The 1,153,433-nt window shown below is 42.3% G+C and overlaps 1 protein-coding gene and 1 non-coding gene across 2 annotated transcripts; one reads left to right on the forward strand and one right to left on the reverse strand.

Annotated features, from left to right (window-relative positions):
* The first annotated feature begins 146,624 nt into the window (after positions 1-146,624).
* LOC126419317 (junctional adhesion molecule B-like) lies at positions 146,625-862,148 on the forward strand. The gene is made up of 6 exons (XM_050086497.1): positions 146,625-147,786; positions 410,116-410,181; positions 565,438-565,571; positions 747,722-747,932; positions 821,213-821,503; positions 859,535-862,148. Exons 1-6 carry the CDS (start codon positions 147,711-147,713, stop codon positions 859,672-859,674), a joined length of 918 nt encoding a protein of 305 aa, XP_049942454.1. The 5' UTR covers positions 146,625-147,710; the 3' UTR covers positions 859,675-862,148.
* A 229,440-nt stretch (positions 862,149-1,091,588) lies between these two features.
* Trnac-gca (transfer RNA cysteine (anticodon GCA)) lies at positions 1,091,589-1,091,663 on the reverse strand. Its single transcript has one exon. It is a non-coding gene; the product is annotated as a tRNA-Cys (tRNA).
* Between the last annotated feature and the right edge of the window lie 61,770 nt (positions 1,091,664-1,153,433).

The raw sequence follows: 1,153,433 nt of genomic DNA on the forward strand, positions 1-1,153,433 counted from the left end.
ATGAAAAAAAAAACAGTAGAAGAAAATTTCAAAAATGTATGTAAAATTCAATGTGTGCGGATATTGTATATAAGACCCTCGGATGACATTCTCATCCTCAATGAAATTGAGGAAGAACTACTAAATATGCTGAAATAATTGTATATTATGATGAGTACAGCACATGGTTTGAGAATAAATCGAAGAAGATAAAGAGTGACTGAAATGTGATTAGCAATAGGCATAAAAATATAAGACCACAGTTTCGACGAAGTAAAAGCATTCTATCTTGAACCCAGAACAGTTAACATATATCCGTGGTCTAGAGGCAGCATCTTCGTGTAGTAATCTCAACCTTCTAGATACCGGATTTGTATCCAGCTACTCCTTCATTTTGAATAAATTGTCAATGGCGGCTGTGGACTGCTGGGATAAGAAGTCATCGCCCCTCTGTCAACGTCATCAAAGAGACGAGAGGAGCGAACAGAGGTTCAGGGGTCTCCCTTGGCCTTGGGTTGAGAAACTGTGCTAAAAGACGGAACAATCAGCAATGATCATTAACATGTGGATGCAGAAGGCAGTGGAAAACACTGTATTAAAGATACATAATGTGTACCCACAATTCATGTGGCCTGTAATTAAAAAGGTGTTATGATTATTTCTCCATAGGCAAAAGATTTGGGACCGGTCCACCTTTCGGATATCTGGGAGGAGAATAAATAGAGGAATCGTTCATGAGAAAAATATTGAATAACGAACAATAGGACAACGTTCTTCGAGTTAGGGAGTGGAATGTCAGAAGTCTGAACGTGATAGGGAAGCTAGAAAATCTAAAAAGGAAAATGCCAAGGCTCAATCTAGATGTATAGTGGGTGTCAGTGAAGTGAGATGGAATAAAGACCATGATTACTAGTCAGATGAGTACAGGGTAACACTAGCATAAATGGTATAACGGTGATAGGATTCATTATGAACAGGAAAGTAGGACAGTGACTGTTTTCCTGGGAACAGTTCAGTGGTAGGGTCGTTCTCCTCTGATTAGACCGAGAACTAAATCTGACTGCGGCATTCCAGAGGTACATGCCGACGGCGCAATCAGATGAGGCAGGCAATGTATATAAGGCTATTGAAAAGGTAATGCAGCAGGTCAAAGGAGATGAAAATCTAATAATCATGAGTTAGCGGAACGTCGTTTTAGGGGCAAGAATAGAGGAAAAGGTTACGAGATAATAGGGTTTAGCAGTAAGAAAGAGAGAGGAGAAAGAATAACTGCGTTCAGAAGTAAATTTCAGATGGTAATTGCAAATATTTGTTAAAGAATTTCAAGATGAGCAACAGGTACACTTGGAAAAGACCCGGAGACACGGGAAGATTCTGCTCGATTACATCATAGACAGACGAAGATTCCTAAATCGGATATTGGACTGCAATTCGTACCCAAGAGCAGATATAGAATCAGATCACAATTCGGTAACGATGAAGACTAGAAATAAGTTCAAGTGATTCATATCGAAGAATCGTGTGGAAGGATGTATGATACCGAAGTACTGAGGACGGATAAGCCGCTTCTGCAATTCGCTTGGGATATGGATGCTGCGAGTAAGCAGTTGGGTTGGAGCACATATCTACACAAAGACCAATCACAGATGTTGTGCAGACAAATATGGGCACAAGAAGGTAAATGTGAATAGACCACGGATAACAGAAGAAATACATCTACTCACCGACTAACGAAGGGACCACAAAACTGCTCAGCGAAATACAAAGATACAGCAATACAAAACACTTAGGAATGGTATAGATAGGAAGGGCAGGGAGGTCAAGTGTAAACGACTAGATGAAAAATGTGAAGGAATCGGAAAAATAATAATCCTATAATGGACTCTCTCAGAATACAGAGAAGTCAAAACCATTTCCTTTAAATTAAGAGCAAGGTTAGCAACATTAAGACTTGAATGCGAATTCAAGTGTTAACTGCAGAGCAGAGAGCGGAACAGTGGGAAAAGTGAATCGAGGAGTTGTCTGACGATGCAGATGTTATAGGAAACATTCCACCGAAATCATTGGGGGATATGGCTACCAGAGAGCTACACAATTTGATGTGTAAAACAAATATGGTACCTACCATCTGAATTTCGTACAAATACTGTCCAAACATCTCCGTAGATGCCAAGGCCGATATGTGTAGGAACTATCGCAGAATGCATGTTGGTGACCTGAATAATATTCAGAAGAATGGGAAAGAAATCTAAGGTTGTGTTAGATGACGGTCAGTTTTGCTTTAGGAAAGGCGGATAATAGAAGCAAGACTGAAGAAAAATCAAGACACGTTCATAGGATTTAACGATACAGAAAAAGCGTTCAACACCGAAAATAGGGGAAAATTGATAAAATTTCCGAGAAAACAAATAAGAGTGAGCTATAGGGAAAGATGGGTAATATTTAGTCAGAGCAAGAACAAGAAAGACAAACAAGATTGGATTAAAAAGAACGAAGTGGCCGGATGAAGAAGTGTAAGACAGGGTGTAACCTCCCCCTCACTTATCGACCTTAATGACAGTGAAAAATGAAACCGCGTGTACCTAATGGAAATTTTGGAAACTCAATCGTCACCGAAGTTAATCTGTCGGTAAAGAGGGAGGAAAGGGTTACATCTAAATGAAAGGAAAAATGCAAATGAAACTGGTGGAAATTAATTTTGAAAAGGGGTAAAGTTAATGAAGAAAGTAAATGTGCGGCCGTTACGTTAACAATTAACTAGCGGTAATTAGATATTTGAGATTTGGGGGAAATTACGGTCGCCAGTCCTAAGGACAATTACTATAGTAAATGAAAAAGAAAGGTAATTACACATATAATTAGCACTAGAAGCGTGGCAACTGAAGGTTGACACGTGTAGTGTGAAAACTGAAAGTTTGTCAGAAGTAATAAATTTCGCTACACTCTGACTTAATTTAGCAAAAGAATTAATAAAACTGGAAAATCGAAAGTTAATTTAGTGACTGAAGTTAATAGTGAGCTTTCTTTCTGAAGCACATCGACATTCAGTAAAATAAGGTTAGTCTTGGACTACCTCAACAATCATTTCAAAAGCTACCTGAATCTACACAATTTAGAAATAAGAGAATTAACTTTGAACTTGAATTAAATGATTCTGAACAATTAACAATAGTAAAATTTAGTACGTACCAAGCTGAGCTGCAGTCACAGGTAATTAAAATACGGTAACGAAACTCGCACTCTTAATTTGTGCTTGTGCAATCTAAATATTGTAGCCAGCTGAACTTTGAAATTAAAGCAGTGAAATCGAATGATGCTGGCGTTTGAATTTCAACGACCCTCGGGCTCATTTCGGAAAAGGAAGGGACCCTGCTTGGCAATGCAATTGGGACAATGAGCAACAAAGGTTCATGCTAAGTTGCTGTAATTTTGCGAGGCAAATGGAACAATTTGAAAAGCTGAGGTCTGCCATACAGTTCTGAAACTTTACGTGCTTTTAGTCTTCCTTGTTGGTTGATTGAAGGTTTGAAGCCGTCGATCGAGGAGGTGGCGACAGTCACTCACTGTCGGCCGTCGCTGTTGCAGAAGCTGGATGTTGGCGCGCCTTCTTCTCGACACGGTCACCAGGCGAAACGGGCTCTTGATGTGCGCCAGCTAATGCTTCCCGTCCGCGACACCATGTCAGAAACTATCATCGCGAGTCGAGCGCAATTACATGCTGCCAAACCCCGAAAGCGCGGCAACTCGCGGGAGCGTCACACAACACACCTGCTCCACTCGCTACTCCAGCCAGACCCTTACTGTTCTGCCCGCGCTTCACGCGGCAGAGTTAACCCTACCAAAGATCCTACACACTTTGAGTCTTCACACGACCTATCGATGTAATCGTTCGATAGCAGTTTTCCCTAGGCAAGACCCAGCGTAAAAATACAAATAATATTTACGAAACAAACCAATTATACATCGACATAAATGCATAAATATATATATACAAACAGTAAAGCAATTACAATATATAAAGAGACAGAAATGTCATATCTTGAGGTAACAAAACAAGGAAAAAAAATAATAGTACAATAGATGGAAATAGGAGGATATGCATTTCCGGCGTTACAAGGGATGCCGTCTTCCACTCCTAATGTTCAATATGCACAAGGTGGAAGCAATGAAGAAAATGAATGGAAGTTACAAGTGTGGGATTAAAAACCAGGGTTGAAGGATAACAACAATAAGATTCGCTGATGATATTAATATCCTCAATGAAATTGATGAAGATTTGGAGGATCTGTTGAACGGATTATACAGTCTGAGGAGTAGAGAATATGGATCGAGAGCGAACCGGAAAAAGACAAAAGGAAGGAGAAGCAGCAGACACGGGTGTAGCGAAAAACGCAACATCAGCACTGGTGTTGTAGACTAAGTTAAGAAATTCTGCTTCCTTGGAAGCAAAATAACCCATCATGGATGAAGCAAAGGGGAAATAAAAAGTAGACTACCACAGACATGGAGGGCATCAAACAAAGATATTAAACTGAGGAAGAAATTTCTGATAATGTACGTTTGAAAAACTCTATTGTATGTATGTGATAATTGATGTGTTGAAAACCTGAAATGTTGGAAAGATGAGAATTGAAGAGCGTGAGATGATGTTAAAGACGTAACCAGAAAATTGGGTTGATTGATAAGCCAAGAAAAATGGTGGTTCCTCCAAAGACTGTGACAAACAGAATGTTTGGAAAGACGCAGCCAGAGAAAGGGACATATGGATGGGACGTATGGGAAAGCATCAGTGAATTAAATCCTTCGCATTAGCAGGCACTGTGTGTAGAAATAAAATGTAGGAGAAGAGAGAGACTGCAACATATCCAACAATTAATGGGAAATATTGGTCGTATGTTGTACTCTGAGAAGAAGTGTTGGCACTGGAAAGGAAGTTACGGCCGGCTGCATTAAATCAGCCAGAAATCTGTGGGTTTATGAAGCTGTTGTTGATTATTGATGAGAAATGAGAGAGTTAAACCAGATAGTGACTTTTAGCTGATTCCTCTCAAACTAGCGATCCGCTATGTTGACACCGCTGTTTTAAGGACACATCACCATCGACACTTTCCTTCACTGGCTCCGACGCTGCCTACATTAGAGCGGCTACTCAGATTATTTACGTCACTTTTAGTTTACTCGCTTTGAGCCGCAAGGGGGGATGTGTGATAATACATTAGAGAAGATAAATTTCTTCCCCAGCATCGTTAATAGCAACCTTTATTCTCGAGAACCGGTTTCGTTAGTCAATGTTATCATCTTCAGCTGTCGACAGACAAGTTAGTGCATATTTCTTAATATAGCAGTAGAAATTTTATTTATCATGAATTAGTATATATGTAACAGACTAGAAGACTGACGCATCGGCATGTCGAAATTAAAAAAAAAAAAAAATGTACAGTTATTAACCACATACATCTGTCTAATGTCACACACGGCAGAGCACAGCGAGAGTGGAGGTGTTGAGGTGAATAATTGTGTATAAGTTGCTTTAATTTTGACATGCCACTGAATCAGTCTGTTAGTCTGTCATGTGCCTGCCGATTCAATAGAAAGAGTACTTTTACTGCTGTTTGTAAAAATATGCAATAGCTTGTCGGTCCAGATATGAAGATGGTAACATTGATTACCGAAATCAGTTTTCCAGAATAACGGTTACTATCTTGGCTAAGGACTTTATCTTCTTTGATCTACTTTACGTCTCCTCCCATCTCTGGCCGTATATTAGCGGAAGAACATCCCTTCAAACACCAGTACTACAATAGGAGAAGTCGAACTGAGTTTCACGAAACGGCCCTAGAAGTCAGTATTTAGAGATGTAACTGACAGTATACACCTAATACCGTAACTGTTGGAGATATAAGTTGAGTGCGTGAAGTAATTAAGATATTGGGTTGTTATGTAACAGAAGTGAGATTTTAATTCCATTTCAACTGGGCTGATGCAAATATGTCGTGCTGCAGTGTCATACAGAGCTAGCGAGTGTAGTTGCTGTGCCTGAAAGTATGAGTGGTACGCTAATTTAACAATATTTAGGGGCATCAACGAGATTTTCTTTGGTCCGCTCTGAAGGGTCTACAGCGAATGTAACTAAAATTCATTGTTTAAGTAACCACCGATGGTCTTCTCGAAGACGTTTCCCAAACGAAATCGAAAGTAAATGTTTTTTATAATCCCTGTTTGCAACGTATAATGATAAGAAATGGATCAACAAAGACTTATGTGCTAATGTAGTAACTTGAAATAACTGTGTCGTTGACAGAAAACCGTAACTATCATTAAGGGTGACATGTGGGAAAGATATAGAGCAATATTCGACATTGCAGACTTAAAGAAATCCTGATTACTTGTGTAACCATTTACAAAATTACTCGGCCGATTAATGCCAACTCAAATAATTTTTTTTATTCTGTCATCACGATTGTGGTCCTTTTGAATGTGACCAGTGATGCTTGCTGGCCTGATATTCATTTATAGATAGCGTTTTTAACTAGAATACTTTTTTTGTGAGGCGTGGTCATACAGAGCTGGGTTGCATCAATCATATCCATGTCCAAATGGCAATTCATATACGATGTATCGGTCTTGTGACTATGTGTTTCACGTTTTTCCAGGCTTAGTAGATTTTCCGCTGTCGTCTCTAGTCATGTGAAGTGGCAAACATATGTAGATAACGGTTACCACTGTTGTGAGGTTGCTTGAATACTCTTCCCAGTATAACTTACAGTGCTTTCAGTAGGAAAGGGAAGGGTAAATTGGCCTGTATGATAGCAAAGTCTTTGAGAGGGGGGAACTGAAACTAAGGGGACTTCCTCTTTTCTAGGCTATGATCAGTGTCCAATGATTCAACAATGAATGAAGTTAAGCTTAATGAGAAGCTCAGACAGGCCAGCACTAATACATCATAAGATTCTCATAAAATCACAGTGAATAATAATGTTAGTATATTGCATCAGATTATGTGGGGTTTAAAAAAAAACAAAGCAAATGAGCTTCTTGTTTGTTTAGAAGATTTATAAACTGAGGGTAGAGTACATGTACTATGCCGGTCTGAACATAATGTAGTCAGACATATGGTAAAGGTCAATGTAGGTGGATATAAAATTTGAGCACATGTAAGTAGAAACACTGTATGTTAAAAATCTATCATTATGTTAAAACTTTAGAAACTAAAAAATTTTGTGTAGAGCAACACAGAGAAGTATATTTGATTGAACTTAAACTAGATAATGGTTCATTTATAACTGCATGTGTATAATTTAGAACCAAAAAGTTTTTTTTTTTTTTGTAGAGCAACATATGGAAGCATGTGTGTGTGAGCTTAAACTAAATAATGGTTCTTGTAGCAATGTATAGGTCACCATTGGAAGATTTTCAGCTATTTTTGAAAAAAACATGGAATCTTTGTTGTGCTACCTCTCAGACAGAGGGAAGCAAATTATTGTTTGTGGGGATTTCAATGTAGATTTTCTGAAACAATCTGATAGAAAGCTTGACCTTTAAGCATTACTTGGGTCTTTCAATCTTACATCAGTTATTGATTTTCCCACTCAAGTAGTACAGGAAAGCAGCACAATGATAGATAATGTTTTTACAGACGAAGAAAAATATAATCAAATAAAGACTTTTCATGTTAAGAATGATCTGCCTGATTGTGGTGCACGGCTAGTTACAGTATATGACTTAGCTCCGAACAGTAGCGCAAACAGTCCTCCACAATAGTGAATTCAACTAACGATTTAATAACTACAGATTTTAGGGAAAGTTCACAACAGTTTGATTGGGATGTGGCTTACAGGGAACCAGATACTAATTTAATATTTAGCCTATATCATGATACCCTTGTGAGCATATTTCTGAACAGTTTCCCTAAGAAAACAGTGAAACATGATTTTAACGAACCACTTCAGAAGCTGTGGGTTACTAGATACATAAAAAATTTTGTAAATAGGAAAGGGGAATGTTTCTTATAGCTAGAACGTGGAATAGTCCAGTAACAGTTAAAAATTATATGAACAAAAATTATTAAAAAGTTCACAAGTCTGAGTTAGCACCACTGGACAGTACAATGAAGAGAATTTGGAAAATTGTTTAAAGTGAAACAGGGCAACTGTATTTCTATCAAACTGAATAAAAAATTTGTTAACAAAAAGTCAAAAATAGAAAACATTTTTAATAATCATTTTCAGTTTTGTGCAGAAATTGGGATCCAGCTATTCATTAGAAAATGGGAGGCAGTATGTGGAAGAGTTAATATCTATTCAATTTGACTGAATTTAAATTCAACCCATCTTTCCAATAATAATTAGGTAAATAATAAATTCACTAAAAAGTAAAAGCTTGCATACAGTTGACAACATTTCTATCACAGTACTAAAAGCTTGTTCCCAACAGATAAGTAGGGATCTCAGTGGCATAAGTAATATCTCTCTGCAACAGTGCTTTTTCTAGGTAGACTGAAATATGCTACTGTTAAACCATTGCATAAAAGAGTGAATAGGTCTGATGCTAACAAATATCGCCCAATTTCACTTCTGGCTGCTTTATCCAAAATTCTTGAAAAAGTAATGCAGTCAACAGTAGCCTCACATATTTGTAAAAGTGAAGTACTAACAAAATATCAGTTTCCTTTCACTGACTAAATATGAAATGCTCTCAGTAACCGAACATCTCCCACTGGGATATTTTGTGATGTCCCGAAGGCTTTTGACTGTGTGAATCATGAAATTCTTCTACATAAGCTTAAGTATTGAGGCGTGAGTTGAACAGTGCACAAATGGTTTAATAAATATTTATCAGTAAGAAAGCAAAAGGAAGAAATTAACGGTACAGAAAGTCTTTAAAACTAACCAGAGTCCTCCAATGGAGGAGCTACCAAGAATGGTGTGTCACAGGGTTCTGTCTTGGCTCCTTTATTGTTCGTAATATATATATTAATGACTTACTACTCTATATTCATGAAGGTGCAAAGCTACTTCTTTTTGTGGATGATGCAAGTCTATTAATCACGACCTAAAAAACGAGAATTAACTGAGGAAATTTTAATAATGTATTTTCGTAAAATTATTAAGTGGTTCTCTGCAAGTGGATACTTACTAAACTCTGAAAAAACACAATATAGACAGTTCTGTTTAATAAATGCCTTGACACCAGTGGTAAATGTAGACTTTGAAGAGAAGTCTGTTGCTGAGGAAGAATATTCAAAATTGAAATGAAGGAACACATTGATGATATACTGAAATGGTCAGGTTCAGCCACTTACGCTGCTCGGGTTATTGAAAATTTTGGTGCTAAACATATCAGTAAATTAGTCTACTCTGCCTATTTTTGTTCACTGCTTTCATATGGTGTTATATTTTGGGGTAATTCACCATTAAGAGGAAAAAGTATTCATTACCTAAAAGCCTGTAATCAGAGTAGTAGCTGGAGCCCACCCAAGATCACCTTAATGGCATTTACTTTAGGAACTCAGGATATTGACAGTACCTTCGCAATACATATAACCACTTATGAAATTTGTTATTAATAACCCATCCAAATTCAAAAATAACAGCAAAGTGCATAGTTACAACTCCAGAAGAAAGTATGATCATCACTTTTCTGGGTTTGGTCTGACGTTGACACATAAAGCGGCGAATTATGCTGCACAAAAGTCTTTGGTATTTGTTAAATAGCATTAAAAGTCTGGCAGAAAGCCAACCATCAATTAAAAACAGGGTAAAAGTATCTCTGAATGACATCTCCTTCTACTCGATAAATGAACTTTTAGATAGGAAGTAGTGACTGTTAAAAAAATTAAGTGGGTGGTTTGAAAATTTCTTGGAACAGAATAGAAAAATGTAGTTACATGATGGAAACTTTTTTTATTTTTCAATGTAGTCTCCTTGTAGATTAATGCACATGGTCCAACGATGTTTCCAGTGCCTTGATCACATCTAGAAAATGAGTTTCCTCCAGGCCTGCAAAATAGTTGTCAACTCTGGCTGTCAGTTCTTCGTTTGAAGTGAATCTTCGTCCACCAAGAAAAATTTTCAGTTTTGGGATGAGTTTGACGGAGACATATCAGGTGAATAAGGCAGGTGTGGCAACAATTCATTCCCTAGTTTGTCATGCGCCGGCAAATGTGTGCGGGCGCCCATTGTCTTGATGGAAGATGACTTTCTTCTTTGTTATACCTGGCCTTGTTTCGCGTATCTTTTGTTGCAATGTGTCCAGGAAGTTAGCATAGTATTTTCAATTAACTGTTTGCCAAATGGGGAGATTATGAACAAACAGAATCCCTTAGCATCACAGAACACTGATTCCATGAACTTTCCCGCCGAAGGAATTGCCTTTGCTTTCTTTGGTGGCGAAGAATCAGCATGTTTCCTCTGCTTTGACGGTTGTTTTGCATCTGGGTTATAGTAGTGCACCCAAGTTTCATCTGTGGTCACAAACCGGCGCCAAAAATCTTGTTCGTTTCTCCTAAAACGCGCCAAACATTGTTCCGATATGTCCATTCTAATGCGTTTTTGATCCAGCGTCAAGAGTCGCGGCACCCATCTTGCACATAATTTTTTCATTTCTAATTCTTCAGTTAAAACATGATATACCCTTTCAGATGATATTTGGCAAGCGCGAGCAATTTCACGCACTTTCAATCAGTAATCCTCCGTGACCATTCTGTGCACTTTGGCAATGATTTCTGAAGTAGTGACACCTCTCGACCGACCACCGCGCGGATCATCATCTAAGCTCTCCTGACCAAATTTAAATTCATATGTCTACTTGACATCAGATGACTATGATGGAGTCCCTTAGTCTATTCTGGAAATCGGCATGAATATCCTTTGCTTTCACACTTTTCTTTACGGAGTACTTAATCACTGCTCGAATTTCGATTTTTTTCCATCTTCTCAAATCACTACGCGGGAACAACAATAGAGCCAGTTCACCGCTACAGCTCTCTTCCAAGAGCACTGACGTGGCAAGTGTTTACAGGCAACAGTCAAATGAATGTCACGTGAGCAACGCGTTGCGCTAGCGCTGACCTCTCGTGGTGAATCTGAGAACTTTCCCAGCCACCCTCGTAACATCGTGTAACGGAAACATTGACCGGAGAGGTATGTCTTACTAATTTGGCTACTGAAGGTGGAAGGATAAGCCATAATAGTCCTCATTTGTGCGTCAGGGGATGCTTACGTGAAAGGTGTGTTGCCCAAATGGAGCAGTAGTTGAAACTGTTATAGATAACGTGGGTGGGAGGGGGGGGGGAGGTGAGAGAGGGGCTGTAAGCAACTGGTGGAGTCAAACTGCATTAATGAGCAGCTGATTGAAATCGCAACGAAATAGTTCACGAGTGAACGGGCAGACGTCATTACCCAATGGATACAATACTGCACCACGTGACGACGTTACCATCATCAGGTGTGCTGACGAAATGATTGCCGATGCAGGGCTTACATCCCTCCCGCCCCTCCCCCCAACCCCTGGCAAGGCGTTCTGCACGCAGTTCACTTCCAGATGTGAGGATGCATCCAGCATCCCTTCCTCACCTCCTTCCGCCGCGGAGTCGCTCAGTCCGAGGTTCGTGACAAGGACACGTGCTTGCGGTGACTCGGCTGTTGCTGTGCCTGACCCCAAAATCAATTGGTTGCGAAATATCTGCTTCTTCTTCGTAATCAAACTCAATGTGATTTCCCAGGGTTTACCATGGATGTAGTCACCGTCATGACTGATCAGCGGTTCCCTTACAAGAACCTCTATCGCCTTTTCTTAATGTTGAACGTCTGTGTCAGAACTGTTTCGTGGATGTAATCCATTCCGATAGCCAATGTTCTGCGACTGCTGACATGCTAGGCTCACGCAGTCTGGTGCGCCGTTAGTGTTCTCGGCAACAATATTCGACAGTACGAACCATTTACGTATATAGGTCATGTCACGACAAACAGTGCATACTTCCGAAATTCGCTGCTGAGAATACCAACGGCGCAGCAAACTGCAGCAGCGTAACAAGTCAGCGTTCAAGGAAAATTGCCTATTGGAATTACACGGAATGGTTTACGATCATATTAAGTTTCTAACACAGACTTCTAACTGCAAGGACTATGTCATTAAACAATTTATCAATATTCGAGTATGGGAGAAACTGATAAATCGTGGTAGTGGATAAATCCTAAATAAGGTCTGGCAATTCGCATAGAGTTCACTTAGGAAGAGAAAGGAACGAACTGACTTTGGGTCAAGTAGTGCAACAGCAGATATGCCACCAGCATGCGTCCCTGGACGCAAGCTTCGGACGCAGGGATTTGGTTGTGCGGTGGGGAGAAGAAGGGGATGCTGCACATATACGCATACGCGAGCCTGGGCACAGACTTCATATGGTCTTCGGGGTCCCAGATCAGAGGAAGACAATGGAGGACATACAAGCCCTGCATAAGCAAACATGCATTCATTTCGTCAGTGCACCTGATGATGATAACGTCGTCGATTACCGAAATATTGTGTCTGTTAGACAATTACAGCTGGCTATTTTATCCATAAACTGTTTCGTCATGCATTGCGCTGGGAGAGGTTTATGAATCACTACTGGAATGAATTTTGAGCAAAGATAAAGATAGAAATTTTATTTGAGCAATTTTGTTTTATTATTGCATGCCTGAATAATAATTCTCGTAATCGGATCAGGATGTAGCTTTATAATAACATGCAGATAAATGTACAGGTTTTAACGGGTTTAAGTGCAGATATTTTTATATATGGCACCATAAAATGTACAAACATTATTGTGTTCTAGTTTTTCCTCTATGTCGTACAGTCTTCCCACAAACACGGCACAAAATGTATTACCAGATTTTTTCTACATGAGATTCCTGGGCCGTGAAGTGAACTGCGCCTGTGTGTAGAGACTAAACCTTTAGCGTCCGTGTGCCTAGATTTCAACACCTGGTCTGCGGCACATTGGGAACAGAGGGCTCAATTGCTTGCTTTCCCACATGTACTCTGAAGTACATTCAAAACTAAAAACATAAGACTTACCGGAGCTATAATTACTTGTCTGCGAATTACGTACATATTAATGCAATGTTGTTTAGCGCACCACCTTCAGTCGCCACTGTCTGCACTTATACCCATTACATCTTGTATAGCATAAGGCACAGTGCGCTAGCTTGTGAAACAAGGCGATGAGCAGAGTCTGGTTGAATCACTGTGGCAGATTACCGACCATTATTCTCGTATACGGATCACCCTGAGGGTCATTTTGTAAATACTTAGGGCTCCTTTCTGGATGTCACCTTTAAGCACTGGTGTACTATTCCAGTTACCTTATATTTTCTGGTATCCTAAGTGGGTATTTGGGGTACATTCTACGCTATCCTCTTCTCAGGAGGCTTTGTAGGCAGCTTAGCTGCTCTTAGAATGCCATCCGCACCAGTGACCATCATTTCTGGGTGACCATCTCGAAAGATCTACGGTTTGTAACACAGACTCTCCTGGGACGTTTACGGCACGTGAAGAAGTCTCAGCAGTTGTCCATTTCACTCACCTTACAAAGGAAGAGACTTTAATAATTAAAATCATGTTTCCAGTCAAGGATACCTACTGACTTAGCAGTTGGGTGTTATGTGATAGTAGTCATACGTCTATAAATCAGTTGATTACGAAGCAGGCGAAATTAATCAGTTAATTTATGCATTAAAAGCAAATTTCTTTGCCCATATGAAATCCTCCATGGGTCCCCTGAGTGAAAGTCCGTTGAATGGAAGAGTGGGCCGAAATGCTTTTGTGTTCATCGATCAGCTTTTTCAGGAAATTCGTAACATGGCGAAAAGTTCTTGTCTCTTAAATTCAGATTTAAGATTCACCCACACACACATGCATAGGGGTACGAGTCGCACTGGCGTCCGAAAAATTGGCGCCCCTCAGTGTATCGTCGGCATAGGGGTTGCTTCTTCAAATAGTGTCCTAAACGTCCTCGGTCACAGCTTCAAACTCCGCCGCCGCTTAAAAATTGAACAGAACGCATCAGAAACGGCGGTCGAGGACTTCCGGCATAAGAAGGCACCCTCATTCTGCCAACAGACATGTCAAAATGGGCGGAGGAGTAGTCAGAGGTTCAGAGGCCTCTCTCTCCGTTCGGTTTGGAAAACTGCAATAAAGCTGAAGGAATCAGCAATTATCAACGGCCAGAGGACGCAGAGGAAACGAAAACCGCAGCATTAAAGGCACGTAATGTGTACCAACAGGAAATGTGATCTGTAACTCAGAGAGTGTCATGATAATCTCTCCGTTGGCATAAGATTCCGGACTAGTCCTCCATTTGGATCTTCGGGAGGGGTCAGCCAAGAGGATCAAAGGTTAGTAGAGATTCGTGCGTCTGTCAAAAGATCTATGCACGAAGCGTACAACTACCGTTCGTCATATCTAAGCGAACTATCTAGCGGAGAACCCAAGAAAATTACGGCCCTATGTAAAATCGCTAAGGGACTCTAAGGCTTCCACCGAGTCACAGGTTGACAAGTCTGGTGTGGCAAGTGAAGGTAGCAATACGAAAGCTGAAGTACTTAATTTCGCTTTTAAGGAATCGTTCACGCAAGAGAATCGTACAAACATACCGTCGTTTGACTATCGAACAGACTTCCGTATGGACGACATACTCGTAGCAATAAGCAGCCCTGGCGTAGAGAAACATCTGAAAGAACTGAAAACTAATAAGTCACCAGTCCGGAAGGAATCCCAGTTTTGTTTTCCAGCGTTGGCTCCTTGCCTAGCTTGAGTTTAGCGCCAATCGCTTGTCCAGCGCTAAGTCCAAAGTGATTTAAAAAAAGCACAGGTGACTCCTGTATATAAGAAGCACAAAAGAGCAGACCCAAAAAACTGCAGAAAATTATCCCTAACATAGGTTTGCTGCAGATGTTTTGAACTTATTCTGAGTTCGAATATAGCAAATTTTCTTGTGACTGACAAACTTATATCCACGAGTCAGCATGGTTTTAGAAACCAGCGCTCGTGTGAAACTCAGCTTTTTCTTTCTTCTCCTGATATACTGCGAATTCCGGAGAGCGTTTGACACGGCGTCCCATTGAAGGAAGGGAGGTACAGGCACATGAAATAGATTCACACATATGTGTGTGGCTCGAGGACTTACAAGGTAATAGGACCCAGTTGTGCTCGACGGAGAGCGTTCAGACAAGTTTATCTTCAGGAGTGCCCCAGAGAAAAGTGGCAGAACCGCTGTTATTATCTACATACATAAATGATTTGGCAGATAGGGTGGGCAACAATCTATGGTTGTTTGCTGCCCTGTAGTGTACAGTAAGATGTCGAAGTTAAGCGACTGAATGAGGATAGAAGATGACCTAGACCAGATTTGTAGTTGGTGTTGTGAATGACAGCTAGCTGTAAATACAGCAAAATGTAAGGTAATTCGGATGAGAAGTAAAAAGAACGTAATATTCTGGTACGGTATTAGTAGTGTCCTACCAGAAACAGTAATGTCGTTTAAATATCTGAACGTAACATTGCGACGCGATATGAAGTGGAACGAGCTTGTGACTATTGTGGTACGGAAGGCGAATGGGATAGTGATAGGAAAATGTGTTTCGTCGGTAAAGGAAACCGCATGTAGGACGCTAATAGGACCCATACGTGAGTACTGCTAGAATTTTTGGGATCCGTACGAGGTCGGATTAACGGAAGACACTGAAGTTTTTCGGAGCCGGGCTGCTAGATTTATTACTGATAGGTTCGAACAACACCCAAGTGTGAAGGGCCTGCTTCAGGACCTCAAATGGGAATCACTGGAGGCAAGGCGACGTTCTTTTCGAGGAAGTATTGAGAAAATTTAGAGAACCGGCAACTGAAGCTGTCTGCAGAACGATTCTACTTCCGCTAACGCGCATTTCACATAAGTACCACGAAGATAAGACACGTCAGTTAGGCTTCATATTGACGCATATAGACAGTCATTTTCCCTTTGTTCTATTTGCGAGTGGAACAAGAAAGGAAATGACTACTGGTGGTACAGGTAACCTCCGCAGCGCGTCGTGTGGTGGATTACAGAGTATCCGTTTAGATGAATAGGTGGATGTAGAGGTGCCCATGAGAAAAAGATTGAATATGAAACGAAACGATAACGTTCCATGTATTGAGGAGTGGAATGTCACAGTTCTGAACGTGGTAGGGAATCATGAAACAGTTGTAAGGGAAATGAAGAGGTACAATCTACATACAGTGTGGGGACTGATGTGAAATGGCAAGAAGACAGGGCTATATGATCAAGTGAGTATAGGTTAATACCAACAACAGCCGAAAATGGTATAACGGGAGTAGGACATCGGAAGGTAGATAGGAGGATGAACAGTTTAACGATAGGGCTATTCCAATTGGAACTGAGAGTAAACCAACCAGGTATACATTACGACGTCGCAAACCGAAGGTGAAGAGAAGTACTTGAAGGTATTTAACGGATAATTCAGTACGTAATGGGAGACGAAAATCTAATAGGTCTGGGGGTCTGGAATGCAGTTGTACGTGACGGCGAAAGGGTTACTGGGGAATATGGTTTGGTACTAGAAGAAGGACTAACTGAGTTCTGCAAATATTTATGCTAGTGATAAAGGATACTCTGTTCAAGAATTGCCAGATGAGGTTGAATACTTGGCCGGGAAATACGGGAAGTTTTCAGTTGCTCGTTCAGGCAACGATTCCGAAATCAGGACCTGGATTGTAACGGGTACCCAGGAACCGATATAGACTCAGTTCACGATTTAGAGGTTAAGAAGAGTAGACTGAATTCAGAGAGACTACTCAGGAAGAACCTATGCGCAAGAAGTGGGATACGGTAGTAAATGAAAAGATGCGCTTGAACATCTCTGAGACTATGATACTTCAATTAGAAATAAATCAGTAGGCAGTTCAGTTGAACAGGAGTCGACACAAGAAATACTTCATTGGATCGACGAAGGGATCTGGAACAGAAATATTCAAGAAAATTAATGAAAACAGAAATACAAGTAACTTAGAAATGAAATGAATGGGAAGTGCAAGGAAACAACGGAAAAATGGTTGCATGAAAAATGTGAGGAAATCGGAAAAATGATTCTTTTAAGGACTGACTCAGCATGTAGAAAAATCAGAAGAACTTTCCATGAAATTAATATTAAGAATGCAATGGAAGGTAGACTGTTAAATGCGAAGGAAAGAGCGGATATGTGGAAAGAGTATATTCAAGGCCTCTGTGAGATGTAAGACTTGTCTGATGACGTGACAGAAGAAGAAACAGGAGTCCACAAAGAAGAGATACCAGATTCAGTATTAAAATCAGAAGAATTAAGAGATTATGGCAGAGGGAATAGATAATATTCCATCATAATTCTTAAAGTCGTGGCAACGAAACGACTATGCACCTTTATATGTAGAATGTGAGTCTGTCGCTGTAGTATCGGATTTCCTGGAAATCATCATTCATACAGCTTCGAAGACTGCAAGAGCTCAAAAGTGCGAGAATTATCGCAAAATCAGATTAACAGTTTATGCATACAAGTTACTGTCAAGAATAATATGCCGTAGAATCGAAAACTAAATTCAGCAGGTGTTAGATGACGACCAGTTTTTCTCCAGGAAAATTAAAGTTACCACAGTAGCAGTTGTGACGTTCTAGTTGATAATGGAAGCAAGACTAAAGAAAACTCAAAGCACTTTCGTAGGATTAATCGACCTGCGTAAAGCGTTCGACAATGTAAAATGATGCAAGATTTTCGAAATTCTGAGAAAATTAGGGGAAAGATTTACAGAAGGCAGGTAATAAATATTATGCACCAGAGTCAATAGGGTAAAAACAAGAGTGGACGACCAAGAACGATGGGCTGGGATTAATAAGACAGGGATGTAGTTACTCGCCCCTGCTCTTAAATCGTATACGTCTAACAAGTAATGACGGAAATAAAAGAAAGCTTCAACAATGGAATAGAAATTCAGGACGAAAGAATATGAATAATAAGATTCATTGATGACGTTGCTGTCTTCAATGAAAGTGAAGAATAATGACAGGATCTGCTAACTGGTATGAACAGTCAAATGAGTACAGTGTAAGGATTGACAGTAAACCAAGAAAGAAACAAGTAATGGGAAATAGCAGAAATGATGTCAAGAAACTTAAAATCGGATCTGATGAGCACGACGTATGCGGAGTTAAGGAGTTCTGCTATCTAGGCAGCAAAATTATATATGACGACATAAAAATCACGCTATCATTGGCAGAAAGAGCAGAAATATACAAGTAGAAAATTTCTTACAATATACTGAGCCGGGTTGGCTCCCTTTCCTTCTACAAAGTACCATCTCTATCGCATGAGTTCACAGCTGCTATATAGAGCGCGCAGTTCATGTAGGTGGCGTGGTAGTGATTTCGTGATTTGGGAAGCGAGGCGGTGCCCCGCGGAGGACTGAGCTGGGACCAGTGGTGCTTGAGCGTGGACGTCCTCCTCTCTCGGCGTCAAGGGGTCACATGGTTTGAAATTGCGGTAAGGCATACTGACATTCAGCATTGGGAAGTTTGTGGGTGTACAACGGCATTTTGAGGTTTGACACTTTGTGTAGAACTCACTCATGTCGGCCTGATTTGATTAATTTGACGTATGGCAATCTAGATGCGCATGGTAGGTGATTTGTGGCAGCAGAATTCAGCCCCCAGTTGCTGCTCGTTTGTCTGCAGTGAATTTTGGCTCCGAGAAACGCACAGGTTGGGTGAAGGCGTAGATCGAGCTTCTGCAAGAGAGCATGATTATTCCGGACATATACTACTGGCGATTAAAATTGCTACACCACGAAGACGACGTGTTACAGACGCGAAATTTAACCGACAGGAAGAAGATGCTGTGATATGCAAACGACGAGCTTTACAGAGCATTCACACAAGGTTGGTGCCGGTGGCGACACCTACAACGTGCTGACATGAGGTAATTTTGCAACCGATTTCTCAGACACAGACAGCAGTTGACCAGCGTTGCCTGGTGAAACGTTGTTGTAATGCCTCGTGCAAGGAGGAGAAATGCGTACCATCACGTTTTCGACTTTGATAAAGGTCGGATTGTAGCCTATCGCGATTGCGGTTTATCGTATCGCGACATTGCTGCTCGCGTTGGTCGAGATCCAATGACTGTTAGCAGAATATGGAATCGGTGGGTTCAGGGGGGTAATACGAACCACCGTCCTGGATCATAACGGACTCGTATCACTAGCAGTCGAGATGACAGGAAACTTATCCGCATGGCTGTAACGGATCGTGCAGCCACGTCTCGATCTCTGAGTCAATAGATGGAGACGTTTGCAAGACGACAACCATCTGCACGAACAGTTCGACAGCGTTTGCAGCAGCATAGACTATCAGCTCGGAGAACATGGCTGTGGTTACCCTTGACGTTGCATCACAGACAGGAGCCCCTGCGATGGTGTACTCAGTGACGAACCTGGGTGCACGAATGGCAGAACGTCATTTTTTCGGATGAATCCAGGTCCTGTTTACAGCATCATGATGATCGCATCCGTGTTTGGCGACATCGTGGTGAACGCACATTGGAAGCGTGTAATTGTCATCGCCATACTGGCGTATCACTCGATGTGATGGTATGGAGTGCCATTGGTTACACGTCTCGGTCACCTCTTGTTCGCATTGACGGCACTTTGAACAGTGGACGTTACATTTCTGATGTGTTACGACCCGTGTCTCTACTCTTTATTCGATCCCTGCGAAATCCTACATTTCAGCAGGATAATGCACGACCACATGTTGCAGGTCCTGTACGGGCCTTTCTGCATACAGAAAATGTTCGACTGATGCCCTGGCCAACACATTCTCCAGATCTCTCACCAATAGAAAACGTTTGGTCAATTGTAGCCGAGCTACTGCCTCATCACAATACGCCATCAACTGTGGAATCGTGTTGAAGCTGTATGATCAACTGTACCTGTACACTCCATCCAAGCTCTGTTTGACTCAATGCCCAGGCGTGTGAAGGACGCTAATACGGCCTGAGGTGGTTGTTCTGGGTACTGATTTCTCAGGATATATGCACCTATATTGCGTGAAAATGTAATCACATGTCAGTTCTACTATAATATATTTGTCCAATGAATACCCGTTTATCATCCGCATTGCATCTTCGCGTAGCGATTTTAATGGCGAGTAGTGTTTAAGAGTCTCACTGCCCTGCCTGTCTCGTTTTCGGTACCTTTGTAAATCGGTGACGAACAGAGATGAGTTGCAAATTTCTGGCTGTTGGTGAGTTCCGTAGTCGATGCTCGGCATTACTTCTGGAATTATTTTTCTATTCTAACATATTGTTTTGTGACACCGACAGAACGTGTGTACTATAACACGTTTACAAAGCTTTAGACGTCTTGTTGAGTGGTGTAACTGTGTCATTGTGTAGCGTACAGTGATGGCCCGAAATCATATTCGCCTATAGTCTGCTCCGGTGGTATGGACAGTGTCGTATTGGCCTTATATGGCTCTCGGACTTTGCAGCGGTGCTACACCATCTCCGCAGAGAAGGTCGCCATCCGCTTTGTAACTGCTGTTTTCGTCATTCTAAACGCCTAAGCGACCAGGGGAGGTTGCCCCTCGATAATTTTGTAACTGTAATCTAGTAACTGTTTCAGGTAACTGCTGTTTATTCTCATTATATGGGTCTGAGCGGCTAGTTACTGAATGACAATTTGTCCCACTTGTTTTAAGAGTGTAACGTGTTTTTAGACTTGGTCAGGTTTTTTTATGTGTGAAGCTGTTTTGTAATCTTTAGTAACAATACTGGTTTGATGCAGCTCTCCAGGCTCTTCAGTCCTGTGCAAGCTTCTTCATCTCCAAGTAACTAATGCAACCTACATCCTTCTGAAGCTGCATGGTGTTCTCTGCTCTGACACTTAAATCTATACACGATGTTAACAAATTTCTCTTCTTCAGAAACGCTTTTCTTGCCATTGCCAGTCTACATTTTATATCCTCTCTACTTCGACCATCGTGAGTTATCTTGCTCTCCAAATAGCAAAACTCATTTACTACTTTAAGCGTCTTATTTTCTAACTTAATTCTCCCAGCATCACCCGATTTAATTCGACTACATTCCATTATACTCGGTTTGCTTTTGTTGATGTTCATCTTATATCCTCCTTTCAAGACATCGTCCATTCCGTTCAACTGCTCTTCCAGGTCCTTTGCTGTCTCTGACAGAATTACATGTCATCGGCGAACCTCAAAGTTTTATTTCTTCTCCGTGGATTTTAATTCCTACCCCAAATTTTTCTTTTATTTCCTTTACTGCTTGCTCAAGACACAGATTAAATAACATTGGGGATAGGCTACAAACCTGTCTCACTCCCTTCCCGACCACTGCTTCCCTTTCATGCCCCTCGTCTCTTATAACTGCCATCTGGTTTCTGTACAAATTATAAATAGCCTTTCGCTCCTGTATTTTACCCCTGCAACCTTCAGAATATGAAAGAGAGTATTCCAATGAACATTGTCAAAAGCTTTCTCTAAGTCTACAAATGCTAGAAACGTAGGCTTGACTTTCCTTAATCTATTCTCTAAGATAAGTCGTAGGGTGAGTATTGCCTCACGCGTTCCAATATTTCTATGGAATCCAAACTGATCATCCCCGATGTCGGCTTCTACCAGTTTTTCCATTCATCTGTAAGGAATTCGTGTTAGTGTTTTGCATCTGTGGCTTATTAAACTGATAGTTCGGTAATTTTCACATCTGTCAACACCTGCCTTCTTTGGGATTGGAATTATTATGTTCTTCTAGAAGTCTGAGGGTATTTCGCCTGTCTCATACATCTTGCTCACCAGATGGTAGAGTTTTGTCAGGGTTGGCTCTCCCAAGGCTATCAGTAGTTCTAATGGGATGTTGTCTACTCCCGGGGCCTTTTTTCGACTTAGGTCTTTCAGTGCTCTGTCAAACTCTTCATGCAGTATCATATCTCCCATTTCTTCTTCATCTACATCCTCTTCCATTTCCATAATATTGTCCTCAAGAACATCGCCCTTGTATAGACCCTCTATATACTCCTTCCACCTTTCTGCTTTCCCTTCTTTGCTTAGAACTGGGTTTCCATCTGACCTCTTGATATTGATGCATGTGGTTCTTTTTTCTCCAAAGGTATGTTTAATTTTTCTGTAGGCAGTACCTATCTTACTCCTAATGATACATGTTTCTACATTATTACATTTGTCATCTAGCCTACCCTGCTTAGTCATTTTGCACTTCCTGTTGATACCATTTCTGAGACTTTTGTATTCCTTTTTGCCTGCTTCATTTACCGCATTTTTGTATTTTCTCCTTTCATCAATTAAATTCAATCTCTCATCTGTTACCCAGGATTTCTATTAGCCTCGTTTTTTTACCCACTTGATCCTCTGCTGCCTTCACTATTTCATCTCTCAAAGCTAACCATTCTTCTTCTACTGTATTCCTTTTCCCCCATTCTTGTCAATCGTTTTCTAACGCTCTCCATGAAACTCTCTACAACCTCTGGTTCCTTCAATTTATCCAGGTCCTATCTCCTTAAATTCCCACCTTTTTGCAGTTTCTTCAGTTTTAATCTACAGTTCATAACCAATAGATTGTGGTCAGAGTTCACATCTGCCCCTGGAAATATCTTACAATTTGAAACCTGGTTCCTATATCTCGGTCTTACCATTTTATAATCTATCTGACACCTTCCAGTATCTCCAGGCTTCTCCCATGCGTACAACCTCCTTTTATGATTCTTGAACCAAGAGTTAGCTATGATTAAGTTATGCTCTGTGCAAAATTTTAGCAGGCGGCTTCCTGTTTCATTCCTTAACCCCATTCCATATTCTCCTACTACGTTTCCTTCTCTTCCTTTTCAGACTATCGAATTCCAGTCACCCATGACTACTAAATGTTCGTCTCCCTTCACTATCTGAATAATTTCTTTTATCTCATCATACATTTACTCAATTTCTTCATCATCTGCAGAGCTAGTTGGCATATAAACTTGTACCACTGTGGTAGGCATGGGTTTCGTATCTATCTTGGCCACAATAATGTGTTCACTATGCTGTTTGTAGTAGCTTACCTGCATTGCTACTTTTTTATTCATTATTAAACCTACTCTTGCAGTACCCCTATTTGATTTTGTATTTATAACCGTGTATTCACCAGACCAAAAGTCTTGTTCCTCCTGCCACTGAACTTCACTAATTCCCACCATATCCAACTTTAACCTATCCATTTCCCTTTTTAAATTTTCTAACCTACCCGCCCGATTAAGGGATCTGACATTCCACGCTCCGACCCGTAGAACGCCAGTTTTCTTTTTCCTGATAACAATGTCCTCCTGAGTAGTCCCCACTAGGAGATCTGAATGGGGGACTATTTTGCCTCCGGAATATTTTACCCAAGAGGACACCATCATGATTTAACCATACAGTAAAGCTGCATGCCCTCGTGAAAAACTGTGGCTGTAGTTTCCCCTTACTTTTAGCCATTCCAAGTACCAGCACAGCAAGGTCCATTTGGTTAATGTTACAAGGCCAGATCAGTCAATCATCCAGACTGTAGCCCCTGCAACTACTGAAAAGTCTACCGCCCCTCTTCAGGAACCACATGTTTGTCTGGCGTCTCAACAGATACCCCTCCATTGTGGTTGCACCTACGGTACGGCTATCTGTATCGCTGAGGCACGCAATCCTCCCCCCTATCGGCAAGGTCCATGGTTGATGGGGGGGGGGGGAGGGGGCGGGGGGGTGATTTAACTGTTCACAAAATTTAGTTTTTTTTCATTTTCTTTACCTGCCGTTACTGAATTTGTTGCTAATCATAGAAACTGCTTCACTTAGCATACATTTCTTCAGCTCGTGGTCTAGTGGGTAGCGTTGCTGCCTCTGGATCGCAGGGTACCAGGTTCCATTCCCGGATGGGTTGGGGATTTCCCTGCCCGGACACTGGCAGTGTGTGTTGTCCTCATCATTTCGTTGTCATCATCATTCGTGACAGTGGTTACACTGGACTGTGTACATAACTTGGGTCGTGTAAAAATTGGGAGCGCCCCACAGACCAAACATCATCATCATCATTTTAGCACATGTGGCGCTTTTTGAAATGGTACTATACCTTGTCTAATGGTTAATGATGTGTACTTAAAACACTAGCCCAGTCCTTTCACGTGCTTCATTCTGGTTAATTCACACTCTGAAAGGTCGGGTTTCATATACGTTTGGAGATAGCATTGTGTCGTAGTGAAACATGGATTGTGGGAAAACCAGAGAAGAATATAATTGAAGCATTTCAGATGTGCTGACATAGAAGAATGCTGAAAATTAGGCTCGTAAGATAGGAAACGAGGAAGTTTTCCGGAGAATAGGCAAGGAAAGGAATAAGTGGACAAGAGGAAGGAAAAAATTGTGTTAAGCTTCTATGAGATCAAACTGCTGAGGTCATCTGTCCCTAGATTTGCACTCTAGTTAATCTAACTTACACTAACTAACGCTAAGAACAACGCACACACCCATGCCCGAGGGTGGACTCGTACGTCCGACGGGGGAAGGCGCGTGGTCCAAGATGAAGAGATAGAATGTTAGGATATCTGTTAAGACATGACGGAAAAACTTCATGATACTTGAGGGGGCTGCATAGGGTAAAAGCTGTAGAGGAATACATCCAGAAAAAAGCTGAGAGCGTTTGCACCTGAATACGTTGGCACAGGAGATGAATTCATGGCTGACTGAAAGAAATCATTCATAAAACTATTTCCTAACGGGCTCATAGACACCATAGGTACCAACCGACTGCCGTGCCATCCTCTGCCAATATGAGTCACTGGATGCAGATATGAAGGGGCATTTGGTAATCACACCTCTCTCCCAGGCCATTGTCAGTTGCAGTGACCAGAGTTGATAATTCTCAATCAAGTAGCTTCTCAATTGGTCTGACAAGGACTGAGTGCAAAATTACCTCAACCAGAAGCCCATGTTACCCTACTAACCAATCGGAAGTAGCGAGAACCGTTTTAACCATCACACTCTGAGTATAGTAATTGATGCCTATACAAGTTCTTCAACATGATTACCAAAAGATCGACAACCTAACGGCCGGAAGTAGTGGAAACCGCTTTAACCGCAACCTCCAGAGTATAGTAATTGGTGCCTCTACACATTGCTCAACCTTTGAACCCGATGACCAAGTTATCCCACTTCCAGAGTAAAGTAAATGACACTTCTACAGGCTCAACCTGTGCTCCTAAAAGAACCACCCTAGGCGGGACTCGTTTTAACCTGTAGTCACAGAATACAGTTGGCTACAAAAATCTTTTTGTGTCCAGGTCAAAAATTTCTGCTGGGTCTATAAAACCACAGAGAGACGTGAGATCTACATCTACGTGGATACTATGCAAATCACATTTAAGTGCCGGGCAGAGGGTTCATCTAACCTCCTTCATAAATTCTCTGTTATTCCAATCTCGTATAGTGCGCAGAAAGAACGAACACCTATATATTTCTGTACGACCTCTGATTTCCCTTATTTTTATCGTGGTAATCGTTCCTCCCTATGTAGGTCGGTGTCAACAAAATATTTTCGCAATCGGAGGAGAAAGTTGGTGACTGGAATTTCGTGAGAAGATTCCGTCGCAACGAAAAACGCCTTTCTTTTAATGATTTCAGCCGAAATCTTGTATCATTTCTGTGACACTCTCTCCCATATTTCACGATAGTACAAAACGTGCTGCCTGTCTTTAAACTTTTTCGATGTACGCCATCAGTCCTATATGGTATGGATCCCAAACCGCGCAGCAGTATTCTAAAAGAGGACGAACAAGCGTAGTGTAGGCAGTCTCCTTAGTAGGTCCATTATACACTCCTGGAAATAAAAAAAAGAACACATTGACACCTCTGTGTCAGACCCACCATACTTGCTCCGGACACTGCGAGAGGGCTGTACAAGCAATGATCACACGCACGGCACAGCGGACACACCAGGAACCGCGGTGTTGGCCGTCGAATGGCGCTAGCTGCGCAGCATTTGTGCACCGCCGCCGTCAGTGTCAGCCAGTTTGCCGTGGCATACGGAGCTCCATCGCAGTCTTTAACACTGGTAGCATGCCGCGACAGCGTGGACGTGAACCGTATGTGCAGTTGACGGACTTTGAGCGAGGGGGTATAGTGGGCATGCGGGAGGCCGGGTGGACGTACCGCCGAATTGCTCAACACGTGGGGCTTGAGGTCTCCACAGTACATCAATGTTGTCGCCAGTGGTCGGCGGAAGGTGCACGTGCCCGTCGACCTGGGACCAGACCGCAGCGACGCACGGATGCACGCCAAGACCGTAGGATCCTACGCAGTGCCGTAGGGGACCGCACCGCCACTTCCCAGCAAATTAGGGACACTGTTGCTCCTGGGGTATCGGCGAGGACCATTCGCAACCGTCTCCATGAAGCTGGGCTACGGTCCCGCACACCGTTAGGCCGTCTTCCGCTCACGCCCCAACATCGTGCAGCCCGCCTCCAGTGGTGTCGCGATAGGCGTGAATGGAGGGACGAATGGAGACGTGTCGTCTTCAGCGATGAGAGTCGCTTCTGCCTTGGTGCCAATGATGGTCGTATGCGTGTTTGGCGCCGTGCAGGTGAGCGCCACAATCGGGACTGCATACGACCGAGGCACACAGGGCCAACACCCGGCATCATGGTGTGGGGAGCGATCTCCTACACTGGCCGTACACCACTGGTGATCGTCGAGGGGACACTGAATAGTGCACGGTACATCCAAACCGTCATCGAACCCATCGTTCTACCATTCCTAGACCGGCAAGGGAACTTGCTGTTCCAACAGGACAATGCACGTCCGCATGTATCCCGTGCCACCCAACGTGCTCTAGAAGGTGTACGTCAACTACCCTGGCCAGCAAGATCTCCGGATCTGTCCCCCATTGAGCATGTTTGGGACTGGATGAAGCGTCGTCTCACGCGGTCTGCACGTCCAGCACGAACGCTGGTCCAACTGAGGCGCCAGGTGGAAATGGCATGGCAAGCCGTTCCACAGGACTACATCCAGCATCTCTACGATCGTCTCCATGGGAGAATAGCAGCCTGCATTGCTGCGAAAGGTGGATATACACTGTACTAGTGCCGACATTGTGCATGCTCTGTTGCCTGTGTCTATGTGCCTGTGGTTCTGTCAGTGTGATCATGTGATGTATCTGACCCCAGGAATGTGTCAATAAAGTTTACCCTTTCTGGGACAATGAATTCACGGTGTTCTTATTTCAATTTCCAGGAGTGTATTTTCTAAGTGTCCTTCCAATAAAACGCAGTCTTTGGCTAGCCTTCCCCACAACATTTTCAACGTGTTCCTTCTAATTTAAGTTGTTCGTGATTGTAATACCTAGGTATCTAGTTGAATTTACGGCTTTTAGATTAGACTGATTTATGGTGAAACCGAAGTTTAACGAGTTCGTTTTAGCACTCATGTGGATGACCTCACACTTTTCGTTATTTAGGGTCAACTGTCACTTTTCGCACCATTCCGATATTTCTTCTGAAGCGTTTAGCAGTTTGTTTTGATCTTATGATGACTTTATTAGTCGATAAACGACAGCGTCACCTGCAAACAACCGAAGACGACTGCTCAGATTGTCTCCCAAATCGTTTATATAGATAAGGAACAGCAAAGGGCCTATATCGCTACCTTGGGGAACGCCAGATATCACTCTTGTTTTACTCTATGACTTTCTGTCAATTACTAAAAACTGTGACCTCTCTGACAGGATATTACAAATCCAGTCACATTACTGAGACAATATTCCATAAACACGCAATTTCTTGAGGTCCCATATCACTGCAGTCTTAATCGGCTTCGTTCCGTTAGTAGTAGTGCGGAAGTTACCGCCATTTCATCGCACATGTGTTGGCTTCCATTACTTTCGAAGCAGCCATGTGTAGACTCGTTTATAGTTAAGAGGTTTCGCGAAAGAACGCTCATGTCAACTTCGGCCGCAGTTATTATACTAATATGTTATTTGCACTCTGAAATGCGGTAACGTGACTTCATGGAAGCTAGTGCGGTAATATTTGTCAAGATGCCCCTCCCCTAAAATATATCTTTCCTGATTATTACTTTGCAAAATTCATTTAGTCTTTCCAATTATCATTCTCTCTAGGGACTGGACGATTTATCACTGTCGATTTATCACTGTTTCTCATTTCATTTATAAGTGTTTTTCAAACAATTTTTTTGCCCTAGAGCTAAACAGCAGCTTTCCATGCAGCTGAGATCGTGGGTTGGTCAAGTTCCATTGTATGTGACACGAATATCTTCACATTCATCATACTTTTTCGCCAATATATTTGACTTATTTTGAGTTTTTGTCTGTTGTTGATCCGCAGTTTTTCCTCTGTCCAATTCATTTAAAATAATTAATCCAGGAGGTTGAGAAGAATGCCGATGTGCCATGTGCTAAATTCTCTGACAAATAAGCTATTGCAGGGTAGGTGGTAGCCGTAAATACGACCACAGAGTCTAGACACGTTACACTGGCCGAGGTTTACAGCGTTGAATGGCAGTGCGTGGAACGCTGGAATCTTTTGCCAAGCTACCGTCCCAGCATGAGCATCTCATTCACGGTTGTCTGCAGAGACGTGGTGGCACGCAGCAGGTGCAGGGCACTGCCGGCACAAAGCGGGCGCGGCGATGCCTGCGGCTGCAGGCCGCTCCTTTGACTGTGTGACCGGCAGAGGACTCGCCTCGCGTCTCCTGGCGTCGCTGCCGGCAGACGTGCGTCGCCGAGCGTGAAAGCGGCAGCCGGCGGCCGGAGGCGCTCGGCTCGGCTGCCCGCCGCACAATGGCCACTGTGTGATGCGCAGGGCTGCATCGCGGCCGTCGCCAGGCGCTGCGCCGCGCTGTCTGCCCTCCCGTGCGGGACGCTGCACTCCGACACACAGTGTGGCTTTACATTATAGCTGCAGGCAGCGTGCAGTTAGAACCCTAGACACGAGTTATATGTAGGTCGGAACACGATGCCTATATCATACCTTTAATAATCTAACGCAGTGGATAGCCACAAGGTGTGGTCGATGAATTTTCTGCGGTGGCTATCTCCGCTGTACACGGAAATAATAAGTTCGGGAACAGACACACCAGACGAGAACAGTGGCGACGGAATACACTAAAATGTTCCTACCCTACTTTCGAATCTGGACTTTTGGCAGCATTGACAATGTTGCAAGTGCAGATTACTATTCACTGTTACGTTTTAACATAAGCTATTGGATACTTTCACATTCAACATGAAACGAAGTGCTACATGTACTTAACCAACGTGAGCATCCGTCACACCTGTGTTCTGAAAGAAAAATCTTCATGTTATATGTTAGCAACAAAAATGTTTTTCCATATAATCTAAATAGTTCGTAAGTACTGTTTACAGAAGCGTGACCGAAATGTAACGTTTCTGTTTATTGCTATTACACATTACTTTACTCAAGTCAAAATGTTAGGAAATTAACAACAGAAAAAAATAAGCATTAAAAACTTTCGTTAACAGAGTTCCATTTAGGAGATTTACTTGGATAATTTTAAATACCGTAAAAACTACGTTTGGTAGGGAGGGGGCGCTTTTATTGGCCCGACACAGAACGGGCCTCATTTTCACAGCACTCTCTCATAGGTCACTCGTAAGACGTCTCGCAGTGTTAAGAGGTTAAAGGTAGAGCCATCACCTCTTTATAAGTTTCATACCATCACATACTTTCGCCTAAGGACATACATCAAGGGAATACTTCATGAGTATTCCATGAGTACATTAAGAGAATACTCTATGAGTATTCGTCTTTGTTACGTCTGACATTTTCCAGTGGTCTTACATGCGTTGAACAAACCGGGACTAGTTTGTTTGTTGAAACTGATAAAAACGAGACTGAAACTGATATATTCGGTTTCACTTCTGACAGCAAAACTCAGTGAGATTTACCAGTGTTAAATATATCATACAACAAAATAATCTTCAGAAATACAATGGAATTCATTTTAGCTTGGTTCCACTGAAATTTCGTCTTTCGTTCTTACGGATCTGCATTAATGAAGTGTGTAGTAAACCATGACAATCACAATCAATGAAACAGTGAAAGGAATACAAAGATTGTGAAAATTTCCAACGCTGTACACCTAAACTAATTTTTTGTTTTAAAGTATATACACAGATTCCATCGAGATTCAAAGAGATTTCGGGATTGCAGCCTGTCGTCGTAAACTTCACTCCACCATATTTCAACCGGACACCCACCAGTCATCTTCAGGTGAGCCATCGAAGACTGACGATGACCTTCTCCGTCCGCTAGGCGTTATATAGCGAGCTGATAGTACTGCCGCTCACACGTCAGTAACGGTGACCCTCGCTGGTGCTACTCCAAGGCTCAGCCGTCCTGGACAGTGCCATTCGCCACAGTCATCGGAGATGACGGGATTCCACGCATTATCCAGCTGGTAGCCGCTGTCATGGTTCATTAGATTTGCCGCGACGCGTATTTCAACGGATTATTTTACAATACAATCCCGAATAGATGTTGCTTTGGCAAGAGTGGAGTGAAGTTCACGACGACCGGGTGCAATCCCGAAATGTCTTCGAACATTTAATTCTCCAGGAAAGTTTTAAATTTCGAATCAGACCTCTTTACAAGGAGGAGATGGCCTCGCATGTAAGACGTTTCGACAAGCTACATTACAAGAAAAACACTGACCTCCAGAAACCATCAACCGCATAAGACCAAACGGCAGCGTACCATCGGAACTGTACGGTCTTCCTTAAGAGCACAAAGGTCTTCCTTCATGGCCTGTAATGAGTAATACTGACGCCACCACATATGAATTAGCCAAAGATCTTTCTTTACTACTAAGACCATTGAATGACAAATGTCCACATCATATGCGCAATTCTTCCGATTTTATCAACTGACTGGGGGCTCTCTAGCTAGGTAGGTCGGACCTTTTAGTGAATATTTGATGTCGTATCTCTTTTAATAACGGTACCTCTTGCTGATGCCTTGGCACCAATTGGTAAACAGTTTCAGTCAGACATCACTGCTCTGTTTCGGCACGCTCTTTCGTCAACGTATTTTCTGTTTAACCAAGAATCTTTTGAGCAGACTGACGGCGTCGCCATGTACAGACCCTTGTCTCCCCTGTGACTAACTTTTTTTATGGAGGGCTTTGAGGAAAGAGCACTTGAATCAGCGATTCTTAAACCAACTGTATTTTACAGAAACGTTGATAGTACTTTCGTAGTGTGGCCCCACGGAGAAGATGAATTATTGCAGATTTTACATCATCTTAACTACATTCGTGAGAACAGCCGACATACTATAGAATTACTGGATGCTTTGGTTAGACGTTAGAACGACGTCTCTCTGGCACACTCTGTTTGCCGTAACCCCACTCAGCGGACTTGTATTGGCAGTCTTCAAGTTGCAATCACTCATCTCAAATCATGAGTGTGCTTCAAACGCTTGTACACAGGGCCCATACAGTGTCGGATGCAGATAGTTTACCCGAAGAGCATGCATATTTAAGGACAGTGTCCAGAGGCAACGGTTTCTCCATCTGGCAAATTAACAGGGCATTCTCAGCTAAAAACCAGACCTGGAAGTGGGTAAAGAGGAGAATGCGCCAGAAAAGTCCCTAGATCTTCTTCCCTTCTTTGGCAATATTTCCTTCAAAATAGCAAGAATCCTTAGTAATTATCAGGTGAAAGTGATTTTATGCCCTCCATCTAACATTTTGGAACTGCTGCGATCAGTGAAGGATTATCTGATATTGCAGAAGGCAACTTCCACTGTGGCAAAGCCTACACAGGACAAAAAACACGCACAGTGGCAGAACATTGCACAGAAATGAACGTTCCACTCCCTTCTGCAACCCAGGAAGTCTGCAGTTGCGGAGCCGCGCGAAGTGGCCGCGCCGTTACAGGTGCCATGTCACTGACTGCGCGGCCCCTCCCGCTGCAGGTTCGAGTCCTCCCTCGGATATGGGTGTGCGTGTTGTTCTTCGCATAAGTTAGCTTAAGTTAGTTTAAGTAGTGTGTAAGTCTAGTGACCGATGACATAAGCAGTTTGGTGACTTAGAAATTCACACAAATTTTTCAGTTGCGGAACATTGTATCTCCAATGGACATTCAATGAAGTATGACAAAACATTCATTCTGGCCACAGCAACATCTTTTTGTCACTACATTATAGAAGAACCCCTTAATATAAGCATCACGGTAAGCCTGATGAACCGTGACAGCGACTACCAGCTAGATAATGCGTGGAACTCACCGATGACTTTGGCGAGTGGCAACGCCGAACATAGTTGATCCTTGCAGTTCCTCCAGTGATGTCACTGCCGTCGGGCAGTGTGGTCTTTCTGTCACGGTGACTGTAGCGCACACGCTGCAATACTATCAGCGAGCTATATCAGGCGGAGTGGATAACGTCTTCGATTGTCTTCGATGACTCGCCGGAAAATGACTGGCAGGTGTCCGGTTGAAATATCGTGGAGTGAAGTTTACAACGACCGGCCGCTATCCCGAAATCTCTTCGGAAATTTATTGTGCCGGGAAAATTTTAAATTGCCATCGAGGTTGTCAATCATTACAAAACATCTGTTGATTGTTGCTGCTGATCTGTTCCATGCTACATCTTATTATCAAACAATACGTGAAACACGAGTAAAAAACAATATTTAAGCAAATGTAAGTAATTCAGTACGCAAATAGAAAAGACAAGACCATAATATATGTCAAGGTAATAAATAAATTTTGGAATTCAGTAAAAAGTTAGAGACTTACTGGCACCTGCACAGCAGGAGCAACATGAATGTTTTAATACCAAAGAAGAAACTGAACATTTGTATACTATTGTTACAGTAGTTAACCTAGATTGAAGTAAGTGTAAATATGAACTTTTGTACTTTGATGGTCAGAACGTTTTTCATGGATACTTATGACAACTGGTTGAAATAATTATCGTGTATAAAATGTAGACTAACAATAGGAAAAATGGACATTGAATATTAGATGGGAAGGTCAAATAACTTATGAAAGGGTACTGAATCGATATGAGGAGAAAATACTGTGCCACAACTCGACTAAAAGAAATCATGAGTTCATTGGTGCATCCTTACGCATCAAGCAACCGACAGTTCGGCAATAGAGTGAAATGCTGGAGATAAAAATTGTGAACTAGAGAGATCAAGGTTTGACTGTAATAAGGGCATGTCAATTTTAATAGCTGTAAATAAACGAATATGATTGCACAGGAAACACTAGTGAGAAGAGTTGCAGTAAGCCACTCTTTGCACTCAAGGTAAAAATAGCATCAAAAGGTGTGTCGACCCTTACATGTGATAGCATCCCCCAACATGGAAACAAAGTTAATGGCATAAAAGTCGATCTGCACAACAAGAAAATGAAAATTATCCGGTGTCACTAAATTAGTGAACTAAAATCGAACACCTGTGTGCAAGAGAACATTAGGAATTAGGTAGGCATAAAAAAATCTGTCCAATTAAGATGCGAAACACGTATGGTGTAAATGAAATTTTTATTACTTTTGCAAAAGGCAGTATACAATCTATATTATTTGGTTAGATACGCCAGCAGATAAGAGGCCTAAGACAAAAAAAAAAAGCGGTATGAATTTTAGAGATAATGGTCCACGTTTCTTTCTCACAGTATTCTTAGGACAATATGGTTGTTAATACTTTTAAACTTCATCCAGCAACTTCAAAATAACCATGATCATGTAGGAATACTGGTTTGTTACAATATTACATTTCTATTTCTAAATTAATGTAAAAATTAATTTTCTAATGTTTATGAATGTTGTCTCAATATGACTGCAACAATGAAGTTTTGTCTGGTTATGAAGATAATAAAGTTTCACTCATTCCAAACCAGTTCTTCTAACTACCAGAAATCAGTAAGAACTTTTTTAACTACAGAGAGCGTGTCTATACGACTAAGAAGAACATTTGAGGAGGAAAAGAGAGAAAATCGAATATATTAACTGCTGTTCTCGCTTCGAACTGAGCCTCTTACTGAACACTTCTCGAAAACCCTGGTAAACTGATTAACTCAACGGTCCAATTGTACGTTCTACGAATTCTCAGATGAACCTTAAGCTCCCTGGTACAGACGCCATCAATCCAAAACTTATAATTATTGTCGATAACTGTGAACGGCGAAGCTTTGTATGTAGTTTCCTCTGTAGAAATGGAAATTTCGAAATAAAAATATTCTCACGTCTAAGTTTTACAACGTATGAAAGACTATTTCATGTACCGATTACCAATAACACATTTGGGAAACTAGCGTGCTGACTTACTCAAGAATAAATTTTTGTGACTGACTTTAAAAACGTGTGCCTATACAGGACATGAAATCGAATCAAAGACGAGGGATGCAGTGCTCTTACCAGTACCTCATGCCCTATCAACGCTCTCTAATGTTAGATAATTTTGCACCTACTCCTAAAAGGACCACATATTACCTTTTGTAGTTCAAAGAAACAATAAGGGACCAGTAATGTGGGGAATATGGGATTTTGATAGAGACAAAATATTCCAACACAAATATTTGTGGACCTCTTGAAGCAACGACAGGTCGTCTATAAAATCTTAACTACAGTCCACATGAATCAAAGCAGTAAAAAGCGTCTGAAGTATAAGCGCATGTAGAACATACGATCAGAGACGTACCATATTTTTTTCAGGTTTTTTGTAATGAAGAAGGAGCGCTAGTTTTATTTTCGTTGTTGTGAAAAATGAAACAAGATATAATATTAAATTTGACTGTTATTGTTCAGACGTCCCCTGTAATACGTCCATGCTAGAAACACAAGAATAGGAACCATCGATATGAGCAATATTCCATTTTCACGTCGATTACCTCCTCTTGCACTGGATGCTCGTTTGATACCGTTGCTTTACAAAAGAAACTAAAACAAGAAACAAGAAACTTGTTTAAAAAGTACTGAAATCAATTCACTTATGTCGCCAGGACGAAGCACCCAGGTCAGTCAAGAAATTCAGACTGGCAATAACTGTCGTACTCTGTAAGTAGGTTAAAGTTCTCGCAATACATCAGGCGACAACTTTCCCAGTCTTTTGGATGTCAACAGAGGAAACAAACGTAGTGTCACGTGCCTGCCAAAAATTTCGGTACGAGGCCCTTGTAACGTGACTCCGAGAGCCGCAATCGACCAGAAAGTTGGTCCGTTATTCTCAGTCGCGTGTAGCCGACTCATTACTCATCCAGCGAGCCAAGGAAGCGCATAATGCCCCTGGCGGCCGGTTAGCTCCCCATAATTTACTTATGGTACTTGCCCCATATTTCATACGCTTGGCGGAGGGTCTGCAAAGTCTCCAATCTGACGTTTCACTGGAAAGCCAATGACAGCAGTTCGAAATAAAATTTATTTTCTACTATTAACACATTCTTTTGGAAGAATTACACACTTGATCTGGCAGCAAATCTGATCAAGCACTTGGGGGTTATACTAAACCACACATTGAATGACGGTAAGTTATTTATTCATACAGAAATATAAAAATTGTTAATAGGCAGTATCCAATGATAATTAACAGTCCTGCGTCAGAAACACTTGATATTAATGTAGGAATTAGAATCTGTAAATATGGATTCATGTTAATCAAACATATAATAACCAACTAACCAAGTTCAGTAGAAGGCGCGAATGTGAAAGAGACCACTGTCGTATTTACGTTACAGTTCTCTGCCATTGCTTCATGGTAAATCGAACGATACTATTAGAGGTGGCTCATCTCAATACGTTTGTTGTTGTGATCTTTGGTTTTCGGTATGAAGACGTGTTTGGTTCAGTTTCCGTATTTCAGGTGTCAATGTGAAAAAAGTCACTTTCTTAATCCCAGAGAAAAATAAAAAGGAAAGAGAAAAACGCAATTGAGAGATTCACCTTCCCTTCTTGTCGAAATCTTTGAATACTATCTACAAGCTCCTGATGTGCAACGAAGGAAAAATCTTGTCAGTATTTAACAAACATCTACAATGTCAAGCAAAACATGTAACATAGATTTAATTCATTACTGCGACCTTGTTCCGTGTTTCTTTCATTGAGATAATTATCGACTCTACTAATTTTTTAATTACACCGAATGCTTCAAGGAAACATTTCCATTATTCCATTTTATTTCTATCAATGATCAAAAAACTTTGGTCCTTACACTGTCGGTTTCATAACCTAATTGTCACATCCTAATAACAAGTCATGTCCATTCGTCATATTCGAATAGGACGTAATTTCTTAAGGACATTTTCAGTTCTAATTTCACGTCCTAATGACTAATATCCGCCGCGCGGGATTAGCCGAGCGGTCTTAGGCGCTGCAGTCATGGACTGTGCGGCTGGTCCCGGCGGAGGTTCGAGTCCTCCCTCGCGCACGGGTGTGTGTGTTTGTTCTTAGGCTAATTTAGGTTAAGTAGTGTGTAAGCTTAGGGACTGATAACCTTAGCAGTTAAGTCCCATAAGATCTCACACACATTTGAACATTTTTTTGACTAATGTCCTTCATTATGTAAAACAGATGTGAAGATGGTCATTGTTGACCGAAACCGGAAGTCTAAGGACCACTGTGATGTGGTCTTTGACGGAAATAAAAGGATTTTATTCCACTCTTCCACGATCACTGTTTTAATACGATACTACGTCGCTGCTTGTGAATGTTCCATTTCCTCTTCGATGACGTTGACATTAACCAGAAGTAGTTTTACCACTCATACGCCAACTATCTGCAGAGAACCACAGTCCTTCTGCAATAGCAAAATACCACAATATTTTTAAGGGATCTGAAGAGAGGGCGGAATGAGAATTTCTGAACACTATACTAGTTACCTCTAGTCAGGTCAGGAAACTATTATTAGGATTTTTAGACGAGTGGAAAAATACCCCGGTGTTGATATATATACAGGGTGTCCCAGCTATCTTGTCCACCCAAAATATTTCTGGAACAATAACAGCTATTGGAAAACGACTTTCACCGGTATCAATGTAGGGCTGGGGCCCGTGAGTGTACATATTTGGAAACATTCTAAAACGAAAGCATATGTGTTTTTTAACACAAACTTATGTTTTTTTAAATGGACCTCCTATATTTTTTCTTCAGCTATCCATAGCACGACAAAGCACATACACAATGGCCTTGATTGCATCGCAATATTCCCATTACATCCCGAGATATTGAGACGCGAAGTTGACCCTTGAAACACCCGACGTGCGCTGCTAGCGCACGTCCTGAGGCTCAGACGTAAACTCCATGCTCCCGTAATCGCGATGTGATTGACATGCGTAATCACACCTCCTTACTTATCAGGAGGTCCGAAACGAATAATACGGTCTGCTGCCATCAACTCTCATATGCACATAATGGTTTCCCTCTTGCACGTTTTACGTATCTACGTACACAATATGATCCAGTAACGATCGGTGTACACCTGCCAGGTTGTCTTATTTATCCTGCACACCCAAAATAAGGCTTATCTAATGCGTTATACAACCCATTGTGCCTGTCGCGCAGGGCCTGGCTCTACCTAGTCAAGTGTCCAACGTAGTTCCCACTACTGCCACAGTTACCACTTCGCCTTGTTTATGATTAGCGACCCATGCAAACTCCTGTACTCCACCACCCTCCGAGCATCCCATTTTTTGTTGCTTTGGCGTGCAGTACACCGCTTGCCAGTGTAGTCGTGCATCTGAGTAATCTAGTGACGGCACGGAGGTAGTACACATTGTGAATAAACGTTGTGTTGTGGAAGTTTTACTGTACAGTATAATGTACACACATGAAGATATGGTAGAAATGCTGCTGATCTATGGAGAATGTACGTTGACGTGAAATAGGTGATGAGATTGCTTGTTTGTTGATAGTACTGTTAGCGAACATTATGATTATTAAGTTAATATGTCTGTTTTCTACCCTACTCTACATACCTGTACTGTACTCTGTTGTACATGGACGAAATGCTGTTCAGGCAGAAAGACTGTACAGAAGACGATTCCCTGACAAGCCATCGCCTTCGCGCCGGATGTGTGGTCGTCTCACATCTCGTCTACGTCAAACGGGAAGCTTAAATCCAAGACCTCGACATCGTCCTATAACACGCACAGATGAACGTGCTGAAGTTGCTGTGCTCGCTACTATAGCTGTGAATCCTCAAATCAGCACACCTCAAATTGAACGTGAAGTTGGTGTGTCGAAATCAAGTGCACAGCGTGTTCTTAAACGTCATAAATTTCATCCTTACCATGTTCATTTACACCAGGATCTTCATGGAAATGACTTCCGCAGTAGGGTAACATTTTGTCGGTGGGATCAGCAAATACTTCTGACTAATCCAAATTTTTTTGCACATGTTTTCTTTACCGACGAGGCATCATTCTCCAATAAAGGAATTGTCAATATGAGGAATATGCATTATTGGTCCGCAGACAATCCAAAATGGCTCCGTCAGGTAGAGCATCAACGTCTGTGGAAAGTTAATGTTTGGTGTGGGGTTATTGGAAATACCATTATCGGACCTTTCTTTATAAATGGATCCAAAATGGCAGACAATACTCCAGATATATACGACACAGTCTTCCTGTTCTCTTGGACACCGTACCTCTGAACCGGAGAATGGTCATGTAGTATCAGCATGTCGGATGCCCCGCACATAACGCCTTACGAGCACGACGACTTCAGAACCGTAAGTTCCCTGGTAGGTGGATTGGACGAGGTGGCCCAGTTAGGTGGCCTGCCCGATCTCCGGACCTTACACCGCCGGATTATTTTCTTTGGGAGCAGTGAAGGATGCTGTTTACCAACATGAACCAACAACACCAGATGACATGAAGCAACGCATTATTGATGCTTGTACAGCCATCAAAGAGGAAACAGTAGCACGAAGTAGGGCATCCTTCATCCGCAGAGTGACCCTATGTATGCAAGCTAATGGGCATCACTTTGAGCATGAGATGTGAACGCTATTTTTAGTATGTAGTGCTGGTATCACAGTGGAAGTTTCTACAAATGGCCATTTTACCCAGTGATGTTAAGAAACATTTGATTGCAACAATTTGTCATTTAACGCATTAGATAAACATAACATTGATAGTTATGTGGTAATAGAACTAATTGGCTAAACATGTTTACATTCATCTTCCATGTCCTACCTGAACTTCCCAAATCAAAACATTTTTACCTAAACAACGGTACAACTTTTAGTCCACTTGCTCGTTTCACTAAAACCATCAACGTGAATTTTACTATTACGAGTGAATGATTAACTGTCACTTGCGCTAGATCTACAGTAAAGTAAAGTTTTAACGTTGAACGGCATTACCTTTTTAGTAACGGATTAACGATAAGCGAAGTTAACTTTGTGACTAACGTTGCGGTACACAGATATGTTACAGAACCGCATCACCCCTAGCCTATGGGATAAATACCTGCTGGAATGTACGACGTTAATGCAGGATGGCAGCAGACCGTATTATTCGTTGCGGACCTCTTGATAAGTATGGAAGTGTGATTACGCATGTCAATCACATCGCGATTACGGGCAGCATGGGGTTCACGCCTGAGCCTCAGGACGTGCGCTAGCAGTGCATGTCCGGTGTTTCAAGCGTCAACTTCGCGTCTTAATATCTAGGGATGTAATGGGAATATTGCGATGCAATCAACGCCATTGTGTATATGCTTTGTCGTGCTATGGATTGCTGAAGAAATAATATAGGAGGTCCATTTAAAAAAACATTGTGTTAAAAAACACATATGCTTTCGGTTTAGAATGTTTCCAAATATGTACATTCATGGGCCCCAGCTCTACATTGATACCGGTGAAAGTCGTTTTCCAATAGCTGTTATTGTTCCAGAGATATTTTGGGTGGACAAGGTAGCTGGGACACCCTGTATAGCCACTGTGTTCTCTAGCCCAAACAGAGAGCCATATCCAGAAACACTCAATAATAAGTGAAAAACGCTGTGTTTGAATTTTCTGCAGGAGTGATGTTTCTAGATAGTTGGTTTTCGGCTTACAAGGCCATTATCAAATTTCAACTATCGCCATCAAGGAAATTACAATATTTGTAAACAACATTCAAAAAGATGTTAATAATCTAGACAAAAGCTCAAAGAAAAATTAACCGCCATCTTCGAAAATGCAGTGGTGATGCATTTAAGAAGTAAAAAGTTGAACAACGAATAAATATAAACAGAGAAACCTAGGAAAACTTTAACACTAAACTCGGAAAAGAGTGCCAATATAATTTAAATTAAATTAAAAAACCCATTCAGATAAAATTAGTACCTGCCAAGACTACTAAAGACTAGCTTATAAGATATTACGCATGGGAAGTGATAAGAAACTTAGTAAAAAATAGAACTGACAACTTCAACAACAACTGGAGTTCATAGGAGAGTAAGTATTGGCATGTGTCTGTGCATTTAGAATTAAATCAGGGCTGTGGCCCAGATTCGTGTTGATTTCCAAGGTTTCTAACAAGCTGCCATTTGGGCTTCGGTTTGCTAAATGACATTGAGGTGGAGGCTGCAGACTGCACTCAACACATGCTCAGCAAACCTGGAGTATTAATATTGCAACTTCCAGCAGCTTCCACGTTCAGTCAGCCTATTTGCCATGTATCTGCCAGACTGAACAGTATGAAACTTATTGCACTCAGGACTAACAATATTGTGTAACACACTGTTGCCTAGTAACTGAGCCTTAACTCTGCTATTGAAAAAAAAAAATTGGGCTGTGGTGTTTTACATATGGTTGGAATTTCTGTAGTTGCAGGATTCAATGTTTTTGCTGCGTTGTATACCTGTCTCAGCCATGGTAACTTACACCACTTCCTGCAAACAGCATACGGAGCAACAGAGAGAGAATACAAGAAAGGTGTAAATTCCAATTTCGTTCTCTATGCAATAAGGAATCAATTAGGACAGAAATGTAGCCATTAGTTGACATAATAAATTTAATTTTTTGTAGCTCTGCTGTGAATTGACACTGGTTTTGGGGTAACATCTCTGACTAATAATAATCAAAACTTCATCAGTGAAATGGAAACAAGGCAAGAATTTTTGGTCAGACGAGCACTGGGTACTTTTATATTGAGTCATCAGGCTTCCAAGTGGTTTAATGGGTCCTGAAACGGATCTCTCTCCTGTGCCAACCTCTTCATCTCAGGGTAGCACTTGCAGCGTACGTCCTGAGTTACATAGCCGATGTATTCCAATCTATGTCTTCCTCTACAGCTCCCTCTGGTTCCACAAAATTTATCGCCTGGTGTCTTAACAGATGCCTGACCAACGTGTTCCTTGTTCTTCTCAGTGTTTTCCAAATATATCCTTCATCGCCGATTCCCCGGAGAGCCTCCTCAATCCTTATCTTTTCAGTTCACCTAATTTTCAACAATCTTCGGCAGTACCACAACTCGAACACTTAGTTTCTCTTTGTTCCAATTTTTCCATAGTCAATTTTTCACTAGGATACAATTATGTGCTACGACCATACATTCTCAGAAATTTGATCCTCATATTACTTCCAAGATTTGATAGTAGTAGATTTCTGTTTACTAGGGATTGTCCTCTTTGTCCAAGCTAGTCTGTTTTTTATGCCCTCCTTGCTCCTTTCGTTAAGCATTATTTTGATGCCTAGGTTGCAGAATTCCTTCATCTACTTCACGATATCCTTGTCTGATGTTTAGTTTCTTGCTGTTCGCTTTTCTGCTGCCTCTCAGGGACCTTGTCTGTCTTCGCTATACTATCAGTCAACATTCTGTACTCATTCGACTCTTCAAAACATTCAGCAGATCTTGAATTTATTCTACTTCACTTTCACTGAGAATAACAATGTCATCAGCGACTCTTATCATTGATATAATTTTTACTTGTATATTAATTCCACTTATGAACCTTTCTTTTATATCCGCCATGACTCTTAGATGCATAGATTGAACAGCAGAGTTGAGAAGGTACATCGCTGCCTTATACCCTTTTCAATCCGAGCACATCATTCTTGGTCTTTCAGTCTCACTGTTCCACCTTGGATCTTGTACATATTGTGTACTACCCGTCATTCCTTATAGTTTAGCTCTATTTTATTATAATTTCGAACATCTTGCACAATTTATACATTATTCTTATGAGTAACTTGGACGCAAAAGCTGTTAAGCTGATAGTGCGAAAATTTTCGCACTTGACAGCTCTTGCAGTCTTCGGAACTGTGTAGATGGTGTTTTTCCAAAAGTCAGACTGTATATCGCCAAACGTATATATTCTACGCACCAACGTGAATAACTGTTTCGTTGCCACTTCCCCCAATGATTTTAGAAATTCTGATGGAATGTGATCTACCCTTACTGCCTTATTTGTTTTTAATTCTCCCAAAGTTGTTTTAAATTCTGATTCTGATACTGGACACCCTATATCTTCTGTATCGATTCCTGTTCTTTATTCTATCACGTCATCAGACAAGTCTTCCCCGTCACAGAGGCCTTCAATGTACCATCGCTACCATCAGCTCTCCTCTCTGTATTTAACAGTGGAATTCCGAGTGCACTCTTAGCGCTACCACCCTTGTCCATAATTTCACCGAAGGTTGTCTTTAGTTTTCTGTATGCTGCGTCAGTCACCCTGACAATCTTTTCTTTTTCGATTTATTCATCTTTCTCGTGGAACCGTTCAGCCTTATCTTCCCTGTAGTTCCTACGTATTTCAGTCACAAGTTACTAGTATTTTTGGATTCCTGAATTACACTTAACATTTGCATACTTTTTTCTTTCGTCAATCAGCTGAAGTATTTCATCTGTTACACAAGGTTTCTTCACATTTACCTTCTTTGTCTCTTTGTTTTCCTTTCCAACTTCACAGTTGTTCATTACTCTCCAACTGAACTCCCTATTGAGCTATTGCTAATCACAGTATCTGCAGCCCAGCTTTAAGCTTAAATCTTATTTCTTTACCAGTTCCTACAACTGCGCTCCAGTCACCCTGGAATATTAGATTTCCGTCTCCGTTTTCATACAGAATCACCCGTTCAGTCTCTTAACTTGTATCTGATACTCTGAAATGAAAAAGAATTGGAATAAGATTGGCACATGAGAAGAATTGTTGGCGGGGAAACTGCATGTTTGTGTGTTAACGGGTTTTTAGAGCAAGAAGGTGTTACCGTGTTTGCAGTTATAATATTTCCATAAATTTTGAAACAACGTGTTGGTGTAACAGGGCTTAATTTCGGTCGGAACAGAATTTTTTTTTTCTGACAACCAAAGCTGAAAAAACTTCATGTTGTGAGGAAAACACCGCAGAAGGTGTATCGTTACTTTATTTCAGTTTCGTAATGTTATTTGCACCATTAGGTGTAGCCTCAAATAGATAGAAACCGCTGAATATTACCAGGAAGTGACAGTCTTTGACAAAAAAGATCCTAGGATCATTGCCAAGAGTAACAGAAAATGTGTCAGTGACCAGTACTTATAATTACAACATAATAGTCTAACTGGGAACATCGGTGTGGGGACTACTGCCTTGTGTATTTGGCACAAATTTTCAATTTGCTCCATTTATAAAATGGAAGAAGTACAGATACCACAAATGCAATTAAGGCGACGACGACCAGTGGTTCCATCAGCGTACATACACACCAGGCTCCAAACCTTACGGGAATCGGGATGCCGCCAATAATGAGGCTAACGAGCAGGTGCACTAAACCAGTAGTGTATGGCGAAGTTGAGAATTTGGGTCTGACTGGAAGCGTGCAACGTTTGTCTGTGCTGTTGTGGTGAACACTGTCAGGATGGCGTAGTCGTCAGGGCAGGTGCCTAGTAACAGGAGGCTGGGGTTTGAATCCAGATTCGGCACAAATTTTGATGTAAATGAATGCCTACTAGCACTTCCTTTGTGCCATTAATGTCTTGTAGCAAGTGATCTGAAGATGGCATTTTAATTTGCTGAAACTAGTTATCTAAGTATAAATATTACAATCAAGGCTAATAAAGCTTTCCCACAAGAAGACTACACCACTGATAATTCTAATTTGCCACTGAGCTGGCTGCAGTGTACGTGGTCGACGTACTGTAGTAACGTTCTTGTTCAAATGGTTCAAATGGCTCTGAGCACTATGCGACTTAACAGCTGAGGTCATCAGTCGCCTAGAACTTAGAACTAATTAAACCTAACTAACCAAAGGACATCACACACATCCATGCCCGAGGCAGGATTCGAACCTGCGACCGTAACTATCGTGTGGTACCAGACTGAAGCGCCTAGAACCGCTCGGCCATACATCATGTTCCTTTTCTACCACACTCTTCAGAGAGTGGGAATTGTAAGTGACCCCAACGGGCTAGGAATACGAGGTGTGGCTAGAAAAACACCGGACTAGTACTGGTGAAACAATAAAACGAATGAAATAAGGCTGTAAGTCGCGTGGCCTGTCACGTGACTCTCGCTCCGCCTACTGCTAGAGTTTCATCTGCCTCCTGCACTCAGTCTGCCCGTGGCGTCTGTTTTAAGTAGTTGACGTTTTGTCTGTGCGTCGGAAAATGTTGAGTGTACGGAAAGAACAGCGTGTTAACATCAAATTTTGCTTCAAACTAGGAAAATCTGCAAGTGAAACGTTTATAATGTTACAACAAGGGTACGGCGATGATTGTTTATCGCGAACACAAGTGTTTGAGTGGTTTAAACGATTTAAAGATGGCCGCGAAGACACCAGTGATGACACTCGCACTGGCAGACCATTGTCAGCAAAATCTGATGCAAACATTGAAAATATCGGTTAACTTGTTCGACAAGATCGCCGTTTAACAATCAGAGCAGTGTCTGAGTGAACAGGAGTTGACAAGGAAGTGTTAGGCAGATTCTTCATGAAAGTTTCAACATGAACAAAGTGTGTTCAAAAATGGTTCCAAAGTGTCTCACAATTGAACAGAAGGAACGCCGAAGAATGGTTTGTTCTGACATCCTGGAAAACATTGAAAGTGATCCCACCTTCTTACAAAATGTTATTACTTGCGATGAATCGTGGTTTTTTACTTACGATCCCGAAACTAAACACCAATCGATGCATTGGAAAACTCCTGGTTCTCCACGATAAAAAAAAGCACGAATGTCAAAATCGAAATTCAAGGCAGTGATGATTGTTTTTTTTTGACATCAAAGGGATTGTGCACATTGATTGGGTACCAGAGGGACAAGCAGTGAATCAGCATTACTACATTAGCGTCCTGGCTACCCTACGTGAGCGAGCACGGAGAAAACGGAACGATTTGTGGAGAACAAAGTCATGGATCCTTCACCAAGACAATGCCCCAGCTCACAGTGCGTTGTCAGTGAAGACGTTTTTGGCAAAACACAACATTCACATCTTAGATCACCCACCCTACTCACCTGATTTGGCCCCCTGTGAGTTTTTTCTTTTCCCTACAGTCAAGTCAGCTTTGAAAGGAACTAGATTTGAGACTGTTGAAGCAGTAAAAGAAAAAGCGACGGAAGTAATGTATGGACTTACCGAAAATGATCTGCAGCATTGCTATGAACAGTGGAAAATTCGTATGGAGCGGTGTAGAGACCGAGGAGGAGAGTACATTGAAGGAGATAACATGAAATTGTAAATAATTGTAAATAAATGTTTTTTCCAGCATCAGTCCGGTTTTTTTCTAGCCGCACCTCGTATCTTCCGCGTCATTCAACGCTAAATGTTTTGTTAACTAATACTGGACTGTAGAAGTTCACAAGTATTTTCCAAGGGGTAGGGAGGGGAGACAGTACCCTAAAAATGTAATTTTTTATGTAAATTACTTCATCAGTTATGAGACGTGTCATGCCACAAGAACTAAATTTTGCTGGTGACACAAACAAATGTCCTGTATCCCACAAAACTAATGGTTATCTCCTCAATATTTCTATTTGTTATAGATATCTTACATTGACACTTAAGATGTAAGCATGATTACCTTTACTGTAAACCATTTTGTATTAATAAAATGATTATGGATGTGATATATTTTTGAAGATCACGATCTAAAATTAAGCTCTTTTACGATTATGTTGACTTGTATCCCACAAAATCATCCGTATAATCGAAAATAACCAGACATAAGGAACGTTTGACTGATTTGGTCCAAAAAGAATTAAGCAGCGAACAAATTTCATTGCATAGCGGAGTGCACACAGTACCGTACGTGGCAGTCTGTGAAATCAAACAGTGTTACAGGAAAAGCTATTGTTGATCACGTTAACGGGATTGTGACATGGGATTTGATTCCACAACAGTTCGTAACCAATTTGACAGAGATACTTTGATGAAGGCAATAACGACCGTCGGAACGGGACACAATGGCGGCTTTTTTCCACCCACATTTGACTCGCGGAACTGGTGTGTGCTCATTGTTACAGAAAGAAAAGCGACTTATGACCGATAAGATCCAGCGTTTCATAATAGAATGTGGGGTGTTACATTTTCTAAAGAGAAGATGGTAATTCCGTGGCATTATATAACTGTATAACTTCAATCAGCCATATGGTGTTACATTTAGTTAAATGAGTGGTTTTGCGGAATCATGGAAATCCTAGAAGTGTATGAGAAATCTGTACGCTTTGTTTAGAGGCTTTGTGTAGTCAACAATTCGTCCTCGGTTCCGGAAAATTGGAATTTTGTAGTAAGTTCCTATGGGACCAAACTTGTGAGGTCATCGGTACCTAAGCTTGCACACTACTTACTCTAACATAAACTCACTTACGTTAAGGACAACACACACACCCATCCCCGGGGCTTTGTCCCGGATTCGAAAGCCGCCGCTACTTAAATTTTAAATAAAAATCATCAGCAATGCCGACCGAAGACTTCCGTTGTAAGGACTCGCATTCATCCTGCCAACGGAATTGTCAGAGAGAGTGAAGGAACGAAAATAAGTGTAGGGCACCTTCTGCCCTCGGGGTAGGAATATCAACTAACTGTGACCAACGCCATGAGTACACATGAGGCACTGGAAATTTCTGCAACACACATTATGTGTATACGTTGTAGTGTGGCCTGTGATTAAAAAAAGTGTTATGATGATCTCTACATAGGCAAAGACTCCGGTCTGGTCCTCCTTTCGGATCTCCGGGAAGAGAATGCCAGTGGGGAATTGACAATGAGAAGAAGGTTGAATAACCAGCGAAAGCATAACGTTCTAGTAGTCGGGGAGTTGATGACAGAAGTTGTACGTGGTAGGGAAGCTAGAAAATCTGAAAATGAAAATGCAAGGGCTCAATCTAGACATAGTTGGGATCAGTGAAGTGAAATAGAAGAGAAGACAATGAGTACCTGTCCTATGAGTAATGTGCAACAGCAACAGAAAATGGTGTAACGGAAGTAGGATTTATTATGAATACGAAAATAGGGCGAAGATTGCGATCAAATGGCTCTGGGCACTATGGGACAAAACTTCTTAGGTCATCAGTCCCCTAGACTTAGAACTACTTAAACCTAAGTAACCTGAGCACAATGATTTTATCTTGGAACTCTTCCATTTGGTTCTTGTTTGCACAGTAAAACTATAATATCAGAAATTGAGACCGCCTTGATGCAAAACACCTTGATATTCATTTATTTCTTTATTATCCCAAACTAGTTTCGGCGACTAATATCACCATCACTACTGTTTTTTTTATTCTAAAACTTGTAGAAAATAGCATGATTTTACAAACACAATAAAACATTATTACCTTCTCACAATTCATCTTTTGAAATATAGTTTCCTATTGATACTTTCATACTACCATATTTATTGTATGTTACAGCATGTTTTAGCCGGCCGCGGTGATCTAGCGGTTCTAGCCGCGCAGTCCGGAACCGCGCGACTGCTACGGTCGCAGGTTCGAATCCTGCCTCGGGCATGGATGTGTGTGATGTCCATAGGTTAGTTAGGTTTAAGTAGTTCTAAGTTCTAGGGGACTGATGACCACAGATGTTGAGTCCCATAGTGCTCAGAGCCAATTTTTACAGCATGTTTTAAGCAATTATTGGCGCTGTTTGCGACATATTTTCTGTGCTCTTTTTTTCTGTTGCCGTGTTTTTACTTAGCGAACATCATGTCGTCTGCAACCATGTGAGCGGCTCTTAGTGAACAAATACTAAAACGTTAACTTCGTATGTCAGCAATATATACTTGGGGTTGTGGTAGCGTTGTGGAAACTAGTTACTTGGTGTGTACTGAGCTGTTACTTAGCTATTCGTGTTCTCACGTTCCATGGATGGTATATGGCTGCTTTCATACACAGAAAAACAAAACTTTTGCGCTTTGTTTCTGATCCAGAATGTTACGCCGCCTTGCTGTTCGCGTGTGTCGCGAGAGGCGTATCGCATGTGGCGAGAAAGGCTATGAAAAACTGTAGCGCGAATTACTACGACTTCTTTTCATTATTGATGTCTCTGTGTGTGATGGGGAAGTGGTCCTTTTACGTGTATGAGCTTTCTGTTCTGTTTCCCTGGTCAGTTCTCTCAGAGAGGGAAAGAGTGTGTTGTTGCAAAGTGTTGTGTTTTTATGTATTACATTTTTCTCTTCAACTATAGCCTATAGTAATTTTCTTCCATTTTTAGCAAGAGATCCCAATAACATTCAGAAAAAACAATACAGTTCAGAAAAGACTAAGACCACTCAGAAAAACCTCAAACAAATTGAGCAACGCTGGAATATATCAACTCACTTGCCACTCTTGTCAGGCCCACTACATAGGACAAACAAGCAGAAATTTCCGAACGAGGTGCACAGAACACATGAGAGCTCTAAAAAGTGACAGCACACGTTGAACTTTTGCAGAACATCTAATGAACAAAAAACCATAACCCCACTAATATCGAAAACGATACACGCATTCTGAGAAACAGCAACAGTCTATACCGACAACTAACAATAGAAGAAGATTACTACATACAAAAGGCTATAGTCGAAGGGAAAAATTTAATAAATGAAAACACAGCACTTTGCAACAACACACTCTTTACCGCTCTGAGAGAACTGACCAAGGATCAGAAAGCAAACACACGCGAAAGAACCACTTCCCCATCACACACAGAGACATAAATAATGGACAGAAGTCGTCGTAATTCGCGCTACAGTTTTTCATAGCCTTTCTCACCACATGCGATATGCCTCTCGCGACACACGCGAACAGCAAGATGGCGTAATATTCTGGATCAGAAACAAAGTGTAAAAGTTTTGTTTTTCTGTGTATAAAAGCAGCCACATACCATCCAACGAATGTGAGTACACGAATAGCTAAATAACAGCTCAGTACACATCGAATAACTGGTTTACACAACACTACCACAACCCCAAGTATATATTGCTGACATACGAAGTTCACCTTTTGGTATTTGTCTACTAACAGCAGCTCACGTGGTTGCAGACGACATGATGTTCGATAAGTAAAAAAACGGCAACAGAAAAGAAAGAGCATAGAAAATATGTCGCAAACAGCGCCAATAATTGCTTAAAACATTCTGTAACATACAATAAATAAGGTAGTATGAAAGTCTCAATAGAAAACTTTATTTCAAAAGACGAATTGTAAAAATGTAATAATGTTTTACTGTGTTTGTAAAACCATGCTATTTTCTGTATGTTTTAGATTTGAAACAACCACTGGTGATGGTGATATTAGTCGCCGAAACTAGTTTGGGATAATAAAGAAATAGACGAATAACAAGGTGTTTTGCATCAAGGCGGACTCAGTTTCTGATATTACTATTTAACCTAAGACATTACACACATCCATGCCCGAGGCAGGTTTCGAACCTGCGACCGTAGCAGCAGCGCGGTTCCGGACGGAAGCGCCTAGAACCGCTCAGCCACAGCGGCCGGCGAAGATTGTGTTGCTGAGAGCAGTTCAGTCATAGTTTTGTCCCCATCACAATCGACAGGAAACCAACATCGACAGATATAAAAGCCAATGTCGCATGCCGAAGATGAAGAGGTAGAGAAACTATAAGACGATACTGATGGAGTAATTCATTACGTAAAGGTAGATGAAAATCTATGTCATTGGGGTACTAGAACGCGGTTGTACGTGAAGGGGTAGAAGAAGGGGTTACGAGACAACATGGAATTGGTACCAGGAAAGAGAGAGCAGAAAGACTAATTTAGTTCTGCAATAAATTTCAGGTAGTGATAGCGGACACACTGTTCAAATTATTACAAGAGAAGGAGGTATACATTCAAGTGGTCGGTAGGTACGGAAAGAATTCAACAACATAACATCATGATCAGGCAGAAATTTCGAAACCAGATACTGAATTGTAAGGCGTAACCAGTAGCAGATATAGACTCAGATCACAACATAGTGGTAGTGAAGAGTAGGCTGAAGTTTATGAGTGTAGTCAGGAAGAACCAATATGGTATAAAGTGCAGTACGAAAATACTAAGGAATGGAGAGATACGCTTGAAATTCTGTGTGGCCTTAGATGCTCTGTTAATGAATAGCTCATTAGGAAGTTTAATAGAAGAGGAACGGACATCTCTAAAAAGGACTTTCACGGAAGCTGGAAAGAAAAACATAAAGCCGGTAGCTCCGAAGAAACCATGGATGACGGAAGCAAAACTTCGGGCGATCGATGAAACACCGGAGAACAGAAACGCTCAGTAAAACTCAGGAATACAAATCACTTAACGAATGAATTAAGCCGTCCGGTATTAGCCGAGCAGTCTAAGGCGCTGCAGTCATGGACTGTGCGGCTGGTCCCGGCGGAGGTTCGAGTCCTCCCTCGGGCATAGGTGTGTGTGTTTGTCCTTAGGATAATTTAGGTTAAGTAGTGTTTAAACTTAGGGACTGATGACCTTAGCAGTTAAATCCCATGAGATTTCACACACATTTGAACATTTGAATGAATTAAATAGGAAGTTCAGGGAGCCCAAGGTGTAGTGACTGCATGAAAAATGCGAAGAAATCGAAGAAGAAATGATCGTCAGAAGGAGTGACTCAGTATATAGAACCGTCGAAACAACCTACGGTGCGGGCGGTAACATTAAGAGTGCGATGGGTACACCACTGTTATCTGCAGAGGAAAGTGCTGACAACTAGAAAGAGTACACTGAGGGCTTGCTTATGTGATGACGTTGTAGGATAATAAATCGTAGTCGATACGGGAAGTATGGGATCCAGAATTAGAATCGGAATTTAACAGTGCTTTGGACGACATAAGATCAAATAACGCAGAAGCAAAGAATAACACGCCATGCGAATTGCGAAGATCATCGAGGGAACTTCCAACAAAACGAGTATGTATGAGACTTTCGGAAAAAGATCGTCAACACAATTCTGAAGATTGCAAGAGGCGCTTGTTTACCCATGTTGCTGAAAAATATTATATACAGAAGAATGGAAGAAAAGGACCTGTTAGAGGTCGATCAGTTTGGCTTTAGAAAAGGGAAAGGCACCAGAGCGGCTTTTCTCACGTCGTGGTTGATAATGGGAGCTGTTCCGGCGTAACGGCAAGCGCCGGCACGAAGATCAAGAACGATACAGCAGAGGGGGCTGTGAGACGACGTCAGCCGATAGCATGTTGGCTATGACGTCACAACGACAGAAGAGACCTCTACACGAAGAGAATAAAAGCGACGCGCTGCTTAGCCTCGGGCACTAGACAAAAGCACTGGATGAGCCGCACTATAAGAGCAACACTAGACGAGAGGACTACAAGAGTCGCACTAATAGAGCCACACTAGAAGCGCCGTTACTAGTGATACATATCAACTAGTTGCATGGACATTGTAAATAGCGAAAAACATTAATTATTTGTATGTCGAAAGTTGCTTGCGAACCACCTAGTACATTGCAAGTTAAGTATTGTCAATTCAATTACTGTAATAAATTCTATTAGTATGATCTTGTATGTTGTGTAGCTATCCGAGAAAACAGCTTCCTAAGCATCCTATAAGAGACGAGTGGACAGGATCCCACAGAAGCAAGAGTGGAGAAGAATCAAGTCATGTTCATAACAGTTAGCGAACTGGAAATATATGTTGAAAGCTATATAATGGAGCAAGATGTTCGAAAAATCTGAGAAAAACAGACGGCAAATTATTGAGGACGTATGTCGCAAATGCTACTCCGAGATGAAGAGATTGGCACAGGAGGAGAATTCGTGGCACGTCACATAAAACCAGTCAGACGACTGATAACTCGAAAAAAAGTCGCAGTTTATCCCGTCGGCCTTCTAGTGCTACACTCAAAGTTCATTCGCTGAAAACTATTTACAGAATGTGAGACAATTCTGTAATGATTAAGAAGCACGTTCCAGAAACACCGGGAGTGGGCAATCGCTCTTTCTTGCGCCTCCTTCCTCCCCCGAGGATGCCTATGTATTGTACACAAGTTAACAGAGCAGCTGCAATGATGTTCGACTATTGTGGCTGGCAGCCGTTGAAAACTTGATACCATAGTGACAGAGGGCACCGACATTTTCCGATGTGTATCGAGGAGAACCAGGGAGCGAAGTGACATTGCTGTCGGCACAGACAGTAGCATATCTTGTATATATTAAGTCATGTGTTCATTTGTTTTGATTATAAGAAATTATCTTTCGCAAACAGAACATCATTTTGTAAGGAAACTAATTTCAAATGGTTAAAATGGCTCTAAGCACTATAGGACATCACAGCGGAAGTCATCAGGCCCCTAGACTTAAACCTAACTAACCTGAGGACACAACACACACCCATGTCCGAGGCAGGATTGGAACCTGCGACTGCAGTAGTAGCGCGGTTCCACACTGAGGTGCATAGAACCGCTCGGCCACTGCGGCCGGCAGCCGATTTCCGATTCTAAGTTTTGTAATAAGTTTAAAAAAATGTACACTTGTGATTTTTCTGGCTGTAAGAGGGGGAAGGTGGGGAGGTGAAGGGTTTACGTTCGAAGAGGTGCATTCTGGCACTCCATCACGAATATGTGGATGCATGTGGAATGGGGCGGTCTATGTATGAATATCTGCTTTTGTGTGTGTGTTGCGCTCAAAAAGGATTGCTACGGCCACAGAGCTAAAGGGGGCTTTCGTTCCAGGAATGAGATGTTTCAAATTCCTATTTCTCGATGTCGGAGTTCGATTCGGCAGTGTTTACAACTAGTGACGCAGCGCCTACTTAAGATTAAAAAAAGGAACGTCATCATATTGGAGGACCTCACAGGAGTTGGTAAATAAATCCTCCTTACAGGTTACAATCAATACCGCGAAATGTGTTGCCAAACATTCAGAAGATGTATGGTACTAACACCTCAGCTGATTAATGGGAAGGCTCGTGGTACTGAACTTTAAGGTATACGTTCTTCGGACAACTTCCTCAATGGGGCGTCTAACATAGATTCTCATGTATCAAGAAGAGAATCTTTTGAAATTCATTAACCACCAGAATTGTGAACTTACGGGTAGTGAACTCAGAGTTAAATATTTTGTTGTTACCGGCCAGTAGCCAGTTTCATTAGCACAGACATTAGCGAACATGAAAAAAGAAGCGGTAAATGAACGGTGACAATGAAAGTGTCGCAATATGAAAATAGTCTCTTGGGTTAATAAAAGGATCTTTATAGGATGGATTAAATTTTCAGCTATTTGTTTATCAAATAAATATGCCATTATAAACACATACTTTAACATAGTAATGGCTCGAGATCATAAACCATAAATCTGTAGTGGAAGAAGATCATGCACACATAGTAGCAGGTCAAGTAAAAGTGCTTGTATACTCGCAATAAAATCACAAAAACCTGCAGCTAAATCTGGAAGGCCAATAGCGTAAAATCTCGTTAATAATCACCGCGAAATATAACTCTTACAATACATTTATATCAACTGAAATTCTTCAATTTCAATCTACAAATGAAATTACACAATTCAGCAAATAAGCATTTTTCACAGTTGCCACCAAATATACAAACAGCAATATAGGTTGTGTGATTATAAATCATTCTTTTACTGAAACCCAGCTTGATATTTTAAGCACAACAGAACTCAGTCCTGAAGTTATTCGAAGTTCTCACTCACAGACACCGAAATATAACAAGGGAATATTATCGAACTGACCTCATATTTTGAGGGGACCAAAAGAGCTCACATAGAACTTTGTACCCCCAGCATTCTATCCCGGGCGATGACTTGGGCCGCAGTTCTGATAATACGCAGTTACGACCTTGTGAATGTGAAGCTTTTAGATTTCACGTGCAACGGTTAGTTGTTACTCGCTGCGCCCCACTGTAGCCCCTTGTAGCCCAAGCGCGAAGTTGTGTAGAGCGCAGTAAGAGGTCTGTGAAATATTATTCTGAAATTGGCAACATGCTTTGTACACTATTTCAAGTGCGCTGTTCCTAACCTGTTGCTTTTGCCACATGTCTATGAACATTTTTATGTTACGATTCACAACAGAAGCGTAAATAAATGAAAGGAATGAGTGTGTGCTTAAAGAAGTAACGGAGTACAATATGATTCTTAACACCGCTGTAGTGGGCTATTTTCTTTGCATTTGAAAGCTGACAATGTTAAAGAGAAATTCATTTGCAGGGGAGCACTATTCTTCAACGTGATTGGCGCGATAAAACTGTAAATAGAAAATCATTAACATCATTTCATAATAACTGTTCAGTGGCTCACTTTGCTTTAGGGACGTATATATACCTGGAGAATATCAACACAAGAGTAATGTTAAATAATAGCGATGTATATATCAATGAAGTTGAAGTATTATGCAATCACATTCCTTACCTACTTTTACGTAGGATAAAGTGTCCTCCAATAAGATTTCACAATATGTAGGGCAGATGTGTCAATCTCTCCTCTACTCGTCCCTCATCTTCAACATCCTGCGAATATGAGGGCGCTCATCATCATCAGCTGTGCAGTAGTTGGAGCTCGTGCACTAAAGTGCGCGTCATATATCTTGGCGGCCGAGTTTAGGTTCTTTCTGCGCATCTGACGTCACAAAACACAGTCAGCCAATGAACAGAGAACGACATTGCCAGATCTCGACAGCAGTGCAGAGCACGGACGAGTGTCTTCAGTTTTAGAAACGTTCAGTCATAAATAAAGTAATAGAACAAAAGCAATGTCTTGATAGCAGACTTTCTTTTACAGAAAGTTTGGAAAAAGCATTCTTTATACCAATTGCTTCATATTCTATTAATTAATTAAACCAAACAAGCAATAAGACTCCTAATTCAGGCGATAGCAAGGAAAGGTGTTTGTTTAATCTCACGAACTGCTTTTTCGCAATAAAGAACAGCAGTAATTGTTTATTTCCAATTGTACTTCGACGAAGCGTGAGTAATTCATAGTCATACCAACAGTGTTTATAAGTAGTTGCGTCAGCTGTTACAGTCCTTATGGAGTTACAATGTTTGATGAGCTGAGGTAGCGGAACTTTTAAGGTGTTGGGCTGCCAAGTGAAAGGTTATGAGTTCAAACCTTGTGTGGTGCTTAATATTTTCTTTATTTAAAAACAAAATTGGAGTGCCTTACTTCACGAATTTTATTCGTTTGAATTAAATTTCTAGTGCTTTGCCTCTTCATTAACTTTTTCGCTGCTGCAGACACGTCCTCCCCGCATACCGCGCTGTGCGCGATTTTGTCATCACTGCACTTCTCGCCTGTGCAGACGCATGGTGTTCCCACTGCTTTGACACACTTATCATTCGATTTCACAAAAACTATTTGGCCAAAAAATTCGATTTTTACACTTCTTCTTGCCTGATACCTTCCCCCCATAAATGACTTAATTTTGTTTTGATGTGCAGCATTAAATGTAGTAAACCATTGCACGAAATTTTGAAGAGTTTGCAGAGGTAAAAGTCCATAGCGTATACTTTCCGTATGGTCGATTTTAGTTGCCACAATGTTGAGAATGAAATGTGGACAAGATACCTAAATTTCATATAATATTTACAGTATAACAATATCTCATTTAATTTAAGTACCACATAGGTGTCGTATGTAATATTGAGAAATATTCCGTCTTTCGTGACTGTAATAAAAGTATTATATACACACGGCGCGTTTGGCTTTATTTTAAAGCACTTCCATCGGTGAAAGGTATGGCACATACACAATGGTATTCATGTTCTATTTCTCGTTTATGTTCCACAGTCGCAGTTTTACCAATGATATTGAAATATATCCCTCTTCTGCAACTGTAATAAGCGACTTATTTAGACCAGACGCGTTTCTCTCTTTTGTGTCCTCCATTGCCAAGTCACCTTTAGTAGTTTTGTGCTGCGGTAGCACAATATTCAACGTTTGTGTTGGCTCATCAGTGTTTTAGCAAATAAATGCTGTTTTTGTGTGCCACACACAAAATTATATTTGACATAGCTCTGAGCACTTCACTGACAGACGGTATATTGAAGTCCTAATGTTTCTGTAAGTCCACAGTTTTGTTTAATGTATTTTGTCTACTTCCTTTTGATTGATTGAAGTGCTTTAAAATAAAGCCAAACGTGCCCAGTGTAAGTAAAACTTTTGTTACAGTCGCGAAAGGTGGAATATTTCTCAGTATTACATACGACACTTATGTGGTACTTAAAGTAAATGTAATATATAGGTATCTTGTCCACATTTCATTCTCAACATTGTGGCAACTAAAATCGACCATACGGAAAGTATACTCTATGGACTTTTACCTCTGCAAACTCTTCAAAATTTCGTGCAAAGGTTTACTATATTTAATGCTGCATAATAACTGCGTTGAACATCGAAACAAAATTAAGTCATTTATGGGGGGAAGGTATCAGTCAAGGAGAAGACATGTCTGATGGCGTGATAGGAGAAGAAACGGGGGTCGATAGGAAATAGATAGGGGATTCGTTATTAGAATCGGAATATAAACAAGCTTCGGAAGGCCTGCTGTCAAATAAGGCAGAAGGGAAGGATAAAATTCAATCAGAAAACCCGAATTTTTGAGCCATATAGTATTTGTGGAATCGAATGATAAAGAGTGTCAAAGCAGTCGGAACACAATGTGTCTGCACAGGCGAGCAGTGCAGTGACAAAATCGCCCACAGCGCGGAATGCAGGGAGCACGTCTTTGTAGCAGCGAAAGGGTTAATGCGGCCGTGGTGGCTTTACTTCATGAACTGCGCGCTCCCCCCTATACGTAAGCTTGCAAACTATGCTATACTATGGCGCTGCTTCTATTGGCGCGTGCGTCGTGTGCAACTGGCAACGCAGCAATCTCCAGCGTCTGGGCGGGTATGCGCGAGCCGCCAAGATAAAAGAATTGAACTATAGGCAGCTGCAGTGGGAAGGAGCGAGTGACAAAAAACCGATGCCCGCGAAGTTTAAAACCTGTACATTCAGAAGTTCACATTTGCATCCTATCAGAATTATCACCAAAATATCCACACGGGGCCGACTGCCGGGCCTGAGATCTAGAAACTGCATTTTTCTCCATCGAATCGACATACATATTCTGCAAGTCACTGTACGGTGCATGGCATAAGGTACCTCGCACCACTATCATCCATTTCCTTTCCCAATCCAGTCGCAAAGTGAGAGAGAGAAATACGACGGTCTGTAAGCCTCCACACAACCCCTAATTTCTCTCATCTTATCTTCGTCGTCCTTACGCGAAGTGTACGTTGGCGGCAACAGAATCGTTCCACAGTCAGCCTCAAATGTCTGTTCTCTAACTTCCTGAAGCATTTCCGTAATACTTGCATACTGATCATATCTTTGGTAACAAATCTAGCAGCACACCTGTGAACTGCTTCCATGTCTTACTTTAATCACACCTGGTGGGCATTCCAAACGCTGGAGCAGTAATCAAGAACTGGTCCCACTAGTGTTGTATACGACGGTCCTACAGCACTTCCCTGGGACACTCCTGACGACACCTACGTATTTGGTTCTAGTACTTTTTCTTGGAGCCACTCACATATCTGCGAACCTAATACTCATGCTCGGACCATTGTTAACCGTCGCAGTGGAACGCCTTAATACTGAATCTGCCTGTTGCCCATGATCCATGGTCCACAGGATGTCATGTGAGAAATGGTTAAACTTAGTTTCGCACGACCGATGCTTTCTAAATCTGCGTTGATTGGTGATGTTTCCATGTAAGTTCCATATGACACACTGAAGTTCAAACAACAATTCGGCTGCACATTACCTGAAGCTTTTACCAACCGGACTGTTTACCGACGAGACCCCAAACCCTGTTCTGGTTCCACATTCAAAATCTGTCACGTGATACCACAATGTTGCTCAATATATGGCCGCAGTTAGTTACAATGGTTGAATCAAATACAATATTTGTACATCTAATAACACGCATTGTATATTCTTGGTCAGTTCGTCATCAGTCTTCTGACTGGTTTGATGCGGTCCGCCACGAATCCCTCTTCTGTCCCAAATTCTTTATTTCAGAGTGCAACTTTCACCCTTCATCCTCAAATGTCCTCAATCATTTACTGGATGTATTCCAATTTCTGTCTTCCTCTACAGTCATTACTCTCTAAAGATTTCTCTAGTAGCATGGAATTTATTCCGTGATGTCCAGATAGCACAGTTCCTTACATTCATCTATTTCGTGATCGCCAATACTAGTGTTAGGTTTCTTGCTATTCTCATTTATGCTATGTCTCGTTACTTTCATCTTACTTCGATTTACTCCAGTCCGTATTCTGTGCTCATTACACTGTTCATTCGACTCAACAGATACTGTAATTCCTCTCCACTTTCACTTAGCATAACAATGTCATCAGCGATTCTTATCATTGATATCTTTCCACATTGAATTTTAATTCTCCTCTTAAATCTCACTTTTGTTTCCGTCCTTGCTTCTTCGATATACAGATTGAACAGTTAGGATGAAGGGCTATATCCCCATCTTACACTGTTCTTACTCTGAGCACGCCGTACTTGGTCTTCCAGTCTTACTGCTTTCTGTTGGTTCTGATGACCGCGTTGTCGACGGGACGATAAACTTGAATCGTCTCCTCCTCCTCCTCCTAACCAACGTGAACAGTCGTTGTCGCTTCCCCAAATGACTTCGGGTACTCTGATTAAATTTTATCCTTCCCTTCTGCCTTATTTGACAGCAGGCCTTCCGAAGCTTGTTTATATTCCGATTCTAATAACGAATCCCCTATCTATTTCCTATCGACCCCTGTTTCTTCTTCTATCACGCCATCAGACATGTCTTCCCCGTTATAGACATCTTCAATGTGCTCTTTCAACCTATTCGCTCTTTCCTCTGCATTTAACAGTGAAGTTCCCAATACGCTCTTGATGTTACTATCCTTGCTTTTCATTGTACTGGTTGTTTTGCATTTTCTACATTCTCAGCCAGTCCTCCCGACAATAATTTACTTTTTGATTTCTTACATTTTTTTATGTAGTCATTTCGCCTTTGCTTCGCTGCAGTTTCTACTTGTTTGATTCCTAAGAGACGTAAACTTCCATACTCATTAAATTCCCTGTACATATTTGTACTTCCTTCTTTCATCGATCAACTGAAGTATTTCTTCTGTTACCGATGCTTTCTTCGCAGTTGCCTTTTTTGTACCTACGCTTTTCTTTCCAACTGCTGTGATTGCCCTTGTTAGAGAAGTCCACTACAAAAAAAAAAAAAAAAAAAAAAAAAAAAAAAAAAAAAAAAATTGGCTCTGAGCACTATGGGACTTAACATCTGAGGTCATCAGTCCCCTTGATCTTTGAACTACTTAAGCCTAAAGACATCACACACATCCATGCCCGAGGCAGGATTCGAACCTGCGACCGTAGCGGTCGCGCGGTTCCAGACTGAAGCTCCCAGAAACGCTCCGCCACCCCGGCCTGCCACGTCTACTCCACGTCAGCTGAAATGTTTATCTATTGCCCTTAGAATATGTGTTAAGGTATACACAGGGTGATCCATTGATAGTGACCGGGCCAAATATCTCAGGAAATAAGCATCGAACGAAAAAACTACAAAGAACGAAACTCGTCTAGCTTGAAGGGGGAAACCTGACGGCGTTATGGTTGGCCCGCTAGATGGCGCTGCCATAGGCCAAACGGATATCAACTGCGTTTTTTTAAATAGGAACCCTCATTTTTTATTACATACTCGTGTAGTATGTAAAGAAATATTACTGTTTTTGCTGGACCACTTTCTTCGCTTTGTGATAGATGGCGCTGTAATAGTCTCAAAAGTATGAGTACGTGGGCCGGCCACAGTGGCCGAGCGGTTCTAGGCGCGTCAGCCTGGAACCGCGCGACCGCTACGGTCGCAGGTTCGAATCCTGCCTCGGGCACGGATGTGTGCGATGTCCTTAGGTTAGTTAGGTTTAAGTAGTTCCAAGTTCTAGGCGACTGATGACCTCAGAAGTTAAGTCGCATAGTGCTCAGAGCCAGCCAATGGCGTGTTTCGATTTGGATCGGAGGAGATTCTCTCTAGTTTGGGGCGGCTAGAGGAAATGGTCGACAAGTGATCTCAGATCGATTCCATAGTCTTAGATTTCCAGAAATCTTGTGATACCGTTCCTCACAAGCGACTATTAATCAAATTGCTTGCGTATGGAGTATCGTCTCAGTTGTGTGACTGGATTCGTGATTTCCTCTCAGAGAGGTCACAGTTCGTTGTGATAGACAGTAAATCATCGAGCAGAACAGAAGTGATATCTGGCGTTCCGCAAGATAGTGTCATAGGCTCTCTGCTGTCCCTGATTTATATAAATGATCTAGGTAATAATCTGAGCAGCCTGCTTCGATTGTTTGCAGATGACACTGTAATTTACCGTCTAGTAAAATCATCAGACGTTCAATTCCAATTACAAAATGATCTAGAGGGAATTTCTGTATGATGCGAAAAGTGGCGATTAGCACTAAACAAAGAAAAGTAAGAGGTCATCCACACGGGTACTAAAAGATATCCGATAAAGTTTGGGTATACGATAAATCGCACAAATCTAAGGGCTGTCACTTCGACTAAATACCTAGGAATTACAATTACGAGCAACTTAAATTGGAAAGACCGTATAGATAATATTGTGGGGAAGGCGAAACACAGACTGCGCTTTGTTGGAAGAATACTTAGAAGATGAGACAAACCCAAAAAAGAGACACCGTACATTACACTTGTCTGTCCTCTGCTGGAATATTGCTGCGCGGTATGGGATCCTTACCAGGTAGGACTGACGGAGGACATCGAAAAAGTGCAAAGAAGGGCAGCTCGTTTCGTGTTATCGCGCAGTAGTTGTGAGAGTGTCATTGATATGATACGTGAGTTGCGGTAGCAGTGACTGAAACAAAGGCGGTTTTCTTTGCGGTGAGATCTATTTACGAAATTTCAACCATCAACTTTCTCTTCCAAATGCGTAAATATTTTAACACCCACCTACGTAGGGAGAAATGATCATCATAATAAAATAAAAGAAATCAGAGCTCGAACGGAAAGATTAAGGTGTTCCTTTTTCCCACGCGCCTTTCGGGAGTGGAATGTTAGAGAAGTAATATCAAATTGGTTCGATGAACCCCCTGCCAGGCACTTAAGTGTGAATTGCGGATTAACCATGAAGATGTAGATGGTAAAGACGGCCAGTCTTGCTTCCGAGATTAAGGCAGAGCTAACCACGTGCTGCATCGTCGATAGAACCGACTGTGGTCCTTTGGTGCAGAGCCGAGTGGAGGGTCTGAATCAGAGGCTCAGGCGGCTCTGTGATCATGTGACTGCAGATTCCTTGACTTGCGCCATCGGGTGTTGGTTTCCGGGATCCGCTTAATAGGTCAGGAGTCCACTACACACAGGAGGCGGCTACACGGGTAGCGGAGGCTGTGTGGAAGGGACTGGGCGGTTTTTTAGGTTAGATGGTCTCAGGGAACCACAGAAAGGTCGTCCGTCTAAAAGGGTGCAGGTAAAACACAGTAAGGTAGTTGTAGAAACAATCGGTATTGTCGTGGTAAATTGTCCTAGCTGTGTTGGGAAAGAACCAGAGGTCGAAGCCCTAACTGAAAGCACTGAAGCTCATAGTTATAGGTATAGGAAGCCGGCTAAAGCCGGAAATAAGTTCAGCCGAATTTTTATCAAATGATCCGACAGTCTTCAGAAAGGATAGATTAAAAACAGTTGGTGGTGGAGTATTTAATGCCGTCAGAAGCAGTTTGCCTTGTAGGGAAATTAAAGTAGTTCCTGCGAAATAGTACGGGTAGAGGCTGCACCTGACGATCGGGCTAAACAATTAATTGAATCGTTTTATCGACCCCCGACTCAGAAGATATAGTTGCTGAACAGTTCCAAGAAAACGAGTCTCATTTCCAATAGGTACCCCACTCATACAATTATAGTCGGTGATGACCTCAATTTGCCCTCGATATGCTGGAATAATTACACGTTTGAGGCCAACAGCACGCATAAAATGTCATCCGAAATTGTATTGAATGCTTTCTCAGAAAACTATTTTGAACAATTAGTTCTTGAGCCCATTCGAAGCTTAAATAAAGGGCAGTTGTTGTACCGTAACGCCTCCAACTAAATGCAAAGTATATGTATTTAAAAAGGCTGATAAAAATGCTCTTAACACCTTTTAAATAGACATTCTTCACTCCTTCTAATCTGATCATGTAAATGAAGAAAAGTTGTGGAATGATTTCAAAAAGATTGTACCGACAGCAATTGAGAGCTGTATACCACATAAATTAATAAGTGATGGTACACAAAACGAATCAGATCACTGTTGCAGAAGCAGCGAAAAAAAAGGCCATGATAAATTTAAAAGAACTTAAAATCCCCAAGATTAGCAAAGTTCTGCAGAAGTTCGAAATGTAGGGCGTACTGCAATGTGAGGTGCTTTAAATAATTTCCACAATCTGTCAGAAAACTGAAAGAGATTCTGGTCACACGTGAAGCACACCACTGGCAAGATGCAACCAATACCTTCGCTGTGCGATAACCACGGTCAAGTCACTGATGATAGTGCCACTAAAGCAGTGTTATTAAACGCGGTTTTCCGAAACTCCTCCACCAAAGCAGACGGAGTAAATATTCCTGAATTCCAACCAAGAACAACTGCAAGATGAGAAACATAGAAGTACATATCCTCGGGGTAGCAAAGCTGCTTAAATCGCTTAATCAAGGCAAGGCCTCCGGTCCAGATTGTATACCAGTCAGGTTCCTTTCAGAGTAGGCTGACGCAATAGCTTAATATTTAGCAGCTATATACAACGGCTTGCTCACAGTATGATCCGTACCTAAGGAATAGAAAATTGCTCAAGGCACACCAATACCCAAAGAGGGAAGTAGGAGTAATCCGCAGAATTACGGGCCCATATCAGTAAGGTCGATTTGCAGTAGGAGTTTGGAAAATATACTGTATTCGAACATTACGAATTACCTCGAAGAAAACGATTTAGTGACACATAGTCAGCATGGATTCAGAAAATATCGTTCTTGTGAAATACAACTAGCTCTTTATACTCATGAAGTAATGAGTGCTATCGTCAGGGGATGTCAGATTGATTCAATTATTTTTAGATTTCCAGAAGGTTTTCGACACCGTTCCTCACAAGCGTCTTCTAATCAAACTGCGTGCCTATGGAATGTCGCCTCAGTTGTGCCACTGAATTCGTGATTTCCTGTCAGTAGGTCCAAAGTTCGTAGTAACAGACGAAAAGTCATCGAGTTAAACAGAAGTAATAACCGGTGTTCCAAAAGGATATGTTATAGTCCGTCTATTGTTGCTGATCTACATTAAAGACGTAGGAGACCATCTGCGTAGCCCTATTAGACTGTTTGCAGATGATGCTATCATTTACCGTCTTGTCAAGTTGGCTGGCTCTGAGCACTATGGGACTCAACTGCTGAGGTCATTAGTCCCCTAGAACTTAGAACTAGTTAAACCTAACTAACCTAAGGACATCACACACATCCATGCCCGAGGCAGGATTCGAACCTGCGACCGTAGCGGTCTCGCGGTTCCAGACTGCAGCGCCTAGAACCGCACGGCCACTTCGGCCGGCTCTTGTCAAGTCATCAGATGACAAAAAAGTATTGTAAAATGATTCAGATAAGAAGTCTCTATGGTGCGAAAAGTGGCAATTGACTTGGATAAAGAAAAGTGTGAAGTTATCCACATGAGTACCAAAAGAAATTCCCTAAATTTGAATTAAACCATAAGTCACACAAATCTGAAGGCTGTAAATTCAACTAGGGACTACAATTACAAATGACCTAAATTACAACGATCACATAGGTAATGTTGTGGGTAGAGGAAACCAAAGACTGCGATTCACTGGCAGAAGACTTAGAAGGTGCAACAGGTCTACTATAGAGTCTGCTTACACCACGCTTGTCCGCCCTGTTCTGGAGTACTGCTGTGCGGTGTGGGATCCAAATTAGTTGGGGCTGACGGATGACATCGAAAAAGTTCAAAGAAGGGTAGCTCGTTTTGTACTATCACGAAATAGGGGAGATAGTGCCACAGACATGATACGTGATTTGGAGTGGCAAACATTAAAACAAACGCGTTTTTCGTTGCGACGGGATCTTCTCATGAAATTTCAATCACCTGTTTTCTCCTCCGATTGCGAAAATATTCTGTTGGTACCCACCTACAAAGGGAGAAATGATCATCACGATATAATAAGAGAAATTAGGCCTCGCACAGAAACAGTTAATAGCTCGTTTTTCCCGCGCGCAGTTTGAGATTGAACGGTAGAGTGACAGCTTGAAGGTGGTTCATTGAACCGTCTGCCGGGCACTTTGTTGTGAATAGTAGAGTAATCACGTAGATGCCGATCTAGATGTTCCGGCCTCAAGAGACAATTTCAACAAAACAGCAGAAATTTTAGTTATTTGAATTAGTTTTTGTCTCCGTTTCTTCTAGTTGTTCCAGTTCCTTGGTGCCTCATCCCTTTTATGTGACTGAAATGATTTGAATAAACATGTACACTTCATTTCTCGACTGATTCCTTCCTGTCAGCGTTCTGTTTCACTTGCTATGGCTAAAACTTCACAGAAACAGAAAAAGACCTTTTGTATACTGCTTCTGAATCGAAGGAGGGAGCCTCACCCATAAGTCGTGTAAGTTCTCGTCGTACCACCCCCCGTTGTAGTTTGCAACGAACCACAGAGCAAAAAGCGTAAGATGTTTATCTCGGTGAGTCAGTGAGCTCTTCTGAGACCGGCAGGGGACAGCGTACATCTGTACAGAGCTTACTTCTGCCGTTGCAGGATTTCTTTCTGCCACCCGAATAGGACACCCTCCGCCTGACCTACTTATATGAGTGGACTCCGCCCTAAGCTTCAGACTTGCTCCCTCGCTTAGTAGCTTGCGATGATTATATTGGACTGTCTAGTTTCACCAATTCTTATTTTGTTTCGCTTGTTCGAAGAATGTCGAACACTGCTGTTGAAAAGATGCCCGCTTAACTTTTTCATTCATGCCTGAAATACGATACACGAAGCGTGATCACGCGAGAGCAGTGCGTTCCAGGATTCCGAGAAACTTCTCCCTCGTTGGGTTAATTTGCTGTTTGGCATTTTGTGTGTTACACAACTATTTTTGTTACCTTCAGTGTTTTGAACGACGTCATCACAAATATCGTCGAATTACATAGACTGATCAGGCATAGAAAAGCAAATAGCTTTGTTTGGAGTGGGCTACAGTATAACCTACGTACACTATAATCTTTGACTTATGCAATGCAATTCATAATCTAATGACACAATATAAAACCAATTTTTCTCAGAATTCTTCGATTTTGTAATATATTTTCATATAAACTGGAGCTTTAATTCGCTGCTGCAGTCGGGATTGCAAACCCAGGCTTGTGAACCAGTAAGTCAGTCTTCGTATCATCAAGTTATTATGTCATACGCAAAGTCGTATGACCAAAATGCACTGCACGGACGATCATGTGAAATGAGATATTTTGTTTAGTAAGCACGTTACTAAATGATAACTAGTAAGTGAAGAGAGGAAGATGTAATTCATATTTTGTTATTTGTCAGATGTTGAAATATTTTTGAATTGATTTATTTGCAATGAAACTGGTTTCAGATATATGAACTATCATGAAGACGGCGATTTATATCTATATCCACATGATAGTTCTGTACTACACGTGATAGTGCCTGACAGCGGGTTCTTCGAATCACATTCAGTGTAATTCTCTTCCGTTCCACTCTGAAACAGCACGCTGGATCTATGATTTCTCTTATTTTATTACGATGATCATTTCTCCCTGCGCAGTCAGGCGTCAAACAAATAATTTCGCTGTCGTAAGAGAAAGCTGGTAGCCGAAATATCATGGAAATGTCTCGGCGCAACAAAGGCTCCTCAGATCCGTGACACTATTTCACGACAGCAAAAACGAGCTTTCTTTTTAACTTCCTCAATACCGTCCGTCAATCCCATCTGGTAAGGATCTCACACCGCGCAGCATTACTCCAGATGATGACGGCCCAGCGTACTGCAGGCAGTTTCTCCACGAGACACTTTCCATCTTCTGTTTTTGGCAGTAAGACACAGTCTTCAGTTTTCCTTTCCTACAACATTTTATACGTGAATATTCCCATTTAGGTAGTTCGTAATTATAATCCCTAGGAATTTAAATGGCCTTACGACCCCTTACATTTGTGTGAATCATTTCGTAGCAAAAATTTTACTCCTTTTAGTACTCATGTGAACAGCGTCACACTTTTTATATTCTATAGATAATTGCCATTTTCTGTACAAATATCTCTTCTAAATAAATTTTCAGGTAAATTTGATCTTCTGGTAACGACACACATCAAAAAAAATATTGCATCACTTCGGTTCCGAGCGTTTTTTTTATTGCTCATGAAAACTACACATCGCATGCTGTACCACCATAGAGCCAGACCTGCAGAGGTAGTGGTCCCGGTACCCTCTAATACCCAGTATCACGTCCTCTTACGTTGAAGCATGCCTGTATTCGTCGTGGCATACCGTCCACAAGTTAATCCACTTCTGGTCCAGATTGTCCCACTCCTCAACGGCGATTCGGCGTAGATCCCTGAGAGTAGTTGGTGGGTCACGTCGTCGTAAACAGACCTTTTCAATCCATCCCACGAATGTTCGACAGATCCATGTCTGGAGAACATGCTGGCCACTCTAGTCGTTCGATGTCGTTATCCTGAAGGAAGTTGTGATCGGTTTTCAACTAAGCAAGGCATGGCAACCATTGCTTAACTCCATCAAGGAGTCACGCCACAAGTGGGCACAAGACCTTTCTACGACGGCCGCAGAGGACCTCCACGGGATTCTGCATCTTCGGCGCGACGCCGGGGTGGGTGGAGACCTGTTTCGGCGCCCGCAACGGGTTGTCGGAGGCTGCAATCGAAGCGTCGGCGCTCGTAAACGGAGTGTCGGCGGCCGCAACCGGAAGTTCGGCGGCCGCAATCGGACCGTCGGCGCAGGGAATCGAAGCCCGACTGACGGACATAAATAACACTGACAATGAGAAGGCAGAGCATTCCATCAGAACCACCTGATGATGGCGGTAAGGTTATTCGCCGAAATATCGTGTGACTTCAACGATCGCATCCGGCTCGGGAAACAACTGAAGGAAGTTATTCACAAGATGTGCACGATGAGGGCGCGAATCGTCGTCCACGAAGACGAATGCTTCGTCAATGTGCTGCCGATATGGTTACACTATCGGTCGGAGGATGGCATTCGCGTATTGTACAGCCGTTACGGCGCCTTGCATGACCACCAGCGGCGTTCGTCGGCCCCACATAGTGCAATCCAAAACAGAAGGGAACCTCCACCTTGCTGCGCTCGTTGAACAGTGTGTCTATCGTGTTCATCCGAGTTGCCTCCAAACATGTCTCCGACAATTGTCTGGTTGAAGGCATACGCGACACTCATCGGTGAAGAGAACGTGATGCCAAACCTGAGCGGTCCATTCGGCATGTTGTTGGGCCATCTGTACCGCGTTGCATGGTATCGTGGTGGCAAAGATGGAGTTCGCCATGGACATCGGGAGTGAATTTGGGCATCATGAAGCCTATTGCGCACAGTTTGAGTCGTAACACGACGTCCTGTCACAGCACGAAAAGCATTATTCAAAATGGTGGCTTTGATGTCAAGGTTCCTCCGAGCCATAATCCGTATGTAGCGGTCATCCACTGCAGTAGTAGCCCTTGGGCGGCATGAGCTATGCATGTCATCTTGTCTCTCTCTATCTCCTCCATGTCCGAACAACATTGCTTTGGTTCACTCCGAGACGCCTGGACACTTCCTTTGTTGAGAACCCTTCCTTGCACAAAGTAACAATGCAAGACGCAATCGAACCGCAGTATAGACCGTCTAGGCATGGTTGAACTTCAGACAACACGAGCCGTGTACCTTCTTTCTGGTGTAATGACTTGAACTGATCGGCTGTCGGACCCCTCCGTCTAATAGGCGCTGCTCGTGCATGGTTGTTTACGTCTTTGGGCGGGTTTAGTGACGTCTCTGAACAGTCAAAGGGACTGTATCTGTGATACAATATCCACAGTCTACGTCTATCTTCTGGGGTGCTGGGAACCGGGGTGATGCAAAACTTTTTTTTAATGTGTGTATGATAACAGCGAAACGACAGCATAGTCCGCAAGTAATCAGCTGCTCAGTTTGTCACCTAAATCGTTTATATTAATACATCCTTGGGGAGCCCCCAGATATTACTTCTATTTTACACGATGATTTTCTGTGAGTAACTTAATACTATGACCTTTATGACAAGAAATCGGGAATTTAGTCACCCAACTGAGACGATACGCAATTGATCGCAATTTGATTAGAAGGCACTTGTGAGGAACGGTGTTTACACCAAATTGGATGTGCTCCCAGTTCCCATTCACGATCTAATGAATAATTTACAGAAATGCAGTGTACGTTCCACCCATACCTAAAACAGAAACATAGTTTTATGAAATGCAACCTTCAATGATTGTCAGTCTTCAGTTCGAACAGCTGTATCACTAGTAACAGATCCATATCCTTAATGAACTTCTTTTAAAAAGGAATTATCAGTCTTGAACTACGTGAAAAACAAACTTAAAAAAATCGCATATCATGCACTCGCACGTGCTCACTAGTATCTCCAGCTATAAAATCCTGGTCAGTTTCACGCAGTACTAATTATTAACCATGAAAGGGAAGGGTGCCAAAATATACAATAACTACTCTCCAACAGCTCAATAAACAATTTACTGAAATCTCCAATCGGCTGACAAACAGCAAATAACACACCTTTGAATAAATTTTATACCCACTGGAAAGCAACGACTTAAATACAATTACATGAACACACTGACGGAAAAGAACACAACAACAAATATAATTAATGACGAGTAATGAAGTTTCTGGATTACATTTGTCCACGTAACACATTTAAGTGATTAACATTGAAAGATCACTGGTCAATGTAAGCACGAACTGCAAATGTGAAATGCGGGTACATTAATAACCAGTATACCGCCCGAACGTAGAATGCAGACATACAAACGTGGATGCTTTGTTTTATACAGGTGCAGGATGTCTCGCTGTGGGAGGGAGTTCGATGCCTGTTGCCCTTCATCGGCCAGTACATGAACGATTAACGCTATTTATGGACGTCGCTGGAGTTATCGTCCGATGACTGTAGATAGATCTGGAGATAGAGTGTACGGAGACAACACATCGACCTTCCATTGAGGATGTTGAGTTACAACAGTGGTATGTGGCCGAGAGTTATCTTGTTGGAAAGTATTCCTTGGAATGCTGTTCATGAATGGCAATATCAGACTGACGTTCAGATCTCCAGTGAGGGGGCGGTAGGCTCGTGCTGCCATACGAAATCGCACCCCAGACCAATACTCCATGTGTGGGTAAATTGTGTCTAGCAATCAGACGGGTTGGTTTGCAGGCCCTCAGTTGCCCTCCTAACCAAGACACGGCCTTCACTGGCATAATGGAAAACAGCTTTCATCGGAAAACACAACAATGCTCGACCCAGCCTCCCAGTAAGAGTCGCTTAACACCACCGATGTCGCAAATGGTGGTGGTTTAGGGTCGGTTGAATGCACGCTACGGGACCTCTGCCTCGGAGCTGTCCAAGTAACTGAATTGTAACATTCCGTTGCGTCACTTTGGTGCCATCTGCTGCTCAGTTGCTGCCCTATATGCAGTACGATGCGATAGGGCCACGCGCGGAACATGCTGGTCTCCACTCTGTAGTGCCATCTGCATCGACAGCAGACAGCCGGACCTGCAGCGCCCGCAGTCTTTGCTGCGGGTGAATGCGTTATTCGCTTAGCGATCTAAAACCACGCTTAAACCAGTTGAGATAATTTTAGATCCAGAGGGAGTCTTAATCGCTTCGTACCGTCAAAGAGTCGCGTATCATGTCATTTCTGGAAACCCAGAATCTACTCTGCAGGAATCAACATGGATTCCGGAAACAGCGATCGTGTGAGACCCAACTCGCTTTATTTGTTCATGAGACCCAAAAAATGTTAGATACAAGCTCCCAGGTAGATGCTATTTTCCTTGACTTCCGGAAGGCGTGAGATGCAGTTCCCCACTGTCGCCTCATAAACAAAGAAAGAGCCTACGGAATATCAGACCAGCTGTGTGGCTGGATTGAAGAGTTTTTAGCAAACAAAACACCGCATGTTGTTATCAATGGAGAGACGTCTACAGAAGTTAAAGTAACCTCTGGCGTGCCACAGGGGAGTGTTATGGGACCATTGCTTTTCACAATATATATAAATGACCTAGTAGATAGTGTCGGAAGATCCATGCGGTTTCGCGGATGATGCTGTAGTATACAGAGAAGTTGCAGCATTAGAAAATTGCAGCAAAATGCAGGAAGATCTGCAGCGGATAGGCACTTGGTGCAGGGAATGGCAACTGACCTTTAACATAGACAAATGTAATGTATTGCGAATACATAGAAAGAAGGATCCTTTATTGTATGATTATATGATAGCGGAACAAACACTGGTAGCAGTTACTTCTGTAAAATAATTGGGAATATGCGTGTGGAACGATTTAAAGTGGAATGATCATATAAAATTAATTGTTGGTAAGACGGGTGCCGGGTAGAGATTCATTGGGAGAGTCCTTAGAAAATGTAGTCCATCAACAAAGGAGGTGGCTTACAAAACACTCGTTCGACCTATACTTGAGTATTGCTCATCAGTGTGGGATCCGTACCAGGTCGGGTTGACAGAGGAGGTAGAGAAGATCCAAAGAAGAGCGGCGCGTTTCGTCACAGGGTTATTTGGTAATCGTGATAGCGTTACGGAGATGTTTAGCAAACTCAAGTGGCAGACTCTGCAAGAGAGGCGCTCTGCATCGCGGTGTAGCTTGCTGTCCAGGTTTCGAGAGGGTGCGTTTCTGGATGAGGTATATAATATATTGCTTCCCCTTACTTATACCTCTCGAGGAGATAACGAATGTAAAATTAGAGAGTTTCGATCGCGCACGGATGATTTCCGGCAGTGGTTCTTCCCGCGAACCATACGCGACTGGAACAGGAAACGGAGGTAATGACAGCGGCACGTAAAGTGCCCTCCGCCACACACCGCTGGGTAGCTTGCGGAGTATAAATGTAGATGTAGATGTAGGTGTGTGGGTGAGAACACATTAGGTGCCGAGATACCTCTCGCGAGAAGAATTTGTCGATTATGGCTAATCTGGTAATTATAGTGTCTGCGACCACAAAGGTGCGCTGTCGTTTCACAACCGATGTCACACGGCAGCCGTCATCGTAGACGACTCAGAAGCTGATAACACAAGTGAAGTTGCGGTCCATCAGCGGTCGGAACTGCAAAGGATGCCGTCCAATCCGGAGCGGCACCAGGCCCACGTCCCATCTGCCCTAGCGCCAGTAGGTCGCGAGACTCGACCGCATATAGAGGCGAGGTCTGCGGCGGCACGGCCAGTTACTATCCAGTTACTTGTCGCGGCACAACCAGTCTAGTCTAACGCGACACCAGCGGAGCCACTTAGGAGTCCAATGACGTACATCGCCGTTTAACGTTTACCTTGCCTCTGAGGCATCAATTCACGTCTTGGGCAATTACCTTCGTGAACCTTTAGCTTGAGTCAGGCGCAACAGAACTACTATGCAGGGACCTACAATTGCGCATATCAAAAAATGGTTCAAATAGCTCTGAGCACTATGGGACTTAACATCTGAGGTCATCAGTCCCCTAGAACTTAGAACTACTTAAACCTAACTAACCTAAGGACATCACTCACATCCATGCTCCAGGCAGGGTACGAACCTGCGACCGCAGCGATCGCGCGGTTCCAGACTGAAGCGCCTAGAACCGCTCGACCACACCGGCCGACATTGCGCATATGAAAGCCATCAGTAGGCAAAGGACTTTGTTCTCCACCACATGCATTTTCATTGAACAAAATGTGCGAATGTGTGTGAATTCCTAAGGGACCAAGCTTCTAAGGTCATCGATCGCGAGACATACTCACTACTGAAACTAAATTAAACTAACTTATGCTAAGAACAACACATACACACACATGCAGGAAGGTCGACTCGAAACTCTGGTGGGAGGGGCAGCGCATTCCGTGACATTACGCCTCAAACCGCGGGTCCACTCCGCATTCACAATAAATTATTTTACAGTGATGTTTGTTATTCATTCCATGTTTGATTTATGCTTCATCTCCCGTGCACCTTCCTGAACAGAAATGTATTTTGTACGCGTGTTAGTCACCAAGACACATATCGTTTGGCGCCGACGCCAAGCGCCATAACAAAGGGTTCTTATATGAGACGCCATGTTGATGAAGACTCTTATTGAGAGGACACGCACAAAGAGGAGCTGTAAGAGACTTTCACACAGAGACTTTCATACAGAGACGTACGAGATGTGTGAGAGAAACAATGAGACTGAGAGTACTGTGAGCGATCTGGCAACGCCGCGTTGTCCTATTTGTGCAGAGTGGTGTGCCCATCCCCTCCAAATGCCAAGTCCGTGTTTCTGCTTGTTGTGTGTTACGAAGATGAATCAGCGGCATGTAAAGCAAAGTTAGGGAATCGTGTTTTGTGTTAAACTTGTGGAATCCACAAGTGTAACCGTTGAAAAATTGAAAAAGGCCTGCGGGGAACGTCCATTATCAAGAGCACAAGTTTTTCGCTGGAACAAATCATTTTTGTAAGGCAAAGATTTTGACTGGATATTTCCATGTGCGAAAAGTTTGTGCCAAAATGGTACCGAAACACCTCACAATTGAACAGGACAGTGGAAGAAAGGTTTTGCATTGATCTTCATGGAAGGATTGTCAGTGACCATAAATGGCTTACCCTTGTGATCACAGGTGATGAACCTTGGATTTTTAAGTACGATCCTGAGACAAAGCGGTGAAGTGAAGAGTGGCACACTGAGACACCTGCTCTAACGACAAAAGTTCGAATGAGCAAGTCAAAGATCAAAGCATTGCTGACCGTATCGTACAAAAAAGAACTTGTTCCTGCAGAAGAAACTGTCAACCAAGGGTTTTACAAAGATGTCCTTGAAAGGCTCAGGACAAGGGTGAATCGAGTGAGACCGGACATTGCACAAAAGTGGGTGTTACATCATGACAGCGCCCCGTGTAACACGACCACTTGCGTCACGAAATTTTCAACGTCAAAAGTCATTCCTGTCATTCCACAGACCCCCTGTTCACCTGATCTGAGTTCCTGTTCTTTTTTTTCTGGAAACTGAAATATGTCTTGCATCATTTTGGGACTAACTCCACCAGGTAAACCCAAACACAACCAGAAATAATTAAACTTCAACCCCAAATAAGAAATAACCTTTATTACTCGAAAAATCCCATTCAAAAGAATATGAGTGATAAGCCAAGGGCTCCAACACTTGAGGACTTCCAGCGCTGCTACCAGGAACAGGAATTACAACACCACCGCCTTATAGCTGCAGAAGTGAACAGTTTTATTTCAAAAAAATTTTTAAAAAGCTCTGGTAGACAAAAGGACAGTCTCATTACTTCTTTCACACACCACGTACATCGCCTACGAGGCATAAATGACTCTCACATTTTATGTGCCCAGAAGATGAATGTCAGTGTTAAGAGAAATAACATTTAGCGGACAGCCGTGTAACGAAATGAAGACGTCAGAGCCAGAATATCTCATACACATCCCGCAATATCAGAGTATGAGGGGGGTGGGACGACGAAAAACGTGTGGACTCAGGAAAAAACGATTGCCATGCTCTTGCATGTCGTAGTGAGCATGCACCTACGACTACGTTGCTTGTGTTGAAGGTGTAGTCAGAGGAAAGCCTTATGCAGCTATAAATACCTACCGTACATCACAGCTAGGGATGATGAACATAATTTTGGCCCCACTGCTGACCCGACCACGGAGCAGAGCTGCCGGTGTCTCCACATCAACATTTTGTGGCTGGATGCTGCTGGCTTATCGCCATTTTCCTTCATGCCATTGCTTTAGCACGAGGTGTCCAAATGTCACGAATGCTTGAGAGAGCAATAAATGGGATGAAGACCTCTCGATCCATACTATTCTACAACATGGCAGTAGTTGGCAGACGCAGCCATATTGAATGGAATCTTAATTATTGAGCAGTGATTGACTATTCAAGATCGATGCTGCAGACGGGTAAGGAATATAATACGTGACAGTGACTCCTATTTCCTAAACGCAATATGAAGAACAGCCACTATGACGGTGAACCTGTGATACTGCCTCTCCTTCAATTAAGGCTACCAATTGTGTTCCTGCAGGGCTTCGTCTGATTAGGACCGAGCAAGCCCTTACTCAGCAATATTTCTGTAGCCCCATCTTCACCCTACATGTCGCCAACCGAACTTGTCTGCGATACGCTCCGTCGGTATCTTTTGGCAACACTCTTGCAACAACCATACTGATGTGGTGTAAAATGGCATCAAAACAGCTTGGTGGTAGATTCCCCAGTAACGTAAACAGTGTGTTTCACAATTTATGTTACAAAATTCTAGAGGTTGTAGAGGGGACTTCGTAGATCGAGTTTTACTTAGGAACCCATGTCCGGAAACGTCATCCAACGACGGTACAGGGCGTCAAATTCATGAGCGCCAGAGCCTGTAAATGTATATATACATACAGGGTGATTACGTTATGACATTACAAACTTTCAAGGATGATGGAGAAGGATAAATGTATAAATTTAAGATACGAAGCCCTCGTTCGGAAACGATCGAGTCGAAAGTTAAAACAGAATACCATTCTGATACAATTGATAGTGGAATACATATACTGGTACTAAGAATGTAGGGTATGCCACTTTCACAGTTGGTTGTGTGGACCAAGATAAGAGAAAATGTCTGGTAAACACGGGCTCTAAGATGCATACCACAGCTCTCGATCGTCTTCGCTAGTGCGAAACACATCTCCTCTGCTGAACAAGTGATAATAGCTCTTCAGGTACGTATTTTAGAGCCTCTTTTTACGAAATGTTTTTTCTTGTTTTGGTTCATACTACCACCTGTGAAAGTTGCCTACTCTACTGTCTTACAAGGGAAACTCCCCATCGCACCCCTCTCAGATTTAGTGGTGAAATGGGCCAGCGGACAGCCCGTCAAAAACTGAATACAGAACAAGCATGAAAACAGTAAGAATATGTACTAAACTGTTGAGAAAAAGCAAAACAGAAAAGTGAACGGTGTAACCTCACAATGTGCAACATCGAGCAACCTTCAAGAGCCGCGGCGTCATGGTTGTGTGGTCACGATGTTGGACTGCAACGTTGGACATCCGTGTTCAAATGGCCCTCGTGCCCGAACTTCTTTTTTTCCCACCAAATTATGAACGTTCCGCCCTGTAATTGACTTGTCTGTTCTTCTTCTGTAGTCTTGGAAATCGTCATACTCTAAATTGGTTATAAAGGGTGTTACAAAAAGGTACGGCCAAACTTTCAGGAAACATTCCTTACACACAAATAAAGAAAAGATGTTATGTGGACTTGTGTCCGGAAACGCTCAATTTCCATGTTAGAGCTCATTTTAGTTTCGTCAGTATGTACTGTACTTCCACGATTCACCGCCAGTTGGCCCAATTGAAGGAAGGTATTGTTGACGTCGGTGCTTGTGTTGACATGCGACTCATTGCTCTACAGTACTAGCATCAAGCACATCAGTACGTAGCATCAACAGGTTAGTGTTCATCACGAACGTGATTTTGCAGTCAGTTGGCAGATGCCCATTTGATGTATGGATTAGCACGGGGCAATAGCCGTGGCGCGGTACGTTCGTATCGAGACAGATTTCCAGAACGAAGGTGTCCCGACAGGAAGACGGTCGAAGCAATTGATCGGCGTCTTAGGGAGCACGGAACATTCCATCCTATGACTCGCGGCAGGGGAAGACCTAGAACGACGAGGACACCTGCAATGGACGAGGCAATTCTTCGTGCAGTTGACGATAACCCTAATGTCAGCGTAGAGAAGTTGCTGCTCTACAAGGTAACGTTGACGAAGTCACTGTATGGAGAGTGCTACCGGAGAACAAGTTGTTTCCGTACCATGTATAGCGTGTGCAGGCACTATCAGCAGCTGATTGGCCTCTACGGGTACACTTCGGCGAATGGTTCATCCAACATTGTGTCAATCCTCATTTCAGCGCAAATGTTCTCTTTACGGATGAGTCTTCATTCCAACGTGATAAAATTGTAAATTTTCATAATCAACATGTGTGGGCTGACGAGAATCCGCACGCAATTGTGCAATCACGTCATCAACACAGATTTTCTGTGAACGTTTGGGCAGGTATTGTTGGTGATGTCTTGATTGGGCCCCATGTTCTTCCTCCTACGCTCAATGGAGCACGTTATTATGATTTCATACAGGATACTCTACCTGTGCTGCTAGAACATGTGCCTTTACAAGTGCGACACAACATGTGGTTCATGCACGATGGAGCTCCTGCACATTTCAGTCTAAGTGTTCGTACGCTTCTCGACAACAGATTCGGTGACCGATGGATTGGTAGAGGCGGACCAATTCCATGGCCTCCACTCTCTCCTGACCTCATCCCTCTTGACTTTCATTTATGGGGGCATTTGAAAGCTGTTGTCTACGCAACCCCGGTACCAAATGTAGAGGATGTTCGTGCTCGTATTGTGGACGGCTGTGATACAATACGCCATTTTCCAGGGCTGCATCAGCGCATCAGGGATTCCATGCGACGGAGGGTGGATACACGTATCCGCGCCAACGGAGGACATTTTGAACATTTCCTGTAACAAAGTGTTTGAAGTCACGCTGGTACGTTCTGTTGCTGTGTGTTTCCATTCCATGATTAATGTGATTTGAAGAGAAGTAATAAAATGAGTTCTAGCATGGAAAGTAAGCGTTTCCGGACGCATGTCCACATAACATATTTTCTTTCTTTGTATGTGAGAAATGCTTCCTGAAAGTTTAGCCGTACCCTTTTGTAACACCCTGTAGAATATTAGTCATATTATAAGTATATATTACCGCCGCAAGTAAATGCAATGAATAGTGAGAGCAGGCGAGATGCCGCATAAACCTTTCACACAGATGAAAACAACAAACAAACTGTTGTGAACTATGTTGCAACGGAGACAATCAAGAGTAAAAACACTCAAAACGGAATTTAAGAGTTATAGTTTGTGGTAGTTGTGTAGAAATAATAGGATGTACGTATGTCTAGAGATACCTTCCTTTCACGTTGTAAACGAAAGTTACACGACGACACAGACACCGTATTGACACAGCAAATATACACATCAGTGACTGGACGGAGAGTTTATAATTTTTTGGAAAAGAATTACTGGGAAGGAAAGATGTATGTACTTGGATCTCCGCCATCGCAGTCCAATAGCGCTCTTCAAGTTTTCTCGATGCTGCACTTCTTGAACTTGGACCATTCACTATTTCAATTTTGCTTCTTTTTTCGCAGTCCAGTACACATTCTTGTTTTCACGCTTGATGTTTGTTCACTTTTTGACGAGCTATCCGCTGAGCCATCTTACTACTAAATCTAAAGAGGTGCGTTGAGGAGTTTCCTCTGTTAGGAACAACGGTACCTGTCCATATATTCCACCGCCAGAAGTATGAGAACGGTTTTCGCTTATAACTTTCGACTCGTTCATTTCTGGTACAGGGACTCTTACCTCAAATTGATGCATTTTGCTCCATCATCCTTGAAAGTTTGTGAAACCATCGCGGACTCACACTGTGTGAACAGACATCTACAGGCGCCGACGACAATAGGTTTGACTCTCTGTTGCGTCGCTGGATGACGTTTCCGCTCATAGGTTCCTACGTAAACCTTGATCTACTAAGCTACCTCCACAACCAATGGAAGTGTCTAACATCAATTGTGAAACATCCAGTATAAACTATATTTGGTTTCTAGCTCCGACATTTAAATACTATTCGTCGCTTCGTGACATGATCAGTTTTCAAAATCAACTTTCACTTATCAAGTAATCAGAATTTTCGCATTGTAGGGTAACAAAATATATGGTAGAATTGTCGTTTTCAGAACATATACCCTCCTCAGCGCAGCAGATCTCACTGAAGTACAAATGATGTGTATATTTTCTCTTTTCAGAAAAGAATAAGTTTTCTTAGGTGACAATATATTAACTAGATCATCAAACACAAGGCACGAGATGTATAGTTGTGTACTAGTGGACTATATGTTTCTATTGTTTCGTCATTTCGTGTGGAATTTTAACAATTCAATGTAAGAGTCGTCCTGAGGTCCCATTATATGCGGTGGCAGTTAATCGTTTGCAACGTGACCATATTTCACATTCGTACACAATTATTCGTTATGATGCTGAAATGAAAGTAATTATAGTGAAACCTCAAGGCGCTTACAACACGGAATAAGACTATCATCCAGTTTTTTTTCTATTGTGGTTTCATCGAAAATGGCTTCTAGCGTCTAAGTTTTGCTGTGTCCGGTGTGCGTTTCGCTTCTGTAACTGTAATGGGTATTGTGGTTGTGTTCATATGGGTCAGAATGGAATGAAAGACGGGATAAGCTAGGCACCGTCAGTCAGCCTTCACCATTAAGCCTGTATAACACGATGCTCCTAAGCCGTACACCTGTGCACCAGCGTTCCTAACGTGCATACCCGTAACTACAGACTGGTTCACTTCCAACCTATTACACCATCCACGCGGGATATACCTAAGGCGTATGCGCAGCAGCATACGATCGCACAAGCAGCAGACGATACGCGCAAAAAGAAAATAGAACCATCTGACGTCTTGTAAAGTCGTCCTTTCTACGGCGCGCAATTCAAGGGCGCCTGTATGATATGCTGGAGCGTAATACGTTCAAATTATTTCTGTGAGCTCAAGCTTCCTATTTAATAAGCAATTATTTTTTACCATTATTTATTAAGTAATTGTTTTTCTCTTATGTAGGTTAGTACTGTTCTGAAATACAGACTCAACAGTTTTATATTACGACGCTTGGTTACACAGGTATACGTATATCGAAATTTACATTTATACAGCATATTGCTCATGGAGAGTGCACTTGTTTTTGGTGCTGGCAGTGGCTGTAAATTTTCGGATTAGGGCAGAACGGCGACGGAATCGAAAAGTCAGACGTTGTTGGGTTCGAACTTGGCTGAAAAGAAGGGGTGAAGGCAGGGGAATACATTCACTGTTAATGAAAGAACTGAGACCCGAAGATCCCCAAGAATGTGGGAACTTAGGTAGGGTGGACATGGGCTGTTTCGAGAAGCTGGTTTACGATAGACGACGAATTTAGCAAGTGTGACACAGTCATGAAGGAGTTTATCTCACATTCTCGAAAGTAAGAATTAAATCATATGTGTATACGTTTTGTGATCGTACCAGCCTAGATCACTGATAAAATACCTGTTATGTCGCAAGCTCGTTGCTCCATTACGTTTCCTGGCGAATAGAGAATCTTTTAAGAGTCTTGCTTTTAGTCACAGAATAGGACAGCTCACCATTTCAAAACTTGTTGTGGATGTATGCACTGCAATTTGCAGCACTTGAAAGGACCAATACTTAAAGGTGTACTTGTGTTATTTGTCCAAGTTTTCAATATATGGTATGTAAGTGCCACTCAAGAGTTTATCAGTCCTCGTCTATCGGACTGGGCGAAACTGCACGGACTTCGTCACTCCCTGTTTCTATTTTCTGGCATGCTGAAGTAAACAAGAGATGCAATCAAAACAAACATGTACTTTCGTAAGCTAAGGCATTACGATACAAATCTAAACTCACCATGTGGTGCTTATGCATACTACTCATAAAGTAACTATTGCCGACGAATCATATTATGATACAGTGAGTCACACATACACCTTTCTTCGCTGTATGCCTGAGTTAAGACGCGTAATTTCTAGAATACGAAGTAATCAATAGAAATAATAGCTATCACAAACAGATAGTATAAAAGAAAGTCTACTAGCAAAAAAAAAAGTTTTTTCTCTGCATTTATGAAAACCTACTTACTGAAAAAAGGCGGAAAATCCGCTACACGAAAATCTGAAATCAGCTACTAGCCACCAAGCAGTAAGCAAATAAGAAGCAGAAAAACTGCGGTAGCCCCTTCTGCGCATTGTCGCTGCCTAGTGGGCATGCGCGGATTGACGGCAGTTTAGAACTGCTCTCTATTCTGGTGCGCGTATAATGTGTCTGCTAATTTTCGTAGTTTCACCCGTTCTACCACTAGATGGTTGTCGCAGTAGACCACTACCGTTCGCGGCGAATCGTCGTGTAATACCGGCTTTAGAACAGAACCTAAAGAGCTAGCGATCCTAACTTCACTGCCGCTGAAATATACTCGTAATTACCCAATTGCTGTCTCTTGTAATGGGGTCACTATATTTATTCCAGCTGTCTTTCCAAAATACGCTGGATGTGTCTGCTTAACCTGTGGTATAACATAAAAGGCGACTGTTTAAGCGAAGTACGCCACTACGTTTCTCGGCTGCACGGAGACTTCGTCACTGCTACAGATTTCAAGATAAGTGCAGTGTATAGAAGTGCAATGACATGGTGCACGAACGACGAACTATTTATTCCATTCCCTATATAACCAATTTTAAAAAATCTGTAATTTCACATTTTTAAAGATTTGTACGTGAAGAAATAGCAGTTCCTCCTAAAAAACTTTAATATATTACACAACACCGTAATGAGTAGAACTAGAATATTTACAAATCTGAAAACAGTAAAAAACCAAATGAGCCAAAACGAAAACAAACGAAAACAACAGGATGTTGTCATAGTTCTTACTGAAGCTGAATTAAAACCATGTCCGTTTTCACAATACTGGGTATACATTGTTTTGGAATTGAGAACAATTAATGTCAAACTATTCATTTGAATCAGGACATACAGTCCAACTTCCTGCACAGAAATATATGTTTCTGACGTAACACAGAACTTGAAGAACGTAAAAATCTTAGATTTTTCCTTGAGCTTGTAGAGCAACTGGTAGAATGGCTAATACTCTGAATTATTGATTATTGTGATACTCTTATTCAGCGACATTCATATAAGAGCTTACGCTGAATGCAATGGCAATGAATGCAGTTTCATCGGTTTTAAGCCATTCAAACATATTACTCCTGCCCTCTGACAATTATTATTGCTAAGCGTAGATCATTTTATTCTTCTAATATGTGCTCTGTCACTGGATTCCCTCCCGCTTAGGCTCTAACACTTCTATCTGAACAGCACAGCAGACATACTCCTTCTCTGCAAAGTAAACCAGCCTCTCCTACAATATATAATAAAGCCAAATTCTCAAAATCGAATAACTTTTACCTCTCCAAAATCTCAATGAGTGAATATTATTATCCAGCTCCACAAGACAGTTATGTTCACTTTCTATCGCAATACTTACCTCACCACTCCTGCAGCTGACTGCAATCAAACATCTCCGGTCGCCTGCCTGCTCTCGTCTACAGAGCACGCCATTGAAACAGTCTAGTTCCTCTCTCTTAACAGTTCCTATCATCCATTCAATTCCCTTCTCTGCCCTCAACTCTGATGTTTTAGCTGATACTAAATACAGCTTCGAAATACTCATAGAGGTTCAGAAATGTAGTAAAAAATACAGTCGAACAAGGTTTTTCCGTTGTTGCTGGCGGTCTTTATAAGGGTGATGTATTTTTTCACCAGCCATATGATGGCGTCCTGCAACAATATCCTAACCACGGGGGCATAAAAGTAGATGAAGTGGTCACTTATCCGAAAAACTCATGAATCTAGTCAGGCTGATGCATTAACTATAGGAAACGCAGGAAAAATGAGCAGAAATCGAAAAATAAACGGACTTCAGAAGAAGTGATTCAGCACATAGAAAGGCCAATACAACGTTCGGTGAAATTAAAAGTATGGAAATCGACATTAAGGTTGCAAGTCGGCCGTTGTGGCCGAGCGGTTCTAGACCCTTCAGTCCGGAACCGCGATGCTGCTACGGTCGCAGGTTCGAATCCTTCCTAGGGCGTGGTTGTGTATGATGCCATTAGGTCAGTTAGGTTTAAGTGGTTCTAAGTCTAGGGGACTGGTGACCTCAGATGTTAAATCCCATGGTTCTCAGAGCCATTTCTTTTAAGGTTGCAAGATTAATTCCACAGTTAAAACAAAAGGATAGATCGGCGAGTGGAAAGGGTAGCATGAGGCCTCTGAGAGGGGAGGAACAGTGTAACGGCATGAGCGGAGGTGCAAATACGATAGTCGATACCACAAAACTATTAAAATGGCATTATAGAAGTTATGAATCTGAAGACAAACCGCCCGACTTCCAAAAAAATGTCATCAAAACACAATCCCAAATATTTGCCAGGACAGATAGGTGTGACTACCTCATAGTGATCTTAACATCTCATGCACGCAAATTGCTGATAGTAGAATGGACAAGAAAACATGATTTGGTAGATGACTATCAGTTTGGCTTTAGGAAAGGTGAAAACTGCAGAGAGGCAGTTCTGATTTTGTGCTTTAAAATCGATGCAGGCTTAAAAAAAAATCGAGAAACGTCATTCTATCTATCAACCGAGGAAACCATTCCGCAATGATAAATGGAGCTAGATGTTCGAAATTCTGGGAAGAATAGGAGTAAGCTGGGTACCTTTACTGCTTGATCAGTGTACATACTGAATAACACTGAGCATAGGTTACAATCCTGTCACAATCCCTTGTGGACTACTGCGTTCTTTACCAAGTGAGGTGGGGCAGTGGTTAGCACACTAGACTGGCATTCGGTAGGACGCCGGTTCAAATTCGCGTCCGGCCATCCTGATTTAAGTGTTCCGTCATTTCCCTAAGTCGCTTCAGGCAAATTCCAGGATTGTTCACTTGAAAGGGCACGACAGGTTTCATTCTCAATTCTTTCCTCATGCGATGTGACCGATGACCTCGCTGTTTGGTCCCCTGCCCCAAATCAACCAACGAACTGCGTTCCTTTCACAGTTTTCGACTCCTACAACTGCATTCTATTTTCTGTTGTGTTGCAGATAACCTTTTGCTTCCTTCGTATTATCAAATGTTTTCCCCCAGATCTAGAAATGGCACGAAAAGCGTAGACTTTGTTCATAAACAATCAGCGAGGCATATGATCGGCATATCGTAAAAGATTCAAGAAACAAACATGAGTTCGGGATCAAGACCTTTTATATGCTCTCTCTCCCTCTGCTACTCTCACAGATTCATAGGAGAGCAGAAACAGAGCCGGGTCGAAGAGAGGAAGAAGTCGAGGCAAGCTGTAACTATGCTCCGATCCGCTTGGAGGTCTTTAATAGCGTATTTCTTGGCACACAGTTCTTGAGTTCTTCCAGATTCGAATGCAGAATAAAAAAAGTATTCAGTTGCCACATTTAATCAACGCAGCATATACTCCCTTAAATTTCAAACATTAATTACGAACCAGTCACTGCTGTGGTTTGGCTTACTCAGCCGAATAGAAATCCCATCAGACAATTTACTCTGCTGTCATTTGGCACAGAAAGTAGTGCGAACATATGAAGTCCTTATCTACGACAGCGTTGCTAAGTTCATCAAAGCTATCTTTAACTCACCAGACTCGTCACAAGTGCGTCACGTGGTGGTTGTCACAGGCGCTCACTCTAGGCACCTGTCTTGGAAGCTGTCGTTTAAAAATGCAACTTTTTGTAAATTAATTGATGACATTTGAGGACGCGCAGAAAAGCAATGTACTTGAATTTCCTTTTCTGTTCTCGGTATCGGTTGAGGTTCACATGTCATATCCGAAGTCTGAATTTGCCATAGAGGAGGAGCCAAGTGAAAGATTATATTTTCTTGATGTGCTCGATTTCAAGAAAGGAGATGTGCTGCTTTTCAAGAAAGAAGATGGTACCTTAGGCCACACGGTTTATCGAAATCTCACGTACACAGACCATTACCTACACCGACATCTGAACTGCCATCCCCCCCCCCCCCCCACTCCCCACCCCCACACCACACCGACAACAACAAAACCGAGGCATTATAAAAACGATGGTGGATAGAGCGGGGAACATTGCGAACCAGAGTTACTTGACGCAGAATGCAGACACCTTGCCAGGGAATTGCTCAATAACAGTTATTCGTCCACTGATGTAAACGAGCGTTAAGACCGCAATGCAGAGATCATAGCGATACACAAGTGTCCGTGAAATCCAAAATTTTCCCAGCTTTCATTAAGACCCTTACCGACCACATAGGAAGAATCTTGAATACACAGAACCCAGAAGATACACGATTACCTATAGTGGCCGACGATGCTCGCCACCTGCCGCAAGAAGTAGGTATTTATAGGATTCCATGAAGCTGTGTGGAGGCATACGTGATTACTATAAAAATAATGGTCAACAATCCGCAGAAGAGGGGACATTGACATACCAGCTTGTGCGAAACAAGCTTTGCTGCCTGGAGACCGCCACATTTATTTCGATGTGACCCACATATTGGCAGCCACAAGCAGATACCATGGAAGGCTGTACAGAGAGGCAATAGAGATTGTAAAACACCTCAGGATTTTCAGTAGGAAGTAGGACGGTGTGATTTCAAATGACGTCCGGATTCAGGAGCTAAAGAAGATGTGTAGCATAGGGTGACAGCAATAAAGGACGACTGTGGTCGACAGCGGTGAATTGATCCCGGATACTCAACACATGTGGCGTCGCGTATTTGTGACATTAACGTCCGTGAGAATTCACATTTCATAGCGACGGAATCAACAAACTGGTCTCTTTTTCGGAAAAAAGTGTTCGTTGCCATTGTGACTATGTGAACACGGAGAATTAAAAAGATGTACAGTGTTATTAACGTTTCTTTTATTACACGGCTTTATGAGTTTTCACGTACAAAGTTCTGAGGCATTACTTTTCAGCACTTCCTCGTGCATAGGTAAGTCTCAAGGTGTCTATGAGCTACGCTCGTCAAGCTCCATCAAATAGTATCCTCAAATCATTTGCACATATCATTAATTGGCTGTTAGGTGCATTGTACTGTCCAGTTAACAGAAAATCTTTTATGACTATTAGATTAAACTAGGAAAATTATAATAGCCCGTTATGCATCAAATAAATGTGTTCATTTTTACGATTTTGATTTCAGTGACACCAGCAACCAGAACGCAATTAATTGGTACTTGGTTTTTCTACGGGACTTAAGTTCCTGTGAGAACTATAGATTTACATCTACATCTACGTGATTACTCTGCTATTCACAATAAAGCGTCTGGCAGAGGGTTCAATGGATCACCTTCATGCTGTCTCTGTACCATTCCACTCTCGAACGGCACGCGGGAAAAAAGAGCACTTAAATTTTTCTGTGTGAACCCTGATTTCTCTTATTTTATCGTGATGGTCATTTATCCCTATGTAGGTCGGTTCCAACTGAATGTTTTCGCAATCGGAGGAGAAAACAGGTGATTGAAATTTCATGAGAAGATCCCGTCGCAACAAAAACGCCTTTCCTTTAATGATTGCCATTCCAATTCACCGTATCATCTCTGTGACACTATCTCCCTCATTTCGCGATAATGCAAAACGAGCTGCCCTTCTTTGTACTTTTTCGATGTCATCCGTCAGTCTCACCTGATGCGGATCCCACACCGTACAGCAGTAGTCCATAATATGGCGGACAAGCGTGGTGTAAGCAGTCTCTTTGGTAGACCTGTTGCACCTTCTAAGTGTTCTGCAAATGAATCGCAATCTTTGCTCTACCAACAACATTATCTATGTGCTAATTCCATTTCAGGTTATTTATAATTTTAATCCCTAAGTATTTAGTTGAATTTACAGCCCTCAGATTTGTGTGACTTGTCGCGTAATCGAAATTTTCTTTTAATGCTCATGTGAATAACTTCTCACTTTTCTTTATTCAGGGTGAATTGCCACTTTTCGCACCATACAGATATCGTATCTAAATCATTTTGCAAGTCGTTTTGATCATCTGATGACTTTGCAAGACGGTAAATGACAGCATCATCTGCAAACAATCTAAGACGTCTACTCATATTGTCTCCTACGTCGTTAATATGGATCAGGAACAATAGAGTGCCTCTGACACTTCCTTGGAGAATGCCGAATATTACTTCTGTTTTACTAGATAACTTTCCGTCTATTGCTACGAAATGTGACCTTTCTGACAGGAAATCACGAATCCAATCGCACAACTGAGGCGATACTCCGTAGGCACGTAGTTTGCTTAGAAGACGCTTGTGAGGTTCGGTGTTGAAAGCCTTCTGGAAATCGAAAAATATGGAATCAATTTGACATCCCTTGTCGATAGCACTTATTACTTAATGATTATAAAGAGCAATATGTGTTTCACAAGAACCATATTTTCTGAATCCGTGCTGACTATATGTCAATAAATCGTTTCCTTAGAGGTACTTCAAAATGGTTCAAATGGCTCTGAGTACTATGGGACTCAACATCTTAGGTCATAAGTCCCCTAGAACTTAGAACTACTTAAACCTAACTAACCTAAGAACGTCACACACACCCATGCCCGAGGCAGGATTCGAACCTGCGACCGTAGCAGTCCCGCGGTTCCGGACTGCAGCGCCAGAACCGCTAGACCACCGCGGCCGGCTAGAGGTACTTCATAATGTTCGAATACAGTATATTTTCCGAAACCCTACTGCAAATCGACGTTACTGATATAGGCCTGCAGTTCAGCGAATTACCCCTACTTCCCTTTTTGGGTATTGGTGTCACCTGAGCAATTTTCCAGTCTTTAGGTACGGATCTTTCTGTGAGCAAGTGGTTGTATATAATTGCTAAATATGGAGCTATTTTATCAGCATACTCTGAGAGGAACCTGACTGGTATACTATCTGGACCGGAGGCCTTACCTTCATTAAATGATTTAAGCTGCTTTGATACTCCGAGGATATCTACTTCTATGTTTCTCATCTTGGCAGTTGTTCTTGATTGGAATTCAGTTTAGTGCAGTTTTGGAGAAGAACTTCAAATTTAGTCAAGAGAATCTTTTTGTGAGTTTGATTCCATTGATCTCATAGTTACGGACGAGAAAATAACATACAATGATTTCGATATCCTGGGTTGTGGACATTTTTGTGTTAAAGTCCCGTAATTCTCCAACAGATTTTGTTACCCTCCCCACCTTGTATGGTTGGTCGTGGCTCTTGATCTTGGCGCAGCCTGTCCTGAGAGAAACTTTGGCATGATTTCTAAAATACGTGATACTCTTCCATGTAATTCGAGGAAGTTAAATGCGACTGAGATTTCACTGCTTTTAATACAGAATTAGGTGAAATATGTGAGTGATCGAACTCTGGTACAGTTAACGAAGTATACTGTCATTTAAGCAAAAAATGTCACGTCGTATAGGCTATAATGTCAGCTTACAAGCTAATTAATCTTTGGAATACAGTGCGGCGATGTGTGGACTATCCAGAGACTGAGGCGCAGTGGACTTCATGGGCCACGCTGCGTCCCACCACCAGCCACAAGCTTTGGTAGGGAGTATTACGAGACTATTGCCATACTGATCTTCACTTTATAAGTCAGTGTGAAAGAACACAATTTGTAACTAACGTGAAAGGGCTGCGTTTTTTTCGTTAGCGTCATGATTGCTAAACTATTTTACATGTGCATTGTGTCAACTTCCATATCGATACACCGTAAGCCACCTGGCGGCGTGTGGCAGAGGATGCTTTTGGTACCACTGATGACCTCGTCCCTGTTCCATTAGTGAGTAGAGCGTGGGAAGAACCATTGTCGGTAAAACTCTGTATGAGCTTCAGTTTCTCGAATTGTTTCGTTGTGGTCGTTCCGCGAGACGGAGAGAGTAAGAAGTAATACATTAGCCTAAGAAAATCACAACACCAATTACTCTCGAAATTACTGGAGGGGAATAGGAAATACCGTTAATTCCTAGACCCGATGAATGGAAACTCCTGATCTACATCTCCACGCGGTAGAGTGGGCAACATCACTTCATATGATGGCTAACGTAAAAAGGCATGGAGGGATGACCAGGATAAGTGATAACCCCAGCATTTTCTGCGCAGGACACCCTATTGCCCGGCAAATGAGAAATCATTTCCAAAGGCGGACGAACCAGCTGATCGTCAACGGCATAGGATCTGGAATGCAACAGGAAACTACCACATTAAAGATCTGTAGCTATCCCAAGCACCAGCAGTAAACCAGGCCAGTATCTTCTGTAAAATTTTCCGGAGTTAATTGGTCTCCAAATCGGATCTCCAGGTGGGGACTGCACAAATTACAGACAAGGTGAAAGAAAAGTGTCCCAATTTTAATATGGCATCTTGGAATGTGAGAACGCTGCTACAGTGTAGCAAATTACAATACCTAAAACTTGAAATGGAACGGTACCCCTCCCACCTCTCCGAGACTCTTCGGCAGACAAATTCTTGCCTCCTTCTCTCGCTGCCCTTGATTACAAAGTACCCCTTTCTCTATTGAGTAACCGTCTAATAAATGCCCGTTGTGCAACTTCAGTCGGGTCACGGCTAACTCGGGATCGCTTTCTTGCTCTTCTTTAAGGTTACGCAACAAGGCCGGGGTCTCGGTTAGTACCACCCCACCACTCGAGGTACCGGTACCTCCGCCAAATCCGCAGATGATGCCAGAGAAACTTCTTAGTGGATATCTTCTCCGCCTTGCCCAAACATGCGGCTAAGCGCATCAGCAACCGGATTTTGCGACCCTCGAATGTGCGCCACATCAAACTGGAGGGCCGAAATCCTAATAGCCCAGAGTGCTATTCTACCTGTCTTTCGCGAGCGTGCCAAGACCCAACTAAATGCTTGATAATCAGTCTCAAGCTGAAATCACCGGTGCTAAAGATAGAACTTGAATTTCTCAATAGAAAACAACACGGCTAATGCTTCTACCTCAGAGTAATTGCATTCAGGACCGGAAAGTGCCCTTGAAGCAACTGCTATTGGTCTGCGTCCCCCTTCCTACTGTTGTAACAAAACCGCAGCACTGTCGGCATTTAATGCATCGGTCTGGGCAATAAATGGCAAAGTAAAGTCGGGAATTCCTAATACTGGTGCATTGCTAATATATTTTTTAAGCGCTTCAAAGGCAGCCAGCTGGTTATCACCCCAGTGAAATTTATTCCCTTTCTATCTCAACTGATTAAGAGGAGCGGCCAACCCAGCAAAATTTTGCACAAATTTACGAAAGAAATTGGACATTCCAATACATCGGGCAACTTCCTTCTAACTGGGAGCATGTGGGTAGCACTAGTTCTTCATTGATCAATCCTCACGCCCTTTTCCGACGCAATGAGGAAACAGCAGATAGATTACATTCTAGTGAAAGCACGTTTCAGGACTGCAGGAGCTATCCCTCTGTAGACATAGACAGTGATAATAAGGTGGTCCTGATGAAAAGTGTAGCGCTAGTTCACACTAGCTAATGAAAGGACTAGGCCACAATTCTCAAGCATGATTGACTTTATTACAATGTAACTCTGAGCGAGTTTCATTCCTTGGTACTTATAATACAGACACTGCACTTCCAGACTTGATCTTAAGCAAGGGTAGAAAAACATCAGCTCATTTAGCATTAAACTTTTAGGCAAGCTATTATAATAATAAAAGACTGAAATATATTTTACCAAGCAGTAATATTTAAACAACCACTACCGAAGCAATCAGAATCCAATAAGCCTGGTATTTCAACCACAAAAATAACTAGGCCAGAGTATGAAGAAAAAAAAAACAGAGCATAAAATTTGAAGACGAAGTTTCTCATAAAAACACTACTCTAACTAAATACAAAAATCTCTAAAAACAAATTCAAGCTGCCAAGTAAATGACTTTACAGTTTGTAACGCCGGAAATGCATATCATTTCCATCTATTGTACTATACATTTTTTTTCCCTTGTTTTGTTACCTCAAGATATGATATTTCTGTGTCTTTATGTATTGTAATTGTTTTACTATTTGTATATATATATTTATGCATTTATGTCGATGTATAATTGGTTGTTGTGTACATATTATTTGTATTTTTACGCTGGGTCTTGCCTAGGGAAAACTATGCTTTCGAACGAATACATCGATAGGTCGTGTGGAGAACCAAAGTGTTTAGGATCTTTGGTAGTGTTAACTCTGCCGCCTGGAGCGCGGGCAGAGCAGAGGGAGTCTGGCTGGGGTAGTGCAGGGGAGCAGGTGTGTTGTGTGACGCTCCAGCGAGTTGCCGCGCTTTCGGGGTTGGGCAGCATGTAATTGCGCTTGACTTGATATGGTAGTTTCTGACACGGTGTGGCGGACGGGAAGCATTAGCTGGCGCACATCAAGAGCCCGTTTCGCGTGGTGACCGTGTCGAGAAGAAGGCTCGCCAACATCCAATTTCTGCAACAGCGACGGCCGACAATGAGTGACTGTCGCCATCTCCTCGATCGACCGCTTCAAACCTTCAATGAACCAACAAGGAAGACTGGAAGCACGTGAAGTTTTAGAACTGTATGGCAGTCCTCAGCTTTTCAAACTGTTCAAATCACAAAATTACAGCAACGTAGCAGGAGCCTTTGTTGCTCATTGTCCCAATTGCATTACCAAGCAGGGTCCCTTCCTTTTACGGAATGAACCCGAGTGTCGTTGAAATTCAAACGCCAGCATTGAAGCAATATTATTCTATTTCACTGCTTTAATTTCAAAGTTCAGTTAAAGTATTCATAGGTGGCTACAATATTTAGATTACACAAGCACAAATTATGAGTGCGAGTTTTGTTACCATATTTTAGCTTACCTGTGACTACAGCTCAGCTGGGTACGTACTAAATTTTACTATTGTTAATTGTTCAGAATCATTTAATTCAAGTTCAAAGTTAAATCTCTTATTTCTAAATTGCGTAGAGTCAAGTAGCTTTTGAAATGATTGTTGAGGTAGTCCAAGACTAACCCTATTTTACTGAATTTCGATGTGCTTCTGAAAGAAAGCTCACTATTAACTCAGTCACTAAATTAACTTTCGATTTTCCGGTTTTATTAATTTTTTTTGCTAAATTAAGTCACAGTGTAGCGAAATTTATCACTACTGACAAACTTTCAGTTTTCACACTACACGTGTCAACCTTCAGTTGCCACGCTTCTAGTGCTAATTATATGTGTAATAACCTTTCTTTTTCAGTTACTACAGTAGTTGTCCTTAGGACTGGCGACCGTAATTTCCCCCAAATCTTAAATATCTAATTACCGCTAGTTAATTGTTAACGTAACGGCCCCACATTTACTTTCTTTATTAACTTTACCCCTTTTCAAAATTAATTTCCACGAGTTTCATTGGCATTTTTCCTTTCATTTAGATGTAACCCTTTCCTCCCTCTTTACCGACAGATTAACTTCGGTGACGATTGCTTTTCCCAAATTTCCATTAGGTACACGCAGTTTAAATTTTCATTGTCATTAAGCTTGATAAGTGAGGGGGAGGTTACAAGTTAAATTCTGCAATAGTTCGACACACGATCATTAAACAACATTAAACAAACCCGTGGTTTTAAAATTAAGCTGCTACTCATTTAACTACAAATGTCTCAAGAGATAATGGTTATAACTGGAGGCGTATACTTAAAGCAGGATTACACAGCTTTCCTTTCATTACACATGAACCGCCGTTCTTGATACGAGCCCTTTTGCTCTCCAGTCTCCTCAGGCAGGTCGTTGTACACAACAGAGAACACAACGTAATAAGACAAGCTTCTAAAACACAGAAACAAATGGTGTTCATTCAACAAGCCTTAAAAGCACGTTCATACGTGCTTCAGGGAATACAGGTCAGACAAAAATGACAATTTAAACTACGGCCGGGAAAATTTCAAGCAACCAATTGGTCCTTTAAATAAAATAATAAAATTTAAAAAAATATTATCCACACTTAATAAACCATCAAAATACGGGGAATTCCACAACTAAGGAAATCGTTTAGGACTGGCAGTTGGCAATACCCATTGCACAGATTGAGGTAGCTGACGAGACTTTGGAATGAGGCAACTAGAGGCAGCCATACATCAAATCGCATTGTTACCATAGTTCATTGGATGAAAAAAAACTATCCATGGTTCCAACGCCGTCGTGAGCAGAAACAAGGTGGCCCACTCAGAGTCCCGTCAACCAATGAACGTGAGAATCACCAACGTCAGTACCAACAGCCTCAGTTCTACGCGTTGCCAGCTTATACTGCCGCCCAGGGTGCTCCAAACACAGTGCATGCGCGACTCACGCCTCCTAGCGGCTCCGTGTTCACTCTCTCTTCACGTGCCTCGCCTTAGGCAAACTTTACTCCAGACGGGATCGATAACCTCTAGGTTGATTTGCACACATCACAAAGTTCACTAAAATTCAAATGACTGACGAAGAAGAGAGTAAAACTTAAATGGGAACTAGAAAAACTGAAAAACGAGGGACTAGCAAAGCGTTATGCTCACGAAACAGACAATTTCGCTTAAAATTTTAAACATGGTGGAGTAAATGAAGACTGGGATCAAATTAAATCTGGTATATACAAAGCAGCAGAAAAAATGGTTGGAGAAACTAAACCCAAACAAAAGAGCTAATATATTACAGCAGATGTTATTGAGCTTGTAAAAAACAGGAGATTATACAAAAGTGCATCTGATGTACAAGGAATAGCTGAATACAGAAAAGTAAGGTATTTAGTCAACAGAGAATCTAGGAAAGCAAAAGAAAATTTTCTTGAGGAAATGTGCATCGGAAGTGGAAGAAAATATGCAAAACTGAAGAACTAATTTGGCGTACAGAACAGCAAATAAATTTTTAACAAACGTAAAACAACACTCTCAGGTACAATAGAAAATGAAGAAGGGAAAATTGCTGTTTCGTGAAGACATCGCGAAGATACAGAATGAATAAATTGAGGAGTTGCTTGCTGGAACACCTCTTTCGGAGGAATTATTGGGAAGAAAAGAGCAAGTAGACAAAGATTACAAGAGAGATGACATTCTGCAAGGAGAATTTGACAAATATCTACAAGAACTACAGGACAACAAAGCAACAGGTATTGATGACATCCCCGCAGAACTAATAAAGTATGCTGGTGACAGCACGAAAATGATGCTGCTTAAACTTTTTAGGTCCATCTATAACACAGGAGAGGTACCGACAAACTTCCAGAACTCCATCATTGTTCCTATACCAAAGAAGGCAGCAGCTAAAATATGTGAACAGTACCTAACTTTAAGCCCAATATCACATACATCAAATTATTCACATAAAAGTAATTCTGAATAGAATTGAAGAGAAAATATAGGATACGTTGAGTGAAGATCAGTTTTGTTTGAGAAGGGAATTGGGAACAAGAGAAGCGATTCTAGCGCTGAGACCCCTTATCGAATGGCAATTATAGAAAATAAACCACCTTTTATTGCCTTTGTAGACCTAGAAAAGGCATTTGATAATGTTAACTGGCTAGAAACTTTCAGAGTGCTGAAGAAAGGAGGAATGAAGTACAAAGACATCCACTTGATACGCAGTTTCTATAAGAAAGGGTGGCAGTGGTTAGGAACTGTCACAAGGAACAAGAAACAAATATTAGAAAAGTAAATTATTGAGGTGGGGATCAAAATTAATGGACAGAAGATAGACATTCTACGTTATGCACGTATATCTATAGTCACGGAGACAAAGGAATAACTAGAGGAAGTGCTCAGAACAATCTAAAGGATTCTATGCAATCAGTATGGAATGACAGTAAACAAGAAAAAGACTGAAGTGATAGTATGGAGTACTTAAGCGGAATATGAACCTCTGTGAATGAGAATTGGAAGAGAGGAGCTAGAAGTGATAGAGGAATTCACCTACCTGAGAAGCAAAATCACGAAGGATGGTAGAGAACGGAAATAAATTGTGAGCAGAATGTAACAGACCAAAACTGCATTTGACGTGAGGAGGAACTTACTCAGCAGCTAAAACATATCTGAAAGTAAGGAAACGTTTCATGAAAGTTTTCGCTTGTAGTCTGCCCCTATACGGATGTGAAACTTGGACAATGGGAAAAGAAGTGAGAAGACGGATAGAGGCTCTGGAAATGTGGTGCTAGAGAAGGATGATGAAGATCAGATGCAGAGACAAAGTACCAAATGAAGAGGTGCATAGAGGAGTATAGGAAACCAGATATCTGTGGAGGCACGTCCAAACAAGAAAAGTCAAACTTGTAGGGCACATCCTAAGACACAGCAGCATCATGAGAACAGTAGGAAGTGGAGCTATTGAGGGAAGGAATCGGCGGGGGTGACAAAAGATACCATACATGCAACAGATCATGAATGATGTTGGATGTAACACTTACTTGGAAATTAAGAGAAAGGCAGACCGAAGAGAGGAATGGCGCTCTGCTGCAAACTAACTTCAGGGTTGAACACTAAAAGAAGAACAAGTTAGGAGGTGTCCACCATGAACACATGTTGGTGGGCGTGTTTCTACACCTGAAAGATGATATCTATTCAAATTTCGCGCCAGTCGCATCAGATTGGAGCTAGTGAGGATGCAAATCAGGTTTCCTTTAAGTACACGCTGTAACGGTTGTGAGCTTTAATTACTTTTGAGACTGGATGTGATGAGCTGATGTTAGTCAAGAATGACTTAAAAGGCGAGTTTCAACGATGTCGTGCAAAGGCCCACGAGAAACTGGATGTTCTTTCTGAAATACTGCAAAAAGACTTAGCAGGAATGTAGCCCTGTACCTGACTGGTGGCAGCGATGGTAGTGAGAATGAACGGTCGCAAGAAGACTGCCCTCCAGGTGGCTACGTGGTTCTACCAAAGTGAAGAGCATCGTGATCCATGAATGGCTCTGTCGCGTCTTGCCGCATTTGCAGCAGAAATCTGAACAGCAGTTGGCACCGCAGCAACACAACACACTTTTACAAATTGGTTACTTCAGCTACAGCACCGAGCCAAAAGTTCTGCAGCGTGCATTCCACTGATCCCAAAGCACCACCGTTTGCGACTTCGGTAACGTCAAGCGAAACCTCATAAGAGGACAGGACGGAAGTCTGTTGTGATTTTTGATGAAAGCTGACTCTACCTCTGTACCGTCTGCCATCGGGTTCCCCTACAAGGCAGGCAGCACCGCGTAACAGCCACGCTATGAGGGAAACAGACCATCAGCCAAACAGGCGAAGACATCAGATAACCACGCCGAAGATTCCAGTCGATTAATAGGAACCTTTCCTTGCAGAGGTCGCCGCGTCATATCCGGCCACGGATTCCTACGCCGGGTTTCTATTGGCTCCAGCTCACTATATAGGCCCGGCCAATAGGGCAGACCAGTCTTCGTCCACTGCTAATGGCAACCGTTATAGCAGAGTCTCCGAGAAGATATCACTGAAGCCGCTGTACTGCACCGCCGATCGAAATACCAGGCGACCGAGAGGAACCACAACTCCGGCTAGATCGACGGACGTCTACATCTATTGTACAGCCAGCTATTGTATTGTAGAAGAAGTTACGTTCAATAAACTGTTGGAGATTACAACAGCCACGATACCAGTGACGGCCGTGTGTTGCTTGGAAGGAGGCCATTTGTGGGCCTGCAACCAAACTGTCTGCATCCTAGACACAGTGGACCTACACCTGGCGTTAAGATTCGGGGTTTTACTTCGTATGACAGCAGGAGCATTTTAGTGGCTATCCCACACATTTTAACTGAAAATCTATAGGTCAGTCTCGTGATTCGATCTCTTGCACTGCCATTCCTGTTTCCAACAAAATAGCGCTCGCCCACGTACCACTGTGGTAAATCGACAGGCTCAACAGAGTGTCGACACATTGCCTTGGCATGCTCGACCACCCATTGTGTCTCCAGCACATCCGCACATCATCGGACGACATTTGTAGCGAACATCTACAAAAGGTCCCTGTATTGACTGACCAAGTGCAACAGGCAGGGAACTCCATGCCACAGACTACCTGCACCCTACACAAACCGTGCACTTTTTCATGCTAGCATTCAACATTCTGGCAGTTACATAAGTTATTAAAGTACCAGCACTTCACGTTAGCGTCCGCAGCTCGTGGTCGTGCGGTAGCGTTCTCGCTTCCGGCACCCGGGTTCCCAGGTTCGATTCCAGGCGGTGTCAGGGATTTTCTCTGCCTCGTGATTACTGGGTGTTGTGTGACGTCCTTAGGTTAGTTAGGTTTAAGTAGTTCTAAGTTCTAGGGGACTGATGACCATAGATGTTAAGTCCCATAGTGCTCAGAGCCATTTGAACCATTTTTTTCACATTAGCCATGTTTTATCTTGCGCTTACATGGACCTGTGATCCTGCAATGTTAATCATACATTACGTTACCTAGGAAAATGTATGACCAAGGCCTCATTAGTCTACATTAATTATTTTATGGTCTGCTAACTTTTCTTCTGGCACGGTATGTTGCTCTTCCCCGGACGGTCCCTCGGAATTTCAGTAGTAAGCCACTCCATGACGCACAATACCTTTCTTGCAGCGTCTGCCACCGGAGTTCGCTGAGCTTCTCTGAAACACTTACTAAACGATCCCGTGAAGAGGCGCCCGCTCTTTCTAGGATCTTCTCCGTCTCTTCCATTAATCCCACCTGAAGGGTCCAATAGTGATGTACAGTATTCAGCAATAAAGTGTTTTGTAACCCACTTCTTTAGTGGATGCGTTATAGCTCTACTGAATTCGTCTTACGAGTCTCTTTCCCTCAGTCTGTTGCCTATTTTTTCTGCTATTCGTTTCGTGTGGCCGTTCGGTGTAAAGTTTCTATGGATGGTTGCTCATGTACAGATACCGTCATCGGTAGTGTAGTAGTGGATACCTTCTCTTAAGTACGTGCAGTATTTTGTACTTCATTACGTTCGGGGTCAGCTGCCAGGTCCTATGCCATTTATGAACCCTCTGCAGGTACTTTTGCAAATCGCAACTTCCATCTTGTAATGGTACTTGAATTACGTAACCATTATGGTACCTCACCAGAACCTCTCGATACCAGAAATATTCTACTGTGTTTCTGTTAACTACTTAACATATTTCTGAGACAACATTCAGATTTGATTTCACTTTTGATACATCGATATGTTTATATTGCAATGATATTATTCTTATGTGTATTCTTTCTTTTGTCACTATGATCTTTGACGTAAGTCTGATTTTTGGGTGCGTAAGCGAATGTTAGTTAGTTGTTAACTTGTTAGGGAGTCGGACCTTGAAAAAGCAAGTGTTGGACGTCATGTTGGAATGCCGTATAACGTAGTCCGCTTATAAAATGTGAACTTTAACAGTGCCTGTGAGGAAGATGTTTTCAAGTATGTTTTGTATTGTGAAGTGATGTTTTGTGTTTACGTGATATTGCAATAAAAGCAATCAAAAGGAAGTGTAACTTAAATTCGGAGTGCTGATTATGTTTTTACATCACCATTGTGCTAACTTTGAAAGGTCTAATCTTGAAGAATGTTTTGTGAAGCGCATATACAAAACTTTTGAATATAGCTGGGTAAAACCTAGGCCTCTTTGCATCTTTGCTTGGAATCATGACCACCTAGATTTTCAACGATTGAGCCATGATTTTACGACGAGACCAGCGTGGGAAACACAAAGAGATGAGTACCTAGTTTTTTCATTATTACGTGAAATGACTATTAACTGTGCTCTAATGACACCTGCAACATAATATCACTGTTATTGCCCGAAAATGCAGTATTTAGCAGCGTGAGCAACACCACAATCATTATTAAAATGCTGACCTTTGTTGTGGTAGGGTTGTTAGAACCTGCCGTTGTTACCCTTTTTTAGACAGGCGTATCATCTGCGAAATCTCTTAAACAGCATTCGCCGCTTTCTACTTTTGTATACATTGGAATGAGTAAGGGTCTTACTATACTCCCTTGGGATACTCATGAAGTTATCTTTACATCTGTCGATCTTATTCCGTTAAGAGGGAAGTCTTGATTCGTGTCGCTAATCTGGTCCGAAACTCAGTGAGCTAGTATTTTCTCAGTAATCGGCAACGCGGAATAGTGACAAGTTCCTTCCCGAAGTGTAGGAACACTAAATCACCCTGGCCTGAACACGTGTCTGCCGCACTCAGAAATGAACAAAGCGAGCTGCTTGCCGCAACCTACGTTGATTTTGATACAGCAGCTTTTTGTTCTCCAGAAACGTTATAATATGTGAACACAAATCCTGTTCCATAATTCTACATCAGATAGAAGTCTGCGATATTAGCCTATAAAACGTGTTGTAAACGCGACCGTTCCGGTCGCGGGGTTGCTGAGAACCAAAGCGCGGCGGGACCAAACGGGAGCGGCCCACGGACAAAGAAACGAACAGGAAAGGACGGACAAGAACAACGACGGACGACCGAGCAAGACCTTACGAACAACAACACGCAAGAAGCAATGGCTTCACAAGCGAAAACCTCACGAATCCACAAAGTCCACTAGCACACGTAAACAAAGTAAAGTAAACACGCTGTCTGTAGGCGAGATGTCGATAGACTCACGCGAATATCATATTGCCTCGTTGAACAAGAGGTGCGCACTTAAACACATGATAGTGTACGTCGCTATTGGCCGCTGGGACCACGTGCTCCAGCGTGGCCCCTCACACTATACTCTGGCCAGGAGCTCGCGCAGCCACAGCTTACAGCACGACGGTGGTAATCGAAGTACGAGGGCAGTTCGATAAGTAATGCAACACATTTTTTCCTGAAACAGGGGTTGTTTTATTCAGCATTGAAATACACCAGGTTATTCCCCAATCTTTTAGCTACACAACACTATTTTTCAACGTAATCTCCATTCAATGCTACGGCCTTACGCCACCTTGAAACGAGGGCCTGTATACCTGCACGGTACCATTCCACTGGTCGATGTCGGAGCCAACGTCGTACTGCATCAATAACTTCTTCATCATCCGCGTAGTGCCTCCCACGGATTGCGTCCTCCATTGGGCCAAACATATGGAAATCCGACGGCGCGAGATCGGGGCTGTAGGGTGCATGAGGAAGAACAGTCCACTGAAGTTTTGTGAGCTCCTCTCGGGTGCAAAGACTTGTGTGAGGTCTTGCGTTGTCATGAAGAAGGAGAAGTTCGTTCAGATTTTTGTGCCTACGAACACGCTGAAGTCGTTTCTTCAATTTCTGAAGAGTAGCACAATACACTTCAGAGTTGATCGTTTGACCATGGGGAAGGACATCGAACAGAATAACCCCTTCAGCGTCCCAGAAGACTGTAACCATGAATTTACCGGCAGAGGGTATGGCTTTAAACTTTTTCTTGGTAGGGGAGTGGATGTGGCGCCACACCATTGATTGCCGTTTTGTTTCAGGTTCGATGTGATGAACCCATGTTTCATCGCCTGTAACAATCTTTGACAAGAAATTGTCACCCTCAGCCACATGACGAGCAAGCAATTCCGCACAGATGGTTCTCCTTTGCTCTTTATGGTGTTCGGTTAGACAACGAGGGACCCAGCGGGAACAAACCTTTGAATATCCCAACTGGTGAACAATTGTGACAGCACTACCAACAGAGATGTCAAGTTGAGCACTGAGTTGTTTGATGGTGATCCGTCGATCATCTCGAACGAGTGTGTTCGCACGCTCCGCCATTGCAGGAGTCACAGCTGTGCACGGCCGGCCCGCACGCGGGTGATCAGACAGTCTTGCTTGACCTTGCGGCGATGATGGCACACGCTTTGCCCAACGACTCACCGTGCTTTTGTCCACTGCCAGATCACCGTAGACATTCTGCAAGCGCCTATGAATATCTGAGATGCCCTGGTTTTCCGCCAAAAGAAACTCGATCACTGCCCGTTGTTTGCAACGCACATCCGTTACAGACGCCATTTTAACAGCTCCGTACAGCGCTGCCACCTGTCGGAAGTCAATGAAACTATACGAGACGAAGCGGGAATGTTTGAAAATATTCCACAAGAAATTTCCGGTTTTTTCAAGCAAAATTGTCCGAGAAAAAAAAAGTGTTGCATTACTTATTGAACTGCCCTCGTATATGCCGTCTGTCGCGGATTCGAAACCCGCGGCGCTCGCTACCAGAAAATGTACATCCTACTCGAGAAAGACAATGGTCCGCGCTTTGTTTTAGTCGATAGTTAACGTTCACTGCTCCAGCGGCTTTCGATACACTGCTGCTAGATGGGGAGGAAGTTCTTTAGCAGGTTTTGTTTGTCAGTTACGTTTTGAGTCTGTTTATTAGTCTGTAATGACGCACTCTTTTTTTGTTTACGTAGCAGTATTCTAACACTGCTGTCAAACCACTGTGGGTGTTTTACATTCCATAAGATTTTGGGCAGAACATACTTGTTTATGGCTTATTGAACGCTGTTTTTGAATTTTTTCAATTTCTGCTCCACACCTTCGACCGCAGCACTCATTATTTGGTATTGACTACTCAGATACTCTGCAATTGCTATCCTATCACTGATGCTAAGCAAAAATATTTTCCTACTTTTTTTAAACACATTAGTCACAGATGCTACCACAGCAGTATGTTCACCGATACCCTCCTCGATTATCAATTATTCAAAAAGTTTGGGTGTGATGTTGCTATGAGGTCTAAGATGTTAACTGCACGAGTGGGTTCTCTATCTGTTCGAAGTAGTTTTCGGACAGGACGTTCACAATAAAACCATACGAGTACCTGTCTCTGGCATCAGATTCGATACAACGATTCTCCCATTCTGCGCTTGGCAAGTTGAAGTCACTCTCTAGTAGAGCAGCGTGGTCGGATAATATATTTAGGAAATTCTGCACGTGCTCTCTGAAGCGCTCTCCACTACAGCTCCTAACGCAGGTGGTCTATAAGAGAATCCGATTACCAGTTCTAACCCACCTTTGACGATTAGCTTCACCCAGAGTAATTCACATTTGGAATCTGTGATAACGTCAATAGATATTATCTAACTCAGTACTACACCCTGCTGAGATGTTAGTTGCCTTCATGAAATCAGTCATCCGCAGACTGAAACCGAGAATGACCTGAGAATCCATGTGGCAGCCGTCGTTCGTCTTGGCATGAGCCACTATTTGCAGCCAGTGGCACCCACTGGGCTCAGTAGGCTCCGGCAGTGTTTTCTCAACGTCTCGGACGAGACCCCCCCTGCCTGCTACTTCGCTATAGCTCTCCTAACGCTGGAGCTCGCAAGGAGTAGCATTCCCGCCCTCTATGCCTGTTCGGAATGGGCTGGAAAATCGGCCACTGGTCCAAAGAACTTTATGCTGACTCAGACCTCACCTAGTCAGCAGATATTTAGGTTGAGCGCAGCTAACATCACACATTACCACCCGTTTGTGTGCATACTTGCCTTAAAGAATTTCCTTTGCTGATCTGAAATATTATTTGGGCCTTCAGCCGAGAAGATATTTTAATTTCACTTCCTTTAGCCGTTTGTGTAAATTCTTCTGCCTTAAAAGGAATTATTTAAGGATATTTTAATTTTACTTAAGTAAGGCCTTCTGCGTTTCTCTAAATCCTTGTTTTAGAATGAATTATTTAAACCTTATTATTGAGAAGTTACTTGGGCCCTCGGCCGTGAATTGATCATGTTGTTTTAAAGAGAAAACCGTGTATTGTGTTTTCGAGTAATAAAGTTGTGTGTTCTTGGGTAACTAACGGTAACTGATCTTGGCCCCTTTCCACAACCTGATCCGCTCTGTCCTGCGTAACCAGATTTAAATAATAGTATTTGATTTAGATTTTCTCGTGGCTTAACTGAAAAAGATCTATGTTAGGAAATCAGGATAGCGATTCTCATACAGGTTTACTACAGCACGTATATTTAGAACAGGGTGTGTGCGTACCAGTAACCGAACCCTAACTGCATCCTTCACTGTTAGTGTAGTAGTTCTATTTCCGTAGATACCAGCACACAGAGTTCCATAGAAGCTGACCGCTTTCCTTCCACTATCGGTAATAGCTTTTCTACAAAGCGGCGCCTGAAGCGGTCTCCTCAGCAGTCAACAAACAGCAATTACCTTTTGCGAGAAGAGCAATTCACTGTTCGAAATAAGCGAAGACAATATACAACGTGTGCAGACAAGGATATGGTGTGTACTCCATTTCGCGTGGCATGGGCCAAAAGCGGTACATAAAATTGCGAGTGCACACGTGGCTTAACACACATCTCCGCTGCGAACGACTAGTCGCTCAGTGGCTCCATCTCAACTCTCACAAGGGAAACTACGTGTCGTACCCCCACAGATTTAGTGGTACAATGGCACAGAGGATAGCCCGTAGAAACGCAACATATATCAAACATGAAAACAGAATGAAGGTGTAAGGAACTGTGAAAAAAGAACCTGAACAGAAACAGTGAACAGTCGAAGCTAGAGATGTGAAACATCCAGCGAGTTGCAAGAAACACAGCTTGGTTGTTGTGTGGTCACGGTCTTGTACTGCAAATCTTCCTCTCACCATTTTTTCCCACAAAATTATGAATTTTCCATCCGGTGATTAACGTGTTATTATCATTCTGCACTCTTGGCAATTGTCATACCATACATTGGTTGTGAAATGTGAACCACGTGCTAAGAATATATTACCGTCGCAAGGAAATGTGATGAATAGTGAGAGCAAGCGAGATGCTGCGTAGATCTCTGACGGAACGTATGTGAACTACGTTACAAAAAAGGAATTCGAGAGTCAAAATGTCCGAAACGGAACGCATGAGCCGTAATATGTGGTACATGAGTCGAAGAAATAGAGGTAATTATGTTTGGAGGTCCCTTCCTTACATCACTCTGTTGCAAACGGACGTCACACTACGACACAGATACAGATCTGAATACAACGAACAGACACGTAAATGACCGAACGGACAGCTCCTAATTTGTGGAAAAAAATTATGGAGCACTAGGGGGATTTGAACACGGATTTTTCCCTTCGCAGTCCAACTCCGTGACAATACAATCACGACGCCATGGCTATCCACATTCGCTCGATGTTGTACATCTTGAGCTTGCACCGTTCAATGCCTTTTTATTTTGCTTTTTTTCTCAGTTCAGTACACTTTATTCCTGTTTTCATGCTTGATCAGTGTTCAGTTTTTGATGGGCTACCCACTTGGCCATTTTATCGCTAAACCTCACGGGGATGCGATGGGGAGTTTTCCTTGTCAGCGGCGAAGGGAGCGTTCACCCGCTGGTCGTGCCACGCACATTGACGCCTCTGCTTACCGTGTAACCCTCGAAGACGGTCGTCCCATTATCTACCCCAGCCTGTAGTGCCCTCCCTGCCTTTCCTCTAGCCACGCCAGAATTTCTTTGGTACTCAGAGCCCCAAATCCCGCGCAAGACATCGACTAAAGGTAACTTTAAGCACTGAAACAGACTCAACCGCGCTATGCCTGAAAAATATTTCCGATTCAGACGGGAATACAATTTCACGACCTTCGATTTTGATACCAGTGCTTGACCACTGTACGGCCGGTCCTAGCAGGGAAATGAGTAAACTTCACTTTTGTCACAACTAGCGGTTTAGACTTCAACGGAAAAATTAATTTTGTGCTTCTCTATTTCTGTGTAGATCACGTATCTATTTGAACTTACAAGGGAATGGTCGAATCTGACATACCGAAACATGACCTACATTATTTTATGCCATGAGAAAACACCGCGAGAAAGATCCTGTCAAAAGTTTAGCTGCAAAGACGCGATGCAAGTATATTTTAAAAATGGGAAAAATTGATAAATTCGTAGCTCGCTAAGTTACTGGATAATTAAGCTTCCCTACTGTAGCTGTACCCAAGAACGCCTGCGCAACATGACAGCCGCATATCCTTTGTTAGCGGCGCACCTGTAAACACATTACACTGTTCCGTGCGATCGTAGTTTCTAAGGAAAATTTCAGTTGTCGTTGGTTGTTTCTCTTGTTCACTCAAATTTCCAACTCATTCTGTGTGAATAATAATTACCAGTCTCTTTTGCAGTAACGTGAAAGTTAACAGTGGTGGTGGAACTGAATTAATATTTGTAGTACGTCCGGCCTTTGTATCTGCATGGTTGGTGTACTAATGCGTGCAAATCTAGTTTACCACTTAGCGCGCAAATTGACAAAAGATCTGAACTGTCTTCTCAAGCCTAGGCTGTCACACAGATATTCTAAAGGCAGCTAATATCAGGTGTGGCTCATAACCAAAATCATTAGAAATGCTGCTGTCACGTACCTAGAGTGCGTGAATTAATAGAAGTGAAAGTTTGGCGTCTATTCTAGAAGTACAAAACAGCTACTCCTTTTTTATGAGCTGTTGCTTTCAGGCGTCAAGTGACAAGCAACACTCAAGCTCAATTACTTTTGACACTCAATAACAAAATATTTTAATTCTTGGACGTATTGAAATGGCATTTATTAAAATCGTTATCCCTACACATGCAAATTTGTATCACAGGAAAGATTGACTATTAAAAATTCTCATTAACTCATTTAAATCTGCAGTGTCATATGTGGTCAATTCACCAAGTTGGTGGAGAATAAATTTACTTGTTGAACCAATAAAAAAACGCATGTACTCAATGTGGGGGCAGTTTAGTATCCTAGCTTCTGATATGCAATGGTCAAAGCAAGTTGGAGTGAGCAAAATCTACACTTCACATTTACTGTGGCCTAATGTGCGATGGTACTCTACCAAGTGGCATCTGCAATGGTGTGGTCTCCAAGCTGGATCTGAAACGCTAATTCCGTACTCTGTCCTTGACTGAATTCAATCAGTCGCTACTTTCCTGTGTTCCATAGAATGTTAATATTTCCACAGTCAAAAATGGTTCAAATGGCTCTGAGCACTATGGGACTTAACATGTGAGGTTATCGCCCGCATCTCGTGGTCGTGCGGTAGCGTTCTCGCTTCCCACGCCCGGGTTCCCGGGTTCGATTCCCGGCGGGGTAAGGGATTTTCTCTGCCTCGTGAAGGCTGGGTGTTGTGTGCTGTCCTTAGGTTAGTTAGGTTTAAGTAGTTCTAAGTTCTAGGGGACTTATGACCACAACAGTTGAGTCCCATAGTGCTCAGAGCCATTTGAACCATGTGAGGTTATCAGTCGCCTAGAACTTAGAACTAATGAAACCTAACTAACCTAAGGACAGCACACACATCCATGCACGAGACAGGATTCGAACCTGTGACCGGAGAGGTCACTCGGCTCCAGACTATAGCGGCTAGAACCGCACGGCCACTCTAGCCGTCTCCATAGTCAAAATAATGGCTATTGCACACTCGCTATGGGTTAGAGTGGTGTGCTCAACTTCTTTGTCTGCAAAAACTTCCACAGGAATTATTAACTACTGCTTTGCTATCTGTCGCCACGATATGTGAAGCATATCGTCCACACTTCACAGAAAGCCAAGCTGTCAATGCCCTCACTAATTTCCACACACTCATGCGTTGCACCACGAGATGAAAGAGAGAGAGAAAGAAATTTTAAGTTTAAAAATGCTTTTATATAATGGCGATCTCCGACCGTGTCACGTCGACATCCGCCAAGTATGCCTTCAGCCAATCGCCATCTCGCTAGAGTTGAATACATTTTTATTTTTCTTGCTGGGTCGCAGCCTAGCCCTGTTAATGACATTCAGCCCCTTACCCTTGATCCTGGCCTTACTTAAGTCAAAAGGTATATTCTATTAATCTGGCTTAATCCCTTTCTACACTGGCCATTCTCCTGCTAAGTGGGAGTTTTATGACATCATTAACCACCTCCTCGGTTCGTCTCCAAAATGCATTTCAGTTTAACTTATTTGTTCATGTCAGTCCATATATTGGTAGATATTGTTTTGTTGTTTTCAGTACATCACATTAATTGCAATTACCTTTTGTTGATATAATGTAACTATTATTTTCTGAGGATTTCATACTGTATCGTCCTGTTATTTATCAAGCTCATGTAAGGTCTGTAAAATCTGGATGCCTTACATATTGATTGTGTTTAAGGCTTAACGTTAAGCAGTGGGTCAACCCAGCTTTGCTTCGTAAGGTCAGACTGTGAACTGTATAAATGCTAGAAGGACTTACAAGTAGTGATAAATATGCACTAAGATGGAACTCACGAACCTGTGAAAGAAACTCTATCTAAAAAAATTATGTACAGTGCGAGCACAAGATCCTGATACCATCCATTAATACCCAACAAAAAACCATAAGGTTGAGTAAAAAACAGGAACAACAGTTTGTTACAGTTTTCTTGAGATACAAATGTGTAGAGCTGCTCCTGAAAGGCAGTGTACTGTTACTGATGGAGATCTTCACGTCTGGGACCTCCGAATCGCAGGATCAATCAGGTTTCTTGAAAGAAATGTGAGAAAACCGCATATTATCATTTCGAGGCGAAAACAGGCAGAGTGTGTTGTCTGTGAAGGGTGACAGCAGGTGTCTTTAAGACCTCAGTGCATAGGGCGCACTGTATAACCGATAATTTGCAAGACGAGCTCACATACCTCAAGAGCATTTTCTAAGCAAATGGATTTTCTCCGCAACAATTTCGTAGAGCATTCAGTGGAACCATAGATTTCAGGTATGTGATGGAGAAGAAGGTAGCAATCCTTTCAGATCAAGTGCTTTCTTGCCATATGCAGGTGCTCTTTCCTCGAAGGTTCGCCATATTCTTGAGAAACATTGTGTTAAGGTGATCTTCCGGCACCCCCATGAAGATTATAGCTTTACTTGGCTCTGTAAAGGACGATTTGCTGCTTTGTAAACCGGGTGTGTAGGTTAAACAACATGCACCGTTCATGAGAGACGTGTGGAGCATCGAAGATAGACACACTTATCACAGTCAGACAAGTCAGCTGTGGCCGAACATTGTATTGGTACAGGGCATTCCATGAGTTACAGCGAAGTGAAGATTTTAACAACCACCTCTCAGATTAGATTAGCTAACAATTTAATAAATACAGATAATGGTTTTAGTTTGGACAAAGTATGGAATCCGATTCTTGGCATAATTAAACTGCAGAGAAATCGTCATGCTATCACCAACGACGAACATAAATCGATAAGTGGCTCGAATGCCTGTATGCCTTTGCCACAGGCAGAGCATGTGTAAGTGTATTTCTATGCCGCCGACGAGCATCTGTGACCCAAATGTGTAGTACCACCACGGTGGAGCATATAAGTCCGCACTTGGAATCTTGTCATCCCACCTTGACCAGTTCACCATTTGGTGTAACCTGTGGTTCCTTCGTCTCAATCCCTCCAAATCCCAGAAAATTATTATAGGCTGCACCACCAGCTCCGTCAGTCTCCATGATTTCTACATCACCCTTTATGGTTGTCACACCCAGCTCACCCCCACCCTGAGATACCTTGGCCTCACCCTCGACCGTCACCTCTCCTGGACCACTCACTCCTGACTATCCAACAGAAAGCCCATTCCCACCTCTGCCCTTCTGAAACTCCTGTCTGGCCGGACATGGGGATTGCGTCCTCCACACCTACAAACCCCTCGTCTGTCCTATTTTCTGTTATGCCAGAATTGCCAGGATCTCCACACCCACCCGCTTTTACAAGGCCCTCCAAATCCTCAGACGCCATGCAGTCCACCCTGCCTTCCATATCTGCCTTCCTTCCCCCACATGGCTCCTGTATTACCTCTTCCCCGACCCCCATCACCTCCTTCTCCCCCAACATCTCCGCATCCTATACACAGTTTGTGGGCTTGATCAGCCCCACCCCCTGGTTTCCTCCTTTGTCTCCACCCCTGCCCATTTCCACACCTCTATCTCTTTATCCCTCCCTCTCTCCACCACCACACCCTCCATCAGGGCAATTTCCATCACCTCCCCCTCCTGGATGTTAAACTTCGTTGTGACATTACCCTTCCTTCCAACTGTAACCTGGCCTTGTTCCCCCCTCTCCAAGGCCCCCCTTTTCCTCTCCCCTCCTTCTCCCAGAGCAGATTTTCCACCTTCCCCCTTTCCTGAGTCCCAGCACTCCATCCTCGCCTCTTTCCCTCCCACGTCCATCCCTTCCCGGCCATCTCTGGCGCGCCCCCCACCCGTTTCCCCCTCTCTCTACCCCTCCCTCCCTTCTTCCCTTCTCCCTCATCTCCTTGCGACTGGCAGATCCTCCATTTTGCTCTTCCTCATCAGGGTTTGGTGCTGTTCTCCTGTGCGCCGAGAGCTGTGATTTTATTTGTTTGCTGGGCTTGTACATAGTATTACTGTCTGTTATGTGCTACGCCGTCTTTCGATACGTTTATGCTCAGGTCATACTTTGCCTTGTGTTCATTTAATTGTCCCAGTGTGGTTTTTTGTGAGCGCTACTCTTCTCGGTTTTTAGCTCCACTTTACAGTCGCCCCTTTTTGTCTATTGTCTCCCATAATGTTTCCCCTTTCTTATAAATATGTACATCATATTTTCTCCTTTATGTTATTTTTATATGTCTTCTATTGTTCGTTCTATTTCTTTCGGCTGAAGAGCAACGCATATGCTGCTGCCAGCCCGCCGCAATGGGGAATTGAAATACAGTAAAGAAAAAAAAATTTCTTTTCATCAGTCTTGTGACTCATTCTGAGGATGGCTGAACGATACGCTGCCGAAATATCAGTGGAAGAAATTCTATTTGCTCAGTTGCATGCCCGAAATTTAATGGACGAACGAAAAGACTGTTTAGTGGTAACAATCTTTGAACCGTAAATTTACTTTCGAAATATTTTCTTAAAGAATTTACTTTATTTACTAGCGATTCATCAAGAACATTAACACATTTAATCACACTAGGTGAGTGTGGAAGTAGTTGCCAGGAAGTAACTGATGGAAAATGAAATTACTCTTAACAAATGTGAATTTTATTTCTAAAAGTTTTTCCAAAACTGATTTAAAATTATAAGCAGAAAGGCACCCTCGAAATATCAAGTTACAATTTTACTTAAAGGCGGACAGAACAATATTAACAGTATGCTCCTTCAGGCTGAGAAGCTTGCCTGCTCCCTTTCAACACGGCCGCAGTCATGACCGCTCACAGCAACCTCTGAAACGTTTTTTTTTTTTTTTTTTTTTTTTTTTTTTTTTTTTTTTTTGTCATCAGTCTACTGACTGGTTCGATGCGGCCCACCACCAATTCCTTTCCTGTGCTAACCTCTTCATCTCAGTACCACTTGCAACCTACGTCCTCAATTATTTGTTGGACGTATTCCAATCTCTGTCTTCCTCTACAGATTTTGCCCTCTACAGCTCCCTCTAGTACCATGGAAGTCATTCCCTCATGTCTTAGCAGATGTCCTACCATCCTGTCCCTTCTCCTTATCAGTGTTTTCCACATATTCCTTTCCTCTCCGATTCTGCATAGAACCTCCTCATTCCTTACCTTATCAGTCCACCTAATTTTCAACATTCGTCTATAGCACCGCATCTCAAATGCTTCGATTCTCTTCTGTTCCGGTTTTCCCACAGTCCATGTTTCACTACCATACAATGCTGTACTCCAGACGTACATCCTCAGAAATTTCTTCCTCAAATTAAGTCCGATATTTGACGTTGGTAGACTTCTCTTGGCCAGAATTGCCTTTTTTGCCATAGCGAGTCTGCTTTTGATGTCCTCCTTGCTCCTTCCGTCATTGGTTATTTTACTGCCTAGATAGCAGAATTCCTTATCTTCATTGACTTCGTGACCATCAATCCTGTTGTTAAGTTTCTCGCTGTTCTCATTTCTACTACTTCTCATTACCTTCGTCTTTCTCCGATTTACTCTCAAACCATACTGTGTACTCATTAGACTGTTCATTCCGTTCAGCAGTTCATTTAATTCTTCTTCACTTTCACTCAGGAGTGCAATGTCTTCAGCGAATCGTATCATTAATATCCTTTCACCTTGTATTTTAATTCCACTCCTGAACCTTTCTTTTATTTCCATCATTGCTTCCTCGATGTAGGGGCGAAAGGCTACAGCCTTGTCTTACACCCTTCTTAATACGAGCACTTCGTTCTTGATCGTCCACTTTTATTATTCCCTCTTGGTTGTTGTACATATTTTGTATGACCCGTCTCTCCCTATAGCTTACCCCTACTTTTTTTCAGAATCTCGAACAGCTTGCACCATTTTATATTGTCGAACGCTTTCTCCAGGTCGACAAATCCTATTAAAGTGTCTTGATTTTTCTGTAGCCTTGCTTCCATTATTAGCCGCTACGTCAGAATTGCCTCTCTCGTCCCTTTACTTTTCCTAAAGCCAGACTGATCGTCACCTAGCGCATTCTCAATTTTCTCTTCCATTCTTCTGTATATTATTTTTGTTAGCAGCTTCGATGCATGAGCTGTTAAGCTGATTGTGCGATAATTCTCGCACTTGTCAGCTCTTGCCGTCTTCGGAATTGTGTGGATGATGCTTTTCCGAAAGTCAGATGGTATATCGCCAGGCTCATATATTCTACACACCAACGTGAATAGTCGTTTTGTTGCCACTTCCCCCAATGATTATAGAAATTCTGCTGGAATGTTATCTATCCCTTCTGCCTTATTTGACCGTAAGTCCTCCAAAGCTCTTTTAAATTCCGATTCTAATACGGGATCCCCTATCTCTTCTAATTCGACTCCTCTTTCTTCTTCTATCACATCAGACAAATCTTCATCCTCATAGAGGCTTTCAATGTATTCTTTCCACCTATCTGCTGTCTCCTCTGCAATTAACAGTGGAATTCCCGCTGCACTCTTAATGTTACCACCGTTGCTTTTAATGTCACCAAAGGTTATTTTGACTTTCTTGTATGCTGAGTCTGTCCTTCCGACAATCATATCTTTTTCGATGTCTTCACATTTTTCCTGCAGCCACTTCGTCTTAGCTTCCCGGCACTTCTTATTTATTTCATTCCTCAGCGACTTGTATTTCTGTATTCCTGATTTTCCCGGAACATGTTTGTACTTCCTCCTTTCATCAATCAACTGAAGTATTTCTTCTGTTACCCATGGTTTCTTCGCACCTACCTTCCTTGTACCTAAGTTTTCCTTCCCAACTTCTGTGATAGCCCTTTTTGGAGATGTCCATTCCTCTTCGACTGCACTCCCTACTGCGCTATTTCTTATTGCTGTATCTATAGCGTTAGCGAACTTCAAACGTATCTCGTCATTCCTTAGTACTTCCGTATCCCACTTCTTTGCGTATTGATTCTTCCTGACTAATTTCTTGAACTTGAGCCTACTCTTCATCACTACTATAGTGTGATCTGAGTCTATATCTGCTCCTGGGTACACCTTACAATCCAGTATCTGATTTCGGAATCTCTGTCTGACCATGATGTAATCTAATTGAAATCTTCCCGTATCTCCCGGCCTTTTCCAAGTATACTTCCTCCTCTTGTGATTCTTGAACAGGGTATTCGCTATTACTAGCTGAAACTTGTTACAGAACTCAATTAGTCGTTCTCCTCTTTCATTCCTTGTCCCAAGCCCATATTCACCTGTAACCTTTTCTTCTACTCCTTCCCCTACAACTGCATTCCAGTCGCCTATGACTGTTAGATTTTCGACCCCCTTTACATACTGCATTACCCTTTCAATTTCCTCATACACTTTCTCTATCTGTTCATCTTCAGTTTGCGACGTCGTCATGTATACCTGAACTATCGTTGTCGGTGTTGGTCGGCTGTCGATTTTGATTAGAACAATCCGGTCATTGAACTGTTCACAGTAACACACCCTCTGCCCTACCTTCCTATTCATAACGAATACTACACCTGTTATACCATATTCTGCTGCTGTTGATATTACCCGATACTCATCTGACCAGAAATCCTTGTCTTCCTTCCACTTCACTTCACTGACCCCGACTATATCTAGATTGAGCGTTTGCATTTCCCTTTTCAGATTTTCTAGTTTCCCTACCACGTTCAAGCTTCTGACATTCCACGCCCCGACTCGTAGAACGTTATCCTTTCGTTGATTATTCAATCTTTTTCTCATGGTAACCTCCCCCCATGGCAGTCCCCTCCCGGATATCCGAATGGGGGATCATTCCGGAATCTTTTGCCAATGGAGAGATCATCATGACACTTCTTCAACGACAGGCCACATGTCCTGTGGATACACGTTACGTGTCTTTAATGCAGTGGTTTCCATTGCCTTCTGCATCCTCATGTCGTTGATCATTGCTGATTCTTCCGCCTTTAAGGGCAATTTCCCACCTCTAGGACAAGAGAGTGGCCTGAACCTCTTTGACAAGGCCGTTGGCAGAATGAGGCTGACTTCTTATGCCGGAAGTCTTCGGCCGCCAATGCCGATTATTTATCAAAATTTGGGCAGTGGGGGGGGGGGGGGGGGGGGATCGAACCCGGGACCGAACACATTTTTGATTATGAATCAAAGACGCTACCCCTAGACCACGGGTACCTCCTGAAATAGTACACTCGTGCAAATCTGCAACATACCAGATTACTTTAAAACAACAAATTTTTAACGACTCACTCAAACACGTAAACTATGCACCCCGTAAGAGGGATGGAAATGGTACAACACTCAAATCATTTGCCACCGAAAGCGCATTTTTTTAAAGGACTCGTACGGTGAAAGGGTGGCAACCATATAACCTAACATGACTATTTAAATAAAACGCATAAAATGCAGACTTAAATAACATGTACAACATCCTTTACATTACACATATACCACCTCGCAAGATGATAGGCAAGATAAAAACGTATTTCTAGAATTCGGCCTTTAAGCAAAAATTCGTTAACAAACATAACAGAGGCAGCTATTAACGTATGGCAGATTGACAGGTGGGGGGGAGAGGTTACTAAACAACCCGAACCGCAGATTGCTCTAAACCTCCACAATTCCACAAGGGATAAACGGAGCACCCAATTCACAAATAACGACCTTCCCGAGGGTGAGCAAACGGAGAGGAATGGTGGGAAAACCCCAAAACAAAGCGGCTGGTGACCTCACCAAGAAAACAAGTAGAATTTAACAAGTAAACGAAACAACATATCTCCAATAACTTAACTTCTAATAAACTGCTATTTCTGGCGAAGACCTGGCGCAGCACCCCCAACGCTCTCCCGAACCGTCCGCTGCCAGCCGCTTCAACGGACGTAGGAAGTCTCACGGCGTCGCAGCTCTCCCCAGCCAGCCCGATGTCGTGGTTTCGCTCCTGTTGCTCTCGAGTGAACCGCGAAGCCACTACCCCTTTCTATACGGCACTGCCCACTGGACTCACGTGGGGACCTCACATGCGCGGAAGCTGAAGGCGGACAAGTCATCTCGTGTCCCAGTGCGCGACCGACCAACCGACCGATCCAACCGCCAATGACCGTTGCCCGAGCAACTCGAGCAGACTGGCGGCCTATGCGCAGACTCAGATGCATGAACTCAGCCAGACCGGGTGACCACTAGCTGAGTTCTGTTACTGGTGGAGTGGCAAGACTAATTTTCTGGCGTTAAAGTTTGATCCAAACGACAACCTAGCACTCTGTCGACAGACAGACACTAACTGCCGCACAAATGCAAACGAGAGACAGACCAGCAACTAGTGACGCGAGACTGACCTAGCCTCACTCCGACTTACCCCCTGCCGAGCTGATGGCGCCCCTTAAATGCACGTGAACAGGCAACCTTTCCGCTTTCACACCAGAGGGAGGCACCAAACTGCGATTGCCACAGCGGCGCCACCGCCAGAAACGGAAGGCTACTGCTTTACACTACGCACTGCGGCCCACTCTTCAAAACACCAGTTTTTACCACGGCTCAATCTTCTAACTGATCTCTCAAATTCATTAAAAATAGGAAAGAACAGCTTTCAACATTTCGTTCAAAACGTTTTCCCAACAGATGCAGAAATCAATTCAGTGCTTTTGTAGGACTCTTGGCCTTACCCCTGTTTTTGAGAAGGACAAAGGAAAGGCTGTCGATATAATTCAGATTCCATCAGGAACAAACAATGGGACATGTCCGAAAGAACAGACAGCTCGACTTTATATAATACAATATCCGACAGCTCTGTCTTATTCGACATTCTAATCATTCGAGTAATATCATCTTCCATCGACACATTTTACGAATTGCTGTAAGTATGCTCGGCATGCAGCTCAAGGAGGAGAGCAGTGCAGTTCTCTCAAAATAAAACCAGTAATTACTGAGACGTGCCTGAGGGCGCTAACATTTTTTTTTTTCGTCAGATGTAATTGGTGTTAGGAGCGTGTTTGTTTACGCCATTAAGTTGACACTTCGCTTTGTTTTGACGACTATGGAGGCAAAACGAGAAACTATATTATTTTTACTAATATATACTTCATTCAATAATTATCGTAAGAATATTTCTACAGGAACTGTTATAAAACGATGAATGTGTAAGAAATATTTCATTTCAATAAATTAAAGTCACAGTTGATAAAAGTCTTCTGTAATATAACATCAAACACCGCTTCGATTTCTTTTCCGCTGCTAGTTAGGGTTGTAAGAATTACATATGCAACAATTTTGCTATTGATACGAAATATCTCTTATTCAAAACAATAATGATACGTGACGCTTTTTGTGCGGTTTATGTGTTTCATGTTAGCTTATGTCGCTTGGAATATTATCACTACGTGGCAGTACGAAAAATGGTTCAAATCGCTCTGAGCACTATGGCGCTTAACATCTGAGGTGCTCAGTTCCCCAGAACTTAGAACTACTTAAATCTAACTAACTAAGGACATCACACACATCTATGCCAGAGGCAGGATTCGAACCTGCTGTCGTAGCGGTAGCGCGGTTCCGGACGGGAGCCCATAGAACGGCTCGGCCACACCGGCTGGCGTGGCAGTACGCTCTCCTATTACAGCCAATCGCGTGGTAGCCAGGAAGGTCTGTATGAATCGAAGTCATGAACAGTTTTTCGGGCGAATGAAACGAGTAACTTGAACAATTAAGAAAAAATACTTTTCAGTGAGCCTTGGCTAAAATTTTTACAGTGCATCTCCTTCGTTGTATTCACGCAGCACCAGAAATTTCAAAGTCGCTCTCGACACGTCGGATTGGACCATTCTGTTTGCAGGTCTTGAAATCACTTCCATAAACAACTGCGGCCATATTAACTTCACACTTCCTGAAATTTTTCACTCTACGTGGTGAACGCAGTCGCTGACCGGCAGTACACCACTATTTACCGCCGCCACAAGGTGTGGTTCCCAGGCAGAGGACGGTGCGGTGATAAGCGAGAGACTGCTCCGTTACTTGTCGCCGGCCGCGCCCTGCGCTGTGGGAGAGGAATACGGAATACGAAACGCGACGATGGCGCCGCGGACCGGCGGCTGCTGCGGTGCGGCACCAATTTAATTACGCTGCCGCCGAGCCGAGATTATTCCTTTCCGCCCCTCCCGCTCTCGTTGCCTCTCCCTATCCGTCGCTCCCCCCCCCCTTTTTTTTCACGAGAAAGAAAGTCGCACCGCTTTCAGTTGGCCGCTGCGCGCGGACGTTGGACGTTGAGTCCACGCTGACGTTTTTCGGTACCTCGTTACGGTCCTCGGGGCCAGACAATGACGGCAGCTGGAGGAGGCTGTGCTCTCTGCTCATTGTTGGAATTTTTGCGCTAATGAAAGTTCGAAGATAACCAGTAATTTATTTCCATAATACAAAGAAAAAGACGTTACTTCATTAGCAAACCGCTATGAACGTTGGGAAACGGAATTTAAGAAATACGTAACAGGAGTAGGATTGCTAAACTGGTACGTGTTGACTGTTACTGCACAAGCACGGATGAACCGAACCTGCCCCGTAGTATGTGACATTTCGTTTCCCGGATGTCGCTGACGACTAGTGGTACAGAAGGCCTGGTGATTCATTCTGACCAGAGCGGTCAGAGGTGCCAAATGAAGGCCGAAATTTTAAATTCCACGTTCAACTAATCTGTTACGCTGGGAAATCGTATAAACGAACCGTCGTTGACTGTAATAAGCATCCCTGGAGTAGAGAAACAACTAAGGTAGTTGAAAAGAAGTAAGTTGCCAGGTACGAATGGAATCCCAATTCGGGTTTACAAAGAGTGCGTCATCGGCTCGGTATTTTGTTTTCACTTACAGCCAATTTCTCGACCAGCGCAAAGTACCAAGCGACTGAAAAAGAAAGCGCGAGGGACTCCTGTATATATGAAGGGCAAGAGAACTGATACGAAAATTTACAGACCAATATCCTTAAATCGATTTGTTGTAGAATTCTAGTGCATATTCTGAGTGAATGTAATAAATTTCCTAGAGACCGAAAGGTCATTTTCACGGACCAGCACGGTTTTAGAAAGCATCTCTGGCGTAAAACCCAGGCTGTTTTCTCTCATTATATAAAACTATAGATGAAGGGCAACAGACAGATTCCATATTTCTAGATTTCCGAGAAGCATTCGACACGGTGCTTCTATGCAGACTGCTAACGAAGGTACGTGCATACGGAATGGATTCCCAGGTATGTGACTGGCTGGGATACTTCTTAAGTAATAGAAACTGTACGTTTTCCTCGACAGCCTGAGCTCTCAGTTGGTGCAAATCAACAGCGCAGAAAGATACGTATATAGCTTCTTTTCTGTGTTTACTTCGTAATTCTTACTGACATTGCGTGTGAGTTTCGTATAGGTGGTGTAATTTCGATTTTTAGTTATTGTTGTCGTATATTCAGGCAGATTGTAGCGCAGTCGTTAGGCATTTGTACAAGTTAGTTCATATATTCTTTGCGTGTTTCCCTTGCGTTATCTAGGCACGGACTCGTCTTTCAATAACTGTTGTTGAACATCGATTAGAATGGGCAGGGACTGTGATATCTGTGTTCGGATTAGGGCTGACTTGGCATCCCTTCGCTCACAGCTACAGGCGGCGCTGACTTCGGTCGCGCTGCTTGAGGCTGTTGCCAATGGGCACCACTGTGGGGAGCCGGACTTAGGTATCACGGGAATGTCAACTTCGTCCCGTCTGTCCCCAGATCGGTCTGCCGCTGTGGTTGCCGCGGTTGGTGCCCGCAGTGGGGCTGAGCCCTCGCCTGTGGTTGATTGGGAGGTCGTTCCAAGGCGTGGCAGGCAGCGAAACACGTCACCGGAGGCTGATTAGAAAGCCTCCCTGGTGCGTCTGACAAACAGGTTTCAGGTACTGTCTCTGGCTGAGCCAGATGCAGCTGCCTGCCCTGTTTCTGAGGATGATTCTCAGCCATCAAGGTCCGGGCAATCACAGAGGTTGGGCTTTTGGCAGTTGGGAGCTCCAATGTTAGGCGCGTAATGGGGCCCCTTAGGGATATGGCGGCTAAGGAGGGGAAGAAATTCAGTGTGCACTCCGTGTGCATTCCGGGTGGAGTCATTCCTGATGTGGAAAGGGTCCTTCCGGATGCCATGAAAAGCACAGGGTGCAGCCAGCTGCAGGTGGTGGCACATGTCGGCACTAATGACGTGTGTCGCTTTGGATCTGAGAAAATTTTCTCTGGATTCCAGCGGCTATCTGATTTGGTGAAGGCTGCCGGTCTTGCTTATGAGATGAAGGCAGAACTCACTATCTGCAGCATCGTTGACAGAACCGACTGCGGACCTTTGGTGTAGAGCCGGGTGGAGGGTCTGAATCAGAGGCTCAGACGGTTTTGCGACCGTGTTGGCTGCAGATTCCTTGACTTGCGCCATAGGGTGGTGGGGTTTCGGGTTTCGCTGAATAGGTCAGGAGTTCACTACACTCAGCTGGCGGCTACAGGGGTAGCGGAGGCTGTGTGGCGTGGACTGGGCGGTTTTTTAGGTTAGAAGGCCTCGGGGAAGTACGGGGTGGGCTGCAATCTCAAAGGGTGCATGGCAAATACAGGACGTGCTTGGATCAAGGAACAGTCGGAATTGTAGTTGTAAATTGTTGTAGTTGTGCTGGGAAAGTCCCTGAGCTTCAAGCGCTAATAGAAAGCACAGAAGCTGAAATCGCCATAGGTACAGAAAGCTGGCTAAAGCCTGAAATAAGTTCTGCAGAAATTTTTACGAAGTCTCAGCGGAGTTCAGGAAAGATAGATTAGGCAGAATTGGTGGTGGAGTGTATGAGTCGGTCAGTAGTGGTTTATCTTGTAGTGAAGTCGAAGTAGATACTCCAGGCGAATTGGTATGGGTGGAGGCTATACTTAACAGCCGAACTAAGTTAATAGTTGGCTCCGTCTACCGACCCCCAGACTCCGCTGATTAGTTGCTGAACAGTTCAGAGAAAATTTAAGTCTCGCAACAAATAAATACCCCACTCATACGGTTATAGTTGATGGGGACTTCAACCTTCCCTCGATATGTTGGCAAGAATACTTGTTCAAAACCGGCGGTAGGCAGAAAACATCTTCCGAGATTGTCCTAAATGCTTTCTACGAAAATTATTTCGAGCAGTTAGTCCACGAACCCACGCGAATTGTAAATGGTTGCGAAAACACACTTGACCTCTTAGCCACAAACAATACAGAGCTAATAGAGAGCATCATGACATACAGGGATTAGTGATCACAAGGTCGTTGTAGCTAGGCTCAATACCGTTTATTCCAAATCCACCAGAAACAAACGCAAAATAATTTTATTTAAGAAAGCAGATAAAGTGTCACTAGAAGCCTTCCTAAGAGACAATCTCCATTCCTTCCGAACTGACTATGCAAATGTAGACGAGATGTGGCTCAAATTCAAAGAAATAATAGCAACAGCTATTGAGAGATTCATACCTCATAAATTGGTAAGAGATGGAACTGATTCCCCATGGTAAACAAAACAGGTCCGACCGCTGTTGCAGAGGCAACGGAAAAAGCATGCGAAGTTCAGAAGAACGCGAAATCCCGAATATTGGCTAAAATTTACAGACGCGAGACATTTGGCACGGACTTCAATGCGGGATGCCTTTAATAGGTTCCACAATGAAACATTGTCTCGAAATTTGGTAGAGAATCCGAAGAAATTCTGGTCGTATGTAAAGTACACAAGCGGAAAGACTCAGTCAATACCTTCGCTGCGCAGTGCCGATGATACTGTTACCGACGACTGTGCCGCTAAAGAGGAGTTTTTTAACGCAGTTTTCCGAAATTCCTTCACCAGGGAAGACGAATGGAATATTCCAGAATTTGAAACACGAACAGCTGCTAGCATGAGTTTCTTAGAAGTAGATACCTTAGGGGCTGCGAAGCAACTCAAATCGCTTGATACGGGCAAGTCTTCAGGTCCAGATCGTATACCCATTAGGTTCCTTTCAGATTACGCTGATACAACAGCTCCCCACTTAGAAATCATATACAACCGCTCGCTCACCGATAGATCTGTACCTACAGATTGGAAAATTGCGCAGGTCGCACCAGTGTTTAAGAAGGGTAGTCGGAGTAATCCATCGAACTACAGACCTATATCATTGACGTAGGTTTGCAGTATGGTTTTGGAGCATATACTGTATTCAAACATTATTAATCACCTCGAAGGGAACGATCTATTGATATGAAATCAGCATGGTTTCAAAAAACGTCGTTCTTGTGCAACGCAGCTAGCTCTTTATTCGCACGAAGTAATGGCCGCTATCGACAGGGGATCTCAAGTTGATTCCGTATTTCTAGATTTCCGGAAAGCTTTTGACACCGTTCCTCACAAGCGACTTCTAATCAAGCTGCGGGCCTATGCGGTATCGTCTCAGTTGGATTCGTCATTTCCTGTCAGGAAAGTCGCAGTTCGTAGTAATAGACGGCAAATCATCGAGTAAAACTGAAGTGATATCAGGTGTTCCCCAGGGAAGCGTCCTGGGACCTCTGCTGTTCCGCCGCGCAGGATTAGCCGAGCGGTCTCAGGCGCTGCAGTCATGGACTGTGCGGCTGGTCCCGGCGGCGGTTCGAGTCCTCCCTCGGGCATGGGTGTGTGTGTTTGTCATTAGGATAATTTAGGGTAAGCAGTGTTTAAGCTTAGGGACTGATGACCTTAGCAGTTGACTCCCATAAGATTTCACACACATTTGAACATTTGAATCTGCTGATCCTGATCTATATAAATGACCTGGGTGATAATCTGAGCCGTTCTCTTAGGTTGTTCGCAGATGATGCTGTAATTTACCGTCTAGTAAGATCATCCGAGGACCAGTATCAGTTGCAAAGCGATTTAGAAAAGATTGCTGTATGGTGTGGCTGATGGCAGTTGACGCCAAATAACGAAAAGTGTGAGGTGATCCACATGAGTTCCAAAAGAAATCAGTTGGAATCCGATTACTCGATAAATAGTATAATTCTCAAGGCTGTCAATTCAACTAAGTACCCGGGTGTTAAAATTACGAACAACTTCAGTTGGAAAGACCACGTAGATAATATTGTGGGGAAGGCGAGCCAAAGGTTGCGTTTCATTGGCAGGACACTTAGAAGATGCAACTAGTCCACTAAAGAGACACACTACACTCGTTCGTCCTCTGTTAGAATACTGCTGCGCGGTGTGGGATCCTTACCAGGTGGGATTGACGGAGGACATCGAAAGGGTGCAAAAAAGGGCAGCTCGTTTTGTATTATCACGTAATAGGGGAGAGAGTGTGGCAGATATGATACGCGAGTTGGGATGGAAGTCATTAAAGCAAAGACGTTTTTCGTCGTGGCGAGATCTATTTACGAAATTTCAGTCACCAACTTTCTCTTCCGCATGCGAAAATATTTTGTTGAGCCCAACCTACATAGGTAGGAATGATCATCAAAACAAAATAAATCAGAGCTCGAACAGAAAGGTTTAGGTGTTAGTTTTTCCCGCGCGCTCTTCGGGAGTGGAATGGTAGAGAGATAGTATGATTGTCGTTCGATGATCCCTCTGCCAAGCACTGAAATGTGAATTGCAGAGTAATGCAACAAGTCCACTAAATAGACACACTACACTCGTTCGTCCTCTGTTAGAAGACTACTGCGCGGTGTGGGATCCTTACCAGGTGGGATTGACGGAGGACAGTATCGGAGGCAGGAGTAACATCAGGAGTGCCCCAGGAAAGAGGACCTTTGCTGTTTTCTACACTCGTATTTTATCTGGCAGACAGGGTCTGCAGCAATCTGCGATTGTTCGCTAATAATGCTGTGGTATACGAGAATGTGTAGAAGATAAGTGACTCTAGGTTGATACAAGATGACAGACAAAATTTCTACTTGAGGTGATGCATGGCAGATGGCTCTTAAAGTAGAATACCGTAATTTCATGCGAATGAGGAGGAAAAACATAACCGGCATGTTCGGAAACAGTATTAGTAGTATCCTGCTTGACACTGTTACGTCGTACAAATATGTGTTCGTAGCGTTGCGAAACGATATGAAATGGAACGAGTATATGACGATTGTGGTAGGGAAGGTGAATGGTCGACTCGGATCTATTGGGAGAGTTTTAGGAAAGTGTGGTTCATCTGTGAAGGAGACCGCATAAGGACGCTAGTGCGACCTATTCTTGAGTACTGCTCGAGTGTTTGGGATCCGCACCAGAGCGTATTGAAAGAAGATTTCGAAGCAATTCTGGAGCGAGCTGCTAGATTTTTTACTAGTAGGTTCGATCAGCATGCAAGTGTTACGGGTATGCTTCGGGAGCTCAAATAGGAATGCCTGGAGGGAAGAAGACATTAGACATTCATTTCGAAAGATACTACTGAGAAAGTTTAGGAATGTGGCATTTGAAACTGATTGCAGAATAATCCTACTGCCGCGAACATACATTTTGTGTAGGGACCACGAAGATAAGATACGAGACATTAGGGCTCATACGGAAACATAAAGATAGTCGTTTTTCCCTTGCACTATCTACGAGTGGAACAGGAAAGGAAACGACTAGTTGTGGTAGAGGGTACCCTCCACCACACACCGTACGGTGGCTTGTGGAGAATGTAGGTAGGCGTAGATGTGTATCTCACTGGGATGGCTGACGCCTTGTCTCTCTGTGCACAGGTATCACTCGTGGTGCTCCAGATATGCTGAGGTGAGTTGACTGCACAACGCCACGCCACACCCTCGCGACTATGGACTGTTCCTCAGATCTTATTACACGATTGTGTATTTTCTGTGTGATGCTATAGCTTACTTCGTGGGTGATATGAGCTTTCGAACTATTGGGCATGATCCAACGGTTGGCTGCTACATAATGATTCCCAAGAAGCATGCTCTTCAATCATGAATACGACAGAAACGATCATTCGAAAGAAAAAGTCCAGCGTACATGGGATCTAAACTGCAAATCTTGAGAGCTGTGAACACGTATTCACCTTCGATACTGTGCGGCAGACGTAGTCCACTGTAAGCACTCTGCTTTTCATATTCTGGGAAGAAGAAGTGTAAAACAAAGCAGAAATAAATTGTCAAGCTATCATGGGTCCCAAAACACATGTCTTAAAAGATAACATCATTTGTTCAGTGGGAAATATCTTGCACACTAGTGAAGATAGTACACAGCTATTAAGGACTTTACTAGGCTTTTGCTTCGAATGTTCATTCCTGTCCTATTACTACTTACCGTTAGTCCTGGGGTTCTGTGTGCGGTTAGCCTGTAAGGGACGGTAGCAGACATATTACATGTAAAAGTCCCCTGCAGGGAAATACTTTCTCAACCAATGTGAACAGCCGATATCGGCAGCCTGCCCGTGTCGATTAATGTACATTTGCATACAACCTTCCTCAGTGCTTCACACAACCATAAGCGGTGATCTTCAATTGTCTGCGACCCGTGAGAGCAAAAAGCAACAATGGGGCGGTAGGTTCTGTAGGGTTCTGTAGGTCAATATGGCGGTAAAGCTTAACATCGGTTGTTTTCAGCCATTACACATTTACATAGAGTATTGCTGCACAGTGAACCGTAATTTCAGAATAACACACGACAGTTGTTGACAGCGCGCGCTACAAACAATATATTGTGGTACCTTGTACTTTACTCTGCTACCTCTTACCCCGAATTCTAAGATTAGCGTTTAACGTCCATTCGACAGCGAGTTGTTATAGACGGTCCAGAATCGAGATACATGAATGATTGACTGACACATAGAAATTTGAATAGCCGATTGCTTGAATGACCTCAAAGTAATTAAGGCAGATCAATGACTATTTACCTGCATACGACAGGACACTGGAGCAAAATATAAGTTTTGGAAAATTAATCGTTCGTGGCTTTTCAAGCGAAACATAGCGGTATTTGCCTTGAGAGACTGAGCGAAATAACAGGTACCACAAATCTTGATGACCAAATGCAGATTCGGAGTGTCTGCAGCCAGAATATGAGTAAGTGTCTTCCCAACACTCACTCTCTAGTATGGATTGTTCCATGTGTCAGATACTGATGCGTTAGTGATCATTACCATAATATTGTCACCTTCCTTTTCTCTCACACCGACCACAGCTACAAAGTCAACCGACGTACTAGTCACAAGTTAGTTCATACTGTTCACAGCTCTGTGGCTACAAGAGTGCTCTCTCTCCAGGCCAGTTCGCACTCAGTTTCCCGTCAGTGCCACACAATTGCGTAACTTTCTGTATTCAGCGTAGTCTACGATTTTTGTAGGTAATTCCTAATTCGGATACCTTGATTAGGAAATACTGAAAAGTTTAGCACGTGGAAATTTCTAGTTCCCGAATCATCGGTTTTTATGGAGAAACATCTAAGCCAGTAACCTAAGGAATCAGAGGAAGAGTAAACACATTATTCAATAATTGCTATTGTAAGTTTTGCAACCTAAGGACGAATTCTAAAAATATGCAGTTCCTTACAATTCAATTCTGAACTTTATCTTTCCACAATGTATAGAATACTAAGAAGAAGGAAGTAATTAAAATTGTTTAAATTTAAACATATATATCGCATTTACTGGGTGTTCCGAAACTCTTCTTTGAAATTAATATCGGAGAAAGAGATCATCAAAGCAAACAGATTTCGATAAGGAACCTGTGGTCTATGACGTCAACCTGTAAAATGAGGGCACATTTTGTTAGTGGGGCTGAGGTAAGCTGTCGCGTCGGTGTCGATGACTAGGAATCTGTACTGACGTTCAAAACTGTTTCCTGTATGGATAGATAGCTCTGCTTGTTAACAGAATAATTCATTCGCGAGCGTCACTGCCGTGGAACAAGAACAGTGACATCCTTGTAAACATACCGCTTCAGCAGCAATCATGACCGCCTTATGAGCACAACAGTCAACATGCAACGGTTTACGAATGTTGAAGTGGCTGACATGCATTTGGTATACAGGTCTGTGAGTGAAAACGGACGAGATGCAGTGAAAGGGTATTGACAGCGCTTTCCCAGCTGACGGGTTCCACAACATCAAACATTCGGACATCTGCATCGCACGCTGCCTGGAACAGGCTGTTAATTGTAAAATATAATAGTAGGATATAAATCAACTATCATCCATGCAAGTATGCATGATACAAGTTGGAACTGAACAGTGAGAACTACTGAAATAGGAGACGAGATTCTACGGCATGTTGAAGACACTCCATCTACAAGCACACGAGGCATTGCCACATTCTTCGTGTCAGACATATCCCAGTGTGGAACGTGTTTACTTACCTGCATCACCCTTTACATCTGCAGCGCATGGCAGCACTAGCACTTTAAGATTTTCACAATGTATGCCCTTCGCACAGTAAACAACTGAGCGACCTGCGCTCCATATGGCCGAAGTCCTGTACACAGACAAGGCTTTATTTCCTCCCGAAGGCTGTTTCAATATCCATAGTTCACATATTTGGGCTCATTCGAATCCACGAAGTATTCGTTCTCGTGGTCATCAACAGCGATTCGGTGTCTATGTGTGGGCCGGCGTTCTCAGTAATAGGCTGATTGGACCATATGAGCATTTTTCCATTCCGTCTTAGTGGAACAAAATATCGCATCTTCGTGAAATATGCGATGGAGAAACTGCCAGAGGATTTACCTTAGAATGTTAGAAAAAGGATGTACTTCCAGCATGATGGACTGCCAGCCCTTTTCAGCCTTGCTGTGGGGAATCATCTGAGAACTACCTTCAGGAGTTGATGGATTTGTCGTGGAGGCCCTGTCACCCAGGTCATCTGTCCTCACGTGTCTAGATTTCTACCTCTGCGGTCAAATGAAGCAGATGGTGTATGAAACCGTTTTGGAACAGAAGAAGACCGTATCGAAAGAATTGCCATCACTGGTGGTACCACTGCGGGCATGCCAGAAATCTTTCTGGGGACAACAGCCTATAGTCCGACGATAAACTGCATGCACACAGGCCAATGGCCACGCGTTTGAGCAGTTCCTGTGAATGCCGCTGATGTACCATGTAAGTAGCCTGTTGTTATGTTTGTATGTTGGCAGTGAGGTAGGCTGTACTAATATAGCAGAGAGCGCTCTGCGCCCTCCGCAAAAGGCTCTGTGGTTGGACAGACTAGCTGTTAGCGAGTGGATAGAGAAGTGTGTGAACATCTATTTCATAGTGGACACTCTGCATTGGTAGGACATTCATCATAAAGTGAGATGCAAGGAAATGTAAAATGAGGATGGATGTTGTTGGTAATGTTTCGGATGTGGAATTATTGACAACTATATAATGTTTGGAACTGGTTGTCACATGAAAAAAGGTAAAATGTTCTAAATACGTGATTTACTCTTCAATAAAATCTTTCTTTTGCTAATCATATGACTCCTAGTAGTTAGAGTCTATAGTGGTTAGAAACTTTTCCGCTATCTGGCTCTAGTCACTGCTTGCTGTAATTGTTGTAGTTCGTCTTATGAAGATTTTCTGAGAGGTAAGTGACTTATTAAGAAAATATGGTCCGTGATTGAAATGAGTTAGGCAATTAACAGATATATAGGTAGTTTCATATTTCATTACTTTCATTTTTTGGACTTTTTTTATTGTAAGGATCTCTTGCAATAAATGTCCATTCGTTTTTGTGAACTGTTGGTAGTCATGTCACTGTATAGCAGTCAGAATGCGTTGGGCTAGTATGTTTGGGTGATAAATGAATAGGCTACGTTGGAGTCGTATTTGTCAGGGAAAATTCTGTAGGTCAGTGTTTAAATGATAAAAATAAGTAAGGACGTTGTCTCAACCATAACTAAATATGTATGTTTTCAATGTCTCCACCTCCTGTGTTAATCTGAAGAATAGTTTCGGAACACCAAGTATACATGCCTGTGACGAAATATTGTGATACAGAACTACACAGTTAAAAGTATCAATCAGAAAACAGCTCCAGCTTTTTTTCCTCCTCCATTAAGTCGTTAGTTTAGTAATCATGAGCTATCCACACTTTTGAAAACATTTTTCTACTGCCCACACCAGTATTAGCGCCCTGCATCAACAGATGGCAGCACTCTTTTAAGTTTAAAAAATGGCAGACTTCAACGAATGTATAAGACAGCACTTTTTGGTTGAATTACTAACTACAGAAGTTTAATGGCATTCATTAAACGCTGAAATAGTGAGATGTTAAGGCTATGGTAACGTTACCTCTGTTAGGCGATGGGTTTGTTGCTGTAGAGAAACTGAAGCGCACATGAACAGTTGGCTGACTCAACTTGGAGTGGCCAGCTAGTGGCTGCAAAAATGGTTCAAATGGCTGTGAGCACTATGGCACTTAACATCTGAGGTCATCAGTCCCCTAGAACTTAGAGCTACTTAAACCTAACTAACCTAAGGACATCACACACATTCATGCCCAAGGCAGGGTTCGAACCTGCGCGATCAGAATGTATGTAGGCCGGTAGAATAGTATACGGTCAGTAACGGAAAACAAACCGTATGTCAAAGTCTGAAATCAAAAATAGTTGTATTTTGGAAGTTAGTAAAATTCTATAAAAAGCGTAATTTTTCGACAGTCAAGAATTTAAATAAATACAGTGATGTAATAGTTCACCTTCAGTGACTATGTACGATGAGCTGATAACACTTTCAGTTTTCATATATAAATTTGGAAAGTTTTCAGTTTCAGAAAACCTCTGTGACTTTTCTATAATTATAATTTCAAGAATTCTAAGTAAATATGTGTATTGTGTGTTACGGTGCGTGTGAATGAGAATGCGTGTGTGAGAGTACGTGGGACGTTCGGCATTATTAAAAATCATTCATATAATTCTCTACAGGGACTGGCAAGTGTTCCAATTATGTAACGTGGGAACGAATCCACTAGTAGTTCCCCTACTAGTGAATGTCGGGTGTCCAAGTATGTATGCTTATGTATAAGACAGCCAGAACATTCGCGACTACATAATAAATTTCCAGATATATAGTAAAGCTTATAGCTCATTTTGTTTTGTTTATTTAATTAGAGAGTTTTGTGTTACTTAATTTGATGACGTCAATGAGCCTAGAGAAGTGGTTGGTGCTTGCTAGATTTTGGCGCGAGCCGCGCCCTAGAAGTGAGTTCTCATTGGTCGTAAGTGCTGACAGCCAATGAGAAGCGAGACGGTTGGCCGCCTAGCGAGGAGATATAGTTTTGAGTGTGGGAGAGTGAGAAGGGAGTCGCGAGCTAGCTTGGATTGGAGGCGGTTATGCTGGATGTGACTTTTCGCATTATGTGTGAGATGAAGTCTTGGGATGACTTCCGCGTTATGGTCCAGTGTTAATGGTATCTGGTAATGACCAAAAACTGTTTATGAAAACTTTAGAGTGTTGTGATAATTCGTTTCGACGAAAATCGCGAGTGAACTTTGAATTATATAGCGTGACGGTACTGAGGATATTCTTACTGAGTATTTTATGGCGAGCATAAACTTTTACTAAAGACAACCACTGAATATCGTGTGCAGAAGTAATTGGCCGATCATTGACTGTGTTACAAGTGATTGGTTTCGGAATTTGGGAAGGTAAAAGTTCTGGCTGTTTTAGATATGGTGATAACTGTGAGCAGAAACTTTAGTAATTTTTTAAATGTGGACCGATGATCTTGCTTAACGGCAATAAAGATCTGTTGAAGGTTTAAACTTGAAATTTATGTTTAAAGTACGAGTGACGTCCCCTTTCTGAATCATTTCTTTAAAGTACATAGAAAATTTTCAGCAAATTATACTTATAGCGGCCTCCGGCGTGTAGCTATGAGGTTACAGTTTCCTCAACACTGCTTTTCTGTGATCTCGTAAGTAACTGCAGTCAGGAGTTTACGTGCGAAGATCTACCGCTGTAAAGAGGCAGGTGAACAAAAATCATAAAAGAAATTGCATTGCAGGAGCAACGTATAATCCGTCGCAATTGGTACATCGCACGCACGCACGTAAAAAAAACAAAGAAAAAAAAACAACCGTCGCAGCCTCAACATGTGCTCATGTTGTAATTTCAAGGTGGAGAAAAACTGTGTACAGAGATTATCACATTGAAAAGAGTAATAACATTGAAAAGTGAGCTATTAACCGTCAGAGCTATAGCTGTCATCTTTTGAATGTTATAGTTACGTTCTCGTAAAATAAAAAAGGTATTAGGAGCCATTACATTCTGACTGGACATCGTATCTGCTATCAGAGTGATAAGATTTTTCATCAGTGTATGTATGAATAAGGCTGGCTGGCAAAAAAGTTGAGAATTCAGAAGACATGGCCAGACATCAGTGTAACTTCGTAGACATATGCACTATTAGCGAATATTTAAATCTTAAATGCGACTAACTAAGTGAGTAGAGCAGTTAGATCGAGCAGAGCATGACACATTTATTTCAGATTGCATTTCAGTTTTCTTTTTTTTTTTTTTTTTACTTCAAAGGCTCCCATGGTAAACAGAACAATAGTCACAACATAACCTCTCATCAAATCACAAGAGCGTCACCGTATAGGAGCGCATATAATTTTAACCAGTCGAATAGATACACCCCAGAAGCTTCTCAGCGAGTACAAGAAATGTCGATACACTAAATATAGAAAAGGAAGCCTAGTAAATATCCGTGAAAATCAATGTATAATCCCCCATTATCTTCGCACTGGAATGAATCCCGTGACATGATTCGGATTAAATCTTTATAAAACCAGTTTGTACTTGGACGAAACAACCAACAACATTTATCAGCACAGTTAAGCCGACCCGTGTGGCCGAGCGGTTCTAGGCGCTACAGTCTGGAACCGCGCGACCGCTACGGTCGCAGGTTCGAATCCTGCCCTGGACATGGATGAGTCTGCCACTGCACTCGTCGACGGACCATGTGTTTTTTGTGGATGTAGACTTAACTTTAGCATTGACATTAACGATTCTTTTACTCATGGTAATGGTTGGCTTACAGTAGCCATTGTACGAGGTGGTACAGGAGTTCCTAACGTTCCTGGCCTTGAAAGTTTTGTAGACAGAGACATTATAGCCTACCGTACCTATCATATTGGTGAACTGGCAAATAAAGACTTTGGAAAATCTGTGTTAGGTTTAAGTAGTTCTAAGTCTAGGGGACTGATGACCTCAAATATTAAGTCCCATAGTTCCCAGAGCCATTTGATCCATTTGATTTTGAGAATTAGCAATAGATTTCCTGCAAATTTCTAAGTCATTTCCAACCATCGGTCGGAGACAACAGCAGCCGGAATAGGGGGTTACCGTCCCATGTGTAGTCTCTCGTTAAGACCACAACATAAACGGTGGCATCTGGAGTCATGCCGTGCCATGTTTGCATGGACTGGTGATGAATGGAGCCACACTGTGTTCAGCGACGAGTCGCGGTTTTGAGCTACCTCAGATGACCGTCTTCGGCTAGAATGTCGCAACCTGGGGAGGGGTCTCACGCATCCAGTGTTTTGAAGAGGCACAGGGTGTCACTACTGGCTTCATGATGTGGGGAGCCATCGGGCGTCACTATGGTCACGGTGGATATTGACTGAGGAAACCCTGACAGCACAACTGCACGTCACTGACATCCTGAGTCCTCAAGTCTTACCTCTCCAACGACATAATCTTGACATTTTTTCAGTACAACAATCGTCGTCCACACATGGCACGTTTACCTATGAACTGTCTGCGTGACGCTGAGGATCTCCCGTGGCCAGGAAGAACCCCAGCTCTCTTCCCAGTAGAACCCAGTTGAACATGTTTGGGACCAGCTCTGACGTCAACGTCGTCCCAGTATCAGTATACAGTATATGGATGACCAGTAACTACAGCTGTGAGCCAGCTTGCCTTGGCAGAGGATACAACAGCTTCATAGTACCGTTCGCAACCGAATCATTGGATGATATCTGGTGGAAAGGGGTGCAAAGTCATACTGGTGTAATGCTAATTACTGGGCTCATACAACCAATTCCTTTTTAGATTTGACTCAGTTTTGTAATCACTGAAGTACTCTCTCAATCCGTGAAGTTTCATTTCTTTTCCTTCTACCCTCTTTTTCAGACACTGCGCTTAAATGTGGCAGGTATAAAAACTACAGTTTTGTAATCATAGGGATGTAAGATTGGTACTGATCAGAACGACCTAACCCGACATAGAAGTCCCTACGAGACTATAAAATATGGCCATGTAGTAGGAGCATGCAGTCCCACATGGCAACCACTTGTCAGGTTTCGTCAAATGCACCGTGTGAAATAATAAATCATAAGAAAGAGTTGGCGGGAAAGTTTTTAAAAGCAATATAGTTTATTGAGTAGTGACATGTTTCGGTTTATAGCGTCAGTTTCGGATCTAAGGAACTTTAGTTTAAACTAATCAGAATATAAACACTGTGTGGAGTACTAAGCAATCGGATTTCCAAGGTCACAAAAAAAGAACACCAATGGCAGAGTTATTTCATTTAGGTGCGACTTAGACGGGAATTAGTGTTTCCACTCTATTGGATGCTTTAATGTTTCTACCTCATTTTCATTTTGAATGGAAATTCGTGTCTAGACACAGTCATTTGTGGTACGTCAAGAAGAAATAAAATTACGTATTCTACAACCCACCACTGCTTAGTGTAGGTAAACGTTCCACTTGTAACAAGTACCCATTCTTACTTACCGCTATTGTAGCAGTTGAACAAGTACAACCAATTTGTTGTTTGCCTTATTGTGGCTAGTTTTGTTTCCATCGAGTCACCTTCAAATCTGGATATGCCGGCTACAATAGCAACCTACAATGGCATCAGAAAATATAGGTGCTACGTCGCATTGTTCTATAACGCACACTATACATCTGCAAAGGAAACCAGCGGAGTACTCTTATAGCCAATGTATTCAGATATTTAGACTGTTCTATGGAACTGAAAGTCGTCACAAGTTTAAAAAAACGCGCATTCTGGACAGTAATAAAAGATTTGGTACAATGAATAGCTGCAGATTTGCCCGAAGAGGACAATGGTTCAGGTTTTGTAAACAAGGAGTGAAATGTGAATCGAAATTCGAATGTGGTGTTATATACCCAGCACCCCCACTACTGAAGCATTGGTACGTATAAGCCAAGTCGTTACTCTTAAAACCGGTTGGTTGGTTCGTCGGTTTATTTGGGGTCGGGAACAAAGAGCGAGGTCATCGGTCCCATCGAATTACGGACGGATGGGGAAGCAAGTCAGCCGTGCCCTTTCAAAGCAACCCTCTCGACATATAACCGAAGCGATTCAGGGAAACAAGGGAAACCTGAATCCGGATGGCAGGACGCGGGTTTGAACCGTAGCTCTCCCGATTGCGAGCCAGTGTGCTAATCACTGCGCCACCTCGCTCTGTTTGAAACCAGTCCGATAGCGAATATGGAAAACAGACGAAGGATAATGAATTAGCGTGCGAGTGTCGAAACGAGACATTAACGGTACTTCGACGTCTAGGTGCTAAACAAGCGCTGAATTACTTTACTTTTCCTTTGTGTCGCTGTTGTTGTTGTTGTGATCTTCAGTCCAGAGACTAGTTTGATGCAGCTCTCCATGCAACTCTATCCTCCAGAAGCTTCCTCTTCTCCGAATAACTATTGCAACCTACGTCCATTTCAACCTGCGTAGTTTATTCATCTGTAGCTCTCCGTCTACGATTTTTACACTCCACGCTTCCCTCCAGTATTAAATTGGTGATCCCTTGATGCCTCAGAATGCCTCCTACCTACCGATCCATTTATCCAGTCAAGGTGTGCCACAAATTTCACTTCTCCCCAGTTCTTTTCAGTACCTCCTCATTAATTACGTGATCTACCCATCCAATCTTCAGCATTCTCCTTTAGCACCACATTTCGAAAGCTTCTATTCTCTTTTTGTCTAAACTATTTGTCGCCAATGATCACTGTACACTCCATACAAATACTTTCAGAAAGGACTTCCTGATATTTAAATCTACACTCGATGTTAACTCTTCTTCCGCCAGTCTACATTTTATAAGATCTCTACTGCGACCATCATCCGTTATTTTGCTCCTCAAGTAGCAAAACTCAACTACTACTTTAAGTGTCTCATTTCCGAAACTAATTCCCTCAGCATCACCTGATTTATTTCGACAACATTCCATTATTCTCGTTTCGCTTTTGTTCGTGTTCAACTTATATCCTCCTTTCAAGACACTGTCCATTCAGTTCAGCTGCTCTTTCAGGTTCTTTGCTGTCTCTGGCAGAATTACGATGTTATCGGATTTTAAATCCTACTCCGAATTTTTCTTTTGTTTCCTTTACTGCTCGCTCAATACATAGATAGAATAACAACTGGGATAGGCTACAACGCAATCTCTTTCCCTTCTCAACCACTGCTTCCTTTTCATAACCCTCGACTCTTACAACTGCCTTCTAGTTTCAGTACAAATTGTAAATAGCCTTTCGCTCACTGTATTTGACCTCTGCCACCTTCAGAATTTGAAAGAGAGTTTTCCAGTCAACATTTTCAAAAGCTTTCTCTAAGTCTAGAACTGATAGAAAGTAGGTTTGTCTTTCCTTAATCTATCTTCTAAGATAAGTCGTAGGGTCAGTACTGCCTCGCGTGATCCAACATTTTTACAAAATCCGAACTAATCTTCCCCGATGCTGGCTTCTACCAGTTTTCCATTCGTCGGTAAAGAATTTGTGTTAGTATTTTGCAGTCGTGACTTACTGAACTGATAGTTCGGTAGTTTTCACATCTGTCAGCACCTGCTTTCTTTTGGATTGGAATTACTATATTCTTCCCGAATTCTGAGGGTATTACGCCTGTTTCATACATCCTACTCACCATAGAGTTTTGCCATGGCTGGCTCTCCCAAGGTTATCAGTAGTTCTAATGGAATGTTGTCTACTCCCATCGCCTTGTTTTGCCTTAGGTCTTTCAGTGTACTGCCAAATTCTTCACGTAGAATCATACCTCACATTTCATCTTCATCTACGTCCTCTTCCATTTCCATGGTGTTGCCCTCAAGTACATCTCCCTTTTATAGACCCTCTATATAGACCTTCCACCTATCTGCTTTCCCTTCTTTGCTTAGGACTGGTTTTCCATCTGAGCTCTTGACTTTCATACAGGTAGTTCTCTTTTCTGCAACGCTCTCTTTACTTTTCCTGTAGGCAGTATCTATCTTATACCTAGTGATATATGCCTCTACATTGTTTCATTTTTCCCCTATCTACCCCTGTGTCGCCATTTTGCACTTCCTGTCGATCTCGTTTCTGAGAAGCCTGTACTTTTCTCCTGCTTTATTTACTGTATTTTTATGTTTACTCTTTTCATTAATTAAATTCAATATCTCTTCTGCTACCCAAAGATTTCAACCATCCCACGTCTTTTTACCTTGTTGATCATCTCCTCAAATTCTTATCTTTTTACAGTTTCTTCGGTTTTAATCTACAGTTGATAAACAATATTGTGTTCAGAGTCGAATTCTGCCCCTGGAAATATCTTACAATTTAAAACCTGGTTCCTAAATCTGTCTTACCATCATATAATCTATATGAAACATTTCAGCGTCTCCAGGCGTTTTCCACGTATATAGCGTTATTTCATGATTCTTAAACCATGTGTTAGCTACACAATAACGAGTAAACACCTATGGTGGAGGATCCGCGTTACTGCTTACGTTCTGCACCTATGTCCATCTCACAAATCGTTAACAAAGCACAGTACTTTGGTTGCTATGCCTCTGTGGCTACACGATTCATATTACTATGAATGGGTGTATCACTCCTTCAGTCTAACGTGATATTCTGACGCTGTGATTGCTGCTGATATTTAGGAGGATCTTTTTCCAGGGGCCGTTTTCAATTTTAACGAATGTTAATTCTTGACTGTCACTGTTTGGAGAAACATAAGAATGCGTACTAACATACTACCTTGTTTACCTCAGTTAAGATACGTGTAAATAACGTTTGTGCGACATGTTCGAGCATCGAGTAAGTTCAGAGATGATTTCTTACGATCTTAAAAAAGTGAGAGTCATCCAGAGAGAAACATAAAAGTCGTAAGAGTACAGTAAAATTTTGGAGGGAAGTCGGTGCTGCCCTCCTGAAAACAGTGTATAAATTTAGAGACATGACATCCGAAGTGACTATATAACGGTTCAATCGTTCCGTCAAATATCTGTCAATCTGTTCAGGGGATTAGAGAGCGTACCGAGGCGTTTTTCCTTGCTTCTTTCATGCAGCAAACGGACGTTGACCGGTTAACACACATCAGCCCCTCCCGTCCCACCCTACTCGCCCGCTATTCACTTCAGATGTGATCACCGATTGTATATATTTCGATGCAGATATTTTGCAACTAGATAGAGATGAGGCAATCAGTTTTCAGATATCCAAAAGAATCAATTTTCACCTGTTTGTAAATTCTGAGAAAATTCAAACATTGTATATTACAGTAAATATGACTTTTTATAGTGAATTACGTTACAGTTTGTACACTTGGGAATATCCACCCTGCCCCACCGGCCATTTATTTACTCTTATCTCTTATGAACCGACTGCTGTACGATTCATATCGTTGCTTAACGCGTAAGTACTTGGTACTATCCACTTAGGTCATTCAAGAATACAGCGTAAATGTAGGCATGGAATACGATGTCTGAACGCAAAAGAAAGAGGGAAGATTAGAATTTAAGGTACCCTTTACGTTGATAGTAGAAGCAAAAAGCTTCGTCGAACTGGACTAGGTAGAGTACAGACACCTATTCAAAGCTACATTTAATTCTCCTATTTCCATTCTATAACTCAAGGTGCTACAGATATCGGGAATGCGTGTCCTCTACATTTTCAGCTTCACTTCTGTAAAAGTCGCGTAACCGAAAACCCACATAGGGAATTTCCACGTGGTTATTTCACATAGCAGCATAGCAGCGATACAAAGCTATTAGAATAGTAACTTCTGACCATCCTCTAGCCTGAAAAAAATCTCTAATCTTTTATTCCTACGTCCAGGTGCAGGAGGACAACGTCTAAGTATGATAAAGCTATAACGATATTTTCAGTGCTAACAGCTACCATTTAAGTTGTGGTACCATTAGAGTGACTACTGACTTCCAGCAGTAGTAGCCCGTAAGGGTCGACTATCAAGCAGCTAGAGCTACGGGCGAACGATAGGAGATCTGTACACCAGGCTACGACTCATGTGCCTTGGAGTTGTACCGGTAGAAAGTGTTTAAGAAGCCGACGTAAAATGTTAAAATCGGTAAATTTAACTGTGTGGTCGGTCGATGCAAGTGTGCTTTATAAATATAGTGGCAGCCAGTATCTGGACTTTTGCTTCACTTTAGCTGTGTTATTAAGCATGAGCAACCGAATGATCTTAATCCTGATCTGCCAACACATGACGGTCTCTATGAACTACCGTGATCACTGTCAAACCCGATGTCCTTTTGTACCGAGACAGAAAGGTTAATAGAATTGCATTCTAGTAAATGATTTTACAAGGTTGAAACAAATTTTAATCTTCGTGTACGACTTGAAAGTTATTTTCAAAGGAACCATTTGGTTTAAAATTATGTATTGTTTACATGTTGGTGCATACAACAGTGGTATACTTTTTGTAATTACTTTGAGAACCACGTTTTCGTTTATTACGTATCACCCGGCATGTCAACCATAGCTGTAGTAATCCATCGGAACAGCTGCCAGAAACATAGTTACAGCTACGTCTGTGACCAGGAAGGCACACCTTCAGATGAAAAACTGGTGAAAAGTAATTTGTGATTAGATCCTAATGGAGATATTGGGGAAGTAATAGTTGTTCCTTACCTTCCTGCTTAAATCTGTAACAGAGTATTAAGTGGAAGGGCTGGGGGTGAGGAGGTAGGCGTAATACAGCAGATCTAATCCTAATTTTATTGTAGCTAACCATCCAGTAAAATCCACTGATACTCTTAAACCCAAATTTTCATTAAAAAAATTTGAAATAATTTATTTAAAACCATATGTAAAAAAGTTTACAGTGGAACGTTTAATTTAATTTAATGTGGTACCTTGGCACAGAAAAACTTTACAAACAGAAGTGAATATAACACATGTCCTCATCTTATCAAAATTAGTGCAGTTCCATTCGTCTATCTATGGTCAATGCAAACAGTTACAAAGTCCTTCTTCGTCCTGCTGCTCCTCGAACTCCGGCTCAAACATTCGGCTTAAACTGTCAGCCACGACTTTCTCCGAGCCTCTAATATGCTTAACCCTGAACTTTAACGCTGAGCCGGCCGGGGTGGCCGAGCGGTTCTAGGCGCTACAGTTTGGAACCGCTAGACTGCTACGGTCGCAGGTTCGAATCCTGCCTCGGGCATGGATGTTTGTGATGTCCTTAGGTTAGTTAGGTTTAAGTAGTTCTAAGTTCTCCGGAACTGATGACCTCAGAAGTTTAGTCCCATAGTGCTCAGAGCCATTTGAACCATTTTAACGCCGAAATTCAAAACGCCCACCTTGCTATTCTGCCTGTTCGCCTCGGTCTTGCAAGCACCCAGCTATGCGCTTGATTCTCCGTTTCCATCAGAAATGATGGTTGTTCCAGATATAATTCAAATTTGTCGAGCGCAAACAGGACTGCTAAGGCCTCAAGTTTGTATACGGAATACTTTGCTTTAAGGGATAAAGACAACGTGAAGCGCAAGCGACTGGGTGTTTTTCCGAATCTTCTTACAACGGAACTGCGGCAACTCCCGACATGGAGAACTACAAACTCCTTGTTGATATTGGCCATCGCTAACAGAGGCGGTGGCCAACGATTTCTGTAAAGCCTCGAATGATGCCTGCTGTGAAGGTCTGAATCAAATTTTCTACTCTTCTGCCGAAGCTCGTTTAAGGGGGCAGCTAACTGGACAAAATTAGGCATGAATTTTCGAATGAAATTAAGCATTCCTATAAAACTAGCCACAGCCTTCACATTTTTAGGAGTTGCGAACGAATAAATGGCCCCAGTACGACTTTGGTCAATTCGCACTCCGTTCTGGGACACAATATGCCCCACAAAGGATACTTCCGTTTGCGCCAATTTAACTTTCGACGGTTTGACAGTACTGAACCGTGTGCGGCTCGCATTGATGCCGTTCATAGCTTGGCATCATGTAATAGGGATAGTGGCGTCTCGTTTTCTTAGTGTGTTCACTGGCGCCACTATGTTTGCTCGCCTTGTCTGTCCGTATGTGGCAGCAGCAGCGCTTATCGATAGCGCGTACTGTGGTACCATCTTTAGAGATGCCTGAGATGAATGAGCAGATATTTAATGCTGTCTGCATACTGGGTTTGGTGGGGGTGGCGAACGGACATCAGATCGGTTGAGGCCGCAGCAGCGATACGGTCCGTGCAGCGAGCTGGCAAGCCGGGACCGCTGGCGGCGTGCTGCCACTGCCGGATCGAGGAGGGTTAGCTGCGAGAGCGACGACTTCGTTGCACACAGAACCCCTGAAGTTTGAGTGAAGAGTTAACTGTTAATGCAACCTCGACTATTCTGAGATCTCGCCTTAGGTCGGCGGGTTGTTGCTCCCAGGGCCACTGAGCCTGGCGGCAACGAGAGAAGTGTTTGAAGGCGGTGAATATTGCAGCCGTCTTTCTCTATTTGTTATTCATCATTGAATTTTATATTATTCCTATTAGTGAAGCACAACCAATAGTATTTTCTGCCTTGTGGCCGCTAACGCCCCAGTTACCTGCCGTGGAGGTTAGTATACTTTCCCGGCAGTGTACCTTTCCTCGTCGTGTTGATGCTGTCCGACACGGCGTGTAGTTCGACAGCCTCTTGTATTGTACTGCACATATTTTTGGGAGGTCTACCTTGGTTCTAGTGTTTCCTTCGGCCTTGGGTGATTTCTGAAGACGTAGTGCTGCCTATCTCTTCGCCCTTTCCTAAAAATATTCCATCGTTGTACCGGTGATTGGACGTTAGACGGATTGGTTAGTCGGTTGGTCAGTGTTTAAGCTGCCTCTAGTTTGAGTTGCCATCCTGTTACGTCAGTCTTGGCTGCCTGTCTCACCTTATCTTATGTTTTAGTTACGTTACCAGGCCAACCCTCTGAACACTTGCTGAGAACCGCTTGTCCTGATTCCTTAGATTATGATGTTTGTTTTAAGGATATTTGTAATTTTCTAATTATTGTTGGTGTGGCCTTATGAAGAGCAATAAATTCACTTCTTTCGTGATAAGGTCTTCAGCCATGTTCCAGTAAGTTTTTTAAGCAAACCTGTTTTAAAAGCAAGGTATTTATTTCAAAAGCGCAATTTGGATTTGTTTTCCTGACTTCTAATTCAGGCCTTGAGCCGTTTGTTGTTTGAGGTTATTGTTGGTGGCCTTCGGCCATAAAATTGTGGAATTTTTTTTCCTGGGATAAGGCCTTCAGCCGTCATAGAGTCAACTATGTTTTTTTTTTTAGAGAGTGTCTTAAAATTGTAATTTCATTAAATAAAGTTTACGTATTTGTTGTGCAACCGAGAGTAATTGATTAAGGCCCCGTCCACAATCGTAACCTTATCCTTCACCATCTTGAGAAAACAGCTCTCAAGTACATCCGGCTTTTCGCAACCTTTGGAGTACCTCGCAAACATGCACAACACGCTCTTTAAAACTCTCACTAATAGTCAACAAATCATCTAAATAATGATACACACACTCAAACTTAAGATCCGAAAAAACTGTCGATGATAACGGACAACACAGCTGCACCTGTCGATAACCCAAACGGAACTCTATTGTACTCACAAATTGACCAATCTGTCGCAAAGCCTGTCACCGGTTTAGATTCTTCTGCCAGAGGCACCTGATAATGCGCCTGGTTCTAGTGGAATTTAGTAAAAACCTTTTCCTTGTGTACACAGGAAACACAAGAATGCAAATCAGGGGAGGTATGGACTGTAGCACTATTTTGTTATCAAGCCCACCCTGCGGTTTGGATACCACAAATATAGGTGAAGAATACAGAGTTTTAGATGGTCTAATCACTCCGTCCTGCAACATCTCCCGAATAGTTTCCCTTAATGCTTTCATACAAGGCGGGGATAATCTATATGGTGGGCACCTTATGGGAACGTTGTCAGTTAATTCGATCTTATACTCGGCTTCTTTAATCTCACCTAAAGGATCGGTTAGCATAACGCTGAACTCGGGACACAACTCGACATCTGCTGTCGCTCTGGCAGCAAATGCTCCAGGTCATAAACGGAAAAGGTTTCGACTGCGTTCATTACGTGTCTGGAACCGTTAATCAGGCGATGTACATGATGTTTACAGAACTTTTAATGCTTTTTCCTGGAAAACTCGAAATAAAACTCCTTCCGACCCCACTGGGGCACCAGGCCTACCTTCCCGGCATCCAGTATAGCCACTTGGACAGGAAGTTTCCCCGTAAATTCAGGGATTCCGTTCTTTACCTTAATTGTCCCCAAAATTTGCCTTTGCTCTGAGTTGGCTAGTAGGTAATAGCCAATTTAGCCTGATAAGTCCGGCAACTTGCTGTGTCTGCGGTGTGTGGACACCCATCTTTCATCCACTAAAGATGCGGAGCTGCCGGTGTCCAGCAAAGGACACCCAGGTTCCTCTTTTAGTGCTGCCAAACAAAAGGAACGCTATCGCTGGGAACGGCTTCAGTTCTCCTACTGATCCCCCTACCACGCAATGCCCGCTTACAATACCGCCATTAACTCTTGTCCTTCCCATTTTCAGGGCAATTCTCAGCCATATGCCCCTTGTTTTGCACTTTTGAACACCTTGCTGTAGGACAGTTCTTAACAGCATATCCACTGCTCTTACACTCAAAGCACTTTATTCCCATGGAACTCACCTGTCGTATGAGTATACAATTATCCAGCTCTTGCTGCTGAGAACTTTTTCCCTTACCCCGTTGTTGGTCGACGTAGACGAGTGCTTGTACCCTACTGATCTATTCATCTAATTTCCTAAAGATCTGTGGGCGTTCACGAAACAAAGCCCTGCAACGATCGCTAGGATGCATCCGCTGGAGAATATTCTCGATTACCTCCGCTTCACTATAATTAAGACATAAGCTTCTAGCACTATCCTTTACCCTTTTAACGTACTTCTCAAACAGGTCGTTATCGTGCTGAAGATATCCACTACAAATGTTGCACACGGGGGGAAAAACGATTATGGCAGATTAATTCCCGAATTGCACTAAACGACAACCGGCGACACCTAGCGTTCATTAACAGTTGTTCGTGACGCCCACTCACTATTGGACTCAACAACTGCTTTTATTTTGCAGACGTCCATTTTTACCCATATTTACCTCAAGTACAGAACTGCACTGCAGGGCTTGACTCCATTTTGTGGCATGAAATAAGGCAATATATGTTTCAGTAAACTGCTAAATTCATCTGTCGTTAAGAATCAGACAGAGGTTGAACTTGGATAGGTTACGGGTAACAATCAGAACTATGTTTTCAATTTGGAATCGTGGGGTAATCTTCCGCTCACAGACCACAGTATTAGAAAAACTAAAATTTGGTGCATTTTACTACCACATACTCTACACATTAATACTGGCCCCTTCAAGAATATTTATTGTCTACAAATCACGTGGTGTGAAGCTGCATTTGAACGAAAGTTGCAATACAGCACTCGTGGCTTCCGCATCACGGTCGCGAAGTGGGACCGAGGCAGTTTCAGATAAGTTTTTAACAGTCTGATGATAATTTACGGATTTGTAGTTTTAGCATGACGATGTCGACTGGACAAACGGTAGTTACCGTTATTCTGAAGAAGGTTGGGTTATCCCGACTGAACCTATGTAAATTCTAGGTGAACGGTGCAACCGAGGCTGTTGATTATTAAAATTAAAATTAATATTTGTACAGTTGCTGACAAGGCCGTGAAATATTGAAGATATTTATAACGAAAGCTTGGAAGGCCGACATATACATCAAAATCTGTGAATTCAGTTGTTGTATAATGTAAGAAATTGTACAGTGAAAATATCATGCAGTATAACTTATGCAGTAGGAACCTTGCATTGCACTATTGACCTATAAGGTCTATTGATCTTACAGGACGTCATTCATTTCTGGAGATTAATGAATAACTGTGTCTCTTTCCCTGCCACTCCAACAACTTTAGGTTAAGTTCAAATGGTTCAAATGGCTCTGATCACTGTGGGACTCAACTTCTGAGGTCATTAGTCCACTAGAACTTAGAACTAGTTAAACCTAACTAACCTAAGGACATCACACACATCCATGCCCGAGGCAGGATTCGAACCTGCGACCGTAGCGGTCTCGTGGTTCCAGACTGCAGCGCCTAGAACCGCACTGTCACTTTGGCCGGCTTTTATGTTAAGAGCATCACTGCATATCAAATCCAGTGAATGCAATAACTCCTGATATGCTTGTAAAAGTATGCAATGATACTCAGTTTTGGACGTTTCTTGTGGATCCGTTGGAGTGCACTTTGAATATTTGTGAATAATAAAATGGGTAAATACTGAAATGGTATCTTGGACGCTTCACCTGCAGTTGTCACTCCACTCCACTCAATTTTACACTCGCCCTCTGTCATTTTATTTGGGACGGGTGCGTATTTATAGGTCAATTTCGTGCCGATGGTATCATCGCCACATGTCCGATGCCTTTGAACGCCGCGCGCAACCTTCCCGCGCCGCTACTACAGCGTGGCGCGACCAGTGCCCCTCAGGTGTCGCCCTCTGCCAGCTGCCACGAGGTGCCACGTGGACTACGGTACCAACCAGGGAGCGAGACGGAAGAGCTAAGCCTCGGACTGCGTCAACCCGCTACACGAAATGTTCCGTATAGAAGTTGCCTTTTGTCGGTATCGGTGACATTGTGGATGGTACCGGATCATTAAACTTTTTGAGTTATAAGACTGTACGGGAGGGGGAGTCCGAAAACTTGTCATGCTACTCGTATGTACTGCATTCAGATATTTTCGTGTCCCTTCCAGGAACTAATTCGGTTCTGATAGTTGTTTCCTTTTGTAACTATTCTCATTGAGCAAAGGTAATGAGAATGAGGAAATGCACTAATTTTGGTAGGATGAGCACATGTGTTATATTCACTTGTGGTTGTAAAGTTTTTGTTGCCTACGGTATCACATTACATTAAATTAAACGTTTCATTGTAAACTTTTTGTGACATATCGTTTTAAATCAATTATTTCGTGTTTTTAAAAGTTTGCTTTTAAGAGTGTCAGTGGATTTTACTGGATGGTTAGTTATAAAATTGTGCACATAACTGTTGTATTACGCGTACCTCCTCACCCCCAGCCCTTCCACTTTATGCTCTGTTACACTATGGTAGCAGAGCGTGGTTGTGGAGGAGGAGATTAGAGTTTAACGTCCCATCGACAACGAGGTCATTAGAGACGGAGCACAAGCTCGAGTTAGGGAAGGATGGGGAAGGAAATCGGCCGTGCCCTTTCAAAGGAACCATCCCGGCATTTGCCTGAAGTGATATAGGGAAATCACGGAAAACCTAAATCAAGATGGCCGGACGCGGGATTGAACCGTCGTCCTTCCGAATGCGAGTCCAGTGTGCTAACCACTGCGCCACCTCGCTCGGTAGCGTGGTTGTGGTTTCAGGACGTGGGTGTGGTACAAAGTATATTATTTCTTTTTAATAACAGTTCAATAAGGTTGAACCTTGTTATATTTTGTAAAGCCGATGGTACTTTGGTGTCGTATTGTTTCAGCATGGCAGCCAGAGAGGTGACTGGAGCGTCGGAGTTGCGGAAGGAGTAACTACTGTACGAAGTAAGTGTACGGGGTGCCGATACATCGGGTACGGGGTGCCGATACATCGGGCACTGTGGCCGAGTTAGTATGGCGGTTTCGGGAAGTTGTCGACCGTCCGGTTGTACCGTCGCAGCTGGAGGAAAGCGAGGTGACGACGTATCAACCATTAAGTGTGTGCAAGGCGAGTTATTCAATAGTTTCCTTCTTCGAATTTAGAGAGCCGTCACTGTCACAGATTGAGTCAGAGCTCGGATTGTACATTGTATTGGTAGGGCAAAGGATGTGTGTACAGTCAACCCGTCCAACACCCTGTTAAAGAACTGTCTGAACAGTTAAATGCATTATTAGGACGTACGCAGGAGATGTTAGTACGTGGAAGAGACGCCGTGGGCAGGGAATTGTCTCAGTCTATCTTAGGACAAATTGCGGTCGAGGCCCCTTTTATTTTGTGCTGATATTTTCGCTAAGATGCCCAACCCTTTAGGAAAATTACTAACAGAGGGTAGTACGCTATTATAATATTCAGTCGATAAGGCACATAGCGCTTTGCATTCCTTATCAATGTTACAGGTTAAATTGGTTCAAATGGCTCCGAGCACTACGGGACTTGACTGCTGAGGTCATCAGTCTCCTAGAACTTAGAGCTACTTAAACCTAACTAACCTAAAGACATCACACACATCCATGCCCGAGGCAGGATTTGAACCTGCGACCGTAGCTGTCGCGCGGTGCCGGACTGAAGCGCCTAGAACCGCTCGGCCACACCGGCCGGCGGATTTTCACAGATGTGATAAAAGTTCGAAAGTGAAAGAGTAATAGTGTTTTCAAAGAGTCAATATCCTGCCTCGGGCATGGATGTGTGTGATGTCCTTAGGTTAGTTAGGTTTAAGTAGTTCCAAGTTCTAGGGGGTTGATGACCTCAGATGTTGAGTCCCATAGTGCTCATAGCCATTTGAAGGTTGCGCGTGGCATTCAAAGGCATCGGACATGTGGCGATGATACCATCGGCACGAAATTGACCTATAAATAAGCTCCAGTCACAAATAAAATGACAGAGGGCGTGTGTAAAATTGAGTGGAGTGGAGTGAGCAACTGCAGGTGAAGCGTATAGGATGCCATCCCAGTACTTACCCATTTTATTATTCACAAATATTCAGTGTGCTCTCCAACGGACCCACAAGGAACGTCCAAAACAAAGACTCATTCCATACTTTTACAAGCAGTTCAGGAGTAATTACATTCACTGGATTTGCTATGTAGTGATGCACTTAACCTAAGGTTGTTGGAGTGGCAGGGAAAGAGACAAACTCATTCATTAATCTTCAGCAATGAATGACATCCCGTAAGATCAATTAACCTTGTAGTTCAATAGTGCAATGCAAGATTCCTAGTGCAGAAATTATATTATACTACATGATATTTTGACAGTACAATTTCTTACATTACACTATAACTAAATTCAGAGATTTTGATGCATATTTCGGCCTTCCAAGCTTTCGTTCTAATGCAGCTTCACACCACGTGACGCGTAAACGGTAAATCTTCCTGAATAGTCCAGTATTAAGGTGTAGAGTATGTGGTGGTAAAACGCACCAACTTTCAGCTTTTCTAGTTATGTGGATTTCATCACGATTCCAAATATAAAACATAGTTCCGGTTGTTACCTATAATCTAGCCAAATTCCAGCTCTGTCTGTCACTTAACGACGGAGGTATTTAGAATTTTGCTAAAACAAATATTGCGGCATTTTGTGCCATAAAATGGAGTCAAGCGCTGCAGTGCAGTTCTGTACACCACTTTAGATAAACATGGGTAAAAATGGACGCTGCAAAATAAAAACTCTTGAAACAGCATGTGTAACACTGTATGTCCATCCTAGTTGATGGTTTGGGGGAATTCAGCCGTTCACTTGTGTAATAAAATGGAAAGCCTGTAGCTGTCTTGTCGATGTTTTTCGTAGCTACCACATTCGGTGGTTCAGTGCAGCATCTGCTCAGGCTGATGGGCTGACTCTAATCGAATACACGAACCTAAGAGTGGAGAACTTGTATGAACTGGTTTATATAGACTATAACGATGATGCTGCTTCTCCAACTATCAATTAGTTGGTAGTTGACGTTTGGAGACTCAACATCGTTGTTACAGTCTATGGAAACTTGTTCAAAAACATGGGCCACTGATGGGATCTAGTATACGACTGGAATTAGCCTCTTCAGTGTTTAGTTTCTATAACAGGCTCTTTCTTTTCTTCTCATGTAATTCCTTCTCAGCAGCAAGCTTTTGTTTCCCATGTATTTTGTTTTACTCGTTCTATTGTATGTTGGGTGTCGGCGTTACACGCATAGATATCAATGTTTTGCCAGAAGCTTACCGCCCTAAATATTTATTTTAGACAGTGACACAATCTCACGCAGTGTGTGTTGAATGTCATATTTGATCGTCACATTTTTGCAGCTGTGGGGATTTTCCCCGAAACACCTGTGGGGATTTGCTCCAGTTCACCATTTTCTGAGAAATGTGTCATCGTTGACTTGTGGACCAACTGGAACAACTATTCCCACGTGAAAGGGGACCTTTAATGAGGTAGCGTGAACGAGTAGTTTGTTGATTCATCTTACCAAAGCTTACATTTTACAATGTTTAAGTAAAACATCAGAAAAGTAGTACATAAAAGAAAACTACATACATACCTCACTTTGTCTCCTCTGGAGCCACCTGCTTAAGCAAACTTTCGTGGAACAGTAAGTTACAGTGAGACAAATCTGCCACCTGGTGGTCAACTCCTGACTCAATATTAGTAAATTGAGAAACTCCGTGATGATTGTTGCCCCACACTGGACCTTACCCCCATTCAAACCGCTCCTATACAAATTTCATCAGACAGTTAAGAAGCACATATTTTCCGTTCAGGGAAAACTAAACGCAGGAAAGGCAGCTATTTCAGTAAACAAAAGCACCAACAGGGAGGTATACGGAAGTTGGCAAATGCAGTAGTAGAGAAGTGAACCCTCTACACTGGACCTGGCAACGTTTCTTTAGGGAATTACGTACGTCCAGTGTTTAGAGTGACCTTAGCTGGTCCAAAATCTGCCCTATGCTGTCTCCACGACCAGAACAGGGACATGGAAGCTCGTGCGGCGCGGATCGGGCCGGCGCGGCACTCTGCAGCGGCTCGCGCCGCCACCGCCAGGGCGCAGCAGCGTCGCCGGCGGCGCCTGGGAGCGGCACCGGGTCGCCAGTAGGTGCCGGCCGTCGAAGCCACGCTGACGCAGCCGCCAGAGCTCCGCGTCGCGACGCCCGTCTGGGAGGAGCTGCCGACCTCTGCTGGCCCAAGCAGCGCGCTCATAAGTCTGCGTCGCGGGTGGCCGCCGCGTCAGGGGCTACAGCCCGCCGGGTGTCGGCGGTCCGCCTCTAGTTCTACCAGTTACATCCAGAAATTGGATCTGTCACTGCGGCGGCGACACACACTCTAAGTGATCTGAGTGTGGCGAGACTGTGTAAAATGTTAGTCTGACGCCAAGTGACGACATACACGCACTTGTGTCCCACGTGTCACGCCTCTGGATTTATTCTACAAAGTGTTCTGGTCATTTTTTGACGCAAATGTGTGTGATGCGATTATGAAGTGTAAAGGACGTAACGTTGTTTCTCTCACCATTTTAAATATATGTATCTGTTGAGAGCATAGCTGTCAGCTTGATTGGAACAGTATTTCTAGTTACGTAGAGTGAAGCACGCACAGCTTCGGGTAAACACGAAGGGTAGAACGTTGCTATCGTTTCGTCAACGACCTCTCTTCAAATACTGATGGATTAATTTTCGCTTGACACAATCGTCAACGAATCAACGGAAGAAAACGTTAAACTGTCATCTCTGGCAGCTGTACACTAATGTGATGCTGATACAGTGTATTCTTCAATTAGATTATCTGCTGGTAAATTTCTTAAGCGATATCGTGTAGTTAAAGTGCTTGCCGGGACATCTGAGAACCTGGAAAATAGTGTACCAAATAAGGAACGTGCCTGGTAATTAAAGCGTAATCAGGCAGGCTTTTGAGACACACATTTGTCAAATATTTTTCTGAAAAAATCGATCTGAAAAGTCTCGATTTATTTTAACGACTAGCGACTGACTCGTCATCAGGACCGCCTCCGACAGTTGAGCACTCGTCGCTATCAGCGAGGATTTCTCTACGTGGTGGTAAACTGAGAGCCCATAACGGAAGATTGAAGGAGGTTACTGTGCCACCGATTTGTTGTGTGTGACGGACTGCGCTGTGAGGATGTAGTGGGATATCGACAGCGGCGACGATAGCCTTGCTGCCGGCTGCAGCCCGAGTCCGAGGAGATGCTGCTCAGAACGTTGGGAGCGCGCCTGCCGTGGTCCGTGTGCTGGGCCCTCGTCTGCCTACACATCTACAAAGGTCAGTTTCCATTCTCACTACTGCTTCACTACGGCAGGCCCCCAAAGAGCAATGGGTAAAGCTTACCTGGATTCCATCCGCGCCAACCGCCAGAGCGTCCACAAAATTCTTTGAAACACATTAATGTTCTGTCCCACCTGCTGAAGACGAAAGCACTACAAAGAGTGCCACGCCTTCCGTCTCGAGTTGCACCGAACGTGTCTCAAAAACATTTTCTTTCTTATGAATGCCAATTTAGTACTTCATTTGTCATTTTTTTTTACTGTCGACAGCTACAGTTTTCGTTACTATCTGTTTCACTTTTAAGACCGAAATATATATACAAACTATAATATCCTTCAGATTTCCACAAACACCTACGTAACTTAAAAAAACCTTGCCAATTAATAATTATGAAGTACTGAAGAAAAAATCATATCAAAATGATGGCAGAAATAAAATTATGAGCTGAGTAAGGTTACACATTTACCAATGCTGTTCTGCATCTCTGCATTATGTTCACATGAAAATTTCTGGAAATAACAACGCAAAAGAATGCATATTATTTAAAAAACGAGCTGAAATTGATGGACATCACTTTGCTGACCACTCTGGCTATTTTCGTAGAAGAGTGTCTTACCGAGTTCGTTTATTGATATTATTTTTAATTACGCTCAAAAAATTTATGTAAACTTTTATCAAATGCTCCAAGCTGAGAGTGAACATTCTCGTATATACAGGCCTGAGGTAGTCTCACCTTGCTTCTTTAGAGCACGCTGGATGCTGTTGATTCGAAGGAACTGTAAAGCGTTGTCTAAACCCGATATATACCGAGCGAGGTGGCGCAGTGGTAGCACACTGGACTCGTATTCGGGAGGACGACGGTTCAATCCCGCGTCCGGCCATCCCGATTTAGGTTTTCCGTGATTTCCCTAAATCGCTCCAGGCCAATGCTGGGATGGTTCCTTTCAAAGGGCACGGCCGACTTCCTTCCCCATCCTTCCCTAATCCGATGAGACCGATGACCTGTTTGGTCTCTTCCCCCAAAACAACCAACCAACCTAAACCTGATATAAAGCGTTGTCTAAATCTCATACAGAAATATTATAATCCGTGATATACATTATTGCTGGAAAGTAGTCACTGATGTTTCGATACTCAAAGGAAATATTACTAGTGTAGCATCCCAAAAAATATTCTGTTCAAAGTGCTTCAGTATGTGCACAGAGTGACTGTAAGAATGAATTCAAGAAAAGTGTACGTTAGGTTATCCTTTTCCAAGAATGGTGATCAGCGTAGAACGCAAGCACGGAAGTATAACACCAAGTGTAACATGTTGCGCATTTGTTCAAACTGTGACTTGTAGGCTAGAAATTAACTGTCAGAACTCTAATCTCAACAATGGTCACAGTTTTTTGAAATAATCAGCAAAAACCTGCACAAAAGAAATTTCTTTCTTTACAGGTTTCAGGCACCTAATGGCCCTCTTCAGAAGTTATAATTATCGCATTATTTGTGAGCGTCAGAAGTAATATATATGCATCTTATTACATATTGGTGTCTCTCGCAAAGGATGCCACAAGTATTACTTTTAAAAAAAGGGCACTAGGAGCCTGAAAACAGTAAAGACAGAAGATTTCTTTTTTTCAACTGATTGCTGATTATTTCAGCAAACAGAAATGCAGTTCCTGATGATGGATAAAACTATAAAGATCATTTTTGAATGCGTTATGGGAACAGCAGTGATCAATGTCTTGTAAATAATTACTATTAAAAACAGTCTTGATCACGATTTATTTTATAAAATAAATCGTGATCAAGACTGTTTTTAATAGTAATTATAAAGATCATTGTTTTATCAAACGCTGTCACTCATATTTAGCCGAAATGTTCTCTTCCACAGCATTAATTTTCGTTGTAAATCGTAATCCTGATGATGACGATACGCTATACTTTCTGAAACGATATATTTCCTTCACGACGCATCCATATATCAGAATGATTTTATAATGCTATTTTGCCAAAAACTGTCATTGTGAACCCGTTGCTGTGTACAAAACATAGGTTGACTCTTACATACAAGATTACAGCAACCAGGAACTTTTTACAATGCTACTTATTTAAACAGTGCCGGTACCGGTTTCGGACCGACAGGTTCATCTTCAGCCGGCTATTTCACGTTTTACATCAGATAGTCGTCTGAAGATGAACCTCTCGGTTCGAAACCGGTAACGGCGCTGTTTAAATAAATAAATAGCACTGTAAAAAGTGTCTGGTTGCTGTAATCTTCAATGTAAGAGTCAACCTATATTTCATTAATACTCGCACATATCCCTTCCGTGTATCCTTCTCACTAAGTTCCAGTTCTGTGCAACAACTTTGTGTCCCTTATCCATCACCTTAGGGGAATCCATTTTAATTGCATTATAATCAGAGAAATTATGCAACTATTTCAATGGGACATATCTCAGGATTGACCAGAAAAAATACCTCTGCTCTGAACAAACGACAGAGGATTAAAACTACACATTTATCTCATAATTACCACAGGTATCATAAGAACTGCAAGATTGCTTAAATGTTTACCACTGCAAAGTATTTTTCACTTTCTTTGGTTACCAGTTTCATTGTATATCTCACGGTAGCCATGAGGAGTTAAAACCTTACTTTGCCTGGAGTATCCTATTGAATTTTCTCCATTTTATTTCTTCACTCCCAATCGGGCTCACAGTCACAAAAACGTTGTGAAATCAAGGAACTAAAAATAACGCGCCCAAAGACGAGTAATGAGGTATTCTGTGGGAACGCTACATCATGTCAACCAATTTTTGCGACAGGCAAATGGTTCATACTTCACTGGCTTAAAATTATTGTTAAGATTACTTAGTTTTCCCACATAATAGCAGCATGAAATGAAAAATAATTTTTGTCGAGGTGTTGTTTCACTAATGCTGAATAGATTCATAAGGCTGTATGTCTTTGATTGTAATTAATATCTCTTTTTCCGTGTCTAGCTATGCTGCTTCACATTTGAGGTTTGTCAAGATTACTTGCACTGCCACAGTGTTGATCACACAAGGAAATGTTGGTACTTTCTTGAAAGTAGACCTCTGCACAAATGAACTTTATCTTTCATCTATGTCCTACCACAGTAGTTTTCAAGTATCAACGAGGACCTCTAAATCGAAATTCACGCCTTTGATTTGTGTCAAGAGAGAGTCCGTCTTATGCAACACAATACTCTTTTGTAAAGTTATGTCAGATCTTTGAATGGGACTTAACAGTTTCTATTTCTATATTCAGAACAAAATAAAACCGCGAAAGGTGCACACGCATCACGAAGGTAGTAGTTACTAGGAGATCACTGGGTGAGACGGGAACACCATAACCCTCCAGTTGGTACTAGGGGCATCTTATGATCACCACATAATAGAAATTTTATTAGTCCAGTACTTAATTGCTTATTTTCTACTTTTCCTCGTGTCAGGCTCTGGATTGCAGTTCATCGATTGAACTATCAGTGTAGTTTTCTTCAGCAATGCAAAAATTGGACATTTAAAATCGAGGTGTTCTCCATAAATGGCGAATTTTTGTCTCGAAGAAAAAGTTAGTAACACATTATTTTAAAGAAATTAAAAATATACACGGTTTTGAGTGTAAGGCAATTTGCAAGTTCCTCAATTATGTACTGACGTTTGTAATAAGGGTTGTCGTATCTTTCAAGTTTCCAGCAATGGTTTGCCATTGATTCGAGACGACGAATATGTCACTTTAGACAGCTTATATATACATAGTTTTCAGGAAAACAAAAGGCTTCTGCACCATCGAACAAAAAATTTATTGTTTCTGAAAGTTTCCGACAGATTTCGCATTTAATAACCTGTACGTTACGAAGGAAAATGTTTCTTGAATGGAGGTCTTCTATGGGATAGCGAAATTTTAAGTAAATTTTATACGTGGAATTTAATGTCGGGCATTTTCTTTTATTTCAAAGGCGCCTTAAGCTTTGGCTGATAACTACGTTTGAGGATCATGTTTCGGAATAAGTTTTCGTAGGTGTAAAATACGTTAATTCCGTAGACGTCAAGGTCTGAGTATTTATTTTGTGTTATTTCGCGTGTTTGAGGAGTGAGCCGATATAGCAGACGTTTGGTCTTATACATGCAACCCAAAACTGACACAAATAGATAATATCCCCAGCCGCACACATTTAGAGGATACATTTTGGTTCTGACACATGTCCTGCACCCGGGAAGAACGTCACAGTGAAATAACTGCGGGAGTACTGATGTGTGGATGTAAATAGTGGTAACTCTTTTGTTTTGATGTGAATCATCAGAGGATATTGTTTACATGTAGCGTAGCGCGAAAACCGTACGATACTTACATTATTGCAACAAACATCTGTGGGGTTACACATATAACATTTAACACAAAAAATTCAATTTTTATCCTACTATCTAGCAGATATCTCATTCGTACTGTTCAGTCAATTGATTGTAGATCTAGAAAATTATCGATCTTACAATAAAAGTATATTGATTAGATCTTGCGTCACAAGGAAATGATGAAAGATCAGTTTTACAGCTTCAGTATTCGTCAGCCTGCATTTTTATTTAGATTTCAAATAAAGGTTGAAACCAATACAAAAGATACAGTTAAGTATCGATCAAACAAATTTTATTTCCTTTATGGCTTAGATGATGTTCAATTTTGTTAAAATACTAAAAATACTTCAATAAACTGAAGTTATAAGCTTATGTAAAAATATATTTTTTTATTTAATTCTCAGAGAAACGGTCACGTAGTATGACAAATAACAAATTAACAACGTTAACAGAATTACAGAAAGACAAATGTAACAAATATTTCTGAGGTACAGATTTAAAGGGCAAACGGTAATCGGAACAACTAAACCAAATGCACTGATGTCGGAGTCGTCAAAAGAAGTTCAGGAAGTCTGCTGAATTGAAAAATGGCTGTTGGCGCAAGTGATAATCATAGTCATCACTTTTGTATCTTTTCGTGCACAGTTCTCATCGCAGAATTTTAAAAATTCTAACTTACGTACAGAAATGAAAGCCAGAGGAAAAACTCTTTCAAATTCATAGTGAACACAACAGAAGCAAAACTATGAACTGGAAAGTACGTTAACAAACACAGACATGAGAGCCACATCTAAACCCATCGAAACAGATATTGGTAAAATACCAAATCTAAATGTTGGAATGTGAGACAAAGATTTAATCATACAAAAGTGAGTGGTTTACTGAAAGAGTTGGACAAAAGAGAAAGTGTATCTCCTCAAATATGAGGCAATACAATAAAATGCTTACGATAAAGTGATTAATATACACGTTAATGTAATTAATGAATCCTAAAATGAATATATTATCAATTCAAACAATACAAACGACAACTTAGAAAATAATTGACTCGAATTACCTCAATGTCAAGCAGAACCTCTAGCGTTCGTAAGGAATGGGGTGGAATTGTGCAGCGCGTCTTCATAGGACGTGGGAGATTAACTAACAAAATTTTCAATCAAATGTACAGTGAAACTAGTCGTAAACGTCAAGCAAGTAATAGCTGAGTCACGGATGTTCATAAACTGGCATCACAGAGCTTCTTCATCAAATTAGTGTTAAAAGTATGTCTTACGATATTTTATTTGGGGAGTCGCGATCATATTTTAAGCATAAAATTTTTTCTAGATTCCCCAGCTGTCCTGAGAATCTGCTTGACTGTACCAATTAATTCTGTCTTCATTCAACTCGTCAGTGATTGTGACCAATTGAACTGAACATTGCTTTGTAAAACTTCAGCGTTACTCATGTCGCTACTAGCGCTGTGTAAGCAGAAAAACTGTTATTTATATTTTACTTTAATTTCAATAAACAACCGGCATGTTATTAAATTATGATGGAAGACAATTTTGAAAAAGAAAAAAAAGGAAAAAAGATCTGCGGTGGTTTAAATAGCTAACCTCTCCCACCGTCAGGAACATATGACACATTTTCGGTTAAAATACTCCCATTTAATAGGTTTTAATGTACAAGCGGAGAGACGAAGTGTTGCAGAAGTGACACAGCGCAGAACGAAGTTAAGATAAACAGAACGAGAAGAGCCAAGCTATTTTGAAACGGAAGGCTTACGGCCAGAATGCCCCAGTTATATCGCTTACGTTAATTGGGATTTCCTTCCTGGCTTAAAATTCTCAACAGCTCTAAGCGTGCCGACGCGACTCACTATTTCACTGAAATACATATCGACAGGTTGGCCTTTTTTTCGCCTCTCGTTTTTATTCGGCCTGGTCCTCTGCTGCACTTTCAGTAATTGAGACAGCCGCATATTCGTCCGCCCTTTTCAGAAAAGCAGTTTGGACGCATCCGTTCTCAGAGCAGCTTTTTTTGTCCCCATTTATTTTTCCCTTGTTCCCTGGCAACACAGCCCGGTCTAGAGCCGTAGGTCTCCTCCATGTTACCATTTTCTGTGTAAAATTTCTTGTGGATTTACGTCACAGCTCTTTTGTAGCGCGCTGACAGTTTCCTTTTATGCAGCGCACTGCAAACAGTCTGCTGCTACGTGGCTAACAGGCGACGAAGGACCAACTGCATTCCTTTGTTCCTGCCAAGTGAGCCAGCCGCGTGGCCACATGGCACAGAGCGCTCAGTGGTACTACCACTTGCAACTGTTTTCCGTCAGAATTTGTTTGCTTGTGCAAGTTATCAGCCGGCTGTTAAGCAAACGGGTCGTACGGTACCCTCGTGGCAGTTTAAAATAAGATCCTAATTATACGATATCCTATGAGGGTATTTTCATGTTCCGTCTATTTCGCAACAGTTTTGTATACGACGGTTTACCGAAAAACCTTTTGCATCGTACATACTGTTGACCAGCACTTTCTATCTAATATTATTCTATGAATGCGTGGTTTCCGTTGCTTCGAACATGTGTGGCAGAAGAGACACCAGACGTTCATATAGCTGACTCTCGTCGATGAATAATAGTTCCACAACCTTCAGTGCGGATGCTCATTTACGTTCGACCTTCAGCGGGAATCTAAAATTAGCGGTTATGAAGCACATGGACATCGACTGCGTATAGGAAGCGCTAAGTGGGATTGAGGCGGTCGGATGGCATGCCGAGATAGCCCGCGCATTTGTGATCAACACTAAATCTTCATGATCATCGATTAACACAACTGCCTAATAAGCAAGAGATCTCGGATTCGAGTCCCGGTCCGGCACATATTTTCACTCGTAGCCGCTGATTCCGATGAAACTGATATCATTAGTTCTTTCCTATTCGTTTCCGTTTTCGTCGCTCCACCTTCGATTTACATAATAAGGTAACTCCGTATGTTCTCGACAAACTACTGGAGGAATTTACTGGTTTGGTTTTGTCATCAGCTTCCTTTCTCGTAACAGCTCAGCTACGGAGATACGGACGCCGTGGAAGAAATGTATCACATAATCATCTAAACGAGGTTTGGCAAAAATTAACGATGACTGCTCGAATTACTATTTCTGTTAGCGTATAATGCGACGCTGTTTTTCGGCCTACAATCCCATCGATACACTATGGCAGGTTTCAAATTATTATTGCTCAGTTTCGCGGGAAGCCACATACAGAAATGTTTCAGTCCTGGAAGGAAGGAATGCAGCCGAGTGTGGTCTCACGTCAATTTCACTTTGTTGACGATCACAACTAACTGAGTCGCGATCCGTCCAAAAAGTTCCGTGGCTGATTTTTTTTTTCTTTTTTTCTGGTGTGCTACCGACGTCAGCGCAGTAGCTACGGTGGAAGCTTAAACTAACATCTGAAAACAACAGAAGTGCAGTCGACCAGTTAGCTGTGAGGAGAGCAGCGCGCTTCGTTACAGGATCATTTAGTAATCGCGAAGGCGTTACGGAGATGATAGATCAGTGGAAGACTCTGCAGGAGAGACGCTCAGTAGCTCGGTACGGGCTTTTGTCAAAGTTTCGAGAACATACCTTCACCGAAGAGTCAAGCAGAATATTGCTCCCTCCTACGTATATCTCGCGAAGAGACCATGAGGATAAAATCAGAGAGATTAGAGCCCACACAGAGGCATACCGACAATCCCTCTTTCCACGAACAATACGAGACTGGAATAGAAGGGAGAACCGATAGAGGTACTCAAGGTACCCTCCGCCACACACCTTCAGGTGGCTTGCGGAGTATGGATGTAGATGTAGATGTAGATGTAGGGCAGAAAGTGTTAAGTAGTGGAAGTAAGGCAGTAATGATTCAACGTTATTGTGTCACAATGGAGTAACATTTCAAAAATTTTCCGAAGGAGGGAAAAGTGTGCGCAAAATTTTATCCAACTGTCCTTGCCTCCCAACCGGATATGACTTGGCTTGGACGCCTGCTTCAATTTAATGGAAGTGTGAAAAGCTGAAAAATTGTTTCAATATAAGATCATCACTGGTGACGAGACACTCCAAAAATTAAAACTATCACCTTAGCTTATCTCTAGTTTTTATGAATCCAGTCTCTAAACGTTTTGGACTCACGTGGAATATTTAACAGGTACACAAATTTGCAGCCTCTATCTCGTTATGTTTTCTCACACGTCGCTTACAGCATTTTCCGATGAAGCATTAGTATCGCTCTGTAGTGACTAACTCGTCCACTGATATTTGACGCTACATGTTGATGTTTCTCACAGGCCCTGTGGACAGCAGGAAAACAGTCGAGCTCTTCTAAAACGATACAAAAAACCGTTCCACTCTAATGAATGCACCACCTTTTAGTGTCGCACCTCTTTTATCTCAACATAACATTCTACTGTCTGAAATGCCTAGATCTGATTATTAAGTTATATGCTCTATTCCCTCACATAATCAGCTCTAAGACTTTGCAAATAATATAAAGCTTGCATAGAATATATATTTATGAACCAACAAATTACTAACATCCTTTATAAATTAAATCTCAAATCTAAACACCTTCAGCCGTCTGAATTTCCCGTTAATTTTATTTTTGTATCTGGAAATTTAGACGACTGAAGGTGTTTTGATCTGACATTTTATACTGAAGAGGCGATGGCTACCATACCATCTCGTGTAAAGATGAACTTATAGAGACGTAATATCCTTTCTGTTTTGATCTAAATTTAAATATTTACGGTGGTTACATATAAAGAGCTCTCAATATCCGCATATCACACTCATGTTAGGGAACCACTATTTGACACCACTGCAAAATACTTCAATTTTTTCTGTTTAGTTTTCTAGATTCTTCGCCCGATAACTGCGTGCATTGTGCGACACTATAATTTTCGTAACCTCATGACACTGAAAAATGGTTTGGGGTCAGTACCCTTACCTACGAATGTTTCCAAATACGGTAAGTTAATCCTGGCTCAAAGTCTTTTTTTTTTACTTTTTCAACTCTTTCCAAACGACTTTAATCTTCTCTTCAAAGTGAACCAGTCGTTCCACTGTCACGATCTTGTAGGCCGAGTAATTTTTGGATATGTATATGAGATGCATTCAGATCTACATTTTACAACACTGAAGCCTTAGAACTGCTTGCATGGTTTGAATGACATAACAATAACTATTTCCTGCTGCCACATTAATTTATCGTTCCGCTAGTAGCGTTCAATTTTTTCGCTCTGATAGCCGAGTTCGCTAACGCCTACTCAAGCAGTTCTAGTCTCAGTGCTGAAAAAAAACGGCAGTAACATTTAGTTGGCGTAAGAAAAAAGACGATGGAATAACTTTTCTGATCACCATACTATGTGTTGTTCAACTGCTTTCTGACACTTATTTCTGTCTATTTTTCTCGTAATACAAAAAGTAATGTGTAGTTCAATGTCGACAGATGCTTTCTGGTATCGATCCCTATGCTATTTCAGCTAATATAAATAATTTCAATTTGAAATTTAATTTTGTTTCCTAACTAACAATACGAACAATATAACAGTTTTTCTTTAAGGAGTTTCCTCGTATCATTTCGAGTAGTTTTCGGGAACACGTTTTGAATGATCTCTTTCAAACATCCTTTCCTCCTAGCTTCGGCTGATTCGCTTTTGTAAGAATGCCCCACGATTTTATACGGATTTCATACGTACATTTTTTGCGGATATGACGCACAGGAGTCACTGTAGAAGCTGAGGTTCAAATAAACGGACAAAGTTCACAAGACGTTTCAAAGGCCAAGTACGAAATATTATAGGGATACACCAGAAAAGTTGCACCGTGATTTCGAATACTGAAATAAAGTTCGATTGAAAGAGGACCAAAATTTCCTTTGCTTCACTAATCATGTAATATGAATATCACTGTAATTGCTGAAACACGTTCACATCTGATATATTTATTTGTCCCCACCATTCTGACGTTGTGGTTCACCTTTAACAATCACAACATCGACCGGACTGCAGCGTCTGCCCTTTCTTTGTCCATTATTACGTGCATTTCACGCATAAATTTCCCAGGATATGGACTACGGAGGATCTGTTGGCTAACTAACGTTGAATTTGATGTAACGTAATGTCGGAAATTGTAAACCACACTAATCTTGTGGAAATTAATAAAAAAATAAACGTCTTAAACCTCTACTTTTATCGATAGTGTGTGGTATGTTACATCTCGCTCCGAAGGATAAGAGCAACCTTTATCCGTTGATCATGGGACCATGAACCAATTCATGATGCAATTAAGATTACACAGCGATTTGCTGATTTTATTTGAAACATAGGCTACAAACTGTTGAGGAAGACAGAGATTGGAAAACATCTAATAATTGAGGACGTAGTTTGCAAGTGCTACTCGAATGAGATGGAAAGGTTGTGGCGCGCCGCATCAAACCAGTCAAAAAAGGAAACGAAAAGAATTATCACAACATAACATGATTCCACCAACATTTATATTTAATGAGTAGTACCACGGTAGGATGTAAGTTCCATAATTTACAATCCGGTTTCCGGGTTCACATTCTTTCCGTGTATGTAGCTAAGGTTCACTGATAGTAGTTTTTCTATTATCAGTTTTCAGCCCTTCTACAAGATGAGTATGTCATTCGCTTAGAATCGCTTTCTACTTATCTAGTTTCACTAACTGATATCACGATTCCATGAGGACTCAACCAACGTTTACTCCGCGTTTGTATTTGATCGATTTAGATTGCCTTTTTTAATTTTTGTGAGGAATGACTCTGCAAGATCCACATACTTTTTTGCTAAGTAATATATTTTTCTGCATAATTTCAAGCCTAGATCCACCATCGGATGGCAGCGAGTGTTTCATATTTTATCGTATATTAGTTTTTCGTTAGTATTATTTTTTCATGAAGTACAAGCATATAACGTTGAAACACCATCCAGCCTTATAGTTATGTCTGTCAAAATACGTAGTTTTGGGGACGTCTGTAGTAGGATGACAATTTATATGAAAAGCCACACAGTCTGATATCAACACCACAGATTTCTTGTTGCACTAATTTCAACGATTGTAGGAATGTATCAGTAAGCCATTTGACATAAAATTAACGATTCTACATAAGTTTGAACTTTAAATTCGCATTAGTGACTATCGGTTAGTACTCACCGTATTTTTGACAGTTTTCCTCTGATACCCGATACGCTTAATGCAAACCGATCTTGCCTGTGAATATCTTTACAATTTATCCTGTAACGTTCAATTTTATGTTTGTTTGCTAACGTTAACATTTCCCATAGTCTCCTGCGTCATTTCGATGAACCATAATGATAGCGCTATAATATTCTTAACATACTTGACGACGGATTCGAATTTGCCGTCTTTATTGTCTTTTTATCTATTTAACTGATTTTATAAACAATCGGTTACAATTAGTTTCAAATATCTATTTCAGTGCCACCCGATGTTCCAAATTGCTAGTACAATTTCTACTGGGAAGAGTAGTATGTTTATGACACAGATGAGTAGTATACACAAAATGAATTTGGTTGTGTGAATTAGTGAAGATAGTGATGTCGAAGACATGAGTGCGTTCGTAGGCCATTCGGACACATAAGAGTCGACTCTTATCAGCGTTGCGCCAGCCATTCACATCTCTTTCCAAGAAAGAGCAGTGGTCATTTTATTCCACCTGTCAATATTCGAGGTAGAACTTGTATCAACTTATTGAATTACATCGAGAAGTTTCAAAATACTTTATTCATAGGGTGGTCCAGGAAGGCAGTGAAGGCATTAGGTTTGTAGATATTTTGTGTACGTGATAGTTTTTTCGTAATTGGTATGTGTCTACATATCTATATTTTATTGCAGCCCGGACGTAACGACCAGAGGATCTGCCCTATCTGCTAACACCAGGGCTAAATTAGAGGAAAACAGTAGGTTAGTTCTTGAAAGACTAAGCAACTGGTGCGTAGAAAACGAATTAACTATAGCAGTACTTGAAACAGTCTATATGTTACTAAAAGGAATATTATCAAGAATTAGAAATCCCACAATCACAATAAACAACCCATCTGTGAAAAGAAAAGAGGTATATAGGTACCTTGGAATTAACATCGACGAAAAGCAAAACTTTCATGCACATATAGAAATCGTCTGCCAGAGAGGCATTAAATTATTAAATAAAATGGCAACAATTGGCCAAAGAAGTTTTCAGCTGCTATTAAGTACAATACGAAAGTTGCACAACACTATCTCACTCGCTACTGTGGGCTAAGGGTGGAGTGTTTGGGCTCATAGAGCCAGAACGATAAGGACAGCACAGGTTCTAAGACGAGCACCTGACAGATGCACATAGAGCAACACCGACTGGGGCGCTGCTGGTGGTGTTACGCTTGCTACCACCAGGGCTATTAGTAATAAAGAGAGGTGCGCAATATTTGCTCAAAATGGGCGAATGTGGTAAGGTAAAGGAGATACTGGGCACAAGAGCCGTATCGAATAAGAAAATGAAAGCGCGCATTTATAGAGAATGAAAAGAAACAGACCTTACTAACATAAAAGGAAGAAGGGAGCTATACACTGCATGTTGGGACAAGGTCCGTATCACAGCTACTTACTAAAAATACGACAGCGCACCACAGGTGAATGTCGAGCAATGGGTATCCCAGATCACATCTGTTGTGTCTAGGAATTCTGTCTACTCGGTTCGCAGGACAAACAATAAAACAACTCGTATTAATGAGTTTTATTGTATCAAATACAATACTTTGGCAACTATACAGGTGTGTCGCTAGCAAAAGGCGACATACAAAGTAATCAGTCGTGGCAGTGACTATTGATCTCTAAATGAGAAATGTCTGACCTGAACTGCTATCCAATTCACTACGTTGACGCTGCTATCCAAGTGGTCCATACCAGTAGGGCGCGGCGCCGATGTCCTCGTCACCTAGGGGTCGCTGTTGTCGCGTTGTCGTCCTGCAAGGGAGGTCGGTCAACTTGCGATTGGCTGACTTTTGCTCATAGCATTCTATTCTTTGTCTTTCATGGCTGGCGTGCCGGCGCTTAACTCTATGCCATAACAACGTCGTGTGGGAGATTGTCCTTCGATAAGGTGGTATATATGAGGACAGGAAAGCATTTGGAAATACAACAGTGTATAATATAATGAGGAATGAGGAACTGTGACATAAGATGAACTCGCTTGCAGTTATCATTTTATGAAGTGAAAGCCTACAAGTGTGGCTCGGGCATGGATATGTGTGATGTCCTTAGGTTAGTTAGGTTTAAGTAGTTCTAAGTCTAGGGGACTGATGACTTCAGATGTTAAGTCCCATAGTGCTTGAACCATTTATGAACCTACGTGGCTGAGAGAAAACCAAGAGTACGCCTCACTTCATGATAACGAGACAAGCTACCGCAAAACCACCGCCTACGACAACCTTCGGAAGCATTTAGGAGACGAGCCTCGGTGACAACCAGGAAGTATTTATTGTGACACTGACAGCCTTCTCCCAGTCTCTACACCTTGGGTGGCACAGCAGTACAGCCCCTGGGAATTCTGAGTTGTACCTCAGCGGACCAGGAGCTAGCCATCCAGACAAATGAGAGTTCCAGCTTGATACCAATACCAAGTACAGTAGTGTAGTGTAGCGCTGTGAAGTGTAGCGTTGTAATAGCGTAGTACAGAATTGTAAATTACAAAATTTTAGATCTATCAATGCTGCATAGTGTGGTAGACCAATAGCCTGTGCCTCCTAGATTGCGAACGAACGGATATCTGTACATCATACGGCCCAATGGTAGTATGCAGACTTTTTTAGTTATTATTATTGTTTTTTAATGTAGTCATTCTGTGTAGATCCCCTCCCCCCTCCCCCCAGCATAATGCTTTGTTAATAGTAACACATTTGAAATTATGTTAAATTATTATGTGCTTCATTCATGCCAGCTTATGTGCAACATTCGATCTGTTCCTTTATACAGATAACAGACTAAAAGAAGATAGCAGTTAATAAGCACATAATAAAGTCAGGATGCGGATTTTCATCACACAGTGTATGACTTCCCTCTTCCCTTCCTACTCTATTTGAGAATGGCAGACAAGAACAAAGATATTTCCGACCTCCGTGTAAGACAGAAGTCTCTACATTACCTTCACATATGGGAAGAAATAATTGTAGCACATATTCTGTTGACAGTAAGTTGTCACATGTTGCACATCGTCTTCCCTCGAGAGCAGGCGTAAACTACGGAAAAATGACAAATTACACAACTCTTCGTTGAAATTTCAGCTTTACTTCCAATAATGCGATTTAAAAGTGTCTGTGTGTCAAGAATATCTGGACGCAGACTTTATTAACGAACTAATTAATAGATTAATTGAACTTCATAGCATTAGTTGTTTCACTCAGTTTTGGCTGTCTGATGCAGCAAGCGTTTTTGAATATTTTTCAACAAACAGTCTCGGTTGTAAAATTGTATTTATCAATAACAATTAAGCGTTTCTACTTTGTAAGGCCTCATCAGACTGGAAATGAAACAAGTTAGTTTAATCTACTACTTTCTAGTCTTTTCGCCATCCAGCCCATTACCGTGCTACTAGGGCGGCACATCGCGTCACACGCCTATAATTAGTTCTGTTCTTGTGCTGGGACGACCACCCTAGCCCATCGTAATTTGCTCTACATCCACATAATATATACGTGCTCTGGCCTATGTATACCACGGTGAGCCAGCGTTAATACACGCGAGGTTTCCATTCCACCACCTACCACTAGCCCTGTTTAGTTTTATTTGCCGTTTAGGTCGTTTACATATCTGATAGACATTCTCCGACAACATTTTATAGCCAGACTCTTCTTATTCTTATTTAATGCCCTTTAGCGGCAGATGGTGGATGAAACTGATTCTGATAAATTTTTGCTTGTGATTATAGGTTTATTACTGTCCCTCGTGCCCAAAGCGTACAGCTTAGAACCATGCCTTATTCTATTTACCGTTTTCTCATATTAATTATTCTGCTGTCACAAGATAAACGATGATGCCTTACAAGAGCGAGACGCGTAATTCTCATTAATAAAACAAAATTTTGCAACCGGGACTGCTATACTGAAAATATCGTTGAGAAGTACCGGCACCGGTCAGGAAAACTCACAACGGCATGGACAGCGGTGTGCTGACCACATGCCCTTCCTATCCGCATCTGGTGACACCTAAGGGCTGAGGATGAGGCGGCGGCCGATCGGCACCATTGGACCTTCATGGCCTGTTCGGACGGTGCTGCTGTTAGCATTCCTCTAACCAATCTTTGCCGGGCTTCTAGTTTTTCCACAACAGACCTATGTGCTCAGCCGTTGCGAATAGACAGATTAAATATTTCTTGGTTGCTGTGGTGTACAGCACTCATTGCTGTCTTTTACAATATATTGGAATATAATTATCAATGTTCAGGATCTTCTATTGGATTTCAAATCTGGAACACTTTTAGGATTATTTTATAAATCCAGTCTGCATTCCGTAAAAGGCATCAGAGGGCTACAGTGTTGTTCAATATTTAGTTATCATATTAAACTATGGTCACTGGTCTATCACGAGTAAGATAGGTACGCTCGACACTGTTACATGTAAAACATCCAGTTTAATTCTTGAACGGATTAGTGCTGTAACGGTAGAACTCGTTAGCAAACGGACGATGTCAGCTTTCTAGTGCCTTATCTCCGGCCATTTTCAGCAAGTAATAACAAAATAAATACCGCATTTATCATTGTAGTAGCTATTATATGCGGCAGCGTCATAATGTGCTGTCAGGTTGGTCCATTGCGTTTCTCACAAATAGTGACAATGAAATTACAAGACAATCAGAATCGCTGTTGAGGACTAATCCGAAAAGGTGGCATGCCAGACACGCAATACACACTTAAATCGGCAGTACTGGTCGTGGGAGGAGGATTTTCTTCTCGCACTGCGGTAGTCATTTCGGTCGTATTAATTGAATGTACCCTCTTTTTTCATGGTTTGGATATTGAAATTAAGAACTTCGCAAATACTTGTCTCCTCTATGTTGGGCCACAGCTGAAAATGATATAGTGAGAAAAGCGAGTTAGCGGAGGACAGACATCGTCTAATACAAAACGAACAAATAGTTTCTGCGTCCAGATACTCATTGACGAACTGTAGCTTAAGCAAAATATATTAATAATAATAACAACAACAACAATAATATTTCATTCCTTGATTTAGAAGTTGTGTCGTTGGCAAATTTTCGTGTTTCTAGCCGGATAACACTTGTGAAATAACTCGATGTGTCGATGAGCATCATATTCATAACCTTGGAACGAAGTGAGTATATGGCAAGCGCAAAATCAATGACGTAGTGATCTGCTATTCAGATACGGGATAGCTTTTTATAGACAGAACCCGCCTCCCAAGCTTATATTCACAAATACTGTTTTGCGATCTTTAAGGTTAGTTTATACAAATGTCTTTCAAGTGCACATAATCTACCTGCTTCCTTTGTAAATACGGAGAGTGTTAAAACACTGGAATCAGAATATTTTGGCAAGTGCTTCTCTCAAAACGAATTAACGAATATCAAGTATGAAACAATAAAATAGCACGTGATGAATTCATTAACTGGAGATGTAATACGCTCTAATCCTGAAACTAGGCATTAGTAGTACAACCCATTTACTTATCTTCAAACAGTTGTCATGTTCTTTGTCACGTTTTCAGGGTATGGCGAAATAAAATAAAACTTCACATCACATCCGCCATACACTTTGAGTGGGGATTTACATTAGAGTGCTGTAATAGGAAGTCAATAAGTGTACTGCTTGCAGAAACTCTAGTATTCGCGTTTTTGTTTAGTTCAATAACAGCCGTTTCGTTATAACTACACTGAAATACACGTATCTAATTTTAGGACCAGTACAAATTTCCGGAAACCAAACAAGTTAGTTGCTTTTCCTTTCCTAGTCTTCATTTTACTAACATTAAGAACTTAATGAGCATCCACAGTTTGTACTTCCTCTTTGAACGGATAGCCACAATTCATTTTCCTGTTGATCAAAAAACAAAATAATAAAGGAAACAATCGACGAACGGAGGATTGGCACTTGATGTAGATAACCAACTGAAATATCAACATTTTTAACAATCGTTTTGTGAATAGCGTCACGTATCATGAAATAAGTTCTCATATTAAGATGGAAATCATACAAATTCAAAACCACACGTCACACAAAATGCCACTCCTCAGTTACTGTATCAACAATCCTATTCCTGTTGCATGTATTCGGTTGTATGCTCTAAGTTGCAAGCTGGTGACAATCGTGTAAATGTTGTTTATCCAAGGTCTTCCATACAAGACCAGACAGTTTTAATTACTGAAAGTGATTGCATTCACCTAACAACAGGTGGCGCAACACACAATACGTGTTGTGCGGAGTATTTGTTGTGCGAGTTGTCTGTAATAAACGGTTTCATGTTATCACGCAGAGGAAAATAGCTGTGTGTGCACAGCTATGCACATGTAAACAAGGTATATTAGTTTATAAAACGTCCTTGAATCTATATGTTTTTCACAAGGAAATGCGAGTTCCAGATTCAGACAGTAATATTTGACTGATTCGTTGATTTATTGATTAAAGCAAGCGATTACCTTCGGTATCATTGATAAGTGCCACTGAATTTCAGTTGTTTGTCGTATTTTAGTCGCCTAGCAATAACAGAGAGCTCATCTGCGTAGCTCTTACAAACACATAACATGTAACTGCCTACTATTGCCTAATCACAATACTTGATAGCTAAATTCTTCATTTTTCCAGACAGTGAAATATTTTTTGACGTCCAAGACATATAAATCCGTTAACGTCGACTGAAAAATGAACTCCATCAAGTTACGAAGATTAGTAAGAAAAATTAGCAGATCTCTTGACAACGATCTGTTTGCTCTTAGAAAAGGAAAAGGTACAGAAGCAGCAGTTTTGGTTTATTGTTTAATAACACAAGAACAACTGAAGACAAAATGAGCGTAAGTATCAATCATTTCTTGATTTACTGAAAATCGTAGACTCTTTAGGAGGAATAAGACGATCATAACAATGAAACAAATGGGAATACATCAATCGAGGCGGTATAGTTGAGTCTGGGAAGATGGTACTTATAACCCCTGTCACGGTCATCCATATTTAGGTCTTCAGTGACTTGTTTCATCTGTGAAGGTGAATGGCAGAATATTTTCTTTCCCGGTCCTTCCACAGTCAGTGCTTGTGTTCCGTCATTGATGATATCAGCATCGATGGGACATTGACCACTAGACGTCCCTCTATTTACGAGCAGAGGCGTGTGCAGATAGAGAGAGATGAGCTATACTGTCTATAAACACACATTTAGGAAAATCAGAAATGCAAGCTCAGAATCGTACTTGTTTGTGCTGTGTGTATGTTGGGTTGTATTATATCACCATTTTCGATTAACTTTTATGTCGACGAAGTAATGAGGAAATGGATGAATACTTCAGGAAGGGAAGAGAAAAAAGTGCAAGAGAAGTAGCAGCCTTAAGGTCCAAAGAAAGGCTTAAAAATCTGGAAAACTTCTTTCCAGGATATGTATTTTAGGTATTAGCAAAAGATTAGAAGAAAGGAAACAGCGCAGCTGAATATCATAACTGGAGATGCCAGAGCAGCGGGAGAGCGGAAATAATTTTTCTATCTGGGCCGTAAGATTACACAGAGTGAATGAAGTAAGATTTCAGTAAGAAATTAGTATAGACGAAAAAAGTATTGTACAATAAAAGAGCTATACTGGTGCCAGATATCGGGATGCTAGTGCCTCGACTGTATATCCGGATCAAATGCATTATGACCACAAAACACGAGGAATAGTAAACCTAGCAGGTACCTGCAATGTGGTGATATCGACAGAAAAATGTTAAAATTATCTGGGAAGCGGTACTAAAAAGAACAAAAAAGTGGTACAAATGGCTCTAAGTACTATGCGACTTAACATCTGAGATCATCAGTCCCCTAGACTTTGAAGTACTTAAACCTAAGCAATCTAAGGACATCACACACATCCATGCCGTAAGCAGGATTCGAACCTGCGGTCGTAGCAGCAGCGCGGTTCCGGACTGATGCGCCTAGAACCTCTCGCCCAGAAGGCCGGCACTACTAAAAAGAACAGGCTATGGTAAATTTTGAGAAACCCTTACAAGAAGAAGGAATACGTTAGTTTGGCATCCGGCCCGGCATTTAGGAAATAATTAATTAGGTGCTCTGTGCAGCAGTCACGGGAGAACATTGTTGAGATTGTGATGGAACTGGTGAGTGGTTCATTTTCGATATGTATTGTCGATAAACTCAAATAAATGAATTACTCGATAAACTGATTTTTCTTCAAAAATAAAACAATTTTTTTTATTAGAATCAAATAAATCGTGAAGTATTATTTTACTTAGGATGAAAGATTAAAAAAAAAGTGTAAGGGATAATTATTCCGTAAAAGTTGTGATAAATAGACTTTTCCAAATTTTTTATTTATTTTTGAAATTATTATTACTGTTGTTGTTATTTTATCCGATAATCTGAAAAAGTTTGTATAGAAAGGTATGACTTCCTCAAAGTGTATTAACCGATATTTTGGATATCTTTATACTGTGAGAATCAGATCTTGGACCCTCTTTGTCTAATGTTTGGTGCGTGTTAATGGAGTTGTGTTGAAGAAGTAGTGTACTGAATAACAAGTCCTGTTTTGTTGTATCTATGAAGGTGGGAGTCTGAGACAACCTGCTTGCAGCAATGAATAATGAAGACGAAAGAAAAAGAGAGAAAAATACCTCTGCGTCCTATTATTTAACTTAAAACATAAAAATGGAAAAAAATCTGTATCTCTCCTTCTAGTGTAATAACTTACCCAAATGGACACTGTGGAGCCAAGACAAAGAAACTGCGAGAAGAGCACATAGACAGCTGACTGACTTTTTTTTCATATAGTATTGTGTTTTCCACATGATAATCTTTCATGAATTTATAATGAAACCTAGACCTATCGCTGCTTACAGGTGTTGATATTTATCAACGTCTGTAAGCCACGAAAGGGCTAGATTCCATTATAACTTCATTCCTCGAGAGCTGCAAGATCACGAGTTATATCTGTACAGATACCAGCTTCGTGTGATAATCGTTCGTCCCTCTGTGTTTTGTCATATGCAGTATGCATCAATGGACGTCACTGAATATCTGATGAACTTCAGTAGTGACCTTAATAACTAGCAAACAGAATGTATGAGGTGAGATAGTCCACAGAGCAGTAGAAGGTAGTTATAAATTGCAGTAATTAATATGGTGCTCACACGAGTGTGAGTTACGTCACTGTGACCTGACGAACGTTATTTACCAATTGAGTGTGTTGTGGGAGCAGGGAAATTCGGTCGGAGATTAGTGTTTCCAGATTTTTTTAACTTCGAAGATTAGTTTTAATCAATGCCAGAGTGCACACAGGCCACAAGGCAGGAATCACAACCTCCAATTCTGAAGCAAATCTAATAAACATTCTGGAGCGACCTGCTGTACTCCATAAGAAGTGTAAATTCAGTCTCGTAGAATTTTTTTATGACCTCCTATTCTCCATTGACTGTACTGTTTATCACAATGTCAACTATTACAATGTAGACTTTAATTCATTTACAAGTGATTGCAGGTGCTGAAACACAGCAGTGGTCAACAACATCAATAAAACGATTAAAAATGACGCGAAGCTCTATGGCAGGTGTATGTCTTTCTCACATAAGCCATCGGTATGTGCAGTATAGGATAAAAACTCATGTAAACTACATGAGTAAAAAACTGATGAAAGCAGTTTATTATATCCATTATATATCAACGGTGTATGTGAAAAAGGCAGACACGAGCTATGGAGGGTAACATTATTTTGATTCCTATGTTTCAGCACCTGTTATTACCTGAAAGTGACCTAACGTCCAAATCACAATAGCGGTTATTGTAATACGAGTATTAATACAGTGAATGGCGAGTATGAAATCATTTCCAAAATATCATACAAGTCACGGTAATTAGACCCTACGCTTCACGAGAAAGGGGAAAAACATGGGTCTACCATTCATCCAGGAGTTAGTAGAAATCCCTCCCGCAGATGAATCTCTTAATTGTAGCAAAGGTAATTTATGCGTCACGACGAATACTCGCACTAACAGAAAATCGGTTGTGAAGAATTTTTGATTATAGCACCACAGTAATAACGTTTTATGTATTTGATTATTTTTAATTGATCATATGCTGATCAAATACAGTTTCAAAGTGGCAGATACAGTAGTAGTTCATTATAAGGTAATATGAGTAACACCAAATTAAATTGTAAATATGGAAAAGGTAATTATTTTAGGAAATCGTATCTGTTAGTCGCAATCAACAATTGGTAAAACTGTGCTACAAAGCTCACCTAAATGCCATTACAATTTCTGTGCTATTAACTGCGCTTATGTACACAAGAATTCAGCAACCAATGTATTTACATCAGCGCATTTCACAAACAGTGGTAGCAGAGGTTCCATAGTTTAAATGAGCGCCAAGGTCTATGTTCAGTGTTCATATGCAGACGTAAATATTGCCTTCGAAGTCATTAAGCGTTATATTGGTTTGCCGCTATTGCTATGGTGCAATGTTGTACTGATAGCGACCACTGGTGCAGTTCGGTTACATATACATTCTGAATCACACAACAATACAACAAAAAAGCTGTGACCAACCTAGAATTTAATAAGTCGTTCTGAAACATTATTGATGGTTGGCTTGCACCACAATACATACAATGCTTATCGAGCAGCTGTTAAGTTGCTCACCCTCGTGCTACTGCAGGGAATTGTTATTGCGAAGTGTCTCTGTATGCCGAGGCATACTAGCAGTACTGTTCCGGTACTCCATCTACTAGAATATGTAATAGCGATAGTGCAGTGACAAGCGTTGGTACAGTCGTCATGTGATGTGTAGGTGGGCAAAGCTCGCACGATGACGTCATTCTGTGAAAGCGAGAGTGCCGGATGCCGCCTGTTGTGCGGCGCTAGCTTTGTGACGTAATGGACGATCTATCCTGCGGTATGAATTCGTCATGACTTCTAGTTCGCAATTTGTGCTTGATCCCACATGCGGCTTCGGCTGATACACAGCGACAGACTATTGTTGCACTCCCGTTTTGTTGGCAATACGAATAAGCTGTACTGCTAACAGGAATGCTGTCTCTATGTTAAGTGGTATCGAAGAGAACGGCGTAACAGCATTGCTATCTGGTATAGTGTTTCACAGCAAGAAGGGCAACTTGCAACTAACTGAAGACTTTCACTCGGTTTATGCTGGTTCAATGGATTCCTAACTTATCGTATATTTTATTTTATTTATTTATATTAATACAGCGAGCGCATATCTGTGCGCTGATATATGATCGGCTCGCAGCATTAAATGAGATGCATGTAAAAACAGGCGAAGATAAAAATCAAAAACTGGAAAATCGGCAAATGCGACAAGTATGTGACTTGTTATGTTCTCTAAAGTTCGATACCTTTTCTCGGTTACCATCGATTTGGGTTTCAATTATCCAAATATTTATATTTTTGCTTCTACATGGCTGTAGCGTGACGTCATATTTATCAGTATAAAGGTAATGAACGAAATCTTTGGGAATTTTTAATCATCGTTTAATCAGTAATTTGTTTGTCGTCGGACGTGCAAATTCATTCTTTAAAACTATTGTCGCAACTCTCCTGTCTGACCAAGTATTATTTCAATAATGAATTCCCGACTCTGAGACGATTAGTCTCTACTGAAATCAAAATTATAGAGGTTTTAGTAACAATTCTTTAAAGACTTGTCGTAATTGCAACCATATTCTTCAGTTTGACGTTTTTACAGAACTGAGTTTGTAGAACTGTCCTTGTGTCGTATAGTACAATGGTCAAAACGTTTGTCCACCATCAGCTGTAGCTGTAGCTATTCTTCAAGGTACATGGCAGCAACACCCGTTCTCATCAGAGCTCTAAAACATCGTCAGTAACAGCAACCCGACTCTTGAATAAACTCCCGCATTATATTAGAGAATTAAATAACATCTCCAGCTTCAGAAGACAGGTAATGACATATCTGCCGAAGCAACAATAGTGACAACCGTTTTCCCTGCACGCACTCAGTACCCACGTACATCGTTCTTTCCATCCAACCATATCTACCTTGTTAACTAGTGTTCTTAACCTGAACAGTCCCTTTAAATTTCCTTCCCCCGGAAATAACTATATCAGGGAATATCATAATTCATCCGTTTCGTACACTCACAAATTCTTTTGTCACCTTCTAGTGATATTATTGTATTATTGTCATTATTAGTAATATTATTCTATTACTATTATTGTTATTATTATTGGTATTAGTGGCAGCAGAAGCAACAATAGTAGGATTACTGCCCATATCCATTTTATTAGTTCACAGTCGGTACTGACTACTCACATTGTCTTTATAGATATTCAAATCACTTTAATAATATTTGTCACACAACAGTTAAGGTTTGTGGGGTTATTTCTTTTTTTTTTTTTTTTTTTTTTTTTTTTGAGTCATCTGACTGGTTGGATGCTGTCCACCACGAATTTCTCTGCTGTGCCAACCTATTCATATCGGAATTGCTCTTGCTACCTACTCCCTCAATTATTTGGTAGATGTATAGCAATCCCCGTCATCCTCTACAGTTTTTGCCCTCCACAGCTGCCTCTGGTAACATGGAAGTCATTCCTTGGTGTCTTGTAATACATCGTATGAACCTGTCGTTTCTCCTTGTCACTGATTTCCGCATATTCCTTTCCCCTCCGGTTCTGCGCACAGCCTTCCCATTCCTTGCATTAGCAGTCCACATAATATCAACATTCGTATGTCTCGATTCTTTTCGGTCCATGTTTCAAAGGTATGCTCCAGACGTACATTCTAAGAAATTTATTCCTCAAATTAAGGCTTATATTTGATACTAGTAGACTTCTAATGACCTGGAACGCCCTTCTTGTCACTGCTAGCCTGTTTTTGATGACCTCCATGCCCGTCCATCGTTGGCTAATTTGCTACCTAGGTAGCAGAATTCCGTAAAATTCATCCACTTCAATCCTTATTTTAAGATTCTCGGTGTTCTCGTTTCTGCTATTTCTCATTACTTTAGAATTTCTGATATTACTTGAATCGGTAGTCTACACTCATTAGATTGTTCATTCTATCCAGCAGATCATGTAATCGTTTCACTCAGGATAGCAATGTCATTTGCAAATCGTATCATTGATATCCTTTTAACTTGAATTTTAATTCCACCCCTGAGCCTTCTTCTATTTCCATTAATGCTATTTCGATGTACAGATTGAAGAGTAGGGGCGAAAGACTTACACCTTTTATAAACCGAGCGCCTCATTCTTGGTGGTCCGCTCTTATTATTCCATCTTGGCTCTTGTACGTATTGCAAATCACCTGTCTCTCCATATAGCTTATCCCTATTTTTCTCAGGATTTCAAACATCTTGCACCATTTTACGTAGTCGAACGCAGATGGAAAATTCCTATGAACGTGTATTGATTCTTCTTTACTCTTGCTTGCATTGTAAAGCGCAACTTCTGAATTGCCCCTCCGATGAACTTGCGTTTTCTAAAACGAAACTGCTTGTCATCTAGGACATCCCAAATTTCCTTTTCCCTTCTTTTGCATATTTTTCTTGTCAGCAGCTTGGATGCATGAGGTGTTACGTTGATTCTACGATGATTCTCGCTCTTGCCAGCTCTGGAAGTCTTCGGAACTGTGTGTATGATATTTACCTTATCAAATTTTCAACATTCGTCTGTTCGTATGTAGCACCATATCACAAATGCTTCTGTTCTCTTTTGTTCCGGTTTTCCCACAGTGCATATTTCACTACAACACAATGCTGTACTCCAGACGCACATTCTTAGAAATTTGTTCCTCAAATTAAGGCCGATAGGTGATATTAGCAGACTTCACTTGGTCACGAATGCCATTTTTGCCATAAATAGTCTGCTTTTGATGTCCCCCTTGCTCCGTCCTTCATTGGTTATTTTACTGCCTAGGTATGAGAACTCCTTAACGTCATCTACTTCCTGACCATCAATCCTCATGTTAAGTTTCTCGCTGTCCTCATTTCTACTACACATTACCTTCGTCTTTCTTCGATTTACTCTCAACCCATACTGTGTACTCATCAGACTGTTCATTCCATTCAGCAGATAATGTAATCCTTCTACACTTACACTTTCACCTTACACTTTCATCTCGAATTTTAATTCCAGTCCTTCACCTTTCTTTTATTTCCATCATTGTTTCCTCGATGTACAGATTGAACAGTAGGGGCGAAAGACTACATCCTTGTCTTACACCCTTTCTAATACGAGCACTTCGTTTTTGGTCGTCCACTCTTATTATTCCCTCTTGACTGTTGTTCATTTCGAACATCTTGCACCATTTTGCATTGTCGAACTCTTTTTCCAGGTCAACAAATCCTATGAACCTGTCTTGATTTTTCTTTAGTCTTGCTTCCATTATCAACCGCAACGTCACAATTGCCTCTCTTGTGCCTTTACCTATCCTAAAGCCAAATTAATCGTCATCTAGCGCATCCTCAATTTTCTTTTCTATTCTTCTGTACATTATTCTTGTCAGCAACTTGGATGCATGAGCTATTAAGCTGACTGTGCGATAATTCTCGCACTTGTCAGCTTGTGTCGTCTTCGGGTATGTGTGGATGATGCTTTTCGGAATGTCAGATGGTACGTCGCCAGACTCATACATTCTACACACCAACTTGAATCGTGGTCATCTTGCCACTTCCCCCAATTATTTTAGAAATTTTGATGAAATGTTATCTATCCCTTCTGCCTTACTTGATCTTAAGTCCTCCAAAGCTCTTTTAAATTTTGATTCTAATACTGATCCCCTATTTCTTCTAAATCGACTCCTGTTTCTTCTTCTATCACGTCAGACACATCGTCCTCGTCATAGATTCTTTCAATATATTCTTTCAAACTATCCACTTTGTCCTCTGCGTTTAACAGTGGAATTGCCGTTGCACTGTTGTCACCCTTGCTTTTAATGTCACCAAAGCTTGTTTTGACTACCCTGTATCGTGCGTCTGTTCTTCCGAGTGTCATTTCTTTTTCGATGTCTTCACAGTTTTCCTGCAGCCATTTCATCTTACCTTCCCTGTACTTCCTATTTATTTCATTCGTCAGCGTCTTGTATTTCTGTATTTCTGAGTTTCCCGAAACGTTTTTGTATATCCTCCATTTATCGATCAATTGAAGTATTTCTTCTGTTACCCATGGTTTCTTTGGAGTTTCTTTCTACCTATGTTTTCTTTCCCAACTTCTGTGATGGCCCTTTTCAGAGATGTCCTTTGCCCTTCAACTGTGCTCCCTACAGAGTTATGTCTTTTTGCTGTATCTATAGCCTTATCGAAATTCAACCATATCTCGTCATTCCTTGGTACTTCCGTATCCCACTTCTATGCGTATTGATTTAAACTTCAGACTACTCTTCATCACTACTATTTGGTGATCTGAGTCTAAATCTACTCCGGGTACGCCTTACAATCCAGTATATGATTCCGAAATCTCTGTCTGACCATGATGTAATGTAACTGAAATCGTCCCTATCGGCCGGCCTTTTCCATGTATGCCTCCTCCTCTTGTCATTCTTAAACAGAGTATTCGCTATTACTAGCTGAAACTTGTTACAGAACTCGATTAGTCTTTCTCCTCTCTCATTCCTTGTCCCAAGCCCATATTCTCCTCTAACCTTTTCTTGTACTCCTTCCCCTACAACTGCATTCCACTCCCGCAGGACTACTAGATTTTGATCCCCCTTTACATACCGTATTGCCCTTTCACTACACTCATACACTTTTTCTATCTCTTGATTTTCAGCTTGCGACGTCGGCGTGTATGCCTGAACTATCGTTGTCGGTGATGGTTTCCTGTCGATTCTGATAAGAACAAACCCGTCACTGAACTGTTCACAGTAACCTACTCTCTGCCCTACCATTCGATTCATAACGAATCCTACTTGCGTTATTCCAATTTCTGTTGCTGTTGGTATTACCCTATATTCATCTGACCAGAAATCTTTGTCTTCTTTCCACTTGACTTCACTGATCGCTACTATACCTAGATTGAGCTTCTGTATTTCCCTTTTCAGATTCTGTAGTTTTCCTACGACGTTCAAGCTTCTGACATTCCACGATCCGACTCGTAGAACGTTATCCTTGCGTTGATTATGCAAAATTTTTCTCATGGTAACCTCCCGTTTTGCAGTCCCCTCCAGTAGATCCGAATGGGGGGCTAATCCGAAATCTTCTGCCAATGGAGAGATCATCATGACACTTCTTCAATTAGAGGCCACATGTCCTGTGGAAAGACCTTACGTGTCTTTAATGCAGTGGTTCCTAATGCCTTCTGCATCCGTATGCCATTGATCATTGCTGACTCTTCCGCCTTGATGGGCAGTTTCCCACCCCCTAGGACAAGAGAGTGGCTTGAATCTCTGGCTGCTACTTCGCCATCTTTGACAAGGTCGTTTGCAGGCTGAGGGGTGACTTCTTATGCCGGAAGTCTTCGGCGGCAAATATTGATTATCAATGAAAATGTAAACGGTGTAGGCTTTCGCACCCAGGACCGAAGACGTTTTCATTACGTATCAAAGACGCTACCCCTAGACCACGGTTCAGGTAGCTATCCCCCAATAACTGCTGCAGCATACATCCTTCTGAATATGCTTACTATAGCCATCCCACCCTCCCCACTATCGTTCGGAACTTAATTGGTCATCCTTTGACGTCTCAGAATATATCCTATCATCCGAGTACTTCTTTTACTCAGGTTGTGCCACAAATTTCTTTTCTCCCCACTTCTCTTCATTACAAACTTATTGTATCCGCCCCCCGGTAGCTGAGTGGTCAGCGCGATAGAATGTCAATCCTAAGGGCCCGGGTTATATTCCCGGTTGGGTCGGAGACTTTCTCTGCTCAGGAACTGGGTGTTGTGGTGTCATAATCATCATCATTTCATCCCCATCGACGCGCAAGTCGCCGAAGTAGCGTCAAATCGAAAGACTTGCACCCGGCGAAATGTCTACCCAACGGGAGGCTCTAGTCACACGACATTTACATTTACATACTTATTATGTGGTCAACCCTTCTGATCTTCAGCATTCTTCTGTGGCACCACATTTCAGAAGCTTCTGTTCTCTTCTTGTCCAAACTGTTTATCATCTTTGTTTCACTTCCTTACACGGCCACATTGCATACAAATACTTTCAGAAAGGATTTCCTAACACTTAAATTTATTTTAAGCATTAATAAATTTCTCTTATTCAGAAACGCTTTTCTTGAAATTGCCAGTCTACGTTTTATACCCTTTCTACTTTGGTCATCATCAGTTACCGTACTGCCCAAATAGCAAAACTCATCTACTACTTTTAGTATCTTGTTTCCTAATCTAATTCCCTCAGCATCACCTAATGTATTTCAACTGCATTCCACTGTCCTTGTTTTGATTTTGTTATGAACTAATAAAGATAATATTGGCGCAGTTCTTGCACAACTGCTGCCACTAAATGTGAAAACAGTTATAATAATAATACTAATACTAATAATAATAATAATGACACTAATAATAGTATGCAATTGTACTTTTTCCGATGGCTGGGAACTATGAGCCAGTCCAGCAAATTATGAATTGCTTATAATTGATGAAAGGACTGTTCTCAACGATATCACACACGCTAAAACACGTATTTCATGTGGCGTAGTGTAGAAAACGAATTAATTCTCCGTTCCTCGGCTGTTATCACTAACTAAATCAGATATCTCAAAGACTCAGCTTAACACCGCAACTTTCTGTATATACTGGATGGGCGTGCAGTGTACAACAGACGGTTTCAAGGCTGGCTGCAGAGTTGCATAGAAATCAGCCTGGAGCAAACGCGATCGTAGTATGCGTAGAGACTTCAGAAAGTAAGCTGCACATGTCATTTCATTTATGACCATTGAGGAAAAAGAGTTGCACATACTCGGAAGAGTTTACATGTTCCGGATGTTCTGTTGACATAGTTATAGTGCGAGTGAAATGGCGCGGCAACTGGAAATGCAAAACAAAGTTGAAGTAGGCGAGACGTATGATTTTTCTTCTTCTTCTTCTGCGTCTTCCTCTGTCATGCAATAAGCGTTGCTCGGCCTGTTACAACTACATATAATCCTTTCATTTTTCTGCCCGTCTTAAAACTCATTTTTATGTTTCGCAATGTACTGTCAAAAATATATCGTGGTAATCCTAACTTCTCCATTCGCAGCAGACGGGACATCCATTTTATCTCTCCTTCAAACTTTTCACCTACACGAGTGTCAAATATCTTAAATTATTTCAAAATATCTATATATGTCATTTATAATCTAACAATTTGTATCCTGATGAAATTGATCCCTTTGGCCTGCAACATAATTTTATCTTTCCATTACCGAGGACCTATGTTTATACTGACATAACTTTATTTAATTGAAGCCACGTTTCTTTTCTTACTTTACCTGTAAAGAATTTCTGCTGCTACCGTTTAGATAACCGAACCTTTCAATTTAGTATTTTTCATATGGGTCTCATCTGTACATTAGATTCGTCAATAAAAGTTGCCCTATTGTTTTGTTTTCTACAACTGTTTTTGCCCTTACTGAATTCTTCACACAGAAAGCCATGGCTTTCTTTTTGCGAATATTGAAATGTTGTATATCTAACATATTTTGTGTAGTTCGCAGGCAGCTCTCTACCTTCATTGTTCGAGCTTAAAAGTTTATCACCTGCGATTTACATCGTCGTTATATAATCTTGTTGGTTATAATCACATATTGAATTCTGTAGCTGCATTCCTCATTGCCATTAAATATGAATAGAATGTGCATATTTTTATTGTAGTCTTAGTGTTTCTATATAATTTTACTGCAGTACAAATGTACTGTTTGCGCATCTTCCTCCAATTCTGAATCCATTTGGTTCCTCTGATAGATTTTTCTCCATTGTTGGCTTCAGTCTTTCGGCTACTATTCTAGCAGACTTCTTATACGTCGAGTTCAGTTTTCCGATATTATCCGCCACCCTTCTTGAGTATGACTTTCTCAAGCGACATCTTCCATTCTTTTGCAATTTCTAGGAAAGTGGTTTTAAATCGTACTGGAGAGCATTTTGCCAGCTGGCTATTTACACCGTCACTTCCCGCTGCCTTTTGATTCTTGTGGGTAAAACGTTCATATTGCACACGTATTCACCACGAAATTCAGGCCGTATGAGGACCAAATGTAGTATTTTGCCATCTGGCTGTTTACTCCGTCACTTTTTATTGCCTTTTGATCCTTGTCGGAAAACGTCCATATTGCATACGTGTTCACCATGAAATTCAGGCCCTATACGGACCAAGTGTAATTTTAAATTCAGTCGTAGTGAAATAGTGCGAACAACATGACCAAAGCAACACAGATGATGGCGCTGTTGAGCGGTAAGTCCATATCCTGCACCATGTGATTTTTATCTTTTCGGCAAACCGAAACAACATCATATTCACTCGGAGTGATATTATAGAATTTAAGAGAAAATGTGAGCACCATTTGTCAATTAAAATACTTAAAAGCAACAATTTTTTCTTTTTATTTGTGATTTATATTCAGTATACTTCAAACTCTGATAACTGAAAAGTAATTCTATTTTCCTGTCTCATCTGATAGACTCATCTTTTAACAGTTCCTATGCATCGTTCCCTGAAAACTGAAGCATCATGTGAATTGACCGCTTTGATGTAACCCTGTGGCTCTCCACAACAAATTATTCTCAGCATTGTGACAGTACAAGAGGCAACTCTGCTATTTATTGAACTAGTAGATGCAGAAACGGTGTATTTACTTTGCAGGACAGGAACAACTGTGCTACCTATGTCCATTCTACATCTATCGTCATGGACAACAACCAGCAAAGTCATGTTCCACTGATTGTACGCTTGACCCTTGTACACCGAGAATAGAGTTATATTATAGCTATCTGTACACGAAAAAAAGTTAGATATGCCCATTCTGCATCTAGTAATTCAATTGTATTATATACGAGACGTGTACGGCTTTTAAATTGGGTAGTTTGCGTTACCGTAGGACATAAAACGGTTACCTACTGACGATGCTCGCTAGAATTACAAAACTGGAGACAAACCTGTGACAATTAAAGTGGAAAAAACCTTCGGGTTTACAGCAAATAGAATGCCCTTAGCGTTTCTCTGATACATTTGGCTATTGTAGTCTTTCTTAGCTGTTCTGAATCACAAAAAAATCAGTTTCCGTAAGTTGCTTGTTGATATGTGGATAAAACGACGTATTCAACGGCTTCTTAATTATTTGTATATTTTTTATATTTTAGAAATATTATTCTTCATGGATGTACCAGTGAAGAAGAGTCAGGAATTCTTTATTCGTTGAACTTGTTTTCAGTGGGTCTCATTTATTTTTTTCTGATTCATTACTCGACAGAGCCTTACGTAACACTGTGTGTGTGTGTGTGTGTGTGTGTGTTTGTGTGTGTGTGTGTGTGTGTGTGTGTGTGTGTGTGTGTGTGTCTGCGCGTGTGTGTGTGTCGACCATACAACGAACCCCTGTTTTGTTTAATTTATATTTCAGCGTATTGATAATTTTGAGTGTTGTAAGTACTTTGCTTATAAACAATTCGTCAGGCGCCCTGTCTATATTAGCCTTTAGTACACAATCTGCAATCTTGGAATTGAAACGTATCAACGACGAAGGCATTCGTTTGCAACTATCATGGAATTTTTTAGTGGACATTTTTCAAACTGACGCCCATTTCTTATGCTACTACGTCAGCACGCAGTTCCTCCTCTTCGTCGAAGCCTTTATTGTCTTCTTTCTCCCTACCCGTTCTCTGCGTTTGATACTGGAGTGACTTTTGAACAATTAATGCTGATGGCATTTTATTTAATTTTACCGAAAGTGATTTTGACTTTTCTATATGCTGACTATGTCCTTACAACATGCAGGTCCCCTTCGATTTAGTAACCTTTTACATCAGCCATCTCGCTTTTAGTATCCACGCCCGTCCTATTGATTCATTCCTAAGTGAATTATTATACTCCATTTGCTAATTGAATAGTTTTGTATTTGAAACTTCCTCGGAGATTATTGTTGTTTGCCCGACTCAGACTCGAATTCGGGACTTTTGCCTTTCGCGAGCCAGTATTCTACCAACTGAGCTACCCAAACAGTTTTGCATTTTCTTCTTTCGTCGATCAGCTGAAATATTTCTTCTGTTGTCCGAGTTTCAACACAGTTACATTTTCGCACTCATATTTGTGTGGGCATTTTATCTGATTTAAGTAATTTGTGCATACTTCTGCAGCTGAATTGCCTGCATTATAATTCCATTGTCTCAGTATCTATAGCCTTAGAGAACTTGAGACGCACACCCTTCTCTGTACTTCAGTGCCCTACTTCTCCACACATTCCAACTTCCTGACGATTTTCGTAAATTTCAGCCCACACTTCGTTATTACTAAAACGTGATTTCACTCTATATGTGCTCCAGGTACGCCTCTCAATATATTATCTGATTTAGGAATCTTTCTCAGGCTATGATTCAAGACAGTTCGAATGTTGCCTCGTCTCCCACTTGTTGCAGGTGCACCGTGTCCTTCTGTTCCTTCGCCAACGGTTACTAGACATTAATCTCCATTCACACCTCGAGTTATGAGTCCAATGCACTTACACAGTCTCTCCCTTCACTTTCTGGTACTGTCGTTTTTGATGTTGGTTTATGGTCGATTCTGACAAGAGTCACACTGTCATGAACTGTTCACAGGCATTTACTCTTTGTCCTTCCTACTAGTTCATAATGAAACCTAAGCTTTATATCATTTTACGTTGCTTTAGATACTACCCTATATTCGTCCGAACAGAAATCCTTATATTCTCCCCTTTTCACTTCAGTGACTCATATTGTACCTCCCACCCACTTCTTAGATTTTCTGGCTTTCCTACAACATTCAGATATCTAGCATTAACGCACCTATCAGTAGAATACAGCCCTTCAGTACTTAGTCAACCGTTCTCTCATGGTCAATTCCTCTTAGCAGACCACTCCCGGATATCCGACTGGGGACTGATCCAAATTCTTCTGCCATTGAAGAGATCATCATAAAACTTTGTCAATTACAGGCCCCATTCAACGGTTTTACGTAGATATTTCTTCAGTTGTTTCCTGCATCCTGATGCGGTTAGTCGTTGCTAAATTTTCCGCATTCAGGGATATTCTATTCCCAAATCGGCAAGAGGGTTACACTGACATCCATCCTCTTCCAGCTCCTCTTTGACAAAGGTATTAACCAGCTGAAGTTCACTTTTAATTGGAAGCCATCATTGCTGATGATTTTTGCCCAACATTGACCTCACGACATTTTTGTTGAGAGCCACGGACGCTACAGAAACACCGCAGAGACCTTCCGAAAACTAATTTAATCCTTTTCTGTTGCCTGTCTAACAAAGCTGTTATCCGGTTGAAGATCACTATTAATCGGAGGACTTCAGTCAACACTGCTGATTATCTGATGAATTTTATTCAAACCAGATCCTACGATGTTTCTACTGGTACCCGTAGATGCTTCCCCAGCACCTTGGTGAACTAAAGGAAATGAATTTCATCCGCGAATAAGGCATCTTGCAGAACAGATGGTCCAATAATTCTTGAATACTGCTTGTCAACACTCGGCTTCCATCATTTTGAATTAATTGTGGAGATTACTTCAAATGCTTTCATGTTGAAGTCTGTCATACTAAAAAGTTTCTAATCGACTTTACTGCCACTGTTGTAAGTAACTGTTATCAGGACATGTAACAGAATGCTATAAATCAAAGGGGACCAAATAACACGGAAACCGATTCATGCGGTGGAACGCTAGTTCTGTCATACGACACATATTTCACCATCTTTTGTTTCACTAGGGGCAGGGCGTTGCAGCTGCAATTTTTACAGGTGTTTTGTATAGAGTCGAACATTGTTCACTTGCTTTTCATACGTACTGCTACCGCGGGTGCTTTTGAGAGAGAGAGCTTTAATTAACGTCCAAAAAATATAAATTCCATTTCATTTCACAGCATCGTGTGCCTACGGAAGATGTAATTACTATGAAACTCGCAGTTGTTATATGACCTCAGCGGCGTGTTTGCAGCGACAACTGAAATATTTTCTTTATTGTGTCAATCGGTAATGTTGCGACACGGGCCGTGCTCCGGGTCGGCCTTCCGTAATAGCCTGTCGATGCTGTTGTGGGCTGACTGATGGATGGTGCAGCCATTAGCGAGGTTCATAACAAGCAAGAGAGAGAGGGAGAACATAGGAAGAGAGAGAGAGAGAGAGAGAGAGAGAGATGGAGGGATGGAGGCAGAGAGAATAGAAAGAGAGGCAATGTGTGTGTGTGTGTGAAGAGAGAGGAGGCGGATAAGGAGTGGGTAGGGATGTAAAGAGAAGACAGAGGAAGGGAGGCGGCTGGAGCCTCCGAGAATGCAGTGGCTGCGAGAGGAGGCGGAACAAGTCCGTGACTCTCCCCCACACCTTCTACTGGCACGTCACATTCCTCTCCCGTCATCTAAACGCACTCAGATGTCCGTTCCTAATACCGGCATTCATCAACGTCATGCGGTTCGCCGACAAACGCTGGTATAAATCTTCTTGCGATATTGGTCCTGCGGCTCGTTACGAAGAAAAAGAGAATTTTGTAACAGAAAACGCACGAAATCTTCGGTGCTTACTCGACGCTTCTAAATATGTTCGCAAGTGCGAAAAACAATGGCAGCTGCTTTGGTTGCCGTCATCTGTCGTTAATAAATCTAAAGTAATATTGAAGAGCATGTGTGCGTCAAAACTTGTACGATTCCTCAAGCATTCATTAAAAACATGGAGGCCAGGAAATTAGTGTTCCCTTGTTTCTAACGATCCAATAATATCTGTATACATGGAAAGGAGACTGGGAAGAATCATTTTGGAACGGAGACTACCATTAAAGACGTCCAAGGTCCAGCTTTTCATTCTGCTAAATACTAGAAGGTTACGTAACGCATATATGAACTTTTGTATGTGGTATTGCGATCAAAAAATAGCGTTGTGCAAGAAATGTCAAGGGGAATCAACCTTGTTTGTAAGGATCGAACCACATCTGTATACATGGAAAGGAGACTGGGAAGAATGATTTTGGAACGGAGACTACCATCAAAGACGTCGAAGATCCAGCTCTTCATTCAACTAAATACCAGAACTGGACGTAAAGTATGTATGAATTTTTGTCTGTGGTATTGCGATCAACAAATAGCATTGTGCAAGAAATGTCAAGGGGAATTAAAGACGAATTTCCTTTTGGCATCGCCACTATCGAAGAATCAGGAAATGCAACAGTAACATTATTTTTTTTAAAGATACAAGCAAATGCAACCGAATGTCGAACTTAAGAGCTTACTAGATGTAGAATTACCGAATGAAACTTCAGGTACAATGTGACAATAATATCACTGTATGTTTCAGATATGATTACATAGTTTACTTGTATTTCTCAGTACCTTCAACCCTAAATCTAAAGCAACTACTTTTATCGTCTGTTTCTGAGAGATGTTATTACTATCTGCAGTCAGCTACTACGCTTTCTGTATATGTTGACATAATTTAGATATTATCTTTATTCGTACCATACATCTAATTCAGTACTGGCTACATGGCACATACACTAAATGTAAGTACATAAATAAGTAAATAAGATAGAAATAAATTCCTGAGTTATCTTCCAGTCACAGAATACGTATACGTACAAACAAAGCTAAATAATACAACGGTATCCCATTATCGTTGCAGGATCGCATGGCTCTGATACAAAGACGTTTCTGGAGGCATACTTTCCCATTATTAGTAAGAATGCAGAGACACCACTCAAGAAGAATGGTCGACACAAAGAATTAGCAATCGTGGGGAGTAATGTTTACATCCATTTTGGTTCAAAGCACTACAGCTTCATTCTATATTCCGCGCTGTCAAAAATAGATAAATAAATGTACTCGAATAATTCTTATTCATGATACGAAAATGTTGTGAAGTAGCATCTTTAAATGATTTATTAGAGATGCAATGATGTACAGTAAAATACTGCTTCAGAATGGTTTCATTAATGTTTACGACGCACACATTTTCAAGAGCTGGTGTAGTATAAACGTGAAAATCGTGTGTTTAATGTGTCCAAAGTATAATAAAAAAATCCTTAACAGAGTATAAATGTGGTAGGACCCAAATACAAAACACATAGTTCGAGTTACGTAGAATTAATGTGTATCTAACTATAACAAGCTGTATGAACTAGTAGGATCCCTTAGGATGCCAATTAAGGGGACTTGGTGGATGGAAGATTAGGCTTTAACGTAAAGTACTCTGAATGAAAGGTGTCAGAAAAATGCAGTAAAACCATGAATAAGTATACTAAAACAACTCAATGCATGAAGAATCTTGGAGAGGGTAATTATCCAACATAAGGATAAAATGGATGATGATTATGGCGACGACTTGGTGAGGATGTTGAAGTGTATTGAACTCTGTGAATAATTTTAAATCCAAGTCAGTGGTTCTTTTAACTATTGTGAAATTATTTATTCTGATAAAAATTACATTTTACATTGAGACGTAATACACCGATTATACTTCTACCTTCGAACATCGTTCTCCATTTGTAAGTCCAGTATTGTGTTCTATCAACAGACGATAAGCTCCGTGATGTTTGAGATGATGCACTGGAAAACGGTTGATAGAGCAGCAGTCTACAGTGACGATAGTATGGACGATGGTTTTCGGGGAACTACACTACATATTAGGACATCTACTTGCTGGATTTGTCGAAGTATGGAAACTGCGACAGCGGTTAGCTGCAGAAAGGTGCAGAAACCAATCCGCCACTGATGTGACTATCAAACTTTCAAAGCACCAGCGTGGCAGTTAGTGCCGAACGCTGAGCTACACGCGGTGACATGTGCTAAATCCACGCATCATTAAAGGTAATGGAACTGTCGTTACTGATAAAGCGAGGTATTCAAAGGTCCGTGCACCATGGATATTGACTTTACTAGAGAGGTAAATGAAACACTAGAGATTAACTTAACGAATGGATAACGAAACAGAGAAATTAGTAGCAAAATTTAATGGGAAGGGGTGACACGTTGTACAGGAATAGAAGAGATAGTCAAGCATTTCCATCGCACAATTTCTGCTAAGTAGTTAATGCTTATTCCTGTAACACAGCGGCCGGTTTGGCCGAGCGGTTCTAGGCGCTTCAGTCTGGAACCGTGCGACCACTACGGTCGCAGGTTCGAATCCTGCCTCGGGCATGGATGTGTGTGATGTCCTTAGGTTTATTAGGTTTAAGTAGTTCTAAGTTCTAGGGGACTGATGATCTCAGATGTTAAGTCCCATAGTGCTCAGAGCCCGTAACACAAGAGGATGAGTAAATGGACAGTGACATACATAGAAAACATTGGCAACCTCGAGAATATAAATCCATGTCTTCATCAAGTTCACCTTTTCGCACTTAGTACACCTTTGTGCGACAGTGCAAAAATAACCACGATTGCCCACCTGCTTAGTTAGAAGGAGACTCTAGCTCGAATCCCGGTCCGCCACAAATTTTCAACTTTCCCCATTGATTTCAATCAATGCCTACTTGCAGCCAATTTAGTATCGGAGGGCAGCGTGGAGGGTAAAAATCGTAGAGGCAGGCCAAGGGATGAGTACACTGAACAGGTTCAGAAGGATGTAGGTTGCAGTAGGTACTGGGAGATGAAGAAGATTGCACAGGATATAGTAGCATGGAGAGCTGCATCAAACCAGTCTGTGGACTGAAGCCCACAACAACAGCAACAATGAAAGGGGAAGTAAACAATTACGGTAACAGTAATAAATTGAAAACCTAATAACAATTCAGACATAGCATAAAAGTAGAAAGTAGCTAATTTGCTGCCAGTGTCTATATAATATTCCCTGGCCCGCTTCTAACGCCGGCCGGGGTGGCCGAGCGGTTCTAGGCGCTACAGTCTGGAACCGAGTGACCGCTCCGGTCGCAGGTTGGAATCCTGCCTCGGGCATGGATGTGTGTGATGTCCTTAGGTTACTTAGGTTTAATTTGTTCTACGTTCTAGGCGACTGATGACCTCAGAAGTTAAGTCGCATAGTTCTCAGAGCCATTTGAACCATTTTTGCTTCTAACCATTGAAATCGGATACATTAACACGAAAAGCATTCTTCAACCTCAGTTTCCACCCATTAGCATCGGCTATTCATAATGGCCAAATAGTGATATGTTCCTCAATTAAAACTTGACATTTGAGCTGAATTTCAAAAGATTAGAATCGATACGAGAATAGTGGTAAAGTTTCGTGGTACTGAACCACTTAGCAGTTTTCGAGATAAGCAGCGTACTTTGGATGGACTAAGTTCCCTTTTAATTGCCTATTTGATTTAATATTTTGAATCTACGTGTCATGAAACTAAGTAGTCAAAATTTTTCGTACAGTGTTCACTTTCTATGTTTATTACAGACATAATAAGAATAAAAATCCGGAAATCGGTCATTTCAGAAAACGGCTATTTTGAGCGATTTTTAATAATCTGGTGAGAATGGCGTGAATAAAAAAAATATATCTGAAAAACCTTTTGTTTCAGGGATAGCCAGTATTCTTACATCGTAGCCATCTTTCTCACAACTGCCTTTTTGGCGCGAGTACCCTAGCGGCACGTTACGCAACCACCTCCGTCCTAGTGGCCGTTTACGGTATAGCTTTCTCTTTTCTTCGGTATGTAAATCGTTCATGACGCATTTACAAGTCGTGAAACGCAAATGAATTAAAATGAATAACCGTGTACAAGGAATACGAGTTGTGTAATATTCTGTAAAGAAGACGTGTGAACCAAGAACTGTCAAGGAGCAAGACAGACCACTATGGGAAGCACTTTCAAATCGCGGAGGTACTGTATATTTTTGGGCAGTTATGAAGAAAGGAATATTAAGTTTAAACGTCCCATGGACGACGACATATTTAGAGGCAGAAACGCACATCCTGTGAAAGATGAAGAAAAAATCCGACCGTGTCCATTTTAAAAGGAGTCAAGCCAGCATTGAAAACATAAGGAATTTATTTACTTAATTGTTACTGCTTATGGTCTTGCCAACCGTCACCTGGAAACTAATGGATGTCATATTTCCATATAGTTCAGAAAGTTGTGTATAATTGCAACGACACATTCGCTTTAAGACTTGTAAAATAGTTGAAACATTTACAATAAATGACGAAATTAAATGTAAAATAGAAAAGAAAAGACACCAAATACTCTTTAATCATTCTATTACATTTGTTACACAACTACACTACCATCGCCGAAGATGGCTTACAGACAGTTCCTACTCTTAACAGTTTGGGCATCTGGGGCTTTAGATTGTTATATTCTTCAGGAAGCCCCTTTTGCGGAAGTCTGTAACAGCGACATATGGTAACATTACTTAAGTTATGTGAGAAGGTCCCCGACTGGTGAGGGCAACGTGCTAAATCTCCAGAATCGCATTTTCAGGAAATACAATCCCCAAACAATCCCGAACCTACTGCTAGTCAGCATGAGGGAGGTCCACAGGTGAGCTAGCTTCATCGTCCCCAAGTCTTTTTACGTCCATTCTTTTGACTGGACGTCTACTATCGTAAGGAAATGAAACGCCTACTGCGGTCCTTGTGATCTTATTTATTAGGTAGCTGTCAGTGTCGTGCTTCAGTGCGCCAGCTTCAGGCAGTTGATGCTGAAGGGGTTATCACGATCCATGTATACGATGCATCAGTGGCCAACATAACTCGTTTACTCAGACTGTCTGTAACTGTGGTGTCGACTGTCCAAGCATCAACTGGAGAAGCGACTTCACAGTTACAGATAGTCTGCATAAACTAATTATGTTGGGCACTGATGCATCGTGAAACAACCCCTTAGGATTTTTCTTCATATTAACGCTAACAAATATATCTAATGCACACACTTATCGATACAATGTTGGTCAAAAGCTAAAAATTTTTTACAGTCCATAAAGACAGTCCTAATCATTCATCGCAGCAGTAATTGTAGCTTCTTTTTTCTCAAAGTCTGAGCAGTAAAAGAAAATGCATACGGAAATAGTGGATTTCCTTGCAGTCTTGAAGAAGTAGTCCTTCCAACGGAAAGACTGTGCTAACTCTTTTTTTTATACTAAAAAATCATGAATCACCTACCTCATAAAAATCTTCGTTACTCGACCTACTGCAATACATTGAGGGCCAATACAGCCAGCCAAATGAAAGACTCTAATTACTGACGGCACTAACTTCTGATTGGAGTACTTAGCAAATGAAAGATTTTGCTAGAGATCAAACAATGTATTTACCTTAATAGTGTTCTGATATATATATATATATATCAGTTCATGACATCCAGTTTTACAAAATTACTCATTCTGATGGACACACGTCAGATCATCCGCTCTCAAAACTCCGTCATCTCTCTCCCCACATCCACCACTGCTGGCGGGTCACCTCCAACTGCACAACGCCACACGATTTTCACATCCGACTTGCCAACATTACAATAGCAAATATTCCAACGATGCAAACCAGCCACAGACTGCACACAGGACAGTCAGTGATTTTCATACAGAGTGCTACGTGGCGTTACCAACATAAAAACCTAAACAGCCTACTTACAATCGTTTATATGGATCGTGATAACACCTTCCGCATCAACTAAGGCGTAAAGACGGCGCATCAAAATAAATAAGATCATAAGGTCGGCCGTAGGCGTTTGATCATCGTCAGCAGTCCCAGTAGTGTCAGCCAGTGGGAGTTAACGGATCCACCACACCATTTCCCGCAACCTAGTCCTGCTGGAAGGCCAACGTAAGTCTTGTTCAAATTTCCATTAACTCTGCTGGTTCTGCCATAGCTGTCTACATCTACATCTACATTTATACTCCGCAAGCCACCCAACGTTGTGTGGTGGAGGGCACTTCACGAGCCACTGCATTACCTCCCTTTCCTGTTCCAGTGGCGGATGAACGACTGCCGGAAAGCCTCCGCGCGCGCTCGAATCTCTCTAATTTTACATTCGTGATCTCCTCGGGAGGTATAAGTAGGGGGAAGCAATATATTCGATACCTCATCCAGAAACGCACCCTTTCGAAACCTGGACAGTCAGCTACACCGCCTCTTTGCAGAGTCTGCCACTTGAGTTTGTTAAACATCTCCGTAACGCTATCACGCTTACCAAATAACCCTGAGACGAAACGCACCGCTCTTCTTTGGACCTTTTCTATCTCCTCTGTCAACCCGACCTGGCCTGTTGTGGCCACTTCTGGTCGTCCTCTGCGTAGGAATTAATTCTGGCGTAGGGGGAGCCTCGGTGATGTTCACTGCACTCACAGTATTCGCTTCAGCACTATCACGTACAACCGAGTTTTCGCTTCTTGAACCTTTACTTTCTGTTTGGAGCTTACCGGCGCTCACGGTGAGGTCACCAGTGTCTTTACTTTCTAAATCTTTTTGTGTTCCCTCCCGAGAAACTTATACTTCTTTTATCAGGTGCTATTGTTTTGGTCTCACAACGTTAGTGTTCCAGTGTCTAGTATTTGAGTCCATAGATCTTGAAAGGCAGGGCACTCTAGTGAACTATCATATCGTGTAGCAGCGTCACCACCAGCACATACGTTTGTCGGACGTTCCTTGTTGTTGTTGTGGTCTTCAGTCCTGAGACTGGTTTGATGCAGCTCTCCCTGCTAGTCTATCCTGTGCAAGCTGCTTCATCTCCCAGTACGTACTGCAGCCTACATCCTTCTGCATCTGCTTAGTGTATTCATCTCTAGGTCTCGCTCTACGACTTTTACTCCCGCGCTGCCCTCCAATACTAAATTGATGATCCCTTGATGCCTCAGAACATGTCCTGCAAACCGGTCCCTTCTTCTAGTCAAGATGTGCCACAAACTCCTCTTCTCCCTAATTCTATTCAATACCTCCTCATTAGTTATGTGATCTACCCATCTAATCTTCAGCATTCTTCTGTAGCACCACATTTCGAAAGCTTCTCCTCTCTTTTTGTCAAAACTATTTATCGTCTATGTTTCACTTCCATACATGGCTACACTCCATACAAATACTTTCAGAAACGACTTCCTGACACTTAAATCTATACTCGATGCTTAGAAATTTCTCTTCTTCAGCAACGCTTTCCTTGCCATTGCCAGTCAACATTTTATATCCTCTCTACGTCGACCGTCATCAGTTTCTTTGCTCCCCAACTAGCAAAACTCCGTTACTACTTTAAGTGTCTCATTTCCTAATCTCATTCCCTCAGCATCACCCGATATAATTCGACTGCATTCCATTACCCTCGTTTTGCTTTTGTTGATATTCATCTTATACCCTCCTTTCAAGACACTGTCCATTCCGTTCAACTGCTCTTCCAAGTCCTTTGCTGCCTCTGACAGAATTACAATGTCATCGGCGAACCTCAAAGTTTTTATTTCTTCTCCATGGATTTTAATACCTACTCCGAACTTTTCTTTTGTTTTCTTTACTGCTTGCTCAATATACAGATTGAATAGCATCGGGGAGAGGCTACAACCCTGTCTCACTCCCTTCCCAACCTCTTCTCCCTTATGTGCCCCTCGACTCTTATAACTGCCATCTGGTTTCTGTACATATTGTAAATAGCCTTTCGCTCCCTGTATTTGACCCCTGCCACATTCAGAATTTGAAATAGAGTATTCCAGTCAACATTGTGGAAAACTTTTTCTAAGTAGTTCGGTAATATTCACATCTGTCAACACCTGATTTCTTTGGGATTGGAATTATTAAATTCTTCTTGAAGTCTGAAGATATTTCGCCTGTCTTATACAGCTTGCTCACCAGATGGTAGAGTTTTTCAGGACTGGCTCTCCCAAGGCTGTCAGTAGTTCTAATGGAATGTTGTCTGCTCCCGGGGCTTTGTTATGACTTAGGTCTCTCAGTGCTTTGTCAAGCTCTTCACGTAGTATCATATCTCCAATTTCATCTTCATCTACATCCTCTTCCATTTCCATTATATTGCCCTGAGGTACATCGCCCTTGTATAGACATTCTGTATACTCCTTCCACGTTCCTTAATACCGTATAAATATTCAGGATGTGGTCAATGCAAACATAATTTTAGGACTTTCCTTAATAATGTATGGATATTCAGAATGTGGTCCATGGCCTCCCTGTCAACGCATCATGCATTTAGATGGATTTACGTGGCATATAAGCATCTTCTCCTTCATCTTTGGAACTACACTTAACATTCTTCGATCAATACTGATATTGCCCCACTCTCATAGCTTCTCATGCACTTTCCAAAGCTTCAGCTCTAATTTGGTTGTTATTTCTTGACCAGCAAGTTCACTCACCTTAGAAAGGTTCCCGTTACGAATTGAATGAAATAAATTATTCTGTTAAATTTGTAATGAAATGTTGTGTTAAAACCTCTCCTTTATGTTTGTTAAAAGCCACGACAAATTTTTCTCAGAGCGTTATCGCCAGAAATATCATACGTATTCCAGTATGAAGACATCCGTCTTAGTAACGATGGATGGAAAAAAAATCTTTCTCTAATGTTACGCAATAAGCAAATTCCTTTTTTGTGAGCCTTGATGCTCCTGTATAGCTGCCTATGTGCAATGGCAATGCATACATTTATAGAAAATGTAGTACAAAATATCATTGCCGTATTTTCATAAATTGTGGATTTTGTGCATCTTTTAAATACTGTGTGTATCTCGTAAGCCTCCCACATTAACGTTGGTAGGGGTACGAGATGATGCTTGTTGGGGCAGAAACCGGCAATGAAGAAGTAGATAAATGGTTCTAATGCAGTCTAGTGTAATTAGTTACGTGAAACATATATCGGCTGCTGACAATACTCTGGAGAAAACAATTGTAATGTCCTCAGGCAATGACGTTATTTGGTTGCGGTATCGGGGTGTCGTAGTATCAGTGCACCACTCTTCTGGCCGTTGCCGCTGTCGCAGACCTTGGTGCCGCTGCTTCTCATTCAAGCAGCTCCCCAATTGGCAACACGAGGCTGACAATGAGTGTATCCCGTTCCAGGTCCCCCCACACGAGTCCTCCGCTTGGCAGTCAGCCTCACGGCCAACTCATTTACGGAGGCCGATAGCTACATTACGTCAGGCAGTAAATGCCTGTTATTACGGAATGCCCGTACGCGGGTGCAGGTTAAAGTGAGGGACCTTTGAGTCGTGTCAGTTGTCTGTTTTGGCCTTTATTTTAGATCTAAGACATAGTCTTCCTCTTCGGTGTAGTAGTTACACAACTGGCCATCAAAATTTGCTACAGCACTAAGATGACGTGCTACAGACGCTAAATTTAACCAACGGGAAGAAGGTGCTGTAATATGCAAATAATTAGCTTTTCAGAGCTTTCTCACAAGGTGGGCACCGGTGGCGACACGTACAACGTGCTGGCATGAGGAAATTTTCGAACCAGTTACTCGTACACAAACAGCAGTTGACCGGCGTTGCCTCGTGAAACGTTGTTGTGATGTCTCGTATAAGGAGGAGAAATGCGCACCATCACGTTTCCGACTTTGATAAAGGTCGGATTGTAGCCTATCGCGATTGCGGTTTATCGTATCGCGACATTGCTGCTCGCGTTGGTCGAGATTCAATGACTGTTAGGAGCATATGGAATCGGTGGATTCAGGAGGGTAATACGAAACGCCATGCTGGATGCTAACGGCCTCTTGGGGTGCCTTTGGTTACACGTCTCGGTCACCTCTTGTTCGCATTGGCGGCACTTTGAACAGTGGACGCTACATTTCAGATGTGTTACGACCCGTGGCTTTATCCTTCATTCGATGCCTGTGAAACCCTACATTTCACCAGGATAATGCACGACCGCATGTTGCAGGCCCTGTATGGGCCTTTCTGGATAAAGAAAAATGTTTGACTGCTGCCCTGGCCATCACATTCTTCAGATCTCTCACCAATTGAAAACGTCTGGTCAATGGTGGCCGAACAACTGGCTCGTCACAATACGACAGTCGCTACTCTTGATGAACTGTGGTATCGAGTTGAAGTTGCATGGGCAGCTGTACCTGTACATTGACTCAATGCCCAGGAGTATGAAGGCCGTTAATACGGCCAGAGGTGGTTGTTCTGAGTGATTATTTCTCAGGATCTATGCACCCAAATTGCGTGACAATGTAATGACATGTCAGATCTAGTATAATATATTTGTCCAATGAATACCCGTTTATCATCTGCATTTCTTCTTGGTGTAGCAATGTTAATGGCCAGTAGCGTAAGTAGAAGCAACACATGTATGCCTAGTATCCAGCAGACGGTTAGGTTCTGAAACAATGTTATAATTATCGCCCTTTCATGCTTTCCGGCAGAGGTAACGATACTTTATTTTTTTCTGACTACAGATCTTTAGTTAGAGAGTTAGTTAGTTACTTGTTCCATTGATCAGTCTCACGTTAACCGTTATGATGTGAAAGTGTCGAGTGCTTAAGCAATGGACATATGAATCAAGGATATCTTATTTAAGCTTCGAATTTGTTTTAGCCTACACTTTCCCTTAAATGGCACAAAACGTATATACTATACCTACAGATTTATTTATTCCTATTCAAGAACTCGTCTATAGTATAGAAGGCATTGTCAAGGAGATATGATTTCAACTAATATTGGAAACTATTACTGTGGTGTGTGAGGCATTTTATTTCATATGGTAATTTATCGAAAAGTTTTCAGTAGCATATTTTACCCCTTTCTGTGTTACGCCGGGTTATGCCGAGGATTGTGTAAGTCTTTCTTTCTTTTCTATTGTAATCATGAATGTCACTGTTGTTTTTATAGTGGTCCATGTTGTTGAGAACAAATTTTATTGCAGAGTAAATGTACTATGAGACTGTTGTAAGATTTCCCAGCCTTTTGAACAGATGTGTCCAAGATTTGCGACTATGAGCCCCAAACATTAGTCTAACCACTTTCTTTTGAGCAGCGAATACTTTTTGCCCAAGTGTTGAGTTACCCCAAAATATTATTCTGTATGACATTAGAGAGTGAAAGTATGCAAAGTATGTTAGCATATTAAGTTTTGTAACCTCAAAATTCACAATTATTCAGATATCATAAGTTTCTGAGCCTAGTCGCTTTAGCAGATGGAAACTATAAATTTTCCAAGTAAGATTCTCATCTATATATTCACCCAAAACCTTTGTATTCTCTACCTTGGCTATTGACTTCTGTTGATGTTTTATATTTAATAAAGGAATAACACTCCTTCATCTGAAAATAGGATGTTCTACGTTTTTTCAAAGCTCAGAGCAAGCCATTCACAGAAAGCCAATCAATAACTATTCTGAAGATATTATTTGTATCATTTTAAATCGGAGTCTCTTTTGCTGGTTTAATAATGATGTGTGTATCATCAGCAAACAGTGTCAGTTTAGCATCTTGTTTCGATAAGAAGGGAGGTCATTCACACATATCAAGAACAGAACCCATGATTGAACCCTGTGGAACCCCTAATGCAATTTAACCCCAGTTAGATGAAGTGGGAAACTTCATTAAATCAAATAAATAAAGCTTTTGCTTCCTGTTTTATAGATATGACTTGAACCACTCGTATGCTTTACCATTTATACCATAGAATTGTAATTTCTGCAACATAATGGCATGGTTAACACAATAAAATGGTTTTAATAAGTCACAGAAAATTCCTATTGGTGACATTTTACTGTTTAAGGACTCCATTACATTGGCACAGAAATTGTATATTGCTGTCTCAGCGGAACAGCACTTTTGAAATCTAGACTGTGATGTACTAAGTATCCCATTAGTGTTGAGATGGCTAACCACTCTTGACTACATTACTTTTTTGACACTTTTTGAAGATACTTCAAGCAAGGATAATGGCTGGTAAATATTGACATCTGTGGTGTCCCTTTTTAGTAGAGAGGCTTCACAGTTGCATATTTTGGCCTGTCTGGGAAAATACATCGAGTTAGTGATGCATTACATATGTGACCCAGAATGTCAGCTGTAACTGCTCCACATCGCTTTAATATCTTGTTAGAGATGTCATCTCATTTCTCAAAACTGACTCTTCCTTGTACTGCTTGGCTTTTTCTTTTGAATTATTCTCACCTATTTTTTCACCTAAATTAAGAAATGGTTGTTAAATACATAAGCTACTTGTGTACTGTTGGCTAAGATGGCCTTATTCTCTGTAATACTAATACTACCTACCCCTGTGGTTATTTTTCCTGTCTCCATACTGATTTGGTTTTACTGACAGAGTGTTAATTTAATCTTTAATTGATTTTCTGACAACTTTTCACAGTATGTTACAATAATTTTTATGGTGTATATTTACTTCTGCATCTTTACTAACACTTGCTCCAACAGAACAATGCCGTGATACCTGCTGTGGCGCCAGCAGTAGCCTTGGCTGGCTAGTTTCTGAAGACAATTCAATACTTGTAGTAATCAAAGGTTTCTTTGAAAACTGTTAGGTGTTACATTTAGTAAATTTAGTTGGGAACAATGGTCAAAGAGGGAATAAAGTTTATCAAGAAATATATTCCATTTATCGTTAGCATTTGGCTCACTAATACACCTTCCCAATTAAAATTTCTTCAACTTTCTCTGAACTAGACATTTTTAATGTTTTCTGAACTGTACACGCTGTTGGGTCTTCTAAGTTAGTCAATTGTGCATCATGGTCCGGTAATCCATTTATCACAGAGAAAGCATGTGTTAGTTCTAGCGGATCATAAGTTTTCTTTCTGTTGTAGTCTTTCCAGAGCGATGATTCTTCCTATTTCAGGTAATCTTGTCATAGAGCTTGTGAGACTTCAAATACAGCCTTTATTAATCTTTGTCAGGTCGGAGTATAAATCACTTTGGAGCGATTAATTACAATTGACCAGAGCATAACACTGAAACAGCCTAAATGCAGAACCCAATGAAATATATCTTCGGTTTAATGATTGCCACCTGAAGCAGTGTGTTATACCCATGACATTCTTCCCCCGATTCCCTGATAATACAAAATTAGCTGCCCTCCTTTGAACTTTTAGGAAGATCTCCATCAATCGTATCTGGTAAGGAGTACATATAGCGCAACAATATTCCATAGGAGTGGAGAACAAGCTTAGAGCATTCAGCCTCTTTGCTAAATTTGTTTTCTCTTATAAGAGTTCTGCCATTAAAAAAGGCAGTGTTTTCTTCACATTCCCCAAATAATTTTCTATATCAAGCGTCCAGTTTAAATTCTTCATAATTCTGATTTATGTTCTTAGTTGAATCAACTATCTTTAAATTTGTTAAAGGTAATCACAAGAACCATTGACTACACATATATATTTGGCAACTGTAATTTGGTCCTCAAGGCCATCATCAAGAGGTAATTTTGCCTAAGAGCATAATGTAATCTTACCCTCTCACACATCACTATTAAACTTTTCTTAGTATCTTCATTATAATCAAAAGTTCCGGGAGGTGTAGGATACACAAAAGAAAAACTTTTTATTTCATTTTCTCTTGTTGTTGGCTCCAATTATTGCATCTAGGTGTACGTTTCTGAAGCTGAAGATTTGACTTACTGTGTTCCAGAAGACTAAATATCTGATGAAGTACTATATGTTGCTATGATTTTCGTTTATTTTATCCCATTCCTCTATATCACACTGAATTCTCAATTTCCATTCTCATAAAGCCACGAATTTCATTGTCGTAGACCAAATTAAACAAAAAAAAAACAAAAAAACTCGTGCATTTCCATCAGAGGCATGTCCACCGCTACTGCTAACATTCTGCGGTACTCTGAATATTCCAAAGAGTTTACAAAGCAAAAGAATTTACGTACTTTCTTGACAAAAGAAGAATTGCTATTCTTACTAAGCCACACCATTATTTTATAAATGAAGCCAGAAATAAATGTAATAATTGGCGTTAGATTGAACAATTAATAATATGAATTTTAAATGTGCGCGAAATTTCATAATTTCAAATGTTTCTAAAAGTTGAGTAATTTTAGATGCACGTACAGAGTACTAACAACTTAATTTCTCTTTACACATTTTACCCTGAAATATAATACATCGTAAACAAAATCATTTGAAACTATTTCAATGAAACAGCCAAGAATGTTCACCTATACCTGATTCGCAATTAGTCCTGGTATCGGCTACTTCTATAAAAAATGGTAGTGCTAGAAAAGGTTTCCCGTTACAATAGCAAACGTTAAAATCCATCGGCATGTGTACGTGTTATCGTGAAAACTGATGAAATGCTCTGTAAAAAATGGTACGATACATCTTGTAGCCGAAACTGGATTACTTTTTAGTACTCATGTAGAGGACTTGATACTTTTTACTGTTTAGATTCAATTGTCACTTTTCACACCATACGTAAGTCTTAATCATTTCGCAGTTCGTTTATATATTTTTGTGGCTTTACTGGATGGTAAAGGACAACATTATTTGAGAGGGCAATTCCTGTTGAGATATGGGCCGTTTTACTTGTCACAGGCAGTGTAAAGTACTCGGTGGTGAAGGCAGGATTCACGCAAGATGACACAGGCTGTTCCCACGTTGCATGTCTGCGGGCAAATGTATGTCCTCGAACAATCATGGAGGTGAGGCATCAGGAATGCTTCAATATCGAATTACGCGCAATGTTAACTGGCAGCCTATTCCCAAACTATACATAACATATTTCGTAATCCTATATGCACATCCTGATGACCAATGTAGTTAATCCTTCAATGGCGCATCATAATCGCAGGTAATATTCAGCGTGGAAGTATTACTTCTTCACTTCCCTTCCTTGTATGACGGCGACGGACCTGTTATTTTCTGCTGCATTCAAAGCTTTCTAACTGGCCCAGGCAATATAGAAGTTTACTTAATAAGAACTATAAACGTGGCTAGAGGTGAGAGTTGTCCATCATACCAGGTAAGCTGTAGAGAATTGGCTTCATTCCGTTACTGCACGCTGGAAGCCCAAGGATTGGCCTGTTTATCATAAAACTTGCACTGTACAGCGCTAAAATAAGTACTTTTTATGACATGTGTAGCCAGAAATGGAGATGTACAGGATGCGCCATTACTCTACAGTCTTGAAACAGCAGAATGTTGGTTTAAAATTATTGCGATGGGCTCTGTGATTGGCTCACAGTAATCATTTCTGTAAAACACGCACTTCCTCTCATGTGATTACCTGTACACCTTTCGATAGATCAGGGTTAGAAACCAGTCATGAAGAGATCTGCCTTCCTCATCTTGTCAGGCCATCATTATTAAACATGACAAAATCTGTTAGACTAGAAGTTTGTTAACCTTATTTACAAAATTATTGTTGGACAGAACTCACAGTATTTTTGCAATTGGCCGGCAAGATTACTACACTGACAGAAACAGCTGAGTTTCAGTTAAGGAAAATTACAGTTGTTGACAGACCATTAGAGAGAAAACTCTAGCTTCTGGGGACGGATGAGTAACCACTTGCTGCCAGACGACCAATCTGGATAGACTTGCTGTCTTATAGACGTATGTTGACACTTGAGTGCTGACTACAGAGAGCAACTGGACTCAGAATATCCCGCCATTACTACTGACATGCTTCATTTTCAAGACGTACAGCAGTGGTAGGAATGAACTGGTGATACAATCACAGATTCGAGGGGATGCAAGGCTAGTTAACTTTCGGAAGAGTTTAAATGCACAGTTTTAATGTTCTCAGGCACGTGGTTAACTCCATCACGCACTTTGGCGAGCCTGCTGTTGTTCGCACTTAATTTGATGCGATCTTTCTTTAACCAACTAACCATTCTAACAGTCGTTGGCCAAATCCATTATTTGGTTTTGTGATTATTTCGTTCACCTACCTCTACCATACTTAGATTTCGTATTTAGAATAACTTGTCCGTCTATTAAATGTCCACAATTTACACTTTTTTAAAATTTTGTTATTAAAAATGAAATTCCTCCAGCTGTACTTAATATTTTATATTTACTTCGCTACTAGTTTCGACGTTGCGTCCACGCCATCTTCAGGCCCGTACAATTTGATGAAATCGGTTGTGTGTGGCTCAGTCTAGAAGTCAGCGGTGAGACCAGCACGTGTTCCACGTGGATGGCGGGCAGTGCCGATTTCATCAAAGTGTACGGGCCTGAAGATGGCATTGACGCAACATCAAAACCAGTGACGAAGTAAATATAAAATCTTAAGTACAGCTGGAGGAATTTCAATTTTAATAAAAAAAATTATACCAGCTGTGTCCCACCTTTATCCAGTTTAAATATGGATGTACGAAGACAATTTACTCAGTAAGTAGTCCACATGGCACTCTTTAATTGTAATAAACCAAACCGGTACTGTAACTGCTTGTTCCTGTTCTAGATAGATGAGCCACTTCATTAATATATTTATGTGTGATGTGGTATCCGTATTATTTTAATGTTGATTGTACCACCGCTAGTAATTTTCCTTCAATAAGATGTTTCCATTGTATGACATTGTTTTGTTTCTTAAATTTCATGATCTTATAGAGAGCTTCCCTTCACTTTAGGTCACCCAGGATAAGACTCACAGCACCTAATATGTTTGCTGAACAGCTCAACAGGCACCTCACAGTAGAAACTGGTGTTGACAGACTCATAGGGCCATACTCTTTAGTAAATAGATTAACAGGTGCTGTGTTTGTTAGCGCTGCACTTGCTGGAAAACAAGTACTGTGGCTTATGCCCGATGGAGCACCACCCAGTTTTTCACGTATCTCACGACGATATCTCACTGAAATGTTTAATGGACGATGGATTGGCCAATGAGGTTAGATAGCAATGTCTCTCCGTTCACCATACATGAACCTGATGAATTTCTGGCTATGGGGATGTGTAAGGAATTTGGTGTATGCCCGACCTGTCGACAGTTTGCAGCAATTACAGGAGTGTGTGACAAATGCATGTTTACAATCCATCTGTTTTGACAAACCACGTGACTCACTGCAAAAAAGGGCTGGAGGATACGTCAGGAGAAGAGTTAACCGCATGCAGCAATGCCTGTAATGTCTGCTTCTTCGTAACAGAGAGATGGGAATGAATGGGCAGATTGGCCCATATTTCAGTGGGTATTGGCTTCCCGACAAATCATGTAATAACTTTTCTTCCAGCATTCTACATCAACATTTACATGACTGGTCTGTAATTCACAGTTATGCGGTTGTCAGAGCTTTCGTTGAATCACTGTCTGACTATTTCTCTACCATTCCATTCTGAGATAGCATGTGGGAAAAACGAACACTTGTATCTTTCCACGCTATCTCTCAATTCTCTTATTTTATTAGGGTGATCATTTGTCCTTGTGTATTTTGTTTCAAATTCGGAGAAGAAAGTTGGTTACTGAAATTCCTTGAAAAAATCTCACTACAACGAAAAATGTCAGTGCTTTAACGATTGCTACCCAAACTCTTGCACCATATCTGATACACAATCTCTCCTATTTCGCAATAATACAGAACGAGCTGCTCTTCTTTGAAATCTTTGACATCCTCTATCAATCTTATCGTCCCCCCCCCCCCCGGTAACTGAGTGGAGTAATAAAAAAGAAACTGAATGTAAGGATCCACAACGAACTTGAACGGATGTCACGTGACGGCCGCAAAGACCAAAGACAACGAACAAACAGCAAAAAAGAAAAAAAAACAAAGAATGTCAATCCTAAGGGCCTGGGTTCGATTCCCAGCTGGGTCGGAGATTTCCTCCGCTCAGGTACTAGGTGCAGTGTTGTCTTAATCATCATCATTTTATCCCCATCAACGCGCAAGTCGCCGAAGTGGCTTCAAATCTAAAGACTTGCTCCCGGCGAACGGTCTACCCGACGGGAGGCCCTAGTCACACGACATTTATTTTTATCAATCCTCTCCAGTAAAGTATCGAATACTGCGCAGCAGCACACCTGAGGACGACGGAGAAGCATAGTGTAGACAGTCTAGCGGATCTGTTGACTTGTAAGTGGTCTGCCAAAAAAACGCCATCTTTCGTTTGACTTCATCATAATAATTTCTATGTGGTCTTTAGAATTTAAGTCGTTCGTAGTTGCAATCCGAATGTATTAAGTTGACTTTACAGTCTTTAGTTTTGTGTGGTTTATTGTGTAACCGACATTTAAAAGATTCCTTTTAGTACTGTTGTGATTGACCTCACCTCAGTGTTCATTCCCACACCATACAGATATCTGGGATGTGTCAGTGCCTGTATTGTTCAGAAGTATGATGCAATACCGTTTCAGGCATGCGTGTATTCCGAAGGAAAACTGCATCATTCTTCTGACAAGCATAGACACTGCAATATCGTATTGGTCCACCAACATCAGGCATTTAAATTAAAAATGTCTCCCTTGTACGGGAGTATACATAATGGATAAACGAGTGCAGGTTGTAGTCACATTGTTGGTGACATGTAGAACTTGGGTCTAGCCGTTTATAATGCTGAAGGTTGTCCATATTCGCAACTGTGACCACATTTGTTGTTTACAGATATCTTGTCTAAATATTTTTGCATTTGGTTTTGATCTATTGAAGACTTCTGTGGACGGTAAATGAAACTATCGTTTGCGAAAAATATAAGAGGGCTGCTAAGGTTGCCTCTTAAATCGTTTATATAAGTTACGAATAGCAGAAGGCGTATAGAACTTGGGAAGCATCAGATTTCACTTCTGTTTTACTTGATGACTTGCTGTCAATTACTTGAACAGGAAATTTCCATACCGCCTGCTGTAGGAATATGTGATACTTTTTTAAAAACAACTTACGTAGATTATGAACAGCCGACGACCTACAGTACTTCCTTATGGAACTCAAGATATCAGTCCGCAGCTCGTGGTTTAGAGGCTAGCGCAGCTAGCACTGGATCACGGGGTACCGGGTTCGATTCCTGCCCACGTCGGGGCTTTTCTCTGCCCGGGGACTGGGTGTTCGTGTTGTCCTCATCATTACATCATCATTCATGAAAGTGGCTAGACTGGTGTACAGATTGGGAGGGGGTACGGGCGCTGGCGACCGCGCAGTTGAGCACCCCACAAAACAAACATCATCATCGAGATACCAATTACTCTTCACTGTATGGACTCCCGTCTATTAGTACTGTGAGCTTCCTCACGAGTAATCACGAATCTAGATGCACAGCTGAGAATATATTCCACAGACAGTATTTGATTAGAGGTCGCTTGTGAGTAACGGTATCATTAGCCATCTGAAAATCTAGAAATACGCAATCAATTTGAGATCCCTTCTCGGCAGGACTTCGTTAATAGTATCCATACAGTAGACGACACAGAAACGGTGAGGGAACGCGGTAGCTCACAACCACCAGGCAGGATTCAGTAGCGTGTCCGCTCTGGTTGGAGGAGAGAAATCAGAGCCACCTGGCCGCTGACCAGACAGCTAGATGCGTGCCGCGCGCTGTTGCTGTCAGGGCGACGATATGTTTATTGGTGTTGTTAAGGCAGCGGCGTGGCCCGCTGCCGCGGTAGTGTATTAGCGGCACACTAATTGAGTGCCCCCACCACCACTGACGTCGACGCGCCGCGACCCGCCGCCGTTAGGCCCTGCCGCCCCCGGCGCGCATAGCCACCGTAAATCATGCCTCGCGCCGGCTGCGCGGTTCGTGATCCGGCGTTCATGGCGACGGCCGCGCGCGCTCTCCTGTCTAGGCGTCCACAACAGTCGCTCTGACTGCCTACCTGCCACCCCTCTCCCCTTCCCTTCCCCTCGCCCTCACTCTCCTTCTGCAACCTCCATTTCCCTACAATACCCTCGCTGACCCACAATCGTACTGAAATGTCTGTGAATTTACGTGTGAATCTCTACTCATATGCGCCCATTCCCATAGACAAAACACATATATACTCTGTGATCAAAAGTATCCGGACACCCCAAAAACAAACATTTTTCATATTAGGTGTATTGTGCTGCCTACTCTCACGTACTCCATATCAGCGACCTCAGTAGTCATTAAACGTCGTGAGAGAGCAGAATAGGGCGCTCCGCGGAGCTCATAGACTTCGAACGTGGTCAGGTGCTTGGGTGTCACTTGTGTCATACGTCTGTACGCGAATTTTCCATACTTCTAAACACCCCTCGGTCCACTGTTTCCGATGTGATAGTGAAGTGGAAACGTGAAGGGACACGTACAGCACAAAAGCGTAAAGACCCACATCGTCTGTTGACTGATCCGCGCGGAGTGGCCGTGTGGTCTATGGCGCCATTTCACGGATTGCGCGGCCCTTCCCGCCGGAGGATCGAGTCCTGTCTAGGGCATGGGTGTGTGTGTAATTAGCATTTCAGTAGTGTGTAAGTCTAGGGACCGATGACCTCTGCAGTTTGGTCCCTTAGGAATTCACACACATTTTAACATTTTCTGTTGACTGGCTGAGACCGCCGACAGTTGAAGAGGGTCGTAATGTCAAACAGGCAGACCATTACGCAGGAACTCCTAACTGCATCAGGATCCACTGCAGGAACTATGACAGTTAGCCGGGAGGTGAGAAAATTAGGATTTCATGGTCGAGCGGCTGGTCATAAGCTACACATCACACCGGTAAATGCCAAACGACGCCTCGCTTGATGTAAGGAGCGTAAACATTGGACGATTGAACAGTGGACAAGCGCTGTGTGGAGTGACGAATCACAGTACACAGCGCGGCGATCCGATGGGAGGATGTGGGCATGGCAACGCCAGGTCAAAGTCACCTGCCAGTGTGTGTAGTACCAACACTAAAATTCGGAGGAGATGTGTTATAGTGCAGTCGTGATTATCATGGAGGGGGCTTGTACCCCTTTTTGTTTTGCGGTGCATTATCACAGTGGAAGCCTACATTGATGTGTTAAGCACCTACTTGCTTCCCACTGTTGAAGAGCAATTTGGAGATGGCGATTGCATCTTTCAATACGATCGAGCACCTGTTCATAGTGCACTGCCTGTGGCGGAATGGTTACACGACGATAACATCCAGTAAAAGATTGGCCTGCTCAGAGTTCTGACCTGAATCCTGTAGAACATCTTTGGGATTTTGTGGAACTTGATTTCGTGTCAGGCCCCACCGACCGACATCGACAGCTCTCCTCAGTACAGCACGCTGTGAAGAATTGGCTGCCATTCCCCAAGAAACCTTCCAGCACCTGCTGTGAAGAATTGGCTGCCATTCCCCAAGAAACCTTCCAGCACCTGGTTGAACGTACGCCTGCGAGAGTGGAAGCTGTCAGCAAAGTTAACGGTGGGCCAGCACCATACTGAATTCCAGCATTACCGATGGACAGCACCACGAACTCGTTAGTCATTTTCAGCTAGGTGTCCGGTTACTTTTGATCACATAGTGTATCTTCTACATAATTCAGTCACATTAATGTGACCATCGCCCGTATTCGACGTCAACGTGTGGTAACTATTTATAGACGGCTGGTGTCAGCTCTAGCAGTGGAGCGCACATGAATCGCGTCAGTGGGAAGCGGAAAACAGTGCAGTCGTTGTTGTAATGTGGAAACTGAGCGACTTATCCGACGCCTGGCCGAGACGCCTAAATTTGTTAACTGTTCGTGTTCCGCTGTGGTTAATACACGCCGTGCATTGCGAATTGGCGCTATTCATAATCGCTAGCGAGACAGCTGTGGTGCACGATGGGCTGTAGATGACAGGGGTGAACGACCGCTGCTGTCATATGTATGGGAGAATGCAAGTGCTACTGCTAAGCAACTGACTAGCCAGTTGAAACAAGGAGCAACCTGCTGCTGCTGTCTCGTGAAGGACGGTTCAGCTAACGTTGCAGCTTATCGGCCTCCTCAGCAGGTGACTTGTTCGTCCACTCGTACTGACTGCTGGTGGTTCGACTGAAGCTGTACGTCAGCACCGCAACTGGCGAAATGTGCTCTTTTCTGGTGAATCACGTTTTATCCTCCATCGCAGTGAAATGTCTGAGAGGAAACACCCTACAACGACAGTCGGACGTGTGACGGCGGTGGAGGGTGTCTTATGGTCTGGGACATATTTTCGTGGCATTCCAAGTGTCATCACGTCGTTGTGCAAGGCATAATAGATCAACATGAGTACGCAAGTATTCTTGGGGTCAAAGTCCACATCTATATGCAGTTTATTTTTCCTCGACACGATGACACTTACCAGAAGGACCTTGCAACATGTCACACAGCTCGCACTGTATGTGCGTGGTCCGAAGAGCAAAAGTCATGTCTAACTGTATGGGTGTACAAGACGCCGTGCTGAGTGTCATTTGCGGCCACCGCTGAAACCAACTATTAGCCATGTGCGGTCCTTGTAATAAATGACCCGAGTTACTGCTCCCCCGACAGCTTCTTCACTACTGCCCCATTAAGTCAGTCCAAACTCTGAAAGCCAACCACTGGAGAGAAAAATATACATCTCTAACAGTTCACATAGCTTCTCCCATGGGCTCCTAGCAACTTCCATAGATAATCTCTACAATGCCAAACACAGGAATACAGTTCATAGTGATTTATCAAGGACACAGAACAGTATTACACTCTAAGTTTCGATACAAATAACGGTTATACCAGTTATGCTATCTAGAAGGTTTGTTGTGTGTGTGTGTGTGTGTGTGTGCGCGTGTGTGTGTGTGTGTGTGCGTGTACGTGTGAATGTATGTGGTTTTCAGCTTACACATATTAAAAGAACGGAATGTGGAGAAAATCACTAAAATTGTTGCTACACAGTAAAGAGGTATAAGATTAAAGTGAGTCTGAATGTGGTGCTTTAATCGGCTCGCGATCTATGGGAAACAGCGCCTCCAAGGTAATGATGAAGTGGGGAATTTCCTGTACAACCATTTCACGAGTGTACCGTGAAAATCAGGAATCAAATCTCCGACATCGCTGCGGACGGGAAAAAATCCGGCGAAAACGTGACCAACGACGACTGAAGAGAATTGTTCAACGTGGCAGAAGTGCGACCCCCTCCGCAAATTGCTGCAGATTCAATGAAACATCAGCGATATGAGCTTTTAGAACCGAAGGACAACTCGTTGACCCTTGATGACTGCACGACAAAAGGCTTTATAGATCGCTTGCATCCGTCAGCAACGACATTGGACTGTTGATGACTAGAAACAGGCTGCCTGGTCGTAGGAGTCTTGTTTCAAACTGTATCGAGTGGATGGAAGTGTACGGCTATGCAGACAGCCTCACGAATTCATTGACCCTATAAGTTCAAGCTGGTGGTGGCTTTGAAATGGTGTAGGACGTGATCAGCTGGCGTGACATGAGACCCCTGATATGTCTAGATACGACTCTGAAAGGTGACACGGATGTAAGCATTCTGTCTGATCACCTGCATCCATTCAAGTCCGTTGTGCATTCCGACGACTTGGGCAATTCCAGCAGGACAATGCGACACCCCACACGTCCAGAACTGCTCACTCCCACCTCACTCTCATTCACTCACAAATTACTCATCTCACGAGCCTTAAGACAACGGACAATGAGTTGAATGTGCTATACATAGGATTAAAACAGAAGTAAAACCACAGTAGAGCCAAAATAAAGGCACAGGGAAATGTGACTAGTTAGCCGGTCGCCTTGTTAACTCATCAACATCTTCTCCCTAAAATCTGCGAAAACAAGTTGGACATATCACAGAACCATAAAACTCTAACCACATTCGTTTCATTGTCACTTGAAATAGAGGGCAAAGTGTACAAGAAAATCAGCCTCCGCCCTCCGGACCAAGAATCAAACATAATCTACTAAAATGTGGCGTGCAGTGATCTGTACGGCTCGATACAATAGCTCCACCTGGTGATTACATGCCTGGTCACACATCGCAACACTCGCCCAGAAAATCATAATTACGTTATGCTGAATACTACGACATCAGACAGTTATGCACTCTCCCTTTCAAAACTGGCAAAACAGCTTTATTGACGTGCATAGGTTACCATGAGCTTAAAAACAGTTACTATTTTAAAAAGTAAAACTTTAAACCAAGCTGAAATTAGTGGCTCAGACCTAAAATTTTAAATAGCAGAACAAACTGATAGCTGCACTATTCTGAAACGAATTACGAGTAGTTACGGTTGTGTATTAAATGAGGCAGAATATGCTTTAAGATTCCATGCACTGTCCAGCTGGTAGCCGTTGTCACGGCGTAACAGATTTTCCGCCAGTCGTATTTCTACGGATTCTTTAATAATGGAGTCCCAGAAAGACGTTGCTGTGGACAAAATCGTTGTTTTCTCATACTCCATTGAATGTCCAGAAGAAATACAATGTTCGGCAATAGCGGACTTGCTTGGCTGCAAAAGGCGGGTGTAACGTTGATGTTCAGTGCAGCGTTCTTCCACGGTGCGTGTGGTTTGACTTACGTAAGCAATACCACATTGGCACGGTATCTTGTAAATTCCGGGCTTTCGTAGGAACAGATTGTCCTTAACTGATCCCACAAGATGCGCAATCTTCGATGGTGAGCGGGAAACCACTTTTACCTGAAATTTTCGGAGGATTCTTGCTATTTTGAACGAAGTGTTGCCAACGAAAGGAAGAAAAGCTAAAGATTGTTCCGGCATGTTTTCCTCTTTATTCACTTCCTGCTTCTTAGTTTTAACTGTTAGTGCCCTGTCAATCTGCCGGATGAAATACCCATTTCCTCTGAATACTGTCTTTAGATGGGCGAGTTCTTGAGGTAAGCTATGTAAGCTATCTAGATCTGAGACAGTATGAGCTCTATGAACAAGTGTTTTAAGCAAACTCATGGTTTGCGATGCGTGGTGGCAACTCGATGCTTGCAGGTACAAATCAGTATGACTGGATTGCCGGTAAACTGAATGCCTTAGAGAACCATCATTCTTCCTTCGAACCAGGACATCTAAGAAAGGCAAGCAACCATCTATCTCTATTTCCATGGTGAACCGGACGTTGCTATGAATGGAGTTGAGGTGATGTAGAAACTCCATTAATGCATCTTCTCCATGTTTGAACAGACAATTCAGCCGGCCGAAGTGGCCGTGCGGTTACAGGCGCTGCAGTCTGGAACCGCAAGACCGCTACGGTCGCAGGTTCGAATCCTGTCTCGGGCATGGATGTTTGTGATGTCCTTAGGTTAGTTAGGTTTAACTAGCTCTAAGTTCTAGGGGACTAATGACCTCAGCAGTTGAGTCCCATAGTGCTCAGAGCCATTTCTGAACAGACAATTCGCCGGGAAAGTTTTAAAATTCGCAACAAAACTACACACAGTTTGGCACTGCTACGACACACGATTTCGAAACGAACAATGAAATTTTTTAAAAGCAGTAACGTTGCACTAGTAGCACAACAAGGTACCACACAATTACATGGAAGGAAGTTCTAACATCTCATTACAATTCAAGTGTAACACTAACGACGTTAGTGGAATGTAGCACTTTCAGTACTTTACCTCACGGCGAAGACAAGGAACCCCCTTGTAAACCGTTTTAAAAATGTAGCGCTGTAGCCTCTACAAACAGGTCCCACGAGACAGTTGTCAATCCACTGTGAGTGCTCGACAACCGTGAAGAGGCGATTTAATAGACGCCTCCATTTATCTGAAATGAAGCCATCAATCTTCTTTTACTTTGGACCGTGAAATGAAACACACACTGCGGCCACGCCGGCGGGCCCCATCTTAAGTTCAATGTAGCGATGGGTAGAGAGCACGCGGTACTCCAGTACACGCCCCGCGCCACAAAAGGCCTGTTACGACTTCGTCAACTCAAAACGAAGCATTCAAGACTGGTTAAAGCGTCAGCCAGGATACGAGGCAGAGGGCGCCGACGAACAGTCCCCGGGCTGGTATGCGTATCAACTTTATCGATGGCATGATTCGCCCACCTCCTAGCGGGCAGTGATACCACGCAATCACGAAGTGCAAGGAGATCTCCTAGAATGACTGCGAACCGGCTCAACAAAATTACTTCGATTTGTCTGCTCTTAAAACAGTGTTTCTTCGTGCACCACTTGTTAGCTGTCAGCTGTTAGAGGCAAACAACGTTGCTCGCGGGAAAGTACCCGCAGCGATTGCTCCCTAACTCTTCTTGCACCCCAGCAGTCATGCCTTGACCTTCACTTACATATTGATGGGTGATGCGTAATTAAGATATTACAGTAGTTAAAACAGTGTTTAGGTTCCAATTATGGTGTACGTATGGTGGTATTCTTATGAGGTTTTTTTCAATACTGTTATGAAATCATTATGTGATTCAAAAATTAAATTAAAAAATAGTTTGGCAGTTTCTTATATTAACGGAAAGGTAACTTTTCTGTTTATTTCCGCAGACTGATGACAGTTATTTGTTACCCTAAACTGGTTACCATATACTTGTAGTTATACTGTGGTCAAGACAATTAAAATTTATAATACACTCTAGCACAATAAAACTGCGCACGGCGAAGGAAATAATCAATTGGGTAAGAAATTGGTAGTTTTGAATTACGTGTGCTGATAAACAACCCGGTACTATTTCAGAAAAGTTGGATGATTTTTTCAAGAGGAATAGCATTATAGAATGTGCAAGTCCATACCGTCCGCAGCTCGTGGTCTCGCGGTAGCATTTCGCTTCCTAAACACGAGGTCCCGGGTTCGATTCCAGGCGCTGTCAGGGATTTTCACTTGCCCCGAGATGAATGGATGTTGGTGTGTCATCTTCATCACCAACATTCATCTCCATTACGGTTGGAGGAAGGCAAAGGCAAACTACCTCCATTAGCAGCGGTGAGTGTCTCTCGCATCGTTCTCCTGCGCTCTGTCAAGAAGCATGGGACTTTCAATACCAAGTTGATCAACCTCTCACTCTTATCCAAGCAGTCATTCGGCTTTGCATTGATTGGAACAGTTATTGGATTTCTCCTGAGAGATATCTTGCCAAATCCTGTTCAACTGACGCGTTAGATTGTCAAAATCCCGAGCTCGTTGATGAGCCCTTCAAACGTTCTCAATTGGGAGATTTGTGGCAACCTTGCTGGCCAACATAAGGGTTGGAGAACACGAAGAAAAGAAGTGGAGACTCTTACCATGTGTGCGCAGGTATTACCTTGCTGAAATGTAAGCTCAGGTTGGCTTAACATGACGGGCAAGAAAACGGGGCCTAGAATATCGTCAACCAACCGCCGAGCTGTTAGGTTACGGCGGATGACAACCGATGCGTTGCTGCACCCCAGACCAACACTCCCTGTTGGTATCCCATCGCTGTCTGGAGCATCTCCAGATACATTTCCGGTGACAATTGGTGCTTGATTCGGTGCGGGCTTCAATACTAAAAGGAGTTCTACTCCAGTCATTAATATTCCAGGCCGAAAACGGGTCTGGAGACGCCCCGGGCAGTGGTGAGATACTAATCTCACTGTCTACCTCCAAAGGGACCGACCACCAGGGATAACGGAGTGCCATGTCCTTTCATAGCAGAAATGTTGTCATCACTGGCACCCTCACAACACATCGGTACCCCGTTTTGTTCTTCATGGCAAACCACCCTGTGCTTACATTCCAGAAAAAAGATAATACCCCCCCCCCCCCCACACACACACACACACATCCGCACACGACGAGAGATTCGACTGCTTTTCTTTGTGCTTGCATAATCCTACCTTGGTCAGCGAGGTTCCCTTATCTCTCCTCAATTGAGAATGGAGTACCATGGGCAGGGCCTTCCAACCAGCCCCGGTTTTCATGACCTTACGAATCATTTGGATAGAATTTGGCGCTATATCCCTCAGGCAGACATTCAACAGCTCTGTAAATCAATTCCAAGACATATAGCAAAATTTTGGAAATTTATGGTAAGTTCCTATGAGACCAAACTGCTGAGGTCAGCTGGCCCTAGGCTTACACACCACCTAGTCTAACTGAAACTAGCTTACTCTAAGGACAACACACACACCCATGCCCGAGGGAGGACTCGAACCTCCGACACAGAAGCCGCGCGAACCCTGGCAGTGTGCCCCTAGACCGCGCGCCTAGCCCGCGCGGTGGCAAATAGCAACCTGCACTAGGGCCAGAGGTGGACCAACCAAAGCGTGGTGCAGCTCCTTAGTCTTTGAAGCTCCTTCTCTTGAATAATCATCCATCTTTTTTCTGAAACTATAATAAATTCTTTGCCTGTACATGTACATCACATCTATCAATATCCGTCCCATTCCAATATTTCCTGCGTGAGAGGCGCTTTTACTTTTTCTTAAAGTGTAAACAATACAGATCATCGTGTTTCCCTTACCTGACGAAGTCACGTCTAGTCACTTGTAGCAATTTCACTTTTACCTGAAATAGTATACGAAATATACGGACAAAATCGCTAAAAATAGTTTTTCCTTTTATTACCTAAAGCGTAAAAGATTAGTCGGTCATACAGCCTTTTTTTATCAAATTGGGATTCACCATCCTCAAAATCGCGTTAATAAGGCTCTTTCAGCGCAAAAGAAACAATTTTGAGGTCTCTATAGCGTGGGATAAACTGTGCACCTCACTGAGTAGAGTGGAGTTGTGATAAAGTATCGTATGATGCGAAAAACACGTTATAATATATGGGTAATGGGACGAACTGTCATTGTGAGTCTGGTTCAAATGGCTCTGAGCACTATGGGACTTAACTTCTGAGGTCATCAGTCCCCTAGAACTTAGAACTACTTAAACCTAACTAACCTAAGGACATCACGCACACCCATGCCCGAGGCAGGATTCGAACCTGTGACCGTAGCGGTCGCGCGGTTCCAGACTGTAGCGCCTAGAACCGCTCGGCCACGCCGGCCGGCCATTGTGAGTCTGGAAGCAACAACGAGATAATAGAGAGGACGTAACGATCCGGAAGGTGATATTTGGGGATTTTGCACATCTGGCTTTGTTGTCGCATCTGTTGTTATATTTTACAGCTTTGCGAGTAAGGCACAACAGATTAACCGATTCATCAGATACTGTAGAACACCTAGGCGTTAATGAAGTTTTTTGTGAGGTGAAGAGACTCGCCAGAGATAATGATGTTCTTACGAGGTACTTAGAAGATAATTAATCGGCAACAGTCGGCTTGGTTCGTTTAGCTATTTGCTTTGTTAAAATACAAAGAGTCGAAATACCGGAGGCTTTCCAGAGGACATTCGGAAGCGAGATCTTCATTTTAAGTATTTTGTCACAGCGACGCGGAAGCCCCGGCTTGGCTTGTTGCGACGTAGCGACGAAATAACCTCCACTTTGCGAGCAGAGAGCGGCAGATTGGACGCTAATGAGCAAGCTTACCATGCGCTGTTAAGCTGTAACGTCTGCACGGGTCACAGGCTGAGACCCGCAGAGCCGTTCGGTGTGCATCAAAACCCAGGCCACGCAAACCTGGCAATTTTTGGTCGTCGTGGAAGTAACCAGCTGTATGATATTCTGAAAAAAATCAGTCAAGTTACGTCAAAATCTAAATGACCTGATTCGAAAAGTATCAATTCAGTGTCCGTTAATACGAAGAGGGATTCTTTACCTTGTTCGTGCCAATTGTGACCAAATGAAACAAGACGTCGCGTCCAGAAACCAAATTTGTTCTTGACATCTCCTTCTACACCCACGAACATTGATTTATTTTACGCAGGTTCGATTTTTGCCATGCCTATTTGTTCAAAGACAACTGCCTGAGTAGTTTATTTAATGCACTCCATGTTGTTTCGACGTCGGTAATATGACGAGTAGTGACGTCTAAGATGATGTCTTTCTCCCTATCTTTAGCTGCCATCATTTTACCCGGTTTTCCTCCTTTCGAGTCGTTATTTTGTGGCGACTTCCGTCTGTAAGTGTATGGCGTTGAAGATCCTTTGGATGTATAAGTAGTTATTGATCACGTTTTCGCACAAGAAAGAAGTCGCTTAGGCTGACGTTGCTGCCTCTGTGGTCTGTTCAATGATGCCTCGCCTGCTTCTTGAGAATCGTCTTTCTGATACCTGGACCGTGAGCTTCCGCCATTTTGCCTCGGCATACATAGCCATCTACTTTTGTCCCAAGATTATCATTAACACCACCAGCGCTGATTATAGTGCCTTCCTGTGGTACTACAAGCTGCGTACATCGAGCACCTCCCAGAAATCGCCTTTTAACTTTACGGGCTACCACTCTGCGGGGCATGTTGTGAGAAAATGTTGATCTGTTCATCATCGACTACAGCTATCTCCAACAGTTTACCTCTAAATCGTCCTACTTCTGCAACAAAACTCCAGAACTACTAAAGAACAGTGGTTTCAACTGTGTTGAAGGTTTTTTTTCTGGCTGCCATTGTGTATAATCGCATAACCGTCATCAATGACATGTGATTTTGGGTCACTGCATTTTGTCTCTTGCTCCGTGAACATGTCAGTTACGCGTCGCATTAGGGCAGCAGATAGTTTACGTGCTCTTCCTGCCACTGAACCAAGAGCTAGCTTGATTACCACCAACGTTCCATTCATACCTGTAAGCCTTACGTACCTGTCCAGTCGATCGAACATAGTCGACTCACGTTGCCTACGGGGACGCCTAGCATGCTTCCGATTCCTTAATGTCGTCATTGAGCCATTATAACGCGATATGTGTTTTAATCAGACATTCTGTCTAAAGGGTCTGTCTCCGGTTCTGAGTTTCAAGCTGTAGGCCTAGTCCTTGAGGATCCAACATCCAACTACAGGGCGCCTGCTGGTACTCAGGAGGTGTTTCATTCCTATCCACGCATCCATATGTAGGAAGCACCCACTATTTTCCACTTTAGGAGGCGCCCTCCAGGGATTACAGGTTCTACCTGAAAAACTGTAGAACCTATCTAATAATGTAAACGCGATTGTAACTTTGCTAAACCACATACTAATTTTCACAAAATCCGATACGGAGATAGCTTGAACGCTAAGGAAGAACATGGGCTGTTTTAGAAAGTGTATAGTACAAGATATCCATTGATCTGAAGAATATGACGCGAAATATTGTACGATAATTACTCTTTGTAAAACCTATTTACTCTGTTACATTTGAACTTAATCATATATCTGAAAATACAGTTATTGTTTGATGTGTTCTACATGATACGATTCAAAACAATGAATACAATGCTTTACAATCCTTTACTTGAAACTTCCTGGCAGATTAAAACTGTGTGCCGGACCGAGACTCGAACTCGGAACCTTTGCCTTAGCCTTCTGTAACGTTTGGAAGGTAGGAGACGACATACTGGCAGAAGTGAAGCTATGAGGACAGGGCGTTAGTCGTGCTTGGGTAGCTCAGATGGTAGAGCACTTGCCTGCGAACGGCGAAGGTTCCGAGTTCGAGTCTCTGTCCGGCACACAGTTTTAATCCGCCAGGAGGTTTCATATCAGCGCACACTCTGCTGCAGAGTTAAAATCTCATTCTGGAATCCTTTACTTCTTCAGTCCGTACTTCCTTAGTAATACCAGTCACAAGAAAGTCACTTTTTTGCCTCTGAAGGTCATGCGCTTTGCGTAAGAACTTCGTTGCGTTCTGATTAGTACGCACATATCGTGGTCATCAATTTAGCGCTGCTTATAGTTCAACATGGGTTTCCGGGTTCACTTCGCTCTTAGTTTGTCTTTCTTTCTGCTCGCTTCTGGATGTATGCGTTATCATCACCGTTTTATCAGCATCGCCGTGCAAATCATCGAAGTGGCGTCAAATAAAAATATTGCACCACGCTCCCGAATATCCCAAACGGGGTTTCCCGACCAATGAAGCCGTACACATTTAATTTTACTGATACGCGACCGCATCCGTGGGAAACAGCTACAACAGAACGCTTATACAACCCTCAACGTGATTAATCGAGGACAATCCGTACTAGCATACTAGTATTATAAATGCGAAAGGAACTTTGCGTGTTAATTTTTACGACTAAATCGCCGAATCGACATCCATAAAATTGGGTATGAGATAGCTTTAACCCTGACGAAGAAGATGGATAACTTTACACACTGTGCAGTACAAGACATTTATTGATTTAAAGAATATTACTCAAATTAAGGAAAAATATTGACTCTTTGAAAAAACTACTTACTCTTTCACTTTCGAACTTTATCACATCCGTGAAAATGCGCCGGCCTGTGTGGCGAGCAGTTCTAAGCGCTTCAGTCCGGCACCGCGCGACAGCTACGGTCGCAGGTTCGTATCTTGCCTCGGGCATGGACGTGTGTGATGTCCTTAGGTTAGTTAGGTTTAAGTAGTTCTAAGTTCTAGGGGACTGATGACCTCAGATGTTAAGTCCCATAGTAATCAGAGCCATTTGAACCATTTGGTGAAAATGCTTTTATTGGATGATGTGTTCCACATGATTCTTCATAATCACTACACTGCTTATTCAGTTCTCAACGTGTTTAATCCTTATTTTCATAATAATACCAGTGTTAGTAATTGGGAAAGCAAATCACTCTGTTACGTTTCCACGACTCTACCGGTGAACCGATGGCATTTGTTACGGAGATAGCTTGAACAGTGAGGAAGTCCACAGCCTACATTATAAAGCCTTAACTTTTAGAGCATTACCGACGTTTGTAAATGTGGTATACGTGAGTGGTAAGCGGGTGACGCCGGCGCTGTGTCTATAAATTATTCAGTGACACCGCAGATCCAATATTATTGTGCCTGTGGCTAATGACATTGAAGTCCTAAATCACGGTCAGCTGCTCGTGGTCGTGCGGTAGTGTTCTCGCTTCCCACGCACGGGTTCCCGGGTTCGGTCTCGGCGGGGTTAGGGATATTTCTCTGCCTCGTGATGACTGGGTGTTGTGTGATGTCCTTAGGTTAGTTAGGTTTAAGTAGTTCTAAGTTCTAGGGACTGATGATCATAGATGTTAAGTCCCATAGTGCTCAGAGCCATTTGAACCATTTTTTTGAATCCTAAATCACGAAGTAGAGCTGGAAAATTATGCTGCTGATATAACAGTAAATTCGGACTGTAACACTGAGAACTACATTTAACATTATTACTGCAAATCTCATAAACGTAAGTCTGATTTAGCGAATAGTTCTGAGAGAGCTCAACCTCCGAAAGTTACTCGAATCCAGCAAACCTCAGTGCAATCTCATGTCCGCCGGAACTTGGATGCAAAACGCCTTGAGGCCTTAAGAGCTATGGAGACATTAGAACAGTCACAAGCCCGCTGCATTTTAGACGCTGAGCCTCACTCATCTCTTAAAGCTTCCAAGACGCTTCAAGGGTCACAACGGCGTCACATAAAGGCTTTACAAATTGACTACGATAATCATAAATTGGGTCATCGTAGGACGATGAATTCAAAATGTAGGCACCATAATGCACTAAAATGTAAGAAACAGTATATGTTGCTCTGCTGGCAAAATGTCACAACCGGTACTAGCTGACCCAGGAAACCCAAAAAAACTCTACTTAGGCGCGAATGTAGTGAATCGAGGTATTTTTAAATGCAATTTGCACATATAATGCATGCTTCCATATTCGACTTACAGCAAAATGGTAGAAACACATTCATTATGTACCTACATACCGGCTCGGTATACATTTTTATACACACGTCTCTACACCACTAAACACATAGGTACCTCGTGAAATTACTATCTCACTTACTGTCACCCATCACAATAAAACTGCTGCCAAGCGAGCAAAGAAATTGGTAACAGCCAGTTCATACATACTACCGTTTAAAAAGTTTTTATATATGTTTCAAAAAATGGTTCATATGGCTCTGAGCACTATGGGACTTAACTTCTGAGGTCATCAGTCCCCTAGAAGTTAGAACTACTTAAACCTAACCTAAGGACATCACACACATCCATGCCCGAGGCAGGATTCGAACCGGCGACCGTAGCGTTCGCGTGGCTCCAGACTGTAGCGCCTAGAACCTCTCGGCCACTCTGGCCAGCCTATATGTTTCACACCTCCTCCTAAATCACTGGGCCGATTACAACCAAACTTGGTACGCATATCATATGGTGTCTGCAAAGAACCTTTGTGGGCGTAAGAACCAACAAAGTCTTGAAGGTTTGTGGGTAGGGGTGAAAAAGGAGTGTAGCACACGACGCGAAAATACCCAGAGTTTGCTCATCCAATATTTGAGAATGATAGTTTGTGACTTGGAAAAAATCTTACACAAACAGTTCTGAAAGCCTTTTCGCTGACAACCCCTCAAAATTATGAAAAGAAAAATGTTTATCGCTTACTACATTTTCACTATACATGGAGAAAAACTGTCACATCAGGCTTGACATCTTAATCCACAACTTCTTTACTGGTAGCTGTATTCTTGAAGAGTCTGAAGGAGTAGTCACACATACCACATACGTACCTGCAAAATTATATCACTGTACAGTACATAGTTCAGGATACATGGCTTCATAAACACTGAGATGGGCGAAAAACTGCAGCACCACGTACGACGTATTATTTATAATTTCTCAATCTGTTTGGCAGACAGTATCAACATATTCCGCAAACTGTACCTACAAAATTATACCAACTGTACAACTCATACTTCAGGGGATACGGCGTCATAAGCTTCGAGTTGCGTGATAACGAAACTGCTGGCCGAGATTCGCTAGATATACGGGTGAAATACGTGTATAAATACACTACTGGTCATTAAAATTGCTACACCACAAGAAATGCAGATGATAAACGGGTATTCATTGGACGAATATATTATACTAGAACTGACATGTGATTACATTTTCACGCAATTCGGGTGCACAGATTCGGAGAAATCAGTAGCCAGAACAACCACTTCTGGCCGTAATAACGGCCTTCATACGCCTCGGCTTGGATGGCGTGTACAGGTACAGCTGACCATGCAGCTTCAACACGATAGCACAGCTCATAAAGAGTAGTGACTGGCGTATTGTTACGAGGCAGTTGTTCGGCCACCATTGACCAGACGTTTTCAGTTGGTGAGAGATCTGGAGAACCTGCTGGCCAGGGCAGCAGTCAAACATTTTCTGTATCCAGAAATGCCTGTACAAGATCTGCAACATGCGGTCGTGCATTATCCTGCTGAAATGCAGGGTTTCACAGGCATCGAATGGAGCGTAGAGCCACGGGTCGTAACACATCAGAAATGTAACGTCCACAGTTCAGATTGCCGTCAATGCGAACAGTATGACGAATACACGCTTCCAATGTGCGTTCACCGCGATGTCGCCTAATACGTATGCGACCATCATGATGCTGTAAACAGAACCTGGATTCATACGAAGAAATGACGTTTTGCCATTCGTGCACACCATCGCAGGCGCTCCTGTCTGTGATGCAGCGTCAAGGGTAACCGCAGCCATGGTCTCCGAGCTGATAGTCCATGTTGCTGCAAATAGTCGTTGCCTTGCAAACGTCCCCATCTGTTGACTCAGGGATCGAGATGTGGCTGCACGATCCGTTAGAGCCATGGGGATAAGATGCCTGTCATCTCGACTGCTAGTGATACGAGGCCGTTGGGATCCAGCACGGCGTTCCGTATTACCCTCCTGAATCCACCGATTCCATATTCTGCTAACAGTCATTGAATCTCGACCAACGCGAACAGCAATGTCGCGATACGATAAACCGCAATCGCGACAGGCTACAATCCGACCTTTATCAAAGTCGGAAACGTAATGGTATGCATTTCTTCTCCTTACACGAGGCATCACAACAACGTTTCACCAGGCAACGCCGGTCAACTGCTGTTTGTGTATGAGAAATCGGTTGGAAATTTCCTCATGTCAGCACGTTGTGTGTGTCGCCACCGGCGCCAACCTTGTGTGAATGCTCTGTAAAGTTAATCATTTGCATATCACAGCATCTTCATCCTGTCGGTTAAATTTTGGGTCTGTAGCACGTCATCTTCGTGGTGTAGCAATTTTAATGGCCAGTAGCGTATAAGTTAAAGATGTAAATATATGCGAAATATGCATGACATGTGTGTTTACCAGCAAAGCAGAGGACAAAAATCTGCTGCTAAACCCCTCGATCGTTTTCAGCCAATCTTCGTACACACATTTCTTACTGTACAGAAAGAAATAATCTAATATTAGAAAACAGGAACCTGCCATTGTGTGTGGCATGGAAGAGATGGACAGAGAGAGGACGTGGATGTAAGACATGGACACAGGTATGGCGGCAGGATGAGATGGTCAGAGAGAGAGTGGGGAAGGGGAAGATGTACAGAATAAGGTAAAAGGAGGCGATGGACCGAGGATGGTGAGGAGATATGCAGAGAGAGGGAGGAAGAGGAAATGAACTGGGACAAGGGGAGGAGATATACAGAGCCGGAAGAAATGAAAAGAGAAAGGAAGGAAGAGGTGGACAGAGAAGGGAGGAGGAGGTGGACTGAGAGTGGGGGTCGAGGAGCAGATGGACAGAGGGGGTGCGGAGGCGAGGGACAGAGAGAGTGAGGGAAGGGCGAATGGACTAATAGAACTGGAATAAATGCATACACGGGCAAGGTCGGGTACTCAGCTAATCTTGTCGTATATTACATATTCTATTATGGTTTTGGTAAAACTAAGCTAACAACTGAACATAAATAGGCTGGAAGTTACATTTAAAAAATCGTTTCCCTTGAACCTGGATCTTCATTACTTTTTACACTGTTCATAAAAACTACGTTTAACTGCCGAACTCTTAAAGTGGCAGCTACTTGTACTAAACCAATATGCCATTACAAATTCGGCACAACATGATAAAATGCATAGCAACAATTTTTAATTTTGCTGCAAGTTAAATAATCTTTCCGCTCAAGACAAAATTAAGATTCTGGTCATTTTGTGACTCCTTTTGCGCACCAGCATCTGATGTCCCTAGCTTGGTAGGTCTAAACTCAATTGAATCAAAACGTAGTTCATCAACCACATTTACATTTACAAAAAAAAAATTCGAAAGATGACACAATACTTCTATCCAAAATTATTCTTCCCATTATAAAAAATAATAATGTCGTGATTACTGCTTGGTTCTGAATAATTACGTCCGTAAGTTCGCCAACCGATACCTCACATAATTATGTACGAGCAGAACATATCGGGTTTTACCGTATAGGAAACAGCAGTGGGGCGAAGAAGATATCAAGTCACGTGAAATCTAGCTCCTCCTCTACATATAAAATTACTTTCGTTGTTGATTAGCAGTGTGTCTCTCAGCTTGTAAAGCAATCCCAAGTAGATACATCAGTATCTTTTTATTTCGTTGTTCTTTGACACAGATAAATGTATATGCAAACTGGAAACACGAAATTGTTAAACTATATGATACATCCGGGCACTTAGTGCGATTCATAATTGACTACCCAATGTCATGAGGGACGGACTCGTCAGTAAATAAGCGGCAGAGAGTACTGTGCTTTCATTTCAAATAGTTCAAATGACTCTGAGCACTATGAGACTTAACATCTAAGGTCATCAGTCCCCTGGACTTAGAATTACTTAAACCTAACTAACCTAAGGACAGCACACACATCCCTGCCCGAGGCAGGACTCGAACCTGCGACCGTAGCAGCAGCGCGGTTCCGGACTGATGCGCCTAGAACCTCTCGGCCACAGTGGCCGGCCGTAAGGTCAGTAGAGCAGTAGTAACAGCTGAGTCTGTCGGTTTTCTAACGTAGATTAGTCACTGGATGTCAACTAAATGACAAATATATCTGGCAAATTTCAGTCCTTCTAAAGCTGCCCAAATCGACTGTTTGTGATGTGATTCTGAAGTGCAAAGGCGAAGGAGCCACCACAGCTAAACGAAGACAGTAACAGACAGGAACCATCAAACTTTGCTTGGGGTAGTTGCAAAAATCTACATGAAATAAGCGGAAGGAATTACTCGTGAGCTCAGAAGAGCTACCAGCAGCACTGCACAGCTAACACAACGATTCTTGATAGACAGTTAAAAAGAATAGGGCAGAACGATTAAGCATTTTCACATAAGCCACACGTTTCTGGAGTCAGTTATCATCGACGCTTTAGTTGCCGCAAAGAGTGAATCCCTTGGACAGGGGAAATCTGATGGACTGCTTTCCGTACGGCAAATGCATGGTGAACATTGTGTAGTGCCAACAGTAAATTACGAAGGAGGTTGTGTCACGGTGTGAGGGCGCTTTTCCATAATAGGGGGTGATCCTGTTACTGTGCTTCAAACGCTAAATGTGAAGGATATTAACACATTTACAGCACTATGTACTGCGTTTGGCAGTGGAAATATTGGAAGACGATGATTGTATGACTACGACAATGCATCCCTTTACCAAGCAACCTCTGTGAAACGATGATTTGTGGACAGTAACACTCCGTAGATGGACAGACCATTCCAAACACTCCGTAGATGGACAGACCATTCCAGAACGCCTACCTGAACACTGTGGAAAACCTCTGCGATTTTTTGGAAGGTAGACTTCGCTCGAGACAAGAGCGACTAACATCATTACGACATCGCCCTATACCGCAACGTTCGACGGCACCAGCTTCTCTGGTTTTCGCCCTTAAGGAAGAACGCGCCGTCATTTCTCTACAGACATCCAGACACCTGATTTCAAGTGTCCCAGCAGAGTTCAAGTAATCATAAAGGTAAAGGTTGAACACTCTCCATACCAATGCCCAGGTGTCCTGACACTTCACATTGTGTTTACAGTAGAAAGATTCAACCAGGTGGTGTTAGAATTCGTTCGATCATCTGGAAAGTCAACACTACAGAAAGGCTTTTCTTTTTGTTTCGTAATGAATTTGGATCACAGAAAATATAAATTAGCATTTTTTGTTATTAGCTAAGGTACACATCGTAACGGCATCACGTCAAAATAGAAGTAAAATTTGAAATATATACGCCAGCACTCAATACAACAACGAAATGACGATTTAGTAAGTCATATTAAATAAATAAATAATAATATAATTTAAGGAAGTAAAACTTTAAAATTTTGCCATTTCTGTTAAAATTCTACTTACCCTCCTCATATCAGAGCGGTTACGAAATGGGACCCATAGGCTACGTACCACACATTCCAGACTGCAGTACGCGTAAACTGAAATAAGAATTTCTTTTAACTTCTAGTTTCACTAGGTTGCAGAATTAAGCATTCCCCTACTTCTTACTTGTGTCGTTTCCTAACTGTTGTAACTGAACTGAAAACAGTAAAGTCTCCTCTCTACAACAATCCAAAATTATAGACAAATAACTCTTACTGTTTCATGATACTAAAGGACATTAATAGTTAAAATTTTATTTATTTGCTTGAAACAACCGACATCCATTCGATAGTTTCACTTCATTATGATGCATCACTCACCTGACTGAAAGCTCATTTTCTCTGTAACCGGTGGGTTGCTAATACACACATCAAAATTATTTCTGCATTACCCGGTTCACAGAAGCTTGAGGATATACATTGACTGTGGATATTGCATTACAGACCAAGTCCCATTGACTGTTCAGAGACGTCACTAAACCCGCCCAAATATGTAAACAACCATGCATGAGCAGCGTCTATTAGACGGAGGGGGTCCGACAGCCTATCAGTTCCAGTCATTCCCCAGGAAGGAAGTACAGGGCTCGTGTTGTCTGTAGTTCAACCATGCCTAGACGGTCAATATCGCGGTTCGATCGCGGCCGGATTATTACTTTGTGTCAGGAAGGACTCTCAAAAAGGGAAGTGTCCAGGCGTCTCGGAATAAACCAAAGCGATGTTGTTGGGACATAGAAGAGATACAGAGAGACACGAACTGTCGATAACGTGCCTCGCTCAGGCCGTCGAAGGGCTTCTACTGCAGTGGATGACCGCTACCCTCGCGGTTCTAGGCGCGCAGTCCGGAACCGTGCGACTGCTACGGTCGCAGGTTCGAAACCTGCCTCGGGCATGGATGTGTGTGATGTCCTTAGGTTAGTTACGTTTAAGTGGTTCTAAGTTCTAGGGGACTGATGACCACAGCAGTTGAGTCCCATAGTGCTCAGAGCCTTTTTTTTTTTTTTGACCGCTACCTACGAATTATGGCTCGGACGAAACCTGACATCATCGCCACCATGTTGAATAATGCTTTTCGTGCAGCCACTGTGAGCAGTAGGCTTCATGATAACGACAACGATCGACAAGAGTGGCCAGAATGTTCTCCAGATATGAACCCTATCGAACATGCCTGGGATAGATCGAAAAGGGCTGTTTATGGACGACGTGACCCACCAACCACTCTGAGGGATCTACGCCGAATCACCGTTGAGAAGTGACACAATCTGAACCAACAGTGACTTGATGAACTAATGGATATGATGCCACGACGAATGCAAACATGCACCAATGCAAGAGGACGTCCTACTGGGTATTAGAGATACCTGTGTACAGCAATCTGGACAACCACCTCTCAAGGTCTGTCTGTATTGTGGTACAACATGCAATGTGTGGTTTTCATAGGTAATTAAAAGGGCATAAATGATGTTTATGTTGATCTTTATTCTAATTTTCTGTACAGGTTCCGGAACTCCTGGAACCGAGTTGATGCAAAACATTTTTTGATGTGTGTATTGTAAGCTTGAGGGCAGGTGCACTCCATCTCCGGAAAATTCTGGTAGGCGTTTAAGAAGCGTCCGGAAAGAGAAACTTCCCAAATGTGTTCCCATTAAGAATAATTACTGCCAAATAAAACCAAATACCAAATTATTTCGATAATTTATGTATAGATTGTCGCTTCTTATAGAAATGTGTGATACATGCCGGCGTATAGATCACAAAATTTAGAGGGCAGTAGATACATCAATTAAGTATCAAAAGCAATTTCAATAACTTCTACGAGTGGAACAGGCGACAGATTTCTCTGATTTAAGGCAATGAGGTGCATCTTTCTCTTATCTAGTTTTCACTCTTTCTATGGTCTGTAACTGCAAACTTTGTATTCCTTCAATCTATTCAGTAGTGTGAGAATGAGTATCCAGTGGTTACGTTACACACATCGGAATGTTATAGACCGTAAAATGTCGGGCAAGAAATCTATGCGTCCTCCAGTAAAGTCACTGAACTACCGACATCATTTCTGTTGCCCTTATATTCCCATACCGGCACAGAAATAATGGAGCAATTGCTTATGGCAGTGAATTGAAAACAAAGTCATTTCCTTACTTCAACCTCCCCAAGCATTTGTACGAACAGCTTCAGTATATGTTAAAAAGTTGAGGACATAATTAAAGTTTCATAAAAATGCTCTGAAATGCAAAGATAGGAAAACCTAGGTCTCATCGACGAACGGGAAAGAAAAAGATCTCCGATCATTGTTTTCACAGCATTCACTGTCTGAGTTGCAACATCGAACCAGAGCGTTTTTCCATTTCAGATGACACAAAAAGCAAACGACAAAACTGAAGCCCAAACAAAGAATGCTATTTTCCGCGCTCTGTGTCTATTCTCTACGACAATGCCACCTGGAGAGGAGTTCGCATTCTACAACAATAGCCATCGACAGTCAATACGGTGCGGCGTACGCTGCCTCCTTTGTCACCCTGCAGAATTTTTGGAATGATGCGCTACAGAGAGAAGCCTCCTGTCGCCTCTTATCTGTAAAGCACCAGAAATAATTACTCCAGCACAGGCTTCCTATTGCACCAATTTCACCACGATACATAACTGGCTCCCAAATACGCGCTGTATAGCTTAAATAAATCCAACGTTCCATATCTCATACGAAAATATTTCCTGTAAGGTGCATCCATGTATTTATGAACAGAAAACATTCTGGAAGGCTATATACACGGAAATGGCTCAGATATTCCATTCATAGTTCTTAGTATTTCATATGTGTCATGAGAGAAGGGAAAAATTTGGGCTTTGCGTGATCGGCGATGTGGAAACAATACTAGCTGGCATGGATGACAAAACTTTTTCCAGGTTGTTAGTTATGCTTAGTTTTTTGCACTGAGTCCTGACTGCTTCGAGACGGGCCGCCACGACAGAGCTCTTTACATTTTGCACGGAGCATAGGGAAATATGATGACTAAAATAGGTTCCGCGGATCATGCACTATTTTTAATTCCTCGTAACTTACGTTATTCTCCATTTTCTCTTATTTCATTATGTCCGGAAAACGAGGTAATCTGTGGCTGGACACCCTTTTTTCCGTATGGGGATAAATATTTAGCAAAAGTTTGTTGTCGAAAGCAATTATAAATTATGTGTCACCTGAAAGATTAACTAACTCCTTGTTTTATTCGAAAGCAGGCAAAGAGCTTCGTTGGTTAACTCATTTATTTTTTTAATTTATTACGCCCCATTAGCGAAGATGCACCCCGTTCGGGTTCTCAACTGCTGGTGATTTCCTACTATGAAATATTTTCTTTACGGCTGCATCGTTTAGAAGAATATCAGGTAGGAGTCATTCCACCGCGAAACCTATACTATTATGAATCGAACAGAACAATAAAGAATAGTGCTGTAACAAAGTGTATAGCACTAAGACAGCGCATCTCTTTGGGAGGAAATGATATGTTTTCCCAATGTTTTAACTGCCAAAGAGTGCAATAGATGGTACATGAGCTCACTTCAGTTAAGCTTGACTTTTTCTCATTCCCGTTCTGAAACTATGCCTTTGTCTTTCTTTTTCTGTCCAATTCTGCGCACCGACTTGTCTATCTTTAGAAACGATATTTCCTAAATGCTTTCGTTCAGGCGTTGAACAATGTAAACAATTAATTTAATAAATATTGCTTTTAATTATCGTTTAAATATTAAATTTGCGTCATTGTTTTATATCAAAGCAATCGATAAGAACTTCGCCTTATAATTTCACTGACTCAGACACCGACGTTTGCCGAACTTAGTGGTATTCGGTTTCATTTATTCATTTCATTCGAGAACATTAGTTCACATTTCCTACCCGACAGCAATCAAACTTTCAGAACTATAAATGTAATTCATTAGTTATTTACGAACGTCTGTGAAATTTCTACCATATTTGAAACAGTTATTTAGATTTTCAAGACATTCAGAAACAACTGAAAATATTTCTGAAATTTCTAGAGCGTTTCGGAACAAAATTACATCCAATTAATACATTACGCAACGAAGAATAAGTTACTATCATTTAAAGTCCGCAGAAATGACAGAGATAGCTGTTACATCAACCGCACCTCAACCCAAGTAGTCCACAACGCCTGCACAGTCTTCAGCCAAACTCTCTTACGAACAATGGAGCACGAACGTCAGCACTACGCGAGTTCCCATGTGTGGTGATGGATGGTTGCCGAGATCCGGTGCACATAGACATAAGGACTTATTTTTATTTTCTAATAGATTTTTGTTGTTCCATTAGCTGAGATACTCCTATATGTATTATGTGGACTGATTCCTCTGCTCTGAATTTTGTCTCTGTGTCTATAGATTATACTGTGGTATCTCCTGTTCATTAATTTTCTATTTCACTTTGTCAAGTTGGATAGCGTGATAGCCACTCAGAGATATTAAATATTTTCGACATTTCGCGGCCCTGTCAGCAACTGTGTAAATATTAATTTTAATTTTAAAAATCAACAGCCTCAGTTGCAAAGTTTACCTAGATTTACCTAGGTTTCAGTCGGTACAACCCAACCTTCTTCAGAATATAAGTAACGACCGTTTGTCCATAGTGGACATCGGGAAGCTAAAACTACAAATCCACAAATTATCGCCAGACTGTAAAAACTTATCTGAAACTACCTCGGCCCCACTTCGCAACCACGATGCGACAGCCGCGAGTGCCGTACTGGAATCCAGTGGCGAGAGTGGCGCTATGTACTGTCGAAGTATAAGCGACATATAATTTACAAAAATGATCGAGCGCAAGAATGGAGAATTGGTGGTAAAAATAGGCATGGCTTATCGGCAAAAGGCTTAATACGAACTATCATGAAAAGTACAATTCTTAACTTTTTCCGAGTGACACACAGTATCACCAAGTGCCAATGCAACTATATTAACCAACAGGCAGAAAAAATGATAATAATAATATTTATCGCAATAATTATGTAATTATTACACATGAACATTATGTACTCTGCAGCGCTGCCTGGTAATGCAAATAGGTATGGACTCGCATGTATGCAAAAGATACAAAAATGTCGAAGTATAAGTATAGAAAACTGGAGTCACATAGAAATAAAAAGTTTTTACATGTAAGTTTAGTCCCGACATATTGACACGTTACAATAAAATTTTGTATAAAAACAGTATGCAAAAATTTTTACTATTATGAGGTTCCTGTGTTCAGAAGGAGATGAGAGCACAAGATACATCAACAACTGTACTACTAATTAATTACAGAAACTGGAAGGGAGAATAATCGAATAACGTATTGGACAGAAATTCAAGACAGGATTCGCAAATAAAATACAAATGAGAACTGACAAAAGAAGACCACCTAAAGCTAAAATTAACTCTTCTAGTCAAGTAAATATAGCACGAAACAGACGAACTAAACAACACAGAGGTAGGCCTACACTATGCCGCACTGTAGAAACAACAAACAGGTCCAGAAAAATCAAACACTTCGCCAAACCACTATACATAGAAAAACATCAATCACTTACACACAATTTAAAAATAATGTAAGTGCGCATCCTCAGGGTCTAGTTTACATAAATCTTCAACAAATGGAACGTAATACAGCCAAACACACTCGAATCTTGCTGCGGCCCCATCGTTAGGAAACCACTGAACACTAAAACTGCTACTACCACTTCACGGTCAGTCACAACCAGAATGCAAGCAGTTGCACGAGCAATATTTTTGTCAAGCCCCACCGGCACGACACTCTTCTGGTCCACCGCCGCTCAAACGCACACACACACACACACGCACACACACCACGGGCAGTATCCACTTGAGGGTCGTCAGCACGCCTTCCCATGGGGCCAAGGTGGCAATTACCGTCTGCCCGCCCACAACAGGAACCGATACCCACGAAATGTTAAGTTCTTTTACATCTACATCACGTCTAGTAACCACCAGACGGTTTCGATGCTGCACACGCAAACTTGCGTCTTTTTATGTTGCTTCCCTGTTCTCTTTCCTCCGTAGCTCTCTACAGATTGAAGCGTCTGCTTCAGCTTACGATACCCATGAAAAAACGGGCCGTCCCGTTCTCCATACTCACGGGGTCCCTATTACACGTTGTCTCCTGCCAAGAGACAGTCGTCTTCCCGGGGATGTTCGCACGTAGCGTGGCCTCCTGTTGCCTATCCAGCTGATAGACCGTCAAACATCACAGACCGGCACATGCTCCGTGCATATGAGACCACTTCCTTATGTTGCAACTTGCTGCCACGAATCGTCTCTCCAAGCGTTTGCTACAAGATCGTCGGGCAGTTCCACCACCCAACCATTTCTCCTTCTTGTTGTTCTTCTTGCGGTTTATCTACCGCTGGCACCGCTTCTCTGTAACCCCTTCCCCGTCTCCAACCTAGTCGCCATTTCTTCTTCTTGACTTTCCTCAATGTTCATAGTCCTTGCTTCCACACCTCTTCCACATAATCTTGTCAGTTTCGTCCAGGGAACCATTTCCTTCCGGTGGGATTATGTCTGCCGTACACTGAAGACACAAAGAAACTGGTACACCAGCCTAATATCGTGTAGGGCCCCCGCGAGCACGCAGAAGTGCCGCAACACGACGTGTCATGGACTCGACTGATGTCTGAAATAGTGCTGGAGGGAACTGACGCCATGAATCCTGCAGGGTGAAGATATCTTCTTAACAGCACTTTGCAAGGTATCCCAGTTCTGGTCAACAATTTTCATGTCTAGGGAATTTGGTGGCCAGCGGAAACGTTTAAACTCAGAAGACTGTTCCTCGATCTACGCTGTAGCAATTTTGTACGTGTAAGGCGTCGCACTGTACTGCCGGAATTTTCCAAGCCCGTCGGAATGGACAATGGACATGAATGGCTGCGGTTGATCAGATAGGATGCTTAAGTACGTATCACCTGTCGGAATCGAATCGGGGGTCCCATATTATTTCAACTACCCAGGCCTCACACCATCACAGAGCTACCACCAACTTGAAGAGTCCCCTTCCAATGTGCAGGGACCATGCTGGACATTGCGTATTACACAGCCGTTGCCGGCGGCAGCGCCATATTCGGCCTGTTTACAAATCACTGTGTTTCAATACACACGCCTACACCAATTCCTTTGGCGCTTCAGTGTAAAATCCTGTCTGCTGCCCTGTCTACCAGATCGATACAATTTAAAACGAGACTCGTCCGGCCAGGCAACATGTTTCCAGTCATCAACAGTCCAATGTAGGTGTTGACGGGCCCAGGCTAGGCGTAAAGCTTTGTGTCGTGCAGTCATCAAGGGTACACGAGTGATTCTTTGGCTCCGAAAGCCCGTATCGACTTTATTTCGTTGAATGCTCCGCACGCTGACACTTGTTCATGGCCCGCCATTGGAAATATGCAGCAATTTACGGAAGGGTTGCATATCTGTCACGCTGAACGATTCTCTTAGGTCTTCGTTGGTCCCGTTCTTGCAGGATCTTTTCCCGGCCGCAGCGATGACGGAGATTTGATGTTTTACCGGATTCCTGATATTCACGGTACACTCGTAAAATGGTCGTACGGATAAACCCCCACTTCATAGCTACCTCGGAGATGCTGTGTCCCATCCCTCGAGCGCCGACTATAACACCACCTTCACACTCATTGAAATCTTGACAACCTGCCACTGTATCAGCAGTAATCGATGTTACAGCTGCGTGAAGCACTTGTCTTGTATAGGCGTTTCCGACCGCAGCATCGTATTCTTCCTGTATGCTGTCTGGTGCCTGTCCTACCACACCACGTCTCCTGTTTTTGTTGGACGTCGTTATTTTTATCATTTGTCGGATTATGTCACCGTCCCAGAAAAGATCCAGCTTCGTCTTAAGTGATCCATCTCAGTCGTAAGCAATTTATTCATATATCTTCCGCTAATGTCCAGGATTTTGCTCTGTGCGAAACTACAACGTGAACTACAATATTATCCATTCGCTTATTCGTTGTTTTTCTTACCTTTTGTTCCACAGAACAGAGTTCACCACTTGTGCCTTATTTATTAAATAATATCCCTAGGTATATTTCCTTTTCTCGACCAGCCGCCCCAGAATGTAAACAAGAACGGGAGGCGTGTTATCCATGAGCCTATACAGCTTTTAAAGTCTTGGGGCCATTGCTGCCCACGGTCTCCGATGCTAAAGTCATGTTAGATTTTATCTGACATCGCTACATTCGGAACGCTGCGGACAATAGTTTTTTGGTAGTCCGGTAGTTTGTTATCAATTTTTTAAATTCTGTACACCAACTTAAACACTCGTTTGGTAGCGAATTCTTCAAATGATATTAAATATTCGGAAGTAATGTTTTCTGTTCCTACCTCCTTGCTTGATCGCAAGTCTTCCAAAGCACTTCGCATTTCTGCTGCAACCATTTCGTTTTAGCTACCATACACTTCCTGTTGACGTCATTCCTAAGTATATTTTATGTCTGTAATCGTTTCTTTTCCTGGGCATTGTCGTTCTCTCAGTCTCGATCAATTGCAATATTTATTTGTTACCATACTTTCGCCCGAAGATGCTTTCCTCGTACATATATTTCTCTTGTCCAACTTCTGTGATTCTCCGTTTCACAGTTGTTCATACCTTCACGTGAACTGCCTGCTGTAGTAATACGTGTTCTTTCGTAACTCGGTCTTTTATGTTACGACGTTGATCTCCTGTTGGTTCTGATGAGAATAATCGTGTCACTGATATGTTGAATCCTATTTGTACCTTTCCATTCATGACGAATCCAAGTACTATTATATGTTTCTGTTGGTATTAATGCATTCATCAGACTAGAAATCCTTATTCTCTTTCAATTTACTGTAACTGCCTCACACTACGTGTGGTGTCACCGCCAGACACCACACTTGCTAGGTGGTAGCCTTTAAATCGGCCGCGGTCTATTAGTATACGTCGGACCCGCGTGTCGCCACTGTCAGTGATAGCAGACCGAGCGCCACCACACGGCAGGTCTAGAGAGACGTACCGACACTCGCCTCAGTTGTACAGCCGACGTTCATAGCAATGGTTCACTGACAACTACGCTCTCATTTGCCGAGACGATAGTTAGCATAGCCTTCAGCTACATTTGCTACGACCTAGCAAGGCGCCGTATTCAATTGATAATTAATATTATGAGAAGCATGTATCATCAAGAGCGATGTTCTACAATTATGGATTGAAGTTAAGTATTCCAGAAGCTACGTACTTTTCTTTATAGCATTCATTACGTATCCTGTTTCAGACCTCACGCCAGCCTGCGTGAGTTTAAGCGCGTGCCTTTCGGCTTCCTCTCATTGTGTCTAGGCTGTCTTGTCTAGACACAACACTACGTCTAGATTGTACCTTTTTCTCTCCCTTCTCATATTTTCTAGATTCCCAGCCACATTCAGCCGTAACATTTCACGCTCTGCTCCATAGAACGTAGGACATAAACGAAAGGCATACACCAGTCTTCCAAATTTCCGAAGGGACGGCACTATACAGATATCCTTTATTTCCATAAATAGCAGCGATTTCTTTACAAACATTTTTAAGCTTTCATCTAGCCCACATTATTCGTTTGGTAATCAAAAACCTCTTTTCTGTTGCTGCAGTGTATTTTATTTATTCCACAGGCGTGTCACCTTTTACTTTAAAACGTTTGTGAATCAAATAAGATACACTGCAGGAAGAAAAAGGAGGTTAATTTGTCCAAAACAGTATTTCTGTGCTTCCTGCTGTTGATGGCCACGCAAGCAAACTTGTTAGCACCTATTATGTTTATCTAAGCACACTATACCACTCATTTTCGCAGTATTAGGTGTGGCAGACGTCTCGAGAATGTTTTATTCCTATCGACATTACCAAAAGCATTTTCCAAATCTACAGGTGCAATGTACGTTTCCCTATTTTTCCTAACTTCGCGCTCTGTTATTAAAATTTTTTCCATAGTTCTCTTACTTCTCTAAAACCATATTCCTTACTCACTTTACATTTTTTTCTGTACAATACTGTCGTGAGTATTTTAGATAGTAGGTGCTAATAGACAGATTGACCTGTTTTCTATACAAATTATTTTCAAAATTTGATGGAAACTCCACAGTTGGACGACTGTCGTTCTGGAGCTTTTAAACATCCTCCTCGGCTTTTTCGAAATAATGTCCGTAAGAATTCTACCTGTGTTTAATCATTATCTAGACATCTGTATTTACTCTTTCTTTATTTCAGAGGTAAATGTTAAGTGTTCCTCACCAGCATCATGCACTACGTCGCTATCTTCAATTATTGGCCTAATTTCTTAGAGGTAACTATACAGCAGCCCCAAGTAATTTTTGCCCTCATCATAACTTACTTTATTCACCAGTAATAATCGTTCCATGGTTTCTGCTACCTAAACTTCACTAGACAATGTGCAGTACCTAAGATTATGCCAGTGATTTACCCTTTAAGTTGGTATTTTTCGATCGTGCAACACTGCCTCAGTGGGTAGCTTCCCCTAGCATTGGCCGGTTATAATCGCACCACATGTTTTCCTCACGCATTAAAACATTTACTTGCTGATTTTAATTTATGAACCACTACTAAACTGCATTAGGATCTAATAAAATATATTAGAGAAGAGAATGAAATTTTATTTTTCCATTATTAGAATTCGTTTTCTGCGAAAATATGTGGAAACATTCTACACTAATGAGTCTTGTCTTGTGCGTACTCCACAACTCTTTCTTAGCTGTTTCTTCGTTGCGCTTCACAAAATTCTGTACGTCGTTCCATATTCGCCTTCCTTCAGTTTTTCATTTTTCATGAAATCAGGCAACTCTTGCGCTACGTTCTACAGATACTGACGTCGTTATTATTCCTTGGTTTGGCAAAATAATCTGAACTACTGTACCAATTGTCGAGATAAATACAGTAATCCTATCCCTTTCCGAAGAATTCTGAGCAAACTCCGTAATAATTTGAGATGTTATTTTCTGTTCACGAGAATGAATGCCATGGTTTGTGTCCTTACCAGTAAAACAAAGCAAAAAATGATGGTAATACAGCCACCTAAGGCAATTCTAGTCAAGTTGCGTAACTATTTCAGGAATATCCATCTCAGACACCAAAGGCCGTCCAGCACATCACATTCAATAATAACTGCAAATTGAATAATACAGTTCCACTTTATATTCATTTAAAGCTCAGGAACCACTCATTGGCAGCACAAATATCGAAATTATTTGCAGAAAAGACTTCACCCCTACAATGATACTCTGAAAAAAGCACTTAAGTTCCTGACAGAGCTTTCATCGAAATATTTTCACAATAATTCTCTTTTATTCCACTCTCGAACAGCGCAGGGAAAAAACGAAAGCCTATATTTTTCGGTGCGAGTTCTGATTTCTTTCGTTTTATTATGATGATCGTTTCTCCGTATGTAGGTCGGAGTACAAAAATATTTTCGCTTTCGGAGGAGAGTGTTGGAGATTGAAATTTCGGGAAAAAATTCCGTCGAACGAAGTGCTTTCTTTTATTGGGGTCCATCACAAATACTGTACCATGTCTGTGATACTCTCTCTCCTATTTCAGCGTCATCTTGCTCAGATTGTCTCCTAAATCGTTTATATAGATAAGGAACAGCAAAGGGCCTCCAACACTACCTTGGGGAACCCCGAAATCACTCCTGTTTTACTCGATGACTTTTCATCAGTTACTACGAACTGTGACCTCTCTGACACTAAATCACGAATCAAGTCACATAACTGAGACGAAATTCAATAAGCACGCAATTTCACTGCAAGTCGCTCGTGCATTACAATGCCAAAAGCCCTTTGCAAAAGTACGGAATCGATTTCAAATCCCTTGTCAATAGCACTCAACACTTCGTATGAGTAAAGAGCTAGTTCTGTTTCACAAGAACGATGTTTTATAAATCAGTGTTGACCGTGTGTCAACAGATCGTTCTCATTGAGATAATTCATAACGTTGGAACACAACATATGTTCCACAGTCGTGCTGCATATCGATGTTAATGATATGGGTCTGTAATTTAGTGGATTACTCCTGCTGCCTCTCTTGAATATTGGTGTGACCAACTTTCTAGTCTCTGGGAGCGGATCTTTAGTCGAGGGAGTGTTTGTGTATGATTGTTAATTATTGGGCTAACGTATCAGCTTACTCTAAAAGGAACCTAACTGGTATACAGGATGAACCATAGGGCTTGCTTTTATTCAGTGATTTAGGTTGATTCACTACCCAGAGAATAACTACTTGTAAGTTACACATGTTGTCAGCTGTTTTTGCTTAGAATTCTGGAATATTTACTTCGTCTTCTTTGGTGACCGAATTTCGAAAGACTGTGTTAAGTAACTCAGCATTCGCATCGCTGTCATCGACAGTGTTTAAGTTGCTATCGGGCAGAGAAGGCCTGACTGTATTCTTGTCTTACGACGAGAATCTCTTTCGATTTCCTGCCAGGTTTCGAGATAATGTTTCGTTCTGAGAACTGTTATAACCATCTCGCATTGATGTCTACGCTAAATGTTGAGCTTCTGTAAACGAACGCCAGGCTTGGAGATTTTGCGTTCATTTAATTTTTGCCATCTTTTTTGTTGTATCTGCAACAGTGTTCTGACGCGTTATGTGTACCAGGGGTGATGAGATCCATCGTTTGTTAATTTATTTGGCATAAATCTTTCAGTTGCTGTCGATAATATTTCGTTGAATTCAAGCCACATCTGGTCTACACTTATTGTTAATTTGGAAGGAGTGCAGATTGTCTGTCAGGATGGCGTCAAGTGAATGTTTATATGCTTTTTTGAATAGGTATATTTTTCATTTATTTTTGGATGATTTAGGAGTTACAATATTCAATCTCGATAGGACAACCTTGTGTTCACTAATCCCTGGATCAGTATGGATCCTCGTTGTTAGTTCAGGATCATTTGTTGCAAAGAGGTCAATCTAGTTTTCACAACTTCTTACTATTCGCATCGGCTAATAAACTAACTGCTCGAAATAATTTTCAGAGAATGTGTTTACAGGTTGATGTTCTATGCGTACCTCCGGCTTTAAACATGTATTTTTGCCAACATATCGACTGTAAATGAAAGTCATCCTCAACTATAATCGTATGAGTCGCGTAAGCGATCGAAATTAAACTCAAGTTTTCTTTGAACCTTTCATCAATTGTAGCTTCTGAGTTGGGAAATCGATGAAAGAATCCAAATATTATATTATTCTAGTTGCCAAGAATGAATTTTGCCCATGCTTACTCAAAGTAACTATCTGCTTCAATTTCGCAACAAGATAAACTATTTGTAATAGCAACAAATACGCCGCTGCCAACTGAGATTAGCCTATATTTTCGGAAAACCGTTAGGTTCTTCTCAAAAATTTCGGCTGAATTTATCTCCGGCTTTAGCTTTCTATTATTGCCTGGAGCTGTGGTACTTTCCCATCACAGCTAAAAAAATTTACAACTGTTATACCGATGGTTCCTGTATCTACGCTCTTCCTATGTTCGACGTGCACCTTTGAGACTGAAGCTTTTTTTTTGTATTTTCCTGTGATCCCCAGGACGTGACGCCCAGTCCACGCCACACAGCCCTGCTACCCGTGCAGCCAGATCCTGCGTGTAATGGACTCCTCACCTACTCAGCAGAACCCAAAACCCCACAACCTTGCGGCACAAGTCGAGAAATCTGCAGCGTACACGGTTGCAGAACTGTCTGAGGCTCTGATTCAGACCCTCCCTCGGTTCTGTACCAAAGGTTCTCAACCTGCCCTGTCGACTATGCTGCAAGTGGGGAGCTCTACTTTCATTTCACAAAAAAGGCTGGAGCCCTTACCTCTTCTGACAGCTGCTCGAAACCAGAGAGAATCTCTTCCGATCCAAAGCGATACACATCATTGTTACTGACATGAGCCATCACCTGCAGTTGGTTGCACCCTGTGGTCTTCAAGAGATCCGGAATGACTCCACCCGGTATGCACATGGTGTGCACATTGGCTTTCGTGAAATACAAAATCAAATCATTTTATAATAACAAACTCTGGCTTCAAAAAATCTTCTAAGATGTACATCTGTACTTAGTTACGTCTATTAACAACCCAACGGTGATAATCAACTCAATACAGAAGAACATTTGAAAGTACACAGAACAAACACATACGAAAAATTAAAACAATCACAAACGAAAATATCCAGAAATAAAACGCAACAAAATACAACACACTCATCACCACAATTGCCACCCAAAACTAATGAATCTCACAAATACAGAATTAAGAGAGGAAGTAACACAGCTATTAGAAAGAAACGGCTGAAACATAACATCATTACAAAGATAGGCAACCTCTACATATAAAATCTGACTGTAGAAATAGAAAGCATACTGGCAGAGGAAGAGAAACAAGAAAAAAACACTGTAAAGTTTCCGCTAATGATACAACTAGTGAAGAAAGAAATAAAGAACGTAACTAAGATGTTGAAGAAAGAACAAAGCAGGAAACTTTAGGCAACAACACCACTAAGAAATGAAAAGAGAAAATGTACTCTAGTAAAATCATAGTCACAAGAGCAAGTAAAGGGAACTGTACGGTACTGATCAATAAGGAACAATATACACATAAAATAACCAAAGATTTCATCCGCTCTAACAATATCACAGCACTGAAATGTGATCTAACAGTATGTTTTCAGACATAAATAAAAATTACCCTCAAAATCATGAAACATATACACACAGGTAAGTAAGTACAAACAATCACACACAAGAACCCAAATCACCAACACTCGGAGGCCAACCAAAAGTCCGCAAACCACTTATTCCAGTAAGAGCTGTTATTAATTTCATATATGCATCACCATACAATACGGCAAAACAGAAATCATAATGCAACAGTATGAAATGGGTAATAGCAGAATAGTGATTAAAATAAATGAATTCATAACACAAAAGACACAGTTCAGTGTCAGCATCAATCATTTCTTTTGACATGGGGAATATTTACTCTCAGATACCTACCACAGATACAATGAGACTTGTTCTATAAATCCTACTGATGTGCAATAAATTACCTGCAGGTATCAGAGAAATAATCAAAATCCTTAAAGTAATCACATCCTACATTTTTTTTCAATTTGAAAAGAAATTTACTTACAGGAAGTGTATGAGATAACCGCTGTCTACATAAGTAATGAATCTGGAAAGACGGCGTGAGTCGCTTTACGGCTGTGCGTGCAACAGCATTGGATGAGAACAGAGGTACCACGCTACAAAAGGAGATTTAGGCATTCTCGCCTTCCAGTGGGATCCCCTATATCATGAACATTGGCAAACATATTCATCAACCACATGGAAAACATAATATTTGATACAGTAATTACAAATAAAGGATCCAAAACTGTTTACTAGTGCAGATTTGTGGGTGATATAATTTGTGTGGTAGATAAACCAACAGAGAAAATAGATAAACTTCATACAGTCTTGAACAGTTCGCATAACACCTTTCAGTTCATCACGGAAAAAGAAACACAAAAGCAAGCACATTTCTTGAATACAACAATAAATGGGCACAGTAGTGAGCATAAATCTGACTTCTTCAGAAAGCCAACAGCCTCATACACGATTATACACGGCATTTCCAACCAAATACAAGATTCGAAATTTAGCAGTCCTATGAAATACGTTAGACAGACTAAATAATATCGCATTCAGCAAAGATAGCTATGAAAATAATTACAAGTATTAAGATTCACTGCCACAAACGGTGGTTGCAGTACCAATACAGTAAAAAACCCAAACACAAAATCAAAACACAACTAAAGAAAAACGAAAATATTCAGAGAGAACAAACACCACAGACTGTAACAAAAACACTAAGTAGTATTACTCGTGACTTGACTAAAGATAAGAAATGATGTACTGAAACATACGAACACAAATCAACACGCAGAATAGCAAAAGTACTAAAAAAGTAGGATTAAACATTGCTTACAGAACAAGAAACACACTACAGTCACATTTAGAAACTGCAACAGACAATCAGATGAATACCAACTAGTAGGTATATACCAGGCATAATGTCAAGAATATGAACCAGTGTATCTGGAAATGAGAGGTAAGAATTTCAAAACTTGGTACAAAGCATCTATAAGGAGCCGGAAGTATTAAAGTAGCCATTCTACCTTTGCTGAACTCGTGATGAAACGTGCACGCATCCAGTATGTAACAGGATGTGAAAATTATTAGAGTGAACAATTATAACAAAAAATTCCTGACATTACAGGAAAACTTCCAGATATAAGGAGCCCTTCCATTGAAAATGAAAGAAATTAATGACCAGCTCAACATATGCAATAACTCACTGACCATGTTAGCCACTAATAAAACATTAACAAACAGAAATGTAAAACATAACCAGACTATTTAATTAATTATTCCCGTCACCTCCTTTTCTCTCTCTCTTTCATTCTTTCTCTCTCTCTCTGTCTCTCTCTTACACACACACACACACCACACACACACACACACACACACACACACAAACAAACAAAAACAAATGAACAATCAAATGATACACACACAACACAAACAAAACACGAGAGATAAACACACACATTGACAGTCGATAACACTATACACTGTAAACGCTCACACGTTCAACACCAGAGAAAGGTGTAAGTGAAGTGTTGTAGTAAATGTGGACGAGAAAACGCCGAAAACCGGTCATCTCTAATATGGAGACTTAGTAAATATACCTCCAGGATGAGACACGTTAACTGACAGCATAGTAAATCGTAAGTACCACCAAACTATAAATTAGCCTCACGAAAATTGTGCTGCAAAAGTTGTTTCGAACCAGAAAAACAAGAGTGGCATGAGAAAACGAAACATATGAATACACTTGTAACAATTACATAATGCATTGTATATAACAGAACACGGAAAAGCCTTAGAAAGTAAAAGAAGCAAAAAGCGTGTTTTCATTTAGTTGCAAGAGGGAACATAGCTTCATGTACAGTGACAAACATTATAGCTAGCTTATTAGGTGAGTCGCATTTAGTGTTCGAGATGAGCGTCCAGTTCATGGCCCTAGTGGTTAAGCTACAGGCAAATGTTCATCGAGATTTATCGTAAAGTCGAATCTATTTTTATACTGCCATGTTCTCTGTACAGAATGTATGCGCTGAAGCTTGTAACATCCAATAAACGCAGTAAATTTTCTGATGAAACTTTATTAGTATGCTTCTTGTCATTTGACAGCTTTGCAACTGAGAATCATTCATATTGCACCCTCCCATATTCTTATTGTAATCCTTGAGAACACTCGGCTTTTTCATTATGCTGTTCTTTGAGTTAACGTCTGGAAATGCAGTATCATAAAAATTGTTGACTACAACGGGATCTCTCTTATTCTCTGATTTCATCATCGTCTTCTTGTTTCTGTATGCCCTTACGTAATTACCATGTTTCAGTTTCTTTATTTTTCATTAACTCAGAGAGCTCCTGCGTTCTGGCGAAAACGCCGGAGTTGTTTCTCGTTGGTTTGTCACCCAAATCTGTACTGATTTATGAATTGCCGAGGTAAATAGAATAACCTTTTTCAAAGAAATTTGAGCACCCTTCAAAACAATTGGAGAAGATATTTTCTGTTCACGATAATGACAGCCTTAATTTGTGTCCTTATCAGTAAACTTACCAGTAAAACAATGAAAACATTATAACTGGCCGATAAGATGGCGACAGAGGGGAAATATCACTGACCCATCATTCACATTAGCTAAAAGCCACAAAAGGCTGAAGATGGATATATCCGACGAACTTACTAGTAAAATCGTCGTCGGGATTTACTAGTTGAAGATCTTTCCTAATGTGGAACGATGACAAAGTGCATATCGGACACCAAACGCTGTGTTAAAATAAAAATATTTAAGTTTACGTTACAATATGTGCACACTTCTGAAATTTAACTAGAAGGAAAACGATGCTATTTACAGAACTGGAAAATTGACGCAACTATGGTCAGTTATGTAATACCCTATAGCAATGTTATAACATAGCAACACGATGGTACCATAACAAGAAAACGTTCGCACATCCATTCATACTAACTAAATTATGAGTCGTGCACAAAAAACACTCTGATTAATAAACATTTATACTGTTTAGCCAGTAAAAGTCTGCTACATTACTGTAACGACCGTTAGAACTATTCTCAATAAGATTTCGTGAAGTGAAATAAAAAAATTTTAGTGCTAAACGCAATTACTTAAATGAAATTTGTCTTTCCGTTTCAGAATAATGGCTATTATTGTTTTATTGTGTCAGGTTGCACAGATAATCATTAACTGAAAAAGTAGTGTCGTGGAAATGGCTTTTCAATAAATTAAAGTAAAAAATTGGAAACGAGTCACTGAGATGCTGCTTTTTGCAACAAGTTACTCACATTAACTGACTAGATGCATTGCTGGAGTGAATGTTGCGGAAGGCAGGAACCGTTCTCAATGTCAGCATCCCCGCGGCAAGTATATGATAAATAGCCCGTATTGCTACATCTCTTCCTCCGACTCCTCAGTATACCGCCACCATACATACACTGATCCGGAAGTTATCGTTCTAGTATCACAATCGATCACACCCAGCTGTATTCTAAACACTTTGCCTCGCTCACTGTCACCCACTGAGTGCCGCTGCTAGACTATTTTTTCAATAAATAACCTCTTTGGCCTACACACATATATTCTCCTTGAGCAATTAAAAAAAGCGTATGCTCAGATACAGTGGTGCGCAGAACGTGAGGGCGGAAGTATCCTTCGCATCATGTGTCACTGCCAAAAAACATAGCTCAGAGAAACTTAGAACATACATAGGAAGAACTGGCGGAACATACAGAAAGTAACTGAAAGAAGTACGTAACGAGACGAATGGGAATGAGACTTCGTTAAGCTGGCCGCTGTGGCTGAGCTGTTCTAGGCGCTTCAGTACGGAACCACGCTTCTGCTACGGTCGCAGGTTCGAATCCTGCCCCGGGCATGGATGTGTGTGATGTCCTTAGGTTAGTTAGGTTTAAGTAGCTCTAAGCCTAGGGGACTTATGACCTCAGATGTTAAGTCCCATAGTGCTTAGAGCCAATTGAACCATTTTTGATAATTCGTTCACAGACAATATGATTTCACATTAAAGTTACAGGGTTCCATGATGGTGTCATCGACATTAGAAAAGCACGGGAGTCGTTCAGGATGGGGCATGTCCTCACTACGGACTGCCGTGCCCCTATGCCGCTCACAAGCTTTTCCAGGAGTCTTTTGGTAAGGAGTTCCATCCTCTACAAACGTTTGATGTTCGTTGCTTCATCTGTACGTGCTGCAGTACGTCTTCCCCAGGAATTCAACACGTGCTCAATGGGATATAAGTCGGGGCACAGGCTGGCCAGTTCATTCGCCGAATATCATCTAGTTTCAATAGCTCCTCTGTCCGCGGACTTCGATGGAGTCATTCCTTGTCATATCCGCCCCTATAGCTGAGTAGTATGGGTGACGGATTGCCTCCCTGCGGCCCCGGGTTCGATTTCCGGCTGGGTCGGGCATTTTCTCCGCTCAGGGACTGTGTGTTGTGCTGTCTTCATCATCATTTCATCCCCATCCGGCGCGCAGGTCACCCAATGTGGCGTCGAATGTAATAAGACCTGCACCAAGGCGACCGTACCTGCGCTGCAAGGGGCCTCCCGGCCAATGACGCCAAACGCTCATTTCATTTACTCCTGGTCATCCATTAAAATAAAGTCAGAACCTACAGCACGCCTGAAAAAAACGGACGTGTAGAAAGTGTACAGTGGCAAAATAATTTTGACCTGTGGCGGTATCATGTTCAGTGGTATGGAGATCTATACTACCATGCAGAATTATGCTTCCCCACGGCATGGTACCTGGACCGCCAAAACGATCATGTTCAGTAATGTTCCTGGCTATTATGTGTTCTCACCTCTTACTATATGAGAATACGTCCAGCGTTGTCGAACACGATCGTTTTGGTGATCGAGGTTATATCGTGCGGGGAGATTAAATTTTGACTGGGCTTTCCGATTTAAAATTCCTTGAAGACGATTCACTCACTGATCGACGTTAGTGACGATTCACTCACTGATCGACGTTAGTGTGACACTGTATTCCTTCTCCGTGTCTTTTCAGAGACGCGCTAGGTCCTATTTTCATTGTTTTGGATGATAATGCCTGACTGCATCGAACAGCGCAGAACGAAAGAATATTCGGTGAATGGACTATCATCGAGCACGTGTTGGATACACTGAACAGACGTATTTCAGCATGTTCACATGCGTCCGCAGCTCGTGGTCTAGTGGCTAGCGTTGCTGCCTCTGGATCATGGGGTCGTGGTTTCGATTCCCGACCGTGTTGGGGGTTTCCAGTGCACAGGATCTGGGTGTTGTCATCATCACTTCATCACCATCATTATCATTCGTGACAGTGGTTAGATTGGAGTGTGTAAAACAATTCGACTGTGTACAAACTTTGTACAGGTGCTGATGACCGCGCAGTTGAGCGCCCCACAAACCAAATATCATTGTCATTACGTCCACATGCACCAACTACTGTCAATCGCGCCGTTAGAGGAATGGAACTTCCTACCACGATAACTCCTTACCAAAAGTGTTACCAACATGAGAACTCGCTAAGAGCTTGCACTGCAATCCGTGGTGATCTCGCACCTTGTTTAGAACGATTACCCTCCTTTTGTTATGTCCAGGAGAATATCACGGATCGCGGTGGCTTAGGTATGATTATTGTCTTTGAATAAAAACGTTATTTCTGTTCCTCTTATTACGTACTTCTTTCAATTAATTTTTGTATTATACTGAACAAATGGTTCAAATGGCTCTAAGCACTATGGGACTTAACATCTGAGGTCATCACTCCCCTAGATTTAGAACTACTTAAGCCTAGCTAACCTAAGGACATCACACACATCCATGCCTGATTCGCACCTGCGATCGTAGCAGCAGCGCAAGTCCAGACTGAAGCGCATAGAACCACTCGGTCGCAGCGGACGGCTATACTGAACAACCAGAACATTATAACCACGAACCTGCTATCTATGTAAACCCGTCCAGGTGACAGCCACGTCACCTCGCGAGGAATGACTGCTAGTCAGAAACACGCGCATGCATGAAGTATCGGTGAACGTGTTGTCCGTGTGCAGAATGGGAAAGGGACGCGATCTGTCTGAATGTGGCTCAGGGCGAACTGTGATGACTCGGAGGCTCAGCACGAGCATTTAGGAAGCTGCTGGACTTGTCGGGTGTTCGAGGAGTGCTGTGGCGAGTGTCTTCGACACGTAGCGAAAACAATGTGAAAGCACCTCCTGATTTCGGGGGATTGGACGGCCACTCCTCATTACAGATGCCGGACGTCGTAGGCTGCGCAGACTGATAAAACGGGACTCTGCCGGATCTAATATTAGATTTTAATGCTGGACAGAATATATGTGTGTCTGAACATACGACGAGCCAGGCATATGCCAATGTTAACACCACGACATCGGCAATTACGACTGAAATTGCGGCGTGACCATCGGCACTGAACGTTAGGGCAGTATCAGAGCGTTGCATAGTCTAATGATTCTTGATACCGTCTTCATCATGCCGATGGGAGTGCGGAATCCGTCGTATTCGAGGGAACAACTCCTTGACACGTGTACTGCCAGACGAAGACAAGCTGGCGGCGGCTCCCTTCATTACGCTCTGGTAAACATTCACGTGCGTATCCACGGGTCCAGTGGAGCTCGTGCATGGCGCCACGGCGGCTAAGGAGTATCGTACTCTATAGACCACATACAACCCTCCATGACGATCATGTTCGCCAATGGCAGTGGCATTTTTCAACAAGATAATGCGCCATGTCACAAAGCCAGGAGTGTAATGGAGTGGTCCAAGGAAAACACTGGCGAATTACAATTGATGTATGGGTCTAACCAGATCTGAACGCGGTCGAACACATCTGGGATGTGATTGAATGTGGCGTCAGCGGGTACATCCCCTCCAAGGAATTTACTGGAATCAGGTGACGAATCAGGTGACTTGTGTGTGCAGATGTGATGCCAACTCCCTCCAGCGTTATACCAAGGCCTCTTTGATTCCATGCCACTCCTCATCGCCGCTGCTATTCGTGCCAAATGTGAACATACTGGCTGTTAGGTAGGTGGTCATATTGTTCTGGCTGATCAGTGCATACTGTAGTAGTTCTCTTTATGTACGGTCCGAGTTTCCTCGGAATTATGTTGTTCGGCAGTGACACACCTTGTGAAACTTACATTCGTTCTTAAGTTTATCACATAATTATATTACATTTCATACGTTGTATGTTGTCGGAGATTGAACAGATGTACCATAAATATAACAAAAAGAAAATTACAGGTTTGCACAGATACAATATAAATTACTTTGCCAACTTCTTCCCTGCAGCAGTAACTGATGGTATTACTTCTTGCGAGTACAGAAACTTTGGACTGAATCATTAAACAAAATTTAATAATTTTTAGCATATTGCAGCCCTGTCAGCAATTGTGATACACTAATATTTTGAAGAATCAGCTTCAGTTGCGCAAATTTTCTGGTCTTTACCAGGTTTCGGCTAAATTAATTTAGCCTTCTTCGGAAGCATAAAATTACTATAACATGCCAGAGAAAGGCACAGTCAACATTAAAGTTGAAGTAGTTTTAATTCGACGTGGTACCACGGTACAAAAGGTTTTAATTTTAATGTTAATTTTAATTTTAAAGTTGACTGTGGCTTACTCTGGCATGTTACAGTAAGTTTATGCTTCTGAAGAAGACTAGATTAATTTAGCCGAAAACTGGTAAAGACCAGAAAATTTGCGCAACTGAGGCTGAATCTTCAAAATATTTTACCAAATTTGAAAATTAAATTAAGAAAATGTGTTTCTAAATTGTATGTTAATGTCTTGAATTTACTGTTTCTTTACAGTCTGACAATAAGCAGCACAGGGACTGATTTTTTTATCGAGCCGACTTAGAAGGTCAAACAAGTTAAACTCTATATACGTAGAGTGGCACGTTAGTGCCTTTCTGGAATGATTTTTAATCTGCGTTTGCCGTAAGATACTTCTCAATGAAGAGTGGAAAAAAACCAAGAACATGCTGAAACAAAGAGCATTTAGTAGCCCTCTGGCAGGGTGAGCCCCTATTCCAGACAGAACGCGTTCAGCCAGTGGCCGCAACACCCTATTGGCCGCCAGAACAAGCGCCAGGTCCCAAGGTGTGGGGATAAAACTGGCTCTGCAAAAACCTCTGGCGGTGTTTGTGCGGCAGCCACGCGCCGTTCATTACGGTCCGGGGCAATCCGCGTGCGCGATCCCCAGGCGGTGTTCCCGTATTAGCCGACACCGGCCGCATCTGGACACGTGCTCTACACCGCTGGCACCACATGGCCCGCACAAACACTGCGGATTCGCGAGCATTTATTTCCGAGAGCCCGGCGCGACGTATCTGTCCAGCGTCGGGCCCCGCTTTTGTTCGGCGGACAGAGATTCCGCTAGGCCCCCATTCCACGCCCTATCCCATCCCATCCTCCTCCTCCTCCTCCAGTATATATGTACGGAAGGTATGTATGTTCGCGTGTGAGGGTCTGTGTATGTGTGTGTGTGTGTGTGTGTGTGTGTGTGTGTGAGTGTATCGATTTCAATTGGCGCAGGTTGCGAGCGGGCCGTCGCATCCGAATGTGCCCCAAATGGCCAGCAGCGGAAAGCGAATATATTCTTTCGGCGCTCGGGGTGTGTCCCCCGGGACAGGGAAGGGTTTGGAGGGGGCATGGGAGTTTGGGGGAGGGGGGGAGGAGGGAGGGAGAGGCGTTTGTGGCGCTGAGCGGATAGCGCGGGGAAAAGGCGAGGTGCGGGTGGGTACAGGGCGCGGAACACGTCTCCATTGCTTTTCTTTCTGCTTTTGCAGCGACCGGCTTGCAGACACACACAGACAGCACTGATAACTACACATTGGAAGCAGGACGCTGTTAGCACGAACCTAAGGCTACATCGTCCAGTTCTATCTCATGAGAATGCAGCTGACTAAAATCGTTAAAAGCAGACGGTGACTGTCCGTCGGTCCATTTCACTGCATTAACTGTACCCCGTAATAATAATAACAATATCAATAATGAAATGGTTTTTAAATATGATTAATGAGAGCAGAAATTCGTTCATACATTTCATTCATTTCGTATAGGCCATCTGTGGACCTTGTTATTCCAGCTGTCTTGCTTTACGTGTTGCGAATACTTTTCTGTATTTACTTCTGGCTTTTCTTGGAATTCCTGCCACGCCATAAGTTTCTCCTTGAGTGGGACTCGCTCCAAGATGTCTTCATGGGTGATCCCCACTTCTTTAAGATCTTTCTTCACGTCTGTGAACTAGACCCATTTTGTATTCTTCTCCTGCAAGTAGGGTATCATACGATTGGTGAGTCTTCCAGGGCTAATTCGGATCATATGTCCATAGAACATAATCCTTCTTTTCCGGATAGTATCGGTTATCTTCTGTACGTGGGAATACAGTTCACGATTATGACGTCTTGTATATTCCCAATTACCTTGGATTGGAAAGAAGGTATTTCTCAAAATCTTTCTTTCCTTGGCCTACAGTTATTCGATTAGGCCTTTTCTGTTCATTACTAGGCATTAAGAAGCATACAAGACCTCCGGATGGATAACACTACTGTAACGCCTTAACTTTAGATTGAACGATACTGATCTTTTGTTGTAGATGTTTTTGGTTAAATGGAATGCCATTTCCGTTTTGTTCATGCGTGGTATGTTCTTTCCCTGATAAGTCGGCTGTTATCTATTCTCCGAGATACTTAAACCTTTCAACCCGCTTAATTTTGTCTTGACCCACGACAAGCTCCCTTTGTGGTGAATTTATGTTCATTATCAACTCGGTTTTCTCTAATGAAATTTTGAGGCCAGTCTTCTGTGCTTGTACGTTAAGTTCATTAATCTCTCTCTCAGTTTTTCCATGGAATCGTAAAAAATTGCAAGAACATCTGAAAAAGCGACAAAATCGAAATAAAGATTTTATTTCTTGTAATCCATCATGTAACCATTTTTAATTCCTTGGTTTTCCAGTTCTTTACACCATTCACGAATCACCTTCTAGAGGGCACAGTTAAGGAGCAGAGGTGAGAGCCCATCTCCTTGCGTTATTCCAGTCTTTATTTCAAAAGTTTTTGATTTTTCTCCTCTGAATTGCACTTTTGAGATTGTGTTGGTTAGTGTTTTCTGGATTGTCGCTTTGGTCTTCTTGTCTAGGCCAAGTTCTTATTGAACTCTGATCACGGTTTTACGATCAATCGAGTCTAATGCCTTTTTGAAATCCACAAATGTCCCAAAAAAAATTTTCTTCCTGAGCTTCAGGTACGAAAGGATGGATTTGAGGTTCATTATCTGATGATCACCCCTTCCCGAAACCTCCTTGATACTCTCGCAGCTGTGGGTCTAGCAGTTCTTCTGTCTTATTTTACAGACCTTTCGACAGAATCTTATAGGTTGTTGATATGAGAGAGATACCACGATAGTTATTTACATCTGTTCTGTCGCCTTTTTTATGAAGAGGATGAATTAGGGCAGATTTCCAGTCATGAGGGAGTCTTTCACTTCCCAAATCAGGCTGATATTTTCTGATGGTTTAAATACTGCCATATCCCCTGCATACTTCCGAAGCTCAGCAATTATAGAATCATCCCCTGACGCTTTGTTGTTTTTACGCGATTGAATAATTAGCTTGATTTCCTCTTTCGTGGGTGGTGATGAATTTGGGTGTACTTCTACGTAGTCGGTAAAGGGAAATGTGGAGTTTGGAGGCTCACAGAAGAGCTCTAAAGTAATTCACTAATATCTGGCAGTTGTCCTTATCATTATGAGCTAGCTTCCCTTTTGGAGCTTTGAAGTGTATTCTTGGAGGATTGTACTTGGTATTGGCACTTCCTGGGACCAAATGAGAGCAGAAATATTATTGTTATGCATTGAACGGGTGACCTAGAAACGATGGGTAGGCTTCGTCTCCGCCGTAGCCCCCAGTGATACACAACCCCACAACAGGCTACAGCAGTCCATTCACCCTACCGCCGCCCGGCAACGAAACGAAACAGCGGTTCGTCCCGCACCCGCAGTTTGCTCCCCAAATAGCAAAACTCCTTTACTACTTTAAGTGCCTCATTTCCTAATCTAATTCCTTCAGAATCACCAGACTTAATTCGACTATATTCCATTATCCTCGTCTTGCTTTTGTTGATGTTCATCTTATATTCTTCTTTCAAGACACTGTCCATTCCGTTCAACTGCTCTTCCAAGTCCTTTGCTGTCTCTGATAGAATTACAATGTCATCGGCGAACCTCAAAGTTTTTATTTCTTCTCCATGGATTTTAATACCTACTCCGAATTTTTCTTTTGTTTCCTTTACTGCTTGCTCAATATACAGATTGGATAACATCGGGGAGGGGCTACAACCCTGTCTCACTCCCTTCCCAACCACTGCTTCCCTTTAATGCCCCACGACTCTTTTAACTGCCATCTGGTTTCTGTACAAATTGTAAACAGCCTTCCGTTCTCTGAGTTTTACCCGTGCCACCTTTAGAATTTGAAAGAGGGTATTCCAGTCAACATTGTCAAAAGCTTTCTCTATGTCTACAAATGCTAGAAACGTAGGTTTGCCTTTCCTTAATCATTCTTCTAACAAGGGAACCTCCCCATCGCACCCCCCTCAGATTTAGTTATAAGTTGGCACAGTGGATAGGCCTTGAAAAACTGAACACAGATCAATCGAGAAAACAGGAAGAAGTCATGTGGAACCGTGAAAAGAATTAATAAAATATACAAACTGAGTAGTCCATACGCAAGATAGGCAACATCAAGGAGACCGCGAGCTCAGCAGCGCCGTGGTCACGTGGTTAGCGTGAGTAACTGCAGAACCAGAGATCCTTAGTTCAAGTCTTCCCTCGACTGAAAATTTTACTTTCTTTATTTTCGCAAAGTTATGATCTGTCCGTTCGTTCATTGACGTTTCTGTTCACTGCAATAAGTTTAGTGTCTGTGTTTTGCAACCGCACCGCAAAACCGTGAGATTAGTAGACGAAAGGATGTGCCTCTCCAATCGGAACCGAAAACATTTCATCGCAAGGTCATAGGTCAACCGATTTCTCCACGGGAAAACACGTCTGATACATGCTACACGACACTGGCGACGGCATGTGCGTCACATGACAGGAATATGTTGTCGACCCACCTAACTTGTACACTTAGCGAATGGGTGAAAAGATTCTTCTACCTTGCCCGATTTAGGTTTTCTTGTAGATGTGATAATCACTCCCTAAATAGTGATGAAAACGTAAGAGTTTGTCACACAAACTGAAAATAAAAAAATAAAATTTTCACTTCAAGAAAGATTTGAACCCTGCACCTCTCCTTCCGTAGCTGCTCTCGCTAACCACGGGACCACGGAGCAGCTTCCCTCCCAGCCTCCCTGATGTTGCCTATCTTGTCATGGACTACTCAGTTTGTGTATTTTACTAATTTTTTTCATAGTTCCACACAACTTCTTCCTGTTTTCTCTATTGATCTGTGTTCAGTTTTTCAAGGTCTATCCACTGTGCCAACTTATAACTAAACCTGAGGGGGGTGCGATGGTGAGGTTCCCTTGTAAGATAAGTCGTAAGGTCAGTATTGCCTCACGTGTTCCTATATTTCTACGGAATCCAAACTGATCTTCCCCGGCTTCTACTAGTTTTTCCATTCGTCTGTAAAGAATTCGCGTTAGTATTTTGCAGCTGTGACTTATTAAACTAATAGTTCGGTAATTTTCACATCTTTCAACACCTGCATTCTTTGGGATTGGAATTATTATATTCTTCTGGAAGTCTGAGGGTATTTCGCCTTTCTCATACATCTTGTTCACCAGATGGTAGAGTTTTGTCAGGACTGGCTCTCCCAAGGCCATCAGTAGTTCTAATGGAATGTTGTCTACTCCCGGGGCCTTGTTTCGACTCAGGTCTTTCAGTGCTCTGTCGAACTTTTCACGCAGTATCGTATCTCCCATTTCATCTTCATCTACATCCTCTTCCATTTCCATAATATTGTCCTCAAGTACATCGCCCTTGTATAGACCCTCTATATACTCCTTCCACCTTTCTGCTTTCCCTTCTTTGCTTATAACTTGGTTTCCATCTGAGCTCTTGATATTCATACAAGTGGTTCTCTTTTCTCCAAAGGTCTATTTAATTTTCCTGTAGGCAGTATCTATCTTACGTCTAGTGAGATAAGCCTCTACATCCTGACATTAGTCCTCTAGCCATCCCTGCTTAGCCATTTTGCACTTCCTGTCGATCTCATTTTTGAGACGTCTGTATTCCTTTGTGCGTGCTTCATTTATTGCATTTTCATATTTTCTCCTTTCGTCAATTAAGTTCAATATTTCTTCTGTTACCCAAGGAGTTCTACTAGCCCTCGTCATTTTACCCACTTGATCCTCTGCTGCCTTCACCACTTCATCCCTCAGAGCTACCCATTCTTCTTCTACTGTACTTCTTTCCCCCATTCCTGTCAGTTTTTCCCTTCTGCTCTCCCTGAAACTCTGTACAACCTCTGGTTCTTTCAGTTTATCCCGGTCCCATCTCCTTAAATTCCCACCATTTTGCAGTTTCTTCATTTTTAATCTACAGGTCATAACCAATAGATTGTGGTCAGAGTCCACATCTGCCCCTGGAAATGTCTTACAATTTAAAACCTGGTTCCTAAATCTCTGTCTTACCATTATATAATCTATCTGATACCTTCTAGTATCTCCAGGATTCTTCCATGTATACAACCTTCTTTTATTATTCTTGAACCAAGTGTTAGCTATGATGAAGTTGTGCTCTGCGCAAAGGTCTATCAGGCGGCTTCCTCTTTCATTTCTCAGCCCCAATCCATATTCACCTACTATGTTTCCTTCTTTTCCTACTCTCGAATTCCAGTCACCCATAACTAATAAATTTTCGTCTCCCTTCACTACCTCAATAATTTCCTTTGTCTCATCATACATTTCTTCAATTTCTTCATCATCTGCAGAGCTAGTTGGCATATAAACTTGTACTACTGTAGTAAGCGTGGGCTTCGTGTCTATCTTGGCTACAATAATGCGTTCACTATGCTGTTTGTAGTAGCGTACCCGCACTCCTATTTGTTTATTCATTATTAAACCTACTCCTGCAATTCCCCTATTTGATTTTGTGTTTATAACCCTGTATTCACCTGGCCAGAAGTCTTGTTCCTCCTGCCTCCGTACGTCACTAATTCCCACTATATCTAACTTTAACCTATCCATTTCCCTTTTTACATTTTCTAACCTACCTGCCCGGTTAAGCGATCTGACATTCCACGCTCCGATCCGTAGAATGCCAGTTTTCTTTCTTCTGATAACGACGTCCTCTTGAGTAGTCCCCGCCCGGAGATCCGAATGGGGGACTATTTTACCTCCGTAATATTTTACCCAAGAGGACGCCATCATCATTTATCCATACAGTAAAGCTGCATGCCCTCGGGAAAAATTACGGCCGTAGTTTCCCCTTGCTTTCAGCCGTTCGCAGTACCAGCACAGCAAGGCCGTTTTGGTTAATGTTGCAAGGCCAGGTGAGTCAATCATCCAGACTGTTGCCCCTGCAACTACTGAAAAGGCTGCTGCCCCTCTTCAGGAACCAAACGTTTGTCTGGCCTCTCAACAGATACCCCTCCGTTGTGGTTGCACCTACGGTACTGCCATCTGTATCGCTGAGGCATGCAAGTCTCCCCACCAACGGCTAGGTCCATGGTTCATGGGGAAGAAGTTTTAATTACATGTTACAAAAAATACATATGAAAAACCATTTTAGCGGTTTTGAAAACTTTTAGGTGATTTAAAAAAAAAAGTTCATAATGGATATATAGCAGGATCCCACCTAACTGCAGAAATCAATGAACAGTTACTGAGATGATAATATAGAGGAAGAATAAAACGGAAAAACTGAGCAAGTTGAGCATTCTTTACTAGGGCTCAAGGAAGACGTATGTCCCAAGACGGATTACATCGTTTGGTTGTCAAAGTTAGTTGAAGATATGACGAGGGAGGAATGATAAGGTGTGGAGGGACATAGGAGATGGGATATGGATGTACTGGGGCAGTAGAGTCGGATAGAATATTGGGTGCTGTTAACCTACAAATAGAGTGGATCCACAGCTGCTCCGAGAAGATAAGGTAGTGTGGCCAATGGCTAAGTATGGGTATGAAGCGAGGCAGTGAAGATAGGCGGATGTGGAAGGGGACTGGAGTGCATGTCTTTCTAGAATTTCGAGGGATTTCTAAAATTTAGGAGAGGAATAGGTCCATACATCTTTTGCAAAGGCTAAGGTGGGGCAAATGAAGCATTTGGAAGTGAAATAAGAAGTAAAATGTGTCGTGTTAGCAGTTTTAAGAGGTTTAAAGAGTTGTGGAGGTTTGGATATGACGTCGATTTTTTATTTCACCGTGTATATGAGTGGAATATGTTAATTTTCTAACTGCTGGTGGTCTAAAATGTTGTTCAATGAAGGACGGGACTGTATAGGTGACGACCGTAGAAAAGACCATGCAGAAAGATGTGCGATACTTAATTGGCAGAAGATCAACTTCTAGACGGTGTTACTCAATGACTGATTGCCTCTACGTAGGCTATCACGTAGGATACAAGAACAACAAGATCTTAAACTTCAGTTCCAAGAACTGGGACCGTGTCATGAGGGAATCCGTCGAAATTAGAGGATAGACATTTGTACATGAACTAAGTACTTTATTGGAATACTGTTTGAACGCTTTCTGTAGTGAAGCAAAAGTGTTATAAAGGACGGGACTCTTTCGTCTACCATCGATACATATTGGTTTTGATTACATCTGGCATGGAGTGGCAGTAAGGTCATTAACGCTTAGTGTAGCTTTCTGCGTAACTTTCCATACAGGCCGCTTCGACGTGAGCTGAAATAGAGAATCAGAAGAAAGCTAGGTCTTCAGACGGGGAGGATGGTTACCTGTCGGAATAAATGAGATACTGAGCGACTAGTACGACTGTTCCAAGCACCTGGATCACTATGTAGAGGTCATCACAGACTTAGCTCCTGGGTGCAGTGGCAACGTATACAGATGACATACGTCTATTTGATCCATGAATTTGGCGCTCGCAATCAGAGTTTGTACCGGGAGGTAGAGATAGACCAAATGCCTGACCTCCTCACTCTACGGACCCAAATCCACTGGACTTTTACCTGTGGAGGCATTTGAAAACTCTTGTGTATGGAACTCCAGTACAAGAAGTTCAGAGTTTCCGGGCTCACATTAGAAAGACTGTGAAACCACACACAATACACAACCATACAATATACCAATATATCATCGCACCCTAGATACACTACGACGGTAGGTTGATACATGTATCAATGCCCACGGAAGGCACATTGGATATCTCTTGTGAGAAATAGTTGCATGTCGTATGCTTGTGCGTTCTGTTCGTGTTTGTTTCCCATGAGTTAGAGAAACGAGTTACAGAAAATGAGTTGTAACATGGAAACAAAGGGTATCCAGACCTATGTTCACATTACATAATTTCTTCGTCTATGTGTGAGAAATGTGTCCTACAATCTGTGCCGTGCATTTTCGTTACATCTTGTGTACGGTACAAAACCTCAAAGCTAAGTTTCTGTTATGTTTTCCAGCAATCGAAGGACAAAATATTTATATGTGAAGCATATTGAGACAGTTGGCAAACGGCGTGTAGGTGTGTGTGTGTGTGTGTGTGTGTGTGTGAGCGCCAGGAATTTCTTATCTTTATATCCGTTTTCATTCGCTATGCTATGCATGAAGGATCACCGAATGTTTCGTTTGTTGAATTACGCACAAAACGTCCATCTATGAAATGAAATTAGCTCCACAACTTTGCTTCCGCTGGTTTGCAATAGACGGCAGTAGTGGAAAGGTGGAAAGTAGTGGTGCAAGTCGTTCGTCGTGTCATAGGGTAAGCTTAGGCATTTGAGAACACAAACGCGATCAAAATATCAGTCGATTTTTGATTGCATCGTAAACTTATTCTCGACTGAATACGTCAACTTATGAGCCCAGTTCTGGGGAGGTTTTAATTTTCTGCTTTGATGTGAAGAAATCTGCTGCTGAGGCTCATAAAAATCTGGGTAAGATCTATGATGAGACGCCTGTTAGAGACACAACTTCGCAGAAAATGATTTCTATGCTTCAAGAAGTGTGATAATGACGTTGATGACCGACATGGTTGTGAAAGAGAGAAAGCTTGCGATGTTACTGCAACCGACGGGAACAATCACAGGAGATCGTTATCGAAAGCAACTGATGTGTTTCAGCCGAGCACCGAAAGAAAAACGGCCACAATGCAGCGATAGACATGAAAAAAAAAAAATGCTTTTACAGCATGACATTGCACGACTCCATGTCGAAAACACCGTCAAAGCATACTTGGAAACGTTGAAATGGGAAGTTCTACCCCACCCGCTGTTTCCTCCAGATATTCCTGCCTCTGACTGCCACCTTTTTCGAACTGTTCAAATGGCTCCAAGCACTATGGAACTTGATATCTGAGGTCCTCTGTCCCCTAGACTTAGAACTACTTAAACCTGACTAACCTAGAACTACTTAATTCTGACTAACCTAAGGACATCACACACATCCATGCCCGAGGCAGGATTCGAACCTCCGACCGTAGCAGCAGCGCCGTTCCGGACCGAAGCGCCGAGAACCGCTCGGCCACAGCGACCGGCTTTCTCGATACCTAATTCTGAGTGCACTCGGCACTGCCAAACCATAAAGCAGACTCTCATAGTTAAGGTAGGATCGAACAAGTGCTCTGTAGAGTTGCAGCAGTGTACACGACGTAGCTGACTAGCGTTTGCGGTCATATGAACAAGTGCAAAATTGGATCGATTTATGGATCCCCTCAAAAGCTGGCCAGATTATACACTGAGGGATTCGTATGATGCCCTAAAGCTAGGGGAAAGCAGTGGCAGCGATGGCCAATAATGTGAATCGTAAATATTTTGTAAGTTTATCGAACTTCGAGAAAAAATGGGGAAGCAAAGTTGTAGACCTAGTACAAACAATAGTTTGTCTGTATTCGAGATCGGAAATATCATAAGTACGTTCTCGTTTTAGATACGGTTTAGAAACGGTGTTTATCGAGATTGAAACCCAGCCTGAAAAGAAGACCCTTAGGAGGCGGGGAGGACTGTACAATGCAACTGTGCAACTGACTTTTCTTCTGAAAGCAGGTTGGTTTTATTCAGGATTACAATACACCATATTATTCACCACTCTTGAGGCTAAAAAACCATATTTTTCAACATAACCTCCGTTCAGGGCCACAGCTTTACTCCATCTTACTGTGAGGGCCTGTGTGCCCGCATGGTACCACTCTACTGGTCGACATGCCAGCCAATGTTTTGTTGCATTAGTAATGCATCAGTAACCTCAGCATAAACCACGTCCTACTCTCCGCGGAATGCATCCTTCAATTGGGCCAAACAGATGGAAGTCAAAAGGTACGAGACGTGGGCTGTAGGGTGGATGAGGATGAACAAACGAATGAAGTTCCGTGATCGCCTCTCGAGTATCCATACTTGTGCGAGACGTTGCTTTGTCATCGACAAGAAGAAGTTGGTTTGCATTTTTGTGACGACGAACAAGCGGAAGTCGTTTCTTCATCTTCTGAGGTTATCACAACACACTTCAGAGCTGATAGTTCCACCACGAGGAAGGACATCAACCAGAATATACCCTTCAGTCCCACAAGACCGTCTCCATATGAGCGGCTCAGGTGTAGCTTTGAAATTAGTATTCGGAGGAAGTGTGGTGTGGCGCCACTCAATGGATAGCCGTTTTGTTTCTGGTTCGATGTGATAAACCCATGGTTCAGTGTCTGTGACGGTACTCGACAAGATACTGTCACCATCAGCTTCGTAACGCGCAAGCAGTACCGCACAGATTGTCCTTCGTTGCTCTTTATGGTCTTCTGCTTAGCGGCAAACTGAACACAGAGACGTCCAGTTGAGCAGCGAGGTGTTTGTGATCCGTCGATCACCTTCGAGTGAGAGTTTCCACACTTCGGAACACTGCAGAACTCACAGCTTTGTGCGGCTGGCCGGCACGCGGGAGATCGGACAGGTTTGCGCCACCTTGTTGCGATGATAACAGACGCCTTGCCCAACGAGTCACAGTGCTTCATTCACGGGTCTCCGTAGAGATTCTGGAAGCGCCTATGAATATCTGCGATGCTCTCATTTTCCACCCAAAGAAACGCAATGTCAGCTTTCCGCTTGGAACACACTGCCGTTACAGTCGCCAATTTTAGGGCAACGTACAGTGCCGCTACACATCGGAACTTCTTGAAACTATAGTATCTGAAGTGGGAAAATTCCACAGTGTCCCACTGCAAATTCGATGTTTTTTAACCGAAATTTATAGAGGACAAAATGCATTGTATTACGTATTGAACGACCCTTGTAAATGAATATTCACCGGGTTGAGAGGGTGTGTGATTTTTTTCAGTGATTAGAAAACGAGGCAAATTTAAGAAGGACCTGGTAGTTCGAGCAGACTTAACAATAGGACGCTGCTTCCCCTCTACCCCAGTTGTGTGTCATATAGCAACTGTATCCTGGCAACCTGCCCCACAGCTCACCTTCACACGCACAGTTCATTGTGACACGTGACACGTTTTGACGCACATCGTCGTGTTGAAGAAAGATGCTGGTTATCCATGACGAACAGTTGTGTATTCAGATTTCCCTGAATCGCTACCGGTAGTAACCTGAAGCCATATCCGATGGCTCCCCACTCCATTCCCCTAGGGCTAACAAAGAACATTGGAAGAATGGGTCCTCTGTATAGGTCGCTGTCGTATAAGCTGGCAATGGTGGTTCTAGATACTGCAGAAGAGCTCCATGCTTCGCATCCATGACACTAGTCCAAACGCAACCGTTTGAGTTGTGGTGTTGACGGCGGCCTATTTATGTTACGGTCATTCCCTCATTCGGCGACGGCCGCTGTGGCCGAACGGTTTTAGGCGCTTCAGTCCGGGGGATCCTCTCTTGTGGTGGTCAGTTGTGGTCGACCGGAACCTTGAGGAATAGTGTACGTGATCTCACCATCCGATGCAGCCCAACATCAGGACCTTTCACGTCCGAACCCCCCACATATCTAGATATTGCATGATTCGACCATACGGCCAAATGGAGACCCACAACGACGCCACATACAAACATTATCGGGTTTTGATAACGCTGTTTCACAGAGAGTACGTTACGCCTTCGAGTTCTTCACAGTAATCACGCGACATCCGACGCAGTTCATGCCTCCTGAATACCCTATCAGTCTTCGTAACAACACTAAACACGAATATCACTAAGTCACACTGGCGCCCCTTATATCTGTAACAGAGAATTCAGTCTTTAATCATTTACAAAGGATCGATGGTATGTAAGTGTACGAAATAGCTGATCATGTCTTCTATGTGCTTCACGTTTTTTGTCAGGCATTAGAGTGGTTAGGAGCAGGAATGGAAAGAATGGCTAGGAAATCGTTGGGCCTTTTATCACATCAGAATTAGTTGTTAGCAGTTTCTAATCGCTGGGCAGCACACGAAATTACACTGAACCCTTTTAGAGGACCGGTAGTGCAACAACTCACCAACTGAACGGTACCTACTTGCTGATGAGGTTTGTGCCTGATGGAGAGGTTGATCTTAAAATACATTCTCCTCTGCACTTATGAGGGGTGTGAATTTGCAGACGAAATGACACTGGCGGTCTGAAAATGCATCAGGTGCTTTTGCATGGTGAGGAAATGGAAAAGTCAATTTCAGTTAGCGCAAAGCGTTATTTTTCACCATATCATAATTTCTTATACGTAGGCTGTCTGAGCAAAAGACTGCATTAGTTTCTCAGAGAACTGGGAAGTAACAAAAATATCTGTCACCCAGCACACCTCCCAATGCGTCTACGACAGTGTAAAGAAGCATCTTTAATAATAAAATAACTGATCTGAGTCCTCGTTCCAAATGTATACCCAAGTCATTTTTATCTTTTGGGTATGTCAAAAGATAAGATGTTACCAAGCAACTTATTTATTGTTATTTTATCACCTCATCCCAGAGAGAGGAGGCTGGTCTGGCTGTCGGTTAATAGTCTTTTTCTCGGCAAAAATATTTTAAAAGATACGAAGATGGAATAAAAAAACTTAAAGGGGTTAGCTCTAAACAGATGTTCGAAAATACGTTAAAAGACGCCTTTCCTAGGAGAACGTTCCATGACACTTCAATACATTAAGTTGCGAGAAAGTAAAGACAAACTACGCACTGTATTGCACTTCAATGCCACTTGTTGGAAGGGATCTGCATTTATGAAGAGTCCTTGGGAGAGGAAATGTGGATTGGTCCTTCTGAGTACAAAGTGTTTATGAAGCTATTTTGTTCAGATGGGTTGTATCCTGAAGATAAGTATCACGTATTAGGACGGTTGTTAGGGAAACATGGAATTAAGTATACAGATGGGATCCAGGCCAAGGTCAAGAGGAGAAGAGTGAGAGATGAGGAAGGAGGGGAGACCTGAAATTGAGCGGATCACATCTGACAGACAACGTTGTCGAACATTGACTCTCTGTGAAAACTGCACTGGTTCGAGATATGAAGAGTTTGTAAATGCAGAGTGGATGGAATGCGTGGATATATGCACGGTAGGAAACCATGGTTTGAATATTTTGGGAGGGAAAGGGAGAGACAGAAAGGTTGGACTCGAGTTTCCGGCAAATAAAGGAAATGTGAAGGCGTTCAACGGGGGCGACAATGTGGGGGAAAGAGACAATCTGGTAAAAGATTCTTGTACGCAGGGTCTCTCTAGGAAAAATGCGGAGGAGTCGGGAATCACTAAGATAAATAAAAGTCGGCTGTCTTTTAACAGAGCTGTGTATTCTGACAAAAGTTCGCTCGCACAAGGTTAGCTTTCGCGTGTTTGCTGAGAGGGATATTCAGCAGCCTAATAATTGTTTAAATTCGTGGTGAAACCTTCACCTGTCCTTTACTTTGCACAATTTGCTACTGGTTTCGGTCAAATAACCATTGTCAAGATAAACTGGCATAAGCGGCAAGAAAGTTATACCATAATTTTAACAAAAGTAATTGGCTCTTTTGAGCCCACCATAAAAGTATTTTTTTTACATTGATAGCTGTATACTATAGTTTTCGTCAAGAAGCAAAGCTTATGGTATAACGTCCTCGCTGCTTACGCCAGCTTAGCTTGATAGTGGTCATTTGACCGAAACTAGTTGCGGAATTGTGCAAAATAAAGACAAGCTGGAAGTTTCATCACTAATTCAATTAGTTGGTAAAATCATTAAATCTTTCTTTATCGTACTCAGGACCACTACTCTTTGTTTCTAATTACGTGAAGTTAATTGCTCGGCTTAAACGGGGAGAACAATCACAGGAATTTCTCACGCTGTTTTCTACAATACAGCGGGTGGCACACGAAACAGAATATCGAAAATGAACCATGTCCTCTCCGCTTAAATTATTAATCCAAAAAACGTCACTTTTACAGAGTTTCACAAGATACATTCGATATCCCATTCGACAGAAAAGACAGTCATGCCAATTGTCATTAAAGCCGTCCGTGTCCTACGCTGACACCAACACGGGTAGAATTACGGCAGATTCTGTAACGGAGCGTAATACTCTTACATTCCACGTGACTGACGACGATCGAACCTCTTCGAAAGTGCAGACGCATCGGTCATTGTACAGGGTGAGTCACTATTCCCACGAAGAATAAATGAAAAATAAAATGTTTATTCCACATAAACAGAACCAGTCAAAATTGTTCTGTCGTTCACTGAAATTGTCGAAATAATGGTGCCAGACATAAAGGAACTAAGGAACCATATAGTGATATACGCTACCGTATTTTAATTACAATCGCCCAAATTCCTCATTAGGGATGATTCTATGTGGTATTAAGCTACGTTGTGCAAGACGCGACAGTTGACTGCGACTGCGACACTGCCCCCTCCTCTTTTCCCACCCTGGCAGACGGCGACAAGGTCGCAACACGACAGGAGTCGTCGCTGTTTCCCAAGCTCTGGTCGTCGTCGGCGGATTCAAATACACAAGAAAAATAAGAATTCCGATTTTCTTGCTGTAAAAAATACTGTATGTTAATGGAACAAAGTTACATCGGCTCCCAGAGTTAGTTTTTCGATACAGATTCTCCTTTTACTTTAAAAAATTGAAAAGTATCTCTTCCTGTTTTGTGTGTTTTTTTCGCTGTATATCGCTTCTCTATCGATTGTGAGGAAAGTAAAAGGCACAAAAAATTGATGTTTGCATATCTTACAGTTTCACATCACAGCTTGATAATGAGGTGTCTATTTTTCTGATATTCGTCACAATTATTCCGATAATTAATTTACAAGTAACCTACTGCATAAAATTTGAATTGTGTACAGTGAAAAATGTGGTCGCTGGCTACTTTGCGTATGGTTCACGTTAGGTCATACATCACTGCCGATGAAAAGAAGCTAACATATCGAAATTATTTTTAAAGTTGAGATCAGAATGATATCGATCTCCGTGTCTGAGATTTGGGCTCATATATCTCTGGGAGTGTCGCGACTAGCCGCCGGTTCTGTCGACGCGCAACGTGAATCGTGTGGTCATCACACGATAGAGAAAGCATTTGTTTTCTTTCGCTGACACATTTGGACCTAATGAAACCATTTTATGTCATATATTTCTCCGGTATGAGTTACTAATATTTCTCCATATGCTCTTGACAATTTCCTTTAAAATGCCACGAAATGTAGGTTTCTTAAAAGTAAAGACATGCTGTCTTCAATATATTTTCTACTCATTCTTGGGAAGAGAATAAATTACTCACCTCTAGTATTTTCTTCTGAACCTGGAAGAGGATAACCAAGTAGACGTCCTAACAAAACCAACAAATGTCAAATATTAACGTTTTTCAAGAGAGCGAAAAAACGTTCAAATTAGTTTAATATCGCCTTGCCATCAATTATATTTTTTATATGATGTGGTAGGTAAATCATAGCGACACTGGGTTTGGATATTACTTCCCGTGAGTATTGCATTGTCGCTTCACAGTACATCATGCGATAAGTACTGGCTCGACATCTTTCTGGCAGCCGTACGTCTCTGTGTCGTCCGACTTCCGTCGCAACACTGCTCACTGGTGCAGTGCTGCGGCAGCTGCCGCAACAGTCGCGCGTCGCATCCCAAACTCGAACTGCGCATGCGCCAGCAGACTACTTCTGACGTCACATAGCGACCCGTCGCAGTCGCTAGTGTGCGTCGCGTCTTGGACAACGTACCTTTAGGCTGTTTCTCGTGTAAATGGCTGCTTTCGTACTCTGAGGTAACAAACTTTACCTCGTGTCGGACCTCATTTTGCTCAGTGTACTGCAGCAACTCGGCATGAGCTTAACAGGTCGTCCCGAGCAGAGATATTGAGCCATGCTGCCACAATAGCCGTTCATAGTTGCGAAAGCCACCCCTGGTGCAGGATATTGTGCACGAACTGACCTGTCGACTACCTCCCATAAACATTAGCTGGGATTCACGTCGGGTGATCTGGGTGGCCAAACCATTCACTCGAATTATCCAGAATGTTCTTCAAACCAATCACGTACAAATGTGACACAGTGATGTAGCGCACTTTCATACTCAACAGTTCCAAAGCCGAATGGATGTAAATAGTCTCCAAGTAGCCGAACGTAACGATTTCCAGTCAATGATAGGTCCTGTTGGATTAGAGTATCCAGTTCATTCCATATAAACACACTACACATCATCACTCAACCACCAACAACTTTCACAGTGCCTTTCGCAGGGCCTGCCAGGGGATATGGATTTGTGGGATCTGCGCCACAGTCGAACCCTACCGTGAGCTCTTGCGGACTGATATTGGGACTCATCTGAGCAGGCCACAGGTTCCCAGATCGTCTAGCGTCCAATCTATATGGTTTTTAGCCCAGGAGAGGCGGAGCAAACTATTTCGTGCTGTCAGCAAAGGCACTCGGGTCGGTTATCTGCTGCCATAACCCATTAATCCCAAATTTCGCTGCGCTATCCTAACGGATACAATCGTAGTACACCTCACATTCATTTCTGTGGTTATTTAGCGCAGTGTTTATCTGCTAGCACTGACGCAGACGCTGCTCCTATGGGTCCTGAAGTGAAGGCCGTCGTTACAATCTTGACCCTGTAACTCTCGGAATATTGGATACGCTAACGATTTCCGAACTGGACTGTCATACGCTTCTAGCTCCAACTACCACATAGCGCGCAAAGTCAGTTAATTCTCGTCATGCGGCTGTAATCACGTCGGAAATCTTTTCACATGAATCACCTGAGTACAAATAACAGTTCCGCCAATGCAGCACCTTCTTTTACTTTGTGTACCCGATAGTATCACCATCTGTACATGTGCATATCACTATCCCATGGCTTTTGTCGTCTTAGTGGATGCTGTAGAAGCCTGCTCATGCGCTTGGGAACTAACAGATGAGACTGAAGATGCCAATGAAAACACTTCTGATTGTGGAAATTAAGACGACAAACTAATACGGTATACCATTTATCTCGTAATACATTAGTACACCGTTCATTCATTTATATGTGGGAATTTTTTAAGACTGCCATTCAGTGCACTCAATTGGAAATAGTGGCTACGTCGGTTCGTTATTTACTTACAGTCATTTAGCAGCGAGTTTTCCTGTAGACAACAGGAGTGTAAGAGATTACTTTGAGTGAACTGTTTAGTGTGTTTGATTAATTATGTAAGCGGAGAACATTATAGGTCCTATTACCCTTCCTTGATGGACATGTATACTGTGGACGAGAGAATTTTCATTGTCAAACAATATAGTACAACCCTAAACTTCAGGAAACATTCGAAGTCGTAATACACGTGTTTACTAGCAAGTTCCACTCGTTTGATATGGGGCCAGTTGTATTTCTTATCAGTGACGTTCCCTAAAGCCGTCATGATTATCTAAGAGAAACATCCTGCATAGACTTTATAATGAACGATTCTGTAATACCTTTTAGAAAAGTACTAAACATGTAACTTACGGAACGTACGAGCTGTAATTCCTTACAGGGACACTGTCCTGACGAATTGCATACAGCGGGGAAAATAAGTTCTCTGTTTGATGTGAAGGTAGGATTTGAATGGTACACCACAATGGTTGAATAGGAACTTGCCGTTTCTCATAAAAAGATGACTCATGCGAAAGTGGTCCCATTTGTTATGTTTTGTCGAATAGTATGCTAGATTGGTAACTACGTATTACATAAATTACTAAAACCGATATTAGACAAGGAAATCACCATTTTAAATAACTCTGTACTGTCAATCAAATACTCGCTTCTTGAATTAATGTCTTTGGATGTCGCATGCACGTTGGATATTATTTTATCAACCTTTTAGCAGCTCAGTTGTGTCTGTCTGATACATATGCTACGAAGAGGAATATAGCTTTGGGTCAACGAACCTCATTCCTGTTTTAATGAGTTCGGTATTTGAGGGCCACCAACGAAGTATGAATCAGATGATGTTCACAAAAGCGCTCAGAGTAATTGCTCTCAGCACGAACGATGCCACTTCTCTCTTGGCTTATGGGGAGATATAAAACGCAAATACTGTTGATATGGAATGATGCTACACTGCAAGCAATTTGCTTGATAGTCGAAGTATGAAAGAGCACTCCACAGGATATTAAATACGGATTGCACCCTTCCGTTCTCAGACTGTTCACCAATGACTACCGAAATACATAGCTACGTACGGCACACACTTCCACTCCAACAAAATGATCCTCATATCCCTTACATACTCAGTTGGAGCTCATATCGTTTCCAGAGCTAATGTGATTTACGTGAGAGATATGAATCCATTATTATTTCGTTTATAATGTAGCATGCATGTGGCTGCACGAGAAATATTTCCACCATAACTCAATATGCACACCGACACAGACAGACACACACACACACACACACACACACACACACACACACACACACACACACACATATTTGCACACGCATACACTTGTGCGCAATTCTACAAATATTTATAGTCAGTTTACGTGTATGTGATGTATAAGAGAGTGCAATACTAGTACTGAACATATTACTGAAAATGGTTCACAATTGTTAAGAAATTTTCTAGGAGCTTAAAAGTTAACCATTATTGACGTATTCGCATTGTCTTTTAGCTCGGGATCATTGACCAGCAGCCAGCTGTCATTACGTCAAGAAGTGCTCACAATAATCACAGTAATTTTTCGAACTCCAGTGTGTTTCAAAAAGTATGGCACAAATGTAATGTGTTATACCATGCCAAAAAATTAAGGTATTCACACCTTTCTTGGCTTATGTGACACGCCTATTGTCCCATTCAATCAGTTTCAACATTTGCTCCTTTGGTGGCGCTATGTGGAAGGAAACACTTGTCGGAATGTCTAGTGTGGCGAGCAAGATAATAATTTTTCTCCGTCGTTCGACGATGATGAAGCCGATCAGGCCGACAGTGCCTAATACACATCGTGGACAAAACGAACAAAGAGATTTCATAATAATCTAATGTGAAATTAAATGTTAAAAAATTGTTACAACACTTGGCCAGATTTTGAGAAACCAGGTCATTATCGAATGTTTCCCTAAAAATTCCAGATTTTAACATATTTAGAAAGCGCATGAGCTGAGAATTTTATACAGTATAATCGGACTACAGATTTACTTAGAGAAAAATAGGGATCTTTGTAGGCCCTCTGACAAATATAAATTATTTTCGGAATGAGATTTTCACTCTGCAGCGGAGTGTGGGCTGATATGAAACTTCCTGCCAGATTAAAACTGTATGCCGGACCGAGTCTCGAGCTCGGGACCTTTGCCTTTCGCGGGCAAGTGCTCTACCAACTGAACTATCCAAGCACGACTCACGCCCCCTCCTCCTCAGCTTTACTTCTGCCAGTACCTCGTATCCTACCTTCCAAACCTTACAGAAGCTCTTCTGCGAAACTTGCAGAACTAGCACTCCTGAAATAAAGGATATTGCGGAGACACGGCTTAGCCACAGCCTAGGGGATGTTTCCAAAATGAGATTTTTACTCTGCAGCGTAGTGTGCGCCGGTATGAAACTTCCTGGGAAGTTAAAACTTTGTGCCTGACCGAGACTCGAACTCGGGACCTTTGCTTTCTCGGGCAAGTGCTCTACCAACTGAGCTACCCAATCACGACCCACTCCACCTCCTCACAGCTTTACCTATGCCAGTACCTCGTCTCCTACCTTCCAAACCTTACAGAAGCTCTTCTGCGAAAGAGAAGAGCTTCAGTAAGGGTTGGAAGGCAGGAGGCGAAGTACTGGCGGAAGTAAAGCTGTGAGGACGCGGCGTGAGTCGTGCTTGGCTAGCTCAGTTGGTAGAGCACTTGCCCGCGAAAGGCAAAGGTCCCGAGTTCGAGTCTCGGTCCGGCACACAGATTTAATCTGCGAGGAAGGTTCATAAATTATTTCGTAGTCAGAATCGTTGCTGGGTGAGCACTGCTGCCGACGCTAGAAGCAACTTCGTAGCTAGTGTTTCACCTTCTTCCTCACTGCGACTATACAGGATGAGTCACTAACTATTGCCACCTAGAATAACTACGAGAGTATGATAGGAGCTGAAACATTTGTGGGACAAAAGTTGCGTAGGACAACGGGAGTCAGAATATGACGTTAGTTTCTTGTTGCTAAATGGGGTCGCATCATAGATATGAAGGTCGACTTTGGTTTTTTATGAGGTGTGCTATAATTTGGTGCTTATTTTCTGATTGCGGCTATCGACACGTATCCATTTATGTGTAGCAGTAAGGTCTTTGAAGGTCAAGGAAGATCACAAAGGTGGCATGAACGTCCATTTACAGAAAATGTTCGACGTGATGGCCATTGGTATCAATGCAGTGCTGCAATCTTCTTATCATGGACTGAGTGGTATTCCTTACCACTTCGGCACCTATCGAAGCACATTCTCTGGAAATACTCTCTCCTATGTCGTGCAAATAGTAAATATTTGCCGAATGCGGCGTATCCATCTAACGTGCCATTGACATGTAAACACCATTCGACGATTTCGCATTCCAACACATAGGAACGGTAAGGCTCGTATCGTCGAATCAAGCGAATGTGAATGAACTATTCCTTCGAAGAAGAAATCGATGTGCTTGTAATTTACGATTTAATTTCTAATTTACATTGAAGACAGTTACCATTTGAGCCACCCTACTGACAGAATACGAAGAATTATGAAATAAACAAGTCTTCACTAAGATGGGATAATGAGGTCAGAAATGATGAGGAAGAAAAATAGTGCACAACAAGGAACTTAGAACAATATTGAAACAAGTAGTGACTGACTTCCGCCACATCAGCAAACCTAGCTTATAAATCTATACGTAGCGAAGTATCTTGAGTTACATGGTAGCTCAAAAGAATTGTTAGAGCTGGATCGAAGGTAGTTTCCGCCGGAAAAAAATGGTTCAAATGGCTCTAAGCACTATGGGACTCAACATATGACGTCATCAGTCGTCTAGACTTAGAACTACTTAAACCTAACTAACCTAAGGACATCACACACATCCATGTCCGAGGCAGCATTCGAACCTGCGAACGTAGCAGCAGCGCAGTTCCGGACTGAAGCGCCTAGAACCGCACGGTCACAGTGGCTAGCTCCGTCGGTAAAACATGGAAAAATGTGGACACTAAACAAATTACTAAAAATGCGTTATACAGGTTAGTCAGAAATAGTTTTAAAAGCGCGTGTGTTGTAAAGTAAGCTGCACTGAGAAATAATTGTTAAGGAAATGTGTTCGATACGTTACTCTGTTTCCGATTAAATTAGCATTAACGTTAACCAATCACATCGTTAGGCGTGCAAATTCGAGCAGCCTGCCAAAGGCATTGCCAAACGTGTTCACCGTATGGTTTCTTAAAACTGAAAAAAAGACCTGTACAGAGGCTAGACATGGGACGGTTGGAAGGAATGAACACGAGCCAAATGCTATGTAGTCTCGTCTGCTATCATCTACTCTATGAGAACAACTGACGTTTCGATTAATTACACCTTTCAGGCTACTGGCATTTGTGCGTGCAACGACGTGGTTTGCTAACTGCAACGGCGCGACGTATTGATTTTTTTCACGACGAGTATTCCTCAGGGCAACATATCCTGCTACACCCTTCAAACTTTTCAGACTATTTCTGACCACCCTTTATACGCATTACCAAGTAATCGAGAAAACAAATGAACAGAAGAAGTACTACGATCACAGCATATGTTTATACCATCTAATACTCACCCACAGCAGTAAATCCCTACATACGATCAATTTGGCGTTTTACAAGTGTTTGTATATCTATGTCTTCATCTATGTCTATACTCCCCAATCCACCACACGGTCTGTTGTGGAGGGTACTTCTCGTAGCAATATCACTTCCTCCTTTCCCTGTTCTATTCTCGAATTGTGCAGGAGACCATCGGGTGTCTACAAATCGCTCTATGCTTTCTAATTTCTCAGATTTCGTCGTCCTGGTGATTTACATAGACATGCAAAAGATGAAGAGAGAGAGAAAGTGTATGAGGATATTGAACGGATAATTCAGACCGTAAAGAAGATGAAAATCTTGAGGGGGAAGGGGGGATTAGAATGCAGTTTTATTGGAGGGATTAGAAGAAAGGTTTACAGGAGAATATGGACTTGCTTGTAGGAACGGGAGAGGAGAAAGATTAATTGAGAGCTGCAATAAGTATCAGTTAGTAACAGCGAAGATTCTGTTCGAGAATCAGAAGAGGAAGAAGTGTACTTGGAAAGGGCAGGGAGGTAAGGTAAGATTTCACTTAGATTACATCATGGTTAGGCAGAGAATCCGAAATCAGATATAAACTCTGATCGAAATTTACTAGTGATGAGGAGTAGGTTGGAGTTTAAGAGACTAGCTACGAAGAATCAGCGCCCAAAGATGTGGGAAGCGGAAGTACTAGAGACTGAAGAGATAGACTTGAAGTTTTCTGAGGCTATAGATACTGTGATGATGAATAGTTCAGTAGGCAATTGAGTTGAAGAGTAAACACTTCTGAAAAGGGCAATGACGAAAATTGGAAGTAAAACCGAAGGAAAAAAGAAGGCAACTGCGGAGAACCCATGGATAACAGATGAATTACTTCAGCTAATCAGGGAAGTTCAGGATAACGGAAATATAAGCCACAAAGGAACGAAATACGAGGGTTGCCCAGAAAGTAATGCACCGCATATTTTTTTCTCAGTCGAAAACAATGCTACGAAAGTGAAACGTTACAATGATGATGAAGATGTTGGTTTGTGGAGCGGTCAGCATTGTGGTTGTCAGCGCCCAGAACTTCCAAATCTATCCAATTCCTATCTCCGCACGTCCCCTAATGATGATGAGCTGATGAGGACAACACAAACAACCAGTCCCCCAAGGGTGGAAAAAAATCCCTGACGCGGCATGGAATATCAAAACGTGTGTATTATCTGAACTCTCCTGAGAGATCTCGCCAAGTTTCCGTCGCCTCCGACAGATGGCGTAGCGTCTATAGGTGACGGACGTTACAAGCACGGCTGTCACACCTGACAGCTCTGACCTAGCCCCCTCGGACTTCCACTTGTTTGGGCCTCTGAAGAATGCTATTCGAGGAAGACAGTTTGAGGAGAATAAGGAGGTGATTTACACAGTGAAGCATTGGCGCCGCACCAGGACAAGAATTGGTATCGGCAGGGCATACCCGCCCTTGTTTCGCGCTGGAGGAATGCTATAGAATGGGATGGAAATTATGTAGAAAGTAGGGCGTGTAGATAAAACAGTATTCTTCCGTGTGTGTAGTTCTCATTATGTTCAGTAACGTATTATTGAAGAAAAAAAATGCTGCATCATTTTCTGGGCAGCCCTCGTAAATTAGAAGTGCAGGGAGGATAAGGGGGGAAATGGCTGCACGAAAAATGTGAACAAATCGAAACTGAAACGATCGTTGGAAGGACAAGCTCAACATACAGACAGGGGAAAATATCCTCCGATGGAATTAAAAGCAAGGACCGGAACATAAATGGAGAAGAGTGCGCGGGTTGGTGGAAAGAGTTCATTGAAGGCCTCTACGAAGGAGAGTACTTCTCTGACGACGTGATAGAAGAAGAAGCTGGAGTCGACAGGAAACAGATGGGGGATCCAGTATTAGAAACAGAACTTAAAAGGGCTTTAGAGGACTTGCGATCGAATAACCAAGAAGCGATAGATAACACTCGCTCGATTGTCTAAAATCATGGGGAAAGTGACTGTAAAACGTCAATCATACATATACATATATTTGACTTGTTTTTGAGAAAATACGTTATGTAGTTGCCATTGTTGCGAAAACAGTTCTTCACAGCATCGTTGAATATATATATATACATATAATGTGCTTGAAGACCATTTCAACGATGCTATGAAGAACTGTTCTCACAACAATGGCAACTACATAACGTATTTTCTCAAAAACAAGTAAAAAAATAATTTCCTGGGTACTTTGTTATGAACCACATTTGATCACTGCTTCTATATGCTGAAAATTAGAAAATTCCATTGAATAACAAAAAATGGTTCAAATAGCTCTGAGCACTACGCGACTTAACTTCTGAGGACATCTGTCCCCTAGAACGTATAGCTACTTCAACCTAACTAACCTATGGACATCACACACATCGATGCCCGAGGCAGGATTCGAACCTGCGACCGTAGCGGTCGCGCGGTTTCAGACTGTAGGGCCTAGAACCGCTAGGACACTCCGGCCAGCACTGAATAACATTCAGGCTGTGTGGTGTACGAAATTACCTTGTACACATTTTAAAATAATATAATTTAAGAACTAGCTTGAAATGTTAAATAGCTTATTTCTGAAATTTCACATTTATTTCAGTTTCTGATATAGTTAGAAGCATGACTGGAAACCTCAATAAAATTGCTGGATACAATAAGTATATAACATCGCATCTATCAATGTATGTTTCGACTGAGCCGTGGCGCCATTGAGTCAGTAGACTGTTCCGTCTGGCGTCACTAACTCAGGTGTAGTATTGACTGTTCCTCTTGCGGCCCCATTGCCTATATCTACGAGGAAGAGTTGGTATCTGTGGGTTGTGCCCTCAGAAGATCTTTGCTTGGCGATATATATATATACGGGGTTCGCTCGCCCGAGAGATCCCTCCAAAACCCAGGCGATTATTGTAGGCAAAACCACCACTTCCTTCCGCTTCCTCGATTTCTATCTAACCATCCAAGGCCGTCCTATCTCCCTCACTCCCACCCTTAAGTACCATGGCGTCTTCCCGGGTTCGATTCCCGGCGGGGTCAGGGATTTTCTCTGCCTCGTGATGGCTGGGTGTTGTGTGTTGTCCTTAGGTTAGTTAGGTTTAAGTAGTTCTAAGTTCTAGGGGACTGATGACCATAGATGTTAAGTCCCATAGTGCTCAGAGCCATTTGAACCAACCATGGCGTCACCCTCGACCGTCGCCTTTCCTGGGCCCCCCCCATCTCCAGACAATCCAAGGCACGCTCCCGACTCCATCTCCTCAAGCTCCTTTCTGAACGTACGTGGGGTCTGGACCCCTCCACCATACTCCAAACCTATAAATCCCTCATCCGCCCTATCCTCTGTTACACCCATCCATCCTGGATCTCCGCTCCCCCTATCTTTTACGAATCCCTTCAGATCCTTGAACACCATGCACACCGCCTCGCATATCGCATCCGTCTCCCCTCCACCACGCGGATCCTGTACGACCTAATTGCATTCCCCCACCTCCTCCTTTTCCTCGAACGGATACGGATCCTCTACACCTCCTGTAAACTCGACCCTCCTCACCCACTTGTCTCACCCATCCTCTCCCACCACCACCCGCTGCCTCACCTATATTCAAAGGTCCCACCCGATCTCCATCTCTCCACCCTCCTTACCCTCTCCCAAGGTGGCTTCCGCCAGCTCCCCCTCCCTGATGATGTCCTCCTCCATCTACCCCTCCTATCAACTTTGATCCTCCCCTCCCCTGTCTCGTGTTTGGTGTTCTTTCGCCGTCACGCCACCACCGTTCACCTGTGCCGTCGCAGTCGTCCGTGTTTTGTGTACCGTGTCAACAGGTTTTAGTTCAAATGGTTCAAATGGCTCTGAACACTATGCGACTTAACTTCTGTGGTCATCAGTCGCCTAGAACTTAGAACTAATTAACCCTAACGGACCTAAGGACATCACACACATCCACGCCCGAGGCAGGATTCGAACCTGCGACCATAGCAGTCGCGCGGTTCCGGACTGCGCGCCTAGAACCGCTAGACCACCGCGGCCGGCCAAGTTTTAGTGTTGTTTTACTTGTCCAGCGTGAACGGCTTCGTGTATATTGTTTTTCGTGTCTACAGCTCTTGCCCGCCATTTTTATTGTATTATCTGTACCTCCTTTATGTCTTTTATTGTACCACTCGCGGCTGAAGAGCAGCGCACTATGCTGCTGACAGCCCACCTTTGTACAAGGTGTTTAAAATAACAATAAAGAAAACAAAAAGCCCGAGAGATAGGCAGGAATTTGGGGTTTGGCGGTAGCGTCGCGACAAGAGGTGGTCACGAGGTCAGAGCAGCCGAAGCCACGAGTAGCCCAAGGAGGGTCTGCGTAGAGCGAAGATAGCGGAGTACTTCACAGGGGTCAGCGTCGACTACAAGCAGCTGGGCGACATCCCGTCGGTTGGTTGGCAAGATTCGTGTCGGACGACCGCTCGTGGCCTGGCTGCCCTCTTCTACGTGGCTTTCACCGGCACCATTCAGTAACGTCTGCGACGCACCGTGGATCCATGGACCTGCTTGCTTATAATAGAACATGTTGATCTGTGTCATTGTCTATCTGCCCTCCTTATTATTTTCTGGTTTGTACCCAACCCTCAGAGCTATATTCGGTCGGCTCTTTGGTCGTAAATATAGGCCGTAGTATTGTTCTGAGACACTAGTTGTCGTTTAAAAATTTGTCCCGCTGTTATATTTCCTTTCCTTTCTGATTTTTACCCGGTCATTAATGTTCTAATGAATCAGTTCCTGGTCTTAAATACAACCGGAACAACTGTACTAAGGCACAGGTTTCCGTTCAACAAAGAGGCACCTTGTGGTTAGATTTAGATGTTAGCTGGTTCAATTCTTTGATTGTATTTGCATTTCTCAGTGATCAGTTATAATCCGAACAACCTGGAGTACTAATCTTTTCGTTTCTGTGTTTGAAAGACCGAGTCATTATTGTATTTTATTTAGCTGGATCTTGTGGTTCCGCCGAGTGAGTTCTCTTGTAATAAGTGTTCACTGGTAATGATGGTCGAAGTAGAGAGGATATTAAATGTAGACTGGCAATGCAAGGAAAGTGTTTCTGAAGAAGAGAAATTTGTTGACATCGAGTATAGTTCTAAGTGTCAGGAAGTCGTTTCTGAAAGTATTTGTATGGAGTGTAGCCATGTATGGAAGTGAAACATGGACGATAAATAGTTTGGACAAGAGGAGAATAGAAACTTTCGGAATGCGCTGCTACAGAAGAATGCTGAAGATTAGATGGGTAGATCACATAACTAATGAGGAGGTATTGAATATAATTGGGGAGAAGAGGAGATTTGTTGCACAACTTGACAAGAAGAAGAGATCGGTTGGTATGACACGTTCTGAGGCATCAAGGGATCATTAATTTAATATTGGAGGGCAGCGTGGAGCGTAAAAATCGTAGAGGGAGACCAAGAGAGGAATACACTAAACAGATTCAGAAGAATGTAGGTTGCAGTAGTTACTCAGAGATGAAGAAGCTTGCACAGGATAGAGTAGCATGGAGAGCTGTGTCAAACCAGTCTCAGGACTGAAGACCACGACAACAACAACTTAGTAATGTTTGAAGACATTCCTTTAGAGCGGTCTTAATAACTGACAAGCAGTTTAACTTTGAAAATATTAACAGCCAACTGCTGCCAGGGCTTTTGTCATAATAAAATTGTCAGAAATGACGGGTTGGGATACCATCGCGCCTTGGTTGCCGATTGAAATTAAGAAGCTGGTTGCTTTAAATTAAGCCTTATTATTGTCATATTGTTTTTCTAATCTGTTTAACCTTTAAGAACAGGTGCGCATCTTAACGCCGAACCTTTCGAAATAGCCGGCCGGGGTGACCGAGCGGTTCTAAGGGCTACATTCTGGAACAGCGTGACCGCTACGGTCGCAGGTTCGAATCCTGCCTTGGGCATGGGTGTGTGTGATGTCCTTAGGTTAGTTAGGTTTAAGTAGTTCTAAGTTCTAGGGGACTGATGACCTCAGAAGTTAAGTCCCATAGTGCTCAGAGCCATTTGAACCTTTCGACATAAAGCTTTCAAATTAAAAGTTGCGTCATCTAGTTTGACTAATTGAATCACTTTTGTCATCAATGGTGCAGATATATTTTTCATGTGTGGCAGAAGGGCAGTTAATAAGACAGACTATGTCCAGCGCGGTAGTAAACACTTCTGTTTCACCAGATAACGGCCGGGCTGCAGGTCCGGCCGTCTTTTAACCATTGTCACACTGTTTGCTCTTTCGATTTCTTTTGCAAAAGGTTATTCAACTTGAGGTTTAAGATCAAAAGAATTTTCCAAATTTGTTTATTTTATTGAACAAAATTTTATCATTATATATTGTTGAATAAACAGGTTGTGTGAGAAGAATGTTATGTCGGTGGGTCCTCCATTCCACGTTTTCCTGAATTCCAGTAAGTACAACGTTTCAGATGCCTCACCTGTTCCTGCAATAAAATGTTTTCTAACAACGTAAAAGCCGAGTGGAGAATATCAGAATGTATATTCTTTTGGTGTAACATTTTAATCATAAATATTGATAATTTTCTCCTGGATATCGTGTATTTCTGATGTAAATGATAGAACGCTGATATCATTAGTCTTAAATGCTGTTCATTATTCTATTCGCTGTAAACAATCAGTTTTATTTTCATTAGTATACTCGCAATAGTTTTTGTGACAAGGTTGAATGCTGTTCTTATTGTTCTACGTCGGTAGGCTTGAGGTATCAGCGAACAAGTGAGTAATGGTATCTGGTATGACTGTTTACAGATGCATTTTGAGTCAATCGATTTCAGAGCTCATTTGTGTTCGGCTATCAACTGGCATCTATGGATTCATTCTTCTCGTGTCTTCTGGTGTAAACGAGGGTAAGTTCAGTTCACAAAAACAGTTCGTTCATCGTAAAGTATTTAAGTTGGTGAACGTATTTACATTTGGTTTTTTGTATGTGAATATTTTGTTGTGAATTCATTTTCTCGTTAAATCCTATTTAAACGATTATACGCTGTGAAATGCTTCATGTAATGAAGAAGGAACTTTGTAAGTAGTATTGTTTCACAAACGATCTCAATGTTGTTAACCGCCGAGTATAAATTGTTTCCACCGACAGTGCTGGTGTGGGATGATTAATGAAAATATGCAACATGAACAAATCAGGTTTTGCACACACTTGGACAGAAAAGGCATAGTATTTACTCGTTTCTGGATGGTGTTCATAGTAAGAGGGATCATACTGACATTTGTGATTACTTCTTTCATATCTATAAGAATTATTTCACGGAGATTGCATAGTTCCATGGTAGATAAAGCTCTGGCTGATCGTTTAATCGACTACTGAGAAGAGGTAACAGAACAACAAGCAGAGGATTCAGAATTTTGGGGAGATAGTGATGCAGACGACGTAGCGGTTACTCCTATGGTTTCAAACACTCTTAGAGGAACGGATGGTTTCTCGGTAACACGGAGCCAAGTGGACCTATTGGTGAAATTAGTACAGATGCATCGCCGGCCTTAGTGGCCGAGCGGTTCTAGGAGCTTCAGTCCGGAACCTCGCTGCTGCTACGGACATAGGTTCGAACCCTGCCTCGGGCATGGATGTGTGTGATGTCCTTAAGTTAGTTAGGTTTACGTAGTTCTAAGTCTAGAGGACTGATGACCTCAGATGTTAAGTCCCATAGTGCTCTGATCCATTTGAACCATTTGAAGTGCAGATGCATCACGTAGGGAAGACTGTTGCTTGAGGAAAAACTTCATGAGAGACGTGAAAACGACTCTAATTCTGAAACTGCTGCAAGTATGAATGGTTAAATTGTTGGTTTCCCTTTGGGAAATGTCTTTCTTCTGGGGGTATATCTTCACCAAAAGAAATCGACTTCTCTAATTTCCTGATTCATTGGTGTGAATGCCTGCCAATCCATAACGCATGGTGGACATAGAAATACACAATAAATTCAGCAGTTTTATTGATCACTATTTACAAAGAGTACATGCTGGTATATATTTCAGTTATGCTGGCTAAAGCATTTTGTCACGTAAAAGGTTAATGGAAACATACACAAGGAGAATGTCTGCCAGCACTTGATGACTAAACATTTCCATATTGAACGTACAACTGACAGTGGTGAAAAAAAAAAATCTGAGGCAGAAGCGACGAGTATTGAATTCATGCTTGAGGACGAAAACAAAGTAGCATCGCAGCAAGTACATAAGTGAACGAATACGTTTCGAGACAGTTCATCCAGCACATACCGTCGCCAAATGTCGGCGAGCTATTTAACGAAATACAATTACTCTCTTACGGAGATTACGGGTCTCGTATACTAAAATACTCAGAAAGAAGTCCTGAAATTCCCGAAACTTTATACTTGTTTGGTACATTCAGTATACTGAAGTGTTGCTCTTCTTTTCAGATTTTTCAGTAATGCCACCCAATACACAAGGATCAATGGTGGGGCCATATAAAAGCATACCGTAGATCACTGAAATCTATTCATAGCAACAAAGTCGGAATTAAACTGTAATGACCCTCGGAGAGGCCGATTTCAGAAATCACTCTGTTTTCTGAACTATTCTTTATCCATCTACGGAATTATGTAGTGAAACGAAAGCTGGCAGGTGTTGGTATTGTGTAACTTCTTATGTGCCGGTCCTAGTTTTCGAAGTAAATCATCAAAATTCTGAAGAGGAAAGTAAATTTCGTCAGTACATTGTTTTTATCGATATTTAGTAAATAGGCTGAGCTACTTAGTCATGATAACGACAAAAATGATGATAATTTGTCCTGTCATGTTTCGCATTTTTATTTTGCTGAATGCGAACTGCAATTGATCCATGAGCTCTGGAATCCGTGCTATCTCGGGATTAAATCCGAAATTGTTGCGCAATGTCACGCTCCTGTGATTCATTATGTCACACGGGCTTAATATTATAATAATTATTTGTGACCACAACGTGGCTACTCGGTTATCGGAGTGTGTCCAGCCGTATTTTAAACCAGATTTCACTCAATCATTCACGGTGTTTCCTCCCTGCAGGTGTTGTTACAAACTGCCAATAATATCAAATGAAGGACTCCTAATTCCCGTATATGAAATATTTTTAGTATTATCTTCGTTAATGGAAATTATTTTTCTCTACTTTTAGTCGCACTACTGTCATTAACATGTGCTCAGAAAACCTGCGATTTGCTACCCACCACTGTCAAGTGCTGCATAAATTCCACCATTCTGTGTCTGCCCGTTTAGGAGATAACGGATTGCGCTTTTCACTCGGAGCGGCTCTTAATTAGACGGTGCAGAAGACGTCAATGTATTTTCTAAATGGGTCGTGCACAACTGGTTTGATAGCCGAAATTCAGCAGCGATCAATGGTATTATTTTCCACGCTTTAATGTGAACCATTCCTTTCTCAAGCTCGACAAGGTTTCCTTTCTGTTCTGCAATGCTGTAAAAGTTCACAAAAATGCTTTACGTGGAATTGTCGTAGAAAATACATTTACGAAAAAAGTTGCTAAATCAAATTTTTTTCATATACAGCATGAAATTTCAGGAATAAATTTGTCTAGGAAGTAAGTGATTAACATTGCAAGGGTCCTTTGCCTCTCCATTTTCTGCGATCCATTGCTTCCTTCTTAAGGCTGCTGTATGTTGTACCGTCCATCATGTCATCCAGTATCTGGAATCTCTTCCTTCCTCGCTTTCTTTTCCCTTCTACATAACCTTCTAAAACTGTTTTTATCAGTCCGACATTCTTTCTTAATATATGCCCAATCCAATTTCTTTTTCGTCTCTTTATTACATCTAGTAACTGCCTTTTCTCTCCCACTCTTCTCAGTACTTCTTCATTTTTTACTCTGTCCATCCAACTTATTCCTTCCATCTTCCGCCATGTCCAGATCTCTAAAGCCTCCAGCCTTTCTCTGTCTTCTTTCCTCATAGTCCACGTTTCAGCGCCATATAGAAAAACACTCCATACAAGACATTTTATGAGTCTCTTTCTGAGTTCTCTGTCCATACCGCTGCAGAAGATTCTCCTTTTCTTATAAAACGCCTCTTTTGCCATTGCTATCCTTGTTTTAATTTCTGTGGTGCACTTCCAGTCCGTGTCTATCCTGCTTCCAAGATACTTAAAATTTTGCACCTGTACTAGTTTTTCTCCATTCAGCACAATTTTTAGTTCCTTATTTCCTCCTATTGCCAATACTTTTGTTTTATTTGTGTTAATTTTCATTCCATATTTTTTTCCGTTAGTTGCAATGGTGTCCACCAAATCCTGTAATTCTTTTTCCCCTGTGGCTAGAAGGACCATGTCATCAGCAAATCTCAAGCACCCTACTCTTCTTCCTCCAATTTCTACTCCTTTGTCATCTAATGAGCATTGGTCAATCATATTTTCCAAGTACAGGTTGAAAAGAGTAGGTGATAAACAGCATCCTTGTCTTACTCCTTTCCCTAGTCTGATCCAGTTTGTACTTTCTCCTCTCACTTTAACTGAAACTTTTTGATTAAGGTACAATGAGTTTATAAGTCTTCTGGTTTTCCAGTCCACTCTCTTTTCCCTCATAATAGTCGCCAGCTTGTCCCAAACCACATTGTCAAATGCCTTTTCTAAATCGATGAAGCACATATATAGGTCTCTTCCTTTTTCAATAAACCTTTCTCCTAAGATTCGAAGGAGCCCTATTGCATCTCTGGTGCCCGTATTCCGTCTAAAGCCAAACTGCCCCTCGCCGAGATTCTCCTCCATTACTTTTTCAAGTCTTTTATTAATTATTCTTAACATCACTTTGGCTGCATGTGAAATGAGGCTGATTGTCCTGTGCTCGCTGCATTTCTTGGTTCCTTGTTTTTTCGGCAATGGAATCATTACTGTTGTCAAAAAGTCCTCAGGCCATTCACCACTGTCATATATTTTATTACATAACCTCAATATTTCTCTTATTCCATTGTGGTTCAAGCATTTTAGTATTTCTCCCGGTATTGTATCTGTACCTACTGCTTTGCCATTTTTCATTGCAGCAATAGCAGACTTTACTTCTTCCATTATGATGGTTGGTCCTTTCTCTTCATCACTTACACTGTTGTGTGATTCAAGTTCCAGAGCTTCTGGTTTGCTATTTGTGTCATATAGCTCTTTTATATATTCTTCCCATCTCTGGAGGACATCGTCACGATCTGCAAGATTACAGATTAATATAAGCACGACAAAAGAGCTGCAGATATGAAATGCTACTCCAGTAATAACAGGTGTAACCCCCAGAATGTTGAATGCAAGCATGCATTGTGTTGCACAGCTGCCGGATGTCAGTTTGCGGGATGGAGTTCCATGCATCTTGCACTTGGTCGGTCAGTGTAAGGACGGTTAATGCAGGTTGTGAATGACGCTATATTTGTCGTCCGTTGGTGTCGCAGTGCGCTCGATTGGAGACATATCTGGTGATAGAGCAGGCAAAGGCCACGTGCCAACATTCTGTAGTGCCACCATCAACTTTTGTAGTCCTGTCTTCCTCAGTTGCGTGTAATATTACAGTATATTGATATTTTTTACTTATGGACCGTCTCACCCCAACTGAATGAAACAAAATTTTAGTGCCATACGCTTTTCGCCTTTATTTTCTGCAAGACATCATCACTTGCGTGGAATATGTACATATGTTTGTTATTTAGTTTACATTATGGTCACTGTACCTATAGGTTAAAACAGTTCTGGTGGTTGGCATTTCCTATTAAGTAGTAATGTTTTGAACTGTACTTACAGGTTGCGTGGACGATTTCATACATATTAGGCTCCTGTTTCATTTTTGATGTTATTCTTCTTTTTATGAATGCCAATTTGCGGTTTTCTTCCCACATTTCAGTGCACTATGAACTGAACACTTGTTTCAATGCAATGTTTCGGATTATGTACCCGGCTGTCAGATGTTTTTACCAAAGATTGAATGTTATTGCCAAATTTTCGAGTGTAATTATTGAAGTATCTGTGATCTGTTCGTGTATGCATTTGTGTGTGTGTGTGTGTTTCTTTAATTTTCCTTTTTTTTTGTCTTATCATTTCTTTAATTAAGTGTAGTAGGGAGCCTGTGCTGATGTGTGTTTGTTCATTTATCACATTTATGTTTTCAGTGATGGCTTTCTGAATGTGGAAGTTTTCTTGTGTTTGTATAGGATGTTTGTCATTGTTGCTTATTATCATTATTTACAGTTCTTGTTCCATGTCTGTAGGATGGTGGCTATGGTGTTTTAAATGTTCTGCAAATGTGGAACGGTTTGTTTCGTACTTCCAACAAGTGATATGTTCTTTGTATCGAAAGGCGAAACGCGTATGACACTAAAATTGTGTTTTATTCAATTGCTGTCAGACATCCCATAAGTAAAATTTATCAATATACCGTAATGTTGGATTACAACAGCGGTATGTTGGTGAGCGTTATCCTGTTGGAAAACACCCCCTGAAACGCTGCCATGATTTGCAGCCCAACAGGTCCATTCACCAGATTGACGTATAAATTTTCAGTCACGTTGTGCAGTATAGCCACGAGAGTTGTTCTGCTGTCATACGAAATCACACTCCAGGTAATAACGACGGGTGGAGGTCCAGTGCGTCTAGCACGCAGGCAGGCTGCTTGCAGTCCCTCAACTAGGCTCCTTCTAACCAGCACACGGCCATCATTGGGGGACCTAGATATAACCGATTTTCGTCAGAAAACACAACAGACCTTCATCATGCCCTCCAGTTAACTCCCGCTTGACATCACACAAGTCGGAGATGGCGGTAGACTGGCATCTGGCTCAGAGCCGTCCTTGAACTAATCGATTTGTAATAGTTAGCTGTGTAGCTATAGTGCGTATTGCTGCTCAGATTGCTGCTGGAGATGCAGAACGACGGGGCAGAGCCATATACCGCACACGATGGTCTATGCTCTAGGTAATGTCACGTGGCCATCTGGGGCCTTGCGAGCTCACGTTCTCACAGTGGTGGTATGTTCCTATGGGACCAAGATGCTGAGGTCATCGGTCCCTAGGCTTACACACTGCTTAATCTAACCTAAACTAACTTACGCTAAGGACAACATTCACAACCACGTCGGAGGGAGGACTCGAACCTGCGACGGGAGGAGCCGTGCGAACCTTGGCAAGGCGCCTCAAACTGCAGGGCTACCCCGCGCGGCTACATTCTCGTGATCAAACCTGCTAGCAGTCACGTACAGTGGCTAAGTTCCTGCCAAGTCTTTCTGCAGTGTCTTAGATGGATCATCCAGCTTCTCGTAGCCCTATTACACGAACTCATTCGAACTCAGTGAAGTGCTGATGATGGCGTCTTTGTCGCCTTAAAGTCTTCCTTGACCAGCATCACCTCGTCGTGTCCAGTCTAAAAGGTATCTAAATCTCAAAACCGGTTCAGCGTGTATTTAAATCTAACCTGGTTTGTAACGTTATAGTGGCACTACTAGCGTCATTCCTAAACGACTGGCGAGAAATTTTAACACGCTTGATCTGTCAGATATAAAAACACTCCTACCAATTTTCGCTTATACGGTACAACTCCGTCTTGGTGTTGCGATTTCTTTTTTCCGTGATTAGACATGAAATCAATTTTCACACATTGAAATATTGGAACCAAGAAAATCTCTTTTAGCGCATTTAAGTTGCTAGACAAAATAATTTTCTCTGTCTTTTCTGTGTCTTTTGTTGAGACAACTAAGTTGATGTTTGTGCTAATGTAAAGCGTTTTAGATTTTTTCGGCTTAACTGAATTCCTTATTATTCATATACTTTTTGTAAACTGACAAGAAAGAACCTCATTTTAAATGATCTCATAAGATTGCAGCAGAAAACTTTACAGAGAAATTTTTGCTGGGAATGTCAGGTGAGGGCATTATGTGGATTTTCTTCACTCTAGATATGGGAATCGCAACCACTGACATTGGTTTCACAGTGGAAAGATGCCTCATACGATACAATAAAAAAGACAGAGCCCGGCGCTAGATAATCTACCGACAGGATTCTCCTCTCTATTCGAATTCGTTTCCTCATACCTGTGTTAGCAGCGTACTTACTGCCCCACCAGTACTAGCCGTGCAGTAGGCTTGGAAGCCTGCCTGTCAGGAAAGTCAACGGATGTTTCTAATTTGTTTCTATCATCAAAGGTAGTCTCCCTAACAGGAGACACTGTGATGTACAATGCCTGAAAAAAATAGTGAGCACCGAAACGATACGGTCGCTTGTCAATGAACGTGGGTTAATGTTGTTCGTGAATTGCTTTGTTACCTAGTAAGGTATACAAGGGACGTGAATTGTGTCCATTATTAGGTGATCACTGAGGTACAGGGAGATGCCTTCAGCTCGTGTGATACTTCGTTATCAGTACCTAAAAAGGTTTGAAATTGGCCTCATTGTGCGTCTCCATTTGTCTCTGTGGTCAAATAGTGCTATATTCAGATCAGTGGGGCATTCGAAAGCGACAGTGGCACTATGATTTTTTGCATGGGAACGAGAAGGCAGGCGTACTCGAAAGCAGCGTTCCGGTTAGCCACGTCTGACCATCGCAAAGGAGGATCAGAGAATTGTGCACCTAGCACAACTTAACCCCTCATATCCGTGCCTACCCGCTCAGTCCGGAACCGCGCGACTGCTACGGTCGCAGGTTCAAATCCTGCCTCAGGCATGGATGTGTGTGATGTCCTTAGAATAGTTAGGTTTAAATAGTTCTAAGTTCTAGGGGACTGATGACCACAGAAGTTAAGTCCCATAGTGCTTAGAGCCATCTGAACCATCTGTGCCTACCACCCGGAAACATCTTGTAGTCTCCCTGCAACACTCTGTGTCACCCGCACCACTGGTCGAAGAGGAGCAGCCGGACTAGGGTGACCCCCTGCACAGGCTGTCTCAACACCACAACATAGACGACTGGCTTTGGAATGGTGGCTTGACCAGAGAGCACGGACTGCCGATTAATGGTGTCACATGTGTTCAGAGATGAACCGCGTTTCTGCACTCAGATAGCCATCGTCGACGAGAGTGGCGGCGACATGGAGGGATGTTTTTGAGTAATTGACATGGAGGGAGGTCAAAGTTTCCGGTGTTTTGCAGAAGTAGAAGTGGGTCACTCCAGGCGTCATGGTGCGGGGAGGGAGGAGAAGATTAGTGTTTAACGTCATGTCGACAACGAAGTTATTAGTGACGGAGCACAAGCTCGGATTAGGGAAGGAAATCACAGTAAACTTATCAGGATGGACGGACGCGGATTTGAACCGTCGTCCTCCCGAATACGAGTCCAGCATGCTAATCACGGTGCCATCTCGCTCAGTACAGTGCGGGGAGCCATCGGATATTTCAGGTCACGGCTGATGACGACTGAGTGACAGCATATCAGTACGTCACGGAGATCCTATGTCCTGTCATAGCTTAGTCTTGTTTTCCATCAAGACAATGCTCGTCCACATATCTGCGTTATGTTGAAGTATTTCTGTGCGCAACAAGCTCCATAGATTTGTCCGCAATATAACATGTATGGGATCATCTAGGACGTAATTCCATCAAAGTGCTAGTACTCAGAATATCGAAGACAGTTACAGACCAGTCAGCCTCAGGAGAGGACACAACAGTTTTATGACACTCGTACCAGCCGATTCAGTGCATTTATCCCGTCGACCTCATATTGAGGAATAACCTCATAGTCCTAAGTTATTCGTAAATACGTATAGATTTTGCAATCATTGAGCCGGCCGTTGTGGCCGAGTGGTTCTAGGAGCTTCAGTCCGGAACCGCGCTGCTGCTACGGTCGCAGGTTCGAATCCTGCGTCGGGCATGGATGTGTGTAATGTCCTTATGTTAGTTAGGTTTAAGTAGTTCTAAGTCTCGGGGACTAATGACCTCAGATGTTAAGTCCCATAGTGCTGAGAGCTATTTGAACCATTTTAAATCGCTGAATAAACAGACGTACCGTCTCACCGCTTAAGTTTCATTTAGTTTCCTCAGCCCCTTTTGAGTGTTTCGCTTTTTTTTTTAATCACATAATGTAATTCTGGTGAATGGTCCGCTCCTTATTTCAATCTATGTGAGATTAGTAGCTATATCCCTATATTTAGCGGACTGCACGACACAGAATGCCTTTTGATAATCATTTCCTTAATTTTCATGTAACAGACGCTCTATCTGATGTAACCACACACTTAAGGCTTCAGCATTAATTTGTTTCATATTATCTGTTTGTTTTCATATCGATATTCACTTCATCAATTTTCGCCGTGTGATTCACGTTTTCGTATTTCGATTTTCTGTTTGGAAATTGTCCCCAACATTACTAACATTTACTGCAAGTGAACAAATCAATGAGGATTTGCAGATGATATATGCGTGGTGTAATGACTGGAAGTTTTCTCTCAATATTAGTAAGTGTAACCTACTGCGTATAACAACGCGAAAATGCTCATTAATGTACGAGTACAAAATAAATACCCAATCTTCTTGATATCCGTCAAGTATCTGTGTGTGACTATTCGAAATGACCTCAAATGAAATGATCAGATTACACAAGTAACGGGCAACGCGAACTCTAGATTGTGGTTTATTGGTAGAATCCAGAAGCGATGCAGTCCTTTGACAAGGGAAATGGCGTACAACACGTTAGTTCGTCGAGTCTTAGGGCACTGTTCGTCTGTATGGGACCCTTGCCAGTTGGGTCTGATTCAAGAGATTGAGAAGGTCCTAAGAAGAACGTCAAGATTCGTGACTAGTACATTTAGCCATCACGACAGCCTTACAAATCTTATGCAATGTTTGAAGTGGGACACAATTGCAGATAGACGACGAGCTAAACGGAAAGGGCTGCTCACTAAATTCCGAAATCCGATCTTCGGCGAGGATGTAGAGAATGTATGATTACAACCAACTTGGTGGCGCAATGATCACCATTCAAAGATAAGGGAAATCAGAGCTCGTACTGAGGCATTCAGACAAGTCGTTTTTCCCTCGCGCGATCCGCGAGTGGAACAGCGGTTGGGGCTAGCGGTGTATACAGGGTGTTACAAAAAGGTACAGCCAAACTTTCAGGAAACATTCCTCACACACAAAGAAAGAAATTATGTGATGTGGACATGCGTCCGGAAACGCTTACTTCCTATGTTAGAGCTCATTTTATTACTTCTCTCCAAATCACTTTAATCATGGAATGGAAAGAAACAGGAACATAACGTACCAGCGTGACTTCAAACACTTTGTTACAGGAAATGTTCAAAATGTCCTCCGTTAGTGAGGTTACATGCATCCACTCTCCGTCGCATGGAATCCCCGATGCGCTGATGTAGCCGTGGAGAATGGCATATTGTATCACAGCCGTCCACAACACGAGCACGAAGAGTCTTAACATTTGGTACCGGGGTTGCGTAGACAAGAGCTTTCAAATGCCCCCATAAATGAAAGTCAAGAGCGTTGAGGTCAGGAGAGCGTGGAGGCCATGCAATTGGTCCGCCTCTACCAATCCATCGGTCACCGAATCTGTTGTTGAGAAGCGTACGAACACTTCGACTGAAATATGCAGGAGCTCCATCGTGCATGAGCCACATGTTGTGTCGTACTTGTAAAGGCACATGTTCTAGCAGCACAGGTAGAGTATCCCGTATGAAATCATGATAACGTGCTCCATTGAGTGTAGGTGGAAGAACATACTGACGAAACTAAAATGAGCTCTAACATGGAAATTAAGCGTTTCCGGACACATCCACATAACATCTTTTCTTTATTTGTGTGTGGGGAATGTTTCCAGAAAGTTTGGCCGTACCTTTTTGTAGCATCCTGTATATGTAGATGTAGATGTGGAAGTGAGAATCACGTTTTATTTGCAGTGTTATAATAGGTTTTGTGTTGGACGTAAGAGCAGGCAGTGCACCTTCGTTATACGAAAACCTCTTTCACCAAGCTCGTAGATGTGTTGCGTACAGATTTATTACTACTAGCAACGTAGACCTGTTAGTATTCAGAATGCCTTTGGCGGAAAATATTAACTATTAAGCATTGCAGTGAACAAAAGAGTAGATGATCCCTCATTTAAATAAGGTTAACGTCAGAATCGTCAGGAGTGCCCCAGGGAAGTGTGATAGGACCGCTGTTGTTCTTTATACACATAAATAATTTGGCGGATGGGGTGGGCAGCAACCTGCGGTTGTTCGTTGATGATACTGTGGTGCACTGTAAGGTATTGAAGTTGAGTGACTTTAGGAAAATACAAGACGACTTAGACATAATTTCCAGCTTGTGTGAGGAATGGCAGCAACCTCTAAATATGGGAAAGTGTAAGTTCATGCGGATGAGTAGGAAAACAAACCTGTAATGCTCGGATACCGCGTTAGTAGTGTCCCGCTTGACACAGCCAAGTCGAAAGCATCTGGGCGTAACGTTACAATGTGATATGAAATGACATGTGAGGAGAGTGGTAGGGGAAAGCGAATGGTCGACTTCGATATATTGGGAGAATTTTAGAGAAGCATGGCCCATTTATAAGCGATACCGGATTTAGGACGCTGCTTCGACCTATTCTTTAATGCTGTTCAAGTGTTTGGATCTGTAAGAAGTCAGATTGAAGGAGGACATCGAAACAATTCAGACCGCAGGCCGCTAGATTTGTTACCAGTAGGTTCGAACGACACGTGAATGCTACGGGGATGCTTCGCGAACACAAATGGGAATCCCTAGGGAGAAGGCGACGTTCTTCCCGAGGAACATTACTGAGAAAATTTAAGAGAACCGGCATTTGAAGCTGACTGCTTAATGATTTTACTGCCACCAACATACATTGCACAACAGCACCAATGGTAAGAGAAATTATGGCTCGTACGGAAGCATGTAGACAGTCGTTTCTCTCTCGCTCTATTTGCGAGTGGAAGAGGAAAGAAAATGAGTAGTAGGGGTATAGGGTACCCAACTTCCACCACGCACCGTATGGTTGCTGTCGGAGTATCTGTGTGCTTGGAGATGCAGATGTAGACTTGGCTTCAAATGACGAAGCTGTAAACAGTTTCGACCTCTAGTAGTCGTCAATTGATTACAACTGCCTCTACTGCTTCAAGACCACTATCTTTAATCATGTGAGTTCGCAGCATCAATAGAGCAAAATTGTTCCGTCTGCATCCTCAGTGTCTTCAAAATATTATTACTTAAATTGTGGCATTGGTATTACCGTGAATTAACAAAGTAAGAACTGGTAGTATCATCATAATCGTTTTGTGAACACACTTGCTTATGTAACAACTACGTTAAGGCCTATCACTGAAATAGCTCCTATTGGCTCAAATGTAATTTTATTTTGAATCTGTATTGAAGGAGAACTATTGAAAGGTAAACTGAAAATTGACGTGAACCTGTGTAACATACTTAAGTAATGTTTGTCTGTAGAAGAGTTTCTTTGTGCTGATGCCCAGCAGCAATCAAAAATCAGTTGACGGTCGACAGTGTGATATCTGGGACGTGCGTTCGGCAACTTTGTACCCGAGACCACCGTTGCATGATGTCTGGTGCCGACCATACAGTACACCATCTCTGGAGTGAGTATAACCTACTGCGCATGCTCTCGACAACAAATCGGACTAATCACGTAATTTTGGCACGACACTGCTTGTCTACAGTTTGTGGTATCAGCGAAAGTTCAATATTTCAAGTATTTGCCTCGTCTTATATACGTTTCAGCTTGTTTGAGATTTGGTAACAACTATAGGGCACTATCGTCTTTCTATGGATTGAAAGAGAAGTGTGCGAAAGGCAACCAGTCAATTTCCAAAGGTACGTGCAACAAATGTGTAATTGTAAATTTCGCATATATTTGAGGAAATTTATACGTTGAAATATATCGACACACGGTGTTATAGACCTTTATATTGTAATTTATGTTATTTTATGGTCAAGTGCTTACGATACACTTGTCAGACAAATTTGCAAGTGTGTTTGAGTAAATTGCTAATCAGTGTTCGCATACTGATGCTACGTTCATATGTAGATAAAATTTATACATGCCAGTCTGTTAATTTCCTCCAGATTGTTAAACACTAACGTGTATCTAAGTATTTTTCGATGAGACAGTTTCTTATACAGTATCATAGTAACTTAGTTCATCAGAGCAGATTCGACAATACGAATCAGTGCAAAATAAAACGTAAAAGATTGCTGTAACTTCTTATTTCGTTACCGAAAAAACGTAAAGTGTGAGCTAAGCTATTATACCATGGTGAAAAAGCGCCAGATCATTGTTCTTTACATTTTTAAGCCAACTACAATTCCTGTTATCAAATTGATACGATTTCTGTTAAGCGATTATACGATTTTTCACGGTACATCTGAAGGTGATCTGTTTGTAGCAGCGGAGTAATATCACTCAAACTACATTACGTGCTATACTGGCTAAAATGGTCCGTTCCATAGTCACGTGACGTGAGCGGCAGTACATATTGTGAGCAGAATTCTTGTTCTACGCATCCTAGTGCTCACTCAACAGATAATTGCTGGTCTGTGAGAATGCACCATAACTGAAGTTTCGCTTATCCAAAAGTGGAATGTGGTACGGCCAATGAAGTACAGAGACTTCCAAAGGAAACAGGGATGGCTGCCCCAATACCAACCCTGTCCTTCAGTCCGCCCTTTTACTTTTCACAGCACCAAAATGAAACTGCTTAGGTGCCCAGCCCTCTCACAAATTCCAATACAAATTTGGGTAATTCGCAATAAGCGTTGTATACCGAAGTTGCTGCCTGCCTCCGACCCATATATAGGTATAGTGTAATTCCTGTTAAAAACTTCTAAAACTTCTAGAGAGGAGTGAGGAGAAGATATTTTAAATGGAAACCCATGCCTGTAAACGTGCCGTTTCCATGCAACAAGCTTTTGAAAAGGATTTTGGTAATGTGACCAGTTTAAGAAATTCCTTATGTAATCGTTGATGGTTTCTCTTCAACATGATTCAGTACTGCCTCTTCCACTTCGGGTGTGCGGCGTGTACATAAAACACACAGTAACGCCTGCAGACGGTAAACGTACCCTATCTCCAAGTCGCTGCGTAACTATGACGAGAACAGTATGCGATGGAGTTGGACGTTGTGCAGAACTGTCTTAATAAACGTGAAAGTAAAATGTGTAATTACAAATACTGGAAGATGTATGACACGTCTCGGTCTCCCCGTGGGCCCTCACTCTTAACTGAAGTTTTCAAAGATTTCCACGATCACTCGATATTCTGAGTATGCACTGACAGTTTCTCGGATGAGACAGAGTTGATGGAATGGTTGACAAATTCGTGATGTGTCTTCTTTTTCCAAAGTTGTCTAAGACCTTCAGCCGTCATTTACAACTTTGGGAAGTGGCAAATTCACTTGCTTTAGAAGGGGCACTTAAGTTTTCTTACTCCTAGAGTGTACTCAAAGCCCTTCCTACACACTCATTCAGTACCTCTGGAAACCCATGTACGTCCTGTTCCGTTGTTTAGAAGATGTCCTCTCCCGTACCTCTGAGTCGTGGTATGTGATTCATCAAATTCTACGACCTTGTTCTCGCAACCGACAAGGACGTTCACTCTTGACAATAACTGACACTTCAATTTCCGAAGCAGTGGCTTGTAAAGCATATTGCTTTACCCAGCATGAATTGTACTTATACCTGAGCCGTGCGTGGCTCATGTTCCCGCCATCATGTGTTTTACACCCAGTTTTAACGTACTTCCACATAACTACGTTAATTTAAATTACTACTGTCACTGAGTTGCTGCTCTGCCTGACCCTTATCGGCGCTAGTAGCGCGTATCGACATATCCCCTCTCGTAGTATCTTTGCTGGACTGCTATAACTTCCCGGCCTTGTCTGTTGTAAGGCAGTACCCGTCGCCAGTTTGCGTCACGAGTTACAGTCTGCCAGTCGGTTGGAACGCGTCTGGAGCGCAGTCCGGACCTTCCACACGGGGAGTTGCAATGGGCACTAGTGCAGTCGGGTTGGAGCAACAGTGAAGTTGGTGTCGACATGGCTCTCCCGACCATTGCCGCCACGCATCACTTGAGCCGAGCCACGGTCTTGGTGGATCGTCGGTCAGCCGTCCTACCGGACGACGCGTTTTGGCTCGCCGATCGTTTATGAGTCGGCTGTGTGTGTGTGTGTGTGTGTGTGTGTGTGTGTGTGTGTGTGTGTGTGTGTGTGTATGTGTGTGTCCGTGTCCGTGTCCGTCGACTCCCGATTTGTCTTCGTGCGTGCTTAGTTGCTGTTGTGTATCGTTCAGGTCTTCATGCAAGTGTTTATCAGGTTGGGTCTGTAGTTGGCGTTATGTCCACTGACGACTATTTTATATGTTCTCGGCATTCTCCATGGAGTCGATCGGTTGTTGCGGACGAGGGAAGTTATCTCCGTGCGGTGCAGTCGGCTGGGTCCGTTGGCAGCCCCTGCGCAGTGTCGGGGCGTGTGTGGAGCTGGCCGATCGCTACGAGATTCGTGGTTCTTCGACCCAGGACGTCAAAGCTGAGTAGTCGTTTCAAGTACCCAAGCCACGCCCTTTCATGTTGTGGTGGTTCGTTTCGGTAGTTTGCTGGTGGGGAAGTATTCCTGTGAGCAACACCGAGTATTTCTACTGTTGAAATTTAGCCGCCATGCGGTGCAAATAACTGTTTTGGTTGACTACAATTAGAGTGTACCAGTGGAATTTTTCTGCCTAGTGGCCGTTAGTGTTCCGGTTACCTGCCCTGGCCACTAACGTAATTGCAGGCAGCGTCCTTTCCTCACCTGTTGTCACTGTCCAACATGGTACGTAATTTTGACAGCTAATACATACTCCATTGTGGATTATAGTTTGTAATCTTTACTGTTTGAGTTCTCATGTACTGACTGATGGGAAGCAAGTCGTTGTATCGGTCGTCCGTGGCTGTCCCCTGGTTGGGTTCCGACGGATCAAGTGTAGTTAGGCTCACCACCTGTCTCGCCAAAGTGAATGAGGGCAGGCCGACTTCCCTGGAGGTTTCTGAATGCCACCGGTGTTTAAATATCTGTTGTCAGCTACTTTAAATTTAAGGCTTATGGTTATTTGCTTTTATGCTATTAAAAGTTTCGCAAAATTATTTTTTTAAATTTTATCTTTCAAGCTTAAACATTGTGGCCTTCTGCCTTTAAAAGATTGTGGTAATACATGTTAAAATTTGAAACTTAATGGTGGCTTCAACCATTGGTATTGCATCTTGCATATGTATGTTCTATCTGCTTAGCCTTAAGGCTTTCCAAGTAGCCGTGGTAAGTTTTTTATTTTATTTGATTTGCCTCTTTAATAGCATTTTAATCTTGTTGATTTTTAAGTTTTCTTGTTGTTAAATATTCTGGCCTTCCGCCTTTAGAAGTCTATGGAAATATATTGTAAGATTTTGAAATTTAATTGTGGCCCTCAGCCATTGGTAATTCATCTTGTATATGTTTGCTGGCTTTTTTAAATTAGTTTTTTGCTATCGTAATTGGATTTTTATCTTATTGATTGTTAAGATTTCTTGTTTGGAAGCCTTCCGCCGTGAAAGAGTTGCATTCGGTAAAGGTCCGGCTATGTGCCGATTTGGTTGTCGTGTTATTAAATTACAATAAATGACAATTAGAAGGAGAAACTGACCTCAACCTGTGGCCCTTTCCACAATCCTATTACCTGAGTTGCCCAGCGGGTATAGCAGGCGTATCGATACCCTTATCGATGGACAATTTGGAGCTATCAGGCCATGTGTATTTGCTGAAGGAGTTCATTTTCTTGCATTTTGTGCAGTACAACTTACAAAGCGGGTCTACGTAGGCGGTCCTCCTATGGCCACACACGTCTCACCATGACGATCGACGCAGTTCCTCAGGTCGTGCTTTCACAACGGTTCACACTTCCACGACAAATGAAAACAACTGTCTTCACTATACAATCGCTGAATTAATTTCCGTCACGTGAGACTATTCGAACTCGACACCACACGGGATAAACGTTACACGACATTCCATTCTTAATGCAGAAAACAACATCCATATTTGCCGCTTCGAGAGTCGCGCGTTCGATAAAATAGGTACCGGGAAGGCCGTGACATAGATATGCAACACTTCTTGAGAACTACCCAGCTTTGACCATTCACTGTCGCAAATGTCGACAGTCTGTTTCACTCGAAGCATTCAGCTTTACTCGCCATTACGCTACATTGCTCAGTATTGCTCCTCATCTGTCTTTCCCCCTTCGTAACGTTATTTACAGATATTAACATCCCTATGGGGTGGAAGCTCGTAAAATAACAAGAGAATTACATAAATACAAGGTACATAACTTTGGGAATTTACAATGGTATGTCGCAAGTAATTGGCGAGAGTCAAATAAGAAGGCTCTTCAGTGTATGCAACTCCTAATGAAAGTGAAACAATATAATTCATAGTTCTCGGCTGTAGAACGGCTCGTCTTCAAATGGGCCGCGGCCAGTGTGCATGCCGCTCCTGTATCGTATTGAGTGGGGATGCGATTTGTTGACTCTGGAACTGAAAAACCTGCATTAGCTGCGTTGCATCCATCGCTTACAGCTGAGGCGCCTGAGCAGGCGGTCGGTGGGCGTACTGTTGGTTGACGCCCTCTCACAGCCCCCTCTGCTCTAATGTTACCGCGTGACGTGCCGGCGCTCGCCGTTACTCCGGAACAGGAAGTAATATTGCACAATAAAAACAGTGTAAATTTGGCATCCACATATCACATTTCATTTGTATCCACTAAGTCAACACAAGATAAGCAAATATAACAGAAAAAATATACCTATAGAATTCATTAATGTTATTACACAAGCGTAACCGCTCAATCGCACTTATTTCTCATGCTAGCAAAGTTATGTTGAAAATCTTACAAAATAGACTTCGCCAATATGTAGTTCGAGAGCTGCCAGAAGAACAAGCTGGATTTAGGAAAGTAAGAGGAACTAGAGATCAAATTGCTAACATTCGGTGGATTATGGAAAAAGCGAGAGAATTCCAGAAAGATGTGTGTACCTCTGCTTTATTGACTACGCCAAAGCCTTTGACTGCGTCGATCACAACAAATTATGGAACGTACTGAAAAACATGGGTGTACCAGATCACCTCATTCATCTGATACGGAGTTTATACCTTGACCAAGAAGCCACGGTGAGAACTGTGTATGGAACAACGAAATGGATAAAGATTCAGAAAGGGGTCCGGCAAGGCTGCATACTGTCACCGTACTTATTCAATCTGTATGCAGAACATGTCATGAGGAATGCGAGGCTAGATGAAGGAGAAACAGGAATTAAAATAGCAGGAATAAATGTAAACAATCTCAGGTACGCAGATGATACGATCCTGTTGGCAGAAAGTGAAGAAGAATTGAGAACACTCTTACTGAAGGTGAAAGACGAAAGTGAAAAGGCTGCTCTTATGCTGAATGTGGAGAAAACGAAAATTATGGCAACTACACCTACCAATTCATGGGATATAGCAGGAGAAACCATGGAGGTAGTGACCACATTCAGTTATCTCGGTTCCCAGATCTCTGCTGACGGTGACTGCAGCCATGAAATCCGGAGACGCCTGTTGCTCGGTAGACAGGCGATGTCAAACCTTAACAAGGTTATAAGGTCCAGAGATATAACACTAACAACAAAGATCCGTATTGTGAGGGCTATGGTCTTTCCAGTTGTGATGTATGGATGTGAGACCTGGACCATTAGAAAGGCTGAACGGCGAAGAATTGACTCCTTCGAATTGTGGTGTAGGAGGAAACTTCTTAGAGTTCCATGGACGGCAAAGAGAACCAACAGATCAATATTGTAGCAAATTAAACCAGATTCCTCCCTGGAAGGTCTAATCTTAAAACAAAAGCTGACCTACTTTGGACACATAATGCGAAGGCACGCCTCGCTGGAAAAAACATTAATGCTGGGGAAGATTGAAGGAACTAGAAGAAGAGGACGTCAGAGGATGAGATGGATCAATGGCATCACAGAAGCAATGTGTTCCAACCTGGAAGGTCTAAGGGAGAAAGTGCAAGACAGGAAAAAGTGGCGTGATTTGGTTCATGGGGTCACGAAGAGTCGGAACCGACTAAACGAATAGAGAGAGAGAGAGAGAGAGAACCGCTCAAGGGTAGCAGACGTACATTCAATAAAAGAGGACAAATCAATCAGCTACAATATCGGGTTTGTCATTAAATATTTAGATTTGAAAGCACACTGAGGTGACAACTCATCGGATACCTACCAGTGCAGTGTCGTACCTCCGTTTGCACGACACAGCGCAGTAACTCGACGTGCCATGGACTCAACAAGTCTATGAAAGTGCATTGCAGAAATACTGAGCCATGTTGCCTCTTTTTCTTCTTCTTTTTTCTTTTCCTGTGTCATGCTCTTCATCTTGGCGTAGCACTTGCAACCTACATCGTCTATTATTTGCTGCGTGTATTTCAATCTCTTTCTTCCTCTACAGTTTTTACCTTCTACAGCTCCCTCTACTACCAAGGAAGTTATCTCCCGATGTCTTAACTCATTTTCTACTAACCTCTCCCTTCTTCTTGTCAGTGTTTTTCATACATTCCATTCGTCACCGATTCTGTGGAGAACCTCCTCATTCCTTACTTTAACAGTCCAGTTACCTTTCAACGTTCTTCTGTAGCACCACGTCACAAATGCTTCGAAACTCTTGTGTTACGGTTTTCCCACGGTCCGTGTTTCACTACCACACAGCGCTGCGCACCAGACGTATATTCTAAAAAATTTCTTCTTCAAATTAAGAGATGCGTTTGATACTAGTAGACTTCTACGTTAAACAACATTAACCTAACCTAAGTAGTAGGCTTCTCTCAGTCAGAAATGACTTTTTTGCTATTGCTAGTCAGTTTTCCATGTCCTCCTTACTCCGAACGTCATGGGCTCTTTTGCTGCATAGGCAGCAGAATTCTTTAACTTCGTCCACTTGTGATCAGCAGTCTTGATGTCTAGTTTCTCACTTTTCCCATTTCTGCTACTTTTCATTACATTCGCCTTTCTTCGATTTACTCTCAATCCATATTTGTACTCATTGCAATGTTCATTCCATTCAGCAGATACTGTAATTCTTCTTCACTTTTAACTGAGAATAGCAATGTCATCACCGAATCTTATCAAAGTTATCCTTTCACTCTCAGTTTTATTCCCGATGTTGAGCGTTTCTTTTGTTTCCATCATTGCTTCATCGATGTACAGATTGAACAGTAGAAGTGAATGACTACATTCCATTTCTCACACCCTTTTTAATCCTAGCACTTCGTTCTTGGTTTCCCACACTTATTTTCTCCATTGCTCCTTGTACATGTTGTGTATTACCCATCTCTCCATACAACTTGCCCCTATTTTTCTTAGAATTTAGATCATCTTGCACTATTTTACAATGTCGAACGCTTTTTCAGATCAACAAAACGCACATGTCATGATTTTTATTTCGTCTTGCTTCCATTATCAACCGCAACGACAGAGTTGCCTCTCTAGTGCCTTTACCTTTTCTAAAGCCAAACTGGTGTTCATCTAACACATCCTCAGCTCTCCTTTTCATTCTTCTATATATTATTCTTGTCAGCATCTTGGGTACATAAGCTGTTAAGCTGAAGGTGCAAAAATTCTCCCAGTTGTCACTATTGGCGTTCTCGGAATTATGTGGATGATATTTTTCCGAAAGTCGAATGGTAAATCGCCACACTCCATAAGTTCTACACGCCAACGTGAATAGTCGTTTTGTTGCCACTTCCCCCAACAATTTTAGAAATTCTGATGGAATGTTATCTATGCCTTCTGCTTTATTTGATTTTAAGTCTTCCAGAGCTCTTTTACATTCTGATTCTAATACTGCATCCCCTATCTTTTCTATATCGACTCCTGCTTCTTATACTATTACGCCACCAGACAAGTCCTCGCCCTCACAGAGGCCTTCAGTGTTTTCGTTTCAACACCAAAGCAGGTGTTGACACACGTGAAAATTACCGAACTATCAGTTTAATAAGTCACAGCTGCAAAATACTAACGCGAATTCTTTACAGACGAATGGAAAAACTGGTGGAAGCCGACTTCGGGGATGATCAGTTTGGATTCCGTAGAAATATTGGAACACGTGAGGCAATACTGACCTTACGACTTATCTTAGAAGAAAGATTAAGGAAAGGCAAACCTACGTTTCTAGCATTTGTAGACTTAGAGAAAGCTTTTGACAATGTTGACTGGAATACTCTCTTTCAAATTCTAAAGGTGGCAGGGGTCAAATACAGGAAGCGAAAGGCTATTTACAATTTGTACAGAAACCAGATGGCAGTTATAAGAGTCGAGGGGCATGAAAGGGAAGCAGTGGTTGGGAAGGGAGTGAGAGAGGGTTGTAGCCTCTACCCGATGTTATTCAATCAGTATATTGAGCAAGCAGTAAAGGAAACAAAGAAAAATTCGGAGTAGGTATTAAAATCCATGGAGATGAAATAAAAACTTTGAGGTTCGCCGAAGACACTGTAATTTTGACAGAGACAGCAAAGGACTTGGAAGAGCAGTTGAACGGAATGGACAGTGTCTTGAAAGGAGGATATAAGATGAACATTAATAAAAGCAAAACTAGATAATGGAATATAGTCGAGATAACTCGGGTGATGCTGAGGATATTAGATAAGGGAATGAGACACTTAAAGGAGTTTTGCTATTTGGGGAGCAAAATAACTGACGATGGTCTAAGTAGACAGGATATAAAATGTAGACTGGCAATGGCAAGGAAAGCGTTTCTGAAGAAGAGAAATTTGTTAACATCGAGTACAGATTTAAGTGTCAGGATATTTTTTCTGAGAGTATTTGTATTGGGTGTGGCCACGTATGGAAGTGAAACATGCACGATAAATAGTTTGGACAAGAAGAGAATAGAAGCTTTCGAAATGTGGTGCTACAGAAGAATGCTGAAGATTAGATGGGTAGATCACATAACTAATGATGAAGTATTGAATATAATTGGGGAGAAGAGGAGTATGTGGCACAACTTGACAAATAGAAGGGATCGGTTGGTATGACACGTTCTGAGGCATCAAGGGATCACAGATTTAGTATTGGAGGGCAGCGTGGACGGTAAAAATCGTAGAAGGAGGCCAAGAGATGAATACACTAAGCAGATTCAGAGGGATGTGGGTTGTAGTAAGTACTGGGAGATGAAGAAGCTTGCGCAGGATAGGGTAGCATGGAGAGCTGCATCAAACCAGTCTCAGGACTGAAGACCACAACAACAACAACAACAACATCTGCTCTCTTCTCTGCATGCAATAGTGAAATTCCTATTGCATTCTTAATGTAACCGTCATCGCTTTTGTTTTCACCGAAGGTTGTTTTGTCTTTCCTAAATGCTGAGTCAGTACTTCCGACAACCATTTGGTTTTTGATTTCTTGACATTTTTCATGCAGCCACTTCATCTTAGCTTCTCTGCACTCCCTATTTATTAATTCCTAAGTGGCTTCTATTTCTGTAGTCCCAAATTTTTACTTACTTCTTTCATCCATCAACAGAAGTATTTCTTCTGGTTTCTTCGCAGTTATCTTCTTTCTACCTTTGTTTTTCTTTCCAACTTTTGTGGCTGCTCGTGATAGTGATGTCCATTCTTTATCGCCTTCAAATATATCTCTTCATTCCTTAGCACTTCCGTAATCCACCTCTTTGCACGCTGATTCCTGCTGAATAGTCTCTTAAACGTCAGGTTACTCCTCATCACTACTAAATTGTGATTTGAGTTTATACTTGCTTCTGGGTACACCTTACATCGAGTATCTAATATCGCAATTTATGTCTGACCATTACGTTATCTAAGTGAAATCTTTCCGTATATCCCGGTCTTTTCCAAGTATATCTCCTCCTCTTGTGATTCTTTAACAGAATATTCGCTATTACTAGCTGAAATTTATTGCAGAACACAATTAAACTTTCTCCTTTCTCATTCCTAGTACCTAGCACATATTCTCCCCAAGACCAATAGATTTTCATCTACCTTTACGTACTGAATTACCCTTTCATTGTCCTCATATACTTACTTCATCTTCGGCCTGTGACGTCGGCAATCATACTTGCACAAACGATGTCGGTGTTGGTTTGCTGTCGATTCAGATGAGAACCACTCTGTCACCGAACTGTTCACAATCACTCAATTCATTACGAATCGTAAACCCGTTATACCATTTTCTGGCGCTGTTGATATTACCATGTACTCCTCCGACTAGATATCCTTGTCTTCTTTCCATTTCACTTCACTGACCCCCACTACATCTCGACTGAGCCCTGGCCTTTTCCTTTTCAGTTTATCGAGCTTCGCTACATCGGTGAAACTTCTGATATTCCCCACCACGACTCGTAGAACATTGCCGCTATAGACGAGTTGCTGGCGCAGGATTTTGTGCATGGACTGACCTCTCCGTTATGTCCTATAGATGTTCGATGGCATTCATGGCGGACGATGATATGCCAGCACCAGCATGCACAGTGACTTGTTGACAGATTATGCGCATGGCTTCATGGAGTATGTGCCACTCTCAAACCGTATCATCAGCACTCAGCAACTGAAATCGGGACTCATCTGACCAGGCCACTAACTTCAGTCATCTAGGGTCCAATATACACTGCTGGCCACCGTAAATGCAACACCCTGAAGGAAGCATCCGAATCAAGTGAAATTTACACCATGGGTTTGCAGCGATGAGATATGCAACTGATCAGAATTTCAGCGCAGACGCACATCACGCGCGCCTGTGGCGCCACCTCATTGCGCCATTTAAGGCTTGGCGATTTCGACGAGTGTACGTTCGACACGTGTGTTTACCTTGTGGTTGTTTCACAAGACGATCAATTATGCCTCGTAGACAACAGCGAACATCGTTTGATCAAGTATCCGAGTTCGACAGAGGAAGGATAGTGGCTTACCGAGATTGTGGATTATCATACAGAGAAATCGCTAGTCGTGTTGGACGAAACCAAACAACTGCAATGCGGATATGTGACCGTTGGATGCAGGAGGGTACGCCGGACCGACGTGGTCGATCGCATTCACCTCGGTATACCACTGCACGTGCTAATAGGCAAATTGTGCGCACGGCAGTGACGGATCGCTCAGTGACATCCCGAACCATAGAACGGCACATTGCGTCTGTAACGCATCATCCAGTGTCTGCGCGTACCATTCGACGCCGTTTACAGCAGAGTGGTCTGACCGCAAGACGTCCATTGCTTCGTCTACCATTGACGCAGAACCACAGACGTCTCCGTCGCCAATGGTGTGATGACAGACGGATGTGGACGGCAGAATGGAATGGCGTTGTCTTTACTGACGAGGCACGCTTCTGTCTGCAGCACCACGATGGTCGGATTCGAGTGTGGAGACACCGTGGAGAGAGGATGCTGGACAGCTGCATTATGCACCGCCACACTGGTCTTGCACCGGGTATTATGGTATGGGGTGGTATTGGATATTACTCTCGCACGCCTCTAGTACGCATTGCCGGTATTTTAAATAGCCGCCGCTACGTATCCGAGGTGCTGGAGCCAGTTGTCCTTCCTTACCTTCAGGGCTCGGCCACAGCCATATTTCAACAGGATAATGCGCGACCACACGTGGCACGCATTGTCCAAAGGTTCTTCGTCAACAACCAGATTGAAGTGCTTCCCTGGCCGGCTCGCTCTCCGGATCTTTCGTCGATAGAAAACATGTGGTCCATGGTTGCTCAACGAGTGACCCAGATTACATCCCCAGCTGCCACACCAGATGATCTTTGGCAACGTGTGGAAGCTGCTTGGGCTGCTGTACCCTAGGAACACATCCAACGTCTCTTTGACTCAATGCCGAGACGTGTGGCAGCGGTGATCTCCAACAATGGCGGCTACTCTGGCTACTGATTCTGGCAGGAACCACATGTCACAGACGTCTGTAAACGTAATCATTTGATACTTGGTCAACATGTTATCTACAAAATAAATTTTGCTGTGCTACCTCTTGTCTTTCTTGGTGTTGCATTTACGGTGGCCAGCAGTGTATCTACTCACGAGCCCAGGAGAGGCGCTGCAGGTGATGTCGTGCCGCTAGAGAAGGCATTCGCATCGATCGTCTGCTGCCACAGCCCATTAAACCCAAATTTGGCCGCTCTGTCTTAACGGATACTTTGGTTGTACGTCCCACATTGATTTCTGTGGTTATCTATGCTTGTCTGTTACCACTGATAATTCTGCGCAAACATTGCTGGTCTCGGTCGTTAAGTGACGGCCGTCGTTGACAGTGGTGAGAGATAATGTCTGACATTTGTTACTCTTGGCACGCTACTGACGTAGTGAATCTCATAAAATTGAAGTCCATAAAGATTTGCGAAATGGAATTTCCATGCGTCCAACTACTATTCCGTGTACAAAGTTTGCTAATTCTCGTCGTGCGGTCTTAATCAAGTCCGAAACCTTTTCGTATGAATCACCTTAGTACAACTGACAGCTCTGCCAAAGCACTGCCATTTTATACCTTTAGTACACGATAGTACTGCCATTTGCATATGTGCAAATCGTTATCGCGTGTTTTGTCACCTCAGTGTATATAGCAATGGTTGGAGTAGAGAGCGGTAAGGTACACGATTCCAGAAAATAAATTTGTTACTATATAAAAACCTTTTATTTACCACAGATATCCTTAAAGGAAATTTGTCACAACTTAAAACAAAAACTTCAATTATACTTTAATACCAGTGAAGTTGTGTAATCAAAAAGTAACGGTTTTTTTTCGTAGGATCTATACATCCCATTGTTAAATTTTTTCCTTTTGTTGCTACACACATTCCTAATGTATGTTTGCATGTATGCTGTATTAAATAATTAATTTACTGTAATACTCGAAAAGGTTAAATGTGTTTACGAGAAAGTTGGATCACAGCTCCAGCATTAAATTTTGCATGGAAAACAGAATAAAGTGCAGCACAACATTCGTAATGTTGACTGGGTATTTTGGCAAATATACGCACTAAGAAAGAGATAAGAGTTTACGAGTGGTATAAACGGTCCAAAGAGGGTCGGGAAAATACTAAAGATAGCAACCACCCTGGACGGCCTTGCACATCAGTTGTTGACAACAATCAGGAACAAGTAAAGAAAATGGTTCTCAAAAATCGCCGAGTCACCACCTAAGAGGTTTCTGATGATGCCGGCATATCCTTTAGTTCATGATAATAATTTTTTCGAATGTTTAGGGTATGAATCACGCAGGCACCGCGTAGGAATTGCTGAATTAAGTCGACAACGATCCAGAACATCTGAAGAAGATTGTAACATGTGACGAAAGATGGGTATACTAGTATTACATCGAAACCGAGAGCCAGTCGACATAATGAAAACTGCTCGAAGAACCAAGACCTGTAAAACCTCGACAAGTTCAGTCACACGTGGAAGGTTGATTACAGTGCGATAGAATCGTAAGTTCCAGCCTTATGGTCGTACGGTTCATTAAGGAATACTTCCTGGAAGCTATGCGGTGTTTAGCTGAAGCAATCCGAAGAAAACTACCAGAATCGTGGCCGAACCACTCGTGGAAATTGCATCACGATAGTGCTCTCGATCGTTGCTTGTTCGTTACTTTTTGGCCAAAGGCCAAATCTTTATGTTGTGTCAGCCAACATATCCGCCGGGCACGGCCCTGTGCCACCTATTTAGATTCGCAAAACTTAAGAGACCATCAAAGGCATCGTTTTTTCACCACTGATTTGATAATAAATGAATCGCTGGAGAAGCTGAACACCGAAACGGAAAATGAGTTTATGAAGTGGAACTTCCTGGCAGATTAAAACTGTGTGCCGGACCGCAGGAAGGTGAGAGACGAAGTACTGGCAGGAGTAAAGCTGTGAGGACGGGACGCGAGTCGTGCTTGGGTAGCTCAGATGGTAGACTACTTGCCCGTGAAAGGCAAAAGTCCCGAGTTTGAGTCGCGGCCCGGCACACAGTTTTAATCTGCCAGGAAGTGTCGTTTCAGCGCACACTTCGCTGCAGAGTGAAAATCTCATTCAGAGTTTATGAAGTGTTTCCAACATTGGAAAAAGGCTATGACACGAACGTATTGTACCTGATGATGATTAGTTTGAAGGGGACAAAGCTGATGCTGATGAAGAGACAGAGATTTTTGAAGCAAAACATAAATTCCCATTGAAACTTCCTGGCAGATTAAAACTGTGTGCCCGACCGAGACTCGAACTCGGGACCTTTGCCTTTCGCGGGCAAGTGCTCTACCATCTGAGCTACCGAAACACTACTCACGCCCGGTCCTCACAGCTTTACTTCGTCCAGTACCTCGTCTCGCATAAATTCCCATTACTTTTTGATCAGCTTATAAATTTTTATTTACTTTATATACACTACTGGCCATTAGAATTGCTACACCAAGAAGAAATGCAGATGATAAACGGGTGTTCAATGGACGAATATATTATACTAGAACTAACATGTGATTACATTTTACTGCAATCTGGATGCATAGATCCCGAGAAATCAGTACCCAGAACAACCACCTCTGGCCGTAATAACGGCCTTGTTGCCCCTGGGCATTGAGTCAAACAGAGCTTGGATGGCGTGTACAGGTACAGCTGCCCATGCAGCTTCAATACGATACGTCAGTTCATCAAGAATAGTGACTGGCGTATTCTGACGAGCCAGTTGTTCGGCCACCATTGACCAGACGTTTTCAATTTGTGAGAGATCTGGAGAATGTGCTGGCCAGGGCAGCAGTCGAACATTTTCTGTAACCAGAAAGGCCCGTACAGGACCTGCAACATGCGGTCGTGCATTATCCTGCTGAACTGTAGGGTTTTCGCAAATCCGAAATGTAGCGTCCACTGTTCAAAGTGTCGTCAATGCGAACAAGAGGTGACCGAGACGTGTAATCAATGGCATCTCGTACCATCACGCCGGGTGATACACCAGTATGCCGATGATGAATACACGCTTCCAATGTGCATTCACCTCGATGTCTCCAAACACGGATGCAATCATCATGATGCTGTAAACAGAACCTGGATTCATCCGAAAAAATGTCGTTTTGCCAATCGTGCACCCAAGTTCGTCGTTGAGTACACCATCGCAGGCGCTCCTGTCTGTGATGCAGCGTCAAGGGAATCGCAGCCATGGTCTCCGAGTCCATGCTGCTGCAAACGTCGTTGAACTGTTCGTGCAGATGGCTGTTGTCTTGCAAACGTCCCCATTTGTTGACTCAGGGATCGAGACGTGGCTGCGCGATCCCTTACAGCTATGCGGATAAGATGCCTGTCATCTAGACTGGTAGTGATACGAGGCCGTTGGGATCCAGCACGGCGTTCCGTATTACCCTCCTGAACCCACCGATTCCATATTCTGCTAACAGTCATTGGATCTCGACCAACGCGAGCAGAAATGTCGCGATACGATAAATCGCAATCGCGACCGGCTACAATCCGACCTTTATCAAAGTCGGAAACGTGATGGTACGCATTTCTCCTCCTTACACGAGGCATCACAACAACGTTTCACCAGGTAACGCCGGTCAACTGCTGTTTGCGTGTGAGAAATCGGTTGGAAAGTTTCCTCGTGTCAGCACGTTGCAGGTGTCGCCACCGGCGCCCAACTTGTGTGAATACTCTGAAAATCTAATCATTTGCATATCGCAGCATCTTCTTCCTGTCGGTTAAATTTCGCGTCTGCAGCATGTCATCTTCGTGGTGTAGCAATTTTAATGACCAGTAGTGTATAATAATCGGCGCTCCAGTAGGTACACAAAAACACACACGTATTTGAACGCAACGGTGTGTCAAAATTTCAAAGGAATCGGTGAAGAAAGTTCGGAAATTTTCGATTTTGAACAAACAAACATTTATGTTTTCATTTATGTAGTGTTTATGTTACTGGATGAACCGTGGAAAGGGAAAAGGACTCTGCCCGATTCAGATTCTTGTACTGCGCCATAGTGTCGCTTGTAGCGAAGCCCAGCGACGAAGTCTGCTGCGCCGCTGGCTTTTTCGTCCGCCGCAACGCCCACCACCCCCCGGGCTGTCAGATCGCCCTGTGATCGATGTTAATCTCTGTCCGCACAACAGCCACTCTCTGAGGCCCGGAGGGACAGCGCATGCTCGGCTGTCCTCCGCCGCTCAAGACGGCCTGCCCGGGTTATTGCACATTTATGGACCGTCGCTGACACTGCTGCCTCTGTACCGCCGTCCAAAAAATGAGTCTGGCGCTGCTCAATTTGGGCCAACACGGTGTTCTCGTGAGTGCGTGTGTGTGTGTGTGTGTGTGTGTGTGTGTGTGTGTGTGTGAGGTGAACCATAGTAGCTGTAGCTACCGGCTTCCGCCGCATTAAGGGAGGGAGGAGGAGGGAGGGGGTGGTTCGGGGGGGGGGGGGGATACGAGATGCGCAAGTGGTATGTATGAGGCAGGTCGTAGCCGGGTGATTACGCCTTCTAGCCGGCGTCTCGCCTTCCGGAGGAGAGTAATTTTCTCCGCAATTTAGTTAGGTATCGCCTCCGCTGTGGTCGCAAACGCTTTCTTGTAGCTTACTTCGGGAAACAGGTGTTCGTCCCGGCCAGCTTATTAAAACGGAGCAACAGCTCTGGAGGATTTAGTCACTGCATGTTGGCTTCCATCTGTTTTCATCATCATGAATGAGTTCTGCTGCGGTTGTCGGACATTAGTTTCCTACTGAGCAAATGAGATTATTGCCGTCATATGATGAGGTGGTGTATTTGTTCTCATAAAATTTAATAAGTCACCATCTATTGATTTTAGTTTCATCGTCGTGTACACAGACGTAGGGCACCTGTAATCCTCGTCTGCATTGTATCCCAAGTGATGATCAAAACTAACAAATGGTTCCAATGGCTCTGAGCACTATGGGACTTAATATCTGAGGTCATCAGTCCCCTAGAATTTAGAACTACTTAAACCTAACTAACCTAATGACATCGCACACATACATGCCCGAGTCAGGATTCGAACCTGCGACCGTAGCGGTCGCGCGGTTCCAGACTGAAGATGCCTAGAACCGCTCGACCATACCAGCCGGCTTCAAAACTGACATATTAATAATATCAAGACTGTCGGAAACCATACGCATCATTTGAGTAGATCACAGCATGAGGTCGGCCGTTATACTGATTAGGGGATGTGAGTGATGTTGCTCTACGCTATTGTTATAGTTTTTCGGGGCGACACTCTGAGCTAAGGTTCTGTAGTTGGTTTACGTAATTACGTAAGCTTAAGACCACCCAAAGACGTATTTACAACTTTCTTTTTGTGTGCAGCAGTGGCTATATTGATAATTTCCTATTTACGGAATCAGAGTAAAGTGCACATCACAAACGCCGGGTCAAATATGGAACTTCAACATCTGTGGTTGTTGAACACAGCTTGACAAGTAAGCATTTAGTTACATTCTATTAGAGAAGGAGAAAAAAGCAAGATTGTATTTCTTGTCACTACGGAAGGAGGACAAGCTGGGATTCCGGAAGGATGAGGACAGGAAATGCCTTTATCGATTTTCAGACGACCCATAACGGCCTTATACGATTTAGTCAGCCCATAAAAAAAATTGAAATATGAGGGATGAGGACACCATACAAAGCCTAATTATGAAGACGAAAGGGGAAGGAAAAGTGTCCCTATTAAGAGGCATCATTCTAGCATTCTCCTAGAACTATTTAGGGACATCAAGCGTTAATATAAATATGGTGACCTCGCAAAACTGAAATATGAGGAACAAAAGTAGCCGGTTTCCTTTCTGAGAGGAACTTCATACGCATTCACCTCGAGCTATTTAGCGAATCTGTGCAAAGATGGAACCGCGATCCCAGCTATATGGCTTATAAATGAGTACAAACTATCCTAAATCCTGCCCTGATCGTACCTAAAGTGTCGAATTCTTCACCGACTACAATAGTGAGTCGAACTTATCTTCAGAATCATAGTGGGTAGAATAGTGACGGGAGAAGATAGCACAACTCTTCACCTACATCTCCTCTCGACAAACCACAGGGAAGTGCGTGAACCACAAAACTTCCCACTGCATCGGTTATTAGGGTTCTTTCCCGTTATAATCATGTATGGAGCGCGGAAAAAAATGATCATTTAAATGCCTCCTTACGTGCTGAAATTAATCTAATCTTGTCCTCACTAAACCCACAGAAACCATATGTAGTGAGTTGTGGTTTATTCTTAGAGTCATCATTAAAGCCCGTTCTTGAAATTCTGTAAGTAGGCTTTCTCGCAATAGTTTATGTCTTACCTCTAAGGGTCTACCAGTTTAGCTTCTTCAGAATCTCTGTGACACGGATGAAACAAACAAATGGTTCAAATGGCTCTGAGCACTAAACTTCTGAGGTCATCAGTCCCCTAGAACTTAGAACTACTTACACCTGACTAATCTAAGAACATCACACATACATGCCCGAGGCACGATTCGAACGTGCGACCATAGCAGTCAGGCGGTTCCGGACTTAAGCGCCTACAACCGCTCGTCCACCACGGTCGGCGATGAAACAAACTTGTGACTTACAAACGACTGCTACATAAAGTCGCGCTGCAGGCAGGTGACATTCCTGAAAATTGTGGATTGGTCGCTAACCAAACGTCGTGCTTAAAACATAGAATGACTGTATTGCTCGCAATATGAAGCGCTTCTGACTTACGTATCTTTTAATATCCGTTAACAAAATCAGAAAGATACATGTGGAGATTACAAAATAGAGGCAGATCAGTGAAACAAAAGTATCTCTGAGTTGCACACACAAAGTACTTCAGGCAAAGAAATATCAAGGAGTGACATGCGGCAAGTAGACATAAAAGTTACGAGATGTGTAAGTATCACTCATAAACAGACTATCCTACTTATGACTGCTACGTAGCAATGATTTTTAAGCACACATCGTCTAATATTTATAACTGCTTTTAGGATCTTACTCCCAGGTAAGTTGATGCCTGACTCATGTTGAAGGTAGAACTGAGAGTTGCTCTCGTTTATCACCTTCTTAAGATCACTAAGTCCGAAACGCATCATATTATGAGCAATAAAGTCATTCTATTTTTGAAGTGTGGCTTTTTGATTTGCAACCAATCCAGCCTTTATGCAGCACTATTGTTCAAACTTGTGATCATTCGTGTTCTCCTTCTCTGTATATTTTCTATATTCCTGTTCGTCTGAGTTTATGAATAAGCCGACCACAGACATATACTAGTGACCGGATACCAGGAAATTATTACCGGAGCAGTACACAACATTCTAGTCACAAACGTAAGCAATCAGAGAACACAAAATGAATAAATAAGTTCTTAATTGAGAGGAAGAGAGAGGCACGTTATCTAATGATGGCACGTAGTAGGAGAAAGCTGCCGAGTGGTGGCGTTTTAGGTCTGTATGTGATCTTAGTTACGTATTGTCTTCGTAATTTCGGACGATCTGAGAGTCATAACCAGCGAGCAACGAGATGTTTAACTGTTTCTCTGACTAATCTGGAACCTCTTGTCGATCCTTTTCGGGCCTATACAGCGCAGTTAAGCCTACTCAACGAGGCCACGGATCAGCAGGACCATGTGGACCAGAGACTGCCTGTAGCACGTCTTGACGGCAAAATTACTTCAGTAACCTTGGGGCAGAGTTCTTGCTATCAAGGCGTATTTATTGTCACGGGTTTCAAAGAAAACGACCGGCTCTAATCTTCATAGCCAGTCTAACAGTCGTGTTCATCGTTTTCGCCAAGCTATTTGATTTAGGTCGCCAAACGCTGACTACCTCTAACGACCGGTACCGTATTTTGAGACACCACTCTGGCGTATTTATGCACGAAGGAATGGCAAATTAGCGCAAAGGGCTCTACTGCAAAAGACAACGCCATATCGGTAAAATCTGCTCTACTGTAGTTGCAATCACGATAGTAAAAAACTAAGGGTGATACCTGTATACCGCGGAATAAGTAGACTACTGTCTGCTTGGTACCTCTCGTTCTCCTCGTAACACACATAAAATACAAATAAAATTATAATTAGAATTAATTGAAGGGCTTATTTCAACAATGGTACAAGTCCATTTTTGTTCATTTTGAGATAAGAGTCCTGAAGTTAAATGTGCGCTGAAAAATCTGCAGTTGAGATACCAGAAATATTCAAACATACGGCTCCTTGCCAGAGATGAACTTTTCTTTCTGTTCGTTTGGATCATTAATTTCAGAAGCATTATAGGCAGAAAGGTGGAGGTAGTGGACTTATACCATTATTGAAATAAGCCCATCAATTAACCATCCATTATTTATAGCCTCAGACATATGAATGCATGGTGTCTGTTCTTTCCGACATGTCCGAAAGAACGGACACCACACATGTTATATGAACTGATGGTGGATGGGAGGGAAAGGGAAGGAGTAAGCTTGGTGTCTGCTCTTACAGATAAGTTCGAAATAACAGACACAACGCATTCAGATGATTCCCCACGATGGGTAATGGACCCACCACATTCAGTGCTGGTGCACGATTACGTCCGACCTCCTGTGGGACTCTTCAGATAGCGAGGATGGAGCATATGGACAGGACTAAGGATAGGCAGCGCTACGTGGGAATATGTGTCGACCGAAAGGCGTGCCGAGATAGTTCGCGCGGTTGCGATAAACACCGTGTCCATGTGGCGCTGTGGTTAGCGCAGCTCAGTAGTACGGACGAGATCTGTGGTTCAAATCCCTGCCCAGCAAACATCGTCACCCGTCGCCGCTGATGGTGCACACAGTCCTGATGCACCTTATATTAATAATCCCTTTCTTTTCCTATTCCCCTGCCCCACCTCCTTCAGTTTACAAAACCTCAAAGGCTTGTTAATCTCTAATTACGGTGACGAAATAAATTCGGGTGAACAGCCTGGTATGAGTGTGCATAGGACACAATATTTGGACAATCGACCACGTTGTCATCATCAGGTGCGCTGACGTACTGACCGGCGGTGATCCGGCGCCAAGTATATATAGGACAATCCCCCCCCCTCCCCCCCCCCCCCCCCCCCCCCCCCCCCCCCCCCCCCCGCTCCTCGCTCAGGCGCTTGCTATGAGTCGGTGCGGTCCGCGCGCCGCGCCCGGTCCAGGTACAGAGTCCGTTTTCCCTCCGTCTGGGCGCTGCGTCCTAGGTCTTGTCGTTCAGGAGGGTCTGCCGGCACCGCTCTCGTTATTCTTCCCTCCTCCCCCGAAGTCGGTATACTCTAGGAAGTATCCGTTTTCTTCTTAATCTGGGTGATCGCGGGTTCCCACGCCTTGCTGAGGTTGTAACCGCTGTCACGATTTAGTTGTGGCTCCCTTACTCTGATCTCTATGGCTTCTTTGATGACACAGTCCCAGTATTTGGAAGTCTATGTCAGGACTCTGGTTTGGTCATAATCCATGCTGTAGAGTTCCAACAGGCAATGCTCAGCGATTGCCGACTTACTGGGCTGTTGCAGTCTAGTGTGCCGTTGATGTTCTCGGTATCGGTCCCCAATTAGAAATTGAAGAATCACATCTAATTACGCTAATTGTGATGTGACGATAACACACTCTAAGACAAAAGGAATGGCGCACGACGAAACAGCTACAAAAATTGGTGACAAATTGATTATCTTATAGGCATCGACGGAAAATACAAAGTATTGAACTTTGACGGCTGATATGTGAATGTGTGATGCTGCAGCGCCATTTCACTGCGCCGCTGGTAAGTGTGGTAAACAGGGGATATGTCACTACCAGGGCATAAAGTCTTTTCGAATGTAATTCCTTGTACTCGACTGGACAGCAACTATGATACAGACGGATGCGTGAACAATTAACTCATGAGCCAAAGTATAATGACCACGCCCCCCCCCTTCCCCCCGAGAGATTGAACACCTCCTGGTGGCGTAGCGGGCACGGGCGGAAGAGAGACGAAAGGGCAGTCATCATAACGAAGACACGAGGCGTTATAATGAACTCACATTGATGTATTGGCCAGAAAATGTGCCTGATATGTATCCACCAGGAGACATATCGGGCGCCAGTTTCTTGCTCGCAAACCACCATCCCGTAATTTGCGGGAATTGCTTGGTCTGACCGTAGACATTTGGTGCCACGTACTTTTAAAATCCTGAACCGGACTTCTGGGATCCACGCCAAGCAGAATCTCTGCTGTACTGTGTTCAAAACGTGGAAAAACGCCCTATTAAACAGGTGCTCATAGTGTTTTGGCTCATCGGTGTATACACGTATGGCAGCATATGAGAGAGAACGTATAGCAAGTTGGGCTCAAACAAGCCGGATGTGGTAATTGGCATATAGCTCAACATTTCACTTGGAGGGATGCCCCTATTCGACGATGTTGGCAGTGAACCATGGCCGTACACAGAGTGAAGAAGAAAGCAGTCGATCCACATCTACAGAGGCTCGAGCAATCTTCAGAGAGCCACTCACATCCCAGGATTCACAGTTATCATCGATCCTACGTGCACCTAGTGCTTCAGTGACCACAAGGACCGTTAATAGGCGGCTTACGGGAAAAGGGTTGTAATCATAGTGGCCTCGGGTGGACTGCCACTGTCCTCTGTACACCAGGAAGCCCCTTTGCAGCGATGTTGGACACATTGGGTCTAGAATCTCTTCTGTCTTCTGTCTTCTGTGATGAGTCCAGCTTCGAACAGAGCCCCGACGACGAGCGAAGACGTGTCTGGAGACGTCTGGATAGCGGTTGAATACCAACTTGACTGTTTGCCACCAGACATCCAGGAGTGATAGTCTTGAGCGCCATTTTTTTCACGGCACGGACCCTTTGTTTGTCATCCGTGATACCATTACAGCACAGCGGAATGTAGACAATATTCATGCCTCTTTTTGTTGACCTTCATGGCAAGACATCGTCGGCATGCATTTCAGCCAGATAAGACGTAATAAAGCAAACTGAAGTGACGAATAAAATTTGTACCAAGGCCGGGATCTGAACCTAGTCACCTGCTGACTAGGGAGATGCGCTAATCATTATGTACGCTGGCATAGTGGGGTGAGTGGACTGCTGCAGCCTGTTGTGGGGTTGTCAACCACTGAGGGCTACGGTGGGGACGAAGCTTCTCCGTCGTTTCTAGCTCCCCAGTTCCATACAAAACTATATAGTACAAGAGCAAGACAATGGCAATGAAGACGAGTAGGACACCTACACCTTGTAACATCATACTGGAATGAGAGAAGTTTGAACGGGTGAAAAATTTCAGTTATCACCGTATCACTATGTCAAGTGATGGAAGTGTCAAACACAGAAGCATAAGGATCCAGCTTCTTCCACCGATTACGAAATCTAATCTGGGATAAAGGATTCAGTTTAAGAGCTAAACTGAACATGTAGTCATGATGTATAGTCTAGAAACCTGTGTCAGATATGAAAAAAGAGATATAGGCATGTGAAATGAAGTTCCTTAGCTCAGCTCAAGAAAAAACCAGGAGACACAGAGTTAGGAACGAATAAATAAGGAGTGACCTGCTAGTGACCGTGACCATGGAGGAAAGGATGATCGCTACAGGACTGAACTGGTTAGGTCATCTGAAGTGAATGCGTCAATCTCGAAGTGAACGCCAGTATTCGTAGACACAGCTACAGGAGAAAGACGATTGAGTGGCCTAGGAACAGATGGACAGACCAGGTTAATAAAAATGTCAAGAGGAGAGGAGTAACGTGGGATGCAGTGTAGAGGGGAAAGTTATACCAGGACAGAGATAAATGGAGGTACATCGTTCGCAAAGCTCCTACTCGGCTCTCTGGAAGGAAATCTTGATGATGATGATGATGAAGAGCCGTGGTTTCAGGAATCAAAAGATTAGTTAATAAATTAAAATTTGTTTAAGTTGCTTGAAAATTTTGGTTATGTTTTTAAATAATAATGGCGAAAAATGAATAGTAGCATATTGCTGGAAACGGTTGAAGACACACAGTGAATTTAGGTTGTTACAAACGGAAACAGTAAACTGAAACAACAAGCTGCTTGACACAAAATATGATGGTTCATGGACCAAATAATATCTAAGAATGACGAAAAGACCCCTTACAGAACACACACAATAAGATTATAGCGGCAAACTCATTTTAGGACCAGTTAAGCTATCACTGGTAACGTAAACGTTTTAAGGATCAATGCTGTTGAATTCTTGTGTACGAAATGCAACATTAATGAGTATAAGCTGTGGCAATCAAAAAATGAAGGAAAGAAGATTAAAAAAACAGAAATAGATTACTTTAATAAATTTTTTGCAGCTTCATCTTTTGGATCAGGTACAAATGTCTTTATAGCTATTAATTTTTTATACTGTGACGTATCCATCTTTCTGGTAACAACAGACTGCTATGAATTATTATTCTTTTATTTTGTTTTATTTTTATATGCAAAAACCCCATACTACAACAATTCTCAGTTCACTGTCACGGAAATTATCATCCATAATGTATTACACAATTCATGATACACTACAGTTTGTAAGAAATATACATAGCGAACTTTCGTAAGTCAATGAAACTGTCTTCGCAGTAGGAAAAAAACTGCGCGCCAATGTCTTCACTACTGCATTGGTTCCTTGCCAAAGCCTCTTTGTGCTTTTATATGAAATATGACTTTGCTGTCGGAGAGAACAGATCTTTGACTGTTGGAGCGCGTTAAGTTGTAACTTTCTAGAAAACCCGTAGCGTATGCACAACGGAAAAGCTCTTTTAAGAACCAAATGTCTCGCCGGAAGCACCCAGTGCTGGAAGAAGCTACCTGCCCCGCATATGCTTTCAGATATTATTTCACCTGGAGTGTCAGAGAGGATGGAGAACGCACTTTGCGTTCACAGACTGTAGGTGTTCCAAGAAAACATTCGCTTGAAAACATGATTGTGCTTTCAGAGCCTTAAAGAGCTTCTTACAGCCACTACTCTTTGAGGTTTTCGAGAGCATTAAAACCACTTTCCGTTCATAATCCGAGGGTCGAAAGGACTGCAAAAGCAGCAGTGTTTCCAGAGTAAGTGAGAGTAGACACAAGGTAGACGGATAAATGTCTGTATTACCGGAATGCGTAAATGAAATACATCTCAATACATTTTCAAAAATTATATTAATATTTCAGCGCATATCTCTTACAATCTGAGAAGAATAAACATCCTTTTATGCAGATTATAATCTGATTGTTCTAAGAAATTTTAACACTAAGTTGAAGTGTATAATCCTATACGTGAGTACAGGACCTTGATATAAAAACTAATTTTACAAGTTATCGGTTTTGTCGACTTAGTAGGTACAGTGTAATTTGGCAAGTACATATGAGTTGTATTAATTCGAAATGTATTGCGTTAATGCATAAATTCGTAGCGTTTTCCGGTAAGTTTAATAAACAACAGATACATATTACAGAAACTTCAATCATCAATAATACATTTTATTCCACTAATCACGACAGTCTGACAACGCATAGGTAACTTTTCGATTCAGCGACTGTAGAAATTTGTTGATTTGAAGCGAAGGACTCGTTGAATCACGTTCGGACCACATTTTCATCCGGAAAGGAAGTGCTGTGAAGGTTGTTTGACAGAGAACAGGAAAGGTGAAAATCTGAGGGTGCAAGATCAGTTGAACAAGGTTGGTGTGGAATGACCTCACAACCCATATCTTGTATAGTATCTTTTGTCAGTGTGGCACAATGAGGACGGGTATTTCCATGGAGTAGCATCACTTCACGCAGTCTTCCTGGTCGGGTGTCTTTGTCCTGTGTCTGCAAAACGTTTCAGTTGTTGACATTAATGTCAGCATGATGGTTACACTTCGAGGCAGCGTTTTGTAGTACACCACACAGTCTCTGTCTAACAGATCATGACATTACCTTTCCAGGATACGCACAAGTCACCACAGAATAAGAATAGTCGGTACCAATTGGTGACGAGCAAGCAGAGATATTCGTGTGGGCACCCGCTGATTTTTGTGGTTCTGGCTAAGAGCATTCGGAACTCACACGTCCGATTTTTGAACCTTTCCCATTGCTTGCAGTTGTTGCCCGATGGTGGAATGATCATGGTTCAACACATTTGCCACTTCTCGCGTACTATAACGTGACTAAATGTGAATTAATGTATCTAAACGATTTTCATCAAATTCTGAAGGTCTTCCTGAAAGAGGAAAGTCACTAATGTCGTAGCGCTTCTACTTGAAACGAGTAAATCATTTTCTTGCCGTCTCTACTCAGTGGCATTATCCCCAAACACGGCGCAAATATTCCTGGCTGTTCCCGCTGCCGTCACCACTCTATTAAACTCAAACGGAAGAATATGTCTCAAATGTTCCAATTTCTCCACTTGGCACTCTATTTTCTAGCGTCCACAGCTTCACTCTCTCTCCAAATGACAAAATTACAATACGTAAAATCAAATAGCAACAGTGAATTGCAAATAAAAATTAACAATAGATAAATAAACCCACTGCAACAGGAACACCAGCATTCAAATCAAAAAACGCTACGAACTTGTGCACCGTGGTGGTTGTTGTGGTCTTCAGTCCTGGGACTGGTTTGATGTAGCTCTCCATGCTACTCTATCCTGTACAAGCTGCTTCATCTCCCAGTACGTACTGCAACCTACATCCTTCTGAATCTGCTTAGTGTATTCATCTCTTGGTCTCCCTCTACGCTGGCCTCCAATGCTAAATTTGTGATCCCTTGGTGCCTCAGAATATGTCCCACCAACCGGTCCCTTCTTCTTGTCAAGTTGTTCCACAAACTCCTCTTCTCCCCAATTCTATTCAATACCTCCTCATTGGTTATGTGATCTGCACATCTAATCTTCAGCATTCTTCTGTAGCACCACATTTCGAAAGCTTCTATTCTCTTCTTGTCTAAGCTATTTGTCGTCCATGATTCACTTCCATACATGGCTACACCCCATACAATTACTTTCAGAAACGACTTCCTGACACTTAAATCTATACTCGATGTTAACAAATTTCTCTTCATCAGAAACGCTTTCCTTGCCATTGCCAGTCTACATTTTATATCCTCTCCACTTCGACCATCATCAGTTATGTTGCTCCCAAAATAGCAAAACTCTTTTACTACTATAAGTGTCTCATTTCCTGATCTAATTCCCTCAGCATCACCCGACTTAATTCGACTTCATTCCATTAACCTCGTTTTGTTTTTGTTGATGTTCATCATATATCCTCCACTCAAGACTCTGTCCATTCCGTTCAACTGCTGTTGCAAGTCCTTTGCTGTCTCTGACAGAATGACAATGTCACCGGTGAACCTTAAAGTTTTAATTTCTTCTCCGTGGATTTTAATACCTTCTCCGAATTTTTTTTTGTTTCCTTTACTGCTTGCCCAATATACATATTGAATAACATCGGGGAGAGGCTACAAACCTCTCTCACTCCCATACCAACCACTGCTTCCCTTTCATGTCCCTCGACTCTTATAACTGCCATCTGGTTTCTGTGCAAATTGTAAATAGCCTTTCGCTCCCTGTATTTTGCGTCTCCCACCTTCAGACTTCGAAAGACGGTTTTCCAGCCAACATTGTCGAAAGCTTTCTCTAAGTTTAAAAATGCTAGAAACGTAGGATTGCCTTTTCTTAATCTAGCTTCTAAGATAAGCCATAGGGTCAGTATTGCCTCACGTGTTCCAATATTTGTACGGAATCCAAACTGATCTTCCCCGAGGTCGGCTTCTACCAGTTGTTCCATTCGTCTGACGTATGCGCCAATCCAATAGAATTCCCTATCATAAAGGTTAACGAAAGGAAATCTCACCATTTCTAGCTTAATTGACGTGTTTTACCTGTCAATAAATTATTAAGTAGAAAATTTATTCCTTCCAAACATGCCTTACTATCTGAAATTAACTGGAGGTATGACTAAACCTTTCCCTGCCTTTTTTGTAGAAACTAATTTTGGTCTAGAGTTTGAAAATACCGTTTCAGTTGTAAATTTCTTTTATTATGACAACCAGTTTCGGGCTCTCGTCAGTCCACCCTCAGGTGTCGCAACTGAGCTGTGGCCTCCGACCGCCGCGGTGGAAGTGTACTAGAAGCGCTGTGCTACCTATAGGTACTAGGCGTACTGTGCTACCTATAGGTAGCGCGCCTAGTACACGTTCATGACGGCGGTCGGGGTCCACAGCACAGTTTTGACACTTGACTATGGGCTTATAAGACCCAGAACCGGTCGTGATATAATAGAAATTTATAACTGAAACGGTATTTTCAACATCTAGTACAATGCTCAGTTTCGGATGTCTTCCAACAGGATTGTTTGAACAAATTTTGGGTTTATTTCTTGATTCTAGCAATCCTTCTTCACAGTACGTACTCACACACTATATTTTAGCCATATCACACAAACATTTTAGTCAACAGTGGGTCAGGATAATAAGTGGAATTAGTGTATAGAGACTTTTACATATAAAGAAAATGGCACGCTACGAGTTATTGGTAAGAAGCTGGTAATCCGCAGTATTTTTGAAAATGTTATAGCATACAATATCCTTTTATCAATCACATGTTAATATGTCTCAAATGTATGAACCCATTCGCTGGCCGGACTAACAGAGGTCCGCAGCTCGTGGTCGTGTGGTAGCGTTCTCGCTTCCCACGCCCGGGTTCCCGGGTTCGATTCCCGGCGGGATCGGGGATTTTCTCTTCCTCGTGATGACTGGGTGTTGTGTGATGTCCTTAGGTTAGTTAGTAGTTCTACGTTCTAGGGGACTGATGACCATAGATGTTAAGTCCCATAGTATTCAGAGGCATTTGAATCATTTGAACGGACTAACAGGGGACTAGAAGCCGCACGTACCAGAAAGAACACAGCGAATGATCAAAAGATTTTTTTCATAGATTGTAGTGTATAATAAATACGTTTCCAAATCTTAACAGGTAGATTTCTCTATACACCGTATGATAAAGTGCTCAGTAAAGCTCCACTACAGGATAGAATCTACAAATTTTCTTCAAATCCCTGCGTATCTATTTGTATATATATGTCTAACAGATCAAATAATGCATATAATAGTTCGAAAATGGCATTACAAACTGTTCATCTTACCATGCTCTGTCAGTGACTGGAGCAGGATGAAACCTTGATCAAACATACAGTGTGAAGAGCGTTCTATCATAAGCATCACACAGCTTTGCAGAGCATAGATTTAAGAGTTGATAGCTCCCTATCAGCAATGGTGATGTTTAAGGCGTACAACTTTCATAAATCATTGAATTTCTTCACAATTATTTAATTTTCTATAGAGTATGATCCATTATATAGACGGAAAAAATTTCTAGAAATGTATGACGACATTCAGAAACATATGTGACACTGATATAAAAATGCTGTGTAGCAGTCCATTTTCACAAGGCTATCCTTTCCCATTTCCATATAGCTCTGTTTTGCAGGAGACATATAAAATATTTTGAATTTTCCGGCTGAATAATGAACTAATTTTTGTGTTTATTTCACTCGAGATACAGTTGCACTAAAGCTCTCCTCTTATATAGATATTGTTTTGTTAGTATCGGAACATATTGTTCGCTGAAATGTATATGAGACGAAATTTTGGAGTTTACAAACTTCAGGACACTGTTAAATGTATAGAGTGTCACATAAAACACCGCGAAGTTGGGAGAATTGGCGTCATTAACCAATTTCACATTCACGTTTATACACAAAAGCTCTAATTTTGGCCTATTTTACGGTTAGCTTAAGCCGCATGAGAACGATTCGCACAGAACTTAATAGCCGCCTATTACTGGATTTTTGCATCCGTTTCTTTACACACATTCACGCAGTTTGGCAACGACGTTCCAAAAGTATTTTGGCGAAGTCTTCTTCACAGAGGCAGTTCAGAATACGATTGTGAAGTAAGGCTGGAAGTGGAAGGTATTTAGGAACACTAATTTATTGTCGAGTGGCGTGTCCCATTAAGCTCAACGGTGTAATTTTACTGCTGCTCCGCTTACCGTCAAATTAAACCGTCGATGGCTTTGATTAAAGGCATTATTCAAACCGTGTCCCTCTGCAATTTGCACGGCCTTAATTGGCCGAGTTGCAGCGAAAGGTACACTCTCGGAAAATCAGGACAAAAAGTCTCCCATTCCGAATTGAAGGGCTTTCGTAGAAGAACCATCCGTGGTACTAAAATCGGTTTTCCTGCAGTAATGTTTTGTTTGTTTCATCAGCAGTGTATATGTCAATATAAAACAATGTTAATAACAACACAACTGCTTCTCCATGGCTCAAAGGGGAACTCCTAATGTTTTCAGTAAAAATACTTTTTCGTACATAACAGAGATTGATACTTTTCAGCTAACTGAATAGTCACACGATGCTCGTAACTGACTTCTTTTTTTAGATGAACTTATAGAACAGTAAATGAAGAGGATAACTCGTTATTTTCTGTGAAAGAGAGTAACGTTTTCTCTCAACAGAGATTTGTTACTTCGAAATTTCCCTAGATAACTACGACCTGATAAAAACACTGAATTCCTATCAGGAAGCATGGTTTTTATGAATGCTATATGAGGAGCTTAGTTACCAAAAAAGAAAAAAAAGTGCAGCTTGTAGCAACTACGTGAATTGGAGTGAATGTTAACTGTGAGAACGAAGAGAAAGCGGTTCTTAGATTAGTTAAAATAAAATCGGATGCTGCCACTCATTTGATCCAAATGTACACGTTGTATGTGAAACGTATATAGCTAATCATTTTTAGAAGCGAACTCATATTTTATCGCCAGACATACAAAAGATAATACTCGACATCCCTCCCAAAATAAACTGCTGTTACAAAAAATGGTTCAAATGGCTCTGAGCACTATGGGACTTAACTGCTGAGGTCATCAGTCCTCTAGAGCTTAGAACTACTTAAATCTAAGTAGCCTAAGGACAACACACACATCCATGCCCGAGGCAGGACTCGAACCTCTGACCGTAGCGGTCGCGCGGCTCCAGACTGTAGCGCCTAGAGCCACTCGGCCACTCAGGCCGGCTGCTGTTACAGATCCGTGAAACATGAAATAGGTACATATAATGAAAAATGTAAATTCTAACGTATCATCAAAGAGCATAAGCGATATACCGATTGCAAAGATGCACATTCGGAAGAATAGGTGTAAGAAAGAACTTACGTTAGTTCGGGCAGTGGTAGGTAAGTTGTTGCTCAGGGATACTGAAAGTAGTGCGCCAGAGGCTGGCAATGAATGTTGCGATGCTCTGGAGTGTGCAGTCGTTTAGTATTAAATATCCAGTGTAATAACGTCTGTGTTGTGTATTAATGATTTAAGGAAAAAAGATTAATTAAGGAAGTGCTGAAAATATTATTTGAAATTTTGATGAACAATTTTTCTACATATTCTCACACCGATCTACCGTAAGGTAAGCAAAATTCATGTATTTATGCGCTTTTTATTCATTTACTTATGCATTTATTTTACCTGGCAAGATTAGGGCCTTCACTCCCTCTCTTACACCTAACCAGGCATACCCAGATTCAACAAATTTCAGTTTCTACATTAAGGACATATAACATGTTATACAGTATTAATGTTAAAGAAAAAAAATACAGATTATGAAAGTAGCACAATGATAATTATAACAATCAAAAAATAATTGTAACAATCAAGAATAATAATAATAATAATAGTAATGACTATGTATATGAAAGTAAACATTTTTCTTTTATGAATGTCAGTCCTATTGCTAGTCGGGAATTTACTCGTTATATTCTTGCAGCTTGTGAGTTATTCTCATCAAGCAGAGACATAAGACGATAGAATGGGGTGAAAGAGATATAGAATAGGTACATAGATTAGAGGAAGAGAAATAGAATGGTAAAATTCGAAGTTATGATGGAGAGGAGAAAGAAAAAGATGAGAGGGGCACAACAATGGTGGCTATACCGTCCCTAATATGTAAGTCTTGAGTACCCTCTTGAATGTTGAGTGGTTCTGGATAAGACGCAGATCACAGGGGAGCGCGTTCCATAGTCGTATCGCTGAGATGGAGAATGACACGGAGAAAGATTTCGTGTTATGTAAAGGTGCAGTCAAGATGCTAGACGTATCCGATCTGGTATTGTGGTTGTGGAATGATGATAGGTGTTTAATGTGAGAAGATAAGTATTGGGGGCACCAGTGGCTAAGAAATCGATGAAGTAAGCACATCATGTGGAGATCGCGTGCCTTATGTGGGCGTATCCAACCTAGCTGGGAGTATGAAGGACTGATATGATCATACAACCGTATATTGCATATGTATCTAACGCAAGCATTCATCACTAGCTCGAGGCATCTCGAATTTTCACTATTTGTGCCATGTTGATCTACACAGTAGTAAAGATTAGGCAAGACTAGTGTTTGGACTAATTTTTGTTGAATTGCATGTAGGGAGGAGATCGATTTCCGGCAAGCTGTGACTGTTTGTTCTTCCCAGTTTAGGTGTTCATCCAAGTTTATTCCAAGGCATTTTACTGTTTTTTGGTATGTTAGTTGGGTACCATTGAGGAGTATTTGAGGGACTGTTTCGCGAAAGTACCGACTGATTAACTTTGGATGAGATATAAGTATGACCTAGGATTTTTGGGGTTTAGTTTCAGACCTAGGTTCTGTGGCCATCGAGAAACAGAGCAAAGATCTGCGTTCATACTCGCTACTGCGTCAGCAATGTTCTTGGGGCTTGCACTTACGTACAGTTGGATGTCGTCGGCATATAGATGGTAGTTGCAGGAGGGAATCACTGAAGAAATATCATTAATGTACAGTGAGACGAGTAACGGACCAAGGACTGAGCCTTGGGGAACTCCAGAGCGCACGTTTTTCCATGATGAATTTTCCGACCCACAAATGACTTTTCGGCTTCTGCTTTTGAGGTAGCTGTCGAACAAGAGTATTGCGCTGTTTGAGAAATTCAGTTGCTTCATTTTAATTAGTAATATATCAAAGTCAACTGTATCAAAAGCCTTGCTAAAGTCAAGCAGTGTTAGGATGTTAGCTTCACGTCTGTCCATAGCATGTTTAATGTCATCAGTTACTTTGATTAATGCAGTTGCTGTACTATGGTGCTTTCGAAAGCCTGACTGATGTTTGTCGTGGATGTTATGAGTTTTGAAGTAATCCGTCAGCTGTTCATGGACGATGTATTCTAGGGCTTTAGATATTGCAGGTAGTATGCTGAACGGCCTGTAGTCACCTGGCGACTTAGGGTTGTCAGTCTTGGGTATAGGTTGAATTAAACTTTGCTTCCACTCAGTAGGATATGTACTACTGACAAGAGACAGGTTGAAGATGTCTGTGATAACTAGAGTAATAGTGTCTACGACGTTCTTAATCATGCCAATGCTCACTCCATCATATCCTACTGCCTCAGAAGAGATTCTCATAATTGCCTTGTGTAGAACGAATTAGAATGAGGCCAGCTTTGTACGTAACCCCAAGTTTTTTATTGTATTTCTTTGTAAAGATCATTTGTTTGCGTGAATGTAAATTTGATGATACGGCTTCACAATTGCAAGTCAGATTCACAATATAGTAAGATTGTCAAGAGAGATATTACAGTCATTCACCTCAGTAATGTTCCGCCTCCCAATACCAAGACGTTTTCAGTTAAACTAATATCCTGTATTTTATTTGAACAAATTTCTTGCATTTTGGATTTTTCATCGGTAGTTAGTTTAGCAATGCTGATAGCAGAACAACGCGTTATCCAAGCGACACCAATACGAGGTATGAAAATTATTTTACACAGTTTATGGATTTTCGCACAGGGACGACTTTCGTACCTTTTCAGATTTACAGGGTCTTAGTAAGATCGAGTAGGTTGTTTGGTTTGTTTGGGGAAGGAGACCAGACAACGTGGTCATCGGTCTCATCGGATTAGGGAAGGACAGGGTAGGAAGTCGGCCGTGCCCTTTGAAAGGAACCATCCCGGCATTTGCCTGGAGTGATTTAGGGAAATCACGGAGAACCTAAATCAGGATGGCCGGACGCGGGATTGAACCGTCGTCCTCCCGAATGCGAGTCCAGTGAAGATCGAGTAGATCTGAATGTCCTTACCTCTAATTTGTCATTAACGAGCACAGGTTTAAATTCGTTTGGGTTTACTCTTTCTTACTTGTGAACATATTGTTTAAAACAGGGTCAGGTAAGTATACAGATACACGTAATCAGATACGCAGTCAGCACACCACTTGATATAGCAGTTCTTTGTTAAACATCACAGCATACTTTAGACATAAACGTTACAAACTGCGTAGCTTCATTTAAAATTACAATAAGGATAACGTAATATTTCTACATCTGAGGATAAAATGATAATTGGAACTTGGTAATTATTCACTGATACACTTGTGACTACCTCGTCCAGGTGGAGCAGACCTTCTGCTCCCTTGTCTCAAGATATCTGACGAAAAACGAAGATTACAGTTGAACACGCTGGCTACTGTATATAAATCACCCGAGGTTATGTACCTAGGACGAGGGCTTTTACAGGTGTTTATAGTTGTTAGAGACATGGTCTGCGAAGTTAATTCCTTCAGTAACATTCTTCCTAGGCAATGCGTATCTTTAAGCATTTCAGCATTTCAGACGAATGACATTCATTAAAAAAAAAAAGAGCAAAAATAGCATAAATGCTGAATTCTACAGATTCACAGTATATTTAATAACATATTTGTGTGCGTAATGGAAAAAAAAGTGTTTCAGGCACACAGACTGTTCAGTCGGACAACCCTTACAGCTTGTAATGACTTGCTTTCATTTCTTTACAACTTCAGATTGACCAGATTTTTGAGAGTATCTTTGGTAACATGGCGTGCGCCTGTTTCGTTTGCTGCTGGTTTCTCACAAGATATGATTCAGTGGACATTACAGTATATTTGTGGTGTTCCTGGCGATCCTGGTACATATTTCGGGTTCCCAACGTTTCGTTCATCAACGATAAAGCAACTTTCTCTCGAAATTCGGTTACGTGCAAGTTATTGTAAATGACTTTCTTGTAGATAGCATGAGCATTGACAATTGTGGTATTTGTGAGGGGCTGGAATGCAATCTAGCGTTACCACTTCATCCATTTTCGTAATTTACTCTGTTTCTGGAGGTGGTTGATACCATTTCCGGAACTTCTGTAGTGGTCAGAAACAAGACATCTGCCTTGTCGTTCCATTTTCCTACAATAAAATTTGTGTTCCTCTGCACATCTAACATTTCACTTTTCTTGACCTTTCCTTTCAATCCGGCAGTTGGATTGCACCTTTGGTTATTCCTCAGTGTACCAGCGAGGTGGGCTGAATGGCCGTTCAACATATGGGTTAAGGTGACGCTTGTAACTGTCGACGTACAGAGTGCGTTCAACATTCAACAGTGAACCCTTCAGTCCTACCACTATATAGGAAGGCACTTCATGATTTCCGTAAGCAATCTACTTTTCAGTATGTACTTTCACATGTCAGGTACAGCCTCCATGAACACACACAGCTTGCAAAGCTTGAGACCATATTTACGACGTTTCCCCGGAATATACTGGTGAAATCTCAGCCTTCCTCCAACGACACCGTACTTTAATCAATGCACACTATCTCCACATGCCAATCCATTTCGTGGAATTTATCATTTACTAGACCAATCAATGATCAAACTTTGTGCAGTTTTGTTTGTGCCAGAATGGTCCCAAAAATATTTCATACTCAAAAGACTCTCTTACCTGTTGCGGGACAGAGCCTCACTTGTTTCCCTTTTGTACAGTGCGTCCTTTGACCAACAGTTTCGGAGTGTAGCGGAACGGGCCAAACCAAAGAAAATGAATCTAAAGAAACGTAACATTTCTTTATGGTTTGAGCCCACTATAGTCTCCTGTGTCCTCTACATTTTTGTTGACAGTACTGCCAATAAATCTTTGCTCGGGTTATCGATTGGTCTGGCAGTCCTTTCCAAAACAGTGTCATCAAAACAACCATTGCTAAAAATCCAGTTCATCACTTTTTCCAATTTAGTCTTCACATCATCAGCAATTGCCTTACATCAGGTCGTGGTGAAATCGTCCATATGTCGAGTTACATTATGCCAGGTAATTTCGGAGACGCCTCTGGGACGTACATTTTCTAGTTCCCCAGCGGTTGGTCTTCTTCTTTTCTTCGGCCCGCCAGCATCGGAATCGTCTGAATCACGATCAAAACTCCCAGCAGTGCTCTCAAGATGATCACCGTCCGATAATTCAATAAACGAAGTGGACCCGCTCTCCAGACTTCGGTTTCCTCAACCAACCAACCCGCAAATGACTGTCTCGGACATTGTCAGAAACACTCAAGAAGACAATCTCAAAGCTTCACGGAAACATAACTGCAAAGACACATTGAAAGTTATATCTATACTTCTAAGTACTAGCAAACAATTTGAAAACTGAGGTTTAAATTCTGATTATTGATTCAGATCTAGAGCTGGCGTCGCTACCCTACTTTTGGAAATGAATGTATTTATGCAAATTACATTTTAGAAATGCGATTCTAATTTATCTGAAACGCATCTGACGGTCTGTAAATCAGAGTGTATAAAAGAATGAATGACAAGAATATTCAGAGTGACTGTTAAGTAATTTAAATCGGCCCTATTACAAAAGTAGCTTGTGTTGAATTCACAAGAAATTTCACTAATTAAAATCTGTCGCTAATATTCAGCCAAAAATGTTCATATAGGCCATATATGGTTCAAATGGCTCTAAGCACTACGGGACTTAACATCTGAGGTCATCAGTCCCCAGGAACGTAGAACTACTTAAACCTAACCAACCTAAGGACATAACACCCATCTATGCCCGAGGCAGGATTCGAACCTGCGACCGTAGCGGTCGCGCGGTTCCAGACTCAAGCGCCTAGAACCGCTCGGCCACTACGGCCGTCTTAGGTCCTATAAGAAACTATTACCTTCCAGCGGATAACTTGATCCTGCTGTGGCTGCACTGCAGTTGAAGATTTGAAATCAAAGTGTGCGTGACACTTTGGATTCTTATATTTTATGTTGTTGTCGATATTGATGTTTTAGCAAATTAGTTTTTTAGGTTCTCTTTTCATAATCACTATCGTTCACGCAAAAGCGCAAGGCGTGACAATGCAATTTTTACCGATTATGCTTCGTTGAACAGTGGGGTTATGTTTTATGACAAACCTACAGATGTCGAAAGGAGGTACATAGAAACTCTTTTACTGACGTAAAAGTCACCTTCAAGTAATACTAACAAACAGCATTGTCATGCTCGATAATGTCTGCGTCTACGAAATATTTCTGTTATAAAAATTTGTCTATTTGATTTCATACTACAATATAGTTTAACTTATCTAATTGGGGGAGGTGTAATTAAAATATTGAACACATGACTGATTTCCCCCTGACTGCCAACACATAGGAATTTTTGGAGAGAATGAAAATCTTTCACAGCACTAATTACTGAACTCGCTCTTGTATATGAAAGAGAGTCAAACTAAATTAGGAGTAGCCCGCCCGACTAGCCGCGCGGTCTAACGCGCTGCTTCACGAGCGGGAATCCGCCTGGTGGTTTAGTGTCGAGGTCCGGTGTGCCTGCCATATCGTGGATGGTTTTTAGGCGGTTTTCCATCTGCCTCGTCGAAGGCGGTCTGGTTGCCCTTATTCAGCCTCAGTTGCACATGTCGGCGATGGCTGCACAAACACTGTGTCCGCTTACGTGTACACCATAATTACTTTACCACGCAAACATTTGGGGTACAGTCGTCTGGTATGAGACGTTCCCGGGATCACTGGGTGCCAAACCGCACAATAGCCATGGGTTGGGTGTTGAGCGGCGGTGTGGTGGTTGGACTGCTGTGGCCTGTTCTGGATTTGCGTACCACTGAGGGCTACGGCGGGACGAAGCCTCTCCGTCGTTTCTAGGTCCCTGGATCAATACACAATATGTTGATCGCTCTCGAGAAGCGGAAAATCTGTGTAAGAGTTCTTATACAGTAAAGATTTTCGTTTTGAAATATTCTGCAGTTGATGCTGAAATATAATAGCGGTTTTCGAGTTCATTCTTGTTACAGAGTAGCGAGTCAGCTTTGTAATTGTAACTGATTGCCTCAATATTAAAATATTATTAGAAGTATACGAAACACTCTTGCCTCCGTATACACTGACCTAAGCACTTTCATTTTATTGCCGTCCGTGTTCACAATAAAACCACGTCATGTAGAAAACGTAGATATTCAAATATCTACGTAATGGAAGCTTGAGGAGTAAGAAATTTGTACTAATTAAGTAAATATAAAAATATAATGGTGCCATTATACAGCGCTATTAGAAATATTTTAAGCGATTTCATAAATTCACTGTAGCTCCATTCATTGACATATGGTCACGACACACTACAGATACGTAGAAAAACTCATAAAGTTTTGTTCCGCTGAAGCTGCACTTCAGGTTTCTGCCGCCAGAGCGCTCGAGAGCGCAGTAAGACAAAATGGCGACAGGAGCCGAGAAAGCGTATGTCGTGCTTGAAATGCACTCACATCAGTCAGTCATAACAGTGCAACGCCACTTCAGGTCGAAGTTCAACAAAGGTCCACCAACAGCTAACTCCATTCGGCGATGGTATGCGCAGTTTAAAGCTTCTGGATGCCTCTGTAAGGGGAAATCAACGGGTCGGCCTGCAGTGAGCGAAGAAGCGGTTGAACGCGTGCGGGCAAGTTTCACGCGTAGCCCGCGGAAGTCGACGAATGAATCAAGCAGGGAGCTAAACGTACCACAGCCGACGGTTTGGAAAATCTTACGGAAAAGGCTAAAGCAGAAGCCTTATTGTTTACAATTGCTACAAGCCCTGACACCCAATGACAAAGTCAAACGCTTTAAATTTTCGGCGCGGTTGCAACAGCTCATGGAAGAGGATGCGTTCAGTGCAAAACTTGTTTTCAGTGATGAAGCAACATTTTTTCTTAATGGTGAAGCGAACAGACACAATATGCGAATCTGGGCGGTAGAGAATCCTCACGCATTCGTGCAGCAAATTCGCAATTCACCAAAAGTTAACGTGTTTTGTGCAATCTCACGGTTTAAAGTTTACGGCCCAATTTTCTTCTGCGAAAGATGCGTTACAGGACACGTGTATCTGGACATGCTGGAAAATTGGCTCATTCCAAAACTGGAGACCGACAGCGCCGACTTCATCTTTCAACATGATGGTGCTCCACCGCACTTGCATCATGATATTCGGCATTTCTTAAACAGGAGATTGGAAAACCGATGGATCGGTCGTGGTGGAGATCATGATCAGCAATTCATGTCATGGCCTCTACGCTGTCCCGACTTAACCCCATGCGATTTCTTTCTGTGGGGTTATGTGAAAGATTCAGTGTTTAAACTTCCTCTACCAAGAAACGAGCCAGAACTGCGAGCTCGCATCAACGATGCTTTCGGACTCATTGATGGGGACATGCTGCGCCGAGTGTGGGAGGAACTTTATTATCGGCTTGATGTCTGCCGAATCACTAGAGGTGCACATATCGAACATTTGTGAATGCCTAAAGAAACTTTTGGAGTTTTTGTATGTGTGTTCAAAGCATTGTGAAAATATCTCAAATAATAAAGTTATTGTAGAGCTGTGAAATCGCTTCAATCATTTGTAATAACCCTGTAGATCAGAAACGAAGATAAGTTTTTTTTGTAGCCTTGTTTAAATAAAGTGATAAATGCACTTTTAAAGCAAAGTTTTAATAGGACGATACTATTGTATAGCCATAATGTCCTATTTAAAACACTGATTGTAAGAAGATTTATTTAAAAGACTTATTTGGAGTCCATTCTACATTTTAATATGAGCATGTCACAATGTCGTAATTTAAACATTGCTTTCAAGCTCATCTATTATTTCAGTATGAAGAGAACGACACAAATAACTAACTGTTGTTTATGATGCAAGTATCGTACAGATACACACAATTGTCTGAGGATTTCGATGCAAAAATTTTACAACAAATAAACGAAAACGAAAATCAACTCACTTCTCCGGAAACTTTCTGCTGAGTATGTCACTTCCTACATATCTCGATAACATTTTAAATAAGAGCCCGGAAATTGCAACCAGCAGGTGAAAAGATTTTAACCTAAGAAAAAGACCTTCTGTCTACAGATTATGTACTGAATACGTCACTTTCCACATATATCGATAACATATGAAATAAGAGCCAGGAAGCTGGACCAGCAGTTGAAACGCTAATTGATCCACAAAAGTGATGGTAACGGCGACTGACTCTAAGGATTGCCCGATTACATGGTAATACTGCTTGCCCGAAAAAAATCTCGGCGCTGTACTTATTTATAGATTGGGAAAACAGTGTAGGACAATGGAAAAACCGAAATTTTCCTGCTTCTCGTTAGAATATAAGAGCGGTGATAGTGACATAGTTCTGAAAGGTTTTCACTATAAAAATCAGCAAATACTGGAAATCCTTTCTGATAGATAACAGCTGCCTTTCCGACCAGTAGTCAGCTAACGAAAACATTAAGTGTTTCGCACACTCGTGTTTGTTTGAATGCTGACAAGCAAAACGGCGTTCCAAAACAAGCACCAAACTGAATGGTTTATCATCAAAAAATAGTTAATTTTACTAGCCCTGGAGAAATTTTACGTCAAAAATTATTAGTATAACAACAGACGTATGGAAAAGTGTAACGCTCTATCTCTGACAATATTATTGTTATACATACTTCTACTCAAAAAATTACTAAGCTGTCTAATGAAACTTTATTGCTGTTATCGTAATGTGATACGCTGCCGTGCAACTTGTATTATGAATACCCTTGTCCTGACATGGCAGTTTTCAAATATTTTCTGGAACTCCCCTGTAATCGGACTCTCAAAAACTGTTCTCTTGCTGCCATAATAATGTATCAGACTCAGAGTTTGTGTACGCACGCAACAGATGACTGAATAGAAAACTTTCCAAAGAAATATTTGAACATTAAACTCTCTGTTCTGCTGGAGTTTTAGCGACCTTTGGCCTTAGTGTTAAGGCTGTCTCTAAGACAACAACTGTCACGAACCTATTTAGAATTTTAATTCACTGTCTACGATTATTTCCGTCCACCGCAAACTTCAGCGCTTGAATACGGGCAATGATGGAACTTGCTGTCGATAGAAAAATTATTTTTAGAAATTTTCATTTTTAGAATTTTTTTAGAGCACCGTAAATCACACAATTATTCATTCGCACCGGCGTTAATATTAAATTGTTCTTTCTCTTTTCTCTCTGATAGTTTTACCGAGGAGCCTTTGAACGAGATATTCTCTCTACACCATTTCCCATGCTGTGGAGTCATGAAGTCGATATGTCCCCTTAGATATAGATGACCGAGTCTTAATCCCTTTCTTTACACGACAGAGTCTACATGAGTAATGTTTTCCGTAGTGCCACGCTTCAGCAAGGGCGTATTATTTTTATTATTTTCAGATAGTTTTCAAATTTTACTATCCACTCAGAGTCAGAAGAAGAAAATTATATTGAAGTCGCTCTGACAGATCGACATGAATTTCTGTAATTCCTTGAAAGGTCTCTAGCGTAATAGTCGCTGTCCGAAGATATGTTCGCTTCCAATTATAGCCTGAAATATATTTTAGGACACTAACCCCATCACTAGCCGAATGAAATAGAAAGATCCACACATTTTTCGTCTTGGACTAAAAAATTTCAAATTATATGCCCTTACGCGAATGTGACATATTTAAGAACAGAAGATACCCACGTTTATGAACCAAGAGAAAAATATCTAAGCGACAGTTTCCCTAGGTCGTCACGTTGCCTTCATTTCGGCACGTTACGAGATGGTGCACTGACAATACTACAGTAATCCGAGATTCCTGATGTTTCTCACGCTTCTATGGTCCTACCAACCACGGCACGAGTCTTTTGCAAATAAGAACGTTAAGAGAGCGTGGAAAGAACGTTAGTCTCTTTCGTGCACCCTATGAAAACCTCAGATCATATGTTAAGCTTATTTTCCACCTAAATCATCATTATTGCCAGGGCTCTGCGGCATTGGAATAGCACCCCAGCGTTGGTCATAATGGGGCAGTCCTGAACCAAACGTGATCGTGTAGATCTTGTAATTAGATTTTCCCTGAGACATTTAAGTCTCATCTTTATCTACGATAATGCTGGAAACTACAGAAATGAATTAAGATTTGTACCAGGCCGGGATTGAAACCCAAGTCTCCTTGCTTACTTGTCAGAAATGCTGACCATTGCACCACATTGCAGCACGAACTCCCATATCGAATGCTCTCCCCTACGCAAACTTCGGTTCATATTTTCACTTTCGTAGTTCGTGCAGCAATATTGACCACAGTGCTACGGTGGTGTAATGGCCTGTAATTAAAAAGACTGAGTTAATGGATCATCGATGAACTTGAACAGGTGTCATGGAACGTCCACTCAGAACAATTGCAGCTAACAATATCGAACAAAATTAGATTAAAATAGAAAATGGTCAGCATTTCTGCCTAGTACTGAAGGAGACTCGGGTTCGAGACCCGTCCGTGCCACAAATTTTAATTCATTTCTGCAGCATCCAGCATTGTCGTAGATGAAGATGAGACTTAAATGTCTCGGCGATAATTCAATTATAAGATCTCATAAGGACTCTTCCAGCGCAGTAGCCACCTGAAAATAGGAACAAGCAAACGATTTACAGTATACCTATTGTGAAGGAACTAATTATCAATACAGGTACACATGTTTCGGAGCATGAATGACACAATTTTGCCAGTAACTCAGTGATTGCCATAGTCCCTGCATCCACAAGTAGTTGACATTTGCCAGTTATTTTCAATTTTTCGGTTAATTTCCTACTGAAAGGCAACAAAGTGGAAACAATGTCGTTGACACCTTGAGACTGACTGCTCATAGCTTAAGTCCAGCACACTTAGAACTACAATGAGCGCACTTTCTCACAGCTCGGCGTTTCAGATATGAATGACCAATGCCTAAAAACTTTTCAACTAACAGTGGTTTTTTTTCCCTTCTCATTTCACATAGTCAACACCTTCGTTCTTTAACAGTAGTATCTCAGAGTGGTAATCGTTAAAGAATGGTATGTCAGAGTACTGAGGAGAATTTCATTAATTAAAAACCTGTCCGATTACACGAAATATTTGAGGATAGATGCCGAGTACGGAGAAAAAAAGCATGTGTTGAATTCAAATGAAATGTGAATAATTTTGCAGTGCTGAGGAACAGAAAGGTTACTATTCAAACTGCAGTCTACGAGTATAAGCCTCATTCCTACATTCTTTATAGAGGGCGTTCAGAAAGTTGTTGTACAGTTAAGAACATATGGGAGAAATTACGTCCACTGGCAACTACTCAAACCTCAGCACGCTTAATTTCTGCAGATCTGATTGTGATACAATTCATTCTTGGGCAGTTACTTCGCTTTTTAAGTCACAAGCTTTTCGTGCACGATTGCTACAGCAGTGGTTACCAACCTTTCTTAGACCATTACGCCTGAGTACAGCCGGCCGCTGTGGCCGAGCAGTTCTAGGCACTTCATGAATGTGTGTGATGTCCTTAGGTTAATGAGGTTTAAGTAGTTCTAAGTATAGTGGACTGATGACCTCAGAAGTTGAGTCCCATAGTGCTTAGAGCCATTTGAACCATTTGAACCCTGAGTGCAATCACACCCCTGCCATCTGTTGCCACGCTCCCCACGTTATCGTCAACTTTATTAAACTGTAGAATGAAAGACTTGTCTTGGAACACTTTTCTTTTTAAAATGATGGAAGATGCATGATATTTGGGGTATGTGGTAGAACGAATGACGAAGGAATTCGTGATGCATCGCAAGTGCAACCCACGGGTCCTTCTCAGAGAACAAAGCTAACTTTCCACATCGAGGATACACACTTGTTACAAGATACGCTTCCTCTTCGCCGGCCGTGTGGCCGAGCGGTTCTAGGCGCTTCAGTCTGGAACCGCTCGACCACTACGGTCGCAGGTCCGAATCCTGCCTCGGGCATGGATGTGTGTGATGTCCTTAGGTTAGTTAGGTGTAAGTAGTTCTAAGTTCTAGGGGACTGATGACCTCAGATGTTAAGTCCCATAGTGCTCAGAGCCGTTTGAACCATTTTTTTTATGCTTCCTCTTCAGTATTCCTCTTGACTGCGTCATTTGATTGACTTGCATTCTGCAACCCTATTTAATATCAAACGAGTTCAGATCTTTGCACTATACTTTCTATTCGTAAATCACTTTATTGCTGCACTCCTTACTTATGAACTGGTAGAAATTTGACGAATTTAGGCTGTTAATGCTTTGTGTCTAACCACTCAAATAATAATAATAATAATGATAATAATAATAATAAAACTGTATAGAGCACTATACTAGCGCTTATGTAGTTACTCCTGTGTCGTGCTGTCAATTAATTACTTACCTTCTTCGAAGCAAGTAAAGAAGCAAGTTCCGTGCGTCTGCAGGTAGTATCTACAGCTTGGAGAAGACATTTTCTTGAGATATTTTGCATCTGTCACACATATGTCTCAATTTTATCATCAGAGATGTACGGGACAAAGCACAGCATATGTGTGCAATGGGTGGACTATGTGAGGAACCTGTAGCCTCCACCCCACGAATACTACTAATTAAGAAAAAGTGATTATTGATAAGCTACGTGATCAATATTAGAGTCTTACAAAATTGTGATAATGCTAATGATCTTTTGAAAATAATTTAGTATCGTGAGTCATACTAAATCGAATCGTTTAATTTTTAGTCTCAAGAAAATTTCATTACTTTCAGTTTTGAACCGCTGCTCAGCATGTTTTGCTGCGCCCAAAAGGAAAATATAGTGGTGTAACTCTAGGCAATCGAGGAAGCCACAGGTTTTTTTAGGTGACACGTTCCCAAAAACCCCTTCCAGAAGATGCACAGCACTTCTAGACGTTTGCGCAGTAGATCCACTTGTTGATCCCTTGAGTAGCTGATATCGTCTTTCTCTACCTGGACAAAGAAACTGTGGATCATTCAGCAATAACGTACACTGTTGACGGATTCTTCAAAACATAAAGCTACACTAATGCATCGTCTGGATATTGCTACCGGCACTTCAATTTTCAGATCACGCAGTGGCGTTTCAAGCACAGCAGAAGAATACGCCGTTCAACGTAGTTGTATGTTTTGTATATTAACGTAACGAGAGAGGTGGAATCGAGCTTCATCAAAAATATCAGTGTATTCCTTTCAATGAAAGATGTGAAACATTTGCAGAAACAGATTCGCCTTTCATTATCCGCATTTTTCAATTCTTTGGCTGCTATCAGTCCATACGGGAACAAATGCAGTATTTGGCTAGCCTATTGATGCGCGGTTGCAAGCCTGATATACTTTTCTGGTGCCAACCTGTGTAACGATCTTGCTGCGCTCTACCACATAAAGCTAAGAAAATTCTACAATTTCCATTCGTTTACTTTAGGTGACCTTTAGTTCGTTTGTCCTCAAACACTGAACCCCTTTTTCGAAATTTCTCAATAAAGTCAATAACAGCATTGCGATGATGTATGCTGTCTCCGACAATTTTTCCAGCACTAAATCCGAGCATTTATTGCCTTGTAGAAACTCAAGTTCAACAAGAAAAATACGTTCCTAAGTTGAAACCAGCATAACTGATAAACAAATAGAACATCTAATCACCACACATCGCATTCAGTTGCTTTCGTCAACTGCACCAGACAGTTAAATGTTAAAAAATAGTGAAACGAATTAAAAAGCAATCATGTATCTATGACGATACAGTTCTGGCAACTTGTGTCCCGAAAACTTCGTTTCGAGCTTAAATCGTAATCTACATTCGTAATCTCTATTCCAATGCACGGCTGCATTCAGAACACAGACGAAAATGGCTCAAGAAAAAGCATAGTGCTATGCACATTTGAATCTGAATCGTATCTCATAAAATTATGAGCCACGAGAGGAAGGATGGAGGATTGAGGTTTAACGTCCCATCGACATAGAGACAGAATACAAGCTCGGATTGTTTCAAGTAAGGGGAAGGATATAGGCATGTCCATTAAAAGGAACCAAAGGAGCAATTAGCCGTTTGTGGTTTAGGGAAATCACAGAATATGAGCTATGCTCTAAGTTGTCACTGACGCCATTCAAAATACTCTACAGCATTAATGCCTTTCACCTGCTATTCCAGTATTTCTGTGCTTGTCGCATATGGTAATTAAAATATTTCCCTTGTGTCGTATTTCTGGGACCCCGTCCATAGCGGAGTGGTTCAAATGGTTCAAATGGCTCTGAGCACTATGGGACTTAACATCTGAGGTCATCAGTCCCCGAGACTTAGAACTGCCGAGGCAGGATTCGAACCGGCGATCGTAGCAGCGGCGCCGTTGCGGACTGAGGCGCCTAGAACCGCTCGGCCACAATGGCAGGCCATAGCGGAGTGATCAACATGACAGACTCTCATATGATACTGCTAGGGATTTTTCCTTAGTGGGAGTACTGGACCGACCTGCACTCAGGCTCTTGCGCCTATTGAGGAGCCACATGATTGAGAGACAGATGCTCAAAGATGTGATTGTCGACAACGGTTGGGAGAGTGGCGTGCTCACCCCATGCCGCTCCATACCGCCCGCAACAACGGATGACTGAGGATGACACGACGTTCGGTCGACTACCGCGTGGTATTCACGGCCTATTATCGAGGTTTCCTTTCTTCCTTATCTTATTTTTGGTACATAGAGAAACCATTCCGCGATCCGACGGGGAAGCATTGCCAGAAGCTGGGTTAAGATATAGTGCTGCATTGGGTTTTTACTCTTACCATGTACCACAGACAGCAGGAAACTGTCGTGGTGCAGAGCCACAGCCAACTGGCATACTGAGTGATATTGTGCGGTGTTCAGAGAGGAGGTTTGCTTAAGCTTGTAGAGGCCACATGGACACAAACGTGTCCGCCCAAGACATGATGGAAAGCATTTCTTTAGGTCCGTATATAGCCAACTTCTGGTGGAACCATTCTGTGGGGAGTTATTGCGTATGACAACAGAACTGGTTCCGTAATCGTTGAAGGGAAGCTGACTGCTCGCTAGGTTGGAAGACGAGCAAACCATGTAGTCAAATCCTCCACGACCAGGATGTCAAAATGCCCATTCTATACGTATAATCCAAGGCCCTATACCGCACTTGGCGCCCCAAGCATCTAAATGAATTTACGGATCCTTGACCAGCCTGATCAATCCCCTGATTTGCCGCCTATAAAGTTGTGTGGGGGGGGGCGATCGAAATACATATGCGTTCATACCAGCTCCCAGTGGACAGTCTTCCTGAAGTTTATGATTGCGACCTGTATTTCAGGCATGACAGTAAATCCTCAAGACGACAAGAGGGAGTTTGTTTCCATGCCGCAGCGAATACAAGAGTCTATTTGTTCTCGTGAAAGTCACCCTTCATACTGCTGCTTAAAATGTACTTATGTTCCGAATTAATGAAAGATTAATAATGCACTACCAGTTACAGCAGGTGGAAAAAACTATGGAAACACAAAAATACATAACACATTACCAAGCCTAATACGGTGTAGAAAAACCATTGTCATTCAAAACAGATTCATCTTGACTGAAAATGGATATATACACAACTTCTGCATGGTTTTCAAGGGAATCTTGTACCATTATGGCTCCAAAATAGCTCAATCTTAGGTAAGTATGTTGGAGGTGCATGCCGATTACGCACCTTTTGTCCAAAGTAGACCACAAAGATCAATCAATATTAAGTTCTGGTGACTTTGGTGGCCAGGCAAAAAGCGGGAATTCACACTCGAGCCCACAAAACAGTTCTGTGTCAATAGGAGCCCTGACACCTAGGGTATAAACATTGTTCGATTGGATTCATCTGTTCAACCAAAATGTTCACGTAATGTCCTCGGCAGTAAGGCGACCTTGCAAACTAACCATGGAATTCCACGATATGGCTGCCCAAACCATCACCGAATCTCCGCCATTTATCACTGTTGGGACGTAAACTCTGCCGGAAGTTGGAAACAGTGTGAAAAAAGACTCGTCCGACCAAATGGCCTTTTTCTCTTGCTTCACTGTTGTGGTTCTATGGCTTAGGCACCATGTTTTCCTGCCATGTGTATATACATATCACTGATGTGTGGTTTTGGAATTCCAGTTCACTCTGAGATTCTCAGCTCATGGAGACCACTTCGTATCGTTCTCTTGTTGACAGTGTGCATCAGAGGAACGTTCGGTTCCGCAATGTCTGTCGTCGCCTTATTTTTCGTCACAATCATCTTAAACGACCGTCTTTCGCGATCACTCAAAACACAATATCGTCCGCACTGCGGGTTAATGGATTATGTTTACCGCTTTACTCAGTATGCTGCATAAATTTTCGATACTTTCAGTCCTGAATCACCAAATACGTCGGCTACCTTGATTACGGGGACACCCACCATACGAACGCCAACGATCGACCCACGTTCGAAATCACTTAGTTCATACGTAATGCACTCACGACTACACAGAATAATGTTCAGACCATGACTGACACTTGCAACGTGACGAGGACATAGCACAGTCGGTCAAACACAACAGCGAGGTGCACGCTTGGCTAGCATCGGAATCTGTGTTCAATCATTAATTTCTCGCTGTGTTTACATATTTATGTGCTGTACCAGTACGTGATGAACATCGGCAAAATGTTTAATAAAGATGAGATAGATTCTTCAGTGTCTAACACTTCCCACTTCCGACAGTATAAATTGATCACAATTAATTCTGATGAAATCATTTTCAGTGACCAGGTTTCTGCACCTTTATAGCAAGGTTTAAACGATAGAAAAGATCGGTATTTTGTCTATTCGCAATCTAATTTGGGGTAAACAACCAAATGAATGTTGCAAGTCTCCATTAGTTCTTTGTTTGATATAGTGGGTTGCTCTAACCACCGTACCGTGCGAAATAATATAACCGAAATACATGGGCAATAACGGCCTTAACACGCAACCATGATCTGCTATCTGTGTCCACAGTAAGGCAGTCTGTCATTTTATGACTCAGGTGCCTGCAATACAACCTGACCTATAAACTCTATCTGCCACATATAGGCCATGGCCGCTTACTGCGATTAGCATTCAACGTGCCATTCACTATACTGGAATGCGTATACAGTGGATTGGATTCAGATGGGTGACAAAGACTCTTGGCAAACAGCGACAGGGCGCAGCCCCCCAGTTCTGAGCCGGGGGCAATCAAATCAGTCCGAATCCCCGGCTTTAAGCGATAATTTCCGCCCCAGCCATTCGTCCTGATTTGGGCCTCGTTAGCCATAAATTCGGTGATGCAGGCCTACGGCGGACGCTGCATAGGCCGTAGGACGTGACGCTGTAGGCTAGAGCGAGATGGTGTTGGTGAGACGAGGCGGGGAGATGGTGGTGGAGGAGGGGTGATAGTGAAGGACTGGAGGGGGAGATGGGCAATATCGAAAGAGGGGTGAGGACTGTGGAGGGGGTGTTGCAGGCGGACCACCCCGGGCGCGACCGACATGCGTACAGTCCGATTTGTTTGACCGGACGCGCACTGGCGTTCAAAAAGTACTCCAATTAATGGCTGCGGCTTCTGTCACGGCGTTTTAATTAAACTGTAATTGTTACTCTGCCGCACCCGACTAAGTACGTGCCCACTGCGAATACTTGTAGAACCACAAGGGTTATCTGCACATGACGCGCCTCCGACAGCTTCGCGCACCTTTTGCCTTCCTATCCGAGAGCAGGTGGCCTGTAAACTGGAGTATCGTTACATCACTGCGAAGTCGCTTCCTCCCGTTGGAACACCTCCAAATTTTGTCTCTGTGCGAAATTTTAGTCGAGTGGAAAAGTAAGAGAACTGATGGAATTGTAGAAGTTTCTACTTGTGAAACTATTCCTGATAACACAATCACCCAATTGAACGCTGTGGATCTAAGAAAGACAGTAATTAAACATTATGTAGCACTTACAGTAGTTCACTGACTTTGAGAGACGGACACAAGTGGTTGTAGTCATCTTTTTCATATTGAATTTGATCCTATATCATATGGAACCATTGTACGACAGTCTGTGCGTTTTGGGAAGTTCATGAGAGTTTAAAAAGTGAACGTGTGAACCTTTGTGTCATGCGATTAGGTTTTAATCCCGTATTGCCACTACGTGCCGAGTGGACTGAGCCCTTTCACTGCCTAATGGTTTGTTGATGATATTTAGCGCTTATAGTGACAATAATCCAGGTTACTTAAGCAGTTAGAAACGTGTAACTGTAGAACTTATTGATTTAAAGCAGATTAATGATCGCTTTATAGATTTATCTTTGTGATGTCTCTTCACTCCAAAAATTAAGTAATACTAATCAAGTCCAACACAGTACCTAATCCGCTCACGACTGAAACAGTGCCAGTATTCCTAGACCGCCACCTAATTAAATATTAAAGGCTATCACACTCCGAAGACATAATGACACGCGGTACTATGGCCGTTACTAAGCACCGTAACCTCCCACTTTCTTAATCTTTTTTTAAATCAGCAAAGCTTGTGACAGTGCTGCACGCACGCTTGTATAGAAGTTGTTACTCACCATTAGTCCATCCACCTGAAAGTTAATTGCGTTTAAAGTGTTGTGAAAGCCAGGTTTTGAAATTTGTTAATTCTAACAGAATCTGTATCGATTTACACATTTTGAATGTATAAGTTGGAAAGTTAATCCATTCTCAGAAAAAGTATATTACTCTGTGAAACAAAGTTCTAGTTTATGTAACTGTATTCTAACCGTATACACTTAACTTATCTGTCAAGTGGTATCTACGTAAAGCGTAGGTACAGATTTACGACACAGGTTGTTGTATGTCTGCCACAAGACTTCAATTAGTAAAGATATCTACTTATACCTACTTCAGTGATTTTTGTAAAGCTAACAATGTGTATTAAAAGATTTCATATGTTACAATAGCGAAAGTAAATGCCCTTTAGCATTGTTATCTAAAACGTATCTAGGAGGTAGCACACACAGAACATCTCTTTCCATATTAACTCTAAGAATGTAAGCATTGTATCTCTTTGATGAGTTTTGTAAGAACTCTGAACTCGCAGATTTACTGTAGTCATAAAAATGCGTACATCTGAATATATTATTTTTTAACTAGTTTGTCACAGAGATTATTTTAATGTACCGGGTATCTGAGTAGTAGCAACAGTACTGGAATACATACTTCCTCATTTCAGTGATTTAAAAGCACACTTAGTATCATGGTGTAAAATATGAGGTTTTGACATTTTTAGTCTGCTACAAACAAGTATTAAGTAGCAGGTTCTTTAGAAGTATAAAATGAACATAAACAATCACAACCACAAGTAACATTATTGGGCGGAGGGAATGCTTTCAGTCTTTCTTAGACCACTTTCAGACCTCATACTATGATGGCAGTGCCTCCGTCTACCAACTTGGTATGAGATCTGAAGATGGTCTAAAACAGACTGAAACCAGTAACCTAAGAAAAAAGAAAAACAAAGAATTTTCTTGAGGTTGTGACTATTTATGATCAAGTAATAAAACAAACCGCTGTTCTCCAAGATAAATGGTTCAAACGGCTCTGAGCACTATGGGACTTAACGTCTGAGGTCATCAGTCCCCTAGAACTTAGAACTCCTTAAACCTAACTAAGCTAAGGACATCACACACATCCATGCCCGAGGCAGGATTCGAACCTGCGACCGTAGCGGTCACGCGGTTCCAGACTGACGCGCCTAGAACCGCACGGCCACAACGGCCGGCCCAAGATAAATGTTCTCAATACTTACGTCTTTAAAAGTGTATACTAACTAGCCTGCTCTGAAGTGCCGCTCATGATCAGTTGTACAATTAGACGAATTGTCCAAAATAATTCATATACCGTCTATTTCCTACTATGAAGGAAATGACAGGGTAGTCATTAGATTTAAAGTACTTCTAGTTTAAACTTTGTAAATAGAACACATACCACAGGAGAATAATCTGCATACTGTGACAAAATAAATACAACGCTTAGATATTGCATTGTATGGGGAAAGACCATCAAGGTTGCGCTCATTTAATGGCTGCTATTTAACGTATTTCCAAATTGCAAAAATCACGTACTAACTGCACATTCTTCTTCTTCTGTACATGTAGCAACGAGCAATTCATTTATAACTGGTTTATGTCGTATAGCGTCGACATGAAACTGGTTATTATCTTTGAGAGAAATGCTTGGCGATCTTTCATATGTTACAATATTTTCTTCTCATATCTCTAAAGAGCAACATCCTCATACAGCACTAATGACATTGTTCAGTCTATCAGTCCGAACTACTTTTAGTAAAAAATTAAGAACAAAAGAATTCTTTATTATTTATACACAGGTGTATGACTTTCTGTTACATGCTGGCTTACTTATCGGCAGAAATAACTAATGAAAAGCATTGTTCGTACTAGTATTTGTTGCGCCCTAATCTGCTAACTGCGTACGACTTGCTCTATATCTACCTAGCGACTAATACACTGCCTTTCCGTGGGCATGGTAATTTTCCACTCGCTTCAACGTCACCGGTGTATCCTATCTAAATTTATATAACTTTTAATCGGTTGTGGGCGAGATTTTACAAAGTAGTTTATGCTATCGATCTCTGTTACACATTTTATAGAATCATTGTGTTACAGACGTAGATGAAATAACATACAAAACTAAAATGACCATAAATGTATATTAAATAGATTTAGTAAAAAACTCAAAAAAGTTCCACGAACATAGATATGACAGAACAAATGTTACAGTATGTTGTGTGGGTATGCATTTAGTCTGAATTACATTATAACAGAGAGACGACCATGAAATCTTTCCTGTCAGAGGCAATGCTCTTACCTGCTAAACTATAAAGGCGTAATGTTTACTATCGTCACAGATTGATATTTGTGAGTGCAATTTAAATCTAGCAAAGTTCCCAATATGAGCGCAGACCTTTTAAGTCCTACAAAGAAAGCTCAGTTGTTAGCAACCCTGATGGCAAAAGCAAGGTTTCTTGTTCGGTTACCTATCTGTCACTCAGTTTTAATCTCCCTGTAAGGATGTAGAAACGTTTCTTATAAATACTTTGGTAGTAGTATACACATACATACACACACACACACACACACACACACATATATATATATATATAATGTCTTTCTAGTGCAGCTTCTAGAATTTGAAGAGATCGATATGTACATGGAAACCCATTCTGGAGATGTACAAGTTCGTGCTAAACGTACATTTGCGTGTTATAATGTGCTCTAACCTTCTTCGTCTCTCAAGTGCTTATTAATTTACTGTGGCAAAATATATTCTTATGACCTTCTAACAACGTCCCAACAATGTAAAAGATTTACTGCTGTTGTAAATGTAAAACTGTACCACGCCCATCTATAAACGAGAAAATTTCGAGTTTGTATAGCGTTATGTTTGAATACGGTAGGTTTTGTGGGTACCAAGGCAGTAGATTCTATATGTGCTGCAATGTAGTCTCTTTGCTAAACAAGATTATTCTTGTACCACAAAAAACGTTCATCTTCAGATATGGACCCCCTTTCAAAATATTATCTCGAAATTGCTCTCTTCATACACAAGGAGTTCGGATGTGAAATCCTGTGATACCACGTATGTAGCTATAATATTTGGGCCTTCTTTCTATTTGCACATAACAATTACAGTTAAGTGTCAAAAAGTAGAAATTTCAAGAAGTACGTTCGCCATCACCTATGACTAGAACCTTCAGTAAGCGGGAGAAAGTTTCGACAGCATTAAAGTGTATAAAGAAGGATCTTAAACATAATGAAGTCCTTTATATTTTAGAAAGAGTAGTCCACATTTAACCTGGTAAACATAGTTTTTTTCACTAAACTGTCTTAGGTATACAACTCATATCTGAAGCATGTTGTAATTATAGATGTTGATTTGCATTAAGGAAACAACGAAATTCTTCTCCAAAACCCTTCAAGGTAAGAATAGGACTAGTACAATTAAGTATATAAAAGACAAATTACAAAACTTCCAAATACATAGTGTACGAAATACTCCATCTTATACATAAAGACGATAAATGGAAAACACGAATCTAATATTTCATGTTTCTTAGGAATTACATCAGTGGGATGTGCAAAGAAGAAAACGTACTCGGTGGAAAACTAGTGTAAGTGTATTGAGGAAGGAATTCTCGTAAGTGAATTACATATAATTTCGGATAAATAGAAGCGTACATATTCAACTGAAATGAAACAATAGCTTTAAACTGAACAAAATGTATCAAGCAGTTTAAACTGCAAAAATGTATTTTAAAATGAGTATGTTGTATATGATCTTATGCAACAATTTGTAACTACTCGTTTTTCTATATACATGGTTAACGCGAAAGAAAATTAAATAAATAAAAATGTTTCGCTGTCCATTGTTTACGATGTCGTATGGAGACAGTGCCATGAAAAGTGGAAACCATTATATAAGTGAAAGGATGTCCCACCAGCGACTAGTTCTAAAATTCAATTACTCATGAATGTCAAATGATGAACTATCTTTCATAGTTTGCTTTTGTTCACTTTTGTCACATGTTCTCCCTGCTTAAGTCGAAAGCTGACTTCTCTCTTCATTCAGCATGCTTATTTTGTTGTAGTTAATTTAATTTGGACCTATCCACCTCTCTCCTAAAAATTTTAAAATCTCTATTACATATCAACAGCCGACGAAAGGGTCTTAGAGTCTAGTCTTAATCAATCACAGTCAAAATAGCTTTTTTTCAGTCATCAACGAAAGATGAAAATAAGGAGTTAAAGCATGACAAGGAGTCCAGTTCAAAGAAACCGAATTTATTCAGCTTCAGCTTCTTAGACATTCCACATTTTAAACATAGCTGTTTCCTTTACTTCTGCATCCTAATTTTCTTGACCACTGGTGACCATCACGACATGATGGGTTATCCCATTGCCATGAGATGCCCACAATTCGACTCTCTTCTTTAAGAATGTTGATCTGAAAACTATCGTGCTCGGTTGTTTTCATTATTACGTCTTACTCTGTACAGTCTCTATTGGACTGACACATTTAAGTTTATCTCTAAATTGTCAACAGCACCCTTTCCACTCCTTCTACTGCCAACATTTATTCAGCCTTTCTCTGAACCTCCTACAGCCTACATGATAATCACAGTGAAAATATTATTCCCCAGTCACAGAGTTTGAAGAAATTTTTCGTCATTTAACTGTCCATAATTTACGGTAGTCTGTCTGTGAAGTCTCCTATACAAGATAAAACCTTTGACTTTTGTGCTGTAAATTTTGTATCTTTGTGTCTAGTTTCCAGTCGGAGTTTTCGTTGTGACTTTGAAACTTGTCTCTCTGTAAAATGAACAAATAAATAAATAAATAAAAATAAAAACGAAAATAAAGAAGTCTCGCTTCTCTTAAGACTTTATCTTTCATTCAATATTCGTCAAAGTCTTCCTCAGTTTCAGGCATCAGAAACAGGAACCGTCTTTGCGCCTCAATATGTTTATTTATCCATCTGTACATCATATCTTCAGCTTTCCAGACATATATACTCTTTACACATATCACCATCACATGCCCTCTAAGCTTTAAACTTTAGACTGGTTGTTATCTGAATGTATTAACAACTACATGAATGTGGTAATACTTCACCGTAATAACCTAACAAGGATCCTAGGACGCAAAAAGATTTGTCGTGAAACCTGTTTGTGTGGGAGTGATGTCATGGTTCACTGAGACATCTGAATAGGAATTAAATATTGAATTTCCGTTTGATTAATCTGGTCCTGATCTAAACCTGCAGTCTGTACCACAAACTCCACTACAGTTTTAAGTAATCTCTCCGCTCACGTCAACCTCATCTCGCTTCCGAAATAGCCGCACCTCTCGGAAATCGTCCAATTTCCATTGGTACCGCAGGCCTTTTCCCTTTGGTGTTCTCTTCTATACACACTTTGTGTGGAGCGTTGTAAATGTTCGATTATGAGCACGGTCCTACGAATACTAAAGTGCACTGTCTATCTTCTTTTCAAAGTATTGAACACAGCCGTGCTGGTCTTACTCGTACATTACATGGAATGAGAAACGTAATTGTCACAACCAAGTCTCTACTATTGGGTGAAATATCCGAGTAAAATGAGGAAATTCCTGGGAGTGATGGGGAAAGAGTATTTTTAAAGGAAAGCTCTTTAAGTGCAGTGAGTAGCAAGTTAATAGCAAAAATTCTGAGTGCGGTGAGTAACAAGTTGATAGCAAAACTTTTAAGCGCTATGAACATAAGTGTTTAACGCACATTTTGTGGAATACTGACCGAAGACATTCGAGTCCAGCAGTGTGCATACGAGAGACAGTGGATACGTAAACAAAATAGACATAAAGGATACACTGACCTAAAAATGTGATCATGAAATTTTATATATCTCCAAAGAAAATATATATAAACAGATAGTTATCTGTGTTACACATTTGTAGCCCACTGAAATTGCATCACACATTTTGGTGAAGCAAAATACAAGTTATCGACATTTAAATACAACTCAGATTACTCAAGATACCATAGATATGAGAATGGGAAACGTGAGTCGCAAGTGAACGAGAACGTACACCAATATAATGAAAATGACAACGTGTATTTCAGACACTGCAAGGGAAACGCGAACAGTCACGAATGATATTTTAAGCCACTTTATCGGAAACGATTGGCTCGTTCCCACGCAGTGTGTGAGAATTGTGTCTTAAGAGTTTTTGACTGTAATTGACTTTTACGCAGGGTGGTTCACAACGAAAAGAGAAGGGAATGGGTGTAACCATCTGCCGGTACATAACCTGTACCTCTAGTTTATCACCAAGGGAGCCCTCATTGTACGAACCGCCACTGCTTTCACTCCATGAGACACTGCGAAGAGGCTGAAAGTAGTATATGTTTCGCCCCACTTTCATAATTAATAATTTCTCGACATGCCTGTCACGATTTTGTTGCTCTCAGTGTCATACGTTGAACACATGCCTATGCATGGAGGAAGAATGCAATGGGACACTTTTGCTCTATTTCCCTTGAGGTCAGCAGCTTCTTCGTTTACCTTTATCAGGTCCTGATTGACTGCCTGTGTAATGTGGAAGCGGGGACGTGTATTTTAGAATTCTCCCGTATAGGTGAGACAAGCTTCTTTCCTTCAGAACGTAGCCCTACCAACCTCCCAATTCACGCTACAACATCACAGTTTGCGCTCCCTAGATGACCAATAAAACAGCATGCCGTGAAACCTGAGCTTCCACTCGAATGGCAAAGTGAGTTATTTCCCTCAATGGAAGCGCAGAGGCTGGTTTTAGGCGCACTCTTCCAGCAGGCTGCAACGTTTCAGTCCACTTGTTACCCTGGAACATGATTTTATTGTAAGTCGAGTAGCTTTCTTCGTGAGTTAGGGTATTATTTAGATGTCAATGTATCAGCACTTTCGTGCTCAGTTAATAACGAGTTAAGCCTTTTTCAACAGTATTCCAATTTGGATATCAGCAAATTCGGGTGTAATTTAAGATTTTGCCCTCGTACTTTGTTCTTCAACAGTATCCATCCATGTGATCGAATCACACTACCTATAGATTAGCTACAAGTTACTTGTGTTGGTTATCCAGTGATAAAGTTTTTGCGGAGTGTTAATTGAGGAAAATAGTGATCTATAACGAAATTCTACCATTGAAGAGAACTTGGCGTCTTTCACGAGTACAGTTCTTTCAATATTTGCTCCTTCCAACACCTTCTATGAGGTTTGCCATTGTCATTCAAATGCGGCCTATTAATGTTGTCCTCTAATCAATACCTTTGGTAGAATGATGTCCGTTCGTTGTGCTGTACTAGACATCGCTTTGCGCCAAGCCCTTTCATCAAACACATCTCGATTTTATGAACATAATGAATATCACAATGAACACTACAAAATTCGTGTAACTTATTTTACTGGAGTTAACACACTCTGATTCCGTAGTTTGGTCCTGTTTCCTTTATCCATTCGTAGCCTCCCATCTAACGGCACTGTACTAGTTATCGTGTGTGGAATGAATCCCTGTTTGTATGATACCGCAGATCAAAAATTTTAACTTTAAGTCTATCATTTGCATCAAAATATGAATTTCTGACTAAATTGATTGCGCCGATCACGAATTTGAATCCAGTTTCTCTACAACACATAAGGTTTTTGAACCACCACCACAATCATTATCGCCACATCATCAGCATCATCATCATCATCATCATCATCATCATCATCATCATCATCATCATCAGAATCTGTATACAGTGAAATAAGAAAGCTTTTACAGTAAGATGGAGGTAAAATGGAATAATAAAACGCTAAAAAGAGTAACGTGAGAGACAGAGGAATTAAAAGGAGGTAGAGGTTCTGGGCCTGCTTCCAATTATGATTGCACTTGAACAAACATTTGATGGTCTTCCTTTTGTGCGTCACTTATCCTTCACATGTCATACACCAGCAGCAGTCAGACACCGTTCTTATTCCCCAATGACCTTGATAATGACGTTCCACAGGTTTAAGTTCCTGATGTAATCGTTCACCATGTTCCTCTGGTGTGCAAACCATATTGTCCTGAAAACTGTGTAGGTGTGACACTAGAAAACGTAGTTCTTGGGAAACATTCCATCTTAACTGTACATATGACTCTGGCATATATCCCGCTATTTCCTTGTAATCAGGCTGCTTATTCTGGTCAGGGAAATGCTGGTCTACTCTCCCTTTCACACACGTATAGCAAAGCATTTAGGTGTACCCTGTTCGCTAGAAGAGAGGAATGCCAGTCGCTCAGTCACCACATACAAGTCACTGGTGTTATTCATACTTCACATTTGAGGGTACTTCATTGTACTGTAAGTTTCTTTTAACTGTGCTGAATACGTATTTGGAATTTATGGTAGTTCATTTTCAACGCGTAATGATTCTGCTTTAAAATATCACTTTGAAGAATTTATATATAACTGCCATTGCATACTGCCCAAACATTTCAAGTCAAAATTAAATTTTCACTCTGCAGTGGAGTGTGCGCTGATATGAAACCTCCTGGCAGATTAAAACTCTCTGGTAGAGCACTTACCCGCGAAAGACAAAGGTCTCGAGTTCGAGTTTCGGTCCGGCACACAGTTTTAATCAGCCAGGAAGTTTCATTTCAAGTCATACTTTCAGCACTCATTCGGCGATATCTTTGCAGAACACCATTAAACCGTCTGCTACAAAAAATTGCCTAAGGCCAAAAATCACGATTTCAGTATTCTGAATATGAAGTACCACGTGGAAGTAAGTTATTTTCACTGAGACATGGTCCCAGAAACTTTGCTGCGTCTTTTAAGAGTCCCAAGACTTACACCACATTGAAGTTCATGAAATTCACCGTCCTGTTTGAGTAAGATATTTTTGCTTACTATCGGTACCCCATACTTGGAGTAGTCGGATTCACTACTTTCATGACACCTCCAAATCAGAGAATTCATATGTACCTATTGATGGAGGTGAAGAGGGGACTGGCAGCCCTGGACCATGAGGGACCTGGCTAACCGTCAAAGGTAAGTTCAGATGCAAGCTTTTGTTCATGTTTCTTTTGCTGTATTCCGCCACATTCCCCATACACAAGTAACAGCCATAGGCACGATTCTTCTGCTTTAACATGTATGACACACAATGTGTGGAGCAAACGACGTCTTTTGATCTCCGAGTTTCGTGCCGAAATAAGCAAAAATTCTCTTATTTCTCAACGTCTTAAGCTTATCACATACGTTCCGCATTTGTAAGATAATGTATCCGGGTTATTCACACACTGCCTTCCAGATGTTGCGTTATACATGCACCTTCGACGAAATAGCACCAAAAATGCTCTAAAGCGCCAGCAATTCTCACATTCACTCAACTGCCCGTTTCTGCGGCTGTAGCGAAACGTTACCTGTGAAGTTCATTCTACGCCCTGTTTCACCATCCTATAAACTAGCAATGTTGCCATATTTTATATAAATTACAGTACATCACGTAGAGTTTGCCGCCAATAGTAAATAGCCCGCAATAGTTAGCGAGGAGGGGTAGCTGTGCATAGAAAACCCAAGTCAATCTGTGTAATATTTTCCTTGATTAGTTGTAATCGGAAAAATGTAATTCTTAGTGAACTTATTGCACTTCGAGTTTTCCTCCTCCCCCCTCCTCCCCCACCCCCTATTCCATCATCCCCTGTGTGATATCTTGTACGAAAATCCATTGCTTCTCCTTTCTTTCTAAGTTTAAAATGTCTTATTCCATCTTTATACTGAGAGGTGTTCTTGGTGACCTATTTAATCGATTTAATACATGCCTTTTTTGTGTGTGTGAGTGATCATAGTAAATTAAGATTTATCCTTGACGTTAAAATAGTTTCGTATGCTAAACTGGAATTATGTCTTGTGAATAATTGGTTTTATGGGAGCTTATATTCAGTTTGGTTCAATCCCTACAAGGCAACTTCATTGTTAAATCATCCGAAAAAGGCACAAAATTCCAATATATGTAATGAATCGTCACCCTATGGTTGTAAGGGATCAAAGGCTTCTCAGCTGCGTACCTTTATTATGAATATCAAGTAAACTAGTTCTTAATCTTTTATTGTACACCGGTTCACAATGCCCATTGCAAACACGATGAGTAGTGTCCCGTTCATTTCAGAATATTCAGAAATTAGGTATCTTATTACGGATGTAGATATTATCTCAGCAACCGAACCAAAAAAGCTGCTATGCAGCATTTAGTAGCAAGGGCTTACGAAAAAAACGAAGCTTACCTCCTTTAAGGTCTCGAATTTAATCCAGGACATTAGTATAAAGTTTGTCGATTAGGAACTTTATGCTACCACATCCACTCTCTCTGTAGGTCCGAGAATACCAGCGAAAATTTGTGCCATCACCAACATCAGAAGCGGCTGTTACTTGGACCAGTGTTGCGCCACTGCACAGGCGTGCGCTGGAGACGCGAAGGAGGCTAGAGTCCTCTGCAGCATGGCACGAAACGCTTCCACATATTGCCTACTCCGGCAGTTAGGATGGATTTCCAACGACGATTCCTGTTCCTGATTTTCAGCTGGTCCTAGTTAGGTATTTCACATTCGTCTCTTAGACTAATAATCTTGACGTTGCTGACTTGAGATCAATTTTGATTTTAGTTCAGCAACTGGGTCCAGTTTACGAACTGTCGAATAATATTAAATCTGATCAACTGACCAACTTGCAGGGTTGATCTCAGTTAGCGCGAAACATGCTTGGTAACACAGCAAAATGAGCCACGGGTTCGATTATCACAATTCAAACGCAGTTGTTATTTGAATATCGTAGATACAAAATGTTTATTGCTGAATTTTTCATGCTGGGAAGCTGGAGGAAAATAAGCACAAGAAACATCTCACACTTCTTCAAGAAAGTTCTTCACAAACGGAAACATTAAAGGAATCACATACACGTAAAGAGCACCAAAATAAACAACGTAAGTCTCGGAGACTAAAGCCGTCGGCACACGGACCGTGCATCAGAGAGTTGAGCGTGCCGAGTTTCTGGCGTCATAGCGTGGAATAGCACGTTTGGGAGTCTTTCCGAACGTGCAGAACAATATCTAGCATGTCAGATATTCTGAGCGTGCGGCTTCTCATTGACCAATGAGATGGCACAATGCCACCTACGTCACATGCACGACATCTCGCTTCAGCACAGAGTTGTGAGGTGCCATATTGGCATTCATTTCAAGCCTATACGTATAAATATGCCGTTTCTGAGCACCATAAAATTGAGAATGACTGGAAAACCCGTTGTTAACTGTGTGATTCGTTCTAATAAAATAATGAGACACGTCGTATTTGTGGCAAAAGATTAATTGTAACTTGCGTATTATGAGAGTATGCTATCTGAAGGCAGTGACACACTGAAAATTCACCCAAAACCCATTGTTCTTGGTACAATTTGGTATAATTAAATTTCAATCAGTAACAAATCTATGATTAAAGTTTTCCGCAAGTAGTAACATGCCATGATCTATGATCAGCAGTGTGTTTTGGTTTAGCGTTGTGAGTGGCGCCACTTATCGGTATAAAAGTAACCTATGGCGGTGGTTCCCATCGCGGAACTTTCAAGAATTTTTTCCCAACTTTGCGTTTTTATTAGTTTAATATAAGTATATACTATAATATTTGATGTTATGTAAATATAAGTTCAACTTTTTCGAGGAGTGTGTTTGTTCGATTGGCATAATCTACAGGACAGCTTGCGCTACTTGTATGAATATATTTTGCTCCTTTTCCTTTTACGCTTAGTAATTCACATGTTGCAAAGATTCTGCCACTGGATAGGAACAGTGATCAAGTAAGACTGACCTTGGGGATTTACTGAAATGTGGGAATGATAAAATAATGTTTATCTTATGTGGAGAAATATTGCAAATTTTTAATGCACTGTTTGTAATGGAACTTTTTTAAGCCTGTGTCCTTACTGATTGGACATGGCTCATACTTTCCTTTTCGTGGGCGAAGGAGGAAATGTGCGTTTTAATAGAGCTAACGTGGGAATTTTACGCGCTCCCGTTTAGTAAACAGTGTGATTTACGGAGTAGAAACATCCCGCATCTGCCTCGGAATGCGTTGTGATCACGTATACCACATTGGGGCCCACGTGCCGTATGCACAAGTCACATCATTCCTGAGCGTTCAGCAGCTCGTTGAACTTGGCACGCTCAACGTTCACGTTCGACAGCGCGGTCCGTGTGCCGACGGCTTAAGGCTGTTTAACACATTGATGCTCATCACAGATAGGAAAACAGAATGTTCCTTATATAAGAGGTACATGTTTCAAATCGCACTACTACCATAATTATTTTCGTAGAGAATATCGTCGAGGACATATCGTTCAACTGCTGGCAGCTGAAGGTAACATAGTTGGCGCCTGAATTTGACATTGAAGAAGAACTATGGACAATGGCATCGAGTCTGGTTTTCAGAAATGTGCCGAGCATGATGAGAACATAGGAATTTTAAAATCAGTATCCGTGGATTTTGGCGCCTCTTTATGTGAACGAAAGCTTCTATAGTTCACAAGGTTTAAAACCATTGTTACTAACGCAAAGAAAACTGTCGAAGTAGAGACTGGCAGCTGTATACATTTGACTTGTGTGCTTGGATCTTTTACGAAACCGAAGGTTGGTTTGAACTCTGCAGCGATTTACTGGACACATTCCTTTTAGAGATGGTGTACCCTCGCTCCATCAGACCTTTGAACGAACTTATGCGTCCAGACATGGAGTCAAGAATCACGATCCTACTCGGCATTTGGCAGTTTAAAAATCATTTCCAGAAGCTAAACAAGTAGTATATAAGAAACAAAAGCTGGGCCGAAATGGAATTGAAGTCTAACTTCCTCAGTGTAAACGCACCTATCCACTGTATCACCGAGATGCAACTTCTGTTACGAATTTACCAATATATATATATATATATATATATATATATATATATATATATATATATATATATATATATATGACCATGAAGAAGGGAACAGTACCGGGTGATAATGAGCTCAGCATTGACATCCTCAAACTGGCAGCAGAGGTAACAATAAATCACTTGGCAAAAGTATTACTTCCTGCCGGCACTATGCTTCAATCCCATTATCGTGGAACAAGTCTAAGATTATACTGATACACAAGAAAGGAAGTATTCACAATATTAAAAACCACCGTCTTATGAGCTTGCTCTCAATTTTGTACAAAATTTTCACAAAGATCTTGTTAAACCGAATTAGTTCCACCCTTGACTCAGCCCAACCTATAGAACAAGCAGAATTCCGAAGCAATTTTAGCACTATTGACCACATTCTGACCATTAGTGAAGTGATAAGCAGAGCGAATGAATACAAACTGCCTCTCTGCACTGCCTTTGTTGACTTTGAAAAGGAATTTGACTCCGTTAGCCATGTAGCTGTCCTCCAAGATTTGAGTGAGCAAGGAGTGGGAGCAGCATACATTGAAGTGCTCAGGAAAATCTACGAGAATTCTTCAGCTTATGTTAACATCGGCGAATCAACTAAAGAATTCCGCATCATGAGGGGTGTCAAGCAAGGCGATCCCATCTCCCCAAAAGTGTTTTCTGCTGTATTGGAAATGGCTATGTCAAAGCTGAGCTGGGAAGGTAAGGGAATTAGAGTTAATGGAAGAAGGCTTAACAACTTGAGGTTTGCCTTACTGGCCAAAGACTTCGCAGAGCTCCAAAACGTAGTTACAGATCTTGCATCGGAATGTCAGCCGGCTGGCTTGAACATGAACCTTTCCAAAACAAAAGTAATGTCCAACAAATGGGTCCCAGCTAGAGATGTGAAAGTCAAGGACAGTCTACCAGAAGAGGTCAGTGAATATGTCTACCTTGGCCAGATTATAAATAAGAAGGGAAACATAAGGCCAGAAATCTATCGACGCATCAAGCTTCGCTGGCAAGCGTTTGGGAAGAATTCAAAAGTATTCAGATCAAAAATGGCAGTAAATTTGAAGAAAGCAGTATTTGATCAATGCATTCTTCCTGTGATGTATGGCTGCGAGACATGGACACTGAACTCATTTACAAAAGGGAAACTTAGGATAGCACAGAGAGCCAAGAAAGGACAGGAAAAGGGCAGATAACATCTGGCCTGTGACAAAGGTTAATGACATCTTAGAGACAGTGGGTTCCTTGAAATGGCAGTGGGCTGACCACGTCGCAAGAAGAAAAGACAACAGATGGACGAAGCTAGTACTGGAGTGGAGTCCGAGAGAGCACCGGAGGCCTAGAGGAAGACCACCAGACAGATGGGACATAGACATCAAGAAGATCACTGGTAACACCTGGCAGAGAACTGCCCAAGACCGTCCCATTTGGAGAAGACTGTTGAAAGCCTACCTGAATCCACGACTCGAAGAGGCCACATCATTTAATGATTGAATTGGCTGATGATGATGACGATATATGACGTCGCTCATTGGTTTATATGTACTTCCAGTTTTGCTCATTAACGTGCGTGTGGTTGTCAGAGAAACTTGAAATCAAGTTCAGAAGTGAAATATGCAATACGAGCCGTGTAGTTATTGCTGTTCAATCCAGAAGACCATTTCTGCAAGATATGTTCAGTCAGTACTAACTGCTGTCGAACTGTTCACTCTAAATAACTGGACTCTGCCTTTCTGGCTTCGTCCCTAAGCGTTCTCATATTAATTACGAACTGTCCCTAAAAATTCTTACGAAAGCAATTGATACCTGCACTCATGACTTACATTGCCGATATCGTCCCCACGCAACATGATGGAAAAAAACTATTTCGAAATTCAGCAGGGTATATTAAATACAACTTCTTTATTTGTTACTTCTTTTCATCTTGTTCTAACTGAAAATGAAATTGTTACTTTGCAGTGCGTTTTGATAGTTGGACCGCGAAGGTGACGCTACATCACAGCAAAATAATCGCACATTAACCTGCATATACCTTAGATTTCCAAGTTCAGCTATATCTGGTTTATCGTAAGGCCATCGCCTTTATATAATCGACTCTTTAACTACTGGAGCCATGAACGAAAGCAAGTGGAGTCACTTGCTCTCTAGTGGAAACTAGTGTACAGAATTTTTATTCGGTGTACAAATCTCACAAGTATTCAGACATTGGTACCTGTTATTGTACTACTATACAGATTTATATTACTCTGGCCTCGAACCGTGGAGCGTAAACGGAAACAGAATGAGTGTAGTAATCAGTAAGTAACTTAAGTTTGTTTTGTCTGTGAAGTTGTTGAGCTGCTCACAGTAAATAATTTCGTCTACGATTTCGGTGCCGTTATGCCCTGCAGACGGGTGGATATCTTTCCAGAGCAGTGTCAAAGAAGAGTTCGAAAACTTGTCTCTGTCAATTCCTAGCACACGCTCTAGTCGACCAGACAGACTGGTCTGACATCCGCAGTTGTTACCAGTCCCACGGGTATCACTCTCAGCACGCTACAGTCATGGTTGTTGTATACAATGCCGACTTTTCAAGAAATTATCACAAAGAGAACGCCTACCTCGTTGTACGACCTAATCACTTAAGTAGCATAATTTCAGCGGTGAGAATTGAAGGCCGAGTATTTAAGGAACGAAACTGAGAAGAGTAATTCCACGGGAAAATTAAAATTAAAGTATGCTGGAGAGGATATACAGCAGATATATAACGCAACGATTCTTTAAGAATATGGCATGGGAGATCAAGGAACAGTGTTTCAAAAGTTTATACCGAGGAACAAAAATAAAAGCTGTGAGATATATGTTTGAAATACCAAGAAGTACTTTACAGTCACCCTGATAAGGTAATAAAAATGATAGATAATTAACTATTTAGGATGAAACCTTTGTCATTAGCCTGACAAAAGGCTATTGAGAACGAGCTGCAGATCATGTTAGATTTGAGAATGGAAGAAAAAGTGTAGAGTTCCAACAACAGTTCTGTTGCCATTGTACCTAAGAAAGGTGGACGTGTTAGGATAGTTCTAGAAGCCAAGAGACTTAATCAGAGTATTGAAATGGAAACTGACTGACCTAAAATTATGCCTGACATTTTGTGGTTGTTTGCAGGACTGAGTCCATAACTAACTCTTTACATGACTTATGAATATTGGAAAGACCCTATAGAATAAGAAAGCAGGAGATATATATCATTTTAATTCAGTGGAAACAGATGGTTCTGACCTGTTATAGTCGCTGAGACAAGGGAGGAACATTTTCAAATGGTGTGTAAATTATTTGAAAACTTAATAAAGGAAGAATAGCTTTGAAATTATCCAAAACTGATCCTGTTGCGAAGGAAGTAAAATTTATAGGAAAACAGTTTATGAAGGTAAAATAAAATCTGATTCGGAGAAAATAAGAGTAATTAAAGAGTCCCAGACTAAACAACCAGAAACAAGTTACGTCATTCATGGGATTGTGAGAGTTTTAGAGGAAATTTGTACCTGAAAGACTGTTAAATAAATTCTACATGCAGTGTTAAAGAAGAATACGCCACGTAAGTGGAGACGTTTATTAGAGTGAAAGAATGATTTTAAGAAAAAAGAATGTTATTTCATCAATATGTAAATGACACCTCCTGTCCTGCCACTGACAGTAGTTTTTATGAGAACACATCAGAGTTTTTCCATCTGATTACATTGAATAATTTCATTTTGCAGTTGAGTTCTGTCCACATGAAAGAAATTACGACATCTTAGAGAAGTGTTTGTTTGAGTATTGTGTGGAGCCTTTAAATAATCCAGTTTTTCCTGCTTGGTCACAAAAATGCTATATTTACAGACTTTAAGTCATTAACTTCCTTGATGAATTGCAAATTGTATCATGGATGATTAATAAGATAGCCTTTAACAAAACGTATATGCTGGTAAGCTATCAGTCACTTAAAGTTTTGGAATCTTGGAGCCGTACAGCTAAGGGACAAAGGCAGGCGGTCGGGCTTACATCATTAGCTACCTGAAATCAGTGGTTTTTCCCAGTCACGGAAGAGGTAAGGTGAGAGCTGGCTTGAGTATCAGCATATGGAGCAAGTTGCTAGCCCTAAAGATGGTGGCTATCACGTTATGGCAGACTGGGGCTAATGACAAATACTTTAAAATTAAACGATAATTCACAGTTTTGAAAACCAATTGCATTAGCCTAATTACGACATCTAGGTGCATGTATTGAGACATTAGTATTATGCGTATTACAAGAACTACTGAAGTCAAGTCATAACAGTAAATGAATAGTTTGACAAGAATCATTAAAAATTAATAACATTTGAACAGTTCGTCTGATCTGGACAAATTATTAAATGATGGGTGAGGACGCAACTATGATAATTAAGAGGCACATGTTCTTGTGTATTATATTTATGAAGTTATTATTTAACTACGTAAATGTGGCACCCCATGAAACATGGACTTTGTCGTTGGTGGGAAGGTCTTCGTGTCTCAGCGATAATAAAAGAAGAAAAAAACAGCTGGACACGTACCACATCATAACGGTTACCGTGAGGTTGATCGATGGAACATGTAGCTAACTAACTAAAAAAAACTTCATTCAGTTTACAGCCGAGACTCGGTGCCGTTTGCTGAGATCACATTCAATTTTACATGGCAGAGTCATTGGAGGAAAGCTTAAAGAGGATGACTGTATTAGAAGGGGGTCCTTCTGTGTTATTCTGTGAACAAAAAAAAAATTACTGATAACAAGCAGGAGTATCTGTTTTTCCGAAGTTCCCATTTTAAAAACTTTGCGTTTAGTGACAACCTAACAACACAGGCGTTTGAATAAGAACCTCTACCGTGGAGATTTTCTTTCTTTTCCTACTTTTGAACCAATTTGTTGGGTACTTCCTGGGTTTAATAATACGAATATATATTTTCAGCAGTTCTGTGTGTCAATGACATGTCTAACATTTATATACCATAGTAATCAATATTAGTTAGTTATTACTGACTGGTGTCTATAAATAGTGTGGTGAATCAACAGAGTGACTTTCGATCCAGCAATAGCCATCTCTCGTTCTGAAATATCACAGAAACGATTATGTAGCATCTCACGTATATTAACGCTTCGATTTCCACTTCGATCGCAGAACACAAGGGTCAAATGACATGTTAGCACCTATAAGAGCTCTACAGGTACGATGGATGGAAATATTAAATCGCCGGCCGGAGTGGCCAAGCGGTTCTAGGCACTACAGTCCGGAACCGCGCGACCTCTACGGTCGCAGGTTCGAATTCTGCCTCGGGCATGGATGTGTGTGATGTCCTTACGTTAGTTACGTTTAAGTTGTTCTAAGTTTTTGGGGACTGATGACCTCAGAAGTTAAGTCCCATAGTGCTCAGAGCCATTTTAACCATTTACTAAACAATCCTGACACAAACTCAATAGCAAATAGAACCGAAATTTAAAACTGTATTAACTCTGAACAATTTAGGGTATTATGGCGTCAAATACCAGTCGGTCATTATTACCCGAAATCGGATATGGGTATAACTTTTTAAGGAAAGGAGGAGGGTTAAAACGTTTTCTACCATCTTATTTGACGGAACGTTTTTCAACGTTTCTGAATTCTATTAAAGTGTCCATATTTTCTCGTGTCTTGCTGCCATTATCAAGATTAATGTGAGAAAAGTTCCCACGGTACCTTAATAGTTCCTACACATAAAATATTAACCAAGTAACATGACTTAGCTGTAGTAATGCAGATGCATTTAAGTGATACGTAAATATGGTGGTTCTCGTATTTTGTCAACTTTCTCCAAACTGTGTACCTGAGTACCGTAACAAGCCCTTCAGCAACTGTGTAATACCTTGCTTCAGCTTTCCAACTTGTTGGAGAAATTGCGTGGCGTATTCTCCAGGCTGCTGCTTCGTGTTTACCGTGTGGCAGCTGGAACGTGATCGCGTGCCCTTCTGCAGTTACGCGACTTCCACGTGTGTCCGAGGGCTGCCCTACTGAGGCACCTGTAGTTCCATTTGTCTCTCCCTAATGTTTTCGCTCCCTTCTGGCGTACGAAAGAACTTTCTGTATGTTGGCCTTCCCAGCGAGTTGCATGAACTATGCAGACCAGAGAATATAAACTGCCAGTCTGAGTGATGTCCAGACGTTCATTGCAAGCAGAGGAAAGTAACTTGTGGCTACTTATGAGTAGCTACAAAAAACTTCTCACAATATCTGTACTATTTTTTCTGTATTCTGAGGAGTATTATTGTTTTTTACGTTATTAGCAACAACGCTGTGCTCCTCCATAGCTAAATGGTCAGCATGTCTGACTGCTACGTAAAGGAACCAGCATCGGCTCCCAGTGCTGCCGGCCGTGCGGTAGCGTTCTCGCTTCCCACGCCCGGGTTCCCGGGTTCGATTCCCGGCGGGGCCAGGGATTTTCTCTGCCTCGTGATGGCTGGGTGTTGTGTGATGTCCTTAGGTTAGTTAGGTTTAAGTAGTTGTAAGTTCTAGGGGACTGATGACCATAGATGTTAAGTCCCATAGTGCTCAGAGCCATTTGAACCATTTTTGAACCCAGTGCTGCCAAGGTCTCGAATGGGTTGCACTTAGCCTCGCGATGCCCCCTAATGAGCCACTTGAGTGAGAAGTAGTGACTCTAAAATCTGATAGTCGACAACGGCCGACAGAATCGTGCGTTGTGTCCTTGACGCTTCAAAACACATCCTAATGACGCCATTGACATAGGGTGACCGGCAGCCAGCCGGTACTCAGTAACCCAATAAGACAAGTAGACGGATTTTTTATAGCATGAAAGTTACTATTTTTGCTACATTAATCAACTAGTGGCAATATCACAATTACATATTCTTCAAGTAAGAGGGTGATTCAATAAATAAGTCGCAAACGCCATATTGCTGCATATCGTTTTAAATTCAGCACCTATATGTTTCTAGAAGGTGCAGCACATGTAGTCAATACACAGGATTTCGCGGCCAATGATGAACGATCTGCAGTCAGACCAAGATAGCAGTTTTGCAATGAGTGTGTACCAGACTAGAGAAACTTTGATTTTTGTAAGCCGAGGAACTCTTGGAACTTCTTAATATATATTTTTACTTCAAGTGAAATAACTGAGAAGCTGAAACTTCAATAATATTGCTTAAACTCCTTAATGCAACTGGTCCTTCTAAATCTGCTGGGTGCAACTGAATGTACTGTCACTTTGCTTGTCTTTATCGTTTCAACACTGACCTACAGAACTTTCCGTGATAAATACAGCTCAAATTTATTCTCTTCATTTATGACCCACAATTCTCTTCATTTATGACCCAAAATGTGCAAGGATAGCGCAATCTTACTATTAATTAACACAAACGAATGGCACTGAATTAGAAGAAATCCTGACATTAACCCATACATTTCAAAAATCACTTACCTCACAGAAAATCTTCATGACACGAACTACATCAAATATAGCAGGTATACAGCCAGCCAAATAAAAGGTTCTAACTTCTGTAGGCTGTAACTACTAATAGGCATGTGGTTAGCAAAGGGAAGATTTTGCTGCAGAGCAAACAATGGATTTAGCAGATTTTACCTTAATCATGTGACAACCAGTTCAAAAAATTATATAATCATCAATAGTTCCATTACCCACATTTTACAATCCATATCCGACCAATAGTAAATGGTTCAAATGGCTCTGAGCACTATGGGACTCAACTGCTGTGGTCATCAGTCCCCTAGAACTTAGAACTACTTAAACCTAACTAACCTAAGGACATCACACACATCCATGCCCGAGGCAGGATTCGAACCTGCGGCCGTAGCAGTCGCACGGTTCCGGACTGCGCGCCTAGAACCGCGAGACCACCGCGGCCGGCTGACCAATAGTAAATCTAAATGACTGATACACGTCCAGACCGGCCGTTTGCACTAACACAGATTCTAACCTTCATCACTGCTAACTATTAACTTCTAACCTCCATCGCTGCTGACTATTAACTTGCAACTACGAGTCCGACCAGCCACAGAGTCTCTTACAGAGGGCGCACAGCGCTGTCAGTGATATTAATGCAGTCTTAGCGCTGTATAGGGCTGCCAAACATAAACATAAACATAAACAGGCTACTTACCTAGGCTACTTACGCTCTCCACAGAGCACGTCAATGGCGAAATTCGTCACATACGTGCTTGCAACTATATTTCATGGAAATCTGTCTTCAATTGGATACTGTAATACAGCAAAGGACAAGGAAAAAAAAGTGTTTCAGTTTACAAGGCGAGAATGTTCGAAAGGAAAACAGATATCAGGTTGATACACGTGGCTCTGATGTCTCTCTCAGTATTCTAATTATTTACTGAACCATCCTCTTACTCAAAATTTATTTGATTAATGAGTACTTCTGTGAGTTACCGAGTTAAATCCTATATTATTCACCATAAGCTGTTTTCTTATATCACTGAAGCTATTCAGGATGAAAGTGTAATTTGCTCTATTGTAGTTTAGTTTTCAGAACAGTACACTTTTGGTACTCAACGAAACGTATATCCTGTGGATTTTTTAGAAAAAGATGTCAGCCGAGTGCCCTGATTTAGATTGCTATGTAGCTTGAAGTGTTGATAATGGTTGGTTTGACCAACAGATTAAGCTTGCATTCTGATCTAATCCAATAGAACAAGATGGCACTCAGAGAGTGCAGATCTGTATGCACATCTATATACATACCCCGAAAGCCACCGTATGGTGCATGGTGGAGGGTACACTGTACCACTACCAGTCGTTTCCTTTCCTGTTCCTCTCGGAGATAGAACGAAGGAAAAACGACTCTCTCTACGCCTCCAAATCACCCCTGATTTCTCGTATCTTATCTGCGTACTCCTTACGCGAAATTTATGTTGCCGGTAATAGGATCGTTCTGCAGTCACCTTCAAATACCAATTCACTAAACTTAGAACTATTTAAACCTAACTAACCTAAGGACATCACACACATCCATGTCGAGGCAGGATTCGAACCTGCCACCGTACGGTCACACGGTTCCAAACAGAAGCGCCTAGAACCGCTCTGCCGCAGCGGCCGGCTGCTGTGAAGCAGATGACAGTGACTTTGGTTTCCTTTTCCAGAAGAATAGGAATACTGACTTCGTATTGCAGAAGCTTTTGACTGTCCTGTCTCTGAAAGAATGTACGTGAGCATAAATAACAGCTCACTTATCTCGTAAGCTTATATAACAGGCGATTGTGTAACGTATTGAATCAAAAGCTGCACACGTTTTATCAGAAAGGTCTCAAATTACTGCACTGGAGACAATGTAGCTCATAAAGGAGGCTGAACACGAATGAGATACGCAATTGACTCGGCCATTACGGTACGTCAGTAACTGAAACCGACTTGAGTAAACGTCATTCCTGAAGCCGGCTTCTCTGCAACCGGCTGTGTAACGAGAGCTGCTGCCAATTAAACTATTGAATCCCTGATATTCCAGTTAGCGTCGCGTCGTTGCGTACATATGCAGCGACCATAGCCTCAGTTCTGTATGAAAACACTAGTTTTTTCGGTGAATTCGCCAGTTACGAGTCTGCTATCCTTGTGAGCTGAAGAGAGAAGTTGGCCACAACAAGTAAATATTGACAGGGATACTGAAAACAGCAGATGCTAGTACTGGCACGCTGTAACTTGTGCTATGAAAGTGTGACAGAAACAGAAGACTATAGAGGCTCAAATGGTCCCTTTTCTATGACGCGGTGACGTTTAGGGATGAATTACATACACGGTGGACCGTTGCAGTTATGGATATTGTGATATCGTTGTCACAAAGGCGTCTCCAATGAGAATCACTCGGCACACTCTTTAGTGGAGGGTCAAAAAGCATAATTTCAGAGAGTTAACGAAACTCGAGAGATAAAGGGGGCAGTATTTTATCACAGAGACTGTCAAAATTGTTTGATTTAGAACTTCGCCAATCTTGAATACATTTACACATCTATCTACGAAATTTCTCCGTCGCCCTACGGTGGTTAAACTAATGAGCCCAAAGTTGGAAAAACACTATATATTCGATTAGTGAATGTCTGATGGCCTTCACCGAAGGTGAAATGCTCGTCTACCTCCAGAGCTTTGTTTCCCTGTAAAAAGTCGTGACGGCGAAACAGGATCCCTGTCAGCTGCAGAGGACTCGGAGCAGCAGCTTCGCGCCCCTGCCTCAGCCAATCACATAATGCGATTTCGTAGATGTGTCTACGGCAACGCCTCAGTGCTGTCGCAACTCTATACAGCCTCTTGTTTCGCAGCCAGCCGTTAGCACTTCGCAGGTAACACTGCTGCTAGCTGTAGGGTATTTCTTATTCCGTTCCTATTACAGCAAAAATTTTTACTTGGTCTTTATAGAAATCTATGGCGGATTTTTTCTTGTCAGCAGTCTTCTGACTGCTTTGATGTGGCCCGCCACGAATTCCTCTGATTCCTCTCCTGTGCTAACTTCATCTCAGCGTGGCACTTGCAATTTAGGTCTTCAATTGTTTGCCGGATGTATTCCAATCTCTGTCTTAACACATGGTTCAAAATGGCTCTGAGCACTATGGGACTTAACAGCTATGGTCATCAGTCCCCTAGAACTTAGAACTACTTAAACCTAACTAACCTAAAGACAGCACACAACACCCAGCCATCACGAGGCAGAGAAAATCCGTGACCCCGCCGGGAATCGAACCCGGGAACCCGGGCGTGGGAAGCGAGAACGCTACCGCACGACCACGAGATGCGGGCTTAACACATGCCCCATCATTCTATTGCTTCTTCCTGTCAGTGCTTTCTGTATAAATCTTTCCTCGCCGCTTCGGGGCAGAATATCCTGATTTCTTACCTTACCAGTCACTTAATTTTCAATATTCGTCTGTAGCTCCGTATGTCAAGTGCTTCCACTCTCATCCTTTCCGGTTTTCCCACAGTCCATGTTTCGCGACTGCACACCGCTGTGTTTCGAGCATACATTCTCACAAATTCCTTCCTCAATTTAAGGTCTATGTTTGATACTAGTAGCCTTCTCTAGGCCAGGAATTGTATTTTTGCCATTGATCATCTGCTTCTTATGTCCTCCTTGCCCCGTCCGGCATAGCTTATTTTGCTGCCTAAGTAGTAGTATTCCTTAGCTTCATCTACTGCGTGGCCATCAGTCTCACTGTTCTTATTTCTGATACTTCTCATTACTTTTATCGTTCTTCATTTCACTCTCAATCCATTTCCTGTACCCATTAGGCTGCTCATTGCATTCAGCAGATCATGTAATTCTTCTTTACTTTCACTGAAGATAGCAATGTCATCAGTGAATCATATCATTGTCAGCCTTTCACATTGAACTTTAGCCGGCCGTTGTGGCTGAGTGGTTCTAGGCGCTTCAGTCTGGAACCGCGCGACCGCTACGGTCGCAGGTTCGAATCCTGCCTCGGTCATGGATGTGTGTGATGTCCTTAGGTAGGTAGGTTTAAGTAGTTCTAAGTTCTAGGGGACTGATGACCTCAGATGTTAAGTCCCATAGTGCTCAGAACCATTTTTTGAACATTGAACTTTAATTCCACTCCTGAAAGTTTCTTTCATTTCCGTCATTACTTCCTTGATGTACAGACGGAATAGTAGAGGCGAGGGACGACATCCCTGCTTTACACCCTTTTTAATGCGACCAATTCTTTCTCGGTTTTCCACTCTTATGAATCCCTGAAAATGTTCAAATGAATGTGAATTCCTAAGCGACCAAACTGCTGAGGTCATCGGTCCCTAGACTTACACACTACTTGAACGAACTTATGCTAAGAACAACACACACGTCCGTGCCCGAGGGAGGGCTCGAAACTCCGGCGCTAGCGGCCGCGCAATCCGTGCATGGCGCCTCAAATTGCGAGGCTATTCCATCTTCGTTCTCGTACATATTGCATATTACCCGTGAGACATAGTGACTTCACAAAGCGGAAACAACTGCAGGTATCAGAATTATATTACCATCTTCCGACCAGAATAGGTAAAAAATTTACACGTCGAATCATAGTCTGTGGGCCTTAGTGTACGGAATGCCTGCGAGAACGGTGCATATAATCCTAAAAAACATCATGTGGTCCAAGCGTTGCTTGTTTGATGACTAATCAAAACGTTCACGGTCATGGATCGAACCCTTCCACTGCTTCAGTTTTGAACACAAATAATCAGCAATGGGAAGTCCTCCAGCATAAGAAGTCACCCTCATTCTGCCAACGACCTTTTTAAAGAGGACGGAGGAGTGGACAGAGGTTCAGGGTACTATCTTGCTCTTCGGGTGGGAAACTGACCCTAAGAGGCGGAAGAATCAGCAATGGTTAACGATGCGAGGATTCAGAAGTCAATGGATACCTTCGCATTAAAGACACATAACGTTATCCACAGCACACGTGGCCTGTAATTGATAGATTTCCTGGTGATCTCTACATTGCCGAAAGATTCCAAAATAGTTCCTCATTTAGATCTCCGGGTGTGGGCCCTGAAGAGCGAGGTGAATTGGTGGTAGGAATGAAAGAAGAGACAGCCTAACTTTCTGGAATGAATTTTAGATTGTAACAGCGAATACTCTGTTCAAGATTCGCAGGAGGAGGCGGTGTACTTGGAAAAGGCTGGGAGATACAGAAATATTTCAGTTAGGTTACATTAAGTTCACACAGAGATTCCGAAATCAGACATTAGATTTTAAGGCATACCCAGGGGTAGAAACAGACCCAGATAAGAATTTGGTAACTATGAACAGTAGGCTGAAATTTAAGAGTCTTGTTAGAAAGAACAAATGCGCAGTGAAGTCAGATACGAAGTACTAGGGATTGAAGACATAGGCTTCAAGTTCCCTGAGGCTATAGATATTACGATAATGCATAGCTCAGCAGGCAGTTCAGTTTAAGAGGTATGTACATCTCTAAAAAATTCGCAATCACAGAAGTTGGAGGGAAAACATTGGGTACAAGGAAGGTAATGGAGAAGACACCACAGGTAACAGAAGAAATACTTCGGCTGATCAGCGAAGGAAAGAAGTACAAAAATGTTCAAGAGAATCCAGGAATACGAAAATACAACTAACTTCGGAATCAAATAAACAGGAAGAGCAGGGAAGCTATGGTGAAATAGCTGCCTGGAGAACGTGAAGAAATCGAGAAAGAAATGTATGTCATAAGGACTGACTCATCACATAGAGAAGGCCAAACACCCTTCGGAAAAATTAAAAGCAAACGCGGTAGCATTAATGGTGCAACGGTAATTCCACTGTTCAAAGCAGAGGAGAGAGCGGATAGGTACAAAGAATACTTTGAGCATCTCTGTGAGAGAGAGGACTTATCTGATGACGTGACAGAAGAAGAAACAGGAATTGATAGGGAAGAGACAGAGGATCCAAGATTAGAATCAGAATTTAGAGGAGCTTTATAAGACGTAAAATCAAAAAAGGAACAAGGGATAGGTAACATTCGATCGGAATTTTTAAAATCATTGGCGGGAAAAGGCACCAAAAGTTATTCACGCTGGTGTGTAGAATGTATGGGACTGGGGATATATCACCAGACTTTAGAAGAAACACTGTCAACACAACTCCGAAGATTGCAACAGCAGAAATATGCGAGAATTATAGCACTAACGGCTTAACAGATGCATTCAAGGTTGCTGACGAGACTAGTATTAAGAAGAATGAGAAAGAAGTTTGAGGATCTGTTAGGTGACAATCTGTTTAACTTCAGGAAGGGTAAAGGCACCAGAGAGGCAATCCTGACGTTGCAGTCGATAATGTAAGCGAGACTGAAGAAAAAGCAGGACACTTTCATAGGATTTGTCGACCTGGAAAAACTGTTCGACAATGTCAAACGGTACAAGATGTTCGAAAAGTAGGGGTCAGCTACAAGGAAAGAGGGGTAATATTCAATATGTGCAAGAACCAAGAGAGAACAATAAGAGCGGAAGGCCAGAGGGTGTAAGACAGCGATGAAGGTTTTCGCCCCTGCCATTGAATCTATAGGTCGCAGAAACAATGACGGAAATAAAAGAAAGTTTCAAGAGTGGGATCAAAACTAAAGGGATGTAAATGTTATTAGTTGATGACACTGCTATCATCAATGAAAGTGAAAAAGAATTATTGGATCTGTTGAATGGAATGAACCGCCTATTGAGCACAGAATGTGGATCGAGAGTACATTAAAAAAAAGTAATGACAAGTTGAAGAAATCAGAACAGCAATAAACGTGACATCGTACTGGTGATCAAGAAGTAGCTGAAGTAGGCAGAAAAATAACCCACGATGGACTCGGTGTACAGAGGACATAAAGGGCAGCTAGCACTGACAGAAAGGGCATTAGTGGCCAAAAGAGTCTACCTTTATCAAACATAGGCCTTAATTCCAGGAAGAAATTTCTCAGAACGTACGTTTGGAGGAGATCATTGTATTCCAGTGAGACATAGACAGTGGGAAAACCGGAACAGATGAGCAGAAACATTTCAGATGTGTTGCTACAGAAGAATGTTGAAAATTGTGTGGACTGATAACGTCACGAATGAGGCGGTTCCGCTCCGAAGCGGCGAGGAAAGAACGATATGGAAAACACTGACAAGAAGAAGGAACATTTTGATAAGACAGATGGTAACACATTAGGAAATACGTTACCTAGTAATAGAGGGAGATGGCGAGGGTAAAAATTGTAGGGGAAGAGATTGGAATATCTTCCGCAAATAATTGGGGGCGGTGGTTGAACTGGTACTCTGGGGTAAAAACGATGTAAAAGGTGAGGAATTCGTGGCGTACAGCATCAAATCAGTCAGAAGACTGGTGACACTGTTCAGTAGCAATGATATTAACGCATTTCGTCGCTATTGTCGCAGCGAAAGTGTGTTTGAGCCTACATTTTATCATAACCTCGAGGTCATATTCATTATAGACACAATCAAAACTAAGAAACGTAGAGACAGGAAGTCCTCCCATAATATTATCTCAAACTAAAGGCTGTTATGTTTAGAACTGATAGGTTTAGGACATGAGCTATGAAGGACAGTATCACACAATCAAATGTTTGAATGAAGCAAAATTAAGATGCAGACAAAAAAGAAAATATTAATCACGACAGTACTGCTTTTCACATTCTACTGGTCAAATCATTGCTTCCATTTCGTTTCAGAAGCTGGTTTTATGTCTAATGTTAATTTGACTACGAAATCGTCACAGAGTTTCTATTAAAATAAAAGTATAGAGAGCGGCGACTAGTTACGTTTTCGCTGTGTTGGTTTTGATGCGGTCCAAGCTCTACAGTACTAGGACCCGCCGACAAACAGAACTCAGCATCACGCCCATATACGTGCTATGCCTTTAACAGGTTGAGCGCGTTCGAATAATTTTCGTGACACGGTTGTGCTCTGCGTTTACAGAGTTTAACATGAACATTAACATTGTTGCTTCTGAATGAACTAAATGTAGATGTGAAAGTTATGCTTAACGATTTCCATCCCTTTGAGTCTAATGTTTTCAAGGCCAGTTTGCTTACTAAGTTCATGACCTAGTTTTTCCACTGATTTATGATTGGCCCTCATATTGCAAGACTACACGTTATAAGGTCCTCACTGGTAAACTATTAAGGCTTCAATACAGTACTAATGTAAATGATACATTAGTTTTCAGAGCTCTACTTTCTCCGAAGGATTACATGTACAAAGATGACTGATGGATGACTAGACTCGTAAACCAACCAAGTTTGCTTTTTTCTCTCTGCAGACGTCTAGTAGTGCGCCTATGGTCACACGACACTCGTCCAAGCTGTAGTCAAGTTCGTGCAGCATCCTGTCAATAGTCACAATGGCAGCCTTAGCGTTTTCTCTGATCTGTTCCTGTGCTCTTGGCAGTGGTGACACGTAATCACGGTCCATAACTGACCGCCATACGAAAAAGTCACAGGGAATTAAATCTGGTGCCCGAGGTGCAAAGAAACGGACTCACACAATCTTCACCCCCACGCCCAATTCAGCGATGCCGAAATTCGTCTTTTACCTAGCGATGAACAGCGGTACTCCAATGAGAGGAAGCCACATCTTGCCGGAAGATGAAATACGGCATCAGCGGACCATTGTGGTTGATGCTGCCGCTGATGATGATGATGTTTGGTTTGTGGGGCGCTCAACTGCGCGGTTATCAGCGCCAGTAGAAATTCTCAACCTCTGCTCAGTCCAAACTCGCCACTTTGCAGAAATGATGATGAGGACAACACAAACATCCAGTCATCTCGAAGCAGGTGGAAATCCCTGACCCCGCCGGGAATCGAACACGGGAGATGCTCGGGAAGCGAGAACGCGACCGCAGACCGGTCCTTTGTGGAAACAACTATAAGTGCGACATAAAAAAAAATATGAGTTACCCGTCACAGTCGACTCATAGATGTCGCACAGATAACATTAATCTTCGGTAAATCTCTTTCATGTGCCTCAATTTTATGATGATTTTTTTGGTCCCCAAACTCCCACACTGTACCGGTTAACCTTTCCAGATAAATGGAAGGCTGCTTCACCACTGAAATTCGACTTGGAGGCAAAATGATCATCCTCGAGTGTTTCCAGCTCTGTGGTGCCAAATTGAAGGCGCTGGCCATAATCTTTCGGTTATAATTGTTGTACGAGCAGCAGACGGCACGTCTTGAAACGTATCCGCAGTTGCAAAATCTTTCACACAGCTTGCTGCTTATTACAGGAGCTCGGCTTGCTTGGAACGTTGATTTGTTTTGGGCTTCGTGCGAAACTGTCCCTCGCCCTCCCCACGACACACCGGCTCGATCGGTGCTTTTCTGTTTAGAGAGACGATCAGTGTCCCTATTTGCCGGTATTAACATACAACCTCATGTTAAATTATGGTTCTATTCCATAATTCTTTCCCATTGCGCGCTACACTGCTGTAACAGTTACACGTCTCGGATATTCCAACACTGGAAAACTCTTTGCTTGCTTTGTCGCCATTTGGTCAAGGCTCTGCACTCATAGCGCCAGCTCCTGGGCACAATGCAAAACTAATCGAGTTTACGGCTCTATTCATGGATGAGTCATATTTATACATGCAATATTTCGAATAAAATGGAAATTTGAAAGTGAATGAATCACTTATAATTTTACAGTATACTTTTTGTATTACACAGGGCAAATCATCCTTCGCTCAAGAGCTCTTCCTACAACAATCATCAATTGTCTGCTACAGAATGTGTTGTCTGCACTGCACATGATACACAACATACCGTAGCCAACCGGTTGTCAAGTGTCGCACTGTTTCTTACAATTCAGTGTACACCTCCACTCATTACTGCTTATATGTGAGATGCTGGATGCAGCAAGAACTATTGAGTAATTGAGATCACTGGCAATATTGTGTAGTATAGTGAGTCGAGGACAAAAGATGAAACATCGACCTCGCAACTAAAGACAACTGCGCCACAGTGCCCTTGCTGGAGCTGAACGAAGTCTCAGAGAAACAAGGCAATTTCGCACTTTGCATATAGGCAGTAGAAAGCTTGATGAATGTCTCTCAAATTTTGAGGAAGAATTAACAGAAGAATTTAGTAAAGCATCTTCAACAAGTAGGTGTGTCGCCGGAAATTCTATGATCATGTACCATTTGGAAATGCAGCAAGAGTACAACCCATCTAATCACCACCTTCAGAAAGTGTACGCACCACAATCATTTGATTTTGTCTTTTACCGTGGCATTTGCATCAAAGGAATAACGATGGCAGACTTGCGCACACACACACACACACACACACACACACACACACACACACACGCTAAACTCACACAAAAGATCACAAGTGTTATTCACAGATGGAGCCAGCTACACTCAATTTTTTAACAGGCGGTATTTTGAACTGTGGAATACTGACAGCCTACGCTATGACATCAATATGCGACTAGTTCTCATCGAGAACTGAAATCAGTTTAGCAGCAAAGGGCGGTAACCACAAGCTAGACTAATCTGTTAAAAAGCGTGTGGCAATTACGTAACGGCTGGATGCAGTACCTCACTCTGTTAGCAAGCAACCGCATTCAGATTTAGTTTGAAGGAGAGAAGAACACTTCACAGATTTTGGCGATCATTGAGTCGAGCATGACGTGCTCCGTAGCTAACAACTTCACACACGCCTTTTTTAGGGTTCCGCCCCTCAATCTGTAAAAATGGAACCCTTATAGGATCGCTATTACCTCGGTCTGCTTGTCTGTCCGACTGTAAGAACCCTTCTTGTGAGGAGCGTGTAGACGTATGAGGTTCAAATTTATGTCACATATTATGGTTCCTCGGCGATGTAATAATTTTAAGTTTCTAAGTCAACGCAATTAAAGGATACGGCTATTTGTGTCAAATATTTTGATACTAGAAAATTCGCTATCGGAATCTACAGCGTACTTCCGGTTGTTACTTCCCGTTGACCTAAAATGTTGTGGCCGTGCGGTTAAAGGCGCTGCAGTCTGGAACCGCAAGACCGCTACGGTCGCAGGTTCGAATCCTGCCTCGGGCATGGATGTTTGTGATGTCCTTAGGTTAGTTAGGTTTAACTAGTTCTAAGTTCTAGGGGACTAATGACCTCAGCAGTTGAGTCCCATAGTGCTCAGAGCCATTTGAACCAACCTAAAACGTTGAAATTTGGCAAGAAACATTGTTTCCCAGAACAAGTAAAGGGAGAACCCAAAATTGTTAATATGCAACCATATCGTACGAAAAAATATTTCTTTTTTCATTTGTTATGGCCTTTAACTTGAAATTTTAACATTCTTGAAAGTCACGAAATCCCTGGCACCCATATATTGTCAGTATAATGTCGATAACACGCAAAAATAGTCAACATGCCCGATTCGTCTACTTACATAATTACGTCTGTACAGAACCCTGCAAGTTATAGTCCTAGTCGCAGGTGGCCAATTTTTTGTTCGTACTGGAATTACTGAACTAATTCAATATAACTCCTGAGTTATATGGCCGTGAAATGATCTGCTCTCTCCAAAATTCGAATAAGACCCTAGAGGAAGATCACACGAGGTCCGATAAGCTGAATGCAGGAAAAAAGTGTTTAACATGGCGAAAGAAGTAAGAAGTTCTATTTAGTTACCTACTAACGAAGGAGCCAATATAGCTTAGAGTTTAATACAACGCTAACATCTTGTTCAGTTGTGACCATATGCCGGTTTAGTTGGAGAAAACGTTGTTGTAAATAACCATTCATTACCGAGCAAGAGGTATACCATGAGTGTAGAAATTATGGTACTCAGTTGTTCATGGACCGGTTACACGTTTCCGTTGATCTCATGATTTTTTCCCACATGCCATTTGGGCCGAGTCGGTGGATTTTACACGTACGAGCAGAAACATTATGACCACTGCCCATCGCGACGTTAGATGCCACCTTGTTGCGGGCACGTGACATGGTTACAAAATTATGTAGGCGGTGGAAACACGGACGAGGGATCACCCTAGCGATATTATAAGCTGCAAATGAGGAAATCCATTGAGATAAGCGACATTGACGAAGGGCAAATTATTATTACGCAGAGCCTGTGAACGAGTATCTCTAAAACGACGAAGCTGGCCCGATGTTCAAGTGCTACTGTTGTGAGCATCTACGGAAAGAGGTAGGAGGACAACGAAACCACCACTAGGCGCTAAATGGATTGACAGCCTCGACTCATCACAAAAAGTGGTGTTCAGAGACTTGTCTGCTATGTAAAGTAAGATGGATTGTGATCTGTGGCATCTCTGCCGAATGAGCACAATGCTGGTGCACGCACAAGTGTCACGGATCACACTGTTCATCGTACACTGTTGAACATGGAACTCCGCAACAGACCACCCCTACGTGTTCACATGCAGACCCAACGACATCGTCAATTGTGAACGCAATGGGCACGGGACCATCGCGTTTAGAGCGTCGATCAATGGATACGTGTCGACTCTTCAGGTGAACCATACTTGTTCTACACTAGGTTGATATTCGTCTCCGCAAACGCCGTCATCGAGGTGAGAGGCGACTCGAAACGTGCAGCGCGCCACCGACACAGGCTCCTGTGAGCAGTATTGTGTTATAGGAGGCATTCTACTGCGTGTTCATGGGATCTACGGTGGTAATCGAAGACACACTTACGGCTGAGAACCACCTGCATCCTTTCATACATGAAGACTTCCCCGACGGCTGTATCATCTTTCAGTAGGATAATTGTCCTTGTCTGGGAGCCAGAACCGTGTTAGTGTGGTTTGAGGAGCATTATAGTGAACTCGCGTTGATATCTCGACGAAATTCGCTCGATCTAAATCCTAAGGAATCCATGTGGCTCGTTATCGGGCGCCACGACAGCGTGCGCAGAAGAGCGGCCAGTTATTTAAGCGAATTACATGTTTTGTGCGTAAATGTCTAACGCCAAATACCTCAACAAACCTGCCAACGAAGTGTCGGATCCCTGATACGCAGAATCAGTGATGTATTTCCCTCCAAAGACCGACAAACACGTTATCAAATAGGTGGTCACAATGTTTTGACTCATCATGGAATATTTAGGTTCACCAGGTGGGGTACCCAGCCTCGCTGAGGGAGTTGAAATGAGAGTGTGTGGTAATAATTCATTGAAATTTAACAATTTACAGTACTTGTTAAAGTATAAGAGGTAGAGAAAATATTGAAAACATAACTATTTACAAAACTTGTTTATAAACAACATTTTTCATTTTCTAATGCGGCGTGTATACGCATACTATACTTTAGGGCAAGCTACATACTGTTGACCGCGAGAGAAGTAAGATTGAGCTTGATGCCACAGTATTTTAAAGTCTGCCCTTGAGCTTCGTTAATTGTAAATCAGTATTCTAATTTGATTCGAAATTGCAGTCTCTTAAATTGGAATGGCAGTCCATTAGAGACCAGCGGTAATCTGGGGATAAATATTGTGTTTCCTTTATACTTTCCAGACATAAGCTTGGCTTCGATGATGTTGTCCGACATTACATAGCTTTGGTGAGTTAAGATTTCTGGGTAGTATGACGGGAGATCCAATCTTAAGTCGAAGGCAGTGTAATAGCATTCCTGGTACATGCGTTAGAGTTTAGAGAATCTCTAGGGAAGTTCACACTTTCTTCAATTATCACCATTGTGTAGATTGGTTTGTACGAGTATACTGTCTCTTCAACGGGAATTTTGAATATTTCAGTTGATATCGTTGACAATATTATTTTTAGTTGCTAAAACTGCCCTTTCAAATAGACAGTACGCAGTCCTATAGTTGTGAACAATGTTTGGATAGATTTGGTTGATGAGTTCGTTTTCAGCAGTAGCTATGTTGAGTTTCATGAGGACATGTGTCTTCGCCTATTTGTGAAAGTTGTAAGCAAAAGGTGATGTTGTTTCGTCTTTCGATTGTTCAACTCTCATAATTTTTCATTAATCGCAGTATTCTATGTGTGGCCAAAGATGTGACTTTTTTAAGCATTAATTGATCTCGTCTGCTGGAGAAGACTTGGGGATAAGTGGAAGTGTTTATCGAAAATCTCCTGAGAGCATGACAAGAGCTCCTCGCATCACATCAGAGTTTTCTCGCAAGTCTTATAATGATCTTTCCACGGCTTCGAGTGATTTTTATGTGTCATTGTGCGTTCGTCGCAGAAAATAATAGGTTGCTTTAGTTCAGCCCGTCTACGTGCTCTTAATAATTTACATATCGGGTATTGTTCTCCGGCTCTATTGAACGATTGTTGATGGGCAGAATGGTCAGTTCGTCCTCCTTCAGTAAGTGTGACTGCAATGCCAGATGATGCCAGTGAAAGTGTGCTACATTGTTTAGCATGTATTTACGCCAGAAATACTTGCAGATTTATTAGAAACGTTTCCCTGGTGCCACCTGGTGCGTCTAAGCAAATAATTCGATCCGGTCCATGATAACGTTGTAAATTTTCTTTTGATTGTCATCGAGGAGTAGTTTGTTGTGATCTATGTACTGAAGTTTTTCGTTGATATTGCAGCTTTTTCCCTTTGTAATTTCGAAGTTTAGCACACTGATAGCATCTTTTCGTGGTGCCTGCACGCCAAACTGTACTAAGGTCGGGTTATTCGTTGGTAAACATTTATAGGCGAATTAGTGTTTCACTGAAGAAATAGTCGTTGAATTCCATGTTCAGTTCAGTATGAGGTTGTCGAATTTGGTACAGTATGTCATCACTCATACCCTCTTTGAAGGAGTCCTACAGCTCTTTTAGATTCGATGGGTTACATGTTGCTACAATTACGGCGAATAAATCTCTCATTCATTCATTTGTGGCTGTAAGTGCGGCTTCTTGTAGTGTTAATTCCCAGTAGTTGTTGTTGTGAAGTAGACCTAAGCATTGGCATACATCTCTGTACGTCTGGAATAGGTAACAGTCAACAGTTTTGAAATCTATGAAACTTGTTGATCCCCGTATTTCCTGAAGCAACATTAAAATTGTCAACACCAACGATGGCGACTTCGCCTACCTGAGGTGCATTAAATCGACGTCCGTGTTCTCCAGATTGTCTTTAGTCGGCTCGAATTATAGCTTTATAGTCGTCAGAAATCATTCGGTCTAGTGCTGGTATGAATATGTGAATCGGTAGATTGCATTTGAGTAAGATCCTCTGTACCTATCGGACTACTTCTCGTCTCAATTCACTGCTATTTGTGCATCGTTGATCAATTTCTGTATCTTAATTTTTGATGAAATATACTTATCGAAATAAAAGGTCTTCCTTGGGCAGTGGTAGTAATGATTCTATGTTGTGATAGATCTGTCCTTGGGTCGAAAAACCCATAATCGTTTTCATTTCAGTTAGTGTTGATCGAAGTGGTATCGAAAGAAGTCATCTCTCAGCAGGCGTTGTTCGCTTTTATATTTTGAAGAAATTCTTTTGATCCAGGAGCTTCCCAGGTCATCTAATGTAATAATTCCTACGGAGGTGCTTCGAGTAATGGTGATCGAATTATTCCATTCATGCAACAGGATCCTGGTGTTTCACTACTGAACATTTCTCGTTTCAAAACTAGCAGATGTTACCCATTTCTGCAGTTACGACGTGTCTGTGCTCGGTATATTGAGTTTTCGGCTCGTTGTGGATTGCTTCATTCGTTAGATTGTTCTGTTTACTTGTCCTCATCCGAGCTTCTCCTAGGGTGACATTTTTAGCTGATTTGAGTTAGCCGTCTTTTATTACAAGATTGTGTCGCAATTCTAGATTCTTCAATCCATTCATTTCGCTCTTCTTCGGTGCCTCTACTTCTGACGGTGCTCGTTATCGTTCGTTGGGAACTTAAACGTGCTTTAATCTTCGTCTGTTTCGTTTTTTTCTTTTTTTTTTCGCTGTTCTTTTTGTTTTCGCCGTTTTGCTTCAGAAGTGGCAAGACCTCCTCCTCTTTTCGTTTGGGCCTTGTCTAAAATATAAATCAAGTCAACTTTTTATACACGAAGTATACTTTAAACGCTTTTCACAGTTTATTTTCGGTTTACATTCAGTCAGTCACTTTGACTACTCACACTTCGCTGATTCTTTTTATGCACTCACTGCACTACTTTTTCGGTTCCTCCCTTCGCCACTGATAAGAAACTGAAGTTCGAACCCACGACAGGTCTTGCTTTATGTACCCCTATCAATGGGCAACCTCATTAGTGACGAATTCCAAAACATAGTAAAAAGGTTTCAATGGTCTACAAAGTTCTAGGACATTCCACGACATTCGAGAGAGTTCTTGAACGTTCCAGAATGGTATGGAATGTTCCTGGAGGTTCCCAAACATTCAGGTATCTTACTGAATGTTCCAGACTATTTCCGAACGATTCCAGAACATCCCGCATAATTGTGGAACATTCAGGAACAATCTGCAATGTTGTGTAATGCTCCGAATACTCTCGAATATTCTGGAATCTTCTCGAAACCTCTCGAATGTTCTGGAATGTTCTAGAAATTTCTAGAGGGGGAAACTTCCGTCCCTTATATCTTCGATTTATCTTTGAGATAAAAACGGACACCTTCATGGATGGGGGATAGAGGGCTACCGCATCATGTGACTCCCACGAGTGTACCGGGACAAGCTTATGAGTTTTAGCGGCACGCAAATTGTACAGTTACTTGTATAATATATATTGATATTGATTACAGGAATTAATTTGCTTATATACATGTATGAACACTGTATTGTACATAGAGACTTTTCGTGAGTATTACCTAGGTAGAATCGTAGTCACTGCCGGCCAAAGTGGCCGTGCGGTTAAAGGCGCTGCAGTCTGGAACCGCAAGACCGCTACGGTCGCAGGTTCGAATCCTGCCTCGGGCATGGATGTTTGTGATGTCCTTAGGTTAGTTAGGTTTAACTAGTTCTAAGTTCTAGGGGACTAATGACCTCAGCAGTTGAGTCCCATAGTGCTCAGAGCCATTTGAACCATTTGAACCAATCGTAGTCACTGTCGATTAATTCGATTTGCACGGTGTAGTATATGCGCTAGGGATAAGGTTCATGTACCAGTATTCAGGGATCATAATTGTACAAAGAGATAACAGTTTATTGCAGACTTTCAGAAAGTGTATTGTGTCTAGTTAACAGATTGTTGCTAAGAATTAGAGCGGTACTAGGCATGATGAGTGCTTTCATAATTTGGCCTATGTCGACGATGTGTATAAACAGGTCAACTCGGAATGGCGTTACTTTAGAGTGAAACACATTAGCTTGGATGCAGAGATTATTGAACAGTACGACACGGAACCATTATTTGAACTTTTGGTTTGGAAAACAAGCAGGGTTAAAATTTTGCATACATTGTTACTTGAACAAATAATTCCACTGGATAGTTAATATTCTGCGAGCAGGATCAAAGGGCCTTGGCCCTTAGAACAGTTAAGAATCTAAAAAGTCGGTAAACAACTGGTTTTTATAAAAGAACTCTACACACCTCTTCCAGGCTGCAATAAGAAAATTCTTTGAAGAATTAAGTGAAATCTCAATTACCCAAGTTGAACACCCAGTAGCATTCACTCACTCAAAATTTTGAAACCCGAAAACGCCACTCCATAAGGAAATGAGAACTGTAACCTACGGCTCGCTGCCACAATTTTCTCTGCAATATCTTACAAAGTTTCCCAAATTAAAAAAAAAACAAAAGAACAAAAAAATACATTAACCGAATGTCTTAGTAATCAACAACAACGGATAAAATACGAACACACTGAGAAATAGCAGGTTTTTACGCAGCTGTACAAACGCTGATTCTGTGGCAGCCGTAAATGTTTTGTCACACCTAGCTGAAGAATACGTTCTCCGTCAACCGCTTGCGCAGTCCGCCAATGTGACCACGTGCCGTGCCAAATTACCTTAACGCATACACTTGCAGCTGACTTCTACAACAGAAACACATTCAGCAAAGCAGGCCACTTATAGAAGAATTCATATTATTGCCCAGCACAGGTATGCAAATGGCTGAAATTGCCATATTGTCTGATATCCCATTAATAAAGAGAGTGAAGGAGTGTTTATTGTTGGAGCACAGTCACAGGTGTTTCTCACCACAGTGTTACGACGCATACTTGTGAAAAATATTTTTCGTAAAATGTTTTTAATATCGGAGTTGGCCGTGGGTCACAGCTGAAACAGTATTCAAAGCAACAGCTAAAATTCTTCATCCCGTGTGCTCTTACGAGCTTAAGAACTCGCATGCCAGATTACAGAGGGAACACTGGTGGAAGAATCTCACGCCAGCAAGCCCCGAAGTTGCGCAGCGGAAATGAGTAGCCCACGTCAAAAGAGTAGGCACTATGTTGGCGTACACGTCTTCGGCGATCTCGTGTTTTCCATACATTTAGTGTGCAATATACACTCCTGGAAATTGAAATAAGAACACCGTGAATTCATTGTCCCAGGAAGGGGAAACTTTATTGAAACATTCCTTGGGTCAGATACATCACATGATCACACTGACAGAACACATAGACACAGGCAACAGAGCATGCACAATGTCGGCACTAGTACAGTGTATATCCACCTTTCGCAGCAATGCAGGCTGCTATTCTCCCATGGAGACGATCGTAGAGATGCTGGATGTAGTCCTGTGGAACGGCTTGCCATGCCATTTCCACCTGGCGCCTCCGTTGGACCAGCGTTCGTGCTGGACGTGCAGACCGCGTGAGACGACGCTTCATCCAGTCCCAAACATGCTCAATGGGGGACAGATCCGGAGATCTTGCTGGCCAGGGTAGTTGACTTACACCTTCTAGAGCACGTTGGGTGGCACGGGATACATGCGGACGTGCATTGTCCTGTTGGAACAGCAAGTTCCCTTGCCGGTCTAGGAATGGTAGAACGATGGGTTCGATGACGGTTTGGATGTACCGTGCACTATTCAGTGTTCCCTCGACGATCACCAGCGGTGTGCGGCCAGTGTAGGAGATCGCTCCCCACACCATGATGCCGGGTGTTGGCCCTGTGTGCCTCGATCGTATGCAGTCCTGATTGTGGCGCTCACCTGCAAGGCGCCAAACACGCATACGACCATCATTGGCACCAAGGCAGAAGCGACTCTCATCGCTGAAGACGACACGTCTCCATTCGTCCCTCCATTCACACCTGTCGCGACACCACTGGAGGCGGGCTGCACGATGTTGGGGCGTGAGCGGAAGACGGCCTAACGGTGTGCGGGACCGTAGCCCAGCTTCATGGAGACGGTTGCGAATGGTCCTCGCCGATACCCCAGGAGCAACAGTGTCCCTAATTTGCTGGGAAGTGGCGGTGCGGTCCCCTACGGCACTGCGTAGGATCCTACGGTCTTGGCGTGCATCCATGCGTCGCTGCGGTCCGGTCCCAGGTCGACGGGCACGTGCACCTTCCGCCGACCACTGGCGACAACATCGATGTACTGTGGAGACCTCACGCCCCACGTGTTGAGCAATTCGGCGGTACGTCCACCCGGCCTCCCGCATGCCCACTATACGCCCTCGCTCAAAGTCCGTCAACTGCACATACGGTTCACGTCCACGCTGTCGCGGCATGCTACCAGTGTTAAAGACTGCGATGGAGCTCCGTATGCCACGGCAAACTGGCTGACACTGACGGCGGCGGTGCACAAATGCTGCGCAGCTAGCGCCATTCGACGGCCAACACCGCGGTTCCTAGTGTGTCCGCTGTGCCGTGCGTGTGATCATTGCTTGTACAGCCCTCTCGCAGTGTCCGGAGCAAGTATGGTGGGTCTGACACACCGGTGTCAATGTGTTCTTTTTTCCATTTCCAGGAGTGTATTTCAAAAACTGTTTTAGTGTTTCAGGATTCAGTCATAATTCATTGTCTGAGACAAACTAAAATTGTTTTCAGGCGCTTGCAAAATTCTGACAGCTGTCTGCACTATACGAGTAATACTAGGCTTGTCCAGAAAGTAAGTTCCGATCGGTCGCGCTATGGAAACCACTGGGAAAATCCAGTAAAGCTTTGCACAGATGTGCTGGGCAGTGTCTCTAGTATGCCCGTCACTCGTGTCACGTCACTCTTTTCAGTTTTGAGTGAAAAGTAGGCACTAAAAGATGTGTAGGGAATAGCGTCTCCCGCCAAGTATAAGGGCCTGGCTAGAGACTTCGCCTGTGTCATGCAGCCCACATAACACAACCGTCGAGCAGTTCCTTCTTCATGCCAATTCTCGGTCGCACACTGCAGGGGCAATGAAGTCGCTCGTGCAGCGTTTCCGATGTAAAGTGTTTCAGCACCCACATTTCAGTCCGTAATTGGCTTCCGCTGAGTCCCATCTCTGCTCACAAGAACCGCTGTCTATGAAGACAAAATTTTTTCCACAGACAACGAGCTTCAGACCGGTGCAGACAACTGGCCGAAAGCGCAGGCGGCAGCTTTCAATGCAAGGATATTGGAAAGATGATACAACACTACGACAAAACTCGAAGTTGGAGCGGCGACTATGTAGAGAGTTAGGTGGAAGATGTACCTGACTGTTGCAAACAAAACGTTTCTGGTTTGCACTGTGGTTTCCATTTCGCGACCGATCGGAACTTACTTCCTGAACAATCCACGCATCCAATAAGGCTCAGAGATGATATTGAGGTCTGATAAGGATCGAGACATTTTGAAGAAGGAAGATGGTTAAGACTATATTGGTTCAAATGGCTCTGAGCACTATGGGACTTGACAGGTGAGGTCATCAGTCCCCTAGAACTTAGACCTACATGAAACCTAACTAACCTGAGGACACGACACACATCCATTCCCGAGGCAGGGTTCGAATCTGCGACCGCAGCGGTCGCCCGGTTCCAGACTGAAGCACCTAGAACCGTTTGGCCACTGCGGCTGGCGATAAAATTGTGGCGGACTCGTTTCTATGTGTAGACTGTGGAATAGCGGACACGGACGAGCATCGTCTCACATGTGGCGCGGCAGAAGACGGGTGGCGCTTCGTGCGACAAATTTTGTCGTATTTTCTACGGCTGACTCCGGGACACATCACATCTCGGGTTATACTATTTTCGGATGAACGGTATTTCCCGCGCCCGAAACCAGAGCAGTCACTTGGGTCCGTGGGCATCTCACGAGGACCTAAACATGTACTGGACTTTCGGAACTACCTACAAGATCGTCTACATTAAGTGCATTAACAATGCTCTACCTAGTAATGGACACATTTAAAAGTATATCTAATTTCAATGAAAATGTTTGTAGCTAGTTTATTTCAACGAAACATGGTAGAGTCGACTCTGTGTACAATTATTGTACTGTTCATCGATATCTTATCCCTCAAGAGCAAGTGAAACTGAGATTATTTTATGAAAATTGATTCCAATTCTTGTGAAATAGTATCTATTTCATACGGGGCTTGTAACATCCCCTCCTAATTGTATTACGTAGCACAGTGAAGTGGACTTACTGCTATGGAGAACTGCGTCAGGCCATAAGTGGAGCCTCGTCAGCCACAGCATGAAATCCACAGGCTATCAAAGAATTTAATGAAAATGGTGTCAGAGAAAATTAAGGTCATGGAGCAGTTGCAGAGGAGACTGGTGTTATGAGTGAAACGACGCTGCAACCAAGAACACTCGAGAGCCAAGAGATAAGTGCTATTACGCAGCGTATGGAGACGCTGTCAAAGTCGGCCGCCGTCGCTGGTACATGATTACAGTTGACGGTTCCGGGGCTTGTTTTGCCGCCGTTTTATTTCGGGCCGCTCGTCCCCGAGGCCGGGGCCTCCCCGACAGCGAGCTTCATTTTCCGCTCGGCTGGCGGCGCGCCGGGCGGCCGGCCAGCCGCCGCTTGTTACTCTCTGGACGGGGGTTGCCCTGCCCTGCCCTGCCCCGTGGGACCGGGGCGCTGCCTCGCTGCCTCGCAGACTCGCCGCCGCTTAAATGGCTGCTTTTAGGGGCGCTTCCTTCCTCCGGCCGCCGTCGCACAACAGCTTTCCGCTGGAATGTCGCTCCCCTTCTGTCCGAATATTCGGGCACGCTGTTGCGCTGCACAGCGCAGTTTCCAGCGAGCGATATACACAACGCCCGACCGTGTAATTTGGTTAAACTCGCCGAAAACATACTACAAATCGAGGATAGTTTAGCCGCTCAGCAGATTTAATATGTCGTCCTTATAACGTTCCTATTCACGAAAGTTTCCAAATTCTATTTGCGTAAGTATCATTTGCTAAATTAGACGTTAATTTAGTCCACAACAGTTTTAGCTCAATGTCTGTATATTAAATTTCTTTTAAAAATACAGCAACTGACCACTTGTAATTCTGGACTAGCATTCGGGAGGACGACGGTCCAATCCCGCTTCCGGCCATCCTGATTTAGGTTTTCGTGATTTTCCTAAATCGCTTCAGGCAAATGTCTGGATGATTCCTTTGAAAGGGGCACGGCCGACTTCCTTCCCCGTCCTTCCCTAATCCGATGAGACTGATGACCTCGCTGTCTGGTCTCTTTCCCCAAAAACAACCCAACAACCACTTGTAATTATTTTATTTATGCCAATCTGCGTTCATCAGTATTGTGTTTGTGCTGAATGTTTATTGGTTCTTGCACCTGTACATACAGATTTGCATTTCTTTAGAAATCACGATTCATCTACTTTATTTTTACGGCTAATCTCTTTTTTTGTGCAGTCATTCGTTTTATGTATTTCGTATCTCTCTCCTGCGCTAATATAAACGTAAACCCCAGTGGTTTCGACTCCAAAGCACAATTTAACTCCCTTTGTTTCGACGTACCAGTGTCTTTACGATTATCACCTATGCTAACGGCTCTGGTACTTCAAAACAAAATTGAGGCAGTAGCGACTGGGGCTCAAACTATTAGAAGAAAATTTGGTTACTATGTTATTTCAAGGAAGTGCATGAGGCTTGTTTTTGTTTTTAGAGTTTTTTAAGTATCAGCTAGGCAGTTGAAATGTAGGTGGAAAAAATATGTATCATCTCTAACAGACTTATAATGCACCGATATCAGAGTGCCCATATATTCCACAGAGTTTTCACGTACGCTTAGGGACACCACACACGTGCAGCTGAAATACAAAAACACGCGTGATGGAGCCTGCTCGTCTCCAAGATAAATTATTCGTCCCGGTCATCTGCATTAGTAGAACTTCGGCTGTTATGGAATAGTCGTTCTGTACGGAATACCGTGGTTTCTCATCCGTTGAGTGGCGTTCCCAAGCGTAAGACACATGGTGTACTTTAAAATGTTTCGAAGATGCCATATAAAGACCCAGGGAGTCTAGTTCGTCTCCAGACAGATTGAACTAGTGAGCTACGGCAAAAAAAAAAAAAGGAAAGAAACCAGTTGCAGTAGTTTGACGAAACGTTTCGAGTAAGTTCTCAGAAACATGAAATAATTTTTGGAAATGAACTCTGACTATTAAAACTACGCAAATTATTAAGTAGCTGTACATGGTTAATAATTGGTCGATTCTCGGCAACGGATACAGTTGTTTTAAAAACGTGAAAAACCCAGGATGGAATAACAATAATACTATCAATAACATAGATTGCTATTGAAAGCATAGAAAAGCTGAGTGGCAAACAGGCACAACGAAAAGATTGCTATACATTTAAGTTTGCGTCCAAAAAGCCTTCTTCCGGTATAGAGAACACACAGCGGCCGGAGACCATGGTCACTTGTGTGTGAGTTGTGCTTGTGTGAATTTGCGTGTTTTCTTTATTCCGGAAGAAGTCTTTTCGTTGTGCCTGTCTGCGACTTAGCATCGTCTCTATATGTTAACTAGCAACCTACCTTTTTATTCCATGAAACCCACGTTGAATAAGTAGCTGTTGAGAACGAAGATTAGTGACTTGTATAAATAGTTGAAAGTAAAACGAATCACCTACACTACTTTGTTTATTTCTTTCTTTTGATTTTAATAAGCGTGACACATTTATTATCGAATGAAATAATTTTTCCGTAACTGATAAGTTATTCTTGCAAGACTTTAATTTAAGAGGAACTTACAATAGTATATTGCGCACATATAATACAATGTTTCCCAAATTTACATAACTGTGTGTATTTTTACAACTTTTTCCATACTTCTACGACTATTACATATAAAGATCCAAGTGTACATTAAAAAAAACGCTTTTTTAAGGTAAGATTCTTTTAATTTTATTAAGAGAACTACAAATACTTGTTACCAGTTAGTTGAAGTTTGTAATGAAGTGTGTTCGACATCTGAGAATGACCTCAATTTGGAGATGCTACTACAAAAATAAATGGTATTCCACAATACAATGACTTGATCTATCAGCTGCCTACCGTGAAACAATCCGTCGCCAGAATAAACAGTTATCGCCACATGGTGGATAGATTTTTGCATATCATTTGACCTGCTTTTGTCTGTTCAGATGCTGAAGGAAACGAAGAATAAATTAAAATGTAAACATCGATTCAAGAGTAGGTGAAATGTATAGTAAGTTGAATATAATCCACACATTCATGTAAAAAATAGTTAACTCAGACCGCACACCTAAAGCGTCCAGAAAATGTTATTAAGTGATATACAAATAGCAACTGGGCTACATATATCACTTTAGCACATGCAGAGAAAAACGGCTTGTCAAGTGACGCAATAAAGTGAAATTAAAATGAAAACATTGACTGGTTATCTTTTTCGAGAAGCATCGACAACTGTATAGGTACTTTTCCTTGGATGTATCATTTTGCTTAGCTGAGTAAATTGAAATTTGAAAGAAAATACCGGCATGGTTAAAGAAATACTGTAAATGAAAATATAAATTAGTCGCCAGCTGCACTAAAAATTTTAGTTTCTTTTTTCGCACTGAGTCCACTGCTTTCCCTCGCAGTCTTACGTTCAATTTAAGCTAAGTTAGACACCACTTGTATATTTAGGTCTGTCGTCAATTCCACTTTAAATAACACTCTTGCCTCTCTCGACCATTGCCTGATTAAACAAGGTCGTATTTCATTTCAGACTGTTCTGCTATTTTAAGGTACGCGAATTTACAGATGACATCCGTATGGATGCTATTTCTTTTTACCATATTCTTTGTTTCTCTGGCAGGGCCCTTTGACAGAATCTCTCACTCTATTACTTGTAGGTCAGTATCAGATACTAAGAACAGAAAATTAATGTTCCTGCGCGTGTCTCATGAACATCTTAACAGGGTAATTATACATTTAATTCAAATTAAAAGTAGCTTACACGTACAATGTACAGAAGTAGTTACAGATAAAAAATTATATTAATCCCATTCCAATTTGTGTCGTGGCCATACACAATAATAACGAAACTCTTCTGTCAATAGAGTAGGCACAGTCGGTCGCAGGAATTGATGGAAACTTTCACAAGACTGAGCTACCTAAGATAAGAAGGAAACACATTGCGGTTGCGTCAGGTTTTTCGGTCTCTCTACTGTGGACAGAAACCCTCTCCGTCTGCAGTTTCCGCAGATACCACGCAGCGCACAAGGCAAAGGGGTCACAATCCTGCCGGTGGTGGCTTCTGTGTCAATATTGGCCGTCCTCTTCAGAGCCCGTGTCATGTCCTATCGGGAACCCGTGCAGTGTATCGGAAAGAATCATTGGTGTTTACCTTTGAATATCACTCAATTCTCTTCTGACTAAAGTTACTGCATTGCTCTAATGTGTCCTCAGATCTCTTGCCCCCGCTCTGATTAAAAATGTTTCATCCTTTGCTAATTAATTTATGACCTAATGCTTCACTGTAGTGGAAAGGTGCACCAAAAAAATAATAACGTCGTCCTCTCAGACATTGTGGTAAGTGTGAAAACAGTTTGATAGTGCGCTGTTCTATTTGTCATTTCTTTTCCTCCGCACATAGCTGTTGCCTTTGAAATATCTCAAAAGAATCCCCTTTGCCTTATATCCAGTCACTAAACTTATTTTTGTATACTTTCCCGAACTCCCCGTAGCACTCATGTAGTGACAACGTGCACTCTCGCCAAGTCTGTGTTGGTCAGCCCAGATACAGCATGTGGGTGTAAATATCCTTCACTCTTCCTTTCAGTCTGTGCGATTATATTCCTGCATTAGGAATTACTGACCAAAACTAGAGAAATAGTTTATCTAACAAATGTCTCTAAAAAGGCCGGGTTTGGAGGGGGTGGGGATGCATCTTGGTGCTTGGTTCCTTTTGAGATACGAACATGGGCCAAAAAGTTTTCGGTTTAGCCCGGATCAGTGACCATTTGTATAGACTTCCAAACATCTGTCTTCCTATAACTATTTTTCATTATATTAAGCATTGGTTTGAAGGACGAGCGGGAACTGGCGCCCAGGCAAACTGTGCGAACAGATTAAATCCTTTTTCAAAAGATTTTAATTTGGCTGAAGTTAATACTCAGCTAATGGCACTACCTGTATGAACAAAGTTCGGATTTTACGTGTAAAAACAGTTATCCTTAAATTCTGTAACTCCGGACTGGAGCGAGATTATCCCAAGAGGCTTTTTAAGGGCACCACTTCTGTATTTGGAACTTTTATAAATCGACACAAAATGTGCAGGAAGTTAAATGGATAAAGTCAAAAGGAATTTTTTTTGTCCGTTACTCCTTACCGTGGTAGACATAAGGGCGTTCAAGATCGAGCTAAATATAGTACGTATGGTTCGCTCTTCCGTGAAATGAATTCGCGGAAACTGTTTAAAGGGAATTAAATAATAAACAAAGCGTTCTTGCTATAAAACTGAAAATGAGTTTTAAAAAATCTAACTTCATTCGGATTCTACTTGCAAAAACACTTTTTTGGGAGATTTTTTTACTCGCGCCTCTTCTATGTTTAGGATTTGTGCGAATCGGTTTAAATTTTGTAATAAGGTTGACAAATACAAGTAATTTATAGTCGTCCTGTTTTGTTTTTTTTTGGATGATTTATCCGTTGCCATGATATATGGAACATTTTTAGAAAGATAATAAAAAAGATCTGTACCTGACCAGTTGTTGTTCGTGTCAACAAATATCTGCATTGGTTGCCAAGTTATGGATGTGAAAGAGGGGAGCCAACTTTACAATATATGCGGCAGCTTCAAAACCCCACTGCCCCCCCCCCCCCCCCTTACTGAATCGTGAGGTTCGTAACAGCAAATAGACACAAATCTGTATGCTTCTAGACAGTGCATCTGCAATAGAAAATATCTAAGAGAGGGGGTGCATCTGTAATGAAAGTAATCCACAGTGGGGAAGCATACATCCTGAACTGACAAGTAGTGTCGTATTGTACGACGTGAGAAACGCACTACAGAATGGCATGATTGCATGTGTCATGTTATACGACATGTAATCATGTCCCATCTTACTATACTTGAATATAGGTCTCTAAAGCTGCCAGGTAAGTCGATAAGTTAGTTTACATCCCTAACTTTGCTCAGGACATATTTGCCTTTTCTTGTGCTATAACACGAGTAGTTTTCATCCCGGTTATCATATTTCTGGAATCCAATACCTGTTCATCAAGGTACTGTTCGTCCAGATTGTCGCTCTCCTCAACGGCGATTCGGCGTAGAACCCTCAGAGTGGTTGGTGGGTGACATCGTCCACAAACTTCCCTCTTCAATCAATCCCACGTATGTTCGATAGGTTTATGTCTGTAGAACATGCTGCCCACTCCACTCGAGCGGTGTCGTCATCCCGAAGAAAGTCATTCACAAGATAGGCGCGATGGGGGCGCGAATTGTCGTCCATGAAGACGAATGCCTCGCCAATACACTGCCGATAGGTTGCACTCTCGGTCGGAAGATGGCATTCACATATCGTACGAAGTGTCGAGGCGTCGCACATGGAAGAGATACAGAGAGATAGGAACCGTCGATGACATGCCTCGCTCAGGCGACCCAAGGGCTACTACTGCAGTGGTTGACCGCTATCTACGGTTTACGGCTCGGAGGAACCCTGAATGCAACGCCACCATGTTGAATAATGCTTTTCGTGCAGTCACAGGACGTTTTGTTACGAGTGAAACTGTGCGCAATGGGCTGCATGACGCGCAACGTCACACCCGACGTCCATGGCGAGGTCCATCTTTGAAACCACAACACCATGCAGCGCGGTACAGATGGGCCCAACAACATGCCGAATGGTCCCCTCTCTTCCTAATGAGTGTCGCATATGCCTTCTACCAGACAATCGTCGGAGACGAGTATGGAGGCAACCCGGTCAGGCTGAACGCCTTAGACACACTGTCCAGCGTAACGCCTTAGACGCACTGTCCAGCGAGTGCAGCAACGCGGAGTTTCCCTGAGGTATTAGGGTGGCATTATGACGGCCAACGTACGCCGCTGGTTGTCATGGAAGGCGCCGTAACGGCTGTGCGATACGTACATACCATCCTCCGACCTATAGTGCAACAAATCGCCAGAAATTTGTCAAGGCATTCGTCTTCATGGACGACAATTCGCGCCCCCATCGTACACATCTTGTGAATGATTTCCTTCAGGATAACGACATCGCTTGACTAGAGAGGCCAGCATGTTCGACAGACATTAACCCTGTCGAACTTGCTTGGGATAGATTAAAAAGGGCTGTTTACGGACGACGTCACCCACCAACCACTCTGTGGGATCGAAGCCGAATCGCCGTTGAGTAGAGGGACAATCTGGACCAATAGTGCCTTGAACTTGTGGATAGTATGCCACGACGAATACAGACATGCATCAATGCAACAGGACGTGCCACTGGGTATTAAAGGTACCGCTGTGTACAGCAATCTGGATCACCACCTCTGAAGGTCTCACTGTATGGTGGTACAGCATGCAATGTGTGGTTTTCATGAGCAATAAAATGGATGGAAACAATATTTATGTTGATCTCTATTCCAGTTTTCTATACAGGTAATGCAAAACTTTTTTTCATGTGTATATGTAAACTCTGACGTATATATCGTATTTCATATAATCCAGATCTGAGAAATTTGTGAGATGGAGGTTTCTCATTATGTATAAAGAGCAACTTTATCGCACTACAGGCTGTAAATTACACTGTGATCTCATATTTTTTAAGCAAATTAGCTATTTCATAGAAACTTTTACCTACAAATGCGATTCTAGTGTATTTCAAAACAGTAAGGTGACTTTTATTGAGTGTGCAGGAGTTTATATTCTTGTTGTTTTTATTATAAAGTTTTTGTAAGATGTTTGCTTGATATCCATTTTTGACTACTGTATACTTTTAAGTTATTGCGTTGTGTAGCAACTGCAGAAGGGGTTAGGAGCTCCTCAAAATAATACACTCGATCATAATGTGAAAGAATGCCAGTTTGTGCTTAAAGGGATGAAAAAAGTGGCATGAATAATGTTATATATGGTAGTGGGTTTCATGCAAATGTCAGAGATTATTTTAGCATCTACGAAACATAGTTTAGGGTCCAGAAAACTGAGTTCATTATGTTTACTTTGTATTTCATATCGAAATTTAGTTTGGGGATGGAAGCACATCAGTGACAAATTAAGCCACTTGACATCCTTCACAGCCCGTTTTAATACAGTGATGGCTCATGTCATCAACATATCCTCTGTACAAAGGAATGCGATTGGATACAGTGGGGTGAATATAGCTGACCGCTGTTGATACAGCTGACCACTGAACCCGAAATAGTTGGACTTCAGATTTTCCCAAATCTTGTAAGATTTTTAATTATGCTTCAATGAAGAAGATGTTGATATCCACTAAACAAATACTGAATATGTATCTATAATATACTTCTTATACTTCAAAGTCTAAATATTTATAATATCCCTAATTTTGTAGGATTCAAAAGATGACAAATTAACTTATCGAAACCAGTGAAGTGTAATAAAAACATTTTTTCAGATGGTGACTGAAATTTACTGTGGAAAGGGAACACAGTGTATATCTTGTAGGGGAAGTAAGGGTAAAAGGGCGATAGTAAGATTTAGAATATGTTTTACCCTTATGTTTTCGAAAAGACTTCGTACATTATTAATCTGAAGCAACTTTTATAGTTTTATTTTAAACCATCTATTTGTAATGTTTCTAATCTACCGTTCATGACGATTATACATCTTTTTTTAAAAAAAATGATATCAAATTCATCATCTTAACCAAGTATGAGGGCAAGACGACGCATGTAGGTGGGCAAGATGATGAGGGAAAACAAAGATGAATGAACATAAAAATCATTTTATTTTGAGCACAGAAGTCGCATACATATGCTTTACTCTTTGCTTCTGCAGCTGTGAGCACAATACAAGCAACGGAGGCCCATTTGCGACAGCGAGAACCAGCGTACCAAGTCTCTGATTTTTCACAGTCATTGCAGATATTACCAAGTTCTTCACCGACGGTATCCGTATCGTCGCGAGCTTCATGGTAGTGGACTGATATCGAGGAATCTGAGCAATCTTCCAAAAAGTCCTCTTTACCACATTTTTTTTCTCTTACGTTTTGAAATTCTGTTTTTCATCTCTTTTCTTTTGGTTTTCTTCTTTCTTCTTTTCTTGGACTTTCTTCTCAGCTTGTTTATTTCATAAAAGCTCTTTTGACAGGGTTGCTTGTGATGTGGAACGAGGGCAATTTTTTCCTCTGTTCTCTTTCAGCAGAATTATGTAAAGGAGGCACGGCAAAGTAGGATGATTCTGGATAAGAAGGTCCAGGCTTTGCAGTATCATCAGTGCTAATCTCAAGAGCACAATACGATCCAGCTAGGCCTATTGCGGAGTCATCTGCGTTCCCTGCAGTGGCATCAAATGGTCCAGCTATGGTACATCTTTTTCACCCACACTAAGCGTTGAAGCATTATGTGACCTCTCTGTTGTCATCAATGACTCGAAGTCAGAATCACTGAATATTTGGGAATTCAGTGGAACTAATAAAGTTGCTTTAAAACCGTTTACGGCGTTAGTTATTGTAGAAACCTTTCTGTATGCTGCATTAAACGTCGTTAAAAGTTACCACTTGTCCTGGATGTCACATTAGGTAAGCATTACTAGCCTAGCTGCAGTCAGTTTTAAATGGGCCATAGAAAGCCGCAAACGATATCTAGTATGTGGAGGAAAACCTAGTAAACTAAAATGATTTTTTCGACATAAATTGAGAGAATTCAAGGTAAAGTGATGAAGTGCTATGTGTGGTTATCTTCCAGTAACAGAATTGGGTTTTCCTTATTTGGTATTACGTTGTTTATGAAATGTTCTAACCACAGGATAAGGGTTTCAGCTTTTACCCAACCAGATTTATTACACACACCTATAGAACCGGGAGTTGAAATGTTCACAAAGTACTGTTGCATCCCCGCCCTGGAGAATATGAAGATAGGTGGAACATAATGACCAGTAACACTGAAGCTGCATGCTACTCTAACGTTCACATTCCTTTCAGAAGAACATAATTTGATAACCCTGCGATTTCCTTTTGGGCTTAAGACAATCAAATTTTAGTGGAAACAGCTGAGCAGTCATCTACGTTATAAATTTAATGAGACTCACAGTTTTCCTCAGCTACAATTTGCGAGTACAGATTAATAAAGGCTTCAGAGCTAGTTTTGTGAAAAGCTGACAGTCTGGCTGCAGATGTAGCTTTCGGTTTTCTGAGCGAAAATTTGAAGTTGTTCTTAAAGCTCTCGATGAAGTCTTTAACCACTTTCTTCTATTCTTTGTCGAAGCGGTGTGGAATCTGCAATATTTCAGCTTACTCAAAGGTGAGTTTTGCAAACTGTTCCCTTATTAAACCGACAGCTCTTCTATCCAAGTCCTGGACAAATTCCTTGATGTTTTGCATCTGATAGTCAGTGAATGTATATCGAAACCGTCTAGCGCTGGTCGGCATAGTCTGAAAAATTAACAGAATTTAATTATTCCGAACGTAATACATTAATTAAAGGCCATTATATTCAGTTCCTGTGGTGCCCCAACTTCAAACTGAGATGCTACATTTAAAAATACTTCATTGTTTCGTGTTTTCCTCGGCGTAACACTGTAGATTTTGGAAGATTGTACTTTTCCGCAGTTGCATACACTGCGGCACGGTTCTTGCCTCCTGCACAGCTAGGGTCATACATTCCTGCGGCAATTGCTGTCTGTTGGTCTTCCTTTTGTACTTATTACTTATGTTGGATCCTGCAAATGAAACGGAAAAGATTATTAAAATAGTTTATTAAATGTTCTGATAAGAAGACGAATTTTTTTTCTTTATTGTTATTTTGAACACCTTGTACAAAGGTGGGCTGTCAGCAGCATAATGCGCTGCTCTTCAGCCGCGAGTGATACAATATAAAACATAATGGAGGTACAGATGATACAATACAAATGGCGGTCTAAATTCTCTTTGAAGATTGCTATATATATTAAAGAAACGGCATAGTTTATTGTTTATGACAAAACTTAAACCAGGATGGAAAAAGTTACCACGTGTAGTTTAGATGTTACTTCGATGCACTGAAGTATTACGACGAACATGCGTGTAAACATTAACTATGATGTCTCACTGTTAAATGGTGTTGGTAGCAGACGTGGAGTGATACCATCTAGCAAGGCAAGGTTCTCAAGTGCTGCTCTCTTTCGGCGATCCCATTAAATTAACGATTCGTCATCTTACTCTCCTTCTCTTTAAAGCTGGAACAGAAAGTGAGCAAAAACATATTTCTGTCACCATAATGTATACTTCTGCATTATTCACAGCGTATTCATCAAACTAACGATTCCTGATAATGTGATTGGGGAAGTGAGCCATGTGATTCTTTATTCTGTAGAGCATCGACATATATCACTTGCTGCTTATCTGAAACGTATCTGAAATACATTATATCCTAAAATCATCCACATCCAATGTAATTATATGCGTCCTGATAGGTCTATCATGTGATCTGCTGCCTACTTAACGCATATCACCCGAGTTGCACCAATATCCAAATGGCAGCCTTTTTGCAGAGTCAGAATGCTTCACTGTTCACAGCAGACTCAGGAAAAGTCTTTCGATCACTCGGTGAACATTTGTGCTTAACGTAGATGTCTGTGGCATGTTGACATAAGGAGGTTCTGCCCGTTGTTAAATAGCAAAGAAACTGTCAGTAGGAGTAGTCTTAAATGCATTGGTGCCCAGACTAATTTTATTAAGGTGTGTAGTCCCGACGTCTGATTACAGTGCACACGGGTGAAAACGGAAGGGTCTACTAACAGATGTAGTACATCTAATAAGCTGTTTAATAACTTGTTTTGGCAAACCCAATAAATTACGCTGTCTTCGGCGTAACGGAATAGTAACGGTGCTCTGCAATACCTGGAGTTGCCTGTCACAGCAAGCTCCCAAAGGACTGCAATACCAGATCGGATACGTCTAGCATCTTGGCTGTACCTTTACATAACACAAAATCTTTCTCCGTGTCATTCTCCATCTCAGCCATACGACTATGGAACGCGCTCCCCTGTGATCTGCGTCTTATCCAAAACCATTCAACATTCAAGAGGGAACTTAAGACTTACATATTAGGGACGGTATAGCCACCATTGTTGTGCCCCCCCCCCCCCTCATCTTTTTCTTTCTCCTCTCCATCATAGCTTCGAATTTTACCATTCTATTTCTCTTCCTCTAACCTATCTACCTCTTCTATATCTCTTTCACCCCATTCCATCGTCTTATGTCTCTGCTTGATGAGAATAACTTACAAGCTGCAAGAATATAACGAGAAAATTCCCAACTAGCAATAGGACTGACACTCATTTAAGAAAAATATGTTTACTTTCATATACATAGTCATTATTATTATTATTATCATTATTATTATTATTTTTATTATTCTTGATTGTTATAATTATTTTTTGATTGTTATAATTATCATTGTACTACTTTTGTAATCTCTATTTTTTTTCTTTAACATTAATACTGTATAACATGTTATATGTCCTAATTTTCTGTAGACACTGAAATTTGTTGAATCTGAGTATGCCTGGTTAGGTGTAAGAGAGGGCCTGAAGGCCCTAATCTTGCCAGGTAAAATAAATGCATAAATAAATAAATAAATAAATATTCAACTGCTTTAAGTAAGATGCTTTCAGTGCTCCTCATTGTCCCATGCAACAGAGAAAACGAGAAGAACCATTAAGTACTGAAGTAATTGTAGCATGACAAATTGCTGCATTGGCTTGTTGGTCTTTCAGTATGCACAACATTTTGCGCAGAGGTAGCTGCGTGCAACTTCTACAAAGCTTTTCTGCCTTGTTGTGAGATTTTCTTGTGCATCTCTCATTACAGGTTGCCTTTATCATCACCCTGCGTGTGTGAGTGTTTGTATGTGTGTGCTTGTTTATTTGCTACATTTTACATTTTAGTAACTGTTAGCTGCATTTATTATCAAGGCTATAAGATCCAACATAAAATATTAGTGTGAAGTTAAACTCTCATGTAATCAAGCGTTAACAGAGCGCCTTTTTTAGTGGCATATGGAAACTAAGTTCAAGAAATATTACTGTACCCCATGTTGATTCAGGTCAATTGTCATCATCGCATATGTCATATTTACTTATACTCATAAACACGCCGCTCTAAGGTGCTAAAAACCTGTTATAATGTCTGAAAATGAATTATTAAACAATTATCATTTCGTCTTTGAGCTCTTCCTCTTCTTGTTTCCAGTAACGCTTCCCTTCTTGAACGAAGTCATTTAGGGTATTCGGTCATATTGGTACCACCCATGGAAGCCTACGAATTCAAAAAATTGGTTCAAATGGCTCTGAGCACTATGCGACTTAACATCTGTGGTCATCAGTCCCCTAGAACTTAGAACTACTTAAACCTAACTAACCTAAGGACATCGCACACATCCATGCCCAAGGCAGGATTCGAACCTGCGACCGTAGCGGTCACGCGGCTCCAGACTGACGCGCCTAGAAACGCACGGCCACACCGGCCGGCCTACGAATTCATTTCCCTTCCCTTCCTTTTGTTTCATACATTTTTATTGTTCGCTGTGTTTTCTTTACACACTACAATTATGAGACTGTAAGCCGATAATTTAAGCATGACTGTCCAAGTAGAAGAAAGTAATGGACTTAGCACGAAGCAAGCGTCGAAAGGACACAGTTAATAAACCTAAACATTTGATTACCATTTTCAAATAAAATTCACAAATACTTCATGTTTCCCCGAAACACTTCCACAGAGTTATTCAAAAGCCTGTGGCTTCTCTAAATCTACAGAAGAGAATCACCCAACGAACGTACTCCAAGTGTTGTATAATTTTGGCATCCAGCAATGAGTTCTTCGCCTGTTACGTATAATGACATTCCACCGTACTTTCACGTAGGTGAATGCTTTATCAAGAAAGCCATAGCTGAGGCAAGCTAATAATAAGCGCGACCTAAAACCCACCTCATTTCTCGAGCACCAATCTTGTTAACATCGCGCAGTGTCAGAATAATTCAGCATTACCGCGCCGAGGAAAAAGGGCTATGGGGCTTTTGCCGTACACGGCACAAAATTTTTTTCCGCCTAAAATGTACATCTAGCGGAACATGCATAAATCTGCATAACTTGAATATAGATAAGCGGAAACAGCGACCCCCGCGATCCGGAGCTATATTGATTACAGAAACGGGCGCGTTTTTTTTTCAATACGCGGACAGCGCAATATGCATTTATATGCATGGAAAGTAGACGGCTCTCACGCGAAGGAGTGGATAGAGAGAGCATACTATGCCTACTGCGGATCACTAACCTAACACTGATTTGCTGAATTTATAGCACAGATCTTGAAAGAGTGCACATTTTACAAACTGTGTGAAGGTAAAGAATATTGTGTGCTAGCATGAAATTAATGCGAAGATCATCCACATAATAAAGATGCTTATATTTCTCTGCGAAAGGATTTAGGGTGTCTCAGAGTACTTCAGTTCCTATGTATAGCCTCGCTCTAGGGAGAAAATACTAAATTTAAAGAAGTTCTGCAGCACTAGAAGATGAACATTGTGAAATGAAGCTGAGGTATGTTCAAAGTACGACCTTGGGTTTATCATCCTTGTGTTGTACGTACGATTATGGAAGCTTCTCTCTTTAAAGAGCAGAAAAAGTCATTGTTAATTGGTCCTAAATTTAAAAATCAATATCAAACATTGACGGTAATTCCAACTACCGTAAAACTGACTCGAGGTAAAACGTGAATTTCATATAGCTTCATAGTTAAGTAGTCAATACCACAGAATCTGACATCATACCAGGATTCGCAATCTAGACCACTCTAACACCTAACTGTAGTTCTGTGTTCCGCGGATAACTGGATGATACATTGACACCGGATTTTTCAGTTTATAGACAACGAAATAATTTGTACTTGAACCAGCCTAATAAAAAGAGAATTCTTACTTTTTTAGCAGAGGTATTTAAGTTGTTTTCAAATGTTGTAGTTCATAATTAAAAAATTCAAATGGCTCTGAGCACTATGGGACTTAACTTCTGAGGTCATCAGTCCCCTAGAACTTTTTCTTTTTATCATTAGTCTACTGACTGGTTTGATGCGGCCCGACACGAATTCCTTTCCTGTGCTAACCTCTTCATCTCAGAGTAGCAATTGCAACCTACGTCCTCAATTATTTGCTTGACGTATTCCAATCTTTGTCTTCCTCTACACTTTTTGCCCTCTACAGCTCCCTCTAGTACCGTGGAAGTCATTCCCTCACGTCTTAGCAGATGTACTATCATTCTGTCCCTTCTCCTTACCAGTGTTTTCCACATATTCCTTTCCTCTCCGATTCTGCATATAACCTCCTCATTCCTTACCGTATCAGTCCACCTAATTTTCAACATTTGTCTATAGCACCATATCTCAAATGCTTCGATTCTCTTGTGTTCCGGTTTTCCCACAGTCCATGTATCACTACCATACAATGCTGTACTCCAGACGTACATCCTCAGAAATTTCTTCCTCAAATTAAGGCCGGTATTTGATATTAGTAGACTTCTCTTGGCCAGAAATGCCTTCTTTGTCATAGCGAGTCTGCTTTTGATGTCCTCCATGCTCCGTCCGTCATTGGTTATTTTACTGCCTAGGTAGCAGAATTCCTTAACTTCATTGACTTCGTGACCATCAATCCTGATGTTAAGCTTCTCGCTGTTCTCATTTCTACTACTTCTCATTGCCTTCGTCTTTCTCCGATTTACTCTCAAACCATACTGTGTACTCATTAGACTGTTCATCCCGATCAGCAGATCATTTAATTCTTCTTCACTTTCACTCAGGATAGCAATGTCATCAGCGAATCGTATCATTGATATCCTTTCACCTTGTATTTTAACTCCGCTCCTGAACCTTTCTTTAATTCCATCATTGCTTCCTCGATGTACGGATTGAAGAGTAGGGGTGAAAGATTACAGCCTTGTCTTACACCCTTCTTAATACGAACACTTCGTTCTTGATCGTCCACACTTATTATTCCCTCTCGGTTGTTGTACATATTGTATATACCCCTCTCTCCCTATAGCTTACCACTACTTTTTTCAGAATCTCGAACAGCTTGCACCATTTAATATTGTCGAACGCTTTTAACAGGTCGACAAATCCCATGAAAGTGTCTTGATTTTTCTTTAGCCTTGCTTCCATTATTAGCCGTATCGTCAGAACTGCCTCTCTCGTCCCTTTACTTTTCCTAAAGCCAAACTGATCTTCACCTAGCGCATTCTCAATTTTCTTTTCCCTTCTTCTGTATATCATTCTTGTAAGCAGCTTCGATGCAAGAGCTGTTAAGCTGATTGTGCGATAATTTTCGCACTTGTCAGCTCTTGCCATCTTCGGAATTGTGTGGATGATGCTTTTCCGAAAGTCAGATGGTATGTCGCCAGACCCATATGTTCTACACACCAACGTGAATAGTCGTTTTGTTGCCACTTCCCCCAATGATTTTAGAAATTTTGATGGAATGTTATCTATCCCTTCTGCCTTATTTGACCGTAAGTCTCCAAAGCTTTTTTAAATTCCGATTCTAATACTGGATCCCCTATCTCTTCTAAATCGACTCCTGTACCTTCTACTATCGCATCAGACAAATCTTCACCCTCATAGAGGCTTTCAATGTATTCTTTCCACCTATCTGCTCTCTCCTCTGCATTTAACACTGAAATTCCCGTTGCACTCTTAATGTTACCACCGTTGCTATTAATGTCACCAAAGGTTGTTTTGACTTTCCTGTATGCTGAGTCTGTCCTTCCGACAATCATATCTTTTTCGATGTCTTCACATTTTTCCTGCAGCCATTTCGTCTTAGCTTCCAAGCACTTCCTATTTATTTCATTCCTCAGCGACTGGTATTTCTGTATTCCTGATTTTCCCGGAATATGTTTGTACTTCCTCTTTTCATCAATCAACTGAAGTATTTCATCTGTTACCCATGGTTTCTTCGCAGCTACCTTCTTTGTACCTATGCTTTCCTTCCCAACTTCTGTGATGGCCCTTTTTAGAGATATCCTTTCCTCTTCAACTGTACTGGCTACTGCGCTATTCCTTATTGCTGTATCTATAGCGATAGAGATCTTCAAACGTATCTCGTCATTCCTTAGTACCTCCGTATCCCACTTCTTTGCGTATTGATTCTTCCTGACTAATGTCTTGAACTTCAGCCTACTCTTCGTCACTACTATATTGTGATATGAGTCTATATCTGCTCCTGGGTACGCCTTAGAGTCCAGTATCTGATATCGGAATCTCTGTCTGACCATGATGTAATCTAATAGAAATCTTCCCGTATCTCCCGGCCTCTTCCAAGTATACCTCCTCCTCTTGTGATTCTTGAACAGGGTATTCGCTATTACTAGGTGAAACTTCCTTGTACCAAGCCCATATACTCCTGTAACCTTTTCTTCTACTCCTTCCCCTACAACTGCATTCCAGTCGCCCATGACTATTAGATTTTCATCCCCCTTTACATACTGCATTACCCTTTCAATATCCTTATACACTTTCTCTATCTGTTCATCTTCATCTTCATCTTCAGCTAGCGACGTCGGCATGCATACCTGAACTATCGTTGTCGGTGTTGGTCTGCTGTCGATTCTGATTAGAACAACCTGGTCACTGAACTGTTCACAGTAACACACCCTCTGCCCTACCTTCCTATTCATAACGAATCCTACACCTGTTATACCATTTTCTGCTGCTGTTGATATTACCCGATACTCATCTGACCAGAAATCCTTGTCTTCCTTCCACTTCACTTTAATTACCCCTACTATATCTAGATTGAGCCTTTGCATTTCCCTTTTCAGATTTTCAAATTTCCCTACCACGTTCAAGCTTCTGACATTCCTTGCCCCGACTCGTAGAACGTTATCCTTTCGTTGATTATTCAATCTTTTTCTCATGGTAACCTCCTCCTTGGCAGTCCCCTCCCGGAGATCCGAATGGGGGACTATTCCGGAATCTTTTGCCAATGGAGAGATCATCATGACACTTCTTCAGTTAAAGGCCACATGTCCTGTGGATACACGTTACGTGTCTTTAATGCAGTGGTTTCCATTGCCTTCTGCATCCTCATGTGGTTAATCACTGCTGATTCTTCCGCCTTTAGGGGCAATTTCCCGCCCCTAGGACAAGAGAGTGCCCTGAACCTCTATCCGCTCCTCCGCCCTCTTTGACAAGGCCGTTGGCAGAATGAGGCTGACTTCTTATGCAGGAAGTCTTCTGCCGCCAATGCTGATTATTTATCAAAATGATGCAGTGGCGGTGATCGAACCCGGGACCGAAGACGTTTTGATTATGAATCAAAGACGCTACCCCTAGACCACGGATGCATTTCCCTAGAACTTAGGACTACTTAAACCTAAGGACATCACACACATCCATGCCCGAGGCAGGATTCGAAACTGCGACCGTAGCGGTCGCGCGGTTCCAGACTGTAGCGCCTAGAACCGCTCGGCCCCCTCGGCCGGCAGTTGATAATTAAGTATTCTTAATACCAATAACGTTGTTATTTTTGCTCACTTTTCGAATTGCATTTTCTTTCTGTCAGACTTTTGTGTAACTAGATAAGAGTTGAAATATTACACTATCAGCATTAATCACACATTTCTGAGCTAAAGTCATTTCAAGTGAAGCGTATTAAAAGTAATCTGTTCTTCAAATATTACAGTTATGATATAACTATTACTTTCTAACTCCAGGGGAGGACGTAAGATAAATTTCACGAATGACTGTGTGAAGTAGGATGGTGTGATAAAAAGAAGTAACTTCATAGACACCTATCTGCAAAACGAAGATGGGTTGGTACACATACTACACTCTAAGACATTAAAACGACGTACCACGAAGGAATTATCCAAAAATGTGATCTACAGCTACAGACAAGCGAACGATTACAATTTGATAAAAAATAGGACGTTGTTCAAGAGGCACCGTTTTCACAAATTGAGCAAGTCAGTAACGCGTTAGTCGACCTATGTCTGTTATGCAAGCAGTTATTCGGCTTAGCACTAATTAATGCATTTATTGGACGTCCTCCTGAGGAATATCGTGCCGAATTCCGCTCAACTGGAGCGTAAGACCGTCTGAACCCCCAGGTGGTTGGAGGTCACTGCCTGTAATTCTCCAGACGTTCTTGATTGGGGAGAGTTTCAGCGATGTTTCTTGGCCAAGGTACGATTTGGTAAGCACGAAGACAAGCAGTAGAAACTCTCGCCTAGTGTGGCCATGCATTATCATAATGAAATTTACACCCAGGATGGTGACGTACAGCTGCGCTGTGGGGGTGCGGCGAATGGCAACCAAAAGAGTCGCTGCTGAGAACAGAAATGGAACACCAGGCCGTCACTCCTGGTTGTCGGGCACTGTGGCGGAAGACTGTCAGGTTGGAATCTGTACGCTGTACGGGGCGTCTCCAAACACACGTCTTCGGTTCATGGACTGGAGTGAACTGTCTTCAGTCAGCCGGCCGGAGTGACCGAGCGGTTCTAGGCGCTACAGTCTGGAACCGCGCGACCGCTACGGTCGCAGGTTCGAATCCTGCCTCGGGCATGGATGTGTGTGATGTCCTTAGGTTAGTTAGGTTTAAGTAGTTCAAGGGGACTGATGACCTCAGATGTTAAGTCCCATAGTGCTCAGAGCCATTTGAGCCATTTTGTCTTCAATAATGAGTCCAGCTTCGAACTGTGCCCCAATGAATAAGCAATTTTTTTTCTGAAATTGAAATTATTTTTTTGTCTGTACATGTACACCACATTCGGATAATTCCTTCGTGGTGCTTTTCTCTCAGAGGATGACACGTTTTCGTTTTCTTTCTTGCACATAAAATAGCGCAGGAATTTCATCGGAGAGTGCTACGTTGACACAAGCAAAGTAAGTTAACAATTTGATGTATTTCTCTACCATATACTTGTTGACCAAAAGTGAAAATATGGCCGAATTGAATTATTTAAGGAGCTGCAAAATAAGTTTCTTCTCATTTAATTCTTCATACGAAAACACTCAATTCTGAAGATGTACCAAACTTATTTGCTTTTTAACGTATTTTAAATTTAGAAATAGTATTCATGCGAATGCAACGACCAATAGGTTGTGAATTAAAATCATCAGCTACACGCCAAGCAATGGTGACATCACAACCTGTCAAAAAATATTGCCTGCATAGAAGATTAATTTGAAGCATATTTAGGAGACTTTGTGTGTATGTTCAATATTAGATGCTTCAAGACAGAAACAGAATTTGCACTTTATGAACGTCCCTAGGTTACTCTCAAAAGAGTTGGAAATTGACTTCAGTGATTCAGTTTGATTTGTTATCTGACATGCTCTTCAGTTCACAGCGCGCCGTCTTATAGGTTAAACCCTCCTGAACGTTAATTAAATTCTAAGTTTCACGTAACTATGAGCTATGCACTCTGTCAACTTTTCCAACATTTTGTAGCTATGGAACTAGCTTTATGTAGATATGTGGTCTATTAAAAAGGGATGAAAAATTTACCACGAACTCTTTATCAGCCAGCATTAGCAATCTCTTTTCGTATCAACGTATCAACACTTAATGAACCTGAAATCATATACTTGCTGCTCATTGTCACAAACGAGTAACACCAAGCTTCTGTCTTCGAATACGTTTTAATTTCACTGATGTGCTAGCTTTTATTTGTTTCAAATCTGTGTACGAAGACATTAAACTGTAGCCACATTGGCAGCCAACTTGAAAAGTATAGAGGAAGGAATATCGCTTTTTAGATTGTACTTTGGAGTAACGGCTTCAAACTCCCGATTATCAACTTTTGTTGGTGTGTTAGGTTACCAAAGTATGGTCACTGTCATGAAATGAGCCCCAAGACATTGTTCGTGGCAGTTTCTTCGCTGTAAAAGGATGTAATTTCCGTGTTTACCCTTAAGATTAATTGAAATATTGTCGCTTGACATTTAATGCTTTTCGGTAAATGGTCAATCACTAAGCACCTGTTAGGGAAAACATCGTTCATTCAGTTCTGAACAGAGCACGATATATCGTCATTAGTTACACAGAAGCAGAGGGAAATAAATTTTACAATCCTGAAAACTGAATGTGCGTACTGGTCATTATTTGAATCTGAATTGTTGTAGCGCAGATATTCTCAAACATACCGTCTACGGGTGATTCCCGAGTTCGGTGATAAAACGCCATAAAATTGCCTTACCTTACCTTCGAAGTATCAGTGGTAAATGGATCTATTTTCTGGAGTAAATCCGTCTTTGCTTCCACAGAAACGATTCCTCACTATTAGAAAACAATTGTAATATTCATAAATAGAGCACTTCTCACTCTGTCACAGAAACGGTCAAAGTATGCAGCCACTACAATATTTGGTTTTTCCCTTGCGAATGAAAGGTGCTGGTAGGAAAGAAAATCGGTTTCAAAACAAACTGAAATCATTTCCTTTGCGCTACAACCATACTCCGTACTACAGTCATTTAATGGACGTCAAAATCTCACAGATCAAAACTGTGGAACTACGAGGTTATCCTTACCTGGGCTTCTTTAGATAAAGATTCAGCGACTGAAAAGGAATATTTCACGTTACATGAGTTGTTTAAGGAGTAGTTCGAACCAAATGTTTGTAAACCACATATGTTTCAAAAATAAAAATTCTGTGTTACACTGAATTTGCCTTATGTTGATACTAAACAGTGTGTGATACGTAGGTTACACGGTGACATTCATCACTGTTAAATCTACTTGAGTTGTTGTCGACAATGGAACATTGTGGAAGACAGGTGAAAGTTCTCATAATTTACGATTTTTAAATTTTTAAAAGTTTGTGTTTAGAGATTCGTTTCTCTCCTACGGACGCTTGGCTAAATTTTTCTGCAAATTTGTCGTCATAGCAACATTTGGCACTTCAGAAGAATACTTCTGGTAGAGTAAATTACTATGACAACCTGTCCCACCTCCACTTTCTATGTACGCTTGGCTATATTTTTCTACAAATTTGACGTTATAGCAACATATGGCTCTTCAGAAAAATTGTTCTGGTGTGGTAAACTACTACAGCAACCTGTACCACCTCCATGTTGGCTGTCGCGAATGTTGGGGCTACTTGGCAGTGGTTATTTAGATGGGAAAATTATTTACTAAAAATGTACGACAGTGTGCCATCTTAGGCAATGTATAACATTAAAACACTTGAAAATGGCATTTTAAGCCGAAATCATGATCGTGTAAATGCAACACTGCAATTAAAAAACAGTCTAGTGACGGTACGGACTTTAAAGAAATATATTATGACTGTGGCCCCATATTATGAAAAAAAAATATTAAAATGTGTTCAGTACATAAAATCAAACAATGATATTGATAAAGCAATAATACAATTGGCGACCAGTTTAGACATTGAATTAGTAATTTAAGTAAGTACTAAATAAAGTTTTCTGTATCAGACGAATCACTTTCGAGCACACTTTAAAAATTTTCACTTACATAAATGTTATTTGGCTTTTGGTACATAATGTGTGCGCTCTGTCCTTACTTTCAGTGTACAGTTTCCTGTTTTCCTTAACTTTATCGTCAGCAACTATTCTATCTGTCGTCTCTGCTAAAGTGTAGAACGTTACGTACTTTTTACAAATTTCATAGAGTTTTAAATTATGTCTTCCGAAAACCGCAGTGAAATTATTGAAAAAGAATCCAGAGTTTTTTTTCTGTTGGAGCTCGTGTTAAGATGGTCGCCTCTGATTTCCATAATGAAGGCGAGGGAAATCTTTTTAAAAAATGCAGCGAACCCGTCACCTCTGGTACACCCATTACCTGCCAAGGTTTAGAATACTTAAACATAATTGCCATGCAGAGACCATAAGCCGAAATTTTGATTAATTTTGCCGCTAAACTGTAGTAAATATCGGCTGCTTAAGGAACATACTACTTTACTTCCTTCTCGTTATCACAAGCAACAGTGGTGGAAGAATGAACTATCTTTTCGTAGTCCGTTTTATCTCGGGCAGTTGTCTTACTGTATCTTGCAAATGTTCGACAACTGATCTGGTAATCAGCGGGTGTATTATGAAGTGATAATTCCTGCTATTTTACCATATTCAGTGCTGCAATCATACCGTCTGGACAAACTTCGTCACTGTGCAATTTTACGATTTTTCAAAAAAAATACTAAAAAGTTACTAACAAAACCTGCAGGGCTAGGTTGTCATATGTGGCAACCAACTCCGTAATTTTTATGACAAACAACGCTAAATAGAAACTCAGACGAACCCGAACTGGAAACACAAACTTTGAACGTAGTCTCAATATTTATACGTAATAACATTGTGCAACTGTTAAATGGTAACAGACAGTAGTAGCGATTGTATGCACAGCAAGTAATGACAGTTAATTACATCAATAACAAGCTGTAAACATACAAAAAATACCAAAAAGATCCGTAAAACTATGTAAAGGAACCATAAAATCCGTACGCCGTAACCAGAATAAGTGATCCTTCTTCTGTTTAAGTTTAGTCCAGTAGGAATATTTAGTGACTAAGAACTGCGGCGAGTGACAACAAAACCGTGCGACCACCTGCCCAGCTCTCGCCCACTCGTCACAGAAACTTACAGATACTTTTGTACTTCCTGTTTCAGGATGATGTATACAACGAATGTACGGAGAAAAGGTTCCCAACAAGCGTCAACCGAAGAAGAAGAAGCTTAGTGCCGTTGATAGAGCCATACGACAAACAACCTCGTTCAATCTACAGAGAGGCCAATGTCTTTCACAAAGAATTTTTGGGACATTCGAGTTGGAAAACAAGGCACAGTATTGTGTAGGAGTAGATTCATAAGTAGGCTTACTTGTGAAATATACACTTAGATAAATACAATGAGGAGAGTAAAGACGTCGGGATCTAGAAGTGAATTATTCAGCGCTGCACTACAATGCCTAACTCCTAATACTATCCGCCGTTCGCAACTTCGGCCTCTTTCAAACGTTATGGTGTTTTCAACTGCTGAGGCAGCAATGTCTAGATTGATGGAAATCTGTGAAACACCCATGTCTGAAATCGTCAGTAATCATTCTTTATCAGACAGCTGAATACCTGATCAGAAATTTTATTTGGTACTTTACAAATAATTCACCATCTTTGATAAAATTATACCCGGGTGATGAGCCGAGTTGTAGCGTCGTGTTCTCGCAAAGTTTCGACGAGTTTTCTACTCGTGATCTTCAGGCGAAGTAGTCTTGACCAGAAAAGGCCAAGTAGGAAACTCGCTAAATTATTGCGATAACATGGCGTCACGAGTCGGCTGACAACCAGAAAAGATTTTGTTAATGAAATCGTCTCGATCTCAGTTTCTTATGTAATTAACAATACAACCGGGTTCGGCTTTCCGTCGTCATCAGATCTGTTAAAAAAATGGAAAAACACTAGTGTAACGTTACTAGGTTTAACTGACTAAAGAGCTCAGAAATAAATCTAACAATACTTGATAAAGATAACTTGGCTAACAGCCATGATATAACAGCGTCGAATGTTTTGTACTCGCAGGTACATGATCAAGAGTTAGATATGATATTATTGCGCCCTATACTTAATCGTAGTGAGATACAGTCGAACCAAGCCGTTCTCGCCGTGGTAATATAGGACCAGAACTTGACACCTTCATTAGTATAGACACTGACGGCTGTTAATCGAGTGGGCTATTAATAATATTTAACAACAACCCTCGTACTTAAAACGACAGTAAACCGTGTAAAATTGGTATAGGCCCTAAGTAAATGTTGCCTGGAAAGTGATAAATGAAACCCTAACTACGGTGGTGAGCAAAGAGTAAGTATGAAAGTAATTTCCGTGTGATGCGTTACTTCCATGTAACATAGCTCGATGAAACATGAAACATACATGGAAAGAACTACAATACGGTACAGAAGGTAACTGATAGAAATACGCAGTGAGAAGAAATAAAATGACACCTTTATACTAAGACAATAATTTCTCTGATGTCACCGCATTTAATGATGATCCTCTGGACATTACAAAAGACGGAAAATTGTTTTTAATAGGGATTAAGACCAGCGCGGACGGCAATGCATACTCCACACCGTGCTCCCACGCTGGCCACAAGGTTGGTTAGGAGTTCTTGTAGTAGACCGCCTCATTCCACCACCAGTGCGACTGACAACAGCTGGGTGGCCAAGGGTGTGTGTGGACGTGCTGCAATGTCTCCCCAATGCATCTCACACGCTGACTGCCTGTTGAACAGTATTCCTGGGTACATTACGTGTTCTCGTCTCTCAGCTTGTAAGCGTACATAATGCACGCAGGAACATTGTCGAAAACGGTCGTTTTGGTGGTCTGGGTGTTATGGTGTGGTGAGGCGCATTGTTGCATGAGCCTTCTGAGCTCCAAATCTGAGAACACGGTACACTCGCTAGTCGTCTCTTCAGCCGCGCATTCGGACCTCAGTTCATTTTTATGGATGGCAGTGCGCGGCGACATCGAACTGCGCAATTGGAGGAGCCTTTGGAGCGACCACTCGACTGGCCTGCTCGTTCTCCCGACTTAACCCTTTCATTGCGCATTTAATCACGGCGACTCCCGCCCTGTGCGCGTTACTTTCACCCCGTGCGTATATATACGACTGGAGCCGCCTACTGTTATTATTGAGATAAAAATGAGATTCAAAATCCAGTATTGTCGGTGTAAATCGTTTCCTTCTTTTAAAATCTTTGTTCACAAAGTCTTATTTTGTTCAAAAAAGGTACTTTATTAGGAGAAAAAATACAAAACATATTACATTAGTAATACTTCAGAGTGTGATATCTCTCGAAACAAAAAATCAAACATAAAGGCACATTACATTTTACACAAAAGTATCTTGTGTCACTTCATTTATCATGTTTTGCACGTACAATACACCCTCTCTGGGAGGCCTTTCTCTTTGAAGTTCCTGGGATTAGCGAAATAAAGTGGCGCTAGGTCAGGCGTAAGGGATTGTCACCATCAGTCGATCACCTATCACGACGTCCCTCTGTTTGCGGTTGGTGGTGAATCTCTAGGATGATAAGTTTCTGTTGAAAATCAGATACTGAAATATTTCGTCCCGTTTGAGTTTTATATAATGCATGCGCACTGAGCAGAGACAGATCCACCAAACGAAAAAATACTTTTTTAAACCATTTTACAGTTTTTGGTACACATTCCACTGAACTTAGCATCACGTCGCTCATGTCGACGACCCCCATACTTTCAGTGTAGCTTACGACCCAAGCTGGTTTTGTTTTTGGTTCATTCGTGGTTCAAATGGATCTTAGCACTATGGGACTTGACTTCTGTGGTCATCAGTCCCCTAGAACTTAGAACTACTTAAACCTAACTAACCTATAGACAGCACACACATCCATGCCCGAGGCAGGATTCGAACCTGCGACCGTAGCGGTCGCGCGGTTCCAGACTGTAGAGCCTGGAACCGCTTGGCCACTCCGGCCGGTGGTTCATTCCTGGCTCTGTCAATTTTGTCAGTCGCTGTAATTTCGCTTGTATGGAGAGTTGAAAGCATCCTCACTTCCTGCTTGTCCTGCCACTTCAGAGCAAGAAGTTTATCTATTGACATAAACTCGATCTCGCCTTTTCTAAGTTTTTTTGACAAAGCAAGCATGCCTTTGTGGTTTGTTCTCACAGTTCCACAGGTATTAGTCACTCTGTCATGCAAATAAGAAAATAATGTTGGGCTAGTGTACCAATTGTCAAAATGTAATGTGTGACCTTTACCAAGGTAACGTTCACGTACAGTGAGAACAATGCCTCCAGGTATTCCTACATTTACTCCAAAATCAGTTTCTTTTTTTAAGTCTGTTGCTACACCCACATTAATAATAAAGTCAAGAATATAACCAGTTTCACAATCACATAAGACAAAGATTTTGCACTAAATCTGTGGCATTTGGAAGGAATGTACTGCTTGAAGAAGACACGACGTTTGAAGAGTACTAAACTTTCGTTAATGCACAAATTTTTTAAAAGCATAGAAAGCACCTGGAAATACTTTTCTTAAGTGATCCACAATTCTACATAATTTCCAGATCTTGTCATCTCCAGGGTCCTTACTGTTATCAGCAAACTGTAACATTCTAAGTAACAGAAGATATCTACCTCTCGGCATGATTTGCGCAAACATTGGAGAAGACAGTAACTGATCATTCGTCCAATAACTGTTTATTTCATTTTTTCTCACTTGAGCCACGAGAAAATTTACACCGAGGAAACAGTAAACTTCGTCACTGTTTGTATTTTTCGAACGTTGCAGTCTTGATTTTTCACTGGCATGATTACAAAGGTATTCATAATGTAAATTACATTGCTCAGCTATGTAGCTCACAATTTCTTGGCTAAAAAAAACTTGGAAGCAGTCGTATACAATAAATAAATCATATAAATCGAGGATTTTGCAATGGGAACCACTGTTGTCGAAATTATACACTTTAGGGTCGAAATCAGACTTTCCATCTAAAATCAACTGTTTTGTGTCTCTTAGGAGGTTATTCAGGCATACGCTCGGGCTCTTCTTCGGAATCGGAGAAGGAATCGACGATAACATCAAAATCTGGATCTGCATTTACTGGTTCAACGTTTGTTGGTTCACAAATATTTTTTTATATTTGTGGTGACAGATTTATCTGCCAGCTCGTCGTCGTCATTATCTGTCCATCCATAATAGTAGGATTGGGCCTGATGATGTCCCCGTCGTCAATTTAGTTTAGAATACTCTACAGTTCATCGTTTGCAAACGGACGGTAACGTCGCGTCATTTTATTCGGTAACGCGGAAACGGCCGCACACAAACTAGGTGATATAGCGATACGAATGAACTCAGCAGAAATAGAATTCAGCATTCAATAGTCGTTCAGGTATTTCCTAGTATTCCAACAATTAAACTGCATACTTGCGCAACAATTACCTCCGATTCGCTGGCCCGATTGTCGGCGTTATACGTAACTATACGACTGTAGCAGGGAACCGCGGTATGTAGAAAATAGTATATATACGTCTGGAGCACTGAAACGACTAGCGTATATTTACGTCTGGAGCTGTGAAAGGGTTAAATCACATCGAGAACATGTGGGTTGCGTTAGGGAGACGTATAGCGAGCGCCACGTCCACGTGCACCAAAGATCATGCTTCAGTTGCCACCCGCGCTGGTTGACGAACGGGCACCGTACCACAGGAACACCTTACCAACATTGTGGCTAGCATGGGAGCACCCTGTATTATCGTCCGTTGTGATCAAACACACAACTAAGAAACATGTCTCGCCTTTCGTAATGTCCAGGCGACCAATATCAATTAGGGTGACTTTATTGTGATTATAGTCTTTGAATGAACGTATCATTTATGATCCTTCTATGTATGGGCCAAGTTTTGAGCTACATTACTTGACGGCGACACATCCTGCCAAAGCTACTTTCGTCATTAAGTTTTTCACACCAGTGTATGTAATTAAAAGTCTCGATTGCCTACGTTCAGAATACAGTCCATCCAGCGCCACATAGCGATCTCTCTGTAAAGTGTTTTGTTTTTCTGTGATTGTGGTAGCGAGAGAAGGTCCAGTCTCTAAGATGCAGGAGGTTGGTGTTCTTTGGCACATGTCGAGTTGCAGCCATTCCGTCCCCTTATCCTCGATAGGGCATAACTTTCAGCACGTTGGTGCTGGACAATGGAACGATTCCTCCATAGGCTGTAATGTAAGGGAAGGTCTCTTCTCACAATTCCCAAATCTAAGCCCCGTGGTTCTCTTTACTATGGAGTTACGTGAAGCCATTACTGAAGAGTAACAGGGTGGTATGGTCTGTGGGCCTGCGTCACTGTACAAGACAAGACAGGGACATTCGAGAGAACGCAGCAAAATGTTGTGCGTTGGCCTAATCCATGCATCGAGTCTGACGGTCCACAAACTGAACAGCAGCTATGAACAGAAGTAGGTCTTACCAGGTGAAAGTTTATATTTCATGGGTACAATAAATATTTATAGCTGACCATTGCTTCCTTACCTAAGACTACCTCGTTTAAGACCTGCTACAGTTTGCGAAACTTTCACCAAAATGGTATGGGACAGTTAGTTCTGCTACACTACAACGAAGGACGCATACAATCGTTCCACCACCGACGATTCCCACCCACAAAAGTAGAGTCGTACGTCTAAAGAAAACGGAAGAAAAGTTATTTCTTCATATCAGTCATCTGAGTTTTTTCCATATAAGGTACATAACGGCAATCTCTGTCCCGAAACAAGTGCTTTATTCTAGGTTGCATATGTTTCTTAACAGCAGTATCAACTTCTGTTCCCTCCAAGTAAAAAATTAATATTGTGATTAGTTTCCAGGATATGAAGAAAAAAATGATAACTTACATTCTGCCCAACTTCATTTCTCTTAATGGACAAATTGTTGTGATCTGATAAAATGTGGCAAAACGGTTTACACTTTTTCAAGTGGAACAAAGTGCGAAGTAATAGTAGGTTAATGCCCTTAAAACTATGTTACAGAACAGAGCTGCTGGACTGACCTAGTCATCTACTTGCACTATGCTTGAATACCAACAGCAACTTTTAAAAATATTCTTTTGCATTTCACATTCCTACTAGGATTCTAAAATTAGCAATGAAAATTTTTCAGAAGTGATAGTTTAATTACAGACTTCTATGACTACACTTACCTTGTGTGGTACGGCTTTCATATGATCTCTAACAGAATGGAGCAGTAGTGGAGCGTGTCCGCAGATGTTCTTAATAAATGTAAATCTAGTTTCTTTCTAATTCGTATCTTCGTAACTGTTTTTCTTTTGTCACAGTTGGCAGTGAAGAAGATGTTTCGAGCACAAGACTAATACCTGAGAGCACAGTGGCTACTTCAACGGGTAAGTCTTCTTTTTCTTCCTTTCTCCTGGTGTTATCCAGTATCTTCACGGGCAGAGAATGTTAATCCGAATTTTAGTGACACGTGGTGACCAGTTAATACTCATTACTTTCTGTCGCCGTACCTTTCGCCCTGTGACGTATAACTTGTGTACACCACCTGCCTGCGTTTAATGTTATTCCACGTAAAAGATTGAGAATGTTTTCGAAATGTTTGCCAGCTGTGTAAATGGGGCATGACATGGGGATGAGGCAGGTATTCAGCTATTAGGATGTGGGAAACTGCATAAAAACTACGTAGAGTTGGACCAGCATACTGACTCCCGTCAGTCCACCAGTCGGACACGATCCCGGCCCACGTGCTTCCCCGAATACCGAAAGCGGCGTCCAACACACCGCTGTTTGGGAGGGTTCACCTTTGTGAGTAGGTACATGCGGTATTATCATACACAGTGGCAAGTATTTTAAAATTCAAGTGAACCTTCAGAACCATAAGATAACATAGAACTAACTGCTGAATGCAGCCCAAAACACAACTAAGCCATTATGTAATTTAGTAATAATATTACATTTAATAGGAAAAATGTCTCTTCCCATAGGTGTAAACGAAGTTGTGAATGTATATTTTGAATGTCAAAGTGTTATATATCTGAAAAACGAATTCTCTTCCTGCGACATGTGCAGTCTCCTCTCAAAAGTGGTTGAAATAGGATTAGGAGCCATAAACAAATATCTGGAAGGAAACAGAGAGTGAAGTAGAAAAACGTAACTAGCACCTCTACATTCATATGAGACTGCTGAGTGTCCTCTGACTTTTTAAGAACACAATGACGTGAATGTTCTAAATCTGAATATTAATCAAAATACGGCTACCGATGTATATCGTACTCAAAGACTCCTATCGAATGCGCTAAGGGAAGGAGTTTCCCGTTGATTTCGTTTTACGAAGTCAATAGAAAGAGAGCAAAATAAGGTGTCAAATTAAACTAGCAAAGTCGGGAAAGACTGACATCGAAACCTTAATAACGGAAGCTCATTTCTATTCAGTTCCTCGGCATTAAAACTTTGATTGTAGTACGCGTCACACCAGACGGCGTAAAACAGAGATTCAGTAAATGTGTGATATTAATTTTAGCAATGAGGATTCCAGAAAGGTAATGGTGAGATTAACATTAATGCAGTTCCCACAGATTCATACAATCTGCTGCAGCACAATGCTGCACTAATAAAAATGTCGGAGATGACCAATCCGTCAGTGATATGCACCCTCTACTATGAACTTTCTCATTACGCATGATTTATCTGACAGCTGAGAATTGAAACAGAAAACAAGAGGATAGGGCCACATGGGAATTTGGGTTTTATACCTGATAGAGAAATTACGAATAGGAGTGAATTATTGGGCAAGGATACGAGAGGAGAGTGAATGAGGCCTTTTGGACGAGCCACAAGAGCAATAACGAGGAGTGGTGTCCAAAAACCACGAAAACGTGAAATGTTGATAGACGATCGGAGATTTTATGTACACTCCTTCAAACGGAAGTGGTTCTTTCGCCTCATCACTTTGCCTCAAGGTAACCCAAGTTCTTTATAATAATTATAACTTGGTTATTAATAACACACTGATCATCTTCACATTTTTGTTCGAGTACCGAGAGCATCTAGTGAAAGAATGAAAATGATTGTGTTTACTTATTTTCTAGGTAACCCGGTAATGCTTCGCAATTGCTAAATATGTGTCGGAATTGTATATAAGGCCTAGTTTCCTTCTCTCTTTTCGTTCGGTCCATCGCCTGCCCCTCCCTACTTTTCCCATATCTTTGTGCATCTTCTCCTACTCTCCCCCGCTGTCAGGGTTTGTACAGAATATTTATTTATTTAATTAGTTATATTCACGGTTGATGTGACTCGAATTTTAAGATTTATCTTCTAACTTTTATTTTTTGAACGTATATTTTCACAGTCCGTCTCCTCTTCCCTCCAGTCCACATCGCCTCCTCACCTCCCTTTATGCCCATCCCCTCCATCTTCTCCTCCCCCCTTTCCTGTCCATTTTATTCACCTCCCATCTGTGTCCATCCCATCACCCCTTTCTTTGGCCTTGAGACTTGTTTACTTATACTGCAAATGAAACCACAACTAGGAAACAATATCACTTAGAATCAACGGGTAAGTCGGTTGAGATAATGAATGCAAGGGGTACAGGAGAGATATCTTCAGTTGCTGAATTTGTGAGACCATTAGCTTCAGATACTTCTCATGGTTGTATTCTGTATCTGTGATCGGTAGGTCTGCTGATTAATATTCCGGAGTACTGTTCTAATCATAAGTTGATAACCCATAAATATAACCTTTACCTTTCCTCTTAAAACGGACTACTAAAGAAAAACAAAAGAGCACCCTGTTTCCATATAGTTTTTGCTTAAAGCTGTATATAAGAGGGAAGAATATATACAGAAGAAACAATTTGTCCAGTGGTTTAAATGCCGTGATATCTAAGTTGAAACTGATTACCGGGAATGATACTGAATCAAACGTTTTTTTCAGCACATGTTCTTGCAAGCTGTCAGTTTTCACAGAAATCCAGTACTTAGTTGTTAAAAAAATGAAACTGGCGAGCACTCACAAACGCAGAAACACAACGTCTCGTGGACTCGATCAATGTCTCAAGTATTGCTGGAGGGAATTGACGCCATTAAACCTGCAAGGAATTCCATAAATCCGCAATCGTACGAGAGGGTGCGTATCTCTTGTGCACAGCACATTGCAATGCATCTCAGATACGTTCAATAATGCTCTTGTCTGGGGAGTTTAGTGGCCAGCGGAAATGTTCAAACTCAGAAGACTGTTCCTGGAGTCACTCTATAGATATTATTAACGTCTGGGATGCCACATTGTCCTGCTGGAATTGCCCAAGTCTGTCGGAATGCACGATGGACATGAATGGATGCAGGTGATCAGACAGGATGCTTGCGTACGTGTCTCCTGTCAGAGTCGTATCTAGACGTATCAGGGGTCCCATATCAGTCCAATTGCACACGCATCACACCATTACAGAGCCTTCTCCAGCTTGAATAGTCCCCTGCTGACATGCAGAGTGCATGGGTTCATAATGTTGTCTCCGTACCTGCACATGTCCATCCGCTCGATACGATTTGAAACGAGATTCGTCCGACCAACAGTCGTCAACAGTCCAGTGTAGGTGATGACAGGCCCAGGCTAGGTGTAAAGCTTTGTGTTATGCAGTCATCAAGGCTACCCGAGTGAGCCTTCGGCTCCAAAAGCCTATGTCGACGATGTTCGCAATCTGATACTTCTTGATCCCCCATGCGACGGGGCCGTAAATGAAGAAGTGTGATTGACGCGTTCTCACCAGCTGGTTAAAAATGTTATTGCAAATTTTGGCTCTCACGTAAGTCTCAGGGGATGATTTCCACACTTGGTGCATTATTAAACTGTTCCACAACCGCGCATTAGTTATAGTTTTTAAATTCATTATTTACTCAGACACGAGTACAGTTTACGCTAGGGAACAAAAATTAGGCGATTATTAAAGCAAAATAATTTTTTCACGAAACAATTCAATCACTATTAATTGGCGTCGTCCGTTCTTTCACACAATGGAATTAGCACTGGTGTGACGGTTTACAGTCTCACTTTAATAATAATTTGACTCTGAGCCCCCAATAGCAGTTACGTAGGCTGCTATAAAGGAAAATTACTCAATCAATTCGAACAGAACCACAAGATCCACTGTCCACTTTGTTCTAACAGTTTTGGCGCGAAATCACAGATTGCCACATGTTCACTTACGCCGATGTATACCTCGTAATTCGTACTCACACAATTAATCGTAGCACTTCCAGTTCACAAAATATATGCTTGCACACTTGCACTATTAAACAATACTCTTTGTCGAAATAACTCGGCGCTAAAAAAAAATTCTCGCTCGCCTCTCACCCTCCGAAACGACTGACCAACGACTGATCCCTGGCCAAGATGATCGCTACCTTATATAGGCTCGGATGTGCACCCACTTGGTTATTTAAGTACCAATCTCAACAGTTAAGGTTACAAATTTTGATACATACATCCCTCGACAGAAATAAGTACACTATCGGAACCGCCCTAAAAAGTACATACTATTTGCTATGTTACATTAATTTCTAGGATTATCCTATCGCCCGTAAATCAAGCTTTAGTTTTTGAAAAGTTTCACCGCTTAGCGCAAATTGGTTCGTTTACATCTGTGCAGCAAAGTTTTAACACAGAACTGCATATACCACCGTTTTTAGATGTAATCTATAGCGATCTACACATTGCGCTGCTCATAGTCTTCAGATCCACAATAATTAATTAATTATGGGGGATAAATGTTAATAATAATTTGCAAACAATGAAAACTATTGCAATTTAAGTGTGTAGTATAACTTGAGTAGTTTAAAATACGTGTGATGACACCCAAAGTATTATATAGTGCCGTTCTTTACATCATAATTTTCTATTGAATTTTATAAACAATTTTCCCTCAAACTTTGTTTATTGCTGTTTATAGGCTTAATTATTTATGAATCTTAACAAATGACTACGGCACTCGATCCGCTATGACGAGAAGTTTTTAATGAATGTTCGATCATCCCTGTAAGTTGTTATTTACTATTTTTATTAATCTTTCAGTATCCGTGATATTAACCGATTTTGAGGTTATTATAACGATTGCGTCTCGTGACTTTAAATAAAGATCGATCTTTCGAAAGGTGCATATTGCCGACCACAATCCACTGCCGCATCGCTCTTCACCGTAAGTTACATAGTTTTCGCGTAACGAGCAAAAACCAAACAATGCCCCAAGCTGCGGGCCACGTGACCGCCCTGCCGCGGAGACCATCCCACCGACTGTTGCAAATCTCGCGCGGGCGCGCCACGCGCTTCCGCGAATCGCGCACTATGTAGCGCGCTCGCTCTTCACAAAGCAATCCTTGCATACTAGAAATATTCATCTAGTAACGGGGGTTTGTACCGTCGCACCCGGCATTGAAATCTGCAGCATTTTCAGGAATGGTTGCACTTCTGTCACGTTGAACGATTCTCTTCAGTCGCCGTTATTCCCGTTCTTGCAGGAACTTCTTCCGGCCGCATCGGTTTCAAAGATTTGATGTTTTACGGGATGCCTGATATTTACAGTGCCATCGTCAAACGGTCGTACTTGAAAATCCCCATCATCGCTACCTGGTAGATGCTGTGTCCCATCACTCGTGTGCCGACTATAACACTAAGTTCAGACTTACTTAAATCTTGATACCTGCCACTGTAGCAACAGTAACCGATGTGACAACTTCGCCAGATACTTGTCGTCTTATACAGGCGCTGTCTACCGCATCGATGTATTCTGGTATATGAGTGTGTGTGTGTATGTGTGTGTGTGTGTGTGTGTGTGTGTGTTCCGAAAAGTCCTGAAATACGATCAGGCAGACATAACCTACATATTTTTTTAAATATATACAGCGAATAAATATCTGATACATAAAGGGGATATATATATATATATATATATATATATATATATATATATATATATATATATATATATACCCCTGTTATGTATCAGATATTTATTTATTCGACGTATATATTTCAAAAAATATGTCTGAACGTATATTAGAGTAGCGTGTAAAATTTTAAGCAAATTGGCCAAGTTCATTTCGAAACTTTCGTTAAGAATACTGATCTGTGACTTTTCTTTGTACAGTAAGCAGAATATATCTATCAGGACTTTCCGAGATTTTCATTAACACAGTTAAACAACGATTTGTCTTTATATAGTAGTATAGATTTATATACGGTATGTATTACAAAATATGTAGCGTATGTGTGTCCGAACACTGATTAGATAACCGTGTGAAATTTTGTAAGTAAATCTGTGGAGAACTTTATGAGATTTTATTGAGTTATCATATAAAAATCTGAAGTAAATCGATCAATAACTGTTCTAGGTTTTCGATAATTACTTTAAACAATAACTTATTTTAATATAGTAGTACAGATATAGGTTTTCATATACCACATATATTTAAGAACCGTGTAGTCTATGTCCGTCCGAACGTTTATTAGAGTATCACCTAAAAATTTAAAGTAAGTCGCTCAGGAACATTCCGAGTATGTAGCTAACTACTTTTGCCCTTCATGTAGCATTGTTTATCTGCCATACTGTTAAAAGTTCTGTATCATACATATATATGAATGTTTATTAGAGTTATGTGTAAAAATTTGAAGAATTTTCGTCAAGAGCTTTTCGAATTTACACATATTTTTAACAAGTGTTGCCTGTGTTCGGATGAACATTTATTAGCAACAATTTGAAATAAATCGGTCACAGACTTCTGGAAGTTTTTTCTAACAACGTTAAACTCCGGCTTGTCTTCGTATGGAAGTATATATATTAAACATTAAAAATTGTGGAGGTTATGTCGGTCCGAAGGTTTGTTAGATTATTATTTAAAAATCGGAAGTAAATTGGTCGAGAACTTTTCGAGACATTTGGTAACAGCTACAATTTTTCCTCCTACAGTAGGATAGATCTCATATTGCACACTCTTTTCCCACCCCCATAAGTTGTGTGACTCATGGAATGAGTGACTGTCTTGACTGTGGTTCTGTGAGTAGAGCAGTTGTGTAAAAGGATAAATACTTTACTTAACCGAGCGAGGTGGCGCAGTGGCTATCACACTGGACTCGCATTCGGGAGGACGACAGTTCAATCCCGCGTCCGGCCATCCTGATTTAGGTTTTCCGTGATTTCCCTAAATCACTCCAGGCAAATGCCGGGATGGTTCCTCTGAAAGGGCACTGCCGACTTCCTTCTCCGTCCTTCCCTAATCCGATGAGACCGATGACCTCGCTGTTGGGTCTCTTCCCCCAAACTAACCAACCAACCCACTTTACTTAAGGTTAGGTGTGAACCAAACATTTTGACTCAGTCGTCAAAGATGTATCTGCGATGGAATCTTCGGCGTTGGTAGGAACCTCCTCTCCTCCCCCTATGTGACTGTTAGCTGCCACTACCCCTTTTTTCGGCATTCTGTTTCCAGTTGGCCTAGAGTATGAACGAACTCTGTGCAGATCTCTGTCAGGCTGTTTGGTAAAAATCAGAATATTAGATGTATCCTAATTAAAATAACTAATCCATACTTTTTCAACACCATCTTAGTCAGGGTTATGTTGCGACCACTTTCGTAATAATTTTCCAAGTAGTTTCAGTGGTTAGGACTTAGATTTCAAACATGTATATGGAGTTCATTTCAGATCCAGTACTATGAGGTTAATCTTATAGTGGCTCCATCACATCTAATGTTTTTCGCATACTGTTGCTGGGCGTTTGCTGCTCTAACACGTTAACGCCATCCACACCAATGGCTATCTCCCCTATTCATCATAAAACGTGATTCATCCGATGAGGGCTCCTGTCACCACTCACTGCATATTCCGGCCTTCGTCGCTGATGGACGTCAGCATGGCTGCTTGTTGTGGAGACCCATATGCAGCAATTTCCGCTAAGGGTCGTTTTGAAGACACTTTTGGTAGCTAGTCCATTGGTTCATCCATCTTGAAGGTCAGTCTCTCAGCAGATGCACATGTATTTGCCTGCACACATCCCTAAGCTGTCGTTGACCCCTTTTATCTATGGTCAGTGGTGCATCACAGTTGCTTCGGCGCCGGCTTGGTTTAGCCCCATTTTGGCAATCGCAGTATACTTTAACATCGGCAGTCGAACGGTTTACATGCTTAGTAGTCTTGGAAACGTTTCCACCTATGGCCCGAAAGCTAATAATCGTGCCCTTTTGAACCATAGATACATCACTTCTTTTACGCATTAGACAACGGCTGCACATTTTCGCGTCCTAACGAGACACATTACATGCCGTCCACTGCTAGTGCTGCCACGTGCCATCTGTGAGTGGTTACTGTATCAAAACACATTTACTGTTATAAGTCAGTGAAATCTGTCACTACCCTAAGTATGATCGCCATCATTCTTATTCTCGCGATTTGTAATATGATAAATTTAATTATATAATTGTACATGAAGTGGTCCCTTCTAGCAAATGTAAATGTGTCTTTCTTAAGCTGAAGCGTCATTAAACACATTAATTTTATTAGTTCAGTACCTGATTGTGCAACATGTGACGAGTTACACTCGGTAGTGACGATAGTTTTATGGTACCTTCTCTGTCACTTTCTTTTCTGCTTATATTGTACTTGTACTTTTTATGAACAAAATTTTTTTCCGACAATTTTAGATCTGAAGATGATTTCTAGCACAGTCCACATCGCTCGTACAGGGATGTTATATTTAAAAGGATTATATTTAAAGTGCAGCTAGTCACAGACGTCCAATGAGACTGTAGTTATCCAATGGCAGCGAAACTTGGTAGATATTCTAATGAATTAATGTGGAACAGAATTAAGCTGGAAAAAGTTAGCTTCAATATTGATCACCAGGTGCAAATCTGGCACTGTACAGCTCCTTGTCGATGAATCTGGTGCTCATATTGCATAAATTGTATAAGCAGCTAGAAATTATGTGTGCTTTGGAAGTCAGATCTGGAACGTGGAGAGATATGGAGAGACTGAATAAGAGTCTCTAACCGTTCTTTCCACCAACCTGTTGTCTTCTAAAGTCATGTCGCCAGCGCAGAGGACTGCTCGTCGGTCGTGGAAGCTTCTTCGGCGGAGGCTGCTACGCTGTTGACGTGAACCTGTGATTGTGCTTTTTATGGGATGCCACTTGCCCAGATTAGTCTCTGTATATACGGAGGGCAAGAGCTGTGGTACTGACAATGATGGTAAGCGACACTTCTCATTAATGTTTCCTGTTTGGCTATTACTTAAATATTAACACATTTTACACTGCCTATTACTACACTCGACATAGACTTCTTAATTGTACGGTAACTTTTCTATTTACTTCCGTTATAGAGTACGACCTATTAGCTCAAAACAAAGATACATGTCCGGTTCTGAAGAACACCCGAAACAATGTGTCCGTCCCTCCAGAACGCCCGAGACATAGTGACTAGCGCAGCCGAAGTACTTGCTTCATCTACCTCATCTTCCAGGCGCGCCAAAGAGACCCGAAGGTGTCCGAAGCACTTCGGTTGCAAATCGTTACTCTTATGAATCTCAAAACTTGTGAAATTTAATAAACAAAAACGATAGACTCGTAGGGTATCCATGGGAGATTGTCATAATAAAGACTGGGTTAAATACAATGAAAAGAATACAACTAATTAATAAGGGAAGTTAGGCGTTTTGGCACATGGCATCCAAACGTGCAGACCAATCAGAAGCAAGTTCATTACCGTCTGTCGCTTGTACCTTACTCCACTTTTATACCATATACTACTTCACGTGAATTAAGCTGCATCAAGGCGAGCTTCTAGCAAAATAAAATACTGGCGACCACAGCCAGGAATATCACACGGCGGTGAACAATATCATCAACATTATGCCTTCCTAATCCTTTTTATAGAGAAATATTTCTATACGTCTTTCTTGCATTCACAGTGCCTAATTTGCACCTGGAGGAAAAAATTGGATCTCGTTTCTTTCCTTCAATCGTAAATCATTCCCGCGTTGATGCATCACAATATCTACCAAGTTTTGGTGTCGTATGATAATTGTAGCCCTCACTGGACCGCTGTGAGTAGCTACACTTTCATTATAACCACCTGGAATCATTGTACGAATTTGCGATCTAGACATACAAAAACATTTCTTTTTAAAAATTATGACCACTATTCCACATAGGCTACTTGATTGTGTCAATATTATAAAAATGAAGCGTGTTCTCCTACCACATCTCCAGAAAAAACCACGCTGATGAATAGTGAGAGAAAACTTCCTGGGCGGTAAGTGAAAAAGCTGCTGATTAAAGGTGTATGTCAACAGTAACAAGCAATGAAGTGAAATTCCGAGGGAGATAAAATATTTTAGCGACCACTTAACGAGAAATGGACGTGCAATGCTAGGACGCACTTTTTCCGTCCGGTCACGCACATTTAACGCATTAACACACGTTCACGTTTTCTGCGACCCCCTTCGTTCCTCTTCCTCTTTCATCACCGCAGAGCAAACAAGTGCTCGCATATCAGGCAGCCGGAGCGCACAGTACTTAATTAAGCGGCTCTGTGGCGGCAATCCGTGCGTTTGCTGAATTAGCCAGCAAAGCTGAAATTGTCATGTCGCGGCTCTGTCAATAAGTTCGGTAAATTAGCAACTGTGTGCATTACAAATGGGCGCGCCTCGGTGAATATGTATCCGTTGTGTGTGTGTGTGCGTTGTGTGTGTGTGTGTGACTGAGTGCAAGCGGGGGCTTCAAGCAGGATCACGCAGCGATCGCGCTCATGGTCAACAATTCCCGTGCGTGCACTGTGGCAGTGTCTGCATTGTCGGCTGAGGCGAGCGTGCAACCTTCCCGTACATTCGACGGACTGGATTCGATAGCCGAGACAGTGAACGTGGTATTTGGAGTCATCAGGCGTTGATTAGATGCAGTGCGCCACGATTTCCTCTTTTGTGCTAACTTCGTTTCAGAGTAGCTCTTGCTCCGCTCTCATTTGTCCATAGTATTCCAATTTCTATCACACCTACAGCTCTGTCTAGTACCAGGGAAGTTACTTCCTGTCGCCATAATGTGCATCCTATCATCTCTCTCCTTCTCCTTGCCAGAGTTGACCTTATGTTCGTCTCTTCTCCAGTTCTGCGGATAATCTCTTTATTTCTTATCAGTCAACCCAATTTTCAACATCCGTCTATAGCACCACATCTGATTCCCTTCGATTCTCTTCTTTTCCAGTTTTCCTAGAGCACCGAACGTACTTTCTGAGATAAAATTTTCTTCAGATTAAGGGCTTATGTTTGATACCAACAGGGTTCTTTTGACTGGGAATGTCTTCTTTGCCTGTTCCACTTTGTTTTCATTTTTTTCTTGTTTCGTCCATCATTGGTTGTTTTGTTTTTAAGATAGCATAATTCCCTTACTAGGTCTAATTTCTAGTCAATTATGCTCTTAAATTGGCTGTTAATCCCTCTTCTGCTGTTGCTGATTACTTTCTACGTTCTATTCTCAACACTTGGCGTGAGTTCATTCGACTGAACAGGTCTTTGAATTCATCTTCGCCGGTCGGTGTGGCCGAGTGGTTCTAGGCGCTTCAATCTAGAACAGCGGGACCGCTACGGTTGCAGGTTTGAATCCTGCCTAGGGCATGGATGTGTGTGATGTCGTTAGGTTACTTAGGTTTAAGTAGTTGTAAGTTCTAGGGGACTGATGACCTCAGATGTTAAGTTTCATAGAGCTCAGAGTCATTTGAACTATTTTTTTTAATTCATCTTCACTTCCACTGCGGATAGCAATGTCATCAGTGAATCTTATCATTGCCATCCTTTCACCCTGAATTTTAACCCACTCCTCAGTGTTTCTATTATTTCCGTCATTGCTGCTTTAATGTACAAATTTAACAGTTGAAGGAAAGACTACAACACTGTCTTACACTGTTGTTGTTCTAAGTATTTCGTTCTTGGTCTTCCATTCCTAAGGGGTAGTGGTGGTGGGAGGACATTCATGAAATAGACCGAAAATTCAATTTTCAGTTTCTTTTTTACTTATTGGTAGAACTAATGGCTAACAAGTTCCCAATGTTTCAATAACGAAATCGAATCCGAAGTGCCTGACAAATAATTAATTGCATGACGTGACCATCCTGTCACGTCAGAGATTTGAAGCAGCACTTCAATATCAACAGGCTTAGAGCAATAAGTAGCCCTACATTCACAAAAAGAGGCTTCCAAATAGTTTCCTCGATGCTGTCTAGGCTACTTTCAGGTTTCTCGCTGGTCCAGAACTTCTAAAAATGTGTGTTCATGGCAAATACAAAAGTCTCTAAATTCACTTATACGGATGCGCTAAAACCATATTTTCATCTGATGTGATTGGCAGAATATGCAGCTTATGATGCATGTTTTGTTTCTAATGACGCGAATGTCGGAAGAATGAAGGTATGAGAGGGAATGGGCTTTAAGATGGGAAATTTCACTCAAGAAATAGTGAGGAAAATTGATTTACAGAGCCTCTCTGCCGTTGAAAAGTCGGTTGAAGACCTGGTGAAAGAAATGAGGCAGAACACAAGATACCAGAAGAATATTCTTAAAGAGAAACAGGACCCTGAGTACAAATATGGGGCCTTCTGAAGAGGTGAAACTAGAAAAAAGGTTAGGTTGAAGGTTAAAATTAATTTCATAGAAGTTGTGTTTTTTAAAGTCTATTTACATTGATCTCAGTATCTGTGAAGAATACGATTGTGATATTTGGTACAATTTTTTGTTGTCTGAAAAGCAAATTTAGAAATTCTTAATGTAAGCTGAGATGGGAGGCTCAGTGCTTAGAATTTTATGTTATACTTACAGAATTATAATTAAATATTGTTAAAATTCTTATATTCGATATGTTCAAAACCCTCATAAAAGAAGACAGCTACATTCAAAGAGAGTAAACAGAGAAAATTTTTTTGAGTAGTTTCAGAGAAAAATGTATGTATATTATCGTTGGAAAATAAAATTTTTAAATTCCATAAGAAAGTTAAATATATATAATCCGAAAAACATAATTTAGTCTAAAACATGATATAAAATTTCATTGCCGTATCTTCAAACCTGTGGATTTGGTGCGTCTTTTAACGAGTGTGTGTTTCATGAATATCAACCCTTAATGTTCCTTTCTGATTCTTATACATTTTGTGTATTATCTATCTTCATAAACTCCTATTTTTCATAGAATTTCGAACAGTGCATATGGTCATTTAAAAGTAACGTGGCGCAAAACATTCCACCCAATCTTTGAAAACAAGAACTGATTTCAGCTGACGCAAGAATTAGTTTACGGCTGCTCTTCAGAAAGGTAACTAGCCGTTGGCGTAAATACTTTTCAAGTATCGCAGTTTACGAACGTCTTTTCTCTCCATTTACTCAAAATACTGTTACCTGCGATATAATTTAGGCAGCCTTCATGACTCTAGCAGTTTACGAACTCGTTTTCTCTGCATTTATTCAAATACGAGTTACTGGTGTTATAACTCAGGTTAACTGCCGACATGTATGCATTAATAATGAGTGTACGAGATTGACTCCATCGAGGTGTGATATGTTTGGCTCATAAAGCAGAGTTATTGCGCAGACGGTGACATACAATATTACACCTTCGATTCGTAAGGTTGTAATTTCAGTGTGAGCACTACACTGTTACCAAATTCTACTGCTAAATGTCCTAACGATTTTTTTCCTTGTATGTTTAGTTACATGTTTCAATCAGAACATTAATGGATAAAGGAACATGCGACGGTCATCTGTGTACGTGCATTCGCAGTGGGTACTATAAAGCATATTTATCGTCTAGTGCGAGGATGTTTTGTTGAATAAGACGTCAGTCATAGGTGACTGCGATGCCATCAACCGTTCAACTTGCTGGTTCACGGGAGCTAAGTTGCCAAGTAAACCCTACACGGCACTTTTGTCGTAAAACGGGCAGCTCGCGCAGACTAAACTCACGATCATCAAAAAGTTTATGAGGCCAGCCAGGATTTATACTACACAATTAGGGCCGGTTATTGCGAAGCAAGGAGCCATAGGAAAGAATAAGAGGGAGACGTGAAGTGAGAGAGAGAGAGAGAGAGAGAGAGAGAGAGAGAGAGAGAGACAGAACAGACACCAAAAGGGAAACGGAGAGAGTGCCGCTTGGAATTTAACACACTGGGAATAATTTGTCTAATGCGCCTACTATCGAGCTGGCAGTTAGGGGCAAAATGAACGGCCAGCTTGGGCTACTAACGAAATTTACTGCGCCGGCCGGCGATTTTGGGAGCTAAAGAGGTCCTTTGCGTGCGGGCTGTGCCGGCCAATATTTTAACCGTGGGATGTATTAAGGCCGCGGGGACGCGGGATAAGGAAGGATATTTCTCCGGAAAGCGATAAAAGTTGCCTGCAGGCTACGCCGGAACAGGAGCGCGATGAGGGACGGCTGGAGACAACTTTTTCCCCTCGCCTTCTCCCCGGTACAAGATCAACACCGCCGCGAGAATGGAGTTTTGCGACAGCACCGCTGGACCAGAGGGCGAGAGCTGGGGAGGCACTGCATTCGTTCCCAGGGTGTTGGAGACTTCACTACGCCACGGGTTCATCTCCTTGTTTGCACTCTGTGCCATAATGTACTGACAGTGTTCATCCAGCCATGTTATACAGAAACGGAAAACTGAGCGGAAAACATGGACGTATGCAGAAATTTGTCCAAGAGGGTGCAAGTTTCTGTAATTTTATGTGACTGATTCAGTGGGTCTGAAGGTAGTAGTGCTCCAAAAAAAAAGATTACAGGCATTACACAATCATTAATCATGGAACCACCTCTTTAATTATTTTTATTAAACACTGACCTACAGAATTTTCCCTGACAAGGATAACTCAAACTTAACCTATTCATTTATCACCCACAATATACAAGCCCATCGCAAACTGACTGCTATACATGGACAACATTAACACAAAATAACGGCCCTGAAATCCTAACAATAGTACAAAAATATGAAATTAAAGAAATATGAAACTACCTCCAACTCTGTTAATTGCCTAAACTCATTTCAATCACGAATCCCAACAGTGCAAACCTCAATTCTTTTTCATAAGTCACTTACAGAAAATCTTCATAACGCGTACTACAGCAATTACAGCAAGTAGCAACTACAGCCAGCTGCATAAAAAGATTCTCACTGCTATAGACTCTTACTACTAGGAGGCATGTGGTTAGCGAAAGAAAGATTTTGTTACAGAGAACACAATGTATTTAGAAAATTTTACCTTTTTCATGTGACTTCCAGTTCCAAAAATTATATAGTTGTAAGTAAGTTCACTGCCCAACCATTATCAATCAAACATCCATCATCGTACATTTCCTTGCGTATTTTCTTATAAACACATCATTTCCTCTCACTTTACGGTGCATGTCCTACCAACACAGAGTCTCCGCTAAGACACACTTATGTCCATACACTTCACTATACAATCGCAAACTACTAGTACGTTCAACCACAGAATCTCTTGACGAGGGCGCAGACCGCTGTCAGCGATATTAACACAGACTATAACGCTGAAAAAACACAAACAGGCTAGTTACAATCATTTTCACTAGTTCCTCTTGCATTTGCCGCGTTTCCAATTAAAATTATTGAACATAAGGTCCACCTATTATGCGAAACACTATGTTTTAATGTGACCTAAACATGTTTCAGCAAAATATGCCTTCATCAGAGGGGTTTCCTTTATTCAAATCTGTGAAATATGAACATATTTTAAGTGATAACTAATCAACGAAAACTAGGCCAAAAGAGCAGTTTTTGTTTGTTTTTGTTATTACCATAATTTACATTATACGCTTATGCAGGAAAATTTATAATTATCATATATGGGCAGTATTTGACTTATTTTCATAGATTAATTATTACTTAAAATATGTCCACATTTAACAGAGTAGAATAAAGAAAGTCCACTGATGATGGCATAGAAATGCTGATACAAGTTTGGGTCACATCAAAAAACAGTGATTTGCATAACAGGCCGATCCTATATTCAGTAATTGGATTCACACTGAATTCATTTAAACGCAAACGTTTGACACACAACTTAGCGGCACTTCTATTTTCGAAGTAGATTCCGTTGATACCGAAAAGTTAACTATGATTGAAATGAATTTTCACCCATAAAGGACGACATTAAGAAGGCTGCGACTGTTGATAAATACAGTTAAAACAGTTCTCCAAGTCAGTCATTTCTTTTGCTGCTGCGCATTTCGATTGTTCCCACCATCATCTTCAGTTGGAGCGTGGCTGGTGTTGGTAGAGATTATAAATGCCTTTTCACAGCAGCAGATTAAAGGCAATAAATGTTGTGTTCCGCCTTTTGTTGATGATTAAATTTGTTTATTAGAAAAGGCATTTTTTAGGGTTAAACGCCATGAATTTCTGACAGTGATTTGTATTTAAAAGTGCTGTAGGTTCGTAAAAAGTTTGTATACTGCTAACTGTTGTATGTCCTCTCCCCCGTAAATTACGTTTGCACTGTCACTTTAAAGATGTACAATTTACAGAAATTACCGAACTGTCAGTTTAATAAGTCACAGCTGCAAAATACTAACACGAATTCCTTACAGACGAATGGAAAAACAGGTAGAAGCCGACCTCGGGGATGATCAGTTTGGATTCCACAGAAATATTGGAACACATGAGGCAATACTGACCTTACGACTTATCTTAGAAGAAAGATTAAGGAAAGGCAAACCTATGTTTCTAGCATTTGTAGACTTAGAGAAAGCTTTTGACAATGTTGACTGGAATACTCTCTTTCAAATTCTGAAGGTGGCAAGGGTAAAATACAGGGAGCGAAAGGCTGTCTACAATTTGTACAGAAAACAGATGGCAGTTATAAGAGTAGAGGGGCATGAAAGGGAAGCAGTGGTGGGGAACGGAGTGAGACAGGGTTGCAGCCTGTCCCCAATGTTATTCAATCTGTTTATTGAGCAAGCAGTAAAGGAAACAAAAGAAAAATTCGGAGTAGGTATTAAAATCCATGGAGAAGAAATAAAAACTTTGAGGTTCGCCGATGACCCTGTAATTCTGTCAGAAACAGCAAAGGACTTGGAAGAGCAGTTGAACGGAATGGACAGTGTCTTGGAAAGAGGATATAAGATGAACATCAACAAAAGCAAAACGAGGATCATGGAATGTAGTCGATTTAAGTCGGGCGATGCTGAGGGAATTAGATTAGGGAATGAGAGGGTAGTAAAGGAGTTTTGCTATTTGGGTGGCAAAATAACTGATGATGGTCGAAGTAGTGGAGATGAAAATGTAGACTGGCATTGGCAAGAAAAGCGTTTCTGAAGAAGAGAAATTTGTTAACATCGAGTACAGATTTAAGTGTCAGGAAGACGTTTCTGAAAGTATTTGTTTGGAGTGTAGCCATATATGGAAGTGAAACATGGGCGATAAATAGTTTGGACAGGAAGAGAATAGAAGCTTTCTAAATGTGGTACTACAGAAGAATGCTGAAGATTCGATGGGTAGATCACATAACTAATGAGGAGGTATTGAATAGAATTGGGGAGAAGAGGAGTTTGTGGCACAACTTGACTAGATGAAGGGACCGGTTCTGAGGTATCAAGGGATCACAATTGTAGCATTGGAGGGCAGCGTGGAGGGTAAAAATCGGAGACCAAGTGATGAATACAGTAAGCAGATTCAGAAGGATGTAGGTTGCAGTAGGTACTGGGAGATGAAGAAACTTGCACAGGCTAGGGTAGCATGGAGAACTACATCAAACCAGTCTCAGGACTGAAGACCACAACAACAACAGTTTACAGGTATACTTGCTTACATTTGATACACAGATAAAAGATTAAATTGTTATTACCTAAATGTGTTTTAGTTTTATTTTAAAAATATGAATCGGCTACATCAGAATATTGACATCTGCGCAATTCATTTATAGGATTAGGAGGTTATATACACATAAATATGTTTTTCTTTCACCTTAAAAATATTAATAGGTTGCAGAAGAATATGTACATGTCCACTATTTAATTATTACATTACTTACTTATAAAATGCTTGCATTCTACCTCTATATTGTACGTTGAATTTAATAAGAAATAAGTGAGAGAGGCTTCATTGAGTGCTGTGCAATAAAATTGTAAATTATGAGGGTGCTTTAAGTACTTTGGCAAAGCTTTTGCCGGCCGGGGTGGCCGCGCGGTTCTAGGCGATACACTCTGGACCCGCGCGACTGCTACGGTCGCAGGTTCGAATCCTGCCTCGGGCATGGATGTGTGTGATGTTCTTAGGTTAGTTAGGTTAAAGTAGTTCTACGTTCTAGGGGACTGATGACCTCAGAAGTTAAGTCTTATAGTACTCAGAGCCATTTGAATCATTTGAACCATCAAAGCTTTTGATAAAGTTGTTTGAGTCTGTTTCACTGTGATCGTTAAGTAGATGTTCTAGTCTCCTTCTAGGATACAGATTTATACTTCTCAAATGGTTAAAATGGCTTTAAACACCATGGGACTTAACATCTGAGGTCATCAGCCCCCTAGAATTAGAACTACTTAAACCTAACTAACCGAAGGACATCACACACATCCATGCCTGAGGCAGGATTAGAACCTGCGACAGTAGCAGCAGCGGGGCTCCGGAATGAAGCGCCTAGAACCGCTCGACCACGGCGGTCAGCTTCTATTTCTCCATGCAGGACGTCCGATGTCAGTGCGCGTAGCATCTTATACTTGCAGAATGAAATTTTCACTCTGCAGTGGAGTGTGAGCTGATACGAAACTTCCTGGCCGATTGAAACCGTGTGCCGGGCCGAAAATCGAACTCGGGACGTTTATCTTTCGTGGGATAGTGCTCTACCAACTGAGGTACCCAAGGAAGGGTTCACGACCCGTCCTCAAAGCTTTACTTCCGTCAGTATCTCTTCTCCTACCTTCCAAACTTCACAGAAGAAGGCGAGTCGTGAGTCGTGCTTGGGTAGCTCAGTTGGATTCGGTCAGAGAGTTGCCCTCTGCAATAAAAAACTGATTTAATGGATCAAAGATGAACTTGAACAAGCGTCCTGGGACGTCCACCCCGAACAAACAGAACGAACAATAACGAACAAAATGGGATAAAAAAGTTGGGAGAGCACTTGCCCGCAAAAGTTTGGTTCAAATGGCTCTGAGCAGTATGGGACTCAACTGCTGAGGTCATTAGTCCCCTAGAGCTTAGAACTAGTTAAACCTAACTAACCTAAGGACATCACAAACATCCATGCCCGAGGCAGGATTCGAACCTGTGACCGTAGCGGTCTCGCGATTCCAGACCGCAGCGCCTTTAACCGCACGGCCACTTCGGCCGGCTGCCCGCGAAAGGCAAAGGTTCTGAGTTGGAGTCTCGGTTCCTCACACAGTTTTAATCCTCCAGGGAATTTCATCTTAAACTTGCTTTCTACATAGTCAAATGGATATCTTGTATCTTTTATATTGAAGGGAATTGTTGATTTTTGTGGTGTGTTATGTCGCTAGGCGTTGATGTGTTCTTTGAACATGGTGTACAAATTACGGCCCGTTTGACATATGTACTGAACTGAGCATTTAATACATATGGTTTTATATATGGTAGAGAATGAAAGTTTGACTGTTTTTTAGGTTATGAGATACACTATGCCAATTTTTATTGTTTGCTCGGAATGCGGTTCGTATTTTGTGTCGCTTGAAGATATTCGCAATGTTTTGGGAGTTATTACCGTAGACGTGGAAGCATGTTGTTAGTGTATTTCCCTATTTATTGAATGTTATTTTGTTCGTTTAATTTTTGACTGAATCGTCTGTTAGTATGGATTTTTACCCATTAGCAGTAGCTATATATTTTATGATTTTTATTTCATTCTAGAGGCTCTCATTACTCAGTTGGATTTTTAGTGCTGCATGAATCATTAATCAATACGCTGCTGGTTTGTGTATGTTCGGGGGGGGGGGGGGGGGGGATTCGTTTACCTCTATGTCTTTGGTGTTCCGTGCCCCGTTAATTTGTAAGATACATTTGTTATCTTGCTTGCAGAGGGTTAAACCAAGGGAGTTAATGGTATTATTTATTTCCTACTCCCAGATGAATAAAATATTCTTCTACATTTTGTTGAATGTTTGGAGGATGTCAGGTTTGTTTTCATCATGTATTATTACAAATATTCCACGCTCAATAGAAATGTTTCATAGTGGCGAGGATGAACAAGTGCTCATAGCTCTTAATATATGAGTGTTAGAGGCCTTGATTACTAGACATGTTTTTCTTGTTTCCGTCGATACTGCACCCTGTAGAAATTGCTTACCCTACAATCTTAGCAACAGCAGTACCAGTATCTCTACTACAACTTTCACTTATAAATGTCGACTCGGTCGCTTCGTTCCTGAAAGTCAATAGCATCACTACGGTGTCACACTGTGTTCGGATATCAAGCACAGATGACCGCGTCCATCGTATTTCACAGTAATCGTTCTGTCATGTATAACTGAATTTACGCTGACTAGGCCCTGACAGGTCTTCTTTGCCCACAGACAAATGGTAGCAAGTTGTACAGCAGAGGAAAGGGGTATCTTTGTGTTTGCAACCAAGTGCAATGTTTATCGGCAATTGTCGCCGGATCAACTAGCATGGGTGTCAGATGCTAATGCTAAAAGTTTCATCCAACAACAGAACTTCTGTTACTATAGTGCCACCTAAATATTTGACTTTAGCGTTCTCGACGGCAGAGCTGTTAGCTGATGAACTTTAGTTGGTCCTTAATTATGCGAACGGCTCATACTGCGAAGGATATCGCACACTTACAGCTTGCTGGATTGCTTAAGCGTTGACATATAAATGGTGTCTGTCTGAACTGCCCCAAGTAACTTTTGGTCCCGCAGCTACACAAATAAGTTACGAAGGAAATATTGGTTAGACACCGGAAGGACGTTAACCTGCGTAGTTACGAGGTTCATTCAACAAGTAATGCAACACAGTTTTTTCTCAAACTAATTGGTTCTATTCGGGATTCCAATGCATCATATTATTCTTCACGCTTTTGGCTATAAAAACCCGATTTTCACCATGGTCTCCACTGAATGAGATGGACTTACGCCATCTTCTACATCTACATCCATACTCCGCAAGCCACCTGACGGTGTGTGGCGGAGGGTACCCTGTGTACCTCTATTGGTTCTCCCTTCAATTCTAGTCTCGTATTGTTCGTGGAAAGGAGGATTGTCGGTATGCTTCTGTGTGGGCTCTAATCTCTCTAATTTTATCCGCATGGTCTCTTCGCGAAATATACGCAGGAGGGAGCAATGTACTGCTTGACTCTTCGGTGAAGGTGTGTTCTCGAAACTTTAACAAAAGCCCGTACCGAGCTACTGAGCGTCTCTCCTGCAGAGTCTTCCACTGGAGTTTATCTATCATCTCCGTAACGCATTCGCGATTGCTAAATGATCCTGTAACGAAGCGCGCTGCTCTCCGTTGGATCTTCTCTATCTCTTCTATCAACCCTATCTGGTACGGATCTCACACTGCTGAGCAGTATTCAAGCAGTGGGCGAACAAGCGTACTGTAACCTACTTCCTTTGTTTTCGGATTGCATTTTCTTAGTATTCTTCCAATGAATCTCAGTTTGGCATCTGCTTTACAGACGATCAACTTCATATGGTCACTCCATTTTAAATCACTCCTAATGCGTACTCCCAGATAATTTATGCAATTAACTGCTTCCAGTTGCTGACCTGCTATTTTGTAGCTAAATGATAAGGGATCTATCTTTCCATGTATTCGCAGCACATTACACTTGTCTACATTGTGATTCAATTGCCATTCCCTGCACCATGCGTCAGTTCCCTGCAGATCGTCCTGCATTTCAGTACAATTGTCCATTGTTATAACCTCTCGATACACCACAGCATCATCTGCAAAAAGCCTCAGTGAACTTCCGATGTCATCCACCACGTCATTTATGTATATTGTGAATAGCAACGGTCCTATGACACTCCCCTGCGGCACACATGAAATCACTCCTACTTCGGACGACTTCTCTCCATTGAGAATGACATTCTGCGTTCTGTTATCTAGGAACTCCTCAATCCAATCACACAATTGGTCTGATAGTGCATATGCTCTTACTTTGTTCATTAAACGACTGTGGGGAACTGTATCGAACGCCTTGCGGAAGTCAAGAAACACGGCATCTACCTGTGAACCCGTGTCTATGGCCCTCTGAGTCTCGTGGACGAATAGCGCGAGCTGGGTTTCACACGACCGTCATTTTCGAAACCCATGCTGATTCATACAGAGTAGATTTCTAGTCTCCAGAAAAGTAATTACACTGGAACATAATACGTGTTCCAAATTTCTACAACAGATCGACGTTAGAGATATAGGCCTGTGGTTCTGCACATCTGTTCGACGTCCCTTCTAGAAAACGGGGATGACCTGTGCCCTTATCCAATCCTTTGGAATGCTACGCTCTTCTAGAGACCTACGGTACACAGCTGCAAGAAGGGGGGCAAGTTCCTTCCCGTACTCAGTGTAAAATCGAACTGGTATCCCATCAGGTCCAGCGGTCTTTCCTCTTTTGAGCGATTTTAATTGTTTCTCTATCCCTCTTTCATCTATTTCGACATCTACCATTTTGTCATCTGTGCTACAATCTAGAGAAGGAACTACAGTGCAGTCTTCCTCTGTGAAATAGCTTTGGAAAAAGACATTTAGTATTTCGGCCTTTAGTCTGTCATCCTCTGTTTCAGTACCATTTCGGTCACAGAGTGTCTGGACAATTTGTTTTGATCCACCTACCGCTTTGACATAAGACCAAAATTTCTTAGAATTTTCTGCCAAGTCAGTACATAGAATTTTACTTTTGAATTCATTGAACGCCTCTCGCATAGCCCTCCTCACACTACATTTCGCTTCGCGTAATTGTTGTTTGTCTATGTTTATGTTTATGTTTATGTCTATGTTTATGTTTGCTGTGAAGTTACCTTTGCTTCCGCAGCAGTTTCTAACTCGGTTGTTGTACCACGGTGGCTCTTTTCCATCTCTTACGATCTTGCTTGGCACATACTCATCTAACGCATATTGTACGATGGTTTTGAACTTTGTCCACTGATCCTCAACATATCTGTACTTGAGACAAAACTTTTGTGTTGAGCCATCAGGTACTCTGTAATCTACTTTTTGTCACTTTTGCTAAACAGAAAAATCTTTCTACCTTTTTTAATATTTCTATTTACTGCTGAAATCATCGATGCCGTAACCGCTTTATGATCGCTGATTCCCTGTTCTGCGTTAACTGTTTCAAACAGTTCGGGTGTGTTTGTCACCAGAAGGTCTAATATGTTATCGCCACGAGTCAGTTCTCTGTTTAACTGCTCAAGGTAGTTTTCAGATAAAGCACTTAAAAAAATTTCACTGGATTCTTTGTCCCTGCCACCCGTTATGAACGTTTGAGTCTCCCATTCTATATTCGGCAAATTAAAACTCCGCCCAGAACTATAACATGGTGGGGAAATCTACTCGAAATATTTTCCAAATTATCCTTCACGTGCACAGCCACAACAGCTGTTGAGGCAGGGGGCCTATGGAGACATCCAGTTACCATGTCTGAGCCTGATTTAACCGTGACCTTCACCCAAATCATTTCACATTTCGGATCTCCGTCAATTTCCATCGATACTATTGCACTTCCTATCGCTGTAAACACGCCTCCCCCTTCACTGTCCAGCCTGTCTCTGCGGTATACATTCCAATCTGAGTTTAGGATTTCATTACTGTTTACGTCTGGTTTTAGCCAACTTTCTGTCCCTAGTACTATATGGGCGTTGTGACCGTTTATTAATGAGAGTAGTTCACGGACCTTTCTATAGACGCTCCTGCAGTATACTATTAGCACATTAATATTCTTATTCCCTGTTGCATTTTGCCTACTCCTACCTCGCCGCGTCTCAGGAGGCGTCTCGTCGGGCCTAGGGAGAGCATTCTCTAACCTAAAAAACCCCCATCTGCACTCCACACGTACTCCGCTACCCTTGTATCCGTTTCCGGCGTGTAGTGCACGCTTGACCTATTCAGGGGGACCCTACATTTCTCCACCCGATAGCGGAGGTCGAGAAATTTGCACCCCAGATCTCCGCAGAATCGTCTGAGCCTCTGGTTTAAGTCTTCCACTCGGCTCCAAACCAGAGGACCGCGATCTGGGAACGATATTACAAATAGTTACCTCTGATTCGACCCCGCGAGCGAGGCTTTCCGCCTTCACCAATTCCGCCAACCGCCTAAACGAACTGAGGATGACCTCTGAACCCAGACGGCAGGAGTCATTGGTTCTGACATGAGCAACAATTTGCAGTTGGGTGCACCCAGTGCTCCCTATCGCCGCAGGTAGGGCCTCCTCCACATGTCGGTGAGACCCCCCGGCAAGTAGACAGAGTGAACACTGGCCTTCTTCCCCGACCTTTCCGCTATTTCCCTAAGGGGCTCTATCACCCGCCTGACGTTGGAGCTCCCAATAACTAATAAACCCCTCCCCCCGTGTCCCTGCTCGGACCTCGCTGAAGGAGCAGCCACATCTCCACTCACAGGCAGAGCGGGCGATGCCACACCGCCAGCCTCCACATTTACCCTCCGCCTCGTGCGCCGCGAACGCCGCTGAACCCGCCACTCCCCTTGGGGAGAGGGTGGCCCAACCGCGCCCGGTACACGCGAAGATGTCTCGACATCAGTGACAGTGGGTGAAGCATGTAACACCTGGGGTGTACCTTGCGACGCACCAGACCCCCCACTGCCGCTACACTCCGAGGCAGCAGCATGAAGACGGCCGACCGCGGCCATCAACACGCTCAGCTGTTCGCGAACAGTGGCCAGCTCCTCCTGCGTCCGTACACAGCAGTCACACATCCTATCCATCCTAAGGAATCAATTTACTGAAGAGAGTTAATCAACTTTTAACTAGACTGCTAATTCACTAAAGGCGGCTGATTATTGACTAAACTGCGATTGCTAGCCACTTCTTGTAGAAAACAATGAAAGTAGCACTACCTGTCTCTGGACTGTATTGAAAACAAACACTAGCACTACTGGCACTACGGTTGACTAAATCTATGGAACACTATTAAAAGCACTCGACAATTAAAGCTTCCTAAAAGCAAAAACACGCGGAAGAAGAAGTGACAAGTAAGAAAAATACAGTTAATACTTAAATTAAGGTAGCTCGCTGCACAGCAGACGTGAAGCAGACGGCGGTTAGGACGACACTTACTGCGAGAACCTGTATGTCCGCATGGTGTCATTCTACTGCTAGAAGTCGGAGCCAACGTCTTGCTGCATCGCTAATCTCCAGATAATCCACGTAAAGCGTCCCATGGAGTGTGTCCTTCATCGGACCAAACAGATGTAAGCCCTACTGTACGATATTTTGGCCTGCAAAGTGGATGAGGAACAAATGGTTCAAATGGCTCTGAGCACTATGGGACTTAAGATCTGAGGTCATCAGTCCCTGCCGCGCAGGATTAGCCGAGCGGTCTAAGGCGCTGCAGTCATAGGCAGTGCGGTTGATCCCGGTGGAGGTTCGAGTCCTCCCTCGGGCATGGGTGTGTGTGTTTGTCCTTAGGACAGTTTAGGTTAAGTAGTGTGTAAGCTTAGGGACTGATGACCTTAGCAGTTAAGTCCCATAAGATTTCACACACATTTGAACATTTTTCTCATCAGTCCCCTGGAACTTTGAACTACTTAAACCTAACTAACCTAATTACATCACCCACAACCATGCCCGAGGCAAGATTCGAACCTGTGACCATAGCGGTCGCGCGGTTCCAGACTGAAGCGCCTAGAACCGCTCGGTCACATGGGCCGGCGGATGAGGAACAACAGGCCAACGAAGTTTTGTGAACTCCTATCGGGTGCTTAAGCTTGTGTGAGGCCTTGCGTGGTCATGGAGAAAGAGAGGTTCGTTTCCATTTTAGCCATTTTTCTGGCTACGAACACACTGCAGTTTCTTCCATTTCGTAGGGGTAGCACAATACAGTCCAGTGATTTTTGCACCGCGACGGAGGACATCAAGTAGAATAACCACTTCAGAGTCCCAGAAGACGATTGCATGACTCTACCGGCCGAGTGTGTGCCGCCACACCATGTATTGCCGTTTGTTTGCGGTTCAAGGTAATGAATCCAAGTTTCATCGTCTGTGTCTGTGTTCGACAGAAAATTCTCACGATCAGTCTCTAAACTCACAAGCGATTCTTCGCTGATGACCTTTCCTTATTCTTTGTGGCCTTCTGCTAGGTGGCGAGGAACGCAGCGGGCACAAACCTTTGAGGACCCTACCTGGTGGACGAGTCTGTCAGCACTATCAACAGAGACGTCAAGCTGAGCAGCGAGGTATTTGATGGCGACTCGTCCATCACCTCGAATGAGAGTGTCCTCACGTTTGAATATTGCGACAGTCACAACTGTGTGCGGCTTGCAGGCAAGCGGCAGATCGTTGCACGCCCTTGTTGCGGTGATGATAGACGACTCACCCAATGACTCAGCGTGCTACAGATCACAGCTAGGTCTGCGTAGAAATTCTGCAAGCGCCTATGGATATCTGAAATGCTCTGGTTTTCCACCAAATGAAAAATCAATGACAGCTCTTTGCTTGGAACGCATCTCCATTACAGACGCCTTTCAGAAGGCTACGTACAGCGCTGCCACCTAGAGGAACTTCATTAAACTAGAGGAGCTGAAGCGGGAACATTCCAAGATGACCCAAAAGGAAAGCCACATTTTTTACCGTAAATTGGCAGAGAAAAGAAAAGTGTTGCATTACTTATGGAATGCTCTTCGTATCATTCCTTCGAACCCTATTTGTTAAGAAGATATGGACAGTAGTATGTTTTTTTTAAACAGCATCCTATTTCTGTACGGTTATCCACTTCCCCTCCTCAAGTCGTGTTCAAAGACTATCACGGCATGCAATTCACGTAAACATAATTTTACTTCGAACGTGACATAACACTGACTTGGAATCTCCTGTACTAACATACAGTGCAGGTACATGGGGTAACGTAATTCGTCAATTTCTTTGTGTTGACGGTAACCAAAAGGAAGCATCAGAAACTTGCACACTGGCCATTCAGTCCTGTTTATCGTGATCACCCTAGCGTAACAACTCAACGTTCCCTTACTTATTTGTTCGATTTATCTATCACCAATATTTTGGTTTCCCGTTACGTTAATCGCCTATGACGTTCACTCCTTCACCACGATGAGGAGTAAGTCGGGCGTATCACTTTATTGGATATAGGACCCAATAGCGTTTTATGTTTCCTCCGTTCTCTGAAGGGGTTGAATGAGGTATCTGTCAACATTCATTTCTAATCATGAGGAATGTGGTAAACTCAGAAAAATATTTAACAAGGAAACTAATTAACTTCGATCTTTCAAGCAACAGAAACTGGTGACACACATGGTCCGGTGCAATGTTGTAAGACCCAAATCAGTAGTTACGTTAGAGGTCACTAGAAATTAAGGTTACGCATAGCCAAGAGACTTGGGGTCCGTCTTAGGGGAATTTGTTCTTCACTGAAATTTGTCGCATAGTTCCATATCAGTAAAACCATTCCTCTCCTTCAATATCCAGTCATAAAAAATTCATCTACGTTTTTAAATGTATACCATAAATTTTTATATCATTTTAGACATTAATGATCCTCAAAGATATATCTACATGTAAATATAAATATTGACTTTTTTATGAACGTCATAGATGATACACCTCATGTATCATCTTTAAATCAAGCACAAATATTCTTGTGTTACACATGTTAGGAAGACTTGTGCTAAACAAGTGAACAGATAACAAAAACGAAACGAGCATACTGAAGGACAAACAAACCATACAAGTACGTTAAAAATAATTTAACGGTGGGTTCATGATGACAGAAATTAAAAATACGTTTCATTCGCTAGATAGGATCTATCTATGTCTGCTTCATGAGCATCAAACTCCCTCTCTTCTCCTTGCACACAAAGTAGTTACTAATAGCCCAAGTGCACTGTGGGTTCGATCCTCGCCAGGATCCTGGATGGTATGTTTTTGAGTCGTATCCCGCCTTATTGTTTAAACAATTAAGCCCTTGCTAGAATAAATGTAATTTTACGTGAACATTATAGCTCATGAGTCCAGGCTTCTTCCTTTACACAATTCATAAAGCGTTGCTGGTACTCTGCCCTATGTAAACAGTTTAACGCAATTAACACTCTTTCGTGTGTTGCGTACAGACGCTGTTGATAGATTGGCGGCCGGCAGCATCTCCCACAGCCTGGTGCACAACGTCCCCTGTAGAGTGGAGAGATGGGGAGGGAAGCAGCCGCCTCTGCAACTTTCGGAACTGACATTACTTTATTTTCAGGTTCTCTAAACGGACTCATATCACGAATCCTCTCCTGTACCACCATCTTCATCTCAGAGTAGCACTCAATATGCTCAATTACTCGGTTCCTCCAATCTCTGTCTTTCCGACAGTTTTCATCCTCTGCCGTTCTCTCTATTACGAAAGAAGTCCTGCAATCCTTTTCCTTCTTGCTGTCAGTGTTTTCCATGCCCTTCTCACCTACGCATTTCTCCAGGGAATCTCTTCGTGACTTATAGCTCGACCTACTTTTCAACATCCTTCTTTGGTATCCCATCTCAAACTGTTCGATTCCCTTCTGTTCCGATTTTGTCATCTCATGATTCACTACCATACCACGCCGAGCTCCAGACGTACATTCTCAGAAATTTATTCCTCTGGCTGAGGCCTACGTTTGATACTAGTAGACCTCTTTCATGTATCAGTGCCCTCTTTGCCTGTGCTAGTCTGCTCTTTATGTTCTTGCTTCGTTACATCTTGTGTTATTTTCCTTGCAGGGTAACGGAATTTCTTAGCTTCCTCTATATTGTAGTTACCATTTTTTATTTTAAATTCATCGTTAATCCTATTTCTGGTCTTCCTCGTTATAATTGGCTTTCTTTGGTTTGCTGCCAATCGATTGCGAGTTCTGATTAGATTTTTCATTCCGTTCAACAGATCCTGCAATTCTTCCTCACTTTCACATGATGTCGCAATGTCACCAGCGAATCTTATAATCTGAATATTAGTTCGATACTTTAACCTTCCTTCCATGTCTGTCATTACTACTTCGAAGTATAAGCTGAACAGGAGGTCTGAAAGACTGCTTCCGTCTCTCACACACTCTTTAATTGGATCTTCCATTCTCATTTGTTTTTCTTGGTTCTTCTACTTATTGTACATTACCCTTCTCTTTCTATGGGTTACTCTCATTTTTTCTGGCACTTTATCCTATTTTGAACCAGTTTACACTGTCGAGCGTTGCTTCTAAGCAGACATAAACTGTCAATTGATTTTCTTAAGCTTTGCTTCCATTGCCAAAAGCAGCGTCGGGACTGCCTCTATGCTGGCTTTACCTAAACGTTCCTCAGTTTTCTTTTCGATTCTTCTATATATAGCTATTGCCAACTATTTGGATGCATGAGCTGTTACGCCGACGGTGTGATACTTCTCTCACGAAACTCTATCAAAGAGTATCGTAGATAAACCATCAGCTTCCTCACGGCAACTACAGAGAAACACTGAGATGTCTGAACGCTTGCAACTGTGGAAAGACAAAACACTCATGAGTTTACGTAGTTAAAGGAAGGTCAAAGGTATGCCCCTTTCCAGTGCAATTACGAAGTTCGTGCCTCGAATAAGCGGTGATGTCGCAAAGTAAGCACTGCCAAGTAACATGAAGCTGCAAAATGATACAATGTAACAGGTAGTGTTCGAAATACAATTCCGAAATGCAGCACCATATAAATTTGCACGTAACACAAATGTGTATATTTAGCTTCACTTTCAAAAATATATTACAGTAGAGTGCATGGTTTCGTGGCGATATGAATTAATGAAATTTTCTCGGGCTTCCAGCCGCGTTAGGTGGTTAATATCACACGAGCTTTCGACCGAGCACTCCCCGGTCATTGTCAAGTGATAAGACTGACTGCTGTGTCTTCGTGGCAGCGTCGTTACATGGCCGCACTGCTGACTGTGACGTCAGTGGTGGTTTCTTCCTAGACATATATGGTAATGTTTTCATACCGTTTCCGTCACGCCCGTTGCAACATCTCGATAGCCGTTTCCCAGGCTGTGCTGAGCTGCAAACCTCCGTCCTTGTTGATAGTGTTTTCAGAGGTTTTTACGAGGCCTGTTCAGAAAGTAAGCTCCGATTGATTGCCAAATTGAAACCACAGTGAACATCAGAAATGTTTTACTTGTAACAATTAGCTACACCTTTCAGCTACTTCGCTACGTAGTCGCCGTTCTGACTTAGACTTTTGTCATAGCGTTGTACCAACTTTTCAATAGCCTCATCATAGAAGGCAGCCGCCAGTGCTTTCCGCCAATTCTCCACGCTGGCCTACACCTCGTTGTCTGTGTCAAAATGTTGTCTTCAAAGACAGCGGTTCATGTGACCAGAGATGAAACTCAGGGGGAGACAATTGCGGACTGTATTGTGGGTAATCTAACATTTCCATTTGAAAACGATGCAGGAGCATCTTCATTGCCCCTGCAGAATGCGGCTGAGAATTGTCGTGAAGACGAAACAGCACGACAGTTATGTAATGTTAGCTGCATAGCTTCAGGCGAAATTTCTCACCAGGCCCTCGTACTTGGCGGCAGACACTATTTTCTAGACATCTTTACGCACTCACTGCGAGCTCAGAAATGAGAAGAGCGACGTGATGCTAACTGGGGTTATACTAGAGACACTACCCAACACATCTGTGCAAAGCTTTATCGGATTTTCGTAGTCGTTTCCATTTCGCGACCGATCGGAGCTTACTTTCTGAACGCCCCTCGTATTTCAATAGCTTCTTTTATGGCGCTATTTCAAAATCCCTTCGTCTTCTTAACGACAGATGTTTCGTCGAATAGAATTCGGTGTCCATTTTCTAAGGAGTGTCCTGCCACGGCTGATTTTTCTGGATAGCGTAGGCGTAAGCACCTCTCGTAGTCCGTCCGGCCTTGCTCCACAGTGCGTACTGTTTGGCCGACGTAGTAACAGCCACACTGACATGGTATCTTGTACACTACAGGCGTTCTAATCTCTAGATCGTCCTTCACAGGTCTCATGAGCTGACGAATTTTTGCTGGGGACCTGAACACCGATGAAATGTTATATCTCTTCAGGATCCGGCTGATCTTCCCCGACACTGTACCACAGAAAGGCAAAAACACAAGTTTTTTCCTTTCTTCTTCGGTGATGTTATCTCCTCTGTTGGTGTGTTTCCTGCGTGTCACACCAGATATATCCTGTGACACCTGTTCGTGGCTGTACCCGTTTTCCCGAAAGACTTTTCGGATGTGGCTCAGTTCTAGTGGCAGACTTTCTGCATCTGAGACGACTTTAGCGCTATGTACGAGGGTATTCCTTGGGAGCTGCCAATCGTGCAGGACATTCGGCTAGGTATACATTCTGGTGTAACGGGGTGATGAGAACTGACGGAATGTGATGGCATGCAACCAAAGTCAAAAATCTATTGTGGAGCTAATCGTGAAACTGGTTTCTCTTTAAGGCGTAGCTAAAGATAATACGATAATATGTTTTATAGACACAGGAGAGACAAATATCCGGATGTTAAATATGTCTAATGGTTCCAGATGGTATGAAAAGCAATGTCACAAACTTTTCGGAAGGGATGATTAGCTCTACAGCAGTATGATCATTCACAGAACAGGAACCAAGCAAAAGCAACTTATTCTGGGTGGCTATTCGCAAAAAGCAATGCTCATACCGTAGTTGTTGTTCTCTTTTGCCAATTTTCCCACTCTTGCTTGCTGTGACGCAAATATTCCCTACCGCTCTCTCAAGATCACGCACATGAGAAAGAATCGTAAGGGACTGACTTCTCGCAGCACAAGAAGTAACTTTCCAAATCACCCAAGCAGATTAAAACTGTGTGCCAGACCGAGACTCGAACTCGGGACCTTTGCCATTCGTAGGCAAATGCTGCACCGACTGAGCTAACCACGCAGAACTCATGACCCGTCCTCACAGCTTTAATTCCGCCAGTACGTCGTATCCTACCTATCAAACTTCACAGAATCTCTCCTGCGAACCTTGCAGAACTAGAACTACTGGTGGAAAAGATATTGCGGAGATATAGCTTAGCCACAGCCTGGGGGATGCCTCCAGAACGAAATTTTCACTCTGCAGCGGAGTGTGGGCTGATATGAAACTTCCTGGCAGAGCACTTGCCCGCGAAAGGCAAAGGTCCGAAGTTCGATTCTCGGTCCGGCATACAGTTTTAATTTGCTAGGAAGTTTCATACGAGCCCACACTCCGAGGTAGAGTGAAAATTTCATTCTGAAAACCTCCCTCAGGCTGTGGCTGAGCCATATCTCCGCATCGTTATTTCTTCCAGGAGTACTAGTTTTGAAAGGTTCGCAGGAGAGTTTCTGTGAAGTTTGGAAGGTAGGAGACGAGGTACAGGCAGAATTAAAACTATGAGGACAAGTCGTCCGTCAGTCGTGCTTGGGTATCTCAGTCGGTAGAGTACTTGCATGCGAAAGCCAATGGTCCCGAGTTCGAGTCTTGCTCCGGCACACAGTTTTAAGTTGCCAGGAAGTTTCATATCAGCGCACACTCCGCTGCAGAGTGAAAATTTCATTTTGAATTAATCACCCAGGTTAACAGAATGCTTTAAGGTACTGATGTTAGTTGAGCCTGTTACATCTCTTTTGGTTCCTCTAATTTCCAGAGTTCTTTTTATATGCATTTCCTCTTCAAATCCCTATTGGTCTGAGTTGAAAACAATTTCCTTACTGAACAATAGAATAATTTTATTTATCTCGTCTAAAAATTTTCCGTCCGATTCCGCAGTTTACTGTGCATCGTCATGTTGACGCTTTGTTTGAAATTTCGTTTATTTACGTCTTCCAATTCTGGAGCACTGTTTGAAGTTATACAGATATCCACTGCTTCCCTTGAAATCACTATAATCTACGTCGCGCGCGATCTAATGTGCATATCGTAACAGATCACTGTATTCACATCCTGTACATCGCATCGAGCATCCTTGAAACGCGGAAACACCAGTTTTTGTAACAAGTGCGTCTCGTCGTCCGTTGAACATCCGTAGTTTTTTCATGCACTTCACGGTCATATTGTTGCGGACTTATTAGAAAACTGCTCATAATTGTGTTTTTATTGTGCTACGGATTATCATTCATGTACGTAACTGTGATTAGGACCCGATCCTTAGACAACGATTTTGCTTTACTACGTATCACTATAGACGGTGCTCCGCTCCCTGTAGCCGTTACCAGTTAGCGTTGTGATTGCGTAACAAGTGGAGTGTCGAAGGACATAAACATCACTGGACTTTTCCTTGCCAGATACTGATGATAATGACATATTTTGAATTTCGTAGCAAAGCTGTAATGTAGTGTATTATAATAATCGTTATATACGAGCATAACTGATAATGTTATCAGCAGGAATTATAGATAATCCTAATGAAAACCATTCATAATATATCAACAAATGAACTACAAAATATTGTGTTTTATCAATGAACGATTGCCTGCGTCATTTGTTGATAACTTTCTGTTTCTTTCCGAATCATGTGTTTCTTCGCTATATTTTTAAAGCCTGGCTTCAGCATGTGCCGTATGCAAGTATGACAGACACTGCATTAGTTAACACTTCATCTTACACTTGTAGTTTTTTAGCACATTTTGTACCCATTTTTCACATGAACTTTGCATGACTTGCTACAGTTGCTTCATTGGAACATAGTGTACAGAACCAGTTCACCCAGCGCTCTACGCTTTGAGTTTATTTGGAAAACACCTTTACTACTTTGTCACTCGAGAAGACGACACACTACGCGACGCAGAACTGCTGCTAGAAGTTGGGGAATGGGAAGACTGCGGGGCCTGCAGTGAATACAACTACGCCACAATACTTGTTCAATACATTGTCCTGGCGGTGGCCTTGATATCCGTCTCCAGCAACTGTCTTCCCCCCCCCCCAACCACACACACAAACACACACAAACAGACACACGCCGCTACGAAGATGATGGCACGCACCAGTCTGTGCGAGCTGTTGTCAGCCGACAGCTGTCAACTATCTTGTACATATCACACTCAGTTGCGCTTACAATGCTGAATCGTTCAAATGGTTCAAATAGCTCTGAGCACTATGGGATTTAACATCTGAGGCCATCAGTCCCCTAGAACTTAGAACTACTTAAACCTAACTAACCTAAAGACATCACACACATCCATGCCCGAGGCAGGATTCCAGACTGTAGCGCCTAGAACCGCTCGGCCACAGCGGCCGGCCATGAATCGTTCAAAAAATGCGGAACACAACGATCTGTAAATTGTTTACTGTGACAATCCTCTGTACTCCTAGCACTAAGGTGTTCAAATAAAGTGGCGCTCACTCACCCAAGCGCTCATAGTAGAGCTCTGTAAATAGTTTAGCCTTGATTGCTCAGATAATAAGGGATGCTAGGCCATAACAGCCGTCCGACATTCCCAAAATATGCATAACAGGAATTTAACCTGCAGCACCTAGGACTATTAGCAACAAACTGTGAGAGAGGGTGGTGTTTGGGGGTTACTATATTCGTTGGTTTTCACTAAGCGAGGTCTCGCGTGCGTGGATACTGCCGTGTTTACGTACATCTTGTTATGGTTAATCATTGGTACGCGCTCATCTCGAGATAGATTGGGTCAAAAGTTGAACGAAGGGTAGCGGTTTGAAGGCCAGAGGAAAAAACGTGCCAAGGGAAGTGGAAAAGAAACCACTGGATGGTTGGGTGGGGTAGTAAGAGCAGCAGCGGTTTTCTTGCTGCATGCGACAGGTCATGCAAGGATAGGCTCTGTTAGTAGTGGGTAACATACAGGCAGATGCCTTTGAGGTTGTGCGGTTGTGTTACTCGGTGGTTGCTGCTGGGTGCCCGTGTTGGCTTCTCAGTCAGAGCTGTAACAGTTGTGTTCATCACCGTTTAATGTCCAATAGGTCATATATCGAATTCATAGTGTAGGATAGTGTTCGCAGTTTATTTGTGCGTTAATGTACGAGCTTCTCGGCTTCCCTGCCGTAACCTGTTGATCGGGTTTGATAGCAGTTGCCGTATCCCGTCAATGTTACTGATTTGCAGTGCCTTGCCGATATTATCCCTTGTGAGTGTATGTTAGCCCGCCATAGATGGTTATGCCCTAGATAACAGTGTCTTAGGTAGCTTATCCTTCCATTTGTGAACACAGTTTCCCAGAGTAAGGATGAAAGGACTGTTCGAACGTCTGGAATTCCTGTATAGTCGTGTGGCGAGTTTTTTGAACACTTCCTTGCGAGTTTCAAGGCTGTGTTCAATGTAAAAATTCACTATGTGGGTGTAGCGTGAAGCGTTGCTAATGATGCGTAGCACTTTGTTCTGTATGACCAACAGGCGGCGCAGACGTGTAGGAGCTGCGTATCCCCAGAAGCGAGCTGTGTACCTCATCAAGGGTCAAATCAGTGTCATGCATATGGACCTCGACGCCCTCCTATACAGTGTACTTCCCCTGTTGAGCATTGGGTAGAGTTGTTTGAACGTCACGTGCCCTCTGTTAGCAACGATTTCTATGTGTTCCCCCATGTAAGTTTCCGGTCCAGCAAACACCGAATTATCTGGCTTATTCTCGGATATTCTCGGAAATTCAACAGAAGCCTCGGAAACTGGATGGAAAGCATGTATCACGACCCCGGCAAAGGATACGGATAAAGGATCTAACAGTAGCATCATGGAATGTGAGGACAATGCTTCAGCCTGGAAAGATGAAAGAAATAGCTAATGAAATTTTAAAATTTAAATATGATATTGTAGGGCTACAGGAAATAAGATGGCAGGGGAATGGGCAGATAGATAAACCTGAGTACTCGTTGGTATATGGTGGACCAGAAGAAAGAACAGGCCAACTTGGAACAGGGTTTATAATAACTAGGGAAGTTAGGAAAAGCCTTCTAGAATTTGAACCCATAAATGAAAGGATGTGCAGACTCAGACTAAAAGGTAAATTTAGGAATATATCAATAGTTAATGCACATGCACCAACAGAGGAAAAAGAGGATATAATTAAAGAACATTTCTACGAAGACTTGGAAAAAGTATACGGTGCAGTACCTAAATATGACCTGATGCTAGTAATAGGAGATTTTAATGCAAAAAAAGGGAGGAATGAACATCTGTATGGAGTTTCTGGAAAATATTCACTACATGAAGAAAACAATGAGAATGGAGACTTATTATGCCAATTCGCAGCAAGGAATAATATGATTATTAAAAGTACCTGCTTTCCGCATAAGAGGATCCATCTGGGAACTTGGAAGTCTGCAGCCAATGGAGTAGTCAATCAGATTGATCATATTTTAGTGATTGCACGCCACTCCACGTCAGTTACGGATGTACGGAGCTGCAGAGGACCAAACTGTGATTCAGACCACTTTCTGATAAAATCAACCTTGAGAGAGAAACTGTCACTAACAAATGGCAACAGAATGGGAAAGATGATGAAATGGAATACAGACAAACTGAACATCCCCGATGAAGTAAAAAAATACCAAGCAACACTAAGCAGAAAGTTGAGCAATGAAGAGACCACAGAAGGAGTAGATGGAAGGTGGAACAGGTTTGAAAAAGCCATTAAGGATGCTGCAGAGGAAATAATAGGCATAAGAAGGAACAGAAGAACCCAGGAGTGGTTTGATGAAGATTGCAGGTCAGCAATAGAGGAAAAGAACAGGGCAAGAACAAAAATGCTACAGAGAGAAACCAGAAATAATGTGGAACAATATAGAGAATTAAGGAGAAGAGCTAACAGACTGTGCAAGAGAAAGAAAAGAGAGTGGAATAAGAAGAAATTTCAAGAACTAGAAGAACTAAAGGAACAGAGTGAAATAAGAAAGTTCTATCATGCCATAGGCAAAATGAAGAATAGATTCCAATCAAAAACAATGGCCTGTTCCAGTAAAGATGGGAAAATGATAAGGGAGGAAGAACAGATAGTGGGAAGATGGGCAGAATATTTCAAAGATACACTAAGCACCAGCCTAGAAGATGAAGAGACAGCTGCACAGGAGGGAAGAGTGGAGCTGGAAGTAGACAATGAAACCAATGAGGCAAGAAAACCAACACTACAAGAGGTCTCCCAGGCTGTGCACAAGTCAAAAAACAATCGAGCCCCTGGGGAAGACAGCATAATTGCTGAATTAATAAAAACTGGTGGTGAGGCTGTAATAAAGGAACTGCACACATTAATATCAGATATATGGGAAACAGAAACTATGCCAGATAATTGGAAAATTGGAATAATAGTCCCCATTTATAAGAAAGGGGACAGAACAGCATGTGAAAACTATAGAGGTGTAACACTCCTAAGTACAGCTTATAAGATCTTCACAAGTATATTAAACGAAAGGATACGGAAGTGTGCAGAAGGCATACTAGGGGAATATCAGTGTGGCTTTCGACCGGGCAGAGGAACAACTGATCAAATATTTGTGATAAGGCAAATGATGGAAAAGTTGTATGAATATGATATAGATCTGCATTTCTTATTCATCGATTTCAAACAAGCCTTTGACAGCATAATTCGGCAAGAACTATACAGAGTACTGAAAGAAGTTGGTATATGTGCTAAATTAATAAGACTAATCAGAATGACAATGACAGAGACAAGAGCAAAAGTAAAGGTCCTTAGCAGAACAAGTGAGAGCTTTGACTTTAATAAAGGTGTGAAGCAAGGGGATAGCCTCTCCACTGTCCTATTCAACATTGCCCTGCATAGTGCAGTAAATAAAATCAACAAAAGAGGCACCATATTTATGAAAACTAGCCAGATATGTGCATACGCTGATGACATTGCTATAGTAGGAAGAAATACCAATACACTCCTAGAAACATACCGGGCAATGGAAACAGAAGCCTTAAAAATTGGCCTCATAGTAAATGTAAACAAAACAAAATATATGGTAATGTCACAATCTGAGGCCAGAAGAACCCCTAAAATCCTAAACATCAATGGGAAATGCTTCAATGGAGTGTCCTCTTTTAACTATTTGGGAGCCCTAATAACAAATGATAACAGTATTGGAAAGGCTATAAGGGAAAGAATACAAGCAGGAAACAGAGCTTACTTTGCAAATATGCAGCTTTTCAAAAGTAGCCTTGTTACAAGAAAAACTAAATTGCTAATATATAATTCCCTAGTCCGCCCAGTTATCACATACGGCTCAGAGGTATGGACATTGACAGAACACGATAAAAATGCTCTAAGAAGCATTGAGCGGAAAATACTACGCAAAATCTATGGGCCAATAAGGGAGGAAGAAGGCTGGAGAATACGCTACAATGCTGAATTACAGGAGTTAATACAAGGCAGGGACATAGTAAAATTTGTTAAATCACAGCGAATACGATGGCTAGGACACTTGGAGAGAATGGCAGAGGATAGAATGCCAAAGAAAATGATGAAAGGTATGATCCATTCAGTTAGGCGAAAAGGGAGACCTAGAAGAAGATGGATCGATGAGGTAATAATGGATATCAGCAATATGGGAGTCCGGGGGTGGAAAAGAGCAGCAAATAACCGAGAAGTGTGGAGGAAGATTGTTGAAGAAGCCAAGGCTCACCAAGGGCTGTAGAGCTACTGAAGAAGAGAAGTTTATCAGGTTAATTGTTTGTGGATGATGTGCCACATGTGTCATCAACCAGCCCCGTCTTATTTTGAGTACTTCCTGATTTATTTCTCTTTTATTCTTTTTAAGGTTGCTTGGTTAGTTCTAAAACCTAAAATAGTACGAAATGTGTCCTGTAGTTTTCTTAAGGGGCTCCGGAACGGGCTATACTTGCAGTGTTAAAATAACGCTTATAAATTGCATCTTTCCTCACAAAGTATTTGAGGTAGGAAGTTGAACTTTTTACAGATTATTTATTGAAATATGGGCTACAACTTAACACAGGGATTTTACAAAATTTTAGTTCAGTTATTAAAGATGATTTTTTTACAATTGTAATGAAAATTCACAACTTTTTTGCAATTTTTATTTATATATTCAAAAATTACAGTTTTTTGGAAAAAGGCTGTGTTAAATTATGCAGAAGGTACTGTGTAGCATTTACTGAAAGTTTGAAACAAATATGTTTGGAAGATCCTTAGAAAACATGTAATTAGTATGAGAAAATAAAAGTTTTGGGAATCGAGCGACAAAGATTGGATTAACTTTTTAGTGAATTCCAGGTCCATGGGATAGATTATCTTCATCCTCTGCAAACTCCTCCTCCAGCTTCCTCTTGTTCCTCCTCCTGTTTACTCTTGCTTGTATTTCTAGACTCTTTACAGCCCTGTCTGCAGCCGGAAGGCGTTCCTTGTCTAAAGCAAGCATCGCTCGTTGTTGTGTTCGTAGATTTTGCTACCATTTTCTTCAGTTGCAGTTAGTGCAACACTGTTCCAAAAGGTGGTCATGTATGAACACTTATCACATTTCAGTTGTATTTCACTAGCAAGTCCTACGTGCTTTATTATGGAGAGTTCCAGACCAACTTCACTACAATGAATACATCTTACACAGTTTGAAAAAATTCCTTTGAGAACCGACATATCAAATATTTCATTCACATCCGATTCGCCCATAAAACATTCATAGTTTTCACTCATTGAACCAAGCTTCTTCTGTGAAGTATTTTCTTTCCCACTTTGACTGCTATGGGCAGGTGTACTTGAGAGGTTAGGTTCACTCATTTGGTTATCGTCTTTATTGTTTACAGTAATAACACATACCTTTGGCTTTCCAACATTTCTCCTTTTCTTAAAAGCCTTCAGAGGATTTCTAATAACTTTACTTTTACTCATTATTATACTTCAACAAAACAGAGACTCAAGAAACAGAATTAATTACGAATATTTTCGAGATAACGACAGAGTAAATAAACATGAAACAATCGACAATCACACCAGCGATATATATTGAACCATCACAGGTTAGCCACAACACATACTTTATCTCACATCACTAAAATGTACCTGATGAACACGGACGTTGATAATAACACCATTTGACAGCAGTTTAACAGCGCCACAGTGGGTCACGCCTATGTAGAACACATTTCAAAAAAAATTTAAAAATAGTTGTAGTCTTCGGAATTGAATAAATTATAATATATCTATTAAAAGGTAATAGTCTGCAGATTCAGAAAACGCAAAAAAGTAAAAATTGAACATTTCATGATTTTGAGCCTTTCCGGAGCCCCTTAATACTAACAAGTCTATTTTTATTTCTCCGTTGGTTTTTGCAGCTCTATTGAATTACTCCATTGTCACTGTAATTATCTCCATTACTGTGTGCTTTCTGAATGTGTTACTGCTTATTCTTAGGATGAGTCGTTACTGTAGATCTGTAAATCTAAAGATGACATCCTGATTTTCATTCCATTTCTAAGCGCAAATTCGCAAAAATCTGTGTTGTACCGTTACGTATTCTACAATCAGACTGCTCTGCGACCAGTAACTCTTCAGTAGCTCTTCCTCTGTGTGTTGTTCTAGCCAGCAGTTTACAGGCGCGAAACGCTTGAGAGCTTTCAAATCCATCCTAAGTGATTTCAAAAAACTGGGAAAATTCCAGCGGCAAGGAAGAATGCTCGGAGGTTGAAGTATGTCAAAATGCATAGTTCACTTCTGATGGAAAAATACTGCAGTGCCCTGTAATCCCTGCATCCAAGTGGTGACACCCCACACCATAATGTAGCCCATTCGGTACCCACGAATGCGCCCCATTCTGACGCCACCATCATAATCCAAACTCGCCCCTAATAGAGCCCTTGTGCACCGAAGCGTAATGTGTTAATTTTACATGCTATTACTGCCTCGCCGGGGGGAGCAGTTTGGAAGAAAATACGGAGTATTTGTCATCGGGATGGCTGTCGGCGGAGCGTCACTTAATGGCTCGTAAAGTCTGGATGGTCTGTCACCCATCCCTGCTGCACGCGGTCCAGGGAACAGTGAAGTTCGCTGACTCGCTCAGTAATCTATCCTCCATTCTTCGTCCATTTAGTTCTTCCTCCATTTAGTTCTTCTTGAGTCGGGAACTACTCGTGCGCTCAAAATATTGTTAAGTAATAACTTCCTTCGTACGAATAAAAATCTGCTACGCTTATCGCGGCCGTTTCCACAAGAGCCAATATATGCAAGTGATGTTTCTAGATTACAGCTTTTCCAGTTTACTGCCACAGATGAGACTGCTGCAAAAGAAACATGTAGCATAAGATAGCAATAAAACTTAGCAACGCCGATAGTGGAAATAGTAGTAGTACTAACACACCTGTAGTAACAACAAACTATGCTGCAGTATTTGTAATACAAACATAAATTTAGGACTCACTAATGTATTTTGGTAGTGGATTACATATGTATCATGTAGTTTTCTGAATAAGGAATTTCTTAAAAAATGCGACCCCAGAGATCAGAAGATATTTGCTTACTTATTTTCGTTTGTATCAACGGCTTTTCCCTTTATGTTCCATAGTGAGATAGTTTTCGGCATATATACAACGAACACTACAGCATGTCGTCTGGTACTTCTTTCAATGTGTTCCGAAGATCAGACTGTACTGGATGGTTAGAAACAGTCTGTAGGGTAGGTTGTGCTGATATGTAACTGTCAACAAAAACGTTGGATATGTTGCACCGTTCCCGAGTTAATCACCATTAAAGTTCGCGTATAATGCCGTTGCGGGCGAAAATTCAAGCGACCCACCAGATAAAATTTGGGCATTGACATGGGAAAGTCAGTAAGTAAAAACAAATCATTTTTAGGTTTTTTTATCAGAAAGATAGTAAGGCATGTCCATAGTGGCATGGAAGCAGCAGAATGTCAAGTTCGGAGCGGCTTCAGTCTTACAAACTACGCAAGATGGTTCTTGCAGTAACATCAAGCGAACTGACAGGAATATAGGATTAAGTCAACAAGCCATCGAGATACCAGTTTTTACTCCGTGATCAACCGTTCTTTACTCCGTTATTGATTCAGTATTAATGTTACTGGGAGTTTTTAGTATTACAAATGCTTCCAAAACCCTTTCCACAGAAACTGCTATGTCATAGTTCCGGCTGTTAATCAACATAGTGCAAAGAAGAAATAGAAAGCTACGTACTGTCGACGATCCTGCTTTGAGCAGAAGACAAATATCTGTCACTGACTCCGACTCTGATAGTGTGGTGTGACAGCTGCATGAGCAAAAATAGTCCAAAAATCAGGTGGTTTTAAAGGCTTTAATCTACGCAGTGGCACACAGCATGGTTGCAAAATCTGTTTGCAATTTCTGATGTCGGGGAATTCGTACATGCCCCTTGTGGCCGAGATTTCGACACAATAGACAAGAGAAAGGTTTCATAACCAGTGACTCCTGATGAAATACCTGGTATGATTAGAAAAGGAAAGAATATACAACCATTCAATGTAGTAAAGATGATAGCAGGAGATTGCTGTGATATCATCTCGGTATGTGGTACGTTGTTGCACACAGTAACAGTGACTATCAGTACTACTTCTTGGATTAGAATTGTGATGGATAAACTACCTGTCATAGAAATAAAAGGTTCATGCAATGAAAGAGAACCGTGGAGGGAGCACAACGTTTTGGAAAAGGGTAAATCTGACAAGAACATATCTACAGTTCGTTCTCTACCACCACTTGGACGAAAACCCATCACTACTGATGCTAATAAAATATTTGGCGGTATTGGACCATATTGACATAAAATATCATGCGTTTTGTCTCAATCTTTGTACACCTTAATTGCGTATCTTACATAAATGTGACAAGTTGTTGTAAATACACTCCTGGAAATGAAAAAAAAAACACATTGACACCTGTGTGTCAGACCCACCATACTTGCTCCGGACACTGCGAGAGGGCTGTACAAGCAATGATCACACGCACGGCACATCGGACACACCAGGAACCGCGGTGTTGGCCGTCGAATGGCGCTAGCTGCGCAGCATTTGTGCACCGCCACCGTCAGTGTCAGCCAGTTTGCCGTGGCATACGGAGCTCCATCGCAGTCTTTAACACTGGTAGCATGCCGCGACAGCGTGGACGTGAACCGTATGTGCAGTTGACGGACTTTGAGCGAGGGCGTATAGTGGGCATGCGGGAGGCCGGGTGGACGTACCGCCGAATTGCTCAACACGTGGGGCGTGAGGTGTCCACAGTACATCGATGTTGTCGCCAGTGGTCGGCGGAAGGTGCACGTGCCCGTCGACCTGGGACCGGACCGCAGCGACGCACGGATGCACGCCAAGACCGTAGGATCCTACGCAGTGCCGTAGGGGACCGCACCGCCACTTCCCAGCAAATTAGGGACACTGTTGCTCCTGGGGTATCGGCGAGGACCATTCGCAACCGTCTCCATGAAGCTGGGCTACGGTCCCGCACACCGTTAGGCCGTCTTCCGCTCACGCCCCAACATCGTGCAGCCCGCCTCCAGTGGTGTCGCGACAGGTATGAATGGAGGGACGAATGGAGACGTGTCGTCTTCAGCGATGAGAGTCGCTTCTGCCTTGGTGCCAATGATGGTCGTATGCGTGTTTGGCGCCGTGCAGGTGAGCGCCACAATCAGGACTGCATACGACCGAGGCACACAGGGCCAACACCGGGCATCATGGTGTGGGGAGCGATCTCCTACACTGGCCGTACACCACTGGTGATCGTCGAGGGGACACTGAATAGTGCACGGTACATCCAAACCGTCATCGAACCCATCGTTCTACCATCCCTAGACCGGCAAGGGAACTTGCTTTTCCTACAGGACAATGCACGTCCGCATGTATCCCGTGCCACCCAACGTGCTCTAGAAGGTGTAAGTCAACTACCCAGGCCAGCAAGATCTCCGGATCTGTCTCCCATTGAGCATGTTTGGGACTGGATGAAGCGTCGTCTCACGCGGTCTGCACGTCCAGCACGAACGCTGGTCCAACTGAGGCGCCAGGTGGAAATGGCACGGCAAGCTGTTCCACAGGACTACATCCAGCATCTCTACGACCGTCTCCATGGGAGAATAGCAGCCTGCATTGCTGCGAAAGGTGGATATACACTGTACTAGTCCCGACATTGTGCATGCTCTGTTGCCTGTGTCTATGTGCCTGTGGTTCTGTCAGTGTGATCATGTGATGTATCTGACCCCAGGAATGTGTCAATAAAGTTTCCCCTTCCTGGGACAATGAAATCACGGTGTTCTTATTTCAATTTCCAGGAGTGTATGTTTGTAAAGTTAATTTGGAGTTTGTGTAACAATTTTTAAATACAACTTTGTATTTCGTAGTGTCTACATGGTTTTCTGCTTCTCCTGTCAGATTTTCTTTTCATGACTTATTCTCAACCCGAAGCCAACGAATCAGTTAGTGTCAGTTGTCATCGTAGCGTAGATGATAGCGCACGAGGCTGCAGAGCCTCTGGCTTAGTTTCGAGTCTTTCTACAGTCCACTGTCCATTCTTTGTATATCTATCTTGTTAGTTTTAGGAAACAACACGAAGATTATATTTGGCGACACTGTCTATGGTGGTGAATTTGCTCCCGCAATGACGTGATTGCTTAACTTCAAACATAATTAACATGGAAATGATGCAACATATCCAATTTTTTCCTTAACAACCTTTTCTCAGCACAACTTACATGTATAATTCATCTTGTAGAGATAAGCAAAGATTCAATCTTCTGCAACTGCAAATTATGCTTGTGTACCAGAAATTTTTCGGCTATTCCTTTGGGCATGGTAAATCAATAAAGAATTTATAAAATGCAAAATCGGTGTGAGCATTAAGCTTTCATCCCACCGATACAACAGGTTAAAGAAAACAGTTTGATAAAACACCGTGTCTTGCTGTAACAAGAAGTTCGTAACAGTCTGGTGCACATTCTCGTTTAACTGGAAATGTCAACCCTCCAAAGCATTTTTAAGACACCAAAGGCGTGATAATCGCATGGGGATAGATCAGGACAATACGGTGGGTGGTTGAGTGTCTCCCACTTGTCTATAATTGAGGATGCTGACCATGTGTCGAACCGCGACCAGCATGAAACTTGACGAACCATTCTGTCTACTGGTGTTTGTTCTTCGGCAGCCAAGAAAGGAATAATATCACTTTGGTGTCGCTGGGACGCATTTGGTAATAACATCACCACAGCACAAGTTTCACGTTTACCACACACACATCAGAAAGACACAGATGCCACCGTAATCACTAGCTCAGATGTCGGTGCTTATATACCCGCAAAGGAGACGCCCTAACTTCCATTTTCATCGACAGCACGCTATGTGTAATTGCTAAAATCCGTTTATCACGGTTTTTTGGAAGAAATTATGGAAATCCTAGTTGAGAGTCCTGTAGCTTTTAGGACCTGTATGGTTTCTCTCAGCAATCGTTACTGCTACGACGACGACGCCTCTCTAATCGAAGCTGTGGGATATGTCTTATGGGGCATGTCATTTTTTAATATTCGAATTATGTACAACTGAGACAAAAAAGATACGCATCACAAAGGAGTTAGGAAACCTGATCACAAACTGGCATTCTTACAGATATCGATAGAAAATGCAAAATTGTAAAATTTGGTGACAATTGGTGAATGTGTGACGCTGCAGCACAATTTCACCGGGCAGTAGTAAACAAGGGACATGTAGGCGTAGTATTTCCTGTTGTTATCAGTGTTGGTTTGCTGTCGATTGTGATAAGAACTACCCTGTCACTGAACGGTTCACAGTAACACACTGTCTGCCGTGCCTTCCTATTCATAACGAATCTTACTCCCGTTCAGCTTCTGTTGATATTACCCTGCACTCATCCGACCAGAAATCCTTGACGTCTTTCCATTTCACTTCACTTTGCCCTACTACATCTAGATTGAGCCTTTGCATTTACTTTTCATATTTTATAGCTTCCCTAACACTTTCAAAACTCTGACATTCCATGTCCCGACACATAGAATTTTACCCTTTCGTCGGTTATTCAATCTTTTTGTCATTGTCACCTCTCCTTGTCAATCGCTTCCGGGAGATATCAACGGAGCACTATTCCGGAAACTTTTTCCAACGTAGAGATCGTCATCACACTTTCTCAGTTATAGGCCTCATGTCCTGTGGAAGCACCTTATGTGTGTTTATGTAGTGGTTTCTATTGCCTTCTGCATCCTCATTCCGTTGATCGTTGCTGATGAAAGTTCGCTGAACCTCTGTTCGCTCCTCTGCTCTCTTTGACAATGCCGTTGGAAGAATGAGGGTGACTTCTTATACCGGTAGTCTTCGGCCGCTAATGCTGATTATTAATCAAAATGAAAGGATCGGCAGGATTCGAACCTGGGACCGATAACGTTTTGATTACGTATAGAAGACACTATCCCTTAGGCCGAAGGGAGAGACAAAGTGAACATAAGGACCATTAGCAGACGATTCATAGAAAGGTGGGTGAGCACACGGAACCCCTTGCGCTGTTTACCATCAACCTCTGTCCACCAACTAGCCCGTTTGCTGTGGGATCTGACCCATTCGGCCTGTCTGGTTCAGAACTGTCTTCAGTGGTGAGTCCCCCTTCGCACTGATCCCCTATAACCAGCAAAGGCGTATCTGGAGACGCCCCAGACAGATGTGAGATACCAACTCGACTGTCGCCCACCATACGGTCTGAGAACGAGGAGTGGCGGTCTCGCGTGCCACTTCGTATCATATCAGAAAACCTTTGGTTGTCATCCGGGCAACTCTACCGCACAGGAGTAGGTCGGCCATACTCTACGCCCCATTTTGTTGCCCTTATTGGCAAGCCATCCTGGGCTTACATTTCAGCAAAATAGTGCCCACCCACACACGAGAATAATTTCTACTACTTGTCTTCGTGCTTCCCAGTCACTACTTAGACTAGCAAACCTCTCTGTAGCTGAGAACATTTGGAGCATTACGGGCAGGGTTCTGCAACCAGCTCGAGATGTTGATGACCTAAGCCCCAATTGGACAGAGATTGGCACGCTATCCATCAAGAAGACATCCAGCAACCCATCATGATGCACAGCTGTATAGCTGCTTGCGAGTCAGAGGTGGGCCAAAGCGTTGCTGACTAGCTCAGCTTGAACAAACAATCCAATTTTTTTCTGAAATTGTGATCATTTGTTTGCCTGTATGTATAAATCATACCTACTAGATTCCATCCCATTACGATAATTTCTCCGTGTTGCATCTTTTTCTTTTTTTGTATTAATAGGGTGTATATGTTCATGAATACGGATTTCGTCGACAGCGCGCTATATTCATAGTATCTACGAATGCCCTTGAGTCCAGCTCTCCAAGTTCTTCCTTCGCTAAACGTCCCAGTGGAACTACTTATTCGCGAGCAGCGTGCCCTTGACCTGGACGGTGCGGGATCACCGCTCGTCGCATCGCCTCGGGCTCTCTGCCCGCTGTCGCCAGCCGGCGGTCGTCATCAAAGGCAGCGGGCGCTCGGCGAGGCAGCCGTGGCACGCGAGGCGCGCAGTCCCACACACACGCACGCACATACACACCACACACACACACACACACACACGCACACACACACTCACACGTCTGCGGTGCGACCCGGCTCGCATATTGCGGTGGCAAACGAGGAGCACCGCACCACTTCACAGGCGCTCGCTCTGGCCATTCCTACAGCGCGATGGACACTAGGACGAGTGCAGCGGCGTCCGCCTTTGCGGCCAGCTGCCACAAGGGTGCTTTACGACGTGGCGCATCTACTACCGTGTACCTGCAAACCTTTTAAGGGGTAAGGTCTGCTTCCTTTGCTGTCAGCGTGGCTGACTTAGGTTACATTCGACGTGGCTGACTTAGGTTACCGATGCTGCCAGGGATTTTTCTTTGGTGAAAGGACGGAACGACGCCCACATATCGTCATCATGCCAGTTGAGGAGCTTCTTCAGTGAGCAGTAGCACAGCACCCGGTCTGCTAATACGACAGATGGCGGGAGACCTATGCGCTGACTCCACGTTTCCCCATACCACAATTCGATGATGCCAATTGCTTATGATGACACGGTGGTCACTTGGGACCTATTGGGCCATCTGTGGCCAGAACGGCAGTGATATCCACTTTTTATGCAATAAGGTCAACACGTATTCAGTCGATTCGGTCTGCATTTACACTGCGCAAGACAATTAAAGGATAACTTTTTCGAAACCTCGTAACTGTCTCCCATTGCGACACAGAGGTTATAAATTTGGCACAAAGGTACAAACATCCTGTGTAATGATTAGCGTAGCGCCCTGCGACGTCACCCTCGGGTTCTACTATGCTTGAGCATCAATGTTTCAACTCATGCGGAAAAAGGCCAGACCTCAGAACTTCATGTGATGTGAAAGGTGGAGTTATGACGTCACACTCTCACCAAAATTCTCCACAGTTCAGCACCCACTCCCCCCCAAAGCGCCTGTTACCCAAATATAACCCCTTCCTTTGAAATTTCTTCAATTGATGTCAGAACCACTATGCGCAGCTTTAAACTCGTGGTTTTCTCCTAGGCGAGCCAGGAAAACGCTTCGGACCTGCTCAGAAACCACACAAAAATGATTCAGAGCATTGCTTAAGTGGAGTCAATATAACCCCCCAACCCTTGGGGCGTTGATTCTCACACTTAGGGCTGGCGGATTCCACTGATGGTGTTGTCCAACTGGTGGTACTTATTGGGACACTGTGCTGTTCTCTTACCGCATATGTCAGTGTTGCACTCCGCAATGATCGTGCTACAACAGGGCGCGAAACAGCAGGGCTGAGATACTACGAGGGTGAGTCAAATGAAAACCTTAAATATTTTTTTAATATTTTTTATTGTGGAGAAATGGTGCAGAGCTGTATCACTTTTCAACATAATCTCCCCCACGCTCAATGCAAGTCCTCCAACGCGTACAAAATGCATAAATTCCTTTAGAAAAAATTCTTTTGGTAGTCTGCGCAACCACTCGTGCACCACGTGGCTACCTCGTCGTCAGAACGGAGCTTCTTTCCTCCCAGTGCTTCTTTGAGTCGTCCAAACATATGGAAATCACTTGGGGAAAGGTCTGGTGAGTATGGTGGATGAGGAAGACACTCAAAATGCAGGTCTGTGATCGTTGCAACTGCTGTACGGGCAGTGTGGGGCCTTGCATTGTCATGTGGCAAAAGGACACCTGCTGACAGCAATCCACGTCACTTTGATTTGATTGCAGGTCGCAAATGATTTTTTAGGAGATATGTGTATGATGCTCTGGTGACAGTGGTCCCTCTAGGCATGTAATGCTCCAAAATGACCCCATTTTTGTCCCAAAAGAGAGTCAGCAAAACGTATCCTGCTGATGGTTCTGTTCGAAACTTCTTTGCTTTTGGTGATAAGGAATGTCGCCGTTCCTTGCTCGCTCTCTTCGTTTCCGGTTGCTGGAAGTGAACTCAGGTTTCGTGTGTGTGTGAAATCTTACGGGACTTAGCTGCTAAGGTCATCAGTCCCTAAGCTTACACACTACTTAACCTAAATTATCCTAAGGACAAATACACACACCCATGCCAGAGTGTGTGGTTCCCTGGTGCAAGTTGCAAGTGGGGCGGCCATCTTTATACTGATACCGCGACGGTATGTGGGCATCTGCACTATGCTGCCACCTACAGGCCATTCTGCACGCTTTTTGTACCACTCTTACCAAGTTACAGGATAACAGCGCCAAATCTCGATTTGTTATTACAAATGTAAGATTCTCGTTTGACTCACCCTCGTATAAACTCATTTCCCTACTTCGCATTGAGTTCATATTTTATAGAATAGTTTTCAACGATCCTTAGTGGCTCCATCCTGCCCTCGAGAGGTGAGTTGGGGTCGCACTGCACCCCAAAGTGGTGTGGTGATCATGAATGAGAAAACAATGTCCTTAGAGAGTGAAACGTCGGGCAGTTTTAGCACTGTCTAAGATCCTCAAGAGCATCATGCTGTTGCTCATCGCCTTACGAACAGTTATTTCCGCCCTAGAAATATGTGAGAATCAACGGCCAAAAGGCGTTCTTTATGCCACCCTCACAAGGCTTTTCGTGTAGATTCTGAGTGGTTGTTGGTTTGAAACATTTCCTCAGCCTCTCATAAGAAAATCGTGTGATTTAAACACTGGACGTCACGGTTCTGACCTCCACTGCGGAGGCGTGGTATAATTTGGTACCAGTGTGACATCATTTACCCACCTTTCACGTCACATGCAGTTCTGAGCTCCGGCCTGCGTCGACACCACCGTGTTTGAAGTGCTGTATAGTCCGACGGTGACGCTGCAGAACGCAACGCGTTTGCACCACTACAAAGGAATGTAAAATCAAACACGTTTTCAAACTGAAACTTCCTGGCAGATTAAAACTGTGTGCCCGACCGAGACTCCGCTGCAGAGTGAAAATCACATTCTACGTTTTCAAACTGTTACTTTATTTGGGTTACCAGTTTCGGCGACAAAAAACTCCTGACCGACGTATAGGAAGATTCCAACCTCTTTTCTGATCAAAATAGGGGCCAGCATTCAAAGTCTGGTGTTTGTGTACTTCTGCTTGATACAGCGATCAATTCAAACACCATCGTTCGGCTCCTTTCTCGCAACCATCTCTGGAAAGATGGACATACAGAGTCTACAAGGGAAGGTTGTATGCACCTATGAGCCAAATTTAAAACCTGCGTTGCAGTGGAAGGCGTTTACAGGGTTTCGAAAAACTTATCCTTTAAGTGTGCTGTGCAGTTTGTATGTGTCTGAGTGGTCAGTGCGTATTTGCTAATATCATTAACGCACGCCTGGCGGGGTAACCGCGTGGTCTTGGAGTCTTGCCACGGTTCCTGCGGCTCCCCCTGTCGGAGGTTCGAGTCTTCTGTCGGGCATGGGTGTGTGTGTTGCCCTTAGTGTAAGTTAGTTTTAGTTACATTAAGTAGTGTGTAAGTCTAGGGATCGGTGACCTCAGCAGTTTGGTCCCTTAGGAACTTACCACAAGTTTCCCAATTTTTTCCCATTAACGCACTTTCCGTTAGGGCATAGAGTCTGTATTCTCTTCGAATACCGGTACATGGAGATATCTGTAGTGGTCCACCAGATTGTTACGCCTGTAATATATTGGCCATATGAACCACTCAGACCAGGTAATGTACAACAGTAACCTGGTGTCACGAAGGCACGCATGTGCACTGAATAGAGCGAGAGGTCGATGGACGCCACAGGGCTCTCCTCCAGCCTCTGTTGAATTTCTGGACAGGCACGGAAGGGAAAGCATAAATTTGAACGTGTAAAAGCCTCCGGGTGGTGTGGCCGAGCGGTTCTAGGCACTACAGTCTGCAACCGCGCGACCGCTCCGATCTCAGGTTCGAATCCTGCCTCGGGCATGGATGTGCTTGATGTTCTTGGTTAGTTAGGTTTAAGTAGTTCTAGGTTCTAGGGAACTTATGACCTCAGATGTTAAGTTCCATAGTGCTCAGAGCCATTTGAACCATTTTTGTAAAAGCCATTTCTGAAGGCAGATATGACATAAGGATATGGTCAAGGGCTATGTTACGTTATCGATAAATGGATAATAATCCAAATTACATGGTTGGCGTCCGCGTGTGATCTTTCTACCGTTAGCATTATAACCGGTACGGAGAACGTGACCTGGGCAACCGAAAGCACAGACGCGGCCAGACGGAGATCTCTACAATAGTCAGGGATAGAGCCTGTCCAAGTGTCGATTCAAGATACGAGATTACAGATCGTACATGAAGACCCGAGAAAAGGAACTTCAGTCTCCGTTAATGAATGTCACTGTTTTAAATGCGCGAACAGGTATCGGACCGGTTATGGTCCCATATTATAAGGCAACAGTGAAAGTAGACATCTGTAGATATAACGGCGCTTTTCAAGGCAGAGATGACAAATGGACGCGTCCGCGGAACGTGGGACATCGACGCTTAATGGTCGACACGCACTTTTTCTTCTATTGATAACATTCTTGCTGGTCATGTATAATCTTTGTACGCGCGGTACCCAACAGTTATGGAAGTCAGAAAGACTCAGCACAACCAGGAGCACCTCTGAAGAGGTCCAACGTAACTTTGGACGGAACGTCAGGGATAGAAGAGTTCCATGGACCACGGCCATACAACCCGGAAGAATTCTCGGCAACTGAAACATCCGGCCGTAACAGCCTTCATTGTATAGTTATGGAAGATAATTCAAAATGTTTCCATTGTCCAGAAGAAGATAATGAAGTGACCGGGCGGAACCGTGGGCACGCCTTGGCGAGGGAGACCTGACATAACGCAGGAAATACTGGTTAGCCAGGCTCGATAACAAAGTCAGAGGCTTCGATACAGGCCTTGGTGTGGGCTCTCTTCTAAGCCTCGCTGCCACGTACGCTGAACATACAGCTCTGGCAGTGACCGAAACACACACATCGTCTGTGGCATCCAAGTCGGCGCCTGCAGTCGCTGTCAGCAAGACACCAGCGCGCATTCAGCAGAGCCAGCAGCAGCCCGATGGACTTTCGGTAAATGTCTGGACTACAGCACTCCTGTGGAAGTCCGGCTGCCAGTTACATTTCTCTCTCAGTACCTACAGTTTAAAACTCTTCGCAACGACTCTGAGATCTGGTTTTTATAATGGAGCTGCTATTAATTTACAGGTGTTCGTCTCTGTTGCAGAGTTGTAGTTACACCCTGCCCGCTGAGTTGGCAGGCTGTTCCTACTTCCACCTGTCGAGCAGCATCGTGTGTGTGGTTCTCATTTTACTTGTCTTGTCTACGCATCGGCCGGTGTCGCATTGTTGTTGCCTAGCGGAGTTTGTTGTTAGTTTGTTCTCTGGTGGCGGCGTTCCCTTCACGCGCCATGATGTCTGACTAGTCTTCCCAGAATATTCTTCGTCTGGGTAATGTTCGTTTTAGTTTTTACAAGAGTGCACGTCATGTTCAACCGGACTCTTTAGATTTTCACATTTCTTTTGTTGATACCATTCGAGTTACATCTGATCATTGCTTATTATGATTCTGACTTGTACGAATCTTTTGTGAAGTTTTAAGATCCCTTGCGATCAGACCGACTTCTGTCTGCAGTTCGTTCTCTGGCGATGTTTACACGTCGCGATGGTTCCATTAGTGCAGTCTTCCTTGCAAATGAGGCGATCGAGTATATTCCGATAAGAGTTTACAATTTTCCACCTGAAGTGGATGATTCATTTCTTAAGGCGACATCGCTTCTTCGCTTCTCTTATAAAGTCGTTCGACATATTCGGCGGGAGAACTGGTATCTTCAACATTGTTTGCAATATTATAGTGGTATCTGATCCATAAAGAAGGAACCTGTTTCCTTTATAATGAACGTGGTCATCTAAGATCCAATTTTCCGCTTCGTGTTACTGTTTCAAAGTTGTACTGTGAGAAACATCGTCCGTTGAAATTAGCGTAATCAGTCAGTTAGTAATTTCCTTCTCCGACCTTATTGGATGTTGGGGAGACAGTGTCCGCCACTCCGTGCGACTTTCCGCTGCCACCGGCACGTTCAGTTGTGGCCCCCGTTGCCTAGGCGCCAGCAACGATAGCGTAATTCGGCCGCCAGCAGACTCGGGATGGTGAAGACGTTGAAGTCACCCCTCCACAATACCACCCCTCCGAGAAGATGGTGCAGCAGTATACTACTTCTAGTGATGATGCTTTGAACACTGACGTTAATTGCGCTTGTTGCTTCTCCAAGAATGACAAGGCTGCTTCTGTTGCTATTGAAATGAGTGATGCATCTTCGTACACCTGTAGGAGTGACTACCCCAGTTAGTTCCAGCGACTTAACACAGACCAAGTGTGCTGTTCTGTCTTTACAGTATTCTAGAGAAATGCTATACCTTCCTCAATCTGATACGATGGTGCAACAGGTTGCTGCCGATTGTCTTCCGGGTGGTCGAAATATTGCAGAGAGCTTCAGACGCCTCGCTTTATATTTCTTATTTGATCATGACGATATTCAAGGTTCCCGAAGTGTTTCTCACATTCCGTTGAGTGGAATGGGGGCACAATCACATCCTTCCCCACCCCCACCCCCCAACCGTAGCGGAACTTGATGTGCCTCCTAACACAGGAATCTGTGTTGACACGGAGTGATGTGGAACAACCTTTCAGCGTCCAGAGCTGCTTCCACTCCTCTCACCCCTCCCCCCCCCCAAAAAGAAAGAACGTATGGAGTCTGTTCTGCACATTCCGGTGGAGAGGATTCAAGTACCGTGCTTTCGTCCCTGTCGCCCTCAGGTGTTGTGGAGAGCAGGACGTGATGTATAAATTCTTTCTCGTTCTTGTTTCATGCCTTATATGTGTTAACCTGTGTTAACTAACAGAGGCGTAAACGTTTCTTAAACTAAATAGAATAAGCTCTCTATTATGACTTTCTGCGTTACGGCACTCTATTTACGATTCCCAAGCTGATATTGTGTCTTTGCAAGAAGTGTTAATTTCTTGTCTTTGTCTCCCTGGGTGTTCTATATTTTTTAATGTTGCGCCGGGAAGTAATGCTGGCATGGTCGAACTTTACAGGAAGGGTACTGACGTACGTTGAACGGTGGACGACGGTCGTCCTTTTTGTAACCTTGTCTTAGTTTTTCTTTATGCTCCATTTAGATCTGGTTGTATATAAGACCGGTCGTACTTTTACAAGGAATATGCTGTCTACTTACTTCATAAAACTCCACTTAGACTTTTGATGAGCAGACATTTTAGCTGCGTCTTACGTCCTGTGAATGGTACGCTCAGTTATAACTACTATCGTGAACTTAGTAATACGTGGTGGCGTCGTTGGGTCTACAGGATGCTTGGATCTGCAGGTATCCCACACTACTGCGTTTTACGTATTTTCCTGCTACTTATAGTAGTCGACTGGACCGTTTTCATTTGACTGTTTCCCTGTTTATCCAGCTTTTTCAATCCATGTTATTCTCGCCAGCTTCACTGACCAGTGTCCTGTTTCAATAACTCTTAACCGCACGCAGAAGCGGGTATGTCTTTCGCGTCCTATTTGGAAGCTAAATATTGTACATCTGGTGGCCCCCTCTCTGGAAGATATCGCTTCAGTGTGGGGGCGGGAAAGCCGTTCCCAAGTACGTTAGTCCTCAATTACGCAACGGTGGTCTGCCATTGTCAAACCGGGCTTCACACAGCACTCATGTGTTTCAGGCAGGTAAAGTGGCTGAAATTAGGAGGACACTGGAATTTTATTATGTTGTCCTTCGCGATCTTTATGAGAATACTTAAGACGTCGCCTTAAGAGATGTGGAAGGGAAAACTCCTGAAACAATTAGATGGCTTTCGTTTGCATTCCTAGCCACGTTCGATTCTCCTGGATGACCTGGCGTGTCTGTTTCATGTAATTCAGTTTCGAACGTGATCTCAAAGGACGTGCCTCACTGTCATTCGTTCTATAGATTGACGTGAGTCGTCATCAAAAGATGAATTAATGCGTGAACTTTGCATGGTACTTTTCCGTTTTTACAGTGGAATGGCATCAGATGACTTTTCCGTCTACTGATTTTACTTCTCTCTTTCATAAATTTGTTGCGCCAGCTCTCCATGTGTAGCTTTTGCCATTTTTTCACTGTGTTGAGGTATCTGACGCTGTAATTTGCCCTCCTCCCGCAAATATCTTGGACTGGATGTGCTCCCCAAGACTCGTGTATTTGGTCTTGACCTCGGATAGGAGTTACCTCTAGACACGTGGTCTAGGTGTAGCATTTTGATTAGAATCCTGCGACTGCTTGAATTCTGATTACTAATCAGCGTTGGCGACCGAAACCTTCCGGTATAATAAGCTACCCTCGTTCCGCCAGCGGCCTTGTAAAAAGGGAGGAGGAGAGGGTATATGTTCAGGTCACTCTCTTCTCCTAGAGGTGGGAAACTGCCCCTAAAGGCGGAAGAATCAGCAATGATCAACGACATGAGGATGCAGAAGGCAATGGAAACCACTGCATTAAAGACACGTAACGTGTATCCACAGGACATGTGGCCTGTGACTGAAGAAGGGTCATGATGATCTCTCCATTGGCAAAAGGTTCCGGAATAGTCCCCGATTCGGATCTCCAGGAGTTGACTGCCAAAGCCGAGGTGACCATGAGAAAAAGATTGAATAATGAAAGGAAAACGTTCTACGAATCGGGGTGTGAAGTGTCAGAACCTTGAACGTAGTGGGGAAACTAGAAAATTTGTAAAGGAAATGTAAAGGTTCAATCTAGATATAGTAGGGCGCAGTGAAGTGAAATGGAATGAAGACAAGGATTTCTGGTGAGATGACTACAGGGTAATATCAACAGACGCAGAACGGGAGTGAAATTCGTTATGAATAGGAAAGCAGGGCATACATTGTGTTACTGTGAACAGTTCAGTGATAGCGTTGTTCCTATCACAATCGACAGCAAACCAACACCGACAACGACATTTCAGGTATACATACCGACGTCACAAGCTGAAGATAAAGAGATAGAGAGAGTATATTGGGATATTGAAAGGGTAATACAGTACGTAAAGGGACATGAAAATCTATTAGTCGTGGGAGATTGAAATGCAGTTGTAGGAGAAGGAGTAGAAGGAAAGGTTACAGGAGAATGTTGGCTTGGGACAAGGAATGAGAGAGAAGAAACACTAATTCATTGCTGTAACAGGTTTCGGCTAGTAATAGCGAATATCCTTAAGGCGTACTCAGGAGCAGATACAGACTCGGATCACAATATAGTGATGATTAATAGTAGGCTGAAGTTTAAGACATTAGTCAGGAAGAATCAATACGCAAAGAAGTGGAATACAGAAATACTAAAGAATGACGAGATACGCTTGAAGTTCTCTAAGGCTATAGATACAGCAGTAAGAAATAGATCGGTTGCTAATACAGTTGAAGAGAAATGGACATGTCTAAAAAGGGCCATCACAGAAGTTGGAAAGAAAAACACAGGTACGAAGAAGGTAACTGCGAAGAAACCATGGGTAACAGAAAAAATACGTCATTTGATCAACGAAACGAGAAAGTACAAATATGTTCCGGGAAACTAAGGAACACCAAAATACAAGTCGCTGAGGAGTGAAATAAATAGGAAATGCAAAGAAGCTAAGATGAAATGGCTACATGAAAGATATGAAGATATCGAAAAATAAATGATTGTTCGGAAGCACAGACTCGGCATACAGGAACGTTAAAACGACTTCCGGTGACATTAAAAGCAAGTGTGGTAACATTAAGAGTGCTCCGGGAATTCCACTGCTAAATGCAGAGGAGGGAGTGAGTAGGTGGAATGAATACACTGAAAGCCTCTATTAAGGGGAAGATTTGTATGATCTGATAGAGGAGGAAACAGGAGTTTAATTAGAAGACATAGGGAACCCAGTATTAGAATCAGAATTCAAAAGAACTTTGGAGGACTTAACACCAAATAAGGCTGAAGGGATAGACAACACTGGGGGAAGTGGCAACAAGACGACTATTCACGTTAGTGTGTAGAGTGTATGAGTCTGGCGACATACCATCTGACTTTCGGAAAAATATCGTCCACACAGTTCCGAACTACTGAAATAGCTGACAAGTGCGAGAATTATCGCGCAGTGACTTTAACAGCTCATGCGTTCAAGTTGCTTGCAAGACTAATATACAGAAGAATGGAAGAGAAAATTGAGGATGCGGTAGATGATGATCAGTTTGGCTTTAGGAAGGTAAAGGCACGAGAGAGGCAGTTCTGACGATGCGGTTAATAGTGGAAGCAAGACTAAAGAAAAATCAAGACACATTCATCGGATTTGTCGACCTGGAGAAAGCCTTGGACAATGTAAAATGGTGAAAGATGTTCGACATTCAGAAAAAAGTAGGGGTAAGCTGTAGGAAGAGACGGGCTGCGTACAGCAGCGAAGAGGACATAATAAGAGTGGACGACCAAGAAGGAAATGCTCGTATTATAAAGGGTGTAAGGCAAGGATGTAGCCTTTCTCCCCTACTATTCAATCTGTATATCGAGGAAGCAATGATGGAAATAAAAGAAAAGTTCAGGAGTGGAATTCAAAATAGAGGTGAAGTGATATCAATGAGATGATTCTGTGATGCCATTGCTAACCTGAGCGAAAGTCAAGAAGAATTCCATGACTTGCTGAACGGAATGAACAATCTAATGAGTACAGAATAAGGACTGATAATAAATCGAAAAAAGACGAACGTAATGAGATGCAGCAGAAATGAGAACAGCGAGAAACTTAATATTAGGACTGATGGTCACGAAGTAGATGAAGTTAAGGAATTCTGCTACTTAGGCAGTAAAATAACCAGTGACGGACAGAGCAAGAAGGACATCAAAAGAAGACCATCAATGGCAAAAAGGACATTACTGGCCAAGAAAAGTCTACTGGTATCAAAACGTAGACCTTAATTAGAAGAAGAAATTTCTAAGAACGTATATCTGGAGTACAGAATTGTATTGTAGTGAAACAGGGACTGTGGGAAATCCTGAACAGAATAGAATCGAAGCATTTGAGATGTTGTGATACAGACGAATGATGATAATTCTGTGGACTGGTAAAGTAAGGAATGAGAATTTTATGTGCAGAATCTGAGAGAAAAGGAATATGTGGAAAACACTGATAAGGAGAAGGAACAGGATGACAGGACACCTGTTAAGACATGTGGGAATGACTTCCATGGTACTAGAGGGAGCTGTAGAGGGCAAAAACTGTAGAGGAAGACAGAGATTGGAATAAACCCTCCAAATAATTGAAGACGTGGGTTGCAAGTGCTACTCTGAGATGAAGAGGTTGACACAGGGGAGGAATTACAGGCGGGCCGCATCAAACCAGTCGGAAGACAGGTGACCAAAAAAAAGGAGATACGGTAACATCTGTGGTGAATGAAGTGGTACAAAGGCTCGTTCTCCTTCAAGTAGGAAAAATAGGTTTAATTTCCAAAAAGACGAAACGTCTGTCTGTAGATAAGGGTCGATCATTAACACTACTAAATTTCTATTGTAAAACCGTATTACGGGCGATAAATACCCGTTTATTGCCTTTAATTGATGACATTGTCGCGTACATCAACATTGTCTCCCGGGTAATACTATCTTGACTCCCGTTGCTGAATGTCGTCTTTTCATCTCAATTGCTTCGACTACTCCTGCGTCGGGAGATTTACTTTTATTGATTTTAATCACGTCATTAACCCAGTTGCGCATGATTTTCTGTTGCGAGTGTTGACCACTGCTGGTTTTAATGAAGCTGCATGGCATGTGTTCACTGTAATCAGCTGTCTACTGGCGTAAATGGTCATGGTCATGGTAATTGTATTAAGGTGTTCTGCACGGGAGTCCCCTACCTATGTCGCTACTCGTGGTACTTTTGGAACCATTACGCGGTCCATAGTTCCTCGATTGGGTGGCTGGTGGTTATTGGGAGAAAGGTTCTCTGTTCGCTACTATGCCGAAGACGTTATGGTACTTGATCGTACTTCTGACGACATACCGTTGCTCAAGAACATTTGGGTAGAATTTTGTCATCTTACTGGTGCAAAGATTAACGAACGGACGCGGTTGATATTCGAAGGTCTCTGCCGGTCGCTTGCCTTCTATTGCTGGGTGTTATTATTGATCGTTGTCCGATGAAGATGGATGCGTTAAATTGAAAGTCCGTTACGTACAGTATTCAAAGGTCGATCCATGAACACGAGCGTCGCTCTTTGTGATGGGTCTTGTTCTGTCTGTTTAAAGTTCTTGTGGTGGTGTGTACGTGTTATTGTAAAACGTATGTAAATGTAGCAGCAGGAATAAAAGTATTATTTGAAAGAAAGATATAATCTCTGATAATTCTTATTTATGTGCTGCTGAGCCCGACTACAATGAATAATTTTGTCATACCTTATCACTACAAATAAATATTTTAGCGCTGTTTCATCAATTCAGTAAGTGACATTAAAATGTATGCTCCAAATAATTAATATATCATGCCACAACCTCTTCCCATAACAACAGTGGTGACATAAATATTTTTTAAATTCACTGATAAATTACTCTGAGAAAAATTGATCTAATGCACCAGCCACAAAAATTATTTCATTTACATAAAGTCTAAAATGGTTGTACTAAATGTTATATTAACTGTTAGAATAGAAAAATAATAAATTCCTGTGAGAGTCCTCGGAGTTCAAATATTGTAATAAAGGTTGAAAGAATTAATGTCTGATTATTTCTCCAGTTTGAAATTGCCGCTCCATACGTTCACGTAATGGCGGCAGACAAATCACGGTTTGGACTGGATATTCTTACCAACGTAATTTTTCGTTGAAAATCAATAACATCGTCCTTTGCCATTATGCTGCATTAAATGTCTGAATTATACACCGTTCTGACGGTTCATAATATCGATATTATTCACCAGATACCAAGAATTCACAATCACCGTACCAGGGGCTAATGGCTAATTTCCTGTTTGCTGTGGACACAAAACTTGCAACATTCATAGCAGGTTATGTATTTACAAATAAAAGTCAGTACACCGAATTCCATTTAGTAAAGTGTACGTTATATTTGAGATTACTTGTACCTCACACACCACGATTATTTTTTACAATATTTAAAAGCACACACCTGAGCTTAATCTTTTATCTCAGACGCTTCATACATCATAGAGATCAACAGAAGAAAAAAAATCACAGGCAGTACAATGCCAATATAGACTTTTAGTGGTATTATCTTTCGTCATATGGTTATTTTTTGTAGAAATCTGTTTATAAAAATAATAGAACATATTGTTGTTGGAAATTATTTACATTTCACATTATAATAATAAGTCTTTTCTTTATCAGTTTTCACATGTAGACTTAAAATTCAGTTCTGGAAAAATACCCAACACTTCATAAATCTCGAGCACTTTCGCATACACTGATGACACAAAATATTGGTGTTAAAATTACATCCCTGTGGCTGCTTCATAGCGTTTGGACATTGGAAAATTATTTGTGCGTACAGCCTTTTCCATTGCACAAATTTTAGGACTTCCTGCGATGATGAACCGAAAGTTACAATGATTATCGGGCGAGTTTATCTTGTGAAACTTTATTTTCGCTTGCGCTGTGAGATTATGGTGAGATAGAGAGACCGCGGGGGATGGGACGTTTGAGCCTCCCTGGTGTTCGGACCAAGGCTTCTGCTTTATATCTTTTTTAACATGTTTTCACGTCTTCCAGTCACTTACAGATCGACTTTTTATCTGTTTCCGATCTGTGAGCTTAACTCCTCCAGTAGATGTTAGGATAAATAATAAAGTAAGGAATATTGGGAAACATTTTATTAATGTTATTTGGGGGTTGATATTATTTCCCAGGCGCAGCTCTATGTAAAAAAGCTCTTATGTTGCTGTACGTTTCCAAATCGTGCCTTTCGCCAGATACCGGTTGGAAAGTTATTTGAAACAAGTTCAGTCCACTTATTTTTCATAGGAAAGTGGCTTTCTCATGGTACCAAGATGTTCATGAACTTGTCGCCACCGACGTTCGACGTTTTCGAATTAGCCTTCGTGAGACATACCTACGCAGTCGTTGCCATGAATCGGATACATTACGACACCGGTTGATTTCTTGCGGACACAGACATAGGAGTTGGCTCCGCCGACAATTACCCTTTCTTGCCAGGACGAAGGAAAAGGCAATTTTCAGTGAGATTCTTCTGCGTCCCCATCCAGCCTTCCATCCCAGAATGAAGACAGTACAGTTACGTGGCTTGTCGTGCGTTATGTTCAATATTTGGTGGGGGATTTGGTATGACTCGGACCCTCGTGCCTTTTACCAGTGTGTGGTTACGATCCATTGAACATAGCCTTTTGCGAATAGTTGTATCTCATATTTAACGGTCAAGGAGTTGGATGAACTACAGAATCCCTTTTCTTTTCGATAGTTAATTCCTGTTACCTTCCTTTCGGTAAAGTTAACAAAAACGGAAAACAATCAAAATGGAGTTGAGCTAACCCGTCCTCTTAGTACTTTCGCCATGGTCATGTTTCAGATAATAAGTTAGACCTTTATTTCATTTTGTGGAGCTGTTTGTCTTACTTCTTGTTTAATTAATAGAAAATAAAAATTGTTGCAGGTCACAACTGGAAATTACTTTTACTCTTGTTTTAAGTGACGAAAACCATATTGGATTAAGTCAGATTTCGTTTACTTCTTTTTTAATACTTGCAATATTTCAACAAAAAATAAATAATTAAAGATAAAAATTAAAGGGGGCCAGTACCATGTGTCTGACCAGTATACTGACAAGCGTGGGGGTCGAGGGTGGGGTTGGGGGTGGGGGCAAAGGGGGTAGGCATCGTCACCAGGCCTCTGGACTCGACCACAACCCACTTTATATCCACCGAGGCTGAAGTAAAAAATAAAATAAAAAATAAAAGAAAATAATGAACGAATCAAAGCAATTTGCCAACAGGCAGTGGTACCGAGTAATTAAAAAATGTGGTAAAATGTGATCCTGGATATCTTGGTCAGACGCCGGAATTTTTCAGTCTGCCTTTATGCTAACCTTTACCTATCAGTGATGTGACGATTCAGAGCTGGTTTCTCACTATGGGGCAGGATAAGGCTACGATTGTGGAAGTGGTTGTAATCAGTTACTCTTGGTTGGACAACATATACGTAAACTATTATTATTATTATTATTATTATTATTAAGCATTACAATCCATGAAGGCTTTTTGCTGCAGAATGGACAATGTTGAACCACTTTGCTCTGTCTTTACAAGTAATTTGCCACTGTCTGTCATGTCCTAGTTTTCTGAGATCGTCTTGAATATTGTCCAAGTATCTCATGCGTGGGCGTCCAAGAGGTCGTCTTCCGGTGGGAATCTCTTCAGTCACTTTCTTGATGGTCCTGTTTGGTGGTGCTCTGATGACATGCCCTATCCATTTCAGTCTTTTGGCTTTAATTTTGGCCACTATATCGGAGTCTTTATATAATTTGTAAATTTCATTGTTATTTAGCAATCTCCATTCATCACTGATCCTATCTCTTATCTGTGTAATCTATATTTAAAGAAATTAAAAACTTAAAACAACTTCTTAAAGAAAACACAATTGACTGTATTACGGCTGAAGGGCTTATCACAGGAAAAAGGAATTCCACAATTTTGTGGCTGAAGGCCACCAACAAACGGCTGAAGGCCTGAATGAGAAGTCAGAAGAACAATTCCAAATACCTAATATTAAGATAAATACTTCGTTTTAAACAAACTGTAACACGGCTGAGGACCTTATTATAAACTAAGTGAAATTATTACTCGGCCGACGGCAATAAATAATTTCAAATAACAAACGGCTGAAGGCCTGATTTAGAACTCAGAAAAACAATTACAAATAGCACTTTTAAAATGAATACCTTGCTTTTAAAACAAATTCGCTTAAAAAAAACTTACTGTAACATGGTTGAAGGCCTTATCACGAAAGAAGTGAAATTATTGCTCGGTGGAAGGCCACACCAAGAATAATTAGGAAATTAGAAATATCTTTAGAACAAACATCATAATCCAAAGTATCAGGACAAGCAGTTCTCAGCAAGTGTTCCAAGGATCGGCCTGGGAAGGTACCTCAAACATAAGGTAAGGTGGGACAGGCAGCCAAGAGTTGTACTCACGTAACAGGATAGCAATTCAAACTAGGGCAGCTTAAGCGCCGACCGACCGAATAACCAATCCGCCTAACGTCGGATCACCGGTACAACGATGGAATATTTTTAGGGAAGGGCGAAGAGACAGACAGCTGTACGTCTTCAGAAAACACCCAAGGCCGAAGGAAACACTACAACTAGAACCAAAGAAGACCTCCCCCAAAAAATATGCACAGTACAATAAAAGAGGCTGTCGAACTACACGCTGTGTCGGACACCATCAACAAGACGAGGACAGGTACACAGCCAGAAAAGTACGGTAACCTCCAGGGCAGGTAAATGGGGCGGTAGCGGCCACAAGGCAGAAAATACCCCTGGTTACACTTCACTAATAAGAATAATACTAATTTCAATGATGAGTAACAAATTAGGGGAAGACGGCTGCTATATTTCACCACCTCCAAACACTTCACTCGTTGTCGTGAGGCTCACCGGCCCTGGGAGCAACAACCCGCCGACCAAAGGCGAGACCTCAGAATAGTCGAGCGGCCCCAGCTTGCCCTTGCGCTGCACGGACCGGCTCGCTGCTGCGACCCAACCGAACTGATCCGTTCGCCACTCTCCACAAATCCAGTACGCTAACAACATTAAAATAATTGCTCATTAAAAAACGCAAGATACACACGGATCCAACAACTCACAACACTAAAATGAGTCACTGTGAAACAAACACACACACAGGTGAAGGTTGCACTGCTCGAATATCACGGTCCATTCAACTAAACCTCGCTGAATCCGGTCCTGGACGTGGTCGTGCACTCTCGTGACCACATCCTTCCATCGGACAGTGCAGGTGTGTCGCCAGCGGTCGAGCGAGTACTGGCTGTCCGGCCCTCGCTGCTGCTCCGTCCGAACTCCACCCGCTCGACACACGACGATCCAGAAATACTAGAGGCCGCTCCAGAAATGGTACCACAGTCCGCGCTATCGATAAGCGCTGCTGCTGCCACTCACGGCCACACAAGGCGAGCAAACGTAGTTGCGCCAGTGAACACACTAAGAAAACGCTATTAAAAGATGTCAAGGATTGTACCGACCTCTGCTGTTCTGCCTAAGGCGGATACAGTGAGGGAACTACACACTCTTTCGGACACAGAAACCCAAATCCGCAAACAAAGGTCACCTAGGAAACATAAGTGACGTCGTACACCCTCAGACGATTGCCTCCAGCGGTCGTCTCTCCAGTTGACCACCAGACGACCAATCACACGAGAAAAATGGATGACACAGGATCGCCATTACCTGTCACTTTCTCTGATTTCGAAACACCGGTTTCCGCTCTCTCGGGCAAGCTGATCAACATTCACATTGCCCGCCACTGGTACACAACCAGAAACAACTGCGGATTCACCCTTGCTCACTCAGCTCACTAGTGTTCTACCGCAGCCACTGTAAACTTACGGACCTTGGCGGGCAACATAGAAGACGATTCTACGCCCACTGTTGCGGATGAGGAGAGAGGTCTCTCCTCCTGCACCTCGGTCCCTCGCGAGCAGCAACACATGACGGCGCGGACGCCGCCTGCAAAATCTCAATCCCCATTTTTTACGGCGACGTCGGCGGCAGCCCCCATTTCAGAAGACGATCTACACACCTATCGCTTAGCGACCATCAACATTAACACGATTCGGACACCTACAAAGTTGTCACTGCTCGAAGACATGCTCAATGCACCAGAGGTTGACACTGCCTTCCTCCAAGAAGTTTTCGTCGCCTATTTACCGGGCGTGTATGGTTATACTGCTCATGTGTCCCACGCCTCGCCAACTAACATTGGAGTCCTCAGGGAGGGCATCGAACCGGACAATGTTAGATATCTTCCCGACGCTAGAGGAATGGCCGTAAAGATGCTATGCGTCTAGTTTATAAATGTGTATGCCCTTTCCGGAACTACTTGCCGTCGCGACCGGTCTTCGAAGAAGGAGTAGAGCCGCTTTTTCAGGTTAGCACAGTGACTTGGTATTATGGGGAGATTTCAAAAGCACCCAAGCACTTAAAGATCAACTGACACTCCATTCACCGTGGCGCGAACTTAGGACACTCATCAGCGATCTCCCGCTGGTAGATACAGGGGAACATGTCCGCGGAAATCGATCGGGATACACTCATTTCACGAGTCACTCGTCTAGTCGCATCGACAGGATTTACGTCTCTCGTGCTCTCGCAGGGTGAGCGACGCGGAGGTGTGGCCAGTGGCCTTTTATGATCACGAGGCCTATATATGTGCCGTCACCCTCCGCCGCCAAAGGGTGTGGCGCAGCTGACATCCCTGGATATTAAACCTTGCTCATTTCGGTCCTCCGGATTTTCGACGCGACATCAAGGACACGTGGAGTTCGTGCAGCCACCGCCTCCCGACGTCTACTACATCGCTCATTTGGCGGTTAAACTATGCCAAGCCAGCCCATCCGGAGAACCTTTATTACGTACGGTTGTGAGACCACTGCTTGGATGCCGCAGACCCTCGATATTTATTTTACCATCCTTCGCGAATGCACCTCCTTGCCACCCACACCGGAACGACAGATGACAGTACAGTGTGCGAAGGCGCAGATCGTGGCCCATATTCGCCGACACCTTGAAGGGACGATCGTCCGAGCGCGAAGACATGAGAGACTCGCAACGGAAGCATTCACAATGTACCAAGCCATTCGAGAACGTAAACTGCGAAGACAGGTGTTAGTACAGGCCATCATCACTGCGGACGGCCATCACCACACCGCACAACACGATTTTGGTGCAGCATTCTTCGATCATTACGCTGGACTTTATTCTGCTCAATGTTCCGACCCGACGACGGTGACCGGAGACCCACGATCAGTTTTTGTCACTGTCCCACAGGATTTACAAACTGAATTATTGAACGACATTAGAGAAGACGAAGTTATCGACACCATCGGTAAAGGAGCTGCCACAACGTCTCCTGGTCCCGATGGGCTTTCTGTGAAGTTTTATACAACTTTCTAGTATTTACTGACTACCAAGTTGGCAGGTATCTGTCGGGAGCTTATGTCCCCCGCGGTGCCACTCCCCGCAGCCTTCGTAGAAGGAACAAGGATACCGGTTCACAAACCTAAAGGTGGTGCCCGAGTACATGATTACCGCTCGCCATCACTCGTCAACTACGACATGAAGATATTCACCAGACTATAAGCAAACAGTATACGACCAACCCTGCTTCAAGTCAACTCACCAGATCAGGCTTCCCTAGGAGGTATAAATAACATCCACACAGCACTATGTAGATACCGTGACGTACTAGCCCAAGCGAGGGTACGCCGCACCACGGGAGCGCTGGCATCACTAGGTTTTAGCCAAGCTTTTAATCGAGTGGGTCACACGTACCTGACGTCTGTTCTCCCTCACATGCAGTACCCACAGTAATTCACAGCATTCGTGATGCGCCTCCTCCGAGGGGCGACTTCCAAGGTGCTCGTTAAGGGGCGTCTCACGCACTGTCCACCGTTTTTCAGATCGGTGCGTCAAAGCTGCCCCTGTCGACGTTACTCGACACTCTGGCACTGGAACCGCTTCTCTGTAGCATCTGACAACGCCTCACCGGACTCACCTTACGTGTCGTCACATTTCACTGTACAGCATATGCAGACGACCTAGTTCTCGTACTCCGCAATCGTGACAATGTAACCAGCGCACAAGAATGGATTACCACATACAGTGTGACTTCCGGCAGCTGTCGCCCTGGCCATAGGAAGCGACCCCAGCGTGTGTCGACCCCCTACAGCTTAGTGGCACTATCAAATGGCACTTAATAGAGGTTCACGCTCACATACGGCGCACTGCGGCCGTTAACTGCCGCCGCTTATTATACACAAATTCGGTTCCAGATCTCCAACCTTCGTCTGAGGAACCACGACTTTTTTTCAAAGAGCGCCCTTCGTCAATGTTTACCTCGCATCGCGTCATCCACACATAGCGCGTGTCCTTCCAATACCGTTACTGATGGCTCGACATCTATTAGCGGCATTCGGAGCCTACGTCAGTACAGGCATGCTCTTCAAAGTCAGTTATGAGTCGCTGACCGTTCCCCCAAAAAGGGAAGTCTTGTCCTAGTCCATGTCCACGTCAGAGCGGTGGCCCTGTCTGTCAGCTCGCACATCAAGCTGTGGCACCACCACTTGGGAAGTTTGACAGGTTTGCTGCTGGAGTCCTTAGCTCCGTCCTCCCTTATGCCCCCACTGACGACGCAAGACATACTCCCACATACAAAGTGAGGTAAAGTATAATGACATAATACTAAAATATTTACATGAAATGGATATTTTGACAAAGATTTTGTCTACCACATAGTACAGTTAAATATGCCAAAAAGCGATTGTACAAATTAGTAAAAGGAACAAACATAGATGAGAAGCACACCATCGAAAAAATTTTAAAAAGTTTTCAATTATTTATCATATTTTTACCCAAAGCAAAAGTTCATCATAATGCCAGAGCGTAAAACGGTGTTGGCATCCCGGCATTCAGGAAGGTCGGAATTTTTTCCGGTAAATGGCGCCGCATTTCTGAATGTACATGAAATGTAAAGTAAATAAATAAATAAAATAACACGTTCAATTCCGTAAACAATTTTCCGTGAATAATAGTAAACAATTAATAGAGCAAGTTAGAGACATCCCTACTACAGCTTGCATGAATCTGTTATCTCCGGATATTGTGAATTTATACACTAATATCCAGATAGATCAGACTATTGATATTGTGAAAAATAATTTAATGATGAGTAAACTGAGAGACAATGAAATAAGGAATTTATAGACCTTTTGTCTCTTCTGCTCAAATACAACTTTTCCGGTTCAACGACGAAATTTATGTGCAAGAAGACGGTCTCAGTTTGGGAAACGTGATTTCGGAATTTTTTGCTGACGTGTTCATCAATCACCTTGAGACCAGATGGATTCATGAGAATGTTGAGATGGCAAAGAAAATTGTCTTTTACGTTAGGTACGTTGATGATACAGTATTGCTTCTGAATGGCGATGAAATTGACATTAGCGAAATTGTGTCCTTGTTTAACGCTTTACATGCTAAAATAAAGTTCACATATGAACTTGAAACGAATGGGGTTATTAGATTTTTAGATCTATACATAAGGAATAGTGACGGAAGGCTTCATTTTGGCATATTTCGAAAAAAGAGAAATACTGATTGTATCATATACCATCATTCAGCCCGCCCTAATCAGCATAAAATGGCGTTTTTCAGATTTGCATTTAATCTTGTTTTCTGTACCCCACAGTCTGAAGAGGAACCAAAACTGAGTTAGATATTATTTTTTCCATAGCTAAATCTAATGATTATCCGCTACCCTTTGTTCAAAAAATTTATAAAATATTTGCCAGTAAATATAAAGACATGGGTGCAAATGAAGTAATTGTAGGGAAAATGAAACAATGAAACATATTTCTTTACCATACTACGGGGCAGTTAGTCTTAAATTGGCAGCTGTTTTTAGGAAGCTCAAGGTTAAGATTGCTTCTTCAACTAAGAATAATGTGGGACAAATTTTAGATCATGGCGTAGCTAAAGTAAAGGTTTTACACCAGTCGGGGGTTTACAAAATACTTTGTCCAAGCCGTAAAGCATGTTACGTAGGTCAGACTGGACGAAAAATTTAAACTACACTCCTGGAAATTGAAATAAGAACACCGTGAATTCATTGTCCCAGGAAGGGGAAACTTTATTGACCTGGGGTCAGATACATCACATGATCACATGACATGGGAGCAAATGAAGTAATTTTAGGGAAAAATGAAACAATGAAACATATTTCTTTACCATATTATGGGGCAGTCAGGCTTAAATTGGCAGCTGTTTTGAGGAAGCTCAAGGTTAAGATTGCTTCTTCAACTAAGAATAATTTGGGAAAATTTTAGATCATGGCGTAGCGAAAGTAAAGGTTTTACACCAGTCGGGGGTTTACAAAATACTTTGTCCAAGCCGTAAAGCATGTTACGTAGGTCAGACTGGACGAAAAATTTAAACTACACTCCCGGAAATTGAAATAAGAACACCGTGAATTCATTGTCCCAGGAAGGGGAAACTTTATTGACCTGGGGTCAGATACATCACATGATCACACTGACAGACCCACAGGCACATAGACACAGGCAACAGAGCATGCACAATGTCGGCACTAGTACAGTGTGTATCCACCTTTCGCAGCAATGCAGGCTGCTATTCTCCCATGGAGACGATCGTAGAGATGCTGGATGTAGTCCTGTGGAACGGCTTGCCATGCCATTTCCACCTGGCGCCTCAGTTGGACCAGCGTTCGTGCTGGACGTGCAGACCGCGTGAGACGACGCTTCATCCAGTCCCAAACATGCTCAATGGGGGACAGATCCGGAGTTCTTGCTGGCCAGGGTAGTTGACTTACACCTTCTAGAGCACGTTGGGTGGTACGGGATACATGCGGACGTGCATTGTCCTGTAGGAACAGCAAGTTCCCTTGCCGGTCTACGAATGGTAGAACGATGGGTTCGATGACGGTTTGGATGTATCGTGCACTATTCAGTGTCCCCTCGACGATCACCAGTGGTGTACGGCCAGTGTAGGAGATCGCTCCCCACACCATGATGCCGGGTGTTGGCCCTGTGTGCCTCGGTCGTATGCAGTCCTGATTGTGGCGCTCACCTGCACGGCGCCAAACACGCATACGACCATCATTGGCACCAAGGCAGAAGCGACTCTCATCGCTGAAGACGACACGTCTCCATTCGTCCCTCCATTCACGCCTGTCGCGACACCACTGGAGGCGGGCTGCACGATGTTGGGGCGTGAGGGGAAGACGGCCTAACGGTGTGCGGGACCGTAGCCCAGCTTCATGGAGACGGTTGCGAATGGTCCTCGCCGATACCCCAGGAGCAACAGTGTCCCTAATTTGCTGGGAAGTGGCGGTGCGGTCCCCTACGGCACTGCGTAGGATCCTACCGTCTTGGCGTGCATCCGTGCGTCGCTGCGGTCCGGTCCCAGGTCGACGGGCACGTGCACCTTCCGCCGACCACTGGCGACAACATCGATGTACTGTGGAGACCTCACGCCCCACGTGTTGAGCAATTCGGCGGTACGTCCACCCGGCCTCCCGCATGCCCACTATACGCCCTCGCTCAAAGTCCGTCAACTGCACATACGGTACACGTCCACGCTGTCGCGGCATGCTACCAGTGTTAAAGACTGCGATGGAGCTCCGTATGCCACGGCAAACTGGCTGACACTGACGGCGGCGGTGCACAAATGCTGCGCAGCTAGCGCCATTGGACGGCCAACACCGCGGTTCCTGGTGTGTCCGCTGTGCCGTGCGTGTGATCATTGCTTGTACAGCCCTCTCGCAGTGTCCGGAGCAAGTATGGTGGGTCTGACACACCGGTGTCAATGTGTTCTTTTTTCCATTTCCAGGAGTGTAGATTTGCTGAACATGTCGCCGTTGACAGAAAGGACGCGGCTGATAGGTCGAATTTTGCAGCCCACATTATAAATAGTGGACATGAACTTCCTCGAATTGAGACGCATGTGAGGTTATTAAATAGAGCGGAAAAGGGAAATTAGAAATTATCTTGATTTGCTAGAGGATATTTAGATCTTTTGTCATCATAGATCAGCTGACGTGTGCCTTCTCAATGAGGAGGTGACGGTGAGGGGAGTTCATTTTTGGGAGCTCTTCGCCGAGCATTTGCTTGATTGGAATGGAAATGATAGGACAAGGAAAGACGAGAGGTGGGTGGAGGAGGGAAGAGTGAAAGTGGGGGGGGGGGGGGGAGATAAATAGATTGGTGATATGTTTGATGTTATTATGACTTAGTTTGCGTTGACGCCCTTTAATTGTGCCTTTGCTGTCTTGTCGACTGCACCAACGGAGGTATGGTGTAGATTTATGTCTCTACGAGTTCTCAATTCATCCTATCGAGCCAGTGATAATTTTCCCATATATCAAGTGTGCTAACACTTTATTTTGGCATTTGCCTCGTTTCGTTAATACGTTTGTTACGATCGTGTCTGTAATTTTCTTATCTGAACTTAGTTTACATTACATGTGCATTCAGCAATGTGGCGCCATCTGCAGGAAAAATGTCCGATCTTCCCGAATGTCATTAACTGTACGCTAGATAGATGCCAACACCGTTTTACGTACTGACTTTATGATTAAGTTTTGCTGTTATAATTTTTTAAAATTTTTTTGATGGTGTCCTTCTCATTTATGTTTGTTCCTTTTACTATTTTGCACAATCGCTTTTTGGCGTATATAACTGAACTATGTGGTTGACAAAATCTTTGTCAATATATCCATTTCAAGTAAATATTTTAGTATTGTATCATTATACTTTACCTCACTTTGTATGTCATACCTCTTTCTTCTTCTTCTTCTTCTTCACATTTTTATTTTAGCTGTATGTTTTCGCATAGAGGTCGGGTTTGCTTTGCAGCGCCCCCTTATCCGATGTCGTAGTCAATTCTCGATGTATCACTTTATGTTTGACCTCTGCTTAAGACAGTATTACTACTCAGGGCACATATTGGTTGAAAGGTAAATTTGCATGTTCATTTTAAATGGCTTAATGCGTCTATATACATTTAATTGGCTTACGTTGACTTATGTACATTTATTCATTTGGTCACTGTTATTAATTGTTTTTATTCTTGTATTTGTAGCACCGATTATGGCTGTTAATCAGTTGAAATCGATTGGCAAAAGTGAATAAATAAAACATGATTCTCCGACTGGTTGCTGCATAGTTGGTAATTTTATGGTTTACAGTTGCTGCACGACTTGGAACCACATGGAGCCCACCAATAATAAATAATTTCTTTATCGATTTCTTCACATTTTTATTGTAGCTATTTCTCCTTAGAAGCACTGCAAGTAGTATAAGAATTTATTTGTTTTCCCGAACTTCCCGGAGCATTTTTGTATTTCCTTCTTTCATGGATCAACTGAAGTGTTTCTGTCTTACCCATGATTTCTTCGCATTTACCTTTCTCGTACTCATGTTTCCTCTAGCTCCTGTGATTCTTCCTTTGAGAGACGTCCATTTGTCTTCAGCTGAACTGCCTACTGAGCTATTCCTTACCACAGTGTCTATACCAAAAGAAAACTTTAAGAATATCTTTTCCTTCCTTAGTATTTCCATATCCCAGTACTTTGCGTATTGATTCCGCCTTTCTACTCTCTTAAACTTCAGTCTGCTCTCCATGAATGATAAATTGAGAGCTGAGTATACATCTACTCCTGGGTATGCCTTAAAATCCGATATCTGTTTTTGGAAATTCTACCTGACCATGATGTAATCTAACTAAAATATTTCTATATCTGCCTGCCTTTTCCAAGTAAACTTCCACTTCCTGTTATTGTTGAGCTGTGTATTAGCTATCACCCTCTGAAATTTATTGCAGAACTCAAATAACCTTTCGCATCTCTCTCATATCTCCCACCACGACCGTATTCTTCTGTAATCTTTTCCTCTATTCATTCCCCTAAAATTGCATGCCAGTAACCCAAAACTACTAGATTTCATCTCCCTTGATGTACTGAATTACCCATTCAATTTCCTCGTATAGTTTCTCTAATTGCTCATCTTCTGCTTGCGACTTTGGCATTTACACCTGAACTATTTTTGTCGCTGTTGATTTGCTGTCGATTCGGGTGAGAGCAAAGCCATGGTTGTACTGTTCACAATATCACACTCCCTAAATATTCATAAAGAATCATCTTCCCATTATACCATTTTCTGCTGTTGCTGATATTACCCTGTGTTCATCTGACAAGAAATCATTATCTTGTTTCTATTTCACTTCATTGACTCCCACTATATCTAGACTGAGCATTAGCATATCCGTTTTCGGATTTTCTAGCTTCCCTAACGCGTTCAGACTTCTGTTATTGCACGCCCCGACTCGTAGAACTCTATCCTCCCGTTGGTTATTTAATCTTCTTCTCATGGTCACCTCTCCCTTGGCAATCCCGTCCCGGAAATCTAAATTAGGATTGAATCCACAATCTTTTGCCAATGGAGAGATCATCATGTCACTTTTCCAATTGCTGGCGACATGGCCTTTGGATACACGTTATGTTTCTTTAATGCAGTAGTTTCCTTTGACTTCTGCATCCTCATGCCGTTGATCATCAATGATTCTTCTGCCTGTCACGGACAGTTTCCCACCCCAAGGGCCAGAGAGTGCCCTGAACCTCTGTCCGTTCCTCCACCCTCTTCGACAAGGTCGTTGGCAGGATGAGGGTTACTTTTTATGCCATATGTCTTTGAGCCCCGTTGCCGACGACTTTTCTTCATAATATAGGGAGTGGCAGAGTTTGATAACAGGGACGAGGGCATTTTGTTTACTAATCAAGACGCAACCCTGGGACCTCTGGTCCAAGGGTGTTTTGTAGGATTTTGTGCACCGTGTTCGGAGGCATGTCCAGAGTTCGGGTAGTTCCTCGTGCACTGCTTGTTTCCCCACTTAAAACATCGATCATCTGGTTTCTTTCCTCTGCTACAATACACTTCAAATAAACTTATCTTTCGAATTTTGTAATAACGTCAGTTTTCGTACTCAGGTGTGTCCGGCAATTCTCAAGGCTACTGACGCACAGTCACCGATCTTGTGAAAGAGCCTTATCAGCAGTGAGCGGTCCTGCGTGGAGACAGTCTTGTTGGCAGTCTTGGACGCATACTGAGGGAGACCTGAGTGCCGCGCTTCTATTGGTGTGCATTTCTGACGCGTAAAGGGCATTAGCTATTGATCAAATTTACGTTAAATTCCTTTTTATTCAACACGTTTGCCCCTACGTCAGTAATATCCTGTTCAAATTTGAAGTCATTCTGACCAGTGATTCTCCTTCTACAGTGTTTTTAAAGCGTAACTTTAATTAAGGACAACGTGTGCACTCTAAGGCAAAAACAAGGACGCACCACGAAGAAATTTTTCTAATGAGACGGAATGTGATGTACATGTACAGACAAACAAATGAAATCACTTTCAGAAAAACTGGGTGATTTATTCAGGAGAAAAGGCTTCACAAATTGAGCGTCAGTAACGCATTGGTCCCCCGCTGACCTTTATACAGTTATTTGGCTACGCGTTGATGCATAGAGTTGTTGGATATCGTCCTCATGGATAGTGTGCAAATTTATGCCCAACTGATGCGACAGATGGTCAAAATCTTGAGATGGTAGGAGGACCCTACCCATAATACTCCAAACGTTCTCGGCTGTGGACGGATCCTTGGACATTTCTAGGCAAGGTAGAGTTAGGCAAGTATGAAAACCGACAGCACTGTTAAAATATATTTTTAGTTATCGAAAATTGGTGAAAGTTGTTAGTTTTAACTATCAAAAATTGTAATAATTATAATTAACCTGCTGAAAGACGTACGGAAATGTGTAAAGGTCAGTCTCAGACGATATTATCGTTGAAACTTCCTGGCAGATTAAAACTGTGTGCCGGACCGAGACTCGAACTCGGGACCTCCGCTGCAGATTGAAAATTTCATTCTGGAATATTATCATCATTTATACTGTTCTCTAAAAATGCAGGGCGATCTACACTGAAGCGCCACAGAAACTGGTATACGCATGCGTATTGAAATTCAGTAATATGTAAACCGCCAGAATACCGCGCTGCGGTCGGCAACGCCTATATATAAGGCAACAATGGTCTGGCGCAGTTGTCAGATCGGTTGCTGTTGCTACAATGGCAGGTTATGAAGATTTAAGTGGGTTTCAACTTGCTGTTACAGTCATCGCACGAGAAACGGGTCACATCATCTGCGAGGCAGTGATGAAGTGGGAATTTCCCGTACGACCATATCACGAGTGTAGTCTGAATATTAGGAATCCGATAACATATCAAATCTCAGACATCGCTGCGGCCGAAAAAAACATCCTGCAAGAACAGGGCTAACGATAACTGAAGAGAATCGTTCAACGTGACAGATGGTCAACCCTTTCGCAAATTTCTGCAGATTTCAATGCCTGGCCATCAACAAGTGTCAGCGTGTGAACCGTTCTACGAAACATCATCGATAAGGGCTTTCGCTGCCAAGGCCCACTAACGTATTCTTGATGACTACACCACACAAAGCTTTACATCTTGCCTTGCCCCGTCATCACTGACTTTGGACTGTTGATGACTGGAAAAAATGTTGCCTGGTCTGTCGAGGCTCGTTTCAAATTGTATCTAACGGGTGGACGTGTAGGGGTATAGAGACAACCTCATGAATCATGGACCCTACGTGTCAGCAGCGTTCTATTGAAGCTGGTGGAGGTTCTGAAATGGTGTGGGGCATGTGCAGCTGGAGCTATATAGAACCCCTGATATGTATAGATACGACTCTAACTGGTGACACATACGTAAGCATCCTGTCTGATCATTTACATTCATTCATTGAGCATTTCAACCGACTTGGAAAAAACTGTGTATCTGACCGAGACTCGAAGTCGGGACCTTTGCCTTTCGCGGACAAGTGCTCTACCATCTGAGCTAACCAAGAACGACTCACGCCCCGTCCTCGCAGGCAGAAGTAAAGCTGTGAGGACGGGGCGTGTGTCGTGCTTGGGAAGCTCAGATGGCGCCGGCACGGTAACTCAGCGTGTTCGGTCAGAGGGTTAGCTGCTCTCTGTAATAAGAAAAACTGAGTTAATCGATCAACAACGAACTTAAACGGATGTCTTACGATGTCCACCCTGAGCACATTCAACGAACAAAAGCGAACAATATGGGATTAAAAAAAAGATGGTACAGAACTTGCCCGCGAAAGGCAAAGGTCCCGAGTTCGAGTCTCTTTCCGGCACAGAGTTTTAATCAGCCAGGATGTTTCATATCTGGGATGCCTTGCTACGTGTTGTTCAGAAGAGATCTCCGCCCTCTCGCTCTCTTACGGATTTACGGTCAGCCTTTCAGGATTCACCGTGTCAATTGCTTCCAGTGCTACTTCAGACATTAGTCCAGTCGTAGCTACGTCGTGTTGCGGCACTTTTGCGTGTTCGTTGGGGCCCTACACGATACGAGGCAGATGTACAAGTTTCTTTGGCTCTTCAGTGTAGTTAAACTGTAAAATCGTTATAATAAAATCTGGTATGAGCCGTACAAATTTTATAATGTAAACTTACATGCCGACATGTCACTACTCAAGGATTTTCTCGAAGATCTTCGTATCGGACATGTCAGTATTCTGATAGAGAACAAAAACAGAAATTAATTACTCTTCCTACAAATAATGAGATATCAGTTCTCTACTACCTAACTGCGAATTTCAAAAGTATTCTGTTACGTCTTCTAACAATTGTACTGCAATGCTCCTATACGCAACAGACAACTTCTCTCGTCTCGCCGCTGCAACTGCGTGACCAGCAAGATGTTAAAATAATTCAGAAGAAATACTGCGATCCATGCGAAGTGCAATGCATGGTTACAACTACTAATACAACTACACCTATGTGTGTGTGTGTGTGTTTTTACAGACATTGAATTATTGGGAAGGGTTTCGTCAACAGCTCTTAAACGGTGTAAAAGAAAGTGAAAGGACGTAACCAAACTTCTCATTTACTGTATTCTCAAAATGAGTCTTCATACATTGATAAACTTAACTCAGATCATTCTTTCCTGTGAACAGTTTGAAAACTTCTACTATTGCACAACGCCTATGATGAATAATCAAGTATCTGGCCACGACAAAGATACGAATATTACTCTCAGTGTAAGCACATAGAAATCTGACAAAACCCTTCCGGTGCGCAAGAAAGCAACAACTACGTACATTAAAAAGGCAAATTACCAGAAATCCTCGATTAATGCCAAAACCACCTCCTGCTCTACTAGCACAGTCACGGAAGGCTGCGAGCTTTCATGACGCGCGGGTTCTCTTCACGCCACGCTGCGTCCGACTACTCTCCAGAACTTTTTGCTCGCTGCCACTCGCGATAATAATATCTCAGAGTTTGCGTATGCAAACCGCAGCAGAATCAGTGGCCAAGTTTCCAAAGAACTGTCAATGTCCAACTTTCAGTACGAAATCTCGCCATGTGCTAGCGGGGAGTATCTTGCTGATATGTAAACCTAGGTTGGTTTGCCACGAAGAGCAACAAAACGGGACATAGAATATATTCGACGTACCGCTGTGTTATAGTGATGAAAAGTAATGACACCTCAGTCCAGGATGTGGACCGTATGGGGGGCGACATCAGATTGGTAATCCGCCACTGTCAGGGTCGTCGTTAGACACAACTTGGGCCTGGAACCTCATCGACCGGCATAGATCTGCCCTCAGTGATGAGTGCCGCTTCAAACTGACCACTGATGACCAAAGGATACTCGTGTGCAGAAGCACCAGAGAGCGATTGGATACCAGCCTGACTGTACCCTGCCATATGGCCTTACAATCTGGAGTGATGCAGTGGGGTGAGGTACCTTTTGATAGCATGACCCCTTTGGTATACAACTTCCGCACCCTCACAGCACAAAGCACCTCTACAATATTCTACACCCTATTTTGATGCACTTCATACATCATGGCAAGCAATCCTGGAGTTACATTTCAGCAGGATAGTGCACAGGGCGAGATCTTTTACTGCTTGTCTTCGTGTTTGCCAAGCCCTTCCTTGGGTAGCAAGGTCACCGAATCTCTCCCCAACTGAGGACGATTGGACCATTATGATCAGGGCACATTAATCAGCTTGGGATTCTAACGATCGAAGTCACTAATATGACAGAATTTGGCACTATATCCCTCAGGAGGACATTGAACAACTCTGTTCATGAATGTCAAACCGAATAATTGCTTCAATTGCTTGCATAAAAGCCAGAGGTGGACCAATGCGTTATTAACATGCTGAATTTGTGAAGCTCTGTCTCTTGATTCAATCATCCATTTTCTCTGAAACTGTAATTATTTGTTTGTCTGTACGCGTACTTGATATCCACCGATTTCCGCCTCATTAGGAGTTTTGATTCGTGGTACGTTTTCTCTTTTTATTATATAGTTTATTTCTCTCTGTTTCAGGATAACATTTTGTGTCTTATATAAGCTACATCTCGTTTAGTTGGGGAAGGTGGGGTAAAGTAGCCACTCTAAATGAAATTAAATTTTCATGAAACCAAGGCTGTTAACAGAAGCTTGTGGCATATACATGTCAAACCAGTCAACGTACTTTAACGCATCGCTGTGGTAACAGTATCTTTTGTAGGTTTTATAAACGATTTTCGGGATGCTTACATAATGGCCATTTTTGTTGTCTAATGCGGTAAAGTGGTCAGTCCTTCGCCATCATACGCAAATAAACTGTTTACTTTAAGAAATGGATAAACTTACAGATTTACTTCACCATTGATTATAACTAGGAAAACAATAATAAAAATGAGAAAGGAAGGTGTTGCAATACGTTCTTGACACAAAAAGGTCAGCTAATGAGAAGTATCATTTATTCCCAATGGTGTAAACAGAGAAATCGACGACAATCTCTCCATTACTATGTCAGTATAATTCATTCACAGCTTATCATCTCAGGAACAACATCAAGTCATGTAATAAATTCATACATGCAGTTGTCGTCGTCTTCATCACATCCAGGGCACCGTTCTAGAACCCAGCGTTTACAGCTCCGACATCTTATCCATCCTTGATTCTCTTTATATCTAGAAAACGCTTCCTTACAGTAGACGAAGACTGTGATACTGTCCTCATCAGTGTAATTTTCCTCTTCCACTTCCTGAAGAAGCTTCTTTTTAGCGGAAACTCTCTTAACGTCTGGTCCCACTTTCAACTTCTTACCTGTAGTTTACCTTGCCTTACAGTGTAGAGTATTGTCTGTTTATTTTTCTACGAATATTCTTTTTTTCTCATTCATTAAAAGCTCTGCATCTTTCTTTCAGATTCAGTCGACGCATTTTTATTGGTACATGAAGTGATTATAGCAGCTTTCCTTTTTTACTCCTAGTTTGTCTTCGATTCACACTTTGTTTCTTAGGCAAAGGTTATACATCTTTTGGTTTGTAGATACTTAGACGTTCTTCAACGGTCGGACGCCGAAGGAACCATCTCTTGGAGAAGGATAATCGCCCATAATCTGGAGCCACCCTGCACTTGAAGATACCTCGTAAGTTGGTTAAGGAAATGAACCAGTAAAGCTATCTGAAGAAGACACAGCAGTTTGAAAACCAGAGGGACCAGCACTTGACGAAAATTCTGCAGATTCGCATTGAGAAGAACCATATTTGAACAAAGTATAATATTAGCGTACCTATACAAAGCAATATCAGTAACCCCAGCTGCAGTATTGTTTGCATCGGTAAAAACGTTAGTCAAGAGGAAAATTTCCACACTTTCTAAAGCCTTTGATTGCTGTCATTGCAACGGCTGTGCGAAGAAACGCTTCACCCAAGAATGGACTTATATGAAACTGTGTAATAGTTCTTCCAGGATTAATGGGAATAAATTTTTCACAAGCTTGTATGTAGCTTTTAAAGGAAGACATGAAAGCCACATCCAAAAGTTGGAGCTTGTAACTATAGTGTGGGAGTAAGCACAGCAAATTCACTAAAGACACTTTTATAATACGCCAGTCCGTCCTCAGCTAGAGTATTGTTATGCTATATGGAATTCTTATCAGGGTTAACGAAGGGCATCAAGAAAGTTCAGCCGGCCGCGGTGGTCTCGCGGTTCTAGGAGCGCAGTCCGGAACCGTACGACTGCTACGGTCGCAGGTTCGAATCCTGCCTCGGGCATGGATGTGTGTAGTGTCCTTAGGTTAGTTAGGTTTAAGTAGATCTAAGTTCTAGGGGACTGATGACCACAGCAGTTGAGTCCCATAGTGGTCAGAGCCATTTTTTGAGGAAAGTTCAGACAAGGGTAGCTCTTTTTGTGTAATCGAAAAATAGGGGAGAGTCTGTTACGGATCTGATAAGCGCGTTGTGATAGAAATCTTTTTAAAAAAGACGTTCTTCGTTGCGACGAGATCTGTTCGAGAAATTTGTATCTCCGAGATATGTTCTCCTATTGAGAAAATGTTTTTAACTCCCACGCACATAGCCGGAAATGGTACCCGTAATAACTTAAGAGAAATCAGAGCTTGCACGGAAAGACTGACGCGTTCGCACCTTCCGCGCACTGTTCGAGAGTCCGAAAGTGAATAAATAGTGTGAAAATTGTACGAAGAACCCTCTGCTAGGTCCTTAAGTGTGTTTTGTAGATCACGTAGATGTAAATGTAGATGCTTATCCCAATTTACATTTTCACTGATTATTATCGTGCTCTCCTCAATGAAAAAGTTTATTTCTTCATTGTGTTTCGTCTTTGTTTTCTTTTTTATTTTCAATTTTAAAGCAAGTGTTTTGCAGTGTGATAGCGCAAATTTAGTTCAGATATACTTTGCATACCATAATGCTATATTCTTCCAAAACCGGTTTTGTTTGCGTATTTTCATTGTCATTGTCCACGAACCGTAGAGTTCCGTCATTTGTGTCAGCAATTATATTGCTATAGTTAACAGTGTTTGAGATGTGATTTTTGTTTAAAGTGTAGACAAACTGGCCAAGAATGGATCAGTATTGGAGAAGAGAAGTGCAGAACACATGCTTCGGAGATAACTTTCTTTGGTGTCGTTTTAGTATTTTGTCTACATTAGCTTCTGTTTTGCACGAATGATGGGATGAAGTCACCTACCTTCCATCGTATGCCATGTAGACGTAGCATCTGTGCTAATGTTTAATGGTCCACGCCGTCAAAAACCTCTGTTAAATCGTTAAATACCCCTACAAATTAAATTTTCGAGTTTAAATTAATTAAATTGTCAAAGAAATTTTTGACTTAACCTGATCTTTCTGGAAGACAAACTGAACTTCATTGATAATGTCATTGTTCACGAGATATTCAAAGAGTGTCCTTTCTTATGAAAGTCCTAACACACTGAAGAGCCAAAGAAACTGGCACACCTGGCTAATATCGCGAGCAAGCAGAAATGCCGCAACACGACGTGGCATGGATTCGACTAATGTGTGAAGAAGTGCTGGAGGGAACTGACTCCATGAATCCTACACGGCTGTCGGAAAATCAGTAAGAGTACGACGGGAGTGGAAATCTCCTCTGAACAGCACGTTGCAAGGCGTCCCAGATATGCTGCGTAATGTTCATGTCAGTGTCACCTGTCAGATTCGTATCTAGTCGTGTCATGGGTCCTGTATCATTCCAACTACACATCTTCCACCAGCCTGATCAGTCCACTGCTGACATGCAGAGTCCACTGATTCGTGAGGCTGTCTCCATACCCGTACACGTCCATCCGCTCGATAAAATTGGAACCGAGATTCGTCCGACCAGGCAACGTGTTTCCAGTCATCAATAATCCAATGTTTGAGCTGACGGGCCAAGACGAGGTGTACACGAGTGGACCTTTATCTCCTAAAGCCCATATCAACGATGTTTCGGTTAATAATTCACACCATGACAGTCGATGATGGCCCAGCACTGAAATCTTCAGTAATTTGAAAAAGGATTTCATTTCTGGCACGTTGAGCGATTCTCTTCAGTCGTCGTTGGCCCTTTCTTACCGGATCTGTTTTCTACCACAGCGATGTCTCAGATTTGATATTTTATCGGATTCTTGATATTCACGGTACACTCGTGAAATGATCGTACGGGAAATTCCCACTTCATCGCTGCCTCGCAGATGCTGCGTCCCATTTCTCGTGCGCCGACTGTAACACAACGTTGAAACCACTTTAGTCTCGATAGCCTGCCACTGTTGCAGCAGTAACCGATCTGACAACTGCGTCAGACCCTTGTTAGCTTATATAGGCGTTGCCGATCGCAGCGCTGTATTCTGCCTGCTTACGTATCTCCATATTTGAATAGGCATATTTATACAGTTTCATTGGCGCTTCAGAGTATTTTCATTACGACTGATAGACGTCCGGTAGAAGAGCTGGCCAATCATACTAATTCATAAGACGACACTTTTCTCATGTGTCACCCAGGAAACCCAGGATCAATACATTCAGGTTGATGAGGTATTTCTTGATTTGCACATAGTACAGGGTGATTCAAAAAGAATACCACAACTTTAGGAATTTAAAACTCTGCAACGACAAAAGGCAGAGCTAAGCACTATCTGTCGGCGAATTAAGGGAGCTATAAAGTTTCATTTAGTTGTACATTTGTTCGCTTGAGGCACTGTTGACTAGGCGTCAGCGTCAGTTGATGCTAAGATGGCGACCGCTCAACAGAAAGCTTTTTGTGTTATTGAGTACGGCAGACGTGAATCGACGACAGTTGTTCAGCGTGCATTTCGAACGAAGTATGGTGTTAAACCTCCTGATAGGTGGTGTATTAAACGTTGGTGTAAACAGTTTACAGAGAATGGGTGTTTGTGCAAAGGGAAAAGTTCTGGACGGCCGAGAACGAGTGAAGAAAATGTAGCACGCATCCAGCAAGCATTTGTTCGCAGCCCAGGAAAATTGACTCGCAGAGAGCTGCAAATTCCACAATCAACTGTATGGAGAGTCCTACAAAAAAGGTTAGTTATGAAACCTTATCGTCTGAAATTGGTTCAAGGCAGGCAGCCCGTGACAGAGCACTTCATCACTGGCCTCCAAGAAGCCCTGATCTTACCCCCTGCGATTTTTTCTTATGGGGGTATGTTAAGGATATGGTGTTCCGGACACCTCTCCCAGCCACGACTGATGATTTGAAACGAGAAATAACAGCAGCTATCCAAACTGTTACGACTGATATGCTACAGAGAGTGTGGAACGAGTTGGAGTATCGGGTTGATATTGCTCGAGTGTCTGGAGGGGGCCATATTGAACATCTCTGAACTTGTTTTTGAGTGAAAAAAAACCTTTTTAAATACTCTTTGTAATTATGTATAACAGAAGGTTATATTATGTTTCTTTCATTAAATACACACTTTTAAAGTTGTGGTATTCTTTTTTAATCACCCTGTGTATGTCTCTGTACCACATCTACACTAATTATCGGAAGTACTGTAGTATGAGGTATAAAATAAAATTTGTGACTGGTCTGTACGGAGTACATAGGTGGTATAGAAATACCTTTAGGCATGTGTTGAGACCCTAGTCGTTCACGTTGTCTATTAACAACCTTGGAAGCGATATTAACTCTAACCTCAGAATTGTCGTAGGTGATGCAGTTGTCTGTAATGATGTACTGTCCGAAAAAAACGCACAAATATTCAGTTGGGTCTTCATAATACTTGAAGAAATGCAAAATTTGGTAACTTGCTTGCAATGCTCAAAAAATTAAAATTGTGCACTTCTCAAAATCTAGAGTTTTATGCCTAGAATATCAACAAGAATCGGTGAATTACACAAATACCTGGGTAGAACCATCTATAAGAATATAAAATGAAACCATCTCACAAACCCAGTCGTAGACAAAGCAGGTGACAGATTTCGATCTGTGGGAGGAATCCTAGGTAAAATCTATCCGTTTACAAAAGAGACTGTTGTCAAGAGATTCATGCGAATGATTCTAGAATATTGCTCAAGTTTGTGAGATCCATAGAAAATAGGCCTAAAACAGGAAACTGAATGTTTAAATAGAAAGTCATTGTTTGACTCCTATGAGAGTGTCAGCGCTCCTGAAGAAACCGAGTTGGCAGACCCTAGAAGACAGACACAAATTATCGCGAGAAAGTATACTTCTTATTTTGTTAACTACCTTTAAATGAAGAATCCAGGAATACACTACAATTATCTACATTGCTTTATACATGTCTTTATTTTTAACATCGTTCTGACTATTGCCATCATTGCATAAAAGCTTTGAATTTGAGAAGGTTCATGTCAGTATCAATAGGTGCATCAGCCACTATTCACTGTTGATGCCCTGAGTAGGCATACAGTTCATTTATGATGATCTGATGATAACAGTAGCTGATGTGTGTGAAATCTTATGGGACTTAACTGCTACGGTCATCAGTCCCTAAGCTTACGCACTACTTAACCTACATTATCCTAAGGACAAACACACATACCCATGCCCGGGATCAGCGGCACAGTCCATGACTGCAGCGCCTCAGACTGCTCGGCTAATTCCGCGCGGCCACAGTAGCTGAAATGGCGTTAAAAGTAAAGGCATATGTAAAGTGATATAGTGCGTTTTATTCACAATATATTCACTCCTATTGCCGGCTCATACAAAAAATATTTCATTTACCATTATACATGTATATATTGCAGAATATATGTGTGTAAGTGGTTGTGTCTGGTATCTAGTCGCAAACCCATGGCTCAGTTTCAGCCAAAGAGACAAAAGGCCTCAAGAACATTAGAAGTAGGGGTTAATAACTTCCTAGCTCCAATACGTGTGGAGATACGCATAAAAACATGTTTTCTTGTGTCCCTGGCGTGCAGGCTCCCATGTACAATAGGAATGTTGTGTTGGAGTAGTAACAGCCTCCAAAATCAACCTGCTTGCAGGGCAGCCTACATGTCATGCAAGAAATGATTTTTAGGACCATAACATGTAGGCTGCCCTGCATGACAATTGTGTTGTTTTGGAGCAGTAAAGGCCTGCTTTATTGACTTACTTTGCATGATAGCCTGTACATCAGGCGAAAATAGATGGTTTTCAAGCCCCTGATGTGCCTGCCCTGCTTGACAAATGAGTTGTGGAAATAGTATTGACCTGCTTCAATGACCTGTATCACAGGGGTTACAAGTTCCACTGTGTATGGCTGGGGACAGGTTCATATGAAAAGAGGCAGGATGGACAGAGAGAAGGGAGGAGGGGGAATGCATTAGGCAAGTGGAAATGTTTACGGGCTAGTAGGTAGGTGGAAAAGCAAGTGGAGAAGGCAGGGATGTAAAGTGAAAGGAGGAGGATGAAATGGTCAGATGTAGGAGGTGGAGGAAATCGACAGAGTGGGGGGGGGGGGGGGGGGGCAGGAGATGAAGATACATGGAGAATGGAGCGGAGGAGACAGTCAGACAGAGGTGGGAAGATAAGTTGCATGTGGTCAAAGTGAGTGGGGAAGGAGATGAAGAAACAGGGAGAAAGGGGAGGAGGAGATAAACACAGGTGGGTAGAAGAGGTGCATATGGGGAACATTACATGTCAGCACTCTATAAATTCCCGACGAAACTGACAGTTTTTCAGCGATGACAGTAGACTGTAGAACTACTCAAGATGGTCAGCATGCCACTGTAGGAGTGGAGGGGCTCCCCATCTCTCATATACGATTGATAGCATACTTCCATATGAGTGAATGAGCTATTTCAAAGTCATTAATAAATAATGTAGTTAGAATCTGCATACTTACCACTTCCGTAACGGTAACGAGAACATTATTAATTACACCGTGAACAGAGGCTTTTAAACAATGATTCTGCCTGAACTCGATATGTGAAGGGAACGGAGAGAAGTCCTATTAACTGGTACAATGGGAAATATCCTCTGTCCTGGGCTACACCCTGACTTTCAGAGTACGTATGCATATTTATATGAAAGTGAAGAAAATGCCCAAATGACCTTACTCTCCAATTTTCGTGTGCCACTTAGCAGACGCAAGCTGATCAATGCAGCCGCATTTTCTGCTTGGTTGAACCGCACCTCAGAGAGGCGCCTCGCACGACTTGATCCGTTTGAAACGGGAGATGGCTTTAGAGCACTTCCTTCCACCACAGATGCACGCCGCGAGCTCCAGTGCGGCACACGTGTCACTCGGAGCTCGGCGAGGCGGACGGCTCGTCAGAGAGGAGGGCGATGGCGGTGTGCGAGGTTCGCTCATATAGCACAGAAGGCGCTCGGTGTCGGTTGTAATTAAAGGCGCTGCCTGCCGACGGACCTCGCAGCCGCGCCGACGTGATTTACCGGCTTAGGCTGCTGCCTGTTGCTGGCTGCTGCTAGCTGCTGGCTGGTCGATACCACTGCGACCTGCTGGTTCACCACGAGTGAAAGACGCGTCTGATGTTCGGCCAGGAGGAACGAAACACACATAGCTTGCTGAAACGTTTCTCTGACGTGTGTCTGGGAGAGCAATATTCCTTCACCCAATATTCGACATAACTACACATACATCTTCACGTTCAGTTGGTGACTAAATTAAAGGCGTTTGGCACGATATGAAGACCTCGGCTGTAAACGATCGTAAGAGAAAGTCGATGAGAGACACATTGTACATGATCTGATTTACAGTGAGGTGACAAATATAATGGCATACCTCCTAATATCGTGTCGGCCCTCCTTTTGCCCGGTGTAGTGCAGAGTCCTGATGTGGCATGGACTCAACAAATATTTGGAAGCCTCTTGCACAAATACAGAGCCGTACTACTTCTACAACTTTTCGCAAACGATTGTGGCTTCATGAAATGGCGCATTGTTATCCATGAAGGTTCCATCATTGTTTGGTAACATGAAGTCCATGAATGGCAGAAAATGGTCTGTAAGTAGCCGAATACAACCTTTCCCAGGCAATGATCGGTTCAGTCTGACCAGAGAACACAGTCCATTCCATGTAAACACAGCCCACAGAGTAAGAAGGAACAGAATAGTACAGGTGAATCCGTCCCAATGTGGGACAACCGATCTCATTTCCTGCCTCAGCGCTCCAACCTGTCGCTATTCCTTTCCTGATCTCTATAGTTTTGAAATGAGATAATAGGAAAACAACAAGAAAATGCTCGAACGTTATGAATAAGTTGGAGCTGAAGGGTATTCGGCCTCTGGAGCATAATTCGAGTCTTACGCCGAATTTAAATACAGCTTTCCGTCCTTGTTTATGGAGCCAAATGCTAATCCGACCCCAATCTGTTCGATTCGTCGATTTTTATCAAACAGCAGTTGTATGACGTTTTTTCGAGAATCAGTGTGTTAGGAGATATTTTAATAACAGAATTCATTGACAGATGAAATATAGATGATAAAGTGAATTTACGTAATTATCTTTACAAGACCAGACAAATTTTAGGAAGTTCAGGACAAATTAACGCCCGTGTGTAAAAACGAAACGGGAAATGTGCTGTTTAGCTAATGTTTCGAATACGTATTACCAAGGTGAAGACTTCCGCAGTAGTAGATACGAACATATTGCAACATGATAGAAATAAACTGAGAGTCGACACCTTGAAACATGTACGTTTTTAGTAATGTAACTAACAGTAGCTTGCAACACGTCTGTTATAATGTGAGTGGCATGCGAACGTGTATTTTATCTCGTCGCTTATGCGCTTCGCCCTTTAATTACCTTTTCTGATTGCGAGAATGTAAACTGTCAATAACCTTAAACCAAAGCTAAACTGCGTGAATTTACGTAACACAAAAACTGAATCTGATGCAACACTATTGATTTGAAATTGGACCAAAATTTAATCAATTCTGAATAATAGTTCCTCTGCTTAATGAATGCTGTCGCTGAAATAATAAAATTTTCTTACCTTTATCCGCGCAATGCTAACGATCTAGGCACTGCTCTCTGTTAGTAGCGGTACTTTAAATTGGATAGTAAACACACAACTATTGTGCCGGCTCTTGGTTAGCATACATTTTAATGAAGTCGAATATGGCTGAGACAATAACTTCTTAAGCAAAGTAGTTAATCAAAAACGACATGGATCTGGGAACAGGTATTGACTGTAGAAAATAGAGAGAAATTACTATCGTTATATTGTATAGGCGGCTATATATTTTGCCGTAAATTGCTCTAAAACTATGTAAACATCAGAATTATACCTAATGTAACTACAGGATAAGTCAGGAGGAAAGAAACTGGCATTGAGGTGTGATAGTGCTCGTGATTTCGAACCAGAAATCTTGAAGATACGCCATTTTCTTAACAGTATCTAAAATCACGGCCGTCAGTCGCTTGTCCTTCTTCACCAACACTTAAATGCGATTTTAACAAAAGCGACATCAGGCTACGTAGTGTGTCTTTAATTACTATTGCAGTGCGCACTTGCGCACGGTGCGGAGTGGAGTTCTACAACTACACACTTTGGTTATCTCACGTCTCAGTATCACAGTGGTTGCACCAGCGTACTGCAGTGTCGTGACGTGTATGGCCAAAACTGTACCGGACAGTATAATGAAAATACCGCAGTTGTTGACGTACGCGGACTATGGTGGCATGATTTTTGCGCATGGGTTTTGCAATGGGAATTCCTTAGCCGCTGTTCACGAATACGAGCGACTATTTTCTAACCGCAGAGTTCCGGATAGCAGCGTATTTAGTAGGATGTTTGACACTTGACATGAGTGTAGTACGCTTCCAAGTGTGCATGCTGTATCTCAACGTCCCACCCAACAAGATCTTAGTGAAGCTGAGGACGTTCTTGAAATGGGAGAACGCAGCCGAACCACCAGCTCAGGAAGAATTGAACACAGGTGGCTGTTTGACGAACACGAGCGATGCGCACGGCACATGAACACGGTCTGTATCCGTATCTTCGGCAGAGTGTGCAAAATCTGCGTGTAGATGATGCCAAACGAAACTAAATCTGTGAACGCTAGTTCCCACCTATTCTATTCACTTATGTGTTAAGATTTGCCCGCAACCGCATCAATACCACTTAAAATTCGTGGTGAACCTTCAGTTGACTTATTTTGCACAATTCGCTTCGCTACTAGATTCGGTCAAATTACCACTATCAAGCATAAGCTGACACAAACGGCTGGAAAGTTGTACCATAGTAAGAGTATTGGTATAACTTTCCAGCCGTTTGTGCCAGCATATGCCTGACAATGGTCGTATTACCGAAACTAGTGGGGAAGCGAACTGTGCGATACAGGACAGCTGAAGGTTCACCATGAATTTTCACAATTATTTGGTGGATGAACATCCCCCACCCGCAAACATGCATCAATAACACGCGCTAATCTACGTGTGAGCAGATAAAATTCTGAACGCAACTGTGGAAACAAAATTTCAGTGTCGTTTCTCAGTGAACGTGTGGTGTGGTATTATTGATGAACATCCCATTTGCCTAGTTGTTTTGGATAATCGTCTTAGCGGAGTACGGTATAGTGATATCCTTCAAAATGTGTTACTACAATACTTGGAAGGTATTCTTTTGGTTACAAGGCGTCGAGTGTACTTCCAGCAAGACGTGGCTCCCGCAAATTCTGTACGGTCAGTGACATTGCACTGAGCGTTGGATCGGTCGCCATAGCACTACTTCTTGGCCACAGATACCACTCAGTCTTACTGCAGTACATTACCGTGTGTGGATTTGGCTTGAGTCTGAAGTCTCCAAGAGCAGAATGAACAAATAGGGGGACCTTTTTGCTCGTAGTTTACATGCTTGCCGGCCGGAGTGGCCGAGTGGTTCTAGGCGCTTCAGTCTGGAACCGCGCGACCGATACGGTCGCAGTTTCGAATCCTGCCTTGGGCATGGATGTGTGTGATGTCCTTAGGTTAGTTAGGTTTAAGTAGTACTAAGTTCTAGGGGACTGATGATCTCAGATGTTAAGTCCCATAGCGCTCGGAGCCATTTGAACCATTTTTTACATGCGTGTTATCAAGTAAAGGACCGTTCGAATTTGTTCAGACCAGTACTACAGCAGCTGTCTTCAAGTGCTGCAAAATCCATTGCAGTTGACAATATTCATAGATATGCACAATGGAAATTCACCTTTATTGTGTAGCATCTTATGTTGTCCTTCCATTCATCTATAATGCTGTACGTAGAAAACAACGCTGTAAAACTTGCTCGCCACCTTAGATATGTAGAGTCTTCCTACGCGTAACACGGCGATCACACGAAAAACCTACCAATACCGTAACGCCACCTCCTCTGTACTGAACTGTTGTCGCTAGACATGTTGACAAGTACCGTTCTCTAGGCATTCATCAGACACAAACTGTTCCATTGATGCCACAGGGTGTTGGGTGATTCATCACCCCACATCACTCATTTACAGTTACCCACCGTCTAGTGGTGTCGGTCTTTAGACCATGCCAACCGTTGCTTAGAAGCCGCTATAGAAATGTGTGGCTTACGAGAGGCTGCTCAGACACTGTACAGCGTCAACAAGAAATCCATAAGCAGATTCACTGCACTAGCTGCAATCCAAAATGCTCGACAGTCACATTCCTCAATTCATGAGATCTTCGTGCTCTTCTTTTACCTGTAGTTGTTCCCATTTCATGATAATATCACAAACAGACGACCTGGACAGTATTAGAAGGTTTGAAGTGTCCATGTTGAATATGTTAGTCAGGTAACATCCAGTGACTAGTCCACGTTCGATGACCCTGAACTCTCCCGACTGCCCATTCTGCTGTTCCTGCTTCTCTACTGCAATTTTCGCTTCCTTTTGCACTGGCGGCTCCGCCACTCGTGACATCTAGTGGCCCCTTTAGCGTTACATAGGGCTGTTAGAATAATTTGGTTCTGATAACTTGTTTCTAACTAATAGAAGTTAATAAAGAACCAAAATAAATTTACATTCGTGGTTCAAGATAGAACCTAACTAAAAAACATAATCCACAAACGGAAATTTACTGAGAAGCCTATCAGATAAAATTCTGGTTCAACAGAAAGATTAACTTATCTTTGTAATAAGATAATTTTATCAAAAAGGTGAATGGCCCGATGACTTTCTCTCGACAATAATAACATCGATTGAGAAAAACATTAATGTCAAAAAATATGACGAATTGGGAAATATAAGTTTGGCTTTTCATTCAGCAAATGTTCTACTAAGAGGGATGATTATGAGACTTCACAGAAGAAAGGAAGAATGTATTGCGGAGGAGCAGTACGGATTTAGAAGAGCGGAGATAGAGCAGGTGCAACTGGACTATTGAGAAGCACAGGTGAGCGATGCACTGAAAGAGGAAGGGAAGTTTAGACTGTTTTTATTCACTTGGAGGAAGCCTGTGATAGAGGACAGCGGAATAAATTAATAGTATACGAAATAGAGTCGACTGGTGGGATAGAAGGCTGATGAAGAATCTATACCTACTACGGAAAATACGACTACAGACTGGCAATGAGATGACAGAAGAAAGCACGATTGGAAGGGGAGTGAGACAACACTCCTGACTCTCCACAGTACTGTTGGACGTAGATTTGAAGCATATTATTCAGAAATGTTTGAAACGAAGCAAAGGAGTGCGGGTTGGTGGTATGAGGACAGAATGTTTTCGATTTGCGGATGATGTTATGTTGTTGGCAGAGAGCTTAAGAACAGTGATTGTAATTTTAAAAGAATTAAGTAAGACCTATGAGGAATGAGAAATAACAGGAAAAATACAAATGGTGATAACACTGAGAAAAGTAAGAATACCTATGAAGTTAGGATTGGAAGATATAGACCAAGATGGTACTTTCAAATACCTGGGAAGCACAATTACGAAAGGCTTAACATCCAAGACGGAGGTGAAAAAGGCATACAGCAATTGATAAGGAGGCACTGAATAAGAAGAGATGACTTGTTGGTGGATGCAAGGACAGGGACCTGAGGAAGAGACTGGCGATGTGCTTTATGTGGAGAGTGGCATTCTGAGGAGCTGAGGCACAGATATTGAACAAAGAGAAAGAGTGAAGAACTCAAGCATTTGAGATGTGGATTTGGAAGTGGATGTAAGGGATAAAGTGGGTAGACAAGGTGAGAAATGAACAGATGTTACCAAAAGTGGGGGAAGAGAGAGAAATTTTAAAGGGAATCAGGAAGAGGAAAGACAGTTAGCTTGGACATTGGATGACAAGAGATTGTTTACTGATGGATGCTATTGAAGGAATGGCGAATGGAAGACGGTGGAGAGGACCTAAAAGATACCTCATGGTGGATACTATAAGTTTAGGAAACAATTACGCGGTAACGAACAGGGTAGCGTATCACAAGATTGCACAGGGACCTATATGTAAAGACCTGCCCTCGGACAGAACACAGATGATGATGATGATGATGATGATGATGATAAAGAAGTACTAACACTTTGAGTGAACGAGGAGATGTTGGGAAGAAAATAAGGAAAACCAGCTAAGGGAGTTCAAACATGCTCCTTAGTGAGCCAAAATGAAAAACAAAGTAAGAGCATCATCGGTGCAGCTTCACCACCAGCTCCCGTCACAACACGGCTCTGCAATTGTGGTCTCATCTTGGCAGAGAATACCACGAAGCCTTTTCACGTTCCTCTGCTCCCTTGCAGCCGCCTCTGCGGCACTCTTGAAGAGAGTAGCAGCTATTTCACTCCGTCAGAGCTCGCAATTTATAACTGAGATAAGAGGGCAAACAAACTCCCGCCATTATCCGTCCAGCGGGGCGGCCCCGAATGCCCTTTATGAGACATATTATCTGAACGCACTGGGCGAGGAGTCACCGCGGATGCCGTGTATTTCATCTCGGCACACCGCACCCTTTTAACTAGCGAGCCGAAAGAAAATTAGGATGACACCATATATAAACAAAACATGACATTTTCTCTCGCGAGAACATTTAGTTATTTATGAAAATAAAGTAGGCGAGTCAGTAAAATATTATAATGTTGATCCACTAACATAAGTATAGTGTATAAACTGTAGTGACGACAGTTCCTTTATCATAAACATGCTTCAGTTATCACTGTTGATGGTAGAACAGCCTCTTCCAAGAGGGTTGTTAAACTAAATTACATTCTGTAGTCAACTGCCATAAATTACATTTAATAATCTCGGCCACCGCGCAAATGCTGAGCAGGTACTTGGTAGCAGTTCCCAATTTCTAACGTCCCAAACGAAACGTCGAAATCTATACTTGGAGTACATATTCCAGTACCTTGATCCACTTTATAAACTGATGACGGGAGTGTAGTGATCGCTGTATGACGACGAATTGGTAGTAGAACGTAGTTGGGTAATATCGGACATGAAATGTTTATCATAGTTACAATATTTTTTTACGGTTTTATTTGGAAATTCATCACATTAAACAATACCATGATACAACACGGTAGTTCTAAGACGCAATGTCTTAAAAATATACGTGCCTTGATTTTTTTTATATTTGTATTTACCATTTTCGTCGGTAAAATTTTTGGAAACATGAAACATGAAATTATAACGCGTGAAAACATCTTTTTTGTTAAAAATACTTTTATTTTGACCATAAATGATTAGTAACGCTATACTAAGCACTAAGTTTCCACATCGCGAAAAAATAGATTTAGATAAGCAAATATAATTCATAAAGTTGTTAAGTTAAAATTTTGAACAAATGATGCCGGAATAAAAAAAATTTGTTTAACATTTCTACATCTACATCTGCATCCATACTCCGCAAGCCACCTGACAGTGTGTGGCGGAGGGTACCCTGAGTACCTCTATCGGTTCTCCCCTCTATTCCAGTCTCGTATTGTTCGTGGAAAGAAGGATTGTCGGTATGCTTCTGTGTGAGCTCTAATCTCTCTGATTTTGCCCTCATGGTTTTCGTGAGATATACGTAGGAGGGAGCAATATGCTGCTTGACTCTTCGGTGAAGGTATGTTCTCGAAACTTTAACAAAAGCCCGTACCGAGCTGCTGAGCGTCTCTCCTGCAGAGTCTTCCACTGGAGTTTATCTATCATCTCCGTAACGCTTTCGCGATTACTACATGATCCTGTAACGAAGCGCGCTGCTCTCAGTTGGATCTTCTCTATCTCCTCTATCAACCCTATCTGGTACGGATCCCACACTGCTGAGCAGTATTCAAGCAGTGGGCGAACAAGCGTACTGTAATCTACTTCCTTTGTTTTCGGATTGCATTTCCTTAGGATTCTTCCAATGAATCTCAGTCTGGCATCTGCTTTACCGACGATCAACTTTATATGATCATTCCATTTTAAATCATTCCTAATGCGTACTCCCAGATAATTTATGGAATTAACTGCTTCCAGTTGCTGACCTGCTATTTTGTAGCTAAATGATAAGGGATCTATTTTTCTATGTATTCGCAGCACATTACACTTGTCTACATTGAGATTCAGTTGCCATTCCCTGCACCATGCGTCAATTCGCTGCAGATCCTCCTGCATTTCAGTACAATTTTCCATTGTTATAACCTCTCGATACACCACAGCATCATCTGCAAAAAGCCTCAGTGAACTTCCGATGTCATCCACCAGGTCATTTATGTATATTGTGAATAGCAACGGTCCTATGACACTCCCCTGCGGCACACCTGAAATCAATCTTACTTCGGAAGACTTCTCTCCATTGAGAATGACATGCTGCGTTCTGTTATCTAGGAACTCCTCAATCCAATCACACAATTGGTCTGATAGTCCATATGCTCTTACTTTGTTCATTAAACGACTGTGGGTAACTGTATCGAACGCCTTGCGGAAGTCAAGAAACACGGCATCTACCTGTGAACCCGCGTCTATGGCCCTCTGAGTCTCATGGACGAATAGCGCGAGCTGGGTTTCACACATTTCTATTAAAATATAAATGCCAGCCCACCCTCTTTCACAACTGCATACCATTATAAAATTTGGTATTATTAGTTGCCAGACATATTAATCATTAATTGCAACAGCACTTTTTATTGCCGGATGCTGGCTGATACGTGACAAACATGTAAATACGTGAGCTCTAAACAGAATATCTCTTCATTATTACTATGAATCAGTAGCAAAAAGATAACAACATAGTAAAGGAGGAACCTGGTGGGCGAAATGAGGCCGTGTGCACATTTTGAGGATACCACTGACGTTTGTATCCGATTAGATTGTAGAAAACAGTGAATAGGTCGGAAACTAATTTATTAAAGCTAATTACCGGTTTTGGCATTGCAGCCATCATCAGATCTAAAACTTTAGCGTCGCGACGTAGGTGCTATGCCAGTACATCATTCAGGTGTAATTCTAACTGTGAAAACGAGCTTTAGACTAAAAACAAAAGTCTGGTTGAACAAGAAATGTTATTTGCCGGATGGCTTCTGATATGGGTTTGCCGGTTCATTTAAGATACGTTTTTGAGAAAAATCATAATTATTAGGTCATGTAAGTGGTACCTTTTATATAGGGTACGGTTTAGATATGTAAGAGTATGGGCGCTATACAATACTATAGTGATCGCAATTTATAATGACTACTGAAAATTATGTTATATGCTGTTTGCAGAAGGGACCTAGCCAGCTTTGTATGAACATCCCCACATTATGTTACACGAGGACAGTGAGTTAGCGAATGCATATAAACATAACGGATGACAAAAAGAAAAAGACGAAGCGCTTAGACGAAATGATTGGATGTCACTGTAGCTTCGTGCACGTACCCACCACTGGCAGGTACGTAATGATAAGAGCTGCAGTTATCTGTGGCAGGTAGAACGGCCACCAGGGCCGGCGTACTATTGTTTGTTACCAGGCATGGTTGGGCGCGAATAGCGTCAGATGTTGAACAATCATTTTGAAGAACCGGAGTTGGTGCATACTCTATAAGGTTTCCACTCTTCTTGCGTATTTAATGAAAGCGATGTGAACACCATTTTTAGATAATGTTGTCGCTGTGTTGCTTGCTTGCGTGTAATCTATGATGTGTATAAAAACGGGAAAGCTTTAGTGCAGTTTTTCTTTATTGGTTCAGGTTAGTTACACCGCTAAACGCTCTTAAACAACGTCAGATGCTCATATGGCTTCCACTCAGATTTTTTCGTGCACCACTCCTTTACCCGTTCAGTAACTAGTCTCATGGCAGAGTAACGTGTTTATGTTGCACTCCGTGGAATACAGTGGCTACAATTGAGACGTGGTCTGTATAGCATGGTTGCATGTCCTTGTATTGCACTGTCCAAGGCTTTCTTTCCTCTTCAGCTGGTTTGCTTTTATATTCATCACTCTCGAGCAGCACCGAGCTTTCGTTGCCACATTTAAGCCCGAAAATTTATTAGGACCAATAATAGCAAATAATAAAGTCTTTCAGAGTTGAGCATTGCATTTCAAAATTATTATCAGCTTCAATGTAGGTAAAGTTTAATTCAGATTTCATTTCATATGCAGCGATACTTATTCTCACAATGCAGCGTTACATTTGCGTTAGTGTCATGTAATGGCCGGAACTTTATTTAGTCAGTTTGCCTACCTAAATTCACAAAGCGATCATTTTGGGCCGGCCATTGTGGCCGAGCGGTTCTAGGCGCTTCAGTCTGGAACCGCACGACCGCTACGGTCGCAGGTCCGAATCCAGCTTCGGGCATGGAAGTGTGTGATGTCCTTAGGTTAGTTAGGTTTAAGTAGTTCTAGGGGACTGATGACCTCAGATGTTAAGTCCCATAGTGCTCAGAGCCATTTGAACCATTTCATCATTTTAGTCATTTATTCTTCAAAATTTAGTTTATAATTTAGTTTAGAATTCTTATTCTGTTAGCCTTGAGTGTTAGATTTTTATACGACGTATTCTGACGTCACGCATTGTAGCACTGTTCACTGCAATGCGAAATTCACAATATCATAGGAGAGCGTATTTAGTTTACAGTTCATGTTTTCTAATTGTTTTCGTGAAAGTTGATTAAAATACAATTATACAGTTTCTTACTGATTTGGTGTCTCTTTTTATCACATAGTGTTTTCGTAGTTACACCATTTGCATCGTTCAAGATTATAATACAAACACACACGAAAAATAGGAATTCAGTTCAGTTAATAGTTACAAAAATCCTTTATTTTATACAATTCGTATGAGTCAGAGTTATCAGCACATGAAAGAGTTTGAAACGGACCTGACGGTGAGTCCCCATTTAGCTGGCTCGTATATTTAAATCCAGGTATGTGACATTTGCCTCGTGTTTTACTGCATACGAGCATGAGCACCTGAATGGAGACTCGCTGTATTGTGCACGAAGAACATCGTAATCTCTGCTCATCTGCGTCTGCCATCCGAGAACAAGTAATGGACTGTCTGCAACCCTCAGTGTCATCCCACGCCGACGGTCTAAGAGTATCAGCAACTGAACTAGGCAATTACCGTCCAGACCTAGGATGCCGTGAACAACAAAAAGGGATGCATTTGGAGTGGTGCTATGATCGAGAAACATCGAATGTGGTCACTTTATGTTAAAAAACTGAATCGCAGCTTTACACTACCCTAGATAAGCATTGTCGGGTACCATGACAGCAACCTAGGAGGAGGTTCCACACTTTCAACATGTCTGAGAGGCTCAGCTGTGTGCCTTTTGGATTCGCGTTTCGCGCAGCTATGCGGTATGGCTTCAGATCACGAACGTGATCGACATCCTGCGTCCTCATGTGTTAGTTTTCATACAACACTATTTTGGAGTCATTTTTCTACAGAACATACCTCGTCACACATGTCTCTATGGCCTGTGTGATATTGACGTATTCTCGTGACCGGTAAGCTATCGATATCTCTTTCCAACAAAACACGTGATTGACCAGCTCGAACACCAGACCCCGTCCTAATGCCAGTATCCAATATATCAAGAACCAGTTATAACAGACGGAGGAAAGCTTGCCTCAGGGGAAGACACAGAGTACAACGGCTTTACGACAAGCTTCCCAAACAAACTAGTGGACGTATCCAAGCCAAAGGGGGTGAAATGTCGTACTGATACGTGGACTCAAACTTCCAAATTTATGGTAAATTTGACTCGATTTTGTAATCAAAGAAATAGCATCACATACACTCTTAACTGGTGAAGCTTCATTTCGTTTCGTACTTCTATTCATCTGCATGCTTCATCCATTTGTCAGCTTGTGTAATTAATGCAAATGTCTTAGCTCCATTCAAATAGACAATGGCTGTAACAGAAATCTTTATTTCTGATGATATCAGTAAATTATAGTTTTAAAGCTTTTTAATATACGTAATACGGATATTATGGCTATGTTTTACAGATATTTATTGAGCTACATTTACGCGAACAAAATTCGTGTGATAGAGCGTTACACGGCATTACATGTCACTACCGTCTCTGTATCTAGTAGTAAAGTATTAAATGCTTTCGCCCATATCAGTGCTTATGTACATGAATGTGACTAGAGTTCCTAAACTTAATAACATTTTCCGGGTGTTAAGGCTGTTTAGTGTCCACTTATTTCGAGGAATAGGAGAGATTTCATATCAGTTTTTATAGACTGAGTTAACGAAATTTGCTATTTTATTAAGGTGCTGTTGGAAGAGTATTTTAGCCATTTAGTGACAATCTTTTCACACCATTTCAAGCAAACAATTCGTTGTAGTTGAACAGCTTGTTCTCATTGTAACGAGCTTTAGTCCGAAGACTAGCCGCTTGTGGCTTTCCATGCTAGTGTATGCTTGCAAGCCCCTTCATTATTTCAAAATTACTACGGACTACATCCATTAGATTCCACCGGCTGTAATCAAGCCTTGGTCTCCCTCTACAGTTTAAACCCTCCCCTCTCCACCCCCCACCCCACAAACTTCCTTCCATTATCAAACAGACTGTTTCCTAATACCTCAGGAAATGTTTTAGCAACCGATCCCTTCTTTTAAACTAGTTCTACCATAAATACCTTTTATCCGCCTTACGGTTCAATATCTCCGTATTTGTTGTCTGATCTTCCCACTACTCTTCAGAATTCACCTACAGCACCACATTTCAAAAGCTATTATCTTCTTCTCTGAAGTACTTTCACGGAACATTACTCTGCAGACATATACAGTCTAAAAAAGACTTCTTCAGAATTTAATTTGTGTTAGGCTAGTCACCTACCCCAGCATCGCACAAGTACTAGTAAGTACCTACTGCTGGACTACTTGGCTGGCATAGCGGTAATAAATTATACACACAAATCTTCCTCTTGAAACAGTGCATTAGTGAGAACCATATCAAAATATCAACATTCCTGTAGCAGACAATAAAACTCGGCGGCAGCTTTACTTTGTAATATGTTTGGGTTTTGCAAATTTCTCTTTTCCAGAAATTCCTTGGGTGTGGTTGCCAATCTGCTTTTTATATCTTCTGTACTTCGTCGATCATCAGTTATGTTATTGCCCAAATAGCTAAATTCATCTACTATTTTTAGTGTTTCATTTCCTAATGTAAGAGTAATTCCCTCGGCATCACCTGATGTAATACAACTACACTTCATTACCATTATTTTGCTTTTTTATGTTCACATTCGAGACATGATCCATTCCGTTGAACAATTGAACCAAGTGTTTTGCCGACAGAATTGCAATGGCATTGGTCAATTTTAAATTTCATTTCCATGGCGCGTACTTTTATTCCCTTTCCAAATTTCCACTTGGTTTCTTTCACAGCTCGTCCATTTAAAGACCGAGTAGCATCGGCGATAGGCTAAGGCCAGTCTCACTGCCTGCTCAACTACTGCTTCCTTTCATGTCCTCTGACTTTCTGACAGCATATTGTGTTTAATATATTAATTGAAACTGGTTAACTGTACAGCAAGATTTCTTAATTAGTCGTACTTGAAAATCTTGTATCACAATGTGCAGCTATCTATTTTGAAGATTGATAGCGTAAGTTTTGAGGAGGAGAAAAGAGTAATTCTGAGAGAGAGGAATCAGTCTTTAGTACCAGTATAGTGACATTAATATTACCACCGCTTATGTTTGGCGTCAACTCACAGGCGGCTGTTGGCAGCACTGGCAATGGAGGATATATAAAGCGTGTCGGAAGGGGAGGGGGAGTACAATCGCTGTCGTAATGCAGAATATTGAGCAAGCAGTAAAGGAAACAAAAGAAAAATTCGGAGTAGGTATTAAAATTCATGGAGAAGAAATAAAAACTTTGAGGTTCGCCGATGACATTGTAATTCTGTCAGAGACAGCAAAGGACTTGGAAGAGCAGTTGAATGGAATGGACAGTGTCTTGAAAGGAGGATATAAGATGAACATCAACAAAAGCAAAACAAGGATAATGGAATGTAGTCTAATTAAGTCGGGTGATGCTGAGGGAATTAGATTAGGAAATGAGGCACTTAAAGTAGTAAAGGAGTTTTGCTATTTGGGGAGCAAAATAACTGATGATGGTCGAAGTAGAGAGGATATAAAATGTAGGCTGGCAATGGCAAGGAAAGCGTTTCTGAAGAAGAGAAATTTGTTAACATCCAGTATTGATTTAAGTGTCAGGAAGTCATTTCTGAAAGTATTCGTATGGAGTGTAGCCATGTATGGAAGTGAAACATGGACGATAAATAGTTTGGACAAGAAGAGAATAGAAGCTTTCGAAATGTGGTGCTACAGAAGAATGCTGAGGATTAGATGGGTAGATCACATAACTAATGAGGAAGTATTGAATAGGATTGGGGAGAAGAGAAGTTTGTGGCACAACTTGACCAGAAGAAGGGATCGGTTGGTAGGACATGTTCTGAGGCATCAAGGGATCACCAATTTAGTATTGGAGGGCAGCGTGGAGGGTAAAAATCGTAGAGGGAGACCAAGAGATGAATACACTAAGCAGATTCAGAAGGATGTAGGTTGCAGTAGGTACTGGGAGATGAAAAAGCTTGCACAGGATAGAGTAGCATGGAGAGCTGCATCAAACCAGTCTCAGGACTGAAGACCACAACAACAAACAATGCAGAAACGGAGAGATTTAGCTGACGTCCAAAGAACCATTATTATTGGCTTTAGGGACAAAGGTGGAACCGTTTTAGAACCGGCTAAGCTTGTAAATTCTTCGAGTGCCACCGTAGTTAAAGCATACCGTACGTGAGTAAAAGGTGCAATCCAAAACCTACTCTGAGGCGGCCGTGGTGCACTAAGGGCCACAGATGACAGAGGCGAACGATGACCACTGAGATGCTTACGGGCGAATGGACGGGCAGTTTTTAACAGCTGACCTCTCCTCAACGACACTTCAGCAAACGTTGACGTCTATGGGCACCTGCAGCATGCGCCTGGTTCATGCACGTAAGCTGACTGTTGTCCATCGGGGACGAAGGCTGGAATTTCGTCGAAAATACCACAACTCGACTTTCACTGAGTAGCGACGAGTAGCCTTTTCAAATGATTCACCTTTTATGCTCCATCGGCGTGAACTGTCTGAAAGAAAACGCCCAGCAACAATCGGCGGAAGAGTCCAAGCCGGAAGAGGGAGCCTTGTAGCCTGGGGATGTTTTCGTGGCATTCCCTGTTTGTTTTCGTCATTCTGAAAGGCACAACGGATCAACACAAGTATGCATCTATCCTTAGGGGCCACGTCCACCCCTACATGCAGTTTGTTCTTTGGCACGATGGTACCTACCAGCAGGACAAGGCAACGTGTAACATGCAGTGTGCGTGCCATCAGACTCCCCGGATTTAAACCCAATCGAGAATCCGTGGGACCGTCACCATCAGGCTCTTCGCGCCGTGGGTCCTCAAGCGATAAATCAAAAGCAGCTTGCCGTGGCGCTAGAGTCAACATCACTCCAAATCGTTATCGTTACTTTCCAGAACCTCACTGACCCGCCTTCACCCCGTCTCGCAAAGTCTTATAATAAATCTACAAAGGCGTATCACCTAGATTCCTACATACAGGGTGTTAGAAGCATCTGATTTCAGGTGGCTAATGTGATTATAGTAATAATGGTAAATTCCTTGTGTGTTTCAAATGAACATTTTTACAGTATTTGTGGGAACTTGAGTTTTCATTTACCTATAAAAAATGTACAATGTTCTCTTCAACAGACGCTCGTTAAACATCCAGACGATAGTCAAGCTCGTCCGATATTTTTGGGAGCATCACTGGAGAGAATGCGTTCGCTCCTGTAATCAGATGAACAAAGGAGTCAGCCTCATATAAACCTGTATTTTACTGCAGAGCTAGCTAGATTCTAGCTAAAAAAGAGCCATCATCAGTGCTAAAAAGAATGAGAAAATTTATCAACCAGATATTTTGACTCGATACAACAGGAAGCATTTCACGAGTTGTACAGGGGATAACTCCACGTAGGAACTCTTCTAGGAGTACTGGAACATCCTACACATGGGTCTAGTTACATCATAATAATAATTCAGTCAAGTGTTTCTCCGGCCGAGGTGGCCGAGCGATTCTAGGCGCTGTAGTCTGGAACCGCGAGAACGCTACGGTCGCATGTTCGAATCCTGCCTCGGGCATGGATATGCGTGATGTCCTTAGGTTAGTTACGTTTAAGTAGTTCTCAATTCTAGGAGAGTGATGACCTCAGAAGTTAAGTCCCATAGAGCTCGGAGCCATTTGAACCATTTTCAAGTGTTTCGGTACACATGGCATCGATCCTAATGACAAACTGAATTCAGAGCTGGAGGACGGCGGTATTTATGGAGATGTGCGGCAGACTTTGTTCGTTATGACAGAGTGCAGCCTGCTTTTTATTAGTGCTCAGCAACGCACGTTCAGCTGTGTTTGCTTAACAATTTGTTACAGGCTATAAACTGCACTGTCAAGTCTGTGATATGTGATACTGCGTCTGGGATACAGCTTGTTGCTCCATATAACAAGAGCTAATGTAGTTATCCCTATTTCTCTCTCTCAGTCGGCATTCTGTTGAATGTGTAACTTGTGACTGGCGACCAGTGCCAATGTAACAACATGTTCTCATGTCCGTGACAGACTTACACTGTTGAGCCGGCTGGGGTGGCCGAGAGTTTCTAGGCGCTACAGTCTGCAACCGCGCAACCGTTACGGTCGCAGGTTTGAATCCTCGCTCGGGAATGGATGTGTGTTATGTCCTCAGGTTAGTTAGGTTTAAGTAGTTCTAAGTTCCAGGGGACTGATGAACTCAGAAGTTAAGTCCCATAGTGCTCAGAGTCATTTGAACCATTTCTACTTACACTGTTGATTATTTGTTTCTGCTGCGTAGCTAAGTCAGTAACCGTGCGTGGTGTTGCCTGCTTTTCCTGAGTAACACTTGCCCTGCGTTGTATTTAACTGAAGAAAAATTTCGTTTCTTCCCCCCTTTCTATTCTGAGGTGCAACAATGTTAAGCAATCCACTACCATTTGATTACACTATTGATGACAGATCACCCGAAACAGAAACTATTTAAAATACTTACGAGTACAATGAATGAGTGACCAGAAGCGTTGTAATCAAACAGTAAAGAAAAGCAAATGACAGTCTGTGTTTCGTTGAAAGAATTCTCCGGAAATATAATTTCTTTATTAAACAAGTGGCATACAAAACGCTTGCTTGACCGACTCTTCAATATTTCTCGTCAGGCTGAGACCCTTATTAGATTGGACTAATAAAATAGGTGGACAAATCCGATATAGAGCAATGCATTTCTTCACGGGATCTTTTAGTCGGCGCCAAAACTCCAGTAATAGTTGCGGCAAGAAAGGCATTGTGAGAAGTTTACCGCTGGCATTTCGAGGGAGTGCGGGAAGACTTGAGCAACACGTTACGTCCTCCAGTATACTTCTGAGAACGAGAATATAAGAGAAATTAGAGCTTACACGGACGTTTACCGACAATCATCCTTCGCACGCGCCATCGCGAGTGGAACAAGTAACAGCCGGGGAGGGGGTAGGGAGTGGGGTGGGCAAATACCAATGATGGTGATACCAGATATACCTAACGCCTTCTGATAGGCGATCATTGCGTGGGCGAAGGAATATCGCCATTAGAAGAACGTGAAGAACGTGAAGTCTCAGAATACGTAAGGACAAGTCGATCGTAGTTTTAAACTTTGGTGAAAAAGCAAGAGAGCACACATACCGCTTCCCAGCAAGTCATCTTTGTGGCAGATGGTGGAGGTATTCTGATGTGCATATTCTACAAGGAAAGATGTACTTCCCTAGGCACGTCTGCTATACTCTGTAAATGGCGAACGATAAAGAAAGCTACTGCTCAATTTTGCTAATTCTCTCGATGGCCTACGTCACCCCTTTAACTCAGAAATTTATTGAAACATCCCACCCTACCCAGCTGAGTCAGAATGGCCTTACGACCACTACACAGTAGCTGTTGTGTCTCTTATCTCGACTGACGTCAGCACTACTGCCCACATCTTGCACTAATACGTCATCGAGCGAGAAGTGCTCCTCTTGAACTAAGTTTCGAGCAATGTCCTTGAGCTACGATCTGGGTGAACTGCTATCTCCGTGAGTCGTTAGTCTCGGCGAATGAACATCACGGTGCGCCATTTTACTGCAGGGATCGTTATTTTCATAAGATGAATGTAATTACTGAAACACTTGAGACGCCTCAGTCACTTGTGCGGACTGAGTCTACTCTTTCCTACCCTGTTGTCATACCTATGCAGTAAATCTTAAAAATGTCTATAACTACATGACCAGCAGCAAGTAATTTGACGAAATTACTGTATCACGTCTAAGAGACCCTTCGTTCGCCAGTTCAATATAAATAAAATTCTATGAGTAACTTGACTAGGACCAATGGGTACACCTATAACCTTTCAACAATGTTACACCTGATGACAAATTAACCAGCTGTCAGCGGAATTGTTTTTAACACCATGCCCTTCAACCGCTGCAGATGCCCAGATTATAAAATACCTTATGACTCTTGTGCTAGCTGTGCGTTTTATGTGCTGAATAGTGGTCCTGAGCAAGCAACTCGAGATGAATTAATCAGTCTTGGTAGTGTCTCATATGGTACGTACAGACGAGAGCTATTGGCAGATTTCCACAAAACTTCTAATCATACTGCGTGCATATGAAGTATGCATCTAAAGTACCGTCTTAGTTGTATGAATGGATTCGTGATTTTCTGTCAGAAAGTTCAAACGAAGCAGTAATCGACGGAAACTCTTCGATTGAAACAGGGGAGATATTTGTCGTTCCACGAGGAAATGTTATAGGTCTTCCGCGGTTCCCAGTCTATACAAGGAAACAGTCGAAGCAGGCCTCTTAACTAGTTTGCAGATAATTCTGCCTTTTACCACCGACTAAAGCTATCACAAGATGGAAAACAATTGCAAAACAACTTAGACATGGTCGATAACAGCTTAGACACGGTCGGTATCTGTACGGTGCGAAAAATGACAACTGACTCTAAATAATGAAAAGTGCGAAGTCATCCAGACGAGTACTAAAAGGAATAAATCACACAAATGTAAAGGCTGTCAATTCAATTAAGTGCCTCGGAATTACAAGCACAAACAACTTAAACTGCGACGCCCACGTGGATAATGCTGTGGGGAACACCGAAGATGGCGATTTGTTGGTAGAACACACAGAAGACGCATCAGGTCTACAGAAGAGACTACCTACACAACGCTCGTTTGTCGGCTGCTATGCGGTATGGGATCTTTAGCATATTAGATTCACGAAGGACATCAAAGAAGTTCAAAAAAGGGCAGCTCGTTTTGTTTTCTTGCGCAATATGGTAGAGAGTGTCACGGATATGATATTCGAGTTGTAGTGGAAATCATTAAAACAAAGGCATTCTTCATTGCGGCGAAATCTGTTCGAGAAATTTCAACCTCCAGCTATCACCCCGACTGCGAAAATATTTTAGTGACGCCCTACCACGTAGGGAGAAAATATCTATCTACCTATATCCGGATCCCGCTCCAGCTACTGCTGGTCTGGGTGCTGACGAGTCCTCTCCATTTGGCTCGGTCCTCGCACCACTTTTCTTCCTCCACTTGCTGCCAGGTTGCACCTCTCCTTTCCACAGATATTCTCACTCCCATTTTCCACCGTGTTCTTGGGCGCCCTCTAGGTCTTTTCCCATCCATCTTTAGTTCTTCCACAGTTTTGAGTAGTCTCTGCCAATGCATCCCCTTAACATGCCAATACCATCTTAATCACTTGTTTTCAATTTCTTCTCTCATACTTTATTGTTTAAGGTCCTTTCTAATTTCTACATTCCTTACTCTGTCCATTCTTGTTTTTCCCTTAACTGCTCTGAGAAATTTCATTTCCCCTGCTTGCTGTCTGCTCCCGTCCCTTTCTGTAATTGGCCATGTTTCTCCACCATAGTTGACAACAGGGAAGTAATAATTCTGATACATAAGGAGTTTTTCTTTCTCTGAAATCTCCTTATTCCATATCAGTTCTTTTATTGTTTGGTAGAAATTGCCCCCCTTCTGTAACCTCCTATTAATTTCGTTAGTTATTCTTCCATCCCTAGATATTTAACTCCCTAAGTAGGTGAAACTATCTACCACTTTGAGGGGTTCTCCATTCAAGGTCATTTTTCCATTGATCCCTTCCTCTCTTCCAAATACCATTACTTCACTCTTATGCTTATTTATTTTTAATCCATACCTTTTCATTATTTCCTTCCACACATCAAGTTGTAACTGTACATCTACCTCTATATCACCCCATATTACAACATAATCTGCCAAAATCATCTTTTTGTCTATTTCTTTTAGTATATCTTTAACTGCCCTGTTCATTCCCGCCGGCCGAAGTGGCCGCGCGGTTCTGGCGCTGCAGTCTGGAACCGCGAGACCGCTACGGTCGCAGGTTCGAATCCTGCCTCGGGCATGGATGTGTGTGATGTCCTTAGGTTAGTTAGGTTTAAATAGTTCTAAGTTCTAGGGGACTAATGACTTCAGCAGTTGAGTCCCATAGTGCTCAGAGCCATTTGAAAAATTTGTTCATTCCCTCCATCACAACATTAAAAAGTGCAGGAGATTGAATACTTCCTTGTTTAAGTCCTTCTCTTATTTCGAAGTATTTAGAGTTCCCCAATTGTGTTCTAATTCTACAATTGTGTCCTCTGTAGATTGTCTTTATTACATTGATGTGTCCATCTTCTATATCTATCTTATTCATTTTATTCCCAGAGTCTTTCCCTGTTAACTGAGTCATATGCCTCTTCTATGTCTATAAAAACCAGTATCACCATTTTGTTATACTCTCAATTTTTTTCCATCAGTTGACGGATAGAAAACATCAGGTGGATCGTGCTTCTTCCTTTCCTAAACCCATGCGGTTCTTCACTGAGTTCATTTTGTATCTTTTCACTTATTCGATTTAGTAAAATTCTTTCAAATATCTTGGCTTTATGACTCATAACGGTTATTCCTTGGTAGTTTTTACAAAGTCTTTTATTGCCTTTTTTGAAGATGGGAACAATGTCTCCTCTTCTCCAATCGTCAGGTATTGTACTATTTCTCGACACACATGATAGTACTCTATACAGCCACTGCATTCCCACTCATCATGTCCACTGATACTTCATCAGATCCTGGGACTTTCCCCCCATTCATCTTCTTCCCAGCTATTTTCATTTCTTCCAGTGTAATTTGTCCTAATTCTGATTCCCAACTTCTCTCAATTTCTCCATTATTTGTTGTTTCCTCGTGTTCCGTATCATCGTAGTAAAATAAGAGAAACGAGAGATTCCACAGAAAGATTTAAATGTTGTTTCCCCTCCGCACGCTGTTCGAGAGTGGAACAGTAGATAGATAGTGTGAAAGTTGTTCGATGAAATGCACTGCCAATCACATTAGCGTGACTTGTGGAGTACTCATTTACATTTAGATAAATATGATTAACCCAATTTATATTTTCATCGATTAACAGCATACACTCGTCAGCCCAAGTGTTTTCATTTCCATTCCGTTGGTTTCTTAGTCTGAAATTGAAACAAAGTGCCTTAGCAGAGGGATTATGCAAATTTATATCAAACTACATTTGATTATCAAAGACGTATTTACTGCCAAACCTGGTTTTGTTTCCAATTTTGTTTGTCATTGCTCACTAATAGTAGAGTTCTGTCTTCTGTGTAGATTACTATGTTACTGTTAACAGTGTTTGGGTTGTGATCTATATATATAAAGTGAAGAGAAATGGGCCATGAATGGAACCGCCGTGGAGAAGAGAAGCGTAGAGTTCATGCTTCAGGGCTTATTCTCGTTGCTGCTGTTCTTGGAATTTCTTTGTGCAATAAGGTGGCCAAAGTCATGGGATTGTGATATGCTCATATACCGATGGCGGCAGTACCGCGTACACAAGATATGAATGAGCAGTGAGTTGGCGGAGCTGTCATTTGTACTCTGATTCGTGTGAAAAGATATCCCACGTGGGTATGGCCGATGTAGATGAATATAAAGAAAGATTGTATACACAGAAGAATATTGTATACATGGAAGAAGCCTGGAGCTACTGACAGGTTTCAGATAGATTATATAATGGTAAGACAGAGATCTAGGAACCAGGTTTTAAATTGTAAGACATTTCCAGGGGCAGATGTGGACTCTGACCACAATCTATTGGTTATGAACTGTAGATTAAAACTGAAGAAACTGCAAAAGGTGGGAATTTAAGGAGATGGAACCTGGATAAACTGAATGTACCTGAGGTTGTACAGAGTTTCAGGGAGAGCATAAGGGAACAATTGACAAGAATGGGGGAAAGAAATACAGTAGAAGAAGAATGGGCAGCTTTGATGGATGAAGTAGTGAAGGCAGCAGAGGATCAAGTAGGTAAATAGACGAGGGCTAGTAGAAATCCTTGGGTAACAGAAGAAATATTGAATTTAACTGATGAGAGGAGAAAATATAAAAATGCAATAAATGAAGCAGGCAAAAAGGAATACAAACGTCTCAAAAATGAGATCGACAGGGAGTGCAAAATGGCTAAGCAGGGATGGCTAGAGGACTAATGTAAGGATGTAGAGGCTTATCTCACTAGAGGTAAGATAGATACTGCCTACAGGAAAATTAAATAGACCTTAGGAGAAAAGAGAACCACTTGTATGAATATCAAGAGCTCAGATGGAAACCCAGTTCTAAGCAAAGAAGGGAAAGCAGAAAGGTGGAAGGAGTATATAGAGGGTCTATACAAGGGCGATGTACTTGCGGACAATATTATGGAAAAAGAAGAGGAGGTAGATGAAGATGAAATGGGAGATATGATACTGCGTGAAGAGTTTGACAGATCACTGAAAGACCTGAGTAGAAACAAAGCTCAGGGAGTAGACAACATTCCATTAGAACTACTGACAAAGCTCTACCATCTGGTGAGCAAGCTGTATGAGACAGGCGAAATACCCTCAGACTTCAAGAAGAATATAATAATTCCAATCCCAAAGAAAAAAGGTGTTGACAGATGTGAAAATTACAGAACTATCAGTTTAATAAGCCACGGCGAATTCTTTACAGCCGAATGGAAAAAATAGTAGAAGCCGACCTCGGGGAAGATCAGTTTGGATTCCATAGAAATATTGGAACACGTGAAGCAATACTGACCCTACGACATATCTTAGAAGCTAAAGAAAGGCAAACCTACGATTCTAGCTTTTGTAGACTTACAGAAAGCTTTTGACAATGTTGACTGGAATACTCTCTTTGAAATTCTGAGGGTAGCAGCTGCAAAATACAGGGAGCGAAAAGCTATTTATAATATGTGCAGAAACCAGATGGCATTTATAAGAGTCGAGGGACATGAAAGGGAAGCAGTGGTTGGGATGTGAGTGAGACAGTGTTGTAGCCTCTCCCTGATGTTATTCAATCTGTATATTGAGCAAGCTGTGAAGGAAACAAAAGAAAAATTCGGAGTAGGTATTGAAATCCATGGAGAAGAAATAAAAACTCTGAGGTTCGCCGATAACATTATAATTCTGTTAGAGACAGCAAAGGACTTGGAAGAGCATTTGAACGGAATGGATAGTGTCTTGAAAGGAGGATATAAGATGAAGATCAACAAAAGAGAAACAAGGATAATGGAATGTAGTCGAATTAAGTCAGGTGGTGCTGAGGGAATTAGATTAAAAAATGAGACACTTAAAGTAGTAAAGGAGTTTAGCTATTTGGGGAGCAAAATAACTGATGATGTTCGAAGTAGAGAGGATATAAAATGCAGACTGGGAATGGCAAGGAAAGCATTTCTGAAGAAGAGAAATTTGTTAACATCGAGTCAGGAAGTCGTTTCTGAAAGTATTTGTATGGAGTGTAGCCATGTACGGATGTGAAACATGGACGATAAATAGTTTGGACAAGAAGAGAATAGAAGCTTTCGAAATGTGGTGCTACAGAAGAACGCTGAAGATTAGATGGGTAGATCACATAACTAATGAGGAAGCATTGAACAGGATTGGGGAGAATGTGGCACAACTTAACTAGAAGAAGGGATCGGTTGGCAGAGCATGTTCTGAGGTATCAAGGGATCACAAATTTAGTACTGGAGGGCAGCGTGGAGGGTGAAAATCGTAGAGGGAGACCAAGAGATGAATACAGCAAGCAGATTCAGAAGGATGTAGGTTGCAGTAGGTACTGGGAGATGAAGAAGCTTGCACAGGATAGAGTAGCATGGAGAGCTGCTTCAAACCAGTCTCCGGACTGAAGACCACAACAACAACAACATGGCCGACGGACGGGAATTAACAGATCTTGAACGCGGAATGGTGTTGGAGCTAGACGCATAGGACATACCATTTCGGAAATCGTTAGGGAAATTAATATTACGAGATCAACAATGACACGAGTGTGCTAAGAAGTCCAAATTTCGGCTATTACCTCCCACCATGGACAACGCACTTGCCGATGGTCTTCACTTAACCGTCGAGAGCAGCGGCATTCGCATAGAGTTGTCAGTGGTAATAGACAAGCAACATTGCATGAAATAACCTCAGAAATCAAAATGTGCGACGTACGACGAACGTATCCGTTATGACCGTGCGGCGAAATTGGGCGTTGATGGGCGTTGATGGGCTATGGCAGCAGATTATCGACGCCAGGTCCTTTGCTAACAGAGTAACATCGCCTGCAACGCCTCTGCTGTGGTAGTGACCGTATGGGTTGGACCCTATAAGTCTGACAAACCGAGGCTTGGTGGAATGAGTCCCGATTTCACATGATAAGAGGTGACGATAGGGTTCGAGTGTGGGCACAAATTATCTACAAGGCACTGTGCAAGCTGGAGATGGCCCTATAATGGAGTTGGCAGTGTTTAAATGGAAAGGACTGTTCTCTGCTCCGGCTGAACGAATCATTGGTTGGAAATGGATACGTTAGGCTACTAGAAGACAATTGGCAGCCTTTAGTGAACTTCATGAGTTTTTAAAGGATGACAATAAGCCATTTATGTCAGCGCACCACGGTTTGAAGATCATTCTAGTCAACTCAACGAATGATATCGGTCACTCAGATTGCCCGACATGAAACCCATCGTATACCGTGGGACATAATCAAAAGATCAGTTCGTGCATAAAATCCTGCACTGGATACAATTTCACAGTTAAGGACGGCTATAGACAGATGGTTCAGTATTTCTGCTGGGGACTTCCAACGGCCTGCTGAGTGCATGCCACGTCTAGTTACTGCACTATGCCGGGCCACAGGAGGTCCGACACGATATTATGGGGTATACCTTGACTTTTGTCACCTCCGGGTGTTGACTCCCGTTTTTTCACATAGGATCCTGCCTCTTGCCTTCCCTCTTATACCATACACATTTAATATTTGTGCTAATGTTCTGTGGTCTTAACGTCCAAATGCTGTTTTAAGAACCATAAATACCCCTACATATTTATATTTAGAGAACAAGTTTACGACATTCTCAAAGAGATCTGTGGTTGCGTCTATGGTACACGGATCTTCCTGGAAGACAAATTGAATTTAATTGATAACGCCGTTTTTCTTCAAATATCCAACGAGACTCTGTGCCCAGGGAAGTTCAGATATATATTGACAGTAGAAAATTTGTAGAGGAGCTGCCTACTTGTATTAATTAATATCTTAGAACACACTCTTTTTGCATGTCAGCCAGAAAGCCAAAGATCGAGTCAGTTAGGTAGATGTGGTATGCCTTGATTTCGAAACGTATTTGACTCCTTACCACACCTGCTCCTATATTTAAAGTACGGTCGTATGGGGTATCAAACGAAATTTGTGACTGGAAGGAGGATTTATTGGTTCGGAGTATGTACCTGACGCAGAAATAACTTCAGGCTTGCCCCAAGGAGTTGTGTCGGAACCGTTGGTGTTCACAAGCTATATTAATGACTTTGGAGACAATATTAGTTTCGCAGGTAATGCTGTTATTTAAAATGAAATAATCTCTGAAAAGAGATTCCATCATTGTTAATTCATATCTTAAAAATATTTTAAAGTGATGCAAAATTTGGTAACTTGGGTTAATTGTTCAAACGCGTAAAACTGAGCACTTCACAAAACCAGACAAATTAGTATTTCATGGCTGGAGTATTGCATTACTTTGTATTTTAATATTAATTTCCTGTCAGGTAGGTCACAGTACGTAGTAATCGACGGGAAGTCGTAAGGTAAAGTGAAAGTTCATCTGTCGTTGCTCTAGGTGGTGCTATAGACCCTATGCCGTATCTAATCCTCGAGTATATAATCGAAGTAGAAGATAAAATGAGCAGCTCTGTTAGATTATGCATTCTTCGTTTCGGGAAAATCTTTCCACGAAATTTCAATCGACAATTTTCTCCTCTGAATACGAAAACGTTTTATTGTCACGAATCTATTTAGGGAGGAATGATCATCGTAATAAAATAATAGGAATCAATTTAGTAGGGAAAGACTTAACTGTTCGATTTTCGATAGTGGAACAGTGGAACGGCAGAGAAACAAAGTGTAGTCGGTTAGATGAGACATCTGTCAGGCACTTATGAGTCAATCGCAGAGTAATTCACTAGAAGTAGAAGTAGATTGTGCTCTCATCTTGTCGCATCTCCTGAAACCACTTGGTTCACAGTGGTATCATCTTAAACTGATGATTACTTGGGTACCAATGCAGCTGAGTTACTTCCGTATTTGGTGTGGAGTTCGATAGCTGCTCCTTAGCAGAGTACGGTGTCATCTAGATCGTCCAGTGCGATTCACAAGAAAAGATACAGGGAATAATTTATTGATAAGTTACTAGTGCTACTGTCGCTATGTTTTGTTAGTGAGGTTGCCCTCCACTCAGAGGCTGTTGCACGCAGCAACTGTTATTTTGTCTTGTAAATAATAGATTTCAGTTATCAGTCGTCCTGTGGACGCCAATAAAAATTCCAAAGGACGACTGATAGCTGAACTCTATTATTTACAAATGTTCTGTTAGTATTTACCAGTGCCGGGTGGAGTAACCGAGCGGTTCTAGGCGCTACATTCTGGAACCGCGCGACCGCTACGGTCGCAGGCTCGAATCCTGCCTCGGGCATGGATGTGTGTGATGTCCTTAGGTTAGTTAGGTTTAAGGAGTTCTAAGTTCTCAGAAGTTAAGTCCCATAGTGCTCAGAGCCATTTCAACCACTATTTTTTTTTTTATTTATTTATTTTTTTTTTTTTTACAAGCAGAGAGCTACCGTAGTTGTGCGTTACTTTTTGTCGGACCTTTGTGATAATAATGAATGATATCGATGTGTCACTCCACACATGAGGGCATCTAGTGAAAACGAAGTAATACAAATCTAAAAAACATTTAATTTATGAGGGCCCTAATCTCATTTAATGTAGTTTAATCTTCCCCACTTCGAATGTGCGCCAGCGTGCGTATGTGGTAGTGTACGCGCTCACTCGTTGCATTCTCGTGTGGCTGCTACACCAGCAACGCGCGAACAAAGGCCACGGAGAGCCGGTGGTCCAATATCTTCTCATTCGTCAGTAATTATCCTGGCCTTTGGAGCTCGGCGCTACGCGCTGCAGAATCCCAGCAGCACGACGCGGCCCACACACAGCGGCATGTTCCCTGCGTTAACAGATGGGACCGGAGTTTAATTAGGAACCGCACTTCTGAAAAGAGGCGTCGCTCTCAGAGGACCGAACCCGTTCGCACTCCGCAGACTGCTCCGCAGCGAGAAACGAAGCCCGAGCAGAAGCCGAAAATTTACAACTGGCCAGATAAGCGAATCTGCAAATAAGATCTTCTGGGACGCGGGCAGAGCAGAGCCGTTCTGGGGACTTCCTGAGGGCGTCACGGTCTTTCTTCCCCTCGCCGTTCTATACGCTGCGTCCACGTTCGTTCCTGCAAAATCCCAGCAGTTGCAGAATCCCGTCATCTCTCTCTCTCTCTCTCTCTCTCTCTCTTTCTGTGCGTGTGCGTGTATTGCGTGAGTTCCTCCGCGCGAACATGTTCGTTTGTGTGTGTTTGCAAAATAGAATAGAGCGGGGAGACTACCTTCATCGCAAAAATGTGAAACCAGCGACGAAAAAGGAATGAAGTAGAAAGCCGTGAAGCTGAAACACGAAAAAATAATAATAATGCGCCTCTCTGGGTTCTGCGTACGTTTACCAGGACAATGGGAGCAGATTCCAATCTTGCCGGCCTCCGGGAGGAGTTTTAATTCCTGTTACCTTGTTAGAAACGCAGGTAGCGCCTTCCACAGAAAGGTCCAGGGATTCTGTGGTCTTTATAACTCGGAATGTGTTAAAGGCACTCACGTTCATATCGAGAAGCATGAAAAAAATGCGGACTTATCTTTCCATTTCCTCAGCCTACGTTAGGTGCCTTGTTTTCACTTTGTAGGGTATAATATAAAAATGTGAATATAAAGTTTGTTTAACGTTAAGACTCCGTGAATGGTTAAAAAGTACTTTGAACACAACAATAAAAATTAAAAAACAGAAACTATATTATTAAACGTGACAGTTTTCCAGTTACCGAAATCGATACTAATGAACATTTAGTCAATGTACGTTACAATATCAAAGCTAAATTTCAGAAAGCATCATCTATTTTCATCGACATTCGTGTCGTAATTGTGTTTTTGCACAAGAATCACTCTACATTTTAGTGAAATACAACAGTCACTGACAATATGTTACAATACAACTATGTTAATACTCTACTAAGAAATTAATTATCATAGCGCCTGATTGACCATGCCTTTCGTAATTTTCTCTTCACTTCACCATTTCAGTTCTTTGAGTTTTCTTTTTCTCTCTCTCTTTCAACACGCAACTATGCTGTATTTCTTCATTGATAAGTACATTGATGGCTGTTTTACTTGGATGTAGTAGTAAGATACAATTTATAAAATTTCTGTGGTCCTCAGTCACCTGACTGGTTTAATTCGGCTTGCCATGACTTCATCTCCTCTGTCAAGCTGTCCATCTTTTGTTAAAGCAGCACATGCTTCCAATGTCCTGAATTACTTCTTGGATGTATTCCATTCTTCTTCTTCCCCTGAAGTTTTCCCCTCTACAGCTTGCTCTAGTACCTTGGAAGCTATTCCCTGATGCCTGGCCATGCGCCTTACAGTCTTGTCTCTTCTTGCTGTCTATGTTTTCCACATTTTTCTATCCTCACCTATTATTATCTTATTGGTCCACTAAATGCTTATAAAACTCTTGTAGCACCTCATCGCAAACGTTTCGATTCTATTCTTCTCCGGAAGACTCACTGTCTACGATTCACTTCCATACAATTCTGTGCTCCAGTCGTACTTTGTCACAAATTTCTTTCTCAAATCCAGGCCAATGTTTGATACTGATAAAATGCTTTTGGTCGGTAATTCCCTCATTCCCTTTTTGCGAGTGTTAGTCTGCTTTCTACAGGGTGGTTATAACTAAAGCGCAGCCACTCACGGAGGTCCTATATTAGCTGTAATTAACGTATGGCAGCAAAAGTTGGTAGATATGCTAATGCGTTAATGCGGAACAGATTGAAGCTGGAAAAAAATTATTTCCAGTTTTGGCCACCAGACGGAAAACCAGTGCTGTGAATGCAAGGACGTATAGAAATGTTTCCATATGTAATGGATTAGAAACGCGATGCGGGCAGAAAAAGTTAAACAAGCGAGAAAGGCACAATGTCGATTTGATTATAAACCACTGTTTACACAGTTTGTCCAATATGAACCAGTTACAGCACATTGAAAACTCTAGTGTAATTGGAGGAATTGACGACCTAGCTCCCGGGTTCGATTCCCGGATGGGTCAGGGATTTTCTCTGCCTCGTGACGACTGGGTGTTGTGTGATGTCCTTAGGTTGGTTAGGTTTAAGTAGTTCTAAGTTCCAGGGGACTGATGACCATAGATGTTAAGTCCCATAGTGCTCAGAGCCATTTTTTGACAACCTAACGACTGTTCAACTAGGTATTCAGAAACTATGAGTCTGTGACATACCACCAGTCGTTCGGCAAAATACGAATATCATCCGTAAAACCACGAAGACAGCAAGGTTTTTTCAATGGGAGAACCATCGTATAATTACCTTAATAGCTTATGCATCCGTGCTGCAGACTAAAACAATGTAGAGAAGAATGAAAACACTACTTAATTTGACGTCAGTAGGCACCAGAAACCTGACTATGACGTTGCATTTGATAATGGAAGGAAGACTGAAGAAAAATCATGTCACCGTCAAAGGATTTGTCGGCTTAGAAACAGCGTTAGACAATGTAAACGGGTGCAAGATATTCGAAATTCTGAGAGAAGAATAAGTAATCTGTAATGTAAAACGTGTAAGATACAATATGCAGAAGAATCAAGAAGGAAGAAGAAGATTTGAAGGCCTAGAACGAAGTGCTCGGATTGAAAATCGCGTAAGAATGTGATGCCATAATTCACTCCTGCTGTGTAACCTGTAAACGGTAGAAGCAATCAATCAAATGAAAGCCAAGTTCAAGTGTGGGATTAATATTCAGAGTGGAACGGTATCAATGATGACTTGAAACTGCTATCCTGAGTGAACGTGAAAAAGAATTACAGGATTTACTGAACTAAAGGAGCAGTCGAATGAGTATAATGTGTGGTTTGGGAATGAACAGGGAAAAGACAAAAATAATCAGAAGCGGCAGAAATTAAAACAGCGAGAAACGCTGCATCAAACTAGGTGATCGTGTAATAGACAAAGTTAGAAATTCTGCTGTCTTGGAAGCAAAGCATCCATGATGGACGGAGCAAGGAAATCATCGGAAGCAGGGCATTTCTGGTCAAGAGAAGTCTACTGTTATCAAACATGGCCATTCAATTTGAGGAAGAAATGTCTGAGAATTTTCGAACGAAGTATCGTATGGTAGTGAATTATCGCAGTGGGAAATGCGAAACGGAAGGGAATCGAGGTGTCTGAGGTATGATGCTACAGAAGACTGTTGGATATTATGTGGCCTGATGATAGAAAGAATAAGGAAGTTCTCCTCAAAAACGGTGAAGGAAGGAAAGTACGGGAAACACTCACGGACGAAGGGCTCTGAGCACTATGGGACTTAACTGATGAGGTCATCAGTCCACTAGAACTTAGAACTACTTAAACCTAACTAACCTAAGGACATCACACACATCCATTGTGTAGCTGTAGCTGTCGCGCAGTTCCAGACTGTAGCGCCTAGAACCGCTCGGCCACTCTGGCCGGCAGGAAGAAGGGATAGGGTGATACATGTGTTAAGAAATCAGGGAATAACCTTCATGGTACTAGAGGGAGTTGTTGGGGATAAAAACGGTAGAGGAGGCCAAAGATTGGAATACAAGAGTAATATAATTAAGGACATAGAGTGCAAGTGTCGCTGTCACCACACGTTAATGTGAACACCACTTGTGTTCGACGTCAACGAGCAACGATCACTCACACACGACTAGTTGCAACACTAGCAGTGGAGGGTATCTACAGCGTGTCGGGAGGACATGGATAAACAATGCAGTCATTGTCGTAATGTGAAAACGGAGCGATTTGTCTGACTTATGATCATTGGCTTTGAGGCCGTGGGTGAAAGCATTTTCGAAACGGCTAAGCTAGAAAATTATTCACGTGCCGCTGTGCTTAAAGTACGTCTTGCTTGCCAAAATGGCGCTATCCAAAACCGATGTGGACACAGCTGTGGATGACACGTGTGGTCTACGGATTGCGGAGATGTGTACCTCGTATAAACGTGCATCTGACCACTAGATGTATCAAGGGGCTAAGATCAGTGTCTCCTCAACGACCATTCAGCAAGCGTTGCTGGGTATGGACATGCGCGGCAGGCGCTTAGTTGATGTACACACGTTGACTGCTGTTTATTTGCCACACATGGACGTACACTGAGTAGCTACAGGTGGCATTTCAGATGAGTCACGTCTTATGCTCCATCGGACAGATGGCCATTGGCACATACAGTGTGAATTGTCTGACAGCAAACAAGGACGGAGTGTTATGGTCTGGCCAATGTTTTTGTGGCATTCCCTGGGTGATGTCGTCATTCTGGAAGGCACAATGGATCAACACGTCTGGATTTCTTCTAGAGGACCATTTCTACATCTACATCTACATTTATACTGCGCAAACCACTCAACGGTGTGTGGCGGAGGGCACTTTACGTGCCACTGTCATCACCTCCCTTTCCTGTTCCAGTCGCGTATGGTTCGCGGGAAGAACGACTGTCTCAAAGCCTCCGTGCGCGCTCTAATCTCCCTAATTTTACATTCGTGATCTCCTCGGGAGGTATAGGTAGGGGGAAGCAATATATTCGATACCTCATCCAGAAACGCACCCTCTCGAAACCTGGCTTGCAAGCTACACCGCGATGCAGAGCGCCTCTCTTGCAGAGTCTGCCACTTGAGTTCGTTAAACATCTCCGTAACGCCATCACGGATACCAAATAACCCAGTGACGAAACGCGCCGCTCTTCTTTGGATCTTCTCTATCTCCTCCGTCAACCCGATCTGGTACGGATCCCTCACTGATGAGCAATACTCAAGTATAGGTCGAACGAGTGTTTTGTAAGCCACCTCCTTTGTTGATGGACTACATTTTCTAAGGACTCTCCCAATGAATCTCAACCTGTTACCCGCCTTAACAACAATTAATTTTATATGATCATTCCACTTCAAATCGTTCCGCACGCATACTCCCAGATATTTAACAGAAGTAACTGCTACCAGTGTTTGTTCCGCTATCATATAATCATCCATTAAAGGATCCTTCTTTTTATGTATTCGCAATACATTACATTTGTCTATGTTAAGGGTCAGTTGCCACTCCCTGCACCAAATGCCTATCCGCTGCAGATCTTCCTGCATTTCCAACCCCACATGCACTTCATGCTTCCTCGTCACCGTGGCATCTACCAGCAGGACAATGCAACGTGCCACACAGCCCGCAGTGTACGTGCGTGATGCGAATGGCAGCAGGATGAGTTTACCATAATGCCCTGGCCACCAAAGAAAACGGATTAAATCCATAGACTACCTGGATTGGGCTGTTCCCGCCAGTGGATCCTCAACAGAAAAACATAGCGCAGTTGGCCACCACAGTTGAGTCGGCATCGCTCCGCATCCTTGTTGGTAACTTCCAAACCCTAAATTACTCTCCTCCTGCTCGACTTGCAGCAGTTCGCGTGGCAAAAGATGACCATTCATGGTTCTGACAGGTGGTCACATTAAGTGACCGGACTGTGTATTATGGAGGGCTTTTCGTATAAAATTACTGGGTGCTTCATTCATTTGCCGTAGATGTTCTTATAGTAAAAATTGTAATTCAACATTTGGAAAATGAAGCACACGAAATTAAGTGAATTGGTTGTGCTGATATTCTTTGTTTGTTTATGGACTGTTTAACACACATTTTTTTGGGGTGTTAGTCAGGAATGGTGTGTGACCATCCGCTGTATTGCTTATTTGTGGTTGCTTTCTTTGGAAATAATGTCTGACATGAGAAACACCGGTACAATGGACCTGCAGTTTATCTCTTTTTTTCCAGCTATGAAATAATTGATTTGGTAATATATTTTCCACACACAATCACTTTTATCTTATCTAAGGTGATCAACAACGAGTTCCACTGGTCGTGCTGGCGGGTGTGGCGCGGGTCTAGGCGCTTCAGTCTGCAGCCGCACGACCGCTACGGTCGCAGGTTCGAATCCTGCCTCGGGCGTGAATGTGTGTGATGTCCTTAGGTTAGTTGGTTTAAGTAGTTTTAAGTTCTAGGGACTGATGACCTCAGATGTTTAGTCCCATAGTGCTCAGAGCCATTTTTACAATGGTCGTACTTAGATTTCAGAAGTCTTGACCATCTCCCTGGAGCGAAAGCAATGATAACAAATGCACTTCCAAACACTACATAAAATAGGACGTGAAGTGTCGCAACTAATTATAAAGATTCCAGTAAATATAACGTACAAAATAGTATTAACAATCAATAAATGATTTGTACTCTGTACTAATATTACTTACGTAACGTCAGACTTGTAGAATAAAATCTGTGGAAAACTACTCCAAAAGATTTTTATATGTCTGTTCGGATAACATGAGGACAATAAAGATGTAGCGCTAAGTGTAGACAGAGAGTAACAGTAATTTTTTCACTCGTTTATTCATTAAATTAATCATTGCATCCCGTAGAGCCCAACAACAATGAGTATCCTCAGAAATGTTGAATTTTCTTTTGAATTCATAGAGATTTACACTATATCGCTTTATGATAATTGGAAAATTATCAAATGATTTGGCATAAGTGTACATATCTCCACGATGAACCGTCGACAAAGAGGTGATGTCTAAAAGCAATTAATTTCCGTTTCTTGTATTCTGTGCAAATCGCAGATCTGCTGAATCTGGATTTTACCGTCACTGAGAAAATCCATTACAGAGTTAACTTACAGGGAAGTGAGCATACGGATTCCGTGATCAGATATGCAGATATGTGATTTCCTAATTTACAGTTTATTCTCCATTCAATGGTTGGTAACGCGACGTTCGGAAGTTCACGAAATGAGTTCCCACTATTATGATCTTTAAAAGTTTGGAGAGTTCTGGAAGTATGTTGGTGAAGCACGACAATTTGAAAGCTTGTTGCTGCGTAAAACTGCTGTACGATGCTTTATCGAAGGAGACAATGACTCCGCCGAAGGCATATTTAAATTATAATTTGAGGCTACAGGGAACTACGTTAGTTACGGCAAACGAAATACGAAGCAAGCAAGTGTTATTAGTTACCGTATGTTGTATTTGGAACTGTTCTCTGTGTGATTATTTTACTATGTGTTGTGACATACGTGGAAATTGTGAGCTGAGTAGTATCAGAGTTGTTAACCGTTAAACTAAACTGAATATGGTCTTTGTTGAATCTTGCGTAATACGATTGTCGGACGAGCCAATTCTATTGGTTTTGGCTAAATCAAGAAACTGTAGGTGAATGACAGCTGAAACATGTGTGTGCTGCGAAATGTTTGACTGACATGTAAAGCTGTATTACGTTAACGGGACAAATTGCCTCAGTCCTGAAATTGACTCTAAAGTGAAGAGTTATGTTGGATCAAAATCTATTTTGTAACGTAAAGTGATTGTTTGAAATTAACTTGTTATGAGCCACAATCAGTAACGAGCGTTCATTTTATTAGCGTTCTTCTTAGTGAACTTAGATGACACCCTCAAAAATAGAGAAATTCTGTTTGTTTGGCAGCTTGTAATAGGCACGAGCCTTATGCATCAGATACATCAGACAGTTTGATGTACCTCAGTATAAGCGTGTGCAGAGCAGTACATGAAAACCAAATATTGCGCAAAATAACATTATACGAGTGTATGAAACACAATCAGGAACACTCCAACAAATTTAAATACTATATATTTTGTGCAATATGTAGTTTTCATGAACTGCTCTGCCCACGCTTGTACTGAGGTACAATATAATCAATTTGTCATAGTTCAAACCCGTCCTTCACTAATTTTTAATGAGCAGTTAACATAATTTAGAACTGTTTGGCTCTTCATAGTCGATCACAGTGTATGCTATACCCTAGCTGACTAATATTCCCATTTGGGAGTTTTACCCATCACAGGAAAAGATAGTCGTGCATGTTAGGCTACACGTTAATCGTCTTCAGTTAAACTGCGGATTGGTCATCGGCAGCGTTACACCCTCCATCGGATGCTGCACTGCCACAGGGAAAAGACCCTGCTTATGCGGTGGGTATATCGTTCCTATCCCTACGTCATTGACACCTTAACCCTAAATTGCGTAACAGCAATCACAGTCTTCGATATTTCTGTTGACTTAATGGTTTAACTTTTGTCAATCTTGCAGACAGGCACTTCCATCGTCTCGGAAGCACAATATATTAATATAACTGATTCAGCTCGATGGGCAATGAATCCACCACCTTCAGTGTGGATTCACTATTATGTTAGATTTATTCCCATGCAGATGACATCAACAAAACTTTCCCTTTCTTTCACATTCTCTCCCCTTCACCATCAGTTTACAAAAATTGTTAAATGTTCCGTAGTAAAATACAGGCGATTAAAGCCTTTAAAATGTTGCGGAAAACAAATAGTTAGCAACTTCTATAAATTATTTTACAAAAAAGTCTCAGTTGTAAAATTGTCCATGGGCCAGTAAGATTCGCGGACCGAGGATCCGTAATTCTTACTTATGCATAAAAAGAGTTCATCCATTCCGGGAAACAAGAATCTCGACCGTGTCTGCCCGTTATCGACATTGATACTGGCAGGATATCGGTCCCAGTGATCCCAATATTTTTGAAACTGTGTATGTGACATAAAGTCATACAGGAGACAAGCAACCATTTTTATAATAATGAGTAGTACTCGGTTCAGGCTGACCATGTCTTAGTGGTAAAAGTCAAAGCAAGGAATGAGATTATAAAAATTCCTGGCAGATTAAAACTGTGTGCCCGACCGAGACTCGAACTCGGGACCTTTGCCTGCAGAGTGAAAATCTCATTCTGGAATGAGATTATAGCTCATATAACGCGTTTTTGAATCTATCCAGCACATATCCATGAGCGGTTACTGCACTTAGATGAGGCTCATTAGGTTGTATGTGATACAAACGTTCTTAGACTAGTCTGATATGAGCAATAAAGTCATTCCTTTCCTGGTGTCAGAGTTAAAGCATTCCAGCCCATTCTACCGGAATGCGGAACTACTGATTGTCTTAAGTTTGACTTCAGATAACAAACGACCAAAACATTTTTCTGTGATATCATTACAAATTAACAATTTTAGGATTTTTCCTGTACTTGTACCAAGGAATTTTGCTTCATGACAAACTTTCTGATTCTAGTTACCGAGAAGTATCCAATATGTTTGATGAGTGAGTTTCCGAGTATCAAAATATGTGATATATACAACCGTTCATTAATTTAGTACATCATTAAATGACATCTAGTTCTCTGTAGGTAACGTCTAATAGGGCAGCAAAGGCACAGGGCAATAGTTGTACACATATTAGGATTTTTGTTTGTGGTCATCGATATGTAAACAATGTTGTGTACATAAACGTTATGTACCTATCTGATGAGTTTGTTTGCCTATTTGGCTACGGACGCCGGATCTGGTGCATCTGTGTTATTGCATGTAGTGGTGTGATGTCCGCAGAGAACGGCAAACATTGCTACGATAAATAACATGTGGTTCCTGCACGTCAGTTCTTTCGTAGCATTGAAGTGTGCACATCGCTAGTATAGCTCCACGAGTGGATATATCCATAGAAAAACGTGCGTGAATTGTAGAACTTAGCCAACCAGGTGCATCTGTTTGCCAAATTGCGAAACAGTGTAGTGGGTCTCTGCACCTTTTACTGCAAGAAGACAACAGGTACCAATAAGGACTTTCCGCGACCAGGACGTATACCACTAAAAGTGATGATAACTATGTCAGAATTACCAGTAAGAGAAATAGATTCAAAAGAGCGCCCCAAATTTGTGCAGAACTGATAGAAATGAATGCGACAACAATATCTGTTGCAACAGCAAAAAGGAGACTGACTGAAGCTGGCTTGAAAGGATGTCTCTCAACAAGAAAACCCGTTCTGATGCCCATAAATAAACAGAAGAGACTTGAATGGGCTAGAAAACATCGTAATTAGACATCGGAAAAATGGACGATGGTATTACTCACCGATGAATTGAAGTTCGAGATTTTTGGAACCAGAAGAAGAATATTTGTTCGCTAATTTGTAGGGAAGGAGGTAGTCCAGCAGTGTGTTATACCTACAGTGAAGCACGGTGGAGGTTTTATTTTGGCTTTGGGATGTTTAACCGGAGATAGAGTTGGCGACATTGTGAAAATTGAAGAATGTACGGATCAGAAGGAGCACCACCGCATACTTCACTATCATGCAGTACGAAGTGTATTGCGCTTAGTAGGGAAAGAGTTTACCTTACAACAGGATAATGACCCAAAACATTGGTCGGCATACTGTTGGAACTACATTGCATCAAAGGCAAAACAATGACTGTAATCCCATTGAAATGTTCTGGGACGAAGTGGACAGACGTATCGGGGAAGTTAATATATCCAGCAAGGAACATCTCTGAAATGTTGTCAAGGATGTTTGGATGATGCAGATTCACGATACCTATAAAAACTGATTGACTGCATGCCTCGAGCTTGTGAGGCAGTCATTAAATCCAAAGGAGGATACTTTGATGAAAGTAAAATATAATGAGTGTAATTATATTATACATGTGGAAGTTAATATAATTAAATTTTGTAAGAAATAACGCTTGATTTGTGTTGTAAATCTGAAATACCAGGGTGTACTGAAATTAATGACCGGTAGTGTAAATGGTTGTACCTTTTGATTGCATTGACTTACTAGTTTCAATGTTTTACACAGCCTAGGAACCATATACCTCAGTGTGTCACATATATTTCAACTTGATGCGTCTATCCTTTCCAAATAAGAAGAACTTAACAGTGGGACAGACAGACAGACGGAGAACAAGATAATCGTGTAAGGATTCATGTTTTTACTGACTGAGGTATTTAACCCTACGACATCTGGGATAGCAGGAATTTCTGTCTGGAATGTATTAGGTGCGTGAAAGGAACAGTAAGACACAAACTGTAGCCTCTTGGAAACATGAGAAGAACAGTGGTGTGTCCAAGGATAGCGTAATGATTTTGCATAAATTGTTGTGCCGACGAATTTGTATGCATAGCGCGGGGATGGCTTCATAGATAGAGATGCTGATCGGTTTCTCAGCAATGTAGCAGATGAAAACTCCCATGCGAACTGCGTTCCTCGAATTCTTTTATAGGAGGAGTTGAGAGATTAACTCACGTGTGATTGTAAAAGAACTGCTCCCCATGGCTTCAGTACCAACATGAAATATATAGCTGGCCGCTGTGGCCGAGTGGTTTTAGGCGCTTCAGTCCGGAACCACATCCTGCCTCGGGCATTGATGTGTGTGATGTCCTTAGGTTAGTTAGGTTTAAGTAGTTCTAAGTCTAGGGGACTGATGAACTCAGATGTTAAGTCCAATAGTGCTTAGAGCCATTTTGAAATATTTAGAATACTTCGTTATATCATAAAAATAAGACATTATATCTTAATTTTTGTTTTACATAATTCTTTTCTTGCTTCAGCGAAACGAATATGACACAAAAAGGAGTCTAAAAGACAGAATTTGTTTACTTTGTTTTGTCAAAAAATGTTCGAATGTGTGTAAATTGCTGAGGTCATCAGTCCCTATACTTACACACTACTTAAACTAACTTATGCTAAGAACAACACACACACCCCTGTCCGAGGGAGGACTCGAACCTCCGGTTGGGGGGCCGCGCAATCCATGACATGGCGCCTCAAAGCACGCGGCCACACTGCGTGGCTTTGTTTTTGTCAGGTGATAACCTACATTCAAATACATTGTCAATAAATCATAGCCTAATGTTTCTGGAGAATACTCAGTATTGTAGGACACTCAGTATAATGTCGTTTATTGAAACTGAACTACATTTCTCGAACAAACACTATATACACACAAAAACAATTGAATTGTAGGCGACCATTCATCAAGCGCGCCAGTGAGGTCCGTCGGAGCTGGTCCTAGTTTGGCGAGGAACTGGCTGTATTGCTACTGCGCTGGCCTTATAAAGCCGGCGGATGCCAGCGGAGTGCTCCAACTTTCCCTGAATCTGTGAGACGACCTCTGCAGAAAAAGGTTCACATTAGTTTCTGACAAGTTCTGTTTGTTTTGAAGAATTGTTTTCCTCTTGGTTGCGCCTGCAAGTGTATGTGTGTGTTATATGGTGCGCAGGGGTGTCTTGAGTGTAGTCTGCCTGGCAGGGGCCGTCTGTGGCAGACGCAACAGTTTCTGAATTCTTGTTTCATTGCGATAGACATCTGCACCCGACGCTGTTCTCGTGTTTACTTATTTCTTCAGGGACTCACAGCTGTGGTTCATAAGTTAGGGCCATTCTTCCGTTTCCTTGTGCTTATGTCTTTACCATACATTTCAATCATAGCAGAGTGATCTGCATATCGAGAGGGGAAATTCGCTGTATATCAAAAAAATCATTTAGTAAAGTGAACCTACTATGCCCAGTGGCATCTTGCAGTATGCACGTTTTACAACATATTTTATTCACATAAATGGTATCAGGGTAAAAGATCATTTGATCGATATCTGTCTCAGGTTTTTGTGTAAGTGATGTAACGCTAGAAGAAAACTTATCATTTGTGCGAAAGAAATTGCACCCGTTCTAGAAGCTGTCTACCGTGGATCACTAGAGGACGTAAGCACTTCAGGTGTTTGGAATAACGCAAATTTTCTTTCAGTTTTCAAGAAGGATCGCCGCTTAGATGTATGCAATGTTAAGACTACACTGAGATAACAGAAGCTGTGGGGTACTGATATGCACATAAACAAATGACGGTAGTATCGCCTTTACAAGGGATGAAACGGCTGGGCATTGATCCTGCCGTGATTCGCACCCAGGTGATATGTGAAATGGTTACCGACGTGACTATGGCCGCACGATGGAAATTAACAAACTACGAACTGCGAATGGCAGTGGAAGTTAAATGCAAGGAACATTCCGTTTCGGAAATAGTTAGTGATTTCAGTATTCCTAAATCCACAGTTTCTAGAGTGTGTCGAGAACACCAAATTTCAGGTGCTACCTCTCACCACGGACAACGTAGTGGCTGACAGCCTTCACTTAACGACCGAGAGCAGCGGCGTTTTCGTAGAGTTGTCAGTGCTAACAGACAGAGCCACTTGAAATACTGCAGAAATCAATGTGGGACGTACGACGAACGTATCCGTTATGACAGTACGACGAAATTTGGCGTTAATGGGTTATGGCAGCAAACGACCGACAAAATTGCCTACTAACAGCTCGTCATCACCTACAGCACCTCTCGTGGGCTGGTGACGATATCGGTTGGACTCTAGAAGACTGGAAATCTATGGCCTGGTCATATGGGTCTCGATTTCAGTTGGATGGAGCTGATTGTAGGGTACTGGTGTGGGGCAGACCCCAGAAAACTGCGGACACAAGTTGTTAACAAGGCACTGTGCAAGTTGGTGGTGGCTTCCTATTGGTGTGGGCTGTGTTAACATGGAATGGACTGGATCCTCTGGTTCAAATGAACCGATTACTGATTGGAAATCGTTATGTTTGGCTACTTGGAGATTATTTTCTGCAATACATGGACTTCATCTTCCCAAGCATATTACGGCTTCTGTTTGCAAGCTGTTCCTTACATTCAGTCAGCACCTGACGTCTTCCCATTAATTTGTACCCTACTGGTTCGATCGTCCGTGACCATCTTGACGCAACGTTCAGGAAGAGGAAACGATGTCAATGTTTATCACATGCATGGCCGGCAACAGCCCTAGACAGAAATTCTGCCTTTTCGTTCTGCTGTTCCCTTCATGCTGCTGACTGAGTGCAAAAATGTTTTATTCGAGAGTAGTAGCCATTTAAGGTCTAGTAACCTTAATCGATCTTGATAATGACAACTGTATAAAAATTGACCAGTAATGTAAATAAAACATATTTATAATACAACTGTCTCCATCAAACCACAGTTTTTTCCAATAGACTTTTTGCTGTGTGCTTCAGCGAGATGATTTATTTAGAACAGGAAGAAGTCCAAGTTACATGGGTTATACGTGCAGAAGAAATCATTCATGGTACGCCACATACTTTACACCGAGTACACAACATGAAGCTGCGAAGAGATAGTTCATTCTACTACCATGGTGGTCGTCATATATCGTTTGCACTCGCAACAAGATTTGAAAATACGAGTTAATTTTTTCACTGCCTGTCTTCTGTAAACAGGCACATTTTGGGCTATGTTCGTGAGCAAAACTGGTTCTAATTACATCTGTGAAAAAAAAAGAGTGCAACATGGCATAGTTTGTCAAGCCTCCGCGTCTGGTAAGGTTGTCGAGATTCTCTGAAGGCACCCAGCCCCGAAAATTCTCTGTTCCCACTTTGTCATAACTGGAGAAAATTATTCCAATCCAATTCGCAGCGGTGCTTCCACCGACCCGGACTGGTCGTTAACTCGAAAACAAGTTTACCAACCGCGCGCAGGTAGCGTCGTAACACGATTCCGAAGCTGCGGAGACGGTCTCTTCAGGCAGGCAGGCAGCGAGCCGGGGCGCGTGTATGTTAATAAAATACGACGAGCAATACGATATTAAAGGCAGGTCTGCCAACTTCGGCGCACACAACTTTATGCCCACCGCTGTAAAACTTAGACGAGCACTTTGATGAAGTTACGAATGCGAAAGTTCATTACTCATTATTAGTTCCTTCGAAGACGACATCCACCCCTCTGGTTCACACACACGCACACACACAAATATGTGTTCCATCGATGTGCACGAGATTTAATAACGTTGGGTGGAAGCAGCAATAATATGAGGAAGCCAGCAATCACTGGTAGTAACAGCTTCTGACGAGAACATCCAAACATAATTATGAGTCTCCTGAAACTTGAGACTTCTTGGGACGACGTGTTCCCGTTACTGTATTTGATTTCACTATGTTCCGATGTATGATCCGAAAGTGCTCAGCGTGACATGTGTAAATTTTTACGTTGTCGATACTACAGCAGTAAGTGCAGTGGAGAGCTTCGAACCTAGAGGATAGTGTACCTAGGAACACGTGATGTTTTTTGATCTGTATTTCAGTCTAGAGATTGATTTCAGATTCACATGAATAAATGAGGACTAAGAACCGTTGTAAGCAGTTTCCGCCACTTTCTGGAGTTTTTATTTCGCTAGACTTGAGATTTACATATAAATACTTCGAGTTGTACACATTTAAGAGTTTTATATTACAAATATTTGAAATACATTGTTAATTCTTGATTTACAAATTTTTAGTGGAGGTAAAACTTTACATATTTTTTGAACTAATTATAAACTTGTGGGCGGTGCACCATCATGTATTCTGATACAGAAGAATTTCTTTTACCACGGAGAATAGGATATTTGAAAATTCACAGAGTTTCGTTAACATCTAAACAATTTTACACGTAATGAAAAGGGGGTTTGTGTTGGTTTCCAGTAGCTGGAGTTTCAAAATATTTTTAACAATTAAGTCTTTTTCGATAATACTACTGCTTCATTTGATTTCACCTACTGATTATTGGTGTACAGTGGAGTAATACTCTATACTATCACATAAAGACACGTCATAGGCGGAAGTAGTTACAAAAAACATCAAAAAAGGTTTTAACAGATTTACTTCAAATTTTCACAAAAAAATGGTTCAAATGGCTCTGAGCACTATGGGACTTAACATCTGTGGTCATCAGTCCCCTAGAACTTAGAACTACTTAAACCTAACTAACCTAAGGACATCACACACATCCATGCCCGAGGCGGGATTCGAACCTGCGACTGTAGCAAATTTTCACACAACACTCTTATAAAATATGGACGTCCATAGAATGTCTATTTTTAAATATATACAATGTCTTAATATATGTAAGACATAATAGACAAACGTTGTTAGCGAAAATGTTGAATAGTTCTTGATCAACAGACTGCAACTTTTTGCAAAATACTCTGATAAACATTTAGATTGACATAGGGCATATATTTGTTAAACAATGTAGAGGTTTTTTTGCTAAATCGACTCGAAAAAAAATGCTGGAGGATGTTGTGTCATCACATTGTGTGATCTAGCTTTCTACGTCATAGTCAGCATTAACTATATCAGGGCATTTCAACCTTTACACAATATGTTTATCCTCATAAATTCTTGTATGTAACAATTTTATTAATTTAATTCCTTGCAAACGATTGTAACAGAAAACAGAAAGTTATTGGCTTATTTACTTGTGACTAGAAGACTACTATTGTCCGACACTTGCAACCCTACCCGTTCACAGATTAATACCATGCACAGTACTGTCGCTGAAGCTACTATCCTCACAGATGCAGCAGCTGTATAGGTGTCACTCATATCCCACACACAAATGATCCCTGCCGATTTAGCCATACGTTTAAGAGAGTCCAACTCCCAATTAAGTTTTCCTTTGCGATACGAATGAACAGGATTCAGAGTTGGAGAGGAGGGGGAGGGGGGGCTGAGGCTGGGGCGAAGAGGAGGTGGATAGAAAGGGGGAGGAAATTAACATAGAGAGGGAAAGGAAGGAATGAGAAAAGAGAGACGAGGAGGAGGAGATGACAGAGATAATGGGGAGGAGAAGGAGGAAAGATGGAGGAGATGGACAATAAGAAGAGGGAGACGGAGGTTAAGACGTATATCCAATTTCCAAACATATTTAGCAATTGAGAATCATTGCCAGGTTTGCTAGTGTATCCTATAGACGACTAAATACTTTTCTGACAAGATTTTGTCGATTGCAACGCTCTTAAATTTCAGTAGAAATACATTCCTACATTCCAAGATACACTACCATTTTCTTCCTCGGAACATGTTTTCACATTGGGTAAAAATCTTTCATATCCCAGACAAAGTTTTGTAATTTCAAAAAAAGACTATAGCTCATAAAAAGCGAATGCCATCGTCCGAAACTATAATAAGAAATTACATAACCTAGAGGCAAAATACCGAACTGTGTACCAAGGTGCAACACTCTCGCCTAATGGTTTTATCGAAGATCTGAGAATAAGTAGCAGTGTAAATATTCATTACTTGATATTATTACGAAAATGATAGACTGCTACTCACCATATAGAAGAGATGTTGAGTCGCAGACAGTAACAACAAACAGACTACTAAACATGTGAGCTTTCGGCCAAACCGGATTCTTCTAACGTAGAAAACACAGGCACATAAACGCAAGCACAATTCACACTCTCACACACCCACACACATGACCACATCTACGTTAGAAGAAGCCTTTGTGGCTGAAAAATCGCGTGTTTAGTACACTTCTTATTGGTCCTGTGTGCGACTTAACATCTTCTCTATATCGAAATTAGAAGTATATTAATACCTTGAGCTGCCGACGGGCGTTGATATGTATCAACGGTGACAGGTGAAAATGTGTGCCGCGACCGGTACTCGAACCCAGGATCTCCTGCTTACATGGCAGACGCTCTATTCATCTGAGCCTCGCGATTGCAACGACTATCTTGCGCACGCCTCCCGCGAGAGCCACATTCTCACCTTGTACGTCCACACACTACATTCGTAGTGTCCCACCCCAACACACTCATTACTCGTGGAAGACATTCCTGCCAAGTCCCGTAAGAGTTCGGGGAATATGCGTGCATTCGCACAGAAGAAGAAGGTCATGGCCGGTATTCCTCGAACTGCAAACTTATACAGATATGGTGTCTTATCTTTAGGACATGTCCGAAAGTACAGAGACCATTGATGACCTGCAGCCGTCTAGAACGAAATTAGAATTATATTAATACCTTTTATTTGCTGCAAAATATCTCCCTACATCATTTTAGCCATATTTTTTCCAGTGGTTTGTTTGATTCCGCTGGCGCCAAATAAGTGTCATGGTGATCGAGCCAGATCCTCAGTTCTGGTGCATCGTTTTGTGGTCACGGGTTATCCAATTATTGTTCCATGTCCCGTCAGTGCGTCTCCTGTTCGATCGAGGAATTTGAGAGAACCGATAATTACTAACAAATCGGCAGTTCTAGGTTTCTAATGAGTAGCTATCAAATGTCGTGCGGTTTGGCCGGACACTGGTGTGCTATTTTCACCTTGCTAGACATTCGCGAAGGACTGTAGGTGAAAAAGACTCTTCTCGTGTCTAACTTTTCTGTAACTTTTTTTCCTTTACAGGAAGATTCTTTCTCAGGTGTGCTGGGCGATATGTGGATAGATCTAACGCAATCGTAGCAGAGAAGACTGCCACTCTTTTCTTTGCAATGTAGCAACGGATGAGACACAGACCATTTCGATCTACAAGATCTTCCTTTCATTCACGAAAACGAAAATTTAGGGCAGGCCAGAATGTAGTTAGTAGCTTCAATGATGCGTCAGTTTTATTTAATCAACCAAACTTTTAATCACATATTTGCTGAAATACAGTATATATTTTGTCGCTACCTCTGTAGATCATATACATCCGTAAATAATTTAGTGGTGCTGGCGGGGGGCGGTGTACAGAAGGGGTGAAACGGCATCTGGTCCACCAGACTTCGAGGAGGAGGTGAGTGGGCCAATGCCCCTATCCCTGGCGTCGTAAGTGTGTGTCTCTCAAATAAAAGTACATTCGCCACACAATATATGCCTTCCTAGGGAGAGTCAGTAGGAAGTGGACACTTACCGGTACACAACTCTTGATTTAGTAATAACGGGCAATATTTATGCCTACGAAACTTTCCATGGTCCTTGAAGGATGCCTATATATGTTCAAATGGTTCAAATGGCTCTGAGCACTATGGGACTCAACTGCTGTGGCATCAGTCCCCTAGAACTTAGAACTACTTAAACCTAACTAACCTAAGGACATCACACACATCCATGCCCGAGGCAGGATTCGAACCTGCGACCGTAGCATTCGCACGGTTCCGGACTGCGCGCCTAGAACCGCGAGACCACCGCGGCCGGCTATATGTGTCCACATTATGGCACCAGTTTCAACAACAAGCGATGCTCCTAATTATATATGGCTCAATAAATTTTTTTATACGTTCATCTTACAGATGAAACGGGTTTGTTTAGTACTAACATAAGTCTAAGTAGCAATTTAAGTAAACACCTCTGCAGTTGTAGTTGATATTTTCCATAAACTAGTACAATGGCAAAGATTTTGTGAAAAGCGTTGTTTTAACTATTGGACGATTTACTATTTGTTGTCGATCAGAGACAGTTAATTTTTTAATGAAGGCCATGGCGTAAACGAATATATGTATAATTAGTCTGATGATCAATAGGCAGTTAGCTGTTTCCGTCGCAGAATCGAAAGTAAGTACTCTGGTGTGCAAAACACCAGGAGAAAAGTACCTTTCGCGCGATGTGTCACTGCCATGTAACATAACTTGATGAAATTTTGACTGTAGATAGCATGAACTGCTGCAGTGTAGCACAAAAGTGAAAGAAATAAGACCTGAGAAGAACAGAAATGACACTTTCTTGAAAGACGGCAATAACACTGAAGTCCCTGTGATTTATGGTGGTCCTCTGGGCGTTACAAAAGGTGGGACCTGGTTCTCAATGGGATGTGTGTTTACGGATTGAAATGCACGCTCTGCAGCGTACTCCCTTCCCGGTCACAAGACTGGCTAGGAATTATTGTGGTAATGTGTCCCACTCCTCGACCAACGCAGCTGATTATTGCTGCAGGTCTTTGGTGCATGAGGACGTCTTCCCAACGGATCCCACTCGTGTTCGATGAGGTTTAAGTCGGGGCAACGGGCAGCCCAGACCATTCGCCGAACACTTGTGCCCTTCGGTGCGGTCGCGCATTGTCGTTCCTTGTAGATGAATTTAGGGCCGAATATAAACGGTAGATGACGCATATTGGGCAGAAGTACAGCGTCAGAATTACGTTGACCGCTGAGTGTACAGTGTTCAAAGATCTGGAGGTCAGTACGCCCATGCAGCAACACTGTGCATCCACACCGTAATATCTGGACCACCAAACCGGTCAATGTTACACAATGCAATACGTTCCCTCCGATAGAGAGAAGTGTCCACACGTAATGCATTGAGGAAAATTTTCGAACACGGGGATTAACAACCATTTTAGGGGAGGCGGTGGTAATGCATCATGTTGAAGATCAGAAAAATGTAACCTTCTTCGTTGATTCATTATGGATCGTGGGACGACGGTTGGCATGAATTTCTTGATGCCATAATTTACCAACAGCCGTATGTATTGTAGAAATTTATTTTGTTTTATGAACTTCTATGTGCTACCAGTTTCAGCATTACATTGATGCCATCTTCAGGCCCCACTGGTCATAATCGTAAAATCGCTATACACGGAAGGAAGCACGTAACTGGATCCGTGAATCAATTGTCCTGCAACAGCTCTTGGTGGCCAGACGACACAGACTTTGACCACACATCGATGTTTGCAAACACTACATACGGCTGTTGGTAAATTATTGCATCAAGAAGAAAATGGTAACTGTCGTTGTTTTCTGCCCAATATCAGTTACTGTGCCGAACTTGTAACTTTTAGATTTCGAATCCCAAAAAGTGAAAATTTATACTACAAATAGTTCCAAGATGATACACCTGGCTTATTTTCATTTTCACTTGTACCTGTCGTCAGAATTATGTGTCTCAACTATCTTTATTAATATTGTAGTCGTCACAAGTAGCTGATACCTTTATTTCGTATTTGAACCTTTTCCAATTAAAATGATTTGAATTACAGAAATTGTGAGAGTAAGTCTCGAGTACTGTAAGCAGAGTACAAAAAGGTTTGTTTACTTACTATGTACCACCAATTTCCATTCGCTATACTCCAAGTAAATCGCGCTGGCTTGTGATGATAATGTTGTCTGCAACGTGCGAACGGCATTTGTTATTGCAAATAACGTTCAAGGGATGGTGGATAGAGACATCGAACTCTATATCTTGGCGTTTTGAGGATTATTTCTGTAATGATTTGCTTCATCAAACACCATTTTCGAAGAGAAGATGTTAGTGCATAGTATTCTACATTATAAAAATGTAACTGACGTCAGTGATTGCCTATGGCAGCCTTTGTTTAGTTTCGATTTTAGGACTAGTTAAAGTTATGTAATGTAATGTAACGTGAGTAGGAAATTTCAAAGAATTTACGTCTGGAGCATAGGATTGTATGGTAGTGAAACATGGAGTATCGGAAAACCGGAACAGAAGAGAATCTAAGCATTCGAGGTGTGATGCTACAGACGGATGTAGAAAATTAGGTGGACTCGTAATGAATGACGAGGTTGCGCGCAAAATCGGTGAGGAAAGGAAGTGGAAAACACTGATAGCAGATGGGACAAGACGATAGGACATCTGTTACGACATCAGGGAATGACTTCTATGGTACTAGAGGAAACTGCAGAGGGCCAAAACTGTAGACTAAGGCGGCAATGACGCTCTGAGATGAAGAGGTTGGCATGCGAGAGGAGTTCGTGGCTGGCCGTATCAAACCCGTTAGAAGACTGATGACCCAAAATAAATAAATAAATAGAGTTTCTTTTGGTTGGCAGGAGAGCCAACACCGTGTTACTAGAAGGAGGCCGAAAGGCACGCGTTTTAGCTTACGCCGGCTGGCGTGAAGTCTGGAACAGGACAAGGAAATTAGAATTTAGAAAAACGGACGTAGCTGGTGTAATACTTAACTTTAATCCGTTAATAAAGAACGACAGTCTTGACGGTACATGAATCAATATCAATAGTAACGGATAATGGCGCCTTGCTAGGTCGTAGCGAATGACGTAGCTGAAGGCTATGCTAAACTACCGTCTCGGCAAATGAGAGCGTATTTTGTCAGTGAACCATCGCTAGAAAAGTCGGTTGTACAACTGGGGCGAGTGCTAGGAAGTCTCTCTAGACCTGCCGTGTGGCGGCGCTCGGTCTGCAATCACTGATAGTGGCGACACGCGGGTCCGACGTATACTAAAGGACCGCGGCCGATTTAAAGGCTACCACCTAGCAAGTGTGGTGTCTGGCGGTGACACCACATAGTTATATTCCGCTGGGACCGGAAATGTTTGTTCTTGTCTACATGATAAACGTAACTAAAGCAGTAGCTGAAAAAGAATGGCTGCAGATGTTAACAACATTGTGGGTGCCTGTCAAGCATTATTATCGCAGACCTGCAGCACATATGTCAACATCTTCATTCCACTCCACATCAGGCATTTCTATCGCTAATCTACAATACACATCAAAACATCCTCATTCCACTGCTCACCTATTATAAACAATAATGGAGAAGAACTAACGTCTAATTCTCGTAGAAGATCCCAAAGAAGACTGAAAAAGACTCAGAAGAAAGACTATCAAGACAGCACAAAAGAGACGATGCCAATAGCTCCATGAAACTAGTTATACGATCCAAGAATGCTCCCATGTACAACACTATCAAGTTCACGCGATGGTACGTAGCTGAACATTACAAACAAGAGAACAACGGAAGTATATACAACTCCTTACCATTAATCAAAAAGCTACAAGATACACACATCCCACAAACTATAAAACTCATTTCCTTTGATGTCCAGGACCTGTATACTTCAGTCCAACTTAGTGGCACAATCAGTATTATAAAAGAACAACTTACAGGAACCCCAGAAGTCCACACAGATATAAAGGAAAAAACGTAACTGTATTAAACTTAACTATTAATTCTATTTACAAACCAGAGCCTCCAAACGGAAGTTGTCTCTCATGTATACTAGGAAATGTATTGGTGTACACACTGAAAAATTTCTGAAAATTTTATTTAGAAGTAATAGAAACAAAAACAGAAAATCTTATACTACCACATTTATGTATATGGTATCAATACCTCATATATAAACCAAAAGAACATACAAATAGCTTACAGGTGCTTGTACATAAAACATACTACACTACTATATCACTAGGGCAATCGAAACAGATGAAGTAATATATCACCTTCACTTTAAAACCCAACAAAACCCGCAGCTTCAACATTTTCAGAAAAGAAACAACTACAGAAATAATAACACACAGGAAATCAAACCACCCACAGTCTCAGGAAATAGCATCTACCAGACACATAGTATACAGATACGCAGGGTACCCCCAATTAAACATAACAACCATGAAGACATAGATCTTATCAGCAGTGTAGCACAAAAAATGGATACAGCAAGAAGATAGTACAAAATCTAAGCATTACCACTAAAATAAATACAAAGAGAAGACAGTACAAGTAAGAACAATTTATATATACAAATGCAGACCATAAAATTCAGCCTAACGTCAAACTTAAAATAGTGCAACATAAAGTACCACAACTAGCTTACACACAAAATTAGTAAAATCTTCAAAAAAATATAACAGACAAATACAACAACACAAAAGAAATCAAAAACTGTGAAGGAAGATAAAGATAATTACAGTTCACTAGTTCAGGAATAAAGGATTTAATTGTTAAATCTGCAACTCTAAATACAGTTAGACGACTGCAAGGGAATTTAATATATAATAAAACTGAAAACTGAATTTACCCATAACACGTACGCAGAGCATCTAATAAATGGAACACATTACCACCTTGAGTAAAAATGAATAAGGCGGTTTTATGTCTTAATAATGACAGAGTGGGAGCCCTTACTCTCCACGGAGGGTTCTTTAAATAGAGAGCCACAAACCGGAATGAAATTATGCCCAATGGTCGGAAAAAACCACGTGACACTTTTGGAGATTATGCAACCTGCGCACAAAATGTCCCAAATGATTCCTTGAACACACTTCTACAACACAGATATCTGTGAATTGAGAAATAAAACATGTGCGAGTTTCAGTACGACGATGAGTCTCGACTAGGGTGAGGCCTTTCCCATCTTAGCACTTATCCCGTGGTGTCACACGCTTCTCATCCACCTCCCTTCCCTACTTCGTCCACCCTGCCGTCCCCCACCCATCCACAAACACAGCCTTCCTTGCTGCAGCTAGTGTGACATTACGTGTACAGCGTGTTTTACTTGACTGTGACTTGAAATCACTTTGTGAGTGTTGCGTATTAAACCGGGGACCTAGTAACAACAGAGAGGCTTCGTCCCTCTATAGCCCTCAGTGGTTCACAACCCCACAACAGTCCATAGCAGTCTACACACCCCACGGCCGTCCCACACCGAATCTAGTGCTATTGTGCTCCTCGGCCCCCAGTTGACTCTCCTGGGAACGTCTCATACTACACGAGTGTAACCCCAGATGTTGGCGTCGTAGAATAGTAATGGTGTACGCGTAAGTGGAGACAGTGGTTGCTCAGCAATCGCCGACATAGTGTAACTGAGGCGGAATAACGGGAACCAGCCCGCATCCGCCGAGGTAGAGGGAAAACCGCCTTAAAAACCATCCACAGACTGGCCGGTACACCGGACCTCGACACGGGGACCTCGACACGTCGACCGGTACGCCTTCCCGCTCGGGAAGCAGCGCGTTAGACCGATCGGCTAGCCGTGCGGGCTTCCTTGCTTCTTACTTGTGCAACGTTACGTTTGATACAGTTTAGCTGTCGATATGAACTCCAAGTTTAGAAAAAAAATTATGATTTTAGATATTTTGGTATGGCTTAAATCTCCTAAATTCCTGTGTGTGAACTCTGGACTTCGCGCTATGTTTTCTTGTCACAGCTGCGTTTGCTTATTCACCCAGTCCACACTAAGCAGGGAGTGCTATACACGCGGTTCTTTCTGCGAAAAAAATGAGAACCTTAATATTTTAAAATAAGTACATGCAGTGTGTTGTTAAGAGATAAAATTTAGTCAGTGTATTTCTTTTAGTGTATTCTCCCAGTGTGAAATCTTCAGTGTAGGTTACGCCATGTCGCATTCGACAGTTCATTTGTTAGATCTCATTGGTTGAATATTTGACCAATATTACCCAGAAAAATTACAATAATTTCATACCCACCTGGCCGTTGTTCACGTAGTCCATACACTTTAGTAAGGACTGACATATAAAAAATTATTTCCGACTTTTCGAACCGCTTAGTACGGCTCCCGCCTCCCCCCCCCCCCCCCAATCCCACCCACTCCCCACTCCACCACTCCCTGGAATGTCTCATACCGTAAAATTGTAGCCCTAAATGTCTGCATGCTACAATAATAATGGTGTACTTGTACGTGGAGGCAGTGTTTGCGCAGAAATTGCTGACATAGTGTAAGTGAGGCGGAATAAGGGGAACCAGCCCGCAGTCGCCGAGGCAGATGGAAAACGGCCTTCAAAACCATCCACACGCTGGCTGGCACACCGGACCTTCACACTAAACCGTCGGGCGGATTCATGCTGGGGACCATCACGCCTTCCCGCTCGTTAACTCCCTTTACTCGCAAATAGTTAAAATACGAAATAAAACTACCAGTTTTTTGCAACGTTACCAGATTAAGAAACTTCATACTTCGTAAAATAACGTACAAAATAACATAAGTGAACAATAACACACTCTCGAAACCGCTCATTGTATAATGTGTAATATTTGTAGTTCCAAAACTTCAAACCAACCAGAGGCAAATAACAAGTCATACATTCCATTTTAGAATTTTATCTATTATCATTTCCATTAAAATGATTCGTTGAATGTTATTTGCAATAAGAGATGCTGCAACTCTACTTCTGTGGAGCAACTATCACCAAAACTCAGGTCGTTTTACTTGGAATATGGATGCTTAATAGCGTAAAACTATACTACGCTCGCAAATACTTTTAAATATACCAAAACAAAATGTATGCTATTGATTTAGGTATGCATATGATTGTACCTTAAATTTGTTTCCATGGATTATGCCAAAACACGAAATAAATCCAACTAGATCATTATGCTGGCATCAGTTTACGACGCCCACAACGAGAACACACATACGTTTGGGCAGACAAGCTCACAATACCTTCTTTAAACAGAGAATGTATAGCAAATTAAGACTATATTACCCACTCTAAGTCCTTTCAATAATACATTCCATCGTTTTAGTTGTTCAGGTACATAAAGGAACAGAATTTTGCAATGATTCCAATATGTCCGACACCATGAAGACATTATGCAATGACCAACGTCACTGGTCGAGCATGATGTTATTCCCCAGCTACCTTTTCTGTAGGAAATGCTCTGATGGACTTATTTCCAAAAAAAGTGGGCATGGTTAAGAAGATATTGCGCTGATATGCCAGGAATATACTCAGCTGTATTTGGGATAAATCTGTGTAAGCCAGTTAGCTTAGAGAGCGTCTCATTGGCCAGAGAAAGAGACGAGGGGAATGCGGAATTATAGGGGATGGGGGCAGTGGCTTGGCAAGGGTGTGGCTGAGGAAAGATGTAGTGCACGATGGCATCTTGCATTAGCCCCAGCATATAGGCAACCCAACAGTCAAACTCCAAATTTGATCCAAAGAGTATTTCTCTCATCACATGGTACAAATAGCAAATTACTCTCATACTACTAAGCAAAGGCAACACGTTTTCACGGTGCAGTATCAGAGACGCTCTCAATTTTGAGAACTTGAAATACTGACCACGCTGACTGTCTGGTCACTTACAGACGAAAGGACTAGTTTTGTCAGGACTTCCGTGTGAAAACCTTAATGGTAATCGCTTTTTTTATTAACCGTTAATCCGTTTTCTGGAAGACCCTTGCTTGTGTTCCTAACTACACCATTATCTTGATAATAAACATTACGTTTGCTGTCCCTTATAAAAACATGTACAAAAAGCTAAACATTTTGCTTATGTGACACATTTAACAGCACAACATTGACACATGTCAAGGAAAGCAATGGCCCCAGAACAGAACCCCATGGCATCTCTACTCTTTCCTGTCTGTTAGCACAGGAGGAAAACCTCCTGCCTTATAATTTCCAGATGTGAAGTGAACCATTTCTGAGCTCTTCCATGATGCCATTACGGTCCAGGGATGTCCAGCTGTATTTCAACTGTAATTGTGATAACGTTTCACAAGGGTTCAGAGAGACATTCTATTAACGTTTCCGAGTTTACGTCCTGTGCAGTTTTCGTTACTATGGAAGCAAACGTAGGAAACAACTGAACGATCAAATGTCAGCTCGAGTAAAGGACTACCGCGCTAAACTGCAGTTCTTGTCCGGTGGGACTGTGTATTTCTGACGGTGGCGATAGGGATCTAAATGCGGCCGAGCAGGGCGTGCGTTGCGTCGTGCTGTTGCTATCGCTCGGTGGGATCACCGACCATGCCGGCATTCGTATGTAATAAACAACGTTGCTGGCAGCATTATGGTCTCTGCAGGTGCAATTCAGCGGCCGGCCTCTGAGCGTTACATGATTGCGTCTCCGTTTCGAGCATAAAAATGAAATTACAGGAGAGCTTCCTCGCTTCCGGGGCCTCTAACTGTGCACGTCGTTAACGTCGTTGCCTCGCTCGTGTTTGCTGCTTGGAAAGGATGTGGTTTTTTGCAGAATTTCTAAGGTGCACAACGCCTACCGTCAGCGAAACGTTTTCCATGTCACCGCTTGTTTCTAGCGGTAGCTGTTATACGTGTTGTTATCTAGGATACATTACAAGCGGTATTATAACGTAAAAGTGCGATAATGATGCTGAAATTAGTTATGGCACAGTACTGTTCTGTCCAGAATAACAGATAAACAAACAACAATTCTTATTAAACGTCTCTCGGGAAGTTTGTTGTGCTCCACGACGCCCAAAATCACGCCGGAGTGCAGAAGTGATACCAGGATATTAGTGTTTCCTACCAAAAATGGTCATGGAAATTTTTGGTATACAGTTGCTGAACATTTACTGTTGAATGGTAAAGCTATAGAAAGGATTTTTAGCCAGAACGAACGAAGGTAGCACCTGTACCAATCTAAATAACGATACAGCTATGTCTAATAAACATCTCGATACAATACATGTCCTCTCGTTTACAAAACATATTTTCTTTATGTGTGTTTTTGGATCTATTTTGACGTTTGGAAAACCATATTAGAGCTTTAGTATTCCGTTTTATATTACTTCATCCATATTTTTTAAGTGCCTTCCTTGCCTGTTATCTGAAGAAATTAATTATACCAGGTATCAGAGGCTGAATTTAGTCTCAGAAAACACCAAGAATTAAACAAATCTCTTACAAAGAAGTACATCATGTTAATGGTGGAATGACGTGGGTAAGCTAGATTATAGCTTATCTCTATTGTACCTACGTGAAATGCATTCATAAAATTATGTCGTTGTACAAGAACTGTCAGCGGTCAAGATTTGTTTTGTCAGATGTATAAAATATATAAAAGTGGTACTTTAAAAAGTGTTTCATTCAAGAGCATTTCAAGTTTACCCATTAGAAATTTTTCGTAAATCGGCGGCACTACAGTATAGATCTAATTGTTTGATGAATGGATTACGCCAAAACATCGGGTCAAGGAAGAGTTAGATTTTTTTCTGAAACGTGAGAAACCCTGGAATCTGTCACCGAGCACACACCTCTTTCTGTTACAGGACAACGAGCAGTATCACATAGTTTGACGTCAAGAGGAATAACATGAGTATCACCCTCCAACTGTTGACACTATCAATAAACAACATTGGGCGTCGTAGATCCGCAACGTATATCCTGCAAAGTGTAAAAATCACATCTACAGGGTGTTACAAAAAGGTACGTCCAAACTTTCAGGAAACATTCCTCACACACAAATAAAGAAAAGATGTTATGTGGACATGCGTCCGGAAACGGTTAATTTCCATGTTAGAGCTCATTTTAGTTTCGCCAGTGTGTACTGTACTTCCTCGATTCACCGCCAGTTGTCCCAATTGAAGGAAGGTAACGTTGACTTCGGTGCTTGTGTTGACATGCGACTCATTGCTCTACAGTACTAGAATCAAGCACATCAGTACGTAGCATCAACAGGTTAGTGTTCATCACGAACGTGGTTTTGCAGTCAGTACAATGTTCACAAATGCAGAGTTGGCAGATGCCCATTTGATGTATGGATTAACACGGGGCAATAGCCGTGGCGCGGTACGTTTCTATCGAGACAGATTTCCAGAACGGAGGTGTCCCGACAGGAAGAGTTCGAAGCAATTGATCGGCGTCTTAGGGGGTACGGAATATTCCAGCCTATGGCTCGCGACTGGGGAAGACCTAGAACGACGAGGACACCTGCAATGGACGAGGCAATTCTTCGTGCAGTTGACGATAACGCTAATGTCAGCGTCACAGAAGTTGCTGCTGTACAAGGTAACGTTGACCACGTCACTGTATGGAGAGTGCTACGGGCGAACCAGTTCTTTCCGTACCATGCACGGCGTGTGCAGGCACTATCAGCAGCTGATTGGCCTCCACGGGTACACTTGTGCGAATGGTTCATCCAACAATGTGTCAATCCTCATTTCAGTGCAAATTTTCTCTTTACGGATGAGGCTTCATTCCAACGTGATCAAATTGTAAATTTTCACAATCAGCATGTGTGGGCTGACGAGAATCCGCACGAAATTGTGCAATCACGTCATCAACACAGATTTTCTGTGAACGTTTGGGTAGGCATTGTTGGTGATGTCTTAATTGGGCTCCATGTTCTTCCACCTACGTTATCATGATTTCATACGGGATACTCTACCTGTGCTGCTAGAACATGTGCCTTTACAAGTACGAAACAACTTGTGGTTCATACATGATGGAGCTCCTGCATATTTCAGTCGAAGTGTTCGTACGCTTCTCAACAACAGATTCGGTGACCGATGGATCGGTAGAGGCGGCCAATTCCATGGCCTCCACGCTCTCCTGACCTCAACCCTCTTGACTTTCATTTATGGGTGCATTTGAAAGCTCTTGTTACGCAACCCCGGTACCAAATGTAGAGACTCTTCGTGCTCGTATTGTGGAAGGCTGTGATACATACCCCATTCTCCAGGGCTGCATCAGCGCATCAGGGATTCCATGCGACGGAGGGTGGATGCATGTATCCTCGCTAACGGGGGACATTTTGAACATTTCCTATAACAAAGTGTTTGAAGTCACGCTGGTACGTTCTGTTGGTGTGTGTTTCCATTCCATGATTAATGTGATTTGAAGAGAAGTAGTAAAATGAGCTCTAACAAGGAAAGTAAGCGTTGGCCGTACCTTTTTGTAACACCCTGTATATTGATTTCTTTACGCAGAAGTGCAGTTAAATCCAATTGAGACCGTTGATCGCTTTTATCTTTAAGAGGACTGTGGGATCGGGTTGTTTAGAATGGACAGTGTAAATAGATAGCAATATCAGTATTTCTTGAACGAATCCACAGTCTTAAAAGGAGGAATTTCGAAATCTGTAAAAAATAAACCTTATACAAATACGATACCAGCGAAAAATTTTCGGTGGTGTGCAATGTATTTTCTTCAGGAACTGATAACACTTAATTTACGATGTATTTGTGTCCCAATAGATATTCTTCATCCGTCGTATGCTTTTCGACAAAGTGCCACATATTCATGTATGAATGCCAAATCTCCGTATTAACAACTTCGAAACGGCTCCTTAAATGACACATGATTTAAAGCTCGAGTTCAGTCCAGGAGTCTTCGTTTGAAGTAAGGGATATATGTCTTAGGCAATCGGCCAGTGCTTTCTCATCAGTTTACGAAACGCATTCTTTTCAAATGTTTAAACGTGTATGAGTTCGTAATGGACCAAACTGCTATGATCATCAGTCCCCAGGCTTACACACTACTTACACTAAGTTATGCTAAGAACAACACACATTCTCATGCCCGAGGAAGGACTCGAACCTCCGGCGGGAGGGGCCGTGCAATCCGTAACATGGCGCCTCTAACCTCGTGGCTACTCCGAGCGGCTGTATTCCGTTCAAGTGCGAGGGAGTGTTATGGTAACGCTACATGTGTCAGCTCCTGCAAGTTCTTGTGATACAAAAGAACTCCATGAGCTATGGGGCATTGTTGTAAAAGAAGGCAACTAGGGACATGCTCTTTTCTTCTGGCCGACGGTTGTACAATGTATCCGGTGTAAATACACAATATGTACCTTCAAAGTAGCATAATTTACCGATTTGGTATTGGGATGACATCATGACGTCTTAGTCACGATTAAAATGTCGTGAAGGAAAGTCTCTTCATCGATAACGATAAAAGATACCTTATCCGCCAATTTTTCTGATAACCGTCCAAAAAGGGATATGAAAAAGGATGTTCTGATACAAGTGTTGGAGATAAAAAAAAAACTAGTTTGTACAGCTCACATAATAGCGTGTGTGAAGCAGAAGACAAATTGGAGTGATATACAATAGTAACTAACTGAAGGAAGTCACGACACAAAAGAGGCGATGAAAAGGACAACTCATATATATGAACCATAAGAATGTAATGAAATCTATACACATTTTGGACCTCGAATAAATTTTACTTACAGAAAACATAACGGCAACGCACGAATACCAGCAAAAGCCGTAAAACTCCAGGCCTCGTCCGGTTTCGGGCGCCGATAAGGCATTACGAACGCTGTGAATTGTTAATGCTCTGCGGTTCCAGCGTTTGTTTATGGCGTCATATTTTTGCGGAAGCGGCATTTCATCGATAGCCGTAATAAAAATCAAGTGCTGTACGATCATCAGCTGAAATGGGAAACTGGGTTAAAGCCTGAGCTGCCCATTGTTCTGTTGGCCGCTGCAGTCTGCTTCCCCGCAATGTAAATATGCATTTGTCTTACAAGAGATATCCCCACGATAGAAAGGATCACGTACGACTGGATATTCTCGGTGTAACAAATTGCTTGGTTTCCTACCAGGTACTTCAAGCAGCTACGTGAATTAGTGGATTCAGTTTTCAGAATATTAATAAGTAATGAAGAAGTTTGGAATATTTAAGTAGAATTTTCTGTGACGGCGCAGGTCATGTAATGGATGTCTATTTGTGAATCTTTGGGGCATAATTTACTCTTAAACTTTCAGTGTCATGGTTGCAACAATAATCCACATGGTTTAGCGTGCTGGCTTTACATGTTTATTAATGTCACGTCCGGTCATTCTATTTAAATACTGGGAGGAGTGTAGTGGGGTACACTTGTATCTGGCATTCTAATATTGTAATGATAATAACGTAAATTAAAATGAAACTATTACATTATAAACGATTCATGTCTCTGATGGGCTCTATAAAGCGGATCGCTGACTGTGCACGACCGCAGAGTCAAAGATATTACTTCTGATCTGAGATTGTATTGTTGGAGCAAGAGAGTGCTTGGCGGACAGCAGTGGGTAGCTGTCTGTGAGCGAAAGAGGATGGAGCAGCCAGTTTTTGTGGTGGCATCTGTGATGTCACCAAGTGTTACATGATGAGGTAGGAATTACTAGTACATATATTATTGGAATTATAAATGTAGGAGCAGGAGTCATCTCGCAAGCAAGGTAAAGATGTTAAATACTTATGGATTTCGTTTTGCCAGCGCGTTAGTGTCGACGAGTTAGCTGATAATTGACAGATGTTAAGTAACCCCAGAATGTACGTAAACAGATTTGATGTAAAGGCTAATTAGATATATCCCTTCTGCAATATCTCTATGATTTGTCAACACGGGTATACGTAATTTAATGACTTTGTTTTTAAGTTTTATTGTGAGCTTAGATAATACTTGCTGTATAAATCTCATTGTATATCACTCAATTAATAAAAAGGATGTAATTTCACCTAATAATGTGATTTCAATTGTCAGATGTTTTGGAAAGCCAAACTTAGCTTTGAATACAATTTCACTATTGAAATGGTCAGTGTTAGCAATTCACCCAATGTAGTAGCGCCTCCCTGTCCACATCATATGTTTTTCAAAGACATCGAATTTTTCTTAAATGTTTTCATTTATCATCCAAAAGAATTCCATGTACATTTCAAAGTAACACGGCCAGCAATGCATACTGCTGAGCCTGTAGCTAGTGTATTTTGTTGTTCTTTGTGAGAAACCAGAATATATTACGATCCATCGTTGCTGCCTTAGAGGTAAGATAATGTTATTTATTTGTTATGTGCACAGTTACCAGTTGCGAAAAGGGCCTGAAGTTTCAGAGCCTAATGGGGTATAAGATGTATTTTGCAATGAGTATATTTTTTATCGGTATTGGGAATTGCATTGCCCAATCTGTTCGTATAAAGTTTTTGCTAACAATAACACAGAGTAATTATTCTGCTTCCAGTTACAACACGCTACACGGTAACTCCAGTTTTCTTTGCATTCCCAGTTGCGGAATTCATTCAATGTATCACAACGAAGATTTTTTAAAGAACGTTACATTACTTATGAAATAAAACTTGCTACGATATTAAATCAGCATCCGCAATATATCAATCTGATATACCCACTGATAAGTTCCTGTAATTAAAAAAGAAAATATATTAGCGGTGACAGGTGAGCTGTAAGTGTCCTCTAACAGATAAATTTTGAATCATGAAGTAAGAGAATCTTGTGTAAAAGGAATCCAAATGGCATTGCTGACTGGAACACCACAAACGGGTTGTTCAGTGTAGCACTTCTGCTTAACGAATTGTCACTGTTGTGTCTTAAATACATCTCTCCGGTATGTGTGACTGGGCTGAGCGTGTGTAGTGTTATGTGTCTTGTTTGTTTCGGGAGATGATGGGGGAAGAAACATTGTGCCAGCACACAGCCTACTCATCTAGAAAAACAGAGAAACGGAGTTTAACGTCACCCATCGGACAGGTGGGAATTTTAAAAATGAACTCAGAACTTCACGCAAAGTCTGGTCACGAGAAGAGCCCGCCACACCTTGACGACCAATCAGCCGAAATGAATGTTTCCTCCACCACCAGCATTCAAGTCAGATGCGTAAGAGTCCATCACCAGTAAGTGAGTATGTGTTAATGGAAGCGGGTTCCTGCGTACATGGTTGTCAATAGCAAATTCGCGTGTTAGTGTCTACTCTGAACTGCGTATTAATGTCAATAATAGAAAAAACACACGACAGTCAACTGGTCTTCGGTAAACAAAAAGATATTTTGATCCAGCCGGTGTTTATATACTATACCAAAACGATCATTGTTCCGAAGACATGGCATCAGTTATGAAATACCATAACTAGGTAGAACTCAATCGTTTGTCATTTAGTACACATTAAAAATCATAATGAAGAAACTATAATAAAGGAACTCACAAATCAATTTACTTACCTATCAGCAACATTCATTTTTAGCATTGGGGTCAAGACATAATTTTCGAACAAGATACACGTTTTTTCACTGTGTTCTCTATCCCTATTTCTCTTTTTTAAGCAGTTCAAAATACTCGTATAAGTGATGGCAAGTAGTGTATTGTCATTCTTTCACTCTAGAAGACAAACAAATGCCATTCACTTTCAACCTGATTCCATTAACAAGTGAGGAATAAATGTCTACAATGAACTACAGCGTTGAAAAATTAATGTCACAATAAATAACGGCGTTCTTGCAACAATGGAAACTCGACACAGCAATTAGAAGAGGTCCGTCTGCGAAACAACATTAATCCGTGAAAGAAAAGAGCAACACAATTTACTGGACCTGCGCCCAGGGCGTTTCCCGGAGCCGCGTGTGCGCTGATCTACGACGCAGATGAAAGAAACGTTGCTGAAAGCCTGTGAAAGTTCCATCCGAAGCGGGAGATGAAGTTCCAGTCAAGTTTAGCACAACTTTCTCCCAGGATTCAATGCTGAAACGGGCATTAAAGCCTTTCATAAATTTCTTTGATGTTTATAACTGAGTTAGAGAAGTGAACGAATTAAGTAAATACCACCTTATTTACGAGGCCTATGTACGTACACAGAAGACTGTAGGAGTTCCGTAAAAGTTCGAGAAAAAAGAAAAAAAAATCAACTGATTATAAAACGTATTAATTACATTAAAAAATCTCCAAGTTGTTTCCTTAAGGGATGTTATTTCGCTGCGAATCAAATTAGGAAAGCCCATTAATCTTTCCAGATTTTCAGAAATAAATTCTTTCCCAGTTACACTCCCCTACAAGAACTGATATCTTCTGTTTTCTACGCCAAATCTCGAAGTTGTGTATAATTAATAATAGCATACAAATTTCTAGAGGATGAACTGAAAAAGTAACATAGGAAGAAAGTACGACGTCTTAAAAACGAAGCAGCAAGCACTTAAAGTATTTTACAGTCATATGTTCTACGAACGTAATAAATAGAGTTTTCTTCAAGTTCTCTTTATGACAGCTGCGTGAAGAAGGGAACGGCACAAAAATCAAAATGGCTCTGAGCACTATGGGACTCAATATCTGAGGTCGTCAGTCTCCTGTAACTTAGAACTAATTAAACCTAACTAACCTAAGGGCGTCACATACATCCATGCCATAGGCAGGATTCGAGCATGCGACCGTAGCAATGGCGTAGTTACAGACTGAAGGGCATAGAAGCGCACGGCCACACCGGCCGGCAGGAACGGCACAAACCGATATTTTACAAAGGCTGTGCTTTACCTTCAATGAGAGCAGAACCGGTTCTGAATTACTGCAATATTTCGAGGGCAATCTCAGCAACATATTGAAAGCAGAAAACCAACGAATACAAATATCAGCGGATAGAGATAACATTCTCTTGATTTCTTGTGGGAAACATGAATTGGCAATTTTGTAGTATTAATACCAAGATTCTTGTGTTTTAGTCACGTATTTTTCTGTATCTCATGTCGATCAAATTCTACATTTATCTGTGGTACAACTATAGCGACACTTTTGTCGTAAATCGACAAATTACGACATTACGAATGACAAAACATTACATTTTAAACAAAAATCAGGTACTGCATTAATTTTTCAGTTGAGAAAATGAATGGCCATCAGTATTGTTTTTTTAAAAAATCTCCGCTTTCACAACCCCTTTGCAGGGTTTAGCGACGGCGAGGGGCTAAGTTGGTATTAGGCGATTCTACGTTGAAAGTTCGTACATGTGTAGCAGGCATTGATGTGACACCTGACTGCCGCTGCTGCAGACGTGATCTTAATGTCGTGAAACTGAAGTTCCAGAATCTGCACGTTATGCGATACATTGACTTTGACGTACTAACGGAGTACACTCCTCTATGCAACGTCCTACTGCATGGTACCCTCGAAGCATTATTAGTTCAGTGACTGTTACGACACAGTTCAAGGCTTGTTTACGTCAAAGCACAGTCCTCAAAATGTTGAAACTTGGTAACGTGGAAGCCCAGTGTTTCACCAGTGAGCCACCAGTTTGCATCCATTGCACACGCGAAAACTGTCCTAGTTCATCCACAAATAAAAGCGCACCGTATGGTTCACTCTAAGTTAATCACTGTTCTTCAGCAGCTCTCATCGATATTAATTTGGAAACCAACACACCAGCCACTCAGCCCTATCAGATTTCCTTATCTCTCACGCCGTACCACCCGATTTTTCAGTCTTATTAGGCGGAAACAGGCTCTCGTATGGCAGGGATACATACCGGTACGTTGCAACATTTAAGGTCCTGTAATATTCTAACCTACTGAAATTTATTGCCAAGCGTAGTGAGCAAAACATAACAATAAAATATTTATATAGGCTCCGGAAGCTACATATTTAAAAAGTAAGCAGAATGCACTGTTTTACGTGTTTGGTACTTTAGCAGTATACATTATCATTTGGCATTAATTCTGCCGACGCGAGAAGTCATTATATTTTATTAAGGGAACAGATGCGCACTCTGTATAATTAGAATACAGACTTGAGGAACAAATAAGAGCAGGTAAAGATAACAAACCTAAATAGGAAACTGATAGGAAACTGTGGTAAAACCTTTCTGGATCATTGGGCCGCGTCGTATTTCTGGAACCCAGAAGATTTTACCACCTCTGACAGTGGCCACGAAGGCTTCAAACTTGCACTAAAGGAATTGTTGGTACAAAACAACGCATCAAAAGCCTATACAAGTGGAACGTCTGTGAATATGTAAGAGAAAACCATAATTATAGGTTACAGTGGCTAAAATAGTCGCCGGCTGGAGTGGCCGTGCGGTTCTAGGCGCTCCAGTCTGGAACCGCATGACCGCTACGGTCGCAGGTTCGAATCCTGCCTCGGGCATGGATGTGTGTGATATCCTTAGGTTAGTTAGGTTTAAGTAGTTCTAAGTTCTAGGGGACTGATGACCACAGCAGTTAAGTCCCATAGTGCTCAGAGCCATTTGAACCATTTTTGACTAAAATAGTAATTCTTTGCGAGGTATCGTAACTAAAAACACAGTTGTTACCCTGGGATACCTCAATCTTGTAAAATGAGAACTCTCTTTGTAGCTGAACATATTATTCTACAGCATCGTTTCTAAATTATTTAATATGACGTACAGAAAATGACAAGCAGTATCATATCACATTCATAATGCAAATTGAAATCTGGGTGAAACAAAATACGGAGCGAAGCTTGTGGGTTAGATGGTAACCTTTATTATTAGTGTTAAAAACAAAAACACATTTACTTCCTGTCACAATACCGGAATAGTGTTCCAAGAAGGGGGCCACAAAAATTCGGAAAATGTAGGAGATAAAGTTCTTAGGAAAAATTTTCCAAGTAAACAAATTTTCGAATGTTTCCAAGCAATGTTTTTTCTCCACTCGAACACGCCATCCTTGGGAAAATAACGACACTGAAACAAGTTTCAATAAATAGCCTATATATGTTGTGGATTACCTGTCTACTACTAACCTCGATAACACAAAAGACATATATAGTTTCTGTGGAGGAAAAAGAACACAAGTTTGTATTTAGCACATAAAGAGAAACCGACAGATATCTCACACTGCAGAAAGTGTACGCTGCAGTGAAATTTTCTGACAGTACAATTTTCTGTGGAGAACTAGGAGTATAACATTTAACTTTGAACTTTTTTCGAGTTTTGTTCCAACTGAGAGACCCATTTTCACCTCAGGGTGTGCTGATATCCTGACCTCCAGACGATTTCTGTGGAATGACAGTATACAAAAGTTGAAACTCTATGCCACGTTAGTCGTAAGCGAAAGCTGGTCATTCCTTGCCTTTTTGTATTCAGTAGAGTTTCCATACTGCAGGAAAACGGAACTGAAGTCTCTGTCAGCATTTTATAGACAGACGTAAGCTGTGATTAGTTCGATGCTATCACCTCATTATTTGGCGATATTTACAGTGTCAGTGGTACCAGTTATAAATCGCCAGTTAGTACCATGTGGTCTCAGACGCGCGGAATAATGGTGACTACCTCTTTAGGTTGTTATACAGCCAAAGGAGATGCAACCGCGTTTTGCCAACAGATGCAAGTTAGTAGTGGTGGTTCATTTTAATGTGCAAGGTGCCATTTAGTTAAAATGTGCTATATTGAAAGACGTATGTATTCATTACCAGCGATGGCGAGGCATGACAGAATCTCTGACCAGAGAGTTATTTATCGTTGCTAGTCTGCGCTTGACCGCGCGAGACGACAGTTGTGTGTAGCGAGTCGGCAGGAACAGTTGCGTGTAGCGAGTCGGCAGGAATAGTAGTAGTCAGTCGGCAGTAGTAGTAGCGAGTGGACGGTTGTACTGAGCAGAAGTCGGCATGCGTCGGCGGCGTGCTCTTCTCGCGACTCTGGTCACGATTCGGGACGATATGTAATGTTGTGGAAGGCAATGAAGCAGCATTGCGCACATCTAGTAATGTATGTTAATTGTAATTAATTTGTTCAAAAAATGCCCCAATAATAATTTAATTTTTTAAAGTAACTCTTTTAAAGAAAAACATTCATTTCAATTTAAAGAATATTTCCTACGCATTTCCTCCGAGAATCAAAATTATATATACGCCAGCATTGCACGAAGCTGTGTCGATAGATAAGAGCAGATATAGATGCAGTTTTTATTGAGATAAGAATTTTTGCTTTTTTATTCAGAATACAGGGGCGAAGGTCAGCGCTGCTGTCATAAAATTTATCAGGTTTAATTATTTCACAGGGCCGAAGGTTAGCGCTGCTGTCCTTATAAAATTCACCAGATATAATTATTTCTATTCAGATATTACATTCAGTTCATAGTTCATTATCTAATTAATATTGTTGTGGGGTTTATAATCAATTATTTTTCTTAATTTTTGCAGGGAGGTTACACTTGGCTCCATCTCCATTTCCTTGTTTATCATTTAAAATATTTTAGCTGGGAGGTTACACTTGCCGACTTCTGCTCAGTACAACCGTCCACTCGCTACTACTACTGCCGACTGACTACTACTATTCCTGCCGACTCGCTTCACGCAACTGTTCCTGCCGACTCGCTACACACAACTGTCGTCTCGCGCGGTCAAGCGCAGACTAGCAACAATAAATAACTCTCTGGTCAGAGATTCTGTCATGCCTCGCCATCGCTGGTAATGAATACATACGTCTTTCAATATTAAAATATATATCAACCAGTGTAATTTAAAATTCTGTTAATATCTTACTTGAAAAAATTCCTTGCTCTACTCCTTGTTTTGTACAGCGTATTCTGTATCGTGATTTATCGTTTAAAATAATTGCAATCAGCAAATCCTTTCATAACATCGGTAGTTAACAGAAATTCTTACATATTGGATTCCCTTGGATCTTTTTCCTTGAGAAATTTGATAGAGGATGTGAGTGAATGTTGTTTGTTCTATGGTTGTACGTGAATTATTTCTCACTTGTTTCGTTGGCTTTAATCAATAAATAAGCACCTTCATTTCTTCGTAAGTGTAACGTTCAAAGAGATATAAAATTATTAATACACCGATCTTACTGAGGAACAGCCGTAAATGTTAGCTGCGCATTATTTTATTCCACAGTCGCACTACTATAATATCTAACCAGCATCACAGCGTTCTATTACAATAGTTCTTTAATTAATTTGGACATTTAATTTCGTACAGAAGTTACAATTTATGTTTTTAATCTATCTACTTATACTGTGTCATCCACTGCTCAGCCAAACATCAGTTGAGTTTAATTGAATATCGAAATTACTAAGAACGGAATCTGAGTGATACTCAGTTACCTAAACTGGTGGACCGATTAATGGTGAAAGGCCAATATCTGGAATGAAGGTGCAGTCGATCGCGAAAAATAATGTTTGGTCCACATAAAATCAAACTGTAAATTAGCTTCGAGTGTAATCACCGCAGTAGATGATCGTCGTCATAACATTTGAAACTGATGTTTTGTGACGTCCATCAGTAAAACGATTCGCACTGTGGAAGCGCTGCATGCTAGTAGAGCTTACATTTTGACCGTTGGTAATATGGTTAAATGACAAAGGTTGTAAGAACTTGCTTCTCAGTTATTACGACAGGTAGGTGTTTCGAGAAGTACGCTTTTATACCGATATTTTAAGCAGAGCACTTCTCAGTACGGTTACTTTGAATTAATATGTAGCAAATTAAACGGCCTTCCTCAGTGGGAAAGATTAAACTCTGCAGTTAGAGAGCTTTCGATGAACCGTAACATTGGATAAAATGTGTGTCATGTGAAACGTACGAACTATACGGGTTGGTTGGCTAAATACAGAGAATTATTTTTAGGGAACACATTCCATACTGTCGGACACTTGTGGGGTTTGCACACGACTGAGACACTCTTCTCATGGTACGTAGAAAAGTACAAAGAACTACATCAGTACATCAATACAATGTATTAATAAAAACTGAAAGTCTTGGAAGAAAATTAGCAATCACTTGTTATGAAGCAGATTTTATTGTCCTTCTACATTTACTTATTTTTGAAGTGTTCTGTTTCGTTTCCAAGTGAACAGTCCTCAGACCCGTTGATAAAAGTCCGCAGCCCGTGGTCGTGCGGTAGCGTTCTCGCTTCCCACGCCCGGGTTCCCCGGGTTCGATTCCCGGCGGGGTCAGGGATTTTCTCGGCCTCGTGATGACTGGGTGTTGTGTGCTGTCCTTAGGTTAGTTAGGTTTAAGTAGCTCTAAGTTCTAGGGGACTGATGACCTCAGATGTTAAGTACCATAGTGCTCAGAGCCAAACATTGATAAAAATGAAATTACTAATCAAAATATATTATTCGGTACACTACATTGCAATTACACCCCTCTGAAATCAAATGTACAATAGCGGTGCTGACCATAACGGCAACAAAAATAATCCACGCAATGTATCAGCAAAATTTACTTGCAACGTCACAGGATAATAAAGTGGTTTTGTATCATCCACGTTTTTCGTATAACCCGCAAGACAAATGCAACCTCGTGCCGTCTGGTACATATATCTCACACGAATGAAAAATACGTTTTAAACCAAATTAACTATTATCTGAGAATATTGTTGTTGTAAATACATGTAGCCTATAAAGCTTTGGTTTTGTGATGCGTAAAAAATATATAGATCAGAATTTAACTCTGATGTTCATATCGCTGTCTGTTGGCAGTTCTGGCGCCGGCGCACCAACACGGGCTGTACACGGGCCCGTTCTTCGACACGAGCATGCCTACCAACATAACGGCGCAACTAGGCACACATGCCTACCTGCCGTGCCGTATCAAGCAGCTCGGAAACAAATCGGTAAGTTAATGGCAACGATCTTTTCTCTTGTAGTTTGCGAAGCGTATGTCAGTACTTATCTCAGAGGGACTGCATTATCTTGAAGAAAAAATTCACAATTTCCTCCTGTTCCTGCGCGTTATAATCCTGGCGTACCAACGTAACTTCCGAAGCAGCTTACGACGCGAATATTGTCTACTTCGTTACAAATCAGACACGCATCGTCGAAAAGTGTGATAACATTCTAAAATCCCCAAGGCATTTCCTTCAGAATACACCTACTTTAACACGGTATTTCGCTAATTCACACATGTTTACGTGAAACATACCTGTTACTGTACAGTTTAATAAGTAAACAAAAATAACTGGATTAATACGATGGAAAATTTACATCATTCTCTCAATAGGTTCTTCTATACTTCTTGATTTCAGAGTGGTCCCTGATTAGTTATATACATAATTTCTAAATATTTTCTTGCGAGCCATTGGCTCTACAAGTACAGTAAGACACTTTATTTACACACCTTAGGGCACGGTTGCTGTTGGAGGCCATCGTTGTTAAAAACAAGTCAACTAGCCCCAGAAGAAGCAAGCATATTACGAGGGTATCCGGAAACGTAGGGTACAAGGCATGTAGCTTTAGCCTAGAATGTCCGTGGGGAAGTTGGGACCAATTCCGTGTAGCGGGAAGCCAGCGGAAGGAAACATCATTCCCAGCAATCGGTAGCTCGCCGATTCGTGTAGTGGTGATTATTAGAAATTAACGTTCTCGTTCTAGATCCCGTCAAGTGCGAAGGGCATGAACGTAATAGCGATTGATCGCGAAATTGTTCCAGTTTATGGAGAGGACGTAATGTCAAGGCCGCATCTGACGAAATGGGTACGGAAATTCACGATGGAGACAGAAGCGGAAGGTCGTCTCTTGTGACTGATGATGTCCTACAGAGAATTGAAGAACGTCTCTCCTCTGATCGATCGACAATTGACGACGTGCATGCAGTTTGTCCAAACATTTCACGAACTGTTGTTCATGAAATCGTAACTGATCAAGTAAATTTTCACAAGTTGTGCGCGCGATGGGTGCCCAAGATGCTTACCGAAGCGCAGAAAATGAAGAGTCAGTGTCTTTCGCGAATTTCTTGGCCGTTTTGAGAGTGCAGGTGAGGCTTCTCTTAACTCCATAGTGACAGGAGATGAAACTTGGACTTATCGCCATGCTCCAGAGAGCAAACAACAATCAATGTAGTGGTGCCATACTTATTCTCCTTCCACCGAAATTTCAAAACTCAGCAAACAGCCAGTAAAATCATGGTGTCAGTGTTTTGGGACAGAAATGGGGTTCTGCTCGTTGATATTTTGGAACGATGTGAAACAATAAGTGCTGTAAGATATTGTGAGACCATGAGGAAACTTCGCAGAGCTATACAAAACAAACGTTGCGGGATATTGACAACAGGAGTCTGTCTCCTTCATGACAACTCGCGTCCGCACGCCACTAATGTAACGCAAGAGTTGTTGACTTCGTTTGGTTGATGTGTTTGAAGCCACCCATATCACAGCCCATATTTCGCACTTAGTGACTATCATCTGTTCGCTAAATTTAACCGAGCGAGGTGGCGCAGTGGTTAGACACTGGACTCGCATTCGGGAGGACGACGGTTCAATCCCGCGTCCGGCCATCCTGATTTAGGTTTTCCGCGATTTCCCTAAAATCGCTCCAGGCAAATGCCGGGATGGTTCCTTTGAAAGGGCACGGCCGATTTCCTTCCCAATCCTTCCCTAACCTGAGCTTGCGCTCCGTCTATAATGACCTCGTTGTCGACGGGACGTTAAACACTAACCTAACCTAACCATACAAATGATGCGTAGCAAAGGGTACTTCGTGCTGATGTTTCGTGGTAGAGGCTGTTTTGTACTAATGTTTCGTGGAAGAGGGTGCATCCTGCCGATTTTGCGAGGGGTGTTGGGTTGTTTGGGGGGAGGGGACCAGACAGCGAGGTAATCGGTCTCATCGGATTAGGGAAGGACGGGGAAGGAAGACGGCCGTACCCTGCCAAAGGAACAGACCCGGCATTTGCCTGGAGCGATTTAGGTAAATAACGGTAAACCTAAATCAGGATGGCAGGACACGGGATTCAACCGTAGTCCTCCCGAATGCGAGGCCAGTGTGCTAGCCACTGCGCCACCTCACTCGGTTGCGATACTGCTAGGCAGATGGAGCTTAGTAGGGATGATACGTCGGAAGGGGCAGGGAAAGGTCACACAGGTCGTGTAGCTCGCGATGCGCCTGGCGCTGGAGTCGGGCGACCGGCAGTGAAAGCTGACAGGTTAAAAGGAAGGATGAAACCACTTAATCCGACCGGGATTAGCTGCCGTGACCTTCCGGGCTCCAGACACGTGCTCCATCGTTAGAGCACTAGGTTTCTGATCAACATTGATGCTCCTTGGAGTTGTAGCAGTCTTTTATTTTACTGCTTTTCTCGCCAGATACCGCCCCCTCTGTAGCTGACCAGCTCATAATTCCCATCATTGTCATTAGACGTCCCTCCAAACACCAATTACACTCAACAACAAATTCGAAGTGAAAGTGTGTAAATTGTATGATTTTGAGTTAGTTATGTTTATTTCAGTATAAAATGGAACAAAATCATCTCATAAACATATAGCTCTAATTTTTTTTTTTAAAGTAATCTACATTTTTGTATGAATAACTCACTAACTAAACATGCATTCATGTTCCAAGATATAGAATAACAAAATTTAAGTGAATAATAACTTGAATTATGTAATGTGTTATGCATCGATAAATTTCTGTGCCATTCTGGAAGTACAAAAGTAAAATATAAAGAAAAATTAAGATAATATGACACGAATGAAAATACTTTGTAAGTCTACTTTGTACCAGAAGTATGTAAAGCACAGAAGAAAATATATAAATTAACTGGTCACAAATGAATATAAAGGATTACAAATGTTAAATGTTTCGTTCAGAGATAAATCCAGAAGATGACCGTTTTCGCTTGGCTTGACGTTTATACACATATTCGGGAACGTCCCTTATGACAGTCCAGCAGTAATTTGCTAAAATAGTAGGACTCCACTTGTAACCTCCCCCTCACTTACCGACCTTAATGACAGTGAAAAATTAAACCGCGTGTACCTAATGGAAATTTGGGAAAAGCAATCGTCACCGAAGTTAATCTATCGGTAAAGAGGGAGGAAAGGGTTACATCTAAATGAAAGGAAAAATGCAAATGAAACTGGTGGAAATTAATTTTGAAAAGGGGTAAAGTTAATAAAGAAAGTAAATGTGCAGCCGTTACATTAACAATTAACTAGCGGTAATTAGGTATTTGAGATTTGGGGAAATCACGGTCGCCAGTCCTAAGGACAATTACTATAGTAACTGAAAAAGAAAGGTAATTACACATATAATTGGCACTAGAAGCGTGGCAACTGAAGGTTGACACGTGTAGTGTGAAAATTGAAAGTTTGTCAGAAGTAATAAATTTCGCTACACTCTGACTTAATTTAGCAAAAGGATTAATAAAACTGGAAAATCGAAAGTTAATTTAGTGACTGAAGTTAATAGTGAGCTTTCTTTCTGAAGCACACCGACATTCAGTAAAATAAGGTTAGTCTTGGACTACCTCAACAATCATTTCAAAAGCTACTTGAATCTACGCAATTTAGAAATAAGAGAATTAACTTTGAACTTGAATTAAATGATTCTGAACAATTAGCAATAGTAAAATTTAGTACGTACCAAGCTGAGCTGCAGTCACAGGTAAGCTAAAATACGGTAACAAAACTCGCACTCTTAATTTGTGCTTGTGTAATCTAACTATTGTAGCCAGCTAATGCTTGAATTGAACTTTGAAATTAAAGCAGTGAAATGGAATTATGCTGGCGTTTGAATTTCAACGACACTCGGGTTCATTTCGGAAAAGGAAGGGACCCTGCTTGGCAGTGCAATTGGGACAATGAGCAACAAAGGTTCATGCTAAGTTGCTGTAATTTTGCGAGGCAAATGGAACAAGATTAAAAGCTGAGGTCTGCCATACAGTTCTAAAACTTTACGTGCTTCCAGTCTTCCTTGTTGGTTGATTGAAGGTTCGAAGCCGTCGATCGAGGAGGTGGCGACAGTCACTCATTGTCGGCCGTCGCTGTTGCAGAAGCTGGATGTTGGCGGGCCTTCTTCTCGACACGGTCACCAGACGAAACGGGCTCTTGATGTGCGCTAGTTAATGTTTCCCGTCCGCGACACCATGTCAGAAACTATCATCGCAAGTCGAGCGCAATTACATGCTGCCAAACCCCGAAAGCGCGGCAACTTGCGGGAGCGTCACACCACGCACCTGCTCCACTCGCTACTCCAGCCAGACTCTCCTGTTCTGCCCGCGCTTCACGCGGCAGAGTTAACACTACCAAAGATCCTACACACTTTGAGTCTTCACACGACCTATCGATGTAATCGTTCGATAGCAGTTTTCCCTAGGCAAGACCCAGCGTAAAAATACAAATAATATTTACGAAACAAATCAATTATACATCGACATGAGTGCATAAATATATATATATACAAACAGTAAAACAATTACAATATATAAAGAGACAGAAATGTCATATCTTGAGGTAACAAAACAAGGAAAAAAAAATAATAGTACAATAGATGAAAATAGGAGGATATGCATTTCCGGCGTTACACGTGCCCCACATTGTCTGAGGATGTTCGTGTAACGTCAACAGACTCAGAAAATGTCCCAAAAAAGAAACAGCGGAAATGCATATGCTCAAAACATCAACAAAATTTAGCATTCGTCTAATTAAGCATAAATCAATTTTTAGACCATAATAATTGAGTGGAGACACTCCTAATCTTATTCCACTCTGTCATCTTGCACAAAATAAAACAGGTTGACAACATATTAAAATTCATAGAAAATATAGAAAATGGTTTAGCTATTCCAAAATCATTAAAATTCGTAACACTATGAGGAATGGAATACTATTTGCAAAATTAATTAGATTGCATGGTCATAAAACCAGGTAGATCAAAATACGCAAACTAATAATTATTTACATAGAATACACATTTTTATGTAACCTTTTCATAATTAATTTTCTCGTCATGTCCAATTAACGCTAAACAAGAAAATAATATACATCAGATCGAAAAAAACATAAATATTGACAGTAGAATTCTTTCAGCTGTCCAGGAAGAAAAACAATTCCGCCTTCCGTACTCGCAAGTACAAAGAATGCCGACAGCGGCCCAAGAGCCAACAGCGGCACAAGAGCCGACAGCGGCTCGCCTCGCCAGTATTGTTGCGCCCGCGTGTGCGGCACGCTTGATCTCACTAGCCCTTGTGACGGCGTTTCCAGAACGTCCGTTCCACTGAATTCTTTCGGAAAAACTCACTCCCGAGTAATCTCAAGGAGTCCATAAACACTATCACAGTGGATAACTCAACACTGTCCATCATCACACATGTACAAGCCTGAAACTTAAAACAGCGTCTAAGTACATCGGCAATGACTAGTAAAACACATATTCATGAAATCTTACAAAATCATATTTACATTGCTTAATCTACTGTGACTCAGCTGAAAACTTAAACTAGCAGCTTGGATTTTTCAGTTGATTAGATCATGATTAAATTGATTAAAATTAAATTGATTAATCAAAATTAATTACTTATTAATTACAACTTCTTTAATGACCTTGGTCAGTCAAAAGCATGGCAATCTAGCAAACCTTAAATCTTACACTCTATATTTACATATTGTACAAATTACCCATTGTGTGGTATCAATCGATCCTAGGTTGGTACAATTTCAAATCTACTATATTTCGAATACCTAATAGCTTTCCAGAGCTTGGATACTCTAAGCAATAAGCATTTGTGTGAGGTATACCAATGACTTTATATGGTCCATTATAAACAAACTTAAATTTAGAGATTTCATTGTCTATCTCGCTCGATTTCTCATGAGCTTTTACAAGTACTAAGTCTCCGATCGCAAACTTAGCAAAACGCGCTTTAGCGTCATGACGACGTATGCGAGCATCGGCTTTTAGCTTCATTACTTCTCGCAAACGATCTTTTTTCACACCAATACTAATGTCAATCCGTGGAGGGAATTTAATTATCTCTTCCACTAAACTTTTACTTCTGTCATCCAGCAGGATTTCCTCTGGAGAAAATCCCGTCGATTCATGTCTCAAGGTGTTCATAATTCTCTCAAATACTGCTACATATTTGCCCCATGCCCTATGGTTGTGATGGCAATAGGTACGGCACAGTCGGCCTAGCTCGCGCATATACCTCTCAGCGGGATTCCCAGCCGGACAATAAGCTGAAATATGGATCACATCGACCCCATTACTTTCCATGCCTTCATTCCACAACTTAGAAGTAAATTGTGCCCCATTGTCTGATAGAATCGCCTTGGGCTTACCAATATGAACAAAATAATCGTTCACCAGCTTGCTATAGACCGCTTTGGCTGTAGCTTTCCTAATCGGGTATAGCTTGATGAACTTGGAAAAAGCTTCTAGCACTACTAAAATGTAGGCAAAGTTTCCTGATGACTTGGACAAAGGTCCGTACAAGTCCACGCACAGTAACTCAAAGGTGTCGTTAGGCCTTATACTTTGCATAGGACCACGACTCGTACAGTTGGTAACCTTCACCTTCTGACATAAATCGCAAGTTTTCACTCTGTCAGTAACTCGTTTTAACATGTTGTTGAAATGCACTACTTCACTCAGCTTTTCCGTACATTTCTTTGGTCCACAGTGACCATACGCCAAATGGTAGTAGTCTATTATTTCCGTGGCGTATTTGCTGGGCCAGCATACCCGCCAAATATTACTATCTTCACCCTTACGTATGTACAAGATATGATCGTATATCTTGTAATACTTCCTTAATTTCTCTCCTTCTGGACTCTTTTCATCATATCGGGTTTTCACCATATTTAAACAACCATCCTCGTTCTGATGACGACGTAGATTCTTACAAATGTTCATTATTAATTTACGTCCCTCAACTTCTTTAAAATAGTACAATTTGACCACTCCATCTGCCTCATCTTTCAATAGACCTTGATTAGACTCGGGCAACCGCGACAGCGCATCCGCTACGCAATTGTCGGTCCCTTTTACGTAACAGATGTCATAGTTAAATTGCTGTAAATACAGCGACCACCTAGTCAGTCTTTCGTGAAGTAGTTTACAATCCTTCAGATAAGTGAGCGCCTTATGGTCCGTATGAATAATCACCTTACGGTCCCATAGGTAACCCTTGAACTTCTTGAATCCCCACACGATAGCGAGACACTCTTTCTCAGAAATCGTGTAGTTTCGCTCACTTTTTGATAAAGTTCGACTCGCGAACGCTATCGTCCGGTGTTCCTTATCCTCCCCTTTACGAACTTCTTGGAACAGTTCTACCCCCACCCCGTAATTCGACGAATCCGTTCCCAGATGGAAGGGTAGCGATAAATCAGGATGAAATAGTATGTTAGATCTTAACAACTCGTCTTTTAATCTCTCGAAAGCGGTCTGACACCCGTCAGTCCACACAAACGGAACATTTTTGCGTAAGAGGTTATTCAAATTTTCATCATTAAACACTTGTCCTTTTACAAATTTACGGTAAAATCCTGTGAGCCCTAGAAAACTTTTTAACTGTTTCCTAGACTTGGGTGGAGGACAATTCCTTATTGCCTCTAGTTTCTCTGGGTCTTTCGTAATACCAGCAGTGGTAATTACATGCCCTAAAAATTTCAGTTCCTGCTTCACAAATTCGCATTTCTTTAGCTTTAGAGTCATTCCGCCACGGCGCAATGCTCTAAAAACTTCATCTAACAGGTCACAATGGTCATGCCAAGTGGCATTGGCCAACAATAGGTCGTCAACATATACAGTTAATCTTGAACTCAAAGCCGGTCCTAGCACTTTATCTAGGGCCCTGATGAATACGGACACAGATATATTAAGTCCAAACGGCAGTACTCTATACTGATAACACCTGCCCGCAAACAAGAAGGCGGTGTATGGCCTAGATTCTTCTTCGAGTTCTATTTGCCAGTAACTAGCTGTCAGATCGAGGCTAGTCATGAACTTAACGTCATGAAAACGTTGCAAAATCTCCTCCATACTCTCTGGTCTGTCTGTTTCACGTTGAACGACCCTATTCAACGTGCGTGCGTCAATCACAATACGCACACTACCATCCCGTTTTGCTACAATGACCAAACCGTTATTGTATGGACTTGTACTTCTTTCAATCACTCCCCATTCGATCATCTTATCTATCTCCCGTTGCACTGCTTCCTTTTTGGACAGCGGTATAGCATACGGTCTCACGAAGAATGGTTCGTGCGGAATTACATGCAACTTGCATGTATATCCTTCCACAAGACCCGGTTTGTCTGAAAACACACTCTTATTCCGCATCATCACTTCATACAGGCCTCGTCTTTGTTCGTGTGTTACGTTTGACATACCGTCTACAATACTTTCCAATTCAGTTTCTACACTATTGTCAGTGCCGAGATTCCTCACATTACAGTAGTTCAAATTCATACCTACATCAATACCATTCGGCCAGTTAACAATGTGTATAGGCTGGTATTGCCTATGCACACCGTCTCCTGCCTCGTCAAAGCTAACTACTATCGTTTTATCTAGTGACATACATGTCAAAGTTTTGCTTTCGCAGTTAATCACTGCACGGTACCTTAATAGCCAATCTAACCCGATAATTACTTCCGTAGTTAAGTCTGGCACGACGACAAACTCTTGTTCAAATCGTGCCCCACATATCTCGAAGTGGACAAAAATCTGTTTTGTGACCGGTTTACTGGCCTTCCCAGTAGCACCGATAATTTTCACTCCTGTTACTGGCATAACTACGACGCCGGGTCTGTCTTTCAGTAACTCAAATATTTTCCCAGATACAGCACTCAATTCTGCACCGGTGTCAATCAACACGTTTAGTTGTAGGTCGCGCATATTAACAGACACTACTATCTGTCTACACTTGTCCTCGACTGTTTCATTATTTTCCCGCAGTAAATCCTCGTCTATATCCAGGTCATTCCAGAAAAAGCCATCCGGCTTTGATCCTAAATTCGGCTTATCTGGCGGCTTTTTCAGCCTCTGTTCACATACAGTTTTAATTTCAACACGTCTGTCCTGAGGCTTAGTCTGTAGCTTCGCCTCCAATACCGAAACCTTTTCCTGTAACTTGTCAACTAGTGAGTGTTGCATTGCTATCAATTCACTAATTGTCACCTTCGTTGATTCCTCTTTAGTCAGATTGATCTCATCTGCCAATATACCTGGAGAAATGTGCCCAGTAGCATCTGAAATTACTTCCTCTGGATCTGCGCAACCCACACTGCTATCGTCTGACCGTATAACGTCAGCTCTAACCTCATACACACTGTAATCTACGTGGTTTTCTACCAATCGTGTCCGGCTATCACTAAAATTTTCGTAATCTTTCTCCTTAATACTCTCGCAACGTTTAAACTGGAGGTTTGCGTCGGATGGGTCGGCTACTTCTATCACTATAACTTTCGGTAAAGTCTGCCGGTTAGGGCCAGAACTTTCCGTTACTACTTCAACATCTAACTCCTGCGGGACGAAACACGACGAATCTTGCTCGTGCTCCCCATTAACATCAACTATTTCTGGTAAAGTCTGCCGGTTAGGGCCAGAACTTTCCATCACTTCACAAATACTATCTTCCTGTGGGACGAGACGCGGCAAATTCTGCCCGCGCTCTCCATAAATGCTTCTCCCGTACAGGCCCCTATAATCTCTTAGTTCGTCGTATAAGCGACCGAACTGCCTTAACCAGACCTCATCCCTCTCTGCATCCCCTCGCTCAACGACGGACGTGTTATCCGACATCTGATCTTCTCTCAACAATTGCGAATCATTCTTAAACTCAATCTCCAGTTCCGCTGTGGGTATTACAGCTGCCCCTTTATAATCGATTTCCGGAACACTACTTAAATTGTTCTCACTGACAGTGAATGTATTTTCTACTGCCGTGTATACAGTTGATCTACTAGTTGTGGGCGCACTCCTTTCTCCTAACACTGGCACACTCTCCCGCCGTTGATTATTCCACACGGAATTTTCATAACGACGACACCTGGGTTTTCTCCTGTTATTGGGCCGCCAAAATTTCTCCACGCCTGGTCGGCCCCTCACCGGCGCGGCTAATGGTTTCCCTGTCTCGTCCCAGCAGATACGCTCCCCGGATGTTGCTGAGGCGGCTGATCACACCCTCTGGCGTTATTACTATTCTGTGAAGCCCGTATCACGTTAGTATGATACTGGTTTCCGTCATTCCTGTTATTATTTGCATTGTACCGATTGTTATTACGGTCCGAACCATTATTGTTATTGCTGCCATGGTTGCGGTATGCATTATTCCCGTGGTTATCGTTGTTGTGGTTGCTGTGGTACCCGTTGTTGTTACCACGGCCTCTGCCACTGTCGCGATTATTGCGCCAATTGTCCTCGTCCTCCACTCTTTCCAGGAAATCATTGATTGTCCTGTAATTGCTTCCTACGTATCGTTTTGTATCATCTGGAAGCTTCTTGTAGAGTTCCCAGACTATTTCGGATTCCGAGCGGCGGTCACGCAAATATTCCAACTTGCGGATCCAGCCCTCAGAAAACTCCTTCATCGAACCGCGCGAATTCGCATCGAAAGGCCTCGATACGACAAATTCGCGCCAGACACTTTGCTGTTTTTGCTCTGACCAGTATTCAGCCAGAAACAAATTTTTAAATTCGTCAAAAGTCAGGTTCCTAATGTTGAGGTTTAAGCCCCAACGCTTGGCATCACCAGCCAACACATCAATAATCGCATTAATTTTTCTCTCATTAGTCCATGATCTGGGTAAAACTCTTTCACAATTTTTAATGAAATCCGTCGCGTGTATACCGCCTTTTTTCAAGGGGTCGAACCGCTCCTCTTTCGTCAACAATTCCGAACTATGTGCACAGATTGGCACATAGCTCTGTTTTTCGTCAAGTTTCTTTTCTAATTCCGACACTCTCATAATTACTTGGCAAGTGGTTGTCGCAAGCGTTTCCACTTCCCTCTTTTTCTCTTCGCAGGTATTAGCCTGCTCCCTCACTTTAGTGTCTACTTCGGACACTAAAGCCTTTAAAGTTTCCACCTTCTGTTGATCCTCTTTTTTCACTAATTGAATTTGTTCCGTCACCTTATTCTCGATGATCGGAGCAACTGCTTCTCCTACACTTTTCTCGATTCTGCTAATTTCGGAATCAAAACGAGTATTTATGCTCGCAATTTCCGCCTGAACGCCTATCATTTCCTGTTTAAGGTTACCGATTTCGGTATTAATTACAACAATATCTTCTTTGATTTTATCAGCTTTTGTATTAACAACTCCAACATTGTTGTTAACAACATTAGTAGCTTTGTTCTGATTGTCTAGCTTTCGTTCAATTTTTTCAGACTGAGCTTCTTGCTTGGCAGACAGAGCTATAATTTCTGCCGATTGACTCTTGATTTCATTAATCAAAACATTCAATAAATCAGTTAAATTCCCGGAGACTGCCGGTTTTACTTCCGTAGCTGGTTCCTCTATACATGTTCCCCCGTATTCATCATCAAGGGGTACAGATTTCATTTTCGCTTCCGATTCCGAAACATTTTCTAAAGTTTGGAATTCCATTTCTGCTCTTTGTTGCGTTTCGGCGGTCGCGTCTTTCATGCTAGCCGCCTGCCCCTGAACAATGGGAACCGCCGTGCGCGTTTCCCACTGTTCGACCGATTGTTCCGTATCCAAGTCTACCAAATTTTGGTAATTGTTGCCTTCACTCATTTTAATAATTTTCAATATAAACGACAAATCTCAAATGTAATTAGGATTCTCCCACTACTTATTCTCGCTGACGTAACGGCCTGTACGTAACCAGTACTTTGTTACGAGATTTGCACAATGCCAAATTCGTGTCCAGAACAACCTCAGATCCGAAGATTGTCCTGTCACCAGGTCGCCACGTGTAACCTCCCCCTCACTTACCGACCTTAATGACAGTGAAAAATTAAACCGCGTGTACCTAATGGAAATTTGGGAAAAGCAATCGTCACCGAAGTTAATCTATCGGTAAAGAGGGAGGAAAGGGTTACATCTAAATGAAAGGAAAAATGCAAATGAAACTGGTGGAAATTAATTTTGAAAAGGGGTAAAGTTAATAAAGAAAGTAAATGTGCAGCCGTTACATTAACAATTAACTAGCGGTAATTAGGTATTTGAGATTTGGGGAAATCACGGTCGCCAGTCCTAAGGACAATTACTATAGTAACTGAAAAAGAAAGGTAATTACACATATAATTGGCACTAGAAGCGTGGCAACTGAAGGTTGACACGTGTAGTGTGAAAATTGAAAGTTTGTCAGAAGTAATAAATTTCGCTACACTCTGACTTAATTTAGCAAAAGGATTAATAAAACTGGAAAATCGAAAGTTAATTTAGTGACTGAAGTTAATAGTGAGCTTTCTTTCTGAAGCACACCGACATTCAGTAAAATAAGGTTAGTCTTGGACTACCTCAACAATCATTTCAAAAGCTACGTGAATCTACGCAATTTAGAAATAAGAGAATTAACTTTGAACTTGAATTAAATGATTCTGAACAATTAGCAATAGTAAAATTTAGTACGTACCAAGCTGAGCTGCAGTCACAGGTAAGCTAAAATACGGTAACAAAACTCGCACTCTTAATTTGTGCTTGTGTAATCTAACTATTGTAGCCAGCTAATGCTTGAATTGAACTTTGAAATTAAAGCAGTGAAATGGAATTATGCTGGCGTTTGAATTTCAACGACACTCGGGTTCATTTCGGAAAAGGAAGGGACCCTGCTTGGCAGTGCAATTGGGACAATGAGCAACAAAGGTTCATGCTAAGTTGCTGTAATTTTGCGAGGCAAATGGAACAAGATTAAAAGCTGAGGTCTGCCATACAGTTCTAAAACTTTACGTGCTTCCAGTCTTCCTTGTTGGTTGATTGAAGGTTCGAAGCCGTCGATCGAGGAGGTGGCGACAGTCACTCATTGTCGGCCGTCGCTGTTGCAGAAGCTGGATGTTGGCGGGCCTTCTTCTCGACACGGTCACCAGACGAAACGGGCTCTTGATGTGCGCTAGTTAATGTTTCCCGTCCGCGACACCATGTCAGAAACTATCATCGCAAGTCGAGCGCAATTACATGCTGCCAAACCCCGAAAGCGCGGCAACTTGCGGGAGCGTCACACCACGCACCTGCTCCACTCGCTACTCCAGCCAGACTCTCCTGTTCTGCCCGCGCTTCACGCGGCAGAGTTAACACTACCAAAGATCCTACACACTTTGAGTCTTCACACGACCTATCGATGTAATCGTTCGATAGCAGTTTTCCCTAGGCAAGACCCAGCGTAAAAATACAAATAATATTTACGAAACAAATCAATTATACATCGACATGAGTGCATAAATATATATATATATACAAACAGTAAAACAATTACAATATATAAAGAGACAGAAATGTCATATCTTGAGGTAACAAAACAAGGAAAAAAAAATAATAGTACAATAGATGAAAATAGGAGGATATGCATTTCCGGCGTTACACACTTTCCGTCATACCTCTTCTCAAATGTGCCAATATCTTGATGAAATCACTCCCCATGTTTATCACTTATTCCACCACAATCTCTATGGAAGAAGTCAAGATGATTATGTAAGAAAAGCATTTTCAATGACATGTTGCAACCAAGTTTTTCATAAGATGACAAACTGTTATCTACAATCTCCTTGTAATTTATTGCTCGTTTTTTTTATTAGAACTGTCAATGCATGCTCCTCATCACCTTGCATGATTCCATCAAACGTATGGTCTCCTAAACTCTCTCGGATCTGTGGGCCTAGAAAGATGCCCTCCTTTACTTTGGCATCACTTAAGTAAGGGAATTTTTGTCTTACGTACTTAAACGCGTCACCATCTTTGTTCATTCCCTTAACACAGTTTTTCATGAGACCCAACTTAATGTGCAAGGGCGGGAGCAGAATCTTTTCACGGTCTATTAGAGGTTCAATCTTTATGTTCTTCATACCTTGTTGAAGAGATTTTCTGGTGGGCTATTCGTATTTACTGTAATGAGATGCACGAGCTCGGCTATCCCATTCACAGAGAAAGCAGCAATATTTAGTATACCTTAACTTCATACCTAATAGCACTTTCAAGTCACCACAAATCTGCCATTGAGAGTCATTATACTTGACGGCTTCTTGCAAAATTTTCATGTTTTTATGACTCTATCATATCCACACTATGCCAAACTGGAATGGAAGGAAGCTCATTACCAATATATATAAGCACTGCTTTTAAGCTAAACTTTGACGAATCAGTACAGGGTCTCCATTCATCATGGCTGTAATTAATTCTGAGAGCCTTCATTAGACTACTTATGTCCACACATACCAAAAGACTATTTTGCATGTCAGAAAAAGGAGTGAATTGTTGCTCCCTTCTGGGGTAGAATGCAACATTTACATTGCTTTCCAGAAAATTACGCTGCTGCAATCTTGATGTTAAAATCTCAGCCTTAGCTTTAGAGAGCTCCAAAGCTCTAATGAGATCACTTAACTCATTTTGGAATAAATTTTGTGGATCATCAGTTGATGATGTACTTGGAAGAAACCCTGTGTCTTGTGATGTACATGGTTCAGGACATTCATAATCCCCATCAGAAGTAATTTCGTACTCTGCCGGTGGTTCAGGTACTGGCAATCCATCCCCATGTGGAACTGGACGTATGGCAGATGGAATGTTGGCTCAGATCACTGTCCGCTTCTTCTTCTTCAATATTCCCTTCCTGATAGGAACAAATATACAAAAGTAGCAGTCACTGTTATGGTTAGTTGGCTCGCACCTTATCATGGGCACTGCAAAGGGCATTGAACGTCCTTTCCCATGCATCCAATTCCTGAAGTTGCTCGCACAAGGGTTGCAGATCACATGTGGAGCTCAGGGTTTATCATGATCACTTATTTTTCACCCAAAATAACAACTGTACACTTTTCTAAACAGTGGAGTAATTTGCTGCTTTTGTGAAGCAAATGTCACTTCTGCACACACATAGCAAAATGTGTCTGCAGTGTTAACACGAACTCGTGGCATTTTTGTTCACTTCAGTAGCAGTCAACTTGAACAACTGGTAGTCAATCTGGAAACAAATGTGCAAAAATTATTACATGCATTAATAAAGTCACTGAACTTGAGGAGGTGAGAGACAAGAGATCACTAAAATTGGTTTCAAAGTAACTTCTGATTACATTATAGGAGTGACAGTGATCAATGTGTTACAAATATTTACTGTTAAAAACAGTCTTGATCACAATTTATTTATTACGGTGACCGGTTTCGACCACTACTGTGGTCATCTTCAGACCAATGAGTAGGAACCTGGAACTTCTCCAGCAGAAGGAGGTTCCTACTCATTGGTCTGAAGATGACCACAGTAGCGGTCGAAACCAGTCACCGTAATAAATAAATTGTGATCAAGACTGTTTTAAATATAATATATTGGTTTCAAAGCGTTTATATCCAAAACATTATACACAAGTAAGACCAGGGACAATAATATAATCCGTTGTTACTAGTTATTATGACTCTGACAAACAATTATAATATTTGATTTTAAACGTAACATAAAAATCCGTTTATAGTTAACTCACCGTAATAAAACGGTATGAAATGAAAACTAGAGCTAATTTTAAATTGTCTTCGTGATATTAGCGATCAGTATATTAGAACTGCAGCACAGTGTTGCATGCGCAACAGATAATGACACCTACATTACACATCTTTCATTACTTAGCGGTAATACAGAGTTTGGATGAACATACGTAACGCGACAGACACAATACATTAACACCGAGCCAGGTGACGCAGTGGTTAGCACACTGCACTCGCGTTCGGGAGGACGACGCTTCAAACTCAATTCCGGCCATCCTGTTTTAGGTTTTCCGTGATTTCCCAAAATCACTTCTGGTAAACGCCTTTCCTTTGAAAGGTCACGACCGATTTCCTTCCCCATCCTTCCATAATCCAATGGGACCGATGACTTCGCCGTTTGGTCCCCTCCCCCAAACTAACCATCGGCCGCCACCAATCAACAACAAATTGTCATGCCTAATATGGTGTAAGAAAAACGTTGGCATTAAATGTAGGTTCCACTCGCTCGGAGTGTGTAAACACAGGTCCCGTATGGATTTCAGGGGAGATGATGGAGGTGGATAGCGATCACGTTCATTTATCTCCGAAGTGAACCAGCTAGGCTCAGTATCACGCTGGTACTTGTGGTAGCCGGGTAGATACGACAGTTCATCCGGTGGTCACAAAACTAGTTTTGTACGATGCAAGCTGCGTGAGCAGGACTCCTGTCGACTTAGATCACAGCATCACCATTGTGAAGCAAACACTGTACCAATGAATCGACCTGATCAGACAAAATGGTAGCGTAAACCTTGCCAGTAATGCGATCGTGGGGAGTATTCGTGGTCCATGCAAGAGCCAGAAGTTGGAAAAAATTTGAAACAAGACTAATCCGCCCAAATGAATTTCTTCCATTGCTTTAGCAGCACATTTTCATATAACGAGCGTATGCATGACTTACGAGTGGTTCTGGAATTGCAGATTGCGCTGCAGCTCCGTGTGTATGCAGCTACCTATGTGTTCGTTTGGTGTTGACTGCGACCGCGAGTGTGACATTCATTGCTGGTGCGACTTTATCGGTTGTCATCCTCTTGTTTTTTTTCGTTACAGAGTCCTTTAACGACCGTCTGACACTATCGCTCAACACACTCTTTCACCCGCGTTTTGACCTATCTGATGATGTCTATCCGATTTCCCTGTACTCATTACAAATATTCGACACTGTGCCTCTTCGATCACCAAACAAGGGATACTTTCCTTAGGGGAGCAGCCACCATACGAGCACCAAAAAGTTACCGACATTCAACTTCACTTAATTCCGACATAATGCACTTGCAACCACGCAGACCACGACAGACACTTGCAGTGTATTGAGAATATGTCACAGGTGTCATTCATGGTCAAATACAGCAATTGAACCTGCAAAATTGGCTAGCCGCTGCACTTACGTTCAAACACACGTTTCCATATTTTTACCCAAATTATACAGACAAACCTTCCTCGTAAAATCGAATATGTATCAGTGAAATCCATCTCAGAATCGCTACAGAAATTTCTGAGATTACCCTCCACACACACACACACACACACACACACACACACTGTAAGTGGGCTGTTTAGATTTCTATGTTGGTAACACCACGTAGCGCTCTGTATGAAAATCACTGGCTGTGCTGTGCGCAGTCTGTGGCTGGTTGGCATTGTTGGAATATTTGCTATTGTAGTCGGGCAGTTGGATGTGAACAGCGCGTAGAGTTGTGCAGTTGGAGGTGAGCCGCGAGCAGTGGTGGATGTGGGGAGAGAGATGGCAGAATTTTGAGAGCGGACTTTTTGGACGTGTGTCCATCAGAAAGAGCAAATTTGTAATACTGGATATCATCAACTGATATATGTATATGATGACTTTTGAACATTATGAAGGTAAATACATTGTTTGTTCTCTATCAAAATCTTTCATTTGCTAACTATGCCGATCAGTAGTTAGTGCCTTCAGTAGTTAGAATCTTTTATTTAGCCGGCTGTATTGGCGCTCGCTGTATTGCAGTAGTTCAAGTAACGAAGATTTTTGTAAGGTAAGTGATTCATGAAAGGTACAGGTTATTGTTACTCGGGGCCATTCTTTTGTAGGGATTATTGAATGTCCGACTGCGTTGCGCTAAAAAAATATTTTGTGTCAGTTTACTGTTGATCAGAATAAGTAAAGAGAGAAATGTGTGAGTACGTTCAATTTGGTTCAGCTGTTTGAAAATCAAATTTACCAGCACAGTAATTCACGAATTTTTCTAAGGGGATGTTTCATCACACACACACACACACACACACACACACACACACACACTCACACACAGAGACAGAGAGAGAGAGAGAGAGAGACTTTGTTGTATATGATATGTATAGAAGCTCGATAACATAAAAGGTATTTGTTTAGGCTATTACTATTAGCTTTCTTTCGTTTTCTCCTGGTACAATTGACTGCAACATTAATACACTGCCCATGTAGGGTTAGTCATCCACTTTATAATGAATACACGTAAAAAAATAAACTTTCACATTCACTGCGCTTTCATGTTTGTTGTCGGGGATGTAGCGGGAATAAGTGCAGACAGTTTTATATGTGGTACTTTAATATGTACACACATAAATGTGTTCGTTATTTTTTCCCTACAGCTAACGATCTTAGTGCAAAGAAGTCACATATTTTACCACGTGATGAATCCTGCACTGTCGTAACTGCACCACTAACTGGATTACACCCGACAGTGTAACCCAGCCGTTTTCCACCATCATGTGCACATTTCCAACACCTGACCTGTTCCCAGCCGAAAATGAGCAATAGTGTCTTCTTCTTGCCACATTCATTTGGAGATACTAAACAGTCTACAAACATATGACTTGTGATTGCTGTAATCAGTGGTCTGCAAATGACATAAAATACTAACCTGAAGTTGTTCAGCACACCGTAATCTGTCACCATTGCGCAGCACTTATACCTGTTACAGCCTGCGCAGCACCAGGATTAAATTATAAATGGTTTCTTTTCTCGGGAGGCTTCCCTAGGTTCAAATGCAAATGTTGGAAATGCAAATCCTTTCCCAATCATTCCCAGTTGGAACTCCCTCTGTCCCACTACCAGTTCGCCTGCTTCTATCTTGGTTTACTACTTGCAAAGCCAGTTCTAGCTGGAGAATTAAAAATAAATCGTTTGACTCAGAAATGAAGACGGAAAAGGGATAACAAGAACAGCCTCTTGCCATCTTGTCGGAATACACAGTAGACGATGTGAAAGAACGATCCCAAATAGGTCATTGCAAGTTCTAAATCACCGCTGGACTGCTACAAGCGAAGGAAACTTTTATTAAAATTTCAGATTTACTGGAATCAAATTTTGACATCAAAATAAGGAGAAGTTTCTCAAACTTAAAACAGTCATGCAGTAGTGAAACGTGGAGCGTACTAGTAAAAAACGTATATTAGAGTGGAAATCGTATTATTAATTATGATGAGGCACAGAAATCATACATCAGTTGTAACTCACGGTACACATTTTGGGGTCTAGAATGACCGCTGTTATGAAGATTAAATATTCTGAATGAATCAACATCAATTGTGAAGTCAGCATGTCTGTTAGTTAGCGAGATACATAAGCAATCTAATTATACTTAAAGAACATCAGATTAGACAGGCGACTAGACAGGTGACTGGGTAACAAGCAGAACACATAATGTCTTAGTAGAGGGAAGCTAACGTTAGAAGCAGAGCTACGAACAGCATGGGTCTGGAAAGTGTAACATGACTGCTATCGTTCAAAAAATAAACAGCTGAACACTTTGGCTGTTCGCATTTTTGTGAAACATGATCGTACTGTTTGATGATAATGCTGAATGCTGAAACAATTGGAGAGAACTACAGTTTAGTGACCGATTCCAAGCAGAAATAAATGTACTGAAACGCCCTCGAAAAGACTGGCTAGTGACGAAACAACTGGATATCGTTTATTAGACCCAGTTACAACCAGAAAATATTCTGTAAATTCTCTCCGGAGTGGTTAAAGATGAAGACATCATTTACATCTATTCGTGAGATGGCATCACATTGAGATTTGTGAGAGTAACTCGTCCTCATAGCAGAGCGGTTTGAAATCACCTTTTGAATGAAGTTTCGCCGGTTTAAGTCCCTCACCAAGTAGCATATAAAGGAAGATCGAAAGGACACCTGTACGGTTCAAGCACATATTTAATGTTCTCACGCTGACGACACAACGTAATGCTCTAATGAGCCAGTAAGAGGGGCTACTAGAAACACGCTGTTCCTCGTAATAAAGCTTAAAAATTTCAAATATCAGCTTTCCAGTACAAATTAGAAAACAGTTTATTTCCTGCAGCACACACGTCACCACATTAAAATGAGGGACATTGAGACTTGCAAACAAGTAAACCGATAGTTTTTCCTACCATACCACCCTCCTCCGAACTATCAGTTTAATAAGTCACAGCTGCAAAATACTAACGCGAATTCTTTACAGACGAATGGAAAAACTGGTAGAAGCGGACCTCGGGGAAGATCAGTTTGGATTCCGTAGAAATGTTGGAACACGTGAGGCAATACTAACCTTACGACTTATCTTAGAAGAAAGATTAACAAATGGCAAACCTACGTTTCTAGCATTTGCAGACTTAGAGAAAGCTTTTGACAACGTTAACTGGAATACTCTCTTTCAAATTCTGAAGGTGGCAGGGGTAAAATACAGGGAGCGAAAGGCTATTTACAATTTGTACAGAAACCAGATGGCAGTTATAAGAGTCGAGGGGCACGAAAGGGAAGCAATGGTTGGGAAAGGAGTGAGACAGGGTTGTAGTCTCTCCCCGATGTTATTCAATCTGTATATTGAGCAAGCAGTAAAGGAAACAAAAGAAAAATTCGGAGTAGGTATTAAAATTCATGGAGAAGAAGTAAAAACTTTGAGGTTCGCCGATGACATTGTAATTCTGTCAGAGACAGCAAAGGACTTGGAAGAGCAGTTGAACAGAATGGACAGTGTCTTGAAAGGAGGATATAAGATGAACATCAACAAAAGCAAAACAAGGATAAAGGAATGTAGTCAAAGTAAATCGGGTGATGCTGAGGGGATTAGATTAGGAAATGAGACACTTAAAGTAGTAAAGGAGTTTTGCTATTTAGGGAGTAAAATATCTGATGATGGTCGAAGTAGAGATGATATAAAATGTAGACTGGCAATGGCAAGGAAATAGTTTCTTAAGAAGAGAAATTTGTTAACATCGAGTATAGATTTAAGTGTCAGGAAGTCGTTTCTGAAAGTATTTGTATGGAGTGTAGCCATGTATGGAAGTGAAACATGGACGATAACCAGTTTGGACAAGAAGAAAATAGAAGCTTTCGAAATGTGGTGCTACAGAAGAATGCTGAAGATAAGGTGGGTAGATCACGTAACTAATGAGGAGGTATTGAATTGGATTGGGGAGAAGAGAAGTTTGTGGCACAACTTGACTAGAAGAAGGGATCGGTTGGTAGGACATGTTTTGAGGCATCAAGGGATCACAAATTTAGCATTGGAGGGCAGCGTGGAGGGTAAATATCGTAGAGGGAGACCAAGAGATGAATACACTAAGCAGATTCAGAAGGATGTAGGTTGCAGTAGGTACTGGGAGATGAAGAAGCTTGCACAGGGTAGAGTAGCATGGAGGGCTGAATCAAACCAGTCTCAGGACTGAAGACCACAACAACAACAACCACCCTCCTCCCGCTGACCATGTCCTAAGACAACAGAAAGAGAGGGAAATGATTTTGGTACATTGTGTTAGCTTGCGTTGCGTAAACTTGTATCTTTACCCTTGTGGACGATCCAGTGTTAACTGTTTTAATGAGTTGATATTATCTTCAAGCACCGTAATTTCGGCGCGAAAGTACTACGACCAACTAAGTCAAAACTAACACAATCAACAACAATCAACGATACTAGTGATTCTAGTAGTCATTTATTATATTTTCTGTATTTGTGTAAAATTTTGGTCACGTGCTTGACTTCAAATATTTTCAGCAACTGAACACGCTCTCAACAACTGGCCAACAACTAGCCTATCAGCGTGCGTATGGGTGACAGGTTGAGTGAGCGAAAAATTGTAATGCTTCGACAACCTTGGGAACATTACGTTCGAAGTTACTTCACCTAGAATCCCTTTGCTTTCGTGGTTCGATTTCCTTGTTCTTCAGTTGTTATTTGAGTTCGGGTGAAAGAATTACTGAACCAGCAGAGGCAATGGCACATAGAAAAAGTGAAATTTGGAAGTATTTTATTAAACTACACAATAAACGAACTTAAGAAAGCAGCACACCACAACACCAAGATCAAATTATATGCTTAATAAGGTAGTAAGAGTGTATATAGTGCGTTACGTACTTCTTACTATAAATACACGAAGACATGGATAGAAGAAGGGTGTTAATCAAGAAATATGGTTTTGAAATAATCAGGTTCCAAAAATTACGATATTAATAACCTATCTTAGGATATCTGCAATACAATCTGCCATGACATATTTTATGCTACTTTCTAAACAACGGTCCATAGACGGAGAAATGATATTAAAGAATGTCCTTTGACATCTTACCTTAGCAATGTAGCCTGCCAAGGCACATTTTTCTATAGTAATTTCTACATAGCAGATTGTTGTTGTTGTTGTGGTCTTCAGTCCTGAGACTGGTTTGATGCAGCTCTCCATGCTACTCTATCCTGTGCAAGCTTTTTCATCTCCCAGTACCTACTGCAACCTACATCCTTCTGAATCTGCTTAGTGTATTCATCTCTTGGTCTCCCTCAACGATTTTTACCCTCCACGCTGCCCTCCAATACTAAATTGGTGATCCCTTGATGCCTCAGAACATGTCCTACCAACCGATCCCTTCTTCTGGTCAAGTTGTGCCACAAACTTCTCTTCTCCCCAATCCTATTCAATACTTCCTCATTAGTTATGTGATCTACCCATCTAATCTTCAGCATTCTTCTGTAGCACCACATTTCGAAAGCTTCTATTCTCTTCTTGTCCAAACTACTTATCGTCCACGTTTCACTTCCATACATGGCTACACTCCATACAAATACTTTCAGAAATGACTTCCTGACACTTAAATCAATACTGGATGTTAACAAATTTCTCTTCTTCAGAAACGCTTTCCTTGCCATTGCCAGCCTACATTTTATATCCTCTCTACTTCGACCATCATCAGTTATTTTGCTCCCCAAATAGCAAAACTCCTTTACTACTTTAAGTGCCTCATTTCCTAATCTAATTCCCTCAGCATCACCCGACTTAATTAGACTACATTCCATTATCCTTGTTTTGCTTTTGTTGATGTTCATCTTATATCCTCCTTTCAAGACACTGTCCATTCCATTCAACTGCTCTTCCAAGTCCTATGCTGTCTCTGACAGAATTACAATGTCATCGGCGAACCTCAAAGTTTTTATTGCTTCTCCATGAATTTTAATACCTACTCCGAATTTTTCTTTTGTTTCCTTTACTGCTTGCTCAATATACAGATTGAACAACATCGGGGAGAGGCTACAACCCTGTCTCACTCCTTTCCCAACCACTGCTTCCCTTTCATGCCCCTCGACTCTTATAACTGCCATCTGGTTTCTGTACAAATTGTAAATAGCCTTTCGCTCCCTGTATTTTACCCCTGCCACCTTTAGAATTTGAAAGAGAGTTTTCCAGTCAACATTGTCAAAAGCTTTCTCTAAGTCTACAAATGCTAGAAACGTAGGTTTGCCTTTCCTTAATCTTTCTTCTAAGAGTCGTAAGGTCAGTATTGCCTCACGTGTTCCAGTGTTTCTACGGAATCCAAACTGATCTTCCCCGAGGTTGGCTTCTACTAGTTTTTCCTTTCGTCTGTAAAGAATTCGTGTTAGTATTTTGCAGCTGTGACTTATTAAGCTGATAGTTCGGTAATTTTCACATCTGTCAACACCTGCTTTCTTTGGAATTGGAATTATTATATTCTTTTTGAAGTCTGAGGGTATTTCGCCTGTTTCATACATCTTGCTCACCAGATGGTAGAGTTTTGTCAGGACTGGCTCTCCCACGGCCGTCAGTAGTTCCAGTGGAATATTGTCTACTCCGGGGGCCTTGTTTCGACTCAGGTCTTTCAGTGCTCTGTCAAACTCTTCACGCAGTATCATATCTCCCATTTCATCTTCATCTACATCCTCTTCCATTTCCATAATATTGTCCTCAAGTACATCGCCCTTGTATAGACCCTCTATATACTCCTTCCACCTTTCTGCTTTCCCTTCTTTGCTTGGAACTGGGTTTCCATCTGAGCTCTTGATATTCATACAAGTCGTTCTCTTATCTCCAAAGGTCTCTTTAATTTTCCTGTAGGCGGTATCTATCTTACCACTAGTGAGATAGGCCTCTACATCCTTACATTTGTCCTCTAGCCATCCCTGCTTAGCCATTTTGCACTTCCTGTCGATCTCATTTTTGAGACGTTTGTATTCCTTTTTGCCTGTTTCACTTACTGCATTTTTATACTTTCTCCTTTCATCAATTAAATTCAATATTCCTTCTGTTACCCAAGGATTTCTACTAGCCCTCGTCTTTTTACCTACTTGATCCTCTGCTGCCTTCACTACTTCATCCCCCAAAGCTACCCATTCTTCTTCTACTGTATTTCTTTCCCCCATTCCTGTCAATTGCTCCCTTATGCTCTCCCTGAATCTCTGTACAACCTCTGGTTCTTTTAGTTTATCCAGGTCCCATCTCCTTAAATTCCCACCTTTTTGCAGTTTCTTCAGTTTTAATCTACAGGTCATAACCAATAGATTGTGGTCAGAGTCCACATCTGCCCCTGGAAATGTCTTACAATTTAAAACCTGGTTCCTAAATCTCTGTCTTACCATTATATAATCTATCTGATACCTTTTAGTATCTCCAGGGTTCTTCCATGTATACAACCTTCTTTGATGATTCTTAAACCAAGTGTTAGTTATGATTATGTTGTGCTCTGTGCAAAATTCGACCAGGCGGCTTCCTCTTTCATTTCTGTCCCCCAATCCATATTCACCTACTATGTTTCCTTCTCTCCCTTTTCGTACACTCGAATTCCAGTCACCCATGACTATTAAATTTTCGTCTCCCCTCACAATCTGAATAATTTCTTTTATTTCATCATACATTTCTTCAATTCATTCGTCGTCTGCAGAGCTAGTTGGCATATAAACTTGTACTACTGTAGTAGGTGTGGGCTTCGTATCTATCTTGGCCACAATAATGCGTTCACTATGCTGTTTGTAGTAGCTTACCCGCATTCCTATTTTCCTATTCATTATTAAACCTACTCCTGCATTACCCCTATTTGATTTTGTGTTTATAACCCTGTAGTCACCTGACCAGAAGTCTTGTTCCTCCTGCCACCGAACTTCACTAATTCCCACTATATCTAACTTCAACCTATCCATTTCCCTTTTTAAATTTTCTAACCTACCTGCCCGATTAAGGGATCGGACATTCCACGCTCCGATCCGTAGAACGCCAGTTTTCTTTCTCCTGATAACGACATCCTCTTGAGTAGTCCCCGCCCGGAGATCCGAATGGGGGACTATTTTACCTCCGGAATATTTTACCCAAGAGGACGCCATCATCATGTAATCATACAGTAAAGCTGGATGCCCTCGGGAAAAATTACGGCTGTAGTTTCCCCTTGCTTTCAGCCGTTCGCAGTACCAGCACAGCAAGGCCGTTTTGGTTATTGTTACAAGGCCAGATCAGTCAATCATCCAGACTGTTGCCCTTGCAACTACTGAAAAGGCTGCTGCCCCTCTTCAGGAACCACACGTTTGTCTGGCCTCTCAACAGATACTCCTCCGTTGTGGTTGCACCTACGGTACGGCTATCTGTATCGCTGAGGCACACAAGCCTCCCCACCAACGGCAAGGTCCATGGTTCATACATAGCAGATAACCAAGGGAAAAGGTGTGTGTATGTGTGTGTGTGTGTGTGTGTGTGTGTGTGTGTGTGTGTGTGTGTGTGTGTGTGTACAAATCCCCTAAAATCGGAATTTTTAAAAATTGTAACCTGTAATGAAAAAAAAATACTCACTCGGCTAAAGCTTGGATAGTTTTTATTAAACTTGTGACAATCCACTTCAAAAGTTCCTCTCGTCTGTGCGCCGAGCATCCGTCGTGTCCCGTGATGTCACACTCACGGCTGTAGCCAAAATCCACGCACTCTTGACGATCAGCAGCACTCGAGTCAAATTACGCGCATACTGTTCAGCGGATTTAATTGGAAACGATTATTGGCGGAGCGGACCCGGCTCAATTATCTGGGCTGTTACACTGTCATATCAGTCTAAATGAGGGTCGACCGGCTCACTTTGACCTGCGAGACAAGATTAAGCATCACACAAACTTCGACGGCAATAATTAAAATCACTGTAGCCTCGTAATTATTTACAGGAACTGTTCCACGATATGGCCACTGGATTGGAACATGAATCTCACTAACAGTGCATACACTGCCTCCAAATGCCTGCTAGCAACGCTCAATGATGGGAAAAAAATCACTTTCGAATTTGCACTGAAATAAATGTAATTTATTCGCATGAATTACCCGTAGAAAAGAACGTCTCTTTTATCCAATAGCACCTCCAGGTAGCTAGTAGCAACATTCTGCGCTGGGGTCTGTTTTTTTTACTGAACAAGTCCACGCTCCATACTGCTGGATACTAGGAGAGGAAAAAACAGACCTAAGCAAAACTGCACATGTGCGCCCTGGAACGCACTTCGGATTCTCTCTGTCGTCCGTACTTCTCTGAGTAACGTGACTGAACATAGTGACAGTAACAAGAGAATGAAAATAATCGACTCAGACGGTAATTGGAAAAGAACTGACTCATTCGTTATTAGCTGTACGTATCACTTGAATTATTCGTACACAGGCTGAGGGGCCAGCGTTGCCCAGGTATGTATTTCTTCCAAACTTCTTCAACTTCCCCTCTATCCATCTCATCCCCCACCTCCATCACTCTCTATCCATCTCCCCCTACCCTTCTCCCTGGCCATCTGCTCTTCCTCCTCTCTCTGTCCACCTGCTCCTCACCTTCTCTCTTTCCATTACCTCCTTCACGCCTCTAACTTCTCCTCATCCTCCCCTCTCAAAGTTCATCTCCTTTTCCTCCTCTCTCTCTATCCCTCCTAAGTGAAGCTTCTCCATCCCTCTCTTTCTATCCATCCCCGCCTCACCCTCTCCCTGCTAATCCACTCATTCCCAGCATTTCCGTCCTTCTCCTCCTCTCCTACTTTCTCGTCATCTCCTCCTCCACCCTCCATCCGTACGTCACATCGCCTGCCCCTTTCTTTGCCGATTTGTTCTTCTCACTCTCCCCGTCAACCTCCTCCACATCCTTCCCCCTCTCTGTCCACCTCTTCCTTCCCACCTTCTCTCACCACTTATCACTCCCTCCACAATTGCAGGCTGGTAGTTCTAACACCCACAATATTTCTTTCGGTATAGTAAGCAATATATGTATCAAGTTTGGTTGAAATTGGTACAGTGGTTTAGGAGGAGGCATGTGACGCATGATGATAGATGTATATATATGTACATGATATGTGTAACATACACATATATGTACATCCTTTTTTATAATATATATGTAGTCTTTTCAGTGGAACCCATCTATGGCACAAACAGAATGGAAACGATAAACTCAGTCGTTATGGATTATACTTATCAGTTGTGTCACTATTCATTCACTCCTTTTGTATGAAACCAGTCTGTGGGAGTAACCAGAAGACAACATACGATACGATCCGTTGTAGCTTTACATATTACGTGAATTAAACCAGTCTATGGGAGTAACCAGGTAAAGACATTCAATTCGGACCTTTGTAGTTTTGCATATTAAGTGAGTTATTAATTCTTTCTTCTCAAGTGAAACCTATTCATTCTTCTGGGTGTGATTTTATGCGGTTTCACCTCTAGGGGAATCTGGGGCTGGTTAACATCCAAAGAATATTAACAAATAATGATAAATATTATTCGTGAAAAAAATACAAAAATACTTCCGAAAAGTGGCAGCATATCCTTAAAAAGGAAGAGATTGTCATCGAACAATAAGAAAATTGTATCCTACATGTTTGTTGTTTATGCCACCTATGCATTTACCGAATGAGAGATATCCGTGCCGTGTGTAAAACAGCTGGAGGAGACAGAAATTCTTCCAATACATTTAAATTTAAAAATAAATTTCAATTTAATAATAACAGTTTTTATTTAGTTAATTATAACAACGTACCAGTTGTTATTATTTTGATACCAACGAAATATTGATACTGAGTGCTATAAGTACGATAAACTCTTATTTAAGTAAATAGATATAGCTTTTTAAAAGTACTTTATTCATCGACACATACACAATGTGTCTCAGTTCTCTTACGACTGTGGTTACGAAAAATATAAGTCATGAATTATTTTTGCAAAATCACGGTCGTTATTAAAAATAGTCTCATATGAATCAAAACACAGCTTAAATCGTTTATAAAATGTTTTGAAATCGTCACTGTACTCATTTTTTGGCGTTGCAGTTAGTACTGCATTACAACTTTCCTGAATGTTATAAACTGCGTCATAATGGTGTTCTGTCGTTACCAATTTAAATTTGTGGCACAACCAGAAGTTGATTGGGGCCATTGCGGGAATATAGTGGGTGAGCCAAGCCGGTTATCGATCACCCTGTTCGCTGAAGTCTTGTCATCAAGAGAAACGAGGAATCTGCGTCTCGGTATTCGGGTGGAATTCGACGAATTCTCTCCCACAATCGCTGGAGGACTCACAAAACTTGATGTTGCCATACTGCCGCATTGCCGTTTTCAGATAAGTGTCAGAAATGTACTGTTACATTCGCGGCCAGAATCCCTGCTGAAGCAAAGCTAGCTAGCGGTTTGGCATTTTACACTGCTTCTTTGAAACTTCAAGGAGCGGAATGTCGCAACTCGCCGCGAGATAGCATTGCAATTTGGAATTTCACACAAGCAGTCATAACTTGAGTGGGACACAGTGTGTACTTTTCGCTTGTCCCTCCGTGAAATAAGATACGTTATCTTATGGCTCTAGTATATTCAAATATATAAGTGAAAACACTCCTACATGCAGATTGTGTGAAAAAATTCACGTAACAGACGTAACCGTTAGACACTAGTTAATTGCTTGTCTCACATTAAGTTGAAAACTTATCTCAGACCAAGGTCCAAATCTGAACCATCAGTCTCCACCAAGTCTAGAGTTATTTAATAGTGGTTGAGGATAAAAACGTATCTTAGACCAAGGTCGAAATTCGTACTAACGATCTCGACCTAGTGCAGAGTTTTGTTTTGCCAATAGTTGAGCGTTAATGCAGCCCAATCAAAATCTTTTGCAAAAGGAATTAATCGATCTACTTAATTTGCATTGGCGCCAGCTCCGGTTCGTCGTTCAATCCATGCTTAACATACCGTAACACAGCTATAGCAAGCCAGAAGTTCGAATGCCTATACAAATGACCGCTGATCGGGGCTACATCAAAACCTTTTTGCCCTATGTTTCTATCTCAAATAGGAAGTGAGCAACAAGATACTCAAAACCACAATTCTGCGCGCGGCCTTTTAATACACACTTTTTACAGAGCTTCCACATTTTAAAGGTAGACGATTGGGCGTCCAAGATACGTACAACCAGATAAACGTAAGCTGCTCCGAGTGCTATGGCAGAAAGCAATTTATACGCCTACAAACTGCTGGATCAGCATGGTATGACAGTCATAAAGCCAATACCGAATTCTCTATTCTTTGCCCAGACTCTCACTGGAGTGGCGGCAGGAAGTTTGTAGCCAAACTGATGAATTTAAATGTGTCTCGCAGTATGAAAATAGACGGTATTCTGCAAACGAATTCCTGACATTCTGTATAGGGACGAAAAAGCGTTTTACAAGATTAGTACTTAGTTTTAACGTTATTTTCCTATTGGTTGACGAAGAATACAGAGGTATATAAAGGAGGGGGGGAAACACAGCCTTGACGGAACAGAAAATAGCTGTGAGAAGTTGCTAAAGACAAGACTCTTATCGACATCCAAGCTAAATTCATACTTGCTACATCTGAAGTGGGCACATGGGGGCTAAGGCACCTCTGCGGCCGAGTGTCAATTATTAAATCCCGGAAACCGCAACTTCAGTAAGTGCCGAGCAGGCCCGTAAAACCACTCAAGAGTTGCCACCCAACGTGTGTAAAGCCTGCTTATTGCAAATCCACAGTACACACAAGATATCCCACAATCCGTGACTTACCGTGAGAACTTTTCAGACACCCTTGAGAATCAGTGTTGACCACTTTGTATATGAAATAAAATGTAACTGAACAGATACAGACTTAAGAGGCGATCTGTACCTGTCATTTTACAAGCCAACACCTAAATGTACTTTTACAAGTGCGATACTTTTCTTACGGTACTACTCCTGAGTAAAGTACTCATACATTCTATCCGCTCACGAGCCACAAGTCCATAACACCACAGTCCACTACGGGGAAAATATGCCACACACACACACAAGGACAGTGTGCAATGGCAGCAGGGTGCAACATGTGCATAGTGAGGGTAATAGTGTTAGTGGTTTACTTGTCAGGATCATCTGAGCCCCTGTCTTGGCTCGACTGGGAGTAAATTTTCTGAGTTCAGATTTCAAGAGTGTTCGCAACATTCGTTCTACGGTACAACCACCGTGTTCTCCTGTTGAACAACTTCAACAATTTGAACAGGTTGAATTGTGGGTCTGCGGGACACAGGATGAATGTATCGAAGGACAGCGGCAGGTGATGGGCGCAATGTATCGGTGGTGTGTCGCTGCTTTCAGCGGTGGTCTGTGGAGTATTTACACATCTGCAGAACACGTTCTGAACGCCCGCATTACAGAGACATGTGTCAAGACTGGCGGTTTGTGCGAGCAGCGGTAGCTGCCTGAACGTCATTAGGAACAAAATCCTGGGACGTGTAGCACCTGCTGTGTCGTCAGGGACCACTGGGAACGGTTTTCTTGGAGAAGCGCTAGTACCGCTTGTGGACTAAGACCACTTGTGCCATTGGCCAGGTGGCTACTGACACCACGAGACCGACAAGCGTAGGTACTTTGGTGTCGTGGAAGAGTTGACTGGCGAGGGGAATGGCGCTCTGTTGTCATCACTGCTGAGAGAAATTTCTGTCTGTATGAGATTGATGGACTACACGAGTATGGAGTAGACATGGTGAACTACCTATTCTAGAGTCAAATCGCTGGCATGATGGTGTGGAGGCTAACAGTTAACACTCACAGTCACATTTGGGGTTTCTGCAGGGTACAGGAACTACTGGTGTCGTCATTCTACAGGTTGCTATCCCCACGCTATCGTCGTGTCTTTGTCAGGAAAGTGATGTGCTTTTTCAGCAGGACACTGCAACGCAACGTGCTCTTTGGGGTGCACCACTGCACCGCCTAGCGAGATAAGCAGACTTTTCGCTAATTGAACACTTATGGGACTTGATGAAACGGAAATTGACACGTTCTCCAGGAGATGCAACAGCCACTGCCGAATTGTAACAAAGGGTGTAGAATACAGTGAGGTAATAAAAGTCATAAGATACCGATATTCACATGTACAGAAGACTGTACTGTCGGGTAAACAAGATATAAAAGGGCAGTGCATTGACAAAGTTGTCATTTGTACTCGGGTGACTCACGTGAAAAGGTTCCCGACGTAGTTACTGCAGCACGACACGAATTAACAGACGTAGAATGTTAGTTTGAGCTAGATGCATGGGACATTCCATTTTAGAAGCGTCAGGGAATTTAGTATTCGGGGGTAGACTGTGTCAGGAGTGTGCCAAGAATACCAAATTTCAGATGGTACCTCTAACTACGGACAACGCAGTAGCCAACGGGCTTCACTTAACGACCGAGAGCAGCTGCGTCTGTGTAGTGTTTGCAGTGCTAACAGGCAAGCAACACTGCGTGTAATACCCGCAGAAATCAATGTGGGCCGTCTAAGGATAGCGCGGCGAAATGTGGCGTTAATGGGCTACGGCAGCAGAGGACAAAAGTGGGTGCCTATGGTAAAAGCACGACATCCCCTGCAACTCCTCTTCTCGGATTGTGACCATATCGGTACGGTCCTAAAGTACCGGAGAACCGTGGCCTGGTCTGAGCTGACTGAAGGATTCCACTCTGGCGCTGACCTCACAAAGCCATGTACCTGATGGGTCAACAAAGTACTGTGCAAGCTGGTGGTGGCCGAATAATGGTGTGGAATGTGTTTACATCAACTGCATTGGGTGCTCTGGTTCAACTGAACCTGTTGCAGATAGGAAATGATATTTTTCGGCTACTTGAAGACCATTTACTGCGATTCATGATCTTCCTAGCATGTCACGAAGCCACAGTTGCTCGCGATTATTATGAAGAACCTTCTGAACAGTTCGATCGAATGATTTGGTCACCCATATCGCCCGACGCTTATCCCATCAAACACTTGAAGAAGAGAATCGAGAGGTCAGTTCGTGCATGAAATCCTGCACCGGCAACAGTTTCGTAATTGTTGTTGTTGTGGTCTTCAGTCCCGAGACTGGTTTGATGCAGCTCTCCATGCTACTCTGTCCTGTGCAAACTGCTTCATCTCCCAGTACCTACTGCAGCCTCCATCCTTCTGAATCTGCTTACTGTATTCATCTCTTGGTCTCCCTCTACGATTTTTACCCTCCACGCTGCCCTCCAATACTAAACTGGTGATCTCTTGATGCCTCAACACATGTCCTACCAACCGATCCCTTCTTCTAGTCAAGTTGTGCCACAAGCTCCCATTCTCCCCAATTCTATTCAACATCACCTCATTAGTTATCCGATCTACCCATCTAATCTTCAGCTTCTTCTGTAGCACCACATTTCGAAAGCTTCTACTCTCTTCTTTTCCAAACTGTTTATCGTCCACGTTTCACTTCCATACATGGCTACACTCCATACAAATACTTTCAGAAACGACTTCCTGACACTTAAATCAATACTCGATGTTAACAAATTTCTCTTCTTAAGAAACGCTTTCCTCGCCATTGCCAGTCTACATTTTATATCCTTACTTTGACCATCATCAGTTATTTTGCTCCCCAAATAGCAAAACTCCTTTACTACTTTAAGTGCGTCATTTCCTAATCTGATTCCCTCAGCATCACCCCACAACATTCCATTATCCTCGTTTTGCTTTTGTTGATGTTCATCTTGTACCCTCCTTTCAAAACACTGTCCATTCCGTTCAACTGCTCTTCCAAGTCCTTTGCTGTCTCTGACAGAATTACAATGTCATCGGCGAACCTCAAAGTTTTTATTTCTTCTCCATGGATTTTAATATCTACTCCGAAATTTTCTTTTGTTTCCTTTATTGCTTGCTCAATATTCAGATTGAATAACACCGTGGATAGGCTACAACCCTGTCTCACTCCGTTCCCAACCACTGCTTCCCTTTCATACCCCTCGACTCTTATAACTGCCATGTGGTTTCTGTACAAAGTGTAAATAGCCCTTCGCTCCCTGCATTTTACTCTTGCCACCTTTAGAAATTGAAAGAGAGTATTCCAGTCTACATTGTCAAAAGCATTCTTCAAGTCTACAAATGCTAGAAACGTAGGTTTGCCTTTTCTTAATCTAGCTTCTAAGATAAATCGTAGGGTCAGTATTGCCTCACGTGTTTCAACATTTCTTCGGAATCCAAACTGATCTTCCCCGAGGTCGGCTTCTACACGTTTTTCCATTCGTCTGTAAAGAATTCGCGTTAGTATTTTGCAGCAGTGACTTATTAAGCAGATAGTTCGGTAATTTTCACATCTGTCAATACCTGCTTTCTTTGGGATTGGTTTTGTTATATTCTTCTCGAAGACGCAATTATGGACAGTTTATAGCCTCAGCATGGCTCAGTATTTCTAAAGGGGTCTTCCACCAACTTGTTGCGCCCATGCTACGCAGAGTTTCTGCACTAGGCTGGGCCAAAGGAAGTCCGACATCACATTACGAAATATGCCATGGGTTTTGTCACATCAGTGTACGGAACATGATGAAACTGGAACATACTCGTTCTCCAGGACCAGTATGAACCATTACATACGAGAATACGCTCCTGTTGGGCCACCAGTGGAGGGGAGGGGGGGGGGGATACAAAATGTATTTGTACGTCTGTGACAGGTGACACGTGTGTTTCGTTTGGCCTGAACATGTTACCGTATACTCCTAGAATGATAAACTATATGTAACCTCAGTTGTCAATGGAATGATCTTGCCCATGAGGGTGTTGCATTTTTTTCAGGCAATGTGACATCTACATCAGCAGTAGCTCTTCCCGCGAACCATACGCAACTGCAAGAGGAAAGGGAGGTAATGACAGTGGCACGTAAAGTGCCCTCCGCCACACAGCGTTGGGTGGCTTGCGGAGTATAAATGTAGATGTAGATGTAGACATCTGGCCAGCAGGGTACATACCTGTTCGTGCATCATACGGCTCGGTAGTTAGCTGACCACCATCAGAGTAGCAGCGCCCGGCTCGCCAAGTGAGAGCTAGCCACCCCGCTGCTGCAAGCACGCGTGATGTACGCGTATGTCGCGCAGATATCCCGCCGCGCCGTGCGTCCTGCAGAACACAGCAGCGTTGACGTGTGGATTCCCGTGAGGGGGTCCCGCGCTGCGCCGCTCGCCGGCTGATGGGGCGGGCAATCGCGTTAGGCGCGCGCTCGGAAAACTTGTTAGCGCCCCAGTTACCGGGGGGACCCGCCTCAATTACCGGACACGGCGCACGACACCGGTCACGTGACAATTAGCGCCGTGCCGCGCGCGGGCCCCGCGTACACACGAAGGGCAGTGGCCGCCGACCAGCAGCCGACAAGTGCTGTTAGCGCTGACTGCGCGTGCCAGCGCTGCTGGTTAACCTGATCTCGCAGCCTGCCGTGACTGACGGCCCACAATCAGTCGTCAAAATTTCCTAACAAGCTTCCCCATCAAAAGAAACACCTCATAAAACTACATCGCGCCAAAGCTTGAGTCGGTAAACAGGATAGAGTGTTCTGAATTTTAGGGTGGAGTAATTGCTGGAAACTTGAACCAGAAAGACCATATTACTGAGCTACTCAAACATTTAAGTCCCACTACTTTTACTCGTCGTATCATTACTAGTCTTGGAAACAAACGAATCAACTTCCTAATATACCGGGTGATCAAATAGTCAGTGTAAATTTGAAAGCTGAATAAATCACGGAATAATGTAGATAGAAAGGTACAAATTGACACAGATGCTTGGAGTGACATGGGGTCTTATTAGAACCGAAAAAATAAAAAAGTTCAAAAACTGTCCGACAGATGGCGCTTCATCTGATCAGAATAGCAATAATTAGCATAACAAAGTAAGATAAAGCAAAGATGATGTTCTTTACAGGAAATGCTCAATATGTCCACCATCATTCCTCAACAATAGCTGTAGTCCAGCGATAATGTTGTGAACAGCACTGTAAAGCGTGTCCGGAGTTATGGTGAGGCATTGGCGTCGGATGTTGTCTTTCAGCATCCCTAGAGATGTCGGTCGATCACGATACACTTGCGACTTCAGGTAACCCCAAAGCCAATAATCGCATGGACTGAGGTCTGGGGACCTGGGAGGCCAAGCATGACGAAAGTGGCGGCTGAGCACACGATCCTCACCAAACGACGCGTGCAAGATATCTTTCACTCGTCTACCAATGTGGGGTGGAGCGCCATTCTGCATAAACATCGTACGTTCCAGCAGGTGTTCATCAGCCAGGCTCGGGATGATGCGATTCTGTAAGATATCGGCGTACCTCTCACCCGTCACGTTAGCAGTTAGCGCCATCTGTCGGACGTTTTGTGAACTTTGTTTTTGTTTTTGGTTCTAATAAAACCCCATGTCATGCCAAGCATGTGTGTCAATTTTTACCTCTCTATCTACATTATTCGGTGGTTTAATAAGTTTTCAAATTTATACTGACTTTTTGATCACCCGGTATTTAGTATACTTTCGCTCAATAATGTCGTACGGATCACCTCACCCATAAAGCAATTAATGCTGGCACAAAATCAAGCAATAACTATAATACGTCGAGTTCATCCGCAGACATCTCCTCAAGGAGACAGCATTTTAACTGCATCTTCGTTATACATGGTGACTGTTATTAACATTCAAGAACCCCCGATGGGACGTAGGTGACACTGTGACAAGTAATTTAATAAAAGACACATGGGGCCGCAATTGTCGGGAAATACCGCACAATTGGACGACAAAATCTGAAAGTATGACGTCACCAGATGACGTACGTCACTGCACGTGCAGGGACTGGTCTTGTCGATCCTACCCTCGCCGGTAGAGAGCAATGCTACACACCGCTCCGTTAGGCTCTTCTCTTTTTGAACTTCTTTTGTAAATGTGTTCCGTTGCGAGCGTAGAAGTTATAAATTATTGTCCTTGCTGTAATCAAGCAAAAACTGTTCTTATTTTATGTTTCTTTTCTTTTTTCCCCTCTTTTTATGTTTGCAAACGTCACATTTTTTTAAAAAAACACGTATATCTTTTATTGGCAACGATGCAATTCGGAAGCTTGTCTCATCAACTTTTGTCCGCAGCTCGTGGTGGTGCGGTAGCGTTCTCGCTTCCCACGCCCGGGTTCCCGGGTTCGATTCCCGGCGGGGTCAGAGAGTTTCTCTGCCTCGTGATGACTGGGTGTTGTGTGCTGTCCTTAGGTTAGTTAGGTTTAAGTAGTTCTAAGTTCTACGGGACTGATGACCATAGATGTTAAGTCCCATAGTGCTCAGAGCCATTTGAACCGTCAGCTTGTGACGCAATATGGTACGTTTTTGTTGTACTGTACTTTCCAATTAAGCAGCGGAGAGCGCGGGACCGGTAAATAAAATATATAAATACATGTATTGTCCAAATCTAAACACGTAACTATGAAACGAGATGGATAAAAAGCACTGCCTGCCAGACGCAAGACTTGAACCATAAGCCCCACGCGCTAAATTCGAGCACGTAGTCCCGGAGACACGCAGACGTGAATACTTGCCTTCTACTGGGATGATCAGGTGCGAAGGGCCGATAGACCTCACTGCTGCAAGTGCGCCAACGTACGTCGTCTAGTGACGTCACGTTTTCAATATTTCTCAACCAATTTTAGTGTATTTCCCGTCATTTGCAGCCCAATGTGTTATACATTAAATCACTTGGCGTCACCCAAGTCACATCGCGAGATTTTAAACGTCACTAAGAGTCATATTTACAAAGTATTCAATCATCCAGTGAGTGAGAAAAGCGTTCAGTGGAATCAACGTAAGGTATTTTTCCTTCCTGGAAGATAAAAAACGAAATAAATACTTAAATCGTGCTACAATTATGCGGTGCATAATAGAAATTTTCCTCAGGGAAGACTGGTGACAACTATGATGGCACGATGTGGTTAATACTAGAATGCACATCAAAAAGTAATAGCATCTATTGTTGTACTAAATCACTTTCATTATGCCTTCAGACTATAGCGTGATATGATCTTTTGACGTGTCAGTCCGCAGCTCGTGGTCAGGGATTTTCTCTGCCTCGTGATGACTGGGTGTTCTGTGCTGTCCTTAGGTTAGTTAGGTTTAACTAGTTCTAAGTTCTAGGGGACTGATGACCATAGATGTTAAGTCCCATAGTGCTCAGAGCCATTTGAACCATTTGACGTGTCAGGTCCTGGCAGCAATTGTGAAAGCTTATTGACTGTGATAATACTGTATAGACTTCCACGTAAAACAAATTGTTAAGGCTTTCGCGGCCACTCGTTGACAAACTGCCTATTGGCTTCTGTCTCGGGTTCTTCGGCCGACGTTCATCTAATGATTTTACTGACGTTTCGCCACGAATGACTGGAATTGTCAAAGCTTCACCCTCCATTGCCAGTTCACCACCGGCAATGGATGGTGAAGCTTCCACGTAAAAACTTGTAATGAGTATTAAATCGAATTTCGTAGAAATAGATCTGCAGGCTCGACTTCATCTATCTGCTTTCAAGCAATGTGTGCATAATGCCTAACACGTACATCTGTAAATAAGAGCTCATAAGATCAAATAAATGTTTCTACAAAAAATGCAGACACTATTAACTGCTAGTATGACAATTATTAGTCATAAATTAGACATTTTACAGAGGATACAACACGTACCTCCTACACTTTTGAAGACAAGATTAGAAGTAAGTTACAAAGAAGTACTCGCTTCTGTATCTTTAGCCTTTCAAAAATCTGAGTGTGACTAGAGAGTTTCTTTGTCATTTCTTACATACATTTTTTGTGACTTGTAAATAATACTCATTCTCTGAGTTACTGTATTACATACGCATTTTGCGACATGGGATTTCTTACAAATTGATGACTTCTTCGTAAAAATAACAAAAAGAAAACGAAAGTAGTGCACCTTTTGAATGATATGCTTCAGCTGTTATCATAAAGCGTTTGACATGTAGCCAAGCATTTTCTGAATCTATTCAAAACTATTTCATCTGCACTACATCTCCTATTCTATAGAAGAATTTATTTAAAAACTGGTTACCTGTAAATGAACTGAGGTTGGAACTAATTATCTTTCGAACCTTATCACGTATATATATATCCCCTAAACTGACACTATTTACAACATTTCAATAAATATCGTTCAAATTATCTATGGAACAATTAAGTAACAAACTGTTTGTTTGCAACTAGTGCCTTGCACGGGACTTGGGCAGTTTGGTAGAAACATCCAGCTAATTTCAAAGAAAGTCACTTCTAGCGCGAAAAAGGCCTAAAATGAATGGTGATTGGTGCCTTGAAATAGGGAATGATTTTCGATGCAGTTCCCTGTCACCGTTCGCCCACAGTGTACTCCAACTCTAGGACATTAAGACGGAAACTTAAGATGGCAATTATTATTTTCCCAACAGACTTAAAAATGTCTAGAACAGTGACTATATTCGGTGATTGTGAAGGAAACACGATCAAGATATTGAGATATGAGAAACCGGCGTTATCATCTATTAAGACCCTGGAAATAATGTCTTTGCCTTAAGGACAACAGAGTCCGACCCCGGTAGCTGAGTGGTCAGCGTGACGGAATGTCAATTCTAAGGTCCCGGGTTCGATTTCCGGCTGGGTCGGAGATTTTCTCCGCTCAGGGACTGGGTGTTGTGTTGTCCTAATCATCATCATTTCATCCCCATCGACGCGCAGGTTGCCGAAGTGGAGTCAACTTGAAAGACCAGCACCAGGCGAACGGTCTACCCGACGGGAGGCCCTAGCCACACGGCATTTCATTTCATTTCAGGGAGAACAGAGACAGATAAAATTATTTCATAAGCTTCTGTTCTACTCCTTGTCCATCCACCATTTTTCTTTTCTTTTGCGCTTCTAAAATGATTTAGATCCGTGGAAAAGCTAAGTTTTGAGTCTACTCTAAACTTTAGACTCCCATATAAATGACTTGATAGTCTATCTCGTGCAACACCTGTTCGAAGTAGCCTTACGTCTGTGGAAATCTTTATAGTTAACGCGGCGTCTTTTTTATTTCAAAATGACGTAAGTGCTTGATAATACTGAGCCCTCTGTGCTAGAAGAATAATACGACTTTCCCCTAGCTCCTCTACCGTTTTATATCCACTCATACATAACAATTAAACTCTTCTGATCACATCAAATGATTTTCATAGTCGTTTTTGGAGTTTTTTTTCTACCTCCGTGCGAAACTTATCTCTCTTCTTCGTACTCATATTGTTTACAAATATTTCCACGGTGATAACTCTGAAAATGTTGTTTTCATTCAGTCATTGACCACAGAAGGCACTACAGTGGAATTTGACTATTAATTGGCAGCTGACATTATTAATGTGTTATCTTCATATTACCCTCATTTAAATACACGCTGTAGCCACAAACTCGTGGCGAAGTTTTTAATCCTCATATCCCAAGAATACTTTCACGAGAAAATCAGTACACTAAAAACAATAGCCACAAATAATGAACTGGAATCTATCATCACTGACAAAATTCTCAACAAAAATTTAAAGAGGGAAGACAGGTCCCTACTAAGAATAGTGAACAACGTAGAGAGACCGAAAGGGAAATGGTGCAGTTTATCTTTTATAGATAAAATTTCAAACAGGATAGACAAAATTTTAAAGGCAAAGGGTTTCTCTGTGTTTTTCTATATCCCACAAACAATAGGTAGTCGTTTACTCACTCCAAAGTATAAACAACCAACCATCATGGAAAGTATGGTTTGTAACATCATTTGCCTGAGTGTCAGTTCTGCTATAGCGTACTGGGAAGACTGTGCTAGAGAACAACATAGAAGCTGGAGATAAGCCAGATTCATCCTCTGCCGTACTTCGCTTGAACGAAAACCACAAATACGTAACAGATTTAGAATTCCTACAAACAGAGAGAAAGGGTGTAAAGCTCACTCATAAACATTATGAATTTAAAAATAGATGTGCGTATCTACACATCAGCTATTGAGTAAGCAAACATAATTTAATTATTCCCACATTTTAGACTATGTAACAACCTATATGTAAATGAAGAGGAAGACAGTGGCACAAATTGCCATTCATGCACACATGTCTCTACTTGAATATATGTTTATTTATAATTATTGTGAATGCTATGCTATCTTTTGTAAAATACTTAATTATCTAAACATGTCATAACTGTCGACAGGGATAACTTTTACGGTTTCAAGAGTCGATAGGTTGTAAGTTGACATGCTTAGCTTTTGTTGGTTTCCGTTTTCGGGATCAGTTGTGTAGTAGAAAATGGATTTATAAAGCGAAATCTTGGCCGTACTGTACTAATAAAGTCTTTGAAACAAGGCTATGGAAGTGTTTCGTTTATTTATATAATATACAACCTTACACCAGGAAACCACAGTTGAATCATTCAGACAATAGATTTTAATACTTGTTTTTGTCCGTGGCTTGTTAGCTCCGCTTCATAACATCACAAAAGTTCCCAGTCAGACGGGTTATACATTATCAGCCATAATATCATGACCACCAACCTACTTCCGATGTAAACCCAGGCGATAGCAGCGTCAGCTGGCGAGGAATGACTCCATTAGTGAACCTGCTGTCCGTGTTTAAAATGGAGAAGTCGCGTGATCTGTCTGAGTTTGACCGAGGGCAGGCTGTGTTGGCCCGGATGCTCAGCAAGACTATTACGAAACTGCACGATTCAATGAGAGATCGAGGAGTGCTGTGGTGAGAGCCTTTAACGTGTTGCGAAACCAAAGTGAAACCACGTCCAGACGCCTAGGGGTTGGGCAGCCACCCCTCATTGCAGACGTCAGACGTAGTGCACACAATGCACAGAACGCTCGTAACGATGGGCCTCCGCAGCCAACGACCCATGCACGTGCTAATGTTAACATCACGACACCGACACCGACAACAAGGGCCGTTTTTATTTAAACAAAAAGATACAAATACTTTTGTAAAAAAAATTTATTTTCTGATTCTACACACTTTTACCCATTTTTCTACATAGTTGCCTTGTTTATTTAAGTACTTGTCATACCGTACAACAAAGTTTTTAATTCCATCTTCAAAGAATTCGGCCGCCTGCTCCGACAGCCAAGAGTTCACGGCCGCTTTCACTTAATCGTCGTCATTGAAGCGCTGCCCAACAAGATGGTGAAATACCGGAAAAGGTGAAAATCGCTAGGAGCAAGGTCGGGGCTGTATGGCGCATGGTCCAAAACTTCCCAGCCAGAAGAATCAATCAGATCCCGAGTCTTTTGAGAGGTGTGAGGCCTAGCGTTATCGTGCAGGAGCAAAACTCCTTTTTTCAGCGTGCCGCGCGGAGCTTCTTTAGAGTTGCACGGTAGGCATCTGAGTTGATTGTCGCTCCTCGTGGCATAAACTCCACTAGCAAAACACCGCGCCGGTCCCAGAACACAGTTGCCATAATCTTGCGCTTTGAGAGCGTCTGTTTGGCTTTGGCCTTGACGGGTGAGGTTGTGTGTCGCCATTCCATCGATTGTCGCTTGCTTTCGGGAGTGATATGGGATACCCATATTTCATCTCCAGTAACAATTTGACTCAACATGTCATCCCGTTCTTCCTCGTAACGAATCAAAAAGTCCAATGAAGTGGCAAATCTCTTCCCTTTGTGGTCCTCTGTGAGGAGTCTGGGTACCCACTGAGAACACAGTTTCTTAAAGTTTAGGTTTTCAGACACAATTTTGTAGAAAACCGATCTTGAAACATGTGGAAATTCCAAAGAAAGAGTGGAAATTGTGAATCTTCTGTCCTCACGAATCTTTGTTTCGACTGCAGCCACCAAATCATCAGTGACCACAGAGGGCCGGCCTGAGCATTCTTCGTCATGGACGTTTTGACGGCCGTTTTTAAACTCTCTAACCCACTGACGCACTTTACCTTCACTCATTGCATTCAAGTAATAAACTTCTGTTAACTGACGATGAATTTCTGCAGCTGATAGGCTTCTCGCGGTCAAAAAACGTATCACTGACCGTATCTCACACGCGGCGGGCGATTCAATAATCGTAAACATTATAATGTAGCACAGCGATGCGTACACGTCAGCCACAGAGCTGCAACTTGCATCAGTGTGAACGGGAAGGATGCCGGCAAGTGGCGCGGTGGCTTGTTGCGGCGTCCGCGTGAACTACAGGACTATTCACGCGAACGGCCCTTACTTAAAAATCAACCCTCGTACAACTGAAATGGAACGTAACCATCGGCGCTGAACGTTGGCGCAGTGGCAGAGCGCTGCATATTCTGATGAATCTAGATACGCTCTTCATCCTGGCAATAGGAAAGCGCGAACCTGTTGTTTCCCATGCTAACAGCTTCTTGACACCTGTATTGCAGAACTGAGGCAAGCAGGCGGCGACTCCATCATGCATGGGCGTGCATGGGCCCAGTGGAGATCGTTCAAGGCACTGTGACGGCCAAGGAGTATCGTACACTGGTTGCAGACAACGTACCCCTTCAGGTCGATAACGTTTCCTAACGACAGAGGCATTTTTCAACAGGATAATGTATCATGTCAAAAGGCCAGGAGCGTGAAGGAGTGCTTCGAAGAACACAGTGGCAAATTCAAATTGATGTGCTGGCCCCTCAACTCACCAGATCTGCACCAGATCGAACACGAGTGGGATATGACTGAACGCCGAGTCAGAGCTCATCGTACCCCTTCCGCAAACTTACGGGAATTGAGTGACGTGGTGCCAACTCCCTCCAGGGACCTACTACGGCATTATTGCTTCCATGCACCGACGCGTAACGACTGTTATACATGGAAAAGGTGGACGTACCGGCTATTGGGTAGGTGGTCATATTGTTCTGGCTCGTCAGTGTATACCTCTAATGCAATCGGGTACGAAATTAGAAGCGACACCTCATAGCACAAAGATAACACTAAACTGTAAGTTATTCTCTCCATTTCGACACTATAGTGTTTGTAACATCATTTACTTAGCACTACTTCTTAAAGTAAAATAACAAAATTAGTAGGACCACTTTTCTAACAGGAGCCACTGCTTCTTCTTCTCCAGGTAGTGTCTTTGAATCCAAAGCCAATTCTCGCAAAAAGGAAAGATCTCAGAAAGGTCACGTGTCAAAATCTGCTTCCATATGATAGATATACTTAATGCGCAGCCGCTGAGGCAAAAATATATATATAAAAATACCAGCAGTCTGTTGCCCTCGTTGACATGGCACACTTACTTCAAAAAACGCCTAGCGAACCAAGCGGCTAATTTCTACACCAACTTTCATACTTTGCAAACCACTATGAATTGAAAATTGCATGCTCCACATGCTACGATTTCTCCCCCTCCATTCGAGTATGAAGTGCCACAATAATGACTACTGGAAAGGCCGTGTAAGCGGGAGTTATTGTATTCTGGCCTTCACTTCCACAGCTGGAGCAATGTGCAGCTTGCTTTAACACATTCCCAGAATTGCTACTTAATAATCGCGGGATGGTTGGCGTCCTTCTTCAAATGTCTAATCAGTCAAGGTTGATCAACATTTCCATGAAACTCTTGTGAATAAAATAAACGTTGACCACTCACACTTACCTTTTTTATATAATCTCAATATTGGGGTTTCGGTATGGGTCCCACATATTTGAGGAAATTGTAGGAATGTTCGTAGGAGTGTTTTGTAAGCAATCTTCTTTGTGACCTGTTGCATTTTTCGTGTACCTTGCCAATGATGAGGAATCTGTTACTTGCTTCACCTACGAAGGAATCTGTTTCTTCATTACATATCATTTGCCCACTAATTGTATTGTATAAATTGCGCAATTCAAATTGTAACTTGTTAATAATGTAACATTTCACTAAATACTAATAACTGAATTAAGAAGCTTGGTCTAAATGACCTCTGCATTTCTGATAATACTGCCATAATTAATTGTTGCTTTCTAGTATCAGCTTCTCTAGTTTTTGCTAACTTATACATCGCCTCTCTGTGACATGTGTAAATCACCATTTAAACACACTGAAGTTCAGATTCTAGAACCAGATGGCTTCAGATTCAATGTCATAATGCTCCACTGTCTCCGGAAATTGTTTGGCTTTTCATGACTTCATCGCGGGCTTCAGTAATCTGTTGCCATATCGCAGGATGTGGGAGCAGAGCATCTCATATTTCTGTTAAAAAATATAGCCTTAATTCAGTGTGTACTGAGTGACATTCTGTTGAATTTACCCAGCAGTTACGATCCATTATTCCTCGCGTAGTCGTGAGATTGCTTTGTAACCCTCTGTTAAATGATAGTTTATATGAAAATTAATTATTTAGAAGTAATGCACGTCCAATTTTGTTAAAGATGTTTTCGTATATTTTTAGGAAAATTCTTTTTTTCCGACAGCATTGAGAATATTCCCTTATAAAGTTTTTCAACGTAGTACATTGCAAAATGCCTCAGATTTTCAGAAGTGACCTTGTCTCATGTGAAAATTTTAGCCAATCTTGTGTTTGTAATTTTGTCATACAATTTTATACTAGCTTTTCTGGCATTCTTTAAACATTCTTGCGTTTTTGTCTTCTGTGTCACGTATCGTTTACAACTGTCAGTGACTGCTATGTAAATCCAAGTAAAAATCAGAAAATATTTTCATTTTACTCTATAATGAAGCTGGGGTAGTTTGAAATTTCTAGTTCTTTATGATGGTAATTAACTCTGCGGATTTTCGAGGAGGGTATGATTTTCCTTCAGACTCCGCATTTGTGAAAATACTGTACCTAGCTGTCTTTATTTGTTAACACGCCTTAAAGTAATTGGGCAGTCTCATGCCGGCCCTTGATTTAAAGAGCCACAACTTTTCCGTAATTCACGTTTAAAATCTAATTTATTTTCTCTTTTCCTATGGTTTGGAAGTAAAAGGTGGAACTCCTAATTCCATTTAAGCGTTTTTATTTTAGGGGCAGTGAGTGAGCTTTAATTGTGATTCGTCAAGTATTGGAATTAATGGTTACAGAAAAGTTCTAGGTTGGAGCTGTTCACTTAAATGAGTTGTAATACTTGATCCTTTGTTTTCTGTGCTCGTAGGGCTTCCAGTTTTACCACTGTTAGTATTCAACACTACATTAACTTGAGTAGAGGCACAAAAATTTCAGATATGCGTGCATACGTGCAGTAAACGGGAGTCATTACCAAAACAATTATATTTCTTTCATTATGTACGCTTCTAATGCATATAAGTCTTGGCAGATCTCATTCTAGGATGGATGAAATGTTTTGGTTTTGCTCCCACAGAGTTCAAAATATTTCCAGTCCGATTATTTTAGCTGTCCTATGATTCCTTGTAGTCATAACAAACATTTCTGTCTTTCCGCTGCGTACTACTAAAGATTTTCCAACACCAAGGACAGTTTATGAGAACTATACCTCATACCTTATATTACACATTCCAATATGCCCATCTATGCCCGCATGCGCGCCCACAAACATACATATAACACACACACAAACACACACAACGTTTTGTTGTATATATTTCTTCAATATCATCAAAGGTCGCCAAAGTAGTTGACGCTGACAACTCAGAAGAATCGTGGTTATAAAATTACCAAGATGATAAAAGAGTTCAACCACCGGAACTGCGAGTGAGCCGCGAATGAGTAGGAGGCAGTTCGTAAACAGGTTTTTAAACAGGTCATCACTTTTAAAACTATTCCTAGTTTACAACAACAACACTGAAAAATCATACTTAATCGATCGTACTTTTCAATGTGATTTTCATAAACGTTTTGTCCTTCTTCTTATTTTCTCTAACATGACATATAGCTATCGTTTGTCAGAACCATTTGAATTATATTACGGACATTTATTTAATTTCCTGTGGCACTATAGTTGGTGTAATTAGTTTTTCGTTTCATTGCAGTGTTTAATTCCTGGCTCTGTCAATGTGAAATAATTTAGGTACTTAAGCTAAGGCAGTAGTTACATTTATTAATATCCCTGTTTTGTGTTCCAAATACAATTGATGCGTGTCATATGAGCTATAGCCAGTATATGGCTATAGATTATCCTACATACTACACAGTCTAGTATAATGCAAACTCACATACAACTGATATGAACATTAAATGACGCGATATTCACAGATGCTAGCTACTTTCTGGAATCTACAGTGCAAATTCATATAGCGTAGGTAATAAGATTTAAATCAATAGTTGTTCCTTAGGTCTGAAGGACTAGGAAAAAAGCATGTAAGTGTTAGCGTCTTATTCGTACTCGCGTACCATTGACATTTTTCTGCAAAACAGTACAAACACTGTGCCACAAAAGTTAGCTTTTTCGTTAATATTGGTTTTAACTATTTGGATTCTTGTCATTAATTTGAGAATTTTTCTAATTCATGAGTTTCTAATTCTGTGTCATTAAGAAATTATTGTTGCCCTTTTCGTCATATATCTGGTATACTTCCCCCTATAAGCGAGAGCATTCGTTTGTTGTCTAAAAAATTTTGTTGAAGAAGCGAGAGAAATTTTTGTCGGATGTGATTACATGATGTCTACTGATAGACAACAAGAGCACATAATTATTCAATAGTGTAGAAAAGGGTAGCATTCTGAAACACATTTGGGTAAATCTTGAGACATCACCAAAATAATGGATGGCGATATTTCCATGCATCTAATGTAACGAGAAATTTTCTATTTTTCATTAGTTCTTCGTTTTTCGAGAATGGTCTGTGAATTAATCTACTTGAGTATCGGTTCTTCTGGGCTGTTGCATAAGGTGTGGTTGTTTTTCTGCAGTATAGCATTGTTTCCTCTAGCCTTCGACGGGTAGTGATAAAGATTTAACTATCACAATTTTTATTGAATAATGTCGACAGGTAAAACTGTCAATTTCAGATCGTCATAAACGTTCCTTGTCTTACTTCATGTTCCATTGTGCGTTCATTTCTCCTGCAATGTTAACATTTACTTGGAGAATATTTTGCACCTTCCACACAGATTTGTCGAAAGTAAAATTACAAACAGATTTGTCAGAATTAAAAATATACACAGCTGCATTTTAGCACGTGTGTTGCATCTAAATAGCTTTCATGGCGCGTTATCAGTATTCATTAAATTATATTTTACCTTCCACTAAAACCGCGTATGTCCTTATGCGAAACCTACGGACTTGTAACATTTTAGCAAGATTTTTCTAGTGTATTAATACGTTAATCTTTCCAGTCACATCACTGATTTAATTCCTTTCATCTATCGTTAACTTCGTTATTCGAAAGAGGAGTTCTGTATCTGTACTCTGGCATTCTCATTCAAAGTAGCAGAATGTGTGGCTGTCTGCTCCGCATAATTGCTAGAGCAAGTCGTACAGTAATCAAGAGGCTTTATCCTCGTAGGTAGTTGTGCAATGCTCACATGAAAACGTATATAACTGATTGACAATTTACTTAACACTTCATTTTTCCAGATATTTAATATAATATCGAATTCATATTATTTACTGAACTGTTGTCTATTTATTTGAGATTTTACATATTGCTATATAATATTTTTAAGTGGAGCCATAGAACATTCTCTACATCAGGTATCCTCGAATTTATGGGCACAATGAGTAATGGACGGAGGCCCCGGCCATCATTAAAAGATCTATGTTTCATATTATGTAAGGAAAAGACTTCCGGTGAAAATATGTTGCTAGCGTCAGACTGTCATTTCCGTGAATCAAATTTGGAAGCTCCTCCATCGTTAATTTGCTGTCATATTTCGCAATTACAGAGGAAAGTCGCAAATAATATATCATCCTGGAGGTCATATTACCTATCACCTACGAAACATATGACAACCACTAATTTTAATAAAAAAACGTTTTGTAGAATGGAATTAACCAATACAAAACATCAGTCTTAAGTGCAGCTAGACTTGGATCTGTTTTAAAGATCCAACCAAGCCTCGATCTGCTTTCTTGATAAATTCAAGCACAAACATCACACTAAATGTGATAATAAGATTTTGTACTTTTACTCTTGTCTATTTCGTTTATTGATGATCAGTTTGTATACAGTTGTTTCTAAATCTGCATTTAAGTGTTAACTATGGTTCTGTCGTCATTTTTACATAAGTATCGTTCAGTTATTAAAACATTCTAAATGAGCTAAAATCGATATACTGCAGATGGAAACAATTAAACTTTAACAAAGGAACTTGTGACCAAATTTGTAAAAAAATATGTTGTGAAATTCACATATTTTCTCAGTTACAATAACTGCACAAACAGGTGATGTTTTTTAGAAACTTGTTGCAATTGTCGTCTCGCTGAGATTGGCTGTTCTGTCTGTGGTCCGCGTGTTTCCATCACTGTATTTTGACGCCGTAACTTGTTTTCACAAGATGCGCCCTGGGACTGGATGCCTGGATCCCACATTTATGCCTCGGCGACGCCTTAAGCTGTAATTATTAGCTTTCACAATACATGTATACCGCTAATGTACAATAATTCCAAAAAAATGTGCTAGAAGCACACCCTCTAATTATTGCTGATGGTGTGACTAACATTTGTAACAATTAGACAGAAGTAAATACTGAGTGATCAAAAAGTCAGTATAAATTTGAAGACTGAATAAATCACGGAATAATGCAGATAGAGAGGTTCAAATTGACACACGCGCTTGGAATGACATGGGGTTTTACTAGACCCCAAAAAATACAAAAGTTCAAGAAATGTCCGGCAGATGGCGCTTCATCTGATCAGAATAGCAATAATTAGCATAACAAAGTAAGACAAAGCAAAGATGATGTTCTTTACAGGAAATGCTCAATATGGCCACCATCATTCCTCAACAATAGCTGTAGTCGAGGAATAATGTTGTGAACAGCACTGTAAAGCATGTCTGGAGCTATGGTGGGGGCATTGGCGTCGGTTGTTGTCCTTCAGCATCCCTAGAGATGTCGGTCGATCACGATACACTTGCGACTTCAGGTAACCCGAAAGCCAATAATCGCACGCCAAGCATGACGAAAGTGGCGGCTGAGCACACGATCAGCACCAAACGATGCCCGCAAGAGATCTTTCACGCGTCTAGAAATACTTTATTTTGTTCTAATAAAACCCCATGTCATTCCAAGCATGCGTGTCAATTTTTACCTCTCTATCTACATTATTCCTTGGTTTATTAAGTTTTCAAATTTATACTGCCTTTTTGATCACCCGGTAGATACGTAGGCCATATTTGTAGCAAGTGTGAGATGTGCTGATGAAGGAAAGAATAGGGAGGGGGAGGGGCAAAACGTAAAATAATTTAAGGCTGATTTTAAGTGACGATTTAGCTGCTTAAGACCTCAACTGTTTAGCGCACTAAAGCCACAATAAACAACAATTTGATACTACTTTCTTTCTTCTTGACGACCTACAATGCAAAATGAAGAACGGGTACGAATTCTGAAAATCAGGGAAAATACTGGACAAACAAATAGTTTGACATTATAAGTGGAGATGAACAGAAAAATCCCGGGCCCAGGATATTACAACACACGCTGAGTGTTGCAGGCACAGCGTCGTGACGAGAAGCAACTCTGGTAGAAGGACGCAGGGTCCTCTCGCTGAGGAGCCAGGCGGGCCGAGAAACGGAAAACACCCGACGCCGTCAGCCACAGAATGGAGAAAAGCGAGAGCCATCCCGCAGCAGGCTGAGGGAGGCGGGTGAGGCGGAGGTGGAGGTGGCGTGGCGCGCCGAGGGGTCGTCTGCAAAGCCGCAGGACGCGCGCCGGGGTCTAATTAAAGTCGAATGAGGCGGACCGCATTCTTCTCGCGGCGTCGTGGGGGCTTTACGGCGCCGGCAAACTGTAATTGCGTCGCCGGCGACGACGACGACGCCGAGGCGGGTGCGGCGCCATCAGTGGGGAGGCGGCGGCGCCCCTGAGCGCGCGCTCCCATTGGCCGACGGGCTAGCGGTCAGCACCTGTCGACAGGGCCGTCTGTCTCCCGGCGCCGTGCGGCAGGTTGTCTGTCTCTAGGCGCCGTCTCCAGATACCAAGGAGAGTGGGCACTTCTTCAGGCCCGCTATAGAGCCTAGAGAGACAGAGAGAGAGAGAGAGAGAGAGAGAGAGAGAGAGAGAGACAGGCCAATGCTTAGAGCCCAGAGAGAGAGGGAGAGAGAGAGAGAGAGAGACAGGCCAATGCTTCGGCTAACACTCGGATCGCAGCACTTCTTGCAATTGTGATATCATTTTAATGTCACATACAATATCGGAGGCCCACCACAATACCAACAATGGATTCGGGATGCGTCGTACTTATTCTAGCATATTTACCTGCTTTGAATTATATCTCGTAGTACACAATTTCTAGGCAATGGAGCATTGAAAATGTATCACAAACACGACGACTTTTCTTTAAAAATCAGTTAAGGACTCATCGACAATATAAGCCTTCGAGAGGCACGATAATAACCAAAACCGAAGACGAATGTCACATAAATATAGTGTAGCTTAGTGGATACGATTGCTGTTTCATGTGTTAGCATGTTACACCAATAATTTTCTAGTTATCTTAGTGTACTTCACACTTTTTGGGGTTTCGTTGTGGATGTAATACCAGTTATTGTTCAATATTCAATGATATTTAACATTTCTGTCTGATCAGAAAACGAAAGATGAAATAAGTGTTTGGCTCCTTTATTTCCGAAAATTTGACGATTTTACGAGTGTGTGGATAAGCAGGAACATTAGAAAGAACAGTTTTAAATGCTGCGAATGAAACAATGAGCAATAACGTTCGAATTCGCAAAGCAGTGACTCTTCCGATTGGTATATTTCTACCGCTAAGGACATGTGTGAGCTGTTAACCATACGGAAGAGACGCACGTCGAACCCCACGACTCCTAATTTCTTTATGTTAGAGCAGAAATCATGATGTTTTAAACATGGCTGCTTTGTCAGCGACCGTTTACAAACTAAAATTAAATCACTTACAGCCCTCGATCGCAAAAATTAAGTTTTTTGACCTGGTTTAGGCACTTCTACGAGTGCCTTAAACAGAGATAAAATATTAAAACTGGCCCGTAACATCAGTAAACAATTATAGGAATTTTTTTTTTACAAAAGGACTGACTTGTTTCCACGTGTTCTACTTTAAAACTTTTTGTGACTAAAGCTTTATCGCCTGATATTTATTTTGTACGTGACATGCAAGCACTGTTTCATTCTTGCACTGTTAGTCAGTACTCACACTTTTGTAAAAAAAATTCCCATAATTTTTTTATCTAAGTTATAAGCCAATTTGAATGTTTTATTTCTGATAGAGGCACTCATAGAAGCGTCCAAACCAGGTCAAAAGACTTAATTGTTACCACCGAGGTCTTTAATTGCTTTCATTTTAAAGCTGAAAATTAAACCTTCCCGAAAATGATGAGAACTGGGCTCGTAAGTTGACATACGTTTGGAGAATAAATGTATAATTCAATCATGAATGAAGTAATATATTCAAGGCGTTATGTTTACATATGCCAAATCTTACTGTATGATACTTAAGCCCTTTTACCCGCATCAACACTTGCCACTGCTACCATGTATTGCAAAACGGCGGAAGCAAATTTGTAGACCCAATACCAACGAAGGCATTTTTGGAACAAAAGAAAAAAAAAAAGCTTTTGTTATTAAGCTTCGCTGAAATTAATTGGAGAAGAGTACATTCGAAAATAATGTTAATGATATCTTGGCAGTGTTTGCTAAGGAAGATTTCTTCTGTCGATGTTGTCATAGCAATGATCCGTGTTTGGCTTCAAGGCTAAAATTCACATTTTCTTCTTGGTTTTCTGTTCCACAAGAAACTAAGTCCTGCACATTCAGCAGAGACATTAGGTTACGTGTCAATATTACGTTCCGACAAAATCCATTTACGTCTTCAACATCAAGGCTCAGAGCAGACTGCTTACAAAACTGGTGACAGTCCATCCTTCTTGTGGACTTGGGACTGCGGTTGACAATATACGGTATGGAAATGGCATATCACAGGTGAATTATTTATTATTCAGACGACCAGTTTCACCTCTGTTTGCATCATCTTCAGGTGCTACTATTAACCAAATAAGTGCTTCTAGTCACGTATCATAGCACCATGAAATAACTAGTTGCTGCAGACAACCATTCACTAGGAATGCAAATTCCAAGAGTGTATTATATGTAAATTCCTGATGTAAAATATGTATATTCCTGTAGTATATGTAAATACTTGATGAACAGCTGTCGGCGGTACCTAGTTGTTGTATGTGTCCTATACTACACTACTGGCCATTAGAATTGCTACACCAAGAAAAAATGCAGATGATAAACGGGTATTCATTGGACAAATATATTATACTAGAACTGACATGTGATTACATTTTCACGCCGATTTGGTGCATCGATCCTGAGAAATCAGTACCCAGAACAACCCCTCTGGCCGTAATAACGGCCTTCATACGCCTGGGCATTGAGTCAAACATAGCCTGGATGGCGTGTACAGGTACAGGTGCCCATGCAGCTTCAACGCGATACCACATCTCATCAAGTGTAGTGACTGGCGTATTGTGACAAGCCAGTTGCTCGGCCACCATTGACCAGACGTTTTCCATAGGTGAGAGATCTGGAGAATGTGTTGGCCAGGGCAGCAGTCGAACAGTTTCTGTATCCAGACAGGGACGTACAGGACCTGCAACATGCGGTCGTGCAATATCCTGCTGAAATGTAGGGATTCGCAGGAATCGAATGAAGGGTAGAGCCAAGGGGCGTAACACATCTGTAATGTCCACTGTTCAAAGTGCCGTCAATGCGAACAAGAGGTGACCGAGACGTGTAACCAATAGCACTCCATACCATCACGCAGGGTGATACGCCGGTATGGCGATGACGAATACATGCTTCCAATGTGCATTCATCGCGACGTCGCCAAACACGGATGCGACCATCATGATGCTGTAAACAGAACCTGGATTCATCCTAAAAGATTACTTTTGCCATTCGTGCACCCAGGTTCGTCGTTGAGTACACCATCGCAGGCGCTCCTGCTTGTGATGCAGCGTCAAGGGTAACCGCAGCCATGGTCTCCGAGCTCATAGTCCATGCTGCTGCAAATGTCATCGAACTGTTCGTGCAGATGGTTGTTGTCTTACAAACGTCCATAACTGTTGACTCAGGGATCGAGACGTGGCTGCACGATCCGTTACAGCCATGCGGATGAGATGACTGTCATGTCGACTGCTAGTGATACGAGGCCGTTAGGATCCAGCGCAGCGTTCCGCATTACCCTCCTGAACTCACCCATTCCATATTCTGCTAACAGTCATTGGATCTCGACCAATGCGAGCAGAAACGTCGCGATACAATAAACCGCAATCGCGATAGGCTACAATCCGACCGTTATCAAAGTCGGAAACGTGATGGTACGCATTTCTCCTTACACGAAGCATCACAACAACGTTTAACCAGCCAAAGCCGGTCAACTGCTATTTGTATATGAGAAATCGTTTGGAAACGTTCCTCATGTCAGCACGGCGCCAACTGTGTGTGTATTCTCTGAAAAGCTAATCATTTGCATATCACAGCATCTTCTTCCTATCGATTAAGTTTCTCGCCTGTAGCACGTCATCTTCGTGGTGTAGTAATTTTAATGGCCAGTAGTGTACATGATCTAAGACCGGAAGAACTTACTTGGTTAATAGTAGAAAAGGAAAATGCAAATGAAACGTTGAAACTAGTCGTCACAGCAATGAAAATGTTTAAAATACATCTATTTCCTTTGTTATCGTAGTATATGTACTCTAATAAACATATTTCAATACGTTGAATTCCTTTGAGCGAATCTCATCGAATGATTCATATTATTGTACTGTATCGATATCAGTTTTATGAAACGTAGTTTCGAATACAAAAAAAATATTTGATCACAATATTTATTTGTATTGAAATAGTAGAATGGCATGCTGTTAATCTTTTTCTTGTTCTTTGGCCTTTGTCCCGTATCTGATCAGGGTCGGCATTTTATTAACGGATTTGGCATGTTTATTTTCATATTTTCCTGGGTAATTTAAAGAATGGCAGAATTCCTTTCCGATGAGTATTGTGACCGGGTGGTAAATAATAAAGAAGACGTGCGGTTGCAGAGAGTTCACACGAAAGTGCATATACAAATGTTGGTTAAAAAATGTTATTGCAAATTTGGGCTCCCACGTAACTCTCAGGGGATTATTTCCACACTTTGTGCATTAGTGCATTTCCACACCTGCGCATTTGTTACAGTTTTTAAATTAATTATTCACTCAGACATAAGTACGGTTTACGCTAGGGAACAAAATTAGGCGATTATTATAGCAACATCAGTTTTTTCGCGACACAGTTCAATCACTATCTATTGGCGTTGTCATTTTCTTTCACACAATTAAATTAGCACTGGTGAGACGGTTTACAGTTTTCCTTTAATTATAATTAGACTCCAAGCCCCCAATAGCAGTAATTTTGGCTGCAATAATCTAAAGTGATTCAGTCAGTTCGAACAGATCCACAAGTCCCACTGTCCTCTTTGTTCTAACAGTTTTGGCGCGAAATCACAGACCGCCACATGTTCACTTACGCCGATGTATACCTCGTAAATCGTACACAAATAATCATAGCACTTCCAGTTCACCAAATATATGCTTGCACACTTCCACTGTTAAAAAATACTCTGTCGAAATAAATTGGCGCGAAAAACAATTCTCAAACGACCACATGGACCACCCTCAACTGGGGCTTGCTCGCCACCCACCCTCCAAAACGATCGCCCAACGACTGCCCATTGGCCAAAATGGCTGCTTGCTTACATAGCCTCGGACATCAAACCCTCGTTATGCAGGTACCAGACTCACCAGTTAAGGTTACAAATTGTGATACATACCTCGACAGAAATAACTACACCATCCGAACCACGCTACAAAGAACACCTTATTTACTATGCTACATTAATTTCTAGGGTTATTCTATCGCCCGTAAATCAAGTTTTAGTTTTTGCAAAATTTCGCCACTTAGCACAAATTTGTTTGTTGGCATCTGTGCTGCAAAGATTTAACATAGAACTGCATGTAGCAGCTTTTTTAGACGTAATATGTAGCGATTTACACATTGCGCTACTCAAAATCTATAATAATTAACTAATTACGGGCAATAAATGCTAATAATAATTTGCAAACAATGAAAAATATTGCAAGTTAAGTGTATACTATAATTTAACTAGTTTAAAATACGTGTGATGCTACCCAAAATATTACATAGTGCCATTCTTTACGTCATGAAATTTCTATTGAATTTTATAAACCGTTTTCCCTCAAACTTTGTTTATTGCTCTTTACGGGCTTAATTATTTATGAAGCTTAACATATGACTACGGCACTCGATCCGCTATGACGAAACGTTTTTAATGAGTCCCTGTAAGTTGTTATTTACTATTTTTATTAATCTTTCAGTATTCGTGATATTAACCGATTTTGAGGTTACTATAACTTTTGCGTCTCGTGACTTGAAATAAAGATCGACCTTTCAGAAGGTGCATATTGCTGGCCACAAACCACTTCCGCATAGCTCTTCACCGTAAGTTATATAGTTTACGCGTAATGAGCGAAAAACCAAACAATACCCCGAGCTGCAGGCCACGTGGCGACGGAGGCGTCCGACCGACCGTTACAAAATCTCGCGCGGGCGGGCCACGCGCTTCCGCGAGTCACGCACCATGTAGCGCGCTCGCTCTCCACAAAGCAATCCTTGCATACTAGAAACTTCCGTCTAGTAACGGGGGTTTGTACCGTCACAGTATCCCCTTGACGACCAGGAGGGAATACGTGTTCCCCAGAGTCTGCGTATAATGTTATTCATGAGAAATTACGCGAGAGTTTGAAATGTTTGCGAATCATATAGCCCAGGCGTGGATTGGATGCAAGGCCAGTATTCACCTAGTGTGATGTGGAAAACCACCTAAAACCACATCCAGGCTGACCAGTATGGCGACACGCCCTTAATCTGCCGAGTGTATCCTATTCGGGCCGACGTATCGTTCCGCCCCTGAAGCCGCAGTTTAGCGTGCGCACCTATTCAGCCTGGTATAACGGCATGCTGTTAATGTTAATGATTAATGAATTTCACTTAGAATGGTAGATAAAGACTGAGAGAATGACGGTGCTCTATCAAACGTAAGAAACAAAGTTTCGCTCAGTGATAAATCTCGTTGACTGTATCGTTAGCGTAGGATCCAACTGTTTAATTTGACAGAATTTATGTCATGTTGTACAGACGGCGTGGATGTCTTGACAGAGAAGTTTAGAACAAATTGAGCGACTACCTTCCAAATATTCCGTCGTTGGTCATAGCTTTCCTCCAACGCCGGTTTCAACAGGACTAGGGACCGCCGAAGAGTCGACAAGAAATTCAAAAGTTTGTCTCCGCCAATAATGGAAAGGTATCAGGTGTCTACAATCTCCATACGAAAAGAGAGAGAGCTTCATCTGCTGAATAAATGAATTTAGATACATTAAAATGTGGAGGATAAAAGAGGGCTTGGAGTGAATTCAGTATTGGAGGGCCTTGGTAACACAGATGGAGAAAATGATGTTTACATTGGTGCGCTGCCCCTCTCAAAGAGAAGCGCCTGAAGCTCACGTAAAACGAGGCTCTGTGGCATCAGTAGCGGATTCGGTTAGAACATTTATTTGTCTTCTCGAGTTCACTTTCAATATGCATTTCAGATTTCTTCAAAGCTCAACTTCATGGTGTATTTGAAGACAAACAAGATTAAAACGCTTTTTACCTTCCAATAAGCTATTTGCAAATTACGTTATCATCTTTATGCAGACAAATAAACATATTACATCAGTGAAGATTACCGATTCAAACCTTTTAACGCTACGAATGCCTACTGCATACTGAACAGTTTTGACGAAACACTGCAGAAGATAATAGTGACATAAATTTTGTGCAGGTGGCGATCCACCTCTCCTAAAATTCTTAGAAAGTGATATTTAAGACCACCGAGGACTGCTGATAAAATAAATCTTCATTCAGTACCAGTTCCTATAAATCTATCATACTCAGGTAATCTGTACATCAATGGAGACAAAAGTAAACATACATTTGACAATATAGGTATCAACTCAACGAACTTTGATGAATATTCTCACTAAATTTTCGTAATGCAATACAAAATATTCATACAAACTTACGTATATAAACCCGAATGGTGTCATTCTAATTTAGCAATAAACAATAAAATGAAGAAATATCGTGTGCAACCGAAACTAAGGTAAGACCTTAACTTTTCCTGGCGAATTGAATGTTCAGATAACTTTAGGGTTTGCTGCCGGGTAACGTCGTCGACCACCGCCGATATTTCGACAGGAGCAAACCCGTAAGTTATTTGGAAACTGAGGTACGTGATGCAGGATAAAGGAACATCACAGTTTTCATAAGTATATGCGAAATAGTTGAAAATTACACTTTTATACATTGTTATCTACCGTCAACAGTTGGCTATATTAATACGGTTACAAGATCTCAGTACACAGTCCAAATTACGCTTCCACGCCGCTGTGTTGAGTTTATGTGTACACTGAACGGCTGACTTCTGTTTACATGTCGATGCGAAGTTCATACATTGTTATATGCAGATAGCTTTCTATTATTGACACCTTCGGACAGATTTTCTCACTGATACATGCTGCATTACCACATGTGAGTTATAAACGGATGTGAGAGTGATATCCAGAGTGTTTACTAAAGAATGTAAATACTTCAGGAGGTGGTAGTATACAATAATTCGAATAAAATATTCCGCATAACACGCGTCCAGTTTTTACTGGTAACACAAATACAGCAGTCATACTTCAACCCACACAACCCACAGAAAGTGTTCACCACATGCAAAAGATTGAGTTCTAAGGTAATTTTTTTTAAAATGCCCCTCTGAGTTCAGTAAGCTTTCTGATTCTCTTGACAACACAACATGTAGCTTTTCTTAGATCGTCGTCGCATATTTCTGTGTGGTCAGCACTACTACTAACGAAGAACATATAACTGTTTCTTGTGAGGACTTCACCATTCATCCAGGTCACAGGCAAATATATGAAGGGGTAATGTTTGGCTGTCTTGGTGGCCAAGAAAAGTGAACATTTCTGTCTATCCATCTCCGAGGGAACGCTGCGTTTAGCAGATGTTTCACCGGACAAACTGATTATGCAGGGTCCCCGCCGTTCTCGAAGAACGTACCTGTTCTTATAGCAAAAGGGACTTCTTCCTATGATGCTAGATGTTCGTTTTCACTGAAGTTTTTGTAACGGGCCCCTGTAAGATAAAGTTTAAACCATACTGTAGAACGATCCAACAATTCACAATGTCAGTAACAAAGGGAAAGCGCAGTTATGTGAGTTCAAGCATACCTAAACAATTTGAATTTCTTTTTAAATGAGAATAGATAAATATGTATATGGAAACTAGAGTAGCAACACGTGAAATGAAAACTAACCTATGTAACCAGTTGGATCTCAGTAAGCAGAAAATATTTGATTTTTTAATCTAATTAGCCTATGCTATCGCCTACTAAAATATTTGTTATTACACCTAAACCACCCTACATAAAAACATGCGGCTCTTAAATCATATGCAACGTTATACAATGTATATCATGATATTCTAATAATACAATACACATAAGAATTGATATCAGTAAAATGCAAATAAGTACAGTTTTATACGTCTACATTTTGGTCTGTATAAAACAATTTATACCTTTCATATAAGGTTGGTGCATAAATTCGTATAGTTTTGGTTTTGAATGTTAGTATTCCGATTGGTATGGATTTGTCTATCAGGCTCCGAACATGGTTCGACGAGATCTTCGACTTAAAACAACTTGATTTCTACAGTCACGGAATCGATAAGTTACCCTAGCTTGACAAACTTCTGTAAATTCTGAGGGAGGATATATTATTGATAACTAAACTCTCTGTTATGTGTAACTGTAGTGTTCATTAAACTTACGGATAAATGCTGCGAAACCAGTACATGCGGGATTTATAACACAGCGTGACACTTAAAGGAATAATCAAATTTTTGTTTTAATATTAGTGAATCTTAGGTAATTATCTTTTATACATTTGTTTATCGTACGAAGACAGGAGATAATTCTAGACAACATTTACCGTAAATATATACATGTCAACGCAGACACACAAGTTCGTAAATAACATCATAGCTGTAAGTCCAGTCAGAAGCTTCTACAGACCAATTACGAAGAAGGGAACCATTGTTGCTCATGTCCCCAGGAATTACATCTTTGCTACTACTATGCTGGTAGTGCTATGCGATCAACAACTGTCAAAATGAGACCGAACTGTCTTAAACGACCTCTCACCCAGAAAATTCGGAGAAAAGATACCAGAAGATGTCCTTCCCAGGACCCTTACGCCAGAAAGATCACTTTATACGTCGTACATTAATAGTTTGATTGAGCTTCGAGTTACAGTCAGCTTCTCAGAGAAGTACCGATGAAGCGTTGTTCTTTGTTTTCACCCGAAAATTACTTATCCTCTAATGCAATCAACAATACGTAAGCTATTATTACATGGTACATGAAGATTTGTAGCAGACATTTATAATAATCAATTACCTTCTATTTCATATACGAAGTGTCTTCAAAAAGGAAGTTATACATTGTTAGGAAGCCAAGTAACTGTTATCCAGTGTCAAAGTGACAGTGTGTGTGTGTGTGTGTTTGAGGTTTACGGGCGCTAAACAGCGTGGTCATCAGCGCCCAGTGCAAAGATACATGACACTATTTCTCTATACGGTCACATTATAATTGGCGTCTAAAAGGCAGTCCCAAAGCACCATAGTAAAACATCAGACGAAATATGACGTGAAACGAGCCGTTTTCTCACGAAAACGGAGCTATCAGCACCAAACATGACCATGAACATGAGCGCAATGGCCTGCGCTTACTACACGAAGACAAAAGCAATGTGGTCCTTCCTGCTGACAGGGGAATTATTATGGAATACGTAGACTATGGTACAAAGATCTGCTTGCAACTGGACGAAAATATTTACTGGAAGCTCACAACCGACCAGATATCGAGGATGATAACAACGACTTCTGAACGTCGCAAGCGCTCTTCGGTAAAATACAGTGTGGTCGAGAGCTTCTGCCTCAGCCACGTAGACCACCTACTAGGAACGTTTTAGCAAAGATCCACAAGCACGGGACGTTATTCCACCTCGTTGTATCCACCACTGGTTCGCGAACATATGAGCCAGCTTGTCCAATCTCCTTGCAACACATGTAGGACACAGTGAACATCATATTAAAAACTCAGGGATTTCCATCAACTAAATTATCCGTGTTCGAGTTAGTGAGGGTGACACTGTGGTAAAGTTTCTTGTGGTGGCCCTGTTTACGAATGTTTCTAATACTCCTTGGACCAAATATCCCAGTTCTTCGTACGTGACGTGATCGTGATCTCTAGGTACTCTCTCGTTAAATACGTACTACGGCCAGTATTACGATTAGACAGAGGGCGTTGTGATGGGAGGTCCTTTAGCTCCAGTTGCTGTAAAACCCTTCATGGAGAATTTCGAGAATAATGCCTTAGACACGGCGCCACTTAAGCCTAGTTGTTCCTTTCGACACGTTGATGACACTTCCGTCAATTGGTCCATCGGACTTAAGAAGCTAAACGGGTTATTTGAATATCTCAGCAGCAATAACAATAGCGTCTAGTTCAACATGGAGGTAAAGAAAGACAATACATTGCCTTTCCTCGACGTTTCATTCGCCGCAAGCGAAAGGCATGCCTTATCCACAGCGGCTGCAGAAAACCTATTCACTCTTATTTACACTTGCGGGACATCAGCCATTATCAAAAATGGTTCAAATGGCTCTGAGCACTTAACATCTATGGTCATGAGTCCCCTAGAACTACTTAAATCTAACTAACCTAAAGACAGCACACAACACCCAGTCATCACGAGGCAGAGAAAATCCCTGACACCGCCGGGAATCGAACCGGGGAACCCGGGCGTGGGAAGCAAGAACGCTACCGCACGACCACGAGCTGCAGACCAGCCATTATCACCCGGCAAAGAAGCGCACTATTTACAAACATTGGTACATCGTGCAAGAATGGTATCAGACTCTAATGACCCGCCCCATTAGTTGAGCCATCTACGCAAGGTCTTCATAAACAACGGTTACAGCGTTCGTCAAATAAATGATGCGATTACAAACAAGAATCACAGTAAGGCCACCAACGAAAGCAGAAGAAATGACTTGCTTTCCAGCCGATCTGCGTTTGCTGAAAAGACACAAGATCCAATCGATCTTCATGCCGTCGGCAACAATCTGGCAGTTACTGAGATCAGTTAAGGATGAAGCGGGTCTCAAAACACCTCAGATCTACAAGATACTTTGCGATGGTGGCTACTCGTACCTTGGGCAAACACTACGCACTGTAGCACAGGTAGGGAGGTGGACGAGACACTTAATCGTCTGCGCTGTCATAAGAAATTTGCTTTAGCTGAGCGTGCTTTATAAAACGGTCAGCGGACCGAATCTGACGGGACCTCTGTTGCGGCTCGCACAAAGGGCTTGTGACACTGTACAACTACAGAAGCCATTGAAATAAAAATCACCGACAAGATCCGTAATGGAGACGGTGGCCTGCAGCTCAGCATAGTGTAGGATCCAGCGATCGCGCGTTTGAAGCGGATTCTTTGCACGCTGTATCAGCGTAAGCCCACATATGGCGATGCAGCGAACGTTAGTTACGTCACAGTTGGCAACTAAGATATAAATGGTGCACGGCAGCCGATTGGAAGCCATAACACTTGACCATACCAAAGGAGTACTTGGCCGAAATCTTGTGAAACTTCAGTCACTTGAAGCCGCTGTTAACCAGGGTCTTTTTACTCTATGACATCATGCAGTCTTTCGAGCAATTTAAATTCAAACGAAGTCGTTAGTGCGTCCATCGGTGCACATCTGCCGATCTGTCGTCATTGACTATAAAACATTGCACTTGGCTTTTTCCTGTACTTAATTTTACACACGAGAGATAAGACCGTTAGAAATCATCATTTACACTAACACCTACATACCTGAGTGTCCCTAGTCTCTAATTTGTTTTTGTAGGAGAGACATCTCATATCTGAATGTAATAATAAAACTTTTAGTTATTTAAACACAGCAATGTATAATGTCTACGATGTTGCATACACATTTCGAAGCGCTTGTTACAGTTGTCGGCCAGGTTTATTGCAGTAGGATGAGATGGACACCTAATCCTGTAGGGACTCTTACAAATATCGCAAAATATTTTAAATTCAAACTTTGATTGTGACGATTTTGCCACTTATTTCAGCAACAGTAAGTCATCTCCCCTAAGTAACAGTGCTGTTCTCCACTGACAATGTGGCTGCAGTCCCTTTTCAGGCTTCTGTTTTTTTTATGATGTCAGTTTTCTTATTTCATTTAACGACGTTGGGTTTCTAGGTGGAAATGGCCCCTCCCCGCCCCCTAACGCCTAACAGCCATGAAACATGATCCTTATAGAGGAGGGGTGGCTTGCATGTCATAGTAAGACAGCCGCAAATGCAACGAACAGACCAGAATAACGTGTGGTTCCTGGAGAGGGGTAGTAATCTTTCCAGAAATTGCAAGAAAGCGTCTGGTTGACCGACTGATCTGTCTTTGTAACACTTGTCAACATAGCTTTGCTGTGATCGTACTACGAACGGCTGAAAACAAGGAGAAACTACAACTGTTATGTTCCCTATTCCCCGAGCACATGCAAGTCTTCTGTACGGTTTATTGATGATGGCATCTTCTTGGGTATCGTACTCCGAATGTAAAGTAGTTCTCGGATCTCCGGGCAGAGACTACCCAAGTTCCGACGCCCTCAGGAGAAACAAAACCGGCAATCTACGAGTTGGCAAGTGTATTGTTAAGTCCCATACTGGGGTAGGTGGGTTAAATTACACTCCTGGAAATTGAAATAAGAACACCGTAAATTCATTGTCCCAGGAAGGGGAAACTTTATTGACTCATTCCTGGGGTCAGATACATCACATGATCACACTGACAGAACCACATGCACATAGACCCAAGTAACAGAGCATGCACAATGTCGGCACTAGTACAGTGTATATCCACCTTTCGCAGCAATGCAGGCTGCTATTCTCCCATGGAGACGATCGTAGAGATGCTGGATGTAGTCCTGTGGAACGGCCTGCCATGCCATTTCCACCTGGCGCCTCAGTTGGACCAGCGTTCGTGCTGGACGTGCAGACCGCGTGAGACGACGCTTCATCCAGTCCCAAACATGCTCAATGGGGGACAGATCTGGAGATCTTGCTGGCCAGGGTAGTTGACTTACACCTTCTAGAGCACGTTGGGTGGCACGGTATACATGCGGACGTGTATTGTCCTGTTGGAACAGCAAGTTCCCTTGCCGGTCTAGGAACGGTAGAATGATGGGTTCGATGACGGTTTGGATGTACCGTGCACTATTCCGTGTCCCCTCGACGATCACCAGTGGTGTACGGCCAGTGTAGTAGATCGCTCCCCACACCATGATGCCGGGTGTTGGCCCTGTGTGCCTCGGTCGTATGCAGTCCTGATTGTGGCGCTCACCTGCACGGCGCCAAACACGCATACGACCATCATTGGCACCAAGGCAGAAGCGACTCTCATCGCTGAAGACGACACGTCTCCATTCGTCCTTCCATTCACGCCAGTCGCGACACCACTGGAGGCGGGCTGCACGATGTTGGGGCGTGAGCGGAAGACGGCCTAACGGTGTGCGGGACCGTAGCCCAGCTTCATGGAGACGGTTGCGAATGGTCCTCGCCGATACCCCAGGAGCAACAGTGTCCCTAATTTGCTGGGAAGTGGCGGTGCGGTCCCCTACGGCACTGCGTAGGATCCTACGGTCTTGGCGTGCATCCGTGCGTCGCTGCGGTCCGGTCCCAGGTCGACGGGCACGTGCACCTTCCGCCGACCACTGGCGACAACATCGATGTACTGTGGAGACCTCACGCCCCACGTGTTGAGCAATTCGGCGGTACGTCCACCCGGCCTCCCGCATCCCCACTATACGCCCTCGCTCAAAGTCCGTCAACTGCACATACGGTTCACGTCCACGCTGTCGCGGCATGCTACCAGTGTTAAAGACTGCGATGGAGCTCCGTATGCCACGGCAAACTGACTGACACTGACGGCGGCGGTGCACAAATGCTGCGCAGCTAGCGCCATTCGACGGCCAACACCGCGGTTCCTGGTGTGTCCGCTGTGCCGTGCGTGTGATCATTGCTTGTACAGCCCTCTCGCAGTGTCCGGAGCAAGTATGGTGGGTCTGACACACCGGTGTCAATGTGTTCTTTTTTCCATTTCCAGGAGTGTATTTAAAAGGTGAATGGAATACGCTGAGGTTAGATAAAGTACGAGTTATATAAGTGCGGTTACAGCAAGAGCACGACTTGTGGTAAGTTCGGTATAGTGTTAGCAAAACCGAACCAAAAAGAAGTAATGCAACAGTGGGCCTAATAAATAACAGTAAACGTGAATGAGGGTAATCCAATATGAACAGCGTAGTGAATGTATTATAGTAGCTGTGGGATCCTTCGCTATCGACTCCACCACCGGCCAGCGCTCTCGCGCTGATTGATAGTCGAAGAAGCCATGTGAGCTACCGTCAATCAGCGCCATCCGGCGGGGACAGCCTCAACAGGCAGGGACTGCAGCTCTCCGTCGGAAGGGTTGAAAAGGTGCGGACGGCCCAACTCGTCAGCTGCCTTGGTTCAGTCTTGGGATCGCCCGCTAGCCGTTAACGTGGCGTGCTAATCAGTCGTCGTTACTCGGACTTCTGTGACCTCTTCTTGAACGGACTGGATTGAAGTTGTATTACTTTACACTTTGTTTGTAATGTGGCCTGCCATATATGTTGACGCTGTATCTAATAAAGTTAATTAGTATCAAACTGTTGCTTATTAAATATTGTTCGCCTCATCGCTCTTTTGTGTTCGAGTGATACCTCATCTTCATCACTTATGAATGGAATGATACACCAGTAACCAGCATAGACACGAACTTAAAATTCACCACAGTATTGCAAATTTCTATACCAACTAGCTCTGCAGATGATGGACTGAATAAATATATGACGAGAAAAAGGAAATTATTCAGTTAGTTGAGGCAGATAATAATTTATATGTGATGGGTGACCATTTCCGTAATAGGAAAAGGAAAAGAAGAAAATGTAATAGTTATACTTGGACCGAGGACCATAAACGAAGAGGAAGCTGTCTGGTAGAATTTTGCATAGAGCATAATTTAGTCATCAGTCTTGCTATACTGGAAAGAGGCCGTGCCATATTGGAAGGTGTTACAATGATTATAAAATCGTTAAAAAATGTTCCGAAACCAGATTTTAAAATTTGGGACATTTCCAGGGTCAAATGTGTACTCCGACCATAATTTATTCGAGAATAAAATTAAGAGGATGTGACATCGATAAAAGGAGGGAAACAGATGCCGTTGAGATTTTCAAAGAGAACGTGAAACCCATTTTCTGTTTAACAAGTGATGTTTGTAAAATACTTACTCAAATTACTTATAGAAGAAAGAAAAAGCTGGTCGACGTCGACCTTAGGGAATACCATTTTAGGTTCCGAATTAGTAATGGCACTACGACTTATCTTAGAGGAAGGGTTGAAGAAAGTCAAACCTACGTTTATAGAATTTGCATCCAGCTTCTGACTATGTGAACTGGACTAAACAGTGATATTTTGAAAGTTGCAGGGATTAGATACATGGGGAGTAAGGTTATTTACAGGTTGTAGAGAAACCAGACCACACTTAAAAGAGCCGAAGGAAATGAAAGGGAAGAAATAGTGGAGAAACCAGACTTAACTTAAAAGAGGCGAAGGACATGGAAGGGAAGAAATAGTGGAGAGGCAATCCTGAAGGAATAGGTGAAGAGTTTGGCTATCAGCGCAGTAAAATAACTAACGGTTACCAAGTAGGGTAAACATGAAAAGCAGACTGCTTATAGCAAGAAAGAATATCTAAAAAAGGGAAATAAGTTACCTTCTAGCGAAAAATTAAATTTAGGACGTCTTTTCTCAAGCTTTATATCAGCATTTTAGACTCATTTGGAAGTGGAACGTGAACGATAACCAATCAAGACAAGAAGAGAAAAGAAGCTTTTGAAATGTGCTATAGGAGAACGCTGAAGTTAATGGATTGTTCCAATAAAAAATGAGGAAGTATTGAAACGAATTCAGGAAAAATAGATTCATAGCACAACTCGACTAAAAGAAGGAATCGTAGAAAGACATGTCCTAAGGCATCAAGTAAATGTCAGTTCGGTATGGAAGGATGTGTGTAGAATAAACACTGCAGTTGGAGACCAAGTTCAAAGTGATTTAGACTGCGATAGCTATGCAGAGATGAAGGAGCTAGCACAGGATAATCTAGCGTGGAGAACTACATCAAACCAGTCTATGCAATGAAGATCACAACAACAACGTGGAAATGTCTTCTCAAACATACTTACAGACATTTGTGACAGTTCTGTTCTTGAGTGAGGTAATTCATTCATGCTGCCTTCAAAGTTTTCCCAGAATGAATGCTTTATAGCATAGTAAGTTCTAAACACCTGCTTAGCTCTCCCATCGCTCTTTCTGTAGACCTGATTATTGGTGTTTAGAGATGTAAAATGGTATTGTTTATTTTTCCCTTAATAAGCTTTGCCTTGCCGTACATTTGGCACAAATTTGGGACCGTTGGACCAAGGATATTATGTGACTTACGAATATTTGAAAAATAATCTCTCCGTAACAATCGGTGTGGCATTGCTGGTACTTTTCCTTAGCTGCATAGAAGCTCTTTGATCCAGTTATTCGATACTATTGTGCTTTGACACATTTCACATTCCTCCAATAGTTCATTCACTCTCTTTTCCATTTCATCAAATATAGAATATCTTTAAGCTTACATACACACTTCTTTGGACACAGTGACCATCTCATGATGAACATACTGTACGAAATTATCAGTTACATGTTCTGTAGGAGGGATCTTCCAATCTGCTGTTTCTGGATTTTCTACAAAATAGAATCCCATCAATCATTATGTAATACTTTGTAGATTGCTGCAATTTGCATGAAAATGCTGAGAGATGACGCTACCATTTGGATGCACTTTTTATAACTATACCTGTCTTTACGACACTTTTAGTTTTGATCAACCATACATGTTTCAGCTAACGTTTTTGTATGACTGCCTTCGAAAATGGCAGATAGTCGAAACGAGTAAAGGTGATGAAAAATAGAAGGGTGGTCAAGAATAAGCAAAGTCGTTAAAACTTGTACAGCTTCACTTAATTGCTCATCCTCCAAAGTTATCCCTAGTCACTTTTAAAATGCCATCATCATTTTACACCCTCCTCATGAGCTACAGAGTCTTTGTCACGTAAGTTTCAAGGAAAATTTTTCATAAGTATTATGTTGACATCTTTGTCTTGTAATCCGTAAAATCAGTAGCATCCATACTAAAAGGTAATGTAGATAGCGGATCTTCTATGATGTTCCTCTTTGTGACTGACACCTAAATTCCAAGTTACGTTCAGGTAATTCTGTGTCGTATCTGGTAAGCCTTCTATGAATCAGTCGATGATCCTGGAGGAAAAACAAGGCTTTATTATCCATAAACTCTATAACTACTCTACCACCTAAATAATTTCTGAATTTTTCAAGTGTCCAAAAAACGGCTAAAGGCTCTTTTTCGATCAGTGATTAGGTGTCAGTGAATGCTGTTAGTGACTTATTTAATATCCAGTTGTCAAAAATTATTTTTCTTCGTTCGCTACCATCATGAGCCTCTGTTATTTCACATATTTCTGTTGTGATCCCGTCTGTTGCAATACGTATTTACAATGACAAATACGGGTGTGCTATTACTATTGGCTGACAAAATGTTTTTTTTTTTTTACTTTTAGAAATGCTTATTCATACTTCTCGTGTCCCACCCCAATGGGTCATTGCTTTTCTAGTCAGTTCTAGTAGTAGTTGAGCGGTTATTGCCTGGTTTATTGCAAACCGCCTATAAAAACAGCATAGGTATGGAAAGACTGTAGCCTGTTTCTTATTTAGAGACTCTAGTGTCATCTGCTGAAACGATTTGTCCCAAAAATTATTTTCGTTTTAGCGAGTTTGATTTTTTTACAATTTTCAGCAAATACACTTAATACTTTATTGAGTTAATTCAGTTATTAACTATAATCAAAATATTAACGACGTAATATTAACTTTATACAACAAATCCATTCCAAATACACCATCTAACACTTTTATAAATACTGACGCAAAGATATTTAAACCAAATGCTACCAGTTTGAAGTGGAAGCATCGAGCTATATAAATGAGCTACCTGCTTTCTCCTGCTAGTCGTATTTACCATAACCATCTGGCAAGTCGATACTAGTCTTAACCAGTATGTTATGAAATGTTTGAATAAATTCATCTAATTTTTCTGCTCTGTTCATTTCTGGAATTACTACTTTTTTTATTGGTGTCACGTATAAGATTCTCCACTCTGGTCCATCTCGTTATTGTGATAATAACGGGACTACAATATTGGATTTGTATTCTTTCTGCAGTACCCAGTTCTAATGCATGTATAACTGCTTTACATATGATCATTCATTTTTGCAGTGGGTTTGATACCACGCCATAAATTTGAAAGTGTTTTATTCTTTAGTCTCCAGTCGGTAAACATAGTCCTTTCTAAGGACATTTCTTTCGAAAAGTACTTTCTGATGCTTCCTCAACAATCTTGTTCAAGCTTCTTTTTCAACATATCCTGCACTTCCTATTTACCATAGTTTTTCATTAATTACTTTATCAATGTCGTTATAGGATGCCAAAAAATTCAAACACAGTATGCCACCTTCAACCCTAACATCTGTTCTCACACTGAAGTGAGAAATATTTTCACTATTATTCTTGACATAATCCGATTTATTTTTGCAACCTGTAGTTGTGATACTTGTATCTTTCATTATTCTGTCGCCATACCAATCAGAGCACCAATTAATTTTATACTTCAGTATCTTAATATGAAAATTACTCTTAAATTTTTGGAGCGCACTTCTCACAAATCTTAATTCTGTTTTCCCTTCACCGACCATAATCCTTACTATGCCTCTCACAATGTCAACAACTGCAAATGTTTCTATTAATCAAATCTCTCCCAATATTAATCCCATACTTAATTTTGTAATCAGCATCACATAAAGATTAAATATTTTAGCTTAAATATCGGCTTCCAGCATTGTTTGCTTTTGGATAAGCACGAATGGCTCCAGCAATCCTTAATCTTTGTACTGTTAGTTACAGAATATTTTTCCTCTGTCAATTAAACATAAAAACGTTTTCATTAGTAGCACACGTCACCTCCTGAGTGTAAAACCGCTAAAATTTCCTTACCATCTACTTCTAATTTTTATGCAGGCTTACATAATTCTTCTATTTTATTTTTATCCATAAATAATAAATCGTCAACCATTTATCCATTTACTGCTACGCTTCGACTATTACCATAAACTGTATGACAGTCACCACAGTTCCATACATCCTACTTGGTGGCCTCTTTTTGTATGAATTCGTTGCTTCTCCATCCTTTTCTAACTTGATGAATGCGAGACAGAGAAGGCAACTTTTTAAGGGAATGAACGATTCTATCAGTATTGTCTCTTGGAATTTCCATTATCTTTCTTGAATATTTAATACTATGCAAATAATAGAATTGAAATGAGATGTCTTTCACTTAATGGATAGTCAAAGTTCACATTATTTTCCCCTGTACCCAGTAAAAAAATCTGTATGTCTGATACCCGTGCCAGAAAAACGTCTTCCCTTAAAAATATCACTACATTCATGGTTATGTGCAGAATTTGACCGTTAGTAACTGAAAAATGCAGTAACTAATTCGTTATATCCTGTACATGATGACTATTCACAAGCTTCATGAAAGGGCATCATCTGCCGCTGTATTAATGATGAAACCTATCTTTCTCCTGTCACCACATACAGCGAGTAGCACATTATCAAACTGATTGAGAAAAGCAGGGGAATTAATAGGGCCTCTGGTTGAAAACTGTTGGAGCTGACAGACCTGTAAGAAATTATCGTCATTAGTGTCAGAAAAGCCTATTCCAACTCGATTGATTTCTTGTAAGAAAGAACACTGTAGCATAATCTTTATCTTCAGTTTGAATATCATATTGTTTTGGTTCCTGTTTATTAAAACTAACTTTGTTATCGACACATTTTTCAATTTCATTTAGTTCGACCAAGTATCACGCCATAGATGCTGCAGTGCTTTCTTAAAAAAATGTGGCGATGCTGATTATAGAAATGGAGAACGTTGTCTGACCTCTGACTCCCAATTAACAGGTACATCTGGCGTTACCTTTTTAATTAACAACTGTCTAGACCGCGGCCAGCATTGAACCGCATCTCTTCTATCTGGGGAATTCTACAGACCCGAAGTCCGACGGATACGATAAAAACTTGCATTTAATGTTCAATAAATAAACAGAAGGAAAAGAGACGTGGCCTGTTACAAATTAATTACGACTTCTCCCACATAGTTGATCAACTAATCCTGAAAGTCTTGCTGCAGTACAAGACAAGAGAACCAAGTAACTGCAATACTAGCGAGTATTTTAATTAGTCGTTCAGCCCATACACGGAGAGGAAATACACTGAGACATTCATCAAAATATGTAATAGGCACAGTAATACTGTTACGACTGAGACGCAAACCGTTGCATTTCTACGACTTTGCGACCGAAGTAATGGCGATTAAGTTACAGAGAAAATCCTCTGCTCCAGGAGACTCCGACTAGACAAGGCTACGGTGATATCTAAATGCCAGGGAAAATAAGTTTTTTACCATCTAATTAATGATTAATTTCACTGACTTTCGTTATATTACACGGAGCGATCCATGATACATATCAAACCATTCGGAAAATTTGCATACAATCTAAATCTACCATCGGAAATGCAAATTATGTCTTTGTCAGGAAGACGAGACAGGTCAACAGTTGTTCCTGCTGCAAGTCTTGAGGCAGGCTATCGAAAATTCTTTGCTCTGCAAACTATGTTGTTAGCGCACTGAGATTTAACATTAATTAGCCCATGTTTTGCTTTTAGTGTTCTCTTAGTTACTTGACTAATTTCTGATTCACAGTGTGTAATTTTATCATAGCGAAATTTACCAATTTTATCTGACTGGTCCACAACTCCCTAGATGTTAGATGGTAGTTGTCTAAGTTGATCGTCAGACTTTCCCATTTCGGCCTCATGTTTATGGATTGTATTTTTATTAGCATAAACTTCTTCCGCAATTTCCCGTTTCGTGTTATCAAGTGACTGAATCAGTTCACTGGTTTTCCTGGAGGTACGTATTTCAGTCATTTGATAATCATATAGACCACAGAGAATTTTTGTGGAGGTTTCTATTGTTTGACACCATATGTCTTCCGTGAACTTGATGTTAGTACTGCGCTGTCGGGCGTTCTAGGATATCACCACGCCTTATAATATTGGTAGTAGAGGTTTGCGACTAATATGATTTATGTCTGTTTCAGACGTAGTAATCAAGGTAATTTCAGCATAAAGGATGATTGATAGAGAATGCGGCCCTCAACGTGCGTCAGTCGTACAGGAGCCTTCGTCTCGTAAAAAGATGGGGAACTGCCAGTTGTCTTTGCATGACAAATTCGGCTGTCGTTTCGTTATTTTAGTTTCGCCGCCACCACATGCGCTCTCAGGTTGAGCATGTCAACAAACCGGACCGTTGTCAGGCGAGGACCAAGGAGCGGCTTAGTTAGACTATCGAGAGCTTTTGACACTACCTCAGTGAGATCACTGTGTGGTGCTCAGAATCTACCCGACAGACATTACGAGAAGGTGAAGACAGATTATGTACTGACTTAAGGTAGGAAGGTGCGATAAAGTTCGGAAGATCACTGCAGTACCAATTAACACGAAACTGCAGATAAAAATTGGTGGATAGATACCTGGCAAGGTGAGTGGGACACAAGTGATAAGGGTCGCCGGCCGAAGTGGCCGTGCGGTTAAAGGCGCTGCAGTCTGGAACCGCAAGACCGCTACGGTCGCAGGTTCGAATCCTGCCTCGGGCATGGATGTTTGTGATGTCCTTAGGTTAGTTAGGTTTAACTAGTTCTAAGTTCTAGGGGACTAATGACCTCAGCAGTTGAGTCCCATAGTGCTCAGAGCCATTTGAACCATTTGATAAGGGTCGCACCTATACCATTTCTTTCCCGACGTAACGCAGAGACAAAAACTCAGACAAATTGATCCCAGACGCGGTATGTTCCCCCTTCTTACCAGAACACGGCCCTTATCACAAGCACTTAAACCGCACGAGTCTTAGGCAGACAATAACATGCACATGTAGGGAAGAAGGCTCTCCCACAACCCATTGTCTTTTTCTGTTAAGTCAGACACACATTACACTTAAACATCAGCAGTATTCAAGACACCATACATGCAGTGGTCGGAGATGAAGACGTGGTAAACACACTCGCTTACGATATATCCAAAGCGACCTACAGTAATTATGTCCGAGGCAGACAACGAACCTATTTGCAAAGAGAGGAAGGAATCCACAGGGTGGGAAACAGCGCGAATTCAGACATGGAACCAGGTGATCATACTGACCCCGATACGGCCGTAAATGATAATGAAGAATTACCCTATATAAAGAACGTAATAGCTAAAGAACCTCAACAGCTCTGTATCCAAGCGGAAAAAGAACATACAGACCAAATTGTAAGAACTATTATTAAAGGTTAATCTTTAGTTATTACGAAATCTAATGTTAGATTTAGATGAAGAGCTCTGATTGGCGGTCGGTGGCTTGATGGACAATTCCAAGACGATAACCGTTATACACACTAGGTGGAGGGACATTCTTCCACCATCATCTTTCCGATCTTCTGTTTTTAATATTTCTAAATATATGGTTGTGGTTATATTTACATATCCCAATACACACTAGGTGGAGGGACATTCTTCCACCATCATCTTTCCTAACTTCTGTTTTTATTCTTCCTAAAAATATGGTTGTGGCTATATTTAGATATCCCAAAACTTATTAATTTCATAAATTTTTTGGAGTTCATAATATGTCTTCATAAATTCCTATATTCTGTTCATAAATCGTTAATTTTAGAAGTTTCGTTTTTTAGTTTTAAGTTTGTAAGCATTTGAAGCTGCAATGTTACCAATCACTATTAAAAATAAGAAATAACAAATAAGTTTCACATTACGTACTTGTTCAATTTCATATTGTGAAAATATGTCCTTCTTACTAAGAAGGTGGCAGATCATTTCACAAACGGCAGCAAATAAGCAAATACATAAAATAAATGTAGTTTTGTTAAAGCCTCCGCAAATACGGAGAGTAGCTGTTTATATACAGCGTAGTGCCTTCCATCGTCACGTGGCGTGACGTGGGAGCGGAGGGCAGACATCTTCCATCTTTCTCGTAAGTAACGTTTATATAGAAGTAAAAGGGTCCTACCTTCGGGGATATTAATTTTCTCATGTAGGGTCTACCTTAGGCTTGAGTTCGTCGAAATGTTTCTGCAATGTCAGTCGAATACCTAGGCTCATATCCAGAAAATTTACTTGAACAGATACTGAAATAATAAGGCTGTTAATTAGCATCGAAACTGGTTCTCTTTCCAGCGTGTGTCCAGGAAAGACAGCTAAATGGTTGCTTATCAGGCACCACATCCATTCCACAATACTGGAACCTCATTGCAGGTGGCTCAAGTCACAGTTCTGGTCCATGTGCTTGACATAAATCACAAAGTCTTTCCGCATGCTGTAAAAAGTGTAAGGGTAACTAAAGCACTATCACAGACTGCCCCACTCAGTACTGCCTGCGCGATGTCAAGTGCGTGAGCCGTTAATAGCGTACTACACTACTGGCCATTAAAATTGCTACACTGCGAAGATGACGTGCTACAGATACGAAATTTAACCGACAGGAAGAATGTGCTGTGATATGGAAATGATTTGCTTTTCAGAGCATTCACACAAGGTTGGCGCCGATGGCGGCACCTACAACGTGCTGACATGCGGAAAGTTTCCATCCGATTTCTCATACACAAACAGCAGTTGACCGGCGTTGCCTGGTGAAATGTTGTTATGTCTCGTGTAAGGAGGAGAAAAGCGTACCATCACATTTCCGACTTTGATAGAGGTCGGATTGTAAATTATCGCGATTGCGGTTTATCGTATCGCGACATTGCTCCTCGCGTTGGTCGAGATCCAATGACTGTTAGAAGAATATGGAATCGGTGGGTTCATGAAGGTAATACGGAATGCCGTGCTCGATACCAACGGCCTCGTGTCACTAGGAAACCAGATGACAGCCATTTTATCCGCATGGCTGTAACGGATCGTGCAGCCACGTCTCGATCCCTGAGTCAACAGATGGGGACGTTTGCAAGACAACAACCATCTGCACGAACAGTTCGACTACGTTTGCAGCTGCATAGACTATCAGCTCGGAGACCATGGCTGTCGTTACCCTTGACGCTGCAACACAGACATGAGCGCCTGCGATGCTGTACTCTGTTTACAGAGTCATGATGGCCGCATCCGTGTTTGGCGACATCGCAGTGAACGCACATTGGAAGCGATACTGGCGTATCAGCCGGCGTAATGGTGTGGGGTGCCATTGGTTACATGTCTCGGTCGCCTCTTGTTCGCATTGACGGCACTTTGAACAGTGGACGTTACATTTCAGATGTGTTACGACCCGTGGATCTACCCTTCATTCGATCCCTGCGACACCCTACATGTTGGAGGTCCTGTACGGGCCTTTCTGGATACAGAAAATGTTCGACTGCTGTCCTGGCCAGCACATTCTCCAGATCTCTCACCAATTGAAAACGTGTGGTCAATGGTGGCCTAGCAATTGGCTCGTAACAATACGCCAGTCACTACTCTTGATGAACTGTGGTATCGTGTTGAAGCTGCATGGGCAGCTGTGCCTGTACACGCTATCCAAGCTCTGTTTGACTCAATGCCCAGGCGTATCAAGGCTGTTATTGTGGCCAGAGGTGCTTGTTCCGGATACTGATTTCTCAGGATCTATGCACCCAAATTGCGTGAAAATGTAATCACGTGTCAGTTCTAGTATAATATATTTGTACAATGAGTACCCGTTTATCATCTGCATTTCTTCTGGGTGTAGCAATTTTAATGGCCAGTAGTGTAATTCCACACGCCAGCGTACGCCTTTACAAAGTCAACAGCGCAATACGTTATATTACGTACAAGGCACGACAAATTCAAATATTAGAACCACGCGTAGCATTTATCTACAAGACTTCAGGGAAACGGTAGAAATCCTAATTTTGGGTGAGCGTCTGCAACTTCAACCTGCTCTTTCTATATGAAGTCCACTTTCTTAAGCATTGCATCATCTCATTCTGTATCTGACATAAAGTTCATGAGTTTAATAATTGACATAATGCTATTCAACGCATCTTGTAAGCACCAAAGGTATTTAAGCATTTAAATACCTAGGCCCTCTCTTACTGTATTTGATAGTGCAATGACCAGTCAGTACCCTCGCAGTAGTGTTTAGTGACGGATTTGTAGATGGGCACCTCTAGGTCCTCTCACCGTCGTACAGTATTTACAGTTGGTGTTAATTTTAAATACTATCAAAATTAAGAAAAGGGTACTGGAGATCTCTATTTAGGGCCTAAAACGTGATAGAGTATTTCCCAAAACAAAATTCTTGCCAGCTGCTACGAAAAGAATCTAACGGTACAAGGAACTTTGAAGAAAAATAAGTTTTCATTTCAGCCTGTTGACAAAACAGCAACACTGATATATATGGACAGAAAAAAATTGTGAAGATACTGCAAGTTTAGAGAATCATATGATGCATGTTTTATCGTGAGAACATGAAATTATTCCGGGGCAAAAATAACATATCGTCAGAGGTATGAAACTTTCCGCCCGTGTAACGAAAAACGTCGCCGCTGATGAATTTGGTTCTATTGGACTTTGTAGAAACTTCCAGCAAAAATGTTATTAAAAGAACTACAAAACTGATTCTGGTATCGCGGGATACATCATTACCGTGTCGTGTAGCCTATGAACATATTTTGAGAGAGACTCAATAGGGAGGTTGCAGACGACTACTTGCGTCTGCCGCTGCCAGGAGTTTCGTTCAACGTCTCGCCCTAATACAACCAAGATTATTCCGCACCTCCGGACAGTTTATTTGCTTCTCTTAACTGTCTCTTCGTCACTACACACATCACACAAATCACCGATATTCGCTATACAAAAGTCAATGCAGATATTTCCAGGCCACTGCTTTCGTAGAAATCAAGCAAGAGTTATTTGTGCGTCTGGTTTGTGAAACCCTAATTTTATCGAAATGTGCCGTGAGACTGTTGTCCTCAGCACGCAATAACTGCATCGCACACAAAACTTCGTACTTGCTGCATGAGTGTCACTGCACTCTATTAAAAATTTTCGCCCATCGTTGCATTTTCTGAATCAAAAACCAAGTAATCGGAGAAGACAATGAACGGGAAGTCTGTGAGCCAGAATAATTTATTCTTCCACAGATATCACACTGTAATGTCTAACTGTCGTTAACACTCATCTATTGTGTATAAGTACAATGCCTTGAGCAAACAAAACACTCGCTCACATGTACAGATTCTACTGATGTTACTGCACTGATAATACAGAATACGTTCCATTCCGAAATACCACAAGGTTTCATCCTCGTCATTAGAAATTGTGAAAAATTTATTTTACCCCTGGTTTCTTCATTGTTAGCCAGGTCATTTAAATGCTATTCAGTAGATTCGATAGAACAGTTTTAGATTGTTTTCGAAAGTCTTTTTACGCTTTATGTATACCGATTGGAGTAACACTACACGTAGGCCTTTTGCTTTTGCATTTCGCTCACTACCAAACACATGTCGATGCACCGTTCCATTGAAGACGGAAACCACACGTGAACACACGATATCGCACCGAAATATTGAACATTCAGCTTGCTCTGCATTGTTAACAGTATGACAAGAAAGCTATGAGGCTGACGAATAACACTGATTTTTTTTCTTTTTTTTCTTTTTTTAATCATTAATATTCTGGCTGGTTTGATGCGACCTGCCACTAATTCCTCTCTTGTGCCAACCTCTTCATCCCAGAGGCTCTTGCAAGCATACACCCACAATTATGTGCTGGGTACATTCCATTCTCCGTCTTCCTCTACAGTTCTTACTGTCAACAACTCCCCCTACTACCATGGAAGCTATTCTGAAATCTCCTCAAATATGTCCTTCCATCCTGTCCCTTCTTTTTCTCACTGTTTTCCATATATGCCTTTCCTCGCCAAGTTTGCGAAGAACGTCCTCGTTCCTCACCTTATCAGTCCACTTAATTCTCAACATCTTTCTGTAGCACCATATCTCAAAGAGTTCGATAGTCTTCCGTTCCGGTTTTGCGCACAGTCCACATTTCACTAATATACAATGCTGTGTTCCAAATTACTTTCTCAGAAATTTCTTTGTGACATTAAGGCCAATGTCTTACACTAATAAACTTCCCTTGGTCAGGAATGCCCAACTTGTCAGTGCTAGTCTTCTTTTCTTGTCCTCCTTGCTCCGTCCGTCGTGGTTTATTTTGGTGCCTAGGTAGTAGAATTCCTTAACTTCATCTAGTTCGTGATCATCAGTCCTGGTGTTAAGTTTCTCACTGTTCTAATTTCGGCTACTTCTCATTAATTTCGTTTTTCGTCGATTTCCCCTCAAGCCATTTTCTGTGGTCGTTGTGTTGAGCAGACCCAGACATTCAATCTTAGTTCTACTTGGAACCGTCTTATACCCTTTTTAATACGAGCACCTCGCTCTTGGTCTTCTGCTCTCACTGTTCCCTCTTGCCTATTGTACGTATTGCAATATCACACATTATTAGGGGAATAAGTGTGTCAGATACTGTTCTCTGAATAAGAACCAAATCCGTTACTCCTTGCACAAGACAAGCGAAGAATAAGAAATAAAAAAGTGTTCACCTCTGATAAATAATTAGGTGAGATTCGAATGTAAATATTACTATTTCTAGTCATTCTAATTACTACAGAAAATCTCAGCTACACTACGTCGATGTGAAGTTGGAGAGACGCTGGGAACATTGCCGAATGAATCTGTAAATGAGCAAGGTGACATTCAACGGATTCAGGAGCGCGCAACAAAAAATCTGTCACAGCTCTTTACCATTATATTGCCACACGACAGAATACACATGAGGCGAGTTTATTTTCAATAGATATTTAAATATCATCTGAAAACCAAGGACACATGCGAATCTTGTCTATAAAACTATAAAGTACAGTACAAATAAGAATATAATATCATATGTACTACCCGTTTTTCCCTGTAGGTAATCCCATGTTTTTTCAGGATTTCTAAAATCTTGCACCTGTCAAACTTATTTCCCAAGTCAACGGATCCTATGAACGAGCCTTCATTTTTCTTTAATCTTGCTTCCATTATCAACCACGATGTCAGAATTGGCTCTCTGGTGCCTTTACCTTTCCTATAGCCAAACTGGCCGTCATCTAACACACCTCCAACTTTCCTTTCCATTCTTCTGTGTATTATTCTTGAAAGCTACTTGGATGCATGAGTTGTTATGCTGATTGTGTATTTCTTTTCGAACTTGTCGGCTACTGCAATCTTCAGAATTCTGTGGACGATGTTTTTCTGAAAGTCAGGTGGTATATCACCACACTCGCACATTCTAAACACCAACGCGAATAGTCGTTTTGTTCCCACTTCCCCGAATTGGTTTAGAAATTCTGACAGAGTGTTAGCTATTCCTTCTGCCTCATTTGACAAGCTATTTTCAAGACTGATTCTAGTACTACATTTCCTACCCCTTCCTTTCCGACTTCCGTTTCTTTTTCTGTTACGTCATCAGGCCGGTTCTCCCCTCATACAAACCATCAACGTATTCTACCTAAACGCCCTTTCCTCTGCATTTAACAGTGGGATTCCCACTGCGCTCTTAATGTTAACACCATTACTTTTCATTTCACCGAAAGCTGGTTTGACTTTTCTTTAATCTCAGACAGTCCTGACGACTATCATAGCAATTCCGATTTCTTCAAATTTTTCAATCAGACATTTTGTCTTATGTTCTCTGCACTTCCCATTTATTTCATTCCTCAGTGTCTGTATTTCTGTGTTTCTGAATTTCCCTGAACATTTTTGTACTTCCTTCTTTTATCTATCAACTGCAGTATTTCATCTTTTACTCATGGTTTCTTCGTGGTTACCTTCTTTGTACTTACGTTTTTCTTTCCAGATTCTGTGATAACCCCTTTTAAAGATGTCCACTGCTCTCTAACTGAACTAGCTATTAAGTTATTCCTTGTCGCAATACCTATAGCCTTGGAGAACTTCAAGCGTATCTCTTCATTCCTCAGTACTTCCGTATCCCACTTCTTCCCGCATTGAATCCTTCTAACTAGTCTCTTAAACTTCATGCTACGCTACATCATTGCTAAATCGAGATCTGAGTCTATACCTGCTCCTGGGTACGCCTTAAAATCAAGTATCTGTTGTCAGAATCACTGCCTCACCACGATGTAATTCAATTGAAATCTTCCCATATCACTTGTTTCTCTTGTGATTCTTGAACAGAGTGTTCGCTATTACTAACTGAAATTTTTTGCAGAACTGGAGAAGTCTTCCACTTCTCTCATACCACGATGTAATTCAATTGAAATCTTCCCATATCACTTGTTTCTCTTGTGATTCTTGAACAGAGTGTTCGCTATTACTAACTGAAATTTTTTGCAGAACTGGAGAAGTCTTCCACTTCTCTCATACCACTTCTCTCATACTCCTTCCCCTATAGCCGCTATCCACTCTCACATAATTATTACATTTTCATCTCTCTTTACGTACTGAATTACCCGTTTAACATCCTCTGACACTTGCTCTCTGTCTTCATCTTCCGTTTATGAGGTCGACATGTATACCTGAATTGTTGTTGAGGGTGTTGATTTGCTGTGAGAATCTGATGAGAACTACCCTGTCATTGAATTGTTCACAGTCTCTGCCTAGCCTTCCGATTTATAATGAATCCTACACCCATTGTACCAGTTTCTGCTGCTTTTGCTATTACCCTGCACTCGTCTGGCCAGAAATTCTTCTTTCTGTCTATTTTACGTCTCTGACCCACATAGTATCTAGACTGAGACTTAGCAATTTCCTTTTCCGATTTTATAGCTGCCCTACCAAATTGAAACGTCTGACATTCCACTTCCGGAGTCTTAGAACGATATCCTTTCGTTGGTTTTTCAATCTTTTTTTCATTGTGTCCTCCCCATTGGCTGCCCCTCCCAGAGATCCGAATGGGGGATTATTCCAAAATCTTTTGCCAATGGAGAGATCATCATGACGCTTTTCCATTTACAGGCCACATGTCTTGTGGATATAGATTATGTGTTTCTAATATTGTTGTTTCCATTGTCTTCTGCATCCTCATTCCGTTGAACATCGCTGAGTCTTCTGCCTTTAGGGCCCGTTTTCTACGCCAAGGGCCAGAGGGTGCCCTGAACCTGGGTCCGCTCCTCCGCTTACTTTGACAATGCCGTTGGCTAAATGATGTCGACTTTTACGTCAGAAGTCTTCGGACGCCATTACTGGTGATTTTTATTTAAAATTTTAGCGGTGGCGGGGTTCGATCGCAACACCGAGGTCACTGTGATTACTAATCGAAGACGCTACCCCTTTTTTACGGAATTACCGTTCCACAACGCTACCCGTTTTTTACTTTTTACTTTTTATTATTCTTTATTTTGTTCGTAATTATTCTCGTCGTTTGGTCCGGGCGGGCGTCAAAGGACAGCCTTTCATGTTCGTTGTTCAACACATCATTCAGTTTTCTTTTTATTTAAGTGCTGCCAGCCCTCTGCTCGAACGCACTAAGCTATTGTGCCTGTAAGCCCCTAGAACACGGGTAAGCTCCAAGCACCTGTTAACTGTAGGCAGATGGTGCGTTCTTAAAGTTTCTAATTTCGTGACGGTCACTCTAGCGAATTTGGAAGCATACACTGTGTCCTGCGTGAACAATACTTTCAACATCTGTTAGCTGTAGAAATTAATAGATACGTGTCAAAGAGCTGTATTATACTTGACGTTATTACCAGAAAAGTTCTCATAGCACTGCCATCATCTGCTCAGTGCAATAATCGTTGTGAATTGGCAGCCAGTTTTTGAAACCAATTTCGGTACGCCATCACATACAACTCTGAACTGCAGAGAAGTTAGAGCAGTTGCATAATTGATAAATGATTGGCAACAATAATGAGCGACAGCAGCAGTATGCAGACAATAAATTAACATTACACACATCGATATTGTTATTACAAATAGGACGTGTTGGCAGTGGCTGCCCATGGGTAGCTAGTACGAGTCAATTACACGTTCTAGATTCTGGTTATGTTGTGCAAACCAGTCGCTGGATAAAGAAGGGTCACATGGCAGCTTCCTGGCACTCATGGTTTCCTTTTTCAAATACTTAGAGGTTTCGGAGTAATACCTACACGGAATGAATGAAGCTGGTAATGTCACGTTGGGAAGCAACACATTTCAACTCATTTCCTGTAGAATAAGACTCCACTACGGTAATAATAAGTTTTTATCTGTAACTTTTGCCAATAAACTATCATGCATAACGAAATACATCACTGATCAAATTTTTGTTCATGGCACTTTGCCTCTAAATTTAAGTTTCTATTATTCTTGTTCAAGAGATGGAATTATTTTCTGTCACTGTTTTTACCGGCCGGTGGCTGCCACTTTTGCAAACATTTGCAGTGAGATTCTTATTTATGTCATACTATTTTGGGCGACATAACATTACTACTAGTCAATCGCTTGTAGCAATGAATTTATTTTATTGTGATGTAACTTTGATATTATCACCATAAGCTAGGGTTATAACAATATATACGAAACATATCAACTGTTAGAAATCTGTGTGGCTTCTACTGAGTCCTGCCAAAACTCTTATTTCGTGAAACATTCGTTATTTCCTTAGAAACGAAAGTAAAATACCTGTTCTGTTACTTTAATTTGTCGAAGCATTCTATCATGATTAGAGTGACAATGATATCAAACGGCACATCTTTAGTCTACTACAGATCAGACCACATCTGCAGTTGGAGCTATATGTGGTGTGTGTGTGTGTGTGTGTGTGTGTGTGTGTGTGTGTGTGTGTGTGTGTGTGTGTGTGTATGTATGTATGTTTCTTTAAGAAAACCTCCTTCATTACTAGCAACAGGGGACCAAAGGAGAGCATTATCTTGCTCGTGCACAGATCTCTACATCTACATCTACTTGGTTACTCTGCAATTCACACTTAAGTGCCTGGCAGAAGGTTCATTGAACCATTTTCATACTATTTCACTACCATTCCACTCTCGAATGGCGCATGGGAAAAAGGAACACCTAAATCTTTCCGTTCGAGCTCTGATTTCTCTTATTTTATTGTGATGATCATTTCTCCCTACGTAGGTGGGTGTCAACAAAATATTTTCGCATTCGGAAGAGAAAGTTGGTGATTGAAATTTTGTAAATAGATCTCGCCGCAAAGAAAACCGCCTTTATTCCAGTGACTGCCACCCCAACTCGCGTATCATATCAGTAACACTCTCACCCCTATCTCTGTGGAAACAGTTTCACGAAAATAGCATTTTCTGTCAGTTTTTATGTAATTATTTTATGAAGAATGCCATGCTGTCATAAATGTGCTACCTGTGGATTGGTATCCATCAACTGAGACCTGTAAGAAGAAAATAATTATTTATATAAAATCATTTTAATGTAACACATTACTAGTAAGTACAATATAATTCATCCTTGCACGATACAGACACGTAATCCCATAAAGATAATCCTTATAATTTGTGCTTGTGAATTTTTAATACGTATGAGAAAAATTGTAAAATTTAAAACAAAAAAATGTGGGTCGTTGCTGTTGACAATACGTGCACGACTAATTCACTGAAGTCACTGACAGTTTTATTGCAAGCAAATTGTGTGATACGTTGTGAGATTTTCCTCGATGATAGGCGCTCTCTGCATCTCTTATTATCTACTTCATGCGCTCGACGTTGTTCCTTCCAGAATTTACAATTATTGTCACAGCTATTAAAAACTCGCAACCATAATTTTTGAGAACTGTCTGTATGGTGTTAGGAATCTATACTGTACTAGGAGAAGTTCATGTACGTTTATCGGTCCGTTCTTAAAATGTGCCATAAAAATTATTGCTTCTATGCTTTTTAATATGGTGTGAGTGAAATTTTTCAATCGATTTCAAATATTTTGATCAGATTACAACAGAAACATGTTGTAAAAAGCAGGTTTCTTTCATTTCTCTTCCCTTGAATCAACCAGCATAACGCTTCCTGCTATGTATATCTTCCATAAAGACCGTGAAGCCAAACAACGGAAATGTCGGGCTCACGTGGAGGCTTACCAGCAACCATTCTTAACACAAAACATCCCAACCGGAACAGGAGAAGCGGTGCTAGCAGTGACACACAAAGTACACTCCGCCTCACATCCGACAAGAAAGCGAGTTAATATTGCGCTGCCATCAAGTTCTGGGCCATGTTGAAAGTTGCAAGCCTGTAGCCCGTCTAGGAGTTCGTTTGGAAATAGTTAAGAAATCTGCACCGTGCAGGCAAAATAAAAACAAGATACCCGCCACACGCCAGACAAGAAAGTTAGTTGTTAGTAATGGACTGTCACCTACTTCTGAGCTATGTTGGAAGTTCCAGGCCTCCAGCTCACCGGGGAGTAGTTTAAAAATCGATAGCAAAATTTTCACAAACAGGCAAGTAAGCGATTGAATAAAAACGTATAAAAATACAGCTTCATGCTAATCATGCATCCCACATTCCCGCACTATTTTCTTTTCCCCAATTATTAGCACGCACTACATTTGAGACCCTGTATTCAAAGTACATCCTAGCTATGTGACCTATGAAATAAGACATTAATCGTCAGAATCATATATGACGAAAGATACGCTGACACTTATTGCTACTTACTAATGCTCTCCGTAATTACGGTCTGGTATGGAGAAATAACATTTCTCGTTTATATGCATAGCGGTTTCAAAATTTATCAAACAAATTCTTAGTAAATAGTGTCTTAGACACTACGTTATGAATACCTATTACACCACTGTCTTTGCTTTTTCCTGTTCTATGTTAGAGCCCATCTACGATGGTTTTTACCTCTGAGCCTAGGAGAACAGTAATCCAGGAATAAATACTCTCTGTATTTTTGCTCCATAGCGTGACTAAGTTTCACATAATGAATGCACATTACTTTTCACTTCCTCAGCTTGGTGTCCCACTTGGCACAGAAAACCACCCCGCTGGCCAAATCCCATACCCAGCGAAACGAGAAACGCTATGTTCATAATAACAGTGAGAATTCCTTATCGTTAGCGCTGCAAAGTAATATACGGACCTTTCTTTCTAGTCGCAAAGGTACGGTGGAAACACCAGGTGCAGATTTACCCGGCGGGTTCCAGTACGTCATAACCCCGAGTAGAATTTGCTTTACATGCTGTAGACTTTATCTCGCAGAATCGTAGAAGCGAGCTTTAACTGCCATAATTTAAAACGAGTAACGCATACACAAAAGAAATTTATGACTGTAGAAGACACATTTCATCTGTTAATGTGGCAGATGCCACAGTAAGTTATAAGAAGTAAACTGTATATTATATTAAACACTCCAACTTCATTAAAATTTGTGTATGCTGCCAAAAGAGCATGAATAATGCAGATATACAACAGTTAAATAAATTCCAGAAAGAAAGCAAAATGAGAATTATGAAGCCGTTCATAGGAAAGACGTTTGAAGATGATGGTTGCTGCTGGAGGAAAAAGAACCAGGAAATTACTTAATTGATATTTATCGAAGGAAACAGTTACCCAAAAGTGGAGCAATGCTAGAATTATTTTCTTCCACACGAAATTAGATGATGACAATGATTGGGATTTCCAAGGAGCTCATCAATGTTGTTAACTTTTTAATGATTCGAAGACTTGTTCGGCTGACTTTTTTTTATTTTATTTGCGTCTGGTCAAGTGCTGAGATGCTCTCACATGAGGATACAGTGAAATTTTTTGTGTTGGTATAATTGATGGTGTACAAGTGAAGGTACAGCAGCAGGAGGAAGTCACTGCTTAGACAACAACTGTGTGGAAGATGCGATCCCTTCTCTTGTCTGATCAGCACCAATTGAAGTTACTGTAAAAGAAGAAAACGTCAGTCCGTCCACTACTCATGATAAGGACACGTAAGATATAGTGAGATTTGATGTATGTAGGTGCTGAAGCGGTAGGGGGGGGGGGGGGGGACTATCCGGGGGCAGGACCTGCGTCGAGTGGCGTTCTCCCCTCACATCCACCCCATAGGTCGATTATTGAAAAGAGTGGTGTTTAATCACGCGGTGATAACCATTCTCCTAAGTGAAGGTTAAATTACTAGCTTGTTGCATTAGATTATATAGGACCTGTGGAAAAGACTGATCAAGACAATAGACTAACGAGTCTGCCACGTGTGCCTGGAAGTGTCTTAAGATGTGGAGGACTTACATAGTCACTCCATAGCTGTCCTGGAAGCGTCTCGTTGTCTTAATATCTGGCTATCTGTGAGGTACGCACGGCCAACGCGGATGTAACAGAAGATTATAGCCTCTCTTTAAGAGCTGTGAAGTGACATCCTCCACATCCAGTTGAGGTATTTGTCGTTCAGAGTTTGTTGCACCGAATATTGATCCTGCATTTTCCACTAATGTGGATTAATCATTGCAACTGTAATGAAAGTCTTATTAAGACCAGACACGTTTCGCTTTATTCTAAAGCATCTTCAGAGGTCACAGTAAAATATGTGTTTGTCCTAGAGTTTTGTTTGCAGGGATCATGAGTATTTCGCATGCTTCGTTTACTACGATAAACAGTATTAATTCTTATAGCTACTCACGGTCTTTTTTTGTTGTTTATTTCGTTCTTTGGTAATCGGCACGCAGCACTTTTGCTGCACCAAATATTCTTCCCAGTGTTTGTAACATTAGGCGTCTTAGATGAGCCGTAACAGGGCGTCTGGGATTTCTATTGGTAGTGAGTCAATAACGGAAATTCCTTAGCTAATGTATCAGCAAGTTCACTGCCCAGGATGCTAGATTCACTCGGTGCTCAAATGAGTACCACGATGACTACTGTGCTGCAGAGATCGTATACAAGTTCGTGAATGACGGAAATAAATGGATGAGTCTGAGAATTATTCCAAATCGGCTTTTAATTCCGAGAGAACCAGTGCGTAAGACAATACTTCTGGCAGCATGGGATTTTCCCTAGTGAAATATCTGAATATTAGCTGTTGTGAAGTCATCATACAACTGCCTCATGAATAAAAATATCACACATTTGACAACTTGTGGCGTAACATTCTTAGTATCGATTCGAGTATTATCGTTGATTTCGCTGTGTAGGTACTTCATACTGTGAGAAGGAAGGGTTGGATATACATTCTTTTCTCAACAAATACATAAGACAAACTCCAGACGTTAGAATATTAGCCTTTCAGCTTCCTCCTCTGATGTGCAACATACTCTCCGAAACAAACGCGACCAGAATAGAGAAAAACAATTATTTTTATCAGCCAAGTCAATAAGTTTCATTCTGGAATGGATATCCCACAATGGATTGTTTTGAAGTCCTGAATGAAACTGTAGAACTGAGTAACAGGAATGAGTTATCATTCTCCCTGGAAGTAATAAATTTTGAGAAAATGTTTGACTCACTTCACGAGATCTGTTGATTTAACGTATTTTAGAGCACATAAAACTAGACACATTAGTGTTACACATTTTATTAGGCTTATTAAAGTTAGTAGGAAATTCAGAACTGAATTGTTCCTTATCTATATAAACGATTTGGGAGGCAATCTGAACAGATGTCTTAGGTTGTCTGCAGATGACGTTGTCGTTTATTGACTGATAAAGTCATCAGAAGATCGAAACAAATTGCAAAACGATTTAGAAAAGATATCTGATTGGTGCGAAAATTGTCACTTGACCCTAAATAACGAAAAGTGTGAGGCCATACTAATGAGTGCTAAAAAGAATTCGTTAAATTTCGGTTACGCGATCAATCAGTCTAATCTAAAAGCCGTAAATTCAACTAAATACCTAGGTATTACAATAACGAACAAGTTAAATTGGAAGGAACACACAGAAATTGTTGTGAGGAAGGCTAACCTAAGACTGCGTTTTATTGGCAGGACACTTAGAAAATGTAACAGATCAACCAAGGAGACTGCCCACACTACGCTTGTCCGTTCTCTTTTAGAATAGTGCTGCGCGATGTGGGATCCTTACAAGATAGGACTGGCGGAGTGCACCGAATAAGGTCAAAGAAGGGCAGCACGTTTTGTATTATCGCGAAAAATGGGAGAGAGTGTCACGGAAATGATACAGGATTTGGGCTGGACATCATTAAAAGAAAGGTGTTTTCCGTTGCGACGGAATCTTCTCAGGAAATTCCAGTACCCAACTTTCTCCTCAGAATGCGAAAATATATTGTTGACACCGAGCTACATAGGGAGAAATGATAACCACGGTAAAATAAGGGAAACCAGAGCTCGTACGGAAAGATACAGGCGTTCGTTCTTTCCACGCGCTATATGAGATTGGAATAATAGAGAATTGTGAAGGTGGTTCGATGAATCCTCTTCCAGGCACTTAAATGTGATTTGCAGACTATCCATGTAGATGTAGCAAGAGGAATCGAGCAATGAGAATCCACATTACCAGAACCATCATCAGGAGTCTTACAACAAGGTTTCACATAGTTAAATTGGGAAAATGGACTATTTCTGGGCTATGTTAGTTTTTCTTCTACCGCAGATCAATAACGAAAGGAGGAACTTAAAGCAGGACGTACCAATTATATGTGAAGATAAATTACAACAAAACTAATATAGCGTACAACGAATATATTGTAAAGAAATTAATATAAACCAAAGAATCACTTTATGAATTTTAAATGAAGACAATGATTAGATGGACGGCAAATAAACTATTTCGAGAAAAAAAATAGTCTGGAGTGGTTTGGGGAAGTAAAAAGTTGTTTATAATGTAAGTTACGGATGTGTGCCTAGAGGAAAGTTTAGATATAACGCATGGTCACAACAGTTTTGACTCAATGGAGGGAGACACGATCCCAGAATGCGAGAATCATTCTAAACTGATTTTGCTCAGCTAGCATTAGCCACATACATTGAAGAGCCAAAGAAACTGGTACATCTGACTAACATCGTGTAGGGCCCCCGCAAGCACGCTGAAGTACCGTAACACGGCGTGATAAGGACTCGCCTAATGTCTGGGGTAGTGCTGGAGAGAACTGACACCATGAATCCTGTAGGGCTGTCCATAATTTCGTAAGACCACGACTCGGTGGAGATCTCTTTTGAACAGAACGTTGCAAGGCATCCCAGATATACTCAATAATGTTCATGTCCGGGAGTTCGGTGTCCAGCAGATGTGTTTAAACTAAAAAGTGTGTTGCTGGAGCCACTCTGTAGCAATTCTGGACGTGTGAGTGTCGCATTGTCCTGGTAGAATTGCCTAAGTCCGTCAGAATGCACAATAGACACGTACGGATGCAGGTCATCAGACGGGATGCTTACGTATGTGTCACCTGTCAGAGTCGTATCAGGGGTCCATATCACTCAATCTTCGCACATACCATACCATTACAGATTCTCCAAAATCTTGAACAGTCCCCTGCTGACATGCACGGTCCATGGATTCATGAGGCTGTCTCCATACCCGGACTCGTCCATCCGCCGACATAATTTGAAATGAGACTCATCCGACTAGGCAAGATGTTTCCAGTCATCAACAGTCCAACGTCGGTGTTGACGGTCCCAGGCGTGGCGTAAAACATAGTGTCGTGCAGTCAGTGAGGCTACACAAGTGAGCCTTCGGCTCCGAAAGCCCATATCGATGACGTTTCGTGACACTTGTTGACGGCTCAGCACTGAAATCTGCAGCAGTTTGCGGACTGGTTGTGCTTCTGTCACTTTGCACGATTGTCTTCAGTCGTCGTTTCTCCTATTCTTGCAGGAGATTTGATGTTTTACCGGATTCCTGCGCGGTACACTCGTGAAATGGCCGTATGGGAAATCCCCACTTCGTCGCTATTTCGGAGGCCTGTGCCCGATCGTTCGTGCGCCGACTATTACACCACGTTAAAAATGAATTAAACCTTGATAACCTCCCATTGTAGCAGCAGTAACCGATCTAACAACTGCACTTGTTTTGTATAGGAGTTCCCATTTTGTCTATCTCTGTTTTTGAACACGCTTGCCTTTACCTGTTTCTTTGGCGTTTCAGTGTATATGCTGAGAATCAGTAGGACAGACACTAGAAGAGACATTTGATCTGGGCAAAAACCGCAATTTTTACTTTACTGTAAATGAAATTTATGTTGCGAAATACGGGAGAGAGGGTAACGGACTTGAGACAAGATTTGGGTTGGACATCATTAAAGCGCAGGCGATACACATTGCGGCGGAATCTTCTCACGAAATTTAAATCGCCAACTTTGTTCTGCAAAAGCGAAAATATTTGGTGGACCCCGAACTAAACAGCGAGAAAGATGTAAAACCCTTCTCCACTGTTCAAAGTAAAGTTTCGAATATTTTGTCGTCTATGCATTGTAACTTAAGCCACACGAAGCCACAGGTGTTCCTGACAAGCAAGAAACCAGTTTTGTAGTGAGTAGTTTATCTTTTTTCTTTAGCTCACGCATCTGCTTACTTCTTTTTTCTTTCAAGAACGTCAGTTCACCAGACACAAAACCACATGCTGAGCACTAGATAAGTTACTTTCATTTCAGGACAGATCTCACCTTGCATTCTTATGAGCAAACCGTACACAGTCATCATTTTCAGGTATTGTGCTTACTACGCAAATTAAATTACAGGGAACAGTGTAGGTAATATTATTGAATTATTTTCTACCCAGGTGAGGAGTATTGAATTTTGTGGATATTTCAAGACAAAATTTGCACTTCATGCTACGCAACTGTCATAATGTACTTCAGTATTTAGTTAGAGTTAAATAGCTTGCACTGAGCACCTTATTAGCTTCTTGTGGGATTTAATTAAATTTCTTTCCTTTATGTCAAATTCACCATTTCACTTACATTAATTGTTTCATAAACTGTTCACACGAGGTCCATCAGCAGTCACTATTGCTCAGCATTTGCATGCGATATCTACAGAACACGGTAAAGAGGAGAAAATTTATGATTAAAAAACTAGTCAATATTTTTATTTATAGATAAACTTTTATAGAAAGCTTACACCTTCATTACTCTGGATGTATCCTGTCAACCAGCCCCTTGTCATTAAGGTCTTTTCCACTTTCCCGTTTCAATACCGTTTCACTTTCCCATTTCAGTTAGTCTTTCTACCCATCTTCAGCATTCTTCTATGCCGCCACATTTCAGTAATATCTGTTCTCTTCGTGTTTCCGAACAAACGTCAATTCGAGACAAATATCTTCTGATAAGACTTCCTTGGACTTAAATTTACATTCAATGTTAAAATAATTGGTCAGTTTTTGCCTAACGCTCCCTTTGAATCCCTCGACGACATCTTGATTTTTAAGCTAAGTATCTTCTCAACATTCTGTAATTTCTTTTTACTTTTAAGCGGAAATTAATAACCAGTAAATTATGGGAAGATTCCATTTTTAACCCTGTAAATGATTTCAATAATTAAATCTTGTTTCAGAATATCTGTCTGGCCATTATGTAAACTGTATGAAAGCTTTCCGCGTTTCGAGGTCTCTTCCAAGATACAAATTTCTTTCATGATTCTCTGAAGCACCTAACAGTAACTTAAAATTATTAATAACTTCTGGAAATACAATTCACTTCAATCTATACTCATCGCCTTTATTTATTGTTCATCTTACTCTGTACGGTAGTTGATGAAACTCAAATATTTCCAATACGACTATATGTCTACATCTGAAAGGGAAATGCTGATGTTCGAATGGTACTATACAAGTCTCTGTATATTATCTTTTATGGCCTCTGGTCACTGAAACTGAATGTTAACACGTTAGGTATGATATCTGCTCACACGTAGTCGGGAAAATTTGACTTAACAGCATGCAACTAATCAAAAAACATTCCATCTTCATCGGTGATAATGTGACATTATGTAGTCTGGATTTGGTAAATGGCATCTGTCCTGCATTTTGTAGCAACACATTTCGGACATAAAAGGAGACTTTACGATGGTCGTTCTTTCCACAAGATTACAAAGAAATGGAGGAAAAAGAAAGTAATACCCGATACAGCCCGTATTACAGAAGTGAAAGTAGAAGAATCTGTAATCAGTAACAGGAACGTAATTTTAGGTATCCGCTAAGGTGGGAAATTAGACGGAGAACATCATTTTACTTTGTAGTGTGAAACTGACGTCGTAAATAACAAAACAATGGCTTTAGATGCCTCGATCGACTTAGTCCTCCTTTGCACAATCGACTTTACCCATTATCAGCTGTCATATAACTTATACTTTACTGTGGGTTTCCTTGTAGTTGATGCTTTGCTTCTTTAAAATGTGACTGGCTTTGGAGAGGGAACGTGTTTCAAATCATCTGTTCCTGAAAGACATTGTTAATTCACCAGCGAAACATAGACGCTCTGTTTCGGCAAGTGACTTCAGTTGTTACTTGATGAGGTTACCAGCCTTATCGCCATTAATACGCTACCCATGGCCCAGGGTACAGTATCGACGGACGTTTGGAGCGAACTGTAATTACAGGAACAGAGCTCACGCGTGCCGCTATAGAATTTATCGGTCCGAGAGATCTGCATAGGGGGGTCATTGTCCGCCTGAGACAATGGTCCCTACTAACGTTCCGGCTACGTGTCGCGAGCAGACAACGCCCGCATGTGACGAGGGAAAGCAGAGGGGTTCCTCACAAGCCTGGCAGTGACGTCTACTAAGTACTCAGCAGTATCATGATGTCGATAAACGTGTCATCTCCTTGTACCAAGTAAACGGAACACCGTACAGTGGCTGATAATGGGAAACGACACGTTGACGATGTTGTCCAGACGAGATTAACGCTTCATTGTGACTTATGGAAACCATCGTCTTAATACATTTTCCCATTACAGCCTATATATTGCTTTGCATTTGATTCATTTGAGTAGATAGAATTTCAACTAAAATAATTAGCTATGGTTATGCTGCCGGCAATTATTAGACATTTGCATTAATGACATAGCTACTTCTTTCAGCTTGTGTCTAATGACACTGTCATAATTATGAAGATTTGTTGTGTGAGTCTGTCCCAACAGAGGTGCGAGTTGCCACTCCTTTCGAAAATTCTCACGGGTGTTCATGCAAAAAACAAAAACAAACAAAATTTGTGCCCTTAAATAAGATTCTGGACTGCAAATGTTATCCACTGATAACGTGATTTGACCTCTCGATAATCTTAAGATATAGCAAGCTCACACAAAGCCCAATGAAAAGGGGGAAACTTACTCGGAAGTAACACAATTGAACACTAAATACGTACATGAACTGCTAATCACACTCTACACAACCGCAACGTATATGAAATCGCACTTTGTAGGCCATATGTGTACAATGACATACGTTTTTGTCGTCTGTTACATGCATGGCCAATAACTTGTGAACATTTAGCATTTGTGGTGGATACACTGATTATCAATTACGTAGTTGCAGCCTCAGGATACGTCGGAGAAATGGCATCATGCTGAAAACCTTTTACAAATCAAGAGATTCTAGCGCGGAACGGTTGTGAGAAGTACTCTTCGATCAAATTTACACAAGTTCAAGAATGTTGCCAAATCGTTAAACACGTGCGAATGCATGTGGCGGAAGTTAATAACTCGAGGAAAAGATGTGAAGTAATGAATTCTAAAATCTAAATGCACTCAGGAGTTCAGTTTAATTTACGGGGAGAATATCCATACAGTTTCGCCATATTGTCGGTGACTAAACAAATATCCCTTCTGCATATCCGAGAATCACGGAACATTCACATATCACCAGCAAACATCGTCGTGAGAGGAAAAATCTGTTATTAAGTAAGTGGGTTTTACGGATGCCTAGCACCGAGATTAGTTCGGATCACCATGTGTTCTGTAATAACTGAAAATATAAACAAAGACCCAGTACTGTGCATCTAAAAGAGAACGCGTAAAGGACATGCTTTTACCTAACATGTATATTATAAGAGATTGCAATCATATGAAATGAAATGCCGTGCTCACAGGTTGACGCGGGCTCACCATTGCATCAAATACTGATAGTCAGTGCGTCTGTTTTAACACAAGAGAAAAATTCTAAAAAACTGCATGCTACGTGCTACCAGAAAAGGCTGCCTTCTGCTTCAGTGCATGTAGGAGCTCAAGCTACTTAAGCCGAATACATCACATACGGCCGATTCCGATCGAAGCGTTTATCCTTGCGTAAAATATCCTAGAACTTCCTTCTTTCTAGGAAAGATATATGCCTCTCGTGGTCAGAGGGAGCTCTTGACCGATTATATGTGATCAATAAGTGATTTACACAGAACGTGGTCCAATTCTGCGAAACATGGGAGGAGCTAGTCCCGCAATGCCCGACTTCCACAGTAGTCCCTATAAGATACCTGTAATATAAACTACTGTGTACAACGCATCACGAGCTATTGTTACAGGATAACTGCAAAGAAAAATGTCGTTCATACTTCAAAGAATATATAAGCAAAAATATTCATTAATATTGAATGATCATTCTGGTATCAGTTGCCCCCCCCCCCCCCCCCCAGAGTTTCGTAAAACCCGTCCATAAGCGAAGTGACAAGAAACTAGATGATAGTCTGATAGAGAAGAAAACTCTATTCAGAATGTGGGAACAACAGTAAAAATCTTGGCCGAGACACTTGTAATAGATAACGAAGTACAGGGTAGGAATCCTATACTCCAAAGAAGACTTTAAAAAATAACAAGCGCGTGGTGATTCGGTACATTAAAAAATGTAGACTTCCGTAGCGTGCGGCAGCAAACATTGGCAAAAATGGCGAATCCAGTAAAATGCAGCACGACATAAACAGTACATTCCTAAAAGAGGAACAGTAGTTACTGTCTCGGCACTGTTGAACGTACTAGACAATCTATTACGTAACGAGCAAGATTCCTGTATTTCATATGTAGAAACTGAAACTGCAATGGTGATTGTTTGCAGATTCAGGTATGAAATATATTTGTAGGAGACACTAACTTTTATAACGAAAAGTCTTATATTATACCATCATCTTGTATTACACCAACAGAAAAAAAAAACTTCGTAGTACTAGACAGATCCTTAGAGAGACTAACCGTCGCGGAAATCAAAGAACGAACATATAAAACAATTAACTAATTGCATTTAGTGTAAATCTAACTCTGATATGAGGGCATTGGCACAAGTGAAGGAATCGTGAAGGGCCGCATGAAATCAAACAGGGGATTTATAAAACAGAAAAAAATAAAATAAAAATGCAAAAATACATTCATAATAGCCGCGCGGGATTAGCCGAGCTGTGTAAGGCGCTGCTGTCTTGGACTTTGCGGCTGGTCCCGGCGGAGGTTCGAGTCTTCCCTCGGGCACGGGTGTGTGTGTTTGTCCTTAGGCTAATTTAGGTTAAGTAGTGTGTAAGCTTAGGGACTGATGACCTTAGCAGTTAAGTCCAATAAGATTTTAAAAAAAAAAAAAAAAAATAAACATCCATAATAAGTTTAAAGGAGTCCAGAAGAGAATTTATTATCTGTGGAAGCTATAGCGAGACATGGAAATCAGGATGCGAATTTCCCAATCTCATCACTATTGTCTGTTTTTCCTGTCTCTGTCTCTGTGCTCCTCTTTAATTCATCTGTGAACGCTTTATCTTTTATTTGTGTATTGTTTTGATGTACCTGTGGCAAAATAACCAATTGTTTGCTTACCTCGAGTGTTGCTAATGGGTGTGTATCACTCACCGCTACGTGGAAATGTCCTGTTGAAAATGATTTATTTTTGAGTCATCAATAAGCTGCTATAAGGACAAAATAATTGGCTAATGATTTCGGTTACAGCACACTTCTTAACTCGAAGTGAATACCATAAATTAAAGAAATCTTAAACGAATAATTCGGTTTCGCTATATGTAATATCCATAATAACAGATATCGTATAGTTTTACACAGTGCTAGTTGTGCGTCTTTTACAATAATTAAGATTACAGAGTTGCTTTTCTCCTGTATTTTGTATCTGATTCCAGAACAAGTGAGCGTCAACAGACCGGGGGTGTACTTGCTTACTCATAAAAACGTCAGGAGCTTCCCGTTTTCTTCTTGCTGTTATATAACGTTCCACAACCTAAACCACCAGAAGTTGAAGGAACACAATATTTTATGGTACAACAGAGAAGAGCGACTGGTCGCTTGTGTATCAGCAGACTTCGAACGTATAAGGGCCTACAAAAGGTCACTCTTGAGAAATTATAAGCAAATGTTTCGTCGAATCCTCAGTTACAGCGTTACCGCTATGTCTATAATTCTGCGCTCTGTAGTTAGTTGGAGATTGGCGTAGCAATTGTGTTTGTATCGTGGACGTCATAAACCTCACTCGAACTCGAAAATAATACAAAAAATAACCCTCTAGATTACCATTTGAACACCATACATTCAGCCATATATGGTGCTAACAGCGAAAGTTCAATCAATGATCACTGCAACACATTCCTCTTAACTGCCTGTTTTTGCTCTATGTATGACACCTAATTACTTTGATCACGTGTCATAATGATGTTTTAAGTTCGCGGCATTATGGAGGGACTAGCAATGCGGTTCACTGATCGTACTACAAGTCAACAGCCCAGCTTCTGTCACATCCGCAGGGAACGGCTTCCAGTCATTACTTGGACCCCTTGGGTGCGCACAGCACGAAGCAACAGGAGAGGGAAAAGGTAGACGTATTCTCTGGAAAACGCAATTCCGATTTAAATTGCATTCAGTCCAAATTCGAGCACAAAGCGTACCAAAGCAAACTATTCTGTCAATAATTCGCATCGAGTTGTTTGCCCATCCCTTTTTCTGTTTGGAGTGAACAGAGAACCATTTCCATTTCACTCGAGCTCGGAAATTCGTCCGAGCAAATTGTCTAAACAAATAAAGGACTGGGGAGTCGTTAAAACCGCTCAACGAATTCTAACAACGCTGTGCAAATAGATTCCAATTATTTACTTCATTTCGGGTTCGCAGAAAGTAACGCTTCGGATATTAATTTCACTAAATGGTTTATTTGTATTTCTTTATTTACGTAATTTATAATTTACTTCAACCTTGGTTTCTTCTTGTTTCCTTTCGAACGAAAATTACTTCAGTATCTTACATGTGGATGGAAATGCAGTATACATGTGTAAGGGGATGGGTAGAGTTGGAGTTTCAGAAACGTTTCATATAACCTACATTTCGTAAATTTCATGAAAGAGAGCTTTCGTATTAACAAGCATGAAACTGAAAACGAATCCTAGTACGTTAACATTTTCAAACGGAGCAAAGTTTCCGATACGGAACCTCGATAAGATTAAAGAGCAAAATTAAATAGCTGTGAAAGGAATGAAAAAAGTAAAAAGATGAATTTTCCATTGGAGGTAGGGTTAAGATGATTGATCGATGGTCTTTCACTGTCCAGCATCGATAGAAGAACAGTCACTACGAAAGTTTCTCGTACCTAGTTCTATACTGAAGGAACTAATTCAATGATAATATCACAAATGTTAGGAACCTTCTTGGTTTAAATTAAAAGGAATCACTAAGCAATATGTTTATGAACTTTCCTTCGTGGGGGGACTACAGTTACGTAGAACGTTTTGAGAGAAATTTCAGCCATTTGACTGTTAACAGCTCATTTATTTTACATAATGCACATTTCCAAATGTATCGAAAAACCATCCTTCTGTTCTTATTTCCTATAACACGACAACTGGTCTATAAGTCCAGAAACATGTTTTTTGACAATGACATATCACAGACGAGTCATACATATTTTGATATTTCAACATGCTCTTTGGAATGGTCTTCCCAAAAAAAAATGTATAGGTGGAGGCTGCTATTGATTTCGAATTTTGGGAGCTTATATTTTGTTTGCGAGGTTGACGTGACAGAGATCTTTTTTACGGATTTGTCACTTTACGTGTTATCTTGTGGCGTAATGAGTATTCACTCATTAAAAGATACTATGGAATCTCTGCGTAGACGTTGTGCGGAGATGTTGCCGAGAAAACTGGTTAAATGTTATTCATGCGTCAGCTGGTGGACCGCGGTGAGGGGACGTATCGAGTCACAACACCAAGAAGGATTTGTGCGACATAAACTTAAGTTGGCAGCCCTGTTTCTAGGTTTTAAATATAATCCCTCTTGAAATGTCGGTCCCGTTAAGAGTGGTGCTGGTAGTAGCACCACTGTGAGGACGCAACTCAGCTTTGCTCTAAATACACGCGGTAACGGTCGTGAGCGTTAATTACCTTTGAGATTTGAAGTGGTGAGTCGATGTTAGTCAATAATGCCTTTAGGGCAACAAAGACGCCATTAAAATTGAAACAAATGAGCTCTCGGTCTGAATTTTTTAGTATTATTAACCAGGTTTCAACACTTCTAAGAGTGCCTTCATCAGAATTTAAACTTTTAAATGGCCTATAACGTAATTACAGATTTACGGGAAAAGAATATTTTTATATAAAAGTGTAAGTAATGACGAACAATACAAGACAGAGACAGTACGTACATGTCACGTGTAAAATAAATAACAGGCCAGAAGGTCTTTAGTCAGCTTTTTTAAAAACAATGCTTCAAGGAGAGCCACTATATGACAACATTTCAGTTGGATTACACCAAGGCCACTAAGGGATTCCGACATCAGATACTGGCTTGTAAGGTGTACCCAGGAGCACATATAGACACAGGTCGCATTTTATTAAAGAGGACGAGTAGGCTGAAGATACTAGTCAGGAAGAATCAATGCACAAAAGTAAAGGTGTGACGATGGGTCGTGAGTTATGCTTGGCTAGCTATGTCTGTGAAGCTCTTTCCCACGAAAGGCAGACTTGGGTTCCAGTCCAGGTCTGGCACACAGTTCTAATCTGTCAGAAGCTTTCATATCAGCCCATCATTTTGCATAGTCTCTGTAGAACGTCAGAGGTAGCTCCAGAGTTAAAAGTCCATTTCGCGTGGTATTTCAACTAAGGAGATTTTCATTCCCCAGCAACTCCAAGAAACGTGGTCATAAGTCACGCTCCATAATCTACAACATTCTGACGTCAGCAGTGCGGGCCTATGGTTATGTCCGTTTGTCAGTTAAGTCCTGCGATTATTTCTAGTCGCTAGGTACCCTTTGTGGCCACGTGACTTACGAGAAAGTGTTTTTGATAAGTCTCTGCAGAACATCAGAGTTACCTCTTCCTGTCCAGTTGACGTTCCACTGTTGAGCAGTTTTAGTTGATATTCTATACCGCAAACGCTTATCTCACTATCTGTCAGTCCAGTATTCGTGCAGTGAGTGAAAAGAGGATCTTCAGTGGTGGCACAATTTCGGAAAACCAAACTCAGTGTCTCGGCCAGCCAAAGACTGAACTACCATAAAAATTTATCCACCTTACCTGTAGCGTACACTTCTCTGTCGGACGATCTGGAAGTGAAGAGACCTTTGGAAAGGGGAGGGGGGACGGGTAGAGGAGTGCAACCTTAAGCCACGCGAGCAACCTTTGCTAGATCCGGAAGGCGCTATGGAAGCGACTGAGCGAGGTGACAAGCGGGCGTGCGCACGCAACAGACGCCCGGGGACAACCGGAGTCGGTCCGCAGTCGATGGATCGATAGGCGTCCCGCTCGGCGCGGCTTGGCTTGCCTCGGCGCGGCGCACCGTGGTGTGGCGTGAGCCGGTCAGCAGACGCCTTTCGCGTCTGCAGCTACCGTGCGGCGGCGGCGGCTACTGCTGCCTCTGATATCGCCGACGCGGGCGCCCGCAGGTCACGGACAGAGCCGGCGGCGACTGGTAGCAGTGTCAGCTGTTCACGCCCCAGCCTCTGGGTAGGGCGTGGCGCTGGCTGCCTACCGACATAGGCGCTGCCGACTTCGCGGGTTACTGCTATGCTGTTTGGAATAGAGTAATGACCAAATACTTCAAAAAAAGTGTGGAGAAAAATGCTACGTCTCGATCGCAAATTTTCTTTATTGATTACCGGTTTCGGCTCACTGATGAGCCATCGTCATATCTATTTAAACTGTTGTTCAGTGTGTGCCTCCCATTACCCATCATCGTATCCTTAAAGCTAAGACGCACTAAAATGAAAAATCGTAGTTGGTTATAGGAACTGACAACGTTAATCACTTACGCTGTCAGTTTAATAACCAACTACGATTTTTCGTTTTAGGACGACTCAGCTCTAAGACCACGACGGTGTGTAATGGTAATCACACACTGAACAACGTTTTAGATTGATCTGAAGATAGCTCGCCACTGAGCCGAATTCAGCAATTAATAAAGAAATTTTTTGATCTCGACGTAGATTTTTTCTCTATACTTATTTAAAACTAATGGATCGCGAATCTCATACAGACAAAAAACTAATACAAAAACTTTAGTTCATAGCTTTAACAACTTTAAGACAAAGACAGTAAAACTGATTTCCACATGCGGCAAGATAACTAACAAACTTTATTTTCATCGTTCATACACGTCGATGTGTGAACCCGTACTGGCAGGTTAGTACTTAATTTCTAACCACTCACGCTCCAGAGTCTTCACGATGACACCCATTTTAGAATGAAAGTCTTTCAGTCTTGTAGGTTTGCAATCTTGGATCGCTACTCCTGATTCTCTGCCGCATCCCATAGGTTGAAGTCTAGTGGTGTGAGGTCAGGCGATTGTGGAGAATCCCACATTGGACCATCTCGTCCCATCCGAAACGAAACTTTTCATGCAGAAATTGACGGGCCATTGAGACGGTGCGTCATCCTGCTGGGAATCACTTCTGGCTGCATGTATTCCAATTTCGGCACAGTACACTCAACATAACAAGTCCAGGTAAACGTCACAGTTGCAGGAAGACTTGCGCAGAACAGATGAACCAATCATGCATATGTTGGTAGGTACGAAACACAAATTGATCCTGGGATTATCTGAATCCATTTCATATGCAACATGATGAAAAGCTGACCCCCATATACTAACATTATGCCTCTTCACTTGGGCGGATTTTTGAAACGATGACACTGAAATAAGTCTTTTGAAAAACGTCAATCTTAGCTATTATTTTATTTACTTTTTGCAGTCATACTTCTGACGGGTTTGAAGAGGTCCGCCATGAAATAGTCGTACTCACAGAGTAGCTTCTATACCCTACGTCGTCAATTATTTGCTGGATCTATTCCAATCTCAGGCTTCACACCTATTTATTACGTTAACCATGAAGGTTAATCCTTATGCCTTAACACATGCCCTACCATCGTCTCCCTTCTTGTTAGTGTTTCCCATACGTTCGCTCCTTCCCGATTCGGTGGAGAACATCCTCATTCCTTACCTTACCAGTCCACCAAATATTTAACGTTCTTCTGCAGCACCTCAAATGCTTTTATTCTCTTCTGTTCCGGTTTTCTCAAAGTCCATGTTCACAACCATCCAATGCTGTCCTCCAAAGGCACAGTCTCAGAAATTTCTTCATCAGATTATGGCCTGTAATTGATACTAGTAGACTTCTCTCACCCAGAAGTGAACATTATGCTCTTGCTAGCCTGCTTCCTTTGTCCCCCTTGCTCCGTCCATCACGACTCATTTTAGTGCATAGGTAGCAGAATGACACTACTGCCCTTAAAATTGCTACACCCCGAAGATGACGTGCTACAAGCTCGAAATTTTACGCCCGTGGGGACACTTACAATGTGCTGACATGAGGAAAATTTCCAACCGATTTCTCATACACAAACAGCAGTTGATCGGCGTTTCTTGGTGAAACGTTGTTGTGATGCCACGTGTAAGGAGGAGAAATGCGTACCATCACGTTTCCGACTTTAATAAAGGTCAGATTGTAGCCTATCGCGATTGCGGTTTATCGTATCGCGACATTGCTGCTCGCGTTGGTCGAGATCCAATGACTCTTAGCAGAATATGGAATCGGTGGGTTCAGGAGGGTAATACGGAACGCCGTGCTGGATCCCAACGGCCTCGTATCACTAGCAGTCGAGATGACAGGCATCTTATCCGCATGGCTGTAACGGATCGTGCAGCCACGTCTCGATCCCTGAGTCAACAGATGGGGACTTTTGCAAGACAACAACCATCTGCACGAACAGTTCGACGACGTTTGTAGCAGCATGGACTATCAGCTCGGAGACCATGGCTGTGGTTAACCTTGACGCTGCAGCACAGACAGAAGCGCCTGCGATGATTTACTCAACGACGAACCTAGGTTCACGAATGGCAAAACATCATATTTTCGGATGAATCCAGGTTCTGCTTACAGCATCATGATGGTCGCATCGGTGTTTGGCGACGACATGGTGAACGCACATTAGAAGCGTGTATTCGTCATCGCCATACTGACGTATCACCCGGCGTGATGATATGGGGTGCCATTGGTTTCACGTCTCGGTCACCTCTTGTTCGCATTGACGGCACTTTGAACAGAGGACGTTAATTTCAGACGTTTTACGACCCGTGGCTCTACCCTTCATTCGATCCCTGCGAAACCCTACATTTCAATAGGATAACGCAAGACCGCATGTTTGCAGGTCCTGTACGGGCCTTTCTGAATACAGAAAATGTTCGACTGTTGCCCTGGCCAGCACATTCTCCAGATCTCTCACCAATTGAAAACATCTGGTCAATGGTGACCGAGCAACTGGCTCGTCACAATACGCCAGTCACTACTCTTGATGAACTGTGGTATCGTTTTGAAGCTGCGTGGGCAGCTGTACCTGTAGACGCCATCCAAGCTCTGTTTGACTCAATGCGCAGGCGTATCAAGGCCGTTATTACGGCCATAGGAGGTTGTTCTGGGTAGTGATTTCTCAGGATTGATGCACCCAAATTTCGTGAAAATGTAATCACATGTCAGTTCTAGTATAATATATTTGTCCAATGAGTACCCCTTTATCATCTGCATTACTTCTTGGTGTAGCAGTTTTAATGGCTAGTAGTGTACTTAACTTCGTTTACTTCGTGATCCCTGATTCCTATGTTAACTTTTTCGCTGTTCTCGTTTCTGATGCTTCTCATTAATTTCCTCTTTCTTTGAATTACTCCCTATCCATAATCCATACTCGTTAGACTGTTCATGCCATTCAACAGATCCAATAAATCTTCTTCGTTTGCACTAAGGATATCATTGCCGTCAGGGAATCGTACCATTTAGATGCTTTCACCCTGAATTTTAATCTTGCAACGTTTTACTGTGTCGAATGCTTTTCCAGGTGGAAAAAACCTTGTCTTAATTTTTCTTTAGTCTTCCTCCCATTATCAATCGTAGTGTCAGAGCTGCCATTCTGTGCATTTACCTTCCCTAAAGGAAAAGTGTTCGACGTGATCCAGTAGATCGTCAGTTATCTTTCCCATTCCTCTGTATATCAATCTTGTGAACAGCTAGGATGGATGAGTTGTGAAGCTGATAGTGCCATAGTTTTCGCAGCTACCTGCCCCTTTTATCTTTGGAATTTTTTAGACGATATTTTAATGAAAGTTTGTTTGTATGTCGCCCATCCGATTGATTCTCTAAGTTCGATAGTCATTTGGTTGCCATGTTCCCCTATGATTTTATAAATTGCAATGGACCGATATCTATTCCTCCTCGTAAGCTTTCCTGAGTTCTTACAAATTCTCATTCTAAAACTGAATCTCCTATGTCTAAGGTGTCGACTCCAGTTTCACCTCCCATCAAGTTTTTAAATAAATCCTTTCTCGCACACAGGTTACATTGTTCTCTTTCCACCTACCTATACTCCCTCTGCGTTTAACAGCGGAATTCCCATTACACTCTTAATGTTACTGACGTTGGTTTTAATTTTAACGAAGCCTGTTTTGGCTTTTCTGAGTCGGTCTTTTAGATGATCGTTTCTTGTCCGATTTCTTCGCATTTTCCTGCGGCCCTTTCGCCTTGGCTGCTCTGCGCTGCCCATTTATTTGACTACTAAGTGATTAATATTTTTGTATTCCAGTATTTCCCCGATGATTTTTTACTTCCTCCTTCATTTGATCAATTTCTGTTTCTTTCCAAGGCTCGAAAAACGGCTCTGAGCACTATGGGACTCAACATCTGAGGTCATCAGTCCCCTAGAACTTAGAACTACTTAAACCTGACTAACCTAAGGACATCACACACATCCACACCCGAAGCACGATTCGAACCTGCGACCGTAGCGGTCGCGCGGTTCCAGACTGAAGCGCCTAGAACCACGCGGCCACACCGGCCCGCTCTTTCCAAGTTTTCATACTTGTTAGCCTCCGTGTAAGTAAGTCGTATTGTCCACCATACGTATTTTTCCTTTTCAGAAATGTCCTCTTCAGTTGAACTACATACTGTGATATTCTTGATCACAGTATCCACATCCTTAGTGAACTTCGAAGGCGTTTCATCATTCCACAGCAAATTCAGAGTATCATATTTTTCCATATTAAATCTTTCATATGATTCTCTTTAACTGGAATCTACTCCTCACTATTAGTAAATTGTTATCTCCAGAATAAGGTTTTCACTCTGCAGCGGAGTGTGCGCTGATACGAAACTTCCCTACAGATTAACTTCACCTCATCTTCCCCTCTCAAAGTTCATATCCTTTTCCCCTTCTAATTTCCTCCCTCTATCCCCCGTAAGTCAAGGTTCCCCATCTCTCTCTTTCTGTCCACTTCCGCCTCATCATCTCTTTGCAAATCCCCTCATCCTCGGACTTTCTGGGCGCTTCAGTCTGGAACCGCGCGACCGCTACGGTATCAGGTTCGAATCTAGTTTCGAGCGTGGACGTGCGTGATGTCCTTAGGTTAGTCAGGTTTAAGTAGTTCTAAGTTCTAGGGAACTGATGACCTCAGATGCTAGGTCCCACAGTGCCCAGAGTCATTTGAACCATTTTTGATTAAAACTGTGTGTCAGACCGAGACTCGAACTCGGGACGTTTGCCTTTTGCGGGCAAGTGCTCTACCAACTGAGCTACCCAAGCAGTACCTCAGTTGGTAGAGCACTTGCCTGCGGAAGGCAAAGGTCCGGAGTTCGAGTCTTGGTCCGACACACAGTTTTAATCTGTCAGGTAGTATAAAATTGTTATCTACTTCTGGGTACGCCTAACAATCCTATATCTGATTTCGGATTCTCTTTCTATCCATAATGTAGTAGAGCTAGAATGTTCCCGTGTTTCCAGACTTTTTCCAAGTATACCTACTCCTCTCGTGATTCTTGAACAGAGTATTCGCCATCGTGGTTCTTGAACTGAGTATTTGCTACTACTAGCAGAAATTTATTGCAGAACTCAGTCTTTCTCCTATCTCATTCCTCCTGCGTAGCCGATATTCTCCCGCAACTGTTACTTCTGTTCCTTCCCTTATTTGTTTTTCATCTGCCTTTACACATTGACTAACCCGTTCAGTTTTCTCAAGTACGCTCGGTATCTGTTCATCTTCAGTTTCCGACGTCGGAAAGCAAACTAGTGCTGTCGGCGTTGGTTTGCCGTCGGATCTGATGAGGACAGCCGTATCGCGTAACTGTAGCACACTCTCTGTCCTGCTTACCTATTCAAAACGAATCATAATTCCGTTATACCATTTTCTGCTTCTTTCGATAATACTTCACTCCTCTGACTAGAAATCCTTATCTCCCTTCACTAAGCAGCACTGTATCTAGATTGAGCATTTGCATTTATCTTTTCAGGCATTCTAGCTCTCCTACTACGTTCAAATCCTTGAGTATCGCGGCTCCTACTCTTAAAATGTTATCCTTTCGCTGATTATTCCACCTTTTTCCCGTGGTCACCTCCCTCTCGGCATTCCCCTCCCGGAAATCCGAATGGGGGCTAATCCAGAGTCTTTTGCCGATGCACAGATCATCATGCCACGTTTTCAGTTATAGGTGACATGTCCTGTGGAGTCCGCAGCTCGTGGTCGTGCGGTAGCGTTCTCGCTTCCCGCGCCCGCGTTCCCGGGTTCGATTCCCGGCGGGTTCAGGGATTTTCTCTGCCTCGTGATGACTGGGTGTTGTGTGATGTCCTTAGGTTAGTTAGGTTTAAGTTGTTCTAAGCTCTAGGGGACTGATGACCATAGATGTTAAGTCCCATAGTGCTCAGAACCATTACAACCATTTTTTGTCCTGTGGATACATATTATATGTTATTAATGCTTTGTTTCCATCGCCTTCTGCATTCTCATGCCACTGGTAATTCCTAATTCCTCCTCATTTTTGTGGCTGTTCGCAAACGAAGGGCAAGGTTGTGCAGTGAATCTCCGTCCGCTGCTCCGTCCTCTTTGACAAGGCCGTTGGCAGAGTGAGAGGTTGACGTTGACTTCTTATGCCGGAAGTCCGCAGCCACCGTTAATTTCCTATGGCTACTGCATACTTTTCGAACCGAAGTTCGTGCGTCGGTATTAGCGCCCAAGCACCTGCACCACGAAGGCATGAACACGTAACACCTCACGCAAGCGTTCGTGCATTGTTAATCGTGGAATATTCCAACTCTCTGGCCACCGTATTCTCTGAGTTTTTGATCCCTTTGAAACGTATGCAATAACTTGCTCATGTTTGCGTGTGAAACAGATATGCGACCCGCTCTCTATCTACGGAGAACAGTACCAGTTTCCTTAAATGACACGTGAAATCCAAATGATTGCTCACGTCGCTGGTTCACTTCCTCACTGTGTTCGAATGTTTCTTTCAATTTGGATACCGGAATTCGTCGATCTCTGAGGGTCCCGTACAAACTTAATAATGTATGTAGTCAGTTCATCGATCACCAGAATCAAGAATCACGACATTGTCCGTTGTCGACATTGATGCTGTCAAGATATAGGTCCCGGGAATTACAACAGTTTCGAGAATGTTTTAATTTTAAGTTGGATGACGGATAACAAACGACAAAAGAAACATGTTTTTTAGTGTGATGTAACTACAAATTAACAATTTTCTGATTTTTTCTTTCACTTGCATCATAAACCTTTGCTTCATATTAAATTTCATGTTTCTAGGTCAACGGGAAGTAACCTTTGCTTCATCTCTTTACACGATGCTCTGATAACCATTTGAATGGACAGCTGAAGAAAATCGGTCAAGAAGTTTTTGAGATTTTTGGCAACATTGACTTGTCTTTGTATAGTACTATAGGTATAAATGTGTGTACAGAGTGTGAAAGGGTATAAGGGCAGATATTTTTTAATTATGGTACCTTCAGATGTATTCACTACGGTACGTTGGCTGCACTTTCTCTGCATCGAATACTCTTCCAAGAAACACGACAATGTAATTTGTTCTTCCGCGGTTGTAACTGCACCAGTAATTGGACTACGTCTGCCAGTATTGACCAACCCTTTGGTGCCCCCCTGACCTGCTGCCCACGGAAAATGAGTAGTAATGGTTTACTCTTGTCACATGTACTTGGAGGTGCTGACCAACATCAAAATATACAGCTCCTAAAAGCTGCAATTATTAGTCTTCAAATGTCATTAACACTGATGTAATGTTGTTCAGTACATAATCCTCAGTCACCACTGGAAACATCTGTACTTGTTCCAGTTACATCCTGTACAATATAAAGGTGGAAGCGTTGTGAATAAGCCTCTCTTTGTGTTCTGAAGAATCTACTTTTAACTTTCTTAGGATAAACTATCATTCAAATGGATATACTTCACAGATGTTTTATACATGGGACTCGCTATTAACGACAGCATCGGAAAACGTCTCTAACCATTTAAGGATTAATTACCGTTCAAATAGATTATTCAACGGACATGTTATACATATAACACGCTAACACTGTTCTTGACTCTGTTATATTCACGTATCCAACAGCAGAAGAGGTCCCTCATAGCCTATATGGCAATGACAGAATGAGAAAGAAGTGAGGGCTGGAGAGAGTAGGAGATGGAGGAGATGGATAAAGAGAGGGGTAGAGAAGGCGATTGACAAAGAAAGGGGGGAGAAAGAGGATGTATACCCAAACCCAATCCATATTTTTCAGTTGCGAAGCACTGTATTGTTATACCAGTACTTGTATAATTCTATATGCATGTATATTTAATGGTTATTCATTCGTGGCATATGATGACAGTGAGTTGCCACAGTTTGCCAGTCTCCATTACACTTGACTGGTTAGAACAATACTAACGTAGCAAGTTACCAAGAAGATTTAAACTGTATGCTGAGCAGGGACTGGGAGGGAAATCCTTTAATTCACGGACACCGCTGTTAACTGTTGAGCCGTCCGCTGAGTTGCACTCTCGCGAGCACTTTTCCCCTGCGTGGGTTGCGGTACTAGCGCTGCTGTCCTAATAATTACAGAGTAACATTGCCCGCGATAGGTGCAATTCAATGTTCGAGTACCAGTTTAGTAAAGAATTAAAATCTGCCACGAAGTTTTAGAACCCGTCACAGAACGCCGCATTGTGCAACATTTCCTTCTTGGAAATAAAGTCATATAGCTGATCCCTGACCATCGATTTTTTTTTTCAAATTTTCAGACTCCTGATGAAGTTGAGGTAAGTTTGGGTCTGATTCTGCGGTGCACTTAATACATAATCCAATTGGAATCTGACATGGCTGTGATCATTTCCAACAATCTAGTGCTGAATTTGTGTGATGATTAACGGTAAATCTCAGAGTATATATCTTATATTGAAAGTACTATTTAATACGTTTTGATCTGACATTGTTGTTGGGGATTTCTACTTCAGAGTATTAGAACAAGAATTTCCAATCATTTTTAGAGGTCACTGCCAGATGTCGTAGTGTGGACACGGTCATGGATGTCACCTATAGCGGCTCTTGTAGATATGTGGTGTGTACAGTTTCCTTCCAATATTGTCGTTGTTTATCTTGTACCGATAATGATTGTGTTCTCAGGATATTATTGTTACTGTTAATCTGTTAAGTATCAACGTATTCTGGCGTATTTGTCCAGATCAACTTAAAACTTCGACACTCAGTTCTCAACATGTGTTGAAATCGAGATGATTTCAATTTTTTTGTCGAATTGTCAGTCTGTGACAGCTTACTTACGTAGGGACCAAAACTATTGTGCAGTTTTTCAGTGATTTCGATTATTAACCGCTACGACTTTGTTCGTATAATTTCGCAAGCGCCTGATATTCAAATTGTCAGTGATAAACCAAACACAAACAATAGGGACGTAGTATTATCTCTAATTCACTCTTTAAATCACGAAAATATACGGACCTTCCTCGTCTGGATATCCCGTTCGGAGTAAACACACCGGAAACAAAGCGTAATATAAAAATGGCATATGTTTTCATAAACATGGAATGTAAGAAGCGGAAGAGAAGGAAAGGGAAAGGTTGGATAAGATATTGTGACAGCTAGCCACACAGGGCACAGTGATAATGGAATGGCGAAAGTTGAAAATTTGTGGTGGTTCGGAACACGGGTCTACCGCTTATCATGAGCGGTTGTCTTGTACGGCTCCGATGACTCAAATTTCAAAGTTTTCCTAAGCTGAGATGCAGCGTCCGTCGCACAATTAACTCTTCATTAACAGATCCTGATTCCTATATGAGTTACTATGACATTTGTGCATTCACTATGAAACGAAGGTCGATGAGCCGTGGTCATCTTTTTCAGACATACGGACATGTCAAACACAGTAGACACCTGTGACTCATAAACATATGTTTCGTTTAAAGTCGGTAGTCTTACATTAGATTAGATTAATGTTTGTTCCATGGATCATGAATACGACACTTCGTAATTACGTGGAACATATCAGTTTTAGGTAAGGTTTCCTTACATGCCGTGATTAAAGTTTTTTCTGATTGTGCAATTGCTAATTTATATCCAAAAATTCATATTTTCAGTAGATGGAATTGCCATTCACATATTGTTTTTAGTGTGTTTTTAAATGTTGGTTGGCTAACTGTCAGACTTTTGATGCTGTTTGGTAAGTGACCAAAGATTTTTATGGCAGAATAATTCACCCTTACCGTGTAAAATTTAACAAAATGTAGTGAAGATCAGCCTTTCTCCTAGTGTTTAGCTATGCACATTGCTATTGCTATTGCGTTGGGATGGATTATTAATAACAAAATTGCATAAGGGAACACACCATCTTCAGGCCATCCCCTCTCACGCAGTCGTCACGAACGATTCCCAAGTAGATGTTTTGGCTCTGAGCACTATGGGACTTATATTCTGAGGTCATCAGTCCCCTAGAACATAGAACTTCTTAAACTTAACTAACCTAACGACATCGCACACATCCATGCCCGAGGCAGGATTCGAAACTGCGACCGTAGCGGTCACGCGGTTCCAGACTGTAGCGCCTAGAACAGCTCGGACACTCCGGCCGGCAAGTAGATGTATCAAATAATCACATTAAATAGCTTTCTGTTTAGTTTGTTAAAGGCGAGATAATACGTCCTTAACACGAATTCAGTGTAACATTTTCTTGATTTATCTTGTAACAAACATCTACGCCGATATGACCTATTAGACACAGAAAGACTGCCAATACACTGAAATTGAAATTTTGTTTAGATGGTCACACTACATTTCAAGCAAATATCATTTTATCTAAAATTATGCGTCAAAATTAACTGAATTGTTTGTGAAAACTATAAATCATGTGAAATAGAGAATTTATCGCTACATTCTTTCTACATACATATTGCAGGAATCCACAAAAAATTACATTTTGGATCAGGTTAGCTTATTTTTCTGATTAGCGCTTTGTTGGAACATAACTTATGAGTGCTAATAGAGCTTTACTTGTTAGGGCTTCCTTGGATGAAAGAAGGAAAAGGACATTATGTCACTGATGACGACGAAATCGTTACACATGGAGAACACATCGGATTGGAAAAGGCACGGAAAATAAAACCAGCAGTGTCATTTTCAAAGGAATCATCCCAGAATTCTCGTTAAGTAATTTAAACAATGCAAGACAGCGTAGATTTCAATTGAAAAGCGGCAGTATCCGAATGAACGTCCATTGCTCAAACTATTCAGAACACCCTTCAGACAGTCATTCTTGCATTCCTCCTGCCTACATACATGATTTTAAGTCATATGTACAAAGTTTATCCCCTTATTGTATAGTTCGCTCGTAGTCACTAGACTGGCACAGCTCCTACCGGCCTAACACTTTGAGAATCCCTCGTGTTGAGTGATTCCCTCCTCCCCCTCTGAATCTCCACCCCTCCCCCTAGCCCTTTCACTCCTTCTCTTTCCGCTTCCCACACCAAGGCTGCACCGAAGAAGTTGGGGAAGCGAGCAATACGCGCGCCCGCTCGCCTCAGATTGATCTCGCATTCGGTCGCTGCCCGCCTCGGATATTGCGCTGGGATTCGGGGTGAGTCCGGCGGCGGCGCGGGATACATACGTACGTAACGCTGCTTCGGCCAGGCCTGGGGATTGGAGCGGTGGCCGAATTTACAAGCGGATCGCGGGCTTACGCCGCACCAGGCGCAGGCACCGGCACAGCGCAAGGTGCGGCGAGGAATACGAATCCGTTAGGGCGACCCTTCTCAGCGAATATACACTGTGCTACAGGACCACTGCCGCTGTTTTCTGTTATCGGCTGCGGATGATTTATTAGGGCACGGTACACTACGCCATAAATAAAAAATTAAATCCCGCTAAAGTCGAGTAGGACTTGTTCAGAGACCCTTCTGTACACACTGAATTATGTACACAGATAGTTCCTCCAACCCGGGAATCGGTACTCTCGGTGATTTTTGTCTGTTATTTATACCGATACAGGCAAGATAGACATCTACCCGTTCCTGAAAAAAAAAACATTTGCTTCTTGCCAAATATCATGTTTCTAGGACAACGGGAAATACCTTGTTGAGTATGTTTGCGAGTTTAAAATGTGCGGCATACATAGTCGTAGAATTCTGGTTCATTCCCCAAGCTGTGCATAAGCCATGCCTCCGCAATATCCTTTCTTCCAGGATTGCTAGCTCTGCAAGGTTCGCAGGAGGGCTTCTGCGAAGTTTGCAAGGTAGGAGACGAGGTACTGGCGGAAGTCGAGCTAGGAGGACGCGTCGTGAATTGTACTTGGGAAGCACCTCTTACTGGCCGCCCGCTTCGTTAAGGTGATCCCAGCGGGCAAGATGGGCCGTTTTAGTTACATTATCGTCATATATATATATATATATATATATATATATATATATATATATATATATATATATAACAAGGAAGCCATATACAAAAAATAATATATATATTATATATAAAATAATATATATATATATATATATATATATATATATATATATATATATCACCACTGAAGATAATGCCACAAGTTCCTGCAAAGAAACGTAACGCAAATGTCATTCTAATAAATGTAAACACACCTGATGATGGAGATTTAGACCTTGGAAACGCGTCGTGGAGATAAATAAACAGTGACTGGTAATAGTAAACTTGTTGTTTCATTTAATGCCAATAACAGCCACGGTAAAGCCTAACCTAAAATGTTCGCATTTAAAGCGATTGGGTCCTCCACCTTTTTCATGAGTGGCTCATCTACATATTTCCACTGCTTGCTTAGCATACTGGTTATCCCATAACTCGTCCACGGTCATTAGGCATATGAGTAAGTCATGTGCATTAGCCTGATAGGATGTAACATTTACGCTGTTCTGCGCGGTTTTTGAAAGATAACAGCGAAATGCAACCGGCAACATTCTTTTTCAAGTTTGAAATGTCGTTAAGGACGTTTAAAACTGATTCAGAACTGATTATCGCTTCTTAACTGACGCTCGGTTTTAATACGCATCAGAACCTCTGATTCATTTGCGATTCCCGGTTCCTCCCAGTGAAATGGTCTGCCACTTGGTTCTTTATCACTCACTCCTGTTTAACCACACTGGAAGAGTCCGCGCCACTTAGCAGTGCTCTGAGTCATATGTTGGAGCACTGATGACGTACACTTTCACCAACTAAGCAAGTATTATTTCAGCATTGTTATCTTCAAAATGATGAAAATGATTTACTGTTCCATCCATTTTATCGGTGGGCAGCACCATTTAGTTTTAGCTCTCAAGCGGGACTCTGTGGTACGGAATGAGCAAGAGAACGGCAGATGTGTACATGCTAATAAACAGAGAAACAGTCACATAACGTCATTTTCCTTTGTAATAACTGGAATTGTAAAACTCCTCGTACATCAAGTATTGATCACTGTAACGACATGTAACTGAATTATTCCACCGTAAGCGAATACGTTTCTACTTATTCCCAGTGAAATTCAACAGAATTGCTGTTCATTACTTCATACCAACTCCTCTCGGTAGCATTCTGATTGTGTATATCGATGGTTATATTTTTATACATGCATGAAGGTTCGAAGCTCAGTCTTTTGTACGTGAGAAAACATGTTTTGTGCGCAGCCTATGTTTTCACTATATTTCCGGCCTTGGTTTTAAGAAACCATTGGGTATGAAATGCCTTGATCTGGGTTCTTCTTTCTTTCTGAAACGTCTGCTATGTTGCACAATGCATGATGATAGTATTTTTACAAAAACCTCGTGTCTATAAGAATGGTTCATTGAAACATTACATGAACCCATACACTAAGTTAACAACATAAAGCAGAATCGTCATCCATGTAGCCAATATGTCGTCATGTGTCTAACTCTAGCTACTCATTTCGGTGTCTCTGATGTAAGAAGTCCAAAACTGTTGTTTTTTTAATACCGCTATCTGTTAGTCCGTATTTTGTTTCTCTGTATCAAGAACTAAAGACCAGTGAGAGCAATTAGTAAAGTGAACTATCAGTAACGTGGACTACTTTTCTGTAGGTTCCTCTCGAGAAAATTCATAAACTTGCCGTCTGAACCAACAAGAACGCAAGAAAATCAGTCCGTTCCAGACGGGAACGGCGGAAGTATCGCTGCTAGGAAACTACCAGCAGCCATTTATCTTCACAACTACTTTCTCTCAATTCATCATACACTGTCGTTTTTATTCACAGTGAAGACAACTTTTCTGTGGTAACTGCCTACAATATTTTATCCTGTCATCTCCTCCGAACTTCTGCGTGTTGTTCTGTATACGTGGAATCGGTCAAGTGTGTGGTGGCCCTTCAGCATCTTTTCCTGCGGAAAATCAGCGTTTCGCTTTTTCTCCTTTAACGTTGACCTGAATTTCTGTCGGCTATCATTAATGATTATGATGTACGTGGAACAAGCTTTGATGACGGGACATTGCTGTCGTGTCTTTCAATAACGCCCGCACCATCTGGTAGTGCCCTCACAAAAGTTACTTCGGCGTTCACGGAGAACTGAAGAATACGTTTTTGTGATTTCATGCGATGTATTCCTCTCGAAGTAAGTGCAGTAGAAATCTGTACGAGTCATAGACATGCATACAAAAAGGAGATCTAGTATCTGTTCCTGCCCTCTTTCACTTCGTTTACAGGCCGCCTTAATGACCTGAAATCAAATGCAATGCATTACTTTTCTAACTTACTTCACTCCTTATGTATCTAACCTTATTGAAAGTTGTAACTGTAGTTCCATCACGATACATCGCGACTGACAGGTTTTGGCCTTAGAGGGCATGTTAAAGTGATGCTTCCCCACGTACTAAATAAAACGTCAGAAGGTTTTCTGTATGGGGTACTGTGATTCCCATTGGTGTACTCGTATATTGACTAACAAGACATTTACAGTCGACATAACTCAGAACACATAATTTGCTATCAAACTCGCAGTATGACTTCCCAGAAGGAATATCCATAGAATAGAAAATTCATTCTTTTGTATGTGGGACACCTAGCACAGCTAAATAATTGTACGAGGACAGTAGGCATGTTCTTTAATTTAACAAAAAAATAGTCAGCATATGTAATTCACTACAACTTCATGAAAATTCACGTGTTTTTTTTCTTTGTATTACCTCTCAATTACCACGTGAATCAAATAATTTGTATAATGTTTTAATAATTTATATTAATAAACACTGACTTGACGACATCCACAACAGCCTGACTGTACTTCACACAGAACCCAACAGTAAAAAACTTAATCTACTAGAACAGTTAGAAATAAGGCTACACGAAGAAAAATATTCCGAAAACTTGTTGAGTGAACAAACAGAGTTTAACAGCCACAATTTTTTCTACACCGTTAAAAGTTAATTTTTTCCTGAGAAATCAAATCTATAATAGTACAAACAGCTGACAACCTACAACATGGTGCCAAATAATTATTTTAATAATACATGTGTACTAGTAATACTATATCATATTATCTTCTGTGAAACAAGAAAATCGATTATATTTAGATGTAGAACATCTGTATGATGTTCTGTATGATGTAGGCATGTTTACGTTCTGCTACTACAATGTGCGAAAAAGTGTGTGACTATGTATGTACTACAAAATTAAAGGTGTGTATTGTGTATACCAACTGCACAACAGAAGCAGACATCATACAATGTTAAACTGTAAGTTAGTTTCATATTATTAACGTTGTTAATCTTATATCTATAATATACCATGTTGTAACACAAAAATGTAATATCAACAGGCAAACAACTAAAAAAACAACCTGATGTTAATCACTAAAAAGCACCTGAAGATGTGCCTCCAGGGCTCAAAATGCATAGTGCAGTAAATAAACACAACTTGTGACTGAAGGCGGTTTGTTCTTCATTTTACGAAAGTAAAACAGTCTCGGACGAAACACTGGAAAACTGTGGATAAAATTAAGTTAAATAATTTGACCGACGAAAAAAAAAAGAGAAAAGTAACTGAAAGATGGATTCGAGGCGTAGCCTCGTTCACAACTCACTTGCAAAGCGCGAACGCTAACAGCTTTACTTACTTTTTCGTTATTTTTCGTTGTATTTGTTTTTAGCGGACATTACATCACATCTGTTGGAGTTCAGTGGTGATCCATTCACTCAGTTTCATTTTTATTTTTATTTCTATTTTTATTTTACAGAGAGCAGCCATCTCTCTGACCTAGCACCGCGCCGGCAAACAGCTTGACTACAATGATTTCTTGCAAGCGTTACCTTCGCATAAATACATCAGTGACATAATACATGCGTAAAACTTCTCTTGAGATATTCTTGGAATTCCAGAGTAGTGCACCTTACTATTTGCACATTATGTAGTTTTACTGGCCCACTAAAGGTGTACAAAGTTTGAAATAAATCCGTGATCTCAAGGTCATGACCTCCACTTACCAGAATTAAAATCACCGGGACATATACCGAACAGTCCCGACTTGGATTTAAATAACGGACAACGTTAGTGGAGCTGTTGATATCAAGTGAAGTTTTTCGTAGAAGTAGTAGCTAGTTTTAAGGCTTCGCCAGTTATCTTCATGTAGGAGATTTGCTGCGTCACTTCCACAAAGTACACCTCTTATGTACCTCATGAGGGCTCAGATATGTGTAATGGTGTCCTAGCAATATCCACATGTTTTCACATTCTGCTGCTTACAACGAAGAGGAAATAAAAGACTGGCTGAAACTTTCCTGTCGAGTCCCTGCTACCGTACCGTGTATGTCTGCTGTGTTTTGGGTGTATCATTAATCGACGTCTACTGCAGATATTTTGTTGGTGTTTTCGGTTCTGGCATTGTCAGTTCTGTCCTCTGTATGGAAGGCATGCAGTAGCTTATGAGAGTTTCATGAATGATCAGAGAAAATAAGGGCATTACCTTTAGTTTCCTTGCTTGCTAGCGGAGTAAGCAGGATAAAGTGCGTTATTAACTACTTCCTTTTAGGGAATGTATTATGCGAGAGTTCTTGTGAGTTTTATTTCCTTATAAACAGCTGTAACATAACTTGAGGCAGAAAACAGCACGGAGTCACTCCAGAGTGTTAATTATTAGGCACAAAATTAGAACTTAAGCTTAGGGTAAAAGTGAAGGGGCTTGGTTTGTTCTGTTCCTATCTAAATGTCGATCTAGAGCAAAAGCAAGGGAAATCCAAGCAACAATACATACATAATGTCAACTAAACAATGTACTACGCTGCTAAAGTGGTTGTGAAGTGATAACGCATTTTTATGTTTCATATGGCTTGTTCTAATTGTAGAGATAGCACCTGAACTGAAAGTGATACCCCAGACTTAAGGAATTCACATGCGAAGGTGAGAAAACATAATTCCGGTGGAAAGCGCTGAAATGGTGTTATCCAATTTTGGTTATCGTGTTTAACAACATTTTAGCTACACAAAAAACCACACGAATATGAAGCCTTTTTGGAGGGATAATGTACTGTATTGCTTAAACTTAATATTTTTGTGAAACACCAATGTAAATACTACAAGTACGATATTTTAGCTTCGCGAACACTTATATCAAGACGGCGGTTCTCGGTTTGTTTTTTTCAATCAGTCACGGTACAGGACCCGTTACGTCCCGGAAATATCGCGGTTTCGTCGTGCGAACTCACAAACGTCGCTGATTGTAGTAACACGAAATACATTAAACATGTAATGTTCAGAAGGGAAAACAAGGAAAACGTTAAGCTTGCAGCGAATCAAACATATGTCGGGTTAAAAATCTTCGCAAAACATGCAATTTTTAGTACGGTTTGTAGTTATACGATGTCGTGAAATAAAATGTCGGTAGTTAAATAGGCAGCCTCCAGATCTTACGCTGGAGTTAGCTTTTGAGGTTATATTATGGTTGATTACGAAAAGGAAAGATGTGATCTGTAAACTTTTTGTAAGCCTCGGTACCATATTCCCATTCGGTAAATGTCGCAGCATTCCACAATGTACTGGCTGTTTCCGTAAGAGAGTGCCAAAATATAACAGATCATAGAGAATTTGAGGTAGGGAACCTGGGATTGGAGAAACCAGCTTAAGGAGCTATGGAAGTAAAATTCTCTACCACTTCGTCTAGCATTACTGTTTTCCAGCTTATCTACAAATAACATGTGTACAAGTTAAGGCGTACGATGCTGTTTATTTCCATGTACATTCTTTATCTCTTTCAAGGAAACAAGTAGGGTGGGCCCGACTATTAGGAAGTAACGATGCAAAGGCAGTCTGAATTGCCACCTGTACTTGAGATTCGCGCAAAGAGTTCTACCTTAGTGGTTGGAGAACGTATCCTTCGCTGTTTGTGAGAGGATGTGGGTAGAACATGACGGTGCATCGTCTCATTTCAGTGTGGGTGCCCGCAGCCATCTGAATGCTGTGTTTCCTTGTCACTGGAATAGAAGGGGTAGTATTCTATGGCCTGCGTGGTAACGTGATCTGAATCCCCTTCATTACTTCCTATGAGGATATCTAAAGTCACTATGTATGAGACCCCAGTGGATACGGTGATAGAATTAGTTGCCAGTATTGTAGTGCCTGTGATGTGATTCGAAACACATCTGTGATATTTGTCACGGTGCGTCAGAATCTTGATCGCCGAAATCTTGCTTGCATTGCGATTGATGGCCGTCCGTTTCAGAGCATTTTGTAAGATACAGCACAAACGGTACGTTCGTTGTGTCATTGATGGTATTTGCAGTAAACTGTAATTAATGCAGATAAAAAAAGAAACAGTAATGTGTTTTTATTCCTATTATCTACTTAAGCTGGCTTCTCTGACCCCAGGTTCCCTACCTCAAATTGTCCAGTGGATTATCCTCTACTGTGTATCCTGTTTAGGCCGCCCGAAGTGGCCGTGCGGTTAAGGGCGCTGCAGTCTGGAACCGCAAGACCGCTACGGTCGCAGGTTCGAATCCTGCCTCGGGCATGGATGTTTGTGATGTCCTTAGGTTAGTTAGGTTTAACTAGTTCTAAGTTCTAGGGGACTAATGACCTCAGCAGTTGAGTCCCATAGTGCTCAGAGCCATTTGAACCATATCCTGTTTAATTTTTGCACCTCTTACGCACACACTCTGTAGAAACCATTATCCGCCTGTGTCCGCTACTGAGAGTAGATGAATAGCTCTTTTCGAAGTAATTTGCTCAAGATCTTCAGCATAATCTGTTCTCTGCCGTATTCACTTGAAAAATTACGTAGCCGTTCTCTCAACTGGTAGTGAAGGTTTGTTTATTTTATTTCAGTCAATAGTCTTGTATGGTATCATATTTTTAAGCAACTGGGCAAGAAAATTCTAGAAAAGGACGGTCACGGACTTGGTGTAGACCGTTACACGGATGCCTTGGAAATGTAGCTTTAACATCCTTGTACCTACATTCCATGATGGGATTTGTTGTTGACAATGCTGACTGATTCAGAAGAAACTGTAATGGTACGTACTTGAAAATCACTTCGTTAATAGTTGTACAGAAACGTGTGTACAGTCAAGTAGCCGGCGCCCTACTCACCGGAAACAGTCAACCGAAAAAGTGCAGGACCGCGATTCAGTGTTGAACACAGTGCACCGTCTTACTTCACCAACCCATTCTTAACGGTCGTGGCAACACAGCAGCCTCAGCCGTTCTTGTTCTGGGGGACAGTAATTCCTTATTCCGAGTGCTGGAAGTCTCCGAACAAAGGCGTGGGATGCAGAGGATGTTGAATTACTTGTTCTCCGACGGCAGGTGCAGATGTGAAGGGGCTACGACGCGCCTGGTGCACAATACGACGAGCCTCCATTGTTGTGACCAGACGTAGTCCATCGGAACCCTGACCCTCACTTCACCACACAGTCCAGCATCGGGCGACTGTCACAACCAAACGACCCACAAATCTGGATGTTGCACAATACGACCTTCCGCCCAAATGGGCATCACTCATTCATCACACAGTCCAGCATCGGGCGACTGTCACAACCAAACGACCCACAAATCTGGATGTTGCACAATACGACCTTCCGCCCAAATGGGCATCACTCATTCATCACACAGTCCAGCATCGGGCGACTGTCACAACCAAACGACCCACAAATCTGGATGTTGCACAATACGACCTTCCGCCCAAATGGGCATCACTCATTCATCACACAGTCCAGCATCGGGCGACTGTCACAACCAAACGACCCACAAATCTGGATGTTGCACAATACGACCTTCCGCCCAAATGGGCATCACTCATTCATCACACAGTCCAGCATCGGGCGACTGTCACAACCAAACGACCCACAAATCTGGATGTTGCACAATACGACCTTCCGCCCAAATGGGCATCACTCATTCATCACACAGTCCAGCATCGGGCGACTGTCACAACCAAACGACCCACAAATCTGGATGTTGCACAATACGACCTTCCGCCCAAATGGGCATCACTCATTCATCACACAGTCCAGCATCGGGCGACTGTCACAACCAAACAACCCACAAATCTGGATGTTGCACAATACGACCTTCCGCCCAAATGGGCATCACTCATTCATCACACAGTCCAGCATCGGGCGACTGTCACAACCAAACGACCCACAAATCTGGATGTTGCACAATACGACCTTCCGCCCAAATGGGCATCACTCATTCATCACACAGTCCAGCATCGGGCGACTGTCACAACCAAACGACCCACAAATCTGGATGTTGCACAATACGACCTTCCGGCCAAATGGGCATCACTCATTCAGACCCTGATATGTTCTGATGACTCTGTCCCACACGAGTACGGCGCGGTTCCGTGTCCTTCAACGTGATTACTCAACGTCTGACACTGTTTACGCTCCTTATATACCATACCAGTTCTGATAAAAACATTACACACGAACTACACTAACCAACAATGGCGGCCCTCTACCTCACATAAAAAATTACAACCACAATGATTTACATTCACTTCATTGGTGTAGACTGAAATCGGACCATATCTTCAGGATGCTTCATTTGTCAGGCAACGCATAAATAAGTAAGAAGAATCATTTTAAAAGCTTACAGACAATTCAATTTTCCTATGCTTAATATCTAAAATGACGCTTCTGTCCTCTTATATCTCGCAACATCTGTTCCGTGAAGAGGACACAGTATACTTTTACAGCAATATCGATCAAAAGATAAAAATTCGACCTCAGTTTACTCCTTTGTCTTTCACGTTCCCTCAGTTACATTAGCAACTGTCGATAGAATTACTTGAATGACTATATTTTTCTATATTTTTATCATTATGTATAGCCTCACCTACAAACATACGGATATCAAATGACGATAGAATTTAAAAGAAGAGGAAGGAGAGTTTTATCGGTCTTTTCTTCCATTCACACGACAGTATAATGGACAAAACAAAACGGTACCGAAAGGACTTTGAGGGGTTGGAGAGAAACTAATTATACCTAGCAAGCCACATCAAGAAACATAATCTAATGACGATACAGAGGGTCTAAGTTCAAAGAACCAGAACCAGTAATTATGCCACGCTTTCAGCAACTAACGTAAATTTGTGCGCTGACCAACTACAGTCAGAATGTCTCTGAATGGGTCTCACAGCAACGTGAACCTCACATGTCATCGAAAGTGTCCACACTTGTCACAGCACACACTCTCCGCATTAATATTGGGCACTTCTTTTCCGACTCGATTCATGTAGCAATTGAAAACAAGCCATCTATTAGCCCCTAAACCATATTAGCACTTGTGGAAGAGATGATAGGGAAGCATTAACAATCTGTAATGATACCAGCAGCGCATAGAACGGTGTTCATTACTTCCAGTTACGATGGCCAAGGAGCTTTGGGCCAGCAATTACAGGTGCTCTAAAGTGGTTTCACTGTAGACTTGTATAAAGCTACGTTAACACACCGACTGTCCTTTCCCAACTGTCTCCCATGAAATCAGTGTTTTTCTCCCTCCCTGCATTTGTTTTCACGTTTTCAAGACCATTATGACTTGTAGGCATTCAAGGTATGTGATGGGCTCAAGAATGTAAGAGAATTTAGGTAATTTGGCATCTGAATAGTTATCGTAATTTTCACCTGTGCGCATATTTTACGTTCTCTATAACATAATTTTCTCTTAATTATTTTCGTCTCCAGATACTATGAAAAAGGATTATTATGCAAATTTGAAACACGCGTTGTGAGTTGTGGGAGATAATCTGTATTTTTCTCGCTTTTTGCATTTCTTTGTTAGGAAATCCATTGCAGTATCAGGTGTGTATGTTTACTTGAACCAACAATGTCGTAGTGCAAATAACGAATTTAAAACGCACGCTTCACCCGTTCTTCCGAAAATACGTTTCCACATCCTGACACATTTCCTTGTTTATGACTTTCTTTATTTGACTGTGAAAAATTTATTCTTCGACGTGAGTTGTAAGTGACAAAATTGTCAGCTGTTTGTCACTTTTTCAGTTTTATGTAAACATATACGTAAATACAACACGGTTTACGTATGGAATTATTATTCACGTTTTTTCCTTAGCCAGTCCAGTTTATAGACATACGGAAATGAATTAGTTAGGATGAAACTGAGTCCAAAGTACAATTTAATTTATTCTGACTCTGGTCGCCTATTTTTATTCCAAACTGTCGTCGGGTCGAAAATGTGAAAGTGAGAGTGATTTACGTGAAAAAATGCCAATTTTGTGAAATAAATGACCGGAAAGGTTCGACGTATTCTGGCATGGACTGAACTTGGCTATTCTGCAGCAATTAAACTCACCCGAGAGCAAGATGATGCTATTTTTTTGTTGTAGAATATTATTCATCGTTGCGACGACATACAGAATAGCTGTTGCTGCACCAAGAACTGACTTCGTTTACGTCCTGAACACCTCCAAGTCACTGCAGTTTCAGAGAGAGCTAAACTGCCGACTAAAAAAAAAAAAAAAATGAATGGTTTGATGCGGCTCACCACGGCTTCCTCCCTGAGGCAAGGACTTAGTCTCAGCGTAGCACATACTCCCAAAAGCCTGGTGTTTGTATTCCAATCTCTGTCTTCCATACCGCTTTACCCTTTACAACACCAGCTGGCACCGTGGAAATTATTCTCCAATGATTTAACAGATGACCTACCATCCTGTGCCTGTTTCTTTAAAGTGTTTTCGCATTTTATCTCCTCGCAGATTCTGCAAGAAACCTCCTCATAACTTATCTTATGAGGCCACCGATCTTTCAACATCCTTCTGTAGCACTACATCCAAAACGCTCGGATTCTTTTTTATTTCCGTTATTCTCATAGTCCAAGATTCATTTCTATGAAATTCTGTGCTCCAGAGGTATATTATCAGAAATTTCTTCCTCGAATTCAGATGTATTTTTGTTACTAGTACATTTCTTTTGGCCAGGAACGCGCTGTTTGTTTGTGCTAGTCTGATTTTTATACTCTGCTTGCACAGTCCTCCATACGTATTTTTGCGTCCAAAGCAGAAATATTTCTTAAATTTATCTATATCGTGGTTCCAATATTGGTGGCAAGCTTCTTATTAATCTCATTTCTTCCACTCCCAATTTCTTTACCCTTGGGTTACTTTCAATCCATGCTCTGTAGACATTGGTTGAGTTCATTTTAACAGATCCTGTAACTCCTTTGTTTTTTTCTTTCCACACTGAGAATAGGAACGTGATCAGTCAGTCCTGTCATTGACATTCTTTCACCCTGACTTTTAATACCACTCCTGAATTTAACTTACATTTCAGTCACTGGTTCTTCAATGTACTGATTGAACATTAAGGGAAAATACCAATAAAACTCATCTGACCCTTTACCCTGAGGGAGGCCGCAGTAACTCGATCGAAACGTCTGTTTACTTTAGTATTTTAAGTATTTTGTAAAATTCGACAATACACCGAGAAAGACTGTAATGAGACTGGCACCGGCCGCTGATACTTCTGTATTTATATTAGTATGGGAGAAAGACTACATCTATGCATTAGACTTTCTTCATTGACAGGATTACGTTCTTGGTTTCTGATTTTTAGTGTTTCACCTTCTTGTATACACATACTGCATGTTACCAGTCTCTCTGTATAGCTTACATCTACTTTTCTTTGAATTTTAAACATCTTGCACCATTTTACATTCTCGAACGCCTTTTCTCGATTGAACAACCTATTATAGTGACTTGAAGTTAATTGCATCCATTAACAAAATCAACGTCCCACCTGCTTTTCTAACGCCTTCACGTTTCTTAGAGCGAAATTCTTCCTCATCCTAAAGAACATATTTCATTCATTTGTGTATCATAACAGCTTTAATGCACAAGTTAAACTGACTGTGACATAATTATCTCACTTATCGGCCCTGGTTGACAGAACTCGGTATTCTGTTTTTTGATACAGTCATACTCATTTATAACGGCGTGGTGTAATGGTGTGCATCTAACCTATGCTAAATGACTTAACAGTAAGCTTGGATGCTCATCAAAACGTGGCCCTATTAATCATATATACCACCTTTACATGTGTATACGATGTAACACGTTATCATCACATAAAGCACAACCCTGTCTGTACATGGAATGATGCAATGAAATAACACAAAAAACAAATTACAATAAACTCAGAAAAAATGTGTGCTGGGATACTTCCCAGCAATTACAGCGTATTACGGGTACCACCATCCAAAGATACCATATGACTGTATCGTAACAGAGACTGCCATATTCTGTCAGAGAACGTTACATTTGTATTACGATACTTAGATAACAAATATTTATACTTGAATGTACGATCTCTGACGAGACCAAAAGGAAAAAAATGCCATCTGTGAATGTGACTTCCCACCAGCTGCCTCAGTTACCAATCATATAGTGAACAAAAATAATGATTTGGTAATATTCATTTTAAGGATGTTAACGCCAGTAACAGTATGCCCATATGAGATTTATACTGTTTTTTACGATTTACGGAGACTCGCGGTCGTTTAATGTTGACGTATTCTTACAAGTAAAAGACCGAACAAAAAGATACGACGCTGTATACATATGGTAAGATTATTAGATTTTGGCCCATGCTGAGGCACTGTGTCAGTGATGTGATATTTTTTTACTTCTGTTAAAAAATATAGTTGTATGACGCACGACGTGTTAGTACCAGTCTTTCTATTCACTGTCTTCTTTATCATTTGGCTTCAGCAATCACTTGACAGTTGCTATAAAGACGAAATTGAAATAAAATAAATAACAATTTTCGCAGTCAACAGGGCTTGTGATTCATTTAAAAAAAAATTATGTGACTGTGAACTGCTACCAAGAGAAGGTAATTACTTCCCCACATAAATCTTGTGAAATGACAACAGGAAAATCAGAGCAATTAGAACTAATTCGGAGGCTTATCCACAGTTCCGTGAATGAAGCGAAAAAGGAGGAAATTGTAGTGTTTCCAGAAGTACGAACTGAGACAGCAAAATGGCTCACCGTATATGAGTGTTGATGCATCCCTGCACAGAATATGCAGACGTTGCTGACGTACTTGAGAGGGCACACAGTGTGGAATTCATTACTTCTTACAGTCAGTGGAATAGTATCGTAGGTATAGAGCTTATTTGGGCATAACTGAGACATCTGCTGTACCGTAAAATAAATATATCATACCTGAACATTATGCTAAAGGACAAACAGGGCAACGTAAGTACGGTATCCTAAAGCAGTATATCTCATCGATTACTGCCTGTTGTGTCCACTTGACAAGCAATGTAATCAAAAACAGTACACACTCAATTCTCTCTGCCAAGATTTACCAGCGTACTGAAATACGAAACAGATCAGGCTAGTTAGAGGAATAAATTCGAAATCCTGCTTAATTTTGTCTCAAATTGTGTTTTATTTCGTATATATTACACGAAGAAATTTCATTCATTTTATGTGGATGGTGTAAAAAAACGTTACGTTAGAAACATTTGGTTTACAGACGTTTATTATTCACATGAGTCTGTATCATGTTTAAAAAGAAATACAAGTGCGTGAAACAGCAAACCAAAAAAATAAGACTTGAACTTAAAACTGTAAATGATAATTTAAAACACGAAACAAACGTTAGCAAAATAAATAATTAGAATAATAATATTAGAGGAGGAAAGTTGCTACTCTTCATATAACGGAGATGATGAGTCGCGATAAGCACAACAAAAATATTAACACGATTATAGCTTTCGGCCATTAAGGCCTTTGTCAGCAATAGACACACATACACACACGCACACACACACTCACGCAAACGCAATTTGCACAAATCCCTGCAGGCTCCGATAACTGAAACCACTTTACTTTCTTGCATACCCACATAAATGACAGTGTGGCTGAAGTGTACTGTTACTTCATCTGTTGCGAAAATACGTGCTAAATTAATGCATAAATTTTGCAAATAGCGCGTTGTGTAACGTGTAACCCCGTGCTTGAACAGGAATTCGGTTTCGGCATTTTAAAATTTTATCACCACATCGCCGTTCCGCTATACATCAAAATTTTTTCGATAGATACCGAAACGCTACTGTGCTCTGTTGTCATATAAAATACACGACCATCAGACGCCAAAATGTTACAAATGTAGTATAGACAGCTGTGTGACTCTATAAATGTGTGAAAAACACTTGAAAGAGAAAGGAGTATTTGTAATAAAATCTACAAATGTCCTGCACAACGTAGAGAATTGTAGTTGCTTAAAACAATTGTTTGTTACATTCCATGAATGCAAATGAGGCAGTATGTACATCTGCATCTACATTTATACCCCGGAAGCCACCCAGCGGTGTGTGGCGGAGGGCACTTTACGTGCCACTGTTATTATCTCCCTTTCCTGTTCCAGTCGCGTATGGTTCGCGGGGAGAACGACTGCGGGAAAGCCTCCGTGCGCGCTCGAATCTCTCTAATTTTACATTCGTGATCTCCTCGAGAGGTATAATAAGTAGGGGGAAGTCATATATTCGATACCTCATCCAGAAACGCACCCTCTCGAAACCTGGACAGCAACGATGCAGAGCGCCTCTGTTGCAGAGTCTGCACTCGAGTTTCCTAAACATCTCCGTAACGCTATCACGCTTACCAAATAACCCTGTGACGAAACGGGCCGCTCTTCTTTGGACCTTCTGTATCTCCTCTGTCAACCCGACGTGGCACGAATCCCACACTGATGAGCATGGGTATGTAATATTGGAACATGTAGATACAGATGCCATCAGGGATATCACATTGAAAGTGACGTGTTCATGAGTCGTATTGTCATATAAAATATTATTTTCTAAAAACATTCTGTTCTTCAACGATACCGTTGAGCAAATTTCACTAATAGTTAATAGGACCAACGCCCGAATATAATGACGCACGGGCTGATGAACAATGTCGAGGTAGCACCAAGGTAATAAACTGTGTGAGTTGGTATGTAACCAGACTGTGCTTTGGAGAATGAACCACACATCATGATCGTGATTTCCTCATAGGAAATGGCCCTCAACAGCTCGGGTATTTGCCGTTTCCACCAAGGTGGGGTCTCACATCCAGTTGGAGCTGCTCAGAGTCGCTCCTGATGGAACTATTTCAGAGCTTGTGAAAATCAAATTTATCGTGCTGACCTGCGTCACGTTGAAGACATCAGGTCTCGAACTTGCTACGCCTTCAGCAACGCCATCCCAGATGCATTCAAGTACACCAATGGCTCGAGACATCTAATGAGTTCACTTGATGTTTCCGCAGTTATAAAACGGTATTGAAACTATCCACAGGCTTTGTAACATCACTTAGGTATTCTTTAATGGTATATACTTAACAACAAATTTCTGAAAACTTCGCCTTATTCGTCACTGGCTGATTCGTGACTGTGTTCCTCTCGAATTCCGTAGAGGATACTTCCTGATAAGCTTCGTAAGGTTTGTATTACTTTGGTATCAGAAATGGGATGATGAGATCGGTTCATTAGTAGGTAAGCAAACAGCAGTCTTCAGTGCATATTTTGGGTGCACGGAAAATGCAATTAGTCTACAGAGACATGTTCTAGAATACTACTCTGAATCACCCTACAATATTTCTCAATAATGTGAGTCCCACACCAAGCAGGGTTAATATGGGATATTGAACATGTAATGGCACCACGAATGGCCACAGGTTTGTTTGATTCAGATAGAGTGCAACGGAAATGTTGATAAATCTGAAATGGCAGATACCTTAAGACACACACTTCCTTTTCTTTCTGTCTTTCACTGGTGCCATGTCCCGCGCTGATGCAGGGTCGGCATTGTTAGGAACGGATTTGGCAAGGTTAGTGGAAAGGGATGGCCGGATGCCCTTCCTGCCGCCATCCCATACCCTCCGGGACGGAGTGAGCGTACCCCGGCTGTCTGCGTAGAGTGTAATTAATGGAATAGTGCGAGCGTGTTCACATGTCTGCGGGTCTTGCAACTGAGGCGGAACGTTGGGGCCAGCCCGGAATTCACCCAGCGGGATGTGGAAAACCGCCTAGAAACCACATCCAGGCTGGCCGGCACACCGACCGACGACGGTAATCCGCCAAGCGGATTCGATCCCGGGGGCGGTGCGCCTACCCGAGTCCAGGAAGTAGCGCATTAGCGCTCTCGGCTAACCTGGCGGGTCACCTTAAGGCACACACTAACTACCCCTAAACGGATAGCTTCAAGAACCGTTATTGAGGAATCTAAGACTGTACAATAGCTCACTGTATGTCTGTTCCGTGGGGACTGCGAAGACGAGGTTAGAGTAGTTACAAAGAGCACAGATCTTCCATAGCTCCATAAGTGAATGATGAGGGAGTAATTACTAACACGCAGTATAAAATGGGAAGTGCATTCTACTACGCAACTAACAAAGTTTTGTAGTTGTTGCAGTGGATTTAAAAGTACTACGATTTTGTCTTATAGACTGTAGTGAACTCAAGAGATTATTTATGTTATTACATAGCACGAAAGTTACCAATAAAATCGCCACACACTGGGAGCCAACAATTATTTATCAATAATTAAATAAAATCAAACACAAAAGGCTGTAAGATTAAGGGCTTTAAATCTGAATGGAACAGGCTGCTTAGATGATTACAACATTTTACCAAAACCAAAGTAACACTGACAGAGGTACACAAAGAATCCTCCACCACACAGCCGTAAATGTGTCTGTGACTGGGCGTGGACACGACTCAGTTATTATTTGTGATCAATATTCGTGGTTGCACTAGTCGGCTGCCCTCATCAGCAATCGTGCCTTTGCTGCGAGGCCCAGGTGTGGTCTCTGCGTTGTCTGCCCGTTGTGGGTTGCGTCGCCAGAGCTGCGATGCCACCGTGTCGGAAAGCGGATGCTGGCGATGGGTGGAAGAGCCCCCAATGTCCTCTAAGGCGGATATTGGCGACGAGTGTAAGAGCACCCATGTCCTCTATGGCGGATGTTGGCGACAGGTGAAAGAGCCCCCATGTCCTCTTCCTTCCACGCTGTCGCAAAGACTCCCTCATTCACTTCTCAACCCTCACTCAGCTCGACGGTTCCTCGAAATTTTTTCCTCTCTCGGCATTGTCATTGACGGACTCAATATCCAACGCCACCCAGTGACTGATTGCAGTTCCATGGCCACGCCCCTTTCCTATTTTGGGATGGATGGTGTATGACTCTGGAATTGGTGTCTTTCTCACGATTTAACCAGCGTTGCATTCCGAAGCCGTTGTGACAGCAGCCACACAACACTGCTTTGTAATCGCTATTTCTGCGTTAGGGCTGGACGGACTCATGTATGTCCTATGCACCTGAATCTGCTGATGTCCGTGATTCAAAGGTACGTCCTTACAGCCCAGAAAACATCTTTTTAAGAAGGCTCACTTCTTTCAGACGTCTCCCTGTGTAAGCTCTTCGCGCTTCGTGTACGCTTTTCCCAGTGTCTTTGGGGCGTTGAAACCATCAATACATCCTTGCTTTTTAAGGCAGGTAGAACGATTGCGGCCAGGCCAGAAGAACTCACATGCTTTCGCTTGGTGCATTCTCGGCGTTCCATTATAATTGCTGCAGGAGCCCACGAGCTTTTGGCAAGCTTCCCATTGTCCGTAAGGGTCCTCGCAACGTGTCCATTCTGAAGCGAGGCGAGTGCGTCCTACCGCCTACCCCGTGTGTGGTTGCAGAATGGCTCCAACGTCCGCTTCTCAGACACTCGTCGCATGGGGTCCGGCCGGATTTCTCCTTGGCCGCTTGTGGTTTAGGTGGCCGACGGAGGACCCGGGCGAATGTATCACAAGATTCTCGGGCCTTGTGTCTTCAGACGTTATTGGAAATTGCGAGCAGTTGCCTTTTAGAAGTATTGTGCTCGTTCCGCGACACAATCTGAAGAATCGAGAGGACACTTTCATCCAGTTAGTACACTGCAAAATCCTAAAACTATTGTTGTTCTTGGGAGAAAAACTTAAGCCCCCTTCCCAAAACACACTGAAATTAGCCTATAGTGAGAAAGATACATTGTCAAACAATCTCATATGCACATGTGATCATTAGTATATAGTCACCCCTGTGTAATGCGGAGTTACCACTTTAAGTCATGAGAGACAGACCTGCCATTGTAAAAGGAGAAGAAGAGTATTGTCAGTAGGGAAGCAGAGGCAGGAGAATGGTTCGTTAGGAGAGCTAAGTGACTTTAAATGTAGACTAGTCATTGCATGTCATCTGAGTATCAAACTCGTCTGGGACAGTTTATCTTACATAAAGCTGCACAAGTCGACTGTTGGTGATGTGATTGTGATGTGGGAGTGCACAGGAACAAGTACAGTTAAAGCAAGACCAGGAAGACCTCATATACTGACGAAATTCGAGTACTGCGGAGGGTGGTTGTAAAAAGGCGCATGAAATTAGAGGAAGCAATTACTTGAGAGCCCGAAAGTCCTACCAGCAGTCCAAGTAGGAAGATTGCTGTTCTGAGAGCGTTAAAAGGAATGGGGTACAGTAGTCGAGCACCTTCTTATAAGCCAAATATCTCTGTAGTTTGTGTAGTCAACATTAAGCGACGCTAAAACAACAAATTTACAACAGTAAATCGCGACGCCACGGTACAGTGGATGAATAGAAGCGCGTGATTGGGAGTGATGAATCACACTTTACTGTAGCGATCGGATGGAATGGTTAGGGTTTGGAAAATGTGCGGGGAAATAACGTGCTCTTATATTTAGCTCCAAGAGCGATGTGGAGAGTAAGTTTTGTTTCAGTACGAGGGTATTTTTCGTGGTTAGAGAGTGTTCTCCTCATGGCATTTAAGAAGACGATACTGCAGGAGAATACAAATACATTTTACAACACTGTGTACTGCGTACAGTAGACGAACAGTTCGGAGACAATGATTGTATGTATGCAAATGACAGATCTGCGAGGCAATGGTTTGTGGAGATGACACTCCTGAAATGGATTGACCTGCCCTAAGTCCCGACCTGAACCTGATGAATTTTGGGATGTGTTAGAACGTCCAGTTCGCTCCACTCCTCATCGCCTAACATCACTATCATTTCTAATGTCGGTTCTTGAGAAGGAATGGGCTGCTTCCCCCGCAATCATTTAGACAGCTCATAGAAGCGTCCCTGGCAGAGTTCAAGCCATCACAATGGGGAAGGGTGGACAACCCTCCATATTAATGTCCAGTACAGGTGTCCGAATACTATTGATCAGATAGTGCATGCGTTTCAGTTTAGGGGGTCAAGGGGGTGGCATGTTGCCTTCATGAAAGCTGCTATGGAAAATACCGGGAGCCAAATTAAACAACAGAACGTGTTATCAAGTGTGTGTCTACAAAAAAATGGAGTAAGACAGGGAGAATAATTATCCTGTCTTCTGTATAATATAGCTGTGCAAAAGATTGTAAGACATGCGGCGCCAATACGACTGGGAGTATCGTGTACAAATACAGTAAGTTCATGTGCTGACATATGCACATAATTTTTGTATAATTGCAAGAACGGCAATAACAATGAAAGAGGCTCGTACAATTGTTGAAAGAGCTGCTAGAAAGATGCTCGTATTCTTGAGTTGCTACAGAAATGGGGAAGTCTGCATTAGAACTGTGAAGTGTTACATAAAGTCAGGGTTCATCAGGGAATGCAAAGAACTGTTGGAAGTGAAGTATCGTGGTAGCAAACTCGCTACGAGCAGTCTTATTCAAGATCTGAAAAAGGAATGCAAGGCTGTACGATCTGATAAGAATGTGCAGAGGAATAAGCGACCGCCTGTGAGCACCCCTAAGACTACAGACAGAATTCCCATGGACGTTATGCGAAGGCCCTGTCAGTCGGTAAGGAGACCATCGCAGCAGCTTCGTGTATCTTGTACGTCGTGTCATAGTGTATAAAAGATATTAAGTTAAAGGCCAATCTTGTGAGTGTAGGGCTACAGTTAAAATTTGAGGACCAGGAAAAAAGATTTTAGTACTGTAACTGACAGTTAACATCAACTGCTTACGGTTACTTGCACCCCTTATTTTACTCCATATCAGGTCCACCCCATTAGCTGAATAGTCAGCGAATTGGAATGCCACGCATGAGGGCTCTGGTTCGATTCCCGGCTAGGGCGGGAGACTTTCTCCCCTCAGGGACTGTGTGTTGTGCTCTCCTCACCATCATTTCATCCTTATTGTCGACGCGCAAGTCGCCCAATGTGGCGTCGCACTCAATAAGACTTGCACTTGGCGGCCGAACTTCCCGCTTGGGAACTCCCGGCAACTGAAGCCATACTATCATTTCCATTTTCCACTTCATATCAGATGAGGCCCGATTTCATTTGTCAGGCTATGTAAACTCCCAGAATTTCAGATACTGGTCGCCGGACAACCAACACATTCTGCATGAAGAACGTCAGAGTAGATAGTTGTTCGGTGTGCGTGGTTTGCCAGGCATATTATTGACCTCATATTTTTCAATTAAATCGTAAATAGAGCAAGACAGCTATAGATCTTTGACAGCTTCTACACACAATTACGAGATGCATAGAAGCTGTACATGGAATTCCAGCCGGTCGGAGTGGCCGTGCGGTTCTATGCGCTACAGTCAGGAACCGAGCGACCCCTACGGTCGCATGTTCGAATCCTGCCTCGAGTATGGGTGTGTGTGATGTCCTTAGGTTAGTTAGGTTTAATTAGTTCTAATTTCTAGGCTACTGATGACCTCAGATATTAAGTCGCATAGTGCCCAGAGCCATTTGAACCATTTGAACCTCCGACCGTAGCGGTCGCTCGGTTCCTGACTGTAGCGCCTAGAGCCGCACGGCCGGCTGGAATTCCATGTACAGCTTCTCTGCACCCCGTAATTGTGCGTAGAAGCTGTCAAAGATCTATAGCTGTCTTGCACTATTTACGATGCAATTGAAAAATATGAGGTCAATAATATGCCTGACAAACCACGCACACCAAACAACTATCTACTCTCCATCTTGAGAAACCATTCGCCCATCCAACCATGATATGTGCCGCATGTCCAACGTTTTCCCTGAAAACAGACTTGTAAGTAGAGGCCTCTGGCCCCAAAAGTCCCTGGATTTAACATCGTGTGATTTTTATTTACGGGGACCACTAAAAAGTAAAGTGTATGCTGACAACCCTCGAACAATAAATGATCTTAAAGGGGAAAATACTAGAAAAATTAAATTCAAGCCTGCAGTACTGTAGAGTGTTGCTGTAATAGTCTGCGATGCTTACATGTCCATGACCACCACTTGCATCGTCTCTTATAAACAGATAACTACATATTTTTAACATTATTATTGTCCTTTAGTTAGTTCAGCGTTAACCGAATCGCTGGCATGAGGCGACCTGGCTTTATGTGGAACACTGTGTAATGAAGCAGAAACTGCCAGCGACATTGATATTACCGCTCTGGAATGGGCAGAACGTGTTCTCAGAGCAAGCGACAGAATGATTAAAAAGATATCAGAGCATTCCCTAAGGAACCAGGGGAGTTGGAAGATCAAAGCTAAGGCGGGAGGAAGGTGGCAGGGAGAATATAAGGAAAATGGGAATTCAAAATTTGAGGGAAGGATGGATAGTTGGTTGTTTGGTTTAAAAGAGGGGGAGGGACTAAACTACTAGGTGCCGGCCGAGCGGTTCTAGGCGCATCAGTCTGGAATCGCGCGACCGCTACTGCCTCGGACATGGATGCGTGCGATGTCCTTAGGTTGGTTAGGTTGAAGCAGTTCTAAGTTCTAGGGAACTGATGACCTCAGATGTTGTCCCATAGCGCTCAGAGCCATTTGAACCATCTGTACCGCTACGTCATCGGTCCTTTAGTGAAGAATGGAATACTCTTCTACAGAAGGCCAAGGGTAACAGAGCTCTGCTGCACCAATGATGATGATGATGATGATGATGATGATGATGAGTGTTTCCGTTTCGCAGGTGTGACTTTCGTGTGGTGGTGAGGCGTTGAAAGCAATCTAATTTCTCTGTATACGAAATGCACTTCTCGATACACCCTACTGCTAACTCCTGTCCACACTATTAGAAGTGCCTGCCCCGGGCAGTTCTCGCGCGGCCGTTCCGGCTGAGCGGCTCGGAATCTGCAGGGCGACCGCAGCATCCGCCGCGCCAGAGATATTTCCATACAGCGACGGCGGCGGGCTCTGCTCCGGCCCGATGGGTCGATACGAATCCCCCTCGGGAGCCCGCGGCGCGGCGATACCAGCGAAGCAATATAAGAGGCGCGCCGCACACCACCAGCCGCACCCCGACCTGCCCGTGCCGTATCCGCCGTGCGGCCGTCTCGTCGCAGCTCCGTCCAGCCGTCCGTTAAATTCTGTTACATCCGGCGCCGGTGGCAATCAGCCTGTCTGCAGAGAGCCTTGCGTGCCGGAAGTCAGCGGCGGCAGTGTTTCCCTACACCACCATCAACAGATTTGGATGGGAGCTCTCCACAACACATTGCGATCACTCGCCCAACATTGCTTAGTAACGCTTTTGTCACTTATGGCAACGAAAATTGGGAATTAATAGACTTTGAAAGCTGATGGTAGTTGAAACCAGACGCATGAGACGTTCTATTTTGGAAATCGTTAGGGAATTCAATATTCGGAGGTGCATACTGTCAAGAGAGTGCATATAATACCAAATATCAAGCAATACGTCTCATCATGGACAGTGCAGTGGCCGACGCCCTTCACTTAACGGAGTAGAGGCGTTTGCGTAGAGTTGTCAGTGCTAACAGACAAGCAAAACTGCGTGAAATGACAGTAGAAATTAATGTGGGACGTACGACTGAACTTATTCGCTAGGATAGTGTGGCGAATCTGCTGTTAATGGGCTACGGCAGCAGACCACCGATGCGATTGACTTTCCTAACAGCACGACTCCGCCCGCAGCGCCTCTCCTGGTCTCGTGACTATTTCGATTGGACCCTAGACGACTTCAAAACAGTGTCCTGGTCAGGTGAAATCCGATTTCAGTTGGTAAGAGCTGGTGGCAGGATTCGCGTGTGGCGCAGATCCCACACAGTTGTGAACAAGCCTCTGTGCAAAGTGGTGGTGGCTCCATAATGGTGTAGGCTGTGTTTACATGGAATGGGCTGGGTCCTGTGGTCAAGTTGAACGGATCATTAACTGGAAATGGTTAAGTTCAGTTACCTGGAGACAATTGTCAGCCATCCATGGACTTCATGTTCCCAAACAACGACGGAATTATTGTTGTTGTTGTGGTCTTCAGTCCTGAGACTGGTTTAATGCAGCTCTCCATGCTACTCTATCCTGTGCAAGCTTCTTCATCTCCCAGTACCTACTGCAACTTACATCCTTCTGTATCTGTTTAGTGTATTCATCTCTTGGTCTCCCTCTACGATTTTTACCCTCCACGCTGCCCTCCAATGCTAAATTGGTGATCCCTTGATGCCTCAGAACATGTCCTACCAACCGATCCATTCTTCTAGTCAAGTTGTGCCACAAACTTCTCTTCTCCCCAATCCTATTCAATACCCCATCATTAGTTATGTGATCTACCCATCTAATCTTCAGCATTCTTCTGTAGCACCACATTTCGATAGTTTCTATTCTGTTCTGGTCCAAACTAGTTTTCGTCCATGTTTCACTTCCGTACATGGCTACACTCCATACAAATACTTTCAGAAAAGACTTCCTGACATTTAAATCTATACTCGATGTTAACAAATTTCTCCTCTTAAGAAACGCTTTCCTTGCGATTGCCAGACTACTTTTTATATCCTCCCTACTTCGACCATCGTCAGTTATTTTGCTCCCCAAATAGCAAAACTCCATTAATACTTTAAGTGTCTCATTGCCTAATCTAATTCCCCCAGCATCACCCGACTTAATTCGAGTACATTCCATTATCCTCTTGATCTACATTAATACTGAATCTATGTAGGCTTTCGTGGTCGGAGTCCATTTCAATAAAATCCAGTAAAACTGATCTACAACGGCGGCAACAAATGAAGATTTTTGGGCAAGTTTCACACAGCAGCAGTAACGAACTTCAATGCGATTGTCAGTTGGCCTATACTGATGGGGGAATACTTCCCCCCCCCCCTTTTTTTTTCTTTTTGACTAGTTTGATGCGGTCAGCCACGAATTCCATTCTTGTGCCAACGTTTTCACATTCAAGTACGTCCTGCACTCTGCAGGGTGTAAACACATCTCTGTTCTCCCTCTCCAATACCATGAAAGCTATTCCACGACGTCTTAACACAAATCCTATGATCCTGTCCCTTCTTCCTGTCAAAGTTTTTCCTCATGACCTTTCTTCGCCGATTCTGGAGAGAATTTTCTCATTCTTTTCCTATCTTCTTCTTCTTCTTCTGCTTCTGCTGCTGACTAGCGTGTCCCCTGTCTGTCTACCTCATTTCGTGTATGTACTGGATCAACTGTTATCCCTTCCCTGGGGAAACCATAGTCGTTTCTCTTGTGGTCGTCCATGTTTATAAATTAGAGCTGGTGTTGTGGTGTCCTTCCTTTCCACATGATCCTTCCAATTCTATTTCCTCGCCTTGATCAATTTATTCGTATCTTGTATTTCACACTGCTGCACCATCAATACTTTTGTAATTTTCTCCCAAACGGTTGCTCCTTGGATCTGTCATACAACTCGCATTTCCACTACCCCTGACTTTTGTGTTATCTTTTTCATTTCTGCTCCAGTTTCTCCTGCATATATCATCACAGAACGCACCATTGCTTTATATATATTTTTTTTTCCACTCAGCTGTCATAAATTTCTTTATCCATAGAGTATTTTGCCGGCATCCTGGCTTTATCACTTAGTTTTTCATTTACATGGTTAAGTATTTATAGCTGTTGACAGTAGTCCCTAGAAAATTAAAACGCATCACTTGTTTGTTTCTAAATGTTCAAATGTGTGTGAAATCTTATGGGACTTAACTGCTAAGGTCACCAGTCCCTAAGCTTACACACTACTTAACCTAAAATATCCTAAGAACAAACACACACACCCACGCCCGAGGGAGGACTCGAACCTCCGCCGGGACCAGCCGCACAGTCCATGACAGCAGCGCCCCAGACCGCTTTTTTTTTTTTTTTTTTTTTTATAGATAGCTCCGCTCCTTGCAGGAAGGTAAAAAAAATGAATGCCTTCTGTGAGGTTCGAACTCACGACCCCTGGTTTACGAGACCAGTGCTCTAACACTTTTTTTTTTTTAACTAAAAAAAACAAGTGCCACCGCCACTTTTCATCCTATAACAAAAAAAAAAAAAAATCTAGGCCACTTCAGGCGTTGGCTCCTGACTAAACCTACCCCAGAGAGCTGCCTATATACCAGGGGAAATATGGGAAATCAAGGTTAGGGCTATCCTGAAAAACAAAACATAATCTTCCTTTTTCTGAATTTTATTTTAATTTTTTTTATATTTATTTATTTTTTTTAATTTTTTTTTATTTATTTTTTGTGTAATTGATCAGAGGCCTTCTGCGCCCCGCTGGTAATATGTTGAGTCACGTCTTCTCGAAATTGATGTGTTCCGTTCAATTGTTCAGATATGTTCATTGGTTCAAACAGGAAACCTTCTTCTCTCTTGGCTTAACACATTCCAGCTGCGAGGCGGCTCGTGGAAAGCACTCCCAAGGAAGTTCGAGAAAAATTGTCTGTATTTTGGGTGACGGACAACGACATAATGACGGTCATTGAGGTATGTCCAAAAATCGAGTGCAGAGTCTACAGTTTGTCCAAATAAGTAGTGAATGGCATGTCCGCGAATCCAATTCACAGCATTGGTCTTTGTCCGAGGAAAATAGTCACGTTCCGGAAATAATAATGAAAGGGGAGTAATCCGATCCGGAATGTCCCGCGTTAGAAAAGCCACAATACGTCGAACCAAGTGCCAAACCTCCGCCGCCGGTCCGCAAACAAACCGATGTTCATCATTGTCTGGCACTCCACACGTGGAGCATAGAGGTGATTGGGCGAGGTGGATACGATGAAGGCGAAATTGGTTGATTTGCTTACCATTGACAGTTATGTACCAGACAGATTGAACATTCGTGTCAAGGTAACAGGCGAACACCGCGCGCCATACATGACGCCAGTCAACCTGGGGGAACTTTTGTTCAATCGGGTTAGGTGGACGACCTAATTGGAGGACGTTGTATACTGCCTTTGTCTTGAGCAAAAGCTGTCTTGGTAAGGTGAGGCGTAGATAACTGAGTTCCAGAAAGAAGTACCGCATATAATGGAACTGGGCCGGAACATCCGAGATGATCACTGGGGCTGACAGTGAGACCGGCGAGTATGCCGACAGGAGGAGACCAGTGAGGCTCGTTGGGCAACGTGTCCATACCGCCATCTGGGAGCTGACAAATAGGGCGCGAGCTCTATCCGGCACGTGAAACAGACCTATCCCACCTCGTTCACGGGGAAGAGTAAGGGTCGCATAGCTAATTTTGAACAACATCCCAGAGCTGACGAAAGATGCCATCGCTGCCAACATGCGACGTGCCACAGTAAGCGGGAAAGGTAGAACTTGCGCTACATGGGGAACTCGGGATGCGATATATGTATTGACATATCGAGCTCGTTGGAGAATATCTAGGGATCGAAGGCGATGGTCCATAAGACCTGCTCTGATCATTAAAAGGATGCGTCGGCAGTTGATGGTGGCTGAACGCCGGAGATCAGATGAAATATCTATTCCCAAACAACGAATGGTATCAACGGTGGTGAGAGGTGTAACGCACTCCACGGGAAGTCCCGTGCCAATGAACATAACTTGTGACTTACGTACGTTTAAAGAGCTACCCGACGCCTCACCATAAGTCGCTACCCACGTCAAAACAGCTCGAACTTCATCGGCATTACGTAAACAGATGACGACATCGTCAGCATAGGCCGTGCAACAGAATCGGTAGCGATCTATGGACAACCCTACCAAACGTTGTCTTAGTCCACATAGCAAGGATTCCAAGGAAAAGGCGTACAAAATTGCTGATAGAGGGCAACCTTGACGTACGGATCGACCTATTATTATCGGTGGAGTGAGTCTGCCATTGTACAGAATCCTGGATGAGGCACCCCGCAGATGGCGCATCACTACCGTGATAACGGCGACCGGGAAACCCATATGGTGGAGAACGGCCGTAAGGAACGAATGGTCAACCCTATCAAAAGCTTGACTGAAGTCCAAAGACGCAAGTGCCCCAGAGAGGCGTTGTGACTGGGTAACGGCGATCATATCCCTGTAGCGGCATAAAGCCGTGCGAATATTGTTGTCGCCACCCAAAGATGCTTGGTCTGGCGACACAACATAGCGGGCAACGTTTTTAAGTCGTGCTGCCAAAAGGCGATTGAAGATTTTCATATCACTGTTAAGGAGGGTAAGGGGCCGATAATCACCGATATTGTTGCCACCGTGCGGTTTATGTACAGGAATAATAATTCCTTCCATGAAAGCGTCCGGCACAGGTACTTCCGGAGACATCAGTTCCCGACAGATGGAGGTGAAGGTGGACTCTAACAAATCACGGAAGGTGCGATAAAATTCGAGGGGAAGACCGTCGGGGCCCGGGGAGCGATTGATGGTTCCTGCCCGGATCGCATCGCGGACTTCCTCATCAGTCACCTCCGACATCAAGTCAATCGCCGCATCTCGTGGGATACCACCGAAGTTGAGCTGTGAGACTTCCTCGATCAACTCTGGGGAATGTGGAACTGCGGCGTAGAGCTGCCGGTAGTGGGCGTGAAGCACATTCCCTATGGCAGATTGGGTTACGTAGCGACGCCCTTCTTGATCCGTTAGGACGTGAATCAATTTTCGGCGTCGATTTTGTCGTTCTTGGATGATATGGTACATCGACGGATGTTCATGAGGCATGCGATCAGCAGTACGAGATCGTACTATCGCCCCTTCCAAATGCCGTCGCATGAGATTGGAGATTTGGGCTTTAGCTTGGTTCATCCTTGTATGGCGCTCAGGGGAGGCAGGCATCGTGGAGCATTCTCGTAGGATCCTGTAGTAAAAGTCCATAGTGCTCTTCCTCCAGGCGACAACATCTTTGCCATACCGGATTAAAGTTTTTCGAAGAGCAGGTTTTGCACACTGGATCCACCAGGATATGGTAGACGGATACGTGGGTCGGCGTCTATTACATGTGATCCAAGTGTCTTCTATTAGAAGTCGACAGTCAGGTGAATTAAGGAGTGCCGTGTTCAGTTTCTATAAACCACGTCCGTGCCATACTGCCTGTCTTGTGAGAACAACATCACAGAAGTAAGCCTCATGGTCTGAGAAAGCAACAGGCCAGATTTCAGCCTGTCGAGTGTGTTGAATTAGGGATCGCGAGATGTAGATGCGATCCAGTCGGCTAGAGGAGTGCGCAGTGTGGTACGTAAAGCCCAAAAGATCACCGTGAACATGTCTCCACGAATCGACAAATTGTAGCCGCGTGACGACTGTTTCCAGAGCTGCGCATGGTGAGTGACGCGGCAATTGATCCTGAGGTCGCTGGGTGCAGTTGAAGTCTCCACCCATGATCCAGTCATCGTGTGGTCCCATAAAAAGGGGTGTGACTTCATTCGCGAAGAAGGCATTGCGTTCACGACGGTAGCTGGAGCCCGACGGCGCATAAATATTGATGATGCGTACACCAAAGAGAGTAAGGGCCATACCTCTGCCGCTGGGGAGGTATAGGACATCTTCGGCAGGAAGACCTTCGCGTAAGATGATGGCAACACCACTACCGGTGTCCGAAGCGGGAGAAAGATGCACCGTGAAGCCATGTGGTGGTGAAAAATCGGCGACATGCACTTCCTGAAAAAGCGCAATATCTATGTCCGCATCATAAATCATATCGCGGAGCAGCGCTAGTTTGTGGGGCGCACGAATGGTCGCGAGGTTAATCGTTGCGACACGATAATGCTGGTGTTGGAGTCCCACAGGCACAGGCGGGACTTCTTCTTCAGGAGCGAGAGGTCGTCGATCTTGCCGGTCCGCTGAAGAGGCTGCTATTGTGGAGAGTTTGCGGGCGCGGGCGCAACCGATGGGGGTGCCCCATCATCAGCAGCATCCGCCCCAGTCCCTTCGATCTCCACGTCGTCCGCCCAGGAGTCTGATGCTGCGGTAGGGTATCGGCTGTGCACGTCATCCACGTGGAGAGGAGACGTAGTTTTCGTCTCATCGGATAGGCTCTCTTCAACGTCGACCTGTGGGGGCGACGGCGTCAGTAAGGAGGGGTGTTCGTTGCCAGTGGTCGCCTGTGGCGGGTCTTTCGCATCAGCCTTTCGGTCATCAAAGATCGGTTTGTCGTCCATCTTCGGGTCTGCATCCCCGGTATCCATCCGTAGAATGGATTCATCAGGGGGTGTACGGCTACGTTTCTTCCTCTTTCGTGTCGACCCTTGTTTTCGAACAAGTCGTTCAGAGTCCGATTGCGGGTGGCTTTCGTCTGACTCCGGACCAGTCTGAAGGAAAGCAGAAGTAGGTACCACTCCCGGATCAACGTCCATCTCAGTAGCATTTTCAGTCACAGTGCTGCGATGATTCGGCAGGTTAGGAGCTGGCGTCTGGGGCACCTCAGAAGGAATCTCAGGAGCGGTTGCATCTACCTGATCAGACGACGTCAACGGAGCAGGAAGACTCTGTGTGGACGTGCTACCTTCCTGGGCAACCTTGACGTATGTGACAGGGATCTGAGTCATCACCGCTGGGGACGCTTCCTCGCCGACCGGCGTCTGGATCAGGCGGCGTCGCATGCAGGCGGATCTGACGTGGCCTTCTTGTCCACAACCCGCACATGTTCGGGGTTGGCCGTCGTACATGACAATGGCTCGCACCCCGCCAATGGTCAGGTATGATGGAATATGTTTTTTCAGTTCAATTTTGACCTGACGCACACCATTAAGGACATGGTAGGTCGTGAAGGTTTGCCATTTTTCCTCTACGTAACCGATGACGTTACCGTATGGTTGTAACGCAGAGACAACTTCGTCCTTCGGCACTTCAAAAGGTAGTTCAAACACCCTAATCGTGCGTTGACCGTACTCTGCGAGTTCAAGTGTTACGGCTCCGACGTGACCATCAGAGTATTTGAACTTAAGTCCATTGGCATGGCGGCGAATAACATCTTCACACACCTCGGTGTTTGTCATTTTAATATGAACGACACTACTCGTGATCGAAAAATGGATTCCGATAACGTGGTTAGGATCTAAACGAACTTCTTCACGTATGAACGTTTCAACTTCATGTGCACGAGGTCGCGCATGTTCAGCTGGGAAGGAAACTTTAAGGGTCGCACGGCGGTAAGCGCTCGACATGTTGTTCGCGGTGGACGGACGCAAGCCTGAAAGTTACGACGCGGATGTAAACAACGCCTGCAGCGGAGCACTGGCCGGCGCGCGGGGCCGTCCGCACGCTGCCACGGCTGAGAGCCGACGACCACTATACCGCTCGGCTAATCCCGCGCGGCCCTTGTTTGTCTGACACACCACCTAATTCTGATTTCAATTTCACAGGTGTTTTTTATTTTTCCACACTTTTAGTTTTTTTAGGTGAGACTTATCAACCCAGCTAACTTTCAACATCCTTCAATGGGTCCATTCTCAGATGTTTCAATTCTCTTCGTTTTCTGGTTTCCCCACACTTCTCTTGACCAGGAAATCACTCTTTGTCTGTGCCAATGTGCTTTTCATGTCCCCCTTGTTTCGTCTGTCTTGTAGTATTTTGTTTCCAAGATAGAAGGAATCCTTAACTTTGCCTACTTCGTGGAGTGCAAATCCGATGTTACGTTTCAAGCTACTCTAACCTCTGCTACCTCTCATTATCTTCTTGTATCTCCGGTTTTCTCTCAGTCCATATTCATTACTTTAAATTGTCACTCTATTCAACACATCCTGTAATTGTTCTGCACTTTCACGCCTACGCAGCCACCTGATCAAAAGCGTCCGGACACCGCTATGTAATGCGCAACTGTCCAAAAGATGTCACCAGAGGTGGTGTCGCTTTAAGATGCGAGCTAACATCCCAAAGATGTTCGGGTTCACATGCGGTTCGTCTTCGTCGAAATGTCTTGGCTCAACCTCTTCGTCGGAATGTTTTGGCTCAAACTCGTCTATGGGTTGAACCGCACGTGTCGCATTACACGTCCTAAATTAGACACTTGTGACCCTTTGGTAAAATTCTCAGGCTGATCGCAAGTTTGCAAAATACAAAGTTAACACAACATACAATAACAGTAATAATAATATTGGGAACTAAATTAACGACCCATAAATGAAGTAGGCCATACGGTTGCAATTTGGTCGTAGTAATGTTTATTCAGAAAGCAAACTAATAGCGAAGTTGGTCGTATTTAGAGTTTCTCTTACACTCGAGCGCGTATCCATTTGACACAGTTCGATGATGCACAATCTCATAACGAAATAAAACTACGCGAAACATTAGAGTTCACAGCAGGCGCGCGGTTGCTCACCGCTCAGAGACTAAATCCCGCGATACCACACAACGCGAAATTTTCTAAGTCGTTTCACTTCCTAGCTCCCTAAAGACCGACTGTCCGCTTTCGCGTCTCAATCCGAACTGTACCCTTTGGTGTCTCCAGTCGAACTGTCCTCTTTCACGTTTCCACCAGCACTCCCTCTAAACGTCCCTGGCCCCGTTTCCCACGCGGCGAATATCCTCGCTCAACTGACTAGTACAGTTCTCTTTTTTGAAGCCGTCCATCTGATTGGCTACAGCTTATTCTCCATTATTTTATATTTTAACATATTTAAATAATCAAAGTTTGACCACTTTCACGTTCAAAATAAAGTAGCAATAATACCCATTGTTAAATTCTTTTAGATAAACGAATACAATCTCCTACTTAACGTTGAATGTCATGGCCAGTAGCCTTACACCCATGTTCTTTCTGCTAAATAAATAAAGAACAAAAGTAACTATTATGCACTGAACTTAACAACAGATATTCTATTACCTAATGATTCCATAAGGTGTCGTGCTGTCACTGTTCGATGTGTTTTGTGTGCAGGAAGTGATGATCAGATGCTTAGCTGAAAATATTGATAATTTAATTTACTATATCTTTTAGACAAATAAAGTTACAGAGTCGATATTTCCAACGTTTCTCATTTTAATGATGCGCTTCTATATGAAATATCGTTCATTAAGATCGACTAAAGCGTTCATTTTTTAGCGCTCAGGTCTTTGTTACAAAACTTATGAATTTCACTTTAACAGTAACTCTTAAACTATTATAGAAATGACTAATATTCAAGTTTTATTGGGGTCACTATGAAAAAGTTTGAGGTTTGGCAGATTAAAATTGCTATGGCTTCATTCCCTGTATTACTACAGAATTAAATAGTTTTCATAAATGTTTTCTTTATGGCCGACCTTAGGCCCGCCATATTTAACGCTGCTACGTCTCCTTGGCCACAAAAGGCTTCTACTAGGTTTCCCTATGACGTGGTTCTAGTCTGTCTTACTCGTCCACTACAGCGCTTAGGCTTCAATAGGCAATAGACGTCTGTGTGTTTCCCCATCTCGTGGTGAATCTGCGCCTTTTGTGGCATGCGGTCCTGGGCGACAGAGTTCGTTTCACAATTCCTGTGGGCTGACTCTTTCGGCCATATATGTACTCGTAAATGAGAGCCAAATGCTCGTTAACTCACGAAGTAGAGGTGTGGACTATTATTTTGTTAGTAGAGAAGCAGTAACAACAGAACAGGTAGGTTTGGAGAATACAGTGACTTCAGACGCGGTCTAGTCACTGGATATATCCCCATGAAAAAACCATCAACGAAATTTAAAACCTTCAAAATCCACCATAGTCAACATTTGATGTGATGTGATTCCATTGTAGAAACTCAAAGGGACAACTACAGTCAGATCAAGACCAGATAGACGTCGTGAACTGACGGACAGGGTCATCTAACTTTGCAGAGGGTGGTTGTAGAAAATAGAAAAATACTGCGGGAGGAATTACTCGTTCCAAAGTACACCACCAGTTCGGCTAGCACGATAAAAGTGTAGGGAGTTAAAAGGAATGGAGTAAGCTTCACATAACTCACCCATTTCTGTAGTCAGTGATAAAGGACAATTTAAGTCGTGTAAAGAGCGACAGCATTGAGCAGTGGATGATGTGTGATTTAGAGTGATGCTGGATGGAATCCGATGGAAGCGTATAAGTTTCGCGAGAGACTGGATAAAATTGCTTACCATCACGTGTGGTGCCAACATCGAGATACCGGGGAGGTGGTATGGGGGTGTTTTCCGAGGTTAGGATGTGGCTCCTTTATTGAGCTTAAGGAAAAGGTAAACGTGCACGAATGTGAACAAATTTTACATTACTTACTGCTTATGGAAGAACTTTTGAGAGAAGATTATTGTCTGTATCAGCGTAGCGGTGTTCCCTTTTATAAAGTAGCATTTGTGAGGCGATGTTATGTGGATAAAAACGTTCGCGAAATGGACTTGTCTGTCCAGAGTCCTGCAGGTGTCAGACGGGGCGATCCGCTATTTCCGACGTCTCTCCGGCGACCGTTGCTTGCGCACGTGATCTTCAGTTTCAGTGGCCGAAGACGCCGGGGGATCCGGACGTTCAGGCACGAACACATCGGTAGGTACAACCATGGAGTGAAGGGCCGTCCCCTGTCCTAGAGATTGCTCACCACTGCACATGTCGGGAGGGGGAGGCAAGAGCGTCGGTCCGTCCGCAACAGCCTGAGGCGTTACCGGAGACGACGATGTGGCAGTAGTAGCAGCCAGTGGCGATAGCGGTCGGGGGGCGTTATGGGTAACTTCGACAAACGTCAGCCACAGCGTCGTAGGAGCGATCACGGCCGGCAGGCGGTAACTGTGTGATTCTGCGTTGCAGATAGCTGGAACGGAGGTGTCCTCCTTTACAGATCCTGAACTGTTATTTATACAAGATCAAACAACTTTATTGCTCGAACCAAAGTACAGTTTTCTCTTAAAAACAATAAAGATCAATTCACGGATGAGGGCCCAAATAACTTCTCCAAAACAAGTTTAAATGATTCCTTCTAAGACAACAGGATTTAGAGTATCGGCGGAAGGCCATACTTAAGAAAAATTACAGTATCTTCTCGGCTAAAGACTAAAATAATATTTCAGATCAGCCAAGGAATTTCTTTAAAATCCAAGCGTTTTCAAATTCCGGCTAAAGGCTATATTAAGGAAAATTCAAGTTAATTCTTTGGCCGAAAGCCTAATAAAAAAATTTTTCTTTACATAATAAAAGGGCAGCTTTAAAGATAAGCTTTTACACAGTACGACAGAAAAACATCTTTAGAAAACTTCAAGTATCTTGTCGGATGAAGACCCGAACAATTACTCAAGAATAATTAAAGACAACCTAAAGATAAACGTTTACTGAAGACCGTTTCAAGAATTCAAGATAATTAAAGAGAAACCTTCCAGACAAGGATTTACATATTAAAGCCACAGATTCAGAAACAAACGCGGCTGAACTCCTATATACAGAGCAAATGGTTCAAATGGCTCTGAGCACTATGAGACTTAACATCTGAGGTCATCAGTCCCCTAGAACTTAGAACTACTTAAACCTAAATAACCTAAGAACGTCGTACTAATCCATGTCCGAGGCTGGATTCGAATCTGTGACCGTAGTGGTTGTGCGGCTCCAGACTGAAGTGCTAGAACCGCTCGGCCACACCAGCCGACGCGTGACCGCTACGGTCGCAGGTTCGAATCCTGCCTCGGGCATGGATGTGTGTGATGTCCTTAGGTTAGTTAGGTTTAATTAGTTCTAAGTTCTAGGCGGCTGATGACCTCAGAAGTTAAGTCGCATAGTGCTCGGAGCCATTTTGAACCACACCGGCCGGCTAAATACAGAACAACAAGAATTTTAAATGAAACACAGCTGAAGGCCTAATCTTAAAATAGTTGACATGAACTTCGGCTGAATGCCATATACTAAACATAAAACAGACAATATTAATACACGGCTGAAGGCCTGGCACAGTACCTGCGACCAAATAAAAAGAGAATCACAAACAACAAACAGGGGTGCTCAGGAGTGTTCCAAGGGTCGGCCTGGGGAGGAAACTCAATGCACAGTTTAGGTGAGACAGGCAGCCAAGTGTAATACTAAACAATCGGATGGCAACACGTTCAAGGGTCGGCTGAAGAAACAACCAACAGCCTAATCAATTCTCTTCCACCCGACGCGCTGGCTGCTCTAATTCACCCGACCGACTGGCTACTCCTGTACGCGGACAGCATTCATCTGCTCGGTGGAAATCACAGAAGCTACAAACGGTTCCACGTAAACAGACTCGAACAATCGTAAAAGAAATCACTGTGGAACAACAAGGACGAATCAATTCGACACACAGAGGGTTTCCACAAGCGGTCGGCGACCAAATACGCGTCGTCCGATGAGACGATAGACCGAACGACCAACCCAGGTCGTTCCCACTCACGTTACGTGTGTCGGCAACGGTCGGGCGAGTCTTGGCTGTCCGAAGCTGACTGCAGCTCCAACCCGATTCAACTCGATGTCCTTTCGGAATTCAGAGAGAGACGGCGACCCGGGCACCCTGGCTCGGACCCATCCACGCAGGGTAACTCTCGCCCACTGGCCACGTCATCTCGGCACAAGGAAGGAACCGACCCATGTCCAGCACGATGACCAAGTATCGAGGCCAGAAACGGTCAGCAGACCCAAAATACGTCGCCCTATGAGACGACCAAACGAACGAACGACCAACGGTCGTCCCGCTCCAAACTCCTTCCGTCGGACAGATCATGTGTATCGACAGCGGTCGGCGAGCACTGGCTGTTCGCACCTCACTGGCTCTCTGTCCCCGACTTCACTGCTGCTGCGTCCGGATTCAGCTCCCAACTGAACTCCAGACAGACGACGACCCGGAAATACTAGAGGTCGCTCCAGAGATGGTACGACAGTGTACTTATCGATAAGCGCTGCTGCTGCCACTGACGGGCAAGTAAAGCAGCAACCTAGTGACGCCAGTAAATCGAATTGAAGAAGAAAAGAGGCGACAGAACCCCAAAAACAAGATGACGAGAAGTAAACAGCATGAGGGCGAGCCGCACATGGCTCACCGGTTATGTAGTGAACTGAACCCAATTTTCAGCTGTATGACTAATCACCTTTCCATATGGACGGAATGCAGATACCACTAGCTCTGAAGGCACCTCGAAAGGGAGTTCAAATACACGTATCGTCCGCAGTCCAAGTCCAGCATGGTCCACAGTTACGTCACCGATGTGTCCACCAGCGTGACGGAACTTGACACCACTTCCAGTTGCACTTAGAATTTTGTCACGTATGTCTTCGTTAACCAATTTCACGTATACCACACTGCTGACTACAATCAGTACCAACAATATCGTTGCAATCAATCTTGACTTCATCTCTGATAAACTGTTCGATTTCCAGTGCTTTTGGTCGGGCATAGCCAGGTGCAAAGCTAATCTTCAGTGTCGATTTTCTGTGGACATAAGCCATTCTCTGTCGAATGAAATATAGTGTGCTAAGACGGCAGAATCACCAAAACAACTCCGCGAGTGAGCTGCCCGGCGAGGAAGTAAACAAGACGTCCGTGCCTCTAGCGTGCCGTATGGCGACTGAACTACACTCCTGGAAATGGAAAAAAGAACACATTGACACCGGTGTGTCAGACCCACCATACTTGCTCCGGACACTGTGAGAGGGCTGTACAAGCAATGATCACACGCACGGCACAGCGGACACACCAGGAACCGCGGTGTTGGCCGTCGAATGGCGCTAGCTGCGCAGCATTTGTGCACCGCCGCCGTCAGTGTCAGCCAGTTTCCGTGGCATACGGAGCTCCATCGCAGTCTTTAACACTGGTAGCATGCCGCGACAGCGCGGACGTGAACCGTATGTGCAGTTGACGGACTTTGAGCGAGGGCGTATAGTGGGCATGCGGGAGGCCGGGTGGACGTACCGCCCAATTGCTCAACACGTGGGGCGTGAGGTCTCCACAGTACATCGATGTTGTCGCCAGTGGTCGGCGGAAGGTGCACGTGCCCGTCGACCTGGAACCGGACCGCAGCGACGCACGGATGCACGCCAAGACCGCAGGATCCTACGCAGTGCCGTGGGGGACCGCACCGCCACTTCCCAGCAAATTAGGGACACTGTTGCTCCTGGGGTATCGGCGAGGACCATTCGCAACCGTCTCCATGAAGCTGGGCTACGGTCCCGCACACCGTTAGGCCGTCTTCCGCTCACGCCCCAACATCGTGCAGCCCGCCTCCAGTGGTGTCGCGACAGGCGTGAATGGAGGGACGAATGGAGACGTGTCGTCTTCAGCGATGAGAGTCGCTTCTGCCTTGGTGCCAATGATGGTCGTATGCGTGTTTGGCGCCGTGCAGGTGAGCGCCACAATCAGGACTGCATACGACCGAGGCACACAGGGCCAACACCCGGCATCATGGTGTGGGGAGCGATCTCCTACACTGGCCGTACACCACTGGTGATCGTCGAGGGGACACTGAATAGTGCACGGTACATCCAAACCGTCATCGAACCCATCGTTCTACCATTCCTAGACCGGCAAGGGAACTTGCTGTTCCAACAGGACAATGCACGTCCGCATGTATCCCGTGCCACCCAACGTGCTCTAGAAGGTGTAAGTCAACTACCCTGGCCAGCAAGATCTCCGGATCTGTCCCCCATTGAGCATGTTTCGGACTGTATAAAGCGTCGTCTCACGCGGTCTGCACGTCCAGCACGAACGCTGGTCCAACTGAGGCGCCAGGTGGAAATGGCATGGCAAGCCGCTCCACAGGACTACATCCAGCATCTCTACGATCGTCTCCATGGGAGAATAGCAGCCTGCATTGCTGCGAAAGGTGGATATACACTGTACTAGTGCCGACATTGTGCATGCTCTGTTGCCTGTGTCTATGTGCCTGTAGTTCTGTCAGTGTGATCATGTGATGTATCTGACCCCAGGAATGTGTCAATAAAGTTTCCCCTTCCTGGGACAGTGAATTCACGGTGTTCTTATTTCAATTTCCAGGAGTGTATTTGGCTATCCGTGCACTACTGACAGCCACATCTAACGTCGTCAACCATGCGTCGGACAAAGGATCTTTGCTTCGTAATCAGAATAACACATGCACTGCAATATCGTAACTTTAGTTTATGTCACAAAACTGGATTTTGGTGTTGCGTTTTTTTTCGACAATGTATGAGGCGGAAGAAAAGACTGCTGCGTACTTCACTGCCGTCGAAACTTCCTGATGGGTGGTCGTTCCCCGGAGAACTGGGTCGCTATTGAATGCTCGTTGGGTATGGTGTAACGCTGCGTCGGCTTTCTGCGATTCACGCCTTGGATACAGCACTGGACTCCTGTCTTAGCCCGCGTCGTTACAGTAAACACGATTGTCAGGCGGGCAACCACTTACCATTAGCGGACCATACGAATCTCCCCTTTCCCAGTTTCATTCATACTGACAAGATGTGTAAAGTGTGACTAGGACTTCAACGTGTGCTAACAGGAATACGCAGCTCTGAGTCGTTTTCGAGAAAATGGAGTTTGAAAGTTTTAGGTGTACGTGTGTACAAATGGTTCAAATGGCCCTGAGCACTATGGGACTCAACTGCTGAGGTCATTAGTCCCCTAGAACTTAGAACTAGTTAAACCTAACTAACCTAAGGACATCACAAACATCCATGCCCGAGGCAGGATTCGAACTTGCGACCGTAGCGGTCTCGCGGTTCCAGACTGCAGCGCCTTTAACCGCACGGCCCCTTCGGCCGGCCTGTACGTGTGTACTCGCACTATGTATAGTCGCTGACATTCAGGGCGTCAGCAACAGAGCGTGTAGGCAGTTAATTTCTTAAGCGCAAGGTCTGTCGATCGAATATCGCTGCCGACACTGTATTTGATTTTCAGTCCCACGTAAACATTTCCAGATGGATGTGGCCCGCTGGTGCAGTCATGCGACGTATATTTTTACAGGCAGGTGCATAAACTTATGAAAAGAAAACAAAATTGCGTGTACGTCATCCAGCAGAATAGAAGGATAAGTCTAGAGAAGATTGTATAAAAATTCTAACTTTCATAAACCAACAGTTGTATGTACCAATATTTGGTGACACGCTTGTACTCCATGAAACTGCGTGATGGCGACATAAGTTTGTTTTGCAATACAGACATTGTATAAAGCGATCACGTACAAAAACTCGTCATTCATTTCAAGTCCTCTGGGGTTTGCAGTAATTACTGTTTTCCTTGTTTCTTAGACCTGTCATTTTGATTCGTTCAAAGAGTTTGTTACAGATGTAGGTACACTAATATAAATAAAATGAGTATTCTGATTTGACTGAGAGTTTTAGTCACAGTGCTTGTCAGAAAGATAGGTATAATGACATTAATAAAATTAATATACTATCTGATTGTTAGATCTCGGGTATCGCTTACTTACTTCAGAAATATCTTTTCTCCTTTCTTCACGATGAAAGGTATGGGAATAATGGATGATTCATTATGTATTGATAACAATTAGAGTCATAATAAATCCGCTATTGGGATAACGTGGAAACGAATGAAGAACCAGCAGCAAGATTCGATGCAAAGATTTCAAACTTACGAAAGTAAGCACATTCTCTGGGCTGGTGACTCCATGGAACCAGACAGCGCACGAAGTATATAAGTACGCGTGCCATTTTCAAAGACACTGTCGAGATAGCAATGTTGTTATCCTACGTGAACGGCAAAGACTACACGCTCACCTGATCTATATTACTAATAGAAGGCCGGTAGGCCGACTGGGCTAGTGTAACTGCCACAATTTTCGACATAAGCACCACACTGGAGCCGACCGGAAGCACAAACCTCAGACGCGAGCAGCCACTATGCAAGCAGCCCAAACGTCACAATGGGAGTACCCACCGGACTTTCTGATGACAAGTAATAAAAATAATAGCAGATATTCCCAACAAGGAAACATTTGATATCGCTGAGACTGGTCCTGTGAACGAATCGAATTGTTCTATGCCAAGACGCCAAGCCAACATTCAATAAATAAATGAAACACAATAACCATAAACCACAGTAGTCACGTTGATGAAGAGACGTCGGTAGTTATACCACATACGACCCGGTAAGACACACTCAAATGTTTTATTTAAATAAAATCCTAAATGGTAACTGATAAGATTTTATGCTGTTCCTCGTGAAGAAATTACTCGATTTATAACAGCTGATGTGCTAGGCTTTGACTTTTCATTACATTTTAATTCTGGTATAACTTCCTTCATGCACTTATCTTCCAGTTACAACGCCTGACAAGCTAGACATCACTTTCTCTGTTTTATTAACCTCAATATTCTTCTTAGGATTTACCTCACTGTGTTTCCAAAGTTCTCTATTTCTCCTGTCTTAGTATCAGATCCAGGAATTCAGCTGCGTAGGAACATTTTGGTTATATTACTGTAACATAGCCGGCTAACTTGACAGGAGATAATTATCCTATTGCAAATGTCTGTAGTTAGCTGAAAGGCCATTTTCATCCTAATTATCGTCAATTTATTGGCCCAGCCGCCATGTTCATTCCTCTCAATTACATCACCAAGATGATTAATGTTTTTGTCTCTTGTTTTAACAGCCTAATAGCTCCAGATCCTTTACCCCACTCTTTCTCAGGTCTTCTTTCCCTACTCGAATTACCTTTGCCAGAACTCCGTTGGCCGAAACAGCCGAGAGGCCATGCCCTCGTCTAATACCTGTTAACATCTCGAAAACTTTAGATATCTCTTCTAAAAATTAGTGTTCTTGAATTATTTTTCTTCTTTTACCATCCATACCAAAGTCTTCCGCCGGCCGGAGTGGCTGTGCGGTTCTGGGCGCTACAGTCTGAAGCCGAGCGACCACTCCCGTCGCAGGTTTGAATCCTACCTCGGGCATGGATGTGTGTGATGTCCTTACGTTAGTTAAGTTTAATTAGTTCTAAGTTTTCGTCCACTGATGACCTCTGAAGTAAAGTCGCATAGTGCCCAGAGCCAAGCCAAAGTTTTCCAGCAATTAAAGCAGAGACGATCTGTAAACAGAGTCACGAGCCTCTATGAAGACCACAGTCACAATTACGTCGGGCGTGCATCCTTGTATTCTGTCTTTAAGTATGAGACTATATTGTAACAAAAATTTACAACACGTTTGTGGTGCATAAGTACGAGTAGTTTCAGTGAAACATCATTTATTAAAATATTATTGGCTACAAGGACTGGATTAGAGCAGAACAGTGGAAAATGGGTGATTGAAACCTATTTCAGACGCTATAACTAGTACCGCATAATATATGGTTAACAGAATGAGTTCAAATTATTGGTTCTGCGCATTAGTACACCCTTCACATAAGAAAGGAAATAAAGGTGATGTCAGCAGCTACGGAGGAATATCACCGTAACCACATACATACAAGGCTCTTTCCAAAGCGCTTCATAATAAGCTATAGAAGCAGGTAGACGAAGGCATCTCATAGTATGAAGGCGGCTTTTGGATGTGAATCTTATATCAGAAACAGTACAGCTTTCTCCCAAAACTGCTGGATCGTGTGTTACCGGACCGGCTATTGATGAAGCACGGAGGCGGAACTGAATTTCATCATTCGACGGAATTGGAAGTACTGTTTCTGTTACCAGCGCAGACGCAGACTGTAAAATTGATCTTGTTTTCAATCTCCAGCCTGGAGTAAAAAACTGCAATCTAAAAGAAGTGCTAACCAACTATGGTGAAGTTGAAGACATGAGAAATGGACACCAGCCCAGTCAACAAAGGTTGAAATTTTTCAGTGGCGTTCGGACTGTAGAAATGGAGATAAAAGACAGTGTTCCGCCACATATGACGGTTGGAGGGTACAAGGTGCGGGTTTAATACTGAGGTTGACTTTTTGCTTGCTTTATTTTAGTTTTGCAAAATTCTTTGCAGCAATGGAAGAGACTAGTCCTAGCAGACCTAGTATAAGAAAATCAATTACCTGACGAGGTTCGTTCAAGTCCATTTGAAAACGAACGAAAATCTGACATATTACGTAACGAAAATCTTCCACCGTTGCAAGCAAACCCGACATGGAGCAATTTATACATAAAGACGTTGCTTCAGTGACAGCTACTAAGAAAAGACGAATGTACGAAAGGAACAGTTCTGACGAAGGAATGGTCTTCTAAAAGGACACTCAAGAACCTGCGTCTGACGCAGTATTACAATATGAAGTTTTCAGTGACTCTGTCATATCAATTCAGTTTCCTGAACCACAACGTGAAGTCGCGGCCTCGCCTTCCGCACACCTTCTGCTTCATCTTCGTTGCTCGCCGCCAAGTACCCCAGCGAATAGATCAAAGACGGACAAACAGCTCACGAAACTTAGCGGCAGTACACAAAGCGATTTCCTGCCATTGTACCATCTACCTTTCCGGCAGTTCAGTCGGTCCATAGAAACAGGGAGAAAGTGACAGTCGTATTGTAAATAGAGAGCAGTTGGAAAGTGCTTGCACGTGAAATTATAGATGAGGTCCAGGAACAGGGGCCGTTCTAGGATTTTCTGCTCTCGAGGACTGGGTGTTGTGCTGTCCTTCCGTTCGTATGGCTATAATTGACACTAAGCTATTGAGATGGCTGTATGGCCACGGCCCGAAAGCCAGTAAATAAAAATAAAAATAAAAACAAATAGAACAGACCATCAGTATGGTCCTCCAGCCGCCTTCACCTGTAAAGTGAGGTAGCATCAGCACACGCAGTACGAAAGTAGAAGCTAATGTAAATATCACCCAAGAAGAGCTTCGATAAAACACCCAATTCTAAAATTGATGAAAGTCACGAATCCTACAGCAGGAAAGATACATAAATGCAATGGTCTGAGAACTTAAAGTAATCCGACTGGATGCGAAAAAAACTAAGTGAGTTATATCGCTAGCATGTACAGTTCTTACTCTCAACGGTAGAAGAATTACGTCTGATTTGAACGTAGCTGCACTGCAGCAATTAGTGTATCAGCCTGATGCCGACTTGCAAGAAGTGACATATTTAAACTGTACCTAGGCTTCATAAACCAGACATAAATATGCCTGGGTTCCAAATAACACAACGTCGCACTTGAAGCAACCACAGGCACGGACATCCTTTTATGTGAAGGTATCTCAGTCGGCGATATTGAGAAACTAGAATCCAGGAGAAGAAGCGCGTGCAAAATTTACATTTTCACTCCTCTACATGTTTACGTTCCTTCAGACCGCAGCGAAAAGGTGGACGCGCTAGCAACGGTAGCAGCAGGAGCATTTGCTTGGTACGCAGTAATTTAGTTTACTTTCTGGTGTTTTCACGTGCTTCTGCAAATACGTGAACGGTACCTGTGTGTTATATTACGTAGACTGGAGGTTACCAAATTACTGTAAGTTTTTGTTTTTGTGTGCATATCCTCGTGTAAGGCACCTTCACAGTGTAACTTTCCCGTCGCCTGACCGGCTTTTCACGTCACTAAATTTAAATGGCTAAGAAATGGCTCTAAGCACTATGAGACTTAACATCTGAGGTCATCGGTCCCATAGACTAAGAAATACTTGAACCTAACTAACCTAAGGACATCACACACATCCATGACCGAGGCAGGATTCGAACCTGCGACCGTAGCAGCAGCGCCGTTCGGGACTGAAGCGCCTAGAACCGCTCGGCCACAGCGGCCAGCCAAATTTAAATCTCGTACTGGTACATAGCATATAGCTTAGGTCAGTGCGTTCTAGTTAGCTACCTTATCTCGTGCAATAGCTTTCGGGTAAGCAGAGTTTCCAGGAAAAGGTCACTGTAAGTACATCCGCTGAATTAGAGAAGTCTACTTCTGTTAAAGAGTTAGCCGTCTCAGGGTTCAGTGAGAAATCTGCGGAGCATCTGTTAGTGTTTCTTCCTTCTCCTCGTTATATTTTGCGTACGTTCTAAACTCAGTAGCGCCATTTGATATACCCTACGATACTGCTACGAACTGTGCTTGTGTTAGCGAACACAAGGAGAAATGGCTGGATTCCGTAAAGCTGGAAGAAGCGTTGACTACCGTCGACACGCTTCCGGTTAGTGTTCAAAGATGCGGCGCCATCGGGGAACTGGGGTCAAGACCTGCGACACCTTTGATGTCTTTGGAATCCCCTGGTGACCCAGATGTCGCCAGCTGGGGTGACCGAGCGGTTCTAGGCGCTACAGTCTGGAACCGGGCAACCACTACGGTAGCAGGTTCGAATCCTGTCACGGGCATGGATGTTTGTGATGTCCTTAGGTTTAAGTAGTTCTAAGTTCTAGGGGACTGATGACCCCAGAAGTTAAGTCCCATAGTGCTCGGAGAAATTTTGACCCAGATGTCACTGCATCTTCTGATTAGCAACACCTTACTGGTTCGTTCTCACTCGACAGTGGGTGGCAGACAGTGGTGGGTTCGCGTGTCACTGCAGGGAAGGCGAAAGGGGTCCCTCGGCTGGCTCCCTATGCTTTAGCTACGTGAACGTGGTGCTACCGTGCGTTGATGATAACTCTGAGCCAGGACGGGATGCCTCTCCTCTTCAGTCCGGAAAGTGCGGAGGGTGGATATGCTTGTGATTTGGAGCTCCAATGTTAGCTGGATGCTGGAGCCCCTCAGGAAAATAGCAGGCAAGGCTGGAAAGAATGCAGCGTCCACTTGATATGTTTGCCCGGGGCTCTCGTTCGTGATGTGGAAAAGGCCCTGCCGGCAGCCGTCGAGCGCACTGGGTGCAACCGGCCCAATATAGTGGGCACATGTCGGCACAAGTGGCGCCTCCTGCTTCGATTCTGTGGGCATTCTCGGTTCCTTACAGCAGCTAGCTGATTTGGTGAACGCAACTAGCATCGCACTGTCTATTTGTAGCGGTGTTCCCAGGGTTGACGGGGTCCTCTAGTTTGGAGCAGAGTGGAAGATCTGATCCAGCAGCTCAGATAATTTTAGTACAGGAAAGAACCCAGAATTAGTGTCGTTTGCTGAAGGTTATCAGGCACAGATAATGTTAGGGATACAAAGTTGGTTGAAACTGGGCATTAATAATCAATAATTGAGTTCGGATTGGAGTATGAATCGTAAGGATAGATTAATCGCCAGTGGTGGCGGCGAGTTTATTGCAGTAAGGAATTCTATAAAATCGAGCGAGGTTATTACGGATTCAGATTGTGAATTCATCTAGGTGAAGTATAAAAGATGGGTCAAAAATGGTAACTGGATGCTTTTATAGGCTGACTGGGTCAGGCGCTCTAGTGATAGAGCGCTTCAGACAGAAGTTGCAGAATGTCGTTAGTAAATTTCCTTACCTAGCCGTTACAATAGGGGATGAATTCAAATTACCAGATATAGATTGCGAGTGTCGCCGGCCAAAGTGGCCGTGCGGTTAAAGGCGCTGCAGTCTGGAACCGCAAGACCGCTACGGTCGCAAGTTCGAATCCTGCCTCGTGCATGGATGTTTGTGATGTCCTTAGGTTAGTTAGGTTTAACTAGTTCTAAGTTCTAGGGGACTGACGACCTCAGCAGTTGAGTCCCATAGTGCTCAGAGCCATTTGAACCATTTGCGAGTGTCATGTTATCAAAACTGGTGCCAGAGACAGGATTCATGTGACGTCTTGTCCGAAATTTACTTTGAGCAGATAGTTAGGGTAACGTCTTAGGCCTCTTGGCAACCAACAGACCTGAACTTATCGAATCAGTTAACGTTGAGGGTGGTATAAGTGATCATAAGACTGTGATAGCATCTATGACAACCGGTCTGACAAAGAATGTTATGAAAGGTAGAAAGACTTTTTTTGCATTGAAAGAGTGACAGGATACAAACTTCAGACTATTTGAGCAGTCAGTATCAAAGACTCGGTGATAAGGACGAAGATGTGGAAAACAAATCGAAAAAATTCAAAGGAATCGTCAATATGCCCCGGGCGAATATGTTCTGGATAAGGTATTAAGGGACGGGAAAGATCCACCAAGGTATAACAGAAGGGTAAGAAAATGCTACGAAAACAAAGAGAACTTCATCTCAGATTCAAGAGAAGTAACAACCTAGATGACAAACAAAAATTGAACCAAGCGAAAATGAACGTAAGGAGAACAATGAGAGAAGCGTTTAGTGACTCTATATATTTGTCAACCGATCTGAGTTTTGATCGTATGTAAAATCAGTAAGTATTCATTCACTCAGTGGCCATTCTGGCACCGAAACGGAAGATAACAGAGAGAAGACAGAAACAGTTAATTCGGTCTTCTAAAACTGTTCCACAGCAAAAGATCGTAACACGGACCCACTTTTCTATCGTTGTACGAAGGTCATAATGGCTGATATTGAGATAACCGATCGAGGAATAGAAAAACAAGTACAATCGCTTGTTACTGCAAAGACGGGATTGAGATTCGTAGGATTCGTTAAGAATAGGAAGGTAGGGCAGAGAGTGTATTACTTTGAATGTTCGTATCAGAATAGACAGCAAACCAGCAACGACAATTACAGTTCCGATGTACATGCCGACTTCGCAGGCTGAAGATGAAGAGACGGGTAATAGACAACATGCACAAGAGTCAAGAGGCAATGGTTAGAGTGGACGACCGAGAACGAATGTTTCGATTAAAAAGGGTTTAAGACAGGGTTGTAAGGAATATGGACTGAAAGTAAATGAAGAAAGACGAAAATAATGAGAAGTAGCAGAAATTATAACAGTGAGAAACTCAATATGAGGACTGATGGCCAAGACGTAGATGAAGTTAAGGAATTCTACAAAATAGTAAAATAACCAATGACAGACGGAGCAGGGAGGACATCAAAACTGGACTATTATTGGCAAAAAGAGCATTTCTGGCCAAGAGAAGCCTGCTAGTATCAAACGTATGCTTTAATTTGGGGAAGAAATTTCTGAGGATGTACGCTTAGAGTACATCATTGTATGGTAGTCAAACATGGACTCTTGGAAAACCAGAACAGAAAAGAGTCGAAGCATTTGATATGTGGTGCTACAGACGAAAGTTGAAAGTTAGGTGGACTGATAAGTTAAGGAACGAGGAGGTTCTGTGTTGAATCGGAGGAGAAAGGAATATGTGGAAAACACTGATAAGGAGAAGGGACATGATGATAGAACATCTGTAAAGTCATGAGGGAAAGACTTCCATGGCACTAGAGGGAGCAGTAGAGGGCAAGAACTGCAGAGTAAGGGAGAGATTGGAATTGCTACTCTGAGATGAAGAGGTTTGCGCAGGTGAGGTATCCGTAATGGGCCGCATCTAACCAGTCAGAAGACAAGACTGACGACTCAAGAAAAAGAGAAAAAAAAAGTCCAGTAGAAAGCGTCGAATGCTCTCTAAGGCTCCTCGTAGATGACGCGGTTGTTTATAATAGAGTAGCAATGCCAGAAGATGGTAACGATTTGCAGAGTACCGTCCAGAGGACTGATAGACGGCGCAGGCTCTATCAGTTGACCCTGAACGTAAAAGGTAACATATTGCAGTACATAGGAAAAGAAGTCCTCTACTGCATGCTACAAAATTGATGTCTTGTGACAGCCAGAGCGAGAGCACCAGCAGCAGCGAGTACTGTTTGCATAAAGCGTTTATTTTGCATTTTGTTTACGACCTTCCACTAAGGAAGGGATTCTATTTGTGTTTATCTGCTCTGCATAGTAACTAACAGTTCTTGATAAAACTTTACGTAGTTTTCGTGTTAGATTTCTTAGTGTTTTCTTGATCGTTTAGAACAGAAAGCGCCCTAAAACCGTCTTTTGTTTGTTTCGCGGCCGTTAGCCACTAGTCACTTGAATCAGCAGTTGTCTTGTGACAGCCAGAGCGAGAGCACCAGCAGCAGCGAGTACTGTTTGTATAAAGCGTTTTTGTACTTATTTGCTGCGCTTAGCTTTTAAATAGTTTTTCTGGGAAAACCTAGCGTAGTTTTCGCGTCTCGTATTTCAGTGAGTGTTTCTTGATTATCAGAGTAGCTCATCAGAAGATTATCTTGGGAATTTGTCACCGTATAGAGTAGGGTAAACATAGTCATGTGTAGGGACTGTGGTTGTTGTGAGCGGACGCAAGGAGAATTGGCCACTCTTCTGGGGCAGGTGGAGGCTTTGTCTGTTAGGCTCATCGAGCTCGAGGCGCAGGCGTCGGCTCGTAGTGGCGTTGGGGCAACTGTGGTGAGACCCATGCCTACTTCGGTGGCCTTGGAATCGCATGGAACCCCTGATGTCGCTGCGTCTTCCGGCAGTGAGCATCTTACCGGTCAGCCATCACTCAAGGGTGAATGGCGGACAGTGGTGGGCTCGCGCGTGCCTGGCCGAAAGGCGAAGGTGGGATCTGGCCGCGTGGCAGCTGCCTTACCCCTTTCCAACAGGTACGGGGTGCTTCCTAGTGGTGATGACATCGTTTCCGAGCCACCACAGGATGCCTCGCCTGTTGGGCCAGTGGCCGATTCTCCGGCAAGGTCCCGACAGTCACAGAGGGCGGGCCTATTAGTTATAGGGAGCTCCAACGTTAGGCGGGTTATGGAGCCCCTCAGGAAAATAGCGGGTAGGTCGGGGAAGAACGCCAGTGTGCACTCGGTGTGCTTGCCGGGGGGTCTCGTCCGTAATGTGGAGGAGGCCCTTCCGGCAGCTATTGAACGCACTGGGTGTGACCGGCTCCAGATAGTAGCATATGTCGGAACGAATGACGCCTGCCGCTTGGGTTCTGAGGCCATCCTTGGTTCCTTCCGGCGGCTGGCTGATTTGGTGAAGACAACCAGCATCGCACGCGGAGTGCAAGCTGAGCTTAATATCTGCAGCATAGTGCCCAGACTCGATCGCGGTCCTCTGGTTTGGAGCCGTGTGGAGGGTCTAAACCAGAGGCTCAGACGACTCTGCGACTATAATGGTTGCAAATTCATCGACCTCCGTTATTGGGTGGAGAACTGTAGGGCCCCCCTAGACAGGTCAGGCGTGCACTACACACCGGAAGCAGCTACTAGGGTAGCAGAGTACGTGTGGCGTGCACACGGGGGTTTTTTAGGTTAGAGGGACCCCCCCTTGGGCGAAACGATAAAATACCTGACGGCTTACCAGAGAGGACATTATCATCGTTGATAAAGAACGTCCGTCCTCAGAGACAAAAAACAGGAAAAGTTAACGTAATATTGGTAAACTGCAGGAGTATCCAGGGCAAGGTTCCTGAATTAGTATCTCTTATTGAAGGAAATAGTGCGCATATAGTATTAGGAACGGAAAGTTGGTTAAAACCGGAAGTGAACAGTAACGAAATCCTAGACACAGAATGGAATATATACCGCAAGGATAGGATAAACGCCAATGGTGGAGGAGTATTTATAGCAGTAAAGAATTCAATAATATCCAGTGAAGTTATTAGCGAATGCGAATGTGAAATAATCTGGGTTAAGGTAAGTATCAAAGGTGGGTCAGATATGATAGTCGGATGCTTCTATAGACCACCTGCATCAGCAACCGTAGTAGTTGAGCGCCTCAGAGAGAACCTGCAGAACGTCGTGAAGAAGTTTCGTGATCATACTATTGTAATAGGGGGAGACTTCAATCTACCAGGTATAGAATGGGATAGTCACACAATCAGAACTGGAACCAGGGACAGAGACTCTTGTGACATTATCCTGACTGCCTTGTCCGAGAATTACTTCGAGCAGATAGTTAGAGAACCAACTCGTGAAGCTAACGTTTTAGACCTCATAGCAACAAATAGACCGGAACTTTTCGACTCCGTGAATGTAGAAGAGGGTATCAGTGATCATAAGTCAGTGGTTGCATCAATGACTACAAGTGTAATAAGAAATGCCAAGAAAGGAAGGAAAATATATTTGCTTAACAAGAGTGATAGGGCACAAATCGCAGAATATCTGAGTGACCACCATCAAACGTTCATTTCTGAGGAAGAGGATGTGGAACAAAAATGGAAAAAATTCAGAAACATCGTCCAGTACGCCTTAGATAAGTTCGTACCGACTAAGGTCCAAAGCGAGGGGAAAGATCCACCGTGGTATAACAATCATGTACGAAAGGTACTACGGAAACAAAGAAAGCTTTATCATAGGTTTAAGAGTAGTCGAATCATAGCTGATAAGGAAAAGCTGAACGAAGCGAAAAAGAGCGCAAAGAGAGCAATGAGAGAAGCATTCAACGAATTCGAACATAAAACATTGGCAAACAATCTAAACAAGAACCCTAAAAAGTTTTGGTCATATGTAAAATCGGTAAGCGGATCTAAATCCCCTATTCAGTCACTCGTTGACCACGATGGCACCGAAACAGAGGACGACCGAAGAAAGGCAGAAATACTGAATTCAGTGTTCCGAAACTGTTTCACTGCGGAAAATCGTAACACGGTCCCTGACTTCAGCCGTCGCACGGACGCCAAAATGGAAAATATTGAAATAAACGATATCGGAATTGAAAAACAACTGCTATCACTTAGTAGCGGAAAAGCATCCGGACCAGACGAGATACCCTTAAGATTCTACAGTGATTATGCTAAAGAACTTGCCCCCTTTCTATCAGCAATTTATCGTAGATCGCTGGAAGAACGTAAAGTACCTAGCGACTGGAAGAAAGCGCAGGTCGTTCCCATTTTCAAGAAGGGTCATAAATCAGATGCGAATAATTATAGGCCTATTTCGCTTACGTCAATCTGTTGTAGAATAATGGAACATGTTTTGTGTTCTCGTATTATGACGTTCTTAGATAATACAAATCTCCTTCATCATAACCAACATGGATTCCGCAAACAGAGATCATGTGAAACTCAGCTCGCCCTATTTGCCCAAGAAATTCACAGTGCCGTAGACACTGGCGAGCAGATTGATGCCGTATTCCTGGACTTCAGGAAGGCATTTGATACGGTTCCGCACTTACGTTTAGTGAAAAAAATACGAGCTTACGGAATATCGGACCAGGTTTGTGATTGGATTCAGGATTTCCTAGAAGAAAGAACACAACATGTCATTCTTAACGGTTCAAAATCTGCAGATGTAGAGGTAATTTCGGGAGTACCGCAGGGAAGCGTGATAGGACCTTTATTGTTTACAATATACATAAATGACTTAGTTGACAACATCGGTAGCTCCGTGAGGCTATTTGCAGATGACACGGTTGTCTACAAGAAAGTAGCAACATCAGAAGACTCGTACGTACTCCAGGAGGACCTGCAGAGGATTAATGCATGGTGCGACAGCTGGCAGCTTTCCCTAAACGTAGATAAATGTAATATAATGCCCATACATAGGGGCAGAAATCCATTCCAGTACGATTATGCCATAGGTGGTAAATCATTGGAAGCGGTAACGACCGTAAAATACTTAGGAGTTACTATCCGGAGCGATCTGAAGTGGAATGATCACATAAAACAAATAGTGGGAAAAGCAGGCGCCAGGTTGAGATTCATAGGAAGAATTCTAAGAAAATGTGACTCATCGACGAAAGAAGTAGCTTACAAAACGCTTGTTCGTCCGATTCTTGAGTATTTCTCATCAGTATGGGACCCTTACCAGGTTGGATTAATAGAAGAGATAGACAAGATCCAGCGAAAAGCAGCGCGATTCGTCATGGGGACATTTAGTCAGCGCGAGAGCGTTACGGAGATGCTGAACAAGCTCCAGTGGCGGACACTTCAAGAAAGGCGTTACGCAATACGGAGAGGTTTATTATCGAAATTACGAGAGAGCACATTCCGGGAAGAGATGGGCAACATATTACTACCGCCCACATATATCTCGCGTAATGATCACAACGAAAAGATCCGAGAAATTAGAGCAAATACGGAGACTTACAAGCAGTCGTTCTTCCCACGCACAATTCATGAATGGAACAGGGAAGGGGGGATCAGATAGTGGTACAATAAGTACCCTCCGCCACACAACGTAAGGTGGCTCGCGGAGTATAGATGTAGATGTAGATGTAGATGTAGATGACAAACCGCTGGGAACAGTAGCTACCGTAAAATATCCATGAGTAACTATCCGGGGCGATCTTAACTGCAATTACCATATAAAACAAAGAGTGGGAAAAGCAGATGCCAGACACAGATGGATAGGACGAACTTGGAAATGTTACTCATTCACGAATGGAGTGGCTTATGAGGCCCGTTTTCCACCCAATCTTGACTATTGTTCATCTATCTGGGATCCCAGTAGGACTGATAGAAGCGATACAGAAGATCCAGGGAAGAGCGGCACGTCTCGTCACGTTATCGTGTAGTCGGCACGAGGACATTACGGAAATCCTCAACAACTCCATTGGCAGATGTTGCAAGGGAGACGGTGTGCATAAGGGAAAGATTTCATATTGAACTTCGGAGAAAGCACTTTCCGGGAAGAGTCAGACAACATATTACTGCTCCCTACATATATCTCGCGGAATGACCATGAGGAGAAAATTCGAGAAATTAGAGTCAATACAGAGGCCTACCGACAGCCATTCTTCCCATGCGCTATTGGCGAATGGAGCCTGGTTGGACGGCTCAGTTAGTGGTACAAAAAGTACCATCCGTCACACACCACTAGGTGGATTGTGGATAAGATGTAGGTGTCGATAAAATAGTTAACCTTCTCCGGCGAAACCCGGCTAAGTTACTACTCATCAAAGCGAGTTGTGAATGAAATACAACGCCATTACCAGAACCCCTATTTCGTGAATGACACGGATAACGATTTGATAGCTAAAGCCCAACAATCAATAAACAGAGAACTCACTGAAGACGACCATAGAGAATGTGTAGCAGATTTTAGCTTGGACGAAGTGTGCAACGTCATTGTTAAATCACCAGCTCATAAAGCTCCAGTCCCTATTGAAACTCCCAGAGTCTTATGACTATATCTGAAATATCATACGAACTACTTTCGCTGATATTTTAAATGACGTAATTAGTGGTGGGATTGTGCCTAACGAGATGAAAGAGGGTAAAACTGTTCCCTACCAAACAGGAGTGGACTGAAAAACATCGAAAGTCAGCGGGTTATTACACTGCTGAATTTTGTATACAGAAATATCCCGTTGTCTAAACAGGAGACAACAAGTTTTCGTCCGCGGAAGGACGATTACATCAGCTGTTTCTGAAATTAGAGGCACTATTTTTAATAGCTGTTGTGGTTAATATCAAATGCGCCCTTATTTCATCAATTTACATTAGGCATTTTGCCCTGTCGGCCATCATTATATGTTGAGAATAATGGAGAGAGTGGATCTGGAAGAAACTGTGTTAAACATCGTTCGGAATATCGCACCGGCATATCCGTTAGGTTTTGGTTAGCCATTTTTTGATATTCAGCGGGGTGTTCCACTGGGAAAGTGGCTCTTTATGCTTCTTTTCGTGCTGGCGCTGGAGCCGTTGCTACAGCCTTTAACGAAACGTTATCAAGTATTTCGAAGTCCGATGAAACACTTGTCGTAAAAGCATATGCTTTTGACGTCGCTGTCGTAATACGAAATGAGGACGAGACAGGGTTCATGAAACGAGATACTGATGGATATAGCGCAGCGTTGATAGCACAACTCAATGGCCGAATATATATATTCCTAAACGTTAGCAGCTGCGGCAACCTGAATAGACCGTGGGCACTACTTGTGGGCATTCCCAAAACACTAGGAGTCATCTCATACAGGTGACGTCTAAGGATGGAAGTTAAACATTTGAGATCTGTCACAAACAGGATGCAAGCGACAGCTGTGGAAAACAACTGGAGCGCTGGGAACCTATCTGAAGGAATCTGAATCAAGTACACTTACGTATTTTCCAAAGACTACCATCTCGCGAAAGTCTTTATATTTCCAAAAGCGGAAGACCACATTAAGGGGCCTCGTGGATTAGAATTTGTTCACGGCCAGCCGATGTTGCCTAGCGGTTCTAGGTGCTTCAGCCTGAAACCACGGGACCGCTACGGTCGCAGGTTCGAACCCTACCTCGGGCATGGATGTGTGTGATGTCCTTAGGTTAGTTAGGCTGAAGTAGTTCTAAGTTCTAGGGGACTGATGACCTCAGATGTTAAGTCCCATAGTGTTCAGAGCCATTTGAACCATTTGAATTTGTTGACGTCAACAGTAATGTAACGGCGTTTTCCCTCACGAAAATAATAACACTGCTGAACAGGATAACAGGCAATATCACTTCAAAACTAATGCAAACCATGGGCCCAGCTAGTATGTATTCCCCTATCGGTACATGCAAAATTAAGTATGAGTTAAAACTCACTGAAGAATTCTCCCTCGAAGCCGGTTACTTGTCTTCTAAAGAGGAACGACGTGTCAAGAAGAGATTTTCTACATGAATGGAAACAGAAGGAAAACGCAAGAATACAGAATGCAACCACCGACTGGGAGACGTGCGGGCAAACATAGCTATATGTTGATCTTACAGTATATCGACTTACGCTAAAATTTAAACAGATCTAGAGCTTCACAGAACAGGACTTAATGACAAGGATAAATGCCCCTCATATGGATAAGTTGACGCCCTTCTTCACTCCCTTCTTCTTCTAACACCAGCGACTCTGTCTTTGACATCTGGATTGCCTATATTCAAGGTCAAGGTAGTCCAGTCTCATATCCCGCTGCCCTTGAATGTAGGCAGCTCAAATTTCAAACGTCAGACTTGGTCCAGAGTCTCCATTGTCCGTCTACGGCGGTTGTCGTTTACGCAACTAGAGGAGGGTTTGCCTTGCTGACAAGGAGCTCCGAAACCAACCATATGACAGACTTCTTATTTCAACCCGCAGCTAAACTATATCCCACTACAAAAATTTCACTTTAATTTTGTTACTGGGGCATTACGAAATTACATAACTAAAGTAAGAGCGGATGTTAACTTTACCAACTTCATTACTTACATGCAAATGGTCTACTGGAAAACCAAAAGGGTCGCTAACACCAGAATTTATTAGGTAAGTGTATGACGTTTGACAAACTTACAATAGGGTAATCCATTGCAGGACTAAATCAAGACGCGGAAGAGGGTAGTTTACACTACAAGAAGAAATTTATGCCCGGAAACAAATTAATGGTAATGCTCAAGAACGTTTTTTTGTTATATTTTTATCATTTAAACTATTTTTAATATGATTTTTCACATACATGATTATTATTTGTTAATAAACTGATCTATTTAAAATTTAAAAAAAAAAACAAGTGTCTATAGAAGCTATCTCTAGATCCTGGGATCTCGGATAAGATTCCCCGCCAGATAGGAGACTTCTTCGTTCAGGGAGTGGGTGTCTTGCGTTGTCTTCATCATTATATCTCATCTCGATCGACACGCAAGTAGTCAAAGAGACGTAAAGTAGAATAACTTCCAACAGTCAGAGAAACCAAACAAACGGTCTTTCCCACCCACTAAAGTCATACGATCATTTCATATTTCGTATCTAACACTGGTACTTGCCATGTGGCTAAAGGAACTTTTCAGTCTCTCACTGCAGACATTCAGATAGCTTGTGAACAGACTGGCTAATGAGACACTTTTTTTCCTTATTTCTTAAACAACGAACGTACAAAGCAATTAATACCTGCAAATGTATTTCTGTTAATATTAATTAATCTTGAGTACTTATGTTACTTGCGATTTGTTCTTTAACGACGACGCTAGTACTAACAACTGTAGAATTGTAAAATTGAAAACTATCTATTGTGAGTTCATCGAGAATGTGTGGGAGATTTGCATTTAGCTATAGTTGCCCTAACAATATTGATAGGGGAGTAGCAGTAAAGGAGATTGACATCAACATATTTTAATTTTCTGTTGAAAACTGTAAGGAAAAAATTAAAGTAAAAACCTAAGCTAAACGTGATGTCTGTATGTGTAATGTTCATTGGTCTATACAACCTGTTTGGAACGCCATTCTTGTCCAAAAACGAGCTATTGAGTGTTACAAGTTGTATTACTGATGGTTTTAGCTTCTATACAACCAACTCCCTTCTGGCACGTAAACTTGGTCAGAGGTCAGAAACCGTGTGAAAGAAGACTCATTCGGCCAAATAATTTTATTCCATTGTTCATTAGTCCAGGTTTTAAGGCAGGGGCTCCGAGTTTTCCTGTTACTGGCATTGCCATCACTGAAGAAAGGCTTTGGAGTTCCAGTTCGTCCTGTAATTCTCTTCTTATGGAGCTTCCTTCGTTTTGTTTTGGTGCTGACAGATTTCGTGAATGCGACATTCAGCTCTGCAGTGACGTCTGCAGCTTGCGTCTTAAAATTTCTCTGCACAGTCCTCTTCAAAGACCGATTGTCACGATTATTTTATATATACTTTCGTCCTGGATGTAACTTAGCGATGATACTTCAAAAATGGTTCAAATGGCTCTGAGCACTATGGGACTTAACATCTGTGGTCATCAGTCTCCTAGAATTTAGAACTACTTAAACCTAACTAACCTAAGGACATCACACACATCCATGCCCGAGGCAGGATTCAAACCTGCGAGCTTAGCGGTCCCGCGGTTCCAGGCTGAAGCACCTAGAACCGCTAGGCAACATCGGCTGGCCGTGAACAAATTCTAATCCATGGCGGGCCGGAGTGACCGAGAGGTTCAAAGCGCTACAGTCTGGAACCGCGCGACCGCTACGGTCGCAGGTTCGAATCCTGCCTCGGGCATGGATGTGTGCGATATCCTTAGGTTAGTTAGGTTTAAGTAGTTCTAACTTCTAGGGGAAGGGGACTGATAACCACAGAAGTTAAGTCCCATAGCGCTCACAGCCATTTCAACCATTTTTCTAATCCACGAGACCCTTTAAAGTTGCCTTCGGCTTTTGGAAATATAAAGACTTTCGCGAGATGGTAGTCTTTGGAAAATACGTAAGTGTACTAGATTCTGATTCCTTCAGTTAGGTTCACAGCGCTCCAGTTGTTTTCCACAGCCGTCCCTTGCATCCTGTTTGTGACAGATCTCAAATGTTTAACATCCATCCTTAGACGTCACCTGTCTAAGATGACTCCTAGCGTTTTGTGAATGCCCACAAGTAGCGCCCACGGTGTATCCAGGTTGCCGCAGCTCCTAATGTTTAGGATTATATATTTTTGGCCATTGAGTTGTGCTATCAACGCTCCGCTATATCCATCAGTATCTCGTTTCATGAACCCTATCTCGTCCTCATTTCGTATTACGACAGCGACGTCAAAAGCACACACATCCATGACCGAGGCCTGATTCGAACCTGCGACCGTAGCAGTCGCGCGGTTCCGGACTGAGCGCCTAGAACCGCTAGACCAGCGGTGATAGTTCTCCCATTCACTGTATGAGATATAAATCTTCAATATGGTGTCTCCTGAAACACGGAACACTTCGGTTCTCTTGGTTACGGAAATACTCACCATAAGAGCACCAACACTTTGCCGGGCCGGCCGAGTTAGCCGAGCGGTTCTAGGCGCTACAGTCAGGAACCGCGCGACCGCTACGGTCGAGGGTTCCAATCCTGCCTCGGGCATGGATGTGTGTGATGTCCTTAGGTTAGTTAGGTTTAAGTAGTTTTAAGTTCTAGGGGACTGATGACCTCAGAAGTTAAGTCCCATAGTGCTCAGTGCCATCAATTTGCCCACGTTCGAATTCACTTAGCTCCGACATAATGCTCTGACAACAACAAGATAACTGTACCGACCACGACTGACACTTGGAACCTGTTGAGGACATTTACAAGTTGCGTTAGCGTAAAATGCAACAGCACAACATACACACATTGCTAGCACTTGCATATATATTAAAGTATTCATTTTCGCGGTGTTTCTCTATACATCGCATATGTAAAGATTAGGCTACACACTGGAACAAACCGTCAACATGAAATTGCTGAAAACACTTAAAGAGAAGCAGACTAACTGCTAACTACATTATCTCCAGTAATTCCCGAGTCAGTTCCTTCACTAGCAGTGAGAAAGCGATATAACTTCAAGAATAGCTTGCCGCATCTAATTCGAATGAAATACAAAGCTGTCTGTTTCTGTCTGCATCATAGTCGTGAGGAGATAAGTTTGACAGTCATCAAACTGGTGAGGTTCTCACGTTTATGCCCAGAGGAGGGCATCTCACTCGCTAGATTACATCATTACGACGTGACGCAGGTGGTGTTTGCTGATGTAGTGTCCTCAACATTAATAGATTACGTTTGTGGTCGTTGTACAGCGTCACTTGCAGTGCCACCACATATCAGGGGCTAGAGGATGAGAAGTATTCCTACGCGATCTTTCTTTGCGAAGAGCACGCTTCTATGTTCTGCCAAGTGCATTACAGTGATTCAGTCGAAATTATTATCATATAGTGATTATCATACAGGGTAATTTCCATTTGTTCCGTAGTCACCGAGTCCCTATTGTTCGAAGAGTGAGCCATAACCTTGTCTGTTGTTATATTATTCATTAGGCCCAAGTCGGCCACCTCTGATATTTTAAAATATCTGTACTTAAGGCCAAGCCGATGTTCAACACGAAGTTCGGTGACAGTGTGTAATGGGTGCCCCATGTCACTGCTCACCCCCCGCCTCCCCCGCAAACATGCAAGTAATGTTATCAACCCGTGGCACACTTAGGGAGAGTATATCTTTAACAGGGTGCTACATTTAACTTTCCTGAGTGGCCTGAAGGGCGGTGTGACTCCTTGCCTATTTAAGACTCTATCGTACTCGCTTTTGCACCGCAGAACGGAAGCCGAGCTACGTGTTGGTCCTCTTGGACTATTTGAATCGCACTGCGTTTTGGTTACCTAAATTGAGATGACGTAAGGTCACAGATTGAATACCCGATCGCTCTCAATACCGTCGTCAGATGATAAAACTCGGAACCGAGTTGACTCTTGTCTGAAATAATCCAGATCCCGTGTACCAGGGTTCCCAGCAGAGCTAGCTTCTTCTATGGATCTAGAGACCTGTAGGTGTACATAGAATGACCGTCAATCTGCGTTCCGCTCCGTCAACAAATCTAAGAAGGGCAACTTCCAGTCCTTCTCCATTCCGACGGTAAATCTTATGCTTGGATGTATACTGCTCGCACGTTCGATGAACCTCTGCAGCACTTCACTGCCTTGCTGCCAGATTTAAGACTTTGTAGCCATCGGTGTGTAAGACTTGTAAGAGTTTCAGTACTCTCCTTATAAACTTCGAGTCCCTCTTGAAACAAGTCCACTGGAGAACTATCTGGCCTTGAGAATTCTGCCTCACAGGAGACCTTCCTTCCACGCGTAAATTATCTACGAAGCGTTGCCTTCGGCATTTAACCTTGCATTGCGAAGACATCATTCCTCTCTTCTCTTCAGGCGCTCCACAGAACTGCCTACTTCTTACACACTGCCTTACACAGTGCACTTGCCCTCCAGACTCCGGCAGACCGTATCTACTGAATATCGACTGCCAGCACTCCCCACATACCCCAGTGTTCCGACACAAGTTTTGCTTATATGTTCTTCTGATAGGTTGTTTCGTAGAGGTCCGTGATACCAGACTTTCACTGGTGACTCACTTTCTTCGTGCCCAGCTTTCAAGTCAGTTCTCCAGTATGGGCGTCGTCCAGTTACCTCAAATATTACTTTCCATAAGGAAAGCAACACTTATCAGCCAATAATTCACACCTGTTTGGTGTTCATAAATAGTCTCAGAGATCACGGAGCCGGTATGATTCTATAACTACGCCACATATACCACAGGCTTGTTTTACATACATATGCAATGTTCCCTTGGCTTTTGTGACACAGCAAGTAGGGAAGACTATCTTCCGGCTTTACCAAATCTCTGCATTCAGCTTCACTGACGACCATTAGGCAGGGAAATGTTACGTTCAGAGAAGCCATCCTTACTGAAATTTAATCGGAGAACCTCATTTCGAATACAACACTGAACACTCAACCTTTCGACAGCTATCTCCACCATCGTCGTCTGGAGTAAAACACTGCTGACTGCAGGTTTTCCGCTACATGGGCACGAGTGCAGCATCTGGAAACAATCAAAGACGGCTGAAGTGACGACAACGTGGAAGGTGAGTTGCACAGCCCGGAACAGCTCCTATCCGCAACGTTACCAGTGACGTCATGTGCTGCAAGGGGTCAATGCCACGTTTGAAACTGCCGCTCCTGCCTCCTAAAAGCGTTAAGCATCCGCGTCTGCAATCACTCGATATCCAGAAACCGCCCCCATAGCCTACAAAATTTGTATCTAGGACTCTGTTAAAATTTTTGCTGTTTAGTCTGATATCGGCAGTGTTCGTTATACAAGAATCAGTATGATGATGCATGCGTAATCCAACACTCGTCTTTTCAAATAGTACTTTCATGTCCTTTTCCCAGGCAGTGCCGAGTTTTGTTTAATAGGCCAGTTGTGCTTGGTACAAACCTCCACACACCAGCACGAGTTTTTGACGCATTCGCAAGGGACACAGAACAGATCTTCTAGATCTAGGTCGTGTTTAACAGGGTATGACAAATCTCATATTTTTGAGGGGACCGGCACATTGGTCTCAGTCCATGTCTTTTCCGCTCACGTCCTATCTTGTTGCTTGTTGTTCGCGCCTTGTAAACGGAGAAAAGTTTTCTCAGGTACTGAGGTGAAACGTACGTCAAGCCCCCGTTAAATGAACCACCACAGATCGAACTGTTTTCTAAGCGTGCGGAAACTGTAAGTGAACTGCGTCGCACGATGGTTTCGTACATACAGGTCGCTTATGAGTCACTGACCTCGGGTTTGGATTTCAGTATTACAGGATGAGATGAAGAGCAGAAGAATTTTACTCAGTTTGTAGGCTGTTTACTCGTATTGTGGAGGAGCGGATTTTAAGCCGTCACCCGGCTGTTCACATTCACATATTCCTGTATTTCTGTAAATCAGAATATGCAGATGCCGAGATCTTTCCTACTACAAAACGCTTATGGTTGCTTCCATTATTTTTCTGAAATTTTGCGGGTGATTGGTCTCGAAATACCTTAGTGTTGATGAGAAGATTAAATTTCTCTTCGTCGGCCAGCCAAGATGAGTCACATAAAATTTGTCTTTCTGTGAATATTTTTGTTTAAAGAAACTTACCACTTTTAATTTGCATAAATTTTTTCACGTACTGAAAATATTTGTGATGGGAAATAACGACATTTCCTGTTGTCGTAGAGTTTCTAAACGTAATTTACAATTTTTTGTAACATAGTTCTTGGCAATAACAGCCATCGTAAAATGCTATTAACAATTTATATATAATAAAAACAGTCTAAGTCGCATGCAACAGTTTTATTTTAAAACAGGTGAAATGTTTCTATCAGTGTTTAATCGCGTTCGGTCCGCTACTCCATGCTGGCTGTTGGAGACGGTGGCACACGGCATGAAGCGCTCTCGGATGCTTCATGCCATCAAGGTGATTTTTTAAATTAAAATTATTGCACACGGTCTAGACTGTTTTTAATTACATACAAAATTCTAAAAGTAGATTTAATCATACGTCAGTACGACTGCTCATGTCTTCCTACAGAGCTTCCTGATTTATGGAGCGCTATGGTTACTAAACAGGGATGATTAGGCCGGCGGCGACCACATTGTCCGCGTGTCCTTGCGAATAATTTGTGATCCAACGCCCTGACTTAAATTATGACGTGTCGCGAATTGTGATGCCGCTAGATTCGGCTTCACTATTGCACGAAAAACTGGGTGGCGGAGGAGGGACGATGTGTGTCAATAAAGGAAACAAGCTCTTAGGCCATCGTGGAACAGCAGCTTTACAACCACAAATCTGGAGAAATCAGAAGTTCAATTACACAACGAAGTGTGCAGAGTATATGTTTTCAATATCAGCCAGTGCTTGCTGTTGGCGTATGTGCACAGAAACGAGAAAGAAAGTTGTAACGCTAGAGAAACTATTGCGGACTTTTTATAAGCTGTGACTGATGGTTGTAGCTTTAGACGAACTGTTTTGATTTGGTATGACATACACTAATACAAAGCACGTGTGTGCACAATTTGTGTTACGATTTTACAGTCGTAAAATAAAACAAAGGGATCATTTCTAACAACAGCCCGTCTTCCGTAACGGCGATCGCCATTCCCTTCTATTCAGCACCTGTCAATCACCCGAGTGACAGCACATTTGTAATTTTTTTTTTTTTTTTTTTGTACCAAGTGACGATAAAATTACAGTGAAATATACCTGACAGCTATTACGTGTCATTTAATTTTTCGATATTCATGGAATTCTGTATCTTCACTGGGATCCTGAAGGTCGTACTATCTATGAACAATACTGATTTGAGGTTCTTGCTCTACTCTGTGAGAATATAAAAAGAAAACGACCCTAGCTGTGGAAGAACAAGTCGCGGATTACTCAGCCAGAAAACGCACCAGCTCGTACAGCATTGTCTGTTACGAAGTTTGTAGCGAAGTACAGCGCCCCATTGTTAGACCGCCCACCTTATTCGCCATACCTAGGACCATGCGACTTTTGTCGATTCCCCAAGGTCAAATCTGCATTAAAAGGAGTAAGTATTCTGTCAGCGCTGAATCGAAAAAACTTCACGCGTCATCTAGGAGCTCTGAGGGAACCACTTCCACCACTGTTCCCATCACCGGAAAATTTCTATGGATCGTTGCAGGGACAGAGGAGGGTATTATATTGAGGGTGACTGTAGGTAAATATTGATTGTGTTTTTTTGAAAAAAAGTTTGACGGCAGTAGTTACGTTATTTTATAGTCACACCTCGTACTACAGACCAGTCGTGTCATGTTAATCGTTTACTTTTCACATTTGTCTCATTGCACATATTCTTCGAAATCCCTTAAACGGAAGAAACTTTCCAATATATAATGTAACGAGAGATATCGCAACTGTAATTTTTTTAAAATATTTAAAATAACAGTCTAGCAAGGAGTAGTCCCCAGCGGTGGGATCGACTTAACAATCTATACAGTTATGTAGGTTAAGATTCCAGATACTACACACTGGAGCGATTCACCCTGGTGGCCCCTCCTTTGCAAGTAACTTGACGAAAAAATATTTCGGAACTGTGTGCTACACTCAATAGCGTTAAAAATTTACGTTGCAGAGCGTGGTTGCGTGGCTTAATGGAGAGGATGACAGCTTCGCACGCAGTGCTTTGAATTTCATGAAGCGTAGTAAATTTTTTTATAGTTGAACCTTTATCGAAATGACTTTGATCATCATTTTTATTCAGCTAATTGATTTAATTGTAATTTTTTATTTTCATTCCTTTGTCACATAATTTTATTCGTAATATCAATATTGTCATTGCTCTCATTTCTCTTCCTGTCTTTCTTTGCCAACTTGAAATCTTTGTTCTTGCGTTTTTACTTAATTTTATGTATTAATTTCGATTTAGTTCCTTTTGTTGAGTCATTCTGATTTTTCATCCACATTATTACGTTTATTATATCTATTTCTCATTTTGCTTGAATTTCGTTTTACTTGTAAGCCCTCGTTTCATTTAAATCTTGATATGAATTATTCGGAAAACAGTGCAATAAGTATTTAGGTTATGTTTCAAATGTTTGTATGACGATCATCGTGCAAACAAAAAGAAAATTAAATATGGTATCTGGTAACGAAAATTACTTTTTGACACAATTACCCAGCAATATAAAGAGGTTACTACGCCTTTTGTTTTTTTAACTGGTAGAGCGGAAATTTCAAATAATTGAATACTACAATACGTAAATAAAATTAAATTCCAGTTCACAGAAATTACGATCGGAAGAAAAGTGATATAAAGGAAAATGTAACACGTGAAAAAGTTCATACAGTGACTAAAATGATGTCACAAACGAATAAAAACGAAAAATTAAATCAGTTAACTGAATTTAAAAGATCCAAAGTTACTTTATTAAAAATTTAAGAAAAAAAAATTTCTGCACCTGTCGAAGTTTTTCTTTATCATTTTGTTCGTTATTGTTCAGGACGGACACCCGTTCAAGTTCACCATTGATAAATTCACAGCTTTTTTTTACTATTAGAGAGGGCAGTTATAGCTCTGACTGAACACGCTGAGCTGGCGTGCCGTGTGTGTTCGAACCCACAACCTCCTGTGTGCGAAGCTATTATTCCATTCACTACAATACGCAACCGGTTTATGGATTACGACTTCTCATACGTTATTGAGCATCGCGCTAGGTTCCCAAATGTTTTTGTCAGTTACTCGCAAACTGGGGCCCACCAAACTGAATGGCTTCAGGGTGTGATATCTGAGATCCTAACCTACATCATGGTATATTAGGTTTCAAAAAGTCGACCTCATCCCTGGGGATCTCTCCTTGTAAGATGCACATAGTGAAACTCGATATCTTTTTCGACCAGGTTTAATATGCATCTCCATATCTGATTAATCACAAATTTAGAAAACTGAAAGTTCTTTGCAACATATATGCGTCGTTCTTGCTTGTGGAATCCAAACTTTAGATTAGCGTTAAACATTATGAATGACTACATTTTACTCGCGGTTTTCCAGTAACATGTCTCCACATCCGTAATGTCACTTGACACGTCTATACCGTTCTCTGTTTAAAAAATGAAGCGGTCTCTTTCAGCGCCCTACGCATGTGACGTAGTGCCCCAACAGAGGACGGAATTCCCGCTGTACTGGGCCGAGTATGTGCCTTGTGCCGCTATTTCAAACACTGCGTACGGCACGATAACGGCAGCGTGATGATACGGCGAGCAATTAAACAAATTTATGCGCTGTGCGCGATTTAGTGCACGCTGACAGGTGGTGCAATAGCGGAACGAAATTAATGCTGCAGGTCAGACTAATTGTTAGCGCTGCGTCATACGGCTCCGGCAAACCGTGAACAACCGCAAAACATTACAGTCCATTTAGATTAGTCTGCTTTTATCTGTATAATTGATTACGCGGTCTGCGAAGGCAACCACACTGGTTATCCTAGTTTAATGTGATGCGCCAGACACTGTGGGAAATTCTGGAACGTTTCCCACCAGTGTCCTCTCGAAGTTCTGTGACCTGTACCTGTTACAGTGCATGTATCCTCAATCCCTTTAATCTACAGAGAATCTATTCGTGTTAATAATGGGACATAAGTCTTCCGAAATAAAATTCAGTAAACGGGACGTAAATCTATGGAGATAAAATATATATTGAAACACGAGAGAGACGAAGGGACAAAGAGATTTGTACCATGACGTTATAGCTCAAAAAATGGGAAAAGAGGGTGTTTTTAATGAGGTGCTGGACACTAGAGGCCAACTGATGACTGGCAGACTACAAACTATGACTGAGAATGTATTTGAGAGTGAAGTTATTCGTACACTTCTGAAAACGATTTTGATTTACTCTCTACATAAGCAAGATGACACAGCGGATCCAAATAATTACTGAGGCGTTTATTTTCTGCCAGTAGCTTACAGAGCATTCTGTGTATCGATCTCACCAGACTACAGCAACAGACGGAATGGAAGATTAGTGAATACCAGGCAGGATTTTCGACAAGCCAATCTCAACAGAAGAGATCTGGAGACCGCTCGAACAGAACAGTTGTTGCCAGGCAGCGAGCACTCCACTGCCTCGCGAATCAGATGTCGTGTTGCACATTTAAAATGTAGTGCTAAATTTAAAATATATACAAATACATTTTGTACTCACCTGAGTGACGTAAGGAAATATTGGAACTACCTGCCGTAGTTTTCACCCATTTCTGACATCTAATCAAGAAATTATTCATCACACGATTTAATTCTATTTGATATATTAAATTAATTGACTCGCGGAAATCATCCTGTAGTATCTGTAACATGCACCCATTTGTTGGGTACACTTTATCCTTTAGTGCTCCGCAACAGTGGACATCTCACGGGGTTAAACCGCGGCCTGATTTTGTTGCCATTGACTTTTCCATGGAACACATCATGAATTTCGTGCAAAGGAACATTGGCCGAATGATCCTTCCCCCAATACTGATTCAAAAACGCGAAACTCTGTCCTCTCTCACTCAAATAATTAAAAAACTGTTGCAAAATGTTTTGCACTTGTCTTTCATTGTTGAGTATGTCATTAAAAAATATTCTGTCACCACTAACTGTGCACCACTCCCCTATTTTCAGACCATGAACGGGTATCCCAACAACCAGAGAAGGAACTATCAGGGCTCCATTGTCGACAGCTTTGGAAATTAACATTCCCGGTAAATGGAACCTGTTTCAAATCGCACTCCCAAAAACCTACCGCCTAAGTTGGATCACAAGGTTTAAGCTCCTCCACTGCTGTTACTTTATACGGCCGTAGCCCAAGTGACATAGCATATGTTATTCGTACACTTTTGAAAAGTGTTTTGGTTTACTCTCTGCATAAACAAGTTGACACAGCGGATCCAAATAAATCTACTGACGAGATGTGGCAATGGCACTCAGGTTCAGCATTTCAGGTACCTGGATGAAATTATCGATAACTACATTTCAGAGGTGCAAGGAATTTGTGTTTACTGTTAACCACTTCTACGAGACTTTAAGGAGGATTTTTCAGGCAGTATGCAGTGTCATCGAGGTGAGCTTTTGTGAGCATTGTACGTAGTAGTTTACGCTTCTTGTCAAGAACACTCTCTGTTTTACGAAATTTATTCACTAATTGGCGAATTGTACAATGACTCGGACTTCGAACACCAGGAAACTTCCGTTCAGACAACCTCCTGACAATACGAGAGGACTCTGTCCGCACAAACGAATGCCAAATAAACAATCGGTTTATAATGTAATAATTCGATCCTGTTATTGTTGCGATCGCAGTCTTCAGTGTTACACTCGTGTTGTTTGTTTCACTTTCGAATGACACTGGCCGAGACTGCGCGGAGTGCGGCATTAACAGGGAGAAGCGGACGCACTCGACCGCCCTGCGCAACGCCGGTGGCCAGCTAACAACCCGCACGTGCCGTCATCAGATAAATAGAACACCCTGTATAGCACCGGCAGTCCGTTTATACAGGAGTCACGTGTGGATATTTAAATATAAAAATAAAAAATGCCAAGTGTGTGCGCTGCGTTGGCATTAAGCACCACCAAATACATTTCACTATTAATTTAGTTTTCTACCACAGTTGCATTCATATCCGATCATAGAGACTAGTTTGCAAGATGAGCGGAATCGTTCGAAACTAGCCACTTTTAAGGAATATGTATGCAACTATGACAGGAAAGTATATACATCAAATACTATGACTCGAGTGATCAAAGGAACTTATTTAACAGGCTATATGCAGAGGCTTGGATAACAAAGCAACTAACGCAATCCGAAAGACCCTAACAATCTCTACCTGCAAAATAAAATTTTTAAATACCCGAATATTTTGAAATAAAGATAAATATAAGAAAGAATGATGATTTATGTACATTACATTTAGATCCGGTACTGGAAAATATCATCAAAATATGGCGGGAAGCAATACCGAAAGTAAACATGCAAACAAAAAGTAAAACAATCAACAGCGAATTTCTTGCCATTGGTGATCACCTAGCAACGATTGCCAGGATTACTAACGATGCCAGGCACGCCCCAGAGAACCGGCATGAGATCGCTGCCATAACTGGCCCCCAAGTCTCTACTGACTGTGTAGTATGTATGTAGTGTGTATATCTGTAGCCCCTTCTGACGAGATGTGGCAACAGCACACAGATTCAGCATTTCTGGTACCTGGATGAAATTATCGATAATTTCCCCAGTGCCAATTATCCAATAATGCCGATGCAGAAAATTTTGGGTAAAGTCGTCCCAGTCATCTGAAATACTTATAACAATAAGTCCCCTCTACGGCTAACTAAATCTAAATCAAACAGTCGTTCTCCCAGGTTAGTTCGATGGTTAGTTTCACGTTCCATGGGTCATTTTATACGGTAAATCGTAGCGGTGTGGAACGAGTAATTTTACTTTCGCATCGCGAATTAGTTAAATATGGCTACATTCCAATCATTTAAAAGATTTAGTTTCAAAATAAACAGATGCTAGCAGTTTGTAATTCCTACCCATCATCTCTTGCACATTACGGTAATAGAAAATCTTCTACAGAATCGAAGTTTTTACTGCGAAACATTTTCAGTTTGATTGCAAATTATACTTTGCTGTCAGCCAAACATTTTTTATTACGGGCTGAGTAATCAGATAATTTAGATTCATAATTGTGCACCACTTTTTTCTGCTAAAGACAACCCTCATAAGGCGCAATGAATGTAATTCTTCCTTCTGCTATTACAGTTATGTACTTCACTATACTTTTGAAATGCAGTGGATTCTTTACAACAATCTTCAAGAGGGAATAAGTATACCGCGAAGCCTGAGTCAGAATGCTCACGTGCGTGAACAGATGTCTACAGGATGCTCTAGTGTGAGCACCACGTACTAGTCATACAGCATGTTTTTGAGCAATGAAGACTTTCTTCACTAAAGAAGAGTTAACCCAGAAACTATGCCTTCTGACGTTATCGAAGGAAAACAAGCAGAATATGTCAACTTTCTGATTCGTATCCCTCAAAGATTTACAATCATTCGTAGTACAAATGCGGCTGAACTTAGTTGTTTTAGGAGTTCACGAAAGTGATTTTTTTTCAGTTTAAAACCTCGTCAAAACGCGCGGTGAAGAATTTTGCAACCTCTTTTTATTTCCTCATCATGTGTTACACTTACCTTTGGTGTAGTATCCCTAGATATACAGAGCTGAGTGTGTTGTGCCTTTTGAAATTGGGGGTGACACCATTCGCATACAACAAGAAAATGATAGTTTTAATGACACTGTCTACCATTTCTTCGGTCTGTATATGTGCTTGGAACGATTACAAAATTAGTGTCGTCTGCAAAAAGAACTAATTTTGCTTGTTGCATATTATACGGAAAATCAGAGAAATCTGTTTAGTCGATACATCTTTAACCACAAACTTCAATGTCACTGTGAAAATGGAATAAAAAGATTTCTGATATACTTGGAACCATGATCGAAGACGGTGTGTTGATGCAAAAAGTATTCCATGGTGTAATGTATACTTTTTTCTAAGCGATGAGTTACCCCTGAATTTTATTCCATCTGACATTATTTAGTGCAAATATGAAAAATATGTCTGGAGGTTGATACGTTTGTTTCCAAGATTAATAATTATAGGAAGAACAAAAGTAGGTGAACTGAATTGTTTGAAAGCTCAGTAATATCCTTTTTCCAGTTCATGTTTTCATCAATATGTACACCCAGAAATTCTTAGCAATTTACCCTAGTTATTTACCCCAGCTTATGTATTACATCATTTGTTGATATCACTCTGTTTTTTGCGCAGAACTAAGTGCAGTGTTTTTCTTTTCTGTTTTCAAAATCTTGCGAGAGTCCCTTTCCAGAGAACCACTCAATAATTCTTTGGAATGTATTATATATTAACTCTTTTGTTACTTTCCCTCTAATGAGATTTTTTATAACAACTGTGCAAAATGTACCAGTTTTGCTTGTTGAATATTCAGTGGGAGGTGATTCACATATATGCAGAATAGGAGTGGACCCGAAACTGAACCCTGTGGTAGCCCTTTGTGATTCTACTCCAGTCACTAAAACTGTATGTCTTTCGGGCATTGCCTGAATTATTGAACAAACCATTTTGCGTTTTTTTTTGTCATTTATGATCGAAATCAACTGTGTGAAAAGGCATCAGTTCCGCAAAACTTGAGTTTTTCTAAGAGAATGTTGTGATATACGCAGACGAAGGCCTCGGAAAGACCACAAAAAATACCAACTGGCGACATATAATTATTCAAGACATGTACTATTTGATGAGTGGTTGTATAAACAGCGCCGGCCGAGGTGGCCGAGTGGTTCTAGGCGCTACAGTCTGGAACCGCGCGACCGCTACGGTCGCAGGTTCGAATCCTGCCTCGGGCATGGATGTGTGTGATGTCCTTAGGTTAGTTAGGTTTAAGTAGTTCTAAGTCTAGGGGACTGATGACCTCAGAAGTTAAGTTCCATAGTGCTCAGTGCCATTTGAACCATTTTTTCTATAAACAGCATCCTCAGCCAATGACGCTTCCAGGACTCGAAACTGTGATACAATAAGTAAATTTTACAATATAGCCTACCGTACATCCTATAAAGCAGCTCGCTGAGAATACATGTAAATGTGGGACAGATGTACGGTAATGCTTTCCCCTGGCTGACGCAAGGTATTTCGGCGGCAGGTCTCGTGGATCCGGCGTCGAGACGCGCACATCCTGACGGTGGACCGGTACACGTTCATCGCGGACGAGCGCTTCCAGGCGTTCCTGGTGGAGGCGACGAGCACGTGGACGCTGCAGGTCAAGTACGTGCAGGCGCGCGACGCCGGCGAGTACGAGTGCCAGGTCAGCGCCGCGCCCAAGATGAGTCACTTCGTCACACTGCACGTCGTCGGTGAGTGCTCCTACACCCAGTACCAGCTGTCTCGCACGCCTTCTAAGATCATCTCTCATTGTGTCCACGCTTGTGTATTGTTTGAACTACGGTTAGTAATGAGCGTGTTGGATCAGTGGCTGTATATTGAATATGTCTCACTGACTTTGTAACTTTCTAATTAATCCATCTCTATAATAGGGCCACCAACAACGAAATGTACAACTGCTATAGGCACAGTAAGGTTCGATCGGAGACGAAATGGAAGTCACAGTGAAAATCCGATGAAGCCTTACACAGACTAGTTGGGCAGTGTCTGTAATATACACGTCGGTCGCGTCATGTCGCTCTTTTCAGTTCTCAGCGGACAGTGAGCACGTAAAAATACCCAGAAAATAGTGTCGACCGCCAAGAGCGAAGGCCTGGTGAGGGATTTCGCTTTACGTCATACAGCCTGCTTAACATTACTGTCATGAGTTTCCTTCTACTTTACAATTCTCGGCCGCACTCTGTAGGGCCAACGAAGAAGCTCTTGCAGCGTTCTCCATAGGAAGGGTTTGATCGCTCACAATAAAGCCTGTAATTGGCTGCCCCTTTGTTTCGTCTCTCCTCACATGAACCGCTTTCTACGTTCTGGCGCAGACAACGAGCTGTAGACCAGCGTAGAGAAGTGGCGGGAAGCACAGGCGGCGGCGTTCTATGACGAAGGTATTGTAAAGCTGTGCGACAGATGTCTAAGTAGGAGCGGCGTCTACCTAGGGAAGTATACTTCCTGCGTGGCCCTCGTAATATCTCCATTCTCAAAACCCACAATATCATATCCAGTTTGTTCAAACTGTTAACGCCTGTAGAAGCGGCGTAGAGACCCACGTTCGGAGTAAGTCCTGACGAATTCATCAGAGTCGTCATAAATTTTTGCCGGCCGAAGTGGCCGTGCGGTTAAAGGCGCTGCAGTCTGGAACCGCAAGACCGCTACGGTCGCAGGTTCGAATCCTGCTTCGGGCATGGATGTTTGTGATGTCCTTAGGTTAGTTAGGTTTAACTAGTTCTCAGTTCTAGGGGACTAATGACCTCAGCAGTTGAGTCCCATAGTGCTCAGAGCCATTTGAACCATTTTTTTCATAAATTTTTCCATCATTACCGACACACATGCGACATCATAGGCTAACACATATGTTCCAAAAAACCTCCGATAAAAGCGGGGCTGTTCCGGAGCTCATACCTCGGGTGCTGTTGGTGATAGAGTCGGCTGATTTGGACAGTGCTTGCGGTAGACTATTTGTACACTCCTGAAAATTGAAATAAGAACACCGTGAATTCATTGTCCCAGGAAGGGGAAACTTTATTGACACATTCCTGGGGTCAGATACATCACATGATCACACTGACAGAACCACAGGCACATAGACACAGGCAACAGAGCATGCACAATGTCGGCACTAGTACAGTGTATATCCACCTTTCGCAGCAATGCAGGCTGCTATTCTCCCATGGAGACGATCGTAGAGATGCTGGATGTAGTCCTGTGGAACGGCTTGCCATGCCATTTCCACCTGGCGCCTCAGTTGGACCAGCGTTCGTGCTGGACGTGCAGACCGCGTGAGACGACGCTTCATCCAGTCCCAAACATGCTCAATGGGGGACAGATCCGGAGATCTTGCTGGCCAGGGTAGTTGACTTACACCTTCTAGAGCACGTTGGGTGGCACGGGATACATGCGGACGTGCATTGTCCTGTTGGAACAGCAAGTTCCCTTGCCGGTCTAGGAATGGTAGAACGATGGGTTCGATGACGGTTTGGATGTACCGTGCACTATTCAGTGTCCCCTCGACGATCACCAGTGGTGTACGGCCAGTGTAGGAGATCGCTCCCCACACCATGAGCCGGGTGTTGGCCCGGTGTGCCTCGGTCGTATGCAGTCCCGATTGTGGCGCTCACCTGCACGGCGCCAAACACGCATACGACCATCATTGGCACCAAGGCAGAAGTGACTCTCATCGCTGAAGACGACACGTCTCCATTCGTCCCTCCATTCACGCCTGTCGCGACACCACTGGAGGGGGGCTGCACGATGTTGGGGCGTGAGCGGAAGACGGCCTAACGGTGTGCGGGACCGTAGCCCAGCTTCATGGAGACGGTTGCGAATGGTCCTCGCAGATATCCCAGGAGCAACAGTGTCCCTAATTTGCTGGGAAGTGGCGGTGCGGTCCCCTACGGCACTGCGTAGGATCCTACGGTCTTGGCGTGCATCCGTGCGTCGCTGCGGTCCGGTCCCAGGTCGACGGGCACGTGCACCTTCCGCCGACCACTGGCGACAACATCGATGTACTGTGGAGACCTCACACCCCACGTGTTGAGCAATTCGGCGGTACGTCCACCCGGCCTCCCGCATGCCCACTATACGCCCTCGCTCAAAGTCCGTCAACTGCACATACGGTTCACGTCCACGCTGTCGCGGCATGCTACCAGTGTTAAAGACTGCGATGGAGCTCCGTATGCCACGGCAAACTGGCTGACACTGACGGCGGCGGTGCACAAATGCTGCGCAGCTAGCACCATTCGACGGCCAACACCGCGGTTCCTGGTGTGTCCGCTGTGCCGTGCGTGTGATTATTGCTTGTACAGCCCTCTCGCAGTGTCCGGAGCAAGTATGGTGGGTCTGACACACCGGTGTCAATGTGTTCTTTTTTCCATTTCCAGGAGTGTATATCCAACAAAAGGATCGTTTTAGTGTCACACTTCCTTCAGCTAAGGCAAATGGTGCAAATCGGGCGGTTAGTTTGCATTTGCTGTGGTCTACGGTTACCGTTAAAGTCGCTTATGGAGGCACCATAATTTCTACGGGAAGCTCCTTACAAAACTTAATAAGAAGGGTTTCTTTACGATTTTTTCGTACAAAGTCCGAGTTTCTGATTCAAAGACAGCTATGAAGAGAAAATGGCTGAATTTTATACTATATATTCCTAAGATCCGGATCTCGAACAATGTGGACAATTTTATTGACACCTTTATCCGTTTCTGAGGCATCGAGGTTCAAACTTACCCTACTTGTATAAGTAAAATACGCACGTAAAATGCAGTGTGAGGCGAAAACGTAGTCTACAAAGTGACGTATCACGAGAAATGTGCTGTAAAGTGACTTCTTCGTTATCACCATAATGGTTCTGGGAACTCCATGCTCTGCCACTGAAGTATATGTGAAAGTTTTGAGCACGTAAAATCCGTTCAAAGGTCTCAATTTAATACTGCATTGTTTTAGTTTAACATAACTAAACTATGAGAATTTTACTGACTCATAAAGTTCATTTCATAGGGTTGACATACCCTTCTCTGGCAGGGGAAATATGGGAATAAGCGGAAAAATTCAAACTGTTCCCGGTTATTTGAAGGACTCTGACCGAGAATTGGGGAACCAGCTGCTTCATTCTATTTTCCCCAGCACTTCCAAAAATTTAAACAAAACTTTTGGCTTGAGAGCATACTCGCTCCTTTTTACGCTGAGCGCAAAGAGGACAATGACAGTGGCAAAGAGACGCACAAATAATAAATACTGTAAAATAGACGCCCTCCATCGGTTATGAGGGAATTCAGTATGGTGTTGGCCCATCCTTAGCCTTGATGACAGCTTTCACTCTCGCAGGCATACGTTCAAACAGGTCCTGCAAGGACTGATGGGAAATGGAAGCCCATCTTTCACTGAGTGCTGCACTGGGGAGAGGTAACGATGACGGTCGGTGAGGCCTGGCACGAAGTTACCGTTCCAAACCATCCCAAAGGTGTTCTATAGGATTCAGGTCAGGAGTCTGTGCACGCCAGTCCATTATAGGGATGTTTTAGTCGTGTAACCAGTCCACCACAGGCCGTACATTATGAGCAGGTGCTCGATCATGTTGTAAGATGCAATCGTCACCTCCGAATTGCTCTTCAACAGTGGAAAGCAAGAAGGTGCCGTGATAGTGCCACTCAAAACAAGAAGGAGTGCAGGGCCCCTCCATGACGACGTCACAATAACACCACCGTCTCAGAATTTCACTGTTGGCACTACACACGCTGGCAGATGATGTTCACTGGGCATTCGCCTTACCCATACCCTGCCATCTGATCGCCACATTGTGTACCGGGATTGTTGCACCAAACAACGTTTTTCCGCTTTTCAGTCGTTCAATGTTTCCACTACTTACACCAAGCGAGGCGTCGTTTGGCATTTACCGGCGTGATGTGTGACATGAGCAGCCACTCGACCATGATATCCAAGTTTTCTCACCTCCCGCCTAAACGTAACAGTACTTGCAGTGGATCCTGATTCAGTATGGAATTCCTGTGTGATTGTCTGGATAGATGTCTTCCTATTACACATTAAGAAACTGTTAGCGGTCTCTGTCAGTCAACAGACGTTATCGGCCTGTACGCTTTTGTGCTGTATGTGTCCCTTCACGTTTCCGCTTCACCATCACTTCGGAAACAGTGGACCTATGGATGTTTAGGAGTGTAGAAATCACGCGTACAGACGTATGACACAAGTGACACCCAATCACTTGACCACGTTCGAAGTCCGTGAGTTCCGCGGAGCGTCCCATTATGCTCTCTCACGATGTTTAATGACTACTGAGGTCGGTGATACGGAGTGCCTGGCAGTAGCTGGTAGCACAATGTCCCTAATACAAAAAACGTAGGTTTTTTTCGGGTGTCCAGATACTTTCGATCACATAGTGTAGCTGCCAGAGCCGTGACAGCACTCCGGATATTGACAGGTCACTGTGCGACAGAAAACGGTAGTAAAAAGTTATTCAGTATGAAGTTTATGATAATGAGAATGGTTTTTGTATATTTACATGCGGTGGGATACGGCTAGCATAATATTTTTATCTTACGCTAATGCTATGTGCGAACCGAAGGCTATATTTTCGAATTTTGAGATACACGTACAAAATTAAACCTACTGTCGTGATTTGTAGCTACAATTAACACCCACAGACACTTCAGTTTTGAGCTGGCTGTCCATTCTGTTTTACACAATACTAAATCATAGATTTCTACCACGGATTCGTATAGTAAGCGCAATAGTGTAACGGAAATGTTCTACAAACTCAAGTTTCACACACTTCCTCAGAGCTTTACTCATAACATTCTAAAAGTGTGCCTTCGATTAAGAGTTGGGCATATAATACTTCCTACCACATATCTGTCGAGTCCGCCTCCGTAGCTGAGTAGTAAGCATGTCTGGTTGCTATGCGGAGCACCTGCGTTCGATTTCTGGTAGTGCCAATGATTTTTTCCTCATGGAAGGACTGGAACGAGGAGCACTCGGCTTCATCATGACAACTGAGAAGGTACTTGTGTGAGAGGTAGCGGCTCCAAGGTCAAGAAGGCCGACAACGGCCGGTAGAACGGTCTGATGACTTCACACCTCTCCATACCGCATCCAATGATGCCACTGGCAGAGGATGACACGGCGGTCGGTGCGTCCCTGTTGGTCATCGAGCCCGAACGCAGTGCTTTGCTTGCTTTGCCGCACATATTTATGGCGAAATGACCATGACGAAGTAATTAGCAAAGTTTAATGCCAGTGCGAAGGCGTATCAACAATAGTTCGTCTCACCCACCGTTCGGTAATGTAAAGGGAGAGGTGGAAAATGTAACGCAAGCAGAAGTACGCTTCACCACATTCCGTGGGGTAGCATATAGTGAACACATGTAGAGCTAGGTGAATGGTGGGCAATCGAAGGTTTGTATATGATAATTAAGGAATCTTCAGTAAGAACACAAAATATGAGAAAAAAATCACCTTCAAACAATGTGTAAATGAAGTGAAAAACACTATAGAAATTTTGTTCCTCAGCGTTAAATACAAATTTACGATTCAGAAGTACCTAAACCGTAAAACCAGAGCTGATTTTCCACAATTTAAAGAAGTAGTTGGTCTTATGGTGTGAAAGCTGTAAAATAGGAAACAGAACGACTAACAGTCTTGTATCAGTACTCATATCCGATATTCACGCACATTGACGTAGACTCATATGTTTAACGCTTATAACACTGCAACAGCATTTACGTAGCTTGTACTATGAAATACCAAATTAGGTTTATTACGTAGTATGTCCCAACAGAACAAATAGTCCTGTCACGGAAAAGCCACGTATAACACTTCCTGTCAGCTACTACTGTACCATAACCTTAAAACTGGAAACAGGTTATGAAATAAAACTATTTTGTTCAAGCAATTATAGTATATAGCAACAGAGCAGTGTTACCCTCTGAGAGGAATTTTGTTAGATTGACCGTGCTGTACCTAACGGGAATGGCTTATCGAAAATGAAAGTCAGAATTACGTAAATATTTGAACAGTACTAACAAAATTTTGTCTATCTGTGCTGTTCAATTGAGAAAGAAAACGGTCGCCAGCCTAACTAGGCAAGAGAATGATTAACATTCTCGTTTAAGAAAATAGTTATCAGTAGCTATAACGGATCCACACAACCTGTACTTTGTCACACGCGAGTGCAGTGAACTATTACACATACATATGTTTACGATAAGATTAGAACTAACAGAGCAGCAGAAACAATTTGCAAAATTATAACAGTTACCGAAACACACTATTACTTTCAGGGCTTACACAAAGTGAATGATCTTTATAACATTACTATTGATATGCACTTCTAATACACCAGAGAGACTAACACTTAGTAAACACGAGTATATAATGTTTCACAACTGCAGCTTTTTCACTTTTACTACAGTGAAACACAATGTTGACAAAATTACAAGAAATTGACTCAGCTTTTAGAATTTACTACAGACAACAATGTGATCATTTGCTTTATAAGCCTCAGTCTTAAGAACTTTTAATTTTGAAGTTAGCAACAGCACTTTAATAAGCAGTTTTAATAGGAATATTTTCAGCAAACAACATTTACTTTAACTCACTCTCTTGCCACCTTAATTTTAACTTTCTTTTTACTATGTTGAAGAAGCATTAATGAGCAAAATATTGGGCTTTTAATGTACTTTCAGTAAGGACACTCGGTAATCACTTTAGTTCAAACGGAGAGGAACCTGAGAGGTGTTATGATGAGGAGAAAAATCAAGGTAGGTACATAAAGTCAGATATAAATTACCTTATATTTGTGCACACTAAAACATCCATTAAGCTGATCCTTCACTGTACATCATTGTAACATTCCGATGTAATGATTGCGCAATGTGGTGGCAACTGAATGTTGGTAGGTGGAATTGCAGGCAGAATTGCTGGACTCTGTCATTTCTTGGTGGCGATGATAGATACAGATTACAAAATAGTTCCAGCTATTTATCCATCCATCCGAGGCATTGGAAAGAAGCAGAAAAAACCTCTCTCGGAACCAGCACAATATGCACACTTTACACGGCAGTGCATAGTTTGGTAGCTCATCCCCGACTGCTGGCTCATCCCCGACTGACTATCAGTTCCACCTTTTCCACCAAGGCCAACCACAGTTTGCGCGTGCTACACAGTTCCGTTCCCGAGGGGAACCACTACAACATTTACATACAAACTAACTAAGAACCCTAAGTGAGGATCAGCAATTTACATAACAGCAACCAAATGCATTAAATAAATCAAAACATCTACACATATTGACATCTCTGCAAAAAATTATTCACACAAAATTACAGTTATATATAGTAAGTTTTGTTCCCTCCAAATGGGACAAAGAGTTTAAATGAAAGATACACTACTTTGCATTGAACCAAAACATGACGTCAAAATTTGTACAAAGAAAGAAGTATACAATTTTGTGTTATCTATTCAATCAAACACATTTACAGAAGCACAGCAATGTAGCATTAAGTGAAACAAGAGCAAAATAAATCAGTACAGCATTAGAGCTATGGTGTTACACGCTATTCTTTACTGCTACAGCCGTTTACTTCCAGTAATTATTTTGCAGTAAAACATGTCTGCTGCGCTCTATATCTGAACAGTTGTAACAAATCAACAACTTGTAATGAACATTTCTGTCATTAAATACTGCACATGCCATCTTTAATTCTTATAGGTTTTAAAGGTCAGTGCTTGGGTATCAGTTTCCTAACGGAGCACGACACTGCTTAAAAAAGCCTTCCAAATACGCAACATACGAGTAACTGGAATTTTTGCGTATTCGGTAGTAGGAGAAGGCCAGTAAGCATAAAGCAGTTCGAAACTCGCTAGAAGCGTCCTCATTTTGCTTACTTTTATTTGAAGTCCACATGTATGATCAAATGAAAACGTTACTCAGCAAATATTGAATCACATTTTTTAATGAACATAACATATTTTTATTTTTCATTGCTACGTTGCATTAACATTGGAGTATTCACATTCTATTAAAACTTGGTACAAAAATGCAGAACATCAAATAGCACATAAAATCTTTTTTATTTTCATTTCTGGAGATTAAACAGTATTATTGTGCAAGAAAACTATTGGTTCACGTAATAAAAAGGCCTTTCGCATATCTGTATCACGTTTTAATTTATTTTTATGCTGCCAGTAATTAAAGAAGAAAAGGCGCTATACTTATTAAAAGTGTCTAATTCAATATTTTTAATTAACTTTCTCACTTGTTAATAAATATGAAATTTGAATAAAAGCCAAATAAAGTTGCTACTAGCGAGATTCGAGCAAGCAACCTCACGATTAGCAAAGCCTTTAAAATTAGGTACTCCTTTTTAATAAAATACAATTATTACCCATATACCAGCACTTGGAAATCTAATCTTCAAAGACGATCCTTCGAGTTTGCTTATTTTTAGCGAAAGTGGCGGTGGGGATGGGGAGGGGGGGACGAGTGGGGATTGGGGTGACGGTGGGAGATGGCATAGCGTCATAATGCATAAACAAACTCATGTCAGCCACTGACATGTGAATCTCATCGTATGAAGGAATTCTAAGAGGATCAATCGGTTAGGTCTCCTTGCAACTGGATTTTCTAAAAACGACAGTTAAAGGTTACCAGTAAAACACAAAAGTAACGGAATGGAAGGTCTACGCCAATACTTGCACATGAACGGCATTATGCTCAGCACTTTAACTTCGGAATTTATGAGAGTTATTCGGTATTTTAAGGACAATAAATACTACAGATGGTTCGCAGGAATTCGTCTCCAAATCGCGCGAGCAGTCCGCAGATTGCTCGTTTGTTGACAAATCACAGTGTGCAGCGATAACTCGCTCGAATGTCCGAGAAATCTGTTGAATCGCTTGCTACGAATTAGCCGTGTCTGACACCATGACTGCATGACTGCATCTCTTTTGTTTATTACTAAGCATGACAGTGCAGTTTTCTTTAGCTTCTCTGTGTCCACATGGAATAAGAAGTTACGTTAGAAATTATAGTTATCGGAGGGAAACGAATTCTCTTAAAAGTGAATTTGAGGACGAAGCCGTCACTAATATTGTGAAAGAATACAACTCTAACAACTCTTATATTTTGCAGCGAACAGCATTTTGAAACGTGTGCTGTAGAAGTAGAAGTTCATGGGAAGTTACAGTATATCGATATTCAGCTTGTGATTCTGAGTTGTTTATGAGCAACTAGACGCACTGCTAAAAAGCGTAATTTCTTAACAGACGCAAACATTTCAACTTAAATATTTAGGACATACCTACTGAAATGCAAATATAATTCTTTTGACACTTCATACATATCTAATCCCCCTCATACAGTTTAAGAAAGTTATGGAAATGAACAGTGCTGCTAATCACAACATTCCTGTAGAGAAATCGAAATTGTGAAGCCATTCTTCATATGCTAATAGTTAAATCACAAGATTAAAACATGAAAAAGAACGGAAAACTTTAATATGTACACTCCTGGAAATGGAAAAAAGAACACATTGACACCGGTGTGTCAGACCCACCATACTTGCTCCGGACACTGCGAGAGGGCTGTACAAGCAATGATCACACGCACGGCACAGCGGACACACCAGGAACCGCGATGTTGGCCGTCGAATGGCGCTAGCTGTGCAGCATTTGTGCACCGCCGCCGTCAGTGTCAGCCAGTTTGCCGTGGCATACGGAGCTCCATCGCAGTCTTTAACACTGGTAGCATGCCGCGACAGCGTGGACGTGAACCGTATGTGCAGTTGACGGACTTTGAGCGAGGGCGTATAGTGGGCATGCGGGAGGCCGGGTGGACGTACCGCCGAATTGCTCAACACGTGGGGCGTGAGGTCTCCACAGTACATCGATGTTGTCGCCAGTGGTCGGCGGAAGGTGCACGTGCCCGTCGACCTGGGACCGGACCGCAGCGACGCACGGATGCACGCCAAGACCGTAGGATCCTACGCAGTGCCGTAGGGGACCGCACCGCCACTTCCCAGCAAATTAGGGACACTGTTGCTCCTGGGGTATCGGCGAGGACCATTCGCAACCGTCTCCATGAAGCTGGGCTACGGTCCCGCACACCGTTAGGCCGTCTTTCGCACACGCCCCAACATCGTGCAGCCCGCCTCCAGTGGTGTCGCGACAGGCGTGAATGGAGGGACGAATGGAGACGTGTCGTCTTCAGCGATGAGAGTCGCTTCTGCCTTGGTGCCAATGATGGTCGTATGCGTGTTTGGCGCCGTGCAGGTGAGCGCCACAATCAGGACTGCATACGACCGAGGCACACAGGGCCAACACCCGGCATCATGGTGTGGGGAGCGATCTCCTACACTGGCCGTACACCACTGGTGATCGTCGAGGGGACACTGAATAGTGCACGGTACATCCAAACCGTCATCGAACCCATCGTTCTACCATTCCTAGACCGGCAAGGGAACTTGCTGTTCCAACAGGACAATGCACGTCCGCATGTATCCCGTGCCACCCAACGTGCTCTAGAAGGTGTAAGTCAACTACCCTGGCCAGCAAGATCTCCGGATCTGTCCCCCATTGAGCATGTTTGGGACTGGATGAAGCGTCGTCTCACGCGCTCTGCACGTCCAGCATGAACGCTGGTCCAACTGAGGCGCCAGGTGGAAATGGCATGGCAAGCCGTTCCACAGGACTACATCCAGCATCTCTACGATCGTCTCCATGGGAGAATAGCAGCCTGCATTGCTGCGAAAGGTGGATATACACTGTACTAGTGCCGACATTGTGCATGCTCTGTTGCCTGTGTCTATGTGCCTGTGGTTCTGTCAGTGTGATAATGTGATGTATCTGACCCCAGGAATGTGTCAATAAAGTTTCCCTTTCCTGGGACAATGAATCCACGGTGTTCTTATTTCAATTTCCAAGAGTGTATTTGAAAAATGCAGACAGGACAGGTGTAAACGGTACACGTGGGGTCACTGAAAAATTTGATAGGTTTTGTAACAAAGATCGCAGTTCTCAACAAAATCATTAAAAAACAAGTTTAATGAATTTTGGTTGCGTTTATAGTTACCACTATTACTTTCAGCATTTATTTTTGACAGATGTTAGCCGGCACACAGAGATCAACTGCGGCTACAGCTAAACACAAAATTTCGCTTACCATTGGAGAACTTCGAACGGTGACGTTCCAAATAGAGGCTGAAATTGCTTGTTAAGTGGTCGTGTGTAGCAGGGTAGAAACCAGCGAGCGATTTCAGGCGATACCACTGGCGATACAGTCAGCGATCTGTCACGCGTATATGGAGCCTTTGAAGTTTAATATTTTATTGGCAATTGTACTGCTGTTGGTGTGACCCAGATATACGGTGGTGAAGCCAAATAATATACATACGGTTCGTAGCTCAGTAGTTAAAGAAATTCACTAAAGTAAGTGCTAATGTTACATTACGCTTCGACGAACGGCAGATCTTTGCTACTCAGGTTTATTAAAATCTTCTAAAGATATGCATTCAAAGATAAAGGCTCTATACGTATATTGCTGTTTTACAGCTAAGCCTTAGCTACTGCATCGGTAATTAGTAAACTGGGCACACGTATGCACTAATCACCCAGTGTAGGCAACAGACACATACACTAGAGACATACAGGTTGTCCCAGGAGGAACCGTTGATATTATGAGACATGGTAGGAACGATCACTCGAAGCCTTGAATACAACAGCTCGAAAATTTGTAACTTAAGAATTATGAGCACTTCTTCGGTACTGTGAAACAGATCTGTTGTACTACAGGCTCTTTACTTCCCATAATTTGGGAGACGGTATTGTGCACCAAAAGAATAAAAGTTTGTCTAGTAAATAGGGGCTGTAAAGTGCATAACCTAAGAGCTATGATTACTTGTTCAGCAGAAGTGTTCTGTGTTTCTTTTTATTTTATTTTATTTTATCTATTTTTTTTTTTTTTAAATTCGTGGTATAGTCTTATGGGACCAAACTGCTGAGGTCATATGACCTTAAGCTTACACACTACTTATCTAACTTAATCTGACTTACGCTAAGAACGACACACACACCCATGCCTTAGGAAAGACTCGAACCACCAACAGGGAGAGCCACCCGGACCGGATAAGACGCCTCAGACCGCGCGGCTAAGAGTTCTGTTTCGCATCAGTGAAGATGAACAATTACCCAAAGCTCTTAAGGTTGGCCCTTCAGAGCCTGTCCTTACTGGAATTTGTTTCTTGTTTTGGTCCATTCTACCATCTCTCGAAACATGGAAAGCAAGCAGCTGTCGATATAAGAGACTTATTTCATAGTATGGAAGATGATGTGCTGATAATTCTTACGGTATGCGTTTTAGAACAAAAGATTACTAGGCGTTTTTGCTTCGAATAGTCGTTGCTGTCATATCTCTGAATGTCAGCCATTCCTCTTGCGATCTCTGCATGTTCTAGGATGGTAATAATTCCTGTCAGGTGAAGCATAAATTTTTAATTTATTTTATAGTACCGGTATCAGATACCTGTTAATTGCTGTAGCACACTTCGAAATCATTCGCCGCAAAAACTATATCATTCAAAAGTAAACGAAGGGTACTTGTTATTCTTATCCACAATATAATCAGCAATCAGTGAGCACCTGAGGATGAACAGATCTTAAAAAATTTATTATTTATTTTTTCAGGCCCGCAATTCGAGGAATTACCTTTCAGCTGTTGTAATCACTCGAGATACCGTTGTCGGCGTTTTGGATTCGACGCGGAATACACACTGAGCGATATAAAAAAATGGCTTCCGAAACCGGAGATCGGAGTCAACACCGGCCTTTGCGTAAATCAGAACCGACAGGTGCGAGAGCTTCGCTTTCAGAGGACGCGGTAAAACATAGACAATAAATTCAATCTGTAAAGCCGTTGACCGGGACGATTTTCATAAGGGATGATAATATTTCATGTGAAATTTGAGACACACAAACATTTTATTATTGAATATCATATATCAGAAGGACCACTGCGCAGTGTAAATAACGGATTCAAAACACGCAGTGAATTCTGAGGACGCGATTGATGTTATTCCTGTGTCAGTGTTTGGAATGAAATCATCTCACGCGCGCTACGTACGAAACAACGGTCACAGCTCCAGTCGAGTTCACTCCCCTGTTACGTGTATACCATTTTATTTAGCGCAGCGTAGCCCACTGAAATTAAGAGAGACGCAATGACGTGGGCGTCACAAGTTCTCTAAGAATTCCCGGATACAAGAAAATCGAATTAAGACCAGAATCGTTGTTTTAATTTCGTTGACACAAGTGTTGCTAAATATACTGAACTTCATGGCAATAATTTTGGATGGTAGTAGTTGCCTGTTTCATTATTTTGGTCTGAAAATCTTTCTCTTGATAAGTACCAAAGATAACAAATTTAGTCTCACCGATGTGTTTAGAGTCTTTTATACCCCCTTCAGTGCGTCTTCTGACCTCCTTCGTTTGTTTTTCCAATTATTAAAGTCACTTGAATGAAGTTCGTCAGCAGATATTTAATGACTTGCATTGCTGTATACTGCATGTGACACAGCACAAACGAAGGGCGTGTGATTATAAACTTAGAGAAAATACTATACGAAAAGTAATATTACTTAGCTTGCATCTTCTATGCAGTCTTCTAGAAGTTTCTTTCACTTGGCGGAGCAGTGACCACTTGTTTAAATTCCTACTTTACAAGAAGGCATCCAGTTGTTTCTTACTTTATGCATTAAGTTTTATAATAACATACTATGCACCTTTTTTCATGTTCATTTTCAGTTGCTTTAGCCAGAAAGTCTCAACACATCACAGTCAAACTTATAATAAAACATAACTGGGAATACAGGCATCACTTGTTCGACACAACTTCATTAACATGTGCAAAAAGATGACCAAAGATGCGAACCTCATCTGTTCATCACAAATAACTACTCATTACACGTTTTTCTTGTATTTTTTACGCAAAAAATAATACCCTACAATTTATTTCACTATTAAAAACAATGCTGAAGAATGACTATCTGTCAAGGAATCCAATTATTTTAGTGTATCGAGAATTACAATATACATCGAAAAATGGACGATTAACCAGATCTATTACAGGATCTGCTTCTTAGCTCTACTGATGACGATCTAGTTTCCATAGTGTCACATTCAAGGTAGCCGCCAGTATTTAAAGGCCTTTCATTGCCTTTTTTTATTGTGGTCTCAAAATCTATTCCCCTTGTGTGTCATACAGATGAGAATATTCCTCTGAATGACAGTTATGTGCTGCGTGAGACTTATGTTATCAAGTAAAGACCCAGACACAATTTGTTAAGTTCGGTGCTCAACGGCTAGTGCGAAACGTCATAGTGACGTGAAATGAACACATTATTTAACACAATTCGCACCGACATTTACTCTATTTGCTGGAACATTTATCCATTCCTAAAGGTTACATAACAAGGTTCCAGTTTTAAAAAATGTGTGATGATTAGAGTAGCGACGAGAATTGCGGTTTAATTTTACTTTGCCGTTTACCAACACTAACGACAAACAGTCCTCTTTTTTTTCCTCTCTCTTTGGAAAAATTCTCGTGTAGCCATTTTTTTTCCTTACCTGCCTATTCTGCTGCTTTCATTCCTAAGTGCCTTACATTGCTACATTACTTTCTTTTCCTGAATTTCTTGACATTCTTCTTTCGTCGTTTAAATGCAATGATTTCTGGCATAACAAGCTTTCTCTGCATTTACAGTCATTGAACCTCTTTTAGTAGCTTAAATTTGCGTGATTACTGTTTCTTCTCAACCAACAGTGGTTTACATTATCGTAGTATCGACAGCCTCGGTAAAATTTGAAAAAACGTCATCATTTGGCAGTACTTCAGTGTCATTTCGCTAAGTGGTAAATAGCCGTTACCAAATAGCACACAAGATAAAGCAGCCTATGTGGAAGAAGAAATGAATTCATTTCTTACAAGAATTATGGAGGATATGTAGCGCAATACCGCAGAGACAAACTAATTAAAGTATCAGCACATTTCCGCAGAAAAACGTGAGATTGCCTACTCAGCTTGACATATCATTTTCAATTACTGGGAAACCTAAGAACAGGAGAACGGAAATAAGTATAACAAAGGCTACAGAACGTTTACGAAAGGTGTAGCTGTGTGAAGGAGTAAGGGAATACAGTTCGACTTCACAGAATTTGTGTATCTAGAGAAGTTTTGATATTAGTTTTGGGGTTATCTTTGATAAATGGTACCAAAATTTGTCTTTTATTGCTATTTTTAAACTGGGATCCATATATGGGCATTTAAATAGGCTACGTCCAATTTGCAGACACGCAGTTTTCAACAGACTGTGATTTTCAAATTAGTCACAATCTGGCACTGAAATAAATTCATTGGTTCCTAGTAAAACTTTGTGCCGGCCCAGGAGGCGTATCCAGAAATCTTGTTTGAAGCGAACGGTCGTCTTAATAGCTTCGCCTATCCGAGCTCACTTCACGTACAATCCAATTTCCCAAGTTATCAGACACAGCGTACACAGTGTCTCCAGTACATTACTCTCATCATTAGCAGCCTCACAATGATTCGCGCAAAAGGTCTATCGATGTGCAATTAATGATCTTTAGTTGTCGTCAAAGACCGGCCACGGTGGCCGAGCGGTTCTAGGCGCTTCAGTCCGGAACTGCGCGACCGCTACGGTCGCAGGTTCGAATCCTGCGTCGGGCATGGATGTGTGTAATGTCCTTAGGTTAGTTAGGTTTAAGTAGTTCTAAGTTCGGGGTGCTGATGACCTCAGATGTTAAGTCCCATAGTGCTCAGAGCCATTTGAAACATTTTGTCGTCATAGTGCATATATTTATATGTGTGGTGTCTGTTCTTTCGTTGTATTATGATGCAGTCCATAATTCCGAATTGTTATGACGCATATGTACTAACAGTGATTATATGATTGACACACAGCTAATGAGTAAAGATACATAATTGTAAAAAGACCTGACGATTCAGAATCTGTCATTCAGATTCAGTTATGGCAAACTTATTTCCAGAACCATCCAGTGATGAAACCAAACAATAACGCTAGAAGTAGGGAAATATTTTCATCTTCAAACTTTACTTTGTCTATCTCTTGGGAGAATTAATACTCGGCTGCAAAATAAAGTTATCTTGAGTCATTACATTAAAATGGGCTCATGGTAAAAATAATTTCATATGTTAATTATGTTGTAGAGATGATTGATGAAGCTAGTTCTGTGAAATGGAAGTTGCGCTTGTTGGCGGATAATGATGTATCGGAAGTCGCTGAATGAAAAATGGGTTCTCTCTCACTGAGTTTTTCGCACAGCGCTGCGACACTCAGAAAATCACTATTGAGTTAAAATTCCCACTGGAGTTGCTCGCATTATACATATTAACGCCACATGGATTACGAGTAATAGCTATAAGCGCAATAAGGAAGACATCTCAGCAATGCAAGTTAATTGCCATTGTCTGTGTTATTTGATTTACCTGTACATTTACACTGTCGCGCGACATATGTACAGGTTGTGTGGAAGAGGAATGATCAAATTTTCTCTACACATTCATCCCATATGAGAAAGTATGTTACAAGGATGTGATGGATCCAGCCACACTGCATTTCAGTATTACAACTAATGTTCTACATTTCTTAATACTGTATTTACTATGGGAAACAGAAAAAAAACATTTACTCTTGTATTATCTACTAGAGACAAACACAAAACGTACAGAAATCTTTCCTACATGAAATATACTGGAAATGCATTGGTTATCACTGATCCGAAGAGGAGTTATAAAGCTATTACTATCGCCTAGAAAAATTAAAGTTACGTAATTAATTCTGTGTATGTTTGCAGGTGAAAGTCTCTAGTCGTGACTACATATGAATAACACCGTGCCACAATACCGCAGAACGCCACTATAGATGCCGATATAAACTGACGCAGCTTTTTCCCAAAGTGAAGAATGGCTACACCAACTCCTTTGACTCCACTTGCTCCAGTATACGGCACTGTGGCACGGTGATATTCATGTTTAGCTGGACTGCAGCTTTACACCTGCAAACACTGAAAAATTTGTCTGCCTAACTTTATACAGTGAGGAGACAATAGCCATGGGATAGCGATTTGCACATATAAAGATGGCGGTAATATCGCGTGTACAAGCTATAAAAGAGTAGTGCAAAGGCGGAGCTGTAATTTGTACTCAATTGATTCATTTGAAAAGGACTCCGATTTGATGGTGGCCGCATGGCGGGAATTATAGGACTTTGAATGTGGAATTGTAGTTAGAGCCAGGGGCAAGATGGATTCCATTTCGAAAATCTTTGAAAAATTCAATATTCCGAGATACACAACAACAGTGTATCCAGAATACCGGTTTTTATTCATCAGCTCTCACCGCGGACATCGAAGTGGCCGACGGGTAACAATTAATGACCGAGAGCGGCGGCTTTTAGATAGAGGTGTCAGCGCTAACAGACATTCAACACTGCATGAAATAACCCCTGCAATCAATGCGGGACGAATTGCAAAGCAGCTTCAGCTGCATAGTAGTGGAAAGGTCTCAGGACCAGATGAGACATGCTACAAGACTGTGTAAAGATTATGCGAAAGAACTTGCTCCCCTTCTAGCAGTAATTTATCGTAGATGGCTTGAGCAACGAAAGGTATCTAACGACTGGAAAAAAAGCACAGGTCATTCCCATTTTTAAGAAAGGCCGTAGGACAGATCCATATAATTATACACCTGTATCGTTGACGTGAATCTGTTGCAGAATTGTGGAACATGTTTTATGCTCAATAATTACGACGTTTTTGGAAAATGAACGTGCTCTCTATAAAAATCAGCATGGATATCACAAACAGAGATTCTGCAAAACGCAGATCACTCTGTTCCTCCATGAGATCCACAGCGCAGCTGACAACGGCGCTCGGGTACATGCCGTGTTCCTTGATTTCAGTAATGCATTTGAAAAACCAATAGGAGCTTACGAAGTATAGGAGCAGACTTGCAATTGGATTCAAGACATTTTTGCTGATAGAACAAGCCTCTCTTAACGAAACAAACTCGTCAAATGTAAAGGTAATATCCGGAGTACCACAGGGAAGTGTGATAGGACTGTTGCTGTTTACAATATAGACATATAATCTAGTAGAAAGCGTCGGATGCTCTTTAAGGATATTCGCAGATGATGTAGTCGTGTATACCAAAGTAGCAACGCCAGGAGGTAGTAAGAATTTTCAGAACGACATACAGAGAATTGATGAATGGTGCGGACTCTGGCAGTTGACCCTTAACGTAAATAAATGTAACATATTGCGCATACAAGGGAAAAGATGGTTCAAATGGCTCTGAGCACTATGGGACTTAAGAGCTGTGGTCATCAGTCCCCTAGAACTTAGAACTACTTAAACCTAACTAACCTAAGGACATCACACACATCCATGCCCGAGGCAGGATTCGAACCTGCGACCGAAGCAGTCGCGCGGTTCCGGACTGCGCGCCTAGAACCGCGAGACCACCGCGGCCGGCTCAAGGGAAAAGAAATCCACTACTGTACAGCTACACTAATGATGACAAACAGCTGGAAACAGCGTCTACCGTAAAATATCTAGGTGTAACCATCCCGTGCGACCTTAAATGAAATGACCACAGAAACAGATAGTGGAAAATTCATATACCAGACTCAGAGTCATCGAAAGAATATTAAGGAAATGTAACTCATCCACGAAAGAAGTTGTTTATAAGGCACTTGTTCGCACGATTCTTGAGTATTGTTCATCTATCTGGGATCCCTATCAGGTAGGACTGATAGAGAATATCCGACATAGAGCGGCGCATTTCGTCACGAGATCGTTTAGCTGGCGAGAGAGCGTTACGGAGATGCTAAAAAAACTCCACTAGTAGACGTTAGAAGAGAGACATTGTGCACAAAAGCGTGATTTACTAATGAAATTTCGGGACAGCTCTTCTCAGGAGGAGTCGGAAAAGCATATCACTTCTCCCCACACACATCTCGCGTGTTAATCACGAGGAGAAAATTTGAGAAATTAGAGGCGATTGACAGGCTTACCGACAATCATTCTTTCCACGCACTATCAGTGAGTGGAACAGGGTTGGAGAGCTTAGGTAGTAGTATCAAAAGTGCCCTCCGCCACACACCATTAAGTGGCATGTGGAATATAACGTAGATGTAGATGCACACGAACGTATCCGTTAGGACATCGCGGTAAAAGTTTACGTCAACGTGCCATGGAAGACGACGACCGATGGGAGAGACATTGCTAACAGCAAGACATCGCCTGCTGCACCTCTCATGGACTCGTGACCTTGTCGGTTTGATCCTATTCGACTGGAAAACCATGGCCTGGTCAGATGAGTCCCGATTTCAACTGATAATAGGGATCTAGTGAGACACAGGCCCCACGAAGCTATGTAGCCAAGATTTCAACAAGGCACTGTGCAAGCTGGTGGCGGCTCCATAATGATGTGGGTTGTGTTTGCATGGAATGTACTGTGTCTTCTGGTCCAAGTGAACCTATCATTCACTGGAACTGGTTATCGTCGTCTGCTTGGAGACCATTTGTAGCCATTATGAACTCATATTCGCAAACAACATCGGAATTTTTATGGATGACACAGCGTCATGTCAGCGAGCCACAGTTGGTCATGATTGGTCTGAAAAACTTTCTGGACAATTCGAGCAAATGATTTAGCCACTCAGATCGCCAGTGATGAAACACATCGATCACTCGTGGGATCTAATCAAGAGATCGGTTCGTGCACATAATCTTGCACCGTCAACACGTTTGCGTTTATGGATGTCTATTGAGGCAGCAGTTGTGGATGAAACTTCAGAGTACTTGTTGAATCCATGCCACGTCGACTTGCTGCGCTACGCCGGGCAAAAACATGTTCGACTTGGTATTAGGAAGTATCCCATGACTATTGACACTTCACTGTATTTTGAAGGAGACGATTAAGATTTTATAAATAACTCTCGTAACAGTATGAACTGAACCTGGAACAAGGCGACGTATCCTAAAAGTATTGCACGTGAGTTCGCAACATTCCGGAGTAGGGTTTAGTACAAAAGAGCTTTCAACTACCCTCACAGACAAAATGGAAGTGTACTTCCGTTCGAAGAATGTGGGATTTGGCGAATTAGTCCCCTTCTCCCAATAATTCTGTCACAGAAGTTTTTATTTAGAAACCGACGGTCATATGCCATGATTTGAAGAGGAGATCCATAACTATATTTCGTCTAGCTAATAACAGCACATCTTCTAGCAGATGAGGTAGTGTTTTCTTTGTAAATTTGTGTACTGAGACCGAGTGAAAGAGCTTAAGAATAGCTGTAACATGCAAATGAAACATTTCCGGAACGAAGTTCGTATAACGTATTTCCTTCTTTTATGTGTCAGGTATGAGACGTTAATGAGTGGCCCTTGCCTTTTCTAACATATGTATGAACAGGGACGCTACTTAACAAAGTATTAGATATTTCAGAAATATATTGATTCTTTAGTCATAGCTTGCCAGGAACAGAATTTTCTCTGTAAAATACAAGTCGGAAGTGATTCCTTAACATCCAGTGCCATGTGTTAAGTTAAAAAAATTGTAGACAAACCTTAAATTATAGTTTACAAATAATTTAAGCCCAAATTGTTATTTAATATTCCAACTACTAATTCAAACGACATCTTGGAGTGATATCCAGTTCAGCCAGTGAGGTGGCGTGGAAGGCAATTTCTAATTACGATTATCGTTCGTATGATAAATAGTATGAGGATAAACAATACAAAACTAGTAAGACTAGTGCGCAAAGAAAATATGTTTAAAAAAAACGAGCGATATTAAGGTACTAAAATTTCCTGCTTTACCGTGTCTTTAAGAATGTGGAGTTTCCAGCTATCAACAGCATTAAACAAGAAGGATATAGGAAATCACGTTTTTGAGATTTGAAATTGGCTGCAGTAGACTATACTAGAAATAACTGAGTAAGAATAGGTAGATAAATTACAAATCAAATTTTTATACTGTGACACTATGACTGGACTGCATTCCACCTGTAAAAGAGTCCCATGTGTTTAGCACTGTGTCAGTTCGCAAGGAAAAAGTGAAGTAGGTTGCTGTGTGGTATTCTAGTTGATACATTAGTTCGATGATCAAGCCGTAATTAGGTTGTACATCAAGAGAAATCTCTTGAATATTTGCTATGGCTGAGAACTGGAAAGCGTTTAGTTGAAGCCTGAGTGTCTAAGACTGCCATATTTCACCAATTAATTTGTGAAATACATTAAATAAACTTCTTCTGCCTTTACAACCGCCTCTTCGTAATAAGCGCTTCAATGTTTCGCCCACCCCAGGAATTGAACTTCGCATTCCTTAGCCTGTGCCCGTTCATCTCGACATTGGATTTTATTTGGCATTAGTGTCTGAATCAGAAGCCATCTAGAGTCTTTACCTATCATGACTCTCAGGATCCGCGATATTCATGAGTGTGGAGTCTGTCTTAGTTTACAAACAAATACTAAGCGTGGACGGTAAGCCACCATCAGTGACAACTGTTACAAAATGAGAAGCTAATTTGGCCACCAAGTCTCGATGGACATTTAGCCATTAATTTTGGCCATACTACTCCTAGGGGTGTATAGAATAATCTTTTATGTGACACACGTTTATATTAAACCATCTAATTATTTAAACATGAAATAAATTATTATCGCAAGCAAACATACGTCATTTCTTTTGCAGTGGCTGCATCGCAGAATTGATGGTTTAGTTTTAAGCAGGAAGTGCACTTTCTGCATTACTGCTCACGGAAATCGTCCGAGTACTGTTTTTAACAAAACGTGAAAGAGGTGTTCATTGTGTCCGCATCTACACTGTGAGTAGGTAAGAGGAGGTCGCTTCCTGATGAACTTCATATCTCAATATTGCCAACGGGGAGTACTGAACACATTTCGGTATAAACCATCCCCAAAAACCATACGTTCAAAAAAGGTCATAAAATCAAGGATGGCGTGTATGTTGCATTTACAGTAGATGTAGATGATATTAAGCACACGGAGGACGTTTGGGATGCACACCTTACATCTAAATCTATACTCCGCTAGTCATCTTGTGATGTGTGCTGAAGGTTTCACGACCGCCACTTCCTCCATTTCCTGACCCATCCCGTAAGTGTACGAGCGATCTGTAGTGTCTCTGTTCAGGCAACGTGGCCTTTTTGCATAACGTAAATAGCAGAAAACAATGAATAGGTTGCGTCGATATTAGTAGGTGGTACCCACGTTTCGTGCTCCGTGACCAGCGTCTCCACTCGTCGTCACTGAGTATGGTCCGAATATCCTCCCAATCGGGTCGAAACCGGTCACGATTTTAAAGTAAATGTGTTCTTATGCGATTTAAGGCAGTTATGCGTAATATTTTATTATTGGTTGAGTGTTGAGGAAACGTCCTCTCTCAGAATTTCACAGGTAAACCATATAGCGAATTTTCTTTTTGCAACTCCCACCGGTATTGAGTCAGCATCTCTGCAACGCTCCCGTGATAATTTACGAACTTGTGACGAACCGCGTTGCTTTTCACTGGGTTTCATCTCTTTCCTCTATCATATTTGCCTTGTACGAGTCCCATTTTGACTAGAAATATTCAGGTATTGATCGAACGAGGTTTTTGTGAGATTGGTCTTTCGTGATAATTTTTACAATGAATGTCAGTCGTGCATCTGTCTTTCCTATGGTGTCAATGGGTCGTTCCGCATAACATCGCCCCATGTGCATGTTATATGACATTTAATGTGTGTGACTGAATCCAGTAACTGTTGAAAAATCGTTTAGTCATACAATAATAGGATCTATGCCTTTTTAGGTGCAATATGTTACATTTCTTTATTTTCATCGTCAGCTGTCAACCAATTACTACTACTTCTAACTAAAAAATATTTGATACTAATGTCAGCTCTTAGCCTCTGTCTTCCTTGTATTTACAGTTAGGTACACTCAATTTTATGGCTATCGGACGATTACAGAGGAGTTCGTCACATCAGTTACGCAAGCGGTTATTGTTTGAACTGTGTGCCTAATCCAACTTCGAGGCCGGGAAATTAAAATTAACGATTTCGCTGCTGTGGGCGTGTAGGCACGTCCTGATAGGCTGTTCTCTAGGTGTTTTGTACGTGTAAACGCGCCTCGTTTGGATTTTTCAGCAGTGCTTTGGATATCTGAATGCGTCCTGACCCGCCGACCTTTCACTGTTATGGGCGATGTACTTCCCTATCTCTGTCAATAGATAAGTTTGGAGTACTTATCGTGCAACATATGTGTCTTATGCGCGCTATCATTTACAGAAAACATCGCTTCGATATTTTGAATCCTTTGTGGTGTATGACGATTGATATGACATGATATACGCGATGCGCAAGGACGTGAATGGGCGCATCGCACGGAACCGCTCCTCGGATATAAAACTCAATAACACGATAACGAAATGAGATCGCCTTCTGCTATCAATAAAAAAAATAGTTACCTTATCTACATTTCATTTATTGCAGTGTATGAACTAAAGTCAACCACACGCAAAGTTTATGAAATGCATTTTCACCCCTCCAAAATCTTTAAAACTCCGTGCATTGTTTTACTTAATTTGATGCAGCGCAGCAAGTAAGATGGATTACGAAATGAGGTACAGTTCTTTACCGATTGCAGATATCAGACGGTAAAACGTGCAAAAATCAAATTACATCATTCAATAGTTTTCGGACAATCGGATGCTAAGTATTTCATGTTGTCGGAAACGCCGGCTCTAATCAGACCCCCCAGCATTTGGAGAGCAGTACAGCCATAACAAAACAGCCTCAGCACGAAATGCAAAGTACTCTTCTGAAGTAGCGAAAGGGGTAATGAATTTCGTAAAATGTAAAACAGACTCTCGATCAAATACAGATTATTAATTCACTCACAGACTGATATTCCATTATCAGACCATAGGACATTCAACTTGTTTAGCCACAGATGTCAGTTATCAACAAGTACCTCACTTTTCCCTCAAAAATTACTTTTTAAAATATTTAATTGCCAACATAACCCCTTTCCTCTGGATCTCAACATAAACAAACCACCTTCGTTGCTTGCAGCTCACTGACTCACCTTCACGATGCAAAAGCGCCGTCTCCTCAGGTTTGCGCTACTACTGGTTCCTGTATTTAACTTCTGACCTTCTAGAGCATCAACGTTATTGAAAGAAATTAACTGCTGATATCAATACTTTCAGTAGCCCATCGATAATAGTAGAGCTACAATTTACTTTCAGTTCTGTATGGTGTCGTTCGCTATAAACAACATTGTAAACGCATCCTTTAATTCTCTTTCAATATTTGTACCCTGTAAATATTGTACTCACAGCTCACTTTCATGCGGCTGCCTCACTGAGAAAGTGGCAGCATTCGTCATACTCTCCCTCCATCCAAACACACACACGCGCGCACACACCACAGTTTTGACAACAAAGCGGTCGCCCCTAACGGGCAGGCTGCCCCGCAAAACAGAGCGCCACGTCGGGCTGTAGCTTTGAGTTTCGACAGGCGCTCAAACGCGCCCGGGGGACGGCGTTGCGGAGCCGGCGGCCGACAGCTGCCGTTTGTGCATTACACTCGTCAGCGGCCGCTACAGGCCTGTTACAGGCTGCTGCGGCAGCGCCAAACAAACGCCGCACGCAGTCACCTGTGACGGCGGAGACCGCAATGAAACTGCAGGGGTATTAACGGCATCCCGCACCGCACGCGACGCTTGGCATTTGTCGGACGCGATGGCTGACTCGTTGTACACGAACCATCTGCAGAACGGAGTACACAGAGAAGACATCGCCTTTATTCCGGAATTTATAGCACTATGTTCCAAAAATATCTGTGAAAACGGGTTAAATATCTGATTCATCTGGACTTTATATGGTGATAATAACGGGTACGCAGGACAGGAGCAAGAACCAAGGCTAGCAAAAAATTGTGCGTCACCTTGTAGTCCACAGATCCGCGGTAAAATAGTATAAGAGACCACATTACACTGCCAAAATCATGCTGTTATGACACAGTATGGTTTACAACTACACTGCTGCCCATTAAAGCTATACCACCATGGACGCCAAATTTAAAAAAAAATCATTTACTGTTTGTACACAGCGTTGTACGATGATAAACTGATCAGCTTTCTACAGGATTTAGAGGTATACAGGAGTTGAAATTTGGTACTCTGTGGTGCCAACCTTGCCAGCAAACAATGGCTACCTATCTAGTAGAACTGAGCTTGGGTTGCGGGGGGAAGGGGGGGGGGGGGGTAGGAACAGATATGGGTACGTCATTCCTTGCTGCATCAGTTTTGTCTCCCTCTTTATGCGAATTCCTCTCCTGTGCCTACACAGCATCTAAGAGTTAAATTTAGACCCTACACTGAATTCTTCTACAGTTTTTATCCTCTGCGCCTTCTTGTCAATGTTTTCCAGTGGTTCCACTGCTCACCGATTCTGCGAATCTGCTCATTTCTTACATTATCCTTCCACTAAATTTTCAATAGCCTTCTACAGCAGAACATCTCAAATGCTTCGATCCCCACCTCTTCAGGATTACAGACCGCTTGTGATTCATGTCCATACACTGCTGTCCAGCAATCGTACGCTTTCCAAACTTACTCTCACAAATTGCTATAAATTATGTCTGGGACATATACATTAAGTGTCAGTTGGTAATAGACACAGTCTTACCAGGTGGTGATTTCATGTACAAGCCATTAATATGTATCATTTCACAATGTTCAGAGTGCTAACCTTGAGCTTTTATACATGATGACGACCCTGTTGGAGGAATAAGAGGCGCTGGGATACAGTGAATATGTTACATTTTTTTACTTGGCTTCTCAGTATTTCAGAAACCACTGTAGCAATGGGCATGAAACTCTTACAGTAGTTACACGTTATGTTGTTAAGGACTCAACTAAAATCATTGAACTGCAGCCATTTGTTTGTGAAATAAAAGCTTTAACGATATGGCTGAAATTTGCATATTTTTTTGTACTTTCTCCAAATTAGTTTAGCTATACCTAACGTCATGTTTTTATTTTAGTTGCATTGACTCAGTGTATTTATATTGCAACTGGATATCTGCATGCTCTGTTCTAAGTGTTTCTGCGATTTAGGGAAAAGTCCATACGAAAATGTAAATTTTCAGAAACAGCTAATAAAGTTTGAAATAACTAAAACTCTTTTATGCTTGTTTTACTTTTACTTTGACAGAAGCACCCAGCACAATCCTGTGTATTATCCTCTTGATCATTTTCCAAAGATCTCATTCTTTTCTCTCTTCAGGGTTTGTACTGTTCATTTCTGCTTTTTACTGTGATTTATCGGTGTGAGCCTTGTCCGTCAGCTGAAATTCTCTGGTTCTGTTTACTCCAGTCTTAATTCCCACCGACTGTTGTACTTTCACCCTACCAATTTTACCAGCGTTAACGGCTATAACAGCATAATTGACCCCCGCCTCGCTCTCCTCCACCCCTCCCCATAACAAGAGTAAATTTTGCGATGCGAGTCCATATGAGTTTGTTCAAAGATATTTCGACTCGGCGTCTGCTCAAGTAGATACTTCAACACGGCTTATGAGCCAGGTCTCTGTAAATGGCCTTTATGACTTCCATGAGTACTGCTAGGATTGAATGTATATGGTTGTGTGAGGGCCTTGCCATATTTGTACTATGGATCTGGTCTGAGAGGAAATCGTATATGTATTAGTTTGTCATCCGTTGGCAGTTCATGGAAGAGGTATCTCGTTCTGACTGCCTTCGGTGTTATTTGTGTTGGCTATCTAAAAGCCTTGCTGTAATTCATCAATAATTTTCATTTATTGTTTACGCATCAGACAGCTTGTTTCTCAAACTTAGTTTCAGCATCCTCAGCATGATTCACATCTCCTTCTCATTCCAGTTTCGTGATAATCTTATCACAATAAGGCCAAGCTGCTACTACGTTGCATGCTTCCAAGTCCCCATCATCTAAAAACTTTGTGTAACAAACACCGGTTTCATTCAAAAACCAAGTCAAAATATCAGTAGCTACACATGACTCCATTGCACCACTTGCTTTTTCATATTTCCTATCACAGATAATGTCTCCTTGTTTCCCTGATTTATATTTATAACAATATTTTGTTTGAATCTGAAAGTCGATTATCATTTTGGTATCCACATTGGTCACCATAGAAACAGAATTGTCAGAACTCCTACACATAAGGTGGGTTTACATTATGTAAGGCTACAATATCGTTTTCGACTGTGCTACCAGTAGAAATGACATAAGTTCGCCTTTGTGATACTGTGATCCACTTGCCTCCTGTATATAAATTTACTGATTCCATTTCTTCTTGAAGCTGCACGTGTAAGATTTTCAGTATTTTAAGCAGGTACAGAGGATATTTCAAGAGACAAGTAAAATGATTCGCACGAAAGATTATAATTTGTTTATTTAGGGTTTTGTAAAGAGAAATTCAGATTTTATAATGAGATAAAAATAGGAAAACGTATAAAAAATCTTTCTAAACACCTTAAATTATAATACCCGAAGGTGACAATAACTGGCAATATGAATATTATAGTAATTAGGCAACATAGACGTAATAAACCGCTGCACGTACATTTACACTCCTTCCAGTCAGGATGAATGGATAATTAGCTTATAATTTATGATTTATTCAGAGAATGCGATTGACTAAATTCGGAACCTCTTAATTTAACGTTATAATATATCGGCCGACGCTGCCCTTCATGAGAACCACGAAATGAAAACAACAAATATTGATCCCAATTGTATGTAGGGATTTGGCTATACAAAGCACCACGTGTCTTTGTCATCACCATCTGTTGTTTTTATTTTGTGGTTTTCATTATGGCCACTTAGGCCGATATCGTTGAAAGGTGGGAAACGTTTAGTGACTGTTTGAAATGACAATAAAGTTTTATGATCACGAATGCAGGTACGAATTGAAAATGTTGTCGAAATGTGGCAGTACATTTGGTGCAAGCACAGTTTGGCTGGCTGTTTACCACGAATATAGGAGAGACACAGGTACTATATTTCATTCTGCTTCTTTACCAAATGAAAGGCGCGAAACTTTCCTCATCTTGGAGTCCCCTTTAGAGTAGATTTCGCCCCAGAATGTAGACAAATGGAAAGTGTTACGCTACGAAGCAGTAGTCCGATGTTTATCATAAGTTGTGTAGATGTATATCACAGAGCGGGTTTTAAATGTTGGACTTTCATTCAAAACCGATTTCCGTTATGAAAGTCCGAATGAGAATTCCCCTCCTCAGGCACAAATACAGTCTTGTATTGACTGTGTCGAGGAATAAAACAGCCTTCCAATGTCAACATGACGACTTTCTTGCCATGAATAAAACACACACTACGCCAGTTTATGAAGAGTCTGAGTCTGATACAAAAGAGTCTGGAGTCTGATACAAAAAAAATTCTTCCCCATTACATCCCAGATGTAATCTATGGGTTGTAAGTCAAGAAACCAGGCCAGTCAGTTATGATAATTGTTAAAGCGTATGTGATGTGAATTGCACAGTGGAGACTTACATTATCCTATTGCAATAGGACATTTGGCACCCTGATCATTAATGGTATGACAACAGGATCCCAGTCCACTGGAACTGCAAGTCTCTGTTGTCGGTTGTGTGGGGCCAGAGTTAAGTGGCGCATGTCAGTTCAACATCTAACCCCATCTTTCAGTTCACGCTGACATTCTGCTTGTAACCTCTGCACGGATATCAGTTGTTTTCATCCATCTATTCCTCAGAGCCAGTCGAACGAACGTTCAATCTTCCCGTAGTGCAGTCTTTCAACCAGGTCCCGTGACCACTCTATTAACCGCACTGCTACCGTGAGTGAACCTCTTTACCAATTGTTCTGCAGTCGCTGCAGTACACATCACTGCAGTAAAGCCACCTGTCGATGCAATCTGTGTGATGCTCGCATGCCCCTCATATCCATGAATGAACACCCATAAAAGTGCGAAGGATACAGCGCACTTCGTCTCATTTGAGGATGGACTGATGCGCACTCATTCTGAAAAGTTGCAGTAAACTATCATTTCTTCATCTGTGGTAACAGCTAGCTTCTGTACTGAAAATACTGACGGTAAGGGCGTTCTTTTAGTGAAATACAATGAAGAGCCAAAGATACTGGTACACCTGCATAATATAGTACAGCCCTCCCGCGAGCATGCGCAAGTGCCGCAACACATCGTGGCATGGTTTCAACTAATGTCGTAAGTAGAGCTGGAGGGAACAGTCACCATGAATCCTGCACGGCTGTCGATAAACCTGTAAGAGTACGAGAGGATCGAGATCTCTTCTAAAGAGCACGTTGCAAGGCATCCCAGATATGCTCAATAATGTTCTGGTCTGGAGAGTTTGTTTCTCAGCGGAAGTGTTTAAACTGAGAAGAGTGTTGCTGGAGCCGCTCTGTAGCAGTTCAGGACGTGTGAGGTGTCGCATTGTCCTGCTGGAATTGCCCTAGTACGTCGGAATGCACAATGCACATGAGTGGATGCACGCAACCAGACCGGACGCTTACGTACGTGTTGCCTGTGAGAGTCGTATCTAGATATACGAGGGCAGTTCAATAAGTAATGCAACACATTTTTTTTCTGAAACAGGGGTTGTTTTATTCAGCATTGAAATACACCAGGTTATTCCCCAATCTTTTAGCTACACAACACTATTTTTCAACGTAATCTCCATTCAATGCTACGGCCTTACGCCACCTTGAAATGAGGGCCTGTATGCCTGCACGGTACCATTCCACTGGTCGATGTCGGAGCCAACGTCGTACTGCATCAATAACTTCTTCATCATCCGCGTAGTGCCTCCCACGGATTGCGTCCTTCATTGGGCCAAACATATGGAAATCCGACGGTGCGAGATCGGGGCTGTAGGGTGCATGAGGAAGAACAGTCCACTGAAGTTTTGTGAGCTCCTCTCGGGTGCGAAGACTTCTGTGAGGTCTTGCGTTGTCATGAAGAAGGAGAAGTTCGTTCAGATTTTTGTGCCTACGAACACGCTGAAGTCGTTTCTTCAATTTCTGAAGAGTAGCACAATACACTTCAGAGTTGATCGTTTGACCATGGGGAAGGACATCGAACAGAATAACCCCTTCAGCGTCCCAGAAGACTGTAACTATGACTTTACCGGCTGAGGGTATGGCTTTAAACTTTTTCTTGGTAGGGGAGTGGGTGTGGCACCACTCCATTGATTGCCGTTTTGTTTCAGGTTCGAAGTGATGAACCCATGTTTCATTGCCTGTAACAATCTTTGACAAGAAATTGTCACCCTCAGCCACATGACGAGCAAGCAATTCCGCACAGATGGTTCTCCTTTGCTCTTTATGGTGTTCGGTTAGACAACGAGGGACCCAGCGGGAACAAACCTTTGAATATCCCAACTGGTGAACAATTGTGACTGCACTACCAACAGAGATGTCAAGTTGAGCACTGAGTTGTTTGATGGTGATCCGTCGATCATCTCGAACGAGTGTGTTCGCACGCTCCGCCATTGCAGGAGTCACAGCTGTGCACGGCCGGCCCGCACGTAGGGGATCAGACAGTCTTGCTTGACCTTGCGGCGATGATGACACACGCTTTGCCCAACGACTCACCGTGCTTTTGTCCACTGCCAGATCACCGTAGACATTCTGCAAGCGCCTACGAATATCTGAGATGCCCTGGTTTTCCGCCAAAAGAAACTCGATCACTGCCTGTTGTTTGCAACGCACATCCGTTACAGACGCCATTTTAACAGCTCCGTACAGCGCTGCCACCTGTCGGAAGTCAATGAAACTATACGAGACGAAGCGGGAATGTTTGAAAATATTCCACAAGAAATTTCCGGTTTTTTCAACCAAAATTGGCCGAGAAAAATAATGTATTGCATTACTAATAGAACTGCCCTCGTATCTGGGGTCCTATATCACTACAACTACACACGCCCCACACCATTACGGAGCCTCCTCCAGCTTGAACAGTCCCCTGCTGACATACAGAGTCATGGGTTCATGAGGTTGTCTCCATACCCGCACACGTCCATCCGCTCGATACAATCTGAAACTAGACTCGTCGGACATCATGCTTCCAGTCATCAACAGTGCAATGTTGGTTCAAAAATGGCTCTGGGCACTATGGGATTTAACTTCTGAGGTCATCAGTCCCGTAGAACTTAGAGCTATTGTAACCTTGCTAACCTAAGAACTTCACACACATCCATGCCCGAGGTAGGATTCGAACCTGCGACAGTAGCGCCTAGAACTGCTCGACCACCGCAGCCTGCCCAATGTTGGTGTTGACGGGCCCAGGTGAGCGTAAATCTTTGTGTCGCGCAATCATCACGGGTACACGAGTGGGCCATCGGCTCCGGAAACCCATATCGATGATGTTCCGTTGAGTAGTTCTCGCGCTGACATTTACTGGTGGGCCATCATTGAAATGTGGAGCAATTAGCGAATGGGTTGCACTTCTGTCACGTTGAACGATTCCGTTTGGTCGCCGTTGGTGTCGTTGCTGCAGGATCTTTTTCCTGCAGCAACGATGTTGGAGATTTGCTGTTTTACCGGGTTCCTTACATTCATGAAAGACTCGTGAAATGGTCTTACGGGAAAATTCTCCTTCATCGCTACCTCGGAGATGCTGTGTCCCATCGCTCATGCGCCGACTATATGTTCAAACTCACTGAAATCTCGATAACCTGCCACAGTAGCAGCAGTAACCGATGTAACAACTGCGCCAGACACTTGTTGTTTTATATACCCGTTGCCGAACGCAGCGCCGTATTCTCACTGCTTACATATCTCTGTATTTGAATACGCATTCATACACCAGGTTTTTTTTCTTTTCTTTTTTTTTTTTTTTTTTTTTGCGCTTCAGTGTATGTGCAACATACATAGATATGCTAAAGTATCAGATTACTAGCGTTCGGTGAGCGCGTTCATGATGCAACACTTTTCATTTCTGACACTCCAGTTTTGTTTTTTCTCTATACATCAACGCGCGCGTGCGCGCGTGCGCTCGCACGTGTATGTGTGTGTGTGTGCGTGTGTGTGTGTGTGTGTGTGTGTGTGTGTGTGTAGTATGTCATTGTGCATACGCGTGGTTGAGTCATCTTTTGTCTACGAAGAGCAGAATACTGCACACTATTCTCAACGATTGATGATATGACGGAGACCTTTGTAGCACTCCTTATTTTGCCTGTTCAGCATAAGGTTTGAGTTCGAAAATTATGTCATCGTCATTCGGGAAGTGTCTGACAGGCAATGGCCTCTTATTCCAGGAGAGAGGAAGAAAATGCTCGGTGGCATATCAAGACAGCACGAGGGGTAGGGCAAAATTAGATAACTCCAAGAAGTATACGTCCTGTGCAGCATAAAGTAAAGTCGTGTGGAATTGGAGGCTACGAGACCGCAAGAGATGGATTCAGCCATCTAGTCGGAAAGTATTTCTGTCCAAAGCTTGTAACATCATCACGGAATCACTCTGACTGTTAACGGCAATGTGGGCCACAGTGTCATTTACAACTAGGCAGATCTGCTGCTGCAGTAAGAAAAGTACAGCTACGGGTTCTGCTTCGATGTTGTGGGTTCGTCAGCATCATACCTACAACTTCATAACTACATTAACTAGCAATTTCCTTACCGATATGTGATAGCAGTGTAGAGTGAGGTGTAATGTTTGTATTGTTTGATGGTGGAGAGAAGTGAGAGGGTGGAACTTGCTGCCGGCATAGTCGTACAGCCTTCTCCTTTAGAGCAGCACCAGGGGAAAAACAGAGCTTAGCATCCACATCTGACGGACGGATCGTTATCAAGATCGTCCCATAGACTTACTTAGTCAGGCGCTGCAAAGACTTTTGTAAGATAAAGCATGATAATGGCGCCAAGTTGGTGACAGGAACTTCACACAACCAACTCTCCACCTCTAGCCAGCCAAATGCTGGCAGTGAAAATTTCACACACCTACAGGATTAGAAGTAGCTACCTCTGAGTGGAGGGTTGCCACACAGACGTGCATTAGGGGCCCTGCGGCGGAGGCACGACCTGTGCTGGCTGGGTTGAGGCGCTGTGGTGTTCCTGTGACGGTATGTTCCTTACGAGTGCAGTCTGTTAGTACCACACAATGGCAGTCCCGAAAACCCTCGGTGTTACCTTCCCCGATAATGGTTGGCGCTTCACCTTTTCCGGCGGTCGTGAAGTCATTTGTTGCTCCTTTGTCCCCGCATTGCAGTGGTACTTATGACAAGTTTAGAGTCACTAAACCTCGAAGAACAGTTAACTAGAACATCTCGTGTGTCTCTCTAATCATTGTAGAGGGAGAATCATACACATAATATTTTAGGACTATCGGTATGTACACTCCTGGAAATGGAAAAAAGAACACATTGACACCGGTGTGTCAGACCCACCATACTTGCTCCGGACACTGCGAGAGGGCTGTACAAGCAATGAACACACGCACGGCACAGCGGACACACCAGGAACCGCGGTGTTGGCCGTCGAATGGCGCTAGCTGCGCAGCATTTGTGCACCGCCGCCGTCAGTGTCAGCCAGTTTGCCGTGGCATACGGAGCTCCGTCGCAGTCTTTAACACTGGTAGCATGCCGCGACAGCGTGGACGTGAACCGTATGTGCAGTTGACGTACTTTGAGCGAGGGCGTATAGTGGGCATGCGGGAGGCCGGGTGGACGTACCGCCGAATTGCTCAACACGTGGGGCTTGAGGTCTCCACAGTACATCGATGTTGTCGCCAGTGGTCGGCGGAAGGTGCACGTGCCCGTCGACCTGGGACCAGACCGCAGCGACGCACGGATGCATGCCAAGACCGTAGGATCCTACGCAGTGCCGTAGGGGACCGCACCGCCACTTCCCAGCAAATTAGGGACACTGTTGCCCCTGGGGTATCGGCGAGGACCATTCGCAACCGTCTCCATGAAGCTGGGCTACGGTCCCGCACACCGTTAGGCCGTCTTCCGCTCACGCCCCAACATCGTGCAGCCCGCCTCCAGTGGTGTCGCGACAGGCGTGAATGGAGGGACGAATGGAGACGTGTCGTCTTCAGCGATGAGAGTCGCTTCTGCCTTGGTGCCAATTATGGTCGTATGCGTGTTTGGCGCCGTGCAGGTGAGCGCCACAATCAGGACTGCATACGACCGAGGCACACAGGGCCAACACCCGGCATCATGGTGTGGGGAGCGATCTCCTACACTGGCCGTACACCACTGGTGATCGTCGAGGGGACACTGAATAGTGCACGGTACATCCAAACCGTCATCGAACCCATCGTTCTACCATTCCTAGACCGGCAAGGGAACTTGCTGTTTAAACAGGACAATGCACGTCCGCATGTATGCCGTGCCACCCAACGTGCTCTAGAAGGTGTAAGTCAACTACCCTGGCCAGCAAGATCTCCGGATCTGTCCCCCATTGAGCATGTTTGGGACTGGATGAAGCGTCGTCTCACGCGGTCTGCACGTCCAGCACGAACGCTGGTCCAACTGAGGCGCCAGGTGGAAATGGCATGGCAAGCCGTTCCACAGGACTACATCCAGCATCTCTACGATTGTCTCCATGGGAGAATAGCAGCCTGCATTGCTGAGAAAGGTGGATATACACTGTACTAGTGCCGACATTGTGCATGCTCTGTTGCCTGTGTCTATGTGCCTGTGGTTCTGTCAGTGTGATCATGTGATGTATCTGACCCCAGGAATGTGTCAATAAAGTTTCCCCTTCCTGGGACAATGAATTCATGGTGTTCTTATTTCAATTTCCAGGACTGTATTTAGTATCTGTGGACGTTCCACATCAGGTTGCCCACTGTCGGGTACAGCAATAAATTGATGCCTCCAGAAGCATGGCGACAGATCAGAGCGCATCATTTATCTATCAACGTTCCTCTCGTACCTCCTAGGTGCACTTGGAACCATTACCTTCATTCTTCCATTACTGCTACCAGCGATCGTATAACTATCGGGTTTCATTGACTGGCGACTCCATGGAGTGCTGTATGCACAGCAACCATAATTGTTCAATTAAAAGGAAGGTCAGCGTTGGCCGTAATATTGATGGTTTCAATCACATAGTGATCATCTTCAGTGCTGTGGTGTATAAATTAAACTCATAGACACTGGTATTAAGTTTTCAGTAACCAAAACTGAGAAGCGATCACAATAACTCTATTGTGATCGCTTCTCAGTTTTGGTTACTGGTAACAATAGAGTTATTGTGAACGCTTCTTCCGGCCGGGGTAGCCGAGCGGTTCTAGGCGCTACAGTCTGGAACCGCGCGACCGCTACGGTCGCAGGTTCGAGTCCTGCCTCGGGCATGGATGTGGGTGATGTCCTTAAGTGAGTTAGATTTAAGTAGTTCTAGGGGACTGATGACCTCAGAAGTTAAGTCCCATAGTGCTCAGAGCCATTTGAGCCATTTAATCGCTTCTCAGTTTTGGTTACTGATAAATTAATACCAGTGTCTATGAGTTTCATTTGTACACCACAGCACCGAAGATGGTCACTATGTGATTGAAATTCGATTTTGCTGTCAATAAACCATAAATATTACGGCCAACTCTGACCTTCCTATTAATTTATCGGGTTTCATTCTCTTACCTTAAGCTCATCTGCACGTTCATCTCTCTTGTTGTGTCTAATGGGTGCAGTTGAATTTTGCTTTTTCTGGGACAACTAAAAGAATTAGGGTATCATAATCAACTTTCACAAGTGTTGTATATTGTTTTAGCACTTAAAGCCTGCCTAACAGCCTTGGTATATCTTCAACTACGGGATACTCCCACAGGCGAACACGCCCATAGACCTCGATCTGGTACGCCGATTTCGGCACGGTCACAGCTTGTCGATACCTTGTTTTTATTATATTCCGATATGTAGCGTAGGGCCCGTGTCTGGATAGGTAATGGACCAGTCCCGTATGTGGCACTGAATGTGTTCGCTGAAGCCTTTCGTTACACCATCAACAGGAGGATTTATCTTTGGATGCTGTAGAGTATTCAGTGGGAATTCTGAACATCGTGATCAGGATTCGGAAACCGTAGCCCTCAGCTTGAGTGATGCTTGACGCTGAGGCAGAAATTTATGTATTTAGCGTATGATACTACACACATGGTTCACACTGGTTATATGAACAATGATAAAATATACTATAAAACACATCGGTGAAGATACCGAAGTAGTAGCATTAAGTCAAGTCTGCATTGTTGCCAAATTTATTCAAGATGGCGGCTGTCTGTTCACCTCCTCCCCCTGGCATGTAGTTGTAGCAACCTCCACTTCTCACCCCCCTCCCACAGCTGAGCAGCTGGAGAAGAAGTACATGAGGTACTGTCCTCATTTGTTGACTTTATTTATTTTTGAGTGTGCTATCCTGCTGCTGAATTGTCCTACCGTTTCCTCCACATTCTGTCGTCACCCATTCTCACTTTCTGCTACCCACCTCCTGCTTGTTTTCCGATAGCGTTTGTGGATGTCCGCCACAGAGTTTGGTGACGAACTGCTCTAGTTCACGCTACCGCCACAACAGGATGCTCTAAACTGTCCGACAGCTGCCCACAACTGCTCACACGTTTCGCCGCCCCCCTTCTCCCCCACTAGCGAACTGGCGGTAGAAAGGCCGGAGTCGAAGGTCTCTACTTTTCTTTTGTTGGGAAACATATGCAATTAACGAGATGTATGTTCTGAACAGGGAGGACTTTAATAAATGTATTACCTTTAATCATACAACCGAGGATTGTGTCCTTAGCTTCCTGCCAAGGAATGGTGGACGGTGACAATAGATGAGCATAGAGGAATACTTTTCTCCAAAAAAGTCTCATGTAGCAAGATGGACAGAGGCATTTCGCAACTCACAGAGAATACTGCCTGTTCTGGAGCTGTTGAAGATTCTGAAAAGGCCAGTCAATCAACAGTGCAGGATTTAGTCCTATTCCACTACCCTTGACTAAATGACCTAACTGAGAAAGCTTGAAACAATTTTTTCTCCTCTGTCCACTAGCGTGTATGAATGTGTTAACATTGCTGTGTGCTCTGGTCCACTATACCACTTGAAATTGGCGGCGGGACTGCTCTGCAGCTGCTGCTGGAAGAGCTGCCTCCAATCAATTCTACAAGTGAGTAGCAAATGAGGAATTTGTACGCCGATACATGGTAAGAAGGGACAGGACAGCAAACTATCAGTGTAGAGTAGGAAGTGTAGCCTCCCACCAATCTACAAATGTGTAGCTGCTGAGGAAGTTGTACGCAGATACATGGTAGCAAGGGATAGGGTAGCAAACTACCACTGAAGTGTATAAAGCCAAATACTGGCATAACTGATGAAAACTACTGTACTGTTCTAATAGCATATTGAGATTGTCGTGGAAAAAGCCACCACGTGTCAACAACAAGTCAAATGCAACATACACAGTGGGAACATAATTGTAATAACACAGCTACCGCAAAAACTGACCCCAAAAGGTCTCACCAGAAGAGAGTTGTGGCAGTTGCGCGTGTGTTCACTTCAATGTGCAGATACAGACTAACCAGCTTTTAACCTGTCTTACCTCCTTACTACCTCACCTTCTCCCTGCCTCCCCTCGTCCTGTAGGTAGGGATACCAGTTTTCCAAGCCTGATACACAAGGAAATCCAACTGCTGGCAGTGATATACTTTTTCTAGTTTGCGGAATCTGTCACAAATAGACAAAAGACTCGAGAACAAGACGCTTCGTGCAAGTCGTTTAATGTATTTCTCGAGAAGACTGATTGCCTCCCCAAGGAAAAATAGCGAAATACTTGACTGTTCGTCATGGATGAAGAGATAAACAGCAGCAGAGTACTTTTAAACGTTGTTGATGTACCAACACTGTCTGAGAGTGGTCCTCGGCTAAGCAGAAAAATCTGTCACATCCATGAAAAACATTCAAATAACACATCCTGAGTAAATGAGATACATATGGATCTTTTTATTAGTCGTCTCACATTTCGCCGACTCATACCCACTTTGTCACAGACAGGTGGAGAGCAGTGTAAACACTCGCTGGCCTCCTCCACTGCATGTGGTTCGTAAACCATCATGACTCGCATTTATTTTCATTCATCACGTAAACAGTTCAAAGGCTGTCCAATAAAAGTGTCAGACATTCAGTTGTGTCAACTGCGTGTGTGTGTGTGTGTGTGTGAGAGAGAGAGAGAGAGAGAGAGAGAGAGAGAGAAAGTGTGTCTTCTCATACACTGTGGAGGGATGAGATTCCTACTGCGCAGACAATGGAGGAATTCTGCACAGGTCAGTTGCTGCTCATGGAGTAACACACAGCGTGTCTGCCTAAAGTGTTGGCATTCTTAACAGCTGAGCCGCTGCAATGTCGGCTCATTTATTTAAAAAAGTAAGTGACTGAATTGATATTTCGAACCGGTTGCGCTACACCAACGGTTACAAAACAGCAGATATAGTAGACAGCCAACCTGTTGCAATAAATGATCATCAAATAGCATTTCGATGCGATGGTTTCGACGGATTTAAAACCTTCCTCAAAAGGACAAACCAACGTCACATTTTCAACCTTCTGAGGCAGATAGGTTTAAATCCGTGGATACAATGGTAAAAGCTATTTGAATACCACCATTTTTGCTACTAGTTGGCTACCTATTACATCCTCTGACTGAATAACCACGAACACTCCATTTTTGTATGTAGTTTTACCATAGTATTTTCTCTAGGTGTGATTCTTATGCGTGGTACAACTAATATTATACTGACAACCCTAATCACACATCATATAAAGAGTGTAGTCTTAGGTTTTTAAAACGAATACTGTGACAATGCAAATAGTGGATATAGTACTAAATCAATTAAATCCCCATCTAAATAAGGGTAATCTCACTCTTCAGTTGTGATGCTTATGCTTGCTACAACGAAATATCGTACCGACTGACCTCACCTCACATTGTGTAAACGATGTACCCTTACAAATTTGAAGTGGAACTGTGACTGTAAAAGTGCAGATATCGGATATAGTATTAAAATAAATGATATCTCCAGCTAAATAAGTGTAAACGGATACTTGTAGTATGAACTTGCTACAATGATTATTGAGCTGAGACCATTGGACCCTGCGGTGAATAAACTACAAAACAAGCACTTAACACAATCCAGCAGTCCTTAAACATGCATTCAGCTACGAAGTTCGACACAGTGTGGAAAGTAGCAGACACCAATAACGTAATGCTGGTAGGCATTTCGGGTTGGATAGACGCTCTTTTCTTGTGAATGGTACTAGCGTGTCTTAGGAGGAGAGAGACATGATCGTCTTATAAGCGAGCACCTATTAGAGTTGAAGGTAGTTAAAAAAAATGGCTCTAAGGACTATGTGACTTAACATCTGAGGTCATCAGCCCCTAGGCTTAGAACTACATAAACATAACTAACTTAAGGAAATCACACAAATCCATGCCCGACGCAGGATTCGAACCTGCAATCGTAGCAGCCGCGTGGTTCCGGACTAAAGCGCCTAGAACCGCTCGGCCACCGCGGCCGGCTGAAGGTAGTAGTTTCATCATCTTTGCGTTAGGCGTGATAGTGAGTGGGATAGAAAATTTGCAGGGTGAATATATGTCAGGTGTTGGAAATATATTTCCGGAATTGGGGCACCAACAACGTTGCATCCACGACCAATATATCGGAAACCACATTGCCTTAACCCTTTCCGGACGCGAGGCCCGTATACGTGGCCCGACGCAGCAGTCACTATGGGACGCGAGGCCCGTATACGTGGCCCGATTGTGGCGTTACACACGCAGCGCTGTATCTAGGGACTGGCTTGGAGTATCGACACGGGACGGGGCGCATCCTGACAAGAGGGTAATTGTTCTGGCTAATTTCAGACGGCGATCGTCAACGCTTTCTTGCTATATGTCATCATAGCAAATAGAAGAGGAGAGACACCAAAGAGTCATGTGCAGTTTCGGAAGAGTCACGTCAAAGAGCTTGTGGACGACGTCAGGGCTCAACCAACCCATCGAGGAAGAGGCCACGCTCTGAGCATGGTGACCCACACATGATGGACGGCCTGTACCATGCTATCGCAAGAATAGACACCGGGAAACAGGGTGACTGTGTCGTTTGCAGTGATCGCTCCAAGCCAGGAGAGCGAAAACGGTCCCCCTTTCTTGCGAAACTTGTCGGTCCAAACCTTCTCTTCATGTGCCCGAGTGCTTCAACAGGCATTAGAAAGTATCAAAGTACTTGTAAAATGTGGTTGCCTGTCGAAAAATCGATATGCCAAAGTTTTTAAGTTTGTTTAAAGCAAATTGTGTGAAATTTTGTAGTTTATTGACATAAATTAAATTTTTCATCCCTCAAAATGGACTTTTCATTTTTCTTCCCACAGACATCCCATAAGAGATAAAATTGTATTTTATATGTCGTTCTAAAGCTAAAACTTTAAATAATAAGATAGAACTAATTTTAATATGTCTGATTCAATGCTTCACCTCTCAATTTAAAAAAAAAGTAACAAAAAATTTTAATTTTCCTTTTTTTTCTAGTTTAACACCAGCCTCAGTTCAAAAAGAGCGCGATATGGAATAATGAAAATAGTATGCCAGTAAAGAGCGTGTTTTAAACTTCATTTATAAAAAAAATTACACCGATACGTCAAAAACTGTAGACTTTATAAGCGATGAAAGAAACCTTAGGGATATGGAACCCGCACAGCGGCGCCGAATTGCTCCGCGTTGGGGAAACGAGCTCCGTCCCGAAAGGGTTAACATCATAGCATGTTTAAGTGCAGAACCATTTTTTCAGTTATTGTGTAATGTTATTACACTGTTTCATGTTTCCGTTGAAACACAGGCGGGAAGCACTCATAATACACCAGGGTCCAGTTGCAGACCGGAAACAGTATATCTTTGTCATCCCAACACCGCCCTAGCAGAGTCCTAAAGAGGAGCTCTTTGTGTCCTATCAGCGACACGATACAGCAGGCCTGGAAAACCAGTGTCCATAACGGTGTTTATTTCGTAGTTCATTCAACGCAATGTTGAATGATCAATAATCATTGAAGGAAGCACAAATTCGTACTACGAGTTTGAGTTTGCACTTATTTAGCGGCAGATTTAATTAATTTTGCACTCTATCCACTATTTTCACTTCACAGTTTTTGCCTCAAAAGCGTAAGGTTACACCTTCTACACAATACGAGGTGACGTCTGTCGGTACAATATTTCGTTGGAGCAAGCGTAAGAATCACACCTGCAGAGTGGGTTTACAATTACTTATCCGGGAACTTCAGTGATTTAGTACTATATTCACTATTTGTGATGTCACAGTTCTCTTTTTAAAAGCATTAGACTACACCTTTATGCGATGCGAGGTGTGGTCTGTCTGTACAATATTCATTGTAACAAGCATAAGAATCACACCTGGAGAATATTCGATGGTAGTGATTCCTGCAACAAATGAGTGTTTATCTTTATTCAGCTACTTTTTCCAAATATATGTGCTGACATTACAACTGATGAGCTACTAAGAATGACAACTCTTTACACAGACAAGCAGATGGATCTCTTTGTGTAGCATTAGCGACAGACTAGAAGAGGCATGGAATACCTGCATCACGACCTATGGGAGTAGGAGAGAGAGGGTCGAGGGGAGACCGGTTGTACGCTGGTTTGTCTGTATCCGCACGTCGAAGTAAACACACATGCAGCTGCCGCCACTATCTCCTGGTGAGATCTTTTGGTGTAAGTTTTTGTGGTACTTGTGTTACTACAAGATTGTTCTCGGTTCCCAGTGCACCTGTTGAATTATAACCGATTGTTTGCGAGTAGTGTCTTTCTTTTCTTCATGACATTATCGATGTGTCGTTAGAGCAGTGAAGCATTTTCCATAAGTTATCGGAGCATCAACTTCCTCTGCAGCTATTTTACCCGTAGACCAACAGGAGGCTACTCTTCCTACACTTAAGTGATAGTTTGCTGTCCTATCCCCTCTTATCATGTATCCGTGTAATATTCCTCAGCGTCTATACACTTTTGGATCAGCAGGAGGCATTTCTTCCTGCAGTAACTGTATGGTACGTCCTCGCCAGTTTCGAAGGGTATGATGGACACAGCCAGCTGTTCACACACACACACACACACACACACACACACACACACACACACACATACACTCACGAATGAAAAGTGGAGGAAAATGCGTTTCAAATGTCCCGAGTTTAGACTCATACACTAAGGCGAGCACATCTGGGTTAGTCTCACTGGCGTACTGGAAGAGGCCGACATTGTCTTCTGCACTGTCGATTGACCAACCATAAAAAAAAAAAAACGAAAACTAACAACTCCGGCCTAAGCAGTAGCCTCTGCCGACATCTGAAGTGCATCCTCAGTCCATCGTGCCACATCACTCTTATCTGATAAAAAGTGTTCCCCCTAAGCTAATCCATTATCACCTCGTCATGCAGCTGGCTGTGAATGCTGTAAGCTGTTTGCTGACATATGATACACTTGTTAACCTCCTCTCTGTCCAACACCAACTTCACACAAGTGAGCACATTTCCTTCCAAAAATACAGTACCTTTCACTCCAGTCTTTTTCAAACCAGTTTATAAATATGGATGTTCGGCAGCAGAAATTAGGGGGAGGGGGGTGGGGTGGGGACAGCTGTTGGATAGTTTTCAGCACCCTCTGGTGGTGGTATTGTGGACTAGAGCAGTCAGTCTTCAAACTTCGAGGCGAATGTACATGCAATTGGAAAAAAAGTGTGGGTGGTGGGCAGCAGAAGATGGGAGCGGGGGACTGTGGAGTGGGGAGGCAGCTGTAGGACAATCCTGCAGCAGGATAACACCCTCAGAAATAAATAATATACATAAATGAATACAGTACCTTACATTCTTCCTCTCCAGCGTCCCAGACAGGCTGAGCCTCTTTCCTGCCAATTGACAAGAGTGGGACAGGAGGGGCACTAAGTGTGGTGGGAGATGTGGGGGCAGTGGCGTCAATAACCGACATTGTCACATCTACACTCCAGGGAGAGGAGTTAAGGACAGTCGCCATCTTGAATAAATTTGGCAACAACGCATACTAGTGTCACTTTGGCTTTATTCCCTTACTTACAGAGTAAAATGAGTTAAAATGAGATGAAATTTAGAATACAATAACACAATAAACAAAATATAGCATTACAGCATATAAACTGGTATCCTTACATTCTGACGTCCAGATTGGTGACTTGTTCGAGAGAGGACCATGTGTCGTTGAATGAATCAGCCAGGGTACCCTGGTAGGATCTCAGTCCACAGCCCTGAGGGATGTGTTGGAGAGCTTGATTTGGAACCCTGCAGTCACAACCAGAGCTGGATAGCCTGCTCCACTGGTGAAGACTTCGTGTGCATATTCATAGCCCTGTTAGAAGTCTGTTTCCCGTATCTGTCGTGGAAGTTCGAAGCCCTTACGTTTCTCAGCTGAACTGATATTGTCACTGTTCTCAGGGGAGGCACTAATATTCCAGTTCGTGTACCATTTAGTACCCCTGTTGAAGTTAGTAGCTGCCAGTTGATGTGTGATTTTCAGCGGTTGGTTTCTAGAGCTAAGTCGAGTTGTTTATAAAACTGGAGTATCTTCGTGGAGAATACAAGATTGTTCTTTAATTTCATAAATTCAGTCACTAAAGCTTCCTGTCTCCGCAAGGAAGGAGCGGCTATATGGCTGTGTTGGAAGACAATATTGTGGCATAGTTTTTATATGTCCATCAATAATCCTCAGCTGGCTGTACACCTTCTTTACACGAATGGTAGTTAACCACAATGGTGCTCAGTGCTCTGTTGCCGAGTTCACGAAGGTGAGTATAGAGGTTCGTAGTGTAACTGCTGAAGCCCCCAGGTAGTGCTCAGAGCCTATGAATAAGATTGTTTTGTGATCTTTTATTATGAGATACATTGTCAAGGTGTCTTTTGAAGGACCGGTTCCTATCTAGAGTAACTCTGAAACACTTTAGATGCTGCTGCTAGATGATCTCCTGGCCTCACACACATGAAAGTAAACCTACCAGGTAATGGAACTCCAAACAGCTGTATGGCTACAACAGCAGTAGAGTTTAGCTTAAAACTTTCGACTTGCTAATTTCCGGACTTGGGTCCTCTTGTAAATATTCTCTGATCTCTTGCATTAAATGACATGCAGATTACTAATTATATTACCCAAATTTGCTTGCGAATAATTAAGTGCCATCTGACTGCGTTGTCTGCTCGCTGTGTTTTGTTTGTGGTCAGGAGGAGGATGTGTGTGGTGGATAGAGGAGCCCCCATGTCGTCTTACTTCCGTGCTGTGTACTGACTCTCTTTTCGTCCATTTGTATGATTACAAACCAGTCGAATTTGTCCACTTCTCTACGTTGTCGTTCGTGGACAAAACTTGCAGTGTTGCCCAATGCACCGTTTCATGACCACGCCTCCGAGTGCAGTACGAAAATTTTCTATGTTGCGTGAGCTGGTGTGCGACTCGTAAATTGGCATCTTTCTCATGTATTCACTGTGAAAGCTGTTCCCAGCGTTAGTCGTATACTGTTTCTACCTCTTTGTGCATTCCTAAGTTGCTGCAAAAGCAACCACACAATACTTCTTTGTAATGGCTCTCTCAGTATGAGGCATGGACCATCTCATATTTGTGCATGTAATGATTTGCTGGCATTCGTGATTTATAAGCAACCGCCTTATGTCCATCAAACATTTTTTTAAGCGATTGACTTCTTCCGCAGTTGTTCAGCTTCACACCCGTCAATCTGCCAATTCTTGGTGTTTTTGTGTCCACGCTTTTTCTTCGTCCCTGCAGGGCTCAGTCAGTTATTTGCACGTTTCGTACTATCGCTCGGCTCTTCGCAAGAAATCCATTCTTAGGCGAGGAATGGCATCTGCCCGACTACATCTGCACGTTTGCAGTATGCGCCTCTGACACTCGCTGTGTGGGGTCTGACTCTCCCCTCGTCCTGAGCTGCTAACGCCGTCAGTCAACGAAAGTGGCAACCAGTGGTGGTCTCATCGTCACGTACCTTAAACTGAAACAACGGCACTGATCCATCATCTCCGGAAGTTTGTATCTTTACCACAGAATCACATTGTAGGCTTGAGGTACAGTCTAATTACATTCAGGGGCAAAAGAAACCTCTTTCGTCCCACATTACTCAGCTACTCATTTTACAACTTCACTTTGCATACGCTTTACTAATTTACATATTCTATGTGGGTACTGAATGCCCAGTCTTCATCTAGTTACACACCCAAAAAATCTGTTGTCAGCATGCCTTCAGATTATCGCCTGATCTACACTACTGGCCATTAAAATTGCTACACCACGAAGATGACCTGCTACAGACGCGAAATTTAACCGAAAGGAAGAAGATGCAGTGATATGGAAATCATTAGCTTTTCAGAGCATTCACACAAGGTCGGCGACAGTGGTGACACCTAAAACGTGCTGACATGAGGAAGTTTCCAACCGAATTATCATACACAATCAGCAGTTGATTGGCGTTGCCTGGTGAAACATTGTTGCGATGCCTCGTGTAAGGAGGAGAAATGCGTACCATCACGTTTCCGACTTTGATAAAGGTCGGATTGTAGCCTATGCTGTGTTCTGTTTGCTAAAAACTCTTCAGTCCAACCACACAGCTGGTCTGATATTCCGTAGGCTCTTACTTTATCAGGCGACAGTGCGGAACTGAATCGAACGCCTTCCGGAAGTCAAGGAAAATGGCATCTACCTGGGAACCTGTATCTAATATATTCTGGGTCTCATGGACAAATATAGCGAGTTGGGTCTCACACGATCGCTGTTTGCGGAATCCATGTTGATTCCTACAGAGTATATTCTGGGTTTCCAGAAATGACTTGATAGGCGAGCAAAAAACATGTTCTAAAATTCTACAACAGATCGACGTCAGAGATAAAGGTCTATAGTTTTGCGCATCTGCTCGACGACCCTTCTTGAAGACTGGGACTACCTGTGCTCTTTTCCAATCATTTGGAACCTTCCGTTCCTCTAGAGACTTGCGGTACACGGCTGATAGAAGGGGGGCAAGTTCTTTCGCGTACTCTGTGTAGTATCGAACTGGTATCCCGTCAGATCCAGTGGATTTTCCTCTGTTGAATGATTTCAGTTGCTTTTCTATTTCTTGGACACTTATTTCGATGTCAGACATTTTTTCGTTCGTGCGAGGATTTAGAGAAGGAACTGCAGTGCGGTCTTCCTATGTGAAACAACTTCGCGAAAAGGTGTTTAGTATCTCAGCTTTACGCGTGTCATCCTCTGTTTCAATGCCATTATCATCCCAGAGTGTCTGAATATGCTGTTTCAATCCACTTACTGATTTAACGTAAGACCAGAACTTCCTAGCATTTTCTGTCAAGTCGGTACACATAACTTTAGTTTCGAACTCACTGAACGCTTCACGCATACCCCTCCTTATGCTAACTTTGACATGGTTTAGCTTCTGTTTGTCTGAGCGGTTTCGGCTGTGTTTAAGCTTGCAGTGAAGCTCTCTTTGCTTTCTCAGTAGTTTCCTAACTTTGTTGTTGAACCAAGGTGGGTTTTTCCCGTATCTCACATTTTTACTCGGCACGTACCTGTCTAAAACGCATTTTACGATTGCCTTGAACTTTTTCCACAAACACTCAACATTCTCAGTGTCGGAACAGAAATTTTCGGTTTGATATTTTTAGGCAGTCTGAAATCTGCCTCCTATTACTCTTGCTAAACAGATAAACCATCCTCCCTTTTTTCATATTCCTATTTACTTCCATATTCAGGGATGCTGCAACGGCCTTATGATCACTGATTCCCTGTTCTGCGCTTACAGAGTGGAAAAGTTTGGGTCTGTTTGTTATCAGTAGGTTTTTGGTTTCAATAAAAGGTCACGTCATTTCAAGCATGTGTGTCAGTGTTTACCTCTCAACCTGCATCTGCAGTGGTTAGCACAATGGACTCGCATTCTGGACGACGACGGTTCAAACACGAGTCCCGCCATCCAAATTTAAGTTTTACATGATTTGCCTAACTCGTACCAGACAAATGCCGGGATGTTCCTTGGAAAAAGGGCATGGCCGATTTCCTTCATCAACCTTGACACAATACGAGCTTATGGTGGTCTCTAATGACCTCGATTTCGACTGGAGGTTAAACTCAATCTTCCGCTATACTACATGCATCAATCCGTGAATTAATGCATTTCCTAATGTTAACAGACTTTTGGGTCAGCCTGTACATTACTTGTCGTACCGAGGAGCATCTATATTGTCACAAAACTGCTCCTTTAAAAGCAAACAAGATGAATAGCACTTAGTGACCCGGGTTTCCGAGGACTGCGGAGATCGCTTTCGCGGCGCAGGACTTGAGAAAACAAGAGCGGCCCCGGGGGCGACGAGTGACGGCGGGGAGACGTAGCACCGGCCCCAACAGGTGTTCCGGGGTGGGCCGCGGCAGTACACACGTCAGCGGCCGCTCCGGCCGGGATGACAGATGGCCTGCGAGGCCGGCGGCCGGCCCGCCGTCTCCAGGGAGCCGCAGAGTGCAGGCCGATGGGAGGAGAGGGAGAGGCAGAGCGGCAGCAGAGCGCTTCTTTGCGGGGTGTATTTGTGAGGCCCCGTGGGAAGCCGCAACTTGTGCTCTGCTCTGGAGAGGAGATCACCGGCGCTAGAGAGGACCGGACCGCGAATGGCGCTGCCCACTTGCACAAAAGGGGGCGCGGCCTTTCACACGCCACCGAGTAGGAAACGATTCCAAAGAATTCTTGCATGAATATATTATTCATTGCACACGCCAAAGACGTCATGCAACTACAGTAGCATATAATATGTACATGTTAAAATTTATTGCCATTTTTAGTCGGTTCTTAATTTAAATAATGCGAGGGTCGGTTTCACCATCATTTTCATCACCAGATTAATGACATGACTCGATTGTCGTTGAAGAATTGCACGTTCTCCATCAGCTGTACATATTTACTATTGTTTTCTACCAGTTTCGGCCCTCGTGACCATTTGCACAGGAAGTAAAAGCAGGGATATACAATTAAATTACCATTTCATAAAATGAAACTCATCAGAGTGAATGTTTACAAAACCACCTAGAAAAGATCATGATATCGCAAACCACATAAAATACTTCACTATGATTAAAGAGAGCAGTCATTTATATGGTAACACGAGCAGGAAAATTTACAAAAAAAAAAAAAAAATGGTTCAAATGGCTCTGAGCACTATGGGACTTAATTGCTGAGGTCATCAGTCCCCTAGAACTTAGAGCTACTTAAACCTAACCAACCCAAGGACGTCACACACATCCATGCCCGAGGCAGGATTCGAACCTGCGACCGTAGTGGTCGCGCGGTTCCAGACTGTAGCGCCTAGAACGGCTCGGCCACTACGGCGGGCGAAAATTTACAGATCGTGTCTTCCTGCGAAGATGATCACTACAACCAGACCCGTACAGATATATAATTCTATACTTACAATAAACCTGTGCCCTAGGGTAGTCAACCTCGGTTCTGCGCGGTCTGCGCAGTTGTTTGCTAACTGAAGGCAACGGGCTTCGATTCTCGGCCGAATCGGAGATTTTCTTCTCTTGGGAACAAGAAGTCCTGTGGTCCTTACGTTCTTATTGTCGTAACTGACATTCCACATTCAGATGCCTGGGTGGGCAAGTACCGAAAGCTATAAAATAAAAATAATAAAAAGAACCTACTCCGTCCACACATCAGCCACGCCCCGTGCAGAAAGTTCTTGAGGGCCGTTTTCGTGGCGCTCGCTCTCGTAACGACACCAGCAGCTCTTGAGAACGCCTTGTAGGGCAGAAATTGACCAGTTGTGCATTATTAAATGATGCAAATACGCGAAGAAAAGGGGGTAGCGTCTAGTAATCAAGAGACCCTCGGTCCGGTCTTCGAACGACGCCCCTGCTTTAATGATTCAAATGGCTCTGAGCACTATGGGACTTAACTTCTGAGGTCATCAGTCCCCTCGAACTTAGAACTACTTAAACCTAACTAACCTAAGGACATCACACAGATCCATGCCCGAGGCAGGATTCGAAACTGCGACCGCAGCGGTCGCGCGGTTCCATACTGTAGCGTTTAGAACCGCTCGGCCACTCCGGCCGGCCCCCTGCTTAAATTTTGAAAAACATCATCAGCAATGACGGCCGATGACGTCTGCCGTAACATATCACCCTCGTTCTGTCAACGGCTATGTCACAGAGGGCAGAGGTGCGGACAGAGATTCAGGGCACTCTCTTGCCCTTGCAGTGGGAAACTGCCCCTAAGAGACGGAAGAATCAGCAGTCACCAACAGTAAGCGGATGCAGAAGTCAGTGGAAACCACTGCATTTCTTTCCACCAGTCTTCTGTTTGGTATAATTCCGTCCGCCACGCATTCCTCTCCTGTGCCAACCACTTTATCTCAGAGTAGCACTTGTACCTGCGCCCTCAGTTATTTTCTGGATGTATTTCAATCTCTGTCTCACTCTATACATTTCACCCTCAACAGCTCCCTCTAGGGCCATGGAACTCATTTAAGATCTCTTAACAGATATATAATACTGTAAATTTTTCTTTTTTTCTCAAATTAAGACCTATGTTTGACACTAGACTTCTCTTGGCCAGGATTGTCCTTTCATGTCAGTATTAGTCTGCTTTTTAAGTCCTCCTTGGTCCGCCCGTCATTCATTATTATACTACCTGGGTAGCATAATTTCTTTAACTTCACTCACCTCGTGTTCCCCAGTTCTGGAGTTAAGTTTCTCGTCGTTCTCATTTCTGCTACTTCTCATTACATTCGTCTTTCTTCGATTTCCTGCCGATCCATTCTCTGAACAGACTCATCGAACTGTTCATCCCGTAGCAAACATCCTGCAAATCCTCTCCACTTCCACTGAGGACAGCAGTATCATCAGCGAATCTTATCATTGACAGCTCTTCACTCAGAATTTTAAGCGCATACTTGAATCTTTCTTTCCTTTCTGTCATTAGATCCTCGATGAATCGATTGTACAGTAGGGGAGAAACACTACATCCCTTGAATGGTAACCCTGGTGAGACTATTTAAATGAGCTAGAATGTAGGCAAAGGTTAATGTACTAACAACATTAATTTTCCCGAAACAGGCATAAATTATGCTAGACAAGTTATTGATCGAATACCGTAAACAACTAACAGGTGATGTAAGACTACTCTGGACAAGGATCCTGGGTAGCAGAGACTGTTTAACTAATGGAGTGAGTCAAGTATTGTGGCCCTGAAAATGTGGATAACGCAATGTGCATTGATCTGACGCTGAACAGGCTTTTATTGTTCAAGTCTACTCATATATCTCTACGTAGGTGCAGTTGAGAGCAAGTGGCAATTGAGATATGCACGCCCTGACAATGCCAGAGCAGCAGTACATTACACTGTTGGCTTTTTGTGGCGTTGTAACTTGTAGATGGCGAGATTTGAGCGGCGGAGTTGAGACGTGGAGGCGGCACCTATGAATCGATCGTGGCCATGTAAGAAATGCAACAATGTCACCGTCTAGTGAACAGGCAGACAGATCTCAATTTACTCTCTACCAGAGTGCTGAAATCACGGTAGATTTCAGTGCGTACCAAGGACCACTTAGGCTCACTTATACGACAGAGTGCACAAGGATATCAAACGCCAAGACTGGTGAACCGAAAACAAATAACTGTGCCCTCAGCAAACGAGTGGTCCGAAACATTTGAAGTCACACTGTTGGTACAGTAAGAACTTCAGCACAGGCTCCCCAGTCTAAACTATTCACAAATAAAGTCAGTATCAGGACATGTACCAAGTACCAACCACACAGGACAGAGCTTCGACCAGAAGTGCTTACCAGACCAAAGACCCGCACCCCAGTGCCTCGCACTTCTCCAGAAGAAAATCCGTTTTACCGCAAAGTGTTTTCCCGCAAAGTGCACAAACGAAACTGCCTTCACTCATCATGAGTCAATCACGGGGCTCTAGAGGCGCTAAGTCTCCCCTCCCACAATATGAGCACAAACGCACGTTGAACCAGGAAAAGAATTAAGAAACCTACGTGGGAAAAAAAGAAACCGCCAATTACTGGCTTTTTTAAGTTTTTCTCGAGGTAGAAGATGATTTTTTCCAAAGTCGTGTCTCTTCCCACAGCAACAAGTGAACAGATACAGTCTCAAAGATCTTTATCTAAATTGCCTGTACCTTGGCGCTTGGCAGTCCTAGCTATGAGGTGTAATAAGGATTCCATATACAAACGTTTCTCAGACGCCGGATTTATACAACCAAGGCAGCCGATGTAAGTGGTTCACTGGCCTATTTGCACTATCAGCGAGCATGAAAATGGGTGAATTTTTAACACATCTGGCTCTGCACATAATGCCCAGTTTATGACTCCACTTTGTATACGTGTTCTTTCAGACCATTGCCCCAGCCCAGGTTTCCGCTGGTGCCACAGCAGGTAGTGTGGCATTGTTCTGCTGGAGTCTTATCTCGATGAAGGGCTGCCCTGTCTGCCCTGTACAGCTGTTGGCCTGTCCAGCAAGATTTACTAATGGATGGGCTCGCTGCCAATTGCAGAGTCTCACTCAAGGTGTGTCAGGTTGTAATGAAATCTTTAATAATTTTCCATTTGCGAAAAATAGGTGAGAGACTAACAAGTCCTCTCTCACCCTGTCGTACACCTTATCTAATCTGTGCATTTCGTACTTTCTCTTCCGGTCTTATTGCCCCCTTCTGGCTCTTGTAAATGTTGTATATTAACCTATCTTTCTATAGCTTGTCCTTATGTTCCTTAAAATTTAGAACTCCTTGCACCATTCTATCCTGTCGAACGTTTATTCAAAGTCAACAGTTCCTATGAAAATATCGTGATTTTTCATCAGTCTCTCTTCCATTACCAACCGCAACTTTAGAATGCCCCTCTGGTGCCTTTAACTTGACAAAAGCCAAACCGATCGTTATCTAACATACTGTCTATTTTCTTTTCAATTCTTCTGTTTATTCATCTTGTGAACAATATGGAAGCATCAGCTCTTAAGCTGCTAGTGTGATGACTGGTCATCTATCTCTTCTATGTAGACTCATGTTTCTTCTTCTTTAGTCATCAGACAGGTCTTCCCCTCATAGAGGTCTTCAATATACTCTTTCCACTTATCCATTGACTCCTCTGCATTTAACAGCGAAACTCCCATTGCACTCGCAATGTTACCACCCTTGCTTTAACTTCAGCAAAGGCTGTTTGGACTTTTCTATATGCTGATTTAGTCCTTCTGACAATCGTTTCATTTTCGATTTCTTCAAATCTGTCATGCAGCCACTTCACCTTAGCTTCTCTGCTCTTCCTATTTATTTATTTCTTAATTGGCTTAAAAATCTGTATTCTTGAATTACCCAGAACATTCTTGTACTTCCTGTATTCATCTAACAAGTGAACTATTTAAGCACCGCTTTAAACACCTATAACGTGTATTCACAGTACATGTGGCCAGTAATTGGAAAAGTGTCATAGTGATCCTTCCATTGGTGAAAGATTACGGACGAGTGCCCCATTTGGATCTCCTGAGTTGAAATGGCTACAAAAAAAAGATTGAATAACCAATGAAAGCGTAGCGTTATACTACTTGAGGCGTGGAATATCAGAAGTGTCGAGTGGCAGGCATGCTAGCAAATCTGAAAAGCGAAAGGCAAAGCCTCAATATAGATGTAGCAGGCGTCACTGAGGTTAAGTGGATAAAAGAAAAGGATCTCTGCTCAGAAGTGTCTAGAGTAATATCAGCGCAGAAAAAGCAGTAAAAAACACTATAAATGGAGTAGAATTTGTTGTGAATAGGAACGTAGTGCAGAGAGAGGGTAGTCGTGACAGTTCACTGATAGGGTTGTCCTCTTCAGAATCAACAGCACGCCAACACCGACAACAGTAGTTCAGTTGTACATACCGATGCCGCAAGCAGTGGAGGCTGAGATAGAGAAAATATATGACGATATTGAACGGGTAATTCAATATGTAAGGGGAGGTAAAAGTGTATCAGTCGTGGGAGACTGGAGAGCAGTTGCTGGGTACGGGGTAGAGGAAAGTGTTACGGGACAATATGAGCTTGGTACTGGGAACGTCAGAGGAGAAAGGCTAATTGAGTCCGCAATAAACATCAGTTACTAATGGGGAACATTCTGTTCGAGAATCAGAAGAGGAGGACGTATGCTTTGAAAAGCCAGGGAGATAGAGGAAAATTTCAGTAGCATTACATCATGGCCAGACAGAGATTCTGAAATCTAATGATGGATTACTGGGTTATGAGGTGTACCCACGAGCAGTTATAGACTCAGATCAAAAGTTCATAGTGATGAAGAAGGCTGAAGGCTAAAAGACTGTTGAGAAATAATCAGTGCACAAGGAAGTTAGATACGGTAGTAGTAAGGAATACAGAGACACGCAATAAGTTGTCTCACACTATAGATAACTGGATAATATATAGCTCAGTACTCAGTTCAGTTAACCGGCCGATGTGGCCGAGCGGTTCTAGGCGTTAAGTCTGGAACCGCGCGACCGCGACGGTCGCAGGCTCGAATCCTGCCTCGAGCATGGATGTGTGTCATGTCCTTAAGTTAGCTAGGTTTAAGTAGTTCTAAGTTCTAGGGGACTGATGACCTCAGCTGTTAAGTCCCATAGTTGCCAGAGACATTTGAACTATTTTTGAACTCAGTTCAGTTGAAGAGGATTGGACATCTCCGGAAAGGGTAATCACAGGTGTTGGAAAGAAAACTGTAGGTACAAGGTAGGTAACTGTGGAAACATTGTAGGTAACAGAAGTATTTCAGCTGATCGACAAAAGAATATAGTTCAAAAATGTTCAGGGAAATTCAGAAATACAGAAACACAAGCCATTAGGAACGAAATAAATAGGAAGTGCAGGAAAGCCAAGGCAAAATGGCTGCATGAAAAATGTGAAGAAATCGAAAAAGAAATGACTGTCGGAATGACAGACTCGGCCTACGGAAAAATCAATAAACATTCTATAACTTTAAAGGCAAGTATAGTAAACATCAAGAGCGCTGCGGGAAACCACCTGTTAAATGCAGAGGAGATGGCAGATAGATGGAAAGAGTACACTGGGAAAGACTTGACTGATGACGTGGTAGAACAAGAAACGTAAAGAGATAGGGGATACAGCATTAGAATCAGGATTTAAAAGAGTTTTGGAAGACAGATCAGATAAAGCGGAAGCGATAGATAGCTTTTCACCAGAATATCATTGACGTTAGTGTGTAGACTGTATCAGTCTGACCATCTGACTTTCTGAAAAACATCAACCACCAAAGATAGCAAGAGCCAACAAGAGCAAGAATTATTTCACAATCAGATTAACAGTTCATGCATCCAAGTTGTTCATAAGAAGAATATGCACAAGAATAAAAAGGAAAATGTAGAATCTGTTAGACGACGATCAGTTTGCCTTTAGGTAAGGTAAAGCCACCAGAGAGGCAGTCCTAGCGTTGTGTTTGATAACGGAAGCAAGACTAAAGAAAAATCGTGAAACATTCATAGGATTTGTTGACCTGGGAAAAGTGTTGGACAATATAGAACGATTCAAGGAATTCGAAATTCTGCGAAGAAACTGGGGTAAACTGTAGCAAAGGACGGGTAACATATAATATTTGCAGGTACCAAGATGGAGTAATAAAAGTGGAAGATCAAGAACATAATGCTCGAATTAAGTTGGTATAAGGGAAGTATGCAGTTTCTCGCCCCTACTGTTCACACTTCACATTGAATAAGCAATGACAGAAATGAAAGAAGTTTTAAGAGTTGGATTAAAATTCTGGGTAAAAGGGTATCAATGATACGATTCGCTGATGAATCTGCTATCCTCAGTGAAAGTGGAGAAGAATTATGGCTTGATCAGTGCAATGAGTTCAGAGTATTGATCGAGAGTAAATCTAAGGAAGACTAAAGTAACGAGAAGTAACAAAAATGAGAACATCTAGAAACTTGAAGTCTGAATTGGGGATCCCTAGGTCAACGAAGTTAAACAATTCTGCAACCTATGTAGCATAATAACCAATGAGCAAGGAAGACAAAAAACGCCGAAAGGGTGTTTCTGGACAAGAAAGTCTACTAGTATCAAACACAGGTCTAAATTGGGAAATTTCTGAGAATGTACGTCTGGAGCACAGCACTGTATACTAGTGAGACATCGAAAATCAGAAGACAATCGTAAAGCAGGCGGAGATTGTCAGTAGTATCGACGAGGAAAGAAACATATGGGAAACTAGAAAAATGAACAGGATGATAGGATATCTGTTAAGACATTTTGCTAGAGGGTGTTGTGGAGGGTAAAGCTATAAAGGAAGGCAGAGATTGGAATACTTCCAAAATTGTAGAGGAAGGCAGAGTCTGGAATACATCCAGCGCTGCGCTGAGAAGCGAGGAATCCGTAGCAGGCCGCCCCAAACCAGTCAGAAGACTCGAAAGGGGAAAAAAAACTATCAGCAAAACTGTCGTGACTGCCTGTTTGTGTGTTTTAACACGCTTGATTGAAACTGCTAGACGATTGTAACGGGTTTTCGCGGGTAACTTGAGCAAAGGTTGGGACAGCCCAAAGGCTATAGTTTATCAAAGTCGGATCACGGAAAAAATAACGTGATTTAAAGTTTTACGAAAACCGTATTGTATGCTGTCTGTCTGAGTGAACACGCTAATCTCCTAAACTGCAAGACGTTTTTTCATGGGGTCTTCGCAGGTAACTTGAGCATAACTCGCGGCTCCATACAACTACATCTACATTTATATCATTACTTTGCAATTCACAGTTAAGTTACCGGCAGAGAGTTCATCGAACCATGTTCAAGCAATTTCCCTATCGTTGCAATCTAACCGCACGTTGCGAAAACGAAAATGTAAATCTTTACGTTCGAGCTGTGGTTTCTCTTATTTTCTTATGATGACCATTTCTCCATATGAAGGTGGGCATGAACAACCAGATAGGCTATATTTTATCAAAATCAGATCCCGAAGAAAATATCGTTATTGAAGATTTATGAAAAGCCTGTTCTGTTTGAGAAGGCTAATTCCAAAACTACTATACAGTTTTCATGGGGCTTTCCACAGGTAACTTGAGCATTGCTTGGGGCAACTTATAGGCTTTATTTCATGAAAATCGAATCACAGAAACAAATATCGAAAGTTAAAGATTTATCTGAAATTGTCAAATCTGTTTGTCTTTTTGAACACGCTAATCTCTTTCACGGGGTTTTCCAAGGTAACTAGAACACGGCTTGGTGCCCCATATAGCCTTTACTTCATCAAAATGAGATCACGGAAAAGATGATGTCGTAACTGAAAGTTTTATTCATGCTAAAGTAACCGTGTTTGTTTCGTTTTGAGGAGGTATGCCGCTGAACCGATTTCGATGAAATTTCACATGGAGATACACTGAACCCAGACGAACATATGCTACTTCAGTAAGCGTGCGTTGCAAGATATTTACTGATTTGAAGAATATTGCGCGAGATGTTTACTCTTTCACTTTTGATGGCTCAAGATGGTTCAAAAGGCTCTGAGCACTATGGGACTTAACTTCAGAGGTCATCAGTCCCCTAGAACTTAGAACTACTAAAACCTAACTAACCTAAGGACATCACACACATCCATGCCCGAGACGGGATTCACTTTTGATCGGATCATATCTGTGAACATGTCTTTATTGTTTGGTAGGTGCTACGTGATACGATTTAAAGTTATGAATACGACATACTTCCTTAATGTACAGAATAATGTACACGTCACATATCGTGTAGTTACTTCAATAGCAAGATGCACTGATGAGCGCTTCATCCAGTGCCCCTCTGTACGCCTTGTAGCAAACCTGGACATAACGACACATCGTACTTTGGTACAGTGCGTTCGAAGAGGCTCGAGTGGGCCGCGCATCATGAGTTAAGTTTAGCCGATCAGGCAGGCTGATAAAGGCAGCTAATGTGGTTGAACATCCACTAGTTTACTTACTCACCATCTCACAGCTTAAAAAAAAAACAACTGATCTGAAACACAGCCTCGTTTAGCACCTAGTAAATAATAAATTTGAATGGCAAGCATGGAATTTTTCATACTGTTGTTATTATATAAACTTTAGCTTGAAGTTGTCATCATTATGTTGTTGTTGGTGTTGTTGTGATCTTCAGCCCAAAGACTGGTTTGATGAGATTATCCATGCTAGTCTGCCTTACGAACCCACTTCATCTCTGCATGACTATTGCAACGTACATCCATTTGAAGTAAAAGGTGAACTATAAACTTCAGCCGTGGTGAGGGCACAAGGTTTTGAAAGGCATAGTTTTATTAAAAGAAGAGACTGGTTAATAGAACAGATACCGAAACATCAAGGAACTGTCAATAGGTTAACGGAGGAATGAGTGGAGGCTAAGAAAATGTTTACAGAGAGAGAGAAATGCTTATCTACAGCAATCAGATTCAAATGGTTGTATGTTGCAGTCGATATTCAGAGAAGATGAGGTTTGCACAGGATAGTCTAGCGTGAAGAGCTGCTTGAAACTAGTCCATGGAGTGAAGTCTGCAACAACATCGTAACAAATTCTGGATCAGGACGACTTTGGCTTGTTACTGGATTTCTGACGGTTCACTGCGGCAATCTCCTAGCAGTCTCGTGTAGTGACTTTTGCACATTCGCTGTTCCGCACAATGCTTTAGCGATACTGGCGTAACCGACAAAATACTCTCCTGCGCCAGTTCCTTTGTCTCGAAATACCGTCGTATCTGCAGCATATACTTTATTTCGGTCTCCGTCCCTTCTTACAAATTTTCTCCTCCACGGCTCTATCTGATACCATCGGAAGTTATCTTCTGTGCTTTTGCGTATATTCATTTTCTCAATGGTTCTTCAGTGAATTTCCACATTTCACATCATGTTAGTATACCTAATTTTCAAACGCTTCTCTACGTTTAAAATGATTCAGTTACCTTATTTTCCAGTTGCCGCTTCAGTGCAGTACTATGTTCAAGAAACTTTTTCTCAGAAATTAGCTTTTCCTAATTGAAGACTATGTTTGACACTAGCAGGCTTCCATGAGCGAGAAATGCCCTCTTTCCATTAGCTATTCCGCTTGGATTTTCCTCCTCGCTTCCTATGTCATGGACAATATTGCTTCCAAGACAAAGGGAATCCTACACTCGATCCATTACATTGTCGCCAGCATCGAGTACGCTGTGAATAAAATACGTGGGAGATGGTTATGCTACAACGTCTGAAGGTATAACTGTGACAGAAATGTTCTAAGATGAAGCTCAGACGCATTGACGGAAGTGTCTTATGTGCCTTGCTGTTCAAGTGGTGTACTGATTACCTGGTAGAAAATATTAATAATTTCAGACTTTTTTGAATTAATGTCACATAAAATCAATTATTATCAGAAGAAGGTGGCCAGATATCTACTGAGGAATTTATAATGTTTCAGAGTGGTGCAAAGATTGGTAATTTGTTTGAAATGTTCGGAAATGTAAAGCTTTGTTGTCGACAAAATATAGAAAAGTTACATTCATTGCCTAATAAGTAGCAACCGGATTTGGTCTACTCATGCAAAAATACGGTGCGTAACAACAGTTTTTGGGAATATGTAATGAAACGATCAGACATGCTCAGTCGTAGCCAGGGCCGTTGGTATGCTTCTTTTCATTGGTAGGATACTGGAAAAGTAAGTCTGTCTACAAAAGAAGCTGCTTACAAAACACTCGTGTGTTCCAGTCTAGAACTCTGATAAACTGTGTGGGACGCATGCCAGATAACACTAACAGGGGATAATCAGCGTATACAGAGAAGGGAAAAACACATGGTCACAAATTTATTGAACTCGCTAGGGAGTGCCACAGAAATACCGAAAACCTGAACTGGTAGTACGTCTCTCACGTCCTGGAGCAGGTCCAACCGTCAGCTTTGGACGAAGGTTTGTTCTGCGTGGTGTACTCAAAGTATGAATGTGGCAGCGGTCTATTGTTAATAATTTACTTTTAACGTAGTGAGTGGGAGAAATTCTCCTAAGAAGCTTAGCACAGGTGATTTTCGAACGGAAAAGTGGTAGGCTTCGTAGGAAGTGAATGAGAGTGCATACACTTGAGGATCCAATTTAAGAATAATTTATTTACCAATAGTTCAACCGTATTCGGAGAGGTGTCTTACCCAAGCTTTATACCTTTGTAAATCAATGAGTACACCTCACCACTCTATATCTTAGTCTTTCCCAGCAACTCATAGTTCCTGAGTTTCACCTATTGCTATCAGAAAAGAGTGCTCTGTTTGCAACTCGTTCCTGCTGGATGTATTGAAGTCTCTCTTTTCCTCTACAATTTTTACCCTCTCCAACTCCCTCTAATACCATGGAATTATTCCGTGATGTCTTAACAGATGTCTTATCACGCCATTCCATCTTCTCGTCAGTATTTTTCATTATATTTCTTTCCTCGCCGATACATCTACTCGATTCTCAGGATAAACTCTCATTCCTTACCTTAATCAGTCCATCTAATTTGCTTCACTCTTCAGTAGCACATCTTCCATGCTTGTATTCTCTTAAGTTCCGGTTTCCCCACAGTCTATGTTTCACTACCATAAAATGCTGTTCTCCCGCAAATAAAGGCATATGTTCGATACTAGTAGACTTCTATTCGCCGGGAATGACCACCCTTCCAGTGCTACTGTGCTTTTTATATCCTCTTTGCTCTGTCCGCCATGGGTAATTCTGCTTCCTTTTTTTCTTGAGTCATCGGTCATCTGACTGTTACGACGCAGTCCGCCACGAATTTCCCTCCTGTACCAATCTCCTCATCCCAGAGTAGCACTTGCATCCTAAGTCTTCAATTATTTGCTGGATGTATTCCAATCTCTGTCTTCCTAAACAGTGTTTGCACTCTGCATCTCGTTCTAGTGCCATGGAAGTCATTCGCTGATGTCTTAACAGACGTCCTGTCATGCTATCCCTTCTTCTTGTCAGTTTTTTCCGCATATCCCCTTCCGCTCCGACTCTGTGAAGAACCTTCTCATTCCTTACCTTATCAGTCAGCTTACTTTTCAACATTAGTCTGGAGCATCACATCTCAAATTCTACGATTCTCTTCTGTTCCTGTTTTCCCACAGTCCATGTTTCAGTGCTGTGCTCCAAACGTACTTTCTCAACAATTCCTTCGTCTAATGCCATTGCTAGTACGTTTTTGATGTCCTCCTTGCTCTGTCCGTCCCTTGTTACTTTGCTGTGTAGATAGCAGAATTCCTTAACTTCATCTGCTTCGTGACCATCAATCCTGATTTTAAGTTTCCCGCTGTTCCCATTTCTGCTACTTGTAATCACTTTCGTCTCTCTTCGATTTAATCTCAGTCCATATTCTGTACTCAATATACTGTTCATTCCCTTCAGGGGGTCCTGTAATTCTTCTTCACTCTCACTCAGGATAGCAATGTCATCAGCAAATCGTATCACTGTTAGCCTTTCGAACTGAAGTTTAGTCCCACGGCTAAACCGTTCTTTTTATTCCAGCATTGCTTCTTCGATATACAGGTCGAACATTAGGGATGAAAGACTACAAGACACTCTTACACCAGTTATAAACAGAACACTTCATTCTTGGTGGTACATTCTTGTTATTCCCTCTTGGCTGTTGTACATGTTGTATATTATCCGTCTCTCCCTATCACTTAGACCTATTTTTCTCAGAATTTCGAATATCTTCAACCATTTGACATTGTCAGATGCTTTTTCCAGGCGACAAATCCTATGAACGTGCCTTATTTTTCTTTAGTCTTGGTTTCATTATCAACCGTAACGTCAGAATTGCTTCCCTAGTGCCTTTACTTTTCCTAAAGCCAAACTGAATGTCATCTAACACACTCTCAATTTTCTTTTCCATTCTTCTCTGTATTATTCTTGTCAGCAACTTGAATGCATGTTTTTCCGAAAGTAAAACAGTAATTCGACATACTCATAAATTCTACACACCAACGTGAATAGTCGTTTTGTTGCCACTTCCCCAAAAGGTCTTAGAAGTTCTGATGGAAGGTTATCTATCTCTTCTGCCTTATTTGATCTTAAGTCCTCCGAAGCTCATTTAAATTCTGATTTTAATACTTTATTCTCATCTCTTCTAAATCGACTCCTGTTACTTTTTCTATTACATTAGACAAATCTTCCCCTTCACTGAGAATTTCAATGTACTCTTTCTACCTATCCGCTGTCTCCTCTGCATTTAACAGCACATTTACCGTTGGACTCTTAATGTTAGCATCCTTGTTTTTAATTTCACCGAAGGGAGTTTTCACTTTGCAATATGATGAGTAAGTCCTTTCGACAATCACTGCTTTTTAGATTTCTTTACGTAGCCATTTCGTCTTAGCTTACCCGCCCTTCTAATTTATTTCATTCCTCAGTGACTTATATTTCTGTATTCTTAATTTCCTGAACATTTTTGTACTTCCTTCTTTCGCACATCAACTGAAGTATTTCTTCTGTCACCCATGGTTTCTTCGCAGTTACCTTCTTTGTACCTACGGTTTTCTTTCCAACTTCTGTGATTGCCCTTTTTAGAGATGTCCATTTGTCTTCAACGCTACTGCCTACTTAGCAATTCTTTATGGCTGTTTCTATAGGTCTCGAGAAGTTCAAGCGTATCTCGTCATTGCTAAGTACTTCTCTATCGCACTTCGTTGTGTATTGATGCTTCCTGACAAGTCTCTTGAGCTTCAGCCTGCTCTTCATCACCACTACGTTGTGATCGGAGTCTGTATCTCCTCCTGGATATGCCTTGCAATCCAGTATCTGATTTCGGGACCTCTGTCTGACCATGATGTAATCTAAATGAAATCTTCCTGTATCACCATGCCTTTTGCTAGTATACCTCCTCCATTCTTATTCCTTGTCTCAAGCCCATATTATCCTGCAACAATTTCTTTTGTTCCTTTCCCTGCAACTACATTCCAGTCCCCCATATCTATTGTATTTACTTCTCCTTTTATGTACTGTATTACCATTTCAGTATCTTCATATCTTCATATGCTTTCTCTATTTCTTCATCTTCAGCTTGCGACGTCGGCATGTATAACTGATCTATCGTTGTCGGTGTTGGTTTGCTGTCGTTTATGATATGAAGAATCCTATCACTGAACTGTTCACCGTAGCACACTCTCTGCCGTACCTTCCTATTCATAACGAATACTACTCCCGTTAAACCATTTTCTGCTGCTGTTGATATTACCCTACAGTCATCTGAGCAGAAATCCTTTCTTCTTTTGATTACTCTGCACGGACCCCTACTAAATCTAGATTAAGCATCAGCATTTCCTTTTTTCAGATTTTCTAGCCTCCCTACCACGCTCAAGCTCCAGATATTCCGCACCACGACTCGTAGGACGTTATCCTTTCAGTGGTTATTCGATCTTTTCCTCACAGTAAATAGTAACCTGCCCCTTTGCAGTCCGCCCCCAGAAATTCGAATGCTGCCTAGGTAGCAGAATTCCCCACCTCCATCTGCTTCGTGATCACTGATCCTGATATTAAGTTTCTCGTTTTTCTCATGCTACTTCTCATTACTTTCGTCTGTCTTCGATTTTCTCTCAACCCATATTCTGTGCTCACTAGACTGTTCATTCCATTCAAGACATCCTGCAATTATTCTTCATTTTCACTGAGGGCGGCATCGTCATCAGAAAATCTTAGCACTGGTACCTTTTCTCCCTGAATTTTGATTCTACGTTTGAACTATTTTTTAAATTCCGTTATTGCTTCTTAGATTAATAAAATTCAATAGCCATTAATTTTTCAGTAATCTATGAAAGCCGTCTTGTAAACTTTAGAGAACCGTTATAACAGCAGAACCTAACTACTGCCCTGTGTGGGACTGCAAAGACAAGATTCGACTACACAGCGCAATCAAATATATTTCAGCATACTTCCTGCCCTCCGTAGGCGATCAAAACATAAATAAATCCTAACGTGTGGTGCAACGTGAAGCAACTTCTCTCATATGATACACAGTATGTATATACATGTATATTTATTCGTAAGACTGATCTCGCACTCCAAGAATTCGATATGATTTCAAACTCGGCATACTTGAATCTTAGTCTACTTTGATTTCTACGTTAAACATTCTTTCTACCTTTTTAATATTAAGAGCACATATCTTGCTACATTCTCATTTTACAACCCCTCACACATAACCCCAACATCACTAAACCATGTTTTAAACAAACGCAAATTTTAAAACCGAGAAAATACTGAAGTCGGAGCAGAAGACAACTTGACACTCGACATGAGCAAGAAGCATTATAGAAAGAACGAACAAGCAAAATTAGGGTGCTAGTGCATTGCTGTTAACAGACACGAAAAAGGTATACCTGCTAAAAACAGATTTTTTCCGAATAACTTGTGTTGATAGCAGCAGTACATATTATTGTAATGAATTCATGGGTTTTACAGATGTATCAAATTTATCGGCTTTTTACTCGAAACAGAATGGCGAATAATGCTAGACCGTTCATAATAATTTTCTGCTTGTGAAAGTACTTTTCATGTGGATAACTTGACTCTAAACCACTTACTCGTAAACAGCTTCCCTTCCTTTACGACACAACTTGAGAAATGAACTTCAAAATTTCCTCCTCAAGACTGTAATGTTCACTTACTGGGTGTGGCCTTGTTTTACGTCAAAGTTATTTTGTGTTGAGTTACTGATTTTATACTGCGGTACAAAAACTTTTAGTACCTTTAATGCAAAACATTGTTAAAATGCAGTGTCCAAGGAAAGACGTAAATTGCACTGACGGAATTAATTTAGAGCTGTTTAAAAATACCCTCGCATCATTACCATTAACATTTTAGCAGCTTACAGATGGATTTACCATGTTATAGGTAAACGTATATCGTCCACTACGATAAACTAATGCTGTAACACGGAGATGTCAGTTGCATTCATCATTCGCCTGTCATGCGGCTGCATTCTAACAGCCGGGAGAGTGACGCACAATAATTACTTTGGCTTCCAATGTTTCGTGTAGATTATCTGTGACGAACAGTACCTCATAATGAATTCCAACGAAGTCCACGCAGTGATACAACATGTAGGTTTGTCAGTAATAAGGATAAATAGTGAAAGTCAGGTGGTATATCCACATCAGTTTTGAGTGAAGCACTCTTCGTAGGTAGTGAACCAAATATAGCTATATGATTTATCTGCTCGTAATGATTTAGCCGAAGGGGAAAATGTTCACTTGTATTATTTATTCCTGAAAAGAAATACATAATTCTGTAAAGGACGCAAATATTTTGTTTTGCTTATAAGTCCACAAAAACTATGGCCTTGCTCAAAAATTTAAGTAGGATAAAGTTAGTGGAAACAGAAGAAGCTGTTGATTTAGATGTAGATTTATACGTAAGTTTGCTACCTAAATAATGTAACACTTGATCTCTCACTCACGCTGCAAATCCGATATGATTTGAAACTCTACATATTTAAATCTAAGCCCATTTCTACTAGTTGAAGAATACTAACGAGAAATGAGAAGACAATAAATACTTGACAGAAACTGAAGCAATAACAGGAGACGGTTCGATAGGAAAACTAAAGTAAAAGACAGGTAGAGGAGCAGCGTTGTCGTACACCGCATGGATCACACGCACAAACATGCATTCTGTTCAGTTCGCCCAAACTCGCAAACTGCTTCGAAAGTCAGTACATGTTTTTGGAGTGAATAAACGATAAGTTTACGAAAACGCGTTTCCTGAGACATTACCAAATTTTCGAAGTGTTTACGTGGTTTGTGTGAGATATGCTGACTCTGCAGTGTTCTTCTTTGTCACACAGTTGTTGAAGGTGACACGAAAACAACATGTGAGTTTGAAATCCGTGCTATTCACACGGTTATTTACTCATATTAACACAAGCCAATTCCCAGTACTTCATTTGTGCCGAAGTAGAGTCGTATGTAGTAAATCTTAAATGTGTTTTTAATGTAGATTTCACATCAAAACTTGTGCATGTGCTGATATATACTGTGTATTTTCAAACCCTGCGCCACGAGAAACGTATTTTGCCTTATAGCATAAGCTGTAATCAACAGGTGTGCTTCTAGAACCTTAGCAGTAGTATGCATGTTCAGCGAATCGTTCATCTAAAACTTCTGTATACATCAACCTGAATTTACGTACGTTTCGGAGAGTTCTACGATTTTGTGGTGTTGGGTTGCAAAACTCCATGGGTGTTTGAAATTCTTGACCTAACTCAGAAAATTAATTAAGAGACAGACACGACTTTAAGACCCACACTGAATTACTGCCCATAAAATAATTAATTAATACAAAGAAACGTTAAGGCCCTACCTGTGGATCCTAAGGTGTAAATTTACATAACATTGAAAATTTGATTAATTAAAAGTGACAACAGAAACCGATTCAAGTGAACACGTTAATTTAGCCAAATATATCACTAACATGAAGCGCAATTAACTGTCTGAGAATAAGTTAATATCACAGTACTGCACTATAAGGTTTCCACCAAGTGAATCTACTGGTTCCCAGAGGTAGCTGAAAAGTCTCAGAACGTGATCCATAGAAACTGACGTTCTGGAATGACATGCGAGTTTCTAACTTAGCGAAAACAGTAAATGTTTGCTCAATCGTTAGAATGAGAAATGCGTGTATCCACCAACGCACGAGTGGATGCAGGCAGATAACTGCAAGCTGCGACAAAGGTTTGACCGAGTAGTGTGCTGCTAATTATACTCACCGTGTAACGCCACTTAGAAAAATTAATGAATTACTGTGCTGATAAACATCTTATGTTATCTGATTTTGAAACAGCTGAGCAAAACTGAACGTACTCAGACATTCACTAAAGTGACACACAATATTTTTAGCGCAACGCAATCTGACTTTCAGTAATCCCTACAAAAGAATGGCCCTGACTAACAATAACCTATACCTTTCATGAATTCTTACCTCACAAAAATCTTCGTTACTCGAACAACTGCAATACAGCGAGCGCCAATACTGCCAGCTAAATTAAAAGGTTCCAACTACTGAAGGCACTAACTACTGATAGGCATAGTTAGCAAATGACAGATTTTGATACCGAAGAAACAATGTATTTACCTTAATAGTGTTCAAAAGTCATATATATATTATGACATCCAGTCTTACAAATGTACTCTCTCTGTCCAGATCATCCGCTCACCTTCAACTGCGGCTCACCTTCAACTGCGCAACGCTACGCGCTGTTAATATCCAGCTGCCCAACACTAAAATAGCAAACAACAATGCAAACCAGCCCCAGACTTCACACAACAAAGCCAATGATTATCATACAGAGCGCTACGTGGCGTTACCAACATAAAAACCTAAACAGCCTACATACAACCGTAACTTATCATCATAAGACGCGCAGAGTGTTGCCGTCGCTACTCGCTCACTGAAGCACGGGGTGAAAGACGTGAATACATGATTGGGAACTCTGCCCTCCAGTCAGATGTTGATGTGGAGACTGCAGCGCACAGAGATCCGTTCTGTTCCAAGACTTAGGTTGATCTGCTTGAATATTCTAACTGAATTGTACAACCTACTCTTACCTTCCTGGCAATCAACACATGACCACAAATCGTTGTTGAAGAACTCTCAGTCCAGTATGCACGTGTGTACAAATGTAATTATTACTGTGCTGTGTTCTTCTTGTTGTATTAGGTTATCCAATGTGTTCAAAAATCTATTCCTCTGTTTCATTTTATTTACTGTCTGCGGTGCCTCCCCACTCTGCTGTCTTGCTGTTGTTGTGGTCTTCAGTCCTGAGACTGGTTTGATGCAGCTCTCCATGCTACTCTATCCTCTGCAAGCTTCTTCATCTCCCAGTACCTACTGCAACATACATCCTTCTGAATCTGCTTAGTGTATTCATCTCTTGGTCTCCCTCTACGATTATTACCCTCCACGCTGCCCTCCAATACTAAATTTGGGATCCCTTGATGCCTCAACACATGTTATACCAACCGACCCCTTCTTCTAGGCAAGTTGTGCCACATACTTCTCTTCTCCCCAATCCTATTCAATACCCCCTCAATAGTTATGTGATCTACCCATCTAATCTTCAGCATCCCTCTGTAGCACCACATTTCAAAAGCCTCTATTGTCTTCTTGTCCAAACTATTTGTCGTCCATGTTTCACTTCCATACATGGCTACACTCCATACAAATACTTTCAGAAACGACTTCCTGACACTTAAATCTATACTCGATGTTAACAGATTTCTCTTCTTCAGAAACGCTTTCCTTGCCATTGCCAGTCTACATTTTATATCCTGTCTACTTCGACCATCATCAGTTATCTTGCTCCCCAAATAGCAAAACTCCTTTACTACTTTAAGTGTCTCATTTCCTAATCTGATTCCCTCAGCATCGCCCGACTTAATTCGACTACATTCCATTATCCTCGTTTTGCTTTTGTTGATTTTCATTTCATATCCTCTTTCCAAGACAATGTCCATTCCGTTCAACTGCTCTTCCAAGTCCTTTGCTGTTTCTGACAGAATTACAGAGTCATCGGCGAACCTCAAAGTTTTTATTTCTTCTCCATGGATTTTAATACCTACTCCGAATTTTTATTTTGTTTCCTTTACTGCTTGCTGAATAAACAGATTGAATAACATTGGGGAGAGGCTACAACCCGGTCTCACTCCCTTCCCAACCACTACTTGCCTTTCATGCCCCTCGACTCTTATAACTGCCATCTGGTTTCTGTACAAATTGTAAATAGCCTTTCGCTCCCTATATTTTACCCCAGCCACTTTCAGAATTTGAAAGAGAGTATTCCAGACAACATATTCAAAAGCCTTCTCTAAGTCTACAAATGCTAGAAACGTAGGTTTGCCTTTCCTTAATCTGGCTTCTAAGATAAGTCGTAGGGTCAGTATTGCCTCACGTGTTCCAATATCTCTACGGAATCCAAACTGATCTTCCACGAGGTCGGGTTCTGCTAGTTTTTCCAATCGTCTGTGAAGAATTGGCGTTAGTATTTTGCAGCTGTGACTCATTAAACCGATAGTTCGGTAATTTTCGCATCTGTCAACACCTGCTTTCTTTCGGATTGGAATTATTGTATTCTTCTTGAAGTCTGAGGGAATTTCGCCTGTCTCATACATCTTGCTCACGAGAAGGTAGAGTTTTGTTAGGACTGGCTCTCCCAAGGCTATCAGTAGTTCTAATGGATGTTGTCTACCCCCGGGGCCTTGTTTCGACTCAGGTCTTTCAGTGCTCTGTCAAACTCTTCACGCAGTATCTTATCTCCCATTTCATCTTCATCTACATCCTCATCCATTTCCATAATATTGTCCTCAAGTACATCGGCCTTGTATAGACTATCTATATACTCCTTTTCTGCTTTCCGTTCAGCCGGCCGCGGTGGCCGTGCGGTTCAAGGCGCTCCAATCCGGAGCAGCGCTGCTGCTACGGTCGCAGGTTCGAATCCTGCCTCGGGCATGGATGTGTGCGATGTCCTTAGGTTAGTTAGGTTTAAGTCGTTCTAAGTTCTAGGGGACTGATGACGACAGCAGTTGAGTCCCATAGTGCTCAGAGCCATTTGAGCCATTTTGCTTTCCGTTCTCTGCTTGGAACTGGGTTTCCATCTGAGCTCTTGATATTCATGCAAGTGGTTCTCTTTTCTCCAAAGGCCTCTTTAATTTTCCTGTAGGCAGTATCTATCTTACCCCTGGTGAGATAAGCCTCTACATCCTTACATTTGTCCTCTATCCATCCCTGCTTAGCCATTTTGCACTCCCTATCGATCTCATATTTGAGACGTTTGTATTTCTTTCTGCCTGCTTCATTCACTGCATTTTTATATATTCTCCTTACATGAATTAAGTTCAATATTTCTTCTGTTACCCAAGGATATCTAGCAGCCCTCGCCTTTTTTGCGTCTGCGATACTGCATGTAATATAACACAAGAAGCCCTCAATGGCTAAGTGCAAATAATCCTAGGTAAACTTCACAGTACGAACCAAATGCAATTTATAATAACTGTCTGGCACACATTCCGAGTAGGCTTCTGACTATTGTCGTCCGGTCACTGGCGGATTGTACTCGGTCCGCGATTGGCTAAGGCTAAGTCGATATCTACATCCCCTGCGCCATGCGTGGCGCTGGTGGGACTCGCGCAAGTGATGAGTCTCTATGGCACTGGCGCCAGCTCGCACCTTAGCGCCTGTGGTGCTTTTCCCTGACTATGTCTGTTCGGACGACATAGCAAAACCACAGTTATTAACATGTTACTGTTGGTAGATCGGCGTGTTACAGTCCTGCACTTAGTCCTTTCCTCCCGGTGCAAGGGAAGTACCACGTGCCAGACTCTTATTGTTCTACAATAATAGGCTACATGGGTATTTATTGCAGAATGATAATTTCGATTCCAAAACAGAATTACAATTTAACGCATTAGTAGCAGTTCTGTGAACAGCACAGCAATGAAATATCGATTACACTTTACTGCATTAAGCTTTCCAGTTCGACGTGGTTTTGGAGAGGTAACTTACACCATATAACTGAGTCTACGATCTTATTCCAGTTTGTTCAGTAGTCTACAAACTTTATCTCTTGCTTTCGCCAGAAAGAATTCAGGGATGCTTCCACACTTTAATCTGCTTTCTACTTGATTACAAGGTCGCTCAAAATTCCTTAAATGTAGATCTCGCTTGAAGTGCCTAAAGTTAAATAGGTCTTCTTACATCCCAATTACATGTAATACAGAGCAAAAAAAGTAAAAACATGAATTTATGCAATCTTTCCCACACGGATAACACATCACTGCAATGGCATTACATATTTCACTGAAAATGATTATTCGTAAGCTATATCAGGTGTTATTACTTACTGAGCTTCCTTTTCACGTTGTGTTTTAGTTTTCACACCTCAGATTTTCATTTTGCTTCCTTTCGATCGCTCCCGCACAGGCAAATAGCCATTCACAGTGATCCAAAGTACACAGTCACTTAATCAATACTACACCGTGAGCTGCAAGATGAAAATACTGGAAACAACCAGCATAAGAGTGGGCTAATTATGCAGGCTGGAAAATATGTCTTGAGCATAATATCTTCCGAACCGTTGGCCGCAATGTACATTATACTATATGATCAGATTCATATTTTTCAGTAACAAACTACTATGAGAAGGAGTACGAAAAACCTGATTGTATTCAACAGCGTTAAGGAGCGTACCAGAATTTAAGTGGAAACGCATCAAACTGCTTTTAATACGTTTTGAAACGATGCTCCTGTGCTGTTTAAGGGATGACAGAAATGTTGATATTGTCACTAAATACGTTTAGGAAAACAGGAGGCAACCGCACTACCTATCCAGCGAAAAAATGGCATGTCCTCAAATGACACACAATATCCTACTAACAGAATTCTTTTTTTAAATTTCCAGCTAGTCGACCACTTACTTGAACAGGTAGCTGCTTTACTCTCCGCTTCTCCTAACCTTAAAACATATGCTCAGTTTCATTGCGTTTGCTCCCGGTCGTTAAGTGAAAGCCGTCGGCCACTGCGTTATCAGTGGAGAGAGATCTACACCTACATCTACGTGATTACTCTGCTATTAACAATAAAGTTTCTGGCAGAGGGTTCAATGAACCACCTTCATGCTGTCTCTCTACCGTTCCACTCTAGAACGGCACGCGCGAAAAACGAGCACTTACATTATTGCGTGCGGGCCCTGATTTCTCTTATATTATCGTGACGGTGATTTCTCCCTATAAAGGTGGGTGCTAACAGAATGTTTTCGCAATCAGAGGAGGAAACTGGTGATTGAAATTCCATAAGAAGATCCCATCGCAATTGTTTTAATGATTACCACTCCAATTCACGTATCATGCCTGTGACACTATCTCCCCTATTTCACGATAATATAAAACGAGCTGCCCTTCTTCGTGCTTTTTCGATGTCATCCGTCAGTCCCACCTGATGCGGATCCCACACCGCACAGCAGTACTCCAGAATAGGGCGCACAACCGTAGTGTAAGCAGTATCTTTGGTAGACCCGTTGCACCTTCTAAGTGTTGTGCCAATGAATCGCAGTCTTTGGTAATTTTTCAAATTTGGTACTCTCGGCACTGTGGTTCTGTGGATCTGGGAATAGCGTGTTTCTGAAATGAAATGTCCCTTGCGTCTAGCTCCAATCACCATTCTGTGTTCATAGACTTATAATTCCCGTCCTGCTGCCATAAACACGTCGGAAACCTTTTCATATGAAATACTTAGTACAAATGACAGCTCCGGCGATATACTGCCCTTTTGTACCTTGTGAAGGCGATACTACCGCCATCTGTATATGTGTGCATCGCTGCCCCATGACTTCAGTCACCTCAGTGGAGTGTATCAGGTCTTCCTACGGACGCTCCAAGTTTCATCGTGCTATGTTACCTGTCGGTGATACCTACATCTGCATCTACATACATACTCCGCAATCCACCATACGATGCGTGGCGGAGGGTACCTCGTACCACAACTAGCATCTTCTCTCGCTGTTCCACTCCCAAACCGAACGAGGGAAAAATGCCTATATGCCTCTGTATGAGCCCTAATCTCTCTTATCTTTGTGGTCTTTCAGCGAAATATAAGTCGGCGGCACTAAAATTGTAGTGCAGTCAACCTCAAATGCTGGTTCTTTAAATTTACTCAGTAGCGATTCACGAAAATAACGCCTCTTTTCCTCCAGAGACTGCCACCCGCGTTTCTGAAGCATTTCCGTGATGATCGAACCTACCAGTAACAAATCTAGCAGCCCGCCTCTGAATTGCTTCTATGTCCTCCCTCAATCCGACCTGATAGGGATCCCAAACGCTCGAGCAGTATTCAAGAATAGGTCATAGTAGTGTTTTATAAGCGGTCTCCTTTACAGATGAAGCACATCTTCCCGAAATTGTACCAATGAACCGAAGCCGACTATCTGCCTTCCCCACAACTGCCATTACATGCTTGTCCCACTTCATATCGCTCTGCAATGTTACGCCCAAATATTTAATCGACGTGACTGTGTCAGGCGTTACACTGCTAATGGAGTATTCAGACATTACGGGATTCTTTTTCCTATTCATCTGCATTAATTTACATTTTTCTATATTTAGAGTTAGCTGCCATTCTTTACACCAATCACAAATCCTGTCCAAGTCATCTTCTATCCTCCTACAGTCACTCAACGACAACACTTTCCGGTACACCACAGCAACGTCAGCAAAAAGCCGCACATTGCTAACCACCTTATCCAAAAGATCATTTATGTAGATAGAAAACAACAGCAGACCGACCACACTTCCCTGGGGCACTCCAGATGATACCATCACCTCCGATGAACACTCACCATCGAGGGCAACGTACTGGGTTCTGTTACTTAAGAAGTCTTCGAGCCACTCATATATTTGGCAACCAATCCCATATGCTCGTACCTGAGTGAGGAGTCTGCAGTGGGGGCACCGAGTCAAACGCCTTCCGGAAGTCAAGGAATATGGCATCCGTCTGAAACCCTTCATCCACGGTTCGCAAGATATCATGTAAAAATAGGGCGAGTTGCGTTTCGCAGGAGCGATGCTTTCTAAAACCGTGCTGATGCATGGACTGCAACTTCTCTGTCTCAAGCAAATTCATTATATTCGAACTGAGAATATGTTCGAGAATCCTGCAACAAACCGATGTTAATGATATTCGCCGGAGTTTCCGTAAGCTACTTTCGTCGTCATGATTTGCCCACCGGTGTATTTCTGACCGGAGCGTGGACGTGACAGACACGACGCGGTGTGTGTTGCAGTGCCGCGCGTGCAGATCCTGGGCGGCCCCGAGCTGTACGTGAAGGCGGGCAGCACGGTGGCGCTGCGCTGCGAGATCTCGCGCGCCCTCGAGGAGCCGGCCTACATCCTGTGGTTCCACGAGTCGCGGCGCGTGCTCGCCTACCAGGACATGCACGTGGAGCGCGTCGCGGCCGACGCCACCGTCGGCTCGCTGCTCATCCGCCGCGCCACGCGCCGCCTGCACTCGGGCAACTACTCGTGCCGGCCCAGCAACCTCGACCCCGCCTTCGTCTTCCTGCACGTCCTCGATGGTGAGTTCACCACTCTCAACACGTACCGCAAACTGTGATCTACCAATGTGTTCACGAAACAGCTGGAACATCGTTATATTACGTGGTATCTGTAACGCGGCCTGCCACTTGACTGCCTTGTAGATCGAGGGCCGCGCAAACAGGGGTCGAACACCATTGGTGGAACAAAGAAATTCTAAGTGCACTTTATTACAATAAACAAGTTCGTTGACAATGTAAAAATTGACTTACATTTTCTCATTATGAGAATACTAAAGGGCGGACTACTTAATTGATAAACACCATTCTAAAGCCAAAATCTCACAAAATATATTCAATTTAAGACAAATCGCTTCAATAGCCTGAGATGTCATCTTCAAGTCTTTTTTGTGTTAAAATATGTACTCTACTGGAAATTAAAATTGCTACACCACGAAGATGACGAGCTAGAGACGCGAAATTTAACCGACAGGAAGAAGATGCGGTGATATGCACATGATCAGCTTTTCAGAGCATTCACACAAGGTTGGCGCCAGTGGCGACACCTACAACGTGCTGACATCAGGAAGTTTCCAATTAATTTCTCATACACAAATAGCAGTTGACCATCGTTGCCTGGTGAAACGTTGTTGTGATGCCTCGTGTAAGGAGGAGAAATGCGTACTATTACGTTTCCGACTTTGATAAAGGTCAGATTGTAGCCTATCGCGATTGCAGTTTATCGTATCACTACATTGCTGCTCGTGTTGGTCAAAATCCAATGACTGTTAACAGAATATGGAATCTGTGGGTTCAGGAGGCTAATACGGAACGCCGTGCTGGGTCCCAACGGCCTCGTTTTACTAGCAGTCGAGATGACAGGCATCTTATCCGCATGGCTGTAACGGATCGTGCAGCCACGTCTCGATCCCTGAGTCAACGGATGGGGACGTTTGCAAGACAACAACCATCTTCACGGACAGTTCGGCAACGTTCGCAGCAGCATGGACTATCAGCTCGGAGACCATGGCTGCGGGTACCCTTGCTTGACGCTGTATCACAGACAGGAGCGCCTACGATGATGTACTCAACGTCGAACCTGGGTACACGAATGGCAAAACGTAATTTTTTCGGATGTATCGAGGTTCTGTTTAGAGCATCATGATGGTCGCCTCCGTGTTTGGCGACATCGCTGTGAACGCACATTGGAAGCGTGTATTCGTCATCAACATACTGGCGTATCACCCAGCGTCATGGTATGGGGTGCCATTGGTTACACATCTCGGTCACGTCTTGTTCGCTTTGAACAGTGGACGTTACATTTCAGATGTGTTACGGCCCGTGGATCTACCCTTCATTCGATCCCTGCGAAATCCTACATTTCAGCAGGATAATGCAGGACCGCATGTTGCAGGTGCTGTAGCGGCCTTTCTGGATACAGAAAATGTTTGGCTGCTACCCTGGCCAGCACATTCTCCAGATCTCTCACCAATTGAAAACGTTTGGTCAATGGTGGCCGAGCAGCTGGCTTGTCACAATACACCAGTCACTTAATGAACCGTGGTATCGTGTTGAAGTTGCATGGGCAGCTGTACCTGTACACGCCATCCAAGCCCTGTCTGACTCATTGCCGAGGCGTATCAAGGCTGTTATTACGGCGAGAGGTGCTTGTTCTGGGTACTGATTTCTCAGGATCTATGCACCCAAATTGCGTGAAAATGTAATCACATGTCAGTTCTAGTATAATATATTTGTCCAATGAATACCCGTTTATCATCTGCATTTCTTCTTCGTGTAGCAGTTTTAATGGTCAGTAGTGTACATTTTAAGCTGATCTCATGCACAAGAGGTCACGTGGATATAACTTAGCCCATTATACACTGAAGAGCCAAAGAAACTGGTACACCTGTCTACCCCGCGAGCAAGCAGAAGTGCGCCACCCGACGTGGCATCGATTCGAATAATTCTGAAGCAGTGCTGGAAGGAACTGACACCATGAATACTGCAAGGCAGTCTATGAATCAGTATGAGGGTGATGGAATGGAGATCCCATCTCAGTAGCATATTACGAGGCATCCCTGATATGCTCAATAATGCTCATGTCTGAGGAGCTCGGTGGTCAGTGGATGTGTTTCAACTCAGAGGAGAATCTCAGAGAAGAGCCACTCTGTAGTAATTCTGGACGTGTGGGGTTTCGAATTGTCCTGCTGGAATTGCCAAATCCTTGGAATGCACAATGGACGTGAGTGGATGGAGGTGATCAGACAGGATGCTTACGTACATGTCACGTGTCAGACTCCTACCTAGACGTATCAGGCATCCCATGTTACTCCAGCTGCACATGCCCCACACCATTAAAGAGCCTCCACCAGCTTGAACAATCCCATGCTGACAGGCAGGGTCCTTGGATTCATGAGATTCTCCCCATACCCGTACGTACACGTCCATCCACTCGATACAATTTGAAAGAAGACTCGTCCGACCAGGGAACACGATTCCAGTCATAAACAGTCCCATGTCGGTGTTGACGGGCCTAGGCAAGGGTACACGAGTAGGGCTTCGGCTCCGAAAGCCCTTATCGATGATGTTTCGTTGAATGGTTCGCACACTGACACTTGTTGATGGCCCAGCATTGAAATCTGCAGCTATTTCCGGAAGGGTTGTAGTTCTCCCCCACTGAACAGTTTTCTTCGGTCGTTGTTGGTCTCATTCTTGCAGTATCTTTTTCCAGCCTCAGTGATGTCGGATTTTTGACCCTTTATGAATTCCTGGTCGTCCGCGAAAATCCCCACTTCATCGCTATCTCGGAGATGTGTGTCCCATTACTCCTGCGCCGACTATAGAATCACTTTCAGGCTCACTTAAATCTTGGTAACCTGCTATTATAGCAGCAGTAATCGATCTAACTGCTATGGTAGACACATCTCTTATATAGGCGTTACCGACCGCAGCGCCGTATTCTGCCTGTTTACATACGAGGGTCGGTCAAAAAGTAATGCCTCCCCTTTTTTTTCTACTTAAAGAAATTAAGTTAAGTGAAAAATTTGAATTTGGCGTCATTCCTCAAACCTTCTTCTGCAATCCACTGCAGTAGTAACTTTCTGTGTCAACAGGTGGCAGCACAGCAGAAGTTTGTAAGATGGCCGACATCGATGTTCGTTTGAGACAGCGTTGTGTGACTGAATTCTTGAATGCAGAAGGTGAAACGCCCATACGCATTCATGAAAGACTGAAGAAGGTGTATGGTGTTGTGACAGTGGATGTCAGCACTGTTAGACGATGGGTTCGTCGTTGTAAGGAAGCTGAAGGGCAAACACCGTTGACTGACGAAAAGCGGAGCGGCAGGCCGGTGAGTGCAGTGACTCCACACAACATTCAGCAAGTTGATGACATCATTCGTGGTGACCGTCGGGTGACTGCAGATGAAGTGTGTCGCATTATTTCTCTTAGTAAAGGCAGTGTGATCACGATTATTAAACAATTGGGGTACTCAAAAGTTTGTGCACGGTGGGTTCCAAGAATGTTAACCGATCAGAATAAAGAGGCAAGGAAAACAATAGCCTCCCAACACTTGCAGCGCTTCCGTTTGGAGGGAGATGAGTTTCTGAAAAAAATTGTGACCGGGGACGAAGCATGGGTGCATTTTTTTGAACCCGAATCAAAGAGGCAGTCAATGGAGTGGCGTCACACAAGCTCGCCGAGGAAGAAAAAATTCAAAACTGTGCGATCGGCAGGGAAAGTTATGGCAACAGTTTTCTGGGATACAGAGGGTGTGATTCTGGTTGATTTTTTGGAGCAGGGATGCACAATAAATTCTGTTCAATACGTCACAACCCTCAACAAACTTAAAGCACGTCTTCAGCGAGTTCGCCCAACAAAATCAATGGCAGATGTTCTTCTTTTGCATGACAATGCAAGACCACACACCAGTCGTCACACCTCTGACGAGATTGTCAAAATTGGATGGGAAGTTTTGCCTCATCCCCCATACAGCCCTGACCTGGCACCATCAGACTTCCATCTGTTCGGGCCACTAAAAGAAGCTCATCGCTGGATTCATTTTGAAGATGAGGAGGCCGTCAAAACATCCGTGCGTCAATGGCTTAGGAAGCAGAGCTGTGATTTTTACCGTGCTGGGATACATGCCCTTGTTCAAAGATGGACCAAAACTGTAGAGATGGGCGGAGATTACATTGAAAAATGACAAAATGATCCTCAATGTTGTGGTTTTCAACCTATGTAATTGCATTTAAATTTCCTGACAATTAAACGTAGAAAAAAAAATAGGAGGCATTACTTTTTGACTGACCCTCGTATATCTGTATTTGAATACACACGGTTAGACCAGTTTCTTTGGTGCTTCAGCGTAAATGTTATGTTATAAGACCAACATTTATAATGTGCTGAGTTTTATCCGCGACAAACTTTTATAATGTGCTGAATTTTATCCACTTGACATCCTGTGCACAAGGTCAGCGTAAAATGAACATGTTTTACTAGAAAAAAAAGTTTAAGACCTGATACTGAGTGTTGAAAAACATTGTCTCTATTTTGTTTGATATTGGCTTTTGAATGGTTTTCAGTAAAAATTAACAATGTAATAAAAACTTTCAGCTGCGGTTCAAAAGAATAAGTTTAAACTCCGATGCCACGGATTAATGGGGACGCGTCACCTGCTAGAATGGCCAAGGACCTCAGACGCCATTTCATTCTAAAACAGAGGTAAAACAATCTTGAAAGGCATACAGTAGCAACGGATGAAATTAATGCTTTACACACTGTAAATGATCGTAAGAGCCCTTCTTTAAAAAAATAAAATAAAAAAAAACTGATTTATGCTTGATTGCAATCAACCTCAAAAAGTTTTTGTACAACGTACAAACGTTCAAATGGCGAACACACATCATAACCAGTCACCAGCCAGCTAAGAAGGCGGATTACATGTGCACAAGGTTTAATAGCAACTGTATCAAAAAGTTCGGGAGCGGAGATACGCTCAAATAAGGGTTACTACGGTCGCTTCAAACTGCTCAAAAATTTTGACATCCATAGAATAAATTGTTAAAAGTGATATCAAACTGCAGAAATTTTATTGAACACAGGTGTTCCAGCTCTTGAAACAGAGGTCTCGGCCTGAATTTAGAACACAGTCCTATAGAGAGTAGTTCAACAAAAAACGTACCGGCCCCCAAGCAGCCATTAGTATAAAATCCATTTCAAACTCAAGTAGTTTCAATCAAGATAGATGCGCTCAGACTTGAGATAGAGGCCTCAGCCTGACTTACATCGAATCGAATCTCTGGAGATAAAACACAAGCACCCATTACAAAAAATGCTTTGAATTAAATAAGAATCGAGTTCTTTAACAAGAGGAACGAACCCATACCGCTTCCAAGGCAAGGCAGTAAACAAGAAACAGGATGCGCCCACTAGCTTCCTCGTATTAAGAATACTAGCAGCCTACAGCATCTTAGGTTACAGAGCCAAGAAAAGATGACTGCTCCTTGCAAATACGAAAAAGGAAACAGAATTCATTCATCCTATTTCACAAGCTACCCAGAGTAAATAGACCATATAGACGAAACATCATCCGGGAGTGCATCTCAGAATTCTTTTCTGAACCACAAACTTTAAAAAGGGAAAGATCTTAAAACAGATCGGAAACCAGAAATTCACTTTATGGGTGGCTGAGTTGCATGGCATAAAAATTTAACAATATAAAACATACTTTTACGGCCAAGGAAAGCAACGCGTGCAGCAGACCACATAGCACAGTCGGTCACCACAGAAGAGGCTGAAAGAATTGTCTGCACAGTAAGCTTTCTTGTCCCAAGACCACAACATACTACACAACGAAGTTAACCACCGGGAAAGTTCCAAAACGTGTTCTACCGTAATAAGAATCGGGAAGGCTGCTAGACAAGCTGACATCGGTGTGACAGCCGCCTTCCCCCAGTGTTAGGATTCCCTTTCTGTTAGCCGTTGTCTATAAGAAAACTGCTACGCCCATGTACGTCATCAGGAGGCCTGCTCCGCACAGCCGGCCCCACTCTGATCCGTCCAAATCAAAACGTCCAAGACGCCCTACGTGCACCAGGAAGGATTTCGGAGACGAACCAGACCCAGAATAAGAGTCCACCCGAACCAAACACCGAGTGAAACACAGACCACACTCCCGCCTCTGCTCCTCGTCGCACTTCAGTGTCCAACCTCCGACATTCAAGACAGCGAGCTCCCTTCCAGCACGGTATATTATGCCGCAAACCACGCCCTCTGGCCAGAGATAATACTTTTGAGAGCGTGAGACAACCAATAGACTCGCGACACATCTCAATATCCTTGTAATATATATAAATATATAAATATGTAAATGACCTAGTAGATAGTGTCGGGAGTTCCATGCGGCTTTTCGTGGATGATGCTGTAGTATACAGAGAAGTTGCAGCATAAGAAAATTACAGCGAAATGCAGGAAGATCTGCAGCGGATAGGCACTTGGTGCAGCGAGTGCCAGCTGACCCTTAACGCAGACAAATGCAATGTATTGCGAATGCACAGAAAGAAGGATCCTTTACTGTATGATTATATGGTAGCGTTACAAACACTCATAGCAGTTACTTCTGTAAAATATCTCGAAGTATGCGTACGGAACCATTTGAAGTGGAATGGTCATCTACAACTAACTGTTGGTAAGGCAGGTGCCAAGCTGAGATTCATTGGGAGAGTCCTTAGAAAATGCAGTCCATCGACAAAAGAGATGGATCACAAAACACTCTTTCGACCTATACATGAGTATTGCTCATCAGTGTGGAATCCGTACCAGGTCGGGTTGACAGAGGAGATAGAGAAGATCCAAAGAAGAGCGGCGCGTTTCGTCACAGGGTTATTTGGTAAGCGTGATGGCGTTACGGAGATGCTTAGCAAACTAAAGTGGCAGACTCTGCAAGAGAGGCGCTCTGCATCGCGGTGTAGCTTGCTGTCCAGGTTTCGAGAGGTTGAGGTTTTGGATGAGGTATCGAATATATTGCTTCCCCCTACTTACACCTCCCGAGGAGATCACGAATATAAAATTAGAGAGATTCGAGCGCGCACGGAGGTTTTCCGGCAGTCGTTATTCCCGTGAACCATACGCGACTGGAACAGGAAAGGGAGGTAATGACAGTGGCACGTAAAGTTCCCACCGGCACACACCTTTGGGTGGCTTGCGGAGTATAAAAGTAGTTGTAGATGTAGATAATTTTGCAAACGGCATGTAAATTTAAGGACTCCTATCCACAAATAACCATTTCGTACTGAAGTTACCGTCAGGTTTCTGTCTGCGTTCGCACTTCATGTGCCCGTGAAACAAGTCAGTCAGACACATTTTGGGTACTTGCTACGTAGATTTTCTAGTGGAACATTAATCTCCTCAGCAGACCGTTATCGTCTAGAGAGAGAATGGGCCACTTGTTCATTTATAGATACACTTCCTTCCCCAGTCCCGGTGGTTTATTTCAGCGATGAGTGAAGATCTGTGCATTTCGAATGTAGATGTTTACGCGGGTGACTAGAGTAGAATGCATCTTGTAGATCGCTGGCCAACCTAACTTTGTGAGGAGGTTCAACAAGTAACGAAGGTTGAGAGATATGCCGAGGGCATTCGTCAGTGCAGATCTTGATCGTGCTATAGTTCGTCAGCCTGCCATAGTTCGTCAGATCTTGGTCGTGCTGTAGTTCGTCACACTGCCGTAGTTGGTCAGACATGAGAATATACAGCAGGCATGTGTAGGACAGGAATTACCTGAAGAATGAGGGGAAGAGGAGTTGCTGAAATAGCGTTTCGTAAACGACTAAATCCGAATCCAAATCCTCAGTATATACCGTTGATTTGACTTGAAATCTTTAGATTACACACGTTACACACTATCGTTACACCCATCATGACCACGATGGCCAGTAGCATATTCGAGCAGGAAAATACACTGTTCCACACAAGAGTTCACACCACAAACGTCATGAATATTGCGCGGGTCCTTCAACGCCCTGGACATTCCAGGAATGAGGGGGGATGATTCAAAATTTCCATACCAAGCCTCCAGCCAGCAACTGACGCAACAGCGGCAAGAAATTCCTCAAGATGGTATCTGCAGCCTGCTTACTTCCATTTCACAAGGAATACAAGAGTTTATTCGCACCTTGGGGAATTACACCTCATACTAAAGTTGATTCCATTTACCACTCGTTATTTAATGAAGATCTCCACAAAGAAAGTAGATGAATATTTGACTGTGGCTAGATGGTGTAATACTTTCACTTTCCGTTGTCACGTCCAGTGAGCGGTCTACACGCTCAATGACACTGGAGACGAGAAGGTCCATCCAGTCAGCTAACATGGAGAAGGCTAACTGGAAGTATGAAGGAAATAATCGAACGAAGACAAGGCCTGAATAACTAAAATCTTTAATCGGTCGTCTGAGCACGAATTAGGTAATGATTTGAATGAAAGTACACTCTTCCTGATTGCAAAATCTAATGGAAGGGGGTCTTCGGCTAAGTATGAGTGGGAGCAGAGCCTAACCGAATTCTACAAACCCAGACCCCAGGTCCCAGGCCCGACCAACACAGACGTCCCTCCTGCAACGCTGTCTGTACTGAACTCTGGTGTGCGCTACGCCGCTCGCGCCTTTTACTTGTGCCGTTGGCTGCGTCGCCCCTTCCACGTTGGCGCTTCCGACCACGAGCCTTTGGGGCCTCGTATGTGACCATAAATGGTCCCTACCAACGGGCTTGCCGATCCCCACGGCTTCTCCACATGAGCTCACGTGATTCCTCGTGAGTCCCCGTTACACTGCCGACCAATACCAGCCACCGCACTTCCTGTGTCGTCGCATTTGTACATCGAGGACCTTCTACAAAAACTTACTTTTTTCTAAGTATGCAACACTTCCCCATCCCCCCCCCCCCCACCCTTAAGGAGAAGTTTGTAGCCGCTGTCCTCAATGGGTAAAATACACATTTGCTTTACAATAATGTTCAAAAGACACACACAATTGCTTTAGAACTGTCCACGACAGAAGTACAAATAAAGTACTATAAACCCTTAACAGAAATATTTACATTTTTACATTTCACACTTAATATCATTGTCACATATCCTAATACCTGGAAAAAAAATGTCGTGTGCCGATGGCCTCCCGTCGGGTAGATCGTTCGCCGGGTGCAAGTCTTTCGATTTGACGCCACTTCGGCGACTTGCGCAGCGATGGAGATGAAATGATGATGATGAGGACAACACAACGCCCAGTCCCTGAGCGGAGAAAAACTTCGACCCAGCCGGGAATCGAACCCGGGCCCTTAGGATTGACAATCCGTCGCGCTGACCACCCAGCTACTGGGGGCGGACCTAATACATGCAATAATGGTATATTTTTCAACATGAGAAATTTAGTACATATATATATATATATATATATTACAGTCAACAAAGAATGAAACTTGGTACACTGATGTACGTTTCAGAATTTGAAAGAGAAAACACTTTAAACTAGTTTTTCACACTTACTATCAGTGTTACCATTCGTCAACAATTGTCCACGATTCTCTTAACACTTAGATGAACAGCACTTCTAACATCACTTCTAATATGTCTTACAGGCACTAGAGATTTGTCAAAAATTATCTCTTTACTGTCTCTAGATGTGCTTCGTGTGAGACGGTATCTGACTATATCCCTCTCTGTGCACTGCATTACGATTGCGTTTTTAACACATGTTTCTGCAGCAATCGTTACCCATTGTTTTGCACACAAATTGAAAATAGTCTCGGCAAAAGTTTCAATATCTGCACAGGCAACATAATATTGCTGCAGTTACTAACTATACCCCATGAAACTCCAGAAAGAGAAAAGACTTAACGAGAAGTGACTGAAGGCACTTCTCTCCCGGTATTCAGTCTCACTTTGTAGCTCATCCTACTTATGTCCTGTAGCTGTTAGGTCATCTATCTCCTTAATTGGAGATTCTATTGGCAGTTCGAACTTAAGTTTACTCACATTCTTCTTATGATTATTCGCTACGCAGCAACCTCTTCTTGCGCTTAAGTTCGGCACAATACCACTACTGATGACTTTTGTTCATGTTATATGTTTATACTGTATTACCAATCTGAGCCGTATACTTACGACATTCACCTAAAAGTTTTAAATTCCTCGTATCTCGGAGCATTACATCTGTGGGATTACCGTCATGATAGATGACGGTAATGGTTTCGTCTACTGGGGTAATAAACAGCTATTCGTTATCACGTAACGGTGTCCAATGACTTTCTCTTAATTCAGTTAGATTCTGCATGTAATCTGCATTCCATGTGTGAATATTTCTTCACTTTTGACTACGGAGCTTACCGATTGATTAAAACAAGTCAATGTTACCTTGACTATTGTCACTTGCTCCTTTGAACGCCAGAGTAGCAGTCTGTGTTCCCGTTCTAAGACATCTATCTTCGCCTTGAATTACGTGGCCTCATCTTCGTGTGGTGTTCTGAACATAACGTTACTAACCTTGCCCACAAAGTTCGAGATTCCTCGTTTCGTTAAATGGGATTCATATTGTGCTAGCGCCGAGACAAACCTAGTGCCTTTTTATTTTTCCTGCGTGCCATTTTAAGACAATTTTCGCACTGTTCCACTCATATTCAATAATGCCAACAATGCGCTCAAATTTGTGTCTCACATCCATTAAATTAAGATAACTCCCGATTTTCCACGGTACGAGTCGCCACGGATTTCCATTTGAAGCACTGTCATAGTTAACACAAATGTGCAGGGTTATTACAAATGATTGAAGCGATTTCACAGCTCTACAATAACTTTATTATTTGAGATATTTTCACAATGCTTTGCACACACATACAAAAACTCAAAAAGTTTTTTTAGGCATTCACAAATGTTCGATATGTGCCCCTTTAGTGATTCGGCAGACATCATGCCGATAATCAAGTTCCCCCCACACTCGGCGCAGCATGTCCCCATCAATGAGTTCGAAAACATCGTTGATGCGAGCTCGCAGTTCTGGCACGTTTCTTGGTAGAGGAGGTTTAAACACTGAATCTTTCACATAACACCACAGAAGGAAATCGCATGGGGTTAAGTCGGGAGAGCGTGGAGGCCATGACATGAATTGCTGATCATGATCTCCACCACGACCGATCCATCGGTTTAAACACTGAATCTTTCACATAACCCCACAGAAAGAAATCACATGGGGTTAAGTCGGGGGAGCGTGGAGGCCATGACATGAATTGCTGATCATGATCTCCACCACGACCGATCCATCGGTTTTCCAATCTCCTGTTTAAGAAATGCCGAACATCATGATCGAAGTGCTGTGGAGCACCATCCTGTTGAAAGATGAAGTCGGCGCTGTCGGTCTCCAGTTGTGGCATGAGCCAATTTTCCAGCATGTCCAGATACACGTGTCCTGTAACGTTGTTTTTTTTTTTTTTCGCAGAAGAAAAAGGGGCCGTAAACTTTAAACCGTGAGATTGCACAAAACACGTTATCTTTTGGTGAATTGAGAATTGGCTGTACGAATGCGTGAGGATTCTCTACCGCCCAGATTCGCACATTGTGTCTGTTCACTTCACCATTAAGAAAAAATGTTGCTTCATCAATGAAAACAAGTTTCGCATTGAACGCATCCTCTTCCATGAGCTGTTGCAACCGCGCCGAAAATTCAAAGCGTTTGACTTTGTCATCGGGTGTCAGGGCTTGTAGCAATTATAAACGGTAAGGCTCCTGCTTTAGCCTTTTTCGTAAGATTTTCCAAACCGTCGGTTGTGGTACGTTTCGCTCACTGCTTGCTTTATTCGTCGACTTCCGCGGGCTACGCGTGAAACTTGCCCGCACGCGTTCAACCGTTTCTTCGCTCACTGCAGGCCGACCCGTTGATTTCCCCTTACAGAGGCATCCAGAAGCTTTAAACTGCGCATACCATCGCCGAATGGAGTTAGCAGTTGGTGGACCTTTGTTGAACTTCGTCCTGAAGTGTCGTTGCACTGTTTTTACTGACTGATGTGAGTGCATTTCAAGCACGACATACGCTTTCTCGGCTCCTGTCGCCATTTTGTCTCACTGCGCTCTCGAGCGCTCTGGCGGCAGAAACCTGAAGTGCGGCTTCAGCCGAACAAAACTTCATGAGTTTTTCTCCGTAACTGTAGTGTGTCGTGACCATATGTCAATGAATGGAGCTACAGTGAATTTATGAAATCGCTTCAATCATTTGTAATAGCCCTGTATTTGAAATGTAAATTTTTCGATTTCACCCATCCTCTACCTTACCGCCACAACATTGGCGAACGTCGTACATGGATGATGTGGCACAGGCAAATTCGTTGTTGATATAAGACATCCCAAGTTCCATAATGATTGAAGGTGGATATGTCAAACAAAACTTGTACTTTGGCTTCCAAGATCAACTGACCTCAATCAATTCGACTTTTTGTGCACTGGTTCATCTCAAAAGTCAAACGCACAGCACTCACGATAATATGGGCGTAGAACTGGAGCAGCAAATCAGACAGCAATATCAATACTTACTAGGTCATCCGGGAATATATAAAAAATCTCCTAGTCCACTGCAGAGACAAATGCAGTATTGCTTCGAAATGTGAAGACGACATATAGAACACATCTCTTAACAAGTACGGGATTGCAGTAATTTCTATCGGTATTGCATTTCTTATTGAGTTAATTCTAGGGCAGATCTGGTCCAAATAGATGGAAAATTACCGAAAAATTTAGATTTCAAATGAGTTTGTACTAACTAGTACAATATCTCACAGTGCATCCTGTAACCACACATTCACAATGATCTCGCATACGGCTTATTTGCTGCCCCATTTTACTGCAATGTTTCTAAATCTGCTATTATCACTGTACACGTTCACCAGCCTTATTTTCCCCTACTAATTAATTACCACTTCAAACATAAATTCTGTGTCTGGCATCTCTGTCAGCAAGCCGCCCCAAATGGCCGCTTTTATTAACTGGTCCTCAAACCTGCCCTATTGATCAGTTAAAACGTTTCTCTTGTCTCGAAAAGTGTCGTAAAGCCTTTCTACAGTCATGCGTAAAGTCTGCTAGATTTCGAGAAACTCGCCTGTTAGTTTATTTCCGTTAAACTGGTGTTCCTACGCCTTTTTTCTCCTATTAAGGTGAACGCTTTTCTCCAGCAGAAACCAACACGGAAACGACCACGGGGCATGTAAACGGTGTACATCCGATCGGGAGACGTACGAATTAAATGTACACATAGGCTGATTCAGCTGCCCCAACGGATGTCGTTTTATGGAACCTGCACTGTTGTATCTGGCTTTCAAAGATCACGAGCGGTGATTTTCACATTCTCTCGCTCGCTACGTGCATACTATTAGTCGTACAGAAAAGTGAACAGGGTATTTTTGTCGGTAATTTGATGTAGTTAAAATTTTTGTACTGGGAGACGTTTTCGTTGGAGGCCATGGTTTTCAATAGCGACTTTCAAACGCACCTTCAACCCCACACTCATTCCTCACCAATCACGATTTCTGGTTTGTTGATCATGGCACTTTCCTATCACTGTACAACAATCTCCGAGTACTATTCCCGTTATTCGACCTTCTTTGCTCTCTTATGATTGGAATGTTATGCCACCAATACAGTCGTCTATTTCCTAAACGTTACTCAAAACCAATTACGTTAAAATTCAATCCAGTACTAACAGTTACATCCATAGTAGTTGCGGAGTAAGAAGGCCTGATGAATACGATGACCAAAATTTAACTGTAGGGAAAAGGAGACGTTGAATAACTAGTTCATAAATGTATAGAAAGTCATGAATATGTATCTTGAAGTTAATATAACTAGCGAAGTTCACATAAGATGTGTGAAATAAGGAAAACAGGTTTTTACTGCCTGACCGCGAAAGCATAAAACTGCTTATTGCCTGTAAACATTATTCGTATCTGTAGAGCAAATGATCTGTAACTTTAAGAATAGATTGTCTATAGGTCATTGTTAACGAAGAACTAAACACGTGTAGCACAATAAATGATCACCTGTAGGTTGCAGATGGTTTAGTACCTGCAATAATACACGGTAAACTATCTGGCAATGTGACTAACCACTTAGAAAGGGAAATGCTTCACTACTTAGAATTATAGATGCCTAATAACCTGCTGCCATATATGAATAACTCACAAAAAGCTGAAAAAAAGTTTAAAAATTTACTACCTGTAACAAATGTACCTAAGCTTAGGTTAAAATAGCAGTCCAAATTGTAATAACATTTGTTTATTATGACCGGCTTCGGCTTACGTTAAACCCATCCTCAGAGCTCTGGGCCTCCTGTGGCTGGTGTTGGCGGCACCTTGGTTGTTCACCTGATAGCACGATCGTACACTGACAATTTATTTAGTTCTAGACTGTTGTTTTAACCTATGTGTAGCACCAGATCGCTGCACTCCATGGAAAAAGGTGTCTAAATCTACGCAAATATACCAATAATGAAAGGTGGGCTGACTGATGCTGTGAGCAGACTGTAAGTAGCTGACTAACAGCAACTAAGTGCAGCAGTGTATGGGCAAGCTACAGTATGTAAAATACTTGTAGTAAAATTTACTGGTTATAAATAGGAAATCAGTGATTATCTGCGTACAGCCTCTACTCAGGATTATCAGACTAGCATACTGATCGCATCCCACTGACTGTAGTTTACTGCACTACTGGCCATTAAAATTGCTACACCAAGAAGAAATGCAGATGATAAACGGGTTTTCATTGGACAAATATACTAGAACTGATATGTGATTACCGGGTGATCAAGAAGCCAGTATAAATTGGAAAACTGAATAAATTACGGAATAATGCAGATAGAGAGGTACAAATTGACACACATGCTTGGAATGACATGGGGTTTTATTAGAACCATAAAAATTCAAAAGTTCAAAAAATGTCCGACAGATGGCGCTTCATCTGATCAGAATAGTAATAATTAGAATCAGAAAGTAAGACAAAGCAAAGATGATGTTCTTTAAAGGAAATGCTCAATATGTCCACTATCATTCCTCAAAAATAGCTGTAGTCGAGGAATAATGTTGTGAATAGCACTGTAAACCATGTCTGGAGTTATGGTGAGGCATTGGCGTCGGATGTTGTCTTTCAGCATCCCTAGAGATGTCGGTCGATCACGATACACTTGCGACTTCAGGTAACCCCAAAGGCAATAATCGCACGGACTGAGGTCTGGGCACCTGGAAGGGCAAGCATGACGAAAGTGGCCGCTGAACACACGATCATCACCAAACGACGCGTGCAAGAGATCTTTCACGCGTCTAGCAATATGGGATGGAGCGCCATCCTACACAAATATCGTACGTTCCAGCAGGTGTTTATCAGCCAGGCTGTGGATGATGCGATTCTGTAACATATCGGCGTACCTCTCACACGTCGCGGTAGCAGTTACGAAACCAGAATCAGGCATTTCCTCGAAGAAATAAGGCGCGATAACGGTAGATGTGGTAAATCTAACCCATACCGTGACTTTCTCGTCGTGCAATGTAGTTTCCACGACAGTTCTAGCATTTTCGGTAGCCAAAATTCTGCAGTTGTGAGCGTTGACAGACCCTCGGAGCGTAAAATTAGCTTCGTCGGCCCACAACACGTTACTCAACCAATCGTCATCTTCCGCCATCTTTTGAAACGCCCAAAACGTAAATGCCCTCCGCTCACTAAATCGCCAGGTAACATTCCATGATGCCGATGGATTTTGTACGGATAGCATCGGAGGGTACGCCTAAGTGGCAACGAAACCGTAGTGTATGGAATGCCGGTGCGACGTGTGACTGCACGAGCGCTGACTTCCCCATGCATAGACGAACCCGCTACAGTCTCCATTTCTTCCTGAACTGTCTCAGCAGCATTACGCCTTGTGCTCGGTCGGCCACTACGGGGTCTATCGTCTAAACAACCCGTGGCTTCGAACTTCGATATCATTCTCGCCACAGCTGCATTTATCAACGGACCTATACCCGTTCGAATCCCCTTCCTATGGCTATAGGATCGTAACGCTGAACTAGCACATTCCGCATTCTGATAACAGTTTCACTAAAAGCGGCTTTTCACGTAACGTCAACATGCTGCGACTGCTGGCGCATCTGATTCTCTCTCTCATTACACGATTGTCATGCGCAGTCACTGACGTTTTGCTGTTCAGCGCCATCTGTCGGACATTTTGTGAACTTTGTTTTCTTTTTAGTTCTAATAAAACCCCATGCAATGCCAAGCATGTGGTGTTAATTTTTACCTCTCTATCTACATTATTCCGTGGTTTATTAAGTTTACAAATTTATACTGACTTTTTGATCACCCGGTACATTTTCACGCCGTGTGATACGCCGGTACAACAAGCCGCAGTCGCGATGGGCTACAATCCGACCTTTATCAAAGTCGGAAACGTGATGGTACGCATTTCTCCTCCTTACACGAGGCATCACATGAACGTTTCACCAGGCAACGGCGATCAACTGCTGTTTGTGTATGAGAAATCGGTTGGAAACTTTCCTCATGTCAGCTCGTTGTAAATGTCGCCACCGGAGCCAACCGTGTGTAAATGCTCTGAAAAGCTAATCATTTGCATACCACAGCATCTTCTTCCTGTCGGTTAAACTTCGCGTCCGTAGCACGTCATCTTCGTGGTGTAGCAATTTTAATGGCCAGTAGTGTAAATATAGCTACGTTTAGCTGCAGTAGCGACTGTAGCTTACCTAATGACAAGATTCTACCAACAAAAATTTATGGGTTTATACAATCTAAACGTAGGGAGTCCGATTATAGGTCAGATTCTTAGACAGCTGTCAGCTGTAACCGAAAGTTACTCGAAGCAGGCCTGAAGATGACTTAATGTAAAGTCGAAACTGGTAGCCTAAAAATAAAACCTAAATAACGGCTATTGGTATTGTATTGTTGGTACATCAGGTTGGCAAAACTACAAATCGAATGCAGGTGTAGCGGTAGAAAAATCAACAAATCGGTACGCATGCTACGTCTTCGGTTTCAATGAATATACATCCGATGCACCACTTATTTTGTAGGCGAGCTGTGCCACAGGTACCTAGTTCGCCTACACTATACAGCCCCTTTACGTATCAGGCTTCCACTGTAATGCGGCTCACGCCGCCGCTGTCTGCCGGAATCGCGGCTACCTGTAGGATGGGCGGGGGGGGGGGGGGGGGGGGGGGAGCGCACTCGCGTTGCGGCGGTTTGCGCCGGTGGCCTCTTTGAGCTACCATTAGCGACTGCCGCGGGCTTTGATCCGCCGCCACCTGTCCTCGCCCCACCCCACCGCCAGGTCGTCCCACAGTTCTGCGTGACCGGCGCGCGGGACGTGACCGCCCGCCGACGTGACCGGCGCGCGACCGCGGGACCCGCCCGCTGCGCTAATGGCGTCTGCGGCGGCACGCGCCGCCCACACGTGGCCGGCATTGTCTGCCGCCCGGATCCCCTCCAGCCTCCAGTACACACACACGCGAGTGCAGCTGAGCTGCTGTCCCACAGTCATCAGCCGGAAACGTGCATCTCTCCACGCTTGTCTGCAATGTGAAACAGTGTCCATCTCTAAATAACTGCTACAAACAACAACACTCCCCTATCCTCAGCCACCCATCCTTCCTTTTATAACCAAACTGGCTATTCCTTGATGCCGCAGGATGGGCCATCAACTCGCAGCCCTGGTGATTTGTGGAGATGAGAAATAAATAGATAAAATAGCTGTCCTGTTAACAAATGAGAGAATTCGAACCTGAAAAAACTTTTGTTCGCTGATTGTGGTCACATCTAACCCCTTTTCCTACTACAGGTCTAGCCCATTTTCCTATTAAAGATATTTCTGTTGCACAGTAGACTGAACTGCATGAAAAGAAATATTAGTACACCTGGGAAGGCGACGTCGATTTTAAACCGATACGGTATATGCTACGTGGGGGATAGTAGATGTACTGATAATGGGATCAATCTCGTACGCCAGCAGATAGCGTAGTGGAATAGTCACAAAAGCGCTACCTGTTTTTAACTTTCAAAAAGGCTTCCTCACTGCCTGAAGGCTCAGTGTGGTGCAGACGTCTGAAGCAGGCAGGCACTCGTCCTTCCTACGGTCAACTTCACAGCAAACATAGACATAGCCAAAGCCTTGCAGACAAAAAAGAAAAATTACACGAAGCGAAATGTACCGTCAGGAGGGCTACGCGAGAGGCGTCCAACGAATTCTAAAGTAGTGTTCTATGTACTGACTTAGCAGAAAATCCTAAGAAATTTTAGTCTTATGTCAAAGCGGTAGGTGGATCAAAACAGATTGTCCACACACTCTGTGACCGAAATGGTACTGAAACAGAGGATGACAGACTAAAGGCCGAAATACTAAATGTCTTTTTCCAAAGCTGTTTCACAGAGGAAGACTGGACTGTAGTTCCTTCTCTAGATTTTCGCACAGGTGGCAAAATAGTAGATATCGAAATAGATGACGGAGGGATGGAAAAAAATCAAATCGCTCAAAAGAGGAAAAACCGCAGCACCTGATGGGATACCAGTTCGATTTTACACAGAGTACGCGAAGGAACTTGCCCCTCTCTTTGCAGTGGTGTACCGTAGGTCTCTAGAAGAGCGTAGCGTTCCAAAAAGGTTGGAAAAGGGCACACGTCATCCCCGTTTTCAAGAAGGGACGTCGAACAGATGTGCAGAACTATAGACCTATATCTCTGTCGTCGATCAGTTGTAGAATTTTGGAACACGTATTATGTTCGAGTATAATGACTTTTCTGAAGAGTAGAAATCTATTCTGTAGGAATCAGCATTGGTTTCGAAAAAGACGATCGTGTGAAACCCAGCTCGCGCTCGTCCACGAGACTCAAGAGGGCCATAGACACGGCTTCCCAGGTAGATGCCGTGTTTCTTGACTTCCGCAAGGTGTTTGATACAGTTCTCCACAGTCGTTTAATGAACAAAGTAAGAGGATATGGACTATCAGACCAACTGTGTGATTGGATTGAAGAGTTCCTAGGTAACAGAACGCAGCATGTCATTCTCAATGGATAGAAGTCTTCCGAAGTAAGAGTGATTTCAGGTTTGCCGCAGGGGAGCGTCGTAGGACCGTTCCTATTCACAATATACATAAATGAGCTTGAGGATAACATTGGAAGTTCACTGAGGCTTTTTGCGGATGATGCTGTAGTGTATCGAGAGGTTGTAACAATGGAAAATTGAACTGAAATGCAGGAGGATCTGCAACGAATTGATCCATGGTGCAGAGAATGGCAACTGAATCTCAATGTAGACAAGTGTAATGAGCTGCGGATATGTAAAAAAAAAAAAAAAGTCGTTTACCATTTAGCTACAATAATCGATGAAGCAGATACCAGATTGAGATTCATTGGAAGAATCCTAAGGAAATGCAATCCGAAAACAGAGGAAGTAGGTTACAGTAGACTTGTTCGCCCACTGCATGAATACTGCTCACTGGTTTGAGATCCGTACCAGATAGGTTTGACAGAAGAGATAGAGAAGATCCAACGGAGAGCAGCTCACTTCGTTACAGGATCATTTAGTAATCGCGAAAGCGTTACAGAGATGGTAGATAAACTCCAGTGGACGACTCTTCAAGAGAGACGCTCAATAGCTCGGTACGGGCTTTTGTTGAAGTTTCGAGATAATACCTTCACCGAGGCGTCAAACAGTGTATTGCTCCCTCCTACGTATATCTCGCGAGGAGATCATGAGGATAAAATCAGATATAAGAGCCCACGCAGAGGATACCGACAATCTTTCTTTCCACAAACAATACGAGACTGGAATAGAAGGGAGAAGCGATAAAGGTCCTCAAGGTACCTTCCGCCACACACCGCCTGGTGGCTTGCGGAGTATGGATGTAGATGTAGATGAGCGAGCTTCAAAGGAACCTAATTGTGGTCTTTCGAGTGGCGGCGTACTAGTTTCGAAGAATTGCTGCACAACTTGGACGTTCTGCGACGTTGTGCAACAATACTGGTACAAATGGTCACGTCAACATTCTTACACTTGTAGACGACGTTGTGGCCGTCCACGCTGCAAGGATCGTCGTATTGTAATGGCAAGAGTGGCAGAGCGTACAGCTACCACAGCGCAGATAAGAAGGCTTGTGAGCCCAGAAGTGACAACACGAACGTGGCGAACAGGTTATTAGCAGTGGAACTATGGACATGCACGCCTCTAACCCATCTTCCACTCACACCACTGCATCGACACGAACGACTGGTGGCGTTAGAGGATGACTTGGAAGATGGTATGGGCCGCCATGGACTTCAGCGATGAAAGCAGATACTGCCAGCACGCAACTTATGGTGGTATGCGCATATAGTGTAAACCTGGCGAACGCTGTCTCGTTGAGTGCATTTATCTAAGACACACTGACACCATCAAAAGACTTGTGGTCTGGTGTACAATAAGCTACAAATCTCGTTCACCTTAGTTGTTTCTGGAGGGGACACTAACCAGGGCTCGGTACGTGCAGAATGATGTGAGACCTGGAGACAAAAGGGAATAGCCAGAAATAAGTAATAGGCAAGAAGCTAAAGGGATCAATCTATACGAAGATAAAAGAAACAAACCTTACACGACGAAGGAGTTATGCAAATAGGTCACGAACTGATATTCATATAGGCAGTGACGAAAAATGCAAAACCGTAAAGCTCGGCAACCAAAGGATGAATGTGTGACGCTGCAGCCAAATCTCACCAGGCGTCTGGCAAGGACAGTAAACTTTGACATGTCGACACCAGGGCATAAAATCCTTGCCAGCGTCATTCCAAGAACTCAGCTGGTCAGAAACTATGCATCGCACGCAGCCGATAAAGGAAGCTAAAGGAATCAATCCATACAAAGATAAAAGAAACAAACCTTACACCACGAAGGAGTTATGCAAATAGGTCACGAACTAATATTCATATAGGCAGTGACGAAAAATGCAAAACGGTAAAGCTCGGCAACCAATGGATGAATGTGTGACGCTGCAGCCAAATCTCACCAGGCGTCTGGCAAGGACAGTAAACTTGGACATGTCGACACCAGGGCATAAAATCTTAGCCAGTGTCATTCCAAGAACTCAGCTGGTCAGAAACTATGCCTCGCACGCAGGCGCGTGCGCAGTATACGCAGATATCAGCATTTGAGTGAGGACTTGAGTTGGGCTCAAAGAAGCCGGATGGAGCAATCGGCTCGACATTTGAATAGGAACAGCGCCACTATTTCACGGTATTTGGAGGAACGGGTGAATTTTGGACGAACACAGTGTCAAAAAGGAGCGGCCGGTCTAAAGAGACGACAACAGTGAGGACCGGACAATCGTCAGGGAGGCACTCAGAGCCCAACATTTATCATTATCAACGATCCGACGTGCGACTGGTGCTTCAGGGACCTCAAGGGCCATTAACAGGCGGCTGACAGGGACAGGGCTAAACTCAAGACGCCCTTTTCGCCGACTACCATTGGCTTCTGTGCACCAACAATCAAGTTTGCAGTGGCGTCGAGCACATTCGGCCTCTAATCTCATTGTATGGAGTAGAACTGTCTCCAGCGATGAGTCGCGGTTTGAAATGAGACCCGATGAGCAGCGAAGACGTCTCCGGAGACGCGCCAGATAGCAATGGGATACCAGCCCTACTGACGCTGGCCACACGGCTCGATATTCAGGAGTGATGGCCTGGGGTACCATTTTCTAACGTAGCAGTCCCCCTTTGGTTAGCATCCTCGTCATCTTTCCAGAACGGCGGTAAGTCGAAGATACTCTACCCCCACATTTTGTTGCTCTTTATAGCAAGCCATTGTGGATTTACGTTTAAGGAAGATAATGTCCGCCCTCACATGCTGAGAGTTTCTACTGCTTGCCTTCATTCTTACCAAACACTGCCTGGGCCAGCAAGGTTGCCAGATCTCACCCTAATTGAGAACGGTTTGAGCACTGTCTGGCAGAGCTCTCCAACAAGCCCGAGGTTTTGACGATCTAACATGCCAGTTGCAGACCATTTGTGACGGGATCTCCGAGGATGATATCCGACAACTCTGTCAATCAATGCCAGGCCGAATAATTGATTGCATTAGGGACACATGTGGATCAACGCGATATTGAATTTCTCAATTTGTGGAGCTCTTTCCCTTGAATAAACCGCGAAATTTTTCTGGAATTGTAATAATTTGTTCGTTTGTACATGTGCATCACATGAACTGATTTCCGTCCCTTTCGGATAATTCCTCCGTTCTGAGCTTTTTCTTTTTTTGTCTTATACTGGTGATCAAAGCAGATTAAATGGGAGACAGTTTTTCCACGCTGTGGAAACTAAATCAAACCAAAATTCTGGGCTACTCGCTGGTATGACGTCATTCTACAGGAAAAGTTAATAACGTAATAAACACTATACAATAAAAACATGAGATCTTCCAGAGAGCTGTATTCTTTCACATGAGATCAGATACAGGACGTAAATATCAAGAGAGAATGTGGTTCACTATGAGAGATATCATATTTGAAATTCAACAAGGACATCATTACCATTCTTGCCCCATGAGCATCACGCAATGCCACACTCGCGTAATAAAAGTGAGCGAGGGTAGCCCCGAGCATACTGACACATAGCCACGTAATCACTACTGATCTAAATTATCACACAAGATCGTTTCCTTCGCAATGGAAGCTTATTCAATTCAAACAACATTTCCGCAATTGACCAGACTAATACGTGTAAGAAAGTGTTGCCTTGTAAGATCTGGAGTAGAGGCCAGACAGCGTTTCTCTGTGGTTTTAAGGAATCGGATACAGCACAGCAGTGTGCCTTCTCCGAGAACATGTAATTAAAATAGTCAACTTTACCGGTCGTTGTAGTGACGACGGTTGCTGGGCTCTGGTCTAGCTGGACGGAGCTTTATCCTGGCATTAAGGTCTGGAAATCTGTCATGTAGATACGACCATTACGATGGGAGAAAATAGTTCAATGCGCGAAATTTGAACGCAATGTCTCCCATCCTACTGATTTATCGTCGTCTTGTGACTTTCTGAACTTAATTGATCGGTACAATTGGCTCCAAGAACTATGGGACTTAACATCTGAGGTCATCAGTCCGCTAGACTTAGAATTACTTAAACCTGATTTAACCAAAGGACATCACACATCCATACCCTCAGCCAGGATTCGAACCTACGACTGTAGCAGCAGCACGGTTCCCGACTGAAGCTTCTAGATCCGCTCGGCCACAGCGGCTGCCGACTTAACTGATCGGAAAATTATATATATTCTGGATGTAATGCGTATAAGCGCAAGTACTTCTAATAGTGACTGAGGACTGTGTACTCAGTATAACATCCGTATTTAGTTCATTTTCTGACCAATAACTATAGCCACTACAAGTCGTGTGTCTTAAGAGTGGTTAGCATCACCAAATGCATGTTGCAAGAGCGAGCAATTAGGGTTGCTTTTCCCCTGGACAGCAGGCCAGTGGTTGACGTGTGGACGCATGAACGCCAAAATGGGAAGTCTATACTGACAGGCGTAGCCTACTTAGTGATTCAGTAAGACCATGCAGAAAACATCATTTCGTATACTTTGTGACGTGTTTGTGGGGAGATTGTTCGACTTAGCAAAAAAAAAAAAAAAAAAAAAAAAAAAAAAAAAAAAAAAAAAAAAAAAAAAAAACAGCCAGTACACCGATGTCTATCCATACTGTGGTATCACATATAAAAATAACTGCATTTACACCCGCTACACCATGTATATATGAACCCAAGTCCGTTGCATCAATTGAATTTCTCTGCTGCGATAGGCTTATTTCGGCTAAAATTGCCATTCAAGGTATCTAAGAATAATATATATATTATTTTACTATTATTAACTTAATTTTATTGTATATACATGTTATGGCTATAAGGTGTTGACTTCGATATCATATCAGTGGGTACTGTGGCTTTTTAAATTTATGTCTATGACTTTGTGATATGCATTTGTACTTGAGAGAATTTGTGACAGCTTCTTGGCCTTTTTAAAACTTGGACAACTCCACTGATGCTAAAAATGACCAAAAAGCTGTCACAATTTCGCCAAAAGACAAACACAGATCTCAAAATCATATTCAGCAATTTAATAAGCGACAGTACCACCTACGTGAAATAGATGTCAAGAATAACTATACGTAAGTATCAAAGTATACACACACCATATAGCCATAATATACAAATTCAAAAAAATTAACCAAGTAAGGATAAAATTCTATGTATTATTTATGGATAGCTTGACAGTGGCTATAGCAGCCGAAATAGGCCGATCGCAATAAAGAAATTCAGTTGAAGGAACGGATATGGTTAGAAGACTTTTATCACCGAGCGGGCCCAGGAGAACGTGAAGTATGATTGGTAAACATTGCAAATGATCCGTCCTTATCATTCGATGGTAGTTTACCTAGGAAACACGCTTATGGTTTCAGATATCTGAGGTAAACTGTTAATAATGAATTAATTTGCTGATTCAGTTTATTGACTCGTCAATTAATTACGCTGTAGGCCCGTGATCACTATAATTGGAATCGTAATTAAGTTTATAGTATTAATCCTTGAGCGGAAACTTGATTATTACGTAATTAAAAAACTTCTGTGTATGGGACTGAACTGCACAGCTGCTGACGCATCTGCACAAGTGTTACACATCTCAGAAAAGTCTCAGGGCTACAAACTGATTCCTACTCTCAGTCAGGATCTGCTATAAGGTTCTTTTCTCCCCAGTTGGAATATGCGACTCCACAGTACTTGCTACATCTATAACTTACTGTTGTTTCTTCTACTTTATTTTACTTCCTCACTAATTTCCTGTCGGCCGCTGTGGCCGATCGGTTCTAGGCGCTTCAATCTGGAACCGCTACGGTCGCAGGTATGAATCCTGCCTTGGCCATGGATGTGTAGGATGTCCTTAGATTAGTTAGGTTTAAGTAGTTCTGAGTTCTAGGGGACTGATGACCTCAGATGTTAAGTCCCATAGTGCTCAGAGCCATTTGAACTAATTTTCCTTCGCTGTACACGTGTACTTTGATACTGGAGACACATTCATAACATACATATTAAGTTTCATGCAAGTAAACGATGACACCTGTTGAGCTTACAGTATATTTAAAAGATTATGTTCAGCCATATGGTGCTCCCTCCGCTAAGGATTAAGACTTTTTTTTTTTTTTGTAGACGGCGCATTATTTTTGAAAACTTGCAATGTTCACTTTAACCACTCTTAGATCTCCTCTCCAAGGAGCAGAGCGAGTTGTTACAGATTTGCCCTATTATAGAGTTGCAGTTCTTTTGAGCCAAACATTAGAAAAGGGATGGAAGTGAGGTAAAGGAAATTCCAACTGGAGATACTTGGGAGAGGAATTTTATGACATTACGAGCGGCTTCGCAGAATTAAACTTAATCGTCGAGAGCTTCAAGAGCTGGCGGACTGCTGTTTACGGTTCGGCTATGAGTTGTGTGTTTCGGCCACGGCGGGGCGGGCACGAGGACCCGCGTGGACGACAAATACAAGCCATCAGGGATTAACAACTGAAATATTAAGCTGTTGTTCAGCTTGCCTCCAACATGATTGCCTTCTTTAAATATTCCAGGCTGTTGGCAGAGCTCTTTTACTAGAACGGTGACTGTGCGCCAGTAGTCCAACAGAAGTTGCGGACACTCAAGGGTATTTAAAAAGGCATTGGTTCGATGTCTACTAAAGGTCTGGAGAAAATGGTTGCAAAATCCGAAAAGACAGCTTCTTCTGAAGTGCTATGAGGAAGAGGGAGGAAAGGAGTTCATCAGGCGTTTGTCGAAAATATGGCCACTGTACCGCAGGAGAGGTCGAGAGTGACGTGCAGACAGAGTGTGCCCAAACCTTGAGCATGCCAGTGAGCACGGTGCATAAAATCCTGTATTGCTATCCATACTAAATCATTCATTTTCTGGTGCTTTTTCCTGCTGACCTATCTCGTGGTCGTGCGGTAGCGTTCTCGCTTCCCACGCCCGGGTTCCCGGGTTCGATTCCCGGCGGGATCAGGGATTTTCTCTACCTCGTGATGGCTGGGTGTTGTGTGCTGTCCTTAGTTAGGTTTAAGTAGTTCTAAGTTCTAGGGGACTTATGACCACAGCAGTTGAGTCCCATAGTGCTCAGAGCCATTTGGACCATTTTGGACCTGCTGACCTGCCAGGTAGCAAACTTTCCTTCCGGGTTCCTTGTTCCCATGGAAGTGGACAATGAATGGCCGTAGAATATCCTATGGACAGACAAAGCCCATTTCTATCTCCAAGAACTTGCCAATAAACCAAATTACAGAATATTGTTGATGTGGTCTTCAGCCCTGAGACTGGTTTGATGCAGCTCTCCATGCTACTCTATTTTGTGCAAGCTTCTTCATCTCCAAGTACCTACTGCAGCCTACATCCTTCTGAATCTGCTTAGTGTTTTCATCTCTTGGTCTCCCTCTACTATTTTTACCCTCCACTCTGCCCTCCAATACTAAATTGGTGATCCCTCGATGTCTCAGAACATGTCCTACCAACCGATCCCTTCTTCTAGTCAAGCTGTGCCACAAACTCCTCTTCTCCCCAATTCTATTCAATACCTCATCATTAGTTATGTGATCTACCCATCTATTCTTCAGAATTCTTCTGTAGCACCTCAATTCAAAAGCTTCTATTCTCTTCTTGTCTAAACTATTTATCGTCCACGTTTCACTTCCATACATGGCTACACTACTTTCAGGAACGACTTCCTGACTTTTAAATCTATACTCGATATTGACAAATTTTTCTTCTTCAGAAACGCTTTCTTTGCCATTGCCAGTCTATATTTTATATCCTCTCTACTTCGACCATCACTAGTTATTTTTCTCCCCAAATAGCAAAACTCCTTTACTACTTTAAGTGTCTCATTTCCTAATCTAATTCCCTCAGCATCACCCGACTTAATTCGACTACATTCCATTATCCTCGTTTTGCTTTTGTTGATGTTCATCTTATACCCTCCTTTCAAGACACTGTCCATTCCGTTCAACTGCTCTTCCAAGTCCGTTGCTGTCTCTGACAGAATTACAATGTCATCGGCGAACCTCAAAGTTTTTATTCTTCTCCATGGATATTAATACCTACTCCGAACTTTTCTTTTGTTTCCTTTATTCCTTGCTCAATATACAGATTGAATAGCATCGAGGGTAGGCTACAACCCCGTCTCACTCCCTTCCCAACCACTGCTTCCCTTTCATACCCCTCGACTCTTATAACTGCCATCTGGTTTCTGTACAAATTGTAAATAGCCTTTCGCTCCCTATATTTTACCCCTGCCACCTTCAGAATTTGAAAGAGAGTATTCCAGACAACATAGTTAAAAGCTTTCTCTAAGTCTACAAATGCTAGAAATGTAGGTTTGCCTTTCCTTAATCTTTCTTCTAAGTTAAGTCGTAGAGTCAGTATTGCCTCACGTGTTCCAACATTTTTACGGAGTCCAAACTGATCTCCCCGAGGTCCGCTTCTATCAGTTTTTCCATTCGTTTGTAGAGAATTCGTGTAAGTATTTTGCAGCCGTGGCTTATTCAACTGATAGTTCGGTAATTTTCACATTTGTCGACACCTGCTTTTTTTGGAACTGGAATTATTATATTCTTCTTGAAGTGTGAGGGTATTTCGCCTGTCTCATACATCTTGCTCACCAGATGGTAGAGTTTTGTCAGGACTGGCTCTCCCAAGGCCGTCAGTAAGTCTAATGGAATGTTGTCTACTCCGGGGGCCTTGTTTCGGCTTAGGTCTTTCAGTGCTCTGTCAAACTCTTCACGCAGAATCATATCTCCCATTTCATCTTCATCTACATCCTCATCCATTTCCATAATATTGTCCTCAAGTACATCGCCCTTGTATAGACCCTCTATATACTCCTTCCATCTTTCTGCTTTCCCTTCTTTGCTTAGAACTGGTTTTCCATCTGAGCTCTTGATATTCATGCAAGTGGTTCTCTTTTCTCCAAGGGTCTCTTTAACTTTCCTGTAGGCAGTATCTATCTTACCCCTAGTGAGATAAGCCTCTACATCCTTACATTTGTCCTCTAGCCATCCCTGCTTAGCCATTTTGTACTTCCTGTCGATCTCATTTTTGAGACGTTTGTATTCCTTTTTGCCTGCATTTTTATATTTTCTCCTTTTATCAATTAAATTCAATATTTCTTCTGTTACCCAAGGGTTTCTACTAGCCCTCGTCTTTTTACCTATTTGATCCTCTGCTGCCTTCACTATTTCATCCCTCAAAGCTACCCATTCTTCTTCTTCAGAATATTGGCTACATAAAATACACACGGGCGTAACCGGTATCACTTCATTCTCCAAAGGTAACTGTGTGGTACAGGTTGACGGCATACTTTATCTTAGGGCTGTATTTCTTCGAGAAGATGAGTCCTGATAGGTCTACCGTGAATGGTAAACCCTATCAGAGTCTTTTACGCACCAACGACATTCTAATCCATCAAGAACGTGGATTTATGGAAAGGATCATTTTTATTCGAGATGGGGCACATTCAGCGAAGCAGAGGCATTTCGGCAATGGTAGAACTATCGGCCGTCATTTCCCTACAGCCTGGCTATCCGGATGACATCTTAATCCGTGCGACTTATGGCTATGGGGTTGTCTGAAAGATGTGTTCACTGATCCAATTACGAACGTAGCTCAATTGAAGGTAAGCGTTGCCCAACGCGACCTGTGTGTGACCCCTATCCCTACCCCCTCCCTTAACCACCAACGCCCGGACACGGCGATATATTGTGGAATATGCTGTTTCTCGCTATCAACTTGAGGCAGAAAACGGTTGACAGTATATTTAAGATGTCTTGCTCCAGTTTCACGACAGAACCGATGTTATTTTGGTTTTTATGCGTTTTTGGCCCCAGGAAAATAAAAACCAATGTCATTTTCATTTGAATGCAGTTTTTTAGCTTCAGGACATCTAAAAACCGACTTTTCCCAACCGATGTGTTACGAACTTGCTCTGGTGGCTGGGCCTATATTGCCAAGACTGCCACAAGTGTTGAATGCCGATCTTGAACAGCCATGTGCATTGAACAGTACGGACGATGTTATGTCCAACTACTGTCGCATTGCGTTTCATTTGTCATTTGCAGCCGACTCCATTTACTTTAAATCGATTGTAGCGCCAAAATGTTCGTTAATCCTTTTTATTTTTATTTTCCAATACGTTACCCCGTGCGTCACTAATATGCCGCACAAGTCCAATTCTGAGCAGTGGTTCTCTTTCTACAGTGTTGTGAAATTGAAACTTTAATAGTGGACACGCTGTTTAGGAGGGAATAAGGAGCTTTAATAGCAGGGTATGCAGATACACGTACCAATATTATTCTTAAGACTACATCCTATATTTTAAATTACTTAAATAACAGAAGTTATTGAATACATTTTAGTCAGAAGTCCCAGAAGAATAGATAATTGTTTACGTTCTTGTAAAGAGCTTTTTCAGCATCGTGCGATCGTACATTGAGACAATCAAGTTGGCTGTATCTGCTTTTGGTTACATTCTCTGTTGTCGTTTGAGTGACACGGAATAAGCTCGAGTTAATTAGTGGTGTAGACTGGTGCCAAAATCGACAGACCTGTTCTTCAACATTCCTTATTCGTTTCAGATGTATCGTGCCGTCATTCAAAGACGCTATCTCTTCTGTAAACGATCCGACATTTCTAGCTCCTATCTCCACTTTCTCTCCCCTTAGTATCTGGCGTATGAGAGATGCGAGCTCAATGTAGCCTCTCAAAACCGCCAAAGGGCTACATTCGGCAGTCGGTGATACCTTTATCGTTTGATACGTTTTCTGTTGCCTTTCCTCTGCTCACTGTCACCGTCTGAATTCTTCTGTTTTGTTACATCCGTAAAATAAAGCGCTTGGAACATGTTTTCTGCGACTCTTTTGACAGAGTGTGAGATTTCGCCGGCTTCTTTCATAGTCGAATTTACGATGTGGAATAGGTCCAAAATATTCTTTATGCTAGATTGTATCATTTCCCCATTCCCCATGATGTTGGGACCTGGTGATATGTCGTCCTCCCGCTAAGCGGACTTGCTACTGGTTGCTGCTGAACATTTTCTTCAGTTCAGCCCGTAACTGTTCCCAGCTGTTGAGCTCCTCTTCATTGTTGTCGAACCACTGGTTGGCTGAGCTCAACAAATAAAAGTACATACTTACCACACATGTCATAAGACCTGTTCTATATGGCGTTTCGGTCGTATATTTTAACCTGTTGCGTGCGGTCCTGAACAGCTACGGAATACACTCCCTTCTCTGTTCCATCTTCTCCTCTTTCCTTTCTCTCTTATCTGCGTCCATTTCTTCCTGTTTCTTTTCTTCTCTATCCATCTGCCTTTCTCTCCTCTATACGTCTCCTCTTCCCCTTCTGATTCCATCTCCTCCTCACCCTCTCTTCGTTCATCTCCTCCTATCAGTTCTGTCTCTCCTCCCTCATCCTATTCACCTTCTCCTCCACCTCTCCCTCTCCATCTCCTTCTTTCCCTCTCGCTTCTACTCCCTCCTCTGTTCCATCTCCTCCTCTTTCCTTTCTCTGTCCATACATCTGTCTCCTCTCTCTTGTCTCAGTCCATCTCCTCCTCTTCCTTTTCTCTGTCCATTCTTTCTCCTCCTCTCTTTGTACATGTACTCCACTCCTTCTCGCCGGCCAGTGTGGCCACGTGGTTAAAGCCGCTTCAGTCTGGAACCGCGCGACCGCTACCGTCGCTGGTTCGAATCCTGCCTCGGGCATGGATGTGTGTGATGTCCTTAGGTTAGTTAGGTTTAAGTAGTTCTAAGTTCTAGGGGACTGATGACCTCAGATGTTAAGTCCAATAGTGCTCAGAGCCATTTTTTTTCCACTCCTTCTCGCTGCCCAATTCTTCCTACGCTCTGTCTCTCCATCTGGTCCTCATCAGTTTCACCATCTCCTCATCATCCCACTATCTACCTATACCTCTCTGCCTCTATCTCCTCCTCTCCCATCAGAGCCTATCTCCTCCATCCTACTTCTTGTCTATCAAATATCTCTTCCCCTAATCAAAATATCCACGGGTGTACTGCCGATCTACAGTGTCCAACGGGCACAATATTTCGGCGATCATACATGTCGCCATCATCAGGTGAACTGACGGACTGAGCTCCTGTGAACGTGCCCGCACGGAGATCCGTACGCTATGGCTGCTCAGATGGAACTGGGTTCGGTCGCGGCGGCAGGCGATTTAAATACCCTCCGCCTGCGACATGCTCCCTCCGCTGTCTGCGCCCCGCGCCACGGTCGCGCGGTGGAACAGATTGCGACGGCGTCTGATATGACGTCGGAGTGATGGCTCTGTCCGCTGTGGTCGTCACAACTGTACGTTTGATCGATTTACTCTTGATTAACCCATCCGCTGTTTCCCAAGCCTTGCTAAGGTTATAGCCACAGTCACGGTTTATGAGGTCGTCTTTGGCGGCCTCTCTAACAACGCTGTCCCAGTATCTCGACGTCTGTACCAGAATCCTCGTGCGTTCATACTCCATAGCGTGATTATGCGACAAACAATGTTCAGCGACCGCCGACTTGCTCGATACATCAGTCGAGTGTGCCTCTGGTGTTCACGGCATCGATCCTCGACGGTACGCATCGTCTGACCAATATACGACTTGCCACATTGACACGGAATCAGGTACACGCCGGCCTTCCTCAAACCGAGGTTATCTTTGGCGCTCCCCACCAGTGCACGAAATCAAAGCCGATGAAGTCAAATATCACCAGTAGAGAGAGGGCGGCCATTCGTGGTCTGAGGCAGCGCTCTGAAATTGTTGTCTTACCGACTGACAAAGGCAATGCTACAGTTGTTGTCCCCAATAAGGACTACACTGATAAGATGCAGAGCCTGCTAAATGACGATTCCTACCGGAAGATCAGCGTTGACCCCACAAAGAAGATGGAGAACAAGACGAGGTCGCTTCTCAAGGATGCAGATTTACCGGAGTGTGACGCTAAGAAATTGTTACCCAAGGTCCGGTACCGCCTAGACTATTTGGTCTCCCGAAGGTTCACAAAGAGGGGGTACCATTACGCCCCATTGTCAGCAACATCAGGGCACCTACATATTTGTTGGCCAAATACCTGACGCGAACATTAAGTTCTTATGTGGGTAAATGCACTCATCACATCCGTAATTCCGTGGATTTTGTTAAACGCCTTGACAGCTTCAGATTTGAGGAGTCAGATATCATGGCGAGTTTTGACGTCGTTTCCTTGTTTACGAGGGTACCCCTGCGACAGTCACTAGAATTGATTAGTCACAAGTTTGACGAGAAGACCACTGAACTTTTTAGGCATGTCTTGGCATCCACGTACTTTCTTTTTAATGGAGCATACTACGAACAAGCGGAAGGAGTCACCATGGGTAGCCCACTCTCACCGGTGGTAGCGAATTTGTACATGGAGAACTTCGAGGAGGAAGCCCTGTCATCACCCGAATGGAAACCTACCTGTTTTTTCCGTTACGTGGACGACACGTTCGTCATCTGGCCACATGGTATGGATTAACTCCTTGACTTCCTTACACATCTAAACTCCATACACCCCAACATCAAATTCACTATGGAGACTGAAACGGAGGGTAAATTACCTTTCCTTGACGTCTTGGTCAAGTGAAGGGCTGTCGGCACCCTAGGTCATGGGGTGTATCGGAAGACAACGCACACTGATCTGTATTTTCACGCAGACAGCTGCCACCACTCTTCACAGAGGAATGGGTACTTAAAACTCTAGTACATAGGGCGTGCACTATCTCTGACGCAGGAATTGGAATCTGAGAACTGTATTTCGAAGAAATAATGGGTACTCAGAGTGACAGATTCAACGTGCGCTTCGCCGAACCTCTACAGCACAACATGTGGAGATGGGTGAAATCACCAGGGAGGAGGTAGGCACTGCGTTTATTCTATATACAGGTGCACTCTCGGGGAGAATCGCCCGCATTTTGAAGAAACACTGGGTCGGAACTGCGTCCTCCGAATAAAACTCGTGCACTGGTCGGGAGCGCCAAAGATGACCTCGGTTTGAGGAAGGCCAGCGTGTTCCTGATTCCGTGTCCATGTGGCAAGTCGTGTATTGGTCAGACGATGCGTACCGTCGAGACGCCGTCGCAATCTGTTCCACCGCGCGACAGTGGTGCGGGGCGCAGACAGCGGAGGTAGTGCGTCGCAGGCACTATAACCCTGGGTTCGGTGTGCGGTGTGGGGCGGCGGTGGGGTGAGTGGACTGCCGTAGCCTGTTGTGGGGTTGTGTACCACTGTGGACTACGGCGGGGACGAAGCTTGTCCGCCGTTTCTAGATCCCCAGTTCTATACAACACAATACAATAAATAAGAAGTCATTCGTGATGCAGAAGTATCCTTGTGTCTCAGTATTTGTAACGACATACCTCCTGATCAATGTTTTGTATAACAATAATGTTTTGCTCGTATATTCTTTCAGGGGTATATACGAATATTGTGTGTGAAATGTGTCGCGAGTAGCTTTATGTGTAAAGAAGTAATGAATTCAAATGTCATGCTTCACGCTGCAGTTACTGTGCATGTACAGCGAAAATGTGCTGAGTGTTTCACCTTTTTCTCTTTCATCATTTTGTTCAGATTGTGACACGAAAGTTTCGGAAGGATTTGCCATTATGTGTAACGTTTGATGGAAGTCTCAATGCGCTCTTAATCTCAAATAATGGGTTCATGAGGGTATGAGTCTTAGCGCATTTGAGGCAAAACTGCTTCCCCTCCCTTCCACCCCACCCCATTTGTATGTAGGTGGCTGTTACTTCCACAGCGATTCTCTGCATACAGTAAGTGACACATGTAACAAGTTTGGTGGAAATCGGTCTTACCATCCTCTTCATTCTTCTTTTCAATATTTTCAATATATTCCTTCTCTCACCGATTCTCTGCAGAACCTCCTCATTCCTTACTTTTGTAACACCACATATTATATGTTTCGATTCTCTACTTTGCCGGTGTTCCCGAAGTCCATGTTTCACTAACACACAATGCTGTACTTCAAACGCACATTCTGAAATAAAGGCCCATCTTTGATACTAGTAGATTTTTTTTCACAAATATCCCCTCTTTGCCACTACTAGTCTGCTTTGGATGTGCTCCTTCAGCCTTCCGTCATGGACACTATGCTAGTTCGGTAGCAGCATTGTTCGCAGCTCGTGGTTGTGCGGTAACGTTCTCACTTCCCACGCCCGGGTTCCTGGACTTTGTTCCGGGTCTTTAGGTTAGTTACGTTTAAGTAGTTTTAAGTTCTAGGAGACTGATGACCATAGATGTTAAGTCCCATAGCGCTCAGAGCCATTTGAGCCATTTTTTTTTGGTAGCAGCATTCCTTAATTTCATCTACTTTGTGATCACCAATCCTGAGGTTAAGTTTCACTCTGATCTCATTTCTGCAACTTCTAATTCCTTTCGTCTTTCTTCAATTTACTCCAAGCCCTTATTCTGTAGTCATTAGAATCCTCATTCCATTCATCCGATCATGTAATTCTCCTTCAATTTCATTGAGGGTAATAATATCATCAGCGAATCTTATCATTGATATCCTTTCGCCTTGAACTTTAATTCCACTCTTGAACTTTGCTTGTATTTCTGTCATTGCTTCTTTGATATATATACTGAAGAGTAGGGACAAAAGTCTAGATCACTCTCTTACTGATTTTTAATCCGAGAAATTCATTCTTGGTTTTCAGATGTTATTCTTCCCTCTTCCCTCTTGTACGTATAGTATTTTACTCGTCTTTCCTCAGAATTTCGAACGTATTCCGCCATGCTACAGTTTCGAACGCTTTTTCCAAGTTGACATATCCAATGAACGAGTCTTGGTTTTTCTTTAGTCTTGCATACATTATCAATAGCAACGTGAGAACTACCTCTCTAGTGCCTTTACGTCTCCTAAAGCCAAACTGATCATCTAACAGATACCCAATTTTCTTTTCCATTCATCTGTATATTATTCTTGTCAGCAACTTGGATTCATAAGCTGTTAAGCTGACTGTACTATGATTCTCGTACTTGTCGCCCCTCGCTATCGTCGGAATTGTGTAGATAATATTCTTCCTAAATTCAGTGGGTACGTCGCTAGACTCGTACATTCTACACACCAACGTCAGTATTCGCTCTGTGGCAACTTCCCAATGATTTTAGAAATTCCGATGGAATATTATCTGTTCCTTCGCTTTATTTGATTTTAAGTCTTCCAGACCTCATTTAAATTCTGATCGTAATATTGGATCTCGTATCTTTGTTATATCGATTCCTGTTTCCTCTTCAATCACGTCTACAGACAAATGTTCCCGCTCATTGAGGCTTTCAATGTACTCCTTCCACCTATCCGCTCTTAATGTTACCAGCCTTGCTTTTAATTTCACCGAAGGTTTTTTGGCTTTGCTATACGTGTTTTATTCCTTCCGACAATCATTTCCTTTTCGATTTCTTCACACTTTTTTATGTAGCCATTCCGCCTCCCTTTCCCTGCACTTCCTGTTTATTTCATTTCTAAGTGAATTGTATTTCTGTGTTCCTGAATTTCCCTGAACATCTTTCCACTTCCTTCTTTCATCAATCAGCTGAAGTATTTCTTCTGTTACCCGTGCTTTCCTCGCAATTACCTTCCTTTCTTTCGAACTTCTATGATTGCGCTTTTCATAGATATCCATTCCTCTTCAACTGAATAAACTGCTGAACTTTTCGTTATCGCAGTACCTATTGCATCAAAGAACTTCAAGCGTATCTCTTCAGGCATGTCAGGCATCGCCCAAGACGTAACCTATGCACAGAAACAACTAGAATTATTAAAAGAGCAGACAGCAAAATAGGATTAGAAATTTCATTTGAAAAAAACATAATTTATGACTGACATCAAAGATGCACCATTTGATCTCAAAATTGGTAATAACTACATCTCTTTAGTAAAAGAATTTAAATATTTAGGTGAATGTATTGCAGAATATTGTAGTGAAAAGAAATCTGTCAGATCAAGAGTCCAGAAAATGGAGACGGCGTTTCAGTTAGCAAAACACGTTTACAACAAAAAAGAGTCTCTCGTGGAACTGCAAAATATGACATTACACAACAGTAATTAACTCCAAAGCTCTCTACGCATCTGAGACATCAAATTTTCAACACAGAACACATGTTGGAAGTGAAGGAACGCAAAATAACGTGGAAAATCTTAGGACCAAGAACTAAAGATTGTGTGCATTATCCAAAACCCAATGCAGAAATATATAAAAATATCTCCGAAATAACAGACACAATGCGCATGAGAAGAATCCAATTCATGGGATATTTAGAAAGAATGGACTCAAACATGTTAACGCACAAAAACCATACTATTTAAAGAACAAAACTACAAGACTCAACTGGTCAAACAGACGAAAAAGGACCTGTGAGAATTAGGGGCTCGCAATCTACATGACAGAAATGAAATTAGAAAAGTCACAAGCACACGGGGTTTTGAGGAAGAAGACAGAAAAACTGACCGACATACGCGGTCTACGCAACGAAAGCGAGCTCATTCGTTGCGTATGAAGGAATACTGGGCAAAATGGAAGGTCAACATATGTTGATTATGCGTGGTCCTAAGGGATCCATCTGCGAAGAAGAATATATACAGGGTGTTACAAAAAGGTACGGCCAAACTTTCAGGAAACATTCCTGACACACAAAGAAAGAAAATATGTTATGCGGACATGTGTCCGGAAACACTTACTTTCCATGTTAGAGTTCATTTTATTACTTCTCTTCAAATCACATTAATCATGGAATGGAAACACACAGCAACAGAACGTACCAGCGTGACTTCAAACACTTTGTTACAGTAAATGTTCAAAATGTCCTCCGTTAGCGAGGATACATGCATCCACCCTCCGTCGCATGGAATCCCTGATGCGCTGATGCAGCCCTGGAGAATGGCGTATGTATCACAGCCTTCCACAATACGAGCACGAAGAGTCTCTACATTTGGTACCGGGGTTGCGTAACAAGAGCTTTCAAATGCCCCCATAAATGAAAGTCAAGAGGGTTGAGGTCAGGAGAGCGTGGAGGCCATGGAATTGGTCCGCCTCTACCAATCCATCGGTCACCGAATCTGTTGTTGAGAAGCGTACGAACACTTCGACTGAAATGTGCAGGAGCTCCATCGTGCATGAACCACATGTTGTGTCGTACTTGTAAAGGCACATGTTCTAGCAGCACAGGTAGAGTATCCCGTATGAAATCATGATAACATGCTCCATTGAGCGTAGGTGGAAGAACATGGGGCCCAATCAAGACATCACCAACAATGCCTGCCCAAACGTTCACAGAAAATCTGTGTTGATGACGTGATTGCACAATTGCGTGCGGATTCTCGTCAGCCCACACATGTGGATTGTGAAAATTTACAATTTGATCACGCTGGAATGACGAAACTAAAATGAGCTCTAACATTTTCTTTGTTTGTGTGTGAGGAATGTTTCCCGAAAGTTTGCCCTTACCTTTTTGTAACACCCTGTATATATTTGATGTTTTCTTTCTTTTTCTATATCTTCTGTTAGCGTTCTACCGGATGCATACAAAGTTTGGAACTGAATACTGCGATGTAATTTTTACATTTCCCACTTATCAGGTATTGACTATTTATTGTACCCATTCCATGTAATTTTACAAGTTTTTCGAAGTTTAATGAGTTTCTCTCTGCTTGTTTCACAATTAAATTAAATTCAGATAGTTGAATGATTTCTACTAGATATCTGAATTTGGATTATCAGTTTTTGTGTAACTGTTCTTTCGTTGTGGGTGCATGGGACTATGATCAACGTGACCAAACACCCATCTTGTACCTCCGCAGAATGTCGCCCGCAGCAAAACAGCGTGTCGTATGCACCCACACACCTTCCATCCTCTCTCCCCGAACTGTTAATTACTAAACAAACTTCCGCCTTGTCTTCTGCGCAGGTGAGCACCCGGCGGCGATGCAGCGCGACAAGAACTCCGCCGGCGGCGTGCAGCCCCCGCAGGGCCTCCGGCGTGTCGTGGGGCAGGCTCTGCTGCTGGGGGCGCTGGCGACCGCCCTCGCCGCTCCTGCTCTGCCGTGAGGCGGCTGCGGTGCCTGGGGGCGGCGGATAGGCCCACCGAAGGACGCCAACACCTGTCCGTGATCGTGACGGCAGTACGAAGACGTACTGCTTTGCCCGCACCTCGCGGGCGGAACCGAGAGTGGAATAGGCCGGTGTTTCGACCAAAGGTGCTCTCACTTTCGTCCTATCGTCAACACCCTTCCTACTCTCACCGGATATTTTCCGACAGCAGAATGCTGGCGCATCTGTAGGTCAGCTGCCGTAAACGTGAAACTGTCCGGTACCTGCGGAGCTTGCTGTTTTTGTTCCTTACATCGTTCGGTGACGATAAGTCGAATGCAACGAAAATTTTTTGATACCGGTATCGTAACAGAATACCGCCTCCGGGACTAGAGGAGCCAACGTGCAATATTTAAAAATATTCTGCGGTGATACTCTATTAGCCGACGTTGTATTTTATTATGGCTTCCGATGCCATACGATGTTCAAGCCTACGTAACGTTTCGGCATTGCAGTTGCAACTGTAACTTATCGTAGTTACCTTTGCTAATGTCTCGAACGTGTAGCTTAATACTTATTCTTACAGGAGTCGTGTCAATTTTTTTGCAAAGCTGGAGGCACTCCCTGCTGTGGCTACGAGATGCCACCATTGAACAGTATCAAAGACGTGATTTGATGATGGACGAAATCGATCAATAAGCTATATTCTGAACTGCAGGACTTTTTAACGAATCACTACTGACGGGCTTAAGCATACGAAATTCACGACAAGAGAGGTGAAACTGCATTTTTCATCAACAAAGTTTCTCCATTATTTGGAATATTTACCGACTTCTCTTTATTAAATCCAATTTCCTATATACAGTTTTTCTTCACTCATGACATTTCACTGAAAATGTACATCTTTCCATTAGAGAATCAGAACAAAGAATCCCCATATCTTACAGAGTGAGTAAAACAAGAGAACTAATCATTTACTACGTACATCAAAAAAATATTCTCTCAGTATAATTAACCACAGAGAAATATTAAGAATCCCCTGATTAGTTTTACAGTACATTATTTCTTTCCGAAAGAATCGCATTTGAAAAGTTAAATCGATTTTGCATTTACTCGTAAATTCTGCTCACTTTTTACTTCCCTCTCTTCTACTGTTCTCTTCTTCCTCTTATTCTTTGGTCTTTCAACTTCTCAGTTTTGTCTCTACATACTATAACTTCAGACTTTTCCTAACCGTCAATGCTATATTTTTATTTCAATGTTTCTACATTTATAACTGAAAATCTGTTGTGTTGCTTGCAACTTACGCCCTACTAGTACCCTCTGCAGCAGCATTTTTCCGTTACTCCTCGTTTTCTTCCGTTTGTGAGGCACATGTGCGCTCTGGCCAAGGCAGCATCTTTCAATTCAGAATTTTTTTATGTGTTGAAAATGGTTAATAGTCATAAAAATCATTGCTGTTTCGAATTTTGTTTCTCGTAGTATTCCTTTGACGACTTCGTTAGGTAAGATTTTTATTTATTTTCTCGTAATTGAGAGATGTTATATTTCTTAAATTACTTCACTAAATCACTGTAGATGACATATTACGATGATTACCACCGTTGGAGAACTTGGACTGGGACCTCTGTTGTGAATTCCAAAGAAATAATTTGAAATAGGCTTCAGGGGATAATTACACCAGAAATGCTGGCTACAACGGACGTTGTTAATTCCTGTAACTGTGTTTGTCGTAAGGCAAGGAACATTCGCATAAATGAATTGCTGGTATCTCTCCAGAACAGGAACAAAATCAGTCAAGTTTCCCGCAGAAGTTTCACACACTTACTTTCGGGATATCTATAAAATCGAGAACGAGGACAGAACGCTCATATCTCTGGAAAAAAAGAATAGCCATTAAATCTACGTTTTACTACAAACTTTCCCACTATAGCATCGTAATTACATCTCTGTTAAGTTTAATTACAACGATCTTCCAAGTTTCATAAATGGGATCCGAACCTCGTAGACGCATCGTTGGCTGTGGCGCTTTCAGACTAAAGTGATTAGGCTGGGACAGTGAGAAGTTTGCGCGCCATCTATATAGTTCCATCTTCTTCGTTGCCGCCGTCGCCGTTGAGTTCGGTGAGGACGCAGAACTAAAGACAATTCAGTTCATGGACGCAATTAACATTTACCCGCTAATGCTTAAACTAAATCTGTGAGTGTAAGTGAAAAACGATTCTGGTCTACTTTTGGATCTAAAGAGGTGAAGCATACATACTATTTACAAACATTTATCTGTACGTAAGACTGTCGACAAACATTTATCTGTATGTAAGACTGTCGAAAATAGACTTTGTGGACGGTGGACGATTTTATGATATAGTCATATGTATATCAAGTGAAATGCGAAAAAACTCTTCCATCCTCATGTTAATACAACTGAATATGTAAGTGATGCAGCAGATGACTCTGAAGATATCATTATTTAAATGTTTCTTATTTTTGATTTCAACGTTCTGTACGTTTCCTTTGGCAAATAAACTACCTAAAACACTACTATGATATGTGAATCTTTGGTATTATTTACCCACGTAGAATGCCAGTTGTAGATGTAGGAGACCACTGGAGAAGTTAAAGGAGAATTAAAGAAACTATTAGACACAAAGGAATGAAAGACATTAGCTGCCACTGGACATGGTCTTAAATCAATGGGGAAACTTGAAACTCTTCCTGTATGGGCATTCGAATCGAAGTCTCCTACTTACTAGGCAGATGCGCTGACCACTACTCCTCTGGAAACAGGGGTCAGCGCACTGCATGGAATATGCTAGCACGCCACACGTGAGACACACGTTCTCAACCTATTAAAACAATACTGATGTAGTGCTCCTCGCCCATTATCCTCATTACTCGCGGCATTTCGCCGATCCCCGTAGGAGTTCGAACTATACATTTTCACTGAATGCAACACTGGCTGTCCTAGCCTTAATTATACAGGGTGGTCCACTGATCGTTACCGGGCCAAATATTTCACGAAATAAGTGTCAAACGAAAAAACTACAAAGAACAAAACTTGTCTAGCTTCAAGAAGGAAACCAAATGGCACAATGGTTGGCCCGTTAGATGGTGCTGCCAAAGGTCAAACGGATATCAACTGCGTTTTTTTTAAATAGGAACCTCCATTTTTATTACATATTCGTGTAGTACGTAGAGAAATTTGAATGTTTTAGTTGGACCACTTTTTTCGCTTTGTGACAGACGGCGCTGTAATAGTCACAAACATATGGCTCACAATTTTAGACGAACAGTTGCTAACAGGCAGGTTTTTTAAATTAAAATACAGAACGTGGGTACGTCTGAACATTTTATTTCGGTTGTTCCAATGTGATACATGCACCTTTGTGAACTTATCATTTCTGAGAACGCATGCTATTTCAGCGTGATTACCTGTAAATACCACATTAATGCAATAAATGCTCAAAATGATGTCCGTCAGCCTCAATGCATTTGGCAGTACGTATAACGACATTCCTCTCAACAGCGAGTAGTTCGCCTTGCGTAATGCATGTTGTCAGGCGTTGTCGGTGGATCACGATAGCAAATATCTTTCAACTTTCCCCACAGAAAGAAATCCGGGGACTTCAGATCCGGTAAACGTGCGGGCCATGGTATGGTGCTTCGATGACCAATCCACCTATCATGAAATATGCTATTCAGTACCGCTTCAACCGCACGCGAGCTATGTACCGGACATCCATCATGTTGGAAATACATAGGCATTCTGTCATGCAGTGAAACATCTTGTAGTAACACAGGTAGAGCATTACGTAGGAAATCAGCATACATTGCACCATTTAGATTGCCATCGAGAAAATGGGGTTAATTATCCTTCCTCCCATAATGCCGCACCATACATTAACCCGCTGATGTTCCTTTTGTCGCAGTCATGGTGGATTTGCCGTTGCCCAGTAGCGCATATCTTGCCGGTTTGCGTTACCGCTGTTGGTGAATGACACTTCGTCGCTGAAATAGATCGCGTGGAAAAAATCTATCATCGTCCCGTAATTTCTCTAGTGCCTAGTGGCAGAACTGAACATGACGTTCAAAGTCGTCGCCATGCAATTCCTGGTACATAGAAATATGTTACGGGTGCAATCGATGGTGATGTAGCATTCTCAACACCGACGTTTTTGAGATTCCCGATTCTCGCGCAGTTTGTCTGCTACTGATGTGCGGATTACCCGCGATAGCAGCTAAAACACCTACTTAGGCATCATCATTTGTTGCAAGTCTTGGTTGACGTTTCACATGTTACCTTAAATAACTCAATTATCCGGCGAACGGTCCGGACACTTGGATGATGTCGTCCAGGATACCGAGCAGCATACATAGCACACGCCCGTTGGGCATTTCGATCAAAATAGCCATACATCAACACGATATCGACCTTTCCCGCAATTGGTAAACGGTCCATTTTAACACGGGTAATGTGTCACGAAGCAAATACCGTCCGCACTGGCGAAATTTTACGTGATACCACCTACTTTTACGTTTGTGACTATTACAGCACCATCTACCACAAAGTGAAAAAAGTGGTCCAACTAAAACATTCATATTTCTTTACGTACTACACGAATATGTATTAGTAAATGAGGGTTTCTATTTAAAAACAACGCAGTTTATATTCCTTTGACCTATGGCAGCGCCATCTAGCGGGTGAACCATAGCGCCATCTGGCTTCCCGCTTCAAGGTAGACGAGTTTCGTCCTTTGTAGTTATTTCGTTTGATGCTTATATCGTGAGATATTTGGCCCGGTCACTATCAATAGACCACCCTGTATATAATGGACAAGGATCTCTACGTCAGAAGCGTGTAGATAAGTTGAGAACTTGGGGTGAAGCGAGATGGACAAGAATAGTAAGTGCAGTTGCAATGACCACTGTGTGTTGATGGCGTAGTGGCCAGCGCATCTGCATACTAAGCAGAAGGTCCAAAAGCCTGTTGTTCTCGCGCTCCTCTTGAATATATTTCGTTTTCGAAGTACTTGCCACGGTACGAGGACCCAGCTGAAGGTTGAAAAACTGTCCTGCAATAATATATTGATAAAGAAACTAAACTTTCTGCATGATTTTGCACTCATTGTGGATATTTTGTGAATAAAATGGTCTACATAACTTAATACACTATTGATAACGTCGTTTCGACTGCTGCCACCATCAAGTCAAAGCATAGAGCTTGAAAACAACGTTCAGTGTCAGGTTTACCCACGCTTAAGCGGATCGCTGTTGAGGAATATGTATTAATGATTGACACTGAATGTGATGATAAAATTCTCTCGAACTTCCAACAGCGTCAGGTGGTTTGAAATTTACACGCTTCCGGTCGAGGACTTCTTGGTCATTGTCAAGCGGTGACTGTATTTTGGTCGCTGCTACCGTCCGCGGCTCGTGGATTTTAAACCACTCGACGCAGCAGGAAACTCGAGAGTATTTTATGAGTAGATATCGCGGCCAAACCTTGCATTCGTGTATGAAACTGACTGTAGTTTTTTCAAGTTGTAAGTTTTGATCTGAAGATAGCAACAGTCGAAACTAGTTTATAGATAAGGTGAAATATTACCCCATGAATATGAGTCCCTTAATCTTACAAGCAGTCTCTCTCCCTCTCTTATACTACTCTTAGAATTACGAGTTCTGATTTCTATGGGAAAAATAAGAAAAAGTACTTCATTTACACGGAGGCAAAAATAAATAATATGCTTGAGACGCGGGACACACGCTCAACGATACTTCAGTTCAATAAAGACAAGACAATAATTACCAGTTTGACACAAACTCTGGCTTGTAATTTCCAACAGATTTCATTTAACAACTACATGACAACAGCAAACTGCTGTTACCCTACAATAATATACATAACAGCCGTAGAATTTGAAACATTACTAAACAGACAAAATGTCTACGGGCGTCAAAACCCACCCCAAACCACGAATAATTTTAAAACCCTCTTTCCATATCTTGTGAACCACACAAACAATAAATGGTTTACTGAAGAAAACTCCCAAAGATGTAGCACACCTTTCACGATATAACAACAGAAACAACTGGCAATTTCTCTTTCTGAGAAAATACTAAAAACCCGGTACACTGAAAGGCATCTATCATGTATTACAAAATTTCAGCGGCATATCAGTGGTGGGCGGAAACTACAACTCAGATCGAGTCTGAATGAAAGCTGAAAGGAACAGTGAAGAAGGAAAGACGGACGCTTCAGCGTCACCGGGAACAAAATGGTTCAAATGGCTCTGAGCACTATGGGACTTAACATCTGAGGTCATCAGTCCCCTAGAACTTAGAACTACTTAAACCTAACGAACCTAAGGACATCACACACATCCATACCCGAGGCAGGATTCGAACCTGCGACCGTAGCGGTCGCGCGGTTCCAGACTGAACACCGGGAACAAGTAATGAAATACTCAACTTCAGTTCGCCGAAGAACTGGAGCCTACTGATAAACACAGCGACCGCGCTATCGGTTACAACTCAAACTGGACGCCGCGAAGGCGTTGTCCCCCCAGTTAAACGACCAGCTGCAATGGACGATACGCACCGCTGATTATAGCACTGAAACCACATAAAACCACACAGCAACTGGGCAGTATCCAGAGTCACACAATCGTTAAAACACGAGAAATATTTCAAAAACAGGAATACAATTTTTCTTTGCAGCCATATTAAACCACTTGCAATCACTGTCTACAACAACAGTTCACATTCCCTTTGCACAGGAACCACGATAGATAAAAAATTCACCACTAGAACACTGCAGAATGTGTATAGACCAGAACACATACCCTGCCTTATGATGCTAAATAATAATTACATGCCGGCCGGTGTGCTCGAACGGTTCTAGGTGCTTCAGTCAGGAACCGCGTGACCGCTACGGTCGCAGGTTCGAATCCTGCCTCGAACATGGATGTGTGTGATGTCCTTAGGTACGTTAGGTTTAAGTGGTACTAAGTTTTAGGGGACTGATGACCTCAGATGTTAAGTCCCATAGTGCTCAGAGCCATTCGAATCATAACGTACATTGGAGAGCACGTGCTAGAAGTAGCAAAATGCAGACTTTTTTCGACTCTATGTTCCTTTAAGAAAAGAAACAACCCAAACCACCTCGCATTTGGTCTGCTTCTGCGGTTCGGCCACTGTGCTCTTCATTAGCAGGAGCTACGCGACTAAACAATTCTCCACTTGAACGTGATGGAGTGAACCATCGAGAAGCGCTGTGGCATAAATAAATGACTAACGTAGAAAAATGTTTCATGCATACTTACGGAAAAAGAATCCCACCACCAAGAATTTATTAACGAAGAGCAATGAAATTTCGGGAATACATTTTTCTGAGTAACACATTTAAGTGATCAAAGTTGTTAATCACAGATTAACATAAGAGAAAGAAACGCCACCGCAAATATGAAATGATGACACGTTAATGACCGGGCTGACTGCCAGAACTTTTAATGCAAGGACGCAAACAAATGCATTTAGTCGTACAGGTGTCGGTTGTCGTTCGTGGGACAGAGTTGTCTGCCTGTTACATTTGGTTGGTCAATATAGCGACGGTTAATACTGGTTATGAATGGCGCTGGAATTGTCGCTCAATGATGTCCCGCTGGAGAGAGATCTGATGTTCGAGCAGGCCAAGCCAACTTGTCGAGACTCTGTAGTTACAATAGCGGTATGTGGGCCATGGGCTCTCCTGTTGGCAGACACCCCTGGAATACTATTCATGAAAGGCAGAACAAGAGGTTCAAATGGTTCAAATGGCTCTGAGCACTATGGGACTTAACATCTGTGGTCATCAGTCCCCTAGAACTTAGAACTACTTAAACCTAACTAACGTAAGGGCATCACACACATCCATGCCCGAGGCAGGATTCGAACCTGCGACCGCAGCAGTCGCGCGGTTCCGGACTGAGCGCCTAGAACCGCTAGACCTCCGCGGCCGGCAGAACAAGAGGTCGGATCACCAGACTGACGTACAAATTTGCAGTTAGGCTGTGTAGATAGCCACGAGAATGCTCCTGTTGTCGTACGAATTCGCACCCTAGACCATAAGTCCAGGTGAAGTCCATGTGTCTAGGCCGCAGGCAGGATGGTTGCAGGCGCTGGCATTGCCTAACCAACTCGGAACCATCACTGGCACCGAGGTAGAACCAGCTTTCATTAGAAAACGTAACAGACCTCCATTGCAATGTCCAATGAGCTCACACTTGGGACCACAGAAGCCGCAAATGGCGGCGGTTTTGGGACAGTGGAAGGTACGCTACAGGGCCATTGGGTCGGAGCTCTGCTTGAAGTAATAGCCAGCCAACAGTTCGTTGTGTCACTATGGTGGCAAATGCGGTTCGAATTACTGCTGCAGACGCAGTGCGATGCGCCAGAGCCATACGCCGAACACGATGTCTTCCATCTCGGCAGGGCCACGAGGCCGTCCGCTACGTCATCTCTTTGCGACAGTACTTCTCGAGACCATCGCCGCCAGGAATCATTTACAGCTACACTGCTGTCAAGTTTCTCAAGTATTGCGAAAGGAACACCCAGCTTCTCGTGGCCCTATTAGACGACTTCGTCCAAACTCAGTGAGCTTTTGATGACGTCTTCGTCGTCTTAAAAGCATTCTTGACTATAATGAACTCACAATGCCAAATTTCAAAGGTAACGCTCAAAGCTGCTACGGCGCGTATTTAAACAAACCTGCTTTGCGTCCTCTTCGTGGCGCTACTAGCACCGCTCTCATGCCACTGGTGTGATGTTTTGGTAGACGTCATCTTTGAGATGCAGAAATACCCCCACCAACTTTTGTTTATCTCAGACAACTCCCTTTTGGTGAGGGGAATATTTTTCCGCCAGTGTATTTTTATTTATTGAATTAAGTGACTGCGATTTTGTCATCTGATAACGTAGTTTTGCAGCGGAAGTGGGCTGTATAGAGGAAGTGCCGGGGGCTGTTGGTGAGCAGACATATTTGCCCAGGTAACACTACTAAAACAAGAAAAAAAATTGGACTATAAATGGATTTCACTTACACCCTTTCGCTACGGTGGACTTCTGTAAAAGTCGGGAGCGAATGTGCCGCTTAGCCGGTGGACTGCTGCAGCAGTCGAATGCGGCCCATGCCGCCCATCCGGTGGACTGCTGTAGTAGTTCCGCCTCGCGTCATATTTCTCCGCTTGTCTACGCTCGACTAGAGTGGAAGTTTGTCCTATGCACCATCTAGCGGTTTGCTTCAGTTGCACTGTTCATTTCCCGCATTGCTTCTAATCTGACGTGTTGTGAACCTCAGTTAGTTTCTTCTAGAAGTGATATGCCAGCTAATCGATTACTGTGGTAGAAGCTCTTTCTCTCATACTGGGTAGTGACTTTGAAGATGAAAGCGAATCTGACGATGAACATGAAACACCTACTGTAGCTGCTTCTACTTTAGGTACACGTGCTACTAAAGCTGTTCCATTGACACCCCCAGACGGATAGTGAGATTGATGAAGAGGCATCAGAACCCCTGAACAAGAAAAAAAAAAATGAATTGGGGAAACGACAACTTGAATCCAAAGAAACACGCGTTTGACGCAGCTACTTCTGGACTGAAAGGTATCGTAAACAATCACAGCAAGCTCAGTTTATTTCAGTTGTTCTGTAGCACAGATATCGTAAACATGTTGCGTCAGAAAACTAACAGATACTTTTCTCAAATGGTTGCTGCTGGTCGCGTTCCCGGAAGGATTCAACGAGTATGGAGTGACGTGAGTTTAAATGATATTTATATCTTTATTGCCCCTATGTTTACCAAGACAAGAACAAAGAAATTGAGCGTGTCTGAATACTGGCGTGCGAATCCTGTTATTCATACAATATACGTTTTAAATTATAAAGCACCCACACACCAGAGCTGAATCCAAAACACGGGTCTTACAGAATGTACGAAAAAATGTTGAAATGGCTCTAAGCACTATGAGACTTAACACACGATGTCATCGGTCCCCTAGACTTATAACTACTTAAACCTAACTAACCTAAGGATATCACACACATCCATGCCCAACGCAGGATTCGAACCTGCGACGGTAGCAGCAGCGCGGTTCCGAACTGAAGCGCCTACAACCACTCGCCCACAGCGGCCGGCAAACGAAAAAATTGCGAAGATCCAAGAAGACTGTTTTTATTCAAGATGAAATCAAAGACATTTGTGATTAGTATAAATCTCTTCCCCAACAAATGTGAAGTCCAATTATTGCGATAACACTACGAGTGTGAAAGCAGGACGGAGTAGCGCAGCGGGGAACGGGAAAAATGCCCCGTATAGCGGGCACGACCGGGCGGGACTGGCGGTCGTCCACAGCGCATCACGCAACAATCACAGCGCCGTCGTGAAAGGGTTAAGAAACAGCAATAACACCAAAAATAAAGTATGCGCAAAGGCCAAAATTCGGACAGTGAAATTACATAGAGAAAAACAGAAATTGAAGCAATATGTTCTGTAACTAACTTCAGCAGGAATTCTGACACACTACACCAGGTGAACTAAAAAGCACAATTCCACGTTAAGCACTGCTGAATGGCACCTACAACGATTTCACTGTCAGCTAAACAGGACTTTTCCCCTTCGAGAATCTCGGAAACAAGGGGTGCAGCACAGAACACAGACATTGCCTGTGCACTTCAACAACGAGAATTCTGGTGGCTTTATGATCAAAAATGCCTGGAACACTTACGTCGGCATTCGTTTGTGCAGTTAGCGAGACTTTCTCTCTGTTTTCCATCAAACTCAATGGCTACCGTTCCCCGCTAACCCACCTTCTACCATACATCTTCCTTGTGCTGCTGAAAATGGACCCCACACGTTCTGCAGTTTCCGGCAAGACTCTGCATGATCGCTACCTTGTGGACACCAGTGGAGCCACATGCGTCCTCGTTTCATGTTTCCAGCCCACTCCCGCCTGCAGCGAGGAAACTGCCTGCTGATTTGGTGCCTCCTATTAAGCCGAGCGGGACCTCCACTGTACTGCAAACTCATAGAAACAACACCCACATAAGCAGTCAAGACAATTACACTCGACACTAACACTTATTAAGTAATCAACGTTGAATTTTACCTACTTTACGGAAGATGGAACAAGAAATATTATGCCAAAATTATAACGTAACAGTAAAAGTAGAACAAGAAAACACAGTAACCTATCAAAATTTATCTGAACGCAACAATGACAAACTAAAATGTTCGGATTATAATACACAAGGCTCTAGAGCAAAGGTCGTCAGACTTTCTTGCTCAGGAGTCAATACTGACACTCCGGGGCGGCACCTTGGGCTGCTGGTATCCTACATTAACTGGTAAGTTATGAGCCGCCGACAGACCGAGGGCGCTATGAGTTGGCCGCTGGCTCCCACGTACTGATCATTAAAAGTCGACACTGTTCAGAACATATCCTATGGACTGCTTTCTGTCTCACACTGCTGCAAACCTCGGCCACCGCAGGTTGTGATGGTATAAGTGGGTGACGAATCTGTTGTGTTGTCTGTCTGAGTGGATGACAGATTAATAACATTAATTGTACTTACATTAAAATGCTTTTTGTATTATGAGACACGATCACAAATGTTTACGAAATGTTTTGAATGGCATTTTTCTTCTACTCATTGTGTTGCAATACAACAGCCATAATTTAATTTCGTATTCTTAGCGGCAAATGTTACCTCATTTTAAGATGATCGTTTCCGTAATGTATACTCACGAATCCGTGTTACTACCGTGTCAAAATTTAGGCCTAGCAGGTGACCGGTAGAAGCCGCTTTTGCTACTGAGTTGTTCGTACTGGAAGACAAACAATAAAACATTTCCCCCCTCACATCTTCTAATCCACAGTGGCCGCTGTAATTACCTGTCCTGCCCTTGTTGTAAGTGGCCAACTTAGCTCACGGCCGAGTCTTAAAATATTAGTGTCCCTGTATTTTTGTTTCTTACTGAGCAGGAATACTACGCTTTTGACAATTATCTTAACGTTGGTAGACGATATTGAATTCGGCTGACAATTGCTGCATGTGCATTAGTTACAAACAAAATACCCTTTTTCGCCTTCAAAGTAGTCGTCATTAACTAGAACTCACTTCTGACCATAGCTGAAAAGCTGCTGGAAACTGTCAACAAAGACTTCTTGTGGAATCGCTCGAAGCACCACGGTCACGCTTTGTTGGCTATCCAGAACGTCTATGTGCTCAGCTTTCTAGCTCAGTGGAAGATGATTGTTCTTTAATCTTTTACTTATTCTCCAGATTTGGCGCCGCCAGACTTCTTTTTTTCCCCTGGTTTCTTTGAGCTGTGAAAGGCTTGGGCTTCGTGTGACCACGGTGCTTCGAGGGATGCCACTTGAAGTGTTTGCTAACAGTTCTCACCAGCCTTACAGCCGATCTCGGAAATGTGTTGTACTAATTGCACGCGCCGACTACGTAGGATCGCCGTGGCTCGAGCGCTCACATATACAGGATGATTTTTTCCGCCGTGTAGAAACCCTAGGGACAGATAGATGAGAGGATACGGAACAAAAAGAAGTATAATGGACTTACGTCCGGAAACACATGGTTTCCATGCTAGAGACCAATTGTTCAAACATATTCTGTTACAGAGACTCCGGTCTAATACGGGCTCTACCATGTAGCCACAGTTACAGTATGCATGGTTTCCTCCTAGAGGGTGGTACTGTTCCTCACAGGCCATGGCCTAGCGCCCTCTCTTGCCATGTAATTTGTGAAGTGTCCGAGTCGCCTCTCTTGCTGACTCACCTTGTTGTGGATGCAACACACCGTTGTACACAATGGTTCCGTATTGGGATCGAGAGCATGACGACATGGTATTTACTTACGGAAAGGTAAATGGCAACAGGCGGCGGGCAGCAAGTTTTTCATCAGGAGATCTATCTCCGCCTACAGCATCCAATGTTTGCAACAGTGTTTCTCTGTTTATCACAAAAATCAAATGTGTGTGAAATCTTATGGGACTTAACTGCTAAGGTCATCAGTCCCTAAGCTTACACACCAATTAACCTAAATTATCCCTTAGGATAAATCGCACGGGTGTAGTGAAAATCGTTTCCATGTAGCTCAACATCTGCGTGTAGGTGGCTGTAGTACGTTCTGTCTCACACGTTCACATCGGCCAGACTGCTTACGAACTGTATCAGGGGAAGCATGAATTCGCTGCTCCAGTGTCTCCACATCTGGAATGGGCTCTCCATACACTATAGTTTTGACATGGCCCCGTAACTATCTTCTGAATGTCCTTAGACAAACACACACACCCATGCCCGAGGGAGGACTCGAACCTCCTCCGGGACCAGCCGCACAGTCCATGACTGCAGCGGCTTAGACCGCTCGGCTTATCACGCGCGGCTGTTTATCACACACAGGGTATTTTCAGTAAGCAGGGAATCATGAAGGACGTACCAGAAATGTTCGGACACCAGATATGAAGGAAATTATGATTTACACTGAGGAAGGCGACGTCGTGTCAATACCAGGCAAAACAGAGTAAGCCAGATCGTGATGAACATTCTCCATGACACTTGTTACTACCCTTATCACTTACAGCCTGTGCATGGCTTACTAGCGACAGACTTTCCACATCGGGAGCAGTTTTGTCACTGGATTCCGGGATTTGTGTCATCCATCCACTTCACAGATGAGTCCACCTTTACGCAAAGCGAAATCTTCAGCTTCCATAACAGTTATCTGTCGGATGCCGACAGAAAATCATCAGCATCGGTACAGCCGAAATGTGAGGGCCGGGATAATTGTCGACCATATTTTGAGACTACTCTTCCTTCCACGTCGCCTAACAGCCCGGAACTATCTTCTGAATGAGTTTGCCTCACTAGCTGGAAAAAGTGTCATTGATGATTCGAAAGGTTATGTGGCTGCTACATGATGGTGCCCCAGCCCAATTCACCGTTAACGTCCGTACACATCTCAATCGTGTCTTCCCTGGTCGATGAGTCGGACGAGGGGGGTGCAGTTGCAGGGCCTGCTCATTCACCGGATCTCAACCCGTGCGATTTCTGGTTACGGGGCCATGTCAAAACTATAGTGTATGGAGAGCCCATTCCAGATGTGGAGACACTGGAGCAGCGAATTCATGCTTCCCCTGATACAGTTCGTAAGCAGTCTGGCCGATGTGAACGTGTGAGACAGAACGTACTACAGCCACCTACACGCAGATGTTGAGCTACATGGAAACGATTTTCACTACATACTGTAACTGTGCCTGCATGGTAAAGCGGGCATAGATCGCAGTCTCCGTAACAATGTATGATTGAGTAAATGCTCTCTAGCATGGAAACTATGTATTACCGGTCATAAGTTCATTAGACATTTTTTTGTTCCGTATCATCTCATCGATCAATCCCTAGAGGTTTTACACATTGAAAAAAATCACCCTGTATCATCTTTAGGGTGTGCCGCATCCACAAAGTTTTTATTTTTTTAAAAATAAAATAAAATGAATATTTCTCAGTTTTCTTTGTCAAAAACAGAGATTAAAACACAGAAGGAAATTAAAATTTCTTACCTATAATACATATCTGTTTGTTTCAGAAGTCTTTGTGCAAAGGTAACCAAGCCTTCTCTGTGCAAGTCAAAGGCTCTGCCCAGAACAACAGTCGAACTGTACTGTGATTGGAATCCAGTCTTTTTGGCTTGCTTTCATCTTTCCTTACAAGTGACACGCTGAAATATGCCCAATCTATTCGTCAACAATTGTTTTAAAATATCTGCTTGCTAATATTGAGCAGTAATAAAGGAAAATCGGAGATACAAGGTGTCCGACTGTAACAAACTACCTCAGTAGCTATTTTTTAAAACATAACAGCAGTGTGGTTGAAGATTTCACTGAAATTATTTTCACGTAATCTGGATGTTTATCGTTTTCTTTGTTGAGACAACGACTCTGAAGGTCGCGGGAGCATATTTTGTAGACTGAAGTGGTGTTACTGCATTAATAGCGAGTAGAAAGAAGAAGGTCTAATAACGAGATACGTGCACAAAATCTCTTCGCCGGGCAAAAAGTTTCACAGTTTTCAAACGTTGCGCGCTGACTGGGCAAGTGTGCAAAGTTGAAACACGATGTTGAGTATTGCATCTATACATATTTTCAAATTCTAACAGTTTCCTAGTTGCTATGGATAAATTCTTCATACATTTGTCGTCATTATTACAGGGGGATATTATTAACATTGACAATAGTAAAATGCATGATCAGCCAAATAACAAGGAACCCGAGGATACGTCTTCTGCCAGTTCCTGCAGTACATCAGCAAGAAGTGTCTAGAAACCGCCAGGCAGGCTACAGGATGAAGGATGTAGGAGGACTTACCCAGTAAATTTCCAGGCGAAAAAAGCTTTGAAAAAGGACGTAGCCTCATTAACTATTAGTAACAGAGAAATCAATCGTAGCTGTAGCGTTCCAGATTACTGCAGAAAGTTTTACTTGTTTGTAACTATTCCTGTTGCTGTTTCTTCGGTTTAACGCTTATTTTTGAACTGCTTAAGTATACAGAACAGTCCGTGGAATTCTGTAGCCCGAGACAGAACTAGTGAACTCAGCCTCCACAGTATCCAAAGGAATCTATCGATGCCAGTGAAATAATCAAAACCTACGATCACAGAAATTCCGCCACATGGTTGAGTTTCACTAGAGGTGAAGGTGAGTACAGTGATGTTTCATAAGTACAAATCAATGAAACAACAGACAGAACTAGAGGTCTGTGCTTATTGATATTTCCTGTCAAGCACTACAATGCTCTTAATTTTTAATAACACTTATAGGTATTAATACTTTGAGTATAGTATACGAATGATCTTGTTTATAGTATATGGGATTTTTCAACACCATTACATTTCTATTTCTACCTACTGTAATGAAAATTACGTTAGTTAATGATAGGTTGTACATTTTATGTTACGGGGTAAGGATTTTAATTTTTTTAGGCGGGCCCATATCGCATACCTTACTCCTCTAGGTCTGTGGATTCATCCTAGTATATTTGAACCCGAGTTCGATCTCATTTCTGTTGCTTTTGAGTCAACTATGTTACCGACTGGCAGTCTGAACGTATGCTTATAGTGCCGGCATATTTTAATTTATCACAGCACAGGTCTTTACGGCACGGGCAGTGTTCATAAAGGATTGTAAATGAAAGCTAATCTTTAGAAAAAAAAATCTAGACTCCCCAGAAAACATACGCTACATTCCGTCATTGGTATGCACCCACAGAAATTTTGGTAAGTTGGCGCCTGTGTCTAATGGTGATTACTTTGTAAAATACGGCGGGTAACTTCGGGACGCCCGAGAGTCACAGTTTGACGACCACTGCTCTAGAGCAACATCGCCGTAGTTGAATGCTCTGATATCCAGATAACTTAATTTGCAGAACGCAGCTGCACTCCTTTGCACTACAAGGCAGCTCTGAAATCAACCTTTACAATCATCTTAAACTGTCGTAGCCGGAAACATATCGCAGACAACAACACTAGGCTCCGTGTTGCATTCCTTAGTTCCACGAATCCAAGCTCCAACTTCTGCCGCAGGCGAGGATTTCCAGTATTGGCCGAAAGCCCAACAGGCTAACTTGCTGTTATGCTTCTCTACTTCCTGCTCTCTTTGGAAATCCTGCGTGGCCACAGGCTTAAAATAAAAAATTGTAGAAGTGCTTTATTGAGATGAAATGATCGAATGGCATTGCTGGCCGGGAGGCCCCATGCGGGGAAGTTCGGCCGCCGTATTGCAAGTCCTTTTCAGTTGACTTGCGAGTCAATGATGATGAACAACACACAACACCCAATCATCACGAGGCAGAGAAAATCCCTGACCCCGCCGGGAATCTAACCCGGGACCCCGTGCTCGGGAAGCGAGAACACTACCGCAAGACCACGAGCTGCGGACAGTGCTTTATTAATGCAAGCTCACTACACAGGGTGAAGCGAAATTGGTGCACTCGGGCTCCGCAGCGCGACATCCCACATGCCAGCGATAAAAAATGTCTGTCACAGAATTTCATCTGGCGAGTACATCCGGCAGAAAAGGACGTTGAAGAGTGTCCTTCTGGTAACACTGTAACCACATGTGTGGTAGCTGCCTCTGTCAGTTGTTGTCGTTGTTCTGTATAGTTGGTGCAGCGGGTAGAGTTTTGGGTTATTGTGCAGAAAGTCGATGGTTCGATCCTGGGTTGAGGCATATGTTTCTTATTTATTATGTTCAGCGTTAAAAATGTAAATTTAGGATGCTTTTGACCCAAGAAACGGTGTATATTACAGTTTGAAATGTCAGAATGAAATTAGCAAATAAGGGAAATGTGCCCTAACCCAGGATCGTACCCTCGACCTCATGCGTGCTAACCTAAAACGCAATTCACTGCATTAACTGTACAGCATATCTACTACGTGCCGACAGAGGTAACTACCATACATACGGTTAGAGTGTTACCAGACTGCCACTCTTCAATGTCCTTTTTCTGCCAGATGTACTCGCTGGACGAAATTTTGTGAGAGACATTTTTTTATCGCTGGCATGTGGGGAGTGGCGCTGCGGAGCCCGACTGCCCGAATTTCGCTTCACCCTGTATAGTGTGACATGATTTTCTCAGTGGATCGGGAAGATCTTGCACAGCCTCCTCCACCGATAAGATAATAACCATTTTCCCCATTCAAACGATGGTTACAGTAACTTCCTGACCAGTCCAGATCTGATTAATAAGACCGTATTCGTGCGAGGAAGCTCAGAGGGAGGAGCGAGTGCTTCATTTTCTACATGCAATCAACCTAGGCTGCCCTTACAGGCTGAATGCTGCCCTCAAAGTGATGTGCATGAAGTGCGATAATCACTTATATGGTCCATGACAACTCGGAATAAATCTAAAGCAGTAGGACACTCAAGGTCCGTTGTAAACATACAATTCACCCAACGTGAATCCCAGTAACGATCAAGTCCGTAGCATAATTGTCACAGTGTTCACGACAGGGACATCAATCAATTTCATGTAAACCTAATATGGGAACATCCGATCTGAATGGACGCAGCTGACTACAGGCACGCGGATAAGAACGCAAATGATTGCTAATTCCTGCAGGAAACGCACAGTTAATGCACCTCCACAATTTAAATTTGGCAAGACACTCATTATTCGTATTATTATTTGTAGAAAAGAAATCACAAGAAAACACGAAAAATTCATACATTTCATAAACAAATAAGTATTTCATCTACATAAACACTTCGTAAGCTTCGCGGAGGGTACTATGTACCACTGCTAGTTGTTTCTCTTCCAGTTCTACTCGCAGAGCGAGGGTAAAACGATAGTCTGCATACCCCCGTATGAGCCCTAATTTTTCGTACCATCATTGTCCTTGCGCTAAATGTATGTTTACGGGAATAGAATTGCTCTGCAGCCAGCTTCAGATGGCGGTTCTCTAAATTTTCTCAGTGGTGTTTCTCGAAAAGAACGTCACTTGTACTCCAGCAGTTCTCATTTGAGTTCTTGACGTTCTCGAAGCATCCCCGTAACCTATCCGCAACAAATATAACAGCTCGCCTCTGAATTGCTTCTAAGTCTTCCTTTATTTCGACCTGGTGCGAATCCCAAAGACTCGAGCAGTACTCTAGAATAGGTCGCATTAGCGTCCTTTAAGGGTTTCCTTCACAGATGAACCAGTTTCCTAAAATTCTCCAATAAACTGAAGTCGATCATTGGCTTTCCATATCACAGTCCTCATATGCTCGTTCCATTTCACACTGCTTTGCAACATTATGCCCAGACGTGCAAGCGCCGTGACTGTGTCAAGCAGGGCACTGCTAATGGTGTATAGAAAGCTCCCGTCGTCTGGGAGGCTTCTAATCAAGTCATGTATCAGGTGGGATTCGTGTTTCTGTCTCCACACTTCAAGCTCATCAGTCCTTGCTCTACTTTTGCAGTGATTAAATTGCTCGTGATGTTATTCAGACTCTGACAGTGCATCTGACAGCCAAAGAAGTTAATATGGAATTTGATTAAGGCGAATTTCACCAAGTTGCTAGGGCAGCGGTCCGGCTGTATGTTTAAAAGCCTCCCGATTGTGCCAAATCGTCACGATCTGTCTTTGCGAACACTATAAAAATATCAAGAAATAGAAAATGAGAAGACTAAAATACGCCAGTGAAAAAGAACAGCAAACGATAAGAGTTATGCAACTAACCTTTTAGCAAGAGAAATATATGCCACTATGAACCAGATATAATACGCGGATGCGATCAGACAAATAAGCGTTTTGTGACTACTACATTCCAACCCATCTCATGCTTTCCACATTTCGTTCTCTCAGTGGCGTCATTGCGATAACTTTCATTATGAGTTACAATTCTCAGAATGGTATCCACGAAAACTGTAACGTGATGACGTGTTTCTATGCAGGTAATTTGTCGCAGTCTGCACTTAAAATGTAGAATTATTCCCTAACTTTCGAGTAAAGTATTTATATGATACGTTGTTGATAATTATCTTGGAACCAGCGGCAGTTCACCAGGATGGGCGGCAGTACATGTGATCTAGAACTCACAATCCCTCGTTCTACACCACTAACAAAAGCTACAAAATTGATGGCAACAAAACATAAGTCGTACATGACAGAATTACCCCAGGCGGGCTATTCACCCACCCACAAGTGGCAACCAAGCATTCGGATTCCTGGGAACTTAAACAGACACAAGAGAGCTAGTCGGAGTGCTGAGCCGAACTTCCACGAGAAACACACATTTCTATTGTCACTTTCAACATTCGGACACTCATTCAAGCAGGAAAACTACACAATCTCACAACGGAAAACACGAAGCAGAAAATCATAATTCTCGCCCTATAAGAAACCACTTCACAGATTCAAAAACTGTAGGCTACAATAATTACATAATCTTCAAAAGTGGAACAGAGAAGAACATTGGCAAAAGAGCAGCACTATTTAGCATGGCCTCCATTCTAGAAAAAAAATGTTTTGAATTCAGTAAGAGATGTGACGCCCATCACCAACCGACTTATGACACAAACAAAAACTGCATCTTTATTGACTTGTATGCACCAACGAATGTAGACAATAAAAAATGCCCGAAAAAAGCGAAAGTTTCTGGGAAGGACATGAAACTGAGTGGGTGAATTCCAATCACAAATTGCCAGGGTATACGAGATGACATTAGGAGATTGCCCTGATCACAAGATCAGCAATGAGAATGGTGCAAGACTCGTTGAGACTTGGCAAATATAATCTAAAAAATATGTAAGCTTTACGTCAAGAGAAGCCCAAAATACATGGCGATCCCCAGCCACTCCTCAGAGAATTTCAGACTGATTACGTGGCAACATCGTATGACTACAAAAAGAAGTTCACGAAGCGAAAGTACACATAGGTGCTAAAATTGATTCTGACCGTTACTTGACCAAAATCACAATTAAATTCACAGCTGAAACAAAATTGCACGGGAAAATACCGGCGATGGCAATATTTTAGAGAAATTTCAAACGTATATCATCAAAACAGCGAAAGATCTGATATCTCTTCACAAAAAACCAAAACACCCTTCGCATAATCAAGAATGTAAAAAAGCTCCAGAAGAAAGGAAGAAGGCATTTCAAAATTACGATTGCTAAAAATCAGAAGAAAAACAGAAGAAATTCCTCAATGTTCACAATCAAACAACCAAGATTTTTAGATAAAATAAACGAAAATATGTCAATGAATAACTGGAGTCAACTGAAGACAACTTAAAAAACTACAACGCACACAATTTCTACACGATCTTCGCAAATCAAATCAGAGGGTACTCACCACAGAGACGGTGCTTTCGAAAACAAAATGGTAAATTAGCCTTGACAAATAAAGAAAACTACCAAGAATTTGCCAGATGTTTTACATAGCTTTTAAATTGTCCGGAACACAAAAAGAGAGTCCCGAAAATACATACAGAAATCCCAACAGAAAGTTCATCACCACCATCACAAGAAAAGGTTTATTCACATACCAAGTCACCTAAAAAATAAAGAGGTTATGCATAAGGAGGGAGAGGGGTGGATTTGTAGCTCAACTTTTGAAAAAATTAGTCCCAAACTCACTCAAAGAGATTATACAAATACTGTGAAGTATTTAGCAAACTGAAAAAAATCCCCCATGACTCGAAGTTTGCTCAAATCCATCCACTGCATAAAAAGGCTACAAATGAGATTTAAACGCCTGCAGAGGGATCTCTCTCTTACCGGTCACATGCAATATCCTACCAGCTTGACTCTTGAATACAGCACAAAGACAATTAGAACTAAAATTATGAGAATATTAAGCAGGTTTCAGACTGAACAGGCCTTGCACAGAACAGATATTTAACCTGAAAAGCACACAGAAAATGTGAGCCCTCAGATAAAAACCTCTATTATACAAATCTGTAGATCTCAAAAAGCCATACGACTCTTTAGACAGGCCTTACTACTCCAGATTTTAGAAGAGAGGGGACTGGATCGCAGAACACGAAAACTCTTCAAATAAGCACTATCTGGCAATAAATCTAAAATAAAATCAATGGGGGAAATCTACTCTTTGACATTCAAATATGTGTGAGACAAGGAGATGGCCTCTCTTCTATTCTGTTCAACGTCGTCCTAGACCAGGTTATGAGAGAATGGGAGAAATAACTTAAGAAAAATTTCTTTCGAAGCCAATCCTACTGGGCTTTCTCAAAAACAACCTCTACAAACCATAGCTCGCATTTGCAGGTGACCCGATGATGCTTGCAGAAGACGAACAGACTGCCGTCAATCAGCGCGAGACATTTAAAGAATGTGCAGAAAAAAGGGATACAAATCTCATTTCAAAAAACTGAATTCTCATGTTGAAAACAAAATACGGTAAAATCAGCAGGGTCCCGTACCTTAAATACCACGGGGAATTCATAGAACCGACAGGCCTTGAAAAAATCTCATAACAAAACGTAAAAAAATTAGGACTATTCCGAAACCTCTACAACAATAAATGCATGTCAAGACATACAAAAATTCTACACTACAACACAGTCATAAACTCAACAGTCCTCTTCACAGACTAAATACTGACGCTTAAGATAAAACTGGGAGAAATGAAAAAAGAAGAGACAAAGACCATTGCCGGCCAGTGTGGCCGAGCGGCTCTAGGCGCTTTTAGGCTGGAATCGCGCGAACGCTACGGTCGCAGGTTCGAATACTGCTTCGGGCATGGATGTGGGTGTTGTCCTTAGGTTAGTTAGGTTTAAGTAGTTCTATGTTTTAGGGGACTGATGACCACAGCTGTTAAGTCCCATGGTGCGCACACGCATTTAAACCATTTAAACAAAGATCATTAGGAAAATTTTAGAAGCAAGAGGTACCAAGACGGCTACAGTCTACAAACAATGAAAGCAACTGAAAAGTTTATCAAACATCTAAACTGACAACAAGCAGATTCTTTGATCATCTCAGCAGGCTACCAGAAATGCGATGGACAACAATGATAATACGCTATGTAATATCACTTAAGAACTGAACAACCTTGGCTGAACGAAATTCGAAAGGACCTCGACAACACAAACATGAGACCAGCCGATATTTTAAAAAGAGACGTCTTCAGACGCAAAGCAGAAAATTGGGAAAATACGTCGGAGCAACCAAAGCAGAAACATTGCAGACCAAAGTGGTCGCAGGAACGTGAACAAGCCTTCAAGAATGAAAGCCTACTGAAACAACAACAAGAATTTAAAGAGAAACTGACGTTTTTGTGAAGAATCGCTAATAATAATAAAATTACTAACAGTAATAATAAGAATCTCCTGAGATATGGTGCTGGCCTTCACAAGACACACTGTTAAGCGCTGACCAAATCTTTAGTCCTTATATCTGCACTAAGACCTGGAAGGATGGAAGAAGGAAGCTATCTTTAGTTATCATGTCGTTAAACCGTGGTAGTTCCAATATTAACGTTCGTGTTATCTTGGGTACTAGTCACCTCTCATGTAATTTTATTGCACAAATCAAATACACAGTTGTCCCTTAAAATACTCTATACATATTGACCCTATCGTAGCAATAAAACGTGGCACATTGACATACACACTTACCATTCTCGCTCTCTGTTTCTCTTTCTCAGTGGGACAAAATAGGCAATAACGATTATAATACATCGTAAAATACAGTTTATTAAATAGTGTCCATATGAATTGTTTCGTTGTCAGGCAGACACGTTAGAAATTCGATATATAGTTGCTCCCATCTGTTACCGTCTTTTAATTGCATGGTGTCTGAAAAGATTTAATGTCACCTAGTAATAAGTTAATTTACGTAATTGAGAAAGGTGTTATCAAATGTTTAACCTCAGACACTATATTTATGTTAATGTTGCAGGTGGTGAGGTGGTGAAGCTGAAATTAATTTGCTAGGTAGAAAATAAAATTCCTTGTTACATAATCTACAGTAGTTCCTACTTGTCCATTAATATCTCGTGTCCTGCTTGGATCAAATTCCCTTTTATCATCTTAGAAAAACTGTTCTCAGTTATAAGCTCGAGGAATCTTGGTACGATTCGTTATGTCCTGTGATGCACTTGATTTGTTGTCGTTGCCCTCTCCAGAGGTATAGCAAGACTGCAGAGATAAACCTTTCTGCTGATGCTGCGTATGCTTTTCGAATCAATTCTGAGATGCTGCGAGAATCTCTGCGTCTCTTGTTGGACCATGAAAAATGGCGGCCGACCACAATGGCGAATTTCTATTTGCTATCTTGTGATTAGTAATATATAAGGTACAGATTTTACCTTCCACGATGTAAGGACGTTGATTTCATTCTTCCAACCACGCCTCAAATCTCCGTAGCAACAGAAATGATCGAGATGGGATTTTTGAGAGCGAAATGCAAGTCTGCCTCTATGCAGGGTAAACATTAGTAAAACCGAAAAACTGCGGGCCGGATTCTTGGCCGGAAGTCTAGCAAAAAATGTCGTACGAAGATGGAAGCACTCTGGGACTTAACGTCTGAGGTCGTCAGTCCCCAGTCCCCTAGACTTAGAACTACTTAAACCTAACTAACCTAAGGACATCACACACATCCATGCCCGAGGCAGAATTCGAACCTGCAACCGTAGCAGTAGCGCGGTTCCGGACTGAAGCGCCTAGAACCGCTCGGTCACAGTGGCCGGCGCAACGACAACAAATCGTCCCGGCCCACAGTACAGTGCTCCATCGCGTCCACATCACAACAGATGTTCAAAGTGGCCTCAATGGGACCGTAGTTGATAGGGATAGTAGGGTTGTGATGCAGGATACGCGTAATCGTACTTTGATTTACACCATGTTGTGGGCCACTTGCCTGGACGTTGTACTGGGATTCATCTCAATATCCTGTCGAGCCAGGACCTCCAAATCTGGGACACGCAGAGTCCGCCGCCTCGCTCCACGTTCGTCTGTCTAAAATTATCCATGATCACATGCACGCCCAAAAAGTGCTTGAAATGTTATGTGATGTATGTGAGGGTACTTGTTTTGGTATTGCCGTGCTGTCTGTTGACTGTTTCAATCTGCTTGACCGCACACAAACACTATCTCGGCTTATTAACGAAGTGAATATGGGACCATTCTCCTGTTCACAGTACGCTATGTCAATCACACAGCCTGCAAAATACAACAAACACATGGCACATGCTATGAGGAACTGTCATTCATCAGCGCCATCTACCGTGGCAAATATACATTTCCGGACACATGTGTAAAGGACTATTTTTTTCTCCAGTTCCCATCCGGAATCTATCTCTGCAGCTTGTCCGTTTTATTAAGTTTCACCCTGTACATCCGTACACAACGTCTGCACCCAGCTTCCTGTTTACGTTCCTGTAAGTGCACGTTTCTACTGCAATTCGTCACAAACAGAACTTGCGTAAAGGGCTTATACTTTCGTTTGTATCATAGTCTGCTGCTCTGACAATCGTAATCATTAACTGTTTGCGTTTTCCATTGTCCTTTACCACAGAAGTGAACGTCTCACCTCATAGCCGTACATCGTTCAAAGCAGCTACATCACAGTCCAGTCTTTTCACCTGGTCTTCATATCAAATTCGGTTTTCCTTGGCTATCGAAATTACCCTTGTTTGCCTCCTTTAGTAACAGAAGAGTCAGTCACAATCGAGTTAAACACAGAGAACTATTTCCAACTCTCCGATCCGACGTATTTCATAACAGTTGCTGGTTGGAATTAAGCCTTGAATGTAAATTCCCACACAATCGGATTGAAGTTTCCAAAATCAGCGCGCACGATTTTACGCCTTCGCTCACACGCCAGCGCAGATCCCCACAATCTCCTGTTTTATCTTCCACTTTACTAAAACCCTACAGATGCTATTCATGTGTCTAACTGGGCCATAGCATTACACCTTATTACAGAGAACTCTTTGCGTCAGACATTACACACAGTCATTTGAGAAATTTACAGGAATACAGAGAATACACAGACAAAAATATTTACAGTTTGTTGCCAATTTCATTATAGCCATAGTAAATATTCCACGCAATAAAATAAGACACAGTGGTAATTAAACACAAATATTCCTGAAAATATGCTGCTGTACACCACTAGTAAGCTGAATATCCACATTACCTTACGGAAAGGAATAAACAACCACTTTGGTGTTATACAGACTTTTAAGAAACCACAAATTTGGTCCCTTTTGCATTGATAGGTCTCTAAAGGAGCGTCTACAATTAGCTACAGTTCTGAAAAGATATACTCCCGCAATTATTGAACGACATAAGACTATCGGCTTAGTACGAACATGACGGATTTTTCGACCCTTTCACACAGATTCTTACAGACTTTACTATCAAACTATTTAGTCGTAGTCTGATTGGTCATTAATACAACAAAAAATGGTCTGCAGACTCTCAAGAAATGCCATTTTAATGTAAAACAAGAAATCTACAGGGAAGATTTCGATGTGACTCAGGAAGACATGCTAGAGATCCCTTACCCATTCCTAATTAATTAATTAATTGCAGCGATGTATGGATTATTTCTAATGTGACACATTACTGCCTCGGTCACGCTAACAACGCAAACTGTCCTTTCGAATCATAGTGTGTGGAGGGCAATGTTGACCAACTAGAAGTGGCTCCACAAAAGCTATCAATTTATTGTGAATAATGTGATGGCAAGTGAGAAGAGCTCAATGCTACCTTGCTGAAACCCTTGAAATAATGGGATGCCTTCTTACTTCCATCTGAAAAGTCGAGGATGAACAGTATTTCGAGCGAGTCTGGTGGTAATACTTGAACTACTTTTCACAAAATTGAACCTTCACATACCCAGCACCATCTCCAGAAGAATTAATAACAGTTCGAAGTCGCACACTCGCAAATTCGTACGTAAACGTTCTCCAAGGCACTTTTAACTCAAATAATTACTTTTACGCGAAAACGTACTCGGTTCACTGTTTGTATATGGTATCTCTCCGAAAAGTAATCCGCAACTGTGTAGCGAGATAGCTTCAGTCACTCGCGCCTGCATACGCAGGGCACGTTTCTGACTGATCGGTTTAATTGGTCAATGATAGGTAACAGCAAATAAAACTCTAGTTTAATTTGAGCTTGAATTTGGATTTACTGGAATATAATTTAGAAAGCGGTCAGTGTGACTACTGTCGACAGTTTAGCGGGAGTCTTAAAAAAACATTTAAACAGCTAATATTCATAAATAAATTTATGTGTTTGTCGCCACTACTCGCAGTGTGATTCGCCGTAATCTCTATACGCTTCAGTGCGGAAGGTTCCTGCTCGCGTTTCTTTTCTCATGTTCCGTGAACATCTGTTGTATTGTCGGATGATGACAGCCACCAGTCCTAACTGCTAGCTGGCGCGTATAAGTGTAAGGCTTTGTAGACGTTATGATAAAATCAAATAGTATGTGGGTAGACGTGGGGAATAACGTCACAGCGTAAAATGCTGTCGAATACGGGCCAGTGCTGGAATGTCTCCAGATGAGATTCAGCTTGCAGTTCTGTGCGCCGAAAATCGCTTTGAGGCATGTATCAGTGCTCAAGGTAAATATTTTGAGCATCTGATACGTATGTGTAGATATGGCAGTCAGAAAAATCATCATATGGATTGCACCTGAGTTACTTGTTTGCTAACATTTGATATACCAGGATAAAAGTTGGTAGGATTTCATCTTTAGAGGCCGCTACAGTGATTTGCTTGTTAGTATTTGCTCAAAGTGCTGTGAATAAAATGAAACTCCAATAATGTTCTGTACGACCATATCAGAAGATGAATGGGAATATCTTGTAGAATATTTGTTTGTCTACTTCTGGTGAACAAATCGAACAGGAAAGCTATGAATATCAAAATTTGCAACTTATAAGTTGATGTTTCGTTCACTCTATGACAGACATCGGATATGTTTCTGAATTTGCTTACTGGAAACTTTATTTGTGAGCACAGATCCAAACTGTGTTGTCTTAATTTAAGTACGTGGTAAGCAACTTTAAAATCCTATTTGACCAACGAAAAGTTCAGTATTAAGGTCTACCTCAATTTGACTTGTGTTTCGGCTAATTGCAATCTTCAGTTGCGCCTTCAGAATTTGTGTGGTGAACAGAAACAGTAATCGTCAGTGTTTCCGAAGAAGAAGAACGAGAATTTTACGGGAATAGACCACCTGCTACTGTTCTCAGCCCAGGAGATTATAATGTCATTAAAGTGTATGGAAAATTTAAGCTGTCATTTGATTGTACGCACGTAAAATTTGTTATTTAGAAGCATAAAAATTATCCTGAAAAAAACATTATGCTGATTAAACACACTCGTTTTAACAGGTGAGGAGTCATTTTTTAGTGACGGAGATGTGGTTCGAAAGACCTTCGTTAATTCTGATGGGATGGTTCAGAGAAGTCATCTTACAACATACTGTCGGTGACTTAATATATACCGAGCGAGGTGGCGCAGTGGCTAGCACACTGGACTCGCATTCGGGAGGACGACGGTTCAATCCCGCGTCCGGCCATCCTGATTTAGGTTTTCCGTGATTTCCCTAAATCACTCCAGGCAAATGCAGGGATGGTTCCTTTGAAAGGGCACGGCCGACTTCCTTCTCCGTCCTTCCCTAATCCGATGAGACCGATGACCTCGCTGTTTGGTCTCTTCCCCCAAACCAACCAACCAAACCAACTTAATATATTAATAAGTAAACGAAGTTCAGTTACAGTAAAGTAATTAGAGATATAATATTTTTATTCGGAATGTATAATAAAAACCACAATGCATGCAACATTTTTAGTTTTTTTATTCAATTAATCTATTTTCGGAATAGATAAATTTTGCTTCTTAGTCTGCTATAGCCAAAACGGGTATTCAAGTGTCTCAATCCACCCCAAATAACAGTTAGGCCTAATATAAGATAATAGTAAGATAAACGCTGTTGTTTCTATTCACCTCTCTCTGTGGGGTGAATAGAAACACAAAGTTTTTATTTTCTTGTGTCATAAAATGAGGTAGGTCACATATGAAAATATTGGTTTAAAGTTCGGAACAAGACCGGCAATCCCAGATAGCGTAGTGGCAAAGCTAACAGAGTGTCATCTGTGTCTACTCTTCAATTGGGAAGGCTCATTGTGGAGACAAGCGTGAAACAAACAATAACCATATCACGGCGACCCATTCGTGCTTCCTACAGCCAACTAAGCAAGTTTGAAAGGATCAAGTTGTAGCCTTCCGAGTAGATGGATGGTCCTTTCAGAGAATTGCCACACAAGTTGGACGTGCTGCGTCAATTGTGCAACGATGCTGGTATCAATGATCACATTCGTAGACGAGAATCCGGAGGTCCACGCAGCACAGAGTCCCGCCAGGATAGTCGTTTTTTAAGCGTAGTAGTGGCAGATCGTACAGCTACCACAGCACAGATAACAGGACTTGTGAGTCCGGGCTTGTCAACACGAACTGTTGTGAACCAGTTATTAGCAGCGGGACTAAGCGCACGCACACCTCTAGGCCGTCTTCCACTCACTGGGTACGTTAACCTCACTCCAGGTCTTGTGGTCCGGCGATGCGATCAGCTACAACCCTCGTTTACCTTCGGTGTTTCTGGAGGGGACGCTAACCAGCACTCGGCACGTGCAGAATGTTATTAGACCGTTCTGTCTCGTAGAGCGAATTTGTCCAGGGCACGTTAACCTCACCCCAGCTCTTGTGGTCTGGGGATGCGATGGGCTACAACTCTCGTTTACCTTTGGTGTTTCTGGAGGGGAGGCTAACCAGCGCTCAGCACGTGCAGAATGTTATTAGACCGTTGTGTCGCGGATCTTGCAACAGGACGGTGATATGTTCTTCCAGCAGGATGATGCCCGCCCACACACTGCCCGTGAAACTCAACGTGGTCTGTAAGAAGTGCAGCAACTTCTCTGGCAGGCACGGTCTCCGCACTGGTCTCCGATCGAGTATGTGTGGGATATGACAGGACGAGAAGAAGCTCGTACGATTCGTCAATCAATAAGTCTTACAGAACTACGTGATCAGTTCGAGCAGACGTGGAATGACGTATCACAGGACAGTATTAGCCATCTGTACAATGAACTGGATGAGTACTTGGACTGCCCCCCGTGGAGTCATCACCACGTGCAAATATGGGTGTTTCAGCATAGGTCAATACCTGGTACCTCAGAGCCGCCTGTGCTATTCTCTGTAAATGTAATAATTTCATGTACTCCATATACACTGTTGCAACCATGCGAGTGGATTCGAAACGTCTAAAGGTGTGTACTAATTTCTTCCAACAGCGTATAATGCAAATAGAATGTAGTAATTCCTTAACAAATGTACTATCGGCGAAGGTCTACAATATCATCTTGATTATGCTGATATTCTAATAATGAAACCTATAAGCTGATAAGCAATAAATGATTCTGTGACGCTGATTTTAATACAGTTATTTCGCATAATATTTTACAGCGATACTGCCTGCATTTATTTCTATGACATTGTCCCAGGTAAGCTGTTCCAGACGCTAGGAGTTTGCGTACATTCTGGAGAGCTGTCACGATCGTTAATAAGAACCGGGGTAAGACGTAAAGTAGCGCGGTGGACATCCGGATCTGTAAGCAGTGTATATCTGTCAGTCATAACGATGCTGTTGACCTGTATCTTTGTACATGAATAGCGTTGTTTAGACTACTTGTAATTTTGTACCGACTGGATGCTTGAAAAGTCCGGTGCATTATTAACAAGTCTGTCGTCTAGCTTCTAACATTATGTGTTATTAAATATTATCATTCCTTTATACGCAGTCGGTTTGGAGCATCATTTAAATTACTAGCCTGTACGCGAGACCAAATTACGTACTCTAACTGCCGTATGTTTTGAGCCTTTTGTTCTATAATGCCAGAACGGCAGAGTTACTGACATTCCTAAAATGCTGGAAAGGAGCTGACCCAACATAAAACATTTTCATATCTGACTTGAACAAGTACTCCGTTTAGTGTTCGTTAACCCATACATTTTTTTTCTAGTAATCACAATAATTATTTAACACGATAATTAATTATTACTTATTTCTTTCTACAACAAAGTATCTTACAAATTTACTGTTGCTAATGCTGAGAATTTTCCTAAACTGTAGATTTTCATTAACTGTATGTGCAACCTTCTAGATACTTTAGTGTGTGTGGTCCGCATGATTCTCGCATGTGTTCTACACGCCGCTTTCTATACCTTTTCACGCAAGTCATTGGAATCAGCTACACGCACCTAGCACAGGTGATTTCTGTTCTAGGCGCACATTTTCCGCACACATCTTTGTGGCACATTATCGAGCTTTCGCTGGTCTTGTTACCTTTGCAGAGGCTGATTTCGCACTTCTTCTCCTTTCTAGGTGATTTTTTGTCTCGTATCTTCTTCCTTTGCCTGATGTTCTTGCTGTTTTGATACCTTGAGTTCACTTGCCGGCTGAAGTATGAACTTCTTCCCTTCCATTTCCTTCTTCGTTACTACGTTGTAGGTGACCCACGCATTTATTGAGACTATGCCCAAGATGTTGCAGAAGGCATGCATTGGGCGTCTCCTACATGTCCTTTGTAGTATATTTATAGGTCATTTGATCAACAACGTCCGCTCGACATGTTGCTTCATTGTAGAAAGCTACGGTTTCAGGTTTCTTCTTTCCTTTTTTGCTTACTACGAACCTGCAAGAGAGCTTCTGTGAAGTTTGGAAGGTAGGAGACGAAGTACTGGCGGAATTGAAGCTGTGAGGACGGGGCGTGAGTCGTGCTTGGGTAACTCAGTTGGTAGAGCGCTTGCCCGCGAAAGGCAAATGTCCCGAGTTTGAGTCTCGGTCTGGCACACAGTTTTAATCTGCCAGTAAGTTTCACATCAGCGCACACTCCGCTGTAGAGTGAAAAATTTCATTCTATCACTACCTTCTTTGGTTTCAGCTTTTGAAACTCTCGACATGCATTCAGATACCAAACCGAAAATCTCTCCAGCATAGTTCTAGTAGTCGTAATGGCGAAGGGTGGAAACACCGTGTATTGACATATGTTAACGGGTGTCTGGATGTTTTTTGTCAGATAACGTATGTTATACTGTTTCGAGTACGGAAATTTTGAGAAACTACTGTATGAATGAGGGTGCACATACCGTTCATGAAGTTATCTGTTTTGATAATTCAGATTTTGACTGATACAAATATCATGTTCTGAGGAAATAGACTATAGAGATGGAAACAGTACACCTTACAGTAAGCAAAAATCGGCTGAAGTTGTCTTCCACGGAAATTATATCCATAACAACTTACATACTTTACACTTGTTTTCCTTCCTCCTCTAGTACTCTCTTGACTAGCTGTAACCTACGCTCACTGCATAGCAGTAAATTCGAGAGTTTGTTTCAGCTAAGTCAGAAACCAAATGGACATACCATTACTCACTTTACATAATTTTTTGCTTGCTCATTTTGTGTGCTACAACGGGTGAAGGCATTCTGCTTCTCAGTATGTTAAAAATAAACTGGACATTAACATTGCACAACATTTTTTTAGGTGAGGTTGAATAAAAATATCGCTTTAGGCTATGACGTACCGCAGCGACAAGTGTTTATTATAAAAGCCACCAAACGAAAGACGTAATCAGAGTCACTGTATTACACTCCTGGAAATGGAAAAAAGAACACATTGACACCGGTGTGTCAGACCCACCATACTTGCTCCGGACACTGCGAGAGGGCTGTACAAGCAATGATCACACGCACGGCACAGCGGACACACCAGGAACCGCGGTGTTGGCCGTCGAATGGCGCTAGCTGCGCAGCATTTGTGCACCGCCGCCGTCAGTGTCAGCCAGTTTGCCGTGGCATACGGAGCTCCATCGCAGTCTTTAACACTGGTAGCATGCCGCGACACCGTGGACGTGAACTGTATGTGCAGTTGACGGACTTTGAGCGAGGGCGTATAGTGGGCATGCGGGAGGCCGGGTGGACGTACCGCCGAATTGCTCAACACGTGGGGCGTGAGGTCTCCACAGTACATCGATGTTGTCGCCAGTGGTCGGCGGAAGGTGCACGTGCCCGTCGACCTGGGACCGGACCGCAGCGACGCACGGATGCACGCCAAGACCGTAGGATCCTACGCAGTGCCGTAGGGGGCCGCACCGCCACTTCCCAGCAAATTAGGGACACTGTTGCTCCTGGGGTATCGGCGAGGACCATTCGCAACCGGCTCCATGAAGCTGGGCTACGGTCCCGCACACCGTTAGGCCGTCTTCCGCTCACGCCCCAACATCATGCAGCCCGCCTCCAGTGGTGTCGCGACAGGCGTGAATGGAGGGACGAATGGAGACGTGTCGTCTTCAGCGATGAGAGTCGCTTCTGCCTTGGTGCCAATGATGGTCGTATGCGTGTTTGGCGCCGTGCAGGTGAGCGCCACAATCAGGACTGCATACGACCGAGGCACACAGGGCCAACACCCGGCATCATGGTGTGGGGAGCGATCTCCTACACTGGCCGTACACCACTGGTGATCGTCGAGGGGACACTGAATAGTGCACGGTACATCCAAACCGTCATCGAACCCATCGTTCTACCATTCCTAGACCGGCAAGGGAACTTGCTGTTCCAACAGGACAATGCACGTCCGCATGTATCCCGTGCCACCCAACGTGCTCTAGAAGGTGTAAGTCAACTACCCTGGCCAGCAAGATCTCCGGATCTGTCCCCCATTGAGCATGTTTGGGACTGGATGAAGCGTCGTCTCACGCGGTCTGCACGTCCAGCACGAACGCTGGTCCAACTGAGGCGCCAGGTGGAAATGGCATGGCAAGCCGTTCCACAGGACTACATCCAGCATCTCTACGATCGTCTCCATGGGAGAATAGCAGCCTGCATTGCTGCGAAAGGTGGATATACACTGTACTAGTGCCGACATTGTGCATGCTCTGTTGCCTGTGTCTATGTGCCTGTGGTTCTGTCAGTGTGATCATGTGATGTATCTGACCCCAGAAATGTGTCAATAAAGTTTCCCCTTCCTGGGCCAATGAATTCACGGTGTTCATATTTCAATTTCCAGGAGTGTATTTGCAGTAAAAATGTAAGGTTGTAATTGCATTCCTCTGTCCGAAAACTGTTTGCTTCTTAGGGATGAATTGAAAGTTACTATGACGTATTACTATTAACAAATTCTACCAGAAACTTGAAACAGTAGTTCAGGTGAGGACTCAGGATTTCTGCTTTGGGGAAAGTGTTTTTTTTGGCATGGATTCAGCATGACAGTTCTTCTAAACAACTTACTAGTTCACTTTTTTTCTTGAAGGTCATCATATTCGCCGATGACTGTAGAAATGATTTATTTCGTTACTGCAATTTCAGCCTTTTTGCTATTAGCAAATGGTACTGCAAAACATTTTGCTTCAGCAAATGTCAGACTTTAAAATCTCCCATTACTTGAGGTCGTCGAACTTCAGCATTTCGTTACCAATCATTGTTGCATTTTACACAGTCTGAATGAGTTTTCCAATTTCTCAGGTCTTTCAACCAAAGTACCGAAGTGAAAGTATCTGACAAAAATTATTTCTTGCATAATTATGTCGCAAGGTGCTTGGTGCTAATGTAATCTTAACATGCTGTGCCTTTTCGTTAATGTTTCTGATACAAATTAAATCAATCATAACATGCTCTTTTCACTCTCTGAACTTATTCCAAGTTTCGTTAACAATTTCTGGGATTCTCTGATCGAATATGAGAACTCGAACTCTCTTCAGCATCGGTCCCTCAATATAATGGTGATAAATTTTTCGAACTGTACCTCGATTGCTGAGCCGCTAAAACTACAGAATAACAACTGCAGAGGGCAGAGTATTCCATGTTCTGTCCTCAAACCGACTCATTTTTCTTCACAGATGTTACTAGGCTGTTGATTTCATAAATTTGTGAAAGGACGTGTCGATGGATGGAGCGTATGAAACAATTTTACCCTATTCATTATAATCTAAACAAATGATATCCCCGTGACAGGAGCCCTTACGTCTTATAACATTGCTCTTTTAAGAGTTCTGGTATGAAGACGTTGTAGGGGACAGTGGTTTGCCCACTTCAGAGAGTTGCCCTAGCTCTTTGAGCCAAACAATATTATTATCATTATCTGGATATTGTGGCAACGATGCTTATTATTGGGTAGAAAATGATTCGGGTGACTGTCCCATAATTTTTCTATCATTTGGCGTCAACAATAAGCGACGGAATATTCTTTTTATAATATTCATCCAATCATTTGACTAGCGCAGTGGCACATTACCCATTTCCCGTGATTTTTTCTAGTTTCATTGAGTTAGTGGAAACCCATAGGTAACTCCAAGTAGTTTTTGGAAACATATACAGAGGAAAGCCATAGATTTAAAATAATTGGCTCAGGAAAACTTTACGTTCTTCTATTCTGGTACTCAGTCAAGAGGCAACTATGTGACACTCACAAGTTAATTAATGAAGCTAATATGAAGATGCTAACTAGTCCGAACCAGTTCCCAAGGTCATAACTCGCTGTATAGAGATCTGAAGCGTATGATATTGTTGAGGGAGAAGTCAACCTCTATAATATTAATGTTCAAACAATCTTCTCCGCATGTGGTAAATCGAAGATTAAGAGAATATCTAGGAAGTTAAAGTGATTTCAGAAATTAACTAATTCTACTGTAGATACGAATAGCTTTTCTATTCATATTTTGAGAACTAATGGGTAAACGCTGTCGACTTTTAACAACAGCAGTGTGATTAGGGCTCACGATACACTTCTCAACCCAGTAAAAAACGCTACTTAACAAAAAGTAAGTAGTATTAACGATTTAATGTAAATACGTTGCTGGTTGGTGTCTGCTCTAGAACAGAGTTTCGGATTATACGGATATTCTCCACTTAATGGTTGTTACTTAGTAATGTCGTAGCATCAAATACAAATGTGGTTGGGCGGATAAGATATGAAATAAGAGTAGAATATAAAAGAGGTAATCGTTGAATGTGCCACAGCTACTACTACGTCCTTAGTGTTTTTCTTTTATGGTTATAACCCTGAACCGAGCTATGAAGTTGTAAGGATATTCTGCAGTATGGTTATGAGTACCTCGATGCGAATGACGTTGATATGGCACTGAAATATGATTAAGGTCTCGCTGTAATAGGCAATTACAGATAACTATCCTGCAATGTGAGAGAATGAAATTATTAGCGTGGTCTATAAGACCCCTTATTGACAGTGCCGTAAGATTTTATATATCAGAGTTACCCTGCTGTGCATTAGGATTTCGTTTATTGAATGCATTCACTAAAAGCTCTATCAATACACAACAACAATGAAAGAGCAGAAGTAAAAATTAATAGATACTGTAACTAGCGTCACAAAAGCAGCAGAATGCATTTCATTTCGTCAAGAAATTGTTAACTTACAAACGCTACCGAAACTGCTCTATTGCCGAGTGAATATTATCAGTAGGTAGGTCTCTAGCGTCATTAGATCACACGCCGGTATTATTCCCCCAGTTCAACGCTGCAGTTAGTTCGTTCAACAAAGATGCTGCAACTTGTTTTTGTCCGTTTCAACTCTCCGCAAAAAAAAGTAAGAAAAAATAAAAAAAACATCGATGCACAGATATTAATGGATATTGTAAATGAGGCTACGACTTCTTTCGTGAATTGCATTTCTTCAAGATTTTTCTACTGTATCTCAGCCTGGCCTCTGTTTTTCTGATAATTAATTCTATGTCATCATTCACTTTAGGCAGCGCCGATATATTTTATGGTTGTTGTTGTTTATAACGAGTCTTCATCAAAAGCGTTATCGGTACGTTAATGGATGTCACCGCTTGTTTACGCAATTTTTTTTACATTTATTTACTTTCTGGGTCAACCTCCAGCCTCTCCACCAACCATCGTTGCTCTAGAGTTCTTCCTACATTTCGCTAAAATCTCCTCTCATTGCTTCTTTCCTGCCTACAAAAGTCTCATGTTGCGATACTTCCCACTAGCTCATTTTCATATATTGTGACCATTAAGGACCCTATAATACGTCCTTTCGGTGCTCCGTATACTTCCTTTCATCTGTCGATTTCATACCGTTAAGAGTGCTAGTGGACAACCAGTCGCATTAGGAATATTACTTATAGCATTTCAACAGAAGGACCACGTGACGGATGGGGCTTCTTGACGTCAAGACGCCTGGCCCAGACCGTACAAGTACTGGCAGCCTAGCCAGTGAAGTGCATCTTACCAGAAGGCGCCATGGAGCGGGCTACCTCGGAGTGGCCGAAGAAACGTCACTCTACCGCCTTCCGTTAGTTAGATCATCAGCGTCCACCACGCTGTGGGATCACCTGCTCTACGGTTTAGCATCAGCTCCGACGGGCAGGGACGCCAAATGAGAAGCTACCAGTCGCTGAGCCATTTGCTGAGTATGTGAACAGGCGCTGTCAGCGAAGTGTCAGGGGCCGGGCTTAGTTCTCTGGATGCCGTGCTTGTTTCACTGGACGAAGGCATACCTTACTCGCCGCATACTCTTGTCTATCTGCATCGCATGCAAGTGGTGCAGCTCTGTTAGCAGAAAGTTAATTACACACACAGTTATCGGCTTACGATCTACGAGAGTCCCTAATTTACAGTACTAAATGCCGCTCGAGTACGTCACTAAAGTCCTTAGCTCATATGAGATAGTTTACGGTATCAGAGAAGCAGTGTGGGCTGAAACCCTTTGGCATGACAAATTAAGTGGCAATCGAAAAGCCAGTGTAGAACTACAAAAGCACATACTCATGCGACTCTATGCAGCGTAGGACGTCTGTCGTGTGTTCAAACCATTCTCATATATGCTCCATAGGTAATGAAACTGATCAGTGAACATCTGTGAGAAATTTCTGACCTTGGACAATAGTGTGTTGGAAACAATAAGCCGAAAGTAATGACGCATTCAACTGTTGTGTTAAGGTAAAGCGACCCCTCAGTTGTTCAACCGGGTCGAAGTGGGAAAAATGTGGACGAAGAAATTAGGGAAACTATCACCGGAGAACAAGGGAACGGAATGGAAGTTGCTGATGCTGACAGTTAACATGACTCAGTCAACGAGGATGATATCGGCGTTAATGAAAACTCACAGGACGAGGAACATCAGAATGCGCCAGCAAGAATTAATAAAAAAAAGAACTGTTGACAAAGGCAAAACATATGTTTTAAATACTCCGAGACCACATACGACAAAGAGTATATGACCGAAAAGGCACCATGCTGAAAAACTAGTGGTAAATTGGAGCAGTAACTAAATTTCTTCTAAGCTGCAACTGTCTTCAGAATCCTCATTGCGAAAGTGCAAACCGACATCAGTACATTTTCAAAACAGAGACGGCAGCAGTACATCTTCTAAAAAGAGAGAACAAGCAGCAATGATGCGAGAAGTTCTGTCTCAAATATCGAAAGACATCAAGTAGAAAAGAAGGACAATGAAATCATACTAAATTCGATGTTGCAAATCAAAGAAGGCCACGAGAAAATAATGGCTGAGGCTAAAATCATTGTATTCCGGGCAGATGACTCACCGGGCACACCGGCTGACGCGTAACTTCGGCTGCCTTATAGGGGGTAACGATGATCTGATGCAGAATGGTATAGACTGTGTAGAAACCAGTGTAACATAGTCTGCACTTAAATAATACGCAAAGGTTTACGGGACCAACTAAGGAAAAAGGTTTGGAAAACACTAGCAAATCCTAAAATGGCAACAAAATACAAACGATACATATATGTAGTCTTATAGAATAGAGAACAGATGGAAAGATTAACAACAGTGCTAAAATTGCGAAGTAACTTTAGTCCACAAATGTTTAGTTGTTAGGATTTCATCTTTGTACATACACGAAGGTCACCTAACCGAAAAAGAATTTTATGTTAGCAACGTAAAAACACAAAAAGTGATAACTGAGTTTTATACTTGCGATAAAAGACTTGGCTTTCATTTTCAGTTTCTATTCTTCAAATATTTTGACCACTTGCAATTAGTTCCAAACAAAAATTTAAGAGATGAAACTGACCATTTAACAGGACGGTAATCTCAATTATTCCTTCCTCCAGCAAATTTTCCGCTGTGAATGGTGTTACTATCTTAATGGGAAAGAAAATTATTTTAATTTAAGAGCTATAAAGGAGAGAGCTGTAAGTCGAAAAAGAATAAAGATTATAATTTATCAGGATTTTTACATTTGTATAACAATTTATAACGTCAATGATCGCTTGCATCATCTTTTACCGTGTCACCATAGGTGCAATCATTGAAATGTCAAAACTCTTTATCATGTTCAAAGTGACTGACTATGTTTGTTTGTCTATACAAGGCTTTTTGAGGATGAAGAACGTCTGAAGATGGCAACAACTTGCCGAAACCGGTAAAACGGTGGCCTAAATGTAAAGTGATAGACTATTCAATCCCAGCCAGTCTAGGACTTTTATGTATATAAAACTGATTGAAAACAATCTTAACGGCAATGAAATGTTTATTTGCAGTGGTCAAAACTGTTTTAACCCATTTTAAAGTATTTTAGCTACGCTGCTGACTTTGGTCACGAGAAATGTTCTTAGAAATGACTTTTATCGGTTAATTTTCATTTATTTCACCTGTGTTCGACTATCAGAGGATGACAATGGCATATTATCGAAGGTATTCAAACCAAAAATCGGCTTGGTGACGGTTTTACCTTTCCAGGGGGGAGCCACACTGGTGCTGGATGAACTTAGCTACTGCATACCTCGTGAGTCAATTCAACGTATATTGAGAGGTCACCGGTGTTGAACGGAGAATTGGTTGAACTCATTTGTCGTAACGCTGCATAAGAGGGTTTCCAAAAAAGGCGGCATCGCAGACACACGCTGTAAGACACGAATCATACGAAGACAACTGAACACTGTGCGTGCGTGGTACTGAAATGCAGTGACAAAATCGAAATCCTGTCGGCCAATGTTCTCTGATTGGCGGCTCAGCATTAGCTACCGCCGAGGAAACGTCCATCAGCTGCCGCTCTTAACACTTCTATTTCATACTGATTGATACATGGAAGTACAACTTTTGTAAATAATATACGTAATTAGTCTAATTTAGTTTGGGAACGTGGTAAAGTAAAAATCCATTACCGCTTCTGTTAACTCACAACATGGGGCTAGTAACTAAGTGCTAACTACGAATTTCACAACACGCAGCACAGATTGTTCACCATATTATCTAAGTGTTAGTCTAACAGATGAAGGTCCCTACAGCTCGTCAGCACACCACTAGTGATGGAGGTAGTTGGAGCAGTCGTTCGATACTGGACTCGGGGGTGGGAGGAACGAGATTCATATCCCCGTCTGACCAGACTGGATCAGTTTTCTTTCCATGTCTTACCTACAGCTCTTACGGCAAATGCCGTTATGGTTTAATGAATACGGCACCGCTGATTTCCGTCCCTATTCTTGTCCACAGAATTACAGTTTCCCACTTCTGATGACTTACTACTTGATGGGAAATGAGACACCTATCTTCCTTGCATTATACTACTGCAGCAGCGAGAGAGTCACAAATAACACGTTTAATCTCCAATCGATTCAGTGCTTTCGGTATCTACATTTTGTTAATGCGAGAGAATTTAACTCACGAATGAAGATAAAAAAATCAAATGACAGAGGTCTAAAAATGAGACTGACGGGAGTTGGGAAATGGGTGAGTAGGAAAAAATAGAACACAAACGCAAGGCTGTAGAAATAACATGAATACGGGACATAAACTGCACATCGGAATATTAAAACGAATTACAGAGAGATGGAGAGAGAAAACAGAAGGAGCCAGGGACTACCAACAGTTCAGAGGGCAACCCAATGTTGTGAAACAAGGGGCAGCTGAAGTGAGGGAGGAATACGTAGAAGGGCTGTACAAGGGATATAAATTGGAAGGCTAAATTATAGGAAAGGAATAGGGGAAGATGAGACATATGTTACTACGAGGAAAATCAGACAGAGTACAAAGACGTAAGTCCAAATAAGATTCCAGGAACAGAAGACGTATTTAAAGAATTATTGAGGTTTTTCGAAGAGCCAGTCGTGACAAAACTATTCAGACACCAATTCAAAATTATGAGACAGACTAAGTAACTTCAGACGTGACGAGGAATGCAAGAATTCCCATTACAAACAAGGCAGCTGCTGCCACGTGTGATCAATATCGAATCTTCACTTTAACATTGACACGAATTACCTAGAAAACAATAGAAAGCTGGCAGAAATCCACCTCGGGGAAGATCAGTGGGGATTTCTGGAGAAATGTAGGAATGCGTGAGAGTATAATCGCTCTACTTCTAATGTTACAAGATAGGTTGAAGATCAACAAACCTACATTTATAGCACTTGAAGCTTTCGATATGACTTTGACAGAGTTGAGTGGACAACAATTTTTGTAATTTTGATAATACGTAAGATTAGGAAGAGCATTCTCGACCAATAATCAAAACGTACTGCGACCTGCTTTTGAACCCAGCTACCGAGTAAGTTAAGAATAAATATCAGCAGCACTTCCGGCATAAGAAGTCACCCTAGTCCTACGCAGAAACAGATAAAGCTACGGTTAAATTTCTTGCCTTAGGGTGGTAAACTGCCCCTAAATGGCGGAAGAATCAGCTATGATCTGTAATTGTGAAAGTGTAATGATGGTCTCTGTTTTAGCAAAAGATTTGAGATTACTCCCCCATTCCTCCATTCGGATCTCTGCGGGGGGGGGGGGGGGGGGGGGGACTGACCGAGATGAGGTGACCATGAAAAGAAGATTGAGAAGCCAACGAAAGGACAACGTTCTACGAGTCGTGGCATAGAGTAACAGATGTTTGAACGTGGTAGGTAAGCTAGAAAATCTACGAAAAGGGAATTGCTAAGCCTGGATCTAGACACAGTGGAGGTAAGTGAAGTGAAACGGAAAGAGAATTAGGGTTTGTGGACAGGCGAATACAGGGTAATATAAGTAGCTAAGAGAAAATTGTATAATGGAAGTAGGATTCTTTATGAATAGGAAAGTACGACAGAGAGTGAGCTATTGTGAACAATTTAGTGAAAGCAATGTTCTCTTCATATTCAACAGCAAAGCAAGGCCGACAACGATAGTTCAGATATACATGCCAACGTCGCAAGTATAAGCAGAAGAAGTGGTGAAATATATGATGACACTACATAGGATGAAAGTAGAAACGTAACTGTAGGGGAAAGACGAGAAGAAAGGAATATCCGGGAATATGGGCTCGGCAATATGAAAGAGAGAGGAGATAGATTAACTGACTTGTTGAATAAATTTCAGATGGTGATAATGAATATCCTGTTGAGAAAAACAAGAGGGGGGAGATATGCTTAGAGAAGACCGAGAGAAGAAAATCAGAGGCGGGATGCTAGATTTGTCCCCTGTAGGTTCAACAACACGTAAGTGTTACGAAGATGCTTCGGGCACTCAAATCGGAATGCCTGGATGGAAGGCGCCGTTGTTTTGGAGAAATCGGCATTTGAAGGTGACTGTCGAACGATTCTACTGCCGCCAACATAAATTGCGCGTAAGGACCACGAAGATATGATGAGAGAAATTATGAATGATACGGAGGTGCACAGAACGTCGTTTTTCCCTCGCTCCATATGCGAGTGGAACAGGAAAGGAAATGTCAAATAGTGGTACAGCATATCCTCCACCATTCACCGCACACTGGCTTGGGGAGTATACGTGTAGATCTAATGTAGACATAGGAAGATTCCAGCTCTGTTACAGCATGATCAAAAGAAGATTCCGAAATTAGATGTTGGACTGTCCCCGTGTGCCGATATACACTCAGAAAACAATCTAGTAATAACGGAAAGCATGTTGTAGCTTAAAAGAATCGTCCGCAACGAACAGCGTGGGACGAAGTGGAATAGTTCAGTTCTGAGGAATGATGAGGCAGGTTTGAAGGTTCCTAAGGATAAGGAATACTAGAGCAACCATTTCTGTTGAAGAGAAGGAAACTGCTCTGAAAAGGGCTATCACTATCACAGGTGATGGACAAACAAACAAGGTATAAGGAATGTAACTGTGAAGAAGCCCCAGGTAAAGAAGATATACTGCAGTTGATCAACGGAACAAGGAAGTACACGAATGTTCAAGGACAGGCAGGAATATAGCCATATAAATCCTTTAGTGATGAAATAATTAGGAAGTGCAGGATAGCCAACACGGACTGACTGCAATAAAGATGTAAAGAAATTGAAAAAGAAATGGTAGTTGGGAGGACTCACTCGACGTATAGAAAATTCAAAGCAACCCTCGGTGAAATCAAAAGGGTGGTAACATTAAGAGATACAACATTCCCCTTGCATTTGCAAGCCCGGTATCAGCCTTTGCTTGTACGACAGCAACTGTAAGTGGGGAGGTCGTCTTTGGAGATATGCAAGTCCATCACACATCTCGGTTATTGATGTCGATACCACTAACCTGCTTCTTTCAAATGGTATCTCTTTCGCTGCAGTGGAAGAACGGTCGTGGACTCGCCGGATTTGGACGCGGGAGTATAGCTGCAATGGTGCACTGTGAATGGATTCTTCGATAACTGTTTCTTTGTGTCGTTTAAGAGTGTAAAATGTTTTAAAAGTGATGTCATGCGCTTAACTAAGCATCTGGTAATGTCCTCACATCCACCATACGCTGCACTTTACACTTCATCAGACTATTACATAAAAAAAATTGTTCAAATGTCTATGAATACCTACGGGACCAAACTGCTGAGGTCATCGGTCCCTATACTCACACACTACTTCAACTAACTTAAACTAAATTAAGCCAAGAACAAAACACACACCCATGCCAGAGGGAGGACTCGAACGCCCGGTGGGAGGGGCCGTGAAGTCCGTGACATGGCGCCTCAAACAATGCGGCCACCCCGCGCGGCTCTTATAACCAGTATGTAATTGTAAGCAGATTATCCAAAGGACATTTGTATTACGCAACTACGTGACCTCACAATCACAGACTGCGGATATGCAACATGAGCAACAAACTTGATAACATTTATCCAAAAACATTTCTGAAATATTGACTACTTAGGCCAGTGATAAAAGTCGACCGTTAATGAAGTAAATTCAATAACAGAAGTAATGAATAGGAGCTACAACCGGCACACGTCCGTTGCCGATGGGATCTTCTCCGTCACTATCCTTCCAGCTCTCTGCAGCCAGGGTAGCGACCTGCTGCCCCGCCATTCGTCCATTCAGAGTCGCAGATATTTTGTCTGACTATATGTATCGCTGCCTATCTCTGCCTATGGCGTTCTCTTACGTGGCTCACGTCAAGTAATCTCACCAAGGTGTCACACTGTAAGTAGCTAAATATCAGAGCTATCTTCGCTCCCTCCCTCCCTTTCTCTCTCTCTATCTCTCTCTCTCTCTCTCTCTCTCTCTCTCTCTCTCACACACACACACACACACACACACACACACACACACACACAGAATCCGCAGCCGCTGACAACATACTACAGAACATTATGAGATCGTAAGTACCTATCATTTGACATAAATGTTACAGAGAGAAAGGTGGAGGCCTCTGTGAGGTGGATGACTTCTTTGGTGATGTGATGCAAGAAGAAATTTGAATTGATTTAGAAGACACAGGTGGTGCAGCACTATAGTCAGAAATTAACAGGGCTGTGGGAGACTTTGAATCAAATCAGGTAGAAAAGATAGATAAAATTCCAATGTAATTTCAAAAAATGTTGTTTGAACTGGCAACCAGACACTGTTCCAGTTGGTATATAGAATCTGTGAGATTGGCGACATATCATCAGATTTTCGGAAAAATAATATCCACAGAAATCCGAAGATTGCAGGAGTTGCAGTATGTGGTTGCAGGGACCTCGACTATTCAGTATACAATGAAAATTAAAACATCTGCAGCTATTTATATCGCATTTAAGTTATCTACGCAACCTGTTTTGGTGTTCCATTGCATCATCTTCAGGCTTCAGTGTAGAAACAAGAATTACCAGTTAGGCAAGCAAACAAATATTTTAGTAAAAGGACGGTATAAAAATGAGAAAGCAGTAGTGTCACTGATTTCTCTCTCTCTCTCTCTCTCTCTCTCTCTCTATTGTGATCAAAAGTATCCGTACACCACCAAAAAACTACGTTTTTTATATTAAGTGCATTGTGATGCCACCTACTGCAAGGTACTCCATATCAGCGACGTAACTAGTCATTAGACATCGTGAGAGAGCAGAATGGGTTGCTCCGCGGCGCTCACGGACTTCGAACATGGTCAGGTAATTGGGTGTAACTTGTGCCATACGTCTGTACGCGAGATTTTCACACTCCTATACATCCCTAGGTCCACTGTTTTCGACCTGATAATGAAGTGGAAACGTAAAGGAACACGTAGAGCACAAAAGCGTACAGGCCGACCTCGTCTGTTGACTGACAGAGAGCGCCAGACACTCACACAGGAATCCCAAATTGCTTCAGGATCCACTGCAAGTACTATGACAGTTAGGCATCAGGTGAGAAAACTTGGATTGACGATCGAGCGGCTGCTCATAAGCCACACATCACGCCGGTAAATCCCAAACTACGCCTCGCTTGGTGTAAGGAGCGTAAACATTTTACGAATGAACAGTGGGAAAACGTTGTGTGGAGTGACGAATGACGGTGCACAATGTGGCGATCCGATGGTACTGTGTGGGTATGGCGAATACCCCGTAAATGTCATCTACTAGCGTATGTGGTGCCAACAGTAGAATTCGGAAGCGGTGGTGTAATGATATGGTCTTGTTTTTCATGCAGTGGGCTTGCACCCCTTGTTGTTTCACATCGCACTATCACACAATTCGGGGATGGTACCTGCATCTTTCAACACGATCGAGCACCTGTTCATAATGCACGGCCTGTGGCTGAGTGGTTACAAAACAGTAACATCTCAGTAATGTACTGGCCTGCACATAGTCCTGATCTGAAGCCTACAGATCACCTTTGGGACGTTTTGGAATGCAGACTTCGTGCCAGGCCTCACCGACCGACATCGATACCTCTCCTCAGCCAGCACCCCGAGAAGAATGGGTTGCCATTCCCCAAAAAACCTTTCAGCACCTGATTGAAAGTATGCCTGCGACAGTGGAAGCTGTCAGTAAGGATAAGGGTGGGCCAACACCATACTGAATTCCAGAATTAACGTTGGAGGGCGCCATGAACTTGTAAGTCATTTTCAGCCAGGTGTCTGATACTCTTGGTGTGTGTGTGTGTGGGGGGGGGGGGGGGGGGTGTTTGTGTTACAGGACAGTAAAAACTATTCTTACTATCGGAGGTCAGAAACATATTGGAGGTTCGAGAGCTAGCGCACAATCTGATTTACAGCTTATGCATCCACGCTACTGACAACAGTAATATACAGACGAACGGAAAAGAAAACTGAATTTCTGTAACACGGCGATCAGTTTTGCTTTGGAAAAAAATAGCACCAGAATGTCAATTCTGACGCTGCGGTTAATAACTAAAGCAGGATTAGAGAAAAATCAAGACACTGTCTAGAAAAAGCTTTCGACAATGCAAAATGGTGCAATATAGTCGAAATTGTGAGAAACCTAGGCCTAGGAGTAAGATGTAGTGTAATACTCATCTTCTACAAGAGTCCTAGGGGTTGGGGGGGGGGGGGCAAGAATGCCAAGTTGAGATTAAGAAGGGTATAATGCAGGAATACACACATTCGTCGCTACTGTTCAGTATATACATCGAAGAAACAACGATGGAATTAAAAGATACGTTCAAGAGTGGTATTTAAATTCTGATGAATGGTTATCAATGATATGTTTCACTGATGACACTGCTACCTTGAATTTAAAATTCAGCAATAGTACACAAAAATTTTCAGGTTTACCGATGATATTGTGCGTCTGTCAAAGATGACAGTGGACTTAGAAGAGCAGTTTAACGGAATGGATAGTATATTAAAAAGGTAAGAATCAACACCAATCAAAGTAAAAACATGGATCATGTAATGTCGACCAATTAAGCCACGTGATGCTGAGATCAGGAAATGAGACGATGAAAGTAGAGAGTGTATAAAATGGCGACGGGTAACAGCACGATAAGCTATCTGAACAAGAGGTATTCGTTAAGATATAATAAAAATGTGTTAGAAGGTCAGTTCCTAAGTGTCGCTTGTTGCCTTGTACGGAAATAGAACGTGGACGATTAGAATTTCAGACAAGAAGAGAATATAACTTCTCGATATGTGACTGTTCAGAAGAATGCTAAAGTTAATTTGGATCGAGTAACTAATGAGGAGGTACTGCATCCAAGTTGGGGAGTGGGGATGAGAGATATACGTGCCACAGATCGACTAGAGAAAGGAATGGTAGGCAGGACGTATCCTGAGGCATCAACAGGTAGTCAGTTCGATAGCTGACGGATGTGTTGGAGGGGAGGAAGTGTGAGATCTGTAGGCGAAGACATAAGTATGAATACAGCAAGCAGTTTCAAATGGGTGTAGGTTCCAGTAGTTACGCAGAGATGAAGAGGCTTGAGCAGGGTAGACTAGAGTAAAGAGCTGCATTAAATGAGACTTCGATGTATAGACCACCACAACAAGAACAGAGTAGAATAATGATTTAATATGATGCTAAAACGCAGACAAAGTGGCTCCATATTGAGACCAATAGCACTGTCTAATGAAATGAGAACAAGTGACATCGTTCACAGCGACCGGCCAGACCACTGTTCGAAGCGAGTAAAGCAGCATCACTGGCATCCGCTGCCACATGCCCAACAAGAATACAACCAAACATCAACAAGTAACTGAAAACGTGAACAATAAGAGTGATATCAGATATCCCGACCAGAGACAAAATATTTCTTTTTACCTGTAAATAACAGTTCCACAGCGACATACATTTAATTGTCAGTACACTGCTAAAAACAATTAGGGGAACACGCTTATCAGCATCCGGTATGTTAAATCTGCTTTGATACAGGCGATACATGTGATCTTCGTTTTTAGCCTGAGATCTTTGCTTTCAGTGTACGCCACAACTGAAGTCATTCGCCAAATGTCGGCTGTACTATGCACTACAGTATCAGATATCCCCTCAGAAGGAAGTGAGTACCGGTGATCCGGCGTTCTCCAGTGACGTTTAGAGCCGGCAGTTGTCATTCGTGGACGTTGTGTTCAACCAGACGCAAGCCATGCTATAGCATTCACGCAGCACAAGCTTCAAGGGCAGTCTCCATCAACCAGAAAGAGTGGACTTCGCGTGTTGTTACTGCAAATACCGATGTTTCTTCATATGTAATAAGTAGTTTGTGGAAACGCTACAGGCAGGTATTTCAGTAGTACACAAGGAGAGTTCCACGATGTCGCCGATGCATTAAAATCCACCTGTCAGCGTTGCCGCGTCCTACGGCTACCGCTAGAGCAATAAGAGCCGCGCAGCGTAGCCACGCGGTCAAAGGCGCCCTCCCCTTTTCGCCCGGTTCCCCCCGTTTAACAGGTGCATACCAAGGGGGGGGGGGAGGGGGGTCAGTAACTGACCCCAATGAAGTTTGCCGGCCGAAGTGGCCGTGCGGTTAAAGGCGCTACAGTCTGGAACCGCAAGACCGCTACGGTCGCAGGTTCGAATCCTGCCTCGGGCATGGATGTTTGTGATGTCCTTAGGTTAGTTAGGTTTAACTAGTTCTCAGTTCTAGGGGACTAATGACCTCAGCAGTTGAGTCCCATAGTGCTCAGAGCCATTTGAACCATTTGAACCCAATGAAGTTTTTAGGCTAAAACTCCTGTCTTGTTCAGCAGTTTATTTAATAAATACATGACATTTATCGTAATTATAATTGCTACAATCGACAATAAGAACAGCTTTTGGTTTACACTGACTGTTTAGCTATAGCGATTGTTATAACTGAGAGTGTAGCAGGTCAACGATCACCACTCGCAGTCAACCGGTAAACAGTGTGGTGAGTGGAAGGTAATATCTTTGTGGCATTTGACAGAATGTACAAGAAGATGAAATTGACAGATGACGAAATTAGAAATTTGCTTGAGAGTTCAGACAATGATTTTAGTGATGAACTATCCGAAAACTCAAGCAGTGAAACTGAAGATGTAGTCATTGAAATTCCAGATCAAGTAGTTTTTGACAGCAGCGAGTGTGATGAAAGTGAACAGGGTAAGTATTGATTTTTATTACTTTTTGCAGATATTTTGGTGTATATTAGGATGTGTGTTTCGGTAGAGTGCTTAGTTTGCTAGTATTCGGTTCTGTTTTCATATTTTTATAGATATTCAACCAACAAGAAGACGACCCAGGCCGAAAGCCAAATTGATCAACTTGAAAAAGACATGGTGGCCCCGTTAAGTACGACATGGAAGAGAAGCCCTTGCGTAAATCAAAGGAGGAGGTCTGTTGCTAACGTAATGAAAACCCCGAAAGGAACTAAACCAGGGATAAAACCTGATACACCAGGTAAATCTTTTCTCATGTACTTCGATGATAACATCCTGGATAACATTTTGATGTGTACCAATCTAAAGCTTGGAAATCTTAGGGAATCATCTGAAGATATTTTCATGAAAAATTTCAAAGCATTTGAAAGGGAAGAAATTGTGTGAGCTATTGGAATTCTATTGAACTGTGGAGTCCATAGACAGAACAAGAACAGTTTACGTGATATATTTAGTAAAGAAAACTTTCCCATGTACCGCGCTTCATTTTCGGAGCATAGACCGAGGCGCTTACTGATGTGCTTGCGTTTTGATGATGCTGTAACTCGAGCAGCTAGAAAACAGACCGACTAATTTGCTCCTAGCAGGGATATATGGAACATGATAGTTGGTAAATTTCCTGAGTTTTATAATCCTAGTGAGTCAGTCACAGTAGACGAAGAACTTGGGACCACCCATGGGCGATGCCCATTCAGGCTATATATTCCAACAAAACCAGGAAAATATGGAAAAGAGGTGAACCTGTTATGTGATTCAGATACGAAATACTGCTTCGCTGTGGATCCCTACGCTGGAAAGCACGCTAATGGGAAGAACCTTAACAGTGGCCCTGAAATAGAAGATTGATTCAAATGTCTAACTTGAAACAATCTGGAAGAAATGTTACCATGGACAGAAAGTTCACTACCGTTCCACTCACGTCTGATATTTTGAAAGAGAAAATAACTACAGTTGGTACTATTCGAAGTGACAAACGCGAAATTCCTACAGAACTCCGTCCTGTTTCTCTAAAAGAAGCTACACCAGGAACAATCCAATTTGCCTTTAGTGATGATGCCACTTAAGTCAGTTACGTGCCTAAGAAGGGAAAGGTTGTTACAGTATTGTCAACCCAACATCATGATATGAATGTGACGGAAGAGAAGCCAGACATTCTACAATTGTACAAAGTCAGGAGTGGATACATTCGATAAGTGTGTAAGAACGTGCAGCAGCCGTCGAGTAACGCGTCGGTGGCCTATGGCGGTGTTTTTCAACTTGATTGACATTGCAGCATACAATTCATATGTGGTATTTCAAGATACACACAAGGAGTGGACAAAGAATTACCCGACAAAGAGTTCTGGAAGAAAGAAGTACCTGAAAGATCCTGCTCGTGAACTTTGTGACCTCAACATGAAAAGACGTGCTCAAAATGCTGTAGGCCTACACTCAAAATACACTACAGCGTTATCAACTTTTGGGTATGAGTGTAATCAAAATCAAGGCGCTGTGAGCAGAGGAAAAGTTACGGAGCCGTGACGGAAAGTAACACGTGCAGCTGTGCATAATCTGCCAAAGAAAGGACGCTGTTACTTATGCGCCAGAAGCAAAGACCGTAAGTACATGAAGGCTTGCACTTCTTGCAGGAAGTATATCTGCCCTGCACACACGAAGAAAGAAGAAGTAGTTCGTATTGTAAAGTGTTCTGAATGTGAATCTCAGTAATCCTTTTAATTGTGAAATTAATACAAATAAATGTAAAAAACTATTTATTTTTTACTAAAAATGTCCCAGAAACCCTTTCCCAGTAATAATAATCAACATTTTAATCTTTTCCTGCCAAAATTATGGAAATACATAATTAATGTGATTTATCCTAGATAGGGAATGTGTCATGGTTGTGGGGCCAGTCGCTGACTCCTCCCATTGGCGTTGGCCAGTGCAACATACAGCATTGGTATGCAACTGTTAAGGTTTGAGTCCTCCCTCTGGCATGGGTGTGCGTGTTGTCCTTAGCGTAAGTTAGTTTAAATTAGATTAGGTATGTAAGCCTTGGAGCCGATGACCTCAGCAGTTTGGTCCCATTGGAACCTACCACAAATTTCAAACATTTTCCAATGCAGGAGTTTCTCAGAAGGGCCAGTGAAGCCGCTGTGTTTGATCGGACTGTAAGGAACAGGTTAGAAGAAAGGAATTTAACACCAAGACTTCCTATTCCATTACTCACTTCGACACGACATCTCGCAGATCGCCTTAAGTTCTACCTGTCTACTCACCTGGCAAATCCGTCACTGACGATACATTTTATTCACTGAGGAGTCCAGGTTTCATCTGACGCAAAGTGAGGGCCGTTTTAGAGTACGGAGATGCCGTGGTGAGCGGTCCCTGTGGGATATTGCCCAGAAAATCAACCGATTAGGCGAAGTTTCTGTGATAGTGTAGGGAGGCATCAGAGTTGACAGCCGTACACATCTTGTCGTTGTCAGTGGTTGCCATACCTTCAGTCAGTACATCTAACAGTTCTTGGTGAACCGTATGAAAGCTGCTGCATATGGTGGCGGCTCTAAACTCCTTCTCGTGCACGATATTGCTAAGGGCCTTATGGCAGGCGTCACCAGTGCTGTCCTGCGAAGCCTAGACACTGAAATAACAGGATGGCCGGCGTGAGTCTCGACCTAAACATACTTGACACCCGTGTTCGTCGCCTTCCTGTTCTATCTCAGACTCTATGAGAATACTCAAGGTCTCTCATCCAAGAATGGGACACGATACCAGAGGCTGATCATAGATTTACACGGAAATTGTCATGTACGTGTCAGGCGGCGATAAACGCTTATTGAGGCGCTCAAAGCACTGTTTCCACTGTGCTGTCCACAACAGCCGGACATTTACGTTGTTGTTAATTGAATGAACAAGCAAGTAACCATATATTGCAGGGTATTTAATTTGTCAAAGATAAAGGTATAATCGGGTGACATACCTAGTCTGCAATTATTCTCCGTCGAATATTGCCCATAATTCTTGTATGTCTTTGATCGTTAATTGTTTCGGAGCCGCAGCCCCGATCCCAAGCCACAGAATTTCCTTTGGTGTAGTGTACCTTGTACCACTACTAGCCATTTTATTCCGTCTTCCACTTGCAAACAGAGCGAGGGAAAGACCGTCTATATGCCTTCGTGCGGCTCCTAACTTCTCTTAATCCTATCTTCGTGGTCCTTACGAGAAATGTATGTCAGCTTCAAACAACGGATAGTTTCCACTCTGTATTCTAACTGAAACGCCGACAGCATCACACATGGCCGGCCGAAGTGGTCGTGCGGTTAAAGGCGCTGCAGTCTGGAACCGCAAGACCGCTACGGTCGCAGGTTCGAATCCTGCCACGGGCATGGATGTTTGTGATGTCCTTAGGTTAGTTAGGTTTAACTAGTTCTAAGTTCTAGGGGACTAATGACCTCAGCAGTTGAGTCCCATAGTGCTCAGAGCCATTTGAACCATTTGAACCAGCATCACACATACGTATATCGCTTGCAGTACCTAATCAATGCCAGTACCTACCTAAGTAATTATCTTTGACACTGTTGGAGATCCCAAAATATATACATGTACGTTATGCTATGTAACAGTATCCAGATTTCTAAATTAAAAAATAAGGTTTTCTCCTTCGATAAGAAGAAACATTTTCCATTTTATTTAGTTATTATAGATGAAGTTATGCCATTTTTTAATAAGCTTCAACCAGTTAACTTCGTTCTGCTGTTTCCAGAATGAATATGCTGCACTATACTGATCACATGGTCAATAATTACAGATGACACTGCTTCTCCGAATCTCGATGGAAAACTAGTGGTGACTTAGGACACTTAATAATACTAATACTGACATTTAGACGATATACTTTATATCTGAGTCGTGGAATGTGGCAGTTGTGTAAGACTTAGTGTTAGCTCGCTCCGAAATAACGAACCACGGATCTTTAATGCGAAAGACATACAGAAAAAGGAGATCACTGTTATCTCATTCAGCTGAAACATGGGTCACATTAACTGTTTTTCTAAACCTCTCTGCTTCATTTTCTCGTTTCAGTTAGCTATAGCTACAACAGCCAAGACCAAGACATGTTATGAAGTTTCGCTTTGCTCTCCCTTATTCGCCTTAGGTAAATTCATGTTCCTTTCATATTCTATGGAACGTTAGTGGGTTCTGTTAAATAAGTGACAACCATTGCCTGATTTCTCAAAGTAGAAGATGCTGGAAATAAGATAAAGTGAATTGTAATTGTGCTGTGGATAGAGATGTGGATCTGAGAGCACGTAATATCGGCTATGTGTCAAAACCAGCTGAATTTGCACAAGTGCGTGATGAAATACAGAAACATCCATTTTGAAAATGTACAACAGTGTAATAGGTTTAAACCTCATTATATTGGGCAAGGAAGGTTATTTGTTGCGCAGTTTCAAACAGGGGGGTGAGTCATACAATTCGTACAGCGTACCACTGAATCAGGTTATGCTAGGCTAGTCCATAGCCAAATTTTAAGTCCACGAAACGAAATACCTTGAAAGTCTTCACATTCATTTGACCTTTCTGATTTTGTAAATTTATGTGGCAATTAATTTTTATATTCACATGATGCTATTTTGGGCAACAGTAGGTTTCAGTAAACTGAAAATATGCTCCTTGGTCAGCAATATGGTTTTGTTCAGATATATAAACGTGTAACGAGTGTTTTTTTTTGTGTAATGTAGGCATGAAGTGGGTATGCTTGAACTATAAACACAATGAATCAGACCTGTCTACATCAAACCATTTTGCTTTCTTCACAGTACTGCAAAAACAAAAGTAAATCTGAATACTAATGCATGCGTAGGTAGGTTGTATAACTAATGAAGAGGCGCGCAATCGAAGAATAATACATGTCATAACCTGATTTGAGGAACAGATAGATTCATCGACTCTTCCGGACACATCAGGACATACTTGACTCGGTAATGGAGGGACCTAAGTTCGGCATTAATCGTTCTTGCTTACAAACACGGGAGACCTTAAGACAGTGCACTCAGTAACAGAACAATAACACTGCAATTCTGTATCCTAAGGGTCTTGGAGCAGAATAATTAAGTATGGCATCGACAACCCACAACTTGCTCCCTGAGACTAGTTTTTTCTCTCCTAAATTGCAGGACACTGAATGAATCACATAGTTTATTACGTATATTCAGAAACAATACCCTACTGTATCTCCACTATTCGAGATTCTTAGAATACTACGGTTTGTCTATCATTATGAGCCTCTTAGGCGATTTCTCCTATCGCTCCATATCGTTTCCCATAGTATTTTTAATTTCCTCCGCTTACCTGACCACGGAAAATTTCCCGAGATCTACCTTCCCAACCAGATACAATCCACACTACTCATTCACCCCAAATGAAGGTGGAGGCCGTCGTTTCCTACCTAGCAGCAATTCAATACGCTTTCACGCATCAGGTACCTATATTGCGTATTTCTCATATAAAAACCGTATCTATAATATTATCTCCTAGATTACAATCATACCATGATGAGCCGCCCCCAGCGCCCATCTCATCTCCATAGAACAGGAATAACTCACATCATCAGCATCTAGTCCTGATTTCAAGACTATTTCATCCCGTTAAAATTTGTATTAAGTTCCTTATTTCTAACCATAAGCAACATGGTCGCTGACAGCCCATCGCTGTCAACCCTTTCCTTATAGAGGGAGAATGTAAATGACGGAAGAAAGATATCTAGTTTCAAGTCAGTGTAAATGAATAGTCTGTAGTAGTGTTGAGAGATAAGGTTAACGCATACAATCGCAATCGGCAAAGATAAAAGTGTGAAGAATCTAGAAGAGATGATTCAAAGTGCATTAGAGAAACCAGCTAATAAATGAAAGGATTCACAAAATGGAAAGCATATACAGAATAACAAAAACAAAAAATACAACACGTGCATCGCCAAAAAACGCAAAGGTAACGTATTACACAACGGTAGCGATATCAAAATGGCTCTATATAAATGAATAGGTAGCAATAAATTCTAAATTAGAAATAGGAAAATTAAGGACAATTTTGGGTCAAATAAGCAGCGCTGAAGCCTTAAAATGTATCACACCAAAGAAAAAGTAACAAATATATTTTGAGCATTTATGCAAGGTAAATGACAATAGAGATTCTAAGAAGTTATAAACGATTTAGGAATATACGACATAGACGCAGAAGAATCTCCAGAAGAAGATTTTTTCAGAGGGAAAATGTTAAATGGAAAAAAAAAATGAACTTCGAGGCAGAGATTGTAAGATGTTGAAAATGATCTGGAGAAAGAATAAAGAGAAATTGAGAGTAGATGCAAGGATGTCTGAAGAATGTAAAATATTATATGAGAATGAACTGAAATAGTGATGAGATCCACAGCTGATGAAAACGAGAGTCTGACCCAAGGCTCTCTCTGGTTTTTGATTCCGTTCAATCAATTCACAATGGACTTTCATGGCTCGGTCAGTCCAATCGTAAGGCTTCTGTAATGCGATGATGTTTCTGCACTGAGAATGAAACACCAGCAAACAGCCAAAGGTCCAAGACTAAATTTTTATTTTGTTGTATTGTGAAACTCAGTTTACGAGTGCCAAGTATACAATTACATTAAACAAATCAAATTGCATTTTAAAAAAATTAGTGTTTGAAGGTAGATAATATTTCTTTAACTTTAAAGATAGGGTTTGTAGTAGATGAATTATTCTATTCGGCTTTGTAACAAACCTTTGGGACTGTGTAGTCGTGATTATACTATGCAAAGGGTGGGCTGGTTTCCAGGTAGCGAGTAAGGAAGGTAGTGGACGTGTAGAGTCTGATGCCCATAAGAGAAAGATCCAACAGAGTCTTTCCTTCGCATCGAAAACAAAATATCTAGTTACTCGTCGTAGCACAAGTTCGTAATGTGAACATTGCTCAGACAAATATCAATCCCCAAAGTGAATTCTCATCACTTCACTCAGTATCTAAGATAGTTCAGCCTGGATCTACGTGCTAATGATTGGCATAGCATACACAGCGTTTTCTGTCAACTTCATGGCTCACTTCACAACTTTTGTTACTTCGAGTTTCTGTTACCAACCGTACCCTCTGACCTATAACACTGAACGAGGCGTGTGTTTATACAACGTTTCCATCTAACAGAGTCTCTATCTTTTCGGAAATCGGATCATTCTCTCACACTTGGCCTGTCGTACAGTTTGCTCTTCATTATGTAAGAAACACCGATTTTCTGTCTACCGGCATGATCTTCGAGCTGTTCTGTTAATTAGGGACAAGTAGTTGTTAACACTGGTACCAGCATATGATAACGCACTGAGAAGGTCACGATTGTATTGACTAACCGTTCCAAGGGCCCAGTTTTGACTACTGGCCATAATCATAGTCAACTTATTTGTTCTTCAAATCCAAAGCATTTTACAAGGTGTACAAGTGCACGTTTGATATACCTAAATTTCCCTCCAATGCAGCATTCCTACCCATAAGCTTCACAAGAACTGACACTCGCCGAAGTCTTTCTTTTCAAAGGAAAGTATGAGAGCCATTACGAAACATACTTCTGGTACATTCACAGTTGTAAGCGTGGCTCTCCGAAGAAACACGTCCCTAAAGTCGTGATTTGTAAACGTAAGAATTCCCCCACTGTCACTGCAGTTTACTGACACTGCTGTTTACATGTATCGTGCTTCGGCCTGAAGAGGCAGTGCAATTTACAGAGTGACAAACTACAGAGGGACGCCGCAAAGTATCCTGGGATGCTTAGCGGAATGGCAGCGCGGTTAGAGGCGCCATGTCACTGACTGCGCGGCCCCTCCCGCCAGAGGTTCGAGTCTGCCCTCAGGCATGGGTGTGTGTGTTGTTCTTAGCAGAAGTTAATTTATGTTAGCTTAAGTAATGTGTAAGTCTAGGGACCGATGGTCTAAGCTGTTTGTTCCCTTAGAAATTCACACACACACATTTTCGCTTAGTGGACATGCTGTTAACTTGCAGGATGGTAACTCGGGAATGCAAAGGTCTGATCCCTGGCCGCAGTCATTGACTTCTTAAGAAACCCTGCATGTAAGAGTGGCGGTATGGCTCCAGATAACTTGAGACCCACCCTGTCGAATGGCGGCGTACATCTTGCCAGTCTTTGATGATGAGAAATAAGGCTATCTGCGAAAGAGAATCAAATGATTATTTTGAATCAAGATCGAAACGAAGGTGTTAGCATGTGGACGTAATGTGCTGTTCCAGTGCTGTTTCCAGGTGGAAATCCCCAGCGTCGATTGATCGTTAGCAGGCATTATAATTTGAGTTCACCGGTAACACTGAGTTAGAACATACAGTGCTGCGAAGGAAAACAGTGAGAGAGATAGAATCTTCCGAGCCGGAGAATTCTTAGGATCATTCTGAATTTGAGTCGGATTCTGGAGTTGATTTTCATTCTCATGCTGTTTTAGGTTTCTCAAACATTGCGTCGTATCTGACAATGAAACTGCCGTTCATAGCCTCATTCCGACTTTGCGTTCAGGGGGCATGTCGCTCTGTTTTCAAGTAGGCATGCACACTCTAAATCTGATTCCTATATTCTATTGGAGATGACTGTAGGAATGAAGACATCCTGATGTCTGTTGTCATATTGTGACGTCCCACGTTTCCACTGCGTTTCGGTCCGATGTTTGGCACCATGAGTATCTTTGATCTTATTATATATATATATATATATATATATATATATATATATATATATATATATATATATATATATATAAAGTGGAATTGAAAACCCATGAGGTAAAGATCGGATATGAAGTCTCTTTCATTCGGACTGAACACTAGTTCTTCCTAACAATCTTGCCATCTTCAGACAACAAAACTTTCTTGATTGGTGATGGTGCCATACGACTCCACGTATCATTAAGATCTTTCATAAAATGACAACATACTTACACAATGCAATTAAAAACAGCTCTTCAGATTCGGTGGCCAGTGTGACTGGACGATTGTCATAAAACAAAGACTTCAAGCTTTTACAACTTAGTAATAGACATAATCAGTATTAACATTGATTCGTAACACAGATCATCATATATATATACAGGGTGAGTCACATAACATTACCGCTGGATATATTTCGTAAACCACATTAAATACTGACGAATCGATTCCACAGACCGAATGTGAGGAGAGGGGCTAGTGTAACTGGTTAATACAAAACATAAAAAAATGCACGGAAGTATGTTTTTTAACACAAACCGACGTTTTTTAAAATGGAATCCCGTCAGTTTTGTTAGCACATCTGAACATATAAAGAAATACGTAATCAGTGCCGTTTGTTGCATTGTAAAATGTTAATTACATCCGGAGATATTGTAACCTAAAATTGACGCTTGAGTACCACTCCTCCGCTGTTCGATCGTGTGTATCGGAGAGCACCGAATTACGTAGGGATCCAAAGGGAACGGTGATGGACCTTAGGTACAGAAGAGACTGGAACAGCACATTACGTCCACATGCTGACACCTTTTTATTGGTCTTTTTCACTGACGCACATGTACATTACCATGAGGGGTGAGGTACACGTACACACGTGGTTTCCGTTTTCAATTACGGAGTGGAATAGAGTGTGTCCCGACATGTCAGGCCAATAGATGTTCAATGTGGTGGCCATCATTTGCTGCACACAATTGCAATCTCTGGCGTAATGAATGTCGTACACGCCGCAGTACATCTGGTGTAATGTCGCCGCAGGGTGCCACAATACGTTGTTTCATATCCTCTGGGGTTGTAGGCACATCACGGTACACATTCTCCTTTAACGTACCCCACAGAAAGAAGTCCAGAGGTGTAATATCAGGAGAACGGGCTGGCCAATTTATGCGTCCTCCACGTCCTATGAAACGCCGGTCGAACATCCTGTCAAGGGTCAGCCTAGTGTTGATTGCGGAATGTGCAGGTGCACCATCATGCTGATACCACATACGTCGACACGTTTCCAGTGGGACATTTTCGAGTAACGTTGGCAGATCACTCTGTAGAAACGCGATGTATGTTGCAGCTGTTTGGACCCCTGCAATGAAGTGAGGACCAATGAGGTGGTCGCTAATGATTCCGAACCATACATTTACATTCCACGGTCGCTGTCGCTCTACCTGTCTGAGCCAACGAGGATTGTACACGGACCAGTAATGCATGTTCCGTAGATTCACTGTCCCGTGGTTTGTGAAATCCGCTTCATCGGTAAACAGGTAGAACTGCAACGCATTCTCTATTAATGCCCATTGACAGAATTGTACTCGATGATTAAAGTCATCACCATGTAATTGCTGATGTAGCGACACATGAAACGGGAGAAAGCGGTGACGATGCAGTATGCGCATGACACTACTTTGACTCAGTCCACCGGCTCTCGCAATATTCCCGTGTACTCATGTGTGGGTTCATGGCAACAGCAGCTAACACACCAACTGCACCCGCTTCTCCTGTGACGGGCCTGTTACGGACCCGTTTGCGTGCTACTACCATACCTGTTGCATACAGTTGGCGGTAGATGTTTTGCAATGTGCGGCACGTTGGATGCTCTCTGTCCGGGTACCGTTCTGCATACACCCTGCAGGCTTCATCTGCATTTCGTGGACACTCGCCATAGATGAGTATCATCTCCGCCTTTTCAGAGTTCGAATACACCATGGTCACAGTTCCTACAACACTACACTATCACAGACGTCTGGTAACACGGTGTACTACAGTTGGTCTGCGTGCGGAGACGAATGCAGAATAACAATAGCAGCAAGCCCTACATGCGGACACTGCGACAGCTAGACCAAACCACAACAGTGCACTACAGCGACACTCGTAAACACGGTCGTCCTCGTAAACATGTCCCTGCAGATGCTGCTCGCCGACCGTGGCCCGTGTTTGTTACAACACGCAACTGAACGTCGGAGGTTTCAAGCGTCAACTTTAGGTTACAATATCTCCGGATGTAATTAACATTTTACAATGCAACAAACGGCACTGATTACGTATTTGTTTATATGTTCAGAAGTGCTATTAAAACTAACGTGGTTCCATTTAAAAAAAACCTAGGTTTGTGTTAAAAACATACTTCCGTGCATTTTTGTATGGTTTGTATTAAACAATTACACTAGCCCCTCTCCTCACGTTCGGTCTGTGGAATCGGTTCGTCAGTATTTGATGTGGTTTACGAAATATATCCAGCGGTAACGTTAGGTGACTCACCCTGTATGCTGTTGTGATGTGGTACATGTGAATATACCATACGTTTGATGCTGCCACCACAGTTTAATTACTGCAGTCATAACATGCTGTGTGAGCATCCAGAGACACCGAACAGTCGCAACGACTCAGCGAATGAAGCAACCATAAGCGCTCACATAAGAGCTTCCATTAGCCATACAGGTCACCAGACTTGAAGAGCTAGCAGAGTGCAGATTCAGCAGCTCTGAGCGAAGTCCATAAATCAAGAGCTGCCCAGGAATGATGAGACACCGGCAGATAGCTGTCAATCAACAGCCATACCACCGTCATCAGCCTGCCTCCACATCAACACGTCACACGTCACGCCGAGATCATGCCAGCTTCCTACATTATCATGTACTGCCGAGTCCATCAAACAATCAGCATCATTAATCACCCCTCCCTACCTACCTAGTTACCCAACTGTGTCGACGCTCAGTCAAATGTCCTAAGAACTTTGTATTCATAAAATGAATAAACGTAATTGTTGCCAATCACTATTCCTGTTCCAATCGATTTTTTTTGCATAATCAATATCTACATTTGGAGCAGATGGTAGGGCAATTTCATTTCATTTGAAGCAGTTACTACAAAACGTGTGACGTGAAGTTTTCTATCCTGGCTATAATAATATTTGGTACACATTTTTAAATTAATTGTTTTCCTTATAACGTCTAATATAAAGGGTATTGCCTTCCACAGTAATCTTCAATAGATAATTGGTCTGTAACTAGCTGTACAGTTTAAACTCTAAATTTTCAGAGTTTATTGAAACGCACACAAGTGCAACAAAGTGGTACTCTATAGTAGTTCCTGATAAACACAAATATAAATTAATGAGTTTTTTTGGTTGCTATCTGTAATGAAATTTTGAAGAAAGGGAACCCACTACAAAGTCAGTAAGAAATGGTATGCCAAAATTATTGCCAATTTTTCTGATACTGATAAAAACAATGAAAATTTTTTACTTGGCGGATATCAAATGTACTTATATTACCGCCTAAAATAGAAATTAAATATAGGCCAAAATTACTTTGCATCAAGTTGGTCAGATTTCGTGCAGAACGCAGGCTCGAGTATCAAAAGATAAAGAACTAACCAACAGAATGCTTATAGCATTTGATCACTGGGTTTTACCAAGCAAGTCGCTTCCAATTTACAGGAGGTGAGAGAAGTAAATACGCACAGGTGTAGGTGGTGTTATTATCGCGTACACAAGGTACAAAAGGGCAGCGCATTGGCGGAGCTGTCGTTTGTACTCAGGTGATCCATGTTCCGACGTGATTATGGCCGCAAGATGGCGATTAACGGACTTTGAACGCGGAATGGTAGTTGGAGCTGGGCGCATGAGACATTCAGTTTCGGAATTCGTTAGGGAATCCAATATTTCAAGATGCACAGTATCAAGAGTGTGTCAGCAGTAGAAAGGTTCTGCGATTACCTCTCACCAATGACAGTGCAGTGCTTGAAGACCTTGACTTAACGACCGAGAGCAACGACGATTGCGTAGCGTTGCCAGTACTCACAGACAAGCAATACTGCGTGAAATAACAGCAGAAATCAATGTGGGACGTACGATTAACATATTCGTTAGTACAGTGTGGCGAAATTGGGCCATGGCAACAGAAGAGCGACGCGAGTTCCGTTACTAACAGCCCGACATCTCCTGCAGCCCTTCTCCTGGGCTCGTGACGTCACGGGCATCATGTTCCCAAATAATGATGGAATTTTTATGGATGACAATGGGCCATGTCACCGGGCCACAATCGCTCGCGACTGGATTGAATAACATTCAGGACAATTCGAGCCAGTGATTTGGCCAACCAGATCAGCCGAATTCAATCTCATCGAACATTTATTGTACATAATCGATAGGTCAATTCATGCATAAGATCCTGAATCGGCAGAACATTATCAGTTATGGACAGCTACAGAGGCAGCACGGCTTAATATTTCTGCACTGGTTTCCAACGCCTTATTGAGTCCATGCAACGTCAAGTTTCTGCGCCACATTAGGCAAAAGGAAGACCGACACGGTATTAAGAGGTATCCCATGACTTTTGTCACCTCTTTGTAAATTAAATGATCCAAAAATCATTCAATTCATTTAATTAAAACAGGAGATCTGATAGAACGTGCATGATATAAAGTAAAACACATATTTGATATATATTGTCCATTTACTACTGCTATTGTAGGTAACGCACTTTCATCTTTATCGTGCCGCTGCCAATAGAGGAAGAAGCAAACATATTCCGATTGATTTTACCACAGATGACTCGATTACACATTATTAGAACAAAGATTAATACGACACCAGTAGTTTACAGAAATTAGCATTCGAAAGATATTTTCCTTTGTATAAGAACAGTTTCAACTGTACATTTATCGTAACTGTTATAAGTCTTGAAATACTTTAATCAGGCTCGAGCGTCCATCTTCTCGGTTTCAAGACAAGATACGACAAGATGGGTTACAACGTGAAATCTCTCTCTCTCTCTCTATCTCTCCCTCTCTCTCTCTGTGAAGTATCCTTTTAGAGCTATTTAACGCCTAGATTGCAATTTCTGTTACGTAAATAACCAGTTTCAGACAGTTAACGTTAGCTACGTAACAAAACTTGCGATCTTCGCAGTAAAGTCTTCTAAAAGAATACTACACTCTCAAATATAGAAGTTCGCCTCATACTTTCATCGACGATATCAGATAACGGGGCAAGCGGGAAAGTGATAAAAAGACCAACTGCTATCTATGGCAACTGATTACAGGGTACGAAACTCTGCGGTCTGAAGATTCGAACGCGTCAGAAATAACGAAATCATCACATTTTTAATCGTGAAAGAGAATAGAATTGAAGTTATCGTAAGGAAGAAGTCAATGTGGCCTGTTAATTTAACATGAAATAATATTTGATCAAAGAAAGGGTGGAGGCGTATACCAAAGGGGAAAAGGAAAGGAAGATGGATGACTGATGTCACAGAAGCTTAGAACGCTCGGAATCTCCAAAAGAGACTAGGGGATACCATAATCTTTTAAGGTTGAGAAGTGACAAACGGAATTAATTGTAAAGAATTTTCCAAAAACATGCGTTCCTAATTATATTTTTGTTGTTTGAGCTACTGAAAGAAATTTTACTGTTAAAAAGCAAACTCCAGCACTGAAAACAGAAAAGGCTTTTAGAGGACATGATGAAGCCCATTGAGGAGGAAGTCTGTTGTGGATGTTGTGCAGGTGGCGAGAGTCAACAGAGAGCTAGAGTACATAGCTTTCTTTTTTTGGGAGGGGGGGGGGGGGGGGTGACTCCCTCATGTCTTAAAAATGATATTGCTCTAAGAGGTAGCCAACCACTCACGACAGTGAGGAGTTTCTCAGCAATAGCCTTTAACTTTTCTCTTATTCTTTTTATCCATGACTTCCGCTTCACAGTAGCTCAAAGGGGAGACTAATTGCATAACAGTAGGAGAGTATTAAGCTGTTCGTGTTTCTGGTTTACTGCCGTGCGTTTCTAGTTTCGCCCCGAAAAATTATCGTGCGCACTTGCGTGCCAAAAGAGTGCCGTTCTCCTCGGCTAAACTCTAAATTACCGTTCCTCCGCTCTCTTGTGCGTTTGCCGTGCTTCTTAGTTGTTCGTGCACCTTAACTGATGAAATAATTTCTTAGGTTTTGGCCCATTTGGCCACACCCACCAAGCAGAACACTATTGACGGAGTTTATTTTCTGCTCCCCGCGTTCTTCCCGCATGTGCACACGTATCGCACGCGATGTACCCACATTTCATTTTCATTACTTCCGTATTCCTGCAAATACACGGCGTTTTTGTTTATCTTCGTCGTGAACCCTTTATAGTTTGCGGGATATGGAGTGAATATTCATTAATAACTCGGAATTTGACCTATTTGACTGTAAGATCTTAACGTCCAAGGCTTAAGATTTTATATTCACTGAACCTCTCAGATTCTCGCAACTGAGTTTTGTCCTTATCTGGAGAGGTATTTTTTGTATCAGATGCGTCATTTTACGACACTCCTATTCATTGCCATGGTTCTACCTCGGATTGAAATGTAGCACACTCAGTAGATCAAAAGAAAGAGATATGTGTGTGAAACTGATGGAAAGAAATGTTACATTAAAATTTGTACGCACTTACACAGACAGCGTCAGAGCCAATTCGTATGCCTCGCGAAAGGACAGTAAAGAGACTAGAGCACACATGGAGCCGTGCGAACTGTCGCTCTTTCTGTCAACCATTCAATACAGTCACAGGAAAATACTAATGTGGCAGTGGCACAGAGAGTACCCTGCGGCAAGGGTCATAAAGTAGGTTGCGGATTATAGAGGTGGATACAGTTAGCACCTGTCAGAAGTAAGTATAGTCAACAGATTGGTGTGACTATGAATTTCTAGAGGCGTTGTGAGCAACGTGTTACCTCGACTGATCAATTAATACTAGTTTTAGTAATAGACACCCTTTCTTTCGATATTATTATTTTCAACTCAGTCCTTTTTAGAGATTAGTGATATACACTTTTCCTATCGTTCTGGACATTTCGTAAATCTCCAAGAAGCAGGAACCGTACGCTGTCTTGTAAGTGACGTGTACTTAAGTGATGTTCATGAAATGAGTGGAGCCTTGAGCTATATCATTATGGCTAAAAGAGCCACACGCAAATGGAAATGCTATCTGACATTAAAATCTAAGTAAAAGATTGAGTGGCTACCACCTCTAGCCACACAACAAACAAGAGGTTAGACTGATTTGGAAAGTTAACTAATTTAGTCATAAGGAAAACTCATAAAAGGACATTCGCTGTAATGTCATTCATAACAAATGGGTTCCAATTACTAATACGAGGCGTGTTTTTTAAGTAAGTACCGTTTTGAAATTAAAAAAAAACGTGCTAAGATATTTCAATAATTTTATTTTTACATGAAAGCCTGTACCTTAATCTACTTTTCTACATAATTTCCTTTAATATTGAGGCACTTGTCATAACGTTGTACCAGTTTTTGAATACCCTACTCATTGAAGTCTGCCGCATAACTTGTTAACCACTTCATCACCACTGTTAACCACTGCAATACCACTGTTTGGCCGGCCGGGGTGGCCGAGCGGTTCTAGGCGCTACGGTCTCGAACCGCGCGACCGCTGCGGTCGCAGGTTCGAATCCTGCCTCGAGCATGGATGTCTATGATGTCCTTGGGTTATTTAGGTTCAAGTAGTTCTAAGTTCTAGGGGACTGATGACCACAGCAGTTAAGTCCCATAGTGCTCAGAGCATTTGAACCATTTTGAACCACTGTTTTGACTTCGTCATCGTCCTGAAGAAGCTGACCGCCCAGGTGTTTCTTCAAGTGCAGAAACAGATGGTAGTCACTGGGCGCTAGATCGGGACTGTACGGAGGGTGATCTAGCGTTTCCTATCGAAAAGATGTGATGAGGTCTTTGGTCTGATTCGCCACATGCGCACGGGCATTATCTTGCAGCAAAACGATGCCCTTGCTCATCTTCCATGGACTGTTGCTTTGATTCTGGTGTGACGTTGGCCATCCATGTTTCATCGCCCGCAACAATTTGGCTTAAGATATCATCACCGTCGTTGCGGTACCGCTCAAGGAAAGTCAAACACTGTCTAAACGTTTCGTTGTGTGCACATCCGTCAACATTTTCGGTACCCAACGTACACACAATTTTCGGTAATTCAAGTGCTTGGTCACAATGCCATACAAAACATTACGAGAAACATTAGGAAAGTAATCCCGCAAGGAGGAAATCGCGAAGCGTCTGTTTTCTCTCACCTTATTTTCCACTTCCTGCACCAAACTTTCATTAACGACCGATGGACGCCCACTCCGTTGTTCATCATGCACATTTGTTGGGCCATCTTTAAATGCTCTCACCCACTTTCTTACCGTTCTATCACTCATAATGTTTTCTCCGTAAACTGCACAGATCTTACGATGAATGTCGCTGTTAGGCCTTTAGCACTAAGAAATCTTATAACAGCCCGTACTTCACAGTCGGCGGGACTCACGATTATCGGAGGCATCTTAAACACTCAGTACACAACGTAAACAAGGGAGAACCAGACTGTAATGGCGTCATTGGGTAGATTAAGGTACAGGCTTTCACGTAAAAATAAAACTATTGAGATATCATAGCACGTCTTTTTTTAATTTCAAAACGGTACTTACTTAAAAAACACGCCTCATATGATCCAGGGATTCTTCACATGAATCAAATATTAAAATAAGCTAAAAAGCGTGTGAACACTGAGAATAAGAGCAGCTTGCCGTAACATTCCTGAAAACAAAATCTATTCTAAAGAACTTATTTTAAATAATGAGGGAACTCTAATTATTGGACCTGTACGCATAGAAACGCTATGGATGGGCAATAAGGAAGCTAAAAGATGAATGGCGTAGGTAAACGACGCGCAACATCGGTACACTCGATAAGACATGAAACAAAACTATTTATTTCTGAAGACATTGGTAGAAGACATCTATATAAATGCTGTTGGCTGTTAACTACGTACCGTTGCTTATGAATCGCTACACAATTCACAACAGAACTTCTTAATTTAGAATCGTGTTCGTAGTTAGAGGGAGACGGGAAAGGTTGAACACTCACATTCAGGCCAACATTCACTCAATGAGCAGCAAGGACGGCCCAAACACCAACATGCAACGAAGCTACGAGGTTTGTTCCACTGTGTTGAGAAATGATTAAATGAAACAGTAAATCTGAATATCACGGTAGCATTTAAAGTTGAACCTCGATTTGGAGCAACAGTCTCAAAGAGGGCCACACAATCACGCTTACGCGCTTAATATGAAATCACAAACCCCAAATACAACTGAATAATCCGTACAGGGTATATTTAATATTCCAAAATTAAGCTCATCAGCCATCTCCCAAATTGTAAGTCTACGATCAGAGCGCGCTAATTCGCGAACTTTCAGTATGTTTTCATTCGTTTCTGAGGTGGAAGGATGGCTGTACTGAGGTTCATCTTCTAATGAATGGTAGCCATTTTTAAATCTGTTGAACCAGACCAAAACATTTGACTGACTCATACAATTATCTACAGAAGCTGTTTTCAACACTTCGTAAGTCTCAGAAGCTGGTTTCCCCGTTTTAAAACAAAATTTCACACAAACTCGTTGCTCCGTTTTTATTCACACAGACAGAATGCGGCAACAAGTCCTAACAGAGCCGCACTCAGCCAGCTGCAATAATGAACTGAATAAAGGAAACTCAGTTTCTTGTCAGACAGCGTTCAAGGACAAGGCAATGACTCACTCCCCACCCTCCGTGTACCTGCACACCAAACCTGTAAGCAGTGGAGGATCGATTCTTAAGACATCCCAATCATACCTCATATAAAAAGTCTGTACAAGGGAGGTGAACTGGCAATATTATGGTAATGGAAGAGGACATAAATGAGATCGGAGACAAGATACTGGGAGAAGAATTTAACAGAGCACTGAAAGACTGAAGTCGAAACAAGGCCCCAGGAGCAGACGAAATTCTGTCAGCTCTACTGATAGCCTTGGGTGAGCAGCCATGACAGAACTCTTCCATTTGGTGTGCAAGATATATGAGATAGGCGAAATACCCTCAGACGTCAAGATACCGTCGTTCCAATTATGAAGAAAGCTAGTACTGGCAGGAATGAATATTACCGAACTATCAGTTTGGTAAGTCGTGGTTTGCAAAATACGAACACGAATTCTTTAATGAAGAATGAAAAGGCTCGTTGAAGCTGATCTCGGGGAAGATCAGTTTACATTCCTAACCAACGTAGCCACACGTGGAGCAGTACTGACATTAAGACTTATCTTCGAACATAGGTTAAGAAAAGGCAAATTTATGTATATATATTTGTTGACTTAGAGATAGCTTTTGATAATGTAGACTAGAGTATTTTCTTTTAAATTCTGGAGATATCAGGGACAAAATACAGGAATGGAACTCTATTTACTACTTGTACAGAAACCAGAAGGCAGTTATTAGATTCGAGATGCACGAAAGGGAAGCAGTGATTGAAGGAGGAGTGAGACAGGATTGTAGTCTATCCCTGATGTTATTCAATCCGTACACTGAGCAAACTATAAAGGAACCTAAAACAAATTGGGAGTAGGGATTAAAGTTCAGGAAGAAGAAATAAAAACTGAGCGTTCCTGATGACATTGTGATTATGTCAGAAACAGTAAAGGACTTGGAAGATCAGTTGAAAACAATGGAGAGTGTCTTGAAATATTGATATAAGATGAACATGAACAGAAGCAGAACAAAGATCATGGAATGTTGTTAAATTAAATTAGGTGAAGCTGAGGGAATGAGATAACTAAACGAGACACTGAAAGTAATAGACGAGTTTCGTTATTTGGTCAGAAAAATAGCGGACGAGAGTCGATGTAGTGATGATATAAAATGTAGACTCGTAATGGCAAAGAAAGTGTTTCTAAAGAAAATAAGTCATTTAACATCGACTATACAAGGTCTGTTAAAAATTCAGACCATTCATAATTTCATGCCAATGGTATGTTAGAGCTAAAGGCGGTTGGGATACCTGCACAAGCCTGTTCTTATTGTGTAATGGCCGGGAGTTTAGATTAGATTAGATTAATACTAGTTCCATGGATCATGAATATGATATTTCGTAATGATGTGGAACGAGTCAAGTTTTCCAATACATGACAAAATTAAGTTAATTTAACAACATAATTAAGTTAATATAATAACTTTTTTATTTTTATTGTTTGTTTTTTTCATTTTTTTCTTAATTTATATCTAAAAATTCCTCTAGGAGTTGTCATTCAGAAATTGTTTTAATTTCTTCTTAAATACTTGTTGGCTATCTGTCAGACTTTTGATACTATTTGGTAAGTGACCAAAGACTTTAGAGGCAGTATAGTTCACCTCTTTCTGTGCCAAAGTTAGATTTAATCTTGAATAGTGAAGATCATCCTTTCTCCTAGTATTGTAGTTATGCAAACTGCTATTACTTTTGAATTGGGTTTGGTTGTTAATAACAAATTTCATAAGAGACTATGTATACTGAGAAGCTACTGTGAATATCCCTAGATCCTTAAATAAATGTCTGCAGGATGATCTTGGGTGGACTCCAGCTATTACTCTGATTACACGCTTTTGTGCAATAAATACTTTATTCCTCAGTGATGAATTACCCCAAAATATGATGCCATATGCAAGCAATAAGTGAAAATAGGCGTAGTAAGCTAATTTACTAAGATGTTTATCACCAAAATTTGCAATGACCCTTATTGCATAAGTAGCTAAACTCAAACATTTCAGCAGATCATCAATGTGTTTCTTCCAATTTAACCTCTCATCAATGGACACACCTAAAAATTTTGAATATTCTACTTTAGCTATATGCTTCTTTTTAAGGTCTATATTTATTAATGGCGACATGCCATTTATTGTACGCAACTGTATGTACTGTGTTTTATCAAAATTCAGTGAGAGTACGTTTACAAGGAACCACTCAGTAATTTTCTGAAAGACATTATTGACCATTTCATCAGATAATTCTTGTTTGTCAGGTGTGATTACTATACTTGTATCATCAGCAAAGAGAACTAACTTTGCCTCTTCATGAATATAGAATGGCAAATCATTAATATATATTAAGATCAACAAAGGACCAAAGACTGACCCTTGTGGAACCCCATTCTTGATAGTTCCCCACTTTGAGGAATGTGCTGATCTTTGCATATTATGAGAACTGCTTATTTCAACTTTTTGCACTCTTCCAGTTAGGTATGAATTAAACCATTTGTGCACTATCCCACTCATGCCACAATACTTGAGCTTGTCTAGCAGAATTTCATGATTTACACAATCATAAGCCTTTGAGAGATCACAAAAAATCCCAAGGGGGGGGGGGGGGTGTTCGGTTATTCAGATAATTCAAAATTGGATTGGTGAAGCATATATGGCATTTTCTGTTGAAAAACCTTTCTGGAACCCAAACTGACATTTTGTTATTGTAGAAGGAAGGCTTTCACGACCGAGTGCTATGGCTGTTGATATACTTTCCGGGATGTGAGGTCGTGGTCCAAGAACTTTTCTAGTCATGGGTGACTGGAATTCGACAGTAGGCATACGGAGAGAAGGAAACATAGTAGGTGAATATGGATTGGGGCTAAGAAATGAAAGAGGAAGCAGCCTGGTAGAATTTTGCACAGAGCCTAACTTAATCATAGCTAACACTTGGTTCAAGAATCATAAAGAAGGTTGTATACGTGGAAGAATCCTGGAGATACTAAAAGGTATCAGATAGATTATATAATGGTAAGACAGAGATTTAGGAACCAGGTTTTAAATTGTAGGACATTTCCATGGGCAGATGTAGACTCTGACCACAATCTGATGGTTATGAACTGTAGAATAACAGTGAAGAAGTTGCAAAAAGGTGGGAATTGAAGGAGATGGGACCTGTATAAATTGAGTAAACCAGAGGTTGTGCAGAATTTCAGGGACAGCATAAGGCAACAATTGACAGGAATGGGAGAAAGAAATACAGTAGAAGACGAATGGGTAGCTCTGAGGGATGAAGTAGTGAAGGCAGCAGAGGATCAAGTCGGTAAAAAGACGACTGCTAGTAGAAATATTGAATTTAATTGATGAAAGGAGAAAATATACAAATGCAGTAAATGAAGCAGGGAAAAAGGAATACAAACGTCTCAAAAATGAGATTGACAGGAAGTGCAAAATGGCTAAGTAGGCATGGCTAGAGGACAAATGTAAGGATGTAGAGGCTTATCTCACTAGGGGTACGATAGATACAGCCTACAGGAAAATTAAAGACACCTTTGGAGATAGAGAGGTACTTGTATGAGTATCAAGAGCTCAGATGGCAACCCAGTTCTAAGCAAAGAAAGGAAAGCAGAAAGGTGGAAGGAGTATATAGAGGGTCTATACAGGGGGGATGTTCTCGAGGACAATATAATGGAAATGGAAGAGGATGTAGATGAAGACGAAATGGGAGATATGATACTGCGTGAAGAGTTTGACAGAGCACTGAAAGACCTGAGTCGAAACAAGGCCCCAGGAGTAGACTACATTAAATTAGAACTACTGACGGCCTTGGGAGAGCCAGTCCTGACAAAACACCGCCATTTGATGGGCAAGATGTACGAGATAGGCGAAATACCTTCGGACTTCAAGAAGAATATAATAATTCCAATCCCAAAGAAAGCAGGTGTTGACAGATGTGAAAATTATCGAACTATCAGTTTAATAGGTCACAGCTGCAAAATACTAACGCGAATTATTTACAGACGAATGGAAAAATTGGTAGGAGCTGACCTCGAGGGAGATCAGTTTGGATTCCATAGAAATGTTGGAACTCGTGAGGCAATACTGACCTTATGACTTATCTAAGAAGAGAGATTAAGGAAAGGGAAACCTACGTTTCTAGCATTTGTAGACCTAGAGAAAGCTTTTGACAGTGTTGACTGGAATAGTCTCTTTCAAATTCTGAAGGTGGCAAGGGTAAAATATAGGGAGCGAAAGGCTATTTACAATTTGTACAGAAACCAGATGACAATTATAAGAGTCAAGGGGCATGAAAGAGAAGCAGTGGTTGGGAAGGGAGTGCGACAGGGTTGTAGCCTCTCCCCGATGTTATTCAATCTGTATATTGAGGATGCAGTAAAGGAAACAAAAGAAAACTTTGGAGAAGGTATTAAAATCCAGGGAGAAAAAATAAAAACTTTGAGGTTCGCCGATGACATTGTAATTCTGTCAGAGACAGCAAAGGACTTGCAAGAGCAGTTGAACGGAATGGACAGTGTCTTGAAAGGAGAACATAAGATGAACATCAACAAAAGCAAAATGCGGATAATTGAATGTAGTCGAATTTAGTCGGGTGATGCTGAGGGAATTAGGTTAGGAAATGAGACACTTAAAGTAGTAAAGGAGTTTTGCGATTTGGGGAGCAAAATAACTGATAATGGTCGAACTAGTGAGGATATAAAATGTAGACTGGCAATGGCAAGGAAAGCGTTTCTGAAGAAGAGAAATTTATTGACATCGAGTATAGATTTAAGTGTCAGGAAGTCGTTTCTGAAAGTATTTGTATGGAGTGTAGCCATGTATGGAAGTGAAACATGGACAATAAATAGTTTGGACAAGAAGAGAACAGAAGCTTTCGAAATTAAGACAATTTTGCAGTGAACAGAACAAGCTTTAAATTTGTCATTACATCTCGATATTATTTCTTTAATCTGAAATAAATGCTTTATGGTTGGCTCCGTCTCTTTTTCTTGCTCAAATGGTTTGCTACAGAATGGATAAATTCTGTCTAGTCTCACTTTTTTTGTGCTCTATGTGGTCGAGTTTTATCAATAACGTCATCATCAAATTTGTAAAAATAATTTATATTAGGTACCCATTTTCGCCTTGATCCAGTCTATTCGAATAATTATGGGTAAAGTTGATGTTCCTGTAACGAAATAGCATTCATTGGCTCTGTTTTCTTTAATTTACTGTATCCTCTAAGACCAAGATTGAGTTCCCTTACTTTAATATTTTCAAGAAACGTTCTGGAGGACGTAAATTAAGCGAAATATAAGAGGCGTTCAAAAGGAAACGAGCCAGGGGCGTAATTACAGAAACCAGTACCTGTATGTTAAAAGTATTGACCCTTTAGTATTATGGGAGCTGATGGTACTGATTTTCCGTCATATGACAGTAAATCTAATAAAATATTAATAACTATGTGGCAAAGCTTTTCGAGATCAACACTATAACAAAAAGAAACAATATTTTGTCTCACCTAGTACACCCATTCATATCTCTGTTGGTCCTTATATGATTGACTTCCACTACATCTCGTGAGTTCCCAATGGAAGGTCATATCCATAAAATGGTAAGGTAAAAAATAAGAAAAATTAAGCACCTTTTCTACTACATTTCTTTGGTGGATTTTTGAGAGTTTGTAAGGAAGTGATGAGGGAGGGTGATTTAACTGCAATATGTAGTTGGAGTACAAGTGCTGGAGGTGCTATTCTTAGATAGGCTGATAAAATCTATGCTGGAGTTGAAATGAAAGATACACTTCCAAAAGAAGGTGAAACTGTAGTAGAATGTTTGGAAATTCATGTCCCAGTCGTAAAATATGAACCAAAATATTCACTACAGCTAGAAGAAGAAAGACTGAAAGATCCAAAAATTACAGTTTCTTTTCTGAGCCACAAACAGTTGAAATAGGCAGATTAGATTGAAAAAGAAATTTTGAACTAGGTATTACTGATTATTATAGCTCCTCGGGATTTGATATGCCTTATTTTATTTTTGTTGTGTTTCAAACTAATCGAGAAAATAAACAGCTAATTCACTCTTCTGTATTCTATCATGTTCAGTTACAGAATACTTATATAAAGAATGGGCAAAACGAAGGTTTTGCTCTATAATTGTGGAATGTAGATCTATGTAGTTTAAAATTATTTTGCCAGACTGGTTTAGTAAAATAATAACTGGGAATTTCAGTTGTTTGAAGATGGTAATATCATGTTAAAATATAAAGGAATGAAAAAAGCAAAAATAATGACATTGAATTTCACAATCTGGAGTTCATTTAGTGAGTAAATTTTTATTGATTTGATTTTTAGACTTTATTTTTGCGGATGGGATGGGTCTGATCATTAAATAATCTCTTAGTGCGCTCGAAGTACCCAGTTACTGCTTGAAGGTGGTCGAATGTCACATGGTACTCCCTTGGTGATCTAAGGAAACAGGGCGATGAACGGTAAAACTACCATGATGCTCTAATGAGTCTAAATGGTTGGACTCGATGACTGTTCATACAACGTAGGGGTTAGGAGATTAGTGTGCTCTGTAAAGTACATGCATGGTGATCTGCGGCATCCACCCTGAAAGAGCACAACATCGGTGCACGCACTAGTGTTTCGGAGCACACCATTCACCATACGTTGTTGAACATGTAGCTCTGCAGCAGACCACACCTACGTGTTCGCATGTTAACCCAATGACGTCGTCAATTATGATTGCAGTGAGCAAGGGACCATCGAAATTCGATCGTCAATAAATAGAAACTTGTCGGGCCTTCAGGTGAATCACATTTTTGCTGCACTAGGCCGATGGTCTCTCCACAAACGCCGTCATCGAGGTGAAAGGCGGCTCGAAATGTGCTGTGTACCACAGACTCAGGCTCATGGGAGCAGTTTTATGCTGTGGGAGACATTCTCCTGCGCTTACATGGGACCATGGTAGTAATACAAGACAGGCTGACCACTGTGAACCACCTGCATCCGCTCACGCTGGATATCTTTCCGACGGCGATGTCGTCTTTCATGAGCTTAACTACACGTGTCTCGGAGCCAGAATCGTGCTACAGTCATTTGAGGAGCATTATAGTGAAGTTACGTTGATGCCACTGGGACCAAATTCGCCTCACGTAAATCCTGTGTAAGCCATCTGTATCGCTATCGGGCGCCATCACCATGGTCACGTTTCCGCGACTTGTTATTTCCATGAATCACATGACGTGTGCATAGACATCTAATACCACATACCTCCAAAAGCTTACGAACGAAGTGGTATTCCTGATACGCAGAAGCAGTGATGTATTTCGTTCCAAAGATAGACAAAGGTATTGTTAAGCAGGTGATCATAATGTTTTGGCACATCAGTGTAAAACTGGGTGTTAGGAAGTCTTTTCTGAAAGTATTTGTGTGGAGTGTAACCATGTATGGAAGTAAACCGTGGACGATAAATAGTTTAGAGGAGAAGAGAATAAAAGCTTTTCAAATGTGGCGCTACAGAAGAATGCTGAAGATTAGATGGTTCGATCACGTAGGTAATTAGGAGAAAAGAAATCACTATCACAACCTGACTATAAGAAAGGATAAGAAGGTATTAGTTTATAGGACACATTCTCAGACGTCAATGCATCACCAGGGTATTATTGGAGGGATGTATAGGCGTGGAGGAAGGTGTTAAAAGTCGTAGAGGAAGACCGAGAGATGAATACAGTAAGTGGATGTAGAAAGATGTAAGTTGCAGTAGTTACTTGGAGATGAAGAGTCTTGTACAGAATAAAGTAACATGGAGACCTGCTTCAAACATGTCTTCCGAGTGAAAACCATACAACAACAACATGTATATTGAAATTTGTTTACTTTATCCTGTACATCACTATCAATATCAAGTTAATATCGCATATTAATTATCTAAAACTGCAGACTTCTTACAGTTCCCTCTCTACAGCAACAATTTATCATACGATGGGTGTTTCCCGCTGTGAATCAAACTTTTACCGACAGATATTTTCAGATTGTAGCATTGGGTCCCTGTAGGACACCTCTGTTCAACAACATAATCAATACTACCCACGCCGGCCAGAGTGGCCGAGCGGCTCTAGGTGCTACAGACTAGAACCGTCGCAGGTTCGAATCCTGCCTCGGGCATGGATGTGTGTGATGTCCTTAGGTAAGTTAGGTTTAGGTAGTTCTAAGTTCTAGGGGACTGATGACCTCAGCGGTTAAGTCCCATATTGCTCAGAGCCATTTTTGAATACCACCCAGGCTTGTTTTATGAGCATTTTACAGATATACCAGTCAAAAATTTCGATACAAATTCAGCCTTATGGCTTCTCTAGCGCCTGAACATAGGCAAATCCTGCCTAAGGCGTGTCGAAGCAGCTGCCTAATCCTCAGGTCATAGAGCAGTCACTGGGCTGCACTGGTATCATCTTCATCGAAGGTGCACAGGGGACACCGAGGGTATTGTTGAACTTGGGGATGGTACAGAAAAATTTTCCGTTTTATTTACGCACATGTTAATGGACCACTCCCATATGAACACTTCACTCGAGGGCGCAAAACAGGACGCCTCAAAAAACATTAGTACCCTTGGCTAATCAGGGTTAAACATCCCATCGATGACGAGGTCATTACAGACAAAGCAGAAATTTGAATTTGGAAGGGTGGATAAGCAAATATGTAATCCTGCAACGAAAAAAATCCCACTATGTGCTCTAATTATTTAAGGAAATTAGTGAAAACTGTAATCAGGATGAATAGTAGAACTTCATAAGGGCTGAATTGGCCACTAATCAAAAAGTCTTGCTTGAAAGACAGAATGATTTCGTTGCTAGTAATACGACGCTTTTCGGAGTTAGCCACCTTTAGATATCTGAAAAAACAGAGAAGACACATAACAGTTACAAAACAAAATCATAATACCGGAACACAAGAGCAACTCTCAATTGTTGTACACAAGGTATTTCAGGTAAAAGCATACGCAGGAGCAACACACTAGATACTTGGATCAAGGTTTCAGGATGTGTATGTAACAGTCATAAGCACACTAATGAAAGAATCTTACTATGAGGGTGCCATACTTCGTCATAGGTGACAGCATAGTCCAAAAAATTAAATCGTATACATCCCATAGTCAGATATACATTATAAAATCAGCAAAGAAAGAATGATCGGGAAATATTTTAAGTTTAAAACAAGAACAGCAAAGAAGAAATGCATGTGGCTGCTGTCAGGTGGTAAAGTAGTAGGAAACGTGCAGCTGTGCATCGTCAAGACTAATAGTACATTTTATTTATGAGGCATAATAGACATGAGTACGTAATAAAACTTCAACAACAAAATAATTACAAAATTTAAAATCTTAAAAAGAAACTAATAAACGAACAAGTACTAGGTCATCAGTTGGCAGAAAGTAGCAACATTGCTGCATTGCATCGTCGTAGTTGACAACTGATATAATAAAAACCAAAAATCAGAGTAGTATAAAATTACGATGCAAATAAGGAAACGAATTAACAGAACCATATTGGTTGAATCCAACATGTAATAAAAACTAAGAGGTGAAAGGACCACAAGAGCTACAAAGTATGTCTTTACAAAATTTGTAAATATGTATAGAAATTTTAATCTAAATAAATACATCATTATATGAGGATGCAAACCTTTCCTAGAAACATAAAGATACTGTTTTTTACTGTTAATATAAAAAGTTAAGACCTATACAAACGAGAATAAATACAATGTAAATGCAGACTGGATTTCGTGATTAGATAGAAACTATTCGTAGAACAATAACAAATGCTCACCAGAGGAAGGGGTGGTGAGTTGGGCTATGCGTGGAGGGTGGTGGAGAAGAAGAGGAATCTAATGACTCAAGGAGATGTTACATTAAAAGTAACAAATCAAATCATGTAAAACAGAGTATTGGAACGAGACAAGATAGAAGGAGCACAAGAGCTACGGTGAGTGTCTCTACAAACACTGTAAACACATAGAAACAAATTAAACAAAATAAATATACAATTACATAAAATCTTACGTTATACAAAGGCTTTCGAAGAAAGATAAAGTTACACTGTTAGTACTGCCACTGTAAAACATAAGTATGTATGAATATAAGAGTAAGGTACAACGTGAAAGCAAACTGGATTTCATGTTAATGTACAAACTATTAGTAGAACAGTAACAACAGTGAGGTAAATGTCCGTAGCATGACGACAGGTTGGGGGAAGGGAAGGGGGGAGGCAATAATGGATATTAGAAGGTGTTACAGTACAAATGCCAAGTCACAGTATGTAGAACAAGATCCCGTGGAAACGAAAACTCATGCGTCTGTAAGAAATCTTGAAAAATACCAGAAACACACTTCCCATTAGAGTGAATTTTCTCATTGGTCAGGATGCCCAGATGTTGATTTGAAACACTGTATGTTAACAGAATGAAGTTTCACTCTTTAGCTGAGTGGATGCTAATTAAAACTCTGTAGAAGATCAAAGCCACATGCAACACTAGGACTCAGGTGTGGGACTTTTGCTTTTCTAGACACGTGCTCTATCGATTGAACTATCCAAGCACGGCCGACTAATGTGGCGCACAATGGGCTCGGATCCGGCAGGAAAGTGGATCAAATCCGTGTCCGATCATACAGATTTCGGTTTTCTGTGACATCCCTAAAACACTCCAGACAAATGCCAGGATGATTTCACTGAAAGAGGCGGCCGATTTCCTTCCACATTCTTGAAACAATCCCAGCTTATATTCATTCTCTACTGACCTCGTTCTCAATGGGAGGTAAAACCCAAATATATCTTCTCTCTTCTTAGATTAGATTTGATTTAATTAGATTCATTTTTCGTTCCACAGACGCAAAAATGAGATTATTTGCCTTCCATCCAAGATCTACTTCCGCCAGAACCTAATCTCCTACCTTCCTAATTTCACAGAAGTTGGGATACTGCAGCGACGTTTCTTAGTCACGGCCTGCGGAACTGTATCCAGAATGAATTTCTAATCTGCAGCAGAGTGTGAGTAGCAAACATAGAATTCCCATGAGTGTGGGTGGTTCTGGGTTGAAAGCAATTGCACCAAAGTAGGAAATCACTAAAAACGTTTATTAAAACCCGACAATTAGCACATCCCACGAACATTTGAACATATTATTTGCTCCCTTAGGTGCTCTTCAGTCAAAAATTACCAAGCTTCCTTAGCACAATTAATACACTGGAGCCAGCAAAACCCAAATGATCATAACTTAAGTCATGCTTCAGTAACTACCATATATCCTGTTATACATATCTAGACCTTTACGCAAATGGAATATACATAAAGTTCCAATAAGAGATCGGCTACGTTTGTGTCTTTCTTTTGCAAACATTGTGCCGCGCGTGGCTCGTGTTCCCGCCATTATGTGTTTTATACCCTGTTTTTAACGTACTTCCACCGCACTACGTTAATTTACATTATTACTGTCACTGAGTTGCTGCTTTGCCTGACCGTGACCGGCGCTAGCGGCGCGTATCGATGTATCACCTCTCGTAGTATCTTTGCTCGACTGCTATTACCTCCCGGTCGTTGTCTTCTTTAGTCAGTTCCGGTCATTAGTTCGGGTCTGCCTGTGAGTTGGAACGCGTCTGGAGTGCAGGCCGGACCTGCCAGTCTAGAGTTGCAATGCAGAACTAATGCAGTCGGGTTGGAGCATTGAGGACTGTTCGACATGGCTCGCCCAACCATTGCCGCGGCGCTTCAGTTGAGCCAGGCCACGGTCTTGGTGGATCGGTGGTCGGTCGTCCTACCGGACGACGTGTTTTGGCTCCCCAATCGTTCATGAGTTTGCTGTGTGTGTGTGTGTGTGTGTGTGTGTGTGTGTGTGTGTGTGTGTGTGTGTGTGTGTGTGTGTGTGTGTGCGCGCGCGCGCGCATCGGTCTTGATTCGTCTTCGTGTGTGCTTAGTTACTGTTTGGTATCGTTCAGGTCTTCGTGCAAGTGTTTCTTAGGTTGTGTGTGTAGTTGCCGTTATTTACACTGACGACTATTTTAGATATAGTCGGCATTCTGCGTGGAGTCACTCGGAACGTGCGGGGAGGAGAGTTAACGGCTGCAGATCGGGTCGTGAGTTGGGCCCTGCCAGGGAGTTGCAAAGCGTCTGGAGCGCAGCCCGGGGTAGCCAGTCGCCGGCTTGCAGCAGCAGTGAGCCCTGCGTGGACATCACCCGCCCGACCGTTGCCGCCACGCATCACTGAAGCTGGGCCCGACCTTTGGTGGATTGTTGGTCGGTCGGTTGGTCCGAGGAAATCTCCTTGAGGCGTAGCCGACTGGGCCGTTGGCGGTCTCTGCGCAGTGTCGGAGTCTGTCAGGAGCTCTCCGATCGGTACGAGCATCGTCGCTCGCCGACCCAGGACGTGAAGGTTAAGTGGTTTTGGCCATTAACGTTGTTGGTTCTGGCGTTGCTGTTGTGGAGGTTTTCCTGTGAGCACCAACGAGTGAAGTGTTCGAGATAGCCGCCGTCAGGTGGAATTGGTTAAATTAATTTATCCATAGTTAAGTCCACCAGCGGAAATATCTGCCTTGTGGCTGTTAGTGTCTGGTTACCTGCCCTCGGCACTGTCATAAATTCAGGCAGTGTTCTTTTGGGTGAAGTTAACTATACTACCGTGTTTCAAATTCAAGTTTACCATCGGAATTTTCTACCTAGTAGTCGTCAGTGTTCCGGTTACCTTCCCTGGCCAGTAACATAATTTCAGGCAGCGTCCTTTCCTCACCTGTTGTCGCAGTCCAACACGGTGCGTAATTTTGACAGCTAATACGTACCCCTTTGTGGATTGTCACATATGTAACCCTTTCTGATTGGGTTCTCATGTACTGATTGCTGGGAAGAAAGTCGTTGCGTCGGTCGGTCCGTGGCTGTCCCCTGGTTGGGTTACGACGGATCAAGTGTAGCTGGGCTCACCACCTGCCTCGCCTAAGTGAACAAGGGCAGACCGACCTCCCTGGAGGCTTCTGAGTGCCGTTGTCTTTATTGTCTTTCCTACCAGTGTTGATTATCTGTTTTCTGCTACTTAAAATTTAAGCTTTGTTTTTTCTTTTTTTTTCTAAAAAATTTTGCAAAATTAATTGTGGGCTTTCAGTCTTAGAACCTTATTTTTAAGATTAACGTTCAAGCTTAAACATTGGAACCTTCTGCCTTTAAAAGATTATCGTAATATATTTTAAAATTTTGAGACTTAATTGTGGCCTTCAGCCATTTGTATTGCGCCTTGAATATGTTTGTTCTGTCTACTTTGCTTTGAGGCTTTCCGCCTAGCTGAGATAGATGTTTATTTAATTATTTTAATTGTATTTTTATCTTGTTGATTTTTTTAGATTTCTTGTTCGGAGGCCTCCATCTCTGAAAGAGCTGCATTTGGTAAAGGTCCCGCTATGTGCCGCTTTGGTTATAAATGTGTTATTACAATAAATTACAAGTAGAAGGTGCAATTGACCGCAACTTTATTTGGCCCTTCCCACAATTCTAATTACCTGTTCTGTCCAGCGGATTTAGCAGACGTTTCAAACTTAGTTAGTTACATGTTCCGCAGAAACTTTAAATTCATTCAGATTCCCTAAAAACTTAAATAGTTCACACTACAGCAGAAACATTTAGAACAGAAAATATTTGTTTCACATTTTGTTAAAGCAACAACTCCTGGATCTTGTCGTCCAGCAAACACACTTAGTCCTTTCCCTTACTGACAAGAAGTTACAAGAATTCAGATAACGGGCACGACTAGTGACACCAGACTAATTCAGATCGCACTTAGCATGGTCAAGAATGCAACGGAATGTCACCCATAAACGACGGACAAATAACCAGATATATATATCGACTCACATGAAAATTCTGAATGGGCCATTAGTCATGCATAGTAAATTCAGAAATCCCACGAACTCCGCAATTTCTACTCGACACAATGTTAAAACAGAGTCTCTTCTTTACTCCTGCCAATAGTTTGCTAATACTGGCGAAAAGCGCGGTGGAGATGCCGCTGTAGCACCACTGCTGTGTACCCCGGTGAACACACCTTCTCCCCTCTGTGGTCGAACCTCAAGACCAAGAAACCTTCTCCTGTTCCCACCAAGTTCCGCCACTGGCCACCGAACGGCCTCGTTCAGGCGCAGATGCTGTGCAGTTGCCGACTGCCGCAGGAAATGGCCACTTCACACGCTCCGCTTCTCTAAAAGCCCGTTTCCACAACATCCTGTTTTACAGGAGTGCTAGTCTCGCAAGATTACAGGAGAACATCTATACATTTTCAATGATCGGAGATGAGCTAGCAGCAGACGAACTACTAGGGATGGTCGTACATGGCTGTCAGTAGAGTACTTGGCCCAAAACACAACCGTCCCAGGTATCAGTCCCAATCTGCCAGTCTGACACATAGGAAGTTTCATATCAGTGTACACTTCTGCGCAGAGTAGGAATTTAGTCTGGAAACAGGCTCCACGTTGTGTCTAAGCCATGTTCCACAATATTCTTTCTTCCCAGGACTCCTAGCCCCGCAAAGTTGTGGAAGAACTGTGAAGATAAAAGCGTAGGAGATGAGGTACTGGTAAAACCGTGACGGTGGGACGTGCTTTTCACGGTCAGCACATAGTTATAACTATTACGATAACCACACAGAAAGAAAATAATGATTGGCGCTGTTAAGATACAACTTGAGAACGATATATATCTTGTTTCTTCTTTCCTGTGCTTCCTTTTTCATCCAATCTGCTATATTTTAGTGATACATCGAAAGAATTATTTTTGAACGAGTATTTATACGTGCATTTCTTTGTACAAATACATTTCTGACCATGTTTGGCAACGGTCATAAATGTGATTGCTGTTCTGATTTTGTTCTGATGCTGTATGTTTCCTCGTTTATTCACATCTGGTTTAAAATTCTTTTTATATAAAAAGAATAATATGAAGATATAATTCTGTATAAAACTGAAAATCGATGTGGTGTGAAGCGAAATGGATTGTGCGGTGTAGAGACATATTGCGAGATGATAAAGGAGACATCTGCAGGTGGTCCTTATAGAATGACGGATTTGGAGATAAAAAGAAATTGTTATGGTGACGATGCAGGTTTAACATATTTTTAACGTAGCAGCCAAAAACCTAAACATCCGCTCAGGGGATCAAGTGGAACCAGTTAGATGTATACTGGAAGATGACGAAAAAATTATTCAACAGCCAATGTCATTTAAATAGCTTGGTACTGAATTATAAAATAGTGAAACTGGGAAGAAGGAGGCTAGAGAACAAAGTAGCAAAAGCAAACAAAGTGTGAGGGTGTTTAATTGACACAATTTGGAAGAACAAACATGTAAAGGCAAGAATATACAAAAAATAGTGAGACTAATATGACATACACAGCTGAATCAAGACCTGAAACATCAAAAATTAGGGGACTTTTGGAAACCAAAGAAATGAAAATTTTGCATAGAATTTTAGGGTACACACACACACACACACACACACACACACACACACACACACACACACACACAGAGAGAGAGAGAGAGAGAGAGAGAGAGAGAGAGAGAGAGAGAGAGAGAGAGAGAGAGAAGCGAAAGCATTAGAAAATTATGTATAGTGGACTACATTAATGAGTTGAAAAATGGTTCAAATGGCTCTGAGCACTATGGGAATTAACAACTGCGGTTATCAGTCCCCTAGAACTTAGAACTACATAAACCTAACTAACCTAAGGACATCACACACATCCATGCCCGAGGCAGGATTCGAACCTGCGACCGTAGCGGGCGCGCGGTTCCAGACTGTAGCGCCTAGAACCGCTCGGCCACGCCGGCCGGCCATTAATGAGTGGGTACACAAGAAAAAGCATGAATGAAAAGGACGGACAGACAGGATGAATGAACGTATGAACGTGAAAACCGTAAGAAGTATATCGCCAGCTGGTATGTGAAACATAAGCCGTCCAAGGAAAGAATGGAGTAGCCGGCCGTTGTAGCCGCGCGGTTCTAGGCGCTTCAGTCTGGAACCGCGTGACCGCTACGGTGGCAGGTTAGAATCCTGCCTCGGGCATGGATGTGTGTGATGTCCTTCCGTTAGTAGGTTTAAGTAGTTCTAAGTTCTAGGGGACTGATGACCACAGATGTTAAGTCCCATAGTGCTCAGAGCCATTTGAACCTTTTTTAAAAAATGGAGTGAGAAATTCAAGGTACACTGATGTGTGGCGAATGAAACAGGCTTTAGCTTAAGAAGAAAGGAAAAAGGTTAAGAAGTAGAAGAAGGAGGGGGTATAGTTGTGTGTGTGTGTATGTATGTATGTGTGTGTGTGTGTGTGTGTGTGTGTGTGTGTGTGTGTGTGAGTGTGTGTGTGTGTGTGACTTACTAAGAGATAAAACTGCTGAGGTCATCGGTCCCTAGCCTTACACACTACTTTAACTAACTTAAACTAGATTATGCTAACAACGACACGCGCACCCACGCCCGAGGGATGAGTCGAATGTCCGGAGAGAGGGGCCGCACAATGCGTGTAATGACGCCTCGAACCATGCTGCCACTCCACGCGGCAAGGTATAGTTCTACAGAATGGGGGAGTTCCCTGTATACGCATGATAGGATAAGAAAAGTATGCAAAACACTAATTAGAGGAGGGGACGTGATGAGAGAACATACATCAAGCAGAAGAAAATGTATTAACTGGTAGAAGAGAGAAATGTATGAGAGAAATATCACACAAAAAGTAGTGGAATATACCCATAAGATACTATGAGGCGAACAAGTTGGGGCAGGGGAGGAAATCGTGGGGGGCTGCAACAAACGAGACAGAATACTGATGACCTAGAGTAAAAACTGGCGGTTGGTGACCGATCTGATGGCTTTAATCACTGTAGCAGTGGTGGACATGGGGAGAGGAGTAGGAAAAGGTGACTCTTAAAAGTTGGGCAAATACATAAATGAGTGATCAGCTACTTACAGTAGGAATAAATATGTATGTTAGAGTAGTAACTAAGCCATCCTCGTAACTTGTTCAATTTTGTATCCATTGTATCACTCAGTGGGTGCATTTTGCAAATGAGCGTGAGGTAAATCCGTCCCTCACAGTTACTGTAAGAAATTGCGCCACTTTAAGACGTTTAGTGAGCCAGAATTGGTAGTGGTACACGGGGGAAAATTGGGCGAGCGCGCTGATGATCTCGGGGCGGGCAAGTGGCCCAGAAGCCCCAGAAAGCGGGCACTTGACTGCCGACTCTTAAGTCCCGCAGGGCCCCGAAGTTTCCCTCACTCCGTAATCTCCGGAGCGGCCCTCGGCATCGCGTAAAACGAGGAACGCGCAGGAGGCAAAAATACTCCCTGGGCACATAAGCCCGGCTTCATCTCGCTGCCGTCAGGCGCAGCGTAACCCTTGACAAGGCTCTGAATTATTAGCTTCTCAGCTAATAACATTCACATCGTATACAGGTTTACGGTTTTGTCTCGCCGTTTCTTCTAAATATCTTACGCTTCACGTTTTCTTCATCGTAAAATGTTGCTTGCTGGCAGAACGATAAGACGGAGGCAGCGTTATATGCTGCGTATTCATAGTAATCAACAGCTGACATTTGAGTCGCTTCGTATGGAGGAAAATGCGTATCATCTCATAAGGGGGTAATACGGTTGTACTGAAAGGCATTCCCTATTTGCCAATAAGAGTACATCTACGTCTGTATCTATTACTTGCCCGCCCGGGGCCGGCCGGAGTGGCCGTTCGGTTCTAGGCGCTTCAGTTTGGAACCGCGTGACCGCTACGGTCGCAGGTTCGAATCCTGCCTCGGGCATGGATGTGTAGGATGTCCTTAGGTTAGTTAGGTTTAAGTAGTTCTAAGTTGTAAGTGACTCATGACCTCAGATGTTAATTCCCATAGTGCTCAGAGCCATTTGAACCATTTTTGCCCGCCCGGTTGGCCGTGCGGTCTAACGCACGGCTTTCCGGGCGTGAAGAAGCGCCTGGTCCCCGGCACGAATCCGCCCGGCGGATTTGTGTCGAGGTCCGGTGAACTAGTCAGTCTGTGGATAGATTTCAGGCGATTTTCCATCTGCTTGGTCGAATGAGGGCTGGTTCTCCTTATTCCGCCTCAGTTACACTATGTCGGCGATTACTGCGCAAACAAGTTCTCCACGTACGCGTACACCACCATTACTCTACCGCGCAAACATATGGGGTTCAAAAAATGGCTCTGAGCACTATGGGACTTCACATCTGAGGTCATCAGTCCCCTAGAACTTAGAACTACTTAAATTTAACTAACCTAAGGACATCACACATATCCATGCCCGAGGCAGGATTCGAACCTGCGACCGTAGTGGTGACGCGGTTCCAGACTGAAGCGCCTAGAACCGCACGGCCACTAGCGGCCCACCAAACATAGGGGTTACATTCGTCAGGTGTGAGACGTTCCCTGAAGGGTCCACCGGGGACCGAACCGCAAAATAACCCTGGATTCGGTGTGGCGAGGCGGAAGGGTGAAGTGGACAGCGGTAATCGTCGTGGGGTTGTGGACCACTGAGGCTGCGGCGGAGACGGAGTCTTTCCGTCGTTTCTAGGTCCCCGGTTAACATACAATACAATACAATACATACAATATCTATTACTTTGACCCGCAGTGGGTTCATCGAACCATCTTCAAGCTACTTCTCTTCCGTTCTCTAACGAACACTTTAATCTTTCAGCCCGAGCACTGACATCTCTTCTTATGATTATTATTTCTCCCTATGTATCCGAACAACAAAATAATATTTTCACGTTCTGAGGAGAAAGCTGGTGATTGAAATTTCATGAGAAGACACGGCCGCAGAGAAAAACGCCTTTGTCGTAATGACTACCACGCCAATTCTTGTGTGATATCCGTGGCACTGTCTCCCCTATTTCGCGATGACGGAAAACGAGCTGCCTTCTTTGAACTTTTGCGATGCCATCCGTTAATCCTATCTCATATGATCCCACACAGTACAGAACTACTCAAAAAGAGGGTGGACGTGCCTAGTGTAAGCAGTCTCTTTAGTAGACCTGTTGCATTTTCTCAGTGAATCAGTAGCCTTTGGTTTGCTTTCTCCACAACATTATCTATGGGACAGTTTCAGTTTTAGTTATTCGTAACTGCAAGGCCTCAGTATTTAGTTGAGTTTACAGCCTGTGGATACGTGTGATTTACAGAGTAGATGAATTTTAGAGAATTCTTTTTAGTGCTGATTTAAAGTTAATTTCCACTTTTTGCACCATACAGACATCTTCTCTATATAATTTGGCGATTTGTTTTGATCATAATGGTAAATGACAGCATTATCTGCAAACAACCTAGGAGAACTGCTCAGACTGTCTCCTAAATCGTTTACGTATATCAGGAACAAAGGAGAGCATATAACACTTATTTGGAGTACAGTGGATATTAGTGCTGTTTTACTCGATGACTCTCCATCAGTTACTAAAATCTGTGACCTTTCTAACACGAAACTACGAATCCAGTCACACAGCAGAGACGATACTCCATAGACATGCAATTTAATTAGTAGTCGCTTCTGAGGGACGGGATCGAAAGCCTTCCGGAAATCTATAAGTACTGAAGCAATTTGACGTCCCATGTCTATAGCCCCCACTACTTCGTCAGAATAAAGAGCTAGCCGTCTTTCACAAGAACGATATTTTCTGATCCCGTATTGGCTAACTGTCAATAAATCGTTTTCTTCGAGGTTATTCGTAATGTTCGAGCGCAGTATATAGTGCAAAATCCTACTGGAAGTGATGTTGGTGACAGGAGTGTGGAATTCAGCAGGTTATTCCTATTGTTTTGGTTGACAGGAGAGCCAACACCGTGTTACTAGAGGAGGCCGAAAGGCACGCGTTTTAGCTCACCCAGGCTGGCGTGAGGTCTGGAACAGGACAAGGAAATTAGAATTTAGAAAAACGGACGTAGCTGGTGGAATACTTAACTTTAATCAATTAATGGTGAACGTCGGTCTTGACGGTACATGATTCAATATCAATAGCAACTGATAAAGGCGCCTTGTTAGGTCGTAGCAAATGACGTAACTGAAGGCTATGCTAAACCATCGTCTCGGCAAATGAGAGCGTATTTTGTCCGTCAACCATCGCTAGCAAAGTCGGTTGTACAACTGGGTAGAGTGCTAGGAAGTCTCTCTAGACCTGCCGTGTGGCGGCGCTCGGTCTGCAGTCACTGATAGTGGCGACACTCGGGTCCGACGTATACTAACGGACCGCGGCCGATTTAAAAAGGCTACCACCTAGCAAGTATGGTGTCTGGCGGTGACACCACATTCCTTCCCCGCAAATCGGCGTATGGTGGTGGCATAAGGCTTCCGCCCGCCGTGGGGAGGACCCCATGTTGACGTATGCGACGAGGTGGGGAGCCTAACAACAGGCGAGGCTGTGTCACCCGCACCCTGCTATTCGGACCGCGGGGAGCTAGGAAACGCCTGAGAACCTGCTCCAGGGTGCACGCCGTCATGCGTTGAATGCGCCCGCAGAGAGACAGGAGAGGACGAAGGGTGGACCTCCATCGGGTCGGGGCACCCGACGGGAGGAGGCTACATATGGTACGGAGCGGGCAAGAGTTCCATGTCGGAGGACAACTGGTCACGGGAAGCCATCAGCGGCGCGTGACCCAGGGAGGCGCCCATGGTTGTAGCGACGCGTCCACTGCGGGCGTCGCCGGGGGGAGAACAGGCGGCGGCGGCGGTGGCGGCGGCGCGTCCCCATGGGGCAAAATGGAAGGCATCGTCGGTAACACCTGGGGCTGAGGCGAGCCAGTAGATGGGTCCCCAGGGCGCTGACCGGACGGCACCGTCGCCGAAAGCAGACGGCGAGCGGCAGATCCCATCCTCGTCGCCAATGTTTTGGTTGGCAGGAGAGCCAACACCGTGTTACTAGAGGAGGCCGAAAGGCACGCGTTTTAGCTCACCCAGGCTGGCGTGAGGTCTGGAACAGGACAAGGAAATTAGAATTTAGAAAAACGGACGTAGCTGGTGGAATACTTAACTTTAATCCATTAATGGTGAACGTCGGTCTTGACGGTACATGATTCAATATCAATAGTAACTGATAATGGCGCCTTGTTAGGTCGTAGCAAATGACGTAGCTGAAGGCTATGCTAAACTATCGTCTCGGCAAATGAGAGCGTATTTTGTCTGTGAACCATCGCTAGCAGAGTCGGTTGTACAACTGGGTCGAGTGCTAGGAAGTCTCTCTAGACCTGCCGTGTGGCGGCGCTCGGTCTGCAATAACTGATCGTGGCGACACGAGGGTCCGACGTATAATACCGGACCGCGGCCGATTTAAAAAGGCTACTACCTAGCAAGTGTGGTGTCTGGCGGTGACACCACACCTATTTTATTTCAGTGGATTATTCATATTTTCTTTCTTGGTGTGAATTATTCAACTTTCTATTCTTTGTGCACGGATCTCTCTACATGCGGTGTTTAACACACGCGCTACCTCAGAAAAGATTACGGATACCAACGTGAAACACCTCAAATGTTCTGAATTTTGTGCTTTAAAATCCCTACTGAGACAGGGTTACAACTTCCGTCCGACGATGATGGATCTGCACACAGATCGTGTAATAATAGCAATCCCAAAGAAATTTCCAAAGGCGATTGTAGATCAAAGTGAAGATATAAAATTTCTGGCGTTTGCCGATGACATAGTAATTCTGTCAGAGACAGCGAAAGATTTGCAACATGAGTTGAAAGGTATGGTTCAAAAATGGAAATGAAATTATAAAACGAACGCCAACAAAACTAACACAACAGTATTGCAATGTAGTTGAATTAAATCAGGTAGTGCTGAAAAAATTACGTTGCGCTATACAGTTCAAGTATCACTTTTTAGAAACCTGTACTTCTTTCACATGGATATACGTAGGTTTCAAATTTGACTTAGAGATGCTTACAACCTCTGGATTGGTACATAAGCACGGCGACCTGCGACGTCTGCCTCGGTCGAAGTGTCGACACATGCAAAAAAAAAAAAAAGCGAGGAGTAAGGTGGGTTAATGAAATCTCATTGGCTCTAAATTTCATCACACTTTTGCCCGATTGCACGGTGGACATATCGCAAGATGGGAATGTCGTTGCATATCGTCTTATCCACATTTCACAATTTGTTTTTGGTGTCTTCACACTGGACGTCAGAATCGCGAGGCCCAGCGTTCAAATCACGCAGTTTTCTCATAGTTGGACGAGGAAAGTATTTTAGACACACCTACTCTTACAAGTGTCACGAAAAGTCCTCGTGGGTGTCAGAAAAGGAGGCAATGAAACCAACCCTTGTTTGGAGCGTTGGTACTCACACATTTCGCGGTCGAAAACAATCGCAGTCGGATGAGCAACAGGAAGACATTCCTGACAACCTTTGGCACAGCTGACACCCCTCGGGGAATTCAACGCTTCTTCACGGATATCGTGAACCCATGGTCTAGGGGCAGGGTCTATGACTGGTAACCAAAACGTCCTGCGTACTGCGATCGAACCCAGCCACTGCTTAAATTGTGAATAAAATTCATCATTAAGATGACCAAAGTCATCTGGCACAAGAATTCACACACGCTGTGCCATCGTCCTTGTCAAAGACAGCAGAGGTGCGGATAGAGATCAAGATCACTCTCTTGTAAGGAAACTGCCCCAAAGTGAAAGAATCAGCCATGATTAACGACATTAGTATACTGAAGGCAATAGAAACCACTGCATTAAAGACACATAATATGTATACAAAGGATATCTGCCCTGCAACTGCAAAAATGTCATGAGGATCTGTCTATCGGAAATAGATTCCAGAATAGTCCCCCATTTGGATCTCCAGAAGGGGACTACCATGAGGGATGTGATCATGAGAAAAAGAGGGAATAACCATTAACAGAATATCATTCTAGAGTCAGGACATTGAATTTTAGAAGTCTGAACGTCAGAGAAAGTGGACGTCTCCAAAAAGGCCATATGCAGAGATTGGACGGTCAGACAGAGGAATAAAGAAGGGGACACCAAAGAAACTTTGCGTAATAGAGGAAATACTTCTGCTCATTGAAGAGGCAAGGAAGTACAAGAATGTTCACGGAAAGACAGAAGTAAAGCAATATAAATAACGTAGGAATAAAATAAACAGGAAGTGATGGGCAGCCAAGGGACGTGGTTGCAGAAAGGATGTAAAGAAATGACCGTCGGAAGAACTGATTAAGCATACACAACAGTCAAAACATCCTTCGTTAAAATGAAGCAAATTTTGGAACATTAAGAGTGCAATGGATGTTCTGCTGTTAAAGGCAGATGAGAAAGCGAATAGGTCGAAAGAGTAAACCTAAGTCTCAACGAGAATGGGGACTCGCCTGATGACTTGCCAGAAGAAGAAGCTGTAGTCACCAAGAAAGATATAGGGGTCGAGTATTAGAGACCGAGTTCATAGTAACTTTGGAACATTTGAGATGAAGTAAAGCAGAAGCTATACATAACATTGCGTAGGTTTTTTTTAAGACATTGGGAAAATGGTAACTGAGACGACTTACTAAACCCGCAGGACAAGACAGGTAGTTTAAGTTGTGGAAAGGGGCCAAAATAAGCGGCTGTCAGTTACACTCGAACATACAACCTTTTATTGCGCACAAAAACTTCACAAAAGCCAAGGAAAATTTAAAAACACACAGCTTTAGTTTTGGAACTTAATTAGCGGCTGAATGCGCAGTATAATCTCATGCCTTAAGGGCAAGACCACTTTAATTTAAAAGCGGCTGAAAGCCAATAACTTAAAGCTCAACCAAAATCAGAACGGTTCCTTAATTGGGCTGAAGGCTCAAAGAATCTCACACTTTAAGAGCAAAACAAAATAAAATCAAAATCGTCTGAAGACTCAGTAATATTACTTTCAAAAATGCCAAAGGCTTGTAAGCAGGCCTTTAGGTTTCTATTTTGGTAACGCCACGTAGCGCTCTGTATGAAAATCACTGACTGTGCTGTGTGCAGTCTGTGGCTGGTTTGACTCATCGTTGGAATATTCGCTTGTGTAGTGGGGAAATTTGTGAAGATGGAGGTCATGAATTGGTGACTTTTAAACATTATTAAGGTAAGTACATTGTTTGTTCCCTATGAAAATCTTTCATTTGCTAACTATGCCTATCAGTAGTTAGTGCCTTCAGTAGTTAGAATCTTTTATTTAGCTGGCAGTATTGGCGCTCGCTGTATTGTGAGGTAAGTGACTCATGAAAGGTAGAGGGTATTGTTGGTCACGGCCATACTTTTGTAGGGATTATTGAAAGTCAGATTGCGTTGCGCTAAAAATATTGTGTGGCAGTTTAGTGATGATCAGAATAAGTAAAGAGGGAAATGTCTGGGTACGTTCTGAAGGCCCAAACCATCTGACAGCAAAAGAGCAGAACCAATTTAATTCAAACCGGCTACAGGCTCAAACAATCTGACACTTTAAGCGCAAAACCACTTAAATTCAAAATCGGCTGAAGGCACATCACTTAAGACTCAATAACATTAATTTTAAAAAAGCGAAAGGCTTTACGTAAAACAGCTCTTAAATTAGGCTGAAGGCGAAATCCATCTGTGCCTTAAGGGCAAAACAACCTTATCTAGAAAACGGCTAGAAGCCATACAAGTGCAAGCAACAAGAACAAACAAGAAAAGGCAGTACACCCAAGGGCACTCAGAAGCTCCGAGAGTCGGCCTGGAATTCAAACACTAACGGTCGCTTAGGTGAGACAGGCAGTCGGCCAAACCATTGTCGATGTGACGACAACCCAACCGACAGACAGTCAACGGACCCAACGACAAGATAACCTCCTCTTCACCCAACCAGCACACAACAGGGGGTTCACTGGAACAACGTAGGAGGTATCGGCGCCCACAACCAATTATACACTGAACTGTCAAACTACACACCGTGCTGGACAGCAACAACACGATGAGGAAAATACACTGACTGAATTTACGTCAACGGCCAGGGCAGGTAACCGGAACGTTAACGGAAACAAGGGAGAAGATTCCAATTCGCCCACTTGAAAACACACGTTGGTGCTCACGGGAATATCCCAGCAGCTGACAACGAACTCTAAACGACACATTGTGAATAGTCGTGACTTGCAGGTAGATTAAGTCAAAACTCAACTTTCATGTCCACGATCGGTGAGCCACGAAACTCGGAGCAAGGGAACAGCACCACACACTCAGTCACCGCATATAGGCCGCCAGATGGCCCGGCCAAACTACACGTCGCAAAGATTTCCGCGCTGCTCCACGCTAACCGACCAACTGCCCGCACACAATCCAGCCAGAAACTATAAGCGCTAGGCCAAAGATAATCCAAGGTGTGAATATCGATAAACACCGCTGCTGCCAACCGTGAAAAGACAGGATAACAGTATAATTGCGATAACTGCGGGAGACTAAACGTAGAATAACAACCACGGTTTAATCCAACTCATAACATGAGCCAGCCACGGCTCAATAACCAAATGAGTTTTCAAGTTGTTATGTAGACGCTATGAGACTGACGATGCACCATCAGATTTTTAAAAAAATATCATCCACACAGTTACGAAGGGAGCTACGGCATGTAAGTGCGAAAACTATCGCTCAATCAGCTTAACATCTCATGCACCCAAGCTACTAACGAGGGGATGTCAAACTGATTCCATACTTCTAGATGTTTAGAAGGCTTTTACAGTTAAGTGAATACCCCTTGCTGCATACAGGCGTTGATATAACTCAACGGAGACAGTTGAATATGTGTGCCCCGACCGGGACTCGACCCCGGAATCTCCTGCTTACATAGCAGACGCTCAATCCATCTGAGCCACCGAGGACACATAGTGCGTCTGCATGGACTTATCTCTGGCACGCCTCTCTTGAGACCCACATAGTGCCACTGCCCGTTATACTCATTAATCGGACATGTCCGAAAGAACAGATACCATCTTCATATATCTATAAAGTTAAGGCTCACCGGCTATTTGACCATCTTCTTCTGTGCGGATGCACATACAGTACCCGAATTCTTACGGGAATCGGCAAAAAGCTGCGAGTAATGAGTGTAATGGGCTGGGACACTATGAATATAGCGCCAGAGATGTCCCTGCAGTCGCACTATCCTCTGTGTCCTCAATGGCTCAGATAGATAGAGCGTCTGCCATGTAAGCAGGAGATCCCGGGTTTGAGTCTCGGTAGGGGCACACATTTTCAACTGTCCCCTTTGACTTATATCAACGCCAGTATGCTGCTAAGAGTGCTCATTTCATAGTAATTTCATCCTAACAAGCTGCATGGTCACCGATGTTATCTGATCTTTCGGACATGTCGGAAAGAATAGGTACCATCTTCATATATACAGAAGGCTTTTGACATAGTACCTCACAAGCGACTTCTAATCAAATTGCATGCCTATGGTCTGCTGTCTCAGTTGTGCAGCTATGTTCGTGGTTTCCTATCAAAAAGATTACAGATCGTAGTGACTGACGGAAAGTCATCGAGTAAAAGAGAAGTAATATCTGGCGAAGTAACCCCCCCCCCCCCCCCCCCCCCACTGATCATGATCTACATAAACTATTTAGGAGACCATCTGAGTAGCACTCTGCAGATGATGCTAGAATTTACCGTCTTTTAAAGTCAACAGGTAGTTAAACCAAATTGTAAAATGTCTTAGACGAGCTACCTATATGGTGTGAATAATGGTAATTGACTCTAAATAATGATTAGTGTAAAGTCATTCACACGAGTACTAAAAGTATTCCTCTAAATTTCTGTTACACGATAAATCACACAAATCTAATAGCTGTAAATTCAACTAAATACTTAGACGTTAGAATTAAGAATAACTTGAGTAGGAACGACCACGTAGATAATGGTTTGGGTAAAGCAAACCGAAGCCTGCGGTGTATCAGCTGATCACTGAGAAAATGCAACAACTCGACTAAAGAGGCTGCTTACACTACGCTTTTACGTCCTCTTTTGAAGTATTGCTGTGTGGTGTGGGATCCGCATCAGATAGGATCGAAGGAGGACATCAAAAAAGTTCAAACAAGGACACCTTGTTTCCTAGTATTGTGAAACAGGGGAGAGCGCCACGAATATGATAAGTGAATTGGAGTGGCAGCCTTTAAAACAGTGGTGTTTTTCGTTGAAGCAGGATGGTCTCATGAAATTTAAATGACCAATTTTCTCCTCAGAGCGTTAAAATATTTTGTTGGTGCCCACCTACATAACGATGAATTATCATCTTAATAAAATAAGGGAAATCTGAGCTTTCACTGAAAGGTGTAAGTGTTCGTTTGTTCCGCGCGCTGTTCGAAAGAGTTGCTGTAGAGAAATAGCATGCAGATGGTTCGATGAACCCTGTTCCAGGCACTTAATAGCGAACTGCAGAATAATTATCAGTAAAAGTAGATGTAAACCAATAACATACAGCTGAAGGGAGATGAAAATTGAAGTTTTGGTTGATAAAAATACGATCATAGGATTTCTGAGCCTAGAAAAAGCGTTAGACAAAGTGAAATGCTGAAATATGTACAAAATGTTCAGAAAAAAGGACTAGAAAAAGCATTCGACAATGTGAAATGGTGGAAGATGTTCTACATTCTGAGAAAACTGGAGCAAGCTACAGGAAGAGACAGCCGATATGCAGTATCTGTACCGATACCAAGACGAAACAATAATGTTGGAAGGCCAATTTCGAACTGCTCGAATTAAAATGGATTTAAGACGTGGATTGACTCTTTCTCTTCTACTGCTGAATCTATAAATCGAAGAAGCAATGACGGAAATGAAAGAAAATGTCAAGAGTCGGATTGATATATAAGAATATCTATGATACGACTCGCGGATGACGTTGCTATCCTAAGTGCAACGGAAGAAGAACTGTAGGGTGTATTAATGGGAAAGAACAGTCTAATGAGTACAGAATATGGATTGGTTGGACTGATAGTAAATCTAAGAACCAGGAAAGTAATGAGAAGTGGCAGGAATGAGAACAGCGAGAAATATGGCATCAAGAAATGGCCACGAAGCAGACGAAGTTAGATAAGAAACTCTGCTACCTTGGAAGCAAAGTTAACCCATAACGGACAAAGCAAGAAGAAGATGGAAAGCAGACAAGCTCTGTACCAGTACACCGACAACCTATGATGAAGCCCCGGGCGTTTGCATAGAGGAAACCCCTTGACACCCCTCTGATTCAGCACTCTTGCTTGCAGGTGCTGGAGTAGTGCATAGTCTGCCTGCACGCGCCTAGGACTCTGTTGTGGATGGTCTCATTCCTGGCTAAGAGAAATTTACTGATGTCAAACATAGGGCTTAGAATGTACGTTCTGAATATAGCATCGCATGGTAGTGAATCATGGACAGTAGAAAGATTAGAACACAAGGGAATCTAAGCGTCTGAGATGTGGTGCTACAGAAGAATGAGGAGGTTTTTCGCAGAATCGGCAATTAAAGGAACATACAGAAAACACTGCCAAGAAGAAGGGACGGGATGATAGGATCTCTGTTAGGCCATCTGGGAATAATCTCCTTCGTACTAAAGGGAACTATAAAGGACAAAGACTGTACAACAAACAAATAATTGAGGATGTAGTTCGCAAGTGCTACTCTGAGATGAAGAGGTTAGTGCATGAAAGGAAATCGTGCCAGCCTGCAGCAAACCATTCAGAAGACTGATGACTCAAAAAAAGAGGACATTGTGGGCTAGCAACCACATTTGAAGTGATCACATGCCTTTGGAGCACAGTACGACTGCAATTTTTGCCCTAAGAGTGGAGTGACAAGCGACCGTTAAAATCCGTTCAAAGAAATTTGAATGTGTTCCGAAACAGGTAAGACTGCTTACGTCTTTTCAACCCTCCTGTTTGTGCCCTCTTGTGAAATGTTCGTTTGGAAGGGGCGGAGGAGAGTTGTGACGTTGACGAATGTGAAAATAAAACGGTAAAAGATTTTTCTAAGCCTACGCTCTTCAGCAAAGGTCACAGTGCAATCCATTCGCATTTGTTGAGTACGTTAAATAATATGTACAGAGACAATCCACAACAGAGTCCTAGGCGCCTGCAGGCAGACTATGCACTACTCCAGCACCTGCTAGCAGTACTGCTAAATCAGAGGGGTGTCAAGGGGTTTCCTCTATGCAAACGCCCGGGGCTCCATCATAGGTTGTCGGTGTGCTGGTACATATTTAAACTGCTCAACAGAAGTGGAGGGTTGAAACTAATGATGTAACCAAATTGGGGGCTTAAAGGGAACCATCGAAGCCTTATTCACGCATGATTCAAAGTTACACCGCTCCGTTAAAAGAAGGGTTGTAAATGGGTAAACACCATTTACTGATTTGGGACACGTTCAGATTTCGTCCCATAGCTTTGAACGGTCCATGCTGCTAGCACCCTGTAAAACAGAGCAAATATTGCACGAGCAATTCGGTTGCTAGCTCACAATATCCTTAGAGAAGGGTTGCATCGTCCATCGGGTGTCATCAATGTCACAGGTTGTCAACAATGTCCTCCTGCTCCTCGTCACACTGCGAACTGTTTTTCTCGAGCGTGAAAAGTGTGGGGATCGATACCGCAAGGAAAGGAACAGTTTCATTGACGCCCTTTGCATCACACCATAAGAGCTTTATGCGTCATTTCTGAGAGGCGATTTGTCTGTGTTTTACTCAGGCACCCAAAAGAAAACAGCATTTCAACCCTATGTCTCGAGGTTTCAACCTCAATCGAGGAGGCGTCAAAAGAACGGGTGAATTGCTGGTTTTAATCGCCGAGTGGATATCTTTACTCAGTTGATATAATAATGCACTGCAGATGAATTTTGCAATTTGGGCAGCAAAATAACAGACCATAGCCAAAAGTAGAGAGCATGTAAAAACCAAGCCTACAGGCCAAATAACAACAAAAACATTTAAAAAAAAGGTATTTTGTTAACTTCTATTCCGATTATAAATTCAACTCCACAGTCGCGATTTTCAGTCTGCATGCAAAGGCTAATGCCATTAGCTTCTGTACGGATTTTTATACGGTTTTCACGAGGAAGCGTATATGCTTTACCAGCAAACGCGGAAATGCTTCCGAATTGCTGTGTGCGTAAGGCAAATTGGATATACGTCCGAATCTCCTGCTCTCTCTTTGTCTTTTCCGCTTAGCCTCTCACTATGTCCATCTAAAAATGGTTCAAATGGCTCTGAGCACTATGGGACTTAACTTCTAAGGTCATCAGTTCCCTAGAACTTAGAACTACTTAAACCTAACTAACCTAAGGACATCACACACATCCATGCCCGAGCCAGGATTCCAACCTGCGACCGTAACGGTCGCGCGGTTCCAGACAGTAGCGCCTTTAACCGCTTGGCCACCCCGACCGGCTATGTCCATCTACTGCTCCTCTTCCTCCTGCTCCCTCCGCCCCCCCCCCCCCTCCCCAAGCTCGGTCCTTCCCATCCTGCATCCTTTTTCCGTCCATCATCTCGTACCAGTCTCTTCCTTTACCCATCTCTCTCGTTTTTCTATCCGTCTCCTCCTTCCCCCTCTCTACATCCATTTCGTATTCCTCCCCCTCCCCTCTGTGTCCACCTCCTCTTACCCCTCCTCTTGACCTTGAACCTTGTTTATTGTTATTGCAAACGAACCCTAGATTGGGAATTGAAAACATTTAACATGATGGGGCAAATCTTTGGGATCATTGGGACATGGAGTATGGTGAGACTTCTCCAACAACTGGATCAGTGATGATAATACACACATCAAAAAAGTTTTGCATCACCTCGATTCCGAGAGTTCCAGAACCTGTACAGAAAATTGGAATAGTGATCTACATAAACATCATTTGCACCCCCTTTTCATTGCTCATGAAAACCACACATTGCGTATTGTACCACCTTACAGCGAGACCTTATGAGGTGGTGGTCCAGATTGCTGTACACACTGGTATCTCTAATACTCAGTAGCACGTCCTCTTGCATTGATGCATGCCTCTATTCATCAAGGCACTGTTGATCCAGATTGTCCCTCTCCTCAACGGCGATTCGGTGGAGATCGCTCCGAGTGGTTGGTGGATCACGTCGTTCATAAACAGCCCTTTTCGATCAATCCCAGCCATGTTCGACAGGGTTCACGTCTGGAGAACATGCTGGCCATTCTAGTCGCGCGATATCGTTACCCTGAAGGAAGTCATTGACAAGATGTGCACGATGGGGGTGCGAATTGTCTTCCATGAAGACGAATGCCTCGCCAGTATGCTGCCGATATGATTTCACTATCGGTCGGAGGATGGCATACACGTATCATGCTGCTATTACGGCTCCATCCATGACCACCAGCGGCGTACGTCGTCTCCACATAATGCCACCCCAAAACAGAGGGGAACCTCTACCTTGCTGCACTCGCTGGACAATGTGTCTAAGGCATTCAACCTGACCAGGTTGCTCTCAAACACGTCTCCGACGATTGCCTGGTTGAAGGCATATGCGACACTCATCGGTGTGATGCCAATCCAGAGCTGTCCATTCGGCATGTTGTTGGGTCCATCTGTACCGCGCTTCATGTTGTCATGGTTGCAAAGAGGGATCTCGGCATGGACGTCGCAAGCGATGATGCGCATCATGCGGCTTATTGCGCCCAGTCTGAGTCCTAACACGACGACCTGTGGCTGCACGAAAAGTATTATTCAACATGCTGTCAGGTACCCTCACAGCCATAATTCGTATGTATCGGTCATCGACTGCAGTAGTAGCCCTTGGATGGCCTGAGCGAGGCGCATCATCGACAATTCTTGTCTCTCTTTATCTCCACCACGTCCATACAAAATTACTTTGGTTCACTCCGAGACACCTGGACACTTCCCTTGTTGAGAGCCCTTCATGGAACAAAGTAACAATGCGGGCGCGATCGAACCGTTGTATTGACCGTCAATTCATGGTTGAATTACAGACAATACGAGCCATGTACCTCCTTTCTGGTGGAATGACTGGAACGGATCGGCTGTCGAACTCCCTGCGTCTAATAGGCGCTGCTCATGCATGGTTGCTTACATCTTTGGGCGGATTTAGTGAAATCTCTGAACAGTCAAAGGGACTGTGTCTGTGATACAATATCCACAGTCAACGTCTTATGTTTGTAGCTTCAATGCAATGACAGTATTTGGTGTAGTTTTAGTCACGGAATGGGTGCATTGCTAAGTTTCGGACTATTCAGATTCCGTAACAATAATCTGATAATTTGCCGAGAAGGCATAAATACAACTTTCCTGTTAAAATCAGTTGTTAATAGCAAAACAAAACAGCTCATTGTAGCGTATACAAAGCAGTTAGCATTGTATATAAGCAGAATGAATATAGGTGGGAGTAACAATTTTAGCCAAGGTTTCAATCCTTTGCTGTTGTGCGAGAAAGAAGTTGGATATTTTCACAGCACAGCACAGAAGTTTCTTTCTCGCAGTCCGTTTCAACAGACAATTTGTGCACTTTTGGTTTAAAGAATATGTTGCCTACGATACAATAAGTATTGCTTATAGTGTCGAGTAAAAAAGTGAAGCAAATCGGTCATAAACTTTTCAAGCTTTTTGCTAACAACGCTAAACACGTTCGGTCATCTCACAGTAGTACAGATCGCCGCTTTGCCAGGCAAGTAGATACGTAAAGCTACACGGTGAAACCAGGAAGAGTCGCTAGTCATGTGTTATGGAGAGCCGCGCGGGATTAGCCGAGCGGTCTTGGGCGCTGCAGTCATGGACTGTGCGGCTGGTCTCGGTGGAGGTTCGAGTCCTCCCTCGGGCATGGGTGTGTGTGTTTGTCCTTAGGCTAATTTAGGTTAAGTAGTGTGTAAGCTTAGGGTCTGATGACCTTGGCAATTAAGTCCCATAAGATTTCACACACATTTGAACATTTTTTTGCTATGGAGACTTATCCGAAGGCATTAGTCTTCAAGTGATACTTCGACAATAAACGCTTAACACAAGTAAAGAATGGAAGATTTTGAAGCGTGGTGGTACAGGAGAATGCTGAATGTTAAATGGGTACAATGACTAACTGAAGAAGAGGTACTGAATTTGATTGGGGGAAAAAAGGAACAAAGTTTTGAAACAACCTCTCTAAAAGGGGGTATCGGTTTACAAAGCACATTATGAGTCACCGAGAAAAGAATTTTGAAATAGAAGGTAGGGTGAAAAAATGAAGAGCGACACCAAGACTCGACGATAGTAATCGGGTTCAAATGTACGTTGTTTGTGTAGTTATTCAAAGAGGTTTGTACAGGATATACAAGCGTGGAGAGCTGCACCAAATCAGACTTCAGACTGAAGACCACAACAACAAAAACAGAACACAAAAGCCTTCATCGTCAGATTGGTGAGCAGGTGACGAAAATTTTCGTACGTAACTGAACTTTCGCTGACTGGGGTTCCTTCGCTACATTTTGTGTGTGTGCACGAATTTTCTTTCCCTCTTGCCGGGGTATATGCTATGTTGGATATTTCTGGTAAGATTTAACTGTGTATAGGATGGCGAGAGATAGCTAGCATTCTCACTCTTCAGCTTCCTCATGCCCGCTATCCATGAATGCCATACTCATTCTAACGAGGAGTCTATTTCCACAAAATAGTGAGAGGGCCCTTTGAAATGTTACATCGCTGAAATGGTTTATGAGATGTGTCGTGGTGGCTCCTAGGGAACTGTTTCCTACAGCCGGTCTCGTGTTTCCGTAAACTACAGTGGGTATGGGGGTGAAATGGTATTTACATGCTGCTAAATTTTGCTGTAGACCCTTCTAAGCGTTTATTAGATATTCTTGAAAACTGCTCACTTTCAGCTGGAGAATACAGTAAATCACCACGAATGAGTACACTGATCCACAATGCAACAACTGAGGAAGCACTTAATATTGAAAAAGCCATATTTCTGCAGCTCATCCACGAAAATCTGTCTTTCTGCAAACCAGTCAACTCGCTGCATCATATTATGCAGGATCTAGAAGACGACGGCGACGTGTTGTTTACGTAGATTATTACCGCTTAAGACCCTACAATTTTTGCATCCAAAAATTTGTTACTGAGCTGCCAACTCAAATGGGAGCCGACTACCGGATAAACGGGACTGGGACTTCATTCAACGTGATTTTACTATTATCAACGTGATATCCTGGAAACATGTTGTTGCTCGGATTTTAGGATCCCACATTACACCTATAAATATTTTTTTTTTCTTTTTCAGGGTTAAGCTGAAGATATGTTTTCGTTTTCAGTGAGTACAAGAAGAGCAAAAAAAAAATTAATTTTATGATACTTATTAATGCAGCTCTACATCATCCTGAATAAAACACAGCCCTCTGGTTTGGATGCGAGAGAGAGTTCTGAACCAGAGTCTCAGTGGATTCTGCGACGATCTACGATGCGAATTTTCCGACTTCCTCTGTTACATAGAGACTGTAGTAATCCTCTCAATAGACCAGGCGTGAGCTACACAATGACGAAGCCTTCCAGGAGAAATGGTTTCAAATTAGATTCAAAACTTGCTTCACTACCGGACACACAGTTTTACGTTGTGTAACAAATGATCAAGAATTTTTATTGTTGCATATTGACCTCCTTTCTGAGCCCCCGACAGCCTTAATAATGGGTTTTGTAGGTATGGACGTAACTGTTTTTTTCCAAATAGTGATGGATTATTTATAACGGATTTCATTAGCGATTATACGTACTGTGACGGCGCAGTTAAAATGCGCGCCTTCTTGAAGAAGTACCTACAGGACGTCCGTGGCTGAGCAACACACGTTTTCCTTATCGCTCGCTCTTCTGCAATCAGTACTTTCTTTCTAAGTGGTAAGTTAGCCCAGAAATTTATAATGTAAGACGTTACTGTGTGGAAATACGCGAAATATCTCAGCAGACTGAAATGTTTGTATTCAAAATTAGCTGGTATACGAAGAGCACAAGTAGCTGAATTGTTTGAATAGCTCAATAATATTCCCTTTCAGTTCAAGTTTTCATCTATACAAACACTCAGAAATCTGGAGCATTCGCTCCTATTTACTGCCTTCTGCTCACGTGCTACATTAACTGCTGGTGTGACTCTTCTTTTTGTAAGGAAATGAATGTTTTGTGCCTTTTTAAAAGTTAGGTTGAGTCTCTTTCCAGGGAAACACTTCATAATTCCCTAGAAATTATACGTTTCTGCCACATTCTCTCTAGTGGGGCTTATTATAACACAAATACCGTGTATTAAAAGTACTAATTTTGCATTTTGAACATTGAGTTGAAGGTTATCACATAGATCCGGAATAGGAGTGTACTGAGAATTGAACCCTGTGGGGCAACCTTAGTGATCCTTTTTTCCCAGCCACTAAAATTTTCTACATTTTTATCCTGATATGAATTATTCAGTGCAACCTTTTGCATTCTGTTTGTTAAATATGATCCAAAATAGTTATCTGTAAATTCATCAATTCCATAAAACTTGAGTTTTTCTATGAGCATAACACGAGCTACACAAATTGACGTCTTGGAAAGATTACACTCGGGCGCTAAAGACTACACTGTTGAGCGCCCATAACACCATATCCATCCACACCATTAGAAAGTTTACAAAAATACCAACTGGCAATATATTATTATTTAATGCTTTTACTATTTTACGTAATGCATAAATCGCGTTCAACTCTTGTGGAATCGAAACTGTGGTACGCTAAGTAAAATTGTTTCCACTGAAGTACGTGCCTCCTCTTGGGTAAATAACTTTTTCGAATATTTTGGAAAAAGACGTCACTAACAAAAGTGGACGACATTTGTTTGAGTATGTCTTGTTACCTTAATGCATATTTAACCCGTTTGGAAAAATTCCCCTTGCCAATGATACAATACATATATCGCTAAGGATAATACTTATTAATTTGGAAAAACTTTTTAGTTCTGTTTGAAATTTCACCAACCCCACTTGAGCTTTCTGAAAAAAAATATCATTGCAGTAATTTCAGCGAAGGATGCTGGTGCTACTTCCAGCTGCTTTAAGTTTCGTGCAATGAAATTTTTAATATATTCTCTTGCTTCTTCAACGGAACCATTTAAGCCTACCAGTGCTGCTACGTTTAGAAAGCGATTGTTAAAAGTATTTGTAACATTTGAATCCATCAGCCCCAACATAGTCATTTAGTTTAACTGTTACGCAATCTTGTACACTGACTAACTGTTCTGTCTCCCACATGACAATATCATACATAGTTCAAATCTTAGGTGAGTTAACCATAATTTTATTGGTCATCACCTGCCCTGGAAGGCGTAGTGACACTGCGATTCAGAGGAAGATGATATTATAAATAAATTTCAAGATCATGCTATTATGTTAGCAATGCTGTGAGGAACGGAAAGGACCTACCGGTGTTCAATGCACGACAGAAAGTTGCTGAGAAAGCAAAGAGTTTCAACTTCGATTCAGAGGAAGTCGAAGTACAGTTTATGAACAAATGTTGAACGAAGGTCAAATCAGCATAAAATTGTAAATGCGAGGAGCACCTAATAAATTCGAAAGTAGAATTTTGCCAAACGTTTTGACTAAAAATGATTAGATGTTTTGGTGTTACGGAAAGTCAGTAAGTGGATCTACTGTATATCATCTATTCAGTGAGCTTGCGCGCACTGAGGCATAAGTTTACAGACTGAAAACCACTGTGATAAATACAGTCTTTCGAAACTGTTTCCCTGCGAAAGGTCGTAACATGTTTTCTCCTATCAATCGTCGCTCGATTTCGGCAGATACTGAGATATGTGATCGCTGAAGAGAATGTCAGCGAAGACTGCACACCAGTGGAAACATAGTTGGACTGTATGAGACATCTCTGAAGCTCTACAACGATTACACAAAATATCTTGTTTCCCTTCTAGCATTAGTTTGTCGTAGGTCACTGGAACAACGCTGCGGACATAGTTATTGGAGAACGAATATATGCTGCATTGACATATTTCGAAAGTGAGCTCACTCTGTTCGTCTATGAGATCCGGAGCGCCCTAGACAAAAGCGCCCAGATCGATGAAGTGTTCCTTGACTTCAAGGCCACATTCTATTCAGTTCCACACTATGTTCAGTGAACATGTTACGAGCCTCTCGTATCGGGACCATATATGCTTAGACTTGGGAGGCGGCCGTAGTAATACACTGTAAATCATGTTAATATTCGAAAACATGGCCGTGAATATATCAGACCACCCAACACTGTGTTATAACGAAATTTCTGTACGCGCGGTATTCATATTCAAATTATGAGTTCAGGTACTGACAATATAAAAAGAAAAAAGAAAAAAGGAAAAGAAAACAGCTATGGCAAATAGACTGTACGCATGGAGCAGATAACGAGCAGTTATGATGCATATCTGAATGACGTAATAATTTACAGCAGTAAAGTAATAACTACAATAATAATTCACACCATCATTAACTCACATTAAAATATTATTCACGGACTAATAAATATAACTATTTAAACAGATAACGCAGTGCCGTTTCTAAACTGAATAATTTACTGCAGTGGAGGAAAGAGCATTAGTGCCCACATAATTTGTAATGAAGGGCTGTAGAAATAGTTAATAAAAAGGAATCATTTGTCTACACATCTCTAATTCTTGGGTTTCTGAATGTGAATGCAAAATTTAGTGAGAAACTCCACTTTACAAATAAGTATCACTAATCTGGAGTGTTGTAGTGATATCGAGGTTCAGTGACAGATAAATAATTTCCTTCCCCTTCCTCGTTCATTTTACTGCCATGTTACGGTAATTACCACGTAGCGGCACACTTCTTCTTGTAATGTCCCCACGTTATAATATTACTACATATGTATTTGATCGTCCATCACGGAATGCTCGCAGTTAAACATAGAGCATAGAGGCATATCATGACGAATTGACTGCCACAGACTATTGTTACCATAGTTGTTACGATAAACAAAATCTCTGCCCAACTAGTGTAGCTCTCGTACAAGGACGATAAATGTCTTACACACAGCGTTTATTTTTAACACACATTCCACTTTATAGCATAGTTTAATTTTTCAAAGACTTTATTACACAAATAATATTATACGCATATTCTAAAGCGGTCAGACAGAAATGACAATATTTACACAAACACTTCCTTACGTTACTAACAGATAGCGTTACTGGTTACCGTGTCAGAACACTGGCACATACTTGTAAATATCCCATATCGCATTATGAACTGAAGTTAATAAACTCATAATTGAAAACTGTGGTGGGCTTCTGCGTTTCATATGTGAGTGACTTTCAAGTTTAAGCTGCTGTCTGGACATAACTGTGTCGTTACAGACTCAGAATTTCTTCAGCATTACTTATAGTAAATCGCAAAATTTACTGGAATAACAAATCAATCACCATCCAGTTACAGATTTTTCGCCATTCTCATCAGTCGCTTCAGACGAATTTAGCCCGGCCCAATGGCATAGGTTTCGCATTATTTCCGTATAACAGTTGACGCGAAATATTTGCTAGTGCCTTCAATAAATTCGGCGCCGATATCATTACACTTCCTCATCCATATGTGCTATCCCTCAACCTTCTAATGGCTTAGTTGTCTACGACGTACATTCTTTGGCAGTTTTCTCCATAAAATGGTGTTATGTTATTATTGTAATTGTTATCAGTGAGTTTCAGATAAAACAAAGGCGTGTCAGTCTGAAATGACACGTTCCATGGGAAGAGAAAATTGTTGTGAGAAATACTAGGAAATAAAGTAATTACAGAATTCTGAATTTCAGCTGTTGAATCACTGTACGTAAATAAGAAGGTACAGTTTCATTCTTTGAAACGTGAATCAGTCTCAGATAACAAAAACAAGAAGCGATATAAGGAAATTTTTTATTGTTTGCTTTTACGCGGTCATAAACAATTGGCTCAAAATAACAGACGATACCTTTGTTAACAATCTACATTTTACATTTTTGCTGTTTTCTCCAGACGATATTATAGTAGGTATTTCTGTTCTGGTCTTCAGAAGAAAGAATGCAGATCTCTACGCTGCAAGCCTCTCCATCTCGGTGTAGCCACAGCAACTTGCATCCATCTGAATCTGCTCGCTATATTCATCCCCTTCTCTCCCTCTACAGGTTTTACCTACACAATTCCCTGCATTACCAAAATGAGGATTACTTCGTTTTCCAGGATATACCTTTTCAATCATTTTTTTTTTCGTAAAGTTGTGCCATAAATGTGGTAATTCCGCAATATGATTCAATATCTCCTCATCAGTTATTTTGTCTACACATATAACCTTCAGCTCACTTCAGTAGCACATATTTCAAAAGTTTCTGTTTTCTTGTTGTGTGAATGCCTATCCTATGCATTTCGCTCACGTATAATGCTACGTTCTCCACAAATACCTTCAGATCAGACTTGACTTCCTAACTACTAATTTATATTACATGATAAATTCGTCTTTTTAAGAAAAGTTTTTCGTGCTACTCTCAGTCTCTATTTTACATCCTCTCTACTTCGTCCAACATCAGTTATATTCTTACTCAAATAACAAAACTCTACTGCTGTTATTATTTCCCAATCTAGCTCCATCAACGTCGTGTGCTTTAATTCTATTACAGTCCTACTTGTCAGTTTTGTTGATACTCATTTTAATAACTTTCTTCAAGACACTATCCATTTCAGTCAACTGCTTATCGAAATTCTTCGCTTTCTCTGATAGAATTACATTACAATCGGCAAATCAACAAGGTTTTATGTCTTCTTCGTGAACTACAATTCCAGCTTTACGCTTCTCTATGGTAACTTCATAGCTTGCCCAATCTATAGATGGAATTACCCTGTCTCGCTCTGTTCTCATCCTCTGCTTTCCATTCAAGTCCTCCAATCCTCATAACTACAGTCTGGTTTCCACAAAAGTTTTACATAACTTTTCGCTCCCTGTGTTTCATCTCTCCTCTTCAGAATGGCAAAGAGTATCTTTGCGTCAACATCGTCTAAAACTTGCTTTTTTTTCTTTTTTACTCACTGCTTTGTTACGGCCCGCCACGAATTTCTTTCTTGCGCCAACCTTTTCATCTCGGTGTAACAGTTGCAACGTACTTCCTCAGTTATTTGCTGCATATATTCCAGTCTCTGTCTTCTTATACACTTTTTACCCTCTACAGCTCTGTCTAGTACCATGGAACATTTTCCCCGATGTCATAACAGATGTCTTCTCGTACTGTACCTTCTTCAGTGTTTTCAATATGTTCCTTTCCTCGTCAATTCTGCGGAGGAACTCCTTATCCATTACCTTATCACTCCAGCTAATTCTCAACATCAAACTGTGGCACCACATCTCAGTCTCTTCGATTCTCTTCTATTCCTGTTTTCCCACAGTCCATGTCTCACTGCCACAAAATACAGCCGTACATTCCCAGAAACTTCTTCTTCAAATTAAGGCCAATGTTTGATACTAACAGATTCTTGGCCAGGAATGCTTTTTCTGCCAGTGCTAGTCTGCTTTTTATGTCCTCCTTGCACCCTCCGTCATGAGTTAGCTTGTTGCCTAGGTAGCAGAATTTCCTCACCTCATCTGTTTCGTGACCATCGTTAAGTTTGTCTCAGTCTATATTCTATGCTCATTAAACATTTCATTGTACTGAAAACATAGCGTAAATCTTCATTTTCCCTGAGGCCAGCAGTGTCATTAGCGAATGTTATCCCTGATACCTTTCCACCATGAATTTTAATCCCAGTTTTGAACCTACAAATGTAACGTAGGTTTTCCTTTCCTTAAGCTACGTAGGCTCAGTATTGCGCCTTCAAGCGTGACTAACTCACCTGTCAGCATCAGCGCTCTTTGTAACTGAAATTCTTACACTGATCTTAAAATCTGAGGTAATTCCGTCTATCTCATATATCTTGCATACCAGGTGGAAATGTATAGTTGTCGCTGCCTCACCCAAGGATCTCAATAATTCTGAGAAAATACCTTCTGATGTACGGGCCTTGTTTCGAACTAGGTCTTCTGTATTCTTCTTGAAGCACCATAGCTCACAAAAAAATGGTTCAAATGGCTCTGAGCACTATGGGACTTAAAATCTGTGGTCATCAGTTCCCCGTGAACTTATAACTACTTAAACCTAACTAACCTAAGGACATCAAACACATCCATGCCCGAGGCAGGATTCGAACCCGCGACCGTAGCGGTCGCGCGGATCCAGATTGTAGCACCTAGAACCACTCGGCCACTCCGGCCGGCTCCTTTCCCTCCTTATCAGCCATGTTCCTAAGGGGCCCCATTACGCGACTATCGTTGGAGCTCCCAAATACCAGCGAACACACCTTCTGTGAATGTCCAGGGCTGCCGTACGATCGGCCCTTCAGAAAGCCTTTCGCTGCCTGCCAGGCTTTTGAATGATCTCTCACTCAACCACGGGTGAGGGGTCAACCTCAGTGCATGCAGTACCCGGGGAGGCCACAGCAGTGGATAGATCTGAGGGACACGTGAGACGTGCTCGACGTCTCTCGCATCCCCGCGTCCGACCTCCCCACAGTGACGCCCCTTGGCAGCAGCCTCAAGCTGTGTGGCGGAAGCCAACACCCCCTGGAGCTGTGAGCGAAGGATCACCAACTCAGCTCGCAACTTCGGTACGTTTACAAGCGTAAAAGAAGTTGATAGTCATTGAAGGCAAATGATGGTTTATAAAACAATGAAAATTCTAAATCAAACAGAAAATGTAGTTGCTCAAATAAATGAGATCCAACAAGCAAAATGGATAGAACATTATAAGAACTCCACAGATAATAAACAGAATAAAATTGATATATGATATGTATACTATTTGAGAAGTATGAGTTACGAGAAAGCTACTGGTACAGATGGCATAAACGCTGAATACTAAAATATGGAAGTACCTATTTCAAACAGGTACCCAAATCACACAATTATAGTCGGTGGTGACTTCAATCGGCCCTCGATATACTGGAAAAATTACACATTTAAAGCTGGCGGCAGGCATAAAACGTCATCCGAAACTGTACTGAATGCCTTCTCAGAAAGTTATTTTGAACAATTAGTTCATGAGCCCTATCGAAACCTAAATGGTTGCGAAAGCATACTTGACCTCTTAGCAACAAATAATCCTGGCAAATAGGTAGTGTCGTGTGGGATACAGGGATTAGCGACCACAAGGCAGTTGCTGCTAGGCTGAATACCGTAACACCCATAACCATAAAAAAGAAATACAATGTACATCTATTTAATAAAGCTGATAAAAATCTTCTTAACGCTTTTATAAGAGACATTCTCCACTATTTATTGACACATAGCACGGATTCAGAAAATATCGTTCTTGTGAAACACAACTAACTCTTAATTCTCGTGAAGTAATGAATGCTATCGACAGGGGATCTCAAATTGATTCTTCAACCACCAGAAGGCTTTCGACAACATTCCTCACAAGCATCTTCTAACCAAACTGCTTGCCTATGGAATATCGCCTGAGATGTGTGGCTCTGTAGGTGCGGTTTTGCTTATTCTAGAATTGAGAACAACTGTGTAAGGTGAAATGACAAGTTTAATGTCGCAATTTTTCTCACAAAATTACACGCTTGGTTTTCAACTCGACAACATAAAAACAGGGTACTGGATAACTCATATCGTCAACATAAAGTAGTGAACAAATTTTATGCACGAAAATGTTAAATATTAATTCTCTGAAAGAACATTAATAATAAACACAATATTATGAAAGTTTAATTGGAAGTTTCTTTACAAAATTGCTCCTACACATATGTTATGATGTTGGTCAGTCCTAAGAAAATTGTCCGATTCTGGTTCGAAGTTCAGTACTATTTATGATGGCAATCAAGTCGACGGTGGATGGTTAGTTCGGTGCAAGATTACCCAAGGTCGCTTGAGCTTAAAGTGGACGCAAACTGGTGAACTAACCAAGTTTACACCTCTGCACGTGGTATTATCTTAAGCTGCGATGTGATGCCGACTGCAAGGCCGCTCTCTCCAACTGAAATTCCTACAAAACTAATTCTGGCCTTTGCTGAACTTTCCAGCAGAAACTTTCCCTATGTTTCTTGATATGCCAAAAATCTTGTACTCGGCCCTACTCTTATTATGTGCCGATATACATGTGCATGGTAGGAGCAGCGTGCATATTATAGTGCACTCTCAGTTCTCGCGAGAACGATTAACTAATGTGGCTGGTTCGTTTCTCCACAGTTGGAGTTAAATGTTGCTACAGTTAATTTCTAGCTGAAGTGCAGCCACTGTGAACGCAGTGTCCACACAAATTTCTTCTCTGCATCGTACAGAGCGTAAAGCGCTCAATTCTGCACTTGACGCCAGTTTAGAGAAGAGTCGTCGAAATTTTCTCTCTTGTCCTACTCATGGCAGAACCCCACTTTGGTTCATTCGTTTTTCATCTCACGGCCCTTTTTCGATATATAGGTCGAAGAATCATGAAAGAATCATGAAAGAAGGTTGTATACATTGAAGAACCCTGGAGATACTAAAAGGTTTCAGATAGGTTAATTAATGGTAAGACAGAGATTTAGGAACCATGTTTTAAATTGTAAGACATTTCCAAGGGCAGATGTGTACTCAGACACAATCAATTGGCAATGAACTGTACATTAAAACTGAAGAAACTGCAAAAACGTGGGAATTTAAGGAGATGGGACCTGGATAAACTGAAAGAACCAGAGGTTGTACAGAGTTTCAGGCAGAGCATAAGGGAACAAATGGCAGGAATGGGGGAAAGAAATACAGTAGAAGACGAATGGGTAGCTTTGAGATAATGAAATAGTGAATGCAGCAGAGGATCAAGTAGGTACAAAGACGAGGGCTAGGAGAAATCCTTGGGTAACAGAAGCGATACTGAATTTAATTGATTAAAGGAGAAAATACAAAAATGCAGTAAGTGAAGCAGGCAAAAAGGAATACAAACGTCTCAAAAATGAGATCGACAGGAAGTGCAAAATGACTAAGCAGGGATGGCTAAAGGACGAATGTCTCACGAGAGGTAAGATAGATACTGCCTACAGGAAAATTAAAGAGACCTTGGGAGAAAAGAGAACCGCTTCCATGAATGTCAAGAGCTCAGATGGAAACCAAGTTCTAACCATAGAAGGGAAAACAGAAAGGTGGAAGGAGTATATACAGGGTCTATACAGGGGGGATGTTCTCGAGGACAATATCATGGAAATGGAAGAGGACGAAGATGAAGATGAAATGGGAGATACGATACTTCGTGAAGAGTTTGACAGAGCACTGAAAGACCTGAGTCGGAACAAGACCCCGGGAGTAGGCAACATTCCATAAGAACTACTGACAGCCTTTGGAGAGCCAGTCCTGACAAAACTCTACCATCTGGTGAGCAAGTTGTATGAGACAGGAGAAATTCCCTCAGATTTCAAGAAGAACATAAAATTCCAATCCCAAAGAAAGCAGGTGTTGACAGATGTGAAAATTACCGAACTATCAGTTTAATAAGTCACAGCTGCGATATAATAACGCGAATTCTTTACAGACGAATGGAAAAACTGGTAGAAGCCGACCTCGGGGAAGATCGGTTTGGATTCCGTAGAAATGTTGAAACACGTGAGGCAATACTGACCTTACGACTTATCTTAGAAGAATGATTAAGGCAAGGCAAACCTACGTTTCTAGCATTTGTAGACTTTGAGAAAGCTTTTGACAATCTTGACTGGAATACTCTCTTTCAATTTCTGAAGGTGGCAGGGGTAAAATACAGAGAGCGAAAGGCTATATACAATTTGTTCAGAAACCAGATGGCAGTTATAAGAGTCGAGGGACATGAATGGGAAGCAGTGGTTGGGAAGGGAGTGAGGCAGGGTTGTAGCCTCTTCCCGATGCTATTCAATCTGTATATTGAGCAAGCAGTAAATGAAACAAAAGAAAAGTTCGGAGTAGGTATTAAAATCCATGGAGAAGAAATAAAAACTTCGAGGTTCACTGATGACATTGTAATTCTGTCAGAAACAGCAAAAGACTTGGAAGAGCAATTGAACGGAATGGACAGTGCCTTGAAAGGAGAACATAAGATGAACATCAACAAAAGCAAAACAAGGATAATGGAATGTAGTCGAATTAAGTCGGGTGATGGTGAGGGAATTAGATTAGGGAATGAGACACTTAAAGTAGTAAAGGAGTTTTGCTATTTGGGGAGCAAAATAACTGATGATGGTCGAAGTAGAGAGGATATAAAATGTAGACTGGCAATGCCAAGGAAAGCGTTTCTGAAGAAGAGAAATTTATTAACTTCGAGTATTGTTTTAAGTGTTAGGAAGTCGTTTCTCAAAGTATTTGTATGGAGTGTAGCCATGTATGGAAGTGAAACGTGGACGATAAATAGTTTAGACAAGAAGAGAATAGAAGCTTTCGAAATGTTGTGCTACACAAGAATGCTGAAGATTAGATGGGTAAATCACATAACTAATGAGGAGGTACTGAAAAAGATTGGGGAGAAGAGGAGTTTGTGGCACGACTTGACTAGAAGAAGGGATCGGTTGGGGCAGCGTGGAAGGTAAAAATCGTAGAGGGAGACCAAGAGATCAGTACACTAAGTAGATTCAGAAGGATGTAGGCTGCAGCAGGTACTGGAAGATGAAGAAGCTTGCACAGGATAGAGTAGCATGGAGAGCTGCATCAAACCAGTCTCACGACTGAAGACCACAACAACAACAGGAGTGTTCCTCTTGTTTTGTAGAAACTCTGTCTACCAATCGCAGTGCCTCTTCTATCAAACTGCATAAAAACTTTTTTCTCCTTCCTAGTGCGTTTCCATCAATTAGACATTTCATGCCCATTCTGGACGCTTAAAGTACATTGACCTTTCCGTGTGTCTCACTCGCTGGATGAAATGAGCCACTGGCTCTTTTTCGTATCCCGTTGGAATTCTGAAATGCAGCTTTCTAAATATTTTTCTCCGTCCCTTGTGCAGATGTGCTGCTACACGCGGTCCTCTTGCCCGAATCACCTGGCCTGGGGTCGCTGACCTTCATCCTGACACCCCTTTAAGTGGTATCTGTCGTAACGCCTGCAGCACACCTTCACTATGCTATTGTTCGGCCGGCTTTTCAATACTAAAAGCGACTCACGTTGCCTGTTCCAGCTTCCACTCAAAGATATGCATTATATAATAATGGTGTATTACTTACCGTTGATTGGCAGTCATCCCTTTCTGCATTCCATAGTGACCGGCAAATGTTTTCATAGACGCCGAATTACGTTAGGTATCCTCAGCTTCTCGTTGTAATGTATAAAGGTCTATTGTATGGTGCGAATCTGACCATTTATTCTGCCACCTTACAACTGGATTAGTGATTTCCTGTCAGAAAGGTCACAGTTCGTAGTAATAGATGGAATGTCATCAAGTAAAACAAAAGTAATATCCGGCGTTCCCCAAGGAGGAGCTATAGACACTCTATTGTTCCTGATCTACAATAACGACCATAGGAGACAATCTGAGTAGTCCTCTTCGATTGTTTGCAGATGATGCCACCATTTACCGTCTTGTAACATATTACAAGATGAGTTAGGTAAGATATCTGTATGGTGCACAAAGTGGCATTTGACCATGAATAAAGAAAAGTGTGAAGCTATTCACAAAAGTACTAAAAGAAATCCGTTAAATTTCGATTACTCGATAAGTCAGCCTTTAAGGCTGTAAATTGAAGTAATTCCCTAGGAATTGCAATAGAAAATCCGAACGCTCACATACCGGGTGGAGCGCGAAGTTTGTTACCAATTGTTTCTTTCACAATTTACGACGCACATTAGATATCTCGCTGGGATCTCTAAAGCAGTACCAGCAGAGCTTGGAAAAACAAATAAGTTACGAAATGACGTATAATTCACGATACTGCCGCTAGGATGCTAGTAAGCAGCAATGGCTGACAGTGGAAGACTGACGACACAGCAACGATCGGCAATTGTGTTACTTTTTCGTGAAACGAAAATCCTTGTTGTGACTCAGAGATGTTTTCGACAACAGCTTAACACGCGATGGGTCTCTTGCAAGAAGACCATCCACAGGTTGTACGATAAATGTGTACAGAAAGGAACAGTATTGGACCTCGGCCTAAGCCTGTTTGTTCGCCAGAGAATATTGAAGCAGTAGGAGTTGCTGTACAGAGAAGTCCCGGGAAATTGTGCAGAAAGGCAGCTGTGCAAATGGAAATATCCAGACGCTCTGTTCAACGCATTCTTAAAAATGAGCTTCATATGTACCCATACAAGATGACCTGAGCATAAAAGCTCACTGAAGAACACAAGCAGTAGAGACTACTGTTTGCTCAGTGGGCGGAGGATAGGGAAGAAACTCTCAACAACGTTTGGTTTTCAGACAAGGCGCATTTTCATTTAGACGGTGTGGTTAACAAACAAAATGTACACTTTTAAGCCACTGAAAACCCACATGTGCTTCATGAACGACAACGTTATGCTCCGAGGATTACAGCATTGGCAACAATTTCCAGTTACGGACTTATTGGACCCTTTTTCTTTGAAGAAATTGTGAAAAGCGAGCGTTATTTGAGCATGCTTCGCTATAGCTTCATTCCACAGCTTCTTGCTGCTGCCTTGCCCTTCAACACGCAATGGTTCATGCAAGATGGAGCAAGGCCACATACTGCAAACACTGTGTTGGAGTTTTTACACGAGCATTTAGACATGCGGATCATTTCACTCAGGTTTCCAGGTAGCTTCAATGACGGACAATATTGGACCCCCAGTAGTCCAGACCTCAATCGATGTGACTTTTTTCTTTAGGGGTACCGAAAGGAAAAAATTTCCCCGAAACGTCCACGTGATTTAATGGAGCTCAGAAGACTTATTCTTCAAGCTTGCAGTGAAATTACGGAAGGCATGTGCCGTAGGGTAATCACTAACTTCAGTGTTCGTTTGAAGGAAGTTAGGAAACGAAATGGTGGACATATTGAGCATGTGCTGAGTTAGAACAAATCTCCATGGACGGCTCTTCATTGTAGTATATGTTCCTTTCAGATTGTATTGACAATAAAGTTTGTATTCAAAAACAAAATGGTAACACATTTCGTGCGCCACCCTGTAGATAACGTTATAAGTAGAGCAAAGGAAAGACTGCCATTCATTGGCAAAACATTAAAGGATGAAAGAGACCTACTAAAGAGACCGTTTAAACCACGCTTGCCAGGCCTCTTCTGGAGTACTGCTATGCAGTATGGGATCAGGATCAGGTGGGACTGACGGACGACACCGAAAAACTTCAAAGAAGAGCAGCTCGTTTTGTAGTACAGTGAAATAGGGGAGACAGTACCACAGACATGATACGTCAATTGGAGTGATAATCATTAAAGCAAAGACGTTTTTCGTTGCGACGGGATCTTCTCATGAAATTTCAATAACCAGTTTTTTCCTTCTATTGCGATAACATTCTGTCGCCACCCACATACACATGGAGAAATGATCATCACGATAAAATAGGAGAAATCAGGGCTCACACAGAAAAATTTAAGTGCTCGTTTTTCCCGCGTGCCGTTCGAGACTGGAACGGTGGAGAGACAGGCTGAAGGTGGGTCATTTGACCCCCTGCCAGGCATTTTATTGTGAACAGCGGAGTAATCACCTACATGTAGATGTAGATTAAGATTTTTGACGAACTCGTATCAATGCCCGATTTTTTTTGCAATTCCCTTTTGTTAGTGAATTTGACGATTCTGCTAAGGTGTTTCATTGAGATAAGTCCAGTTAGATCTAATGCCCAAATTTTTAACCATTTCTTGGTTCTCATCTTTTCCTTCTTTCCTATCCATTTTCTATTTCTTTCGCTACTTCTTTCTTCTCTAGTTCTTGATTAAGTTTCTTCTGGTACCGATGTCGTATACTTTGTTCATTTAGTAGATACACTTTGCAGATTTCTTCCATAGCTGTTGTGCGGACGCGAATGCTGGACAAGTACATCTACATCTACATCCATACTCCGCAAGCCATCTGACGGTGTGTAGCGGAGGGTCCCTTGAGTACCTCTATCGGTTCTCCCTTCTATTCCAGTCTCTTACTGTTCGTGGAAAGAAGGATTGTCGGTATGCCTCTGTGTGGGCTCTAATCTCTCTGATTTTATCCTCATGGTATCTTCGCGAGATATACGTAGGAGGGAGCTATGTACTGCTTGATTCCTCGGTGATGGCATGCTCTCGAAACTTCAACGAAAGCCCGTACCGAGCTAATGAGCGTCTCTCCTGCAGAGTCTTCTACTGGAGTTTATCTATCATCACCGAGACGCTTTCGCGATTAGTAATGATCCTGTAACGAAGCGCGCTGTTCTCCGTTGGATCTTCTCTATCTCTTCTATCAACCCTATCTGGTACGGATGCCACACCGGTGAGCAGTATTCAAGCAGTGGGCGAACAAGCGTACTGTAACCTACTTCCTTCGTTTTCGGTTTGCATTTCCTTAGGATTCTTCCAATGAATCTCAGTCTGGCATCTGCTTTACCGACGATCAACTTTATATGATCATTCCATTTTAAATCAATCCTAATGCGTACTCCCGGATAATTTATGGAATTAATTGCTTCCAGTTGCTGACCTGCTATACTGTAGCTAAATGATAAGGGATCTTTCTTTCTAAGTATTCTCAGCACATTACACTTGTCTACGTTGAGATTCAGTTGACATTCCCTGGACCATGCGTCAATTCGATGCTGATCCTCCTGCATTTCAGTACAATTTTTCGATTGTTACAACCTCTCGATATACCACAGCATCATCCGCAAAAAGCCTCAGTGAACTTCCGATGTATTCCACAAGGTAATTTATGTATGTTGTGAATAGCAACGGTCCTACGACACTCCCCTGCGGCGCACCTGAAATCACTCTTGCTTCGGAAGACTTCTCTCCATTGGGAATGACATGCTACGTTCTGTTATCTAGGAACCCTTCAATCTAATCACACAATTGGTCTGATAGTCCATATGCTCTCACTTTGTTCATTAAACGACTGTGGCGAACTGTATCGAACGCCTTGCGGAAGTCAAGAAACACGTAAAGTCTGGAGAGAAGCCTTTCCGCTGCGTATCGGGGTATTTGCTTCGAGATCATAAGAATTGAATGTGTGTCCAGTTAAGGGTGTTATAAATAAATATGGAATAAACTGCAGGTCAATGTACAGAAGCCAATAGGGTCACTAGTTTAGCCTTGCATTGCAATATCAGATGAGTATTTGCCGCGCTTCGAAAAGATGACGTTAGCATTTCAAGGGTCATGTCATTGACGCTTAACCGCAAATGAGGGCAGTACATTGTAGGTCAGCGCCAGTTGGCGTCTCTCTCCACCTGTTCGCCGCGCCCGAAGCTGACGGCGAAACCGCGTGGCGGCTGGCAAAACACGGTTACCGGCAGCGGCGGATTACGTCCTGTGCAAATAGGCCGCGCGACACCTTCCGCGCTCCGGCCATTCAATTCTGCCCCGCCCACCCTGTCCGCTGCTCGGCCGACCTCTGCTACTCAGCACGCGAGCTCTTCGGAATTCATTTACTCTGGCTACGGCCGGGTTTTGCCAACTATCCCGGCGGCCCAACGCCGGCTTAAATTTAGATTAGCGGCGCTAATATTTCCCGCCTGGCGAGCGCGCTTAACTCGGGCCGGCTCTGCGGCGGCTACCTAGCTTTAATACCCTGCGGTTTTTGTTAAAAGGCCCCGTTATTGCGTATTCTCATTACTCACAGCAGCTAATATGGGGCAAGAGTGTCTGTAATGTTATTAAGCCGGGAGGCCTCTCGCACAATCAAACGGGGCGGACCTCGTCGCTCGGCTCTGCCGTGTGGCGTTCCGGACGGACGGTTCGCGTTGCGGTATTAATCAAGTGCGCTTGGCGACCCAGAGAAGCTGTCCCTACGTACTGCGGGTGGCGATTCAAATGGAGTTAGTCGTAGATCCTGCTGTGCTGTAATTGGTCCAGCGAAGAGCGCCACAAAGGCCAACAGAAATTAGTGAACGGACTCGCATTTAATGCTGTAATATACTGCAAACAACTACTTAAGCTTGCTGCTAGCGCCAATCCCTCTCCTTCTCTCCTTATCTCTCTTATATATCGCCGGCCGGAGTGGCCGTGTGGTTCTAGACGCTACAGTCTGGAACCGAGCGACCACTACTCTGTAGAAGATTAAAGCCACATGCCACACCAGGACTCAGATGTGGGACTTCTGCGTTTCTAGACAAGTGCTCTGTCGCTTGAACTATCCAAGCACGACCGACTGATGTGGTTTACAATGGGCTCAGATACGACAGGAACGCGGATGAAACGTCCCCTTTGAACAATTATACATGACTGTGCTTAAACTGACACACAATTTTTTTAGCGCAACGGAATCTGACTTTCAGAAATCCCTACAAAAGAATGGCCCTTACTGACATTAACCTGTACCTTTCACAAATCACTTACCTCACAAAAATCTTCGTTACTCAAGCTACTGCAATACAGCGAGCGCCACTACTGCCAGCTAAATGAAAGATTCAAACTACGGAAGGCACTAACTACTGATAGGCATAGTTAGCAAATGAAAGATTTTAGTAGAGAATAAACAATGTATTTACCTCAATAGTCATCAAAAGTCATAATATATACAGCAGTTCATGACATCAATTTTTACAAATTTCAAAACTCCGCCATTTCTCTCCCCACATCCACCACTGCTGGAGGGCTCACCTCCAACTGCGCAACGCTACGCGCTGTTCACATCCAGCTGCCGCTGCCCAACACTACAATGGCAGACAACAATGCAAACTAGCCACAGACTGCACACAGCACAGCCAGTGATTTTCATACAGTGAGCTACGTAACGTTGCCAATAAGAATAACGGTCGCAGGTTCGAATCCTGCCTCGGGATGTGATGTCCTTAGGTTAGTTAGGTTTAATTAGTTCTAAGATCTAGGCGACTGATGACCTCAGAAGTTTAGTCGCATAGTGCTCAGAGCCATTTGAACCAAAGGTGATACATCAGTTTCTGATGAAAATGAATAATTGGTGAAAGCCGTTTATTTGATTGTAGAAGCATCGTTTGACTATGAAAGAACCTAAGTCCGACTCTTAGAATGGCACGAAAAAGCCTAGTCTTTTTTTAAGTTTATTTTTGTAACATCTTAAGTCACCCGACTTATGCCTGTTCATAAACAAACGAAAAATTTCTTTTTTCAAGTAGCACGTAATGAATGGTGCCCAGTGATTCAGAGTGTGCTAAAATGAGTTTCTTCAAGTGCACACTGGAGCTGAAAAAGGGGTGGGGAGACTACAAACTAGAATGAGATTTTCACTGCGCAGCGGAGTGTGCGCTGATATGAAACTTCCTGGCAGATTGAAACTGTGTGCCGGACCGAGGCTCGAACTCGGGACCTTTGCCTTTCGCGGGCAAGTGCTCTACCATCTTTTTTTTTTTTTTTTCTTGTTCAATTCGTTTTGTTCGCTTTCTTTCGTTGCATCTGATCGGGGCGGACGTCGTAAGACACCAGTTTAAGTTCGTCGTTGATCGATTAACTCAGTTTTTTTAGTACACACGGCAACTAACCCTCTGACCGAACACGCTGAGCTACCGTGCCGGCTTTATAACATCCGCTAGGTTTCTTCGAGATTCGAACCCGGGTTTTCCGATTCCCAGCCAGTTACCTTGCCCATTGCGCTAATTGTTTTCCTTTTTTTAAATCTCATTTTCTTCGTTTTCGTTGTATCTACTTGGGGCGGACGTTGCAAGACGCCCATTTCAGTTCGACGTTGATCCATTAACTCAATTTTTTTTATTTTTTTTATTTTCTATTGCAGAGGGTAGCTAACACTCTGACCGAACACGCTAAGTTACCGTACCTGCACCATCTGGGCTACCCAAGCACTACTCACAGCCCGTCCCCACAGCTTTACTTCTGCCTGTACCTCGTCTCCTTCCTTCCAAACTTTGCAGAAGCTCTCCTGCGAAACTTGCAGAACTAGCACTCCTGAAAGAAAGGATATTGCGGAGACATGGCTTAGCCACACCTTGGGGGATGTTTCCAGAATGAGATTTTCACTCTGCAGCGGAGTGTGCGCTGATATGAAACTTCCAGGAAATTTAAAACTGTGATGGACCGAGGACTTGGCCGCGAAGGCAAAGGTCCCGAGTTCGAGGCTCGGTCCGGCATACAGTTTTAATCTGCCAGGAAGTTTCAGACTAGAAACTGTATTGTTGGTGGAAAAATCGTCAACGGACAGATGGGGCCAAGAAGGAAACAGGAGAACAATCCAAATGGAAGTTGTAGAGCAAATTGGAGAGAACATAGTGGCTTCCCCACATGCATCAGTCACTGAAATATCTTCATTTGCTTTAGATATTACAAAGATGTGTCGTCTTTTCCGGGAAAAGTTTCCGGATCCACAAGTGAAGCATTCATTATATTTCAAGGCACTGAAATATGGCTTTGATTTATGTTTCGGTAAGCCACACGCTGACTCTTGCAATGATCTGTGAACAGCTCAAAGTTAGATGAAAGAGACACTGTAGAACACGTGGCAGCTGCTGAGTTGGCAGTACGTGAGAGAAAAGCTAAAAGTTTTACCGCAGTATATGAGAGATTGAACAGTTATCTAAATATAATGACAGCATTATGGGTCTCACGTTTGATTAGCAGAAATTCTCCATGCCACGCATTCCCGTTCAAGAGATGTATTATTACAGGCAGGCATCTGTTTTCACATTTGCTGTACATAACCACAGCACTAAAGGTGCTGATTTCTTTTTGCGCCATGGAGGCCAGAGGAAGATAGGCACAAATGAAACTTGTTAATTCCTATTCATTCGTCTGATTGAACATACTTTCCCAAATATCAGAGAGCTTCGCCTCTTTAGTGATTTCCGAGGTGGGTAAGAAAAGCATCCCCGCATGATAAGATTCTTGCTAGCCCTCGTAGACAATGGAGAACCTGACAAAAGTGTTTATCGCTTTCCAGTCCAAGGTTCCTAAGTCTTACCACCGTGCGACCGTAATTTTATTTCTGTAAAGCGAATACTCAGAAAAAACTTTTAGACACTATGAACCGATATAAATTTATGAAATCATATGCTCTGCTGCAATTCGTGGCAAATTTAATGTTCACGCAGTTCCGTTGGAGGATATACATCTGAAGTTCAAAACATGGGCACTGAAACTGTAAAAACGGACATGCTTACCAGAAGAATCTAAATCGACTGTAGTGTCACCTTCTCAAAAACAAAACTTCGCCATTGTTAGTTTCACGCAGTTTCAGTACAACTAAGCCACCACAGGCACATAGGGGATTCATGAAACACACTTTTATAATAAGGCACAATTTTCATGTGAATGTCTCATGTATAATGCCAACTGAAAGAGCGTTTAACTATGGAAATGAATGGGTATCTAATATTATTCAATACCTATTCCTCAAATATGCGCGTTTATTTATGAAAAGTGTAAGTGAAGAGGATTTTCAAATCTTTAATGTTTTTTATAATTACACTGCATTGTGCATGTACAAAATTTTCCCGTAAAACCATATTACATACATGGACAAATAAATTAATGACTGTACAATTTTTGTCCCAATAAGAGCAGAAGTGGTTTAGAAAGTTTTTTCTCATTTTCCAAAATGTTACTTTCCTGTCTTAAGTCCTTTCACATACACACACACACACACACACACACATATATATATATATATATATATATATATATATATATATATATATATATATATATATATATATATACAACGTGAATATGGGATATAAATCAAGATATTCTTATTGGTGACTGAGGTAGGAAACTATACTGAACAACAATAAATCAATAAATCAGTATTTACATCATTTGCAGGCAAGTATTATAGCTGTTAGGAGTAGTAATTTGTTAGGCTGGCTAGTACCTTCAAGTAAATGTCCCAAGTACAAGCCATTATTGCTTATTCTAAGAACTGTCAGTCTGTACTGACAGGTGTAGTTGACACGGTGGTGCATTTATGACCGTGCTAAAACGTCGGAAGTAAATTATATGACTTGTTTCTCGGAAGAGTGTAACATGCAGAGACAAAACAACTAACACTAAGGTACCAATGATCACAATATAAGATATTACTTTTTAATTTTTTCCTCAATTAATTTTATATGATGCAATACCCACAGGATACAATAATAACCGGTTTCGGCCTTCAAATGCCATCTTCAGTTGCTATAGGCTGCATTTGCAGAATAAGGTTTCATGTCTTCTAAACGGTGTCACAGTATCTGTAGTTACATCCATAACACCCTGTGTATATTTGAAGCAGAGAAATGCCTGTCGTCAATGTCCCGAAGTACCACTATCTTGTGTGCTGTGTAGTATGTGAATGAAGTCATTCACGACGACACTGATGTATAAAACTTTCTCGGACATATTGCCACGTCAGTTAAGAGTAAAATCATGAGCCTTCGATGATTAAACCCATCATCTTCATCAGAAGTAACCGACGATCCTGTTTAGGTTTTCCTGATCAAAAAATAGAAAAACCGGAATTGGATTTAAATTACGCTGGAATTATCCTGAAAGCCTGACCACCACAATGGATTATTAATAACCGACTGTAGTAAGTTTTTTGTGATTTCAACCATAAAAACGCTGAAAATTGAAATAAATTAGTAACAGTCAGATAATTAGACAGTTATGATAGTCATTAATTGACGACTCTTTTTAATAGCTGAGTAATCCTACTAAGATAATCTTACGTCACATTGAACTAAATTTTCCCCATTAAAGAAAGTAAAATGTTATTTATTCTTCCGGGATGGTAAACGAAAAATTACTGAATAGCTTTGGACATGTTAATATAAAGAAATAACGATACTCTGTAGTTAAGTATTAATTCTAGTTACTTGATCCCAGTTTTGAACATCTTTTATTGAGTTTTTCAACTGTCAGAAAAAGGGCATTGTTTCCTCGAAATAGTTAAATCTCGAAGAAAATGTCTGTCGCTCGCTGAAAGCAACCGCGGCATTCTCTGCTGGCGAAGGCGCAGCCTAGAATAACTCTAGTTCGCACTTGCGTGTCTGAAGACGCGTAAAGAGCGCTCCACGAACATGGCTGGGCAGGTGGGTTGTCATCGCCTTATCGGAACATGCTGTTTTGCCTCGCTAGCATTTCACGTACCGTGGTTGTGACTTGGTATGTTAGCCTCATCCGTCCTACGATGAGAAACATAGGCCACAGACATCAGTCCAGCGTTGTCTGGTAGATCTACAAGAGTTATTCGGAAAGTAGGTTCCGGTCGGTAGCCGAATGAAAACCACTACAAAAACCAAAAATGTTTTATTTGTAACAGTTAGCTACAGCTACTAGCTACTTCTCTACACAGTCACTGCTCCAATTAGACATCTGTAGTAGCGTTGTACCGACTTTTCAATATCCTCGTCATAAAAGGCAGCCGCCTGTGTTTTCCACCATTTCTCTACCCTGACCTTCAGCTCGTTTTCTGCGCCAAAACGTTACCTCCATAGCCAGCATATCATGTTACCAGAGATGAAATTCAGCGGGAGATGATTAAACACTCCCCATCGAAAACGCTGCAGTATCATCGTCATTGACCATGAATTGTCACAAAGAGACAGTTATGTTATGTGGGCTGCATGACATCAGGCTAAAAGTCTCAAGAGCCAACATACTTGGCAGGAGACAGTATTTTCTAGGCATATTTACGTTCTAACCGTGCTGCCTGACATATATGTGGAAAGCTTAGTCGGATTCTCATAGTGATTCCCATTTCGGGATCGATCGGAACTGTTTCCTGCTTGCACTTAATCCTCGCGCTTACGTCGTTAGCTTGGAATAGACCTTCGTTGTGCGCTCTTTACTTCATCGCTAAGAATCGTAAGAAAAGCTGAACAGGCCGACTTATAACATTTGTCCGGACGCGACTGTAAAAATCAGTACATGTTCGACTAAAATCGTACACCTGGTAACCCTTAGCCCATTGATGGTGAATTGTGACCCTATGACGTGGCACTGAAGAACCTCGCCAACAAACAGATCCAGTAGACTGTTGGCACCTAGTCGCCTGGCTCATCACCATGGAGGAAGAACGGAACGATTTGTTTTTTTTTTTCTTTCTACTTATACAAGCGTCCGAAAATTTACGTTATTGACACAAGGTTGTTGCAAATATTTACCACGTAATAAGGCTTTGGCCTACAGTTCAACGGCGAGGCCTGTTTCATCACATCTATGTGCGATGTGAGCAAAACCGTGATCACATACGTGCCCTTAGGACGACGCTCGAGCAAAATTAGCAATATGTTCTCCAAATTTAATCATGAGACGATCCATCAAGCGACAGCTGCACTGGGAAAGGTGTATTAATTCTAGTAAGAAAGTTTGCACAGTAATTTTCACTTCGGTGTAGACAATGGGTACTATTATATGAAAGACGCATTAAAGAATTGTATCTAACCATATTTGGCTTTCTGGTTGCTATTAGCTACACTGGTCAGCACCACACCTGTGTGGCATGCCGAGAGAGACATCACATACCAGCACAAGACCTGAAGTTGAATTCCATGTTCGAATTTTCACAGCTGCTCAACACAATGTCCTCCACAAGTGAAAAATATCGTGTGACGTATGCAACGAAGACCGCATGCCTCATGAGACAATTTGATCTCCGAGGCGAATACATACTGTATCCTCAAAACAGACCTAGCTAGCAGCGCAGTACCCTCTATAGCATCCACACTAGTATTTTGTAGTCGATAAAACATATTTATAATTTTTTTAAATATGTGATATCGTAAAAGACAAGTGTGGTGTCAGAGAAACAGTTTGGTTTTGCTAGTGCAGAGACGGTGTTACAGTATCTTCACAAGCTACAGAAAATAGTCTGAAAACAATGATATCTTTTAATTATAAGAACAATTGTTATTATTACTGATTTTCTATTGCGTTCTTTCTTCTTGTATTAGCAAGACGCGCTTTAATCTGCCGCCTATTATGTAAACTACCTATTGTAAATTATTCGAGAAAATAGAGAATAATGTTATTCAAGTTTATCTCATATTTTCTGTAAGAATATTACTAATCTTGATCCTCTGCATTCCAACTTTGCTTCGCTGCGGACGAGCTGCAACGCCGCCATTAGCGATAATAAATTTACACTCCTGGAAATGGAAAAAAAGAACACATTGACACCGGTGTGTCAGACCCACCATACTTGCTCCGGACACTGCGAGAGGGCTGTACAAGCAATGATCACATGCACGGCACAGCGGACACACCAGGAACCGCGGTGTTGGCCGTCGAATGGCGCTAGCTGCGCAGCATTTATGCACCTCCGCCGTCAGTGTCAGCCAGTTTGCCGTGGCATACGGAGCTCCATCGCAGTCTTTAACACTGGTAGCATGCCGCGACAAAGTGGACGTGAACCGTATGTGCAGTTGACGGAGTTTGAGCGAGGGCGTATAGTGGGCATGCGGGAGGCCGGGTGGACGTACCGCCGAATTGCTCAACACGTGGAGCGTGAGGTCTCCACAGTACATCGATGTTGTCGCCAGTGGTCGGCGGAAGGTGCACGTGCCCGTCGACCAGGGACCGGACCGCAGCGACGCACGGATGCACGCCAAGACCGTAGGATCCTACGCAGTGCCGTAGGGGACCGCACCGCCACTTCCCAGCAAATTAGGGACACTGTTGCTTCTGGGGTATCGGCGAGGACCATTCGCTACCGTCTCCATGAAGCTGGGCTACGGTCCCGCACACCGTTAGGCCGTCTTCCGCTCACGCCCCAACATCGTGCAGCCCGCCTCCAGTGGTGTCGCGACAGGCGTGAATGGAGGGACGAATGGAGACGTGTCGTCTTCAGCGATGAGAGTCGCTTCTGCCTTGGTGCCAATGATGGTCGTATGCGTGTTTGGCGCCGTGCAGGTGAGCGCCACAATCAGGACTGCATACGACCGAGGCACACAGGGCCAACACCCGGCATCATGGTGTGGGGAGCGATCTCCTACACTGGCCGTACACCACTGGTGATCGTCGAGGGGACACTGAATAGTGCACGGTACATCCAAACCGTCATCGAACCCATCGTTCTACTATTCCTAGACCGGCAAGTGAACTTGCTGTTCCAACAGGACAATGCACGTCCGCATGTATCCCGTGCCACCCAACGTGCTCTAGAAGGTGTACGTCAACAACCCTGGCCAGCAAGATCTCCGGATCTGTCCCCCATTGAGCATGTTTGGGACTGGATGAAGCGTCGTCTCATGCGGTCTGCACGTCCAGCACGAACGCTGGTCCAACTGAGGCGCCAGGTGGAAATGGCATGGCAAGCCGTTCCACAGGACTACATCCAGCATCTCTACGATCGTCTCCATGGGAGAATAGCAGCCTGCATTGCTGCGAAAGGTGGATATACACTGTACTAGTGCCGACATTGTGCATGCTCTGTTGCCTGTGTCTATGTGCCTGTGGTTCTGTCAGTGTGATCATGTGATGTATCTGACCCCAGGAATGTGTCAATAAAGTTTCCCCATCCTGGGACAATGAATTCACGGTGTTCTTCTTTCAATTTCCAGGAGTGTATTTGATTTTATTGGCACGAGTTAGAGTTTTATTTCAGATTGAAAATGTTCAGGACAATTATTTAATGCTTATTAATGTATTTATGTTTTCAAATCGAATTCAGTCAATTATTTTCATGAAATCGGAACAGATCGATTCTCTGATACATCGATGTTCATTTATCTGTCGCCATTTCATGAAAGCTTTGCGCGGCGAATTTAAATTGCCGAATAATTCGGACAAACATATTTTCCACTGTAAAAAGAGTCTACGTAAAGGTTACTTGATTGTATATCAAAATATATGCTACGAGAAACTATTTTAACTTCTACCTTCCTTTGCTGGTGTAGTAGCAAAAAACGTTCTCAGCTAAAGCTCACAAAACTTTTCAGTAAAGTTCGCCATTTCTAGTATTGTCTGTCTCCGTGTTATAAAAGTGAAATGATATTCAAGAGTGAACTAAGTTTGTTTGAAAGTATTCAAAGAACCTAACTGAATAATTTTGAACATATACAATACTTTGCAGACAACGTATGAAAACGGTTGTGTGTTTCAATTTAGTTCACATTCATGCTCATGTCATATTTTAGCCGGTAATGCAGTAATTGAATAACAATTTAGAACTGTAGACATATTTGCATATTTATGTAGGACGGTGCCAAATTTACGCTTTGGCAACACGGTTTAAAAGAAAGCACACCAGATGACGGCGGAAAGCCCCCTCCAGCTGGTTACCAAAACCACGCTCCACACAACAAGGGCGCCCATACGACAGACAGTTGAAGGGGGGTAGGTCTGGATAATTTCCGTGTTGTGGAAGACGAATCACGACTTGTAAGTATCAATAAAAAAAGTTCCAGTTCAGACCCTGTTAAGGAACCTGCGTAGCACCGACTTTTAAACTCTTTTTCGAAAGAAAAACATCAGACTACATTATATTTTTTCCTCTCCCTGAGAGGTAGGTGGCAGGGAGCCCTCGGGTATGAGCATCTATCCCACACAACCACAATCAACACCGCTCTTGCATATCCAAGATTGATTCCACCACTCTCAACATCTTTACCGTGGCCTTCACGCAAAGCAGCCCAAAAGCCTACTATGACATATGAGGAATCTATGCAAGTGGGGATCTGCAACAAACCGACACCCTCTCGAACACAGTCACAAGAAACTTTGATCGACAATTTCAACAGAGCCATTGCACTTACAGCAACTCCAACAAGAAAATAATAACTGAGAGCACAAAATGTTGCTAACTCGCCGAACGAACTGATCAAACAGCAAAAGAGACGCGGGATGCGAATTGTCACTCGCCGAACGAACTGATCAAACAGCAAAAGAGACGCGGGATGCGAATTGTCATCATTCAATTGGGACGACTCGTCATTCCTCAGTGGATAGTGACTTAGAGGACATTCTCGGTCGGAATCTTACGATCCTGAGTTGATATGCTCATAGGATGGCGGAAGCTAGTACTTTTGCGATTCAGACTCACAGAATCACTGGTTCAAGCGAATCGTACATCTTCTTCTACTGAACTGCACGATTTTAGTTACCGTCAGAAATCACTCCAGGCAAATGCCGGGATGGTTCCTCTGAACGGGCACGGCCGACTTCCTTCCCCATCCTTCCCTAATCCGATGAGACCGATGACCACGCTGTCTGGTCTCCTTCCCCAAACCAACCAACCAACCAACTGTCAGAAGTTCTCACTCCGAATGTTGCCGACGCAGCAGAATACGAATCAGTAAAAAATGCGTGCAGTATGTCAGAGACAGCGCTGGTGCTCAAGAAAGGTTCTGTAAGCGCATTGCTAGTGCTTCTTCCAATAGGTGAGGTATTTCACACGCAATTAGTGATCCAATCACCAATAATATTGGCATATGGTCTGCTGAGACTAACTGGAAGAAAAGAAAATGCAATTCATTCACAAAAGTACTGGATTATAAGACACGAATTTTACTTATTCTAAAACGTAGCTCACCAGCCTGGGAACGTCATCATGTCGGATTGCTGGAACAGATAGAGAAGGTTCAGTGAACTGCGGTAGGTTTAATCCCGAAATCTTTTATTAGTGCGGGAGCACTGGGGAGGTGCTAAACTCATTCCTGTGGCAGATGTTACAGGGGAGTCACCTTACACCTCGGAGAAGTTTACTGTTGAAATCCTGAGAGAATTTTTTACAAAAGGTTTTGAAAATACACTAGTCCCTCACACATCTGTCGTGAAATGAGAAAATCTGAGAAATTGAAGCTCATGTGATGGTTTACCGACGGTTGTTCATACTACGTTGCAATACGCACACGGAACAAGGATGGTGAGAGTGACTGTGGTCACAGATGTACTCAAAGCCAAACGTCTTAGTGCACTTGCGAAGTATATGTGAAGATGTAGAAGACGAAGGGGCATACTGGACAATACATCTAAGTTACGAAGATACATGAAGCTAGTTTCTATCGAAGTAAACATGCATCTCTAAGCAATGTTTAATTCATCGACGATCGTTTCAGTTCCTGGACGACAGAAATTCGCTCCTGTGTCGCGAAGCCGTTAGAGAACCTCTTTGGGAACATCCTCATCAGGTAATATTAATTTTCAATATCCTTCTGTAACATTGCATCTCAGGAGATAGGATCGCATCTTTTTTGGTTCCTTTTCAGTCCATAAAACTTAATAAACGGTAATTACAGATAAGCAAATATTCTCTTGATGGGATTTCACCCTATGATCTTCGCTATATTGCCTAGCAAATGTCTTATCATACCAACAGCAGTTGTCACCAAATTTCAAAGTTAGTGGTGTCGGTATAGCTGTCGAAATATCAAAATTAAGACTCCTTTTAACACGGTCACTTTACACCGGGTCGAAGGAGGCTTAGGCATAAGAAAGTCATGGCACGAGCAACCGCTCTGTGTCTGAGAGAAACTTGCAAAACACTTTATAAAGACTAGAACACTGCAACAAAATAATCATTTGATAACTTACGAAATCAAAACCAGCAACCATCCCAACGCACCCCCCCCCCCCCCCCCCCTCCACTCACCGCCCAATTTAACGTGGGCCTAACAGATTCGGTGCTAGTTTATGCAGAATAATACTACTTTGAACTCAGCTATTTACAATTAGTACGAAATCGACCTACAACGAAGTTCTTGTGTGCTAAATTAACAAAACACATTCGAAAAAAAATTCAGAAGAGCGATAACTTCCGAACGCACACTGGCATTTGACACTGGAGAACATAAACAACAGTACTCTGCGGTTTAATAGTTAACAATTTAGTGCGACGTCTTTAACAACACTATTTTCGCTAGATAAAGGCTACGTCAACTCAAGTAAACTCCAAACACGTTATGTCCACAATAACAAATCGTTGATTCTTCCCAAAAATGTCTGTGTGCAGGTATCGAACCGGGACTTGGAAATAAATAAGGGAGAAAGTTGCCGCTATCATTAGATGCAACGGATCGCACTTAAACACAAGCCATCTTGTAAAACATGACTGGAGCTCATGTCCCCGTGAAAAAGGTAACGGCTTTACTTAGCTGTTGGGACTGTGTGTTCACTACACAATATCTCAGAGGAAGACGCTTCATTGGTGGGTATTTTCCAGATCAGAACTGCGGAGTTACGGTTAACACCTAAATACAAAGTGCGGATGGAAAATTACTTACCAAAAATGTGCCCTTCAAGAGAGAAATAATTTCGCTATAAGACCGATCTAAAGTTTGCAGTAGGATAGAGGGGACCAAAGAAAACCGTCATAAGAAACAGTACCATCAGAAACTATGTCGTCCCGGCCCAACATATACCTCTGATCCGCCAGAGGATCTGGAATCAGCGCACATTCAGCTAAACAGAGTTCGTCAAAACTAAGTTTGTTGCATTAATAACCCACAGATACACGTCCTTCCTTTGGTCCCTAATAACTACTGCTATACTGTATAATTGACATTTAATCAAAATAATTTATTAACCTGATATCTGAAGTTATTTTGACTTAGATAGAAATAAAACAGTATGTCCACCATCATTCCTCAACAATAGCTGTAGTCGAGGAATAATGTTGTGAACAGCACTGTAAAGCATGTCCGGAGTTATGGTAAGGCATTGGTGTCGGATGTTGTCTTTCAGCATCCCTAGAGATGTCGGCCGATCACGATACACTTGCGACTTCAGGTAACCCCAAAACCAATAATCGCACGGTCTGAGGTCTGGGGACCTGGGAGGCCAAGCATGACATAAGTGGCGGCTGGCGCACGATCATCACCAAACGATGCGCGCAAGAGATCTTTCACGCGTCTAGCAATATGGGGTGGTACTAATAAAACCCCATGTCATTCCAAGCATGTGTGTCAATTTTTACCTCTTTATCTACATTATTCCGTGGTTTATAAGGTTTTCAAATTTATACTGACTTTTTGATCATCCGGTACAAAAATGAAAACGGAAAGAATATAGGAAACAATCGACAAAGATCTCCATGAAAACCAAATGAAATTCAGGAAAGTAATATCAACACAGACTGCAATGAAAATCTAGCTAAAGAACTGATGGGAAATCTATGAAGACAGAGAAAAGTCTTGTGTATTTGTTATAGACTTAACAAAGACCTTTGACTTTATAGACAGAATGATGGTGACGAAAGATTTAGAGTAAATCCTAAGCGACAACAGCAAACGGACACGGATCATAAGCGGAATACTGCGATGGAACGAAATAAGTCTCTCGGACTATCTGTTCCTATAAGAAACGATACACAGTGAAACGAAGTACTTCAGAAAGTCACACTAAGTCCTCTATTATTTATCCTTGTATGAGAAGAAATCGAAGAATATCCCAAAGTGAGGATGTAATCTGAAAAGCAGCATATGCAGACGATGTTGTAATAGGCTAAAAGGACATTACAAAGCTACAAGCAACAATGAACAATATGGAAAATTTGTGCGTCAAACACGACTTTGAAATAACTGTGACAAAAACGGATATGGTAGTGTTCAGAAATGATCGGCTGAGGGAAAACTGAATACCGTACCAGACATCAAATACCTAGGCGTCACGACACAAATAAGTGCAAAGTATTCCACAAAAAGTATAATTGAGATTTCAACCCAAGCAATAATAGATATCCACGTAATAGAACACATTAGGTCCCCCAGCCCACAGACAGAAGTGGCAATATTCATAGCAAAACCCCTGCCAATAGCGTCTTACGGCGTAGAAATCATGGACCACATCTCACAGTGAAAAAGCTAGCGGCACAAGAAAGATTGTAGGCGACCTACAAAAAGAAATCGATCGGAATACTCAAAACAAGATCATTCAGACTCGTACTTCTGCTAGCGAGGGAATCCTTTTTCATTGAAGACTTACGGGCAAATCTCATGCTACCCAACACCTGCACTTCCGAAATTTTACTACAGAACTGAACGAAATCTGTGTCATAAGAAACAGTACCATCAGAAACTATGTAGTCCCGTCCAACATACAGCTTTGATCCGCCAGAGAATCTGGAATCAGCGCACACTCAGCTAAAGAGTGTTCGTCAGAACTAAGTTTATTGCATTAATAGCGTACACATAAACACCCTTCTTTCGGTCCCTAATAAATACTACAATATTGTTTAATTAACATTCAATGAAAATAATTTATTAACCTGATACCTACAGATAGTTTAACTTAGCTGGAAATAAAACAATTTTTGCAGCCAGATAGCTGTAAAAGTCAAAGTACAGTTATAATAATACACCAAATTAGAAATATTACATATTGTGATTTGAATAGTCAGTTATTGACAGTGTCCTTTTAGTATAGAGTTCTATGTGGAAACGTTCGCATGTTCTATGACACCGTTTATACTCACACGCTGCGTTTGGTTCATGATATGGTATATTGTTGCATATAAGCTAGTGGAAAAGATGGACTGCAACTCCGGTGATCGCTCTTGTCGTCTCGAACTTTTCATTTGTCCATGTCAGGTCAGTCATAGTCTCTGTGCTGTAAAACTCTGGGGGAATGTCTTCCCTTTGTTTCGCTCAGTTCTGTAGTAAAGTTTCGGAAGTGCACGTATTGGGTAGCATGAGATTTTCCCGTAAATCTTCAATGAAAAAGGATTCTCTCGCTAACAGGAGTACGAGTCTGAATCACTTTGTTTTGAATATTACGAACGCTTTCTTTTTGTAGGTCGCCTACAATCTTTCTCGTGTCGCTAGCTTTTTCACTGCGAGATGTGGTCCATGATTTCTATGCCGTAAGTCGGTATTGGCAGGAGTTTGGCTCTGAATAGTACTACCTCTGTATGTATGCTGGGAGCTCTAATGTGTTCAATTACATGTATATCTATTATTGCTTGCACTGATACCTCAGTTACATGTTTTGTGAAATATATAGCACCTATTTGTGTCGTGACGCCTAGGTATTTGATCTGTGATACGATTCTCAGTTTTCGTTCAGTCGATAATTTGAGAACACCATCATTCCCGTTTTTGCCACACTTATTTAAAAGTTGTGTTTGAAGCACCAATTTTTCTTGTTGTTCATTGTTTCTTGTAGCTTTGTAATGTCCTTTTAGCCTATTACAATATCGTCTGCTTATGCTTTTCAGATTACATCCTCATTTTGGGATATTCTTCCGATTTCTTCTCCTACATGGATAAATAATAGAGTAATTAGAGGTACTTCATGAAGTACTCAGTTTGACTGCAATGTCGTCTATGTTAGGAAAAGATTTTCCGAGAGCCGTATTTCGTTCCTTCGCAGTGCTCCGCCTATGAATCGCTTCCATATGTAGATTTCGCTTAGTGTTTACTCTAAATCTTTCGCCACCATCCTTCTGTCTATAAAGTCAAAGGTTTTTGTAAAGTCTAACTTTAGTCTATCTTCAAGGGATTCCCATCAGTTCTTTAGCTAGAGTTTCAATGCAGTCAGTGTTCATATTACTTTCCTGAATCTCATTTGGATTTCATGGAGATGTTCGTCGATTGTTTCCTATATTCATTCCGTTTTTATTTTTGTATTTTTAAAAGAAAGTTTTCTACTGCAATGCCTCTGTATTTGCCGGGATCGTTGAGGTGCCCTTTCCCTTTATACACCAGTTATATTGTTAATAAAGAGCATCTGCTGTTCTAGAATGGAGGCTGTTTCTGTGCACTTGTTGCAGAGTTTTGTCCACATCGTTGTACGCTATTTGGGCTGTGAATTTTAAAAATCTGCTATACAGTCTGACAGTGCCCACAGCTTTATGGTACCAGTGAAGATGCTACTTTTCGTGTCGACAACCATACCCATATTCGTGGGAGCAGCTGCTGATGCAACTAAACACTGCCTCACTCAGGACCTCTCACTGAAATTTTTCAAAATAATTTCGCGTTCTCAGCAAAATCATAGGTAACATAGGCGTAGTGTAACAAAAAAAGTCGCAAAGTCAATGGAAAATCAATGCTTGCACAACACGTCTTTCATTGTTAGATTCCACATCTTATTTTAGCTTCTGATGTTTCCCTTCTTTTCATAGCCATATTCAACGACATCCGAATATGCCAGAGATTTCATCGGTATAACTTGACAACATGCGTAAAGTACGCAAAAGACATATTTAAAGTATGAATATGGAAGGGTTGGATATAGCTAACGTCAACGAAAGAATTACAAATTCTGTGAGAAACAAAAATCAACAGGGTGGAATTTTAATTTTGAACACACTACCCACAAAGGAAGAGAAGAAACACATGACCGTTACATGGAATATGTTACCATTATTTTCTTATACTATTACGCCACTTTACGAATTACGACTATTACAAATTTTCGCAAAATATTCACCATCATCTTGGGGTGCACTTCTTGTTATGTCCGTGCTTGTGGCGAAAATCGGATAAGACAATATACAAATACACTGAAAACAGAAGTCTAAGGAACTCAAGTGACTTAATAGAAAAAATAAGAAATGAAAACATACGACACATAGCAACATTTACTTCATTTGACATAATTTCCAAGTACACACACATCCCATCAAAAGAAACCATCAACAACTTAGAAAGGAACCTCCAACTACAAGGAAACATACCCACAACAAACATACAAGAAATAGCGACCCTACTCAGGTTCATCACAGAGCAAAACTACTTCACATTCAACAACAGATTTTACTCTCAAGCAGATGGACTACCCATGGGATCCCCAATCAGTGGTCTCGTAGCTGACATTTTCCTCAATCAGATTGAATAACTAATCTTTGACAACATAGTTATACCAAAACAGTACAAAATGTACAGTACCGAAATGTAGATGACATAATTTGCTTAATAGATGAACCATAGCCCCGGATAAAAGAACTTCATGACAACATAAACTCCCACCAACACAAATACAATTCACCATTGAAACACAAACAGATGAAAAAATTAATTTCTTAGATCTCACCATACACAAGAGAAGCAACAAACAGGAATTCACAACCAATTCAAAACCCACAATCACCAGCACCATTATACAGAACCAATCCAATCACCCCATAACTCATAAAGAAGCCACCTTAAGATATTTACTTCACAGACTGAACAAAATACCTGTGAACAAACATAATTACACACAAGAACTGAACGCAGTATAACAGATTGTCCAGGAGAATGGATATGATGCAAAGAGAGCTGACAAAATAAACTACAAAATATAAAAACTACAAAATACTAAAGCAAACAACATGTAACCATGAAACACACACACAAACAAACACAACATAACGCACAACAAATCAACAGACAGTAAAGAACAAATGGCACATAATGGCTTACAATAGCAAAGTCACACACAGGGTGGTTAATATACTAAAGAAACAAGGACTCAACATCACATACAGAACCAACAACACAATACACAGCAGACTTGGAACAAATACCACCAACACTGACAAATACAGCCATTCCGGTATATACCAACCGGCTTGCAACTGTCGTCAATCTGTATATGTGGGCCAAACATGTAGAAACTTCAGAACCAGGTATACAGAACACCTCAGGGCACTGAAAAGCAATAGCTCACACTCAACATTTGCAGACCACCTGATAGCACACAATCACTACCCAACAAATATTGAAACCGACTTACACATACTAGTAGCAGCATATACCAAAAATTAACTATAGAAGAAAACTATCAAATCTAAAAATCAATAGCCCAAGGAAAGAAAGTACTCGATGAATACACATCACCGTGCAACAAAGCCCTCTCCGCCACAATAGAAGAACTATACAAATAAAACCCACACCAAACTATTCATGGGAAATAAATAAATAAATAAAATCTTTCTCCTTCCCTCCCTCCGTCTCCTTCTCCCTCTCCCTATCCCTCTCTCTCTCTATCTCTCTCTCTCTTCTCTCTGTCTCTCCCCCTCTCCCTCTCTCTCTCTGCCCCAGTCCTTAACACACACATACGCACATGCACCACTGATGCCAAATACAATTCAAACTCGCGCGCCTCATCCAACCAAACTCGCTACGAAACAAATGAATACCACAGAGACACAACAACACGTAATGGCAGCGAAAACTCTGCCTATGTTTTGAGAAATCGAAAAATTGCAGTGGCAAGCGACCATAGGTTTCGAAGTAAGCCTATTTACTTCGCCGACAACACAGGAGAAAGCATCACAACTTCAAAACTGTAAGTTACACAAAAAAAAACGTGATACAGATTCATTTCCGTTTGTAAATGCACAAAAAACAGAAAAATAAACTAAGTTTTGCTGTTTGCAGATGACAAGTTGTATATTGTGTAGCAGAATAGCTACCAAAATAAATTGACAATAGCATCAGGAAAAGTATGTTAACTAATGCATACATCCACTTTTCTCCAATTAAGCTATAAATGGAACTTTGACATAATGTTATAAGCACCACAAATGTTAATATGAAACTACAATTTTACAGTTAAAAATAAAAATTAAACCCACTGATGGTACCACAAAAGTGCTGAAACATGTATGGGTGAAACAAAACAGGAGAATCGGTATCTTGCATAAGGCAGAATTTCTCATCACATTGTTCACCATGTTATTTCATAATATTTTGATGCTTACATGGGAGGGTACACATTACTTTTCCATATGCATGCATCTAGCAACATACAAATTTTGACGGTTAGCTCGCAAGAGGACTAATGTTTCAGCCTGTCCGGTAACGTCAAAGTGGAATCAACCTCCCCTCCATATCATCAGCAGGTAGTTGGTTTAATTTTTAATACGGCGACGATATAAAACATGTCTCTTCTCCCACCTCGCTGGCGCAAGTTGCTATACTCTGCTACTACAGGGTTCGGAATTGTAGCGGGTAACGTGGTGATGTAACGTAACTGCCTCGATGGGCGAACACCGTGTTTGTAACTGCAGAAGAGTCTGTCCACACATGGAGCACCTTCTCCTTTAGCATGACAATGACAGACCACACACGAGCCCTGCGACTTCTGCAACAATCTGACACCTTGGGTTTAATTTCACCGATTTTTCGCCACCCGATATTTATCTGTTTACAAAACTTACAGAAATTCACTTCGATAGTGATGAAGCGGTGCAAGCATCGTGGCTCCGTCAACGAAGTCAAACATTCTACACTGACGGTACCAACAAACAGATCGCTCGTTGAGACACAGATGTTCGTAGCTGGGATCACTATGTTGAGAAATAAATATGTAGTGGTAAAAAACAAGGATGTAGAACGTTAATAACGTTTGTTTTATCAAAAAAAGTTAAGAGTTTTCCCAGAAAACAATCGGAGACTTACTTTCCAGCACGCCCTCAAATATTGTGCACTGTGGGGAGGGAAGAGGGGTAGTTACTGCTGTTCTGCTGATTGTAATCATGCACAACACTTAGACTGCGCGAGGGATATTGACCTTGTGTTTCAGCAGGTCTTCAGTTGTGTACAGACGGCGGAAAATGTTCCAGTGATGGCGCCTGGAAAATACACAACACTGTGAACCATGGACTGTGTGGAATAGGCTTATGAAAGTTTAGAGTCTGGGGCTGCTGTGGCACCGGAAGTAATAAATGTGTGCCGTAATAAGATGAAAGCATCATTAATGGTACCGAGTTAGTTACAGTGCGTTCATCCTCATTTGTACTTGATGTAAATTGTGAGCCGGTGAAGGAGTCTTTGTCAGGGTTTTTTTGTTGGCAGACATGTACAAGAAAGAGCATGTCACATTACTGAAGTTGGTTGTGCGCAGGTAACACGAGGTACTCTGCAACACAAGGCTTTGTAAATGGACCTGTACGAGGATATGCCCGTGATGTTGGTTTTGTGCAAACTGTGGATGTATATGCTGATGTCATGAATACAATGAGTGGCACAATGAAGTCCAGTAATATTACTTATGATGTTGCATATGTTGTAGTCGAAGCTGACCACAGTCAGTAGCCTTTCACCACCAACAAATAAATGTCCTGTACCTGATCTGCGGCAACACCACGTACACAGAACTATCCTCACTATGGGAACTTGCTCCTTCTGACACATCTCCATCTACAAACAACTGTGACAATAGCTGCTCTACCTGCAAACAGTTTACTCATTTTCAAATGGAGATGATCACATTGTATCTAACTGCCATGCACATGTACATACATCTTATTAACGCACACATGTATTTCATCTGCTATCACAGCTTTCAGAAGCCAATCCCATAGAATTAGATACAACATCTACAGTCTTATTATTCGCATGAAAAAGCCCCATTTGATTAAGGTGACCTCAAGGTGGTTCAAGTCGAAGAAAAGTAATTTCGATTTTGATCCTATTTCGATAGATTAAGGTTTTGTTTAAGTACTCTGAAAAGTATTTTACTGCATTTTAAGAGCATTTTCCCACCACATGTGTTTATGTGCCACTCCCATTTTTCTGTCACCCACTGTCAACCCACCCACTGTAAACTCTAAGCCATATAGAGATGCCATTATTAGCAAAATAGAATGTGTGGGCCTTGTTCAAAAACGTTTGGGAACAAGGCTGAGAAAATGAACTGTTGATATGAGAGGAAAAAATTAGAAGATGGAAAATTGTTGACCGGACAGGGTCGGTTAGCTACAACTGAAATACAAAACTCTCAGGTATACTATGGGCAGGCAATTAGGAGAAATAAAGAAAATCTGGAGGCAATGAAGAGAGATGTTTGGGCCATATTCTTCCATAAGTCCTCTACTGATGATAAACCATTTCATGGATTCTGTCCATCAGGAGAAAATTCGTGGTGCAAATACAATAGGGCTCAGGCAACTGGAGAATCTTATTCTCACCAGCATTCTCTTCCTGCTGCTGTTATTACCGCAATTAGACCTATTTTCAGAGACTTGGCTCATCCTGACCTTCTAAGGAAATGTCTGTATGGGCAGACACAGAACCCAAATGAATGTTTCAACAGCATAATTTGGAACCGCCTTCCTAAAACTGTATTTTTAGGCATGCACACGATGAAACTAGGAGCTCATAATGCTGTTATTACATTCAGTTGTGATAATATTGGAAAGTGTTGGGTACTGAAAAAGCTGGAAGGTAATCCTGGTGAAAATATGCTCACTGGGCTGCAACATTGCGATAAAATGAGGATAGCCGATGCAGTTAAGTCTGCAGCTAATATGGCCACGAAAGTAAGACAAACATCCAGGAAGGTGAAACAGAAGCTGGAAGACCTGCTAGAGGCCAAAGAAGGGCCATCGTATGCAGCAGGACAATTTTAATTAAATAAAAATTTCAAAAGTGCTTTCTTTAAAGTCAATTTCCCGCAAACTAAAATTTTTATTAGACATGAACCATTATATCAGAAACTATCATAGATAAACGAATGAAATTTTCAGAGACTCTGCATAACATAAAAAACCACCTCTGGTACTACATTCATTAATAGTCCCCCATTAGGAAGTTCAGAAAAAAATATTTCCTGCAGAAAATACTTAATATTTTTTGTTAATAAATTAAAAAAGCGTTCCTTAAAACTGTAAAATTGATAAAGTAGATATTAGTACAGTTGACTCTATTAGCATCATGTAACACACAGGAAAAACATTAAGGTCCTGCATCAAACAGTTTTTTTTTCAGAAATGGGTCAAATACTTGATTAAATTAACATGGATTAAATAGGCAGGGTGTGATCCTCTTAAATTTCTCACATTGAATCCCAAATGCCTGAAATCTCGGTACTTATTTACGTTTCTTTCCGTATTATTTTGGAACCATACTGAGCCATAAATCACTGTTTCCTATAGTTGCATCCATTTCTTCCTTTCTAAGCTTTATTATTATACATATGAAATACTCTGATATTCAACCCATTAAAATTCCTCCTCTTGGGCCTATTCAAATCATAATTAGTTGTCCTCTCTCAGTTTCCAGTAGGAATAGTTCCAATGTCCCAAATGTTTTCCTTGCTAGTTCCCTCCATTGCGGCCAAAACTTTGCTGTTGTCTGGCGTCTAACAGCGCCCATTAAGGCGACCATTTTCCCAATGACCTATTTTTCTTCTATTGCCGCCATTAAATTTACTCCGTTGTTCCTCCGCTTTCCTCCACTGTGTCCACTCAGATTCAAGTGGCTGCTTGACTATTTATCAGGTAGGCCTACAGAAGATTAACTTATTCCTCATTTCAACGAAATCTAAGAAACTTCCTACAGAGTCAGTAGGTGTGCAAATTTCCATATCAGTGGCATTGGCGATTCATTATGGACCCTAATCTGCTTGGCTTTGCTCCAGCACCTATTTAAAAACATTTGTTCAAGTACTTCATAAGTGCTGAATAGATACAAGTGTGAGTAGCCTAAGTTTTTTCTGATCTCCACACAAATTTTTTCTTTATCACTCATGCCAACGCAAAAGTAGTCCTTACATGCAGTCAGGAAATCAAATGCGTAATATATCTATATTCAGCCGCTCTGAGAGGCCAAAATTAGCATTACAGGTCACGTCTTACGGTAAAGATCAGGAGAACCTATATAAATATCGCTATCGAAATTCCTTTAATAAAACAGTTTTGATCGTATTTATGTTGTGTATTTCGTTAGGTGATCGATTTCGGTGCTTCATAAGACCATTGTTTTCCTCTGCAAACAGGAGTATTACATACGAGTATAGTTAGGGGTCGAGGAAAGAAAACAATCATAGAAGTAAAATAACGTCAAACAAGTGACTGGTATTCCCTTGGCGAAAGCCGGTGCAAGTGGAGTGGATCACGCTGCTCTGGAACACTTATGAGAGGAGCTCAGGCGCTCATGGATTTGCAGCAAAGCTCCGCCCACTGCCTGCTGCATGACGACTCCAGCAGCCAATCGTGGAGAACGGTTACTGAAGGAGCGAGAGCTGTTTGTATACATATGTTAAATATATGTTAAAGTCACAGAGAAAATCATACAAAAAAGTATTATGGGTGTTATAGATATACATAAAAGACGTACAGTACAAATTGTTGTTAAACAGAGTAGAGAGTCTCCAGTGAGACTTGCCCATTTCAGTATACGGTGACCTCTACAGGTTCTCATATCAACGCGAGTATGACAAAGATGGTTAATGGGACACCAGCTGGTTGCCACGGTAATGGATATGAGTCGATGTCCTACGTTATCAGCCAAAGATGTAGCCACATCTAGCTGGGAGCGATATGGAAGTCTATGAGCAATGCCTTCACTGATGTTATCTGCAGATGACTTTTACATATACATAAATGTTTAACTGTCTGTTATTGCGGTATATTGATAATTTTTACTCTTGGACCGTCTAACTACAACTGAATGAAACCAAATTTCGCGCTATACGCGTTTCTCCTTTATTCTCTATAAGGCACCTTCATTGACCTGGAATATGCACATATTTTTAATATTTAGTTTACATTTTGGAGCAATGTTCATATAGATTATAAACCTGTTGATTGCTTTTTTCTATGGCGTAGTAATATTTTGAATCCTACTGACAGTTTGCGTGGACGATTTTCTACATGTTCTGTTTTTGTACCATTTTTGGTGCTGTTCCTCTTCTTATAATTGCTACTTGGGGTTTTCGTTTTCACAATTCACAACACTAGGAACTGAACACATTTTTTGATACAATGTTTTTGTTTGTGTTGTAGACTGTCGGATGTTATTGCCAAATATCCAATGTTATTGCCAATTCGAGTGTAATTTTTGACATATCTGTCATCTGTTTGTGTATGCATGTGTTTGTGTTTTTGTGTGAAATAGTATTGGTTTTGGTGAGCATTTTTTACTATCATTTTGTGTGTGTGTGTGTGTGTGTGTGTGTGTGTGTGTGTGTGTGCGTGTGTGAGTGACCAGAAGGTGATGGGGGAGGGAGGGAGAGAGCGAGGCAGAGAGGGAGGGAGAGGGTAGGGGAGGAAAGTTGTGATTCATTTAGTTATACGAGTAGTTGGACTGTTCAAAAGTAAAAATTATCAATATACCGTAATATTACACGCAACTAAGGAAGACAGGCCTACAAAAACTGAAGATGTAAAATTATTGTTTAGAAGGCCAAGTCATTTTCTAAGACGTTGCTTCCTAAATCCGGATTATAGAATGCTGTACGTATTTTGTGCAGCTGAGAAACCATATTTACATCGAAGCTGCAATTCAAGAAGTAAAATATATATTAACATAAAGGAGCACCCAATTTGATAGAAGTTGTATTACAGTGTTACCCAACAAGCTGTTTGCAGTTATCAGGTACTACATTTGCGTTACATGAATGTATTGGCGAGAATAGAAGCTAAAACATGTGACAGGAAGTTATTAAATTTAGAAAAATATTTGCAAGAAGTACCATGCAGTAATGTTATTTTTAAAAAATGTGTATTTTTTGAATAACAAGTAGCACAAACAATGATTACAGAAGTCATCTTAACATATGTTGTTTTTTCTAGTTTAGTGTTTTTACGTTATGACGCAGTACTATACCCAGAAACTTTTACGTCAACGATCCATTCTTCTCAACTGTTTTTCCAAACCCTTTGCGATATCTGACAGTATTACTGTGTTATCTGCCATCTCAAAAGCTTCACTTTCTTTGCCATAAACTTCAATGTCTTTCCGAAATGTGTCGTTGGTTCTGGCGCAGCTTTTTTAAATAAAACTGCGGAAAGGCTATAACCCTGTCTCACTATTCCCTCAGCTACTTCTGCACTTACATGTCCTTAGATTTAAATACAGTCTCCTTCCTGTATTTTATTCCGGTCATCCTCGAATTTTCAAAGACAGTGGTCCAGTCAACACTGCGAAAGGCTTTCCCTAAATCTACAAATACTGTAAACGCGGATTTGGCTTCCTTCAACTTATCTTCTGTGATAAGTATTAGGGTCAGTGACGCCTCATGTCTTCCTAATTTTCTCCGGAACACAAACCGATCTCCGCCAAGGTCAGCTTCAGTGAGTTTTTTTCTTTATTTTCTAAAGAAGTCGACTCAGTATTCTGCAACCTCGAATTATAAAACTTACAAATTTCTGACATTCATTTTGATAGACACATACCTTCTTTTAATTGTAATTATTACGTTCTTTTTCGAGTCTTAGGGTGTATCCCCTGACTTACATCTTGTACACCAGGCGGAATGGATATGTTGAGCTTTTTTCCGCTTAAGTTTTTCAGTGCTCTGGAAAGTTCTATTTATTGTGTTTTATCTCCGATCTCCTTCAATTACGTCCTATTCTCTTTCCGTAACATTCTTCAAGTTTACATTCATCGCATAGTTCTTCAATAAGTTTCCTTCAGTTTCAGTTTTCCGTTATTTGCGTAGCACAGAGTGATTTAATCTCTTGGTATTAATATAGTCGCTTCTTTTTACTCCAAACTCTCTTCAGTTTTACTGTAGGCAGGATTTCAATTTCCTTTGCTCATGCTTGTTTCCACAAATTAGCATTTACTCTCTGTGCATTCCTAATAAGACGCTTCATACTTCTGTCACTCTCAGTTTCAAATGTCTGTATTGCCTTTTAGCTGCTTCATTTGCTACATATTTCCCGTATCCTGTTTCATATTTTGCCTAATGTTCTCTTTCAAACTCTCAAGAATCTCTTACTCTTTCACTTTATCTAGATCTCATTTTCTTTATATCCTACCTTTCTGCAAGTTCTTCTGTTTTAATCTGCATTTCGTAACCAACAAGCTATGATGTGAATCCGCATTTACCCCTGGAAATGTTTCGCAGTTTAAAATATGGATCTGACATGGCAGTCTTACCGCAATATAATCTGTCACTAACCTTCATCACATCTCTCCCATATACACAAAATTCAGTCATGATTCTTAAATAAAATCTAACATTGATGATATTAAAATAAGACAGCTGGCGTACATTGTTTACTTTAACTCCATAACGTCCATGGAGTCATATTTTGGCTTAACTCAAGAAGCCAATACACGGTTCCCTGCTTGCAGAAATGTGTAATTAGATTTATTCAAAAACAACCCGCAAAAGTTTCTGCAAGAAACTGAGAACATATTTCGGGTTTGTATTGCATTAATTTCTTAGTAAATTTTGTCATAAATACCGTACCTCAGTTTTAAACTCACGGGTCAGTTCATTGAAACTTCACTACAATTAAAAACGATCTGCCTAAATAAAAACGCTACTCATTCAGGACCATATTGTTTCAATAACTTGCCAGTAGCCATTGAAAATTTAGCTACCAGTAAAATTTTGAATAGCCGAATGAACATACTACTGGGGAAACACTGATACAACATTTACCTTTTTCTTGGTAGAATCAGTTGACGTATATGTTATTTATCAAGTCATCATAGAATCCAACTTCAGCTCAATTTCAGAGCAGTAATACCATCTGTGTATGTTCTAAAATTCTATTAGGAAGTTCGTTTTTGTGATGAAATTGGCATTAGGGCCTATCTGTGAAAAGACCATTGCAGTATTAATTCTTTTTCTAAGTAATTGTTAAGTACTTTTAGGACATAATCTACATCCGTTTCGAGAGAAAGCTTTATTATGTAATGTAGCAGTTTTACAGATCTTCCTTTGACATCCATTCTGTGATCAAAAGACTGCGTTTCATCAGAATTACTATGACTGGGCTCTTGTACATTTCTCCCACTCAAGTATGTAACGGTTTACTACACGTAAATAAAAGAGAGCACTGCAGAAATGTCATGGTAAATAATATGACTCGATTCTTTTAACTGGCGTATTTTTGATTCAGAGACGTCCTAGTTCAACGCGTTATGCGTCCATCAACAAATGAGATGTGCTTTATTACTATTTATTTAGTAGTAACTGATTTAGAACTTATTGTTATGATATTTCGATGCGAAAAGGCACAACTTCGTGCAAGAGCAACTACTTATCTCACAGTAGTGCGTATACGTTTTATTGACATTAGTTTAATTAAGTTAACACCTAAATTCTTTCCAGTGTGATGGGTCATTGTTATAGAGTTCACAATGTCTGTTGTCCTTCTGTCTGTTTGTTGTGCATTGTAGTGCAGATTCTAAGCGCTTCTGCACCTTCAATTCACGCTCGATCAGCCGTCGATGATAGGTGCATTGTGTAACTACTCTTTCATGAGCATTCATTCGAACCCTTTGTGAACGGCAGCCGTTGAATGATTTTTCAGACTAATTTTACGCTCATTGTATCAAAATAATAAGCCCATTTGCACTAATTGTCGCGTTAAACATCGTCCATCTTCTTATAAGCGGAATCATTCATTCTCTGGAATTAGCTTCATGTTTAAAACACAAAAGTCTGCCGTCGGAACTATGTTAATACGCTACCTACCACGATTCAAGTACCGGAAAACGTTGTCTACTATGAATGTGTATTGGTTATGATCACAGATGTTTTGACGATAACTTTTTTTTCTTTCCGTACAAGCAGTTAACCGAATGCAAAGAAATGAGGCAATGGAACGTGGAGTCTTGCAGCAAGTCAAAAACCACTTACGAGAGAACTCGCCTTCTGTACGTTTATCAAGATGCGAAATTGCGGAAGTTACAAACGGCCAGAAGTGTACGCCGTGAACAGCGTAAAATTCCTAATTATTACTTCGATCAAATTAAGTGAAAGTTAGTAATCACTGAAATAAAATACCCAAATTATCCCAGTTAGCCCACACAAAATCGAGACTTATTACTAGCAATCTTACAAAATTATTTAAAGACTTAATTACTTTCTCCGGTTAGCCTGTTTCTTGAAGAGAGCAGAGATTTAAGGATCGATTATCTGTGGCCTCGTTTAGGAACTGCACAGCAAGAAGTTCACAATGATTACGGCCAATTACACTGTATCACATTGGTGATTAGTTACAGCGATGAAAGAGAAATGTCCAGACAGTGACATTAAAGAAACGCACACAGGAAATCTACTCTAGTAAGTGAAATGTTAAGTTGGTGATATGTTATTGTGTGTGTCTGTGCGCGCGTGCTTGTGCGTGTGTGTGTGTGTGTGTGTGTGTGTGTGTGTGTGTGTGTGTGTGTGTGGGTGTGGTAGTGTTGAACAAAATACGAAAATCTTCTAAACATAGACTCTGAAATGCTTACCAACAGCGTCACGGGAAAGAGCACGTTGAAATAAATTCTTGCAGCGTGACCACATAAGCTCTGCAGTACGGACCCAAAGCATGTAGAACAATAGGAATTTCGTGAAGTCGATGGGGCTAGACTTTGAATCAGAACCGGGATTAACGGTCAATCCTTCAGGAAGTACAAGGAGAAAAGGATACGGGAAGATTGGAGTAAAGGCTCCATCAGTGATGAGTTCATTAGAGACGGAAAACAGTAAGAAGAAGTTGAGAAAGACTACACTACTGGTCATTAAAATTGCTACAACAAGAAGAAATGCAGATGATAAACGGGTATTCATTGGACAAATATATTATAATAGAACTGCCATGTGATTACATTTTGACGCAATATGGGTGCATAAATCCTGAGAAATCAGTACCCAGAACAACCAACTCTGGCCGTAATAACGGCCTTGATACGCCTGGGCATTGAGTCAAATAGAGCTTCGATAGCGTGTACATGTACAGCTGCCCATGCAGCTTCAACATGATACCACAGTTCATCAAGATAAGTCACTGGCGTATTGTGACGAGCCAGTTTCTCGGCCACCATTGACCAGACGTTTTCAACTGTGATGGATAGGGCAGCAGTCGAACATTTTCTGTATCCAGAAAGGCCCGTACAGGATCTGCAACATGCGGTCGTGCATTATTCTACTGAAATTTAGGGTTTCACAGGAAGCGAATGAAGGGTAGAGCAACGGGTCGTAACACATCTGAAATGTAACGACCACTGCTCAAAGTGCCGTCAATGCGAACAAGAGTTGACCGAGACGTGTAGTTAAAGGCACCCCATTCCATCACGCAGGGTGATACGCCAGTATGGCGATGACGAATACACGCTTCCAATGTGCGTCCACCGCTATGTCGCCAAACACGGAGGCGACTATCACGATGCCGTAAACAGAACCTGGATTCATCCGAAAAAATGACGTTTTGCCCTTCGTGCACCCAGGTTCGTCGTTGAGTATACCATTGCAGGCGCTCCTGTCTGTGATGCAGCGTCAAGGGTAACCGCAGCCATGGTCTCCGAGCAGATAGTCCATGCTGCTGCAAACGTCGTCGAACTGTTCATGACGTCCCCATCTGTTGGCTCAGGGATCGATACGTGGCTGCACGATCCGTTACAGCTATGCGGATAAGATGCCTGTCATGTCGACTGTTAGTGATACGCCTGTACGATAAGTTACTGCCATCCTCCGACCGATAGTGCAACCATATTGGCAGCATATTGGTGAGGTGTTCGTCGACAATTCAAGCCACACTCGTGCACATCTTGTGAATGACTTCCTTCGGGATAACGACATCGCTCGACTAGAGTGGTCAGCATGTTCTCCGGACATGAACCCTACAGAACATGCCTAGGGTTAGATTGAAAAGGCCTGTTTGTGGACGACGTGACCCACCTACCACTCTACGCCGAATCACCGTTGAGGAGTGGGACAATCTGGACCAACAGTGCCTTGATGAACTTGTGGACAGCATTCCACAACGAAAAGAGGCTTGCATCAATGCAAGAGGACATGCTACTGGGTATTAGAGATCCCAGTGTGTACAGCAATATGGACCAGCACCTCAGAAGGTCTCGCTGTGAGGTGGTACAATATGCAATGTGTGGTTTTCATGAGCAGTGAAGAGGGCGGCAATGATGTTTTGATCTCTATTACAATTTTCTGTACAAGTTATAGAACTCTCGGAACCGTTGTGAAGCAAAACTTTTTTTGATGTGTGTAGTCTGAACTAACACTTACGCATCAACTTCAAAGTAGCTATAGCAGAAAGTGAGCTATATTGCCGGTAAATAAATAAACACACCCGTTTGCTAGAAGGTAAATTTCCGATATTATAGGCGAGCTTTTTTGATATTGTCTGTAGGATGATGCATAAGAGTTTCTCCATGAACAGTCGAGCAGAGGAGGAAGTGATTCTCTTCGGCACTTCGAATATTTTTTGGAAATTTCAGATTCGCAGACATACTTCTGTTCCGTTTTGCTATAACACGCATCACACAATGATGTTCAGCCGTAAAGTGTGCTGTTAATGAGAGTAGTTAGTAAAAGAAGGGGCCCATCGGTCTCTCATTGGAATCACCCAATGGTAACCATGATCTACATGCACAGGAAGCGGCCTTTATAAGCGACTATAAAAAGTTTCCTTTTAAAGGCTGTACAGTCCTGAGTCGGCATGCCAACCAGACAAAACTGCCGTAAGCATTGAGGCAATCATCCCATTGATGCACAAGGTTGAAGATACCTGTTTGGTAAAACACCGTGTGCTGAAGTTTGAAGAATTCCGTTACTGCCTGATGGACATTCTCCTACGATGGAATCGTAAACAATACAAGGCTTTTCTTATGGAATGGTGGAGAGATATGGAGTATAGGGTGTGTGCTTGAGTGTCTCCCTCTTGAGTTGGCGTAGCTTCAGCGGTACAACATTTGTGATATGGGCATGTGCGTCACCATGAAGCAGCAGCATCCCTCTGAACACCATTCCACAATGGTGGTTTCCGAGAGACATGATGACCCATATACATTCTTTCACTGATAGATGTCTTCTAGTATTTGTCCTGTGGCAGCGAAGAAAAGAACAAGAGCGTGATAATTCCGTCTGGACGCATTTGGTAATAACGGCGCGAAAGTTCACGTTTTCACATTTGCTACACACACGTCGCAAAAAAAACAAATACCACACTACTCCTGTGCCTATATGTCCATGCTTATTCAGGGTGGTCCATTGATAGTGACCGAGCCAAATATATCACGAAATAAGCATCAAACGAAAAAACTACAAAGAACGAAACTCGACTACCTTGAAGGAAGAAACCAGATGGCGCTATGGTTGGCCCGCTAGATGGCGCAGCCATACGTCAAACGGAAATCAACATATTCGTGTAGTACGTAAGGAAATATGAATGTTTTATTTGGACAAATTTTTTCGCATTGTGGATGATGGCGCTGTAATAGTCACAAACGTATAAGTACGTGGTATCACGTAACATTTCCCCAGTGCGGACGGTATTTGCTTCGTGATACATTACCCGTGTTAAAATGGACCGTTCGCCAATTGCGGGAAAGGTCGATATCGTGTTGATGTACGGCTATTGTCAGCAACATGCGCAACGAGCGTGTGCTATGTATACTGCTCGGTATCCTGGACGACATCATCCAAGTGTCCGGACCGTTCGCTGGATAGTTACGTTATTTAAGGAAACAGGAAGTGTTCAGCCACATGTGAAACGTCAACCACGACCTGCAACAAATTATGATGCCCAAGTAAGTGTTTTAGCTGCTGTCGCGGCTTATCCGCACATCAGTAGCAGAAAAACTGCGCGAGAATCGGCAATCTCAAAAACGTCGGTGTCGGGAATGCTACATCAACATCGATTGGACCCGTACCATATTTCTATGCACCAGGAATTGTATGACGACGACTTTGAAAGTCGTGTACAGTTCTGCCACTGGGCACAAGAGAAATTACGGCACAATGACAGATTTTTTTCATATGTTCTATTTAGCGACAAAGCGTCATTTACCAACAGCGGTAACGTAAACCGGCATAATATGCACTATTGAGCAACGGAAGATCCACAATGGCTGCCTCAAGTGGAACATAAGCGACCTAGGCGGGTTAATGTATGGTGCGGCATTATGGCAGGAAGGATAATTTGCCCCCATTTTATCGATGGCAATCTAAATAGTGCAATATATGTACGTAAAGTTCTACCGATGTTTCACTGCATGACAGAATGGCGATGTACTTCCAACATGATGGATGTCTGGCACATAGCTCGCGTGCGGTTGAAGCGGTATTGAATAGCATATTTCATGACAGGTGGATTGTTCGTCGAAGCACCATTCCATGGCCCGCACGTTCACCGGATTTCACGTCCCCAGATTTTTTTCTGCGGGGAAAGTTGAAGGATATTTGCTATTGTTATCCACCGACAACGCCTGACAACATGCGTCAGCGCATTGCCAATGCATGTGTGAAGATTATGGAAGGCGAACTACTCGTTGTTGAGAGGAATGTCGTTACACGTATCGCCAAATGCATTGAGGTTGACGGATATCATTTTGAACATTTATTGCATTAATGTGGTATTTACAGGTAATCACGCTGTAACAACATGCGTCCTCAGAAATGATAAGTTCACAAAGGTGCATGTATCACATTGGAACAACCGAAATAAAATGAACAAACGTACCGACGTTCTGTTTTTTAATTTAAAAAACCTACCTGTTACCAACTGTTCGTCTAAAATTGTGAGCCATATCTTTGTGACTATTACAGCGTCATCTATCACGAAACGAAAAAAGTGGTCCTACAGAAAAATTCGTATTTCTTTACATACTACAAAAATAAGTAATGAAAAAAAAGTGGTTCCTATTTAATAAAACGCAATTGAAATCCGTTTGGCCCATGGCAGCGCCATCCAGCGGGCCAACCATAGCGCCATTTTGTTTCCCCCTTCAAGCTAGACATGTTTCGTTCTTTGTCATATTTTCGTTTGACGCTTATTTCGGAAGATATTTGGCCCAGGTCACGATCAATTGGCCACCCTGTATACCCACATTAGAGTCCCACTAAGTTTCATTCGAGGTGCAACAATAAAGTAATGAGACTCATTTTGTGGCAATCCTGCAGGCTTGCGTAGGCACAATATCTTTGACCTTGGTGTATAAGCTGCTTCTGGCCCAAGCGGCACATCGATGCAAGTGCTCAGTCGTGAGTTGTGCTGTAATAAGGTAAGACGTGTTTGTGTATCTCTTCACGGAAATGGAACTGCATAATATTGCTCAGCGGTATGGTTTTTTTTTTTTTTTTTTTTTTTTTTTTTTTTTTTTTTTTTGCTTTAAATTTGGTGAAAACACGACGAAAACTTACGTAAAGCTTCAGAACGCTTTTGGAGAGGAGGTTATGTCAAGAGCTCAAGTGTTTAGTTGGCATAAAATATTTAGTGAGGGCAGAACGAATGTTGAAGATGAAGACCGCAGTGGACGACCATCAACATCAGCCTCACGGATGGATGTCAACTTGGTCAGGGTGCATGAACTCGTACGATCTGATCGAAGATTATCCGCGAAAATGACTGAAGAAGAACTGAACATCAATCGAGAAACGGTTCGTCTAATAATAACTGAAGATCTTGGTACGAGAAAGTGCAAAAATGGTTCCCAGAACTCTCACGCCACAACAGGTAGAAACACGGAAAAATGTGGCAGCCACTCTGTTAGAGCAAGTGGAAATCAATCCCGAATGCTGAGCCATGTTATCACTGGTGATGAAAGTTGTTTCTTTTTTTTTTAAGTACAATCCAGAGACAAAACGCCAAAGTTCGCAATGGTGCTCAAAGGCATCACCCAGACCAAAAAAAGCTTGCATGTCAAAGTCAAAAGTGAAATGCGTGCTTGTATGCTTCATTTATGCCAAGGGAATTGTTCATAAAGAATGGGTGCTTCCTGGACAAACAGCTAACCAATATTACTACAAAGAAATTTTAGAATGACTTCGTAAAAGAGTTCTTCATGTTCTCGTCAACATTGCTGATAATTGGATTCTGCAACACGATAATGCGCCATCCCATACTGGTCTGTTAGTACAACAACTTTTAACCTCAAAACAAATTTCAGTACTACCACAGCCACCTTATTCACCAGATATCACTCCGAGCGACTTTTTTCTATTTCCTAGAGTCGAAACGGTGGTCAACGGACGCCATTTTCTAACAACACAAGATATCCAAAAAGCTGTCACGAGGGTCTTGGAGAATATTACAGAAGATGAGTCCCAGGAATGTTACAATCAATTGCAGAAGCGCTGGAAAAAGTGTGTGCAATCAGAAGGGAACTACTTTGAAGGAGACAACACTAAACTTGACTAAAACGGTAAGCAATATTTTTTTTTCACATCAGTCTCATTACTTTATTGTAGCTGCAAATCACCCTCAAACGGAAAATTATGATCGACAATTACACATATGATTGTAGAAAGCAAGATTTCCCTGATAATATAAAGTTGCATTGTGAAAAATATTTACAACTTCAATCCCCGCTGCCCGCAGCTCGTGGTCGTGCGGTAGCGTTCTCGCTTCCCACGCCCGGGTTCCCGGGTTCGATTCCAGGCGGGGTCAGGGATTTTCTCTGCCTCGTGATGACTGGGTGTTGTGTGATGTCCTAAGGTTAGTTAGGTTTACGTAGTTCTAAGTTCTAGGGGACTCATGACCATCGCTGTTAAGTCCCATAGTGCTCAGAGCCATTTGAACCATCTGAACCAATCCCCGCTGGCGATATGGTAAAACAAATAAGAAATATGTTACAGTTAACGAAGTACACAATATAATGTCCTAATTTGAAATGAATTATCTGTTAAGACGAGGACCATCCATCTTTATAATCTTAGATGTCTTTTTGTGATGGTGCCAGAAAAAACAAATGGAAATAACTGACAATTACAGTAAAACAACTGCTGCAGGACTAGTACGAGTAGTAGGGGAGGGAACAGCAGGAACAGTGACACAGCAAATGACGTCAACCAAGAACACAAAGCGAACAGCAGTGGCTATTTTACTTGATACAGTGTACAGCTGTCAGTTTCAGTTATATAAGAGGTGCAAGTCTAGGGGTTGGGGACGGATGAGCAGCAACAGTAACACAGTAAATGACGTCCATCAAGAAAACAAAGTGAACGACAGTGGCTATCTTGTTTGAGATAGCGGCAAAAAAAAAGAGGAAATATCTAACAGTTACAGTGAAATAATTGCTGTAAGACTAAGGACCAGGGAGGCACAGTAGCAACTGCGACACAGAGGACGACGTCCGTTAAGAAAATGGAGAGAACGGGGGGGACTCTGTAAAAGAAGGGTTTATTTTAGAATTACGTATCCTTGTTGATTGTCTATCACGTATTCAATTAAATGGACCATCTTTTTGAATTTTATTTTTGGAAAAAGATTTACAAAAACATAACACTTTTATTGGTTAAAATACTTCTTAATCACTTGTGATCTGGTTTCCCGCCGACTGACATTTAGGTATTGTGTGTATGTTTGCTCTTATTTTTTTTCTAAGAACTAGCTCTTAGCCGCGCGGAGTAGCCTCTCCCGCCGGAGGTTAGAGTCCTCCCTCCGGCATGTGTTTGTATGTGTTGTTCTTAGCATCAGTTAATTTACGTAGTGTTTAAGTCCAGCGACCGATTACCCAACGGTTAGGAATTCACACACATTTGCAAATTTTAAACTAGCTGTAATTAAACCAACACTATTTTAACCATTAAATGGTAAGAAGAATAGGAATGTGATGGAGATTACACATACTACGACGTTTTTTGAGTGATCTAATGTAGCTCACCGGCTCCATTTTACTTCTCAGACTACCTCCAGGAACATCGTGGATCCATAACCTATTCGGTGATCTACTGGAGTGTTTCTCGTTCCACCAAGTGTGTGACTTCGTATCCGAAGGCAGGCTTGGAAATGAAATGAGGCTGACAGTTTGTAGATCCATCTCCCTTCATTTCTATCCTGCAATCGACCTGTTCCCGTTTTCCAGGGCACATCGCATCCTTCTTCCCTGGGAATCCAACAGTTGTTCCCCATTTTCGCTTTTTGCATACTGTGAAATGTAGACGCTGTTTGGTTGAAGACGCCAAATTTCTCCTCATTCTGCAACGCTTTAAAGACAGATAGCCCTGAAGCTGTTGCCTCACTTCTACAATCGAGGACTCAGAGAAATGGACATTCCAGTACAACATGAGTATTGTTACAGATGTGGATCCTATTCTTGAAAGATCGAATCGATCCTTACTTGTCTCCGATCAAGCGAGTTAGTTCCGCTGACGGGGGAACCTCATTGTACTACAAGCATGTTTCTTGGTGACCGCAATTTTCTCTGGAGTGTAACTAAGTCAGTCTCACCAGAGCCGTCATAAAGATTGGATGGCGAGTGTGCTCTACGGGATCGGGAATAAAAGGTATTAATTTGAAGAAGATGAAGGAGGATATAAGATGGACATAAAAAAACCAAAACGAGGATAATGGAATATAGTCCACTTAACTAGGGTGATGCTGAGGGAATTAGATTAGGGAATGAGACACTTAAAGTAGTAATGGAGTTTTGCTATTGGGGGAGCAAAATAACCGATGATGGTTGAAGTAGAGAGGATATAAAATGCTGAGTGGCAATGCCAAGGAAAGCATTTCTGGAGAAGAGAAATTTGTTAACATCGAGTATAGATTTATCAGGAAGTCGTTTCTGAGAGTATTGTATGGAGTGCAGCCATGTATGGAAGTGAAACATGGACGATAAATAGTTCGGACATAAAGAGAATAGAAACTTTCGAAATGTGATGCTACAGAAGAATGCTGAAGATTAGATGGGTAGATCACAAAAATAACGAGGACGTATTTAATAGAATTGGGGAGAAGAGGAGTTTGTGGCACAACTTCACAAGAAGAAGGACCGGTTGGTAGGACATGTTCTGAGGCATCAAGGGATCACCAATTTAGTGTTGGAGAGCAGCATGGGGAGTAAAAATCGTAGAGGGAGACCAATAGATGAATACACTAAACAGATTCAGAAGGATGTAGGCTGCAGTACCGACTGGGAGATGAAGCAGGTTGCACAGGATAGAGTAGCATGGATAGCTGTATCAAACCAGTCTCAGGACTGAAGACCACAACAACAACAATTTGAAGAAATGGAATTACTTATTTAAGGGATGATTTTTAAATTACCAGGAACGGCGAACTCGATTCAAGAAGTGTTAACTGCAAGAATGCGCTTGCAAAGCAGGTGTATTGAGGCTCGTGCGGATAACCTTGTTTGTGATTCAAGTACAATAAATGGTGTGCTGTCAAATCAACGTGAACTTCATTTAAACTGGTCATACACTACTGGCTATTAAAATTGTTTCACCAAGAAGAAATACAGATGATGAACGGGTACTCATTGGACAATTATATTTTACTAGAACCGACGTGTGATTATATTTTCACGCAATTTGGGTGCATAGATCTGGTGAAATCGGTACACAGCACAACCACCTCTGACCGTAATAACGGCCTTGATACGAATGGGCATTGAGTCAAACAGAGCACGGATGGCGCGTACAGGTACAGCTGCCCATGCAGCTTCAACACAATACCCATTGACCAGACGTTTTCAATTGGTGAGACATCTGGAGAATGTGCTGGCCAGATCAGCAGTAGAACATTTCCTGTATCCAGAAAGGTCCGTAAAGGACCTGCAACATGTGGTCGTACATTATCCTGCTGAAATGTAGGGTTCCGCCAGGATCGAATGGAGGGTAGAGCCACGTGTCGCAACACATCTGAAATGTAACGTCCACTGTTCAAAGTGCCGTCAATGCGAACAAGAGGTGACCGAGACGTGTAACCAATGGCACCATCGTACCATCACGCCAGTGGGTACGCCAGTATGGCGATGATGAATACACGCTTCCAATGTGTGTTCATTGCGATGTCACCAAACACGGATGCGACCATTATGATGCTGTAAACAGAACCTGGATTCATCCGAGAAAATGTTTTGCCATTCGTGTACCCAGGTTCGTCATTGAGTACACCATTGCAGGCGCTCCTGTCTGTGATGCAGAGTCAAGGGTAACCGCAGGCATGGTCTCCGAGCTGATAGTCCATACTGCTGCAAACGTCGTCGAACTGTTCGTGCAGATGGTTGTTGTCTTGCAAACGTCCCCATCTGTTGACTCAGGGATCTAGACGTGGCTGCACGATCCGTTACAGCCATGCGCTTAAGATGCCTGTCATCTCGAATGCTAGTGATACGAGGCCGTTGGGATCCGGCACGGCATTCCGCATCACCCTCCTGAACCCACCGATTCCATATTCTGCCAACAGTCATTGGATCTCGACCAGAGCGAGCAGCAATGTCGCGATACGATAAACCGCAATTGGGATAGGCTACAGTCCGACCTTTATCGAAGTCGGAAACGCGATGGTACGCATTTCCCCTCCTTACACGAGGCATCACAACAACGTTTCACCAGGCAACGCCGGTCAACTGCTGTTTGTGTATGAGAAATCGGTTGGAAACTTTCTTCATGTCAGCACGTTGTAGGTGTCGCCACCGGCGCCAACCTTGTGTGAATGCTCTGAAAGACTAATCATTTGCATATCACAGCATCTTCTTCCTGTCGCTTAAATTACACGTCTGTAGCACGTCATCTTCGTAGTGTGGCAATTTTAATGGCCAGTAGTGTTTAATAACAGCATTTTGTTTTGAGTTTCGATCAGAATTACGGAATTGTAGATACCGCACGTGTCAGCAGGCAGATGTTTAAGAAACTTCTCGAACAGGGGCTTGTACTTTGGGAATGAGTTCGCCCTCCGAGCTGCTTTACTGCCTTACGATTCCCTGTTAAAATTCAGGCAGCCAAAATACGATAGTTGGCTCAAATATAACGACGAGTGACACACTTGTGTTAGGGTCTACCAATGACTTCGTAAACAGAGCTGAAATATTTGGAGTCTCTCTTTCAGATCGGAGGTAATATGTTTACGTTCCAGTGAAAGAATAGACCCGTAACTTCTGCCACAAATCCATAATGCGCCCTCAGATGAGGATGCGATAATGTTCACGAGACACAGATATTTAATTTACTTAATCGCTTGTAAGGATGATGAGACATTAATGACGATTGATACACATCCGCTTTTAATTCTAAATAAATTGTTAATATTCGAATATCTTGGTGTCAGCAGTGCTAGGTAATGATTTACTACCTATTACTGACATACGAATATTTGTACAGGACCAGGACTCATCCCGGATTTCCTGCTTACCGCGAGCGGTCGCCTGAACTACCTCGGCTATTTATGCACGCTTCTCGGAGTGACCCTATCTTCCACACGTCACACCCCTCCCTACATTCATCACTTCACTATCGCAGCTTTACTCCGTGTTTCCGTACCAGTGAGAACGAAACTGTGAGGAAACCAGACCAATGGTATTACCATCCTGTGACCGCCTGGGTATGCAATATTTATTTGCATGTCTGGATGAAGAGACATTAATGATCTCTTGGATGGTTACAATGCCTATATCTAAACATTGTCTGTACCGTCACACTACAATGTCTTCAGACAAGCATGCATCTCTGAAGGACATTGTTGTGCGAATATATAGACGCTGTCCAAACACCGCACAGGGTGTCGTCGACGATATTCAACGCCCCGTTTTGTGGCCCCCACGTTATGCCATCGTCGACTCACCTTTCAGCATGATAATGTCCACCCGCAAACGGCAACAGTTTCTATTGCTGGTCTTTGTGATTACCGAAGCCTACCTTGGCGAGCAAGGTCGCCTGACCTCTCCACTATTCCAGCATTATGGGCATGGTCCTCCAAACAGCTCAGGATTTTGATGATCTTAAGAGCCAGTTGTACAGAATATGAGAAGATATCCCTTAAGGGGACATCCAACAACTCTATCACACGATGAGACGCCGAATAACTGCTTGCAAAAGGGCCAGAGGTGGACCAACGCCTTACTGGCTTTCAGAATTCGTGAAACTCCTTCTCTGGAATAAATCATCCAGTTTTTTCTGAAATTGTAATCATTTGTTCCTCTTTACATGTACATACAGAGTTCAGTCCCATTTGGATAATTCCTGCGTGGTGCGTCGTTTTTCTTTTTGCCTTAGAGTGTGCTATGTTCGTTTTGTATGGCGAGGCAACTTTTGTATTAAGATGCGTATATAAATTTTATGTGCACTTGAAAACTGTAGTGAAGTCGAAATCGGAAATTTAAGAATGGAAAACAACTTCGCTGTCTATGTCAAGCTATATTTCTTTCTGTATTAGAATCTACCAGCATGTTAATGTTTTATTATGAGTAGTAAAATTTTCTGATGTAAATAGAAATAGTGTCTCAAATATTTCGATTATAGCTATTTTTTGTTGATACTTTAAATTCCTCATATTTATATTTTAAAGAAAATGAGTTACCAGTAACGTGAAAACAAATGTTTGATTGTAACTGATCCACTCCTACACGCGCGCATTGCAGAAATGGACGGTTATGAGATAATGCTTGAAATCTGTGGCTGCAAACTAATACCTAATGTTGTTCACAAGCGAGCACTTGCGCAGTACCACTAATTGCATTAAAATTAAACGAAGGTTTACCAGCTGCCGTCATTAATTGAACGAGTTAATGAATCGTTAATGCTGCGTTCTGCCTGCTCTCGAACCGTGATATTGCCTGGCGTCCATACCTAATGCTAGGATTTTAGACTTTACGGTATATGAGTACTGAAGTTATTTATTAAAAACAAAAATTACTGATGGTTTTCACATTCTGGACTGTAGTATTTTACGATAATTTTCAGACTGAGCTACCAGCTAAAAGTATCATCCGCGTTACCATGTTGTTTTCTCTGCTTTTCACCTTCTCAAATGAATAATACACACCTGAAAGTAACACGTAAGAATTATATTGGTCGTATACTTTTCACTTCTCGTTCAACGCAGACTGAAAATGCAACATTATATTTTTTCTGAATCTAAATAGAATTATAATGATAAAAATGAAAATCTCATTATAATCAGTTCAGAATGTTGACGGAGAGAGAGGACACTGAACCTTATTTGTAACGTACTTGACAGGGCATTTTTATATGTATGAGGTTACAATAAAATGATATAATATTTTGAATGTGCTACAGTATTAATTTGGCCTGCTCCAGAAGTAATCTAAGAACCTATCACCGTGCCGACGTGTGTTATATCGTACAGCAAAGCAGCACCACTGATGACTGATATACAGGGTAGTTAAAATAAAAGTAAAACTTTCAAAACGCTGTAGAAATAACACCACTGGTCAGAATGACGTCAAATTGAAACGTAATATTATCGGAGAAGGGAGAGAACTTATGGAAGAAGGAAAAAAAATAGTGTTAAAATTGATCACTTGATGGCGCTGTATATGTCAGAATACCTAAATGAAAAGACTTGTCAAGCGCATGACCCACTGAAGTTGGTATAAACACGCCGGGTACACAGCTTTTCCTCCTTTCAGGTCTGCAACGTTCACCATGACATTCTCAATGCAGGATCGCGCTCTCCTTGTAAAGCTGTATTTCAAGAATGATGACTGTGTACAGCCGGCCGAAGTGGCCGTGCGGTTAAAGGCGCTGCAGTCTGGAACCGCAAGACCGCTACGGTCGCAGATTCGAATCCTGCCTCGGGCATGGATGTTTGTGATGTCCTTAGGTTAGTTAGGTTTAACTAGTTCTAAGTTCTAGGGGACTAATGACCTCAGCAGTTGAGTCCCATAGTGCTCAGAGCCATTTGAACCATTTTGACTGTGTACACGTCGCTCTGCAAAATTTCCGGACACTGAAGGGTTTGAAAAAAGGCGTTGGTCCGATGACGGCCGTGGGTCTGGAGAAAATGTTTCGGAAATTCGAAAGACAGGTTCTTTTGGTGCACAACCTTCTATGGGGAGGAAATGAATTAATTTGACGTCAGTGTAAGCGGTGGCCACAGCAATGCAGGAGGAGACTGACGTGTGCTGACATGTAGTGCAATTGACCCAAAAATTGGAAATACCCGTGAGAACGGTGCGTAAAATCCTACGACGCATCCTTCTTTCGTATCAATTCAAAATTACCCATGTGCACTAGTTTCTTCCTGTTGACCTGCCAGCAACAGAGACCTTTGCTTAGAATTTCTTCCTCGCTTGGATGTGGACAGTGATTGTCCTTGGAAGATTTTGTTTACAGACGAAGACCCATCTGACAGGGTATGTCAATGCTCAGAATTGTTGAATATGGGCAACGGAAAATCCACATGCAAATCAAACAGTAGCACTTCATCCTGAAAAGCTCCCTATGTTGTGCGGGTTTACGGTACCATTTATCACAGGGCCATATTTGCGCAACCATGTCATTCCCGCTCTCCAACAGCGTGGATGTGTGAATGGGATCGTTTTTATGCAAGATGGCGCCCCTCCGCACATTGCAAATCCATTTAAGCAGCTGCTGAAGTGCCGCTTAGGAAATGATAAAATCATCAGCCGTGTCTGTTGTGGCTGTGGGGCTATCTGAAAGATGTTGTGTTCAGTGTTCCGACTGCAAACTTAGCTGCATTGAAGGCACACATTGCGCACCACATTCTGAACGTGACCCCGGGAAACACTTCGATCAGTTGTGGAACATGCTGTCACTCGATTTAGCTTGTTGTAGAAAACGGTGGAAAGCTTAACGAACATGTTTTGGGCCAGTCACACGGAAATTAATAATCCGATTTGATTTTGATTAATACTTTTCACGTGGTTTTAGGACTCAGGGCAGTTAAAAACCATTGTGAGTGATGCTTTTTATGCTGGCTTTGGCCTCAGGACAATTAGAAACCTACTTTTCCCATCCAACGGGTTTACGTAACTAACAGGATCACACGTGTACATCCATGCACACTGCGTAGTACATTTTGCTTAACGTCAAACGTACACCTTAGGCATTTTTGTAAGATTCATTTCTAGTCTACCGCTATTAAATTATGATTTATTTTTCTTCTGCTATACGCTTTCCCCGTTCTCCGATAATATTCAGTGGCTTTTTGACGTCATTCTGACCAGTGTTGATATTTATACAGCGGTTTCAAAGTTTAATTTTCATCACCCTGTAAATCTTGGCAGTGTGAAGGGAAACTTCAGTGACGATCTGTCCCAGTCTAAATTTGGAAAGAACTTTCGATAATGAAGTCCTAGATCAAGCTGCCAGTATACTCGAGAACGCACTGCTGCAGAAGATATACATGTGGTGAAAATACTAAGCAAGTTTTGCAGATACTTCATTGCTTTTGTCGTTTTGTAGTATTAGAATTACATTGGTTATAATACATCACCGTGGTGACAGTACACATTCTTTATGCGAATTTGTTGCAAATACAGGGTTTGGTCAAAAGTATGGTAACACCAGAAAACACAAAGAATTACCAATCTGAAAATGGTACAGAAGACCCACTGTCATTCAAAGGAGCTTTCAGTCGTGTCGGTATGGAGAAATATGGGTCATGTTTTGTTTTCAAGGAAATATTATACCAGTCTTCCAAGGGAATATTATAGCATTCTTGCAGTAAAATAGTGGCAGTTCAGGTAAGGACGATGAGGGTATATATCGATGCACACATTTCCTTCTAAAGCAAATCATAAATGCTCAAGAATTTAGATCTGACTATGGTGGCCACGGGAGTCGCGACAATTGATGCTCATGGTCACAAAACCACCCCTGGATGATGCGAGAAGCGTGAACAGGGACCCTGCCGTCTTGGAATACAGCACGACCATTGAGGGCAAACATTGTACCATGGGGCAGACATAGTTAAACAAAATTGTCACACAATTCTTGGCAGAAATGAGACTTCGCAGCGTAACATGGAATACAAGGATTAATCTGCCCAAATCATCATGGGACACGTGCCTTGCTTCACTGTTGTCACATTATTCGGCCAAGAAAAGGGAACAGTGTGAAACAAGAATCATCCAGCAAAATGATTTTCTTACATTGCTCACTGCCCAGGTTCTCTGGCTTCAGCACTGTGTTTTCTTGTTACGGGCATTTGCACGTCTATTGTATGGTTTTGGCATTGGTGCTCGCCCTGTAATTTATTGTTTGTGGAGTTCCCTTCGTTTTAATTTAGTACTTACTGGGTTCGCGAGTGCGAAATCGACTTCTGGAGTGAGTTTCGAAAATGTCCTCTTATATTTAGTCACAATCTTTTTCAATGACAATCCGTTACGCTCATTCAAAAGGCACATTCGTCAACTTCGTGACTTAGCGCATAACATTTTTTCGTTTTCCCAGTATGCGGTATAAATTTTCGAAAGGGAGCCTCTAGAAACACCAAACACTTTGGCTACCTTGGTTACGGAAGAGCCTCCCACGCGATCTACAACGTTTTGCCGACATTCGAAGTGACTTAGCTCCGCCATAATGGACTCGCAGCTACACAGAACTCTATTCTGGCGATGACTTACACTTACAGAGCATTGAGGACATTGCATAAATGCCGTTCGCTATCAAATACAGCAGTGCAACCTGCAGGGTGGCGAGCAAGTGCACTTATATGAAACACTCATTTCTTATGACGTTTCCATATTTTTGTCCAACCTCTGGACGTTTCTTTCAGGTCAACGTTTGCTTCTAAAGAACTCCTATTGCGCTGTGGCGGCATCTACTGTAATTCAGAGTGTGTGGAATACTGTTGGCCCCGTTATCTTCTCCTTCTTCTCTGGAGTGTATGGAAATGGCGCACAGAAGGAACGTCCGTCGGCAAACACTCATTGTCTGTAGTCATCGTTGTTCTGAATGCTCTGATGCGTCTCGCCACCAATTCCCATCCTGTACCTAGTTCATCATCCCACAATTGCATCCTACGTAATCAGTTATGTGTTGTATGTTTTACAATCCCTGTCGTCCTCTATAGTTTTTACCCTCAACGGTCCCCTCTAGTAGCGTGGAATTATTCACTGATGTCTTAATGCATGTCATATGAGCTATAATTTTTTTGAATTGACTTAATCATTTTGCGACACGTACGCTGGAGAAATTAATATGTTTACGTACTCCTGGAACGTACGCTCTCGGAATTTCGGTAGCGCACCTATTTTGAAGTAAAACGTCTCTCATGTAGGGTGCACCATTGGAATTTGCTAAGCGTCTCGTCGTGACGGAAAGCGCCATTTTTCGTTGGATCCTGTCTCTCTCTTTTGTTAACCTGTCATCTCAAAGGTCAAGAATAGGTCGGATGAGTGCTTTACGAAGCTCTTATTTTGTCAGGGAATTGTATTCTCGTAAGTTTCATCCAATAAATATCAGCCTCACATCTGCTTCTCGTACAACCAGCTTTTTGTCATAATCAAACTCCAAGTCATACCGGAGTTAATCCTGGCTATTTTACAGTAATTAGTGTTTCCAGTGATTATCACTAATAGTGTAATCAAATAGTAATGGATCTCTCGGCCTATTTATACACAATGTATTACATTTGTTCAGGTTCAGCTAGCTGTCCCTGCACCTGTTCTTATGTTTAAACTGGTATCCGTGAGCTGAGTGCAAAATTTCACTTACAAAAGATGCCACACACATTCAAGCAGACACTCAGTTATCTTCTATCATCATTTTAAAAGCATAAAAATTTAGACTGAAGGACATTAAATCGGTAAGATCACTATTGTTTGTTTTCATTTTTGAGTAATATATTTTTCCTCGTTCCTTATTACCAGCAGCTAAAATATACATCCGTTACGTAATAGGTACAGTACCTTTACAGGACGCCGAAAATGATAAACAATGGCAAAATAGTTACAATTATCACACGGGATCAGTTATTTATATTAGAAGCTACGATACTGTCTCCATAAAAACAATTTCCAGTACACCACTGCGTTGTTCGAACCCATCCTGATATTCAGGAAGCTTTAGCTCTTTTAAAATTTCTAGACTTGCATGGAACACATAACTATTTGGTTATGGAGAAATTAAAAACTCACTAATGATAGAAATCTTGCACGAAATTTGGGATAGAAAAAGCAGATAACTATGTTTTTCTTTTATTATTCCTATTCTGTTAACTGAAGAAGTTCCTTTGGTGGTGAAGTTATTTTATCGTCGAAGAAGTTACATGCGTTGACCATGTATGGCGGACTATTGCGTACACATCTAAATTTTTGTGTATCTGCATCTATCATTACCATTACTATCGTCATTATTATTATTATTACTACTATTATTATTAACACTATTAGTGCAGCAGATGCAGTTGTACAGGTGCCGCCAGTATTCACTTTATTACACTCCTGGAAATTGAAATAAGAACACCGTGAATTCATTGTCCCAGGAAGGGGAAACTTTATTGACACATTCCTGGGGTCAGATACATCACATGATCACACTGACAGAACCACAGGCACATAGACACAGGCAACAGAGCATGCACAATGTCGGCACTAGTACAGTGTATATCCACCTTTCGCAGCAATGCAGGCTGCTATTCTCCCATGGAGACGATCGTAGAGATGCTGGATGTAGTCCTGTGGAACGGCTTGCCATGCCATTTCCACCTGGCGCCTCAGTTGGACCAGCGTTCGTGCTGGACGTGCAGACCGCGTGAGACGACGCTTCATCCAGTCCCAAACATGCTCAATGGGGGACAGATCCGGAGATCTTGCTGGCCAGGGTAGTTGACTTACACCTTCTAGAGCACGTTGGGTGGCACGGGATACATGAGGACGTGCATTGTCCTGTTGGAACAGCAAGTTCCCTTGCCGGTCTAGGAATGGTAGAACGATGGGTTCGATGACGGTTTGGATGTACCGTGCACTATTCAGTGTCCCCTCGACGATCACCAGTGGTGTACGGTCAGTGTAGGAGATCGCTCCCCACACCATGATGCCGGGTGTTGGCCCTGTGTGCCTCGGTCGTATGCAGTCCTGATTGTGGCGCTCACCTGCACGGCGCCAAACACGCATACGACCATCATTGGCACCAAGGCAGAAACGACTCTCATCGCTGAAGACGACACGTCTCCATTCGTCCCTCCATTCACGCCTGTCGCGACACCACTGGAGGCGGGCTGCACGATGTTGGGGCGTGAGCGGAAGACGGCCTAACGGTGTGCGGGACCGTAGCCCAGCTTCATGGAGACGGTTGCGAATGGTCCTCGCCGATACCCCAGGAGCAACAGTGTCCCTAATTTGCTGGGAAGTGGCGGTGCGGTCCCCTACGGCACTGCGTAGGATCCTACGGTCTTGGCGTGCATCCGTGCGTCGCTGCGGTCCGGTCCCAGGTCGACGGGCACGTGCACCTTCCGCCGACCACTGGCGACAACATCGGTGTAGTGTGGAGACCTCACGCCCCACGTGTTGAGCAATTCGGCGGTACGTCCACCCGGCCTCCCGCATGCCCACTATACGCCCTCGCTCAAAGTCCGTCAACTGCACATACGGTTCACGTCCACGCTGTCGCGGCATGCTACCAGTGTTAAAGACTGCGATGGAGCTCCGTATGCCACGGCAAACTGGCTGACACTGACGGCGGCGGTGCACAAATGCTGCGCAGCTAGCGCCATTCGACGGCCAACACCGCGGTTCCTGGTGTGTCCGCTGTGCCGTGCGTGTGATCATTGCTTGTACAGCCCTCTCGCAGTGTCGGGAGCAAGTATGGTGGGTCTGACACACCGGTGTCAATGTGTTTTTTTTCCATTTCCAGGAGTGTAGTTCATATCAATATTAACTCACAATGACATTTCAGACACTCGGAATCATTTTCATTCCGTTTGTAACGCTAAAATTATTACATTTTCCAAAAAAGGATCAACGTGAATAGGATGAATAAACTAGCATACCAAATAAGGAACAGAGGAGGATACCATCCTAGAGGAAGAAAAGGGGTCACCCACGACACACCTGGCTGAATGATGCGGAGGAGGGAATGGGAACAAAGCACATGAACTTTGTGGAAAGTCAAGGCACAAGACAGGGAGTGGGCGGCTGTGAAACGGCGACAGCCGTAGACAATCCGAAAGGAGAAGAAATAAATTGTTTTTTCTTAGGTGACTATGATGTAAAAAGGTACTGCATGAGTGGAATCCTGACTCGATGTAAGAGACTGCAGAATACAGAATCCGCAAACAGAACAATTTTTAAGTAGGGTGTTTAGGTTTTTATGTTGGTGTCGCCACGTTGCGCTCTGTATGAAAATCACTGACTTCTGTGTGCAGTATGTGGCTGGTTGGACTCATTGTTGGAATATTCGCTGGTGTAGTGTTGGGCAGTTGGATGTGAACAGCACGTAGTGTTGGGCAGTTGGAGGTGAGCCGCCAGCAGTTGTCGATGTGGAGAGAGAGAGATGCCAGACTTTTGAGAGGTTAGTATAAGCGGACGATCTGGACGTGCGTCCGCCAGAAAAAGGAATTTTGTAGAGATGGTTGTCATGAATTGATAGATATATATGATGACTTTTGAATATTATTAAGGTTAATACATTGTTTGTTCTCTATCAAAGTCTTTCATTTGCTGACTATGCCAGTCAGTAGTTAGTGCCTTCAATAGTTAGAACCTTTTATTTAGCTGGCAGTATTGGTACTCGCTTATTGCAGTAGTTCGAGTAACGAAGATTTTTGTAAGGTAAGTGATTCATGAAAGGTATAGGTTATTGTTAGTCAGGGCCATTCTTTTGTAGCGATTATTGAAAGTCAGATTGCGTTGCGCTAAAAATATTGTGTGTCAGTTTAGTGATGATCAGAAGTAGCAAAGAGAAAACTATTTGTGTACGTTGAGTTTTGCTCAGCTGTTCGAAAATCAAATAACGTAGAAGTTTACCAGCACAATCATTCACAATTTTTCAAAAGTATGTTTCAAATTCTTAACGTAAGTATGTGCATTCTTGAAAGCCACTACGTGATTACTTTTTGGGAACATTAGTAGTTAGCGTTCGTGGTGCTGGAGCCAGTTCTGCTCACAACCACCATCTGCCATCTGAAGACGGTCTAAAACAGACCGAAACCGGTAACCTCACAAGAACAGAAGTTTCCTGCGGTTGTGACTATTCATGTTCAGTTTTCAGCACTACATGATTACTCGGTGTTGCAAGATTACTAATTATTTGCTGCCATTTATTATTTCTTTTTATTATTTTTGCGCTACCCTCTCCTTACCTCATCTTCGTCTCACTTCTATGGATGAAATATTGTCAGACCAAAGCATATTGTTAATGTTACAGTCGTGTCAATACTTCTCAATTATTGTTACAAGTTACTTTCCTTAGTCTCTAATATCACTCCAACGAGTGATACATCAAAGTTAATGGCAGGAATTCGGATAGCAACACAGAAAAATAAAGATTCTATACTATTATCATTTTAAATCATTTTCATACATCTTTGCGGCTTGTAACCAGACGCCGTTGGGCTGTGCTTGCCCCATACGCAAGAGGGGAACGCATGTAAGTACATTCCTTTTCCACAAGTGCGCACGAGTGAAATTTCTCCAGACCTATCTGACTCCCGCCCCCCCTCCCCCCCCCCCCTCTCTCTCTCGAGCAGCAATTGAATGTTATCGAGATTTTCATCAAGCAGCCTAGCAATACCGAAAGTTATGAATTCTACACTAACGTCGTCTACGTAAGCACGAATTTTCGCCGAAATTTTACCTGGCGTTTCAGAGCTATGCTAACATGTCGTCGGTTTTCCATCTCGTCTCACACGAACAGGGCTGTTTGGTGTGTCTTTCCCACACTACATTTGTCTCAAAGTGATATGGGTACTAACTTTGGTATAAACTGCTTGAGGCATAACAGAGTGATGGAGGAATAGAAGGAATAGAATTCCTCTACGCATGCTCTATCTCTCTCTCTTTCACACACACACACACACACACACACATACACACACCCACACACGCACACACACACACATACAAACACGCACAGACCGAGAATTTAAATGATATGTATTCGAATAAAAGATTCGGTATCAGATGTGGTCCAACACTTACTACCTATATAGATAACGATTAAGGGCTAACAATTAAGGACAAAGTTTATTCATGAAGTCGTTCTCCTACTTCAATTCTCATTCGAATTCTGTTGACAACATCACGAGCAGCTCTCCTGTGGACGTCTAGGCGATCTTTTATGAGAGCAGCAATTTAAATAATCCGAATAATCAATCCGGCTCTTCTGTTTACATTCCTTTGTAGACATCACTTTTCGGGTGAAACCTTGGTTGCTAAGGAACATGACTGTTTCTATCAACCATACAGAGAATGTTAGACTTAGATGATGTATCACTTGACAACCACAATGTGCAGGGATCCTGCCACATATCGTTCCTTGTAGCCAAAACAACCTCTTCCAATAATGCTGGAAGCTCGCTTTCAATAAAATCTTAGATAACTGGGACCCTCTAAGACGACGCAGTCCGGATAGACGATACAGTAGAATTGTCCAGCAAATAACAGTCATGATCGCAGTCGAAAAATTCAACTATGTAAACATAACAACAGCTTCACAATTTCAAAACAACAATGATAGTAAGTAAATAAATCCATACGTAATGTAGTACCGACGCTGAAATAAAAACTTACCGTTGGAATCAGGTTTATCTCTGTAACAAATAAAATATTTGACACATACTATATGATATATTTTGTTAGACGTGTTCTGTACTGCCAGCTTTTAAAATGATTACTGTGCCTCCTGAACAAATTATGTGTAGCAGTGACATAGTTGACACTTTATTGATAACAGGACTCTGAGAAATGGTGAGCTTCCCCTCACCTTTCGACTGTTCGCCAGTGACACAAACGGAAAGCAGAAACTAATCCTTTCCCTCCAGGCCAGCAGTGGAAGGACAAGGGCTTCCGTTCCCTGCTGTCCGCAGGCGTCCGCTACAACGGATCGAAGCTTCTCATCGACTGTTGCTTTGTCCTCAGACTCACACTGAATCTTACTCTCGAATTGGAGGCCACGCTTCCTGCGTCACGAAGCGCACCTAAGTGTTTACGTATGTGACCTAGTGTTCTGAGAATAAAATTGTGGGAAAATCAGAGCAAGTCATCAACCCGTCTTGTACATCGAATTCTTTCTGCAACAAAAGAACGTCAGAAATAAAGCTTGTACCCAGAACGAAGACTCTGATGGAGGGGGAAATATACACCATGTATTTCGCTGAACGTGGTGCCTCTTGGAAGCAGGTGTTGATACAACGTAAGAAGGAAAAATAGTAGAAGATAAGAGAAAGAAGGAAAAAGTAAATGTTGGCTGAAGTCGTAGCTATCACAATAGTAGTAGACGGTGTCGTACCGTTTAATGATGGACCATTGAACACTACTAAGAAGTTGTAGCTGTAACTACAATACATCGTCTTCAATTCTATCCCTATAATTCCTAAAAGCTGGCGTAAACTAAAATCGTTATATAATTCAACAAAATATGTAATAATGCTGGGACAACACAATTTTAATATAACATCTTGGTTTCTGTCACAATAATTCCTCTAAAGAAAAGTAAACTGTCAGTGACCGATCAGGGTGGCCGAGCGGTTCTGGGTGGTATAGTCTGGAACCGCGCGACCGCTACGGTCGCAGGTTCGAATCCTGCCAAGGGCATGGATGTTTGTGATGTCCTTTGGTTAGTTAGGTTTAAGTAGTTCTTAGTTCTATGGGACTGATGAACTCAGATGTTAAGGCCCATAGTGCTTAGAGCCATTAGAACCATTTTTTCAGTGGCCACGTAAGCTGTTTAGTGGTAGTACTAGTTTCGACTAAGTATTCGTTACCAAAAGACAGCAACGGCGAGAGCGAGGAGAGAAATTTTCCATGAGATTCTTACTACTGGGTTCCAGGGGGACCAAACGATCTGACATAGCCATTGCCCAAAAAGTGTTTATGGGCAGTTTGTAATAATAAATATTCATCAGAAACTGTCATCGAATAATTCACGCATGCATTTACTTGAAGAAACTTTATAGTTTATTTAATCACTCAATATGGAATATCAGCCCCCGACAACCAGTCGTACGAAGAACCCATTATATTTTTAGGTGATGATGCCTCACAGCAATTCAGAGGCTGGCTGCTGGATATGTTATCGGAACAAAAAGAAAAAAAAAAAAAGAAAAAGGTTCAAATGGGTCTGAGCACTATAGGACTTTACAGCTGAGGTCATCAGTCCCCTAGAACTTAGAACTTAGAACTACTTAAACCTAACTAACCTAAGGACATCACACACATCCATGCCCGAGGCAGGATTCGAACCTGCGACCGGAGCGGTCGCGCGGTTTCAGACTGTAGCGCCTAGAACCGCTCGGCCACTCCGGCCGGCGGGCCGAAGGGGATTGCTAGGGGATTGATGGTGGGGAAGAGGAGTGATGGTAGGGATGCTACGGGTTTGATAGGAGAGGAGTTTATACTGAAAGAGATCAATAGGTTTTCGAAACTCTAAAAGAGATAAAATAATAGATTACCAGACGTGCCAACTCTAGACGGGGACTCCCGATTTTATCTTTCTGCTCCCGATCTGCCGACCGTGAAGACCGATCTCCCGATTTTAAGAGCAGCTTCAATCCGTTCCTTACTGTTTTAAAATCCTGCGCCTTCGATATATTGGTGGATGACACGGTATGGTTGCTACTTGTCTATGTTACCTTGGAAGATTCCTGCGGTGGCTGTCGGGAGGGGCAGTAGGGGTAGCTCGCGCTTCGTATCTACAAGGAAGTAAGGAACTTACCGTTTACAGGGTTCGGAGACAAATAAATATCTTTCCACTACTGCCAGTTTCCTCCGCTTCTGGTAGAACCAGCGCAATCGTAAAGTTATCGTGGACAAGAAGTAGTCAATAGTCGTTCCGAGTGAAGTCATTAGCATTGTTTTGTCTACAAGGCAGCGTTGCCAAGTTGGGGGATTTCCCCCTAAATTTAGGGGGAATTAAGCTGCCTGTGGGAAATTAGACAGATAAATGTTTCAGGGAGAAAACATTATGGTTACTACCCTCCCCTCCCCGCCCCTCCTCTCGACAATTTCATTCTTGACTCCCTTTTACCGCCCCACTACCCCGCTCGCTTACCCGACGGCGTGATAAATTATTTAGGAGACTTTGAAGTGCAATAAAGGGCAAACCGTGCGCCAGGGTTGGCATCACTGCTACAAGACCATTGTCTAAAACGTAGGACCATTATGTTCTCTGTTCTGCTGCGCGATTTGTGTACTCTGTAGTAGCTGTTGGCTGCGTATATTGGGGTGTTGATTATTTTTCGTGCAGAATCGCAAAGAAATACGATGCAGTGTTGCAGTGTTCAGAAACGTGTATAAGGAAGAGTTTCCATGTTTAAGTGTAATTATTACAAAAGTGGAAGTAAAGTAATTAAAACTGAATCAATGTCTTATGATATTAAATTTTGAATACTGAAAGTCCAAAACTGTAAGGTCTTGCTCTGAAAGTATAAAAGGTAAAACTGTATAAAAATTCTCGTTAAAATATTAGAAATATGAAGCAATTGATATATAAATAGTAAGAGACGTAAAGGTCGTAAAATAGTACAAGTGGAATTATGTTTAGTTCCTAGAACTGAATTAACTGTCATTGAATATTAAAAACGAAAAAAAGGAAGCATAAAAACAAGAAAAGTATAAAACAATAAATTATAAAAGGGAAACAGTGTGCAGCAACTGAAGTTACGGGAAGTAAGATATAACCACTACGGTTGCCCGAATATTTTTTTTTTTTTTTTTTTTTTTTTTTTTTTTTTTTTTTTTTTTTTTTTTTTTTTTTTTTTTTTTTTTTGCTCGCGTTGTATACCACGCCGTTGTACAGCATTTAAGGAAGCCAATCTACACGCCGATGCGCTGCCTCTGTCTCAGGTCGGCCACGGGGCTGTGGCTTAAATACGCGGTGCGTCGACGTGGACGATTGCTAGATGCCTTAAAAATTTCTCGAAGAAAATGTGCAATGTTATTAAAATGGATCTGCTTGTTTATGTGTTGCCAGGATTTTGCGTACGTTGTTTAATAAGCTCCGTTTCTTCAAACATTGACAGGATGCGTCAGATGGTTCAACTCCATTACCGAGGCGAGCATATTTGAACGTCCTCCGAACCGTAGCGTCGCCACTGCTAGTGGTATGCGCAAGAGGAACGTCCACGTGGGCCACACCTGTCGAGAGGGCGCTCCGCTGACGCATCCGCGCTGCTGCCTTCACGTGTCGTCTCAATTCCCGTGTGGCGCACTGCATGAGAACACGACAGGAACAACTTGGATTACACAGTTCTGTCTCGCTGGATGTGCCGATCTGACGCGAACTGGAAATCGTTAGCAGATTTTCCACCAGGATATGATTTTATGCATGGGATGTTTGGCTTGTCGTATAGTTGTGCAACGGCTGTTGTGAACTGGAAGCGTCCACATTGATGAATATCTCGCTGTTGGTGAAAAAACCACTACAGTGGCCCTGGCATGACGGATGCGTAGGCTCTAGGCCAACACACACACAATGAATGTAACACAGAAATGTGTAAAGCAAGATACATTGAAGGGGCAAAGAAACCGATACACTGGCCTAATATCGTGCCACTGTGAGCACTCTGAAGTGCCGCAACACAACATGGCATGAACTACTACTGGTAGAGACAAGTTGACACCATGAATCTTGTAGGGCTGTCCATAAATCCCTAAGAGTACTCGGGCTGGGGATGTCTTCTGAACAGCACGTTGCAAGACATTCATGGATTCAGCCGCGAGGGTAGCCGCGTGGTCCATGGTGTTTTGTCACGGTCCGTGCGGCTCCCACCGTTGGAGGTTCAAGTCCTCCCTCGAGCATGGGTGTGTGTTGTCCACAGAATAAGTTAGTTGAAGTTAGATTAAGTAGTGTGTGGGCCTAGGGACCGATCGCCTCAGCAGTTTGGTCCCATAAGACCTCACCACAAATTTCCAAAATTTAATGGATTCCTGAGGTTGTCTCTATACCTGTAAACGTCCATCCTCTCGATACAAATTGAAACGAGAATCTTCCGACCAGGCTACACGTTTCAAGTCATGAACAGTCCTATGTCGGTGTTAACGAGCCCAGGCGAGGCGTTAAGCTTTCTCTCATGAAGTCACTGAGGGTACACGAGCGGGCCTTCGACTCCGAAAGCCCATATCGATAATGCTTCGTTGAATGGTTCGCACAGTGACACTTGTTGGTGGCTTACCATTGAAATCTGCAGCAATTTGCGGAAGTGTTGCACTTATGTCACGTTGAACGATTCTCTTCAGTCGTGTCGTTCGTGCGCCCCCTACAACGCCACGTTCAAACCCACTTAAATCTTGATAACGTGCCACTGTAGCAGCAGTACCCAATCTAACAACTGCGCCAGACACTTGTTGTCTTACGTAGGGTTTGCCGATTGCGGCGTCATATTCTGCCTGTTTACATATTATATCTGTATTTGTACATGCGTGCCTATGCCAGTTGCTTTGGCTCCTCAGTGTACATTACTCAACTTTGATAACGCTGTTTACAGGGGTTGTAGAATGTAGATAACTTACAGATGTTATTGCGGAGATCTCTGTTGGTATATATATATATTGAAAGCCAAGCTCCCTGGGTTTTGAGATATTTATTCCAATTAAAAGTTTCGACAGAATCGTGCTTTCATCTTCAGATTGGCATAACACTGTATTAAAAGAAAAGAGGTACACAGTAATTTGGACAAAATACAACCATTTTTTGGGATGACCTAAATTACCACCTGGGCTGAACTGAGGCGACACTGAATTCTCTTGACTTGTTTGTAGACATCAGGTAGCACCATCGTATTAAACGGCGATATATTTAAGTATTTGAAATTAGCGTCATGAAAACTTTACACAAATTAAAAAGAACATTATATACTACGGGAATCACAAAAGTAGATCCTTAAATATGACACATATACAAAGATACGGGCACACTTCAAGAATATAAATTACATGTGTGCCGAAACGTAATGGTAACAAACATTTGTAATCGTCCTAGGCGCTCAACACACCACAACAAACGATGAATACCCCCATTGTGCACAAGTAGTATTTGGAACAGAGGTCTTAAAATCAAAGGATCCTGGCTTTCATATACACACACCTGCACACACACACACACACACATATACACAAAATGTTGAATATAGGTTTAGCCTAATTGTCCTGCGTCGACTTCAGTTCGATGAAAACAAACTAAATAATGTTAACTAAATTAAAGAAGGAAGAATGAAATATTCGATGAACAGTTCCAAACTAACAATGCTCAGTTAAATCTCTAGACAAGCGGTCTCCGTCCATGCACGACAATTCTGTTCAACGTTCACCACTGTCTGTCTATCGGCCACTCTTTCTATCGCACTTGATGACTTGAATACTTGAAAAAAAAGACGAACGTTCTGCAGGAACTCCCTAACAAGACTCGGACTGACCTACAAGTTGCAACCCACAGCCTCTGCTCGTGCACGGTTACTTAAGCGCGCGTTGTGTTTTACCTCCGTACACCACAGTGCCAAACTGAGCTGGGCTGTGATACTGACGCCAGCATTTAATCACGCTTGGTGAATGAGCACATTACAAACTGTGGCCATTCTTGTTTTGTTAGCGTTAAGTGACTCGCGATATCTTGTGTTGCCTGTTGTGTGATCACCACTAAGCGTTAATTCAACAACATTCAGAAGTGTCATATACTTGTAATATTTATTTTTACAGCTCTATATTTGGATGGGCAATAATATTTAAGTAAAGGTTCTGTCTCAGTTAAAGTGGGGTTAATCTGAAGTAATTGGTGTAATTTTTAGCATGACATTTAAATTATATGAGAATGTTATAAGCTATTATACTTTTAAGTAAATGTGGGCTTCAGGTTATCTATTCACTTTGTTTCTTCCCTTGATCTTATTTAATAAATTTTGAAACTTCCCAAGTAATAGTACACATCAAAAAAAAGTTTGAATCACATTCGTTCCGAGAGTTCTGGAACCGGTACAGATAATAGGAAGAGATCAACATAAACATCATTTTCGCCCTTTTCATTACACATGAAAACGACACATTACTTGTTTTACCACCATACAGCCAGACCTTCAGAGGTGATGATCCAGATTGTTGTACACACCGGTACCTCTAATACCCAGTAGCACGTCCTCTTGCATTGATGCATGGCTGTGCTCGTCGTGGCATACGAGTACTATGCACAAGTTGAAACTTCCTGGCAGATTAAAACTGTGTGCCGGACCGAGACTCGAACTCGGGACTGATGTGAGGACGGGGCGTGAGTCGTGCTTGGGTAGCTGAGTTGGTAGAGCAGTTGTCCGCGAAAGGCAAAGGTCCCGAGTTCGAGTCTCGGTCCAGCACACAGTTTTAATCTGCCAGGAAGTTTCATATCAGCGCACACTCCGCTGTAGAGTGAAAATTTCATTCTATATGCACAAGTTCATCAACGCACTGGGGTCCAGGTTGTCCCACTCCTCAACGGCTATTCGGCGTAGATCCCTCAGGGTGGATGGTGGGTCACGTCGTCCATTAACAGCACTTTTCAAACTATCCCAGGCATGTTCGATATCGTTCATGACTGGAGAACATGCTGGTAACTCTAGTCGAGCCATGTCGTTATCCTGAAGGAAGTCATTCACAAGATGTACACGATTGGGACGCGAATTGTAGTCCATGTAGAGGAATGCCTCGCCAATATGCTGCCGATATGGTTGCACTATCGGTGGGAGGATGACATTCACGTATCGTGCAGCCGTTACGGCGCCTTCCATGACCTCCAGCGGCGTACGTCGGGCCCACATAATGCCATCCCAAAACAGCAGGCAACCTCCACCTTTCTGCACTCGCTGGACAGTGTGTTTTTAAGCATTCAGCCTGACCGAGATGCCTCCAAATACGTCTCCGACGATTGTCTGGTGGAAGGCTATTGCGACACACATCGGTGAAGAGAACGTGATGCTAATCATGAGCGGTGCTTCTGGCATGTTGTTGGGCCCATCTGTACCGCGCTGCATGGTCACTTGGTTGAAAAGATGGACCTAGCTATCGGCGTCAGGAGTGAAGTTGCGCATCATGCTACCTATTGCGCACACTTTGAGTCGTAACACGACGTCCTGTGGCTGCACGAAAAGCATTATTCTACATAGCGGCGTTGCTGTCAGGGTTCCTCCGAGCCATAATCCGTAAGTAGCGGTCATCCATTGCAGTAGTAGCCCTTGGGCGGCCTGAGAGAGGCATGTCATCGACAGTTCCTGTCTCTCTGTATCCGCTCCAAGTCCGAACAACATCACTTAGGTTCACTACGAGACGCGTGGCCACTTCCCTTGTTGAGAGTCTTTCCTGGCACAAAGTAACAATGCGGAAGCGATCGAAGCGCGGTATTGACCGTCTAGGCATGGTTGAACTACAGACAACATGAGCCCTGTACCTCCTCCCTCGGGGAATGACTGGAACTGATCGGCTGACGGCCCCCTCCGTCTAATAGTCGCTGCTCATGCATGGTTGTTTACATGTTTGGGCGGGTTTAGTGACATCTCTGTACAGTCAAAGGGACTGTGTCTGTGATACAACATCCGCAGCCAACATCTATCTTCAGGAGTTCTGGGAAACGTGGTGAGACATTTTTTTTTATGTGTGTATTTTGTAATGTTTACACTATCTTACATTTGGGGGTGATTATATAATGTCATTATAAAATTCCTGTAGGATGCGGTTCGTATTGTTGTAAATGGCTGTATGATGTTCAATGTGCGTTTTGCACATCAAGAATTTCATGTTTCTGCTGTGTTCTTTTTCATGGAAGAAGCGATATTCATCGTCCATGACATTGGCAGTATGGCTGAAGGGTCCCCTCGATGCAGAGTTTTGTAATATAGAGATTTTAGGAGGGAGAAGAAAGTTTCGTGGCTTTTATGTTCTGAACACAGTGTGATTGCTCTGCTGGCTGTCGTCTGGTGCTGATGGGCATATGTTTTGCTGATTTTGCTATAATATAGTGATAGAAATATAGTCATAAGAATTTTCCTGGCATATTAAATCTGTGCGCTGGACCGAGACTTTCGGCGCCGAGTGCTCCACCGATTGAGTTACCCATGCAGGACTCACGATCCGTCGTCGCACATTTACTTCCGCCAGTGCCTCATGTCCGCCAGTGCCTTCACAGAACGTCTCTTATGAAACTTGGAAATATAGCGCTCTTGGAGGAAAGGATATTGCGGAGACATGGATTAGCCACAGCCACAGTCCACAGATATAAAGAGTTTTGACAAAGAGCACATTGTCGTTGCGTTGCATCTGGAAACGAGAATTTCTGAAATGGCGTAGCTGGTCACCTGTCGGCGCACTGCTCTAGGAATGGAATGTGGTAGAAGGGTGGTGCAATATCGAATAGACCGCACGATAATGGACGATCACGTCTCATCACAAAACGTTGGAGGTCTGAGGATCCCCCAGTGTGTATTACAGGTTGGCAGCGATCTACGATAGAGCTGACGGCAGAGTACCATGCTGGTACAGGCCCCGATTGAACACGGAACTCCACATCACACGATCGCCATGTGTTCCTGTGTTGATCCAGCGCCATCGTCAGTGATGATTTCAGTGTGCACAGCACCACTTAGTTTTCTCCGTGGGCCGGTAGAAATATGTCGCCTGTCGAATGAATCGCATTTCGTTTTACTTCAGGTCGATGTTTGGGTCCTTACAACCTATCCGGGCGAGTGGCTGCCCGAAACATGCACTATGCCACAGATGCAGGCCAGTGAGGGGAGAGATTTATGCTGTGAGATACGTTGAGCTGGGCTTCCAACTGATGGTACTCGAAGCAGCGAACTATGTGAACATTTTTGCGGACTGTTTGCATCGCTTTATGCTTGAAGTATCCCCCCTGCGGCGATGGCATCTTCCAGCGGATGACTGTCCGTCTTGCAAGGTCACAATCGTGCAACAGTGGTCTGAGAGGCAGTATAGTGAAGTCACATTCATGTATTGATCCGCAGTTGTGTCTGATTTCTACCCACTGGAACAGGTATCGGGCACCAACTTCATGCCTGTAACCCACCATCCCGTAACTTGTGGGAATTGCTTGACATCTGGTGCCTCATATTTATGCAATCCTGTCAAGGAGCTGTAGCATTCATTCCAAGCAGAATCCCTGTTTTACTGTGTCTGACAAGTGGAAGAACTCACTATTATACAGGTGGTCATAATGCTTTAGCTCATTGGTGTATACAGGGTATCTCTTCTGTTTTCAGTTGCATTTATTCTGAGAGAGGATGAATCACTCTCTCCATTTTTCATATTCAAAGCTACATTAGTATTCATTTTACACGCAAGACTTCACTTTTGTGAGATGACAGGAAATTATCGACATGAGCAGGCACTGATCGGAGCATGAACGTTTGTTAATGATTGTGGGATCTTTATGGGGGCTCTCTTCGAATAGTATTTCCTGGAGATGAGAACAAGTAGGCAGTAAATCTTCCAATGGACATTCGTGGCACAGAAGCTACGTGTAGCTAGTAGGAAAAGGAAAGTTTCCGAGCCCTTACAGAGGACAGAATATCGGTCTCAATAATTTCTCTCATTGGTGTGCAGACAATGGTTTCTACCCAAGAGACGAAAAAACTGCCTACCTAGATCAACCTGTTAGGTGCTTCTAATCAAGGCAAAGGAAGGCGTGCAAGAGAAATGAAGGTCACCTGGCCAGGGCGTTTCGACAGAGTCTTAAACGCCAGTTGTAAATAGGGATGGCGACCATGAAAATTTGCGTTTCCGTCTTCACCATGGACCGGGGGCTATCGAGGGTGCCGTCAGATAGTGCTTCCCCAACGCCTGACGATTTTTTGTGCAGTCTGAGGCCTTGGAAAGAATTTTCGAATGGAATGCAAAACTATTGGCGGCTGTGAAAGTGTCTATGTTGGGACACAAAAGCACTTGTCTTAGTTTAGCCAAGGCCCTGGTCAGGGACGTTGGAATCTTCGGCCTACCCAGATAATGAGCTCTGTCATCGATCTGTTGTTCACTTTAGGCCTAAACAGATACTCAAAATACGCTGCCTGAAGTAACAATGGGAAAAAATGAAAGCGCTAATTTATGAGCCAGGGACTGGCTGTTTCTCCCGAAAAGAAAAAAATACTTTTAACTTTGATCACGATTGGCCGATGGGTAGAGCAGATAAATTAGAGGGGGACATGGAGCTCATGGAGTCTTGTGATTGGCAAAACACCCTTTTGGGGCTGGGTGCATGAGTGGTTTAGGTGAGTTTGCTGAGGTCTGAATGAAGGGTGGGAGTGGAGAGACTCGCTCTTCTCATTCGGACTCCGGACTGGATTCACAGTCTTTCCACTTGGCCTCAACTGCACCAACGTAGTATAGCTTCATTGTAGAGTAAATCCATCAACGTCTAATTAGCATTAGATAATTTCATATTGTGTTATCCATGTTTTGAGCCAGAATAAACAGATTAACCACACAATTCTTAGTCTTGCCAATCAGTCCCCACCCACTGGAGTGTAGACTATTTTTGGCGCCTATTTGTGTTGCCTACAGTTCTTGATTTATTTGCCATCTCGCCTAACTTGTATGTTTGTCTGTTTTATTATCAATACACTTTTGCTACAGTTTTTTTGTATACGATCAATTCCATGTCGATACATTAATCACAACTACTGTCAAAGCACAAAGTCAATTTGGCAGATGCAAGGGTCAGGTAGACAATTGGAAGGCTTACTAGTTAAAGTGATTTCCGTCCGAGTGTGAACTCACAGTCGCCTGTAGCCTTTCGAATCATACCGCAAGAGCAGTCTAGTTTTGCATCTCTGGTGCTTCAGCAGAGATATTTGCAATTTCATTTTTTTTTCACTGTGTGGCTGGAATTAGCTGAAATAAACGTAACTCATCATGTCTTTCACGCGACGGCCATTGTAGACGGAAAACGTCGGGAGATTCCAGTTTAAAAAAATATTTAAAAAATGTTTCTTAACACAGAATTTCACGCGCCTATTTGTCAGAGGGTCAAGCATTAGTCTAGTGCGATATTCGTGTTATCGACATTTACTAAACTCGAAGAATAACTAGTACTCTAGCAACGACAGCACTGCCTTGACTAACGCTAAATGCTACCGCCAATCATGCAGCGCTATCGACTTGCTGCTGCATTACTATATATTCTTAGTGTTTTGCTGTCTCTGTTAATACACATCGATAACGTGAATATCGGACTAGACAAGTTTGGAGGGTTCGTGTAGAATGGTCCAGTAAAACTCCTAGTTACAACTTATTTTGTTTGTAATGGGAAACAAACCGACGCTTTCTGTTGGCTCTGGTCGTCGCATGAAACATATGACGATCGGTATTTGTTTGGGGTGCCTCCAGCTACACAATACATCACGAAACTGAACATGTCTACATAAACATCAGAAAAATGCACCTAACAGCTCTTAGGAGAGAAACTCGATCTACAATTCAAATGGACTTACTTACTGATCATCCATAATCGCATCTCACACAAATGAAAATCCCTTCCCAAAGATGAATCAGTTATTAAGGGTAGTCGTATATAATTTAACTACTAGGATAAATTTCAGAATTTATGGCAATTGTACCCCTAAATGCCGGCCGGTGTGGCCGTTCGGTGCTAGGCGCGTAAGTCTCGAACCGCGTGACCGCTACGGTCGCAGGTACAAATCCTGCCTCGGGCATGGATGTGTGTATTGTCCTTAGGTTAGTTAGGTTTAAGTAGTTCTAAGTTCTAGGGGACTGATGACCACAAATGTTGAGTCCCATGGTGCTCAGAGCCATTTGAACCATTTTTACCACTAAATGGTGTTACGCGGACTTCCGTATCTCAAAGGTTTATAAATATACATACCAAAATTGAATGAAAAAATGTTATCCATGAAAGATTTTGACCATACAGTTGGCTGAAAAATAAAGCAAAATATATAACGCTCATCTCCTCATTGCGAGATACTGCCGTGAAAAACAAATTACCTACACACACCCTGCGGCACATGGAATCCTTTTTCCTGTATCTGCACTTATTGCGCAGTGAACAAGAGACTAGACATTTGGAAATGTTCAGTCTCACAGTATCAGGTTTCGTGAATGTCGGAGATCTCTGGTGCGGTTGTTTTTGCGAAGGTGTCTCAACGGGGAAATTGGCTCACTTGTCGATTCACATTAACATGGAAGCTAAGCGTAACACGACAGCCTATTGCAAAGAGAAGAGACAGGTTTTATAATCACAAATACGCGACCGCGGACGCAGAGGCGGCTGCTATGATCTGATCGTATTCCTGTTGACAGCTGAATTCAGCTTGACGAAAGCGCGAGGAGGGCCAGTTTCACACTATGTTCCAGATTTGGGGCTGTCTCTGGACTTCCAACTGCCGCTAATGTGACGACGTGAGCGGGAAAACCCGTCCGTTGGGCAGCACAATGGCTGCTCTTTTCTCATAGTCAGTTTTCGCGACCAGTGAAAAATTAAAGCTTACCCAAAAATTAATAAATATTGAACCATATGTGTCACTGAAGAACGAGTAAGCTCATATGAAGTGGAAAAGACGGACGATTACACGTGTGAAGAGGCGCCTTCGTTATCCGCGATATTTTATAAGTAAGTTAAATGTTTTAAGTAATTTCTGAACTGTAAAAGTGAATTTCTCGACAACACATACTGCGATTGCAACGAACGATGTTTCTACATCTCATAAAACGCTATCGTACTGTGACAGTATATTGACTGAAATTATTCACAAATTTAAATGAGAAGCCAAAAAGTGGATTTCGCACAATTGAAAACTGATTTTCTTACTAAATAAATTCAGAAGGAAAAAGTACTGTAAATCCAGATATACAGGATATCGTTGACTGCATAATTTAAATTGTTTGTTAACATTTACACCTGTAAATCCGAAAATGAGGGAAAACTATAGAAATTATTGCTTACTAATAAACTGTGGGAAATAAAAGTGATAACAGCGCAATATTTCTCGGGAAATTTCCGTGTGATTTGATGTGTCGTATTTGTATAAAAGGTTAAAACTAAAAATTTCAGCAATTTTCTTGTTCAGTAGTTTAACTGACTTGAGTGGTGCTTCACCGAGGTTTCCTGAGTGAACACTGGCATTTTGGTGGAGTCTGTTTCGTCGCCATTGGAGGTGGTCAGGCTGGTGTTAGTCTGTGTTTGGAGGAAGTCTTATCTGACGAGCTGTAAAATAGCCGTCACTATTTCGAGTGAGTGAATTATTCAGAGTTCCTAGAAATTTTTCGGCATGTGCTGGACTTCTTTTTTTTTTTAGTTTCGTGTGATACAAGCCACACTTAATATATTTCAGTGTTCACACGTTGTGGAATTTGTAGTTTGAGGTACTGTGGAACCTCAGCGATTTTCTAAAGATAATTCATGCAATTAATCGTAGTTTATTCATCTCCCTTCAAGATCTTACGAAACACGGTCAGGTTCTGAAATTATTTTGTTGTTAACTGTGGCTTTCGATTTTTCTGTTCTTATTGGAAATGAACTCGATTTTGTGAAACTTTAAAAAATACGTGCGTGCGTACGTGACTTTTGCGTAGCAAATTCGGCCTGCATTTATATTAAAAACTTATGTGGAACACTGGGTACATTGCACGCTTCAAACTTGTAAGTCCAGCTACATTTAAGGGGGCACACTGAAGTGTTCTTGCGGTGGCACATGGGGGCTCCGAGCTGATATAGAACTTATGAAAATCTTAGAACTTCGATTTTCGGCGATATGATGAGAGAGACTGTATTTTATTTCGTCAACCACTCTAAATACACATTTCTATAAGACCCATTGGTTGCATAGGCTGGTTATGTTGACATGAGTCTTGTTGCATAGTGTCAGAAATAGTCTTTTGGCAAAGGCTGCCATAACGTTACATCATGGGTGTGATTATGTATCGCAAAAAAGACACTGGATAATGATTTCTCCAGGAGACAACAGCCATGGTGTGTGACAATACATATGTATCTACGGTTCCTATGTGAAAAATCTGTTACAGTCCTAAATGTTGTGTGACTCGCTTGTCGTCAGGCTGGATGTGTATACAGGGTGGTCAGAAACTATATGAAAAGTTTGTAAGGGTGTTGTACGGTAGGCTCTGCTGAGAAATAATTGTCAAGAAAAAATCTCTTTACCTTGCCCTATCTTCCAGTTAATTAGCACTGAATTTAGCAATCAGGTCGTTGGGCAGGCAAATTGAAGTATACAGCCACCGATGGTGTCACTGTACCTGTTCTAAAAATCGAACAGCAGAGCGACATTGGACATGGGACGGTAGGAAGGATCCAACCCGACCCAAAGACTGAGCGGTCTCGTACACTATCATCTACACTAAGAAGGCAACTGACACTTGCTGTACCGGACAGGCCGCCTGAATACACGCACCAACACATTTATTGGTTAACTTCAATGTAAATTTGCTAGGAAACAGCGTTATACATCGAATTTTTTGCCAATAGGTATTTCTCAGCAGAGTCTTTGTTGCAAACCCTCACAAGCATTACAAAAGGTTTCCGACCATCCGGTACGGATATGCAGGTGAATGTTTGTGGGAGCACAACGTGATTGCAAGCTATTGTCCATACCATCAGCCTTGTTCACCCTTTTGCCCTCTCCATTCACCCTGTCAGTTGTCAAACCCACTCCACCTCGATTCAGACGCGATAAGTCGCCATTGAGTCGGGTCATTGGCTGCGACCCAGCTCAGCCACTTGCGCCAAGGTCGAGAGGAACCACTTGCCTGGTCGTTGCCGGTCGGTTCCAGACCTGTCAAGTCAACACCCCGTTAAAATTGTGTGTCCAGTGCCTGGCGCCGCTCCACCTCTTTACTCAGTGTCTGCCACTTCCATCCATCCGCACAAAACCTTACGAGCTGTGATTAGCAAACGATCCACTTATGTTTACGTAGATGTACAAACACCTCCATTCAACCAACCAGTCATTTCTTCTCCAGTTTTTCATTATATTGTACTAGAAAATTAAAAAAAAATATTCTTGTTGAACTTACCAAGTAAAGTCTCCAAGGGAAAGATGAAAAATTGACTTTAAAAACACATATTTTCTACCTTACGTCATTTGGATTCATACTGTTATCAGAATAATTGCACTTTTAAAAAACTGTACTACCTTGCACTTAGACAACTTGATTTTAAGAGCTTATTATTTCTTGTACCTAGCATATTTGTTCTATTATCATCTTCACACTTTTTCATTCATACTTTAGCACAGTTATTTGTTAGTGGTTATTCTCTGCTACCACTGTTAATCATGCTTATGCAACTAATTTCAAAAAAATGGTTCAAATGGCTCTGAGCACTATGGGACTTAACAGCTGAGGTCATCAGTCCCCTAGAACTTAGAACTACTTAAACCTAACTAACCTAAGGACATCACACACATCCATGCCCGAGGCAGGATTCGAACCCGCGACCGTAGCGGTTGCGCGGTTCCAGACTGCAGCGCCTAGAACCGCTCGGCCACTCTGGCCGGCAACTAATTTCATTTATGATGCAACTAAGACTATGTTAAAGGCAATATATGGACTTCATTGCAGTTCCTGTAAATTACTCTAGTCGAAAATGCATTACCCCTTTACTAGGCACTTGCGTTAGTCCCACCAGGCGGTATATCAGCTTTCGATATGCTCATATTCCATGGTGCCTCTTCGCTTAGCAGTCCGCCTCGCTTACCGTGCCCCTAGCGAGCAGGAGCGTCTTAAGGTTCTTTTCTTCTTCTGAGTTTTTCGTCTTTATGTCGATCACCATTTCTCCATCCCTGGAACAGATGAGTTTTCCGGGTTCTATACGCCACTGTATTCCTTTACTTACGACGTTCTGTCGGTAGTACCATTGACATCTCATCCACAAAAACATCACACACACTTAATAAATCAATAATTTTACCTTAAAACGTTGGTCGTTACCTTACCCCTTGCCTTGTGTTACCTGCCATTCTTCGATACTTTCGTGGCGTTGTGAGGAAGAAGGCTGGACAAGGCCGACTGCCAAAACGTATGGGCTTGTTTTTTTTCATTGTGGCGATGTCATCATTGTGCACTGTGGCCATATTCAAAGACTTTAGAATTATTATGCAATGAACGTAACGAGCATTGCTGATACTTCTCTTGTTGATTATAGGTCTGTTTATTGACTATGAATGGATGTGTCAACTTCCCCTAGAATTATGCGTCTGCTGCCTCTCGCTTAATGACTATTTAGCGAACGACATTGCAGTATTCACACATAATAAGCAACATTTTATAGCAATACCACAGCATAACTCAGGTCTACGGCTAACTTCCCACACAAATTACGTACAAAATATGCGCCTGCGATAATCTGTGGCAGTCAGACATAAAAATGTGATGATGTGTACGCTGACAGTAATAGTATATTATGTGTGTTAGTTTACCACTAGCGTTTCTAATAATGAAGTGCAAATACAAGCTGCTTTTACTTACGAATTTTACTCTGTGTGAAATGATTTAGATCTTCTATTTTTTTCGGCGATGTTTGAGGGATACCGTCTCTTCAGTTTTAACTTTAGCACAGGAAATTAGACTTACATGTATTGTATATAACTGGCTTAACGTAATATGTGTCTCCATTAAAAGTTCGGCTCTAATTCTGTAAGAGAAATATTAATAGCAGGCTGAAAACATGTAGGAGAGTAGTTACACGTATAGTATTCATCCTATGTGTGACCCAAACAGCGGAAATTATTTCACTAAATATGGCTCAAACGACATCAAGCACTAGCTGTTTAAAAAAATAGTTACACACAGCATACAACTATTGAGAATCGAGTGAACATTTAACAGTATAATAAAAAGAGCTGATCATTAAAACAACATATGCACACGGCATACTACTAATGAGAACCGAACATTGTAGAATACAACCGATGAAAATTGCTGCTTACATCCGTCAGCTGTGTAGTCGGCAGGATGTAAGTACCACCACGCTAAATGTCGGAAGCCAGCTTTATTCAGCGTGTCCCTGGAGGAATGTTCAGTATTTAGCGCTTTAACTGAAGCGATCATTCGAAGCAAAAGAGTGTAGTGGACATAATGTCTAAAGTACGTACTTTAACAGCTATGAGCACTTGCTGAGTGGAAGTGATGTGTTATACAGTAGTGAAAAGGAACAAGAGCTCATATCTCTTAAGGTATGCATTTTAGAGCCAACGTTTACTAGATCTTTGTCTTATATCTCCTGGGGCACCCTGTATACAGAAAGATGATTAACAGTGCTAAATACATGTTATACGTGACAATGTAATGTATTTTACTATTTCACAACAGGTAACAGCATATTTAAGTATTTCATTATCTGTATGAACTCTTTCAGTCCCATTACACTACGTGTCGAATTTTTATTTTCAGTGATTTCTGATGGATTGTATGCACCTCCACGTCATAGGTTTAACATCAGCCCCTAGGTTGCGTCAAACGACGTAAATTATTATGTGATTTTGAGGCGCTCAATCCGGAACCGCGCGACTGCTACGGTCGCAGGTTCGAATCCTGCCTCGGGCATGGATGTGTGTGATGTCCTTAGGTTAGTTAGGTTTAAGTAGTTCTAAGTTCTAGGGGACTGATGACCACAGAAGTTAAGTCCCATAGTGTTCAGAGCCATTTGAACCATTTTTTTATTATGTGATATGTCATTATGCGAGGTCTCGTGAGCATACACAACACAAAGCACTTAGAAGTATATAAACTGATCCAGTTGATATGGAAGTATGAGACATTGCAGCAGAATAGAAATTGGCCATAATATACCCGATATACAGGGTGAGTCACTAACTACTGCCACAAAGAATAGCTCCGATAGCATGACAGGAGCTGAAAAGTTTGTGTGACAAAAGTTGCATGGGACAACGGGGGCCATAATATGACGTTCCACATCCACATCTACATCCATACTCCGCAAGCCACCTGACGGTGTGTGGCGGAGCGTACCGTGAGTACCTCTATCGGTTCTCCCTTCTATTCCAGTCTCGTATTGTTCGTGGAAAGAAGGATTGTCGGTATGCCTCTGTGTAGGCCCTAATCTCTCTGATTTTATCCTCATGGTCTCTTCGCGAGATATACGTAGGAGGGATCAATATACTGCTTGACTCTTCGGCGAAGGTATGTTCTCGAAACTTTGACAAAAGCCCGTACAGAGCTACTGAGCGTCTCTCCTGCAGAGTCTTCCACTGGAGTTTATCTATCATCTCCGTAACGCTTTCGCGATTACTAAATGATCCTGTAACGAAGCGCGCTGCTCTCCGTTGGATCTTCTCTATATCTTCTATCAACCCTATCTGGTACGGATCCCACACTGCTGAGCAGTATTCAAGCAGTGGGCGAACAAGCGTACTGTAACCTACTTCCTTTGTTTTCGGATTGCATTTCCTTAGGATTCTTCCAATGAATCTCAGTCTGGCATCTGCTTTACCGACGATCAACATTATATGATCATTCCATTTTAAATCACTCCTAATGGGTACTCCCAGATAATTTATGGTATTAACTGCTTCCAGTTGCTGACCTGCTATTTTGTAGCTAAATGATAAAGGATCTATCTTTCTGTGTACTCGCAGCACATTACACTTGTCTACATTGAGATTCAATTGCCATTCCCTGCACCATGCGTCAATTCGCTGCAGATCCTCCTGCATTTCAGTACAATTTTCCATTGTTACAACCTCTCGATACACCACAGCATCATCCGCAAAAAGCCTCAGTGAACTTCCGATGTCATGCATAAGGTCATTTATGTATATTGTGAATAGCAACGGTCCTATGACACTCCCCTGCGGCACACCTGAAATCACTCTTACTTCGGAAGACTTCTCTCCATTGAGAATGACATGCTGCGTCCTGTTATCTAGGAACTCCTCAATCCAATCACACAATTGGTCTGATAGTCCATATGCTCTTACTTTGTTCATTAAACGATTGTGGGGAACTGTATCGAACGCCTTGCGGAAATCAAGAAGCATGGCATCTACCTGCGAACCCGTGTCAATGGCCCTCTGAGTCTCGTGTTGCTAGGTGGGGTCGCTTCAGAGATATGAAGATCAGTTTTGTTTTCTTAAATCTGGTATTATAGTTTGGTACTTATTTTCTGATAGCAGCTAGCGAGACGAATCAAACGATGTGTAACAGTAAGGTCTTTGAAGGTCAACGAATGTCACAAAGGTGGCATGAACGTCCATTTACAGCTTGTGTTCGAAATGATGACCACTGGTAACAATGCAGTGCTGCAATCTTCTTGTCATAGATTGAGAGGTATTCCTTATCACATCGGCACTTACCGAAGCACATGCTCTGACAAGTCTCTCCCTCGCATATCTTCAGGTGTTGTTGGAACGTCTTTATAAACAATGTCTTTTACGAACCCCCACAAGAAAAACTCCCGAGGTGTCAAGTCCGGCGAAAGAGCCGGCCACGACGCATCTCCTCCACGTACAATCCAACTATTTGGTAATTGTCTCTGCAACTCATTTCTAGCCATCAGCGAAAAATGTGCCGGACACCCATCGTGTTGATACCACATCATGTTCATTGTTCCTAAAATTACTTCTTCCAATAACAGACCCAATGTTTCTTGCAGAAATGTGGTGTATTTCCTACCATTAAGATTTCCTTCGATGAATTACGGGCCTATAATTCTGTCCTCCAGAATCCTTACCACGGTTTTGGTGTTCAACTTGCTGCATCCAACATAGATTTTCAGTTGCCCAATAACGCATGTTATGCAAATTAACATTATTTCCATGTTTTCTTAAATGTAGCCTCGTCAGTAAATAAAATCAAATTAATTAGTGTGCCATCACTCTGAACCAGAAGTGGAGCCCATCGGCATAGTTCAATGCGACGCATGCAATCCGTACCAAATAATTTTTGATGGAGACTGATATTTAAGGATGATATTTATGGCGATGCAGAACACAAACAACACTACTCTGGTTCATGCCAGATTCCCTTGCGATTTAACGCGAGCTAACACAAGGATCTCGAGCCACAGTGACAAGAGTACCAATGTCAGTTTCCTCATTAGCAACTTTCCTTTGCAGGATATGTTTCCGATGCGTTAAAGATCCAGTTGTTCTCAATTTATCATATACATATTTAAATGTACGACGTGTAGGATGAGTACATTGAGGATATCTTTCAGCCTATACGTCTCTAGCTCTCATTGAATTTCGTTGCCATTCTCCGTAAATTAGAAGCATATCCACTTGTTCTTCGAAGGAATAAATCATTAACATTCGCTTGATTCGACGTTATTAGTCATACCGTTGCTATTAGTGTTGTACTACGAAAGCGTCGAATGGTGTTTACTTGGCAATGGCACATCAGATGGATGCGCCGTATTCTGCGAATATTTGCTATTTGAACGATATACGAGAGAGAATTGTCAGAGTATGTGTTTCGATAAGTGCCGATGTGGTAAAGAGTACCACTCAATCCAAGATAAGAAGATTGTAACACTGCATTGTTACCAGTGCTCATCATTTCGAACACACGCTGTAAATGGACGTTCATGCCACGTTCGTGACATTTGTTGACCTTCAAAGACCTTACTGTTACACATCATTGGATACGTCACACTAGCTGTTATCACGAAATAAGTACCAAACTATAACATCCAGTTTAAATCCCCGTACACCAGAAGAAAGATGGGTGAAGAAAGTATTTGAGGGAAACCAAACACCAGTCGCCCATAGGTCGAGCAAGGCAGTGATGGATTTACGACTTGGCGAAATATCTGCCAGCCATGCAGGCAAGACATCTGAAGGAACAGAGCACAAGACAGAAAGGAGGCTATTTGTGGAAGTAGCGCATGGTCTGGAGGGAGTATCAGAGCTGGATGTGTATTTATGTACGTATGTGCATCTACAACAGAAGCAGTGACAGCTGATTAAGACATGCGTTTCAAGTTGCCTTCCTCTTTTGCATTCAGTATACCTGATGACGATCTGAGGGATTAACGCAAGGCTTCCAAACCCGAATAACATTTACGATTGTAGTACGGTATAAAAATTCAAATGGCTCGGAGCACTACGGGACTCAACTGCTGAGGTCATTAGTCCCCTAGAACTTAGAACTAGTTAAACCTAACTAACCTAAGGACATCACAAACATCCATGCCCGAGGCAGGATTCGAACCTGCGACCGTAGCGGTCTTGCAGTTCCAGACTGTAGCGCCTTTAACCGCAAGGCCAGTACGGTATAAAACGGACATTTTGTATTTAAGGGGGGTAGGACGTCAAACAGGCCGACTTGGAGCAAGAGAGGCACCACAGGACATTTTAATTTCCACTGTCTATACTTTTACAAATAATTTCATAAAACTTTGTCAGCATGACCAGGAAGGATTCAGAATTCACACACATAGCAGTGGAAATTCGAAAACACAACGAAGTAATTTTTTTACATGTGAAATTTCATAATTTTTTTCACTTACTAATTGCAGCATTTGTTGCTATAGGTACACTTTTCTTCATAAGTAAGAGAGATGTTTCGATGAATTTTTCACAATACACAAACCATACTTAAAGGTGTATGGAACTCTAGAATTTTCCAAATCTATTAAAAACTGTGGTAAAAATTGAGGTAATTAACTACAAAATTTGTGTTTCTTCTAAACATGAAGTTTAAATTACAACAGATCATGCGTATTTTCAAAAATCAAAGAAATTCTAGAGTTTTATACACCTGTAAGTATGGTATGTATGCTGTGCAAAATTCATCAAAGAATCTCTCTAACTTATGAAGAAAAGTGTACCTATAGCAACAAATGCAGCCATTAGTAAGAGAAAATATGACGAAATTTCACAAGTAAAAAAATTATTTTGTTATGTTTTCGAACTTCTACTGCAATGAGTGTGAATCCTGAATCCTTCCTGGTGATGCTGACAAAGTTTTACGAATTTATTTGCAAAAGTATAGACACTGGAAATTAAAATGTCCTGTGATGCCTCTCCTGTTCCAAGTCGGCCAGTTTGACGTCCTACCCCCCTTAATCTGGTACTGTATGTAACATATAACTGAAGATGTAATAATTATAATCAACTAATTCATCAGCCATAACTTATGATTTCCTTTGAATAAAATGCGGAGTAGAAAACTTCACGATGGTTTAGCAGAATGTAATATTCCCCTGCCCCCCCCCCCCCCCCCCCCTCTTTAGTGTTCTAGATCAAAACCGATTGTAATAAATAAGTATTTTTAACAGCTTTTGTCATAGAAGAAAAACATATTTAAGAAGTCTTGTGAGATTTTTTAAATTTAATTTCGTATATTCCTTTTATGTTGATTCGTAATACGTTTTAGATCAGAACTTTCCCCTTGCTGTTGAAACTCCGCAGTGAGGAAAGATTCTGTTCCTGTGCTTTCTTACGTCGGAGACGACTAAGAAGTCGGCAGTTTGTCCGAGATCTGTAACGCTAGTAAAATACTCATAGAACAGCATAGATTCTTTCCGTGGAATAAAGGAAAGCCGGTACGCTCTGCTGTGGAAAGTGGAAGGCGTGACGAGATGTCGAGGGAGAGAGTCCATCGCCGGCGACATGGTCTCCAAAGCACGGAGGACCTCACCCGAGTGAGGCCGGCCGCCGACAAGGCGAGTAGCTGCGTAGGTAGGAGAGAGGTCGGCAGAATGGGTGGGCGGGGGGGGGGGGGGGGGGGGGGGGTGGAAGGTTGTTCGGCCACTTCGCAGAGCCGCTTGTCGCCGCCGCGCTGGCCCCGCTGCCTCCGGCTGTCGGCATTAATAAAACATTGGAATCATCCCAAAGTGTTTTACCGAGTTCGTCGGCGAGGTCGCTAGCCGCCCTGGCAGCCGTCCCGTCTCCGTCGACGCCACCTCCGCCCCCGGGGGACGAAAAACTCCTTCGAGGCGGCCGGAAAAACAGCGGGTGGAGGCAGTGGCGGCAAGACCCGCTCTTGCCTGTGCGACACGGTGGAAGGGTTGGGGAAGGGGGGGGGGGGGGGGGGCGAGTCAACAGCGCCTGCGCGTCGAGTACACGTCCCAGTTGCCAGCTCCCAGCAAGGGGCAAAGTTGGGCGGCCGTCGCAGGCGCGAGCCGACCCACGGGGCATTTCCTTGATTAATGCGACGAGCGGCTACGCAGGCCAGGTCGGTGTGTAGCACGGAGAACGAGTCGGCGGCACCGCTCTTCGCTAAATGCGGGCCCTGTCCTGATCCGTGGGCAGAGCTGCTGCTTTCCGGAGACCGATGCTGGCGGAACAAGGCAAACAGCACTGCAATTGTTTTCTTCCCTCATATTTTTCCCTTTCATTTCACAACTAAGAACACGTTTGGGACCGAATTCTAAAGCCGTCGGCACACGGACCGTGTTGTCGAACGTTAACGCTGAGCGTGCCAAGTTCAACGTGCTGCTGATCGCTCAGGAACGATGCGACTTGTGCACACGGTACGTGAGCCCCCAACGTGGTATGTGTGATCGCAACGCACTCCAGCGGCAGTTGAAGGATGTTTCTAGTTCGTAAATCACACTGTTTACTAAACGGGAGACCTAAAATACCCAATTTAGCTCTGTTAACACGCACATTTCCTCCATCGTCCACGAAGAGGAAATTACCATGTCCGATCAATAAAGACACAGGCTTGTAAAAGTTCCGTTACAAACAGTGCTGGACAAATTTGGAATACTTCTCCACATAAGGTAAACATTATTTCATCATTCCCACATTTTAGTAAAACCCCAAGGTCAGTCTTACTTGATCACTGTTCCTACCCAGTAGCAGAATCTTTCCAACATGTGAATTACGAAGCGTAAAAGAAAAAGGAGCAAGATACCTTTATACAAGTAGCGCAAGCTGTCATGTTCTTTGATAGTATATACTTATATCAAACTAATAATAAAGTATCAGAAACTAATAAAAACGGGAATGTTACGAAAAAAAAAAACGCGAAAGGTCAACACGCGAACCGCCGCTCCAACAAACCACGATTTAGAGGACAGTGACGGTACTTATTACGCTATATCAACAACACGCCACTTACTTCTAATCATATTGTATTACCCCTTGCTGAAAACCTTAATCGTAGATATGTAACTAATTAAAATTTAATTATAACAAATTGTACCAAGAATAATGCGTTTTGGGTGGATCTTCAGTGTGTCGCTGCCTTCAAACAGCCTACTCTCATAATACGGAAGTTACAGAAATTCTTTTGGCACGAATATAATGTTTCTCATTATTTTATTGGAACGAATCACACAGTTAACAACGGGTTTTCCAGTGATTCTCAATTTGTTAGTGCTGAGAAACGACATACATACCTACATATAGACTTAAAATGAATGCCAATATGGCGCCCCACAGCTATGTACTGAATGGAGACGGCGTGCGTGTGACGTAGGTGGCGTTGTTCCAGCTCACTGGTCGACGCTCAGACGCACGCTCAGAATACCTGGCATACCACATACTGCTTTGCAGTTCGGAAAGACTCCCGAACGAGCTATTCCACGCTATGACGTCAGAAACTCGGCACGCTCAACGCCGACGGCTTAAGCCTGTAGGCACACATATCGTGAATTCGAACATTGTGCATTGAGAGTGCCGAGTTTCTGACGTCATGGTGTGAAAAGAGCACTTTGGTCTGCCTTCCTGAGTGTGCAGTGCAATGTCTAGCATGTCCGATATTGTGAAGGTGCGTTTGACCGTATGCCAGTTGGAACCCATATGTATGTAGGGTGTTCCACAATCTACGTTACTCACTTCTAGAGATTGTACAGCGTACTTCAAGTTTTATGTAGGAACCCATTTCTGGGAACGCCATCCAACAAAGCTACAGAGCTTCACAGTCATGGGCGCCGGCGCCTGTAAATGTATGCACATACAGGATGATTTCATGATTTTATAAGCTTTCAAGAATGATGGAGAAACGTATCAATTTCAAATAAGAGTCCCTGCCTCAGAAGCGAACGAATCGAAAGCTGCAAGCGAAAACCATTCTGAAACCTCTGACAGTGGTGTAAAGGTATTGGTGCTCTTGTTGCTAAGAATGTAGCGTATGCAGCTTTCATTGTGATAGTAGTATGGACAAAGAGAAGAAAAAAATGTCTAGCAAACATGGGCTTTAAAACACAAACCTAATCAGCTATGAGCACTTTTTGTCTTTGCTAGTGTGAAACACATCTCCTCCATTGAAAAGTGCTCAAAGCTCTTAAGGTATGCACTTTAGAGACAATGTTTACTAGACTTTTTCTCTTTTTTTGGTCCATACTAGCACCTCTGACACTTGCCCACACTACAGTCTTACGGGAACGGTTTTCTCTTACAACAATAAACCCGTTCTTTTCCAGTACAGGGCCGCTACTACAAGCATAGGAGACGGTGATAGTTGTTGTCCCCTCAGCAAGAAACAGTACGTAGGTCTTGAATCCGCTGTATTGAGGCTGTAAGAAACTTTTAACGAGGAACTTTTATTTAAAAACAATTAAATTTCCAATCAGTTTGTTTACACGGGATGCCACTCGCATTTTATTGGCAGAACACGAGACACTGTACAATTACATTTCACTTTTGAGTCACAAATAATTTAAATTCTTCAACAAAATAATGATCTGCCTGTTTTCGTAATTACTGTCACACTGTTCTCAGCTATAAGTTTTCTAATAAAGTCTTAACACCGACTGAGACGGATAACGGCCATACGCCGACACTGACGAAGCAACTCTGATCTTACAGCCGAACCACTTAGCTCGCCATCCGACTAAGGCGTGATCCGAAGATCGCCGAAGTGCTTCGTTTCCTCTCGTTTAGCAGTTCTTTAATATTCTGCTGCTTATTAATACTTGTAAAATTATGGAATGATACCACGCTATTGAGAGATGTTGTTATTTGAAATGCAAGTAAATACGCTTGTTCGTTTGTCTGATAGTAATAACAGAAAATTATCATTTTGGCCCGCTGCTTCCGAATGCAGCAGCCAATCGGATCACAATTTAGGCGGTCTTTTTCACAATACCCGTACCGAACTAACCATCTGTCGTCGGTACCTTACACCGCATTACGTCATCTTGCCAGTTCTACCGTCTCAAATGCTCTAAGCAGAAGTTCTTGTATCTCAATGCGATGGCTGCAAAGCCAGAAATATTACATCCGTTATATTAAATTGATTCATTTATCCTTCTCCACAATCCTTGAAATTTTGTAACATCGTCAAGGAATCGCCCTGTATGAAACTTCCTGGCAGATTAAAACTGTGTGCCCGACCGAGACTCGAACTCGGGACCTTTGCCTTTCGCAGGAGAGCTTCTGTAAAGTTTGGAAGGTAGGAGACGATATACTGGCAGAAGTAAAGCTGTGAATACCGGGCGTGAGACGTGCTTCGGTAGCTCAGTTGGTAGTCTGCTTTCGGCTGCGGTGGGGCGAGGACGTCCGCTGCGCCTCGCCGTGCGCGACCGTGAGCGCTTGCTTGTGTTTACCTTCTCACGGCGCGAGTTGTATTTGCTCCAAGTTCAGTCCGATTATGGCACACACATGGCGCCACGATACGATCAAAATTACTTTCCAACCAGATCACGCGCGTCCTCGAGCCTATGAAATAGAACAGTTCATACGCGACGATCTACGTTTAGATCCGGCGACTGTCGTCGGAATACATTTTTCTATAACGGCGAGCGTGGTTTATGTTAAAATGACCAGTGCAGAGGTCTGCGCGACAGTGGTTTCTAAATACTCGAACACTCTCCGATTCAAACATTCTGACGGGCATATCGGTGCAGTGACGGTGGATCATGCTGGCATGGGCCTAAGGACTGTAAGAGTTTTTGAGCTCCCCTTCGGGGTCCCAGAGGAAATTGTCAAGGACGCCTTCCGACCATATGGCAATGTTATCAGCCACGTTGCAGAAAAGTGGCAAACTTTCTCAACGTATAAGGTCTACAATGGTGTGCGCGAAATTAAACTTGAGCTCAAGAAACATGTGCCGTCCTATTTGAACATCGGTGGCTGTCGTGCAATCATCATGTACGACGGTCCACCGCGTACCTGTTCCGGATGTGGGCAGGAAGGCCATGTTCGATCGAGCTGCTTACAACGTAGAATTACGCAGATACCAGTGGGAGACTCCGTTTCCCCGACGGGGACGACAACCCTGCCCCTAACGTACGCTAAGACGACGATGCGCACCATAGTTGAGAACGAAACGGGCGATCAGACACATCCATCGACGCCAGAAGTACCACGGGAGGAAGAGGAAGGACCCTCGGTGCCAACTCATATGTCGCCCCCTCCACAGCAACAACAGCAGCAACAGTCCCACGGACTCCAGACGCAACATAACATTCAGAACGCGATGGACGTGGACGTGAACATTGTCCCGACCGCGGCTTTCCTAGCGGAAGGTGATACGACGCTGGATTGCCTCCCACATTCGGATACGGATGTCCACGTTCGAAAGCAACGTTCGCCCCGACGACGCAAGCGACGTCGGCGGACCCCTTCTGACGATTGCCTCCTACACACGGCCGGTCAAGAAGGTGACATCTCATCAGACAGCATGGATGCTGCGCCTGCTGAGGATCTAAGTGGTGTAGACGGTTCACTTGCCCATACTACGAGTGCCCAGTTACTTCTTGCACCACAAACGCGGCAGGTCGCGTCAATGGATGGCGATCTGTCTACCTCTACCAAAGATGACGTACGTGAGAGAGATTTAGATGCCGATCAGCCACACAGCATCGTGTTGCACCCACTGTGGTCGGACGATGTTGAGGAACTTCCTGAAGAGGGCACGGGTGACAGGGGAGGGGGCGGCATTGGGGATGCCACTACTAGCGTGAACGACTCATAATTTGTAACGGGTTTGGTGGGTCCGGCATCTCTTGCGGTTAGCTTTTATTGCCATGGCGTCTACCCTAGGTGAAGAGGCTAGGCAGCACACCTTTCGCCTTGCCACAATCAATATCAACGCGATAAGGGCACCACACAAACTGACAATGCTACAACGCATGCTTGATGCGGCGGACATCGACGTGGCCCTCTTACAGGAAGTATGTGTCGCTAGTTTCCCTGACTTCTACGGATATACCGCCCACATCTCCCACGCCTCTTCTACCGATTGTGGTGTGGCTGTTCTGTTACGGGACGGTTTGGCGGCTACGGACGTACTGTACTTACCGAGTACAAGAGCCATGGCAGTAACTGTCAACGGTGTACGACTCATCAATGTATATGCCCCTTCAGGATCAGGGAGACGGAGAGATCGGGCCCGCTTTTTTTCGGAAGATATTACGCGTCTATTTATGGGCCACATAGACGATATGGTGATCGGAGGAGATTTTAACTGTACATTATCTCCATCTGATCAGCAGCCACATCACGTCCCGTGTGCGGAATTGGAAATGCTAGTGCGTGACCTCCACCTGATTGACACGTGGCGCCACATCCATGGCCCAGCTCCTGGTTACACCCATTATACAAGCCATTCATCAAGTCGGTTGGACAGGATTTACGTCACAAGCACAAGCACAAGCATGGCGACGAGAGAAGCAGAGCTCTGGCCCACTGCATTCACCGACCACACAGCCTATATTTGCACCATTGCCCTCCAACCTGCACGTGTGTGGCGCAGTAGGCCCCCCTGGAAACTGAACGTCGCCCATCTGGACGAGCCGGCATGTAAAGGTGCTGTCGAAGAGTCGTGGACCGCGTCCTTACGGCGTCGTGGTCGGTACCGATCGACCCTCAGTTGGTGGATTGAATGTGCGAAGCCTGCTCTTAGACGCACCTTCATGGCTTACGGCCGGGAAGCAGCGGCATGAAGGAGGAGCACGGAAAACTTTTATTACACCGTCCTACGGGAATGTCTTGCTATGGAGCCCTCACCTGACAGGCAGATCATAGTCAATCGCGCGAAAGCGCAGCTCGTCTCCTTAGCACGCCATCATCTACAAGGCGCTGTTATACGGTCGCGTGCTCCAGACATGATACAATCAGAAAGGCCATCTATGCACCACGTGCTCATAGAACGCGGGAGGCGCCGCAGGGCACTGGTAACCGACATGATAACCGGCGACGGTCGACATGTGGTAGAACAAGCAGATATAGCAGAAGCCTTCTATGGCCATTACGCTCAACTTCATTCAGCAGTGCTCCCTGATATGGCGACGGTAGACACCGTTTCAGCACATGTCCACGGTACAGTTCCACCAGACATGGTACCGAATTTACTGGGAGAAGTGACAGAAGAGGAAGTGCTCGACGCCATTGGTAAAGGTGCTCCCCATAAATCACCAGGAATCGATGGGTTACCATTAGAGTTCTATCGAGCCTTTACACAACTGTTGCTACCGTGTTTGATTGAAATTTGCCAGGAATTGATGTCCCCGGATATAACATTGCCTGCACCATTCTTGGAAGGTCTGATTGTCCCCATCCATAAGCCGAAGGGACGGAATCATGTCCGCGACTATCGTCCCTTAACGATATTGAACAGCGACTTCAAGATATTTTCGAGGCTGCTATCAGAACGTATTCGCGGCACACTATTGCACGTCTTGTCCGGCGATCAGACGTCCTTGGGGGGACCCAACAACATCAGAACTGCGTTATGTCGTTACCGAGATCTCATCTCCCTTGCACGGGTCAGACGTTTGCCGGCAGCCCTCGCGTCTATCGACTTTATCCAGGCTTTTGACCGTGTGGGCCACACTTTCCTCACGGCCGTTCTACGGCGCATGGAATACCCCGACCCCTTTATCACAGTGTTGACACGCCTACTACATGGTGCAACTTCTCGAGTTCTTGTCAATGGAAGACTGACGGCACCCATGCCGATCCGCCGATCAGTACGACAGGGATGTCCATTATCAACATTGTTATTTGCATTGGCCTTAGAACCCTTGTTGTGTGGTCTCCGAGACAGGCTCACTGGGATACAGTTCGGCGGCTCCATCTATCGCTGCACCGCATATGCGGATGATTTGATGATCGTCATACGAGGAGCTGACGATATGGCCGCGGCTTTGGACTGGATTGCAACCTACGGTACAGCGTCTGGTAGCCAAATCAACGTTGACAAGTCCGTCGCCTTGAGCATTGGGATTGGGCTACCGCAGGAACACATTGCCCCCTTACGCTTCAGTGATACTGTACGCTGCTTGGGCTTAGATTTCATGAACGACATGCGACGCGCGACGACGCTCAATTATCGACGCCTTCTTAACCAAATTAGGTCCGGAATTGCAAATCAGCGCTTGCGATCCCTCAACATCGTTCAGCGGGCGTATTATGCCAATGTATACCTTGCGTCCTGCATACCGCATGTCGACCAAACGCTACCCATTCCGAAGTCCTTGGCTCGTAGCATTATAGCAGCGCTGGGATACTTCGTCACCACTGGTATGTTACTGAAGATCAGATACGTATCTCTTACCCTCCCCAAGGAAAAAGGTGGTCTCGGCCTAGTTAACGTCCATGATAGGGCCATTGCCCTCTATGTTAGCTCACATTTAAGTCTGCTGCGCCGTTGTCCTTCGAGCCTCACGAGTCTGCTTCTGACGGCGCTACGTCCTGCTTCACTAAGAGCGCCGGTGCCACTACAGGACATCCCAGCGCCCCTCTTTTATATAGGACGTTTCTATTTAGAACAAAGTTATTGCAGTGTCGCGCTCACGACACCACAAATGGCCACAACTCGACGCCTATATCATGACATGCTGCAACGCCGCCCCCTAAATGTGGTCGAACTAAAATATCCTGACGTACGGTGGCGCGTGGTGTGGAAGACCGTACACAATGCCATGCTTGATTCCGATGTTGTTTCTCAATGGTACGTCGTCGTGAATGGGAAGCTCGTGACGCAAGAACGTCTCTACAATATCCACATGACAGAATCTCCCAATTGTGTGGGTTGTAATACAGTAGATTCTGACGAGCACCGCCTCAGCTGTGGAGATGCGGAACCGGTTTGGCACCTAGTGCGGCAGATGCTGGCTTATCTCTTGCGAGTTAGGCCGGAGCATATATCTGCACGCACGTTATTGTTTCCGGATGAGACATTTTACCCCAAGATTCGAACCAACTCTGTCACCTGGATACGTGGACATGCCGTCCATTACCTCTGTCGTGACGGACACAAGGATTTCCTTGACTTCTGGCTCTATTTGCAAGAAAGACATCATGCTATTTCCGGGCATACCTGATATCGACAGTGCTTCGCAAACTACCTATGGAGTGCCTTTCACAGCCCGCCGTGTAGCTGGAATGTTCCAGGCAGTGGCAGATGAGGTCAGGACGAACTGCAAACGACCATATATTGAACAATCTTATCAGTGGGCGCAGTCGCTGGGACGCCTCACTACGACGTGGTAGCTTTCTTTTCATGCTATTTATGTCTCATATCTTCGATGGCGTCTTCATTCTGTTTTAGTTTTCCAGGCTTGGTTCACTGTGACTGTTCGCACATTGAAAAAAAAAAAAAAAAAAAAAAACAACGTGGGCAGGAGACCTGCTATCAAATCCAAATAAATACACAAGAACAAAATAAGAACAAAATGAACAACAAATAAAATTTAATAAAGTATTATACCCTTTCCTTTCTTCTTTTACTTTATTTTTTTTTATACAAAGTTCAGAGCCATATTTAATTTTTGTTCGTTGGCGGAACCTGAAGTGGCGGCGAACGGCCGTCCTAGTTAGCTTCAGGATGAAAGTGGCGGTGGCACTAGCTTTGTTTTTGTTTTTAGGCTAGATAGGTTTTTGGGGGTAGTATGGGTGAAAAAAAAAAAGTTGGTAGAGCACTTGCCCGCGAAAGGCAAAGGTCCCGAGTTCGAGTCTCGGTCGGGCACACAGTTTTAATCTGCCAGGAAGTTTCATATCAGCGCACACTCCGCTGCAGAGTGAAAATCTAATTCTGGAATCACCCTGTATGTTTGACAATGTGTAATGTCGTTGGATGATGTTGCCGGACATTGGGTCCTGTGTGAAACTGGAATTACGAGTAATATTCCCCTCCACAACCACTAGAAATTTGTAACACGGGATTGTTAAACACCCTGTGTATGTTATGTGCCAGCAAATAGAGGATCTCTCGGAAAACGCGTCATTAACTGTTTGATTTATTGTAAAAAAATTACAGGAAATGCCATATTGGTGATTAAAGAGTTATTGTAACTTGCGTATTATCAAAGTATGCCGTTCCAAGGCAACGATACTTCGAGGATCCATAAAAAACGCTTTGTTCTTCGCCTAATTTGTTATAGTTAAATGTTGATTAATTGCATATCTACATTTAAAGCTTTCAGGATATGAATATGTAAAAAATGCTAATCAGTCAATTCTGGCCGTTGTAGCGTAACGACCAGAATCGCAGACCTGCAACGTTTTTGGTCGTGCGTTGCTGTTACGCGTCTCACTAGATCCAAGATTTTTTCTAGCGGTTTCTAGTAGGTTATGATAATTTCTTATTAGTTCAATAAAATTATTTTCTCTAATATTCTATGTTCGTAAATATAAGCCCAAAGTTTCTAAGGAATGAGTTTGTTCGGTGGGCTTAATCTAGATAAGAATATAATAATATTCTTATTTCAAATTTTGTATTTCACATGTTTTAAAGATTCTGGTAGTATACCAAAGCAGAAGCGCGGTCAGCACGGCGGACTACTAAGCGAAGGGCCCCGGCTTCGAATCTCGTCCCGGCCAGAGATTTTCTCCGCTTGGGGCTGGGTGCAGTGTTATGCGCAGAATGTCACTAATAGCCTTCCATTGTTAAAAACGGCTCCATGTGCTCGTCACAATAGCCAATAAATTTTAAAATTTTTCTGCTGCTGAATAGCAACAGTGATCAAGTAAGAATGAACTTAGGGTTTTACTAAAAAGTGAGGAAGTTGCAATAATTATTGTCTTGTGTGGATATCTGTTCTAAATTTGCATCGCATTATTTTAATGGAACCTTCATAAACCTATGTCCTTACTGACAGGGTTTGGCATTTTCCTTCTTTGCCTTTCAACGTATTCATAGAGACTGAGGTTTATGTTTATGTATACAACAGAGGGAACAATATGACTAGCATAATTTTGGACATGATAGGAAATACACTTTTTCATACACCTAACGTAGGAAACATAACAACGTCTGTTTCGTAAACAGTGTGGTTCGCGATCCGGACAAAGCAGACGTTGAACTCGGCAAGCTGAACGTTGACCTTCGAAAGCACGGTCCGTCTGCACACGACTTGAAGTCTTTCTCACGCCGGACGAGGCAGCTAACGTTGTCTTGGGCGTGGACGCGGACGGGACATCCGAGCTGGCTACAAACAGTGCCTTCGGCACACGGGACAAGATCGTTAACGTGGTTTGCTCTCTCCAGCGTCCGTTGACGACTTTATTTGGCTCCAAACCACATAGTTCCTTTACGAAAACGGATGCGCCTAAAACATCTGCCTTGGAAATGGAAATGTCGAGTGGCTAGGGCCTCAGGTCGGACAGACCAGTCGACTGGTGCAAGTCTTCGAGTTAATGCCACTTCGGCGACTTGCGTGTCGATGAAGATGAGATGATAGAGACAACACAACATCCAGACCCTCAGCGTAGAAAATATCCCACCCAGCCGGGAGTCGCACCCTGGCCCCGTGGTGTGACATTCCTTCGCGATGACCACTCAGCTGTCGGGGCGGACACAGCTGCGTTAACTCCAATAGCTATTTTAGAAGAAGAGCCGAGAAAATCGCTAAGATGATTCTGGAGTCGTCATTGACTCCAACAGCGAATTACTGGTAGGAGAACACTACATAATGTACGGCGCTCTGAGATACATACTAGTTGAAGGTATGCGTTAACTCAATTGAAAATTCATCCCGTTTTTAGTTTTAAATTTAATATAGTTAACATATGGTGTCTAATATCAGTTTGCACATGCATAACAAACATGTTCTCCGTGGTGTATTGAACATCAACACCACGAAATAAGGTTCTTCGTCACATAGGTTTCAGGTTCGAGATTTGTTTCATAATTTCATTCGAATAGAAGAGATTTTTTTCAAGCTGCTCACAATCACTGAAAACGATATAAGTATGTACTGACACTCAAAAAACGTCAGCCAGTCCATAAAAACTTATACAATATCAAAAACGTCAAGCTTGTGACTTGAGTTTACATTCCGACATAGACTGATAGTCATGTTAAGGTTTCTTGTCATTAGAGAAACAGTCTAATCGTTCGCCTTAGCAGTAGAAGTTGCAGCAAATATATTATCTACAATCAACAACATCGATTGTTGAGGTAATATTTCTACTGAACGAATAAGAAAGACACAACCTGCTATTTTTTCTCTTCACATGTAATAGTCCTACAACGCTATAACTGTGCCCCAGCTTCTACACGGTAAGATGGCATCCGTATTTGGTGTACGCTACCTAGAGACTACATCTGCAAATGTCATTATTTGATATTTATTACGTTAATTGTACCATAAAACCGCGGCTTTTGGTAGATCACCCTTGTACCGTAGAGTTGAATGATTGCACTTCCGTAGCACACAATCTATAATACTGGAAACATCAACAATAGGAAGCCTTTACCTACAGATATACAGGGTGGTCCACTGATCGCGATCTGGCCAGATATTTCACGAAATAAGCGTAAAACTAAAAAACTACAAAGAGCAAAACTTATCTAGCTTGAATGGGGAAACCAGAAGGGACTATGGTTGGCCCACTAGGTGGTGCTGTCATAGGTCAAGCGGATATCAACTGCGTTTTTTTTAAATAGGAACCCCCATTTTTATTACTTATTCGTGTAGTACGTAAAGAAATATGAATGTTTTAGTTGGACCACTTTTTTCGCTTTGTGATAGATGGCGCTGTAATAGTCACAAAAATATGGCTCACAATTTTAGACCAACAACTGGTAACAGGCAGGTTTTTTTAAATTAAAATACTGAACGTAGGTACGTTTGAACATTTAATTCGGTTGTTCCAATGTGATACATGTACCTTTGTGAACTTATCATTTCTGACAACGCCTGCTGTTACAGCGTGATTATCTGTAAATACCACATTAATGCAATAAATGCTCAAAATGATGTCCGTCAACCTCAATGCATTTGGCAATACGTGTAACGACATTACTCTCAACAGCGAGTAGTTCGCCTTCCGTAATGTTCGCACATGCATTCACAATGCGCTGACGTATGTTGTCAGTCGTTGTCGGTGGATCACGGTAACAAATATCCTTCAGCCTTGCCCACAGAAAGAAATCCAGAGACGTCAGATCCGGTCAACGTGCCGGCCATGGTATGGTGCTTCGACGACCAATCCACCTGTCATGAAATATGCTATTCAGTACTGCTTCAAACGCACGTGAGGTGTGTGGCGGACATCCAGCATGTTGGAAGTTCATCGCCATTCTGTCATGCAGTGAAACATCTTGTAGTGACATCGGTAGAATATTACGTAGGAAATCAGCATCAATTGCACCATTTAAATTTCCATCTATAAATTGGGGGCCTATTATCCTTCCTCACATAATGCCGCACCATACATTAACCCGCCAAGGTCGCTGATGTTCCACTTGTCGCAGCCATCATGGATTTTTCGTTGCCCAATAGTGCATATTATGCCGGTTTACCTTACCGCTGTTGGTGAATGACGCTTCGTCGCTAAATAGAACGCGTGCAAGAAATCTGTCATCGTCCCGTAATTTGTCTTGTGCCCAGTGAAAGAACTGTACACGACGTTCAAAGTCGTCGACACGCAATTCCTGGTGCATATAAATATTCTACGGGTGCATTCGATGTTGATGTAGCATTCTCAGTACTGACGTTTTTAAGATTCTCGATACTCGCGCAATTTGTGTGCTACTGAGGTGCGGATTAGCCGCTACAGCAGCTAAAACATCTACTTAGGCATCATCACTTGTTGCAGGTCGTGGTTGACGTTTTACATGTGGCTGAACACTTCCTGTTTTCTTAAATAACTTAACTATCCGGCGAACGGTAGGGCCACTTGGATGATGTCGTCCATTATACTAAGCAGCATACGTAGCACACACCTCCTGAGCATTTTGATCACAATAGCCATACATCAACACGATATCGACCTTTTCCGCAGTTGGTAAACAGTCCATTTTAACACGGGTAATGTATCACGAAGCAAACACCGTCCGCAATGGCGTAATGTTACGTGATACCACGTACTTATACTTTTGTGACTATTACAGTGCCATCTATCACAAAGCGAAAAAAGTGGTCCAACTAAAACATTCAAATTTCTTTACGTATTACACGAATATGTAAAAAAAAAATGGGGGTTCCTATTTTAAAAAATGCGGTTGATATCCGTTTGACCTATGGTTGCGCCATCTAGCGGGCTAACAATGGCGCCATCTCGTTTCCCCCTTCAAGCTAGGTAAGTTTCGTTCTTCGTAGTTTTTTCGTTTGACGCTTATTTCGTGAGATATTTGGCCCGGTCACGATCAGTGGACCACCCTGTATAGGTTCCTGTCATTTTATTAAAAGGAATCTCCCCTAAAAGGACGCATTCTCGAGTATTGCTCATGCTGTGTAACAGAGCCTATTCGTACGACGTAGTCTATGAGAAATACAACTCTCCAAATTCAATGTTTGACTCGTTGTAAGGCCGGCAGGAGTGGCCGAGCGGTTCTAGGCGCTACAGTCTGGAACCGCGCGACCGCTACGGTCGCAGGTTCGAATCCAGCCTCGGGCATAAATGTGTGTGATGTCCTTAGGTTAGTTAGGTTTAAGTAGTTCTAAGTTCTAGGAGACTGATGACCACAGCAGTTAAGTCCCGTAGTGCTCAGAGACATTTGAACCATTTGTACTCTTTACAGATCACGGCTCCTACATTCGGCTTGTGACGTAAAACGATATCGCCTCTCACTAGGAAAGTTCATCACCACGGGGCAAAAATCTGACATGCCATATTATCTGTTTCACGCTACGCAACATAGCGTAACATGGACCTCCAAACTGTGACGTTAGCAGTTTTTTTTGCACGTGCGTTTGCACGTCCCCTTGAGAAAAGAACATACGAGCTGCCATGTACTATTGAATCAAACTACATATCAGTAAAAGATGGGATATTTTACAAGCTGTTTAGAAGTACCAACAAACTGAACATCTCTCGAAAATGTGTCATTTTTAACTACGATTTTCGAAAATATAATTACAGCAAACTTTTTATTGATAGATAAAGCCTTCCTGTAAATGATGCTTTTAGCGTTACACCTTGTGTGCTATGAAAGTATACCGCTGCGGCACAACGATAGTCCACCAAAAACAACGTCATTAGATGCAATCTGTCATTGTTAAATATCAGTTAATGACTTTTGTAGATATGGTCTTTATACGGTGTATACCATTTACGGAGACCTGGTGAACTTGTCGAAACCCTACCGTAGTTGATAGCGTCGTGAACTGTGGAGGTACGTGTCCATTTTCTGCCATTTTTGTGCCGCCTTTTGTTTTCTAAAAGATTCTAGGTCTTTCTTATTAATTTAGTAGCCCTATTACCTGCAGTATTAGATGTTATTTATTACCAGTTATGTATCTGCTGCAGTTTTTGTTACAGTGGGCAACAACTGGAATAAATCCACAGGGGCCAGAAATATTAACTGGCAGTCCTATGTCAGAAAATAATACAATTTACACACTGGAAGTTTTTCCTATTTGAGAAACTCTGTACAGAATACATATATGCCTGTCTCTTGCTTTTATGGACTGCTTAATGTTTGTACCTTGCCAGTAAATAACTTTTTCAGTGATGATGAACAACTCCGAAATACACTGGTAAAGCAACAAACGGAAATTTTGCAAGGCTGCGTTTATTTTGGCACAAAACAGTATAAAAAGTGATAGTAAAGTAGAAACAATGTAAAGAATACAGAACGCAATCAGCTGCAGCCTGCTTGACGGTAGACAAAAATGTCCTTCGCTTTTTCCATCTTAGCGGATTTGCACACACATTCTGATGACTGGTTAAATTGCTCAATATGGAGTGTGACGGTCTCTGGTTCCAGTACAGTACCTGACAACGACGGGACGTGCGGTGAATGATGTCATCAGTCTCATGTTGAGGCAATAGCGCCCATTCTTCCTGCAGAGTTCCTCACAGTTCTTGGAGAGTGGTTGGTAAATGATGACATGATGCAACCCGTCTCCCTAGTGCATCCCAGACATGCTCTATGGGATTCAAGTCGGGAGAGCGAGCAGCTCATGCTATGCATGCAATATCTTCCGTTTCCAAAAAATCCCTAACCACCAGTGCCCTATGAGCTCGACTATTATTGTCCATCAGTACGAGGTCTAGATCCACAGCACCTCACCACAACTGCTCATGAGAGCCCAAGATGTCGACACGGTATCTCACAGCAGTTAAATCCTGCTGATTCACCCGTACAATCTACTGAACAGGTGTTCCAGTGGTCAACATATTCCCTGCCCAAACCATTAGGGATCCTCCTCGATATCGGTCTCTTTCCACAAAGTTTGATCCCTAAATCGCTTTCTACGAGTCCTGAAGATGCGAATCCGTAGGCAATCAGTCTCCAGACCAAGTCGGGACTCACCTGTGAAAAGAACATTGGCCAACTATTCGATTGTCCAGGTGGCATGTTGACAGCTCCAGTGAAAACATTCCCTTCTGTGCAGACACGCGAGAGGTAAGCAGACAACAGGTCTTCAGCAATGAATGCCACTCTGTTGAAGCCTTCTGTACGCCGTTTGTCTCAATACGCGAGAGGTAAGCAGACAACAGGTCTTCAACAATGAATGCCACTCTGCTGAAGCCTTCTGTACGCCGTTTGTCTCAATGCAACACGTCCAGGGGATGCTGCGAGGTCAGATGTCAGTTGCAGTGCAGTAGTAAGGTGGTACCGTCGTGCTCTTACAACCAAATAATGGTCCATTCTTTCTGATATTTCTGATATCACTCGTGGTTCGCCCTGTCCTGGTCTCCGGGACACAGTTTCAAAATCTATAAACTGTCGCCTCATCCGGGAACAACAGCACGATTCACATTAAACCATCGGACCACATCAGTTTTCGAGCCTCCCGCTTCCATTCTTCCTACGGCCCTCCACGGCAGAGAGTCTCTAGGTGTCTTCTCTGTGCCATACTGCACCGTCTCAGACTGTGAACATAGCGACTGTGGCTGTGGGACACCCTACGAGCACTATCCCGCTTGATAGGTGCCCTAACGTCATTGGTGGCGCAGTTGTCCGTTGATCGGAATGCCATTTTCCGTGTGAAACACAAGTGTAAGGGCATCTGTTGACAGTCTGTATTATCATGAATTAGACACAGGACGGGGCAACAACAGCTTGTTGCTTTAATTTTTGACACCATTGTAAATCTCCACTTCCATTCAAATGAAGAGAAGAAATGATTCTCCACCTTAAAATCTATGTGATAAAGTACATTTTTTCAGAGTGGTGACAGCCTATGCAATGCCAAGAATAAGGATATAAGGCGTGCACAAATGACATTAAGGGTGAAAGTGACTTTTTCTTTGCGAAAATGGAAGCGCGTAGAATAACTGTTAGCGATTGTCGGAGAAAAGCTGAGAAAATAGCTAAGAGACCCTTGGCCGGCCGATGGCTTGTATTCCTTACCTGAATCTTCATCCCGTGTAGGCATGCGTATTCAAATATAGAGATATGTAGACAGGCAGAATACAGCGCTGTGTTTGGAAATGGCTATATCACGCAACAAGTCTCTGGCACAATTGTTAGATCGGTTACTGCTGGTACAAAGGCAGGTTATCAAGATTTAAGTGAGTCGGCGCTCGAGCTATGGGACACAGCATCTCCGAGGTAGTGATAAAGTGGTGATTTTCCCATAGACTATTTCACGAGAGTACCGTGAGTATTAGGAATCCGGTAAAACATCAAATCTCCGACATAGCTGCGGCCGGAAAAACACCCAGCAAGAACGGGACCAACGACGACTGAAGAGAATTGTTCAACGTGATGGAACAACCCTTCCGCAAATTGCTGCAGATTTCAATGCTGGACAACATTCAACGAAACATCATCGAAATGGGCTTTCGGAGCCGAAAGCTCACTCGATTACCGTTGATGACTGCATAACACAAATCTTTACGGCTCGCCTGGACCCGTGAACAACGACATTGGACTGTTGATGACTGGAAACATGTTGCCTGGTAGGAAGAGTCTCGTTTCACATTGTATCGAGATGATGGACGTGTACGGGTATGGAGACAACCTCATGAATCCATGGACCCTGCTTGTCAGCAGGCGACTGTTCAAGCTGGGTGAGACTCTGGACTGGTGTGTGGCGAGTGTAGTTGGAGTAATGTGGGACCCCTGATACGTCTAGATACGACTCCGACAGGTGACACGAACGTAAGCATCTTGTCTGAACATCTGCATCCATTCATGTTCATTGTGCATTCCGACGGACTTGGGCAGTTGCAACAGGACAATGCGACACCCCACACGTCCCTAATTGCTACAGAGTAGTTCCAGGAACATTTTCCTGAGTTTAAACACTTCCGCTGTTCACCAAACTCAGCAGACACGAACATTATTGAGCATATTTGGTATGTCTTGCCACGAACTGTTCAGAAGAGATCACCACCCCGTCGTACTCTTACGGATTTGTGAACAGCCCTGCAGGATTCGTGGTGTCAGTTCCCTCCAGCGCTACTTCAGACGTGAGTCGAATCCATGCCACATCGTATTCCGACACTTCTTCGTGCTCAGGGGGGCCCTCCCGATATTAGGTAGGTGTTTTTGGTCTTCGGTTCTTCAGTGCATTTTTGTATAATTGTCAATTTAAAATAACTGTTTCAAAAGAACCTCTAGGAATAAGAAGTTACGTCAACTTTTGATTTGTACAAGTTATACTTACACTTTACTTAAATGTCAGTAAAGGGAAATGTTTTATCATTAAAAAGAACTGATGATTAATGTCTTAAAGCGAATTCAGGGAAGTGAAACAGGTGGCTTCAGTGCAGAGAAATTAATTCAAAATTGAAACTGTGAGGACTTTAATTATTTTGAATCGCTACATAACGCAGCGCAGCGATTGTAATTTTTTCATCATATTGTACGAAAGTTAACAAAGGGATAGGATCTTTGACTACCAGCGTTGACGAAAATTGGCTTTATAAAACTCTAAAAAAAAAAAGCATTTTCGTGAATTCAGCTTCTTTGCAAGGACTTGCTTAAGGTTTATCGTCTCTATTCATTGATTAATCTATCGAAGTTAAAGAGAGAAATATACTACGAAATACTTAGTTCCTCTATGAACCTCTGGGGGAAGCGACAACTCGCGCATAAACGTCTCTGGACTCAAAAACCAATTTTACGGTGGCTCGTTTACGATAGCGCGCCTGCGCGACTTAGTTATGAGGAGTCTTAAGGCTTGGTCGATCGTGAATTCACGATGAGAGAATGACAAGTGGTGAATTGAACTTTATGGTCCTATATTGGAGGAACGCTGAAAATCAGTTCTCGCTTACGGACTATCGCCCAAGTCTGGAGCATTTTTGAAGAAGTCTTGGATTTCGTGTCGTGGTTTTATGACTCTGATTCAATAATTACTTTCAGCAAAGAATATAATAAATTAATAGAGGTAGCTCAATCCAACTTTGAAGGTTTTCTTGGATTTCATGCCATGATTTGTCGATTTTTATTAAATAATCACTTTCGGCACGGGATGTAGTATGTAAATAGGGGTATCTCAATACATTCTGCTGAATGAACTTGATGCACTCAATCGGTAAACAATACTAATGATGAAACAATGCAAAAGTCGCTTTCAGTAACTCGTGTTTCCCATCAGTTATCATATTGTGCAAAATGTCATTGTTTGTCCGGAAGCGGTGTGAAAGATCTATGGAATCACGCGCATAGTTTTGGGTTTGGTGGTCTATCAAAACTTTTGGGACCAGCTTTACACAGAGGCTTCTCATGTACAAACCAAAATAAATCACATAAAATATCCTAAACATTCAAAAACAAGAATGTCAAAATCAGTTTCTCCATCCACAAAAAATTTCAACAGGTATTTGTACACGCACACTTCCACTCTTTAGCATCCTCTAAAGGAGATCAGGAGTGACTGTAAAAACTGTCCCAAATTCTACAGTGGTCTAAAGGTAGAAATTTTGAACACCTTGATGCTCTAAGACTGAACAACTAAAGCAAATTAGCCTCTGCTACACATCTTGCAGACTATAATCACGCTGTAGACAATATAGGATACAACCTACGGGAAAGGGTGGCACGATGAATGTTGTACAAGAGATTGAGATTGATATATATAAAAACGCTTTTCCTGATTTCATTCTCAATGAAGAAACAGAGTCAACCAACACCTCCTTCGTAAACAATTTCCGAGAAGTCTTCCATCGTTTAAGCCGCCGTATATTCCCATAATTAGTTTCTTATAGATATATTTTATCCATCTGGTATAAATGCCGTTTAAACAACTTAACCTTTATTGATAATTTCACATTTAAACGTTACTTAGAGTGCGGTGTATTAACACATTGATATTTATAATGTAAAATGCTACTATAGATACGATGTTCAAATTTGTTTTTATCACTGTAATAGAAAACATATGCCACACTGCGCTTACGTGTTGTGCACACTGTTTTGTATTGTGCAGATATAACCTTTGTACTAGTAATCTTAACCATTCTGCGTATTATAAATGATTTTCTGTAGACTAAAATTAATTCAATTACATTAACAAAGACGTTTTTTACTATACCTGTAACTAGTACTTTACCACTGTAACATCTTTGAAAATATTGTTTACGTTACCTACGTGAAACTGGACCAGTTTTGTATATGATTATCGCGTGTGCTGCCATCAAACAGAGAACGATGTGACGTAAAGTGTTTTCCAATGAAGTGAACGGCACTCATAGCGGATATTCGCATACGTGCTCATTTTAAAATTCTTTTAATAAGTTTAAAAATTTGAACAAATACTGAACTAAATCTTTCTGTGTATTCTACGTTACTGGCCATTAAAACTGCTGCTCCAAAAAGAAACGGAGATGATTGACGGGTATTCATTGGACAAACATATTATATTAGAATTGACATGTGTTTACATTTCCACGCAATTTGGGTGCATATATCCTGAGAAATCAGTACCCAGAACAACCACCTCTGGCCGTAATAACGGCCTTGGTACGCCTGGACATTACGTCAAACACAGCTTGGATGGCGTTTACAGGTACAGCTGCCCACCATTGACCAGACGTTTTCAATTGGTGACAGATCTCGAGAATGTGCTGGCCAGGGCAGCAGTTGAACATTTTCTGTATCCAGAAAGGCCCGTACAGGACATGCAACATGCGGTCGTGCATTATCCTGCTGAACTGTAGGGTTTCGAAGGGATCGAAAGAAGGGTATAGCCACGGGTCGTAACACATCTGAAATGTATCGTCGACTGTTCAAAGTGCCGTCAGTGCGAACAAGAGGTGACCGAGACATCTACACAATGGCACCCCATACCATCACGTCGGGTGGTACACCAGTATGGCGATGACGAATACACGCTTCCAATGTGTGTTCACCGCGATGTCGCCAAACACGGATGCTACCATCATGATGCTGTAAACAGAACCTGGATTCATCCGAAAAAATGACGTTTTGCGATTCGTGCACCCAGGTTCGTCGTTGAGTACACCATCGCAGGGGCTCCTGTCTGTGATGCAGCGTAAGGGGTAACCGCAGGCATGGTCTCCGAGCTGATAGTCCAAGCTGCTGCAAACGTCGTCGAACTGTTCCCGCAGATGGTTGTTGTCTTGCAAACGTCCTCATTTGTTGACACAGGGATCGAGACCTGGCTGCACGATCCGTTACAGCCATGCGGTTAAGATGCCTGACATCTCGACGGCTAGTGATACGAGGCCGTTGGGATCCAGCACGGCGTTCCGTATTACCCTCCTGAACCCACCTAATCCATATTCTGCTAACAGTCATTGGATCTCGACCAACGCGAGCAGCAATGTCGCGATACGATAAACCGCAATCGCGATAGGCTACAATCCGACCATTATCAAAGTCGGAAACGTGATGGTAGGCATTCCTCCTCCTTACACGAGGCATCACAACAACGTTTCACCAGGCAACGCCGGTCAACTGCTGTTCGTATATGAGAAATCGGTTGGAAACTTTCCTCATGTCAGCACGTTGTAGGTGTCGCCACCGGCGCCAACCTTGTGTGAATGCTCTGAGAAACTGATCGTTTGCATATCGCAGCATATTCTTCCTGTCGGATAAATTTCGCGTCTGTAGCACGTCATTTTCGTGGTGTAGGAATTTTAATGGCGAGTAGTGTATATTCTAGTGGATAGCGCAAGCGAACAAGTAAACTATTCAAAACGAGGCCTCTATATAAAAAAAGGAAGCATAAAAACCGTACTACGAACTAGCTGGTTGCTGTTTCAAATATAAACCTAATACTAACAGAGGTGTGCACATTCATTTCATCCATTCATATGTGATGTGTTATCATTCTGCTACTTCACTCCTAGTGTGAGTTCAACACGTAGGCCTACACATCGAACACATGAAGCACACTGCTCTGGCTTCTGCTGGCGGGCGAACACTCAGCAGCGTGTTCGTCTTGCATGCTATCTCTACCGTAACGGCTTTTGGTGCGTTTTTACTTCGGGAACACTCCCTGAATTATGGTATTTCTTCATAGTCGATTTCGCTAGTCCCATGGACGAGTGGCATTCAGTAGGTAAGGCAATGTGTTTTTTCCCCGAAAGCATGATAGTTCTATTCGGGATTCCAATACGCTATATTATTCCCCACTCTCTTCGCTACAAAGCCATATCATAATCTCCGTTCAAAGCGACGGCCTTAATCCACCTTACGGGAACGACTTGTATACCCGTACGGTGACACTCGAATGGTCAACATTTTACAGCCTCAATAAACTGCGCGTTACTCATATACTGCTTCCCGCGAAGAGCATCCCTCATTGGGAAGTCAGAGGGTGTGTCAGAGGGTGTGTCATCTGGGCGGCAGAGTTGATCAGGATGACTAGTCCAGTGAAGTTTCGTGAGCTCCTCTCGGGTGTGCATACGTGTTTAAGGCCTAGCTTTGTCATGAAGAAAAAGTCCGTTTGCAATTTTGTGGTGACGAATATGCTGAAGTCGATTCTTCAGTTTCATGAGGGTAGCACAATACACATCCGAGTTGATCGTTGCCCCATGAGGAAGGACATCAAACAGTATAATCCCTCCGTAGTCCCAGAAGGCCGTCGCCAGGACTTTACCGACTTGAACCTCTTCTTCTGACGAGAGGTGATGTGGTGCCACTCGATGCATTACCGTTTTATTTCCGGTTCGAAGTGATGAACCCATATTTCATCGCCTGTGAGGACTTCTACCAACACGCAAGCAACTCCGCACAGATAACTGTTCGTTGCTCTTTCTGATCTTCCGTTAGACGAAGAGGAAATCAGCGGGCACGCACCTCTGAGTACCCGAACTGGAGGACAAGTGTGTCAGCACTACCATCAAAGACGTTAATTTGCGCAGCGAGGTGTCTGGTTGTAATCCGTCGGTGACCTCGAATGAGAGTGCTCTGCACGCTCCAACACCGCACGAGTCATAGCTACATACGGCCGGCCGGAACGCGGGAGATCGGTCAGGCGTGTGCGATGTTTCCACCAAAAGAAACTGAATAAAAGCTCTCCACTTGGAACTCACTTCCGTTACAAAAGCCATTTAGAAGGATACGTATATAACGCCGCCGCCTTTTGTGACATCATGAAACTATAGGAACTGAAGAGGGATATTTCACGATGTCCTACACCATATTTTGAATTTTTTAAACCGAATTTCACGGGGAAAGAAAATGTGTTGCATTACTTACTGAACTACCCTAGTAGTATTTGATGATGTAGCTCTGGTAGCAGAGGTGTACAAATTCACCTTCCAGCCTGCTTACCCCTATCTCCACTGTAACCAACAAAGCAGCTCACCCTGCCGCAATTGAGACACGAGAGAAAATGTGTTCTGTAGCACAGTGGTTAAAGCGGGAGGCCCTGTGTTTCCCGAAGCCTGGCAGTCTTCACGGAACCCGCTCGGCCTGATGCGCCTGGCAACAGGTTGCGCTATCAATCCAACGTGGCCACAGAACAACCAGGTACATGCCTGCGTCGGCAGGTTCATAGCCGTTCAGTTATCATAACGATGGCAGCAGCGAAATGAACAAACCAAACTTAGAGGCGAATGAGGAGAAATTAAGAATTGGGGAGTGTATAACATTCATAAAACAGAGCTCAAATCCGGCAGGGGAAAAGTTTTCGTTAGTTTATAAGGCAGCTTAAAAAAAATGGTAGCTGTCTCGCAATACAAAGTATTTAAAAAGTTACTAAACACTCATTCGAGAACCTCGAGTATGCTATGACATGTTTGTAAATTTGACCAGCAGTTTCTTCACTCCGTAAATATTTTGAAAAAGGAGAAAGACTAGCGTTTTCAGACGTATGCTGAGGAAACCATTTAGCAGTGTACAGGCTTCCCAAATTTAAGACAAACGTTGACTGAAATAGGCAAAAATATAGCTCAGAGGGCATGAAAAGCTACATTCTGGTGGTAGGCAGCGTAGTGCGAAGAAAGCTTAGCATGAAAGAAAAATTTCTTCTGTCAGATATGTAGTTTTAACGTTAAGATTATACGAAAAACGAACTTCACTTTTACTAAAATGCGTGTGGGGAATTTGTAATGATATATTTTGGTCACTTATAATGAATTCAGCGAATCTGCAATCACATCCAGGAGAAACAAATTGAAATACCTGTAACTGGGGTCATGTTTGTCTGAAATACACTAAGTTTACTGAACTAGGTTTCCAAAACTTACTTTAGTTTCCACTGCAATATAACAGACGTCTTCTTGTTCTTAGGTGCAAAGGGTCTCGACTTTCAGAGATGATTCTGCTTACTACAGAATACATGCATTAGAGGTGACCTGATAGTGATTCGAAGTGAGAAGAGCTAGAATTAGTCGGAAGACAGCGATGTTTTAGAGAAAGCCGTTCAAATCGAAACAAATAATTAAGATCGAAATACGCCTAAAAAGACAAAAAGCGGACAAATAAAATTCATCATTTACTGTCTACAGTGACCCAGAATGAATATATATTTCATTGAGCCTCATGTTTTGATACTCGGGTAAAAAAAAGGCTTTTCATAAATTTGCGAACCCTAGTGATAACACAACAGTGAAAGCGTAGAGAACAAACTGCTACGTAGCGCAAGACAGCGGGAAGACTTCAGGCAAGAAAGACTCCCTTAGCCTGCCTGTGCTGGGCACAGCTTGGCTTGGATGGGAGTAAAGCAGGCTGACCTTTCTGCTGGTAACGTGTTGCACTCTCCTGGCTGGTCAACAGGTAAGCGTGGGCAGGTTAAAAGCGGAATGTGTACACCTCTGGCGGGAAGACACAAGCATTTTTAAGCCTTGACCAAGCTTGCAGATAGAGGCACACAGAAGAGATGATACTAATCTTAAGGAAACAGAGATGACTGCGCCAAGTTTTGATCACTTCCCCTCTTTGTACTCGTTCGGATCGAGCGCTCTGGGACGAATAGGCGCATCAGAAAAAAATCGTGCTAGTTACTCATTGCCCATATCCGTGTTTACACGCATAAAGTTAAATCAGTAAAATGTCGGCAGGGAAGATAACAGTGAAATTGCACGGCGAATATTTGACGAGGCATCGCCCTTCTGTGCGGGCCGTTCCGATTTTGCCAAATAGCCGCTGCTGGGCGTCGGCAGCCTGAGCGAGGCGGTCACGTTAAAACTCGACGGAGAATACGAAGAGAACGTCAGGCCCAAACCTTATGCAGTTACCGACTTTACCAGCGAACTTGAAAGATACAAATTCTTCAGGCCTTCCTGAGGGAAGAACGTGTCTATAAGTCCAACTGGGATGGCAGTTTGGAGGAGATGTTACATGAAGTATTCTGTAACTAACAGACAAACGTAGGACAATGTTTCTGCCTTTCTGCAAGACGAATCTAATACGGTCAATGTTAGAAGACATGTTGTACAGCAGTCTCCAAAACTGACGAGCGTCTGCTTTTCGACACTGTGTCCACGCTCTACTGAGGTCAACGTCACTGCGGCAAACAGTGTTTCCATATGCACGTAAACTCTTGGTGCGTGGCAACCCCCTTATGCAACTGCACGATTTCTCCAGCACTCAACAGAATCCTCTACGTCTTAAGTATTACAGTATGAACGCTGAAAATCGTCTGCAATAAAGGCATTTTTACCGTATTCGTGGTGTCTATAAATTCTTTTCCATCACTAGCACAAAATAACAGCCTATAGCTATTCCCACCGAATTTAGAGCTGTGGTTTCGAAAGACAGTCGGAGCACTAGTAACCCAGAAGGTAGGATCGAACCGATGCAATTTTACACAAAGCATTTCCACATCTACATCTGCATGTGCATAGATACTGCTGAAGCCGCCGTACGGCGCCTGTCGCAGGGTACCCTGTACAACTACTAGTCATTTCCTTTCCTGCTCCAACAGCAAATAGAGCGAGGGGAAAATGACTGTCTATACGCCTCCGTATGAGCCCTAGTTTCTCGTATCATATCTTTGTGGTTGTTCCGCTCAATGTATGCTGCCGACAATAGAATCGTTTGGCAGTCAATTACAGGCGCCAAGTCTCTAAATTTTCTCAGTAGTGTTTCTCAAGAAGAACGTCGCCTTCCCTCCAAAGATTCTCATTTGTGTTGTTCGAACCTACCGGCAACACATCTACCAGCCCACCTCTGAATTACTCCGATGTCTTTCTTCAATTGACATGGTATGGATCCCAAACATTAAACCAGCACTCAATAATGGGTTGCACCAGCGCTCTTACGTGGTCTCATTTGCAGGTGAACCACTCTTTCCTCAAATTCCCGCAGTAAGTAGAAATCGACCATTCGCCTCTCCTACCACGGCTCTTACACGCTCATTCCGTTTTATATCGCTTTGGAATGTTAACCCCCCCCCACGATATTTGACTGTATCAACCAGGACGCTAATGTTACTCTATCCCATCATCACAAGTTTCTTCTTTCTACTCACCATCATTAACTTACATTTTTCCACATTCAGAGCTAGTTGCTATTCATCACACCAACTGGAAATATTTTCTAAGTCGTCTTATATCTCCCTATTGCCACTCAACTTCGACACCTTACCGCACATTACAGCGTCATCAGCAAATAACCGGAGATTTTTGCCCGTACTGTCCGCCAAATCATTTATGTATGTAGACAGAATCAGCGATCCTGTCACACCTCCCTAGGACACACCTGACGATACCCTTGTCTCCGATGAACACTGCCGTCGGGGATAACTTACTGGGTTCTATTACTTTAGATCTGTGCGAGCCACTCACTTATCCGTGAACTTATTTCATATGCTCGTACCTTCGTTAACAGCCTGCAATGGATCACTGTTTAAAGGGCTTTTCAAATATCTACAAAAAAGGATTATGCCTGTTGCTCTTCATCCACAGTTAGCACGAGCGATGCTTTCAGAAGCCATGCTATTCCTGGACATAAGCTTCTCAATCTCACGAAAGTTTATTATATTTCTGTAAATAAAATTTCGATTGATGCGGACAGTTACTCATTCGGGGAAATCTTAAAGTAAAATAAAGCTAGTCACTGTCTATTATTCAGTTATTTCAGCAAGTCATATGTGCACAATCGGTGGAATAATCAATGAACAATAGGTAATAAAATAATCTCTGGTGGACATAGAGTGCTATAAGTGGGAATTTAAGTACCACAATGTGCATGAGGACAGTCTACGAGAATGCATGGAGGCGCAAGCAGTGAACGAATCCGAATCCCGTTAGGTTCTGTAACACGAAAAGTGTGTGCATCGCAGAGGTTGTTATTATTTCACAGATTATCATCTCCATCTGCATCTACTTGATTACCATACAATTCACACTTAAGTTACTGACGGAGCGTTTAAAGATTCGTTTTCAATTTCTCTACCATCCGAGTTTCGAATATTATATGGGAAAAACGAACACTTAAATCTCTCCGTGTGAACTCTGATCTCTCTTACTTTATTACAATGATGGTGGTGTCAACACAATATTTTCTCATTCAGGAAAGAATGTTTTAATGACTGCTATCCCAACTTGCGAATTCGTATACATGACACTCTTTCCCGCTTTTCGGGATAACACAGATTGAGCTGCCCTACTTTGAACTTTTCAATCGTCCGCCATCAACTCTGCCCTGTAAGGATCCCACACCTCCTAGCAATACCCCCCATGCATATGGAAAAGCGTAACTTAGACAGTCTCTTTAGTAGATTTGTTGCATTTCCTATGTTGGTTCTCCTTCTCCACAAAAATTTCAATGTGATCATTCAAATTTGAGTTGTTTGTAATTGCAAGCCCTAGATATATCTTGAACTATCAGCCTTTAAAACAATGTGATTTATTGTGTAGCCGAAATTTAGCGGATTCTTTTACACTCATGCGGATGAAGTCACACTTTTAAATACTGCTTGGATTTCATAACCAGTTTTCCCACCACATATATCTTGCTTGTTTTTGATCTTCTCATTAATTTACTGGACAGTAAACGATAGGATTTTCTGCAAACAATCTAAGTAGGCTATTCAGATTTCCTTCCACATCGTTTTCGTCGATCAGAAATGGCAGCGTTGCAACAGGCACGTAAATTAATAATGTTACAAGATCTGTTGATGATAGCGTAGATCTGTCGAAGTCGGTCATTCTAATAAAAAGAATTGCTACCAATCTTGGCTGACAGGGTTCTTCAAGCATATTATAACTTTCAGATCGACACAAAACTGATGCATGGTCATATGTATATGTATATATAGCTTCCTTTGGGAACAACAGGTATAGCCTTTTACACAACGATTTCCCGTCAGTTACTTATGAACTGAGATCTTTCTGACAGAAAATCACAAACCCAGTTGCACAACGAAATGCAGGTGTCTCACCCCTTGCATTATTCGCCCCGATGTACTGCCGGTTATCATTTGCTGACGACTCCCTTCTTCATGGGGTTGAATTCTGTGACTAAGAACGCTGGGAGCGTCTCCGTGTGCTAATCTGTGTAACACTACGGACCACCTGTAGATGGTGCCTTAACACAGCTGCCGCTGCAACTGCTGAGGGCAACCCCTGCGACCGCCGGCGTGTTTGCGCGGCCCTCTCCGCTTCACCTGCACACCGTTCCGTCGCTCCGCGCTTCCCGCCGCCTGTGATGTTGGAGGTTGTAGGTCTAAATCTACGTCTGAGTGATTACTCAGCAATTTACAGTTAAGCGCCTGGCAGAGGGTTCATCGACCATCAAGCTATTTCTCTGCCGTTCCACTCTCGAACAGCGTGCGGGAAAAACCAACACTTAATATTTCCGTACGAGGTCTGATGTCCCTTACTTTATTATGACAATCATTTCTCCCTACGTATGTGGGTGCCAATAAAACATTTTCACACTCGGAGGAGAAAGTTTTTGACTGAAATTTCATGAAAAGACTTTGCCACAACGGTAAACGGCCTTTGTTTTAATGATTGACACCGCAATTTACGTATCATTTCTGTGGCATATCTCCCCTATCTCGCGATAATACAGATCGAGCTGCTTGAAGTTTTTTCATGCTCTCCATCAGCCGCACACCGCGCAGAAATACTCCAGAAGGGGAAGGACAAGCGTATAGGAGGCAGTCTCTTTAGTAGATGTGTTGCCTTTTGTAGGTTTTCTGCTAATAAATCGCAGTCTTTGTTTCGTTTTCGCTAAAACGTTATCTATGTCATAGATCTGATTTAAGTTATTTGTAACTGTAATCCCCAGTTTTAGTCTAATTTGCGAGCTTTAGATTTGCGTGATTTATTGTGTATCAGAAATTAAGTAGATTCCTTCTGGTACTTATTTGGATGACTTCATACTGTTCATTATTTCGAATCAATTGCCATACATGTTGTCTAAATCACTTTGCAACTGATTTTAACCATATGATGACTTCACAAAACAGTAAATGACAGCATCATCTGCCAACAGTCTAAGAGGACTGCTGAGATTGTCCCCTAATTCGTTTATGTAGGTCAGGAACAGAAGATGGCCTATAACATTTCCTGAGGGAACACCAGATATTACGTTGGTTCTACTCGATTACTTTCCCTCAGTTACTACGAACTGCGACCTTTCTGAAGAACAATCCCAAATCCAGTGGCACAATTAAGACGATACTGCATAGGCACACAATCACTTTACAAGTCTAATGTGAGGAACGGTGTCAAAACCCTTCCGCAAATCTAAAAATATGGAATCAGTTTTATATATCTTGTCGATAAAACTCACTACTTCGTAGGAACTGAAAGGCAGCTGTGTTTCACAAGGACGATATTTTCAGAATTCTTGTTTGCTATTTGTTAATAAATCCTTTTCTTCAATGTAATCCATAATGTTAGAAAACTGTATGTGTTCCAGAACCCTTCTTTCTTTGTTTCTACTTTATTTGTTCCTTTTTGGTGTGACCTGTGCAGCATTCCAGTCTTTAGGTACTGATCTTCTGACGAGCGAGCGGGTGTGAATGATTGGTAAGTATAGAGCTACTGTGTCAGCATACTCTGAAGGGAACGTAGCTAGAACACAATCTGGACCAGAGTTATTGCATTTATTAAGTAATCTACTTCTAAAGTGTTCGTGTTCTCATTTACTGCTGATTCAAATTCTGGAATATTTACTTGATTTCTTTCGTGAAGGAATTTCGAAAAAACGTGTTTACTAACTCTGCTTTAGCGGCACTGTCATCATTAACATCACCACTGTTATTGCGCAGTGAAGGTATTGAATGGGTCTTTCCTCTGGAGTACTTTACATACGACCAGAATCTCTTTGGGTTAACTGCCTGATTTAGTGATGGAGTTTCGTTGTGGAAACTTTTAAAAGTTTTTCGCATTTAAGATCGCGCTAAATTTCAAGCTTTTGTAGAACTGAGCGAATCTCGAAGTTTCTGCGCTCTTTGAAACCTGGCAAGCTTTTTACGTTGTTTTTGCAACAGTGTTCTGACCTGTTTTGTGTATCATGGAAAATCAGTACCGTCTCTTTCTAATTGATTTGGTGTATATGTCTGAACTGCGATCGCTATTATTTCCTTGAATTCAAACCACATCAGGTCTGCACTTACACAGTGAGACTGGATAGAGTGAACACTGTCACCTAGGGAGGTGTCAAGCGAATTTCTATCTGCTTTTTAAACAGATGAACTTTGTGTTTAGTTTTGGTGCTTTTGGATGTTACGATATTCGGTATTCCTATAACGACGTTGTGGTAACTAATCCCTGCATCCGTCATTATGCGCCGTACTTACTCAGGTTCATTGATTGCTAAGAGGCCAAGAATGCCTCCACAGCCCTTTACATCTCGAGTGAGCCCCAGACTGAACGTCCGCCCCTGACACACACATTCCACAACAGAATGTGACGTCTTCTCTCACCAGGCTTCAGTATCGGTTCAACGTTATTCTCATTCCTTCATTTCCAAGTAAAGTGATTTTTTCAAGCCGCGCGGAGTGCCGCGTGGTTAGAGCCGCCATGTCACTAATTGCGCGGCCCCTCCCGCCGGAGGTTCGAGTCCTCCCCCGGGTATGGGTCTGTGTGTTGTTCTTAGCATAAGTTAGATTAAGTAGTGTGTAAGTCTAGGGACCGATGACCTCGGCAGTTTGGTCCCATAGGAATTAACAGAAATTTGAACATTTTTGAACATTTGATTTTTCCAGTATCCTCTTCCGACTACCGAAGGCGGCGTTTTATGTTACCGGGAAGTGAGTCTGCATTTGGCCATACTCTGTGGCATCGTCAGTGATAGGCTGTTGCTTCTTTTCTCTGGCTCTGGAATTCGGTGATGGTTCTCACCACTTTGGTGCCATTTCCAAACGGTGTAATGAAAAATCCAACGACCGCTTCTCATATCTGAAGGTTGGAACACTTACGTATAGACATTATGGAGATCGGCTTTCTGGTGAGGTTGCCGCCACCCGGTGAAGCAAATTGAAGGAACGAAGAGGGGCTGACTGGATCAACTCGTTGTTATGAATAGGTTTCAGCTCTCCCCAACTCGCGGAGACAGTTGGTAGGCCTACTTAATGGCAATTTAATCTCTGAATCCCAATCGTGCCCTCCGATATATTCACAGTAGGCTGTTTAGGTTTTTGTGTTGGTAACGCCATACAGCGCTCTGTATGAAAATCACTGACTGTACTGAGTGCAGTCTGTGGCTGGCCGTCATTGTTGGAATATTCGCTATTGTAGTGTTGGGCAGTTGGATGGGAAAAGAACGTAGCGTTGCACAGTTGGAGGTGAGCCGCCAGCAGTGGTGGATGTGAGGACAGAGAGCCAGAGTTTTCAGCGGACGATCTGGACGTGTGTCCGTCAGAAAAAGGAAATTTGTTTAATTGGATGTCACAAAAATATATATAATGACTTTTGAACGCTATTAAGGAAAATACATTGTTTGTTCTCTATCATAGTCTTTCATTTGCTAACTATGCCTATCATTACTTAGTGCATTCAGTAGTTAGAATCTTTTATTTTGTTGGTAGTATTGGCACTGGCTGTATTGCAGTAGTTCGAGTAAGGAAGATTTTTGTGATGTAAGTGATTCATTAAAGTTATAGGTTGTTGTTAGTCAGGGCCATTCTTTTGTAGGGATTATTGAAAGTCAGACTGCGTTGCACTGAAATATTGTGTGTCAGTTTAGTGATGATCAGAATAAGCAAAGAGAAAACTGTTTGAGTACGTTGAGTTTTACTCAGCTGTTTCTTTATCAAATAACGTGAGAGCTTTTCCAGCACTGTCATTCATAATTTTTCAAAGGGAAAGTTTCAGGTTTAGTCTGGAAGCCATGACTGGGCAACAAAGTTGCTAAGCATTATTCAGGAGGAGGTACTTTTACTTCCAATGAGAAGGCAACTAATGAAGCATCTCTAAAGAGGCGCGGATTACTATGCCATAAATATAAATCCCATATATAACTGTAGTTAATATGAGTAGCCATTTTAGATTCGCTTTATGAGCCAGAAATCAAGCGAGTGTAAGTGAAGTTCCACACCTGGCCAGGAGGAAGCGATATCCATTCAGGATTCAGCATATAATTGGCGCACTTAGGCCAAGTGATGCAATTACGAATACCAATCACCAGTGAAATTTCATTTTCACATTATGAACATTTGTTCTCTCTGTCAGAGAATGGCTCTCCATATGATCCCGATATTACGTATTGCACCTGCGCTTACACAACTATTCAGTCCTTTAATTAATAAAAACTGTCAGACGCAAATATCATTCAGGAGTTCGAATTTAGTTGTGTACTCGGTTGGAAGGGGGGGAGAAGGGGAAGGGAGACATTAAGAGCTCTTAATCTTTGACCGTGTGTCTAGTACCCATCCTACATACCTATTTCGATTTTAGCACTGTTTGATTTCTATTCAGTTTCAGTTTGATAGTCAACTTTAAGTCTTAGGGTCCACATCGTGATTAGATAGATTAGATTAGATTAGTACTTGTTCCATAGATCATGAATACGACACTTCGTAATGATGTGGAATGTGTCAGGGTATCAGTACAAGATATTACATTGTACAAAATATTACATGACACTTAATGTTTTTTTTGGGTGGGGGATAGGGAAACTACACACTTACTATATCCAAAAATTCATCTAATTAGTAGAAGGTGTTGCAATTTAGAAATTCTTTTAATTTCCTTTTAAATGCTATATGGCTATCTGTCAGACTTTTGATGCTATTAGGTAAGTGACAAAAGACTTTTGTGACAGCATAATTTACCCCCTTCTGAGCCAAAGTTAGATTTAACCTTGAGTAGTGAAGATCATCCTACACACACACACACATACAAACACACACTCACAATTGTTAAGGTTATGGGAGGATGTATGCATAATTTTTCAAAATGGTTCAAAATGACGAGGTGGAAAGAATACTGAATGATCCTGCGGTTTTGCAAACTGATGAGGAGACCACAGCAGATGAGGATGAATTTATACAAGGGTTCCACCTCGGAAGTTACATCAGAAAGTAGTTGTGAAGAATCAGATGAAGAGGCGTGTATTAGGCCTTCCGCTGACAAATATTTTTTTCGTAAAATGCACTGCTACAAGTGGTCAAAAGAAGCTCCTCCTACAACTCATACCTGTGCTCCCAATATAGTTAGCCTCCGTCCAGGTTCTAGACGTGAAGCAAAAACTGTTGATTCAACTGAAATATTATCTACTTGGGAATTGTTCATTACTGAAGGTTTATTACAACTAATACACACCAATACAAACGTCAAACATGTCCCACAAATACAGAGCTCCTCAACGAGTATTCATAAAGCTACTACATGTAATAGAACTGAGAGCATTTCTAGGTCTGCTTTATTTATCTGGAGTAATGAAATCTAATGAAAAATATGTTGCTGGACATTTTGCTAATGATAGAACTGGTCGTGATATGTTTCGAGCCACTATGAGCATTCATAGATTTTTATTTATTTTGTCTTGTTTGCCTTTCGATTGTGATACTACAAGAGATGCTAGGAAGTCTGATGACAGACTAGTAGCTATCAGAGATGTCTGGGAAATCTTTATAGATAAATGTCAAACGTATTATACTCCAGGAGCGAACGTGACAATCGATGAAATGTTAGTACTCTATCGTGGTAGGTGCCAATTTCGAATGTATATGCTTAACAAGCCAGCCAAATACGGCCTCAAAGTTTGTGCCTTTCTGATTCAGGAACGTTCTATTAATGCTATGCATTTGCCTACACAGGCAAAGGGACAAATGAAAGTATATTATCAATTCCAATACAGGATGTTTTCAAATAAGTAACGTCAATTGCGGGAAGCAATAGAAATGTGACAGTAGACAATTGGTTTATGTCACTTGAACTCTGTGATCAACTGGAAGCCAAAACGTTAACTGTCTTAGGCACTGTAAAGCTAAATAGACCGCAGATCCTAGAGGAATTAAAACCAAACAGAAAGCGCCCAGCAGAATCTGCATTATTTGGGCATAACGAAGGAAAGACAATTTATTCTTATGTTCCTCGGAAAGGTCGAGCTGCTGTGTTCCTTTTATCTATGCAGCACGATCAGAAAATTAATACTCAAAAGAGAAAACCTGAAATGATCATTGATTGCAATGCCACAAAAGTAGGAGTGGACGCACTGGACCAAATGTGCGCCAACTACTCAGTATCACGGCGAACACGCAGATGGCCAGTGTCTGTATTTTACACCATTTTAAACACAGTAGGAGTCAATGCGCTGTTTTGCTTCAGTGCACCAAACAACTTGATGAAGATGACGATTTAAAAAGATGAGAAGTGCCACAGAGGCTTGGACTGGATTTACTAAAACTACATATACAACGTCGAGATGTCATAACGCCTCTCTCGTGAACGTTTGTAACCTCTCCCTCACTCATCGACATTAATGACAGTGAAAAATTAAACCGCGTGTAAATAATGGAAATTTGGGAAGAGCCATCCTCACCGAAGTTAATTTGTCGGTAAAGAGGGAGGAAAGGGTTACATCTAAATGAAAGGAAAAATGCAAATGAAATTGGTGGAAATTAATTTTGAAAAAGGGTAAAGTTAATAAAGAAAGTAAATGTGCGGTCGTTACGTTAACAATTAATTGGCGATAATTAGATATTTGAGATTTGGGGAAAATTACGGTCGCCAGTCCCATGGACAACTACTATAATAACTGAAAATGAAAGATGAATGCACACATATTTAGCACTAAAAGCGTGGCAACTGAAGGTTGACACGTGTTGTGTGAAAACTGAATATTTGTCAGAAGTAATAAATTTCTTTACACTCTGACTTAATTTAGAAAAAGAATTAATAAAACTGGAAAATTGAAAGTTAATTTAGTGACTGAAATTAATAGTGAGCTTTGTTTCTGAGGCACTACGAAATTCAATAAAATAAGGCTACTCTTGGGCTACCTTAACAATCATTTCAAAAGCTACTTGAATCTACGCAATTTAGAAATAAGAGATTTAACTTTGTACTTGAATTAAATGATTCTGAACAATTAACAATAGTAAAATTTAGTACCTACCAAGCTGAGCTGCAGTCACAGGTAAGCTAAAATATGGCAACAAAACTCGCGCTCTTAATTAGTGCTTGTGTAATCTAAATATTGTAGCCAGCTATGAATACTTTAACTGAACATTGAAATTAAAGCAGTGAAATGGAATGATATTTCTTTAATGCTGGCGGTTGAATTTCAACGACACTCGGGTTCATTCCGGAAAAGGAAGCGACCCTGCTTGGTAATGCAGTTGGGACAATGAGCAACAAAGGTTCATGCTACGTTGCTGTAATTTTTGAGGTACATTGAACAGTTTGAAAAGCTGAGGTCTGCCATACAGTTCTAACATTTTACGTGCTTCCAGTCTTCCTTGTTGGTTGATTGAAGGTTTGGAGTCGTCGGTCGAGGAGGTGGCGACAGCCACTCATTGTCGGCCGTCGCTGTTGCAGAAGCTGGATGTTGGCGCGGTCACCAGGCGAACGGGCTCTTGATGTGCGCCAGCTAATACTTCCCGTCCGCGACACCGTCTCAGAAACTATCATAGCAAGTCGAGCGCAATTACATGCTGCCAAACCCCGAAAGCGCGGCAATTCGCGGGAGTGTGACACAACACACCTGCTCCACCGCCCTACTCCAGCCAGACTCTGTTCTGCCCGCGATCCACGCGGCAGAGTTAACACTACCAAAGATCCTAAACACTTTGGTTCTCCTCACGACCTATCGATGTAATCGTTGGATAGCATAGTTTTCCCTAGGCCACACCCAGCGTAAAATACAAATAATATTTACAAAACAAACCAACTATACATCGCCATAAAAGCATAAATATATGTATATATATATACAAATAGTAAAACAATTACAATATTTTTTTTGTCATCACTCTACTGACTGGTTTGATGCAGCCCGCCACAAATTCCTTTCCTGTGCTAACCTCTTCATCTCAGAGTAGCACTTGCAACCTACATCCTCAATTATTTGCTTCACGTATTCCAATCTCTGTCTTCCTCTACAGTTTTTGCCCTCTACAGCTCCCTCTAGTACCATGGAAGTCATTCCCTCATGTCTTATCAGATGTCCTATCGTCCTGTCCCTTCTCCTTATCAGTGTTTTCCACATATTTCTTTCCTCTCCGATTCTGCGTAGAACCTCCTCATTCCTTACCTTATCAGTCCACCTAATTTTCAACATTCGTCTATAGCACCACATCTCAAATGCTTCGATTCTCTTCTGTTCCGGTTTTCCCACAGTCCATGTTTCACTACCATACAATGCTGTGCTCCAGACGTACATCCTCAGAAATTTCTTCCTCAAATTAAGGCCGGTATTTGATATTAGTAGACTTCTCTTGGCCAGAAATGCCTTTTTTGCCATAGCGAGTCTGCTTTTGATGTCCTCCTTGCTCCGTCCGTCATTGGTTGTTTTACTGCCTAGGTAGCAGAATTCCTTAACTTTATTGAGTTCGTGACCATCAATCCTGATGTTAAGTTTCTCGCTGTTCTTATTTCTACTACTTCCCATTACCTTCGTCTTTCTCCGATTTACTCTCAAACCATACTGTGTACTCATTAGACTGTTCATTCCGTTCAGCAGATCATTTAATTCTTCTTCACTTTCACTCAGGATAGCAATGCCATCAACGAACCGTATCATTGATATCCTTTCACCCTGTATTTTAATTCCACACCTGAACCTTTCTTTTATTTCCATCATTGCTTCCTCGATTTACAGATTGAAGAGTAGGGGCGAAAGGCTACGGCCTTGTCTTACACCCTTCTTAATACGAGCACTTCGTTCTTGATCGTCCACTCTTATTATTCCCTCTAGGTAGTTGTGCATATTGTATATGACCCGTCTCTCCCTATAGCTTACCCCTACTTTTTTTCAGAATCTCGAACAGCTTGCACCATTTTATATTGCCAAACGCTTTTTCCAGGTCGACAAATCCTATGAAAGTGTCTCGATTTTTCTTTAGCCTTGCTTCCTTTATTAGCCGTAACGTCAGAATTGCCTCTCTCGTCCCTTTCCTTTTCCTAAAGCCAAACTGATCGTCACCTAGCGCATTCTCAATTTTCTTTTCCATTTTTCTGTATATTATTCTTGTAAGCAGCTTCGATGCATGAGCTGTTAAGCTGATTGTGCGATAATTCTCGCACTTGTCAGCTCTTGCCGTCTTCGGAATTGTGTGGATGATGCTTTTCCGAAAGTCAGATGGTATATCGCCAGACTCATATATTCTACACACCAACGTTTTGACATTCCTGTATGCTGAGTCTGTCCTTCCGACAATCATATCTTTTTCGATGTCTTCACATTTTTCCTGCAGCCATTTCGTCTTAGCTTCCCTGCACTTCCTCTTTATTTCATTCCACAGCGACTTGTATTTCTGTATTCCTGATTTTCCCGGAACATGTTTGTACTTCCTCCTTTCATCAATCAACTGAAGTATTTCTTCTGTTACCCATGGTTTCTTCGCAGCTACATTCTTTGTACCTGTGTTTTCCTTCCCAACTTCTGTGATGGCCCTTATTAGAGATGTCCACTCCTCTTCAACTGTACTGCATACTGCGCTATTTCTTATTGCTGTATCTATAGCGTTAGACACTTCAAACGTATCTCGTCATTCCTTAGTACTTCTGTATCCCACTTCTTTGCGTATTGATTCTTCCTGACTAATGTCGTGAACTTCAGCCTACTCTTCATCACTACTATATTGTGATGTGAGTCTGTATCTGCTCCTGGGTACGCCTTACAATCCAGTATCTGATTTCGAAATCTCTGTCTGACCATGATGTAATCTAATTGAAATCTTCCCGTATCTCCCGGCCTTTTCCAAGTATACCTTCTCCTCTTGTGATTCTTGAACAGGGTATTCGCTATTACTAGCTGAAACTTGTTACAGAACTCAATTAGTCTTTCTCCTCTTTCATTCCTTGTCCCAAGCCCATATTCTCCTGTAACCTTTTCTTCTACTCCTTCCCCTACAACTGCATTCCAGTCGCCCATGACTATTAGATTTTCGTCCCCTTTACATACTGAATTACCCTTTCAATATCCTCATACACTTTCTCTATCTGTTCATCTTCAGCTTGCGACGTCGGCATGTATACCTGAACTATCGTTGTCGGTGTTGGTCTGCTGTCGATTCTGATTAGAACAACCCGGTCACAGAACTGTTCACAGTAACACACCCTCTGCCCTACCTTCCTTTTCATTACGAATCCTACACCTATTATAGCATTTTCTGCTGCTGTTGATATTACCCGATACTCATCTGACCAGAAATCCTTGTCTTCCTTCCACTTCACTTCACTGACCCCTACTATATCTAGATTGAGCCTTCGCATTTCCCTTTTCAGATTTTCTAGTTTCCCTACCACGTTCAAGCTTCTGACATTCCACGCCCCGACTCGTAGAACGTTATCCTTTCGATGATTATTCAATCTTTTTCTCATCGTAACCTCACCCTTGGCTGTCCCCTCCCGGAGATCCGAATGGGGGACTATTCCGGAATCTTTTGCCAGTGGAGAGATTATCATGACACTTCTTCAATTACAGGCCACATGTCCTGTGGATACACGTTACGTGTCTTTAATGCAGTGGTTTCCATTGCCTTCTGCATCCTCATGTCGTGGATCATTGCTGATTCTTCCGCCTTTAGGGGCAATTTCCCACCCCTAGGACAAGAGACTGCCCTGAACCTCTATCCGCTCCTCCGCCCTCTTTGACAAGGCCGTTGGCAGAATGAGCCTGACTTCTTATGCCGGAAGTCTTCGGCCGCCAATGCTGATTATTTATGAAAATTATCACAATATATAAAGACACAGAAATGTCATATCTTCAGGTAACAAGATAAGGAAAAATAAGGAAAAGAATTAATAGATGGAAACAGGAGGATATGCATTTCCGGCGTTACACGTTGTTGTTATGCTTGGTGGTACTCCTCTTGTCTCAACATCTTCAGAGCCAGTACCCACGAGGAAAGCCAGATGCTGGTTGTGTGCAAGAAATGCGGACAAGAAGATCAAAATAGTGTTTAAAAAATTCTCAAAACATGTTTTTCCTGATCGGAGATTTTCGGTGTGATAAAATTGTTTGTTATTGTATGTCAAATGTGCTAAAATGTTTGTAATATTCACCGATAAAAGTGCAATTCAGAATAAAATTTCTTTAAATTACAGTTTCGTTTAACTTGTTGGGGTACTCCGTGACCCCACCAGAGTATTAGCGTATGAGCATTTCAATAGCGTAGTTAAGGGTTAATTGTGGATTGCAGTGGACAGTGGATGTATGGTTATTGTCGTTCTAAATCGTTCCCCACGGAAACAGCGAAACATTTACTGTTTCTTATCACTCACACTCGATGTTTATTTGATCCAGTTGAGTCACCCTTAATCGGAACGTAGATTTCTTGATAGCTGCCAGTATTTCCACCCTCAATATTAATAATCTTGGTCTCGCCACGTTTCGCGTAGGTTTCTCATCGCCTACAACAATCGTATATGTCATAATGATTTCTGTTCCACCCACTGCCAAACCTGTCTAATTAGGAGCAACCCAAAAAATGGGCCGATTGCTTCAACTCAAATGTCTCACTCACCACATAGAACAGCACACGCTATCAACTGAATAAATCACGGATTTACAACACTATGGTGCTGTATAATAGTCTGAATGATTCCAGAATGAGATTTTCACTCTGCAGCGGAGTGTGCGCTGCGCTGATATGAAACTTCCTGGCAGATTAAAACTGTTTGCCGGACCGAGACTCGAACTCGGGACCTTTGCCTTTGCCGGGCAAGTGCTCTACCAACTGAGCTACCCAAGCACGGCTCACGCCCCGTCCTCACAGCTTTACTTCGGCCAGTACCTCGTCTCCTACCTTCCAAATTTTGCAGAAGCTCTCCTGGGAACCTTAATAGTCTGAATGTTCGTTAGCTATGTAAACATGCCACGCCTAAATGTACCATGTCAGTTTGGATAACGGTGCATTCCTGTAGAGAAGTTTACATGTATTTTTGGCCAGTACGAGCTATCATCAAACACAGAGTTGGCACTGGGCAATATAGGCTTCCTCTAACCAGCCATGAATTTTTCTTTTTCGCAATCGTAATTACTTTGTATCTAATTTGAGGTTGTTGAGGGTCCTTGTTTCGTTCCATATTTTCTTATGATCGAAGTGCTTTGAACACTCCATCTCTGGCAGTCTTTACACTGTACACCGTCCACCCATATTCATATGATCACCTATGTTCGACAATTTGTGCAATAACAGCGTGAGTGACAAAATGATGCTATCCAACACCGGCACCGAGGCATAGATGACAGGGCTGAATGCCGGCTGCGGAAGACTGTGCAGTTAAAGAGACGTGCTCCTGTTGAGAAACCGACAGCCCAGATGAACCAAGGAGCTACCAACAGCGTCTTCTCAATGACTGTTGAGGGAATTGTGCTGCGTATGGGCCTCCTCAGCAGGCGCCTGTTCACACACCGATTCTAAAAGCTGTTCACTGACGGCGGAGCTATAAAATGTACACCATTACCGCAAATAGACGTCCATTGAGTGGCAACAGTTGGCCTTTCAAGATGACAGTTGGGAGTGGGCTTGCAGGCCGTGAAACGTTAGAAAGCAAAAACCCTGCAACAGTCTTCGGAGGGTTCCAGGCTGGTGGAAGGAGCATTATGTCGTGGCATTCCTCGTATTATCTCGTTATTTCTGGAGGCACAGTGGATCAACAGAAGTTAGTGTCTACTCTTGTGGACCATGCCAAACCCCACATACAGTTTAATTTCCTCCGCACTATGCTAACATCAGGACAATGCATAGTGTCGCAAAGCTCGCAGTGTGCTTGAGTGATCCGAGGAGCACCAGAATGGGTTTACTCTACTCCGCTGACCACCAAATTCGCCAGATTTAAACCCAATCGAGGCTTTGTGGGACCTCCTTAATCGGGCTGTTCACACCATGGATCCTGAACCCAGAAACCTAGAGCAGCTGGCCACAACACTGGTGTCGGTATCGCTCCACATCCCTATCGATAGTCCAGAAACTCAATGACTGTCTTCCAGCGCATCTCGCAGCGGTCAGCGATGCAAAAGTCGGCTATTCAGGTTTAGTACAGGTAGTCACATGTAACTTTTGCTCGGAGTCCTTTGTACACAGCGTGGTCCATTGATCGTGACCGAGCCAAATATCTCACGAAATAAGCGTCAAACGAAAAAACTACATAGAACGAAACTTGTATAGCTTGAAGGGGGAAACAAGATGGCGCTATAGTTGTCCCGCTAGATGGCGCTGCCATAGGCCAAACGGATATCAACTGCTTTTGTTTTAAATAGGAACCCCCATATTATTACATGTTCGTGTAGTACGTAAAGAAATATGAATGTTTTAGTTGGACCACTTTTTTCGCTTTGAGATAGATGGCGATGTAATAGGCACAAACATATGGCTCAAATTTTAGGCGAACAGTTCGTAACAGGTAGTTTTTTAAAATTAAAATACAGAACGTAGGTACGTTTGAACATTTTATTTCGGTTGTTCCAATTTGATACATGTACCTTTGTGAACTTATCATTTCTGACAACGCATGCTGTTACAGCGTGATTAACTGTAAATATCACATTAATGCAATAAATTCTCAAAATGATGTCCATCAACCACAATGCATTTGGCTAGAAGTGTAACGACATTCCTCTCAACAGCGAGTAGTTCGCCTTCCGTAATGTTCGCACATGCATTGAGAACGCGCTGACGCTTGTTGTCAGGCGTTGTCGGTGGATCACGATAGCAAATATCCTTCAAGTTTCCCCACAGAAAGAAATCCGGGGACGTCAGATCCGGTGAACGTGGGGCCCATGGTATGGTTCTTCGGCGACCAACCCACCTGTCATGATATAAGCTATTCAGTATCGCTTCAACCGAACGCGAGCTATGTGCCGGACATCCATCGTGTTGGAAGTACATCGCCATTGTGTCATGCAGTGTAACATCTTGTAGTAACATCGGTAGAACGTTACGTAGGAAATCAGCATACATTGCGCCATTTAGATTGCCATCGATAAAATGGGGGGCAATTATCCTTTCTCCCACAATGCCGCGCCATACATTAACCCGCCAAGGTTGCTGATGTTATACCTGTCGCAGCCGTCGTGGACTTTCCGTTGCCTAGTAGTGGATATTATGCCGGCTTACGTTACCGCTGTTGGTGAATGACGCTTCGTCGCTAAATAGAAGGCGTGCAAAATAATCTGTCATCGTCCCGTAATTTCTCTTGTGCCCAGTGGCAGAACTGTACACGGTGTTAAAAGTCGTCGCTATGCAATTCCTGGTGCATAGAAATATGGTACGGGTGCAATCGACGTTGATGTAGCATTCTCAACACCGACTTTTTTGAAGTACCCGATTCTCGCACAATTTGTCTGCTACTGATGTCCGGATTAGCCGCGACAGCAGCTAAAACCCCAACTTGGCCATCATCATTTGTTGCAGGTCGTGGTTGACGTTTCACACGCACTTGAACACTTCCTGCTTCCTTAAATAACGTAACTGTCGGGCGAACGGTCCGGACCACTTGGATGATGTCGTCCAGGATACCGAGCAGCGAACACAGCACACGCCCGTTGGGCATTTTGATCGCAATAGCCACACGTCAACACGATATCGACCTTTTTCGAAATTCGTAAACGGTCCATTTCAACACGCGTAATGTATCACGAAGCAAATACCGTCTGCACTGGCGGAATGTTACGTGATACCATGTACTTGTACGTTTATGATTATTACAGCGCCATCTATCACAAAGCGAAAAAAGTGGTCCAGCTAAAACATTCATATTTCTTTACGTACTACACGAATATGTAATAAAAAATGGGGGTTCCTATTTTTTAAAAAACGCCGTTGATATCCGTTTGACCTATGGCAGCGCCATCTATCGGGCCAACTATAGCGCATCTGGTTTCCCCCTTCAAGCTAGGCGAGTTTCGTTCTTTGCAGTTTTTTCGTTTGATGCTTATTTCTTGAGATATTTCGCCCGGTCACTGTCAATGGACCACCCTGTATACTGATGTACACGTCACTACGACTACCGATAACAGTGCGTAATGTAAGTTGAAACAGCAATTAAATTTATTTTCTTCACTGAAACAGTAAACAAAGCTATACGTATTATCGTCCTTAAACTTATAAGCAACAACAATGGTGAAAATGTTTACAAAAAGTAACATGTACGAGTATTTCATCGTTTGAGGTACCAGTAGACAACAATCCACATAAGCCTGACTTGTACGCGACAAACCACAATAATAAACAACTGCAAAGAAGGGGTTCACGCAGTAGCATTAGAATAGCTTCGTTTTAAGTTTCGTCAAAGGAGCTACGTCAACGTAAACTCATAATTAGTTGCAAATAACTTATGCTAGTGACATGGAAATACGCCCATTCCATCCAAGGCGAACAACGTAATGTGAAGTACCGGTAAATGTTTTGCAGAAATGGACGGTGAAATGGTCATTATCTTTTCGACAGATTTTTACATTTTTTTAACACAGCGTTTTAAGGTATTTAGAACTGCCGTTTTGATGTGATACATCACTAAAATATATCTACATTCTGCTCAAAGCGGCAACATACCATTATGCTGCCACTAATTTCTTGCAGCATTATATGCTGTCAAATGATATCTTAAATTTCACATAAAATAACTGTTATACATCAAATGAAAAATCTATCATTCTTAAATGTAAAGGCAAATGATACCTATACATACTGTTACAAAATCTAAAATAGTGAGGGAAGTATTCTAGTTTCATTTAATCGCCGATAATGTTTTGCATCGAGGGTATGTTAACACAGTACATTTTCCAGTTGCTGGAGTTCTATAGCTATCGTTTCCATTAACGAGAGGCAGCGTACAGAATTAATAACGCTTTGATCAGCTCATTTCATTCATTTGACATACGCATACAGGTGGAATTATATACTACAGTGCATTATGTGACAGAAATCCCTTGTAACAAAATATTTGGCTCATTTACGCAGTTTGTTTTCAGATACATTGTTTCAGCATATGCTGAAATTTCCACATGGACGGATTGCTTTACGGAAAGTATATCTTTAAAGCGCAGTATTTGTTTATCTGAAGAATGAAAACGATTGATCTTTTACTTACCAATTCCCTTATATAGCCCAGAATAAAAATCTTTGTTTTACGTACCCTCATGGATACTTGGCTAATGTGGCAGCCAAAGTCAATCTGTCAGAGACACGATTCTTAATCATACTGATGATACACCTCCACGACCACCAGGAAATCGTCACTACTATAAACGTAGGTTGGTTGGTTGATCTGGGTGGACGGGCGGAGGGGTGGCAGGGAGAGGAGGGACTAAACAGCGGGGTCATCGGCCTCCTTGTACTGTATTAGGGAAGGAAGTCGGCGGTGCCCTTTCAAAGAAACTATCCCCGGATTTGCCTCAAGCGATTTAGGGAAATCACGAAAAACCTAAATCAGGATGGCCCGACGCGGGTTTGAACCGGTCGTCCTCCCGAATGCGAGTTCAGTGCGCTAACCACTGCGCCGCCTCTCTCAGTACAACAAACGTCCAAACCGTTATGTTATGAATACATCTGTTAGCAACAGATTCCATAATGTTGTGCCTTTGCGCGACAGTGATTTACATTACATTCCAAAAGAACTCTATGAAACCACAAAAACTGTCACCATTAATTCGATGAACTTCCGATCCCAAAACTATCATGCCGTATAAGAATAATATCGAGTCAGTCAGTTACAGACAGTTTCCACCGAGCAGAATAAATGTGGTTTCCCCGGTTTCCCCTGCTCAGACAAACTGCCAATTTGTCAGAAGGGGAATGCAGTAAATATTGGAAACTAAGTTGAAAACAAAACACTGTGGGTTACGATAACAGAGACACATTATAATTAAAACTTCATTAGCGTCTGCTCCTTTTCAGTGTCTTTAATGTCGTAAATCACGTAGACTATCAAGTCCTCGATGGGAGATAATGGTTTCGTAGACAATATCTACTTCCTTCTCGCCGTCAAAAAAGAAAATCCAAGCACGAATACGGTTCAATGCTCAGAATTAATTAACGTCTTAAGAAGCTCTTGTAACATTATTCCTCAATAGTTATGTCAGCTCCGCGTGCTGAATGTCTAGCCCTCGTTTTTTTCTTACATTAGTTTTCAGACTCTTTTGATGCGACCCCTACGACTTCCTCTCGTTTGCCAACCTTCTTCATTTCAGAATAACATAGATTATTTACAAGATGCATTCCGCTCTCTTTCTTCATCTATAATTCTTGCCTTCCATTACTCACTCTAATGAAATATAAATTTTTTCCAGATGTTTCTTCCAGTGTTTCCGACACATTCTGTATTTGCCCTATTCTACTGAGAATTTTCTCATTTCTCGTCTTATCAGCCCACACAATTCTCAGCACCCTGCGGTGCCACTTCATCTCAGACGCTTCGAATCTCTTCTTTCCCAGTTTTCAGGTTCATGATTCACTTCCATACAGTCCTGTACTTCAGATATAAGCACTAAGAAATTATTTCCTCAAAAAGATCTACGTGTGAAACTAGTCGGCTATCTTTAGAGAGGAACGTCATCTTTGACTGTGCTTGTCTGTTATGTATACTCTCTATCCTCCACTTCCATACCATCGTCACATAAAAACCTCTCCATTATAGAAAGACCCTTTCGCTTTCTGTTAGGCGCAAAAGCCAATTTTCCGTGTGTTGATCTTTTTTCAATTCAATTAAAGATCGAACTTTTCGATAGACCTCTGATCATGTCTTGCAGAAAGGGTCGTAAATGAAACTGGGAGCTGCCTTACGAACAACACTAGCCTCACAGCGAAGAATAAAAGTAACAATGTTCACAGGAAGGTTTTCGGTTGTGCAGTAAAAATTAATGAGTACAGATACGAAAAGTTAATGGCTCTGAGCACTATGGGACTCAACTGCTGTGGTCATAAGTCCCCTAGAACTTAGAACTACTTAAACCTAACTAACCTAAGGACAGCACACAACACCCAGCCATCACGAGGCAGAGAAAATCCTTGATCCGCCGGGAATCGAACCCGGGAACCCGGGCGTGGGAAGCAAGAACGCTACCGCACGACCAGGAGATGCGGGCTACGAAAAGTTATACCGTATAAACACAGAAGAAATAATTATCTTATTTTGAGATTCCCTTTCTAGACGCGGAGCACAATCTGTGGTTGGAGAGACATGTGAAAGAAAGGTGACAGTGTACCTTTCAGTGGTAACATTTCGGCGTTGTATGTTACTTGATCTAATGAATCGACGTAAAATCTAAACCTTTGTAATGTGGTGATTTCGCCTCTGCACAAGTCAGTTGTGGAAGAGCGTATGTTTTTCAGCCACAGATGTGAATAGGTAAGATGAAAATACCTCGGTTTGGGTGAAATCAGGCTGTCCACAGACGTGGATGCGTTCGATGAAAAGGTTTTGATCCCAGAGAATCAGTTAATATCAAGCTATCAAGCGTGTCAGTAAAAAGATTTGGGTATAAATATGTTAAAGTCACGATTTTTTGAATATCTGTTTGTTGCACGGCCCAAACACCATTCGAAATATGTCTCATTTTGGATAGTTAGCTGTATTTTAATTGGAGCCCGTAACTCCATTTGTGACTGAAAATCGAACATATTCGAAAATTCCATCGCAGTCAACGAAAATTTTGGAAGGTCGTGAATGGTAATTCTGCGGACAGTTTTGTTATGCTGGAATGTGTCAAGTGTCAAACTGATTTTAGGAGTGAAACTTTCTGAAAGATTAAAACTGTGTGCCGGATCAAGACTCGGAGTCAGGACCATTGCTTTTCACGTCCAGTTGCCCGCGAAAGGCAAAGACCTTGAGTTCCAATCTCAGTCCCATACTCAGTCTTAACGTCCCAGTAAGTTTCATATCATTGCACACTCCGCGGCAAAGTGAAACTCGTACAGAATGTTGTACGTTCTGTTCAAACTGATAAATAAAACACCGTGGCTTCATAATATTCTTTTTTTTTTGGAAAGTATTTCACGGTAGAAAATAGAGCCAAATTTGACAAATATATGAAAGGACTTGTCCCTGATTTTCAACAGACAATTTTGACCATTATATGAAAGGACTTGTCCCTGGTTTCAACAGTTACGAAAGAAGTGAGTCAGCGTGTCTCTTGAATATGCTCTACCTAAATTCCTGCAACTATAGTTGGAATAGCCGAAAGTATGTGCTATTTGAAACTGGACGAAACTGGACGATTGCGTTTGAAATAACAGTCACGATGTCGTTGTTGCCAACAGCTTCCCCTCTGTGGTAACACCGACTCCCGTCAGATTGCTGAAGTGAAAGGCTGTCGGGCTTGGCTAGCACATGCTTGGGTGACCATCCGGGTCTGCCGAGCGCTGTTGGCAAGCGGGGTGCACTCAGCCCTTGTGAGGCCAATTCCGAAGGTACTTTATTAAAAGAAGTAGCGGCTCCGCGCTAACCGTTACCAAGCTGACTATTCCTTGGCGCCTCAGAAGATTTTCTATCAACCGATTCCATCTTTCCATCAAGAAGTGCCATCAAGTTATCGTGTCTCCATTTCGATTCAGTTCTCATTAGTCACACACCTAGTCTTCAGTATCCCTCAGTAGCATCTTCTCGACTGAACTGTTTATAGTCAACGTTTCACTTTCTTACAAAGCTACGCTACATGCAGATGCTGTAATACTTTGCCGCCAGGCCATGATGACTACTATGAGACTTTCCCGAAAGGCGGACGGGGGTGGCGTAACTGAAGTGTTTGGTACCATCGGGAAAGATTGCCTGTTTATACTGAGACAGCTAGAGGTAGGCTGTCAAGTCGCGAGTAACTGTGAACGCTTTAGCAAAGCACTGGTATTTCTGTTACAAACATGTGGGTCAGTTGTTGGCCGACTGCTTTATTGACAATTCAGCAATCTACAAAAACACTTGAAGAAATGACTTGCTGGGAAGACTGTAACTAGTTTTGTGAATTGCCAAGAGAAGAAACAGTTTATGAACTAGATAGGAGTTATTGGGTTGCGCGCTAGACAGTGTAAGATCGAAAATGTTTACTTGAAGACTTGGAGGTTTGGTGTTTGGAAGAGAATTGATAATGCAACTAGAAAACCAATACTCCGGGGAACAGAATGAAGGTCCGTCACCCACTGTACCGTCGCTACAATCAACACAAGTTTCGCTGCTGCCTCCATTTGAAGAAGAGAAGGAAGACTTGTTGAAACATTTGCCACAATTTGAAGCAGACATGGCCGCTCACCAAATTCAAGGTGCTGTCCACCGTTACTGTCACTATCTACCGCATTTGTGCGAAGTTATTCCCTGTTACGATGCCAGAACTAGCTATGAGGAGCCTATTCAAGCACTGCACAAATGTTCCGACGATACCTTTAGTGTGGTCCCACGTATGTGACATAGCATTTCAGAAACTGAAAGACTCTTTGAACAGCGATAATTCTCTGCTTCATTTAGATCCTTGAAGACATGTCTTGGCCACAGACGCGTCCTCGTATAGCATTGGTGGAGTACCGAATTGGTTCTGCTGACAGACCAATAGCTTTTGCCTATAATCTTCTCTCAGTTATTCGCAGGCAGAAAGAGGCTCTTGTAGTCGTTTATGGAGTGACTAAGTTTCATCAGTACCTGTATGGCAGGCAGTTCTACTTAGCCACTGACGACAAACCGCTTGCACTTTTCAACCCAGACAAGCCTATTCCTAACTACATTGCACAAAAAATGGGCTCTGAGTCTCTCACATTATCAGTACCAGATAACTTACAGGTCCGTGTCCAAGCAAGCCAATGCAGTCACTCTCGTGCGTGTTCCTGTGGGACCAGATGAAGACTTTGACATATCGGAAGCATCATGTGGTCACATCGATGCACATGATTTAGATGCTCTGCACGAAGTCCCCTTACATCACCGGAAGGTCGACCAGGCAAGGGCAATGGCCCCCCGGACCTGTAGATTTTTGTTGCGCCTCGCACACTGAAACAAGCCCAGTGAACTGCCAATACTTTGACGTCAGTATGACTCTTCAGTGTTTCACAGTGTTATTTTGCTACGTACTGTGACAGAACGATTGCGTGGGGTGAGACATGTTCTCAGCTGGCTCCGCCTGGGTGATTGGGGCATGGTGCACACCAAACAATTGGCTCACTGACACTATTCTGGGATCGGCATTGACGCTCGAATAGAAAAGGTGATGGTACAGTGACGTGCTTCTGTAGAACACCAAGCAGAACCTCCTCAACGTTTCTACGACTGGCCAAAACCAGAAACACCTTAGCAGCACGTTCATTTGAACTTTGCTGGACCCCAATGAAACATTTGTTGGTTGATTGCCACGGACGCATATAGCAAGTTTCCTTTTGTCGTGTCCATGAGTTCAATGTCAACGCCACGCACACTACAGTTTCTGCAGCCCATAGTTTGCATTGAAGGTCTTCCAGAGTTGCTAGTGACACAACGGACCTCAGTTTGCGTCGGCAAAATGTGAGGACTTTAGTGCAACCAACTGCACTCGTCATATCACCATTGCACCTTGTCGCCCTCAATGAAACGGAGAATCGGAGCACTTCGTACACACTTGCAGACAGCGGATGAACAAGCTATGCACACACCACACATGGGAATAAGCTTGGCTCCTCTTCCTTTAATCTTACCGCTGTCAGCCCTGCAACAGCTCTTCACCAGCGGAGTTGTTCATGGATGGTGTCACCACACACTGCTTCAGTTACTACACTCACCATGGCGTCCGGCGCCTTCTACACCAACGTAGACAATGTATAAAGGTAATCAAAAAGTATTTTTCAGATTGTACGGTGCACGGAAGATCTGGGAGTGCGACAGAACTGTAAAATAATTAGGTAGATCCACGTTTCTTGTAGGGTCCAGGAGCTTTGCAGCCGTGCCACTGAAGCCAAATTTGCCCTTGCAATTGCGTGATCCTGCCGCCAACCTATGACCTGGACTAAACGCCTCAGCCATCATCAAGTCGGCAACAGAACTCTTCTGGAGATGGTACATTCCACGCCGTGGGCCAGCAAGGGGCCCCTTTGCGGGTCAGCACCATGATGATTGCGCTCCATTGGTGGATGCAGTACTATGCATTCCACCTCGTTTTCCGGCTGGCATTCTGGGTCAGTCGTAAGGTCAATGATGCAATACAAGTGGGGCCCAGTACCAGCTGCCGACGCTGCTCCAGTTGCCTCATCACTTGCTGTGTCTACACCCCCCCCCCCCCTCCATTCTCCCAGCCCCCGCTGTCGTAACAGCAACCGACGGTACACGATTACGGTAAGGAGGGGAGAGGGAGAGGGGGGGGCGAGGGCGGAAGAGTGTTTCGTCCTCGCCAATGGACGCAAATCGAGCTGGCGCGCTGAGACAATTACCGACTGGGGCCATGGGGGACGCTATGAAATCCGCTGTCAACGACAATCGTGGCATAATCATTAACATCCGCGCCGCCGCCAATGAGATGGGCCTCCGCGTTGTAATAAGCAGTGGCAACATGCGCAACGGACGGTTCATGTTCGGCGTTGCGTATGACAGCTCTAGTACGGAGCTCCAGAGCTGCAGTTCGTAGCTACAGTTGCAAGACTTACAATATTCTACTAGTGGAGTCGCCTATAGCGTTTGCTACATTAGTTGACACTATGTCGCCCAGGACGAACATAGTCTTCTTAACTGTGCATTCGGTAATAAACGCCTTGACAACGCACTGTTTAATTGTATCTGTCTGCAGACAACAGCCAGCGGGTTGCTGTACAACTTAATTATAACAGTGCTATAGAGTGTATATTTGCGTGTCACTAATTATTTGTTTGCACTGACACAGTTCTTTCGTCCACCTCGGAGCACCCACACCCAAAACGATGTGTGGAGCTGCTCTACCCAGACAACACGTACTCGTCAGGAACTGTCTAGGCATTTATCTTCGGAAATCTATAGAAACATAAATATAAATGACCAGACGTCTATTTTGACCTTAGTGATCACGAAGGCTAGTATTCTAGCTATCGGGTAGGGGACTCATCACCTCCTGTGTGAATTATTGCTCAGAAACTGTACAACTGGACGATAAAATCATGGTGAAAGGTCGCCTTGGTTGTTGACTATAGGTTCATACTGATAAAGACATAGCTGGCAGATGCATGTGAGAAAACCATAAGAGGCAGAACACCACAGCTGCCAAGAGATCGCCATTCAGTGGCTCGAGTAAGGAACTTTTAAGTGGAATGAAACGGGAACAAGGTACGCGCTATCTTCAGCTCCCACGGGCCAACAATACAAGAACCGAATGTTCAATTACGAGAGTCCATATATTCGCGCGCAGAAGCCGAAAGGCAAAATATACGCAAGGCAATGCCTCATCCAGTCGTTCCAAAATTGGTTCATCCCTAACTGGGAGCTTGACCTCAGTCATAGACTCCATAACCTTCAAGTAGCCTCTGACAGTGAAACAGTGGGAGAACTACGACGTTTCGGCACCTTTTGTAGGTGACAATTATCTGGTTACTAAGCTCAGGGCCGCCTCCCACAGCACGCATTCGTTCACCTAGTTTGGTAAAGATGCGCCTGCCACTGTTTTGCACGTACGGGTCTCGTACCTGATAGCGTCATAGATGTATTCCTTGAGTTTGAGGTAAGGCAAATCTGATGGCCAAGACGTCAACTTGCGTTTACTGTCAAGCTACTCAAAGCACTGTAATTTGTTTCTGGCCTTGTGATCTGGGATCTGAGTTATCTTGTTAGAAGCTGATCTCGTCACAGGTACCATTGTAGCTCAGGCGAATGCCCCCAGAGCATTATACAACCCCTCCAGCCATAGTTCACGATTTGGTGCTTGTTTCGAGCAGACGTTCGCCAAGATGACGGGGATCCGAAAACAACCGTCGACCTGATGCAACAAGATGTATAACTCATCGGACCAAGTGACCAATTCCATTGATCCATTGCCTACTCCCAAGCATACTGACGATGGCATTTGGTCAACGTCTGAACGCTTAGGGGTCGTATAGTATGGAGCTCCATATTGAAGACAGTGCTTCGGTGTGCTCCAGACGCTTTTGCCTGCACCAACATTGTGCTGCACTGAGGTGGCAAAAGTCATGGGATACCTCCTAATATCGTCGCGGACCGCTCTTCAGCGGGGGCAGCGCAGCAGCTCGATGTGGCGTCAACTCAAGAAATCGCTTGAAGCCGCCTGCAGAAATACTGAGCCATGCAGCCTCTATAGCCGTCCATAATTGCGAAACTGTTTCGGGTGTAGGAGTTTGTGCACGAATTGACCTCTTGATTATGTCCCATAAAAATTCGATGGGATTCATGTCGGGCTATCTGAGCCGAAAAATCATTCGCTCGAATTGTCTAGAACGTTGTTCAAACGAATCGCGAATATCTTTGATCCGGTGGCAGGCGTACTGTCATCCACATAAACTACATTGTTGTTTGCGAAGTCTATGAACGGCTGAAAATGGCCTCCAGGTAGTCGACATAACCATTTCCAGTCTATGATCGGTACAGTTAGACCAGGGAACGTACTCCATTCCATGTAAACACAGCGCACACCACTATGGAGCCACCGCCGGCACTGTAATTCTTTGAGAAGTTGGGTCCATGGCTTCATGGAATCTGCCTACACTCTAACCGTACTATCAGCTCTTACTAACTGAAACTGAGACTCATCTGAGCAGGCAACAGCTTTCCAATTCTAGGATCCAACCAATATGGTCACGAGCCCTGGGGAGGGAGACACCACAGGCGATGTCGTGCTGTTAGTAAAGGCGCTCGTGTCGGTGATCTGCTGCTATAGCCCATTAACCTCAAATTTCGCCTCACAGTCCCAGTAGATACGTTCCGCATTGATTCCCGCCGTTGTTTCACGCAGTGTTGCCTGTGTGTTAGCAGTGATCTCCGCCCAAACGCCGCTGCGTTCGGTCGTGAAGTGAAGGCCGTCGACCACCGCGTTGCCGTGGTGAGAGGTAACGCCTGAAATTTGGTATTCTCGGCACACTCTTAATGCTGTATGTCTGAGAATATTGAATTCCCTAACGATTTTCGAAATGGGATGTTCCATTAGCCTATCTTCAAATACCATTCCGCGTTCAAAGTCTGTTAACTCCCGTCGCGCGGCCATAAACAAGTTGGTAACCTTTTCACGTGAATCAGTTGAGTACAAACGACTGATTCGCCAATCGACCGCCGTTTTATACCTTCTATACGCGATACCACCGCCATCTGTATGTATACATGTACATCGTTATGTCATGACTTTTGCCACCTCAGTGTGTGTCATTAGATAGGCCACAATGGACGCTTTTCCTCGTTAGCATCTGTCCTCCACGTTCTGCGCCGAGGCGTCGCTTACATGTGGTTTCAGTGTCCTTCACCCAGTTTCCAGACACGCTCGAAACGAAGCACGAGAAAACTTCACCTGCTCTGTCGTTTCCGCGATGCCTGTTCTCAGACGCCGGGTCCTGCCCTTTGTCAAAGTTGCTTTCAGCATGTGTTTTCCTCATTTCCTGCCAGTGTCGTCACTAGAGCGATTTGCCTTTAGTCTTTGCTCCGCTTGTACACAGAAACAATACGAGTGAGAGTAGAAAAGTTTTAACTGCGAGCGTTTGTCCGCATAGAAAGGTATGCAATTAATCGGTCAAGCGTTCGCAAATGAAGTGTTTCAGCAGTTGTCTTACACTGGTATAATTAGCACAATCTTTACGCCGCCGTTCTTCGCCTTTAAAGCCCTGTATGCAGTCATCACGCAGTTTACATTCACACCCTGGGAAAATGAATATTTTTATGGCGTTTGCTTTCTGAAGTGCTATGACCAAATTCTTTTGCAGAACTAAGTTTCCTACATTCTAGACGATGTGGATATCCTTTTCTCTCTTCCATTCAGCTTTATTATTTCTACTTATCTTTCTGTGTGTTCGAATAAAATTTTCAACGGTGATGATTTATGATTTTCGAACCCTCTTCGTCTGTCAACTTACGACAGCTTCGGCAAATGGCAGACATCACAAATGAGTATGCGATTTCAGTCTTTCTCGGCGTATTCCACTGATGAATTCTTCTCGGGTTATCAGCCGAGTGGTGGCGTCGTTTTGTGGCACCGTTCAATGAGTTTCGTGCCAATCATCTTCGATGAGGACACACTGCATGGGAGCTTAATTATAATACAATAAAAATAATTTTAGTAGCTGTATGTCCGGTTACGAAGTCTCGTAACCGGTTGGCCCTGAGTAGTATTAGTACGCAATATGACTGCATAGAATAACAATAAAGAATGGAAGGAAATTTCCGTTAACACAGTCGATTAATTAAGTCCCCAGCAACTATAAAAGCTACGAAACAACAAGTAAAGTGTAACTGTTCTGTTTGTGGAAGTGTGATTCAACGTACACATATGGCACGGTTCTTCCTCAATACAACAAGATATTTTAAACACCATTTACAATGATGTAATTAAAAAACCAGAAATACTATAATTGCACATAGAAACCATAATTACAGTCTAATACATGAACACAAGCCAGATGCGTTGTTGACTGAGCCTGTAATCAAGAGGCATTGTTATTTAGGAAATTTGAAATAAAAAAATTTTTCCTTACCTTCATATATCGATGAAAAATACACTGTGATCATTACAACATTCCCAATCGAACAACATCTGCTGTCTCGTCCAACAGAATAACTGCACACAACAAGCCCTCAAATAGTACTGCTATCGACATCCTCTCAACAAGCACTGCCCACGGCAACCTCTGAACTACTACTGCCCCAGTGTAGGTGGCGGAAATAATACTCTTTGGCGCAATCTCTGGCGCTGTGACTCAGTGTAGCCGCCTTTCAACACTCAGTCTCTTTCGTCTCGTGTTAAACACAACGTACTTCAAATGTGGTAAAAAATTCTATGAACAAACAGATGGTTTTGCCATAGGTTCCCCCCTGGCCCCATGTACTGCCAACTTGTTCATGGAGCACTTTGAAGATGTGGCACTGAACACCACCCGCCATAAACCAAAGTTGTTCTAGAGATACGAAGACGACACTTTTGTAGTGTGGCCCCATGGCAAGCAAAAACTACAGGAGTTCCTACGCCATCTCAATGGCATACATGACAGCATCAAATTCACCATGGAGATAGAAGAAAATGGCTGCCCTCCCTTCTTGGATATATTGATCAAGAAGAATCCAGATGGTACTTTGGGAGACAGTGTCTACAGGAAGAAGAAACACACGGTCTTACATCTCAGTGCTCGGAGCTGCCACCATCCAGAACAACGTAACTCAGTACTGAACGCCTTAGGACAAAGAGGCAGGTCGATCTGTGACAGCGCGTTTGCCGCGTGAGATAGCACATCTGCGGGAAAGCTTCCGTAAGAATGGCTACACCGAGACACAAATAAGACACGCCTTGGGTGCAGAGAAGAGGCGGGAGGAGAAACGAGAAGAAGACGAAGCGAAGTGTGTGGCGTTTCTGCCATTTGCTGGACCGCCAACAGCCAAGATCGCAAGAATATTAAAGAAGCACGAAATAACGACCATCTTTCGCGCACCGAAAAAAGTCAAAGATATACTCGGCTCAACCACAGACCAACTGGGGTTGCAGACGCCGTGCATGTACACCATTGAGTGCGAATGTGGGATGGAATATATCGGGCAGACACAACGGTGTATCTCCCAGCGCTGTACTGAACACGTCAGGAACGTAAGACTAGGACAGACAAACAAGTCCGCTGTAGCAGAACATATCATTATCGAGGGACACACTTTCGAATTCGAAATAACGAAGAAGCTGTGCAACGCCACCGGTTTCTGGGACTCGATCTTCAAAGAGGCAGTGGAGATACGTCTGCACAACAATTTATTAAACAGGAAAAATGTTTTCAGCTCAGTGCAGCGTGGAATCCCACAATGACAAAATGCGTCAGGAACGCTCCGATCTGAGGGCAGCGGCGTCTGCAGACAGATTGCACAGCCACCGGGTCTCGACGCCGGTCCCCCCCCCCCCTTTCCCCTACCACTACCGACGCGGTACCTCCTTTCGGATGAACGTGATTCGCCGGCCTACAGTAGCGGACGACGGCCAAGCAGCTATGTAGATATGCAGAATACTGCATCCTGACACTTCGCCAGAGGAAGATGGGTACGAAACTCATTGAAACGTTGCGACGAGACGACGCCATCACTCGGCTGATAACCCGAGAAGAATTCATCAATCACAAATGAGCTCGTGCGCATGGACGCTTGCAGCACAGAATCCTAGCAGTTTCGTTGGAGGCCCTACTTTTGTCTCGTATGCCGCGTTACCGTGTTCAGTCGTACTATTTAACTCGATGATCTGACTAGTAGTTTCGCTTCTTGTCGTTACCCGAGAAGGTATAAAATCCTTCAACGAATGAACATTAAGATTGTATGCGTATGCTCCCGTTACTTGCTGCTGCTGCCTTGTCTGCTGTTGCGGTTTGTTAGAGGGCACTTCTCAATGGACCGCTACAGTGTGAAGTACTGTTGCCGTAAAGTACTCTAGTCAGCAAATTTTAGCTACCTTAATATGAACCGGGTGAGTGAAATTGATGAAAGATCTATGGATATAAAAAAATGGTTCAAATGGCTCTGAGCACTATGGGACTCAACTGCTGAGGTTATTAGTCCCCTAGAACTTAGAACTAGTTAAACCTAACTAACCTAAGGACATCACAAACATCCATGCCCGAGGCAGGATTCGAACCTGCGACCGTAGCGGTCTTGCGGTTCCAGACTGCAGCGCCTTTAACCGCACGGCCACTTCGGCCGGCTCTATGGATATAAAATTAGGAAGACGGAAAATAGTATTGTCCAGAAATAACTATCTTGGCTTCGTATTCTCGCTACAACGAAGGTTTGGAATATTTTAAGTGCACTAATTTGAATCGCACTTGGCAGTCGGATTTTTTAATTCAAATGATATCCAGGTTCTAAGCAGTTACTACAATTCGCAGCTATCTCGATTAGATGGCGGTACTGACAGCCTTCTAAACTTAGTCCAAGCCCGTTATTACCGTTCATACAGCAAGATCCATCCACATTTCATTACAAAACCTTTTATTAACATATAAAGGGTAGCACTGATGTAAAAAGACAGGCAATAACGCAACGTATGGACAAAAAGGAGTGATTATGTTCACTTAAAAATTGCATTAGTACATGCGACTTAACCGTACAAGACCAGAAGGAGGACAAACTCCGAATGAAGTCACAGAAGAAGAAAGGCAATGGACAGAAGTGACATCACAGAGATACTGTAATTTACATCCCTTCCTCCATATTTTGATACACTATGGATTCATATTTTATACGTAAGACTCCCTTGTTTGTCATTAATGTTTCAGTGCATTAACAATTCATTATAGGTAGTAAAGTAATTTTACTGGGACAAGTAAAACAAGATAAATATGTCCTTATAAAACGTAGAGTTAGATCCCACTGCATGACAGTCAGATACCTGCTATCGAGTAGACAAGGAAGCAATATTTTTGGCCCTTTAACAGCTACTGTTCAAATGTGTGTGAAATCTTATGGGACTCAACTAAGGTCATCAGTCCCTAAGCTTACACACTACTTAACCTAAATTATCCTAAGAACAAACACACACACCCATGCCCGAGGGATGACTGGAAACTCCGCCGGGACCAGAACAGCTACTGCAATAAATGACATTTCATAAACTATTTATTTAAAAAAACCTTAATTTATCACGTGCATACATTACATTAAATTCTACCAAAAACGCTTTGTTATGTGAATATCAAGAACAGGTCTAGCATTTCGTCAAGATGCATTGCTTCAACGACATTCCAAGAGGAGACAGTAGTGCCCCGGCTACCGTAACTGTCAGTGACTGTTATGCTTCAAGATATGATTTCACTCGCCTCAGTAAGATAAACACGCATTACGCTGCCTAATCTAGAGCGATGAACATGGACACACAGGCAAGGATAACTGTGAAAAACTATGCATTGCAAGGCCTCACGACTGCATCACATTTACTTTGAAGTAGTTGTAAGTTGTTTTACTTTTCAGGATTAGGTGTTACTACTACATTCGCATTAACAGTCAGTGGTACAGTCAATAGGTACATATAACATTTAACACTCTGCCTTGATATAGTGGGTACAACAGTCAACAGGAATTGGGCAACAACATTGAAACACCACGAGAAATTTATGCTTGAACCTACAAGGCGACAATAATTTATTGAACCATATGGAAAGAAACGTAAATTAGCTACAAAGTACGGCGTGCACACACTTTCTTCAACATGTAACCGTCACTACAGATATTCGGGTTTAGGTTACGACGAGTTCGTTATGCCTGCCGTCATTGGCGATGATGTGACGCAGCCGAGTAGCGACATTCTGCATGACCCGCTGAAGTTTCGGAATTTTGATGCTGTCCATGACCCCCTGAATGGCTGCTTTAGCTCAATGGTTTTGAGGTTATTGCTGTAGTCCTCGTTCTTAATAGAGCTCCACGAAAAGCAATCGCATATGTTCAGATCCGTAGAATGCGGCGGCCAATCGCAGCCCGCACCAGTGGCCTCTGGGTACCCCAGAGTCTAAAGTGCTACTTCAGGACATCAGATCCTCTCCTGCTTCGATGGGATTGAGCTCCGTGTTACATGAACCACATCTTGTCAATATCAGGGACACCTTGAATAATAGGGATGAAATCATCTTCGAAAATCATCACATACCGGTCGGCAGTCACCATGCTTTATGGTATATCGTGCCGATTATTCCTTGACTGGAGATTGCACACGATACAGTGACCCGTTGAGGGTGAGGAGACTTCTCGATCACGAAATGTTCCAATTTTGATTACTGTCGAACCCATCCAAATGAAAGTGAGCTTCGTGGCTAAACCAAACCACACATGCACATACTAATTCCCATCATGCTCAGAGGACAATCGTGCTGTTTGAACGTCCTAAAGCAAACCGTTCAGAAGTTATGACGATTTTATTTGTTACAGTTCAATAATGGTCCCCCTGTAAATGCAGTTATCAGCCATACCTGCAGACTGCGGTATTGTGTCTAAACTCGAACGGCACTTGTGAAAGGCTCTCAACACGTCGCAGTTGTTCAGAACAGTGTTCTGTGTATCTGTGACTTCATTATGACGGATATGAGTGAACTGATATAAATGAATTCGAATTTGTGCACGTTGTTGGTACTCGTATGTTGGTTGCTTCCTTAGCCAATATAGTCTAAGTGCTTGGCGTTTCAAAACACACCCCATGGAAACTTTATGTACCGTACGAAGGGAAAGCGGAGTAACATCATCCGCTAAGTCAAAGTATGAGAGAACGTGTGCTGAATGATCGTGACAGATGATCACTAAAGGAGAGAATGAAAAAAAAAAGATGACGACTGTTGCAAAAGTCCGCCATAATGTACTCACAGATACACAGAACACTGTTCTTCTGGCCGGCCGGTGTGGCCGTGCGGTTCTAGGCGCTTCAGTCTGAAACCGCGTGACCGCTAAGGTCGCAGCTTCGAATCCTGCCTCGGGCATGGATGTGTGTGATGTCCTTAGGTTAGTTAGGTTTAAGTGGTTCTAGGTTCTAGGGGACTGATGACCATAGATGTTAAGTCCCATAGTGCTCAGAGCCATTTGAACCATTTTTGAACTGTTCTTCTGGTTCCGCGCGCCGCGGAATTTGAAACCCCGCCAGACGTCAGGGACGTCGAAGACCCCTAGAGGTCTCTCTCTGCACCATCGCGCCGTTAGCTGTGGCGGCGCGTGCCTCTAGGCCGGCATTTAGTGTGAGGGCGGCACAGTGGAACACGTGGTTCCAACGGCTGATAGCGCCGTCCCCGATAGAGTACTTAAGCGCCTGCCTCTCGCTCATCCATCGTTCACATGTGCCATCGAAATCATCAGTGTTTGTGCGTCGTGTCAACAGTTTGTAGTGTGGATTATCGTCGAGTGTGATTGGCTGCGTGTTTTTGTATTTCTGTGTCTACTGTTTTATTACCCGCCATTATGTCAATTACGTGTATTCCTTAGGTTTTTTTTTCTCATTGTCTACTCTACGGCTGAAGAGCAGCGTAGAATACTGCTGCCAGCCTACTTGTTGTACAGATTTTAAACTTACAATAAAGGAAAAAAAAGCTCATCCAGCCAGTCTAATCTTGCGTACGTCTCTGGACACGTCACCTCGCGTTAGACAGCTTACTTACTTTCTTGTTCTGTGTACGAGTGGACGTCGTTGTTAGTTTTCCTTGTGACTCCGTTGGATCGATCTTCTTGTTGTTCGTTCTGTCCATCGTTGGTCGTGTCCGTCCTCTCCCGTTGTGGTGTTGTTCGCGGGCCTCTCTGCGGGTCCCACTGCGCTTTCCGTTATTTCAAGCCCACGACCGTCCCGGTCGCAGTTACAACAGTTCTGAACAAGTGCAACGTGTTGAGAGCGTTTCACAAGTGCCCTTCGAGTTTAGACACAATACCGCAGCCTGCAGGTATGGCTGGTAACTGCGTTTACAGGGGGACCATTATAGAACTGTAACAAATAAAATCGTCATAACTTCTGAACGGTTTCCTTTAGGACGTTCAAACAGCACGATTGTCCTCTGAGCATGATGGGAATTAGTATGTGCATGTGTGGTTTGGTTTAGCCACGAAGCTCACTTTAATTTGGATGGGTTCGACAGTAATCAAAATTGGCACATTTCGTGATCGAGAAGTCTCCACACCCTCAACGGGTCACTGTGTCGTGTGCAATCTCCAGTCAAGGAATAATCGGCACGATATTCCATAAGGCATGGTGACTGCCGACCGGTATGTGATGATTTTCGAAGATGATTTCATCCCAATTATTCAAGGTGTCCCTGATATTGACAAGATGTGGTTCATGTAACACGGAGCTCGATACCATCGAAGCAGAAGACATTCGAATTTACGTACATCAGGACTGATATAAGTGAATTCGAATGTGAGCACGTTGTTGGTACTCGTATGTTGGTTACTTCCTTAGCCAATATAGTCTAAGTGCTTGGCGTTTCAAAACACACCCCATGGAAACTTTATACTGCAGGAAGGGAAAGCGGAGTAACATCATCCGCTAAGTCGCAGTATGAGCGAACGTGTTGAATGATGGTGACAGATGATCACTGAAGGATACTATGACAAAAAAAGATGACGACAGCTGCAAAAGTGGATGAAGGATTAAATTTCGCACCCGCGAACATTGGCAGCACCAAAACAACACGAAGGGAGCTCCATAAGCAGGGAATTGCAAAACGAGATGCAATACCAAAAGCCCTCATGATGCAAATGTCCGTAAACGGAGAATGTGTTGCCGAAGTCATGAAACTTGGACTATGAAACAATGGAAGAGTCGTTGTATCTGTAGAGTATTGTTTCACACTGTTTCCTACCTCTGGTCGAGTTAACGTAACGAGGGTGTAACATGGCGGGGGTTCCAGAATGATTCGGGCGATCATATAGATGTAGTCCAGCCATCCCATGGTATTATGACTGTTCCCTAAGATGCTGTGTTGGCAAGCCGACAGTGCCCTCTCTTCACTCTTCACTCAACTCTCATCCTCAAGGACTTTTTCTGCGACGTTCTCTGAGAATGAAGTTGCGTATCTTCCCTGGCCGCCACAGTCACCGTATCTCAATACTGCTCGCCTTTTGTGGTCTGCTTTGGGGAGAAGGTTGGTCACTATCCACCTCCGTCCTCGTTACCCTAAACTCTCACTATTTTAGACCTGTATTTATCCAATCCGAGTCGACTGGCTGCTGTTACGCTACTGGCCATTAAAATTGCTACACTAAGAAGAAATGCAGATGATAAACGGGTATTCATTGGACAAACATATTATACTACAACTGACATGTGATTACATTTTCACGCAATTTGGGTGCATAGATCCTGAGAAATCAGTACCCAGAACAACTACCTCTGGCCGTAACAACGGCCTTGATACGCCTGGGCATTAAGTCAAACAGAGCTTGTGGATGGCGCGTACAGGTTCAGCTGCCCATGCAGCTTCAACACGATACCACAGTTCATCAAGAGTAGTGACTGGCGTATTGTGATGATCCAGTTGCTCGACCACCATTGACCAGATATTTACAATCGGTCAGACATCTGGAGAATGTGCTGGCCAGGGCAGCAATGGAACATTTTCTGTATCCATAAAGGCCCGTACAGGACCTGCAACATGCGATCGTGCATTATCCTGATGAAATGTAGGTTTTCGCAGGGATAGAATGAAGGGTAGAGCCACGGGTCGTAACACATCTGAAATGTAACGTCCACTGTTCAAAGTGCCGTAAATGCGAACAAGAGGTGACCGAGACGTGTAACCAATGGCACCCCATACCATCACGCCGGGTGATACGCCAGTATGGCGATGACGAATACACGCTTCCAGTGTGGGTTCACCGTGATGTCGCCTAACACTGATGCGACCATCAAGATGCTGTAAACAGAACCCGGATTCATCCGAAAAAAAATAGCGTTTTGCCATTCATGCACCCAGGTTCGTCGTTGAGCACACCATCCAAGGCGCTCCTCTCTGTGATGCAGCGTCAAGAGTAATCGCAGCCATGGTCTCCGAGCTGATAGTCGATGCTGGTGCAGGCGTCGTCGAACTGTTCGTGCAGATAGTTGTTGTCTTGCAAACGTCCCCATCTGTTGATTCAGGGATCGAGTCGTGACTGCACGATCCGTTACAGCCACGCGGATAAGATTCCTGTCATCTCGACTGTTCGTGATACGAGGCCGTTGTCATCCAACACGGCGTTCCGTTTTACCCTCCTGAAGCCACAGATTCCATATTCTGCTACCTGTCATTGGATCTCGACCAACACGAGTAGCAATGTCGCGATACGATAAACAGCAATCGCGATAGGCTACAATCCGACCTTTATCAAAGTCGGATACGTGATGCTACGCATTTCCCCTCCTTACACGAGGCATCACAACAACGTTTCACTAGGGAACGCCGGTCAACTGCTGTTTGTGTATGAGAAATCGGTTGTAAACTTTTCTCATGTCAGCACGTTGGAGGTGTCGCCACCGGCGCCAACCTTGTGTGAATGCTCTTAAAAGCTAGTCATTTGCATACGACAGCATCTTCCTCCTGTCGGTTAAATTTCGTCAGCAGCTCGTGGTCGTGCGGTAGCGTTCTCGCTGCCCGCGCCCGAATTCCCGGGTTCGATTCCCGGCGGGGTCAGGGATTTTCACTGCCTCGTGATGACTGGGTGTTGCGTGATGTCCTTAGGTTAGTTAGGTTTAAGTAGTTCTAAGTTCTAGGGGACTGATGACCATAGATGTTAAGTCCCATAGTGCTCAGAGCCATTTGAACTATTTTTTTCGGTTAAATTTCGCGTCTGTCGCAAGTCATCTTTGTGGCGCAGCAATTTTAATGGACAGTAGTGTAGAATGCCAACTCTTTTTGTATACTGTGTTTTTCGTGGTAATGTATTGTAGTATTGGCGTTTACATATTATTGGCCATCCCTATATTTGACTTCAGCCTAATATGTCACGCAGAACCGCGACATTTATTAAGAAAAGCCTGGTTTATTTTATCGAAATACCTTATCAAGACAGACATTAAAATCAAATATCGTAAACAAGTCCACTTTTGAGTGTCCAAAATCTCTTTCATTGCGTGTGGCAGAGCTTTGCAACCAGCCAAGGCATAAGCAAGCCATCCACCAACGTAACAATGCAGTTGGTCGCGACAGTGGTGCTAGCAACGTGGCGTTCTGCGGCCCGAGACCGACTCGCTTGATGCATGGTGCAGCGCGTCACGTTTTCCATGCTAGTCATCGTTCGAATATACGTCTAAGCTGCTCAAGCCTCATCTGCCGGGCGCTGCCAGTGATTTACAATCCGACAGCTGACCCTGTTGGGACCCCACTTTGAACTGTATCCGCCGAAGTGAGGCTGCCCAGTGGCGTCAGTCCATGGGAAGTGTGAGGCTGTTGGGTTCAAAGTGGTGCATGCGCACATCCTAACACATTCACAAAGCACCGGCGTTTCTCTGCCGTTTGGCTTTGCCTCACGGTACCAACCTGACAAGACACGTCAGCAGGATAACTGCCGCCTGCTGCCATTTCTGTCTCACATACCCGTAGGGATTTTAAAGGATGCCTACCAGCCTCAGTCGTCGAAGTATTGTACAGAAGACAGTGCATAATAAAGAGGGTTCCTGTTGAGTAAGTATTGACTCCTCACTCGCTACTGTACTAGAGAACCCAAACCAAAGGATCTCGAACAAAGAGGCCTTTGGCAAGGGCCTCCTCTAGCATGAAATAGTTCTCACAAAAAAAAAGTTTAGCAACATTTTACCAAAATCATTAGAGCCACTGCACACACAGCCTTCTGTGTTTGATGAACCAGCTGCCTCAGGAACATGGGAATGCGATTTTCTCTCTTTGGCTCAGTCCCAGTAACAGTTATCCGTGTTCTCATAAAAGAAAAACCCCAAATGCTCCAATCATAATTGTTACGTTATTCTTATTCACAAAATGAGTAAATACCTGTATATTATCATATGTTTACTTTTACGTCCTGGCCTAAAGGTGTTGCTTGTCTTATATAGCTGAGAAAGTGGACTGCTGATATGCTAATTTTGGAATTATCATGCAATTGATACTGAAATGTGTCAGGCTGCCGCCAGCATCACGCTTCATTCTAATAATGCACATTTATTGAACCAGTAACATGATAGGTATTGTTTTCGAGACCCTAGCGTATACGTAATGTACGGATTAATGCTAAATGGACATGTGTGATGATTGCTGTTATTACCCGTTCCTTATTTGAATACGTTTTTCTGTACTGAATCTTTGTGTAGGACAGAATAGCAGAGCAGTTGGAAGGGGGGGGGGATGTCATTAAATTAGGGCAGGAGATCAGGTCATCGCCCAGGGAACCGTTCGTCAGCTAGCCATCTTATGGGTGAGGGCTGTGAGCCATTTCGCCACTGTGGGCGGGCGGTATCTCTGTTTGAGGAGATTGACGTTTTCTCAAACAGACGGCGTCTAGGCTGGTGTGGTTCCCAGATGTCCGCCGCATTTCTGACAGGCCGCAATATTTTCTATAGAGCATCTCCAAACTACTACTGACTCCACTATGAGTGGCGCATCCAGGCGACAAGTGGTAAAAGTGTGCCAGTCTGGGCACTTTGGCGAGATAAGGTAGCTTCGTAGCAAAGGGAAGGTCGGAACTCCACCGTTAGGACCAGCTTTGAAGCCTCCGATGCCTCCCTGTGGCCGCTATTAGAAATACAGTCCATGTGGAGCACAAGAAGCACAAGATGGAAAGTAAGGCTAAATTATGATTGGTCGACATTCGCAAACAAACAGAATAGTGGACTGCCATTCGTCGGCTCTCGCTGCATCCTGAAGAAGGATCAGTTTTGCCTTCAAGTGTGCCATTTTTGAGACAAGGTTTCCCAGTGACTGAGTTTGAGGTGTTCATTAGGATTAAATTAGCAGTTGTCTTGGTGACATCGTGTGGGCAGAAGTAGAGATTGCATGTTTTTAGAGATATTATTACGGCCAGGAAGAGGTAGGATGATACGCGAAGATTTCAGTTAGATTTCATTAGATTCCGAAATCACATACTGGATTGCAATGCGTACACTAGAGCAGATATAGACTCAGATCCCAATGTAGCAGTGATAAAGAGTAGGCTGAAGTCACGAAGAATCAGTACACAAAAATGTGGGATAAACAAGTACTAAGGAATGAAGAGATACGCTTGAAGTTCTCTAACGATATAGTTACAGCAGAAAGTCATAGCTCAGAAGGCAGTACAGCTGAAGAGGAATGGACATCACCAGAAAGGGCATTCACAAAAGCTGGAAAAAAACATATGCACAGAGAAGGTAACTGCGAAGAAACTATGGGTAACAGAAGAATTACTTCAGCTAATCGATGGGAAAAGGAAGTACAGAAATGTTCAGGGAAACTCAAGGATACAGAAATGCAAGTTGCTGAAGAATTAAATAAATAGGAAGTGCAGGAAAGGTAAGACGAAAGGGCTGCATGAAAAATGTGAAGAAATCGAAAAAGAAATGATTGCTGGAAGAACTTACACAGTACATAGGAAAGTAAAAAAAAAAGAAAAAAAAAATTTCAAATGGCTCTGAGCACTACGGAACTTATAATCTGAGGTCATCAGTCTCTTAGAACTTAGAACTATTTAAACCTAACGAACCTAAGGACATCACACACATCCATGCCCAAGGCATGATTCGAACCTGCGACCGCAGCGGTCGCGCGGTTCCAGACTGAAGCGCCTAGAACCGCTCGGCCACTAGGAAAGTCAAGACAGCCTATGATGAAATTAAAAGCATGGGTAGTAACACTAAGAGTGCGACGGGATTTCACTGTTAAATGCAGAGGAAAGAGCTGTTAGCTGGAAAGAATACACTGAAGGCCTGTGTGAGGGGGAAGGTTTGTCTGATGTGACAGAAGAAGAAACAGGAGTCGATGTAGAAGAGACACTGGATCCAGTACTAAAATCAGAATTTAAGAGAGCTTTGGAGGACGTAAGAATAAAATTTAATAAAGCTGGTGTGATGGATAACATTCCATCAGAATTTCTAAATCATTCCGGAAACTGGCAACGAAATGACTCTTTATGTTGGTGTGTAGGATGTATGAGTCTGGTTGCGTACCATATGACTTCCGGAAAAATATCCACATTATTCCGAAAACTGCAAGGACAAGTGTGACAATCATCGCACAATTTGCTTAACAGCTCATGCATCCCAGTTGCTAACAAGAATAATACACAGAAACATGGAAAATACAATTGAGGATATGTTAGATAACGATCAGTTTGGCTTTAGGAAAGGTAAAGGCATCAGAGAGGCAATCCGGACGTTGCGGTTGGTAATGGAAGAAAGACTAAAGAAAAATCAAGACACTTTCATAGGATTTGTAGACCTGGAATAAGCTTTGGACATTGAAAAATGGTTGAAGATACTTGAAATTCTGAGTAAAACAAGGGTAAGCTACAGGGAGAGACGGGTAATATACAACATGTACAAGAGCCAAGAGGGATTAATAAGAGTGGACGACCCAGAAGGAAGTGCCCGGATTGAAAAGTGTGTAAGATAGGGATGTAGTCTTTCTCCCCTACCGTTCGATCTGTACATCGAAAAAGCAGTGAAGAAAATAAAAGATTGGCTCAGGAATGAAATTAAAATTCAATGTGAAGGGGTATCTATGATACGACTCACTGATGACATTGCTATCCTGAGTGAAAGTGAAGAATTACAGGATCTGCTGAATGGAATGAATAGTTTAATGAATACTGAAGATGGATTGAGAGCAAATCGAAGAAATACGGGAGAAACAAGAAGTAACAGAAATGAGAACAGCGAGAAACTTTACATCGGGGTTGACGGTCACAAAGTAAATGAAGTTAAGATATTCTGCTAGCTAGGCAGCAAAATAACCAATGGCGGACAAAGCAAGGAGGACATAAAAAGCAGACTAGCCCTGGCAAATAGGGCATTCCTGGCATAGAGAAGCCTCCTAGAATCGAACGTAGGTCTCAATTTGAGAAATAAATGTCTGAAAATGTACATGGTAGTGAAACATGGACTGCGGGAAAAATGGAACAGAAGAGAATCCAATCATTTCAGATGTGGTGCCACGCACAAATGTTGAAAATTAGAGGGACTGATATGGTAAGAAATGAGGATGTTCTACGCAGAATCGGAGGGGAAAGGAAAACACTGACAAGGAGAAGGGAAAGGATGATACGACATGTGTTAAGGCATCAGGGAATGACTTACATGTTACTAGAGGGAGCCCTAGCATGGAGACTGCTGAAGACTCGCAAAAAATAAAAAAAAATCTGCTAACTGCAGTTCACATCTCAGGGCCGTCCTTCCCTCCTAATTTCTTGTGCACTTACTTCATTCCCATATATGCTAGTTGGTAGTTTGATGATCTGCATATTTAGAACGGATACTTGGTGCTTATCACGGCTCAGTTACCATAGTGTAGCTGTAACCCCAGTGGCGTCCTGCAATATTAAACTACATGACGGAGATCGGTGAATGGTTCCATGATTTATCCACTGTTCCACTTCAGACGGTGCATTTCAATCGAGTGCATGTAATGCGTGTATAGTATGGCAACCCCAGGCTGGTTTCGTGGTTTCTGTGGAACAACGGAAACACTTGAAAAGGGGAAGTTGATCTGGCTGCTTTCTCTCGAAGGGAAGTTTCCTGGCACTTCAGAGGTCGCCCTCCTGGAACTAACTCCTGCGGCCCGAGCGGGCCTTAGGATTTGCCAGGTAACGCTATCAGCAAGGTGCCCAGGCCACCTGGCCATATCAGGGAATTGTGTCTGTGGGTACGGAGCTTTCTCCTGATATTGAGAGGAGAGCAATGCTTACATTTCGGCCAGCCACATAATGCTTTCCAGAGCACTCACTGTGGCTATACGGAACACGATTGTAGTTATTCGCTAAGAGAGCATATTTCAGAAGGGCTCTCTGAAAACAGTTCGCCGAGAAAACATTGCTCAATGTGGCATCAGTAACCATAATGGGAAATTATTTGTTTTTCTATTTTGTTGGGCGGTAGAAGCAGCGCTCTGGTTCCAAGACTAGCAAAAACATTGGGTGTGCCTTTCTCTTTGTGCAGAAATGTGGCACTGGTTCAGTTAGACAATTACACCAGACAGGATAGTCCATTGGACAGAACATATGGACCAAGCCCTCGGACTGGCAGAGGAAGATGCACAAAATTGTCGTACTGGACCATGGAGTTCTGAAGCAGAGGAGTTTTGGGGCAGTTCCTCGGTACACGCTCTTGAAGTCGTCTCGTGTCTTGGCTTCTATTTAGCACTATTCACGCTCGCTCCGGTCTTGGTAAATCTTGTGCTGGTGAGTTGCAGATGGAGACGAGGGATATCTGGTCATTCCATGACTTATGCTTGCATCTTATCCGGCAGCAGCCATGCACGTCATGCGGCTTCAGTTCCCAGCACGCAATTGGTAAGAAGTATCCATGGCGTTTATGTCATCAGATCACGGGCCATATTTATTCTACAACCATCATCCTATATCTGTAAATGTTCGCGTGATTCACCAGAATAAATAAATATGGTGTTTGCGTCTACGTGTAACATTACTGTCAAAACCGCGCTAACACTCATGCAGTTAGTCTCAAATATCAAAAATTCTGTGACCATCATTCCAGTCCAGTATGCTTTCATCTATTTGCTCCCCTCCTACAAGTGAGATGTTGCCACCCTTACTGTAGTTAAGATACTGTGTTAATGGTTGCAAGTTACTCCGTAACAGTTCGTAGAATTAACGTACCTTGTTAATTTCATCCAAATTTAAATAATAAACGCTATGAATCCACAGTACACTGAATTCAATTGTGGAACTTAAAAGTTCTAAATGCTAATATTGTACACGCAGGGACCGACACCATAACCCAGTTACTTGGGCCTCGTTTGGTATCATTTAAACAATTAATTTTCATTAACGTCATTAGTGTTTCCGTTGCGTAGCACTCTTAACAGGCAGTTGGGTTCATAGGAGCTCTCTGTATGACGACTGGGATGGAGCGGTCTCCTTTTGCCGAACAATGGTTCGTATCTCGATTGGTATCTTGCATTGTTAACACTCATTTTCGCGTCGATCCATTCATTTAGCGTGAGTGACTCGGTTCACTATTGCATAACTTTGTTTCACACGCTGGGATATTCTTGATTGTTCGCAACTAATTCCTGACGTACACTTCCCTGTCATTTCACACACTTAGTAGTAATATTGCTATAATACGTGGACTTTAACTGAGGCACTGTGAATCATAACTGCCCAAAGCACAAATTAGTAGTTGTGAGAAACATAGGTATTAGTGAAAATCAGATTTGTTGAAACCACCAGCCTCATAGCTTTTCTCAAGATATTATATTTCCTATAAAATTTCATGTTACGAAATTTTAATTATTGTTTAGGATTATCATTAGTAATGTTAATCCAAGATGGTTTTACATATAGACCAATGGCAGTATTGTGTTTCTGACTGTTGTGTAGTTTTTAATTAATGTGAAACGGGAAACAGAACGTAAAGAGCAGATTCTCAATTCCCTACACACATTCCCTACACCTATCCCAAAAGTCGTGGTCCTCATTATCATCTTCTTTAGTAATCACATTCTCTTGCTTGAAGTTCAGACAAAACTTTCACTTTAGGCATGAAATCTAGTAGTTCTATTAGGTCTATATGTTTCAAGTTCGAACCAGTGATTTTGGTAAATCTTTGTCTTTCAAGATTGATAATTATCTACCACCTACGTATTTGGGCACTAGATTTTGCAACACATCTACACACTGTGGAGAAGTAACAAATTGTGGTCTCGCTCGTTATTACATGAAGAACAGAGGGCCTCCTGGCACTCCTGTGAAGAATTCGTTACTTCAAGCAATCGTTCATGTCAACCTGTTGAAAACTTCATGACTATAAAATTTCTTAAATGTACAGTCTTAACAACGAACGTCACCTTTTGGTTTGGTAGTGAGGTCGGTAGCACTCGTAAATGTTCTGAAATCCTCTAAGCCGCGCGGGATTAGCCGAGCGGTCTAGAGGGCTGCAGTCATGGACTGTGCGGCTGGTCCCGGCGGAGGTTCGAGTCCTCCCTCGGGCATTGGTGTGTGAGTTACTGCTCACCTTAACAGTTAAGTCCCATAAGACTTTACACACATTGGAACATTTGAACAAATCCTCAGCGTCCGTTTTACAGACTGTGTTGTTGACAACATGGAACGTGAGGTTGTGGTGAAGTGTTTCTTCAAGTGATTGCCACTTTTATCATGAAATGAGCGTCATTGAAGCCAGTGAGCGTTCCTACAACAACGAAAGTTTGTGCTTTGGGTACATATGGAATTGAATGTCAGAGAAATCGGCGAGAAGGGTTTTCGCAAATGTTCACACATATAGTGTACGTGTCCAGAGCACTGATAAAGTTGGTTTACCATAAGTTAACAGATGTCAGGAAAATGCATAACAGTTCAACGCAAAATAGACGACAGAGTGTGTTAGGCCCTCATTTTTTTCATTACTGAAAATTTTGTGTTTTGTGGAAATTCCTATATCTGTAGGCAAGTGAAAGATACCGATTTTAAATTTACGTAGAACTTTCATACTTTAATGTAATTCCGTAGTCAACAATTTCGTCGCCGTTGCTATAAGCTACAAGTGAAATTACAGAATGGCATATGAATTAGCCTCTCACCAGTATCTGCCTCCTACTTCACGGTGGGCAATGCAGTGCTCCCAAATGGACCCCTTTTCAGCAGAAAACACCTGACAACTGGCCCCTTTAATAGTACCGAAAGGTGAAATAGACCGCATCCGAGGACTCAGCGAGACACAGATCGATGGTCCGCTGCCGGCGGTGTTGTCCAGAGGGACTAGTCCCCGCTTGTGTCAGAGGTGTGCCCCTTCCTGCGCTGCGTATTCTGGGGCCCTTGTCCCTTGCCGGTCCCTACGGCCGTGCAGCCAATGGCCAGACGAACGGCGAGCTGCGGCTGCCTCATCTGTCTTCCCGTCACACGGATCGCGGTGCTACGCGGCTAGCCGCTCCGGAACCGCGCAGGCGCCGGCCGTCTTCTTATGTATAATGCCGCTGATCATATATCACATTATTACGTTCATAAATATTTCATTCTCGGCCACCGTTTATCTTCCGACCGCCCACCGTCGGCAACCCGTGGCCTGCTGCCACAGCCAAAGCGCTATACCCCTTACCTCTCCCCCTCCTACCCACGCCACCGCCACAACTTTCACCCCTCCCCCCCTCCTCCTCGCAGTCTGCTGCCGTGTTGTGCTTATCTCATATTTCTGGATGAATAATTATATCCGCGGTGGCGTTCTAAACGGCAAGACCCACAGCGCGGTCTGATTTAGGTTTGCTACGTTTGCCATTCCAGGTGAGAATTCAGCAGTGCAGCAATATGAAACATCCTTATTGGTACAATACTAATTACACACTGCCTTACCAGAACCATTTGTGCGTTTTATTTGCCTCTGATTTTATATATCTTCATTAACACACACCGAGCTCTGGCCGTATGTCGCAGGTATTAATGTAATGTCAACAACCATTTGTTATTTCTCCAAAAATTACTTCGTTCTGGGACGCGAGTATCTGTTGCAAAAGCGTATGCTAATATCGCGAAATACTTCATTAAAATGTGTATGATACTTGCCGTTCAGTCATATACTATTTCTCTATCGGTGATTTTCAAATCAGTGCAGCATTAGAGTTCTGTTTATTTAGCTTCCAAATTAACTGAGGTCTCATTTCAGTGCATTGCGAATAAGAGCTTAGATTCCTAAAACTAACCTAAACTCCGTCTGAACAGGCCATGAAGGCCCAACGGTGCCGACCGGCTGCCGTGTCATCCTCAGCCCACAGGTGTCACTGTATGCGGATATGGAGGGGCATGAGGTCAACACACCGTCCTCCCGGCCGTATGTCAGTTTACGAGACCGGAGCCGCTACTTCTCAATCAAGTAGCTCCTCAGTTTGCCTCACAAGGGCTGAGTGCACCCTGCTTGCCAACAGCGCTCGGCAGACCGGATGGTCAACCATCCAAGCGCTAGCCGAGCCCAACAGCGCTTAACTTCGGTGATCTGACGGGAACCGGTGTTACCACTGCGGCAAGCTTAGATTCCTAGCGTACGTTTATTGATACACTGCCGTGAAAAAATTAGTACATCAGGAAAGACGAATTCGACATTGATCCACTGATGGCATATTCCATCGGGTGGGGGGGGGGGGGGATAGTAGATGTAACGATAATGGTTTCAACGTCACTCACCAGTGCGCCATCAGTGTCTACCCTTTAACAGAGAGTGCTTAATGTGTTCCAAACGAGTGAAGCAGGCACGCAATAATGCCTCAGGGACGCACTCGTGGTTCCTACACCTGAGTGTCTCAATGGGGTCAAATTGTGGCCTTTCGAGTGGCGGGCTGCTCCATTCGGAGACCTGCTGTACTAACTGCACATACCACTGTGCAACGGTGTTGGAATCAGTGGTCACGTGAACTTCCTCACGCCCGTAAATGTTGTTCTGGACGTTCACGCACCACAAACGTCCTCCAGGATCGTCGTATTGTAAGGGCAGCAGCAACAAATCGTACATCCATCATGGTGCAGATAAGAGAGGTTGCGATTCCAGGCGTGCCAACACGACCTGTTGCGAACCAGGTATTAGTTGTGGGACTATGGGCACGCTATTGTGTGGCTCCACTGGTGCAGACAGAGATTTGCTTGGAGAATGGAATGAAGCGCCGCTGTCTTCAGCGATCAAAGCAGATCCTGCCTGCACCCAAGTGATGGTCGTCTGCGCATCTGGTGAGCTCTATCTTGTAGAGTGCATTCGCCCAAGATACACTGCCCTCTAGGCAGGCCTTATCGTCCGGGATGAGATAAGTACAATTCTCTTTCACCTCTGGCATTTCTGAGGGGAGTGCCAATCAGCGCTCGGAACGTGCAGAATGTTGTTAGACTCGTTTTTCTGCCGTTCTTGCAACATGGAGGTGATGCGTTGTTCGAACAGGATGATGCTCGCCCAGACACTTCCCATGAAACTCAATGTGCTCTGCAGGATGTCCAACAACTTGGTCAGCACAATCTCCGGACTTATCTCGAATCGAGCACATTTGGGATATGATGGGACGTGAAGTGATTCTTGCGACTTGTCAACCAACAACTGTTACCAAACTACTTCAATAGATCGAGCATGCTTGGCATAACGTACCCCAGGAAACGATTCGCCATCTGTACTATCGACTGAATGCCAGCACCAGATACCTGGTACCGCAGAAACACTTCTGCTATTGAGCTGTGAATGAAATCTTTTGATGTACTCCGAATTCACTGTTGCAATAATAAATCTAGAATGAATTGTAAGTCTCTAAAAGGGTGTAATAAATTTATCCGGCAGTGTAATTGGAATGGCTGACAAGGATAAAGTCACACCCATTAAACATCTGGGAGTACACAATAATGGTTCAAATGGCTCTGAGCACTATGGGACATAACTGTTGAGGTCATCAGTCCCCTAGAACTTAGAGCTACTTAAACCTAACTAACCTAAGGACATCACAAACACCCAAGCCCGAGGCAGCATTCGAACCTGCGACAGTAGCGGTCGCGCGGTTCCAGACTGTAGCGCCTAGAACCGCTGAGCCACTCCAGCCGGCTGGGGGTACACCTACGGAAAGATTTCAAATGGAACTGCCACATTAAACTGATTGTAGGAAAGGGAGATCCTAAATTTTGATTCTCTGAAAGACTTCGCAGAAAACGTAGTCCATCTACAGAGACAGAGACAGACCGATTTTCTGCACGTTCATCTGCGACTGTTCACAGAAAATCTAAGGCCGTTAACCAAATGCGTTTATAGAGAAAGTACAGAATATCCAAAGAAGCGCAGCGAGTTTCACGCCAGGTTCGCTTAGTGAGCGTGAAGACATCACAGCGAATCTCATCCAGCACCAAAGGTAGGCGCTATAAGAGAGGCGATGTATATCACGGTTCTGTTTTGATTAAAATTCCGAGAGCGTCCGTTCCTAGAAGATGACACTACATGTGACATGCAGATCTTAAAGGTGCATACGGGTGTAAATCTAAACGTCGGATAAAAACTAAACTTTCTATAACTATGTTACCGATGTCCAAAATTCACATAAAATGTGGGAACTAGTTTCTTGAACTTTCGAACATACTGAACAAATTTGAAAGGATCAGATGTTTGTTTGCGAACTTACTTTTTATATAAAAATTACAATCATATTTCATCTGTAAGTTCATCAGATTCAATAACAACAACTGTACGCTCCCGATATTTTATTAAACACATATGTTACTTAAATTACAACGGGTGTCCAAACCAACTACCCTTACCTTCTTCACCCACTGAATACCGTCAAGCGTGGAGCACGTAAGTAAAGCTAATAATAAGCTAAGCTTCAGTGGTAATTTGGTAATTGCTTGGTGCTGTATGGTCAGCTCCGTCATAATCCAACTGTCACCCTCACTCTCCCCCCCCCCCTCTCTCTCTCTCTCTCTCCCTCTCCCTCCCTCCCTCTCTCCCTCCCTCCCTCTCCCTCTCCCTCCCTCCCTCCCTCCCGAACGCCCATCCCCCCTCGCTCTCTCTCTCTCTCTCTCTCTCTCCCTCTCTCTTTCTCTCTCTCTCTCTCTCTCTCTCTCTAACACGCACACACTCACACACACACACACACACACACACACACACACACACACACATACAGACACATACACCTACACAAACACTCACATGCACACAAAAATACAGTGATATTACTTTAAAATGCTACATAAAATTTGTTACTGCATTACATGACTGCTCTGCGGTTTACACTTAAGTGCTTGCAGAGGTTTCTTTCAACCACTTTCAGACTATTTCCTTAACGCTCCATCCTGTGGCAGCGCTTGGGAAAAATTAGCACTTACGTCCTTTTGTACGAGCTCTGATTTCTCTTACTCTTTTATGTAGGTTGGGGGACAATAGAATATTTTCACATTTAGAGGAGAAAATTGGTAACTGAAATTTCCCGAAAAGATCTCGTCGCATCGAAAAACGCCCTTGGTTTAATAACTGCCACTGCAACTCGCTTATCATATCTGTGACTACATAATTGTTCAGATCCATTCGGATTGTAATGAATGACGACAGCTTTTAGAGAATGGCTCATTATGCACACCAAATTAATTTCCATAAGTTAAAATACATATACATTTTCCGTTTAGCATAAATGGTGCTGTGCTACGAGCCCGGGACGGCCGACAGTATGAGAGTCAATTCAGAGCTGTTCTCACTCACGCCAAAGCGAACATACCGCTATGTGCCATCGGGGGGGGGGGGGGGGGGGGGTGACCTACTGACCATTGTCCCTCAGGTGCAAAAGTCTTGAGAGGGGACAGCACCCTCCAATGATTCCGTCGAGTGCAGCGACCGAAAACATACAATACATTCAATCCTTATTAACTGGCAAAAAGCGATATGATTATTGATGTACAGTCCTCCGAAACGCTTAGCGAAAAGTATAACAGACGTGGCAGGTTGCAGGTAAGTGTGCATTCAGTTGTTTTTTCTGTAAGAAAACTCATATTCCACACGTTGTCCGTCACGCTAGTCGTATCACCTACTCCTCATGCTATTCTGTCAGTGATCAACCATAAATTTATAGTTATAGCGGATCGTAAGTAAGTGCAGCGACTGTTTGACGAGGGTACCGGATGTGCGAATTTCTGTCTCTCTCACCACTATCGATAAATTCTCTCAGAAAGTGTAATCTTCTATAACCAGCAATCTGTTTTTGATCGTGCAGAGTCCGATGATTTGGTTGCTTGAAAAGAGCTACTTTTGCTCATCGTGCCTTAATATTTCTTCGATGAAATTTTGAAACCCTCATACGAAACGTAGTTAATCCATGCGGTTGAGCAGGCTTCGTTTTTCGAGCTCCTAACTCATAGTCAAGCACGTCAAAAATAAGCTTTCTACGCAACAAGATGAAGTTCCACGACTTCTCTCGCTTCTAAAATCGCCGTAGTTTAACATTATCTCACCATGTCTGTTCGTGCTGCAGAAACATCGATCAAGCTTGTAACGTAAATTCGCTTGGAATCTCCACTCTTTTCGTAATTCAAAAGACGATTCCAAGGCTCTCTCTCTCCCTTACCTATTGTTTCTGAAGGCAGGTCCTTTGTTCACCACAGGCTGAAATTTCTCTTAATGAAATCTGGTTCTCATGTACTGTAAAATACAGTTTTAGCTGCTGCATGAAATTGCTCAAATTTTTCGTCTGTATCCATATTCAACCTTCCACTTGCTTCTCCGTATCAACTTTGTTCTTGCGATGCAAGTATTATTATTTTCATTTCTCTTTTCGGAATAATCGCCAGCATTACCAATATATGCTAGACCTCATAACCATTTCTTACTCGCAGTGGCTTGATAGGAGTTTTGTGGAACAATTCCGAGAAACTAATCCTTCGAAACGTGATATGAGACGACTACTCAACCTGCATCTACAACTACATGATTAGTCAGCAATTCACAGTTAAGTGACTGGCAGAGAATTCATCGAACCACCTTCAAACTACAAAGCGAACACTTAGGTTTTCCAGTGAGAGCTGGGCTTTGTTTCAATTATAGTACTAATTTCTCCCTATGTAGGCTTTGTTTTAACGACTGTCACCCCAACTCCTGTATCACTTCTGTGGCACTCTGTCTCTCTCTCTCTCTCTCTCTCTCTCTCTCTCTCTCTCTCCCCTAATTCGCGACAGTACATAACGAGATGCCAGTCTTTGAACTCTTTCGAAGGCCTCGATCAATCCTGCCTAATGCGGACTCTATACCTCACAGCAGTACTCCAGAAGGGGGCGGATAACGGCAGTATAAGCAGACTCTGTAGTAGACCTGTTATGTTATCTACCTGGTCTGTCAGAAAATCGCAATCTTTATTTTGCATTCCCCACAACGTTTCCATTGCGATCGTTCCGATTTAAGTTATTCTTGAAACCTCCTGGCAGATTAAATCTGTGTGCCGGACCGAGACTCGAACTCGGGGCCTTTGTCATTCGCGGGCCAGTGCTTCACCATCTGAGCTACCCAAGAACGACTCACGCTCCTTCCTCACAGATTCACATCTGCCAGTAGCTCGTCTCCTACCTTCCAAACTTTACAGACGCTGTCCTGCGGACCTTGCAGAACTAGCACTCCTGAAAAAAGGGATATTGCGGAGCCACGGCTTAGCCACAGCCTGGGGGATGTTTCCAGAATGTTCCTAAGTTATTCTTAATTGTAATCCTTAAGTTTTTAGCTGAATTTACAGCTTTTAGATTACTGTGATTTATTGTGTAACCGAAATTTAGAGCAATCCTTTCAGTGCTCAAGAGCACGACTTCTTGTTTCTCATTATTTAGAGTCAATTGTCATTTTTTGCACCAAACAGATTTTGTGTCTAAATCATTTTTCAACTAGCTTTGATCATATGAAGGTAAGTGGCAAAACCATCTACAAATAATCTAAGAGGGCTTCTCAGATGGTCTCTCAAATCGTTTATGTAGATCAGGAAAAGCAGAGTGCCTTAGGTACTTCCTTGGGGAATGGCAGATATTACTTCTGTTTTACTTGGTGACCTTCCGACAATTATTAGAAACTGTGACTTTTCTGACAGGAAGTAATAAATCCAGACACAGGACTGAGATGTACTCTGTAGGCGCGGAAATTTGATTAGAAGTTGCTTGTGACGGACTGTGTCAAAAACCATCTGGAAATGTAAGAATATTGAATCAATCTTATGTCCGCTGTAGATAATACTCATTACTTCGTGTATATAAAGAGCTAGTTGTGTTTCATAAGAACGGTATTACATGAATCCATGTTGAATGGTTGTCAATATATCATTTTCTTCGACTTAGTTCATAATGTTCGAACACAGTATATGTTCCAATATCCTACTAAGAATTGACGTTAGTAATATGGGTCTCTAATTCAGCACATTAATCCCCTTTCATTTCTTGGGTATTCGTGTATCTTGTGCAACCTCCTAGTTTTTGGATACGGATCTTTCTACGAATGAGCTGTTGTATATGACAGCTATTGTGTTAGCATACTCTGAAAGGAAACTGACTGGCATGGAGTCTGGACCGGAAGCCTTGCATTTATTGTTTCAAGTAGCTTCGCTACACCGAAGATATCTATTGCTAAGTTTCTCGTGTTGGCAGTGCAATAGATTCGAATTCTGGAATTTCTTTGGTCAACGAATTTTGGAAAACCATGTTTAGTAACTCTGGTTTAGTTGCATTGTCATCAACAAAATCACCATTGTTGTCAGATAGTGAAGGTATTGATTGCGTCTTGACGCTAATGTACCTTACAGGCGAGCAGAATATCTTTGGGTTTTCTGCCACATTTTGAGAGAGACTTTCTTTACTGGAACTATTGAAACATTTCGCATTGAAGCTCGTGCTAAATTCTGAGCTTCTGAAAAATTCCGTCAGTCTTAGGGATTTTGTGTTGTTTTATATCTCGCACGCTTTTTCCGTAACTTCTGCAACAGTGTTCTGAACCGTTTTGTGTACCATGGGGGGACCAGTATCATCTCGAATTAATTTTTTTGGTACATTTCTTTCAATTTCAGTCGATATTATTTCTTTGAACTGAAACAATATCTGCTCTAAGCTTACATATTCGGACTGGAAAGAGTAAAGATTTTCTCTTAGAAAGATGGATTTTTATTAGCTTTTTAAAAAAAAATTTATTTTGCGTTTATTTGTGGTGCGTTTGGATATGACTGTATTCAGTGTTTGCAAAAACAGACATAACGTCTGAAAGGAGAACCTCAATCAGTGATTTTACAATGTTACTTATAATCCGTCTTGATTGCAAAATGTTTATTCATATGACCGGTTTCGGTTCATCTAGAACCATCTTCAGATTTGATATTTCAGTTACAGGAGTAACCCTTCCAAATACAGCAACTTTCATATCCTGCATCACATCCCTGTATCTGTCATGATGCTTCGAATTTGGTGTGGATTCTTTGTTGCTAAGAGATCGAGTATGTTTTCACAACCATGTACACTTCGCGTGAATTGTTGTTGGTGTTGTTGTGGTCTTGAGTCCAGAGATTGGTTTGATGCAGCTCTCAATTATATTATATCCCGCACAAGCTTCCTCATCTCCGAGTAACTATTGCAACCTACGTCCTTCTCAGGCTGCTTACTGTATTCATCTGTTGTCTCCCACTATGATTTTTACCTTCCATGCTTCCCTCCAGTACTAAACTGGTGATCCCTTAATGTCTCAGAAGTGTCCTACCAAACGATCCCTTCTTCTAGTCAAGTTGTGCCATCACTTCCTCTTCTCCCAAATTCTATTCAGTACTCCTCATTAGTTACATGATCTTTCCATCTAATCTTCAGTATTCTTCTGTAGCATCACATTTAGATGGCTTCTCTTCCTGTCTAAACTATTTTTCGCCCATGTTTCACTTCCATACACGGCTATACTCCATACAAATGCTTTCAGAAAAGTCTTCCTGACACGTCTATACTCGATGTTAACAAATTTCTCTTCTTCAGAAAAACTTTTCTAGCCATTGCCAGTCTACATCTTATATCCTCTCTACTTTGACCATCATCATTTATTTTGCTCCCCGAATAGCAAAACTCATCTACTACTTTAAGTGTCTCATTTCCTAACCTAATTCCCTCAACATGATCTGATTTATTCCATGTAGGCTTTCACGGCCGGCGTCTTTATCAGTAAACTCTTCCGGGCTAAGTTGCCGTGGTCGATCTGTAGAACTTCTTCTCCCTGACGTTTCGTTCTCAACTACGGAGAACATCTTCCGAGGTGAGTCGACGATCTGATTTAATTCGACTACGTTCCATTGCTCTTGTTGATATTCACCTTATATCCTCCTTTCAAGACAGTGTCGATTCCTTTCAATGCTCTTCCAGGTTCTTGGCCGTCTCTGACTGAATTACAATGTCGTCGGAAAACCTCAAAGTTTCTATTTCTTCTCCGCGGATTTTAATTCCTATTACTAATTTTCCTGTTGTTTCCTTTACTGTTAGCTCAACACGCAGATGGAATAACATAGGGGATGGGCTCCAACCCTCTCTCGCTCCCTTCTCAACTACTGCTTCCCTTTCAGGCCTCTCGATTCTGCCACCTGTTTTCTGTACAAATTGTAAATAGCCTTCCGATCCCTGTATCTTATCCCTGCCACCTTAACAATGTGAAAGAGAGTATCGTCCTATTCCCTCCACAACTCCTCCGCTACCTGTGTATCCGCTTCCTATGTCAAGTGGACCCCTGATTTATTTAGAGGTAACTCGAAACCCAACACCCTATGGTGCAAGGCGGAGAATCTGCAACCTACATGGTCACAGAACCATCTGGGATTCTGATTCTGGTTCTCCACACGTCTCAGTACCACAGTCGGTTCCGTCGACAATGCTACTACAGACGGTGAGCTCCACGTTCGTCGCGCAAGCTAGACAGGCAGTCTTTGTCCACTCACCTAGACGCCTGAAACCAGATAGAAACTGAAATTTCCTGGCAGATTAAAACTGTGTGCCTGACCGAGACTCGATTTCGGGGCGCCATTCCAGATTCTCTTCTGATCCAAGGCGGTACACCTACTTTCAGACACTTCTATTGAAAAGGATTCAACGGTCACTGAACTGCACCCCGTGTCTCTGGGGCTAAACTCTTCAATCTCGTAATCCTTCCACATCATCGTCTATTCCTCTTCTCTCCATCGCTTTTTAGATACCTATTTTCCACCCTTACTGTGGTCTTCCTATTCTCCTTCCAAATGGTTGCTATAAATGTGCTCTGTTTGGCCACTGTTGTGATTCCTCCTTTGACATGCCCTAGCTACTCCAGCTATATTTCCTCTGTTATAACCATAATACTATAATAATCTGAGTTTTCTTTTATTTCCTCATTTTTTGCGCGGTCAAGTCGGAAAGTTCTACTTGTTCTTCTCAAGTGGTCTTATTCTAGAGATTTAAGTTCAAATGGTTCAAATGGCTCTGAGCACTATGGGACTTAACTTCTGAGGTCATCAGACCCCTAGAACTTAGAACTAATTAAACCTAACTAACCTAAGGACATCACACACATCCATACCCGAGGCAGGATTCGAAACTGAGACCGTAGCGGTCGCGTGGTTCCAGACTATAGCGCCTAGAACCGCTCGGCCACCACGGCCGGCAGCTTTAAGTCTCTTTTCTATGAGTTCCTAACACTCAGTCCCATAGATTGTTAATAAAAACAAAAACCATCCGAACAGACCATGAAGGCCATACGGTACCGATCGGCCACCGTGCCATCCTCAGCCCTTAGGCATCACCGGATGCGGATACGAAGGGCACGTGGTTACCACACCGCTCTCCCGGTCGTTGTCAGTTTTCGTGATCAGCGTCGCTATTTCTCAGTCAAGCTCTCCCCCAATTGGCCTCACAAGGGCTGAGTGCACCCCGCTTGCCAACACCACTCATCACAACCGGACGGTGACGCACCTAAGACCGACAGCGCTTAACTTCAGTGACCTGACGGTAACTGCTGTTACCACTGCAGCAACGCCGTTGAATATACTGTATTATTGGTTTCAAGATAATAGAATTTTATCTTTTAAACTCATTTTTCAGGACCAAAGTATAGAGCTGATGCACGACGTCGAAATACCAAGATGAAGGTAATGAGATTCGCTCAACCGACAACATTCTAATAAATATTAATTAAACCCAGATTTAAACATAGCGATAGTTACGATATTATTCGTTTGAAGTGATTCTCATTTTTGTATGGTTTGATCCAAGTCAACACGGTACAATGATTATGTGTTAAATTTGTTTTGCATGTCAACAGAGTAGACCGTCTTTGTGGGGTCTTACATACTATTGCGATCCCCTAAAGCCTACAGAAAAAATTTGCGGGAACATGAATTTTGATACACATTTTAAATAAGGGGCATGGTTTTTTAGACGCGATTGGGATGTCGGAAGCCATTGTACCAAAAGAAAGCAGCTTCCGCTATTGGGCAGCTGTGGACAGTTCTAGATTTTATTTAGCCAGTTAGGCCAGTTTAGATGGTACGAAAAGTGGCAGTTGACCCAAAATAAAGAAAAGTGTGAGGTCATCCACATGAGTGCCAAAAGGAACTCGTTGAACTTCGGTTACACGATAAATCAGTCTAATCTAAAAACCGTATATTCATCTAAATACCTAGGTATTACAATTACCTTAAATTGAAAAGAACACATAGGAAATGTTCTGGGGAAGGCTTACCCAAAGATGCGTTTTATTGGCAGGACACTTAGAAAATGTAACAGACCTACTAAGGAGGCTACCTACACTACACTTGTCTTATACTTCTGCGCGGGGTGGGATCCTTACCAGTTAGGGCTGACGGAGTACATCGAAAAAGTTTAAAGAAAGGCAGCACGTTTTGTATTATCGCGAAATATGGGAGGGAGTGTCACAGAAATGATACAGGTTTTGGGCTGGAAATCATTAAAAGAAAGGCGTTTTTCGTTGCAACGGAATCTTCTCACAAAATTCCAATCACCAACTTTCTCCTCTGAATGCTAAAATATTTTGATGACACCGACCTACATAGGGCGGAACGATCACCACTATAAAATAAGGGAAATCAGAGCTCGTACGGAAAGATGTAGGTGTTCATTCTTTCCGCTCGCTTTACGAGATTGGAATAATATACAATTCTGAAGGTGGTTCAATGAACCCTCTGCCAGACACTTAAATGTGATTTGCAGAGTATCTACGTAAATGTAGATGTAGATGTAGTGTATTTCGATAATTCTGTTCTGTTCGGTAGTAGTGCTGCAACAATGGCTACATCTTGTGTGAATGATAATAAACAAACGTAACAAAAAGTTTTTGTTTGTTTTTCAACCATTCAAAACTTATATTGAGCCATGGATCTGCCTCTTGAGGAAATGAAACACCAGCAGGTAAGCCTAAATAAATCCACGGGAACAGTGGATTTGAGAACCTACTCGAGGATCGACTTGCATAAACAAAGCATTAAAGTATCGGTAGATGTCAAGCGTATCATACGTTTTAGAAAGATTTGGAACAGTGTCCTTACGAAGAGTTATGGAAAAGGAATTGAGCATAATTCAGTCTGTTTGTTTGCCTAAGATGTGACCGCAGCAAATTAAAGCGTTGTACAGATTATTTTGCCCAATTGTTGTAGGTCCTCCAGACAAAAGCCTCTTTAATTTATTCAGGGTACGTTCGGCTTGTCGACACCAAGAGCCGCCGCAGCTTCAGCAGAAAAGCACTTTACGGCTCTCAGGAGCGACGAGCTAAATGCGGCCACTTCTGTGATCCCCCAAGCTTGCGCTTCTAACCAATTTGCCTTCACTTGTTCAGCTGTAGAGCTTTAGCAGGTACACGTAATTAGCAACGCCAAGCTTCCGTGCACGACAGGAAAATTCCACTGCTGGCCATCAACACACCGCACGCGTCTCGAGCCGTGTTTTGCGATTACTCAACTTTGGATTTGGAGTATCTCTCAGAACATCAGATTGTTCTCAGTACTGAGGCACGACAGTCTTCTGATTTCAGGAGAATGGAGGTAAAATTTCGCCATCGCTGACTGTTCCCGTGTATTAAAGTTTACGCTTCGAAAATCGTTCTTAAAGAAACAATATTACATTTTCACCCTAATCAGATTAACATTTTTTTGAGATTTCATTTTTACTTTCTGCATACATTTTAACTTCGTGACACTGGCGGAAAAAAACAGCATGAAATAATCCGAACTCGGAGGAACATGTAGAACAATGAAGTAGAAGTTATTAAGTTAGCCGAGATATATTACATACGTAAGCCCAGTAACACCCCGTTCTACGTGACCGGAAAAATCAATCAGGGGGGAGCCAATGAACATGTAATAGCTTGTGCAGATGGCATAATATAAACACTTGAGATTAAATATTTTTGCTGCATATTTTGAATAACTGAAGGAAGCACAGGTAACTGACTAGGCACCTATGTCTGATGTTGATCAACCTCTAATCTGCAATGGTCTTCCATCCCATTTCATCTGACGTGTTGGTGATCTCAATTTTCTTCTTCTCTCATTCCCAACACCAGCTTCTACCCAGCTACCTAATATTTATCTGCCCTTATTACGTATGTGCATAGCTAACCACTCCGGAGGTTATGACACTCAGGAAGTGCCCAAATTCGTTTTCAACGGGCAGCAGTGCTGATACTGTCGAAAAACCTAACTGTGGTAGATCACAGAATACCAGCCTCCCTAATACACACCCAGACACTCCACCACCATGAAGCAACACAGACGCGAAAATAGAAGACCACTCAGTTTCCAAATCTCCCCCCCCCCCTTTCACCAAACCTGTCTAATCAGTAATAATCGACGGAATGAAGACCGAAATACTGATCTCAGCATTCTAAGGTGATAATACACAGTAACCCTCAACGATCAAGAGCGTCTAAGTGTGTCGTGACGGTTCATCAGGAGTACGTTGGTAGCATAATGTCACGCAGAAGAGGCCGCGAGCTGTAGCCGATGTGATTTTCAACGACGTCTGCCACGCCGAAGAAGCAATTAAACTCCTGACTTGTCGCTTCCTGTTCATCTTACTTCAGTAGTCAGTCACTGACACTACTCTGCCTCTTGTCAGAGTCCTCTCAGTGATCCATGAGTAACATACACGATCCCGTACATGTCTCAGCCGTTCACACATTTAGCATACTTGTGTCATTAGCTTAACCCCAAATGGCGACTAACATGTCCGAAGATGGGTGGAAACTACTCCCTTTATGTCCCTCTTTCCCAGACATAAGTTAACCCTTAATGTTAGTTACAGTAAGTAATGATGTACTTGTTTCTACATGGCGTCCCAGTCAGTAATGAAAGGTATGAGAGGAAACATCATTTGAAGCAAATATCTTGTTACGGACTTATGGTCTTTTGGGAGTGATTACCGAGATATAACACATTTGTCGTCACTTTTGTATGTTTCTCTTGAATAACTCTATCAAAAACGTGTCATTGTACAAAATTAAACTACGTTAAATTTTATACAAAAGGAGTCGTATTCATTTTTTCTCCAGGACTAATAACTCGAGAGAAGAGAACGAGCCTGGGTGATGTTGTAGGACAATTTAAGGTACTGTAATTTCTCATAATTAGAGGTTGTAAGGAGCGATCTCTGTTTGTTTGAAAAAACATTTAATAGACAAGTTCGTATTTATCGACGGTTACAACATTTACGACTGTCATCTTCTGACCTTCAAAATTTTCTGGTTATAAGTCCTGTTGTAACGATACACGGTACAAAATATGAAATCGTGCGACGAAAAGTCAGACACAAAACAAATTTAAAACGGTAAACCTCTGAAAACGCGTGTGTAGTTAACTGTCAGAACGGTGATTTGTAATGAAACGAAATGATAACGAAGCAAAAGACTCTATAACATAACTGTATAGAATCTATATAGCAATGTAATTGTCCTTTTACTCGCTGGTGCAAGAAACCAAAAAGACCAGCGTTGTTACACGCACTCTCTGTTCTAGTCTAGAAGATAACGCATGCCACGGCGGCCATTCCTCATTGTAAATTGTAAATTTTAAATAATATATTGTAATTTACGCTAATTGTGCATTTTTCTTGCATGTGTATATTGAGATTCATGCAGAGGTAAAAATAAGGCTTATTTTCAAGGTTTGCATTACGCCGGTTAAACGGGCGAATAATCGACTATTCTTGGCAGACATCTTGCGCTGGAATAGTTTCATTGCATTCCGTCATCAACGGACGCTTCAGAATACTAGTATCATAATTATTAAAGAAAATAAAGTGAATAAATTAATTTATTTCGTATTAAAGTAAAAACTAAGAACATTCAGCTCAGTACAGACATTGGCCGCTTCTCGGCGAAACAAAGATTATTTTGTTTAAAGTACGAAATAGTTCCTTTAATTGCAAGGTTACTTTTAATTAAATTTTGCTACGGTAAGTATATCCTGCAGCAATATTTTAATGTGATAACACCAAATATAATCCTCGAGAATGTGTTTACCTTTTTTTGCCACTTTGAGCCCCCCATGTAGACATCAGTTTTAACGAATTCTAAAAGCGCCTCACTCAATCCTATATTAACAAGGCGGTGAGTCGCTTTCTGTTAAATAACCAGAGCTCAAAGAACTATTTTACGAAAGTATAGATTCCGTTCCCCCATATTATTGTCATTTTTTCTTGTGACTGCAGCGCCAAATAAGGGCTCTATTCGCGTTCTTGTAGGGCATAAACACCAGTAAAGTTAGGAGGTTAGATTTTCTTACACTCTTTTCGTCACATTCGTTAAGGACACCGTAAGTACACTTGAGACCGTGTCCGGCCCTTATCGGTAGCGATACAAATGGCGCCCAACAAGTTGAGCTCGAACTAAACAAATACTGCTGTTTGTAAACCAACTCACAGGTCAGAAATGTTGCTGCAGTGAGTACAACATTTATTGAAAAATCCATAATACCAGATTATGTTTATGTATGTATAACAACAATTTTGTGCAATGTGTAATTCTGTAAATGTTCTGTTCCCTGTACTTATTTTAACTACATTCCCTTACCGAGTACGGCAAATAAATAGCCCTAGCAGCCGGACTGGGACAGACTACAGGTGCCATAATCTTATTGTACAAAATAGACGTCGCAACCCTGATGTGGAGTGACGAGTAAAAGAGATTACTTACCTAGGTATGGATGCGACTGCATGAGCTCCCAAGTTCAGTATTAAAATCATTAGGTAACTGGGGTCCATGCAGAGTGTTTATTGACTAAAAAAAGTGTGACATTCAGTACTTTGTCTATTTTATTATTTCTCGTTCAATCTGCCAGATACATTTTACAAAGAACAGATAAGATTAATATAAATCACAATAAACGTTTCGAACTTGCAATGTGGAAACAAATTATATCTGTTATTACATTACAATTATGTCAGGGAAACTACATTATTACATTAAATGGAACAAAAATCACATTCATTGAAGACAATTAATTACACAGTAACATTAAGATTATGGAGTCGTTTCCTGGCACTGTCCGTTAACTTGTGGAGCGACATCAGAGAGCCGTCTCTGTAACCATGAATGTTACAAACCAGAATATGGTCCATTGTTTGTACCTCGCCACAGTCACAACACAAATCGTCTGTATAGCTCCATTTGGTTGTTCGCTGTCTGCATCGTCCAACTCCCGTGCGAAACGTGGTTAGAGCCAACCAGTGTTTCCTGTTGAGATTGAAGCCTTCAACCCTTTTGGTTGGGTCATGGATTAGGTGATGGTTTTCCAAGACGCCTCTTCTCAGACCCTGCCACGCGTTCTTCCATTCAGCATCGAGATCCTCTGTGCCCAATGTTCACCTCCAGACGATAGGTTTCCTGGACTTGAGGCTCGTGGGTCCTCCCATGTCGGCCTGTATGGGTAGCCTCGGGTTTGCTTCAATTTTTTCTACTATGTCCTGGGTTGCTTTCTCTCTAGGTATGGAAGCAGGAGCGATGTTTCCCAGTACCGGAAGCCACTCAACGGGGGTTGCCTGAGCGTGCCGGTGTCGGTTTTCAGAGTGGCATTTAGCTGTACATCCACTTTTTTGGCGTGCGGGCTTCTGCTCCAGACTGGGGCACAGTATTCTGCAGCGCTATACACCAGTGCCAGTGCAGCAATTCGTAGAGTTACAGCATCACAACCCCAAGTTGTGCCTGCCAGTCTGCTGAGCAGGTTATTTCTCGTCTTTAGCTTTTGGGCAGTGTCAGTTAGGTGTTGTCTGAAAGTCATGCTGCGATCTAGCTTAATACCGAGATATTTTGGGAAATTGTCGTGGCTGATAGCTTTACCATTTATAACCAGGTGCAGTTCCCTTCTGGCTTCCTTGCTGTTTAGGTGCACGACTGTGCTTACTGTTTTTGTCACATTCATTTTTAGGTGCCATGTGTCGTAGTACTTTTTCAGTGTAGCTAGATCTTCATTTAGTGTTAATTCTAGGTTTTCAAACGAGTTACTTTGCGCTGTAATAGCTAAATCATCTGCGTAGGCAAATTTACGCGAGTGCAGATCAGGCAAATCTGCTATATAGATGTTGAAGAGCCAGGGAGCTAAGACGGATCCTTGCGGAAGACCATTTTTATGGTATGGCACTTGCTGGTTTCACCATTTAATTTGGCCCTGAACTTGCTTTCGCTCAGCATGTTGTTCATGAGCTTCAACGTTGTTTTGCATTTGACTATCTTTGCCAGTTTTAACACGAGACGATTTAGCCATACTGGGTCGTACGCTGATGTCAGGTCAATGAGAACTATCCCTGTTCTCTTATTTTCCTGAAAGCCTCGTTCAATGTGAGTGGTAAATGCCAGCACCTGGTCGCAGCAGCTTCTTCCTTGTCTAAATTCTTCTTGCTCCGGTGGTAGTTGTTCCTCGTGTACTGGTTTAAGTCTTTCCAACAGTATCCTTTCAAACAGTTTGTAGGTGCACAGTAATGAGATTGGCCTGAAGTTCCCTGCGTCAGTTCCACTCTTCCCTGTTTTAAGTATGGCAATGATTTTGGCTGTTTTCCATTCTCTGGGGATTTCACAGGTTTCCATTTGTCTCGTGAATAGTTTGCATAGACATTTCAGCGCTTTTGGTCCAAGATTCTTCAAATTTTAGGGAGGATGTTGCCTGGTTCAGCTGCCTTCCCTGCCCATGTGTGTTGGAGTGCAATCATCAGCTCTTCTTCTTGGACTGCTGCCGTGAACATGCCGGCTTTTTCTTCACACTCCTGCAGTGTCTCAACCATCTGAGCTTTTTTGTTTTTTCTTTGCTCAGGAGTCAGGACAGTTGCCTATGCTGGTCACGAAAAAGACGACATAGCCTCCCTGGTAAGCAACAACCTGCTGAGTAACACAACAAAAATAAAGAGTACCCACGACCTTACTGTGGGAATCAAGATGAACGACATGACGATATTTAATGTCTACAAGCCACCCTCTAGCTCTTGGTCTCCATCCATGCTGCCTGTGACACTCCACCCCTCTGTCTACATAGGAGACTTCAACTCTCATCACTTCAAGTGGGGATATAACAAGGACGACAGTGATCGTGTCTGGGCTGAAACCAACAACTACCACCTTCTGTACGATGCCAAAGATAAGCCCACTTTTCATTCGAGTGCACGGAAGACCAAACTACTAGTGACTTATGTTTTGTGTCCAGCACAAGTACAGGAGCAGCATCACGGACAGTATTAAAACGCCTGCCTAGAAGCCAACATTGCCCAGCCTTAATAAAAATAGGCCTACAGCTACAAACGAGCCCTTCCATACCACGTTGGAATCTGAGAAAATCCAACTGGGAAGCATATCGAGAAAGCGTGGAGAAAACGATAATGAGAATACCACCTGCCTCTGCAAACTATGCACGCTTCTGTAAGTAACTCATCCATGCAGCTCATAAAAATATCCCCCGAGGAGCCAGAAAATACCACATCCCATGCTGGTCTGAAGAATGCAGTAACCTATAGGAAGAATTTAACAGAACTTTGACTATAACAACAGGCTACATAAGTTTAATAAAAAAGCGGTGGGGCTACAGATCGTTTAAAGGTTCCAGTCAGGAGTAGGCCTAATTTTAGTTTCTCTTGCCACGGTGTTACAACTGAGTTTTTCAGGTTGACTCGGTTAGGATATAGTGTATTATTGTGTGTTCAGTGTATTTGTTTGTATTAGACTAAGTAGTGTATTTTTTGTGTTTTGTGTCTTTTGGGGCTAACAGTGTTGATACAAGTATGTTTAAGACCCGCAAAGAGATCAAACTAGGTATAAAACACACAACAGAGCTAGATGACGAATCTCTTTCAGCAATCCACAATTTGGAAACTGAACAGAGCAATGCAGAGGAAATATTGCTTGCTGCTAGCGGGCAACAGCTGAAACAGCAGACAGGCATCAGCTCAACTGACGACTCAAACAAAACAATATCAGGTGTAGAGACAGCTGACGTGCTACCACAGCCGGCACCGACGAATGATTTTCTAGCCATGTTGCTGGCAAATCTCGAGTTGAGAGAAAGGGGAAGAGAGAAACCCAAACATGAGGAACGTTTAGAGACAGGTGAAAAAGGAGCGACTCGAAAGAGAAAGTACCTAATAGCTCAAGTGAAGCGTAAATTAGAAGTAGAACGCTTAGAGAGGGAGGAAAAAGGAAAAGCAGAACGCGTGGAAAGACAAAGGAAAGAAGAGGAATGGGATGAACGTTTAGTCGGTAGACTAAAGCAGATGTTAGATGAACGAGTTAAAGTCATCGTCTCACTTCTTCAGAGAGAAATAGGTGGTTTGTGGGAACAAGTTTCCGGATTGGTAGAACAAAGCAAAGGTACTTCAAGGAAAGTCCAAAAACTTGACGAGAAGGTAACCAAACTCGAAAGAGAGCAACAAGCACTGAGAGGATCAGGTGAAATCGCTAGCTAAAAATCTAGATCAAATAGCTGACACTGTAGAAGCAAAAATGGAACAAGAAGTAACGAATGCGTTTCACTTAAACTCTGAACTAAGTGAGATGCAGCAGCGTACTTCCTCTTTAGAAAGGGAAAGAGCTCGTATGGAACGTGAAAGCCCACCACACCTTAGTACCCGGTAAGGAAACGTACCTGCGAAAATGTTGAACGGTTAGACGTTGGCTTGCAATAATGCCAAGCAGTACAGTCCGTGCAGTTATGGAAGTATTGTTGGTGCGACAGATTGCACCATCCACGAGATAAATATTAGCTACAGTGCGACGAGAGGAAATCATTACCTGTAATAGTTATAATCATTATCTATTCGACATATTTAAAAAAAACAATGAAAACGATTATAAATATTAATTATTTATATAATATTTTATGATATAATTGGACATATCGATGCGTATCAAACAAAGATAATGATAATTGTAAATTCCTTTTATGATCTGCGTTTGTCTTCCTATGTTTTTGCCTTTTGTTGGTTGGCTTTTGTAGCTTGCGGATGCATATCAAACTGAGGTCTGTTAAGAAATTGTAATTATTTGTTAATAATTACTTGAGAATAGAGTTCATTATTATTATAAATATGAGTGAATAATTATTTGTAACTTTAATTCCTCTCTCAGCAAGCATTATCTGTGTTAATTATTTCTTTCCGATGCAAGGAGCGCAGCCATTGATGATAGTGATTTGTATCGCGTTTTTGTCTATCTTTCCCTTAGAAAAAAATCAAATGTTTGCACGATGAAGTCTAAATAGTGCACAATACGAAAGTAAAGTTTAATAAGCATTTCAAATACTTATCCTATTTGCTCTAACAATAGAAAGTCTCCATCAATTGTCTGCCGCCAACTTAAAAATTATCGCAGCGGAAAATTCAAGTTACGAGACTCTGCAGATATAAATGCCGAAGGTAATACAAATGTGTAAAAATAAATGTGCACCGGTGGTCCAGAACTCATTTTAATAAAAATAATTCGAATCGGATTGGTTCTTTAAAAACAGTGCTCGCAGCACGATCCTTATAACAAACTTTTCCAGTTGATGTATGGAGCCGAAATCAATTAAGCACCTGAAACATACGTCAGTGTTGTGCGTGGCTGACATTCGGTGGTTTTAATGATCATTTGGCTGAAGATAACTGCTCCCATCACAATCAATAGTTGTATAGAATCTGTTGTATGAACTGTGATTTAGTGACACTTACACAACTTACAGACAACACTTTAACATGACGTTAACTTGGGGTTCTTTAGCAGCTTCACCAAATCTTTAGCCGGGAGAAAAATTATTTAGTAATTACTCAAAGTAATAAAATAAGATTATCATTTTCATTTACAAATTAGTTAAATACCAAATCACTGAATAACAAAGCGAACGCCACAAGATGTTGGTGTAATGCCAAATTTCGCACAGGTAAAACATGAGGGGTCGCTTCTTAAGCACAGGCAGTTCCAAATATTCTCTGACGAACGAAATTCAATCCACCCAGTGGCATTTGTTAAGAGTTTTAGAGATGCTTTACCTCTTTCGTGTATGGAGAAACAGAAGATACAATTTGAGATTTCCTTTATAAATGGAGATGCAGCTGTCTGGGCAATGGAGGCAGCACAGAACTGTCAGGTATACTCAGACTTTTAAATATGGTTTTTGCTCACTTCTGGTCGTCGCGTGTACAAGAACGGCTCAGAAAGCAGGTGTATAACCCGAGCTGTTCAATACCCGGCAAGGCAATCTTAGAAAATACTTCGAAAGATATTTAAATAAGACATGATACTGAGATGAACCCATGCTTCCGAGGGATGTATTGTGTATATTAAAGGGCAAGGTACCAATTTCAATCAGGGAAAAGCTTGTTCATGTGCCTGGTACGGATCTTGAACAATTTATGACCACGATAGATTCATTATATTTAATAATAGAAGACGCTAGGCAAAACGAAATGGGCAATGGTGGGCCAGGATCGAACAGTAGTAACAATAAGGGAAGAAATCCGAATTGAAACAGTCCCAGAAAAGGTGGACAGATTACAGAAAGTGATTACCATGCCAACCACCGTAGCAACAAACAAAATATGGTTGAGATATAATGATGGTGAAAAACTCTGGGAGGAATTAATTACTGAACCAAGACATACAATTCAACAGAATGTTGAGTTAGTACAAGCTGCTTTTAAGGCTCAGATAAACGGAATTCCCGTAATTGTCATTATACAGGAGCAAGTGCTTCAGTTATGGATAATGAATTTTATAAATGCGTAGACCAGCTTAAGAGACTGCCAATTTTACCAGTGCAAACCTGTACAATAGTAGGGGCCGTATGTGGTCAGGAGCAGATCATAAAAAATCAGGTACAGGCCGTTCTAGACATAGAAAAGGATTCGATGAAATGCTCAATCTTGGTCGATAGGAACTTACAGGAATCCTGTATCCTGGGTTTGGATACGTTGCGTGAGAGGAACGCAAAGATAGAGATCTCTCGTGTGACATGCACCTTGAAAAGCCACAATAAAGTTATTGAACTGGCACATATAATAATTATTGTAGGCAAGTTCAGGTGGATATCTCTGAACGATAGGTACGGCATGTAGAAAATGACTTGTGCAGGGGGACTTACAATAAGGTAGTCCATAATACCGAATCTGAAACAAAAGAAATAAGACAAGATATTGAAGTAAAGGTGTCCGAATCGAGTTACCTCGACCGTAACCAAAAATGAACTGATACACAGGCTAAGCAAGTATGGTCAGGTATTCACCGAGAAACCTGGTATAATAAGTGGATACATGTATGACATGCAAATTAAACCACATGATACTTGTTGCCACACCACGTATTCCGTGTCATGGGCTAAGAAGCAAGCTGTAGCTAAAGATATTCAACAAATGCTTAAATGGCAAATAATAGAACATTCATTGTCGCCATATATTAGCCCTTTGCTCACAGTCACTAAAGCAGATCGAAGTATGCGATAATTGCTGGATGCCCGAGACATTAACAAAATCATTATGCCTGTAAGAACCCGACCTGAAAACCTTTTGTTAAATTCCTTACTAGTCTTGATCTCAAGAAGTTCTATTGGCAGGTGTTGCTAGCAGAGGAATTGCGAAAATACACAGCATATATATTTGCCGACTGTGTATACCAATTTCGAGTGCTGCCCGTTGGACTTAACGTAAGTGCGGAAGTCTTTACTGAGGCACTTGACACTATTCTCGGACCGGACTTACTGGAAAAGGTAACCTTGTAACTAGATGATATATTAATCTCCACGAAATGTGAGAAGAACGTTTAGAATTATTACACCGAGTGTTAGCTAGGTTCGCAGAAACGGGAGTTACCGCCAACTTAAAGTAATCAAAATTTGTCCGGTCTGAGATAAAGTTTTTAGGATACATAGTGTCACCAATTACAGTAGGAAATACTTTCTTTAATTGAAAGTTTCTTTCCTGCAGCAGTATTTTAAAGTGGTGACACGAACTATAATTCCTGGGAATACGTTTACTTTTTTTGCCACTATGAACGCTCCACGTAGACATCAATTTTAACAAGTTCTAAAAGCGCCTCACGCAATCCTATATTAACAAGACGGTGAGTCGCACGCTGATAGATAATCAGAGCTCAGAGAATGAGTTTACGAAAGTATAGATTCCGGTCCCCCATATTATCGTCACTCTTTCTTGTGTCCGCTGCGCCAAATAAGTACTAGAGACAGACTTCTTGCTGGGAGTAAATATCAGTAATTTAAGCAGTAAAATTTTCCTACACTCTTTTCGCCATAAGTATTCTTTTTATTTGCCTGTTGCCGGCCGAAGTGGCCGTGCGGTTAAAGGCGCTGCAGTCTGGAACCGCAAGACCGCTACGGTCGCAGGTTCGAATCCTGCCTCGGGCATGGATGTTTGTGATGTCCTTAGGTTAGTTAGGTTTAACTAGTTCTAAGTTCTAGGGGACTAATGACCTCAGCAGTTGAGTCCCATAGTGCTCAGAGCCATTTGAACCATTTTATTTGCCTGTTCAGCATGGGTTGTCCTCCCCCTTATTTCTTGCTTACTGGAATCCTGATCTGATATGATAACTCCCAGATATTTATATTTCTGACAGACCTCCTTACTATTTTCGTTTATGACGATAACCTCTTCCTATATCGAGATATTTTATTTTACACACATTTATTGCTAGCCCAGCCTTATTGTACATCTCTAACATGTACTTCATACCATTGTTTCTGCAGTTAATGTAACTTGATCATGGTTAGATGGTAAACTCGACAGTTAGTCCCCATCTATGCCTATGCCCATTCCTTCACACTTTTTCATGTATTCTTTAAGTTCTTGGTTCATATAGAATTTAAACAAAGTAGGTGGTACGCAGCTCACTTGTCTAAGGACTTTGATCAGTCGCGTTTTCCGAGAGATTCTTTTTTCTATTTTTTTCTTGTCTCTAACGTCTGGTAAACTTCTTTTTTTAACTGCAGCGAAATATGTTTCATTTATTGTGCTATGGGCAATACATTTTAAGTGGTACGGTGTCGTATAGTTTATGCAGAACTACGAATATAATAAAATATCTATTATCATATACGGTCTATAAAGGATTAGCCTGCGGCAAAATAATTCTGTTCTTTACCTGTTATTATTTAATTCTCATGCCAATTTATTATAATTCGACCATACGGCCTTCCCACTGTTGCGGTAATCCTATGCCCCTATAGGTGTTACAAGCTTTTTTATCCTTTCATATCAAATGATATCAAGTGCGCTCTTTCTCGTGCTTTTGGGGGATCTTCATGTTGTATTTATCGACTTCTCAATTATTTGTTGAATATAATTCATTCTTTGTCATCCCTTACATATTTTTGAATTTTGCGCCTCCCTTTAGTATCATGAAAGCTGTACTTGACTTTGTTACATTGTATCGTCCTATCCTTTCTTCTATTTCCTTTTTAAATAATCCTCACTCTGTCTCTTGTGCAGAATAATGACTGATTTCGAATCTTTATAGTCCATTCCAACTCCAGTACTTTTCTGTAACAGATTGAGTTAATCGCAAGCGATGCTTTTGTCTATAGGTAAGTTGCAGCGGTAGAAGACTGTTGCGAAATGGAGGGATACATGCAAAGGGTTGACGACTGGTGATGTGACTGAAAGCTGAACCAGGAAGTAAATAAATGTAACACATGAGAGGTGGACATGTCATTTTGAATTTTGTATGTTACTGATATGCATATCAGAGAGAGAGAGAGAGCACGTAACGTTACTGTTAAAAAAATCTTTCGTCTTATCCTGGCACAGTCATCGCCTGGGCACACTCTGGTACATTCTTACTTGAAGTGTGATGGGTGACGAACATATTTTAGTAGTGCTGTGTATCTGTTAGAAGAAGAAAGGTTTATTGTAAAGGACAGCAAGGATGATTACGATGTATATGTTGGAAATAGAAGGCATTATAAATTTTGAATAATGTTATTTTTTGAAGAGAAAAGTTCGAGGTAATACTGCAGCACTAGCCACCTAATTTGTAGAAAAGATTAATGACAGTTACTGAACTTTGTTCATTTGCTCACGGCTGAGAGAAAGATCACCTCACTTCCGAGATATGCATTGACACATTAACTGATTAAACTGTTTGATTCTTTAAGAACTTCTCTGTTAACATTGTACTCTCTTAAATCATTGTTCACTTTGGTAAGCCTAGTATTGTTCAGACCAATGTTATGTGTGAAAAACACACACAGCTTTACTTTGACTTTTTTAACATATACTTCATCCTAAGGTTGTTGTCTTGGAATATAATTTCATAGGAATAGTCTCCCCCCCCCCCCACCTCCATGAACCATGGACCTTGCCGTTGGTGGAGAGGCTTACGTGCCTCAGCGATACAGATAGCCGTACCGTAGGTGCAACCACAACGGAGAGGTATCTGTCGAGTGAACAGACAATCGTGTGGTTCCTGAAGAGGGGCAGCAGCGATTTCAGTAGTTCCAGGGGCAGCAGTCTGAATGATTGACTGATCTCTTGTGTAAAATATTCCGGAGATAAAATAGTTCGCGGCCAGGGACCGCTCAGGAGGACGTCGTTATCAGGAGAATGAAAACGGGCTTTCTACGGATCGGAGTGTGGAATGTCAGGTCCATTAATAGAGCAAGTATGTTAGAAAATTTAAAAAGGGAAATGGATAGATTAAAGTTAGATGTAGTGGGAATTACTGAAGTCCGGTGTCAGCAGGAACATAACTTCTGGTCAGGTGAATACAGGGCTATAAATACAAAATCAAATATGGGTAATGCAGAAGTAGGTTTAATAATGAATAAAAAATAGGAGAGCGAGTAAGCTACTACAAAAAGCATAGTGAATGCTCTATTGTGTCCAAGATAGACACGAAGCCCACGAGTACCACAGTAGTACAAATTTATATGCCAAGTAGCTCAGCATATGACGAAGAGATTGATGAAATGTATCATGAGATAAAAGAAATTATTCAGAGAGTGAAGGGAGGCGAAATTTTAATAGTCATGGATGAATAGATGGGAGTGAAAAGTAGTAGGTGAATATTTAATGGGGGTAAGAAATGCAAGAGGAAGCCACCTGATACAATTTTGCACAGAGCATAACTAAATCATAGCTAACACTTGGTTCAAGAACCATGAAAGAAGGTTTGAATACATGCAAGAGGCCTGGAGATACTGGAAGCTTTCAAATAGATTATACAGTGGTAAGAAAGAGATTTAGGAACCAGGTTTTAATTTGTAAGGCACTTCCAGGGGCAGTTATGGACTCTGGCCACAATCTATTGGTTACGAACTGTAGACTAAAACTGAAGAAACTGCAAAAAGCTGGGAATTTCAGGAGATGGGACCTGGATAAACTGACAGTACCAGAGGTTGTAGAGAGTTTCAGGGAGAACATTATGGAACAATTGACAGGAATTAGGGAAAGAAATACAGTAGAAGAAGAATAGGTAACTCTGAGAGATGAAATAGTGAAGGCAGCAGAGCATCAAGATGGTAAAAAGACGAGGGCTAGCAAAAATCCTTGGGTAACATAAGATACATTGATATTCATTGATGAAAGGAGAACATATAAAAATGCAGTAAATGTAGCTGTCAAAAAGGAATACAAACGTTTGAAGAATGAGATCGACAGGAAGTGCAAAATGGCTAAGCATGAATGGCTAGAGGACAAATGTAAGGATGCAGAGGCTTATCTCACTAGGGGTAAGATAGATCCTACAGGAAAATTAAAAAGACCTTAGGAAAAAAGAGAACCACTTTCATGAATATCAAGAAATCAGATGGATACCCAGTTATAAGCAAAGAACGGAGAGCTGAAAGGTGGAAGGAGTATATAGAGGGTCTATACAAGGGCGATGTACTTGAGGACAATATTATGGAAATGAAATGGAAGAGGATATAGATGAAGATTAAATGAGTGATATGACACTGCGTGAAGAGTTTGACAGAGCACTGAAAGAATCAAGGCTCCAGGAGTAGACAACATTCCATTAGATCTACTGACGGCCTTGGGAGAGCCAGCCCTGCCATAATTTTACCATCTGTTGAGCAAAATGTATGAGACAGGCGAAATAACCTCAGACATCAAGAAGAATATAATAATTCCAATCCAAAAGAAATTAGATGTTGTCAAATGTGAAAAATATCAAACAATCAGTTTAATAAGTCACGGCTGAAAAATACTAACGCGAATTCTTTGCAGACGAATGGAAGAACTGGTAGGGGCCAACCTCGGGGAAGATCAGTTTGGATTCCGTAGAAATGTTGGAAGACGTGAGGCAACACTGACCCTACGACCTATCTTAGAATATAGATTAAGGAAAGGCAAACCTACGTTTCTAGCATTTGTAGACTTAGGGAAGGCTTTTGACGATGTTAACTGGAATACTCTCTTTCAAATTCTGAAGGTGCCAGGGGTAAAATACAGGGACTGAAATGGTATTTACAAAACATAAACCAGATGGCACTTATAAGAGTCGATGGGAAGCAGTGGTTGGGGAGGGTGCGAATCACTGTTGTAGCCTATCTCCAACGTTTTTCAATCTGTATATTGAGCAAGCAGTAAAGGAAACTAAAGAAAAATGCGAAGTAGGAATTAAAATCCATGTAGAAGAAATAAAAATTTTGCGGTTTCCCGATGACATTGTAATTCTGAGAGATACAGCTAAGAATCTGGAAGAACAGATGAACGGAATGGACAGTGTCTTGAAAGGAGGATATAGGATAACCATCAACAAAAGCAAAACGTACATAATGGAATGTAGTCGAATTAAGTAAGGTGATGTTGAGTGAATTAGATTAGGTAAATGAGACACTTAAAGTAGTAGATGAGTTCTGCTATTTGGGGAGCAAAAGAACTGTAACGATCTACGTAGAGAGAATATAAAATGTATACTGGCAATGAGAAGAAAAGCGTTTCTAAAGAAGAGAAATTTGTTAACGTCGAGTAAAGATTTAAGTGTCAGGAAGACGTTACTGAAAGTATTTGTACGGAAAGTAGTCATGTATGGAAGTAAACATGGACGATATATAGTTTGGACAAGAAGAGAAGCTTTTGAAATGTGGTGCTACAGGAAAATGTTGAAGATTAGATGGATAGATCGTGTAACTAATGTGGTCGTAATAAATAGAATTGAGGAGAAGAGGAGTTTGTGGCACAACTTGACTAGAAGATGGGATGGGTTGGTAGGACATGTTCTGAGGCATTGAGGGATGACCAATTTTTTATTGGAGGGCACCGTGGAGGGTAAAAATCGTAGATGGAGACCAAGAGAAGAATACACTAAGTAGATTCAGAAGGAAGTAGGTTGGAGTAGGTGTTGGGAGATGAAGAAGCTTGCACAGGATACAGTAGCATGGAGAGCTGCATCATACCAGTCTCTGGAGTGAATAGTACAATAACAACTGGAATATTTACTCTCTCTATCCCACTGGTTATCATTACGCATTACCACATTGCACCACGTGGTATGTAACACTTTAAATATTTATTTAGAAACAAATCTATCTTAGTCGCTACCTGATGTTGTTCTTTCGAACAATCTGCAATAATGTTGTCAAGATGCGAGGTAAGTGGAAATGTTGATTAAGATCAGATAATTGTTTCAATTCAGATGCGCATCTATAATATAAAAATAAATCGCAAAATGTGTTGGTAAGCGCATAACTCAACAACGCCTCGACCAATTTGGCCAAATCTTTTTTTACAATGTTCGTTGAAGTTCAAGGATGGTTTTTACGGCGAGAAAAATTAGAATTATTGCTGGAAAAACCCTAAAAATAGCCCTTTTCTTTTTCCTATACAAATGATTTGTAACTAAAACGTAGTCAATTTGAGCTTTATTGCTATGGTATAAAGTTCATATTAAAATGAATCGCAAAATGTGTTGGTAAGCGCATAACTCAACAACGCCTCGACCAATTTGGCCAAATCTTTTTTTAAAATGTTCGTTGAAGTTCAAGGATGGTTTTTATGGCGAGAAAAATTAGAATTATTGCTGGAAAAACCCTAAAAATAGCCCTTTTCTTTTTCCTATACAAATGATTTGTAACTAAAACGTAGTCAATTTGAGCTTTATTGCTATGGTATAAAGTTCATATTAAATTACAAGCACTCACTGTTGTCTAAGCAATGTAGGTGTGTTCCTAACGTCAAAGATCATATCTATCAAAACAATGTGCGTGTGTGCGTTGGAGCACAGAATACATAGTTGGAGAAGTTTAATGTCGCGTTCCGAAACTCGCGTTTCTTTTGTATTAGTTTCGGCACGCGAGATAAAATGCATCAGTTTCCACGTCATTACATCAGTCAAACAAAAATCGCGTTACAATTCGTACGGCTTAAAAGGATTTGACTTCAAGTCATATAAAATTAAAAAAAAAAAAAGTTGTCTGTGACCTAATCTACTGAGTTTGCTTTTGTCAACTGATACACGAAACAAATTCGTGTTTTGTGCAGAGTGTTTACTTAGTTAGTGTTTGTTTAGTTCGTGATTAGTGAAAAACTAATTTATATTTGATATGCCTCCTATAAGACGAAGCAATTTAGGTAGAAGAACCAGAAATGCTACAAACCAAGCTAATTACCGATCTAATCGTCCGGCACAAGAACGTGACGACGGAAATGAACGTGAAAGAATTCGGATATCACAAACGCGTGAAGCGCGAGCGCGACATTCAACTAATAATCGCGCAAGTTTGAATCGAGCTGCTTTCAGTTACGATGTGTCAATTGACTACAGTAACTACCAATGTGTTGTTATTGGTTCTATGAACTCGGTTTGCTCACACTGTAAGGCATTAAAATACAAAAACGAAGCCAATGGATTGTGTTGCGCAAATGGTAAAGTGAAATTGATACCATTGGACCCACCACCAGAACCAT

Source organism: Schistocerca serialis, chromosome 9, assembly GCF_023864345.2.
Source record: "Schistocerca serialis cubense isolate TAMUIC-IGC-003099 chromosome 9, iqSchSeri2.2, whole genome shotgun sequence".
Taxonomy (NCBI): Eukaryota; Metazoa; Arthropoda; class Insecta; order Orthoptera; family Acrididae; genus Schistocerca; species Schistocerca serialis.

Bases quoted from the DNA above. Each gene is read 5' to 3' on its own strand.
- LOC126419317 (XM_050086497.1), top strand. From the start codon at position 147,711: ATGCTGCTCAGAACGTTGGGAGCGCGCCTGCCGTGGTCCGTGTGCTGG. The intron at 147,787-410,115 runs GTCAGTTTCCAT...CTTTTGTCACAG, and splicing joins CTGCCTACACATCTACAAAG to TTGGCAGTGAAGAAGATGTT. The intron at 821,504-859,534 runs GTGAGTTCACCA...TCTTCTGCGCAG, and splicing joins CTTCCTGCACGTCCTCGATG to GTGAGCACCCGGCGGCGATG.